This window comes from Schistocerca cancellata, chromosome 2, assembly GCF_023864275.1.
Source record: "Schistocerca cancellata isolate TAMUIC-IGC-003103 chromosome 2, iqSchCanc2.1, whole genome shotgun sequence".
Taxonomy (NCBI): domain Eukaryota; kingdom Metazoa; phylum Arthropoda; class Insecta; order Orthoptera; family Acrididae; genus Schistocerca; species Schistocerca cancellata.
Window position 1 is genome coordinate 383,692,901 of NC_064627.1, and position 1,054,392 is coordinate 384,747,292.

The 1,054,392-nt window shown below is 41.6% G+C and overlaps 4 protein-coding genes across 22 annotated transcripts; 2 read left to right on the forward strand and 2 right to left on the reverse strand.

The window, feature by feature from the left end:
* Window positions 1-37,611: 37,611 nt before the first annotated feature.
* LOC126161793 (protein PALS2) lies at window positions 37,612-398,016 on the reverse strand. 5 transcript variants are annotated; one of them, XM_049917873.1, is made up of 12 exons: window positions 397,869-398,016; window positions 265,556-265,677; window positions 121,308-121,460; window positions 105,766-105,918; window positions 95,537-95,773; window positions 88,508-88,606; window positions 73,340-73,498; window positions 69,647-69,857; window positions 47,005-47,207; window positions 46,113-46,241; window positions 39,679-39,753; window positions 37,612-39,560 (listed from the first exon to the last, which is right to left on the reverse strand). In XM_049917873.1, exons 1-12 carry the CDS (start codon window positions 397,984-397,986, stop codon window positions 39,384-39,386), a joined length of 1,836 nt encoding a protein of 611 aa, XP_049773830.1. In that variant the 5' UTR covers window positions 397,987-398,016; the 3' UTR covers window positions 37,612-39,383. The 5 variants fall into 5 exon arrangements, with proteins under 5 accessions (XP_049773830.1, XP_049773827.1, XP_049773829.1 ...); XM_049917870.1 differs by having other exon boundaries at window positions 95,483-95,773; window positions 397,869-398,013; XM_049917872.1 differs by lacking the exon at window positions 397,869-398,016 and adding an exon at window positions 397,315-397,465 and having other exon boundaries at window positions 95,483-95,773.
* A 793-nt stretch (window positions 398,017-398,809) lies between these two features.
* On the forward strand, window positions 398,810-575,411 carry LOC126161792 (nuclear pore complex protein Nup93-like). Of its 5 annotated transcripts, none has more exons than XM_049917867.1 (20): window positions 398,832-399,027; window positions 399,128-399,180; window positions 399,272-399,312; window positions 410,123-410,296; window positions 411,220-411,400; window positions 422,785-422,913; window positions 433,234-433,404; window positions 433,486-433,625; window positions 475,265-475,492; window positions 482,854-482,991; window positions 494,751-494,917; window positions 495,654-495,845; window positions 497,354-497,480; window positions 497,579-497,729; window positions 524,390-524,422; window positions 531,968-532,060; window positions 532,183-532,419; window positions 562,254-562,408; window positions 566,741-566,801; window positions 575,192-575,411. In XM_049917867.1, exons 4-20 carry the CDS (start codon window positions 410,127-410,129, stop codon window positions 575,309-575,311), a joined length of 2,493 nt encoding a protein of 830 aa, XP_049773824.1. In that variant the 5' UTR covers window positions 398,832-399,027; window positions 399,128-399,180; window positions 399,272-399,312; window positions 410,123-410,126; the 3' UTR covers window positions 575,312-575,411. The 5 variants fall into 5 exon arrangements, with proteins under 5 accessions (XP_049773823.1, XP_049773822.1, XP_049773824.1 ...); XM_049917868.1 differs by having other exon boundaries at window positions 398,907-398,924; XM_049917866.1 differs by having other exon boundaries at window positions 398,810-398,922; window positions 399,128-399,312.
* Window positions 575,412-580,909: 5,498 nt separating this feature from the next.
* LOC126161794 (ADP-ribosylation factor-like protein 2-binding protein) lies at window positions 580,910-695,356 on the reverse strand. 10 transcript variants are annotated; one of them, XM_049917881.1, is made up of 7 exons: window positions 695,200-695,337; window positions 665,643-665,710; window positions 616,334-616,444; window positions 616,091-616,197; window positions 608,499-608,584; window positions 583,743-583,839; window positions 580,910-581,128 (listed from the first exon to the last, which is right to left on the reverse strand). In XM_049917881.1, exons 2-7 carry the CDS (start codon window positions 665,704-665,706, stop codon window positions 581,069-581,071), a joined length of 525 nt encoding a protein of 174 aa, XP_049773838.1. In that variant the 5' UTR covers window positions 665,707-665,710; window positions 695,200-695,337; the 3' UTR covers window positions 580,910-581,068. The 10 variants fall into 10 exon arrangements, with proteins under 10 accessions (XP_049773838.1, XP_049773833.1, XP_049773835.1 ...); XM_049917876.1 differs by having other exon boundaries at window positions 583,743-583,860; XM_049917878.1 differs by having other exon boundaries at window positions 583,743-583,860; window positions 665,643-665,707; window positions 695,200-695,331.
* A 224-nt stretch (window positions 695,357-695,580) lies between these two features.
* LOC126161797 (protein nessun dorma-like) lies at window positions 695,581-910,956 on the forward strand. 2 transcript variants are annotated; one of them, XM_049917886.1, is made up of 9 exons: window positions 695,581-695,934; window positions 730,236-730,411; window positions 778,377-778,472; window positions 831,783-832,007; window positions 859,626-859,784; window positions 859,858-859,976; window positions 906,297-906,634; window positions 910,445-910,575; window positions 910,655-910,956. In XM_049917886.1, the coding sequence occupies exons 1-9, from the start codon at window positions 695,704-695,706 to the stop codon at window positions 910,761-910,763; spliced, it is 1,584 nt and encodes a 527-aa protein (XP_049773843.1). In that variant the 5' UTR covers window positions 695,581-695,703; the 3' UTR covers window positions 910,764-910,956. The 2 variants fall into 2 exon arrangements, with proteins under 2 accessions (XP_049773843.1, XP_049773844.1); XM_049917887.1 differs by lacking the exon at window positions 831,783-832,007.
* Window positions 910,957-1,054,392: the final 143,436 nt, after the last annotated feature.

Below are 1,054,392 nucleotides of genomic sequence, written 5' to 3' on the forward strand. Positions count from 1 at the left end.
CTAGGGTACCTACAAACAACAAAAATTACATGTTTAGTTACATTAAATTCAATTGTCCCTCCACAACATTCAAATATCTGTTCAGTGCAGTGCTGTGATACCTCTCTGGACTCAAATGGAATACTGTTTTTTTACGTACATGGCCACTCAACCACCCCACAAGGAAATCCTTGAAAAACAGCCAGCTAATCTGTATCCTTGTAAAGGAAGACTCTGAATTGCCAAATTATTTAAGTGGTGCTCCGATATACCAGTAATTTCAGAGGCAACATCTATAAGCAGTTCACTAACTTTATCTGTAACACCTCTTATATTTTGATGAAATATGCTAATTCCTGCTCTGCTTGGAAACACAATGTCCTCTGAACATGAGCCCTTAGTTATAGGGACTTCCTTTAAGCAGGTATATCTATCAACTGACTTCAATCAGATCTTTCTGTCCTTCACATTTGTCACAGAAAGGTTGCGCTGAGAGTAAATGTGTTTCACAGAATATCAGTTTTTATGAAACATGTTGTTATTATATAACCACATGTTTCTCTTCTTCCTATGAAACTGATGAAAGATGGAGAAAATAATTAGATAGGCAGTGTACAGAAAGAACCTCATCCTATGTGAGCATTTGTTTGAACTGTGTAGAGATGTGAGAACAGAAATGTGAGTGCATAACATCAACAAGGCTTGATGGCAAAGGAGTGTCTCCACCTGAGATGGAGGGTCACTTACACTTTGGCACTGGAGCTTGGAGGTGTCATGGAAGGCATAGAACATGGTGACAATGCCTACTTTCTGAAACAAACATAGAATGTTCTGGAATCTGTCACTTGCTACTGTAATACCATTCTGGGAGCTTTTGTCAAAAGCTTCACTGTGTAAAAGTAGTCAAATAGCCATCTGTGTATCTGAAATTGTAATAGTTTTATGAGAGAAGCAAACTACAGACGAGTTTATTAAGAGTGGTTAAATGATTTTGTACCTAGTTGGCATAGGTGTGAGCTCACTTACAGTCTTCAGCCCTCTCCAGATGGAGAAAAAGTCATGGAGTGCAATTACTGTCAAAGAATAGCAAATCCAAAGCATCAATAAACTACAACAAGGTGACCGTAAGAAAATAATCAAGCTAAAAGTGATCATGAAAAGCATCAGGGTGACAGATCATTAGTGAAGTTGAAGGCTCAATTACAACTTGTAACATGGCTATAAACACTTCATTTGGCCCCCAAGATGAATGGATGAAGGCCGCAGTTGAAATAAGAGAGCTTTTGTGATAATAAAAAGAATGTTTAAAAATAACAGAAGGATATAAGATGTTGCCTAGAACAACCCAAGTAAATAACAAAGAAGATAGAGGTGAGCACACACTATACAGTATTGTCACTCAATGTAATTACAATATTTGTGAAGAAATAATTTTGTGACTGGGTAAAAAGTGTGAATTATCACAGCAGGAGGGATAAAACAAGATAAGCTGATGATAGAAACAGGTCAATAACAAGAAATATTTATGTGACCAAAAAACCATCAAAATGTGTGTCAGGCAGTGCTGTGCCAACAAAACAGAAGATTTTGATGAGCTGATTCAGAGCCCATGAGTGCAGCCATGATTTCTGTCAGCAATGGTGGCAACCAACCAATGTGATAACAGCACAGCTTTGCTTCACATTACAATGAGTCTTTAGCTGACTCAGCAATGGCTACACACCAGCTTTTGCCTAGCCCCAAGCTGTTCCTTTTTTTTTAACAATCTGTTTTTCAGGTGCTGTAGATATGAGGTGTGTTCAAAAAGTTAGGTGACTTTATGTTTTTATGAAAAAAATATTTATTTATTCATCAGTATTCATGTTGTCCCCTTCAAAGCAATCCCCCCCCCCCCCCCCAGATACAATGCACTTGTGCCAATGCTTTTTCCAATCCCTGAAGCACTTCTCATAAGCACTTTTTTGGTACAGCCTTGAGTACTTCCAGCAATGCAGTTTTTATTTCCTGAGTCTCTGAAAATATTCATCCTTTCATAGGCCTCTTCAGTTCTGGGAACTGGAAAAAGTCACAGGGGGCTATATACAGTGAATATGGTAGATGAGGCATGATTGTCATGATGTTTTTGCCCAAAAAATCTCTCACAAGCAATGATGTATGAGCAGGTTCATTGTCATGGTGCAAAACCCATAAATTATTTTTCCACAATTCTGGACATTATTTGCATATTGCTTCCCATAAATCATGCAGAACATCAAGGTAATACTTCTTACTGACCATACAACCTGAGGAAAAATTTCATGATGCACTATGCCACGGTAACTGAAAAAAACAGTGAGCTATACTTTGACATTTGACCAAGCTTGGCGTGCTTTTTTCCGTCTTGGCTCTCCAGGATGTTTCCATTCAGACAATTGGGCTTTTGTTTTGACATCATAACCATAAACCCATGTTTTGTCACCAGTTATGATGCTTTTGAGCAAATCAGGATCATCATTGATGTAATTCGAGAGCTCCTAATTGATGCTCATGCGACATTTCTCCTGATCAAAATAGAGAATTTTTGGAACAGACTTTGCTGACACTAGTCTCATGCCCAGAACATCAAAATAAAATTGCATGACATGAGCTGGTCAATATGTCAACATCCGCAGCAACTTCTCGTATGGTAATTCGATGATTCTCCAAAACAATTTTCTTCGCAGCTTCAATGTTATCATCGGTTTTTGATGTGGTGGGGCATCCAGAGCAAGGTTCATCACTGGCATCTCCTCAGACATCTTGGAAGAGCTTGTACCACTCGTAAACTTCTTTTTTATTTGGGGCAGACTCTCTGTATGCCACTGTCAACATTTTTACAAAATTCTTTGCTCCATTTTTTATAATAATCAAAAATTTCTGAGCACACTAAAACACATTTAACTTTTCCATCTGACAAAAACAAGTAAAGTGTGCTGTACACTTGAAACTGTGAACATATGTTTGGGACATGTGTACCAACATAACAAAAAAAAAAAAAACTCGATAAATGATTGTACGTTGTTGTAGAACAGTTGAAAGAGGTAGATGGTAAAATAAAACATACAGAGGAACTATCTGCCTGGAAGTTTGAAAGTATAAACAATCAAATCTCAGAGTTGCTAAATCAAGTAGAAGCTTAGAACACAATAGAGAACTTGTTGATATAACTAGTGGCCCAAATACTTAGACTATTTTGAAGAAGCTTGTGCAGGCATTAGTAGAACAAAAGGTACAAGAAATAGTAGATTGCACTAGTGCTATACCTATTTTATGGAAAATACTGTTAAATGTCTTAGCAAATTTCAGAAGTTATGGCAAGTGTAAGTTGCCCATGAAATTTGAAAAGTCACTTTACTTTTTGAGTAGCCCTCGTATATGTTCTATTGATTCTTTGTGTTGGTATCAAAACTAAATCACAGGATTCCAGTTGTCCTGAGAATATATATTGTTGTTATTACTGTATGGCCATCACCAGACACATAATGAATAGCAGTCTGTCAAAAGTACTAAAAAATTTAAAGAACTGTCAAATAGTATGAATAAAGTAGAGTTATCTGATAGTATGAAAGACAATAAAAAAGAGTTGTCAACTACTATTACAAATTTAAAACCACAAGCAGGAACTCAGAAATAAGTCCACCATATCTAACTCTGGGTTATCAAATAATTTGATAGAAGAATTGAAGATAAGAAATGGGATGAACTGGTCAAAACAGTTTCTGAAATTTAAACCACATGGCGAGATGCATCTAAGTATTTATTAAGAGTATTCTCTCTATTTCTACCCAAGAAGTGAGAACGGTCCTCAAAAATAGATTTTTCTCTGAGTCATTTAGTTGTTGATGAAGGGAAATGATGAACTGCTCATTCTGAAAAATTTAAATCTCAGGATGATTTCCAGGCAAGATTTAAAACAAACCATTGGTCACTGAGTACACAAGAATACTGGAATTACTATAGGCTAAGTACTATAATAGCACATGAGATACCTGTAAGAAATATACTGTCATTTGACTAAATCTAACTATTTTGAAAAGACAGTTGAGGAAAAACATTTGGTACAAGTCCTGATTAGGAGATTACCTTACTTCGTACAGAAAGAAGTTTGGTACAGAGGATGGACTAATGTAAAGGATCTGTTAACTTTTATAGAAGCCCCTGACACACTAAAGCAGAGATTTCAATCAAGGAGAATATAGCAAAGTTAACCGTTATACACCAAAGTTTCAAAAGAAAAGAGAAAGTAACTTACATCATACAAAAAAAAATTATACAACACGGAGGCAACAAATTGAGAAATAATCAAATAAATAACAATTCAGAGGTATTTGTACGCAGTAACACAAATTCCATTGACGCTATAGTAAAACCTAATGTATCTTTTCCTAAACAAAGAAATAAAATGGATAATTATCTTATTATAGTAACAGAAAATGGGCAACATCCTGGAATGTGGGTCAGAATCCAGGATGTAACATCACAATCATATGCCCATATACTGAGATATCAAATGATTTTATGCAGACTATCTCTACAAGTGAATAGGTATTGGAAGAAGATAAGATGGTAGATGATGAACAAGCAAAACCAATAGAAACAGGAAAAGTGTGGGGAAAAATGTGTAGACATTTATATAGACTTAAGAACTAAGATTTCCTAAGTGCGCCAGGAATTTTTGGAAATGATTAGAAATAAGAATCCTTGTCCCACAATACCTGTGACGGGAGTCTACATCAAAAGAATAACTGGAACTGAAGAAAAGTTAATTAGAGAAGAAACATGGCTACCAATAGATATAAATAATTTTAAGATCAGACAAACTCTGTTAGTAGTCCCAATGTGAATTAACAAATACTATTAGACATTGTTTGGTTATTGACACATGAAGTAAAATTATACTTTTGATGTCAAAGTATTATACTGGAACAGTGAAGGTTCTAAATATGTAGTGCCATTTAAGATAAATAATTTAGTACATAGCAAAAACGCGTTACTAGATAAAATGCTATTAGTTGCTACTGCTCAGGTAGTGAGCCAAGCAGATTCAACAATGGATTTTGATGAGTTAAGTGAACAAATAAAGATTAAAGCATACGAATGTAATCTACTGACTGCAGAACAAAGGCATGATATGTGTAGTATTTCGCTGAAGTATAGTAGTGTGTTTTCCAATAGAGTAGAAGTGATCAGTGAGTACATCTGTGAATTTAAGCTAAAACATTTCATTTGCAAGCCATATAGTATTCCAACAAGTTTAAGACTTACAGTAAATGAAGAAATAAACAAAACAGTAGAAAATAATATAACATAAAGGAGTTTAATCATTTTTATCAGTCCCTTACTACTAGTAAAGAAAGCTGTGAGAGTTGTGCTATTGATATTAGATCCATGAACAGTTAATGAACATAGAAAGACAGAAAGAGATAGACATATATGAAGAGATGAATTGCTAGCTAAGTTAGAGCAAGGGAAGTATTTTAGCTTAATGGATTTGGCTGACAGGTACCGGCAGGAAGAATTACAGGAGAATTCACAAAGGTATACAGAATTTTTGTGTGACACCAAGTCATATCAATTTTGAGTATTGCCCTTTGGACAGAATATTTCAGTCTCAATATTCATACAAACAGTAGATGAAGTCTTATGTACGAGTTATTACAAGAGTTAATTATCTATATATTTGATATTTTCTAGTGTCCAAGACTTGGGAAGAAGGCTGTATTTTGTTAACTACAACTTTACACAAGGTTTATGAAAAAGGAATTACAGTCAAGTTACAAAAATTACATTTTGGAAGAGAAGAACTCAAGTTTTTAGCACATCTAGTAGCAATCCATGGATAAGACCAGACCCAGGAAGAATAAGTATGATTACAGACTGTCCTGAACTGAAAAATATGAAATATTATGCTCTTTCCTGGAGTGAGTCAGATACCACCATCACTGCTTACAAAGTCAGCCTACCAATGACCTCAGATTATTATCACTATGAAAACAGACAGCCAAATAGGTATGGAATGAAGGTACGTAAGAGACTTTTCAGAACATTAGTGGATGCATCTATATTAAAACACCCTGTAATGAATGAAGCATTTAAATTGGTAACAGATGCACCTGAATATGGTATAGGTTGTGAAATATTCCAAGGTGAATGATATCCCAAGATAAAGGAACATAACACCATAGCCTTCAATATTAGAAGTAAAAACACATGAACACAACTATACAGTTACAGAGAAAGAGTTGTTAGCTACTGCATGGAACATGTGAAAGTTTCAGATGCTAATTTTGGGATCTAATATCATTATCCCTATATACAGATCATCAGGCATTATCTTTCCTTATGGAATGTGGGTTTCTACATAGCTGATTAATGCAATGGGTGTTATTCCTTCAGGAATATCAAATAGAAGTTAACTATATGTCATGACTACTATCAGATATGAGTGAAATGATAAAAACTGGAAGACCAGGAGTTATTTTGTCCACCAGTTTATTAGCTTCAGATTATATCAGTAACCAAGTAAAGAGGTTAGGCTTATGAATAAAAAAATATGTAAAAATAGATGAATACTTTAAAGCAAAGTTACAACAATGAGAGCAGACAGTGCTATTATCATAAGAAAAGTCTATGAGGATGACAGGTGAAGGTGCTTTATTTCGGAAGTTACTAGAGTACAGCATCCAGTGGAAGTTATGTACTTCACAAACAGTAGAAAATGATTTAATATGGTTCGTACATGAAGGATATGTGCATTTTGGTATGTGTAAATGTATCTAATATATGAGTAAATTCTATTACTTTAAAAATCTAAACAGAAAAATATGGAAGGTGTTAAGAACACGTGAAGTAAGGCAGAGAGTTAAAAACATAATATCTGTGTACCATACAAAATGTACCCTATAATCCCAAAAACTTTACATAATCTAACAGCAGCAGAATTTTTTGGCCAACTATGAAAAGTAAGAGGTGGGTAACATATATTTTTGTCCTTGTGCAATGCTGGTCTAAATACATAAATGTATATCCAATAAAATGAGGAAATATGGCCTCCACAATCAACTGCTTAAGTGAACACTTTGTCAATATATGCAACCCACAAAAATTATCCATTATTGCAATTCGCAAGTAATAGTTTTAAGGAATTCCTAGAGTGGGAAGGTATGAAACAGATGTTTATTTCCAAATATTATCCTCAGTCAAACTCTTGAGAATAGATAAGGAAAGAAACAAGACAGTTAGGAAGGAATGACCTGAACCATTTTTGTATGGAAGGGAAAATGAAGGAACACCTAAATCAAAAATAAAGCGACATATATACACAGTATCTGTGCAGACAATGTTACAAGTGCAAGTAGTACATAGATATAAAGCTGTACACTGACTATGGGCCACACTAACAAAGTACTCTCCATAGTTATAAGCAAATAGACTTACGTGTGCGATAACGATTCTGTGAACCTTCGTTTCCATACATGTTTCATTAAACATTTGAAATAGTGGAAAAAGGAGGAGATTAAAAATCAGCATGTAACTTCTTATGGTAAACAGAGTTTGAAAATTTTACTTCTAAATAAAATTGAGAAAATATTGTTGTTATGAGCTAATCATATGGGATTATCATTGACTGGGAATAATGTAATCATAAAAGAGATTGATCAATCATGACAAATGCTTCGCATGGGTTTCTTACGAGAATGCAGTGATGTATGAGCAAAGTAATCCATTGTTAACAATAACAGCAAAATAGGCAATGAGAAAGACATTTATTAGATTGTAATAAAGAAAACAATCAATGTTGCATGAATAATCACTAACATGTTGAACATATCATGTTAAGAAAGAATGGAGATACTGCAAGGCTGTTATACTTTTTTATCTTTTTTTCCTCCCCATGAACCATAGACCTTGCCATTGGTGGGGAGGCTTGTGTGCCTCAGCGATACAGATATCATAGGTGCAACCACAATGGAGGTGTATCTGTTGAGAGGCCAGACAAACGTGTGGTTCCTGAAGAGGGGCAGCAGCCTTTTCAGTAGTTTCAGGGGCAACAGTCTGGATGATTGACTGATCTGGCCTTGTAACACTAACCAAAACAGCCTTGCTGTGCTGGTACTGCAAACAGCTGAAAGCAAGGGGAAACTAAAGCCATAATTTTTCATGAGCGCATGCAGGTTTACTGTATGGTTAAATGATGATGACATCCTCTTGGGTAAAATATTCCGAAGGCATTTGGATCTCCAAGCGCGGACTACTCAAGAGGACATTGTTATCATGGAGAAAGAAAACTGGCGTTCTATGGATCGGAGCATGGAATATCAGATCCCTTAATCAGACAGGTACGTTAGAAAATTTAAAAAGGGAAATGGATAGGTTAAAGTTAGATATATTGGGAATTAGTGAAGTTCAGTGGCAGGAGGAACAACACTTTTGGTCAGGTGAATACAGAGTTATACATACAAAATCAAATATGGGTAATGTAGGAGTAGGTTTCATAATGAATTAAAAAATAGGAGTGTGGGTAAGCTACTACAAACAGCACAGTGAACGCATTATTGTGGCCAAGATAGACACGAAGCCCATGCCTACTACAGAAGTACAAGTTTATATGCCAACTAGCTCTGCAGATGACGAAGAAATTGAAGAAATGTATGATGAGATAAAAGAAATTATTCAGATAGTGAAGGGAGATGAAAATTTAATAGTCATGGGTGACTGGAATTCGATAGTAGGAAAAGGAAGAGAAGGAAACGTAGTAGGTAAATATGGATTGGGGGTAAAAAATGAAAGAGGAAGCCACCTGGTAGAATTATGCACAGAGTGTAACGTAATCATAGCTAACACTTGGTTCAAGAATCACGAAAGAAGGTTGTATACATGGAAGAAGCCTGGAGATACTAGAAGGTATCAGATAAATTATATAATAGTAAGACAGAGATTTAGGAACCAGATTTTAAGTTGTAAGACATTTCCAGGGGCAGATGTGGATTCTGACCACAATCTATTGGTTATGAACTGTAGATTAAAACTGAAGAAACTGCAAAAAGGTGGGAATTAAGGAGATGGGACCTGTATAAACTAACTGAACCAGAGGTTGTACAGAGTTTCAGGGAGAGTATAAGGGAAAAATTGGGAGGAATGGGGGAAAGAAATACAGTAGAAGCAGAGTAGGTAGCTTTGAGGGATGAAGTAGTAAAGGCAGCAGAGGATCAAGTAGGTAAAAAGACGGGGGCCAGAAGAAATCCTTGGGTAACAGAAGAAATATTGAATTTAACTGATGAAAGGAGAAAATATAAAAATGCAGTATATGAAGCAGGCAAAAAGAAATACAAACGTCTCAAAAATGAGATTGTCAGGATGTGCAAAACAGCTAAGCAGAGATGGCTAAAGGACAAATGTAAGGATGTAGAGGCTTATCTCACTAGGGGTGAGATAGATACTGCCTACAGGAAAATTAAAGAGACCTTTGGACAAAAGAGAACCACTTGTATGAATATCAAGAGCTCAGATTGAAACCCAGTTCTAAGCAAAGAAGGGAAAGCAGAAAGGTGGAAGGAGTATATCGAGGGTCTACACAAGGGCGATGTACTTGAGGACAATATTATGGAAATGGAAGAGGATGTAGATGAAGATTAAATGGGAAATATGATACTGCGTGAAGAGTTTGACAGAGCACTGAAAGACCTAAGTCAAAACAAGGTCCCAGGAGTAGAAAACATTCCACTGACAGCCTTGGGAGAGCCAGTCCTGACAAAACTCTACCATCTGGTGAACAAGATGTATGAGACAGGCGAAATACCCACAGACTTCAAGAATAATATAATAATTCCAATAGCAAAGAAAGCAGGTGTTGACAGATGTGAAAATTATCGAACTATCAGTTTAATAAGTCACAGCTGCAAAATACTAACGCAATTTCTTTACAGATGAATGGAAAAACTGGTAGAAGCTGACCTCCGGGAAGATCAGTTTGGATTCTGTAGAAATATTGGAACACATGAGGAAATACTGAACCTACGACTTATTTTAGAAGCTAGATTAAGAAAAGGCAAACCTACATTTTTAGCATTTGTAGACTTAAAGTAAGCTTTTGACAATGTTGACTGGAATATTGTCTTTCAAATTCTGAAGGTGGCATGGGTAAAATACAGTGAGCGAAAGGCTATTTACAATTTTTACAAAAACCAGATGGCAGTTATAAGAGTCAAGGGACATGAAAGGGAAGCAGTGGTTGGGAAGGGAGTGAGACATGGTTGTAGCCTCTTCCCAATGTTATTCAATCTGTATATTGAGCAAGCAGTAAAGGAAACAAAAGAAAAATTTGGAGTAGGTATTAAAATCCATGGAGAAGAAATAAAAACTTTAAGATTCGCCAATGACATTGTAATTCTGTCAGAGACAGCAAAGGACTCAGCAGAGCAGTTGAACGAAATGGACAGTGTCTTGAGAGGAGGGTATAAGATGAACATCAACAAAAGCAAAATGAGGATAATGGAATGTAGTCGAATTAAGTTGGGTGATGCTGAGGGAATTAGATTAGGAAATGAGACACTTAAAGTAGTAAAGGAGTTTTGCTATTTGGGGAGCAAAATAACTGATGGTGGTAGAAGTAGAGAGGATATAAAATGTAGATTGGCAATGGCAAGGAAAGCATTTCTGAAGAATAGAAATTTGTAAACATAGATTATAGATTTAAGTGTCAGGAAGTCCTTTCTGAAAGTATTTGTATGGAGTATAGTGATGTATGGAAGTGAAACACGGACAATAAATAGTTTGGACAAGAAAAGAATAGAAGCTTTCGAAATGTGGTGCTACAGAAGAATGCTGAAGACTAGATGAGTAGATCACATAACTAATGAGGAGATTGAATAGAACTGGGGAGAAGAGGAGTTTGTTGCACAGCTTGACAAGAAGAAGGGATCGGTTGGTAGGACATGTTCTGAGGCATCGGGGATCACAAATTTAGCATTGGAGGGCAGCATGGAGGGTAAAAATCGTAGGGGGAGACCAAGAGATGAATACACTAAGCAGATTCAGAAGGATGTAGGTTTCAGTAGGTACTGGGAGATGAAGAAGCTTGCACAGGATAGAGTAGCATGGAGAGCTGCATCAAACCAGTGTCAGGACTGAAGACCACAACAACAATTAGCAGAATTATGTGATAGTATTCATCCAGAATGGAAATACAAACCAGAATGCTTATCCTTGGTAAATTGAGTGATTAGGAACTGAATTACAGACATGTATTTAATTATAATGAGAAATTACATTGAATTCAGTCTGTGAAGACCATAATTTTAGGAATACAATATTAATAATTTAAGAGTAGTTCAATATCATCAGATGCCTATAACTACGTTATTTTAGCTGATATCTTTCCTCTTCATGGGAATGGGGGTCTGTGGTGGAACATGTTGTTTTTATATAACCTTATGTGTCAATTATTCCTATTAAACAAATGAAAGATGGTAATGGAGAAAGTAATTTAGATATGTAGTGTATAGAACAAACTTCCCTCTGCATGAGTATTTGTTGAATCTACATTCAGATGTGAGGAGAGAAATGTGAATGCAGAGCATCAGTAAGGTATGGCAGTGATTGAGTTTCGCCATCTGTGATGGAGGGTTGCTTATATTTTGGCATTGCAGCTTGGTGGTGTCTTGGAAGCCACAGAACAGGAGAGGCTGGAAACAGTGGCTGTGTCCCAAAACAAAAGAAGAATGTTCTGGAATCTGTCATTTACATTTGTGGTAACATTCTGAGAACTTTTGTCATAAGTGTGGCTATGTAAAAATAGTTGAATTGCAATATGTATACTCCACATTGTAATTGTTTTATTGTGGAAGCAAAATGCAGAAGAGTTTATTAAGAGTGGTTATGTTTTTTATAATTAGTTGGCATGGATGTGAGCTTCCTTACAGCCCTTGAACCTCTGGAAATGGAAAAGAAGTCACATGCTACAATCAGTGGCACTGCATAACATGTCCACAGCATCAAGAAACTATGAAAAGGCAACTGTAAGAAATTAATCAAAGTAAGGTGATCACAAAAAGCATCAGGGTGACAGAACATGAGTGAAGTTTCTGACTCAGTTACAACCCATAACTTGAGCCATGAACACTTGTAACCTTACCCTCCTACACATGACCATTAAAATTCTCTTAGTCTCTTCATTATTTTCAAGAGGTGTAAGATATACAAAAGAAAAACTTTCTACCTATCTTCATTTTCTCTTCTTGTTGTTGGCCCCTGTTATTGTGTCTAGGGGTAAATTCTTGCAGCTGAAATTTTGATTTAACATTGGGGGTTCTTGTTGAACTGAATAACTGATGAAGATTTGCCTGTATATTTCTTGAATTTTATTCTTTGTCACATTATTAAATATCCCACCATCTTTACATTTTCCACATTAAAAAAACTAATAATTACATTGTTATTGACAAACTTAGAAAAACATCTACTTTCATTAGAGGCATGCCCACTACTACTAACATTCTGTCAAACTCACAATATTCCAAAGAATTTACAAAATAAAAGAGTTTTCAAGCTTTCCTGACAAAAGTAGAAACTTTACCTCATTATATCATTATCTTATAAATCAATCCAGAAATAAATTTAATAATTTGCATTAGATTGTACAATTAATAAAATTAATTTTAAGTATGCCACAGATTTTGTAATTTCAAATATTTCTAATAGAAGAGTAATTTTAACCGTTATTACATATTGATAGTAACACATTAATTTCTTCTTATACATTTTAGCTTGAAATATAATACATTGTATACAGAATCATATGAAATTCTTTTAGTGAAACAGCGAAGATAATGTTCACCTGTATGAGATTCGAGATTAATCCTGGTATCGGCTACTTCTATTAAAAAAATAGGTAATGCTTGAGGAGGGTGTCCCACTACACACTTTAGAGCGCAGGGTCCTGAGTCAAACTTACAGTCAGCTATAAATAGCAGAGTGAGACCAATAATAATTCACCGTCCATGAAGTGATTATACATAACAGCATAACTAGCTGCATCTGAAGACAACAACGGGGTTGGTCATAGAAATATTGTGCAAAAATGGTAATACAAACTTGGCAGAACACCCATAAGTACACCACAAATATTGATAAAATGTTATTCTTAGAGAGGTGCTTCAATATTCTGTTTTAAGTTATCATGTCAAAAATTCATGAAAACACAAGGACAGTCATTGGTCTATAATTGGAGATCTCATGCCTTTCTCCAATTTTATAAATGAATGTTACTAACACAAACTTCATTCTTTCATGACTCATTGATTGGTTAAAAAAAAAAACTCAGAGTGGGGAGAGGAGGAAGGCACTACCAAACCACCACAAGATTGTGTTCTTTGATTAAAATAGCACAATAGCCAGAAGAATTACTGCTTTCTAATGACCTAATGATTTCTATGATCTCTCTAACAAATAATTTGACAAATCTGATGTCTCGTGGTGGAGTACACAATGCCTATGTAAAGAAATCTAATGGATATGCTTCTGATGGTCCTTTATTTGTTCTGTTTAGTGGCAAATAATTTTAATTTTTTTTTTTTGTAATTACATACAGTCACACCACAACCCCACTCAAGTCCAAAGAAAAGTAGAGCCACCAAAGAAGTACAACAGTTAGCACTGAAAGCACATTTATTACAAACACCAACATACGGCCTGAAAAGAAATGAGCTCCTGGATAGAGAGTATGCTATTTATATAAACATTAAATACTCGAGGATGTACAAACATTACAAACATAGGAGGTTTGAATAATGTTCTGGAAATGATAAATACTAAATAACAAATAATTGTTGATCATTGAGTTTAAACTTGTGACTTGGCAGCCAGTGATGCTAACTGCTATGCCACACTGCAGGCACCATTTCTCATGGCAATATTTTTTTCCCTTCTTTCCTATGCCCTTGAAGAGGGTAAATGTTCATGAATTATGTTCCCAGCATTGATATATTTAATTTTATCATTACAGATTTCACTATAATTACATTTCTTACTACAGTAATGGGCAAGTCTGGGAATGTTTTGAGAGCAATCATTGGCTGGCTGACTGGCCAAGAACTTTGACAGTGAGTCACCAGAGATTGACAGGTGAACAACGTAAGAAAATGACAGAAAATGGAGGCAGCATGGCAGAATAACAAGTCCAAAGATTAAAACAAGATCGAGTATACAACACATCAAATTCAGAACCAAGACAATGATGTGTGGCGAGATCTATACAGTACTGCAGAGAAATCACAGCTAATGGATGGGATGACACGCTGCTGCCTTTAAAGGACAGCCATGAGCCCAGATAGGCCAGGTGGGCAGGCATGGCTTACAGTGGCACTTACATCAACGACCACAGTGCCTGCAATTGCAGCACTGCTGCTTAGTAGCTGTCATGAATGTCTATACTGCCCAGTGGGCCTTCAACTGCAGTGGGCTGGGATACCAGATCCCTCCCTCTTAAAATGGGCACGTGTGGTTGCAAGAATCCTGAACAATACTGGGGAAAGTGAACAGGTGGCACAGATTGAAGTCCAGCTCAGAAGCTCACCAGCATTGAGGAAAACTCTGGAGTGCCTGGAGGTGTGGACAAGGACGGTGTGGGTAACAATGGATGAGAGGGTAGAGGTGACCTTGAGACCTCCAGTTCCTAGCCCACATCTCCAGGAACCACTTCAGTGGTCTGAGAGCATAAGTTGTACCTTGGTGGGCATGGAAGCAGCAATGGTAGGTGATACAGGACCTATAGACATGGCAGCAGAGGTTGTGGGGCAGTTGGAGGTGCAGATGGAACTGGTTGGTATGTCGATGCTCTGAACCCCTCAGAGTGTCCACTGTCATAAGATGCCACCTGTGGGTGGCAACCACCATGCCCCACACCACAAGGTTTTGGCCCCACATGAGCATGCCAACACAGCTGTTCCCAGCAGAAAGTCCCCTGTAGGGCTGGGTCTGGGGATTCTGTCAGCTGTGGGGACAGCAGGTGGAGGAGAGAGAAGAGTACATGGCTACTACCCATGGAGAAGCTTCGCTAAGTCCAAGTCATGGACAGAGGTAGACTGGAAGGTGCTGAGAAACTGCGGGAGCACAGCTGTGGAACTACCCACCAATATCAACATTTGTTGCATAAACATACACACCATATGCTATACTTTGCCTTAGGAGGAGGGTGAAACAGCAGGCTAAACAGATGCTTGATGCCATTGGAGGTGTAGAACTGTTCAGAAGCTGCCACCATGAATTGGGGCTCATTGTCTAACATGATGGTGTGGGGAGGCCCTGCAATAGCAAATATCTGGATAAAAACACTGAGAGTGGCTTCAGTTGCAGTGAATGCCCTGCTGACCAAAAGTGGGTAGTTAGAATAAGCATCCATGAAAATGACCCATACATAACCCAGAAAGTGACCAGAAAAGTCCAGATGAATGTGATTGCAGGGGTGATGAGGTGTGGGCCAAGGGGTGAAAGATTGGGGAGGACCTGCCTGGTGCCGGTCACAAGCAGAACAGCTGCTCGCCATGGCCTCCACATCATTGTTCAGTCCCAGCTCCTTACAAAAAGTCCTTCAACTGTGGCCTACCCCAGTGCCCACAATGGTGGAGGTGCAGAATTTGAGAGCACAGGGTAGGTTGAATGACAACAAGGTGAGTATCTGCCTCTACATCAAGCAGGAGAACATCAGAGATGATGGACAAGTAGTGGGAGAGGCAAGCCTAGGCCCAGCACTCAGGATCAGCAGTATTTAAAAAGAAGTGGGCCACCCGTGGAGCACATAGTGCATGACACACTGCAAGACTGGATCACAGTATGTGTCCGCAGTGATAGGCATTGCCATAATGAGAAACCCATCCTCGGCATAGTCATTCTTCATCAATCTAAAAACTGGAAATTTCAGTCAAATGCCAGATTAGGCCTCAAGAGCAGATGAGAAAGGGAATATGCATTTGTGTATTATGCTGTGGACTTATATTTAATGGCATTTTGTATGAGCTGAGGAAGAGTGGCCAACACTGGAGGCATTGTGCAGTCCACTCTGGAAGCTGAGAGCAGGGCCTAAAGAGAGTCACTTACAGCTTGTGGTCCAAAATCAGGGTGAACTTAGTCCTGAAAAAATAAACATGGAATTTCTTAACAGCAGAGATGACCACCAAATCCTCTTTCTCAATTTGCGAGTAGTTCTTTTGAGTGGCTGTCAGTGTCTTTGATGCTTAGACAATCTGCTGCTCCTTACTGTCATTATTTATATGCACTACTACTGTGCCAGTACCATAGGGGAAAGCATCCACAGCCAAAACCAGTGGATATAATGGAGTAAAAGGGGTAAACAGGGTGCCGAGCATAACAGATGTTTCAGTGTTGTGGAAGTATGGTCACAAGCAACTGTCTATCTATACTGAAAACCCTCCTTTCACAACTTGTTGAGGAGATGCATAAAGTGGGCCATCTGTGGAAGGAACTTAGAATAAAAGGCCTGTAGCATGAGACAGTCAATGGCAGAAAGGTTGTGGTTAGTGGCATAGATCCCATCTTTGCTGAGCAGATGGCCAAAGTATTCCACTTTCTACTGAAAAAACTAACATTTGTGTAAGTGGCATATGAGCCCTGTTTATGCATTGGAGTAAAGAGGGTACAGAGGTTCCACACATGGTGCTGATGTGTGGTGCCCATGACAAATAGGTCATTTAGATAATTAATACAATCAGGAATGGACACGGTTAACTGTCCGAGGTAACACTGAAAAATTGCCTGAACAGAAGAGATCCAAAAGGGCAAGAGTCTGTGTTTTTGTAAGCCAAAGGGAGTGTTGATGACCCCAATTCAGTGTTATTCCTCACCCAGGGGGATCTGCAAATATGCATTGGCAAGGTCTGTGTTAGTGAAATATTCACCTTCAACAAACTTCACGAGGAGGTCTTCAGATGTGGGGTGTGGTAGGTTTCCACTTGTGCTTGGGCATTGACTGTCAATTTAAAATCTCCACATAGATGGAGAGAGCTATTGGGTTTCTTGACCACCATCAAGGGCCTGGACCAAGCAATAGTTTTGACAGGTTCAATTACCTCAGCTTCATGAAGGTGAATGAGTTCTTGCCTAATAGCCACCTGTAAAGAGACAGGAAGAGGTCACACTCACAGAAATAAGGCATAGCATCTGAAGGTAAGGAGATAAGGGCATCCCAGGCTGGGTTCACACAGAGGCATGATGGCAGTACAGAGTTTGTTGAGCTCCTGAAATGGAACCATGTCAGTGAAAACTTGAACCTTGTCAGTGATGGAGAATTCAAACAGCAAGAAGGCATCAAAACCAACAATGTTGCCAGCTGAGTGACTGTCAACAACAGAGTTATCAGCCAGACAACTTGTTTGTATGTAGCGCTGACTTTGAACTGAACATGGAGAGGAATTAAACTATCACCACTGATGACCAACGTAGGGGAGGGTGGGGCCGAGTCAGAGAAACCAAGATGAGCATATGTAAGGAGGTTGATCAAAGAAACAGCAGCTCCTGTGTTCACCTGGCCACCGACATCCTGGATTGCAATCATGAGGGTGATAAACAATTTAGGAGTAGTGGGTGGTATCAACAGCTGAATGTAAACAGTGCAGAGACACTCATCTTACCTACAATGGGTGCAATGTTCCCAGCAATATATGCAGTCCACATGCAGGTGTGCTGTGAAGCAGTCAGGACACAACAGGAGACCTTGCTGCTTATGTTGATGAGGCATTACAGGCAGTTCAGAGGCCATGGAGATGTCCAAAATCAATTAATCTTGTTCAAACAAATTTCGGGCTTGCAGCCGGTTGTCGTTCAATACTTCGCACGATATTTCAACTGGGCACCTGCCAGTCATCTTCAGGTGAGCCGTCGCAGACTGGCGATAACATCCTCCGCTCCGCAATGTATAGTGTACTGTAACTATTCTGCGCATGCGTCGAAAACTTGATAGTTGAACCAACACTGCCCGCCGGCAGCGCCCTCGCTGGTGGAATAGCGGAACTCAGTCGCCCTCTGCGTTACTGTTTGCCACGGCCGTCGACACACTCTGTCGTCTTCGATTTGAGCAAATCGTGGAGATGATGGGATTCCATGCACTGTCCAGCTGGTAGCCACTGTCACGGTTTAACAGATTTTCCGCCACTCATATTTCTAAAGATTCTTTAATAATGGAGTCCCAGAAAGACGTTGCTGTGGACAAAATCATTGTTTTCTCATACTCCATTGAATGTCCAGTAGAAATACAATGTTCAGCAATAGCGGACTTGCTTGGCTGCAAAAGGCGGGTGTAACGTTGATGTTCAGTGCAGCATTCTTTCACGGTGCATGTGGTTTGACCTATGTAAGCCATACCACATTGGCATGGTAGCTTGTAAATTCTGGCCTTTCATAGTAACAGAGTGTCCTTAACTGATCCCACAAGGTCCGCAAGCTTCGATGGTAGGCAGAAAACCACTTTTACCTGAAATTTTCGGAGTATTCTTGCTATTTTAAACGAAGTGTTGCCAGCGAAAGGAAGAAAAGCTAAAGATTGTTCCGGCATGTTCTCCTCTTTATTCACTTCCTGCTTCCTAGTTTTAACTGTTAGTGTCCTGTTAAGCTGCCAGGTGGAATACCCATTTTCGCTGAATACTGTTTTTAGATGGGTGAGTTCTTGAGATAAGCTATCTAGATCTGAGACAGTATGAGCTCTATGAACAAGTGTTTTAAGCAAACTCATGGTTTGCGATGGATGATGGCAACTCGATGCTTGCAGGTACAAATCAGTATGAGTGGGTTTCCGGTAAACTGAATGCCCTAGAGAACCATCATTCTTCCTTCGAACCAGGACATCCAAGAAAGGTAAACAACCATCTTTCTCTATTTCCATGGTGAACAGGATGTTGCTATGAATGGAGTTGAGGTGATGTAGAAACTCCATTAATTTATCTTCTCCATGAGGCCACACTATGAAAGTGTCATCCACATACCGCCAAAAAACTGTTGGCTTCAGGGCAGCTGATTCAAGCGCTCTCTCTTCAAAATCCTCCATAAAAAGTTTGGCGACCAAAGGAGACAGGGGGCTACCCATGGTGACACCGTCAGTCTACACTTAGCAGTGTAGACCTTCTAGTAAGTTTTGATGTGGTCTCACTTTTTACAAAAGTTCCTCTTGCAGATTCTTTGACACTGATTGGTAACATGGTTTTAGAAAGCATCTCTTGTGCAAAACTCAGCTTGCCCTTTTCTCACATGACATTCTGCAAACTATGGATGAAGGGCAACAGACAGCTTCCATATTTTTAGATTTCTGGAAAGCATTTGACACGGTGCCCCATTGCAGGCTGTTAATGAAGGTATGAGCATATGGAATAGGTTCACAGATATGTGAGTGGCTTGAAGACCTCTTAGGTACCAGAACTCAGTATGTTCATCAGGGACAAGGGTATGGTATCATGAGGAGTGTCCCAGGAGGTGTGATAGGACTGTTGTTGTTCTCTATATACATAAATGATTTGGTAGACAGGGTGGGCAGCAATCTGCAGTTGTTTGTTGATGATGCTGCAGTGCACAGGAAGGTGCCAAAGTTGTGACTATAGGAAGATACAAGACAACTTAGACAAAATTGCTAGTTTGTGTAATGAATGGCTAAATGTGGGTAAATGTAAGTTACTATGGATGAGTAGGAAGAACAAACCTGTAATGTTTGGCTACAGTATGACTACTGTTCTACTTGACATGGTCAGGTCATTTAAATATCTGGGTGTAATAATCCAGACTAATATGAAATGAAACAAGCATGTGAAACTGTGGTAGGGAATATGAATGGTCGACTTCAGTTTATTGAGAGAATTTTAGGAAAGAGTGGTTCACCTGTAAAGGAGACTGCACATAGGAGGCTGGTGCAACCTATTCTTGAGTACTGCTCAAGTGTTTGAGATCCATAAAAGGTCAGATTGAAGGAAGACATCGATGCAGTTCAGAGGCAGACTGCTACATTTCTTACCGAGAGGTTCAAAAACAATGTAATTGTTACAGAAATGCTTCAGAAGTCAAATGGGAATCCCTGGAGGGAAAGCAACATTCTCTTCAATGAACACTATTGAGAAAATTTAGAGAACCGACATTTGCAGCTGACTACCAAAAGATTCTACTGCCGACAACATACCTTGTGCTTAAGGACCACGAAGATAATATTCGAGAAATTAGGGCTCACATAGAGGAATACAGACAGTCATTTTTCTCTTGCTCTATTTGAGATTGGAATAAGAAAGGAGATGACTATTAATGGTACAGAGCATCCACCACCACACACTATACAATGGCCTGTGGAGTACCTAAGTAGATGTAGATGTAGATGTAGACATGGAATCTTTATGAATAATAAGTGGACAGCAATGAACACATCTTCTTGAGATGAGTGCAACTGGATTCGAGAGTGGAGCCAATTTCTTTAGCAAGAAAATGGTCTCCAGAGAAGCTGAAGAAAGGAAGAGCGATCATTGGAGAGCATCATTTGAAACCTAAAAGCAGTGAGATGCTGTTTCAGTTTCTGCAAAGATGTGTCTCAATACTCTTTTCCATCATTAAACAGTGCAAATATGGGTGGACAGCACTCCGCCTGGGAAGTGAGCACATTGTGGATGGGTTGGGAACACTGAACCTATAAGTAATCCAATAAAAGTTGAAATTCTGTATGGAACTGCTGTTGCTGCTACTGAAACTGCTGTAGCAACTGCTGCTGCAGGAGCAGTTGTTGCTGCTGCTGTTCCAAAAGTTGCACAAGCTTGCAGTTCATGGAACATCACTAACCTTCTACCTTCTCATGAGTTACAGTGACCAAAATTGGACAGGTCTAGGAATGATTTCAGAACTAGTGGTGGTTGGCCAACTGGCCAGGAGCATCAAAAATGAGTCTTCAGAGAACAGCAGGTGGACAAAATGAGAGAATGACAGACAATGGAGACAGCATGGAAGAATAACAAGTCCAAAGGCAAAACCAAGATTGAGTACTATAGCCCACGTCATTTAGCAAAGCGCTTGCTCGCTTCGAGCCAGAACAGTACGGCAGCATGGAGGAGGTGGGATCTGCTCATGCATGGCACAGAGAGTGGGCAAAAATAGGTCTGCATTTCCAAACTGTGTTGTTGTGAACAATAGTCAGATTTGTTTGTCTATGGTACATCATATTACATGTTCAAATTAATGAGGGGAATAAAAATTTTAAAACAGATTTTGATCAGTCGTGTACATGAGAGAAACCTTATTTCACATATTGACAACATCGTGTCCATTGCTCCACAGCTCCAGTCCACTTGAAATCAGAAACCAAGAACAGCTGTCGTAGCTTTGTGAAAAGTCAAGTTCCATTTTTCTCAAAGTATTGATTGCCTAATGTCAAGGTTATTGAAATTGGTTGCAATAATTACTATTTGTTGCAATTTTAACTGTATTTAAGTAAGAATGTAATTCTCAACAAAATTAACTTCAAACACAAACCAAAATCATTATATGTGATTGACAACTGTTTCTAATTCATAATTTTAAACAAAAAAATGTTTATAATGCTTATATGTGGCTGTGTTTGACTATAGTTGTAAATCAATGTGTGTAAAAAAGAATTACTGGTAGCAAAGACTAATGCAAAAGACTGTTGTAAAAACGGTCAGTACGTTTTCATATTTTTCACTGTCAATGGGCATTATGAGTAAATGAGTGTGAACTAACTCATTTGAGATTACGGCATTTGTGATCCATTGAAAAAGCAAACAGTTAACTATTTACTGTGAATGTTGACCAATGACACTAAAAACCACCAGTAGCTCAACAGGGAACCCTCCCTGTCATTTTAAGATATTTTCCAATTCACACCTTGAAAATCACAGCGATTTACTTGTCAAAATATCAGAGTTTTTAACGAATTTATACATCTGCATTCTTGCAACTTACTAAAGCATAGCCGGCCGGTGTGGCCAAGCAGTTCTAGGCTCTTTAGTCTGGAACTGCGCGACCGCTACGGTCACAGGTTTGAATCCTGCCTTGGGCATGGATGTGTGTGATGTCCTTAGGTTAGTTAGGTTTAAGTAGTTCTAAGTTCTAGGGGACTGATGACCTCAGATGTTATGTCCCATAGTGCTCAGAGCCATCTGAACCATGTGAACTAATGCATACAACACACATGGAACAGCTTAACCTCACTTTGGGCAATATGTTTAACATTATTATTTCATAGGACCAAGCGATGTAGGCAATTGATATGTTGACAGACACATTTTTTAAAAGCATGAGTCCTCAAAACCAGGTAACATTATTAATTTATTTTTTTCCAAAGTTTACATCATAATACCATCATCACTGTTATCTGAGCCTGTGTCTGAATCATTTGATTGTAAATTTATGATGATAGTTTCAAGGCTTACACCCATCTTCACCTCTCTGTCTGCATGCCGCTTGCCCATGTTGAAGGGGGATGTTGTCTGTTGCATCATGCACTAGTGATTCGGTATCTGTTATCATGAATGTTTTGTTTTTTGCTCCTATGTAGTCTTTAGTCTTTAACCTGTTCCCAAATTAATTCCATCAGCTGACAGTGTCAGTGACATGTGGGTAAACACAAAACTGTGTGACCACATTCATGTGCAAGAAAGTCTAAATTGTACATTCTGTTGCATAACTTGTATAAATTAATGAGCTGCAGTAGTTCAGCACAAGTCTAGTTTATACTATGTTGAATATTTAATACAGGGCACAATATTCACTTTCCTGATGTTTGTACTTTCTCTGTAACAGCTGACTGATAAGTAGTGTGGTTTGTTAAAATGACTGACGTCGAAGCAAGGTATGACAAAAATATTGCCCAGTGAACTTTTTTTTAAACAGACAGTGTTCATTTGTGAGTGATAGTCACTGCTGTTTTCTGTACATTAAATACAAGTTAACTCTCAGGAACAAACCCAGAAGAAGAATAAGAATGCAGGATAATTATCTGAGTACCTTTCTCTATGGTAACTTAAAAACTGCCAGTATCACCACTCATTTTCTGGCAGGTATTCCTGGATTGACTCTGATTCACCCATGTTTCATCAAGATAATACACTGTTGAGCAACCTACTTCTAATGTATCATGCACCTTTATAAGGGATATGGTACATGCTGCACCTGTGCCACTTCTTTCAATTAATAACTCTCTTCTTAAATATTTGTAGCCAACGTGTTTTAAAATTCTTTGGATTGATGCCAGCATTCTCATGCTTAGTGGTAACAAGTTTTGTGATGTCAAGTATTCACCTCTTATATACATTTCAAACAAGGAGCCCTGTAAGATATTGTTGTCAAAGCCATCCATTTGTGTTACAGGTTTCTTGCAGTTTTTGATGTTTTCAAGGTGACACAAAGCCAACTTTTCCTGAAGTTTCTACAGCTCTTGACACTTTGGTTTCTACAATTCTCTTGCCAACACCACATGCTTCTGGAGTCTGTTCTTGTGTCTTCATATGTCAACAGCAGGAGTGCCACATTCAAAATCACATTAGAAAAAGTTATAAACATGGTAAATAATCTTCCTTGCCTGCTTGTGAAGCATTTCACATTTTATTGCCTTCATCTAAAATATTTATTTGGAAATTTGCAGTAATACATGTCCAAGCACACATACGCAGCTAATTGCTAAAAAGAAATAACATTGGCAATTGCATGAATAATTTGGTTGTCCTGAAATGTGGCAACTGTGCAGACTGCAGGAGAGACATTCTGACCATCTAGTTATAACTCGTGGCTAGCCACTTGGAGAGAGAATGAATCTCATTAGCTGCCAGTGGTAAATGGAGAGGACTGCACAGAATGGCTGCAAATTGGGTAGCCTTCTTACATGACACGGACTTTAAGATGTAGGAAATTTAGAACCAAGACAACAATGTGTAATGAGATCTATATAGTAATGCAGAGAAATCACAACTACCAGATAGAGCAGCGATGCTGCTGCCTTTAAAGAGTGGCTGCGAGCCCCGATAGGCCAGCCGCACAAGCATGATTTATGGCAGCACCTACATCAGCGACTGCAGTGCCCACAATTGCAATTGCAGTAGTAGTAGTAGTAGTAGTAGTAGCTTTATTCATCCGTATATCTATTTTTACAAGGATATAGGACATATCAAAGTATTTACAAATTTAGATCAATTTAAAAGAAGCTAATTCGTTTACAAGTATATTTACAGACTTCTAGTTAGAGACAATCATTACATTTACTCCTGGTATACAATACTTTCTTTACAATTAACTTATTAAATAATGTAATGCCACACTGTTCACTCATATCTCACTATCAGTGATCTCTGGTCCATTTTCTGTGCCGCAATTCCCATTTGCTACCCTGAAAAACTGAGTCATCATCCCTCCATAATGATTGAGATGTTGAGCTCAGGAAGAGGAAGACGTGTTAGTATTGTGCTATGCATAGCTTGGAGGTAAGTATTTCTAGAAAGGAAAGAAGAGGGAAAAGAAAACATAAAGTGAAGGTGTTATGTGGAATTTTTGATGTTTTATAATTGTGGCATCAATAGGTCACATCAACCACATAAATTGCAATCTTTGGAACATTAACTGCTCTGACGAGCTGCCATGTTTAATTCAGTCTGCCTTTGTAATTCATGCGTATCAGTCTTTATTGTAAAATGTATGTGTATATACAAAACTAGGGAACTCTTTATTACGTATATTATGATCTGTATCCAGAATCCCATGTAATAATAATTATTATTATTTATTTGTGTAATATTTTTTTATCAAACCCTTACTTTGTTTTATCTAAGTAATCCTTCAACGTATAAAATGTATTGCATAACAGGTACTTTTTAGCTGCCTTTTTAAATAAGTGTATTTTTGCAATTTCTTTCATCTCTTTTGGTAATTTATTGTCCAGTTTTATTCCTTAGTATAAAATGCTGTTTTGAGTTTTTTGTTTATTTTTTCTTGGTAAATGTAAGTTGAGTCTATCTCTTGTTGCATAGTCATGGACAGAACTGTTTGTGCAATAATTACCAATGTTATTTTTGATGTGTACAACTGACTGGTAAATGTATTCACAAGGAGCAGTTAAAATTCCCAGTGTTTTGAACAGATCTTTACAATGAGCTCGACTAGTATTTTTGGTTATTATTCTTATGGCTCTTTTCTGGATTTTGAAAATTGTGTTCATATTTTGTGCGTTTGTTCCCCAAAAAAGAATGCCATAGCTAACAACTGAGTGATCACATGAATAATATGTAACTAAAAGACACTGCATGTTACACACTTATGATAGGATTCTAAGGGCATAACATGCTGATGACATTCTATTTGTAAGTACCTTTGTGTGTTCACACCACTTCAACTGAGAATCAATATTCATTCCTAGAAATTTTGCATTTGTTACACAGTTTATAGAGATGCCATCTAAATTTAATTTAACAAAGTCATTTTTCCTCTTCAAACTGAAATTTGTGGCATTAGTTTTCTTTATGTTCAGTGTCACTTTATTGCTTATTGTCACATTGTGGCTATCATTGATGTCCATACCGTCCAGCAAGTCTTCAAACATACCAGGCCAGGATACCATATTTATATATTTTAAATTTATGCTACATAAAATTACATATTATTTCTTTTTTGACCATCCTTCATATTTTGACAACAGCCTCAGCAGGTTGCTCCCTTAGAAAAATCTTCAAATCTAACCTATCTCAACAGTTTACTATAGGCAGTAAATTACCTCTGAAAATCATGTTCTAGTGCAATAAAACATGGTTATTGCACCTTGAGTCATTTGTGAAGTAGATGTTCCTGTATAATTCTGTAAGATTCAGAAGCAAAGTAAATACAATAACAATACTGCACATAACATTGTACACTGTGTTAACATCAAGTTGTCCAGTCAACTCCCTATTCTTGTGACTGCTTTTGTGGAAGCATGAGCCACAGGTAGCATTGTACAGTGCAGTGTGTTAACCTTAAGTTGTCCAGTCAACTGTGTATTCCTGAACTGGTAGAAGTCGGTAGACATCTGAAGGCTTCAGACAGTAGACATTTGAAGAGTGTAAATGTCTAATATCCTATGTGCCATTTTTTTTCACAAAATGCATTTTAGTGCTGTTATGTTCTTGATACTCTGTTACATGTCCCTAGACTTGTTCCAAGTGCCAATTAATGGAGAAAATGTTACAAACATTCATTACGAAATGGCACATGGTCCTTGTGCCACAGAATACTGTCCCCTAGAATTCAAAGTGCATGAGCCGAAGTCTTAGTTCTCATAGATTTATACACACAATTGATGAGTCAGATAAAGCTATGAACCTATTCCGTGTAATGTCAATGCTTACAAGTGACTTACTTGATTTTAAATATGCTATTGAAACACTGTTGTCAATGCAGGTGTGTAAGATCTCCAAATGGAGTATCATCATGGCATCTCACACTCATCCATCTCAAATAGCTATCAAAACTTCGTATAACAAAATAAAAGAATGGAAATATTTCAACGTAAAAAATGTCAGTGCATTTGAAAGATAAAAAGTTATGGTTGATCTATGCATTGCCATACTTTATCTGAAAGACCTGCTGATGACGTTGCCATTAATTCCTCAACAGTGTAGGAACTCTTACAGTAAAATTTGCAACATCTGATCCTAAGAATGATGTTGTGTAAGAAAAAGAAGTTAATGCCAAGAGATTTTTTCTTGAATTTAATTTTGTTATTTTCTTGTAAAATATTTAAAAGATACAAGAAATAGTTTTTGATGACTACAGATCTACTAGTTAAAATATTACTGCTGTATTTCCACATGAGCATTATCTTAAATAAAATGTAGTGCTCCAGTGTTCATGAAACTTCAAACGAAAATTTTAGTATTGGCACTTAGAACCACATCTCATTATTTCTTGCAGTCATGTGGTAAACAGCAAAATTCTGTGGTATCAGAATTCGTTCTCAAGTTTTAGGATACAAATAAGTTAGGTATGAGAAGACACACATTGTTTCTTGAGTCTTCTGCAAATGTGAGGTTTGGCGCTTAGGGTGCTTGTCATTTCCACTCTTCATTCATTTATGGCTGCAGCCAATGTTATCTAGCTGACAGTGCTATGTGTTTGGCACTTAGAATGTTTGTAATTTCCACTCTTCATTTGTTTATGACTGCAGCCAATGTTATCTAGCTGACAGTACTATGTACAGTAGTCATTGTTACTGTGTTGTACTTCATTCTGTGTCATACTGTTCCTTTTCCTGGTAATAAGTGTACATACTTGTTGCAGTTAGGATCTTTATTGAACATGACAATACATAGGGCAATTTCAGTTTTGATTATGAACAATATTTAAGTGATCTGCAGCTCCTTGCAAGACTGCTTTTGTGGAAATATGAACCACAGGTAAAGCTAAAAAAAAGGTATCTACACTGCAGGAAGCAGGGAGGGCTTGGGGCCTGTTCCCCCCTCCCCACGGCTTCGCACACCATGGCAGTCATTGAGCTGGGAGCCAGTTGCTTCCTCTACTCCTCGAACCCCCTCTCCCCCTTCTTGTATCGGCCAGCTTACAGTTAACACATTGTAGTAGCCATTATTGCATGTGGTAAAGAGCAAGGAGGTTAGAATCTTTGGAGATGCCCTAATGCTGTAAATGCGAAGGCACTGACTTATATACTCGGCCATAATGTGAAGACCAAAACATTGACTTGTGTGTGTTGTAGAGTTATTCATTGAAATATAAATGTAAATTAGTGTAAAAATGGTTAGTTGTTGCTGAAGGATGCACCAACAGAAATGGAAAGTTTGCAGTTATTATTTTAGCTAAACACTTTAGCTAAAATTATACTTTTGGTTTCAGTATAGACTATTTATTTTGGTGTTTATGCTCACTGGCTTCAAACTTCTATGTTTATGATACGTAGGTTCCCTAAGGACATTGCAAGGAACAGTTTGTGGATCAAGGCATTCTGATGAATTATAGCACACCAGTCATAGCTTAATACACTCAGAGTGTTTACACAAAGTTCAATTTGATCGAACTTCAGCATCATATGTTCACATCAGAGGCACACATTTTTTCATTGCTTCTATCATATGTGCAGAATGTAAATAGCACTAGATTTACCATAAATGATCGTAATGTATCTCAGTGTACGATACCTATTTATTTGACAGACTTTATTCATTGTTTTGCTTTGCTGTTGGCAACTGGTGCCACAGCAGAGGTCAGTGCATTGTATATTTTATTTCAATGTTTATGTTTGAGGCATATTGACAAGACAACAAATTATTCATGTAAGATTTTCCTGATATTCATGTTTTTTTGTACGTATGTAATTATGTTGCTTAGTGCCCATTGTTATGATGGAAGATTTTTCTTTATTATAAAAGCTGCCACTCCAGAAAGTGATAACAATTTTTATGTATCAAAAACTTCATACGTAGTGCTAATTTTGTGATTTTATGTATCTGTCTGTTTTCTAGAGTTGCATAAGAATGTTTCCTCGGTCTGGATGCACTACCTCATGACAGTGTTGGTCACATCACGAGAAAGTTGTCTTTGTGTGGAATAAAAATTGTAATTGGATCCTTCTATCAACCATCAGACTCAACTCCTGATATCCAAAAACCTTAGATGTAATCTCAGTTCACTTATACTTAAGTTCCCCAGTCATACCATAATAATCAGAGGAGATTTTAATCACCCAGCAATCAATTGGGAAAACAACAGTTTTGTTAGTGGCCGGTGTGACAAGACACCTTGTGAAACATTACTAAATGCCCTCTCTGAAAACTACCTAGAGCAAATGGTTCAGAACTCCACTCACGATGAAAATATTTTAGATCTAATGGCAGCAAACATACCTGACTTCTTTGAGGATGTCCTCATCAAAACTGGTAACAGTGACCATGACACAATTAAGGCAACAATGATTACCAAAGTACAAAGGGCAACTAAAACAAATAGAAAGACATATTTGTTCAATAACCTACATAAAAAAGCAATAGTGTCATATCTCAGTGAGAAACTTGAAACTTTTAGCACAGGGCAAAAGTATGTGGAGGACCTATGGCTCAAGTTTAAAACAATAGATGGCCATGCACTGAATAGATGTGTACCTAGCAGAACAATTCATAATGAGATGGACTCTCCATCATCATCATAAAGAACCTTCTAAAGAAACAGAGACAACTGCATAATAGGCATAAAAAAAAACATAGGACTATTAATAAAGAGATCCTGACTGAAACATGTTTGGCTGTCGAGCAAACAGTGCATGAAGCCTTCAGTTAGTACCATAGCAGAGTTTTGTCAAATGATCTTTCACACAATCTAAAGAAATTCTGGCCATATGTAGTAAATGCTGTTTGTGGCACCAAAGTTAGTGTCCAATCACTCATGGATGAGGTACGAACTGAAATTGAGGGTAGGAAAACATGAGCAGAAAAGCTTAACTGTTTTCTGTTTTACAAAGGAAAACTCAGGAGAACAGCCCCAATTTAATTCTTGTGCCACTGAAAAGATAAGTGAGATAGATATTTGAGTCAGTAGTGTTAGGAAACAGTTGAAATTATTAAAATTGAACAAATCTCCAGGGCCAACTGGAATCCCTATCAGGTGCTATATTGAATTTGCAGCTGAGTTAAGTCTTCTTTTAAATAAAATCTATGGTAGATCTGTCAAACAAAGAACTGTGCCCAGTAGTTTGAAGAAATGATAGGTCATATCTGTTTACAAGAAGGGTGGTAGAAGTGATTGAGAAAACTACCATCTAATATCCTATAATAAATTTGTTATACAATCTTAGAACATACTGTGAACTCAAATAGAGTGACCTCCTCCATGTCAACCAGCACGGATTAAGAAAACATCAGTCATTTGAAACCAAACTCGCACTTCTCTCACATGGCATACTGATAGTTTTGGATCAAGGCAGTCTTTTATGATTTCCGCAAATCATTTGACTCAGTACCGTGTGCACACAAAGAATAAAGCAGTACAATTGCCTAAGAAGCAAATGTTATTGTCACAGACGCAAATGACTCCAAATTCGAAAAACTAGTTTTCCTGTTGTATGTGCTGTGCTACGGTTCCTGAGAACATTCCAGTGGCAGCTTGTGCAAAATTTTACCAATGTGCTACAATGTGGTGGCCTAAACACTTTGGACTTACAGAGGTACTAATCATAACTAAATTGAATATAATAATTGTGTGTGTATTAATTGAACTGTTTAAATATATTTAATTTTTTTAACTGATTGTTTAACATTATCAGAATAAAAAAAAATATGGCAGCAGTGGTAATCAAAGCTGCGCCCACAACTTGCCATTCAGTATGTTTCACCATGCCTATATGTGAACTCTGCTCAGAATCCCCCTTTTCCTACCGCTCACTCAGGTGAAACATTCAAGGAACTTGAAAGGGATATATACATGCTTCTCCTCACATAGTTTGAGCCAAACTACTGAGCCTCATGCCACAGCCTCCTTTTGTTAGATTTACATTTGTAGTAGATCTACCTAACCCTTTACATCTCACTTTCTCCTTCAAAGAGGTGCTGGAAAAGGGCCTGTGTAGCATACCATCTACAGAAGACATTTTCATATTCAATTTCTTTGTACACTCACTCTTATTTACCATCATCTACAGTCTTCTGACTTGCAAGGGTAGTAATCATAACTAAATTGAATATATTAATTCTACATACATAAATTGAATTGTTTAAATATATTTAAATTTTGTAATGCATTGTTTAACATTATGAGGCATAAAATAAAATCTTAAGAAAATCATGGTAGGAATGGGAATCGAATCAGAGCCGAAGAACTGTCAATCAGTGGACTTAACCATTTGGCTGCAACCCCATTACATCACCTACCCCTAAAAAAATCCTCATACTCTACACTTGCATAGTGTATTACAAGCACTTTCAAAGAAAAATATTGACCTGGTGCTGTGGGCAATGTAGCACTCATAGTGCTGGAATAGATGATGTGATTCAGAGCATGAACAATTGAAAACAGACAGCTGTGACCCTTCTTTCAGTGATCGTTTTCGTCCATTTTATTTGCATAGCAGCATGCATTCAAAAAGAAACTTCCTAGTTTTAGTATGTATTCTGGCTTGCATTTGAAGAGAAACAGTGTTATTTAGTGTGCATTCTGACTTGTATTCAAAGAGAAAGGGCATAATTTTAGTGAGATATTTATCATGTGCTGTAGCACATTGGCACATGATAACCGACTGCCAGCGGAATACTCTATGGTACAAACTTAAAGTGTGTGTATATCTCGCATTTCTACAAAAGTGCTGTGGCCAACACATTCCTGATAATAAGGAAAAAATATGCAGCACTATTTAACCACCACATATCAATATTGGTTGATGAAACAAGGGAGGTAGCTGGATGTTTCATTGGAAATCTCATTGTTGAAAATTCAATGGAGAAGAACCATCAAAGCCATTATTGATTTCCTGCAAAATATTGGAAAGCACAAATCACTTGACAGTAATCAGTTTTATGAGTTGCAATCTGTGCTGTGGCCTGAGGGAATTCAAGAAGAACAAGTTCTTGTTATGTATTCAGATGGTGCAGTCACCATGCTGAAAGTAGCAACAGCCCTCAGATGTATTCTATCCTCATTTAATCCACTTCACTTGTTTTACCAATGCACCGAACATATCACTGAGGTGTGTGTGGCTGTTATCCAGAAGTAAATAAAATTATTCCATACACCAAGAAAGTGTTTGACAAAGCCCCACACCATGCGCCACTCTTAGAGAACTGCTGCCAAAAGTAGCGTTGCCACCTGAGCTTGTCCAAACAAGTTGGGATACATAGGTTGTAGCTGTCAGTTTCATAATGAACATTTTGAAACTGTGTAATCTGTGATTGATTAATTTCCAAGAGACTCTTCTATTTCAGTACTGAAGCTAAAATCAGAACAGAAAATGCTTCAGTGAACACATCTCCAGGAATGCTTCATTTCCCAAATTTGCAACATCAATTTCTTGTGATTTGAAGACATCATTTTCCTCTGACAAAAAATTTATTCTAATCAGTAACATTCAGTGACTGCAGGGAATTTGGAGAAGTACTGTACCTAGCTGTTCATTGTGCTTCAGAACTAAAGGTAAGGTACAGAATCATAGTACATTGAGGAAGGCGGTTTTAGTACACAGATGTGATTGTAAATGATCTTCATTTATTAGTTCAGTATAGACTACACAATAAAAATGAAGTACTGATCCTGTAATGAGGAGGTACTGAATAGAATTGGGGAGAAAAGAAATTTCTGGCACAAGCTTACAAAAAGAAGGGATTGGTCGATAGGGCATATCCTGAGACATCAAGAAACCATCAATTTGGTATGGAAAGAAATTTTGGGAGGCAAAAATTTGAAAGGGGACCAATGCTTGAACTCAGGAAGCAGATTCAAATGGATGTAGGTTGCAGTAACTGTTCGGAAATGAAGAGGCTTGCACAGGATAGACTAGCTTGGAGAGTTGCATCAAACCAGTCTTCGGACTGAAGGCCACAACAACAACAATGTAAAATGTACCTTCTTAATGAACTTTTCATATTTCTGGTACATTTAAGTGCATATTAAGACAACACAGTAAGCTATGATGTAATGCAGGAATGTACTTCAAATAAAATTGTTTTATGTTAAAAGTCGTATTAAATATTTTTGTGCAGTTACATATTTTCTTATATATTTCAACAATTTTCCTTATATATACATTTCTTATGTATATATTTTGCATGTTGATATTACATAAAAATCCAGGCTCTAATTATCAAGGAGTTGAATATCATTTGCCTTTTGGATTTTATTCATTTCATGACAACTAGTACTTCACATTGACATTGCTTTAATTTTTGTGCATAGCATTTGATCCGTGCCTTTTTGACAACACAGTAAGAAATTTGCAAAACTGCTAGTAGTCCCCTGTAAGTCTTGGTTACAACTATCTCACTACATTAAATTAAGTTCTTTTTGGATTAAAGGTTTCACATGCTGATTTAGCATTTCTTGACACTTCAGAAAAACAAACTTTTCTACGACTGACTCATTTTAGAAAGATATTTAATGTGGTTTATCACTCAAACTGCATACTTTGAAGTCATTTCAGTGACTGTTCCACACCCTGTGGCACCTGGATCCTTCCCACCAATACCAGCTTTTCTGAATTGGGCAGGTGCGAACTCTATCTGCAATATATCCTATATTTCCTAATCCTCCAGGCCTCAAACTTCATTCGTTATTCACTGTCCTTACCCATCTAGCTCCTCCCTGTTCCCATTCCAGTACTTCACAGTCCTCTATTCCACCACTTCTCTCCTTGTCCGCTCCCCCCCCCCCCCCCCCTCCATCTAATGTATCAACTACAGCCAGCTGCCCATCCTCTCTCCACCTTGTACCTGCATGATCCCGCAGCAATGCTTTACCATCCCCCATCCTTACCCTGAGCATCTCCACTGTATGATGAGTAGCATCTAACCTTCTCGTAATACCGTTACATTCCATCCTCATTTTTCCATTGTTTCATTACATAATGTGCAATGATGAACCATCTTTTCTCTTGTTCTGTGCAAGGTTTCACACTTCTCTCTGATGGTATCGAATACTGTAAAGATGTGCTCAATAAGATCAGGCACTCTTCATACTGATGTTGAGTACATACAGAACTCTTTATAACACCAGATGAAGAATTCAAGAGGGGGGAGATCAGGACAGTGCACAGGCCAAGGGCTTGGCATCCCCTTCCAATTGCTCTCTGCCTGAAGTTGTCTGTGAGATATGCCCTGGCCCGATAATCAAAGTGCGCTGGAGCACCATCCTTCAGAAACCACAAACTAGTGAACATTTGCATGGGAACATCCATCAGAAGTTCAGGTAAGCAGTGTCCAGAAAGTTCATATACTATGCACCATTCAAGTGATCTGATAATACATGGTGTTTAATACGGTGACGTCCAAGAATTTCAGCTGAAAATGTTCCCTGAGAAACTCACCTTTTACATTTTAATACAGGTAATGCATGTATTTTCAACAGCCCAGTACTGGCCGCTGGAAATTTATTCTACATTTGCAGTTACATCAAAACTTCGAAAATTTCCTTCTCTACAGTCTCCCAAATTTATAAAATGTAATTCTATTACACCCTTTATTCAGTGTGTGACACCTCACTGATGTGTCCTGTGCTGTGAACAGAAGCAAACTGAGCAGTCACCATGTTGATTTCAGTGTTTATGAAGCTAACACAGCATATTTGGTGGTTTTTGTATTTGCAGTTGCATATTACAAAAATATACAGATTTAGTGATACATCAAATTAGAGTAAAGTTCCCAAGACACATCACTTTTAGTACAATTTTTTGTGTGAAACACACATGAAGTGCTACACTGGTGTATAAAACCAGTATTCTTCTAGGCACAAGGTACTTTGATCTCAAATTTTGGTCTCTCTCTCTTGGTTTTCACTGCAGTGTTCCTGATCCAATGTACAGGAAAAGAATATACATTTTGTTATAGAGATATTTTTAGGAAATAATTAAATTTCTTATTCATCCTTTGTTAACTTTTTCCCATCCATCATCCTCTCTGAAAACGAAAACCCTACTAAAAGAAAAACTGCCAAGAGGACTTCTCTTCAGATGCATGACAAGGGGTGGATGACAAATGACCTGAATCTAGACTGGTTGAAGGTTGTTTGAATAGAATACCAGGTTATTTGCTTACGAAAAGGAAAATGTGGTGCTGGACTCTTTCAGGGGATGCCTCTTTCAGGAGGAAGTTAAGGATCTGATAGCAAAAAGAACAACACAACCTGATGATAATTCTGGCAGCATTACCTCACCACTTGAAGTAATGGATTCTGTTGTGCACAGCCCGTTAAGGCTCAACTACAACAGCTTTATAATGAATGGCTTCCTCAAGGACGCCATGCCCTCTGTCCAGGCAAGAAGTTACAGTAACCCTCTGTATTCATGCTGGGCCAGTGGATCGTTACTGCCTGGGACAAAATCTCAAGTGAATCTATCATAAAATGATTCAAAAAGTGCTGCATATACAATGCTTTTGATGACTTAAAAGGTGAGATAGTGTGAGAGAAGTGTCAGGAAGGAAGAGACGCAAGTAGGCTTACAAATGAAGATAGTGAGTCCTGATGGTGATGGTGATAGTTAAAAATAATGATACCACAACAACTGGCTTAGATAGTAAGCAAATAAGGAAGTGAAGATAATAATTAATGTAAAATATTTCTTTCGTTTATTTTAAAAACTGGTTCAAATGGCTCTAAGCACTATTGGACTTAACATCTGAGGTCATCAGTCCCCTAGACTTAGAACTACTTAAACCTAACTAACATAAGGACATCACACACATCCATGCCCGAGGCAGCATTCGAACCTGCGACTGTAGCAGCAGCGTGGATCCGGACTGAAGTGCCTAGAACCGCTCGGCCACAGCGGCCAGCTTTCGTTTATTTTATTTCCCCTTATATTATCATTATCAAAATCTACACATACAAGAAATGGTACAAGTTTACGAGTTTTGATTTTGAAATGGCATAATGCTAACTTATTTAGGTAGAAACTTTATACTGATAAAACTGTTTGTAATTTTGATCATCCAGAATGTGTTATTAAAGAAGGAGGGTAGGGGGGGGGGGGGGGGTGTTCTCGTCTTATATTTAGAGCTCAGGGTCTACTGGTTAGTGCTACTGCTACTAGATCACAAGGTCCTGGGTTCAATTAGTGGTCTGGTCAGAGATTATCTTCACTTGGAGGCTGGGCGTTTGTGTTGTCCTGTTTCATTTCATCTTCATCAATGAGCAAGTTGTTGAAGATGTATCAAATAAATAATTTGCATCATGCAGCCAAACAATCCCAGACAGGGTTCTTTACCAATTATGCCACACAATCATTCCATTTCTACTCTGGTAAGTATGGTGTATCAAAATGGACAAATCAAGATATACCTTAATGGTAGGTAAAACTTCTTACATAATACGAATAACTACTCAAAATTAGAAACAATAGGATGGATGTGTCGAATGTGTAAGGTTTGAGGCATCTTACGTTAAATGAAGTATCAAAAAACATTGTAGGGAAGAGAGTTCTATATATGTATGTGTCCTAATATGAATCATATTTGAAAAGTAAAAAGGGTGACTATCAATTTGAAATTAACAAGGTTAATGTGGATTTTGAGTCAACACAAATTTTTTACCAGATAATGAGATGTACTATATTGTAATGCAATTGCAATTGAGTCATCAGTTCTTTCCCCAACAATTCAGCAGTTGTTACAATGAAGTTGAGGATTTTAATTAATTTTTCTTAGATGTGAGAGTTAGAAACTTCTGAAAATACCAGAATCAATTTTCTAATGTTTAATTGTAACTTTGACTTTCAGTGTAAACTAGAAGTAACACAGTATAATTATTGACAATACTATTTCACTGATCATGTGTCGGCCCCCAGGAGCTGAGTGGTCAGCGTGACAGAATGTCAATCCTAAGGGCCCGGGTTCAGTTCCAAGCTGGGTCAGAGGTTTTCTCCATTCAGGGACTGGGTGTTGTGTTGTCCTAATCATCATCACTTCATCCCCATCGACACGCAAGTCACCGAAGTGGCGTCAAATCGAAAGATTGCACCCGGCGAACGGTCTACCCAACAGGATGCCCTAGTCACATGACATCTATTTTTACTGATCATATACGTAGCAGCTGGAACAGAATTAATGAAATACAATGTGGTTAGTATTATATGTGGATAATACCACTGCCTAAATGGTTATGGAACCGCAAGTTTAACATAAACAATGGTATCAATAAACTTATGTTTCTACAAATGAAACACAGGGAAAACTTATGTTGTAGAGAGGAGAGAAAGCACCGGTGTGTGGTAAAAAGAAAACGCATTCAAAATAACGTGTATTATTCATCTTCTTGGTTGTGGGTTTATCCACTGCAGAACGCTATGTCTGCATGGTGAGCGACTCCCTTTACTCATTCAGTTGTTACTACCACTTGGTTAAATAAGCAGCACAGATCAGTGAACAATGTTTAAATTAAAAAATTAGAATACATGGTAGAATATGTAACCCTTTAATGCATGGAGAAAAAGTAATGCTGACACTGCTAATGATGAATGCTCACAGTGACTACACTGCAGCTTTACTTTTTATCTACCCTTTTGTCTGATAAACAGCAAGAGCTTCCCATACACTTAAGTACCTGCTATACATATTGTCCCTCTGTTAACACTAAAAAATCATCAGCCCCTGAAATACTAACCATGTAGTCAATGAAGATAACTACTCTTCATGTAGTTCAGGCATTCAGTGATACAAGGCTACACTTGATATGAACTGAAGCATGGTAATTTAGTTTATAAACATTTGTTTTCCCTATTAGAGGATGAATGCACTCACTGCTACACACCCCTTCCTCCTCCCTGCACACACACGGAAATCAGAACTTCACTAAGTGCTAATGATTAGCTTTGCCTATTCCACCATTCCTCTCCTCTTATTGACATATAGAAAACAGGAGAAATAATCTTTTTGGGATGTCTACTATATTGGAATAAAAAGAAGTAGATAAAAATGTAAAGTACTTTTATTTGACATTTTAAATATATATAAGAACAGTTTTTGCAGTATACAGCTCTGCTATAATTTACATAAAACATGTCTTTTAATGTAATTTTAAAACAGTACATGTAGCTGCTTAACAACATCACTTCAATGAAGCACATAAAATACATTACCTTCAATACTATTTTTCTCCCTGAACACATGGACGGGTTAGTTTCTACTGTTTCTACATCTACAGACGCAAATAGTTTTCAAGTAATACATATTCAACAAATAAAAATAGCAATGTGCAAACTATTCTCAACTCCTCTTCTCTTTTGGTAAAAGGAACGAAAGACTGTACCTAAGTAGATGAGTAATAGATTATGTGTGTGTTCTAAATGACAAACTATACAAAATCATAAAATAAAAATATCTGAAAACAATGACACACACAACAAAATTATTAATTTTCTTCAGTATCAGTAGATGAGCAACACACAAAACACTGCAACATCTTTTGTGCATAAAAATAAAATGCAGCAACAGTATGATGAAAGACACTATAAGTTATACTTTTCTTAAAAAACTTCATTTTAATCTTACAAAAAATCTAGAAATGAATATCACAGCGATGGAATGTTTCAATTGATGGCATGTATCACATCACAAATTTGATAAAAACTATTGGGAAAAATGATCCCTTTTATGAAATTATTAACTCTCGTTATAAGTGATAAACATATGTGAACAAGCAGAAAGCCATGTCATATAATAATACATAGTCAGAGATCTTATGAATGAATACTTTATAATTTTATTTTCATATGAACACATTTGCTTATGTGCAACTTAAATGTCAGACAATGTGCATGAACATCTTGTGTGATTACAAATCAAAAGATATACATGTGCCACTACAATTTCATGTCAAGAATGGGTCAGACTCAGACACACCTTTTTGTCAACAAGGAAGTGTTAAAAAGTAAGCTGTAAGAGCAATTTCACAAAAGAGCAATTTCACAAAAGAACAATTTTACAACAATTTTAATATCACAACTGTAAACATTATTGTTCATTGCAAGGTAAGTACATTACAGTTAAAGAATGTTTCACTCTGCAGTGGAGTATGTGCCGTAATGGTACTATCTACAGAGATTAAAACTGTGTACCAGACCAGGACTAGATCTATTTTCACCTTTCACAGGCAAATTTCTACCAACTGAACAAACTTTACATATCTGGATTCCTGGCTCAGGTCATAGTTTTAATTGTTTTAGGAGTTACTAAAAGGTTAAATGTCAGTGACATGGAAAGACCATTTTCTTTTAGAAGGTGCACACAACCACAGCATTTAACTCTGACAAATTTATGCACACATCAAATAACAGAAAACGAAACTTACCTTAGACACTAGTGTAATGCAATAATACGAAAAAAAAAAAAAAAAAAATTATATTTTCAATTTAAAATAATGTGGCAGTATATGAACAAAATAAAAAGGGAATGAAACCAGAGACACACTTCATGTCATATTCCGTCCCCTACAATACACTTGCAAATAACTTATCTTGCTTATAAAGGTGCTGAGATTCTCAGACCATTCTGAACAATGTCAGGCATTTGGATGTTTGTCCACAAGCACTGTTACTAACAAGCACCAAACATTCTCGAAATGTTTTCTTGTTTTACAACAGGTCAAGTGTAACTTTGCTCAAATTAACAATCAAAATGGTTTGTATGAGCAATAAAAACAGACGAAAACAAGAAATTCTGAAATTACAGATACTTTATACTTCAGTACACCCAGTTTACTGGTACCCACTGATGTTCTGTGCTCAGGACTTCCAGTGCTTCAATAACCTTTCGGAATGTACCATCAAAGTCTTCATTTATAATGGTAAGATCAATATATTTCTCGTAAGTTCTTTGAAGACGAGCACTTTCCTCCAGAGTCTGACGCAGGTCCTCTTCCTTAAAAGAAACAAACACAATCAGAAAGCTACAATTTTATACTCTTTACTGTAGCTAACAATAATTATATTAATCTCAGGATAAGACAAATTACATAAATAACATGAGGGATACTTACCTCATAAAGTGAAGCTAACGATTCTAAAGTTCTTGCTCTTCGAGAACTGTACCTAATGGAACTTGCCCGATCAAACTGAACATGCAACATAAATATGAAACAAAAATATTCAACAAACATTTAAAATAAAAATGCCATACTTTACATATACTGCTAAATAATAAAATGCATGTTTCACACATCTCTCATGCCAATATCATTGACATCTATTCAGTACTACTCATTCCTCAAGCAGGTACAATTAGACATTTCTATATGTAAAACATAATTGAATCCTTTTTGAAGTTGGGGATAAATGATAAAATATCACAAATCACTATCAAGTAAATGCTACAAACAGAAGCAAACTTTCACTGCAGCAGCAAATCATTCATAAAAATAGGATCTAAAGGGAATTGATTTTGAAGTTACTGAGATCCTGACACAATAGAAAGAGGTTTGTAGAATATATCTAACCAATATTAAAATGGTATGTTTTAGATGTCATATGAGGCCAAAACAAATATTGACACTTTCTATCTTTATGTAGAACAAAGGTATGGAATTTTCAGTAGCTATTATCACCAAAGCCAAAATATTTCACTTGTATAACATGCCACAAAATTTAATCCCATAAGCAAATCATGATAAATCTACAACAACAAAAACAACAAACAAGTCAGTCTGTTTAAAATGTAACATGCAATGATAATGGAAATAAGTTAACCTGACCTTACCTATTAATGAGATGACACCATTTGATTATTCTGAAATATGTGTAAACTTATCAATGAAGTAGTGAAAGTTGTATAGGTGGAAAGGAGTTTGAGAATATGATTGGCATTCAACTATGTGAGCATGGAAACCTATCTAATAATACATCGGGGTCATTTCTATAGCAATACTCCTCTCTTCTTAACTGTAATTTCTATGCCTCAATTGGAACTACACCAATGAACATTGCCATAAGATTTGCAATAGTCATTACATACTTGAAATTGCCATCATGTTGTTAGTGGCACAAGTGCTATTGTTTTGAAATTTTGCAGTCACAAATCAAGAAAATCTTTTTTCTTGCCCAAACTACTTTGGCTCAGTCCCGTAGTGACAATCTCTCCACTCATTTAAGATGGTTTGTCACAGTTTGTGTAAGACCTTTGACCCAGTGTCAGAACTTTATCCTGCAATATACATATATCTTCATGAAATGTGAAACAAATCCTAATTATTTATAATGTTCAACCACCAGTTATTGAGACTACTGGTGTTGTCTGTGGGCAGCCTAAAATACTTGGTCAATGATGGCCTTGGAATTGACATGGAAGTTAAATAATTTACCATACGGAGTACAAAATGCTCCAGGAATATGATGAAAATGGAAATTAATAGTGGTGATACATGTGCCATGATAGATAATACAGATATTGATCAAATAAGTGATATACACTACTGGCCATTAAAATTGCTACACCAAGAAGAAATGCAGACGATACACGAGTATTCATTGGACAAAGATATTATACTAGAACTGACGTGTGATTACATTTTCACGCAGTTTGGGTGCATAGATCCTGAGAAATCAGTACCAAGAACAACCCTCTGGCCATAATACACCTGGGCATTGAGTCAAACAGAGCTTGGATGGCGTGTACAGGGACAGCTGCCCATGCAGCTTCAACACGATACCGCTGTTCATCAAGAGTAGTGACTGGTGTATTGTGATGAGCCAGTTGCTCGGCCACCATTGACTAGACGTTTCCAATTGGTGAGAGATCTGGAGAATGTGCTGACCAGAGCAGCAGTCGAACATTTTCTGTATCCAGAAAGGCCCGTACAGGTCCTGCAATCGTCCTGCGGTCGTGCATTATCCTGCTGAAATGTAGGGTTTAGCAGGGATCGAATGAAGGGTAGAGCCACGGGTCGTAACACATCTGAAATGTAACGGTCACTGTTCAAAGTGCCGTCAATGCGAACAAGAGGTGACCGAGACACGTAACCAACAACATGCCATATCATCACGCTGGGTGACATGCCAGCACGGCGATGATGAATACATGCCTCCAATGTGCATTCACCGCGATGTTGCCAAACACGGATGCGACCATCATGATGCTATAAACAGAACCTGGATTCATCCGAAAAAAAAAATGACGTTTTGCCATTCGTCTTTGAATACACCATCACAGGCGCTCCTGTCTGTGACGCAGCGTCAAGGGTAACCGCAGTCATGGTCTCCGAGCTGATAGCCCATGCTGCTGCAAATGTCGTCGAACTGTTCATGCAGATGGTTGTTGTCTTGCAAATGTCCCATCTGTTGACTCAGGGATCGAGACGTGGCTGTATGATCCATTATAGCCATGCAGATAAGATGTCTATCATCTCAACTGCTGGTGATACGAGGGCGTTGGGATCCAGCACGGCATTCCGTATTACCCTCCTGAACCCACCAATTCCATATTCTGCTAACAGTCATTGGATCTTGACCAACGCGAGCAGCAATGTTGCGATACGATAAACCGCAATCGTGACAGGCTAAAATCCGACCTTTATCAAACTCGGAAATATGATGGTACGCATTTCTCCTTCTTACACGAGGCATCACAATGTTTAACCAGGTAATGCCGGTCAACTGCTGTTTGTGTATGAGAAATTGGTTGAAAACTTTCATCATGTCAGCATGTTGTAGGTGCCGCCACCGGCGCCAACCTCGTGTGAATGCCCTGAAAAGCTAATCATTTGCAAATCACAGCATCTTCTTCCTGTCGGTTAAATTTTGCGTCTGTAGCACATCATCTTCGTGGTGTAGCAATATTAATGGCCAGTGTGTATACTGAGTAGCGAGAACATTGCTTCATGTTCTGACAGAGAAGATAAATTTTAGGGCATCTTTCCTTGGAGGAAAATAACAACTAATAATATCAAATGTAATAAAGAAACACTTAACATATTTAAATTTATGGCATCCTATTCAAACATCGACATTCATTTACTAGATTACTTCCTGGTCAACCATGTTCAAACACTATCAAACTAATAGGCTCTACGGTTAAAATGAATATTAGGTTGGTCCATAAGTTTATTGCCCTTTTTTTATGTCGGTATTCCAGTTGCTTTGGGTTTATTTATCGATTGTCAGTTTTTTACTTGTAGTTCACTGTTTCTATTTGAGTTTACATACTATAATGGAGCTGTTGATGTTAGAAAATGCAATGCTAAGTGGAGAAACTGGAACATTGACAACACATTCTTCTGCTGGATTCAATAGAAGAATAACAGCAATGGAGGCAGCCAGAAACATTTGTGCCATGTACAGGGATAATGCCATTGGACAGAGTATGAAAAGAAAATGGTTTTCCTGTTTTAAGGAGGATCCTTTTGACGTTACTGGCTCACCATTACTGGTGATGGGAAATAGTGTCTATATGCTAACATAGGGGAAATAAATGACTGGTTGAGCAACTCCCTGTACAAATATCTACACGCATCCACAAAAGATAATGTTATACATATGGTGGAACTGCGACAGTGTGGTGTACTTTGAATTACTTCCCTGAGGTGTAACCATCACTGCTGAGCTGACATTTATTGTCAGCAGCTGAGGTGTCTTGCAGATGCATTCCAAGTACAACAACCAGAAAGACTGCATGAAGTGATGCTAGTCCATGATAATGCCTACCTGCACTCTGTCAGAGCGACAAAAAACACTGCAAGAGTTGGGTATGGGACTCAATCTACACCCCCCCCCCCCCTCCCCTTCCTTGTCCCCTCAGATTTTGATCTTTTCCATTCTCTATTGTACAACTTTCAAGAAATTTCCTTTCTGGATGAAAATGCACTTTCAACATGGCTTGAGGAGTTCTACTCACATGGAATCAAAAAGTTGCCCCAGCATTGGCAGTTGTTGTAAATAGTGATGGAGGATATATTATTGATGACTAAAGTCTCTGTTTTGTGTAATGATGTGTTTTAAGAAACTTATGGAAAAACTCTATAAACTTATGCACCAACTGAATACTTACAAAATAAGTATGTTATATTCACACTGAAAAGCAATTAAAATTGAGGCCAAAAAGTTTCATATGCTCAGCAAAGAGAGTTGGGCCTACATGATTCAATCACTTTCATAAATCCAACGACAAAATAATGTCACTGACAACACTATTGATGTCCACAGTAACAGCAACAACGCAGTGGTTACCGCACATTTTTGCTCATTGCCGCTGATTCCGCTTAATGTCCCACTGCAACTGATAGCAGTGATCTCTCTTCATAATTTAAACATAGTGTTTCTATACTACTGTAAATTATGCAGGATTAAATTTTGTATGTCCTGTTCCCAAGAGCTGTTCCTTGTCATTGAAATCATACGGACTGGATTTATCTCCTTTTTTAAAAAAAAATACTGGATATCTTATTCCTTAGGTCTAGAATTTTGTCCATGACCCATATTTGAATTAGAGGTTTGCGGGGAATTATAAATCTTGGGTTTTTCTGCCTTTTTCCCCAGGTTTCTGCATTGTCTTCACCATCTGCCTAGTAACTCCTTAGTTTCCTGTGGTTTATAATGCATTGCATTTTGGAGTAATTACCTGATGAGGGGTGGTTATATTGCCTATGTCAGTGTTTACTGATGAGGGGTGGTTATAATGACTATGTTGGTGTTTACTTGGAACATTTCCATTGGGTCAGCACAATTTAAAAGTTTGCTAATTGCATCTATGACAATGCCAGTATTTTCTTGGTTATTATGGGGAGCTTTCCAGTTTTACTCTCCACATTAATCTTATGGTTTCACTATTTAAAAAGATATCTGTAAGTTTTGGCAACTGTTTTTTCTTAAAATTCTCATCTCTACTTTCTGGGGTATTTTTGAGGCAGCTTTAATATTCTAACTAACTCAAAATTAATAACTGATTAAAAGTAATCACTGCGTTTTTGGATACTGTTTAAAGGCATGTTTATTTTTATGGTTTCTGGGAGGGTAAATTGAGGAACACAATACTGTAAGGAAAATTGTTACCCAAGATGATTCGGAAACATTGTCAAATCTTTTTGTTACTTTACCAGAAGTTTTATTAAAAGACAAAGACAACGTGTAAAATTATAGATTAATCACTTAACAGTGTTAATGTTCAAAAGATGAAGGTCTCCAAGTCCAAGGCACTATGTCAGCTGAAGAATATGCATAGTTTCTCAAACACATATCAGTTAAAGAGTTAATGAATGAATTTGTGATTTCCATTTTGAAAAGCCTATACAAGTTTTGTTCAAAAATATATAGACTTCCGTTTATCTCAACTCCCCTTATTTATTCATCACTATTAATTTCATTTCTTACTTTTGAAGCTTTACCTATTGAATGTAACACATTGAAGTCTACAGTGTTTCCAATAGTCAAAGCACTTCTGGAAAGCAATTTTGATATGACATGTAGTTCCTCTAGTTATTCCTTTTTTTACCACTTTAGTTGTGGAAAGAACTTACAGGGGGTCATGTCTGCTGAACACAGAGGCCAAGGCATTGCAAGTGTGTTGTTTTTGACAAAACATTTACCTCAAATTTAGACTGCTTCATCCGAATAGCATACAACTTCCTGGTACTGCTCAAAAGTGACCACACTATGTGGTGCCAAAAACATGTGATACACTATGCCACTAAAATGAAAGAAAATAGCGAGCAGAATTTCCACATTTAAATGAACTTAGCTAACTTTTTTTTATTATTGGTTCTCCAGGAAGCTTCCTTTAAACTTGAAATCAACATACTGAATCATCATTTATAGCACCATGAACTTCATTCAGCAACACCTGAGCAATGCTGATTAGACAGGGCATTTGGTCAAAATTCAAGAATGTTGGATCAAATTGTGTTGTAATATATTTCATACCCACTAAATACGAAATACAGTGCTTGGCATTAGCCAAATGGTATGCCTACACCACCAATCACGTCTCTTATGGTGATTTGGTCACAGTAAATATTTTATTCCATTTTTTATATTTTTCTATGCTGTCAATCAGCTAAGGATGCAGCAAGTGCACAGGATAGGTATGTGGCACTGATGAGCTCACTTTGGCATTGCTTTTCACTCTCAACTGTCAGCAAAAGTCCATGCAACAACCTCCCGCCTCCTTTCTCATCTTCACCACAGTAGCCATTTCAAATCCTGTCAAGCTGAACTGTCAGTATAATGTAGTCAGCTAGGACAATAGCCATGCAGGTGTATGTGTATGTGTATTCTGTACTAGTCAGCTATGAAAAAGAACATCACTAAAAACTTAGCAACATTTCAGTCTAGTTTTATGCCTGTCAACCATTCAACACATCAAATATATGGTGGCTTGTTACCTTTACTCCTTCCATTACTTATATTCCACTGCAGACTTCCTGCTGCAACATTTATATCATTGCATTCAACTATAAATACGAAACATGTTCACGAACACAAAACTTACCGTCAAACTCTTTGATGAACCTATTGTCCGACCCATACCATACAAGTGTTTCAATTGTTCCATTCCCGGAGCAGCGATGAATATGACATATGGCATGAACTCTGATGAATTATGTAATATTTTCAGTGCCTTAAACAAAAAAAGGAAAGTTAGAAATGCAATCATTAACTTGCTTAATAATAGCTTTAACATTAACATAAGAAACTGATATTACTTAAAATTTAATGTTCCATTATTACCAAAAATATATAGTATAAATCAAGAAATTTTTATCTCTCTTGTGTAATAACCTTGTTGACAGGCAATGAGATAGAAAAACAAAGATGAAATACAAAATTCTTAAGAATATAGTCAGAGATGTTGTGTAAAGAAGAGTCAACTGCTACGGAAGCAACATGAATAACAGAAAGCTGATATACAAAGTGAACTTATTTGGTCGCTTGTTATTTACACTTCTACTGGGTGACTTTGTATTTTTCACTTCCTTCTTAGTATAGTACCAGCTTTACCTCATTAACTTTTGATAGTAAGTTGCATCCAGCAGATCAATGTTCATAGATTAAGATCCTCTTCACAGCCACCTCCTGTGGCAAAACTATTTTGTGGAACATATGTCACACTTAGTAGTAAATGTCAAGCTGTAGGCTATATATTTTTGTTAGGGTGGACCAAAAGAGAAGGAGCTCTGAAGGAAACAAATCAAGTACACACTAAAGCAAAGCAGTTACTTTGCTGTACACTGCGTGGAATTTGTATCCCACACTATATATTGTTTTAGTTTGTCAAAATAAAGAACTATGAGCTTAGCTGGATATGAACCTGCATTTAACCATGGCACAAAGTAACCATAGCATGCTTGCCTCATAGGCTTGGAATACAGTAGCATACTTACTGCTGGACTGCAGTCCAGTATACACATCTTGCCCTGGCGTATGACGTCTCTAATAGAATCCAACTTTGTGCCATAAAGGTGACCATTGTGCTCTCCATATTCCAAAAATCTATGCTCCCTGATGTCCTCCTCCATAGATTCTCTGTCAATAAACCAGTAACCTTTTCCATTTTCTTCAAGAACACGAGGAGGACGAGAAGTATCTGTACAAATAAAATTCAGTTATTAATAATTTTATCCATGATGACTTTAGAACTCTGAATCAGTTTAGGGACGTACATCACCCATCCAAAAAGTTTCGTGACCAGTTTTATTCCTTGCATATAAATGGTATCAATGCAGTAACCATGGTGGCAGTTTGGACTAACAACTGTAAACAACAAATGTTTATTCGATGATTCAGCGGGAGCAGGCAATGCTAACTAATAAAAGTGCAGCTGTAGTCAGATAGTGTTATCATGTTGTCAATTGCAATGGAGAAACATCCCTAAATAAAGTGTTCAAAGCATTCTCCAGAATGTTTTGAAGAAGGGGAAAGTGTATGCAATGTCTGCTCCACACATCATGACTCTTTAACAAAAATGATGTGTGGATCCCTGCCACGACTTTATCGAAATGCAAAATGTTGACAGTTCTTTTCTGATGATGGCTTGGTTTCATCAATTTGAACCTACCACAAAATGCAGAAATTCACATGAAGGGTCAACACTTTAGCGACATATCTGACATTCATCCCAATGTGAGGCATGAGTTGAACAACACCCCAAAAAGGATTTTTCTGTCAATTTCACATGGTTGTATGACTGTTCTGTGCATTGTGCACAAGAGGAGGAAGACCTGAAGCACTGGAATGACATCTTAACTTTTCTCTTTATTTTATTAATCTCTCTGTGAAACTTTTGGACGTTTGGGGCATACACAAAAACAACACTGCAGCAACAATACTTAATATATTTAATTATTGGAAACAATAAATAAAACAAATTAGCTATTGTGTATTATGTTAATCATAACATTAAAAATGGACAAATAGTGGAGAACTGTACATACTTTGTTTCTAATTCCCATAAAAAATGCAAACAAGTTTGATTACTGAACGCCAGACAATAACTGGATCCCATTACTGTATTTTGTATGCAGAGCTTTTAAAGACTAAGAAATGTAACTACAATTCCTCTCATGGAATAATAATTATTTACAGCCTAAAGCAACCAGTCTTCTCTCTTACAAATCAGATCTTTCTATTTAGGTCCAAGCACTGGTTCAGCACATCAGTAATCTGTTAAACAAGTTCACAACAGAAAGTAATCAGCTGACAAACCAAAGTTCTACCCAGAGTCCCTCTGATATTGCTACTTTGTATCCATTACAAATGAAGTGCCCATATGTCACTACTTGTTAGTTATGCTCCACTATTTCTACAACTGTATTACTACAATTAATATGTGCTGATATGAAATGTTTCTGTACAACAGATTTTATTGTGATGATAAAACATTGTTATAAAGTACCTTACTCCAAAATAAAAGTTGTGGAAACAACAAATACTTGGAAAGAAGAGCCACATACTACGTTACAAGAAGGCAGCGATAAAAATGTCACGAATAGAATTGCCTAAGGCCTTTTTGAAGATGGAATCATATCATATACATTGAATGGTTTGAAGTAACAATGAAAAGCCCAAGACAAGTTATTGTGATTAGCAGTTAACAATGGCTCTTACTGAAAAGAAGCACAATCTAGACTCCACACCAGTAACAAAAAACAAATAGAAAAAGAGGACTAGTAATACTACTATGTCTGAAAAGTATAGCTGTGAGCAAACAGAAATAGTGCACAAATATATTATGCTTATGGGTGGAAGGCAAGGTGAGGTGAGGTATGGCATCTCAAGAACACAGCAGATAATTTCTGTAGCACAGACAGTATTCATACCATCATTCCAGTCCACATCTACATCTACACTCTGCAAGCCACCTTACAGTTTGTAGTGGAGGGTATGTCTGGTACCACCATAATTTGTCCCCTTCCCTGTTCCATCCATAAATGGTGCACAGAAAGAGTGCCTGTTGATAAGCTTCTGTATGATTTCTAATTTCTCTGATATTCTTGTCAAGTAATTTTGGAAGACATATCTGGGAGGAAGTAATATGCTGCCAGACTCTTAAGCAAACACACACACACACACACACACACACACACGCACACACACACACACACACACACACACACACACACACACACACACACAGAGAGAGAGAGAGAGAGAGAGAGAGAGAGAGAGAGAGAGTAAACCTTTCTGTGATACATAACACCTTTCTAGCAGAGTCTGCCTCTGGAGTTTGCTGATCATCTCCATAAAGCTTTCAAATTTACTTCCTGACTATATGATAAATTGTGCCACTCTTTGTTGGATCTTCTCTGTAAATCCAACCTTGTAAGAGAGGTAACTAGACTGATGAGCAATACTAAAGTATTGCTCAAAAGGATGTTTTGTAAGCCATTTCCTTAGTGGATGAATTAATTTCCTTAGGATTTTACCACTGAATTTCAACCTGGAATCTGTTTTTCCTATAATTAGTTTTATGTGATAATTTCACTTTGGGGAGCTTCTGACAGATAGGCCTACATATATTTTATGGCGATTAATGTTCCCAGTGTTTTATAACCAATAGCATAATCGATCTCTTCATCTATTTGTGCCCAATACATTACATTCATTAACATTCAGGCTCAACTGCCAGTCCCCACAACAATCATCTATCCTTCACAGGTCTTTCTGCATTTTCCCACAATCGTCTGGCACTGTAACTCCTTGTAGACAACAGCACATTATCCACAAGATCATTTATATGTACTGTAAGTAGTAATGACCCTCTAACACTCCCTCCTACCACACACACCACGGACCTTGCAGAGGTGACACACATGCCTCTATGGTACAAACAGCCATACTGTTGGTACAACCATCTGTGGAGAGGCAAAACAAACATACAATTCCCGAAAAGGGGCAGCAGCCTTTAAAGTAGTTGCAGGGTCAACAGTCTGATTGATTTAGGCTTGTAACATTAGCCATCATGGCCCCTTGAGACATGAGCACTGCAAACAGCTGAAAGCAATGTTATATTTCCTGATCTCTGCTGGGTGGCTTAATAATGACAGCATCCTTTTAGGTAAAATAGTCCACCATTCACATCTCTGGGCAGGGACAGAAGAAGAACAGGAGCCTTTTGAGAGATGAAAGAGTGAAGGCAGCAGGGACCCAAATTTTAAAAAAATAAAAATAAATAAATAAATAAAGACAAAGTCAAGAGAAAACTTTGGATAATGCAACAGCTACTGAATCTGTTGTTGAAGGGAGAAAATACAATTATGCATCAAATGAAGCTGGCAAAAGAGAACCATTCTTTATATAATTATAGTGACAGGAAGTGCAAAATGGCACAGGAATGGCTACACAAGAAATGCAAGGCTTTAGAAGCATACACATCTAGATGAAAGATAAGTGCCACCTACAAGAAAATTAAAGAGGCCTTTGGAGAAAAAAAGCAGTTATATGAACATGTTAAGTAAAGAAGTGAAGCCTGCAAGGTTGAATGAATGTACAGAGGTTCTATATAAGAGAAACGAACATTAATATAATACTACAGAAATAGAAGAAGATGTATATGAAGATAAAATTGGAAGAATTTGAAAGAGCACTGAAAGACCTAAGTCTAAACAAGGTATCTGGCATAGATATAATTCCCTTAGAAATACTGAGATCCTTGGCAGAGCAAGGCATGAAAAATCTATTCCACCTGGTTCGCAAGATGACATGCAAACTACCCTCATTCTTCAAGAGGAAATTAAACAAATCCTACATCTAAAAAGGCAGCTGCTGATAGGTGTGAGTGTTACTGAAACAACAGTTTAATAAATCATGATTGGAAAATACTGACACAAATTATTTCCCAAAGAATGTCAACTAGTAGAAGCTGATCTCAGGGAAGATCATTTTGGATTGTGGAGGATAGTGGTAATACAAGAGGAAATGCTGACACTACAACTTATCTTACAAGGCAGACTGCAGAAAGGCAAACTTACATTTATGGCATTTGTAGATTTAGGTAAAGCTTTGATAATGTTGACTGGAAGACACTCTTTGAAATTTTGAAAGTACCAAGAATAAAATGCAGAGAGCAAAATGTTAAATGTAACTGGTACAGAAGCTAGATGGCAGTTCTAACAGTTGAACAATGTGAAAGGGAAGCAGAAACTGAGAAGGGAGTGAGTCAAAGTTGTTGATCCTCCCAAAAGTTACCCTCCCAAGAGCGAACCACTTCAGTGCTGTACTGTTAGCTGCAACAGGCAGAAGACATGCTCTGTTGGTGCCGCAAATTATATCGATTTTGATAGAGGTGAACTTACAGCTCTAGATTCACATATTTTCCTGTTAGTGTCATTTCTGCATAATCTTTCATTGATTGTATAAATACTCATTTGTATTGTGATATATCATGAAATTTTGAACATTCATTAGTGCCACAATAAACTAGTACTGTTATTGTCAATTGTAGGCTCAAACTAAATTGTTCACTTATAAAGTTTTTGAGAACAGTAGACCTATCCTCTTTCAGAACAGTGGTTCTCTAATTTCATTGTTCAATTACATGAGAAATAGGTTAGTTTGAAAATTTCTGGATGCTTACAAAACAATATTTCTGTAAATTATCAGTAAAAGTGTTTTGGATACCTAATTTATTTCATAGCAAATCAACATCTGTGGTCACAGTTTGGCCAAAGAATACACTACCCCTGAATTTCACCGTATATCAACACAAATAAACAAACATTTTTGAGAATTTTTGGAAGCTACCACTGTCCTTTGCATAATCTATGAGCAATCTGTAGCAAATCAGTGCCTGTGATTTAGTTACTGTAGTAGGATGGTGGCTGGATGGGTATGTTGGTATGTGCGCATGACACCAAGGCCTTCAGTGCCTGCACAAAAACAGTTTGAAACAAGTGTTAGTAAAATACACTAAACAGGATTATAAAACAGCACAGAAACTAAAAGGAACAAAATGTGGAAAACTATATGTGTACCCACACAGAAGTATGAAACGAAGTATCATGCCAATATTAAAACATTAACTAAACAGGAAGAAAGTGGTATAAGCAGTTAAAATAATAGAGCTGATGGACATGGCTGGCTAACTACAAGAATAAAAAAGAATGGACAAGCCACTCTGTAACATACTACAACCTCCAGTCTAAAAGCTTAGGCCATAGTCCAGACACATCACAAAACTTTAAAACTTGAGTCACACACGTCTCATTGTCCGCTGAAATAGACGGAAAATCTGCACTGATACTTGCTTCAGCCCTTGCATCACAATATAAAATGTACTCTGTTAAAATATGGCATAGAGGGATTTGCACGCCACAAGCATAACAAAACAGGGGATCCTCTCACCGTAAGACATGTGTAATAGGGCAGAGACCAACTTGAAGATGTGTGAAGGTCACTTCATCCTTCTTGAGCAACCGGCAGGAGGAATGCCATGGCCAGATAGTTGATTTTACCAACCGCAGCTTACTGTCTGTTACTGCCAGCCATTCCTCATCCCACAACTGCATGGACTTCCTATGTAGTGCAGAAACGACAGCCTGCAGGGGAATAGGACACTGTACCACATAATGTCCTCTGCAGGCCTCCTTGGCAGCCCATTTGCCCTGTATCCCCACATGCCTTGACACCCAGCAGAATGACACCTGCTGGAGCAAGTGTAGTAGGTCAAATATCAGCTGGGCCAATTTATCAGCTGGGTACAGGTTCTGTAACAATTGTAAGGCACTCAGGGAATCAGAGCAGATGAGAAAAGTTTTGTCCTGAATACATTGCATCTGCTCCAGTACCTTTAGGATCGCTTGGAGCTCCACTGAGAAAACAGTATACTCATCACTAATGCCTGGTGACATGGTTGGGGAACACTACAGAGCAGCCAAGAGAAGTCCCTTTGTTTGGAGTCATCAGTGTACACTACTGTGAAACCATGATGTATATCTGAAATGTTAAAACACAGATTGAAATGTAAAATATGGTATACTATCTTTCGTAAAATTGGTCAAGTCTAAAGTAAGTCTGGGCCTCTGGAGGAGCCAAAGGGGAAATCTCCAACCACGATGTAAAACATTAAGACCGGCCACACTCATCTAGAAAAGACAATTCTTCATACAAATCCCATAGGACCTCATTGCTTTTTGTCAGTTACTAGCCGAGATAACACAAAGACTCTGTAAAACCACAGCAGAAAAGTCCTGTCTGTTCCACATGTACTGTGGCTAAGACATTTTAAAATACTTAGAGCCTCATGGGACAACTTCACTGCATCTTAGAATTAAGAACAGTTTCGCTCATCCTCAACTCAGGAAAGTTTAAAATGGAACAAGAATGGTTAAAAAGAACACTCACAGACTTCTCGGTGGAAAACTTACAACCAATCTTCTGCACCCATTCATCCAAACATCAGTTAGTTGCAACCGATGTATGGTCATTGCAAGGCTTGAAGAAGAGCAAAACACAGAGAAGTCATCCACAAACAAAGAATACTGGACAGTACTTTTCACAATTGATGTAATGCTATTAACAGTTATGGCAAAGACAGTCGCACTTAACACACTACCTTGAGGGACATGGTTCTTTTGAAGTGATCAGACAGGACATCATCGACTCGGTATTGAAAATACCATGGCAAGAGCAAGGAGTGAATAAAAATGGGAATACATCCACGAAAACCACATATGTGAAGCTGCTCAAGGATAAGATGCCTCCAAGTAGTGTTGTAGGCCTTCTCAATGACAAAAATTATACCTAGAAGGTGATGCCAGAGAAGGAAAGACTGTTGTATAGTCACCTCCAGGAGGGCCAGGTTCTCAGAGATGGAACACACACTGAAAGTGACTAAGGAAATGACTGGATACTAAGATCCAGACAAGGTGGCGGTTGGCCATCTGCTCCAATGTCTTTTCCATGCAGCTAGTGAGGGCAACACTATGATAACTACTTGGGCATGTACAGTCTTTCCCAGGTTTTAAAAGAGGAATTAAAATTGCCTCAAACCTTGTGAGGTGCCATAACATACTGTAATGGATTCTTTCATGACCTGGGAATGTGTCATGGGCTGCAGACAATGCAGAATCTAGCTCCCATATGGTAAATGTACAGTTGTAATCTTCATCAGTGGTGGACCAGAAGTCCGAACTGCTCCTCTCAGCAACCAATCTGTGGGTCTGGAAACCTGGATCCTGACTGGTGGTTGCAGTAATTGTGGCACAATAGGGCACCACAGTCTGGGCAATGTCTTGTGGACTGGTTTAGAGAGTGCCGTTCTCCATTACAGCAGCCATGAGGCTCCTCCCTCCTCTCCCAGAAATTCTCCTGATGGTCTCCCATATCACTCTTCATGGAACAATTAATGGTGATCAGGAACTGTTGCTGTGACCTCTTCTTGCTCTCTTGAATAATCCAGTGACATTTTGCCCTCACCTCCCAAAAGACTGCAAGATTCTCTGCAGTGGGCCAGCACTAGAACCTACGCAGAGCCGCACACCTAGTTGTGATGGCAGAGCAGCATTCTTTGCTCCACCGAGGGACAGGCTGCCTCTCCAGTTGTCGCATGAGCTTTGGAATGGATGCTTCAGTGGTCCCTCCTCAGTTGTCGCATGGACTTTAATGGAAGCTTCAGTGATGCGATGGATTATTTTGGTAATATGATCCACCCATACATCAACATTGACACGATGTTCAAACTGGGCTAGCTGACTATAAAGTGTCCAGTCTGTCCTACTGAGCACACATCACAGTGGTTTCCCTTCGCATTCCACTCTATCTGGCAGGTGAATACAGATCAGGAAGTGATCACTTCCGTGCAAGTCGTCATGTACTTCCCATTGTGCAGTATGAGCGAGGGCAAAAGAAGCAAAGCGAAAGATGGATGGCAGAGAACGACCCATTTGCAGTGCAGCAGTCAGTACTCTGTTGCATTTTTAGCAAATATGTACATGATGACATGAGAAGCTTCTCAATTGCTCTACCCCTCGGGCAGGTAGTTGCTGAGCCTCAAAGCAAACTGTGTGCATTAAAATCACCACAGAGGATGAAGGAGTGGTGGAGCTGTTTAAGAAGGTCATTGAGAGCATCCTTATTGAGTGCATCGTGTGGGCAAAGGTAATGAAAACATTTTGTCAATGGATGATTCACATGCATTGATATGGCAAGTGCTTGTAAATTCATTGCCAGGGAAAGAACCAAGGAGTGGTAGTTGGTACTGACGAAAATACCTACCCCTCCTTAGCTCTCTCTCCACTTAGGTCATCCTTTTTGGGGTGTACATTGCCTTTTAAGCTCAGGGGTGAATGAGTGAGTGAAATTAATTTTCTGAAGACACAGACACAGTGGAGTGCCCTGGGATAATAGACAAAGTTCTTCCACATGCGTCCTGAATCCCTACAAGTTCCACTGAAGTATGTGCTCCATCAATCACGTGGGTAGCACCTTCATCCTGCCTCTCCGCTGTTGTGAGGAGACTGAAGTGGGTAGAGCTTCAGTTGTGGGGCAAGATGATTACCCCACACATACCTCATACTCCATCATACCTCATACTCCATCATTTCTGGGGAAGAGCCAGATGAAGTATCAGGTAGAATCACGTTGACACGGTGCAACGGTTTACTACTTGATTTTACCTCTCGTTGCTGTTTTGTACTAGCTTTTCACTGTTTTGAGGGCTTAGCTGGAGCTGGGCTTCATAACAGCCTTGGCCATGGGAGGTGCCTTGGGCTCTACTAGATTGGCCACTGTACTTTTTTCTGCTGTTCTAGCGGAGCTACACGCTCCGGAACACTTGCTGTCATTCAAGTGCACTGACACATGCAGGTGTTAGTGCTGACACTTGCAATCTCCATTTGTGTAGAGGCATCAGGTTTAGAATAGGCTTGTTGAAGGATTGATGCAAAAGACATAGCAAATGTGGGAGGCTGCATGGACTTGTAGATCTTTTGGGCCTCAGGGTCTCAACATTCGTTTGCTGGATACGGGCTTGGTGACCCTGGGGTTCCTGATCTGGGGACTGGTAAATGCCATCAGTCCTCTGTCATCGTAAGTTCTGGGCATGTTTCAGTAACAACCATACAGTACAGCTATGGAACATTGTGTGTCTCACAGAATGGGGATCTAGGTCTATCTCCCCAGAGTGTGAGGATGAAATAAACCGCTATGACCCGTCAGGCTCAAAGTGCACTGCACACTATGAGATGCATGGCTGTTGAGGTGGAACAGTCATTAAAGCATAACCTCTGGGGAACCTGCCTCACCTCCGTTGTATACGGCTTACTCAGACACGCAGGGCCCTGTCTGGATGGACCCTTTCTTACCTACCTGCTCCTGGGACTAAAATGGATCCTCCAAAATTTTCTTTTCCTCCTCCCAGTGCACACAGTGGGCTGCTGGAAGGTACCACCACCCACCCTAGTAAGAGGGCTCTGATAGCCAGCCCTCCAGATGCAGGAATAAATAAGAACAAAGCAGTAACGAGTAACAGACCGCAGGCTGATAATCAGGATGAGTTTTAGTAACAAAAAGAAAAGAAGTAAGTTCCAAGCAAGTTTCACCTTTCTACATCCAGAAGGGCTTAGAAGGAATTGCCAGGGCTCTAAAATCTGTAAAGCAGTTGCAAAATGGGACAATGTTGGTTGAAACATCCAGTTACCAACAAGCTGTTAACCTACAGAGAGCTAAGTGTGGGGGAATATGTCACTGACACAGATATCCACTGCACCTTGAACTTCAGAAAAGGTGTTGTGTCCTGTAGGGACCTAGCTGATATTCCTATAAAAGAACTGTAGAGTGAGCGGGCTCCAGAGGGAATTGTTGATGTTCACAACATTACGAAAAGGGTGGATGGAGGCCTGGTGAAATCTGACTCCTTCACTCTTACCTTCAAAATCAACAAACTCCCAGAACACACCAAGGCAGGCTTTCTTCGTCTTGAAGTACAGCCATATGTCCCAAACCCAACATACTGTTTTTTTTTTTTTTCTTTTTAAATGCCAATGCATTGGGCATAAAACCCTAGGGCATTAGGGAGAAGTGATGTGTGGCGACTGCAGTAAGGCCATCTACTACCAAATGTATAAACTGCTCTGGAAACCACTCTGTTTGAATTAGGAACTGCAGAATATTTTTAGAGGAATGCAAAGTACAGGAAATAAAAACAAGAAAGCCTATTCTCTCATTACTGTAGCAGATTTTCTAACATTTTGTGTTACATCTAGTTTTCCCTTACAGAGGAATAACCCTATACACAATATTTTTTTTTCACCATATACAAACTGTAGGGATTGATTGATTAGATGATACAAAACAAAACACGTCTAATGAACTTATGTCAGAAAATGGATCGATTCCCTGCTAGAGACAATTTGTTCAATCATACATTGCTACAGAGTCTGCAGTCTAATACATGCTGTACCATGCAGCCACAGGTTGAGATCTAGTGAACGAGCAGGCCATGCAACTGGACCCCCTCATCAACCACAGAAGACACAATTGAGATGCGTCCGGATGTCAATGGCGAAGTGGGCTGGAGCACCATCATGTAGCAGCCACATAACCCTTCAAATCATCAATGGCACTTCTTCCAGCAGGAGGGGCAAAGTCATCCGCAAGAAACACCAATAGTTCTGGCCTGTTCGGCAAAAGGGGAAGGAAGACTGGTCCCAAAATACAATCGCCAATTATTCCAGCCCACACATTCCAGCTGCACTGATGCTGCACTGTCACAATACCACGGGCTGCATACTATGCCATGGATACCAGTTATAAAAGTTGAAGATACCACTCCAAATAAAGGTGGCCCCATCTGTGAATAGGATGGATGACACAAATCCTGGAATCATTGTTGTTTGGTGAAGAAACCAGTGACGAAACTGCTCCCGATGTGGAAAGTCTGTTGCTAGTAAGCCCTGCACACCCTGTAAGTGGTAAGTGGTAAGGGTAGTAACAACTGTCATGGAGAATGTTCTACACAGTACTGGCAGGCCAACTGCCTGGTACTGACATGGCAGTTTCCTTCCGCAGTGTTAATCACATTTTCTTCCAACTCTGGTGTTCAAACATTTTGGGTACATCCTTAATGATTTCCTGCTTCCTGAAATGACCCTGTCTCATACAAGCAGCGAAACAATGTTGCAAACACTGAATGCTGTGGTTGTTGTTGGCAGGGATAGGGCTCTTGATACCATCCTGCTGCCCACTGGCCATTTCCATTTGCCTTTCTGTAAGTAAACACCATGTCGGCAAGCTCGTGATTTGAATGTGGAGCATCCACTACAAGGTGAGTCAGCAAGATAAGTGAACCGGACACAACATTACCATTTACTGTGGCAGGAGAGGGCATTAGGGCATGATGTGAGGAACAATATCATCCACTACAAGGAAATCATGCATACTGTAATGTGGCTGCATGGTACAGTGCATATTAGACTGCAGTCTCTGTAACACAGTATGACTGAATAAATGGTCTCTAGCATGGAAACTATGCATGCCTGGACATATGTTCATTGGAATTTTTTTGTTCTGTATCCTCTCATCAATCAATCACTAAAGTTTGTACACAGTGGAAAAAAGTCACCCTGTATATTATCTGCATTTGTCATAAATTAACTCTGTTTTAGAGTCTGCTAACAACTATAATTAACATAAAAATGTTTCAGGAAATTAATAATTTTTACCACAGGTTTTTGATTTGCCTTCATAGAAATCACGTTTTGTGTACCTGCTTCAATTTTTATAGGGAATTATCAACTTTTTACCTCAACATGTTAAAAGATAATCAGCAGGCTTAATATAAAGTTATTTGTTTACAGCCTTGCAATACATTGCACCAGCTAAAATGCAGCCCCACTGTAAATGCTGTTCTCAAACAGTGGTAGATCTATGCATCCTATACAGGATGTACAGGGATCAGGGAGGAATAAAGACGTTGTATTGATAATACTAACCACAAGTTTGAGGTGCTATCTTTTAGTGAAACTGAAACTGAGCTACTCCAACTCACTTCACCTTTCTTGGAGACACCTGTTTCGTCTGGTGTCAGAACAAGGCAAATGCAAAAGGGTAAGGGCCTATTAATCGTCGGCAATTCAAATGTATGGCAAATGATGGTACCCCTTAGGGCAATGGCAGCAAAGGACACCGGGTGCACTCAGTGTGTGTGCCTGGGGGTCTAATTAAACATGCTGAAGAGGCTATTCCAACAGTCATTGGGGGAACAGGGTACAACCAGCTGCAGACTGTGGTACACATTGGAAGAAATGATGCTACTCATCTGGTCCCTGATGACTTTCTTGGGTCATTCCAGCAACTGGCAAAGAAGGTTGAGAAGACCAGCCTTGCACATCGAGTTTCAACAAAGCTCACAATTTGCAATATTGTCCCCAGAACTGATTGTTGCCATTTGATTTTGAGTCGAGTGGAAGGACTGAACCAGAGACTCTGAAGGTTCTGTGACAAGCTTGGCTGAGACTTCATGGACTTGTACCATAGAGCTGAGAACTGTAGTCAGGTGTGCACTACACATCTGAGGCTGCTACTCAGGCAGCTAACTTTGTGTGGAGTGCACAAAAGGTTTTTTTTAGATTAGGTGACTCTCCAGCCAAGTCAGATGATGGTAGCTGTAGAAAAACCGGAAGTACCAGAGTAAGATTGAAAGAAATGCCTCCCACAGGTGAGAGTATTAAAATCCTAATGGTAAAATGTTGAAGCATTCACAACAAAGTGCCAAAGCTTGAAGTGCTCATGAAAAGCAGTGAAGCTCACATAATATTAGGTAAAGAAAGCTAGTTGAAAAATGAAATTGATAACAGTGAAATTTTTGAGGAAAATTTAAATGTATGTTGAAAGGCTATCCAAATGGAAAATGTCGCAGTAGACAAGAAAATCAAATCCATTGAGATAGAAATTGAAGCTACATGTGAGACTGTTTGGGCAAGACTCTGTATCAGGAGTAGACATAAAAGGATAATTGGTTCCTTCTATCGCCCACTAGACATATCTTCTGATGTAACCAAAAACTTTAGAGAAAACCTCAGTTCACTTGCACATAAGTCCCCTAGTCATACTGTAATCATTGGTAGAGACTTTAATCATCCAAAAATTGCAGTTTTGTTAGGGATGGGTGTGATAAGACATCCTGTGAAACATTACTAAATGTCTTCTTTGAAGAAGACATAACTCAGAAACCCACTCATGATGGAAGTACTTTGGATCTAACAGCAACAGACAGACATGACCTCTTTGATGATGTTCATATTGAAATTGGTGTCAGTGACCACAATGCAGTTGTGGCAACAATGATTTCAAAGTACAAAGGACAACTAAAACAAGCAGAAAGATACATATGTTCAGGAAACTAGATAAAAAATCAGTACTGTCATTTCTCAATGAGGAACTTGAAACTTCTGAAGCACAGGGCAGGAGCATGTAGAGGAACTAGGTCTCTAGTTTAAAAGAATAGTTGACCATACACTGGACAGATATGTACCCAGTAGAACAGTTTATAATGCGAGGAAACCTCCATGTTATACACAGTCACTGTAAAGAAAGTTCTAAGGGAACAGAGATTACTGCATAATAGGTATAAAACAAAGCATAGGGCTAAAGATAGAGAGATGCTAAATGAAACGCATTTGGCTGTCACGGGAACAATGCATGATGCCTTCAATGACTACCGTAGCAGAATATTATCATGCGATCGTTCACAGAACCCAAAGAAATTCTGGTTGTATGTAGAAGCTGTTAATGGCACCAAAGTTTGTGTCCAGTCCCTAGCAAATGAGACAGGAACTGAAATTGAGGGCAGCAAAGCAAAAGCTGAAATGCTTAACTCTGTTTTCAAATGTTCCTTTGCAAAGGAAAACCCAGGATAATAGCCGCAATGTAATCCTCGTACCACTGAAAAGAAGAATCAGAAAAGTATTAGTGCCAGTGGTGTTGAAACACAGCTGAAATCATTAAAATTGAACAAAGTTCCAGGCCCCAATGGAATCCCTGCCAGATTCTACACTGAATTTATGCCTGAGTTAGCCTCTCTTCTAACTATAATCTATTGTAGATCCCTTGAACTACAGTTGTACCCAGTTCTTGGAAACAGGCACAAGTCACACCCTGTCTACAAGAAGGGTAGTAGAAGTGACCCACAAAAATACTGTCCAATATCCTTGACATCAATTTGTTGTAGAATATTAGAACACATTCTGAGTTCACAACATAATGAGGTATCTAGAACAGAATGACCTCCTCAATGCCAACCAGCATGGACTTTGAAAGCTTCGATCACATGAAACCCAACTCATACTTTTCTCACAAGACATACTGAAAGCTTTGGAGCAAGGCAACCAAGTAGATGCAGTATTTCTTGATTTCCAAAAAGCATTTGACTCAGTACAACACCTACACTTATTGTCAAAAGTGTGATCATGTGGGGTATCAAGTGAAAACTGTGACTGGAATGAGGACTTTTTGCTAGCGAGGATGCAATATGTTGTCTTGGATGGAGAATCATTGGCAGATGTAGAAGCAACTTCAGGTGTGCACTGGGAAGTGTGTTGGCACCCTTGCTGTTCATGTTGTATATCAATGACATTGCAAACAATATTAATAGTAAAATCAGGCTTTTGGCAGATGAGGCAGTTACCTACAATAAAGTGCTATCTGAAAGAAGCTGCCTAAATATACAGTCACATCTTGATAAGATTTCAAAGTGGTGCAGAGATTGGCAACTTGCTTTAAATGTTCAGAAATGGAAAATTGTGCACTTCACAAAATGAAAAATGTAGTATCCTATGACTCTTGAAGAGAGACGTAAACTATCCCATGAAAGTCTATTAACGAAGTTTCAAGAACCGGTTTTGAATGATTATACTAGGAATATACTACAACACCTATGCATCACTCACATGGGGTTTGTGAGGATAAGATTACAATAATTACTGCATGCACAGATGTGTCAAACAATCATTATTCCCATGCTCCATACTTGAATGGAACAGGAAGAAACTCTAAACTGGTACAATGAGACATACCCTCTGGTATGCACCTCACACAGTAATTTGCTTTGCAGGCAGCTGTCAATGTAAATAAGCTAACAGAAAGGACTCAAAGGAGAAATTTGGAAGGAGAATTAAAGTTCAGGAAGAAGAAATAAAAATGTGGAAGGTTGCCAGTAAAGTGCATGTCAGAGATGGCAAAGGACTTTGAGGGTTATAACATGTTTATCAATAAAAGGAAATTGAACGCAATGGGACATATTCGAATTACACCAGGTGAAGTACACCAGGTGATGCTGACAGCATAAGATTAGGAATTGAGACTTGAAAAGCAGATTAGTTTAGCTTTATGAACAGCAAAACAACTGATAATGGCTGTAGTAGACAGGATATAAAATGCAGGCTGCCAGTTCCAATACAAGTATTTCTGAAGTAGAGAAATTTGTTACACTAATACAAATTTAAATGTTAGTAAGTCTTTTATGAAGGCATTTTTATGGAGTTTAGCCTTGTACAGAAGTGAAATGTGAATGATGATCAGTTCAGAAAAGAAGAAAATGGAAGCTTCTGAAATGTAGTATTACAGAAGAATGCTGAAGAGAGATGGGTACATTGAATAACTAATGAGGAAGCACTGAATAACTGAATCAAATTGGGAAAAAAAGAGATTTGTGGCATAGCTCGACTAAAACAAGGGATTGGCTGATAGGAGACATCCTGAGGCATCAAGGAATCTTCAGTTAGGTAATGGAAGGAAATGCGGAGTGAAATGGAGGACAGGCAGGGGGGGGGGGTTAAAAATACAGGGAGACTAAAGCTTAAATACCATATGCAAATGTAGTATTACAGAAGAATGCTGCAGAGAGATGGGTACATTGAATAACTAATGAGGAAGCACTGAATAACTGTATCAAATTGGGAAAAAAAGAGATTTGTGGCATAGCTCGACTAAAACAAGGGATTGGCTGATAGGAGACATCCTGAGGCATCAAGGAATCTTCAGTTAGGTAATGGAAGGAAATGCGGAGTGAAATGGAGGACAGGCAGGGGGGGGGGGGGGGGGTTAAAAATACAGGGAGACTAAAGCTTAAATACCATATGCAGATTCAAATGAATGTAGGCTGCAGTAGTTACACAGAGATGTACACACTTGCATAGAACAGGGTAGCATGGAGATCAGCATCAAACTACTCTTCGGGCTGCAGACCACAACACTCCTTTGTGATAGTTCTGAAATCACCTTTACCTATGTTGATTTTGCTGAGTTCTACCACCTAAGAAGTACTATGTCCAATCAAAAATCTGGTCCAATACTCAACAAATTTGTATTTTGTTCACTGAGTGTATAACATGTTTCATAATTCTGCTACAGCTTGACATCAGTGATATAGGTGTACAATGGAGTGCACCTGTCTGGTGACTATTCTTAAAGCTGTAAATGACCTGTGCTTTCTGCCAATCACTTGGTGCCCTTCATTGCTCCAGAAATATACAATAAACTGCTGCTATAAAGGGAGCAACTTCTTTTGCATAATCTCTGTACATTCTCATCCTCATTGTAACAGATACCTTTCAATAATTGAGCAATTTTAGTTGATTTTCTAGGCTGTGATTACTTATCTCACTATCTGCCAGTTCAGCATTCAATATTAACCAAAAGCAGAAACTGTATTACAATGTTTTAGTGTGAAACAATTTCTGAAGACAGTTTTAGTGTAAATATTGTAACTGATCACATGAACAGATGAATTTGTTCTGCTTAATGACTTTACACATGACAAAAACTGTCTAAGATTGTCAGTAAGATGGTTTGGAAAAATTTTACTTTTGAATTCACTGAGCATTTCTTGCATTGCCCTACTTGCACTCTTTTTACAGTTTCTTTCTGCTTTTGCTTCAGCTTATGTTATCAACTAGATTTTTTAGATTACATCTGCAATGAAGCCCTCTTTGGGATTTTGTGGCAGTCTGAAACTGTCTGCCAGACTGAGAATCAAATTTGGGACCTTTGCCTTTCATGAAAAAGAGCTCTAGCCAAGCACGACTCACAACCCACCCTCGCAGCTTTACATCTGCCAGTACTTCATCTCCCACCATCCAAGCTTCACAGAAGCTCTTCTGTGGTCTGGCACACACTTTTAATTTACCACGAAGTTTCATAACAGCGCACATTCTGCTGCAGAGTGAGAATTTCATTCTGGAATCATCTCCCAGGCTGTGGTTAAGCCATGTTTCTTCCAGGAGAGCTAGATGTGCAAGTTCCACAGGAAAGCTTCTGTGAAGTTTGGAATGTAAGAGATGAGGTACTGGTGGAAGTAAAGCTGTGAGGATGGGTTGTAAGCCTTGCTTGGCTAGCTCAGTAGGTAGAGCATCTTTCCACAAAATGCAAACATCCTGTGTTCAGGTTCTGAGTTCAAGTCTTGATACAGCACACAGTTTTAAACTTCCAGGAAGTTTCATATCAGTACACACTCCACTGCAGAGTGAAAATTTCATTCAAGCTCTCTTTACTTTTGTAGGCACTTTCTAACATGGTTATCAAACCATGATGATTCCTCCCCATCCTTCACAACCTTGCTCGGCACCTACTGGTGTTTGTAATGGTACTTGAATTACGTAACCATTATGGTACCTCACCTGAACCTCTCGATACCAGTAATATTCTACTGTATTTCTGTTAACTACTTAACATATTTCTGAGACAACATTCAGATTTGATTTCATTTTTGATACATCGATATGTTTATATTGCAATGATATTATTCTTATGTGTATTCTTTCTTTTGTCACTATGGTCTTTGACGTACTTGTAACTCTGATTTTTGGGTGCGTAAGCGATTGTTAGTTAGTTGTTGAGTTGTTGGAGAGTCGGACGCTGAGAAAGTCAAGTCTTGGATGTCATGTTGGAAAGACGTTTAACGTAGTCAGCTTATAAAATGTGAACTTTAACAGTGACTGTGAGGAAGATGTTTTCAAGTATGTTTTGTATTGTGAAGTGCTGTTTTGTGTGTTACGTGATATTGCAATAAAAGCAATTAAAAGGAAGTGTATCTTAATTTCGGAGTGCTGATTATTTTTTTACATCACCGTTGTCCAGCAAAAGTATAATCTTCAAGAATGGTTTGTGAAGTGCATCTACAAAACTTTTGAATATAGCAGAATAAAACCTAGGTCTCTTTGCATCCGAGCTTGAAATCATAACCACCTAGATTTTCAACGATTGAGCCATGATTTTACGACGAGACCAGCGTGGGAAACACGAAAAGATGAGCGCCTAGTTTCTTTTTCATTATTACATGAAAAGACTATTAACTGTGCTCTAATGACACCTGCCACATAATATGACTGTTGTTGCCCGATAATGCAGTATTTAGCAGCGTGAGCAACACCACAATCGTTATTAAAATTTTGACCTTTGTTGTGGTAGGGTTGTTAGATGTTGCACAATACTTCTCAATTTTATCCATTTGTGTTACATATCTTCATCGCCCGCCAGTGCTGAATGTGTAATGTTGACGACTCAGATATTCTGTAATTTATATCTTGACACTATTGCTAAGCAAAAATATTTTTCTAATTTTTAATATTCTTTGAAACAGCTGTATTGATATTATAGTGACTGATACCAGCCCCCTATGTTAACTCATTCAAAAAGCTCAGATTTCTAATCATACTATGCAGGCTTTCATGGATGGTGTTTACATCCTTTGTGATTTTTGTTTTATATGCCTGGGACCACAGGCTGAAACCCATAAAACTAAAATCACCAAGTTCAGGTCTAAGACATTTCCCTCACAAGATGGTTCTCTATCTGCTTTAAGTACTTTTCAGACAAAACAGGAAAACTGAAGTCTCCCCATGTTACTGTATCTGAAATTTCATTTTCAAATGAGTCTCCACTCACTATTCAGTTTCTCAGCAATGTAGATCTTCAATTTCAATGTATGCAAATCCAAAACAAAAATAGTTAAATTCAGTTTTAATTATTATAAAGTTATAAAAGACATATGTTGGAGCCTAGTTGAAAGTCAGTCTGCAGAGATTTATGAAATGTATAAGATCTATGACCACCAATATATGGGGAAATACACCACAGGTATGTTAGTACAATTTACAAGTGGAAATTACTGAGTTTTATTTAAATTTTACATTCAGAAGTTTAATTAACAAACTGTGTTGATCTTCCAATAATGGCTAATGCCAACTGTGAGAATAGAATCAGGCTGTGAAAAGTATTACTTACTGTAAACAACTTGTTTGTTTTGATATGACAATCTGATTGGAAACACAGTGTAATGAGCGAGTGATACAGTGAAAGTGTTAATAATTTACTTGCACATGTTGATAATCATGCTTAATTATGAAATGTTAGGTACTTGCACTCTGACAATCATATTATCAAACAAGTGAAGTATGTAGCTATCAATTTATTTGTACTATAACTATAATAGACTAGCTGCCCACAGCTCCAAAATGATGTGGCTCAGTCTCATTAAATTGAAAAGAAAGAAAAGAGAAAGCATGCATTTCTAACACATACGGGAGATGGATATATGTCACAACCTCCTCCTCCCCCCTGTCTGCCCATCTCCTCCTTCCCTTCTCTTTGCCCTTGTCCATCTCCTTCTCCTCCCCCTTCTCTATGTCCATCACGTCCTCCTCCTTCCCCTCCTCTCATCTTCTCCCTCCTCTATCTCCAACGCCTCCCGCCCTGTCCCCCTCTATCCATCAGCTCCTTTCTATTCTCTATGTCTATTTCCTCCTGCCCCTCTGTCCATCTCCTCATCCCCCCTCTCACCTTGAACCTTGTTTATTGTCACTGCAAAGTAAGATTCTGTAGTAATATTAAAACCATAACCCAATAAGCCAGAAATACAACTTTCCTGTTACCTGTGAGAACCATATGTGGGGAAGAAAATAAAACAGTACATGTTAGGTATACAAATTATGTTTAAAAATGCATGTAATGGGAAAGAATGTATATGGGAGAGGCAATTTTTCAAATAGTTAAAACTGCCTGGAGGGAAAAAAAAAAAAAACACCCCTCACATTTTTACAGCTAAGAATTTTATTTCTCACAGTCAGTTTTAACAAAAAAACACTATATTATTATTTTTTTAAATAAAATATGTCCATCTGAATATTTAATAGAGTATCTTTTAAAATTTGGAATCTATCTGTCAAGAACTTTCAAAATTTTTGCTAACAATGCTTCACTGTTACATATTAAACAATGGAAAATGCAGGATGGAATAATGACAATTATGAAAAGGATAGATTGCTACTCTTCATATAGAGGAGATGCTGAGTCACAGCCATGCACAACAAAAAGACTGCTTAACAAATGAGCTTTCAGCCAGAAGGCCTCCTCCTAAAGCTGATAACACACACACACACACACACACACACACACACACACACACACACACACACACACACACACAACCACTATCTCTGGAAAATTAGGATGTTCTGCAAGCAACTGTGCATGATGGAAGAAGCAATCCGGGTGGTGCGGGTAAGGAGGAGTCTAGGGTGCGAAGGAGGAGGGATAGTATAATAGGGATGGGAGCAGTAAAGTGCTGCTTGTGGGAGTGTGGGCAGTTAGTTGCAATAGTTAGGTTACACAGGAGGGGGGAGGGGAGGGTGAAAGAGAAAAGAAGTAGAGGAGAGGAGAAAGGAGACACTGATGTATTACAAGGCTGTGTAGTGTTGGGAGTGGAAGCAGGGAAGGGGATGCTGCCAAACACAATGTTCTTCATTTCAAAAACTGCTTCACAGCCTCTGCCATCTGGATCCTTCCTATCAACACCAGCTTTTTTGAACTGCACAGCTGAGAACTCTCCTTGTAATATATTCTACATTCCTGCAACCTGCCCCCCCCCCCCCTCGCCCTGGCCACAACTTCCATTATTAGCACCTGTCCTTCATCCACATTTTCCCTTCCTTACTCCAACTCCAGCTACACAGACTTCTGTTCCAATAATGTACTCACATTCTCCCTTTTCCCCTCCTCTAGTTCTATCCTTTTCCAGCCCCCACTACCACTCCCATCTAACCTCCCAAGTGCACGTAGCTGCTCTACCCTGGCCCCACCATGTCCATGCGTGTCCCACAAGCAGCACTGAACTGTCCCCCTCCCTCTCACCACCCAAACCTCCTCCTTACCCCCACCACCCTGACTGCTCTTCCTATCATGCAAAATTTTTCACAGCACGTCCACAGCGGCCAGAGACTGTGGTCATGTGTGCATGAGTTCTTGTTGTGTGAATCTGTGTGTGTTATCTACTTTAAAAGACGCCATTTTGCCCGAAAGCTCACATGTTTAGCAGTCTTTTTGTTGTGCCTGTCTGCAACTCAACATCTCCTCTACATGGTGAATCATTATTAGTCGGCTGATACTCGTATCTGAGTTTTCATTTCTCTCCTGAGATTTCCTTTGTCACGGTTCAGACATGGAAGTGTCGTTGATGGCTTAGCAATCCAGTCCTAGCATGGAACAGGTGGCCACAGACATTACAGCTGAAGGAAGGTGGAGGACGTGGCTGAGCCTGGAGGAGTCTACGTCTCCGGCGTTTGTCATTCTCCATTCTTCCACATTACAGCTCAAAGTTTTGGCCAAGTACTTTTAGAGATTTTTAATAGCTATGTTTCCCCTTTATACATTACATACTCTGTATATTTATATATTATAAACATTGAAAATATATAGCCTCTGCCCATCCAAATGTTCGTAACAGTATCGTGTAAAAATCTAAAATAACTTGGTAAAAAATTCTTCAAGATTTTTAGTAAAATCACCACAAGCCACTATACGGTGTGTGGTGGGGGGTACCCTGAACCACTACTAGTCATTTCCATTCCTATTTCACTTGCAAATAGAGTGAGGGGAAAGTGACTGTCTCTATGCCTCTGGATGAGCACTAATTTCTCGTACTTTATCTTCGCAGTCCTTACGTGCAGTGTATGTTGGTGGCAGTACAAATCATTTGGCCGTCAGCTACAAATGCTGGCTCTCTGAAGTTTTTCAATAGTGTTCCTCAAAAAGAATGTTGCCTTCCCTCCAGAGATTCCTACTTGAGTTCCCAAAGCACCTCTGTAATACTTACATGCATTTTGAACCTACCAGTAACAAATCTAGCAGTCTGCCTCTGAATTGCTTTGATGTCCTCCTTCAATCTGACTTCGTACGGATATCACACCCTATAGCAGTATTCAAGAATAGGTCTCACCAGTGCCCTACATGCGATCTCCTTTACAGGTAAAACCACACTTTCCTAAAATTCTCCCAATAAACCAAAGTCGACCACATAAATTTCAGACAGGATCGTTTAACGTGGTCATAGCCATACAAATTGTGGATGATGATCAGTTTGACTCTAGGAAAGGTAAAGACACCAGAGAGACAGTTCTGATGTGCTTCATCATTGAAGCAATACTTGAGAAAAATTGACACGCTCACAGGATTCATCACCAATAGGTTCCCTCTGAAGGAAAAATACATTGGTCTGATATTCTCTGAAGAGAAGATGATTTTCTTATTGGTACTTACGTGGAACAACTCCACCGAATTTCTCAGGATCACTGTTGATCAAACGATTTTTGAGAGTTCTACGACCAACACCTTGTGACCCAATCAATGCCAGTGTTCTTCTTTTGAAAGGTGGCATACGTGTAACTTCCTCATATAAAAGCAATTCTGCCTTGTCAAATTCACAATTTGATTTTGATTGATACATTGTTTTCCTCTTCTTCTTGGATACCTGCAAATAATTTGCAGACTCATTAGTATCACATTACTGAATCTACATTCTCGAAGGGCTCACTTGTTGTCAACCAAAATTTTCATGAAATATACCACAGCTCTGCCGAGGTAACCTAACTAGCACATATGTTAGGGCACTAATAAAAAAATTAACACACAGAACTCAAGCCACTAATGGTTTCAAATGTGTTTCTTGGCAAAGAAGAACGTTTACAGCTTTTTAAATGTGCACACCCACATCATTAAGTCACAATTTTTCTTCTGTTAGTCACTCATGCCCTCTGCTTTTATGATATAACTCCATCCATGCAAGGGGAATGTCTTCATCATCATAAAGTTCTAGCTACCCCAGTAAAATGTTATAATACACACAATCAAAAGCCTTGGAACGTAAAAAGGACAAGAGGGTAATTTCTTTAATTTAGTTCTACTAGAACTGAGTTTGTGAGGTAAAATTCCCCCTCTTTAGAAAGTGAGTGACTAACTGAATGAATGAATAAAATGACAGCTTGTCAGAAGTACAAAGTATGGCAATAAAGAAACTGGACTAGTTGTGCGCATTTCCAGCTTTGTCGATGACTAAGAGAAGAGTGCGGGAATAACCTTGGAATCTCCCTGCCACAGGCACAAAATTTCACACCACTGTGGTAGCTTTTAGCCTTCTGAGAAACAGGTCATGTGTCTGAACTCTGTCAGAATTACGCTACCCTCTAAAGTGGAACAACACATTAACATCAAATTCCTCGCAAAACTTGGAAAATCCGCTACAAAAACTTACAATTTGTTGAAAAAAGTTTATGGTGATCCGTGTCCATCTAGAACTCAAGTTTTCAAGTGGGTTAAGAGGTTAAAGGATAGTAGGGAGGACGTCAGTGACGACCTGAAATCGGGCCATCCTTCCACTTCAAAAACTGAAGAGAGTGTGGAGAGGGTCAGTAGAATTGTTTGAGAAGACCACCGCCTGAGCTTTCAAACGACTTCAGAACTTGTCTACATCAATAAAGAAACCATTAGACAGATTCTACATAATGATCTGGGCATAACTAAGGTTTGTGCTGAAGTGGTGCCAAGGAACCTCACAAACGAGCTAAAGCAACATCGAGTGGACTGCTGTGCCGACATTCTTGAAAACACTGAAAATGAGCCTGATTACCTCAGCAAAGTAATTATGTGTAATGAAATATGGATTTTCCAATACAGTCCAGAGACTAAGTGATAATCCATGCATTGGAAGAGCCCTCTGTCCCATAGGAAGAAGAAAGTACACATGAGCAAATCAAAATTCAAAGCAATGATGAATTTTTCTTCGAAATCTGAGGGATTATCTACATTGATTGGGTGCCTGAAAGTCAGACTGTCAGTCAACCTTATTATGTAACTTTTCTGTAGATACTCTGTGAACATGTGCAATGGAGGAGATCTGATCTACGGAAGAATCACTCGTGGATTCTTCATCAGGACAACACACCCTGCACATAACATGATGTTTGTGAAGAGATTTTCAGTTAAAAACAACATTCTAGTGATGGAATATCCAAGATATTTGCCTCACCTAGAACCATGTGACTTCTTTCTCTTCCCAAAACTGAAAACTGCGCTCAAAGGAACCAGGTTCAAGACTGTGGATGCAGTGAAGAAAAAAGTGATGAGCCTCCAGAACAGCATAACAGAAGAAGACTTGCAGCACTGTTTCCAACAGCGGAAAATTTATATGGAGCAGTGGAGGGATCATGGAGCAAACTACACTGAAAGGGTTAATACTTCAGTAGCATAAGTTTTTCTAATAAAGAGTTAGAACATCAGTCCAGTATTTTTATTGCCACACCTTGTATGTTCATCAACACATCATACAATGAAACAATCAAAACCATAACAGAGATGGAGTTAAATTAATTGTCCATTCCTTGAGTACAACTGTGCAGAATTCATGGAAATTATTCAAAGCATCTGCCAAAAACCTATTATATTTATTGCAATGTTGCTCCCATGATCATTATGTACTGTTTGAAGGTTTGATGTTTCTTTCTACACAACTGATAGTCAAACTGGGTAACACACACTTCACTCTCCATATGCCTTACAGAATGAATGCTAAGTGTGTTACACTGCATGATCGTTCTAGACATACAACAGGTCTCATATAAAATATCCACTGCTTCCTAGGAAAGGCTTTTTAATAATGTTCATGAACAATTTTTTGTGGCTCTGAAATGAAGCTACTCCACCATATATGGCACATTGTATGATTCCATACATGTTGCTTAACAAAATCTGATACTTTCTGTGAGAGTTATCATTCCATAGAGCTTGTGGTACAGATTCTGACACTCAGCACACAAAGAAATAAAGTTGTATTGGAATTATGTGGCCTTAACATTAATGTCCTAATATAATGTTACTTAACAGCTGTTAAAGTAGATAAGTAAACAAATCAATGTTAAAAAAAAAAGTGAAAAGTGACATCAGGACAAAGTGGGAAATAACAGCTAGCTATTACTATCATAAATCCATTATAGTTCTCACATCACTAATTTCATCTTTAATGTTTTTTTTCTGTCTTTTCTGTGCTCACAGCTAAACCACAAAACTTAATTAATAATAAGCTTTCATATTTTCTACATGACATCTAGATAACTATGTTCCCCACAGATCTTCATTCTGTTAGAGCTATGACAAGAAAATTCTACCACACATGTTAACTTACTTCAACAGAAATGAAATGAATTAATGTTGACAACAGAAGTGAAGCTGAATGAAAATAAAACCAATGAAAGCCACAAGCATTCTCAGAAACCTGAAAATGAGAAAACACAAAAATTGTCCACAAAAGCATCCAAGTCTATTGTAAAAATAGCATCAAAATCCCCTTTTCCTGATCAAAAATATCCATAAAATTATTAAAATAGATTTATGACAGTTTGGAGAGTTTTGTTTGCTCATATTTGATTATTTATTAGCTTACTTTTGGAGAATAACAACAACACAGAGTAACATTCTTCTGTTGTCTCTAATAAAGTTTTGCACCAAGTTGTATGTAACAAGTTGAAACACTGACGGAGTACAGGTTGTGTACCTTGGTAACTGCTTCAGACAAGAATTCAGGCAGTCATCCTGATTGACCCTACACAACTCCCAGACAACCAAAGAATTGAAAAGAAAGCACTATTGTACACAGACAAAATCCAGCAAAAGATTCTTCCCACTTACCAGCAGTCAAAAAAATTAGGAAACCGAACACAGCAGAATTGCTGCTAATGTAAAAGATAATACTCTCTTCATAAAAAATAGAGCATTCTGTAATCACTGCATGCAAAACAACATTGTTGTTTATATGGGTTTCTCAAGGTATTTGCAGTTATTAGTTTTGATTCTGTGTGAATAAAATCAACTAATTTTTCTGTACTTTAGCTGGAAGTGTAAAATAATAAATAGTGCATTCAAAACAAAAATATGCTAACACAGATATTGAGAATTTCATACCCTTGCACCACAAATGCCAATTTTGTGGACATAATCAGCTTCTGGTTTGACAAATGCTTTTCTTCTTTCTTCCAACTCCTGCGATGGTATAAGTCCAGCAGGGCCATTTGAACCAACTAATTTTGCTTGCCACCAATTAGGATCTTTCTGATTTAGTACCTGTATACAATGCAATGATTTAACAACAAGTAACACAAATATTTAAATACAAACAGCCGAATAATAAAACTGATGTCCTTCGAGGAAAAAATGAAACACAATTTTCTATGAATAATTAAAATGGAAATTAAGAAGGGTAAAATTTAAGGGGAGTAATTTCTTTTGAAGAAATGTAAGATGCATTAAAAGAAATTATTCAGTCAGTTACGGGAGATGAAATTTAATAGCCTCATGGGGGACTGGAATTTGATAGTAGGAAAAGGAAGAGATGGAAACGTAGTAGGTTAATATGGACTGGGGGTAAGTAATAAAAGAGGAAGCCACACGGTAGAATGTTGCACAGAGCATAACCTAATCATAGCTAACACTTGGTTTACGAACCATGAAAGAATGTTGTATAAATGGAAGAGGCCTGGAGGCACTGGAAGTTTTCAGACAGAGTATATAATGGTAAGACGGAGATTTAGGAAGTTTTGAATTGTAAGACATTTCCAGGGGCAGATGTGGACTCTGACCAAAATTTGCTGGTTATGAACTGTAGATTAAAACTGAAGAAACTGCAAAAAGGTAGTAATTTAAAGAGATGGGACCTGTATAAACTGAAAGAACCAGAGGTTGTAGATAGTTTCGTGGAGAGCATTAGGGAACAATTGACAAGAACAGGAGAAAGGAATACAGTAGAAGAAGAATGGACAGCTTTCAGAGATGAAATAGTGTAGGCAGCAGAGGATCAAGTACGTAAAAACACAAGGACTAGTATAAATCCTTGGGTAACAGAAGAGATACTGAATTTAATTGATGAAAGGAGAAAATATAAAAATGCAGTAAATGAAACAGGCAAAAAGGAATACAAACATCTCAAAAATGACAAGAAATGCAAAATGGCTCAGCAGGGATGGCTAGACGACAAATGCAAGGATGTAGAGGCATATATCACTAGGGGTAAGACAGATACTGCCTACAGGAAAATGAAAGAGACAGAACCACCTGTATGAATATCAAGGGCCCAGATGGGAAACCAGTCCTAAGCAAGGAAGGGAAAGCAGAAAGGTGGAAGGAGTATGTAGAGGGCCTATACAAAGGTGATGTACTTGAGGGCAATATTATGGAAATGGAAGAGGATGTAGAAGAAGATATAATGGTAGATATGATACTGCGTGAAGAATTTGACAGAGTACTAAGTTGAAACAAGGACCCAGGAGTAGAAAAGATTCCATTAGAACTACTGACAGCCTTGGAAGAGCCAGTTATGACAAAACTCTACCATCAGGAAGCAGTGGTTGAGAAGGGAGTGAGACAGGGTTGTAGCCTCTCCCCGATGTTATTCAATCTGTATATTGAGCAAGCAGTAAGGGAAAAAAGAAAAAAATGGATTAGAAATTAAAATCCATGGAGAAGAAATAAAAACTTTGAGGTTTGCCAATGACATTGCAATTCTGTCAGAGACAGCAAAGGACTTGCAAGAGCAGTTGAACGGAATGTATAGTGTCTTGAAAGGAGGATATAAGATGAACATCAACAAAAGCAATGCGAGGATAGTGGAATGTAGTCAAATTAAATCAGATGATGTTGAGGGAATTAGATTAGGAAATGAGACACTTAATGTAGTAGATGAGTTTTGCTATTTGGGGAGGAAAATAATTGATGACGTTACAGTAGAGAGGATATAAAATTTAGATTGGCAATGGCAAGGAAAGTGTTTCTGAAGAAGAGAAATTTGCTAACATGAGTATAGATTTAAGTGTGGTGGTGGTTAGTGTTTAACGTCCCGTCGACAACGAGGTCATTAGAGACGGAGCGCAAGTTCGGTTTAGGGAAGGATTGGGGAGGAAATCGGCCGTGCCCTTTCAAAGGAACCATCCCGGCATTTGCCTGAAACGATTTAGGGAAATCACGGAAAACCTAAATCAGGATGGCTGGAGACGGGATTGAACCGTCATCCTCCCGAATGCGAGTCCAGTGTGCTAAAGATTTAAGTGTAAGGAAGTCTTTTCTGAAAGTATTTGTATGGAGTGTAGCCATGTATGGAAGTGAAACATGGACAATAAATAGTTTAGACAAGAAGAGAATAGAAGCTTTTGAAATGTGGCGCTTCAGAAGAACGCTGAAGATTAGATGGGTAGATCATGTAACTAATGAGGAGGTACTGAATAGAATTGGGGGAAGAGGAATTTGTGGCACAACTTGACTAGAAGAAGGGGTCAGGTGGTAGGACAGATTCTGAGGCATCAAGGGATCACCAATTTAGTACTGGGGGGAAGCGTGGAGGGTAAAAATCATAGAGGGAGACCAAGAAATGAATACATTAAGCAGATTCAGAAGGATGTAGGTTGCAGTAGTTACTCGGAGATGAAGAAGCTTGCTCAGGATAGAGTAACATGGAGAGCTGCATCAAACCAGTCTCTGAACTGAAGACCACAACAACAACAACTTCTTTTCATTCCAATAGGAAATGAAAAACATAATGGTGCATTAAATAGTGTGTATTATGCATTGTACAACAGTTTTCAGGGTATGGATATGGATTTTGATGTAGGACTTGACTCTGAAAATGAATACCTCCTCTCAAAGAGTGAAAATGTAGCAAGCAAATTACTGTATGACAAACAAAACTGACAATTCCATATTTTTACACGTTATTTTAATGTCTTGCCAGGTTTCTGTATCATGTGTTGCAAGTGATGATCTGAAATGTGTTTTCTGCTGTAACTAATTTAGATTATTAGTTTCTGCATGTTTGGAGACTGCTGTTGCTCCACAGTTGTTTAAAGTCTGTTCCAGTTACTGACACATTTACTGTGACCAGTTTTGGCCTTCACACCCAGATCATCTTCAAGTGAGTCTGAAAATTGTGCTGTTGTGAAGAAATACAAAAGAAACATCAGATTCATTTGAAAATGGCCTGAATGCGAAGTCTGAAACCAGTCATGAACTTAAATAAAGTGTGTATCAGCAACTCGAGTGACCTTTTTTTAATTAACAAATTTAAATTGTTGGACAGTACTGAGCTGTCCAAATGATTGGTCAGCAAAAGTATATCTTCTATCGATTATTCCACAGAAATAGCAGGAAACCACATGATAAAACAATTCAGGTCTAAGATTGTTTGACTTTATAGCCGCGAATTTCTGTAAACAATTACAGATAATTTTGCTGAACACTTTGACAGACATGGACACATTTTCATTCAACTGTTCCTGCATACGATCCAGTGAACATTCAGCAACAGTCACATGTTGCTCCTCTTCCACTTCCCTGGAATGGATATTAAAAAAAAAAATTTAATGATTTTCCTACTTTTCCAAATATTTCCTTTTAATTTCACTAAGTTTTTCCATTCAGGAAATCAGCCCCTAAAGACATGGTTACGCAATGTTATGTTAACTGGGGACCTAGGAACGACAGAGAGGCTACATCCCCGCCACAGCCGCAGTGGTCCGCAACCCCACGACGACTGCCGCAGTCCACTTCACCCCTCCGCCGCCCCACACCGAACCCAGGGTTATTGTGCAGTTTAGCCCCCCAGGAAATGTCACACACCAGATGAGTGTAGCCCCTATGTTTGCGTGGTAGAGTAATAGTGGTGTACGCGTACATGGAGAACTTGTTTGCGCAGCAATCGCCGACATAGTGTAGCTGAGGTGGAATAAGGGGAACCAGCCCGCATTTGCCGAGGCAGATGGAAAACTGCCTAAAAGCCATCCACAGACTGGCCAGCTCATCGGACCTGGACACAAATCCGCAAGGTGGATTAGTGCCGACCGCACGGCCAACCGGAAAGAAATGGTACTACTACTCCTGAGACACTTCAGAAACCAGGGTTTTATAATGTTGCACTGATTCATATGCTGACATATAACTGATTCCATACATTGTAGCTTTAATTTTTGGGAAAAGAAATCCCCCCCCCCACACACACAGTGTGCTACGTTAAGGCTGTGTGCTGACTTTAAGGGCATCCAGATACTCAGTTGTTTGTTTTGCTGTATGTGATGATCTGCTGTAGGGATATAACATTATTTTTCATTTTGGATGTTTTCATGAATTTTTTTCAAAAATTTGTGGTAAACACACATTTTTGTACCAATTGGCATTAACTGTATATCTGTCTCTTGCTGCTGTAGTAGTAATATGACCCATTTTAGAAAAAAAAAACTACCAAGCATATTCTTACCAGTACTGACAATTTATTGGACTTTTGTAGACTTCGGTTTTGTTACAAAAATCCAATGAGACAACTAATTTTTATTTTCAGGATCATAACAACAAATCCAAGATTCATCACCAGTAATGATTCCAAACCAAATTTGAAGTGTTGCCCTGGGATTTTTCCAGAGTTTAATTGCATTAAATCAACACACTGTTGTTTTTGATTGGGAGTCAGTTTATGTGGAATTCATGGACAACAAAACAAAACATTTTGAATTTGACACATACTAAAGACCAATATCATGCAAATAAAATTGTAAGATGTCCATCAATCTTCTTCAAGCACTGCTTGAACAGCAGCAATATTTTCATCGGTAATAGCAGTTCGTGGATGCCCTCCACTAAACTTCATCACTAAGAAAATACCAATCTGTTTTGAATCTTCTGTACCAATTGTACATTGTTGCCTCAGATAGGACTTCTTTCCCAAATGCATTTCTAAGCCAACCTTCACACTGTTTACGCGTTAATGAGGATTCAATATTGTAAAAAATCATAACCCAAAAAAATTGTTCTCTGGTCAAGATCATTTTCTGATGAACACAAATCTCTGCATTATGATAATTAAATTGGTACAGCAAATTGGACAAACTACACAGGAATCAGCTTGCAAAAGATTATAAGTTACTACTGAACCATGATATTATTACACTTAGCTGTTATTGGAAATACACAGTGATTCTACAGTAAAAGAGTTCAGTGGTGACCAAGGAAAATTCATCACAATGTCAATGTTTTCAGGTCAGTTGTGCACATACTATCAACCTCAAAGGTGCACTGACTAACGATAAGCACATCAAAGCACTCTCACTCCCAGGTGCAATAATAGTGTGGTAGACTAAAAACAAATTTGTTTTTTGAACTGGGGCACTCTAAAATTTTTTCAGAGTCTCCCTCGTAATTTCAAAAGTGTAATTTGTCTCCAGTATGTCATGAAGATTTCTAGTAATTTTGTACCCTGCACTGCTTATGGCATTTACGAAGGGACAACCAGTTTTATGAATTTTAGACTGAGAGCTTAGCTCGGAAGCCTGTGGGTTCGTTACCACAAAATATTTGTCACCCATAAGAGATATAACGAATATAAATTGCTCTGCTACTGACTTGTTTTGTTTACAAGTTAAACAAAGCAAATCACGACTAATAGTGAAAAAGTCATGGTTTCATATGGCCAGGGCTGTTTTGACAACATTTTTCCACACAAGTGACTTATCATTTGGCAATCCCCCCCCCCCCCCCCCCTTTTCCTCTCGTACGCTTTTGCACGTGTCTGTTTTCACTACTAATTGTGATACACACTTCATAGAAATTTCAGTCCAGTTGTGGTGCTTCTGACGCACCTCTAGGCTTAGCATCCCAAGTGGTGGCTTGTGTCACTTGGGCCTTAAACTGGCCCTGATTGTAGGTAAAACTGTAAATGTATAGCAACAGATGTAATTCAGTAGTTCATTGCAAACATCCTTAATGTGTCACCATTATTATGCCATTCCCTTTACTCATGGTACAGTGTTATTATTCATTGGTCAAGGCTTCAGGCATAGGAAAGTCTAAATTGGGTGAGCATTAAATGACAACTCTTCCAACCTATAAATTTACTATGTGGTCAGTAGATGTTTTGGATGATTGGATGCTCAGCAGCACACTGCTACCAACTTGCAGAGCGGAAATGTTGCCACTAGTCAAACCCACTGACTTGTCACGTAGCTAGCACTGCCACAGAACAAATGATAAGATGCGATGAGACCACCACCACAAACAAAGATCACAGAAGGGCTACACTGAATGAAATAATCTGCTTTGTCAATTAAAACATGCTCCTCCCAGAGCAGCTTCTAAAACAGAACCTCAGTAGCATGTACTCCAAATCCCAATATTTGGAATAGTTGACATAAGGGAAAATGAGCTACCATTAATAATGAAAGACTAAGCGAAACTTTAATGTCTCCTGGTATATAGGCATGTATGTCAACTTTACCTTCCAAATTATTTTTGGTTGCTGTGTTTGAAGTTGACTGCTGTAGTGGACCTGCTATGAAATGCCACTAAATTGTGCCATTTGATTTCTTTTCCTTTGCAGTCAAGTCAGATGATGAAAGAGTGCAAAGATCTATTTAAGCTACTGAAATGACGTAAGCAGGTTCACGATAACTCTTCTGTATTATAACATTAATGTTTCCACTGTACAGTTACTTTTGGAATTGTGGGTGATAGCGATCACTCAACACTTGTAGCTCACAGTAGGTTGTAACACTTATACGTAATGCTTTAACATTATAGACCAAATGACAGAATGGAAGTTCTCAAATCATCTTCATTTATTTGGGCACTGACATTCTTGCCTTATTTCTCTGTGAGTACTTGCCCACAAAAGACAAAAATCCAGGGTTCAACAAGTCTTGGTCCGGAGTTTTAATCTGCCAGGAAATTTCATAAATAAACAATGGTTAACTGTCAGGAGCAGTGTGGTTTTGAGTTCGAATGCATGTAGAAAATTCGACTACAGCTGTTTCAGTAATTTTTCTCCAGCTTTGCTCTTTTACGGTTGTTAATCACTAGCCAATATAAATGTAGTGATTCTCTCTGATTCTTGCTTATGAGATGCTAGAATGGTATGAATAAATTTATCTGAATGTAAGTAATCACACATTAGCTGTAGTATTACACTTGTGGATGGTTCATTACAAAAGCTAATCAAGTAAATGATTTGAGCACAGCTCCTTTAGTACATACAACTTGAGTACCAATCGGTATCATGTCATGACACTACGACATAATCCTTTATTTTACATACTGTAGATAGGAATTATAATGGCAATATATTTTTCATTCTAAGACAATAAACAAGTTTAAGAAAGAGTTTTTGCTTCATTTGTAAGTATTTCTGCCTGCATTCTTAACTGCAGCCACATTTTGCATTTAATTACAATTAGCTGTAAATAAAAGTCATTTCATTTCTGGACTGAACATCTGCATCATCAAGAAAATTGTGAGATTGTCAACAACTTCAGTGTCCTGTCAGCACATCTATTACTGTCATAAACAGTACCGTTTCACTCAGATTTAACGTGTTACTTCCTTCCAGTTAAATGGGGTAAAATAATGAAGGAAAGACACTGAAAACAATTAGCGCAGTGTAACTAGGAATTTTTATTTCACACTTGAGCACACTATAAATAAACTACATTTTTTTAGTACCTTAAGTTTTGAGAGGGTTTGACAAAACCTGTCTTTGAATGCTGCAATACAGCTGCAGTTGTAATATAATTTGCATTTGGCAAGACCATTTTAAATAAAAAGTCTGTGTTCTCCTCATTCTTCATCATCCAGCCACAAAAATTTAGTGTGGATTTCATGTAGTTAAAGATCCTAAACTCTGTATTTCTCTTAGAAGTAAATTGTACAAAACAGGACTTGTGTGCTTGTAATGGCATTGCAGTAACATTACTAAACTCAATAGTTATGACATTGAGCCCAGCTGAAGAATCATGCAAACATGACTTTTCAGAAGAATAAATAATTTTTTCTTCTCTTGAGGGTCATAGCTACAAGTAAGTATATCCTAACACCTTAACCAACCATACTTCTGGGTGGATTTATGTGCTACGTAGCAAGCAAAATATGCTACTGAACACCGTTTGCAAGAGAGCTCTTTCTGAGAGGAAGAAAGCCTCAATGGTACTTCCTTCCCCATCCACAAAGGAGGGATTTCCACAATTCCAAAGCTCTCCAACAGCTAAGCTTAATTCCTTTTCCAACTCACAATTGCTCAGTAACATTTATCTGATCAGCATCATCCTCAAAGTTTGAAGTGTCAGAAGGTTTCATGAGTGACTTAATAGTAATTGTCAGGGAAATGTATCTAGTGTTCTTGCTGCTAGGTTCAGGTTTTGGTCACCTTTCTGGCAGTTCACTGAAAATAAATTCTCTACACAGCTTTAGTTTACCTGTTAATCTGTAGAACTTAACGCTAACAGTTTGTGTCTCGACAAAAACTGAGCATAAGCATTAACAATCTGTATCCTGTAATGCATGATGGTGACATAATTTTACCTGTCTTTTTGTCAATTTTATGTACAGCACTTAAAACTTCTTTTGCCCTTTCTATTGTTTCCATTACTACTAGACATTGTTCTGATAATGTACACCTATATAGATTAGAGGAAAATGCTGTCCTGCACTTCAAAACATCAGACAATTTGTTCATAAATGCTATAAAACAAACTGTATTTTCTGCTACATCACACTGCAATTCTTTAGTTGGTATACAAGTTCTGACAGCTGCAGTGACAAAGTTGCAATTTTCATATTAATTGAGGGAATTTGCAAACAGAGCTCTTTATTTTCAAGCTTTGTTGGAGTTTGAACACTTTGATTGCCAGATCATTATATAGTTTAGTGCATATTGACTGCAAGAAACAATTTAGCAGCAAATGCAAAATTTCAATGTTTGCCAGTGTTTGTGTGGTGTGAATCTGTCATGTTACCTTCCTTTCACTACTGAGTAAATGCTCATGAAAGACGCCAAGTAACAGGAAAGAATGGCAGAGAGCACTAATGAACTGCTCAATTAAGGCTGGTTTCCACCACAATGAACACAAGTGACAGACAGTTCTCTCCAGTGGAAATGGTGAGCAAACAGGAGAAAACAGTCAATCTTTTTCAGTATGCATTTGCTATACTTTGCTCACATTCAGCTGGTTGTCAGTCTTCTAGCAAAGCATCAAAGGAAGCTCATCTTCTCTCCACTTCAACAAGCTCATGTCCTCTCTTATATGGCAAAAGCATCACAGAGAGTATTTGTCTGCTGTTTTCTGTAGGAACTGTTTTATGGTAATTAATGCTATGATTTTGAATTTCCTCTTTAAGTGTAATGAGGACCTAGCAAAATGCCCAACCAATGTATGTGCAAAGTTTTGGAATAATGCTAAAAAGTGTTTGAGGCACAGTTCAGCTATAATGCATTATCTCCAAACATTTCATGATTATATACAAATTCAGATGCCTACATAACTATTTTCTTACCCCATTTTACATACTTTGTCAAAAAAAGCAAAAAAATAATCCTGTCTCAATATCAAAGTTTGATATCAACAATGTAGGAAAAGGTAGATCACTACTTACCGTAAAGAAGACATGGCCCAAGATGGTGGAGTTGGTGGTCATTTGTGCGTGAGGTGTTCTTGCTTTTTTTTTGTGTGTGTGTGTGTGTGTGTGTGTGTGTGTGTGTGTGTTTATTGATGAAGGCTGTGGCCGAAAGCTACATGTGAATGTCCTTTAATTGTGCCAGTCTGCAACTTGACACGTCTTCTTTACAGTAAGTAGCAATCTATATTTTCCTACATTATTGATATTCATACCTGAAGTTTCCATTATTTATACCATAGCTATAATTAGTGCTGTTATCCTGTGAAACCTCTGTGAGGGTTATTACAGGGGTGGGAGTGGTGGGAAATACGCAGAGGTATGCTATGCTTGTTCTCTCATTGTTCCCTTCCCTTCCCTAGAGTATAAGCACTTGTTCACAGATACACATAAATGGTAGTGAACATTGGTGACTTGTCTGTGAATGCTTGTTCCCTTGTGTTTGTTGTTTCAGTTTTGCCGTGGTGTAAATGAGGCTTTCCACTCATTCACTTATATTCACTTCCGTTTTCTCTAGAACACAAGCTTTAGAACACGGAAATTGTATCACATCACGATTTCTCCTTGGTTGGGAATCTCAGTCATAATATACTTTTTAAATGAAATCATTGCTGCCACTTGACTGATAACTTTTATTATAGTTTTATTTCACTATCACAGTTTCAGCCATTATTTTCATGTGCATGGTGAAAACTGAAGTAATGTGCCCTACATTATGTTTATCAAATGTTATCACATTATGTGTATCATTTCATTATCCATACATTGAATTGGTTTCAGTTTTCACTTTATGCATGAAAATGGCTTTACATCCAAAATTGTGATAGTAAAATAAACAAACAGAGTTTCACATTGATCATGTTGCCATCTCCAGATATAATTTTCATGAAATTAAGAACATGTGGAGTCAAAATAAGAATGAGAGTTGATTCAGATCACTACCTAACTGAGATCAATAATACAAACCAGATAGACTAAGAGCGTTAATAATGAAACTATTAAGGAAAAGGAGTGTAATTTTAAAAAGTTGCTAAAGGAAGTGAATACTGAAGCCGACAACTTTACAGAAACAATTGAACATATCACATCTGAAATAGGTCCAGAGAACAAGCAAACAAAGCATAGATGGTGGAATAATAAATGTGGAGAAGCAGACAAAAAAAAGAAAGCCTGGAATAAGTGGTACAGCAGAAAAACAACAAGTAATTGCAAAATCTGTCAGTTTGAGAAGAAGTGAGCAGATTAAACTGTTGTTGTTGTTGTTGTGGTCTTCAGTCCTGAGACTGGTTTGATGCAGCTCTCCATGCTAATCTATCCTGTGCAAGCTCCTTCATCTCCCAGTACCTACTGCAACCTACATCCTTCTGAATCTGGCTTAGTGTACTCATCTCTTGGTATCCCTCTACGATTTTTACCCTCCACACTGCCCCCCAATGCTAAATTTGTGATCCCTTGATGCCTCAGGACATGTCTTACCAACAGATCCCTTCTTCTAGTCAAGTTGTGCCACAAACTTCTCTTCTCCCCAATCCTATTCAATACCTCCTCATTAGTTACGTGATCTACCCACCTAATCTTCAACATTCTTCTGTAGCACCACATTTCGAAAGCTTCTATTCTCTTCTTGTCCAAACTATTTATTGTCCATGTTTCACTTCCATACATGGTTACACTCCATACAAATACTTTCAGAAACGACTTCCTGACACTTACATCTATACTCGATGTTAACAAATTTCTCTTTTTCAGAAACGCTTTCCTTGCCATTGCCAGTCTACATTTTATATCCTCTCTACTTAGACCATCATCAGTTATTTTGCTCCCCAAATAGCAAAACTCCTTTACTACTTTAAGTGTCTCATTTCCTAATCTAATTCCCTCAGCATCATCACCCGACTTAATTCGACTACATTCCATTATCCTCGTTTTGCTTTTGTTGATGTTCATCTTATATCCTCCTTTCAAGACACTGTCCATTCCGTTCAACTGCACTTCCAAGTCCTTTGCTGTCTCTGACAGAATTACAATGTCATCAGCGAACCTCAAAGTTTTTATTTCTTCTCCATGGATTTTAATACCTACTCCCAATTTTTCTTTTGTTTCTTTTACCGCTTGCTCAATATACAGATTGAATAACATCGGGGAGAGGCTACAACCCTGTCTCACTCCCTTCCCAACCGCTGTTTCCCTTTCATGCCCCTCGACTCTTATAACTGCCATCTGGTTTCTGTACAAATTGTAAATGGCCTTTTGCTCCCTGTATTTTACCCCTGCTACCTTCAGAATTTGAAAGAGAGTATTCCAGTTAACATTGTCAAAAGCTTTCGCTAAGTCTACAAATGCTAGAAACGTAAGTTTGCCTTTTCTTAATCTTTCTTCTAAGATAAGTCGAAGGTTAGTATTGCCTCACGTGTTCCAACATTTCTACGGAATCCAAACTATTAGATTAAACTATTAGGGCATAAAAGAGATGCTTTGAAAAGGAGCACCTTAAAAGTATAGAACATTTTAAAAAAATAATACAAGACAAAACATTCAAGATCTCTGTGTCTGGATACATTCTGCAATTGCTATGCATCAAGGAAAAAAGTTAAAAACTTGCACTCAACAATGAAGAAAACTGTGAGTTACTGGCAGTAGATTTCAAAGAACTATTGAACTGTGAAGAAACCAACTGAACAACTGGAGTTCCTTGATGATATTCCATATGAAAATTCAAAACCACCAAACATTGATATGATTAAAAGTTAAACAATTAAAACACAACAAAGCCCCAGGTGAAGATGACCTCACCAGAGAAATTCTAAAAGCTAGTGAAGACCTAGGTGGCACAATTATAAAAGAAAGACTAGATAATGTCTGGGACACTGAAACAATTCTAGAAAACTGGAGGGTTCCATTAATTCACCCACTTCATAAAAAAACAGATACCAGTAATCGCACAGGAACTTCATGGCTACCATTAGAATACAAAATCTTACCAAAAGCTCTTCCGGACATGTTAAATTTCCAATTAGATAAACAAATAGGATAGCATCAATCTGGATTTAGGAGACACAGATCCTGCCCAGAGCAAATTCTAAGCCTTAAACAAACAATTAGGTATATGAAAACATCAAATAAAAAGATAGTGAAATACTTGTTGATTTTAAAAAGGCATATGATTCAATAGACAAAGTCTCCCTTCGTAAAGACCTGAACAAATTTGCTGTAGATAGGAAAATTCTGCAAATAACTAAACATCTTTTAGAAATATAGTATCTAAAGTTAAATTTCTTGGAACAACTTCTGTTCCCTTCCAAACTGTATCAATAGTCACACAAGGAAATGGCTTGTCACCATGGTTGTTCATCTGTGTGCCGGAAAAAAAGTTATAGGAGAATGAAAAATAGAGGAAGAAAACAAAACATTGGACAGATCAAAAGAAACAATAAATTTTTGGCCTTTGTAGACTATCTCATAACAACAGCTGGCAGCTCAGACAATGCAAATAAAAGACTAGAACTCCTGAAGGTAAAAGCTGAGAAGACATGTCTACAAATATCATTTGAAAAGACAGAAAACATTCAACAATTATGTAACACATCAAAAAATTTAAAAACCAAGTGTGATAACATCAAGAAAACAGGCAACTTCAAATATGTAGATGAAAATATAAACATAAAAAATGAAAAAGGAGCAATTAAAATCAAGACTTAAAAAATGAAAAGAGCGTACATGAAAGTGAGAGATCTGTACAACTGTAAAGGTTTTTCTAAACATTTTATATTAAGCCATTATAAGACCATTGTAAAACCAAAAGATCTCTGTGGGTCAGAAACACTGCCTTTATCTGGATGCAAAAGGTTGTTAGAAAATTTGGAGAAAATAGAAAGAAGAATCTTGAGAAAAATATCAGGTCAATCAAGAACAAAAGAGGCAATTGGGTTATGAGACCAAATAAAGAAATACACTCATTCTGCTCTAAAATAACAAACAAGATCAGGAAATGATGTGTTACACTCTACGAACATCTAGAGAGAACAAAGAAAGACAGATTAACAAAGACGATCCACATATTCTTCTAAAACAGGCAAACAGATGAAGAAAATGAGTGGGGAGGCAAGAATTAGAAATGCAGATGGGACGGGATTGCTGTTACTCAACAGAGACAAATTCAGACTAGAAGCAAAGAAATTTAAAGTTTCCAGGAAGCTAAAACAGACAGAAAAACAACTAGTGCCAAACAGTCGAATGAGAGGGGAAAAGCTCATTCTGAGAACTGAATGAGGTTTGGAGGAAGAGAAAGGAAAAGAGAAATAAATATTTATCTTGACATTGTCTTTATTGGGCCTGTAATGATTTAAAAAATCACAGTCAAGTGGCAGCAATGATTACATTTAAATATGGTGTTATACGGTTCCTGTGCAAGAAGCATGGTTGCAGGATCATATCAAAACCTACGATCAACAAAATTTAGATATGATCAAGTGCTTAGGGCTCTTTACTAGTTGTTACTTGTCACTAACATTTTCACTCACCTGAATTCAAAATCAGCTCCTGTAAACCTTTCTTCATATTGGATGGGAAACCAGAACATTTTTAGTCCAGGACTTGTCTGCCCGATCTTTCCTCAACTGATGCAATTGCAGACACTTAGCATGATGACTCGATTCACTGGTGATGCCATACAGAAACAGCTACCCTCCACAGAGGCCAAGGAGTGGCATGTGACTTGGTGCTGCTTGTGCTCGGGCAAGTTTGCCACAAGTTTCACTGAACAGAGTGCTGTCACAAGTAAGTGTGTGATGCCATTGCTGCCTGATGAGGATTGCCTGCCAGAGCAAGTGGACAGTCAATCTGTTTCTTACATGACCTGGACATCAGTCTGGACATTCTGAACAAAAGATATTCACCTCCAATTTTGTCAGTTCCACCTTCAGTTAAAACACAATTCATTCTGTCTATGTTTCCCACAGGATGACAGAGCCACAGCTATAATTATGTATTATAAGTAGCTTCAGTCAAGACAACAACTGTTTATGACTTATTCATCTACAGTTAGTTCTAACATCTGAATATCTTTAGATAGCTGTCTTCTCCACCTCTTACATCCTGTAATCTGATACTTTTGCAATACAGTATATCTGTATTTTGCATAGGTGTTAAGCAATTCCTTCTTTATGTTGCTGTCAAAAAGTGATTTGCAATAACATATGCTGTAATCAAAGCAATGTTCACTTTCCATGACTCCATTGCTGAACAACAATAAGTATAATGTAGCATAAAATATGGCTATTACTGTTAAACTGTCAGTTTCTCCTAATGAGCTGATAATACTATTTGAATTTCAACAAGGATTTAATCTAAATGGAAACGAGAATGTCATGTGCACAACTGAAAATATTCACAACTTTATGTGAAAGGAGTATTTCACACAGGTACTTTGAAAAATTAAAACCGTATAGAAAGCACACACGTAGCATACACATACTGGCATTTCCTATGATTGATGTTCTACAAGCCATACTTACTTACATTGTACTACATTACAAACATGAGGGCAATTCCTGTTTAACTAGAACATATCAGGGCCAATGACATAGCCAAAACATAGTAGTTACCATGTGTATACTTTGAATATTTCATACTGATGTGCGAGATAGAACAAATTCTTACCTGTAAAATATCTCCATGTTTGAAGGCAAGGCCAATTTCTTTGCAAGGAAGAAGAGAATCATCATCTGGAGAATAGCTGAATAATGCTCTCATGTAACACTGGAACAGAAAAATAACAATTTAAAGAGAGAGAGAGAGAGAGAGAGAGGAGAAGAAGAAGAAGAAGAAGAAGAAAGATAGAAAAAAAGCCTAATGTCTTGACTGCACAGCTCAGTAACTTTAACATCTGAAAACTGTGGTATGCAAATGAAAGGCTGTACCCATTTAAAACCAGAATTGCGAGTGTGTAAAACACACACACACACACACACACACACAAATAGTTTTCAATCTATGGTTTCTGCCGAAGGTGGCAGATTTTGTAAAGGGAAGGACAGTTATCTGAAAGCGCAGACTGAAAAGTTATAGAAATTGAACTTATATTTTGTCTCTTATTTTCTCCTTTCTTCCTTTTCTGGTTTTTACAAACCTCCAATCATAAAGACCCAGTGCCTTGTCAAAACTTGGGGTTTAGTACAAACTTCTGTGTGTCCTTACCACAATTCGTCAGATACAACCTTTTTTTTTTTAATTTTTGATCTAATTTCAGCTTTAATTTTTGCAGCAATAAATCTAAATTTTTGTTGTATAATATAAAATCATCTCCTCACATTTCACCAATATATTTACAGCAGTGCTCGAAAGCGAACCATCTTTCTGTTGTGCAAATCCACACAAACAAAAATAGTTTAAAAATCATGCAGTTTTAATGCTGATTGAACTGATCTATAATAAACTCAAAATACCACTACAAATATTAACACATTGTTTCACTTACACTGCATTATGCAGAAGACTTTCAGTCAGTGCTCTTAATATCGTTGCTTGGAGTCTTAATTCCAGCTGTGTAAGATACTGTCAACATAGCTTGACATTACTGACAAAGATTTCAATGCAGAAGGAAGCAAGATGACAAAGAAAAAAGCTCACTGCTCTCTTATCATTATCATAAAAATATATTTGTGCCAGAAATGCAGTAATGGCTATGTTTCTATTCACACTAACAATGCGGCAAAAAGTAACGGATAATGTTAGTACAGTTAATTCGTGAAAAATATATGCTACTTGCTTTGTGTGCTATTAAGCAGAGAGATTACAATTTTCAAAAGGGAAATTCACTTGAGAAAACTATGAAATTATCAGGCAGAATGGCTACCTGCTACTTGCCTTCAGGGAGTGAAATTCTTAGTACATACTGATGACAGTCACACATAAAAGTATTCTGGTTTTCAGAACAGTTACCATTCTTTCTTCAGAAAAAAGAGGGATAGGCTGGGGAAAGCTGGATGGAAGGGCAGGTCACTCAGACTTCAGCATTAGAGGGAGCTGCCTGTTGTACAGGCAAGAGAAGTTCCAAAACCTAGGACACTTTCTCATACTTTTATATGTAACTGCCAGCAGTATTAAGAATTCAGACTTCAGAAGGTGATTAATGGCCAGTCATTCTGACTCACACTCTTATAGATTACTGTTTTCAGCAAGAGTCTTAAGTGCATGGTTATAAGCAAGACGCAGCTTTTACCCACTGTGCTTATTATCAGAGACAAACCAAGAAAACAATATAAATGGGATTTGTTTTTACTGTCTTAACATGCAGCTGTAAGCTCAGATGAAGTAATTATTCATGTTACTTTATAACAAAGAATGATATATAGTTAATGCCAGTGGAGAAAGTGTGTGTGAGAGAGAGACAGAGAGTGCAATTTTGGTGGTGGTGTGTTGTGGCAGAAGCATGTAATTTGTCATGCTAGTGCTTTTCAATACATTAAGCACAATACAACATTGTCTTAACAGCTAGCATTAAATCACATAACATGAAATAAATCATGCTTGTTACCTTTGTAGAGGAATACCTTTAATACCACAACTACTGCCACCATTTCCCAAATATGTAAAGGAGGCTATTAAGACTTATTGTCACAGTGTTTAAATGACAATGCCATCACCATTTGAGCACAGCTACATGGATAAGTCCACCATGTAGGAAAGTAAACAGCCAATATGTAAAAATTTTGACAGGAACAGCAATGGTAATGTATATATCAAATGGTAGATAAGATCAGAGAAAATTAAAAAATTAAATAACAAAATATTCTAAAACTGAATACATTTAGATAATATAACAATAAGAATAGACACAAAAGCTCAAAAATGGTGTTAGGTGTGGAAGGTAACATGAGCAAAATAACCAAGGCAAGCATAAATTAGACATTCAAAGGATATTAGGAATAACTTCCTTTAATAAGATAGGTTTTTCCTTACATTAATGATTTTGAGAGCCCATCTCCCCTTTTATGATTATAGATAGCAAGGTCATTAGAGGCAGAACACATTATGTTCTGATTTATGAATATTTGTAGTTATTAACTGGTCATCACCTGAAACAATTCAGAAAACTCTAAGCTACCAAAGCTTGATATGGATGCAGTCCTACTGTCTTTTTCTTTTTAATTTCAATATGAATCCATTTATGTGAGCCTATAAAACCTTAATTCATGGATACCAATACATAAGAGGGAAATATGATATGTTAGGGTGGTTTACATCACTGTGACTTTACAATGAAAACTACATTTTTATGCATCTGGGAAGAATGAACCAACTCTGCACAACTTGTACAAGAATTGGGTAAAATATATTTTATACTCTCATATATAAATTATCCTCAATCAGAAAAATCACAGAGAACTAGAACAAACAAGAATATATCAGACATCTATGTAACGCTGATCTGTAGGACATACCAAATGTAACTTTTCTGGCATTAACTGGCTAGCCAAATCCAAAAACAACATTTCACAATCTACCACATATACAGGATATTTGGCTATTATAGATATAAACAAAAGTGCCAAGTAGAGGGCAATGAAACAAGCAAATAATCCTAATGAAGATCCAGAAAGCAAAGGTTTTCCCAATATATTGTATTACAACTGGGTACGTGAATACCTTATAATAGAACCTCCGAAGACCTGAACTAGAGATATGTGCTTGAGGATAAAGACATTACAATAAGTGTTCCACACAACCCCCGTTTATGTGAAGGCAGACTTCAGTACTTCCTCTCATCAGTGCCCGCACACGTTCAAAACCCCAGGTATGTTCTGAATGCACTGACAACCATCCCCAATGCAGTCATGGAATTCATTGACACTACCAACAGGGCTGGGATACACCAAAGCTTTTAAATATCTTCACACAAAAATAAAACAACAGGTTCATGTTGGGAGACATGGGAGATCACTGTACTGGCAAGCCACGATCGAAACATTTGTTGTGAAAGATTAGTGCAAAATATTCCTGAACAGCCACATGAAAGTGTGCCAGTGCACTATGATGCATGAAACCACAAATGCATCCTTTCACAACAATAAACATTATTTAAAATGTAGCCTTAGGTATCAACAGTGCTGTAACACTGGCATGGCTGCACCAGGCCATATTTTGTATTGGGGAAATCATTGGTTTCTGGACCTATGTATACTAGGGTTATTTGTTTGTTTCACTGTCCTCTACTCAACACTTTCATCTGTACCTATAACAGTCAAATACCCTGCATAAACATCACATTATGGCCCATTCAAATAAAAATAAACATTATCAATTACTACAAGGAAGGCAATCCAGAAACCTGCATTGTCTTATGCAACACTTCTCACTAAGGATTCTATATTAAATAGAATGAAGCAACCATCCTGCAGCAGCTACTGTTGTTGCTCAACTCAAAAAGAAAGTAAAAACTAATGTTATGGACCCAAGTCACACTTTTTCTACTGATAACTGGCAATAACGCAATTCATTATGCCAATTCATACAATATAGCTTTTAATGAGAACTGATTTATCACATTTAGACTGAGATAATAATCCTTGAGGACCAGATACATTAAATGCTGATCAGACCATTTCAGAAAAACATAAGATCATTTAAGGAAGAGAACCACAATTTAACTTTTTTATATCATAAGATGGCATTGTCTTGTATATGTGTATAATCAGTTTAAAAAAAACATTCTTAAACTTTGCTTTGATTACTTTTTATTACGGTAAAAGTAAAGGTAGCTCAAGATATCTTTAGCACCCCCTCCTTGAGGTTTTTCTTTAACCATTACTGACCCGAACCCCACCTTCTCCATTCAGATGCGTCCCCTCCCAACAACTTTAAGTGAACTGTGATGCCACAAAGCAACAGCAGCAAATTCAGTAACTCCAAACATGCTCCCAAAGTATGGGATAAGTCTGAAAACTGTCTGCATGTTTGTTATGCATCCTGTGGAGGGCACACTGATCATTCGTGAAAGGTAAATGATAAGTGTAATCCCAAACATATTAGTAAAAAGTACCCCAAGGTTGTGTGTGCATGAACAACTCTTTTGAAAATAAAAACTTTGTAGTTCTGTTTGTAATGGTACGTAACAAAACTAATAATGAAATGTGAGAGTAAAATTTTTTCTGAGTTCTAACAGACAGCTTTACTCATGCAGATGTGTCACCAACTGCCAGCACCACTCTTAAAAGAAACTGTGAGCAACAGCTTTACTCATGCAGATGTGTCACCAACTGCCAGCACCACTCTTAAAAGAAACTGTGAGCAACTGATCTGAAAATGTTTAAAACAGTGCACACCAAATCTCCTTTGTTACTCCCACAGGTAGGACACGACAATGACTAGCAGAAGTCTGACAAAGTAGCAAAGACCCTGTAACAAATTTGCTATGCAAATGTAGCAGAATTGAAGACCACTGATGTCTCAGGACGAACACAATTAATTCCGTCATTACGAATAATGTCATTTAGCATAGACTTCCTTTGGTTACATAAATGCTCCACTCCCACTAGCTTTCAGCACTTGACCAGTAGGATCAATGGCATCAATGTCACAATTCTCTGGTTATGATATGGTAACTTCCCATGTGTAAGATTGTTCTAGTGTTGGTCTTCCACTTGATGCCGTACAAGACGATCAGCAATCTGAAGCCATGAGCTGCAGTTCCGCATCCAATAATGCTGTCAGTACAGCAGCCAGCACCAATGTGTAGACTGAGGTTCTACCAACACAACTCCAATCCAGGGCAGAAGCCACCCTTAACTCTAGTGTTGCACAGGTCTGAAGGCCTACTGTATTGGCAGGCCAAGTTTAGCATTCAGCATGACTACACAGCATCTGACATTGTTAACCAACGAGGGGACACTCCCCGAAACGGCATGTGGATCAAAATACACCCGTCATTGTCACCACTTTCCCTAAAAGCAGAGCTACTGATGGGGCATGCCTACCTCACCAGTGGATGGCAAAACCACCAAACTAGAGTATCATTGACTTCCACTCAAAGCTGATGCAACTGTGAATCCGCTATTGGATTCAGCAGATTATGTAGTCACAGGTCAGTGCAGAAGGAGCAGCAACAACTTATATTTTCAGTAATAAATGGCACCATTTAGAATACTGTTTTATTGCACATAATGACACTGCGCAGGTCCGTGGTCTGCATCCTGATGAAATAGTAGAGGTTGCCAGCTCGGCAGAGGGCAGTCCAGTAAGTTAAAATTTATCCTGAGTTTTTATTTTCACTCATGTAAAAGATATAGTCTCATATTTTTCATTGATTGCATCATGAAAATGAAATAATATTGAAACTGTTTCACTCCAATAAATTTGTACATGTATTCTGCATCAACATTATCAGTCTATTGGTCATGAATTATACAAAATGTGCATAGAATAGGAGCTTCAAAGTAAGTTTTATTTTGCTTACATTGTGGAACACCATGCTAGCAGGATATAATGGAAAATGTAGTGAATGAGTACACTAACCTGTAAATAGGAGAACATTGCAAGCATATACGTAGCTGTTTGTAAGTGCAGTCACTAAAAATTTCATGGCACATCACATGATTATTTAATTAATGGTAAATGATAACAGCCACAGAGATTTACTGTCTTACATTTATATTATTACCCTATATATTATGCTATGTTTACATTAGTTCAGCAACAATCCACTGACAACAGGAAGCTATCTCTAAACAGAAACAAACATAAAAACGATGCAGTGATTGTTATTGTCTGTGAGTTTATAAACTGACAATGAACTCTTGTTGGTGTGCTGACACTTGTTTTGACATGAGAATCTGATTTCTTCACATCAGAAATGTAACAAACATTTCAACATTGTGGATATCCTGTAACATTGGAAATAACACCTGTACAGCTTTACAATGCTCCCAATTTTTTAGTTCACTTGCCATATTTAGTATACACAGCTAACAAAGTAACTTTGCAAGCCTTTTCCTTCCATTTCTTTGCCCTTTCTTTGACATTCAACAACTGCCATACTCTATCACTTCCAGACACATGCCTAGTAATCACTAGTTTGTACATATTGCTTGTATGTTACATAACTTTTACAACACTCACTGCTAAATGCACCAGCAGCTGTACTACAATACTAAGGTCTTGTTTCACACAAAATTCCCTAGAAGGATCAGGGGAAATTTCAAAGATTATGCACATTTTGCTAAAGGTTTCTAAGAAAGGTTATTCCATTTTCTGCTTATTCACTGACTTCATTTCTTGGGAATCAGAAGAGCAGGAAACTATTTTTTCTTCTCATGCTTTTTAAGTAACACAAGTGTTATGCATAACATATTAGGAATTCACTATCATCATCTTTTTTTTGCCTGCTTGGGAAAATTGCAAACCAAAATGAAGAATTACTTTCTTCATCAATAAAAATAGCTTTTTTCTTCATGCTCTTATTACTACAACTAATCATTGACCATGATTTGATAATCAATGAACAATAACTCCAAGTTAAAAAAGATACACCTTTAGGAAGAGTAGAGGTATACAAACATTACTTTAATTTTAACTGCACCAATCAAAAATAAAAACTCTGATCTTATCATGTCACTTGAACACTGTGAAACCACTTACCACAAATGAATATCCACCGTTTCCTGGATCTTTCCTGAGCCTCTGTGATTTTACCTGGCCACTATTCAGCTGAGAATGGATATCTTCAAAACCAGGCCCTATTTTCAGAGTCACTGATTCATCCGACTGGGAAATCTGATGCTGGAGTTCTTCAGGAGTTGAAACAGGAACACCATTCACTTCCAATATCACATCTCCAACATGGAGTAGGCCTTGTCTGTCAATCATACCACCAGCTAATATCCTTGCAATCACTAAATTCCCTGACTCATCCACCTGGACTGTCAAACCCTATTAAAAAAAGAAAGCAATGACAAATAAATTTTTACTTTCAAATTACCAATTATTTAATATTTCTGAATAATTAACCAAAGATATAAAGGCCAGTACATAAACTGAGAAGCCAAATCATTGTGACCACTGCAACTATGAAAATGAATGCTGCCTGGAGATGCTGTGGGCACATTATGCTATAGTTAAGTGGGAAAGTCCGCTGACACAAGTGACTTTGACAAAAGGGCGCAGTGTTATGGTGTGATATACAGGAAAGAACATCTCAAAAATGGTAAAGCAGGGACACTGTTTGCTACTGTTGTGAGCATCTAGAGGAAAGAGAAGCACAATGGTGAAACTACAAGTAGATGACAAAATGTTGGACATCCATGTCTCCTCTCAGAACTTTGATGTCTGAGGCTTGCCCACTCTGTAAAGCAGAATAGGTTGGGTCTGTGGAATATCTGACAACAGAGTCCTGTAGAAGCACAGGGTGAGTGACCTCGACAGTGGGTGAGTGAACTGAGACAGTGGGTTGTTGTCAGGATGGTGACTGATGGTTGCTCAGGGGAACATCATCGAACTCGGGACCTTTGCCTTTCACGGACAAGTGCTCTACCATGTGAGCTACCCAAGCATGACTCACAACCTGTCCTCACAGCTTTAATTCCAACCCTCCAAGCTTCACAGAAGCCCTCCTGTGAACCTTGGAGAACTAGCACCCCTGGAAAGAAGGATACTGTGGAGACATGACTTAGCCACAGCCTGGGCGATGTTTCCAGAATGAAATTTTCACTCTGCTGTGGAGTGTATGCTAGTTCTGCACGGTTCGCAGGAGAGATTCTGTCCAGTTTGAAAGGTAGCAGACAAGGTACTGGTGGAATTAAAGCTATGAGGACGGGTTGTAAGTCATGCTTGGGTAGCTCAGATAGTAGAGCACTTACCCGCAAAAGGCAAAGGTCCCAAGTTCAAGTCTCAGACTGGCACACAGTTTTAATTTGCCAGGAAGTTTCATATCAGCGCACAATCTGCTGCAGAATATTTCATTCTGGAGTAATTCTTCTACGCAAAGCTCTGTTCCCCAACCTTTACATACTCTGCCTGGTCTGTTGCCACAGCCTTTATTTCTTTCAGGATACATACACTGTCTGCTTGCAAATAAGCCACCTCAGCTGCTAAAATTCACATCGCTTCTACTAGGGTATCACCTTCTGGTATCAACAATGACACAAACAACAACAACGACAAGAACAAAACAGAAGGACAACACGACATTTAAACATAATACTATCCGAGCATTGTAAATTCTCTGTCTAAGTGGCAACCCATGACTACTACTTTATATGCTTAAAGATAATAAGATATACTCCTCTCTCAAAAAAACAATTCATTACCAGTTTCCCTATAATCAGACTCTGACATAAAATAAATACAATAAAACCATCAACAACAGGAAAAATAAAATCAAATGATGAGTAGGATACACAATTCTAACAGTATCATAATAAATCGACAAAACTTAGCTTCAGCTCCTGAATTGCTACACATGGTTAACACCTTATACACTTCTAGACAATGAGCCACAGCCATTGCTCCTGACAAGACATAGTGCCCATTCTAATAAGGTGAAAAAGAACATTCGTACTTGTTGTTGTTGTGGTCTTTCAGTCCTTAGACTGGTTTGATGCAGCTCTCCATGCTACTCTATCCTGTGCAAGCTTCTTCATCTCCCAGTACTTACTGCAACCTACATCCTTCTGAATCTGCTTAGTGTATTCATCTCTTGGTCTCCCTCTACGATTTTTACCCTCCACGCTGCCCTCCAATGCTAAATTTGTGATCCCTTGATGCCTCAGAACATGTCCTACCAACATCTCTTTAAAACACTGAGTTTACTTGCCGCATTTCGTATATAAATGCAAAATTAAACATCCAGCAAAAGCCTGACTCTCCACAATACTTGTAGTCAAAATAAGAACTCCACATTCAACCTACTGCATGTCTCTATGTTAACAACTACAGCTGAGATGAGATGTCAGATCCAGCTATAGACGTCCATCTTAGTGGTGGTTGACACTGCTGCACCCACTTCTGCCACCGAAATGTAGAGGCCTAGGGATCGGTGTCTACAGTAGCATGGTAGAGTTGAGGCAGTGGGTTGTTGTCAGGATGATGACTGATGACATTTTTCACAGAAACAACACTAGCAGTCATACATTTTATTGAAGAACACTCAGTGGCATTGTATGGTGGCAACACCCTACTGGGCTTGTGCTGTAGGCACTGAGTGACACGGTACGCTGCTGTGATACCAGCAGTTAAATTGTAGTGTCTGTGGCTTCTGGGTGCAGCTTTGCAGCTCAGGATAGGATGTACTGAAAGGCTGTAGTCTTTTCAGAGGAAGACGGACCTCATCAGAATTGTCCATCCCTGCAAGCGGAGGCATGCAGTGACAGTACGCCCATACAGGCAAAGCTAGTCAGGCGGCTGCACTGCCCTAGTCTCTAACAGCTGCCCTCCAGAGCAGAAGGCTGGCAATGATTGGTAGTAGGCCCACAAGTGGCCCACTAACTGGAAGGTGTCAAGTCCACGGAATTGTACTTAGAGCCAGCAGTAGGCCTGTGGTTAGTGGAGACCAAGTCTCACGATGGTTGCTCATTGAACAATGTCACCTCTTGGACCAGAGGAGACCTCTTTGGTTGTAGATGGTGGCTGCCAGACTGTGATACCTTTGACTAAAAATTAGGATTATTTATACTGGCTCGATGCATACTTGTTTTGCTACTGCATTGGCACTGGTGACGTTTGCCACAACAGGTCTGGAGTGAAGTATCCAGGCCATCTAGACCATGGCGTCTTTGGTTTCTGGTGCATTAGGATTACTTTGCTCCTGGCCCCTCTGTTTGGAGATGAAATGAAGTAACACCGTAACGCTTTGGCAGCCGTGCTCGCTACATCAGTGGATAGCCTTGGCGTTACGTCTGCCCAGCCGTCTGTCTTTCTCTGCTTCTTGTGTTAGGCAACAAAGATGTCTTAACTTAATCCAGCCAGACCAAGTAATTTATTTGCAGCACAACAGTACAAGGCTGTTGCAGGCTCAAGTACTTTGGAGCATGCTGTTCAGCACATACTGACAAGTATGTGACTCCCCAGCAGACGATCTTGATGTGAAAACATCAAATGGAAACATCTTCAGCCATCGAAATTTCCAGTTATTTTATTTCTGCAAGCTGTCTCAGCACTACATTACACCATCATCAGGCCCCCTGACCAATGTGTAGGAAGAATCCTACCTCTGGTCCAGTCAAAATAGAGCCCTTCAAACATCACTTGCAAATTGTTAGACAAACTTTTGTTCTTCTAACAGTCGGCAAGTGATGATTGAAGGGATTGTCGTGTTAAGAAGAAATCTATGGATACCAGTCACTGAAGTCTGGCCCGTTTTGACTGGACCAGAGGTGGGATTCTTTCTACACTTTGATGAGGGGGCTTGAAGATGGCATAATGTAGTGCTGAAACTGGATGCACAAATAAAACAACAACTGGAAATTTAATGGCTGAAGGTGTTTTGATTTGATATTTGATAATGAACAGCTGAGGTCCATAACCATATGTATAAAAATGGACTTACACAGATCCCTACTTGTTTCCGTCTTGACCCAACGGCATCATCAATTACGATCGTAGTGGACACTGGACCAATGAGATAGAAATGTGGATCAGTGGAAACATATTGCTAGGTCGTATGAATCATGGTCAGTGGTCAAGTCCATGTACCCCATTATCCAGGTGAATCACTGCTCATTCATGCATGGCACCACAAACTGGTCTGTGGGAGCAGTATTATGTTATGAGGTACATTTCCATGGGATCTGTGACAGTAATTGAAGGCACCATGTGAGCTGTGGACTACATGAACATTATTGGAGACAACCTGCATTCAGGTATGCATCACGTCTTCCCTGATGATGCTGGCATCATCCAGCATGATAAGTGTCCATGTCACAAGGCTACAATTATGCTTCAGTGCTCTGAGAAGCATGACAGTCTTTGTCACAAAATTTACCTGATCTGAATGTTATTGGGCACTAGCTCCATGCCCACAAATCAATGGCCCATACTTCATAGGAACTGCATGGCCTGTGTATTGAGATCTGGTGCCACATACCTCTGGAAACCTGTCATGTGTAAATGCTGCTGTGCTGCATTAAAAAAGGTGGAACAACACCCTATCACGCACATGATCATAACATTTTGCCTCATCAGCGTATAATGACAATGGAAATCTGTAAAGTCAAAAGGAAAAATATACAATATAAAATTAACAAATACAATTGTTCGGTGGTAAATCACATGGGAACATTGTGAGGGGAAAATACAAAAGAATGGCTATGTCAATAGACCACATTATAAGCACTGACTTTACATACTGGAGTCAGTTGTCCAGAAGAGTATGTAATTGCATTTTACTTTGAAATTTATTGCTTCACTGTAATTCAATGAATAACTTCATTATTCCACATTGTGACTGTAGTTCAGTGTTTTACAGTAACTGTTCACCTCACTTCATAAATGTTACCACAGATACACTGTTGAAAAGGAAATCAGTAAAATTGTCATCTACCTGAAAATTCATTTGAACATCACAGTGCTTCGCTAGGCATTGTCGTATTGGAGGTGGTACGCCATTGCCTTCTCTAACCTTTGAACTGAATTAATCCATCCAGTCATATGGGGAGCTACAGTTTAATGTGGACTCAAACCCACAGTGCAACTTGACATTTTTTCCCATTAACAAACATTGTCAGAGGTGAAAGATAAAGTGATAAATGGCATATGAAAATCCAAAGACTGATTGGGGAATGAGCGTGTGACCTATGGATCCATAGTATACGATACATGCTTATTTGTCTTTTTATGTCCCAATCACTTATGAGTCAAAGAAATAATTATCACTGTTATCATCACTTGGAATAGTTATAACATAAAGAACTGGAAATATACATAATGTTTCAGTACAATAAAAGCAACCACAAACTCTGGAGGTACAATATATAAATAAACACCAGATGTCCATTGTCAACTCAACATTAAAAATAATTATATTAGCTTTCAGTTTGTATGCAACTATTATCATGATACCTGCATCATTCAATTACTTACAATATATCACTCATTTTTACTTTTGCTGCAAACTTATGTCACCAGTTGACCATATTTATTGTAGAAGACTTTTACCAACATGCATATTTCTGGACTACTGTAGACCAGGGTAGAACTAGAATTTATCAAGCTGACTATATTTATTGCAGAAGAGTTTTCCTAACATGCATCTTTCTAGACTCCTGTAGGCCAGGGTAGAACTAGTATTTATCATACAGTCTTGCACGCAAAAACAAATGGACCTGATAAACTGCACCTCCAGAAATAGATTACAGGCTGTTGTTTAATTGGCAGCACTTACTGTTGAGATCACCAACAATTAGTGGTAGCTAGGCTTGCCTATACTGCGCAGTTATACTTTTGAACCTAAGACAATTCACTGATTTATATATGCTGAATATAGCACACTGGGAGCTGGCACTCACTTCTATCCTGTCTCGCACATACTTGGCCAACTTAAAGAAGTCCAAAATGAAACAACATTCAGCTGGCTATTGGCATTCACTACATTTATTGATGATACCATACTGGTTGAAAATGTCTTCAATTAGGCGAAAGGAGTAAAGCAGACAAAAGAATATGTGCATATAGCCCATGGTATAGCAAATGTTTAAGAACTATGGGGTTAGAATATGATACACCTTCAGCAGTGCTCCAAGATACAGACTGAGAATGGGGGTGCACTGGTCAATATACTGTAATAACTTTTGGTAGAAGTGGTGTCAAAATCATATGGCCATCCTAAGAGAGAGAGAGAACAGAAGACCTGTGCATTTTATTTGCCTTGACATTGTATGTTCCAAGATAAGCCCATAAACACTATGGCCTGCCATATGTATCACATGTTACAGTCGTAGCTGTAAAATTAGATAAATTCGGTCTCACATTAAGGTTTACTGAGAACTGTAAACCATCTATGAAGGGAAAAAATATTGGACAAAGTGATACTGGTATCTCACATACCTTTCACAGCACACTGTGTTGTGTGCAGTGACTGATATTACAGGAGTTTCATAGGAATCAAAAGTTCAGTTTTATGTAAGTAAAAACCAGACCGAAAGAAGTAACGTCAATGGGCAATATAGCATCAGTTCATGCAATAATCATGTTCTGTGGTTACCATCACATATGGAAACTTTTCAGGGGTATGGTATGAGTCAAAGTAAGTGTTAACAAAGATAAGTAGCCAATAGAAACTGCATTAATAATTAACAATAAACATGTGGCTTTGTACTTTTCATGGCTGATGAGGCTAAATTTAAAATAGTGAAATTAAGCAGGGAAACATTTTGCAAAATTCTACCACTTCCTCAGATGTAGTAAATAGTTGACTTATATCAACATGAGTACACAGATATTTATGAAATAACAAGTCTTATAGTCATTACAGGGCTGCTTACAATGCTCATTACTACTTGTCAAGCATATAACAGGACCCTCCCATCCAAGACAGTTTTCTTGACTCACTCTCATTATGTAGGGATCTCAGTCTGAACCAAGGACAAAAATCCAAAGCCTATATAAAAATTTATTTTTGTCTCATGTTACTGATGTGTGGCTAATAGTTCTTTTGGGAGTGATTTTAATTCTAATAACAATTATGATTAAGGAATATGCAGAGGGCAGTGTGTATAATAATTCCAAAATAAGAAACTGTAAGCACAATTTTCTCACTACCCATTTTTGTTGAATCAGTGATTTATTTAGTTTCCAGTGTCACATATTTGCCATTGCTTTCATTGCCTGTTTACATAAACAGGACATTTCAATTTTTTATTAATAACAATTAGTTAGACAGTGGCTTCAGATAATAAGTATATGCAGTGACCAGCCACCTCCCTTTCTTTATCTCACCTTCCCCCCCCCCCCCCCCCCCCCATGAATCCAACTTGGTAGAGGGGCCTAGATGACAACTGTACTTAAAAATTAGCCACGTGTACATTAAGTAATTTCCTTTGTGGATGAATTACAATAACGCAAGGTTCTTCTAGTAAATCTCACTGTGAGAAATGTCAAAACTGTTCCTTTGAAAACCAAACAGCCAAATTTATTTCCCAGCATTACCCCATTTAGAACTTGTGCTTTGTCACTTATGACTTGATGGGACATTAAATGCTAATCCTCTTTCCTTTTTACCAGTAGAATCTAATGCTAGGAGCTTCACACAAACGGTGACTTTAGATATATAGACTGAGAATAATTCCATGGCTTATTGGAAAATAAGCCGGTTTACCCAATGAAACATTTTATGCGAGTACTTGCCTGAAATAAACTGTATTGTTAAAATACGTATATTCACTGCTACTCTCCACCAGTAACATGACAAACACCAGGAAGTTCTAGTATTGCAGATGTAAATTTTCTAGTTAATCCTAAATTCATTCTAAGTGGTGTCTGACATTGGTCCCTAGTTCACATCATTGCAGTTGGAGGCCTTCTGCTGGAAAAACAGCACTGAACACCTGACCACCGTCCCCTTCCTTCCTGCCTCCAATGCAGAGACCAAGCAGGTGGTCAGGATATTTAAAGCTCAAATACCCAAGATCTCGTTGATGATACTGACCAAGAAAGTGCTCCACAGTTTACTTGCCACATACTGGTCCACCTCCATTAATGGATCCAATCTGACTGGTATACGGCAGTCATTCAGCCCCAACAGACCTCTTGTGCCCCATGCAGTGTGCCCAGCTCAAGTACAGGTCCACATATACATAGAGAGTGTGTGTCTGGGCATGCACATTCAGACAGAATGAACCTCATGGTTCAGCTTAGCCACAGGGGAAATCAGCTGATTGACATTGTGACTGGTCATGAGCTCATAACCAGCTACCAAAACCAGTTTCAGCTGTGGCTAGAGTCACAAACAGACCCCCATCTCTGACCCAGGAATGTGACACTTCGGCAGCTGTCCACTGAGTCACTCAGTCACTAGTACAACCTGTGCCCGTTACCCCACTCTACAGCAAGCACACTTGTGAGCCAGTGTGTGGGAGCCCATTCCCACTGCCCAAGCCCCTGCTAGCCGCCATTGTACTGATACAGCACTCTATCTCCCAACACATTGCCAACACAAATGCCTGCATAATATCGAGCTAGGCCACTTGCATTGTCCAGTCCATATAAGGTTATGCAGCTCCATCACCTGACAGGGAGCTCAGCCACACACCTCCAACTCTCCTGTACCAGAAAAGATACGAACCTGGTCGTTATCGACCCTACTTGCCAATTTCAGGTGGGAGAGATTTAGTATCCCTAGCTACAGCAGGCATTCATAGGGACTCAGTGATGTTGCACCTCACTGCATGATAGCTGTCACCAGATGTGGAATAGGCTTGTGATGTGGGCAGTCCCATTTACATGGAAGTAAGACTGGCTGGACAGACTATAATCATTTGTTTCATGCTGTACAAAGTGCTCAGTTTTTCATCATATCATTACACACATGCTTTCATATAGGAAGGGAACTGAAAAAATGATGGCATCTAGCTATGAATCAACAGTAGCATCAGTAAATTAAAAAATTAAGTATGCAATCTTTATTACAGATACTTCACTTAAATGTCAAATTACAACAAACAATTTCAAAGTTTACATGCAAACGTGTTGGCAATAAGAGTGCCTCATAGTACATTTTGGTTCTGTTATTCTGGCAAAGAAACAATTACTATATCATCAAAAAATTGTATCATTTCATTTTAATTATTTTAACTTTTGTCCCAGTGCAATGGTTAATGACAACAAGCTATTTAAAGTTGCTAAAATTATATGGAATATGATCAAGTTCTAAATCACTTATTTTATTCAGAGTGCTGGAATTCTGATAGTATGCTATTTGTGCGAGCTATGGTCTACCACAGAATAATAGACCACAAAAAATAAAATGATGCCAAATTCATCTGGGTCAAAATGTCAGAATTAATAATCACAGTCACAGGCCTGATCATTTAGTAATCTTTAAACAACATTACAATTGAACTACCTACACTCATATCTGGAAAACACGCTTCTTTATTAAGCACGATATATAAAATGAATAAGAAAGAAGCAGAGAGAGAATTTAATATTTTTGGAAAATTGTGGATTGCACAGAGCTATATTGTCACTTAAACAACCAGTTTTGGTCATAAATGGACCATCATCAGATATAATGTGACACCATAATCAGATGTATGACAAACCATAACTATTAACCAGCATCACGTCATAATTTAAAATGTAATTCAACTATAAGCCATGCCTTGGCATGTGCTTCATCACCCATCTACTGTTTGCTTTATATGCTCCAGATTTATAGACGAATTAACATGTCACTTTATGACATGATGTTTATTAATAGTTATAGTCTGTCATGCATCTGATTATGTCACATTACACCTGATGATGGTACATTTATGACCAAAACTGGTTGTTTAATAAAGTGCCAATACAATTGTGCACAATCCAAGATTTTCCAAACATTTCTGGAAGCTGCAAATCACTGCCTCCTCAAATAATGTGTTTTAATGTTTGTCACAAGTTAGAAATACATGTCAGACCAGAATTAGACATGTTTGGGTGACTTTCTTCTCCTTGTACTTTATGACCTGACCTACTGAAGCAGGTCTCACACAGCAACAAAAATTGTCAGCTTAAAACTGCATCTCCATTCTTCATTGCTACACTATCTTCCTCAAAAGTAATAAAAAAACTGTATGGGCTTAAAACAACAGGTTGTGTGACTTATTGATTACATTTTTCCTTGTAAATGAATTCTCACTATTTTAGCCACTAATGCAGAACAGTGATATTATTATTAAGTTTTCTTTCCTAAATTTGAATTATGGAAAAAACTGCACACGGTTACGTACCAGGGGTTCCTTTGGACTTTTCCTGAGGCCAACCATACGAATTGTATCGGCTGTCATTTCACTTGCTGGAAATTCAAAAGTTTGAGGTTGAGATTCCACTTCAGGCTTTTCAAAACTTTTTTCAGCTACAGTATCGTGAGATTCCAAAAGAGCCTGGAAGAAAACAAGAGCATACAGACTAATACAAGGCAATGCCAGCAATAGTGAACAGTAGCTGATGTACAACACGTTCTATCCAATTTCATATGACCAAAGCCAGTCAAGCATACTGGATTTTAGCTGTAAACAACAGGGCACAAATATACAATATTATAAGATTACAAGGTTTCAACTCTTGCTCTCCTATATTACGATCCCAATACCATTTCACTCTACATATATCTGACTTCATTTTATCACTGTACTACTGAAACAACAAGGCAAGTACCAATCAAATGGTGACAGCTAGATATGTTTGAGTTGGAAAGTTTGGAAATATGCAGAACAGGCAACTGGTAAGCCAGAGATATGGTAACTGATTTACCACACAAACTGATGTCCGATCTCATCACTATCTTCATGTCTTGCAAGTTCACGGAGTATGAACACAGAGCCCAAACGTACAAATGAATAGGTAATCTGCAGGTCCCAAACCCGTGGTGGTAGATTTAAAAGTACTGATGGTTACGGTTCTAACGTTAATTTTTGTTTAAGATCCTTTTTGTAGCACTGTAGGATACTTGAGAACACTGCCTCAGCAGTCCAGAAGAATGCTCAGTAAAAATGGTCTATGACTAAGAGAGAGCGGTTTGTGCCATGCTGAATGTAGTATACATTGTTCAATGGGAAAAAAATTGGAGCATAGAAGGTAGACTTAACAGTGAGTTGGAAGGGTTGACATATGTACACTGTATTAAATAAATGCTTCTGTTGATGAAGTATTGTTGACAGGTGAACTAGTGTCTTCTTTGCCTTACATGAAAAGTTTAAAATTTTTTATTAAAATCGCAACCTGGTCAAAGAATATTTTTCCAATTTTTTTTGTCACATGGAGATTGACTGTAAAAGTTTAGTTGCTACCAGAAATATTGATTCTTACCACCCAGAGAAGATTTATGTCACTTTCCCAGCCTCTGGATGCAATATCCTGGCCAAGCTACTTTTACCAGTTCTAACAATTTCCTTGTCAATTTGTGTTTTCTATCTGTGTGGCCTCTCCCACTGCACACTTCTGCATCTAACACTACTACATTCCTCACCAAATGCACTGCTAGCTGTGAGAGGGCCCATGGTACACTCATGAGCAATTTACTTACTTGCACCTACCCAGTAATGTGTACCCCTTATTTCCCTCTGAAGACAATAGCAAAACATCATGAGATGCATCCCACAAACCACTGTAAGCACTGGGCATCATTCCGGTTCCATGACCAATCAGCCATCATTTACAACTAATATTTTTTTTTTTCATGCACACAAACACACCTAATCAATTTGCAGAGATGGCTCTTGTTAAAGGTGCAGAACACCAGTGGGGCTCTAAGGTGAAGAAATGGAAACAAGTTATTTGACAGTAGGTTCCTGTACCATTCACCAACGAGAAACTATTTGAGACTTACCAGGAATTCAGTTTCAGCACATATAAGCATCGCTACATGCAAAAATACTGACACATTGTCTTTGACATACTCTTACTATGGCATCAGTAAATACCAACAAATTTTGCAAATCATTAATCCAGCCAAACTTCTCTGTGGTTTAAGCATTCAATGGTGTTGAATTTATGCCTATGCTGATCTCTGTATGCTGTGATGCAGAGTAAGCAGAGGAACATGTGTTGAATGGTGCCTTCTGTAGCTCCTAGTGACATAGAGGTACTGGATGGTATGGGTGCTCAGGGATGGGGGTTGCTGCCTAACACTAAACTGACCAGTCATCTGTGCGGTAGCGTTCTCGCTTCCCATGCCCGGATTCCCGGGTTCGATTCCCGGCGGGGCCAGGGATTTTCTCTGCCTCGTGATGACTGGGTGTTGTGTGCTGTCCTTATGTTAGTTAGGTTTAAGTAGTTCTAAGTTCTAGGGGACTGATGACCATAGATGTTAAGTCCCATAGTGCTCAGAGCCATTTTTTGACCATCTACTGCAATTTGGTCCTTTTGCTAAAACCCACAACAGTCAATGACAATCCCAGTCATCATCACATTATTACCCAGGCAGAGGCAGTTTTCCATAAATTGTGTTTCACACAGAATGCCCTTGATAAGGTACCATGTGACAAGCTGAGGGGCTGCCCAACAAAGAAATGGATTTTATTGCATGTTGGGAACCTACTATCAATTCACAATCAGATATAAAGATATTGTCCATCTTCCCCATCCTATTCTACATTGTCATTCTAACTACCTATAAAAGGTCTGACAACATTACAGTCAAGTAAGAGGTTGAACTATTCCACTCACTATAGTGATGAGAGTGCTCTGTCTTCAACAACACAGCTCTCCGAATTCAGTGGCTCACGAGTGGATAAATAAAGTAACATTCGTATATGTACATAAGGAAAATCCCCAACAAGCTATGACAAAAGCTAAAAAGCAATGATAATAAAGACTAGTGGAACCTCGGTAAGCGTTGGAAAAGATGTATTTTGCTACGCCGGAAGGTGAATGACAAATGATAAAAGCCTCATTCATTTTCTCTTGTCAATTATTAGATAGACTCTGTCTTTAGTTCTTGTAGGGAGAACACATATTTTTTTGTGAGAAGTATGTAGTGTACACTGTGTTGTCTGAGTAATAATTTTGATGGAAGTATGAAGTGTGAGAGTTCTTTTTAGTGCAAAACCATGAAAGTTTTCTTTTCTTCCGCACATTATGCTGTCATGTCACTGTAGCTGCCTGCATCTGAAGAGGGTCCGACAAAAATCAGTATTGTATTCACGGTCAAAAATTAGAAGTATTTATGGTGGAAGAAAAAGCATATAACTAAATTCTCAATGGCATAAAGAAAGCAAAATCGACGTAAGTTCACACTACTACTGAATTACAATTTACAAAATTTGTAAATTAAGACAGAAAGACAATTAATTCACATCAAAATTTAAAAGAATAGAATTTGATGGTATTGTGGTTGATTTGATTAATAAGAATATTAATTGTGATAATTGTAGTAATAATAATAATAATAATAATAATATGCACACATACCATGCAGTATCATTCATATTATAAGGTCATCATTAAGGCTGAACACACACAGATGCTGAGTCTGTGTTGGTAACATACACTCTACGTTGCAGAGCATATATCTCATCACAATATCAGTAAGCTTCAAATCTTGCCTATAATATGAGTACTTTGGATCCTTGCTTCTAATGCAAGTGAGTCAAAACTTTGCAGATAGGAAACTGTTCCACAGTATGTGCTTACTTCCTGTCCACTATTCAGCCCTGAAATACGATAAATCACAATGCTGTAGGCACTATCTTCCACCTTCTTTTTCCCTTATTTTCTGCCACTTTCTTATCCTTCTTTTAACATTTTCTTTAATTTTTACTTTCCACCTCATTTTACATTTATTGGTGTATATTTTGTCATTGCATTTTCCCCTCCATTAATTAACTCTTCATATTGAGAAATGCACAAACATCTGTCCCCATGGAACTTAACTGCTCATGTTGCTGAGGCATTGGAGTGTTAGGACATTATGTGTGTATTGTAACTGTACATTCCTCATGCCTGCACTGCTATAGAGCAGATGTGAGTCTCTCATACAAGATATGTCAGGCACATGATGCCATTACTATAGAGCCTTCAGAATCTACAAATCTGATAAGCCAAAGCCAGTTTAGACAATGAAATATCTTATGTGAGTACTTGCTTGTAATAACTTTATTGTTACAGTACATGTATTCACTGCTGCTCTCCGCCAATAATATGGCAAACATGAACAAATTCTAGACTTATGGTTGTTAAATTCCCAGTTCATCCTAAATTAACTTTAATTATTAATCACATGTATCATCAGGGTGTAACTGTATATTTGCAGACAAGTGCAAGAAACCTGAGATACATGAAGAAGCTTCTGCAGCTTCCAAGAAGCTGTGCAGCCAACCACTTTACAAATTTAAACAGCATGGTTAAGGATGTCAGACAATACACTGTTATGTTCCAACTTGGAACATGTTTTGCAATCATATTTTACTGCCACAGAAGATAGCTTCCAGAATGAATTTTCATTCTGTGGTGGAGTGTGCATTAACCTGAATCTTCCTGGCAGATTAAAGCCATGTGCCAGAATGGGACTCAAACATGGGACCTTTGCCTTTTTTTTGTGGACAAGTGTTCTAGATCTAATAACCGGGTTATCCAAGTGTGACTGATGACCTGCCCCTACAGATTTATTTCTGCCAGTTTGAAATGCAGGAAATGAGATACAGACAGAAGCATAGTTGTGAGGGTTGGCCATGAGTCAGACTTGTATAGCTCAGTTGGTAGGACACATGCCATAAAAGGCAAAAGACCCAGGTAAAGTCCTGGTCCAGGACACAGTTTTAATCTTCCAAGAAGTTTTAAACCGGCACACATTCTTCTGCAAAGTGAAAATTAATTCTGGAAACATTCCCTAGGCTGTAGCTAAGCCATGTCAGCAGTTGCTCATGAAAGGCAAAGTTCGCAAGTTCAGTTCTCAATCTGGCACACAGTTTTAATCTGCCAGGAAGTTTCAAGAAGAAGAGTGTTCTATGAGTATTATGCAACAAAATATCAACAAACACAGCAATACCAACAATTTGAGATAATTTCATATGTATACATTCAAACTGCAGGAAAAACTCATTACACTTTCATGGCCAAGTTCACTCTACAATACATCACAGCTTCTCCCCATCTCCATACACAGCCTCCAGCCCCTGACCTAACAAACACCAGTAAGCTAAATGAAGTGTCTGTCTACTGAATAGATAACACTGCAGATATTACCTCCCACAATGACAGTATGCAAGATGTTGAGGAAACACACTGATGTCTTCATCCACACACCAGCTGTTTGGGCAGTACTATTAGCTCAGAGGATTTTTTTCTGTGCTATCACACATTTATTAAGTTGCCAATTAAATAGGACTGTTTCAAGACAAACAGGATGTTCGGCTGGATGCTGATAATGCATCTTTAGTCTGAGGATAAATACCAATAACCAAGCATGAACTCCACCTTTAACGTTTTTCTCTGTTCAGCCATCCTGATCTAGGTTTACTTAAATCTTTTCACGTAAATGCTGGGAAGATTCCTTCATCAAGGCCACAGCCGGCCATCTGCCCTATCCTCCTTAAGCATACTTTTATATTTTATAGAAATGTATATTTATTTTCATTGTTTTTGCAACAAATTCTATATCATTGTAAGATTATAACTAAATGAATAAATGAATGAAGTGAAATGAAATGTTGCCATCACATGGGATCAGACATCTTGCATATACAACAGGTGGTTGTACACTGTCAAGCACTGGAGCCCAGAGACAGATGCAGTTATTTCAACAAGTTCAGGTAAAAAAATACTAGCCTGGATGTTTTTTCCATGTAATACACTATTTTTGAGATATTTATTTTCATTGTTTTTGCAACAAATTCTATATCATTGTAAGATTATAACTGAATGAATAAATGAATGAAGCAAAATGAAATGTTGCCATCACATGGGAACAGACATCTTGCATAAACAACAGGTGGTTATAAACTGTCAAGCACTGGAGCCCAGAGACAGATGCAGTTATTTCAACAAGTTCAGGTAAAAAAAAAAAAAAAAAATACTAGCCTGGATGTTTTTCCATGTAATACACTATTTTCATGTCATTGGTCTTGTGTTGGAGTCAGGTATAATGTCACAAGGAAAACTAAATGAAAACAAGGATCATAGTAATCGCTACATTTCAAAGAGGACCCAGATCAGCTGTCTTTTGCATACTTGCATCAACAGTCAAAATGAGTTTCTTGAATGAGAACATTTTTCCTGCATAAGCTGTATTTATTATCACTCTAGCATCTGACCAAGGGATCAAAATTTTCCAGTTGCTTTAGTAATTTTGAATAAAAACAGCCTGTACAATAAAACTTTCTCACACACAAATTCAAATTTCCAATCATCCTGAACAACTGGGACACAGTTCTAAAGTTATTTTCTTAGAAACAGCCAACTAGTTCAGCAAGGCTCAATGTCACTGATGAAGAATTGTTCTCGGTAATCACTATGGACAACACTGCTGAGGGTATTTCTATTCCACCACCAACATGCCATGACTTGATTAAGAAACAATATTGGCAAGTGTTGTACATTCTGCTGCAATTTTCTGAGTTCATTAGCCACAGATAATGCAGAATGATAGATTGTTCAAGAGGAAATGGAGAACATGCATCATGCCAGATGATCCCAGATTTCTTCCTGTAGTTCCAATGGGAAAAAAATCAAGCACATGGCATGCTGTGTCTGTCTACAACAACCAACCAAATCACAAGAAAAGAGTGTCTACTTTTGGCCACAAAACAACTATACCCTGTGCTGTTTGAAGAGAGCAGAGCATTCCTTGCCATAGATTCACAGACAGAGAATTGGCAAACAAGGCTGACAAGACTGAGCAAGAAGATACCGATTTCACAGCACCTAATGATCATCATGAATTCAAAGTTGTACCATTTTATCTATGCAGTGCTTTAGATACTTCAAAAACAACAATGAATAACTTGCATCAATACCTCGTAACACATGGCATATTTTCTAGTGATATAACAAGGTCATTTTTTCAGTGACATCTCAAAACCATTAAAGCCACTTGACAACCATGCTGAAATGGACTTCACTTGAATTCAAAACAGTTTCTGTTCCACATAACATTCTAAAAATAAGAAATTTTCTCCAACCACTACATGAATTTCTGCAAGGACACAAATTTTCTTGGGGTGATGAACAAGAAAGATTCTTTTGTTACTCTCTAGATGCTGACATTGTGCCCAGTCATGGGACTGTATGCTAAGATAACAATGCACACTGATGTTAGCAGTTCCACAATAGTTACAATTTGAATACTATTTTAAGAAGTTAATCATAAAGTTTTTGTTTATGCCAGCAGAGTATTCCCCAAGGCTGGGAAGAATTATGCTATGACAAAAAAGCCTTGCATTCCTTAGGACAATGAGTAATTTCTGACCATATTTGCTTTGTAGATTGATCACTGTTGTAACAGACCAATAGTCCTAAATGCTAGCTGATTTACCTGAAGGATCTGTCAAGAAGACTGACAGTACTAAACTGAGGATTCAGGTGTGTGGCATAACAGTGGTATGCGAAGTGGACACAAACACAAGGACACCAAATGTCTTTTGAGGAATCCATTGAGGGCATGGACTAATGCAATGACACCTAGCCATCCTTGCATTGTGCATCATTACTCAACAGTTCAGGATCCAATAAAGAAGACTACAGATGTCTTAGAGTGGGAGAAAGGAGTCAAAGGAGGATTCTGATCACTGACCTGAGGTGTAGGTCCACAAAGTCTAAACATGGGTACTGTTACATAACAATGAGTGTTAGAAACCTCACCCGTCACACTACCAATAAGGTTATACTGACTGTCAAAGCTCTGGAAATCTATAGTTTCTTGTGGGTGACATAATTTTGAAAGATGGAGGACAATATAAAATAATTTTAGATTGTGGGAAGAAAGTTTCAGACAAAGCTGAGTCAGCAATAATTTCATACTGCATCACCCAAAGGTGGGGGACATGAGAGAAGCCTCCACGAAGAGTGTGTCCTGACAACTAAGCCTTACACATCCGGGCGTCCCCTGGGCGTCTAGGTATACCTAGACGGCTGATTCTCTCACACCAGAAGCAAACAAACATGCAAGTAAATAAACGGTCCTTATCAGAGCCAACTTTAACTATCATATCTATAAATATTGAAGGCATATCATCAGCCAAAGAACATCTGTTATCCAACCTATGCCGTGACAAAAAATGCGACGTCCTGTGTATACAAGAGACGCATAGAGATAAGCGACAGAGACGACCAAAAATACCGTGCATGAAACTAGCTGCAGAAACACCGCACTCTCAGTATGGAAGTGCTATATTTGTAAGACCAGGGCTTCAGATAATCAGTGCTCACTGCACCGTAGAAAATAACATCGAAGTCATCTCAGTGGAGCTGAGTAACTGCGTGGTTACTTCTGTGTATAAGCCCCCTTCGGCTGCATTTCCCTTCACACCACCCAGGAACTTCCATAACAGCAAGACGTCTGTAGTAATCGGTGACTTTAACAGCCATAGTCATTTGTGGGGATACTCTGAAGATGACGAAAATGGGGAGGCAGTCCTCTCCTGGGCTGAATCCTGCCAGTTGTCTCTTATACATGACAGCAAGCTACCCCCTTCCTTCAACAGTGGCAGGTGGCAACGTGGATTTAACCCTGACCTCCTCTTTGTGAGTGAAGACATCACACGGCTTTGCTCCAAATCAGTGTGCTCGCCCATACCAAAGACGCAACACAGGCCACTACTGTGTCAGTTCTTCCAGCAATAAAGCCACAGGAGGTGAATTTCAAACGGAGATACAATTTCAAGAAAGCTGATTGGAAAAAATTTGCTAAGATGCTGGACGAGGAGATTAAGTCTGTGCGACCTATTCCTGAAGAGTATGACAGCTTTGTTCAAACTGTCAAACATTGCTCCCGGGCATCAATTCCAAGAGGGTGTAGGACAATGTATCTGCAGGGTGTGACACCTGAAACAGCTGCTCTGCTGGACGGATACTATCGACTATATGAAGAAAACCCTTATAGCGAGGAAACTTATCTGGCTGCGCAAAATACTCTCTCCTCAATCTCTGAGGTGAAGAGAGAACAGTGGATTAAACTGATGACAGAATGTGAGATGAGTAGAAGTAGTCAAAAGGCCTGGAGATTGTTACAACACCTTAACAATGATCCCTCCCAACCCAATACGCATACAAATGTGAAGGCAGACCAGATCGCACACCGGCTTTTGAAAAATGGTAAACCTGACCATACCAGTAAAATCGGGAGACGAACCCTGGAAAGGGAGCCTGAACAAGAGGGAAACATTGTCTCGACCATTCAGTTTGAATGAGCTCGACTCAGCTCTAAATAAGTGCCAAGTCGGAAAAGCAGCAGGGGTAGATGACATAAGAAGTGAACAGATCAAGAACTTTGGTCCAGGCGCAAAGTGCTGGCTACTCGAGCTAATGAATAATTGTGTCAAGAGCGCAAGATACCAAAATCTTGGCAGAAAGCAAAAATTATAGCTATACATAAACCAGAGAAAGACCGGGATGACCCCAAAAGCTATAGGCCAATCTCCCTCCTATGCCACCTGTATAAGGTAGTGGAAATGGTTGATCCTCCAAAGAATTACAGGTATGATAGAACCATTACTGATCCCTCAACAGGCAGGATTCAGACAAGGGAAGAGCTGCACAGCACAGGTGTTGAATTTGACACAGTATATAGAGGACGGCTTCCAAAGGCGGCAGATAACAGAGCGGTGTTTATAGATCTTTCAGCCATCTACGACACTGTCAACCACAGACTCTTGTTGCTGAAGCTATGCAACCTCACCAAGGACTACAAACTAACCTGTCTAATTAGAAATCTTCTGCAGAACCGAAGGTATTTTGTGGAATATAATGGACAAAGAAGCAGATGGAGGCAGCAGAAAAATGGATTGCCACAGGGCAGTGTACTGGCACCCACCCTCTTCAATATATACACTTACGACCAGCAGAGATACAGCAGCACGGAGTGAAATGAAGAAGGCATTAACATCTGAAGCCCACCCACTACATGGCCACCAACCGGCACAGCAAAGACTTGTGTCTAGAAAGAGCTTCCTTCACAGTACAGAACCACTTGCTGACACTCCACATCAACACCGGGAGAAGAGATGGCAGGTCAGATGCCAGCATCTGGAGGAGTGGCTGATCCCGCAAGAAGTTCTTCCCCCAGGCCACACAGAGAAATGGTCCACATGGAAATCACTCAACCGCCTGCGTTCTTCTGTCACAAGATCCAAGAGTAATCTGGAGAGGTGGGGCTTCCAGGTGGACTCTCTCCAGTGTGACTGCGGAGCTGCCATGAAATCAACACATCTACTACAATGCGCATTACCTCCAACTGTGTGCACCATGGAGGACCTCGTAAACGCTACACAAAGTGCACTGGACGTTGCAAATTTTTGGGCATCCACTGTATAGATTAAAATCACCTTGTTTGACAACACAATCTGTGTCCAATCATTTATTTCATTCTTGACTAGTTTAATTTATAAACCATAATGTATGTATGTATGTAGTAATGTATCTAATTTTTAGTTGGCTTCTGATACGATAAATAAAACCCAAAGGTGCCTACCACCCGCAGATGAAATTAATAGATTGCTACGGATGATAGAGATTTCGGTACATAATGGCTAACATGACAGTCATACATGCAAAACAAATATTATCAGTGTTCTGTTTATGCACATATGAAATTACATGCTACTTCATCATTATGTCACTGGTCAAAGGTGAATTTTGATATTGGTAGGTCCCCATGCCTACAACAAAACTGAAAAGTTTGTAACAACAAACACTGACCACTTCTACACAAAGCACCAACCAATGAGTTACAGACCTAGTAACTTAGTATGGATTTTTATGCCAATAAAGAAATTTGGGCCACAAGAAAAATTACTTAAGACACCCAGACAGATTAAAAATATGTGCTGGTAAGTGACTTGAAACCTGGGATCCTTGCCTTTCACAGGCAAGTGCTCTACCAACTGAGCTATCCAAGCATGACTCACAACCCATTTTCACAGCTTCACTTCCACTAGTTTCCAAACTTGCTGCCTGCATGCTGGAAAATGGTAAAAGTGCACTTACAGTGTCTGCGGGCTTTTACACTGCTTGCTTGCAGTTGGTAACTGTTAGCACAATAATATGTATAGTGTATGAAATTAAATGACAGCATAATGGAATACACTGTGCAGAATGTTGCCAGAATATTCTGTAGAATTTAAACAGTACTCTTACATTCCTGGATTACCACAACCATGGAAATAGATACTTTCGAAAATACCGTCAAAGTTTTTGAAACAATCATTCGGCTATGCTAGAGATCAGCCTGCCACCACAACATGTTTTCCTCCAGTCACATTTGTTGGCTTTGCCAACTTACAACCAAACTGTAACATTCCACCTAACCCATACCTCGGGCTATGCTACACTTCAGTCTGTCACCACAACCAGTTTTCATATACATACGTTCATTGGCTTCACCAACTCACAGCCACACTATAAAATTGGAATACTAAACAACCCTGCCATGTTCAGAGAAACATACAACACAAGAAATGTATATGAAAACCAGTAGTCAACTTTATAATCCATAATAACGAGATCAATCACTGCCAAGCTCATGTTATCCGCGTCAAAAACAAAAGTAATCAATTTGTACCTTTCGCAGAAAGAAGGCATTAGATTCAGCGGTTCTCACTGGCTATCACCCTACTGGCTACAACCAACAGCAGCACACAGCCTTAGAGCCACTGACAACCTAAGTGTACTTTAGCCCTAGAAAATTATTTAAGTTATAGTAAAATTCCATTTGCCCTCTCAAAATATTAGCAAAAAATTAAATATCTGGGCTTCAAATTTTGTTATTAAAAACACTGGACACCACAGAACAATCTGTCAGTTACCTTACTGTTTTTAAGTGCAGCTTATTATCCAAACAAATTAATAGCATTAGAATACTTCCAGTGTAGTTGATTTAACAGTCATGCAGTAGCCAACAAACATCACACAAAAACTGTAAAGTAACCAACCAAGGATAAAAATTTAAAGTTTGCCTAATTTTGACTGATCAGCTTGAAAATTACCTTGAGTTAATTTTACTAGTAGCTGGGCTCTTTAGCATACAAGATATTTACTGGAACAAGTTAGGATACAGCACACGCTTTCACATACTCTTCACAGATTGGCTGTCATTTTAAGACTGTAGATGCACAACAACTGCATTTCAGATCTATTGCCACCTGGATCTGAAGGACCAAATTTTACTTAATTTGACATCTCCTATGCTGCTCTAACCTTGTAAGATATTTTTTCTGAACCTTTATAACTGAGCACATTTTATTCCACGATAGTAAAACTTAGAAATAAAGTTTATTGATCATAAGGACAACAGTGAACACACTGCATCTGATTATCTGAGTATGTTAAGGGATTATGAATGAGAACACAGTGACTTTTTGGCTTGCTATAGTGACTTAATAGCTCTAGCACATTCCACACTAACAAATCATGTACATGCTCTGTGAAAGAGAAGTAACTTGAACTGATGTTTCTGCCACTTGCTCAGTAGGAAAAGAATATGTAAACAAAGCAACAGCGAAGAAATAAATTTGTAACAAAAAAAGATATACAGCTGCTACAGTTGCATAATGGACATTAAATAAAAAATTGATATAAGCAAAGTATCATATGAACATGCCTTAAACAACAGAAGTATATGGATTAAAAGTACAGTCAGCAATATAGGGATCAAAACCAATACCTTTATTTTGTTTTAATCTCAATGCCTATCACATCTTACTGAAATATTACATACTGGGATGAAAGAGAGAGAGATTGTGAAGTGAAGCATAAAATTTTATTTTCCATGTGCTTTGCGCATTTTGTAATCAAGCAGCTTCACAGGGCTCTTCCTGATCTTACAATACCCCCAACTTTGATACTCTGTAGCCCCTAGCAATCTTTGGTCAGATGCATCATACAACATGGTCTTAATAACAGTTAGCTACATTGAATATATTATGCCTACTGATTGAAATATGTTCCTAAGCAGACTGTCTGCAGAGATTTAGGCCTGATAATTTTGTTTGAGGTGATATTTAGTTAGAAATAAACAGGAGAACATGGTTTTTACAATTGATAGGGAAGTGCATGATTGCATTGTTAAATTTTTAACAATATGTACAATATCAGATCTACTACTGAATGTACTAATAAACTAAATTTTTTCTCCTGAGGTATAATCACTCAAAACTATAGCTGCCAGGTGAACTAAACCCACTCTGTGACATCATTCCAATGAACTATTGTAACTACTTGTTCTGATATAAAATGAGTCAGTTCTCATGAGAATGAAACTGTTTCAACGCACCACAGACAAAATAGCTTCAATAGAGTTATCAACAGTGGACACACACTGAACAGAAGAGCAGATTCTAAATGTTCAAAAAAACCATAAACCGCAAAATTTCATGACTCATTGTACATGTTGTTGTTGTGGTCCTCAGTCCAGAGACTGGTTTGATGCAGCTCTCCATGCTACTCTATCCTGTGCAAGCTTATTCATCTCCCAGTGCCTACAGCAACCTACATCCATCTGAATCTACTTAGTGTATTCATCTCTTGGTCTCCCTATACGATTTTTACACTCCATGCCGCCCTTCCATACTAAACTGGTAATCCATTGATGCCTAAGAATATGTTTATTTATTTGTTGGTCCAAGAATCAGTTTATACATTGTTTGTATATGTGATATAGGACAGAGGTAAACCTAGTTAGTTTACAATACAGTAGTCATTTTGACTACATTGTTGACATAATAAAAATGCATAATAATGTAGGCTGGTGTACTACATTGCTTCTACATGTGATAATAGCATTTATTATGTGAGATTACATGATAAGCACAATGTAAACTATATTATGAATTGACAATTAGTGAAATTTGGTAAATGAGGTTTACTTATTATGATGTTCCATAAATCTGACAAATAATGGAAGCAGTGGTCAAGCAAGAACTGTTTTAACTTCATTTTAAATGCATTTAATGTTGGTATGCATTTTAGGTAAGAAGGCATATGGTTATATAACATAGCTCCAGAATGATACACTCCTCTTTTGCAGAAATTTGTATTTACTATGTTCCTGTGTAGGTTCATCTTCATTCTAGTTTCATATGTGTTTATATCATAATTACGTTTGAAGAGATTTTCTTTTTTTAAGATGCTCCCTTCTGTGAAAATTAGTATTCCGTATATATACAAACAAGGCAGTGGCAATATTTTCAGAGTTTTAAAAAGGGGTCCACAGGAATCCTTACATTTAGTTTTTTTTTTATCACCCTGATAATCTTTTTCTGTATTTTGAATGTTTTTGTAGTATTTGTGGAATTCCCCAAAAAATTATTCCACACGTAAGTAGTGACTGTATACTGCAATGATACATTGTCAGCACTGATGAGCAGCTTGTATTTTGAGTGAGGATTCTAACAGTATATGCTAGTGAATTCAGCCTCTTACTTAAATTGTTTAGGTGTACCTCCCATTTCAGATCTGACTGAACCTGAACACATAGAAATTTTTTATGACTGACCTACTAACTGATCCCTTCTTCTAGTCAAGTTAAGCCACAAATTCCTCCTCTCCCCAATTCTACTCAGTACCTCCTCATTAGTTACATGATCTACCCATCTAATCTTCAGCATTCTTTTGTAGCACCACATTTTGAAAGCTTCTATTCTCTTCCTGTCTAAACTATTTATTGTCCATTTTATTGCATTGTTTCTCTTCCTAGAAAATAAGTCTTGGGGGGGGTGGGGGGGTTCAGAATTCAAATATTGCCACACAAGCACACAAAGCCATAGTTACGACTGATGTTATAACAGAAGGTTTTCTTTGGCTCGACTAACCAATTTATCAATTTTATTTTTGTTCCTAAATTAATCAGTATTAATAACAGCTAATAACTCATTTATGCTGATAAAGCACAGTTCAAAAGCTCCGCTAACATAAAGAGGCTGAAAGAATTACATCCGCTTTTCTCCATATCTGATGTGGGGGAGGGAGAAAGGGGAAGTTGATTTTTGAGACGTTAATTAGTCCTATATGTGTTTGTGTAGAACACAGTAACAAACTATTGAAGCTGTTCATAAGGCCAAGGATGGAGAGAAAGAAACAAGTACTTTAGTGAAGTAGCCTGACACTGTAATCTGTCTCGGGGGAAATGCTTACATTTCTGTTACACCAAAACAATCACAGTTTTCCATGAAATTATTAAACTATACAGGGTAACATCAGAAAAGTGTTACTAAAGTATCCAATGAACATTTCAATTTGTCAACTCAGTTGAATCACAGTTTATCTCTACTTAACGTTGTTCCTGATCTGATACATACCTTAGACCACAGAACTGAAATAGCATTTGCATAAAAACAACATACATTTTACTATGAATACATGCAAACTGTAAATATGAATCTCACACGTACTGGTCTGCAGTTTATTAACATATTCTTAGCTGGTATTTGGATGTCATCTGTGTTGTTATTCATTTATAACAACTAGTAATACTGTGGGTCAACACATTTCAATCAAGCACAGTTTACTAGGCTTCTTACTGTGTCAAAGAGCATGTACACTTCATTGCCTTGGAGAAAAGAAGCTAGGAGAAACTTAGTTCTCCGCATTGCCTGGAACAGATACGGTAAGTTGCTGTATTTACCTTAAAGTGTGCGCTTTTCAGTATGTTGGACAGTTCTCGTGCATCTCTGCTTCTTGAAGATTCGCAGTTCTTTGCTACGTCGGTGGCAAGCTTTAAACCACTTGTAGACACTGGCTGAGCAGGAGTTTCAGGATCCTCGAGTCTATCCTGAACCTGAAACAAATCAACGCAAATATCATTAAACAGAACGCTGTTTTGAACTAAAGTACTTTTGGTCTCGCGGACTATATTTTTTTCCTTATTCTAAATATGTTAACGTATTCGTGCTAAACACTGATCACACTGGTTAAAACTAGTTACATTTGCACGGCTATTCGACCGAACGCTGGTACGCGTACGTTTAAGCTTCCAATACTAAGCACAAAATGATGGTCAAGGAGAGAAATAAAATCTTTCATATTCAAACAACTTGACGTAAGTTCCCGCCGCAAACTTACTTCCCAAGAAAGGGCCGCACCCACGTCCGTAAACCACTTACAAGAAAATATAATAGCTTTCATTGCATATTCAGCCAGAGCTTCTTAAATACGTTAACATTACCTGCTATTTCACAATACACTCCAGCCACGAATACTACAAGATAGACATAATCCACGCTTTACGTATTGAACAGTTTGTCAACCTCCTCCTTTGACTCATCACTCACAAACTCCGCGAGGCACCTGGCTACACGCTGCTATGTAACAAGCATGGATCCACGCCGCAGGTGCAGGATCTAGCGTCCCTGGAACGCTGCGCGAGTGCTTCCCCTCTCCTTCTTCCCCCCCCCCCCCCCCCCCCGCTCAAACTACTTCATCAAAATACAATTAATCAATTACTAGCGCATGCACTAGCATCGTCACAAAGAAATAATGCATACAATCAAATATTTACAGTTGTGATTACTAACAATTGTACTACCACACCCATGGCTGTCGCAGCACCCAGAAGAGTGTAGCGCAATGGCCATGAAAAAAATCTGGAGGCTGTCGCTTCGTCAGACTCAAAAACTGCAATAATCAAACTATATTAAGCGGAATGCGTTAGCGGGCCACTTCCGGGATACGAGGAGGCGAGCTGGCTCCAATCGAATCCGCCTAGCGAATAAACGTCGAGGACTGGTGAGCATGCCAGCCTGAATGTGATTTTTAAGCGGTTTGTCATACCAAACTATGTAAATATCGGGCTGGCACTCACGTCCCATCTCTGACATACCCAACACCATTTAGAAAGCTTTTTCATAACTGAACAAGATGTTTATTCTAGACTCAGACAGATGAGTTACACAGATTGCGTCCCGGTGAGGGGGGTGGGCAGGGGTGATGGAGTCAGGGAGAGCATTCGGCCGCCAACTGTCAATAATTTTGTCTCAACCCATATAAAAATGCCAACCCCGTATATAATTGGGAAAAGGCAAGGAACAAGACTCACACAATGATCTGCTTGGCTGGGAGTGTCGACTGCTTTCTTCTTGTAATCACAAAGGATTCTACATTAAAAAATTTCCATCAACTTCTTTTAATTATTTAAAAGTGACCTTATATTCCATAAACTCCTACTCTTTGCTTTTTGGTACCACACTACAAAAATGAGTGCTGTAATGCAATAGCCTGTAGACGTTTGGTTATGTACGAGACTCAGATGTCCGGAAAAACAGAAGATAGGATTCAACAGCCTATTAGTTAGTTGGTTACTTGTTCACGACAAAAGTTATGATGTGGACCTCGTCAGCAGAGCAAACATAAAATTATTACTTACAACTAAATAAAAAACAACATTCGTATGGCCGCATTCTGGCCTTTTACGGCTTTTTATTTATTTATTTATTATTTTTTGTGATGGGCACACGCTTGTATAGGACAAGGGTAGAAGCGTCAATTTAGATACTGCAGAAGCATATGGACTTTTCTGGACGTTAAAATCCATGGTATGCTACGTAGTACAATGAAACCACATTTATCCAAACTATGGTGTAGGAACAATCACCTGAAGCATAATGTAATTTTCCTGTCTTGTACCCTAGGGGGACAAAAACTACTGTAAGCTGGCGCTCAACAACCAAATTATTACAAATCATAATGCCTACTCTCTGCCTGAATGAGTCGAAACGTATGATTACATGGCGTCACTTCACAATTTTCTATTGTTTTCTCTGTGGGAAACCAAATGTCCGCTAGAAAACATCATGAAGAACAAAGATTATGCACAATTATGGTCCAATTATTTTCCTGATATCAGATCGTTACCCATCCCCAAAAGTACTAAAATGTTTTTCTAGGGAAACGTAGAGTTTTGTAGAGAGCGACTTCTCATGCTTCGTTCTCCCAGAAATAAGTTCGAATAACTAGCCAGATTCTTTCGCACAAAGCCAGGCAAATCTCGAACTGTATATACAATTTAGTTTTTGCCTCTTACCACATCTTTCATTCTGGTGTCAATATTCAGTTTCAGTACTTCTCCTATTATCTTTCTTAGCCAAACTTCGATCTCCTAACAAAATGAAATCCTCCGAAATATGTGTAACTGTTTTCGAATCCTTAATTATTATGTATGGATTGTTTGCCGAAATACATGACACATTATATGCTGCCTGAAAAGGATTATTATTAGGTTTTACCATGGTCATGTTACACTGAAGCTCAGTTTAACGTTAAATAATTTCACTTATTTATTTATTCATCCAGGGATCATCTTAGGATGCTATAGATCTATACAATATCTTCGTGGATATTTCATTGAGATACTAATTGCCTTTATAACGTGTAATGATGGTTGGTTATTTTCTGTAGCTAATCGTTTTCGGCGTGCACTGTAAGTGGATAACAAAGGATACGTCGCTCGTTATGTCCTTACCAGTATTTAAATAACATTGGATTCTCGTTACAACTGTCTTCAAACAATCATGAAACAATGAAAATAAGAAAGAGTTCCAGGTGCGTGTGAGTTCAGCTCGACTTGGGATTAAAGCTTATTATTCCAGTGAAACAGCAGCAGTTTTTGGAAACTCCTGCAGGGGGGAGAGATTGGTGGACCAGAAACGAGCCACCCCTGCGGGCATGAGCGACAGAGTGGACAACGTCCACCGAAATGTCAGAATGTGTTCAAAAATGGTTCAAATGGCTCTAAGCACTATAGGACTTAACTGCTGTGGTCGTCAGTCCCCTAGAACTTAGAACTACTTAAACCTAAGTAACCTAAGGACACCACACACATCCATGCCCGAGGCAGGATTCGAACCTGCGACCGTACGGTCGCGCGGTTCCAGACTGTAGCGCCTAGAACCGCTCGCCCGGCTCAGAATGTGTTTATTTCTTGAGCTGTCTGCCGTGTCGTCGAGTGTCGAGAGCGACACAAGAAGTATCGAATCGTATACAACTGCGTGTTCTGTGTGTGACACAGAGCGCTGTGTCTACCTGCAGTCGTTACGGTGAACGTCTTGCCCATAATCGAGTCTTCGGTTTCATAACTGCAGTGATTCTAAGTTATTGGTAGAGTTTTGTGAGGTACTGCAACTCCTGTGTATACATTCGCTTGAGAAATGTTGTGTGTGGAAGAGAGTTTGTCCTGTTCACAGAGTTAGTGCAACATGGTGTGTAATTTCACATATCAAACACCGCTGCTATGCGTCTGTGTTTATGTTCTACGAGCATTTCTCTCTTCCAAGCACCTTCTTGATACGGAACCCAGATACTACAGCAATTCTACAGGATTGACAGCACAAGTGATTTACGTAAAATATGTCATACTCCTTCTGTCTGGGGCTCCATCATGCATAACTCAAATGTTTCTTCTTCTTCCTCTTAATCGACTGTTATATCACCACAACACTCTCAAATGTATCAGTCTCGTATCTACTGCACCCCAATAAGGAGCACTAAAGTCCTCAACATGCAAGCATCTAGAGAGATCGCGTGTAATTGGATGGGTGACGTGAGTAAGATTGATATGGAACAATCGTTGCAGAACGGCAGTTACAATGTTGGAATGAGAAAACCGGTCTATATCACTAGCAGTGATCAATACTTTGGAACAGGTGTTATACTCTTTGCAAAAGCAAAATATCAGAGCTTATTGATTACGTGGAACTCAGCTTGTTCTGTTCCTTTATTAGATGTTGGGTGTAGCGTTTACAGCACACTCCTACTTCTGGTCAGTTTCAAATTAAATCAGATACAGTGTTGCAGGGAGGGCTGCTTACAGACAGAGGAAGAGTTACGAGATGCATAAAGAGAGGCCACATAGAGTTTTGGTCAGGGTCGTTAGTCCAAAGGCTCAACGAAGGGGTAGCTCAGTTCGAAATAGAGGGCTGAGTGCTGTAGATTTGAATCTCCAACTTTATCCCAGGAATGCGAGTATACTTTGTGGTTCCATCTACATAGGGGGAGATGTCAAATCGTAATAAAACCTTCCTGAGTTTATAAAATGTTCGGACAAGGAACGTAGTTTTTGCACCTCATCTCTGCTCATGGCTATTTCCTACACTAAGTATTTGTGTCATGTGATGTAAGCTGCGTAACAGGGTTCACAATATGTCCACACGTATATGATCCTTGCAAGGTAATAGAGTGGGTGGTTCAGCAATGATACAGAAATTGACAACCATGCTGCAGTGTCATTGGCTGATAGCATCACGAGATCGACGCAATGAGACATTTTGTTGACGTGACAACTCATCGAGAGTGGTGGTAATTGAGTAAAATGTGTTGAAATTACGGAAAACCTGGTAAAATTACGAAAATTGATGGAAATTTGTAATATTGACAAAAATATGACCAAAAATTTGGAGTGGTGAGGGTACCTACATAATCGCCTGCGCATAGGATAATCATTCCATTTCTCCACCAGTGGGACTGACAGCTGATAGTGCATACTATCCGTGTTCTATGGGTTATAGTGCTGAAAGTACCCCCTTTTTGAAAGATGTAGTGTCCACAGATTTGGAGTTCAGGATGGCTACCACCTATGACACTGAAACAATGACAATTTACCTGGGTGCAATATGAGGAATCAATGCTTGGGGTCTCTTTCAAAAACGAAACACTGAGACGCTTGCTACCCTGTCACTGTGGAAGATGGGATTAAATATAGAGCTCACCACCTTCGGACAGTTGTTTGGAAACACTCCACAATGCTGTAACCTCTTCCAGTTTTCATATGTTGCGATGTTCTCCACATTTTTGCCAATAAGAAACACCGCCTCTGTCTTTTATTTCAACCATCTTGTGTGCTGTGGTAGCAGCATATTTTACACCATGCGATGTCCAGATTTCTGCGAGAGCCAATGGATCGAAACACATTAATGTCGGTTTAGCACCTGACACAGATCTCAAAGTCACAGTGGAAAAACAAAATTTAGGGGTGGTGTACAAAGCTGTAGTCATACACTGCTTGGATACGTGAGAGCAGAAAAACAATGTATGAAACTGCTTATAAAAGAACAACACAGGGACCTTGTCTTGTGATTGATAGTCTGTGGGATATGGTCCTCCTCACAGTACGGGCGACGAAACTTTGTACTGGTCTGTGCAAGCAACTTCGGTCACAAGCCACACGTTCCAGTGGACCAATACCTGTATATTTAATAGGATCATCACATACGCTCGATTTCAGCATGCAGATGGTAGTTGTTTACAATGTACTGCTAGAAAGGGATGTGGTAATATCTTATTTAGTTTTCTACTGGGCGACATTAGCGAAGTTTTTACAGTTCATAGTTTCTCTCTTTTGGGTGGTGCAAAATAACGAGGAGAGAGAGAATGTTTGGGTGACAGACATAAACGCACCCTGAGAGATGCAGATCTCCTTCGGACTGCAGTACCTGTATGTAATTTGGAAATTCACGTTCTTCCTCCAGTTCCAGTATGATGTGAAGTCTTCCTAATTTTGCTGATAAGAAACACCACCGTAATTATTCGTATTGTCGTTTCTGCTAGTTGTGTTGCAGGAGAAATCTTCGTTTGGTGCTGGCCTTACAAACTGTACACCGTTGGCAGAGGTATGACAACATGTTCCCATTTCCAATGGAACATGGTCCTGTCGCATTAACTCAGCTCACCCTGTTCCTCCAAGGGATGCAGGAGGTGGAAGATATAGCACTCTCCGACTTCCACTCAGTTCTGATTTAAACTGGAATGATTAGATGGACAAAGCTACAGGGAGAGCAGGGCAGAGACTGACAAAGAGTTACAAGATGCAGAGTGACTGTCTAAAACCACATCGGAGTTTTGCTGCATGGCGTCCTAAGTAAGTAGGCTCGCAAAAGGTGACTTGTTTTGAGATATGAGAGTGCCATGGTTCACAGTGGCTATAATCATTAAAAGATCCAAAACAAGTGTGTGGTTGAATGGCGAGACTTGATTCCAAATTGCAGACAAAATTTCCATCAGAAAGTGTGACACTATAGATCTGAAGAGCCAATGTATTGGTCATGGAATTTTGTACATAACTTGCAACTTCAATCTAGTTTTGCATTTTTAAGTGATTCCTCACATAGTACACCATCTACTGTATGTGATCATTCTCAATCAACCATCATCCTTCCTCACCTATAAACCTGTGCATACATTGCAAAACCTCTGTTACACTGTCTACATGGTACCGAGAGAGAATGCGTTATAGTACTGTTTGTTAGCATAAGAAACATCTAACAGCAACATGAAGGAGTTGCAAATATCGGCTTAACACCACATTGCTTAGTCGAATCACTTTCGAAATGCAGTAAGAATGGTGGTTTTGTTACGAGCTTACTGCTGGTGATGTGCACCTGCACTTTCGGACTATTAATACATGCGCCCACGATCACCGTCTATATTCACTGTCGTGATATTTGCGTGGAAGACCACTTCATTTGGAAGCATTGCCATACCTCGATTTATAATACATGTATAGTTTTTAACATGGATATAATCAGGAATAGTTGTGTGTGCCTGTAGAACCAAGACCGTTTTTTATGCAGGGTGACTGTGATGTAGTTGTTGAGATCGTATTTTCAATAGCTGGTCGCTTATAAGACTATTACATCACTCTTCCTAAGACACACTGGTACTATTTGCAAGAAAAACGAATGAAGCATGTTCCTTCATGGCGAATTTTTGCTCAATATTTTATTGGTGTCACCGGCATTCAGTTATTGGCAAAGTATTATACTTACAAGGGAACCTCCCCATCGCACCCCCCTCAGATTTAGGTATAAGTTGGCAAAGTGGATAGGCCTTGAAAAACTGAACACAGATCAATCGAGAAAACAGGAAGAAGTTGTGTGGAACTATGAAAAAAATATATATATACAAACTGAGTAGTCCATGCGCAACATAGGCAACATCAAGGAGAGTGTGAGCTCAGGAGCGCCGTGGTCCCGTGGTTAGCGTGAGCAGCTGCGGAACGAGAGGTCCTTGTGTCAAGTCTTCACTCGACTGAAAATTTTACTTTCTTTATTTTCGCAAAGTTATATCTGTCCTTTCGTTCATTGATGTCTCTGTTCACTGTAATAAGTTTAGTGTCTGTGTTTTGCGACCGCACCGCAAAACCGTGCGATTAGTAGACGAAAGGACGTGCCTCTCCAATGGGAACCGAAAATATTTGATCGCAAGGTCATAGGTCAACCGATTCCTCCACAGGAAAACACGTCTGATATATTCCATACGACACTGGTGACGGCATGTGCGTCACATGACAGGAATATGTTGTCGGCCCACCTAACTTGTACACTTAGCGAATGGATAAAAAGATTCTTCTACCTTGCCCGATTTAGGTTTTCTTGTGGATGTGATATACACTCCCAAAAAAGTGATGAAAACATAAGAGTTTGTCACATAAACTGAAAATAAAAAATTAAACTTTTCACTCGAGGGAAGACTTGAACCTAGGACCTCTCGTTCCGTGGCTGCTCTCGCTAACCACGTGACCACGGTGCTCCTTGACTCCCATTTGTCCTTAATGTTGCCTATCTTCGCATGGACTACTCAGTTTGTATATTTTACTAATTTTTTTCATAGTTCCACACAACTTCTTCCTGTTTTCTCGATTGATCTGTGTTCAGTTTTTCAAGGCCTATCCACTGTGCCAACTTATAACTAAATCTGAGGGGGGTGCGATGGGGAGGTTCCCTTATTAGTAGGGATGTGCGAGAGATTCGTTGTGAGCAGCAGGCTTATAAAGTATGTGTTGAGGCGTAAAGTTGCTGTGGTCTGTGTTCTGACATGTGCAAGGAAAATGACTATGTCCAGTCGTAAGGGCGATATGGATTTGACATAGAAAACTGCGATTTCAATGAAGCGATGGCTATAAGGAGGATGAAAGATTTTATATGGAAAATTATGTCCTGTTATAAGGAGGATAAAGATACTGATATTTCAACATGAGATTCGTCCCAGAGGCACATCCATCGCGAGGACGTACTTCCGATACTTCCCTCATTGTCAAGTGTCACTAGATTGGGGCTACAATCGTAAACTTTAATTGTAATTACAGTGATAAATATGTGGCTGATTTCCTAGGGTGACTCTGCCGGCCATCTGGGTGCATGACAGAGGTAGCTGGTGACCGGAACGATTTGATATTTCTGGCTTAAGGCTGTAATGAGTTGTTCTTGCCTGCAGCTGCAGGGGCAAGTTCTGGTGGGTGCATGACAGAGGTAGCTGGTGACCGGAACGATTTGATATTTCTGGCTTAAGGCTGTAATGAGTTGTTCTTGCCTGCAGCTTCAGGGGCAAGTTCTGGTGGCAGCGGCCTCTGGATAGCTTAATAGCAACTAATATTCAGTATGCATTCGGCTGTCTCTGCAATCGTGTGTGTTACATGTATTCTCCATCGGTAACTCTGTAGTTCAATATCGATCGCAGCCAAGCGTTGGTGCTGGACGTATTGATAACATTCAAACCCGACCACCCCAATCATTCCTGGATGTCTCCATGACCAGGATGGTGCACTATGGCAGACACGTATGTCTACGACTGTGGCTGTGGTGATGACAGCAGTTTTCTCTGGCCTCTGTGTTGGCACTGGTGGTGTATGAGGGGATGGGCGCGCTGCGTGTGGACATTTGGGAGGTGAGTGGACTGTATGTACGAGTGTTTTCAGCGATCTCAGCCATCTAACCATGAGAATTACTAGGATTGTGGTTTAATGCTTCTCAATCAATTACAGTGCACTCTGTCTTGTAGGGCCATTTGTTGTTGTTATTATCCTATCACGTGGTAGATTCTGTCCTCCTCCTTCTTCATCCTAGTGTAGCTGAGAGGACAAACTTAGGAATTCTATAATACTATATAACATACACTTAGCATAACTGTAGTAGTCGGGAATTCCACAACCGTGGCCTTGTAAATTCACGCCGAAATTCCAACTATCATTTTATGTAGCACCATTTCCAATCGAGACATCAAATTCCCGATTGGTTATTTTATTGTTTCCAATAGTGGTACTGCAAGCACACACACCAGTCCAACATATTGTTTAAGGATATAGCATGCAACTGAGCTGAAATTCTCAGCTACCTCCAATGAAATTGACTTCCTACCAAACAATGTAACTGTGCCAGTATCCACCAATAGGAGGCAAGAGAAAAAAGTCGAGAACGGTTTGGAAACTGGACAGTTGTGGGATCAAATGCTGCCAAATATACCAACCCTAGTATCCACCAATAGGAGCAAGGAAAAACGATCCCACACAGAGGCTATCAATTTAATTAATTAATCTGATAGAGTGAGAGAATATTTTCAAGACATCCACACCTGGTAATTTACCAAGTATCCATTACTTTGTTTAGGACAGAAGAGGGCCTAGTGTGGCACACGACACATGCTCACTGGGCAGGAAGTAGCCACTTGAGAGAGAGAGAGAGAGAGAGAGAGAGAGAGAGAGAGAGAGAGAGAGAGAGCACGTGTTTCGACAGGAATTTTTCAGGTATCAATATCAAAGATTTTCCGCTTTGTTTGGGATCGAGAGATCAAAAGAGGGCCGGCCGTTGTGGCCGAGAGGTTCTAAGCGCTTCAGTCTGGAACCGCGCGACCGCTACGGTCGCAGGTTCGAATCCTGCCTCGGGCATGGATGTATGTGATGTCCTTAGGTTAGTTAGGGGACTGATGACCTCAGATGTTAAGTCCCATAGTGCTCAGAGCCATCAAAAGAGGCAGACATCCAGTCCATGGTTGATGGTATTTAGTGTTGTGATCTGTAATTAGGAAATTGGGTGGTTCTTGACCTCCATGGCGGCGTTTGGACGACAAATACATGCACAGGAGACCCAAACAGTGACTACTATGTCACACATCAGTTCATTCCTCGATGCTTACAGCTATAACGTCTTGGGTAGTGTGGGTGGGGTAGCAGGTGTGACCTCTACCCAACTGGGGGAGCCATGTTTCCTGCAAACTGGTTAAATACGGAAGATACATCAGTATATTATTGAAACTAATTTGAATTCCGTGTTGTGTGATCCATTCTCTCCAGCACAGAGTGCGTCTTTCTCCCATCGGGTTTTTCTGGGAAGGGTGGGGAGGGGGGGGGCGAGGATTGGGGTTGCAACACCCTCTAGTGGTGGCATTGTGCATAGCTCAGTCGATTCCTGCATGTCAAGGTGAGCACACACATGAAACGTTTCCAACAAGACAGCACCTTCAGTCTGCAGCAGCATAACTATGTAATTAGGACATATAGCTGCTGGATGTGAGTTTCCTACCAAATAAAGAGATTCAACCCCTGAAAAGTGGATTTTATAAATAAACAGTACAGCCTCTGTTATGTAACTGACATTGATTTGAATGTCCTGTCATGAGATCCTTCCTCCCCAGCACATACTGAGTCCTTTTCTTGCCACTTTCCAAATGGGGTGGGTAGGGGAGTTGGGGGGTGGGAAGGGAGGCCTGGAGGATTCCCCAGAGAGGGAGGGGGTTATTAATTTATCGATTTAATTAATTATTCAATTAATTTGATATCAAAAGTTTGCTTGTATCGTTAGGGGAGGGGTGTGGAGTGGGGGATGTAGAGGGGGAGAGGGTCATAAATCAATGAACAGAACAGTAGGTTAAGGAGTTGGAGAGGGGGTCATAAATAAAACAAATTTGCCCCTGAATGTATGCAACACACACTAACAAAATGCACTGATACGCATTTTACCCCACTACTACTACTACTGTGTACTTTTGAATGATAAAAAATCTATTTTTTGAATAACTTTGCTAAAATCTGTACACTTACTTTATTACATTGATATACACTTCATTCAGTTCAGAATGAAAAATGATCATTATACTATACATTTTGGGATTAGGGTCAGGCACGTAGCTACACCTGCCTTACTTCAATCACAGAAAAGCATTAGCATTTCGTTAGACTGGAAAAATACTTGTTTCAAGCGATTCTGTTTGGGATATATTGTGTGTGTTGACAGCACTTAGATTTGATGAAGTGTTTTGTTTACCTCTCACTGAAAGTTTGTTGTCCAAGTCTACAGATTTTTGTGGGTTATTCTTTAGTGTGCAATAAATACTAACAATGTCACACATCAAGAAACTCGATAAAATAAAATTCAGTGGTAACCAGTTTACAAAAAAAAAGTTCTCATTACTGTTGAAAGGAACTCCCACGTGGCTCATATATTGGTGATTCAAATTTTTATTTTAAAAGTGGTGCTATTTGTAGTGGCGACTGAACCCTTTCTACCGAGTGAGGTGGCACAGTCGTTAGCACACTGGACTCGCATTCAGAAGGATGACAGTTCAATTCCACGTCCAGCTATCCTAATTTAGGTTTTCTGTGATTTCCTTAAATTGCTTCAGACAAATGCCCGGATGGTTCCTTTGGAAGGTCATGGCTAGCTTCCCTCCCCAGCCTTCCCTATAGCAATGAAACCGATGACCTCGCTGTTTGGTCTCTTCCTCCAAATCAGCCCAACCCAATTGTTTTGTTTTTGAGTTACTTTCAGGCATCTACACCAGCATATTGTTTGTATTTCGCCACTTCCTTTATCAAAGAAGATGTTTCGACAGTAGATTATGAAATCATATCCCTGTACCCGCCAGAATTTTAAACACAATGACGGATTAAATGTAGAAATCTATTGCTAAGCAGATATAATATCTTTTAAACTAATATTTATTCATTTATGTGAAATGTATTTACCTCCCTAACAACCTCACGATACAAAAAGGAATTTAATAGTTATCTTTGCTGACCTATTTGTGCATAATTATAATTAATGTATAATGTGCAGTCTAGGAATAACGAACTGGAGGCTGTAAAATGAAAACTACTGACGAGATCGTAGTGCTATTGCCTACAGAAGATGTGGTCCCTGTTATACAGTAGTTCCCAGAAAAATTAAATTTTATGAGGCGTCAAAAGCAGTGTTCTATTGTGTTTCCATCATACAACTGAATTATTTTTAAAAGATAATTATTATTTCGTAAGACGATTATAGTGATTACAGGAGTCACTGATGGTTACATTGTTTTTAAATACTAGCATTAACGCCTGACACTGTGGTAGAAGTTACATCTTGCGAAACGAGTGAATAAGCAATATCTTCCTCACATACTCTATCCATTACACATACACTTTATACAGTGTAATATGTATCTAGGACAGTAACACTGAGTCATGTGTCGTCGTATCTGCCGTCTGCTTCACGTCTGCTGTGCAGCGAGCTACGTTAATTTAAGTATTAACTGTATTTTTCTTACTTGTCACTTCTTCTTCCGTGTGTTCTTGCTTTTAGGAAGCTTTAATTGTCGAGTGCTAGTAATAGTGTTCCATAGATTTTGTGTTTGTTTTGAATACAGTCAGAGAGTCCCTTTAGTCAACCATAGTGCCAGTAGTGCTAGTGTTCGTTTTCAATACAGTCCAGAGACAGGTAGTGCTATTTTAATTGTTTTCTACAAGAAGTGTCTAGCAACCACAGTTTAGTCAACTATCAGCCGCCTTTAGTGAATTAGCAGTCTAGTTAAAAGTTGATTAACTCTCTACAGTAAATTGATTTCTTAGGATTGATAGGATATGTGACTTCTATGTACGGACGCAGGAGGAGCTGGCCACTGTTCGCGACCAGCTGAACGTGTTGATGGCCGCGGTCAGCCGTTTTCAGGCTGCTGCCTCGGAGTGTAGCGGCAGTGGGGAGTCTGGTGCGCCGCATGGTAGACCCCAGGCGTTACATGCTTCACCCACTGTCCCTGCTGTCGAGACATCTTCGCGGGTACCGGGCGCAGTTGGGCCACACTCTCCCCAAGGGGAGTGGCGGGTTCAGCGGCGTTCGCGGCGCACGAGGCGGAGGGTCAATGTGGAGGCTGGCCGTGTGGCATCGCCCGCTCTGCCTGTCAGTGGACATTTGGCCGCTCCTTCAGCAAGGTCCGAGCAGGCACACGGGGAGAGGGGTTTATTAGTTATTGGGAGCTCCAACGTTAGGCGGGTGATGGAGCCCCTTAGGGAAATAGCGGAAAGGTCGGGGAAGAAGGCTAGTGTTCACTCTGTCTGCTTGCCGGGGGATCTCATCCGAGATGTGGAGGAGGCCCTGCCGGCGGCGATAGAGAGCACTGGGTGCAAATTGTTGCTTATGTCGGCACCAATGACTCCTGCCGTCTGAGTTCAGAGGTCATCCTCAGTTCGTACAGGCGGTTGGCGGAACTGGTGGGCGGAAAGCCTCGCTCGCGGGGTGGAATCTGAGCTAACTATTTGTAGTATCGTTCCCAGAACCGATCGCGGTCCTCTGGTTTGGAGCCGAGTAGAAGGCTTAAACCAGAGGCTCAGACGATTCTGCGGAGATCTGGGGTGCAGATTTCTCGACCTCCGCTATCGGGTGGAGAAATGTAGGGTCCCCCTGAATAGGTCAGGCGTGCACTACACGCCGGAAGCGGCTACAATGGTAGCGGAGTACGTGTGGAGTGCACATGTAGGTTTTTTACGTTAGAGAATTCCCTCCCTAGGCCCGACAAGACTCCTCCTGAGGCGCGGCAAGGTAGGAGTAGGCAAAATGCAACAGGGAATAACAATATTAATGTGCTAATAGTAAACTGCAGGAGCGTCTACAGAAACGTCCCAGAACTGCTCTCATTAATAAACGGTCACAATGCCCATATAGTACTAGGGACAGAAAGGTGGCTGAAACCAGACGTAAACAGTAATGAAATCCTAAACTCAGATTGGAATGTATACCGGAGAGACAGGCTGGACAGTGAAGGGGGAGGCGTATTTATAACGATAAGAAGTGCAATAGTATCGAAGGAAATTGACGGAGATCCGAAATGTGAAACAATTTGGGTGAAGGTCACGGTTAAAGCAGGCTCAGACATGGTAATTGGATGTCTTTATAGGCCCCCTGGCTCAGCAGCTGTTGTGGCTGAGCACCTGAAGGATAATTTGGAAAATATTTCGAGTAGATTTCCCCACCATGTTATAGTTCTGGGTGGAGATTTTAATTTGCCGGATATAGACTGAGAGACTCAAACGTTCATAACGGGTGGCAGGGACAAAGAATCCAGTGAAACTTTTTTAAGTGCTTTATCTGAAAACTACCTTGAGCAGTTAAACAGAGAACCGACTCGTGGCGATAACATATTAGACCTTCTGGTGACAAACAGACCCGAACTATTTGAAACAGTTAACGCAGAACAGGGAATCAGCGATCATAAAGCGGTTACTGCATCGATAATTTCAGCCGTATATAGATATATTAAAAAAGGTAGTCAGATTTTTCTGTTTAGCAAAAGTGACAAAAAGCAGATTTCAGAGTACCTGACGGCTCAACACAAAAGTTTTGTCTCAAGTACAGATAGTGTTGAGGATCAGTGGACAAAGTTCAAAACCATCGTACAATATGCGTTAGATGAGTATGTGCCAAGCAAGATTGTAAGAGATGGAAAACAGCCACCGTGGTACAACAACCGAGTTAGAAAACTGCTGCGGAAGCAAAGGGAACTTCACAGCAAACATAAACATAGCCAAAGCCTTGCAGACAAACAAAAATTACGCGAAGCGAAATGTAGTGTGAGGAGGGCTATGCGAGAGGCGTTCAATGAATTCGAAAGTAAAGTTCTATGTAATGACTTGGCAGAAAATCCTAAGAGATTTTGGTCTTATGTCAGCGCGGTAGGTGGATCAAAACAAAACGTCCACTCTATGACCAAAATGGTACTGAAACAGAGGATGAAAGACTAAAGGCCGAAATACTAAATGTCTTTTTCCAAAGCTGTTTCACAGAGGAAGACTGCACTGTAGTTCCTTCTCTAGATTGTCGCACAGATGACAAAATGGTAGATATCGAAATAGACAACAGAGGGATAGAGAAACAATTAAAATCACTAAAAAGAGGAAAGGCCACTGGACCTGATGGGATACAATTTTACACAGAGTACGCGAAGGAACTTGCCCCCCTTCGCCGGCCGCGGTGGTCTAGCGGTTCTAGGCGCTCAGTCCGGAACCGCGCGACTGCTACGGTCGCAGGTTCGCATCCTGCCTCGGGCATGGATGTGTGTGATGTCCTTAGGCTAGTTAGGTTTAAGTAGTTCTAAGTTCTAGGGGACTGATGACCACAGATGTTAAGTCCCATAGTGCTCAGAGCCATTTGAACCATTTTTTTTTGCCCCCCCCCCTCTTGCAGCAGTGTACCGTAGGTCTCTAGAAGAGCGTAGCGTTGCAAAGGATTGGAAAAGGGCACAGGTCATCCCCGTTTTCAAGAAGGGACGTCGAAGAGATGTGCAAAACTATAGACCTATGTCTCTAACGTCGATCAGTTGTAGAATTTTGGAACATTTATTATGTTCGAGTATAATGACTTTTCTGGAGACTAGAAATCTACTCTGTAGGAATCAGCATGGGTTTCGAAAAAGACGGTCGTGTGAAACCCAGCTCGCGCTGTTCGTCCACGAGACTCAGAGGGCCATAGACACGGGTTCACAGGTAGATGCCTGCCGTGTTTCTTGACTTCCGCAAGGCGTTCGATACAGTTCCCCACAGCCGTTTAATGAACAAAGTAAGAGCATATGGATTGTCAGACCAATTGTGCAGCATGTCATTCTCAATGGAGAGAATTTTTCAGAAGTAAGAGTGATTTCAGGTGTGCCGCAGGGGAGTGTCGTAGGACCGTTGCTATTCACAATATACATAAATGACCTTGTGGATGACATCGGAAGTTCACTGAGGCTGATGCTGTGGTATATCGAGAGGTTGTAACGATGGAAGATTGTACTGAAATGCAGGAGGATCTGCAACGAATTGACGCATGGTGCAGGGAATGGCAATTGAATCTCAATGTAGACAAGTGTAATGTGCTGCGAATACATAGAAAGATAGATCCCTTATCATTCAGCTACAAAATAGCAGGTCAGCAACTGGAAGCCGTTAATTCCATAAATTATCTGGGAGTACGCATTAGGAGTGATTTAAAATGGAATGATCACATAAAGTCGATCGTTGGTAAAGCAGATGCCAGACTGAGATTCATTGGAAGAATCCTAAGGAGTTGCAGTTCGAAAACAAAGGAAGTAGGTTACAGTACGCTTGTTCGCCCACTGCTTGAATACTGCTCAGCAGTGTGGGATCCGTATCAGATAGGGTTGATAGAAGAGGTAGAGAAGATCCGACGGAGAGCGGCACGCTTTGTTACAGGATCATTTAGTAATCGCGAAAGCGTTACGGAGATGATAGATAAACTCCAGTGGAAGACTCTGCAGGAGAGACGCTCAGTAGCTCGGTACGGGCTTTTGTCAAAGTTTCGAGAACATACCTGCACCGAAGAGTCAAGCAGTATATTGCTCCCTCCCACGTATATCTCGCGAAGAGACCATGAGGATAAAATCAGAGAGATTAGAGCCCACACAGAAGCATACCGACAATCCTTCTTTCCACGAACAATACGAGACTGGAATAAAAGGGAGAACCGATAGAGGTACTCAAGGTACCCTCCGCCACACACCGTCAAGTGGCTTGCGGAGTATGGATGTAGAAGTAGACATGTATACGTCACACGCAGTGAGCTTACAAAAGTCGTGGGATATCTCCTAATATCGTGTCGGAGCTCCTTTTGCCCGGCGTAGTGCAGCGACTCGACGTGGCATGGACTCAAACAAGTCGTTGGACTTCCCCTGCTGAAATATTGAGCCACGCTCCCTCTATAGTCGTCCATAACTGCGAAAGTGTTGCTGGTGCAGGATTCTATGCATGAACTTGACCTCTCGATTACGTCCCACAAATGTTCGATGGCAATCATATTGGGTGATCCGGCTGACCAAATCATTCGCTCGGATTGTCCAAAATGTTCTTCAAACCAATCGCGAATAACAAGGCGCGTTGTCATCCATAAGAATTGCATAGGTTTTGGGAACAGGAACTCCATGAAGGGCTACAAATGGTCTCCAAGTAACCGAACATAACCATTTCCAGTCAGTGATCGGTTCAGGTGGACCAGGCGTCCCAGTCCATCCCATGTAGACACAGTCCACACTATTGTGGAGCCACCGTCAGCTTGCACATTGCCTCATTGACAACTTGGGTCCATGGCTTCGTGGGGTCTGCCCAGCTTTCTAATCCTAGAGTCAGCTCTCACCAACTGACATCGGGACTCATCTGACCGGGTCACGGCTTTCCAATCTTCTAGGGTCCAACGTACATGCTCCCGAGCCCAGGAGAGTTGCTGCTGGCGATATCGTGCAGTTAGCAAAGGCAACCGCGACGGTCATCTGCTGCCACAGCCCATTAACGCCAAATTTCACGGCACTGTCCTAACGGATACGTCCGTCGTACGTCCAACGTCGATTTATTCGGTTACTTCACGCAGTGCTGCTTGTCTGTTAGCACTGACAACTCTAGGGAAGCGTCACTGCTTTCGGTCGTTAAGTGAAGGTCGTCGGCCACTGCGTTGTCAGTGGTGAGACGTACTGCCTGAAATTTGGTATTCTCGACACACTTTTGACACTATGGATCTAAGAATATCGAATTCTCTAACGATTTCCGATGTGGACTGTCCCATGCGTCTAGCTCCAACTACCATTATGAATTCAAAGTCTGTTAATGCCCCTCGTGCGGCCATAATCACGACGGAAACCTTTTCACATGAATCACCCGACAACAAATGACAGTTCCGCCAATGCACTGCCGTTTTATACCTTGTGTGCATGACACTACAGCCATCTGTATATGTGATATCGCTATCCCTTGACATTTTTCACCTCAGTGTATGTTCAAATATGTAATGAAACTGTCTTTCTGACCTGTAAGTAGCTCCAGCAACGGGCAGGAAGTTGCTTCCCCATTAACTTCGTAATAGACAGACAAACTAACTGACAGCACAACACAACAGTTACTATGCTATGGCTTTCACTTTACTGTAGGGGCTACACAATGTTATTATTATTTTCTTCAACAAATGAACATCAACAGGCAGCTGCACAACAATTTTAATTTTACTTCACCGATTTCAATAACTTAATCCATTATCTTCAGAACTTTAATACAGGCTAAAGCCATAGGTAAGCAGACATCAAATACAAATAGGACGATAAATACGTCCTACAAATAATTAGTACCAAAATGTGCATCTTTTGCGATGTGTCATTTTTTGTACTTTAACGAAAATATGTGATTCTTCTGTTGCTCAGCTATTGTATATTAGCTGTTAACATCTTTTAGATAGTTTTCTGATGTTCAGCTATTGTATATATATTTTTAACAAACTTTTGATATCTTTACTTATTCTCCGTGGAGCATCTTCATCGTTCGATCATTATTTGACTTTTGTTTACTTACGCTTTAAGCCTGTATCAACCTATTGAAATTAGTAAAGTGAAATTAAAATTTTAATGCAGCTGACCACTGGTTTTTATTTGGTGAAAAGGATTCACACCGCAACTGCTGAACAGCAGCTATGTACAAAGTATAAACTTATTAATATTAGTCGCAGTGGTCAGACACAAAACACTGGCAGCCTGAATTGTCTCAACTTCTGTCTGTTCAGAAGTAAGAAGTCCAGCATGGTTGATTTGAAATGAGGGTGCAGGGTGTGCTTGGAACAAATGTCGTTAAGGAGCGGAGTGGTGCAGAGAAAGCATGACTAGTAAACGAGTGCCTACCCTCTATGTGGATAGTTAACATTCTTATCTGAGAAGGATACGTGGGTAGCACACGCGATGCGCTGAGAATCGCTTCATCATTCTACACAAAAAAGGGTTGTCGGTAGTCGTAGGGGGGGGGGGGGGGGGGGTACTAGCTAAAATATCGTTAGATTGAGGGTAATAGTCTCAGAAAGTTTGGGAACCACTACTTTAAGAGCTCTGAAGTTCCAAACTCGCCGCTATAGGGACACGGGTGCACACGTAACGACAGAGCGAGTACTGCACTCAGTAGTGAAGCCACGACACGTGAATACCGAGACTTTATTCGTCTAGTATCTGAAAATGAGAGCACTTAGTGACTTGCAACACAAAGTTCAAACTCTTACCAGACTTTTTTTTCGCTGACAGCCTCCGCAAATGATGGAGAGAAAAGAAATTTATCGCTTACTACATTATCGCCGTTCCTGCAGTAAAACTGCCGCACCAGGCACGACGTATTAATTTACACTGGTGTCAAAAATTAAAGCAACAAACGGAAATTTTGTAAGGTTGCTTTTCTTTTGCCCCAAAACAGTAGAAACAAGTGATAGTAAAGTAGAAACAATGCGAAGAATTCAGAACGTAAACAACTGCAACATCCGTAGTGGTAGACAAAAATGTTCTTTGTTTTTTTCAACTTACCGGATTTGCACGCACATACCGACGATTGGTTAATGTGTTCAGTATGGGGTGTGACCCCCTCTGGCAGCAATACAAGCCTGACAACGATGTGTCATGCTGTCATCAGTCTCCTGTTGAGGCAATAACGCCTATTTTTCGCCGGCTTGAGTGGCCGTGCGGTTCTAGGCGCTACAGTCTGGAACCGCGTGACCGCTACGGTCGCAGGTTCGAATCCTGCCTCGGGCATGGATGTGTGTGATGTCTTTAGGTTAGTTAGGTTTAAGTAGTTCTAAGTTCTAGAGGACTGATGACCACAGCAGTTAAGTCCCATAGTGCTCAGAGCCATTTTTGCCTATTTTTCCTGCAGAGCTGCTCGCAGTGTTGGAGAACGGTTGGTGGCTGCTGACGTGATACAAGCCATCTCCCTAATGCATCCCAGACATGCTCTATGGGGTTCAAATTGGAGAGCGAGCAGCCCACGCCATGCAATACCTTCCGTTTCCCAGAAAACATCAACCGCCCATGCTCTATAAGGTTGAGCATTATCGCCCATCAATACGACGTCTGGGCGCACAGCTCCTCGCAACAACCGCAGATGAGGTCCCAAGATCTCGTTACAATACTTGACAACAGTTAAACTTTGCCGACTCACTCGTACAATTTCATGAAAAGGGGTTCGAGTGCTAAAGATACTCCCTGTCCACACCATTATGGATCCTCCTCGATATCAGTCTCTTTCCACAATGTTTGGGTCCCGAAATCTTGTTACACATTCCCTCCAGATGTAAATCCATAGGGAATCACTCTCCAGAACAAATCGGGACTCACCTGTTAAAATAACATTAGTCTACTGTTCGACTGTCCTGGTGGCATTTTGTATGTCCATCCAAAAGCAGGACGTCTCTGGGACAACGGCCGTTTACTATCGTGACAAAAAATAAAAACACCAACAGCTGTCCTTATGATTTTATTTTATTTTGTCGCTACCAATTTGGACGCTTCATTGCGTCATCTTCAGGCTGTTTTGATGCGGTACAGGCTGATACGATACCCATGCATAACCCATCAGTTGCCAGCATTATTGGATTCACAGATAATCTGAAACTTACGTGTCAGCACTCCAACCATCAACTGGTGGCATGTTGACGACTCCACTCTGGATATTCCCTTCTGTGAAGGCGCGTCAGAGCAGGTCTCCTACAATAAAGGCCACTCTGCCGAAGCCTTCTGTATACCGTTTGCGTCGCTAGAAGACGTCCAGTGGATGCTGCGAGGCCAGATTCCTGTTGCCGTGCAGTACTAAGGCGGTACCGTCGTGCCCTTACAGCCAAATTACGGTTCTTTCTCTCTGACGTCACACGTTACCAACTCCGCCCTGGTCTTCAGGATACAGTTGCGACCTCTATAAACTGTCCCCAGATCCGAGAAACAACAGAACGATTGACATTGAGCCATCGGGCCACGTCACTTTGCGACTGTCCTGCTTCCATTTTCCCATGGCCCTCCACCGCAGAGCCGGCCGGTGTGGCCGTGCGGTTCTAGGTGCTTCAGTGTGGAACCGCGTGACCGCTACGGTCACAGGTTCGAATCCTGCCTCGGGCATGGATGTGTGTGATGTCCTTAGGTTAGTTAGGTTTAAGTAGTTCTAAGTTCTAGGGGACTGATGACCACAGATGTTAAGTCCCATAGTACTCAGAGCCATTTTTTTGAACCTCCACCGCAGAGAGCCTGGTAGGCGTCTTTTCTGCGCCATACTGCACAGTCTGTGATTGTGTACACAGCGACTGTGGATTTGAGACTACCCGGCAAACACTTCCTGGTTTCATAGGTGCCCTGGTGTGATCATTGGAATGGTTGTCCGTTGACCGGAATGCCATTTTCCATTCAGAACAAGATCGTACAGTTGGTTTTCTCGCTGACAGTTTGTATGATTATATCTTGAATTAGACAAAGGTGAGGGAAATAACGGTTTGTTGCTTTAAAACTGGACACCAGTGTATTACCTCATTGCTACTAACTGTATTCGTGACACGTTACGCAAACAGTATTCACAGATACCACTGAATGTACCTGAAAAATTATATCACTGCATGACGCGTAATTAAGGAGATACGACGTCATAAACCTCGAGCTGTGTGAAAACGAAACTGCAGGGCGAAATTTTCTAGAGATACAAATGAAATATGTGTACACACATGTATGAACTACATTAAATATACGCGACATGTGCCTATGTGGTCAAAGCCACATGTGTAAAACTATTGCTAAACATCTGAATCAAGTTTCATCAAACTTATTTCTTACTATCTGGAAAGAAATACTGTGGGGTTGGAAACCAGCAACCTCCCACGATGGTGAGAATGATAAGTGGAGAGGGAAGATGGGGGGAGGGGGGGGGGAAGAGATGGAGAGATAGCGAGAGGGGTGGAGGAGGACGTGAACACAGATACGAGTGAGGAGAAAATGGACAGAGAGATGGGGAAGAGGAAATGGAGAGAGAAAGTGAAGAGGAGATGGATGGAGAGGGAGGAAAGGAGCAAATAGATGAAAAGGAGAGGAGCAGGAGGAAATAGTGGGGGATGGGTGGAAGAGGTGGACAGAGAGAGGGGGAGAAGTAGATGGACAGAGAGGAGGGCAGAGGATATGGACAGAGAGAGGGAGGGAAAGGAGGAGATGGACTAATAGAACACAAATAAATATATATCTTAAGAAAGCAGGTATAAAATTTAAAAAATTCTGGTTAATATACATAATGTGTGAAATTAAATACGCTTAGTATCATAGCCATAATGCCATACATATCTGGTGTATTGTGAGATTAAATGCTACCTGAATTTGAGCAAGCATTGTGCAGAATCTTCTGCCTACATTTTGTTGTTGTTGTCTACTACAAACATCAATATGCCGAAAATTGATCAAAATACCTGCAAAATGTTTATAAAGTATTCTGCATGAACTGTGATAAACTACAAAGATGTAAAACCATATACAAAAGAAGTAGTGCTTGAAATAAACACGTGATGATTTTCATATAATATGGAGCTGATAAAGTACCCCGTGCTCTTAAAAAGGTTTAGGGCAAACGAATTATCATGTCAGAAGTACAAAACACATTTCCTTTACAGAAATCTTTTTCGAAAAAAATGAAGCATCGAAATGAAACGGCCAGGAGTCCTTTAACAAGGCTTAAATTCCTACGTGTTATAATGTCCTGAAGTATGAGTTTGGGAGCAGTGCTGTCGAACAAAAGTGAGGATCGACATTTTTCAAGATGTGAGAACACACTGGCATACACTGCTGCTGGCTCTGTCGGATGAGGAACGGTGGGTCGGGGAAGGTCAGGTCTTCTCTTCGTCAGCTAAAAACATCTTCCAAGTCCAGTTGTCCCTTCTTGCAGCACAGATCTGAGTGGCGTGAATATTCGTAACGCTGTACGCGCCGGTGTGTGACAAACATCATAGCTACGCAGACGCAAGCGTAAGAAGATGGCAATAGCTGTAAATCAGTCAGCAGATAAACTTGTTTTTACAAAGGCGGTTGTTGTTATTGTCATCAGCCTGAAGACTGGTGTGACTGCACCTTACAGGATGTGTCTTATCTTATTTGCAAATATTTGCTCTTCCCTACTGACCCCCCCCCCCCCCCCCCCCCCCTCCGCGATTCCATTCAGTTACTCGATTTCCCCACTTAATCTTCGGCATTATTCCGTAGCACCACATTTGAAACTCTGTTATCTTCCTATCTTTACTGTTTAACACTCATATAAGACTACGTCCGATACATAAATGCAAATGGTGCAAATGGCTCTGAGCACTGAGGGACTTAACGTCTGAAGTCATCAGTCCCCTAGAACTTAGAACTACTTAAACCTAACTAACCTAAGGACATCACAAACATCCATGCCCGAGGCAGGATTCGAACCTGCGACAATAGCGGTCGCGCGGTTCCAGACTGCAGTGCCTAGAACCGCTCGGCCAACCCTGCCGGCTTCGAAACGTAGTTTCAGAAAAGAATTTCTAACATTTAAATTTATACCCGACGTAAGTTCAGCAAAGCTATTCCTGCTACTGTGATTCCATGTTTTATATCCCCTTTGCTTTTACCGTCTTCAGTTAGTTTCCTGTCCAAATAAGAGAACACATCTACCACTGTCAGAGGTTCTTTTCCTAATCTAATCCCCTCATCATTAGCTGATTTAATTCAGCTGCACTTGATTGCCATTGTCTTACTTTCATCCATAATCATCTTGTATCCTGTCTTCAAGACATTATCCGTTCCGTTCAACTGATCTTACAAGCCCTTCGTCGTCCGTAACAGAACTGCAAAAATGTTCCAATGTGTGTGAATTCCTGAGAGATCAAACTGCTGAGGTCATCGGTCCCTAGACTAACACACTACTTAAACTAACTTATGATAAAAACAACACACACACCCACGTCCGTGGGAGGACTCGAACCTCCGGCGGGTGGGGTCGTGTAATTCGTGACAAGGTGCCGAAAACCGCGCGGCCACTCCGCGCGGCAACAGAATTGCAGTGTCATCGACAAACCTGAAAATTTTTATTCTTTACTTTGAGCTTCAATCTTCTTTTTTTTTCAATTTATCCTTAACATGCTGGACTGTTTGCTTTGTCAGCAGAATAAACAACATGAGCAATACTTCTCCACCCCATCTCTCTCTCTTTGCAATTGTCTCGTCCCGTTCATGCCCTCTGATTCTTAAAACTGAAACCTGGTTTCCGTATAGATTGTAGATGACCTTTTACTTTCTGGATTGTGTCTAATATTTTAGAATCCCAAGGGGTATAGTCTAGTCAGAAACATTTTGTAAAGTCAGGTAGCTGCAAAAAATACGACTTCTGCGTCACTCACAGAAGTGACCAGATCGGACACCGTGTACGCAATGAAAACTGTGACCGCGGCGGCATGCGCAATGTGCAGCAGTCAACGCCACACAGCGCCTGCTGATGCACGGGCGCCGGGCGCAGCCGCTGCACCAGCAGTCACCAGCCTTCAGCAGGACATCAACCGCAGGTCGCCCTCCGCTGGAGAATGTCCTTTCCCAAGACCTCGGAGCCGTGGGACGGGATGTGCTGCTGACGACCCGCCAAGGCCGCGGTCGTTTGTTTCGCGGACCTCTCACGTCATCATCCGAATAAGAGAATTCTGCTTGATTAAGAGGGGATTCTTGTCTTTAAATATTCTTTCCGTGGTTCATGTCAGGTCATTAACAAGCGGTTTCGTCAGGAATGGGAAAAGAAACGGACCCACAGCAGTCATGACTCAACATACAGGGGGAAACACATTACCATGCCTAACACGGCGTAGCAAACCCTTTGTCATTCAAAACGCCGTCACGGAATGGATAAGCCACACGACATTATTATTATTATAATACACATTCAATATGGATTTAGAGGGAATCATATACCATGTAGTAAAGTTCTATGTACCGACTTGGCAGAAAATCCTAAGAAATTTTGGTCTTATGTCAAAGCGGTAGGTGGTTCAAAACAAAATGTCCAGACACTCTGTGACCAAAATGGTACTGAAACAGAGGATGACAGACTAAAGGCCGGAATACTAAATGTCTTTTTCCAAAGTTGTTTCACAGAGGAAGATTGCACTGTAGTTCCTTCTCTAGATTGTCGCACAGATGACAAAATGGTAGACATCGAAATAGACGACAGAGGGGTACAGAAACAATTAAAATCGCTCAAAAGAGGAAAGGCCTCTGGACCTGATGGGATACAATTTTACACAGAGTACGCGAAGGAACTTGCCCCCCTTCTTGCAGCGGTGTACCGTAGGTCTCTAGAAGAGCGTAGCGCTCCAAAGGATTGGAAAAGGGCACAGGTCATCCCCGTGTTCAAGAAGGGACGTCGAACAGATGTGCAGAACTATAGACCTATATCTCTAATGTCGATCAGTTGTAGAATTTTGGAACACGTATTATGTTCGAGTATAATGACTTTTCTGGAGACTAGAAATCTACTCTGTAGGAGTCAGCATGGGTTTCGAAAAAGACGGTCATGTGAAACCCAGCTCGCGCTATTCGTCCACGAGACTCAGAGGGCCATAGACACGGGTTCCCAGGTAGATGCCGTGTTTGTTGACTTCCGCAAGGCGTTCGATACAGTTCCCCACAGTCGTTTAATGAACAAAGTAAGAGCATATGGACTATCAGACCAACTGTGTGATTGGATTGAGGAGTTCCGAGATAACAGGACGCAGCATGTCATTCTCAATGGAGAGAAGTCTTCCGAAGTAAGAGTGATTTCAGGTGTGCCGCAGGGGAGTGTCAAAGGACCGTTGCTATTCACAATATACATAAATGACCTGGTGGATGACATCGGAAGTTCACTGAGGCTTTTTGCAGATGATGCTGTGGTGTATCGAGAGGTTGTAACAATGGAAAATTGTACTGAAATGCAGGAGGATCTGCAGCGAATTGACGCATGGTGCAGGGAATGGCAATTGAATCTCAATGTAGACAAGTGTAATGTGCTGTGAATACATAGAAAGATAGATCCCTTATCATTTAGCTACAAAATAGCAGGTCAGCAACTGGAAGCCGTTAATTCCATAAATTATCTGGGAGTACGCATTAGGAGTGATTTAAAATGGAATGACCATATAAAGTCGATCGTTGGTAAAGCAGATGCCAGACTGAGATTCATTGGAAGAATCCTTAGGAAATGCAATCCAAAACAAAGGAAGTAGGTTACAGTACGCTTGTTCGCCCACTGCTTGAATACTGCTCAGCAGTGTGGGATCCGTACCAGATAGGGTTGATAGAAGATATAGAGAAGATCCAACGGAGAGCAGCGCGCTTCGTTACAGGATCATTTAGTAATCGCGAAAGCGTTACGGAGATGATAGATAAACTCCAGTGGAAGACTCTGCAGGAGAGACGCTCAGTAGCTCGGTACGGGCTTTTGTCAAAGTTTCGAGGACATACCATCACCGAAGAGTCAAGCAGTATATTGCTCCCTCCTACGTATATCTCGCGAAGAGACCATGAGGATAAAATCAGAGAGATTAGAGCCCACACAGAGGCATACCGACAATCCTTCTTTCCACGAACAATACGAGACTGGAATAGAAGGGAGAACCGATAGAGGTACTCAAGGTACCCTCCGCCACACACCGTCAGGTGGCTTGCGGAGTATGGATGTAGATGTAGATGTAGATGTAGATCCTACCTGCAGACTGGTAACAAGTTCCGTTAGCGATGATGTAGGTGTATAGTGATCACACCTCCTTCTCTCCCAGCAGACAACAAAGGCTTGATAATATTGAGATCTGGCAAACTGTGGTCGTCAGAGGAGATTCGACATTTCATCCTCGTGATCACAAAACAGTCCTGGACGATGCGAGCTGTGTGGCCCTGTCGTCCCGGAACCCAATGTCATCACTGGGGAACACATACTGTACCAAGGGATGCACCTGGTCAGCCCTAATGGTCACATAAATCTTGGAAGTAATACGATCTCGCAGATTGACATTGGGACCCACGGAATAGTACTATATATGGCTGCTACCTCATCATCGTCGAATCGCTGCCATATTTCACTCTTCGGACGTAAACTCTGCCAGAAGTTGGAAACAGTGTGAAACAGGACTCGTCCGACCAAATGACTTTCTACCACTGTTTCGCAGCACATTTATTATGGCTTCGGTACCACATTTTCCAGTTACGGGCATTTGCATCAGTGACGAATGGTTTTGGAATTCTGCAACTCCTTGCGTATAGAGCTCCAAAAAATGCGTGTGAAATCTTATGGGACTTAACTGCTAAGGTCATCAGTCCCTAAGCTTACACACTACTTAACCTCAATTATCCTAAGGACAAACACACACACCTATGCCCGCGGGAGGACTCGAACCTCCGCCGGGACCAGCCGCTTAGAGCTCCCTTCGTGTTGTTTTGGTGGTGACAGGGTTGTGGAGTGAGACATTCAGTTCTTCAGTCACCTCTGCAGCTGTCGTCCTATTATTATCTGTCACAATCCTCTTCAACGATCGTCCGCCACGATCACTCAGCACATTCTTTTGTCCGCGTTGTGACATAAAGGATGATGCTTTTCCGCTTTCTCTGCGTGCTGCATAAATGGTATGGTATCTCTTGAAACACCAAACACCAACAATTTGCCCACGTTAAAATTCACTTAGCTCCCATGTAATGTACTGACAACTATAGAAAACGCTGTTCTGACCACGACTGACGCTTGCAACGTATTGAGGACATTGCAGGGGTGCCGTTCGTGGTCAGATATAACAGAGCAACGTGCAGGCTTGGCTAGCATCTGCATTTACGTTAAAGCATGCATTTCTCGTTGAGTTATCATATTTTTGTCCAATCCTTGTATACTGACCGAATATCTGGTCAGTAACTGTAGGAGATACGGGGATGAAAACTGAAATGACTGAAATGATCGTAAATACACTCCTGGAAATTGAAATAAGAACACCGTGAATTCATTGTCCCAGGAAGGGGAAACTTTATTGACACATTCCTGGGGTCAGATACATCACATGATCACACTGACAGAACCACAGGCACATAGACACAGGCAACAGAGCATGCACAATGTCGGCACTAGTACAGTGTATATCCACCTTTCGCAGCAATGCAGGCTGCTATTCTCCCATGGAGACGATCGTAGAGATGCTGGATGTAGTACTGTGGAACGGCTTGCCATGTCATTTCCACCTGGCGCCTCAGTTGGACCAGCGTTCGTGCTGGATGTGCAGACCGCGTGAGACGACGCTTCATCCAGTCCCAAACATGCTCAATGGGGGACAGATCCGGAGATCTTGCTGGCCAGGGTAGTTGACTTACACCTTCTAGAGCACGTTGGGTGGCACGGGATACATGCGGACGTGCATTGTCCTGTTGGAACAGCAAGTTCCCTTGCCGGTCTAGGAATGGTAGAACGATGGGTTCGATGACGGTTTGGATGTACCGTGCACTATTCAGTGTCCCCTCGACGATCACCAGTGGTGTACGGCCAGTGTAGGAGATCGCTCCCCACACCATGATGCCGGGTGTTGGCCCTGTGTGCCTCGGTCGTATGCAGTCCTGATTGTGGCGCTCACCTGCACGGCGCCAAACACGCATACGACCATCATTGGCACCAAGGCAGAAGCGACTCTCATCGCTGAAGACGACACGTCTCCATTCGTCCCTCCATTCACGCCTGTCGCGACAACACTGGAGGCGGGCTGCACGATGTTGGGGCGTGAGCGGAAGACGGCCTAACGGTGTGCGGGACCGTAGCCCAGCTTCATGGAGACGGTTGCGAATGGTCCTCGCCGATACCCCAGGAGCAACAGTGTCCCTAATTTGCTGGGAAGTGGCGGTGCGGTCCCCTACGGCACTGCGTAGGATCCTACGGTCTTGGCGTGCATCCGTGCGTCGCTGCGGTCCGGTCCCAGGTCGACGGGCACGTGCACCTTCCGCCGACCACTGGCGACAACATCGATGTACTGTGGAGACCTCACGCCCCACGTGTTGAGCAATTCGGCGGTACGTCCACCCGGCCTCCCGCATGCCCACTATACGCCCTCGCTCAAAGTCCGTCAACTGCACATACGGTTTACGTCCACGCTGTCGCGGCATGCTACCAGTGTTAAAGACTGCGATGGAGCTCAGTATGCCACGGCAAACTGGCTGACACTGACGGCGGCGGTGCACAAATGCTGCGCAGCTAGCGCCATTTGACGGCCAACACCGCGGTTCCTGGTGTGTCCGCTGTGCGTGATCATTGCTTGTACAGCCCTCTCGCAGTGTCTGGAGCAAGTATGGTGGGTCTGACACACCGGTGTCAATGTGTTCTTTTTTCCATTTCCAGGAGTGTATTATTGGCCGGGAGACCCCGTCTGGGGTTGTTAGACCGCCTGGTGGAAGTCTTTCTATTTGACGATAGTTCATTGACTTGTGTATCTTCGTGATGAAGATGAAATCAAACGATTAGGTCAAACACAAGAAGCCAGTTCCTGAACGAAGAAAATCTCTATTCCAGCTGGGAACAGAACCCAGGATCCCGCAATCCATAGGCAACGACGCTACCCACTAGAGGATGACGTGCGGCCGTGTCGTAAGCAGTGCACTTTGACAACTCGCGAAGGTTACTGTGAAGAGAGCCCTCTCGCCGCTGTCATCGAAACTCTGCCTTTTGACAACGTGCTAGGTTTTATCATTTACGTCGTGTAATTACTGTGTGAATAACGCAGGGCCGTAGGGAGGGAGAGACGAGACAGGTCCCAGCTAAGGGCGCAGCCACAAAAGGGGCGCAAAAGACTCCTCCAAGAAACGCGGTTTAAGGATGATCCGAGAGAGGTAAGTACGAGTTGTCCTGCGTTTTGTGTTTTTATTTTCTGCCACCACTAAGAAAGATTTTCCCTCCGTCAACAATTGTAAACGTACGCTGCTGTCATAGTGTCATTTCGGCCAAGTAGGGTTATAAAGAAACAGACACACGTCTACAGCTGACGCGGCCTATGTGCAAACAGTGAGCAAGGTGCCCACACAGCCGCCCTTCAGGCCGCTCTCTCGTGTTAAACAACGGACACTTGGCAGGCCACAGGAGTGCAGCATCAGCTTTATACGCGTCTGGAATAACGCAGTCCCACACAGTGTGCAGCCAGAGAGATCAAACCAGGAATCGGACAGGCCGAAACGATGCCTCGTTGCGACGCCTGTGATGAGTACTCCGCTCTTTCTATCAACCTAACAATGACTACAAGCACCGCGACAGCAGATAAGCGATTGCTCTTTGTTCATCGCATCATCACTTTTCACGTAGTAAAAGCTGGTTCTGAGGCAACGTAACAAACTCTTTCGGTTACAACATAAAATTGCTTGAATTATTCGCCTTTTACACACTTCATTTACATGTATTTACTCTTATCAGTCCTAATTGTATGTTGTTTCCTCTTCAAACATAATGGACAACGTCGCTAGCGTTTACTGAATCTCAAAAAGTGTGTAACAGTCTCTATGAACCATTCCTACCCAGCCTGGAACGTGAGCACGAACAAATACTTATGAAGTAATTGAGTTAGTAAGTTGTGCATGTTTTAAGCTCTTCTGTTCCATGTCAACTCAACTCAACCACTACACGTGTATTATAAACATGATCTGCATGCGATCAGAACCTGCTGTCTCTCAAAGACCCAAGATTTTTATGTTTATAAATACATCTTCCACATAAGCTGAAAACATAAAAGATAATTTGAGTTAAAAGACACTTCGTAATAACTCACAAGCCACCGTTACAGGATCTGTTTGGGTTGGTCTGTTACAGAATAGCCTTGATTGGTCCGACAAGCAGTTTGTCACTTCCGATGGCACTATATTTTTGTTTTAAGCAATGATATTACACCAATACTGATGGCAGCCACATGGCAGCAATCCTAATTCATGCTGAAAATGAAGAATACACAAACACCCTGGACGAAATATCGACTAGAAGTTGTGGATTTCGGTTTCTTTTAATGGCGGGGAGGGCGGGGCCGGTTTGGGGGGGGGGGGGCGAGGGAGGGATAAGATCGATTAATAAACATAAGAAGATCTCAATTACGGTGTTTATGTTCGGACTTATTCGTGTTGGTTTTGAGTTGCCATCCGTGGCTTCAAAAGTCCCGTAGTCCAAAAGCTGTGAATATCGGCAAAAATAAAGTGTGTCCATACACTATGTTTGTGCAAACACGGTCTAAGCAATATTGTTGAGTAATTGCGACAAAGGATACGTAAGCTTACAACCAAGCACGTACATTGGGGCAGAAACTTTACACGTAGATGTGTGTTGTTTCATACTTTACAGACATTTGAAGGAAACGGTAGCTATCAGTACCTTGAAAGAAATAGTTCAAACACGAAACTGTTTAAGAAGTGTGACCCATGACTATCAACTCAGCTCCGAAGCGGACATCAATTCGTCACGGTAGCTATACACGAGGCATGCGCAGCTGTTGTGCTGGCAGCACTTCCGCAGTGCTGAAAACACGCATGCGTAGCGCTGTGTACACGCCTCAGCGCTTCTCTGTTTTCGCAGAGCGGACCCTGGGGGACAGGCTTAACGGCGTACCAGCTCGCGACAAGCCTGCTTTCCCTCCCAGCAGGGCCGTGACTGGAATGCCAGCGCGAGCCCACGCTTCGGCGCACGATCTAGGCTCACCCGGTTTCCACCAATCAGAGGATCGCTCCGCCCTCCACGGAAGTAGACGCACAATGTTTCGTTCTTTTGTTTTTAATTATCAAAGACGTCTACGATACTGGTTTTGCAATGGTCCCAGACATACTGTAATTTTCAGCAGCGTTTGCAGGAGGTGTGACGTTTCACCTCTTACCAAAGTTACGATTTTTCCCATTTTCATAAGTGTTCCATTTCTCCAATCAAGGGATTTCGGTGATTTTGTTAGTTATTTCTGTCGCCTTGGGGTCACCTTACCCTACCTCTATGAGACAAGTCGTGTGCACTATCGGTCTTATTTATTTACTTACTCATTGGGTATCACAAAAGAGACGTACAGCGTGTAACAAAAATGTGCCACTGAACTTTCAAGATACATTGTGATATGGACATGAATCCGGAAACGGTTTATTTCCAGGTTAGCAATCATTTTCTATAACTCTTTATAACACTTACTCCTGGGAAACACATACGATTAGAATTGAACAGCATACCACTTTCCTTCATGATGGCCAACTCTCGAAATGACCCCCATCTCCCAGATGCGTTAACGTTTGCATGGAGAACTGAGTATGGTTTAGCAGCTTCCCCCTATACAGACAGGGAGATACTTAGCATTTTGTACCCGGGGTCGATACGATAGAGCTTTCAAATACTTCCATAAATTAAAATCTAGTAGCGTTACGCCAAGAGAACGCGGAGGACAAGAAACTGGTCCATATCTTTCCATCCATCTGCCACGGAATCTGTTATTTAGATTCTTAAGGACATTAGCCCTCAAATGCAGAGGCGCTCGATCGTGCATGACCTAATAGTACGAGTGCGTGCTGAAATGTAATGCCTGCGAATTTTTTTACTCTGTTCTCAATATCGCTTGAGGCATTCCACGTCATGCCTATTTCCTACTTCGGTGGCGCAAGTTGCAACCCTCTGCCATTAGAGGGCTACGAACTGAAGCGTGTAACATGACAGTGTGTAACATAACTATGTCGGTGCGTGAGAAAACTGAAATCACAAATTCCAAAAGTTGTCCGCACATGGAGCATCCTCTACGTCAGCATGACAATGCCTGACCACACACGGCGCTGGGACACCTGCAACTATCCGATGCGTCAGGTTCATCGTCATCGATCATCCTCCGTACAGTCCCAACTTGGCTCCAACCGATTTTTATCTGTTTCCAAAACTTAAAAGAACACCTTTCGAGGACTTCATTTCGATAATGATGAAGCGGTGCAAATAGAGGTGAGGCTGCGACTGCATCAACGAAGTGGCGGCATCCACAGGCTGGGGTCTCTTTGGGAGAACTGTGTTGGTCGTCAGGATGACTATGCTGAGAAACAAATATGCAGCCGTGAAAGATAAAGATGCAGCATTTATAAAGTTTGCTTTATTTAAAAAGCTTTAAGAGTTTACACATAAAAAATTCGGAGGCATTATTATTCAACATGCCCTCAACATATTTCGTAACAGTGATAAAGGCACATCATCTACCAGAACAGGTAGCTCATTCTTCAGTTAAACATTTGCTGTGATCACATGTGATTCTAATTCCGCAAGAGACAAACTAAATTCGGAAACTGTAGTGTTTACATGTTAGGTGTGAATCTGTGGGTTACGGGCGTTCAGCGACGATGAATGTAATTTTCTAGCCCGGTAAAATATCGGTTTTCCACTCGACAACTGTTTCACACAAATTATCTCTGGAAATCAGCTGTTCCAACTCCCTATTTAGTCAAAACTATGAGTGCTTCTCTTCAGTTAAATATGGGAGGCAAATAATTTCTAGTTCAGCCTAATATTTCTGTTCCCCCTTCGATGCATGAAAGTCATTCTGTCCATATCAGCTGACATTATGAAAATAATACGGAGCCTGACAACACGGGATCGTTGCAGAAACGGTCAAGCGTTTACATGGGAGAAAAACTCGACTGTAGAAGAGGAAATCTGACAACTATAGCCGCAGCTCCAAAACTGCTATTTAATCGCTTTACGAAAACCGTAATTCGTAATAGCAGTTCGTCAATTGAGTCAGGATGGAATAACATGACGCCCTATTATTACCGGGAATACCAGCTCAAACACTGACAGAAAACCTTTGTTGGTACAGTTGCGTGAGGCCTCACGTCAACCCGTTTGCGCTGGTTGTGAAAATTCTGCAATCAGATCATTTTATAACGATGCCTAATCCGTGAACAGCAAAGCTGAACAAAAATATCGGGTTGACACATTATCGAGTAAACCATTTGCAGAAGTGTATCCGTATAAAAGAGACAGACGCTGATAGCGCCTGCATACATTGAAAATGGTATGCATGTTAGAGGTTATCGTGTAACACTTGCCATCTAGCTATGTGGTCAACATTACCTGTTGCTGCTATCTTACGCAGACATCCGGGCCATCAGTTTCATGAAGAACTGCCTGCTGCTGTTGCAGCCACCTCGTCGATCTTAGCCCTCCCACAGTCGCCATATTGCAAGCTTAAACGCCTTACGCTCCTTAAAACGACGAAAAATTGTTTCAATCTTTGTCCTCCCGGCTACCTTCGATCGGGAAATATCCCCCGACACATATGTTCAGTGCGAAGTCAATGCCGGCCGGAGTGGCCGAGCGGTTCTAGGCGCTACAGTCTGGAACTGCGCGACCGCTACGGTCGCAGGTTCGAATCCTGCCTCGGGCATGGATGTGCGTGATGTCCTTAGGTTAGTTAGGTTTAAGTAGTTCTAAGTTCTAGGGGACTGATGACCTCAGAAGTTAAGTCCCATAGTGCTCAGAGCCATTTGAACCATTTGAAACGTCAATACCACACGCGAATCCATACAACAAAAGCGAATCTGACGATTTTGGATTTATGTATATTCCCCTTCCACTGTATCGGATGCCAAATTCGTCACGGACACTAGGAGCTGGGCTCGCCAAGTCGTGATGCTACGTGTAAGCAAGACGATGACTTCAGTTGCTTGTCAATGTTACCTTCGTTGAAATGAAATACAATAGCCTGGCAGTGAATCTAAGATATGCAATTTAACCAGACGTACCCAAGAGGGTAGGTACTTCGAAAGTTTCGTGTAAGAGAGGGTTTCATGGGGGATTTTGGTACATTCCGTTCAGGTGTTTTTCTGTTCTTACTGAACCCTGAAGAGCCGAAATAAAGCGTTTCCGAGCTCGCGTCCATGTATTTTTTATTTTATGTGCGAGGGACTTGTCCTGGAAGAACTTGATTCTAGACTAACCTGAAGTACCCTGGACGTTTAGATGACTGAGTTTGCGAGTATCAAAATATGTGGCATAAATGGCTCTATCTCTTGATTGTATAGACTTAGAAGCTTCACTTTTTTTGTATCGCCAAGGGACCGGAGACTTTAACATGTGATATAAATTTGAACCTTTGAGAAAAGCGGTTCTGAAAAGTCGGACAGACAGACGGACGGACAGCAAAATAATCCTACGAGGGTTTCGTTTTCACCAGTTGAGGTACAGAGTCCTAAGAAGTAAGTAAACTGTTCATAAATTTATCCCACTGTGAGACAAGACCGTCAATGCCTTCATGGAAAAATGTTTGCGGTTGCCTACGGAATCGTGTTTGTACCCAGGCGTGTAACTCTTCATTCGAAGCAAATCGAGGGCTACGAATGTCTTTTTTCAGGGCTCTAAAAATACGAAAATAGATTGGGAGAGATCGGAACTGTATGGAATATGTGTACGGGCTTTCCAGAAAAACTTCTGCAGTATAATAGAAACAACCTTGTCAACATGTCGGCCCGCCCACGTGAAACAATACTGTTAAGCAATACCAAACTCTTGAGCTACACTCGTCACATTTCTTCCAGTTTCGCGACGGTTCTTCTCTGTGTGAAGTCATCCAAATTTGTTTCCAGGCCATGTTGTAATTAACGAAGAACACCACCACAGTACACAGTAACCGTTCGCTGATTGACACACACTTTCTTTTCCCGTTCCTTCAGCTGCCTCGTGTTACGTTGACACTGAAGTCGCGTTGACCTCACGCCTTATGCTGTCCAACTCCCTATGTGAGGCTGGGAGACCTCTGGAAATATGCTCCCACACTCTCATTCATTTGCGCCTTGTTGATAGTATGTTACGTTTCCTGGTCAGTCTCCTATCAGAGCAGTGTATTTTTGTTGCGTTTCTTCTTTTTAGCCATTCTTTCCTTAGCTAACGAGAAAGTCAAGCTATTTCTCGCACTACCCGCTCTTCAACTTTTAAGGGAGTATATAGCTGCGAATCAACTTTCTCACATGAGGAATCGGCTCACATGAAGAATCGGAAGAACAACAATTTGTTGAAAGTAGTGAATGAATTTGCTAGATTACTCCGCTTTGTATGGACAATAGTTTCTGCAGTCTCCTGTTGTCAATAATTAGGAGAAAAACGCATAGCGCCAGGTACCGTTAAAGTGGTAGCGTTCGATTAAAAAATTTGAAATGCTTCGAGCGATGATGGCAGAGCTGGGAAGTCGTGGCCGGTAATCACCTGACCCAAGGACAACCGGCTGCGACTTCGCAGACGGCCGTTGGCTGCCGGCGCCGTTCCGCGCGATCTTACGGCAAGGAGTGGGCACACGCACATAGTCAGCGACGATGAGCAGGTAGCAGCCTATCAGGAGAATTAAAAGTGATCAATCTGTTGATTTCTGCGTTTTATGATTTTATTTGCTACGGATGTTTTTTATCAGTCAGAACCGATGCTAGATGAAAAGCATGAAAATTTAGTGTAAAAGAATAACAGCGACGTTCAAGTACAGCAACAGTAACACGTTGGAATCAGTCACACTGATGTAAAACACGTGCTTCTGCGCCCTCAGTGAATTATAATCACGAAGGTATATGAAACAGATGCCTGCAGAAATCTGTCCCTGACTGAAAGTTGCAAATCTTTTGAAACACTCGAGGTGGAGTGTTCCAGTAGGAATACTTTATGGTTACCATTCGACCATAGTTATCAGACAAAGCACTTATTGAAGTTACCGTATTACAAACTACACCCTAAGAAGAGAAAAAAGAAAACACGACGCAAAGTAGTCACAAATTGATATTCATACAGGTTTTGACGGAAAACGCAAAATTGGCGTCCAGTGGATGAAAGTGTGACACCGCAGCGCAATTTCACAGCACAGCTGGCAAGGAGAGTAAACAGGGGACATGTCGATACCAGGGCACAAAATCTTTGCGAATTTCATTCTGCGTATTCAGCTGGACAGTAACTATGCATCGCAGGCCGGCTCGTGAACAATATACGCAGATGTTAGCATATGAGAGAGGATATGTATTTGCGCTCACAGCAGCCGGTTGGATTAATTGGCGAATCCCTCTACATCTGAGTGGGAGTGACGCCACTATCCAGCGATGTTGGTAGCAATGGGTGAACCATGGCCGAACACAGCGTCAAGAAGGGAGCCGTCGACCTAGAGAGACGACGAATGTGAGGACTGAGCAGGCACTCAAAGGGCCAGATTCATCATTATCATCGATCCGACGTGCAACTGGTTCTTCAGTGATCACAAGACCCATTAATAGGAGACCCGTTTCGAACTGAGCACCGATGACCAGCGATGACGTGTCTGCAGACGCCCGACAGCAATGGGATACCAACCTGAGTGTGGCCCAGCATTCAGCCCGACAACCAGGAGTGATTGCCTGGGCTGCTACACCCCTTTGGCTGCAGTCCGCGGCACCCAAAACTGGCACAGCGGTACGTCGACGATACTCTACGCCCCGTTTTTTTTTTTTGCCCGTCATGGCTAGCCACCCTGGGCTTACATTTCAGGAAGATAAAGTCCGCCGGCGCACAGCCACAGTTTCTACTGCTTGTTTTCGTGCTTGCCAAACCCCGTCTTTGCCAGCAACGTCGCCGAATCTCTCCCAGGTTGGAGAACATTTGGAACATTATGGGCAGGGCCCTACAACCAAATCGGTATTTTTAAGATCTACTTCCCCAAGAATTTGGCACGATATCCCTCAGGAGGACATCCAACCACCCTATCAATCAACACCAAACCCAATAACTGCTTGCATAAGGGCTCAGTTTGAGAAGGTCTTCTTCTTGAATAAATCACTTATTGCTAATGAAATTCTAATCATTTGTTTGTCTGTACATATACTTCACATCTACCGATTTCCGTCCCATTCGGATGATTACTTCGTGGGGCGTCCTTTTTTTGTCTTAGAGTGTACATTTAGTTTTACAAGCGAGTCGTTGCACAGTGACGAAAAGATTAACAGAAGTGTCACAAAGTTTTATTCTAGCACATAACCGAGTGAGGTGGCGCAATGGTAGGACACTGGACTCACATTCGGGAGGACGACAATTCAAATCCGCGTCCGACGATCCTAATTTAGGTTTTCTGTGATTTCCCTGAATCGCTTCAGGCAAATGCCAGGATGGTTCCTTTGATAGGTCACGGCCGACTTCCTTCCCCCTCCTTCCCTAATCCCATGGGAACGATGACCTCGCTCTTTGGTACTCACCCTCAAGTCAACCAACCAATCCAGCAAATATTTATAAGGGGATCAAAAAGTTTCCGTTTGATGGCGTTGCTGCAGCGTACATGCAACGTAGCGCCACTCCGACGGGTATTCAAGCACCGACATGAAGGTAAGGGATTTGTGTGGCAATCGTGGCTCTCCGACGTGCGTGCGGTAAATGCGGAAATACTGTGGCGGCGTTATTACCAACCGCGTCCAAACAGGACCAACGTGTTGTTATTCTTTCCTTGACTGCCGAAGGACAAACACCGGTACACATCCATCGGAGAATGTAGAAAGTATACGGGGCAATTAAAGCGAAACGTCCTGGAAAATGCGACAAGGGATGCTGCAGCTTAATGATGACGCACGTCCCCATATCACAAATGTAACGCAGAAGTTACGCGAGCTCAATTAGGAAGGACTCCGAGTCCCCGGCCTATTGAGTTCTGATCTCTCCCCATGCGAGTATCACGCCTTCAGTCTCTTAGGAAAGACCTTGAAGGACCGACGATTCCTGTCGTACGAGGATGTGCAGCAGGCAATTAAGGACCTCATCAGGCTGCAGGACACGGTGTTTCACCAAACGGATATCTTCAACCTGGTTAGTTGAAGGGATGCTCAGGGCGATTCTGCGTTATTGGCGTACCGATTCAGGGCTGTATTGCATTCGAACGCAAACTTTTGGATCGCCTTTCTTTGTGGAAGTAACATTAAATCTAGGAGACCTCGCATTGCATTCAAATAAAACCATGATTAAACACCCCTTGCTGGCTTTTACATACTCTTATTAGTATGACAAAATTTTACTAAACAGTTTGAATGTTATTAACAGTAACTTCTTTAGCCGAACAGTTGCCAACGGCGTTGCCTTGTTGATTACCAAGTTCTCGTCAGATATCGAAGTTAAGTACTTAGATGGATATCCGCTTGGGTACGCCACTTGTTGTTGACTAACAAATTATGCTCGCACGGTAGCTCAGTGTGTTCGATCTGGCCGGCCGCGGTGGCCGAGCGGTTCTAGGCGCTACAGTCTGGACCGCGCTACCGCTACGGTCACAGTTCGAATCCTGCCTCGGGCATGGTTGTGTATGATGTCCTTAGGTTAGTTATTAGGTTTAAGTAATTCTAAGTTCTAGGGGACTGATGACCTCAGTAGTTAAGTCCCATAGTGCTCAGAGCCATTTGTTCGGTCTGCAACAAAAAAATTAAATAAAGTTTTCATCGATGGAATTTGAGAGATATCATGCGACAGCCGCACAGAATTGCTGATAAAAAACAACGGATATAGAGGCAGAAATAAAAAAGCTAATTAGTGTCGCTATCTTCGGTGCGGGAGGATCGGGGTACGATTCCTGTTATCTTCTCACATTTTTCTGATGATAATGATGATGTTTGGTTTGTGGGGCGCTCAACTGCGCGGTTATCAGCACCCGTACAATGTCACAGTCTTTCCACAGTCCAGTTTTAGCCACGGTCACGAATGATGATGATGACGAAATGATGGGAACAACACAAACACCCGGTTGCCGGGAAGAGAAAATCCCCAAACCGTCCGGGAATCGAACCCGGGACTTTTTCTGAGGTTTTGAGGTCTGGAAAGGGGTCCACCTAGCTTCATGGTGCCAGTTAAGGTGCTGCTTGAATAACGAAGCAGTGGTAACATCAGGATTCATCTACTGGTAATAACGCTTGCACAGACTGGCGACATATTGTTCGCATGTCCCACGATCATAAATCGCTCCTCGTACTGTCTCATAGACAGCAGTCAGAACAGTCCCAAGGCTTAATACGCTACGTATTTAGTACTGTTAGCATAAGCCTAGATATTAGTATGACAATTGCTCTTACGAGCTAACCTGATGTTCTAAGAAACCAAAGAGCTTCTCACTGCAGTGTTCGGTAAGATGTAGACAGCCTACCCTAGCCTGGCCTGGCCCGGCCTGCGCTGCTTTCCGCTCGTATAATCTCTTCCCAAATGGTTCAAATGGCTCTGAGCACTATGGGACTCAACTGCTGTGGTCATAAGTCCCCTAGAACTTAGAACTACTTAAACCTAACTAACCTAAGGACATCACACACATCCATGCCCGAGGCAGGATTCGAACCTGCGACCGTAGCGGTCGTGCGGTTCCAGACTGTAGCGCCTTTAACCGCTCGGCCACTCCGGCCGGCAATCTCTTCCCATCTAATAGTTCTACTAGAAACCGTATCAGTAGTCGAGGTCGCTAATGCACGCTATGATTGTAGCGCTCCGTGCGAATTAAGCCACTTTGAATCTTGGAGATGGTAGGAACTTCCATCATCGATATTTGGTTCCCAAGAGGAAGAAAGGTGATGGCGTTCAGTTCTTGATTACCAGACAGTCCGCCAGTGACTAGGGGTAATGCACTTCAGTAAAAGTGCAAGGTGTCATCCGATCCCATGATCTCTTAGTTCGGTTTTTTTTTTTTCAACGAGGTTGTTTTTGGTGTGCTTTCCAGTGTTCAGTCGAGTTGGTGATTGATATCAACAAAGGGGCTAAACATCCGGAAGCACAACGAAGTTCATCAGATCACCTCTGTTCATATCCTTAATCCCCAACAAGTCACTCCCCTCCGATAACATAGGTACCCCTTGTACTGTACACCGAGACAATAAGAGGAATTCTACCCCCAGTATACCAGCATGCTTCACGAAGAATGTTGATAATCCGGCACACAGTTCGTGAAAATACTAACAACTATACAATACGCCAAGGCATTAGCTTATATCCTACAAACCGTGCGAAGTGTTAACACACTGGAAGACAGGTGTTCAAATCTCAACCCCGCTATCCAGACTGAGGTTTTCCATTATCTCCCTGAAGAGGTAACGGCCTGAAAAGGGTATGGTAGACGTCCTTCCGCAATCCGATGTCATGCTCTTTTTCTAATGGCCCGTTGTCAACGGGAAGCTTAACTTTTATCTTCTTTCTTTTATATCCTTCAGTGCGTCAGTTTCTTTCCCAACCTGACCAAGTTAACTGTCAACCAAGTAGTGTTACACGTTATTGTTTAGAAATTAACCCTTTATTGCCTGAAATATAAAAGACATATAAATCTTCCAGCTTTTATGGATAACAGCAGTTAATAGTAAGAAAATAATTGTAATTTAATTTTTTTACTATTTTACAAAAGCGGTACTTCTGAGTACCGTCCGGTCCACTAGCAGCATGTCTTCTAAGTAACGAATCTTAATTGCTACAAATCAGTGATCGGGAAGTTAATCACATAACTATTAAATGGAATTCAGCAAAAATATTTTTATTTTCATCGAAGTAAAGAAATATTCCACAAAATAAACACTTTGAGTTTGGTCTAGACTGTACTTTTCTTTTAATACGCACCTCACATCTTCCCCTGTTTGCTGAGTAACTGATAAAATGAACACCTTTGTTTCCTAATCTTACGTCCTTACGGACTAGTTTCTTTCTTTTGTAGCATGTATTGTTTTCTATCAGTACTTGCTTTTCAACCCTGGGATTGTGAGAGAGCGGTGTGCTGACCACATGCCCCTCTATACCTCAACGGCATAACGCAGCAAAGTAGAGGATGACATGGCGGCCGGTAGGCACCCATTAGGCCTTCATGGTCTGGACGAGGTACTCATTTATAATATATAGTACTCATATCAGTTACAGTATTTACGCACAGGGATTACGTATTTTAAGTACGCTGCTAATTAATTAAAATATGCATGTTTTAACTGCAACATTTTTGACCGAGAAAAATTCCTGTAAGCTCGAGAATACCACGCCGAAAGTAGTTGAATTCATATGGCATAATACGTTCTTCTAACAAAAACCAATCGTCTACGGATGTAACATTTAAGAGTTAAGGTGTGGACAACTTGATAATAATAATGAATGATTCAGAAGTAGTGCGTGACTTGACTTTTTTTTATACAACTAGTTGCCATTACTTATCCATAAGAAAACTGAGGTTGCTATCTGGTATTGACTGCTTACTTTTGCAATTATTGCAACGTCCGTCATTAGGTTTGTAGTCAACTCTGGCCTTTTCGAATTACTTAAAATAATTATTCAGAGACTACGAGAGAGGGGGAGAGAATGTCAAGGATGGAGAGGGTGAGAGCGAGAAGAGAAGACAATTTTAAGTTGCTACTGCCACAGAGGAGAAATTTTGCCGACCATTTACATCTAAATTTGTACTCCAGAAGACCCTGACTTCTTTGTGACGCACAATGACTCTCTTATAGCATCTGCTATTGGAATTTGATAAGCATTTTTCTAACACACTAGCGCTTACTGAACGTACCTGTTAAGAATCAAGCTGCTCTTCTTTGTATACACTTGCCTCTACAAATTATATATGGTTAAGGCCCCTGACAGTCGAGAAATACAGAAGACTCGGTTGACCGAGGGCTTAGTGAATTACCTCTTTCATGGGTGTATCACAATCCCTTAGGATTCTTTGACACTCAATCTGGTATCTGCCTTTCGCTCAACTTATTTCATGTTGTGGTCGCACTTTTTAAAATCACTCCGAATGCGTTCTAGGTCCTTAACGTTTGTTATTGCTTCTAATGACTGGCAACCAAACGTGTAACAAACATTAATGACTCTATCGACTTGTTCATGCGCAACGCTAAAATTGTTAACGTTGATTGTCAACTGCCAGTTCTTGCATGAAGTGACGCACAAAATAAATAAATGAATTTATTAACGAGTTGAATAAAGAAATAATAAATTCTAAGTTTTTCTTTGAACGAGACGTTAGTCTGCTACGCAAAATTCGCCTGGATATGGCACGTCATTGTCTCGTACCAGAAAATAGCTCAGTCTATCAGTTACGATGGGAGAAGTGTTTGTAGGCAATTATTGTTAGATGCAGAATTCTAACAATGATGGGACAAGGCAATTATTGACATGGGTACGGTAGTTCAACGCCGAACCTCAAGGCAACGCCGTGTATTAGTGGTAAACTTCTGTCACATCGTTTAAATTCCTAGGGTCACATATTTCCTCTACTATCATAATACTGATCTATGACACACAACCTACTGGGGCAAGATCGTAAAAGTGTTTACGGAAGTGATCAGTGAGTCGATAGCTGAGGTAGCTTCGCACTTCGTGGCAGCCTCTTCAGTGAACCTAGGATTCAAACGCTCACATGCAAGTACATTTACTGCCTAACAGTATTTATGGTTAGGAATGGGAGTGAACTTACAATGAATTGGATGATGCACAACCACAACAGTAGAAGTGGGAATAATTGTCATGTGGATTATGTGTTTAGGTTTCAGAATGGAGTTTTACATTCTCGTGCAAAAATGTTTAACGAGTTGCTAAAGGACATCAGTCAGAAAATTCGAAATCACCAGCTAATAAAAAATAGTGTGCAAAAGCATCTATAACAGTAGAATATTAGGACTAAGACATACTCATTCATTCTCTTTAATACCAATGTTTATACTAAATATTAGCTTTTCCGATGTATAGTGTAGTGTTACAAATATTGCAGGTAACTGTTGCCTTAGCCGGCCGGAGTGGCCGTGCGGTTCTAGGCGCTACAGTCTGGAACAGAGCGGCCGCTACGGTCGCAGGTTCGAATCCTGCCTCGGGAATATATGTGTGTGATGTCCTTAGATTAGTTAGGTTTAATTAGTTCTAAGTTCTAGGCGACTGATGACCTCAGAAGTTAAGTCGCATAGTGCTCAGAGCCATTTTGAAACGTCGCCTTAAACAAAATGGAACATAAAAGCATTGTAACTATACTTTATGCCCAAGATTTCTATTTCCAATTTTACTAGAGTTCGGAAAATTTAGACATGTGCCGCATATCGTTCTAATAGGGCATACGCTCCACCGGGCAATTTATAGAAGTCTATTGAACAAAGATGTACGGCCCCGCGTGATTAGCCGAGCGGTCTTAGGCGCTACAGTCATGGACTGTCCGGCTGGTCCCGGCGGAGGTTCGAGTCCTCCCTCGGGCATGGGTGTGTGTGTTTGTCCTGAGGATAATTTAGGTTAAGTAGTGTGTATGCTTAGAGACTGATAACCTTAGCAGTTAAGTCACATAAGATTTCACACACAAATAAAAGATGTACGAGGGCATGATGAAAGGTAATGGCTCAGAATTTTTTATGTGAAAAATCTTAAGGCTTTTTAAATAAAACAAACTTTATTATCATACTGCATCTTTATTCTTCGTGTCTAGATATTTATTTCTCAACACAGTCACGAACACATTTCTCTCAACGACAGACCAGTTTGTTGATGTTGTCACCAAAAAGTTTGACTTTATTTGACACCTCTGCTTGCACCGCCTCATAACTAAGTGAAATCCTCAAAGATGAGCTAAGCACCATTTCGTAAGCAACGCATTGTCATTCTACTGTTACTATCTCGCCTCATCAAACGACAGCTTGTTATTGCTTGAAAGTGCTATGAGCGTCTTCTCGTCGTTATATGAGTTATTCACGTACAGTATGGCGTATTCAGTCAATGGAACGACGCATGTAGTCGAAGCTTACATCTGTGCTGGTTTACTTAAGAAAATCCATGAATTTTTTTCATGAATAATTCCCAAAGTCCAGTATGCCTGCAAAAAGCAGTGTTCAGAAAGTGATAACAAAATGGGAGTCCCGTGGCGACGACTCTAATTTGAAATGTTACTGCAAGCGTTCAGTTCCTACTCTGGAAGCGGTTGTAAACATTATGTACATTATTGCTAGCCAGAAGTAATTTGTCACACGGCTTTCACAACAGAGAAGTGTTAAACGAACATCTTGTCATCTGGTACTAAAGTCTTTACATCTGAAAACCTGCCGCGTTTTGCGTAGGCCCTATCCAGCCATTAATTCCAGCTGACAGGAAAACAAGGTCCAGTATGGCGAGTGGTTGCTTAAAAGTATTGTGGATGGCGAACTTGACCCGACACTGTATGTTACGAGAAATGGAACTTGGTGTCACCTTTGTGGCGCATATTCTGTGTTTTTTAAACACTTAAACAAACATAAAAGGATTTTATTATTACATGAAAGTCGAAATCTTAAAACACGTTCCAACATAATTTCCACCATTATTAAGAACTTTATCAAAGAACAACCAATTTATGAACTCCGTTCTTATAAATATCTGTCACACTATTTGTCAACAAAGTGTGATCACAACCATCAGTACTTTAAGTGCTCTCAAAAAATCATAAAGAGCAATTCCTGTAACTCATTAAATGAGGAAGAAATCATAAAGCGTCCTTTTTTTCTACTTATGTTTCAGTTTTCCACACCAAGTCTTCAGTAATGACAGATGGTCGCCTATTTTATATTTCATCAGTAAAGGCACGTTTCAGTACTCCAACTCGCTCAATATTCCATTACTCATAGCATTCCCCTTGAACTTCGTTAATCTGCCGATGAATTACGATCGCTTTCAAGTCTTTTGCACGCAGGAAACGGATCACTGCATGTATTTACTACTCGGCAAGATTTTCCGTTAATTGAAGATTTAAAAAAGAGCACGTAAACACTTGCTAATGTTTCCGTCATGTTGTATGTGGGTAGGCAAGAGATGCAAGTACTTAATGAGCATGCGCGAATCGCAGACTGTAGCGCTGTAAAGCCATGTTTAAAAAAAGAAAGGTAGGAAAAAAGTCAAATTTTTGTAAAGTGATATGTCTAAAAATAAGAAACAAAACAGATTAGCGAAACATTTGATCCGCCTTTGAATAATGCTCGAAATCAAGTACAGAAAATGAGGCCCCAATTTCAGTTTTCACAGGATAAATATTTTCCACTACTCTTTAATATTCTAACGGGGCTAAGTTAAACATTGAAATTTAAATTCTCAGTCGACACCTCATTTGCTGTACGGGATTTCGAGTGTCATTCAAAGATCTGTCAAATGTTTCTCTAATCTACTCTCATATTTCGGCACAATACTGTACAAAGCCACCGTGGACATCGTGAGGCTGCAACCCTACTGAAAATGATCACACCCTTTTGGAGCATAGCGTGACCACAATTTTTGCTCCGGTATACAATGTGCAATCACTAGGGGCCGATAAAAACCATTCGACAAAATTCAGACGTGATCGGAAGCAGAAAATGGTGTTTATGCGTTTTCATCCCTCTTTCTTCGCGTACTCCTGCGGCGTGTACACATTGGGATACGACAGCGACAAGCTGGTGAATAAACGGCAAAGGCTTCCTCTAAAATCTCCCAGGTCAGCAACACCGTCGGTGTCACTCATGCACATTTGTTGGGCGCTTTAAAAATTTCCCTGTATGGAGACAGGCCATTCAGTGATTCCTAAGCGCCAGTGGGTGCGCAACCCTTTCTACACCCCTCAGACCATAGATGCAGGTAACAAACGCCAGTGCAGCGGCGTAGCACCACTCTGCAGTTTTGTTTCGATGCACAATACAATTAGTGTGCAGACAGTTCTAACATGGTGTGGTGTGCTTCTTTCCCGTGTTATCGTTATTGTTTTCATTGCTTGATGTGGATCGGCAAGCAACAGCATGGAATCTAGCCATGCTGCTGCTGCTGGTACCAGTCATGTAGTGTCAGCGCAAACAGTGCGGCAACGGTTGTAGGAGCTGCACGTTCAATCACACACGCTAATGACAGTACCCATCTTGATATGTGGACATTGTATTGCCAGGTTCCAGTTTTCCACACAACAACGTGTAGTGGAGTATGGAACATTTGTAGGATTTGGCGCTGGGTGCTTTCACAGATAGGTCACGCTACTCCATGGAGGGCCATTATGGTAGAATCCATGTTTGGCATCACGATGGAGAGGTGAGAAATTATCCAGACGTCATTTCCCCACAGACGGCATTTGGAGGCAGATCCGTCACAGTTTAGGGAGGCATCAGGCCGAACAGCAAAACGTCCCTTATTGTTGTGCCACTTACTATTGTGAGATAGATGAGTTGTACATCATTCCAGAGGCTGCAGCATTTGGACCGAGCTTCACACTGATGTAGGACACCATTCGGCCTTATATCACCTACTTTGTCAGGGATCGTCTCAATGCAGTGGGCATCCTGTTGATGGAATGGCCTGCCAACAGCTCCAACTTAAACCCAACTGAAAATGTCTAGGATTTTATGGGTTGAAGGCCTAAGCACACACACTGTTGAGGAACTGATTGATGCATTACAAAACATCTAGAACAATATCAACCACGCTTACATAAATTCCCTGATCCACAACAATAGGCGCAGATGAAAAGCTGTCATTAGCAATACAGGTAGTGTCATCGGTTCCTGACAATTCATTTAAATCGATAAAGACGTCACTAAATCAGTAAGTGTTCCTTTCTTTGCCCTGAAAATGATTTGCTTGCGCATAAAAGCAAAATAACTCAATGATGCCACTGCACTAGAGTTTGCTCGCTGCATGCAAATTACGAAGGCTGTCTAAAGGGTTACCTATCCCGCTAATGCTTAGGAATTAGTGAATGGCTTGTCTTTGTGAAGGGACATTTTTAAGGTGTCCAAAAAAGGTGCACGTTTGGCACTGAGGGTGTTGAGTAACTGGGGATGTCTTAGAGGGACCCGTTGACATTTTATTCACATATTCACATGTGTGTCAATGTCATTCTCTCCCCCCCCCCCCCAGTACACACGTCACAGGAGGGCGCAAAAAAAGACGGTTAAAAACACCCTTTTCTGCTTAAATTTCGTCGAATGGTTTTTGACTGTTCTATAGTGGTTCCACCCAGTGTACCAGAGCAAAATTTGTGGTCACGCTGCACTCTTAAGGTTTGTGATCATGTTCAATAGGGTTGCAGCCTTGCAGTGTCCTTAGAGAACGGCTGAATCGCCTGGAGGTTATCAACAGCGTCAAATGTTGTCAAAAACGTTGTCCTGTTGGTCACTACACTACAAAATGTCGTTTTCGACCGCGAAATATGCGGACAGTAAGGTTCCAAGGGAAGGGGTGGTTCATTCACGCTCTTTATTACACCTCGTGAGGCCTTTTCGTGTCGATTCTGAGCAGTGATTTTTCCGAAATGTTGACCTCGCCCGCCCATAATTAAACTTCTTGATTTGAACGCTGGGCATCGCTGTTCTGAGCTCCACCACAGACGCGTCAGGAGAGGGGTGAGACGTTGGTAAGGAGAGGTGTGGCGATCTTCCCACGGTGTATCGCGTCCACGGTGCGTTGGGAGGAATTTTGCTGGAATATGGTACCAAAGCGTCACATCATTAACCCACCTTACAGGTCACCTGAAATTCTGAGCTCCGGTCTTTTTTCATTCGTGTCGACACATTGCTGCCTGAAGCATCGCCGAGTCAGAGGGTGACGTCGCAGGACGCCACGCTTTTGCACCATTGCAGTGGAAGTTTGGAGACACCTTCGAGCCAAATTTCGAAATTCCTCGTCATAATGAGAAAAAAGATGGGTTTTCAAAAAAGCAGTTTTTTAATGTTGTTGGCCAATCTATTTATTTTCTTAGTTTTAGAGGACACATTTCACAAAAAATTGGAAGTTTTTCTTCCAAAAATAGACCTCACGGCCGGCTGGTGTGGCCGAGCGGTTCTAGGCGCTTCTGTCTTGAACCGCGCGACCGCTACGGTCGCAAGTTCGAATCCTGCTTCGGGCATGGATGTGTGTGATGTCCTTAAATTAGTTAGGTTTAAGTAGTTCTAAGTTCTAGGGGACTGATGACCTCAGATGTTAAGTCCCATAGTGCTCAGAGCCATTTGAACCATTTAGACCTCACGTTGGTCAATTTGGTGGTCCATTTGTCAATTTCCCACTCTTCGTTTGCCTACGAAAATTCGGAAAAATCTATTGTTTTTATATAATTCTACTTCTTAGAAAAACAGGCACGTGTTGTGGAATATATCGGAATATATGTACACGAAGAAACAGTGCTGGGATCCACAGACGATCAAAAGTCATATCTTTGAACTACCAATCCGTTCCTTGAGCAACAGCAATAGGTAACCCGCCAGTGATAAGCAATATTGCCCTGGCGAGGTCATGGGAGCGGGCGGGTTGCGGTGTGACGTGGCACGTGGGAGCCTCTCACGGCACGCAGCGATGGGAAGATACGGGCTGTCCCCAGCTAATTAGCTGACGCAGTTCGCTCAAGGTGTCAATGTTCCCACTGCTCTCCTCGTCGAACAAAGAACACGGCTGTGACAGGGACGCTCCAAGGTACACTCTGAATCATCTGCGAGTTCCAAACCAGCTGACAATGTTGCTCGAGGCTGGCGTCAGAGATTGTCCGCAGCCTGCAGCGTTACAACTGATTTTCAAAAAGACGTTTTAGAGTAAACCACTCGAAGTGTTTCGTTGGTCTGCATGTTCGCAGAAAACAAGCTCTTAGTCGTCGTCAAAGTGCGGCCACGTAATCTTATCCTAGTCGGAAAAAATAAACTTTTATTAGCATGGTTGAATTCACTTCCTCCACTATTATTTTCACTAGACTGTTCTAATAAGAGCCTTCAACTTTGCTCTGATCCGTAAGGCAGTAGGTAACCACTCCTTCACTAATGATTTATGCCTTGCTGCCATCTGATTGCACAAAGGAACTCCCCAGGTCCATCACTGGACCGTGCAGATATGTTCCTTATGCCGGTTCCTTTTAGCACCCTATTGGTATCAATCTAACTTCCTGGGGCCGGCCGCTGTGGCCGAGTGGTTCTAGGCGCTTCAGTCCGGAACCGCGCTGCTGCTACGGTCGCAGTTTCGAATCCTGTCTCGGGCATGGATGTGTGTGATGTGTGTAGGTTAGTTAGGTTTAAGCAGTTCTAAGTTCTAGGGGACTGATGACCCCAGATGTTAAGTCTCACAGTGCTTAGAGCCATTTGAACCAAACTTCCTGGACTATCAGTGGACAAACAGCTCGTAAAGGGAGTTAAAAGGTCCAGAGTCATTTAAGTATGAACAGTTTAGTTTCCAAACAACACAATGGGGTCTATCCGGTTTAATCGCAAGTAGCCGAAATCGTTGCTGCAACCAAATTCTTTTCCATTTAGCCGTTAGCTCTCCAACATAATATAAGGCATAACTGAATGTGCCAAACGCTCCATTGCGAGAGGTGGCACAGTGACAATGCATTCGCATTCGGGAGGACAGTGATTCAAATCCCCGCCCAGCCATCCAGATGTAGGTATTCCGTTGTTTCCCTAAGTCACCTAGAGCAAATGCAAGGAAGGTTCCTTTTAGAAAGACACCTCCCTATTATCCCCTAGTCCGAGCAACTGCTTCGTCTCTAATGAATTCGTAATCGAGGAACCTATTATTGCCGTATTTTTTCCGTTCCGTGGTTCCTTCCAACAAGACCTCATCATTAATAAAATAGTTTTGCACCAGTCTCATAACTCACTTAGTTTCGTCCTTTTGTTATCTCTACAGGATGCCCGGGAGGAATAGTGAGTATTCAGGGACATGACGATCTTTCGAAGCAAAAAGCCTAGTAAACATGGGCTCTACAATGCATTCCTCAATAACTATCAGCACTAGTCAGCAGAAGAAATGTGATTCACATAGCTCGGGCCCCAACTCTGTGTCAAAAAGACAGTGCCCGAATATAGGTGGGACCGTGATTTTCTCGACGCGCTCGAAAACTGGACTCACTTCGTATGACAACAATGTACGGACGTCTCGCGACCAGTCTCTTGACTGGTGCTGCCTTCTTTTGTAAATTTTTAGAATTGTTTAGAAAGGACATTAGCAAACTACAACACATCGTGTTACGAAACCTTCCGGGAACGCAAAGAGCAATGACGAGCGTGCGGGCCGCTGCATAAGGCTGAAAACAAAGGATGAGTCGAGAAATAATTAAAGAATAAGAACTAGTTGACAGATTCGGGACCTTTTTGTCACGAACAAATCGCTACTCTATCCATAGTTTACACGTCAGTCTTATTTTGATGTAACTAAAGATTCAGTCGCGAATTTAATCATCTAAATAATTACAAAAACTAAAGAAACCTTCTAATAAAAATTTGCTATACACAGTTTCGAGAGAAATTAATAAACTGTTCGGTCTGGAGGCAGCCGTGACAATGATTCAAGCTCAAACCGAGCATCTTCTTGGTCGTGAGGCACACACGAACCCAGAAAGGCCAGCCGTCCCAACAGGAGAGACTGCGCCAGTTTAGGAAACTTCGGGTGCAAAAAGGAAGCGGCCTGTTTTATGGCGCAGCAGGCGGCAACTAGGCCCTTTAACCACCCAGCAAGTTGAACTACTTTCTTCAGCCGTCAGCACACTAGTGTGAGGTGCCTACCAGCTAACAAAACTCCATTCTGGAACGTCGTCTCGGAAGGTCCACCAGCTGCTGTCTCGCCCGCGAACGCCTATTGTCCACAGGTACGCTCCGCCATATGACGGTACAGCTTACGGTTCGTGACTTCGGGCACAGTCTAATAATGATGCTCGGATTCGATTGCCGTCTCGGTGGTTTGGCTCTGGCTCTGAGCACTATAGGACTTAACATCTGAGGTCATCAGTCCCCTAGAACTTAGAACTACTTAAACCTAACTAACCTAAGGACGTCACACACATCCATGCCCGAGGCAAGATTCGAACCTGCGACCGTAGCAGTCGCGCGGTTCCGGACTGAAGCACCTATAACCGCTCGTCCACAGCGGCCGGCGGTGGTTTGGCGATCGCGAGTATTTCGCGTTACTACAGGAGAACAGCTACCGATTTCTGCCCCCCCCCCCTCTCCCTCCCCCCACCCACACATTTTGTTGTCGAAACCTAGTTCCCATAGTTCGGTACTCTCTCTCCGAAGTGTTCTCAGTTACACGTGTGTAACTATAGTTCAATGCTACTTCTACATGTCATTCTGTGAATGTGTCTGTGTCGGTAGAGGCTGTCCTCAGTTAAGTGATTTTTTAGAGCTACTTTCTAAACCTTTTATTTATGTTGCGATTTCTACCACCTTCCCCCAGTATCCATTGGCTTCCTACGAGTAGGGTCACTGTCTATGTATTCCCACGGTCTGATACTGAGGAGAATAATAACATGAGAGCCAGATGGCCTACCAATATTTGTCTCTCCCACCAACTGGGGCAAACTATTTTCAATCAGGCCGCCTGAGATACGAAAACTATGGCAGTCAGTTTGGGCGTGGTCGCGCAGAAAGTAACAGTTGCTGTCGTGAATGGTTGAGCCAATATGATAGCACTGATCAAATTTCGTGCGTTTATTCGTTAGGTTTCGCAGTTTGCTGTAATTCTGCTACAAATACGTCACTTTTGTTGAGTGAGTAAGAAATTTTGAAAGCTCAAGAGGAAGAAATTGCTCAATAACTCACGTTGCATTTTTTTCTTTCGAGGAAAATTATACTCTCTGTCATCATTATTTTGAAATCTGTAATCTATCAAAGAACTAAAGTTAAAATGAAAAATAAATCTTGAAGCTTGGCCCTTCTTAGTATGTTTTACTCTTGAAGATACACCAGTTACATATGTGCCAGGAACGCTTTAAAAAGAGGTACAAATGACCGGTTTCCTATGCCCAATATTCTTCGAAGTGGCTGGTCTCCAAGGTGTTAAAGTATGCGCTTTAGAGCCCATGTTTACCGGACACTTTTCTTCTGTTTTGCTCCATATTACCTCCTCTTAAAATAAGGAAAGCAAAGAACTTGCAGTAGAAGCGATTTGTTTCAGAGTGTCGAAGTTGAAGAAGCGCTCATAGCTTCTAAAGTATGTGTTGTAGAGCCCGAGTTTACTGGACTTTTTAGCTTCGAATGATCGTTCCTGTCATATCCCTGAATATTGGCCATTCCTCCTGGGAAACCCTATATACTGCATGGACCACAGGAAATCGCCGCGTACCTAGATAATGAATATAACGGACATTCTCCTGTCCCTCCAAACGTATCGGGTCACACTGTTCAGTCTATCAGCATGTCTCGAAGGATTATTCGAAGCGTAGACCTCGTGTTCATTATCACGGCAAGTGTGTCTGAGAGCACAGGAACTTGTGTTGTCCGTTTAATTCGCTTTTACCACAGCGACATCGACATCGTTGGAACATACGATCACTATCACGAGAGGGAAAACAGTAAGTATCTGCCTTGTGCAGCAGGTACGCCAAGGAAAATGCAGCAGAACTGTGCATCACTTTTCTAGAGGCAACTGGAAGGGCTGTGTCGACCCAGACAGTACGCAACTGTTTCCATGCGATCAGTCTTCCTAGGAGTCATTTCGAACAACAGTACAAACACCAACTAAACAATCAAATCAAACATTCAACAGTGTTCTACATCACGAGAATCATCTTCACCACCACCACCACCACCACCACCACTACCTACCACTGCAGAGCACGAAGAAAGTGAGTAAGGGAACTTCTGGACTGAAACCTAGATCATTGGTGTGGTTCTTCTCACCAAAGAATGCAAAATTAGCTTGATGTCAGATCGTCGTAGAAGAATGTAGACGTGCCCATACATCAAGACACATCTTAGGGATGTCCGGAGCTCAGCAGGAAGGTGTGTCAGTCATGTTTTGCGTCAGTATAGTTTACAGAGAAGTGACGTCCTCGTCACTGTCAAAGTCAATTCTGGATTGTGCCGTATCAGGACAGCATCTTCTTCCCTACTGCCCAGTCCTGTGGCCAACTCTTGTCTCTGGATACGATAACGCAAGAGCACACGGCAAGCACTTCGTGAACACCTTCATCGCGGAGGCGGGAATTAATCGAATGGACTGGACTGCAGCATCTGCTGTCATGAACCAACCCTCGTCACACACTGGACGGCTTAAGGAGGGTCACAGTCCAACAGTGGGGCAGCCTCGAGTAGTAACAGTACCAGGATTCAGTGCGTGTGTAGGTACAAAAAAATAAAGTGAATGGACTATCCGTCAATCGAAAGAAGCGTCAATTTACAAGGGTAAACTTGCCATTGAAAGAGTACTAAGCTAGAGTATGGTGAACCAAGTTGACAATATTGTATTACTAACTTCCTCACTCTCCTCAGTGCAACTGCTAACATCAGCTGCTGAAATTAATAGAGTTCCTATTCAACATACCAAAGAGCTCATACTGTATCAGACCCACGAATGACCAGTACGTAAGTATTATTTGTGTGGACCAAGAGGCATGCCGAGATAGAGGCATGAGAGGTCCGACCACCTGGCAACGAACAGAGTAAAGAATGGAACACGAAGGAGCTGCATTAGATCTGGGGATCTAAATGCTGTAATCAGACATGTAATCAAGTGCGAATAGAACAAGGACTGGAAGACTGAAGATGTGCACAAGGGCATTTGTTATAGGCACCTACATATACTGAAGGCACAATCGCATACTGAAAAGTAGAAAATGAAACGTAACTTCACTAGTAAAGCGAACAGGAATTGGTTCGTAATGGTCACTTACTGACTGAAATTAGGCCACGGCTGCTACTGACATCACCTCCGTAGAATTTACATCATACCGCCACTACAGTGTATTTACGGGCAGATCCAGGATGTTAACCATAGTTTTGCTTCCATAGGCACAGAAGCCAATTGGACTGGCTACTTACAGAGCTGAATAAATTGAAACAAGAGCTACCTCTAACGTGCTGACACTCTTGGGTCCAATGAATATAGATTTTTATAAACGGCTCGAGAAATTCCTGCAAGTTGACATTACATTGTAGTCGATGAACTTTGTCTGTGTGTGTGTGTGTGTGTGTGTGTGTGTGTGCGTGCGTGTGTGTGTTTAACCTGTGAGGCAGAGTCATTTTCGTCACTGTGTTTAATGAAGTGAAATTTGTGTTTTACATTACTAATTCATTTGTGAAAAGCCGGCCGTTGTGACCGAGCGGTTCTAGGCGCTTCAGTCCGGAAGCGCGGTGCTGCTACGGTCGCAGGTTAGAATCCTGCCTCTGGCATGGATGTGTGTGCTGTCCTTAGGTTAGTTAGGTAAAGCGGAAAGGCAGCTCTGTAAGTATGAACTGGCTATAATAGAAAGTGTATTTTTTGAGCAAACATACGCTTTTATAAATGGGACAATGCCTACTGACATTAATAAACTAAAAGTAGTGTACATTAGAATGTCAGTGGTGTGTATCGCAGGCGTCTAGTGCGAGTCGTTGGAGAAATATATTGAAAAATATCCACACGGGCGCTTTTTTGTGCCATTCAACCTGCGTAGTTGCTAGGTACCATGTTTTTATGTTTGCTGAAGTGTGCTGGTTGTTCCTTGAACGCACTGCGACTTACTAGTCAGTTATATTGCGTGACAGTTCAAGCAGTAGGTCGTGATTGGACGACAGGATTTACCAGTGCAGAAAAAGCCGACAAGCTCGTGGTATACGGAGAGTGTAGGAAGAATGCAGTTCGTTCTTGTACGGCGTATGGGCAAGATATCCCAACAGGAGTCAGCCACCCCGACAATTATTTATCAGCCTCTTCAACCAGTTTCGTGAGAGTGGTAGTGTAACACGGAGACAACGTAACAGGAGGAACCAAGTGAAGGTGAAATTAAAATTCTTGCTGCTGTTGCATCAACTGCTGAGGTCATTAGTTCCCTAGAACTTAGAACTAGTTAAACCTAACTAACTTAAGGACATCACAAACATCCATGCCCCAGGCAGGATTCGAACCTGCGACCGTAGCGGCCATGCGGTTCCAGACTGCAGCGCCTTTAACCGCACGGCCACTTCAATCGGATGAGGAAGTGGCGTGAGTCAGGCAAGTGTCCTACTCATTCTCCATGAATACGGGTTCCATCCCTATCACATCTCTCTCCATCAAAAGCTGTGTGAAATTTCTGTATATGGGCATTAAGACAGGATACTCCAGATGTATAATGTATCTTGGTTAGTGTTGAAGCCACATTTACCAATCATGGTCAGGTAAACTGCTGAAAAACGCGCTTTTGGTCTGTTGACTACCGCCGTAGGCTTCGTCGGGTGGAACGTCAGCGTCCATGTAGTACAAACGTGTGGTGGGGGACAACGAGCCAACAACTCATAGGTGCGTTTATCATAGTCGGAACACTGAATGCGCACAAGTACCGCACCTTCCTAACAGAGCATCTTCCACCGATGCTATAAGACGTTCCTCTATAGATTAGAAGGAACCTGTGGTGCCGACATGATGGCTGCCCGGCGCATAGTGCACGAAATACTACAGCATGGCTTCACAAATTGTCTCCAAATTGTTGGAATGGACGTAGAGGACCTGTCCTTGACTGGCCCGTTTCCCAGATTTGACACCTGTAGCATTTTTTCCCGCGGTGAAAGCTGAAAGACGCTTTCTACAAGGGTATATCAGCTACGCCCAATGATATGCAAGGATGTATTACTGCATCCTGCTCGGACATCTCCTGTGAAATGCTACCATGTGTTTGGCAGTCGTTCCATACCAGACTGGAATCGTGTATTGCCACTGCCGGTGGTCGTTTTGAACACAACTTGATTGGACAGTTGTCTCGTTACTGGTCAGAATCCACATAACCAGTGTATACACTTGTGTTCTTCTTTATTATGTGCTATCACAGGTATTGTACAAGTGTTGGCGTGGGAACTTTCCAAAATACGATGTCTCATAAACAAGTAGCACTAGAATCCTGCAACAAACACCACTGACATTCTAATTTACCCTTCTTTTGATTTGTTATTGTCAATAGGCACTGTTAATTTCAAAAAAAAGTATGTTTGCACAAAAAAATCAGATTTCTAAGTATTACTACAATCCCTTGATTGGCAAACAATACGAACCCCAGACTACCAATCCATCTTGTGAAACAGCACTTTACATTTTCGCGATATTCGAGGTGAAAGCCTTACGTGACTCGCCCTCTCTCGACCGCCTTGTGGACAGTGTGATGATGAGAATCCAGGAATGTGGAGCAATACAGCATTGAAAATGTCCTGCTCGGAACCAAAGACGTGCACTTTCGAACAAATTGCCTTTATTTCGGTTATTCTTTACATTCATAGTAAGGTATTGTTTTGTTTCATAAGACTTATTCTTTCATTTCCTGCTAGCTTTCAGTGTGAACACACGTGTGCACAGATATGCAGGCGGTCCACAAAAAATTTTAAGCATTTTATTAGCTACATGATGTTCTCACATGGCTCACTGATATCGTTGGAACCCACTGACACGTCTGCCACGAGATTCCATCTTAGGCACCTCCCTTTTTATTGTATATATCAATGCCCATCATCGTGTAACATTACTAGACGCCAAGTTTGCAGTTAATGCAAACATTTCGAAATAACATATCAAATACGGTTTTAGAAAGATCGCGTACTGTAATTTTCATGACATTCACAAATAGTTCCTAGCCAATACTTTGTCACTAAACTATATGCAATTCAGAATTTTTAAGAGGTTTCACGCTGGTATATGCCTAAAACATGACGATAAGCGGATGGAAAAAGTCATCAGAATTAAATTCTTGGGCATATAATTTCATGATAAATTCAACTGGCAAGATCAGACTAAATAACTACCGAAGCGCCCAAACAAATCTCTACTTACAATGCGAATGTTGTAAGAGTCAAGTGACATAAAAATAAAAAGCTAGCATACTTTGCATACTTTCATTCCACATTGTCAAAATGGGATTCAAAATGGTTCAAATGGCTCTGTGCACTATGGGACTTAACATCGGAGGTCGTCAGTCTCCTAGAACATAGAGCTACTTAATCCTAACTACCCTAAGGACATCACACACATCCATGCCCGAGGCAGGATTCGAACCTGCGACCGTAGCGGTCGCGCGGCTCCGGACTGAAGCGCGTAGAACCGCTCGGCCACCACGGCCGGCAAAAGAGGATTATTTTTTGGGGTAGCTCATCGACCCAAGCTGGAGTTTTCCGAATCCAGAAAGGTGTAATACGAATTATTTGTGGCGTAAACTCAATAACATTCTGCAGAGACCTGTTTCGAGAACTATGGATACTAACTACTGTTTCCAAATATATATTCGGTAAGCTTAGTTCCCATTAAAAATGTACCTCTTCTTCAAACCAACAGCTCTGTTCACGGAATCAGTACTAGAGATAAGAATAATATTGGCAAGGGTTTAGTGTCACTTACTTTGCTCCAGAAAGGTGTCCGTTATTAGGAACACACAATTTCAATAACTTGCCAGTAACCATAAAAAAGTTAGCTACTAATAAAGCTCAGTTTAAGAGGAGCCTAAAGAATTTATTGGTGGCAAACTCCTTCTATTCCACTGATGAATTTCTTGGCAGAACCACCTCATGTCTGTATGTTACTAATACTGTCGAATAATACAACTATTATGTACAAACTGACATCCGTACAAATTCAGTGCAGTAATGTTATCATTGTAAATAAATGTTGTAAAATGATTTTTTGCAAATTGATGACGCAAGGCTACAATAGATTAAGGATTATCATACGCACCTCATTGTATTGAACATTTACATGTTTTGTGACAAATTTGTTAGCATCTTTTAAACAAAAGTATGTTTAAGATTTCCTGGCTTATTCCAAATCCGTGAGGACTATTTCACGTGGGATCTGTGAAAGATACTTTAGCATATATGTTTGTGTTTCTAAATTTTTATAGTGTATTCTTGTTTTCTGGCGTGTTTTACATAATGCAGAGTCTCCTCCCTTTGGATCTATGGAACGAAAGTACATCTAATCTAATTTAAAGAAATGGGACCTGCCTGGAGAATCATATAGCTCTGTAGCATTTTTCCCTACCAGGGCTGACTGTAGCCTGGAGGACAAGAAATAACAACCATGCTTCAGCGTTCTCATCTACGACATATAATATAACAGCACATTAAAAAATGCAATTACATAAGTTTCGGAAATGAAATGATACACTGTTACATAAGTCGTACACTCAATACACTTTCCGTTTATTAGGGTTCCGTGCCTCAATCTGAAAAAACGGAACGCTTCTAGGATCGCTTTGCTGTTCGCCCATCCTTCTGTCTATCCGACTGTTAAGAACCCTTTTTTCAGCAAAGGGTAGACGTACCACGTTCATATCCGTGGCTCATTCTAAGATCTAGGGTCCCTTGGCTGCGTAAAAATTGTAAGCTTTTTAAAGTCAATGCAGTCAAAAGACACGGCCATTTATGTTGCATATTTTGACATTCGAAAATTCACTCATCAAAAGCAATAGGGTGCTTGCAGTTGACCTAGAATCTTGAAATTCGGCAAGAAGGAAGGTTTCACAATACGACTAGAGCAAAAAAAAAAAAAAAAAAAAAAAAAAAAAAAAAAAAAAAAAAAAAAAAAAAAAAAAAAAAAAAAAAACCCACCGAGAATTGTTAATTTGTAACTATACCAATGGAAAATTTTTTGTCATTTATTATCAGACTGTCTGTCCGTCCGTTTATTAAGACCCTCTTTTCTTAGGAACAGCTAGACGTATCAAGTTGAAATTTACGTCACATACTGAAGTCTGTATTCCATTGGCCACATAAACGTTAGCTTCTAAGTCAATACAATGAAGAGGTACGGCCATTTATGTCACATATTTTGATACTCGCAAACTCATTCATTAAAATCTATGAGGTGCTTCCCCTTGATGTAGAATGGTGGAATTTGGCAAGAAGAAAGGTTTCACAGTACAAATGAAGGGAAAAAATCAGAAAAATATTAATTTGTAATTATATCATCCGAAACTTTTTTCCTTCGTCATTTGTTATTCGATTTCGAACATGAAATTAAAACATTCTCGAAAGTTGGAATTCCTGGGACCGATGTGTAAGCAGTATCAATGTCGATAACAGGCAAAAATCGTCTAGGTTCCCGGTTCACGGAAAGGGTAAACTGTCTATATACATAATTAAGCTCGTTCGGAACTCGTTTTTCTTTTCGTTTATTACCCTGGGTGTACATTTTAAGCGACCTCAGAAATGCTCATCTATCACTGATGCGTGCTGAGCACCCTCTTGTGAGGCGCTGACACTTGGACATCATACGCTAAACAAGAACGTAAGCTCAGCACCTTTCATCTACGGTGCGCACGAAACATTCTTGGCATAACATGGAGGCACCATATGACAAATGAGATGGTCTGAATACTGCGAAGCTACCGAGTATTATCGTCACTAAACGTCGTCTGCCGTGGGTACGGCACTTACGTCGTATGAATCACATTCGTCTTCCCCGAAGCACACTACTGCGCTTCACAGATCGCGTCAAACGCGATGTGAACGCTTTTAATATTGAACGTGACAAATAGGAGGAGCTCGCCGAAGACTACTGCGGGTGGAGGAAATTCGTCAAGGTTGGCAGCAAGTTCCACGACGGCGCCTTACTCAGCGACTTAGCTTTGAAACGGGCGTGTAGACAACCGCCAGCGAGGAACCCCTCCTTCGGGGTGATACATTTGCCCCACCTGTGAGCACTAACTGGCCTCTCGCATTGGACCACTGAGTCACCATCGAAAGTGCTTGCGTGATGCTACGTGAATCTTCCGCCAGAAAGTGCAGGACATTGGTGATGACATACCACGCAGCTCCATATTAAGATACATGTGATTAAGTACATACGGAAAGCGTAGTAGCTGACAACTGATCATAATAAAGCACACAGTAACATGTAATAAACACAATCCCTTTAGATTATATAGGGAAGAAGATTATAACAGGAAAAATATTTTTTTTATTTTTTTCTGGAACAGTCTGTTGTCGACAGACCCCGCCTCCTCCCCTTCTACATGTTGTATTGCAAAATTTTTGTCGGGAAAAAATTAAGATATGAAGAGGGACCATTTTTGCTAAGCAAAAATTCAGATCAGCGAGCATAGGTCACTTGTCCCAAGCACAAATGCGTGGTAGACCTGTCACACTGGGAATCGCACCCGATATGTCCTGGCGGCAGTTCCGTTGGTCCTATTTCTTGTATATTTTGCTGTTTTCAGATTTTATCTGTATTTTTTGTTGTTTCCCAAATGGTTCAAATGGCTCTGAGCACTATGGGACTTAACTTCTGAGGTCATCAGTCCCCTAGAACTTAGAACTTGCCTCTGCGACTAGGTTACCGTCGTCGCTGGCGACGCAGTGTACCTGTGAATCGCAGTTTGAAGGCGATTGATATTGACTTGGCTGGGCAGTTTAATAAACAGCAATTGATTGGAGGTCCAAATGTTTTTCGTGGACTCCATCTGAACTTTGCCTGCGATGTACAAGTAGTGTTTGGAGGTAGTACCTGGTTGACACTTGCTGTTGTATGGGGCAATCAAGCAGATTATGGTGGCCTTGAAGCATTTCCAGATGCTAACATTTTGGCTTGGAAGACATGGAGTATAGCTGAGACTACAGGACTCTTGGCTAAACAGCCTTATGGTACTCTTGTTCCAAGCATGCCATTTGTTTTGACTACGAGAAGGAAGAAGAAGTTAAATGCTGATGAGTACCTCTTTTTATGGGCGAAAGTCGGCAATGGCGATTGTAAAATAAAGATCAACGGTGATTGTATGATTTATTATAGACAATACAGTGTGTTTTGCCCTTTCCTTATCTCTTTTCCGTCATGCCCGAGGCAGGATTCGAACCTGCGATCGTAGCGGTCGCGCGGTTCCAGAATGAAGCGCCTAGAACCGCTCGGCCACATCGGCCGGCAACCTCATTACTTCTGTCGGGATTGCGCTCCATCGTTGGTTCAACGGCAAGAGGCGATAACTTGGCTGATTATTTTTTTCTGCAATTTCTGTTAATTTTAAAAGTGACCGAATAATTCCTTCAACTAGGATTCCACTAGAGATCACGAATACAACCCTTAGGGGCGGTAATTCACGTCATGTTGAACGTTTCAGTAGCTTGCAAGTGCCTTATTACTTGTATTATCGGGACTGTACGGCAGGATTTTAAATTAGAGGTCAATTTTCGCTAATTAAACCATTTTATTCATTTTACTATCTTTACTTTCACTTATAAGTATTCTACGCCATACGGGGAACGTTAATTTGCAATTCTATTCATAGGAGCATCGGGATGCAAGCGAATACTACTTACAGACTCTCTGTCTCTCTCTGACACACACACACACACACACACACACACACACACACACACACACACACACACAATTACCAAAAAAAATGATGCTGATGTATAATTCGCCAGTACGTTGGAGCATGCGTCATAAATAATCAGCTTTCGACTATGTTACGATGGCGACAACCCAAAGTGGTTTCACCTAGACGTCAAGCATGGGAAGTAACCCATTTGGACCCTACATCAATTATTTTCGCAGAAGATAATCTACTTGATGCTTATTGCAAGACGGGCGGTTCTAATTCTGCTTCAGTTATGATCAGTTTCGGTTGGTCTCTTCATATTCACATCTAATAAGTGATTAGAACCTGTTGCCCCGATTATGGTTACAATTCTGTCTCACCCTTCTGTCGATGTATAGCGACATACTAAATGGTTCGAGGTCCCAGCTGCTGTATTATGTAGATGTGATGACTGTCGAGATGGTGGTGACAAAGTTTCTGATCCGATAACATCTACGTCAGTGCAGTCTTTGGTGGACGATAGTCAAGTATATAAACGATAAGCACCATTTTACTGCTAACTACAGAAAGTCGTCCCTTAAATGCAGCCGGCCAGGGTGGCCGAGCGGTACTAGGCGCTACAGTCTGGAACCGCGCGACCGCTACGGTCGCAGGTTCGAATCCTGCCTCGGGCATGGATGTGTGTGATGTCCTTAGGTTAGTTAGGTTTAAGTAGTTCTAAGTTCTAGGGGACTGATGACCTTAGAAGTTAAGTCCCATACTGGTCAGAACCATTTGAACCTTAAATGCACTTCTGTTTTCTTCTGAATGAAAATCACATAGGAAAATGTACAATATCATCATATATGCTGTCTTTCGTGACGCATTTTATCCCTTCGTTATTGCAACATACAGAACCACACAATTTTGTGCCATTGACTGCTTAGGCGCCGCAAATACTTAACCAACTTGTAAATAAAGAAAATAACGAATCAGGAACGAAACGAAACTTCAAAGCGCATCAGAAACTTCAGCGGTTTCTAATAGACTTTTTCAAATGAAGAGTTCTAAACGTGAAATTGATAGTTATAAATTTATGTAACTAAGAAAGACAAACATAACGCGTCTACAATATCGTTTGAAGTCAGCAATGTACACAACTGCTTTTGCGGAGAAGTTTTCATAGAAAATGTGTTTTACAAGAAAAGGGAGAAATAAAAAAATCAATGTTTTAAATTTAGTCTTCAACAACTTACTCACAAAATGGTGTCGTTGCTGGTATCTGGAAAAATAGGAGACCACGCACACCATGCGGCTGTCCCCAAGAATCTGCGGCAGCGGAAAACAAAGGATCGCATGCGACGTCAGAGCTGTAATAGGTTTCCGTATCCCTTTAGCTGAATGCCGGGACATGTTACACAACAGCTCAGCATTGTCCAAGCTATTCACAGCACTTTTCTACAAGGAACCAAAACAGGAGAATGACGCTAGAATTATTTAAAATTTCTTGGTAACTTAAAACTGCATGCTGCTTTACTTATCGCGGGCAGTGCTATCCAGACATGACTCACGACCCGTCCTCGCAGGTGTGACGTATGGTCAGAACTGAGGGTGTGACGGTGGGCTGGCAGTTAGCCACGGATAGCTCAGTCGACAAGAACAGTGCCCGCTAAAAGCAAGGCCCCGGGTTGGAGCCTTTACCTGCGCACAGTTTTAAACTGCCAAGACGTTTCAGGGACAAAACAGCTGCCAAGGTAGACTCACTCGTATTAAATTCTTGAGAAAGAGGGGCTCCTTTTGTGGCAGTTTCATTTGGTGCGTTACAAGTACGACATACAAAAAGAAGGGCGTTACTGTCGTTAATGGTGGTATGTGGCGTGGTAAAATTACGTTACACCTTTACACTGCTGACGTTCCTCTACATAAATACAGTGAAGAAAGGAAAATTTTCGGCCTGCTGACGTAAATTTACGGGGTGGGTATTTCGGTTCAGATATTGTGACCGTGGAGCCGTTGTGTAAATACCGTTCAAAGGAGAACACGCCATTACGGAAGATACAAGTAGCTCTTCGAGAGCGGCTGATGTTGTCTATGCAAGGTTCCTGGTCAATACACGCCATGACGCGGAAGCCACGTGCAGTTTTTTTGTTGCAACTAGCTGCATGCACCTTCTATGACGTCAACTGTCCCCTGTTGCAGCTTATATTTTGGCGAATTAAATATATGCAAAAATTGCAGTGTGGCTTAAGCAGTTCGATGAGAAAGATGTACACAATGGAGACTTACGTCTTAAGAGACTTTTAGAACTGTATTGTTGTTTTATCAATTGCCTGCTGATCGTTTTGTAATTTCATATCGATACGTATTTGCAGATTAGAAATATTGTGCAACGCTCTCGGAAGATAGAAGATCCAAATTATTGGCGGCAGTAATAAGGTTGACGTATCGCCTGTTGCCAACTGATGCTTGTTTATTGACTTCTCTGATGTTTAGCCATCACGAGTGGCTTTCTTTGGCAAAGGTTCATCCTCCATTCCTACTGGCGACAGGAGTCGAGCCCAGTACCAGAGACTCACTGTACTTGTCGCGCCAATGTCTGTGGACCTATCCCTGGTCACTCACTGCTGCTGTTGTTTGCCCTTGCTTCCTACAATGGTCGTTCGCTGCAGCGATCCAGGATTCGTTTACCTTGCTTTTTTCTTTTTTTTTATGAAAACTATTGTCACGTTTGTGTATTTCTATGTCGTTCCTGAACAAACGGACACGGTAGGTCTTTCCCATGGCGAAAACCTACGTGTCGGCGATTTTTGGTGTGTACTTGGTCCCAAACTGTCAGTGCTCCACCACGGCCGAATTCGCCACCTATCCGAACCCGGAAATACTATTTGTGCTCAGTGATACCGGCATGCGGGGTACTCCCGGCATTACGAGTTGGTTCCCTTTGTACTTTGCCGGTCTAGGGCACTCTCCGTTATCCTTGGTCGGTTTGTAAATAGTCTCTAAGCTGTGTTTGCGCAACATACGGCCGATTCTCTCTTTCACTCTGCGGATGAGTGGCACAAAGGTCGTACCCTGCACTTCTTCTCCCGACGAGTCACTTAGCCGGGGGTTACTTTTCGTGACACATCTCATGCAACTGATGTGAAGTAACCGTTGGTGCTCATAACGCATTCCAGATGTTGCACCTCGCGCCCGGGGTGCTGCGGCATCTCACGTACGTTTCGATTGTATTTATCATTCCTTTTTGCTGGCTCGAACGATGATTAGAAAGTTTGCGCACGCATCAGTTCATGAGTGACGGTTTTTGATGCACGCTGTTGACCACGTTCTCGTCATTCCTGCTACCCAGCACATCTAAAAAAGATAGCTGCTGGTCCTATTCTGCTGTCATAGAAAATTGAATTTTGGTATGGAGACTGTTGAGCTGTCTTCGAAAGTTAGCGAGCTTTCCTTACACGGCTCCACACGAAGGAGATGTCGACTCACTTGTGCCACACTTTAGATTAACTAGGTGTCAAGTCCAATACCTGTCTTTCGAAATGTTCCGAAAAGAAACTTGAACCATTGCGACACCTTCCAGTTATTCGTTGAAACCGCCATTCTAGATAACGTAGATTGTGGTAAGTCATGATTTGAAAAAGCTGGTAGGCGTCACCATGGTTAAACCACAAACCTGACAGTTGTCAATTTCTTTATGGAGCATTTCGAAAGACAGGCGCTGGACTTGACTGACACTTTGTAAACCTAAGCTGTCCATCGTATGGAGCTATGGTGAGGAACAGCTCGTGGCTTCCTAAGACATCTCAACAGTCTCCATGCCAACATTAAATTTAATATGGAGGCAGAAAAGGATTAACAGTTAACCCATCTCGAAATGCTGATTACGAGGAATGATGAGAACCTGGGCCAAAAAAGAATATGAGCAAATCGAGGACAACTAGCGTTAATGTTACTATCTCGTTAGTATGTGCAGGTAACTGGGGGGGGGGGGGGGGGGAGAAGGATGGCGGTAATGAGCATGGAAAAGCTATTAGAAGTTGACGCGACCGGTACATATAGTGCACGGTAGCGGGCTCAACTCCTGTCTGTCAACAGTAATGGAAGATGAATCTTTGACACTGTGAGATACTCGTGCTGAGGGAAAAATCAGGAAAACCATTAAAAAATAAATTAAAAAAGGACCTCGGCCGAAGATCTCGAGATAGAAGTCAACAAACAAGGCTGAACTGTTTGCTTTTCAAAGCCATATCGTGAGCCTTCGATTTGTTACCTTCATCCTACAGTATCTAATCAATAGTATCTTCTGGGTAACAGCAATTTCGAAGGAACGTTAAATTACAACTTCCCAACCTTCGACAGGTAAGTAGGGGCGTCATTTAATAAATGGGGCCACTTAGTGACCTGGGAGATGGCTCAATAGGAGCGACAGGCAATTTTCTAAGGGAACAGTAACAGAAACATTTCACCTCTCCATATAGTTGGTACTTTTCCTCAGAATTTTTTGGAGATGCTTCAAAACACAAATACGGCAGTGGTAACAGAGGTGAAACGATAGCACGGCCAAACTTCCCGTTTCGATGAATTACTTCCCATGTAAGCACAGTGGGTGGTATTACGAGTGTTGTCTACGGCTGCTGGTATGAAGATCGATTAAGTGCCACGCGATTGTAAAATGAAAGCATTTCTAACGCAGTTGTCAACAATTTACATTGGTGGATGAGAATGCTTAACGCTCAACTCCATATAGTTCTTTTTTTTTATTAATAGCCGCTAAGTTTCTAAAAGGATTGTACGTTGGACTTTAAAATACAGTATCAGCTTTAGGATAAGTAACGTAATTAAATGTAAACAGAAATTCGACCTTTGCTGGCGTTTATCCCGTTATATGGGTCCGCTGTTTTCATTACTTGGCAGACTTATTTTATTTTATGTTTTGTGCCCCTGTGCCTTTCCTGTCTCCATAGTCGTCAGTTAACATAAGGGAGGGAAGTCGTGAAGCCCTCTCTGTCTGTGAACCGTACAAACTTTGCTCCGTGTTTTATCATCTTTTAACTGTTTGTGTATCGCACTTTCTGGGGCGGATATTGGGGACCATCCCAGTACTTTCCTAAATGAGCGTGGAACACCACTTACAACCTCAAGTTGGCCCGTGTACTAGACAAAGTGTCGTTAGTACAACGCGCGGATTCGTTGCGGGTAATGGCTCGCCTCCCTGATCGCAGGCTAGCGCACTGGGCGTTATGCTGTACGAGCAACTATTACACAGCACAGGAACTGTACTTCAAAAACGTCCCTGTACCACTACTCTCGCTCTGTAGTTAAAAGGAAGTACAGGTTTTTTAAATACTGCATTACTGCTAGCGTGATTACTCTCAAGATCCAGCTAAAAATCAACAGTATAATTTCAACAAAAATTAATTGGACATCAAATCATATACACAGGTAATACATACAAGGAGAAAACAGCTCCCATCAGCTGCAGAAAACTGATTTGGTGCAACGCATCATGGTAGCCAGCCTTCGTGGGTTTCAAATGTACTAAATGAAAACAGACCTAAACATGACTCTTTTCATTTTTTGTGTCATCAGTCTTCTAACAGATTTGATATGGCTCGACATGATTTAGTCTAATGTCACCTTAACTAGCGTCCTCCATTATTTGTTGTATATGCTTCGACCTTGGTCTACCGCGGCGATTTTAGCCCTCTATAGCTCCCTGTGGTACGATGAAAGTGATGCCCCGATGCTTTGATATATGTCATATGATTATGTCCTTTCCGTTAGTGTTTTCCACATCTCTGATTCTGTGGAGGAGCTTCTAACTTCTTATCTTATCAGTTCACTAAACTTTCAGCATACGCCAGCGGCCTTGCCGCAGTAGTAACACCGGTTCCTTTCAGATCACCGAAATTAAGCGTTGGCGGGTTTGGCTAGTACTCGGATGAGTAACCGACCGGCCGCGCGGTATTAGCCGAGCGGTCTGAGGCGCTGCAGTCATGAACTGTGCGGCTGGTCCCGGCGGAGGTTCGAGTCCTCCCTCGGGCATGGGTGTGTGTGTTTGTCCTTACGATAATTTAGGTTAAGTAGTGTGTAAACTTAGGGACTGATAACCTTAGCAGTTAAGTCCCATAAGATTTCACACACATTTGAACATTTTTGAAGTCACCGACCGGGCCAGCCGAACACTGTTGGCGAGCGGGCTGCACAAAGCCCTTGTGAGGCCAAATGAGGAGCTACCAGATGGACAAAAGCTGAGAACGGCTGGGAGAGCGGTGTACTGACCTCATGGCCCTCCATGTCCGCATCCAGTGATGCCTGTCGACTGAGGATGACACGGTGAGCCATCGGTATCGCTGGCGCTTCTTAGGCCTGTTCAAACGGAATTTTAGTTTACAGCATACTTCTGTAACACCACATCTCAGACGCTTTGTTTCTTCAGAAAGTAAGTGCAGACTGGCTAGTCTACACAAAGAGTTAAAAATGTAGTTAGCCACACGAAACTTGCTGTCCACAAATACAAGTCTCAACAAACTTTGGCTTCTTTATGCGGTAACCTTAGCTGTACCTTTGCTTGCTATCACTATCAAAGTGAAGTCCGCGAAGGCGTCGGATTGTGGCAGTTCTTACAGCGCTCATGTGTTTTCCGACATCCTGAATGTGCGGACGAACTCTTCGAACTCCAAACTGTTAACAGCACACTGTTTCTCACGCGCAGACTAGTTACATTACACGTTTCCATGTTAAATGTTACATTTCGGAGCTCCCTACAGGCAAAGAGAGTTGCAAATTGCATTAGCGAAGCTCGAAAGTTGACTGAGAAATATGCATGACACGTAATATCTCAACTGATACTGAGAACAGAATAAAAAATTCGGTGGCCTTACTTTTCAGCGTTCCCACGTATTTTACATGTACAGTTATTTCAGCTTAGTCTCTCAATATTTGTATTTCTAGTGCTCTATTTTGTTCGTTTTAGTTCTTAACTTAAGGTGCCAGAACAATTAAATCTGTTAAATTATCGTTTAAAGTTTATATGCATGGAGTCTATCATCTTTTTAAACGTGTACTTGTATCTTTAATTGCTTTTTTGCCACTACACCACTGTTAATCATTAAAATTGTTATACTGTTATTCCATCTTTCCCTTTAAATTACCAAAACATATTGTAAAATATCGTACATGCATTTCAGTCAGCAGCAGGCTTATAAAGTCCTTTTTTATACTTGTTCACTGTGATTTTACATTGTGTTGTTGTTGTGGTCTTCAGTCCTGAGACTGGTTTGATGCAGCTCTTCACGCTACCGTATCCTGTGCAAGTTTTTTCATCTCCCATTACTTACTGCAACCTACATTCTTCTGAATCTGCTTAGTGTATTCATCTCTTGGTTTCCCTCTACGATTTTTACCCTCCACGCTGCCCTCCAATGCTAAATTTGTGATCCCTTGATGCCTCAGAACATGTCCTACTAACCGGTCCCTTCTTCTTGTCAAGTTGTGCCACAAACTCCTCTTCTCCCCAATTCTATTCAATACCTCCTCATTAGTTATGTGATCTACCCATCTAATCTTCAGCATTCTTCTTAGCACCACATTTCAAAAGCTTCTATTCTCTTCTTGTCCAAACTATTTATCAGCCATGTTTCACTTCCATACATGGCTACACTCCATACAAATACTTTCAGAGACGACTTCCTGACACTCAAATCCATACTCAATGTTAACAAATTTCTCTTCTTCAGAAACGCTTTCCTTGCCATTGACAGTCTGCATTTTATATCCTCTCTACTTCGACCATCATCAGTTATTTTGCTCCCCAAATAGCAAAACTCCTTTACTACTTTAAGTGTCTCATTTCCTAATCTAATTCCCTCAGCATCGCCCGCCTTAATTCGACTACATTCAATTATCCTCGTTTTGCTTTTGTTGATGTTCATCTTATACTCTCCTTTCAAGACACTATCCATTCCATTCAACTGCTCTTCCAAGTCCTATGCTGTCTGCCAAAATTACAATGTCATCGGCGAACCTCAAAGATTTTATTTCTTCTCCATGGATTTTAATACCTACTCCGAATTTTTCTTTTGTTTCCTTTACTGCTTGCTCAATATACAGATTGAATAACGTCGGGGAGAGGCTACAATCCTGTCTCACTCCATTCCCAACCACTGCTTCCCTTTCATGCCCCTCGACTCTTATAACTGCCATCTGGTTTCTGTACAAATTGTAAATAGCCTTTCGCTCCCTGTATTGTACCCCTGCTACCTTCATAATTTGAAAGAGAGTATTCCAGTCAACATTGTCAAAAGCTTTCTCTAAGTCTACAAATGCTAGAAACGTAGGTTTGTCTTTCCTTAATCTTTCTTCTAAGATAAGTCGTAAGGTCAGTATTGCCTCACGTGTTCCACCATTTCTACGGAATCCAAACTGATCTTCTCCGAGGTCGGCTTCTACCAGTTTTTCCATTCGTCTGTAAAGAATTCGTGTTAGTATTTTGCAGCTGTAACTTATCAAACTGATAGTTCGGTAATTTTCACATCTGCCAACACCTGCTTTCTTTGGGATTGGAATTATTATATTCTTCTTGAAGTCTGAGGGTATTTCGTCTGTCTCATACATCTTGCTCACCAGATGGTAGAGTTTTGTCATGACTGGCTCTCCCAAGGCCGTCAGTAGTTCTACTGGAATGTTGTCTACTCCCAGGGCCTTGGTTCGACTCAGGTCTTTTAGTGCTCTGTCAAACTCTTCACATAGTATCGTATCTCCCATTTCATCTTCACTTACATTCTATTCCATTTCCATAATATTGCCCTCAAGTACATCGCCCTTGTATAGAACCTCGATATACTCCTTCCATCTTTCTGCTTTCCCTTCTTTACTTAGAACTGGGTTTCCATCTGCGCTCTTGATATTCATACAAATGGTTCTCTTTTCTCCAAAGGTCTCTTTAATTTTCCTGTAGGCAGTATCTATCTTACCCCTAGTGAGATAAGCCTCTACATCCCTCTACATTATATCTTCAATTTATGGTTCATACTGCTCGTAAATTATTTAACTTTTAGCTGGCTAAATGGTCGTTAGCTGCCAACAGTCAAATAAATAAAGAAGTAAGTAAATAAAATGATAATGCTGTGTACAGACACATGTTACTACTGGCAATACTTAAAGAATTGTTAGGAATTTTACAGTTTACATTCGCATACGTGAAATTGCGTTTTTGAGACACGGAGACCTTTCCATCAAAATCTTCGTTTATCCCCACAGTTGGTTAACCCCGCTTTTCTGTGAAATACGTGTTGGAGCAATGCTCAACAATATTAAGTAAATAGAAAGGTAGGCCGTGGTCTAGTTTCTAAAAGTAACTTTCATCGATGTATTGGGCTGAACAGCAGCTGCATACTGGGCATAAACCTCCATTCTAGAATAGTCCAATCAGTACTAAAAATTTCATCTTACCAGAAACAGTATCATTTGTGGATAATGGACCACATTAGGAAATGGTTGCAGGGAATAGTTTTTCACACATTATACTTTGCACGTAGAACTCGTAGATGCTGGTGAGAAGACAAGTTCCTCCATAAACCGTTCTAAATTGTCTACTAACAACTTTTTTCTCTTCCCATCACAAAGTTGCCCTTTAGGGTTCAACATTCGCGTGGTTAGAGAGATACGCAAGGCCGTGACAATCCAGTTTGAGACAAGTTTTTTGACACTGTCAACCAGGACATACGCAATTTGTTGTAAATTTTTACGTATGTTAGGGACTAAGAACCGATGAAGTCAAGATCGCACATGGAATCTTCTTTATTGGAATGGATTGCTAGTTTCGGCTAACAATCTAACCATCTTCAGATCATAAAGCGTTCTTGATTAGCGTTGGTGTCATTACTGCATCATACATCGTTAAATCTTTCTTAAAACGGAAACTTTCATATATGACATAGTTCAGAAACATTTACCACAGAAAAACCGCCAAACATCCCTATGTTTTCAGATGTTATTTTGATTAGATGGCCAGTTTCAGCATCTCATTAATGCCACCTTCAGGCCCCTATGCACTCCTCCCGCTGCGAAGGTCAGCAAAATGATAATGCACAGAAAATGGTTGCTCGAGTATGTGTCAGAAAGAATGGACCACTCGAGACGACACAAGGTGGGCAGTGCAGAACGACATGTCCAACTGGGAGTTGGTGTGCATGGGGTCTGAAAGGAACGTGGGTGCTCCAGTGTTAAGACAGATGAGGCTGAGTTGATTGATAAGGTCAGCCAAGAGGGAACGTCTCGGGCTGGTTCTCGAAGAGCCCCATAGGGGATGGCGGGCGTTAAAGTCGCAGAGCATCAAAAGGGGCTGAGGGAATTGATCAATAAACTGGAGTAAGGCTACTCTGGTGACAGGGAATGACAGAGGGATATAGACGTTACAAAGAGAAAATGTGAAATGAGGAAGGAAAATGCGAACTGCAACAGCTTGCAGCCGGGTGTTCAATGAGATGGTTCGGCTACAGACAACATCCCAGATGAGCAGCATGACTCATCCATGAGATGGTATGGTGTCCCCAAGAGGAAAGTCAAAGTGGCCAGAAGGAAACACGAGAGGTCAAAGTGGTTGCAAGGATGCAGTTTTGCCGGCCCTGGTGGCCTACCGGTTCTAGGCGCTTCAGTCCGGGACCGCGCGACTGCTACGGTCGCAGGTTCGAATCCTGCCTCGGGCATGGATGTGTGTGATGTCCTTACGTTAGTTAGGTTTAAGTAGCTCTGAGTTCTAGGGGACTGATGACCTCAGATGTTAAGTCCCATAGTGCTCAGAGCCATTTGAACCATTTTGATGCAGTTTTGTTTCTTGTAGGTAGAAAACAACCAAGTGGAGATAGAAAACAACCAAGTGGAGATAGAAAAGAACCAAGAGCAGCCATAATTCCTCCCTATTGGAACTAGGGGCCCTAATGTTCCGCTGGAGAAGAGTCATGACAGGGAATGAGCGAGTGAAGGGTAGTTATCTCTGCAGCTGCTGAGTGCCTACCTTCGAAGGATCACTGCTACAGGGCGCAGGAGCTGGAAGATCCTGTTCCATGAAATCTACAGAGGCGTCGGCATTCTTCCTGGATCGGCCAGCGGATTTCAGGGCAGAAAAACGGTAGTCGTTGCGCGCCGGCGAACCGGAGGTCATCTGGGTCAGGGTATCACGTGACGGTACCGCTGAAGAGGTTCACCAAGTCGGGGGAGGAGGAGACCATTTGCCTTTGGTTGATTTATTAGAGCCTTTACAGTTGGCAGACGAAGACAGACGTTTGGTGGCTGGAGGGATGTAAAAAGTCTTCATGGGAGTATTGCTTTTGCCCTTTCCAGCCTGCTGGTTGTGTAGCAGGTGATTTCACCGCCGAGGGCGTAGATTTGGTGACTTGTAAATAAAAGATTTCAGCTATCAGTCGTCCTTTTTAAATTTTATTGGCAGATCTAGATTTCAGCTAGAAACTAGCCATTTTCAATGCACCATCATTTTTGCTCAACGCATGTAATTCCTGTTGATCGAACTTCATCCATAGTTCATTAAATGCTACCAGTATTCAATGAACTGTGGATTAAGCCCGACCAACAGGCATTACATGCATTGATCAAAAATGATAGTGCATTGATATGGCTAGTTTCTAGCTGAAATGTAGGTCTGCCAATAAAATTTAAAAAGGGCGACTGACGGCTGAAATCTATTATTTACAAGTCAATATAACAGTCGCTGTGTGCAACAGCCTTCTGAATGGAAGGTAACCTGATTTGGAGACTTGTTGCATGGCTGTAGGAAAAGAAGACAGGGGATGCTACGTGCTACTACCCTATTTCACAACTGCAGTATTGAATTGGAGGTCGCAAGTCTACGTGGCCTTGTCCTTCGTGGAGTGAGGTACAGGAAGAGCGGTACTTTAAGTGCCAGATGGTAAAATACTAGGCTTTCGACTAGCCAGCAGCTTGCGAGCGACAACGTAGGATACTTTTTCCTTCACCCGGATCTCCTGCACAGCCCGCTCGTCAAGACACGTGGGAAATTCACGGGATGAGACGGCATGGTCGCCATTAAAATTGATGGAAACGGGGAGAAGGAGGCAGGCAATCGCCCTCATGAGCATCTGTACCGCAAATAACACATGTGGCCGTGTTTTGACAGGACACGCGAGTGCGGTTATAACGTCGACACTGGTAGCAACACATCGGGTTTGGAGTGTACGGTCGGATTGTGACAACTTCATATCCTGCCTTAATCTTCGACGGGAGCACTACTCCACCACATGTGAGGAAAAAATTGCGTATAGGCACAAAGTTTACATCAACCTTTTTCATTACTCGATGGACCACAGTGATGCCCTGATCAGAGAGTTAAGTTTGGATTTCTCCCTTGGTCACGCCATCAAGCAGTCGAGTGTAGATAACACCACGTGAAGATATAAAATTGTTAAGGCTTTTGTGTTCACTTCTTGACAAACTGCCTATTGGCTTCTGTCTCGTGTTCTTCGGCCGACGTTCGTCAGATGATGTTACTAACGTTTCGCCTGCACGAGTGGCTGGTATTGTCAAAGCTTCACCCTCCATTGCCGGTGGTGATGCAGGGTGAATCTTTGACAATGCCAGCCACTCGTGCTGGCGAAACGTCAGTAAAATCGCCAGACGAACGTCGGCCCAAGAACCCTAGACAGAAGCCAATAGGCAGTTTGACCACGTGAAGATTTCAGCATACGATGGTCCTCGACATGAACAGGATAGCCATGGAAGAGCGAAGCTGTAAGCAGTTGTTGGGCTTGAAAATCACAATTGCTCTCCAGAAGCAAAGACCCATTACGTAAGCGAGAGCAGGATTTCACAGGGCCTGCAACTGCATCATCACCTTTTTTTATAATAAACCGATTCATCGTAACAAAGGACTGATTTTCTTCAGTAGGTGATGCCACGAGAAACCGATGTGTAGTTGGCAGAGTATTTGAATCTTTAGCCTCATTCTGTTTACGTTTAATAGACATAGACTGAGACTGTGATTGGCTCACTGCGAAAAAATCCAGCGTCTCCAATGGTACGCTCCTTCCAACTGGATGCCACCTCAGAGGGGGACTCGCCCGCCTTAGCTGTTCGTTCACACCTCAGGTTACACCTCCCAAACTCCAGACAGATGGGCCAATTGGTAGTTGAGGAGGTAACAGGTCAGGCAGCCACCTCTCCTTTGGTCTACTCTGTACCAGGGGGTATGTGCTACCTGTTGACATAAGGCTGGGAATTAAGTGTTACCCAATCAAATATGATTCAAACGCTTGGGCCGGCCTTCAGGAGCGCACAGGAAGGAAAGAGAGACAAAAAGGGAAACCGCAAACGCCAAAGCAGAGGAAGGGGAGGGGGGAGGGAGAGATGGAGAACAAAGAAAGAAAGAAAAAACAGGCGAGGGAGTGTTCCGATGCCGGGCAGTCGAACTTCAGCACGAATTCCCGAAACTACACTACTGGCCACTAAAATTGCTACACCACGAAGATGACGTGCTACAGACTCGAAATTTAACCAACAGGAAGAAGATGCTGTGATATGCAAATGATTAGCTTTTCAGAGCATTCACACAAGGTGCTGACATGAGGAAATTCAAATGGTTCAAATGACTCTGAGCACTATGGGATAGAACTGCTGAGGTCATCAGTCCCCTAGAACTTAGAACTACTTAAACCTAACTAACCTAACTAACCATGCCCCAGGCAGCATTCGAACCTGCGACCGTAGCGGTCGCGCGTTTCCAGACTGCAGCGCCTAGAACCGCTCGGCCACTCTGGCCGGCTGACATGAGGAAAGTTTCCAACCGACTTCTCATACATAAACAGCAGTTGACCGGCGTTGCATCCTTCTGATGCCTCCAGTAAGGAGCAGAAATGCGTACCATCACGTTTACGACTTTGATAAAGGTCGGATTGTAGCCCATCGCGATTGCTGTTTATCGTATCGCGACACTGCTCCTCGCTTTGGTCGAGATCCAATGACTGTTAGCAGAATATGGAATCGGTGGGTTCAGGAGGGTAATACGGAAGGTCGTGCTGGATCCCAACGGCCTCGTATCACTAGCAGTCGAGATGACAGGCATCTGTTCCGCATGTCTGTAACGGATCGTGCAGCCACGTCTCGATCCCTGAGTCAACATATGGGGACGTTTGCAAGACCACAGCCATCTGCACGAACAGTTCGTCGACGTTTGCAGCAACATGGACTATCAGCTCGGAGACCATGGCTGCGGTTACCCATGACGCTGCATCACAGACAGGAGCGCCTGCAATGGTGTACTCAACGACGAACCTGGGTACACGAATGGCAAAACGTCATTTTTTCCGATGAATCTAGGTTCTGTTTATAGCATCATGATGGTCGCATCCGTGTTTGGCGACATCGCGGTGAACGCATATTGGAAGCGTGTATTCGTCATAGCCATACTGGCGTATCACCCGGCATGATGGTATGGGGTGCCATTGGTTACACGTCTCGGTCACCTCTTGTTCGCATTGACGGCACTATGAACAGTGGACATTACATTTCAGATGTGTTACGACCCGTGGCTCTACCCTTTATTCGATCCCTGCGAAACCCTACATTTCAGCACGATAATGCACGACCGCATGTTGCAGGTCCTGTACAGACCTTTCTGGATACAGAAAATGTTCGACTGCTACCCTGGGCAGCACATTCTCCAGATCTCTCACCAACTGAAAACGTCTGGTCAATGGTGGCCGAGCAACTGGCTCGTCACAATACGCCAGTCACTACTCTTGATGAACTGTGGTATCGTGTTGAAGCTGCATGGGCAGCTGTATCTGTACACGCCATCCAAGCTCTGTTTGACTCAATGCCCAGGCGTATCAAGGCCGTTATTACGGCCAGAGGTGGTTATTCTGTGTTCTGATTTCTCAGGATCTATGCACCCAAACTGGGTGAAAATGTAATCACATGTCAGTTCTAGTATAATATATTTGTCCAATGAATACCTGTTTCTTCTTGGTGTAGCAATTTTAATGGGTAGTAGTGTATCTAAGACACGTTCCCAAGGGAGGAGAAAAAGAACAGCAGGAGGATAGACTTGCAGCACGGATAGGGAAGAGGGGCTACAGAGACTGGGGCGCCGTGGCAGCCAAGCACGAACTCAGCAAGAGTGGTGAGCCCCGTGGGGTGCCCGGCGGCCTGATGCCGCTGCAGCCAAGCAGCTGCCGGAAGCTTGTGAAACGTGATAGACGTAGCCTCCAGCTATTTACGGGCAGCGACCAATTCTCCTTGTGTCCCCTCACAACAAGCACAATCCATACACATATCGTTCTGTGTAAAAAACTGAGTAAAATGTCAAAAATACGAGAATAACTTAAATAGTGCAAACAGGTCCTCGGAAAAGAGAAGCACAGAAAGGACTAGTGCGACATATCCTTGAGTAGGTACTGCTATATTATTTGGGATCCACATCGCTCTGTCTGATAGAAGGCGTCGAAAGAAAAAGTGGGGTTGATAGGACCGTAGTTAGCGTAGGTCATACAAAAGCGTAAAAGTGATGCTGATGGGACGTGGATAGGAATCACTGCATTTAGAGGAACATTGCTCTCGTAATATTGTTTTGCACGAATTTATAGATCCGAAATTCGAGGTACACTATTCAAGGAAGACACAGCACCAGTTCTACTGCCCCCATCGTGTATCTCCAGCAAGAGCCAAATATAAAGAGAGATTCGAGTGCGAAAGGAGATATATAAACAATCAACTTTCCTTCGCTGATGGAACAAGGAAGAGCGGTAATATTCGTACAGAGTATCCTCTGTCGTGCACACTATAGTGTCTTGCGGAATACCAATGTAGCTTCGTCGTCCATATAATCCGCTACATGTTAATATTATCAGGCAGGCTCATTTTGAATTTCGTTAACGGTTTCTTGTCGATGAGGCTAGTTAATCAAGTGAGTGTGCTAGATTTTCGCACAGTATAAACCAGAGTTTTATGGATGCAATCTTCCTGAAGTCCCTTTGAATGAACATTCTGTATCATACTCATCACGAACTGTTGAGCCATATTGTTCATAGGAAGACGAAATCACATCAGTTTCCAGGTTGTGCGTTAGGTAGAGTACGTTTTTGCTGACGCCCTTTCTTTGCACTGTGCACATGACTTTCTAGATGGAAAACACTTCACTGATTTTGTCTACCAAGCGCAGACAATATGGCACTGACTAAAACCGGAATTTATTCGTCAAGGCAAAACTCGCGTTTATTGTTCTTCGGTGCGTGCCATATCTACCAAGGTGAGACCGACGCATTCGATCCTAAGAACGGACAAATAAGCTATTTCCTGAATCGTAATCGATTGGAAACGGAGTAACCGTGTCTAATGTCATTGCTGAGACTTGGCTCGTCAAAGCAGATATTTCGATAGAGTGACGTCATGTTGCAGTTCTTAGTTGCCCTTCGTAATTAATGTACGTCGAGATTTCGACGTTTTCTCGTTAGCGGGATCGCCACAAGTGTTTCATCTTCAGAAAATCTAACAAACACGTCAGCATTGTAGTCATGTGGTCTGGGAGCACCTATCCTTGTTTCTGCAGGAAGTAACACCTCTCGATCAGAGCTATGTAACCACTATCGTGTATTGAATTATATTTTATTATTCATTCCGCCATCATCATCATTATCATCATTCCCTAAAGTCAATGCATCGTTGAAAGAGTCATTCTTCCCAATCTCCCGCAGGCACTGCGGTTAGATAGTAACTGTTGCAGTTTAAAAGCTGAACTATGTATTTTCTGGGCTTGCCTCTTGGCTGTGTTATTAGATTTTTTCCTTAGAAGAAATTAACTGTCGTAAACGGGAATGAAATCCTTGGTCGAACACTACCAAAATGATACTCTAAAATTTCCATGCTTCTGGGATACGCTGACTAAAATTTCATCCTGACGCGAGCTTATTATCAGTACAGAAAAGATTACTAGACACTGGATTCAGATCTCAGGTCGCCATAAGTCGTTTACCGTTAACGCACCACAGAAAACAAGAACCTTGCATGGTTTAAGGCCGGAGCCATCTGTGACATTTAGTGGCGTGCATTCTGTGGTGTTCAGCGATGAGTCTCGCTTCTGCAGTTCAGACTTTCGGGCTGAGAGGCCACAGCCGCTTCCCTAGATTGTAAGTCTGGCTTCTGTTTGTGGCGGTCAGGTCGATGCGAGTGAGTCCACAGACGACCAGGCGAAAAGACCGCAAGAAGCAGCGATTTTCCAGACCCATGCCTCTCAACGTCTTGGAATCACGCTGTGGGGAACAACTGGGTGCGCGACAACGGGGCTGATATGATAAATGTTGACGGGAGGCTAAATGATCGCCATTACATCGCAATAATGATACACCCTGTTGCCATATTCTTCCCTACCAGGCCACCAAATGGCACTTTCCAACATGATAATGCAGTCCTCCACACTGCATTTCACAGCACAGACACCTCGAGGAATGTACAGATCCTTGGCTCGAATCGCCCAGTCCCCTCACCTGTCACCCTTACAGCTTTGCACCCTCAAGACAGAAATTTTCATGAATCGACACAGCATATGTTTTAGGCATGGCAAGAAATTCCTTAAAATGACATTCGCAGGTGTTTGCTTCCACGTCACAACGGATAAAAATGGTTCAAATGGCTCTGAGCACTATGGGACTTAACATCTCAGGTCATCAGTCCCCTAGGACTTAGAACTACTTAAACCTAACTAACCTAAGGACATCACACACATCCATGCCGGAAGCAGGATTCGAACCTGTGATCGTAGCGGTCGCGCGGTTCCGGGCTGTAGCGCCTAGAACCGCTCGGCCACTCCGGCCGTCTAAGCAAAGAGCATTCCTCGCCAGAAGTAGTCTACTAGATCAAAAGTAGGCTCTGATTAGAGAAATATATTTGCGAAAATACATTTGGTACAAAACACTGTACAGAGGTCTTTGCCGATACGAGCAGTTTTATCCGTATCCATAAGTCGTCTATCTCCCTCCGTGGACGAAGTTTTGTGAATTTCGTTTATCCACTCGGCACGCCGGAGCTCTGACGGCAGGTTTGCACCTGCACTAAATCTTCGTCTGCTAAAGTAGGTCTTCGTACTTCGCGTTCCACTGGCTAAGAACCTTGAGATGATGATGATGATGATGATGATGTTTGGTTTGTGGGGCGCCCAACTGCGCGGTTATCAGCGCCCGCTCAAATTCCCAACCTTTGCTCAGTCCAATCCCGCCACTTACATGAATAAAGATGAAATGATGAGGACAACACAAACACCCAGTCATCTCGAGGCAGGTGAAAATCCCTTACCCCGCCGGGAATCGAAGCCGGGACGCCGTGCTCGGGAAGCGAGAACGCGACCGCGAGACCACGAGTTGCGGAGTGAGAACCTGGAGACCTTGCCATATATTGCACACTATGAAATGTTTGTAATGTAGTTCGTTTGCCAAATGTGCGTAAGTTGACAGTAACAGTGCACCGTATTAAAGTGATACCCTTTTCAGTGTAATAAGAACTGGCCGGCCGGTGTGGCCGTGCGGTTAAAGGCGCTTCAGTCTTGGAAGCGCGTGACCGCTACGGTCGCAGGTTCGAATCCTGTCTCGGGCATGGATGTGTGTGATGTCCTTAGGATAGTTAGGTTTAATTGGTTCTAAGTTCTAGGCGACTGATGACCTCAGAAGTTAAGTCGCATAGTGCTCAGAGCCTTTTTTTTTGTAATAAGAACTGCAATGTACGGTTGTAAACATATTTAAGAGAAATGTTGAGAGATTCACCGATTTTAAACCGTATGTTATTTATTTATGCCGTGTCTAAAATGCAAGCAAGAGTCAGACCCTGGAGCGAAGGTTTCAAGCGATGGAATACTTCACCAAACCATTCATGTCGCTTTGTGGCAGCTTTCGGTAAATGCGTACGTTACAGCAGTTAACACAAGAGTGACTCAGAAGTAAGGCAGCCGCTGGTGCGACGGGAACAGGAGGTACGCGTAATTGCGCGGAAAAGCAGGAAGAAATGCATGTCGACATCTTAAGCCCATGCAAGTTCAACAACGTTCTTACCGTCTCTAGGACACTGCGCATTCCAACCAACACAGTGGCGCTCCGCCCTGAATGGGTAGTAATAGTGGCTCGAAATAATTTATTATTATTATTTTTATTATCATCACAATCGATCGTATGTAATGCAGCTAGATGAAATTCGTGATAGTGCGTATATCTGCAGACATCCACATCCATGCAGACATATAACCATGCACTGTGAGAAAAACGAAGACCGAAATTGAAGAGAATCGAAATCTTAGTAAAACAAAATGCTCGTGCTCCCACCTCAATAGCAGAGAGGCCAACCGTAAACCACAAATCTCTTTAAGAAGAAATCGGCTGTCACGTTTGATAGATCCTTGCCCTATGGGACACACTTGACTAATGCTACAGCCGAAGTCCGCCCCAGGAACATTATCCACCACAAGCTGCGCGGTATCACTCGGGCATAAACAGCTACAAAGCTCCACAGCTCTGCATTGGGGCTAGTATACAGCTTAGCGGAATATTGTGCTCCTGTGTGGCTAAATGGCAACCATATCAGCAAGCTCGACACCTGATTCAGTCTAATACTGTACATGATCTCAGCTCGTCTCCCAACATTAAGCCATATCTTTTCACCTGAATTCAGGAGGCAAGAAATTTTGTTACATGAGTGTAAGAAGATAATGGCTAACCCCGGCTGCCAGTTCATGGCTACATCCGAAATGCTGTATCTGACATGCTAAAATCTAGATAACTATTATAGCAATAATTTCTTCAGGTATAATTTGACATACGCCATAAAGGAGCAAATATACTATGTGTTCAAAAGTATACGGATACCCCCCCCCCCCCAAAACATACGTTTTTCATATTAGGTGCATTGTACTGCCACCTAATGCCAGGTACTCCATATCAGCGACCTCAGTGGTCATTAGACATCGTGAGATAGCAGAATGGGGCGCTCCGCGGAACTCACGGACTTCGAACGTGGTCGGGTGATTGGGTGTCACTTGTGTTTGGGTGTCACTTGTGTCATACGTCTGTTCGCGAGTTTTCCACACTCCTAAACATCCCTAGGTCCACTGTTTCCGATGTGATAGTGAAGTGGAAACGTTAAGCGACACGTACAGCACAAAAACGTACAGGCCGACTTCGTCTGTTGACTGACAGAGACCGCCGACAGGATCGTAATGTGTAATAGGCAGACATCTATCCAGACCACCACACAGGAATTCCAAACTGCAAGTACTATGACAGTTAGGAGGGAGGTGAGAGAACTTTGATTTCATGGTCGGGCGGCTGCTCGTAAGCAACACATCACGCCGATAAATGCTAAACGAAGCCTCGCTTGCTGTAAAGAGCGTAAACATTGGACGATTGAACAGTGGAAAAACGTTGTATGGAGTGACGAATCACGGTACACAATGTGGCATCCGATGGAGGGGGTGGGTATGGAGAATGCCCGGTGAACATCATCTGCCAGCGTGTGTAGTACCAACAATAAAATTCGGAGGCGGTGGTGTTATGGTGTGGTCGCATTTTTGATGGAGGGGGCTTGCACCCCTTGTTGTTTTGCGTGGCACTATCACAGCACAGGCTTACACTGATGTTTTAAGCACGTTCTTCCTTCCCACTGTTGAAGAGCAATTCGGGGATGGTGAGTGCAGCTTTCAACACGATCCAGCACCTGTTCATAAAGCATGGCCTGTACAGAGTCCTGACCTGAATCCTACAGGACACCTTTGGGATGTTTTGGAACGCCGACTTCGTGCCAGGCTTCAACGACCGACATCGATACCTCTCCTCAGTGCAGCACTCCGTGAAGAATGGTCTGCCATTCCCCAAGAAACCTTCCAGCACCTGATTGAACGTATGTCTGCGAGAGTGGAAGCTGTCATCAAGGCTAAGGGTGGGCCGACACCGTACTGATTTCCAGCATTACCGATGGAGGGCGCCACGAACTTGTAAGTCATTTTCAGCCAGGTGTCCGGATACTTTTGATCACCAGCTAAAACCACCAGGACTCCAAACAGAGCGGGCCGGGGTGGCCGAGCGGTTCTAAGCACTACAGTCTGTCTCGGGCATGGATATGTGTGATGTCCTTAGATTAGTTAGGTTTAAGTAGTTTTAAGTTCTAGGGGACTGATGAACTCAGAAGTTAAGTCCCATAGTGTTCAGAGCCATTTCAACCATTTTGAACTACAAACAGACGTTCGTGGAAAACAACAAGCAGAAATCCACACAAAGCATGAAATATGCAGTGAATTTCTTTTCAATTGGAAAAAAAATTGAACCACTAGAAAGAAACTGTAAGATGGCAGGACATGTGTTAAGCTCCCAGGGAATAAGTTATAGAGTATTCGAGCGCAAAAACTGTAGGAGAAGAGAGAAATATGCATGGATATGACAAATAATTGAAGACATGTAAGTGCTGATGTAGGAAACATGTAGCGACGGATTACAAATTTAAAAAAATAAAATAAAAGTATACTACATGAAATGTATTTGCAGCTGCGAATACGAACAACCATCAATTGTATAATGGAATGACGGCAATGAAAATTTATACTGGACTGGGAGTCGAACCCAGGCTTCCCGCTTCACGCAAGCGGTCGCCTTAACCGCATAATTTTTTTTTTCATTTTGTCGTTGCGGACGCCACACCACATCCGTTAAAGTTCGTTTGTTGATCCTTCCACTCAGTTTTCTTTATTGCAGAGGCCAACTAGCTCTATTTTTCTCTCTTTTTTTTCTTTTTCTTTTTTTTTTTTTTTTTTTTTTTTGTCCGATACAGTTCGTTGCGTTTGGTCTGGGCGGACGTCATAAGACATCCGTTCAAGTTGATTCCTTGACTCAGTTTTTTTATTATAGAGAGCACGCAGCCCTCTGATCGAACACGCTGAGCTACCGTGCCGGTGCACGACTCGCGGCCGGACCTAAACTTCCACAGGGTTGCTGCGTCACAACCGGTACTCGTGCACGCATTATCTAATTCCCGTGTAGGAGAGGACATTTCAGTTGAAAGTCACTGCCCAGTATCAACGGATGAACGTGATATTGCAGTGTCTGCGCTGTTAAGGAGAACGATGTATGTTATTAACAACACAGGCACTGCAGTATCGTGAATAAGCAAAGGCTTCTTTTTATTTGTGTTTTACTGAAGAACATCTCTAGGTTTACCTGCTGAAGAACGAAACCGTTAACGAATTTTTTTGCGAACCAGCAGTCGCACTGTTGCTGGGCCACAGGCAGGGGCGCGGGTAGTTGGTGCTGCGTTATTCAATATCGCGGCCGGGGGCCGGCGCACGCCACTAGGGGCGTCCTCGGGCGCAGCACTCGACGCCCGCGGGCGCTGCCCCTGTCCTGAGTGGCCAGCACTCCGGAGACCTCTCGCGGCCCTCCTGACAACTACTTCCCACGGCTGCTGCCGCTCCGCTTGGCATGCGGAGCGCGGAATTACTCCTGTCCGGATCCGTTTACACGGGGCACTCGAGTGACCCCGTTACTCTGGAACACGGGCGTACCTCGTAAAACCTCGACCTCAAAAGTACCGGCCAAAGCCCATGGATACACATTCATCCGAGGGCTAACCGTTATTATGGCCATGGTTCTACATTTATTGTATGCCGTAGAAATGGTGGAACACGTGAGGCAATACTGACCTTACGACTTATCTTAGAAGAAAGATTAAGGAAAGGCAAACCTACGTTTCTAGCATTTGTAGACTTAGAGAAAGCTTTTGACAATGTTGACTGGAATACTCTCTTTCAAATTCTGAAGGTGGAAGGGGTAAAATACAGGGTGCGAAAGGCTATTTACAATTTGTGCAGAAACCAGATGGCAGTTTTAAGAGTCGAGGGGCATGAAAGGGAAGCAGTGGTTGGGAAGGGAGTGAGATAGGGTTGTAGTCTCTCCCCGATGTTATTCAATCTGTATATTGAGCAAGCAGTAAAGGAAACAAAAGAAAAATTTGGAGTAGGTATTAAAACCCATGGAGAAGAAATAAAAACTTTAAGATTCGCCGATGACATTGTAATTCTGTCAGAGACAGCAAAGGACTCAGAAGAGCAGTTGAACGGAATGGACAGTGTCTTGAGAGGAGGGTATAAGATGAACATCAACAAAAGCAAAATGAGGATAATGGAATGTAGTCGAATTAAGGCGGGCGATGCTGAGGTAATTAGATTAGGAAATGAGACACTTAAAGTAGTAAAGGAGTTTTGCTATTTGGGGAGCAAAATAACTAATGTTGGTCGAAGTAGAGAGGATATAAAATGTAGTCTGGCAATGGCAAGGAAAGCGTTTCTGAAGAAGAGAAATTTGTTAACATCGAGTATTGATTTAAGTGTCAGGAAGTCGTTTCTGAAAGTATTTGTATGGAATGTAGCCATGTATGGAAGTGAAACGTGAACGATAAATAGTTTAGACAAGAAGAGAATAGAAGCTTTCGAAATGTGGTGCTACAGAACAATTCTGAAGATTAGATGGGTAGATCACATAACTAATGAGGAGGTAATGAATAGAATTGGGGAGGAGTTTGTGGCACAACTTGAGTAGAAGATGGGATCCGTTGGTAGGACATGTTGTGAGGCATCAAGGGATCACCAATTTAGTACTGCATCAAACCAGTCTGAGGACTGAAGACCACAACAACAACAACACAGTGAGGTGGCAGAAGTCATCGGATATCTCCTAACATCGTGTCGGGCTTCCTATCGCCCGGCGTAGCCTCGCCAGCTCGACATGGCATGGACTCAACAAGTCACTGTAGTAATATTGAGTCATCCTCTCTCTATAGACGTACATAATTGCGAAAAGTGTTGCCGGTGCAGGATATTGTGCACGAAATGGACCTCTTGATTATGTCCCATAAATAACGGATGGGAGTGACACCTGGCGACCTTGGTGCCAAATCATTCTCTCGAAATGTCCAGAATGTTCTGGCGTGGCGTATTGTAATCCACAAAATTTTCATCTTTGTTTGGAAACATGAAGTCTATGAATGGCTGATAATGGTCTCCAAGTAGCTGAACATAACCATTTCCAGTTCATGAATGAATGTCGTGTGACCAGGGCCTCCCGTCGGGTACACAGTTCGCCGGGTGCAAGTTTTTCGATTAGACGCCACTTCGGCGACTTGCGCGTCGATGGGGATGAAATGATGATAATTAATACAACACAACACCCAGTTCCGGAGCGGAGAAAATCTCCGACCTAGCCGGGAATCGAACCCGAGCCCTTAGGACTGACATTCTGTCGCGCTGACGACTTTTTTTTTTTTCATTTTGTTCGTTGTTGATCGTTGTCTTTGGTCGTTGCGGACGTCACATGACATCCGTTCAAGTTCGTTTATTGATCTTCCCACTCATTTTTTTTATTACAGAGGCCAACCAGCTCTCTGACCGAACACGCTGAGCTACCGTGTCGGCTTTCACTCAGCTACCGGGATCGGACATTTCCAGTGCATGATCGGTTCCGTTGGATCAGAGGACCCAGTACATTCCACATAAACACAGCTCACGCCATTACGGAACCACGACCAGCTCGCACAATGCCTTGTTAACAACTTGGGTACATAGTGTTGTGGGGTACGCGCCACACTCGACCGTTCGACCCTACCATCAGCCCTTATCTGCGCAAATGGGGAATCATCTGACCAGGCCACGATTTTCCACTCGTTTGATGTCCAGCCGGTAACGTCAGGAGCCCAGGAGAACTGATGTTAAACAGCTAATCGTCCGTGCAGCAGCATTTTCTGTCAAGTTGGCGGCCAGCGCATTGCAAGGAGCTGCGAAAATTATTTGAGAATGCACGATCAAACATTTCAGTGTGGTCTTATGAAAGCAGCCCCTCAACTCTGCTAACAAGACACTCATTTAACAAGCGCGATTTCTGCTAAAGATAGTGTCATGGCTATGTTTAGGTTCTTATCATCAGACAGAAGCTATTCGAGCTTGCAACATACACTACTGCCCATTACAATTGCTACACCAAGAAGAAATGCAGATGATAAACGGGTATTCATTGGACAAAGATATTATACTAGAACTGACGTGTGATTGCGTTTTCACGCAGTTCGGGTGCATAGATCCTGAGAAATCAGTACCCAAAACAACCACTTCTGGCCATAATAACGGCCTTGATACGCCTGGGTATTGAGTCAAACAGATGGATGGCGTGTACAGGTACAGCTGCCCATGTAGCTTCAACACGATACCACAGTTCATCAAGTTTAGTGACTGGCGTATTGTGACGAGCCAGTTACTCGGCCACCATTGACCAGACGTTTGCAATTGGTGAGAGATATGGGGAATGTGCTGGCCAGGGTAGCAGTCGAACATTTTCTGTATCCAGAAACCTGCAACATGCGGTCGTGCATTATCCTGCTGAAATGTAGGGTTTCGTAGGGATCGAAGGAAAGGTAGAGCCACGGGTCGTAACACATCTGGAATGTAACGTCCACTGTTCAAATGCCGTCTATGACCGAGACGTGTAACCAGTGGCACCCCATACCATCATGCCGGGTGATACACCAGTATGGCGATGACGAATACACGCTTCCAATGTGCGTTCACCACGATGTCACCAAACATGGATGCGACCATCATGATGTTGTAAACAGAACCTGGATTCATCCGGAAAAGTTACGTTTTGCTATTCGTGCACTCAGGTTCGTCGTTGAGTACACCATCGCAGGCGCTCTTGTCTGTGATGCAGCGTCAAAGGTAACCGCAGCCATGGTCTCCGAGCTGATAGTCCATATTGCTGCAAACGCCGTCGAACTCTTCGTGCAGATGGTTGTTGTCTTGCAAACGTCCCCATCTGTTGACTCAGGGACCGAGACATCGCTGCACGATCCGTTACAGCCATGCGGATAAGATGCCTGTCATCTCGACTGCTAGTGATACGAGGCCGTTGGGATCCAGCACCGCGTTCCGTATTACCCTCCTGAACCCACCGATTCCATATTCTGCTAACAGTCATTGGATCTCGATCTGGCTGGGTGTTGTGTGCTGTCCTTAGGTTAGTTAGGTTTAAGTAGTTCTAAGTTCTAGGGGACTGATGACCATAGATGTTAAGTCCCATAGTGCTCAGAGCCATTTTTGATCTCGATCAACGCGAGCAGAAATGTCGCGATACGATGGACCTCAGTCGCGATAGGCTACAATCCGACCTTTATCAAAGTCGGAAATGTGATGATAATCATTTCTCCTCCTTACACGAGGCATCACAACAACGTTTCACCAGGCGACGCTGGTCAACTGCTGTTTGTGTATGAGAAATCGGTTGGAAACTTTCCTCATGTCAGCACGTTGTAGGTGTCGCTTTGAAAAGTTAATCATCTGCATATCAACGCATCTTCTTCCCGTCGGTTAAATTTCGCGTGTGTAGCACGTCATCTTCGTGGTGTAGCAATTTTAATGGCCAGTAGTGTAGTACTTCCCACAGTGTACCATCTCACATAATTCTTCCAGAAACGTCTGAACGAATACATAAATCACTTGAGGAGCAATTTATGAGAGTTACGTTACGTTATTTTCAGTAACAAATAAATACATTTATTTCGCTTATACACACTTTACTGAGAACATTTGTATTTCTACATAACCACCGACTTCTAAATCCATTTAATTTCTTCTTTACATCAGAGTGGGCACTTCGAATACAGCTGATAGCCCCAGCTATTTATTTATGACAGTCAAGTCTTTTACTGTGGTTTTTATACTCAATGTGTTTGGTGTTACGGAGAACGTCGTATTCTTCGTGCTTGGAAATTATCAATGTGGTGCTAGCCAAACACCAAGCAAACTCTGACGTCATATTACAGGTAAGATCAACCGAAGCGAGTAAAAGCTAGGTCCACGCTCTAATTTTAACAAAGATTTTTGATCAAAGATATCTTCTATAAAGGCTCCCCTAGCACACTGTCAAAGATTTGACCAAAGGGCTTTGATCTAAGACTGTTGTCAAAGAAATCTGTGAAATGCGCGCCTAAGTTCAATGGCACACCACCTCCAATACATGGGTGCCAATAAAGTGTTATGTTCAAACCAAGCTTCGAATTGTTCGGAATTTTACTTTCCGATGCGCTATACAGTATGCAATGTAAATGCACAGCAGCCTGTGATCACTGACTGACTGTGCCACAGGTTCCTCAAAAATCGTTCATACAATATATCCACACCTTACTCACATAAATCCACCTAATGATAGAAGCATAATCGTAGGGAGTGAGCAGTGAAAAGTATAATACAATAAAGGTAACTGGTAAAAAAATGTGTTTTCATTTAATGAAGTGTCTTCGGTAGAAAATATGTTGCAATATTGCTGTCACAAAAAAATTAACTCATTAATAAGGTGGAATACATTAGAAGTCTAGCTGAAATCAATGTATAAATCACTGTTAAGATCCCAAAACTGTAGCTCATAGTATTTGTGTATTCCGTTTTGTTTTATACACAAATTTGATTGCTATAGTTTCAAGTTGACTTTTGAATAATAAATTTTACTAAAATGAAAGATACTTAAGTAAAATTTGAGACTGAATTGAGGAAGTTGAGATGTTTTGATGAGCCGAATGAATTCCGACTTGGTTTGGGATAAGTCGTAAATTTTAAAACAAGATTGTAATAGGAGACAGCTATTGTCAAAAGGCATTCGAACGCGTTTAACTTTATAAGTTATTCAACCCAACACTAAGATTCTTCTGCTATGCAATAGTAACCGTCTATTAGAAGATTAACTGCGTTTTGTTAGTAAAGAGGCAATACATTATGCTTGAATTTTAATTCATTTGGCAATGTACAGAAGTCATCATACTGCCAAATAAAGAAATATTTAATTGTGCATTTGGGTATAGCTCATATACAGTATATACCATTGAAGATATATGTTATAATTTCTTAAGAAAAGTCTTTCTGGCTCAGTTTCATGGACCAAATATTATTTGTATGAAACCCTCTTGAAATCAAATTATGTGCATACATTTAAAAAATAAATAAATGTGTTTTCAGAATAAATGAAAACATGAACCTTTTCAAGGTCCTCTTTAACAAATGCTGCCCCCTTCCCTTCCGCCTTTGACAAAATACTGTCTACATCCTCCGCCTAACGTATCTGATGCAGTGAAATAAGCACATTCGCATTTTACCGTCGATGTTTCCTACATCGTTTCCTGAGAGTGCTGATCGTAATGCGGCAGAGTAGGCAAATCCCCATTATCCAGCTCTGCATTGGCATTTCGTGACGAGGAGAGATTGTGCAGCGTTCTTGTCAGTTCACAAACGCTTCCCATATATCCAGATTGACGTCTATGATCCGGAGGCAACTTACGGTGTATGGTGGAGAGTACTTCTGGCACCGCTATCATTTCTCCCCTTCTCTGTTCTACCAGCGACTGGCGCGACTGGCGATAAAGCTCCGCATGAGCTCCGATTTCTCTGGCTATCTCGTCGTGGTCATTTTGCGAGACATTTGTTAGAACAGGCAAATGTTGCCTGACTATTCTCGGATCGCACGCTCTCGGCATTTCAACAGTAAACCTCTCCGTAATTCATGACGCCTCTCTCCTAGCGTCAGCCACTGGAGTTTGTTGAGGATCTCCGCATCTCCCTTGCGCTTACTGAAACAACACTTGATGTGAGGCGCCTCCCTTCGTTGAATCTTCTCTCTCTCTCTCTCTCTCTCTCTCTCTATCTTTCTCATCTGGTAAATATCTCAAATTGACTAGCAGTATTCAAGAATGAGCCCTACAAATGTTTTGTAAATTATTTCTTTCGCGAATGACATGTATTTTCTAAAATTCTTCGAATGACTCTCAGACTGGTATCTGCTTCTACTAGAATTACTGTTACACTCTAGGTCGCTTCGGATGGCTACTCCTAGGTATTCGTACTATTTCCGGTGGTTTATCACCAATAGCTTAATCGAAGTGGATCTCTTCGCTTATTTATGCGCAATAAGGAACATTTATTTACGTCCACGATCAACTGCCAGTATCTGTACCAATTTTTCATCATCTGCACGTCTTCTTCCATCGCGCTAAATTCTTATGGCGCTTCATCTTTTCCATAGACAGCAGCATCGTCTGCGAATAGCCTCACGGAGATTCCAAATTTTCGACTAGTTCGTTTACTTATATTGTCAGGAGCAACGGCCCTATCATACTGCTTTGGGGTATTTCCGAAACCATCTTCACGTCTACCAATTTCCTGCCGATAACAACAACGTTTTGATGTTGAGTGCTATCCCTTAGAAAGTTCTGAATCTGATCCGTAACCTCGTATTTTGTACATTAATGGCCAGAAGGTTAGCCGTAGAGCTAATCTGCGATTTCAGACGAAGTGGCGGTTGTGTGTCCTAAACAACCTTTGTGGCCTTTCAAAGGGCGAGATGGTCTAATGGCGAGACACTGGACTCGTCCGTCCATCCAAAATCAGATATGCGCAGTTCTGCTATACAGTTTAAGGCGAATGCGGATATGGCTGTTTTGCAACGTAAGCGGCTCATATCCTTGCCCATACTTGTAGATTCAGAGCATGTGCTCTCACTCTGAAGGTCTCTTAATAGGCAGGACATCAAACTGTAACGTTTCTTTTCTCAGGAAGGTCTACAGTTTGAATAGCCTACAAAATCAATCAATCCTTAATACATTTGTGCCAACAAAATATGTACACCTGATGAATCCCACTACTGGAACAGACATTTTCGTTTGGAGATACTGTGAACCAACCAGTCTTCTGCTAGTAACGTTGATATGACAGAGCGAGGTTACAACGGAACGATAAGGATGTATCTTACGTCCATATATGTTGCTGAGTTAACATGTTTGATCCTTATCTGAATGCCAATGGACCGTCGCTGATGCAGCAGATTAGGATCACAAAACATTAACATTTATTCCTCTTCTTATTAGTAGATTCGTGTAGTTTGCAAATTAGTGTTCATGGGATCTAACTTGTAAGCGCAGGCGACAGAGAGGAAGTAACTTAAATGAATAACCTAATTTATCCATTAGTTACACTTTTCTCAACGAAATACACATCTAGTCAGTGCTGGGAATAAAATGTTATACTTGCAACCGGCTGCAAGTCTTCAACTAGTAATATATTCGAATTATATCACATGCAAATTGAACATTCTGAAATACTTAGCGAGTATAGATTTCGTAGCACTCTATAAAATTTCTGATGTGGCGAACCATGGCTTAATACATACTAAGTCACTTTTATTACCCATTCGGGACGGAGTGCCACTATGTCGGCTGCAATATTTTTTGTGCTGGAGAAGGTAGGTGCATTATTGACATCGGCAAAGACTAAAAATCGCAACATGCCGCCTGTCCTGCTTTTCCCCGCGATTACACATCTATACATATTACTAAAATAAAGTCCGCCCCGGTAGCTGAGTGGTCAGTGTGACAGACTGTCAATCCCGGGTTCGATTCCCGGCTGGGTCGGAAATTTTCTCTGCCCAGGGACTGGGTGTTGTGTTGTCCTAATCATCATCATTTCATCCCCATCGACGCGCAGGTCGCCGAAGTGGCGTCAAATCGAAAGACCTGCACCAGGCGAACGGTCTACCCGACGGGAGGCCCTAGCCACACATTTCCATTTATACTAAAATAAAGATCCCCGCCGCGTTTTTCTGTCTGTATGTAAAGGATCTTCCTCTTCTTCCTCTACGGGATCAGGCCCAGTGGACCGCACGCTGGTACAGGTTACCTCCTCCATTGTCTTCTGTCCGCTGCTGCTATCCGCCATCCGTCCACATCTATTGATGCTTGGTGTAAATCTTCATCGTGGCCGTCCTCCAACGCTTCTTGGGTCTCCCTGGCGGTCTCTTTCCTGTAGGTGTGATATCCAGGAGCTTCCGAGGCCATCTGTGATCTTCCGTCCGGGCCACATGGCCGGCCCACTGCATCCGCTTGGCTTTGACAATTCCTGATGTGTTGGACCGCTGGTATAGTTACTCAAGCTCTTGGTTGTGTCTGATCCTCCATTCCCTTGTGTCTGCATCCAGAACTGAACCGAAGATCTTCCGAAGCAATTTTCTCTCAAAACCGAGGAGCTTATGGGAATCCTGTTTCTGGATACTCCATGTCTCACAGCCATATGGAAGAGCAGACAGGATCAGGGATTTGTATAGTCAAATCTTGAACTGTCTGGCTGTATGTAAAGGGTAGTCTCAGGAACTATATGGGGTTTTTGACAGGGTATTGACAAAGAAGGTTTGTGTATCTAATTTATTACCCATACACGAAACAAGTTATCTGACCGAAGACAGAAAAAGGTACACGTACGAAGTCAGGCCGGGTCGCTATTATTTCCGACGTACCAGCAGTTGCCTTTATGTCTGGATCATTCCCGTTTCTTTTGCATTAATAGCTCCCACTTTTGCTTTGGCGAAAGCTAACACAAACTGACATCTAAATCTACATCTACATCCATACTCCGCAAGCCACCTGACGGTGTGTGGCGGAGGGTACCTTGAGTACCTCTATCGGTTCTCCCTTCTATTCCAGTCTCGCATTGTTCGTGGAAAGAAAGATTGTCGGTATGCCTCTGTGTGGGCTCTAATCTCTCTGATTTTATCCTCATGGCCTCTTCGCGAGGGATACGTAGGAGGGAGCAATATACTGCTTGACTCCTCGGTGAAGGTATGTTCTCGAAACTTCAACAAAAGCCCGTACCGAGCTAATGAGCGTCTCTCCTGCAGAGTCTTCCACTGGAGTTTATCTATCATCTCCGTAACGCTTTCGCGATTACTAAATGATCCTGTAACGAAGCGCGCTGCTCTCCGTCGGATCTTTTCTATCTCTTCTTTCAACCCTATCTGGTACGGATCCCACACTGGTGAGCAATATTCAAGCAGTGGGCGAACAAGTGTACTGTAACCTACTTCCTTCGTTTTCGAATTGCATTTCCTTAGGATTCTTCCAATGAATCTCAGTCTGGCATCTGCTTTACCGACAATCAACTTTATATGATCATTCCATTTTAAATCACTCCTAATGCGTACTCCCAGGTAATTTATGGAATTAACTGCTTCCAGATGCTGACCTGCTATATTGTAGCTAAATGATAAGGGATCTTTCTTTCTATGTATTCGCAGCACATTACACTTGTCTACATTGAGATTCAATTGCCAATCCCTGCACCATGGGTCAATTCGCTGCAGATCCTCCTGCATTTCAGTACAATCTTCCATCGTTACAACCTCTCGATATACCACAGCATCATCCGCAAAAAGCCTCAGTGAACTTCCGATGTCATCCACCAGGTCATTTATGTATATTGTGAATAGCAACGGTCCTACGACACTCCCCTGCGGCACACCTGAAATCACTCTTACTTCGGAAGACTTTTCTCCATTGAGAATGACATGCTGCGTTCTGTTATCTAGGAACTCTTCAATCCAATCACACAATTGATCTGATACTCCATATGCTCTTACTTTGTTCATTAAACGACTGTGGGGAACTGTATCGAACGCCTTGCGGAAGTCAAGAAACACGGCATCTACCTGGGAACCCGTGTCTAGGGCCCTCTGAGTCTCGTGGACGAAAAGCGCGAGCTGGTTTTCACACGATCGTCTTTTTCGAAACCCATGCTGATTCGTACAGAGTAGATTTCTAGTCTCCAGAAAAGTCATTATACTCGTACATAACACGTGTTCTAAAATTCTACAACTGATCGACGTTAGAGATATAGGTCTATAGTTCTGCACATCTGTTTGACGTCCCTTCTTGAAAACGGGGATGACCTGTGCCCTTTACCAATCCTTTGGAACGCTACGCTCTTCTAGAGACCTACGGTACACCGCTGCAAGAAGAGGGGCAAGTTCCTTCGCGTACTCTACGTAAAATCGAACTGGTATGCCATGAGGTCCAGCGGCCTTTCCTCTTTTGAGCGATTTTAATTGTTTCTCTATCCCCCTGTCGTCTGTTTCGATATCTACCGTTTTGTCATCTGTGCGACAATCTAGAGAAGGAACTACAGTGCAGTCTTCTTCTGTGAAACAGGTTTGGAAAAAGACATTTAGTATGAAGGGTTTTGTACGACTCACGATCGTTTGAAACCACTATTTCATGTTCCCACCTGTTTTTCAGATACGGCATAAATATGAGTAATTTACGGCATGAAATAAGTGAATCTCTCATTTTTCTTAAATATATTTACAACTACACACTGCACTGCTTGTTATATTGAAAAGTGTATCCTGTTATTATGGTTTAAAGTCATTGTGCGTCAAGGTACATTTGGTAAACTAAGTACAGTACATCACAAACATTTAATAGTATGCAATAAAAGACAACAACTGATAGTGACTTAATTTAACTTACCAATATTGCAGAAATGTTTTGCAGAAAAATTCACACAATTGATTTCAGTAATTATAACAGAAAACTATGCAACTGAAACGTATCAAGAACATGACAGGTTACGCTATGTTGTTTTAAATTTCGGCACGGTAGGACTTTATTAGTAAATGGAATGTATAGTACGGCGTCCGACTTCAGCAGTCAAAAATTCAGGCGAAATGAATTCCTGCTGTCAGAGCTGCGGTGAAACGAACGATTTAAAGTGATTTACAGATGCAGTGTGTATAGGGACAGCGTTTTCCGCATCCGCACATACGGTTAGTCATGCGTCTCATAGGTTCCGTGTTTGCCGCACTACAGAGCGAGGTGGCGCAGTTGTTGAGGATCTGGAGCAACTTTCGAGAGAACCGGGGGTCAAATTCCCGCTGTCATTCAGATTTAGAACTTCTGCGGTTTCCTCGAATCACTTAATGCAAATGTCCGGATGATTTCATTCGAAGCGACACATCAATGTCCTTCCTCCCATCCTCGCCCGGACTAACTTTGTGCATGTTCTGGAATGACCTGCTGAACGCTAAATGCTAACCACAGGCGGCCACTTGATCCAGGGAGTGTGGTCCCGGCCTCAGAGGTGTGTCGGCGCCAGAGACTCCGCTGGCGGCGTGGGCGTGCCCTTGAGAGCACGCACGGGAACGTGCGTTTAGCGGCTGGCCGCACGCGCCGACTGAAGGGGCGACTGACCTCAACGGCGCGAGGAACAGCTGCAGGCCCTGCAGCTAGACGTTGCTCCTCTTACTGTGGGACGGGATTTGAGTTAGTCGCGTCACAAGATATGCTGTTCCCGTTAGGTTAGTAGAGATTCGTGCGTCTGTAAAAGGGTCTATGCGCGAAGAATACAACAACTATCGCTGTCATACCTTAACAAAAGATCTGGCCGAGAACACTAGAAAATTCTGGTCGTATGTAAAACTGCTAAGCGGGTCTAAGGTCAGTCATTCGTTGACCAGTGTGGTGTCGCAGTAGAAGATAGCAAAAGGAGAACCGACGTTTTAAATTTTGCGTTTAAGAAATCGTTCACGCAGGAGAATCGTACAAACACACCGTCATTCGACCATCGCATGGAGCCACGTATGAACGACATAATAACAGGCACCCATGGCGTAGAGAAACAACTGAACGAGTTGAAAACAGATAAGTCGCCAAGTCCGGAAGGTATCTCATTTCGGTTTTGCAAAGAGTACTCTACGGCGCTGGCCTGTTCCTCAGCTTGCAGTTATCGCGAGTCTCCCGTGAAGCGCGAAGTTCCAAGGGACTAGAAAAAAGCACAGATGACTCCCGTATATAAAAAGGGTAAAACAACGAACCCGCAAAATTACCGACCAATGTCCTTAACGTCGATTTGCTGCAGAATTCTTGAACTCATTCTCAATTCGAGTATAATAAATTTCTTTGAAACGGGGAAGCTTCTACCCAGTACAGTTTTTGAAAGCATCGCTTGTACAAAACTCTTTACTCATAATATATAAGGCGAACTATAGATGAAGGGCAACAGACACATTTCATATTTCTAGATTTCCGAAAAGCGTTTGACATGGTGCCTCACTGCAGACTGTTAACGAATGTACGAGCATCTGGAATATGCTACCGCATATGTGTGTGGCTTGTTGAGTAATAGCACCCAGTACGTTGTCCTCGATGGCGAGTGTTCATCAGTGACAAGGGCATCGTTAGAAGTGCCCCAGGGAAATGTATAGGGCCGCTACAATTGCCTATATACATGAATGATTTGGCAGACAGGGTGGGTAGCGATCTGCGGCTATTTAGCTAATGATGATGCAGGATACGGGAAGGCGTCGAAGTTGTGTAGCAGCAGGAGCATGACTTAGACAAAATTTCTTGTTGGTGTGATGAATGGCAGCTAGCTCTGAATGTAGAAAAATGTAAGTTTATGTCGACTAAATAGGTAGCTGCAACGTTGCAAAGCGATATGAAACGGAACGAACGTGTAAGGATTGTAAGGAAGGTCAATGATCGACATCGGTTTATTGGGAGAATTTAGGGAAAGTGTGGTTCATCTGTAGAGGAGGCCGCCTATAAGATGCTAGTGTACTTGAGTACTGCTTCAGTGTTTGGGATCCACAACAGGTCGTATTAAAGGAACACACTGAAAGAATTCAGAGGCTGGCTGCTAGGTTCGTTACCGGTAGATCCGAACAACACGAAGTATTACGGAGGTTCTTCGGGAACTCAAATGGGAATCCCTGGAGGGATGACGACGCTCTTTTCGCGAGACAGTGCTGAGGAAATGTAGAGTACTGGTATTTGAAGCTGACTGCAGAACGATCCTACTGCCACCAACACAAAGGGACACAAAGATAGGAGAAACCAGGGGTCCTACGGAGGCACATAGACAGTCGTTTTTCCGTCGCCCTATTGGAAGTGCATCAGGAAAGGAAATGACTAGTAGTGGTACATTGTACCCTCGGCCACGCACCGTTCAGTGGCTTGCCGAGTATGTACGTAGATGCAGATATACAGGGTGCGTCAAAAAAATGTATACACACTTTGAACTGTCATAGACAATTTATTTCCCGTTCTACAAGGTTAAACATCTGTGAGAAAGTAATGTTATGTTTCTTCAACAGGTGGCAGCAGTGGCAAGGAAGTAACTGCAACATGGCGGACGTGCGTTTGAGCTTTGAAGCGCGGAAGCAGGTAATTAAGTGTTACTGGAAGTTTGAGAATGTAGCTGCGGTTCGAAGGCAGTGGAGAAGTGCGTATGCTACAGAACCACCTTCAAGGTTAACAATTACACGTTACGAGACAAATTCGAAATTCATGGAACAGTGTATGATGTGCATAAAGGTCGATCAGGGCGACCTCGTACAGCTACAAGTGATGATTCCACAACTGCGGCCTTGGAACTGTTTCAGCGTTCGCCTCAAAAATCTTCAAGGCTAGCGGCACGTGAGAGTAATATAACTGCTAGTAGTGTGCTACGTATTCTGAAGAAAGGCAAGTTTCGTGTGTACATCCAAGGCTGGTGCAACAACTAAGTGACGACGATCCAGATCAAAGGTTAGAATTTTGTGAATGGGTTCAAGAGATGGTGAGACGTGAACCGGGATTTATGGGTAGCATAATTTGGTCGGATGAAGCCCAATTCAAACTCAATGGAACTGTCAATAGGCACAATTGTGTGTACTGGGCTGAAGATAATCCTGACATTACAGTTGAGAAGGCTGTGAATTTAAGTGGTGTAAATGTGTGGTGTGGTTTGTCTGCAAGGGGACTCATTGGGCCTTTCCGCTTTGAAGGTGCTGTTACTGGAGAAACGTACCTAACAATGCTTGCTGACTCCATATTCCCTGCCATTCGTGCATTATACAGTCAAGATGAGTTTTATTTCCAACAAGATGGCGCCCCGCCGCACTATCATAGGGACGTACGAGCATACCTGGATCACAATGTGCCAGGCCAGTGGATAGGACGCAGGGGACCAATCGAGTTTCCTGCACACTCTCCAGACCTCATGCCACTGGATTTCTTCTTATGGGACACAGTAAAAGATGAGGTGTACAAACATAAACCACGTAACCTGGACACACTTTGGAATGAGATTCAGACGGTGTGTGCAGAAATCTCATTGGACACTTTGGTACAACGTACAGAATCAGTGGTGACTCGTACTCAGAAATGTACTGATGCTGAAGGCCACCAGTTTGAACATTAATCACATTATCAAAGTACATTTATTTTTCCAATTGGACTTCAAGTTTTCCATTTTCAGAAATTTAACATTGTAGAACGGGAAATAAATTTTCTATGACGCTTCAAAGTGTGTATATATTTTTTGACGCACCCTGTCGATACCGGCCTAATAAGGCGACATGGGCCCAGTGGCTGACAGTGTCTGTGACCGTGAGCTGTCATCTGGAGTGCCATGGCCAGTGCGCTCAAGGTGTTCACAAAACGGCGCTGGTAGAGTTCCGCACTTTGCAGGTCGGAATAGCTGTCAAAACCCAAAAGAGGGAAGAATACGGTTTAACACCTTGTCGGCGACGAGATCAGTAAGGAATGGTGCGAACGGAAATCGACCGTGTCGTCACAGCCATCCTTGCAATAATATTAATCAGTACAGAGAACCTACAAGAAAACCTAAATCTAGATGTCCGTACGAGAATTTGCACTCTGCTGCTCTGAAGTCACTCTTCGCTGCGCGACAAGAAGCCACACGGGCAGCCGTAGGTTAGTTTCCTGTATTAAGGTTATGAACAACATACGAATTTGAAACACCAATTGTATCTAGTCTATATTTTTATAAATAAGAATGCCAACATGAATTTTGAACGTATGAAGATGAACATCTCATAAAAAGTTTAAGTATCGGGGCCTCGTACGGTACACATATGCTGTAGCGGTAGCAATATAATGTAGAAGATCCTGCGTGCAACCAAGACCTTTTAACAGTTTTTACAAGCTGTGAATCGTCGCCTCCTCAAAATAATCCATTTTTTACGTCAGTTGAATCAGCATCTTAGAACAAAAATCACACCTTAGCAGAACCGCCATCTGTTTCGCCATTCGTCTTAAAAAGAGAGACTGGCCCTCTTTTGCATATTGCTAGAGTCCCAATGACAAGAAAAGTCAACAACAGATAAAATCAGCGCGGAAGGAGATAAGATGACGGAGTCCAGTCTTGGTAGTTTGTTACGTATTCAGTTTTGGGAACATGGAACGAAGTAAGTCATCTGTGTAGAGACTGTTTTCCTCACATTTTTATCTTCAGCGAATAAATTTTTTTCCCTTAGGCGTTTGGATTTTACTTCTGCATGAAATAATTTTCCGTTGTAGAAATTACCGTTTTGGTTTTCTTGACATGTTTCTTAGCTAGATACGTCGACGATACTTTTTTAATCTGGCCACACGGCAGCGACACCCTGCAGCAGTTCGTCGAACATTTAAATGGTGTACATCCAAACATAAAATTTACTTTGGAGGTAGAGAAGGAAGGGAAGTTATCTTTTTTAGATGTGTTGGTGGAGCGAAAGCCGGATGGACGACTGGGCCATTCTGTGTACAGGAAGCCGGCTATGCACTTAGCAACACTTGGAAGAGTGCACTGGATAAAGAAAAATCGCAGAGAAATCTTCCCGCACTTTACCTCCTGATTCAAGGGATGGCGTTGCAAGCAACGCGCGATAGAAACTACATCTATGGAAGTAGAGGGCACCACTTCACTACGCGCCATATCGCTGTTGCTATGACGTATTCCAGCCAATCAGAAGCCGTCCTTTGCATATAAAAGTGGGAACCTCGCTAGTTCACGACAGTCAGTTTTAGCCCTGACGACGACCATGGAGGTAGTGGTCGAAAGCTTGGAGTTTTATCTTGATTTGACGCGGCATGTACACCGAGAGATTTTTATTCAAGAAATACGTCGCGAAAGACTTCATAGCCGTATGTTTCTTAGCTGTTAAATAGTCCGCATGGATTTTACAAATCTGATCAGTTGCTTACATTTTATCATCGGTTAAGAATTATGGCGTGAAGCCAGTTCGGCGTTGTCAAGAAGATAAGCGGTTTTGGTGTAACGTGCGCCATGTTAGCTTGCGAGATGGGGAAATAAGCCGCTCCCAGTACATATCTGCGCGTCGATCAGTGATCGTTGGACTTACAGACATTTTAACGAATTATTTCAAATTCTGTTGAGACAAGCGTTCGGAGGAAGAGCTATCCGATTTGGATTTGAATAGGACAAGAATTTTATTCCCTTCCAGTATGACCAGACAAGCGGTAGCGCCATGTGGACGTTAAGAGCCGACATCAGACAGCCCACAGAGTTTTTTCCCTTTTTTTCAGCTTTAGGGCACAAAACAGCTGAGGTCATTAGAGCTCAAGACTGGAAGATGATGGGTTGACATACAAGGTAGTCAGAAACAGACTGAAAAGCTTGTAAGGGTGCTGCAGGAGAGGTTGTATTGAAATAATTGTTAAGAAAAAAATGCGATACGTTACGCCGTTTACGATTTAATTATCACTGAAGTGAGCCAGTCAGGTCTTCGCGCGCAGGTTCAAGCAACCTGCCAAACGTGTTCTTCGTTTCTTTTCCTCAAATCGAACAAACGTTGCTTTTGCTCACATAGCTTAAATTTATCACTTCCGAAAAAGGCACATTTTTACCGGTAATGAGAATTTGAACAAGTGGTTACTGACGGACCCACAGATGTCTGCGCATTGCGGCATTTTAGCGCGTGCAAGTACTTGAATTTTCGCTCACAGCAACTCGATTAGCTAACTTCAATGCAAAGTAACTCGGAAACGACGCACCGCATCGAATTTTTCCTTAACAATTATTTCTCAGCATCAGCACAACCTCTCCTGCAACATCCTTACAAACTTTTCAGAATGTTTCTGAATAACCTGTATGTTACTCAACGGCTAACCCAGTACACAGTAACCACGCCCTAGTTGGAGATTGTATGTTTAACTGCTTCAAGGGGCAACAAAAATTTGATTTTCGGTTTTTCGTACTGTTACAGACCAAATTTAAAATGCTTTAATAATCTGCTCGTTAAGATCTGTAACCTTATGTTAAAGGTTTAACATAGCGATACAAGTATTCCAGTTAGAAATCGCGTATATCTCTCGAGGCAGCATCACTCTGGGCGTGCAGATTGTTGTTGTTGTTGTGGTCTTCAGTCCTGAGACTGGTTTGATGCAGCTCTCCATGCTACTCTATCCTGTGCAAGCTTCTTCATCTCCCAGTACCTACTGCAACCTACATCCTTCTGAATCTGCTTAATGTATTCATCTCTTGGTCTCCCTCTACGATTTTTACCACCCACGCCGCCCTCCAATGCTAAATTTGTGATCCCTTGATGACTCAAAACACGTCCTACCAACCGGTCCCTTCTTTTTGTCAAGTTGTGCCACAAACTCCTCTTCTCCCCAATTCTATTCAATACCTCCTCATTAGTTATGTGCTCCACCCATCTAATCTTCAGCATTCTTCTGTAGCACCACATTTCGAAAGCTTCTATTCTCTTCTTGTCCAAACTATTTATCGTCCATGTTTCACTTCCATACATGGCTACACTCCATACAAATACTTTCAGAAACGACTTCCTAATACTTAAATCTATACTCGATGTTAGCAAATCTCCCTTCTTCAGAAATGCTTTCCTTGCCATTGCCAGTCTACATTTTATATCCTCCCTACTTCGACCATCATCAGTTATTTTGCTCCCCAAATAGCAAAACTCCTTTACTACTTTAAGTGCTTCATTTCCTAATCTAATTCCCTCAGCATCACCCGATTTTATTTGACTACATTCCATTATCCTCGTTTTGCTTTTGTTGATGTTCAGCTTATATCCTCCTTTCAAGACACTGTCCATTCCGTTCAACTGCTCTTCCAACTCCTTTGCTGTCTGTGACAGAATTACAATGTCATTGGCGAACCTCAAAGTTTTTATTTCTTCTCCATGCGTTTTAATACCTACTCCGAATTTTTCTTTTGTTTCCTTTACTGCTTGCTCAATATACAGATTGAATAACATCGGGGAGAGGCTGCAACCCTGTCTCACTCCCTTCCCAACCACTGCTTCCCTTTCGTGCCCCTCGACTGTTAAAACTGCCATCTGGTTTCTGTACAAATTGTAAATGGCCTTTCGCCCCCTGTATTTTACCCCTGCTACATTCAGAATTTGAAAGAGAGTATTCCAGTTAACATTGTCAAAAGCTTTCTCTATGTCTACAAATGCTAGAAACGTAAGTTTGCCTTTTCTTAATCTTTCTTCTAAGATAAGTCGTAAGGTTAGTATTGCCTCACGTGTTCCAACATTTCTACGGAATCCAATCTGATCTTCCCCGAGGTCCGCTTCTACCAGTTTTTCCATTCGTCTGTAAAGCATTCGCGTTAGTATTTTGCAGTTGTGACTTATTAAACTGACAGTTCGATAATATCACATCTGTCAACACCTGCTTTCTTCGGGATTGGAATTATTATATACTTCTTGAAGTCTGAGGGTATTTCGCCTGTCTCATACATCTTGCTCACCAGATGGTAGAGTTTTGTCAGGACTGGCTCTCCCAAGGCTGTCAGTAGTTCTAATGGAATGTTGTCTACTCCCGGGGCCCTGTTTCGACTCAGGTCTTTCAATGCTCTGTCAAACTCTTCACGCAGTATCTTATCTCCCATTACGTCTTCATCTACAGCCTCTTCCATTTCCATAATATTGTCCTCAAGTACATCGCCCTTGTATAAACCCTCTATATACTCCATCCACCTTTCTGCCTCCCTTCTTTGCTTAGAACTGTGTTTCCATCTGAGCTCTTGATATTCATACAAGTGGTTCTTTTCTCTCCAAAGGTCTCTTTAATTTTCCTGTAGGCAGTATCTATCTTACCCCTAGTGAGATAAGCCTCTACATCCTGTGCAGATTACCCAGACTTTATTCATCCAGTATTGGAGACTGAGAACAGTTTGCAATTTCCAACAAATTTTACGCATAATTTCAAACCTTTCATAAACTTTTCCTCGCTAACACCACCCACAAAATGATGGAAGGAAAAAAAATTATTACGTACTACATTTTTTGCTATGCATGGAGTAAAACTGCAGCACCAGTCATGATATTTTAAATCAGTACTTCTTTACTGCTCACTATATTCGAAAAACAATTTGCAGACAGTATCCACGTACATCACAGAAGCTACGTTCAGAATTACATCATTGTACGAACGGTTCAAGAGATATGACGTCATAAACATTTAGATGCATCAAAAATTAGCTTTTGCTCAATACAGAGCACGTATCACTCACTCTATACTCATCTAGCGTCTGATAACGAGGGCACTTCCAACATAATGTCCACCTGCTTAGCTGGGTGGTAACATGCTCGCCTCCCATGCAGTCGAGACCGGGTTCGATTCCCGGCCGGGTTGGAGATTTTCTCCGCTCGGGGACTGGGTGGTGTGTTGTCCTACTTATCATTTTATCACCGGCGCGCAGGTCGCCCAATGTAGCGTCGACTGAAATAAGACTTATACTTGGCGGCCGAACTTACCGATATGGGGCCTCCCGGCCAACGATGCCATACGCTCATTTCATTTCCATTTCCAACATAATTTCAAATTTCTTCTAACCTGTTTGTCGCTTACATGCTTAACGTCGAATATTTAACATCTGAATTCATTTGTAAAGCAATCAGACATCTGAAGCTTATGTATAAATGGGAGCTCGATTTCTTAGAGAATCTGGGGTTTACTGGTGTTTCTCTAATCCACAAACTTACAGGAGGCAACATCTTTGAGAAGAGTTCTATTAGCGGAAGTGGAATTTGGTGTAAATGACCGCATTCTGCATCTGAAATCTCCTGACTGAAAGACCTGGATGTTTAAACAATTCTGGAGTTATTGGTAGCTCAAAAAATCAAGGAGCGAGCTAGCAGTGCTGTTGGGGGCAAGTTGTGGTCCTTCGAAGTTGGAAGTGCTGTTTCGATTGTGCTAATGTTTCCTTACTCCGAAATTTACTGCATTCCCAGCGCGCGCACATAGAATTCTGATCAGTTTTTTTCTGTTTTCGTGAGAGAGTATTTGCAGTTTTCTGTGTGTACGCGAGATTGTTCGGAAGGAGCTATTCACCAATTGGAGGTGGTCGCTGGTGGAACAGATGGACTTGGCGAGGTTTAATTAAAGCTAATAAACTGTATTTGGTTTCGTGAAAAATCGAATTGCTTTGATTGCACCGTGTCTCGACGTAGGTTGCTTTGAAATGGTGCGGTGTTTTGTCTTTGTAAAGAGCTCTGCGGAAGAAGCGAGGAACTAGCTGGCGGCGGGGTAGTGGGTGTCAGCGGTGCACGCTTCCAATCCAATGGTAGCACCTCGGATTGTTTCTGGGCGTAGTGTATCACCATCGCCTAGAGTGCGTGAGTTTTGGCCGTGGCCGCGAGAGAGGGATGGCATCTGCGAGGTCAGTTCTGCGATGTATCTTGTTCCAGCCCTGCCTCAAAAGCACAACAGCTAATAGGCAAAGTATAAAACACATTGAACACAATTTATACGATTCGTAGGCAAATGGCGAACAAGTGTCACAACCTCCCCCGCCCCTCTATCTACGCATCCACTCTCGAAGAAAATTTAGTTTAGTGTGATAATGGATCGGTGGTTATTCTGTCAGGTCACAGGAAAAAAAAAAATGCTGAGACCAATACAAAAACCGGACTCGCCTCCATAGAGTTAGGAATGAAGAAGTTTGTAGAAACAAAATTAGACGTTGCAAATGAGCTGCCGGTAGTCTTTCACTTGGTATCTCCGAGTCACTTGAGTGTTGAAACAGTTATATCTTCCAGGCTGTGTTTCCGGTATTCGTTATGTGCGCGAGGTAATCTGGCTGTACACGCAGCGATAAAGTGACAGCCCGTGCTCGCCAGTCGCTCAAATAGCGCGTCTACCGCCGCGCTGTGAAACACACTTTAAACTACCGAGCCTGTTCCCGGGTACTGTGCTACTGGCAAGCCGTGGCAATAACCTTCCATGTTTGCGTACACGATACTGGACGACTTCACTTGAATGTGAGACTATTAACAATGAAGAAATATTAAGTAGTACAAAATAATATTCTTCGTTGCAAACTTGAAGTAATTTTCCCAGATAACACGCTGGACTCACTTTCGGGAGAGCCGGCGTTCACCTAGCCTTCCGACAATCCAAGTTTAGGTTTTCCATGGTTTTCCCTAAATCGATCCTCCTTCATGCTTCCACCATCTCTGAGGACCTCGTCGCCCCCCCCCCCTTCCCCCCGCCGGTAAACCTCAGTCTTCCTTCGTTAATAATCTGTCAGACGTCGCACTCAATACTTTTATCGGAGGTTCGAACTTCATGTGCTTAATACATTTTTTTCGTACCCCTTATTCGTGTATTATAAATTGTTTGATTTAAATTAAATAGGAATATATATATATATATATATATATATATATATAGGGCGAGTCACCTAACGTTACCGCTGGATATATTTCGTAAACCACATCAAATACTGACGAATCGATTCCACAGACCGAACGTGAGGAGAGGGGCTAGTGTAATTGGTTAATACAAACCATACAAAAATGCACGGAAGTATGTTTTTTAACACAAACCTACGTTTTTTTAAATGGAACCCCGTTAGTTTTGTTAGCACATCTGAACATATAAACAAATACGTAATCAGTGCCGTTTGTTGCATTGGAAAAGTGTTAATTACATCCGGAGATATTGTAATCTAAAGTTGACGCTTGAGTACCACTCCTCCGCTGTTCGATCGTGTGTATCGGAGAGCATCGAATTACGTAGGGATCCAAAGGGAACGGTGATGGACCTTAGGTACAGAAGAGACTGGAACAGCACATTACGTCCTCATGCTAACACCTTTTTATTGGTCTGTGCGGATGCGGATATTCGCCGATACGTCGACAGTTGTGCGCCGTAATAATTACTTTGTGGGTTAAAGTCCACGTCAGTGAGGGCATCCGGCGCTACACAGGTGGTAAGAAACAAAGTAGACAAATTTATAGAATTATCAGATCAGTTTAAAAGAAACATTTTTATTATGTCGCACACAACACTGTTGCACTGTTTGCGCACTATGGTCTCTTGTAGGATCTGACTCAGGCCAACGTTCACAATTGTTTTGATTGCTTCGCATGCTACACGTGTACAACGGATTCTGATTTGCAACAAAATTACGTCTTACCACATTTATGAAATTTCAGTATTGCTGACAATGTACATGCCCTAGACAAACAATTAAATATTATTGATTGTGCGATACTGTGTTTACATGGAAGTTTCTGCTGAAGCTGACAGGATCTTGATAGCTGATTGCAATCGAACCGAGTTATCTGGCATCCGTCTCATTTACGAAACGAAATGATGGTAAGGCATTATTGGCCGGGAGATACATTCTGGGTTTGTACCGCCGACTGGTGCAAGTCTTCTTCTGGTGCCACTTCGGCGACTTGCAGGTCCCTGTGGTGAGAGAAACGATTAGGACATCACAAAAACCCAGTTCCCGAGCGGGAATGGAACCCCTAACCCCGCGATCTAGAAGCAGCGACACTCACCACTAGACCAGGAACTGCCGACATCCTATTTCTGGGGAGGTACGATGCAACAGTCGAGGGGAAAGGCGCCTGTTTGCAGAAAGACTTCCAGGGAGGTGGTCACCAAATCATGTCTCATTTCAGAGACTTGCTGGCTGTCTTCGTGAAACAGGATTCCTTAGACTAGATCGATGGGAAAGTGCTAGCACTCGCACTGTGCGTACTGTTCAGTTCGAGGAAGCTGAGTTACGGCAAACTGAGGACAGCCCCAGAGCCAGCACACGAGTCATAGCCAAGGAACCAAATACTTCCAACGTTAATGTGAGGAACGTCCTGCACAAGACAAACATCCATCCATTCAAGACTCAGAACGAACAAGACCTATCAGCTGGTGGCTTTCCTTAGCGTGTGAAATTCCGCCGATTGAATCTGCACCAAACTGTAAACTTCGGTGTGTTTTGTTTACTGACAAAGCTGCTTTCACAAGGGGAGGAGTATTCAACAGTCACAACACCGTCTCTGGGAGTTCAAAAATCCTAAGTGAACTTTTGTACTGGAACCGCGAGACCACTACGGTCGCAGGTTCGAATCCTGCCTCGGGCATGGATGTGTGTGATGTCCTTAGGTTAGTTAGGTTTAACTAGTTCTAAGTTCTAGGGGACTAATGACCTCAGAAGTTGAGTCCTATAGTGCTCAGAGCCATTTGAACTTTTGTATTCCACCGTCAACAGTGATCTACCATCAATTTGTGGGCTAGTATTGTGCACGTCCATCTGATTGGTCTTTGACTCCTACCTGACACGCTTGTGAGTCTAGCGACCTATATTATCATCATAAAAAGAGAAACTATCCGGTGCGTCTTCAGACGCGCCTTCGACCTGCAATCTCAATGACTAGAGTGGAATTGTTTTCAGTGAAGGATCCCGCTTCGAACTGAGGCCCGATGATGAGTCAAGCCGTGTGTGGAGATGCCCTGGACAGCGGTTGCATACTAAACTGTCGCCCGCCATACAGCCCGGCAACCATGAGTTATTGTCTTGAGGGTAACATTTCATTTCACAGCAGAACCCCTCAGTTTGTCATCGGCGGCACTCTTACAGCACAGCGGTACGTCGAAGATATTTTAAGTCCAGTTTTGTTACCCTTCACGGAAGCCATATTTCAGCAAGTTAATGCCCTCCAGCACATGACAAGAGTTTCTACTGCTTGTCATTGTGCTTGTCAAACCCTACTTTAGCCAGCAAGGTAGGCTGATCTCTCCTCACTTGAGAACATATGGAGCGTTATGGACAGGACCCCCCGACCAGTTCGGGATTTTGACGATCTGACGGGTCAGTGGGGCAGAATTTGGCACAATATTCCACAAGAGGACATCCAACAACTCTGTCAGCCAATGCTAAGCAGAATAACTACTTGCGTAAGGGCCAGAGGTGGACCAACGCGTTACTGACTTGCTCAATTTGTGAAGCTATTTCTCTTGGATAAATCATCCAATTTTTTAAAAATTGTAATCGCTTCTTTGTCTGTACAATGTACATGTATATCATATCTGCCGATTTCCGTCCTATTCTGATAATTCCTTCGTGGTGCGTCGCTTTTTTGTCTTAGAATGTACGTACAGTTGCTGTGTCCGCTAAGTTAGAGTGCACAATGTAGCTACTTTTCGGACGTGCGTAAGTAGTTTTTAACGTCCATATATACTGATTTATGACATCGAATTTTTTAAAACAAATGGAAGTATAAACTTTTTCCGTGGCACTGGAAAGGGTCTTTGAAGAGGTCTTCAGCGATATAACATGTACGAACTCGACGAAATAGTAAAAATACACTCCTGGAAATGGAAAAAAGAACACATTGACACCGGTGTGTCAGACCCACCATACTTGCTCCGGACACTGCGAGAGGGCTGTACAAGCAATGATCACACGCACGGCACAGCTGACACACCAGGAACCGCGGTGTTGGCCGTCGAATGGCGCTAGCTGCGCAGCATTTGTGCACCGCCGCCGTCAGTGTCAGCCAGTTTGCCGTGGCATACGGAGCTCCATCGCAGTCTTTAACACTGGTAGCATGCCGCGACAGCGTGGACGTGAACCGTATGTGCAGTTGACGGACTTTGAGCGAGGGCGTATAGTGGGCATGCGGGAGGCCGGGTGGACGTACCGCCGAATTGCTCAACACGTGGGGCGTGAGGTCTCCACAGTACATCGATGTTGTCGCCAGTGGTCGGCGGAAGGTGCACGTGCCCGTCGACCTGGGACCGGACCGCAGCGACGCACGGATGCACGCCAAGACCGTAGGATCCTACGCAGTGCCGTAGGGGACCGCACCGCCACTTCCCAGCAAATTAGGGACACTGTTGCTCCTGGGGTATCGGCGAGGACCATTCGCAACCGTCTCCATGAAGCTGGGCTACGGTCCCGCACACCGTTAGGCCGTCTTCCGCTCACGCCCCAACATCGTGCAGCCCGCCTCCAGTGGTGTCGCGACAGGCGCGAATGGAGGGACGAATGGAGACGTGTCGTCTTCAGCGATGAGAGTCGCTTCTGCCTTGGTGCCAATGATGGTCGTATGCGTGTTTGGCGCCGTGCAGGTGAGCGCCACAATCAGGACTGCATACGACCGAGGCACACAGGGCCAACACCCGGCATCAAGGTGTGGGGAGCGATCTCCTACACTGGCCGTACACCACTGGTGATCGTCGAGGGGACACTGAATAGTGCACGGTACATCCAAACCGTCATCGAACCCATCGTTCTACCATTCCTAGACCGGCAAGGGAACTTGCTGTTCCAACAGGACAATGCACGTCCGCATGTATCCCGTGCCACCCAACGTGCTCTAGAAGGTGTAAGTCAACTACCCTGGCCAGCAACATCTCCGGATCTGTCCCCCATTGAGCATGTTTGGGACTGGATGAAGCGTCGTCTCACGCGGTCTGCACGTCCAGCACGAACGCTGGTCCAACTGAGGCGCCAGGTGGAAATGGCATGGCAAACCGTTCCACAGGACTACATCCAGCATCTCTACGATCGTCTCCATGGGAGAATAGCAGCCTGCATTGCTGCGAAAGGTGGATATACACTGTACTAGTGCCGACATTGTGCATGCTCTGTTGCCTGTGTCTATGTGCCTGTGGTTCTGTCAGTGTGATCATGTGATGTATCTGACCCCAGGAATGTGTCAATAAAGTTTCCCCTTCCTGGGACAATGAATTCACGGTGTTCTTATTTCAATTTCCAGGAGTGTATAATAGTGCTTCAGTTGTTCAGTCGTTAGGTGAAGAACTTCCATAAATGTGTGTCCTGCTGCACCAAAGGTAAGAAAGCTATCTAATACTGGCTTTTAGCACTGCAGTACAGAATAGTTCAAGCATTTATGCCACCTCGAAAGACTGAACAGAACGTATTTTTGGATCGGTTAAACAGTCAGGATCTGACAGGCATCTTGCTAATAGTGATTGTTGCAGTGGTACGCAACAGAGACCTCTCAAGAAAGGGATAACACAATCAGTTTGCTATTTATTTAATCACAATATACTGTTGCTAATAGAAAGTGGATTATAGAAGGGGTGCAATTCCTTGACGCACTGATAAGATACTAATATACAGGATGTAAACGTACCACAGTGTAGTGGTGTAAATTGAGAACAACAATTTGATATAAGACGAAAAATACCCTCAATTTGTCCTACAAAAGCCTCAAAAGGCACACAGCATGCATGCCATGCGAGGTTTTCGGTATCCTTTTGTTGTCTTTAGACAACCGTCTTGGTCGTTATTTCGTCAACACTAGTAATTTAAACTTCCCTGTGAAGGTAATAAAAGAAAGAGAGACTTTTGTAAACGTGATGCAAAAATTAATTACGTTTACAATTCGCTCCGAACTCGACCGTTAGAAGCACAGTAGTTTCGTAGAAGTTCAGACAAACAAAATTCTTAATTCAAATTCACAATATTATGAGGTAATATTTAGACAAGTGTCAGTTTTACCATTTTGTAAAGTGCAAGAACAAGTGGTTTTTAGTAGTACGAGGGCTATCCACAAAGTACATTACGGTTTGGAATTAAAAATAAATAAAGTATTGGAAATTTTTTTATTATATACAGATGAAAGCCGCACTTAAATACTACTTTTCTACATAGTTGGCATTTAAATTAAGGTACTTATCGTAGCGATGGACGAGCTTGGAAATTCCTTCGTCGTAAAATTCGGCCGCCTGCGCCTTCAACCACGTGGTTACCTCTTCTTGAAGCTGTGCGTCGTCATCAAAACGCTGCATAGCCAACCACTTCTTCATTGCTGGGAATAAATGGAAGTCGCTCGGTGCCAGGTCGGGACTGTACGGCGGATGAGGAAACAACTCCCACTTAAAAGATTCGAGAACTTCACGAGTGGCATTTGCCGTATGGGCCCGGGCGTTGTCGTGAATCAGCAAGATCTTCGAGCCCAACTTTCCCCTGCGCTTGTTTTGTATTGCTCTTTTGAGGTTGTGCAGAGTTTGGCAATACTTTTGAGAGTTTATTGTAGTGCCTCTTTCCAGTAAATCCACAAAAATCACACCTTTTCTGCCCCAAAAGACAGTCATTACGTGGTTGAAGGCGCAGGCGGCCGAATTTTACGACGAAGGAATTTCCAAGCTCGTCCATCGCTACGATAAGTGCCTTAATTTAAATGGCAACTATGTAGAAAAGTAGTATTTAAGTGTGGCTTTCATCTGTATATAATAAAAAAAATTCCAATACTTTATTTATTTTTAATTCCAAAACGTAATGTACTTGCGGACAGCCCTCGTATATGACGATTTTAATCAAAATCTCGCACAGCGCCCATGCGGTGTAATAAAGTTGGCTTTTGTAGACCAATTTGAGGCTATTTCCCACCTTGTAGACCACAAGCGTCCTATATCCTTCTGATCGTCTCGACTTCAACTTCACCATTGCAGTACGTTGTAAACACTTACCATTGTAAACACTGACAATGGTATAATTTATATCACTTAAACCAGCCACCATCGGACGTCATAATTTTCACAACACTATGGATGTGAAATGATACACGCGGTAGAACACACACAGAACGAATAGTAATACATAAATATAATCCTAGAAGAATAAATTACCTACACTACCCTTTAGTCAGCTTCAGAAAGGAGCGAAATATCGCCAAAAAAAAGTGGTTCATCACTTAGCCGGTGATGTAAAGATTTAAAATTAACTTCGAACGTAAACTGAAATACTATCTATTTGACAACTCCTACTCCGTAAAAGAATTTATGAAATTATTTTTATTTATTTTTTCTTTGGAAATTCCGTATGCTCGAAGACATAATGTAAGTAGGTGTGATTCATAAGTTGTGGCAGTAAACAGCACGGCCGAATTACTCTGTGACTAGACTAACGAGGGTATTGAATTTATATAGAGACCAACTAATCTTTCCGAAGGTTTGTACACATTATGGAAAAAAAATGAAGGAAGGTAAAAACGGACTGGTAAATGTCTGACAAAGGGATCTATGTCGTGAAAATCTACATGTATGTCAAGAATTAGCTTTTCCTGGAGAATTACAGTGGAAATATTGTTTGGCCTACAACACCACACCATCTGAGTTAAAACTGTGAGATAATAGGCTAATTACTAGACTATTCGTACTGCGCAGTTCTTGTATTTCGTTCCGTAACAGAAATGGGAAACAGGTTGACGCTGTGGCACAATGGCACGCACGTGTACAGCGCAGATATAATCAGGGAAAGGGAAAGCCGATCTCTGCGTACACCGTACTTACGTCACAACTGCGACGGGAGATGCGCAGGCAGCTACACGATGTTCCCTCCTCCAACGCCGGGCAGCAAATGAAGCAGGAGACCGCACGGGCTGCGCCTCTAACGCACACTTTCGGGAGCGCTCCGGCCTGATTGCGTGTGTCATCAGGAGCTACGGTGTTGCCTCTCCAGTCGAGCCACGATGTCGCCGCGAGATTACTCTCGCTTCCCGAGTCTCGCTATCTTGAAAGTGACACAATTACGCTCTGTTCTCTCGGCCAGCCACAAGCCTCACTAACGACGAAATTAGTCCTGCACTGAATTGAGCTCATCATCGCTCCTTTTGTTGTCCTGCTGTCATTATGCGTTTCGCATGTCTTCTGCCCTTAGATGCTCTTCTAGTCCCAAAAGAGTCATCTGAATCTATGTTGCTTGTGAATCGGGTATAAAGGGCGGTAACGTAGAATCATCAACCCAGAGACTGATTACGTATTCGCTGTCTGATCAAAAGTATCCGGACACCTATCAGTGGACATTAACATGGGGTGTGTCCACTGTGCTGTGTCATTTAGGAGAACGCACTTTCTTTTGTCGCCTTTCCATATTCAGACGTAACATCTGGATACGTGTTACAACCCCGGAAATGTTCATACGAATGTCTTTAAATTTTTTAGCGTTTATTTTATAGTTACGTTGTAGACGTCATAACGTCAGAATGCTTGTCCGTGACTCGCTGTGGTGCGCGAAAATCTGTCAGCTCCGCAGTCCAGAGGGGTTACAAAAGCCCACAGTCGTAGCTGGCAGCTGAGAGTGCTAAATAAAAAAAAAAATAAAAAATCTGCGACCGTAGCGGTCGCGCGGTTCCAGACTGAAGCGCCTAGAACCGCTCGGTCACTCCGGCCAGCAGCTGAGAGCGCAGCCGACAGTCTTCGCCAACAATACTGCAATTGTTACTAGGGATAGTGGAGCCGTACATCTGTGCAAAATGTAATGGTTCACATCCTTTTACATGCAATAGAAAGGCAGCACCATTTGTACCGGACGAGAAGTCGGTTTGTGTCGAGAAGGGCATAGTCGTGAGTACACGAGTCGGGAGCGAACTAATGTGTGCTGTGGTCGTAAGGTAAGAGACCACCGGGCATGTGTGAGTTATCAAGTTTCCTGCCACGATAAATTTTTTTAGGATCTGGTTCGTTGGTCTCGCGGTTGGCAAGTTAGACCTTGCTTAATAGGTATAGATATGCAGGGAGATCTGTCATTATGGTTTACAGTTTGCTGGGCTTGCAATTATTTGCAATTATTTATTGATAGAGGAGTATTTGATGAGCTGTAAGGAACAAGAATTGAAGCTCGTGTTTGTTGGTTTGGGGATAGCAGACTGGGATTCGTACGCTTCTGTGCTGTAAATCTAGGGACTCGGTAACCTCACTTAAAAGCAATTGAGTTGTGGATAATGGGTCACGTGGCACACTCTGCGGTAATAGAGTTGTGGCTGTTTTGTTGATGGTGAATTAGTATTTTGTGTCTTGAGCGTAATAATTCATTATTGTGATAGACCCTAGTGAACGTATATGGAAGTTTGGCTTGTTCCTACAGCGTTATGTTGTCCGTGCTTTAGTAGAGATCTACCCCAGCACTGTTAGAGTTAGACCAAGAACGTTGAAGGAGCCACTAAAAGGAGGAAATGTACAGCAAAGCTATCACTTATTATTATTAATTGCGTCGAGGGACTATTCAACGTAGGGATAGTAGCTGGACGCATAACGCCAACACCTGAAGAGGCTTTGAGCTTTGAACAAATGTGTAACTGTATGGCTAAAAGTGGTCATGGCAACAAGAGTTTTTGTTTACTTTTTTAAATGCTGTCCGTTGGTAGGATTGTAGATTGTTGCTGGACTCTTACACTACGACGATTTTGGCTGTACTGTATCGGAATAAAAGCAAAAATAAAACTACGTTAAGCAAAAGAAAAAAATAGGTTCCCGACTTATAATTCCAAAGAGAATTTTCTTCTGCGACGTATGCCTATTTGAAACAAAGAATATATTATTTGGAAAAAGTCCTATTAAGAAAGACAAATGTAATCAATATTTGCTAAATTTTTGGAAATTTGTGGTAAGGTCTTATGGAACCAGACTGCGGAGGTCATCTGTCCCTAAGCTTACGCATTATTTAATCTAACTTTAACTTATGCTAAGGACAACACGCTCACCCATGCCCGAGGGAGGACTCGAACCTCCGACGGGGGGAGCCGCGTGGAGCGTGACAAGACGCCCATAGACCGCGTGGCTACCCCTCGCGGCAATATTTGCTAGGCAGATGTAATTGTTCTGAAAAATTTAATGAAGTTACAACTGTCTAGTTGTGATTAGAAAAACTGTTATACTTAAAAGAAATTAACTGAGAAGCATAGCTTCAGGTATTCTGTTATAATCATTCATATATTATAAACAGTTTTCTTAAAGGCAAAGATACACAAAAGTGGGAAAAGTTAGATTTTATGATCTCAACTGAAAAATGGAAGAAATCCAGTATAGGTGGTAAATTGCATCGCTGGCATTGCTTGTAATATAATCTCAGATCGAACTGTAGCAACAAAAGTGTTTAATTTTCACTTGATTTAATTTATTTTTAAGTAACAAGTTTATGCAAGTAACGTTACTATTGAAAGCGATACACTATCACTGAGCGACATGTTTTGTTTACAGTATACAACCTAATATTAATTTTGATGGGGACTGGCCAGTACAGACAGCATGATTTATTAATAAGAGTATACAATAGACATGTCACAGTGCGATCAACTTTAAAGTGGTTTAAGTCTTGTTCATCGATGCGATTAATTCCATCCACTAGAAATAATATTACTAGGCAGAGACTTGCGTTTCACAACATTTTTGTAACACTCTAGCCGTCTGTGACTGCTTCCGTGTACTATTATCCTATACCTTGAAATTCAGGCATTGTATGAGCGTTCCTTAAGAACTAGGGAATCCTTTCTGATAGCAAGAAATTCAGATGCGTTAATTTTAACAGTGCTTGTACGTACATCATTATTACCTATATTCAAGTACGGGGTTGCAGAGTGTTACACGCAACACTCGTAAATCGTGCTTGGTTATTGATGCAGCATAGTACACCACCGTTCGGCTTTATGATGGCTTGAGGTCTGCGGACACGTTCAGTGTGGTGTCCAAATGCCTGTGGAGGAGTGGCGGCCTGTTCTTTCTCAAGGGCCCAAAACGAGAAGGTGGCAATGCTGAACGCTGCGCTCTGAACAGAAGTCGTCGTTCCAACGCATTCCAGAGGCTTTCCACTGGGTTTACGTCGGAACTCTGGGCAGGCCAGTTCATATCAGGAATGTTATTGTCCACAAACCATTGCCTCACAGATGCTGCTTTACGAGAGGGTACGCTTTCATTTGACACAATCAGCTATCGTCTCCGAACTGGTTCTTTATTGTACGCAGAACACACTGCTGTTAAATGTGTCCATATCCTTTTGTATTTGGCATTTTCTTAAGCGCAATAAGGCGACTACACGCTGACGACAAGGAAACACCGACATACCGTAACACCACATCGCTGTACTACGCATGACGCAAACCTTTCCATTTGACTGCCACAGGCTATAGTGTGATTCATTACTCCATATCACTCGCTTTCCGTCACCCATTGTCCACAGCCGTCGCTCTCTACATCACCTCACACTCCACTTGGCACTGACTGCTGAAACGTGTGGCCATCTTGTAACCTCCCCACGGATAAAAAAAAAATGTATATTGCATTCACATTTAGCGTAACCTATCAACAGATAAATATAATTATATAGCCTAATTCACATTCAGTGTAACTACCCAACAGATAAATTCCGTAACCTACCAATAATAAAAATGTGACTGACCTCCTAATTAAATTGTGGCTCACCTATAACCTTTCAATAATTGACTGTGAATTTAAACTGGTAAATTTTGGACGTCAGCAGTGCTGCGTCATGGCCCTGAAAGATCATACTGAATAAATTGAAAATTCTTACCTCGATAAGGTCGCCGGATAACGCATATATGTCTGCTCCTTGAAGAAATTTTTCTGGCACAGCTCAGTGCAATACTGGCCAATAGATTTGTCATGCATAAAAACAAACAACTGATTTGTCTTTACAATAATCGGGATGACCATGGATTGCAGAAATTAGTAAAATCCTTAAACTGAGTTGAATGAGTGTCAAAACTTAATTTTTATAAGAAAGATTATTATTAAGAGATTTCTTTTTTAAAACCATTTACATGGGACTTGATATAACAATACTACATATGCGCGAGGCTGCTTTTACCTTATACTACATTGCTCAGGCACCGCCATCGCTCCCCACGACCGGCCCTGCCAACTCCTTACACCAGACTGCTCGCTACTACTTACTCCTGCTGCTACACAGTTGCTGCTGCTGACAACACTGCTCTCTGGTCTGAGATTCTCTTATAGCTTACATATCGTAGGCAGCGCGTGAGCAGACCATCGAAATTACATCTGCTCTAGTGCGCTAGCAACAAATTCCTTAATCATGGACCTCTTACAGTCTTCTCGATTATTGTACCCCATTCTTAACTTCCCGAGCACAGTCATTGTGCTGGCTGGGCTGTTGATAGAACTTTGGAATTCCCGAGTGGTTCCTTCCACTGATATCATGCGATTTTTTACGCAATGCTTGACGATACATGAAGTCTGCCATATCTTAGTCTAACTATGGTTGTTCCTTTGCGTTTACACTCCACAGTCACATCACCAACAGTCGACTTGGGCAACTTTAGAAGGGTTGAAATGTCCTTGATGGATCTGTTACTCACAAGTTAGGTGACTTCGAATGACTGGTCCGCGATGGAAGCCAAGGTGCTCTCCTGCCCAACCTCTGCAGCAGTTACTCCTTCTTTGTTGACAACAGTACTCCTCGCCACCTTTTATAACGGAGACTCCTCATCTCGTGACGTTTAGTGGTCAAATCCGCATTACATACAGGTATACGGATGCTTTTGAGCAGATAGTATATGTCGGAAGACGGAGGACTGCATACATCACACTTGAGGAAAGAAACAGAGATGATCGCCCGAAGAAACAGCAGAAACCTATGGATGGCGTGTTTACTCGAAAAAAACCGCGTTTGTAGAGTTGAAGGAGTGCACACAAAAGTGATGACGTGCTAAGCCACTGAGTTCATAGACATAAGAGAGCGAGTTCGAATCGCTGCCTGCCCACGATTAATTACGGCTTTTAAGGATGCACTGCATCCTACGTCTATATTTCCGAAGTCGCCTTATAGTGTGCGGCAGAGGGTACTTCTGGCACCATCATAACCACCGCCTCCCTACCCTTTCCCTCTTCCACTCGCGAATGGTGCGCTAAGCCTCCGTATGAGCTAGAACTTCTCGGATTAATACATCGTGGTCATTCCATTAGATGTACCTCCGTGGCAGCGATATGCTACTCGAATTTTCTCGAAAAAGTATGCTATCGGAGTTTAGCATTAATCCTCTCCGTGATGCTCAATCCCTCTCTAGAAGTGTCTGACACTGTAGTTGAAAGGATATCCGGAACGCTCCCGCGTTTACTGAACGAACCAGTGACGAAACGCGCCGGTTTTTCTTGGACCTGCTCTGTCTCTATCTGATAAGTGTTCCACGCTAAGGAGCAATACTTAAGAATGAGTCGGATGGGAATGATCTGTAAGCCACATCTTTCGTAGATGAGTTCTTCCAATGTATCTCGGCCGAGTGGACCATAGGACGGATATTTCGAAACGCTTCGGTTTATTCCTGCATTTTTCTTCTACTGATCTAGACCTCTGTTATAATAAACCCGACTCCAATGGGAGCTACACGCAACAAATAAAGGTGTAAAAATAACTCCAATTAAACCATTATATCATTCTTTACGAACACGCAAAGGGTTTAGTAACTTTCATTAGGTAAACACACGAGTTGTTGTGTGTCTATAGTACGAGAGAATACTATGCAAAATGAGTCCGAACTCCAATGACAAACTTCAAAAGCTAATTAAAGTTGTTAACTGAGTGTTTTGTTTCGAGAAATCCTTGGCATCTAGTGACTCGTTAAAGAGTAATTCATTTAGTTTGTTCCCCACAAATTACATTTGTGATTGTCGAAATTTCAATGGCTCCTGTAAAGAAAAAGTTCTGCATTGTTATGTACTGTATTACACGCCTACACATTTTTTCTCATTCCTTAGTTTTTTTTAAGTTTCCATTTTCTATCCCTGTACACATGATAGTTTCCTGCTGTTGAAAGAGTTCGGCCTGAAGTTTTAGAGGCAAGGGGTATTTGTGTTGCGCTGTGATCATTTACGAACACGACACAGCATTTCGTACTGTACGCAACAGCGCAGATATGCACTGCATTGCTAGCGTAAATTTATTTGTGGTAACAAACCGAACGAATTACTCCATAACGGGCCTTCGAAATGTGAAATTCAATCGTGAAACATTATCACTTCCATACAGCAAATTATTGCAGTGTTTTCCATGTATAAAATATTTAAACAAAGCATGTTTTTTTCTTGTAGATAAGTAATCAACAATTAACATATAGCAAGAAATCAGACATAGCGCACTGCAGCATGTGCACGGCGGCGTTGGTCAGAAGCAGCGCGCTGAGTGGCAAAGTGAGAACTCGGTTGCCGGAATCGTCAGACGTGGTTGTCATTGTACAGCCTAGAGCACTGTGTAGTACAAGCTGAACAATGTGCCATTTTCAGTCCCACGTTGAAGGTGCTCATTTAAACTCTATGGGACACTTACACTTTTTAATATGCTCTTAAGGCCATCAAATGTACATCCCTTGCGTAGATAGTATCACAGCGTAGTAAATGTACTGGCTTACATTTGACTTTAGGACGGAAGCATATTAAAGTAGGTGGTTAGACGAGTATTTCGAGATACGATACATTCACTTACGTTCCATGTAATCATACTTTGCTGTTCTAAATATTTACCAAAAACAGTTAAAATGCGTTACCAGTATCGTATTTTCTGGTTTATGTATGGTACACCCACTTATATTTACGGTAAGTAAGAGTTGCATTGCAAGCAGTTACGGAATAATGTTAAACATTTCATGTCAGCACAAGAGGGAATTGCGTGAGTAATCAAAGTGTATTACTGATCCCAATGTTATTGACAATTTAAAAAAAAACTGTAAATATTTTGTTATTACCAACACGCTGCAATAAAATATTATTAAATTACTCTTTCTATAAAATTAACAGCTGCTTAGCATGACTTGTGGTATTTTATATAGTTGTTGTAAATAAAATCAAGAAAAGTAACTTACTTTAAACTTATAATGTTACGTCGTGTTATGCAAACATAATCTGCAGCAAGATTGAATGAAACAAACGCACTCCTTACATAAATGTAATTTCATTACCACCGCTCTGTGAGCACATCTATTCCTAAAACAAAGAAAAAAAGCATTCTTTTTATTTACATTACACAGGTAGTCATACGATTTTGGTGTTAAGTCTTTGCGCCTTGAATTTACAAGCCATATTTTACGCCGATCTATATCTGAAGGAAACCGATAAAACTTATAGCGACAATGTCTTCTATTATTTGAGCTGTTTGAAGCTGCACACCCAACAGTTTGACGGTGTGGAACAATAAAACTAAGCAAAATTCGCTGATTCACTTTCCTACGCCACACGAAGCATACAACACTGTCCACTGATTGGGATTCACAACGGCGGATTGCTCAGCTCGGCGTATCCAGCGCTTTAAGACAGCCGATGACGTCGGTCCAGTAGAGTGGCGTTGAGAGATACAATATACTCAGCCACGGTATTAAAATAGTGATGTTCCTTTCCTTGGAACACCATCAGCATTAGTGCGTAACAAAGCACTAAAATGAAAAAAATTTCCTTCTAACACCTATTTTTAAAATGACAGAAGATAAAATTATTTAACTTTTGTAGGTGTTTTATTAGACCACGAACTAATGAGTCAATAGGACAATTCGTACTGCTTATTTCCAACAATTTTTTCGTAGAATGATGAAGCGATTCTGGGTGATCGCGAGTGCTAATTAAAACTCTGTCTCACAAAAGAAAGCTGCGTATCCACATTGAGAGAACGGCATTGCCAATGCTTTGTGTCTCACGACTTCCACTAATGGTAATAACGATGGTAATAATAATAGTAACACTGGGAGCAGTGCCAAAAGATCTTAGTGTGCTCTTGAAAACCAATATCATTGATAAAATATCCATGTGCCAACTACAAAATGGCACATTATCCGATAAACCCCGCAGTCTGACGCTTCGGAAGTGTATGACCAGTGATAAAAATCCGAAGTACAGCATACTGAACCGGTTTGCTTTGTTAACTCTTGTCAACAATACGTATTTTCAACAAAAGTAATCAGTGTTTAAAACTATGGATGCATAAAAAGTCTACTCAGCAAATGGCGGCAGCAAAAAAAAACGATGGAAATGCGCAAACTTTCCGAGTCAGTAGCTCCTTCTTCTGAGGCAGAAACATCGTAGGGCAAAAACCTATAATAATAATAATAACTGTGTATGCCCTACAGCAGTGTAGTAGCCTTTGCACAGTTAAGTTGTACTCTCCTGTCTATTAGTTCATTTATTATTGGCAAAATTCATAATGAAGCAATTTCTGATCCAGTGCAGCAACTATCTACAATTCGGAAAAGACATTTACATCAGATATTAAATCATATGTTATGTATATGCCTCAATGTAACTGCCACAGATGTCATAGATGCATCCTGCAAAGAACAAAATTTCAGTGTAGTGGGTAGACGCCGGAAAGGAGATGTTCACACATCACATAGTGTCACACTTTAATGCTAGTACTTAAAGAAAAATGTAGTTATGAAATTGAAATTTTTACTTCTAAACAGCCAAGATCGCTACAGTACAGCATTCATTTTGATCACCAGTTTCACTGAACTATGTTACGAACTCTGGATCTTATGCAATACACTTCAATGAATCTCGAACATGTGCACAGATTCTGGGTCTTTAAAAAAATGGCTCTGGGCACTATGGGACTTAACATCTGAGGTCATCAGTCCCCTAGAACTTAGAACTACTTAAACCTAACTAACCTAAGGACATCACACACATCCATGCCCGAGGCAGGATTCGAACCTGCGACCGTAGCGGTCGCGCGGTTCCAGACTGAAGCGCCTAGAACCGCTCGACCTCACTGTCTGGGTCTTTATTCAGCAACTGTACGAATATGAGCGTGTATAGTCGGTGCGTTATGCATGACATTTTATGAAATGTTTGTTTTATACTTTATATGCCCATGTACTACGGTTTCTATGTGCTTGAAATGTCTTTTTATGATGCGACGTGGTATAGTGTGCACACGGTCGAGACTGCTGAACTCGGTAATCAAAATAAATACTGTATTATAGCGATCTTGGCTGTTTGAAGTTTTTATTTCTAACTTCAAACTAATCTACATCGCCTACATAGGTGAAAAATGTCAAGCAGATACAAAAATGTAGATATGGGTAACATACGTAATCAGTATTACGTTCTTCTAAAATAGCCTAGTAATAATAGTAACGATGCTCTAAAAACAATTTATTTTCTTGATCGAAACAAGATCGAACTCTCCTATCAGCAAAGTGAAATTTTGCAAATAATAATTTCTTTCGATTGCAAATTGCTCTGTCTCTGCGCATATAATTTATCCAAATCCATGTGGAAAAGAACAGACAACACGCACTCAAATCATTGATTCGTCTCGATGGGCAATGAATCCATAACCTTCATTGCGGATGCACATTTACGTTCGACCTCCAGCGGGAATCTAAAATTAGCGAGCATGGAGGACATAGGCAGGGACTGTGGACAGGAGGGAATATGAATCTGCCAGGGAGCGTGCCGAGATAGTATGCGCCCATCCTACGAGGGACGTTTCATAAATAATGCACAGATTGGTATTACTGTGGATTGTTTCATACAACAACAATGAAAATTACGTCATACGTAGCTGGGAGCTTGAGGAAGAAGCATGTGTTTTTGTTTTCTCGTTGTGCGCTCTAACATAACATTTGCGAGAGATAGAAATAGTCTCTGTAGGGGTCTCGGGTACTGTGACTGTTGAAGACCAGAGGTCGTACATCAAAATTTAAACATTAAGCGGCAAAAACCCGACAGAAAGCCACAAACCGCTAAGTGAAGTTTATGGTGAATTTGCAGTGGACCGTAGAACAGTTTCATGTTGAATTAATCGTTTTCGTGATGCTTGTATCAACACAGACGATAAATCAAGACACGGAAGGCCAAAAACGTGAAGAGATGAAGGAAATGTGATACTTGTGACAGATGCTCTTTAACAAGATCGCAGTGCGACTTGTGAGAAAACCCTGAGGCCATGGGAATTTCCCCAACATCAGTATTCCGCACTCTGATAAATGATTTGAAGAAGAGGTAAATTTCTGCGAGATCGGTCCCACACTGTTTGACTGCTGAAGAGAAGCAGAGACGCCTGTACATTGTAACCTTGTTCAAACGTCGATTCTACTGTGAAGGTCAAGGATAGTTGTGTCGAATTGTCGCTATTGATGAACTGTGAATTAGAGACTTTGAATCGGAGTTGAAATCACTGTTCAATCAGTGGAGACCTTCCAAAAAATTTTCGACGTGCCCAGTCAGAGCTCAAGCAAATGATTATGTCTGCTTATGATGCCCAATTTATCGTCGTGACAGGTAGAGTCTCATGTGGAACAGTGTCACAGCAATGTATAATCGTGATTTCATGCAAAACTAGGCAGAAAAATGCACAAAATTCGACCGCTTTTGCTAGGGGCTGGGCCACTCATTCTCCACTAAAATGCTCGCCCGCATATCGGTAAGGTTTTAATAACCAGAAACTGCGCGAATACGGATGGGAAGCGTTGCCGCATCCTCCCTAAAAATGGCTCTGAGCACTATGGGACTTAACTGCTGTGGTCATCAGTCCCCTAGAACTTAGAACTACTTAAACCTAACTAACCTAAGGACATCACACACATCCATGCCTGAGGCAGGATTCGAACCTGCGACAGTAGCGGTCGCGCGGTTCCAGACTGTAGCGCCTAGAACCGCTCGGCCACCTCGGCCGGCCATCCTCCCTACAGCCAGGTATTAGTCCACAAAACTTTGACTTGTTCCTGAAGTTAAAAAAACCTGTGCGTGACGACGTTATCTCTTTCTGGAAGGGCTTTCTACCCGAGCCTTTCGACACATGAACAAAGTGGTGTTCTGGCTGGAATAAGAGAGCTTACGGGATGTTGGAATTCACTACCTAGGAAGCAGGAGATCCCAGGTTCGAGTTCTGGCACGCATTTTCACTCGACACCAATTGTTCCGCATAAAGTCCCGATGTCATTAGTTCCTTCCCTTTCTCTCCCCTTCAATCTTCAATTCACGTGATAAAGTGAAGTCTGTGGCGCACAGCCCGTGACGGGGCTACTGGCCTGACTACCTGCAGAGTGCAGCCTTTCTTCGTCGCGGCACTGGCAGGGGATGGGTGGTGAGTCCACCGTCCCGTCTGCCTTTTTCTTGACAATTTCCATGTTTACCGTCTCGTTTTTGGTTGTTAAAAAGAGAGTGTTAGAATTTACAGATGAGTGGCTCCGACAAAACCAAATTACTCGTACACAGTGAGCCACTAGAGACGAGCTTGTATCGGCACAGCGCGACCTCCACCGCGAGGGAGGCGACGCCGGAAGCACCGGCTGCCGGCTTGTTAGCAGAGCCGCCCGAGTACCCGGCTCTGGGGTCAGAACGGGTCGGGCCCTAATCAGCCAATTAGCCGGCCGCGGCCACGCCCCGCAGTCTTGGCGCAGCGTGCGCGCGTCTCGGCAAACTGGAGGGCAGGCAGAGGTGTCTGGCGCCGGCGAGGCGAGGTGGAGGTGCCACTGGAATGGTGCTCGTACGTGCACAACTCGTTACCGCGTTACACCTAAAGCCGTCGGCACACGGACCGTGCATCCGAACGTTGAGCGTTGAGCGTGCCGAGTTTCTGACGTCATAGCGTGGAATAGCACGTTCGGGAGTCTTGCCGTACGTGCAGAGCAATATCTGGCATGTCAGATCAATGAGATGGCACAACGCCACCTACGTCACACGCACGCCGTCTCCCTTCAGTACAGACTTGTGAGGCGCCATATTGGCATTCATTTCAAGCCTATATGTATATATGCCGTTTCTGAGCACCATCAAATTGAGAATCACTGGAAAACCCGTTGTTAACTGTGTGATTCGTTCCAATAGAATAATGAGAAACATCATATTCGTGGCAAAAGAATTATTGTAACCTTCGTATTGTGAGAGTAGGCTATTTGAAGCTAGCGACACACTGAAGATTTACCCAGAACGCATTGTTCTTGGTACAATTTGTTATAATTAAACTTCAATTAGCAACATATCTACGATTAAGGTTTTCTGCACGAGCTGAGATACTATTATTAGACAGCTATAGTAAGTTATTGCTGTAGCGTAGTGACTAGCATCACTGCCCCCTATTTATTATTTTGGAGGGGCGGTGGTTCGTGTCTTGCCACTTCCAAATTTTTTTCTCTAACATTTGCGTTTTTATTGGGTTCTGATACTTTATTATTAGTTTAATATAAGTATATACTATAATATTTGATGTTATGTAAATATAAGTTCACCTTTTTTTGAGGGGTGACTTTGTTCGAATGGCTTAATCTACAGGACAGCTTGCGCTACTTGTATAAAGATATTTTGCTCCTTTTTGTTTTACGCTTCGTAATTCACATTTTACCATGATTCTGCTACTGGGTAGGAACAGTGATAAAGTAAGACTGACCTTGGGGTTTTACTAAAATGTGGGAATGATGAAATAATGTTTATCTTATGCGGAGAAGTATTCCAAATGTGTACCGCACTGTTTGTAATGGAACTTTTATAAGCCTGTGTCCTTATTGATTGGACATGGTACTTTCCTTTTCATGGACGATGGAGGAAATGTGCGTTTTAACTGAGCTGACGTGGGCATTTTACACGCGCCCGTTGAGTAGACAGAGTGGTTTACAAACTAGAAACATCCCTCAACTGCCGTTGAAGTGCGTTGCGATCGCGTCTACCACGTTGGGGCCCACGTACCGTATGTACAAATCGCATCGTTCCTGAGCGTTCAGCAGCACGTTGAACTTGGCACGCTCAACGTTAACGTTCGACAGCACGGTCCGTGTGCCACGGCTTAATAAATCATTCAACGTTTGGGTGCTTTATTTCAACAGATTATGACCGATTTCCTTCTCCTTGCCGGATTAGTTGATTTAGTGCAATTGATGAAATGTATTTATTTATTTAACCTGATCAGATTAGGGACTTCAGGCCCTCTTACATGCGACCAGGGCTGTATACATCATTACGTTTTATACTGAGGTGACGAAAGTCGTGAGATAACGATTTGGACATGTACAGATGGCGGTAATATCGCGTACACAAGGTGTAAGCGGACAGTGAAGTGGCGCAGCTGTAGTTTGTACTCAGGTGATGCATGTGGAACAGTTTCCGACGTGACTATGGCCGCACGAGGGGAATTAACAGATTTTGTACGCGGAATGGTACCTGGAGCTAGACGCGTCCCGACTTTCCATTTCGGAAACCGTTAGGGGAATCAGTATTCCGAGAGCCACAGTGTCAAGACTGTGTCGAGAATACCAAATTTCAGACATTACCTCTCACTAAGGACAACGCAGAAGCCGACGGCCTTCACTTAACGACCCAGAATAGCGACGTTTGCACAGAGATGTCAGTGCGAAGAGACAAGAAACGAATGTGGGATACACGACGAACGTATCCGTTAGGGCACTGCAGCGAAGATTGACGTTAATGGGCGACTGCAGCAGAAGACCGCCGCGAGTGCCTTTGCTAATGCGCTAATTCGCCTGCAGTGGCTCTCCTGAGATCGTGACCACACAGTTGGACCACAGGCGACTGAAAAGCCGTGGCCTGGTCAGACGAGTCCCGATTTCAGTTGGTACGAGCTGACGGTGGGGTTCCAGTGTAGTGTACGCCCCATGAAGCCATGTACCCAAGTTGTCAACTAGCCACTGTGCAAGCTGGTGGTGGCTTCATTATAGTGTGGGCTGTGTATACGCGCAATGGACTTGGTCCTCTGTTATGCTCGGCTTCTTGAAGAGCATTTGCAGCCATTCATGTTCCTACACAACGAGGAATTTTTTGTGAACGACATGTCACCGCGCCACAATAAGATTGGTTTTGAAGAACATTCTCAACATTAGAGCATATTATTTGACCGCCCAGATCATCCAACATGAATCCCATCGAACACTTATGGCACGGAATCGAGGGGTCAGTTCGTGCACAAAATCCTTCACTGGCAACATTTCAGCAATCACGGACGGCTGTAGAAGCAGAATGGCTCAATATTTCTCCAGGGGGCTTCCATCGACTTGTGCAGTCCACGACACGTCGAATTGCTGTACTACGCCGGACAAAACGAGGTCTGACACGATATTACATGCCCCATGACTTTTGTCACCTCTTTGTATAACTTAGAAAGAAACATCACCAACCTCACCTGATATATTCAGGAGAAAGAAAAGATATTATCCCCAGTGGTCGATCCCGCGCGAGAATTTGGGCCATAATTCTGACAGTACGTAGTTAAGGTACTTTCTGAAAGTTCAGCTTTCAAATTTTCTTTACGCATGTTCGTTACTCTTTCGGCCCCACAGCAGCCGCCTAATGCCCGAGCGAAAAGTACTGTACAGCAGAGTGACAACTAGAGCCCTCCTGTTCGCCGGATGTTGCAGGCGGTGGAAGAAGAGGGGAGATTTGGACACTTCTGACCCACGTGTTTTGAAATCTTGTTCGAGAAGAATCAAGTCACGCAAAAATTAGTAAGTAATATGAGCACGTAATATGTCAACATCACACATATATACGTTCAATATTATTTTAACAACATTCTCCTGTCCTTAGGTTAGTTATATTTAAGTAGTTCTAAGTTCTAGGGGACTGATGAACTTAAAAGTTAAGTCCCATAGTGCTCAGAGCCATGTTGAACAACATTCTCCCATTGTTATTCTGCAACTAAACGTACACCTTGAAGTCAAAATTAATAAACCTAAGTAAGTGAAGACTTTTCATGAAATGAAGTTAATGGCTTTCAGTTTCCAATTTAATCATGCCAGTTTTAAAATCACAACGGTCTTGTCGCATAGGTAACACCGGTTCCCGTCAGACCACCGAAGTTAAGAGCTGTCGGGCTGGGCCAGCACATGGATGAGTGACCATCCGGTCTGTCGAGCGCTGTTGGCAAACGGGGCGCACTCAGTCCTTGTGAGAGAAACGAGGAGCAACTTGATTGAGAAGTAGCGGCTCCGGGTTCGTAAACTGATATATGGCCAGGAGAGTGGTGTGCTGACCACATGCCCCTCCATATCCGCATCCAGTGACTCCTGTGGGCTGAGGATGACACGGCGGCCGGTCGGTACCGTTGGGCCTTCCAAGACCTTTCGGACGGAGTTTAGTTTTAGTTTAGTTTACCTTTAAAATCAAAAGAAAATAACGCACAACAACGATGGTGATAATGAAACAGCGCTACACTAACTCATTTTTTTCCTTCACATTGCACTTTTGAATCACAACATAAAAATGTTAAAACCAAAGAGATCTCTGGCACCAGCTACAGGTTGTAAACGGTGCACTTTACACAATGAACAAAGCATGCTACCAATGTCGGAACAGTATTTCACAAACCTCTCACCCACTCCACTGCACAGTACTTCGCACTCGGGCATTGGGCGGCTGCAGTGGCGCGGTAAGAGCGACAAGCGATAGGTGCGCCGAGAAGTTTAAGAGCTGTATCTTTAGATCATAAGAGCGTATGATCAGAATATGGTCCAAATTTTCGTGCAGGATCGATTTCTGGGGCTGACATCCTTAAAGTGCGCTTTTGCCGCCTCAAAATATGAGGTCGAGAAGGTGATATTCCCTTCTTACTTACTGAAGACATTACAGTAATTTCAGTATGCTGCACATTAATAAAATAGTATTCATAGAAGTCAAAGTGATTTGACACAGTATTTGAATGCATGTACCCGTCTCCATGCCAATACTGCGAACGCACGCCTATGCGGTGGGGCTCGACTCTGAAGTAAGTCGGTTCGAATCCTAGTGATGTAAAATTTTCAGCGCCAGGTTTTGGCGGAAAGGTGAGGACAGGTGGAAACGTACATTTCTTGATCACCAGCCTTTGCACCGGTGTCCTGGACCTCTCGCCGGCCGCTGTAGGCGCTTCAGTCCGGAACCGCGCTGCTGCTACGGTCGCAAGATCGAATCCTGCCTCGGGCATGGATTTGTGTGATGTCCTTAGGTTAGTTAGGTTTACTTAGTTCTAAGTTCTGGGGGACTAATGGCCTCAGAAGTTGAGTCCCATAGTGCTCAGAGCCATTTGAAGCATTTTTTTGTTAGAAATGTAAAAGTTAATTTTTTTCGGAAACGAATTATTCATTTTTTAACAGGCCAACGTCCAGGTCTTTTTTTAACCCATCAAAAAGTAGGAATTGTCGAGCTCTCTATCTTGTGCGGCCGATGGTATAGTCTCCGCCGATTTTGGAGCGTGTTAACCCCAGGCAAACAGTTGTTTTGACTATTTCTTGGTTTCCGGGATATAACGATGAAACCAGCCTACATTCAATGCAGAAACTCATTCGTATGTCGCTTACATTGCTCCAAACACAGTTTCTAATTAAAAGCACTTGTTGACCAGTGTCAGCAATCGCGGCACTCATCGGGCCGACATTTTTCCCCTGCCAATGAATCATGCAAAATATTGATTGCCGTTTCGTTCAACTATCAGCAAGAATCATGTCGTGGAATTTTTCAAGTATTTCTTCGATAACCACACCTGCTGAGCGTCCTAGATCACTCTCATCAAAACAGATGCTCGACACGATTAAATCCGTTGAACCAGTTTATAACTTTTAACCCCAGAAGAGTAGGGTCATTTTAATAAACTGCAGCCAATTTAGCTTCTATTTTGTCACATCCAGAAAGGGAGTATCCTTAAGCGATTTACGGGAAGCCTAAAGCTGAACGGCCGGACGGGGAATTGAGCCTCTGCCCCCAGAGTCGTAGGACAAAAAAATAGTATTGCTTCACTTCCTCTGTTGCTGTGTGGAGAGTGATATACAAAGGGCCAAGCAGCTTCGTGACCTCAAAAGCGAGGATGCCGAATTCACAGATTTTACGGTTCAGAATTTCGGATACACCCTTGACTGGTGTCAACGCTGTGGGGGCGGGGTCTATTTCTTTCTTTCTATGATTGCCTGCATTAAGGAAAATTCAAACATGATAACATTCTCATCTGTAAGACTTCTGGTATATAAATTTTGTTGGCGAATAAATAAACATTAATGTACATTTAATATTGTCCATTTTTCGGATAAAGAATAATGAAGTGCAGTCACAGTAAACAGAACACCACCGTTGTATCATCTCAGAACAAAACAAATTCATTGTCACGTAAAGATATTTTCTAGGTAGTATATTACCCTACAATGTTTTATGGGAGGGGTGCAATGTCAGTGCAAAGCTCGTTTTACACGAGCGACTTTCTGGTCGAAATCGACTACTCGAAGTGCGTGCGCCTTTCGTACATGCGTGTAAACCAGCAGCCAACCACGATAGGAGTGTGTCTGTGAGGTCGGTGATCTATAGATTATGGCGAGTTTGGAGTTCTAAATTTTCGAGTATGCTTAACTATGCTCATGCGCAGAACACCAGAAGTTATATTTTGCTCGATTATACGTTTGTTCAAGTGGCCATCTTCCGCAGCAGCTGTTAACATCTGTTGTTATAGGTTATCTGTCTTGAGGTGACTGCAATCTAATGAAAAAAAATTACTGAAGACGCGTTTCGCTTTCATTTACAAAGCATTTCCTCCCAGTTCTGCCCTATAGTCACTGTTCAGGCCATCCCTGTCTTTCCTCCTTCCCTTCCCTTCTCTTCCCCCCCCCCCCCCCTCCACCCCCACTTGAAAAAAAAAGAAGAAGCTCACTCCTCTTACGTCTCTACCTACATAAAAGACAATTTCACCAACTCTCTCTCTCTTTCTCTCTCTTTCTCTTTCTCTCTCATACTCTCATAAACACACAAAATCGTTTCATAGGTTGGTAACACTCACAACGTGAACGAAAAAAGACGAAGAGGCATAAACACTGTGGCAGTGATGAATTAAAAGCAGTTAAAAAGCCAATTGCAAATAGTGCAGCGCAGGAAATAACAAAAAATGCCAAAAACTGCCAAGTGCAGATGTGAAATGAAGCCTGCCGACACCACCCACTGCTAGCAAGAAGGGAATGAGCAGATTATGTAAAGAAACACCGTAAGAAGCTTGCAGACCAACTTTATAAAGAAATCGCTGTTTCTAATCCAAAACAATAAAAAAATGTACAAACGAGTGTATCCAATGTACAGAACACCACAGAAGAAGTACTGGTATTTTTTCCTACTACTGTTCTACAAGAGACGAAATATCTGAAAGCAAAACGGATTTAAATTTTACAGAGAAAAAAACCTATACTATGTTTAAATAAGAACGGAAACAGATACACGTGTCATAACGAAAATTATTCCAGCAGTAAAAAATTCAGAATTATAGGATGAGAAAAATAATTTTTGTTGTCATTTGGCACTTAGCAAGAAAACAAGATACAAACGATAAAGCAAGAAGGCGCTATTTACTGTGTTCTACATGTTGTCTGACGTTTTAGCAAGTATATATTTTCTCGAGCAAATAGACGTATTCGTTCTGAAATTCTTGGATCACACGCTTCCTATTCTTAGAAGCTCGGAGAAATTAATTACAACACGATCTGTGACAAGAACTTTCACTATGAATTCTGCTTTGGACATTAATAAACCCTGTTGTCCTTTCTTGTTCTTACATTTTATTACTATACTTGATTTTTCCGTAGAAAGGATAGTCCTTCATAAACCCACTTGCATCGCTCAGCTGCCAAACTGCATAGCAGATAGCTCTCACAACACCGGCTATTTTGGCGCTGCCCTTTAAATGAAAATGACCATTCAAAACAGGCAAGACTCAATACGGGAATAAAACGCTATAGGCACTGCAGTAGACGAACTTGTCTCGAGTAGTCAATTGAGACACGAAAGTCGATTGTGTCAAAGGGGCTTAAGACTGTACACGGAGGGGGGGAGGGAGGGGGGAAGAGAGAGAGAAGGAGGACGAGCAGGGAAGCGGGGGAAGCGGTCCCTCTGCGCTGATGCCAGCAAATCTTTCAAGTGATAGCTCTTGCGCGCAGACCATGTCCCGTTAAGGGCAGTTGTCTGGAACGAACAGTGAACTCATCACGAAAGAAATTGGGCTACCAAGCGGGAAGCTTCAAGCGGAAGCGGCTGGGCAGAGTGCCATCGTCATTTCTTTACGGCGGCTCCCGGCAGCGGCCTTCGTAAGTGAAACCGATACTCTCGACCTTCACAGGAGCCTAATCTATCTCGCGATCTGCTCCTAGCCCTCGGCAACAGCTCATACTGCTCACCGCTGACCTACTGGTCGACTACATCTCATAGTAATAATGCACTAGATAAAAACTTACGATAATATGCAGCCTAATTCAGTAATTCTTGTGTTGGCCATCAGATAAATGCACATTTTTTCCGGATAATGCCCACAGATTCAACTACCTCTTCTCTCTCTCTTCCTCTCTGCCTCCTTCCCTTACTCCATCTCCCTCTGCCACTAATTCATATATAAAATCTAAAGGCTGTTCGTTTTACATAGGAACGAATTTCAATTACCAACATTAAAATAAAGGAAAATTGAACTTCAAAACTTTTGAAGATGACTTCATGCCCAAAACATTATATGAAAGAAGTCACCTGCCATGAATGATTGTCAGCTGCGAAGCCTAACAACGACTAGGAAGACTGAGCTTATCGAAAAGTAAAAACAAATCCTGTTACGATAAACGTTGATTGCATTTCTGGCTGTGGTTCAGGAAGAGATATTGGAGCGAATTTTCTGGATTTTACTCTATCATGTAGAAAGAGGAACAACACAATTAACGGAAAAGTTCAAACTTACACACGAGAAAGTTAGATACTTCAGAAGAGGAGTAGATACGCGGAGAAAAGTCCCCTGAGTGCTTGTAGGGTAATCCAAGAGTTTTCAACTGACATTCAGACGTATAATAAGCTCACCGACCAACATATTAATCACCGCGTAAAAAGAGCACACTGTAAAATTCCTTCCACTCCTTTAGGTAATCTGGTACATCAACCGTACGTAGAATATTTGAACTAAAATCAGTCTCGGTCGCAATTCATTCTTTTATTAACGACGCGTTTAGCTTTCGTGGAGCATCTTCAGTTTATCTTAAAATTGTCCTTTCACAAAACAATAAAACGGTTTTGTTACACCGAGCGAGTTGGCGCACTGGTTAGCTCACTGGACTCGCATTCGCGAGGACGACGGTTCAAACCCACGTTCGGCCACTCTAAATTTTTCGTGATTTCCCTAAATTGCTTTGATAGGACACGGCTGATTTACTTCCCCATCTTCCATAATCCGATGGGACGGATGACCTCGCTGTTTGGTCCCCCCCCCCCCCCCCCCTCCATCAATCAACCAACCAAGACTTTGCTGCTACACTGAAGTGCAAAGCCGTTTCTTTGTTTTTAATATGTTGCAAAAGGAAAATTTTAAGATAATCTGAAGGTGCCCTACGAAGGTAAAACGCGTTTGTTAATAAAAGAATAAGTGCAACCAAGACTGCTTTTAATTCAAAGAGCCGGCCGTTGTGGCCGAGAGGTTCTAGGCGCTTCAGTGCGGAACCGCGCTGCTGCAACGGTCGCAGGATCGAATCCTGCCTCGGGCGTGGAAGTGTGTGATATCCTTAGGTTAGTTAGCTTTAAGTAGTTCTAAGTCTAGGGGACTGATGACCTCAGATTTTAAGTCCCATAGTGCTTAGAGACATTTGAACCATTTTAATTCAAAGAGCACACTGGTCGATTTGGATCGCGATACAGAACTGGTACCAGACGACCATATCACGTCCACCGCTGACGTGTCACTGTCGTGAAGTGGTGTTTGTCCGTCAGTCGGTTGCATGGAATGTGCGCAGTAACACGAATCATCGTGGAGGCGGAACAGAATACCAGAAGGGAGTTACCGTGTTCGGACGTGTCCGGTACCATGCGATATGTTAGTGTACCAACGCAGAAAGTGCAACGTTCCTGCAAGAAATTGTCTACCACTCGCTAGATCCTAACAGACAAAGACTGATGACAAGTGTCACGACACGTCACTGACAATCGGTTTCAAATCAGACAGTAACTGCAAATATTAGGATTGCGGGTCTATATCAACCAGTTTCCACCTCAGCACAGTGGATGCAATGAACACAAGGAGTCGGGTATTGCGCAGAAGATCATTGCTAACAATAACACTGCTCGTCTTCAGTGGGGCAAACAAGAAAGATGTTGGACAGCAGCTGACTCGAGACGTGTAGAGTGGAATGCCAATTTGCTATTTTGCTTCTTTTCAAATGACGAAAAGCGTCGAGTGCACCGGCATCCCAATGAAGCGTCTAGCCAGTAGCGTTTTGGGGAATGCAGTTCAGGCTACAGGTTGTTCTATGAGGTTTCGCAGTGGTTTCTCGTACCATGACTACAGCCCAATCAATCAGGTTCTCGTGAACATGAACCACGATGCCTATTTCAACAACGTGTAAACATTTATTAACTTCGAGGGCATCGCTTCGGGTATTAATGCCCTATAGGAACTCTAATAGAATCTAAAAATGTTTAAAAATTAATTCTGACAGTAATTTTGATTCAGAAACAGGATGTATTGTTTCTGATTATTATAGTTTTTTATAAAAAAACGTGCAACCAGGCCCTAATTACATCTTTTTTGCGACAATGCGCGACTTTCCGCATAGGCTACGCTATAGCTTACGGTTACTTTAATACTGGCAATAGCAACGCTTCTTCCCCAGGACGGAAGATGTAACATCAGTCCAACAGTCGTTTCTCCATCAACTTTTCAAACGCGCTTCTCTTACAGAATATCCGTATAATTTATTAATTTTATATTCCATACGTTCACGCTTTTATTTTTTACCTGGTTCCTTTTTAGGTTTCGCTATGGCCTTTGCCCCTTTTCCTATTTATGGACATTCGCACATTTGCGAGTTAGAAGTTTTAAATGCCTTGATGAGTATGTTTAGGAACGTGCCGTCTCCCGCTTTTAAACAGATCGCTTTTATGGATTGACTGCAAGTAAACACAAATTTAATCGTTTTTACTTTCCATTACCTACCATTAGCAAAATTATAATAAGTTGTTTGATACATCTTTATACACATAAACAGCTGATGATGCAAATATAGTTTCCGAAACTGGATGTTTCTTCGAGTAAAAATTTTTAACTGTCGCAGGAATCCCCCCAGTTCGACATGGAATATTTCGACTGTGGATGCCCTACAGATAAAGATATTTCAACATTATCCGTCACTAAGTGTTGCCCCTTCATTTACATGATGAGAATGCTGCGGATATTCCCGCCTTCTAAGATGGCAACAGCCGTGTTCACAGAGCTGCACACATAAATTCCTTGTTTGAAAAATGCTCAAGCACTCTCCTGCACACCTTCTCGTCCCCTAAATCACTCGATCTTAATCGTATAGAAAATGCCTGAGACTATTTAGAATATTTAGACCGGTGGGTGAAACGTACCAAGACACATGCCCGAAGTTTGGTTTCTCTATGGTATGTAATCAATAACGACCGGCTTTAGCTGGGCATGTCTTATCTAGAGAATCTTGTGGACTCTCTTCCTCGCGAACTGAGGCCTACAGAGGCGACTAATTTCTTATCCGATACGGTTTCAGTACAAATCAAGTGAAAAAATTTGCAAGTAAATGTCCCATTTGGTCGTTGGTTTTCTGCATACTGTTCAAACAGTCACTACACCTAAACTATGTGATACTTTTCGTTGTGCATGGCGGTATTTGTTCACATTTTCATCCAGCTCAGCAGAAGCACTTCCTCACAGTTGCGCCAGAGGAAAATGCTTGCTACTTTACTAGAGCAATCTTCTGCTAAAGTCCATGGGGCACCGCACTCTGTAACGTAAACGCGATGGAGGTACTTGGGAGCTTTTGGCTCTTTGTGGTGGATACAGAGGAATGGCTACGCTCAGTTATTTTGAACGTTATAGCGCAGCTTAGCTGCTGTTGCCATTACCAGGAAGGGTCGCTGTTAAAAGCTTTCTGCCAGAACTCCGCTCCATGTGTCGCCACTGGCACCCTATTACCGCTTGCGCTAAGTAACCAGCGCACGAGAGCTCACCATCTGCTTGTACCCAAGGGCACTGTATTCACATGACTTCTGTTTATTTTCCTTCTTCTCTGAACTCTTAATTCCAGTTTCTTGTGGATCCTCTAGCCCTGTCTTTTCTGCGCAAGGTTTACACAACTTTTTTGAGGAATGTTTCCAGCAATCTTCCCTTCGAATATTTATGCCAGCAGACCTTGCCGCCACGTCTGATCGATTCTCGGTTCAAGAGGTCACCGACAGTGGTCCAAAAGTAAAATGAGTTGACCTCTCTTCAATGAAATATTTCTCACAGGCGATAACTTAAAGTCAGTTACAATTTAGCCCACCCGGCTAGCCGCGCAGTCTAAAGTGCTGCTTCCCGAGCGGGAAGGCGTGCCGGTCTCCGCGAATTAGTATCGAGGTCCGGTGTGCCGGCCAGCCTGTGGATGGTTTTTAAGACGGTTTTCCATCTGTCTCGGCGAATGCGGGTTGGTTCCCCTTATTCCGACTCAGTTACCCTTTGTCGGCGATTGCTGCGCAAACATTGTCTCCACGTACGCGTACACCACCATTACTCTGCCACGCAAACATCTGGGTTTACACTCGTCTGGTATGAGACGTTCCAGGGTAGGGGGGGGGGGGGGGGTCCACTGGGGGCCGAACCGCACAATAACCATGTGTTCAGTGTGGGGCGGCGGTGGGGTGGATGGAATGCTATGGGCTGTTGTGGGGTTGTGAACCACTGAGGGCTACGGCGGGACGAAGCCTCTCCGTCGTTTCTAGGTTCCCGGTTCAATACAACACATGTGGCAAGTGTTGGCATGCCAGGCTCTCGGCAAACCATGATTTTATATTTTCAGTGGCTGCGAGATTTTGAGAACATGTTGACCAGGTCACACTGAACACCCTCTGCATCAAGGTAGATCGCGGCAGGACGAGTAAGACGCGATCTTGCGTTATCTTGTTGAAGTATAACGTTACAGAGAGCTCGAACATATGGCAAATCCGTTGACCTTAACATGTGATACTGTAGAAATTACTGCCTACGCGAACCAAACTGATGATACTGTGTATCGCATAAGTTCGCATACGTTATTTCTGAAGGTGCATCGGGGTAATATACTGACGGAATGTTTTAGGGTTTACAGTCGACATGACGATCTCACTTTGGTACGAAATATTTCTATGACTGACCTACTCGCTTGCATAAGGCGTTTTGATAGGCATTCTGATGTGTGAAGATCGGAAGATGTTGACGAGGTCGGTCGTTGAAATATTGTACGAAATAAAATGGGATAGTCAACTCGGCTGAAAATCCGAAAATATACCATCAGATAATTTATATGCATGTAGTCCTCGAAGCACTATGTCACAACTCCGTAGCGTTGTGGCGCTAGCTTACTTTACTGCATTCCCCTTCGTAGCGCCGGCGGCGGACAAACGAAGTCATCCGACTTGTCAGCAGCTTCCTAAGCTAAGCGCCTGAATGGACTTAGCCAGACATAACCAGAGGCCTCATTACATGCAGCGTAAACATTCTCTACCCAAAGAGACAATCACGAGCCTGACGTGTAACGTGCTGACACAAGGTGTACATTACTTCCGTCACTTTCCTTACTCGAATTCTTATCAGCGAGCGTCGGCAGGAGTCTGGTCTTATCGATCCACTTCATCTTCTCGCACCTTCGAGCTCCCATAATCAGTTTCCCTGTTCTACATTAACCTTTGTGTCCTATGACGTGAAACTAGCAGCGCAACTTAGAGGTACTCGACGGATTGAACTCAAGTGTATCGGGCACACAGCCCATATGATAGCTGAATGCGCCGAAAACTCATTTCAAACAGTTTAAATCTTAATCTCACAGAACTTCATAAAATGGAATTAAAAAGAATAAAACATGTAATTTTGGTTCGGAAAATAGATATAAAAGAAGTAAACCTGTCCCCAGATAAGAAAGTTCGAGTGTCCTGAGATATACGGATATGAAAACTTGCGGACACAACCGGTTCACGAAACAATTTACCCGGTCCAAAGTGATGACTACCGTGTCCCTTTACCAGCCTCTCGGCCGCTGGACAAAAATAGTTGTTACTCATTGGCAGTTATCTCAAACTGCTCTCTTTTCTACTACGTTAGATATATCGAGAGAATCATTACCATTGCGAAATTGCTACCAAAAATGACATGGTGGTGTTCAACACAACAAAAATAAATTATTCAAATAACAGTTAATGTTTGCTAGTCTATAAACAAGCAGAAAGCTTTGTTCAGGATATACGCGAAACAGCAATATACGCATCCATTCATGTCAAAGTACCACATATTTACAATGAAAGTAATGCTCACTTCCTCAAATTGAATTTTTTGAATACTATTTCAACACAAAATTCTTAAGCAGCCTAAATCTAAACAATAATAATTATATTTAACATTTTGTAATCTGGTTAATAGCTGATTCTCTGCATCATTGGTTTCATTTTAAGCATTAAATCACAGCAGCATTCCATAACGTAACTGCGGAAAATAGCTCGTGCTTCTAATAGTAACTAAATCGTTTTTATATAGTAGCTCGCAGTCACTAAAATGCACGTCAGTCACACGACATTATCACAAGTGATTAAGAAATATGGACCTCCACATGTGGCAATAGTTAGTTAGGTGCAGATAAAAATCTAAATCTGTATATATTTGACACCTTTCTCCCTCTTTGTTTATATTTGTATATTACTCTACAGTAGCACTGACCTTCATGCCATACGAAATAATAATCGCAAAAAACAAAAATTTTTTCTTCGCTTTTCTTTACTTAACTACATACAAAAACAAACACATTGTGTTTGCATAAGGCTGATTTTCAAAACAATTCAATTATAAATCGAAAACACTAAAGATCATCAAGAGGAGCTTCAAACCATAGTAAAAAGAGTGTCTCAAAGTCAGGCCAAGCATTTCCCACGAAACTCTACAACAAATTCAAGAATATGCAAAATAAAAATTTTACCCACGGAAGATGACACATAGGTGTCGAAACATGTCCGAGTAAACACAAAAAAAATCGTGTTTGCATAAGGCTGAATTTCAAAACAACCCAATTTTAAATCGTGAACACGGAAGAACATCAAGAGAAGCTTCAAACCGTAGTAAAATGAGTTTACGTAACTAAAAACATTATTGCGCGGCAGACACAATTGCTCTCCTGGTTTTCATGCTAACTATACTGCTGGCGTTTGCTGATGTTACTACACTAAACACCACTCAAATTATCTTCCTGTCGCCAGAAATTTCAGGTATTCATAACCTTTTCTGCAATTGCAATTTCTTCACTAGTATCCATGTTTTCTTTCTCTATTCTATCCCGTGAAATCATTAATAATTTTTCAAAAACCGCTAGACACACCGGATTTCAGTGAGCAAATTAACATGGAACTTGTCTTTTTTTCCTCAACCATTCACATATCCATTTCTTATCTTTTGTTATTATGGGCAGTCATCTACACTATTAATAAATCTGCGAAAGCGTTGTGTAAGTCTGTTTGAACATGCTTCTCCAAAAATTCTTGACGAATTTTCATGAGGTTTAGCAGGTAACTTCATTATAGATTGGGGCACCGTACAGGCTTTATTTCATCAAAATCGGATCACGGAAAAAAAGATATCGTGATTTAAGTTTGGCTAAATCCATCTTGTTTGTCTGTTTGAACATGCTAATTTCCAAAATTAGTAGACGAATTGTAATGGGATTTTCGTATGTAACTTGAGTATAGCTTGGTGCACCGTATAGGCATCACTTCATTAAAATTGGATCACAGGAAAAATGATATCATGATTAAATGTTTCATCTAATAGCGTCATATCTTCCTGTCTGAATACGATAATCTCTTTCATGGGGTTTTAACAGGTAACTTGAGCATAGCTTTGGGCATCTTATAGGCTTCATTTCATTGAAATCGGACCACGAAAAAAAATATCGTAATTAAAAATTTTATCCCTACTAATATTATACATGCGAAAGGAGCTCTGCGTGTTACGTTTTCACAACTATCCCACTTTGAACGAAATTTAGGATGGAGATAACTTGAGACCCGAGTAATAACATAAGCCATTTTAGAAAGTGTAGTACAAGAAGCTTATTAATTTGAAGAATATCATACGAATTAGGGAAAAATATTTACTCTTTGGAAAAGCGATAGACTCATATCATATTTGTGAAAATGCTTTTATTGGTTGAGTGCTACGTGATATGATTCAAAGTAATGAATACAATGTTTATACAATTTTCAACGTGTTAAATCCATACTGCCTCACTATTTGTCGCAAAATGTATACGTTGTATAATGTACAGCTGCTTCAATAGCACAAAGCAGATGCATAGATGCGCGCTGCTGCCAATGCTTCTTTGTACGCACTGTTCGGCAGCGGTGCTGTGCATGCCGAGGCATCGAGCACTGGAACAGCTTGAGATGGTGGGACAAGCGGACGCACGTCACGAGCTATGCTTACCAGAACAGGCAGGCACGTGAGGGCAGCTGGTGTTATTGCACATACAGCAGCTTACTTACTCCCCACCACTCACCAGAACACATGTGCTGATATGCGAGTACAGCTGTGTATAACAGCTAGTAGTTAATATAATAGCAACAAATGCTTAATCATTCTTCGATATCTGGGCTTCTTGAAATCGTGTTGCCACATGAAAATACTGACATAACTATTCCTTCTGTAATGGTGGCTTCAACATAAAGAACTGACAACATAGTACTGTTAATAAATAATGAACATGTGGAGGTCCCTCATGTTCTGTTGATGTTAAGCAAGATCCAGACACGACGGCTTGGCAGCGGAGATTAAATCTACGGTAAACCCTGCTGTTTGCATTGCTCCAAGTCTGCATTTCACCAACATTCGTTTGACCATCACAGCATTTTATTAGGCATGGTATTGTTGGAAGTAGCATTCCATTGCCTTCCTGTGATCTTTGAAGCGATTTACCTAAGCCGGTTGTAACGGACTTTCAGTTTAACGTGGTATCCAAAGCAAGACAGAACTTGATATTTTTCACTTATCAGATGTAAAGAACTGATATGTGACATAAACGTTCTGCCATTATTTTGGAAAGACACACTGATGTTGTTTCTAGCGTCGTATCGTGGGAGCCACCTGGACTGACATGTAGGTCACCTCTGGTAGATTCACAGAGCTCTGACAGCACACCAATATGTCCTCATGTGTTATCTCCTATGAGTCAATCTACAGGCCCCATCTGTCAACAGGGCAACGCCTGTCCTCGTACGGCACTGTCTCTATGGACTAGCTGCATGCTGTTGAGATACTCCCTTGGCCAGCAAGAACCTCCAGTCCATCCCCAATGGAACTTGTGTACGACTAACTCAGGTGTCTAATGCAATAGTCAGGACATCAAGGTCCCATTAAAACAGCTACTTCTATATCTACATCTACATACATACTCCGCAATCCACCATACGGTGCGTGGCGGAGGGTACCTGGTACCACAACTAGCATCTTGTCTCCCTGTTCCACTCCCAAACAGAACGGGGGAAAAATGACTGCCTATATGCCTCTGTACGAGCCCTAATGTCTCTTATCTTTGAGGTCTTTCCGCGAAATATAATAGAGACTCCCACCCGAGTTCCTGAAGCATTTCCGTAACACTCGCGTGATGATCAAACCTACCAGTAACAAATCTAGTAGCCCGCCTCTAAATTACTTCTATGTCCTCCCTCAATCCGACCTGATAGGGATCCCAAACGCTCGAGCAGTACTCAAGAATAGGTCGCATTAGTGTTTTATAAGCGTCTCCTTTACAGATGAACTACATCTTCCCAATATTCTACCAATGAACCGAACACGACTATCCGCCTTCCCCACAACTGCCATTACATGCTTGTCCCACTTCATATCGCTCTGCAATGTTGCGCCCAAATATTTAATCGGCGTGACTGTGTCAAGCGCTACACTACTAATGGAGTATTCAAACATTACAGGATTATTTTTCCTATTCATCTGCATTAATTTACATTTATATATATTTAGAGTTAGCTGCCATCCTTTACACCAATCACAAATCCTGTCCAAGTCATCTTGTATCCTCCTACAGTCACTCAACGACGACACCTTCCCGTACACCACAGCATCATCAGCAAACAGACGCACATTGCTATCCACCCTATCCAAAAGATCATTTATGTAGATAGAAAACAACAGCGGACCTACCACACTTCCCTGGGGCAAAACAGATGATACCCTCACCTCCGATGAACGCTCACCATCGAGAACAACATACTGGGTTCTATTACTTAAGAAGTCTTCGAGCCACTCACATACTTGGGAACTAATCCCATATACTCGTACATTAGTTAGGAGTCTGCAGTGGGCACGGAGTCAAACGCTTTGCGGAAGTCAAGGAATATGGCATCCGTCTAATACCCTTCATCCATGGTTCGCAAGATATCATGTGAAAAAAGGGCGAGTTGCGTTTCGCAGGGGCGATGCTTTCTAAAGCCGTGCTGATGCATGGACAGCAAATTCTCTGTTTCAAGGAACTTCATTATATTCGAACTGAGAATATGTTCGAAATCCTGCAACAAACCGATGTTAAGGATATTGGTCTGTAATTTTGAGGATCCGTCCTTCTACCTTTCTTATATACAGGCGTCACATGTGCTTTTTTCCAGTCGCTCGGGACTTTACGTTGGGCAAGAGATTTCCGATAAATGCAAGCTAAGTAAGGAGCCAATGCAGTAGAGTACTCTCTGTAAAACCGAATTGGAATCCCATCAGGACCTGGCGATTTATTTATTTTCAACCCATTCAGCTGCTTCAGAACCCCAGGGATGTCTATCACTATGTCGTCCATACGGGAATCTGTACGAGACTCAAACGGCGGTATGTTTGTACGATCCTCCTGCGTGAAAGATTTCTCAAATGCTAAATTTAAAATTTCAGCTTTCGTTTTGCTGTCTTCCGTTGCCAGGCCAGACTGATCAGTGAGTGACTGGACGGAAGCCTTCGACCCGCTTATCGATTTTACGTAAGACCAGAATTTCCTTGGGTTTTCAGCAAGATCTTTTGCTAAGGTATGACGGTGGTAATGGTTGAATGCTTCGCGCATCGCTCTTTTTACAGCAGCACGAATCTCTACTAAGTTTTGCCTGTCCTCATTCTCCCGATCTTTCTTGTACCGCCCACGTTCCACTTACAGATGCCTGTTACACGTAGTTAGCACAATTTAAAGCCGTAACACTAAATGACAACTTGTTTCGTTGATTCCAGTTGAACGACCGATTTTCTGCGGTAGTGACCAAAGACTCGTCAACATACGTGAGGAAATGCACGACGCGCGCAATAAAACCTAGAAAGAGGAACAAAGAGGAGAGTGTGACTCACCTTGACGAGGGAGCGCATGACGGGGCTGTCCATGAGGCCCTTGAGGAAGATGAGGTCGGTGTCATTGGCACCGACGCGGCCGTTGAGCTCCTCGATGTTGTCCCGCACGTGCTGGAAGGCCGCTGCAACAACAGGAGAGGGCAACGTTACAGCAGCAGCCGAGCATCGCCGCGTCCCACTTGGCAAGAGATCAGAGGGACTGCGTTACTGCTACGATTATGATCTAAATTATCTAGCAATTCGCTTTAAAGTTAATTATACATCCAGCTGCCCATCTAACCGGAACACCGTGTATCGGGGAGACATCACTTTTCTGTCGTTTTGCCAACGCCTAATGTTGATCCGGACTGTAACTTAAAGCGCAGCGTAGTCAGGTAGGTGAGCCAGATGTGTACCTGGAATACCGGTCCGGTCAAGAATGTCGTTCTTAAGCGGTTTTATGCACTAATATTGTAGTACTCCATACCCAGTTCAAAAAAACGACATTCAAATAGTGTTAATACAGGTAACAGAAAAGCAACGTTAACACACACAACACAATATATACAGATCAAATAAATCAGCAATTGCGAATAGGGACCACCATCAGGTGTAGAATGGAATGACGGCAGTGAAAATTTGTACCGGATCGGGACTCTAACCCGGATTTCCCGATTATAGCGAGCGGTCGCCTTACAATTTTTTTTTATTTTTTTAATTCCAGAAAAACAGTAAGAAAAATAGGTAGCTTACAATGAAATGACATAAATAAGGTAGATAATTGCAGTCATAAATTACAGCATTCATAGAATGAGGAATGATAATCAGTATTTAGCAGTAGCACACATTTAGCATCTTCACTGTCACCTTCAACTGGTGGCAGTTCAGCGTGCACATTTTCTTCTTCTGCAGCCTGAGGTTCCTCATCATAATTTCCCAGACTCATTCAGTAAATCCTTGATGTGTGTTCCTTCCAAGATAAATTACGTGGACAGAAGAGCAGTGTCGAACAGCGACGTCGCAAAGTCCTTCACTGCCTTGTTATTTTTTGTCAGTTCCAGTCTTCTAAACGCATCCTTACGGAGTTCAAAATCTTCCTTTATATCAGACACCAGATGTTTGTCGCCATATTCTTGTATCTGCTGTACTACTGATTTATTTTTCATGTGTGACTTGCAGGTGAGGTTAGGGTCGGGAACGTGACCCAACCCATCCCCTCTCCACGAGGAATCCAAGTGTTCCTAACCTATACCAAGACAGCATGCTCAATGATAGGGTGTTCCAAATAAGTATGGACACTGACTACAGCTCCATCAAAAATCTAAAGAATGGCTTACCACAAGGATCAGTGCTTGCACCACTGCTGTTTAGCCTCTATATTGCAGACCTGCCGGAAACACAATCAAGAAAGTTCGGTTATGCTGACGACTGGGCCCTCGCTACAAGATGTAGCACAATTGAAGCATCTGAGGATATCTTAACGAAAGACCTGAAGATAATAGGTCACTTCAACCAAATGCTTCCAAAACAGAGGTTAGTTGCTTCCATCTCAACAACAAACTCGCTGGAAAGGAACTCAACATTCGATTGAAAACACCGTTCTCAGGTATAATAAAACTCCGAAGTACTTGGGAATGACGCTGGACAGAACACTATCTTTTAAAGAGCACCTAACAAAGACTGCCGAAAAATTAAAGACAAGAAACAACATTATTCAAAAGCTCTGTGGTACTACCTGGGGAGCAACGGCCTCCACTCTCCGCACCTCTGCTTTAGCAATTGTATTCTCGGCTGCCGAATACTGTGCTCCGATTTGGCTAAACAGCCCACATGTAAAAAAGGTGGATGTCCAGTTGCATAACACTCTAAGGATGATTTCTGGAGTAATTAAATCCACTCCAACGCAATGGCTCCCAATATTAAGCCACATCCCGCCGCCACACCTGCGACGTACTGACGCCCTTGTACGTGAATACAAAAACATCATGAGAAATCGAAGCCTGCCAATCCACCAAGACATTGAGGCTGCAAACACTAATCGGCTTCGATCTAGGAACCCGCCAACAAGAACAGCAAGTAACTGTGTACAAGAAGGTTTCAGTATCACAAACGCATGGTCTGAAAAATGGGACGCATGGCAAAATCATAACATGCCTTGCATCACACAAAAGCCACCTGGTTTTGACCTACCACGCAAAACGTGGTCCACTCTAAATAGGATTAGAACTCGTCATGGCAGATGTGCTTACTCCCTGTATAACTGGGGTAAAATACCATCCCCTGAGTGTGACTGCGGAGAAAGTCAGACCATCAGCCACATTGTTGAAGAGTGTTCCAGAAGAGCCTATAATGGGAGCCCCGACGACTTCCTGCTCGCAACTACAGAGTCGATAGATTATATTAATATACTTGATGTTTGTTTGTAATCCGTAAACTTTGTTATATTAGTAATGTTGGTTTGCAATTATTAACGTTTGTTATATTAGTGATTTGTCTGTTTGTTTCTTATGTGTCTGTATTGCCATACGATAAATAAAAAATAATAACCTATTCTATTGAAGACAATTCGGAGCATGTCACCATATTTCTTATTGGATTCTGATACTTAAGTGTCTTCTCTAATTCATTTTCCATATACATCTTGTTAGCTATCCGTCCACGACTCACTACCAGTCACAAACTTCCATATGTCGTCAACCATGCGTCTACAATCTATATTGGTACAGCCATTACGTATATTCCTGTACAGGAGAGACATTTTACTTGAAAGTCACTTGCCCAATGTCGGCGGATAAATACGATATTGCAATGCCTGCGTTATTCCGATTACGATGCAAAGTTCCTTTGAACATGCAGCCGCCGAAGGAACTTGCATCGTAGCCAGAAAAACACAGACACTGCATCGTCGCTTCATCCAGAGATGCCGCACAGAACTACGTACATAATTAAAAGTAAAGCGAAAACGTGGTGTCGGAAATGCCAATCTGTTATGTGATTCACGACAGTACAAGCCAACGTAGTCGCAAGCGCTTCGTCTAGTGTGGTATTTACGCATATACCTATGCCATGTTTGTACGATCTTATTGTTTAAAATATTTTACAAACAGCAGTATTATGAGTACAATCTCAGGGGCTAATGTAACAAACACAGAAAGGTAAACTGTAAGTAAGTTTTATCGTTTCTGGTTAAATATGAACACTTTTTGCAGCTGCTAAATATGTACCTAAAGAAGTGCGACAGCACTGTATTCAAATGGAAACCCAGGTGAACAGAGGGAGCTATGATAGCCACAAGAGAGGAGGCCACTGTGCATGCTCTAACGTTTAACACACAGAGCCTTAAGGAATGCTACGGCACTTCGCGCTTCGCGCTAGAGAAAACAAAATAACACGAAATATACGAGCCAGCCCCTGAGGCCGAGCGGTACTAGGCGCTTCAGTCCGGAACCGCGCTGCTGCTACGGTCGCAGGTTCGAATCCTGCCTCAGGCATAGACGTGTGTGATGTCCTTAGGTTAGTTAGGTTTAAGTAGTTCTAAGTCTAGGAGACTGATAACCTCAGATGTTCAAGTCCCATAGTGCTTAGAGCCAAACAAGTGTTAAGTAGCAAGCACACAATGGCTACCTTAATTGAACTGTAGCAGTTATTTGCTACTATGGATGTCTGGGTTGAATTAACTCCTTGAAGACTAGTACCTGCTTCTCTGGAGCGATTTATTTTGGGACAGTCGAAACGAACTGGAATAGGCATGCGTATTCAAATACAGAAATATGTAAATACGCGGAATCGGCGCTGAGGTCGGCAACGCCTATATAAGACAACAACATTCTGGCGCAGTTGATATATTGGTTACTGCTGCTACAATGGAAGGTTTAAGTAAGCTTGAACGTGGTGTTAAAGTTGGCGCACGAGCGATGGGACACAGCGTATCCGAGGTATCGATGAAGTGGGGATTTTCCCGCATGACCATTTCACGAGTGGACCATGAATACCAGACATCTGGTAAAATATCAAATCTCCGACATCGCTGCGGCCGAAAAAAGATCCTGCAAGAACGGGATCAACGACGACTGAAGAGAATCGCTCAACGTGACAGAAGTGCAACCCTTCCGCAAATGACTGCAGATTTCAGTGCTGGGCCGTAAGTGTCAGCGTGCGAACCATTAAACAAAACAACATCAATATGGGCTTTCGAAGTCGAAAGCCCACTCGTGTAGCCTTGATGATTGCGCGACACCAAGTTTCACGCCTCTCCTGGGCCTGTCAACACTGACATTGGATTGTTGATGAGTGGAAACATGTTGCCTCGTCGGATGAGTCTCATTGTATCGAGCGGATGGAAATGTACGGGTATGGAGACAACCTCATCAATTCGTGGTCCCTGCAAGTCATCAGGGAACTGTTCAAGATGGTGGAGGCTCTGTAATAGTGTGGAGCGTGTGAAGTTGGAGTCATATGGGACGCCTGGTAAGTCTAGGCACGGCTCTGACAGGTGACACGTACGTAAGCATTCTGTCTGGTCACCTTTATCCATTCATGTCCATTGTGAATTCGACCGACTTGGGCAATTCCGGCAGGACAATGCGACACCCCACACGTCCAGAATCGCTACAGAGTGGGCTCCAGGCCGTGCGGGATTAGCTGAGCGGTCTGAGACGCTGCAGTCATGGACTTAGCGACTGGTCCCGGCGGAGGGTCGAGTCCTCCCTCGGGCATGGCGGTGTGGGTTTGTCATTAGGATAATTTAGGTTCAGTAGTGTGTAAGCTTAGGGACTGATGACCTTAGCAGTTAAGTCCCATAAGATTTCAGACACATTTTAACATTTTTGAGTGGCTCCAGGAACACTCTTCTGACTATTCCACTGGCCTTCAGACTCCCCATATATGAACATTATTGAGCATATCTGGGATGCCTTGCAACGTGCTGTTCAGAAGAGATCTCCACCCCCACTCACTCTTACGATTTATGGACAGCCCTGCAGAATTAATGCTGTCAATTACCTCCAGCAAAGCTTCAGACATTGTGTGTATTGAACCGGGCACCTAGAAACGACGGAGAGGAGTCGTCCCCGCCGTAGCCCTCAGTAGTTCACAACCCCACAACAAGCTACAGCAGTCCACTCACCCCACCGCCGCCCCACACCAAACCCAGTGTTATTGTGCGGTTCCGCCCCCAGTGGATACGCCCGGGAACGTCTCATACCAGAGGAGTGTAACCCCAAGTTTTTGCGTGGGAGAGTAATTATGGTGTACGCATATGTGGAGCGAATGTTTGCGCAGCAATCGCCGACATAGTGTAAGTGAGGCGCAATAAGGGGAACCAGGACGCATTCGCCGAGGCAGATGGAAAACCGCCTTAAAAACCATCAACAGGCTGGCCGGCAGAGCGGACCTCGACACTAATCCGCCAGGCGGATTCGTGCCGGGGACCGGCACACCTTCCCGCTCGGAAAGCAGCGCGTTAGACCGCGCGGCTAGCCGGGCGGGGGGTTGGGTTGTTTGGGGGAAGAGACCAGACAGCAAGGTCATCGGTCTCATCGGATTAGGGAAGGACAGGGAAGGAAGTCGGCCGTGCCCTTTCAAAGGAACCATCCTGGCATTTGCCTGGAGCGATTTAGGGAAATCACGGAAAACCTAAATCAGGATGTCCGGACGCGGGATTGAACCGTCGTCCTCCAGAATACGAGTCCAGTGTGCTAACTACTGCGCCACCTCGCTCGGTTGCATGGCGGGCACTTCAGACATTAGTCGAGTCCATGCGACGTCATGTTGCGCCACTTCTGCATGCACGCGGGGGCCCAACACGATATTAGGCAGGTGTACCAGTTTCTTTGGCTCCTACTTGCTTGTTATTTTCCAGTGAACTCGTTTTATTGTATTTAATTAGTTGATAAGTACTACATGGAAGCGTAAAATTATTTGCTGAGGCAAGCCTTCAACAGAGCAGTTACAACACTGCCAGAAAGACCAAGGCCACAAGTGTTTTTGATTTCTGTTCCTCTTCCTGTGTACACTTAATATCTACAATAAATCTAGGTTCAACATCTCACAATATAAACAATTTTATTCCAAATCTGTTCCTTTTATTTGGTACATACTGTCTGAAAACAAATCTACCTTTCCACAGAATTAGAGACTCGTGAATACACAAATCACTTTATGGATTTAGAATTGACTTGAATTTCACTGTCAAAAAATTCACAATACACTTTATTTTGTAAAGCCTATTCGCCTTCTCCGTGTCTCACAAAACGCCTGCATCACTAAAATGTAACATTCGAAGAACGTCAGAAATCTGTACCTAGGCATTTCTTTCGAAAAGAAAAGAGTTTCAGTCAATGGCTTTGTAGACCAATGGTCCTTCATTCTATCCTTTTTTACGTGAGATATCAACACGCAGACTGCTAAAAAGTCACATATTTCGTTTGCACTTGTATCTGTCCACTGTATTCCCCTGGAAGATCCTTGACAGCGTTCATTCACTACTTTGCGAAATCCGTTTGTTTCACTGATAATGTATCCGTAATTGCTTGTCCAAAACAATCTCAAAAGATTCCCTTTCACCAGGTTACTCACTTAGTCCACATTGAGGACTCCCTCCAGAATTATCGATAGAAAAGGCGCAGTTCTGAGGTGTAAACACGCCATTTGCTAACCATCTATTTTCACTGTTTCCGAGTTTTTCCTTCTTTCTCGCCTGTGAAGGGCCCGGTTGGTAAATAATATCAACGTCACTCGATGAATCTTCGCTTTCTCTTGATAATACCTTGGAATCTTTGTGGCCTTCGAATTACTACCAGGTTCCCGCATTTAGCAGTATTTATATAATTTCATCGTCACTCAAACCTTTCGAACGAGTCATTTTCATCAAACAGGAAAATATAAGTGCAAGCACTGATTTTAGTCCCCACAGATCGAATGCATGCTAGACCTCCTTAAAACGCAGGTAGATACAGATGTTCGCAACAGTTTTCAGCACCATTCATTCACAGAAAGGAGCAATCGTACCGATGCGGTGGCAGATACACAGGACAAAAAAGCGAAAACGTACCCTACGCTCGTAGGCTGGCGCGACAATATGGCCGTCTCCGTACTGGTACGCCGTGCCGTTCCGCAAAGGGTAATAGTAGCATGTAGGTACTACATTCACAATAATTACCTATAGCCGCGTGAGATGGACTTACAGGCTTTTACCTGTCAGACATGCAGTTGTCTTGCTTAGGCGAATTATACATAATTAGCGGATCCTGTCGGGGGTGAGACAAACGTTAAGGAAAACGAATGTTTAATTTAGAAAAAAAAAGAGTGGACAAAATCAGAAGCTTCACTAATATTTCGTGACTATTAATTAAATTTTACGTCTGGAATACGCAGCTCATAAAATATTTCGTGTGCGATAAACTGGTATGCTGCTGTAATCTGTAACACGTGTGAGAAGCCCTTCTGCACATTTGCCACTCGCTGCTATCGTGGCTAAAACGAACGATCTATTACAGTCAAAGAAAACAGTGATTAACAGCTTCCGCAGTGAGCGTGGTAGCATTTCTTAAGCGGCGCACTGAGTGTACTTCTGTGGTGACACTGTACCGTGAGTAGGCAAACCGCCCGTTGAGAAAAAGCCACGTGCAAAATGCAATGAGGTGTACGTCACTGATGTGACAGGAAAACAAAGGAGCAAGGCTGTGTATTTTGTAGCCAGTGCAAGACACGAGTCTAGACAGCAGGGGTTCGATTTCATATCGATCCTATGATTTCGTCTGTTGCTTTTTTTCACCATGGCAACGATTCGTTAATGTGAAAACTGCCACGCTGCACTTTTGTTTGGAGTCTCAGATTAAACTGTAGGTACCCCCTATAACCAGCTAAATACGACAGTTCAAAAGCGGGAGGGAGGCGAAAGTGTACCACCCCCAAAAGAACCGTGCTTAGTAAAGCACTACAACGTTCAGTCTGACTGACTGTCTGCATAGTCCACATGCACCTCAAAAACCGATAACATCAAATTTCGCCTACAATACGCTGGATGAGATTATATTCATGTCACTCTGACTCTCCAACCAGAGACACTTTTACCTTGGAATTTTGTGTTCTTATTTTCTACTTTTTAGGTTTGTATCGCAAGGCATAAATCCGTGGAATATCGAATGGAAAAGATGTGCACGCTAAGCATTCCCCGAAGTGAACCAGTTACGGCACGTCCCATTTTATGGGCAGCAGTATCTAACATGGAGGTCCTACAGCCTGTCAAACCATGTGCTGTCCGGATTTGGTGTTTTTATCTGTGTTTATCTCCAAACTTTTGAGATTTTAACTTTAAAACTGAGTTGACGAGGATGTAGAAAGTGTGGTAAAAAGCCAATTGCGCACAGTCGGGGTGAAAAACTAGCAGGTGTGAAGCTTCTCCGAATTGGTTTGGAGCCTGGTCTCGGCCTGGTTTGTGGCACTCCTCTCAATTATCAGAAGCTCATACCAATTAGAAAACGAGTCTCGCTTTACCATTTGTTATACTGGTTACGAATCTTTCGCCACATTGGTAACACTAGATGCAGCCATAAGCTGCTGGTGCAGCATTGCAGCAACAAATAGGTCGAACTGTCTGCAATCAGCTTGTCCCTTTGATGCTAGAAGATATCAGTCGACAGCCACACTACTCTTGAATACAGATGATTTCACACAGCTACTTAGACCTACTCTCTGCTTGTCCCCTACTTTTTTATTGGCCTTAAGTTTCCTATAAAGCAGAAAAAATATAACACAGACACCCATCAATCTAAAATAGGGCCTCTAAGTCACGGGAAATCGGGCGCTTGCAAAGCCAGGTGCAGAGAATGTCTGCACGGACGTCGCTACAATTGGGCTTAATTCGCCTCAACTCGGCTTGCATGATCAAGCCGCAGCGGTGCACTGCCGAATGCGTTGATAAGACGGCTTATTCAACACTGAAACAGGTAAGCGCAAGACATTTACTAGAATAATGGAACAACCTATTCCGAAAACAGCAAAGATTTCGGATCGTCCATTTAACCCGGAATGAGAACCCCTTATTTATTTGTTGGTAGTGACGATAAAGCCAAATGTCTAATCTGCGGTATAGTAATTACGTGAGTAAGGAAAACGTCTGCTGGAAGACACTACAGCAAGCTGTATTCAGAAAAGTATGGTGAAATCATAGGGGACGCCATAGAGGAAGAATTAAGGAAGTTTCAAACTCCTGCAGAAGAGAAATCTGTATCCACAAATGAGGTTTGTATCGATACTTTAGCGTGTTTATTTTGGTTACAGGACCTGCAGAACGAACTGAAGTTTTTTTTTTTTTACATTCCTCTCGAAGGCGTATTCGTTTTCGTTTGTATTATTCCTAACAAAATCTTTTTATTGTAATTTAGGTTCAAAAAATGGTTCAAATGGCTCTAAGCACTACGGGACTTAACAGCTGAGGTCATCAGTACCCTAGACTTAGAACTACTTAAACCTAACTAACCTAAGGGCATCATACACATCCAAGCCCCAGGCAGGATTCGAACCTGCGACCGTAACAGCGGCCGGCTCTATTTTAGGACAAAAAGATGAAGGGAGTTGCGAAAGGACTCAGAGATAGTAATAAAGTTGCTCTACGTCTAGCAGCAGCTGGGAAGCGGTTTATGGAAGGGCCATTAACGAAGAATATTTTGTTGGGCATGGTAGAGACAATGTATACCACATCAGCTCCCGCATGCAGCAGAATACCATTTTCCAGTATGACACTATCTCGGTGAATCAGCGACATTGTCGGGAATTTGTGTGAACAACTGGCAGCCAAAATTTAAAACTTCCTAGCGTGTTACATAACACTTGATGAGTCCACAGATGTTAACGACACTGATCAGTTAGCCATTTTTTTGTGCGGCGTGGACGACGACAAACACGTAACGGATAAGCTCCGGGATACGATTTCGATGAAGGGCACAGCTACAGGGGCGGATATTTTAGAAATGGTTGAAGTGGCAGCTGAAGAAATTGAACTCACTTGCGAAAACCTGTTTTCCGTAACCACATTAGAGGCGTCAGCAATTCGCGGTAAATAAACGGGTTTATCGGCCTGCTGCGGAAAAAAGTTAAACATGTCAAATTTGCCTTCCGTCCATCGCTTTGCACGCCAAGAGACTCTTTGTGCAAAAGTTATCGGTCTTCAAGACTTGATTAACGTAGAAGTGCTCATCGTGATCGCTATTCGTTCTTAGGGGATCGTTCATCATCAGTTCAAACAATTTTTGATTTCATCTAAAAAGAAGTAACCAGGTATCCCCTGCCACGCCAAGGTACGCTGTTTGAGCAAAGGAAAAGTGTTTTCCCGATTTTAGACTACGTCACGCCTTGGTTCAGATTTTGGAAGCCACTTTTGCAAGACCCTGTATGGGCAGCTGATCTAGGATTTTTAGCAGACATTATGGTCCCCCTTAATGGTTTAAGTCTGAAACTCCGAAAAGAAAATAATCTCATCAACAATATGGTCGACGAAAGAAAAGCTTTTGAACGTAAGCTACAGCTCTTCAGAAACAACCTTTCAGAGAAAACTACGTAACGCTTTTCTGACCTACATAATCGATAGATAAATTTTATCTTTAATAAGGGATCCGGATTTTAAACGTGGTTTATTCAAAACGGTACTATAGTTTTGTTTGACAAAACTGCGCGGGGAGGAGCGCGTTTTGATAGATACCTCGTGCTACAATCCCTTGAAAATGAGTTTAACGACCGATTCCAGTTAATGTACCGTTATATCACTAACAGCAAAATGAAGTCGATTTCGTTAAATGTACATGTGTAACATTACATTACACACAATAGTTCACATACCTGTATATTAAAACATAACGCCTTTTAGTACTTCAGAGCAACTTTATATGTTACCTTCATTCATTAACATTTAACTTGAAGTCGATACTTGATATATTTGTAAAGTACTTTTCGATAGCAATTGAAAGTGCACCTCCCGATAGACATTTCAAAGAAATCCATTTGCAACCCCATGATTATCGAAAGCACTTATTTTACAACATTGCTGGTCTTGGCTAGCTGCAAAACATAATCTGCAATTATGCTAATCCATAAACTTACGACTAATGTCAAAAAGAATAACAAATATATCGGTATCGGAGCATACAGGATCCTCAAACATCCCCGGACCTCAAAAAATAAATTTCGCCTAGTAATTTATGGCGACATAAACTTTCGTGTTAATTTAATCAATGAAGAAGGGTTCTTGTAGATAGGAAATAAAACAATAGTTCAATACTTCATCATGATAAATTAACAGGCACACGAATCATGTATACTTAATAGATGTGACATCAATGAAAAATGTCTAACATTTACATCTATGTTCTGCAAACCACTGTGAAGCGCATGGAAGAGCGTGTCCCATTGCAACAGTTATTGTTTTTCTCCCGTTTCATTCATGTATGGAGTGCGGGAAGAATGGTTTTTTTCAGTGCCCCCGTGCGCGCTGTAATTAATTTAGTCCTGTCCTCGCGATGTGCTCCCTGCCGCCGTTGGATAAGCAGCTGCAGCAGCAACTCGTATACTCCTAGCTCACTCATTTGTTACATAGTTTAATTCTTAATTTATTTGCGTGTTTTTGGTACTTGCATTGTTAAATTCATAAATATCGGGCGTATTATAGTATTTGAGAGTTGTAGCATCGCGTTTTAGTACCTGAATAGTGTAAATTCGCGTAGTCTCCTTCCGCCGCCGAGCAGTGTGTCAGCAGTGCACAAGTTACTGCATTTACTAGGCAATCTCGTATTTTAATAACCGTTTAAATTTTGTGTCGATTTGTTTGCGCTCTGTGTAGATTAGTTCAGACGTTCTTTGCACAAGTTTTTAGCATGGATAGGGACTGCAACTGCTGTGTTCAGATGCAGGCTGAGTTGGCATCCCTTCGCTCCCAGCTTCAGGCAGTGTTGGCTTCGGTCACACAGCTTGAGGCTGTTGCCAATGGGCATCACTGTGGGGGTCCGGATGGGAGTTTGTCAGGGACGGCCAGCTCGTCCCACGCATCCCCCGATCGGGCTACGACTGTGGTTGCCCGGGATACTGCCCGCATTGAGGCTGATCCCTCACCTGTGGTAGAGTGGGAGGTCGTCTCAAGGTGTGGCAGGGGGCGAAAGACATTCCGGAGGGCTGAACGGAAGGCCTCTCCAGTTTGTCTGACGAACCGGTTTCAGGCTCTGTCTCTGGCTGATACTCAGGCTGATACTGATCTTCGGCCTGACATGGCTGCCTGTCCTGTTCCAGAGGTTGCCCCTCAGTCTGCAAGATCCGAGCGGTCGCAGAGGGTGGGCTTACTGGTAGTTGGGAGCTCCAACGTCAGGCGCGTAATGGGGCCCCTTAGGGATATGGCAGCAAGGGAGGGGAAGAAGACCAAAGTGCACTCCGTGTGCATACCGGGGGGAGTCATTCCAGATGTGGAAAGGGTCCTTCCGGATGCCATGAAGGGTACAGGGTGCACCCATCTGCAGGTGGTCGCTCATGTCGGCACCAATGATGTGTGTCGCTATGGATCGGAGGAAATCCTCTCTGGCTTCCGGCGGCTATCTGATTTGGTGAAGACTGCCAGTCTCGCTAACGGGATGAAAGCAGAGCTCACCATCTGCAGCATCGTCGACAGGACTGACTGCGGACCTTTGGTACAGAGCCGAGTGGAGGGTCTGAATCAGAGGCTGAGACGGTTCTGCGACCTTGTGGGCTGCAGATTCCTCGACTTGCGCCATAGGGTGGTGGGGTTTCGGGTTCCGCTGGATAGGTCAGGAGTCCACTACACGCAACAAGCGGCTACACGGGTAGCAGGGGTTGTGTGGCGTGGGCTGGGCGGTTTTTTAGGTTAGATGGCCTCGGGCAAGTACAGAAAGGGCAACAGCCTCAACGGGTGCGGGGCAAAGTCAGAACATGCGGGGACCAAGCAGCAATCGGTATTGTAGTTGTAAACTGTCGAAGCTGCGTTGGTAAAGTACCGGAACTTCAAGCGCTGATAGAAAGCACTGAAGCTGAAATCGTTATAGGTACAGAAAGCTGGCTGAAGCCAGAGATAAATTCTGCCGAAATTTTTACAAAGGTACAGACGGTGTTTAGAAAGGATAGATTGCATGCAACCGGTGGTGGAGTGTTCGTCGCTGTTAGTAGTAGTTTATCCTGTAGTGAAGTAGAAGTGGATAGTTCCTGTGAATTATTATGGGTGGAGGTTACACTCAACAACCGAGCTAGGTTAATAATTGGCTCCTTTTACCGACCCCCCGACTCAGCAGCATTAGTGGCAGAACAACTGAGAGAAAATTTGGAATACATTTCACATAAATTTTCTCAGCATGTTATAGTCTTAGGTGGAGATTTCAATTTACCAGATATAGACTGGGACACTCAGATGTTTAGGACGGGTGGTAGGGACAGAGCATCGAGTGACATTATACTGAGTGCACTATCCGAAAATTACCTCGAGCAATTAAACAGAGAACCGACTCGTGGAGATAACATCTTGGACCTACTGGTAACAAACAGACCCGAACTTTTCGACTCTGTAAGTGCAGAACAGGGAATCAGTGATCATAAGGCCGTTGCAGCATCCCTGAATTTGGAAGTTAATAGGAATATAAAAAAAGGGCGGAAGGTTTATCTGTTTAGCAAGAGTAATAGAAGGCAGATTTCAGACTACCTAACAGATCAAAACGAAAATTTCTGTTCCGACACTGACAATGTTGAGTGTTTATGGAAAAAGTTCAAGGCAATCGTAAAATGCGTTTTAGACAGGTACGTGCCGAGTAAAACTGTGAGGGACGGGAAAAACCCACCGTGGTACAACAACAAAGTTAGGAAACTACTGCGAAAGCAAAGAGAGCTTCACTGCAAGTTTAAACGCAGCCAAAACCTCTCAGACAAACAGAAGCTAAACGATGTCAAAGTTAGCGTAAGGAGGGCTATGCGTGAAGCGTTCGGTGAATTCGAAAGTAAAATTCTATGTACCGACTTGACAGAAAATCCTAGGAAGTTCTGGTCTTACGTTAAATCAGTAAGTGGCTCGAAACAGCATATCCAGACACTCCGGGATGATGATGGCATTGAAACAGAGGATGACAAGCGTAAAGCTGAAATACTAAACACCTTTTTCCAAAGCTGTTTCACAGAGGAAGACCGCACTGCAGTTCCTTCTCTAAATCCTCGCACAAACGAAAAAATGGCTGACATCGAAATAAATGTCCAAGGAATAGAAAAGCAACTGGAATCACTCAACAGAGGAAAGTCCACTGGACCTGACGGGATACCAATTCGATTCTACACAGAGTACGCGAAAGAACTTGCCCCCCTTCTAACAGCCGTGTACCGCAAGTCTCTAGAGGAACGGAAGGTTCCAAATGATTGGAAAAGAGCACAGGTAGTCCCAGTCTTCAAGAAGGGTCGTCGAGCAGATGCGCAAAACTATAGACCTATATCTCTGACGTCGATCTGTTGTAGAATTTTAGAACATGTTTTTTGCTCGAATATCATGTCGTTTTTGGAAACTCAGAATCTACTATGTAGGAATCAACATGGATTCCGGAAACAGCGATCGTGTGAGACCCAACTCGCTTTATTTGTTCATAAGACCCAGAAAATATTAGATACAGGCTCCCAGGTAGATGCTATTTTTCTTGACTTCCGGAAGGCGTTCGATACAGTTCCGCACTGTCGCCTGATAAACAAAGTAAGAGCCTACGGAATATCAGACCAGCTGTGTGGCTGGATTGAAGAGTTTTTAGCAAACAGAACGCAGCATGTTGTTATCAACGGAGAGACGTCTACAGACGTTAAAGTAACCTCTGGTGTGCCACAGGGGAGTGTTATGGGACCATTGCTTTTCACAATATATATAAATGACCTAGTAGATAGTGTCGGAAGTTCCATGCGGCTTTTCGCGGATGATGCTGTAGTATACAGAGAAGTTGCAGCATTAGAAAATTGTAGCGAAATGCAGGAAGATCTGCAGCGGATAGGCACTTGGTGCAGGGAGTGGCAACTGACCCTTAACATAGACAAATGTAATGTATTGCGAATACATAGAAAGAAGGATCCTTTATTGTATGATTATATGATAGCGGAACAAACACTGGTAGCAGTTACTTCTGTAAAATATCTGGGAGTATGCGTGCGGAACGATTTGAAGTGGAATGATCATATAAAATTAATTGTTGGTAAGGCGGGTACCAGGTTGAGATTCATTGGGAGAGTCCTTAGAAAATGTAGTCCATCAACAAAGGAGGTGGCTTACAAAACACTCGTTCGACCTATACTTGAGTATTGCTCATCAGTGTGGGATCCGTACCAGATCGGGTTGACGGAGGAGATAGAGAAGATTCAAAGAAGAGCGGCGCGTTTCGTCACAGGGTTATTTGGTAACCGTGATAGCGTTACGCAGATGTTTAACAAACTCAAGTGGCGGACTCTGCAAGAGAGGCGCTCTGCTTCGCGGTGTAGCTTGCTCGCCAGGTTTCGAGAGGGTGCGTTTCTGGATGAGGTATCGAATATATTGCTTCCCCCTACTTATACCTCCCGAGGAGATCACGAATGTAAAATTAGAGAGATTAGAGCGCGCACAGAGGCTTTCAGACAGTCGTTCTTCCCGCGAACCATACGCGACTGGAACAGGAAAGGGAGGTAATGACAGTGGCACGTAAAGTGCCCTCCGCCACACACCGTTGGGTGGCTTGCGGAGTATAAATGTAGATGTAGATGTAGATTCCCGCGGGAGAGATAAGTAGGGAGTTGTTGTACATTCCTAGAGTCGTAATTGAAAGCCGGTTCTTGAAGCTTTGTTAGCAGGCTCTCTCGGGATGGCTTGCGTCTATCTTGAAGAGTCTGCCAGTTCACTTTCTCCAGCGTCTCTGTGACACACTCCAATGGGTCAAACAAAGCTGTTAACATTCGTTTATTCCTATCTGGTACGGGTTCCACACACTCGAGCAATATTCTAGGATGGGTCACAGGAGTGGTTCGTGAGCAGCCTCTCTTGTGGACTGATCGCACATCCCCAGTATTCTGCCAATAAACCGAAGACTGCCATCTGCTTTACCCACGACTGAGCCTATGTGATCATTCTATTCAAAGTGTTACAGACACGTATTTTTGTGTGTTAGCCAACTCTAACTATGAGTCGTTGATATTATAGGCTTAGAATACTAGTTTTTGTTTGTTTGGTAAAAGCACAGTTTTGCATTTCTGAACATTTAAAGCAAGTTGCCAATCTCTGCACGACATTGAAATCTTATCAAGATCTGACTGATTACTTATGCGACTAGGTTCAGACAGTACTTCGTTATAGACAGCTGCATCATCCGCGAAAATACGGTATTCAATAAAATGCCAGTGAAAAAAAAAAGATTCAACTATTCATATAACGTTTCCATTATATACATATTGAAGAAATTAATGTGAATATCACTACTGATTAACAGGCACGTTTTAGAGCAAACTCTCTGTTTCGTAAAACATAAAAACCAAGAACGCAAATACCAGCTGAGAAGGCCTGCATTGTACGTTTAAAGTGGTATGAACTTAATCCGGTTCTAGCCTTATTTTGTTCGAATTATGTCCTCCACAAAATATTTGTTATATTTAGTTTTACGCAGTCCACCACTATATGTAAACTTTCTTTCGTTAGGAAAGGAAATTCTAATGGAGTAACGTACACTCAAGGGAAAAAATCACAACAGCAAAAAAATAATTAATTTTGGGAACACATTTGTCTAGGCAACATATTTAAGCCATTAACATTGCAAGATCACAGGTTAAAGTAAGAGAGAGATAAGCCATTTTGCAATTTGGCTCGAAGCTCTCCTCGAAGTAACCGATTTGTAACAGTTCATTGTTCATTGTGTCACTGTGGTACCAGCATAGGGCTTAAATTGCTGCTGCAGATGCAGCACGATGCGCCAGAGCCATAGGCCGAACAAGATAGTCTTCCCTCTCGGTAGTGTCACGTGGCCGTCCGAAGCCCGGTCTTCTTGGGACCGTACTTTCTCGTGACGACGGCTGCTAGCAGTCAAGTACAATGGGTACATTCCTGCCAAGTCTTTCTACAATCCCGCAGTAGGAACATCCATCTTCTCTTAGCTGTATTACACGACCTCAGTCAAACTCAGTGAGGTGTTGATAATGGCGTCTTTGCCGCCTTAAAGGTATTCTAGATAAACACCCAACTCACCACGTCCAACTTCAACGGTAACTAACCTCACGGCAGTTACAGCGCGTATTTAAAGCAAACCTGAAATTGGAATAGACGACCTATGTAGATTGGGCTCAACAAAATATTTTCGCATTCGAAAGAGAAAGTTGGTGACTGAAATTTCGTAAATAGATCTCGCCGCGACGTAAAACGTCTTTGCTTTAATGACTTCCATCCCAACTCGCGTATCGTATCTGCCACACTCTCTCCCCTATTACGTGATAATAAAAAACGAGCTGCCCTTTTTTGCACCCTTTCGATGTCCTCCGTCAATCCCACCTGGTAAGGATCCCACACCGCGCAGCAATATTCTAACAGAGGACGAACGAGTGTAGTGTAAGCTGTCTCTTTAGTGGACTTGTTGCATCTTCTAAGTGTCCCGCCAATGAAACGCAACCTTTGGCTCGCCTTCCCCACAATATTATCTATGTGGTCTTTACAACTGAAGTTGTTCGTAATTTTAACACCCAGGTACTTAGTTGAATTGACAGCCTTGTGAACTGTACTATTTATCGAGTAATCGAATTCCAATGGATTTCTTTTGGAACTCATGTGGATCACCTCACACTTTTCGTTATTTAGCGTCAACTGCCACCTGCCACACCATACAACAACCTTTTCTAAACCGCTTTGCAACTGATACTGGTCTTCGGATGACCTTACTAGACGGTAAATTACAGCATCATCTGCGAACAACCTAAGAGAACTGCTCAGATTGTCACCCAGGTCATTTATATAGATCAGGAACAGCAGAGGTCCCAGGACGCTTCCCTGGGGAACACCTGATATCACTTCAGTTTTACTCGATGATTTGGCGTCTGTTACTACGAACTGTGACCTTCCTGACAGCAAATCACGAATCCAGTCGCACAACTGAGACGATACCCCACAGGCCCGCGGCTTGATTAGAAGTCACTTGTGAGGAACAGTGTCAAAAGCTTTCCGGAAATCTAGAAATACGAAATCAACTTGAGATCCCCTGTCGATAGCGACCATTACTTCGTGCGAATAAAGAGTTAGCTGTGTTGCACAAGAACGATGTTTTCTGAAACCATGCTGATTACGTATCAATAGATCGTTCCCTTCGAGGTGATTCATAATGTTTGAATACAGTATATGCTCCAAAACCCTACTGCAAACCGACGTCAATGATATAGGTCTGTAGTTCGATGGATTACTCCTACTACCCTTCTTAAACACTGGTGCGACCTGCGCAATTTTCCAATCTGTACGTACAGATCTATCGGTGAGCCAGCGGTTGTATATGATTGCTAAGTAGGGAGCTATTGTATCAGCGTAATCTGAAAGGAACCTAATCGGTATACAATCTGGACCTGAAGACTTGCCCTTATCAAGCGATGTGAGTTGCTTTACAACACCTAAGGTATCTACTTCTAAGAAACTCATGCTAGCAGCTGTTCGTGTTTCAAATTCTGGAATATCCCATTCGTCTTCCCTGGTGAAGGAATTTCGGAAAACTGCGTTCAATAACTCCGCTTTAGCGGCACAGTCGTCGATAACAGTATCATCGGCACTGCGCAGCGAAGGTATTGACTGCGTCTTGCCGCTTGTGTATCTTTCAGACGTAGAAACACGCCTACCAACTTTTGTTTATGTCGTAGAGCTCCTCCTTTCTTTGCGATTTTTTCCCGTCAGTGTATATTCTGTTAAGGCTATTGTCGCCAGTGGGACGCACCACGGTTTTATCTTAGTGTCAAGTGTAGCGAGAGTTAATGCATGCAGAGATTCTCACAACAACAGAAGAGAAGAGAAAAGCAGAAGGCGAGGGTAAGGCGAGGGCCGCGTGGCTCTGCCGCTAAGGAGCCGCCAGCTCGCGGCGTTCCTGTCGGCGGCATCGACCCGGGTGCGTATATCTGGCGCCCGCCCGCTCCGATCTTGGCGCGGCCTTTCCCTCAAATATCGCTGCCGAAATGCAGCGACCGAAAATAAACACGTTGTGTAAAGCCCGGCCCTTCTGTCAGCCACGGCTACAAATTACTCTCGTTTATTTACAGTTTCCTCCCGGTCGCGCTCGCTCTCGTAGACACACGAGCAGCCTACCGTGACTTCCGGAAACCCTCAACACTACCGTTGCAGTGCACACGGCACCTGCGTGTTCGGAATTCTTATTCTGGAAGTGAAAGACAAAGCAGCGAAGCATTTCAGACACTAATTTGTATTTGAAAGTAGTTCGCTTGAACGGAGGATAATCAATTTTTCTTCATTTTTAGGGCCAGCACCATAATGTATATTAGATGACATGATTCTTAGAAAGATACACCAGAACAGCTGCTTATAATAATTAAATTTTTTAACGACAGACTGTTTTGTAAATAAAACAGCCTTTTCCTGCTGTCACATGATTTATTTTTCCCACACGCATTTCGCCTTTTTCTTGTTATAACGCATCGTCAGTGGTATCTATAACGATACAGTTTTGTTATTTTTAGATCTTGAAACAGATCATGATGCGATTTTTTATGTAAAAAAGTAATTACCTACGATTTGCTGTGATCTGTGCTTCCTCTCATCTGGTCTGGAGGTTGCGCTACCACTTTATTACAGACATATATAAGCATTTATCGCCATTGTCAAGTAACTGCGAATACAGTTTTGGTGAGACCATGTATAAAAGTGAATGTCATTTATATTAAAGTGACTACATTGTACTCACATCTAGGATGATGTGACTATCGTAATACACGATTTGATTAGATGGTAAATGACGTAAATATATTGACAATGATACGTTAGTTATGGTTTGACAGTAGTCTGACAATTCTTCTCTTACGAAGTTATATGTTTACAAAGATCATACGGATGAACAACGATATTATATGGTTAACTAAATTTTTTCACGACTGTTGCATATGTTATTTCCGAGTTCTCATTTTTCGTGTTCTAAGAGTTCATTAAAGTACTTCAAGTAATATTTTTGTCTACATTCTGTATGCTCGTCTAATATTTCTCGTGGTTATTTTCTCGTACGTACATAGAATTCCAGTTCTTCAAGAATGTCCATTCCAATCGTTTTCGTATTCTGTGCATGATTTGGAGTGTGTTTTCGATTGTATCAGCAGTGTGACTTTGATTTTTCAAATGTAGAAAGAAGCTCGACTGATTATTCTCGCTGTTTCTGATGTGTTCTTTATATCTGACGTTAAAATTTCTTCCTGTTCGGTCCAGGTAAAAGTTATTACATTGCTACATGTGACTTTGTATATGGCTGGGGTATCATATTCGCATGTTCTACTGATGGCGGAACGTAATTTTGTTGAAAGGTTGTTATTGCTTCGAAAGGCTAGTTGAATATTTGTGGCTTTAAAAAGTGCATTAATTTTGTTGGAGATTCTATCAAGGTAGACTGTTGGTACGTATACTATTTTTTGCTTATATGATGTATTCGAGTTAGGCGTATCTAATTATGCATTGTGTTCCTCCTTGGTGTTTTACATATATAGTATAATTTTGAGATTATGTAGGGGTCAAATTCATTTGAATAGGCTATACAACGAAGCCTGGTAAGTTCTTCTTGAATTGCTGGTTTTTCTAACTTAGGTTATTTAATCTGTTAATCAATGAATAGAAAAATTCTAGTTTATGCGTCACTGGACGACAGGCAATGCCATTTACAATGTTTTCATAAATTGTATTCTTCCTATAGATATCATTTTTTTTGTTCTAAAAGTTCAATAGCATATTTGTGTCAAAATTCTGTATGCTCGTTTAATATTTCTTGTGGGTGTTTTCTCGTGTGTATACAGATTTCCAGTATTTGGATTTATTACTATAAATGTTCTTTTTCCATGTTTAGTGAGAATGATATTAGTTTTAACGACTCTCTTTATTTTAGCTGCAAATCTATTGCTAGGGCTGTGAAACAATTCTGTGATATTATTAGATTCAAGGAAGGACATGACCTTATCAATTCCCTTTATCAGCTTTTAATGCCATAGCATTGTTTAACAGCAATTTATGGTTTATATAATTCCGAATTTCATGTTTTTTTTCGTAGGTGCTTGAAAATAGCGTTAAATGGCGAAAGAATCTGTCGTTAAGAAACATTATTATAAGCAGCTGTTCTGGTGCATCTTTCTAGTAAGTGGCTTATCAGTTAACATTTCAGATAAAATGCTCGCTTCTTGTTGAGTTAGCTGCTACCCAACGTCATTGTAAGAAAATGTTGTTTTAATTTTACATTCGCACTGATAACGGGGAACAGATTTTAATCTGAATTCCTCTTACCGTTCTGACATTTACTGATATTCTAAAATTCTTTCATCTTCTTCTGGTGTTGTCATATTCCACGTTCCTCCATTCCTTTTTTCTGTATATAAATTATTCAAACACAGCTTTGCATCGCGTGCATATCTGCGAACTTTTGTGGGTTTAGCTCCAAGGAAACGAAAGATCACGCCTTATGAAACTAAAAACTTAGCTTTATTGCAAATAAAAACAAAACCATAATGACAAAGCTGTTAGAAAGGATACATTTTTGCATACTTTCCTTCAGTTCCATGACTGCTCGAAACAGCGCCCACAACATCCTCTACATCTCCCTTTAGTACCATGGAAATTATTCCCTGGTGTCTCAACACTTGTCCTATCATCCTGGTCCTTCTTCTATTAAGTGTTTTCCATATCTTCCTTCTCTCGCTGAGTCTGCGGAGAACATCTTCATTTCTCACGTTATCAGTCCACATAATTTCCAACACCATTCTGTAACACCACCTCTGAAACTCTTCGAATCTCTTCTTTTCCGGTGTTCTCACAGTCGATAACTCACTTCTACAGAATGTTGTGCTCCAGCAGTGCATTCTCAGAAGCTACTTCTGCAGATTAAGGGTTGTGTTTGATGCTAGTACCCTTCTTTTAGCAACTAACGATTTCTTTGCTTGCACTAACCTGCTTCTTATATCCTCCTCACTGCCTCCATCATACGTTATTTTACTTCCAAGCTAGCAGAATTCCTTCACATTGTCTGCCACGTGGTCACCTAAACCTACACCTATGCTTCGCGAGCCACTGTCACTTTTTTCCCCACCACTTTCCAGTCGCAGTCGCGTTGGGTTCGCAGGAAGAACGATTGGTGGTAACCCTCCGTATGGACTCGAATCTCTCTAATTTTATTTTGCTAATGTTTTGGCGAGATGTACGTAGGAGAAAGCAATATATTGGTCGACTCTTCTGGGAAGGTAAGCTCTTGGAACTTTGACAATAAACCACATCCTGATGCAGAACGCCACTGGAGTCGGCTGAGTACTTCCGTGACGCTTTAGTGTTTACTAAATGAAACAGTGGCGAAATGCGCTGCTCTTCTTTGGACCTTCTCTGTTTCCTCTATCAATCCTATCTGGTACAGATCCCATATTAGGCAATAACCAAGTATTGTTCGATCGAGTGTCTTGTTAGCTACTTCCTTTGTTGGCCTATATATCCTGTTCAATCCAACCACACACTTGGTATGGTATTCTGTACGCTCGCAGTTTGTTCATTTGACGGCAGTGCAGAAATGTGTGGAAAGTCTTCCGGGAGTCAAGGAACACATCTACCTGAGCGCCTGTACCTGCTGCTTTCCGGGTCTCGTGGACGAAAGGAGCGAGCTGGGTTTCATACGATCGCTGTTTTCGGAATCCATGTGGATTGCTACAGAGGATATTTTCGGTCTTCAGACAAGTCATAACACGCTAGCATAAAACATGTTCCAAAATTCTACAAAAGACTGATATCAGAGATACCTATAGTTTTGTGCGTCTATTCGATGACTCTTAAAAATGTGAATGTTGTATGCATTTTGTTCAATCGTAAGGAACATTTTGTTCCTCCAAAGACCTACGGTACTCTGCTACTTGAAGAGTGGCAAGTTCCATCGCATACTCTGTACAGAATAGTATTTGTATCCCGTCAGGTCCAGTAGCCTTCCTTTTGTTGAGCGATTTCAGTTGCTTTTCCGTCACCTGCTCTCTTATTTAAAAATTAGCCATTATTTAGTTCGTGTGACGATTGATAGGAGACACTACATGCGATTTTTCTGTGTGTAACAGTTCTGGAAAAAGACGTTTTTCTATGTTGTCCTCCGTTTCAAAGCCATTATGGTCAAGCAGTGTCTTGACAGAAGGCTTCGATCCGTTTACAAATTTAACATGGGGCCAAAACTTTTTAAGATTTCCTGTCAAGTCGGCATACCAGAATTTTACTTTCGAATTCCCTAGTCTTCCCCTCAAATGTTCTGTCACTACTGCTCCTGACGCAGTGGATCTATCTAAGCATTCGACGACTATGTTTGATCCACATTTAACACTTGTCTTCACCAAATTACTTCGCATTCAGTATCTCTATTAATCGCACTATATATTATCGTATATTTTATGGCTGTAAACACGCCTCCACCATCAGCGTTCAACCTATGTTTACAATTTACAGGTACATTCCAATCGGAGTTTAGAATTCCATTGCTACTGACATTTGGTTTCAGCAACTTTTCTGTCAGTTGTTACCTTTTATAAGGGTGACTGGTTCCGGGACCTTTCGACAGACGCTGCTGCAGTTAACTAATACTGTGTTATCATTTTTTTTCTCCGAACTGCTATGACAAATGCTACCCTTTCTGATTTCAGAACACATCTTATCGGGCCTATATAGTAAAAGCCCATACGTGCACGCCATACGTACTCCACTATCCTAGTAGCCGCTTCTTGCGTGTAGTAAAGAGTGACACAAAATAACGGAAATGTTTGAAATTAGTAGTGGCAGACATGGGCAGGTGGCAGCAATGCGGGTTCGTAACAGTTAGCGAGTAAACAGTCCGCCATTTCAGTAATCATGTGGAACGGACAACAGCGTTAGCCATAAAAATGTTTTATAAAAACAATGATAGTTTGGTAGCGGCGCTGGGGGAGTTTCGACGTTTTTATAATTTAGGACGTCAAGATGCCGTTCCGTCGAAAGACGCGATAAAGTGTTGGATTAATAGCTTTGAAGAGACTGGATCTGCCCCCAAGAAGAAACCAACAGGACGGCGAAAGAGTGTGCGTTCTCCAGCGAACATTGGTGTTGTACGCGAGTCTGTCTTACGGAGCCCATGGCGTTCAATTCGTAAGCAAGCAGCAGTGCTTGGAATGTCCCGGGAAAGTGTTCGCAGAATTTTTCATCTTGATTTTACATTTCACCCGTGAAACTACAGATGGTACAACAATTGAAGGACAACGATTACCGGTTACCATTAGGATTCAGTGAACAAATGATAACAAAAATAAACAATGACGATTAATTTCTTAACAAGTTGTAGATGTCAGATGAGGCACATTTTTATCTCACAGGTTATGTGAATAAACAGAACCACCGTTACTGAGCAAACACAAAACCTAATGAATGACGTTCATGAGCGCCCTTTACACGCTAGTAAAGTAACAGTGTGGTAAGGTGTTTCATCAAATCGGATTATCGGACCGTATTTTTTCGCAAATGAACAGGGAAACACAATAACTGGCAATGGCGATCGTTATGTAGAGATGTTACGAACTTTCGTTACACCTGCATTAAACAACTTGCCAAACATTCAAGAAGCGTGGTTTCAACAGGACGGAGCGACATCACACACTGGACGGCAATAATGGCATATCTGTACGAATTGTCTGGCAACCGTGTGATCTCACGAAACATTCCCTGGCCCCCTAGATCGCCAGATTTATCCGTTTGTGATTTTCCTTGAGGGGCTACCTCCTGAGCAAAGTCTACAAGACTCGACCAAGAACCTTGGATGAGTTAAAACAGAGATTTGGGATGCAATTCACAGTATCTCAGCTCAGATGCTGCAGCGATCAATGAGTAATCTCAACAGCAGATCTCACGAATGTATTCGTACACGTTCTAGGGGACTGATGACCTCAGATGTTAAGTCCCATAGTGCTCAGAGCCATTTGAACCATTTTGTATTCGTACAGGAGGACGTCATCTAAAGGACGTAATTTTTAAAGAATGATAAATGCCATCAATGTTTGGTAAATGGCAAAATTGTAAGGTTTCAATTACTATGAATGCAATTTCTTTCTTTCATTACTTATAGTTTTAATGGATTGTGGCAATGTACCCGTTTTTCTGTGTCACTCAGTACACGCCTGATGTATTAAGGGGAACCCCATAACTCTCCAGCCAGTAGCCGAGGTCGAGAAAAGTTGCACACGATACCGTCACAGGATCATATGAGGCATTGGTTTAGACCTTCCACTCTGCTCCAAAGTAGGTGACCACGATCGGTTGTGGGAATGAGGCTGGTAAACGACAGCTCTGCTAGCACCCTGTGGGCGAGCGTGTTAAGTTTATTCATAACTATCTGGGAAACCCCGCGTTGCCTGGGTATAAATTTATAGCCGCGCCTGATACTTCTTATGTGTGAATTTATTTTTAACTTATAATGCTTTTTTATATACAACGTTTGAAATAGTGATTGGGACATGAACGATGACCTTCTTCGTTTTACTAACACAGGAGAGAGCCATGTAGAGACAGCTACGTGAAAAGCAGCTGACACTTAGATCCGAGCATGCAACACACAATGTCTGGCCTCGTACTTGGTTCATGGTCAAGGTACAATATAAGCTCACCGGGAATTGTACACGCTTAAAGCAAAATGGTAAATTGTGAGGAAAAAATGGGATTCGGGGTATAAAAACTCACTCGCCTGCGCCACTTCCCGTGAAAATGTCCGCTTCTATTATGTTACTTTGAGGCTCTGTGAGTACAGGGTTCCTAGGATGAGATAATACGTGACGACTTCAATCAGAATTACTTCACGCCTCACTTTCGGAAGGAGTTTCCATTGAGTGAGTTAAAGCTGGAACATGTTTTGCTTCATGATCTTCACCGAATTCTTGAGACCGCACAGTCCTCAGGCTTTTAGGTGCTCTGGTGTGTTCAGAAAGATCCAGCTGTTTTCTAGACATTTTTATTCATAAACAAAACAAAATCAAAATGTAATGAGAAGACACCCATATCACAAAGAAAACTTAGTAAATACGTTTTTCCTAGTAAAAAATACAAATAAAACCTATTGAAAGAAGCCAAGCAATGTCGTTATTTACTACACAAAGCGACATCAGTAGACCCATGCATCCTAGCGAAGTAAATTTGCTATTTTCTATTTGTAAACATTTGTTAACCACTTCGCCTGTCGGTCATTCCTAACGTAGCCGATGACACACAAGGTGATTCAGCTCTCTCTCGCAATTCAGCGTTTGCTTAAAGTTGACAGCAACATTATGTTTTGATTACGCAATGACAGCGTAGAAATGAGAGGCACTCCGCATATTGTTTTGAACAATATTCGAATATTAATCGAGCTATTCGGCACGCATGCGGCAGCGTGCGCTACCACTATGTTCCAGAACGCCGCGCATTGAAGCGGAATTTTTGCGGGGTCGTACCTCGGGTTCTATTGACGATAGAAAGGTAGGGCCAAGTGATTTGGATACCCTTTCGGCTAGGAAGTACTTGTATATCCAACAGAAGTATCTTCTTACTGTAACTATCCTACAGTACAGGGCCAAAGCTCGAATGTTATACACTTCTTCCAGCTTAGGCAAATGCAGCAAATCGGTTGGGTCTTTTTGCATTAGATGTGGTCTACTGTGCGCCGTAAGGGGCTTATGGAAGCACCATTTAGTTCATGGAAGATACATAAGAAAAACAGAAAAAAAGCGTTTTTAAAGCGTTTCTCGCCATTTCTTCGCGTTAGCAGAGGGTATCTGAATAACTAACGAGAGTAAATTGCTCAAATATTAACACTAATATTCTCTAGGCATTTATCTAGAAGTGCTATCTTTCTGTATTCAAAAATTTTTGTCCGTTGTCGAGTAACACCCCAAAACATGATTTTGGTTACCAAAACCGAACTGCGGATTTCAAGGTGGCTATGCACAGAAAAGGCTGCAATTTTTACGATATATTCCTAAGATCTAGATCTCGAACATTCTTGAAAATTTTCATTGTATCTTTATCCATTTCCGAGATACAGAGGTTCAAAACTATCCTATCTCTACACGTAAAATACGCACGTAAAATCAATTGTAAGGCTAAAACGTAGATTTTAAGTGACGTAGCACGGACAAATACACTGTAATGTATCTCCCTTAACATCAGAAGGGTTTTGGGAACCTCATGCTGCAGTAGTGAAGTATATTCAAAACTTTTGTGCAATTAAAGGCCGATTTGAGGTGTAAAACTAGTTTTGCTTCATTTGAATTTCACATAAGCAAACTATGAACATTTTACTGACACACGAAATTCTTTTCATATGAGTGACATGCTGTGCTGCAGGAGGAAAAAGGAGGAAACCAGCAGAAAAACGCTCCTATCGGAGCACAAAAAGGCGAATATGCTCCTGGTGCAAATACTCTGATTGAAAAGTGGGGTACCAGCTGCTTCAGTCTATCTTCCTCAGCATCTTTATATATTTTACTAATAAATTTTACAGGCGCTATATTGACACTTTTTTATGCTAAGAGAGGAGACAGTGGTAGTGGGAAAACGATGAAAAGTAATAAATATTGGAAGATAGTAGATAGAGGTTGTGGTGTAGAACGAGAGAATGAGAGATGGCAGTGTGAGAGAAAGAGCGGGACACAATGGCAGTGAAACATAGTTGACAGTGACAGAACAGTGTTAGGACAAGATTGGAGGAGACAGTGTCAATGGAAATGGAAAAAAGAGAAGGAGAAAGCTGAAGTGAGTGAGAGCCAGTGATAATGAGAGACAGAGTCTAGGTAGATGACAACGAGGAGGAAAGAGATAGTGAGAGTGAGAAGAGACAGCAGCAATGGGAAGGAAGGAATGTGATAGTAACAGTAATAAAGAGAGCAAGAAGGAGACAGCGACAGTAACAGGAGCTGTGGCTGTGAGACAGGAGACACTGACAGAGACACAAAGAGATAATAATGAGTCGGGCTGAATGAGTGAGTGACAATGGGCAAGTGAAATGGCTGGGTTTGAGCGACTTACATCTATGGACTGGCGGATGTGAGTGGTGTGCAGTTGGGGAAGCTTGCGGGAGTAATTTGGTAGTTTGGGGAAGGAGACCAGACAGCGTGGTCATCGGTCTCATCGGATTAGGAAAGGATGGGGAAGGAAGTCAGCCGTGCCCTTTCAGAGGAACCATCCCGGCATTTGCCTGGAGTGATTTAGGGAAATTACGGAAAACCTAAATCAGGATGGCCGGACGCTGGATTGAATCGTCGTCCTCCCGAATGCGAGTCCAGTGTCTAACCACTGTGCCACCTCGCTCGGTCGCTTGCGGGAGTAAGAGGTGAGTTGCATGTTAAAAAGAGCGCAGATATGTTTGCGTGCCAAAATTTCTGAGGAAATTTTTAAAGGTGCTGAGGAAAGTAGGATGAGGCAGCTGGTACCCTACTTTTCAGTCAGTGTCTTTTAAATAGTCAGTGTCTTTTAAACAGGGGCAAATTTGCTTTTTTTGTCCTCCGATGGGAGCATGTTTCGCCAATAATGTAAGTAGGCTGTTTAGGTTTTTATGTTGGTAACGCCATGTAGCGCTCTATATGAAAATCACTGCCTGTGCTGTGTGCAGTCTGTGGCTGGTTTGCATTGTTGCAATTTGCTATTGTGGTGTTGGGCAGTTCGATGTGAACAGCGCGTGGCGTTGCGCAGTTGAAGGTGAGCCGCCAGCAGTGGTGGATGTGGGGAGAGAGATGGCAGAATTTTGAGAGCGGACGATCTGGACGTGTGTCCATCAGAAAGAGTAAAATTGTAAGACTGGATGTCATGAACTGATATATATATATATATATATATATATATATATATATATATATATATATATATAATCATCATTTAAGACTGATTATGCCTTTCAGCGTTCCATTTGGAGCATAGCCCCCTTACAAAATTCCTCCAAGATCCCCTATTCAGTGCTAACATTGGTGCCTCTTCTGATGTTAAACCTATTACTTTAAAATCATTCTTAACCGAATCCAGGTACCTTCTCCTTGGTCTGCCCCGACTCCTCCTACCCTCTACTGCTGAACCCATGAGTCTCTTAGGTAACCTTGCTTCTCCCATGCGTGTAACATGACCCCACCATCTAAGCCTGTTCGCCCTGACTGCTACATCTATAGAGTTCATTCCCAGTTTTTCTTTGATTTCCTCATTGTGGACACCCTCCTGCCATTGTTCCCATCTACTAGTACCTGCAATCATCCTAGCTACTTTCATATCCGTAACCTCAACCTTGTTGATAAGGTAACCTGAATCCACCCAGCTTTCGCTCTCATACAACAAAGTTGGTCGAAAGATTGAACGGTGCACAGATAACTTAGTCTTGGTACTGACTTCCTTCTTGCAGAAGAGAGTAGATCGTAGTTGAGCGCTCACTGCATTAGCTTTGCTACACCTCACTTCCAGTTCTTTCACTATGTTGCCATCCTGTGAGAATATGCATCCTAAGTACTTGAAACCGTCCACCTGTTCTAACTTTGTTCCTCCTATTTGGCACTCAATCCGTTTATATTTCTTTCCCACTGACATTACTTTCGTTTTGGAGATGCTAATCTTCATACCATAGTCCTTACATTTCTGATCTAGCTCTGAAATATTACTTTGCAAACTTTCAATCGAATCTGCCATCACAACTAAATCATCCGCATATGCAAGACTGCTTATTCTGTGTTCACGTATCTTAATCTCACCCAGCCAGTCTATTGTTTTCAACATATGATCCATAAATAATATGAACAACAGTGGAGACAGGTTGCAGCCTTGTCTTACTCCTGAAACTACTCTGAACCATGAACTCAATTTACCGTCAACTCTAACTGCTGCCTGACTATCCATGTAAAGACCTTTAATTGCTTGCAAAAGTTTGCCTCCTATTCCATAATCTCGTAGAACAGACAATAACTTCCTCCTAGGAACCCGGTCATATGCCTTTTCTAGATCTATAAAGCATAGATACAATTCCCTGTTCCACTCATAACACTTCTCCATTATTTGCCGTAAGCTAAAGATCTGGTCCTGACAACCTCTAAGAGGCCTAAACCCACACTGATTTTCATCCAATTGGTCCTCAACTAATACTCGCACTTTCCTTTCAACAATACCTGAGAAGATTTTACCCACAACGCTGATTAAAGAGATACCTCTGTAGTTGTTACAATCTTTTCTGTTTCCATGTTTAAAGATTGGTGTGATTGCTGCTTTCGTCCAGTCTGATGGCACCTGTCCCGACTCCCAGGCCATTTCGATTATCCTGTGTAGCCATTTAAGACCTTTTGAACACTATTAAGGTAAATACATTGTTTGTTCTCTATCAAAATCTTTCATTTGATAACTATGCCCATCAGTAGTTAGTGCCTTCAGTAGTTAGAATCTTTTATTTACCTGGCAGTAGTGGCGCTCGCTGTACTGCAGTAGTTCGCGTAACGAAGATTTTTGTGAGGTAAGTGATTCATGAAAGGAATAGGTTAATGTTAGTCATGGCCATTCTTTTGTAGGGATTATTGAAAGTCAGATTGCGTTGCGCTAAAAATATTGTGTGTCAGTTTAGTGTTGATCAGAATAAGTAAAGAGAGAAATGTCTGAGTACGTTCAGTTCTGCTGAGCTGTTTGAAAATCAAAAACGTAGAGGTTTATCAGCACAGTAATTCACTAATTTTTCTAAGGGGAGGTTTCAATAATTAATAATCGAAAACAAGGGTTTCGGTGCTCAGGCCAGACGATAATTTCTTTCATGTTTCATTACAGCGTCCGATCAGGACGCAGGTCGGTTCACTTGACGCAGTTTCCTACGAGTGGTGTATTCAGGTGACAGCATCTGTCGTTTTTGCCACCGTCTACTGTATGACGCCATACATCTGCTGCATTATTTCTCCCGACTGCGATGTGATATATGGGAACAAAGAAATGGCTCCGAGAGCCATAAATGTCACGACATCTGAAGATAAAAAGGTACATGGAAAGATCTGCTGCATTTAATCAAAGTTAGGCTCGCGCCCTAGCTTCTATAAAATATCTTTCATAAGAACTTCCTTAGTACCAACTACAATGTCAAACATTTTGATAAGTATTTATCGTTCGCCACGAAAACTACAATGCTGACGTCACACGGACGTACGCTCACCTGTATTTACCTTTGGCCACGGTGACCGGTGTGGTGACGTCACTACACGATCGTTCTGTGAATACGTGTAAGCATTTCATGGTTAGTGGAACGTGTTGTCAGAAATTTTTTCGAGGCTGTTGTCCAAGAAATATTTAACAGTTACTGGAGACCATTATAACCCATTTGACACCCCACTGGTGAGCCTCCTGAGACACACGCCGTTTCCTCCATACCGCCTTGTACGGCGCTTTTATGCCATACATGTTCCCAGCGCTCTCAGTATGACTTAATGTCATTATGACGCCCACCTGACTACATCTAGCCGCTCGTACGGTGTGTAATCTGAGATGGTTGACGAGGAGTGACTCCTCGTGAGCATGGGTGTTTCCATGTCTACATACATTCAATCGAAGCCCAATTCACCCGCACGCTTGTCAATAACCGCGGAGACATCGCAGGAATCCTACAATGTTATTCTGAATAAGGTCGAAATGGGATGTCTTGGTCACTGACTTTCTGTCATCCGTTATGGGACGTCTGCTGAAAACCTAAGCCGAGAGACTGGTTGTCATAAAGGCCTCTAGGTGGTTATGGAAATGAAAGTAAGGAGAAGGATGAAACTCGGTGCCGGTGTGTATCTTACCTCCCTCCAATGGTATCAAGGGGTTTATCGAGTTTAATGTACTCATTCGACTGACAGGTCGCCATCAGTTTGACGCACAGTCTAAAAAACTGAGGCAACATTTCGCTAGAGGCTCAGATGGCCACACGATGCAGATCGACTGCGACGTTTCATCTATATGCCAATGGCGCCACTTGGATGACAGTATGGAGAGGTGCGTTGCTAGCAGAATCTCTTCGGCCATAACGTCGGCTTTCATATCTCTTTCAAATATTTGCTCATTTGTCGTCAAGATAATTGTTGCAGTCCCACACAGCAAGGCTAAATTCTTGGCAGTAAATACAATCCTGGACCGGTTCTCGGGTGGCTGGCAGGCACAAGGTCTATTCAGAGCACGGAAGAGGGCTACTCGCGCAACCTAGTAAACAGCGTATGGACGTCGCGCCGGCCGCGGTGGCCATGCGGTTCTAGGCGCTGTAGTCCGGAACCGCGCGACTGCTACGGTCGCAGGTTCGAATCCTGCCTCGGGCATGGATGTGTGTGAGGTCCTTAGGTTAGTTAGGTTTAAGTAGTTCTAAGTTATAGGGGACTGACGACCTCAGATGTTACGTCCCATAGTGCTCAGAGCCATTTGAACCATTATGGACGCCGCAGCCTGCCCCATAAGCTCCCAGAAGACCGCACGATGCTGAACGACCACCGTGTCATCCTCTAGCGTTGTGGTGTCGTTTGCAGTCAGCACAGCTCTCTCCCAGTCGTTGTCACCTTTCTGAATCTTCGATCTGGTATTCCACGTACAAGCAGTTTCTCAACTGACCTCACTAAACTGTGTGCACATCGTTTTAGTTACTCCACCAGCGCAAAATCCGAGGCTGTAGCGGGAACTGAACCCACGTCACCCACACTGTAGTCAGGCACGTTGAACGCTCACATCACGACGAACATATTTAAATCATCGATATTCGAGCCTACCACATTTGACAGCTCACTAGCGCCATGCACAGTGCAGAGCGTCCGGGAAATCTCCGTACCGCACTTGAGTTTATTTCACTGAAAGACACGTGAAGTGAAACTCTTATTTTGACGTCCTGCGAACGTGGTTAATTACTCGGCTCGAAGAGAAGGTTGCTATTCAGGCCTTTGAGTTCCTTGATGAACAATTTTGAGGTCGCTGGACTGGGCATTGTTCAGCAACATCTCCAGCCTTACCGGAATGGCCACTACGAAATCCAGACCCTACCCTGACAGACAACTCATTTCGGGCAATAATCAAGTTCCATGTGGTTCATCGCCGGTAGAAGACTAATGATGAGTTTCGCAAAATTGTGAAGGAAACCTTTCGAAGCGAAAAGTCTTCAGATGCCCCGCAAGACTTCAAGGAGCACATGGAGACGCCTAGATCTCTGTGTAATACGCGATGATTCATATACAGATTCCCTGGATACATAGCTTTTATATGTAAGTACTCCAATAGGCATACGATCTAATCAAAAGGATCCGGACAGCCCTATATGACGCAGAATTGACCACTAGCTGTCACGAGAGGCGGACCCGCCAGTATAAAAGGAGGCGAGGAATATTGTGTTGTCAGCAGAAAAGCAGCATCTGCTTAACGGATCAGTGAGAAGAGTTCAGTGACTTCCAACGTGGGCTATATTGATGACACCTGAGTAAAATATCCAACAGGGACATTTCAACCCTTCTAAAGTTGCACAAGTCATCTATTGGTAACGTGATTGTGAAGTGGAAACGCGAAGGTCAACTACAGCCAACCAAAACCACACAGACCTCGCGTACTTACGGACAGAGACCGTCGAACACCGTGGAGGGTAGTTGGAAAAAATCACATGAAATCAATGGAAGGAACCATTCGTGAGTTTCAAAGTGCTGACAACAGTCCTGCTAGCACAATGACTGTGCACAGAAGCTAGAAAGGATGGGGTACAATGGTCGAGCAGCTCTTCATAAGCCATGCATTTCCGTAGTCAATGCTAATTGGTTGGTTGGTTGGTTTGGGGGAAGGGACCAAACAGCGAGGTCATCGATCCCATGGTGTAAAGACTTACGCCACTGGACAGTGGGTGACTGGACTGATGAATCACGCTATACCCTGTGGCAGTCCGATGGAAGGGTTCGCGTTCGGCAAATGCCTGGAGAATATTACCTGCCATCATGTGAAATACCAGCAGTGAAGTACGGAGGAAGTGGTGTTACGGTATTGGGATGTTTTTCGTGTTTAGTGTGTCGTCCCCTTACTGTGCCTAAGCAAACGCTACTTGTGGAAGAATTTGAAGACATTTTACAGAAGTTTGTAGTACTGTGCACTGTACAGTAACAGTCGGAGGTGATGATTGTATCAGCATGACAATGCACCATATCATAAAGCATCATCTACGAGGGAATGGTTTGTGAGCAACAACATCCCCACTGACCTGCCTAGAGTTCCGACCTGAACACCTTTGTAGAATAAAAATCCACTTCAGTTGCCAGCAACTTTTTTAATTTATTCCACGGCCGTTTTCAAAGCTTAAAGCTTCATTTTCCAACTGCTACTGACTGACTAGTGCCGGCCGGTGTGGATGAGCGGTTCTAGGCGCTTCAGTCTGGAACCGCGCGACCGCTACGGTCGCAGGTTCGAATCCTGTCTCGGGCATGGATGTGTGTGATGTCCTTAGGTTACTTAGGTTTAAGTAGTTCTAAGTTCTAAGCGACTGATGAAAAATATGGTTCAAATGGCTCTGAGCACTATGGGACTTAAGTTCTGAGGTCATCAGTCCCCTAGAACATAGAACTACTTAAACCTACTAACCTAAGGACATCACACACATCCATGCCCGAGGCAGGATTCGAACCTGCGACCGTAGCGGTGCGCGGTTCCAGACTGTAGCGCCTAGAACCGCTCGGCCACCTCGGCCGGCGGGGCTGATGACGTCAGATGTTAAGTTCCATAGTGCTCAGAGCCATTTGAACCATTTGAACTGACTAGTATTATGGGGTTGACATACTAAAATGAAAGCTACAGTTGTGGAAAGTGGCATACTCACATAATCATGAGAACGTAAACATGTAACGTTCGGGCTAGTCAGTCGTGGGGGATCACGCCCACGCCATATTAACTCATGGGACTGGAACAAAAACGCTAACTTTGGGGAGAGTTCCAAACAGAAATGAACTCAATAATACTGTAAACAAATAAGTAGCTGAACCCATACGTAGGGCCAGCAGCCACAGCAGCTGCCTGGACAGCGCGATACGGAAGTGATTCGTGCAGACGGCCAAGAAGCCAGCTGGCCGCGGCGGGGGAACCCTCACCAAAGCGTTTTTATTCCAGACCTACGCGTTTGTTTGACGTTGGTCCGACCGCCACAAGTTTATTTTTTCTTAGTTATGTAAGCGCTACACTTTCCTCAGCTCTAATTCTCATTTTCAGTACGTCAATCACATAGTACTTGTACGTTAGTAGTCCCTTCTCTTGTTCGCAGTTGGTGGCACCTGAAGATGTAACTTTAATCTTCGAAACTGGTCGTGGAATAAATTAAGTAAATTACTGGCAACTGAAGCGGATTTTTATTCTACAAATATGTTCCTCAGTTGCTTATGTTCGCCTGATCAAATATTTTGTGAAAATCTTTGAAATGAGAGAGAAAGTCGACTTCGTTCCAGACCGCAGCGTCCAGCGTCATTACCTTCTCTAGTTCGGCTCTCAAGTAAGAACAGGCACCTCATTCAAAGTGTCCTCGACAGAGTTCGAGCCAGCATAAAGGCGATGAGTGGACACACCCCTTATTAATGTCCACCGGTAGGTGTCCGGATACTTTTGATCAGACAGTGTCGCAGATGCAGTCCTCGGCTAGGAAGACAGCTACAGCGTGCTGTGAGGAAGCGCGTCGCGGGCTCACCTGGCGGCGGGCAGCAGACGCACTCCAGCAGCTCCATGGCCCGCACTGCGGCTCCGCCCGCCCGCCTCGTCACAGCAGGCTAATTTAGAGCGCCAAAACAAAGCCCTGTCCAAGAATTTGCTATTTCAAATGCGTTCCCGGACCAATTTAGCGACAGCCTAATGGGTTCGCACCTGAGCGTTAACGACGCGCTCGAAGAACCTCTTCTGCTCGGCAGCCTCTCTGCAGACACCGCTGCAGTTCACAAAGCCTCGTGGCGGCTTATAATTCTCTATCATTTTATTTCAGGCAATACTACACTACTGGGCATTAAAATTGCTACACCGCGAAGATGACGTGCTACAGACGGGAAATTTAACCGACAGGAAGATGATGCTGTGATATGCAAATGATTAACTTTTCAGAGCATTCACACAAGGTTGGCGCCTGTGGCGACACCTACAACGTGCTGACATGAGGAAAGTTTCCAACCGATTTCTCATACACAAACAGCAGTTGACCGGCGTTGCCTGGTGAAACGTTGTTGTGATGCCTTGTGTAAGGAGGAAAAATGCGTACCATCACGGTTCCGACTTTGATAAACGTCGGATTGTAGCCTATCGAGATTCGGTTTATCGTATCGCGACATTGCTGCTCGCGTTGGTCGAGATCCAATGACTGTTAGCATAATATGGAATCGGTGGGTTCAGGAGGGTAATACGGAACGCCGTGCTGGATCCCAACGGCCTCGTATCACTAGCAGTCGAGATCACAGGCATCTTATCCTCATGGCTGTAGCGGATTTTGCAGCCACGTCTCGATCCCTGAGTCAACAGATGGGGACGTTTGCAAGACAACAACCATCTGCACGAACAGTTCGACGACGTTTGCAGCAACATGGACTATCAGCTCGGAGACCATGGCTGCGGTTTCCCTTGACGCTGCATCACAGACAGGAGCACTTGCGATGGTGCACTCAACGACGAACCTGGGTGCACGAATGGCAAAACGTCATTTTTTCGGATGAATCCAGGATCTGTGTACAATATCATGATGGTCGCATCCGTGTTTGGCGACATTGCGGTGAACGCACATTGGAAGCGTGTATTCGTCATCGCCATACTGGCGTATCAGCCGGCGTGATGGTATCGGGTGCCATTGGTTACACGTCTCGGTCAACTCTTGTTCGCATTGACGGAACTTTGAACAGTGAACGTTACATTTCAGATGTGTTACGACCCGTGGCTCTACCCTTCACATGATCCATGCGAAACCCTACATTTCGGCAGGATAATGCACGACGGCATCTTGCAGGTCCTGTACAGGCCTTTCTGGATACAGAAAATGTTCGACTGCTGCCCTGGCCATCACATTCTCCAAATCTCTCACCAACTGAAAACGTCTGGTCAATGGTGGCCGAGCAACTGGCTCGTCACAATACGCCAGTCACTACTCTTGATGAACTGTGGTATCATGTTGAAGCTGCATGGGCAGCTGTACCTGTACACGCCATCCAAGCTCTGTTTGACTGAATGCCCAGGAGTATCAAGGCCGTTATTACGGCCAGAGGTGGTTGTTCTGGGTACTGATTTATCAGGATCTATGCACCCAAATTGCGTGAAAATGTAATCACAAGTCAGTTCTACTATAATATATTTGTCCAATGAATACGCGTTTATCATCTGCGTTTCTTCTTGGCGTAGCAATTTTAATGGCAAGTAGTGTACTCATTCTTAAGGACAAGTCGATCGTAATCCAAAACTGCAGCTCGCCTTCATAATTAAGGAAGCCTTCCGTCTATATTCGATCTACATTACGTAACAAGTCGAACAACCGAGGCTACGACGACACTGCAGGCGATCAATCAGAATGCTCTGTTAGTTCTGTACTAATGCATGCTCTCCGTATAATCGTCGATTTTGCGATGAATTATGCTCACCTCCTTGTCCGTCGTAATTGGCTAGTATCCTTATTCTCTTGAGTGAAAATATGACAAATGGTAAATTAACTAAACTGAGAAATCTGATTCACAACCGCAGACTGGAGGCTTCTGGCTTGATTACGGCGTGATCAGAAATAGGGATCAGCAGACAGAACGAATCTGCCGATAACTGTAATTTATACTGTTTTATTTTCATAACTGACATGCAGAATATTCACACTGACGCTCCTTAAAAATAAAAAAAGAAGTTTTTGCAAATCCCGAAGATGACCACTTACAACAGTGGCCGAAAAGTTTGTACATAATTTTTATACCTGGCGCGCTCTAGAGTCTAGAAGAATTTAGTGGAAATTTCCTAGCTGCTAAAACCTATGAAAGTAAATGAATAGACCCACTGTTCGATACCTAGTGAGGTGGCGCAGTACGTAAGGCATTGGTATCATATACGGCAGGACCAGAGGTCAAATCCCCATCCAGCTAACCAAACATACGTTTTCCAAGATTTATTTGAAACCACATTTACTGAAAACATGGTATGTCCTTTGAAAAGGTCGTGGTTGATTTTCTGGCTCATCCGTGTCCATTCGAACTTATGCTCGGTCGCTACTGGCTACATTCTGAAAAGTTAGTTTTACATTAAAAGTGCGAAAATGACATCTACACCATAACTACATAAACAGAACCATCGTTATATATAATCTTAGCAGTAAACGAAGTGCTATGGACACTAAGTGCCGCAAATATTAATCCCCAATCTCCACGTCTGGTGTAAGGCTCAAGCAAAACAAGCGGCCGCCTGGGACGCCTAGCTGACAGGAGTGTCAGAGGAGTTCAGATGCAAAATTTCTATACAGGGTCTATCATAATCAGTAGCGAAAACGGGCACGGGTAAAATTGACGGCAATAATTGTAGAAAGAAAAATGTTACAGGAAACATTGGACCGCAACCGAAGTCAGAATGTTTGGTTGCATGCTGCTACCGACTTCAGTATGATATATTGTCCTAGTTAGTGCGAATGTATTTGAAATGTAAACTTTTCGGTTAAGTCCCCATGTAATTGGGTTCAAATTTCAGACAAGACCTACCTTAACAAGAAATGCAGTACCACTTCACCACGTCACCTGTCGCACTTTACCATACATTCGTGTCTGTTTAAGGAGGTTTTCCTCCATATTTGAACGCAATAGCGCAGTCGCCTCTGCAGTGAGTTGCAGATTCTTTCAGACACCCCTGCATCACGTCGTAAATCTAGTAAAACTATAAAATTCGCAGCTCAAGTTGTACAACCGTACTAATGCCACTGTACACTTGACTTCTGAGGCGACTGTGGACGTAAAATTGAAAGGATTGAGGTCAGGCGGTCTTAGAGATCAAGGTACAGTCTGTGCCCCATCTGTCCATCTTCGACCAATTGGTTCGTTAAACACCATAGCAGTAGCAAAATATGCCTGTGCCCCATCACGCATGTAATTCAGAAAGGGAGGGGGGGGGGAGACAAAAATACGGACACACCAAAAGCACGACACATTACCATGCCTAACACGGTGCAGGAAAAGTGTTGGCATTCAAAACATATTCCTGTCGTCTCAGAATGGATAAATACAGGTACTGTACGGTTTTCAAGAGAATCTTATACAACTACATCTGCATCTACATACATACTCCGCAATCCACCATACGGTGCGTGGCGGAGGATACCTCGTACCACAACTAGCATCTTCTCTCGCTGTTCCACTCCCAGACAGAACGAGGGAAAAATGACTGCCTATATGCCTCTGTACGAGCCCTAATCTCTCTTATCTTATCTTTGTGGTCTTTCCGCGAAATATAAGTTGGCGGCAGTAAAATTGTACTGCAGTCAGCCTCAAATGCTGGTTCTCTACATTTCCTCAGTAGCGATTCACGAAAAGAACGCCTCCTTTCCTCTAGAGACTCCCAACCGAGTTCCTGAAGCATTTCCGTAACACTCGCGTGATGATCAAACCTACCAGTAACAAATCTAGCAGCCCGCCTCTGAACTGCTTCTATGTCTTCCCTCAATCCGACCTGATAGGGATCCCAAACGCTCGAGCAGTACTCAAGAATAGGTCGTATTAGTGTTTTATAAGCGGTCTCCTTTACAGGTGAACCACATCTTCCCAATATTCTACCAATGAACCGAACACGACTATCCGCCTTCCCCACAACTGCCATTACATGCTTGTCCCACTTCATATCGCTCTGCAATGTTACGCCCAAATATTTAATCGGCGTGACTGTGTCAAGCGCTACACTACTAATGGAGTATTCAAACATTACAGGATTATTTTTCCTATTCATCTGCATTAATTTACATTTATCTATATTTAGAGTTAGCTGCCATTCTTTACACCAATCACAAATCCTGTCCAAGTCATCTTGTATCCTCCTACAGTCACTCAACGACGACACCTTCCCGTACGCCACAGCATCGTCAGCAAACAGCCGCACATTGCTATCCACCCTATCCAAAAGTTCATTTATGTAGATAGAAAACAATAGCGGACCTAGCACACTTCGCTGGGGCACTCCAGATGATACCATTCTTCCTGCAAAATAGTGGCAAGTCCAGATGACTATGATGGACGTAGACAGCGGTCACGCACCCTTCTCTCCAAAGTGGACCACAAACGATGTATAATACTGAGATCTGTAGTGAATGTGGTGGCCAGGAGAGGTGCGACATTTCATCCTCGTGCTCACAAAGACAGACCTAGACGATGTGAGCTGTGTAAACAGGGGCCCTGTCGTCTTAGAAGATGGCATCACCAATGGGAAATAAACGCTGTACCGTGGAATGGACCTGAACAGCCAAAGTCGTTATTCTTAGCAGTAATCTGATCTTGCAGAGTAACCATGGGGCCCATGGAATTCCACGATATGGCTGGCCAAATCGTCACCGACCCCCTCCCCCCTCTCCGCCACGTTTCAGTCGGCCAGACGTTGGAAAAAGCGTGAAACAAGACTCATCCGGCCGAATGAATTCTTTCATTTCTCCACAGTCCAAGTTTTATGGCTTGGGCGTCACATTTTCCTGTCACGGTCGCTTGTCTCACTGATGAGTGCTTTTGGAATTGCAGGTCGCTCTACCATTCCCTGCGACGGCTTTTGCAGCTGTCGCCATTTTTCTTCGCAATCATATTCAATGACCGCCCGTCACGATCACTCACCGCACACTTTCGTCCGCGTTGTGACTTAGCGGATGATGTTTTTCCACTTTCCCTGTATGTGGTATAAAACAACGGTACGGTGCCTGTTGAAACACTAAGCAGTTCGGCTACCTCGGTTACGGAAGCACTCGCCACGTGAGTACCAACAATTAAATCCACGTTCGAATTCACTTAGCTCCGACATAATGCCCGCACATCTACACAGAACACTGTTCTGTCCACGACAGACACTTGGGAGCATTGCGCAGGTGCCGCTCATGGTCAAAAACAACAGTGCCACGCGCAGCCTTGGCTGCTACCTATAGTTGCGTTCAGGCATGCAATTCTGGCTGTTTTTCCATGTTTTTGTCCAATTCCTGTAGATTCGTTAATGTTGCAGAAAGCAGGATACGTCATACGCGTAATCTGAGCCCAGTTAGATAAATACTTAATCCAGAAGTTTACATTTATAATATTTTCGTGCTACCTAGAACAATATTTCGTACTGACGCTAGTGACGGGTAGTAACCAAACATTCACTACACATTTGCTGAAAACGAACAATGGAGTGAACTGATGTATTCTTTCTAAATAAGAAATCGTCGCCTTATTGTTATCGCTTGGTTTTTGTTAGACAAAAGTCATTAATATCGGAGCAACATTTCACAAATGATAACGATCGAGAAGAAGAAAAGCCGTGCCATTGTCTAAATAATCCGCGTTGTTACGTGTTTAATCGCAGTGAATCACTACGTGGGAAAAAGAAGTATTTGCTGCCAAAATGTTTCGTGAGAAGAAACCCACTCGCGTGACTAAGAAACAGCTGTATTGCGTGGGGCCGTCTAAAAACGAACAGTCCTTGCGAAGAATTTTACTTGTTGCGCAGCTGGAGCAGTTTCCGTACCGTCGCTGTCAGTAGATTTCAGTGACGCCGCGGTGGTTTTCGTCATACTCTAAAAACAGCGCGCCATAATCATGTCTCCAAATAAAAAGCAAAATTTGGTCGGCCATTCCTTACCAGCATAGGAGTACGTGTTTGATTTGTCATTTCTTGTTTGACTTCGACGAAATGGCACACTCTTATCTAGCTATTTCCTTTCACTTCCGGACTAAAAACTGCGGCAAGCAACCATAATCTACTACTCTACAAATTTTATAGTATGTAACATAATGCTGACGCGACTGGAAAAAATATTTATGAAGTACGGAGAATTTCCTTACAGATACACACATGAACAGATGTCTGGCGTTCAGCGCATTACTGACATAGCACCGGAGATGCTTTTATACGATATAATATAACATTCAAACAGATTTCAGTCTATATCTACACCTCGTAAACCAATCGACTGTGTTTTGGAAAGGGTTCATGGTGTACTAGTATCACTTTCTCCCTTTTCCGTTTACATTTGCGAATCAAGTGCGGGAAGAATGGTTACCTGTACGCTCCAACTTATGCTCTAAACAAACTAATTTGACTGCCACATTCATTATGCAAACTACATATTGGTATGTGCTGACAGACTAATGTATTTCCTCCTTTCCTGTAGCTGCTGCTACCAAATAACTTCCACTTTCTGTCCTCGATCTCACAGACAAGCAGTAAAATAAATCAGTAGTTCGAACAGTGAGTGTTTCAGAAATTCAGAGTCACATTAAGAACTAACATATGACTTCGTTTCTTGGCTATGCAGTGAAAACGCTGCAGACCGGAATCTGATTTGACGCACACTAAATCTCCTGTAATGCTGGCAATGTCCATCGAATTTGATAGGTATCGGAAGAGTAAGAGTCTCTCAGCACTTTTATGAACAGTATTTTGACTTCGGTGTTTTCCGAAGACATGTACCAGGCATGACAAGAATGTAGTGTACATTCCTGTTTATTCGGAAGCCACTTGCTTGAAAAATAATAATAGAAGCACTCATACATAAAAAGAAATTTGTAACTATAACTAGCTAGATTTTGGTTTATTAACACCGTACCTAGGGTTTCGTGGTCTAAAGGTAATGTGGTCTAAAATGTCTAGGTTGGTAAATGTCGGCAGGTGTTCCTATGTCATTTGGAAAGGACGCACTTTTTGCTATTGCTTCGCGAACTACTCAATGAAATCACTTCAGACATCCACTCTCACAACATTTCCGAGCAAAGAAGATATTAAATTTTGAAAAGCATCGTACAGAGTTTATGAACTAAGCTGAGACTGGTTTCGGTTTTCCACCCTCACTTCACACTGTCGCGAAAAGTGTATCATCAAAATGTTCGGTTTCAGATGAGCACTCCTGTCGGTGAGAGAATCGTCACTTGTCAGGCAGGCAGCAGCGACACACGACCCCGACGTCGGCGCCGCGTCCGCAGCTGTGGCTTACCCATGGCCGCGCATACCGCGCTCTCCGCAGACGCTGTCGTGACGCAAGGCGGCCGCGAGGGTGTGCTCGGAGCCGTGGCTCACGGGTACTCGCAGCGACTCCCGCGGACGCACTACGGCCGGCCGTATCGGCAAATGTTTACGTAGCCGGCGACGGTGACGGAGGCGGCGGCGGCGGAGTTGTGACGTCAGCTGATCGATGACGACCTCGCCGGCGCAGGCCCGGCCGGGGGCGCGCGCGACGCCCACGCAGGGCGCCGGGGCCAGACGTGTCTGCGTGCCCAGCGCCGCAATATCGACGCCCGCCGCGCCGCGCCGCGCAACCCCACAGCGTTCATAATATATCGCGCCGCAGGCGGCTGCCGTGCGTAACAGCTAAAGTCCAGCGTAATACAGGGTGCCGCAAACAGAACGTGTATTTCACTCGGGTGGTTCTTCTCCCACCAACTGCGAGTAGTTGTAACTGGGGTGTACTGGAGCTTTGGCTCCGACTACGAAAGGTCTGAACACCCGACTGAAATTGCACCTCATAATCCGCCCCCGGAACCGATAGTTTTTAAATCGAAAGTGTAAGGTTCAACATTTGAACTCAAAACTTCCACAGTCAAAACGTAAAACAACAACACACAGCCGCGCAGCCCCGGCGACCGAGAGATGTCTGTGCCTACAGTACTGCTTTGGCCCACTAAGAACAGCCACAGATCCAGGATTTGATTCTGGGGTGGATCACAGTTTGTCACTGAATCTGATCCTCCCCCACGCCCCCCTCCCCCCCAACAAAACCTGCTATCATCCTCACTTTTAACATACAACAGATGTCTACGACTTTAATAATGTAACAATAAAATATACAGGGAGGTCAAAAAAAGGGTGCAGGGTAGGTTGTGCTGAGAAATAAATGAAACATAAATAAATAATAACAAATAACAGAAATAAAAACATTCGAAACGTTGCGCCGTTTCCGAGTTAATTAGTAATGACGTTAACCAACCAGGTCGCTGCGCGTGCATATTCAAGCGGCCCGCCACAGGCGGTGTCGCCAAACGTGTTAGTGACCCGTGCCATGCATCATTTAAATGATTCTTTTACCAAAATGATGTGAAAGGAGTCAGTATACAGGATAAGTATACATGATTAGTTTTAACATTAATGAACACATTATCATTTTATTCTTACTCATGTAACTATACTTAAAAACAACTTTTTTTTTCACTGTCTACAGGTTTTAAAGTAGAAATACGTCGATAGCATAGAAGGAGTTGGCCAGGAGAAATTATTTTCAATGAGATTTACACCTTGCTTCGCTACCTGCCAGACATTTTTATGTTATCGCACAAATGATCAAAATTTTTATTGCTACATATTGAACTCGTCTCTAAGTTACTAACAGCCTTAAGAATGGGTAACAAAGATCCTTTTTTCCTCTAGTGTTGTAGGTATTTGTATCACAGAACTGAAACTGTGAAGGATTATGTACGACAAATTTCATTAACGAAAATATTTGTTGGGACGGCACAGTTAAAATGCCTAGGTTCTAGAAGAGGTTCCTATATGAAGTCCGTAAGTGAAGACCTCATATTATTCTTACTGCTCGCTTTTATGCGACCAATACTTTCTTTCTGAGTGATGAGTTACCCCAGATAATTACGCCGTACGACATTACTGAGTTGAAACATGCAAAATAGGTCAGGAGGTTAATACGTTAGTTTCCGTGATTAGCAATTATACGAAGAGCAAAAGCAGCTGAACTTAATCGTTCCTTCCAGTTCAAGTTTTCATCAATATGTGCACCCAAAAATTTGGAGCAGTGTATCCTACTTACTAACTCCTGCTCATGTGTTATATCAGTTGTTGGTATGACTCAGTTTGTTGTAGAGAACTGAAGGTAGTGCGTCTTTTCAATATTTTGGGGAGTCCATTTTCAGAGAATCACTCAAAAATCGTTTCGAAAATATCATATACTAACTCTTCTCTTGCTTTCTCTCTAATGCGATTTGTTATAACACTAGTGTCGTTTGCAAAAAGTGCCAGTTTTGCTTGTTGAATGTTAAGTGGCAAGTTATTTACATGTATATGAAATAGGAGTAGACCCTAAATTTAACCCTCTGGGTCTATGAGAACAACTGACACTAATTTTGTCTGGTGGGCCGCTTGAATCTGCGAGAGCGACGGCGCAACGTATCCAGTTCTTTTCTTAACAATTATTTTTCAGCGCAGCCTACCCTACAACAGCCTTACAAGCTTTTCACACTCCTTGTTACCATCCAGTACAATACGTTTAAATATAATAATAATTTGTTTAGATCAATGCAGTACAGAGAAAAGCATTTATGCAAAAAATTAAAATTCATGTGTAATGCATCTCATTTAAAAAGAATAATAATAACAGACTCTGAAAACGTTGACAATGTGATGGCGTAAAATGGAAGTGTGCCCTCGTCATTATCAGCATTTCACTTAGCACTACTACTGTGAGCACGCGTCTGCGGACTAGGTCTGTGCGGGTTTGTGTATGGTGGGGAGTGCTGTTTTTGGCATACTTTGAGGCTGTTTCTTCGTATATTTGGAAAAGTCACACTTTTTTATTTTTTTCATAGTTGAGTGGTATCCCCTTTCTGTCTTGTGTTACGAGCGGATGTAGGCGCTTCAGTCTGGAACCGCGCGACCGCTACGGTCGCAGGTTCAAATCCTGCCTCGGGCTTGGATGTGTGTGATGTCCTTAGGTTAGTTAGGTTTAAGTAGTTCTGAGTTCTAGGGGACTGATGACCTCAGATGTTAAGTCCCATAGTGCTCGGAGCCATTTCTCTGTCTTGTGTTAATCAACGTCCTGCTTTTTATCTTCATGAATTCCTTCTCTTTTCAAGGGAAAATGTTTCATGTTACCTCATCAATCTTCGAAAGTGGGAGGAAATACGTGGATATTGGTATATGTAAAATGCAAATACTTTCAGTTTACTGTTGTTTGGGGGAATGTGAGGTTTATGACCTCCGTGACTCCCTCCCCCTTCCCCTCTTGTATCCGCGCACTGAAAACGAATGCCACGAATCACCTCATACATGTTTTCACTTTGATGAGCACTACGTATTCCAAGTCCCCAAGAACTTTCAGTAAAAGAGAAGAGTATTCGGGATGTGCAAACTAGAAGCACCGCACAAGAATCTTTTGGGTGACAGCTAGAGACCTGAAACCTTTTTCATGTGCTTTTTAGTTACTTCGATTGTAAGGTAGTATGCGTTTAATATCCCGCCCCGGAACCTGAAAAGTAGTCCTAATGAAGCATAAGAGAACTGTGGTTTGGAATTACTTCAGTGAAGTCGACTCAAGTACTGCGAAGGGTAAACAGGCGAGGAAAGCCATCCACAAAAAGCGCATTTAATTACTTCTTTAGGCGATATTTAAAATCTTCCCAGCTGCTGAGTATGAAGTACTCGACAATCTTGAACATAAAAGAAGCGTTACTTACCCACTCGCCACTTCAGCTGCGCTTCAAAAAACTGAGAAACAGGTGACTATGAAAAAAGCTCTTTGACGAAAAATCAAAAATAGGATACGCCCAACCCTTCAGCAAACGAAATTGAGACGATCATTTCTGAAGCGATTGTACTTCAAGATCATGGAGGGTCTCGACTTTCAACGCGTAATGCAATCTGTTACGTCAAATAAGCAGTTAAGATGAAACCATTTCCTTTTATTTTCAATACGCTGATTTCCATTATTTCCTGTAACCACTTAATATATAATTAATTTAAGATAAACTAATTTTTTACGTGGTAAATAAACTGACAATGTTACACACTGCTGCTATTATTCAAAAAAGATAATTACGTCAAAACAACTGCGCGCTCTCGGGCCTCGATGTTGGTTCCAATAAAACCGACTTTGTTACGTTGCTTCCCTAGTTTTAAGAGTCATAAGTAGAAACTGCGCCGTCGCGAAGTCGTGAGAGAACGCAGGCAACGTCCGCGTGGTGCCGGCAACGCGTGTTGCACGCGATTTCGCTCCGCAATGTAGTCACACACCGCTGTCGCTAAGCAAAAAATTAAACTGTGAACCCAGATCAACTCCCGGCACTCCTTCATTTGTGAAACAGTTCCTCCTAGGGTCACTAGCCTCGAGGCGTGTTCAAATAGCCGCCTTCCTTGTACCACTGACATGAGACTCGTAGCAATCTTTTTTGTATTCAAATAGACTCCCGATGCGAATATATCAACATCATCATCACCAGACTTCCCACCTCTAGCATCACAGATGTGGTGCATAACCGCTCACCATTGGCTGTCACTACATTTTTGTCTCTAACTCACCTGCCGAGTTCCAGCTTCTGTTCCCCAACTTCGGTTTCACTGTCTGCAACCACGTCGTCGGTGCTCTTCCCCCTGGTCATTTCCCTGGTACTTCTGTGCCGAAGTGTTTTCCAGCTGTTTTCCATTTGTCTATTTTCATCAAGTGACCAAACCACTACAGTCTACGCTTTCGCGTAACATTAATAATGACCAATTTCACATCATCTTCGTTCCAGTGTGTTTTATTTTTAATCTTACCTAGTTTAGTCCTCTGATGAATTTCCTTGCTATTGTCCTTATCTAGAAGAAGACGTGCTTCCAGTCTATAGATCAAAAGGATACAAAGGAAATATGGAATAAGGCTAATTTTGCTTCATTAGGTATTTTGTTATATCAGCGTAAGTTTCTCACTTTGCCATAGAATTGTGAAACTTTTAATGCCTCTGCGTATTTGCTGTTTCACTGTATTGTTCTTGTATGTTATACACTCCTGGAAATTGAAATAAGAACACCGTGAATTCATTGTCCCAGGAAGGGGAAACTTTATTGACACATTCCTGGGGTCAGATACATCACATGATCACACTGACAGAACCACAGGCACATAGACACAGGCAACAGAGCATGCACAATGTCGGCACTAGTACAGTGTATATCCACCTTTCGCAGCAATGCAGGCTGCTATTCTCCCATGGAGACGATCGTTGAGATGCTGGATGTAGTCCTGTGGAACGGCTTGCCATGCCATTTCCACCTGGCGCCTCAGTTGGACCAGCGTTCGTGCTGGACGTGCAGACCGCGTGAGACGACGCTTCATCCAGTCCCAAACATGCTCAACGGGGGACAGATCCGGAGATCTTGCTGGCCAGGGTAGTTGACTTACACCTTCTAGAGCACGTTGGGTGGCACGGGATACATGCGGACGTGCATTGTCCTGTTGGAACAGCAAGTTCCCTTGCCGGTCTAGGAATGGTAGAACGATGGGTTCGATGACGGTTTGGATGTACCGTGCACTATTCAGTGTCCCCTCGACGATCACCAGTGGTGTACGGCCAGTGTAGGAGATCGCTCCCCACACCATGATGCCGGGTGTTGGCCCTGTGTGCCTCGGTCGTATGCAGTCCTGATTGTGGCGCTCACCTGCACGGCGCCAAACACGCATACGACCATCATTGGCACCAAGGCAGAAACGACTCTCATCGCTGAAGACGACACGTCTCCATTCGTCCCTCCATTCACGCCTGTCGCGACACCACTGGAGGCGGGCTGCACGATGTTGGGGCGTGAGCGGAAGACGGCCTAACGGTGTGCGGGACCGTAGCCCAGCTTCATGGAGACGGTTGCGAATGGTCCTCGCCGATACCCCAGGAGCAACAGTGTCCCTAATTTGCTGGGAAGTGGCGGTGCGGTCCCCTACGGCACTGCGTAGGATCCTACGGTCTTGGCGTGCATCCGTGCGTCGCTGCGGTCCGGTCCCAGGTCGACGGGCACGTGCACCTTCCGCCGACCACTGGCGACAACATCGATGTACTGTGGAGACCTCACGCCCCACGTGTTGAGCAATTCGGCGGTACGTCCACCCGGCCTCCCGCATGCCCACTATACGCCCTCGCTCAAAGTCCGTCAACTGCACATACGGTTCACGTCCACGCTGTCGCGGCATGCTACCAGTGTTAAAGACTGCGATGGAGCTCCGTATGCCACGGCAAACTAACTGACACTGACGGCGGCGGTGCACAAATGCTGCGCAGCTAGCGCCATTCGACGGCCAACACCGCGGTTCCTGGTGTGTACGCTGTGCCGTGCATGTGATCATTGCTTGTACAGCCCTCTCGCAGTGTCCGGAGCAAGTATGGTGGGTCTGGCACACCGGTGTCAATGTGTTCTTTTTTCCATTTCCAGGAGTGTACTTCCAATTATTTGAAGCTGGGAACAAGTTCCATCTAAACGTATATTTGGAATTGTTCTGTCTTCTTGACCATCCTCGCAATTGCCTCTGTATTTTTCTAATATGGTCGAGGTCTCTGAGTTGGTTATTACAATATAAATATTCAGGTTATCTTTAACTTCAGATTGCTCTCATATCAGACCGTTATCGCCAGATCCGACTATTGGACCACTGATCTGCTGAGGTGGACAATAACTGTTTATGCTATTTGTTGTCTAAGCATCTGCTCGAGGGAGTTGGAGCAATGTACAGCACACTGGAGTTTAAATCTCCGTTTAGCCACCCGGATTCGGGTGTTCCGTGGTTTTAATCACTGTGAATGCCGGGATAAATCATTTGAAAAGTCGCTTCCGATTTCTATTACCATGATTTTCCACTCGGGAGCTTATTCTCTGTCTTGAATAACCCTATCGGCAAAGGTAACTTAAACGCTGATTTTCCTCCCTCCCAACAGCCTCAAACAGCGTCCTTAGTTTCCCTATATCGCTTTAAACGAATGCAGTGGCGGTTCCTTCGTTAAGGCAACGACAAATCTCCAGTCCCATCGTTGCCCAAATGAGCTACTACTCCGTCTTAGATGACCTTGCTGTAAACAAAACTTAAAAATGCCAACATACGATATTACTTCATATTGCTTTCTCTATAAAAAGGAAGGTTCAGATTGACAACTGTGGAAATAAGTAAAAATGACAGCCATTCTTACGATTAACATCTTTTGAGTTAATCTGTGGTGCTAATTCACTGTCTTCAATAATAAACGTGTTCAGCCAGTTTAACTTTGACTGGTGACGGAGATCCTAACAATGAAATTAAAACCTTAAGTGAGAAATATGAAACAACGACGCCTTTAGACAGCCACAATACTGTAGTTGAACTGATCTGCTGCTTCCGAGATCGGGTGGTAAAAGTGATGACTAGCCACGGGGATGGGAAATGCCTGATGAAAGAAATAAGAGGAAAGCTCCCCACTGCGTAAACATATATACATTAAGTGTTAGAAATCCCGTCATGACTTATACCATGCAACAATGGTAGCATACTAGACTGATAAAATCGGTCAATCTTCAAGGTAATGTCCTGGAACACAATTTTTTGTCCTGAAGTAAATCTTTTATATTCCATTCACGTAATAATGTGTTGAATTGCGACCGCGCAGTTACTTGCTCATAGTATACCAGTTTCAAGGACCGTTATTTGACACAGACATAGAACAGATTAGGAATCGTAAAATACACAGATCAATGTTACGTTATTATCTTTGCGGCTTCACATTATACAGCATGTCTTCAAGATGGCTGCTACACTTGACGTCCGTCAGAAGCAACGTGCTGTCATATAATTCCTGTGCTGCGAAAACGAGACAGAGGGGAAACATCCACAAGAGGTTGAAAAAGGTGTATGAAGATGCCGCTGTCGATCGCAGTACAGTTAGTCGGTGGGCAAGCAGGTTACGTGATGAAAGCGGGCACGGCAATATTGAGGACTGTCCTCGCAGCGGCAGGCTTCGCACTGCACACACTCCAGACAATGTGCAGAGAGTTAACGAATTGGTGACTGCTGACAGACGCATCACAGTGAACAAACTGTCACGCTACGTTGGGATAGGGGAAGGAAGTGTTTGCAGAATGCTGAAAGTGTTGGCGTTATAAAAGGTTTGTGCCAGGTGGGTTCCCAGGATGTTGACACTGGCTCACAAAGAAACAAGAAAAACGTATGCAGCGAACTTTTGGAACAGTACGAGAATGGTGGAGATGAATTTCTTGGAAGAATTGTGACAGGTGGTGAAACATGGCTCCATCATTTTTCACCAGAGACGAAGAGGCAATCAATGGAGTGGCATCATGCAAATTCACCCAGGAAAAAAAATTCAAAACCGCACCTTCTGCTGGAAAAGTTATGGCTACGGTGTTTTTCGATTGCGAAGGACTCTTGCTTGTGGACACCATGCAAAGTGGTGTCCACATCATAAATTCTGATGCATATGTGATGACACTGAAGAAACTTCAAGCCCGACTGAGTCGTGTTCGACCACATCGGCAAAAGCAGGATGTTTTGCTGTTGCACGACAATGCACGGCCACATGTCAGTCAAAAAACCATGGGAGCGATCACAAAACTCGGATGGACAACACTGAAACACCTGTTTTACAGTCCTGACATGGCTCCATGTGACTATCATCTCTTTGGGAAACTGAAAGACTCTCTTCGTGGAACAAGGTTTGAAGATGATGAATCCCTTGTGCACGCTGCCAAACAGTGGCTCTAACAGGTTGGTCCAGAATTTTACCGTGCGGGTATACAGGCACTGGCGCCTGGCGCAAGGCAGTTGAGAGGGGTGGAAATTATGTGGAGAAATGAAAATATTGTTCCTAAAGGACGTATCTACACACTGCAAAACTTTCAAACATGTAGAATAAAAGATGGATTTTAAAAAAAAAATAGTGTGCATTTCTTTTGGAGTGACCCTCGTAGACCGTCCCAACAGGCCTCGAAAGTCCCAACAGCAACGCCCAACCGTCGTGTCATTCTCAGCTGATAGGCGTCATTGGATGCGGATGTGGAGGGGCACGTGGTCAGCATTCCGCTCTCCCGGCCATTGTCAGTTTTCGCCAGCGGAGCCGCCAGCTCTGTGAAGCAGCTCCTCAACTGGCCTCACATGGGCTGAGTGCGCCCCGCTTGCCAGCAGCGCTCGGCAGACGCGGGAGGCCAGCCATCCAAGTGCTACCCAAGCCGGACAAAGCTTAACTTCAGTGATTTGACGGGAGCCGGTGTGGCCACTGCGGCGAGTCATTGGCCCTTGCTTATAAAGGATCGGAGAAAATTGAATATGAATAAAAAAAAATTTGGAAATATGCATTTCTCAGGTTAATAATGCAACATGCCTAGTGGCCATAGCTCCATCAATATTCTAACGCAACATACCTGTTGGGCCATAGCTCCATGAATATTCATCTACCATATTGTCAAAATGGAGTGCTGATAATAACGAGTCGACATTTGTGTTTCACACCTAATGAGTAGTTTCCTAATACACTGAAACACATTGATGGCTCCAACCTATTCTGCGTGTCATTCGCACAACCGCAAAATGACAAGTACGTGCAGTTCCTGAGTAATGCTGGAACATCATCTACACTATGTGATCAAAAGTATCTGGACACCTGGCTGAAAATGACTTACAAGTTCGTGGCGCCCTGTGTCGGTAATGCTGGAATTCAATACGGTGTAGGCCCACCCTTAGCCTGAAGGCAGCTTCCAGTCTCGCAAGCATATGTTCAGTCAGGTGCTGGAAGGTTTCTTGGGGAATGACAGCGCATTTTTAAGATTTTTAACGGAGTGATGCACTGAGCAGAGGTATCGGCGTCGGTCGGCGTTCCAAAACATCCCACAGGTCTTCTATAGGATTCAGGTCAGGACTCTGTGCAGACCAGTCCATTATAGGGATGTTATTGTCGTGTAACCACTCCGCCACAGACCGTGCATTATGAATAGGTGCTCGATCGTGCTGAAAGATGCAATCGCCATCTCCGAATTGCTCTTCAACAGTGGGAAGCAAGAAGGTGCTTAAAACATCAATGTAGGCCTGTGCTGTGAGAGTGCCACGCAAAACAATAAGGGGTGTAAGCTCACTAACACGACCGCATCATAACACCACCACCTCCGAATTTTACTGTTGGCACTACACACGCTGGCAGATGACGTTCACCGGGCATTCACGATACCCACACCTGCCATCGGATCGCCACATTGTGTACCGTGATTCGTTACTCCACACAACGTTTTTCCACTGTTCAAAAGTCCAATGTTTACGCTCCTTACGCCAAGCAAGGCATCGTTTGGCATTTACCGGCGTGATGTGTGGCTTATGAGCAGCTACCTGATCATGAAATCCAAGTTTTCTCAACTCCCGCCAAACTGTCATAGTACTTGTGTGATGGTCTGGATAGATGTCTGTCTATTACAAATTACGACCCTCTTCAACTGCTGGCGGTCTCTGTCAGTCAACAGACGAGGTCGGCTTGTACGCTTTTGTGCTGTAAGTGTCCCTTCACGTTTCCAATTCACTGTCACATCGGAAACAGTGGACCTAGGGATGTTTAGGAGTGCGGAAATTTCGTATACAGACGTATGACACAAGTGACACCCAATCACCTGACCACGTTCCTAGTCCATGAGTTCCTCGGAGCGTCCCATTCTGCTCTCTCACGATGTCTAATGACCACTGAGATCGCTGATATGGAGTACCTGGTAGCAGGTGGCAACACAATGCATCTAATATGAAAAATATATGTTTTGGGGGGTGTCCGGATACTTTTGATCACATAGTGTATATAGTTTTACTTTTTGTGTAAAAGAAGAGCATTATACGTAAGCACTGCGCCACATTCTTTGATGCGTCCGTCAGTAAATGATATGTGTGCTCAAATTTCCCCTCTACGTACCAGGATACATGAGATAGCCCTTGATATGACTCGACGCAGAATACATAAAAAAAAGTGATGAGGGAAAACAGGGAGTGAGATACCTTTTAAAAGAAAGAAGGGTTACATCTTGCTATCTGTCGGAGTCTGCAATCTTTTGGAAATCAGCTCGGCAAAGGGCAGACTGTTCTCACGTTAGGACCCACTTAGTTACCCGTAAACAAAAACACACGTCTACGCGCCATAAGTTCCATGAAACGCCCACAACCAACCGCCTCTTTTAGAAAGCGACAAAAATAGCTGAATGCCAACATTATTATCGCCATGGGTGGTAAACGCGAGATCCCAGCTCCCGCTCTGCTTACATTTGTTTTGGAATATAAGGTCAGTTAATAATAGCATACTAGAATCTATTTTAGTTCGTTATGTTGTACAGATGGTCTGATATTTACGATATAGCAGGGACGATAAAAGACAGCGTAAGCTTTACTTCCACGAGAGCAGATGCGAAGCCAATAATTTTGCCTTGTGGAAGCGCTCGCGCTGAGCTGCAGATGCGAATCGCAAATTTATGACTTTGTGCGCTCAGCGTACTACATGCGCTTGCTAGTGCGTCGTAGGGGTGCGGAGGGACAGCATTTATGACCGGAATATTTTTGTTAATTCTGCGATGGCGTGCTGAAAACTACTGCCTCCGAAGTTTTTATGTGTACTCGTAAAGCTTTGTAAATAAAACAAATGTTATTAACATTCTATATCTTTATTCTTCACGTCCACATCTTTACAACCCTCTGCCACTAGAAGGCTCAGAAGTATAGCGTGTGACGCAACTGTTTCGATGCGTGAGAAGCAGCATACTGTAATCGATTCGAACAGTTCGTTCACACGTGGAGAACCCTTTCAGCCAATATGACAGTGCCAGACCACACACGAGCGCAGCGACGTCTGCAACAATCCGACGCCTTAGGTTCACTGTCATCGGTCATCCTCCACACTCTCCCAACTTGGCCCCATCCGATTTTCATCGGTTTACGGAATTTAAGGAACAGTTTCCAGGACTTCACTTTGATAGTGGTGAAGCGAACAAAGCAGAGGTGAGGTTGTGGCTTTGCCAAAAAGTCAAACATTCTACAGTGACGGTATCAACAAAATGGTCTCTCATTGGAGAAATGTGTTCATCACCAGGATGACTATGTTGAGAAATAAATACGTAGACATCAAGAATAAAGAAGTAGAAGGTTAACAACGTTTTTTGTATAAAAATCTTTATTAACTTCCACGTAAAAAATTCAGAGGCATTAGTTTTCAGCACATCCTCGAAGTACAGTTAAAAGTAGAGTTATCATGAATTACGAAACAATCATATCGTACTTGAAACTACTAGCAGAGTATTCGAAAATTAATCCAATATAGTTTAATTTCCTCCTAGTGGAAATGTACTAATAACGCACAGAAAATTCTGTCATTTCCTACCAAGTCTGATGTATGCACGCCTACGCTACGGCCCTTGGGCAACGGGTACTGTTTGTGTAGACGGCTAGCTTTTTTATCTTCATCCTTCAGACTGGTCCTATGCGATCTGCCACGAATTCCCCTCTTGTGTCAACATCTTCATCTCAGAGTAGTATTTGCTTCCTACGCCCTCAGATATTTGTTGATATACTCTTACTTTGCCGGCCGGTGTGGCCGAGCGGTTCTAGGCGCTACAGTCTGGAACCGCGCGACCGCTACGGTTGCAGGTTCGAATCCTGCCTCGGGCATGGATGTGTGTGATGTCCTTAGGTTAGTTAGGTTTAAGTAGTTCTAAGTTCTAGGGGACTGATGACCTCAGATGTTAAGTTCCATAGTGCTCGGAGCCATATACTCTTACTTTCGACTTCCCCTACTGTTTTCGCACTTTATAGCTCCTTCTAATGCCGGCTAGTCACACAAAGGCGAAAAAACGAATTCCCGACGCTCTATAAATGGGGAACCACCATTTAAAGGAGTCAGCCCCAACAGAAAACGTCGTAACTCAAAGATCGCTGCGGTTTGCGTTGGGCTGACAATCCAACCTGCAAAAATCAAATTGTTACGAAACCTAATGAAGAAATAGCGGGTCTAACTTGTTTACGACGTTCTGGCAGACGTCTAAAGGACTTGAGATTGGGCTCATGGAATATTCTTTCTATCAAGCTGGAGCTTTAGCGAAATTACTTGATCAGTTGGATGAGCATCGACTGAGTATACCGCTATTCTAGAGATAGGGTTAGGTGAAGGAGTGATGGAGAAGTAGCACACGATATTCCACATAGCCAAAAGAAAGATACGTATTTGGTACTGGTTTTATTGCAAATAAGAGGACAAAACATATTATTATGGACTTCCAGGTGAAATCACACATATTACGCAGACTCAGATCTAGAAGGAAGTTCCTCAACCATAGTCTTACATGTGCTCATGCCCCAACTGAAGAGAAGAGTGGTGAAGAGATGGACGCTTTTTATGAGGAGTTAGATGACGTATTCAGTGAGTGTCCAAGAGTAGACCGTAAATTATTTTTTAGAGATATGAATACTAAAATAAACGAAGATGAATACGAGTCTTATAGGCAGAATGCAGTCTGCATGATAACTCAGATGATAATGAGAATTTGCTTCGTTGAGAAATGTAGCAGTGGTTACCTAAACTTTCAATCACAGACATACGCATAAAAGGTCGTGGAAATCTCCAGATGGTAAAACTTTTAAATAGATCGACCATCTCCTAATAGATGCAAGACATCTGTCCAAGCTAATTTATGTTAAAAGTTGTAGGAGTACTAATGTTGATCATTATCTCGCAATAGCAACAACCAGAAGCCGAATATCTAATGCAAGAAAAGTGTGTGAATCTCACGCAAAAAAATTCCATGTCGATGAGCTCAAAGAGCCAGAAACGGCTCAAAGATTTTCTAATCGAATCAAGGAAACCCTGACACACTTCACCGACAGTGAGAGATTCGACGAAATTCAGTACGGTAGAATCTAAAAGACACCCTCATAAAAGGTGCTTACAAAGCTATAGGAAGATCGAGCCATATACAACGGCTGCTTTGATGAAGAGTGTACACAAGTAACTGCATTTAAAAATGAGGCATATAGAAAAATGAAATAGGTAAATCGTACCCCAAGATATTTCGAAGATTATAGAGCAGCAAAGGAGAAGAAAAGAGTCTGCACAAGAAGAAAAAGATAGAGAATGGAAGAAAAGACCGTGAAGAAATAGAAAAGCTGAAACGGATGAATGGAGTGAGAGTCAGAAATTGAATAATGGCTGGAAGGATTTCCAGCTTAGGATGCATTTGTGTAGAGGTACAGGTACTCAGTTTTGAGTAGTGATGAAACAACATGCGAAAGACGGGCTCAAAATTCTATGAACTGCGGAATGAGTGTTTAGCTGAGAACAAAGGAGTCTTGCTCTCTGTAAACACAAGGAATTCAGAAACAGAGGAACCGGCGCCGGCTGATGAAAAAGTGGATGCTGCCACCAAGAAATTGGGGAATAATTATGCCCCAGTAATGAATGCAGAACTGGGGCTGGGGAGGAGGAGGGAATGCAGGAAAGGAATATATCAAATATTTTCACAAGCTTGTACTCGTAATTAAGACTTGTGTAAATGGAAGTATTCCTGGTGAACGGAATATATTACAGGCATCACATGCCCAAAAACAAGAAAGGCGTTATCACGATGTGCTCTAACTATAGAAGAATTTGTCTGTTACCTACTTCATATAAAATATTATCCAAAATCTTCTTTCGTAGGCATGTACCTTAAGTTAAAAATGCTGTTGGTGACTATCAATATGGATTTCGCCACAGAAGATCTACTGGTGACAGATCCTCACGATGCAACAAATACTAGAAAAATGTAAAGAAATTTGGACTGATACACCTGACCTCTTTACAGACTTCAGATCAGCCTGTGACAATACTGACAAAAGGGAGCTGCATATAGCAAAGGAAGAGTTAGAGATTTCTAATAAACTGATCACCTTAGTGAAAGCCACTACGGAAAACACCCGGAGTAAAATTAACGTAAACAATATGTCATAAACTGCTGTGATAATAGGAAATTAAGACAGGAAGATTCACTGTCCTGCCTTCTGTTTAATGTAACTTTCGAAAATATTATAAGAGATACGGTTATCAGTAGAAGAGGGACTAGTACGAATCAGTTCTAGTGCTGGCATATACAGGGTGTTACAAAAAGATACGGCCAAACTTTCAGGAAACATTCCTCACACACAAAGAAAGAAAATATGTTATGTGGACATGTGTCCGGAAACGCTTACTTTCCATGTTAGAGCTCATTTTATTACTTCTCTTCAAATCACATTAATCATGGAATGGAAACACACAGCAACAGAACGTACCAGCGTGACTTCAAACACTTTGTTGCAGGAAATGTTCAAAATGTCCTCCGTTAGCTAGGATACATGCATCCACCCTCCGTCGCATGGAATCCCTGATGCGCTGATGCAGCCCTGGAGAATGGCGTATTGTATCACAGCCGTCCACAATACGAGCACGAAGAGTCCCTACATTTGGTACCGGGGTTGCGTAGACAAGAGCTTTCAAATGCCCCCATAAATGAAAGTCAAGAGGGTTGAGGTCAGGAGAGCGTGGAGGCCATGGAATTAGTCCGCCTCTACAAATCCATCGGTCACCGAATCTGTTGTTGAGAAGCGTACGAACACTTCGACTGAAATGTGCAGGAGCTCCATCGTGCATGAACCACATGTTGTGTCGTACTTGTAAAGGCACATGTTCTAGCAGCAAAGGTAGAGTATGCCGTATGAAATCATGATAACGTGCTCCATTGAGCGTAGGTGGAAGAAACTAAAATGAGCTCTGACATGGAATTAAGCGTTTCCGGACACATGTCCACATAACATCTTTTCTTTATTTGTGTGTGAGGAATGTTTCCCGAAAGTTTGGCCGTACCTTTTTGTAACACCCTGTAGTGATGATGTAACTGCAAGATCGTAAAGAGATGAATAAAGCCTTTGGACGAATCTGAAGATAAATGAAGATTGGTTTCAGTCAAATGAGGAGGTGCAAGAGTGGGTGCGGTTGTGGATCCGTCAGGTGCCAATCGCGTTCTACGAAACAGGAATTGATCGTCTCGTCTCCCAGTGGAATAAATGTCTTAGTATGTATGGTGATTACTTCTGAATGGGACCATTCCATGGTCCCGTTGTGGCGAGTGTTGGGCTTTCATTTGAATGCCCCTCATAGATGCGACTGCTCCACCGAACAACCGTGTCAGAGCATCGTGCGTTTTGCTGTATATTCCCAGCGACTCAGCATGGATTCTTGCAGCGTTGTTCCTCTTTAAGTGCAGAAAACGAACTTCCGCACGATATTCAGGTTTCGTCAATGGGCTGGGCCATTTTATTTTGGCTTCTGTAGCAGCGTGCTACGATACTGCGAAGCAGGGACTTCAGTGTGTACCAGTACTGCAGACAAGTACACGCAAACGAAGAAAAAATCAATTCGGTAACTTTATTTCTTTTAGATTATAATTAAAATCCTATGATTACCCCTCGTATATTGTACTGATATTGCTCAGCTGTTGATTCGAAACGAGACTGCTTACAAAGATTTTAAAGTAACATCTTATTTTTCCAAAGAAATTAATTTGCACTGCGAAATTAAAAGTTGGGGACGATGCAAGATAAAAGGAATTTACTTTAAATGACTGCTTCGAAAATTTACAAGATTAAAAAGATAAAGTAACTTATTTGCAATTTTTGCAGAAACGATTGTCAACTGCTTTTACGAGCCAGATATGAAATATTTCTAGTTTAGGAAAAATTTAATCTTTCTGAGACGTCTTCCTTCTTCTACATCAACATTAAAAAAGAGTGAGTCTGAAAATTCAAGGAAAGAAAGAATGGCAATAATTCATGTGGTATTAAAGATAATTTCTGTCAGAGAGAATTTCTTTGATTTTATTGTTTACAGTGACTCGTTCGGCAAGTCCATTATGACGGTAAATTATATTCAGCCTCACATCGTGATAACGATACGATGCAATATTTTTTTATATCAAAATAATGGCACAAGCATAAGAATTCTAGGAAAATTGTGATTTCATCCAAAAATGTTTTTTCCTTAATCTTTGTGTAAACTAAGAACGTTATATTTTCAAAATATAGCCTTAATACATCAGTTTAAGTCTTAGAATATGTATCCACTACAGATATTTAGGGAAAGATCGATCCCCCCCACCCTCCCCAAATTCCAACCCAACCCCCTTATCCCGCTTTCCAGACATAACTGGCACGCACACCCGTACGTAAGCAAGGTGGGCGTTTTCATGTAACCTTAGCACAGAATTTGCTCTACGTTGAAATTCTGGAGGCGCGCAATGCAGTACGCAGCTGTGCGACAAAGACTAATGATGAACCTGAGTAAGGACAGTGACTAGCGATAAAATACCGATCTAAACTGTGAAAAATTATCAGATGAAAGCTAGGCGTCAACACAGGTGTTCTCGTAATGAGGGGGAATACACGTTGAGCGTTGATTCAGTGTTGTCGCTTTCCAGCAGAAGTGATAGCAGATAAGGCAAAAATTGGTTGGCTATCATTGAGAAAGGCTGACAGACGCGCTGTGCAGAGTTTTGAGACGGCCGAAAAAAAGGAAAATAATTCTTACTCTATACCAGTTTTACACAACCTGACGCCCTACAAAGGGAAGGCTATGATCATGCTCAAGTACTTTAGTAGCTTCAGTATTTACAGTTTTTCAAGTCCTATTATGCGCCGACTAGCGTTAATATCTAAATGTACAGTTTCGCTTGTAAGAAATGCCCTTAATGTAGCTCGCTTTGGTGATCTAACTAAACCATAACTATCCGTTGGTTTTACAGTGCAATCCATACAAGAGTAACGATGCAAACCGTGCGTGTACGGACATAAAAAAAACGTGCCAACGGTAGACAATAAAAGGGTCATATTTAACAGTTCAAGTATATTTAACATAGCTGCATCTAACACTAGAACACACTATGTCTGACGACAAATTTAACCCTGCATTCAGTTGTACATTTAGACTCTTTTTTTCTCTGTTTCATTGTTTAATTTGAATTCAAATTAAATATATCCACTGAAACAATTTACAACCTGTGTTGAAGCAAGAGACTTCAAGTTGCGAGAACGGAACACTGTGCGTGCGCAGAGCGACGTGATTCAGCAGAGTTACCAACTATGGCTTTGCGCTGTCTTCGCCTTTCGCTCCACAGTCAGCAACAGGTTATCTTCGCATTTAGCAATAGGTGAAGCACTATTTTATAAATTTGGTCTACATATGCATCTATATATATGTACTGCGCAAGCCACCGTACGGTGCTTGGCGAAGGGTACCACGTATCTCTACGAGTAATTTCCTTTCCTGTTCCACTCGCAAATAGAGCGAGGAAAAAATGACTGTCTATGAGCCTCTGTAGGAGCTGTAATTTCTCTCATATCTTCGTGTTCTTTACGTGAAATGTACGTTGGCAACAGCAGAATCGTACTGCAGTCGGCCTCAAATTCCAGTTCCCAAAATTGCCGCAATACCGCCTCGCGAAAAGAGTGTCGTCATCCTTCCAGGGATTCGCATTTAAGTTCACGAATTATCTCCGTAGTATTTGAGCATGCTGATCGAACCCATCGTTAATAAATTTGGCAGCACGCCTCTGAATTGCTTTGATGTCCTATTATTCGACCTGGTAGGGATCACAAACACACGAGCAGTACTCAAGAATGGGCAACACTTTCCTAAAATTTTCTCAATAAAAGGAAATCACATATTCGCCTTCTGTACTACCAAACTCACGCGCTCATTCCATTTTATATCGCTTTGCGACTTTATGCCTAGATATTTTAATCGATGTGAGTAAGAAGCACACCACTAATGCTGTATTCGAACGTTACAGGATTGTTTTTCCTACTCATCCGCGTAACTTAAATTTTTCTACACTTAGAGCAAGCTGTCATTCAGTACACCAACTAGAAATTCTGTCTAAGTCGTCTTGTATCCTCCTAAAGTCACTCAACGACGACACCTCCCCGTACACCGCAGCGTCATCAGCAAACAGCCGTAAATTGCTGCTCACCCTATCACACTTCCCTGGGGCACTCCTCACGATACCCTTGTCTCTAATGAACACTCACTGTCGAGTACAACGTACTGGATTCTATTGCATAAAAAGTCTTCGAGCTACTCACATATCTGGGAACCTGTTCCATATGCTCGTATCTTCGGTGTTTGCAGTGGGGTACCGTGTCAAATGCTTTCAGGAAATCTTTTCTGAATTGCCCTTGACGTGGTGACGTTGTATGAGGCTACACTGGTGGTCGTAAAACATCAGTTCCACCAACAAAACTCCTTTTCAGTCTCAGAACACAGTAGCAATACATATTCTGATTGAGGATGTGCGGTTGCACTTCTTTGGTTTACCCAGGGAATGACATGCATTCACTGTTTGGGCTGCTATTTTTTTTTTTTTTTTCATTTTCGAAGTGGACCCATCTTTCGCCCTCTGTGGTAATTTTGGTCAAAAAAATCTTCTCCTTCATCATGGTAGCTCTGGAGAAATCTTAAGGCTACGCCCGTTAGCGGTGTTTTGTTATTGTCGGTTAGCATCTTGAAAACTCATTTCGCACAGAGTTTGCAATAATGAAGTATCTCACTCACAATGGTATAGAGAGCTCCCCTTGAAATTGTGAACCGACGGCTTTCTCGAGTCGCCTGAGCCACTCCCTGTACAAGATTATCGGTTGACACTCGCTTCTTTCTCCGACTGCCTGCATCATGAACTCTGTGCGTCCTGCTTAGAAGTTGCTGCACTATTGTCGCACTTTGCTGTCACTTATGAAATTTTTACCGTACGCATTAGTTATTCGTCGATGAATTTCGACTGCATTGCACCCCTCAGCATGAAGAAATCGAATGACAGCGCGCGCTTCTGCGTCTAGAGCTGCAGACATACTCCGAAACCCAATGTACGGTGCTTCGTGGAGGGTACCCTATGTCACGACTATCATTTCCTTTCCTGTTCCACTCGCAAATAGAGTGGGGGAAAAACGACTGTCTGTATGCCTCCGTATCCGCCCTAATTTCTCGTATCTTATTTTCGTGCTCCTTATACGAAATTTACGATGGCGGCAGAAGAATCATTCAGCAGTCAGCTTAAAATGCTGGTTCTCGAAATTTTCTCAATAGTCTTCCTCGAAAAGAATGTCGCGTTCCCTCCAGGGACTTCCATTTCAGCTACCGAAAAATCTCCATAACACCTGTATTGTTCGAATCTATCGGTAACAAATCTCGCAGCCCACCTCTGAACTGCTTCGTCTCCCTTTTAATCTGACCTCGTACGGATCCCAAACGTTCGAGCAGTACTCAAGAATAGGTCGGACTAACGTCCTGTATGCGATCTCTTTTACAGATGAACCACACTTTCCCAAAATTCTCCCAGTAAACTGAGGTCGACCATTCGCCTTCCCTACCAGAAGAAGGGATCGGTTGGTAGGACATGTTCTGAGGCATCAAGGGATCACCAATTTAGTATTGGAGGGCAGCGTGGAGGGTAAAAATCGTAGAGGGAGACCAAGAGATGAATACACTAAGCAGATTCAGAAGGATGTAGGTTGCAGTAGGTACTGGGAGATGAAGAAGCTCGCACAGGATAGAGTAGCATGGAGAGCTGCATCAAACCAGTCTCAGGACTGAAGACCACAACAACAACAACAACTACCATTATCCTCACTTCCTCGTCTCAGTTCATATAGCTTTCATCCAGACATTGAAACCACGTGGCCACATCAAGCAGCACATTACTAATGCTGTATCCAAACATCACGGGTTTGTATTTCCCATTCGGCTGCATTAACTTACATTTTTCTACATTTAGAGCTATCTGCGATTCATGACACCAACTAGAAATTTTGGCTGAGTCTTATTGTATCCTACTACAGTCACTCAACGATGACACTTCCCCACACACCACAGCACCATCAGCGAACAGCCGCAGATTGCTGCCCAACCTGTCCACCAGGTCATTTATGCTTATGCACTGACGGAAAAAAATTAGGACGCCCTTTTAGGTTTCCAGTTCACTCAAGATTTATCAGTGCAACAGTGCGTATGGAGTACATGAAATGATTACATTTACAAGCGGTTCTGAGGTGCCAGGTGTCGACCCATGTTCAAATACCCGTATAAGTAGGTGGTGTAGCCTCTACAGGCGCTGATGTAGGCACTGACTCTGATATCCAGTCAATCGTACATCCAATCAATCTTACTGCCCTGGCATACGTTATGTCACGCCTGCTCCACCTCTTCACGTAGTTCCGTAAGAACTATTGGTTGACGAGTCGCACAAGTCAATTCTCGTTCCACGCCCTCGATTGGAGACAAGTTCGGAGATCCTGCTGGCCAGAGAAGTTGCTGCATGTCTTGCAGAGAATTTTGAGTTTCATGGATAGTATGTGGGCGAGCATTATCCTGTTGGAATATCACTTCCTATTGCAAAAACGGCAAAAGAAGGGGTCTGACAACATTCTGCACGTACTGGGCGCTGGTTAGCATGCCCTCGAGAAAGAGCAAAGGCTGTAAGGCCTAGGGTGGGCCAGTGTGTCTTGGACGAATGCAGTCTATGAGGCAGTGCCCACCAGGTTTACGTCGAAGACGCCAACGACAGTCACTTGCGTGCAGGCAGAATCTGCTTTCATTGTTGAAGACCACGGCACACCATTCCATCTTAAGTGATCCTCTGATGGAACCAGTCGAGCCGTACACGTCGATGTTGTAGCGTGAGTGGAAGACGGGGTCGAGGTGTGCGTGCCAGTAGTCCCACTGTTAACAACTGGCTCGCAACAGTTCGTGTTGACACGTCTGGACTCACAAGCCCTCTTGCCTGTGCTGTGGTAGCTGTACGACCTGCCACTGCTGCCCTTACAATACGACGATCCTGGCGGGCGTCTGTGCTGCGTGGACAGCCAGAACCTGGCCTACAGATGTGAAAATGTTCACGTGAACACTGATACCGGCATCGTTGTACAACTGACGCAGCACGTCCAAATTGTGTGGCAATTCTTCTAAAGGACCATCCTGCCACCCAGAAAGCCCCAATTCGACTCCTATCAAACTTGCTCAGTTGGCTGTAGGAAGCGTCTCTGTGGCCTCCTTGCTTCACGCGTTTGCATCACACTGAGCCTTCTGGCTGTGAGCATTCCCTTTTAAAGGGTAGACACAGATTGCTCTCTGTAAACAAAGTCACTACGCTCACTACGCTGTCTGTTGGCGGACGGCTTTGAAACCGTTGTCGGACGCCTACTATCCCCCCGGTTGGATCAACATCGACGTCGTTCTTCCACGTGTACCAATTTTTTTTCATGCAATGCAGAAAATAATAGCGGTCCTATTACACTTCCCTGGGCCACTCATGAGGATTTCACACTTGGTGGGAGACACCATTTTCTAGGCATCTTTAATGTGCTCACTGTGAGTTCAGAATTGACAAGTGCGACGTGACTCGAACGACGGACATACTACAGACATTGCGCAACATATATGCGCAAGGCTTCATTCGACTTTCACTATGGTTTTAATTTCGTGACCGTTCGGACATCGACAAAAAACAGACATCGTAAATCCATTTCAATATCCTTACCGTATTCAGGCCCGCTGTAAAACCCTCTACTACTATCCAATTCAGATGAATTGGTGGCAACGAATTTCATCGGTGAATAAATGTACAGAGAAGCTGCCGTTGAAATTCTCATATTCTAAAGCGATACCAACAGTATGTGCATATGTGAACGCTACAGAATGGAAAGCAATTTCAAGATTTATATCCGCGTCTCGAGGTCAGTCGAGCTGTAGCTGAAGGTCGGACTGCGTGAGAGATTGACCGTGTCCTGCCACAATGTGGGTTAAGCGATTTAAAGAAACATCGGAAAAACCTATATTCGGATCGCCACACGCAGATTTGAATCCGGTGCTCCCAAATGCGAGTGCCAGGTGTTACAACTGCGACACCTTGCTTGGTCACGTCATTACAATTTCTTTCTTACAGGTAATACGTTTGTGTAAGTGAGAAGTTATCCCGAAGTATCTTTCCGTAGGACACCAATGAGTGTCAGTATGGACATTTCACAATTGATTTCTACGTTCCAGATTTAGCAATTATTCTTTTCCGTAAAAGAATTTGAACCTTATTTTGAAATTACCAGATATATCGATAGTCTTTCCAGTCTATCTTATCATAATACACCCGCCTTATACTATAAAATCTAGTAAACTGTTTCTTGTACGTAGAGGTGATGATTGGTCCTTGGCTTTTGCTAGTTAAAACTGATGTAAATTAATCCTCATGTTTTGCTATTAAATCTTATTCGTTACACTACAGGGTGTTACGAAAAGGTACGGCTAAACTTTCAGGAAACATTCCTCACACACAAAGAAAGAAAATATGTTATGTGGACATGTGTCCGGAAACGCTTACTTTCCATGTTAGAGCTCATTTTAGTACTTTTCTTCAAATCACATTAATCATGGAATGGAAACACACAGCAACAGAACGTAGCAGCGTGACTTCAAACACTATTGCTACAGGAAATGTTTAAAATGTCCTCCGTTAGCGAGGATACATGCATCCACCCTCCGTCGCATGAAATCCCTGATGCGCTGATGCAGCCCTTGGAGAATGGCGTATTGTATCACAGCCGTCCACAATACGAGCACGGAGAGTCTCTACATTTGGTACCGGGGTTGCGTAGACAAGAGCTTTCAAATGCCCCCATAAATGAAAGTCAAGAGGGTTGAGGTCAGGAGAGCGTGGAGGCCATGGAATTGGTCCGCCTCTACAAACCCATCGGCCACCGAATCTGTTGTTGAGAAGCGTATGAACACTTCGACTGAAATGTGCAGGATCTCCATCGTGCATGAACCACATGTTGTGTCGTACTTGTAAAGGCACATGTTGTAGCAGCACAGGTAGAGTATCCCGTATGAAATCATGATAACGTGCTCCATTGAGCCTAGGTGGAAGAACATGGGGCCCAATCAAGACATCACCAACAATGCCTGCCCAAACGCTCACAGAAAATCTCTGTTGATGACGTGATTGCACAATTGCGTGCGGATTCTCGTCAGCCCACACATGTTGATCACGTTGGAATGAAGCCTCATCCGTAAAGAGAACATTTGCACTGAAATGAGGAATGACACATTGTTGGATGAACTATTCGCAGAAGTGCATCCTTGGAGGCCAATCAGCTGCTGATAGTGCCTGCTCACGCTGTACATGGTACGGAAACAAGTGGTTCTCCCGTAGCACTCTCCATACAGTGACGTGGTCAACGTTACCTTGCACAGCAGCAACTTCTCTGGCGCTGACATTAGGGTTATCGTCAACTGCACGAAGAATTGCCTCGTCCATTGCAGGTGTCCTCGTCGTTCTAGGTCTTCCCCAGTCGCTAGTCATAGGCTGGAATGTTCCGTGCTCCTTAAGACGCCGATCAAAAGTTTCGAACGTCTTCCTGTCGGGACACCTTTGTTCTGGAAATCTGTCTCGATAAAAACGTACCGCGCCACGGCTATTGCCCCGTGATAATCCATACATCAAATGGGCATCTGCCAACTCCGCATTTGTAAACATTGCACTGACTGCAAAACCACGTTCCTGATGAACACTAACCTGTTGATGCTATGTACTGATGTGCTTGATGCTAGTACTGTAGAGCAATGAGTCGAATGTCAACACAAGCACCGACGTCAACATTACCTTCCTTCAATAGGGCCAACTGGCGGTGAATCGAGGAAGTACAGTACATACTGACGAAACTAAAATGAGCTCTAACATGGAAATTAAGCGTTTCCGGACGCATGTCCACATAACATCTTTCCTTTATTTGTGTGTGAGGAAAGTTTCCTGAAAGTTTGGCCGTATCTTTTTGTAACACCCTGTATGTGCAAGATGGATGCGAGCCGTCACTGCTAGCCTTCGCATTGGATCACCATCAAGTAATTGCCTCGTTAGTTATTTGTGTAAAACCCATTGTTATGAGTGAACAAGGAGCTGACGCGCATTTGTGTGACTTGCTATTAGGCATCTTGAAAAGTTTGAAGATGTTATTGTAAACGACGCTATGCACAGATCGCGCGCAAAGCATCATCGAACTGACTGATCAGACAATCAGACTGATATTGTACTGATTGTTCTCTGCCCAAAAATAGTACATTGCTTTTGTTAGACTACGTGAATGATGAACTGGCGATTCTGCGAACTGGCGCGCCCTAGAAAGTGCTGAACAACTGTACAGATTCGAAAGGTGTGAAGATACCAATACGCAGAGCCCGACCGACAACGACAAGGAAGAGCGCACACGGCAGAAATAGTTAGATTGTTTGAGGTAGCTTCTGACCATTCCTTACACAGTATGTATATGATTAATGGTTGAGAGAAATATTCTGAAGCAGTCTATTCCTGTACCCACGCCCAGATTTTCATAGTGACAATAGTAATCGCTGTCGGTAAAGTGACATTGAAATAATCATCATAGGACTATACTTGGAGAAAATAAAATAAACTTCTTTCCTGTTTTCATCTTACTTACGTAAGCAAAGAAGTGTTACAAAATTTTCTGTTGTATCTTCCCGGCCCTCTTATGACACCCCTATCTGCGTCTCGCAGATGACTCTTGCTCAGACTCGTTTCATTACGTGTCCCAACACACTCGTCTGTTTTCTAACGCAGTTCCTTTTTGCACAATCATGCCACATGTTCAACAGGCATACAGAGTATTTCGTTCTACAGAGTTTGTGGGTGCAGTTGCTGATCGCTTTGTCTTCAACGTAGGCCATTATTCCTGTCTGTTTTGAAAGGTATCACTTCCCTGGCTAAAGTGACAGCATTCCGAAATAGTTTGGCCTGTCTTATTGTTTTCAATGCCCTCTCTGTGGGCAGCATTCCAGAACGCGTCGAACCGGGCTGCGCCTATTTTTATACCATAACACATTTCCTCTGGTACCCTGGCACATATTTGTAAATATCACTTAGAAATGATTCTTCTTGGCTCCTATATGCCATCGTCAAATAAACGTCATTTACTACACTGCCAGCCATTGATTTTTACAATTCATAACTCCGCTCAAGAGTTTCGTTTCTATGAAGAACACGCAAGAAATGGAATACGGCTAAAGGACAGCATTTGCTTTTCTACACACTCGAGAAAGATTGTGATTTAGTAAATTGGTGGCTGTCCTAACACTCTTTATGCCCACGATATTTCAGTTGGTATAGTTATTTATAGGAACTTTATTTTCTCGATGTTTTTTCCTCCCCCATTGTGCCTCCATTGTCTGACATCTACAGCCGTAATAATGACGGGGTGGGGAGCAGGGGATGCATAACATACCAGTATAATTTTCTCCCCTTTTTATTGCACTAGATGTCACCAGAGGAGGACGCTCCATTATAAAAGGAGACGGGTAGTGTTGTGAGCAGAGAAGCAGTAACAGCAGAATGGCCGGAAACGAGAGCTCAGTGACTTCGAATGTGGATTAGTCGGATATCACATCACGGGAATTTTAACCCTTCTAAAGCCGCCCAAGTGAAGTAGAAACGCGGAGAGACGACCATAGATCAAACCGAAAAAAGAATCGCATGAAATCAGTGGAAGGAATCACTTGTGATTTCCAAAGTGCTGCCAGCATTCCAACTGGCACAACGACAGTGTGTAGGGAGTTACTAAGAATGGGTACAATGGTCGTGAAGCTCCTCATAAGCCACGCATTTCTGCAGCCAGTGCTAAGCGATACTAAATATGTAAAGAGGACGCCACAGGACAATGGATGACTGGAAACGAGTGATTTAGAGTGATGGATCACGCTGCACCCTTTGGCAATCAGGTGGAGGGGTTTGGGTTTGGCGAATTGCTGGAGAACATTACCTACCATTGCGTGTAGTGCCAACAGTAAAGTACGGAAGAGGTAATGTTACGGTACGGGCTTGTTTTTCGTAGTTAAGGTGTAGCCCCCTTATTGCGCTTGGGAAAACGCTACATGCGGAAGGATAGGAACACATTTTACAGCAGTGCGTACTGCAAGCAGTTGAGGAACAATTCGGAGACGACGACTGTACGAGGACGACAATGCACGCCGTCATAAAGCAGCGTCTGCGAGGCGACTGCTTGCGGACAATAACGTTCCTGACTCCTCCACATACATTCAAACACCGTATTGAAAATGTCACTAGAAGAGTTGAAGCTGTCATAAAGCCAATGGGTGATACACCCTACATTAATGACCACTAATGATTTCCGGCTAATTTTTGCTCAGAATATAAGTTGGAGAAAGTACTACACTTCCTAGTTCATTCTGGAACGTGTCTCTTGGGTTTTGGTGAGTAAGGCTCTTCGTTATGCAGCACGACATCGTTCTTGTAATGTCTCTCACTGCACCGAACATTTCTCCGGCACTCTCACGTTAACTGTACGAATCACTAGCGAATCGTGCAACTCTTATTTAAATCTTTTCTATTTCTTCCGTTAACACGACTTCACAAGGGTTCCATATCTAAGTTGTGGAATGGTTATTCTGATGAGAATATGACTGTTTTACCTCCTGATGATTTTATTCAGTAAAGAACGTACCATGAAGACATTGTTCCCAGAGATGCTACTGACGTACTACAGCCGTAATACTTCAATTTTTTTTCCAATTCTTGGAGTAATTTTTGCTTCTTCTTTTTGCTTAGACCACACTATTAACCATCTTCCTTACACTCTTATGAAGACATTTTCCTTCTAAATTTGTCAGTTTCGCGGAAGCTGGGTCATATCTACACTTGGCATCGGGTTGGACAATATGTATTGATGTTTTTTTAATGTTTCGATATATTCGATACATCGATGTCCAATTCATTGTATGTATCCATTGTGTGAGCCTCTTTTCTTATTGGTTTTGTTGTACTAAATCATTTTCGTCACCAGAGAGGGCGCGAAACGTGCCATACGGACTCTTATTCCATTATCTTTGCACACAAGTACAAGCTGCTTTGAAATGGCTGAGTGAGCACATTACTTTTTGTTCTGTCGTTCTAAATAATTCGACTTCAAAAGTTGGTGAAACACACTCTTTTCATCATAAGCTTAAAATGGATGTAGTCATTACAGTAAGTGTTCTTCAGGTTAACGTGTTCTGTGATTGGATCTAACTTATCGCGCAATTACGAGGGTTAAAAAACACATTCACGAGCATAATAGCAACACGTCAAATGAAAGTTGTATGAAATTCGTAAAAATAATGTACGGCACACAAACAATAATTCTGAAAACGCCGTTCAGTATAATCTGCAAAGCGGAAGTAAAGCATTCTAAAAATCTTCCAAAACGTGTCTCACGCGAAAAAAAACATACTGTAGCTCAGAAAACGCAAAAAAGGCTGACTGTGAGCTATGTGTGCAGAAATAAGCGGATTAATAACGTACCTTCGTATAACCAAATGTTTATGGGCACTAAAGGCATTACTTACAGCCCATCGTCTGGTAGTATCTTAGCCCATCCGTATCCTAGTATGAAGATTTCCGACAGAGTTTCATATATTAATGTTGATACGTCTGAATAGCAGTCGAAGTGCCGGAAGGGATGACGTCACATCAGACCATGCACAGTCGAAAACGTACAGCTACATCCCTAGTGTGAGTTGATCGTAGTGTAGCTGAACATCATTTCATTACTCGGCACTGCTTTCTAGTTATCACGGAGAGAGCGCTGCAAAATATGTTTTCGTCCGTTTTATTTGCATACGAGCATGCATTCAAAGAGAAATGAGGAAATTTTAGTGCAATTTATGTCTTGTGTTCGAAGGGAATTACCGTATTTTTAGTGCGATATTCACATTATGCTGTAGGACATTAGCACATGATACTCGGCCACCACCGTTGTGTCGCAATGGGAGAGAGCACTTAACGCATGGTTAACGGCTTGATACACAGCGTGGGGAATCGTTGTGCATCCTGTAATGTCTGCAGGAGCATCACAGACTGTACTGCCATTCTGCACGTTATCGGTGAAGCAACACCTCAAATGGCATGTGGCGTCTCCAGCCCATGTCCTAATTTTTCGGTATATCTTTTACCTGTATTGCAGTGTCAAAATACACCGAGGAATCTTTTAATGCACAAATTATTGTCGTTAGTCATGATGTTTCACGGTTTTTTATGATTCTTTTATGTAATACATATCATTGTAATAGACTACAGCCTTAATATACCTTCCATGACTTTTAAGATAATCCGAATGCACACAGTTCAATAAAGTGCCGTGTTTCGTGTCTCGCATACAAGTGCAGTGCACAGTTCAAAAGTGCGTCGTTTTTCGTCACTCAGGAACACCTATTGCGTGTAGTTCAAAAGGGCATCGATTTTCATAGCTCGGGAGCACGTATAGCGCAGTTCAAGAATGTTTCGATTTTCAGGGTTCAGAACGACGCACAGAAGCATTTGAAGAGGGCGTCATTTTCCATGGCTTGAGAACACGTACGCGTGCAGTTCAAGAGATCATCGAATTTAGTGACTTGAGAACATGTATAGCGTGCAGTTCAAGAGGGTGCCGTTTTTGGTGGTTCAGGAGCATGTATGGTGTGCAGTTCAAAAGGGCATCGGTTTTCGTGGCTCGGGAACACACACAATGCGCAATTCAAGAGGGTGTCGTTTTTTGGGGCTCAGGAGCATGAACAGCATGCAGTTACAGAGAGCGTCGAAATTCGTGGCACAAGAATATATACAGTACGCAGTTCAACATGAGAGGGTCGTTTTTCGTAGCTCAGAAACATGTACGGTGCGCAGTTCAGGAACACCAGTGTGTGGTTCGAAGGGCGCCGTTTTTTTGTGGCTTGGGAAAAAGTACAGTATGCATTCCGAGGATGCGGTTTTCGAGGCTCGGGAACATGTACAGCTTGCGATTCAAGAAGGATTAGTTTTTCATGGTTATACGTGTCTATAAATTTACATTGCAAAATCTGAAAAAAGCTGAAAATCGTCTTGTTCATCTCGTAGTTTGTGCGGCTGTTTCAAGTGATGTATGAAAATTTCAAGTCTCTTTGTGGCTGCATGCATTACTTCCATGTACAATTCTTTGTTTTGTGTCTGATACTTCGCACGGGTTATGTATGTACAAAATGAGAATGAAAATTGTGCCCTGTCTGTCCTACACAAAAATTACCGCACTCCGCATATTATACTCTTTCCATACAGTATTTTCTATTGAATCTTTATGCTTTGTCGTCGATCTCATGTCGTAGTCTCATTTTTGTGGAAACTTGCGTATGAAATGATACTGTAAGAGCCATGTCGTTGTGTAGTAGGACAACATCACGTGAGCCGAAGAGGTCGAAAATAGCGCTAATTCGAATTACGAAGCGTTCTAATACTTTCTAACACAATTTCCAATTTACTGTTCTACACGGTGCCACAAATTATTTTTGCCTATTGTTGTGAGCTGAACAATGTTTTTCTCGTCCTCACTGTCCTTCATCAAAATAGTATCAGGAACCATAGTTCGACTCTCTGATGACACACTGTATACCTTTTGAATCGCTTCAAACGTATTTGCCACTGCAGAATTAGCTTTGCAAAAGTCTGTAACTGCCATTCGCTCTTCCTCCTTTTCGTCCACCTCTCAAGCCGGTCACTCACACACACTTTCAGACGCGCGCGCGCCCAAACACACACGCACACATTTTATTCAGTAACAATGACGAGACCCATGCTTCTCAACATGTCTGTTCGAAACAGTTCGAATCACGTAGTTCAGTAGTGACACAATAAAAGACATTGTGGGGAAGCTGGGTGCGTATGAAATGCATGTGTCACTATTATTGGCTAATAATGTAACTAGTAAACGTAGCTAGTAATTACTGACCAAATGCGTCTCGCTGTGGGAGAACCTACGATCACAACCCAAAAAATACGTATCTTATGTTACTAAATGGCTATCCCGGCTCTTGGTTCAAACTTCATGATTCATTGACACAATCGAATGCTGCCTATCTCACGGCCTCCAGACGCAACGAAATTTTTTTCAGTACTTCGAGTGATTATTGATCGAAATTAAAAACATTAGCCGGCCGGGGTGGCCGAGCGGTTCTAGGCGCTACAGTCTGGAAACGCGCGACCGCTACGACGCAGGTTCGAATCCTGCCTCGGGCATGGATGTGTGTGATGTCCTTAGGTTAGTTAGGTTTAAGTAGTTCTCAGTTCTAGGGGACTGATGACCTCAGAAGTTAAGTCCCATAGTGCTCAGAGTCATTTGAACCATTTTAAAAACATTAAATTCTGTCATAATCCGTTAATTAAGAGCCATCAAAAGGTATCAAAGAATAAACCCATAAAGCAAATATTACTGCCAGAAAGCGTGTATATGTATTGAGGCAGCGTAACTCACCCGCCTGCAAATATACTATATTCTTGCAATATTTGAGAGTGATAGCGCTTAGAGACTGATAACGAAGTTTACAAGTACTTTTTATCGTTACTACATTATTTTCCGCTGTTCATGTAGTGAAATTTCAGCATCAGTCATGAAGTTTCAGTTTATTACTTCCTTACAACTCTATTCACAACACACTTATCTTTTTGCTGTATTGATTAGAACAAGACTTTTGATTCATTTCCTTACGAATGATTCCTTAAGAGACTCTAAATTTACGGAAGCCATCATCATCTGTCTCAAAATAATGACCGTGAAGACAAATCTCCACCGCCACAAATTTAGCCTGCGCAATGATTAACATTAGAAGGGAAATATTTCAAACAGACTTATTATCAGTCTCGTGGTTATGTTTGTCCTTAAATCATTCGGCAAAATTATTCAAAGAATGAAAAATGAGATACTAAGTCGAAAACTGCATACAAAAACGTATTAGCTACGTATAAGTCTAGATACTGGCGGTCGAAAAATATAATCAGGTAATTAGAGGCAGTTGCAGTCTGCGCTACTACTTACCTTCACGAAGGAGACGCTCAAACAACAAAAAAAGATATTGACAGTACTGATGAATTCGTGCGAGGATCAGAGTACAAGTATTTATAAACACAACAAAATATTAGACATAATCGCAAAAACGAAAAGAAAACATTTCCAATTAAATATAGAACGTGACTGACGGAGACAGCACAAGGACAGCACGTGTCGGTTCCTATATGAAAACCTATTAATCTCACTCTCCGTGGCTTGTTGCAAGTATCACGTAAGATTAGAAATTATTGGGCCTATGTGAAAATCTGATCCCCATCGCTGACGAGAACTCAGCTTTATAAATGCATTTAACGCCACCTAATTGCATTAGATTGTTTTTTAAGGTAGCCTGCCTCACTAAACAGCGAGTCAATGATACAAGTGTACATGAGAACTGGCATGATCCTGTGTATCGAGACTTTAAATGTGGTATGTATTCGTTTTATCCTACACATGTATTATTGTAATACTTGTGGAAATACTACCCATTTGCTCTACTCTGATACTAGCTGTGGCCAAAACGCGTAAGCGTGTGTAATTAAAAAATAAAATAAAATAGCAGTCAAGATGGAGAATTATATCGAATAGTTAAATATATTGTCTCACAACACTATTTCAGAGAGAAGGCAACAAAACTGCGTATTAAAAGCTATGAAGTCTTAATAACCAACTGTATTTAGAACTAAGTCTAAGCGAAGAACAATACTGGATTTGATTACAACAAAAAATCTACGTAATTTCTGTGTGAGGTGTAATGTTCCAGATTTACGGTATATTAATAATTTTTACTTATGGACCGTCTGACAGCAACTGAATAAAACACAATTTTAGTGCCATACGCGTTTCGCCTTGCAGATTCCAGATTTAGTTCTTCAAAAAGAACACTGCAGACTAATTTTGTCAATACTAACAACACCAGCATACCTGTACCGTGACGTCTCTGGTGACGGAAAGCTACGTCAAAATCCTGTCCTCCGGTCAGAAATAAATACATAATGAATAATGAAGAAGTAAATAACAAATACTCGTGAACCTTAGTATAAATATCAGACACCTGCCATTGAAGTTCGCAGATTTTAAGCGTTTCGGAGGCACATAATTATATCAGAAAATTTGCTTTGCTTGACATATTTTGTGTATTTATCGTACTTGTGCGTGGTACCAAATGATGAAGTTAGAGAGTTCATACAAAATGTCACTGTAAGTGGAGAGAGATTTAATTAATAACTTTTCATTTCTGTTTCTCATCCTTTTACTCTGTAGCTTTAATATCGGCAGCAGCTCGGAACATGTGGTTGCAAATACAGAAAAAAACATCAAACCCCGCTGTCATGAAACTCCTCCGAAAGAGATTACATGTAGACATTCGAGGTTACTGGCAGGAATTTTTGTTGGGGTAGGACGGGGAACTATAAATAGTTTCACGTTAAGCTCTTCAAACGTAAGCTTCGTCCTAAACATTTTTTGCGCCTGTTACAAACTTACTGAATATTTATGATGGAGAATAATGAATATATTTCTGCATAAAGGCCAAGGGAGTAGAATCAGGGTGCAGACTTGTCTGTTTCTATTCGATTCCTGAGTTACTGAGAACGTTGCTGTATTTCCTGAAAACGACTCGCTGTTGGCGAAAACCTGTATGAAGGACCACGAAAAAGCTATTCGTGACGGCAATGGTATCAAAACTTTTGAACAAGCACGTGAAAACCATACTCGAGAATACGAATAACAAAGCTACGGTGCACATTTCTATCCCATGGTGTATTTCGGACTTTCGAGTGTTTGTTCAAGCACTAATAGTAATGATTATTATATGTGCCTTAACGCTCTGGTGCAATTTTATCAATGAGACATCACTTAGACGACTTGCGTGTCCCTACCCTACTCCATAAAACCTACCGGCAAACGGATCCTGCAGTTTAACGTTGTATTACACCCTCGTGTTGTTTCTCGCGAATCTTCACATCATTGGGAGATAAAGACAGGTAAGAGACGAACTGAAATATTCCATTGTCACATCGGGGTCGATCCCGCCGCGTTTCCGTTTCCATGCCCACATTTTATCGCTAGACCACCAAGCCGACATCCTCTCGCGGTGAACGACATTGTCTTTAACCTAAGAAAAATGTAACAATATAAACTGTGTTGCACCATTCAGAGAGAAACAGTGGCTTGAATACGGAGCCAGTTCCATCCTTAACGTCGCGAAACAATCAGATAACATTGATTGAGGCATAAGCTTTCCTTCTGTAAGATTCCGTAAAATTATTTCTCATGATAGCATTTAGTTATCCGACCGCTTTAGCGCTCGTCTGTAGAGACTGGCGAGGGATATTAATCCAGTTTTGAACAGTTACTTGGAAGTGACCGATCTTCTGCTCGCAGCCTCTGCGTAGGACGATTTCTCAATTCTCTCTAAGCAAGTGCCACACTTTTCTTGTACATGACCTTACGCACGTCAAAAGAACTTAATAACGTAGATGGGAGCAGTTTACTTCTCACATTTAGAAACAACTACTAAAACACAGCATTCAATTGTGAGGTACTAAGACTGTCATATTGTTTATCACAGAAGGTACTAAACAAAGTAATGAAAGTATTATATTAGAGACTGCCCAATAAAGAAACGAATAAATAAATTTAACCATACAACGCATTTTTACAGAAATCAGGGGCATTTATTTACTGACAGCTAAACTATGTCAGACAAATTACCACGTTGAGTGTGGTTTAGTGCCCAAGTGAATAAACGGCAGATAACAAACGTACAGATTTTAGTATCGAACTTGAGTCGGTTCCAGCATAATTTCTGACATTTATTGCTCGTTTCACCTATGGCAATGATTTCTATATGAGAAAGATGCAGTAAATACTAGAGAAGGATACATACCTGTATCAAATTCTAGGTTGCGACGCAAAGTGGTACCTATCACGTGTCAAGATATGCCCGCCCCCCTTACACCGCCTATGCTCTAGGGGAATTGTCGGACGAAAAATGGCGGGAAAAAGGTCACCCATCCTCTAGGTATCTACCTACGTGGTCCAAAATCAAAGTCAGCCTCTCCCCAGTGATCTAGGTCGCTAGGATGACTTAATGTGGCGGGAAAATACTTTGTACCTCCCCCTTCTCTCTCTATGCCAATAGGATGACTTAAAATGGCAAGAAACAAGTCCATCTCCACCTGCTTCTCCCCTCGTTAGTCCAAATGCGCGACCCTCGCCTTTCGAGGTCTGTAGATCGCAGTGGAACGGGTCATCAGAGAGATCAGCTGCAGAGTTATCCTGCTAAGGAAATGGCGGTAAATATTGTCGTAATTTATTATCCAAAATTACATAAGTTACTTTGACATTACAGAGCATGACTGAGAATTCAAAGGAGGATTACAGAGAGTGACAGAATTTGAAGGGGTGAGGCTGCGTTATTATAATTTAACGATATCATAGCATTTTCCGTAAGCGCTACAACATATGACCGGCTCCAATTGCTGTTTACGATTTGTTACATTTTTTGGCCATTCCCCATCGACCCCCCCCCCTCCTCCCCCCCAAGTATTCCAAATACCAGCTTCTAAAGACCATAATTCAAAGACAGACGCTAATATGAGACTTTTGATGTTTAAAAATTGCCACAGAGCGCTTTATATAGACAAATTACGTTATTGCTATGCACCAAGTTTACGGGAAACTCATCCCTGCATTAAAGTATGTGACGTCATAGTTGGTTATAACAATTCAATGCATAACCACTTCCCACTGTAATTTGCAATTTTGAAGTAATTTGTTGCAGTGTTACCGATTTTCACACACTTTTCAAGACCATCATTCTAAGACACACCTAAGAGACTTTAAATGTTTAACAGGTATCACAGCGAAATATTAAAAGAAATATTACATGTAAACAGTTGCTTGCGATATTCTAACAAATACCGCGATATCCCACATTAAACAATTAGAACATTACGATATTTTAACAAACAGACTGACACCTGTAACAAACATGACAACAATGACATCTCCAACTGGATCCCCTACAGCAGTCAGACACTACAAGATTACGGTGGACATGTAAATAACGGTGGATAATCTGATTAGGAGCGCTTCTACACAGACAAGCATTTTACGTTAAAGAACAGGCAAAAGACACTGTCAAATGGCACTGTAAATGAGTGCACCACTGGCATTCGTTAGCTATGGTAGAGCAAAGTATTTTATTTAAAACAAAGAAAAAGTTCTTCCATTAACCGCTCCATAATTGCGCTCGGCCTCTGCACTGTCCATCTGCACCGTACTCCCAGGATCGCCGTTCTTCCACCAACCTCCTGGTTACAGTGCACAAGTGTGAATGAGATGGGGAATTGCCTCTCTCTGTTGCACACCTGATGCAGATAACGCTACTGAAGAGAGAGAGTGAGATAGCCTCTTGGGCACTCCTTGTCGCACGGGCAATGGCCATAAGTGTCCCACACACCCCATAACGCTATTGGGGCAAGCGAGTGAGATGGAGAATGGTCTCTTGTCTGCTCTCTGTTGCACGGGCAATGCCCATAGGCATCCTACATGTTTGACACAAGACCAGCTGAACGTTAGTATTGAGATATGGGAAACATGCCATCAATAGCGACCTCAACAACACCAACCATGTCCGCAGATTGTGGACAAGGAATGCAAGATATATTAACCCTTCTAATATTTGTTTATTCCATGTCTCTGTAATTCTTAAAAAAAAAAAATGGTTCAAATGGCTCTGAGCACTATGGGACTTAACATCTGTGGTCATCAGTCCCCTAGAACTTAGAACTACTTAAACCTAACTAACCTAAGGACATCACACACATCCATGCCCGAGGCAGGATTCGAACCTGCGACCGTAGCAATCGCGCGGTTCCGGACTGCGCGCCTAGAACCGCTAGACCACCGCGGCCGGCCTGTAATTCTTCCAGTCGTTATTAATATTAAATCGCCTTGACATATTCTCCTGTAGCACGACCAGTACCATAACCATCCTTACGTCAGCTGAAATACATACTAAAACTCGCCATTCTCTGATGGCATTATACTCGAAACATTTAATATGGAATAGTTAAGTCTATTTGACACATGGGTTCTTTTAGGTATTATCCAACTCGATACATAATTTTGATGCATGTATATCACTTTAACAAGGTCCTAGAATGATGATAAAAGATATGTTCCTCCCAGCTAAAATACAGCACCATACGCTATTGGATCAAAATTATACAGATAGCTGAGTGATCGGAGATACAGTGCGTCTCTCGTGAGAACTGTCCGATCAGTACGCTCAGTTTCGTACTTTCTTTATTTAATTTTTGGCTGACGCCGACTGAAACAAATACTGCTCATCCTGTCCTAAATGCGACATTAAGTGTCGACAGAAAGCGTCGGTTTGTGTCCTGTTATAAGCAAAATGATTTGTTTATAAAGCAGTATTTTTGTAACCTTCGCATTTCTTAGTATAACCTCCTACAGTGTTCCACTTTTTTGTTAATAGATTACTTTCTTGTAGTAAGTCGGATATTATCGCTGCCAATATACTGTACTAAGTTTTGAGGTCTGCAGTAGCCAATGACATGTACAGGATGGGTGTACTTTTGGACGATCACTAAATGGGGATGTAACAGTGAATGTAACAGTGACAGACATAGAAGCACTGTATATCTCGAAGGCAATAGTTTTTTGAAGCCGAGAATATAGAGGGAGGCAGATTAACAGATTTCAAGAGCAATGATCAAATAAACTTCGCTGCTGACCTATAGCTATACATTTCTTAGCTATCTCTCACTGCCACACATTATCCTTCTCATGTAGGAGAGATGCTATTTTTACCATGACATCGTGTTCACAGAGAGCACTTCCCGCCAAAAACTGATGTTCCATTATTCTCACCACACAAAAGACACGTAGATCACCATAAATAGACCTTTCAGGATTCGTTTGGTAGGGTAGGAAATAAGAAACAAAATACCTGGGTACAAAAACTTTATTAATTTTTGCATATACACTGACACACAGAAAACAACTCTATTTTTATGTTTGCTTGTTGTAATTTTACTAACATACAGCTTAATTATTAACTTATAATTTAAATCTATATCCATATCACGTAAGTTGTTCTTCAACCAGTAGTTTGACAAATACAAAGCACGTATGTTCTCGAATTCTAATATGCAGCTATTTTTTTCCTGTGAAATATCTCTTTGCTACTTTAACAGTTAGCTCTCCTCTTTGCAATTCTTCTAGCCAAGATCATTTACTAATTTTTATTCTGTCTCCTATTTTCTCCATTACACTATTGCTGAAACTCTCCACATCTTCCTAGATGTGCATTGGCAGCTCTTCCACCCCACATTCTTGTGAAATTTCCGTATAAAATTTAAAGTTTACTACTTCTGTAGAAAAATGCGCATTAATTATATTTTTCTGTCAGTTTCTAACTCTGCAAAAGGCTCTTCTCTTGCAAGATGTCCAATAACTAGTCCGACACATTTAGATAAAATGTATCCATACTTCTTAAGCTGGTTCAAGTAGAAGTGGATGTCTATAAAAAAAATCTTACGAGGGACACACTGCATCTCTAGTAGCTAAGATAGTGCTAGGTGTCAGGACACTTTTGATCAGATATTGTATGGCGCTATACTTTACCTAGAGGAAACATTCTACCCACCCAGGACCTTGTTCAAGAGATATACCTTGCATGGAAATTCTGTACTGAGACAGTTGATACCTAAGAGAACCAATGTATCATGCAGACCTAACCCTCGCAATACCAAGGAGGAGAGGGGTACTTTATACCCATCTTTTGAAAACTTTGTAAGCCTGTCAATTACTTACATTCTGAAACTATAAAAATATTTATTGTCTTTAATTAACTCTCCTTCAGATACTATAACTGTTTTAAATTTTTCAGTTAAGAGCAGCCCAAAAAATTTCGGTCTCAGTAGCAGATATCACTTATCCTATTGTACGTCATATTCAATATTTTCAGGTTCAGGACCTTACTTAAAGATCAATATCTCTCTAAAAATATGTTATGAGTAAAATTCAACAACAATTAACGAAACTTAAAGTTTTTAATTTTATGGGATGAGTATTAAGTGCCCTGCCCACCACTCCATTGGTAGTACGTGTTACTGCAAGTGCGTTGATATTGGCAAGAGTGTGTTAAAAGATACTTTGAGGTCCTGGACCCACCTTACAGATCAGTGTCTCTTTAAACATTATATTATAAAATAAGTCAACAACAATTAACGAATTTTCTTTTATGTTTAATTTTCTTAAGGTGGGAGTAAAGCATCTTTCTTTGTAATGCATATAATGGAAAATGAGTTGGTATTGCTAGAGTTAAACCAGTGCCTAGTAAAGGATTTCAGTAAGGTGAAATCAGAGAATGACGAGTTTTAGTATGTATTTCAGCTGACATAAAAATGGTTACCGTGCAGGCCCTGTCACAGAAAAATTTGTCAAGGTGATCGAATGTTAATAACAGCTCATTACTGAAAATATTCCTGAGAGTTAGTAATAAAAAAATGTTACATCGGTTAATAGAGCTTGCATTCTGTGTCTGTGATCTCGAGCTGAAGCCTTTTGGTCTTATCGAGGTCGCTGGTGGTAGCCACATTTCAATACTAGTGTCCTGCTGGTCTTGTATCAAGAGTGTGAGATGTTCAAGGCGATTGCCTGTGTGACAGAGAGCCATTCACCATCTCAGTAACACCCTGCAGTAGCGTTATCAGGTGTGTGCGACACTTATGACCATCGCCCGTGTGACAAAATGTGCCCAAGAGGACATCACACTCGTTCTCTCCAGCAGCGTTAGCTGTATCAGGTGTGTGGAATGCTTCTGCCTGTGGAACACAGAGCGGCCGTTCCCCATCTCTAATTCACACTCCTGCAGTGTAACCAGGAATGTGGTGGAAGGACAGCGATCTTGGGGGAACAGTGCAGGCTGACAGCGTATAGGCCATGTGTTGCTATGGAGTGAATAACTGAAGATATTTTTTTGTTTGTTTTAAATTAAGTATATGCCTCTATCATTCTGTTTCATGTCGTGTGCATTTTTTTCGTGTAAAATATTTGTTTGTAGAAACATCCCTAAGCAAATTTTCCCTTACAAGTCCACGGAAATATGGCTGACTCCTCTAGTTGATGTCTAGTGCTAGTGATGTCATTGTTTTTAATCCACTATGAAGTCCATTTTTAAGACTGTATTTGTTGGAATGTGTTAACTATTTAATGTAGGTGTCAGTCCATTTATTAAAATACTGCGCTGTGTTAATTTTTTAACGTGGGATATCGTTTTTCAAAAATTTTCGTATTTAGGTGTGTGTTAGGATGGTGATTTTGAAAAGTGGGAGAAAATCAATGACAGTGAAACAAATTACCCTAAAATTGTAAATAGCTTTGGGAGGCAGTCATAAGTAGGAGCACTTACAGAAAAAGCTATAATGTCATTAAATTATAGTACCTGAGCTGCATTCCTTCGAATTACCCAGAAACACAATGAAATATTAAAGTATCTTACGTAATTTTGGATCTTAAATTACGATAATATTTGTCGCCATTTTTAAGCAGGATAAGTCTGTACCTCTCTTCTCTCTGATGATCCTTCACTACGGTGCACAAGACTTCAAATGGCGAGGCTCACACAGTTGGACAAGTGAGAGAGAAGGAGAGGGAGGGGTCTTGTTTTCCCGACATTTTTAAGTCATCCTATTGGCCTAGATCATTGGTACTCAATCTTTCTTACCTACCGCCCACTTTTGAAAATCTGCTAGTAGCAACGTTTTCTGTCAGCCACCAGTTTGACAGCAATAGTGATTCATAAAGCAAGGAGGTTACTTTATAAAATTTATAAAGCAAAGTTGCAAGTTAAGACTTATAATAATAATTTGCTAAACCTATACCACCTACCACTCACCATGAAAGCTGGAACGTCCGAAAGTGGGCGGTAGAGACCAAGTTGACTGCCACTACCCTGTTTCAGAGGGGCAGGGTGACCTGGATTTTGGTTCTTGTAGGTCTCCAGTAAATGGGTGATCTTCTTTTCCCGCCATTTTATAGTTGCACCATAGCCCTAGAGTAATGGGCTCTAGAAGGGGACCTTATCTTAATACACGACTGGTATCAGGTTGCAAGTGCCCAAGAGGCGGGGGCGGGTTAAGAGGTCAAAGAGTGACCTTAAATTTGGTCCTCGTATGTACTCTTCTCCACTACTGCAGTACTGTTTGGAATCCATGTTATATTGCTGGTCCCCCTATAACTAGCTGGTTATGTCACTGAAAAGGTCGGAGGCATGTAACTGCGTACCATGTCCAGCGCGCATACATAGACGCATACAAACACGTACACCTCTTCCCGATAGCAACGACAACGTTCACATTGTCAAAGGGAAAGCAGCAGGAAAATACTCATCCGTGCGCCGTGTAGTAAGTTTCAGTCTGGCTGCTTACGGGTTGCTCCTACCAGTCGAGCCTATGTTATTGCGATCAGCCATTTGTCTTCCGCCGCTGCATTAAAGCCTGCTCTACATTTTTTCAGACGTTACGGTCATCAGCTTTGAGCATCCATACTGTCCCTGCATGAGGCCGTCGTTTCGGTTTTTTCTTATTTGCTGGAATGCAGCAAAGAACTTCCTTGATGCATGAGCCATCGATTTACCTGGCTACATACAGTATGTTCTGCCCACTCGATACGTTCAGAGTTGCATCTTCCACTCCAGTTTGTTCCCTGATTCTCTTTTCCACTTTTTCCCAGTGTCTCTCCCAGTAATTCCCAACATTCATTTTTTCTTAGCTTACAGAGTAACCCTCCGTTTTGGATGGTTTTCACATTAAAAAGTCCACTTCTCACTGCCGTACGTCGATGCTAGTAATGCGCACTGATTGCAAACTCTTCTTTTTGGACACAACGGAAGCTGTTTAGTTTACAAACACCAGTTAGACCATTTTTACTCCTCTGTTTATTTCTTCTGCTATCCATTTAGTCGTCTTCAACTGTGCTTAAAAAGAGCAAACTCATCAACTAGCTGCATTACTTTGATCGTGGCCATTCGGGCCTATTTTCACGCTTGTTTCAGTTGTTCCATACGTAGCTGAAATTGTAAATGTTCCACTAACACGTATTTCTTCCGTATTTTGCTAATTTAAGAAACTGAAAACTATTTTAGAGCTGCTGAGAATAGCTGTTTCATATGTAATCTCCTTCTCTGACTACTGTTTCATTTCTAAATTTCTCACCATCCTGACAGAGAAAGTTGCACACCAAGGACACAACTGACGAAGGGAACAGTAATGTGCTAATACGTAGTTATTAGCGACTCAGAAACGTGAAAGTTCAGCTAAGCAACGTAGCTTACAGTCTGCCTTCAGGTAAAGCTACCGCAGTTTTTACAGGAACAAAATTAGCTCACCTTACTACCGTCAGAGCTACCAGAAAAATAATCCCCCATGTTTTTAGTGCATTGAAAGGAAAAGAAATACTTTCATAATCACTCACTCACACTGAGTATTGTATACAAAAAAAGAATATTTTGAATTATGAATCTGATTACCGTCTACTGATGGATGACTTTCCTTATTCCTCAACAAGTGAATCTGCTGGACACAAAACGGTTGCACGCCAATGTACTATGCTGGTAATTTGTCCAAGAGGGATCATTCGTTCTGTCAAGTCTTACAGCAATTTCTCATTTATCTTATCGTTACTCCAGTAGGGTGTTAGGCTGGATATACTGTTTAACCGTTCATATCTATGTTTTTACTAGCTTTATTTACAAAATAGTACTAGAAGTGTAATATTTTAATATTAAGTTTTTCAGAGACTGCTACCTGCCACAAAATTTTACGATATAGATTATTTGATGAAATAATATGTTTAGAGGTATAAATCCGTGTGCCCTGTGTTCTTTTAACGGAGCACATACGGTTTCTCAAGGTAGAGGTGGAATAAACAAGAATGCAATCATTTTCTTTACACTGGACGAACTTCGTATGTTTTTCGTCCGAAAGGTCGAACTCTCTCCAGACATCAAACTTCTTGTAATGGAGGACATTTGCAATTGTATACATCGCATTACTTTATTTTCGTCTTGCACTATCGTCTGCGCGACAAATTACATGTCCGTTAAAGGCCATCTGATCCCGACAATCGGTCACTTGGCTCTGTTAGTGATGCATTACAACAGCAAGGTCGTGTACGCAACTTCCGTACTAATTGTAAGTCGCAACTTGCCTTACATTTCTGCACACTTGAATAAGAAAAAACTAGTTGACGAGTAGGAAGCCATCGTTGTTGGACTCCTGCTCGCGGAACTACGATGGGAAGGAAGAAGCCAATACATTTCTGATGTAACAGTCGCGCCTTGATTTCTAAAGTATGCTACCCTCAACATTAGACTAGTACTCATCTCGTTTCTGGTCTCTATGGAACAATTTCAGAAGAAAACTCAAAGAAGACGACTGGGTTGCAGGGAGCAATATTACATAAGCAAATTAAAGACTATCAATTCCAATACCTAGGAATTACAATTACGAAAAACATTACCGAGCGAGGTTGCACAGTAATTAGCACACTGGACTCGCATTCAGGAGGACGACGGTTTAGACCCGTGTCCGACCAACCTGATTGGGGTTTTCCGTGATTTCCATAAACCGTTTCAGGTTAATGACGGGATGGTGCCTTTGAAAGGGCAGGGCCGACTTCCTTCCCCGTCCACCCCTAATCCGATGGGACCGACGACCTCGCTGTTTGGTCCCTTCCCTTAAAACAACCAACCAACCAACGAAGAACTTAAATTGGGACGATCACATTGATAATGTTGTGGGGGAGGCAAACCAAACTCTGTGTTTTATTGGCAGAATACTTACAGAAGAATCGGCATCTTTACTAAAGAGACTGCCTAAACTACGCCTGTCCGCCCTCTGCTCGAGTACCGTATGGGATCCTTAACAGATGGCACTGGCGGAAGACACTGAAAAAGTTCAAAGAAGGGCAGCTCGTTTTGTCTTACCGCGAAATAGGAGAGAAAGTGTCACTGATCGCGAGTTCGGGTGGCAATTATTAAAACGAAGGCGTTTCTCGTCGCGGCAAGATATTTTCACGAAATTTCAATCTCCAACGTTCTCCTCAACATGAGAAAATACTTTGTTGACAAGATTTTACAAGCCGCACTCAGATATATTGTGAGACTAGGCTTGCTGCTTGGAAGCCATCGGCTGTAATTGAGGGTATCGAGTCAGCTAGGTTCAGTATTCGCACATCACAATGACGGTCCCCTGCTGATAGGAAGTGGAAGAGGAATCCGTGGAATGTGTGACGCGGCAGTCGAGAGGAGTAGAGTGCGTCACCAGCTGCGCCTTGTCGCTGTTAAATATAGGCCTCCCACCGAGATGACTGACGGCCGCCACGCTCCCAAAGAGCTATCCGGTTACCCTCTGAGATTTCACACACTGCTGCCACCGCTACTCCTTCTGCTTCGTTTAAAAATATCAATCTCCACGGCTATTCGTTCAAGGCCTTCCTGCGATGACAACGCGTTTCTGAGACGAGCGCGCTGTGCACGCCGTCTCCACGCATCCTTAGCAACATTAGTCGCGCCCCTATTCTTGCGGCATTGACTCAGAAAATAATGTCGATAGATCCAGTATCAGAATAATGGAAACGATATGTACTCCGTAAGCCAGTGTGCAGTGCACAGCGGTGGATATATCGAGGCAATACTATCGATTGGCCCGCACGGACAGGCGAGCGCGTTAAAGCGTCGCTTCTGGGATATCGGAAGGCGGGCCTTCCTCGCATCGAATCCGTCGGCTGGTGATCCCACCAATTTGGATGCGGTTTCTCACATCCAACTAGGTAAATACCGGGCTGGTGTCAGTGTCGCGTCTCACATACACACCACACAAACATTTAGAAAATGTTCTCACACTTGAACATAGGTTTACTGTAGACGCTGACAGGCGACGTACACAGATTGCGTCCAGGGGAGAGTGGTGGCGTCAAGAAAGGCATCTCCGGCCACCAGCTACCACTAACATAGCCTCAACCCAGCGTTTCTTAATCTTTCAGTATTCGCGACCCAATTTTCAATCAAAATTTTCATCGGATCTCTAACACCATTCTCCTCATACGATAAGGACATACATAATGTACTTTGATTACTTTGATGCCAAAGCTATACAGTTACAGGTACAAATTACCAAGAGTAAGTAAATTTACATCTATTTCGCAACACCGATCTTCCACATTGGCAAAAACAGAATCAGTGGTTTAACTGTTGCTCTCTGCCTTTCCGGTAGTAGCTGAAAATACTCCCGAAGGTCTCTCGACTACCGATGTAGAAATATTCAGAGACTTCACGGCAAGTGGAGAAATCGAAAGACAGTTTCTTAATAAACCACTCTTTGAATTTTGGGCATGGGTGGTTCATGCGTTTTCTGGACTGAAAACAAGAACAGTTTGTGAACAATTACCATTTTCAACGTTTTGTCTTTGCAAAACCAGATTTTCTGACTTGGCTGATTTGAAGACAAAATGTACATTTCAGCTAAACATGTAAAAAGAACTCAGATCGTCTATTTATAATATTAAATCTCCTTCCAAAAATCTCGCTCTGCAAGCCAGGCCAAGTATGAATAATAATTAGTAAACTTGATTTCAATTTAGTATTGAAAAATTAATTTTTAAATGCGTTGTGTGGTATTATTCATAAGTGCATTATGTTAGTGTAAATGTGAGTTTTAATTTTTTATTGTCTAAAATGTATTTTTCTTTGCTCTTCTTTCAGTAAATTAATGGCGTTTTGAATTCATATTTTTCTTATCAGTAAGTTCGTTCCTCCCATTTAGTGTTATCATACCCCCACTATGGTAGGGAGGGGGGGGGGGGGCACAGACTGAGAATCGCTGCCTCAGCCCACATAACAATGTCGACCACGTAGCTGAAATGGGAAAAGGCAAAAGAAGCGGAGGAAGACTATCGATTTTACGTCCTATTCTATTCGCGCATTAAGCAAGGGAAAAATGACCTCTACATGCCTATGTATCTTCCCCTATGTCTCTTGTCTTATTCTCGCGATCCCTACGCGACATATGAACGTGGCAGCATAATGGTAGCGAAGTCTTCTTCTAATATAGCTTCTCTAAATTTATACAGCAGGGCTTCGCGAGAACTACCCCTTCTTTCTTCCAAGGATTTCCATTCAACTTTTCCGAGAATTGCCCATATTCTTCAGTATGGGCTATACAGAGCTTTTACAATCACAGCAGCACGTCTCTGAACTTCTTTTGATATCTATTGTCGTGCCTATTTGATATGGACACCAAACACTGGAATAAAAATCTAGAACGCGTCGCACTAGCGTCTTGTACGCAATTTCGTCTACAGATTCATTGCATTTTTTCAGAACACCACAGTTCTTTATTCGGCCCCATCACATTGGAAGTGATACGCCATTGCCTTCTTCCGACCTTTGAAATGTTTTGCCAAGATCGTTACAGGGACATCTAAAATCTGACATGGACTTTGCAGCATGGTGTGACATTTTTCGTATTAACAAACGTTGCCAGGGGTGAAAGAAGTGATAAGTGTCAAATACAAACATTAGGACTGACAGGGGATCGAAACTGAGACTTCTGGGTACGCACTCTGGAATTTTTCAACTGAGCCGCCGAGCCACACATAACCCATAAATACTTATAGGATTCGACCTGCTTAAGACATTCACCACTAACCTTTTAATCTGATACCATTGTTTGTTTTGTTTGTTATAGGCGTTACCTTAGAGAAAGTAATAAGACTACAACAGGAATGGCTGGAATACAGATGGATGGTAAGTTTAATTGTCTCGCATATGCAAATGATATAATATTGCTAAGTGAATCAAACCATGAGATGGAAAAAACGCACCAGAAAATGGGCAATTAAACACAGAAGGTCGGGCCAAAGGTAAATCAAGACAAAACGGAGTTCTTGCAATTAAGAAAACACACAGTTAAGAAGAAGACAAGAGCAGCAAAAATTTCTTGAGATAGATGGCATGAGGTTCAAGAGAGCTCACCACTTCAAGTACTTGGAATTTTAGTTTACTAGCAACAAGAGCATAGAAATGTACACAAGGAAAGAATAGCAGTGGGAATGAAATACGTGTATTCCCTCAGGCGACGTTCAGTTAAAAATCAATTTGAGCGAATACTGAGATGATAATATAGAACAGAACTGGGAATAACTGATCTCCAAAACAGGCAATCCTTGAGACGTATCCTGAAGGAATTCAGAGGATATCAGGAAAAGCCCCGAAGGAAAGGTGCCCCCTGGGCAGAAGAAAGGAAGGAGTTACATCGGCAGAGGATGCAACAGTGCTGGGCAAAGATCAAAGCCCAACAGCTGAACAAGTGCCGACCACAGTAGCCCCATTCGAAACAAGAAGAAGAAGAAGACAGTGATATATCCAGCAGTCGAGTACGGTTGAGATACCTGGAGCATGACTAAACGAGAAAAGGAATAATTGTTGATATTCAAAGAAGAGTAATGAGGAAGATATGGGGACCGTTAAAGGAGAATAAAGAATGAGGAAATCTAACTCTTGATGCATCAACCAACAATATTACACCAGCTGAAAAAAAAAGAAAAACAATTCAGTGGGCAGGCCATGAAGCCCGTATGCCAGAAGAAAGACAGGTGAAAGAGCACTTATGGGAAAATGAAACACTAGATTGCCCATAGAACGCCCAAAGCAGAGCTGGATGGACAACCTGGCGAAGGACCTGGAAGAGCTGGCGATTGAAGACACCTGGAGGAACCGAGTACAAAACAGAAAGGAAAGGAGCCAATTTGTGGTCTGCAGGACTCGTGACAGTTGGATATGTAAGTATGTACGTATGGGCTTTATCTTGTATTTATTCACACTTACAGAGACCTGCCAGTCATCGCAGCAAGCGGAAAGTTTGTCCACGTCTTTCTGGAATTCCTTAAGAACGCCCCCAACGACGATATTTTTTAGTAGACAATAACGTCAGTTAACAATATTACAGCGGCGCTGATCCCCTCTGACAAATCGTCGAAGCGTATCGAGAACACTGGAGGTCCTACTATGCTTCCTTAGGGCACATCCAATCTTTCTTTCGGTGCTGTAGTGTAGTAGTACAGTTGCCGTCCTCAGAACGCTCTGTGTCCTATTATATAGTCTAATACTGACCGAGTAAATGACATCCCTGAGAAGACATTCTGTGTGTTCGCATCTTGATTATTAATTAATTATCGTTGATAATAGTGACGAATTGTGCGCTTTTGAAACATCCCATTCCCCACCATACAGTAGGGCGTGTGTTTAAGATCTCCCCTACTGAAATGCTCGATTATTTTCAACCAAATCCCAACGCGCTGAGGGTGGAGCAAGGCGCAAATGCGACCACTTGAGATACGAGCTTCTCCTATAAACCAAAAATGAACAGAAACTTTCATTGAAGATAAAGTTATGGTTTCGTTCCAAGTGAATGCATAGAATGACCTCCTCATGTAGCACTGCCATAGCTTGCGGGACAGGGAGGTGGAACCAATTGCGGATCCGACCAGTCTGTCGGATTAACAAACATTGCTTTGGTATACTGGTCATTCTGGGAGGGGAGAGGGGATGGAAAAGACGCGAAGGAGAGTGTTTCATACGACTTGCCACGCATATTTACGTGAATGCTACATTTGTTCCGCATTGTTTAATCACAAACATAACAAAACGTGCAGAACTGGATGCACATGATTCGCAGACACCCTGGTCACGATATCATGGTAGCAGGATACTGCCGCGAAAAAAGGGAAATCAAACAAGTGTTAGTTGGATTCGCGCTCTGAGGGTTCCGTACAAACTTAATTATGTGTACAGATAATAATGATTTCGTTTGGTTACATGGCCTGGTGCAAGTCTTTTTATTGGAAGCCACTTCGGTGACTTGCGTGTCCCTAACCTACGCCAGTTATGCAACCGGGCAAACGGGACCTAGAATTTAATGTGGAATCCGTATCATGTGTTGTTTCTGGCGATAGGTTAAGGCTATATGAAAACGAAGACTAAAAGTCCGTGGTCCGAAAGAGATTCGACGCCACGACCTTTCGGTTTCCAGGCACACGTATTTAAGGCTAGACCACCAGGTCCGACGTGTAAACTGATACTTCATGTATTTCTTTTTAACCCTGCCGTACGGTAGGACGGGATATTTAAGAACTGCCGATTGTCAAAATATGTGACATACATTGAAGAACAAAAGAAATTGGTACATCTACCTTATACCGTGTAGGGCCCGCGTGAGCACGAAGAAGTACCGCAACACGACGTGGTGTGGACTCGAGTAATGTCTGAAGTAGTGCTGGAGGGAATTGACACCATGAGTCCTGCAGGACTGTCCATAAATCCGTAAGAGTACGAGGGGGTGGAGATCTCTTCTGAACAGCACGATGTAAGGCATCCCAGATATCCTCAATAATGTTCATATCTGGGGAGTCTGGTGACCGAGAGCTTTCCTGCAGCCACTCTATGGAAGTTCTGGACGTGTGGGGTGTTGCATTGTCCTACTGGAAGTGCCCAAGTCCGTCGGAACGCAGCATGGAAATGAACGGATGCAGGTGATCAACAGGATGCTTACGAACGTGTCACCTGTCAGAGACGTATCTAGACTTATCAGGGGTCCCATACCACTCCAACTGCACACGCCCCACACCATTACAGAGCCTTCACCAGCTTGAACAGTCCCCTGCTGATATGCAGGGTACACGGATTCGTGAGGTTGTCTCCATACCCGTAAACGTCCATCCGCTCGATACAATCAACAATCCAATGCCGGTGTTGATGGGCCAAGGCGAGGCATTAAGCCTTGTGTCGTGCAGTCATCAAAGGTACACTAGTGGGCCTTCGGCTTCGGAAGCCCATATCGATGATATTTCGTTGAATGGTTCGCACGCTGACGCTTGTTGATGGCCCAGCATTCCAATCTGCAGCAGTTTGCGGAAGGGTTGCACTTCTGTCACGTTGGACGATTCTCTTGAGGCGTCGTTGGTCCCGTTCTTTCAGGATCTTCTTCCGATCGCAGTGATGTCGGAGATTTGTTGTTTTACCGAATTCCTGATACGCACGGTACACTCTTGAAATGCTCGTACGGGAAAATCTTCACTCCATCGCTGCCTCGGAGATGTTGTGTCCCATCGCTCGTGCAATGACTGTAACACCACATTAGAACTAACTTAAATCTTGATAACCTGCCATTGTAGCAACAGCAACCGATCTAGTAACTGTGCCAGACACTTGTCTTATATAGGCGTTGCCGACCGCAGCGCTATATTATGCCTGTTTACATATCTCTGTATTTGAATGCGCATTCCTAAATCAGTTTCTTTATATATATATATATATATATATATATATATATATATATATATATATATATATATACTCCTGGAAATGGAAAAAAGAACACATTGACACCGGTGTGTCAGACCCACCATACTTGCTCCGGACACTGCGAGAGGGCTGTACAAGCAATGATCACACGCACGGCACAGCGGACACACCAGGAACCGCGGTGTTGGCCGTCGAATGGCGCTAGCTGCGCAGCATTTGTGCACCGCCGCCGTCAGTGTCAGCCAGTTTGCCGTGGCATACGGAGCTCCATCGCAGTCTTTAACACTGGTAGCACGCCGCGACAGCGTGGACGTGAACCGTATGTGCAGTTGACGGACTTTGAGCGAGGGCGTATAGTGGGCATGCGGGAGGCCGGGTGGACGTACCGCCGAATTGCTCAACACGTGGGGCGTGAGGTCTCCACAGCACATCGATGTTGTCGCCAGTGGTCGGCGGAAGGTGCACGTGCCCGTCGACCTGGGACCGGACCGCAGAGGCGCACGGATGCACGCCAAGACCGTAGGATCCTACGCAGTGCCGTAGGGGACCGCACCGCCACTTCCCAGCAAATTAGGGACACTGTTGCTCCTGGGGTATCGGCGAGGACCATTCGCAACCGTCTCCATGAAGCTGCGCTACGGTCCCGCACACCGTTAGGCCGTCTTCCGCTCACGCCCCAACATCGTGCAGCCCGCCTCCAGTGGTGTCGCGACAGGCGTGAATGGAGGGACGAATGGAGACGTGTCGTCTTCAGCGATGAGAGTCGCTTCTGCCTTGGTGCCAATGATGGTCGTATGCGTGTTTGGCGCCGTGCAGGTGAGCGCCACAATCAGGACTGCATATGACCGAGGCACACAGGGCCAACACCCGGCATCATGGTGTGGGGAGCGATCTCCTACACTGGCCGTACACCACTGGTGATCGTCGAGGGGACACTGAATAGTGCACGGTACATCCAAACCGTCATCGAACCCATCGTTCTACCATTCCTAGACCGGCAAGGGAACTTGCTGTTCAAACAGGACAATGCACGTCCGCATGTATCCCGTGCCACCCAACGTGCTCTAGAAGGTGTAAGTCAACTACCCTGGCCAGCAAGATCTCCGGATCTGTCCCCCATTGAGCATGTTTGGGACTGGATGAAGCGTCGTCTCACGCGGTCTGCACGTCCAGCACGAACGCTGGTCCAACTGAGGCGCCAGGTGGAAATGGCATGGCAAGCCGTTCCACAGGACTACATCCAGCATCTCTACGATCGTCTCCATGGGAGAATAGCAGCCTGCATTGCTGCGAAAAGTGGATATACACTGTACTAGTGCCGACATTGTGCATGCTCTGTTGCCTGTGTCTATGTGCCTGTGGTTCTGTCAGTGTGATCATGTGATGTATCTGACCCCAGGAATGTGTCAATAAAGTTTCCCTTACCTGGGACAATGAATTCACGGTGTTCTTATTTCAATTTCCAGGAGTGTATATATATATATATATATATATATATATATATATATATATGTGTGTGTGTGTGTGTGTGTGTGTTCTCTTTCCTACCGTGAGGAATTCCTCTATAAGATACAATGGAGAGTTGTCTGGTGTTCCACACTGATAGTGGTTCACACAGCCCGCAGGAAGTATTTTTACAAACAGTTCCAGATAGGAAATTCTAAATGTACTGTAGCATGAGAAATAGATTTACGAGAATACACTGCTAAATGCTGCCCTGACTCAATATTTGTATTATCAGCCAGATAATTGCCGTGATAAATAGAGTGAATGCTCCGGTGCGGAATCATGTCTCTCTCCCTCCCTCCCTCCTCCTGCCCCAAGGCAACTTATCTTCACCCTCCTCTAAATAAACTACAGATATGTACGATCTCGATAACAACAATAACATGTATTAACTGTTTTAATATAATAATAATAATAACTTCTTTGCATCAGCGAACAGTATATTACTGTAGCATAACACCTACCAAATTGCAATTCAGAAAATATAGCTTTTAAAAATCATAGCTCTGAAAATTTGAGTACATGTGTGAAACAATTACGAGGGTGATTCAAATCAAAATCTTAAAAGTGCTATAATATTTCAATTATAAAAATGAACAAAAAACTTACATGTCATTTTTCGATGTTGTCTCCCTAACGGTGAATGCACGTATTCCACCGCTTTAGAAGTGTATAGATACCATGATGAAAGAATTCCTTTGGTTGTGTGTGTAGCCAGACATGCACTACAGTTTTCACCTCTTTGTCGCATCTGAAATGCCTATCTCCCATTGCTTCTTTGAGTGCACCGAACAGATGAAAGTCACTAGCAGCAACGTCTGCTGAATAAGGAGGATATACCAAATACTCAAATTTAATTTCCTGAATAGCCTCAACTGTATTACACTGTATGCGTTCGCACATTGTCATGCTGTAGCAATACTACGGAAGTCAAGAGGTCCTCGTTGTCTGCTCCTGATTGCAGGATGAAGTTCAATTTTCAGCATGTCTGAATAAGAAGTATTGGTTACCGTCACTCCCCTATCCATTTAATGCTCCAAAATTTCTCCATTTTCATCCCAGAAGATAACAGCATGATTTTTCCAGCAGACAATTGAGTGTGGAGCTTTTTTTTTTGTTTCGGTGATGAGGTACGGCATCGTTCCTTGTTTGACCTTTCTGGTTGGTGATAGTGAACCCAGGTCTCATCGCTTGTAACAATTTTCCCCAGAAATGAATCACCTACGTTGTGGAAATGACGCTAAAGTTCTTCACAGGCATCGAAGTGACTGTCTTTCATTTCGGGAATCAACGGACGTGTCACCCAGCTTGCAGACACCTTGTTGAAGTACAATACATTTTGGATAATATTCTGCACTGAACCAATACTAATCTCCAGACTGGTGGTTATTTTGTTTATAGTTATGTGTCCGTTCTACTTTACAAGCTCCTCCACTAACACAGTGTTCTTGTCTGGCACTACGCAGTGAGCCTTCTCAAGGCTTGGGGCATCCTCCATGGTAGTTACACCGCTTTAAAACTTCCTGCACCCCTCGTGCACTTGCTGCAACGTCAGACACGAATCACCATACTGTGCTGTCATTCTGCGATGAATTTCGGTTGGTTTGACACCTTCACTACACAAAAAACGCATCACAGTTCGCTTCTCAGTCGCAGTGCAAGTTCACAGTGGGGTGGCCATCTTGCTGTGGACGCTGCTGCCTTCTCCTGTATTGTAGCATCGCTCTGCCACCTGTCGGTTACTTTCTGAACCTCAAGGAATACTACTGCCACCTACCAACTCCATCACACGACTTTCTAAATTTTATAGAACTTCTAAAGTTTTAATTTATATCACCCCCGTAATTTAAGAAATATAATAACAGCAAGTCTCTTGCATGTGATAATAACACAATTAACACAATATACAATCAAAGGGTGATTGTTGTGTTCTGGCAGTTAGAGGACTAGCCACTGGTCCTGGATACTAGAGGAGTGTAAAGATACTGTGGATGTCATAATATTTATACTAGCGGTGCGCCCTCTCCACATGGCTGCGGGTGGCTAAGTACTGTATGGCTGGCGGGTGGGGAAGGGGTGAGGCTAGAATGGTAGGGGTAGCGTGCGTCCTGGAGACTGTTCCAGCGACACCAGGCCTGAATAGACATCCAAAAATCCTCAAGGAAGGCGTGCTTCTGTAGCTAGTACTTCACACCATTAACTTTCACAATTACAGGCTGCCCAAATATTTGGCGTTTCTTCTAAAACCACTTGCGGGATCCTGCACCCACCAAATGAAGAACTCAGCCGATTTTTTGAAGGTACTTAGGGACACATGACTACAAAGGGATGACCTACTCACGAGTTCGATGTTGTGTTGCTATCCTTGGTCCTCCATATTCAACATTTCAAGACGCAAATAGTTCAACTTTTTGATCATGTTATAAGTGTTTGACATTGCATCAATCGCTGCGGGCGATCTGAAGGCTATATTGTTCTTGAAGAATCAAGTTTGCTGTGATCGCTAATAATTCTTTTTATTTCTGTAAAAGATGTCGACAGATCCGATGATGACAGTGTAGATCTGCCGAAACCGGTAATAGTAATAAAAAGAAGTACTAGCGATGTTGCCAAACTTGATTCTTCAAGAATAATACTTTTTGAACATGGGCTGACGACCACCTACTTCAAGTGTAACAGAGAGTTTTATGAACAGTTGGATCGAGTGGCCATGCAGTCCCCACTGGCTTCTGGGATCGCATATATCTACATTGCACATTTTTGTGGATGTGGCTCTTCAAACCACTTGTCAAAAACCCAAGCAATTCTTCTGCTATATCAACGACGCTTTCATGATGTGGTAGCATAGGGAACAGGTACAGTGAAGCACTAAGATTAGTAGGGAATTAAAGAAAATAAAAGATGCAGTTATCTAAAGAGAGAAGGCAAAAGACAGGAAACTTCCTTTCCATTCTTCCTTCCTTACTTGTGACCGCTCTCAGTCAAAATTGTGAGGCTGCTTGAAAATATAACATAAAAATCGTCTTTCGAACACCGCCTAAGACGAAAGTGTACTTTGGCTCTGCAAAATACCCACTAAAACTGGAGGCTCCAGGTCTGCTGTCAAACTGAATACCGAGGTTCTTCCCCGAGGGTAAAAAGTAGCTGGTATGGCTCGTCCGCCACCACACACACCTCCCAGTATCACGGCGACGAAGGTATGAACTCCACCTACATTCGAGCCCGTAGCCTGGTCACTGGCTTTCGCCACATACTTTATCGTTTTTAAATAAAAATCGAAGGTTGCACTAACAGTTATTAGTATGTCACTACGCACTAGAGTATTAACATTGGTCTGGAAATCGTATTTTTACAAGCGTGTAAATGAGTGAACGCTGTTTCTTAAGTCTATTCTGAAAGTCAATTACTCCATCTAAGTTTCTTTTTTTTTTTGGGGGGGGGAGGTTCCTTTCTGTCACTCCTTTCCCATAGTTTGTCAGTTCTACTGTAAGGTGGCAGCTTGAATGAATGTTAATTTCGCACCTTACATGAGATTTTATACGTCGTAACGAGTAGATGGATACTTTGGTGATAGTGAGCAGATTTGCCGATCAATATGTACAGTTTGTAATGCAAAAAGGTATGACACTCGATTCGACGGTATTAACACACCAAACTCAAATCCTGCATGTCAGTGAGCAAAAGGTGAAAAAAGCTGCTAGAGGAGACACTTTAGTTTGGGACAGACTCGGGTTGCGCAACGGTGACCCGCAGCGAGGGAGACAATGAACGCTCCAGGCGATACATCAAAGATAGCAGGTGATGGCCCAGCGCTGCCTGTGATGCAGAAATTCTTTAGAAAATTGCGTTGGGGAATTTCCAGACGGATAAAAACAGGCCTGAGACGTAATTAAAAGAGAGTCACCTGAAAGGTCCGTGGTGCTCTCGTGATGTACGCATGTAACTTTTAGGTGTCAGTAGCGGGCACAAAATGTCCAATTAGCTGAAATAAACTCGGAAGGAGTACAAGTGGCTAGATTATTACGGCGCAGTTTGTAGGTACATCCTTTGCGATTGGCGGGGGTAGTTTTGACGAGATGAAAGGAATGCTCCCATTGGTCTCCATTGGTCTAAAAAGGCCGTGATGCGAAGCACAAAAGGACACGAGGGGGGCAGTTTGCTACGAAAGATGGAATATCAAAAACTTCGAGGACTCTCCTCTGAACCAGCGTCAAGTGTATAACAGGGCGCATCACACTCTGCACAACGCCTAAAGAGGAATTTTGTGTGAACACTGCATTCCTTTTTGGCTGATATTCACCTAGAAATAAGCAGAGGAGTCGTTGAGCTCTGACAGAGGAGAAACGAAACAATCACGTAGTTAATTGTTCTTGCAAGAACTGAGAGGGTGTTGAAGTATACATGCTGCTCCATTTCTGTGCGTGTTTATCGCCATATTTTCCAGACTTGGGATGAGTGCATGTTTTCTTGCCTAATGAGAAACATAGGGCAGTTTCAGCTGATAAAATCAGTAAAGATTTTGATTAGCTTTCTATAGGATTTTCAGAGGGCGAGAGCAGCAATGCAGCCAACGACACGTCACAGCTAAAGGCCGCTGGCAGAGGCGTAAAATTATTGGATCATCAGATTGTGTCCGTGGTGAACACGAACAACTTTGAGTAATCTTTTGCATATCTTGTCACAAAAACTAACGATCCTCAATAGACTTGATTATCATCCTAAATAGTACCGAACTTAGAACCGGAATGGGATGATTTGACGTAATATTAGCCAACTCAGACAGTGCTTTACTGGCTAGAGGTAAGAAAAAAATTGTAGAGAACCTTCTGTTTAAATTTTATACTCTTGTGTTCAGCGTTATTTCTGCTAATCAGGACGTAATACGTTATCTTGACAATTGTCCTGAAATTGTCATATCACAATCTATGTAAACCGGTGTGCTTCATTGACTACAATACAGAAATTAAACCAATTTTGTACAAGTAAACACCAATGTTCTCTGTCGTAGAATAAGGGTCCACTCCTACCTCCAGTAATTTTAGTCTATAGTTCAATTCTTTTATCTTGGCGGCTCGCGCATGCCCGCCCAGACGCGGGAGATTGCTGCGTTGCCCGTTGCAAATGACGCACGCGCCGAGAGAAGCAGTGCCATAGTATAGTATAGTTCGCAAACTTACATTTAGGGGGGAGCGCGCAGTTCATGAAGTAAAGCCACCACGGCCGCATTAACCCTTTCACTGCTACAGAGACGTGCTCCCCGCATTCCGCGCTGTGCGCGATTTTGTCATCACTGCACTGCTCGCCTGTGCTGACACACGGTGTTCCCACTGCTTTCACACACTTATCATTCGATTTCACAAAAACTATTTGGCCCAAAACTTTGATTTTTACACATCTTCTTGACTGATACCTTCCCCCCATAAATGACTTAATTTTGTTTCGATGTTCAACGCAGTTATTGTGCAGCATTAAATGTAGTAAACCATTGCACGAAATTTTGAAGAGTTTGCAGAGGTAAAAGTCCATAGAGTATACTTTACGTATGGTCGATTTTAGTTGCCACAATGTTGAGAATGAAATGTGGACAAGATACCTAAATTTCATATAAAATTTACTGTATAACAATATCTCATTTAATTTAAGTACCACATAGGTGTAAGGATGTAGAGGCTTGTCTCACTAGGGGTAAGATAGGTACTGCCTACAGGAAAATTAAAGAGACCTTTGGAGAGAAGAGAACCACTTGTATGAACATCAAGAGCTCAGATGGCAACCCAGTTGTAAGCAAAGAAGGGAAGGCAGAAAGGTGGAAGGAGTATATAGAGGGTTTATACAAGGGCGATGTACTTGAGGACAATATTATGGAAATGGAAGAGGATGTAGATGAAGATGAAATGGGAGATAAGATACTGCGTGAAGAGTTTGACAGAGCACTGAAAGACCTTAGTCGAAACAAGGCCCCGGGAGTAGACAACATTCTATTAGAACTACTGATGGCCTTGGGAGAGCCAGTCATGACAAAACTCTACCATCTGGTGAGGAAGATGTATGAGACAGGCGAAATACCCACAGACTTCAAGAAGAATATAATAATTCCAATCCCAAAGAAAGCAGGTGTTGACAGATGTGAAAATTACCGAACTATCAGTTTAATAAGTCACAGCTGCAAAATACTAACGCGACTTCTTTACAGACGAATGGAAAAACTGGTAGAAGCGGACCTCGGGGAAGATCAGTTTGGATTCCGTAGAAATATTGGAACACGTGAGGCAATACTAACCTTAAGACTTATCTTAGAAGAAAGATTAAGAAAAGGCAAACCTACGTTTCTAGCATTTGTAGACCTAGAGAAAGCTTTTGACAACGTTAACTGGAAAACTCTCTTTCAAATTCTGAAGGTGGCAGGGGTAAAATACAGGGAGCGAAAGGCTATTTACAATTTGTACAGAAACCAGATGGCAGTTATAAGAGTCGAGGGGCATGAAAGGGAAGCAGTGGTTGGGAAAGGAGTGAGACAGGGTTGTAGCCTCTCCCCGATGTTATTCAATCTGTATATTGAGCAAGCAGTAAAGGAAACAAAAGAAAAATTTGGAGTAGGTATTAAAATTCATGGAGAAGAAGTAAAAACTTTGAGGTTCGCCGATGACATTGTAATTCTGTCAGAGACAGCAAAGGACTTGGAAGAGCAGTTGAACGGAATGGACAGGGTCTTGAAAGGAGGATATAAGATGAACATCAACAAAAGCAAAACGAGGATAATGGAATGTAGTCAAATTAAATCGGGTGATGCTGAGGGGATTAGATTAGGAAATGAGACACTTAAAGTAGTAAAGGAGTTTTGCTATTTAGGGAGTAAAATAACTGATAATGGTCGAAGTAGAGAGGATATAAAATGTAGACTGGCAATGGCAAGGAAAGCGTTTCTGAAGAAGAGAAATTTGTTAACATCGAGTATAGATTTAAGTGTCAGGAAGTCGTTTCTGAAAGTATTTGTATGGAGTGTAGCCATGTATGGAAGTGAAACATGGACGATAACCAGTTTGGACAAGAAGAAAATAGAAGCTTTCGAAATGTGGTGCTACAGAAGAATGCTGAAGATAAGGTGGGTAGATCACGTAACTAATGAGGAGGTATTGAATAGGATTGGGGAGAAGAGAAGTTTGTGGCACAACTTGACTAGAAGAAGGGATCGGTTGGTAGGACATGTTTTGAGGCATCAAGGGATCACAAATTTAGCATTGGAGGGCAGCGTGGAGGGTAAAAGTCATAGAGGGAGACCAAGAGATCAATACACTAAGCAGATTCAGAAGGATGTAGGTAGCGTTAGGTACTGGGAGATGAAGAGGCTTGCACAGGATAGAGTAGCATGGAGAGCTGCATCAAACCAGTCTCAGGACTGAAGACCACAACAACAACATAGGTGTCGTACGTAATATTGAGAAATACTCCGTCTTTCGTGACTGTAATAAAAGTTTTATTTATACCAGGGTCATTTCGCTTTTTTCTACAAAGTTCTGATTAAAACAAAGTTGGCGAAGTACACAAAACTGAATTGTGGACGTAATAAAACACAGAAACTAAAATATATTGTCAGTGAGGCGCAGTGCGCAAACAATTTGTGTTTGTCATAACGGACAGCAAATACTTGCCAAAACATAGATCAGTCGACGAAAACATTGAATATGATGATGTTGCCAAAGCAGCGAAGCAAAGAATTGCGTCAGACAATCAAGTAGCTCGGCAACTTACGAGCCGAAATTCTGCTCTAAATAATACTTTTAATACTGTCGCAAAAGAATATATTTCACTATGAATAGTAAAACAGCGACTGCGGCAGAGAAGATATACAAACAAAACAGATAACATGAATATTGTATGTGTGCCTTTTCATTGTTTTTAATTGTTGTGAAAAGAAACATTGGAGGACAAAATTAGAAAAACCGAAAACTTATTATGATTATAATGAAGAGACAAAGCACTAGAAATTTCAAAAAATTACATTCAAACGAATACAATTCGATATTGTTTTTAAATAAAGAAAATACCAAGCACTGAACAACGGCCAGCCGGAGTGGCCGAGCGGTTAAAGGCGCTACAGTCTGGAACCGCACGACCGCTACGGTCGCAGGTTCGAATCCTGCCTCGGGCATGGATGTGTGTGATGTCCTTAGGTTAGTTAGGTTTAAGTAGTTCTAAGTTCTAGGGGACTTATGACCACAGTAGTTGAGTCCCATAGTGCTCAGAGCCATTTGAATTTTTAGAACAAGGTTTGAACTCAGAACCTTTGAGTTAGCAGCCAAACGCCTTAATCACTACGCTAATGCAGCTTTTCGCTCAATAGAATATCTGGTTGACTCTAAAATATCACACAAAATACCGACAAACACTGTTGGTATGACTATGAATTACTCACGTTTCGTCGAAGTACAATAGGAAATAAACAATTACCGCTGTTCTTTATTGCGAAAAAGTTCGTGAGAATGATACAAACACCTTTCCTTGCTATCGTCTGAATTAGGAGGCTTATTGCTTGTTTGGTTTAATTAATTAATAGAATATGAAGCAATTGGTATAAATAATGCTTTTTCCAAACTTTCTTTTGTAGAAAGTCTGCTATCAAAACATTGCTTTTGTTCAGTTACTTTATTTATGACTGAACGTTTCTAAATCTGAAGACACTCGTCCGCGCTCTGCACTGCAGTCGAGCTCTGGCAACGTCGTTCTCTGTTCATTGGTTGACTGTGTTTTGTGATGTCAGATGAGCAGAACGAACCAAACTCGGCCGCCGTCGTAAATGACGCGCACTATAGTGGTGTCAACGCTGTCACAGGGAGTTTTTGGTGATGCCTGACGAATGTGAAAAGGAGTAGAGTGTCAGACTACCTGTGCATTTGTGGATTCACGAACTCTGTCGGATTTGTTGTTGACAGCAGGTATGTCAGCCAGGGTTCGAATGTTGTCGGTCAGGCCGCAAGACTATGCATGTGAGCAGGCCGTTACGAAAGCAGTTGAAGAGTATCCCGCCTTAAAAGTAGCTTGTAAGTTCTAACATTGGTTGCCATTTTGTACACTATTAGTTCTAAGGCTAGTAATTTTTTAGTGGGTGAGGCATGACCCCCACAACCCCACTTGGATCCGCGCCTCTGAATGCTGGAGTTGTGAGAGCCGCTCGGCAGAAGATGAGGTGAAACGCAGGCACCGGCGACCCACGAGAGCGTAGCTGGCTGGCCCACTTGCCGGCTGTGGCTTTCCTCGCCGCCACGGGACGGGAGGGTTCGAGAAGCCACTCTGCATAGCTGCGCGCTTCCTCCTCTGCCGTCTGTTTGTTTGCCCTGCTGGGACCGGAGAGTCCGCGAGCAGGCTCGCTTCTAACCGCGCAGCTAAGTTACACAAACTTTAACGATAATGTAGCCAGCGACGCTACACCACACGTGACCCGTTTGATCAACATAAACCGTGGTGTTCTCTCGCGAATACAGAACTGTTTTGCCCTCATCCTTTCCTTCATACTTCTACGGCCAAACTTTCAGGAAACATTCCTCACACACAAGAAAGAAAATATGTTATGTGGACATGTGTCCGGAAATGCTTACTGTCCATGTTAGAGCTCAGTTTATTACTTCTTTTCAAATCACATTAATCATGGAATGGAAACACACAGCAACAGAACGTACCAGCGTGACTTTAACACTTTGTTACAGGAAATGTTCAAAATGTCCTCCGTTAGCGAGGATACATGTATCCACCCTCCGTCGCATGGAATCCCTGATGCGCTGATGCAGCCCTGGAGAATGGCGTATTGTATCACAGCCGTCCACAATACGAGCACGAAGAGTCTCTACATTTGATACCGGGGTTGCGTAGACAAGAGCTTTCAAATGCCCCAATAAATGAAAGTGAAGAGGGTTGAGGGCAGGGGAGCGTGGAGGCCATGGAATTGGTCCGCCTCTACCAATCCATCGGTCACCGAATCTGTTGTTGAGAAGCGTACGAACACTTCGACTGAAATGTGCAGGAGCTCCATCGTGCATGAACCACTTGTTGTGTCGTACTTGTAAAGGCACATGTTCTAGCAGCACAGGTAGAGTATCCCGTATGAAATCATGATAACGTGCTCCATTGAGCCTAGGTGGAAGAACATGGGGCCCAATCAAGACATCACCAACAATGCCTGCCCAAACGTTCACAGAAAATCTGTGTTGATGACGTGATTGCACAATTGCGTGCGGATTCTCGTCAGCCCACACGTGTTGATTGTGAAAATTAACAATTTGATCACGTTGGAATGAAGCCTCATCCGTAAAGAGAACATTTGCACTGAAATGAGGATTGACACATTGTTGGATGAACCATTCGCAGAAGTGTACCCGTGGAGGCCAATAAGCTGCTGATAGTGCCTGCACACGCTGTACTTGGTACGGAAACAGCTGGTTCTCCCGTAGCACTCTCCATACAGTGACGTGGTCAACGTTACCTTGTACAGCAGCAACCTCTCTGACGCTGACATTAGGGTTATCGTCAACTGCACGAAGAATTGCCTCGTCCATTCAGGTGCCCTCGTCGTTCTAGGTCTTCCCCAGTCACGAGTTATAAGGCTGGAATGTTCCGTGCTCCCTAAGACGCCGATCAAATGCTTCGAACGTCTTCCTGTCGGGACACCTTCGTTCTGGAAATCTGTCTCGATACAAACGTACCGCGCCACGGCTATTGCCCCGTGCTAATCCATACATCAAATGGGCATCTGCCAACTCCGCATTTGTAAACATTGCACTGACTTCAAAACCACGTTCTTGATGAACACTAATCTGTTGATGCTACTACTGATGTGCTTGATGCTAGTACTGTAGAGCAATGAGTCGCATGGCAACACAAGCACCGACGTCAACAGTACCTTCCTTCAATTGGGCCAACTGGCGGTGAATCGAGGAAGTACAGTACATACTGACGAAACTAAAATGAGCTCTAACATGGAAATTAAGGGGTGGAGGCCGTATTACGATCTTCAGTTGTTAGAGGGCGTATTACGTTCTTCAGTCGTTGGCAACTGCTCTCCACCAGTGTAGTACTGCATTGTCTCTGTTTACTAATGTAGCGATACACCTGGAGAGAGTACACTGATATGGTTGGTGCGTACTACGTAGCGCACCACAACGGACGAGCTGCACAGCGGGTTTTTCAACAACAATATCCTAATCGCCGTATCCCGCGTCACACGATCTTTGCTGCTGTGAACCAACGTCTGCGTGAGACCGGGTCATTTTGCAAATTACCTGGACAGGGACGCCGTCGCACGGTAAGAACGCTGCAAGTTGAGGAAGCTGTCTTGCAGCATGTGGAAAAAAATGGCTCTGAGCACTATGGGACTTAACATCTGAGGTCATCAGTCCCCTAGAACTTAGAACTACTTAACCTAACTAACCTAAGGACATCACACACATCCATGCCCGAGGCAAGATTCGGACCTGCTACCGTAGCGGTCGCGCGGTTCCAGACTGTAGCGCGTAGAACCGCTCGGCCACACCGGCCGGCCAGCAGGTGGAGCGGCTTCAATCAGCACTCGTGCAATTGCACGTAACATGGCGACGAATCAGACGAATGTAAGAACAGTCCTTCGAGAGCAATTATTACGTTCATTTCACTTACACCGTGTCCGTAACCAGCAACCAGTAGATTATCCACCCAGAGCACAGTTTTCTCAGTGGTATCTGGAACAGTGTGAAATACATGCTACATTTCCATCCTCTGTGTTGTTTACCGATGAAGCAACGTTCGGGGGCGATGGAGTCTTCAACATGCACAATTCGCATGTTTGGAGGAGGATAACCCACATGCCGCAGTTACTAGCGCTCATCAAGTGCGGTTCTTCGTTAATGTGTGGGTCACTGTTGTTAGGGACTGTTTAATTGGGCCGTATCTGCTACCTAGTTGTTGTCTCTTGGCCATAAAAAAATGGAAAAGTGTTTGTTGGTTTAATTAATTTGCCGCCAGAGAAATCTTCCTCTACCGGTTTAAATACTCCTCATAGGAAAAAATGACTTTAGGGAAAAATATTTGTTTTCATGTCTCCTACAGCCTCCCAGAGTTTGTCGGTTTAAATACTTTTCACCCTATATATATATAATACAACGAAAATCACGTCGTCAGGTCTAAAACTTCCAGTAAAAAGCAGCAGAAACAATTAAAATAAAATTGTAGCCAGCTGCATCTGGTGGACAAGTGGAATAAAACCGATGAGCCAGCCACTCTGCAACAGACTGAAGTCTCCAGCCGAAAAGATTAGCGCGGGGTCCACACACAACATAAAATTTTAAATGCTTGACCACATTCGTCTCGCCTTCAGCTGAAACAGAGGGCAGATCCCCACCTAAATTTGCTTCTGCACACTTAGCACGCTATAAAATGCACTCAGTGAAAATGTGGTGTAAATTGATTTGCATACAGGTATCACAGACTGGGAGGTGGGGGGTGGGGGGGGTTGGGGGGGGGGGACCTCTCGCCACAGTAAAATGTCATGCGTTAGGGGACAGAATGAAGCCTGAGCTTTAAGAATGGGGTAAGTACTGGCACACTTGTCACTGCGAGTCGTTTTTAATGTCTTGAGAAAGGCTGTACCATAGTCAGTGTGTGGGCAAACACTCATAATTTAGTATACAGAAATTTAGGAGAGCGAAGGCTTTTGAAATATACAACGAATGGTGTGAATGTTGTTACGGAAGGAGAGGAAGGCGTGTGTAGTACCTGGCAAAAAAATAGTAATACGTGATTTGTAAAGAGTGGTGAAGTTTCGTCGGTCATAAACTACGTAACATAAATAAATATGGTTGACATCAGTGATTCACAGGTACCGAGGCTGCAGAAGATATGGTTCAAGTGGCTCTGAGCATTATGGGACTTAACATCTGAGGTCATCAGTCCCCTAGAACTTAGAACTACTTAAATCTAACTAACCTAAGGACATCACACACAGCCATGCCCGAGGCAGGATTAGAACCTGCGATCGTAGCGGTCGCGCGGTTCTAGACTGAAGCGCTTAGAACCGCTCGGCCACATCGGCCGGCGGTCATCAGTCCCCTAGAACTTAGAACTACTTAAACCTAACTAATCTTAGGACATCACACACATCCATGCCCGAGACAGGATTCGAACCTGCGACCGTAGCGGTCACGCGGTTCCAGACTGAAGCGCCTAGAACCGCACGGCCACACCGGCCGGCCTGCAGAAGATACCTGACTCACTGTCTCTCTTCATTACATTTGGATAGTTACACATTCTTTGTCTTTTTATAATGGGGCTAAAGCGCTCTATGTCAAGTGACAATCCTTGAAGTTTACCTGTGTTAGCAAAATGAATTACTGCCTTTGTTTCGGACGCAACGATCTTAGGGGTCACTGGTTACACCATGTAGTAAAATAGTTCTAGCGAACACAACAATAGGTGCACTGATAGCCCCTCATGAATGAGATAAAGGGGTTGCTGTTTCGGTAAAAAGATATGTTACAGATAGAACGGGATAGAAGGAATGTTGAAATCAGTATCGAAAGTAACGGAAAACCAGCGACTGCTGATAAATATGTGCAACGCTTAAGGAAGTTGAAGCGAGTTTAGAAAGCGAAGCGTCTGTAATTGGCTTGCAATGCACGGACTTGATCTATAATAGCTGACAAAAGCATACTCAAACGTCTATTTCCTTTTTGAAGGCGCTTGGAAATAACCATGGCGTATATGCATTAATTAACGAAATGTAATGAACGTTAGCGAATTTACAAAATTATTCGTTCGCAGAGAGTAGTGGAAGCCACGTGGGAAACGGCAAGTATTGCTACACGTTCTTGAAATTAATAACGGTAAGGACAAAGTCAGATTGTGTCTGTGGACCTTGGACGAAGCAACTCTGCTGAGTTTGTTGGGTTTAGGAGTTAGGACGATACTGCAGAGATTCTACAGAAAAGGGTTGCAATCCTTCGTAGATGAAAGTAGCAACGCAGTCTGCTTTGGATTAGTCGCAGTTGTTTTGCTTTTTTAAAAGAGATGAAATATGGTTCGTTTCTAAAGATCAGTTGATAGTGATGAAAGAAGGTTTCTCAAGATATAATATGGCAGTATTAATGTGGTGTCGCCCGAAGAACGAGCAGTCAGCACTCATCATCGCCTAAGACGACAGAATCGTCTCTCAACCGAGCCAGCTGTGCGACGATTGTGTTAGATACAACTCTGCATAAATGTTTGCGGTCAATTGACTGTGTGAGAAGAGACTAGTAGCCTATATTTATGCCTTTGGAACCATTAGTTTCATTTGATACGTTAATGTTCACTAACAGTAATAAATTCTCGCGATATTTCTGTGGACATGGATTGTTACAAATTTAAGTACTTCGTCTTGTTCAAGTTGTAGTGAAGTGATCTAACATTTTGTGTGTTGTAGTATCAACATGGTCTCCTCCAGGAGTAAAGTTAGGAACTCATCACTGTACTGACGAGTGTTAATTCGTCCGGTACAACAGTTAACAACACTGTCTCGTGATCAGAGGGAAAGGTAGACTGAAATTTATTCGTGGATACTGCACGCGAATCACTACGTAAAATTTATTTTCAATTAGGCTTTCACATCCCTTTCGTAGCGAGTTTATTGTAAATGAGGCATAGGCCAGGCTGGATAAGGATAGGTACTACACACACACACACACACACACACACACACACACACACACACAGAGAGAGAGAGAGAGAGAGAGAGAGAGAGAGAACTCTAGAAAATAAGCATACTTTTAATTGATGTATCAATATTGATATACATAATTCTCAAGATGCCACATAGCACTTTTACATTGGGAACATGGTGCTCAAAATCTGTCCTGTTGTTATCCCGGACGCTGCTGAGTTCTCTAACCAGAACCACCTAGCGTCTGGCTGTACGTGAGAGCTTTCAAAGAAACGATAGAGTTCCATTCCCGGAACCTTCCTGGAATTTTTCTGAGTTAGGGAGGTATGGAACGGGATGCTCTTGGTTTTGCGAGCCCAGATGCGGAGCTGCTTGAATGAAGAGGCAGCGGCATCATCAGGATCAATACTGGCAATAGCGGCTGGAGGGACTGGCGACATTCTGATCCCGCGTTCCAAATTCGTAGATTGCTACTCGTACTGCCTTGCAGGTAGCAGTCGGGCAGCGGCAACATGCCTTAGGTCTAATCCGTGAGTGGTGGTAGAGACTGTATGCTTCAAAAACCGAAAGCTAGTTACACGTCCCTTTGATAGTAGGACTTGTGCGGCGCAGTCGTTAATAGGAATATTTTTCTTTCTGGAAATACGCTAGAGTCTTGTAGATTTCATAACTGTTATTTTAAAAACTGGTTGTTAATGACCATGTCTCCGACGAAGTGCTGCCTCATCTGCAAACGATTTTATATATCTAGGTCATGGGCCGGAGTGTACCAGCTTATTAACTAGGTAACTGCACATTAAACGGTGTAATAAATTCGTCGCTTCCTTTATAAAGGCGTGATTCAAGACTATATCGTAGTCAAGTGATTACAGACCGTCTACTCCAGGGGTCTCCAAACTACGGCCCGCGGGCCGAAACCGGCCCGCGAGGGCCAGCAAACCGGCCCGCGTTATCTGGCCGGACATCCCCGGCATCCGGCCCGCCAAATATTTGAGGTGGTACCTATACTGCCAACAATTGAGTTTCGAGGACTATCGCGACCAATACACCGCGACATTGGCTCTGCTACTCGCTACAAGACTACATAACTACACTTATTGTTGCGCCGCTTGAAATAACAATGCGTTGACATACTCCACCTCTGTTACGTCTTGCAGTAATAGTGTTGCTAACAATGATTTTCAGATTTGGTTAACTTTGCAGGACGCTTTCGTGAAGACAGTGACACACTTTTTTGTCGGTGAAATTCGCCAGAATAAAATACGCCAGAATTTAGGTCAGGTACGTCCACCAATCAAAATTATGTAATCAAATAAAAATCGCAGTTCGTTTCCGTGCTAGCTATTCCCACAACCTTAGATCTTTGCGATTTCATCTTTCCCTTAGCCTTACATTATGGTGATCGTGGAGTGCTAGGGTGCTTTAATCCCACTAGGTAGATCTTGGCCCTTATGACTTCGTGGAGGAGTCAATGTGGCCCGTGGACTAAAAAGTTTGGAGACCCCTGGTCTACTCAATCAAGCTTCTAGTTAGAATCGATGTTATTCTACATCATCTGATCAAATATAACCAGGCACTTGTTAATGGACATTAATATGGCCTGAGTCCACCATTCCCCCTTATGCGGCTTGGACTCTGTTGCGGACACTTCCAGTGTGGCATCTCTGTGGATGAATGGCAGCCCGTTCTTTCTCAAGAACCGAAACCAGAGAGGGTAATGATGTTGTACACTGGGGTTTGGAGCGAAGTCGACGTTCTAACTCAACCTAAAGGAGTTGCATCGGGTTCCGGTTGAGACTCTGCATAAGCCAGTCCGTTTCGGGAATGTTGTTGACCACAAACCGTTGCCTCATAGATGCTGCTTGATGACAGGGTGCATTGCCATGCCGATACAACCAATAATCGTCTCCGAATTGTTCCTCAACTGTTTGCAGTATATAGTGCTGTAAAATGTCTTCATATCCTTCTGCGTTTAGCGTTTCCGCCGGCCGCGGTGGTCTCGCGGTTCTAGGCGCTCAGTCCGGAACCGCGCGACTGCTACGTCGCAGGTTCGAATCCTGCCTCGGGCATGGATGTGTGTGATGTCCTGAGGTTAGTTAGGTTTAAGTAGTTCTAAGTTCTATGGGACTGATGACTACAGATGTTAAGTCCCATAGCGCTCAGAGCCATTCGAACCATTTTTTTTTTTTTAGCGTTTCCTCATACGCAATAAGGACTAACCACGAAAAACACCCGCGAACCTAGCACCACCTCGTCCGTACTTCACTGTTGGCACTACACATGACGGTAGCTAACGTTCTCGAGAAATTCGCCAAACTCAAACCCCAGCATCTTTCTAAATCACTCGATTCCTAAAGTGGAAGGAATGTTAGCAATTAACGTCCGTTCGACGAAGTGCAAGCCCGCAATAAGGAAGGGTGGGGAAGGAAATCGGTCGTCTGCTTTCAAAGGAACCATCCCGACGTTTGTCTTAAGTGGTTTAAGAAATTCACAGAAAATCTGAATCGGGATATCGGAAGCGAATTTGAACGGTCGTCGTTTAGAAAGCCAGACCAGTGTGCTACCTCGTGCACTCGGTTTCCAGTCATCCACTGTCCAGTGACGTGGCTCTTTACACCACCTCAAGCGTCGCTTAGCATCGATTACAGAAATGTGTGGCTTATGAGGAGCTGCTCGATCACAGTACGCCATTCTTTTTAACTCCCCACTCACAGTCATTGTGCTAGCTGGACTGCTAGTAGCACGTTGGAACTCACAAATGATTCCTTCAGTTGATTTCGCTCGATTCTTACAACCACCCTCCGCAGTGCTCAACTGTCCTGGTCCGTCAGTGTATGCCTGCCTACTATTCGTTTGACTGTGACTGTTCCTTCGCATTTCCCCTTTCAGATCACTTCACATCACCAATAGAAATGTCCCTGATGGATTCGTTACTCGGGTGACATCTAGTCCACGTTCGAAATCACGGAGCTCTCCTGAATGGCCTATTCTGTCGCTACTGCTTTTCTACTGACAACGTAATACTCCCCTTCTCATTTTATACCCACGAATCCGCCTGCTGTGGCATCTGGTGGTCAATTCTGCACTACATAGGGCTGTCCGGATACTCTTGATCAGACAGTGCATCTCACGACCGAATCGTAGTAAAGTGAAGTTTCTGCCGATGTTACCTGGTTATGAATATGTGTGGGAATACAGCTGAAGTAGAAAAACGAGTAAAGCAGTCTATCGTTGGCGGCAGCTTGAGAGTGAAAAGCTGCCTGAACTGACGTTTAGGATATACCTGGCGCTGATGCACGATGGATTCGCAAAAAAAGATATACAGGATGTTTTACATACAAGGAATGCGGTGTCTGCGGCGTTGCGCCGGAACCAACTCCTCTGTGGGCTGACCGCGATCATAGCCGGCCCTGAGTGGCCGTGTGGTTCTAGGCGCTACAGTCTGGAACCGAGCGACCGGTACGGTCGCAGGTTCGAATCCTGCCTCGGGCATGGATGTGTGTGATGTCCTTAGGTTCGTTAGGTTTAATTAGTTCTAAGTTCTAGGTGACTGATGACCTCAGAAGTTGAGTCGCATAGTGCTCAGAGCCATTTTGAACCGCGATCATCGCATTTTGTCCCGGCCCGTTTCTCGGACAGCGTGGCACGTGGCGTATTGGTTTTAACTGATTAGGAGCGTACTTGGAAAGAAGTCCGAGAAAATCGTCCCACCCTTTAGCACGTCAGGTTGGTGTGCCAGATGATGTTCTCGCAGAGCTGTCCGCAAGCCAAAATGGAGCCTTACAAAGTAATGACAGTGTACCGACTGACCGAGATACTGTCTCATGACGACGGCACCACAGCTGGCTATTGCAGCCTGTGGAGAGACTGAACCGGAAATGAATTATTTACTAATTAAGCATGACTGGATTTATCGGGGTTGACGTTCTGAAAATCCTCTTCAGTTTCTCAAGAACCTCTGCATGATGTGAAAGCAGAAGGGTGGTGCCAAATTAGTGCAACATCAATTACTGGGCCCATCTTTTTCCAAACATACCACAACTTCTGGTAGGTACATGAACGATATATAGCAACCTTTCTTCAAAGAATTAACAACTAACGAAAAGACCTACGGTTGTTTCGTGCAGGACATCGCAACAGCACACACAGTGCTACAACAGTACTAATGTACGGGCCGTTGAATATCCCCGCGCAACAGTTGTGAAAAGTTATCAACACAGATTTGCAACAAACTTGAGGGTTGATATATTGATGATTCATTTATGGGATTTACTCTCATTTCACTGCACCAGTGCACATTGTGTTACAGAGACATATACTCCTCATGATGTTGAGAGGTATCCCAATTGAGCTCCGCGCATGTACGTGGTTCTAGCAAGATGGGGTCCACATTCACTTTGCACGTGTTGCCCGTGAATACCCACATCAGACGTTCCCTAGAAGGAGGTCTTGTTTCACATCCAGTAAGTCCACCTGATCTTACCCCCTTGATGTCTTCTTCTTGGGTCATGAGGAAAGTCTTACATATAAGATGTGTGTCGAGTCTGAAGATCATTTAAAAATACTAGCTACAAGCAGTGTGTTCAAATACTACCGCAGTTGTTCGAACGGGTATGACAAGCATTCTGCGATGGTTCATACAGGTATATTAACTGGTGCCATTTTGATTAACTTTCGTTAATGCAGCGTCTTGTGCAAATCGATACATTTATTACAAAAATACTGCCTGACAAAAAAGTTATGCATGTCGTATCTACATGGATACTCTGCAAATCACTTTTAAGTGTCTGGCAGAGGGTTCATCGAACCACTTTCATTATTTTATATTATTCCAATCTGGTATAGCGCGCGGCAGGAACGAACGCCTATATCTTTCCGTACGAGCTCTGATTTCCCTTCTTTTATCATGCTGATCGTTTCTTCCTATGTAGATCGGTGTCAATAAAATATTTTCGCAGTCGGAGGAGAAAGTTGGTGATTGGAATTTCGTGAGAAGATTCCGCCGCAACGAAAAGCGCCTTTGTTTTAATGATGTCCACTTCAAATCCTGTATCATTTCAGTGACACTCTCTCCCCTATTTCGCGATAATACAAAACTTGCTGCCCTTATTTGAACTTTTTCGATGTTACTCCGTCAATCCTATCTGGTAAGGATCCCACACCGCGCAGCAGTATTCTAAAAGAGGACGAACAAGCGTAGTGTAGACAAGCTCCTTAGTAGATCTGCTACATTTTCTAAATGTCCTGCCAATAAAACGCAGTCTTTGGTTAGCCTTCCCCACAAATTTTCTGTGTGTTTCTTGCAATTTAAGTTGTTCGTAATTGTAATTCCTAGGTATTTAGTTGAATTTACGGCCTTTAAATTTGACTGATCTATCATGTAACCGAAGTCTAACGGATTCCTTTAAGCACTCTTGTGGATGACCTCACACTTTTCGTTATTTAGGGTCAATTTCCAGTTTTCGCACCATACAGATATCTTTTATAAATGGTTTTGCAATTTGTTTTGATCTTCTGATGACTTTATTAGTCGATAAATGACAGCATCATCTGCAAATAACCTAAGATGGCTGCTCAGATTGTCTCCTAAAATGGTTACATAGATAAATAGCAGAAGAGGGCCTATAGCATTACCAGGTGGAATGCCAGATATCACTTCTACTTTACTCGATGACTTCCCATCAATTACTATTAACTTTGACCTATTTGATAAGAAATCACGAATCCAGTCACATAATTGAGACGATATTCTATAAGCATCCAATTTGATTACAAGCCACTTGTAAGATACAGGGTCAAAAGCCTTCTGCACATCTAGAAACACGGAATCAATTTGAAATCCCTTGTCAATAGCACTCAACACTTCATGTGACCAAAGAGCTACTTGTGTTTCACAAGAAGAATGTTTTCTAAATCAATGTTGACTGTGTGTCAATAGACCGGTTTCTTCGAGGTAATTCATAATGTTCGAGCACAATATATGTTCTAAAATCCTGCTGCATATCGACGTTAATGATATGGGCCTGTAATTTAGTGGAATACTCCTACTACCTTTCTTGAATATTGGTGTGACCTTTGCAACTTTCCGGTCTTTGGGTGCGGATTTTTCGTCGAGCGAACGGTTGTATATGATTGTTAAGAATTACATCAGAATACTCTGAAAGAATACTCTGAAAGAAACCATGCAGAAGACATGTTCGGATGTCAATGAAACTTCATGCACATACACTCCAAGGCAGTTATGTAAACAATTAAGATTTGACAATTCTCTAAGACATGTAGGACAGCCACCGGAGTGCATTTATGTTGCTCGTGTTTGGTGTTGTGACTAGGCCTGGTTTGGCGAACAGCGTCGGATGTTAAGATGAGCAACTGACAGAGTTTGAAAGGGACCTCATTGTGGGTCTCCATTTGGACAGATGGTCGAATCATGCCGTATCCAGATTTGCCAGGCATTCAAATGTAACAGTGGCCCGATGTCGGACCTACATGGAAATGCGAGGGCAGCCGCACACACTGTGAGGGTCCCTGTTGACCACGTTGAGCCATCACAAGGAGTCGCTTTATTGTACACCGAGGCACATTTTAACCCCTGCACATCTGCGCCTGTCATCCGTGAACAAGTCATGCAATCCTAGCAACATTCTGCGTCGCACCACACAATTGGTCAGAGACTAGCAGCACCTGGACTAGCGAAATACTGTCCTATGCGTACACTGCAGCAAACACCGAAACACAAAGCAGCTGTGTTTGGAGTGCAGCCATGATCAGGAATCGTGGACTGTTGACGAATGGCGTCGCATTGTGTTCATGACGAATCACGGTTCCGCACTACCTCGGATGAGAAATATCAGCAAGTCAAGACGTTCCATCCTTCCAATGCTTTGGAGGGACATATCAGTGTTACTCGAGGCCTCAGGGTATGTTTAGCCATCTGGTGCGATTTCAGGTCACGGCTGGTGTTCGATCGAGGGTATTTTGTCTCCATGCTCGTCGTCAATTATGTGGTGCCTAGGAAAGCTGCCTACGCGGATCGCTAGACAAACATTCAAACAAGTCGTATTAATGAGCTTTATTACAAGAAAGAAAAGAGACATTACATAACTTTTGCAATTATACAGATGTGTCGCAAGCAAAGGGCGACATACGGAATAACTATCTTCTTCAGTATTAACAGTTCAAAGTTGGTGGTACGTAGGGAGTACAAGCGAAGCAACTAGAGCTGACGCCGCTATAGAAGTGCCTAATCTTGAAGCTGCTATTCAACAGGGGCGTTGCCAGTCGCTCCTCTTCACACAGGGGCCGCTGCTGTCACGTTGTCGTCCTGGAAGGGTTCGGTCGGCGTGCGACTGGCTGACATCTTCTCACAGCCATCTCTTCTCTATCGTTCCCCATTGGCGTGACAGAGCTTGACCTTACGCTTTAGCAGAGGGAATGGACGACACAATGACACATCACAGAGATCCTGTGACTTCGTATATTACCTCTCATGTGACATTAACGGGCTGCTATTTTTCCACAGGACAATGCTTGTCCACACATAGCACGCCTCTCTAAGAACTGTGGCCAGCAGTAACCCCAGATCTGCCCCCAGAAGAAACGTGTGGAACCAGCTCGGGCATCATATCCATCCCAGTGACAGTATCCAGGATATCATAGACCAGTTACAATCGTTGTGGGCCAGATTGTCTCAGGAGAGGATTTTTATGACAACTTTCCCAACCTAATCAGTGAATCGTCATAATGTTAAGTGGGCTCTAACTGCCAAGTGCTTTGTAATTTAGACTCGATATTGTAATCACTGTAAAAACATTACACACCAGTTAAGTTTCATTTAGTTTCCTCCTCCTTCCTGTGTGCTTAACTTTTTTTTTTTTTTTTTTTCTGGAAGCAGACCAACTGTATAAACCTACAATATTCTGATTTTGGGTTACTACTTCGGGCTCAGTTTCCGGACAAGGAGTCACTATCTCAGTCTGACAGATTTACCTTCCTCTATCTGGAAAGACCACCATCGTCGCAGAAACACCAAGCACAGGAGTAGTGCTTTACATTATTCCGTTCCTTGCATTCACTTGATAGCAGCACTTCTTATTTCCACGTGCTTGATCGAGCAACATTTAATACAGAGTAAATTTTTATATCTCTGCAGAAGACGAACTGGTGCGAACAACTGAGTTTGACGCAGCGTGGGTAGGCGGCTTGTTGAGCGTGCTTAACCCTGTAGATGAGGTCAAGTAGGCGCTACCGCGGCAGGTCGCCAAGCACGGGAAATCCTGGGGCGTGTGACTCACCGCGGGCGATCGTGGAACGGCACAAAAGAAACAAGGGTGCTCGCCTCCCAAAGTGACCGAAAAAGTAGGCCTCACACAGACGCCTACAGTCCGACCAGGGCTGAGGAAGACAAAAACTGGCATTCTTCCTCCCCCCCCCTCCCCTTGCCCTTTCCAATAATACCTTGCATCACGATATCTGACAGAGCTAATTAGGGCGTTCATCTGTCACGAATGGGCACTTTGAGAACAGCAAAATCACTTTAGCACTGATGGAAGGTAAGGCGTTGGAGGCGAACGGGAGCCAGTCGGTGAGCGCATGTAGGGGTTTTTGGAAGTAAACAGGTTGCGTCCTTCTCATGGGAATCGTCCCAACGTTTGCCTTAAGTGATTTAGGGAAACAACAGAAAACCTAAATCTGGATGACCAGACAGGGATCTGAATCTCTGCCCTCTCGAATGCGAGTCCATTGCTGTAATCACTATGCCGCCTCACTTCGTCCCATCGACAATGACTGCGTGCTGTAACTACTCTCTTCTGGCAGGTCAACATTGTTGATGTACATGTACAGCGTTAACCAGAAAACCACCGACAAACTTTCAGAGGTTGTTCAGGCAGCCCTCTGACTAGTTTGATGTAGCGTTCAAAATGGTTCAAATGGCTCTGAGCACTATGGGACCTAACTTCTGAATTCATCAGTCCCCTAGAACTTAGAACTACTTAAACCCAACTAACCTAAGGACATCACACACATCCATGCCCGAGGCAGGATTCGAACCTGCGACCGTAGCGGTCGCGCGGTTCCAGACTGTAGCGCCTAGAGCCGCTCGGTCACTGCGGCCGACGTAAAGGGTCGCCCGGTCTCCAGCGGTTTGTTACAGGTTAATAACGTAATTACGTTTTATTTGGTTTGTTACAGTAATCGTCCTTGTTTCTGTAAAAATACCTTCACAACAGGGAAGAAGTCTGTAAAGGCTATAACCGAAACGTACGCCATACATCACAGAGTAATGCAACAACCCCCAGGCGAAACCCTGACTGTAACGTGGTTGCTATTTCTGCGGGAACAGCTCGGCATAGCGTTGTCGTGCCGCTCTTCCATTTCATTCAGTGAACACCCGTCAGAAAACCTATCCACACAGCTTTGTATCACTGTTAACGTAAAACCAACACTACCGGAAAAAAAGAGTGCAAGATAGAGAGTGCTTGAAGACGAAGAGTAAAATGGGTACTAGTGTTGTCAACAACAGCTACCGCGACAGGATGGAAACAAGAAGAACAACAGATACCTTCGACGTGCGCACTGTTGTGCATTAATTTCAGTGCACTGCAAATACAAAGCTAATGTGGGCAAGAAACCAAACGAATTGCAATAATTCTGCAACAAGCTGCCAGAAACCGTGAGTCCCTCATACCCTGTCGCTGAACAACCTTTGAAAGTTTGTCGGTGGAGTTCCGGTCCACAATCTATACTCCACAAGCCTCTGTACAGCGCACGGCGGAAGGTACAGCATAGCAGTATTACCAGCATGACGTCCTACCACATTTGCGTACTGAACAAAGGAAAAATGAGTGCCCTAATCTCTCGCGTCTTCTCATCATGATCCCTACCTATGATATACGGTGTCGGCAGCGCAATAGCCGCACAGGATTCTTCGAACGCAGGTTCTCTAAATTCACCCGACAAAGTTTCGCTTAATCTGCGCTAACTTTCTTACAAGGATTCACATTGAAGAATTTCTGTTACACTTTTGTATGGGCAACACCAACCTGTAACAATCGTAACAGTGTGTTTCTTCAAATGGCGTAAACGGCTCTAAGCACTATGGGACTTAACATCTGAGGTCATCAGTTCACTAGACTTAGAACAGTTGGCGGAAACTGAAAATGACGATTTAAGCTTTGAAACCGGTTGTAGAATAAAGTTAAAAAGTTGCTGGCAACTGAAGTTGATTTTTATTCTACAAAGACGTTCAGGTCAGAACTCTGGGCAGGTCAGTGGGGATGTTATTACTCACAAACCATTCCCCGTAGATGATGCTTTATGATATGGTGCATTGTCATGCTGATACAATCATCACCTCCGACTGTTACTGTACAGTGTACAGTACTACAAACTTCTGTAAAATGTCTTCAAATTCTTCCACAAGTAGCGTTCGTTTAGGCACAATAAGGGGACGACACACTAAACACGAAAAACACCCCAATACCGTAACACCACTTCCTCCGTACTTCACTGCTGGTATTTCACATGATCGCAGGTAATATTCTCCAGGCATTTGCCGAACGCGAACCCTTCCATCGGACTGCCACAGGGTATAGCGTGATTCATCAGTCTAGTCACTTACTGTCCAGTGGCGTAAGTCTGTTTGGTCCCTTCCCCCAAACCAACCAACCAACCAACCAATTAGCATTGACTACGGAAATGCATGGCCTATGAAGAGCTGCTCGACCATTGTACCCCATCCTTTCTAACTTCTGTGCATAGCCATTGTGCTAGCTGGACTGTTGTCAGAACTTTGAAACTCACGAACGGTTCCGTCCATTGATTTCATGTGATTTTTTCCAACCACTCTCCACGGTGTTCGACGGTCTCTGTCCGTAAGTACGTGAGGTCTGTCTGGTCTTGGTTGGCCGTAGTTGACATTCGCGTTTCCACTTCACAATCTCGCAGTATCATAGTCCTTCTTGTCTTCATTCTCTTTTGCTTTCCATGATCTTGTCTTCAAGTTATTTTTCTTTATTCTGCCCTTCTCTGTATTCCTTACACGTTCCAGCCTTCCCTTCTTTGTTCATTAGTGTCTTGCCATCTTGATGTTCAAACAGCTGCTTCTGTTTTCTCCAAAGGTTTGTTTAATTTTCTTGTAGGCGGAATCCATCTCTCCTGTAGTCATGCATGCTTCATATCTCCTGCAGCCAGCCTGCTTTGCCGCCTTGCTCTTCCCGTCAGATTCGAGCCTCTAAGAGTGGTGAGAGCATAGTACAGAAGACGACAACCCCTCCCTTCGATTTTGCGCAGTAGCGCTGTCTCTCTCTTTCCCTACGTTTGTCTCGCCCGCTCCACCTGTCACGACCTTTCCCAAGACTTCACCTTTGTTTTCTTCGTCATTGCCAAATGGTTATGTGCAGTGGTTCAAATGGTTCTGAGCACTATGGGACTTAACATCTGAGGTCATCAGTCCCCTAGAACTTAGAACTACTTAAACCTAAGTAACCTATGGACATCACACACATCCATGCCCGAGGCAGGATTCGAACCTGGGACCGTAGCAGCAGCGCGGTTCTGGACTGTAGCGCCTAGAACCGCTCGGCCACAGCGGCCAGCAGCGTGTTTCTGAATTCTCGACTGATGTCTCTTGTCGTTCCCACTCCAAACACTGAAACAAAATTCTAGAGTTGGTCGCACTACGGTCCTGTATATGACCTTGTTTACAGATGCACTGCATTTTCTCACATTTTCCCAGGGCCCTTCCAACAAATCTGTTTTTATTCGTCTTTTACATGATCACGTCATAGTTATGAAATGTTATTAATGTAAGAAGTGTCATGGCTGTCAAATTCTAATAATATAAGGAGACGCGTGATGTGTGTAGCATGCGGCCGGTGGAAAGCACAGCAAGCGTATCTGCCAACACACAGAAAAGAAAGTGATGTGCCACAGCCATGATCATCGCTGGTGTGATGACATACCTGTATGCAATAGCAAAAAACCGCAGCCAGGAGGTAGAGGCGAACACGGAAGTAATGGCGAGGCTGCCGTGTTTGAGAACATTTTCAACCGAGACTGGACGTCTCCAAAAATCAGGAATACCTCCGGTAACATGTGGATAAGCAATGCTGCTAGAGAAACTCACCCATGAGCAAAGCAGTCGCAGTCAGTATCAGTGCCACGAAGAGTGATTACCAGGAAGAAGCTGGTACAACAGCCGAGCCATCGGGAGCGGTCGTATAGAGTCACACTTTGACAATGATGCAGTAAAAAAAAAACTACAGGAAGTCTGTATAAATGCGACGGAGAAGAACTGAGTTTCCGACAAGTATTTGGCAACAGTTATTTCGGGGTTTCAGTAAGTAATGCAACACATTTTTTTCTGAAAACATGTTAGTTTCATTCACGATTTCAGTACACCATATTATACCTCACTCTTTTGGCTACAGACTCTATTTTTCAACATAACCTTCGTTCAACGCACGGCCAGGATGTCCTCACGGCACCTCTCTACTGGTCGACGTCGGAGCCAACGTCTTGCTGCAACAGCCGCCTGCCAGTCATCCACGTACTGCTTCCCACGAAGTGCGTCCATCGTTGTTCATTCGGCCAGACAGATGCAAGTGGCTGCACGTGCGGTGGGTCGGCACGCGACAGATCGGGCAGGTTTGCGCGACTTGTTGCGCTGTTGACCGACGCATCGCCCAACGACTCACCGTGCTTTTGTTCACTGCCAGGTCTCCGTAGACATTCTGCAAGCGCCTATGAATATCTTCGATGCTCTGGTTTTCCACCAAAAGAAACTCAATGACAGTTCTCTGCACCTCCGTCACAGACGCCATTCGGAAGGCTATGTGTTGTACCACCGGAACTTCATGAAACTATGGGCGCTGAAGCGGGAATATTCCACTCGATGTCCCACAACAAATTCCGCATTTTTTGAACGGAAGCAGGCAGAGGAAAAAAAGTGCGTCGCATTACTTCTTGACCGCCCCTCGTATCTCGAGTTTTCTGCCTGTTGATAAGGAACAAGCTCTGTAGGGTTTGTCTCCAGTAGTAGTGACTAGTAATAGTTGATATTTTCTGTGTCTCAAAATATAGGAGCAAACTATCACTGTCTCGCACATGTCTTCTATTGTGAATGATGGCGTGAGTCGTTCACAAATAATGGTATTTTCTGGGTATCAGAACATACAGAGCAACAAGCGCAGTCTTGCACTTGTCTCCTAATGTGAATAAGGTATCTAACTGCGTGAGTCGCAACGAATGGTAATTAGTAGTTTCTGTATGTCAGAGTATACAGAGAAACAAGCACTGTCTCACAATTGTCTCCTATTGCGGATAGAGTATTTGACTGTGTATGGTCGGAACGAGTTTCTAGCACAGCGCTTGCCTCTGATAGCGAAAGGTAGACCTCAAGAACCAGAAGTTGCTGGAAAGGGCCAACATATAGAGTGGTAGAGTGTGTAATTGTTGGTGTACAAAGATATGAAGCCACTGTAAGACACCTCTCTGAATAAGATTGAACTATTGGGAAATAAATTGCTTTTAAGTTGTATCCTTAAGTGTTTGCAAACTTATTTACACCCTAAAAAACCAGCTTCTCCTCTCCGCTCTAAAATCACTTGTGCTAAGCATCACTCCACGAAAGGTAACTTAGTAGACCTCAGCCACGTTATCGACAACGTCCTGATTGCACCATACAGGCCACAGCTTTGCCCCAAGCTGGTGACAGGACCTGTGCTGGGACACGACAATCGTCCCAGTTCAGATCACTTCTTAGTATTATCCTCTTGTACGTATACAGGGTGTTACGAAAAGGTAAGGCCATACTTTCAGGAAACATTCCTCACACACAAAGAAAGAAAATATGTTATGTGGACATGTGTCCGGAAACGCTTACTTTCCATGTTAGAGCTCAGTTTATTACTTCTCTTCAAATCACATTAATCATGGAATGAAAACACACAGCAACAGAACGTACCAGCGTGACTTTAACACTTTGTTACAGGAAATGTTCAAAATGTCCTCCGTTAGCGAGGATACATGCATCCACCCTCCGTCGCATGGAATCCCTGATGCGCTGATGCAGCCCTGGAGAATGGCGTATTGTATCACAGCCGTCCACAATACGAGCACGAAGAGTCTCTACATTTGGTACCGGGGTTCCATAGACAAGAGCTTTCAAATGCCCCCATAAATGAAAGTGAAGAGGGTTGAGGTCAGGAAAGCGTGGAGGCCATGGAATTGGTCCACCTCTACCAATCTATCGGTCACCGAATCTGTTGTTGAGAAGCGTATGAACACTTCGACTGAAATGTGCAGGAGCTCCATCGCGCATGAACCACATGTTGTGTCGTACTTGTAAAGGCCACATGTTCTAGCAGCACAGGTAGAGTATCCCGTATGAAATCATGATAACGTGCTCCATTGAGCGTAGGTGGAAGAACATGGGGCCCAATCAAGACATCACCAACAATGCCTGCCCAAACGTTTACAGAAAATCTGTGTTGATGACGTGATTGCACAATTGCGTGCGGATTCTCGTCAGCCCACACGTGTTGATTGTGAAAATTAACAATTTGATCACGTTGGAATGAAGCCTCATCCGTAAAGAGAACATTTGCACTGAAATGAGGATTGACACATTGTTGGATGAACCATTCGCAGAAGTGTACCCGTTGAGGCCAATCAGCTGCTGATAGTGCCTGCACACGCTGTTGGTACGGAAACAAGTGGTTGTCCCGTAGCACTCTCCATACAGTGACGTGGTCAACGTTACCTTGTACAGCAGCAACTTCTCTGACGCTGAAGTTAGGATTATCATCAACTGCACGAAGAATTGCCTCGTCCATTGCAGGTGTCCTCATCGTTCTAGGTCTTCTCCAGTCGCGAGTCATAGGCTGGAATGTTCCGTGCTCCCTAAGACGCCGATCAAATGCTTCGAACGTCTTCCTGTCGGGACACCTTCGTTCTGGAAATCTGTCTCGATACAAACGTACCGCGCCACGGCTATTGCCCCGTGCTAATCCATACATCAAATTGGCATCTGCCAACTCCGCATTTGTAAACATTGCACTGACTGCAAAACCACGTTCTTGAAGAACACTAATCTGTTGATGCTACTACTGATGTGCTTGATGCTAGTACTGTAGAGCAATGAGTCGAATCTCAACACAAGCACCGAAGTCAACATTACCTTCCTTCAGTTGGGTCAACTGGCGGTGAATCGAGGAAGTAGATTACATACTGACGAAACTAAAATGAGCTCTAACATGTTCGAATCCTGCCTCGGGCATGGGTGTGTGTGATGTCCTTAGGTTAGTTAGGTTTAAGTAGTTCTAAGTTCTAGGGAACTTATGACCTAAGATGTTGAGTCCCATAGTGCTCAGTGCCATTTTTTTTAGCTCTAACATGGAATTTAAGCGTTTCCGGACACATGTCCACATAACTTCTTTTCTTTATTTGTGTGTGAGGAATGTTTCCTGAAAGTTTGGTCGTACCTTTTTGTAACACCCGGTATATGGTGTGATGTGCTCAACATGCCCACCACAAATCATGTAACAAGTTAGTATAGGTTCCTTGTCTTTGCTATTGGTATTATATTACATTTATCCACATTTAAAGAGAGCAGGCATTCATTACACCAAGCAGACATTCTATCAAGGTATTTCTGCAATATCTCACCAGGGTCGAACAACGCAACTTTCCTGTAAACAACAGTTAATCATCTTGTAGCAATGATGATAGTATCTTATAAGTCGTTTCTGAATGTTGAGAACAATGGAGGTCCTGTTACGCTTCCTTGGGGGACACCCGGTGTTACTTCCAACTGTGTGGAGCATTCACCGTCCGGTACAATGTCCTGTGTTCTATCAATCAAATATTCCTTGTGTTTCAGCACTAAAATCGGAGGGCCAATGCGCTGCTGATTGTTAGGGGCATTCTCATCAGCTGCAGCAAAATGGCTCTACGACTGCGGCCTCCACAGCTGATTCCCCATCACTTTTTTATCAATCTAAAACATGTCTGTCTGGTGTGTGTGTGTGTGTGTGTGTGTGTGTGTGTGTGTGTGTGTGTGTGTGTGTGTGTTTGTTTGTTTGTTGTGTTACATCCGAAGGCTTGTGTTACGATCCGTTGTGAAAAAATGTATGCGAACAGCGAGTGAACGTCCGCGCCTATATTATGGAAGATGTGTAGATGTGTAATTCTAGGTGCTGGTAATCGTGCGAAAAACACCCACAGTAAGTACTTTGTAAAATAATCTTGCTTAGAGCCAGAGGAAAGATTATCAAGCTTTAGAAATTCCGTCGTAAATATCTCGCGCCTTAGAACGGCTCTTGGTTGCTGACCACAGTACGGATTAACGCTGCTTACAGCAGCCACATACATCCTCCTTGGACCAAAATGTATCTTACACAACTGCTGTACGCACAAGATTTATTTTGATATTTGGCCTAAGTAAAGTGTATGCGTCCACCTAAATTTTTAGCAATTCTGGATCAGTCTTCGGGGGATCCACCGCAGGAATTCAACGTCTTATATGCAGGGGGTTCAGAAAGAAAGAACAGATTTCTTTTGTTTATTACAGACATAGTATGCAAGACAGAAACACATTACGCATGCCACTGGATACAGGAAAGTTAAGTTTTATGTTCGCACAGACATTATACATGAACACCATGCGTTGCTCGAGAAACATCGAAACGGTAATCCATTTCGTTCCAAGCATGAATCAACAGGACCCTGTTTATTTAATCGACAGCTTCAACAATTCGGTTTCTCAGCTCTTGAGGAGTAGTTGCCATAGGGGGACAAAAACTCTATCTTTTATGTGCCTCCAAAGAAAAAAAATCGCTAAGTATGAGGTCTGGCGACATGTGAGGCCAAAAGCAATGAACAAGATCTTGTTGCCCACTCTTCCAGTCCAACGTTGTGGGATGCTGTTGTTGAGATAACGCCGCACCTCAAGGTGAAAGCGAGGAGGGCGCTGTCATGCATAAAAATGAGACCATTGGAATCTTCGTGAACTTGAGGAAACCACCAGTTTTGCAACACTTCCAGGTATGACATTCCTGCAACAGTTTCCTCCGCAAAAAAAGAAAGGCCCATAAACTTCGTAAACACATTCAGTTTCGGTGAGTCTCTTTCATGTTCGACGACAACGCCAGGACTTTGTGACACCCCAAATTCTTACGTGACGGCGATTTCTTTTACCCGACCGATAATACGTCGATTCGCCCGAAAAGATGCGTCGTTCGGAAAAGTGCCCTCTGCTATATGCTGGAGAACTGAAATGCAAAATTCGCACCTGACGTTATGGCCGCCGGGATCCAATTCCTGCAATAATTGTAACTTGTGAGGCACCATATGCAGGCATCGCTTCACAACACGCCACACTATTGTGGCCTGCCCGTACTGACTTCCGGGGGCTTCGTGGTGAACGCATCTTGGACACCCCTCGACATTTTCATCAGACGTGGGTGGCCGACCATTGCTCTTCTCTTTGAAAATGCAACCAACTTCCAGGAATTTTGTACGCCAGTCACAAAACCTACTTTAGCAGAGGCGGTGTCATGCTGAATCGACGGCGCAAAGCACGTTGCATTTCAACAGTGGATTGTCTTCACGAAAATTCCAACATACTGAAGTTTTCTCTTGTGGTGTAGCCACCATGTTGCTACAGATACACAATAGCGCAGCTGTATCAAAACTTTGAACTTTCCTCTATGTAGTGATATGCGCAATGTGTTCTACACTCCTGGAAAAAAGAACACATTGACACCGGTGTGTCAGACCCACCATACTTGCTCCGGACACTGCGAGAGGGCTGTACAAGCAATGATCACACGCACGGCACAGCGGACACACCAGGAACCGCGGTGTTGGCCGTCGAATGGCGCTAGCTGCGCAGCATTTGTGCACCGCCGCCGTCAGAGTCAGCCAGTTTGCCGTGGCATACGGAGCTCCATCGCAGTCTTTAACACTGGTAGCATGCCGCGACAGCGTGGACGTGAACCGTATGTGCAGTTGACGGACTTTGAGCGAGGGCGTATAGTGGGCATGCGGGAGGCCGGGTGGACGTACCGCCGAATTGCTCAACACGTGGGGCGTGAGGTCTCCACAGTACATCGATGTTGTCGCCAGTGGTCGGCGGAAGGTGCACGTGCCCGTCGACCTGGGACCGGACCGCAGCGACGCACGGATGCACGCCAAGACCGTAGGATCCTACGCAGTGCCGTAGGGGACCGCACCGCCACTTCCCAGCAAATTAGGGACACTGTTGCTCCTGGGATATCGGCGAGGACCACTTGCAACCGTCTCCATGAAGCTGGGCTACGGTCCCGCACACCGTTAGGCCGTCTTCCGCTCACGCCCCAACATCGTGCAGCCCGCCTCCAGTGGTGTCGCGACAGGCGTGAATGGAGGGACGAATGGAGACGTGTCGTCTTCAGCGATGAGAGTCGCTTCTGCCTTGGTGCCAATGATGGTCGTATGCGTGTTTGGCGCCGTGCAGGTGAGCGCCACAATCAGGACTGCATACGACTGAGGCACACAGGGCCAACACCCGGCATCATGGTGTGGGGAGCGATCTCCTACACTGGCCGTACACCACTGGTGATCGTCGAGGGGACACTGAATAGTGCACGGTACATCCAAACCGTCATCGAACCCATCGTTCTACCATTCCTAGACCGGCAAGGGAGCTTGCTGTTCCAACAGGACAATGCACGTCCGCATGTATCCCGTGCCACCCAACGTGCTCTAGAAGGTGTAAGTCAACTACCCTGGCCAGCAAGATCTCCGGATCTGTCCCCCATTGAGCATGTTTGGGACTGGATGAAGCGTCGTCTCACGCGGTCTGCACGTCCAGCACGAACGCTGGTCCAACTGAGGCGCCAGGTGGAAATGGCATGGCAAGCCGTTCCACAGGACTACATCCAGCATCTCTACGATCGTCTCCATGGGAGAATAGCAGCCTGCATTGCTTGGGAAGGTGGATATACACTGTACTAGTGCCGACATTGTGCATGCTCTGTTGCCTGTGTCTATGTGCCTGTGGTTCTGTCAGTGTGATCATGTGATGTATCTGACCCCAGGAATGTGTCAATAAAGTTTCCCCTTCCTGGGACAATTAATTCACGGTGTTCTTATTTCAATTTCCAGGAGTGTAGTTTGTCTACAATAAACAACTGAAATCTGTTCTTTCTTTTTGAATTATCCGGTACCTAAATAATGCATTTTCTCGACTGAGTTGAAATTGCATACAGCCAGCCACTCTGTCGTTTCCAGGAAATGGTGGAAACCATTTTGTGCTAAATATGGATTGAAGAGAGGGGGATCCGTCAGCTCTCATTTGTATTTTTGGTGATACGTCACCACGGTTTCTGGCATTATCGTGCAGCAGCACCACGTCTGTCGACAGCATGCTCCTACGTTTATTCTGAATGGACCTGTTTATATTTTGTAATGTCCCACAGAATACGCCTCGAAGTCAACAAACAAAAGCATATTTATGCGCAACAATTTACATTTATTTTTGAGGATGGTAAATTACGTGCTCTTGAACCAGGTGTCAATGCTCTGCAGGTCTATCTGTTTTTCATTAGAACTTGCTGGCGTTGCGGTTTTGCTGTATGCAACAGCATCACCTGTGGTCAGGTCAAAGGAGTTTCCGACGTTATACACCAGAGAATCTGTATATACGTGAATAATAACGGCCATAGAACATTTCCTTGGGGTGCTCTAGAACTTACTTTCACACATGTTCGTTTTATTCCGTTAAAAACGACGCGTTGATTTCTGTCAGCTAGAAAGTCCTGAATCAAATCTCACAGATGGTCTGATACTCTAAGTTCATATTTTGCTTATATTTACTTTCTAGATGAGAGACGTGGGTAATTGTTCACCTTTTAGTATAATGTGCCTCATTTTCAACAATCTTTCAATCTTTCGCAGTAACCATTACTGCCTCTGCCTCCTAGCGACTGGCATAAGAAATTTTAAAGTGTCTGAATCTTCAGAGTGACGACAACGATGAGTTTCAGTGCAACGTGTCGCATCGCATTTGGTATCGTGTCAGTATGAACGGTGACTTGTAAGCGGTCCGAAAAGATTATTTTATCGTTCTAGAGGTGACCTGTAAGAGCGCTATCCCTCAACTTTCACAATTTCAGGAGTGATTTATGCACGCACTTGCGACTGTGCGTTGTCACTGAAAAGCTAAACAGTGAAGATATACTTTCAGTTTTTTTCTTTCAAATTGATACTGTATTACACAAAACAACAGTGAAAGGTTTCTCAAAAATACACAAAACAGCAGTGAAAGGCTTCTCAAAAAAGGGTCACATTCTACTTATCCCAAAAGACACTAGCCATTACTTTTCCTGGGGACTGCACAATTCTGCTTCTTTATCCTCCTTCGGTGATCTTGTGCGATGCCATTTCATTTACCGCCTTTTCAGTTCATGATCAAAGATATGAACGCCGGTCTCATTTTACGTCACACTATTTGCTTGTGGCTCAAACTCCCTCCAGCTCCAAGCAGTGTAGCACAAGAAGTCGATGTTTAACCGTTTTCCATGTCTAAGCCTGAATTAATATTTCACTAGACATACGTTATAGAGATTCATAGTGTTGTCTGGCGCCGAGGTCTCCATTTTCCCGTCAGCACTACCCATGGATCCCTATAACCCGCCCTCCCCACCTCTACACCGCCACCACTACATATTTTTGTTTTGAAAAATTGTTTCACCATCAGCCTGTCTTTAGCTACAATCTAAAAGTCTGAATTTTGCTGTCTCTTCATGGATAATGAAGATCTTCTCCTGCTATTGACTGGCAGCAGGGTTAAACTTCATTTAATTTTTCAGCAACTTTTGGTTTGGGTGTTCACAATGTCAAAAAAAAAAAAAAAAAAATACCGGCAGCATCGAAGTACTCGTTTCTCCCAAGGCTCATCTCTCAAATGAACAGCAAGAACACTAGACAGTTAAACGGTGCTGTACTACGAATAGTATTATCTGACATTCCGTTTTCGGAGATTTAAATATTACAAATGTATTAAAAAAAATATGATATTTCTTCCTTTCTTCCTATCGCCACCCAAATTTGCCCTAGCACTTTCGCTCTCGTTGAATTCTCACATGTATATGCAGTCACAAGCTGCACGGACTATTGCTGTTGATAAAAGATCAACTGATTAGTTTGGTGCGTGTCTCTGTTCCCTCGTCGTATGATAGCTAAGCGTGGAAGGGACAGAGAGGTCATAATGCCACAGTTCACGTATTTCAAACTGATGCTAAACATTTTCATATTGGCGATAAATTTACTAGAAAGCAAAACGGTAACTAACTATCTTCGGAAGAAGACGGAAACAAAGTAAGTTCAGATTACTTCTGCGATTGGTTACTAAAATCAATAGAGACCATTTTCAGGTAATTAATATAACGCAATGGACGACTATAATTAACAGTGATAACAGCTGTAATTTTGGCTTATTATTTCGTTTACACTATACATGGTTCTAATATTTTCTTTTAAAAAGTCACAAATTTTATTCATTACACTGTTCTGCAAACCACGCCATACGTTATTGTACGCAGCACTGGTAACATGGTCCCGAATACTTGCGCAACACTTTTTAACATGAAAACTCACCACCTAGTTTTGTTTGTAAACACTGCGCTACTTAGTATCACATGCACGTGAGTGCCTTATACTGTGTTTCTTGTAGGAGGGTGATTAACAGGACGATGAAATGACTGTCGCTTAACTACTTCTTTTGAATGAAGCTGTTGCACTATTCAGTTTGCTTAATTAGATAATTTATAACGCAAACTCTGTATTCCATTGTTGGTAAAACGCTCTTTGAAATCATGAAGGTAGTATTTCAAACATGAGGATCTCCGCGAACAGCGAGCTTGGAAGAGCGCAGTAGGGTGGGTCGGGCACAGTGTAAGATCAATACAGTACGCATTATCAACAGGTTGTCAATATGCTCACATTACTCACAGCTGATTAGAAATATTTCCTCTACTTACTTAACTAAAAAAAAAAATAAAATCAAACTGAGTCTATGAGTGTAACGACGCTACAGTGAAAATAAATTTACGAGTGTAGCATAATAATCAGCCTTTCTGGAAATGAAAAAGAGGATTTCGGCAACGAGTACTATATTATGGTTTGAAAATAAGATGACAACAAAAAATAATTATTGTTCCTTAAGACTTACCGTTGTCTATCGGTTTACCTAAACCCATCTGTTCCATGCTGGCCAAAAGCTCGCGACGCTCAACATTTTCTGTCCTTCCAAACAACACCATTTTAACGAACTGCTACCTCTTAAGCATCGAACAGCGTCTCGAGACAAGCAACACGCGAGAAACGTATCCTTTAAATCCACTGCTGTTGCTGCTCCCCCCCCCCCCCCCCTTCTCCTCGCGGCAGCTACCAGACAGTAACCAATCAAACGGCGCATACCTTTTTCAAAATCCAATGAGACCTGTAGGTAGTATCCCGCTGAAATTGCAGTAGTCCCTTACTTTTGCTTTTATAATATCTTCACAAATTGTGCAAACCTAGGCAAACAGATAGTTACGCACAGAAAGAAACATGCAATATATGTTGTTTTAAGTGGTTATACGGTAGTTCAGGCATATAGAACGCCAGATCTATTTACCTTAGGCACACGGTCAAAACGTAATAATCGTAAGAGGGATAGAAAGAATAAAATACATTAAATTTCTAAACTAGAGCTCGTTGCTACCGAGGAGCGATTGAACTCACCGATTCCAGTTCTGCTCTGAAATCCACGCACACTTGATTGACTTCTACCGCATTGCAGAACGATTGTATCAAGGAGTACACCATTATTATCGTCTGGCATTTTATGACAGAATTTCATGACGCCGTTGTTCTCGTATTGATTATCACTTTATGCATTACATTTAAGTTATAGCCTATTGCTTTTTTTGCTCTTTTACAATGGCACATCAGAAACTTTTGCCATTGAACTTTACTATAAAATAACTGAACGTCTTTGATGGAATTATGTTACATTGTAACTTATGTTCCACTTTAAAATAAATAAAACTAGATTAACTCAAACTACATTTCGTTTTCAGTTTTGTATGCAGCTAAACACTTATTTAATCGATCACAGAGAATCGAAAACATTTATTAAATGTGCAGCCATGCCAGAAAGCTTTGTATCCATTCATCTTCGGGTATTATACTACCTCCGCCGAGAGAAATATATCTACTGCGCGAATAAAATGCACAACCTATATCTTCTCCTATGACGCGTCGCGTTATCTGTCGTTTGTGAAGAGAACTAAATGTCGGCAGAGCCTTCTAAATCCAGTCGTTCACCACACCATTTACATTCTGTAAATTTAGAAAATGATGAACATATTTGCATATTTGGTGCCGAACGGAAACATTTGCTTTTAAGATCAGCAGCGTAATCACCATGCGCTGTTGAGCGTGACTGACCATATCATTACTGTCACCGTATTAAAAATATTCTTTCTGGTATTTTCAAGTTATATGTCTAAATAAATGCAGTTTTTAATAGCAGGTCGTTATATTGTTCGTCAGCTATGATCAATTACAACTAACATTTGTTAGAAATAATTATCTCAAAAAGTTGCAAGAAATCACGATTCTGTTGAGTGGCGCGTAGAGTCGATAGAATGATAATCTATGGCAAACAACAAATTCAGAGATATAAATACTCGACTTCAATGTTTGCCGGGAAGAGCGAGTAGCAGTACTTGTTTGAGAGTAGAATGTGTTCCATTATTTGATTGTGTTTGAAGCTGGACAAGAGTTGTAAAGTGTGTGTGTGTATATGTATATATAAATATTTTTATTCCAAAACTCAATGTTTGTTAAACCATTTCGGCGTTAATTGTTTTAAGAGTATCAAAGTGCCAAGGAACACGTTCGTTTGCTGCTTGCAATGCTTTTTCTAATTGAGTTTTCAGTTTTAAAATCAGACATTATTCGCAGTAACTGAAATTGTCGGTGTTCCTGATTCACAGATTCTATACACCAACAAGAAACTACTGTCCAAAAGTACTTGTGTCTGTTAGAGGTGAACATTAATTCCTTGATATGTTATTGAAGTGAACTAATTGTAGATTGGAACACTCGTTGAATAAATATTTATATTTGTTCAAGTAAAGAAGCCTTTGGTGCAGAAGTCACCAGTGAGTACGACAGTAAGGTAGGTAGAAATAAAAAAAAGTATTAGAAACTGAAATTCTTATATCTGTTTTTAGCGCGTGTCATATAGGAAGCAGGTAAACATGATACCAAAACCTTGATAACTCAAAAAAATACTGCCACGACCTTCCCTAAGAGATTTGTATAGGCCTATTTAAATTCTCAAGGAAGCTTAATTTTTATGTGGTAAACGACTAATGTTTAAAAATGACAGAGAGCAATCTTATAATTTCATTTCATGATCTCTGCAGCAGCTAGGGGGGCTACCTGACAATGTCATCTGTTAGCACAAAGCAATGTTTTTGAGGCTGTAGGTATATTTTTCGTCATCTATGGTTTCTATTTTACTGGTATCTTTAAAGTGTTGTTTTGGTTGACAAAGTAATTATAATGCCTATGTGTAGTGCTATACTCTGCCTCTATAATTACAGGTACTATAAGCAGCACGACATAGAACACATAGGTACTGTGAAAATACTGTAGTATAAGACCATCTCATCTCGAGAGACATTCTAACATATTGTAAACTGTTTGTTTATGTAATGGGTACCAGTACTTGCATGTACAGGAGTTACAGTCATCTTGCATCTCTGTTTAAGATTGCGTAGCATTATGAACTAAACTAATTGGGGTCATATTAGGAAAATGCTTTGGTTAGTTCACCTTTAGGGTGAGGTTAGTTGTATCTGGTCTCGGTGTGCATGGGTGTGTTGAAAATAACCAAAAGATAGTGAATGCAGTCATTTGGTGTGGTTTCTCAACAGTTTAGGAGATTTGTGTTTCAGAGAAAATGTCCATAAGATCTAAGATTCGGCAAAAGTGTAGTTACGGTTTCCCTGTGTCTTTTATTGCTCGCTGCAGCCAGTAACTGCATTGAATTGTTGGAAGTAAACATGACAGATCAACCAATTTTTGTGTTGAGATTTCTTTACTAGAGGTCGGTCTTTCACTATATCAAATTTTCTGTACACTCTCAATATGTAATACAAAAATGGTCAGCACCTCCCACCACGCATCGTGCAGTACACTGTAACTGCATTTTAGAAATTTCTTTTTACTGTTAAAAAAGTTCACAAATGGTGTTACATTCTGTTGAGTATGGTGTGGGAAACCCAAAGAAATTAGCAAATGGGGCTTGTCAGAGAGAGAATATATTCTACTAAAGAGTTTTTTTTAGAACTGCAATCAATGCAACTGTCCATGGCATTTTAGAATTAACATGTAGTCTAATCATAACCCAATATGGGATAATCCCATAGATTACTATTCTCCAATGCTACAACCTGTGTGATTTTGGTATCTGTGACTGTCTAACTAATCTGACTAAAATTATTTGACACTTTGTGCTTTATAACAGAGTTGATCGAATCTAACCTCTCAGTATCATAGGCATACTGTCAAGCATTGTCATTGTGCTGCGTCACTTGGAATTGAAAGACGTAGCTTACATGTTAAATTTTATATGTACATTTCGTGTTACATATAAACAAACATATAAAAGAAGTTTTAATATATTTGTTAATACGGTGTACCAGTTATTGGCAGTTGATTCACTGGAACATTATTATTCTTGGCCTTTCGGATATCGTAAAGTAAGAGGCTGAGCTGCTCCATAAATATTCCCTGTAAAATACTTCATCTCAGTGAAAGTCATCAGTATGAGAAAATTCCACCCATCTGCTTTGACCAGTGTGGCGGAAACGACCACTGACATCATCTCCAATATGGTGCCTATGACATCATTGCATAAACACAACAACAAACACGAAAATACGTTAAAAAACCACAAACACATCTTTCTCCAAAAATATAACTAAACTAAAGGGACCAGCACAGGAATTAGGGTGTTTTTGGGTGGGGATAAACTAAATATAAACATATACAAACACACACAACAATCCCAAACCAAACAAAAAGACGACAAAATGACAACACAAAATTCCCAAATTCCACTACACTCACAATATCCTTCACCTACATAGCTCAACCACAATTGTCAGTACCGAGCGAGGTGGCGCAGTGGTTAGACACTGGACTCGCATTCGGGAGGACGACGGTTCAATCCCGCGTCCGGCCATCCTGATTTAGGTTTTCCGTGATTTCCCTAAATCGCTCCAGGCAAATGCTGGGATGGTTCCTTTCAAAGGGCACGGCCGACTTCCTTCCCCGTCCTTCCCTCATCCGATGAGACCGATGACCTCGCTGTCTGGTCTCCTTCCCCAAAACCAACCAACCAACAATTGTCAGTACCACAAAATAAAAACCGACAACTCCAAAAATAACGATATCTCCACAACTATTGATACCACAAAACCAACAAAAATTGGAATCAAACACTTCCCTTGACATGTAGAGGCCAAAAGCAGCTCACAATACCAAAACACACACTGTTATGACAAAAATTGAAATCGGACACTTCCCATGAACTGTATGGCTCAAAAAAATTGAAATTGAGTACTTCCCCTAAGATACAGAAATCAACCACAAGTGCCAATACCAGAATGTCAACCACCAAGAAATCCAGTAAATAACACCGACCCAACAACACATAAAAACCCCACCAAACATCATAACATGCGAACAATACACCCAAAAAAAAAACTACTACTTACCACAAAAAAGTTCGGCGCTACGCACTAGGTCATCCACACACACACACACACACAGAGACACACACACACTCCAAAAATTAAATGAAACTTGATCACACACTACAACTCAAAAACAACTGCAACAAATCGGATCCTTCGCAACATAATCATAGAACAACCAGCGGCCCCCGCCCGAGCCGCAGCCCCCCCACCCTCACAAAACAACCGTAACTTACCACCCTCGGCCTATACATTTTACTAATAGCCCACAAAAAAAATGCGAAAAATGCAATAGTTCTCAGGGAAGCTCGCCCACCAGCAATACTAATCTAAATGAGATTGAAGGTTAGAAGAGTCCTCTTCCCCCTCCCAATAACTGACTTAAATGCCCCCCAAAACTCCTCTATTGTATTAGTGCAAGCCCCAGTCTTGTAATTCTTGAATTATAAACTATGGTTGACAACTAAATGATCATAACCCCTCTGGCCCACCCCCTATAAGAAAAAAAAGCATCAGGAACTACTGTACTCCCCTCCTCTATATACTACTCAATTACCCCACCAATTCCCTCTTCGTACGCTCCTCCAAAACCCTGAAAACACACTCTGAATACCCACCTCCCAGAAACAATGGCCCCCCACACCCATAAACCAACTGGAGACTTACCCCTCCTGTATTTCCTCTTCCCAGACTGCGACTCGCCAATCTCAACCACCACCCCAGGCCCTCTCAACTTACCCCTGTACTTAATATATTTGGAACAAACTTCCCTACAAAATGAAAACGAGTCTAACATTGTCCTCTCACTCACACCAGTCTCACACGCACAAAAACGATGGGAGGATCTATAACAAAAATAATGTCATTAAAACTATCTGTCTCATGGCCAACCTAGACCTCTCGAATCAGGTACGGCAGCTTATGGAGTGCCAAAGGTTATCCCTTAGGCACCGCCACATGTAATAGTCCCTGGTCCGAGATGCCGGAACTCTGGCCAACCACATATTCTGCTTGCATATGCTGCATTTCACAATCTCTGCCACAAGCCCAAGAAATTACAGGAACTTAATGAGGGACAATATGTCCTCACCCATTTTAACCTGCAGATGCGCACTACTATACTTAGAAGTCATATCCTTACCTAATTAAAGAAGCCACAAATTAAATTAAACGACTTACTATGAGACAAACAGCAAACAACACCGTAATAACATAAACACAACAGAAACTTGTGATTCTTGAGTTTCTCCCGGTGTATTTGATAATCAAAATATCCACGGGTGTACTGTCGGTCTACAGTGTCCAACGGGCACAATATTTCGGTGATCATACATGTCGCCATCATCAGGTGAACTGACGGACTGAGCTCCTGTGAACATGCCGGCTCAGAGATCCATGCTCAGAGGGAACTGGGTTCGGCCGCAGCGGCAGCAGATTTAAATACCCTCCGCTGTCCGCGCCACGGTCGCGTGTTGGAACGGATTGCGATGGTGTCTGAGATGACGTCGGTGTCGTGGCTCTGTCCGCCATGGTCGACACAACTATACTTTTGCTCGATTTACTCTTGATTAACCCAATCGCTGGTTCCCAAGCCTTGCTAAGATTATAGCCACAGTCACGGTTTATGAGGTCGTCATTGGTACGAATTTCGGTGGCCTCTCTAACAACGCTGTCCCAGTATCTCGACGTCTGTACCAGAATCCTCGTGCGTTCATACTCCATAGCGTGATTTTCCGACAAACAATGTTCAGCAACCGCCGACTTGCTCGGATACATCAGTTGAGTGTGCCTCTGGTGTTCACGGCATCGATCCTCGACGGTACGCATCGTCTGACCAATATACGACTTGCCACATTGACACGGAATCTGGTACACGCCGGCCTTCCTCAAACTGAGGTCATCTTTGGTGCTCCCCAGCAGTGCACAAGTTTTATTTGATGATGGTGACAAGTATGATCGCTGAAATATTGTGCCTGTTGGACACTGTAGACCGGCAGTACACTGTGGATATTTTGATTACAACAGAAACTTAATTGTTAACTCACTGGAATCAAATTCTGTTCTTCTATAACAGTCATGACTGGTAAGTGCACACTTCAAGCAGCGATACCCAAATGAACCCAATATACCAAATAACACGTGGACCATACACACACGCCATCAGAGGACACCACTAACTGCAACAAGCTGACATCTACAAACACAACACACTCATGAACTAAACTCCACGCCGTCATGACATCACACACACCACCACCATTTCGTCACGGGTCAAAGCCGGCGGGTGGGATCAGACCCCTCCGTTGACGGGGGGGCGGGGGGTGCTGTTGGGGCTTTGGGAAAAATGTAGCAGTGAGATAGCAGCAAATACAGAATTAACAAGATAATGAATGATATGTAGTAAATTACAAGTTTCTTCTATAGTAGGCACTTTTAGTGTCAGGTGGTAGGGGGTTGAGTGCTTGAATGGTGCTGAGGGCTGTGCCAGTGGTAGCAGAGCTACTGGTAGGTTCATTCAAGTCTGCTGACAGCCCTCAGCGGAGAAGCCTGACAAAGCTTGTCTACCAACTTACGAAGGGGATGGCTGTGTCTTATGCAGGGAACTCTGCCAGCAATTTTTGGGTATGGGTAAGGTAAAACTGGGTTTCCTGAGCCAGGGACTGGCTAGTGTCATCAGCATACCTCTTGTACCATAAACTATGTGTTTACATGAGGGTCTACTGTTAAGCACAGCAGTTTTTGGAAAATGAGGCCCCTGGGCTTCATTGCTTGGACTGTGAGGAAGGTACACAACTATGTAAAAGAATACTCAACTTCAAGATGTGCTACAAGCTGATAGGTGAATGGCTGTTGAGATAAGTCTGTAGCGGGCAACTCTGCGGCACCTGCTGCCCCCTCCCTCTCACAGTTCTATAAGGCTTGCTCAGGCATGCAGGGCTCTGTCTGGATCGACATTTGTTTCAATAGTGGATTGTGGGAGCCTTATGGAATGACCTCAGTTTACATTTACTCTTGCCAGGGACCAGTGTACTTGCCGGTATTACCTGTATCCATCTAACAGAGAGCTAGGTTGGCCTGTCCATCGTAGTAGTTTCAGAATTATAACAACAGGGCACTAGTCTGCCATAACACCTTCATTGACAAGGCACTGGATGGTACTGCCGTGTCCTTAAAAAGTGTTAAATGACAATGTAATGTAACACTTTTAGTCAAAACTGCAATGTCAAACCAATTATCTGAGCTTCTGGGATGCAAGACCTTATGCGGTTACTCTGTTGTGACTAAAGTGCCTAACACCCATAACATCTATAAAGGTGTGGTTACCTGCTCTGATGTAATGGAAATGGACCTTCATGAAACATGTGAAGAATAGAAAAATATGGATGTCAATGAAGAGCAGAAATTTAGGAGGAGAGTTAATGGCACACTGGAAAAACTGCAACATTTATTCTAGTGTTCAACACTTTGGAAGTAACTGAACATATTCTTGCAAGCTGTATCCATCTTGAGGTTCGACCATTTGTCCCTAACCCAGTACAATGCTTCAAATGTCAACGATTTTGTTATACCACTATGGAATATAATGGAAGGCTTTGTGTTGAAATTGTGAAGGCTCAGCTCACGAATCAAATGATTACTGTACACTTCCTCTGAAATGTATAAATTGCTCTGGGAATCGCCCAGTATGGAACAGATAGTGTGAGGTTTATGATGACAAAAGGAAAATTTATGAACTGAAAGGTAAGAGATCCATGCGCTATGTTGAAGCTAAAAATGCTTACAAAGCTATGCAACCTCCTTTGCTGCTTCTTTTGCATTGGCCCTTAAGAAGCCCGTCACTATAGTCTGTTTAAAATTACTCACAGTTGACATCTGCCACCTGGCGCTGCAGTGTTGCCACATCAGATACCACTCAGTTAAAGGTAACACACAAATATGGCAGATAACTTCACAAGTGCTGAAATGCTGTTCATGTAATGCTGAGCAATTTCGGAAGCTGCTGCCAAAAGGTATGGCAGGAATGTGAGGTGCTTTGTCCACAACTGACTTTAAATGGCCAATGACTGAACTGTGGCAGCCAACGCATTTTGTAGCCCAGGATTTACACTCGTGTCCTAATGTAATCACAACCTCTTGATGTGCAATGTGTCTGAGAAAACGGCGGTCAGCAACCTGTAGCAGAACTATTAATCACACTCGCTTTGCATGATGTGATTAAAGCTGACCTGTGCAAGCAAACTCTAGAAAAAAAAAATTCCAGCACTAAAAGTGAACTGTAACACCTCACATTTGCTACGTGAGCTGATGCGATACTGAGTTGTGAGCAGTCCTGGTTGGGACTCGCATACAGGTAAAAAGGTGCCACAGGCAGATTCCACACGAATGAAGAATGATAGGAAGAAAACTAAGAGCAAATAAGAAAGCGAATATGATGATGAGAATGATGCGATAAAGATTAAAAATAAAAGCATTATATTAAAATGAATTAATTGAAAATAATAATCAGTCATTTTAATAAAGATTTAAAAATAAAAAAAATATTGTCGCCCAACTTGATTCAAACCCCACAACCTTCTCCATCTCAAACTGCAATTTTACCACTATGCTACAGAATCCCTTTGCATTAAACGGTTACACTTATGTCTAGAATGAGTTGCAGCTATCATTTGTTGTTGTTTTCAAAAAGTTCACTTTAAGGCTATGTCACATGATGATTACCACTACACTGTTATGGCAAAAATTGAAATCAGATACTTCCCATGAACTGTATGGCTCAAATAAAACTGACGATGCCAAAAAAATTGAAATTGAGTAATTCCCCTAAGATACAGAAATCAACCACAATACCAGAATGTCAACCACCGAGAAATGCAGTAAATAACACCGACCCAACAACACATAAAAACCCCACCAAACATCATAACATGCGAACAATACACCCAAAAAAAAACTACTACTTACCACAAAAAAGTTCGGCGCTACGCACTAGGTCATCCACACACACACACACACACACACACACACACACACACACACACACACACACACACACACACACCAAAAATAAATGAAACTTGATCACACACTACAAATCAAAAACAACTGCAACAAATCAGATCCTTCGCAACATAATCATAGAACAACCAGCGGCCCCCGCCCTAGCCGCAGCCTCCCCACCCTCACAAAACAATCGTAACTTACCACCCTCGGCCTATACATTTTACTAATAGCCCACAAAAAAATGCGAAAAATGCAATAGTTCTCAGGGAAGCTCGCTTTAAGGCTATGTCACATGATGTTTACCACTACAAGCTGATCTCTTTTATGATGATTGTGATGGCTGAATATGTGATGATAATAATTGAATATGTGAAGTGAAGAACTTGACAGCTTTGTATCTTGTGCTAAAGAATGCAGTAGTTTTGGCTATTGGTATGTATGAAATGTGCATTATTTCGATGCCATTAGTTTGTGTGTGTTGTCTGGATGTGTTTATGTGTGATGAAGGACCCAGGATTTGAGATCCAAACACAAGAAGAAGAAAAAAAGCCAGACAAGGAATTGGAAGTGAAATGACTATTTGTTGTGGAAGTTTGCCAATGGTGAACAATTTGGGCATGACATTGAGCACTTGGATTGGAGGAAGATTCCTTCAGCATGTGAAGTGTCAACTATCAGGTAATTTTAATCAGACTATAAGTGTGATGCCTCCACACAATCCCAGACCACAGATTCAAGTAAGAGTACATGCATTTGTCAGTGTACCTACGGGGGTGAAAAGCTACACTTGAACCCGAAATCATTTGGAAACCGTCAGCGACGAATTTGGAATCTCACCCAAACACCACTGCACACCATCAGAAGCCCACTAAGCCATCCCCTCTACTCATGTAGTGGGGTGGTGTTCAATCTTCCATTATCCGTGTGGAAATTGCAGTCGGCTGTGTGTGGCCAGAGACACTGCTCTGAGACTTGCATATTCATTATGCCGTGCTCCATCATCTGCACCCTCTAGCCAAAGGCAAGCTCCTGTCTTCTTTTACCCAGATCTGGTTTGTTGGACAGTACCCCATGATTTGGAAGGAGGCAATCTTAATTCCAGTGTGGATACCAGTTAAGGATTGTACTGACCCTAACATTTACTGAAGTGTAGGCCATACCAGTTGTATGGGTAAGACTCTAGAGCGCATGATCAACTGTCACCTCAAATCCCAAGGACAACTTTGCCACACTCAGTGCGGTTTCAGGCACTACTGTTCAGCCCTTGACAACTTAATTCTACTGGTGATGGTGATAAGGACTACTTCTTACACTGAAACCATTTTGAAAGCATACAATACCACTTGATAATAAAACATCCTTCTCCAACTTCACCTATGGAGACTATAAGGATGTCTGCCACTTCTTATCCAAACCTTCTTCAAGGACCGGTGCTTTCGATATTTTGTTGGTGGTGTCTTGTTAGATTACTGTGTCCAGGAGAGTGGAGTCCTCCAAGGCAGTATACACAGTGTCACACTGCTTGCAGTTGCTATCAGTGGCCCCTCTACTGTCAGGAGCTCTGTTAAATGCTTTTTGTGTGTGGATGACTTTGTAATCTTATGCTTATCATCTGATCTTACAATGACAACATGTCAACTGCAACTGACCCTCAGGAGGTTGGAAGTTTGGACTAATAAAGTTAGATTTAGATTCTCACCAGAGAAGACTGTGTGTGTCAATTTCAGCCATGCCTGTCTAAGTTTTAACTCACTAGATCTCACAGTGGGGGGACAATATTTTAATTTTAAGGGCACTGTGCACACTGTGCATTTCTTGGGTCCGTTACTTGGCTGGAAATTAACCTGGCACCCATACCTGAAAGACCTGTAAACAAAAGGGCTTCAAATAATTGAATATTTTGAAAAGCCTCAGCGGAAAGGCAAAGGGAGCTGACAGGTACCACCTCTTGCAGTTTTATGGGGCATTTGTCTGATCACAGATTACAGTAGCATGGTTTATGCATCAGCCTGTGTTTCCTACCACAAGATGTTAGACGGTTTCCACCATGACAGCATTTAGATATTGGCTGCAACATTTCAGACCATCCAGTTCAGAGTCTGTGCGGAGAGACTGGTGAACCCCTACTCTGGATTTGGCACTGCCTCCTTGTGGCTTGAAAGGACCTGAAAATCTCAGTGTTGCCTCAGTCTTTGGTATTTAGTGCAGCAGTCCACCCCAACTGTGAGCTTTTGTTTAGGATTCAGCCCCACACAACCAAGCTGTTCAGAATACATGGCACTGATTGACTGAGGGATACCAAATTGCCACCATGTCATATTCAGAGGCCAAAAGTGATTTTAAGCTTTATGCAGTACATATGGCAGTTTTATCGTTGGTTAAGTGGATGGATCCCGGCAAGAGAATGCCTTCAGTTGGTTATTTGTTTTCCCTGATAGGATTTCAAAGTGTGTATTCAGGAAGAACTTGCAATTACAGTGCGGAGTTATATGGCATTATGGCAGCACGGGGCGGAATTCACAGGCATCACAGTACAAGATTTCTCTTCTGTTATGAGTTCCCCTTTAACACACAGTTTCCTCCTATGGCAGGAGGATCACCATTCTGTGAAGTTTGTGGTGCGCCACTTTCAGTTCAGCATATTTTGGCTACACATGTAATATACACTAACATCAGGGAGCCCTCAGTTTGGCTGGAGATCTGCCCCCCACCCTTGCCGTCACTGACATCAATGTTACAAGGGTTTGGAAATTTTATGAACTGTCAGACCTCATCCCAAAAATGTTGGGGAGGGGAGGCAGACTGTAAGGCTTTATAATCTACTCCACTTGTGGGAATATCCTTGCATGTCCCCCTCCCCCATGAGAATGGTCCATTGACCATAATGTTCAGTGCCCTGCATCCATAGTCTTCTTTCTCTCAGTAATTCTTGAGAGTGGATCCAGAATCCGTCGTCATTTTGTCAAATTATCATACCTATTTCCATCTCAGTGCTATGTGTTAAATATGAGATTTAATATTTTTCTGTTGATGTATACTTCGTAGCTGTAGTACACTTGCTTCTTTGTAATAAAGTAAAACATTCTTTTGTATTATCACACTTCTTTTCAGTAAAAGGTGACAAGTATTTTACAGTTTTAGTATTGTTAATTTCACAGTGAAATTGTTAAAACTGTTTTGAACATTATTTAGTTATGTAATTTCTTCTTTGGCTTTCAGCATCATGTCAGAGTCAGATTTCAATGATTTACTCCACGCGGCGGAGCAACTGGCAGCTCAGGTTGATGGCACAGGAGAGCTGCCAAAAGTGGATAGGTCATTACGGCAGGTTTTGGATGCATCTACAGAATTGTGGTCCCGTGTTGCACAGAATGGAGCACAGGACATTCAGGCGTAAGTTGTTTGTCAGGTTATTGATTTTGAATCTGTTTAAGTGTTAATAAAGATATAAAAGCAAGGTAAAAATACCATTTGATCGTGCAGATTTATCTGATGGTATTACTTCAAATCACAGTATATGTATATTACAGCCATGTTTCTGAAAATGTTAATTGTCACCCATACACTGTCACAGCATCCATAATCTAACATCTTTACTATGGTAACAGCTTCGAAAATACTGTTTATGTTACTGATGTGGAGCTGGACCACACTTTGTAAATGTTTATTTTGTATGCTGCCAATAAATGGGGACTGGTGTGATGTAAAGTGTTTTCCAGTGGATTGAAGAGCACTCACATAGCACATGTCCACTAATGTGTAGATTTTAAAATTAATATAAAAAATGCAGGGTGATTTCAATGCACACATTTCATGTTTTAATAATTTAAAAGTCTTTCTTAAATATTTTAATAGAGGTCAAAAGAACTAAATATCTAGTAAATTTTACCAAATGGTGGACAAAGAATTCCTGTCTATCCTAGTGCAGCAAACCAATAAAGAATATAAAACGAGGGCCCAGCAAGAAAACAATGAAGCTAGTAACAATTGTCCAAAGGTGGATGGTAAGACACCCGAGAAACCAGGCATGGTGTGACTCACATAAATCATTGTAAGCTATACTTTTGGCTGGTTACTGTTTTAATTAGTTACTGCAATCCTTTTAGGCCACAACAACAAATCCTGAAGAGAAGCAGTGTCTAGAAATTCTGTCTTGTAATTTATTAGGTGTCTTCACTGAAATTTCTATATATCTATATTACAGTTTTTGACTCTTGAAATGTCCTATCTTTATGAGATCTCTGTTCTTCTTTCACTTTCCTAATAGCAGTTTGCTGTTCATACAAAGTGTTGTACTCCATGTGTTTTGTTTTCAGACACTTACTGTTGGGTTCAAAGGGTGTGAACTTGCCTAAAATAACACAAAAGCTTGAAACTTTGAGTTCCAAAACAACAGCTGAACCAATAGAAATTGATGAAGAACCAGATATACACACATACCTTAAGAATACTTTAGAAAATGCAATTTTAACGACAATAGAGGAAAGTAACAAAGCTGTAAGTACAAAAATGAGATACTTTAACTTCTTTTGTTGATCTGTTGATTCCAGTGTGTTGCCAGAAAAGATTGTTTGTTTTACAGAACAAGTCTGTCCTTGTTTTCCATTGTTTTGTCTTATTTTGTGATCAGTGAAATGTCCCTTCCACCTATTTCTCCCTCCCTCCCTCCCTCCACATACCACCCATCTCCCTGTTCCACACTTCCCAGTTCCTTGTCGTCTTCCCACTTCCTTGCCCTTATCCCTGTTTATGGGCCCATTGTAGATGAGGGCAGCCTCAAAAATATCATCACACAACTTACTTACCTTTTTTTTATTTTAATGTACAAAAAATGTGGTATTTGTCTTCTCAACCACATTCCCTTAGGATAGAGCAATTGGCAGCCTCATATGGAGAAAATAAATCTCCCTCCTGAATGTGGGACTGGTCATGCAATTCAGCACTGCAATCCAACTGATTGTTCTTCAATGTAGATCCTTCAATACACTCTCCTACCATGACTGCCATTGCCCATTGGAAAAGACAAAAGATATGCACTGAAGTGAACACTTCTCAACCTGGATACAGTTTTCAAGTCAATCAGTGCCATTGTAACATTAAATGGCTGTGTTATCATCGAGCATTGTGGCGCAGTGGTTAGCGCATCATTTTCCTATTAGATCCTATGACAAAGATGCTCTACTGTACAATTCCTCAGTGTATTCTTTCAGTTTCTTCACCATACAGCACTTTTTCCCCAATTTGTTTTCTGCTGTACCTGACCCCCCCCCCTTTTTTCCCCTTGTGGTGTTAAAAAATTTGTTTGCGATTCTGTAGGATATACCAGTTTGTAATATTTTTTGCTACCTCTCTGCACATTTACTCAAGAAAGCTTTGATTAAGTTCCTAACTTTTCTGTGTTCAGGTTTTCCTTGTTCTTCAGCTGCATTTTTGCATAGTCTTCTGTTTTCAGTAAGGTAAATGACATCTGCTGTTATCCATCTCCTCTTGTTTTTGGTTTAGTTTTCCTAACTCTTTTTTCTGCTGCTTTGTATATGTCAGATTTAATTTGTTTCAAATCTTCTTTTACTCCTCTATGCTGGAAATTTTTAGCTAGGTTGCCTGTTTCATGTGCATAATGCTATGTCAGTCCTTCAGTTTTCAGATTTTTTTTATTGGTCATTTCTTTTTTACTCTCTTTCTCTTTAGACTTATGACTCGGAGTGAACTTTTCATCATGACCAGGCTGTAGCCACTGTCTGTCTCCAGCTGGATAGCTCCTGCAGTCGTTAACTTGGTTTCTGAAACTTGATTTCACTAAATTGTAATGAACCTGGTGTCTCCTTAAATCTCCTGGGGCCTTCCAGGTGTTCTCAGCTTATGATGTTAAGGAAGTGTATTTGTAAAAATTGATTTGTGCCTCAAGTGGAATTCAATCAGGTGGACTCCTCTTTGGTGGGCTCCTCTTTCACTTCTTCCCCCCTTCTGGTACTTCACCCACACACTCATTCCAGATGTGCCTTCGTCATTGGCACCCATGTCTTTCGATATCGGCTTCGAGCACACTGCTCGGTATTGACAGCCAAGCTCTTTGCCCTGTATCAGGCCATGGAGTACATCTGGCAACACCGTCTTTTCAGTTGTGTCCTCTGCTCCGACTCACTCAATGCCCTTCAAAGTCTATGTGTGCTGCACACCACCCATCCCTTAGTGCAGCAGGTCCAGGAAACTGTCACTTGCTCACTCTTGGTGGAGCCATTGCGATGTTTCTGTGGGTTCCTGGTCATGTTAGTCTGCCAGGAAACGAGGCTGCCGATGCTGTTGCCAAGGCTGCAGTCCTCGTACCTCAGCCCGCCAGTTCCTATATTCCCTCTGATGATCTCTGTGTTGCCATCTGTCAGGAGGTGGTGTCCCTTTGGCCTTGCCGATGGTCCTCCCTTTACGGGAATAAGCTCCGGCTTATTACGGCTCTCCCAGGAGCTTGGACAACCTCAACCTCCTCTTGGCCTTTCCGTCGCTATGAGGTCATTTTAACTAGGCTGAATATTGGGCACTGCCTTTTTAGCAATCGTCTTTTGATAAGTTGGGCTACCCCACCACTTTGTACACATTGTGCCCAAGTTTTAACTGTCTGCCAATTCCTAACACAATGCCCATTTTTGTTAACAGTTTATGTTCCCACTTGGATTTGCTGTCGGAATTATCGGCCGTTTTAGCAAATGACGAGCGGGGTGTCAACTAAGTTTTCCTTTTTATCCACCAAAGCAATGTGGCGAAGACCATTTAATTTTTAGTTTTGGACCTCCCGTTCTGTATGGTGTCTTTTTTAGCCCTTTCTCCACATGCTTGTTTTTAGCTGTCTTCTCTTACGTCAGTTGAGACTGATGTATAGTCATTCTTTAACTCCTCTCTGTCTTCGTGGTCTATAGTTTAGACTTGTGCATGTATGACCCCAGTTGTTCTTTGCGCCCTAAAGCAAAACAAAACAAACAGCCTCATATTACATGTCTCAAAAATACTAACCGACATTATCCATTGTTGCGTGGAGGAGGAAGTAGAAGACTGTGACAATGTCTGGAGCACAAGAGGAAGTACTTAATATACAATTAAATATAGAGCAATCCTTAAGACTCGACTCGTCAATCTGGGTAGCCTTCATAAATATGAGAACATTTTGATAATATTAATTGGAACAAATTGTTCAGAGAGTGGAAGATTGCAGGAATAGACTTCAGGGACAAAAGAATAATCTTGCAGCTCTGTGAGAATCTGAACACTGTCATAGGGCACTAGGGACCACAGGCTAACCACGAGAGGTCCCTGAAACCACCTATATGGGGTCTGTTTCGAAAATTCCGGAACATTTGTAATTCAGTGCCAATGGTGTGCTAGATTGAAATCCGGTTGGCATCCTCGCACGTGCCTGTGTTTGGTGTGAAACTGTTGAAAGTTTCATTGTAGTACATCTGTTAATTATTGTTCACTGCTGTACTGAATACAACGTTGTGTCACACAGTTTGTGAATTTTGAGATTGCAGATTTAGAGGGACAATGCGTCTGCATTAAATTTTGCATCAAACTCAAGAAAATCTTTACAGAGACACACCAAATGATGAAGGAAGCCGATGGTGGTGAGTGCTTAAGTCCTACTTGGTGTTATGAATGGTTCACATGGTTTAAAAATGTCCCGATGGAAGCTAAAGATGACCCTTGTTGAGGATGCCCTTTGACGTCTACCAATAACGCTCATATCAGTAACGTCAATGAAATTGTGTGTGCCAATCGAAGACTGACAGTCTGAGAAATTGCAGAAGAATGTAACAATTCAGTTGAATCATGTCATGCTGACACAGCATCTTGAAATGCATAGTGTTGCCGCCAAGTTCGTCCCACTGCTCATGACTCAAGACCAGAAAGACCTTCACTTCACATTATGTGAGGAATATTTGGAGCGCACAAATGAGAATAAGGTGCTCCATAAGAAAATCATAACTGGTGATGAGATGTTGATCTACAGTTATGATGTTGACACCAGGGTTCAGTCTTCACTATTGGTTGGGAAAGGTTCTCAGAGACCAACAAAAGCTTGTCGGATCAGGTCAAATGTCAAAGCCATGCTGATAATTTTCTTTGACTTTGAGGGACTAGTTCATCCTGAATTCGTGTGCCACAGGGACAAACTGTTAATCGATGGTACTGTCGGGATGTGCTGCGACGCCTGCGAGAAAATGTGAGAAGGAAATGGCCTGACATGTGGCAAGAAAGTTCATGGTTCTTGCATTACAATAACGCACCCGCACATTCGTCCCTGTTGATGCATGAGTATTGCACAAAAAACGAAATCACTGTGCTGCCTCATCCTTCATACTCTCCAGATCTGGCCCCTGTGGACTTTGGAAATAAAATAAAAAGTAAAAAATGCCATTGAAAGGACAAAGATTTGCAACAAGAGACAAGATAAAATAAAATTCACAGATGGCACTTTGCCTGATCCAGCAAGAGGCATACCAAGACTTACTTCAGAAAGTGGAAGTGACATTGGAGATGGTGTATCGGTTGAGGAGGAGAGTAGATCAAAGGTGACCATGCACAATAAGTAAAAGGTAGGAGTAGAAAAGTTTTATGAACAAGTTCCAGAATTTTTTCAATCGATCTTATATGGTGGTGTAGGTGTACGTATCTCACCCTGCAGTGTATTTCTCCTTATATACAAGAGTACTGAAATTAACCCCACATATCCAAATGATGTAGTGTAGTGGTTAAGTTGCTTGGCTGGTGAGCTGAAAGTTGTGTGTTCGAATCTGTTGGCTGCCATCTACTTTTTTATTTTACATCTTTAAGAAATGGGTGGGACCATTATTTTTATTCAGTTAATTGATTTAAATAATATATATCTCTTTTTCATCCCTAATCCAGACAAATCAGTACACGTGTGACTGCGTCTGCTACCAATATGTTCCAGTTGCTACGCATTAAAACAGGTTTTTCTGGGTCTTCTACTTCAGGTTCTGTTGGTAATAGGCATGTAAGGTGAAGTGTTTTGGATAGCTCTTGGGCTAGGGATCATTTGTATTTTCAATAGAAGGCTCACCTTACTGTAACTATCCTACAATACAGGATCAAAGTTTGAATATTACACACTTTCTCCAGCTAAGGCAAATGGGCTGGTACTTTTTGCATCGGATGTGGTCTACGATGTGCCTTATAGAGCTTATAGAGGTGCAGTGTAGTTCATGAGCAGTTGCGTAGAAAATTTGGAAAAAAAGCATTTCTCAATTTTTTCTCCCCTGTCTGCAGCAGATATCTGAATAACTAAACACAGTGAATTGCTCGAATGTCACTGTTATATTCTCAAGACATTTATCTAGAAGTTGCATCTTCCAATTTTCAAAAATCTTTATCCATTATTGAGAATCATCCCAAAAACACTGTTTTTCAACCCAAAAACACTGTTTTTGGGTACCAAAACTGAGCTACGGATTCCAACGTGGGTGTGCATGGCAAATGTCTTGTCCTTATTATCAGAAGGGTTTTGGGAACCCCATGTAGTACTGAAGGACATGCAAAATTTTTGTGCACATAAAATCTGGTCTGAGGTGTAAGATTAGTTTTGAGTTATTCCAATTTCACATAAGTAAACTATGAAAATATTACTGTTAAAGTTCTTTCACATGAGTAACGTCCCCTGCTGTAGCAGGGAAAAGAAGGGAACCAGTGGAAAAATTCTCCTATTGGAGCACAAAAAATGTGAATATGTTCCTGTTTATTTAAAAACTCTGACTAAAAAGTGGGATACCAGCTGCCTCATTCTACCTCTCTCAGCACCTTTAAAAAGTTTGACATATGAACATATTCATACTTTTTTTACACTGAGAGAGGAGACAGTGGCAATGAAAAAGAGACAGAAGAGTAATGAAACTGAAAGGTAGTAGACTGTGATTGTGGTTTAGAAAGAATGAAGGAGAAAATGGCAGTTTGGGACAAAGAGAGGGAAATAATGAAACACAGCTTACAGTGACAGTATTGCGTTAGGAAAAGAGAGAAGGAGACAGTGTCAGTGGGAGGGAAATAAAGAGAAAGAGAAAATGGAAGTGGGGGGAAGAATCAGTGATAATGAGAGACAGAGTCTATGATGATGGCAGTGAGAAAGAAAGTGATGTCGAGAAGAAACCTCAAAAGTGGGAAGGAATGAATGAGATAGTAGCAGTATGAGAGAGAGAGCAAGAGAAGGAAAGTGACAGTCAGATGAGATGGAGTAGTAGTAGTAGTAGTAGTAGTAGTAGTAATTTATTAGATTTCATTAAACCTTTTAATGATGTTGCAAGTGTTCGTTTTATGTCCTAACTTCTGCCATTGTCAGTTATTTTGTTCCCCAAATAACACTTGTCTTCTACTTTTGGTGTCTTGTTTTGTAACATAATTTTCTCAGCGTCACTTGTTTTAATCTGACTACATTTATTACATTTGTTTTACTTGTGTTGATGTTTTTCTTACGAACTCTTCACGAGAAACTGTACAGGTTCTTTGCAGTCTTTTGAAGGAATTCCAGTGACATTGGCAAACATCGAAGTTTTTATTTCTTTTCCCTGAACTTTAATTCTTTTTCCAAATTTCTCCTTGGTTCCCTGTACTGCTTGCTTGATATACAGATTGAATAACATGGGGGAAAGGGCTGCAAACCTGTCTCGCACACTTCTCAGTTGCTGCCTGCCATTCATATCCTTTACCTCGTAACTGTAGTCTGGCTTCCGTAAGTCATAGATAACCTTTTGCTCTTTGTATTTTATTCCTGCTGCTTTCAGAATTTCAAAGAATGTGTTTCAGTCAACTGTGTCAAAGCCTTTCTTTATAGATGTATGTTTGCATTTTATATAATTTATTTTCTATTACTCTGTAAATAGTTGTGTAAGGGTAATGACCTACTCACTTCTATATGCCCTTAAACTGAGCCAGCAACAAATTCTTATTATTTATTCAGCTGGTTTCACTATGTTCAAGTTTACTACTTCATTATCAGCAAATACTCTTCTGGTTTCCCTTTTTCTCTTTTTTTTCTCTTACTACCAATAGCAATGAGAATATAATATTCTTGTTACTTTCAGTACCATCACCGATAGCTTGGTTCCTAATGGTAAATTATGAAAATTCATAAATTTTCAAATGCTGTACCAACTAGTGCAAAATAGGAAGATTATTGAAATACAGTACGCTCTTGACTTTTCAACCTAATGTGACAGAAGGTCAAGTTGGATAGGCAGGAGTTCTATAAATTATCACTTTCAACCCCAGCCACACTGTTCAAAACACCCCATTTTTATACCAAAACCTAAGTTTATTAACATTTTCTTGCTTACTACATAATACACACCAGTTATAAGCTTTGTGGTGTAAATACTGCGTCCTTCAAAAATTATTACCGGAAATATAAAATGATCTGCATTGTAAAGTATGAATTTGCAATTATACACATGTGAAAAGCCAAAAAGTTGAAACTTATAGGTTTGAGATTTAATAAATGACTGTGTCCCTCTTTTAGCTGTGATCCAAGCTGCAATATCCCTCTGTTTATGCAAAAAAAAGGGGGGGGGGCAATCAGCTGGCATTGCTTCCTCTTGCTCACTAATGTATTGCAGCACTTGCAGCACTGCCTCATTTGTCTTGAACCCTTCAGAATGTCCGATGAGATTTCTCCTGTCATCTGAGGTTGCCTCATCCTCCTGCATTACTTCGTCATGTGTTACTTCCTCCTGCATTACCATTTCCACAGTACTATTGTCAGTTAGTTCATCAACCTAATCATTTGCCATTAAATCTGTGACTTCCTCTGCACTGACAGCCTCACAGCTCGGTACATTTTTGGGCAATGAAACAATATCATATTTCCATTTTTGACTTCAGTGTCACACGTGAAAGTTAAAATGTCCCCCTACACGGTCTAAAAGAATTTTCAAAGACTTTACAAGTGATATGTTTGGAATATCTTCCCGTGCTTCAGCCAACCACCTTTTGACACCTAGTAAGTCAATCATCTTCGGAATCGTTATGTGGAGTACCCATTATCATCAACTACTGATATCAAAGAACTGAGCAGCCAATGGCAATATTGTTTAGCATTTCAAGGATGCCCTGGTCGATATGCTGACAAACAGCAATCACATTTTTTGGCAGAAATAATACTTTGATATCTGTGTGTGTGAGTTTGTCACTTGCAGGATGGGAAGGCGATTTCTGTGACTTCCTATAAAGGAACCTAAGCTTGTGGTTGCTAGTTACATTATTGCAGGCAAGTATGGTAACTTGATCCTTACTTTTCTTGTATCTGGATGCCGCAGCTTCCTTTTCTGAAGCAAGCTTTTTGTAGGGAGCATCTTGTAACCCAGACCACTCTCATTGCAATTGTACAACTATTCACCAGGAATTCCCTCATCGTCAGTTAACTTCAACAGATAGTCTTTAAACAAGTGGCACGGCCTTTTTGTCAGTGGCTAAAGCCTAATGCTTACATTTCAAAACTGTCTTCCGTACTTTTATTCCACTTCCACTAGCTTGGGAAGCACTCCACTTTTCAGTTTCTGCTCGAATTTTCTTCCAGTCTCCAACAGTACTATTTCTTCCACTAACTGCAAAACAATAATTTTGGCTGCTACTCCAGAATCCAGTCGTATTTCAGCACTTGGTTCCTGACCCATAGTTATTACAAGTTTTTTTAATGTTTATCACCCAGTTCAGACTTTTTATTAAAAGCACAAAGGGCCACACCAAACAACAATGTAACAACACACACACTTTGGACGTCTGACATGCAGTCAAAGAAACAAAGAGCACAAGGTTGCCAGTATCATTTCGAAGTGCTGGAAGAGGGCTTCTAAAAACCATTTGTTGAAGAGTGGTTCTGGTAATTTATTCAGAATTAACAATACAGTGTGTACCTTATAAATGTGACTGTGGACAAAAGATGCATAATATATTTTGAAAGGCCATGTAGCAGTATAGCCAGCACCCCCCTTGCTAAAGCTTTGGAAATCCTCATTTTACCACAGAGAAGTAAGATTATTATGATATTAATTAAGTAGACCAGATAGTCACAATCTGGGTAGTTGAGTCTATTGTATATACAAAACATTAAATACATTCAGCAACAACATGACATGTTGATGATGTTAAAATACTGATATACAATATGTATTGATGACTCCTGTTCCTGGCACTTTGAATTAATGCAGGGAATTCTGGAGGTATGCAGTGTGAAGCTCTATGAAGACAAGTCACAACCTGCATCTGTGGATCTTTGCTCTGCTTACAGGCATACTCAAGCTAAGAATTTAAGCTGCTTGTAACAGTTGTTCTACAACTGTTGATCAGTTACGTAAGAAAGACTGAGAAATGGCTGTCAGATTAGTAGCACAGTTTTTCTCTGTGCAATAGTGGAAAGATTTACATAGTTTGCAAATGACTGTAAACATCTGTCTACTGTATTCTAATGCTTCAGTGCATTGCAAAGGTGTAATGTAAATCTTTGAGTACACTCCTCCATATGCCAGTCGGTCTCTTTGATCAATAAACAGAATGTTGATGCTTATGGAAATCGGTAGAGGAAGACCTCTTTGTGCTATGTAATCAGATTGAATAATACTTGAATCTGTCTGCAGCTGGAATCCATATCATTCTGGCAAATCAGATCATTTTGAAGTGATCTGTGTGGATGACATGCTGCTTGGAAAACAGAGTAAACAGAAGAACGTGTGTTGTGAGGCAAAGGAATGTTAAAAATAGTTAACTTAATGTATCTTGCTATATGAATAAGAACCATTATTTCAAACAACAAAATATGATATTATTAAAAAGTAAAGGCAGCATCAAGCTGAAGGATGAACACGACAGTGCTCTACTAGGTGTTGTCCTACTGGAGGTGGTATGCCCTTGCCTTCCTCTGACCTTCAAACTGACTGACCTAGACAGTAAAGGGGCCTACAGTGTAATGTGGGCTCTGAACTGTGGTGCAACTCTGCATGTTTCAACATGAAAAGTCTCCCAATAATTGAGAACAGGAAGCTGTCACTTAACACTTTTACTAACACACAATTTGAAAGGACTTTGGACAAAATTGATCTGATGGATGAATCAAAAAGGGAAACAAACAAAATTCTTTTGAACATTCAGCCAAATGTTAACTTCCTCTTGAAGCGTCCAGATCCAGAGAACAAGATTTGTCAGTTTCTAGCAGGAAACTCCAACAATACTGGGAAAGGAGGGGGGGGGGGGGGCAGGTGAAGTCATTGTCCTACCTTGGTTCTGAGCTAAAGCCCGTGTCCAGTACGGGATATGAAAATTTGTCCAAGTTCAATAGTCACCAGTGAAAACTTCCGAAAGTGTCACACTGAGCAGGAACCATCCCCAGAAGAGTGAAATTGAAGGCGAACAGCTAGTGGTGGACAATGTGGAAGCAGCGGCGGTGACTTTGGAAATAAACATCAGTCTTTAGCGGGTATATAATCTGCCCATTGCAGGCAGAGCACAGTCCTAAATCCTGGCCAGGGAGATGGCTACAACTTTCATATTGGCTGATTTCCTCCTTGGGGGATGTATAATGTAGTCCAGTCAGCGTGCGCCGCTGGCTGGTGTACTCATCGATTGCCATCTTGGTGTGGCCATTAGTATTACCCTCTGATGGCCTGCCGGCCAACTTCTTGTTGTGGTCTGAAGGTTGGCTGCTGGTAGTGTGGAGCCGTGGGAGTTGAAATGCTGCGGCTTGTAGATAGTCGGCTGTCAGTGCTTTATCACGGGCACACCACAGCACATCTTAACAAACATCGGCAGAAGTGAACGATGTTCTAACCATTTCCAAAACATTATACAAAAATGGATTCATCACTCCCAGTAGTTACCCATAAACATATCATCAACCAAACGTGGGTAAAACTCTACAAAGAAGCAAGTTCTTGATAATGAGGGTGCTTTTCTTGCTTCTGAAACTGCATTTTGCATTTGTTTGAAGAAGAGAATGATGTGTGTGTGTTTTTTTTTTTTTTTTTTTTTTTTTACGAGGGCAGAGCAAATGTGGGGCTATAGTCACTGATAGTGATGCTTTAGAATATGCTTCCTTCACCACAAGAATGCTTGAGGCACTCAGTCTAACACTGAGACGTGACAGTTGGCTCCTTCGCCATGAAAAATGCTCTGTCACATAGATAAAATATTTTAATTACTGTTTAGGTGCAGCACTCTTTATTAGTTGTTGACAAACTAATTATAGCTGTAATTTACACCATGTGAGCATGCCGTGTTCCCCGAATTGAAGTTTCCGTTGAGAGTAGGATGTCTCCCTTCCCGCAGCAAAAAAATTAAGCAGTTGTGGGATGCTGGATGTGTCCAGCTAGCTGCTGGAAAGCACTGGGACAAAGCAGATAGTGTGATTTTAAAGACTGATGAGAGACAATGAAGCTGATAGAGATAGGTATGCAAAAGTATTGTTTGTATAATAGCAAGTAGTACTGTTACACTTAATGAAAAGTCATCATGGAATCATAGTGACTAGTTAAGAGTTTGTGCTAGACTGAAATAATAACACGCACATCTTTTCTGTGGACTGTATTCTGTCCTCTAACAGCCTAGAGATGGTAATACATACATTATAAGTAAAAACATTTCATCTCAATGTACCTGCCATTAAAAATATTTGAATGGAAGTTTTTTATGTTGCACGGTCTATAAAAGTAGCCACATAGATGATTTAGTCATATTTTTAAGCTATAATAGGAAGTTCATATTTTTATTTTCCATCTTCACTGAAATTGCCGACTAGATAAACTCGTTTGTTCCTGTTGTTCATATGTGCAGTTTTTGGGTTTTAGGGATTTCTTAATGCTACTTGTTTTTACACTGTTCTAACTCACATGTTTCAGTGTGCTTACAACACTGAGAAGATGATGTGGGAAGACATAGAGAAAAGATGGAGGGAGGAAAAACAAAAACTTTTCAGCTCTTTGCTGTGTGCATCAGATGAATATTTGGATTTCTCAGTAAGAGCAGAGGTAAGTTATATAATACAGGGTGTTTCAAAATGAATATACAGGTTTTAAAGCTTGGTAGCATTTATTACAATCACCTTATAATTATAAATAACACACCAAATGAAAGAGCAACTCAAACAGATTTGTTTATATCCCCGTGCGCAAATGGAAGAGTATGGAACGACCAAGAATAAATGAAAAACATCTTGAACGAGTGAGAGTCTATCACGCGTAGTCCCAAGAAATCAGTTCGCTCTTCTCTTTAGCAGGTGTTACAAGCTCTGAACCGTGCATACTACGGTTTGCGTACAGCTTCGCAAACGAAATTTTGCTGCATTAGTTGAAGATTTTCTGCATCGTGTCATCTTCAGTAGTGAATCGACATTTCACCTAAATGGAAATGTGAACACATGTCATGTTTGTATCTGGAGGTAAGAAAATCCCCACGAGATGGTATAGTTGCAATGAGACTCCTCTCGACTTTTTCGGTGAAGCAACTGTAACTGGTGTTTCTCAGCAGCAAAATGGTGCTAAATCTCACTGGCTGGCATAACTCAGCATGCGACTGGTTAAATGACGTTGTACCCGACCGCTGGATTGTCCGCAAGGTGCTGGATGATATGACATGGATATGATGTTCATGTTCACACAAGATCTTACCCAATGCGATTTTTGCCTCTGGGGGCTCAGAAAGGATGATGTGTATATGTTTCCACTACCAGCACTGTTTCAACAGTTAATATAGACGTAGTGATCAAGGTTTTGGAAAAACTCACCTATCGACTCTATGTGTGACGATGGTGCTCACATTGAACACTTTTAAGAAAAACTGATATAGTTGTTCTTTCATATTATACATAATTTATAATCGTAAGTTAAATGTAATAAATGCTACAAAGCCTTAAAACTCGTGTATTCATTTTGAAACACCCTGTATATTTTTTGAAATTCAACACATCAAGACATGTCCTGTGTGAATTAAGATCTTGACAAGACAGAGTGAAGTTTTCAATTTTTAAAATGTTAGTTCCATTTTTAATCATAACTCTTACAGAATATGACTCAAATCCCAGCCTTGTATTTTGGGGTCACAAAAAAAGTAAAGATATAAGGGAGATGGTAAAAGTAAAGAGAACAACTTCAATTGTAGATGGGTGTTTCACATTTACAGAACTAGTTAGAGGAGAAAAAGTGTATGTGACTGAAAGTGGTATGTGACTGATAAATATTGTAAGACTGACCCAGGCTCAAACCTCAGAACTTCTATCCTTAATTCATCACGTACCCCTGTGATCACAGTCACACACATTAGTGGAAGTGTAATCTGTCTCAGGTATCTCTCTGAACTCTCCTAACACCTGATTTTGCTCCAATTTATTTTTATTAGTACTCAGTTTTTTGCTTCTACTTTTCCTGATGTGCCATATGACATTTTCCTGGTAAAGGAACTTTTTCAGATTCCAAAAGTTGTGCTTAACATTTGTCGGTGGTTTTTGTATGTTAACTTGACAGCCTTGCTCCAGTTATCGATAAGAAACCACTCGGTCTCCTTTGTCAAACATTATTACACTTTTTTATGGTTCTATAACCAGTCATCAGATTTTTTCTGTCACTTATCTTCTTCCACCTCAGTGATTTATTAATAGCAAATTGCTACACTGCATTGTGGTATGGAATCCACATTAAATTGCGGGTGTCCATCTAACTGATTGGGTATGCCAGTTAACAGGTCACAGGAAGTCAAAAGCTTACCACCTTCAGTAGGACCATGCTTAGTAAAGCAATGTTGTGTTCAAACCGTACTCCAGATTGATAGCAGTCATATCTTTCAAATTTTCACTGCTCGTTAGGGTACCACATGCATTGTGTTATATAACTGAAATAAATTGTGTAGAGTTCATAGCGCTGAAGCACATAGCACAGCTTTTACTACTCTGGTGTGCAAAACTTAAGGAAGAAAGTAGCTTTCACTTGATGGGTCATTGCAAAGTAACAAAGCTCTTTGAAATTTGAACCATACAGAAGTTGTGCTACAGTATAGTACAGCGCAGAAGGTAACAGAAAGAAATATGCAATGAGGCGAACATAAATGATACTTTTATTCAAGTACAGTAATTACACGGAAGTTCCCTGGACATTACAAAAGGCAGGACATCGTTCTTAATAGTCTATAAAAAGGGGGCTATCACAGACATAAATAACTACCGGTCAATCTCTTTGACTTCAACACTTGGCAAGCTGCTTGAAAGAATAATTCTAGATCAAATGGAATCCTTCTTCTGTAAATACAAACTATTGAACAAAACACAACATGGGTTTCGAAAAGGACGATCTACAATAACAGCATTAGCAACCTTTTTCCATGAACTACTGAACAGGATGGATGAAGGAAACTAAGTTATAGGGACTTTCCTAGGTCTGTCTAAAGCATTTGATTCTGTGAATCATGCAGTCCTGTTATCCAAGTTAGAAAATTACAGAATAAGAGGAGTAGCTCTAAAATTAGGCCTACTAAGTTCTTATATCTGTGATAGAAGACAGTGCACAAAACTAAATTATAAGAATGAAAGTAAGATCCAAACAGTAAAGTCAGCATACAGAACTCTCAATTGTGGAGTTCCCCAAGGAAGTATACTTGGACCATTCTTGTTTATAGTATATATTAATGATATAACACAGCCACAAAACTCCAAACTAGTGAACTATGCTGATGATACATCTTTTATTAGCTGGGGCTGTACAGAGTGGGCACCATTCCAAAGCAACAAAGAGAACTTTGAAATGATCACAGAATATCTAACAGTGAATAAGCTTACACTGAATAAGGACAAGACTGTAGTAATAAAGTTCTTGCTACATTTTAATAATACTCGTACTCAGTAACTTTCTACAGTTGAAACATCTGACAAACATAAGTTTTTAGGCATATTGATTGTTGAACATCTCACTTGGAAAGAGCATATTGGCTCCACCTGTAAAAAGGTTTCTAGTAATATTTACTTACTAAAACGTCTTGCAAATATAATAGCTCCCCTTGTCCTTAAACAAGTGTATTATGGGTTAATACACTCACATCTGCAATATGGGATTGAGGTCTAGGGTGGGGCACCCACTGTGTATATGGATCGCATTTTCAGGCTTCAAAAGAGAGCCGTTATGATTATTGCTAATATAAGCAAACGGCAGTCCTGTAGGGACTATTTCAAAAATTATAAATTACTGACTGTGTACTCTTTGTATGTATTTAAGACCATAACGTTTGTAAAAGAGAACGCGGAAAATAGTGTAAAGCACAGTGACACCCATAATTATAATACTCGAGCCAAAAGTGACTGTCATATAACTGGGAGACAATTCTATAATAAGTTGCCAAAAAATATAAAGCAACTCCAAGGCAATCTTTTCAAGGGCAAATTGAAAAATTTGTTAATAGAAAGATGTTTATGCCCATTAAAAGAATTCTGAGCTGCAGCACTGTTAGTTTATTCTTTTACATTCTGCAGTATATTAGTGGTGGTATTGTTATAATTGGCTAATTGATGTATATAATCATTATATGTATTGAGTGATGTACCGGGTGATTAAAAAGTCAGTATAAATTTGAAAACTTAATAAACCACGGAATAATGTAGATAGAGGGGTAAAAATTGACGCACATGCTTGGAATGACATGGGGTTTTACTAGAACCAAAAATAAAACAAAGTATTGCTAGACACGCGAAAGACTCTTGCGCGCGTCGTTTGGTGATGATCGTGTGCTCAGCCGCCATTTTCGTCATGCTTGGCCTCCCAGGTCCCGAGACCTCAGTCCGTGCGATTATTGGCTTTGGAGTTACCTGAAGTCGCAAGTGTATCGTGATCGACCGACATCTCTAGGGATGCTGAAAGACAACACCCGATGCCAATGCCTCACCGTAACTCCGGACATGCTTTACAGTGCTGTTCACAACATTATTCGTCGACTACAGCTATTGTTGAGGAAATATGGTGGACATATTGAGCATTTCCTGTAAAGAACATCATCTTTGCTTTGTCTTACTTTGTTACGCTAATTATTGCTATTATGATCAGATGAAGCGCCATCTGTCTGACATTTTTAAAACTTTTGTATTTTTTGGTTCTAATAAAACCCCATGTCATTCCAAGCATGTGTGTCAATTTGTACCTCTCCATCTACATTATTCCGTGATTTATTCAGTTTTCAAATTTATACTGACTTTTTGATCACCCGGTATAATGTGCTAATGTGTTTATAACATTATTGCATGGAATGGAATGATATACAATGTGCTACTTGATGTGTGTATTCATTCTTGGAATGACATGATATTGATATAATTGTACAAAAAATGACAATGTCCAAGACTCTAAAGTTAACTTGGACAAATAAACATTATTATTATTATTATTATTACTATTATTATTATTATTATTATTATTAAAAGGATGTGTGATAATCGCAGATGGAAATACATGCTCTGCAATGTGTTCCCATGCTGGTCACAAGGTTGGTGAGGAGGTCTTGTTGTAGGTAGTTTCATTCCTCCAGTAGCACAGTTGACAGTTGATGAACGTGCTGCAGTACGTTTCCTCAATGTGTCCCACATTTTCTAAATGACATTGAAGTTGGGGAACAGGCAGGCCAGTCTATTGGGCAAATATCCACTTGTTCCACCTGGCCTGTTTATTGTTCCGTGGGACCAAATTATGGAGAAGTCTCCATGATCATGGAACGAGTCAATACATGAAATTATAACACGATAGTAGAAACAGATAAAATGAAATATAAGAAACATATTCAGGTGACAATTTGTAAGTTTAAATAAAGAAAATCAACAATGTAACACTGGAATTTGCTTAATTTTTCAGCTCTTCCAGGAGCTCCTCGACAGAATAGAAGGAGTGAGCCATGAGGAAACTCTCCAGTTTAAACTTAAAATTGTTTGGGCTACTGTTAAGATTTTTGAGTTCTTGTGGTAGCTTATTGAAAATGGATGCAGCAGACTACTGCACTCCTTTCTGCACAAGAGTCAAGGAAGTGCATTCCACATGCAGATTTGATTTCTGCCTAGTATTAACTGAGTGAAAGCTGCTCACTCTTGGGAACAAGCTAATATTGCTAACAACAAACGACATTAAAGAAAATATATACTGTGAGGGCAATGAATTCTATTCCCAGGCTATTGAACAGGGGTCGACAAGAGGTTCTCGAACTCACACCACATATAGCTCGAACAGCCCATTTTTGAGCCAAAAATACCCTTTTTGAATCAGAAGAATTACCCCAAAAACTAATACCATACGACATAAGCGTATGAAAATATGCAAAGTAGACTACTTTTCGTGTTGAACTGTCACTTATTTCAGATACTGTTCTAATGGTAAATAAAGCAGCATTTAGTTTCTGAGCAAGATCCTGAACATGGGCTCTCCACAACAGCTTACTATCTATCCGAACGCCTAGGAACTTGAACTGTTCAGTCTCGCTTATAATATGCCCATTCTGTCTGATCAAAATATCAGTTCTTGTTGAATTGTGAGTTAGAAACTGTAAAAACTGAGTCTTCGTGTGATTTAGCATCAAATTATTTTCCACAAGCCATGAACTTATTTCATGAATTACATTATTTGATAATGTTTTAATATTACACACAAGATCCTTCACTACCAAGCTGGTTTCATCAGCAAACAGAAATATTTTTGAATCACCTGTAATACTAGAAGGCATATCATTTATATAAATAAGAAACAGCAGTGGCTCCAGCACCACTTAACAGTGCCCCATTGGGACTGAACATCATTACCCCTCCCAATATTGCGGAGAATTACCTTCCGCTTTCTGTTCTTAAAGTAAGAGGTGAACCAATTGTAAGCTACTCCCCTTACTCCATAATGATCCAACTTCTGCAGTAATATCTTGTGGTCAACACAGTGAAAAGCCTTCATTAAATCAAAGAAAACACTTAGCATTCACAACCTTTTATTTAATCCACCCAAAACCTCACAGAGAAAAGAGAATATAGCATTTCTAAAACCAAACTGTAGATTTGACAGCAAATTATGTGAATTTAAATGCTCCAGTAACCTTGTGTATACAACCCTCTCGATAACTTAAGCAAACACCGGTGGCATAGAAATAGGTCTATAATTGTCAACATTATCCCTGTCTCCCTTTTTATAAAGTGGCTTCACTACCAAGTACTTTAATCGGTTAGGAAACCGACCACTCCTAAAGGAAAACTTACAGATATGGCTAAGTACTGGACTAAGATACATAGAACAATACTTCAGTATTCTGCTAGATACCCCGTCATATCCATGAGAGTTCTTGGTCTTTAGTGATTTAATTATTAACTCAATCTCCCTCTTGTCAGTATCATGGAGGAGCATTTCAGGTAAGACTTTTTTCTACGAGTGCTATGTGATTCCCTGTTGGGACTATGTTTCTATTTAGTTCACCTGCTATATTCAGAAAGTGATTATTAAATACTGTACATATATGCAACTTATCAGTAACACAGACATTCCCACTACGCACTGATTCTATATCCTCAACCTGTCTCTGCAGACCAGCCACTTCCTTTACGACTGACCATATGGTTTTAATTTTATCCTGAGACTTAGCTATTCTATCTGCATACCACATACTTTTTGCCTTCCTAATAACTTTTTTAAGCACCTTACAATACTGTTTGTAATGGGCTGCTGCATTTAGATTTTGACTGTTTCCAATGTTTTGATATAATTGCCACTTTGTTCTACAGGATATTCTTATCCCTCTAGTCAGCCACCCAGGCTGCCTGTTTGTGCTAGTACCCTGTTTCGAACGCTCTAACGGAAAGCAACTTTCAAAGAACACAAGAAAAGTCTTGAGGAAAGCATTATATTTATCGTCTACTGTATCAGCACTATAAACATCTTGCACTCTTGCTCCTTTATAAGGTTTACAAAGGTCTCTACAGCAACTGGATCAGCTTTCCTAAAAAGTTGATAACTATATTTAACATGTGTTGCAGCACAAAAATCTTTTAGAGTTAAAATTTGTGCATCATGATCTGAAAGGCCATTCACCTTTTTGCTAACAGAATGCCCTTCTAGTAATGAGGAATGAACAAAAATGTTGTCTATGGTTGTTCTACTGTTCCCTTGCACTCTTGTTGGAAAGAATACGGTTTGCATAAGATTATATGAATTAAGGAGGTCTACCAGCATCCTTTTCCTTGCACAATCACTTATACAATTAATATTGAAGTCACCACATATAACTAACTTTTTGTGTTTCCTGTAAAGTGAACCAAGAACCTCCTCTAGCTTTAGCAAAAATGTTGTGAAATCAGAGTCTGGGGATCTATAAATAACAACAGTTAGAAGTTTAGCTCCATTAAATTTAACCACACCTGCACAACATACAAATACCTTTTTAGTGCAGTACTTTGAAACATCAATTGACTCAAATGGGATACCGTTTTTCACATACATGGCTACTCCCCCACACCGCAAAGAGCTCCTAGAAAAGCTGCCAGCCAACCTGTATCCTGGTAAAGGAAGCCTCTGAATTATCTCCTTATTTAAGAAGTGTTCAGATATACCAATAATTTCAGAGTCAACATCTATAAGCAGTTCTCTAACTTGATCTCTAATGCCTTGTATATTTTGATGAAATATACTAATTCCCTCATTAATCGGATACCTAAGCTTTGTTGAAAGTGGTTTCTTTGTTAGAGTGACTTCCCTTAAGCAGGAATACCTATCAGCTGACTTCAATCTAAAAAAGGTACAGCTCTAACACCCACTACTACAGAAATTTTCCCATGAGTGATCCCACCACCCCCACCTATGCTGTCACATATAAGCTTTGCCAACCTCCCCTTTCCATACCTGTTGAGGTGCAGGTGTGACATCATAAGCGAGTGACTGCGTTTGCAGCTGTATCGGGGCATCGAAAGCTAAGTACTAATTAATTTTTTGTGTATAGTGGTTTATTTAGGAACTTTAGTAGTCTTCAACCGGTGTTCTTGGTGTTTTCTGGTGAAATAATTTCAGAAGAAATTTTTGAGAACTGCTTTCACTTTCGTTACTGTGTCATTAGACGTTTGATTTTCTTTCTTTGTTAATCTTTGTTATATTCTCATTTGCTGTTGATTAATACTGTCAATAATAGTAGTTACTTCCCTTGTAGAGCAAGTTTGTGATTATTGTAGTCAGTTTTTTAACATCTTATTATTGTAGTAGCAGAACTTAGATAAAGTAGTTTTCTTGTTTCAAATAACTGTAAAATTTTACCATGAGTGAGAAGTGTGGGCTTTGCCGTAGGTTCATGAGTAGTGGATTGCGGTGTGAGACTTGTTCGAAGTATTTTCACTAGGGGGAATGCAGTGTGGAAGCCAGTGGGCATTCTGGTGAGATCCTCAACGCAGTCATGCATTGTCATCCATAAAGTGAAGTCAGGGCCGATTGTGCCCGTAAGAGATGGACATGGGGGAGGAGTACAGTCTCACAATAATACTGACATGTGAGTGTAATGTGTACAAAGATTTAGAGGTCAGTACACCCATGCGGTATTATGCCTTTGCATACCATAGCGCCTGGACCTCCTATATGATCGTGTCCGACAATCTTCCTGGGCCTTGCATATTCCCACCAGTCACTGTATGATGACACGTCCTGAATCTCTGCTCAGATTGAAACTTATATCTGAGAAAAGCATGCAATTCCACCAGTCATTATTCCAGTCCCTATGCTCTTTGCCACCATCGCAAATCTTTGAATACGGTACACTCACCAGTCAATTGTACTGTGACACTGTACTCCTTCCCCCCATGTGTCTTTTCTGGGATGCATTTGACCCTGAATTATTTTTTATGGGTGACAGTGTGCAACTGCATTGATTAGTGCAGGTGGAGGAGCTCTTGGAAAGAGAGAATATTTGTTGAATGAACTGGCCTCCTGTTTCCCCAACTTAAATCCCATCTAGCACTATGAGATGCTTTGGGGAGACTTATTGCAGCACATTGACATGCACCAGTGACCATGCAGCATTTGTCAACCGTGCTGTTGGAGAAATGAAATACCCTACCAAAAGGCCTTACCAACCTCAAGGTAAGCATGTGAGCACAATGCAGAACATGCATTTCCATACATGGCAGTCACATACCCTATTAAGAACCATATCTCGTCATTGGTAATGTCCAGAGGACCGTCATAAATTGTGAAGATTTCAGTGTAATTATTGTCTTTGAATAAAAGTGTCATTTCTGTTTGTCTCATTGCATATTCCTTTAAGTTACCTTCTGTACTATATTCCAGCAGTGCTGGCTATGTAAGATCCAAGTTTCATTGAGCTGTGTTTCTTCACAGTGACACTTCGTGCCAAAGTTACTTTCATCCTTAAGTTTAACACGAGTGTATTTTGTGACCTATCACATAAGCGACCCGACCTTCGTCACGCCAGTGCCTGTTGTCTTGCTCCACATTCCCTGCTCCTATTCCAGTGTGGAAACTTTTTTTTATCATATTTTGTTATGTAAATTATCTTCTGCTTTTCACATAACACTGTTGAGGAGGTACTACAACACTTTTATGAATGAGATTTTCACTCTGCAGTGGAGTGTGCGCTGATATGAAACTTCCTGGCAGATTAAAACTGTGTGCCCGACCGAGACTCGAACTTGGGACCTGCAAAGGTCCCGAGTTCGAGTCTCTGTCGGGCACACAGTTTTAATCTGCCAGGAAGTTTCAACACTTTCATGAATCACCTGTCTAGATGTGTCCTTTTGATATGCTAGTTTTCACTCATTGTAAAACAGTTGATTGAACTGTGTTGTGTCATGTAGATATTATAAAAGTAACCTTACTGTGGTAAGATTATGAAAAGGTTAGACTGCTAATACATATAGTGGAGATGTTGAAGTGTAGACAGGCACAACAAAAAGCCTGCTAAACAATTGACCTTTTGGCCTAAAACGCTTCTAAAGTAAACACACACATACTTTCATGCAAGCTCAGCTCATTTGTGTGAATGTGCTTCGCATGGGCGTGTGCTTGTTTGTTGTTGTTTACTTGAGGAGAATGACTCTTGGCTGAAAGCTCACTTGTTTAGCTGTCGTTTTGTTGTGCCTGTGTGCAAATCAACATCTCCACTGTATGGTGAGTAACTATTTGTACTTTTCATAATATTGTCATTATTCCATCCTAGATTTTCTGTTGTTTGATTTAATCTTATTATGGCTTATTGCTGCATCCATTGTGATTAAATGTGGTCCTTTAGTACAGATTACTCATTCTTGTTACTACCTTCTGTGTTATCTTTATAAATACTTTCTTGATGACAAACTGTTTCAGATGTCGGATGTAAATGAGTCATTACTTACGGGCTCCAAAAGTTTATTGGATCATCTAGAAATGGCTTATGCAAAAGTGGTGTCAGAGTATAACAAGAATGTGGTACAAGATGTGGTGCAACTGCCATTGCTGTCAAGGTTCTTGGAGATGCCTGAAATTCAGTCAGATAAGGTGTGGCTTATTCTTTCTTCTGTTAAAAAATTTTAAAAAGGCTGTGAAAATTTTAGCTATTCAGAGGTTTCATTCTTACAGACTGCAAAAGAAATTTGGGAAATGGTGAGCCACATGACTCACATTATACCACAAGTGACAGATGGGCCTCTGCATTCGCGATCAAGTGCAACATTCCAGCAGACCCTTATCACTCAAGCCAAGAGGCACCTAGAAGAAAGGTAAGACAAAGTGATGTTAATTACAAGAAAATTTTACAAAATCACTCTGAATCTGAGTAATTAGTGACCTAAAAACAAGATGTTTAAAATTGCACACAAAAGTGTGGAACAGCTTTTATTTACTTTCCAAGTAATGGTAATCCAAATCGAAGTATTTTTAAAGTAGTTTTAGTAAGTTTTGCAATCCCACACATTGTGTCAAGCACTATGTATTTTCTCATTATTTGTTTTGAGGTGAGATGTTAATCTTAGCAAAGATATGATCCTTCTGTGTAGACTAGATCGCAGGTATCTCACTGTAGAGCCATTCATCAAAGTGAGACCTTGTTTTCGAGTAATTGATGAAAAAGAATTATTTCGTGTGTAGCTCAAGACACTTAAATATAATGGTGTTATACCGAGCAATGTTGTAGCGTAGTGGTTGTGACACATTCCTGACATCCAGAAGGCTGTGGGTTCGAATCTCAGTGGGTGCCTGAATTTTTTTTTTTTTAAATTGTTGTTGAAATGAGTATAATTTTTTACAAACAACCCTGTTGGGGGAACACCCGTAACCGAATGTTGAAACTAACATGAAAATCACTTCATTTGTAAGGCTTTTATTTGTTAAGAGTCATCACCAGTTTCAGGCTAACAAATGCCCATTATCAGGTCCACGAGAATGGCTTGAGTGGAGACGACTGCCACAAGTGAGTGCAGAGCACGGTGTAAAATGATGGGCATTAGTTAGTGTGAAACTAGTAGTGACTTTTAAAAAATAAGCCTTACAGTGGAAACAGTGATTTAATGTTTCTTACTAATTTTTATTTGGTTAATTAGTTTAGATGTAATTTGTTTTACTCTATTCTTTTTCACATGATTTTCCTCGTTGTGTTGGCATTTTTATTTCCCCTTAATTTTTTCTTCCTGTCATTCTTTTTCCTTTTGGAATATTTGTCCATATAAATTTATTTATTTTCATGTGTTAACTTCCATTTAATTTCTTCCATTTTATATTTTTGTCCATGTTATTGCATTCATTATTTCTATTCCTCGTTTTGCTTGGTTTTCATTTTACTAGCTTAAATCACCTCTTTGCTTTTTTTATCTGTAGTGTAGCAAGAATTTGTTTAAAATATTTGTGTGATGATTACAAACTAGGAAAAAGGACATGTTGTAATGAAAAATAAATCTTTGACACCATTGCACAGCCATTATAAAAACATTATTTATTTACACCAATAGATTGACATTTTAAAACTTTCAAATATTATGATCGGTAAATGAAAATTATTAAAAATCACGTGGAAGAGAATGATCGGAAGAAAAAAAAATGAGAGCGATAAAGAAATCATGATGATGATGATGTGATGATGATGATGATGATGATGATGATGATGATGATGATGATGATGATGATGATAACGACACAACAAAACAGTATAAATAAAAAAAATTACATGAAACCATTTAGCTGAAAAAAAAAATTCATTTCAATAAATACCTGATGAGGTTAAACCCACAACCTTCTGCATGTCAGGAACGTACCTTAACCATTACTCTACACCATTGCTCTGTGTGACACTATTGCATTTAAGCTTCTAGAGCGTCATACAAAATCCTTCTTCGTTGAATATTTGTAAACTAGCACCCACTTTGATCTATGATCCTAGGGTGTGATACCTGGGACCCTATAACCAACACGAACGTATCGATGGTTTCAAAAATAGGTGCTGCTCCTAGGACTTCTCCCTGTAAGTATTTGGCAGTAACTAGATGAGGTGGACAAGGGTACTTGCCAAGTCAGATGTGGTAAACCACCTAAAATCCACATCCAGGCTTTCCAGCACATTGTTCCTTGTTGATAATCCTCCAGACAGATTCGATCTGGGTTTGGCATCCCTCTCTGAATCCCTGGAGCAGTGTGCTGACACACTAGACCATACAGGCAGTTTCCAAACAAGTAAATGAGTAAGCAAAAAAATCCCACCCTCAGGGAAAAATGCATGGAGGGAGGTTGTGAATAGAGGTTAAGGTTGAGGAGTATGTCACGTGGATCTTCATAAACTTTCAGACATCTCAAAAGAAAGAAAAACTGTTCTTAATGCTCCTATTGCTTTCGAGTAAGACCGAGCCACAGGAAATCCTAAAAATTTTGGTCCCCACACAAGATATCAGAACTGCCTCTGTAGAAATCCAGTCCCTCCTTACCCATGCACCCCTGCCTTCTGTCCACTTCCCAAAATTGACAAAAACAATCATCCCAGCATTCCATCATAGCAGATTTAAAAGCACCACTTAAGTGCATCTCATTAACAGACCAGTACTTTGAACCCATTGTGTGGAGCCTCCCATTCTACATTAGACACCTACGACTTCGTGGATTGTTTCAAAACCCTTCTTATGCCTTCTTCCACCTGGAAATGCTCCCACTTACATTTGGCTACTCCTCATGCTTGCATCAAAGTCTCCCAAAAACTTCACTATTCAGTGTCATCCTTACCTTTATCTGCACCACCTTTGAGTGCCAGACCTACAAACAGATGAGGGGATGGTCATGAGAACAAAGATGCCATGTCCTATGCCAGTCTTCTTATGAAATGCATGGATGTTCCAGTTGTAAAGCCATCCTCACATGGGACATGAAACTATACATGGACGTGGAGCTTTGTGATGCCACAGTGTGGAATTTCACATTCCAGTATTCCAAAGTGTGAAAGACAGTTCAGACATATCAAATTTCAAAGGGACAATAGAAAAAAGTGTTAACCCACAACAATGTTTTCGTCGTGTTGCATGTTATACATTAGCTTAAATTCAAAGAAGAGGATGTAAATACAATAAGTTGAAACAGTTTGTATAACATAAAGCATTGGCCAGCAGTATCCATATAACTACTTGTTGCTAGTAGGTAGTGTGTTGAAGAGTACAACAGATAAAGTTATGTTTGTAGTCCGAACTAAATTGAGGGTTAGTATTTTAACATTTGCTCATGTTATGAATAAACCCTGTATCAAGGCACTGGCACATCGAGGATCTGTCGTAAACTTGTTGTTTATGGTATGATTTGTTGTAATAAAGTGATGGGAAATGTCACATTCGTGATTAAAGAATTTCTGTATTTGATTGTTCTTGTATTATAACGTGTGCATTGTGGAAGTATGCCATTTCATGGTAAATGGCGCATTGTAGATTGTACAATGTGTTCCAATTAAATGTCAGTTAATGATACATTGGCAGTTAAGGGATTCAGCAAATTGTCACATCAAATATGTAGACTTTATAATACATGTTCACTGCAGTGTAATGGATACAGACTGTGTGGAAACAGCAGGTTATCATAGGTTGGGGCTGGAATAATTTAGAGAACAGAGGATATGTTGTAATGATAATACCCGTTTGTGCAGTTCAGGAAAGCTGGTGGTGAAGGCGAGGATCCAGGTGGCCCAAGTTGTGAAGCAGCCAATGAAATTAAGCATGTAATGTTCAGCCACATGTTGTGCCGCAGGGTGGTCCACTTTGCTTTTGACCAAAGTTTGGCGGTGGCCGATCACCCTGGTGGGCAGCTGATTGGTAGTCATACCAGTAGAAAAAGCTGTGCAATGATCACTGCAGAGCTAGTATATGATGTAGCTACTTGCACAGGTGGCCCAGCCTATGAAGGGGTAAGATAAGTCTGTAACAGGACTGGAATAGGAATGATAGTGACAAAGGGGCTGCTCTTTTATAGCTGGTTTTTCAGGCTGGTAGGAGGATTGGGGATGTGTACAGATATGGCATGGGAAATCTGTTTGCGAACGAGGTCTGGGAGGTAGTGCCTGTCTGTGAAGACCATTCAGCATACTAGGCAAGGGAGTTCTTGTTGTTGCAGACATGCTGTCCCCAGGTGCCCAGGCTGTATGGGATGGATTTTTTAGTGTGGAAGGGATAGTGACTATTGAAATACAGGTACTGTTGGTGGTTGGTAGATTAACTCCATTTCCTAACTGATGTCATTTATCTTCCTATTTAATCTATCATAATTTCTCACTCTGCCCCCTTGTGTCATCTTTACTACTCTTTCTCTTGCTGTCTTTTCCTTCAGCTCTCTCTCTCCCCATCCTCACAACAGGTGGGTCTCCCACAACCCAGGATCTGAGTGACCTTTCCCCCATGTTTTGTTCCCTCTTTTCAGTTTCATTTTTCGTTTGCAACACTAACTCAGCAGGTCATCATTATTAAGCTTTGTGGATGTGTTTGGTTAGTGACTTAGACAAAAACTACATATCATTGTCATTTTAAATATTTCATTGATAAATGACAGAAACAAATCCTGGGATCTAGATGCTGGTTGTTATTATTATTAAAGATTGCTAGATACAAGGGTTCCCAGAAAGTAATGCACCACATTTTTTCCCTTCACTTCTGTGTTGAACATAATGAGAATTACACAAATGAAAGAAAGCAGTTTTACCTACTACTACTACTACTACTACTACTACTCCTACTCGGCTCTACAGCCCTTGAAGGGCCTTGGCCTGCATCACAATATCCTGCCATTCAAACCAGTCCATGCCTTGCCATCTCCATCATCTGACACCCAGCTTTTCCATGTCTTCTTCGATTCCATCCACCCATCTCTTTCTTGGACATCCCTTCCGTTGTCTGCCTCCAGCCTTGCCATCAAAAATCTTCTTACATGTTCTATCTTTCTCAATTCTGACAACATGTCTTGCCCATCGCAGTCTTCTTATTTTAATGATAGTGACAATGTCAGGCTCTTCAAAAAGTTGTTCTGATTCTGCATTCATACGTATGCGCCAACCTTCTTGATTGTATATTGGGCCGTATATTTCCTGCAGAGCCTTTCTCTCCCAAATGCTGAGGATCCTTTCCTCATTCGCAGTCATGGTCCATGTCTCGGCACCATACGTAACAACTGGTCTTGTAATTGTTTTGTAACTGAGGATTTTGGATTTTCGTGACAGAAGTGAGCTCCTTAGCATGGGTAGTGTGGCAAAGTAGCATCTGTTGCCTGCTGCTATTCTAGATTTCACCTCGCTGCTGATGTCGTTTGTCTCTGCGATAGTCTATCTAAGGTACCTGATATCTCTCACCCTTTCAAACTCCTTGTCGACTATCCTGAGATTTGGTAGGTTTCGCTGGTCGGTCTTTGCCATATATTTGGTTTTTTTGACATTGACTACCAGGCCAGGTTCCCTTGCACCTCTCTCCAGTTGTTGATAGGCATCAGACAGCACAGCAGTGTTTCGTGCGAGTAATGCCACATCATCTGCATAGGCTAGGTATTGCAGTAAACGATTAAAACTGGTTCCTCCTCTATTTATCTCTATCTGACATGACTTTTTCTAGGCAGAGGTTGAATAGTAGTGAAGAGATATTGTCACCCTGTCACCCTGTCTCAGTCCCTTCTTCACTTCCACTTCTCTGGAGATTTCGCCCTGAATTTTTACTTTACAGCTGGTTTCACTGAGAATCATTGTAGTAAGTTTAACGAGCTTGTTAGGTATTCCAGCCTCTTCCATCACATTCCACAGTGCCACTATTCCAGCCTCTTCCATCACATTCCGCAATGCCACTCTTGAGATGCTATCATAGACTTGTTTAAAATCGATATAAAGCTGGTGTATGTTTATTTGATGTTCATAACATTTTTCAAGTTGTATGCGTAATGTGAATATTTGGTCAGTTATTGACTTATTTCTTCTAAAGTCACTCTGATAGTCTCCACTTCTCTCTTCCACATAGGGAGTAAGCCTCCTAGATAGGATCTTGGAGAACGCTTTGTATGTAGTATTTAGCAAGGATATTCCTTTGTAATTCTGGCTGTTTAATTTAGCTCCTTTTTATGTATGGGGCACATAATAGCCATTTTCCACTCCATTGGCATGCACTCCTCCTGCCAGTTGTTCAGTATTACTGTATGTATTGCTTCCACCATACTTGAGAAATTCTGCCTGCATCTGATCATCTCCAGGTGCCCTATTATTTTTTAAGGTGTTAATGGCTTGTACCACTTTCTCCTCTGTAGTTTCTGGTGTTAAGACCTCTGGTCCATAATAATTTATTTCCACCAGTCCTCCTTGTTCTAATCCTTCTTTTTGTGGATTCAGTAACTCTTTGAAGTATTCTGCCCATCTGTCAAATACTTTATTACTCTAGCCTCTCAGCTACCCTTCTTTATTTCTAAATATATTTGTTCTGGCTTGAAACCCAGCTTTTCCTTCTTTAATCATTTGGTACATTTCATGTACTCGCTTCTCTTCTTGTAGCTGTTCAATTTCTTCTTTTCTAGTACTCTTTTCTTCTTTCTGCAAACCCTCTTAACTACACGGCGCTTCTCATTATATTCATTCAGATTTGATCTAGTTCTTCTCTCAAATAATTTTATTCGTGCTATGTTACACTCCTCAATTCTTCTCATACAGTCTTCATCAAACCAGTCTGCCTTCCTTTGAACTTCCCAAAACCTCCCCAACTGCCTCGAGGATTGCAGCCTTACGTTGTTTCCACATTATATCTTAATGTTCATTTGATGTGTTGGTATCATTCTTAATCCCCTGTTCTATTTTCCTCTGATATGCTTTCGTATTTTTTCTGACTACTTTCTTAATGTCATAACTCTTCTGTTTGTGGCCTTTTTATGTACTCAACAGTGAGATCCTTTGCCTATATTCTCACTAGATGATGGTCTGAATTACAGTCAGCTCCACGTTGGCTCCTAACATCCTTTATGTCTGATCTCTGCTGCTGCGGCTATGCCTGCTTTGTTTAACTCTTCATTTGTTGTCCTCAGAGTTGACGCATTGCATTGCGACACTGGCTGAAAAATGGGTTATGTAATTTGTACACTGACTACTGTAAATAATGTAGCTGACAGATGCACAGTTGCAGTTCACTGTCTTTTACTTTTAATTTCACTTTCACTTTTCACAACCCCCTATATACAAATTTATATGGCCAGTGCACTATTGTGTAACTTTCCATAAGCCTCATTAATAGTTTGCAGGCAAACATCCACATACTGCTACAATAGTTTCCTATTGAACATCTAAGAGCTGTAAAACCTAACCACAAAGTTCACAGTTCTTGAAGAATAATCAGGTACATATGGAGCAAACACTGTAATTGTTTTTACACATGGTCTAATTGCTTAAAACTTATTCCACAGTTAAGTTGAAGCATTATTGTTGATCTAACCAATACAGGTTTCTTGTCTGAAACTCATCCTCGGACTCACTGTCTCGTAACAAAAATTCGGGCCCTTATATATCATCACAATAATAGGTACTGAAACTACACATTCTTTGAAGTTAAATTTACAGAAATTACAATTAAAACTTTCTTCATAAGATTAACTGAATACATCCAAAATTTGTTCCTTTTAACAGTTTCTTCTACTGCAAGTGTTAGGCTGAATTATCTGTTTAAATGATTAAATTAACAAATATCGTTATGCAATCAATACTTTTGATGAAACTGTTAATTACTTTGGAATTAATTAAGGGCTGGCTTTGCTAACATGTTTACGAATAGAGCCAAATAGATACATTAAGATTACTAGTATTTTATCTTCCAAATGCTTATAATTAGTACAGAATTTATATTTCTTTATATGTCAGTAATAGAATTTAAGTTATGAAACAATTATTGGTATCACCCTATAATGAAAAATACTAACTAAGAATAGTCAAAATAAATTAGAAAATCAATTACATACTTAAAACTAAGCAAGAAATTAGATCTGGTGTTATATTCTTTAAAATTGAGGGCCAGCCTTTTTCTTTTATGGAAATGCAGATAATATTCACGTATGTTAATGGTAAATAGTTAGAAGTAACAAAATGAATTTAAGGAGGCAGATGACAAGACAAGAGGGAAATTAAAATTGTCCCAGCTTGCTTCGTCACAGTGTCTCCGGTCAATCGATATATGGTCTGATTCCTAGTTTGTGCATCTGGTGACATCCATTTTCCTTTGTGTATCTTTTTGTATGGAAAATGTGTACTGCTGACACCTATGTTTTTACTTATATAAATCTAAAACCCTAATTCTATTGTCACTTGATATTTCATGGAGGCTATGTCTTCCCATAGTTGCCTGATAAGCCTCTTCTTTTCCTATTTTTTCATTCAAGTCTCCTATTAACATCTTAACATCATGTTCAGGAGCCTGATCATACAACTGTTCTACCTTGCTATAAAACTCATCCTTCTGTTGTTCATCTGCCTCCTCTGTGGGTGCATGTATATTTATTATTGTTATGCTGAAAAATTTTCCCATTAATCTTAGTATGGACACCCATTGATTGGTTTGAAGCTCATTACAGCATGTTTCAGTCCTTTTGCGACCACAAAAACTGTACCAAATAAATTGATCCTCCCATCACTATAGAATATTGTGAAATTTCCTGAGTCCATTATGTCACTTCCCTTCCGCCCAATTTCCTGGAGAGGCAATAGTGTTATACCGTAGTTGTTTACTTGCGTTAGCAGCTGCCGTAGGGCTCCAGCTCGGTATAAGCTCCTCACATTCCATGTTTCTTTGTACATATGTCATATTCTTTTTTTGTTAGTTAGGGTCATTGTCAGAATATCTGTGTGGCTTATTCCTTTGTTAGCATTCGCAACAAGTGATTTTTACAGGGGAAGATTGTTAATCTTTCGCCCACCCTTTTGAGGGGTTGCCCCTTACAGCTCGGCAGGTAGCTGGTTCCATTTTCAAGGGAACATAAATAGCCTTTGTATATCCCTCTACTGACCGCAAGGCAGCAATTGATGGTTGGGGGCTCCTCTGTCCTTTTTCCAAGCCATTGGCCCTCGTACCTGCTGGTTGTGGTCTGCCCCAGATATTTTATTTCCCTGGTATCCTCCATATCTGGAGGATGTTCCCCTATCTGCCACTTGGGGAGGTGCCCAATGGGGGACCAGCAACCCCACACAGGATCTATACACCCTATTTTTTCACGTAATCTCTGTCCTGTTCCATGGCCTTCCTCCAGTGCCAAACCAGGGCATGTATGGCCTGTCGGTACCAGTCCTTGTCCTGCTGGTGGAGCCAGTGCTTCACTGTGTGAATCACCTCATCATCCTCAAAATGTCTTCCACAAATGGCATCCTTTAACGTCCCAAACAAGTGAATGACAACATCAACTTACTGCAACATGTGTGACAGCCATGGGTGGTCTCCCTGGCTGTTGCAAATCGTGGAACTCCACTGAACCACCTTCCGATGACCTCACCCTCCATGCCCAGAGACTAACTGTACTTCTATCGACAGCAGATGCTCTATAGACTGTGCACAAGTGTTCGAAAATTTTCCCCACAGTTTTTTTCTCTGCAGTGAGAAATCCAATGACGGCATGTTGCTTGTAACGTAAATCACCTACAGATTCCATTGTGAAACTGTCCTGCAGCTACGATATCTGTTGGAAGTGACGGAAACTTGGCGCACTCATTCAGGAAACTTCAAATAATACATACATAACGTTTTGCGTTTGTAGCATTGTTTTTGCCTGAGGAAAAAAAAAAAATGCGGTGCATTACTTTCTGGGAAACCTTGTAATTTGCTCTTTAATATTCGATGTTGATGGATAAAGTTATTTTACTCATATCACGCATGCAAGTGATGTTATTGAATTGAGTGGCAACAGTATTCCAATTTGCTGCACTCTTCTTATTAAAGTACCACCCAAGCAATCGTGGGATTTTACGTTTCTGTACAAAACACTTTCTTAAAACTAAACTTTTTCAGCCTAGAAAAACTGACTGATTTTTTGGAGAAACTGTTACTTACATTTAAATGAAGGTGATTCTGTTGTGAGAATGTAAAATGCATTGGAGATTGTTTACAGCAGATTAATTTTTTATAGATTAGTATCTATCATTTCATTATTAAACATATCATCTATGTAAAGTCGTGTTCTTGGGAAATCAAGCATTTTCTGTTAACATTGTTGTTTTATTTAAAATTAAACCAGTTACTAGTGGGCAAATTTAATTTAGTTCTTTATCATTTGAACCTACATAGTCTTGTAATAAGAAATAGTTTTCATTTCAAATCAAAATACCAGATTGAACCAAAAATATAACTTTTAGCTCACATTGCCTAAAAAATCCTCGATATAAGATTCGTGGTTGCTATATAAGTATTACAAATTCAGTTTTACTATTTTGTTGAGCGATAAAATTATTCTTTTCCCATTTCTACCAATCACCTTTGTCTCATAGCTGCCCTAAAAAAATAATGTTAAAGATAATGTCTAATTGAAGACACCAATTTTCCCCTACCAAAGAGAATTTTCATTTTCCACTTCAGGGGTGATCTTTCTTCTCTAATCTCATCTCAAAAATACAGTACACAGATTAAAAAGCTGAGATGTTACACACTCAAACTTCGGGTAGACAAGGCATTGTAGTTTGCCATGTTATCACAAAATGAATGTGTGACTGTTCACTGAATACACTACTTCTGTAGACAGCAAACAACAGACATCTCTTTTAATTCCACAAAATTAAATGACTAGAGCTCCTTACAGAAGTTCATTTCATTATTATGTCAACTGAATTATGTGCCAATTGTGGCCAAGTTACTTTATGGTTTATAGTAGAGACACAGTAGTTCGAGGTTCCGTGTAATTTGAGCTGGTCTTAAGAAAATTAAAATTTTACACGAAACTAGATTAAAATACATTTTCATATGTTGTCTGCATGTATCTTTTATGCACTTTCATGTGTTGCATTTTGAACTTTCTTTTAATTTTTCATGTACAATACGGGTAAAACTGTCCCACTTCGGGTTTTCATTCATAATGCACAGAAATAACCGTGGCCTCAGACTGTTAATGCATTTCTGTTGTAGATGGACAGCTATCATTAGGTTCTGAGGAATGTGCTTATTCTTTCTGTGTCCACCCTTCACTAATTGGGACCACCTGACAATCAGTTGTGCAGTGCGTACCATCCTTATTGTTGCCCCTGTTGTTGTACCTACTCAGCAATAATGGACATTAAAATACAGTATGCCTAACTAACGATATAGAACACATTTTACAACATTGGCTGACCTTTGTTGTATGTACTGTAATTGGTTGTGTAGTAACATCTGTTCTGTAGTGAGCCTGCCTGTGACTTGTTAATTTTAAAGTGTTGTATGTATATACAATGTACTGTACATATGTAACTGCGTGTTTCTTAATGTTTTAATTTGTACATTACAATGAGTGGGAGGAGTAAGAGAAAAATTGTGCTTTTTAATATGAAACTGAAGGCTTTGAAAAGTAGACAAAGGAGAAACATTAAAAAAAGCTTGCTGCTGAGCAAGGAGTCAGTGAAGTGACAGTTGAAGATTAGCATAGAAACAGAGACAAAATTGAGAAGTTTTCATCAAACAAGCATTCTCTTTTGTCATTTGAATGGAAGTCAGTGAAGAAATCTGAGAATGAAAAAACAAGTGAAGCTTTGTTTGTTTTGGGGGAAAAAAATCCAATTTCAGCAAATAATCTGCAAGAAAAATCTGTATTTTTTAGAAATGAGTTAAAGGAAGGTGAGGATGATTTTACTGTAAAATCAAGATGATTGAATAGGTGGAGGAAGCGATACAGCGTAAAGAATGTTGAAACTTGTGGTGGAAAACTTCTGCGGATTCTCGAACTGTTACACAATTTTGTGAGAAATTAAGAAAAATTATGCAACAAGAAAATATTACTTCTAATCAGCTGTAAAACTGTGATGAAAGAGGGCTAAATTATAAAGTGCTTCCATCTAAAACTCTAGCCTCAAAAGAAGAGACTGCTGTGGGCTATAAACAGCGTAAAGAGAGGTTAACAGTTCTTGCTGCATCGAATGCAAGTGGAGACCATAAACAGAAGCTGCTGGTAATAGATAAGTCTGCGAACCACAGAGCTTTAAAAAATATCACTGCTTCTGCACTGGTCCATCAAAAATCTGCTTGGATGAACAAAAATATTTTCAGGAAGTAGTTTTCTGAAGATTTTGTTCCTGAGACCAAAAGATAGCTAAAGAAAAAGTGCTCGCCTTCCAAAGCAATCTTGACGCTTGACAACACTGGTTCACACCCTGCTGAAGAAGGATTACAATGTGACAGTATTCACGCCTTGTTCTTACCCCTTAACATGACGGGTTTGATACAGCGTATGGACCAAGGCATTTTACAGTGCTTGAAAAAAAAGTTGTTATTGCCGTTTGCTTCAGACTCATCTACAAACAACAGAAGGTGAAGGAACCATCAAAGAATTTCTTAAAAAGCATACGATTAAAGGCGTAGTTTACAGATAGCCAATTAATGGTCTGAAATAAATGCGGAGACACTGAAAAAGTCGTGTAACCAGATTTCACTGGAAAGCAATGGATACCTACAGTACAGACAAAGATGACCTACCCTTGGCAGAATTGATGAAAAAGCTTGCTGGATGTGAAAATGCGAATGCAAGTGATGTTTCAGAATGGATGAACAGTTTGAAGTGGCCAATCTTACAGTTGTTGAAATGGTTAATGAACCTACTGAAGACAGTGACAATGAGGAATTTCTGGAGAAATTGTGTTGGTGATCACTCACATCAAGGGTGTGACAGGAGTAGATGTGGCACTGTATCATATTGAGCAGCAGGCGGAAGCTACTCCAACTGATACCATGCTTCTTAGAAGGTGGCAAGACATTGCTGCTAAAAAATGAGATACTATTTTGAAATGAAGGACTATGGACAATTTCTTTAAAACGTACCTTATATTTTTGCAACTTGGAAGTGAGTGCATTACTATATTGTTTTTTATGTATTTTTAATCATTAGTGTGCTCGTTAAACATTTCTTCATGATTTACCCATTGATGTAGTGATATTTCTGTATTATCCAAGTTTTTTGTAACACGAGGCAGCCTCAGCCCCAATTAGCTCGAAGTACCAGGGCTCTACTGTATGTAAATACTCCAGTCAAGCTTCATTATTTTGTGGCAGGCGTGTACTGCTTTTCCCACCAGATATCACTGCCCCTTAACAGTGCATGTATTACACATTCATCATTACCATAAACAATATTTACTGTAGTGAGAATAAACTTTGATCTGTACTACATCTGGTGTGAATTTTTGATTACTGTGTATCCATGTTCTAGTAGTAGTGTCTTTGGTCCTTGGTTCAAACCCTGCCACTGCTTAACTTTTGAATAAAGATCATCAGTAAAGGCGGCCGAAGACTTCCGGCATAAGAAATCACCCTCATTGTGCCAATGGCCTTGTCAAAGAGGGCGGAGGAGTGGGCAGACATTCAAGGCATGTGGTGTGGGAAACTGTCCCTAAAGGTGGAAAATTCAGCATTGATCAACACTACGAGGATGCAGAAGGCAAATGAAACCACTGCTGTGAAGCACATAAATTGTGTCCACAGGACATGTGGCCTGCAATTGAAAAAGTGTCATGATGATCTCTCCATTGGCAAAAGATTCCAGAATAGTAATGCATTTGGCTCTCCAGCAGGAACTGGCAGGGAAGAGGTGACCACGGGAATGAATAATCAACGAAAGAGTGTGGAATGTTAGAAGTTCGAATGCACTCGAGAAGCTATAAAATATGAAAATGGAAATGTTAAGGTTCAATTTAGATGTAGTGGGGGTCAGTGAAGTGAAATGGGAAGAAGACAAGGATTTTTGGTCAGATGAGAGTTGAGTAACATCAACATCAGCAGAAAATGGTATAACGGGAGTAGGATTTATTATGAATAAGAAGGTAGGGCAGAGAGTAAGTTACTGTGAACAGTTTAGGTTGTAAGGGAAGGAGTAGAAGAAAGGATTATGGAACAATATGGACTTTGTACTAAGAATGAGAGAGGAGAAAGACTAATTGAGTTCTGCATTAAAATTCAGTTAGTAATAACGAATACTCTGTTCAAGAATCACAAGAGGAGGTGGTATACTTGTAAAAGGCCAACAGATATGGGAAGATTCCAGTTACATTACTTCATTGTCAGGTAGAGATTTCAAAATCACATACTGGATTGTAAGGCATACCCAGGAGCAGATATAGGCTCAGATCTCAGTTAGTAGTGACGAAGAGTGGGTTGAAGAATGAGTATGCAAAGAAGTGTGGTGCTGAAGTACTAAGTAATGATACGCTGGAAGTTCTCAAAGGCAATAGGTACTGTGATAAGGAACAGCTCAGTAGATAGACCAGTTGAAGACGAATGGACATCTCTAAAAAGGGCAGGCACAGAAATTGGAAAGAAAAACATAGGTACAAAGAAGGTAACTGCGTAGAAGCCATGGGTAGCAGAAGAAATACTTCAGCTGATCACTGAAAGAAGAAAATACAAAAATATATAGGGAAATTCAGGAATACAGAGTACTAGTCACTTAGGAATGAAATAAATAGGAAATGCAGGGAAGCAAAGGTGAATTGGCTACATGAAAGATGTGGAGAAATCAAAGAAGAAATGGTTGTTGGAAGGATTGACTCAGTATACTGAAAAGTAAAAACAATCTTCCAGTCTTTGGTGAAATCAAAAGCAACCATGGTAACATTAAGAGCACAGTGGGAATTCCATTGTTAAATACAAAGGAGAGAGCAGATAGGTGGAAAGAGTATATTGAAGGTTTCATGAGGGAGGAGACTTGTCTGACGACGTGATAGAAGAAGAAACAGGAGTCAGTATAGAAGAGAGAGGGCATCCAGTAGTGGAATCAGAGTTTAAAAGAATTTTAAAAGACTTGATGTTGAATAAGGCAGAAGGGATAGGTGACATTCCATCAGAATTTCCAAACTCATTGCAGGGAAGTGGCAAGAAAATGACTATTCATGTTGGTGTGCAGTATATGATTCTGGCGATACAACATCTGACATCAAGAAAAACATCATCAATACAATTCCAAAGACTGCAAAAAGTGACAAGTGTGAGAATTATCGCACCATCAGCTTAACAGCTCATGCATCCAACTTACTGGCGAGAATAATATACATAAGACTGGAAAAGAAAACTGAGGATGTGTTAGATGATGATCAGTTTGGCTTTAGGAATTGTAAAGGCACAAGAGAGACCCTACTGATATTGCTGTTGATAATGGAAGCAAGACTAAAGAAAAAATCAAGACACGTTCGTAGGATTTGTCAACCTGGAAAAAGCATTTAACAATGTCAAATGGCGCAAGATGTAGAAAATTCTGAGGAAAATACGGAAAAGCTATAGGGAAAGGCAGGTAGTATACAATATATACAAGAGATAAGAGGGAAAAACAGGAGTGGAAGACCAAGCCCAAAGTTCTCAGATTAAAAAGGGTGTAAGCCAGGGATGCAGTCCTTCGCCCCCACTGTTCAATCAGTACATTCAAGAAGCAATGACAAATAAAAGGAAGGTTCAGGAGTTGAATTAAAGTGCAAGATGAAAGGATATCAATGACAAGATTCCCTAATGACTTTGCTATCCTCAGTGAAAATGCAGAAGGAATTATAGGATCTCTGAATAGAAGGAACTGTGTAATGAGTGCAGTATATGGATTGAGAGTAAATCGAAGAAAGACTAAAGTAATGAGAAATAGCAGCAATGAGAACAGCGACAAAATTAACATCAGGATTGGTGATCACAAAGTAGATGAAGTTAAGGGTTTTTGCTACTGAGGCAGCAAAATAAAATGTAATGGATGGAGCATGGAGGACATCAAAAGCAGTCCAGCACTGGCATAAAGGGCATTCTGACCAAGAGAAGTGTACTGGTGTTAAACATAGGCTTTAATTTGAGGAAGAAATTTCTGAGAATTTACGTTTGGAGCATAGCATTCTATGGTAGTAAATGTAGACTGTGGGGAAACCAGAACAGAAGAAAATCGAAGCATTTTAGATGTAGTGCTACAGAAGAATGTTTAAAATTAGGTGGACTGATAAAGTAAGGAATGAGAAGGTTCTCCACAGACTTGGCGAGGAAAGGAATATATGGAAAACACAGACAAGGAGAAGGGAGAGCACCATAGGACATATGGTAAGACGTCAGGGAATGACTTCCAAGGTACTAGAGGGGGCTGTAGAGTATAAAAACTGTAGAGCAAGACAGAGATTGGAATACATCCAGCAAGTAGTTGTGGATGTAGGTTGTAAATGCTGCTCTGAAATGAAGAAATTGGAACAGAGAGGAATTTGTCACAGACCGCATCAAACCGGTCAGAAGACTGACGGCTCGAGGTTTTGTTCCAAGAAACTCTTAATAAAAAAAATTAAAAAATAGGATGTTACATTGCCTCCTCATTTGCATCAGAATACTAGACATCGAATACTTTAAATAAGGGGAAGGCAGAAACCTATGACAGACTCATCGGTATCACACTGAAACATGTAACAGAAAACAGTACTCACACTAGCTTTTAAGCTCTAGTTCTTTCTCTTATAAAAGTACACACGACACAGTCACCCAAGTGCACATTCCCTCAGTTGCGGTGAGACTGTTTATTAATTACCATTCATTGAGAGCAATTGCATGGGCATATGGAGATGGTGAAGGAGTTGGGTAGGTGGTAGTGGGATAGGATGAGGCAATTCTTTTGACAGATGACTGAGTGGCAGTACAGCGAAAGAAAAAGAAATAATAGGATCAGAGAGTAGAGCAAATAAGGGATGTAGAGAGGGAGAGGGGAGGGACAGAGGAGAGGAAGGTCAAAGTGAAGAGGGAGAAAGAAAGATGGGTGAAAAAGAGGGGAGGCACAGAGGTGGGGGAGAAGGCTGTGATCTGGATGGGGTTGGAGTGCTGTGGACAGAAGAGAGAACAGAAAAGGTAAGTTAGGGCAGTTGGGAACTTCGTAGTGGGCATTTAGGCCAGGAGGATTATGAGAGCACAGGATATGCTGTAGGGGCAATTCCCACCTGTGTGGTTAAGAGAAACTTGTGCTGGAAGGGAGTATTCAAATGACACATTTAGTGAAGCAGCTGTTGAAGTCATTTGTGTTGTGGTGCATGGCATGTTTGGTGACCGGATGGTCACATTTCCTGTTTGCCACAGTTTGGCATTGACTATTTATGAGAATAGGCAGTTGGTTACTTGTCATGCCCATGTAGGATACTATGTGTAATTGCATCGTAGCCGATATATAGCATAACTGCTTTTACATGTGGCCCTGCCTTTTATTGGACTGCGGTAGGAGGGTGGGTGGGTGTATGGGGCAGATAATGCTCTTATGTCGGCCATAAGCGAAGACCCCGTGGGATGCAGGTTTGGGAGCAGGATTGGAGTAGGAATAGACAAGGATATTCTGTAGGTTCAGTGGGCAGCTGAATACTACTCGGGTAGGGTTTTGGGTAGGATATCCCTCATCTCTGGGCACAATGAGAGGTAATCAAAGCACTGGTGAAGGATTTGGTTGAGATTCTCAAGACCATTATGACGCTGGGTGATCAGAGGATTTCTTTTCGGTGGCTGGTTAACAGGTTTACTGGTGTCAGAGAGGTAATCTGTTCATAAATTAGCTGGACATGATATTGTATGTCAATAAAGGTTCTGATAAGGGTATAGAAATATTGTGACAACTCGTGCTTTCTACTGCAGATACAGCATCCATGGGTGGCGAGGCTGTAAGACACGTTTCTCCATGTTATTTAATGTATGTTGTAAATTTTCCTTATCTGATTTCCTAACACTTTGGAAACCAAGCTGAGAAACATTAGTAAATGTAACAGCTGCTGTTGCAAATGTCTGAACCAGTATGATGACATTGAAATAATTTCGTGTGTGCAATCGTTAGGTTTCACAGTTAGCTGTAATTCTGCTGCAGTTGTGTCACGTTTAGTGAGTGAGCAAGAAATTTTGGGAGCTCAAAGGAAGAAATTGCTCAGTAACTTGCCTTGGACTCTTTTTGGAAGGATAATTATAATCTCTGTCATCATTATTTTCAAATTTGTAATCTAACGAAGAACTAAAGTAAAAATGAAAAATAAATCGTGAAGTTTGCTCCTTTTTTTAGCAGTATTACTCTTGAAGACACGTCAATTACATATTTGTCAGTAGTGCTTTAAATAACGGCGTAGATGGCAGGTTTCCTAAATCTGATATTCTTCTAAGTGGCCAGTCTCCAAAGTGTTATATTGTGGATTTTCCAGTGAATTTCTTCTGTGAAGGTGTTAAAAACATTGCTTCTTATCTTGTCACCTGTAATCCAGTAACTGTACATTCGATAATGTTGGCCTATCCTGATATATACTAATTAAAAGCACAACTTCTTTATTAGTCCACTGCCTGGCAGTTTTTTTTATCACGTTATTTACCAACACATCGCTGACATTCACTTCACCATGCCTATCCATCACAATAATAGTGTCCACTGTCCTGGAAATGCCGGTACACATTTGTCAAGCATGTAGTCATGGTGTCTATGTTGCACATAGATGAAGTGCTCTTCTTTCATTTGTATTATTGTAGGCTCAAGTCTCCTCAGTGACAATTTGTTTACTTGAAATTCTGTATAATATATATGTGATGTTTTTATAAGTTCTTTGCTGTGTTGCATTAAGTCCAGAACTTTCAAAATAGGCTAACTGCTTGTGCTGTTCATTTTTGAGGTCAAGTGGATGATTTCTTCTCTCGGAAACATGCCAAGGCACAAATTATCCCAAAAAATATGAACTTTCGTGAGAACTTTCATTTTATGTGTGTATGAGGGTGGTAAAATATGTTACCAAGGTGTGGTAGCCTACAAACTGTGATTTGGTGCAAATCCTGGCTGGAATATGTACTTACTGAGTAATTTCAGCTGTCCTAACAATGCTGGTATAGTTTTCCTCATCAGAGAGTTACAGTGAGCAGCTATTGAGGTACTGACGTTTCTGTTTACACAAGAGATCTAAACTCACAGAGTGTTGTTATATGAGATTTTGCCCCACTCACAGACATTGCCAGCAAGCTGATTCTGGTGCAGTTTACAAGGAATGTATTATTTGCAAAATCTTTGACATAGTGAAAAACTCGCTAGCCTTAAGGGATGGGTGTTCTGGAGCATGGTTTTTATGAAGGTGGAGGAAGATTTTGGGGATGTGGAAGGCGGAGTAAGTCAGCACGGCATGGTTGGGGAACTATGAGGGGTTGACAGGAGTGTTGGATCAGAGTGATAGACTCGTTCTTGGCCATAGATGACCCAACAGGGCATAAAACAGGAGTAGCTGAGACAAGTTCCTTACATGGTGCTGTTCCAACATTTGAAGGGTAAGAGTTTCTGTTGCAGTGATAACATTAAGGAAGTTGTATCCACATAGTAAAAGGATTTTGCAAAGGAAGTGGACTGAATGATACAAGAAGTTTGCTTTTACCAGTCACTGTTTGTTTATTTCCACAACACATTCTGAAGGTTTAAACCTCCATCATCAAGTGGATTTACACATGTTAGTATGACTGTTGTATTATGACTTTGTGGTAAACTGTGGTACTGTCTCCAGTGATCACAGGCTTCTTTCTCTGCCATAATACATTACATGTAAACTATCATATTTTGTAGACAAAGATGGTGTGGAGGCTTTCAATTACAGTTTGAGCTTTGATTGTGTCATTAGAAGGACCAGATTGGTGAGGGTGAGGGACCGACGAAATTGGAAAATGTGAAGTTCTTGGTGGGGGTGGGTGACAGCCAGAGATGTCAATTTTTAATGGTAAGCCCATTAGGTGGGATACCATGTGCCAGACAAGATTTCAGAAAGAGTATGTGTGCTTGAAGTTTTGCTAGGGCAAAGAAGAGTTTTATGTCTTTTACGTGGTGACAAGGGCAACATGTAATAAAGTCTGCTCCCAGGATAGAATGAAAGAAACACAGTTATTGGTAAGCATAAATTAACTGTTCACAGTTCTGACACGAAATAAAAAATAATAGCCTTTTCTAATAGAATGATAAGTCTCTTAACTGGAATCCAGCCCAAGGTCCTCGGTCAGCATCTGGTTGATGATGTAAATAGTACCCAGATTGGTATCCAACTCGGTCTGGTGCAGGCTTGCTGGTAGGACATTGGGAGGGTGCCAGCAGCTGGTGAGAGACCAGTCCTCGAACCAATGGTGGCCACCAGGACATGAGGTACTGGTGGGCTTGGCCAGGCGATTATGCCCTAGGCAATGTTTGTCTTGTGTCTACCGTATTTACTCGAATCTAAGCCGCACTCGAATCTAAGCCGCACCTGAAAAATGAGACTCGAAATAAAGGAAAAAAAATTTCCCGAATCCAAGCCGCACCTGAAATTCGAGACTCGAAATTCAAGGGGAGAGAAAAGTTTTAGGCCACACCTCCATATCGAAACAAAGTTGGTCCATTTAATATGAGACACAATTTAGGTCGAATGAATGACGATACAGCTACAGTAGTTTGGTTCGAGTTGTAAGCTTAGCAGATAAGCTTTACCAGGTAGCCATTGCTATGTGTCAGGCGCTCCATCAGTATTTATACGGGTACCCTTCCTTTTTCACGTGCTTCATCTGGTTTGAATCGATTGCTTATTTTGCTTTGATCTGATAAGTGCCGTTTTCTTTGTTATAGGTGTTTACGCCACTCTAAGCTGAAAATGCATTACTGTACTGTGTCATGCACTGTTTGTCGCATTCTTATAGTGCGTGTTTACCGCCTGTTGCCGCTCGCGGCATGGCTTGCTTTTGTGCGCGCTACCGCCGCTTACAATTTAAAAAAAAAGAGAGGAATCGTCTCATTAGTGAAACAATGGCAAGAGACTTATATTTGTTGTTACTTACACTGCTGCTTTCTTTGATAATGATCAACAAGAACCAAATAATAGACTGCGTATGATAGAACATGTTCTGAATGACAGTTAGGCGAAAATTTTTCTCCGTTTGAAAATCTTTGCGGCCGCTTCTTTAGTACATCAAATTCTGCACAGAAATTAGTCATCTTAGATTTAAAAATCTAGTCAGTTGCCGTGCTTCATTTCTGACTGTATCACTATTAGGCATAAAAATAATACGAATATAAACATGACACGATACGTATATTCTTTCGCGTTTGCTGTTGTCTCGCTCTAGTTTCGTGGTTTATTAGGCAGACAGGATTTAAATGAGATAGCAGCAAACACGAAACAATAGATGGCAAAATGTTTATATTTGTATTATTCTTATGGTGAAGAGAATACTGCATGTGATTCACAATTCATAAAAGTTCCTATTAGCAACTATCTCTTCTCACAGGTAGGAAAAAACTCAGAACGTAGAGTTGGCCATATTGACGAACATCCCAAACAGTCTTGCCAGTCGTATTTTCGTAGTACATTGAAATTCTGCTACATTCGAAGATGAACAATACGGAATTTGTATTTACTTCGTTGGATAATGTATGAAAATGGTCGAAACTCGGGACGGAGACAAAAAGCTCGTCTTCCACCTTTTTTTAAAATTTATTTATTGACGCAGAGGTTTTGGCGCCAGTATTTATCTTTGTTCCTGCGAAGCATGCCTGTATAGCGCTACATATATTCGACGGCAGAAGTTAGTTGTGACGGCACCTACTAGCATTTTTCAGAACTTCCGCTTGCTTTGCACTCGATTCTAAGCCGCAGGCGGTTTTTTGGATTACAAAAACAGGAAAAAAAGTGCGGCTTCGATTCGAGTAAATACGGTAGGTTGGAGTCCAGCTGGGTGTCCCAGGCCACTCAGGGTTGACATTGTCAGAATCCTGAACTGTGCTGTGCTGGAACTGGTGCTGATGAATGCTACCAATAGATGAGCTGCTGTGCCCATCTGGCATCAAGCCCAGAGTGTCAGCAAATGCTATCGAGTAGTGGTCACACAAGATCTTGCTTGCAAGATTAAAGCGGAGCTCGCCATCTGCAGCAGCGTCGATAACAGACTGTGGTCCTTTGGTGTGGAGCCGAGTGGAGGGTCTGAATCAGAGGCTCAGGCGGTTCTGTGACCGTGTAGGCTGCAGATTCCTCAACTTGCACCATCGGGTGGTGGGTTTCTGGGTTGTGCTTAATAGGGCAGGAGTTCACTGCACGCAGGAAGCAGCTACACAGGTAGCGGGGGCTGTGTGGAAGGGACTGGCCAGTTTTTTAGGTTAGAGGGGCTCAGGGAACCACAGAACGGGTATCCATCTAAAAGGAGCAGGTAAAACGTAGTAAGTGTGTTGTAGAAATGATTGGTATTGTAGTTGTAAATTGTCGTAGCGGTGTTGGGAAAGAACCAGAGCTCCAAGCCCTAATAGAAAGCACTGAAGCTCAAATAGTTATGGACGTTAAACACTAATCTTCTCCTCCTCCTCCTCTCAAATAGTTATAGATGCAGAAAGCTTGCTAAAGCCAGAAATAAGTTCAGCAGAAATTTTTTCAAATGATCTAACAGTGTTCAGAAAAGATAGATTAAATACAATTGGTGGTGGAGTATTTATCGCTGTCAGTAGTTTGCCTTGTAGTGATATTGAAGTAGATAGTTCTTGCGAAATAATATGGGTAGAGGTTATACTTGACAATTGGACTAAACTATTAAGTGGGTCATTTTACTGACCCTCGCAACTCAGAAGATATAGTTGCCGAACAGTTCAAAGAAAACTTGAGTCTCATTTCAAATAGGTACCCCACTCATACAATTATGGTCGGCGGTGACTTCAATCTATCCTCGATATGCTGGAAAAATTATAAGTTTAAAGCCAGCGGCAGGCATAAAACGTCATCCAAAATTGTACTGAATGCTTTCTCAGAAAATTATTTTGAACAATTGGTTCATGAGACCAGTCGAAGCCTAAATGGTTGTGAAAGCACATTTGACCTCTTAGCAACAAATAATCCTGGACAAATAGTGAGTATCATGACAAATACAGGGATTAGCAGCCACAAGGCAGTAGCTACCAGGCTGAATACCGTAACTCCTTCAACCATCAAACAGAAACACAAAGTATATATATTAAAAAAAAAAAAAAAAAAAAAAAAAACTGATAGAAATGCTCTTAACACCTTTTTAAGAGTCTCCTTCTGATCTGATCATGTAAGCATAGAAAAGTTGTGGAATGATTTCAAAGAGATAGTATTGACAGCGATTGAGAGATATATATACCACATAAATTAATAAGTGATGGTGCTTACCTCCCACGGTACACAAAATGGGTCAGATCGCTGTTGCAGAAGCAGGGACAAAGTATGCCAAATTTAAAATAATGCAAAATCCCCAAGACTGGCAAAGTTTTGCAGAAGTTTGAAATACAGCCTCCTACTTCAGTGCGAGATGCTTCCAATAACTTCCACAAGAAAATTCTGTCCTGAAATTTGGCAGAAAACCCAAAGAGATTCTAGTCATACATAAAGCACACCAGTGGCAAGACGCAATCGATACCTTCACTGCTAGATAACAACGATGAAATAACTGATGCCAGTGCCACTAAAGCAGAGTTATTAAACACAATTTTCTGAAACTCCTTCACCAAAGAAGACAAAGTATATATTCCTGAATTCCAGTAAAGAATAACTGCCAAGATGAGAAACACAGAAATAGATATCCTCGGTGTCGCAAAGCAGCTTAAATCGCTTAATAAAAGTAAGGCTTCCGGTCCAGATTGTATACTGGTCAGGTTCCTCTGAGTATGCTGATACAACAGCTCCACTTTTAGCAACTATATACAACCACTTGCTCACAGAAACATCTGTACCTGAAGACTGGAAAAAAGCTCAAGTCACACCAATACCCTTAAAGGGAAGTAGGAGTAATTTGCTGAATTACAGGCCCATATCACTAACATCGATTTGCAGTAGGGCTTTGGAACATATACTGTATTCGAACATTATGAAGTACCTCAAAGAAAATGATTTATTTATACAGCATGGATTCAGAAAAATATCGTTCTTGTGAAACACAGCTAGCCCCTTATACTCATGAAGTAATGAGTGCTATTGACAGGGGATGTCAAATTGATTCCATATTTTTAGATTTCCAGAAGGCTTTCAAAACCATTCCTCACAAGCGTCTTCTAACCAAACTGCGTGCCTACGGAATATCGCCTCAGTTGTGCGACCGGATTCATGATTTCCTGTCAGAAAGGTCACAGTTTGTAGTAATAGACAGAAAGGCATAGAGTAAAACGGAAATAATATCTGGCATTCTCCAAGGAAGTGTTATAAGCCCTCTATTGTTCCTGATCTATATTAATGACATAGGAGACAATTTCAGTAGCCGTCTTAGATTATTTGCAGATGATGCTGTCATTTACCATCTTGTAAAGTCATCAGGGGACCAAAACGAATTGCAAAATGATTTAGATAAGATATCTGTATGGTGTGAAAGGTGACAATTGACCTTGAATAAAGGAATGTGTGAAGTTATTCACATGAGTACTAAAAGAAATCCGCTAAATTTCGATTACGCGATAAGTCTACAAATCTGAAGACTGTAAATTCGACCAAATACTGAGGGATTACAATTACAAATACGCTAAGCTGGAACGATAACATAAATAATGTTGTGGGTAGAGCCAACCAAAGATTGCGATTCATTGGCAGAACACTTAGAAGGTGCAACAGGTCTACTAAAGAGACTGCTTACACCACGCTTGTCCACCCTATTCTAGAGTATTGCTGTGTGGTGTGGGATCCACATCAGAGGTGACTGACGGATGACATTGAAAAAGTACAAAGAAGGGCAGCTCATTTTGTATTATCGCAAAGTAGGGGAGATAGTGCCACAGACATGATACATGAATTGGAGTGTGTATCATTAAAACAAAGGCGTTTTTCGTTGCAGTGGGATCTTCTCATGAAATTTCAATCACCAGTTTTCTCCTCCGATTGTGAAAACATTCTGTTGACACTCACCTACATATGGAGAAATGATCACCACCATAAAATAAGAGAAATCAGGTCTTGCAAAGAAAAATTTAAGTGCTCGTTTTTCCTGCACGCGATTCGAGAGTGGAACGGTGGAGAGACATGATTACGAAGGCTTTTCTGGCATAATAATTGATAATATTCTTTTTGGGTGTGCAGCCGGATCATAACGTCATCTTGACACAATATTTCAGTGGTCCAACTGGCCACCATCTTCAGGTGAGAGTGCTGGTACATGATCTCGCCGGAACTGACTTCTCAGCTCAAGCGGCGGCCCCTATATAGGCCGCAGAAGGCCCACAACGCGTGCACGAGAAGGTGCTGTAACTGCCGTCTAGCGCAAGTAAACATACCAAGCCACCAGTGGTGGAAACAGGCAAAATCGAGATATCGTTATCAAAAATTAAAAACTATTCCGACGATCGAAACACAAACTGTTGTTTTTTAATGTCTGATAACACCGGGTTCCAAGTCTTACTTAAAAGGCTAAAAGGTAACCCTTGTCTCTCTTAATAAGGTTATCGGATAAACGAATCTCTATGGACTCTTTTAAAACACAGTCCCAATAGCGAGATGCAGGGGCAACCATTTGTGTCCCTCGGTGAGACAGTGCTCCGCCACTGCAGATTTCTCAGGCTGAAGCAGCTGTGTGTGCCGCTGGTGCTCAACACATCAGTCCTGAATGGTTCGGATTGTCTGACCAATATAAGCTTTCCCACAGTGGCAAGGGGTCTTGTACACACCGGGCTTCCTCAAACCCAAGTCACCCTTAACAGAGCCAAGAAGCATTCTAATCTTGGCTAGCGGGCGAAAAATACTTTTGATATAGTATCTTTTTAGAATTCTTCCTATCTTCGTGAAATGCTCCTAGCAAAAGGTAGAGAAGCCACCAATTTGCAGGTATCATCTTGTGGTTTAGGCAAAGGTCCAAACTGGAAAGCACGACGGACCTGTCTATCTGTATAGACATTCTGCTTGAACACAACCTTGAGATGGGCAATTCTTGTGTAATGGCCTACCCAAGATTCATAATTAAGGGGTCCCGCTTTGTCCAATCGTGAGTAATTTGGGTGCTCCTACCTACAATCTAGCCAAGTATTAAGCATCTGTTCTTGGCCCTCACATCGGTAAATGCGAACATCACATTCTCAATTCTATGGTGTTTATTCAGAGATTGAAGTCCTTGTCTCTTAGTCCCTGGGATTTGCTTGTGAGTTTTGATGTCCTGTCGCTTTTTACCCAGGTTCCTCTGGAAGAATCCTTGCAGTTAATTGGTGAGAAACTGGATGAGGAAACAACCAAGCTTTGTCGCCATGTGCTGACCTCGACGTACTTTTTATTCAATGACCAGCACTCTCACCTGAAGATGGTGGCCAGTTGGACTGCTGAAATATTGTGTCAAGATGACGTTTGATCCAGTTGAACATCCGAGAAGAATATTATCGGTAGAGACACAGCTTGAAGGTGGTTCATAAAACCCTCTGCAGAGAATCACGTATTTGTAGAAACAGCGAAGAACTTGGAAGAGCAGTTGAATGGAGTGGACAAGGTCTTGAAAGGAGGATGCAAGATGAACATCAACAAAAGCAAAATTACTGTAGTGGAATGTAGCCGAATTAAATCAGATGAGGCTGAGGGAATCAGATTAGGAAATGAGAGGGAATCAGATTAGGAAATGAGAGGGAATCAGATTAGGAAATGAGAGGGAATCAGATTAGGAAATGAGAGGGAATCAGATTAGGAAATGAGAGGGAATCAGATTAGGAAATGATACACTTAAATCAGTAGGTGAGTTTTGCTATTTGGGCAGCAAAATAACTGATGATGGCTGAAGTAGAGAGGACATAAAATGTATAGTGGCAATGGCAAGAAAAGCATTTCTGAATAAGACAAATTTTTGAAAACCAAGTAAAGATTTAAGTGCCAGGAAGTCTCTTCTAGAATATTTGTATGGGTTGTAGCCATGTATATAAGTGAAACATGGGAAATAAACAGTTTAGACAAGAAGAGAATAGAAGCTTTTGACATATGATAAAGCAGAAGAATACTGAAGATTAGATGGGTAGATCACATAAGTACTTCATAGAATTTGGGAGCAAAGAAATTTGTAGCGCAACCTGACTAGCAGAAGGGATCGGTTGGTAGGACACATTCCAAGGCATCAAGGGATCGCTAATTTGGTTCTGGAGGGATGTGTGTGGGGGGGAAGGTTGGGGGGTAAAAATTGTAGAGGAAGACCAGTAAACAGATTCAGAAAGACATAGGTTGAAGTGGTTACTCGAAGATGAGGCAGCTTGCACAGGGTAGAGTAGTGTGAAGAGCTACAGCAAACCACAACAACGGTTTAACTCATACTTGTTAAGGCTTCTTCTAGCCAGAGTGATAGTCTTATGTTTCCTGACTTCAGGATTACATTCCCCTTGAAGGAACTTCAAAGTCTCACATCCGTCGGCTGTCGTAATTTAATATATTATTATGTTGATTGTTGCCGACTTACATGGTGGGCCTTAATCAAAATATTTCATTCAATTTTGATTTACAATTAAATGCTTTTGTGAAGTTCTCCTTTTTAACAATATTAATCTTAAATTATTTGTTACGTTAATGAATGTTAGACTCGCTGAATCTTAAAACATGAGCATATAAGTTGAACAATGGAATAAACTTTTCATATTAATTTCCTCGGCTAGTCAGTTCACTTTAAAGCAAAAAAATCTTTAGTTATTAATCACAATTGCGGCCCACACGCGCGCGAGAGTATTTCTTCTTACCTCCGTTAACCATTACATTGTAGTCGGAGTCCTGGTTCTGGCTCTCGGCTGAGGTACTGAAAATAAGAATCTTAAAGCTATGTATGTTCTGCAACTTCAGGCGGCAGTAGAGAAAAATGTATATTATGTTAATAGCGGGTGAATTTTTCGCTTCCCCTAATTTTTTATAAGTTAATATCGCCACGTAATGGTGTCGTTGGCTGCATCGACCGCTGCGGTTGTTGAACTGTAAATTACTTGAATGCAGGTTAATTCAAAGGAAGGTGGACATGAAATCGGGATCACCTCTTACAAATTAAAAGTGAACAATGATATTAAATCAATATATTATCTGCTTAATTAGTACAAATATGCTTACATTTGCCAACACTTGCAACATGTCTGTCTACACGCAACCAAGACAAGAGAAGAAGTGAAGACGACAAAAAAATTAACAACAGAGCGTATCTTGTTGTTTCTTTAGATCATTTTGTTATATTTCTTTGCCCTCGAAACTTACACAGAGAAATTGTTATAGTCGGGTACATGAGAAAAATGTATATTATTCAATTTTAAAACGTCTCTTCTTTATAACTACTGTCTTTTCATATTATTTCACTGGGGACGCTATAAAAGCATCTCTGAAGCATCTGTCACTAATTCAAATGGCTCATGCATGACTGGACATTTCAGTATAGGTACCTTTATTAACACCTGTTTTAGTATATTGAAAAGTTTCTGGTGCTCCCTTATTCCAGATCCATTTTGATCTTTTTGTTAGTAATGTTAACAATGTAGGATCATTCAGTACTTTTTTGTGCAGATAGTGGCAATAAAATCCTACTAATCCTAGAAAAGAACATAATCGTTTCATATTCTGGGGTTCCAGACTGTCTTTATAGCTCTTATTCTTTTAGGATTAGGTTTGATTCCATCTGTGCGTACCAAATGTTCTAAATCTGTAGTTCCTCCCTGCCAAAATGAGAATTGGCTAATTTAATAGAAATACCTTTTCGTAAAACATCTTTAGAGTTTTGTTAACAAGGCTCAGTGCTGCTCCAATGTTTTGAACACTAATAAAATGTCATCAGTGTAGATATTCAGTTCTTGTAATAACTATTTCCCCAATGCTTCATGTAATGCATGAATATAGACAAACAGAAATATTTAGGCCAAAAGGCAACACTTTGAATTGATATGACTTTCCATCAAACAAGAAAGCTGTATAATATTTTGAATTATCGTGCAACTCTGGTTGCTTGTATCCTACAGTCAGATCCATTGAACTGAAATATCTGGTGGTTCAAACCTAGCAGGAAATTCACCTATATACATAGATCTGTTCTTTTGGTTTCTACGCGGTGTCCATGACTTAAGTTTCACTTTCAAAACACTGTAGAAAGTGTACTACTGCTCAGAATGACATCACATGTGAACAGCATATTAATGATGCAGGGGGAAACATCTTGAACAAAAACATTAAAGAAAATTTTACCAGTTGATGACACTGTAAGCATCAGAATATGCATATGAACAGAAGCATGGTACACAGCTCTTCCCCAGTTTGCGTCTGAGATGCCCAACATGACTGTTCCTGAAGGATCACGTGCTTCTAGTGGAGCTCTTTTACAAGATCAGTGACTGCACACCAGCAGCCCTGCAGAAGTTCCAGACCCCTTAGGGTATGTAAAAAAAGGCATTAGTCTGTTGCCTGCTAAGGATTTGGAGAAAATGATTACAAAATTCTGAAAGGCAGGTTCTTATGAAGCGCAATGTAGCAGAGGGAGGAAAATGGTTGATTCGACATCCATCAAAGATGGGGCCACAGCATTGCCAGAGGGGACAAGTGGTAGTATGCAAACATGCAGTGCATGAGGAAATTGCCTGAACATTGGAAATGTCTGTGAGCTTGTGTATAGAATCCTATGAAACATCTTGCATTGCTATTCGTACAAAAATCACTCATGTTCGGGAGTTTCTTCCTGCTGACCTGCCAGCAAGACAAATGTTCACTCTGGAATTTCTGCTGACACCGAAGTGGACAATGAAAGGCAATGGAACATTCTGTGGAGAGACAAAGCCAATTTTCATCTCTGTGGATAAGTCAATGCACAGAATTTCAGAATATAGACAATGGAAAATCAGTGTGAATATCATCTGGTACCACTTGACTGTGCAAAGGTGACTGTGTGGTGCGGATTGATGGCATTGTTTATTTTAGGACTGTATTTTTTTCAATGAGATGATCCTGTCAGTCCTGTTACCTGTATTGTCACTGGTAAACGCTACACAAGTCTTTCGCACACCATCATTCCAACCCTTTGGCAGCGTGGATTTGTAGGCAGGATCATTTTTATGCAAGATGGCGCTCCTCTGCACATTGCACTGCCAGCGAAGCAGCTGATGCAGAGAGGCATTACAGAAATGACAGAATTATCAACTGTCATTTCCCCTACAGTCTGGCGGTCAAGGCTGTGGGGCTGTCTGAAAGATGTTGTGTTCAGTGCTCCAATTACAAATGTTGCTGAGTTGAAGGCACACATTATGCTACACATTCTGAACATGACCCCCGAGACAGTCCAATCTGTTATGGGACATCAATTTCTTAATTTCAGCTTGCGGCAGAAAACAATGGACAACATACTGAATGTCTTGAGCCAGTCTTGGGAGAGTTAGAAACTGATGTAATTTGGCTTTTTACATTGTTCTTGGCCTCAGAACAATAAAAACCAATTTTTTCCACATCTGATATGGAACAACCTCAGGGTGGTGGATGGGCTTGCCCCTAAAAAACACTGCCACAATTGGTGACTGCTGATTTTCGGAAGCCGTGCACCTTGAATTCTGTGTGTGGTGTAATGTGCTGCTCAAATGTTAGCCGTCATGTTGCGCTTCATCTGTCATTTGTAGCTGACCCCATCTACCTTATGCCAAGCTTTCCATTAACTTTTCATTGACGTTAACAATATTAGACCAATCTTCTAATTTTCTTAATATTTCTGATAAACTGGCTTCCATATTGTAGGTAATAACTAGCATGCAATATAGACAACAATATATTCAGTTCATAGCACTTTATGTTGTTCTATTTTGACATTGGTGCACAAAAATCAGTGAAATGTATGTCATCAACCCTTCACAGAATGCATTAGTCTTAGGTCGGTGCTAAGTACAGCTCATCTAATCATGCACACTGCTAGCTGCGCTGCATTGCTTATGCATGTGAGCTAAGTGATATAGTGATGAGCCACTGCATAATCATTGCATAGCCAGTTGACTAGCCACTGCACCGCAAAGCACAGGTGCGCTGCTGTCATACTGGTTAGCCTCTGCAAGGATGTCGTCAAAGGTCACTGTTGCAGTCTTCTTCAAAACACAGCATGAAATTCTTCCTAGTTGTAAAACAATGAAGTGGTCTCCACTTATATGGCAGAATTTATTTAAGCTCCCAGATATCCTTGCGTATTGATTCTATTTTTATGATCAACAAAACTCCTTTGTCCAACTCTTTATAATAGTTAACACTTCTTTTGTCTCAGTCACCTTAAAATCGTTTCTTCTTAAATATTTAACAAGGGGAGGCCGCCAATTGTGAAATTCAGATTCGATTCATACTGCGCATAATAAAAGCTCATGGCCAAAGGTGTAATGTGGCAAAGTACCAAGATGCACTTCTCAGCCGTACTCAAGAAAATCAACAGTTAAAAGAAACCGTTGTGGTGAAATACTCTCTACGGTTAATAGTTTTATATAGCGTCGTGGCGCAGCGGTAAGTGCTCGGGTTTGTAATCGGAAGGTCACCGGATGGAATCTCGCGCCATGCAACATTTTTTTTTATTATTAGTTTTTTTTTAATTCAAATATATATAAACTATTAATGAATTGCTTATGCATTTTGGTGAAGGCGGATCGCTCTCTAATTGTACCGCCTCTTTTTTTTCGTTTGTTTAACAGGGTGTACCAAAGCTCTCACGTCCGCACTGATTTTCGACGATGTTATAAGTTGCGCTAGGGACCGCATCTACCTTCTTTCGAAGTTAGCAGGCAGCTACGCTTTTATGCGGCGGCTCGTTTCGGCCCATTCAACATCTGTCCAAGTGTAACGAGCGAGTAACGGAGCTTATATTTCATCTGCCACAGCAAATTTGTGTTCGTGGGGTTTCTATTTTAATTCGAACGTTTGACATACGCTATACGTATTCGTTTCGGAATATCGTTTCTACGTCTTCCGTTAACTATTCATGGTTAACATTATGAAGACAATTAATAACATTTGTGAAATACAACTTTGTTTGCGGAAAACATAATGATGTTCGAAGTCGCCAGTTTTTCCATGACAAACGACCTTCAACAACTTATTATATGCATAATTGTTGCAACTGATTGCTGGGAATTTTTATATATATATATATATATATATATATATATATATATATATAAAATAATAGAAGGAAACATTCCACGAAGGAAAAATATACCTAAAAACAAAGATGATGTGACTTACCAAATGAAAGTGCTGGCAGGTCGATAGACACACAAACATACACACAAAATTCAAGCTTTCGCAACAAACTGTTGCCTCATCAGGAAAGAGGGAAGGAGAGGGAAAGACGAAAGGATGTGGGTTTTAAGGGAGAGGGTAAGGAGTCATTCCAGTCCCGGGAGCAGAAAGACTTACCTTAGGGGGAAAAAAGGACGGGTATACATTCGCGCACACACACACACACACACACACACACACACACACATATCCATCCACACATATACAGACACTTTTGAAGGCCAGACATACCAACAATTAAAGGGAACAGCCATGGGTACCAGGATGGCCCCCTCGTACGCCAACCTATTCATGGGTCACTTAGAGGAAGCCTTCTTGGTTACCCAGGCCTGCCAACCCGAAGTTTGGTACAGATTTATTGATGACATTTTCATGATCTGGACTCACAGTGAAGAACAACTCCAGAATTTCCTCTCCAACCTTAACTCCTTTGGTTCCATCAGATTCACCTGGTCCTACTCCAAATCCCATGCCACTTTCCTTGACGTTGACCTCCACCTGTCCAACGGCCAGCTTCACACGTCCGTCCACATTAAACCCACCAACAAGCAACAGTACCTCCATTATGACAGCTGCCACCCATTCCACATCAAACGGTCCCTTCCCTACAGCCTAGGTCTTCGTGGCAAACGAATCTGCTCCAGTCCGGAATCCTTGAACCATTACACCAACAACCTGAAAACAGCTTTTGCATCCCGTAACTACCCTCCCGACCTGGTACAGAAGCAAATAACCAGAGCCACCTCCTCATCTCCTCCAACCCGGAACCTTCCACAGAAGAACCCCAAAAGTGCCCCACTTGTGACAGGATACTTTCCGGGACTGGATCAGATTCTGAATGTGGCTCTCCAGCAGGGATACGACTTCCTCAAATCCTGCCCTGAAATGAGATCCATCCTTCATGAAATCCTCCCCACTCCACCAAGAGTGTCTTTCCGCCGTCCACCTAACCTTCGCAACCTCTTAGTTCATCCCTATGAAATCCCCAAACCACCTTCCCTACCCTCTGGCTCCTACCCCTGTAACCGCCCCCGGTGTAAAACCTGTCCCATGCACCCTCCCACCACCACCTATTCCAGTCCTGTAACCCGGAAGGTGTACACGATCAAAGGCAGAGCCACGTGTGAAAGCACCCACGTGATTTACCAACTGACCTGCCTACACTGTGAAGCGTTCTATGTGGGAATGACCAGCAACAAACTGTCCATTCGCATGAATGGACACAGGCAGACAGTGTTTGTTGGTAATGAGGATCACCCTGTGGCTAAACATGCCTTGGTGCACAGCCAGCACATCTTGGCACAGTGTTACACCGTCCGGGTTATCTGGATACTTCCCACTAACACCAACCTGTCAGAACTCCGGAGATGGGAACTTGCCCTTCAGCATATCCTTTCTTCTCGCTATCCGCCAGGCCTCAATCTCCGCTAATTTCTAATTTCAATTTGCCGCGGCTCATACCTCACCTGTCTTTCAACTTCATCTTTGCCTCTGTACATCCGCCCCGACTGACATCTCTGCCCAAACTCTTTGCCTTTACAAATGTCTGCTTGTGTCTGTGTATGTGTGGATGGATATGTGTGTGTGTGCGCGAGTGTATACCTGTCCTTTTTTCCCCCTAAGGTAAGTCTTTCCGCTCCCGGGATTGGAATGACTCCTTACCCTCTCCCTTAAAACCCATATCCTTTTGTCTTTCCTTCTCCTTCCCTCTTTCCTGACGAGGCAACCATTGGTTGCGAAAGCTAGAATTTTGTGTGTATGTTTGTGTTTGTTTGTGTGTCTATCGACCTGCCAGCGCTTTTGTTTGGTAAGTTTCATCATCTTTCTTTTTAGATATATTTTTCCCACGTGGAATGTTTCCCTCTATTATATATATATATATATATATATATATATATATATATATATATATATTTAAAAAGAAAGATGATGAGACTTACCCAACAAAAGCGCTGGCAGGTCGATAGACACACAAATAAACACAAACATACACACAAAACTCTAGCTTTCGCAACCAACGGTTGCCTCGTCAGGAAAGAGGGAAGGAGAAGGAAAGACAAAAGGATTGGGTTTTAAGGGAGAGGGTAAGGAGTCATTCCAATCCCGGGAGCGGAAAGACTTACCTTAGGGGGAAAAAAAAGGACAGGTTTACACTCGCACACGCACACATATCCATCCACACATACACAGACACAAGCAGACATTTGTAAAGGCCTTTACAAATGTCTGCTTGTGTCTGTGTATGTGTGGATGGATATGTGTGCGTGTGCGAGTGTAAACCTGTCCTTTTTTTTCCCCCTAAGGTAAGTCTTTCCGCTCCCGGGATTGGAATGACTCCTTACCCTCTCCCTTAAAACCCAATCCTTTTGTCTTTCCTTCTCCTTCCCTCTTTCCTGACGAGGCAACCGTTGGTTGCGAAAGCTAGAGTTTTGTGTGTATGTTTGTGTTTATTTGTGTGTCTATCGACCTGCCAGCGCTTTTGTTGGGTAAGTCTCATCATCTTTCTTTTTAAATATATTTTTCCCACGTGGAATGTTTCCCTCTATTATATATATATATATATATATATATATATATATATATATATATATATATATATATATATATATATATATATAATAGAAGGAAACATTCTACGAGGGAAAAATATATCTAAAAACAAAGATGATGTGACTTACCAAATGAAAGGGCTGACAGGTCGACAGACACTCAAACGAACACAAACATACACACAAAATTCAAGCTTTCGCAACAAACTGTTGCCTCATCAGGAAAGAGGGAAGGAGAGGGAAAGACGAAAGGATGTGGGTTTTAAGGGAGAGGGTAAGGAGTTATTCCAGTCCCGGGAGCGGAAAGACTTACCTTAGGGGGAAAAAAGGACGGGTACACACTCGCACACACACACATATCCATCCACACATATACAGACACAAGCAGACATATTTAAAGACAAAGCTTTGTCTTTAAATATGTCTGCTTGTGTCTGTACATGTGTGGATGGATATGTGTGTGTGTGCGCGAGTGTGTACCCGTCCTTTTTTCCCCCTAAGGTAAGTCTTTCCGCTCCCGGGACTGGAATGACTCCTTACCCTCTCCCTTAAAACCCACATCCTTTCGTCTTTCCCTCTCCTTCCCTCTTTCCTGATGAGGCAACAGTTTGTTGCGAAAGCTTGAATTTTGTGTGTATGTTTGTGTTCGTTTGTGTGTCTGTCGACCTGCCAGCACTTTCATTTGGTAAGTCACATCATCTTTGTTTTTATATATATATATATATATATATATATATATATATATATATATATATAGAGGGAAACATTCCACGTGGGAAAAATATATTTAAAAAGAAAGATGATGAGACTTACCAAACAAAAGCGCTGGCAGGTCGATAGCTCTTTCCTGACGAGGCAACCGTTGGTTGCGAAAGCTAGAATTTTGTGTGTATGTTTGTGTTTGTTTGTGTGTCTATCGACCTGCCAGCGCTTTTGTTTGGTAAGTCTCATCATCTTTCTTTTTAAATAACACATTTGAATAAGAAAAAACAAAAACTAAAAAATTGCATGGCGCGAGATTCGATCCAGCGATCTTCGGATTACGAACCCGAGCGCTTACCGCTGAGCCACGACGCTGTCGATAATTATTAATCGTTGAGAGTATTTCACCGCAACAGTTTATTTTAACTGTCGATTTTCTCGACAACGGCTGAGAAGTGCATCTTGGTGCTTTGCCACATTACACCTCTGGCCATGAGCTTTTACCATGCGCAGTATGAATTGAATCTGAATTTCGCAATTGGCGGCCTCCCCTTGTAAGTCGGACAACACCTCTACATGTGCCTCTTTATACTCTTTCTGCTATTGGTTTTATGTTGCTCTAGGCAAAATTGTATCTTCTTGCAGTTTCTTTGTAAAAGAAACTGTGTGATTCCAGAACCTTTTCAAGTCCCAAACATCTATGATAAAGCGACAAATGAAAATCTGTGCCAAGGATGGGATTTAAACTCTGGACTCATGCTCACTAGGTATATGCGCTAACAGTTATGCCACCCTGGTATAGTAGCTCCGCACATCTATTCGGACTGCTCTAGTGTACCTCCCTCCTTAATCCAGATTCCCATTTATGCCTCAGCCAACTTGATACTTTTCAGATTTGAATCCTGGCCTTGGTACAAAATTTTCATTTGTCACTTCAGTCTGCAGGGGTAATCTGTAAGGGTTTAGTTTTTACCAACTGAGGTAAGCAGCTCTAAAGAATAAAACTGTAGAAAAGTAGTGTATGGTCTTTCTGCATAATAGTGGTTTCACAGACACAAAGGAAGAAAGAAAAGAAAGAAAAGAAAGCAGGCTGTAACTTAACATACCATTGATGTCATGGTTATTAGTAAACTAACTCTTATCTTTGATGAGTTTGGAGATGGAAATCAGTGGTAACTTTGTGTAAGAAACTATCCCAGCATTTGCCACAGAAATCTAAACTGTTTCAACCAATGGTGCGTCTCCATTCAGCTATCTATTTGGAAATATTTTGTCTCTTGTTGTAATTTGTATGCTTGTCTTTGCGAAATGTGTGTGAGGTTGTAAGTGGTCATGTTTGCATTATGTGGCAATGAGGGAAGGGGGAGGGTGAAATATAGCATTCTCCTATCAAGTAGCATGAACAGGACTGCCGATGTCAACATCCGTATCAGAAACTAGATTCACCACCAGCAATGCCACATGCCCTCACTCCATGAGACACTGTAAACAAGTTTGGAATTTAGCCTAGGGCACAGGTGATCAGTCTGTTGACCAGGAAGTATATCGTACTGCCTCTCCTCCCCTTGCCGACTAAACACTGGTGATGAAAATGTCTTCCACCAGCAAGATCTGAACTGATTACCCTAGCATCAGTGCTACCGTACAATCGTTCATTAATATCACCTAAGAAGGTAGGTCCCATGTGACTTTATGCAGTAGGATACTAACAGAAAATTAGACAGAGCACCCACATCTCAGTGGCACAAGAGTGATATGCACCACACATCTGACTTGTACCATTTCCAAACGGTGTCCTAAAAAATGTAAATCAGAGCTGCAGTGTAAAGTACTCTTACAATCTCTTTTTTTTTTTTTTCTTGGTCTCTTAAGAAGACAGAACATGGGCCAACAGACCGTAGCATGCATGTCAGGCGTACTGAAAATCAGAGTGTGTGCCAGTTTAAGCCCTCTGTAATTTCCTTCAAAATAAAACTGTTGCTGAAGTTTCCTTTATTGTTTTCAAATAATGATCAAGAAACAGCTGTATGGAAAAATTTCAGATAACTTTGGGAGAGAACAACGTGGCACACAAGGAAGGAAGCAGTATCACACTCAAAAAGGGTGCAGACTGAGAAATGATGACATTTTTATGAGGAAACGACATCAAAGAAAACCTTGTGTGATATGTATTGTAACTGACAAATTAGTAATTATAAATCATTTAAATTTGCATATCATATTTATTTGTGTCTCAGAGCGGAGCAGAAGAGAGCTTTTATCTTTTGGATAATTTTAGTTACTTGGTGTCACTCCACATTTAGGACATTAATTTTCTCTAATATGGCGACTGTTCAAGAGGCAAGTCTTCAGTGAGATGGGCTCCCCTCTGCACATACAGTTTCCTCAGAATCCATGTATTTTGGCTGTTAAGCGGTCTTGGTTGTGGCGGTCTGACAAACATCTTCCATTCTTCTAAACTTGTGTTGGACAGGGCTCTATTTTTTTTTACTAACATTCTTTTCAGTTGGCTACAAAAAATAGAGCCACCTTAATTGATCTCTTGTTTTCTTAGTAGGCCCAAAGCTACTTAAGGGGCCCAGCAATGGTACATTCTCACTGGTCATTTCTCTTGGGGTTTATGAATGGCATCTGCCCGGCTAGTCTAGTAGGAGACCACTTTCAGTGGACATCCAGTTACATGTCATTTTGGCTAAAGCTTTATTTTGAGGTCTTACGCACTCAGCAGGGCAGACAGCAGGAAGTAGATTGCCTCAGAGCCACCATGGACAATACTTGCGAGTTGCAGTTAAAAATTCATTAATTACAAGAAGTGGAGGACACAAATCCAGAGGAGTGCCTGCTGCTGACATCACAAGATGTCAAAATGTTTTGGCTGTGTAATCCCCAAATTGTTCCAACATTGCTGCTCTTAACTCAGATGCTCCTTTACACCCAACTCATTTCCTTGTTTCTTGTTTTATAGTTGAAGGATGTTTTGGTAGATACTTAATTGTAGCCGTTTCCCAGATTAGTGATATTCTTCTTCACCTAGTTCAAATTTACTGCCATTTTTGTATACACAATCTTTGCCACTGTTATATTGTTTTATATTAGGTTTCCGTACCTCATTTGGTAAAAACAGAACTTTAATAGGATTGCTTTGTTTGTCTGTCAGTCTGACTGACTGTTAAGGACCTATTTCACAGGAACTAGTAGGCATATCAAGTTGAAATTTATCAAACAATGGAAACTGCAGGTTGGAATATCAGCAATGTAAGGAAAAGATAGATTGTTACTCACCAAAAATATGACCCATTGAGTTGCAGACGGGCACAACAAAAAGACACTTACACATTAGCTTTTGTCCAAAGCCTTCATCAGAAAAGTACAGAATACAACTGTCATGTGGAGCGGAAGCAGCAATCTGGAGGAAGTGGGGAAGAGGAAGAGACAGCAGACGGTGGGGGGGGGGGGGGGGGGGAGAAGAGCACTGTCGTGTGGAGCATGGAGAGACTGGAATGCCAACAGGCACAGCATCGGGAGCCTCTGGGACGGGGAGCTGGAAGGAAGGGGCGGGGGGGGGGGGGGGGATGGAGAGCGAAAAAGGAGAGGAGAGGTTAAGGGAAAGATGGTCGTGTGCGTTGGCAGGGAGCAGTACACTAACAGGGTGGGAGATGAGAACAGGGAGGAGGTGATAGGACAGAGGTATGGAAACTGTTGGGTGATGGTTGGGTACAGTAAGTTACCATAGGTTGAGCCCAGGATAATTTTGGTAGTGGACAATGCATTGTAAGAATAACTCCCATCAGTGCAGTTCAGAAAAGCTGGTGGTGGAGGGGAGGATCCAGATGGGTCGGGTAGTGAAGTAGTCATTGAAATAGAGCATTTTATTTTCAGCAGCATGTTGTGCCACAGGGTGATCTACTTTGCTCTTGGATACAGTTTGGCACTGGTCATTCGTTCTGGTAGACGTCTGGCTGGTAGTCATACCTTATAAAAAGCTGTACAATGATGGCGGCAGAGGTGGTATATGACTTAGCTGCTTTCACATATGGCTCAGCCTCTGATGGGTAGGATAGTCCTGTGACCGCACTGTAATCCCTGTGGCAAGGAGTTGGGATAGAGATTGACTAGGATGCTGTGGAAGTTGGGTGGGTAATGGAACACCACTCTAGGAGTGGTGGGAAGGATCTTAGGTGGGATATCCCTCATTTCAGAGCATGACAATGATAATAAGCTCTTTTCTTCTCTCCCCTGACTCTTACCATGCTATCCCTTCCTCTTCCCTGACTCCTCCAGGTTGCTGCTTCCATTTTACATGACAGTTGCATTCTGGTCTGAGCTGCTGGAGATGGCGATCATGTGTGCAAGAGGTGTGCTTGCTTGTGTGAAGCAGATGGACTAACCACTATGCCGTCTTGGTACAATGGCTTTGCACAACTGCGCGGACCACCCTAGCACAACTTCCTCCTCAATCCAAATTCCCATTCACACCTAAACCCACTTGATATACCCCCTAAACTAGAACAGCATTGCAGAGGCTTTCTAACTGTGCTGTGAAACCTTGCTTCTTGCCAGATTTCATTATTCCAGGTGACAATTGGCCATAGGTTTGACTGCGCTGACATAAACTTAAATCATGGAAAAGTTAGATTGATACCGTAAAGGTGACATATTGAGTAGCAGAGAGGCACAATGAAAAGACCCTTACACATAAGCTCTCAGCCAAAGGCCTTGCCAGAAAAGGACACACACACACACACACACACACACACACACACACACACACAATGTGGAGGGGGGGGGGGGGTAACGAAGGCCTTGTTGGCCGAAAGCTTTGTGACAGTCTTTTCGTTGTGCCTGTCTGCGACTCAGCCTCTCCGCTATATGATTAGTAGCAACTATCTTTCATAATAATGTTACATTGTGCATTTTCCATTGTTTGATTATTATAAATATTATTATTATTATTATTATTATTATTATTATTATTATTATTATAAAAGCTTCCTTCTACTTGCTCTTAAGATTTGCGTACTGTCGCTCCCACCAAAATGCAATGAAACATTTGTGGTTTTCAGGTGTGAAGACGCCAATTCTTTGTACAATCTGTCACCTTTCAGATGTGTATGTGAACTTTTACCTTATAAAATATCTTTGATTTCCATTCTTGAAATTATTCATTGTAGTGGACCTTACCCATGCCATTGGACTTCATCATGTGGCGATGTGCAGGTGCTAGAAGAGAGCTCTGATTGTTCAAGCTATTAAATGATGAACTCATTTTTTTGTAAACACTATTTGCAACAGAATTTTAATTCTTTACAACCTTGCCTACGATTTGCAGTAAACAGGTCTTTTCCAGTGTGTAGCTTTCAATAGGTCACAACATATTGTATATATACATACATTTCAAAGTGAGAGACAAAATCTCCTGTACGTCTTCAGCTGTTCAGGTGTTTACATTATTGACTGCACCCTTTGCTCCATGAGCTCCAAGGCCCTGCCAAGCCGCAAAGCCCAAAGAAAAAGTGCTCTGCCACAGCAGATGGAGAGGTTTGTTCACCATCGTGTCATGTCATTGTTCAGAGTCAACATCTTTTACACCCCAACTGCGAATATAGCAAAGCAGATCATGCACAGTGGGATGTTCCACACTTAACAGCTGCATTAAACGTTTCCGATTCACACAAATGTCTTTCATCTGCCTGAGTGGTCAGAAATGCACATGTTATTCCGTAGGATAGAAATGTTACACCACTGTGTGTGCGTGCGTGTGTGTGTGTGTGTGTGTGTGTGTGTGTGCATTCATTGCACCTGGAGGACTCTGTCTGGGCCGGCCGGAGTGGCCGTGTGGTTCTAGGCACTGCAGTCTGGAGCTGAGCGACCGCTATGGTCGCAGGTTTGAATCCTGCCTCGGGCATGGATGTGTGTGATGTCCTTAGGTTAGTTAGGTTTAATTAGTTCTAAAAAGTTCTAGGCGACTGGTGACCTCAGAAGTTAAGTCGCATAGTGCTCAGAGCCATTTTGACTCTGTCTGGTTTCCAGTTCACATTCTTCTTCTTGATGAAGGAAGTGGTGTATAAGATGTAGAAATTAGAAATTCAGACCATCTTTTGTTTTCCTAATCACAGCAGGACTGAAAATCCTGCTATTGCCTTTTACATTTTAGAATATGTAAGTACGGGCTTTTCACCTGATTTCATATCCTGTGACAGTTGTTATTAAGACATTTTTGTAGGTATATAATTCTCATTTATCATGTATTTTAAATGCTTTTGTTGATTTATTTAAAAGCAAATACAAAATAAAACTAATAATTAGTTCTCTTATTTTTTTAAAAAAGATACAGATTGTTTCTGACATCCATGGTGGAGGCAAATCTGGCACAAGCCCGAAGGGGAGCAATTCCAGGAACATATCCACTTGTCACAAGCTTTTTAAGAGTGCATATGAATATTAATATATATGCTGAAGAAGTTGAAATTGTTGATGGATTCCCTGTTTGGGCGGTTGTCTACAATTGCATTCGCTGTGGTGATCTTGCTGCAGCTTTGCACTGTGTCAAGAAAAGGTAAGTACTATAATGTCTTTTGTGAAGTAAATGCTTTAATTTAAAGAACCCTCTTTTGTTCTGTAAATGTGTACAACAAAAATTAAAAAGACTGAAATTGCAGTAATTGGGAACTGTGTAGGCCATATAGGAGAGATTGGAATGTTGGTTAAATGATGATACACAAGCGGTTTGTAATTAAAAATTGAATCAGGCAGCAAGGCAATGGAAAAATGGCTGATTCACAGGTGGTGTCACAGCACTAAAAATATTTATAAAATGTTGAATAACTACAAACAGGAAAAAAACTATTCATATTCTAGAGCAGATTACTGGTAAGAAAATCAAAGAGGGAAGAGTGTTGAAGTAGAAGCAATTGATAAACATTTCAGTAGGTGTAAAGACAGACTGTTTGCCCGGATAAGTGGTGAGTTTGTATTTGTTAACATTTTGGAGTTAGAAATGGTAAAGATAGTTGCACCTGTTGTAATAAACAATAAAGAATTAGGCAACAGAACAAATATTTTAGTAACATTTTTGTGAAACAATGATCTTGTAAGCTTTATGAAATCAGTAAAAAAAACTGTATAGATTGCAACATTTGTTTTATTAAAATACCAGTTTTGGCCTAGGCTTAAGCCATCTTGAGACAGTAACGTGTAGAACAGTCCGTTGACCACAGTCGCTGATACTGCGCTATAACCAGTGCAAAAACAATCTAGGTTGTGATGGTTATTTTATTAAAATGAGCGGTTTACACCTAGGCATAGGCCATCCCCACTCGGCACCATCAGCTGAAGCTGATGACGCGTAGAACAGTCAGTTGACCTGAGTCACTGAAACTGCATTCAGCAACTGAGGTCAGTTGACTGTTCTGCGCATTGTCAACTTCAGATGATAGTGCTGTCTGAGGGTGGGCTAAGCCTAGGCTGAAACCAATCATTTTAATAAAATATTCATAATGATCTAGACTGTGTTTTTCACTGGTTTTATAGAACAAATGTTTTGGTAAAAATATCAATGCAAAATTGCAAATAATATGTTTCCTACAGAAAGATTCATTATGAAAATTTGTTAAGAATCTTTTCTTGTAATTATTGAATGTGTATGTTACTTTGAGATATATTGTTGTTGAATAAACAATATCAAATACTGACTCTGTCAGTTAGCCACATAAATGTTAAAGCATGGACAGTCACAACATATTTTATTGCTTGGTATGTATCTCTATGTGTTGGAAAGCAGTTCTTGAGTCAAGGCTTCAGATGATAGAAATAGACAGCATTCTATGAGGATGGTTTGAAAAGTTCTCGGAATCACCACCAGAGGTCTGCAGCAGCGCAACGAGTTGTTCACATAATATCCATTGGACTGTTGCCCGTAAACACATGCCACGGCAGTGCTCTTGGAAAAGAACTATGGCGGTGATGAGGCTCTGTTGTTCCTGCGTAGTGATTTGCGAAGATGGAAAAAATTGAAATTCAAGCAGTGATTTAAGTACTTCATAAAGAAAGGTATGAAAGCAAAGGACATTCATGCCGATTTCCGGAATACACTGTGGACTCTGCGCCTTCATATTCAACTGGTTGCCAAGTAGACAAATGAATTTAAATTTGGTCCGGGGAGCTTAGACGATGATCCTCGCAGTGGTTGTCCAAGATGTGTAACTCACTACTCCAGAAATAATTGCAAAAGTGCACAAAATGGTCATGGAGGATTGCCAATTGAAAGTGCATGAAATTGCTCACACGTGCCAGATGTCCTCTGAAAGAGTATATCACATTTTAACTGAAGAATTAGAAATGAAAAAATTATCTGCAAAATGGGTGCCACAACTCTTGATGCTGGATCAAAAACACATGAGAGTGGACATGTCGGAACAATGTTTGACCCATCTTAGGAGAAACAAACAAGATTTTTTGAGCCGGTTTGCGGCCACAGATGAAACTTGGGTGCACTACTATATCCCAGAGATAAAACAACAGTCAAAGCAGTGGAAACATGCTGATTCTCCACCACCAAAGAAAGCAAAGATAATTCCTTCTGTGAGAAAGGTCATGGCTTCCTTCTGTGAGAAAGGTCATGGCACCAGTGTTCTGGCATGTGAATGGGATTGTGTTTGTAAATTATCTCCCCACTGGGCAAACGATTACTGGAGAATACTACGGTAACCTCCTGGATAAATTGCAACAAAAGATATGCAAAAAAGGCCAGCTGTAGCAAGGAAGAAAGTCATCTTCCATTAAGACAATGGGTGCCGGCACACGTGCCGTCGCCATTGCAAAATTACATGAACTAAGGAATGAATTGTTGGGACACCCGCCTTATTCACCTGATATGGCTCCATCAGACTTGCAATGCTTCCCAAAACTGAAAATTATTCTTGGTGGACGAAGATTCACTTCAAACGAAGAATTGGTTTTCAGATTTGACAACTATTTTGCAGGCCTGAAGGAAAGTCATTTTCAAGATAGGATCAAGGCACTGGAGCATCGTTGGACCAAGTGCATTAATCTACAAGGAGACTACATTGAAAAATAAAAACAGTTTCAGTGATGTAAGTACTTTTCTTCTATTTCGTTCTGAGAACTTTTCAAACCACCCTCGTACAAGCCAATCTTTTCACAAAGAAAGAAACAGTGTATCAGGTGAAAGTGAAAATTTGTATATGAAAGTGACTGACAACAACCAGTCACTACACCAGTTGTTGATCTCTTCTTCAGGTCTTACCAATTTCATTGCAGTCTTCTGGCATTGTTACCTCTCATTATACAAGACGACTATCTGTGAACAGCATTACAGAGATTCTGATGCTCTGGTAATGCGTTTTATCATTCTTTTGTAGTTACTGGAATTAAAATTACAGTTGAATTTTCATTGGAAAAAAAGAAAAAAAACAAAACCTGAGAATTAACCATTCCTGTGGTAACAAGCTGTGCCAAGTAACTGAAATCTGAAATCAGAAAAAGTTATTTGCACAGTAACTTAAAAAAAAAATCAACCTGTGAAGAAGAGAAAAGTCATGTCAACATGCCTTTGGGCTGGGCACTACCCTTAGTCACGTGGCTTTCTGCTCTCACAGGAGGAGCTACCAGTGTGGCTTTTGATTGTTCATTTCAGTTCTCATCATGTCCAGTTGGTCAGCCATTGATAAGAGGTCCTAGAAGACATCTCTACTTAATCACTCGCTACCTTTCTTCCAATTAATTATTTTCTCTTCTTCAATGAGGATCTTACATACCTGATGTTAGTATGACATTTTGTTCATATCTACATGCTTCCTGACACCTGGTAAATAAATTTTTTATGGGTTTGCTTGTATTTGATTTTAGAATAATTGTAATTATTATTGTGTTGTGGTCATCAGTCCAAAGACTGGTTTGATGCTGCCACCTTTATCATTTGCAGGCCTGTTAGTCTCCGAATAACTGCGGCAACCCACATCTGTTTGAACCTGCTTACTGTCCTCATCTCTTGGTCTCCCTCTGCAATTTGTAGCCCCCCCCCCCCCCCTCCAGTACTAAATTGGTTCCCCTTGATGTCTCAGACTGTGTCCTATCAACTAATTCCTTCTTTTAGTCAAGTTATGCCACAAATTTCTTTCCTCCCAAATTCTATTCAGTATCTCCTCATTAGTTACATGATCTATCCATCTAGTCCTCAGAATTCTTCCATATCACCACATTTCAAAAGCTACTGTTCTTTTCTGTACTGCTTTTCGTTCAAGTTTGCCTTACATACAAGGCTACACTCCAGACAAAACCCTTTAGAACAGACTTCCTAACAGTTAAATTTATGTTCATGATTAACAAATTTCTCTTCTTCAGAAACACTTTGTTTTCCATTGCCAATCTAAATTTATCTTCTCTACTTCAGCTATTACTGCACAAATATCAAAACTTGCCTACTGTTTTAAGTGTGCCATTTTCCATTCTAATTTCCTCAGCTTCACCTGATTTAAATGATCTGCTTTCCATTACCCTTGTTTTCTTTTGTGAATTTTCATCTTATATCCTCCTCTCAAGACACTGTCCATTCCATTCAACTGCTCTTCCAAGTCCTTTGCCATCTCTGACAGGATTACGGTGTCATCAGCAAACCTCAGTGCTTTTATTCCTTCTCCCTGAGCTTTAATTTCTCTCCAAATTTTTACTTGGCTTCCTTCACTGTTTGCTCATTGCTCAGTGAATAACATCAGGGATGGATACAACCCTGTTTTAATCCCTTCTCAACCATTGCTCCCCCCTGTTTTTCTATTCAACTCATGTAGCTGCTGTCTGGTTTCTGTACAAATTGTTTATAACCTTTTGCTCCCTGTGTTTTACCCTTGCTGCCTTCAGAATTTCAGAGAATGTATTCCAGTCAGCATTGTCAAAAACATTCTCTGAGTCTACAAATGCTGTAAATTTAAGTTTGCCTTTCCTTAACCCATCTTCCAAGGTAAGTCGTACGGTTAGTATTGCCTTGGATGTTGCAGCATTCTTATGGAGCCTAAACTGATCTTCCACGAGGTTGGCTTTCACCAATTTTTTCATTCTTCTGTAAAGAATTTGTCAGTATTTTGCAACCATGACTGACAGTTCGATAACATTCACACAAGTCAGCACTTGCCTTCTTTGAAATTGGAATTATTACATTCTTCTTGAACTCTGAGGGCTACCCATTTGTTTTCTACTGCATTCTATTCCATTGTTTCAGTTAATTGTTGCATAATGCTCTCTTTGAAACTCTGAACAACCTCCAGTTTCTTCAAGTTCTTCATAAAATTCTTCAGCTGCAATCTAAAATTCGTAACCATTAACTTATGGTCAGTCCACATCTGCCTCTGAAAATGTACTACAATTCAAAATCTGGTTCTAAAATCTCAGTCGTACCATTATATATTGAGCCTGAAACCCTCCAGAGTCTCCAGGCCCCTCCCCAAGTATACATCCTCCCTTGGTGATTCTTAAACCAAGTTTTAGCGATGATTAAATTGTGCACTGTGCAGAAGTCTTGCCAGGTGGCTTCCTCTTTCATCCCTTTCTTCCAGCCCACTTTCTCCTACTACTTTTTTCCTTTACTTCCTGTTCTTCTTCCCACTACCAAATTAGTCCCCCATCACAATTAAATTTTCCTCTCCCTGAATCTCTTCTTCTGCAAAGTTTTTCACCGTACAAAGTTGTACTACTGTAGTGGGTGTTCACTTTGTGTCTGCCTTGGTTATGGTAATGCATTTACTGTGCTGCTCAGAGTAGCTTGCCTGCATTCTTGTTTCCTTAGTTTGTATTAGACATACTCAGATATTACCTCTCTTTCTTTTCATCCTGCTACAAAATTTCATTAATCTCCACTATATCTTAACTTCAGTCTGTCCATTCCCTTTTTCAGTTTTCTAATGTACCTATGAGATTAAGGGTTCTAGCATCCCATACTCCACACTACAGAATGCCAGATTGGTTTTCCTGATACCCTCTTGAATAGTTTACTGTTAATAAAATATTAATTATTTTTGTTTGATTTGAAAACTTTATTCCTTCAAGCACAAGCAATGAAAACAGATTACAATGAGATAAAACTTGCTTGAATTTTTTTTTTTTCTATATTTAAGACATACTTTTTGGGACTTTCCATCTTCTGTTATTTAGTGAATTCAGACCAACACCTAATTGTCATAGCATCACGTATTTGTTCACTGATGACCACACTTGAGAAGTTGCTTGTAACTGCATATTGAACAGTGTTGTTGCAGTTGCTATTACTTCTACTTTTCAGTCTTCCTTAAGCCTCTTTTACTCGCATTACTTTTTAAAAGTAAAGATGGGCTGTGACATGCACATCATGTTATATGAAATAATTGTACATTCGGCATTCAACCTGAACTTCCTGTTATTTGGTGAATTGACATTCTTAATCCATATCAACAGAAATTCATGAAATGTTTTCAGTAAGCAAAATACACTGCCTGACAAAAATAGCGAAATGCCCAGAAGACATGGTTGGATGCCAGTATAACTTTATACACATACATACCAATGGCATATCAGGTATTTAAATGATTAGAGTTGTAGTCCCATGACATAATGGCTGCAAGGGTGCAGTAGTGTAGTTTGTGTTTAGTGTTGTTGCCAGGCATGGTGTGATATAAAAGGGGTGTGATCAGTGTAGGGTGTTGAGTGATCACTTTGAAAGACATGGAGATCTCTCTCATGTGAGGTAGTGTTACAAGCACCTGACAAAGTTTGAAAGGGCCACATTGTCTCTGTTTGGCTAGCTGGTCAAATCGTGCAATGGCCCAATGTTGAATTGGATCAGAGCATGAGGGCAGGTATCTTTTTCATAAAAATTCTGGTTGACCACACCTGACCACCACAAGGGAGGATCACCATATAGTACGCTAATCACATTGTATTCCATTTGTATGTGTGTTTGCCACATGAAAACAAATAATGGATTCTCTGCCCCAATGTGTCATCCTGCACCAGCAGCCAGACTAAAGAATGTACCACCCCATGTGTAGGCTGCTATTAATTCTACTACACAAAGTGGCTGCGTTGGAGTGGTGCTGTGACTGAGAATCGTGGATTGATGATGAATGATGTCACAATGTGATGAATCGTGGTTCTACACTACCCCAGGTGACCATTATTGGTGAGAATGATGACAACCTCATACTTCATATGTTTTGAAGAGCATCAGTGGTGTTACTCCTGGGTTAACAGTGTAGCGATTCATGAGGTATGTCTTCAGGGCACTGCTGGTAGTGATTAAGGGAACTGTGATGGTACAACAGTATATCATGGATGTCTTGTGTACTCAAATGTTACCTCTCATGCGACAATATCATGGTGCCATTTTTCTACAGGACAATGGTTAGCCTCACATCGTAAGTGTGTCTTTGAACTATCTGTGTTCTATTAAGGTACTCCCTTGGGCAGCGAGATCCCCAGATCTGTTTCCAGCAGACCTTTTATGGGACCATCTCAGATGACAACTTCATCTCAGTGCTAGTATCAAGGACTTCAAGGACCAGTTATAAAATCTGTGAGCTAGCTTGCCTCATGAGAGGGTACAACAGCTGTATGACACCCTTCCCAGCTAAATCAGTCAGTGCATACAATCAGGCCAGTGGGAGGTGTAACTCCATTCAGCCAATTTAAGTGTCAGTTTGACTCAGTTTTGTAATCACTGCTATAATACCACACACCCTCTGAACCCATGAAGTTTCATTTTAGTTCCTCCTTCACTTCTGGATGATGCCTTACTTTTTGTCAGGCAGTGTATTTACATGGCTTATGTGACATCAAATTAATACAGTCAGGTAGTAATTAAAGCATTTAATTTTGTTTGAAGACATTTGATGTGTTATTTTAATGAAACAGCTGAGAAAAAATATCTTTCAGCCCAGCACTTGAGGAATTCTGCTCTATTCTGGAGGAAGTGATTAGAACACCAGAAGGAAGACGCAGTAGCAGAGTTGACTCCTACTTCAGATTCAATTATCAGCGACAAATTAAAAAGAGTCCAGACTTTTATAAAAAGTAAGTTTCTAGAATTAAACGCAGTGAAACTGTAATATACAGGATCTTCATTGTTATTTGCAGAAAAATTTATATAATTTATTAGTTTCTAATGATTTGAAATAACTATTTATAGTCACTAATACATTAACATTTGAAAATATGATGTGGACAGATAAAAAAATCTACTCACCAAATGGCTGTAGGAGGAAAACACACTAAAGATTTGGAAATGAGCCATTTGCTCCTTCATATGGCAGAGTGGTTGGAGAGAAAGAAAGAAGGATGAAGGAAAAGGTCTGGTGAGGTATAGGAAGTGGAAAGTGTTACAGAAGAGTCACTCAGAACCCCAGATCAGGGGAGACTTACTGAATAGCATGAGTAGGAAATGCTTTAGTTACTCATTCATTGTTGGCTTGTGTCAGAGGATTGTCACACTTGCACTGTTTTGGGGCTATTCCTGCTGCATTCAACTGTGAACAATGGAAAGAATTATTGCTTATTGTTCCCCATGTTATAACTTCACAATACCTTGGGTGGGACATTCTTTCTGTTCTCTTAAAATTGTATGTGATAAATTAAGAATAATTAGCTTCATTGAATTATCTCAAATACAGAATTTTTAACTTAGAGCATCACTCTCATCATAAGTTGAATTAATCTGTGACCATCCGCAGTCTTATGTGTATCTGCTCCCTGTTCTCTGATAATCCAGTGTTGTTTGGTTACAAGACACTCCAGCCATATTTAAGTTTTTGTAAAACAAAAATTCGGTTTAGAAAATAATTAAAATTACAGAGAGATAAGAAGACTGCCAGTACTTATATTCATTAGATACAACTCAAAATACAAGGGTAATCCCAAAAGTAAGGTCTCCTATTTTTTTTATAAGTACATAGACCTGTTTATTTCTACAATGGTTTACATCAGTTTACAGCTTGAACATTTAGCTATTTTTCGACATAATCACCATTTATGTCGATGCGTTTTTGTAGACGATGTGGCAGTTTTTGTATGCCCATGTCACACCAGCTCAGCGCCATGCTGTTCAGAAAGTTCTGAACCTCTTTTCGGGTGTAAAGTGGTATGCCCAGGTTTTGTCATCCGTGACAGAAAGTTGTCCTGTTCGGCTGCAAGGCAGTGAAGAAATGTGCTGGAAGCATCAACTTGTTGCCGCATGTGGTCCTCAGTCAGCATGCGTGGCACCCATTTTGCACACACCTTCCGGTAGTTCAATGTTTCCATTAAAATTCTGTGAGCGGTGCTTCGGGAAACCTCAGGAACCAACTTGCAGAGATCATCCAGGGAGATCCTGCAATCTTCACGCATGCTTTGCTCAACCTTCAACACTGTCTCCTCAGCAACTGATGGTCTCCCGCTCCTTTGTTCGTCGTGAATTTCGGTCCGACCAGCTGGAAACTCTTAGAAACTTAAGAGCAATTTTGACATTCATACACGACTCACCATACACTTCCGTAAATTGGTGATGGATTTCAATCAGTGCGGTGCCCTTTGCGTTCAAAAACTGAATAACTGTGCGCAATTTGCACTTGGTGGTAACATCCAACGGGAGCTCCATTCCCAATGGCTGCCAAGCCAAGACTGAGTGCCTCAGCATGGAATGCGAATGTTTACACACAGCACGTGAAGCACTCTTCATAACAGTGTGACCAACTGCCACACAAAAAAGAGTTCTGTACTTATAAAAAAATAGGAGACCTTACTTTTGGGATTACCCTCGTACTAACAATAGAAACATTTAAAAGAAAACAGGCTCCCAGTTCTAGGACTACATATTCCTGTACAGACCCTGAGTGACCTGTCCCCCCTCACTCCATCCTTTCCCCCTCACTAACCTTTTCCAACCAATCTCATTTTCCTCCCTGAAATAGGACTGTTCTAAAAGTTAGTAATACTATTGTTAATTGTAAATGTTTCGACCAATAGTTACAAGATGCCAAGATCCACCTCTTAGAGTTAAGTACTGGTGGTATCCTCATAACAGAGAAAATAGGACCAGTGTTATATCTGCCATCTTTTATCACAGGCAGATTTAGCCTCCTGCTGTGAACACTCATGTTCAGCAAGACTGCATACCACCCATTCATTGCAGAATTGTCATTAAGAATATTCTGTAGACAGAAGAATACTTTCTTGTGTCCAAAAACCACTTTTTAACTACAAACTTTTAGAATAGATCTGGGACGTAGTCTGGAGAGATCTGAACACTGTGACCCTGCTTTCTAAGTAACAGGAAAAGCTGTCAGTGGCTGTTGAAACCTCATGAGTCGTCATACCCCTTCCCTTGTTGTTCATACAGCCCCCAACATATCCAGGCATTGGACTCTGACAGGGCACCAGATAAGTTGCTTTATTGAAGTGAAAGGAAATAATTCTAGCTAGCAGGGAAATGTTTATTTCAGATTCTCTTCGATATAACTTTACACTTTAATTGCCAACAATAAACATACATCTTGCATTCTTGTGAATTTATTGTGCTTCATTGTTGCATGATTCTTTTTAAATGAAGAACACTCAGAGTGGACTAAACTTTAACCCTTAACTACTATCGACTGTCTCTCAGACCGCTACTAATTTTTGTGTCGAGCTATTTCTCACACCCCTGCAAAGCCAAATGGACTCTTCTATGTACCTTCCTACTGGCTGTCAAGCTACACGTGTCAGCATTCTTGCATTGTTGCTGCTCTTTGTTTCGTAATTATTAACCTTGAGAGGTCTCACAGACGTACCATAGTGTTTGCGTGCCGCGTTTTTATTGCATGCTACTGTTTCTCCATGGGGGGGAAAGCTGGGCCTTCTGTACAACGTGTGTTATGTGAGACAGATGTCTTCACTTGCAAGATGAGCCTCAGACACTGAAAGAAGAATTCGAAAATCGAAAAACGTGCACCTTTTGCCCCCCTCGTCTGAAAAGGAAAACAAGGTATCCATGTCAACAGCGTGGTGTTCCGATATGTTTGGAGTGTTGCAGGAAGGTCTGTGTGAAGTGTTTGCAGGTGGAAATTGACTAAAGTATGATTCAGTGGCACATGAGAACAAGTAATTAGTTTTTACTTGAAATTTTAGAAGTTAAAAGGTGGCAAAGTTTCTCCATCCATAGACTTATGGACTGAAATATTCGCTCTACATTGCAAAGTGAGTCGTAAACTGAAATCTGACTTCGCACACAATTTATCGTAAGTCATGTCAGATTTTTCCACCTAGTTATATTGCCAATTTGTAATATAATGCCTCTGATGAAAATCTGTGTGTGAGTAAAGAGCTAACTATTTGCTGTTATTTTCGTAACTCATAAAATAAAAAATACTCCAGATTTCACTTTGTTTTAATTGTCGAAGTGTTTAAAATACCGCAGTGTTTTAAAAAAATCAAATTTCTACAAGAGCCACCTCTAAGAAGTGTAATGAATGACTGGAAGTCAAGAAACTATATATATTCAGCAAAATTCTGGTTTGATATATAAAATAGAAAAATGCGGTCTGTGAGACCTCTCCATAGTAATTGTGTTCCTGTGAATGACCATAGCAGTTAAGGTTTAACAATGATTTTACTTTCTACATGTAACGATTAAAATATTTTAGCCACATTTGTTCCATGATATTTTAGAGCAAGTCCTAATACCCAAACTATCGAACACCTACATTCTCTCTCTCTCTCTCTCTCTCTCTCTCTCTCTCTCTCTCTCTCTCTCTCTGTGTTATCAAATGTATGTGGACACCCCGAAAAACACATGTTTATCATATTAGGTACATTGTGCTGCCACCTACTGCCAGGTACTCCATATCAGCAACCTCAGTAGTCATTAGATACATTGTGAGAGAGCAGAATTGGGTGCTCTGCAGAACTCACAGACTTCGAACGTGGTCAGATGTCACTTGCGTCATATGTCTGTATGTGAGACTTCCACACTCCGAAACATCCCTAGGGTCCTCTGTTTCCAATGTGATTGTGAAGTGGAAACGTGAAGGGACACGTACAACACAAAAGTGTACAGACCAATCTCGTCTGTTGACTGACAGACCGTTGACAGTTGAAGAGGGTCATAATGTGTAGTAGGCAGACATCTGTCCAGACTATCAAACAAGAATTCCAAACTGCATCACGATCCACTGCAAGTACTATGACAGTTAGGCAGGAGGTGTGAGAACTTGGATTTCGTGGTCGAGCGGCTGCCCGTAAGCCACACATCATGCTGGTAAAAGCCAAACGATGCTTCACTTGGTGTAAGGAGTGTAAACATTGGACAATTGAACGGCGGAAAAATGTTGTGTGGAGTGACAAATCATGGTACACAATGTGGCGATCTGATGACAGGGCAAGGCTAATGCCCCGTGAATGTCATCTGCCAATGTGTGTAGTGCCAACAGTAAAATTCAGACGCAATGGTGTTATGATGTGGTCGTGTTTTTCATTGAAGGGGAACTTGCACCCCTTGTTGTTTTGTGTGGTATTATCACGGCACAGGCCAGATTGATGTTTTAAGCACCTTCTTGCTTCCCACTGTTGAAGAGCAATTTGGGGATGGCCATTGCATCTTTTAACACAATCGAGCACCTGTTCATAATGCACGGCCTGTGGAAGAGTGGTTACACGACAGTAACATCCCTGTAATGGACTGGCCTGCACAAAGTCCTTACCTGAATCCTATAGAAAACCTTTGGAATATTTTGGAACGCCAACTTCGTGCCAGTCCTCACCAACCAACATCGATACCTCTCCTCGGTGCAGCACACCGTGAAGAATGGGCTGCCATTCCCCAAGAAACCTTCCAGTGCCTGATTGAATATATGCCTGCGAGAGTGGAAGCTGTCATCAAGGCTAAGGGTGGGCCAACACCATACTGAATTCCAGCCTTACCGATAGAGGGCACCATGAACTTGTAAGCATTTTCAGCCAGGTGTCCAGATACTTTTGCTCACATAGTGTAATATATAATCAAATTGGCCAATACTTTCAACTGTTCATCCTCCCTCTCTCTCTCTCTCTCTCTCTCTCTCTCGCTCTCAGTTACTGTGCCTGAGCATTCCTTCAATTTCACCATTCTCTTTCCTTCCACATAATTTGTTTCTGACCTCTTTCATCAGTCCTTGCTACTTTCTTTTGTGTATATTATTTGTTTGATTTTACTTATCTTCCTCTCATAACATACAATGTATCCCAGGAGGAATGGTCTATATTCGAGGGTATAACAGGATTGATCATTTGAAGCAAAAAACTTCGTATGGACATATGCCCTATTCTGAATGGTTTTGTGATAGGACACATTTAATGTACACTGTTATTTATTTTCTATGTTATTCAATACATTGTCAGGTTTACTCATCTGCACATGTACAATAGTTAGTAAACATTACAACATGTATTTTACAAGTATCAATTGAAAAATATTTATTTTTAACACATTCACCTCTAAGCATTATTTTACATGTTGATTGACAGCAGTTGTACAGTTCACAATGTTGTTGTTGTTGTTGTTGTTGTTGTGGTCTTCAGTCCTGAGACTGGTTGGATGCAGCTCTCCATGCTACTCTATCCTGTGCAAGATTCTTCATCTCCCAGTACTTACTGCAACCTACATCCTTCTGAATCTGCTTAGTGTATCCATCTCTTGGTCTCCCTCTACGATTTTTACCCTCCATGCTGCCCTCCAATGCTATATTTGTGACCCCTTGATGCCTCGGAACAAGTCCTATCAACCGGTCCCTTCTTCTTGTCAAGTTGTGCCACAAACTCCTCTTCTCCCCAATTCTATTCAATACCTCCTCATTAGTAATGTGATCTACCCATCTAATCTTCAGCATTCTTCTGTAGCACCACATTTCAGAAGCTTCTATTCTCTTCTTGTCCAAACTATTTATTGTCCATGTTTCACTTCCATACATGGCTACACTCCATACAAATACTTTCAGAAACGACTTCCTGACACTTACATCTATACTCGATGTTAACAAATTTCTCTTCTTCAGAAACGCTTTCCGTGCCATTGTCAGTCTACATTTTATATCCTCCCTACTTCGACCATCATCAGTTATTTTGCTCCCCAAATAGCAAAACTCCTTTACTACTTTAGGTGTCTCATTTCCTAATCTAATTCCCTCAGCATCACACGACTTAATTCGACTACATTCCATTATCCCCGTTTTGCTTTTGTTGATGTTCATCTTATATCCTCCTTTCAAGACACTGTCCATTCCGTTCAACTGCTGTTCCAGGTCCTTTGCTGTCTCTGACAGAATTACAATGTCATCGGCGAACCTCGAATTTTTTATTTCTTCTCCTTGGATTTTAATTCCTACTCCGAATTTTTCTTTTGTTTCCTTCAGTGCTTGCTCAATATACAGATTGAATAACATCGGGGAGAGGCTACAACCGTGTCTCACTCCCTTCCAACTGCTGCTTCCCTTTCATGCCCCTCGACTCATAACTGCCATCTGGTTTCTGTACAAATTGTAAATAGTCTTTCGCTCCCTGTATTTTACCCTTGCACCTCTAGTATTTGAAAGAGAGTATTCCAGTCAACATTGTCAAAAGCTTTCTCTAAGTCTACAAATGCAAGAAATGTAGGGTTGCCTTTCCTTAATCTTTCTTCTAAGATAAGTCGTAGGGTCAGTATTGCCTCACGTGTTCCAATTTTTCTACCGAATCCAAACTGATCTTCCCTGAGGTCGGCTTCTACCAGTTTTTCCATTTGTCTGTAAAGAATTCGTGTTAGTATTTTGCAGCTGTGACTTATTAAACTGATAGTTAATTTTCACATCTATCAACACCTGCTTTCTTTGGGATTGGAATTATTATATTCTTCTTGAAGTATGAGGGAATTTCGCCTGTCTCATACATCTTGCTCACCAGATGGTAGAGTTTTGTCAGGACTGGCTCTTCCAAGGCTGTCAGTAGTTCTAATGGAATGTTGTCTACTCCCGGGGCCTTGTTTCGACTCGGGTCTTTCAGTGCTCTGTCAAACTCTTCACGCAGTATCATATCTCCCATTTCATCTTCATCTACATCCTCTTCCATTTCCATAATATTGTCCTCAAGTACACCGCCCTTGTATAGACCCTCTATATACTCCTTCCACCTTTCTGCTTCCCCTTCTTTGCTTAGAACTGGGTTTCCATCTGAGCTCTTGATGTTCATACAAGTGGTTCTCTTATCTCCAAAGGTCTCTTTAATTTTCCTGTAGGCAGTATCTATCTTACCCCTAGTGAGATAAGCCTCCACATCCTTACATTTGTCCTCTAGCCATCCCTGCTTAGCCATTTTGCACTTCCTGTTGATCTCATTTTTGAGACGTTTGTATTCCTTTCGCCTGCTTCATTTACTGCATTTTTATATTTTCTCCTTTCATCAATTAAATTCAATATTTCTTCTGTTACCCAAGGATTTCTACTAGCCTTTGTCTTTTTACCTACTTGATCCTCTGCTACCTTCACTATGTCTTCCCTCAAAGCTACCCATTCTTCTTCTACTGTTATTTCTTTCCCCCATTCCTGTCAATTGTTCCCTAATGCTCTCCCTGAAACTCTGTACAACCTCTGGTTTAGTCAGTTTATCCAGGTCCCATCTCCTTAAATTGCCACCTTTTTGCAGTTTCTTGAGTTTTAATGTACAGTTCATAACCAATAGATTGTGGTCAGAGTCCACATCTGCCCCTGGAAATGTCTTACAATTTAAAACCTGGTTCCTAAATCTCTGCCTTACCATTATATAATCTATCTGAAACCTGTCGGTATCTCCAAGCTTCTTACATGTATACAATCTTCTTTTATGATTCTTGAACCAAGTGTTAGCTATGATTAAGTTATGCTCTGTGCAAAATTCTACCAGGCGGCTTCCTCTTTCATTTCTTAGCTGCAATCCATATTCACCTACTATGTTTACTTCTCTCCCTTTTCCTACTCTCGAATTTCAGTCACCCATGAGTATTAAATTTTCGTCTCCCTTCACTACCTAAATAATTTCTTTTATTTCATCATACATTTCATCAATTTCTTCATCATCTGCAGAGCTATTTGACATATAAACTTGTACTACTGTAGTAGGCGTGGGCTTCGTGTCTATCTTGGCCACAATAATGTGTTCACTATGCTGTTTGTAGTAGCTTACCCGCACTCCTATTTTTTAAATTCATTATTAAACCTACTCCTGCATTACCCCTATTTGATTTCATGTTTATAACCCTGTATTCACCTGACCAAAAGTCTTGTTCCTCTTGCCATCGAACTTCACTAATTCCCACTATATCTAACTTTAACCTATCCATTTCCATTTTTAAATTTTCTAACCTACCTGTCCGATTAGCGGATCTGACATTCCACACTCCGATCCGTAGAACACCAGTTTTCTTTCTCCTGATAACGACATCCTCTTGAGTAGTCCCCACCCGGAGATCTGAATGGGGGACTATTTTACCTCCAGAATATTTTACCCAAGAGGACACCATCATCATTTAACCATACAGTAAAGCTGCATGCCCTTGGAAAAAATTACGGCTGTAGTTTCCTCTTGCTTTCAGCCGTTCGCAGTACCAGCACAGCAAGGCCATTTTGGTTAGTGTTAAAAGGCCAGATCAGTCAATCATCCAGACTGTTGCCCCTGCAACTATTGAAAAGGCTGCTGCATCTCTTCAGGAACCACACGTTTGTCTGGCCTCTCGATACCCCTCCGTTGTGGTTGCACCTACAGTACGGCCATCTGTATCGCTGAGGCACGCAAGCCTCCCCACCAACGGCAAGGTCCATGGTTCATGGGGGGAGGCAAAGTTCACAATAAACGTTTGAATATCCTACCATTGACTTCAATGCCTTTGGTGTGTTCATGGGAGAACATGTTGTGTTGCTTCTCAGAGTGCCTTTGCACATTCTATAGCAAGGACAGCAATGTCAATGACGCTACCATGCAGTTCATCTTGCATATTCACCTTTAATTTGTGCACCTCCTTCAGTCTCATAAACAAAAGTCTAATGGTGTAAAGTCTGGTGATCTCAGTTGCTTGTTAATTGTACTAAAGCAAACAATCCAGTGATTTAGGTAAGACACGTATGTGTGTGTACCACTAGCCCAAAAACAAACGTACATTCAGAATAGGGCGTGTGTCCATCTGAAGTTTTTTGCTTCAAAAGAGTGTTCCTCTCGTATCCCTGAATATTGGCCATTCGTCCTGGAACACACTATATAATACGTACTCCTGCCACCTGCAGCTAACAGCCAGAGGATGACAACTAACTAAACTTTAGCTTTAAGACAGTATTCTTCTTCAAAGCACATGCTTTCATGCCCCACACACATGGACACACTCTTAGCCACATCAGAAGTACACTTTCTCGTATGTGTCTACAGTCTATTTTGGGAGTTGTTCTCAGCTTGTTGTCTATAGTCGAGACAATGTATGATGATCCCTGACTGGTTGCAGTGCTGTTGTCAGCTTTCAGTTGCGAAGTATGAATGGCTGCTGGTGAAAAAGATAGCCATCTATAGAGCTGTGAAAACACTGAGGCATTGCCATAGAGATGTTCCCAAAATCACTTTATGTTATTGGTTGAGATATACATGCAAAGCTGCTGCACTCAGCCCACTGTAGCTGTCAGGGATCAGCTTACACTGACTTGGTTTTAGTGGTTAGCTTTGTGGTCTCTAGATCACAGATTCAGTTCCTGTATGGGTCAGAGATTGGGTGCTTGTGTTGTCATAATCATTTAGTTTCATCTTCATTCTTCATCGACACACAAGTCGTTGAAGTGGTGTCAAATAGACAATCCCAGACGGAGTCTCCCAAACAAGAATGCCACGCGGCCATTTCATTTGGTGAGTTGAGGTCTGTCAACATAGTTATTTATGTTACATCTTGCATTTCCCATTGATTAATTCAAATTTTGGCTTCTCTTTGGACAATCTAAATCCCTGCAAAAGTCAGTATGGTTTTGTTGTGCAGCCTTCACCAGTCACTGAAATTGTCTATCTTGACAGAATGCTGAAATATAATGTTGCTTCTTGCTTCTTTCCTGTTGAATGTTGGTGGTTGGACTCATCACCAACTTTTGTTACAGCTGCTGCTTTGTATGAACCAGAGGTAAAGACTTCATATTTCCAGTTCCTCTTACTATTTCCTCTTCTTACAGCCAATTGCCTGTTGGCTTCTGTCTCAGTTTGTTTGACTGATATTTGATAATTTTTCTGACATTTCGCCAGCATGAGTGGCTGGCATACTCAAAGCTTAACCCTCCATGCTGGTAATAGACTGGAGTTGAGCCCACAGCTGAGATTATATGTACTTTGTGCACCAATGTAAAAGGAGTTTTCTTTGTCATTTCTGCTGTGGTTCTCCCCTGAGTGGTCCTTCTCTGCAGACGGGAATCCAGGATCCATTCACCTTGAGGCTTCCTTCTTTCATGTTGAACTTATTGTCATGTTTGTGTATTTCTGGCACTTTCCTGAACAAGTGGCTTTAATAGCTTTTCTCTACAGCAAGAACTTCCATGTTGGCAAATTTCACTATGTGGTCGGTTTCACACAGCAGGTACTCCACCATGGCAGATTCCTCTAGCTGCCGCAACTTGTAATGCTGCTTATGTTTGGTGGTCGTGATGTTGTTTGATCGTCCAGTCATTCCAGCATCGACATTTCCACCTGTACATGGTAATAAATATATTCGTAACATTGCAAGTGGGTCCATGTAGGTCCCTTTTCTCCTTTGCCAATCTGGGACACTCTTTGATCGTCTTCATGGGTTTACAAATTGTCTTTACATCATGTTTGCGCAATATACGGCAGAGTCTGTCCATCACTCTGGGAATATATGGCAGAAAGGCCATATCCGACATTTCTTTTTCTGATGTGTCACTTTACTGAATGTTCGATTCTGTGAAACTTTTTGTGTAACTGGTGGAGTACCCATTGCTCCTCAGAATGTTTTCCAGGTGTTGCATCTCATATCTGAGGTGCTACACCTCACATGTTCATCTTGCTCTCTTTTTCTTGCTCGGGTGGTGATTTGATCATTTGTGCAGCTAGTGGCCTGTATGTGATTGGTTTTGATACGTGTTCTGTCCCAGGTTTTCGCTGGCCTTTTGACCAGAATATCGAAAAAGGGTAGCTATTGGTCCTTTTCTACCTCGATGATAAATTTTATGTTTGTATGGAGAGCGTTCAGGTGTCTTACGAAGTAACGGAGCTGTTCCTCACCCTGGCTCCACACAGTCAAGGTATCATAGTCGTATCTGTACCATGTCGTAAGTTTACAAGATACCAAGTCCAGCACCTGTAATTCAAAATGTTCCATGAAGAAGTTGGCCATCACTACACTAAGTAGACTACCGATGGCAACACCTTCCAGCTGTTCATAGAAGTTGCATTCTGCGTGAAATAGCTTGTGATGAGACATGCATGAAAAAGTTTGGTGATATCTTGCAAGAAAATAGAACCGACGTGCTCCAGAGAATCAGTAAGAGTCACTTTGCTAAACAAAAATGTAAATCCTGTACGGGATGTCATTTGGTCGATGTTTGGTTTCTCCAACTTCTCAGTGCAGTATACACGGTCTTTTATGTGTGTGTCAGGTTTTTATACATGCAGCTGGAGCAGACAGGCAAAATGTTTCATCAATTTTGTGCATTACTCCAGAGGGTAGAACTCTTAATTCAGGGAGCTTAATATATCTCAACTTTTCGCACAGAAAACGTGCTTGCAGAATGTTTCATTTGTTTTGTGTGAAAATTGTTGTTTTCATTGATGAAATGCTATGAATATGATATAAAATCTTACAGGGCCGTTTTTGGAATACTTGGAGCATGTGATATTTCGGAGGAACATTCAGAAGTTATAAAAACAGCAGATGACTATTTATGGATGAAATTGTCTCAGATATGTAATAGTGCAGATGGGACAAAATTTTCTTATCCTGAACTACAATCTTTGATTTTGGAAGAACAAGGTACATTCCTATATTTATCAATATAATTTATAATGATAGTTCATTTATTTAAAGCTTATAAGTAAATCTAGTTATGATATATTTCAAACCTGGTTAACACAAAAATCTGTAGGGAATCCCTTCAATTCAGGACACATGAATTGATGTAACTGACTCATTTATAAACCAACTTCTCATAGCTTACATATGTTGATGCTAGCTCAAAAGTGACAGTATTTTTGTTGCAGGCTTATTGTAATTATGGTTACAAATAATAATTTTAACTCCCTTTCACCTTTTCATCTTACAAGTTCCCTCCCCTCTCCGTTTGTCCCTCTTCGTCCCTTCTTCCTACAACTACTAATATTTTTACTAATATTTACAACATTTGAATCATTGTAAATTCTCTAAGCATTTGCTTCCTCAGGAGAGCCAGACGGTTTTTGTAGATGGAGGATATAAGGTAAAAGATAAAAATCATGATTTTAGCAGTAAACACTGTTTGCTTGTGTCTGGTATGTCTTTCTCATTTATTTTAAACATACATGATCGCTGTAGTGATGTGAAAGAATTTTTAGCTGCCATAGAACTGAAAAATCGTTTCTCCATGGTTGTGTATCTTAATATGAAGTTTATGTTGTTGTGATTTGTGTTCTATGTATCAGTGAACATATTGGATTGAAGCAGCATGTTTGTTTTAGTTAGAACCTTCCAAGACTTGTGATGTAACTGTAAATAAAGACTTCTGTCATTTCAGGTGAAAGTCATTATAATGCCTCTGAACAGCCAATGCTCTACTTCAGTATGTTATTCCTTACTGGACAGTTTGAGGCAGCTATTGAATTCCTTACTCGAACAGATAAGCTGAAGGTGCATGCAGTTCACATCGCCCTTGTTCTTAATGAACAAAGTATACTTGCTGCTCCACCAAGTATACAGACACCGTTGTGTGAGTTCCTTATATATACATTTTCAATTGTTTGTCTTGTAGGTGGACAATGACAGAAAGTAAGGTATAAGTTGTGTTTAATAGTGAAGAGCTTACTAATTATCATAAAGCAAATATATTGAGCAGTGTATGTGCACATAACCAAGAAGTATCTCCCCCCCCCCTCTCTCTCCCTCTCTCCTCCCCCCCCTCTCCCTCTCTCCCTCTCTCCTCCCCCCCCTCTCCCTCCTCCTCCCCCCCCCCTGCCTCCTCCCTCCCCCTCCTCCCCTTATAATCTTATAACTCCCAGAACAGCCTGGATATTACGCGGAAGGCACAACATGTGTGATATTTCATTGAAGATTTATCCAACTTTTTTCGATGTATTTTAAACGTCGGAAGAATAACACACATTAAGCATTTCTTGTTCTTCCAAGTTTTGTAAGGGGTGGTTCATAGACAACAGGATCATTAATTTTCTGCCTATTGGGTTCATTCTTTTTTATTATTGTTTGAAATTGCTAGGTTTTGTTGGAAATGGCTAGGTTTCCCATAGCCCGTTGCACTTAACTATCTGTCATGTCAGTGATAACCAAAACCATATTAGCACAGATTTTATCTCATATTTCTAAATGCACTATGTTCAAGATGAGCTTGTGTCTGACATACAGAACATGGCAATCTGACACCATCTTCAATACGTGCGGGGCTACTACAAATGATTAGTTCATTTCAAAGTTTTATATCTTCCAAAGTACTACAATATAAATATGATTGCTGCATGAATAAAACAGTAAACTCATAGTGTTTGCATTGCACCAACCAGTTGGTTTACAAGTGCAGTACCATGACAAAAAAAGTTTTTGTATTTTTATGTTGGGACGTGTGAGATGGAGGCATGTTTATTACAGAGCCCTAAGGAATGCCATAGAATGTTGCTTGACAATTATTATTTCAATAGGCATAGCAATTAGCTGACAAATGAAGCATGTGCTTCAGTATTTAGTTTGCCTCACAAAAATTTAACAACCACTTAGAACAGAATTAGAGCTTAGTGACAACAACAGGCAGGATTAATAATGATGACATTCGGAAGATGCAGTTTCACACCATCAGAATTTTTACTAACTAAATTGCAGTGGCCAGTGATGATGAGTGTTTTCTTTGGGGCATGGGGGTGGGGGTGGGAGTTGCACATCCAGCTTACTATGCATTGAATTGTGTAGAAGATTAAGAATTTGAAATAACGTTGTTGAAGCTCATTATTTGGCTTAGATCTGTAGTAATATAATAAATTTACAAAAAAATTGAATAAAATATACAAATCACCGTCAAAATTTTTTAAAAATGTCTTGAGGACTGCAGTTTAAAGGCCTCTAATCAGTGATGTGAAGGTTTAAATTAATTAGACTTAATGTGTCGTTGGTAGTTTTGTGATTAGACCTCTTAAGAGTTCCTGGTTTAGTTTAAGGAACTTGTGAATTTGGTTCTTGAACTTGTCTTGCATACTGAAAAAATTGTTTTTATAGTGTCAGTAGAACCGGATGATGATCCACCTGCAAGAAGGTTAAATTTAGCGCGACTAATAATGCTTTATGTCCGAAAGTTTGAAGCTACAAATCCGTTGGAGGCTCTCCAGTACTACTACTTTTTGAGGTAAACACTACATGGGACATAACTGTATACATGAAGTCCTCACATACTTGAGCCAACTTTGTCATTCCTTAGATTTTAATCTGATGAATTTTATACAGAAATATGAAGAATGCAGATGGCAAGAATCTCTTCATGTTGTGCGTTAGTGATCTGGTCATGGAAGCAAGAAATTTTGATGAAGTTTTGGGCTACCTGGAGTCTGATGGTTGTCGGAAACCTGGTTACATAGATTCCTTCCACGGAGTTCAGGTAATGTAGAATGTCAATCAGATCATCATCATTTTTGCTTTTCACCCATAAGAATAGCGTAATATTTATTTTTCATCCTTTCTACACATAATTTACTTACATGTGCAGAAAAGTAATGCTTTCAAATTTTTCATGTGAAAACTCTTAGAGCTTTTTAAATAAAATGTGTAATGTAACTATTTTGGTGCATGAGAAACAGCTGTAATTGAGTTTCGAATTCAGAAAGTTCATCCACATATGGAGTGCCTTCTCCTTCAGCATGACAATGCCAGACTGCACATGGATGATGTGACATCTACAGTAACGGCAGTAATCAGATTCTTTTGGTTCACTGTCATCAGTAATCATCACTACAGTCCCTCAGTACAGTCCCAAATTGGCTCCATCCAATCTTCATCTGTTAAAAATTTTCCAAGGCATTACTTTTCAACACATCCTCATATGCATCAAAGTGTGTAAATGCATCAGATTATATAAATTAAATGTAAATGGATAGATGAAAAATCTACTCACCAAGCAGCAGCAGCAGCAGAACAACACACACACACACACACACACACACACACACACACACACACACACAAGGTTTAACTTTTACAAGCTTACAGAGCCAGTGGCTTATTCTGGCCAAAGAGTTGAAGGGAAAGGAAGAGAGATGAAGGAAAAGGACTTGAACGGTTTAGGGAAAGGGATACAAAAAGACACCCAGAACCCTGGGTCAATCGAGACTTACCAGACGAATTGAGAAGGAAAGACTGATTGTTGGGGACTGCATATAAATATGTATATATATAAATAAACTGTCCAGTCTTTATTGACCTCTCAGGATTTGTTTTGTATAAACAATGCACATTGCTGCAACAGTAACAAGAAGGGAACCAGCTGCCTGAATTCTCATTCCACCTCCTTCACCAAATATTTTGGCATGCGAACATATATTTGCACTTCTATGTGCTGAAAGAGAGTAGCGGAGAGGTAGTGACATTGGAAGAGAGAGGAGACAGTGGCACTGGGATAGAAAGAGAAAGGAGGCAGTGATAGTGGAAGAGAGAAAGTGGCACTTAAAGAGAAAGAGGGATGAAGACAATAGCACTGGGAGCCAAAAAAAGAGGAGACTGTGGTAGCCAGTGAGTGGCACTGGCAGTAAAAGTGAAAGAGAAATGGATGGTGAAAGAAGCTGTGGGAGAAAGAAAGGAGGGACAGTAAAATGTACAGATAGTTGAGACCATATATTGACTAGGAGAGTCTGGACCCTCCCGGACTGGTATACTTTAACACATAGGTATAGGGGAGGTCGCAGTTTTGACAGGAGTTTTAAACATGTGGTACAAGGGAAGAAATTTGTTGGACCCTCAGAATTTTTGAACTTTCTAGATGTGTTGGAGACAGTGGCAGGGGGAAAGAAAGACAAAAGGAGAGAGAGTGGTAGACATACATATATAGACAGTGGCAGTGAGGAGGACATGGTGAGCATGAATGCTTCTCCACAGAGACTAGGTAAAAGGATTTAGACTATTCTTTGTTAAAAGACAAATGCTAACAACTATAATTAACTTCAAAACATTTTAGGAAACTAATAATTTTTGCCACAGGTTTTTGAGTTACCTTAATAGAAATCTCGTTTTGTGTGTTTGCTTCAATTCTTACAGGAAATTAGCAACTTTTTAACGTGACACAATAAAAGATAATCAGTGGGGTTAATTTAAAGTTGTTTGTTCACTGCCATGTAATACTTTGCACTAGCCAAAATGCAGCCCCACTGTGAATGCCATTCTCAAACATGGGCTGAATTGTTTGACATTCGTTGCCTCGACTACTGTCAAAATGATTGACAGCTGCTGTGAATTGGTGTGTAGGAAGAGCTCCTGAGAGTCTTGGACCTTTGATACTGTTACCAGCAGTACCTCAAGTACTATCCTCTCCCGTAGATCCTGTCTCCTCTGCAGAAAGTACAGAATCTGACATTACTCATCCACTTGACTGCGGGTGGCATGCCAACGATAGATCTAAGTGTCCTGTAGGAAGTGGGCAAGGACCAGAAAGGACTCGGGGTGTTCTACTGATCCCCCTCTAACTAACAAGTTTGAGGTGCTATCTATCACTATAACTGAAACTGAGCAAGTGGGACTCATGTCACCAGTTTTGGAGGAACTTGTTTCTCCGGTATCAAGAGGAGGCATACACAGAATGGTAGATGTGTATTTAATCGTCAGCAGTTCAAACATATGGCAAATTATGGTAACCCTTAAGGAAATTGCAGATAGGAACACCAGGTGCACTCAATGTGAATGCCTGGAGGCCTCATTCAGCATGTTGAAGAGGCTACTCCAGCAGCCATTGAGGGAACAGGGTGCAACCAGCTGCAGATTATGGCAAACATTGGAACAAATTATGCCTGTCATCTCGGGCCCCAACGCCATACTTGCATCATTCCAGTAACTGGCAGAGAAGATTGAGAAGACCAGCCTTACACATAGAGTTTCAACAATTTATGGTATTGCCCCAGACCTGATCGTGGCCTTTTGGTTCTGAGACAAGTGAAGGACTGAACCAGAGGCTTGGAAGGTTCTGTGGCAAGCTAGGCTGCATTTTCCTGGACTTGTGCCACGTTGATAGCTGTAGGGCCCCCTAAATGGGTCAGGCATGCACTACACATCACAGGCTGCTGTTAGGTAGTTGACTGTGTGTCAGGTGCACACAAGAGTTTTTTAGTTAGGTGACTCCATCCAACCCAGATAACAATAACTGTAGGAAACCCAGAAGTATCAGTGTAAGTTTGAAAGAAATGCCTCCCATAGGTGATAGTATTAAAATCATAATGGTAAACTGCTGAAGCATTTGCAACAAAGTGCCAGGGCTTGGAGAGCACATGAAAAGCTCACATAATATTAGGTACAGAAAACTCGTTGAAAACTGAAATTGGTAGCAATGAGATTTTTGGGTAAAATTTAAGTGTACATCTAAAGGATAGGCAAAATGGAAATGGGGGTGGTGTAATTGTTGCAGTTGATAAGAAATTTAAATCCACTGATACAGAAATCTAAACTGTATGTGATATTATTTGGACAAGGCTCAGTATAGGGGGAGGGCATAAAATGGTTATTGGATCCTTCTGTCAGACACCAAGCTCATCTCCTTATGTAATCAAAAACTTAAGAGAGAACCTCAGTCCATTTGTATCTAAGTTCCCCAATCATATTGTAGTTACAGGGTGTATACGACCCGGGACAACTGGGAGATCCAGGAAAAACCCGGGAATTTTTTCATCCAGGAGAAAACCGGGAAAAACCTGGGATATTTTTAGAATTCCGGGAATTTTTCATTGTTTTAGTTCTCAGTTAAATTTTTGTAATTTTGACTGGTAAGAACCGATACTCTAACAAAGCATATTACTTTATTCCGCTACTGCAGAATAATACTTCAACAATAAAACATAAACCAGAGAAAAAACGAAAATTCCAAAGGAAATGCGCCATATACAACTACACACAGTGCTCATGCTAGTGTCTGCCAATTAAAAATGTGTCAAAGGCTTTAGGAAGACTATGCACTGCTTCATAACAACAAATTGCCTCCAGTGAGCTTGAAGTCGCAACTGTTTACAGTCGACTTGTTTTAGCAGTTACACACTGGCTCATGCGCAAGCGCAGTTGAATTACGTTTGAGCAGTAGATTCTCCCGCTTCTGGCAACAGGAATGTGGCTGTTGGCTGTGCAAGCAGTCGCAGCAAGCAGCTAGATGCTGCCGGGAAAAGGGGGTGCCAAATTCATATTCTTGAGGAAAAAAAACTTGTTTCACAAAGCACCTAGCATCCAGCGCACATTTGCCTATCGATTATTTATATGACTTTGAAATGCTTCCCTGTTGGTTTTTGAACATTTTTGAACACATTTTGAGTTGATTTCTGATTGAATCATAAGTTGACTTTTGAATGCAAGCACAGTGTACGTGATGTATCTGTCAGAAGAATTCTTGTCGCATCTAGAAATAAACTTTCTGCAGACAAAAGGGGACGGGGCTATATGAGCTGAGGGAGTAAAGCCGAACAGATGAATGCCAATTGCTGTCTGATTACGTGGTTGATTGGGTTTGCGAATGATCAGCATTGTTATAATTACTAGCAAAATCCATAGATTCAGACCGTCAGAATGGAAGTAAACAACTGACAGGAATAACAGGTGAGAAGATTACGTATTATCTTCTAGGTGTATCCAAGAAAACGAAATTTTGACAGAAAATTTTTGGCCAAATTGCTACACTAGTAAGGACCAGTAGTACAGTCCCCGGCTAGCAGCCGCGTAGTTCTATTCTGGAAGTAAAGCGGAAAACGTGTTGTTAGAACACGTAATAACGCCTAACTGGAAAATAATCGTGGGACAACTAAACCTGTGATTCTGGCAGGGTTAGTGAAGTTAATTGGCGAACAAATTTTGACAGTGGCAGCAGTAGCTACAGAATTGGGGATGACAAAATTGTTTGTTAGAACGAGGAAGGAGAAGAAACGGGGACATCACACAAATTATGGAAGAACAAGATGATCCCAAATTTATATAAAAATTTCGTAATACTACTTTTCGATCTTGTGCTTGAGAAGCTGGTGCGTATGAATGAAATGTGAAACTATTTCCTAACATAAAGCTTTCTGCTTGTAGTATGCCTAAAAGGCATTTGATATTGGTACTTATTGGATTATATTCTGTCGTGTTATAAAAATGGCCATTTGTGCCAAAACAGCCTCGTTTATTTGGTGTGTTACAAAACTGCTGCCATATTAGAAAGGTCCGTTTTGTTTTATCTAGCAGACAGTGACAAAATAGATGTAATCAGATCGAGAAACCACACCAGTCTAGAGTATTATTTGTATTAACAGCTTTCTCAGTATTAGATAACGACATTTCGATTTTTCGTGCAGGAAGACGTTTGACGAACTTTGATGAGGTAATAGATTCTTTCGCAGAAAGGAAAGCACGCCATGTAAAGGTGTAGCAAGATCAGAGAGAAAAAATACTAGTAGCTAAGGTTTGAAGAAATGTGTAATTTCTTGCTTATCTCTTATCAGTATTGGTTTTATATATGCTATATTTAATTTTATGTCACTATTAACTATAGGCAATAAAGAGTTCAGATTTTCTGAAGAGTTCTTGTGCTGTCAATTACAAATAATCCCATTCGTTATTAATTGTGAGATTTTTTTAAAGAGGGGCAGGCTGTCAAACCGGCCGACTAGGAGCAGGAGAGGCACCACAGGACATTTCAGTTTCCACTCTCCTGAATATAGTTTGGACGTGCGGTAGAAAAATGCTTTATGAAGAGGCGTGGCACTGCACTTACGCATACTTAAGACCAAATAATATTTCTTACATTTCCTTGAATACATATGTTTTATGTTTCAGACTTTTCAAAAAGATGTGCGCTACAAGATGAACATATTTTGAAAATTCTTTTCTTTTTTTGACCCAGTTCGCAAACATCGTAAATTCGGGACTGATGCGCAGAGCAGTCTGAGTTATAGTAGGTAGTCTCCATGTGACCCGTGTTTACATTTAGTGATTATGCTGTTTCCCCTTCGTTTACTCTCACGTCAAAAAAAAAAAAAAAAAAAAAAAAAAAAAAAAAAAAAAAAAAAAAAAAAAAAAAAAAAAAAAACGGATATCTGTGGCCGGGAGCTATCAAGTGAATTAAAACACATCACATAATTACGGAAGGCTGAAATATGTCATTAGTTTCAGATTTTATTTTATTTCCACCTTTCTGACGGTCAAGCATTAATCGCCTTGTGGAACAATGAAGTTATTTTTGTCTGTTTGCTAAAGAAATTTGACTTTTGTTAACCTTTTCCACAGAGGCAGTCAATGTATTTAAAACGAAATGTTTAATTCCACAGTACTGGCTAGTTTCAACTGTTCGCTGCATTTCAAGTGCAAATTTTCATTTTCTAGCACGTATGGCATTATACCATAATAAAGAACCAAACATGATATAATACAGTACTGGTGCACCAAGAAAATTTACATCCAGAAAACCACACTGAAAAGCTTAATATCAGGTTGAGGTCTACTTCATTGGGAATCTGGACATACGAATGTGCCCTTTAAGTATGCACTTTAAATGTGCACATTTTAATACGGTTCACGAAATTCCGATGCTCTTCTTTCTTTTATGACATAACTTATTATCTTTCAATGTTTTACACATACGTACATAGGGGCTTCCTATGTCATGGTAGCTACCCATGCGCAGTGTCGCCTGTTATCTGCACTCTTGGCAACTGCTGAAACAAACCTATTTGTAACAGTTCACGGGAAAATATTGTGAATGGTGGTTTGAAAAGCGTTACTTTCAAAGTAAATATCCTTTTACGTAAGTTGAGGTATGTGCAAGAATGTACCATGAATTTATTAAATCACAGAGCATTTGACTCTCATTTAAAAATCAACTCTTTGATGACGAGCCATTTAGAAGAATTTCGAATCCTGAAGATGAGCCATTTAGAAGAATTTCAAATCCAGAAGATCAGACGTTTATGTCATTATTAAAAATTTTACTGGCACATTTGTGTGATATATCTTAAAGTGTAACACACACAAAAAAGATCAACAGTATATGCGAAAGCTTAACTTCTCTTGCAGCTTGAGACCAATATTATATGTGAAAGCTTTTCTTTTCTTTTAGCAACACTATGTATATTAATTTAAACTATTAACTTTCCCTGTTTGTGAGTTCGTGCTACTTAACAGTGATGTTGCTGTTGGCTGACTACATCACGTGTCCTATGCTCTGAATATCCACTGTCATCGGCTGGGGAGATCACGTGACATGAGCTACAAATGGCTTACAAAAGTGCATCGAAATCTCGATTTCAATTATTTGGAAAGTAACATGCTGTGTTTGGTGGAATTCCAATGTATGCTTTCGTAATACGAAAATACGCAGCGTACATGTTGCTGCACATCAAAGATATTTCCAAAAAGTGTCTTTTTCTCTGAGTTTCGTTTTCTAAAGTGCCAGGAAATTGTACGCCCGTGTATAAAACCATAACCATTCAAAGGATTGATAAGGGAAAATATACTGTCACCCGGGAGAAAGTGTATTTTTAACCGGGAAATCCGGGAATTTTTTTCCCTTGTCCACGTATACACCCTGAGTTATCAGTGGAGACTTAAATCATCCAACATTTAATTGGGAAACTTGTAGCTTTATTAACAGTGGGCACAATAAGGCATTCTGTGAAATGTTATTAAAAGCCTTCTCTGAAAACTATGTATAGCAGATAGCTAGGAACCCCACTCACAATGGAAATATATTTTGTCTAATGGCAACAAATCGACCTGACCTCTTTGAGGACTTCCACATCAAAACTGGTATCAGTGACCATGATGCGGTTGTGGCAACAATGATAACCAAAGTACAAAGAACAACTAAAACAAGCAGAAAGATACATTATGTCAGCAAACTAAATAAAAAATCAGTAGTGTTATATCTCATTGAGGAACTTGAAACTTTCAGCACAGGACAGGAGCATGTAGAGGAGCTATGGCTCAAGTTTAAAAGAATAGTTGACTATGCACTGGATAGGTATATACCCAGTAGAACAGTTTATAATGGGAGGGATCTTGATATTATACAGTCACCGTAAAGAAACTTCCAAGGAAACAGAGAATAGTGCATAATAGGTGCCAAATAAAGCATAGGTCTATAGACAGGAAATGTTGAATGAAATGCATTTGACTGTCATGAGAGCAATGTGTGATGCCTTCAATGACTACCACAGCAGACTATTGTCAAATGATCTTTCACCGAACCCAAAAACATTCTGGTTTTGTGTAAAGGCTGTTAGTGGCACCAAAGTTAGTGTCCAGTACCTAGCGAATGAGACAGGAAGTGAAACTGAGGGTAGGAAAGCAAAATCTGAAATGCTTAACTCCGTTTTCGATGTGCCCTTACAAAAGAAAAACCAGGAGAATTTCCCCAATTTAATCTTCGTACCACTGAAAAGATGAATGAAATAAGTATTAGTGTCAGTGGTGTAGAGAAAGAGCTGAAATCATTAAAATTGAACAAAGCTCCAGGACCTGATGGAATCACTATCTCAGTCTGTGCCAAATTTGTGGCTGAGTTAGCCCCTCTTCTAACTAGAATCTATTGTAGAACCCTCGAACAAAAACCGTCCTTAGTTCTTGGAGAAAAGCACAGGTCATATCTGTCTGCTAGAAGGGTAGTGGAAGTGATCCACAAAACTACCATCCAGTATCCCTGACATAGATTTGTTGTCCACTCTTAGCACATATTTTGAGCTCAAACATAATCAGGTATCTTGAACAGATTGACATACTCAGTGCCAACCAGCACAAATTCTGAAAACATAGCTCATATGAAACCTAACTCGCACTTTTCTCACATTACATACTGAAACCTATGCATCAAGGCAATCAGGTCGATGCAGTATTTCTTGATTTCCAAAAAGCATTTGACACAGTACCACACTTACACTTATTGCCAAAAGTATGATCATATAGGGTATCAAGTGAAATTTGTGAGTAGATTGAGGACATTTTGGCAGGGAGAACGCAGCATGTCTCGGATGGAGTTTAATCGTCACATGTAGAAGTAACATCAGCTGTACCCCAGGGAGGTGTGTTGACACCCTTGCTGTTTTTGTTGTATGTTAATGATCTTGCAGGCAATATTAATAGTAACATCAGGCTTTTTGTAGATGACGCAGTCATCTATAATGAAACACTATGTGAAAGAAGCTGCCTAAATATTTAGTCAGGTCTTGATACAATTTCGAAGTGGTGCGAAGATTGTCGACTTGCTTTAAATGTTCAGAAACGTAAACCTACACACTTTGCAAAATGAAAAAACGTAGTATCCTATACTATAATATCAATGAGCCACTGTTGGAATCGGCCAACTCGCACTAATACCTGGGTGTAACACTTTGTAGGGGAATGAAATGGAATGATCACATAGGCTCAGTTGTGGGTAACTCAGGTGATAGACTTCACTTTATTGGTAGAATACTGGGGAAGTGCAATCAGACTACAAAGGAGATAGCTTACATAGCACTCGTCTGACCCATCTTAGAATATTGCTCAAGTGTGTGGGACCTGTATCAAATAGAACTGACAGGAGATATTGAACTGTAGAGAGAAGGGCAGCAAGAATGGCCACAGATTTGTTTAATCCATGGGAGTGTGTTGGAGGCACACTGAAGGAACAGGGTCTCGAAGACAGACATGAACTATGTTGAGAAACTCTATTAACAAAGTTTCAAGAACCAGCTTTAAATGATGACTCTAGGAACATACTACAAACTGCTGTGTTGTTCACATAGGGATCATGAGGACAAGATTAGAATAATTACTGCGTGCACAGAGGCATTCAGACGAACATTCTTCCTGCACACTATATGTGAATGGAACGGAAAGAAACCCTAATAAATGATAAAGGATGTAAAGGATGCAATGAACCTCATGGTGATTTGCAGAATATCGGTGTAGAATGAGAACTGAAGCTACTGTCTCCCTACTTTTGTGTCATTGTCTTTTAAAGAGGTGCATTCTCACCTTTTTTGTGCTCTGAGAGGATCCTTGTTTCATATGGTGAACTGCAACTCAAAATGATTGGAGTGGATACTGCCTTGATAGAATCCAGAAACTTGAGAATACTGGTGTGAGATTGGTGATGTGATGAATAATTCAATCATTAATTTTGAAGGCGATGGTGGCGACATTGTTGATAATAACGTAGAAAATATTTATATTCATAATACCTAACAAATAAGTTTTAAAAAATATTGTTAACCTAGTGCTTTTTTCCATAAAAAGTTGCTTTCAGTAAGAATGTACCATGTGATAGTAAAAGTATTTTATGTTTTTAATAAGAAGCAGCCTTAAGTCCTGTGGAATAATTGCACTGTATTCAGTTTATAACAGAGATATAAATCCTATCTAGTGTTGTGACTTTCTTATGTTAGTGTAATTTGTTTTAAATTATTATGATTTGATAGAAGGCAGTCGTATTCTGCAGGATGGTCAGAAGCAGTCTGGAAAGCTTGTAAGGATCTTATGGGATAGGTTGTGCTGAGAAATAACTGTTAAGCAAAACATTCGATACATTGCACTGTTTCCAGTTTAATTAGCATTGAAGTTAAAATTTGGGTCATTGCTTGTGCAAGTTAAAGCAGCCTGCCAGAGACAGTGTTGCTAAACTTTTTCTTCATTTGGTTTCCTTAAACTGAGAAAGAGAGGCACAAAACCTGGACATTGGATGGCAGCGAGGACTGAACCTGGGCCAACAGCTCAGCTGTTTTGTGCACTTCAATCTACACAGTTAGAACAATTGATTTTAATGCCATCTGCTGGTGTAGCAGAATTTTCATCAGAAGTGTTCATTACCTGCTAATTTACTTGGAATGAGGTGTGATAGGTGAACAAAGGAAGTAGGCTTGACAACACACATCTCACAGCAGTGAACATAGTGGTGACATGGTGTGTCATCGGTATTCCTTCGATGGATATGTCTTGATGCATTTAGCATATGGTACTGTGGATTAAGATGCACAGGAGGCCCACATAATGTACAGCGAAAGATTTCCTAACCACATTATTTCATGTGCAGATACTTTTATAGTGATAGATAGAAGATTGAGGGAGACTGGAAGTTCTGCTGTTTACAAAGTTGATGCTGGACGAAAATTTTATGTGCGGAACTTTGAGTTTGAAGGAAACATTTTCGATGTTCTTAAATTATGCCATGAAAACTAAACATGGTAAAATGAATCCATTTGTTTGTCACTTCAGGCTTCTCATAATGTGGTATTGGATTTCCTATGTGACAAGAACTTATTTCCATACCATCTACAGATTCCATATTTCGAAAGAACGGTGTTGTGGAAAAAGAGATGTATTTCACCAAAGAAGGGTCACTCAACTATTGAAACAGCCACACTTGGAATAATGAAAATATGCATACCACCTCTATTACTTCATGTCAGCATAAGTTTGGTGTTAACGTTTGGGCAGGTATTACAGGTGTCTGTTGGGTCCCATCCTGTTTACTCCTCGTTTTAACTGAGAAATGTGCTTAACGTTCCATGTAAACGTCCTTCTGTTGAATTTAGACGATGTTCCTCTGGCAGTCTGTCTGGTAGTGTGGTTCTAACATGACGGCATAGTGCTGCACTTTGCTGTTACAATACTGGAGTTAAGTGTGCATTTAGAAGCATTTTATCTGAAGAGGTGGACTGAGGATTGGCTGATGTGGTCCAGTGCCGTTGCTGCAGTGTTCCTCTGAGCCATAATCCGCAGGTAGCGGTCATCCACTGCAGTAGTAGCCCTCGGGAGGCCTGAGCGAGGCATGTCATCGACAGTTCCTGTCTCTCTGTGTCTCCTCCATGTCCAAACAACATTGCTTTGGTTCACATCGAGACACGTGGACACTTTCCTTTTTGAGAGCCCTTCCTGGCACAAAGTAACAATTCGGACATGATCGAAATGTGGTATTGACTGTCTAGGCATGGTTGAACTACAGACAACACTAACCGTGTACCTCCTTCCTCGTGGAATGACTGGAACTGATCAGCTGTCGGACCCCCTCTGTCTAATAGGCGCTCCTCATACATGGTTGTGTACATCTTTGGGCGGGTTTAGTGACATCTCTGAACAGTCAAAGGGACTTTGTCTATCGTACAATATCCACAGTCAACATCTGTCTTCAGGAGTTCTGGGAATCGGAGTGGTGCAAAGCTTGTTTTGATGTGTATATCTACCAAAGAACTGCAAAAGGAATGGGTAAGTGTAGCTGTTCCGTTGTCGGAGTAAATAATATTACAACAAGAGTTCATGGTGAGCTCTTGAAGACATCTTTTCAGTTTCCACTTACCAAAACTGAGTACGTAGCAGCAAGCTAGGTACCATGTACCTGTCCCTATGCATTGTCTTCAGTTTCAATGCTCAATTCACTCCAACTTAGTATGCATAGATGAGGCTGCATGCTGATGATGTAATTCGGCTACCCACAAACCCGGCATCCAATGCACTGCCCCAGACAAGTGTGTCAGTTGCTCCCAAAACCAGCCAGTATGGAGCTAAGAATGTTCTGTATTCCAGGAAAAGAAAAAAAATATCTAGGAGATAAAGGCTACGCAACATGTCTCATACTCTGAGGCGAAGAACGTGTTTAGGGCCACACAGCCACCTATGTTCATGAACTCATACTCCTCACCATTGGAGCAGCCTGTAACAGAGGCGTTGACATCCAGATATTGACAGCTGAACACAGTAGAAAACCTGCAGCTGTAAATGTAGCTACAAAACTGCTCCACTGGCTACACTGACAAATTTTCCTACAATTTTAACAATTGTAGCTGTAAGAAAGAATGATACAGCTCATAGCAGACAAGTCAGTAGTATTTTAAAGTCTTTTTTTATTGTGCTGTGTTTATTGATAGAGCTTGGTTTTCGAACTTATTATTGTTTTAATAGATTTTTAGCCACTCTTGTCTCTATTCCAGGAGAGGTCACTGATTCCCCTGCAGTTTACCACCCAAAAGCATGTAACACTAACAGCATACAGAAAAGAGAAACAGAAAAATGTTACTGTTAAAATTAGCTTTACCACTGTCCTCAAAGTCCTAACTGGGGTGGAGGGGAGAAAAAAATCTAAAAGATCAGGTCCAAAACCATCAGACCATGTGGCTTCGGTACTGTCTTATGGTTCAAGACGATGGTTTGTGTGTGTTGTCTGCCTAATGGAACTACCAAGACACTCAATCAACAACAACCCCCCCCCCCCCCCCAAAATCCCAATCATCTATCTTATGAAAATCCCACACAACGGAGCAACAAAATGGACAGAAAAAACTCCCCACAAAGATGGTGGCTTCCATATGGCAGTGAAAACGAATGGGTTCAGGATACAAGTGGAGGAACTACGGGAAGACCAATCTGTATATGTTTTCAGGAGACACATTTTAAATTATTTGATGATCCTGAGTGATATGACTACAACATCCTCACAAAAAAAAAAAAAAAAAAAAAAAAAAATGGTGATAGCAGAGAGAGAGGTAGAGAGGACGGACTATTTTCATAAACAATGCATACGACTCCTTGACTCTTCCTTTCACTACCAGCCTACAAGCAGTCACTATATCAGTGCATGTGCATCATAGATTGACAGTGTTTTTCCTATGCCTGCCCACACATTATGTGCGTGGTGGAAAAGGCTCTCACTAACCTCATTATGCAACTCCCCAAAACTTTTCTTCTATGTGGATATTGTAATGCGCACAGTGGGCTTTGGGTTGCAGAATCCACTTCCTCCAGTGTTAAGAGCAACCGAGAACTTGATAATGTCATCACTTGTCTGTTGATCAGGGTATAGAGACATGAACTCCAGAGGTGTTGTTTACTGCTGTTGATCTTTGTGTGCTCTACAGCGCTTGCACGCACTGCTCAGTGCAAAGTGGTTTATGATTTGCTCTCACGTGATTACTGCCTGATCTGGATCCACCTTCTACATGGAGGTGCAATGATTCAAGTACTGTCCAGCTGCAGAGAACCCCAACAACTTCCTGGTAATAACGGCAAAATTTTGCTAGAAGAGCTTGTGGCCGTAGTTCCTGATAATATACCATTCCACTAAAAGTGCAATTTTATGTAAGACCATCAGTTGGATTCCCAGGAAATTTGGGAGGTTCCCAGTGGCTGCTATAATGATGAATGGAAGTTTGCAGGCCAACTTATGAGACACTGCCCAGACAGTGGCAGAATATTTTGTCAGAATTACCACCACTTCCAGTTAAGGTCCAGTTTCCTGACGCTGCAGTGTGTTTATTGAGAGGGACAGTTAGGATTTCACTTCCACCAATGATAATGAGTACAACTGCCCCTTTTCTGTGTGGGAGCTCCATTGTCTCTGCCTCATGATACATCATCTCGCCACAGTAGAGTTAATTAAAGCCTGTTAAGGCACTTCAGAGGGTTAAGGAAAGAAATCTTCCTCATACTACTTAACTTAATTTGGGTGTAGGGCACTTTCCTGACTCCTGGAGGGAAGCAGTTTAATCCCACTTTGAAAACCTGAGAAGGAGAGTACATGTTCTGTGTATTTATATCACTTAATGGATGTATTTTTTGACATCGAGAAGACCTGTGATACTACGTGGTGGAGGCCTAATATAATTGAACAGTTTCATAAATGGGGTTTTTGATGACATTCGTACATGTGTATGGTCGTTTCTTTTGTTGAATTCTCTCTCCCAAGGCAGTGTTAGTGTTACTGTCCTTGCTGTAGCTATTGATGGCACAACATCAATAGTTAAAAGTCCTGTCCACTGTTCTTTGTTTGTGGACAATTTCTCAGTCTGTTGTTCCTCCTTGCAAAATTCTGTTGGTCGCAGCTGACTATTAGATGGTTGTAGGAATGGATGGAGCAGAGAGGTTTCAATTTCTCAACTGTGTGTCTCTTAACTTTTCACATTCTGTTTTGAACTTAGGTAGGTTGAAGATGAGGGACACAGATTTCAGTTCTGAAGAAATACAGGTTTCTATACCTCACATTTGATTTTTGAGCATACCTGGTTACCACACATCAGTAGTGACGAGCAAAAATGTTCTTTTCAGAAATCAGATCAGAAATGGTCACTCATTGGAATGAACTAGTTCTTTTTCATGACTCACTACTCACTCTCAAAATAAGTTAAATGAAGGCACAGTGCCTTTTTAATCCATGTCACTAAACCTGTATTTTTATCTGATTTTGAAAGAACATGTAAATAGGAGTCATAATTTTGTGTTATGTCCCTAGTAATTTTGAGATATAAAAAGTTTTATTATTTACTGTAAGAATTATAAAAATTACAACAAAATCCCAAATCTTTATCAAGTGAAAAAATTTTAAGAATGAAGACTAATTCTTGTCACATTTTGATACTTTTATTGAAAAAAAAATGCAAAATAAGAACTCGCCATATAGCGGAGATGCTGAGTCCCAGATAGACACACCAAATGGATTTTCACACTTATAGCTTTCGGCCAATGGCTTTTGTCAACAATAGACACACACACACACACACACACACACACACACACACATGCACAAGAAGATTCGTGTGTGTGTGTGTGTGTATGTGTGTGTCTATTGTTGACAAAGACCATTGGCCGAAAGCTTCAAGTGTGAAAATTTTGTTGTTGTGCCTACCTGCGACTCAGCATCTCCGTTATATGGTGAATAACATTTTTCCCTCTCATAATATTGTTACATCCCATCCTGGATTTTCCATTGTTTGATCAGTATAAGAACTATAACGTAGTTGTAATTAAAGTGCCTCTGCAGTCGTCATTTACAGGCAGTATTACCGTGTATATATATCTAAAAAGGAAAAATTAATCATTATTGTCATTTATGAATGAAATCTGAGCCATTTTAGTGGATGTGAGTCTGTTTCTTTTCTTGTGCATATTTATCCTGCTTTTGAAAGTATTCGTTCACTGGGCACTGACGTTGCTGTGATACTTAACACTTTTGGAACCAATTGGTACGGCATTCACCACAACAATTTTCTTGTTTCCCACCAGATTAAGGGATTGTTGTTTCTAGGCCAATACCCCTCCACTAAATATTTGTCCAAGTCGACAATTGCCATACTTTCCGGGTCATGACTTGAGTGAAGCTGACCAATAGTTTCATCAAACTGTTCCCAAGCTGGAGAAGTCTCATGTGTTATGGTGGTAATTGGTTGAGAAATAAACTATTTTTTCTTGTTGAACAACCAACACTTTCATTTCTGCAATAGCCTTTGTATAGCAATCCTGAGATTTTTTGTCTCCCTTTTGAAGGGGTGTTCCAGTAATGTTGCTTGACCAGTCAATTTGTTTCTGGAAATAACACCAAACCACTCTGATAACCCTTTAAGGAAATTATAAACCTATGTCTATTTCTTGAGGACATTCTTTATTTTTGTTTTCAAAAGATTTCAGTTGCTATTCCATTAATCTTAGCAAGATTTTCATTTTTGAAAGCGAGACTATTTTTTCTGAGGACACCTCTTTGGTTTCCTCAGCAAAAACTTCAAAAAATCTGTAAAGCCTGTTACATTATGTCCCACTCTGTATATTTTAAGGTGATCGATTTTCCACCTAAAAAAGCAAGGTGAGAAATCATGGGTCTTTATTTAAAGTAAATATATGCAACATTTCGGAAGTAGAGTTCCATCTGGTTGGGACATCTTGTTTCAGTTTATCGGTCATTTATTAAATTTTCGTGCATTTCAGCAAGTTTGATGAAAGCAATGGGTCTCTTCTTAAAAAAATGTAATTCTTTTGACCTCAATCAACAGTTTTCTGTATAGATTTCTCAACTGTGTGTTGCACAGTGAGGTTTAAAGAATGTGCAAAGCATGGACTATGTGGAATTTGCACAAACATGACAGTTAATTTCATATTTGATGCATTGTGTGTTATTGTAGAGGTGGTTTTAAAATCTGTATTGTATTTGGCAATAATAAACTTTACCGAGTTTGAGATGTTTTCTGCAGTGCGTCTGTCTTCGAATTGTGGGTGTTGTAAAGGGTTTGACTTTAGTTCACTTTTCTCGTCTATGATATGTCCAGTCAGAGCATAGAAACTAATGTTATTTACTCTTGTCCACACATTAGAAATAAGGGAGATTGACTTTGTCGTGGACAAATCATTTTTAATTTTATCAAATAACTCATGATACAAAATAGGAATTAGAGAGTTTGGCAGTGTTTTTCAACTTGGTAAATTAATATTTGGGCAAAGCATACAATATATGTATATTTTTAAGTTCTGACCTTCAACTATAGAGAAAGGACGGTATTCTCTGCAAATCATTTTTAAAAACAGTACATGTAATGCCATACTTTTATTTAATGTGGGTGGATTGATAATATTAAAACGTGTAATTATTGGTTGTTGTAAATGAAAAATAGTTGGGGGTGAGGGCATCACAGAAGGCAATAAATCAGGACTTGGTCCAGAACCCGACAACACTAACGGGCTGGATACAACTTGAGACTCGATTCTCCTTTCTGGGAGGATACCTCCACCCAAGGTGGAAGCAGATGTTAGTGAGGACAGTTCTCAAGAAATGATTTCTTGAATTTCTACATCAGTTGATGGCAGTCTTGATCAGCTTCCTGACCCATATTGTTTCAGAGGTATCGTAGAATGCTTAGATTTTAGATGTCCCTTCTGGTTTGATGATGAACCAGAAGACATGGAAATTATCAGCTGACAGTAGCGGCATTTTCGTTTTGGTAAAATGGTGCCATACATCGCTTGTAATTCTTCTAGTCAAAGGCAGTGTGATTGACATATTGTTGTGCAGCAGTGCAAAGTACACTGGAAAAATTAAAATACTTACTCATAACATAGGCATTTTAAATTGCAAAAGAGTAAAGTGAAAACAAATATACATGCAGCACATTGTATAATCAGAAGTTACAGAGTAGGATGTAGGACATTATGATCTGCGAAACCTAGCCCCACAGTCATTAAGTTTGTATCATATACAAAAAGAGCTGAAACAGTCATAGTGATTAAGGAACTCACGAAGACAAGTCTGACAATGCACAAAGATTTCACTGCTGAAAGAGAAAAATTTTTAATTATGTATTATCTGTACTTTGGCTACGTAGTGTGTGAACGAGAGATGGCAAGGTAATGGTGTAGATAAAGACTGGAAAACAGCACTGCAAATCAACTCTAAAGCCTGTGCTTTAGGAGATGCGAACTTGTCTGATCATGCAGCTACAGGTTCTACCAGTGTGTCTGTATTGTTACTGTAGAACATGGTTGGCCATCACATTCAGCACATTTTGGCGAAATCCGCCATATATTTCAGGATATCAACATCCATGGCTTTCTTCTGAGAAGTGCGAGCATCCGGCTCAAGCCCAGTGTGCTCTCCAGTTCCTTAAATATTGACTCCATTGTCCCAAACCACAACAGAAATAGCAGATGAGGAGTGGAGTAGCGGCATGCAAATGCTTTGACTTATTACCACCCATGCCACACACATCCAACAGTAATGAAGACAAAGAAGTCAAATATATGTTCGTAAACATCACTTTCCTTCACAAAATTTGCCTCATCTGCATCCTTTACAGACTTCTGCAATTAGGTGGGATGCCTTTTTCAGAACTGACCATTAAGAACTCGATTCGACTTTGGAGCATACAAATAATCAGGGTGTATCCGACCCGGGACAACCGGGAATTCCGGGAAAAACCCGGGAATTTTTTCATCCGGGAGAAAACCCGGGAATTTTTCGGAATTCCAGGAATTTTTCATTGTTTTCGCTTTCAGTTACATTTTTGTAGTTTTGACTGCAGAATTGATTCTCTAGCAAAGAATGTTATTGTATCCTGCTACTGGGCAGCAATAAAATATAAACGAGAGGGAAAAAAATAAAACTGTAGTGGCAAAGGAAATGTGCATTTTACGACAACAAAACACCGTGCACGCACAAGCGTCTACATATAGCAAAAATATGTTAAAGGCCGTAGGGCGCAGACTGTAATTCTTCGTAACAATAAACTGCTTGCTATGAGCATGACGTCACAACTGTTCACATTAGGTTCGTTTGACCAGTTGCCAGCGGTCTGTTGCGCATGCACATTTGACTCGCGTATAAGCAGTACCTTCTCTCGCTTCCCGCTTATTGAAGTTTGGCTGTTAGCTGCATTGGTAGTAGCAGCAAGCAGCCAGATGCAAACGAGAAAAATTTTTCTCGCGCGCCCTAGCTGCCAGATTCGCGCTTGCACAGAGTTGTCTGAGTTGTAGTGGGGAGGGGGTTAGTCTCCACGTGACCCGTGTTTACGTTAAGTGATTTCGCTGCTTCTCTTCGTGTACAGCTCCCACGTCAAATGAAAACAAAACGGATTTCTGTGGCCGGGAGCTATCAAGTGAATTAAAATGCATTCACATAATTACAGAGGGCAAAAATATATTATTAATTTCAGTTTCTGATTTTATTTTCTTTCCAAGTTAGTAGCAGTCAAGCATTAATCGCCTTGCAGAAGAATGAAGTTATTTTTGCAAGTTTGCTAAAGAAATTCCGCTGAGGCAATCATTTTATTTGAAACGAAGTGTTTCATTTAACAATTTTGGGTACTTCCAACTGTTCGGTGAATTTCAAGTGCACGTTATCATCTTCTGCCATGTATGGCATTATGCCATAATAAAGAACCAAATATGAGATCGTAGAGTACTGGTACTCCAAGAAAATTTACATCCCAAAAACCACACTGAAAAGCTTAATATCAGATGGGACCTACTTCATTGTGAATCTGGAAAAAACCAATGTGCACTTCAAGCCAAATTATGCATTTTAGTATGATTCACGAAATTTTGATGCCTTTTGGAGTATCCTCTGATGCCCTGTTTCTTTTATGGTGTAGTGTAAGCTCTCTTAGTGCTTTATACACACGAACATGCGGGCTTCCTACACCACTGCAGTTGCACACGCACAATAATTCGTTTTTGGCGCTCTCTGGCAACTGGTAAATCGAACCTATAACTAACAGTATTGCGAACGGTGGTTAGAAAAGCGTTACTTTCAAAGTAAATTTCTTTTTACGCAAGATGAATTATGTTACGTGTGTGAAAGTGGGATGGATATCTAAATCACAGAGCGTTCGAAACTGAACAGTTTGAGGACCAGCCACTTCAAGAATTTCGAGCCGAGGCATTTATGTCACAATTTTAAATTTACTGGCACATTTGTGTGATGTATCTTAAAGTATATCACACCAAAAAAAGACCAATATTACACGTGAAAGCTTAGCTTTTCTTGTAGATATACGGTACTGTGTACATTAATGTAAACCGTTAACTTTTCCTCTTGTGTGTTCGCGCTATGTAACCAGTAATCTTGCTAGTGGCTGACTATAACACGTGCCCTATGCTCTGAATAGCTGCTGTCATCGGCTGGCGAGATCTCGTGGCTTGAGATATGACTCGCTTACAAAAGGACATCACAACCTCGGTTGCAACGCTCCGGAAACTAACAAGCTGTGTTTGGTGCAATTCGAATTTATACTTTCGTAATACGAAAATATGCTGCGTATATGTTGCTGCAAATCAAAGGTCTTTCCAAAACTTCTCTGCTCCGGCTTTTCTTTTTTTTTCCGGGAAGTTCTACGCGATTATATAAAATGTTAACCATTCAAAGGATTGATAAGTTTTACAGTTCCGAGGGAACTTTTTCTGTGCTAAGTGACAGTAGGTCGCCCGGGAAAAAGCATATTTTTTAAACGGGATATCCGGGAGAAATCCGGGAATAATCCGGGAATTTTTTTTCCTTGTCCCTGTATACACCCTGATAATGCTAGTAACACATGAATATTGTGTCCCTTCACTTTGAAATTCACATGTGTAATTTGTTCTCCAATTGTAGCAGTACTTGCAGTACTTCAGTTTACACATATCCATAATGCAGCCTATAGTCTCACTCTCATACATATATATGCAATGAAATCCACAAGTAAAGAATCAGCTCACATCATCATACTCATGACTTACTCTCTAAAATATCAAAGGAATAAACTGTAACTGACAACATACAGGGACTTAAAGTGTATCACTGTACCTGAACTTGCATTGGGGGTGCAAGAGATAATTTGGGAGACGACTTCCATTCCATTCCATTCCATTCCATTCCTGAACTTGAAAGACAACCTCTGTGGATTTACTACCGAACTAAAGCTATTACACAATAAATATGCTCCCTCAAAGACCAGAAACATGAAGGGAAAACCTGCATCTTGGCTAACAGAAGAGCTAAAATAGTTCATGAATCTCTGAGACGCTGCACATCGGACTTACAAACAACCTCCTACCATTGAAAATAAAACTGATTACAAGCAAAAAGCAAACAGAATCAGTCAGTCAGAGAGAAATGATAACTAAGGCATGACAATACATTAATGTAAAATCAGCTTTTACTGTACAGGACGGCCTGACAGTCCAATTGATCAAGCTTATTGTTGACCCACTATTGCTCACAATAACTACTACTATGTAGATCTTGAAGCTCTTGCCTGGAAAACACAGCAGAAACACTCATTCCCATCAAAATACAATCACTAGAGATGTAGCTGGGTATGTTCTTGATGACATTATTACCCAGTGGGCAGAAGATATTTAGGAAGACTGAGAAAAATAACAATTTCAACCAAGATAGCGTAACAGACAAATGGCCATGCAAAGAAAAGAGGAAATATCATATTAAAAATATTATGATTTTTTCTTAAATAACTGTGATTTTCATAAGTTACGTAATTACATATAAAACTATGGTCTGGTGTAAGAGGGGTCGTGAAGGCATTAATCTGTCCAGGTTGAGTGAATAATTAAAAAATTAAACAAAGCACTCGGGTTGTTCCAGGATGAATGTTCAATAACTATGTGGGGATGAAAGGAATGATTATTGGAAGAAAAGAATTTCATGTGGGCATATGCACTGTTCTGAATGGTATCAGAGATAGAACATATTTAATATACATTGTTATTTATTTTCTTTATTATTGAGTACATTGTCACTTTTTACGATGTACCACAGTAGTGTAGGTGAAGTTGAGACAAATAATTTGATATAGGACAAGTGGGATATCAAATTGGGAAACTACCACCAAATGGCTTAAAAAAAAAAAGCCTACCTACATCTCAGTGCCTGTGCGTTGTGCAAGATTTTCCTTATTTTCTCTTTCTCCTCTTTTTCCTAGAGGAAAAATGAATAGGACATTTTTATAGGAAATTTGATGTAGTGTAATTTTTACTGTGACATGTTTTCGCTACAGGCCTTAGATTTCGAGTTATTGAAGAACACCTACAAAAGTAACTTTAAATGTGTTCTGTTTCAGAAACACTTTTGAATATGACATATGTCCATATTTTGTTATTTGCTTCAAATGATCATTCCTGTCATATCCCTGAATATTGAAAATTCCTCCTGAGACAACCCATATACATGTACTATCATAATTGTTAGTTAAAATAATTTGTGTTACACATACCATTATTTTTATAAGAAGTTAAGTTCAGATGGAGAGGTGTTCAGTCAGGAAAGTGAGTTGCAAGCTGTATCACAGTGCCAAGAATGCAGAGAAAAAGTGACACATCAGGTAACCATGTGATCTGCTCCATGTAAATTCATCCTTGAGAGTGGTGGGGAGCAGCGAGCTACCTTGCAGTCTGACCCGTAAGAATGGTGGGGAGAAGTGAGCTATCCTGTGATCTGGTCCGTTCAAATGGTGGGGAGTAGTGAGCTAGTGGATGGCTTATGGTCCGATTAGTGAGAATGACGGGAGCTCCAAGCTATTGGAAGGTGAGTGATGACTGCGTCACCTTGCGATACGCTCCTCTAGCACACACAGGCTAAAGACCACAGCTTATATTATTGCAGAGAACGCATTCCATGTATGATGCTAAGTCAAAAGATGAGAAGTAACATCCCACCCAAAAGCATGTAAACACTTATTGAGCTTCTGAAATTTGAGGCATTTATTTTCAAATGAAATGCATAAACTTGATTCACATTAATGTACCATTCTAACGAGCCATTCCCTCATTAGCTGTGCAGTCAGCTTGGAGGATTGCTAAGTGGAGGAACCCGAGGCGATTCTCAGCTGGGCCAAAGATTTTAGATCTCCCCCCCCCCCTCCCCCCTCCCCCCCCCTCTCCTGCCACTTGACCATTGGATAGCTGAATGGGTATGGCCCAACGAGGGAGATGGGGAGGGGGGGGGGGACCATGGAGGTTTCTTTATCTTCTGTTGTTTTTCGTGAATGAGGAAATCAACATGTGCACTTGATCTATAACACATTTTTTCGTAGCTTGGGGAAACGTTTTCTTTAGGACGTGGCATATGGCACCGTTGCAGCTGCCTACCAGACAATTTTCATTGTGCTCATTACAGCCACCAGCGATGAGCTACCTCCATTTTTTTCTGAATCATCTGTCACTCCCTCCTTAGAAGGATCTGGCTATTTGAATCAATTCAGAAGCGGACTGCCCGTCTCTACACCTTAGGGACACCAAGTCCCAAAGGGCACTAAATATTTTAAAATGCATTAGCCATAGTTCATGGGGAGCAGACCGAACCTGTCTTCTCCAGTTTTACAGAACATTTGTGTGTTCACGGCTTTATCATGGGTGCAGGATGTGTGGTTCTGCAAGATCCGTCTACTTAAAAATGTTGATGCAGTGTATAATGGAGGATTTAAGCTTGCAACTTGGGCCTTTAGAGCCAGTACTATAAAGAGCCTGTACAGTGAGGCTCATGTGCCCTCCTCGCTCGATATAAGGTGGCAACTCCTCATAGTGTGACACTTCTGTAAGACAGTACTTGTGTAAAAGGTGCGTGCGTACCATAATATTGCTTCTCACCAATGGAAAGACATTTTCATTACAGGCACTGAGTAGTGAAACCCTATTTGTGTGATGGATTGTCTTATAGAGGTGGTTGTGGTTGATGGAAGGATTGCCTTTGAGATGGGTGTGACTGATTTTATGGTTTTACACCAAGGTCGGAGCAATTTGCATTGCAAATTTAACTGTTGTATCTTCATTTAATAACTTTTTAGATAGCCATCATAATTTTAAAATTGTATTCACTGATGGCTCAAAGCAAGAGTATCCCTTGGATGTACAGTCGTGTTCCCAACTATTTATTCAGGATTTGCTTTTCTAATGAATTACCATATTTACTGCAGAGCTCCATGAAATCCGGAAAGCACTGTCGCAGACGAGGCATCTAAAGTACAAAAAGTTTTTCATTTCCTGTGATTCCCTTAGTGCTCTGTTGTCATTGCAGCAAATGTAGTCAGCGGTGTACATGACGCAAAATGTGTTTGACATATTTTATCTTCTTCAACAGGAAGCAAATCATTAATCATTCTGCTGGTTACTGAGGCAAATGGGAATTTAGGGGAATGAGCAAGGAGTGACTGCAGCCAAAAAGGCCTGCATGAAACACAGTGTGCCATGCCTTGCAGGCTGTCTTTTTGCTGTTGAATCGGGAACCATATGAGTGTGGGAAGAGGAGAAGCTGTCACTGGAAACAACTATGTGCCCATGACATACCTCAAATCACTCAATCTCGTAAGATGAATTTTATCCTGACCCACCTTTGAATTGGATATTGTCCTCTAACATACTTCATCATACACTCCTGGAAATGGAAAAAAGAACACATTGACACCGGTGTGTCAGACCCACCATACTTGCTCCGGACACTGCGAGAGGGCTGTACAAGCAATGATCACACGCACGGCACAGCGGACACACCAGGAACCGTGGTGTTGGCCGTCGAATGGCGCTAGCTGCGCAGCATTTGTGCACCGCCGCCGTCAGTGTCAGCCAGTTTGCCGTGGCATACGGAGCTCCATCGCAGTCTTTAACACTGGTAGCATGCCGCGACAGCGTGGACGTGAACCGTATGTGCAGTTGACGGACTTTGAGCGAGGGCGTATAGTGGGCATGCGGGAGGCCGGGTGGACGTACCGCCGAATTGCTCAACACGTGGGGCGTGAGGTCTCCACAGTACATCGATGTTGTCGCCAGTGGTCGGCGGAAGGTGCACGTGCCCGTCGACCTGGGACCGGACCGCAGCGACACACGGATGCACGCCAAGACCGTAGGATCCTACGCAGTGCCGTAGGGGACCGCACCGCCACTTCCCAGCAAATTAGGGGCACTGTTGCTCCTGGGGTATCGGCGAGGACCATTCGCAACTGTCTCCATGAAGCTGGGCTACGGTCCCGCACACCGTTAGGCCGTCTTCCGCTCACGCCCCAACATCGTGCAGCCCGCCTCCAGTGGTGTCGCGACAGGCGTGAATGGAGGGACGAATGGAGACGTGTCGTCTTCAGCGATGAGAGTCGCTTCTGCCTTGGTGCCAATGATGGTCGTATGCGTGTTTGGCGCCGTGCAGGTGAGCGCCACAATCAGGACTGCATACGACCGAGGCACACAGGGCCAACACCCGGCATCATGGTGTGGGGAGCGATCTCCTACACTGGCCGTACACCACTGGTCATCGTCGAGGGGACACTGAATAGTGCACGGTACATCCAAACCGTCATCGAACCCATCGTTCTACCATTCCTAGACCGGCAAGGGAACTTGCTGTTCCAACAGCACAATGCATGTCCGCATGTATCCCGTGCCACCCAACGTGCTCTAAAAGGTGTAAGTCAACTACCCTGGCCAGCAAGATCTCCGGATCTGTCCCCCATTGAGCATGTTTGGGACTGCATGAAGCGTCGTCTCACGCGGTCTGCACGTCCAGCACGAACGCTGGTCCAACTGAGGTGCCAGGTGGAAATGGCATGGCAAGCCGTTCCACAGGACTACATCCAGCATCTCTACGATCGTCTCCATGGGCGAATAGCAGCCTGCATTGCTGCGAAAGGTGGATATACACTGTACTAGTGCCGACATTGTGCATGCTCTGTTGTCTGTGTCTATGTGCCTGTGGTTCTGTCAGTGTGATCATGTGATGTATCTAACCCCAGGAATGTGTCAATAAAGTTTCCCCTTCCTGGGACAATGAATTCACAGTGTTCTTATTTCAATTTCCAGGAGTGTATTTCAGCGATGACCCACTGTGTGGTGTCAGTGGCGTGTGAATCAGTGTACACTTTTTTAACTGAATGCCTTTTATATTATGATGAGAGCACAGAAGCAACTTAAGGTAGGGCTGATGATGAGTGTGGTAAAGCTTTTAAAATTTCGTATAGTGTCCAGACTATGGCCTAAGCTTTTAGGCTGGAGATTCTAATGCATTACAAAGTGGCTGGCTCATTCTTTCTATTCCTGTGATCAATTGGCCACAGATGTCTGCTCTACTCTCTTCACCCTGTCCCACAAATGTTACGTTATTATATTAAGTTTTAGATCTGAATAAATGCGTGATTTTCAAATAAGCATGTGCATGTATGTGCATGCATTTTTACTCACACCCCCCCATAAAATTTCAATAAAGGCACGAAGACATCGCTATTGTATGCCCAAACAACACATAATCATATCCATCCACAGATATACACAGTGAGAAGTAAAACATCAGCATGGAAGGCATGACAAGTGATGTATTTGTGCTGCCAATTTCCTGAAGTGAGTGCATGGGGGGAGGGTAGTGAAACTGCACAGCATCCATATCTCTCATCTACTGCCTTTGGGTCTCTTATGCAGTAACAACAATGAAATTAATAGCTTAAAAAGATTCTGCACTGTCATTTCCTACCTGCAATCAAATTATATTTTACAACCAGACTTATTTTAGAAATGTTCATTCGTGTAACCTATTCTTACAAATACTTTGCTTTATTGTTTCTTTTCTTCATTACTTACTTGAGAGCTCATCTGCATACATATCTGGACCAGCATCAGAATCGCCCATTTCTGGGGGTTGCTGCATTCTAAGTCATTAAAAGGCAGGTCCAGTAGCTGACTTCTTTTTAATGTATTGATCGTAAGCTCAGTATATGTGAAAAAGTACGAAGTTACACACAGTTCCTTTACCAGTAGAGTGAAGATTCCCATACTGAATTGCCAAAGAGGGCCAACCTACTTAACTTTATTTCATTACTTATTCGGTGCTGTCATAATTTCCTTTTCATGTTACAGTTTCAACAAAATATTGGAACAGACTGCTTAAAGGTTAGTAATTTAACCTTCTCTTATGCTGCAAATAGCTTGCGGTGTTCAGTTTTACATATATTGCAGTTCCACTTTTCTGATGCAATAGTGTAGAGATAAAGGTGATTATTGCAAAGGGTGTAGGATACAGTTACACGTAAATATTTGATCAAAATTCATGAACATGATATATTATGTAGTACTAGATCATCAATTGTAAACATTTTTGGACACTTGCAAAGCTTTTCATATGTAATGAGTGTTTTGCATAAATCTGTTATTTGTGAGTGAAAGTTACAGTAAATAAGTAACATACCATGTCGTATTAGTTTTCTCTTTTAACAGGTGTGTATATTGTCTGCATTTATTGTAAATTAATGCTGTTGTTTAATTTGTTAGTGAATGTAACCTGAAAACATTTCGAAGAAACAGTAAAACTAGTGGGAAGTTTTTTACTGTTAGCCACTTTAGTTCTAAAAGGCTAATGGTAATTCTTGTAGTGTGTTAGCCTCGTAGATTGAAAGAGAATCAGCAAGCGTAGATTAACGCTATTTGTTTACTGTCTGTAAAACATTGTACCAGGCATAAAGCAGCCCCACTGTGTTGTTGCTCTCAGGAACGGATGACCTGGTTCTGTTAATCAGCAGCTGGAAATTTCCCTGACTACTGTGAAGTGGTGGGAAGCTGATGTGAATAGATGTGGTAAGGGGGCTACCGAGAGTCATGTAGCAAAGTTACCAAAGTTGACTCAAGTACTATGCTTGTGAGAGAAAACTGTTTCTTCTACAGGAAATACAGGATCGGCATTACTCATCCACTTGACTGTGAATGACATGTCCATGGTAGGTCGTGCTGTCCAGTGCAGTGACACAGGAACCAACAAGTTCGAGGTGCCGATTTCCTTCAAAACCACTGGGCCAGTGAGACCCATTTCGCGTGTTGAGAAACCTGCTATGTCTTGTGTCAGTAGAATGGCAACACAAATACGTAGCAGTCTGTTAATCATTGGAGGTTCAAACGTACAGCGAATAATGATAACCGTCAGGAAAATGGAAGCAAGGGATTGGAAGAAACACTAGGTGGACTCAGTGTGTATATCTGGAGGGGGGGCGCTTCATTCAGAATGTTGAAGAGGCTATTCTGGCAGCCATTGATGGAATGGGATGCAGCCAACTGAGTGGAGTGGAAGGCTTGAACCAGAGACTGTGAAGGTTGTGTGACAAGTTAGGCTGTGAATTCCTAGTCTTGCTAAAAGGGTTAAGAATTGTGGGGTCCCCGTCAGTGGGTCAGGTGTGCATTGCACATCAGAGGCAGCCACACAGGTAGCTGACTGTGTGTGGGGTACACACAAGGATTTTTTTCATTAGCTTGCAGTCTAGATAACAACACCTGCAGGTAACCTAGAAGTATTCATGTAAGAGCAAAGAAACCAACAGATGAGAGGATTAACATCCTAGTGGCTCCAAAGTTTGAAGTGCTTCTAGTGTCTCCAGAGTTTAAAGTGCTCCTCAAAAGCAGTGAAGCTCTCATAATAGTAGGTACAGAAAGCTGTGTAAAACCTGAAATTGAAAGTTTTTGAGAAAATTTAAGCATATACACAAAGAATAGGCTAACGAGAAGTAGAGGTGGTGTATTTATCGCAGTACGAAGCAGCTCACATCCACCAAGATAGAAATTAAAGCTGCAGGTAAGATTGTTTGGGTAAGACTCAGTATCAAGGGTGAGCACAAATTGATAATTGGATCCTTCTGTTGACCAGCAACAGAATCACTTCCTGTTGTAACTAAAAACTTTGGAGATGTTACTTTGCTGGTATGTAAGTTCCCTAAACATACTGTAGTCATTGGTGGAGACTTCAATCATCCAAAAATCAACTGGGAAAATTACAGTTATGTTAGTGGTGGGCATGACAAGACAGTGTGTGAAACATTACTACTGGAAACATATTGGATCTAATGGCAACAATTACACCTGACCTCTTTGAGGATGTCCACATTGAAACTGGTATCAGTGACCATGATGCGGTAGTGGCAACAATGATTACCAAAGTAAGAGGTGCATTCAAGTTCTAAGGCCTCCAATTTTTTTTTTTTTTTTTTTTTTCTAATTAACTACTCAGCCGAAATCGATGAAACTGGCGTTACTTCTCGACATAATCGCCCTGCAGACGTACACATTTTTCACAACGCTGACGCCATGATTCCACGGCAGCGGCGAAGGCTTCTTTAGGAGTCTGTTTTGACCATTGGAAAATCGCTGAGGCAATAGCAGCACGGCTGGTGAATGTGCGGCCACGGAGAGTGTCTTTCATTGTTGGAAAAAGCCAAAAGTCACTAGGAGCCAGGTCAGGTGAGTAGGGAGCATGAGGAATCACTTCAAAGTTGTTATCACGAAGAAACTGTTGCGTAACGTTAGCTCGATGTGCGGGTGCTTTGTCTTGGTGAAACAGCACACGCGCAGCCCTTCCCCGACGTTTTTGTTGCAGTGCAGGAAGGAATTTGTTCTTAAAAACATTTTCGTAGGATGCACCTGTTACCGTAGTGCCCTTTGGAACGCAATGGGTAAGGATTACGCCCTCGCTGTCCCAGAACATGGACACCATCATTTTTTCATCACTGGCGGTTACCCGAAATTTTTTTGGTGGCGGTGAATCTGTGTGCTTCCATTGAGCTGACTGGCGCTTTGTTTCTGGATTGAAAAATGGCATCCACGTCTCATCCATTGTCACAACCGACGAAAAGAAAGTCCCATTCATGCTGTCGTTGTGCGTCAACATTGCTTGGCAACATGCCACACGGGCAGCCATGTGGTCGTCCGTCAGCATTCGTGGCACCCACCTGGATGACACTTTTCGCATTTTCAGGTCATCATGCAGGATTGTCTGCACAGAACCCACAGAAATGCCAACTCTGGAGGCGATGTGTTCAACAGTCATTCGGCGATCCCCCAAAACAATTCTCTCCACTTTCTCGATCATGTCGTCAGACCGGCTTGTGCGAGCCTGAGGTTCTTTTGGTTTGTTGTCACACAATGTTCTGCCTTCATTAAACTGTCGCACCCACGAACGCACTTCCGACACATCCATAACTCCATCACCACATGTCTCCTTCAACTGTCGATGAATTTCAATTGGTTTCACACCACGCAAATTCAGAAAACGAATGACTGCACGCCGTTCAAGTAAGCGAAACATCGCCATTTTAAGTATTTAAAACAGTTCTCATTCTTGCCGCTGGCGGTACAATTTCATCTGCCGTACGGTGCTGCCATCTCTGGGATGTATTGACAATTAACGTGGCCTCATTTTAAAACAATGCACATGTTTCTACCTCTTTTCAGTCCAGAGAAAAAAATCTGAGGCCTTACAACTTGAAAGAACCTCGTATGAAGGACAACTGAAACAAATAGAAAGATTTAGATGTCCAGCAAACTAGACAAAGAAGCAGTATGGTCAGATCTCAATGAGGTACTTGAAACTTTCAGCTTAGGACTGGATTGAGTAGAGCAACTAGGGCTCAGGTTTTAAAAGTATAGTTGATCATACACCAAATAGATATGTACCCCTAGGAACAGTTCACAATTGGAGGGTCCTTACATGGTATGCAGTCACTGTAAGGAAACATCTAAAGAAACAGAGATTACTGTGTAATAGGTGTAAGACAAAGCATAGGACAATAGATACAGAGATGCTGAATGAAAAGCGTTCCGCTGTCAAGAGAGCAATGCTTGTGCCGTACTGTGACCATCATAGCAGAATTTTGTGTAATGATTTGCACAAAACCTAAAGAAATTCTGGTCACATATAAAGTATGATAGAGGCACCAAAATTAGTGCCCATGGACTAGACAGGAGCTGAAATGGAGAGTAGCAAAGTAAATGCAGAAATGTTTATTTTCAAATGTTTCTTTACAATGAAATACCAGGAGGACTGCTCAATTATAATTCTTGTACCACTGAAAATGTGAGTAAAATAGATATTAGTGTCAGTGGCATTGAGAACCAGCTGAAGTCATTAAACTGAATAAAGGACCAGATCCGGATGGAATCCATATCAAATTCTATACTGAAATTGTGGCTGAGCTTGCCCTTCTTCGAACTATAATCTATTGTAGAACCCACAAGCAAACAGCTGTGCCCAGTAGTTGGAAGAAAGCCTGGGCACACTCGTCTACAAGAAGTGTATCAGAAGTGATCCACAAAACTACTGTCTGGTATCCCTGACATCGATTTGTGGCAGAATTTTGGATGTATTGTCAGGGCAAAAATAATGAGGCATATAAAACAGAATGATCTCTTTCATGCTAGTCAGCACAGATTTCGTAAACATTTGTCACTTGAAACCCAACTCGCACTTCTCTCACATGAATTACTGAAAGCTTTGGATCAAGGCAGTGTTTCTTCATTTCTGAAAAGCATTTAGTATCCATGCTTATTATCAGAAATGTGATCATATGGGGAACCAAGCAAAATTTGTGACTGGGGTTCTGTAGCACTCACGTGATGATCAAACGTTCCAGTAACAAATCTAGCAGCCTGCCTCTGAATTGCTTCTATGTCCTCCCTCAATCCGACCTGATAGGGATCCCAAACGCTCGAGCAGTACTCAAGAATAGGTCATATTTGTGTTTTATAAGCGGTCTCCTTTACAGATGAACCACGTCTTCCCAAAATTCTACCAATGAACCGAAGACGACTATCCGCCTTCCCCACAACTGCCATTACATACTTGTCCCACTTCATATCGCTCTGCAATGTTACGCCCAAATATTTAATCAATGTGACTGTGTCAAGCGCTACACTACTAATGGAGTATTCAAACATTACAGGATTCTTTTTCCTATTCATCTGCATTAATTTACATTTATCTATATTTAGAGTTAGCTACCATTCTTTACACCAGTCACGAATCCTGTCCAAGTCATCTTGTATCCTTCTACAGTCACTCAATGACGACACCTTTCCGTACACCACACATCATCAGCAAACAGCCACACATTGCTATCCACCCTATCCAAAAGATCATTTATGTAGATAGAAAACACCAGCGGACCTACCACATTTCCCTGGGGCACTCCAGATGATACCCTCGCCTCCGATGAACACTCACCATCGAGGACAACATTCTGGGTTCTATTACTTAAGAAGTCTTCAAGCCACTCACATACTTGGGAACCAATCCCATATGCTCGTACCTTAGTTAGGAGTCTGCAGTGAGGCAGAAGTCAAGGAATATGGCATCCGTCTGATACCCTTCATCCATGGTTCGCTAGATATTGTGTGAAAAAAGGGCGAGTTGCGTTTCGCAAGAGTGATGCTTTCTAAAGCCGTGCTGATGCATGGACAGCAACTTCTCTGTCTCAAAGAAATTCATTATATTCGAACTGAGAATATGTTCGAAATCCTGCAACAAACCGATGTTAAGGATATTGGTCTGTAATTTTGAGGATCCGTCCTTCTACCCTTCTTATATACAGGCATCACCTGCGTTTTTTTCCAGTCGCTCGGGACTTTACGTTGTGCAAGAGATTCGCGATAAATGCAAGCTAAGTAAGGAGCCAATGCAGTAGAGTACTCTCTGTAAAACCGAATTGGAATCCCATCAGGACCTGGCTATTTATTTATTTTCAACCCAGTCAGCTGCTTCACAACCCCAGGGATGTCTATCACTATGTCCTCCATACGGCAATCTGTACGAGACTCAAATGGCGGTACCTTTGTACGATCCTCCTGCGTGAAAGATTTCTCAAATGCTAAATTTAAAGTTTCAGCTTTCTTTTTGCTGTCTTCCGTTTCCAGGCCAGACTGATTAGTGAGTGACTGGATGGAAGCCTTCAACCCGCTTACCGATTTTATGTAAGACCAGAATTTCCTTGGGTTTTCAGCAAGATCTTTTGCTAAGGTATGATGCTGGCAGCGGTTGAATGCTTCGCGCATCGCTCTTTTTACAGCAGCACGAATCTCTACTAACTTTTGCCTGTCCTCATTCTCCTGATCTTTCTTGTACCGCGAGTGCAACTGCCTTTGCTTCCTGAGCATTCTCCGAATTGCGCTGTTAAACCACAGTGGGTCTTTTCCGTCCGTAACCCACTTTTTCAGCACATACTTGTCCAATGCGTGATTTACAATGTGTTTAAAATTTGCCCATAATTCTTCCACGTCTATCGTACCGGAAATAAATGAAGTCGATTCATTCCCTAAGTGGGATGCTAACACTGCTCTTTCTAGTAAGAATACGCTCCTAGCTTTCTTGACCGACTTTTTAACTTTCGTAACCATAGTCGTAATGACAACATCATGATCACTAATCCCTGTCTCAACACTGACACCGTAGGTCTGGTCTGTTCATGGCTACCAGATCTAAAATATTTCCATTACGCGTTGGCTGTCGATTTAGCTGCTCAAGACCTTGCAGACAATATTAATAGTAACCTCAGTCTTTTTGCAGATGATGCAGTGATCTATAATGAAGTACTGTCTGAAATAAACTGCATAAATATTCGGCCAGATCTTGATAAGATTTCAAAGAGGCACGAAGTTCATAAATGTGAAACTGTGCAACTCAAAAAATGGAGAAAAAAAAAAAAAAACGTAGTATCCTAGGACTACAGTACCAGTGAGGCATGGTTGGAAACAGTCAACTAATACAAATACCTGAGTGTAATACTTAGTAGGGATATGAAATGGAATGATCACAAAAGCCCAGTTTTGGGTAAGGCAGATGGCAAACTTCAGTTTATTGTTAGAATACTAGAAAAATGCAATTAGTCTACAGAGGAGATTGCTTAACCATCCTATACTATTGCTCAAGTATGTGGGACCTCAACCAAATAGGACTAACAGAGGATATTGAACGTCTACAGAGAAGAGCAGCACAGATGGTTACAGGTTTCTTTGACCCATGTGATATTGTCAGACAGGTGTTGAAGTAACTAAACTGGCAGGGTCATGAAGATAGAAATGAAGTATTGTGAGAAAGCCTACTTACAGAGTTTCAACAATCAGCTTTAAATAATGACTCCGTAACAATATAATACAGCCTCCTACGTATGGCTCCAACAGGGATTCGGAGGACAAAATTAGATTAAGCACAGCATGCATAGAGGCATTTAATTCTTCCTGCACTTCATACATTAAAGGAACAAGAAAAACCTGTAATAAGTGGTACAGTGAGACATATCCTCTGCCTTGCTGCCCACAGTGGTCTGCAGAGTACAGGTGTAGATGTGGATCAGGTTATCATAACCTTAGGACCAGATAAATGAAAGCTAAACACATCATTATGTTGAACACCCCTACACCTCAATGCTCAGCGGAGTTGATTTAGAATTTTAAAGACTGTCACTTGTGACTATTGCATTGGTCATAACACACGTACAATGTAATTACGGTCTGATATAAACGACTTAAAAGATTCATGCATAAATTACATTCCCTTACTAGAAATGTTATGCTGATGTTAGTTGTGATTAACTTCAAAACACATTATGGTGCGATCTCAGTTTTATAATAATTGCTGTTGCTTTTTCATTGGTACTTCCATTTATTACTTTTAATATATTGTTACAGATGGATGTAAAGGATGTAATAGAAATGGTCGCAGCAGAGGCTGAGAGGAAAGGCTTGTTTGAAGAAGCCATAAAATTGTACGATTTAGCAGCTGTAAGTAAAATGTTTTTATAGTACACTTCATTAATAAATTTGCTCTTCAACAAATTTTTTTTTCATGAGATTTTCTTAATCACCTGTATTAATTTTTTTTTTTTTTTTTTTTTTTTTTTTAGAATCAAGAGAAAGTATTAAGCCTCATGTCATCACTGTTAAGTCAAGTGGTTCATAAAGTTAAGAAACCAAATTCACTGAGAAGCAGGTTACAAGAATATGCATATAGTATAACAAATCGCTATGCAGGACAACCATTTTCCTGTGCTTCTGATACTATATCAACATTTATTGTATTAAGGGATCTTCTGACATTTTTTGACCAATATCATGCACAAGAACATCAGCAAGCTTTAGAGGTAAGTAATCCAATTATCTGCTGTTCACACTCAATGTAAAGTTGTTCTCAAACTCGTGATTGGTCTAAGCATTATAGTACTTTTTCAAGTATGGTCCTACTGGACAACTTGGCTAATTATAAGGAGACTTAAACTTAATGTGGACTCACAACCATGATACTTCGACATAATCAGTGGCATTGTATATTTTGCTAATCAAAACATATGTGCTGAATATCTTTTCTATTGTATCAGTGTCACTGTAAAGCAAAATTGCTGTTTGAAACTTGTTGTTAGTGCATGATGGGGAGTGAGACACTACTTCTTTGTAGTTAGAAATTATTTTACAAACAACCTAGTTTCTTTTGTAGACGATGGAAAACTTCAATAGGTGCATATTTGATTGCTTTCTAATCTTAAGGCAGATTTAACTGAGAATGGGGTATTCATATGATGCTCAAGTACTGTAGCCATATTTATCTTGGAAAAAATATTTTATCCGGAAAAAAAAACCCTCTCGTATATTTGACATTTATTATAATGGGAGATAAAACTGAATATTTCTACTTCTTGTAAAGCCTTTAATCCACCAATTGAACCACAATTGAACAGTGCCACATGTCACTTTCAGTTTCAAAATTTCATCAAGGAAAATCTGTCAAAGATATCTATAACCACAAAATCACGTTACAAAACACATGTACAGGGAACTGAGTGATGAGGCATTCCCCAAGCAGACTCTGGAGACACATGTAGAAAGTAGGTGCACCCACACTAATTATTTGGGGAAAATGTAATGCCATTGAAAAGTAGGGCCCTTTAGGATTATTATGCAATGTTTCATGAAATGTCTTCATAGCATGTGCCATTGCTCCATGCTCAAGAAAGTAGATAAGTAACATGCAATAGCTGATTGAAATTGTATTATCACAGTAATTTTTATGGTGTCTGGAAGAGAACTTGTTTGTTCTAATTTCAAAATTGTGCTACCAACATCCATCCCAGAGACAGAGCAGATGATCCAGAGATAAAGGCATTCTGTAGATCTGCTGTTCATCATCAGTGGAAGTAGCTCTCAACATGTGAAATTTTTCATATTTTGGGTAGTCTTTGTTAATTATTTGAATAAAACCATGGGTGGAATCAACTATGATACAGGGTGATTCAGTACAATGGGAATGTCTGAAATTACTAGTGGCAGCACTGTGGGTTCGTGACAGTGAGTAAACAGTCCGGCATTTCAGTAATCATGGATCATTGGAACGGACAACAGCATGCATCAGCCGTAAAAATGTTTGATAAAAACAATGATAGTTTGGTAGCGAGGCAGAGGGAGTTTCGACGTTTTTATAATTTAGGATGTCATTACATTGTCCCCCCCCCCATGAACCATGGACCTTGCCGTTGGTGGGGAGGCTTGTGTGCCTCAGCGATACAGATAGCCGTACCATAGGTACAACCACAACGGAGGGGTATCTGTTGAGAGGCCAGACAAACTTGTGGTTCCTGAAGAGGGGCAGCAGCCTTTTCAGTAGTTGCAAGGGCAACAGTCTGGATGATTGACTGATCTGGCCTTGTAACAATAACCAAAATGGCCTTGCTGTGCTGGTACTGCGAACAGCTGAAAGCAAGGGGAAACTACGGCCGTAATTTTTCCCGAGGGCATCCAGCTTTACTGTATGGTTAATGATGATGGCGTCCTCTTGGGTAAAATATTCCGGAGGTAAAATAGTCCCCCATTCGGATTTCCGGGCGGGGACTACTCAAGAGGATGTCGTTATCAGGAGAAAGAAAACTGGCGTTCTACGGATCGGAGCGTGGAATGTCAGATCCCTTAATCGGGCAGGTAGGTCAGAAAATTTAAAAGGGAAATGGATAGGTTATTAAAGTTAGATATAGTGGGAATTAGTTAAGTTCGGTGGCAGGAGGAACAAGACTTCTGGTCAGGTGACTACAGGGTTATAAACATAAAGTCAAATAGGGGTAATGCAGGAGTAGGTTTAATAATGAATAGGAAAATAGGAATGTGGGTAAGTTACTACAAACAGCATAGTGAACGCATTATTGTGGCCAAGATAGATACGAAGCCCTCACCTACTACAGTAGTACAAGTTTATATGCCAACTAGCTCTGCAGATGACGAAAAAATTGAAGAAATGTATGATGAAATAAAAGAAATTATTCAGACAGTGAAGGGAGACGAAAATTTAATAGTCATGGGTGACTGGAATTCGAGTGTAGGAAAAGGGAGAGAAGGAAACGTAGTAGGTGAATATGGATTGGGGCTAAGAAATGAAAGAGGAAGCCACCTGGTAGAATTTTGCACAAAGCACAACTTAATCATAGCTAACACTTGGTTTAAGAATCATGATAGAACGTTGTATTCATGGAAGAAGCCTGGAGATACTAAAAGGTATCAGATAGATTATATAATGGTAAGACAGAGATTTAGGAACCAGGTTTTAAATTGTAAGACATTTCCAGGGGCAGATGTGGACTCTGACCACAATTTATTGGTTATGACCTGTAGATTAAAACTGAAAAAACTGCAAAAAGGTGGGAATTTAAGGAGATGGGACCTGGATAAACTGAAAGAACCAGAGGTTGTAGAGAGTTTCAGGGAGAGCATAAGGCAACAATTGACAGGAATGGGGGAAAGAAATACAGTAGAAGTGGTATGGGTAGCTTTGAGGGATGAAGTAGTGAAGGCAGCAGAGGATCAAGTAGGTAAAAAGAAGAGGGCTAGTAGAAATCCTTGGGTAACAGAAGAAATATTGAATTTAATTGATGAAAGGAGAAAATATAAAAATGCAGTAAGTGAAGCAGGCAAAAAGGAATACAAACGTCTCAAAAATGAGATTGACAGGAAGTGCAAAATGGCTAAGCAGGCATGGCTAGAGGACAAATGTAAGGATGTGGAGGCTTATCTCACTAGGGGTAAGATAGATACTGCCTACAGGAAAATTAAAGAGATCTTTGGAGATAAGAGAACCACTTGTATGAACATCAAGAGCTCAGATGGAAACCCAGTTCTAAGCAAAGAAGGGGAAGCAGAAAGGTGGAAGGAGTATATAGAGGGTCTATACAAGGGCGATGCACTTGAGGACAATATTATGGAAATGGAAGAGGATGTAGATGAAGATGAAATGGGAGATACGATACTGCGTGAAGAGTTTGACAGAGCACTGAAAGACCTGAGTCGAAACAATGCCCCCGGAGTAGACAACATTCCATTGGAACTACTGACAGCCTTGGGAGAGCCAGTCCTGACAAAACTGTACCATCTGGTGAACAAGATGTATGAAACAGGCGAAATACCCTCAGACTTCAAGAAGAATATAATAATTCCAATCCCAAAGAAAGCAGGTGTGGACAGATGTGAAAATTACCGAACAATCAGTTTAATAAGCCACAGCTGCAAAATACTAACACGAATTCTTTACAGACGAATGGAAAAACTAGTAGAAGCCGACCTCGGGGAAGATCAGTTTGGATTCCGTAGAAATACTGGAACACGTGAGGCAATACTGACCCTACGACTTATCTTAGAAGAAAGATTAAGGAAAGGCAACCCTACGTTTCTAGCATTTGTAGACTTAGAGAAAGCTTTCGACAATGTTGACTGGAATACTCTCTTTCAAATTCTAAAGGTGGCAGGCGTAAAATACAGTGAGCGAAAGGCTATTTACAATTTGTACAGAAACCAGATGGCAGTTATAAGAGTCGAGGGGCATGAAAGAGAAGCAGTGGTTGGGAAGGGAGTAAGACAGGGTTGTAGCCTCTCCCCGATACTATTCAATCTGTATATTGAGCAAGCAGTAAAGGAAACAAAAGAAAAATTCGGAGTAGGTATTAAAATCCATGGAGAAGAAATAAAAACGTTGAGGTTCACCGATGACATTGTAATTCTGTCTGAGACAGCAAAGGACTTGGAAGAGCAGTTGAACGGAATGGATAGTGTCTTGAAGGGAGGATATAAGATGAACATCAACAAAAGCAAAACGAGGATAATGGAATGCAGTCGAATTAAGTCGGGTGATGCTGAGGGAATTAGATTAGGAAATGAGACACTTAAAGCAGTAAAGGAGTTTTGCTATTTGGGGAGCAAAATAACTGATGATGGTCGAAGTAGAGAGGATATAAAATGTAGACTGGCAATGGCAAGGAAAGCGTTTCTGAAGAAGAGAAATTTGTTAACATCGAGTATAGATTTAAGTGTCAGGAAGTCGTTTCTTGAAGTGTTTGTATGGAGTGTAGCCATGTATGGAAGTGAAACATGGACAGTAAATAGTTTGGACAAGAAGAGAATAGAAGCTTTCGAAATGTGGTGCTACAGAAGAATGCTGAAGATTAGATGGGTAGATCACATGACTAATGAGGAGGTGTTGAATAGGACTGGGGAGAAGAAGTTTGTGACACAACTTGATTAGAAGAAGGGATCGGTTTGGTAGGACATGTTCTGAGGCATCGAGGGATCACCAATTTAGTATTGGAGGGCAGTGTGGAGGGTAAATATCGTAGAGGGACACCAAGAGATGAATACACGAAGCAGATTCAGAAGGATGTAGGTTGCAGTAGGTACTGGGAGATGAAGAAGCTTGCACGGGATAGAGTAGCATGGAGAGCTGCATCAAACCAGTCTCAGGACTGAAGACCACAACAACAACAACAACAACAACAACAACAACAACAACACACTGTTCCATCGAAACATGCGATAAAATGTTGAATTAACAACTATGAACTGATTGGATCTGCCATCAAGAAGAAACCAACAGGACGACCAACTTGAGTGCGTTCTCCAGCATACATTGATGTTGTACACGAGTCTGTCTTATGGAGCCCACAGTGTTCAATTCGTAAGCAAGCAGCAGTGGTTGGAATGTCCCAGGAGTGTGTTCGCAGAATTCTTCATCCTGATTTAAAATTTCATCCGTACAAACTACAGATGATGCAACAAATGAAGCACAACGATTACCGGTTACAATTAGGATTCTGTCAACAAATGATAACAAAAATAAACAATGATGATGAATTAAAAAAAAAAGTTGTGGATGTCAGATGGCACATTTTCATCTCAAGTTATATGAATAAACAGAACTACCGTTACAGGACAAACACAAATCCTAATGACGGTCATGAGCGCCATTTACATGCTAGTAAAGTGACAGTATGGTGTGGTGTTTCATCACATGGTATTATCGGACCGTATGTTTTTGCAAATGAACAGGAAACACAGTAACTGTTAACACCGATCATTACATGGAGATGGTATGAACTTTCATTGCATCTACATTGAACAACTTTCCAAACGTTTAAGAAGCCTGGTTTCAACAGAACAGAGAGACATCACACACTGCACGGCAATCAATGGCATGAATGTGAGAATTGTTTGGCAACCATGTCATCTCACGATTTGGTAACATTCCCTGGCCCCCTAGACTGCCAGATTTATCCGTTTGTGATTTTTTTTTTTTTTTTTTCTTGTGGAGCTACCTCAAGATCAAAGTCTACATGACTCGACCAAGAACTCTGGGTGAGTTAAAACAGAGAATTAAGGATGCAATTCACAGTATCCCAGCTGAGATGCTGCAGCAGTCAATGAGGACACTCAATAGCAGGCTTCACAAATATATTTGTACCAGAGGATGCCATCTAAAGGATGTTAAAAAATGATAAATGCCATCAGTGTTTCGTAAATGGCAAAGTTGTAAGGTTTCAATTACTATGAATGCAATTTCTTTCCTTCATCATTTCTAGTTTTATTGGATTGTGGAAACGTTCCCATTTTCCTGTGTGACTCTGTATTTTGGTTTTCTTGCATACAAATCACTTAACAACAGTATGAGTCTATTTGGTAATTTTTTATGGTAATGAAAATTCCAGGTTGGAAACAATCTAAATGAGTATAGGCTAGCTCTAAGCTGCATACAAATGATGAGTAATTCGCACAAACTCACTTCAATGTACTTTCTTAGTGCTTTCTTAGTGCTCTACTAATATCAGAAAATGCCAATCACTTTTCATTATACATTCTATATGTCGCAAGTAGCAGTCTATCAATTCCGTATTATAGATATTTTTAATAACTACTTCTTGAAATAGGTGAGGAAATTGATGCAATAGAAGAAAGAACAAAACAGTACACCAAAGAAGCAATAAAGAGGACATAAAAATTGATGTCATGTCCCCAGTTAAAATAAGAAAAACTGTCGTGACTTTTAAAAAGTAAAAGTTGATATGAGGTGAATAAACACTCCACAAAGATAAAACAGTTGTAGCCCTATAGTATGTAATGTTCTGAGTCACGTACGCAATACATAATTAATTCAGGATGTTTTCCTAGACAGATTTAAATACACCATTGTTAAGGCGTCCCTATGTGAAGGGTGGCTCCACGAATGTCAACAACTATCACCAAATGTTACTCCTTACAACATTTTCTAAAATTTTGTAGAAGGTAATGTACACTACTGGCCATTAAAATTGCTACACCACGAATATGACATGCTACAGACGCGAAATTTAACCAACAGGAAGAAGATGCTGTGATACGCAAATGATTAGCTTTTCAGAGCATTCACACGAGGTTGGCGCCAGTGGCACCACCTACAGCGCGCTGACATGAGGAAAGTTTCCAACCGATTTCTCATACACAAACAGCATTTGATCGGCATTGCATGGTGAAATGTTGTGATGCCGCGTGTAAGGAGGAGAGAAGCGTACCATCACGTTTACGACTTTGATAAAGGTCAGATTGTAGCCTATCGCGATTGTGGTTTATCGTATCGCGACATTGCTCCTCGCGTTGCTAGAGATCTAATGACTATTAGCAGAATATGGAATCGGTGGGTTCAGGAGGGTAATACGGAACACCGTGCTGGATCTCAATGGCCTCGTATCACTAGCAGTCGAGATGACAGGCATCTTATCTGCATGGCTGTAACGGATCATGCAGTCACGTCTCGATCCCTAAGTCAGCAGATGGGGACGCTTGCAAGACAAAAACCATCTGCACGAACAGTTAGATGGCGTTTGCAGCAGCATGGACTATCAGCTCGGAGACCATTGCTGCGGTTACCCTTGCCGCTGCATCATAGACAGGAGCTCCTGCGATGGTGTACTCAACGACGAACCTGGGTGCACAATGGCAAAACGTAGGTTGGTTTTTTTTTTGATGGTCGCATCTGTGTTTGGCAACATCGCGGTGAATGCACATTGGAAGCATGTATTCGTCATCGCCATACTGGTGTATCACTCGGCGTGATGGTGTGGGGTGCCCTTGGTTACACGTCTCGGTCACCTCTTGTTCGCATTGATGGCACTTTGAACAGTGGACGTTACATTTCAGATGTGTTACGACCCGTGGCTCTACCCTTCATTCAATACCTGCGAAACCCTAAATTTCAGCAGGATAATGCACGACCGCATGTTGCAGGTCCTGTACGGGCATTTCTGGATACAGAAAATATTAGTCTGCTGCCCTGGCCAGCACATTCTCCAGATCTCTCACCAGTTTAAAACGTCTGGTCAATGATGGCCGAGCAACTGGCTCGTCACAATACGCCAGTCACTACTCTTGATTAACTGTGGTACCGTGTTGAAACTGCATGGGCAGCTGTACCTGTACACGCCATCCAAGCTCTGTCTGTCTCAATTCCCAGGTGTATCGAGGCCATTATTACGGCCAGAGGTGATTGTTCTGGGTACTGATTTCTCAGGATCTATGCACCTAAATTGCGTGAAAATGTAATCACATGTCAGTTCTAGTATAATATATTTGTCCAATGAATACCTGTTTATCATCTGCATTTCTTCTTGGTGTAGCAATTTTAATGGCCGGTAGTGTATTTCAGGATTGTCACCTACCTCGTAGTATTGGGATTCATACCCCATCACACTTCTGATTTCAAATTGAACCACTCGACTGAGTCAGGTATTTATATTTCAATGGAGCATGTAATAAAATCCCTTAAATCGTGGCATATCAGCAGTTCAGATCTTCTGTGACTTATTGAATGCATTTGATTGGGTCAGTCATAATATCCTTTTCGTGAAATTAAGTTTCTATGGAATACATAGTTTGGCACATGGTTGGTTTGGTACTTGTTGAGGCTGATCGAGTAATAGAGAGGGATGCCACGTCATCTGAAGTGGGGAATTGCAATGGAAGCCCCACAGGCCTCAATCACAAGCATGTTCCTTTATGTTAATGATCTGCCATTTTATTTGAATCGGGTCGTAATTGTCCTGTTTGTAGATGATATAGTAATAGCATTGTTCTGAAGTCGAGCAAAGAAACGCCAACAGAAAAAAGCAAATGATAGTTTTGTGAAAGTTATCAACTGCGTTTGCGCAAATGGGCTAGCTTTTAACTTCACAAAGTGCAGTTCAGCCAGTTTTGTACCATCAAAACTATCTCATTTCCTACTAGTATACCAACCAGAAATAATAAGCAAGGTAGGAAGTTGTAAGTTCCTAGCAGTGCATACTTATTAAAACTTATCTGGAAAAACCATGTAGCAGACAATCTAAAACATTTAGGTTCGGCTACTTTTGCTGTAAGAATAATTGTCAACTTTTACTGATTCAGACTGATTTAGAAGCCAGTAAGTTAAGTATTTTGTATGCTGTATTTTCATTCACAGATGTCTTACAGGATCATATTCTGAAGTAACTCCTCAATTACACTAAAAGTATTCATAGCACAGCAGAAAGTAATTAGAACTATGTGTATGATTCACACACACAGAAGTTACAGGCATTTCTTTTAATAGCTGGGAATATTAACCACAATCAGACTTATTCATCTGTGTTTGAGAGGTATAGAGATATTCACAAGTGCCACCGGAGTTTCCAAATTGTCCTGCATTACATTTCAATGGATCTAACTGTGACACAGAAAGGGGTGAAATACGCTGTTATAAAACTCTTTGACGACAGTCTACCATTGAAATATAATCTCTGACAGAGACAAGTTTTTTTCAGATTAAAGATACACTGACCAGTACGAAAAACCCAACACTTGAATTTCGACCTAAAATTGAAATTTATTGTAAATTTTATAACTTTGTGACATTAATCCACTGCCTTATGGTGGAATATTGTGGTACAATCCCATCTGAGTGTCCAACAATGAAAAAAGAAAGATTATTATAAACAAATTAAGCCAGAGATGCACACTTCAAGGAAATTTTGAGCAAGTTCATAATGGTAATGCATGTCTGCTGTGATGTTATACACTTCACAGGCCTCGGGACGATCTCGTGGACCTCTGCTCGCATTATCCAAAGCACGTATTGTCACTTCTTGCACCAATGACGGCATTCAACCTTTCAGGTATGTTCCTGATTAATGCAGTAAAGTCCTGTTGATGAATCGTATCCCATTCTTCCAGGAGGGCACTCCGTAGGTCCTGTAGGGTCTCTGGATAGTGCTGATGGGCTCTTCTCCTCAGCCAGTCCCAAACATGCTTGATAGGATTCAAATCAGGGCTTTGAGCAGGCCAACTCATAGCCTGACTCCATGTTTCATTCAAGAACTCTTGTGCAATTCTTGCAACTTGTGGACGTGGATTGTGTGCATTAGTGTAAAACCATCACCAGCAAATGGAGCGAAAGGCACAACATGCTCCAGAAGTACAACATGCTCCATGTACTGGTGTGTGGTAAGGTCCCATGCTCCACAAGACCAAATCCATCCTTGCTGCTGTATTGATTCCTGCGCACGCCATCACAGAACCATCCTGAAAAGGCATCCTGGATGAGAATGTTCAAGGGGAATACCTCTGTCCTGGCCTTGTCCTGACCCTCTCTCTTCTGTCAGGTGATCGGATGCCAAATCACAACTCATCGATGAACAACTCTTGATCCCATTGTTGTACTATCCAGCCTAGATGTTCCTTTGTGAAACGTAATTGAGCTGTGCAATGCTCTCTGGCAAGTTCCAGACCTACAGCATGTCTTTTGGACTGAGGATTCGCTTCTTCCAGCCCTCTTCAAATGGTTCTCTCACTAACATTGAGCCTTAGAACCTGGTGGAGTTGATTTCATGTTTCAATAGCGGATGTGTAACGGTTGCAAAGAACCAGACGTTGTAAGAAGCAGTCATCTGTCACCATTGTTGCTCTTCTCAGGCCTGTTCCTGGTCTCCTTGCAAAGCCTCCAGTTTCCCTCTACTTTTGTAGTTCTAGAAATCATGGAAGGTGTAGTCCTGAACACTTCTGCAACATAATGCATGCTGCTGCCATCTTCCACCAAAGCAATGGCTTTCGCAGCTTGTTCCAGGCTTAACAGCATTTTTATTCCAGAAAGCTGATGATAACAATCACAGAAATACCCCACAAATGTGTGATTTAAAGGGGAAAAATTCAGGGTACAGCAAATAGTGCCATAAGAGACGGAAAACATTATTCGGTCATATTCGGTGACGTGTTTTCAAGGCTGCACAGGACACAACAATTGAGGCTAGTGCAATAACACTTCATTGTTTGTTTGCAAAGCAACACCATTAGCATAATCTGTCTCAAAAAATTGATTGAAGTGCTTCACTTAGCTGCACAATGATTACACATTGTTTATTGGGTGTTTTGTTTTTCGTCCTGGTCAGTGTATTTCTCCGGAACAACTCCTGCACCAGAGAGGAATTCTTAAATAGAAAAACAAATTAGTCATTTATTCAGAAAAAAGCCTGTAAATGACAAGCATGTAGCCCTGTAAATATTAGGCTTGGTGTAATGGTAAAGTGCATGAACTTGAAAGGTCCTTTCTGCTAACTTTCAGATCTCAGTGGTGCGAAGATGAGCTTGGAGCAACATTTGGTTCAGAATCCATTAATTAAATGTTGTCTTGTAGTATTACAGGAGCAGGTAAGGCCACACAAGTTGCTGAAGTGGCATCAAATTGTGAGACTTGCACCAGGCATCTGAACATCTCTCTTGACGGAGTCAGATCCAATGGTGCCATACGACTATTAAAAAAAATGCGTGCTATATTTGTTCAGTTGACACATTCCATAACATGATGTTTATTGTTAATATGGATCTGTGGAACAGGTAACCAACCAACCAAAAGTTAGTCTTGTGCAAATTCTGCACCAACATGACAATGGTCTAGCTCACCACACAGCATAAACAAAGTTTCTGCTGGTGGAGTCTAAACTCGTGACATTTCCTCATCCACACTAGAGCCCTGCTGTAGCTCCATGCAATTTCTTCCTGTTCCCAAAATCAAAGGACCCTTCTACAGTCATTGAGATAATTTGCCAGAATCTATGTATATGATGCATGTTTAAGGACTTTTCATAATAAGCCCATTGTGGAATCTTCACTAAGTGGCAGAACAAATGCTGCAGTGAGTGAAGCATAGGTCAGAGTACTTTGAAAAGATATAAAGATACAAATATCAGTAGCTGATAGTTAAAATAGTGTTATAAAACTTCTAGTTTCTCTCTTTCTGATGAATCACCAAGTATAAAACTGGTCTGGAGAAGTAGATGTAACTGCTATTTCCATTGATGATGAACTGTTGGAGGATGGAGGTAATGTTGTCACAGTCCTGACCTCTTTGTGCTAAAGGAGATTTTGATGGAGAGAACCTATGTCTTAACAAATGATCCCAAACAGTAGAGTTTGCAATGCTTTACCTTTTCACCTCTTTAACACTCACATTACCAAGCTGGGTATTCTGACTACCCCAGGTTGATTTTTTCCCTATAATAATGTTATCTGAAGGGCCACATGCCTGTGGTTTCATGACTTTGTACTAAAATGATTGACATTGAATTCACACGCACGACTGTCTAATTTTTTTGGCTTTATCATTGTTATTCAGGTCATTTATTGGTGGGACTGTGAGACTACACCGCTTGGTATGAAACGTCTTATTTTCTTATTTGTAGAAAAGGAAGATTTTGGGAAATATATGTCATTCAACTTCTTTGTTGAGTTTTGCCACAGATTCAATGTTTGTTATTGTTGCTGATTACTATTGTTGAGTTGAATTTGATGATGATGATGAAGAAGAAGAAGAAGAAGAAGAAGAAGACACTGGAGATTTGTTTGTTTCTAGAAGTGGACTAAAATTTTCTAGTGAACCACCAAAAGGTGGGCAGCGTCGACGTCGCAACATTTTGAATGTAACACCTGCCCAGTGAATGATGGAAAAATAATCAAAACAATAACAGAGTCATTTTTATTATTTATCTCATTGGAAATCGTGAGCATTATTGTAGAAGAAACAAACAGGGAAGCCAAAGGAGTAATTTCTTTGTGGAATGCAGCTCATTCTTCGAACAAAACGACATGGAGAGATATAAATGCAACTGAAGTGTATGCTGTATTAGCAATTCTAATAGGAGCTGGTCGAACTCGTGGACATTGCACAAGTGCCTCCGATCTGTGGGGAGGTAATGTTGCCTTTCGGAAACCATTCTTTTCTGCTGCCATGTCAAGAAACTGATTTTTGTCTATACTGCAATTCTTGCGATTTGACAACAGAGACACAATGTTGTTGTTGTGGTCTTCAGTCCTGAGACGGGTTTGATGCAGCTCTCCATGCTACTCTATCCCGTGCAAGCTTCTTCATCTCCCAGTACCTACTGCAACCTACATCCTTCTGAATCTGCTTCGTGTATTCATCTCTTGGTCTCCCTCTACAATATTTACCCTCCACACTGCCCTCCAATACTAAATTGGTGATCCCTTGATGCCTCAGAACATGTCCTACCAAACTGATCCCTTCTTCTAATCAAGTTGTGCCACAAACTTCTTCTCCCCAGTCCTATTCAACACCTCCTCATTAGTCATGTGATCTACCCATCTAATCTTCAGCATTCTTCTGTAGCATCATGTTTCGAAAGCTTCTATTCTCGTCTTGTCCAAACTATTTATCGTCCACGTTTCACTTCCATACATGGCTACACTCCATGCAAATACTTTCAGAAATGACTTCCTGACACTTACATCAATACTCGATGTTAACAAATTTCTCTTCTTCAGAAACGCTTTCCTTGCCATTGCCAGTCTACATTTTATATCCTCTCTACTTCAACCATCATCAGTTATTTTGCTCCCCAAATAGCAAAACTCCTTTACTACTTTAAGTGTCTCATTTCCTAATCTAATACCCCCATCATCACCAGACTTAATTCGACTACATTCCATTATCCTCGTTTTGCTTTTGTTGATTTTCATCTTACATCCTCCCTTCAAGACACTATCCATTCCGTTCAACTGCTCTTCCAAGTCCTTTGCTGTCTCTGACAGAATTACAATGTCATCGGCGAACCTCAAAGTTTTTATTTCTTCTCCATGGATTTTAATACCTACTCCGAATTTTTCTTTTGTTTCCTTCAGTGCTTGCTCAATATACAGATTGAATAACATCGGGGAGAGGCTACAACCGTGTCTCACTCCCTTCCAACTGCTGCTTCCATTTCATGCCCCTCGACTCTTAGAACTGCCATCTGGTTTCTGTACAAATTGTAAATAGTCTTTCGCTCCCTGTATTTTACCCCTGCACCTCTAGTATTTTAAAGAGAGTATTCCATGCTCACCAGATGGTAGAGTTTTGTCAGGACTGGCTCTTCCAAGGCTGTCAGTAGTTCTAATGGAATGTTGTCTACTCCCGGGGCCTTGTTTCGACTCAGGTTTTTCAGTGCTCTGTCAAACTCTTCACGCAGTATCATATCTCCCATTTCATCTTCATCTACATCCTCTTCCATTTCCATAATATTGTCCTCAAGTACATCGCCCTTGTATAGACCCTCTATACACTCCTTCCACCTTTCTGCTTTCCCTTCTTTGCTTACAACTAGGTTTCCATCTGAGCTCTTGATATTCATACAAGTGGTTCTCTTTTCTCCAAAGGTCTCATTAATTTTCCTGTAGGCAGTATCTGTCTTACCACTCATGAGATAAGCCTCTACATCCTTACATTTGTCGTCTAGCCATCCCTGCTTAGCCATTTTGCACTTCCTGTTGATCTCATTTTTGAGACGTTTGTATTCCTTTCTGCCTGCTTCATTTACTGCCTTTTTATATTTTCTCCTTTCATCAATTAAATTCGATATTTCTTCACTTACCCAAGGATTTCTACTAGCCCTCGTCTTTTTACCTACTTGATCCTCTGCTGCCTTCACTACTTCATCCCTCAAAGCTACCCATTCTTCTTGTAGTGTATTTCTTTCCCTCATTCCTGTCATTTGTTCCCTTATGCTCTCCCTGAAACTCTGTACAACCTCTGGTTTAGTCAGTTTATCCAGGTCCCATCTCCTTAAATTCCCATCTTTTTGCAGTTTCTTGAGTTTTAATGTACAGTTCATAACCAATAGATTGTGGTCAGAGTCCACATCTGCCCCTGGAAATGTCTTACAATTTAAAACCTGGTTCTTAAATCTCTGTCTTACCATTATATAATTTATCGGATACCTTCTAGTACCTCCAGGCTTCTTCCATGTATACAACCTTCTTTTATGATTCTTGAACCAAGTGTTAGCTATGATTAAGTTGTGCTCTGTGCAAAATTCTATCAGGCGGCTTCCTCTTTCATTTCTTAGCCCCAATCCATATTCACCTACTACGTTTCCTTCTCTCCCTTTTCCTACTGCTGAATTCCAGTCACCCATGACTATTAAATTTTCATCTCCCTTCACTATCTGAATAATTTCTTTTATTTCATCGTACATTTCATCAATTTCTTCATCATCTGCAGAGCTAGTTGGCATATAAACTTGTACTACTGTAGTAGGCGTGGGCTTCTTGTCTATCTTGGCCACAATAATGCGTTCACTATGCTGTTTGTAGTAGCTTACCCGCATTTCTATTTTTTTATTCATTATTAAACCTACTCCTGCATTACCCCTATTTGACTTTGTATTTATAACCATGTATTCGCCTGACCAAAAGTCTTGTTCCTCCTGCCACCGAACTTCACTAATTCCCACTATATCTAACTTTAACCTATCCATTTCCGTTTTTAAATGTTCTGACCTACCTGCCCAATTAAGGGATCTGACATTCCACGCTCCGATCCATAGAATGCCAGTTTTCTTTCTCCTGATAATGACGTCCTCTTGAGTAGTCCTCGCCCGGAGATCCAAATGGGGGGACTATTTTACCTCCGGAATATTTTACCCAAGAGGACGCCATCATCATTAACCATACAGTAAAGCTGCATGTCCTCGGGAAAAATTACGGCTGTAATTTCCCCTTGCTTTCAACCGTTCGCAGTACCAGCACAGAAAGGCCATTTTGGTTAGTGTTACAAGGCCGGATCAGTCAATCATCCAGACTGTTGCCCCTGCAACTACTGAAAAGGCTGCTGCCCCTCTTCAGGAACCACGCGTTTGTCTGTATAACTACATTTTTGAATTGATAAAATCTTTACCATTATTTTACACTAGGAACCAGGTTTCATTTCAGTGCCCCTTATATTTTGCTAATAAATCACAGTTGTCTTTGTTGTTGGTAAAAAGTTTGTCTGTTGAATGAAGGCTCGCCAACTTGTACTCTGTTATTTCTTCTTTGAAAACTTTGTAGGAAATTTGTATCTATTTCCTCAAATTGTTTTTTTGCCATATTTCAGTTTCTTTGTTTGAATAATTTTTTATGTCTTTTTTATTGTATCTGCAAATGTGTTCCAGTCTCTTTCTGTTATCTTCCAAGCTGTTAGTCTATGCCTTATTGCTTTGTCACATATTTTATTCCATTTATGTTTCCCTCTTATTCATGGTTGTTCTAGTTCTTTCACCATTCCTATCATTGCTCCTCAATTTTCCATCTTCTTTAACTGAAGTTTGACGAATTTTGTGTCAATTCTTAAATTTTGAGGTTTGGTTTTTTTAAGTTGACCTTTAGCTCTGATTTCTGTTAAGAAGTGTGCCTGAATGTATGCGTAGTCCTCTTCTGACCCACATTTTTATAATTTATCAGTGGTTTTGTTTGGTTATTGCCACATTTTCCAGTTGATATGAACCTAAATGTGTGTTAGGAGAAGACAGGTTTTCTTTCTTTCATTAAATTTATTATAGAACATTTGCACTAACAGCCATTTTGTTTGTTTTAGTTTGTATACCTGTTATAACCATGAGCTCATTAATTCAGACCCACTTAAACTTCATTATTAAGAAGAAAAAAAGTTGAATATACATCAGTAGTGTATTGAGTCACAAGAAACAGTGTTTGATCTCACAGTCTGAACAAAATTAATATAACACAGCCATGCATTTTGCTCAGTCTGTTACCAAAGCAAGTGGAAAGTCCATGTAGTTTTAACCACAGGAAATTTAGTGTTTAAATCACAAAAAATGGTAAATCAGTAATTGTATGAAAGAGTGTAATAACGAAGCCATTGTGTTGTGTATTCTCAAGTATTATTAATCACTCAAGTGTAGAGGGAATAGGAAGGTTATGCCAAAAGTTTTCTGGAGAAATTGAGAATTTTTTTCGTTTACAACTAGCTGAGTATCTGGTGTTGTCCTCAGTGAGTATTTATTCCAGTTCTATTAGTCCATCTCCTCATCCCCCTATCTGTCCATCTCTTTCTCTCCCCTCTCTCTGACCATCTCCTTCTGTCCCCTCTCTCTGTCCATCTCCTTCTCTCCCCTCTCTCTGTCCAACTCCTCCTCCCCCATGTCCATTTCATCTTCCCCCCCCCTTCTATCTCCCCCCCCCTTCCCTTCTCTCTCCATGTTACTCATAACCCTATAGGAGGTTGCTGGTTCTTATCCCCACATTATTTTTTTCCAGATAATAAGTAATATGTGTACCAAGTTTGTTTGAAATCAGTTCAGGGGTTTAGGCTTTGCCCACAAACGCGCATTTGACGCACGCTCCACATATATTCCTCACACATTTGTACACTTATTTCACTGTGTTTCTAGCAAATTTCGCCCTGCAGTTTCATTTCGACGTAGCTCAATGTTTAAGACTTCATGTTCCCTGAATTTTGTGTTGAAGGTGATATAATTTTGCATGTACATCCAGTGGTATATGTGGATACTTTCTGCAAAATGTGTTGCAAATAGAGTTAGTTGTAAAGAAGTAACAAATTAGAAGGTCATGCCTGACACAGAAGTTTCACTACGTGAACAACAAAAATGTAGCTGTGGTAACCTACTTGGCTACCTCATAGACTTTGGGTTCGTCATCACACGACTGGCACATATGATGTGAAAGTCATCATAGACTTTGGGTTTGTCATCACACGACTGGCACATATGATGTGAAAGTCACCCCACATCTACTGTTGCCACCAGGGAGAGACATTGTGACTGAATGACAGCTGCACAGGTGCCTTCCAGCACCACCTACAACATGCCATCTACATGTGCAATTGCCACCCAACTCTGCTCCTCCTCATTGTGCAGTTTACTACCCTAGCTAGAACTGTGCTGTATCTGTCTTGCAATGTGCTATGCCATACATTGTATCCATTATGAATTACTGTCCAGTGAGATCGTTAAATATAATTTTTCTGGAGCGTCATCTTGTGTTTTTATGTTGTGCAAAGTCTTGCAGAGGTATGAATGTAATGTAAAGTTTGTTGCAAGTCACTAAGTGCTCTTATTCTCAAATACTGGATGAATATAGTCTGGGTATTTGCACATTATGAGCTGTGATACTTTATCAGCCCCATCCCTACACCTTTCCCCCTGTGGGTCCGGGGGTTAGAATAGACCCGAGGTATTCCTGCCTGTCGTAAGAGGCAACTAAAAGGAGTCTCACAGTTTTCAGCCCTATGAGTTCAGGTCCCGTTCTATGGTTTGACCTGCCACTTTCAAAATTCTACAGAAGTGTGGGCCATATGCCTGCCACTTTCAAAATTCTACAGATGTGCGGGCCATATAGGGAAGGATGCCTTACGTGATGCACCAGTGCCCTAAGATTCGATCTCCTGAATCTCTTGTCATGGCTTTGCATCTCCACCTGCAATTCAACTATTTGAGTAAGGACACTTTCTGGGGTATGTGATCTTCTTCTGTTGTATGTGATCTTCTTCTGTTGTCTCCTGTCCTCTTTCGCCCCCATGACAATATTGGATTTCTCTGCACCCAATATCCAGCACGGTAGCCAGTCCGTTGTGGTGGGGCTATCATGTACCCATTTGGTGGTAGCCCCGTGACAACATAGGGCTCGCACTACTTTTGCCTGAGCTGTTAACTCCCCACATATGCCAAGGAGTAGATGCCTGTCTTCCTGGGGCATCAGGACTCCCAGGAGTGGCCATAATGCCAGTTGGCATTTGCTGTGGCTAGGTGGCACCCGTGGGGAGAGCCCCTGATCGGAGTGGGTGGCATCAGGGTGGATGACCCGCAATGAAGCGGACTAAATCATCTCTTGCTGGTGACCGTATGGCACCTGCAGTTTCTAAGAAGGGCAAGACAGAATACAATGCTGACAGGTATGAGCCTAAATAGTTTCCCTCCCTTGTTACACCATGAGAGGAACATTGAGCTACAGAACGGGGGGAGCAATATTCCCCTTGGTTGTTAGTGTGTAACAGAACTGATGGGAACTCTTTCCTACAGACGAAGCTGTAATTTTTCATTGAACACCTTGAGGATAAGTTCGGAGAAGTGACAGTGCTGTCAAAGGTGGGAAAAGGCACAGTCTTGATTCAGACAGCATCCCCAGCCGAATCCCAAGCAATACTCGTCTGTGACAAGCTGGATGATATTCCTGTTTCTGTCACTCCCAATAAAAGCCTCAATATGGTCCAGGAGATTACCTTCCATTGTGACCTACTCTTGCAGTCTGGCGACGAGCTCAGTGCCAATTCAGAACAGCGGGGTATTCATTTCATCCAGCACGTTTGCAGGGGACTCAAAGACAACAGGGCTGCTACTGGTGCCTTCGTCTTGGCCTTTGCGGGTGATTCATTGCCTGAAAAGGTCAAGGTGATGGTTTACCGTTGTGACGTTAAACCATACGTCCCTCCCCCTATGAGGTGCTTTAAGTGCTGGAAGTCTGGGCACATGTCTTCCCACTACACTTCCAGCACCACATGTCGAGACTGCGGACGTCCACTGCACCCAGATACTCCATGTGCGCCACCTCCCACTTGCATCAACTGTGGCAAGCACCACTCCCCTGCTTGCCAGACTGCCCAGTACTCCAAAAGGAGCAGAAAATGATGTAGTGCAAGACCCTCGACCAGTTGACTTACAGAGACTAAACGTAAATTCGAAAGATTGCACCCCATTCAGTTGACGTCGACATACGCTGCAGCTACATCACGATCACCATCGTCTTCCCAAGTGCCAGTGGTTCCTCACTCTGTGCCACGAACACTGGGCACTCCGGGCCACCAGAATACATCCATCCCCTTGGTGGTAGGGGGCAAATCTTCCTCCGTTGCTCCCAAAGCACCTACTTCGGGAGCAAGGCCCCCCCCCCCCCAAACACAGGGGACATCAGTCCCCTCCCCTCTACCAGAGAAGCAACAGCCTCCTCCGACTCCTCTCATGTGGAAGGGATCCCTTAGGGCCCCCTCTTCCAAGGTCTCCACTAATGCCATGGCGAACACTTGCCAGTGGCTCAGGGAGCCGAAAACTGCCAGACGAAGAGCGTCACGGTCTTCCTCCGTGCCTGATGCTGCTTTGGAGAAATCTTCCCAGCAAGCCCCTAAAAAGAACCAAGAGAGCAAGCAAACTAAGAAGTCTGCTAAGAAACAGGACCCTCTGGTGGCCCCAACACCACCACTCCCTGTCAGTTCTGCATCTGAGGATGCAGTGGAGATCTTAGCATCTCCTGTGGACCTGGATCTCACTGATGCCTCATCCACCATAGAAGTGGTTACAAATATTCAGTTAGAGGCAGCAGGTGATCCTGAGGCATAACCTGCCTCCTTGCACACTTCATGCCTTCCCAGCCTTATGATAACATCATCCTCCAGTGAAATTGCGGAGGTTTTTTCCACCACCTGGCTGAGCTACAGCAGCTGTTAAGCTTTACACCTGCTTTCTGCATTGTCCTCCAGGAAACCTGGTTCCCGGCAATGTGGACCTCTGCCCTCCGTGGCTACAGGAGATATTACAGGAACTGTAGCAACTATAATCGAGTGTCAGGTGGAGTTTGTGTCTATGTCCTGAACTCGGTATGCAGTGAACCAGTGCCCCTTCAAACCCCTCTTTGAAGCTGTGGCTGTCAGGATAAGGCCGACACAGGAAATCATTGTCTGCAACGTATATCTTCCCCCAGATGGTGCAGTACCCCCGAATGCACTGGCTGCACTGATTGATCAACTCCCTAAACCTTTCCTACTTTTGGGAGATTTTAATGCACTCTTATGGGGTGGCCGAAGCAGAGATGTCGAAACTACTGGGGCCACCACACTTTTCAGTGTGGCACATGGCACATATTCAGCCATTGATCTCTCGGTTTGCAGTCCTGGCCTCCTCCCATCTATCTACTGGAGAGCATGTGACAACCTGTGTGGTAGTAACTACTTCCGCATCTTCCTGTCACTGCCCTGGTGTCAGGCCCACAGACGCTTGCCCAGATGGGCTTTAAACAAGGCAGACTCGGAAACTTTCACCTCAGCTGTCACTGTTGAATCTCCCTCACAAAGTAACATCGATGTGGTGGTTGAGCAGGTAACTACAACAATCGTTTCTGCAGTGGAAATTGTGATATCTCGTTCTTTAGGGTGCCCCCTGTGAAAGACAGTCCCTTGATGGTTGCCAGAAGTCCCTGAGGCATAAGCGGCATCCTCCCTGGAGCACCTTATAGCTTTTAAATTGCTCCGTGCCCACATTCATCATCTTATCAAAAGGCTGAAAAAGCAGTGTTGGAAGAGGTACGTGTCGACCATTGGGTGTGGTACGTCACCTTCCCAAGTCTGGGCAAAGATGAAACAAGCTTTTGGGTACCACACCCCAACAGGTGTTCCTGCTGTTAACATAAATGGCGTGTTATGTACTGACGCAAACCCGTTTGCCAAGTACTTTACTGAGCACTATGCTCACGCCTCTGCATCAGTGAATTACCCCCCAGCCTTTTGCACACTCAAATGGCGGATGAAAGAGAGAGTCCTCTCATTCATTACACGCCATAGTGAACCCATTTACAGACTGGAAGCTCCTCAGTGCCCTTGCACATTGCCCCGACACAGCTCCTGGGCCTGATCGGATCCACAGTCAGATGATTAAACATCTCTCGTGTGACTACAAGCGACATCTCCTCGTGATCTTCAACCGGATCTGGTGCGATGGCATCTTTCCATCGCACTGGCAGGAGAGCACCATCATACCAATCCTCAAACCCAGCAAAAACCTGCTTGATGTGGATAAACATCGGCCCATCAGCCTAACGAACATTGTTTCTAAGCGGCTGGAACATATGGCGTGTCGGCGGTTGGGTTGGGTCCTGGAGTCATGTGGCCTACTGGCTCCATGCCAGGGCGGCTTCCGCCTCGGTCGCTCTACCACTGATAATCTTATGCTGGCTCCATGCCAGGGCGGCTTCCGCCTCGGTCGCTCTACCACTGATAATCTTATGTCCCTCGAGTCTGCCATCAGAACAGCCTTTTCCAGGCCCCAAAACCTTGTTACCGTCCTTTTTTATTTACGAAAAGCGTATGACACCACCTGGCGACATCATATCCTTGGTACATTATACGAGTGGGGTATCCGAGGCCCGCTCCTGATTTTTTTTATCCAAAATTTCCTGTCGCTTCATAATTTCCATGTCTAAGTCGGTGCCTCCCATAGTTCCCCCCATATCCAGGAGAATGGGATGCCACAGGGCTCTGTATTGAGTGTATCTCTACTTTTAGTGGCCATTAACGGTCTAGCAGCCGCTGTAGGGCTGTCCGTCTCACCCTCTCTGTATGCAGACGACTTCTGCATTTCATACTGCTAAACCAGTACTGGCGTTGCTGAGCGGCACCTACAGGGAGCCATCCGCAAGGCGCAGTCATGGGGTCTAGCCCACGGTTTTCAGTTTTAGGCTGCAGAGTCGTGTGTTATGCACTTTTGTCGGCATCATACCGTTCATCTGGAACCAGAACTTTACCTTAGTGATGACCACCTTACTGTAGTGGCGATTTTTAGGACTGGTTTTCAACACCCGATTGACTGGGCTGCCTCACCTTCGTCAGCTTAAGCGGAAGTGTTGGCAGCATCTCAATGCCCTCTGCTGCCTAAGCAACACCAACTGGGGTGCAGATCGCTCTACGCTCCTGCAGCTATACAGAGCCCTTGTTCAATCTTGCCTTGACTATGGGTGTCTGGTTTATGGTTCGGTAGCGCCCTCAGTGTTGCGTTTACTTGACCCAGTGTCCACTGTGGCATTCAACTAGCGACGGGAGTTTTTTGGGACGAGTCCAGTGACCAGTGTCCTTGCGAAGGCTGGAGTTCCTCCATTGCAGGTCAGGCGTGCACAACTGCTCGCCATTGCACACGTTTGTAGTTCTCCTGTGCATCCGAATTACAGTCTCCTTTTCTCATCCACAGCGGTTCATCTCCCGCATCGGCAGCCTAGGTCAGGGCTTACAATTGCAGTTTGCATCTGATCCTTTCTATCTGAACAAAAGTCCTTGCGTTTACCACCTGTACTCAAGATCCAATTGCATACACCTTCATGGTGTACAACTAGGCCACGGCTTCGCCTGGACCTTTCACATGGCCCAAAGGACTCAGTTCACCTCGCGGCTCTCTGCTTTCACTTCACATCTCGATTCTTGACGTGTACCGAGGCCATGAAGTGATTTACACCAACAGCTCGATGGCTGATGGTCACGTCGGCTTCGCGCATGTCCATGGAGGACATATTGAACAGCATTCCTTGCCCAATGGCTGCAGTGTTTTCACTGCAGAGCTGGTGGCTATGTCTCGTGCTCTTGAGCACATTTGTTCATGCTCTGATGAGTTGTTTCTTCTGTGTACTGACACCTTGAGCAGCCTACAAGCTATTGACCAGTGCTATCCTCGTCATCCTTTGGTAGCAACCATCCAGGAGTCCATCTGTGCCCTGGAACGGTCCGGTAGGTCAGTGGTGTTTGTGTGGACCCCAGGATACATCGGAATCCAAGGCAATGAACTTGCTGACAGGCTACACAGAAACCGCCTATGGAGATCGACATTCCAGTAACTGACCTGCATTCGTTTTTACGTCACCAGGTTTTTCAGCTTTGGGAGACGGAATGGCAGTCTCAGTACGAACAACAAACTGCGTGTCATTAAGGAGACTACGAATGTGTAGCAGTCCTCCATGCGGGCCTCTCGCAGGGACTCTGTGGCTCTCTGCCGGTTCCACATTGGCCATGTTTGGGCGACCATGGCTACCTCCTGTGCCCTGAAGAACTGCCTTAGTGTCGATGCGGTGCCCGGTTGACAGTGGCCCATATTCTGGTGTCCTCTCCCACTTTGACTGCCCTGAGACAAAATCTTCAGTTACTGGACTCGTTGCTGCTAATTTTATCTGACAATGTGTCATCGGCTGATTTAGTTTCAAATTTTATTCGTGAGGGTGGGTTTTATCATTTGATCTAAATTTTAGCGCATGTCCTTTGTCCCTCAGTGCCCTCCACCCTAGTGCTTTTAGGGTGGAGGTTTTAATGTGTTGCAGAATGGCTGGCTTCTCCTTTTTATTCGATGGTCAGCCAGCCATGGTAATCTGTTATGTCGTTTTAATCTCTTTTACCTGTTTCTTGCATTTCCGTGGTTTTCTTCTCCCCTTTTTCCATTTTTTTGTTGCCCTTCCATCATTCTTGTGGTTTTTCCTTTCTCTCCATTCTGTGTTGTCAGTCTTGCTTGTTTTATTCTCACCCTTGTGGCATTGTTTTATTCGGAACAAGGGACTGATGACCTGGCTGTTTGGTCCCTTCCCCCCTCTTTTAAACAAACAAACCAACCAACCCTACACCTTTAAGAGGGAGGGGATTCTTAACCCAACAGAGTTTCTTTCCAGACAGTAACAGATCTGTGTACTGAGTTCAAATCGATCCAGTGGTTTAGGAGATGATGTGGAACACACACACACACACACACACACACACACACACTTTTATAATATGTATATAATTGTTATTACTTTTCTAAATACACTCCACAAGCACTTACACATCTTTCCTTGATTTGAAAATGTCTGTCAAAGCTTCTTTAGAGAAACCACTTGGATCACTGTTGTATGCCCCATTAGCCTCTTCATCAGATGAAAAATGCTGCCCATGAATTTTTTTTCCTTCATCTTTGGGAACAGGAAGAAGTCAAACGTGTCAGGTGAGGTGACTAAGGTCGGTGCAGTAACACTCGCATTTTTTCCTCTCCAATAAGTCCATTGTTCTGGCAGCCATGTGTGCTGAGGCACTGTTGTAATGCAGAAGAAGGTGCCCACTCATTAACTTTGTGCTGTGACCTCCACGTGGTGAGAGCTTTCAGCTGACATTGTCACATGCCTCTTATCATTGAGTATCCAAGGTGAGATGACCTATCTTGGTGAAGGAAGTGGCCACCAATCTTCTTCTCATTGCTTCTTCTTCACTTCTGTGAAATTTTATGGATGGTTCATCATCTGGAAAATACTTTACTCTTCATTACTGGGTCATAATGGTTCACCCATATTTTGTCAGCTGTGGCAATAAGGTAAGTTGTCCTGCCTTCATCGAATTTTTCAAACATAAAATGATGCCACTCAATTCTTAAGTGTTTTTGGGCTTCTGTCAGGGAATGTAGCACTCAGCAGGCACATTTCTTGGTTTGCCTAAATGGTCACGAACGATGGTCTCTGCCATGTTTCATCCAATATTTAAGGTTACTTCAGTGTTACGGAATGTTAGATGACGATCGTTTCCATCGTTTTCTGGAGTCATTACCATTGCTGGGTGACGATGATGAGTTAATTGTCAACAGACTTCTACCCCCTGGAAAATTCGAAAAACCACTTTCTAATGGTGGTCCTGGAAGGCGCAGACTCGCCAAAAACATAAACCATAGAAAATTGACTTTCTTCTGTTTTTAACTTATTTTTATAGTCGTACAGTGTGACTCAGCATTGCCTGCATCTTCACTCACCATTCACAGAGAGTTTTGAAATCTAGTGATGGGGAACTGCTGCACACAAGTTCCAAGATCTGAAAACTGTGCTAATTCAAACTGAAATAATTCCATTGTTGTCAGACTTCTGGTTTAAGAGCTGCTGAAAATGTCCGGCACAGTGCTTGCGTAAGATTTTAAACAGAGCTAAAGGATTTAGCACCCTCTTTGTTCAGTCATTGCAAGAGTATCAGGGTAATTCTGAACTAACTAAAATGAGAAATGTTGCAAGAAACATGTGAAACAGCGTAGAAAACACAATTTCAAAATTTTGAGATCTCGCATTATAAGTCAAGAACCATTTCACTTTCTCCTTTAGATTTGTATTCAAATAAGAGAAATTTTGGGCCTATGCAACCATTCCCAGCATCCCATTTGTAAATGGAACAGGAATTTAAAAAAAAATCTAATCTCTGCACCCTCTGCGAATCACTGTATGAGAACATGTAGAGCGAAATTATTGTAGATATGGAGTTAAAAGTGAATAATAACTATCTACCCACTGAAAACTGAGCTAAGCTGCCCTACTTATGTAGTGTCATCATGTATACTTCCATTGAGTGACACCGAAAATATAATTATGTCGTACTGGTGTTTTTTCCTTGTATGTTAATTTGTGTCTGTAATTCTTTTAGTTGATTCAAGTGATCCCTTACTACATAAAATAATCTGTGACTTCAAATAACAATTATTATTTCTAATAGAAATTGCAGTTGTTATTTAATGTCATCAAGATTTTTTAAATAGTAAGGGATCACTTTCTAAAGGACATGCAACTCTGCTTTTTGGGTTAAATGATGACGATGTCCTCTTGGGTAAAATATTCTGGAGGTAAAATAGACCCCCATTCACTACTCAGGAGGATGTCATCATCAGGAGAAACAAAACTGACATTCTATGGATCAGAATGTGGAATGTTAGATCCCATAACAGGACAGGTAGGTTAGAAAATTTAAAAGGGGAGATGGATGGGTTTGAAGTTGGATACAATGGGAATCTGTGAAGTTTGGCAGCAGGAGGAATGATTGTGATTGGGGACTGGAATTCGATAGTAGGAAAAGAAAGAGAAGGAAAAATATTAGGTTAATATGGACTGGGGGGGAAAGGAATGAAATACGAAGCTGCCTGGTAGAATTCTGCACAGAGCATGATTTATAATTAAATTATGCTAACACTTGGTTTAAGAATCATAAAAGGAGGGTGCATATGTGGAAGAGACCTGAAGATACTGGAAGGATTCAGATTGATTATGTAATGGTTAGACAGAGATTTAGGAACCAGATTTTAAACTGTTAAGACATTTCCAGGGGTAGGTGTGGACTCTGACCACAATTTATCGGTTATGAATTGTAGATTAAAACTGAAGAAACCAGGGAAAAAGGCAGGAAATTCAGGTGACAGGACCTAGATAAGTTGAAAGAACAAGAGGTTGTTGAGAGCTTCACAGGGAGCATTAGGCAGTGATTGGCTAGAACAGGGGAATGGAATACAGTAGAAGACGAATGGGTAGCTTTAAGATATGAAATAGTGCAGGCAGCAGAGGATCACATAACTAAAAAGGCAATAGTAGAAATCCTTGGATAACACAAGAGATGCTGAATTGAATTGAAAATTTAAAAGTGCATCAAAGGAAGCAGGTGAAAGGGAATACTGACGTTTAACAAACAAGATGGCAAAGCAGGGATGGTTAGAGGACAAATGTAAGGATTTAGAAGCATATTTCACTAGGGGAAAGAGAGATACAAGCCTACAGGAAAATTAGTGAGACCTTTGGGAAAAAGAGAAGCAGCAGTATGAATATCAAGAGCTCAGATGGTAAACCAGTCCTAAGCAAAGAAAGGAAAAGTGGAAGGAATATATAGAGGACTTATACATGGGAGACAAACTTGAAAGAAATATTATTTAATTTAAACTGGACATAGATGAAGATAGATAGATATCGTGTGACTAGGGCCTCCCATCAGATACTGTTCACCGGGTGCAAGTCTTTCGATTTGACGCCATTTCGGCAACTTGTGCGGCGATGGGGATGAAATGATGATGATTAGGACAACACAACACCCATTCACTGAGCAGGGAAAATCTCCGACCTAGCTGGGAATCAAACCCGGGCCTTTAGAATTGACATTCTGTCGTGCTGACCACTCAGCTACTGGGGGCAGACATAGATGAAGATAAGATGGTAGATACAATACTACAAGAAGAAATTGACAGAGCTCTGAAAGATATACGTCGAAACAAGGCCCCAGGAGTAGACGATAGTCTGTCAGAACTACTGATAGCCTTGGGGGAGCCAGCCACAATAGAACTCTCCCATCTGGTATGCAAGATGCATGAGCCAGGTGAAATACTCTTCAGATTTAGAGGAGAAATAGCAATTCCAATTCCAAAGAAACAAATGGCGGACAGATATGATGATTATGGAAATCAGTTCAGTAAGTCATGGATGCAAAATATTAACATGAATTCTTTACAAAAGAATGAAAAAACTGGCAGAAGAAGATCTTCAGAAGATCAGTTTGTATTCTGGATAAGTGTAGGAACACAAAAGGAAATACTGACCCTATGACTTACCTTTGGAAATAGGTTAAGGAAAGGAAAACCTACGTTTATAGTATTTGCAGACTTAGGGAAAGCTTTTGACAACATTAACTGGAATGCTCTCTTTGAAATTCTGAGAGTAGCAGGGATAAAATACAGGGAGCAAAAGGCTATTTACAACTTGTACAGAAACCAGATTGCAGTTCGAATAGTCGAGGGGCATGAAAGAGAGGCAGTGATTGAAAAGGGAGTGAGACAGGGTTGCAGCCTATCCCTGATGTTATTCAGTATGTACAGTGAACAAGCAGTTAAGGAAACTGAAGAAAAATTTGGAGTAGGAATTAAAGTTCAGGAAGATTAAATAGAAACTTTGAGGTTTATTGATGATGTAATTCTTCAAAGAGCAGTTAAACAGAAAGAACAGTGTCTTTAAAGGCTGATAAAAGATGAACATCAACAAAAGCAGAATGAGGTTAATAGAATGTAGTGAAATTAAATCAGTTGATAGTAAAGAATCAGATTAGGAAGTGAGACAGTTAAAGCAGTATATGAGTTTTGGTATTTGAAATAACTGATGATGGCTGAAGTAGATAGGATGCAAAATGTAGACTGGCCAATGGCAAGAAAAGCATTTCTGAAGAAGAGAAATGTGTTAACGACGAATCTAGATTTGTCTGGAGTGTAGCCATGTATGTAAGTGAAACACGGATGATATACAGTTTACATAAAAAGAGCATGGAAGCTTCTGAAATGTGGTGCTACAGAAGAGTACTGAAGGTTAGATGGGGTGAAAAGAAATTTGTGGCGCAACGTGACTGGAAGAAGGGATTGATTGATAGGACACATTCTGGGGCATTAAGGGATGACCAGTTTAGTATTGGAGCGTGTGTGTGTAAATATCATAGAGGGAGACCAACAGACGAATAAAGTAAGCACATTCAGAAAGATACAGGATGCAGTAGTTATTCAAAGATGATGAGACTTGCCAGGATATAATAGCATGGAGAGCTGCATCGAACCAGTCTTCGGACTGAAGACCACAACAACAATAGAAGTTGCACTTTCTGGTGACTCCTTCTACCACATCACCTCTGCAGTTTTGGGGCACAAGTTTTATGTCACTGAAGAAAAGTGAGCCCTTTCATTTTGTTTGTTAGTACCGTGTGAGTGCTGAAAATTAAATACTGTGCAGCGTGTGGCTAACATAAAACAGCTAAACAGCTGTTTGAGTGCTGGATCATTCTCATTTTTAGATGATGATGATGATGATGATTCATACTGTATGCCTGGAAGGAATGAACACCTGTTGGGACGAAATAGACTTGGTTTCAACATTGAAAGTTTTACAAACCCTCGGGCATTTTCACACGTCAGATAATACTTTTACAATAAGTAACCATTTCAGTTGCTACTAGAGACGGAAGTCCTTATTGCATTTTAACAAACAAGTGAGTGATCACCTAAGCTACAGGCCGGGCATGGATGTGTGTGATGTCCTTAGGTTAGTTAGGTTTAAGTAGTTCTGAGTTCTAGGAAATTGATGACCTCAGATGTTAAGTCCCATAGTTCTCAGAGCCATTTGAACCTAAGCTACATTTGGATTGTATACATATCTGTGAACTGTCACTGTAGGTGCAGACCATTTTTAGACTCTGCATGCCTATTTGCTATTTCACAGGCCTGTTATGCAATCCACATGCAGCCTAAGTTACCTTTGTATCATTCATGTATCATGCACGCTGTACGACACAGCATAATGAATATTAGTTTGAAGGGTTAGCAACAATGGAGCTGTGGTAGATATGTATATGACAAAGGGAGAGTAAGTATGTGGACTATTAAATAAATTCTTCCCATAAAATCTTAAAGTGTTGCTGTATGTGTGGAACCCAACTGATGCAAGTAAAAGAATTCTACAAAATCCCTTCCTGTTGTATTGTACATAGTAAGTTTTAAGTGAGAATTTTGTGTTAATTGATAAAATCTTACTTTGAATAGAATCAATCTAAAAGTTGTGTTTTCATGGCATTTTCTTAATGTTGTACTTGTTGAAGGTGATCATACTTAGGTACCTAGTAGTAGTGACTTGTTACATATGGCAAGGTTTTAGACAGGATTGTACATTATGAACTATGACGTAAAGAAGTGTGTACTCTGGTACTTAGTTGAATGTTAGAAATATTTTGGTAATACCCCATGTTAAAGAATTGCTTACTGTTTATGTAAACTTTTTGTTTAAGGACACAATCTAAATAAATGCTGTATATCACCTGTTTCAGACTATATCACGGTCAAAATTGATTCCATTGAGCATTGAAGAAGTGGAAGAACGAGTTACTGCCTTCAAACGTCTAGGAGATGAGATCAGTCGAACCATACCAAATGTGCTCTTGGCAACAATGAATATCTTACACAGCTTATACATCAAAGCAAAGTACGTTCAGAGTTATTATTCCCTTAATAGTTATGCTGGTACCAATTTAGTATAATATTTTCATTTGATTCTTCCATTAAGTAATTATTAGAAATTAGTGCCTTTGCTGCCTTGCTGTAGTAATAGAATTGATTTACACAATCATAGTTATCCTTTAGAATCCAGTGAATTACTCCTTTTGCGGTAGGTACTGTCTTGACACTGAATGTAATTTTACACTTTGCATACAAGCATAAGAGTATTATTGATAAAAGTAGTTAAATTATGTACACAGTTGAACACTCAAGTCATTTGATATTTTGTTTACTTTCACATACAATGACTTTAAGTAAGAATCAACTAGCTGTATAACTGAAATATAGTGTAGTGAATAATTACAATGACAAAAGTGAACTAAATACATTCTATAAGTGTGCTGTCGATTCATAGTGAAAAATGTAATCAGTGTTCTTGCACCATCTGAACTACTTCTAGGAGTGTACAGTAGTTAAATGATCAAGTATGATAATCTTCAATACAAAAAACGAATCCCCAGAAGCAGTAGTGTATCATTAGGTTCTGAAATAAAAAAACCTTGCTATTTTTCTCACTGTTTTAGTTTATTTTATCATGCGAGTACAGTATAGGGTGTATCAAAAAGAATCATCCGATTTGGCACATCTACATTTCTGAAACTAATGAACATATACAACAAATTTGTTTTTGATGAACAGAAAACTCGAAAAGTTTTTGTTATATCTTTTCATAGGTGTCCGAAATGCCCCCCTTGAGGTGCACGGCACATGTCAGTGCTGAATTCAGACTGTCCCCACACTGCAGCGAGCATATCTTGAGTTACAGCTTCCACAGCTGCTGTTCTGTGATGTCTCAGTTCATTCATTGTTGTTGGTAATAGAGGCACATAAACAGAGTCTTTTTATAAACACCCACAAGAAATAATCACATAGAATGAGGTGCACAACCTTGGAAGCCAGTAATGTAAGGCTGAATCATTTGGTCCAGTGCAACCGATCCATCATTCAGTAATGCTTTGATTTAAAAATTCCTGCATTTCCAGAGGCCAGTGTGGCAGTGCTCCATCCTGTTGGTAAGTGAAGTCATTCGATCAGTCTCCAATTGTGGGGAAAGTAAGTTCTCAAGCATATTAAGGTATGTGCTTCCCGTGACAGTGTTCTCGACAAAGAAAAATGGACCATACATCTTTTCTGTACCCCATATATGTTCAGCTGTCGAGCTGCACAGCAAACGGATTTCTGTGGACTCTTTGTGAAACTATGGTGGATGTGTTCGACGCCTGTATCAGACACTCAAGGACGGCCCAGTGATTTGCCTTTTCACAAACAACCTGTTTCTCGGAATTGTTCATGCCATTGTCTAATGCTCTGTGCTGTAGGAGAATGCACACCATACCTAGTACTTAAGTCATGCTGAACATTTATTACTGACCAGCTCTGTGCAGAACATGGGACACAAAATGCTTTCTGTTATCCTGAACATTTTTACTAGAACTGAAGTGGGCGCACACTGCTGCTACCTAGAGGTAACCATGTAAAACTTGAGTATGCTCATTCCAACAGTACATTGTTCATACATATATCTCAAATAACATAATAGTTATGATTTTTTTGAATTGTATGGTTCTTTTTGATTCACCCTGTAGATTGGGGGGAAGGGGAGAACATTCAGAACTCGGTTAAGGGAAATGATGACCAAATATTGCTAAAGATGGTGGTGAAATGTAAAGGCAGAGACAGAAGTTAGATTACTAATTGCTGAAAGCAGTTAGGTGGTGCAATAGCAGCTTTTAAAATCCCTAACTTTTATATTGAAACAAGTGAGGTGACACTAAACTTGCATCCAGGAGGATTCAAGCCTGTTCAGATTTAGATCTTCTGTGATTTTCCCCAATTCCGTTAATGTAACCATTTGAAATGCGCACTACAGTTTTACTTCTCCATCCTTGGACACTCCAAGGTTCTGCTCTGTTTCTAATGATATTCCATTTCCTTTCCTTCCTATATTACATTAAATTTGTTGTTCACCGTAATAACCAGATTTTGTTTCTGATTAAATTAGCCTGAGAAAAAGCAGAACTGGGGAATGGGTAACGAACTCTTACATTGTCAAAAAACATTAACAAATATTGTAAAAATGCAGATTTATTAATACTAAGCTCATCCAAAAGTATAAAGTTTATACATCTCATATAATAAATCTTACGAATAAAAGTTAGTCACAGTAAGCAAACCAAGAAATACTCAGGTGCAGAATACTACAAGAGGAATAAAACATGAAAGAATCAGCAATACAGGCTCAATAATGGGCATCAGTTGTCCAGTCTGCGATTTCCATGATGCCCACACAATTTATTAATCACTGAAAGGAAAAAAAAATGAAAATTTATAAGTGTAAAAGAAAAAATGAAATAAATATGCGACAATCATTAACTAATTTCTTCTCCACAAAGACACATGATGTATGACTGACAAGATATTATTACATGAATAAAATCTTCTCAGTATTCAAACCATATCATTTCAAATAAAATTTTATTCTTGCACACTTCTGCAAAAGACTTGGAAGACATAAGCTGTTTGTCCCCAAACCCAGTTGCAGAGAAGTTAGAACAAAAGATAAATAGAAAAATTGTGTTCTGTAGCTGTATGTTCTTATTACTCATTACCGTAATTTTAGTACCACAAAGAAAGCAAAATCGATCACATTTGCCTTTCTACATCCTTACCTGTTCAATTATTGACCTTCTCAGTTCTTCCAATTCGATTCTTTTTTAAATTATTATGTAACCTTTTGCTCCAAGGAATCACTTCCTTATTATTTTTTTCCGATTTCTCCTAGTTTCTATCCAACACAGTACTTTTTTCTTTAGCTTATTCTGCTCTGCAGCCTTCTCTGTTTGGTTACTTATTTGCCTTTCTTCACATATAATTCTTTCTCTATGACCAGTTAACTGCAACTGTTAATCCTGGAGTGTTTTCTGATTTGTGCTATGTCTTTGTGATTCTGAGTGATTTATTATTTTTCTGTCTCTCTCTAATTTTCTTACACCTTCTCTTAAAAGTTTTGCTAACAGGTGTTGAAGGAAACACAGCAATATTGTATTTGAATGACCTCAGATGTAGCATTATGTCACTATAAATATTTTTAATCTCATTATCATCAGAAGACCCCCACTATTTTAAGAAAGGTGCAGCACCAAAAAGCTTGGAGCACTCTTAGATGGGAAGATAACATACAGTACAGCCAGCGAATGCACATCCAAGCACGCACTCACTCTTCCCCCATACCTCTTCTTCCTCTGTTCTCTTTCTCCCTCACAATCCACTCCTCCATGTCCTTGTCATTGTTCACCGCACAAATCCATTGGCGCCGTTGCCCATGTCGTATTCCTATTCTATTCACAAGCTCCCTCTTCTCAAGCTTCAACCACCATTCCCAAACTCTCCTTCCTACTCCCCACCTCCTTTTGAAAAAAGATCAAGGTAGAATTTGGAAAACTGTTTGTCTTGTTTACATGCGTTTCAACAATCCAGTGCCTGTACTTTTTGGCTAGTTGGTACCTTTACTCCTACATTATTTACATCCCACCAGGACTTTCCATTACCAAGTACAATTGTCCTAGAGATAACTAAAGCAACCCACCAAAGAAAATTGGAACAATTTGTGTGTGTGTGTGTGTGTGTGTGTGTGTGTGTGTGTGTGTGTGTGTGTGTGTGTAAAATGGGGGGGGGGGGGGACAGGTTGCCTTGAATAGTGTATAGTGTGATACTTGTATCTATTCGGCATTCTAAACCCCAGCTCTCCTCTAGGTAGTCGGTTTTTATCGATGAGAATCACATAGACACACATGTAGGTTGTTTCATGTTTTTAGCATGCAAGTAATTGAAATGGCTCTTTTTGTGGCAAATTATTAGTTTCCATTATTGATAACTTGCTACTGGCAAATGGCTAAAATTGAGAAAATAAGAGACACATCAGAGCCATGATAGCCCACATAACTCGCTTGACACAATATTTCATTTGGAAATCGTAATGAAGCACAGACAGTACAATTAAATATAAATTGAATATTATCTGCCTTATCTCTACTTCTTTTTTAATGCTGGTACATCTCCTGAGTTGGAAGATTTATGTGATGCAACGTGCTAATCAACACTGAGCAGATTTTAAATTTAGCTCATGTGAGTTCCTCTTGCTACTGCACACAGTTCACCAAAACAATTGTTTGAAAGTAATCTTTTTTTTTTAAGGAAAAAGATTCAAATTATCAAGTTTTTCAATGGTCCCATTTCATAACAATTTTGCTTTTTTCAGAGGTGGTGATGGCATCAGTAGTCCAGGTGTGAAGAGGCTTGAAGACAGTGTGAGAGATAAGGTATGAAGACATTGATCTGTTCTTGGTTATTGTGCAAAATACTGACATTGTTAAAGTATAACTAAATTTCACTCAATTAATATGATGTGTAGACCACCTTCAAAAGAGAAAGACAAAGCGTGATGGCAGTTTTACAAAATTTATATCAGGATAAAATTGGAAATAAAATATTGGAAGGCAGGAAAATAAACTGAGGAGGTGGGGAAGGATATCGTTTGAAAAAGAAAGGAATAAGAAATACTATTATGAGAAGAAAAGTTGCTACCGTATTTACTCGAATCTAAGCCGCACTTTTTTCCGGTTTTTTGTAATCCAAAAAACCGCCTGCGGCTTAGAATCGAGTGCAAAGTAAGCAGAAGTTCTGAAAAATGTTGTTGGGTACAGCCACAACTAACTTCTGCCATTGAATATATGTAGCGCTACACAGGCATGCTTTGCAGGCACAAAGATAAATACTGGCGCGCAAACATCTGCGTCAGTAAATAAATTATAAAAAAAAAAAAGGTGGAAAACGAGCTTTTTTTCTCTGCCCCGAGTTTCGACCACTGCATTTTCATACATTATCCAACGAAGTAAATACAAATTCTGTATAGTTCATCTTCGAATGTAGCAACATTTCAATGTACTACGAAAATCTGACTGGCAAGACTGTTTGAGATGTTTGTCAATATGGCCAACTCTACGTTCTGAAATTTCTCCTTCCTGTGAGAAGAGATGGTTGCTAATAGGAACTTTTATGAACTGTGAATCATATGCAGTATTCTCTTCACCACAAGAATAATATGAATAGAAACATTTTGCTATGTATTGTTTCGTGTTTGCTGCTATCTCATTTAAATCCTGTCTGCCTAATAAACTACTAAACTAGAGTGAGACAACAGCATACGCGGAAGAATATACATATCATGTCATGTTTATATTCGTATCATTCTTATGCCTGATAGTGATACAGTCAGAAATGAAGCATGGCAATTGACTAGGCCGTAAACACTCATTATCAGAATGCAACAAACTGTGCATGACATAGTACAGTAATGCATTTTCAGCTTAGATTGACGTAAACACCTATAACAAAGAGAACGGTGCTTATAAGATCAAAGAAAAATAAGCAATCAATTCAAACCAGACGAAGCACGTGAAAAAGGAAGGGTACCCTTATAAATAAGGACGGAGCGCCTGATGCATAGCAATGGCTACCTGGTAAAGCTTAACTGCTAAGCTTACGACTCGAACCAAACTACCGTAGCTGTATCGTCATTCATTCAACCTAAATTGTGTCTCATATTACAATGGACCAACTTTGTTTCGATTTGGAGGTGCGGCCTAAAACTTTTGTCTCCCCTTGAATTTCGAGTCTCAAATTTCAGGTGCGGCTTAGATTCAGGAAATTTTTTTCTCCTTGATTTCGAGTCTCATTTTTCAGGTGCGGCTTAGATTCGAGTAAATACGGTACTCACCATACAGTAGAGATGATGAGTCGCAAATAGGCACAACAAAAAGACTGTCACACTTAAATATGAGTGTGGTTTGAGTTGCCTGAGACTGCTTGTGGACAAAGGCCATTGGCTGAAAGCTTTAAGTGTGAAAGTATTTTTGTTGTGCCTATCTGCAACTCAGCATCTCTCCTATATGGTGGGTAGCAACATTTCTTCTCATAATTACATCCTGGATTTTCCATTGTTTGAAAGAATAAGAAATAGAAGATATAAAAGGGGAAGATTTACTGATAACAGACAGAGAATGCGAAAAGAAATATAGTAGGAAAAAATCAGAGTTCTGAAGCACTGGTGTTCATTGTAAATCCATGGATGTGAGTGATGGTCTCTTGTTATTATGTTGTGAAATATAATTATTATGTTCCACAACATGCTCAATAACAAATATATTGTCTGTTAACTAGTGTGAACAGATTGTGATTCATCAGTCATTCTGCTGTCAGCATAGTACTTGTCATGCCAAATGCTGGACAAAACTTACATCTATGGGTTATCCTTTGCTTTCTTATGTGTGTTTTACGGTAACAGGAGTGATGTATGTGGTACTGGTAGGAAGCATGTGGCAAGTTTACAATGGGACTACTAACATACGTAAGGGCAATTTGAATATGAGACATACTAAATGGTGGTGTTGGACATGAGTGTTTTAAAGATGATGATGATGATGATGATGATGGATGGTAGTGGGTTAATTTAAGAAATCTAGGGTCCATGTTTGGTAGTATCAGTTTCATTTCAGGGCACAACATTTGTAGTTATGCTGGTGTAGAAGTTCATTAATACACACATCAAAAAAAGTTTTGTGTCACCTCAGTTCAGAGAGTACCAGAACCTGTACAGAAAATTGGAGTAGAGATCAACATAAACATCATTTCTGCCCTTTTTATTGCTCATGAAAACCAAACATTGCGTGATGTACCACCATAACAGCAAGACCTCCAGAGGTGGTGGTCCTCCAATACCCAGTAGTACGTCCTCTTGCGATGCATGCCTGTATTCATTGTGGCATACTGTCCACAAGTTATATCAAGACTCTGTTGGTCCAGATTGCCCCACTCCTCAATGGTGATTCAGCATAGATCCCTCAGAGTGGTTGGTGGGTCATGTCGTCCACAAACACCCTTTTCAATCTAGCCCAGGCATGTTCAATAGGATTCATGTCTGGAGAACATGCTGACCACACTAGTCGAGTGCCGTCATTATCCTGAAGGAAGTCATTCACAAGATGTGGAAGATGGGAGCACGAATTGTCGTCCATGAAGACAAACGCCTCACCAATATGCTGCCGATATGATTGCATTGTCGGTCGGAGAATGGTATTCATGTATCATACAGCCATTAAAGCGCCTTCCCTGGCCACCAGCTGTGTATGTCGGCCCCACATAATGCCACCCCAAAACAGCAGGGAACCTCAACCTTGCTGCACTCGCTAGACAGAGTGTCTAAGGCGTTCAGCTTAACCAGGTTGCCTCCAAACACGTCTCCGATGATTGTCTGGTTGAAGGCATATCAGAGCTGAGAATGTGACGCCAATCCTGAGTGGTCCATTCGGCGCGTTGTTGGGCCCGTGTGTACCGCACTGCATGGTGTCATCGTTGCAAAGATGGACCTCGCCATGGACGTTAGTGAAGTTGCGCATCATGTAGCCTACTGCGCACAGTTTGAGTTGTAATACAACGTCCTGTGGCTGCACGAAAAGCATTATTCAACATGGTGGTGTTGCTGTCAGCGTTCCTCTGAGACATAATCCGCAGGTAGCGCTCATCCACTGCAGTAGTAGCCCTTGGGAGGCCTGAGCGAGGCATGTCATAGACCGTTCCTGTCTGTTTTTATCTCCTCCATGTCCGAACAACATCGCTTTGGTTCACACCGAGGCACCTGGACACTTCCCTTGTTGAGAGGCCTTCCTGGCAGAAAGTAACAATGCAGTATTGACTGTCTAGGCATGGTTGAACTACAGACAACACGGGCCATGTACCTCCTTCCTGGTGGAATGACTGGAACTGATGGGCTGTTGGAGCCCCCCCCCCCCCCCCTCTCTGTCTAATAGGCGCTGCTCATGAATGGTTGCGTACATCTTTGGGTGGGTTTAGTGACGTCTCTGAACAGTCAGAGGGACTGTGATACAACATCCACAGTCAACGTCAGTCTTCAGGAGTTCTGGGAACAGGGGTGATGCAAAAACTTTTTTTGATGTGTATAGATTCTGAACCAGGTATGTACTAGATGATGGCTTCAGAATTCGTGGGGGTATGTTCCGTATCTGCAACTAAATGAAGGGCATTTTGTTTTTTGCCATATCCAACTTGCTTTTTTTATTTATGAAACATCTTCAGTGGCCTGTAATAAATATTTGTTTTTATGTATACTGGGTGATTCAGGATGAATGTCACATAATTTGTGAGATGATTCTACGTGTGAAAATAAGTTGAAAGAGTCCTGTGACCATGTGACCGATTTTTGATCTACAGTACTACACACACCCATTAATGATCATGAAGACAAGTGTAAACTTTACTTAACAAAAGCTGTGTAGGTGCTGTGGTGGACAGAATAATGTTGGGACAGATCCTACAAGAGGTGTTCAAAAATGTACCCCACCCATCTCAGTGCACTTGTCAATGCATCGGAGTGTGTGTTGAGTTGCACACTGATCATCATCTCGGTGGGCTTGACTATGAGAACAATGTCAGTGATGTGAGGGACAAGTTCCTCGTGTGTATCCACCGCTGTAGCGTACACATACCACTTTAATCAACCCCATAAAAAGAAGTCCATTGAAGTTAGATTGGGTGATCTGGCAGGCCAATTAATGTGTCCACCACACCCAATCCACCATTGAGGAAGTGTGTTATTCAGATACTGGGATACTTGTCTGGTACTTTGAATTGGTAGCTGCATGTACAGTTGCCATTGTCACTCCAAAAGTGCAGGTAGTTCTTCAATCAGAAAATGTGTGTACACTGTGGCTGTCATTCAATTTATCAGGAACACAGGCTCTATCACCAGGTCAGCAGTCATACCACACCAGATGTTCACTGAGAACCTAATTTGGAATCTTGGTTCCCTAGTATCATTCGGGTTCTCCATCCCCCATGCAAGAGAATTGCGGGTGTTCATGATACCATTGCATGCAAACATAGCCTCATCTGTAAATAAAGTGTATTTCATGCAGTCTCTGTGTACAGCCAACCATTCACAAAATTGTTGTTTGCTTACTGAGGCACCTGAAAGTAGATATTGCGGCCAGAGTGGCCAAGCAGTTCTAGGCGCTACAGTCTGGAACCGCGCGTCGCTACAGTCGCAGGTTCGAATCCTGCCTCAGGCATGGATGTGTGTGATGTCCTTAGATTAGTTAGGTTTAAGTAGTTCTAAGTTCTAGGGGACTGATGACCACAGCAGTTAAGTCCCATATTGCTCAGAGCCAGCCAGCAGCAGATGTTGCACAGGCTGAACATGGAATGGGTTCAAGCCGTCGGAATGCAACATTAGCCACACTCACCTTTGTGGAATGTTGAGCTGACGACTCATGCGCCATATTGATGGTGGGACTCCATTGTACCATACCATTGCAGTTACGTCTTCCCTTTCCTCAACTGATTGGACGGCCTTATGTTCTGATGTTACATACGCTAGGTAGTGTTCTGGATTCACATAATGTTTATGAAACCTTGGGAAATAAGCTGGCACAGGGGGTTCGTCTCTGGTTTTCTGTCACAGCCACACAGGTACTGCCATTACAATACCTGTACAAAAACATGGCTGCATGTTCTCCATGGGTGAACTTAAGTGGCATGTTGATATTCATATACAACATGGATTTGTTTAATAGAGCAACAGTCTGACTGACAAAATGGCCTCACAACTAATCACTGATTCAACCAACGATTGCACACTGGGCACACTTGCAGCTGCTGCCTTGATATGATGTCACAATGCTGCCGTCTATTGGAGACTCCCAAAACACACACACACACACACACACACACACACACACTCTCTCTCTCTCTCTCTCTCTCTCTCTCTCTCTCTCTCTCTCTCTAACTCGCCACTATTCGCTACAGATGGTAACATAACTTACTCGGAAACACAAATTAAATTCTATAATAAGCACGTTAATTTAACAAATATGGAACTCGACAAGAGTGAGGCAGACTTATTAGAGAATGGACTCTAGCATAACTTGAAGTACAATTTATTGAAGAAAGAGATTAAAGAAATAATTTCTGAGACGAGGTACTGACGGAATTAAAGCTGTGAGGATGGGGCGTGAGTCGTGCTTGGGTAGCTCAGTCGGTAAAGCACTTGCCCACAAAAGGCAAAGGTCCCGAGTTCGAGTCTCGGTCCGGCACACAGTTTTAATCTGCCAGGAAGTTTCAGTTTCTGAGATATACATAGCTTGTATTAGTGCCAAATTGAATAAAAATGAAGAAACTATAGTCGCTTTACAAACAAGCATTGACTGCAAACACTTCTAATATACTGGAATTTCACCACCAAAAACTTTAAACAAAAATTGCTAGATGCAGGAGCTTTAGTGATAAAATCTGATAAGGGTAACACAGCAGTGCTATTACATGAAAAAGATTACAGAAAAAACATTACAGTATTTTGAACAGAATGGCATAAAACAAAATTAGTAAAGATCTGCTCAATAAGTTCCAAACTGAGGTAGAAAGAAAAATTGATCCCACTAAATTTCTATTTGACTCATTAGAAAAACATAGATTAAAGTTAATGAATCCAAGGCTCCTTACTGCAAGAGCTCAGATTAAAATATATAAACCTGACAAGCCAGTTAAAGTTATTATTAATAATAATAATGAATAAGCTCCCAGTAGTGAACTACATTACATTCTTGATTAAAAAAAAAAAAAAAATGATAAATCTTTCAGCATAAAAATAGCATCCATTTTCCTAACAATGTAGTAAATATGAATATCCCAAAAGATGTGATTTTTCACCTCTTGGGATGTTAGTAATGTGTTTGCGAACTAACAAACTGTTACAAATAATTAAATGTAATTTACTGCAGCATAATAATGTGGCAGTAGATGAGATTGTAGAGCTTGCGACTTTTTGCAGTTTAGCCTTGATTTCAAATACTTTACCTCTTCTGGAAAAATTTACTGCATGAGAGTTTTAGTTTATCCAGCAACTTGTCAGAAATTTTTCATAAAGACTTGGAAATTAGATTCTTTGACAAATTCTCTGATATAAAACATAAAATACTGTTTTACCACTGGTAAGTTGACAGTTGTATAGTTTTGTTTAAAGGAACCGAGCAAGATTTAAATGAAGTAACAGAAAAACTTCACCAAATGCACTCAAAAATTAAGTTCACTGTTGAAGGTGATATTGATAGTTGCATCAGTTTTCTCAATTTGTCAGTTAGTAGATCGAACGGGATACATATTTTTAAAGTTTACAGGTAGCCTACGTATTCAGGTATAATTATTGAGACTAATTCAAATCATCCAATCCAGCACAAAAAAGCACATTTCTGTTCATCTTTATACAGAACATTATAATTACCACTCAGACGAAGACAGAGCTTCAGAATTACAGGCAATCAAAAAGATAAGCATTAAGGAACAATGACAAAGGAAGTGATATAATGAAATTGTGCCACACTGTACAGAAAAATATTAAACAAAAAAAGAAAAAAAAATAGCATAGACAACGCCGTATAAAAGAAAAAGTATATTACACTCACATACGAAGGTCTTATAACAGGCCATATTGGGAGATGTTTCCCAAGAGAGGAACTGAAAGTAGTGTTTCGAATTGGCAACTCCCTTAGACACACACTAATACACAAGGAGAATGTACATAAGAACTAATATGATAATTTAGGAGTATATTAAATAAATTGTCGAAGCACGTACATTGGCCAAACTGGAAGAGTGTTTAAAACACATCATAAGGAACACTGCAATTTAAATTCAAATAATACAGCATTGGCTGACATTTGAGAATAACCAAAAATACATTAGGTGAGATAGAAGATAGTATGAAAATTATCTACACCACATATAAAGGTCCTCTGTTAAATGTTTTGGAAGAATTGGAAATTTAAGTGCTGTACATAAGCAACCAAAATATGATACCTGCCATATTATTCTAACAGATTTTTTTAAACAGTAGTGTTGAATGCATTTTTGTATAGATATTGTTAAACGTGTTATTTTGAAAGATATTTTAATTTTTACAAGATAGCAGACATTTACAGATGAGATGCCTACACACATACCCCTAAAAGAGGTGAAAGTTTAAGTAGTCTAGTATAGCCTGTTTAAAGTTGGTTGACAGCTCTAAAGATTAAACATAAGCCTCCATACCGGAAGTAGAATACGTACTTTACATAACATCAATGTAAGTATCTTTTAAAGTGTACATTCTTATGATGGTCTTGTTCATTTGAAGACCAAAACTGGTCATTAAAAAAATACAAAGTGTGCCTTGTGGCTGATCTCAAAAACAAAATTCACAATGTGCCACTCGTCACTGCTGGAGTGAAAGAGAGTTAAAACCCACCATAAGCTGACACGAGTAAGGTTACCATCTTTGAATCTTACCCAGATCAAATAAAGCCACTTTTAGGACTTCACCAACACAGATTCCATGAGCCTTTGAAGCAGCTCACGTAGATGGCTACACCTGTGCAAATTAGAAATTTATATATTCTGCATGTTTTCATAGGATACTTTGAAAGGAAATATTCACCTTGATCTCATTCATTTGCATTCCTAATCTCTAAGTATAGCTATAACAAAAATGAATATCACTGCCAATTTACAAAGAAAAATAGCTCTGTTGAGGTGGGATTTTTCGGGGTCTTGCATCTTCTTTACACATCAATTTATTTATTTATTTTCTTTCTTCTGATTGCAGCAACTGTCGTATCTGAGAGAGAAAGCTCGAGCCATAACAAGTTTTGCAGGATCGGTGCCATACCATATGCCTGGTGACACAAACAGCAGACTTGTACAGACTGAAATTCTCATGCATTAATAAATGTATGGAAGTAAATATAAAGCATGCTGTCAGGAGATCCTTGTAATTTCATTTATTTGCCAAATACACTGCCATACTGTATATGTAATATTTATTATTTTAATAAAATTGATGAATTTTCAATTTTTATATATATATAATGTGGTTTCCTTTCTTTCTTGCAAATATAGCATCATGCATAGCTAAAGTAAAGAGAAAAACGGTTGGCACAATTGACACACACACACACACTGCAGTTAATGGATGGAGACCTCAGGGAAGCCACAACTATGTTGGGCAGATTATACTAAGTGAAGGCCTAAAATTGTTTTCCTCACGGCCGTTTATTTTAAATTTTTGGCATTTACAATTTTTGTGTTTCTACAGTAGGTAAATATTATCATTATCTCTGACAGAAACTGATTACAAATGTGTCGTACTCTGTTACTTCACTAGTTTGAAAGTTCAGTACAGAAATCCAAAGACTAACTGGATGTAATCAGTAACACTGCATTGACTTTAAGGAAATACTTACACATACAGCTGCAGTACACAATGTGTGTGTGTGTGTGTGTGTGTTTTGTGGAAGTGCCATCAGGGTCATAAACATTTCATTTCGGCTCTCTAGCAGCAGTGTCCTGGCAATGACGTGGTCACTCCACAGGCCCCATCAAACCAAGTTGTTGCGCGTATATGAATTGGAATTGGATGACACATGGATATTTTCAGTCCCGTGAACAGTACCTAGGCAGTAAAAGTTTAAATAAAACAATGTACCTGTCTCATTCACTTTTTATTTCCTCTTATGACACGTTTTGAGAGTTTATACCATCATCTTCAGGTGGATATCACACTGTTTAGAGGTGAATTTGGGGCCACTTCTTTGCTACAAATACGTGCATATGGAACAACTCCCTATTATACAGATCTTTTTTCTTGTATAAATGTTTGATCTCTGCATATAACCACATTTCTTTGCTTTTTTTGAATTAGAGAAGCAGTTTCAGAATTTCCACACTTAGTAATTTTAACATATTTCGGTATGATTCCACCCTGCAAGCATTCGTTGTTAAAATTAATACTAGCTAGAGTCCTGAAAAGATTGTTTTGTGTTTTTGTATTTCATAACTTCCTTCACAGCCTCACTAGGCAAAGATAATCTTATGTCATCCATGTTGAAACTTTTCAGGACTCTTGCTAGTATTAAATTTACCAAAGTATGCTTGCAGTGTGGGATTCAACAGAAATATGTTAAAATCACTACTTTTGGAAATTCTGAAACCACTTCCCTAATCTTAAAAAAAGACAGGAAAATGTTGTTACATGCAGAGATCAAATATTTATACAAGAAAAATTATCTGTCTAATAGGCAGTTGTTCTATATGCATCTATTTACAGCAAATAAATGGCTCAAATCCACCTGTAACAAAGTATGGTATCCACCTGAAGATCAGACTATAAACTCTTGAAACCTTGTGGGAGAAAATAAAAAGTGATAAATTGTTTTATTTGAACTTTTATTGTCAAAACAGTTGCAGTTTCCTTAAAAAATAGTCCAATATGGACAGCATAAGGTACTGGCAATTAGCCAGATGTGGAGGCTTTCCCTTCTTGATGTTCAAAACAGAAGAGGTGCTGACTGCGGAAGTGATCACCATCTTGTAATACCTGAAGCATGGTTAAAGATTGCTGCTACTGGTCATCAAGATGCAAATTGCAGACAGAAAATATTTAATATTAGAAAACTTCAAAGCAAGGGCATTAGAAAAGAGTTGGTGCTGAAGTTGAAGAAACAATATAGTCAGCTGGAGGTGGAGGATTGAAGTGTGGAAGGGGCAAGTGTACAAGTGGAGAGGAAATGAAATAAAATCAAGAAAACCTTCCTAAATTCCAGTGAGAAGGTATCAGGATTCCTGGACGCCAGAAGGAAGCCATGGAAATCTGATCATACATGGCAGATGATTGAACAAATTAGAGAAATAAAGGCCTTGATCAACCAGTGTGGGGACAATGAACAAAAAGAACGCCTTAGAGCAAGGTACAAAAAGTTCCTTGGTGAGTGAAGAGAAGCACTAGATCTGATAACAGAAATCTGGTAAAATATCTTGCAGAAATAACTCTAGAGGCAGCAGAAAGGGGCAATTTGAAAGAGCTGTATAATGGAAACAATGGAAGGAATATTTCAGTGAGGTATTCAAATGAACCTGATCCATCATCATGAAGAACTAGACCAAATGGAAACACCTGCACTGCAAATTAATACTCACCCTCCCAGCAAGAGCGAAATTATCAAGGCTCTCAAAAGCTGTAAGAATAACAAGGCACCTGGTGTAGATAGTGTGATGGTGGAAATGCTCAAGGTAGACTATGATCTAACAGCAGATACTTTACTGCCCCTGTTCCAACAAATCTGGAATACAAAAGTCACCTTGGAAGATTGGAGGAAGGGAATCTTTATCAAGTTGCCCAAGAAAGGAGACCTGACAAAGCGCAACAACTGGCATGGCATCACACTTTTGTCAATATCCAGTAAAGTATTTTCAAGGATTGTTTTAAACTGTCTCAGAGTGGCCATGGACAGTAAGCTCAGGAAAGGACAGGCTGGTTTCAGAGAAAGCAGATCATGCACTGACCAAATCGACACCTTGAGCATCATTATTGAGCAATCCCTGGAATACTGTGAAACGTCCCCTTAGAAAAATTAATGAATTACTGTGCTGATAAACCTCTTACATTATTTTATTTTCAAACAGCTGAGCAGAACTGAACGTACTCAGACATTTCGCTCTTTCCCTATTCTGATCAATGCAATCTGACTTTAAATAATCCCTCAAAAGAATGGCCCTGACTAACAATTACCTATACCTCTCACAAATCACTTACCTCACAAAAATCTTCGTTACTCAAACTACTGCAATACAGCGAGCACCAATACTGCCAGCTAAATAAAAGATTCAAACTACTGAAGGCACTAACTACTGATAGGCATAGTTAGCAAATGAAAGATTTTGATAGAGAACAAACAATGTATTTACCTTAATAGTGTTCAAAAGTCATAATATCTATATCAGTCCATGATATCCAATATTACAAATTTACTCTCTCTGTCCAGATCATCCGCTCTCAAAACTCTGCCATCTCACTCCCCACATCCACCACTGCTGGCGGCTCACCTCCAACTGCGCAACGCTACGTGCTGTTAGCAGCCAACTGCCCAACACTACAATAGCAAATTCCAACAATGCCACCTAGCCACAGACTGCACACAGCACAGCCAGTGATTTTCATAAAGAGCGCTAGGTGGCAGTGGCGTTACCAATATAAGAACCTAAACAGCCCACTTACAACTGGTATCCTTTGTATCTGGCTTTTGTTGACTTTGAAAAAGCCTTTGACAGCGCGAGTGTGACGCCATTTGGAAATCAGTGCACCTCCAAAGATCATCAGTATCGTGAAGATGAGGTACAGAGAATATACTTGCCAAGTGAAACGTGATGGAAATCTCCAGAGCCATTCAGTTTAAACTCTGGAGTAAGGCAGAGTTGTTTGCTTTCACCACTGCTGTTTTTGCTGACATTAGATGGCGTCAGGAAGAAGGTAAACCGAGTATATGATCGTTTGGAGGACCTGGACTTTGCAAGATAACATCTGCATTCTGTCCAACACTTTCAAGGACATGAGTGAGAAGCTTAAGGAATTGGAAACAGAAGCTCAAAGAGTTGGATTAAAAATAAACACAGCTAACACTAAAGCACTTAGGATAAACAGAAGAACATGAATGCACTATCCGTGAAAGAAGAGGAGATTGAGCAGGTGGAGAGCCTTTGTTATCTGGGAAGTATTGTTTCCAAAAATTGGGAGGGGGGGGGGGGGGCAACAGAAGACAGCGAAAGTAGGAACAAAAAGGCAAAAGGGGCCTTTGCCCAGCTGCGACCAGTTCGGACATCTTGTGAAATAATGTTGAAGGTAAAGCTTAAAATCTTTGACTCAAATGTAAAATCTGTTCTGTTTTACGGGTGCAAGATGTGGAAAGTGACAGCACAAATTAAAACAAGAGTACAAACCTTCATCATGTCGGAGGACTATACCGTGAGTACGCTGGCCAGATGTTATCTCAAACCACGAATTATGGCAATGCAACCAACAACAGAAAGCCCAGGTAAATGTAAAAGAAAGGAAATGGAGATGGACTGGACACACTTTGAGAAGAGGCCCGCAACATATTCCAAAGCAGGCTTTAGAATGGAACCCTCAAGGAGCAAGGAGGAGAGGTAGATCAAGGTCGACCTGGCACAGGACTGTTGAAGCTGAAGTGGCAGCTGTAGGTCACTCCTGGAGTAACATCAAGAAGATGGCAACGAACAGGGTCAGATGGAGAGCTCTAATATGGGCCCTATGCTTCACATCAGAGTAAAAGGAATTAAGTCAAGTCAAAAAATGGAGAAATCAACATGTCTAAATGGAAGTTGAATGAATTAACAATGAACCCATTAGATCAGTGGCTGAGTTCTTATATATACAGCAATTAAAGATGACAATGACTGGGCCGAAATCAAAGGAAATAAACATAAGATTTAAATGGTGTGAAGGCTTTTGTTACAGCAAATGGAGATTTCAAACCTAAATTTCTTAATGGCTTTGAAATGGAAAGTTACAATGAATGTATACTACCAGTTTTGACTTATGGCAAGTGAGGGAGAGATTTTTAATGAAGAAAAAAGGAACAGGAGAGATGCATGTTGGGAATTACTAGGAGATAAGGAAACAAAGAAATGGACAAGATTAAAAGGCATGCTTATAACAGGAACAGAGATTAAACAAACACAGGTAGGACTTGTAATGAGACAAATGGAATGTACATGAACCAATGAAATTCTTTGTTGGATTTCAGGAGATTATGATAAACTGAAACAATGGCATTATGCAAGGTGGGTGGTTGGAATTACACAACATGCAGGAGAAACATGGGTGCATCCAGCTGAACTTGTAGTGTATGGAGGAGCTAAGAGGAGGCCTTTAGTCATCAGTAATGTCACATGGCCGACGATTACTAGTATTTAATATTTATTTGGGAAGAAATGGAGATTGTTTCCAACTAAATTTAAACTGGGGCAGATTTAATTTGATGACAGGCACTACTCACTCAGTTGTAGGAATGATGTATGAAGGGATAAAAACATTATGTGGTAAAATTTTGTCACAAGTGCTCCTATTAATGAGTGACTCTCCGTGTATAGTGTGGTGTTTATGAGGCTGATACTTGGAGCCGTTATTTCTGTTTTGGACAGCAGTGAAATGACACACAACCTCGGAAGGTGCTAGTCATATTAATAGAGGATGTCAAACCAGAGGACAGGTTGCTGCAAGACAGTGTCAAGAAGGCTTGCTGAATACCACCAGAACATAAGAAATATCACGATGATTATGTTTCTTTGTGCACTGTGTTATGCATTAAAAATAAAAATGAAATGAATACTCATTCTCTTGATGTCAGCTTTGTTGTAATGAACTCATATCAAGTGCCTGCTTAGTGTTAATTCAAAGTAGTAGTGTTTGGATTGAAAATTAATGTAGTCAAATCTGCAGACAAGGTACAAATTAACAACTGAGAGAACATTTTCACATCTGTATTTTACACAGGTTTCAATAAGAATTTTATTTGTCTATAGTGCACTGGTACATACAACCTGACAAAATATTTCTCAAAAAGTATTATGTTTGGAACAAAATTCATGATTCGAAAGAAAAATTTACGTAGTGCGAATATATTCAGTTTCATGCAGAAGGCAAGTCATATGCAGTCACTAACAAATTTTCCACAGTTCCTTCTTTAACCTGTAAAAGGAGTAAACAGTTATTAAAAAGATCAACAATGACACACAAATATTATCCATTTGTCAACCCATAGCAATGTAAAAGAATTTACAGAAAGCTTAAATATTTCAGAGAAAAATTCAGTTGTCAGTTGCAAATATTTTTATTTCGCTTGACTGGTTTTGACAAATTAATTTGTCATCTTCAGAAGATTACAATACCAGGAATATTATAAATCTTTCCTTGGGTACATTTGTGTAAAGTATAAGAAGTATATCACAGAAACTTACTCGGTATTACTTTCAGGTTTTATTGAAGCCAGTCTAGATTATGGCTAGTGCCTAGCCATTATCAGTGCACTGTTCCATTGTTTCAGTACATGTCCTAGTACGTCAGTGCCCTGTTTTTCGGTCTTCTGTCTCAGTTCGTTCAAGACTGTCAAGACTAGTCTTGAATGAACTTGACAGAAGCCTGAACAACAGGGCACTGATGTACTAGGACATGTACTGAAACTATGAAATAGTGCACTGATAATGTCTACGCACTAGCAGAAATCTCGATTTGCTTCAATAAAACCTGAAAGTCATTGGCCCATTCCTAATGGAAGAGTATAGTTTAGTAGATGTTAATATCTTCTTCTTAGATATGTCCAAAAAATTTACATATTTTAAGTGATTATTGTAAACACATATTGAAAATTTACAGTAACTCAGTCACACCTATGTACATGCCAAGCTGTTCTGTCAGCAGCAAGAAACAAATATAATCATTGTCATCTTTGAGGATTAAGGCTTTTTGCCTGTACCGCCTCAGATTTGTTCCCACTACCTCTTTAAGGGATGTCTGACATTCCTCTTGCTGATTGGGTTATACTGTATTGCTGTTTTAGTTATTCTACCATTAGACATACATTGGACTTGCCTTTCCAGTTCAGTCGGTACTTTTCAGTTATATGTAAATAAAAAGTATAACTCAGCTATATAATGTACTTACATATAATACATTATAATACATAATAAGACGGAAGAAGACGCAAAGACACAACTTGACAACTTAAGTAAGGTAGCCAGAAAGGTGCGACTGAGGATCGCCTATAACAAGGCAAAGACATTAAATACCACTGCAGACTGGGAAACACCGGAAGGCACTGTGCAAATGGTGGACAAATTTAAATATCTGGGAGAATTTATAACAGGAAGGAACAGGAGCAAGGAGGGAATAACAGAGGATAAAGAAGATGAGGTCAGCCTTCTGCATGACGAGAGACATATATAATAAAAAGAATATATTCACAGAGGCAAAGTTACGCCACTACAAGGCAACGGTGAGGAATGCAGTATTATATGCTGCTGAGACGATGACACTAGGAAGAAATGGGGAAGAACAACTAGAGAAAGAAGAGAGAAAATACTAGGTCCCAAAAGAAGTGGAGAGAGGTGGATGCGAAGACCTAGGGAAGAATTGTACCGGAACATGAGAACAATATCCGGGGAAATCAGACTCAAAAGGGCAAAGTTTTCTGGACATGTAGTTAGGGTGAGTATGGACAGAATGACAAAGAGAGAGTGAGAAACAACAGGGAGGACAAGGGGAAAGACAGGAACCAAGTGAATTGTTGAACTTTGGAAGGACTGGTTGGAATTGGGGATCAAGGTCGAAGGAAAGGGAAATTGGAGGAACAAATATACACCGACCAACATGCCGGAGATCAATGACAGAGAAGAATACAGGAAAAGATTAGAGTGTCACCAGTGGAGCTGACAGGAGAAACGGAAACTGAAGATCTCAGAAGAAGAGTGTGAGAGAAAGAATGAAGAGGAAAATGTAGTCCATGAAGGGGCTACCCGTGGTCCTACAGAGGCTGTAACGCAAGAAGAAGAAGAAGAAAAAGATATAATACATTTGAAAATCATGATACACAGTTCTAATATATAAAAGGAATGAGCTGATTTTCACATTTTATAAGAGATGTTATGCAATCAAAACAAAGTCTATTTTTAATATAAGTTTCTCATTCAACAAATCTTTTGGATTTTGATGGGAAAGTTAAAATACTTCTAATTCTTCTCAAAGGTTCATTTTGTGGTGCTTGTCAACTACATGCAAAATTTTTACGTTAAGTAAGGATGGAGAAGGAAAAGTGTGTTTCTCAATTTTGAGATGTTCCGCAAAACTTGTCATTTATGAATTCTCACAGTCTTTGCTGAGCAAGTGCTCACGAAAGTGACTTCCCTGTCTGTTTTATATAAAAACTCTGACATACTACAATGTGTTTTATATACCTCAGAGTTGAGGAATTTGTCAGTTGGATGTTTCTCATTACGCATAAAGAGCAAATTAGTGGAATTACCAGTGGTGAAGGACCCAGTGATGTCATATTTTTTAAACAAATTATCTATACGATATGTGAAATGTCACCTAGAAATGGGATTCAGGACAATTTTATTGAATGTAGAGGACTTTATAATATTTCTAATTCTGTAGTCTTCTGAAGAAGAGAGATTAATTTGTTGAAATCGATAAAGAGAAATAAAAATTTTTGCAACTGACAATTTAATCTTAATCTGAAATATATATACTACAGTTGTTGAAAATTACAGCTACGAATAAAATAATACAGCTGAAATATACTTACTGCCTTATAATCTAAGAACATTTCCTTAAATGCACTGAAATCTGTAAAGGTATACAATACTTCAAACACTTCCCCATCCAGGTTGCACTTTCGTCTCCTGCAAGTTATTTCAAAAGAACTGTTCTTAAAAGGTTAATCTGCATTTCACATAACTCATTCAGAATGAAATTTAGACAATGTTGCTTCAATGTATTCAATTATCAAGCAATAAAACAGATGTGAAACTTATATGCCATCATACATTTTGGTGCCTTATTTTCACTTCCTGGTGTCATTGTGGTTTAGCTCATCACTACAGCCCTCATAAATGCAACACTATTGGAAAGTATTCTGATTTTGTCCCATTTGAGCTATGTATTTCATTCGCAAACTGCCTCTGAAGTTTGCACTTTTCAACTTAAAGACTGTCATTTGAAGATTGCAAAGTAACTTTGTTGCTTTAATATCATAATATGCAGTGGCAAATATAGCATTAACAAATATGGTTATGTTTAAAGTCCAGGCATCACCTAAAGCAAAAAAAGGTTCTTCAGTTTTTTTTAAATAGACTGTAAACTTTCAGTTCCTTTATGAGCATCCCTTGTGCCACTGACGCAGTTTTTATGTAGTCATGAATTTGTTGCTCAGTGTGGTTGGTTTCAAGTATCTTGTGTTTTATGGAAGCACTAAGACATATAAAGTTAGCATAAAAATATATTGGTCTTGTCTGTTAATTAACAGATTCAAAAAGTAATCAGTAGTATCATGACTTTCGTCACAAGTGAAGTGAAATCTTTCGAGTATGTGAGACAAAAACTCAGTCTGAATTTCCAGCAATAGTTGGGTATGCAAGTCTCATCTAAGGAACCCAAGCACATCAAGTGTAGTCACCATACACATCCAAATGTAGCTATCAGTTGCCTGATCTCTCGTGGTCTGACTCATAACGCAGGGTGATTCAGAAAGAACTTTACAACTTTAAAAATTCGTATAAATTAATTCATAGTAATTTATTGAAAGAAGATATAGAGCTGGGTTTTGTGTTAATTTCTGGGGAAACACATTTTTTACCTTAAACTAAAGATGTTGTGTGTGGTTTACACTGATTATCCTGCACACATCCCATCGAAAGTCAATTTCTTTCCAAACTTGCTGTAGCATTGTAGGTGTAACTTGCTCAGTGGAGGTGTAAATTCTTGCTCTAAGTTCAGGTAGAGAAGCCAGCACAGGAGGTACAAACACATATCCCTGATGAATCCCCATAAAAAGAAAAAAAAATGAGTTGTGTCAGGTCTGGAGTACGTGGTGGCCATGCAATTGGCGCATCACGGCCAATCCATTACCCTGGAAAGCAGTCGCTGGTAGTGGGGTGGTGCACCATCTTGCATGAAGTGAACATTTCATTCTTGGTCATCCTCATCGATCTGTGATATCAAAAATTGGTGTGACATATCCAGGTACACTATCCCGCTGATGGTTCTCTCACAGAGAAAAAAAGGGCCATACACTTTGTTCTTGCTCAGTGCACAAAAAACGCTCAGTTTGGGGCTATCATGAACATTTTGCAATATTTGATGTGGATTTTCACTGCCCCAAATCCTACACTTACGTGTGTTAACCTTGCCATTTAAGTGAAAGGTTGACTCGTCAGAAAAAATGACTTTGTCCAAGAAATATTCATCCTCATGTAATCGATTTAACATAACCGCACAGAAGTTCTTGCAAGCAATTTATCAGAATTTTTATTGCTTGTATAATCATCAATCTGTACGGTTTCAAATTCAAATGCAAACGGTTTCTCAACACACGCCAAACAGTCATATATGGGATTTGCAGTTCAGGAGATGCAGGCTGGGTCAATTTCATAGGGCTGTTGTCAAAACATTGTCTCACTCGCTCAACGACATTGCCAGACGTGTTTGGACAACTTGATGATTTCCCATGTCTTACCAAGCACCCTATTGCTACAAAACATTATGCCACTCTTTAAATTGTAGGCCTACTAGGAGGATCTTTAATGTATCTGGTACTGAAATTACACTGAACTGTTGTCACCGACTTTTCTTCAAACCAAAACACACAGCTAGCAAACTTGGGTCCATTGAAGGCAGCCATCTTTAATGCAACTGCTGCTAGCGTTCCTTACAGTGTGATTCTGGACTAGAGAACTACACAAGACAAAACTTGATGTATTTGCCTACAAATTGACACTAAAATAACCTCTGTAGGTACTATGAATTAATTTACATGAATTTTCAAAGTTGTGAAGTCCTTTTTGAAACATCCTGTATAATCAATGGTGATGGAATAATCAAAAGCTCTGCATTGCACGTTTGTTGTCAAATGCAATTTGGTTTATTGGATGCCAGAGGCACTTTGTTTGTTGTGCACATTGTACGTATGTGGCACAAACTGAGGGATGTTCTGTCAACACAAAAATGGCTTGATGTACCACGAAAAGGTAACGACAAGGACTCAGAGCAAGGAGAGAAGAAACTGGAAGCACTAGTATGTATGAGCATGGTTACTATACATTGAAGCTTGTATCCTCTTTTCCAGTTTAAGTCTATTTCACAAATATAGGGTGTATCAAAAATAATGGTGCAAACTTACACGGCTGAAAGTGCATGATATAGAAGCACGAATGTCCCAGTAAATACAGGTCTGCAAAAGAGCCGCTTGCGAGATAATCACAATTGTATGGTTCCACGCCGCCACTGATGGCATTGTTTGTAACATTGTCCAGTTTCCCCCTTGCGTACTGTTTACACAACGGAACATTGCCAAGAGGTGGAGATGGAACCACACCATACGCGCAGAATGTACAGGACGGAAACAGTACACAGTCTCAAAGGGTATCAGATGCATCAGAGGAGTGCCATGTGTGCTGTGTTGTAGTTACAATGGAACTGTACAGTAATGAAGAGTATGCAGATATGCATTTCGTGTACAGTAGTGCTAACGGCAATGCACAGAGGCTGCACATTTGTACCAAGAAACATATCCTGATCGAAGACATCCAGAAAGTCGTACATTTACAAGTGTCTATCAGCGCCTGAGAGAACATGGGGGTTTTGCACATGGTAGAGCAGGAGGCAGACCTGCTCACGTTGCTCCTGAGGTTGAGGATATGGTGTTGGAAGCAGTACAGCACTCTCCAGGAACCTCAACGAGAAGAACTGCCATGCAAGTGCCTGTACTAAGCCATAGCAGTGTATGGAGAATTTTACATCGCAATTTACTGTACCCTTACCACCTCCAATGACTTCAATGTCTCAATGATGCAGACTTTGTTCCTAGAGTGATGTTTCGTCAGTGGCTGCAACAGCAGGCTGTAGTTGACCCTCATTTCGCATGTAACATTTCATTTACAGATGAAGCAGGATTCACATGCAATGGTGTGTTTAACTATCATAACATACATTTGCGGTGTGAAATAAACCCACATGCTGTTCACGAGTCACCACATCAGCAACGTTTCTCACTGAATGTGTGGTTAGGGGTAGTAGGCAATCAACTCATTGGGCCACACATTCTTTCACCACAACTTAATGGATGGAGGTACCTTAGCTTTCTGTGATGTCATCTTCCAGGATTGCTTGAGGACGTTCCCCTTCAGCAGCGTCAAGAGTATGTGGTACATGCATAATGGAGCTCTGGCACATTTTGCTGCTGGTGTGAGATAGCATCTAACATGCAGATACGGCCAAAGATGGATACGTCAAAGTGGACCTGTACCTTGGCCTCCAAGGTCACCTGATCTAAATCCTTCAGATTTTTGTGTCTGGGGTCACCTCAAAGGCAAAGTGTGCAGCACACCCGTTAACACAACTGAAGAACTGGAGCAGAGAGTTGTACATGCTTGTCAAGAATTCCAGAATGATCCAGGGGTTTTCAAAAGGATTTGAAATTCATTGCAGAGACAAACACAGTATTGCACCAGATGCAAGGAAAACACTTCAAACACCTCCTTTAACAGGTACGCCATATGTGAAGTGTGAACTAATTCTAATGTACAACCCAATAGTAAAGTCTAAATTTCAAATTAATGTGTATTAACTAGGACAATGTTTACAATGGCATCAGTGGCGGCTTGGAACCATACAGTTGTGATTATCTCGTAAGCAGCTTTTTTGCGGACCAGTGTTTACTTGGATATTTGTGCTTCTATTGTCATGTACTTTCAGCCATGTAAGTTTGCGCCATCCTTTTTGATACACTCTGTATACAGCAGATTCTGTTCACAGGTACTCTGATCAAGAGGACTGTGTACTATATCCAAATGATTTGTACTAGTGGTTCTGGTGGTGGTTGTAGCACTAATAATATAATATAATCGTTTGATAATTTATTGGTGAAAGGTGCTAAAAATTTCTAACTTTGTCAATGAGGGAATAGATGTGAAGGAACGAATATGGAAATAAGGCAGTACACAAGTAACAAAGGTCTTATCTTTTAGCTGAAGTTATTATATGTCAAAGTTAATTTTTGTAAAGGCAACTTTTGAATACGATAAATGCTGTAATGTTTGCTGTTATGGAATTTCATGGAAGATGTTTTTTCTCCTAATCTCACTGGATTAAAGTGGAGAACTATGCAAATGAGTTTTTGCATAACTTTTTGAGCCAGAAGAAGACTTTTATTTATGAATGTTCAGCTTTACTGCAGAACAAACTGAAGGGAAATGATGAGCTTTAAGCATATATGGAGAACAAAACTTAGTGCAATTCATGATAAAAATTACTCTGATGGGTTTGCAAATCATGCATAGCAGATGTTGTGATTAAAATCAAGGATGACAGTATAACTGAAGGCTACTATTCCTATTATTAATCAATCTAGCTCCAATTTTTATTGAATGGAATCATTTGAGAGTTGCCATCCCCAACAGGTGAGCGTGATGATTGTACTGACAGGACAGCCAACTTCAATAACAAAAGCAGTGTGGATGTGAAGTTCATATAGCGAAAATGTTCAAATCACTGTCTTATGGGATTTTGGGGAAGCCTCTGCAGGTATTTTTTTGTAGTCATGGTGCTGTTTTGCTCTATCCCACAGTGTATAGAATGCTTTCTTTCAAATTAAACTGTGTGACAGGAGCAAAATGTATTGAAATTAAGTTTTGGTGATGAGCAGAGAAACACTTCTTCAAATTCAAGGGGACTTCTAAAACTGTAACATCAATAGAGAAACTGAAGGCTTCATGGAAGGCAAACAGGTTTCATAATAATTCTGATTATTAAAGTGTAATTTATGTTTATTGGTGACTGTTATTAGAACAGAAACATACTGTGCCAGGAGAGTTAGTGGAATTGGTCAATCTTTTGAGTCTTGCATGAATCTACGATTAAAATAAACTGGCAAGGTTCTTCCAGATAATATATATGGATCAGTTAATCACATCTAAAGACAGAATATGGAACAATTATAATCACATCTAGAAGAACAAACTTAAAAACTGTTTTAGTGGCATAAAGAATCTCAAGATCTGGCTAAAAAAGTTAACATTATCTATTGCAAAGAGTTGTGGTGTTTTCATAGATAAGGGGTATTTCACAGATTTGTAGGATAGGTATGGGAAGGGGAGGTTGGCAAAGCTTATAGGTGACAGTGTAGTGGGTAGTAGTGGGATCACTCACGGAAAAATTCCTGTGGTAGTTGGTGTTAGAGCTGAACCTTTTTTAGATTGAAGTGTGGTGGCTTCCATATAAATTTTGTATATGATAGTGGAAGAAAAAGGATGTTGGTAGATCTCCTAAATTCATATGATCTGATGCAGATTGTGTTTTTTCCAACTAGGTTGCAGGGAAATAGTAGCACAGCCATAGACAATATTTTTATTTATTCTTCATTACTAGATGGCCATTCAGTTAGTAAACGGGTGAATGGCCTTTCAGACTATGGTGCACAAATTTTAACACTAAAAGTCTTTTGTACTCAAACAAATGTCACATATAATTACAAACTATGTACGAAAGTTAATCCAACAGCAATAGAGAGTTTTTTAAACCTTGTCAAGGAACAAGAGTAGCAGGATGTTTATAGGGCCAATAACATAGATGATAAATATAATGCTTTCCTTAACACATTTCTCATGCTATCTGAGAGTTGCTTTCCATTAGAACGTTCTAAATGGGGTACTAGCAATAATAGGCAGCCCGAGTGGCTGACTAGTGGGATTATAATGTAGAACAAAGCGGGAATTATATCAATATATTAGAACTACTCACAATCAAGCTACAGTAGCCAATTACGAACAGTATTGTAAGGTGCTTAAAAATGTTATCTTGTCAGCAGCACAACAATATAAAGTCATAGCAAAATACTGAAGTACTGTGCCGCACATGTAGCCCTGTATTTAGCCATATTTGCAGTTTTTCCTTTAGGAATGGTCAGTTTCCTGAACGATTAAAGTACTCAGTAGTAAAGCTGCTTTATAAAAAGGGAGAAAATGATAATGTAGACAATTTTAGACCTATTTCTATGCCACCAGTGTTTGCTAAAGTTATCGAAAAGGCTATGTATGTAACGATAATATATCATTTTAAACCACATAATTTGCTATTAAATTTACAGTTCGGCTTTAGAAGTCGTTTAACAACTGAAAGTGTTACATTCTCTTTTCTCTGTGAGGTACTGGATAGTTTAAACAAAAGGTCTTGAATGCTAGGCATATTTTTTGATTTAACTAAGGCGTTTGGTTATGTTGATCACAAAATATTGCTCCAGAAGTTGGACCATTATGGAATACGGGAAGTAGTTCACAACTGGTTCACCTTTTACTTTAGCAACAGACAGCAAAAGGTCATTACTCACAATGCTGAGAATGGCTGTGATGTGGGATCTGAGTGGGGTACAGTCAAGTGGGGGATTACTCCAGGGATCAGTGTTAGGCCACTCTTGTTCCTTATTTATATAAATGATATGCCCTCTAGTATTACGGGTAACTCTAAAATATTTCTGTTTGCTGATGACACAAGCCTGGTAGTAAAAGATGTTGTGTGCAACATTGGCTTGGTTTCAAACAGTGCAGTTCTTGACATTAAATTCATGGCTTGTAGAAAATAAACTAACACTAAACCACAGTAAGACCAGTTTTTACAGTTTCTAACACACAATTCAACAAAATCTGGCATTTTAATTTCACAGAATGGGCATATGATTAGTAAAACTAAACAGTTCAAATTTCTAGGTGTTCAGATAGACAGTAAACTGTCGTGAAAAGCCCACGGTCAGGATCTTGTTCCGAGACTTAATGCTGCCATTTTTACCATTCGAACGGTATCTGAAGTGAGTGATCATTTGACAAGAAAATTAGTTTACTTTGCTTATTTTCATTCACTTATGACATATGGTATTATATTTTGGGGTAAATCTTCCCATTCTAAAGGGTATTTTTGGCTCAGAAAAGGGCAGTTCGAGCAATAAGTGGCATAAGTTCACGAACCTCTTGTCGACCCCTGTTCGCTAGTCTGAGTATTTTGACATTGGCCTCTCAATATATATATTCCTTACTGTCATTTATTGTTATCAATATTAGCTTATTCTAAAGAATAATCAGCTTTCACTCAGTTAATACTCAGCAGAAATCAAACCTGCATTTGGATCAGACTTCCTTAACTCTTGTGCAGTGCAGAAAGGTGTGCAGTATACTGCTGCATCCATTTTCAATAAGCTACTACTTAATTCAAAAATCTTAGCAGTAATCCACGCGCTTTCAAATCGAAACTGAAGAATTTCCTCATGGGTCATTTCTTCTCCACTGTCGACGAGTTCCTTGAAAAATTAAGCTGATTCTTGTTGGATTGTTGACTGCATTTACTTAAACTTATGGATTGTCTTTTTGCAGGTTCATAAACATTTTATTTTTATCTATTATTACTTTTATGTTGTAATTTCATGTACTGACATGTTCCATGACCTTGGAGATTTTCTCCTCAATTTGATCCTACAGAATTTGGCACGTAAATAAAAATAAAATAAAATAGATGGATTGTAAGACACTAATATGCAAGTAGTTTTTTGTCAACCACCATGATAAGTTGCTGAGCTAGTGTTGTTCTGTATCACAATATAAAGCCCACCCTCATCATCATCATCATCATGCATCAACTCATACTTGCTTTAAACTCTGCTATGCATGCATTTGGAAAGTTCCTCTTTTTCCCCAGTGCCTTCATCTGTATAATTTCTTGAGTAATCAAAGACTCTAAATTTTGCTTCTCTCACTTGTACAGAACAACCTGCTGCTTCAATTCATGGAACCATCCCTCATTTGGTCTCATGAATACTGACATGTAGAATTGGTGATCTATAATTTATTCTTCAATGACACCACATATAAACATTAGTTTCTGTGAGATAAAATTTTCTTCCTGTTGCACTGTCGTTTGTGGCCTCTGCTTCATGAACAACCATTAATTTAAAATTGCTGTCTTTTGTCCATATGAACCAATTGAGAACTGCAAACATGTAGCTCCACATTTCTCAACAGCCACAACTGTGATTTGCATCCATTATCGACTACTACAATTTACTGTTCTTAAAGCACTAAGAAAACTGAATAACAACACTGTGTTACGTGGAGCACTTTAAGCTAACTGTGTGTTCATCATTTGTAACTAACACTGAAACTTAACAATACTGTTAAGCAATAGCTGCCTTAACACCATTGTTGAACCTCATATCTAATTTATTGTAGCGCATTTTCAGTATTTTGTGAGAACATATTTATGTTAGAATTAATTGTCTCCTGTAGAAATATACACTATTACCATTTATTAAGTCAGATCAGTTCCAACTACATTCAGATTCAGACGAACTGCAATTTAAATGGCCTGTTCGGACAGAGTTTAGTTTAGTTTTTAGACTTTAAAAAACAGCAAGGCGAACAGGATGCACTTCCATGGTTGGCAGTATGATAACTGCCCACATTCGTCAAAGCTGCAGCCACTGAACCCCATCGCACCATTCCAAAATCATCAAATTAAATCTGTATGTGAACTCAATTACCAAATGGAAATGGTAGGTAGCACCTTGTTGACCTCTGCAAGCAAAGCTTAATTCTCAAATCTAAGATGACCCTCACTTTTAGAATGAGTATTTTGAAAAAAAAAAAAATCATCTCATAGAGAAGTAAATATGATAAGTTGTGCTGTGGGTCCTATGAGCATGACTACTACAGACATAAAAATAAATTGTATGCTTTTAGGTTTAGACAAGTCAAAGAAAATATACTCTGAAGCAAAAGATTGAGGTGACATATGTGTATAGAGAATTTGTGGACTGTTCTACTGACCAACATATTATTAAAGAAAGTAAGGAAATCGTTTATGGCTGACAGGAGGTGCAGGAGTTGACAGTGATAATGTTGAACAAATAATTAGCAAAAGTACTCATGCCACACAAAAAATGGCCCAGCAATTCCAGTGATGTATAATGTGATAAGGAGAATTTGTACATGGTTTCTGAGAGATTGTAAAAGGTTATTGTGCTATATAAGGCATTTTGAAAAAATAGTAGTACTAGCTGAGATCATCATAGCACATCCATTTACTAGCTGGATTAGGAGAGGATTTTTGCTTAAAAACAGCAATTAATGTCAAAACTTACAGATGATAGAACACTTAATTGGCTAACAGTACACATGTGGGCAAGGGTAAACTTTATGTTTGCCTTCATCACACTGCAAGTGTAATTTTTACTTACAGAAAAGAGAAGAAACCGAAAATATATGACTTTCTTGCAGTTTTTGCCAGCGAAAAGAAGGAAAAGTCTTCCAATGGTTGACCTTTCTTAAATGACCATTTGCAGAGATAGAATGATAAGATTTAGGGGTGGTGGTGTGGGGGCTTTATTAATTTTCATTTGTTGCATAATATTTTGAGAGCACTGATTTAGCTGTTTGTTTATCAGTGTCAGATTATTTAATGGCAAAGTTACATCATATAGAAAGTACGAATCACAGGTGTGAGACAAATGACTTGAGGGATGGAAGAACAGTGATAAAATCCATACCAGGCACTCTTTAACATCGTGCTGACACACCTATTGAATGTGTTTGATCATTTAATAACTGCACACTGTAATTTTAATGGTAATGGCTTGTGTCACATACATTCCATCTACATCTACATATACATATATACTCCACTAGCCACCGAGCGGCATGTGGCGGAGGGCACTATTCGCGCTGAAGTCATATTTCCCTCGCTCTGTTCCACTCGTGGATCATGCAAGGGAAAAACGACTGTCTGAATGCCTCAGTACGAGCTCTGATTTCCCATACATTTGAATGGTGATCATTGCGTGATATGAAAGTTGGTGATAATAATATATGCTCTACATCCTAGGTGAAGATCAGATTTGGGAGTGAGCAGTCCCTTCTGTTTAGCACATAATCTATCTGCAAGTGTGTCCCACTTCAAGCTTTCTATGAGATTTGTAACGCTCTTGCGATGGCTAAATGTACCAGTCACGAATCTTGCCACTCTTCTTTGGACCTTCTCAATCTCTTAAATTAGACCCGACTGGTAACGGTCCCATAGAGACGAACAATACTCTAAGACTGGACGAACTTAAGTATTGTAAGCAATTTCCTTTGTTGAAGGACTGCATCGCTTCAGGATTCTACCAACAAACTGCAATCTAGAGTTTGCCTTACCCGTTATTTGTGTAATCTGATCGTTCCATTTGAGATCATTTCGAATAGTCACACCCAGATACTTGACAGATGTTACCACTTCCTAAGACTGGACATTTATTTTGTACTAGTACATTAATGGGGATTTTCACTTTGTTATACGCAGTAGGGTGCACTTACTAATATTGAGAGATAACTGCCAGTCATTACACCACACATTTATTTTCTGCAAATCCTCATTGATTTGTTCACAACTTTCATATGATACTACTTTCCTGTAGACTACAGCATCATTGGCAAACGGTCTAATACCGCTGTCAATACCATCAACCAGATCGTTTATGTAAATAGTAAAAAGCAGCGGACCTATTACGCTGCCCTGGGGCACACCTGATGTTACGCTTGTTTCTGTTGAAGTCTCCTGATTCATAATGCAACTGCAAATGAGGAGCAGGTCCAATGCATACTACTGATTCACTAGGTAAAGAAAGTGTGGGTAATAGCCATCGTTCTCAGGTCCAGAATTTCCATACCCTCTACCCAGGTTGTATTAAAGAAAGCAAGCATGTGTCTATCAAAGGGCAGCTCTAAATGATAGCTACTATGGAATTGAATTCTGGTGGTTCATTTAATTGAAATGAACATTAACTTCACACACACACACACACACACACACACACACACACACACACACACACCAATCCTGTTTCAGTCAATAACCCAATTCTTGGACAATATACACACACACACACACACACACACACACACACACACACACACACACACACCAATCCTGTTTCAGTCAATAACCCAATTCTTGAACAATATACAACCTTTAAATAGATAGTACAATAATAGGTACTGATGAACCAAAATATTATGAACACTGACAATGGCCCACTGCCCACCTGGTGGTGTTGTAGGCATGCAATGCAGTACAGAAAGAATGTAAGTGGAAGAAAGACAAACAGGCAGTTATTATAGTGAAGATGATGCAGAAATCTACTTATGATAGCAGTTTTGACAATGGGCACATTGTTGTGACACTGCTGCTGGAAATGAGAGTCTCTGAAAAGACAAAGCTGTTCGCCTGTTGGTGTACTACTGTTGTTAACACCTATGGAAGGTGGTTGAAGGATGGTGATACAATGAAATCAGATGAATGGTATTGGACAACCATGTATCATAACAAAGTGTAGAGGTTGGAGGATCCCCAGCTGTGTAATTTAGGATACGCAGTGATCTGTGGCAGATCTGATGATAGGGTACAATGCTGCTGCAGGCACAAGTGTTTTGGAGCACATCATTCAAAGGCTATTGTTGAACATGGAGTTCCATATCACATAAGCGCAATGTGCTCCTGTGTTGACCCAACACCACCATCAGTTACGATTGCAGTGAGCACAGCATCAATGAGTTTTCACCCTCGATCAACAGAAATGTATCGCCTGTCAAATGAATTGCATTTCTTGTTACATCATGTCAATGGTTGGGTCCTTACACACCATTATCCAGGCAAATAGCTGCACAAAACATGCACTGTGCCACAGATGCAGGCCAGTTAGGGCAATTAGGCTATGGGGTACACTGAGTTGGGCTTCTCTGGGATCTGTGGTGGTAATCGAAGGCATCATGACAGCAGTGAACTACATGAACATTATTGCAGATTTCATGCTCGAAGTCTTTTCCTACGACGATGACATCTTCTAGGAGGCTCAGTGTCCGTATTGTAGGGTCAGAATCGTACAACAGTGGTTTGAGGAGCATTGTAGTGAACTTGATGTCTTGGCCAGTAAATGTGCCTGATCTGTACCCATTGGAACACACATCAGGTGCCAGCTACGTGCCTGTAAACTACCATCCTGTTAATTCATGGGAATTGTTTGACTTGTGCATAGACATCTAGCATCCTGTCAAGGACTTGTAGAATCCATCCTTTGTTGTACTGTGTTTGAAAATTGGAACAATGTACTATTAAATAGGTGGTCATAATGTTTTGGTTCATCAGCGTATTTTTATATGGGTTTCAAAGGCTTTTTTGCATAAGGGAGAGGGGAAGGGGGGGTCTAAATAACAACACGTGCTTCGCAAATTCTATGTGAGTTGCTGATTTCAGAAACATTTGTCCATAAATTGTCAGATTTGAATTAAGGGTGCAGCACTGTTCTGTGAAGGTAGCTCTATCGGTTGGTGAGAGAAATAGCACTTGTCCCACACTCAATACGGGAGTTTGGGACTGACAAAATTTACAGTGAGCATGGAAAGATCTCTTCTCCCGGAGAGGTGTTGTTTCTATATGCAATGTTAGTAGAAGTGGAATAAGTGACATACGAGTTCTTGCACTGATTCTTTTGCGTGCAAAGAGAATAAACCACATGTAGTTTATTATCGTGCAACATGTCTTCTGATGAATCAGTTAGAGATTGCAGAACATTAAAACAAAAGAAGGGAGTGAGGAATGTGGAATATCAATATGAGGAGATTAAAAGGCTGCACACTAAAGGGCAGGAGTACAAAAGCGTCAGTGGGAAAATAGCACTGAAGAAACAAACTGGTGATGATTGCAAGTAGGTCCTCTAAACCATTATACACTGTTATGTACATTTTTTGCATTAATTAGCGATAAAAAAATTGCTGGTATTTCTGGTTCACAAAGAATATTTATCTCACTTTACAGATGCACTTCATAGATGTTTTCAATGGTGCTTTGAGAAAATTAATGAAATCACAAGGCTAGAGATCTTCACACATGTTTTAGATATGGACTCAAAGGATGCACAAGACTGTTATCTCCAAGGACTGATTACTGTTGAAGGCATTGGAGGAAGGGGTTTGGAAAAAGAAGAAAATGATTCTAATAAGAAACCTAGACAGCAAAACTTCATGTATTCTGTGAATTAAAGTACTGCAAAAGTGGAAGTATGTAAGCAAGCATTCATATGCAGGTCGGGCATGATGAACATGAGACTACAAAGGATTAGCAAACTACTTGCACTCGGCAAGTTGCCTACCGATCAAAGCGGTAAAAATCGTTCAGGCAATGCAAAAAGTGGTAGAGAGATAAATGCTATTTTTGAACACATTAACTCCTACCTGCAAAAAGTAACACTACGGCTCTTGAGAGTGCCATTGTTTGCACAAACAGCTTCATGTAAAAATTATGCATGAACATTTTCAAGTGAAATATCCCAACATGACTGTAAAATATGAGTGCTATCTGAGAATATTCAGGGAGAGATTTTGACTCTGTTATGGAAGACCACAAGTTGACATGTGGTAAATGTGAAGAACTATCAACTAAAATAAAAAATACAATGCTTAATGACACAGTGAAATGGGTGGCTTCTGTAGAACTTGTCACGCACAAGAGACACGCAGATAAGTGTTCTCCTCACTTAGTGAAATTAAGGGGAAATGCATTGAGAAAGTAGGGAATTGCTTTTGACTTCACACAGAATCTATGCCTACCAACTATACCAGTTCAAGTGGTCTACTACTGTCGTCAGCTTACTGTGAATGTCTAATATACAGTACCAGAAGCTGGTGAATCAAAATCCTATGTTTACCATGAAGGGACAGCAAAGAAGACCCCCCCCCCCCCCAATTGAGATTTGTTCATTCTTATTAGATTTCATCACAAACAACATCCCAAAAGCCATTAAACATTTGCAAAAAAAAAAAAGGAATTATGATATCATAAGGTTTTTCATGCCTTTGGCTGTCTCAGAGCAATTCCTCACTATTAATCATTATTTCCCTACATGTGCACATTCATTTTTGCCCTGCAATAGGGACTTCATGGTAGTGAAAAGAAAAATCCGTTTAATGGACAGGGTGTATCACACCAAGTAATTCGTTTAACTGACTGAAAATTCAAGTTCAAAGGTTAATGAGTTCCAAGTGAAGCTTGTTTCAACAAGCAGTATTCTTGTATTTACGAACTGGAGGCCTAGTTTTTACAAAAAGAACACCCTCTCTCTGGAGAAAGCCAGTAGAAATCATTTGCAGTTTCTGAATTCTTTGAATGTGAATACAAAAGTAACACTCTTTGTACTGTTACTGGAAAGGCATATATTCAAAGTCTTGCATTGCACATTTTCCACCTTGGATTATAAAGTTCATAAAGATAAAAGTTGTTCTTGTGGTCTACAGTCCAGAGACTGGTTTGATGCAGCTCTCCATGCTACTCTATCCCGAGCAAGCTTCTTCATCTTCAAGTGACTACGGCAACCTTCATCCTTCTGAATCTGCTTAGTGTATTCATCTCTTGGCCTCTCTCTGCGATTTTTACCCTCCACCCTGACCTCAAATACTAAATTGGTGATCCCTTGATACCTCAGAACATCTCCTACCAACTGATCCCTTCTTCTAGTCAAATTGTACCACAAATTCCTCTTCTCCCCAATTCTATTCAATACCTCCTCATTAGTTAAATGATCTACCCATCTAATCTTCAGCATTCTTCTGTACCACCACATTCCGAAAGCTTCTATTCTCTTCTTGTCCAAACTATTTATCGTCAATGTTTCACTTCCATAAATGGCTACACTCCATACAGATACTTTCAGGAAAGACTTTCTGACACTTAGATCTCTACTCGATGTTAATAAATTCCTCTCCTTCAGAAACGCTTTCCTTGTCATTGCCAGACTACATTTTATATCCTCTGTACTTCGACCATCATCAGTTATTTTGCTCCACAAATAGCAAAACTCATCTACTGCATTACGTGTCTCATTTCCTAATCTAATTCCCTCAGCATACCTGATTTAATTCGACTGCATTCCATTATCCTCATTTTGCTATTGTTGATCTTCATCTTATAGCCTCCTTTCAAGACACTGTCCATTCCATTCAACTGCTCTTCCAGGTACTTTGCTGTCTCTGACAGAATTACATTGTCATTGGCAAGCATTAAAGTTTTTATTTCTTTTCCATGGATTTTAATTCCGAATCAAAATTTTTCTTTTGTTTCCCTTACTGCTTGCTCAATATACAGATTGAATAACATTGGGGTTAGGCTACAACCCTGTCTCACTCCCTTCCCAATCACTGCTTTCCTTTCAGGCCCTTCAGCTCTTATAACTGCCATCTGGTTTCTGTACAAATTGTAAATAGCCTTTCCTCCCTGTATTTGACCCCTGCCACCTTTGGAATTTGAAAGAGAGTATTCTAGTCAACATTGTCAAAAGCTTTCCTTAAGTCTACAAATGTTAGAAACATAGGTTTGCGTTTCCTTAATCCACCTTCTACAATAAGTCATAAGTACAGGACTGCCTCACATGTTCTACCATTTCTACAGAATCCAAACTGATCTCCCCCGAGGTCAGCTTCTACCAGTTTTTCCATTCGTCTGTAAAGAATTCGTGTTAGAATTTTGCAGTCATAACTTATTAAACTGATAGTTCAGTAATTTTCACACCTGTCAGCACCTGCTTTCTTTGGGATTGGAATTACTATATTCTTCTTGAAGTCTGAGGGTATTTCACCTGTCTCATACATCTAGCTCACCAGATGGTAGTCTTGTCAGGCCTGGCTTTCCCAAGGCTATCAGTAGTTCTACTGTAATGTTGTCTACTCCCAGGGCATTTTTTCGACTTAGGTCTTTCAGTGCTCTATCAAATTCTTCATGCAGTATCTCCCTTTTCATCTTCACCTATGTCCTCTTCCATTTCCAGAATATTGTGCTCATATACATTGCCCTGGTATAGATCCTCTATACACCTTTCTGCTTTCCCTTCTTTGCTTAGAGCTGTTGACATTCGTACAAGTAGTCTTTTTTCCAAAGGTCTCTTTAATTTTCCTGTAGGCAGTATCTATCTTACCCCTAGTGAGATAAGCCTCTACATCCTTACATTTGTCCTCTAGCCATCCTTGCTTAGTGATTCTGCACTTCTGTCGATCTCATTTTTGAGACGTATGTATTCCTTTTTGCCTGCTTCATTTACTGCATTTTTATATTTTCTTCTTTTGTCAATTAAATTCAATATCTCTTCTGTTACCCAAGGATTTCTACTAGCCCTTGTCTTTTTACCTACTTGATCCTCTGCTGCCTTCACTACTTCATCCCTCAAAGCTACCCATTCTTCTTGTAGTGTATTTCTTTCCCTCATTCCTGCCATTTGTTCCCTTATGCTTTCCCTGAAACTCTGTACAACCTCTGGTTCTTTCAGTTTATTCAGATCCCATCTCCTTAAATTCTTACCTTTTTGCAGTTTCTTCAGTTTTACTATTCAGTTCATAACCAATAAATTGTGTTCAGAGTCCACATCTGCCCCTGGAAATGTCTTACAATTTGAAACCTGGTTCCTAAATCTCTGTTTTCACCAACTACTTTTACTTCTCTTCCTTTTCCTACTATCAAATTCCTCCCATGATTAATAAATTTTCGTCTCCCTTCACTATCTGAATGATTTCTTTTATCTCATCATACATTTCTTCAATCTCTTCATCATCTGCAGAACAAGTTGGCATATAAACATGTACTACTGTGGTAGGCATGGGCTTTGTGTCTATCTTGGCTGCAATAATGCATTCACTACGCTGTTTGTAGTAGCTTACCAGCACTCCTATTTTTTTATTCATTATTAAACCTACTCCTGCATTACCCTTACTTGATTTTGTATTTATAACCCTGTATTCACTTGACCAGAAGTCTTGTTCCTCCTGTCACCGAATTTCACTAATTCCCACTATATCTAACTTTAACCTATCCATTTCCTTTAAAAGTTACAAATTGAAAAACCATGCAAATCACACACAATTTTCCTTCTGTTGTGTATTATTCAATAATATAAATCTCATACTACACCAATATTAAAGACACATCAATAATTTAATGATTTCTGTATTAAATAATTGCTTTGTTTTCCTTAGAAATTAGTATGTATTTTAGAAACAACAGTTGTCCTGACATTTCAACATTAAAAAAGAAATACTTCCCTTCAAGCAAGATCTCTGTAATTGCACCAAAAATTACAAAAAAAACATTGAGATTCTGCACTATGTTTTTGATGTTAAAGATCAATGGGTGAAATTAAAATGTTCTGTGCATTTTACTAAAAATCAGTCTCTGTGGACAAGTGATGTTTCTGAAATCAGTGATTCAAGTGTCCAGGCCAGAAAAAAAATAAAGATCTAACAAAGGGAGAGAAATGTAAAATGGCTAAAATGAATTATGCTGATAAACTGTAACTGGGAATGAGCGAACGGAATTTTCAGAATTTTACCTCGGTATTGAGTAGAAAGGTCTGTATGACATGACTGAATCTTATTTGTAAGAAAATGCAAATGATGTTTTGCAAGGATCTGAAAACCACTTCTTTCAGTCTTTTCTAACTTTAACCTAACTTAGTAAAGGTCACATACCAATGAACAATGCTCATTAATTAGTTCTCATTTTATTTAGTGTATGCCAGAACACATGGTATTATTGCACATAGTGTTAAAGACATAAAACAGGAAGCATTGAGTCACAGACAGGCACAACATGAAAGAGTGCTGGAAATATTTCAGTTCTAGGATAAAGCCCTTCTTCAGAAACAGAAATCACATGCAAATGCAAACAACAATGTCTAACACACATGCATCCACTGTCTCTGGGCCCTAAGGCCTAATTGCAGCAATCTAGCTGGGGTACGTATGGGGGTATGGAAGAGGTGCGAGACAAGGAGAGGAAAGGGTAACAGAGAAGAGGTGGCATAAGATGTTAGTGCAGCCTGTGAGACTTTGCAGAAACATGGCAGGGCTGCTAGGTATGGCATCAGGAGAATGTGCTTTGGACGGGCAGGGGGTGGGGGAGGGGGGGAGGGGTGGAAGTAAGAGAAGAGGAGTAGAGAAAGGGAGAAGTTCAGAAGAGGAAAAGACTGTGTAGGTGTATAGGTAGGATAGAAGGAGTATGTAGTAATGGAGTGGAAGAAGAAGGGATAGATGGGTAGAGGGAGACAGGGACTACAGAAGATTGAAGCTGGGGTGGGGGTGGGGGGGGGGGGGTTATGAGAATGAAGGATATGTTGTACAGGTAGTTGTTACATGCACTATTCAGAAAAAAATATTGTTGGTACGAAGAATTCAGACGGCAAAGGCTGTGCAGCAGTAGTTAAAGTGAAGCGTACCGCGCATTGGGCAGCATGTGCAGCTGTCTCTTGGCCTCCATATGGCAGTGGCTATTCATGAGGACAACCAACTTATTATTTGTCATTCCGATGTAGAATGCAGCACAGTAGATGCAGCTAACTTTGTATATCACTTGGATACTTTCACAGGGGGCCCTGCCTTTGATGGGGTAGAAGATGTCAGTGACAGAACTGGAGTAGATGGTAGTGAGAGGATGTATGGGATAGGTCTTGCATACGGGTCTATTACAGGGATACAAGCCTTGAGGCAAGAGACTGGGACATGGACTGGAATACGGACAGGTGAAAATATTACGTAGGTTGAGTGGATGGTGAAATACCATTGTGGGAGGGTATCCTCATTTTAGGGCAGGATAAGAGATAGCATAAGGGAGCAATTGACAGGAATGGTGGAAAGAAATACAGTAGAAGAAGAATGGGTAGCTCTGAGGGGTGAAGTAGTGAAGGCAGCAGAGGATCAAGTAGGTAAAAAGACGAGGGCTAGTAGAAATCCTTGGGTAACGGAAGAAATATTGAATTTAATTGATGAAAGGAGAAAATATAAAAATGCAGTAAATGAAGCAGGCAAAAAGAAATACAAACGTCTCAAAAATGAGATCGACAGGAAGTGCAAAATGGCTAAGCAGGGATGGGTAGAGGACAAATGTAAGGATGTAGAGACTTATCTCACTAGGGGTAAGATAGATACTGCCTACAGGAAAATCTATCCTGTGCAAGCTTCTTCATCTCCCAGTACCTACTGCAACCTACATCCTTCTGAATCTGCTTAGTGTATTCATCTCTTGGTCTCCCTCTATGATTTTTACCCTCCACACTGCCCTCCAATGCTAAATTTGTGATCCCCTGATGCCTCAGAACATGTCCTACCAACCGACCCCTTCTTCTAGTCAAGTTGAGCCACAAACTCCTCTTCTCCCCAATCCTATTCAATACCTCCTCATTAGTTATGTGATCTACCCATCTAATCTTCAGCATTCTTCTGTAGCACCACATTTCGAAACCTTCTATTCTCTTCTTGTCAAAACTATTTATCGTCCATGTTTCACTTCCATACATGGCTACACTCCATACAAATACTTTCAGAAACGACTTCCTGACACTTAAATCTATACTCGATGTTAACAAATTTCTCTTCTTCAGAAACGCTTTCCTCACCATTGCCAGTCTACATTTTATATCCTCTCTACATCGACAATCATCAGTTATTTTGCTCCTCAAATAGCAAATCTCCTTTACTATTTTAAGTGTCTCATTTCCTAATCTAATTCCCTCAGCATCACCCGACTTAATTCGACTACATTCCATTATTCTCGTTTTGCTTTTGTTGATGTTCATCTTACATCCTACTTTCAAGACACTATACATTCTCTTCAACTGCTCTTCCAAGTCCTTTGCTGTCTCTGACAGAATTACAATGTCATCGGCGAACCTTAAAGTTTTTATTTCCTCTCCATGGATTTAAATACCTACTACGAATTTTTCTTTTGTTTCCTTTACTGCTTGCTCAATATACAGATTGAATAACATTGGGGAGAGGCTACAACCCTGTCTCACTCCCTTCCCAACCATTGCTTCCCTTTCATGCCCTTCGACTCTTAAAACTGCCATCTGGTTTCTGTACAAATTGTAAATAGCCTTTTGCTCCCTGTATTTCACCCCTGCCACTACCAGAATTTGAAAGAGAGTATTCCAGTCAACATTGTCAAAAGCTTTCTCTAAGTCTACAAATGCTGGAAACATAGGTTTGCCTTTTCTTAATCTAGCTTCTAAGATAAGTCGTAGGGTCAGTACTGCCTCACGTGTTCCCATATTTCTACGGAATCCAAACTGATCTTCCCCGAGGTCGACTTCTACAAGTTTTTCCATTCGTCTGTAAAGAATTCGCGTTAGTATTTTGCAGCCGTGACTTAATAAACTGATAGGTCGGTAATTTTCACATCTGTCAACACCTGCTTTCTTTGGGATTGGAATTATTATATTCTTCTTGAAGTCTGAGGATATTCCACCTATCTCATACATTTTGCTCACCAGATGGTAGAGTTTTGTCAGGACTGGCTCTCCCAAGGCTGTCAGTAGTTCTAATGGAATGTTGTCTAATCCCGGGGCCTTGTTTCGACTTGGGTCTTTCAGTGCTCTGTCAAATTCATCACGCAGAATCATATCTCCCATTTCATCTTAATCTACATCCTCCTCCATTTCCATTATATTGTCCTCAAGTACGTCACCCTTGTATAGACCCTCTATATACACCTTCCACCTTTCCGCTTTCCCTTCTTTGCTTACAACTGGGTTTCCATCTGAGCTCTTGATATTCATACAAGTGGTTCTCTTTTCTCCAAAGGTCTCTTTAATTTTCCTGTAGGCAGTATCTATCTTACCCCTAGTGAGATAAGTCTCTACATCCTTACATTTGTCCTCTAGCCATGCCTGCTTAGCCATTTTGCACTTCCTTTCGATCTCATTTTTGAGACGTTTGTATTCCTTTTTGCCTGATTCATTTATATTTTCTCCTTTCATCAATTAAATTCAATATCTCTCCTGTTACCCAAGGATTTCTATTAGCCTTCATCTTTTTACCTACTTGATCCTCTGCTACCTTCACTATTTCATCTCTCAAAGCTACCCATTCTTCTTCTACTGTATTTATTTCCCCCATTCCTGTCAATCAATCCCCAATGTTCTCCCTGAAGTTCTCTACAACCTCTGGTTCTGTCAGTTTATCCAGATCCCATCTCCTTAAATTCCCACCTTTTTGCAGTTTCTTCAGTTTTAATCTACAGTTCATAACCAATAGATTGTGGTCAGAGATCACATCTGCCCCTGGAAATGTTTTACGATTTAAAACCTGGTTCCTAAATCTCTGTCTTACCGTTATATAATCTATCTGAAACCTGTCAGTATCTCCAGGCTTCTTCCATGTATACAACCTTCTTTTATGACTCCTGAACCAAGTGTTAGCTATGATTAAGTTATGCTCTGTGCACAATTCTACCAAGCGACTTCCTCTTTCATTTTTTACCCTCAATCCATATTCACCTACTACTTTTCCGTCTCTTCCTTTTCCTACTGTTGAATTCCAGTCACCCATGACTATTATATTTTCGTCTCCCTTCACTATTTGAATAATTTCTTTTATCTCATCATACATTTCTTCATCATCTGCAGAGCTAGTTGACATATAAACTTGTACTATTGCCGCAGGCATGGGCTTCATGTCTATCTTGGCCACAATAATGCATTCACTATGTTGTTTGTAGCAGCTTACCCGAACTCCTATTTTTTTTATCCATTATTAAACCTACTCCTGCATTACCCCTATTTGATTTTGTAGTAGCACGTTGTATTTTGTAATTGGTAGAGTAGATTTTGGTCAGTATTTTCTTCCACTGTCTTGTTTCCTTATCTGGTTTGCCACTACAAGAGTTGTGGGTTTTTCTTGTTGTTCTTGTGTTTAAAACTTAGTGTAAGTCAAGAAGATGTTTTTCTTTAATTATAATAAAGTGTGGTCAAATTGACTGTTAGTTCTTTCCTGCTGGCCACAGGACACTACAGTTTCTCTGCCTCATCTTAGGTTGTGTTCCCAAAGCCCACTGGTACAGGTCAGAACCAGTGCTGAATCTGTTGATCAATATACCCACTGCTGGGGAATACTGTTTTCAAGTGTACAGGGAGAGCATTACACCCTCTTTGCTTTAGCTCATCAAGTACTTGATTATGAAAACTTCGGAGTCAAAGCACTGTACATGCCTGTCACAAAAATTTGGTTATTTGCCCAAAAACCTTTTTCTCATAATACAAGCTGGGGACATCCAAAGAGTTACATTATTATTATTATTATTTGAAACAATGGAAAATCCAGGATAGAATGTAACAATGTTATGAAAAGGAAAGTTGCTACTCACCATACAGCGGAGATGCTGAGTCACAGACAGGTACAACAAAAAGACTGTCACAAGTACCGTATTTACTCGAATCTAAGCTGCACTTTTTTTCGGGTTTTTGTAATCCAAAAAACCGCCTGCGGCTTAGAATCGAGTGCAAAGTAAGCGGAAGTTCTGAAAAATGTTGGTAGGTGCCGCCACAACTAACTTCTGCCATCGAATATATGTAGCGCTACACAGGCATGCTTTGAAGGCAGAAAGATAAATACTAGAGCCAAAACCTCTGCGTCAGTAAATAAATTTTTTAAAAAAGGTGGAAGACGATCTTTTTTCTCCGCCCCGAGTTTCGACCATTGCATTTTCATACATTATCCAACGAAGTAAATACAAATGCCGTATTGTTCATCTTCGAATGTGGCAGCATTTCAATGTACTACGAAAATCCGACTGGCAAGACTATTTGGGATGTTTGTCAATATGGCCAACTCTAGGATCTGAATTTTTTTCCTACATGTGAAAAGAGATGGTTGCAAATAGGAACTTTTATGAATTGTGAATCACATGCAGTATTCTCTTCACCATAAGAATAATACGAATATAAACATTTTGCCACGTATTCTTTCGTGTCTGCTGCTATCTCATTTAAATCCTGTCTGCCTAATAAACTATGAAACTAGAGTGAGACAACAGCAAACATGGAAGAATATACATATCATGTCATGTTTATATTCATATTATTCTTATGCCTAATAGTGATACAGTCAGAAATGAAGCACGGCAATTGACTAGATTTTTAAATCTAAGACGACTCTAATTTCTGTGCAGAATGTAATGTACAAAAGAGGCGTCTGCAAAGATTTTCAAACGGAGAAAAATTTTCGCTAAACTCTCGTTCAGAACATCTTCTATCATATGCAGTCTATTATTTGGTTCTTGCTGATCATTATCAAAGAAAGCAGCAAAGAAAACAAATAGCAGTCTCTTGCCATTTTTTCGCTGACGAGACGATTCCCAAAAAAGAAAAAAAAAAAGAAAAAAAAAAAAGAAAAAAGAAAAAAAAAGGAAAAAAAAAAAACGGCGGTAGCGTGCACAAAAGCAAGCCATGCCGCGAGCGGCGGCAGGTCATAAACACTCATTATTAGAATGCGACAAACAATGCATGACACAGTAAAATAATGCATTTCCAGCTTAGAGTGACGTAAACACCTATAACAAAGAGAACAGCACTTATCAGATCAAAGAAAAATAAGCAATCAATTCAAACAAGGCGAAGCACGTGAAAAAGGAAGGGTACCCGTATAAATACAGACGGAGCGCCTGACGCATAGCAATGGCTACCTGGTAAAGCTTAACTGCTAAGCTTACGACTCGAACCAAACTACTGTAGCTGTATCATCATTCATTCAACCTAAATTGTGTCTCATATTACTATGGACCAACTTTGTTTCGATTTGGAGGTGCGGCCTAAAACTTTTCTCTCCCCTTGAATTTAGAGTCTCAAATTTTAGGTGCGGCTTAGATTCGGGAACATTTTTTTTTCCTTGATTTCGAGTCTCATTTTTCAGGTGCGGCTTAGATTCAAGTGCGGTTTAGATTCGAGTAAATACGGTAAGCTTTCGGTCAGCAAGGCCTTCAATAATAGATGACACACCCACACCCACCCACACACACACACACCCACCCACCCACGCACCCACCCACCCACCCACACACACACACACACACACACACACACACACACACACACACACACACACACACAACTCGCACATACATGACACTGTGTGAGAGTGTGTGTGGTGTGTGTGTGTGTGTGTGTGTGTGTGGAGGGGGGGGGGGGGGTTAGTTGAGAGAGAGAGAGAGAGAGAGAGAGAGAGAGAGAGAGAGAGAGTGGGGGGGGGGGGTTTATGATGAGTATTATTATGATTATTATTATTATTATTATTATTATTATCATCTGACAGAAACAGGATCATTCAAAGTGTGCTCCTGCATAAAGTGACTGCAGCCATTACTTAAACGGCAAGAATAGGAATTAAATAACAATCTATTTCACTACAATAATCATTTGCATTTTATTTTTTCAAAATATCTCTTTAAAAAATTGAAAGCTACTTACTGCAACTCTTCAATAAAATTTTGCATGGAAAAATGTGGTATCCTGTTTGCCAAATAGTTCTCAATATGATTTTCAATCAAGTCTCCCTGTTCAAACAACAAAAATATATTTTACATTGAGAACACGAGTAACACTTCTGAACATAATTTGTACTGCCACAAATAATAATGATATGGCATTATCAACTAAATACATTATACACAACACCAATAAATTTTCCCCGGGTTATACTGCTCATTCCATAATCAGATTTGCTTCACATTTGTACAAGGAGGAGGAGGGTCGCGCGCAGTGTGGTGGTCAGGGTGGGGGAGGGGGAGAGCAGTAAATACCAGAACTGCAGGGAAGGGATCATTTGGCCACTAAAGAGATTTGACTTAAAAATCCACCTGGTTAAAACAGGACCTATATTTTTTCCATTCATTTATATGGCATATACACATTTGGATCAATGCCTTACGTCAGAATTCTAATACTATTAGTAGATTAATGCTTTTGATAGACAAATATTGCTTGTCTATCCTGGAATGTGACCTACTTCCAAAGTTTCTAATATTTATCCATTTATTTCACTTATTTGTTTTTAAACATCGAAAGCAAACTTAAAGCATATTATTGACACTTTTTATGAACATTTTTCATTACAGTCTTTTTGCATTTCTCAGAAATGGTGATAGTTTTGTTACCTTTGCTCATTCAAATCTGACAATGTTTTCTGCTTTTCTTAATTATCTGGTGCTACAGCCACTTCTTTCAAATGGCTTCTTCACTATTTGTCCTGCTGTTTGTTGTTTCCTGTTTGTGTGTGTATTTACTTTCCTCTTCAGGTTGCTTTTATTTTATTACAACCTGATGCACACACTTTTAGCACTTACTGCAGGCGTTATTTCATAGCTGACATCATCATCAGAGCACTGCCCAATGTTCTTGTTATGACACCTCTGCAGCAACTCGACACATGGAATGTCAATTCAGTATTGTGTCAATGTCATAATATGGAATGCACGGTGCAAAATTTCTGCTGGAGTATTCTATTGTGTTTTATTAGGTTTTATTAATATGTGCAGGAGAATTGTAATTATTGATCACATGAGTGCATCACATGCAACGATGGAAGAACATCTGTAAAATGACACTGGAGAATCTGCAACTCAACTTTTCTCAGACCTGTAATTACAACCTTCCCAAAGACATTGAAAATTTATTTGAATTCAACATCTGACCAACAATCACTGCCATAAGAGGTATGCTCACAAATCCTCACTGTTAATTTGGTACAAAGGCACTACAATTTTCCACTTTCTCTTAAAAGAAAACATGTAGCAGTTTCTAAATTCACAAACAATATTTCCATGTATCGCTCTCTCCCTTTAGACATTCAAAAGAGGTCACCACAATTAATTAAAGAAGAAGAAAGAAATATTTGTGATGGCTGCTTATTGAAACAGAAGCATGAAAGAACATATTATCTGGAACAATTGGAAAATCAAATAAGGAAATTAAGTATTCTTCACGTGAACACTGAAGCAAAGCATGTTTAATCACACCACTGAACATGTTGCTGCTAACTTTGTCACGATGGTCTCCTCTGCTGTGGGTGACCCCTTCAGCTGTTGGGAGCTACAGTCAGACCCCCACTCCTGCACAGTTGCAGCCAACACCTTCGCCACTGCTGCCTCCATCGCCAGCCGGTGCTACCTGTTCCACTGCCTTTGCTGCAGCCTCCTTTCCTGTGGTTGGACTCAGACACGGAAGTGCATCTACACTAGCGTTGCCTGTCTTACCATATGGTCTCTCACCTCTCACAAAGGGAGGGGAGGGGCAGCAGGTGCCGCACCTGTTCACAATCACGCCACTTCTGACCTTACACACTGGTGGCAGCATGTTGCATGACTCAACAACTTGCATAGACCACAGAAGAAATGGACATAAGCACAGTGCTCACTTCTTCGCAGAGGAAGAGGAGGGCATTGTTTCATTGTTTATGCATGAAGTTTGTGCTTGGGACTAATGAACATATAGGGCAAAGCACAAGGCACCATCGGCTGCTTGTGTACTGATAATTATATTGTACCTTGTCTTCAAATTGTGTGAATTGTTCGAGCAATAGATTACAGTGTTCTTGGGTTAGAATATGTATACGCAATAATATCAAGAGGATGGATAAGAAAAGAAATGACTATGTGAAATTTAAAACTTTCCCAGTGTACAAATGGCTCTATAGAATTTCAGCATAACTGCTGGATGTCTGTAGCTTCCTGGTATGATCTTTCACCACAGAGCCTGTTGCCATCTTCAGGTGAATAGTGACGAGCCATACACTGAGCTCTCCTATTTAAGGTCCCACCGGCACATGCGTGATGTCCTACTTGGCACTGTGTGCATGCATTGCTTGAGCCCATGTGCTTCTGCTGTAAGTCTGTGCACTGCTATGCGTGCCCTCCATGGTGACAGCTCGAATCTTCAATATCAAAATGATTGTCTTCACTCGGTTAGACAGAGCAGGAAGTTTTTCTATAATCGGGTCCCATGCAGAATTTAAATGGAAACCACTGTCTCAATTCATAAGGGATTCAGACAGTCATATTTCCCCTGATTCATTGATGACTGAGCTCCAAAAGATTGACATATGGGCCACAATTTTTTTATCATTATATTTCATCAAATGACCAGTGGAAATACAGTTTCAGGGATAGTGGTCTTATCTGCTTGGTGAAGGTGAGTATGCCACTGATGTTTTATTGTACGATCCTTCAGAGTATGCATTGTTTGCTGTGTATAAGATTTGCTGCATTCATACGGACTTCTGTAAACGCCCGCTTTGCGCAGCTCTAAGTCGTCTTTAACAGAACGCTGAATTTCCACTGATCATTCAGTGAAATACAATGAATCAAAAATTGTGGCACATACCTCAAACTTCTGGAGCTAAATCATCAGTTAATCAGTGAAAGCATGACTGACTGAATTCATTGCGAGTAGAGATGGCAGTTTCCAGTTACATTTTTCATGGGACATGACTACAGAAAAAATTCGTGTAATCAAAGTTGTCTCGCGTTCTTACCATGTGACAGCAACTGTTTTGATATTCCAGAAGTGAGCTTTCACCACGAGAGGCACGTAGGGCAGTGCACAGATTTACAGCAGAAGCACGTGTGCTCAAGCAACACACGCACAATACCAACTAGAACACCATGCATGTACCAGCAGGATCTTAAATAGGGGAGCACAGTGTACTGCTCATCAGTATTCACCTGAAGATGGCCAGAAGACTCTGCACCAAAATATCGCACCAGCAAGTTACAGACATCTGGCAGTTCTCCCGAAATTTTATAGAACAATCTGTACACCAGGAAAGTTTTAGATTTCACATAAAGCGGCTCTACAGGGAGGAACTGATGCAATGTATCTGTATACTCGATAAGTTATGTGAAAGAAGAATGAGGTTACTGAGTTCACTGTTATTTTCATTAGTTCATTAAGCTGTAGAGACGAGGGCATTATACCGAAGTTTGCTAAAATTGTGTATTTTATTAATACCACCACTGCACATAACATTAAACGCAAAGTGAGCATGGCACTGGTAAGAGAAAGGATTCATTTTAGTCATCATTAATTGGATTCTGCGCCCAAGGAAATGTATTATCTGCAGTTAGAAATGGCAACAAGACTGCCATCATTGTCGTGGGACTGGATGATGGTGTGATTTGGGCCAAAGCGAACTGGTTCCACAAAAAGGCTATGATGAGGCAGACTGCAAATTTTTACTGAATTTTGACAAGGGTACCACAACAAGTGCCTACTTGACAGTCCAAAATCAACTTGAAGGGGAAACCTATACATGAGTCCGCGTTGGTAAGAGGTCTCAATTTTGCTCCTACACCAGATTCACCACCACTAGTGAATTTTGTCAATTCCATTCAAGAGGCTGTGCAATGTCTTACAATAGATGCAGTAGAAGAAATTTGTCAGGAGTCTTGTGTGTGCTAATCAGAACCACACTATTGAGGAGCAACATCTCACATTTGTAGAGGGCAGCCCTCCATAACTTAGGAGCAGACATGGATGTGGTAGCACTTATGTTGGATAAAGGTAATGCTACTGTCCTCCTGCCACAAGAGGACTACAGTAAAAGAAAAAAATGTGGCCTGTACATCAAAATTTTGGCACACAATCATCAATGAATCAGTGGAAATATAACTGTCTGAATCAAGATGAAAGTTTCCAGTTAAAATCTGTACGGGACCCAATTGTAGAAAAACTTTATGCTCTGCATAATGGGCATCATCCTGAGATCATACTGTGCAAAGACAATCATTTTCTTATCAAAGAGGCAAGCTTTGAGAGCAGAGCAATGCAGTGCAGAGCAGTGCACAGACTTACAGCAGAAGCACATGAACTCAAGCAAAGCATGTGCAATTTGAACCGAGACACCATGCATATGCCACAAGGATCTTAAATAGGGGATCTCAGTGTACTGCTTGTCATATTCACCTGAAGATGACCGGAAGACTTTGCATCGAAATATTGTACCAGCAAGTTACAGACATCTGGCAGTTTTCCCGAAATTTTACAGAACAAAAACTGACTAGTTTTGTTACTTGCTTTGGAAGCAGTCATGTTTTAAACATGTCATAGAATGTATTTGTTAATACATGAATGATCAGACAGAAGTACTGGTGTCAGCTGCTTATTTAAAGAGAAGTACGCAAGAGCATATGTGTAATAAATATATTATACGTTGGTCGGTGTTACTGTTTTATTCTAGGAACCCTCTGAAGATCAGAGAAGACATTCGAGTATTTGTCGTGGGCAGTTGTTGGAACAAGTAAGTTCAAACGGTCTAATGCTAAAGAAGACTCTCAGTCACATTCACACTTGACCAAGCATCACTACACCATCTCTGACAGAATTAAAGTGTCACTGGCAAACTTTAAAGTTTTTATTTCTTCTCTTTGAACTTTAATTCACTTTCCGAATTTATCCTTTATTTCCTTCACAGATTGCTCAATGTACAGACTGAGTAAAACTGAGGATGGGCTACAACCCTGTCAATTTCACTTCTCAACTACTGCTTCCCTTTCATATCCTTTGCAATCTGGTTTCTGTACAAGTTGTAAATAAACATTTCCTCCCTGTATCATCTTTGCTACCTTCAGGACTTCAAAGAGTTTATTCCAGTCAACACTGTCACACACTTTTTCTAAATCTACAAATGCTATAAAGGAGGTTTACCTTGCTTCATCTTATTTTCTGAGTCATAACTTACTATTCCCTTGCATGTTCTCACATTTTTTTGGAAATGAAACTAAACTGTCATGAGGTCAGTTCCTACCTACTTTTGCCATTGTTCTGCTCTGTTACACCGATAGGTCAATTATATTCACACCTGCCAGAACCAGCCTTCCTTGTAACTGGAATCATCACATTCTTGCTGAAGACTGAGGATATTTCATACGTTTTGTGTATCTTGCATATAAGACCTAGTTTTGATTTAAGTCTTTCAGTACTCTATCAAACTGTTCTCGCAGTATCATATATTTCATCTCATCTTCATCTACTCCCTCATCCCTTTCTGCTAATAATGTCTTCCAGTTTATTTCCTTTGTACAGCCTTTCTATACATTCCTTCCACTTTACAGCTGCCACTTCCTTGCTTGCTAGTGGTTTGCCATTTAAGTTTTTAATGTTTTCTCCAAAGGTCTCTCTAATTTTCCTATAGATTGCATCCATCTATTCCATAGTTATTCATGTTTATACAGCTTTGGGTTTCTCCTTTAGCTATTCCTGCTTTGCCATTTTGCACTTTTTGTTGCTGTAATTTTTCAGACTTATGTAATCCCGTTTTCCATGTTTCACTGTTATATTTTCCCTTGTCATCAATTAAATTTAATATGTTAAAGTGTTATCCAACATTTTCTACTAGGCTCTGTCTTCCTCCCTATTTGATCCTCTACTGCCTTCACTATTTCAGTGCTACCTATTCATCTTCTATTGTAATCCTTTCCCCAGTTTCAATTAATCATTACTTAATGCTCCTTTTTGCAATTTACTTAGTTTTAATCTGCAGTTCATACCCAAAAAATTATGTCCAGGGACCACTTTTATCCCTGGAAGTTCTTGCAATTTAAATGTGGTTTATAAATCTATGTCTTGCAATTATACAATCTATGCATAACTTCAGGTGTCTCCAGGTCTCTTTGACATATACACCCTTCTTTCAACATTCTTAAACCAGGTATTTCCAATGATTAAAGTGAACTCAGTGCACAATTCTACGAGGTGGTTTCCCCTTGGCCCTATTTCCTACTGCTTTCCCTTTCTCAACTATTGAGTAACAGTCTCACATAACAATTAAATGTTCATACAGTCTTTCAATTTCTCCATCATGATTGGAGATAGTAGGCATATAAACTTGCACTATAGTGATGGGTACTGATTTTGATACTATCTTGGCTACAATGATATTTGTACTATGCAATTCATAATAGCACATCTACACTCTTTTTTTATTTATTGTCAGACCTACTCTGACATTACCCCAATTTGATTTTGTGTCGGTAATCCTGTGCTCACTTGTCCATAAATCATGTTCTTTCTGTAACCACATTTCACTAATTACAACTGTTTTAACTTAAGCCTATCAATTTTTCTTTTTAATGTTGTTCTACCCACTTACCCACTCAATTATAGTCTCCAACATCCTGTGCTCCAACTTGAAGAACACCAGGTTCATCTTTCCTCATGATGACCTCCTCCTGCACAGTCACCTCTTAGAGATCTGACTGGGGAAATATTTTACCTTCACAATATTTTACCCACGTGGATGCCACCATAATTAAGTCCTACAGTAGACTTGCATGTCCTCGGGAAATATAATGGCTGTATTTTCTACTTGTTTTCAATACCAATATAGCAAAGTAATGTTGGCTACTGTTACAATGCCAGATCACTTAATTATCCAGGCTCTTGCCCTTGCAACTACTGAAAAAGTTGCTGCTGCTCTTCAGGAACAACATGTTAACCACCAAACTAGTAATCTCTCTGGTTTCCTTATAGAAAAAAATAACAGGACAATTTAATTTGTTTCAAAGTCGTGCCAACTCAATAAACTTCAGTCTTCCTTTTAAAGTTATTACCATAGATTTCATTATAAAATGTGTCTTCTCAGAGGTTCATTGGACAAATGAGATGAATTGCTATTGAAATGTTTCCTAACGCATTCTCTTTTCAGAAAATAAACTCACCACAGGCTGTTTCTACCATTTTCTTTTCAAAATTGGATGACGGGCATGAAAATTAAATAAATGTGTTACATTTCTTTCTGTCACTGTGCACAGGTACAACAAGAATGGCACAGTAACGACTATCATATGAACTGCCATTTTCCCAGCATGAAAATTGTGTGTCAAAGAACATCAAACTGCATTAAAAATAAACAACACAAATGTACACAAACTAATTCACTTTAATAACACAAGAAAAACTCCCATACAATATCTTCTGCTTATTGTGATATTCTTTCTATTGAGATGCATTCATTCACCAACAAACATTCCAGAAATGACTTTAGACTTAGAAAATATTTTACTTACATATTCTTTAAAAATATCCATGTAACATAATTTGTTTTCCTCTCCCTCATGAAATTCCTGCCAATATTTCTCCATGAATGATTTCTGCATGTCTTGAAATTCTTGGTCTGAAATGTTAAAAACAAATTATAGTCAAAACACTAGTGACATACATATTCATAATGCCTGCTATCTAAAATACAAGCCATGAAAATTAATTAAAACAATTGTAAGCCAAGAGAATACTATCAGAAAATTCATTACCCACTAACACATCTTCAATATGCCCAATCACATCATCAAAAAATGTGTCCTCAGGCTTCATATTGTCATCGTTACAACCAAATTCAAGAGTGTCACAATCATCTGGAACACCTGAATGAAGGTGCATAGTGTTAGCAACCAATCCAAAGCATTACATATGTTGAATTAAACTACATCATGTTCACACTTAAATATATGTACCTAGAGAGGTCTAACATCAGTCAATAATTACCACAATCAATAGCTTTTACTAAACTATGTAGCACTGACAGTTAATGCAGATTTCCAATTTGAAATCGTTCATACTGCCTTGTCCTTATAGAATTTTTGCTGTAATCATATCCACACCACTGCAGCATGTTTTACACTCTTAAATTTATTATTACATTATTCATGTGTGATTTAAGTACAGTACAATGTAGCTATAGTAGTGTGTGTGTGTGTGTGTGTGTGTGTGTGTGTGTGTGTGTGTGTGAGCAGATGCACAGGGGAGTGCACATTCTTTATTCAGTGAGTTGTTATCTTTACCCCTTAAGTTGTTTATAGTACATCCAGAAGAATTCCACCTGGGGTCAGTTACCTCAGCACAGCCATTGCACTTTCCAAGCTGGATTAAGGTGAGCTAACAACCTAATCCCATAAAAAAAGTCTATTTTAGGAAACACAAACTTGCCTCGGCCATGGAAAGATACAATGGAAGATGAAATGTGCGCAGGAAAAACAGCCTATAATTTGTAAATGTAAATTATGGGTTATGGAATGTTCAAAGCCTACATAGACCAGGAACCATCCAGACTATGGTCTCAAAAATTTAATGATAGAAACTGGACTTGGTTGCTGTTGTAACTAGGTATAAGTACAACACAACCAGTAGACAGAACACAACTTTATTCCACAGAAGCAGTAATAACTTGAACAGAGTATTTACGTATGATTCAACAGGAACAAATTATGTACACAAAAAGCTGTAGCGATACACATAGAGAACAGAGGCTGAGCGTAGCTTGGCTGGCCTTAAATAAACTAGGACCATGGCAGGCTCTGACTCTCTCCCTCCCTCCCCCCCCCTCTCCTCTCTCTCTCTCTCTCTCTCTCTCTCTCTCTCTCTCTCACTCCTTGTCCACTGGGCTCTGGCTAAGGTAGTGATAAGCAATGGGAGTGTACGGTCTGAAGTGCTTCGAGCGCAGATACATTCTGTGCCTACCTTCCAATGTCAAATAATATGGCAACACTGGCGACACTGGGGCTGTTTCCATGCTGACTTCGGGCTTCGGCTTTGGCGATGTTGTTCACAGTGCTGTTGATACTTGTATCAGCAGTTGCTCAGGAATGGGTGATGGAATCCTTGATGATTGTGTTAGAAGCAACAAAGGAACTGCTGATTCGGCCACTGAGGATGGATGCCCTCACCTGCACGGGAGTGTGGAACTAGTAGCAACATGTGATGTGGTGCCTGAAGAGGAAGGGCTCGGAGGTGATCAGGGCGCACCCGGCCATCCATGCAAACATGAAGGTGATCGTGGTGCCTCAAGCAGAGGCTGTCCTTCATATGGATGTTGCAGAGATGCCTCCCGTGGTATCTGGGATGACATCTGGAATCCATTTAGGGTGACATCCAAAACTACACACCCGGATAGCCGCACGGGTTGATAAACTGATCAAAGGCAACATCAGATGAACATTTGGAAACATACATTTTCATCTGAATTTTGAATGGCCACACAAGGTGTTCTGCCTCACCGTTAGATTGTGGATGGAATGGCGGGGCAAGGATGTGACGGATACCATGGGAATCACAAAATGCCACAAACTCTTACAAAAAAAATTGTGGACCATTATCAGGCACCAATGCTGTGGGGAAGCCTTCAAGTGAAAAATTTTGGACACGGCTGTGATGGTGGCTGTTGCGGATGTAGAAACACAACAAACAACACTCGGAAAATGAGAATATGGAACAACAAGCAACAGCCAATAAACATTGTGAAAGGAGCCAGTAAAATCCACATGTATAAGGTCCCATGCAGTTAGCAGTGTCAGGTCAAACAGAGAGGATGACATGCTGGAAGTTGCTCGGTGCATCGCACTCTGTGAAGAGGAGGCAACCATGTGGGTAACGTCACCTTCCAAGCCGGGCCAAAGCATGTATAAATGGGCCAACACTTTTGTGTGTGATACACCCCAATGACCTGTAAATTCTCTATGGAATACGTGGAGAATCTTCAAAAGAAGCACTGAGGGGGATCACTACCTGACAGGCTTTGTGATCCGTGCCTAAAAGCAGAACACCATCTACAACAGAGGACCGATGTCAAAAGATGTAATAATTATGGAGCACATTGTACACACAAATCTGGCCAATCATGTTGTACTAATGTGTTACCTGCCACACAACGGGATCCGAAGCTACAGCCTATGTGATCTATGAGCTAGTTACAGGAAAACCATCAGCTGTGCAACGACATCAATGTGGAAACGAAGCAATTCAATCTGCAATGTGCTGCTATATCTGGTAACAACACAGAAGGACTGAACAAGGAAACCAATAGGTTATGATCAGTGACAAGGTAGAATTTGATACCATATACACTCCTGGAAATGGAAAAAAGAACACATTGACACCGGTGTGTCAGACCCACCATACTTGCTCCGGACACTGCGAGAGGGCTGTACAAGCAATGATCACACGCACGGCACAGCGGACACACCAGGAACCGCGGTGTTGGCCGTCGAATGGCGCTAGCTGCGCAGCATTTGTGCACCGCCGCCGTCAGTGTCAGCCAGTTTGCCGTGGCATACGGAGCTCCATCGCAGTCTTTAACACTGGTAGCATGCCGCGACAGCGTGGACGTGAACCGTATGTGCAGTTGACGGACTTTGAGCGAGGGCGTATAGTGGGCATGCGGGAGGCCGGGTGGACGTACCGCCGAATTGCTCAACACGTGGGGCGTGAGGTCTCCACAGTACATCGATGTTGTCGCCAGTGGTCGGCGGAAGGTGCACGTGCCCGTCGACCTGGGACCGGACCGCAGCGACGCACGGATGCACGCCAAGACCGTAGGATCCTACGCAGTGCCGTAGGGGACCGCACCGCCACTTCCCAGCAAATTAGGGACACTGTTGCTCCTGGGGTATCGGCGAGGACCATTCGCAACCGTCTCCATGAAGCTGGGCTACGGTCCCGCACACCGTCAGGCCGTCTTCCGCTCACGCCCCAACATCGTGCAGCCCGCCTCCAGTGGTGTCGCGACAGGCGTGAATGGAGGGACGAATGGAGACGTGTCGTCTTCAGCGATGAGAGTCACTTCTGCCTTGGTGCCAATGATGGTCATATGCGTGTTTGGTGCCGTGCAGGTGAGCGCCACAATCAGGACTGCATACGACCGAGGCACACAGGGCCAACACCCGGCATCATGGTGTGGGGAGCGATCTCCTACACTGGCCGTACACCACTGGTGATCGTCGAGGGGACACTGAATAGTGCACGGTACATCCAAACCGTCATCGAACCCATCGTTCTACCATTCCTAGACCGGCAAGGGAACTTGCTGTTCCAACAGGACAATGCACGTCCGCATGTATCCCGTGCCACCAAATGTGCTCTAGAAGGTGTAAGTCAACTACCCTGGCCAGCAAGATCTCCGGATCTGTCCCCCATTGAGCATGTTTGGGACTGGATGAAGCGTCGTCTCACGCGGTCTGCACGTCCAGCATGAACGCTGGTCCAACTGAGGCGCCAGGTGGAAATGGCATGGCAAGCCGTTCCACAGGACTACATCCAGCATCTCTACGATCGTCTCCATGGGAGAATAGCAGCCTGTATTGCTGCGAAAGGTGGATATACACTGTACTAGTGCCGACATTGTGCATGCTCTGTTGCCTGTGTCTATGTGCCTGTGGTTCTGTCAGTGTGATCATGTGATGTATCTGACCCCAGGAATGTGTCAATAAAGTTTCCCCTTCCTGGGACAATGAATTCACGGTGTTCTTATTTCAATTTCCAGGAGTGTAGATAAACAACAGCCAAAGCTTCCTTTTCTTTCTGAGATTACCTAGCTTGAGCAGTAATCAGTATTTGTGAGGCATAAGCAATAGGCCGCCCAGAGGCATTGGGATACATGTGAACCAGTACTGCCCCCAAACCGAACTGTGAAGCGCCCATTGCAAGAACCAAGTGGAGGTCTGGTTGGTATGTCACTAAGCAGGTTGCAGACTGCAACATGGTCTCAAGGGTGTAAAATGGGGTTTTGCAAGCCAGCAACCAGCAAAACTGAGTCCTTTTGCACAGCTACCCGTGTAATGGCTGCACAACCGTCACTGCCCCAGGTAAAAATTTATGGTAGCAGGCAACTTTGCCTGGAAAAAACCTGACGTTCTCTTTCTGACATACAGCATGGAAGTGACACAATAGCAGAAACATGTTGATTCAGGGGCTTGAGACGCTCACGAGAAACTTCAAACCAAGATAAACAATTGAAGGTTGAAAAAAAATTGACATTTTTCTAAATTACACTTCAACCTGGCCGCTTGGAGGACAAGAAAAAAAAGAGACCAGAGATTTGGACAATTTTCCTTAGTGGAGGCATGGGAAACTACAATGTCATCCAAACAGTGCGCACAACCCGGCACAGACGCTTTAAGTTGTTCCAAAAAAACATTGAAAAATAGCAAGAGCACTGGCGACTCTAAAAGGCAACCACAAGTATCAGTGAACTAACATACATTGTGACTCCGATGCTAAAGGAAGTTGTAAATAGGCACCAGCAAGTCAATTTGTGAGAAACACTGATCACCTGACAACTTTGCAAAGAGTTCGTCTGAGCACAGTATCAGATATGTATCCACTAAGACTGTGTGTTCACAGAATACTTAAAATCGCCGCAATGGCATAACTGGTCTAATTGTTTCTTTATTATAACTAAGGGGGCAGACCATCCACTTAATGCAATACGTTGAACAATGCCAGATTCCCTGAGGTGATCTAAATTATCTTTGACTTGTTCCCGAGTACCACTGCAAATGGACGAGCCTGGAAAAAAACGAGGCTGAGCAGAAGGTTTCATGGTAATGCACACATGGAAACTGTTGGCACACCCCAAGCCAGAAGAGAATAAAGAGAAAAACTCAGAACATAATGCATCTTACTGTGTACACAGCACTTATTCAGGCAATAAATTTACTTCATCTGAAATGGTAAAACCAAACAACTTAAAAGTATCTAACCCAAAATGATTCTCCATAGATGCAGTATCTGCAACAAGAAATGTGACTGGACTACTGACTTGTAGATCACTGGGGTGAGAATTGGCTGAGGATAGGAATACCTTGTTTATTGTAATTTACTATCTTTTGGGACACAGGGAGAAGCAGAGAGGAGTCTAAGTCCTTATAAGTTGTGAGTTTACTGAGGTTGCCACAGCTCCTGTATCCATCTGCGTGTGCAGAACTTTACGAAAAAACACATCATCAATGAAGAGCTGATGCAATGTTTACATCCATACCCACATCAAGACTGTTGTGCTGAATTTCTGCATTACAAACAACTGTTGCAATTATGACAGGTAGCAAAGCATTTTGGGCGATCTGGGCACTCATGGTAAATGAAACAATAAGAGCAGGATGGGAGCATGGAACATGTACTTTGCTGTTTACTGGCATGTTTACTTAGTTGTTGCGGCTCCTGCTGGGATCAAAGCTGGGCGTCTTGACACTGTGATCATGTTCGGACCACCAAAACCACGTCTTTCCCCAGTGAACTATCTGAAGTTTGGTGTGGGCGAGAGGATTGGATTGCATGACTCAATTTACTTAACTACAGCTCACGACACCTCAAACGACTGTGCAATAGCTAGAACCTAAGAGAGGGATGGATTTTCACACTGGAGAGCATACCCTCGCATCTTATGATCCAGAGCTAAATGAGTGATAGCATCTCTCACCATCTGATCAGTATACTCTTTATGCACATCGGATACAAAATGACAATGACATAACTCACGGAGTTCAGCTGCCCATAATTGATAGGATTGATGTTCTTGTTTCCTACAGTGGTAAAACTCAATCCGGGGTGCAATAACATGGGTGCACTTACAGTAGTATTTTGAACAGGATCACACTAGTCACCAATCACATTGTAATTAGATATAAGTACAACACAACCACTGGATTGAACACAACTTTGTTCTGTGGAAGCATTTACAACTTGAACACAGTATTTAAGTAACATTCAGCAGGAACCAATTACGTACACAAAGAGCTGTAGCAATACATGTATAGAATACACGTATAGAACGAGGCTAGCGTAGTTCAGCTAGTCATAAATAGAGCTCTCTCTCTCCCTCCCTCTCTCTCTCTCTCTCTCTCTCTCTCTCTCTCTCTCTGTCACACACACACACACACACACACACACACACACACACACACACACACACACACGAGGGGCCCTCTACAGATGGTCTAACAGTGCTGCACGTGTGGTCTTTTGAAAATACATGCAGGCAAATCTGCAGTGGCAGTACAAGAGACAAGATGGCTGGGTGAGGGTAATCATGAAGAAGATGGATATGTACTATTTTATGGTGGGTGTGTGGATAAACATGAATTCATCACTGGTGTTGTGACACATGACAAAGTATCAAATTCAGTTACAGAATTCAAAGCTGTTCACAAAAGAATATCCTACACAGTACTCAGAAACCAAGTAACAGACATCACACTTATCAATCTCCATGCCCCAACAGAGGATAACACAGTTGAGGAAAAGAAAGAGTTCTATGAACAACTAGAACAAACAACTGAGAGCACACCAACTAGAAATATCAAGAGATTGTGAGAGATTTTAATAGAAAAGCAGGAAAAAAAGAATTTTATACACCAACTATAGGAAGGCACAGTTTGCACGACATTACCAATGAGAATGGTCAGAGGGTGAACAACTTGACTATCTCAAAGAACCTTGACTATCTCAAAGAACCTGAGAGTAAGACTGACTGACTTCAAACATAAGAGAATACATAAGGGAACGTGGTGCTCACCGGATGCAAGAACTACCAACCAGATTGATCACACTTTAATGGACAAGCACTATAGCCACAGAGACAGAGACATCAGGTCGTATCCAGAAGCCAACTGTGTATCACACCACTTTCTGATTGTGTGTAGACTTAAACTGATGTTCATCTACATGTATAGGAAGATGAGGGAGACAGCAGAACCTGCTCTGAATGTCAGGAAACTGTGAGAATGTGCATTTAAAGAACAATAGGGTACAGAAATCAAAAACTGTTTTGGGGGCCCTCAAAAACCTAGAACCAAGAGAGAACATAGAAGAAAAGTGGGACGACGTTAAGGTCACGGTACTAAGTATAGCCGAGGATATATTTACATGAAAGAAGAGAATGAAGAAGAGAGGATGGTTCAATCAGACATGCCACAAGGCTTGAGAAAAGAGAAGGAAGATGAGGGAGGAGTGACTGGCTGACAGAGAATGAGCAGAAGAGGTAACATTCTCTCAACATCAGAAGGGAGACAAAGCAAATCTTGAGAACAGAGAAAATATTATATCAAACCGGTTTATTAGACAAATTGTAGCAGAGAGGCACAACAAGAATTCCAGGCAATTTTTCCAATGCATTAAATATCACAAATGTGGATACCAGAGCCATTAGCTTTTTTATTAGGGGTAAGTTTTGTTTATTAATTCTAGGTACTCTTTAGGGACTCTTCTACAATATGATTAGTGGTCAGCGTCCATCATTTGCTACTTGCCAAGAAAATGGCTCTGAGATGTCACAACAGACTGCAAACTGCTGTGTATGCTTGAAAGAATCTTGGGCAAAACTATAAAACAACACATATTAGCAATTAATATGTATCATTTCTTTCAGTACTCCTCATGTGAAGTAAATGACTTTGGAGATATAATTTGGAAAGTTGCTAATTTGGCTCAGCTACTGAGCATGGAAATTTCATCCCATTACAAATGAAACCCACGAAAAAGCCTGCATTCTCATATAAAAACTTGTATTAAATTGAAAATTAGAGCTGCAGTCACCATAAGATAAACCACTGTTGGGATCATTAAACTGTCACAATCGTAAGCAGCAGAAACAAGTGGAGTACCTGTAAGGCACTGAAAGCCGTTCATTATCATTACACGGAGAAATGAAAACACAATTAATATGAATTCACAATCTGGTGCATTAAAACTATGAAGTTAAACATTTAGTACCTGAGATCGAAATAAAAATTATTCATGTTATTTCATTTGCATTGATATGATACGTATAAAAAAATGATCAGTAACTCTTTAATGAAAATGAAATCCAGTATGTTTATGGTTATACATGAGAGAATAGCTAGCCAGGACATACAGAAAATACAAGATGTTCCAGGAGGAACAGTCAATATTCAGGGGTGAGAGAGAAACTATCTTTTGAACCAAAAATCTCATATGGATATATGCCCTATTCTGAATGGTTTACATGACAGAAAGCAATTAATGCACTTTTTTTTGGGGGGGGGGGGGGGGGGGGCTAGTGGCAAGTGTGAAATGTGAGTACTGGTTCACACACTAAAATTGCATTTAATACTCTGTTTCATACTTTAAGGAATTCACATTTACTTTTACTTCATCCACTGTAATCAATTTCCAAAAGCATTCTGATGCATCTCACCATTGCCTATAATAGTATGATCCTAATATGTCTTTTCTGCTATAATACCCACATGAAACAGATGAAGCAAAACAGAAGAAGCTATTATAACTGATTAATTCATTTCCATTCATTCACACATCATGTTCCATAAAGCCCATCTTGAGGACAACCTTCATTCAGGGATGCTGAACTATTAACTTATATATTGTTAGATAGAAACAGCCACTGCAGGTTACTTCTGCAAAGTACATGAGAACAAATTACGACTTGTGTTAATCTCTACATACTGATAATTATGGGATTACTTTTAAATTACTTTATATGTGTTTATGAATATTAGTAGACCAGATCTTCCAAAATGAGCCACTGCTTCTTCTATTCTACTGCTCAGCTGCTGCTTCTAACACGTCAAACTAAGCATTTACCTATCTTCATACAGACCACTACCAGCTTTTAAGATCTGTTTAAGTGAACATTGGAATTTTGTAGAACTTACATCCCCAAGTTCAAATATTTTGACAAATTGTAGGAAAGGGGCTAATGAGGTATTCATTAATTTTGTTTTTGAATATCTGAGCATTTTTTGATTTCCTGCCTGATGTACGCCCTGGAAATGTAAGCAATAGGACAGTACTGACTATGCACATTAAATTTGTTAGCAGTCACATGTGGGGGTCAACACAATGTGTGATTTTTCAGATTGCAAAGCAAGCAGACCTGAGCTTTAGAGTTAACTTATCTTTGTGCTGGTGTCACCTCAGTTTGTTATCCATGCCAGGGAATTTCACACATGGAGTCTCATCCAGTGTATGCACACTGATCTCTACTTCTGGTAATTGTACTTAATTTTTACTAGCTCAGGAAAAACAGCATGGAAGCTGTAATGTCTTGCTTTGTATGTTGTATGCTAATGTCACTACAGGCAGTACTGCATTCCAGTCTCCTAGTTCAAGATGAACACACACCAAGGAAATGTCTGAAAACGTCTTATTAAAACATTCTGTGATGCCACTCATCTGCAGGTTCCAGTTATCATCCTGTGAAAGATGTTGCATTGCAGAATGACTTCTAACACTAGCCTCAATTAAAACACTTCTCCATGATCAAAGATCATTACACATGCTACTCCAAGATTGATAATTATGTCTTCAACAAAAAAATACTGTCAATTTCCAGAGCTCCAGCAGTCAGTACAGCTTTGTTACCTGCGTAGCAGGTGAGGTCATCACTGTACATTACTATCCTTTTATTTCCATTTGTCAACTTGAGAAATCTCCCCATAAGCAAAATTCCAATACAGTGAAATGGAGTATTAAAGGAGGAATTGGTAGCAGATGTCCTCACAGTAACTGAGGCATATACTTCCATTGTTCATACTCTCTACAGTGTCTTACATAATGCCTGATAGATCTATAGAAACCTGGTCAAAAATATCTGCTTCTGATTCCATCAAACTTAGCAAAATTCTGGGTGAATTATTTCTTAAATGCAAGATTTAAAACTTTGGCTATCATTTTGCTATCTTCTACTGCCACTCTCGACTAGTCAACGAGTAAAAGCTTACAACTCACTTAGCAAATGTTTTGCAGAAACAGAATTTCTTGCGTTCTCGGCAAAATCTTTTGCTAAGGTATTATGGTGGTAGTAGTCGTATGCTTCAGGCACCAATCTTTTTATGAATTTTTGGCTATCATAATTTGCGAATTCTGTTTGGAACCGAGAGTGCAGCAGTATGTGCTTCCTCAGGAATTTCTGTATTTTGTTATTAAGCGATGGTGGGTCTTTTCCATCCTTAATCCACTTCCTTGGCACATCTTTCTTCAGGGGCAACTTACAATGTGATTAAGCTTTGCCCATAATTCCTCTACATTCATCATACTGGAACTAAGTGGGATGCTAACATTCAATTATCTGCTTGGTGGATTTATTAACTTTAGTAACCACTGTCACTATGAAGACATGATGATCTCCATGTTTACACCACTGATAAGATCAGACCTGTTTAAAGCTAGAAGGTGTAAAATATTTCCATTGCATGTGGACTGCTGGACTAGCTGCTCAAGATAGTTTCTGGAAAATGTGTTCAAAAGTTCTTCACAAGGTTACCTGTCCATACCACGTTCAATGAATCCACAGACGTCACAGCCTATATCTGGTAGGTTAACATACCTCCAACTAATATTGCATGATCTGGGTATTTCTGCACTACTGATCATGGGCTTCCTTTGAATGATTCTAAAACTGTCACGGTGGAATGGGATGGCCAATAATTAACTTGAGTTCACCTAGACATGTTACATGTGTCCAGATAACTTTACAACAAAAATAATCCATATTTGACAATATAATACAATCGGATAGATAAAAAAAATCTACTCACCAAGCAGTGGCAAGAGGACACACACATAAAAAAAAGTTTTATGTATGCAAACTTTCAGAGCTAATGGCTCCTTCCTACAGCAGAAAGGTTGAAGGGGAAGGCAGAGAGCTGAAGGGAAAGGATTGGAGAGATTTAGGACAATGGAGTAAGTTCGGGAATGTCACCCAGAACCCCAGGTCAGGGGACACTTATCGGACGGGATGCGAAGGAAATAAGTTGATCAGCAGGAGACATTGAATACGAGTGCTGATTTTTTTTTTTTTTTAGGGCGCACAACTTCAATGGTCATTAGCGCCCTGACTACTCTAAGAATGCACCGCGATGCACAAGTTGACAACAACAACTAAAAGGGAAAACACGATAAAAGAGACTGACAGGCATAGGATTAAAAAACAGCATCAAATGTCCTTAGAGAGGTTTGTCAAATTGATAAAACGAAGAACACGAGCAACTGCTCGTGGGTCATCCGCTAAAATGGCATCGAAAGTACTTGGCAGGTTAAGATCTAGATGCAGTGTGTTAAAATCAGGACAGGACATTAAAATGTGTCGAACCGTCAGCAAGTGCCCACATGTGCAGAACGGCGCCGGCGCAGCCGTCAGCAGATGGCGATGGCTGAACCGGCAGTGTCCAATTCTTAACCGGGCCAAAACTACCTCCTCCCGCTGAGAAGGGCGTGAGGAGGACGTCCAAGCCACAGGAAGAGGTTTTAAGGCCCGAAGCTTGTTGTCTATAAGTGCAGCCCAATCGGCATGCCACAGTGATAAAATGCGCCGACAAATGACCCTGCTAAAATCGGACGAAGGGACACAACAAGAAGCTGTCCGAGGCTGGAGGACCGCAGCCTTGGCCGCGGCATCTGCAGCTTCGTTCCCAGGGATACCGACATGGCCAGGAACCCACATAAAGCTAACCGGAGAACCGACGTCCACCAGCTGCTGAAGAGAGCGTTGGATCCGGTGTACGAAAGGGTGAACCGGGTACGGATCACTGAGGCTCTGGATGGCGCTCAGGGAGTCGGAGCAGATGACATAAGCAGAATGTCGGTGGCGGCAGATGTAAAGAACAGCCTGGTAGAGGGCAAAGTGCTCAGCTGTGAAGACCGAACAATGGCCATGGAGCCGGTATTTGAAACTTTGTGCCCCGACAATAAAGGAACACCCGACCCCGTCATTGGTCTTAGAGCCATCTGTATAAATGAAAGTCATGTTGATGAACTTCGAACGAAGTTCCAAAAAACGGGAGTGGTAGACCGAACCGGGGGTAACCTCTTTTGGGAGCGAGCTGAGGTCAAGGTGAACGCGGACCTGAGCCTGGAGCCAAGGTGGCGTGTGGCTCTCGCCCACTCGAAAGGTTGCAGGGAGCGAAAAATTAAGGTGTTGAAGGAGGCGACGAAAGCGAACTCCAGGGGATAGCAGGGCAGAGACATACAACCCGTATTGACGGTCGAGAGAGTCGTCAAAAAAGGAACGATAAGACGGATGGTCGGGCATTGACAGTAGGCGACAGGCATACCGACAAAGCAGTATATCGCGCCGGTAGGTGAGTGGCAATTCGCCAGCGTCAGCATGAAGACTCTCTACGGGACTAGTATAAAATGCTCCGATCGCAAGTCGTAAACCCTGATGTTGTATGGAGTTGAGGCGGCATAAGATGGATGGCCGTGCAGAGGAGTATACAAAGCTCCCATAATCCAGCTTGGAGCGGACGATCGACCGATATAGACGAAGTAGGACAGTTCGATCCGCTCCCCACGACATACCACTGAGAACACGGAGGACATTTAAGGAACGGGTACAACGGGCGGCCAAATATGACACATGTGGAGACCAGCTAAGTTTCCTGTCAAATGTAAGGCCTAAAAATTTGGTTGTCTCCACGATTGGGAGAGCAACGGGACCGAGTCGTAAGGACGGTGGGAGAAACTCTGTGTAGCGCCAGAAGTTAATACAGACCGTCTTCTCGGCAGAAAAACGGAAGCCATTTTCGACACTCCAAGAGTAAAGACGGTCAAGAGAACGCTGAAGACAGCGCTCCAGGACACGTGTACACTGCGCGCTGCAATAGATGGTAAAATCGTCCATGAAAAGGGAGCCTGATACATCAGCTGGGAGGCAATCCATTATTGGATTGATCGCGATGGCGAAGAGAGCGACGCTCAAAACTGAGCCCTGTGGCACCCCATTCTCCTGGCGAAAGGTGTCTGACAGGACAGAACCCACACGTACCCTGAACTGTCGATCCATTAAAAAGGAACGAATAAAGAGAGGGAGGCGACCGCAAAGGCCCCATGTATGCATGGTGCGGAGAATGCCCGCCCTCCAACAGGTGTCGTAAGCCTTCTCCAAATCAAAGAACACAGCCGCGGTCGGGCGGTTCCGCAAGAAGTTATTCATAATGAAGGTCAATAAGGTAACCAAATGGTCAACAGCAGAGCGGCGCCTACGAAATCCACATTGTACATTGGTAAGTAGGCGTCGAGACTCGAGCAGCCAAACCAATCGAGAGTTAACCATTCGCTCCATCACTTTACAGACACAGCTGGTAAGCGAGATAGGTTGATAACTGGAAGGCAAGTGCTTGTCCTTCCCCGGCTTAGGAATCGGGACAACAATAGACTTGCGCCAGCAGGCGGGAACATGTCCCTCAATCCAGATGCGATTGTATGTACGAAGAAGAAAACCTTTACCCGCAGGAGAAAGGTTCTTCAGCATCTGAATATGAATAGAATCAGGCCCTGGAGCGGAGGACCGTGATCGGCCAAGTGCATTTTCGAGTTCCCGCATGGTGAATTGGGCATTATAACTTTCACAATTCGAGGAGCGGAAGTTAGGTGGCCTAGCCTCCTCTGCCTGTTTGCGGGGGAGGAAGGCAGGGTGGTAATGAGCGGAGCTCGAAACCTCTGCGAAAAAGCGGCCGAAGGCATTGGAGACAGCCTCAGGGGCCACAAGGACTTCATTCGCGACCTTCAAGCCAGAAACTGGTGAGTGGACCTTAGTGCCAGATAGCTGGCGCAGGCTACCCCAGACAACAGAAGAAGGAGTAAAACTGTTGAAGGTGCTTGTGAAAGCAGCCCAGCTGGCTTTCTTGCTTTCTTTGATAATACGACGACACTGAGCACATAATCGTTTATAATTGATACAATTCGCCACTGTAGGGTGGCGTTTAAATGTGCGTAAAGCACGTCGACGAGCACGTAAAGCGTCTCTACATGCTGCGTTCCACCAGGGGACCGGTACGCGACGTGGAGAAGAAGTAGGGTGAGGGATGGAATATTCAGCAGCAGCGAGAATGACTTCCGTAAGGTGTGCGACCTGACGATCGCAGCTTGTGAAGGTTTGATCCTGAAAGGTCGCCCTGGAAGAGAAGAGCCCCCAGTCTGCCTTGGAGATGTTCCAACTAGAGCAGCACGGAGAGGGGGTATGCTGCAGGAGATGGATAACACACAGGAAGCGGTCGCTCGAATATGTATCAGAAAGTGCATACCACTCAAACCGGCGTGCAAGTTGGGGAGTACATATAGAGAGGTCTAAATGGGAATAGGTGTGAGATGTGTCCGAAAGAAAAGTAGGGGCTCCAGTATTGAGGCAGACAAGATTGAGCTGGTTGAAAAGGTCTGCTAACAAGGAGCCCCTCGGGCAGGATGCTGGAGAGCCCCAAAGGGGATGGTGGGCATTGAAGTCTCCAGTTAACAAAAATGGTGCAGGTAGCTGAGCAATAAGTTGCATCATGTCTGCCCTGGTAACGGCAGATGACGATGGAGTGTAAACGGTACAAAAGGAAAACGTAAAAGTGGGGAGAGTAATGCGGATGGCAACTGCCTGCAGGCTGGTGTGCAACGTGATGGGATCGTAGTAAATATCATCCCGGACCAGCAACATAACCCCTCCATGAGCTGGGATACCTACCACTGGGGGCAGGTCAAAACGCACAGAGGTGTAGTGTGCCAAGGCAATTTGATCGCATGGGCGTAGCTTCGTTTCCTGGAGGGCTACGACGAGCGGACGGTGCAAGCGGAGCAGCAACTTCAAGTCCTCTCAGTTGGAGCAAATGCTGCGAATATTCCAGTGAATAAGTGCCATCGTAAGAAAAGGAAGATGAAAGAAGGGTCACCTTGAAGGCCGCTGAGGGCCTGGTTTCGAGCGAGCACTGCCGCCGCTATCAGTAGGCGGACAGTCATCGTCCATTTGGTCTATAGGTTCATCGGCCATCTCGGGAGGATGGCCGGGAGGGGGAGCTTCCTCCGCCGGTGAACGGCCAGACGTACGGCTACCAGCGGCGCGGCCAGGCGAAACGGATGACGGCCTGGGGCGGCAACCGCTGGGTGGCGCAGGAGAAGAAATGCGCCGTGGCGGAGAAGGAGAACTGTGCTTCCTATGAGCCTTTTTGGAAGGACGTTTGGTGGAAGTACCGGTCGAAGGCTGGGAGGTCGAGGTACGTAGGAAGTCTGCACGGGGTGGTTCCTTCTTGAAGGCCCGTGCATCTGACTTCAGGGTCTTCGTCTTAGCAGAAGCTGATGAAGGGGCTGGTGTCTGTGGGGTGATGGGAGGAAGAGGAGACGTCGACCGCGCGATCTTAGCACTGGCCGAACGGACGACCGTGGTGCTGAAGGTCAAATCGCATGTCTGGGTTGCTACCTCCCTGGTAGTCCGAGGAGAGGCGAGGACAGTACTGTATTTCTCCGCTGGGAGCAGCGCGGGCTTCCTACTAGCCAATAGCTTGCGAGCAGCCGAGGTGGACACTATCTCTTTGACCCGAATTTCTTGGATACAGCGTTCTTCCTTATAGACAGGACAGTCGCGGGAGGATGCGGCATGGTAACCCTGACAGTTAACACAACGAGGAGACGGAGGTGGACAGTCACCCTCATGGGCATCCCTGCCACAAGTGACACATTTAGCCGCATTGGAACAAGACTGTCGAGTGTGATTGAAACGCTGACACTGGTAGCAGCGCGTAGGTGTCGGGACATAAGGGCGAACAGAAATAACCTCGTAGCCCGCCTTGATGCGCGATGGCAGCTTAACACTATCGAAGGTCAAGAAAAGAGTCCGGGTCGGTAGAAGGTCATTGTTGACCTTTTTCATGACCCTATGGACAGCCGTCACACCCTGCTCAGCGAGGAAAGATTGAATCTCCTCGTCAGTCAATCCGTCGAGGGAGCTAGTATAGACTACACCACGAGACGAATTCAAAGTTCGGTGGGCCTCCACCCGGACAGGGAACGTGTACAGGAGTGTGGCCCAAAGCAGTTTTTGTGCCTGAAAGGCACTCTCAGTTTCTAGTAATAAGGTACCGTTACGCAACCTGGTACAAGATTTGACAGATCCGGCTATGGCATCTACGCCCTTCTGGATAACGAAAGGGTTGACAGAGGAAAAATCCTTTCCGTCCTCAGATCGAGAAACGACGAGGAACTGTGGGGCAGGCGGTAGTACTTTTGTCACTGGTGGCTGGTCACGTTTACGTTTTTGGGCAGAAGTCGAAAGAGATGGAGTAGAATCCATTGTGGAGGAATCCCCCATGATTGCCAGCGTCTCCGATGGCGCGCTCCTTCCTTGTGGGGACCCTCTCACAGGGCACTCCCGCCTTAGGTGAATGTTTACACCTCAGGTCACACCTCCCGAGAAACAGACGGAGGGACCAATCGGCATGGTCAGAAGGTATCAGCTCAGGCAATCACCCCTCCCCGGGCCTGGCCTTTACCAGGGGGTACGCGCGTGCCTTACATGTCTACCCAGGGCGGGGACTTACGTGTTACCCCGTCACCGGCTACGCGTGCGAACGCGTGGGTCGGCCTTCAGGCACGCACAGGGAGGAAGGAAGAAGAGGAAAAAGAAGAGAGAGAGGGAGAAAGAGGACAGACTGTCTCAAACGCCGAGGCGGAGACCAGAGAAGGCAAGGAGAAGAAGGCAAGGAGAAGAAGGCAATGAGAAGAAGGCAATGAGAAGGCAAGGAGAAGAAGGCAATGAGAAGGCAAGGAGACAGAAGGCAATGAGAAGGCAAGGAGAAGTCAAGGGAAAGAGTAAGGAAGACAGTGAGTGGAGAAGAGCAAAGAAAGGAACCAACAAAAGGAAGGAAGAAACGAGAAGTGAAAAACCAAAAAGACCACAATTATAGGTCGTGAAACCGTCTGTCTCCGGACACAGGCGCTAACTACCCCCGTGAGGGGGATGGACTCCTTTTAGTCGCCTCTTACGACAGGCAGGAATACCTCGGGCCTATTCTAATCCCCGGACCCGCAGGGGGGATACGAGTACTGAATTGAGGGGGGATGATCCCCATTGTCGACATGGTGTTTCACATTGGATTGCCTGGTCTGCTTTATCAAGACTCCAGACTTGAATGCACTGAATAACTGACAAAGAATAGCTAACACTCTCCAACACTGTTACTCAGTCAACCTATTGACAACTGGGTAGTAGAGTACTCCAGTGTTTGGTTGGTAATGGCAGTGTCGCATGGTTCTCCATCAACTGCACTGAGCTGACCTTCCTAGAATGGTTCAGCTGTGACTATGCACATACCCTTTAGGAATAAGTTGCAGCTGTCCATACCATCTAGTGACCGACAGCTCCCTTTCTTCAGTTGTGATAGTGATGACTGTCACTGGCATACAGATTTCTTTTGCAAGACTGACTACCTTTTTGCATTTGACTACAGTTCCACAATTAAACTGAGAATCCACACTACTGACTATAACTTATCAATGTGATACCAGTAACATAAGATGTCCTCCATGGTTGAAAAACACCCAAAATAATCATTGTTACACAAACTTGTAGCACTAGCATTATCAATCTTAAGCAGTCTATGACTGCTTGTGTTGCCTGCAAGAGGTCTCATCCACGGATAACATCATAGCTGCATTCTTGTAAAACAGTTAATTCGAAGGACTGTGTTCTGTTATTGACAATTATTGTTACAACACAGGTTGCAGTAAAACCGACGTACTTCCCAGCTTCAATCTTCAGCACAACGATCTTTGAAATATGGAATAATCTTCTTCAGCTGGCAATAACAAGTATTCAATGACACTCATCATGACACCCCAACCTCTGTGTGCTGATGGTGAATGAATGCAGCATATTGGAGAGTCGCCACTGCCAAAGTACAGCAGTGGGCTTTATCCCTCAGGTCAGCTATAGTCACCTTCTGTCACATGGCATGCATACAACTGCCCCATAATTTGACATATAACAGCTTCTTCTTCCTTTATAACAAGCATTGCATACATTTTCCACAATAGAAACATGCGAGCACACTATCCTTCATTCTTGAAATGTCTATTTTTCTGAACAGGAATTAAATTGGTGAGGTAGCAAGTTGAGAATCTAGAATGTTGTCTGTCAGTCATGGCATAAGCATAACCTTTCCACTTCAATTCCTCAATCTTGATTTCCCTTGTAGAGGTAAGTGCCAACAACTGAAAAACTTATTGAATAAACAATGCTGCATTCAAATGGAACTCTTGTTACACATCCTCTGTCATGCCAATCATGAGGTGTCATACATTGTCATATTCCATCACATCTGGGTTCACTATCTAACATGGTGTCAAAACACTCGGTATATAAAACTGTATCTTCCCTCATTGTATTGGGCTCTGTTCCTCAGTTGTCCTATGACTGTGAGGAACAGTTACTGCCTGTTGCCCAACGTTTTCTTAATTTCCCAGCTCGGAATTTTTCCTCACTGTTCTGAAACAACTACTGGGCTTTCAAGTCAAAGTAAAAGTATGCTTTGGTAAGACATATCATTCTATCCTGCCTGCTGCAGTTAACAACATGGACAAATTCCTTCAGCCATTTTATTGTCACACAAACACATTGCTGGATATCTAGTGAGGATTTGACTCACTGTCATATTTGTATACAATAGTGCCTTGACAGTGCAGACTAGGATGTACTGTTAGTACTCATGTTCCTGCCTGATAAGGTAACAGTTTATGAGTTGCCTTATTTAAGCCATGACAATGAGATACCTCACCTCTCCACCAAACTATGTCACATAGACTCTAGAATTGAGTACCAATCACAAGAGCAAGGTCATGAACAAGAACTAACACCTCACATTTAGAGTATGTTCGATGAGCACACACAAATGTACTGACAGAGCTGAACTTCCTGTCTCAGCAGTGTGTGCTCTTACTTAATCAAACACGACATGTTCTAGCAAATTAAAGGAGTCGATATGCAAGTTAAGTGCCAGAACCTTCCATGAATCAAACAAGCTAAACATAAATCATTGTAGGAGGCACGAATCAAACTGGTGACCTGCATGTCACCAGCAACCAACTATAACTTCTACACCATGGTGGATGACATACGGTATGAAGCAATATTCCAAGTACGTTACTAAAATTCTGTTCTTCATATACATACAGTGTATTCAGTTACATATGCAGTCCATCACTCCAGAAAGGCTCCTGCAAGGGGACAGCAGGCTTTTCAGTAGTTGCAGGGCCAACAATTCAGATCAGTGACTGGCCTTGCAATATAGCCAACAAAGACATTCTATGTTGATACAGTGGCAAGGCTGAAAGTAAGAAAAACAACGATCATTGTATTTCCCCAGAACACAAAGCTCATTAAACGCTCATTGCATACTCTAATGGAAAGTATTCCAGAGGTAAAAAACTCCACCATTCATACCTCTGTGTGGGACTGCCCAGGAAGATGATGTTACCAGGAAAAATAAAACTGACAACTTGGAGTGTTAAGAGCCCTTAATCAGGTACGTAGACAAGAAAATTTGAAAAGAGGAACAGATAAGTTGAATATAGTTTAGTAGAATACATTTATATGTAAGAAGATCCACGAGTGGAACAGGGGGGGGGGGGGGGGGAGAGCGGAATATGACTTTGGTGCGAATTGTGCCCTCCGCCACACACTGCTTGGTGGCTAGCGGAGTATATATGTAGATGTATATGTAGAAGAATGTAATAATCCCAATACCAAAAAATGCAGCAACTGTCAGGTGTTTCATTGAACCTTTAGAAGACGTCTTCGCTGTAAAATACTAACATGAATTATTTACAAAAGAATTGAAGGACTGGTAGATGTTGACCTGGGGTAACAAAGGAACACGAAGGGCAATACCTACACTAAGATTTATTTTAGATGATAAAAATAGGTAAACCTACATTTGTAGCACTGTAAATTTATAGAAAGCTCTTTACAGTTTTGACTGGAATACACGTGTTGGAATACTCAAGTTGTCAGAGACAAAAAGAAAAACTTGTAAAAAAACCAGACTGCAGTTACAAGTCAATGAATGTGAAAGGGAGGGAGGAAATGAGACAAGGTTGCACTTGGTCATGCTATTCAACCTTTGCAATGAGTGAGCATTACAGCAAACTAAGGAGAAGTTAGGAAATTGATAGGATAATTTCAGAAACGGATCAAGGCGCATAGAGAAGAAACAAATGATTTATTTACATCATTGTAAATCTGTCAAGAGATTGCAAAGGGCTTGGAGATCAGCTGAATGGAATGGACAATACGTGGAAAGCAGTTTGGAAGATAATCATCATCAAAAGTGAAACAAGCGTAATGGGGTATGGGGTGTGGATGAATAAAAGGGGACAACAAGGAGGGAATTAGAGGCGAAATAAGGCACTGAAAGTAGCAGAACAGATTTTGCTGTTTGGGCAGCACGTTAACTGACAATGGCAGAAGCAGAGAGGAGATAAAATGTAGACTGCAAATAGCAAGAAAACATATCTAAAAAGATATGAATATAACAGAAAGAAACATTCCACATGGGAAAAATATATATAAAAACAAAGATGCTGTGACTTACCAAACGAGAAAGCGCTGGTAGATAGACACAATAAAAAACACACAAACACACACACAAATTTCAAGCTTTCGCAACCCAAGGTTGCTTCATCAGGAAAGAGGGAAGGAGAGGGAAAGATGAAAGGATGCGGGTTTTAAGGGAGAGCATAAGGAGTCATTCCAATCCCAGAAGTGGAAAATTTAGATGCCTGTACATCCACGCAACATCATGCCTCCCCACAAGAGAATGCATGGACCACCAAAACGATCAAGTTCAACAATGTTCACGAGTGCACTACGTGCTCCTACTTCTCACCATATGAGGGTATGTCCTGAATCATAACTCAGACTGAGTCTGCTCTCATCCAAGAAGAACATGCGACCACACTCCTCACTGGTCCAGTCCCTATGCTCCTGGCACCATCACAAACAGTGCCACCAATATTCTGCTATCAACAGAATACAATGTACTGATCGTTGGGCAGAGACACCACTCCCATGTAGTTGCTGTGACACTGTGGAGTGCGACATTGCGTGCCTTTGAGTCTTGTTGCACATGGTTGCAGTTGCACCTGCTGATTGATGTTGGTCACTACTTACCCGTTGCACTATGCAGCAGTAATCTGCTGCTGTAGCTGATCATGACTAACAACCTCCTCTCCTTTGGGCAGCAATGCCTGCGATTCAGAACTCTCCCCATGCATGTGAAACAATGCTGTGAGTGATACTACCTCCTGGGCTACACTCTTCACACTTTGTCATTCTAAGTTAACGCTTTAGTCACGCTGACCTCACATCATGTGATGTTCAGCTTCTTGTGCATGACTGGGAGACCTCTCTTAACTTGCTCCGGTACTTTCATTCAGTTCTGCTGAATTGTAAAATATGTTGTGTTACTTCATTTATCTCGTCCTTAAGTTTTGTGGAGCAGTGTATTAGTAAAAGTACAGTACTTTGGAGAAAAGTAATTTGTAAGTATGTGGAAGGAAACTTCTGAAAAAAGAACTTCATATTACTGCCTCTGAAACTGCCGACAGACACTCTTAAAACAACAACAACTGAATTAGTTAAAAATGTTATGACAGAAGCTAATATTTCAGAATAATATCTAGGGTATTAAGAATTTGTATGGACAGAAGAAGAAGAAGAAGAAGAAGAAGATAAGAGTTGACAAGGAAAGTGGGTGAGTTGTGCTCTACATTCTAGACTGAATTTCAAGTTATGTTCTGTGGCATTAAACTTAGGGTTATAGCTTGGTTCTCAGATATACACCCATTACAAATATGTTCAAAGGTAGAACCTAATCCTTTGCTTATTATCTTTTACACTAAAACAAGGTCCAAATATGACAAGAGCATCATGTTAGAAAAATTACCTCAAAACCCTACAAGCAAATCTAATGAAAGTAACAGCTTGTGAACAATGTTTCAGTTGATAAAGTCAACTACCGTAAATACCCATTAGTTCCTTGATCAGGAAAGAATGACGGATAGGTTGGTAAGAAGGGACAGGTCAGTCAGAAATGGACATACCTGTAATGAGAATAAGTGGAGATCTGACGAAGATGAAGGGGATGACACCAGGAAGAGTAGCAGTTCAAAGGTAGTACACCGGTAAGCACTGTGTCAGCTTCTGCCCAGATATCGCAGAAGGACAGAGTGAGACGTAAAGGTAGACTGAGAGGTCAAGAAATGGGAAGTGGAATTAACAGTGTCATTATGAACCATGAGGGAAGCTGGAAAGGAGAAATAACTAAACAAAGGAAGGCAAAGATGAAGACAAAAATGAAAAATAAGAAAACAAAAGGAAAAGAGAGAAAAAAAACCCTCGGTTCAACTGACCCAGCTGATAGTTAATGTAAATAAACAAGATTCTTACATGAGAATGTAGTTGATACACAACATTACAGAATTTATAAAGGGAACCAGCAGTGAGACTAATGCAAAACATGTCACTGTTTGAAACAGCATTTTCCGTAAACAAAAAAATCATAGACAGTACAACAGAATTTACATCAAAACTAGAAATAATGTCCACATTAATGATAAAGTGCAAAAATAAAAGCTATACCATTAAAAATCACCATGTATCTATGAATGATGCTATCAGAAGGTAGATGAAAGGGAGAAAGTAGATCAATATTGCAACCTTTTAGAAATCTCAAACAAACCTAAAAAAACACTAAAATACTCTCTGGTGACTTCAGTTTGCAAGTTTAGAAGGAAAAGAAATTTAAGAATATTGTAGGCGAATAAACAGGACACTTAAGAACAAACAGAAATGATGAAAGACTGAAAATGTTCCAGTTAAAGCTGATGTCCACACATTTTCACAATCTACCAAGAAAAGCCAAAACTTGGATGTCTACAAGTTCAAACCTAGTAGAATTCAACTCTAACACACAGTCATATCTAAAAAGAATATCATGGAAATTATGAATGTTGAGTTAATCAGAAATGGTGAATTTGATTGAAATCATTATCTTTCAATTATTAAATTATAATTTCTCCCACCTAAAACAAAAAATACAACCAAGAAAGTAATCAGATACAACTCTATAACAGCTAATATTACAACAGAAAATATAGAAAAATTACAGAAGAAATTAAGATGCCAAAAGACAGTAACAGCATTAACCCCAGGTCCAAATTCCTAAAGCAGCAGAAAAAGCTTAAGGAATTTTGTGAATTGTGTTATGAATAGTGTTTTATTCATTCATGACATACATCTGCAATCCATTTGGTTTGCATACAGGAGACATGTCAAAAATTTATAACACAGCTACAATGATTTTTACATTAATAAATAATAGCAGTATAATAAATAATAACACTATCAGGATATTTCTTGGAATGTGCAACACATTGTATCCAGCTCAAATTTCCAGTTTGTCCCACATGAATTCATCCACTGAGTAACACTTCAGTGTCAGTACCTCATATAGCTTTCTTTTAAGTGAACCTAAATTCATCTGCATCTAATTGAATCTAAATTCATCTGCATCAACTTGTTCCCTTTTAATTTATTACAAATTTTCATTCCCATGTATTGAGGTCTCTGGGCATACAGTTTGAGGCGGTGGGTGGGAAAATGAACAAAATGGTTTCCCTCAAATAATTCATGTCTGGTGTACAAAAATAGAATAATGTCATATACGTATAAAGATGGCAGAGTTAATATTTTAAGTTTTCTAAATAATGGTCGACATGGTTCTTTGTGATATGCAGTGCATATATTTCGAATTATTTTTTTCTGTATTTTTAGTATCGACACTGTGTTTGGCGAGTTACCCAAAAAAACAATACTATACCTAATAATGGATGTGTCCATGTCAGTTGCAGTTGATAATATTTGCATTGCAAATGCAAAGCTGCTCTGTTTGTTTGCCAGGTGTTCAACATGTACCTGCCAGCTCAAATTTTTATCTACATTTAAACCTACAAATTTGACTGAGTCAACTTCTTCTATACCTTGGTTGTTGTGTACAGTCTTAATCTGCTTACATTTTGACTGTTTGGTTTTGAACTGCATCATGTGATACAAAATTGTTAAGGCTTTCGTGGCCACTTGTTGACAAACTGCCTATTGGCTTCTGTCTCGGGATCTTCCAATTAGATGAACGTCAGCCGAAGAACCCGAGACAGAAGCCAATAGGCAGTTTGTGTGTCATGTGTGTAGTAGCCACCAGAAAGATCGCGGGAGGCGCACATTGGCACGGCGCATCACGGACGGTAGTTGCCGCCAGTAGAGTCCCGTCCACCAGAGGGCACGCGAGAATTCGGATGCGACCTCTGCCAGAGTAACAAGAACAACAACAACAACTCCGGCAGGACAGGCCGTGCGCAGTCAGTCAACATCGGGCATGCCTAGGACACAGTCCAGGTCTACGCTAAGTGAAGTGCGACGTAACGTGAACAGTGTTACTACACAATTGGCGACGAGTAGGGTCGTTCTTTCGCGTGTTGCGTCGTTGTTCCGGTTTCACAGTTTCTCCACGGCATGGAGGATTTGGTGCGGGTTTTGGTTGCGCAGCAGACGGAGCTCATGGCCACCATGAAACAAGTGCTTCCGGCGTTGCTCTCCACGCCGTCTGCTCCGGCGCAGTTTCCTCCTCCCTTTCCCCCGTATGACGAGACGGCGGAGGATTGGGACGCATATGAACATCGCCTTCGGCAGCATTTCCAGGCGTTTCATGTTGCCGATGCGGAGGTATGTCGTGCTCTCTTCTTGTCGTGGATATCTCCCTCGCTGTATCAAGTTTTGCGGCAGCTAGCGCCGTTGCAGGAACCCTCATCCTTGTCGTTTGACGCATTGTGTTCATTGCTGTCTTCATATTATCGCCGCCGCACGCATGTTGTGGCGGCTAGGGTCGAGTTCTATCAATGCAAGAAACAGCCCCATCAGTCTTACCGGGCGTGGGCCGCTACCCTGCACGGTCTTAGTCGCAAGTGTCATTTTGTCACAGAGCAGTTGTGGGAGTCGTATGCCCATGTTATGGTCCGCGACGTCATTGTTCGTTCGGCCCCTGATCGGGAGGTCCGGCAACGGGCCCTGCAGTTAGAAGACCCTTCCCTCGAGGAAGTCCTGTCCATTGCTCAATCGTATGAAGTCTCTCACGCAGCAGGTCAACAGCTGGAGGCGTGGTGCGACGTCGCGGAGGTTCAGGGCGGCGCGGCCGCCTCCACTGTGTCCGGGGTGGACGACGTGCGAGCGGTACAATCCGGCTGTTATGGCTGCTCCCGCGCGGCGCGTAAACAGAATTCTGGCCACCGGCCCCTGTTGCCGTCCTGTGCGTCGTGCTATATACATCACGATCGGTCAAAGTGCCCCCAGCGTTGGGTCGTTTGTCGCAAATGTCATAAAAACGGTCACATTGCTAAAGTTTGCCGCTCAGCCTCAAAGGAATCGAAGGAAGCAAGTACAGAGGACATGGACGTTGACATCCAGGAAGTTTCATCGGGCCAGGCTCCCGACGCATCGGCACGCAAACTCTTTATCGAGGTGTCGGTTCGGTCGCGCCGGTTACAACTGCAGGTAGATACGGGCGCGGCAGTTTCGTTGTTGAATGCACAAACGTATTCCGACCTTGGATCGCCCTCGTTGGCGCCAGTTTACCGGCGTCTACGCGGTTATGGTAAACAGTTCATTCCCCTCCTGGGTCAATTCACTACCGACGTGACTTACAAATCAGTCACTCGGCCTATTACTTTTATTGTTGTCAGTGATGCGAGCTCCGCTAACCTTTTTGGCCTGGATGCCTTTCAAGCTTTCGGTTTTTCTATCGCTGACACCATACAGTTGGTCTCCGAAGACGTTCCCTATCACTCATTCGAATCTTTGATCTCAGACTTTCCAGATATTTTTGAGGAGGGCCTGGGGCGTGTTTCAGATTTTGAAGCTCACTTAACGTTGAAGGCGTCTGCTCGCCCGCGTTTTCTACGCGCGAGGCAGATCCCCTTGGCTCTCCGCCCTCAGGTAAAGGAAGAGCTCGACCGGCTGACAGCCCTAGGGGTCGTTCTTCCCATTTCTTCCAGTGAGTGGGCTTCGCCCCTCGTTATTGTCAAGAAGCCCTCGGGAAAATTACGTCTTTGTGGCGATTTTAAGGCCACCATTAATTCCCAATTGGTGGTGGACACCTATCCTTTGCCTCGTGCTGATGAATTGTTCTCCGCCGTGGCGGGAGGCCACTATTTTTCGAAAATAGATCTGTCAGAGGCTTATCATCAGATACCACTTGATGAGGACTCCAAACGGCTGGCAGTCGTTAACACCCCGTTTGGCCTTTAGCAATACCAGCGGTTAGCTTTTGGGATATCCAGTGCCCCGGCGATATTCCAGCGTTATCTTGAGCATGTCACGTCGACAATCCCTCATTGTATTAATTACCTGGATGACATCATTGTCACGGGCTGCAGCACGACGGACCACTTGCACAACCTTCGCACCCTCTTTCTCAAATTCAGGTCTGTGGGCTTGCGTTGCAACCTGCATAAGTCAACCTTCTTCCAACCGTCCATTGAGTATGTGGGCTACACCATATCTCGGCACGGCATCCAGCCACTAGGAAGTTTGGTCCAAGGTATCGTCAATCTTTCTCAGCCCACTTCGCTGAAGGAGTTACAAGCTTTTTTAGGCAAGATAGCCTATTACCACCGGTTCATTCCCAGGGCTTCCACTATAGCCCACCCCCTGTACTGCCTTCTGCACAAGGGTGTTCCTTTTGATTGGTCGCCTGCATGCGAGCGAGCATTCACCTCGTTGAAGGGCCTCCTCACGTCAGCCCCTTGTTTGGCTACTTTTGATCCCCATAAGCCGTTGGTCCTGGCTACGGATGCTTCGCAGTATGGGGTGGGGGCGGTCCTGGGCCATCGCAATGCAGATGGTTCCGAGCAACCACTGGCGTTTGCGTCGAAAACGCTTAGTCCCGCGCAGGCCCATTACTCCCAGGTGGAAAAAGAGGCTTTGGCCATTGTCTACGCTGTTACCAAGTTTCACCCTTTCTTGTATGGCACGAAGTTTCAGTTAATCACTGACCATAAGCCGTTAATATCGTTATTTGGCCCCGCCTCTCAGATTCCGTCTAGGGCGGCCCACAGACTACAGCGCTGGGCCTTGTTCCTCTCTAAGTACCATTATGACATTCGTTTTCGCCCTACAGGCCAGCATGCCAACGCCGACACTCTTTCCCGTCTTCCGGTGGGCCCGGACCCTACATTTGATCGAGAGGAGATTATGTGTTTTCATTTGGATGTGGCGTCCCGCCAAGCGGTTGATGGATCCCGATCACTAGTTCTCATGTCGCCAGGGAAACGGCGGCTGACCCGGTTCTCCGGCAAGTAGTTCGCCTCATTCAGCAGGGGTGGTCGTCCCGCCCTCCGGGCCGGGCCTCGGACCCTCTTCGTAATTATTTTCTTCTACGAGACCATCTCTCGGTCTTGGAAGGAGTTCTCCTTCTGGCTACCGATGATACAGATCCTCGTGTGGTTGTTCCTGCAAGTTTACGAAGGGAGGTCCTCAAGTTATTACATGCGGGGCACTGGGGTGTTTGCCGTACTAAAACCTTGGCTCGCAGACATGTGTACTGGCCCGGTATTGACAGAGAAATTGAGCACTTGGTGGCCGCCTGTTCCCAGTGTGCGAGCCAACAAGCATCTCCCAGGGCAGCGTTCTCTTCATGGCCGCCGGCAACCCAGGCGTGGGAACGTGTTCACATCGATTTTGCGGGCCCGTTTCTCAATGGCTTTTGGCTCATTGTCATTGATGCTTATTCCCGATTCCCATATGTGGTTCGCTGCTCCTCAACCACTTCAGAAGTTGCAATCCAGGCACTAGCAAAAATCTTTTCTGTGGAAGGTCTGCCAATCACCCTGGTCTCGGACAATGGACCACAGTTTCTTTCGCAGACCTTCCAGGATTTTTGTAGGCACTTCGGTATTCGGCACGTTTGCTCTCCCCCTTCCATCCACAATCGAATGGGGAAGCTGAGCACATGGTGCGCACCTTTAAGACGCACATGAAAAAGTATGTGCACGAATTTCCTGCAGAGGAAGCATTGACGTTTTTCTTGACGGCATACCGAACCACACCAATGGGAGACCGCAGCCCCGCAGAGCTCCTCCATGGGCGTCAACCTAGGACTCTGCTGCACCTCCTCCAGCCTGGTCCTCGCCAGTCTTCACAAAACGGAGTACCTGGCTTTCCACTGGGTATGTCAGTCTGGGCCCGTGGGTTTGGTCGCAATCCACATTGGATACCGGCGGTGGTCCTGCACTGCCGTGGCCGCTGGCTCTATACCTTGCAGGCGGGGGACCGGGTGGTACGTCGTCACCAAAATCAGCTCCGTCCACGTTCGGGCACCCACCCTCCGACCTCTCGGACACCGGCTTCCCCATTGCCGGCACCTGTATTGGTTTCACAGGGGACGTTACCTCCTCTCCCCGCTGTGACTCTGCCACACTGCGATGGTTCTCAGCCTTGGCAGCCTCCAGTGGCTCCAGCACCGGCATCGCCGTCATTCGAGATGCCCCAGCGAGAGCCGGCCCCCCTAGCCGGCCCGGTTTCGCAGGGGGCTAGTTCCCCTGTGGTCGTCCCTTTCCCTTCGTCCCCGCCACTGGGTCTTGCTCCTCCTGCGGTGGAACAGGATCCAGACTTCGACAGCTTGTCGCCCGTGCTGTCCCGGGCTCCGGTTGTGGGACAACGGGGGCCTCTTCGTGTGGGTCACTTCCAGCCGTATTCGAAGGTTCCAGCTCGAGGGTTGGCAGATCCCCTCGACTCCGGCCATCCAATGGATGCTCCTGCCCGACGCTCCACCTTCCGACGCAGTGGATCACAGTGGCTTCACCCCCCGAAGGAGGAGTGTAGTAGCCACCAGAAAGATCGCGGGAGGCGCACATTGGCACGGCGCGTCACGGACGGTAGTTGCCGCCAGTAGAGTCCCGTCCACCAGAGGGCACGCGAGAATTCAGACGCGACCTCTGCCGGAGTAACAACAAGAACAACAACAACAACTCCGGCAGGAAAGGCCGTGCGCAGTCAGTCAACATCGGGCACTCCTAGGACACAGTCCCGGTCTACGCTAAGTGAAGTGCGACGTAACGTGAACAGTGTTACTAGAATGTGAGTCTTAGATATGTTTAGATTCAGCCCATTTAGCTGAAACCAAGTTTCTAAGGTACTGAGGGAACTGATCACAGATTTGGGATTTTTTTTCCGAATCCTGATCTTCAACTAAGACAGAACAGAACTGATGAGGAGCTGATATTTAATGGTAAGTCATTAACATAAAAGAGAAATAGGACTGGGCCTAATATGGAGCCTTGTGGAACACCCCAAGAGTTTAGTCCCCCCCCCCCCTCCCTCCCCCCCAGTCAGAAAAATAATATGCGCCATTTGAAGAAATGCTAACTCTTTGCTTTCTATTGGATAAGTAGGATTTAAGCAACTGTAGGGCACTGCCCCTAATGCCATACTTTTCAAGTTTGTAAACAAGGAACGCATGGTTTACAGAATCAAACGCCTTTGTGAGGTCGCAGAAAATTCGTGCCACCTTATTTCTCTTGTCTAATGATGTACTTATTTTCTCAATGAAACTGTTTGCTGCATCTATGGTGTTTTTCCCCTCCTGAAAGCCAAACTGACTGTTTAGAATAACAGAATATTTTGCAATGAAGTTTTAGATTTGTGCAACAGCAAGTTTTTCATATATTTTAGATAGGACTGGGAGAATGAAGATAGGATGATAATTTCCCATGATCTCTCTTGATCCCTTCTTGAAAAGTGGTTTGACTTCAGCATATTTCAGTACCTCTGGGAAACAGCCCTCCTCAAAACACTGATTTATTATTTGAGCTAGTGGGTTTGCAATTCTATTGTGTACCACTTTAATAACATTGGTGGGTATTCCATCCCAAACTGCAGATTTTTGTTCCTTATGTTAGAACAGCATTTTCTACATCCTCCACAGAAACTTTTAACAATTTTGTAAAGTTTTCAGAGTTTTCACCTAGGAGAAAGGGATTTACTTTGTTGTGATAATCTGTTACATCTACATCAGACTTTGCTACATTTATACAAAATTCATTAAATTACTCTGGTATTTGAGTTGGATTTAAAATTGTATTTCCTTCAACGTCAATTTTTGAAATTTCTTGGTTACAGGCTTTAACACCTAACTCAGATTTAATGACTTACCACACAGCCTTTGTATTATTTTTATGATTTAAAATCAGCCTGTTATTTGCCAGTTGTTTGCTGCTCTGACAACTCTTTTAAATGTAGTTTTATAGAGTCTCACATATTTAATGAAATCAATATCTTTATTACATTTTAGTTCTCTGTGCAGTTGCCTTTTCCTTACACTGGAAATTTTGATGCCCTGGGTAATCCACTTTACTTCATTTGTTATTGTATTGCTGCAGCATCTAGATGGAAATGTTTCATTAAAGACACCAAGAAAACTATTTAGGAATTTCTCAAAGTTTTCGTCACTTGAGTTACAATTATCAGAAGGCCATCTTTTCTATTTTAGCTTCTCACTCAATGTTAGCAAGTTCCTGCTCATGTGGGTTCTAATATGTGAAATGTTCCTGTCTGTCAGTGGCAGCTCAATGAACAATGCACAATGATCTGAAATACCTAGATCTAGACAAAATTTATACACATCTTCATACACATAATCAGTGAGAACATTGTCAATACATATTGCTGAGTGCCCATTGTCTCTGGTAGATTCAAAGAAATTCAATTTGGAAGCATATTTCTTTACTAAGTCAGTGAATCTTGAAGTGTGGCTACTATCACATGTGAAATCAATATTAAAAGCAGCAGCTATTACAATTTTCTTCTTTTTTCTCTACAAAGGTCTTCTAGCATAATTTGAAGCTTAGATAAGAATAGTTCTGTTGTTGATGTCCATGGAATTCTGTATATTGAGATTATTATAACATTTGCTAGTGAGTCCACTATTTCTAAAAAACAGCTCTCAAACACACATTCTTCATTTAAATAATTAAAACAGTTTCTGGCATCATAATTTATATCACTATGTAGAAGTAAACATAAGCCTCCACGTGACTTGTTTCTTCTGAAAAAGCTACTTGCTAATCTGAAGTTCCCTATTTTGTTTAGAATTTTAATTGTCTCCCCCCCCCCCCCCCAGTGCTCATTTAAACAAACAACTCTAATATTTGCACATTCTGACAAAATGATTTCCAATTCATTTATTTTGGAGCTTTTTTTTGTTAGAAACATCAGTGTTTAAACCTTTATATATTCCAGTGGATAACATACCTACTTTGACTATTAGTTATGGGCTTTAGCACATTTCTTGCCAGATAATGGTTTAGTTTTGTCTTTCTTGATGCTACACAAGTTTTTTCATCCCCATCACTACTTATCAGTTTCCCTTATTTTTTATGACCTGGAAAGTATCTATGAACATCTTACCAAATATTTTTGACCCTAACCTATTCAGATATAGACCATCTTTGGGAAGGCACTTTGCACTTAGGAATTTGTTGGGATCAATGAAAACGACTCCTAGTTTATTGCACTGTTCTTTAATATTGCCATTTATTCTCTGCACATAGCTGTCACTCACCGATCTCCTGTACACAATGCCACTTATTATTTTTCTGGAACTCGAGTAGATTCTTCTGGCCATTTGGATGAGATTCCTTGTCAAGAGGATGAAGAATTAAACCTCATAAATGGAGAAAATGGATATGTTGAAAAGAGAAAAACATTCAGAATGATTCAGATGACAAAGAAAAGAAAAACATCGAGAATAATCCAGAAAATCAAAAGTGCCTCTGAAAAATCTCAGATTTTGGAAATACAAGAAAATTTTATGAAAAATAATACTAGAAATTTTTACCAGACTTTTAAAGATGTACTTAAATGGCTTCAAGCACCAAGTACTCGTTTCAAAGATGGAACAGCAAAAGAGTATTAAATAACGAAGAAAATTGTGAAATACTGTAATATCAAATTTTTTGACAGGCCCTTAAACAATCTAGTGTCAACAGTTAAACTGTATTTCCAGCATTACTACAAAATCTGAGGAAGATTACCCACCAACACAGCAAGAAATTCATGAAGCCACCAAGTCACTCAGAAACAACAAATTAAGTGATGAAGACTTCATTACAGGAGAATTATTGAAATGGTCAGAACCAAAAACTGAAACGATACCAGAAGAATGGGAAATAGCATTAATCCACCTGTTACATAAAAAGGGAGATAAACAATGACAGAGGAGCAGCATACAAACTATTATCAAAAATTCCCCTGGATACAGTTGCACATACTTCAGACAAACAACTGGAAGGATACCAAGATGGTTTCTGAAAGTGAAGTTCCCACAAAGAACAGATTTTTTACTTAGAGTCAATAATTTGCCATAGAATGTCAACCAGAAAATCTGTAATAGTACCATTTACTGATTTCAAGACAGCGTTTGATTCAGTAGCCAGAGAAACAATAGACAAAATCATTAGAGAATTTGGTGTTGGAGCAAAATTAGCAAACATAATTCATGAAACTGTAACAAATGCAATATTTAAGTGAAATCTACAGGAGAAGTATCTCAGCCACTTGAAACAAAACCTTGTGTTAGAAAAAGGGATGGCTTATCACGTTTACTGTCTAACTGTGTACTTAAAAAAATTGTAAGGATTTGGAGCTAAAATATCACAAAATTGAACCAATAATTCTAGGAAGGAAGATTGGGGTCAATGTCCCATCGACATCAATCTCATTAGTGATGGAGCACAGGTTCGGATTGTGTCCAGGATGGTTCCCCACCGGCCATGCCCTTTCAAAGGAACCATTCCGGCATTCACCTGGAGTGATTTAGGGAAAATGTTGAAAATCTAAATCTGGATGGCCGGGTGCGGGTTTGAAGCGCCATCTTCCTGAATGCAATACCATTGCGCTACCCACCACACCATCTTGTTAGCTCAAGGAAGGTAAACTGCCTGGCTTTAGCAGATGACTTAGCAATTCTTTCAGAAATTCTGACCTACAGTTATTCAAATAAATCTTCTGGAAGAAATAGCAAATAGAACTAATCTCAAAAATTCAGATGCAAAAACAAAATTAATGAAAAATATAAAAATGCACCAAAATTTGTAAAAATACAAATAGGTAAAACAAAGCAAGCAAATAAATTTCAGTGTCATGGAGAAATTATACAACAGAATGGACTAGATAAACTTGCAGCAGATCTAAGAGTTAACAAAATGAAGAAAACATATGGTTTGATAATGAATATTTACTACAAGAAATGTGGATATAGAAAAACAAAACTAAAACACTGCACCACAGTGGTACGACCAGAATGTTTACATGGATGTGAATGCCTAACAATGAACTATAAACAGAACAGAATAGAGGTTCTCGAAAGACATTATTAGAAAAATAATGGGTGCAATACAAACTGGAAAATGAGAAGTAATGAGGAGATCTACAAAAATATAGAGAAAATATTACAAGTAATGGCTAAAAGAAGATTAATCTATTTTGGACACATCTACTGAATGGACAAAAACAGGATAATGAAACAAATATTCCTGTATTTTTGGAAGAAGAAACTGACAATAGCATGGATTATAGAAGTAAAGAAATAACTAGAAACAAACTACATAAATAATCAGAAATAACAACCAGAAACCTTTTTAAGCCTAAAATACTAAATTTGGAAGGCTTTCAATGCAGAAGAAATAAGGAATTGTGAACAACAGGGGCAGCAGAAAGGAAAAGACAACAGGGCAGAAAATGAAAGAGTACAGGAAAAACAGGAAACAACAACAAGGAAAGAAGAGGAATTGAAGTTGTTTTGTGGTCCAAGTTGGTCAATACAAAAATAAATAAAAAAAGGAAAAGAATAGAGAGAGGAAAGGGTGGAGAAAAAAGGAGGGGGAGAGAGAATAAGGACATCTTACAAAGGGAAAAGTATAAATAAACAGGGTGGAGGTGAGAGAGTGGGGAGAAGATGCTAACAGAAATTATGTCTAGATTGGTGGCTGGGACGAGAGAATATGTTAGATAGCATGCTACCAACTTCAGGGAAACTACTGCTGGGAGGAAGGAGCCAACCACTTGTGTGGTGTAGTAAGCACTTACGTTCCTTGAGTCATGCTATACAGAATGCTCAGAAACTAGGGTACTGGGCATTCCCATTACTGTCAATTTTTCAGTGAATCTTCAAGCACTCAGCCAGTTTGGTAGCAGTCATTACTATGTAAAAAGTCACACAGTGAACACATGTAAGTTGGTAAACAATGTAAATGGTTTCTCACATGTTGCTCTGCCTTTGTTGCTGTAGGTTTTCCAGTATGAGAATGGAGTAAATGGTAGTGGGTGTATGCAAAGGACAACTCTTAGAGCATGAAGGATTGCAGTTGTCGGAAGGGACTTTGGAATAGGGACGATGGTCTGGGAATGTCATATGGTTTCAAGATATTACAGAGTAATGAAGGGTGATGACAGACAACGGTGGGTGGTGTAAGACGGATATAAGAGACATATTATGTTAATTTCAGGACTTGAATTGAGAAATTCATAGTCTTAGCAGAGTAATACATCAAGATACAGCATCGTATTTTAGCATTTCTTCCCTTCCCAACCACACATGAAGTGTGTGAAAAATGACTGCTTAAATGCATCTCTTTGTTCTATAATTGCTTTAATTTTGCCCTCATGATTACTATAAGAGTGATATGTAGGGTGCTGAACAATACCTCTGAATTCTTCACTTAATACTGGTTCATGAAACTCTGTACAGTAAGCTTTTATGGGATCTATTGACTTCAAGGGTCTGCCAGTTCAGGTTTTTAAACATTGCTGTGACACTATCCCAACTGTAAACCATTTGTGCCACCATTCTTTGTACACATTTCATATCCCCTTGTTTATCTGATATGCGTCCTACAAGCTTGAACAGTATTCTAAGATCGGATGCACAAATGACTTGTAAGCAGTCTCCTTTGCGAGCTGATTCATTTCCCGTACTCTGCCAGTAACTGAAGTTTGCCACCTGTCTTTCGCAGGATACTACATTTCTGTTCTCGTTTTGGAGGGAGGGGGTGATATGCAATATTTTACATTTATGAACATTTAAAATAGGTTGTCAGTCTTTGCACCACTTTGACATCTTATCAAGATCTGACTGGATATTCATGAAGCATTTTTCAGGTAGTACTTCATTATAGATAACTGCACCATCTGCAAAAATCTGAAATTACTATTAATATTATCTGCCACATCTTTAACATTCAACATTAACAACAATGGTCCCAACACAGTTACCTGTGGCATGCCTGAAGCTACTTCTACTTCTGTGTAGTATAAAGTCACATTATCAAACGAAGTGCAAGTTTCTGACACTCCGAGATTGAATGGTAAACACCATCGAGGATATATACGAAATGTCAAGTGAACTGTCAACGGTATAAATATCAAGTTTCAGCTAATTATAACGTGCCCTTGGGAAAATATAAACCTTCATTGGGATGTAATACTTTGTGAGAACTTGCATCACATCCGTGTGGCATGGAAATGCTGGAAAGCATATTCAAGAAAATGATTGGCAGGCACTTGATATAGTTGTGCCCACATAAACGTATATGCACATAAGGACTTCACAACTTTGGAATAACATAAAAATTCATTGAGATAACTTACAGATGTGTCACTTTCTAGCAATCAACCTGATAAGTTTCACAGAAAAGTGTCAAGTGTCATTTTGATTCAATGTGACTACCATTTGTGATGCAGTAATCAATTTCTTCCTACACACATTGCAGCAAATCAGGCATTAACTTGTGGCAGTGTATATTTGATTTTTCAGATCAGCTAAATTGTTTGATAGGGAAGAATCATACACCCTGTCTTTAATGAAACAGTAATTGCAGAGTTTCTTTCATCAAACCCAAACACAGCAAGTACACCTTGCACCAGAGACCACAGCCATTTTAACTGAGCATTGCGGTGAGTCCTGGAGGTGGAATGAGGTACTGGTGCACTGAATGAATCTTAGTTGAGGTCCTGTTGTTATAGGTTATCCGTCTTGAGATGACTGCAACATAATTAAAAGGAATTACACTAGATGTGTTTCGCTTTTATTTATAAAGCATTTTCCATGGTTATTGGTGTTTCCTTACATATTCTGCTCCTTCCCTGCTCACTAGCAGCGGTTGGTGTCGAAAGGCTTCATTTTTACATTTTCACTTGGCAGTTTTTGGCATTCTGCAATATTTCCTGTATCGCATTATTTACACTTCACTTTCTTAAGCTATTTCTTATTCCACACTGCCGACAGAAACAAACGTAAAATTGAGGTTGTTCGATACCACAAGTTGTAAAGTTCTTTTTGACTCACCTGGTATAATCAATCTAAAGGATGGTTTCAACACCCCAGTGCTTTACTAGAAAAGGTCTTATACACGGTGGTATGCCCTCACCTGCCTCCAGTCTTCAAACTGAGTTACACAAACAGTTATAAGGGGGGCTAAAGTTTAACATTGATACTGAACCACAGTGCAATTTGTTATTTTAATGTACACAAGGCACTCTCAGAGGTGAAAAAGTGATACGCAACAGAAAAATCATAGGGTCAATCAGGGACTGAATGACAGACTTTTGCCTGGATCTCTAGTTCGGCATGCAGCCACTGAGCCACTCATTCCCACATACAGGGTCAGCAATAAAGAGTTGAGTCTAATATAGAAGTTCAAATGTGGAAGTAATTTTGTTGAGTCTAATGTAGAAGTTATAGTTTGAAAGTAATTTTGAGTTGAATATGTAAACAATTATGAGGACATGTTGTGACGTGTACTTTACTAGCTAACAATCACTAAAGATCTGGACATAGTTTAACACATAAACTATGCAAAATATCTTTATTGACTGTTAGAACACAATATTCTCATTTTCAGTGTCATTCACTCCTTTCTTTCTCTGTTTACAGTGAAATTGAAGAATTATATGTTGATTTTCAACTTCATTTCTATTTCTTCATTAAAATTACCTAGTACTGTAACGTAATGTGATTTGATTTTGTTTGATCATTTTTCAAACATTCTTCAATCTCTTCACTTCTATTACAGTGAAAAGGAATTGAATAACACACAACATTACTTGCCACAGTAAAATTTTCTATAGCAATTAAAAGACTCACAGTTTGTTAATAGAGCATGCTACAGCCAATGATTTTGATAGTAATAATGATAAGTCACTGGTTTATCTGACGATGATAGTTAAGTGTTAACAACAAGACATGCTGACCAATTAAGTTCAGATCATATACAAAACGTAACATGGAATCATAAACAATAACTCATTCACAGTCTTTAGAGAGAAATTACAAAAAGGATACTAATGAGAAAGGCATAAAATGAAGATAGAAAATAAAACTCTTTAACATATTCTTCCAGTACGTTGAGTCTTGGTTTCCCCTAAAACAAACAAGGACAATGTTGAACTAAAGCAGGAACAAAGAATGGATAACTCATGGGATAGAAGTATCTTGTGCTATGAAAAGAGAGCTCTATCTAATTCAGAGGACAAGCTGTATTCAAGAACTAACAAACTGTAAAATCGTCTAGTCTGTTATTGAGAAAGTGAAACATACATACTACCCTCAAAAAATAAAACACTCAAAGAACAAGGTGAAAACAATTCTTAATATTACTAAACAACAAAGAAACAAAAATAGCACCAAAACTATTCCACTGACAAATTTCTTGGTAAACCAAGTGACGTGTATTTTATTAACATTTTCACATAATATGTTAAGTAACATTTCCAATGCAGCAATGTGGTTAATGTAAGCAGCAAATAGTGCAGCAGCCAATAAACAACCAAATACAGATGTATTAAGTTTACTTCTGCAGGTACTTCATCTACCACCAAGGGGCATTAGTTTCAAAAATGTAAAATACAAGAAAATTACAAAAGTAATAATCCTGCTGTCTACGATGGCATTTATAGTAGAATATTAAAATCTTGTGTTCACTTTGTAAGATTACCCTTCAGCTACCTTATTATATTGTTGTGACTCGCCGATCATTCAAAGCGCCGCTGCGCAATTACGCGCGTCCTCTACGTGCGGCGCTGTCTGCCAGTCATGCAGCAGCTGCACCACCTAAGTGGCCAGCCGAGCAGCGGCCGCTAGACTGGGACTCAGGGCTTATTCAAATGCTAACGTGTAAACATGTCTTGCTTGTCAACTTACTCTGTGACTTATATGTGTTGTGTTGTTCTGCAATATATGTGTTAAACTTGACGTTATAACAATTGGCGACGAGGTAGTGGATTTTTCCTTTTCACCATTGACCCACAGGGTTCCATGGCTACTGTCGAGCAACTATTGCAAAATCTCCTTGAACAGCAAACGCTTCTAAAAGCGGCGATTCGCGATTTCATCGCGGCGTCAAATGCGGGGTGTTTCTCGTCGTTGGCTATACCTCCTTTTCCTCCTTACGACGAGACGGCGGAAGACTGGTCTGATTATGAAAAACGTCTTCGACAGCACTTCTTGGCATTTCATGTCGCGGACGAACAACCATGTAAGTCTCTGTTCCTTTCCTGGATTTCACCTCAAATGTATCGGTTGTTGTCGCAATTGGCTCCTTTGAAGGATCCTGCGTCTTTGTCCTTTGCTGAAATGTGCTCACTTCTGTCTGTCTATTTTCAAAAGCAAACGCATGTGGTAGCCTCTTGTGTTGCCTTTTATCGTTGTCAAAAACAGCCACATCAATCCTATCGCACTTGGGCTGCTGAACTTCATGGCCTCAGTCGAAAGTGTCAATTTGTTACTGACGTTCACAAAGAATCCTATGCCAATTCCATGGTACGGGATGCTATTATCCGGTCGGCGCCCGACAAAGAAGTTCGGCAACGTGCCCTTCAGTTGGCGAATCCGACTCTAGATGAAGTTCTCTCCATTGCGCAGTCTTTAGAAATTTCTCACGCCGCTGGGGCGCAAATAGAGGCGTGGGGTGATGTCAGGGAAATACAACCTCTGTGCGCTGTTGACGACGCGTGCGGTGCGTCCCCGCCGGCCGACGTGGTCGCAGTGCGCTCCCACGCGCAGCATCGGCCTAGCCGTAAACAACCCGCTAAGAAACTGCAGCAAAACCCCCGGCAACTTCCTTCATGTCCGCGGTGTTTTACGAAACATTCACGCGAGGATTGTCCCCAACGTTGGGCTGTGTGTCACAACTGCAAAAAGAAAGGTCACGTGTCTTCCATTTGCAAATCCGACCGCATACATGATGTTTATGAACATGACGCTGATTCTGATTCTGTGTTGCCTGTCAATTGCACTTCTTCCCTTTCAGGGAAGTTATTCCTCACTGTCCAAATCCTTGGTCAAGATGTTCGCATGCAAGTGGATACCGGTTCTGCTGCCACTATAATTAATTCTCAGACGTATCTTCAGTTGGGTTCTCCACTCCTGTCACCTGTCACTCGGCAATTACGGACGTACAACAAACAGAAGATTTCTCTCTTGGGACAGTTTAATGCTGAGGTATCTTACAAATCCATCGTTCGCATGTTCCCATATTTGTGGTCGACCAGAGCAACGCAGAAAATCTTTTTGGTTTCGATGCCTTTCGCGTTTTTGGGTTCTCCATAGATGACTCTGTCAATATTGTCTCTGATGTTATTCCTTATGCTCAACTGGATTCCTTGTCGACGACATTTTCGTCCCTTTTTTCTCCTGGGTTAGGCCATGCAAACGACTTTGAAGCTCATATCACGCTCAAACCGACTGCTCGGTCTAAGTTTTTTCAGGCTCAGCCCATTCCTGTGGCCCTTCGTGATCGGGTAAAACGGGAGTTGGATCGTCTCACTACTTCAGGGGTCTTGCTTCCTGTCACTTCCAGTGAGTGGTCCTCTCCTGTCGTCGTTGCTAAGCCAAATGGTGATATTCGTCTCTGTGGAGATTTCAAAGCCACTGTAAATGCTCAATGCCTCATCGACACTTACCCTATGCTCTGTCCTGAAGAACTGTTCACTAAACTTGCTGGAGGCCAGTATTTTTCTAAAATTGACCTGTCAGAAGCTTATCATCAACTTTCTCTCGACGCTGCTTCCCAGCAGTTTCTGGTCCTTAACACGCCTTTCGGCCTCTATCAATACCAACGCTTGCCATTCGGGGTTGCTAGCGCCCCTGCTCCCTTTCAGCGATTCTTGGAACAATTATTGCTCCCTGTCCCTGGGTGTATCAATTACATGGACGACATTGTTGTCACTGGCTCCACCACTGAAGAACATCTTCAAAATCTCCGCACACTTTTTCATGTATTACAGACTGCCGGTCTTAAGTGTAATCTTCAGAAATCACAATTTTTTCAGGCATCTATCACGTACTTGGGGTTTCAACTCTCTTGGGATGGTATTCGTCTGCTTCAGCAAACTGTTGCTGCGATCGATGCCCTTCCTCGCCCTATATCTGTTAAGGAACTGCAGGCCTTCTTGGGGAAAATAGCATACTATCACAAGTTTTTACCATCTGCGGCTTCGGTGGCTCAGCCATTGCATCGCCTGTTGCATAAAAACGTGCCTTTTCACTGGTCCGCGTCATGCGAAGCGGCTTTCCAGAAATTGAAGACTATGCTGAAACAGGCCCCGTGCCTGGCTACTTATCGACCTGGCCAACATCTTGTTCTTGCCACAGACGCCTCTCAATACGGGGTCGGTGCAGTCCTTGAGCACTGTTTTTCTGACGGTTCGGAACAACCCATTGCTTATGCCTCCAAAACGCTCACAGATGCCCAACAAAAGTATTCTCAAATTGAGAAAGAAGCTTTGGCCATTATTTATGCTCTTCATAAGTTTGGTGTTTTTCTCTATGGCTCAAAATTTCATCTTGTTACGGATCACAAACCACTTGTTTCCTTGTTTCATCCATCAACGTCACTTCCCGACAAGGCTGCACACCGCCTCCAGTGTTGGGCTCTTTACTTGTCTCGTTTCAATTATGAGATTCATTTCCGGCCAACGGCTCAACATGCAAATGCTGATGCTCTGTCTCTCCTTCCCATGGGGCCTGATCAGGCATTCGATAGGGACGAACTTTTGTGTTTCCACCTGGATGTTGCCGAGCAGCGGGTTGTGGACGGGTTCCCCATCACTGGGGACAGGCTGGCGGCTGCTACGGGTTCTGACCCTACCCTCTCCCGGGTTTTATGCTGTATTCAGAAGGGTTGGCCAGATCGCCCGTCCGCTAAGACTTCTGACCCGTTGCAGAACTACTACGCTTTGTGCTACCGCCTCACGGCTAGGGATGGTGTTATCCTCCTTTCCACTGACAATGCTTCGCCGCGTGTTGTGGTCCCTGCATCTTTGCGTGCTTCGGTCTTGCGCCTCCTTCACCAAGGGCACTGGGGTGTGTCTCGCACAAAATCTCTGGTGCGCCATCATGTGTACTGGCCTGGCATCGACTCTGAAATAGCACAAATGGTCGCTGCCTGCGGCCCTTGTGCGTCACAGGCCACTGCCCCGAAGTCATCTTTGTCACCGTGGCCTCCGCCTGAGAAGCCCTGGGAGCGCATTCATTCATGCTGACTTTGCGGGACCCTTTTTAGGTACTTATTGGCTCCTTGTAATTGACGCCTACTCTAACTTTCCTTTCATTGTCCATTGCACGTCGCCTACCACCGCGGCAACCACCAGTGCTCTCGCCCGCATTTTTTCTTTGGAAGGCCTCCCCTCTACTCTTGTTACTGATAATGGTCCGCAATTTGCCTCTTCCGAATTTGCGGATTTTTGTGCTCGTCACAGCATTACGCATGTCACGGCCCCGCCGTTCCATCCACAATCCAACGGTGAGGCTGAACGACTGGTCCGTGCATTTAAGGCTCAGATGCGGAAACTTCTGACTTCTTCTGCTGCTGATGATGCGCTTCTCCAGTTTCTGGCATCTTACCGTTTCACCCCCATGGGCGACCACAGCCCGGCTGAGCTCTTACATGGCCGACAGCCCCGCACGCTACTTCATCTTCTGCGGCCTTCCACCTCACGGCCGCGGGTGCCTTCACTTGGCCGGTTCACCGCCGCCGACCTCGTCTGGGTACGGGGATATGGCAGGCGGCCAAAATGGAGCCCGGGCCACACCTTAAGACACCGTGGCAGACGCCTGTATGAAATCCAGACGGACACGTGGGTTGGAGTGCGTCAGCTTTGGCCTCGTGTGCCAGAAACGCCTGTTCCAAATGCCGCTACACCACCTTTGGCTCTACCTGACACTCGGGATCTTGGCATCTCTCAATACTCACAACGCAGCCCTCTCACCGTCATCGCGATGCCAGCACAAGAACGGACGCCACCAGGAGACGTGCCCATGCAGGAACAGGATGACCATCCTCTGTCAGAGCAAATCTACTCGCCTCCTCCTCCAACGGACGCCGACACATCGCCCATGTCTCCTGTCATATCAACTGGACTTGCCGCAACGGGCAGATTGGTGCATGGGGCCGCAGCAGATTCGACCCCTAAGTCTCCTGTCATCTCGACCCGTTATCATCGGGGACACTTCCATCCGTACGGGAAGCCTCCTCCTCGAGACTTTACGGCGAGTCAAACAACGCCTATGGACGTTAGACATCTCCAGGACACCTCCATCAAGACCAGTGCAACAGTTTCAAAGGGGGGAAAAGTGTTGTGACTCGCCGATCATTCAAAGCACCGCCGCGCAATTACGCGCGTCCTCTACGTGCGGCGCTGTCTGCCAGCCATGCAGCAGCTGCGCCATCTAAGCGGCCAGCCGATCAGCGGCCTCTACACTGGGACTCAGTGCTTATTCGAATGCTAACGTGTACACGTCTTGCTTGTCAACTTACTCTGTGACTTATATGTGTTGTGTCGTTCTGCAATATTTGTGTTAAACTTGACATTGTAACATATATATTCCCCGATAGAGTTCAATGTCCTGTAGTACCACATACCAATACAAAATAAGCAAACCAACTCTAGTTATAGATCAGTAGCTCTGCTTCCTGTTTTTTTTCTAAATTCCCTGAGAATGTCACCTATGGTAGAATACTTACACATTTACCTGAGCATGGTTAACTGGAGAAGCATTCACAAGAAAGTGCTAGAGTTTGAACTGTTCCTGAAAAGCAGTGAAGATCATTTAATACTATGTACAAAAAGTGGGTTGAGACATGAAACTGATAGCAGTGAGTTACTTGGGCAAAATTTGAGTATATATCAAAAGTACAGGCAAATAGGAAATGGAGGTTGTATATTTGCGGCAGTAGACAAAAAACTCAAATCTACCGAGATGGAAATTGAAGCTGCATGTGAGATTGTTTGGGCAAGACTCAGTATGGGGGAGGACATAAAATGATAATTGGTTTCTTCTATCATCCACCAGATTCATCTCCTGATCTAACTGAAAACTTTGGAGAAAACCTCAGTTCACTTGTATGTAAGTTCCCCAATCATACTGTAATCACTGGTGGAGACATTACTCATCCAACAATGGGAAAATTACAGTTTTGTTACTGGAGACCATGATAAGACATCCTCTGAAACATTACTAAATGTCTTCTCTAAAAACTACCTCTAACAGATAGTTAGGAACTGCCACTCATGATAGAAACAAACTATATCTAATGACAGCAGACAGACTTGACCTCTTTGAGGATGTCCACATCCAAATTGGTATCAGTGACCATGATGGGTCATTCCATGTCAATTCAACCAATTTGAGAAAATGTTCCAGCTGATAGTCTCAGATTTGGCTGAAATTTAGCATACCAACCAATGCTACCAAGTGAGGAACACTCATGTACAAAATTTTTAAGTTCCCCTGCCAATTAGTTCCAGAATTATGGCTTGTGAAAGAAGGTGGCATGACCCAGAAATTGCAACCTGCATCTGGCACTCTATCTTCAGACCCAACTTCAGGTGTTAATAACTTTGGAACTATTCCACACAGTCCAGTGAAATTTTTACAACCCAGTAACATCCACGTAGAGAACACACACTATGAATCAAAACACCAACAAGATATTTCTGAGGGAAAATAAAAAATTCCAAAATGTGATTCAAAAAATATAATACGTTAAAAGGTACTTATTGTAGGTGCCCTCTATGCCAAATATAATTCACTCAAAAAGGGCATTTCTTTTTTGTTTTTTTTTGTAAGTTTAATGTGACCTAAACACACACAGAACTCATCTTGCCCATATCAGTCACACAAACAGAGTTACATGCACACGAAAGTATAAAAATTTGAATAATTACCTGAAAAACATGGATTTTCTAAGTGTGGCAGCACAAAACGGATAAGTGATATCCAAGCCAAATCGCAAACACTGCTTAAGTAGACCATAATATAATATGTGGCAAAATTTCAACTTGTTATTGCAAGGCATTTGTGTACAATAAAAGTTGACAGATATGTATTTGGTTACGTTTCTTTTAACATGATTTAGCAAGTAATAGTGATGATGCAGACAGCTTGTTTCAGATAAAGCTGCAGCAATTGTTGGGAACCATTAGCCAACAGAAAGTTTAACAATGGTAGTTTTCAGGGATAGAATGAGTCATTGTTAGGCAGGAAAAACAAAGGAAACAAGCAACAATTACAGATTACTCATGTTTTTAAGATTCTAGCTCAGACTGGTCAGTACTGTAGTAGAAAGTCAGTATGGAGGCAGAAGAGTGTACTAGTGGTGCTTTGTTTCAAACAAGTTGCAGTATTGGTAGAGCACAAGCATCTGAATGTCATAAAACAACATATGGAACAAAATGTGGCATTCACTTTGTACTGTAGGGTATCACCCTGTGGGCACAAGAAGTACAGTTCCAGGAAACTTTAGTGTTTGTTATCATCATATGAAAGTGTTTCTGGATAAGTGTTCTTTTCCACAAAGAAGTTGTTTTGATCCATTTCGGATTCATAAGAAGGCAGTGAAGTGTAGCCTCAGAGAAATTGATATAAAATCGGTATTGAAAGTGAATCAGTGCATGGGACTTGACATGAAACAAAAGGACAAAAGTTATGTTCCAGGTGTGTTACACTGCTAAAAAATGAAGAATATTCTGATAATTTACATGACAGTGGCAAAGAGTATCAGCCACCTACAAGCACAGTGGATGAGCAATGAAATATTTCAGTGACTGCTCTTGGTTTGTCAAAATGACTCTGAGCACTATGGGACTTAACTGCTACGGTCATCAGTCCCCTAGAACTTAGAACTACTTAAACCTAACTAACCTAAGGACAGCACACAACACCCAGCCATCACGCTTGGTTTGTCTCCCATGAAAACACACAAAGTTGGGAAAAGAGACAGGCCCAGCTATGGTAGAAGAAAACTACAAGAAGCTCAAATGGAATTAAAACACAAAATAGCTGAAACTTCCTGGCAGATTAACTGTGTGCCAGACCGAGACTCGAACTTGGGACCTTGGCCTTTCACGGGCAAGTGCTCTACCAACTCAGCTACCCAAGCACGACTCACGCCCGGTCCTCACAGCTTACTTCCGCCAGTACCTCGCCTCCTACCTTACAAACTTTACAGAAGCTCTCCTGCAAACCATGCAGGACTAGGACTCCTGAAAGAAAGGATATGGCATAGGTCCCGAGTTCGAGTCTCGGTCCGGCACACAGTTTTAATCTGCCAGGAAGTTTCATATCAGCACACACTCCGCTGCAGAGTGAAAATCTCATTCTGGTGACAAAATAGCTGATACACTAATGGTGGAAGAGGAAGAACTATATGCTCCAAAGGAACAGAAATCATGCCTGAAATGCTCTGATTTGGACAAAATTGTACATGATTTGAAAGAAAAATGTGCCATATACACACGTCAGAAAAAAGTAGCTATTCTTACCCTTGCACCTTCCAGCTGGTCTATTGACTACACTGCAAAGGAATTCAATGTTTCTACATACATGGTAAAACAAGCTAGCAAAATAAAAGCAACCCAAGGAGTGCTTCCACAACTTCAGCAGGCTCACGGTAAGCAATTGAGTTCAGAAATAAAGGTGCTAGTGTCGGAGTTTTATGAAAATAATGACTACAGCCGAATAATGCCTGGAAAAAAAAACTATGTAATGGTGAAAATGGGAAATGTATGTGTACAGATGCAAAAATGACTGTTGCTATGGAACATATCAGAACTATATGTAGAATTCAAGGAATAGTATCCCAATACCAAAGTAGGTTTATCATTTTTTTCAATCTTCGACCAAAATGGGTTGTGCCTGTAAGTGCAAGGGGCACACACAATGTTTGTGTATATAAGACCCATCAAAATGCTAAGCTGATGTTTGCTGCTATAAAGGATTCTGGTCTGGATTACAAAGGTGCAATGAAGCTGCTAGTGTGTGACATCAGTTCCTACCAGTGCATGATACACAGGTGTGAAAAGTGTCCTGGTAAGGCAAATCTTGCAAAACACATGAATAAAAAACTGTATGGTGAACTCCTTATGGATGACGATGAACTTGTTTCTTATAAACAATGGACACACATGGATCGCACAAGTCTTGAAACACAGCAAAGTACAGTGGAAGATTTTGTTGAAATGTGTTGTCAAAAAACGAACAAACTGACCACACACAGCTTCACAGCAACAGCACAATCAACGTATCTCCAGTTTTGTAAGGATAATTTGAAACAAGATGAAATTATAGTAATACTAGACTTTTCTGAAAAATTATGCATTTATAGTTCAAGATGCCATCCAATGATATCATTGGGACAACAGTCAAGCAACTCTCCAGATATTTGCGATTTAGTATAGATGTGAATCAGGTGCTGTGTCTATCATGTACCTGTGCGTTTTTAGTGACTGTTTAATTCATGATGCCATTGCAGTTCATGCCCACATTCGCACGGTCATGGTATATGTGAAAAACAAGCTGCCTCACATACATTTTGCGAAATACTTCAGTGATGGGGCAGCTAGTCAGTACAAAAACTGTAAAAATCTCAAAAATTTATGCATGCATTACCATGACTTTCAGATTCACGCAGAATGGAATTTTTTCGCAAGTCATGGTAAAAATGTATGTGATGGTATTGGTGCTATCATTAAGTGCATGGCATCACGAGCTAGTCTGCAGCACCTTACAGAAGGTCACATTCTAACACCTCTTCAATTATTGTCCTGGGTACACAAAAATATCTTTGGCATACAATCATTCTATGTTTCGAAAGATGAGGTGCAATCAGTCGAAGAGTTGCTAAACAACAGACTAGAACACGTTAAAACTGTTGCAGGCACAAGGAGCCATCATCACTTCTCTCTGGCCGACTCCGACAATGTGCAGATGAATAGACTGTCCGGTTATAACTATAGGTTCATGCACAGCATGTGTCATCACAATGTGTCAGACTCAGGGTTCAGAAGCAAAAGCAGCAACATACAACCAGGTTGCTATGTTATTGTTGTTTATGATGACAAGTGGTACTTAGGATGTGTTGCAGAGTGCTGTGAAGCAGAAGGTGATGTATTTGAACTTCATGGCACCAGCAGGACCAGCAAGATCATTTCATTGGCCACGTTTGGCAGACAGGTGTTGGATACCTTTTGAACATATTCTTAAGGCAGTTCCAGTTCCTACCACAGTGTCAGGAAGACAGTACAATTTACCACTCAATGTACAGAGTACAGTAGCTAAAGTGTGCACGAAACATTAATGATAGGTTGTGTTAATCTGTCTATATGTTGTTGCTTAGTGATTAAACAGTTGTGGGAGAGGATAAGAAGAGGCAGAACAGTTAATGATATGTTTTTACAAAATTGTGTTGTAGAACAATAGCCACATCACCAAATACATCTGTTAACTTCCATTGCAAATAACATGCTGAAATTTTGAGATATATTTCATTATGGTCTACTTATGCAGTGTGTGAAATTTGGCTTGGATTCCACTTGTCCTTTTTGTGCTACCACACTTAGAAAATCCAGGTTTTTCATGTAATTTTTCAAATTTTTGTATTTTTGTGTGCATGTAACTCAGTTTTTGTGACTGATATGGACAAGATCAGTTGTGTGTGTGGTTAGACTACATTAAGCTTACCACAAAAAAAATTATACCCGTTTTGAGTGAATTATATTTGGCATAGGGGGCACTTACAATATGTACCTTTTAACATATTACATTTTTTTTAATCACATTTTGGAATTTTTTATTTTCCCTCAGAAATATCTTGTTGGTGTTTTGATTCATGGAGTGTGTTCTCTAAATGGATGTTACTGGGTTGTAAAAATTTCACTGGACTGTGTGGAATAGTTCCAAAGTTATTAAGACCTTAAGTTGGGTCTGAAGATAGATTGCCAGATGTGGGTTGCAATTTCCGGGTCACGCCACCTTCTTTCACAAGTCATAATTCTGGAACTCATTGGCAGGGGAGACTAATACTTTGTACACGAGTGTTCCACACATGGTAGAATTAGTGTACTGAATTTCAGTCAAATCTGAGCTCATGCTGGAGCCCTTGGTTGAACTGACATGGAATGACCCTGATGTGATTGTGGCAACAATGATTACCAAAGTACAACTAAAACAAGCAGAAAGATATACTATGTTCAACAAACTAAATAAAAAATCAGTAGTGTCATATCTCACTGAGGAACTTGAAACACTCAGCACAGGGCAGGAGCATGTAGAGGAACTATGGCTCGAGTTTAAAATAATAATGGGAGGGAACCTTCCGGTGTACAGTCATTGTACAGAAATTTCTACAGAAACACATATTACTGCATACTAGGTGTAAAACAAAGCATAGGGCTATAGATAGACAGATCTCAAATGAAACAGGTTTGGTTACCAAGAGAGCAATGCATGAAGCCTTCAATGACTATCGTAGCAGAATATTGTCAAATGATCTTTCACAAAGCCCAAAGAAATTCTGGTCATAAGTAAAGGCCGTTAGTGGCAGCAAAGTTAGTGTCCAGTTGCTTGCGAATGAGACAGGAACTGAAATTGAGAGTAGTAAAACAAAAGCTGAAATGCTTACCTCTGTTTTCAAATGTTCCTTCACAAAGGAAAACGCAGGAGAATTGATCCAATTTAATCCTCATGCTGCTGAAAATATAAACAAAATAAGTATTCGTGTCAGTGGTGTTAAAAAAAAGAGCTGAAATCATTGAACTGAATAAAGCTCCAAGGTCAGTTGGAATCCTCCTCAGATTCTGTACCGAATTTGCAGTTGAGTTAGCCTCATTTCTACCTATAATCTATTGTAGATACCTCAAACAAAAAAACTGTGCCCAGTTCCTGGAAAAAAGCACAAGTCACACCAGTCTACAAGAAGGGTAGTAGAATTTATTTTCAAAAAGCTTTTGACCAGAACCACACCTACACTTATTGTCAGAAGTACGATCATATGTTGTTTCAGTGCAATTTGTGAGTGGACTTCAGATATTTTAGTAGGGAGAATGTATCATGTTACCTTGGTAGGAGTGTTATCATCATATGTAGCTTCAGCTGTTCCCCAGGGAACTGTGTTGGGACCCTTGCTGTTCATATTGTGTATTAATGACCTTTCACACAATATTAATAGTTACATCAGCCTTTTTGCAGATGATGAAGTTATGCGTGATGAAGTACTGTCTGAAAGAAGCTGTATAAATATTCAGTCAGATCTTGATAAGATTTCAAAGTGGTGGAAAGATTGGCAACTTGCTTTAAATGTTCACAACCATTAAACTATGCACTTTGCAAAACGAAAAGATGTAGTATCTTATGACTGTAAATCAGTGAGTATCTTGGAATTGGCCAACTCTTACAAATACCTGGGTGTAAGACTGTAGAGATATGAAATGGAATGATCACATAGGCTCAGTTGTGAGTAAAGCAGGTGGTAAACTTTGGTTTATTGGCAGAATACTGGGAAAGTGCAATCAGTCTACAAAGGAAATTATTTACAAATCTCTTGTGGGACCAGTTCTAGAATATTGCTCAAGTATTTGGGACCCCTAACTAAATAGGACTAACAGGGGTTATTGAACATATACAGAGAAGACCAGCATGAATAGCCACAGGTTTGTTTGGTCTGTGGCAAAGTGTCACAGAGGTACTGAAAGAAACAAACTGGAAGATTCCTGAAGATAGACGTAAACTATCCTGAGAAAGTCTATTAACAAAGCTTCAAGAACTGGCTTTAAATGGTGACTCTAGGAATACACTACAACCCCTACGTATCGCTCACATAGTGATCATGAGGCTAAGCTTAGAATAATAACTGCAGGCACAGAGGCATTCAAACAATTATCCTCTTGTGGGAAGAAACACAATGTAACTGGTGCAATACAACGTACCCTCTGCCATGCACTTCATGGTGGTTCGCAGCATACAGATGTAGATGCAGAGGTTGTTAAATACCTGCTAGTTTGGTTTTTGTACACAACTGTCCCTGGGGACAAAATACAAGACTCAAGAATGAATTCCTGCAGAGCTAATAAAGGAATTCTACAATATTGCAATAGCCTGACAATGAGGACCACAAAATTCTACTTGAGAAACGAAAATTTTATGGCATTAATGGCATCTGTCTTCACAAATCGAGTCTTGCACTCATAACAGAAAGCAGAGGGTTAATGAAACTAGCATCAGAATGGTGGAATATAACTTGTGGGTACCATAATGGATTGGTACTGGGTCTTCTCTAGTTCTTCACCTACATAAATTACCTTCCAACGACTTCAAAACACAGTACAAAAACTGCAATGTTTGCTGATGAAATAGGCAAGCTCATCAAGAATTCAAACTCATCCATATAACACAAAACTAAGATGTTAGCTGAAAAGGCCTACAGCTAGATCGCACATCAATCTGAATCTCACAAAAATTCATCTTATGCATTTTCAAACAAGCAAGACATAGCTGCTAGCACCAGAAGTAGATACTAAACGGAACACTGTGTGTCAAATTCCTTGTGGTTCAGTGAATAAAGAGTTTAAATTGAGTCAACATACAGCTAAATTAATAAAGAAAAGCAGTTCTTCATGTTTTTCCCTTAGATGTGTAGTGATTCCATGGTGATGTTACAAACTTTCAGAGATGATGGAGAAGGGTAAACATGTCAATTTGAGGTAAATGACCAAGGAATATGGTTCTGATACCTCTGACAGTGGAATACATGTACCAGTGATGTTGTTGCTAAGGTTGTAGGGTAAACAACTTTCACAGGTGGTAGTACGAACCAAAACAAGAAAAAATGTCTAGTAAATGTGGGCTCTGAAATGCATATCTTAAGAGCTATGAGCACTTGCTCATCTTCGCTACTGTGAAACACACCTCTTCTAGTAAACAAGCCCTCATAAGTTGTAAGGAATGCATTTTAAAGCCCATATTTAATGGACTTCTTTCTTGTTCTGGTTCCTACTGCCATTGCTGAAAGTTATGTATGATATTCCACTACAGATATTAAGCTTTTACAGAATACATAGTTCAGCTTGTGCCTGGTTTAGCTTTCTTTTATTTAAGAAACTGACTGCAGAAAGTTACCCTATGCTGATCAAGTAATACAAAGAGGATTGTCACATCATCTGCAGGGGGAGAAATTGCGATAAGAGTCCCACAGCTTTCAATCACTGGCTCGCTTCTGTTCTTGCTTTATATTAATGATATGCCATTTTATGTGAATCAGGGGGCAGATTAGCCCTGTTTGCAAAGGACACAAGCATTGTTGTGAAGCCAAGCAAAGAAGATCAACAGAAAAAAAGTAAATAATGTTTCTGAGAAAGTTACCGACTGATTTAGCACCAATGGATAAGCTTTAAACTTCAAAAAACAGAATTCATTCAGTCCAGTACTGTCAAAACTATCCCAGACCCTGAACGAGGGTTTGCTTGAGGGAGGGGACCAAACAGTGAGGTTGTTGGTCCCATCAGATTAGGGAAGGATGGAGTAGGAAGTCAGCAGTGCCCTTTCAAAGGAACCATCCCAGCATTTGCCTGAATAAATTTAGGAAAATCATGTAAAACCTAAATCAGGATGGTCGGATGTGGTTCAGAACCGCCACCCTCCCAACTGTGAGTCCATTGTGCTAACCACTGCGTCACCTCGCTCCGGTGATAGAAAGTTATTAGGTGTTCTTAGTGTTGAAAACTTAACTGGAAAAACTACACAGTAGATCTGCTAGAATGTCTAGATTCAGCTACTTTTGCCATAAGGATAATTGTCAACTTTTACTGACTTCTGTTCTAGGAGGATTTTCATTCACTGACATCTTAAGAGATAACATTTTATGTAATTTCTCGCTTAGGTAAAATGTATGCACTGCACAAAAGAAAGGAATTAGAATTGTGTGAGAGGTTCACACATTTATCTTGCAATAATCTCTTTAAGTAGTGGAAATACTAACCACAATCTCACAGCAGATTTATTTCCTAATAAAAATGGTTATCAAAAACCTATCTGTGTTTGAGAGTAACAGAGATATTCACAAGTGCAATGCTAGAAGCAAAAATTGTCTACATTATCCTTTAATGAATCTAACATTGACACAGAAAGGGGTCAAATATGCAGCTACACACTACTTCTACATAACAGAGGAATTCTTCATTAGAGCTAACCATTTTTATAGAAAAAAAACTTGTACATAGTAGCATTTAACCACATACAGTGTGTCCAAAAAACAACAACAGACTTTAAAGACACGTTCCACATACAGAAATAAGTAAAAAAGTCTAGTAAATATGGGTTCTAAATTCATAACCTAAGAGGTACAAGCACTTTTTCATCTTTAATAGTATGAAACATATCTAATCTACTGCAAGGTCTTTGCTTTCCACATTTTGGGAGGTGGAAGTACTGACCAAAACAAGAAAAAAGTTTTAACATTTTTCCCTGACAAATTTTGAGATCTCATGGGTAAGTAAAGACATAAGTTGACAAAAAAATGTAAGGACTTTTGTATCCCCCCCATGTGAGCAAAAAACTTAAGTATCAACATTTTCTGTAAGACCTATTTTTAAATGGACAAAGCAAGTCAAAGGGTATATGTGTTTCATTAAAGATCACTGTTGTTATTTTATTTCAATAAAGTGAAACACATTTGGTGACACAAAATGCATTTCCTTGGAGTCGCAAGACAGATTTAAAATACCTTTGCTGATATCACAAATAACCTCATAAAAATGCAGGCCTCTTGAAAGAAGTGTATAAGGCCGGGAAAAGCTGTGTACACCAACACTACATGTGACCAACAATAAAATGTTGGTTCTATTACATTAGTTATTGTCAATTGTTCCCCACTGTGTTATGTCTATTATCTTTCAGGTATTGTGTGATTTTTCTTTTGAGAAATATATGAGTACACAGCATACAAACCGCCAGTGGCTGCCACAATTTTCTTCTTTTTATCATCTGTACTTTCTAATATATAAACTACTTTCAAAGTAGTCTATAAAACGTTGTTCTGTACAATGTACTTGTAGTGAGACAGTAGCAATTCCTGAAATCCATCGCCCGTGCCCTCTGACCTGCCAAGGAGCAGCACAGTCCTGGGTAAACTAAAAAATCTGCCGCTTTATGCCACACGCAGACAGATCCTGCCTGTGGGCAGATCGGAGTGACTAGATCCAATGGGCAAGCCTGCACATTAGTGGGAAACGACAGGGTTCAGATCGGCAGGCCCGATCCGTTAAGAGACACCCGCAGAAATGGCCTGTGGCTTTGGCCTGTCATGGAAGTCTACTCATGTGGCCAGCTATTCATGTGTCACAGATACCATGTTGATGAAATGAGTCTGCAGTGATCAATCCATGCAACAAATAACTTATGCAAATACTCTGAGAATCAATACTAATGAGGACAGATAGCAACTCACCGTAAAGATGATTGCTGAGCCACAGACAGGCATGCAGAAAAGATACTCACAGTTTCACAACAAAATTTTTGTCCATAGTCTTCATTGGCGGGGGGAGGGGGGGGGGGAAATCTCATATCTCATACACACATGACCGCCATCTCCGGCCACTGCATCAACAATCTCTGAGAATCAGATCCAAACAAACCAGAAACCAGTCCTCACGCCTCCCTGCCTCTCATCGGCAGCTGTTACGCTGGTGGCAAGAAGTGATGGCAGCACTGACTGCAAGCTGAGGGGAGTGTTAGGAACAGGAGAAGCAGTAAGAATGAGAAAGTAGGGAAGCGACGTGCATACTCAGCTACACCCAGCCAGCAACGATGCATGACATCTTGGTGAACAAGCCATTTCATCTACTGAAACAGATATGAGACGTTTTCCAGTGTCTTTTTTTTATTTCCCTGATAGATTTGAAATTCCTTGATATTCCCTGATTTCTAGAACTTGTGGCACACTGTTTAAGTGCTATGAACATTTGTTCATCTTTGCTACAAGAGACACATCTCCATTATTGAATAAGTTCTCATAGCTCTTAAAGTATGCATTTTACACCCCATGGTTACTAGACATTTTACCTTGTTTTGGTCCACACTATCTCCTCCCAAAATATGAAAAGCAAATAGCTTGTAGTAGAATAATTGTGTTTCATAGTATCAAAGAAAAACAAGTGCTCAAATCTTTTAACGTAAGCAGTTTAGAGCCCTTGTTTACTACACTTTTTTTTTTCTTGTTTTGGCGTTAGGAAACTATTCTACAGTCTCTCTCTCTCTCTCTCTCTCTCACTCACACACACACACACACACACACACACACACACACACACACACACACACACACACACAAAGTCTAGTAAACATGACGGTGAACACTGAATGGAAAAGTACTCCAGGAGGTAAAAATCCTTCATCACTGGAGAGAGTGATGCAACAAGGCCATTGGATTCTGGAGAGCCTAGAACATCATGTATGGGAGAGTCAGGGCTTCTAACTTTTCACATACGGCCCAAGAAAAAACATCTGCTGGAAATGTTAACATCAACACTTTACTATAGACTGGGAAACTTAAAAGCAACTGACAGATCTGTTAAACACATGAAACATAGCTAATACTAGCACATCAGGAAACCACATAAGGTGGTGACAACACATTTGAATCAGAAGGATATAGGATTTATAAAGGAAAACCAGCCATAGAGAATACACAGAAAGTCGCTATGCTTGGAACAGCTTTCATGTTCAAATGGAACTCAACAGAATCCACATCAAATTTTGCATCCCCATCAAAGTGAGTATCACTTCTCTCATTTAGATCAGCAAACTAGGACTATACCATCATAAATGCACATGCACCTACCAAAAATGACAACAGATAAAATCCGGAAAAAATCAAACAATTTTGGGAAGCATTAAAAAATGAGGCATCATAAATACCAAAGCAAAACATAAACTACCCGTAGGAGGCTTTAATGCACAGATTGACAGAGAAGGGAAATACAAGGCAATAGTAGGAAATTTTCCTGCACACAAATGCGCTGATAAGAATAGACATAGGCTCATCAACTTCTGCAGGCATTGCGACTTAAAACTAATGTCAACTTTTTTCAGAAAATCACCAAGAAGAAACAAGACCTGGTCTCCTAATATACACTTAGGCTCACATCAACTGGATCATGTGGAAATAATAACATGAAATCTAGAGAAATCATCAATATATGGGTCAGAAGAGGAATAGGTATAGATTCAGACCACTTTTTAACAGAAATCAAAGCCAAATTGCAACCTAAAAAACCAAACCCCAAAATTTAAGAAGTCCAAGCAACTGGAACAAATTCGTTAAAAAGCTTCACATAAAAAAGATGGGAAATTGGGATTAAATCAGAGAAACAATGATAGAAATGGTGAAAGAACTAGAACAACCACAAAGAAGAAGGCAACATAAGTGATGGAATAAGATATGTGACAAAGTGATACAGTATAGTCTAAGAGATTGGAAAAAATGGAACTCCAGCAAAGTGGAAGGAGACTGGAACACAATCATCAAAAATTATTCATGCACAGGAATTGTATAATGACAAAAAATGATTGGAGGAAATTAATACAAATTTCAGACAGAACACCACTTGGGTCTTCTTCAAAGTTTTCAAAGAAGAAATAACAGGGTACAAGCCGATGAGCCTTCACTTCGAAGATTCAATAGACAAACTGATTACCAACGACACAGATGACTTTGTACTTCAAAAATCATCTAAACTCGGTCAAACCAACACAACTACTAATTTTCAGAACGCCTCAAAAGGAAAACACACATTTAGAAACTCTGTTACTGCATCAAACTGAGCAATACATTGACCAGCTGAAAAACAACACTGTGCCAGTGAAGATAGGATATTAGCTGAGATGTGGTAACTGGGAGGGAAAGCAGGCAGCTGAAACCATTTATGAAGTTATTAAAGTTGGCTGGAAGAAAGGAAGAGTAGTGGATGGCTGGAAATAAGCCATAATCCATTCACTAAAGAAGAACAGTGACAGGACAGACACCAACAATTACCATGGCATATCTCTGCTTCCAGCCACCGACAAAATTAAATCCTCAGCTCTACTGAATAAGACAGAAGATCAAGCAGAACACACAATTGGCAAGTACCAGACAGGTTCAGAAAAAAACAGATCATGCCCAGAGAAAATTTTTAACTTGAAAACTATACTCAGGATCAGAACAACGTGAAAAATTAACATAGTCATTACATTCACTGATTTCAAAAACACCTATGATTCTGCAGAGACAGACAGACAGACAGACTATCCCTAGCACTGGAAGAAGCAGGTATCGACAAAACCACCAGGCAGTTAGTCAAATAGACACTCACGCACACAACTTCAGAAGTTAAATGTCTAGGAGAAGTTTCTGATCCCTTCAGAACCAACACCTGTGTTCACCAGGGCAATGAGCTCTCACTGATTCTCCTCAGTCTGGTCTCAGACAAGGTCATGAGAGAGTGGGATAAAGAACTACAAGAGAAACCACTGAAGGAATCCATCTAGGATAAGGAAGAGAAAGATCTGATGGTTGGTTGGTTGTTTTGGGGGAAGAGACCAAACAGCGAGGTCATCGGTCTCATCGGATTAGGGAAGGATGGGGAAGGAAGTCGGTCGTGCCCTTTCAAAGGAACCATCCCAGCATTTGCCTTGAGTGATTTAGGGAAATCACGGAAAACCTAAATCAGGATGGCTGGACGCGGGAAAGATCTGAGGTGAAATGTCTTGCTTCTGTTGACGATATTGCAATAATTTCAAAGGGCTAAACAGATGCAAAGATAATGATAGAAACTCTTCAAAAAATTGCAGCTAGTACCAGATTACAAATATTATTTGAGAAAATGGAATAATTTGAACATACACACAAAAGAGAAAAACATATACAAACACAACAAGGAAATGTCAAAGGAGTTGTTGAGTTTAACCATATGGGAGAATTGATAGAATCAAACGGGTCAGGTAACACCACAAGTAAAAAAAGGATTGAAGAAAATGGAACTAGAATAAAAACTCAACCAAGTACAATATAAAAAATGTTCATCAGCATCATTCTAGGCAAAAATCAAACACTACACAACAGTAATTAAATTAATTTTACAGATCTGAATGCCTAAAACAGGACAGAATGGGTGAACAAGAAGAACTGGAAGAGAAAGAAAGAAAAATACTCAGTAAAATTTTAGGACCACAAAAGAACTAAGATAACAAATGGATGAAGAGAAGAAATGAAGATATATACATAAACACACAAACAACCACAGACTCCCAGTTGGTGCACATCGACAGCGCAGAAAGATACGTATATAGCTTCTTTTCTGTGTTTACTTAGTAGATTCTTACTTAAATTGCATGTGAGTTTCATATAGGAGGTGTAATTTCAAGTTTTAGTTACTGCAATCATAAATTCAGGCAGATTGTAGCGCAGTCGTTAGGTGTTTGTTTTGTTTTGATATGTCAGTGGCACTTGTCTGTCTAGTAGGCTCTCAGAAACCAGTGTGGCTTGTGCTCCCGGTTGGTGCACATCGACAGCGCAGAAAGATATGTATACAGCTTCTTTTCTGTGTTTACTTCGTAGATTCTTACTTAAATTGCATGTGAGTTTCATATAGGAGGTGTAATTTCGAGTTTTAGTTACTGAAATCATAAATTCAGGCAGATTGTAGCACAGTCGTTAGGCATTTTTACAGGTTAGTTCATACATTCTTTGCGCGTTTCCCTTGCGTTATCTAGGCACGGACTCGTGTTTCAGTAACTGTTGTTCAACATTGATTAGAATGGACAGGGACTGTGATTGCTGTGTTTGGATGAGGGCTGAGTTGGCATCCCTTCGCTCACAGCTGCAGGCGGCGCTGACTTCGGTCGTGCAGCTTGAGGCTGTTGCCAATGGGCACCACTGTGGGGAGCCGGACTTGGGCATCACGGGGATGTCAACCTCATCCCGTCTGTCCCCAGATTGGTCTGCTGCTGTGGTTGCCCCAGTTTTCACGAAGTCTCAGACGGTGTTCAAGAAAGACAGATTAGGCAGAATTGGTGGTGGAGTGTTTGTGTCTGTCAGTAGTGGTTTATCTTGTAGTGAAGTCGAAGTAGATACTCCGTGCAAATTGGTATAGGTGGAGGTTATACTTAACAGCCAAACTAAGTTAATAATTGGCTCCTTCTACCAACCCCCAGACTCCAATGATATACACTCCTGGAAATTGAAATAAGAACACCGTGAATTCATTGACCCAGGAAGGGGAAACTTTATTGACACATTCCTGAGGTCAGATACATCACATGATCACACTGACAGAGCCACAGGCACATAGACACAGGCAACAGAGCATGCACAATGTCGGCACTAGTACAGTGTATATCCACCTTTCGCAGCAATGCAGGCTGCTATTCTCCCATGGAGACGATCGTAGAGATGCTGGATGTAGTCCTGTGGAACGGCTTGCCGTGCCATTTCCACCTGACGCCTCAGTTGGACCAGCGTTCGTGCTGGACGTGCAGACCGCGTGAGACGACTCTTCATCCAGTCCCAAACATGCTCAATGGGGGACAGATCTGGAGATCTTGCTGGCTAGGGTAGTTGACTTACACCTTCTAAAGCACGTTGGGTGGCACGGGATACATGCGGATGTGCATTGTCCTGTTGGAACAGCAAGTTCCCTTGCCGGTCTAGGAATGGTAGAACGATGGGTTCGATGACGGTTTGGATGTACCGTGCACTATTCAGTGTCCCCTCGACGATCACCAGTGGTGTACGGCCAGTGTAGGAGATCGCTCCCCACACCATGATGCCGAGTGTTGGCCCTGTGTGCCTCGGTCGTATGCAGTCCTGATTGTGGCGCTCACCTGCACGGCGCCAAACACGCATACGACCATCATTGGCACCAAGGCAGAAGCGACTCTCATCGCTGAAGACAACACGTCTCCATTCGTCCCTCCATTCACGCCTGTCGCGACACCACTGGAGGCGGGCTGCACGATGTTGGGGCGTGAGCGGAAGATGGCCTAACGGTGTGCGGGACCGTAGCCCAGCTTCATGGAGACGGTTGCGAATGGTCCTCGCCGATACCCCAGGAGCAACAGTGTCCCTAATTTGCTGGGAAGTGGCGGTGCGGTCCCCTACGGCACTGCGTAGGATCCTACGGTCTTGGCGTGCATCCGTGCGTCGCTGCGGTCCGGTCCCAGGTCGACGGGCACGTGCACCTTCCGCCGAACACTGGCGACAACATCGATGTACTGTGGAGACCTCACGCCCCACGTGTTGAGCAATTCGGCGGTACGTCCATCCGGCCTCCCGCATGCTCACTATACGCCCTCGCTCAAAGTCCGTCAACTGCACATACGGTTCACGTCCACGCTGTCGCGGCATGCTACCAGTGTTAAAGACTGCGATGGAGCTCCGTATGCCACGGCAAACTGGCTGACACTGACGGCGGCGGTGCACAAATGCTGCGCAGCTAGCACCATTCGACGGCCAACACCGCGGTTCCTGGTGTGTCCGCTGTGCCGTGCGTGTGATCATTGCTTGTACAGCCCTCTTGCAGTGTCCGGAGCAAGTATGGTGGGTCTGACACACCGGTGTCAATGTGTTCTTTTTTCCATTTCCAGGAGTGTAGTTGCTTAACAGCTCAGAGAAAATTTGAGTCTCCTAACAAATAAATACCCCACTCATATGGTTATAGTTGCTGGGGACTTCAACCTTCCCTCGTTATGTTGGCAAAAATACTTGTTCAAAACGGGTGGTAGGCAGATAACATCTTCCGAGATTGTCCTAAATGCTTTCTCCGGAAATTATTTCGAGCAGTTAGTCCACTAACCAACGCGAATTGTAAATGGTTGCGAAAACACACTTGACCTCTTAGGCACAAACAATCCAGAGCTAATAGAGAGCATCATGACTGATACAGGGATTAGTGATCACAAGGTCGTTGTAGCTAGGCTCAATACTGTTTCTTCCAAATCCACCAGAAACAAACGCAAAATAATTTTATTTTAAAAAAGCGGATAAAGTGTCACTAGAAGCCTTCCTAAGAGACAATCTCCATTCCTTCCAAACTGACTATGCAATGTAGACGAGATGTGGCTCAAATTCAAAGATATAGTAGCAACAGCAATTGAGAGATTCATACCTCATAAGTTGGTAAGAGATGGAACTGATCCCACATGGTACACAAAACAGGTCCGAACACTGTTGCAGAGGCAACGGAAAAAACATGCGAGTTCAGAAGAACGCGAAATCCCGAAGAATGGCTAAAATTTACAGACGTGCGAAATTTGGCACGGACTTCAATGCGAGATGCCTTTAATAGGTTCCACAACGAAACATTGTCTCGAAATTTGGTAGAAAATCCGAAGAAATTCTGGTCGTATGTAAAGTACACAAGCGGCAAGACACAGTCAATACCTTCGCTGCACAGTGCTGATGGTACTGTTACCGAGGACTGTGCCGCTAAAGCGGAGTTATTGAACGCAGTTTTCCGAAATTCCTTCACCAGGGAAGATGAATGGAATATTCCTGAATTTGAAACACGAACAGCTGCTAGCATGAGTTTCTTAGAAGTAGATGCCTTAGGGGTTGCAAAGCAACTCAAATCGCTTGATACGGGCAAGTCTTCAGGTCCAGATTGTATATCGATTAGGTTCCTTTCAGATTACGCTGATACAATAGCTCCCTACTTAGCAATCATATACAATCGCTCGCTCACCGATAGATCTGTACCTACAGATTGGAAAATTGCGCAGGTCGCACCAGCGTTTAAGAAGGGTAGTAGGAGTAATCCATCGAACTACAGACCTATATCATTGACGTCGGTTTGCAGTAGGGTTTTGGAGCATATACTGTATTCAAACATTATGAATCACCTCGAAGGGAACGATCTATTGATACGTAATCAGCATGTTTTCAGAAAACATCGTTCTTGTGCAACGCAGCTAGCTCTTTATTCGCACGAAGTAATGGCTGCTATCGACAGGGGATCTCAAGTTGATTCCGTATTTCTAGATTTCCGGAAAGCTTTTGACACCGTTCCTCACAAGCGACTTCTAATCAAGCTGCGGGCCTATGGGGTATCGTCTCAGTTGTGCGACTGGATTCCTGATTTCCTGTCAGGAAGGTCGCAGTTCATAGTAATAGACGGCAAATCATGGAGGAAGGTCGCAGTTCATAGTAATAGACGGCAAATCATCGAGTAAGACTGAAGTGATATCAGGTGTTCCCCAGGGAAGCGTCCTGGGACCTCCGCTGCTCCTAATCTATATAAATGACCTGGGTGACAATCTCAGCAGTTCTCTTAGGTTGTTTGCAGATGATGCTGTAATTTACCGTCTAGTAAGGTCATCCAAAGTGATTTAGAAAAGATTGCTGTATGGTGTGGCAGGTGGCAGTTGACGCTAAATAACGAAAAGTGTGAGGTGATCCACATGAGTTCCAAAAGAAGTCCGTTGGAATTCGATTACTCGATAAATAGTACAATTCTCAAGGCTGTCAATTCAACTAAGTACCTGGGTGTTAAAATTATGAACAACTTCAGTTGGAAAGACCACATAGATAATATTGTGGGGAAGATGAGCCAAAGGTTGCGTTTCATTGGCAGGACACTTAGAAAACACAACAAGTCCACTAAAGAGACAGCTTACAATACACTTGTTCGTCTTCTGTTAGAATATTGCTCCGCGGTGTGGGATCCTTACCAGGTGGGATTGACGGAGGACATCGAAAGGGTGCAAAAAAGGGCAGCTCGTTTTGTATTATCACATAATAGGGGAGAGAGTGTGGCAGATATGATACGCGAGTTGGGATGGAAGCCATTAAAGCAAAGACATTTTTCATCGCTGCGAGATCTATTTACGAAATTTCAGTCACCAACTTTCTCTTCCAAATGCGAAAATATTTTTTTGAGCCCAACCTACATAGGTAGGAATGATCATCAAAATAAAATAAGAGAAATCAGAGCTCGAACAGAAAGGTTTAGGTGTTAGTTTTTCCCGTGCGCTGTTCGGGAGTGGAATGGTAGGGAGATAATATGATTGTGGTTCGATGGACCCTCTGCCAAGCACTTAAATGTGAATTGCAGAGTAATCATGTAGATGTAGATGTAGACTCAATGACAAAGAGGAGACTTAAGTTTTATGGTCATATTTACACAATGAATGACAATATGCTAATGAAGAAAACTTTTAATTTCATTTCCAAATTAAAAGACACCACTAGATGACTGGAAGAAACAAGAAAGCACTTGAGAAAACTTACGTCAGAGAAGACACCATACAGGACAGAGAACATTTCAGGCTCCTAATCAATACTGCAAAATATCCCGTCTAATAACAAAATTCACAACCCAAGTGGTTGATTTTAAATAAACAGAGGCAGGTCATCAACCAATGTGTGAAAGTTCTGGGAAGATAAGAAGAAAAAACGATTATATCTCTGTCTGAGGTTCTAAGTAAGTGGTCTATTATTGGCCAATGTGTGTGTGTGTGTGTGTGTGTGTGTGTGTGTGTGTGTGTGTGTGTTTGTCCCTCCATCATAATGTTTATTGTGAATATTATCTATGGAAAAAGTAACTAATTAACAATTATACTGGCTTCCTTTGCATATTTTCATTCACTATTTTTAACGAATCCTCTTCTAGCGCAGTTCACCCAAATTACATAAATCATTTACTCAACAGAAGTGGGCAGTAAGAATATGTGTAAAGCAAATAGATGCACATTGTGCGGAACATGACCATGCCATAAGAACATTAGCAAACAGGAATTTATGGAAGTTTCATGAGATACTGAGCTTCTCAAATTATGCAAGCACACCTACAACATCTCTTTTTGCTGTATGAACATGTGACACTTCTGCCTCTGCTCAGTTATCAATACTGAAATTATTAGGTTGGAGCATATGTTCGTAGCATTTTTGTTTTGCATGCTCGTATTCTGGGTGCAGAGAAATCAGAACATTTCTGACATATTCTTCTGCTTCAGTTCAATACCATGTTGACAGCAGTGGAGGCAGCCAAAAACACTTACACTGTGTACGGGCATAATGCCACTGGACAAAGCACGGCAAGAAAATAGTTTTCTAATTTTAAGGAGGATCGTTTTGACATTAGTAAGTTTCCACATTCAGGGAGACCTTAGGGTTTGATGAAGATCGTTCAAACACATTACCTCACAACCATCCATGTCAGTGTACTTGAGAACTTTCAGATGTGATGAACTGTGATCATTTCACTGTCATGCACATTTGCCTGCAGTGGGTACTCCAAAATGCAGTGGGTGGCCATACGTGCACCTCTGCTTGTTCGTCATCAACTGGCTTGTGAACAACACTGACCATTCCTATCCTGTACTGTTACTGGTGAGAGAAATGTTGCCTTTACGCCAGCGTAAGGAAAAGAAATGAATGGTTGAGCCCAAAGCAGCAACTCCCCATACAAAGACCTGCATGCATCCACAAAATATAATGTTATGCATCTGGTGGAACAGTGGTGTGGCATACAACAAATTGCTTCCTCGAAGTGTAACCATCACTGCTGACAATTATTCTAACAACTGAGACGTCTTGCAGATGCACTCCAAGAATTACGACCCGGAAGACTGCATGAAGTGATGCTACTCCATGATAACACCCACCTGCATTTTGCTAGACTGACATAAAACACTATATAGTAGTTGGGTTGGGAAGTTATTCCACACTCACCTTATTTACCAGACCTTGTGCCCCTGATTTTTTACTTTTTCCATTCTCTATCGAAGGGCCTTCAAGAAACTTACTTTCCAGATGAAAAGGCACTTCAAACATGGCTCATAGGGTTCTCTACATCAAAACCACATAATACCTATAGTCGCAAATTGGCAGACAGTTGTAAATAGTCAAGGAGAATATATTATTGATGACTACAGCCTTTATTATGTGTCTTTATTAAACATATGGAAAAAGGCTATGAACTTATGCACCAACCCAATACAAATAAAATATGATTAAACACACCTCACCTTATTGCAGAATTTGAATGACATCAGGCATAGTAATTATCATATTCATCTGGCCTGTGCTCTCCTTGTCACAAAGAATACAAGAGTTTGTGTAGTGTTATGTGACTTCATTTGGTGCAAGCATTGAATGTGGTGGTAGGATGAAGGAATTGTAATCAACATCATCCACAAAGCAACTTTTTCACCTATTTCCTCACTTAAATATCCATCAATACAAGTATGCCACCAACTGAAGTTGTTCCCTCTCAATATTAATATACCATACTGTCAGATGCTATGAACAGTCATGTATTATTCCACTAGTGGAAGAACTTTGTCAGTAAAAAAGGAAGTAATGGCTGTAGTAAACAAAAGAAATTTTTTCTCATCACAGATAAAATAAACTTTACTGCTTGACTACCAAAAAAGCTGAACAGTAACCGAGCTCATCTCATAGAGGCATCTTTAAAGATCTTAAAAGTCTCACACTCACTTTCCCGTATATTTAATCCTTAGTAATACGTGTTGCTGATGACAAAAATAAATTTCAGCAAAACTGTGAGTTGCACATTAACATACAAGATACAAAAACGACTTTCATAAAGACTTTGCCTACTTGTCTACGGTTCAGAATGGAGTCAGTTGCAGTGGACTTCTCCAAGCTCCCACCTAAGATAAGTCAAGAAATTCTTAATGCTAACCAATCCAAAAGAAAATCAAAACAAACCTCATTGGCTGGTCCTTCTACAAATTATTTGAATTTCTAGCTTCAAAGACTGAAAAGATCTGTTAGTTCCATAGTGCAAGCAGTAGCTGCTTGACATGTAATAATGTAACATAAACAGGACTCTACATCAACAGATCTATGTAATGATTTTCTTCTCAGAACAACCAATATAATCAAGCAAATATTAACTACAATATCACTTGTTTAATATAACTGAGAAAGAAGCAACGTCTTTTTCAGAGGAGCTTTTTCCTAATTTACTAGGTCACATACCACTCACATAATCACAGATAACATTATGCATGTTGTAACTCACAACATAAAAACACACCATCACTGCTATAACAAGTACCTCCTCTGACCACAGGTACATGGTTTGACAACAAGTACTATGTTCGGGGTACCATGTTGCAAGACAGTTACAAACAGTTCGATAATAAATAGAACTGCATGCGAAGCCAGAGCTGAACGAGGGTGAGTGCAGGGTGGCAGCCACCTACATAGAAGCGTGTGGCAGGTGGCACTCAATACGCCTGTGCTGCCACCGTGTGATGTCACTCAGTCACTGTGTCCCCTCTCGGCAGCCGCTGTCAGAGATATTGGCCAGTACCCCCCGCCCCCCCCCAAGTAAGTGGTAGTCCAGTGGTTCACAACACGCCTTCGTCCACTGGGGAGCAGGGAGATGCATCTAGGCACAGCAACCTATGTCTGGCCAGGCATCTCGGGCAATGCCTGGAATCAGGCTGAAATTATCAGGGACACCGGAAAGCTTCTCCTGCTTCACCACGTCTTGTTCGGCATGGAAAGGAGTATATGCCCAGAAAATCCTCTCTGGGCAGCACGATTGGCATTGCTGCATCTCTGCTGCATGAAGCATGGCCCTACAATGTCATCTTTGGGCCCCTGCACAGATGGGAAGAGTATTGGGGGGGGGGGGGGGGGGTTGCCGGTACCGCAGGCTGGTCATCTGCAGATAACCTTTTCATCTTCCCCAGCCTTTAAATGAAGATGAGAGTGGGGCTGTGGGTGTCACACGGCTGTGAGCCTGTAGGTAGGAACTGCCCATGAACAGAATAGGAGGGAGCAGAGGGCGCAGTGCAGGAGAAAGGTAGGTCAGTGGGAATGTCATAGTGGGTGACCACCAGAAGGTTCGGAGGAGGGGACAGCAGGCTGCTGCCGCAGGCAAAGCTGATTTTGATGGTGCAACGCTGTAGTCTCCTGTAGCCAAAGTGAACACACGGTGACCCACTGCTTTCAGATGACCATTGGAATCCACTTGGCTGGTGTTCGCATCCCTGTGCCCACAAGCAGGTGCCAGACCTTAAATGAGGAGAAGGCACCATGTAGAGCCCCAAAGGCCATGGCAACATGAGGTCAAGCATGCAGAACTGATGGCCATGAAGGAGTTCATCTACATCTACGTGGATACTCTGCAAATCACACTCAAGTGCCTGTCAGAGGGTTCATCGAATCACCTCCACAATAATTCTCCAATATTCCACTCTCAAACAGCACACGACAAAATCAAATGCCTATATCTTTCCATGCGAGCTGTGATTTCACTTATTTTATTATGAGGATCATTTTTCCACATGTACGTTGGCGGCAACAAAGTATTTTCGCATTCGGAGGAGAAAGTTGGGGCTGAAATTTCATGAGAAAATCCTGCTGCAATGAGAAATGCCTTTTTTAATGACGTCTGCGCCAAATCCTATGTAATGTCCGTGACACTCTCTTCCCTATTTCTTGATAATACAAAACATGCTGCTCTTCTTGGAACTTTCTCGATGTGTTTCATTTAGGATCCCACACAGCGCAGCAGTCCTCCAAAAGAGGTCGAACAAGTGAAGTGTAGGCAGTCTCTTTAGTAGATCTGTTGTGTCTTCTAAGTGTTCTGCCAATAAATTGCAGTCTTTGGTTCACCTTCCCCACAAAATTTTCTGTGTGTACTTTCCAATTTAAGTCGTTCACAATTTTAAGTTTTAGGTATTTAACTGAATTTATGGCCTTTAGATTTGATCAATTTATCAGGTAACTGAAGTTTAACGGATTCCCTTTAGCACTGATGTGGATGATCTCACACTTCTCATTGTTTAGGGTAATTTGCCAATTTTTGCACCATACAGATATCATTTTGCAATTTGTTTTGATTTCCTAATGACTTTACTAGACGATAAACAACAGCATCATCTGCCAAATCACCTAAGATAGCTGCTCAGCTTGTCTCCTAAAATGGTTATATACATAAGGAACAGCAGAGGGCCTATGGCACTACCTGGTGGAATGCCAGAAATCACTTCTACTTCACTTGACGACTTTCCATCAATTACTATTAACTTTGCCCTATTTGATAATAAATCACGAATCCAGTCACATAACTGAGATAATATTCCATAAGCATGCAATTTGATTACACGTCACTTGTGAGATAGTGTCAAAAGCCTTCTGAAAATATAGAAACACAGAACCAATTTGAAATCCCTTGACAATAGCACTCAACACTTCATGTGAGTAAAGAGCTAGTTATATTTCACAAGAATGATGTTTTATAAATCCATGTTGGCTGTGAGTCGATAGATTGTTCTCTTTTTGGTAATTAATAATGTTCAAATACAATATATGCTCCAAAATCTTGCTGCATATCAACGCTGATGATGTGGGCAGACTGGACAATGTCAAACAGCAGCTGCAAGTTTCCTATGTGTTCTGCCTTGTGCGGCCTGTCACCACAATTTCATCAAGGTAATTTATGCACCATGGGACACTCTCCATCAGTTGTTCAAGAAATCTTTGAGAAATGGCTGGGGCAGTGACCACTCTAAAAACTAAACATCTGAACCTAAACAACTCATGTGGCATGTTGAGTTGTAACAAGCTTCAGAGAGGCTGATTTTTGGAAAGTGTTGTCATCCTGTGAGTGCAGAGAAAAGTTCATCAGCTACTAATGATATCGCCCAATCTCTCAAGGCATGAGTTCAATGGTGTCCAAGGCTGTCAACCTGTGTAGCTCATTTTCTTATGAAATCCTGCAATGCAAGGGACATGGGTCATGTACAGAAGAATTGGGGGCATGCTGACCTCTTTAAAGTGACAGGTGCCACGAAGTTTCTTGCTTTGCCAATAACTCCAGAGAAGATATCAGAGTACTCCTCACTGATGTCATCCAATTCTTGAAACAGTATTTGTTCCAAAACCAGTTTGACAGGTCCTTGACAACAAACCTGAAAGCTGAAAAAGTGTGGAGGTCAAAAAGATTCTATGCATCCATGTTGTGAACCACAAGGAAGATGAGGTGGTGCACAGTCTGTTTGTACAATGCCACAATCATGATTTGTTCTTTAAGTAGAAAGTTTTGCTAGTTATACGCCCCCCCCCCCCCCCCCCCCCCCTAGCAGAGAGCTGTAGATTTCAGGAATGTGCCTGTGTCAACCTATAACCAAACTTGTTTGTTGCAGAAAGTGAGTGTGATGAAAAGTTTCTGAAGGGGCAATCCCGGGTTTGAGGATTCCAGGTGTTTGTGGCGAGGTATGTGTCATTTATCCTGAGCACAACATACTGATGCGAGATGTCCTTCCTTCCCAATGCCTTGCATTGTGCCCACCTTTCAGGGCAGTTGTCTCCGGCGTGTTTCTGAAATCATTCCGCACACAGAAGGAGTAACCAATGGTGGTGGTGTGGGGGGGTGGGGTGACAGGGGGGAGGGTCGAGACTGTTTTCCTTGTTTACTAGACTGAGCTGGAGGGCAGCGGTGTTTGTTTCCTATTGTTGACACATTTGCTACTTTGGCTAGGTTGGATCTCTCTTGCAGGTCTCAAGCAATGGCCATCACCTCACCCCCAGAAACTAACTGACAGCCCGCAAAACTTAGAAGGATTGTACTAATTTTAAAACGCCCTCAACAGAAGTGTCTTCAGATGATAGAGCTTTCTAGTAAAATTCTTTATCCAGGGCCCCCATGATAATTGCGTCCCAAATCAATACTGCAGCATATGATTCCTTATGTACAGGGGTAGCGAAATGGCATTTCCTACTTAGCTCCTGCAGTTCAGCCACCTGTGTGCAGTATGATTGGTCTGATTGTTTATGACACTGATAAAAAAATCACAGAGGATGCAACGGCATAGCAGTAATAGTGAAAGTACGTAAATAACAGAGTATAATTTTCAGCAAAGATGAGGTGCACCGGTTCCATGAGAGGGGCCAGTTTGCACAAAACCTGGTACATACTAGGTGAGATCCATGACTGGAAAACAGATCTGATGACAGCTGGATCCATTACCTAGAATGCGGCGAAATGCTGTAAGATGCATTTCTCGTATGCCTCCCACTCCTCTGCCGACTTGTCGTATGTGGAAATGGCAGCAGATTCGCAGCCAACTGCTGGGAGAGCAATGTCAGCAACAAGGCCTTCTGATGTTTCTGTCCCTTTAGCTGCTGTTGCAGAGACTGTGGCAGTCCAAGTTCCAAATACACACCCAGTAAGGTAGCCTGGGGTGCAGGGTTCATGGTTACGACATGAAGATGAAAAATGTCCAGTTACCATTGCCAATTATGCTGTAACTCACAACATAAAAACACACCATCATCACTAAAAATTCTATGATCACAGGTACCAGGTTTAACAAAGAAGTAAAATGTTCAGGGAGCCACGTGGCAAGACAGTGACAAACAGTTCAATTACGGAGTGAATTGGGTGTGGAGCCAGAGCTGAATGGGGGCAAGCACCAGGTGGCAATCTCCTACATAGATGCATGTAGCAGGTGGCACTGAATGTGCCTGCACAGTCATTGTGCACTGTCGCTTGGTTGCCACGTCTCCCCATAGCAGCTGGTGTTAGAGACATAGGCCAGTGCCAGTGGTAGTCCGGTAGGTTTCCACAAAGCAGTATAGTGATAGTTTAATATTAATGCAGTGTACAATTAAGTTTCAGCAATATGTTCATGTTCTGTATTTGGGAGGGGGGACACACAGAAGAATCCACAATCCACTTGGATCTAACATATCAAAGAAATATATCATAAAAAAATAATACAGACAGTTAAAAAGCAATACCAAACTGATATATTTTAATGACAGAAACAAATAGCTAGGAACAAACTCAGGAGTTTACTACAAAATATTTATCAGACAACAACAAAGAAGCTAAAAGATAAAAATAATAAGATAGCCCACTGCAACAGAGGAAATACAGAAATATTAGGAGACATAGTTAACAAATTACTGAATTGTGTAAATCCCCCCAAACCTCTACAAATAGACGCAAACCCCCCCCACCCCCAAAAAAAAAACACCAGAAAATATAAACCCACCAACAATCCACGAATTCTACAAAGTTTTACCACAGATTGATCTATATCAGGAATGCACCAGCCATCACAGACTGAACTTGTTCTCATCTGACAAAGTGCTGTGCAGTTAAGAAAAAATTGATATCTGCAGCTGTGACCAGCTAAAGACGCAAAAGCAAAATTTGTAACAGCTTGGAATATATACTGATTCCAAAATAAATTAGAAACACCACGTTACGGGCTGTTGCTATGGGATCACTTATATCACCCCAGTAATGTCCTGCTGATCCAGAAAAAGATGCTACATAAAGTGTGACGTTGGTCCAATGGAACACTCCATCCTTTATTTACTAAGATCAAAATACTGACTGAGATAAATTTTTCTATCTATGCATTATTGACATATTTGACACCAGAGATCAAACCAGAGCAGCCTGACTGCATATGGTGAAAATGTGATGAATGATAGAAATGACTTACAATAATTTATCACCTTTCATTCATTGAAACTAACAAAATATTTTTTAGTGAAGAAAAATATACATCACTATATGTGAGAAGATAACAAGACTCACACATTGACTCACTACATTGTTACAGCACTGCAGCCCGACTGAGATGAGGGATTGTGCAGAAAGTGAGGGGGAATGGAAGGCAAACAGACTGATGGCTGGGAAGGTGAGGCGAAAGAGCTATTCATAGAAGCAGTGGGGGGTCAGGGGAAGGGGGTTGCGAGCACATTGTTTGGGAGAAACTTTTTAGTGGCAACTGTCAAATTAGTTGTAATTTTGACAGCTGGTGAGCTTGATATAGACAGGTTTTTATGGAGCTACCTGCGGATGGAATATTTGTACGAAAGAGCAACTGCTTGCTCAGTATGCTGAAAGTTTTACTGAGGTCTTTACAGACAAAACCACCCTCCAACCACAGTTCACAGACACATCTCCCATGCTATATTCACATATGCCCCTAATTCTCCAACCATCCCCAGGGAACAAGTGTGAAAGCTTACCCTCCCTAATTACCAAATATCATCCCACACTAAAGTGCGCATCATTTATGACGGCGGTCGAGTTTAGGTTCGTTCTGCGCATCTGACGTCACAAAACACAGTCAACCAATGAACAGAGAATGACGTTGCCAGAGCTCAACTGCAGTGCAGAGCACGGACGAGTGTCTTCAGTTTTAGAAACGTTCAGACATAAATAAAGTAATTGAACAAAAGCAATGTCTTGATAGCAGACTTTCTTTTATAGAAAGTTTGGAAGAAGCATTCTTTATACCAATTGCTTCATATTCTATTAATTAATAAAACAAAACAAGCAATAAGCTTCCTAATTCAAGCGATAGCAAGGAAAGGTGTTTGTATCATTCTCACTAACCGCTTTTTTGCAATAAAGAACAGCGGTAATTGTTATTTCCTATTGTACTTCGACGAAACGTGAGTAATTCATAGTCATACCAACAGTGTTTGTCGGTATTTTGCATGATATTTTAAAGTCCTCCGGGAGACACATTGAATGACAAGCTGCATTAGTGTAATGGTTAAAGTGTATGGCTGCTAAGCAAAAGGTTCTGAGTTCAAACCTTGTTCGGTGCTTAATATTTTCTGAATTAAAAACAATATCGAAATGTCTTACTTCATGAATTTTATTCGTTTGAATGCAATTTTTTGAAATTTCTAGTGGCAACTAAAATCGACCATATGGAAAGTACACGCTATGGACTCTTCAAAATTTCGTGCAATGGTTTACTACATTTAATGCTGCACAATAACTGCGATGAATATCGAAACAAAATTAAGTCATTTATGGGGGGAAGGTATCAGTCAAGAAGATGTGTAAAAATCAAATTTTTGGGCCAAATAGTTTTTATGAAATCGAATGATAAAGTGTGTCAAAGCAGTCGGAACACAATGTGTCTGCACATGCGAGCAGTGCAGTGATGACAAAATCGCGCACATCGCGGAATGCGAGGAGCACGTCTCTGTAGCAGCGAAAGGGTTAATGCGGCCGTGGTGGCTTTACTTCATAAACTGCGTGCTCCCCCCTAAATGTAAGCTGCTTCTCTTGACGCATACAACTGGCAACACAGCAATCTCCCGCGTCTGGGCGGGCATGCACGAACCGCCAAGATAAAAGAATTGAACTATAGAACAACATAACCAGACATTTTGTAATACTTGTGGTAATCTCTCTTTGTATCCTGAAATGTGGGACATCATTTCCACAATTCTTCCTCTTCTCCCAAACTGACATTCTACTGCCCACCCAATCTTTGAAATATCCTAGTTCAAGTTCATGCCAAACCTAAACCCCAACCCTTTGCCACGTGGATCATATACCAGTGAAAGATCCAGGTGCAGGAATTATCCCATATTCTCCTACCCCAGCAAAAGCAGGCCATCTGTGAAAGCAGTCATCTCATGTGCCATCTCTGATGTAGCTTCTGGCTCTGAGCACTATGGGACTAAAATTCTGAGGTCATCAGTCCCCTAGAACGTAGAACTACTTAAATCTAACTAACCTAAGGACATCACACACATCCATGCCCAAGGCAGGATTCGAACCTGCGACCGTAGCGGTCACGCAGTTCCAGACTGTAGCACCTAGAACCACTCGGCCACTCTGGCCGGCTGCTGTAGCTTCTGCACCACCTTTCATGTGAGCATAGGCTCCAACCTATTGTTCACCCAAATGTGCCACCATAGTCAAACTGTGGCCACGATAAAGCTGACCACTAAGTGACAGAACAAGCTGCTGCATGCAATATGCTTTACTTCAATGACTACTTTACAACTATGCCATCTGGATCCTACCCTACAATATCAGCTTCTCTGAATTATATCTGATGGGATTTTTTCTTACGGCAATTCTTTGATACCACATTCCATTCCATCAAACACAATCCCTCATCTCAGTCAAGCTGCAAGCACATAAATAAAAAGTTAGCAGCAAGCATAACAGACACTATAGTATGTGGTGCCGACATAATCATTAGGGAAAAAAAAGAAAAAAAAAAAAAAACAAAACGATTAATACACTAACATGGTGGAGTAAGTAATACCACAGAAAAGAAATAAAGAAGTACTTTCTAAAGAATACCTGCAGCAACAAGGGCATAAGAGCACTTCAGCAAATTCGCTTAAATTCACCCTGTGAAGAACAGATTCATGAGAACATTCTGATGATGAATGGAATGAGATTAAAAAAAAAAAGCAGAGATGAGAGCCTTGAAAGCCACTGGAACAAGAAAACACTCAAAATGTGGACACAAGAAGAAACAGAAATAGATCATGAAAGAAGTGCCTACCGAAACTGCCTTCAGAGTGAACAGAGAAAACGAAACTTGTATATACAGCAAAGAACAATGACAAATTAAAGGAAAATTCATGTAAAATATTGGGACAGATTTGTAAAAATGACACAGACTCGTCTGCTTGGTAGCAAAAATATAGCATACAAAACAATGAAATCAATGAATTGAAAACAAAGAGAAGCCAAATCAGACATTCGAAATCAATGAATTGAAAACAAAGAGAAGCCAAATCAGACACTGATTATGGAAGAATCGGAACCTGCCTGAACTCCGTGCGTGCCAGTAACTTTATATAAATGTTGAACTATTAAAATATGGCAGATGTTATTCTCAATTTGGAATACTGCATTTTTAATGAATGAATGTTGGCAATGACACACGGTCATAGTCATCTGTAGTACCCATACATAAAAGAGGAAAACTAGAGCAATGTGAGAATCTCCATGGAATAAGCTTGCACAACACAGCATGCAACAATAATAAATGGCAGAATCATACCATACCTACTCATCAATTGATGAACAATAAGGATTCAGACAGGTCAGAATAACATTTGACAACTGTATTAATACAGAATCAGATGAATGAGTATCACAAAGAAATGTGTCTTGCCTTTATAGAGATAGAAAAAGTTTTCAATAGGCATTTGATATGTCTAGGCAGCCAGTCTCCAACTCTTTTCAATATACACATCAGCAATATTACCAAAAAATGGATATATGCAGGATGTGCAGTAGCAAGTAAAGAGGACGAAATATACTCTGCAAAATTAAAAGATTTCAGGTCTAGTGTGAAATGTAATTAGAACAGTTAAGAAGAAGGCACAGAAGAATACTCTCCTGGTGTTCTATGATGTATATTGCAGAGCAGCAAGATTATATCTTATTTATTTATTGATTCAGAGATAGGATTTGTCACCCTAATACTATGAAAACCGACACCTCAAAACACACACACACACACACACACACACACACACACACAAAAAAAATTTAAAAGTAGGTTTCTATGACAGGATAAGCGGCTGGCTGTGTCCTTGCTGAGGGAGCTGCGTTGCCCTTTACCGGGTCGACAGAAGCATCCGATCCCACGCGTCGGCTTTGACCCGTGACGTAAAGGTGTTGTAGTGTGTGACGTCATGACGGCGCAGAGTTTGGTTTGTGAGTGTGGCGTGTTTGTAGATGTCTTCGTGTTGTGGTTTGTTGTGTTCTCTGGTGGTATGTTCAGGGTTTTCATTTGTGTGGTGTAATGGACTCAGTTTGCTTTTGCTCATTATCCAGAACGGTTCGAGTGTCGGCTGTGTTTGTAGTGGAATTTGTTTCAGTGAGTTAACGATTTTGTGTGAAGGTTAATTTAGTGTTGTTCACTGTACACCGTGTGGTAATTTTAGTAAAATTAATCGGTTGTTGTTTTTGTTCAGGAATGAATATGACGGATGAAATTAACAGTGTGCAGGTCAATGGAAGTGTTCGATCCCAATGTGTGGTTGTGTATGTTGATATTGGTATCGGGAGATGTTTTTGAGCTATATAGGCCAAGGGAAGTGTTTGATCCTAATTTATGGGATCAGGAGCTGCTGTTGAGCTATATAGGTCAAGGGCAGTGTCCGATTCCAAATGATATTGTGTTTAGTGGTATTTGGGGAGTTTTGTGATGTCGGTTTTTTTCGCCATTTTGTGTGGTTTTGTATGGGAGTGGGTGTCTAAATTTGTTTATATTTAGTTTGCCCCCACCCAAAAACACCCCATTTCCCGCGCTTGTCCCGTTAGTGTAATTAGGCTTTTTGTGGAAAGTGTGCGTGTTTGTTTTTCGATGTATTTTCGTCCTCATAGTGTACGTACCGACTTTATATGTGCCATATTGGAATCGTGGTTTATGGTCGTTTCCGTCATATTTGTGACATCATGGGTCAAAGCAGACGGGCGGGATCGGACACTTCCGTATTTCCACTTTACCTCAAACAATTTTGGAAAACCTAAAGCAAGAAGACCAGAAAAAACAAACTCCGCCCTCTTGAATATGAGATCAGTATCTTAACGACTCATTGGTTGGTCCCAACAGTACAGTGTTGTTCTGATCACAAAATAAACAGTTTGCACCAGACAATTTATAATACGAAATACAGTTTATCACAGTACACAATACATGCATACCCACTGGTGACTCCTGGAGCAAGAACAAATGTTACATGGTGAATGGTACAATGACAACTGAAGCTGTGGAAATGAAGTTTAGACAGGGAGTTAAATGCTACAAACTAAGATACAGAGAAGTCTGTAAAAGTTACTTATTGGACCACCCACTTGCATTTTTCAAAATGATGCTGATGTAAACACTAGGCTGCAATACTGGTCATTTTGTTACCACAACCTTTATTTGGCTTCCACATTCGTTACCTTCACCATCTCACAACAAAATTGTCATATTTCAACGCAACCTAGAACCTGGGATGTGCTGCAAATCAGTCTGTTGCTGCAATCAAGATTCTGCTGTGTGTGTGTGGGGGGGGGGGGGGGGGGGGGGGGAGTCCAATACCACACTTCAACCAAGAACACAGTGATAATATAAGGTGTGAATTAGGGCAGAAATAAATGCTAAAAGTGCCAATAAATAAATAAATACACAGAAAGTGCTTGTAACATAACACAAAGGATGCAAAGAACAGGTTGGGACAGGTAGTTTGAACTACAGGTGTAAAGATAAGGAAAGAACCAGAACAAAGAGATGGACTGAAGGTGGAACAGACAATAAGCCCCATTTCTGAAGGCAGAAAAAGTAGCAATTAACTTCGAACCACAATTTGTGCCTGTATCTAATTTTCACATATCAAAATTAATAGTAAAGTGTAAAGAAGCAGAGGAGTGAATTCCTTCCTCAACAGCTTCATTCAATTGCTATTCATGTACCAGCTAACAGGAATCTTTAATCATTGGATTAAGATGACAAGTAATTAACAGAAGTGGTTCTGTTACACTGAATATAAATAATAAATCTATTTGTTGTGACTTGGAACACAATGGAGAACTTGGTTATGAGAAATCCACAGTTTATTAGATCACAGAGGGAGAGCATAACAGATTAGGCCATGGAGTGACATTATACATTTCAGATACACACGAGTATAAACAGAGACACAAATTGTAAGATGTCTAGTACAGACATATTAATGCATACAGTCTGACAGGTACTATTGTTGATATGTACAGACTGTTGACAGTTAAGAGACTACTGGTCGGGGCCAGCGCACGAACATATCGGGATCCTGGACTGTGGTCAGTGACTTCTGGTGAGGGCCTAGGCCAGCCACATGGAACATTATGTAAACTGCATGATCCGCACCACAGTAGTCACAATGAAAGGTGTAATAACATATGGGTTACTACATTGTAGACTGCACAGCAGACGCAAAGTTTTGTTAATGATAAATATTAACTGTCAATTGATGCGGAATGAATACATAAAAATACTGCCAAAGATAATGTTATAGAATGCTTTTCCCTTCCATCAGCATGTAACAGCAAGCCTTCAGCAAGACACTATTCCTACATTTACTCCCAATTTTTAGATACGGGGTCTTTTTCAGAAAATGTAACATTAAGGCAGATACCAAATCGGAGAATAATTCCATCAGAATACCAACTGAAAGTAGCAGGAAATATATTTAAAAAATTGGGTATCATTACTTCATTGAACAAGTTTATTTACCAACAGGTTGTACACATCAAACCATTAGTACAACTGAATGAGTACCCACTGCCTGCTGGTGACCATGTGTGTTAGTTGTGTGTGTCTGACTGTGTGTGGGGCCTTTTTTCCCCCAAGGACTTCGTCCAATAGCTGAATAACATCCATTTAAATGTGCCTGTGTGCCATCCAACACCTTCTCTTTGTGTGTGGTGAGTAGCAACTCAACCTTAATCGCATTTCTTAGTTGGTACCATGTTCCACAGATGTCCACAATAAACATTATGATCAGAAATGTGTCAACTTCACTAAAGTTTGAGTTTACAACTAAAGAATGTCAAAGTCCATATGGTTACATGCAGGCCATTTACATATTTGTACTCAACTACTTATTCCTACAATGAAACAACCTTGTTCTCTGCAACAACTGCTCACAAGAAATTTCCTGGCAGATTAAAACTTCTGCTGGATCAGGGCTCAAAGTAGGAACATAGCCTTACAAGGCAACCTTGTCCGTGAAATGCAAGACTTTAGGCGTGGAGTCCCAGTTCGGCAAAGTTTTTATCTGCCACGAAGTTTCAATACACCACACACACAGTGCTGCAGAAAGAAAGATCCAGTATTGACACAACCATTCGAAAGGGCTGTCTTAATAATGTATGTACGTATGTAAAAATTATTGTAATACCATTCAATAAAGGATTGACTGTATCCACAATAACAACTTTAATGTAAAATGTACTTCTTTTGAATGAAAACATTACTTTTACTTCATTCAACTGAGGGATTGTTGCATGAAGTAGTATTTGACTATGGCACTACCAAGAAACAAGTCATTAAAACAGCGAATGGAATGAAATTTTCGGAACGCTATGATTCTACATACGTCTAAATTTTACTTTCTCAATACGCAAATGCAACAATGCACATGTAATTGGGTGAATAGCAGCGTCATTTATGATAACCGTATAGTTTTAGTATGCATTTGTGATGTCTACGTATTCATTTTGCATCAAAACACATGAAAAAGGATTTAAATTTATCAGTCGCCGAGATACAACAAACCGTAAATCACAACAAGTAATGAATAACTACACTAAATATCTCTCTCATGTTCTATTAGTCTATTAAGTGCCTTGTGAGGAAGTTACGTGCTTTAACGGAGATTTGTCTTTTTGAGTACCAACCAAAGTCTTCAAAATAATCGCTCATCTTCAACAGTATCTATATATACAATCAAACGTAAATCATTATAATAAATTCGCCGATTTATTGTTGCCAAAAATTATTAACGACATGTCAATGGTTGTAAAAACCTCACAACGACGCTTCAGGCACGACAACTTCGTGTTTCTAAATACTCAGTTATGACCAGAGAGATTATGTGAGAAACAGGCGTTTTCATTATAAAAATACGAAAATAAACATATACTTTAAGTGTATTATTTTAGTTGCGAATAATCTCAAGGTTTTTCTGTACAAATAAAATTTAATTAAATAAATATCGTTTCATGAAAGTAAAATATGACAGAAGTTAGAAAATTACGTTGGCAACAGAAGGGCGGCATTTCTATTAAGTTTGATGTTGTGACGTTGTGTATACACGCCAAGAGATTTTAATAAAAACACTTTCATTTGCGTGACTTTTTCCAGTAGTCTACCGTCAAAAACGGAGAGAATAACGAACGACGATGGCTTCAGATGTGTACACTTTTGAAAAAACTTTAAATGAGCGTCTTATTGAATACCAAACAATTTTATGCATTGATAAAGAATGTTTGCCCGGACCTAGAATTCGTTCAGTTTGGGGTAGTTACTTGCAGCTATTGATTGAAGGAAATGGATGGAGTGCCATTTGGAAGATATGCCGCAAAACTTGCGAGAAGTACAGTATTGGTTTTCCTACAGTAGTTTTCGTCGTGGTAAGTGCAGCCTTTTCTTCCTGTCATAACACTGTTGGAATAATAGATTATATTCTTCCTAGTGTTTATAACAGTATAAGAGAATATACTTGCTTTTATCACCGGCGTACGGTTTGACGAGAAACACAACACCACATTACTGGACTGTTATTTAAAGGCTCTGCTGATATGTTTCACAATTTATGCTACTTTAAAAAAAGAATTTTTGGTAGCTTTATGCAGCCTAAAGGCTTTGGATTCTTTCGCCAGCCTTCCCTCCTGTACCCAGCGATCGTTTTGCTTTTGCAACCATTAAAGTTGTTGACCTGTGCCGTGGACTTAGATCATCAGTTAGTGATGCCTTCTTGATTGCACACAGTTCTTTTGATGACCTTGTTTACTTTCTTGGACTATTTATCGAATAGGCCTACATGAGACCTGTTGTACAGTACACGAAAAATCCGCTTCAGTCGTTTCCTTATTGACTTTATCAGCCATTCATTATGCCAGCATAACTTATCATGATAAGATTAGATGCACTTTCCGTTCCATTACATGCATAGTGAGATATCTCACAGGATGTAGAACGTGTCGGGAGGATACAGTAAATACACTCCTGGAAATGGAAAAAAGAACACATTGACACCGGTGTGTCAGACCCACCATACTTGCTCCGGACACTGCGAGAGGGCTGTACAAGCAATGATCACACGCACGGCACAGCGGACACACCAGGAACCGCGGTGTTGGCCGTCGAATGGCGCTAGCTGCGCAGCATTTGTGCACCGCCGCCGTCAGTGTCAGCCAGTTTGCCGTGGCATACGGAGCTCCATCGCAGTCTTTAACACTGGTAGCATGCCGCGACAGCGTGGACGTGAACCGTATGTGCAGTTGACGGACTTTGAGCGAGGGCGTATAGTGAGCATGCGGGAGGCCGGATGGACGTACCGCCGAATTGCTCAACACGTGGGGCGTGAGGTCTCTACAGTACATCGATGTTGTCGCCAGTGTTCGGCGGAAGGTGCACGTGCCCGTCGACCTGGGACCGGACCGCAGCGACGCACGGATGCACGCCAAGACCGTAGGATCCTACGCAGTGCCGTAGGGGACCGCACCGCCACTTCCCAGCAAATTAGGGACACTGTTGCTCCTGGGGTATCGGCGAGGACCATTCGCAACCGTCTCCATGAAGCTGGGCTACGGTCCCGCACACCGTTAGGCCGTCTTCCGCTCACGCCCCAACATCGTGCAGCCCGCCTCCAGTGGTGTCGCGACAGGCGTGAATGGAGGGACGAATGGAGACGTGTCGTCTTCAGCGATGAGAGTCGCTTCTGCCTTGGTGCCAATGATGGTCGTATGCGTGTTTGGCGCCGTGCAGGTGAGCGCCACAATCAGGACTGCATACGACCGAGGCACACAGGGCCAACACCCGGCATCATGGTGTGGGGAGCGATCTCCTACACTGGCTGTACACCACTGGTGATCGTCGAGGGGACACTGAATAGTGCACAGTACATCCAAACCGTCATCGAACCCATCGTTCTACCATTCCTAGACCGGCAAGGGAACTTGCTGTTCCAACAGGACAATGCACGTCCGCATGTATCCCGTGCCACCCAACGTGCTCTAGAAGGTGTAAGTCAACTACCCTGGCCAGCAAGATCTCCTGATCTGTCCCCCCATTGAGCATGTTTGGAACTGGATGAAGAGTCGTCTCACGCGGTCTGCACGTCCAGCACGAACGCTGGTCCAACTGAGGCGCCAGGTGGAAATGGCATGGCAAGCCGTCCCACAGGACTACATCCAGCATCTCTATGATCGTCTCCATGGGAGAATAGCAGCCTGCATTGCTGCGAAAGATGGATATACACTGTACTAGTGCAGACATTGTGCATGCTCTGTTGCCTGTGTCTATGTGCCTGTGGTTCTGTCAGTGTGATCATGTGATGTATCTGACCCCAGGAATGTGTCAATAAAGTTTCCCCTTCCTGGGACAATGAATTCACGGTGTTTTTATTTCAATTTCCAGGAGTGTATTTACAAAGAAAAACAAATATTGTAATGGACTATTCTATGTCAAATCAACACACCCACTTTACCTTATCGTTTCAGATTTTGCTAAATTTGGTGTCCTGATAGTGGGTGCTGAGAAATACCAAATTTATTTATTTTTCTTTTAGTTTCAAATCGATTTGTAGTATGGCTATGTAAAATTTTCGAAACCTGTCCAAAGAAGCATGAATGGACTTCGTTCTAGGAGGTATGCTAATTGAGCTAGAGAACTGGGAACTAGGGAAGGTGTTATTTTACACCATTTTTTATGCTCTTTCCAATGATAAACAAAACATGGGTTCTAAAGTAAAATTTTTTTCGAATTACTAATTGAAATTTTGATGAAACTTTTCCCAAAAAGTATGTAATTAAAATTTTCAAAATGTTTCCATAAATCCTTAGTACTGTTGTAAATTATCAAAATATAAATATGGGATGGTGATGGCCTCAGTATTAAAAATATTATTCCTAACTCCCCCCCCCTCCAGTGATAGTCCCATTTCGACGAAACAGGAATTTAATTCAGACGTACAGAAAGGTAACTAAAAATATCAAAATGTCATCTTAAAACAAAGCCAATCAGCATGTCAGTGGTGTGCACTTAAAATCCCACAACTCAGTCTGTCTGTAAAAGCCTTATAATTCCAGAAATCAATAACTCTGCTGTCAAAGAGATTTGTCTAATCTGTAAATACCTAGGCCTCTACTATATAGTTACACATGAAGCAACTTTATTTGTAAACTTAATACTACTTTTTAAGAAATCATTTTTGCTTCTCCTGTGAAATTTAACAAAATGGAATTATATGGTTTTCATTGCCTACCATTGATATTCTGTAAGTAATTTAAGTTGATTGCATCCTTTAATTTTATGCCATTGAAACTAATATCCTATTAACTGGTTAAAAAAAATATTGAATAAAAAGAGTATAAGAGTTGTAATAGTTATGGTCCAAGCAGATCAAAATGTGCATTCCATTTCCACAGACTTGAACCACTGTATGCAAGCCTAGGAAGTTGGTTCCTCTATGTGCACACAGGCTAAGAACAAATTGAAAAATGCACAGTCTGTGTCCAGCCATGCACTTACTATCTGTACAATCATTCAGTGAGTAGAGCCTTTGCTGAGGGGATGATCCAAGATGGATAATTAAACTTTTTACATTGGTGTTCCATAAGCCATTATAGCGCGCCATGTATTAGTGTAAAGCAGTTATTACCCCTAATTTGAACAATTTTTTATCTAATATGTTTTACTGGACACTGGTATTTTTTGGTAGTTCATTTGCAAATAAAACTATAAATTGAAGAAGTGCATTTCAGTGGTTTTTATATCAGTATGAAATGTGTGAAAATAACAGTGCTATAAGAGCTTTAATCCATTGAGGACATGAAATAATTTTATTAGAGACGGAGGAAAACAGAGAAATGTCACAGTGTGGAAGCCTGAGTTATTTCCACAGATAACCTAATGGCTCCATGATTTGTGGTAAATGTAGGAAATACGTAACCAGGTAGAAAAATACAGAGCCAATCAGTGATAAAAATACTGAAGATAAGATTCTTCTTCATTAGAGATAATCATCCTGGACAAAGACCTAGACTTAACTCTGTAAATTCAGTATTTGTTCAAACACTTAACACATCACTTTAAAAACTTCTTGAGTCCCCAGTTGATAAGAAAAAATAACATCTAAGAACTATGCCAAATCAAAAGCGAAACAAAATCTCCTTGTCGATGAAACAAACATTTTGTTCCTGCTGAAACTATTTCGCCAGATAAAGAAACTGATACTGATGAACCTATTCTCCAAAATCTCAAAACTAATTTTTTCAACTGTACAAGTAGCGGGAAAAAAACACTCAATGATTCGTAAAAGTTTACCCGAGGAGTATCAGGAAGATAATGTGTGAATTTAATGCTCCTAATTATATTGTCTGGCAATCAAAGAAAAAACTATTAAAAAGAGTTTATAGAAGGTCCAAACTGAAAACCAGGGATATGTTCACCAGTAGAAACAGTCAAAACTGTGCATTCATTTTATGAAAACGATGAAGTCAGACGGGCAATTCCAGGTATTACAGATTACGTGATGGCTACAAAAGCAAATGGAAGTAAAACAAGAATATCAAAAATACCTTTTCTGTGTAAAATTAAAAAAGCTTACAAACATTTTAAAGACAAGTTTCTTAACATAAAAATAGGTTTCTCTAAATTCGCTCAGTTGAGACCAAAACATTGTGTATTCGCTGGACAGAGTAGCATGCACTTCCTACATTTGTGCACAAATTACTGAAACATAAAATTAATGGTAGAAATGCCAAACTAAATAAAATAACAAATGCCATTTTAAACAATTACAAACAATGCATTGCAAAAGTGCTTTGCAACCCATCATCAGTTGGGAAATGGCGACTATTACCCAGGAGAAACTGTAATATGTAAAATTTTATGAGATATTCATGGTGAAAATTTGAGAGTTCCTTTGAACCAGTGGGTGTCAGTTGACCTCTGTAATCTGGTAATCATACAGAAAACTTGTGAAGTATTTATAGATTTGTTCTGCAGTAAGATGTTATCTTTGATTCGGCGTATTACTGATTATGTTTAATGTTCAAAACACGCAAAATGCGCTTTATATCCAAGTTAACAAAATAAAATATTAAAATTACAATAATATTAAACAGTATCCCTTCTTTCACACATTGTCTCCTTTCTTAAAACACATTTAATGACAAATCAAGGTTTAGGAGTTTCTTATATGTCCAATAAGATCGTTCAGATTTTCCCATATCACTTTTAGGTTTTCTTGAGTTTCAGGATCCATTTGCTGGGGCAACTGAGCAGTTCGTAGACCTCTTTGAGGAAGGATGGACATTACTGTTCCATTGGCCATTGGTATGTTTAGAGTTGGTTTTTCTTCTCTGGCAGCATTCTACATCACTGGACTTCCCTTCATGGATACAACTACTTCACCCAGTTTCGGACGTCGCAGAATTGTTATAGGAGAATCTGGGCCTACTTTTGGCGTTATAGTCCCAATGCGTGGCGTTGGTAAACTAACAGCTGGAGTCTTAAATTTACTTGTAGATGGAAACGCATTTTCAGTATCAGCTGTATATTTGGAGGTCATTTTGGCTGGTTATTTTTTAATTTAGGGTATTTTGTGTAATAGGCAATGTTGAAGAGGACATTTTTCACCCAGTGCAGAGAGATTCCAATTTTTGCTAATGTCTCCAGACTGAAAAATCGTCGTGCGCCTATAAATAAAAATGGCCACAATCCAGTAAAGGTGCAAGATAAATTATTTAAAAAAACTGTTTTGAACTTCGGCACTCACATTTAAAAAAATTTAAAATAGATAAAAATGGTCAAGCAACCATCACTGGACCACTTCATATGGATTGACCTTTTACTGTTTTTATTTCTGCTGCTCAATACAAAAATAAGACAAACTTTCTGAACCTGTGCTTTCATGATGAAGACTTCAACATAAAAGTCAAGTGGCACTTTCCAACCATAGCCCATGGATAAGGGCCTTCGAAGGAGTAGTGAGTTCCGTTAAGAGACTGGCAGCTTGTGCAAGTTTGCAATGGCCATACCACAACCGGATCCAAACCCTAGGAGAGCTGTTTGAGTGGGCTATAGATAAAATAACAAAAACAGATTTTACCTATTCCACTCAAGATTATTATGCTGCTTCAGAAATGTTCTTAAAAAGTCGGCTTGAAGAAGTGTGGATAATCAAACTAACGCAGCAAATTGAAGTTACAAGAAGACATGTCAGGCTACGTCACCACTGTGTATGACAAAAACTTGTGGCTTGGGTACATTACATTAAAAAAAAAATGAACTTGATGAAATGAAAATTTCTTCATCGATGTGGACCAGCTAAGTCATTCTCCTTTCTGTGTTCTCCTTTCTGTGTTTCTGTGGATGTTCTGTGGGTGTCAGTTGTGCACATTCTCACAAAAGTAAATCTGTTTACTCCAATTGGGAGAACACAAACTGTTGTTGAAAGTGATGTAAGCCAACCCCAATTGCAATATGTAAAAATCCAAGAATTATTTGGGAAATTGCTTTCAACTCAAAACTTAATTTTTCCTTGGGTTAGTTTTAATTTATATTTTGCAGATAGTTGTCTAAAAATTATCGTTAGTACCTATTGTGCTACATTTAGCTATATACAAGTTCCTATTACTCAAAAACAAGCATCATATATGTATTTTTTTTTTAATTTTTTTTTTAATAGTTCTGATCCAAGCATCATGGTCCGGAACTGTTATCAGTACTTAAATTTTTTCCATACCTTATTTAAATTTGTAGTTATAGGTCCCATGTTCAGTATTTTTGTTTTACCAATTAATAGGCAATTGGTATAAATTGTATAAAATCAAAGTAAGCGATCAACCTAATTTAATTATAGAATATGGTGGTTGGTTTTATTTTAAGATGATGATATTTTTATATTTCTGATAGTTGTCTTGTTACTTTCTGCCTATTTTAATTACATTCCTATTTGTTGAAGGTAGGTTTGGTCTAAACTGAGATGTTAGTGAAAAGAAGTTGGTAATTTTTTGCATTGAACCCATCATCATTCCATATTTATTTTTTGACATCTGACTTACAACAGTACTAAGTATTTATGACAATATTTTGAAAATATTAAATTATGTACTTTTTGGATGAAAAACAAACCAAAACTTCAATTAGTATTTTAAAAAAAATAGTTCATGCATTTTTTGTGAGATTTTGGAAACTTTGCATAGTTGTATTTCAGAAGCAGTTTGAGATAAAAAAAAAATATATTTGTTATTTTCCTTAGTCTCAGCACGCACTATAACTGTTCCAAATTTTAGCAAAATCTAAAATGTTGAGGATTCCACAGATCCCAAGTGAAATGATCCATGTGGATGTAGAATATTTCAAAAAATCTTAGATATACTTAAACAGTGAAAACTCAACCTCACACTCACATGGCCACCTTCTCCAGCAGCTTGCACTGGATTGCCAAATCTTAGTCTTAAAACTCAAATCTTAAACATACTTCCATTTAAAAGGTAATAAATAATTGGTGACAAAACATGCAAATGTTAAATACACTGAGCTATATATGGTAAGTCTTAGGCCGTTGTAGCCATGCATCATTTTACAACATTTATTTACAGTGATTGTATTACTGCACTGAATTTTATGGTAGTCACATTGTACTAATACTTGCATTATTTCATAAAATTAGTAATGTATACAGGTTAGTTGCTTCTACTAAGACATTAATCAGTGGAGTACTAGTAATTAACCACCAATAATGCCTTTAGGCTCCTCTTAAACTGATCTATAATAGTAATTAAACTTTTTTTGGCTTCTGGAAAGCTATTAAAAATGCACATTCCTGAATAATGGACACCTTTCTGGACCAAAGTAAGGACTTTAAATCTTTGTGAAGATTATTCTTAATTCCAGTATTGGTTCCATGAACGGAGTTGTTGGTTTGAAAAATAAATACACACTCTAACACACAAAAATGCCACACCAAGGAAGAATTATCCGAATGGGATGGAAGTCGGTATATGTGAAGTACAAGTATGGACATACAAATTATTACAATTTCACAACAATTGAATGATTTATTCAAGAGAAAGAGCTTCACAAATTGAACAAATCAGTAATGGTTGGTCCATCCATGGGCTTTATGCGAGCAGTTATTCAGCTTAGTATAAGAGTCATTGGATGTCCTCTTGGAGGTACTGAGATAAATTCTGTTCAAATGGTGCATTTGATAATCAAAATCCCGACCTGGTTGGAGGGCCTTTCCCATAATGCTCCAAATGTTCTCAATTGGGGAGAGATCCAGTAACCTTGCTGGCCTAGGTAGGGTTTGGTAAGTATCAAGACAAGCAATAGAAACTCTGACTGTATGCAGAGGAGCAGTATAAATTGGGGGAAGATCCAGTGACCTTGCTGGCCAAGGTAGGGTTTGGCAAGCACGAAGACAAGCAGTAGAAACTCTTGCCATTTGCTGTCTGCATTCTCTTGCTGAATGTAAGCTTAGGATGGATTGCCATGAAGGGCATCGAAACTGGGCATAGAATATCATCAGGGTAGCACTGTGCTGTAAGTGTTCTGTGGATGCTATGAAATGAAATGGCACCCCAGACCTGTCGACCACCATACAGGCCATATTGTGGGCAACAGTGAGTTTGATATACCACCACTGATTGGGGCATCTCCAGACATATATTCAGCTTGGAATCTTGTTGATGGGAGTAGAATTGTCTTCAGCAGTGAGTCTCGTTTTGAATTGAGCCCCAGTGACAAGCAAAGATGTCTGGAGATGCCCCAGACAGTGGTGGATACCAACCTGACTCTCACCCGCCATATGGCCCAACAACCAGAAATGATGGTCCGAGGTGCCATTTCTTTTCATATCAGGACCCCTCTGATTGCCATCAATGGCACCCTTTCATCACAATGGTATGTCTACGATGTTCTACACCCCTTTTTGGTACCCTTAATGGCAAGCCATCCTGGGCTTACATTTCAGCAAGAGAATACCCGCCTCTATGTAGCAAGAGTTTCTGCTGCTTGCCTTCATGCTTGCTAAACTCTACCTTGGCCATCAAGATCGCTGGATCTCTTCCCAATTGAGTACATTTGGAGCATGATCGAATGGGTCCTCCAACAACTTGGGATTTTGGCAGTCTAACACACCAATTGAACAGAATTTTGCACGGTATTCCTCAGGAGGAATTCAACAACTCAGTCGATCATTGCCAAGCTGAATAATTGCTCACATAAAGGTCAGAGGTGGACCAACACATTATTGACATGCTCAATTTTTGAAACCATTTCTCTTGAATAAATCATTCAATTTCTCTGAAATTTTAATGATTTGTTTGTCCGTGCATGTATATCACATGTACAAATTTCTGCCCCATTCAGATAATTGCTTTGTGGTGGGCCATTTGTTTTGTCTTAGTTTATTTTTAATGACAAATTTAATTAAGGAATAAATATGTTGGGAAGCAGTAGCCATAGTTTCATAAACAGGCCTCTGTAGGATGTTCTTTAGTTCACACCACGAGTACATTATTTTTCAAAGGATCTTGCACTCAAACTTCACTGCTTCTCTCAGTCCATCTTTACCTGTCATTTTAAGGAATTCATTTGCTTGTGGACTTTGAGTTTTAATCACTGTGTTATAGTGCCTGAGTTTAGCTTTCCTTGAGACTGTCTTTGTCTTGTATTGAACATCTGCCCTGCGAAAAGCAGCTTCCATAGTCTCTTTCCTGCTGTTGTTCACTTCTTTTCCTATAGATTTCGTCTGCACTGTTTCACCAATATATCTGAAGCTGTCCACATTTTTTATTTCACTTTACTCTATCATCGGGTGATCATATGCTGTTCAGGTGTTTTTTTTATCAATCAGTAAGTTTTTTAGGGTGGCCACATTGTTGCTGACTGACAACATTTCCATTGTGCACGCAATGGTGAAAGTGGACTGTCATGTGTACCTCAAGAACATTTTTCTGCAGCTTGGCATTTGCGACATCATTCACAGTTCCATAGAATACCAGAAGCTTTCATGTCAATAGGTGTCAAAGCAGTCGGATGACATAAGGAATGGCAAGCAAATGACTGCTTCACTGAATATTTTGCAAATGTATGCTGAGGAGGGTGAGAGTTTCCTGGACCACATTGTTACTGGCGATATTTTGATCACCGTGGACTGCTGCTGCTTTTCATGTCATTATGTGCATCCATCAGTGCCAACAGTTACTGTTCCATACTGTCACATCTGTGGATGCTATCGGAACAAAGTGTCGAGGGATTCTCGATGTGGACAATGTGATTATCCACCATTACAGTGTGAGATAACATGTAGCATTCAGAATTGCAAAGAAGCTTCTGTCATATCACTGGGAGAAGTGGGACCACCTGCCATACAGGCCAGACCTCTTCACTAGTGATTTCCGTGTTTTTGGTCAGCTGGAGAAGTTCCTGGTAGGACAGCAATTTAAATGCGGTGATGAAGCCAAGACAGCAGTCCGATGGGGGTTCCACAGTCAACTGGATGAATTCTACCTCAGGAGTATCTCAAATATAGTACTGCAATGGAATAAATGTTTGTACTGGTGTGAGGACTATGTGGAAAACTTGTGTAAGTTAGGTAAACAGTATGCTTGTGTATAATTAGCTACATTTACCTTATTACAGATATATAAAAAAAGGACAAAGACTTCTCATTCACCCACATACTTTGTTTTCTGAAAAGAAACTTGGAGATCAGTTTTCTCTGCTTCTGACTCCAATCTATGTAACTGTTAAACAGCTGTCTGTTTCGTGACTGGATCGCCAGATCATCACAGGATACAAGGCAATTGACTCTTACCAATGCTCTTTGAACCTCCAGAGTGGACTTTGTTCATTAAAACTTTCCTAGCTAATTCATCTTCCCATTGTTAGATGATCATCTCTTACACACTTTTGAAGAAAACTTGAGAAGAGTCCATCACCCAGTCAGATCGCAGTTTTAATGGAAAAACTCTTCAGAGAGGTGTCCTATGAATTTTACTTTTGAAAGCCCATGTAGTAGAATTTGCTTGATAATTTCCACTGAAAGTTCACTCCAAATTCTAACAAAATATCAAACAATATTTTCCAGTTGACCAAATAATAGACTTCCTTAAAGTCAGTGAAGACTGCTGCCAGATCCTTGGATGTACTTTCCCATTACTCTTTTCATACTCTAGATCTGATAAAAGAAAATAGATGGGAAATTAGCCAGTGATTGGTTTGACTTCAGAGCAGGGAAGGAAATGGAAGAAGCAATATTGGCACTACATAAAATTTTGGAAAGTAGATTAGAAGTAAACAGGAAAGCATAAATAGCATTTATTGACATAGAATTTAAGTATTTGGTATGGTTGATTCAAGTTACTATTTAAAGCACTGAAAAAGCAGGATCTCTCTGGAAGGACAGGCAATTAATTGAGTAGGTACAAAATTCCCCCCTCTGTACACCCCCCTCCCATGAACCACAGACATTGCCATGGTGGGGACATTTGTATGCCTCAATGAGAACAGGTACGTGTACCATTGGTGCAACCACAATGTAGGGGTATCTGTTGAGAGGCATGTGATTCCTGATGCAGGGCAGCAGCCTTTTCAGTAGTTGCAGGGCAACAATCTGGATGATAGACTAATTTGGCTTCGTAACATCAACCAACATGGCCTTGTGTTCGTACTGTGCACAGTTGAAAGCAAGGGAAAACTACAGCCATTATTTTTGCCGAGGGTGTGCAGCTCTACTGTATGGTTAAATGAAGATGATGGCATCCTCTTGGGTAAAATATTCTGGAGGTAAAATAGTTCCCCATTCGGACCTCCGGAATCAGAAGGATGTCGTCATCAGGAAAAATAAAACAGGAACTCTGTGTGTCAGAGTGTGGAGTGTTGTCTCTCTTAATCGAGCAGTTGGGTTAGAAAATCTAAAAAGGGAAATGGATTAGTTGAAGTTAGATATAGAAGAATTAGTGAATAAGGTGGCAGGGGGACCAAGACTTTTTGTCGGATGAGTACATGATTGTAAATGCAAATCAACTAGGAGTAATGAATGAGAAATTGGGAATGTGGGTAACCTACAGTGAACAGGATACTGAACTAATTATCGTATCCAAGACGCATATGAAATGCCCTGGGAGAAAGGAATGAAAGAGGAAGCTGCCTCATAGAATTTTGTACATAGCATAATTTAACTTGTTTCATTTAAGACTTGTGAAAGAAAATCATATACATGGAAGAGACCTGGAGACACTGGCTGGTTTCAGATTGATTATATAATGATAAGACAGAGATTTCAGAATCAGATTTTAAATTGTAAGACATTTCCAGTGCCAGATGTGCACTCTGACCACAATTTATTGGTTCTAAACCGTAGATCAAAATTGAAGAAACTGAAAAAAAGGTTGCAAATCAAGGAAATGGGGCCTGAGTAAGTTCATAGAACAAGAGGTTGTTGTGGAGAGTTACAGGGGTAGTGATAGGCAATGAGTGACTAGAACAGGGGAAAGGAATAGAGTGCAAGAAAAATGGGTAGCTTGGAGAAATTAAGTAGTGGAGGCAGCAGAGGCTCACATGGGCAAAAAGACCCGGCCTAACAGAAATCCTTATTTATCACAGGATACATTGAATTTAATTGATGAAAGAAGAAAGTATAAAAATGTAGCAGGTGAAAGAGAATACAAGTGTCAAAAAAGAGAGTGCAACAGGAAGTGCAGAACGGCTAAGCAGGAAGGTCTATAGGAAAAATGTAAGGATATAGAAGCAAATTTCACCAAGGGAACAGTAAACACTGCCTGTAGGAAAATTAGAGGTCTTTGGACAAAGTAGAAGCAGCTATATGAGTTTTAAGTGCTTGGATGGAAAAACCAGTACTAAGCAAATAAGAAAAGCCGAAAGGAGGAAGTAGCATGTACAGGGAAATGAACATGAGGACAGTACTAAGAAAGGGAAAAGGAAGTAGATGAAGATGAGGTGGAAGATATGATACTGTGAGGAGAATTTGATGGAAGACTAAAAGACCTAAGTAGAAACGAGGCCCCTGGGGTGGACTACTTACTGCCAGATCTACTGATTGTCTTAACAAAAGTATTCCAACTGGTGGGGAAGATGTATGAGGCAGGTGAAATAGCCTCAGACTTCAAGAAGAATGTAATAATTCCAATTCCAAAGCAGGCAGGTACTGATGCATGTGAATATTACCAAACTATCAGTTTAATAAATCATGGTTGCAAAATAATAATACAAATTATTGACAGAAGAGTGGAAAAACTGGTAGGAGCCGACCTCTGGGAAGGTCAGTTTGGGTTCCGAAGGAATGTTGAAATGCGCGAGGCAATACTGACCCTATGACTTCTCCTAGAAGATAGGTTAAGGAAAAACAAATGTATGTTTACACTATTTGTAGATTTAGAGAAAGGTTTTGAGAGTGTTGGCTGGAAGACACTCTTCGAAATTCTGAAGCCAACGAGGTAAAATATAAGGAACAAAAGGCTACTTACAACTTGGACAGAAACTAGGCATCTGTTATAGAAATGGAAACAGTGATTGAGAAGGGAATAAGACAGGCTTGTAGTTACACCCTATGTTGCTCAATGTGTACACTCAACAGGCAACAAAGAAAACCAAAGAAAAGTTTGCTGAAGGAATTAAAGTTCAAAGAGAAGAAATAAAAACAGTGAGGTTTGCTGATGACGTAGTAATTCCATCAGAGATGGCAAAGAACTTTGAAGAGCAGCTGAACGGAATGGATAGTGTCTCAGAAAGAGGATACAAGGCAACATTAACATCAGCAAAACAAGGGTAAAGGAATGTAGTCAAATTAAATCCTTTCAGAAGAGGAAGAATTTGTTAACATTGAATATGGATTTAAATCTTGGGAAGTCTTTTTCTGAGGGTATTTGTCTGTAATATGGCCTTGTATGAAAGTGGAACAAGGATGATAAACAGTAAACAGTTCAGACAAGGAGCGAATAGAACCTTAGAAATGTAGTGCTGCAGAAGAATTGACGAGTAGATCGTGTACCTAATGAGGTAGTTCTGAATAGAATTGAGGAGACAACAAATTTGTGGAAGAACTTGATTGAAGGATCTGTTGATAAGACACATTCTGAGACATCAAGGGATCATCAGTTTAGTATTGGAGGGAAGTATGGGGGGTTAAAAATTGTCAAAGGAGGCCAAGAGATGAATACAATAAGGAGATTTAGAAGGATGTAAGTTACATTGGTTATTCAGAAATGAAGAAGCTTGCAGAGGATTGAGTAACATCAAGAGCTACATCAGACCAGTCTTTGGACTGAAGACCACAACAACATAATGCAAAAGTCAAAGTACTGGTATTGAAGTGGATATTAATGGTAGCAAGAAAGAAGCAAAAATCGGAAGGGGAGTAAAACAGGGCTGCCCTCTATGATCTCATGAATTTAAAATGTTAATTAAGGAGGCAGTAACAATAAAGATAGAAAAGATGACTGGAATCAAAATTAATGGTATTCATATTCACTGCTTTAGATTTGCCAGTGACACTGCAATAGTGGCAGTCAGAGAGAGAACTAAAAAAAAAAAAAAAAAAAAGCTGAGTCTTAAATCAAGACATAACAAAACTAAAAAAAATAACAAGAAGATGAAATTTGTGGCTATAGATTAGAAAGATCCTATAGGTAAGACTGCCAAAAATAGGGAGTGAGCAATTCGAGGAAGTAACTGAATTTAACTGTCTTGGTAGCATTGTGGAGTAAAACAGTAGATGCCCCAAGGAATTGAGATAATAACAACACTGGCCAAGAATGCCTTCCAAAATAAGAACAATCATCTATTGAATGAACAAACATATTAGCTTCTACACTAAGAAAAGATTTGTTAAGACCTGTGTGTGGAGTGTCACGTGTGTGATGTATGGCTGAAAATCGTGGTTGTTAGCAAAGCAGGAGAAAGTTTGCGTTGAAGCTGCCGAAATGTGGTTCTGGAGGAGAAGCACGAGAACCAGCTGGACTAAAAGAAAGAAAGAAAAGAGAGAGAGAGAGTGTGTGTGAGTGGGATGGTTCCACAGGAAATTGGAGAGGAGAAAGAATTATTGAAAGTTATACGCCATTACAAAGCAAAACTTATTAGATGTGATATTCTTTTACAAAACAGATTCCAAGGCAAGGTAGTCAGGAAGAAAACAGTGAGATAACTGAGAAATCATATTTAAAAAATATGATCAGAGAGATGGGAAGTCCATACACAGAGTTGAAGAAAATGCTGGAGAGAGGAAGCTGTGAATGCAGAGACAAGGCTTAGCCTTTTGGAAGGAGGAGGTAACATTCCTCTAACCACTTCTCGCCTATGCGTAATTCTGGGGTTAGCACTAACAGAGGGCGCCGATTACGTGTAGCAGTATGTTTTCTCTCATTGTGGCTTCTTTAGCTACTTGCTTTATAGTTTTTATATTATTCTGTGCACTATGTGAGCTGTTTATTACTTCTGTCATTTTCTAGAATATTGGTACTTGAGCAGATGTTAATTATTGTTCTCTTAACTCTTCCTCTTTTTAACAATCTAACTTTTGTCGTGTTCTGTTTCATCACTTTTTATTACTGTAATGCCTCTTACACCTTATAAGCCCATTACTGACTTTACCAATTGTATCCCCCCTTTATTTTACGCTGTTCAAGTAATCGTTGAAGACTTATGTATGCCTTCAGTAGTGACATCTGGTGAACTTACAACACAAACATTTTGTGGCTACTGTACGGCAGTTTGTTTTGAACAGTAGTGCTGCTGACAACATGACTCATGCATACACTGCTATTTATATACATTTGACGATGCTGGTGCTGATTTTGCATTTAACATTTGACGATGCCACTATGGCTGCAGTACATTAGGACATTGTTTTTTTTTATATATATATAACAGGTATGCCTCTTCATACTTAAAGCGCGCAAATGTATATGTATGTCAGAAGTACTTTTCATTATAGACTATGTTATTGTTTTAAACTGTAGACAATCTACTAGTGTATTTATGTTTTCCCATATTTTGCTGCAGATCTGAAGATGGTCATTATAGTCCGAAACCGGTAATATGTTGACGAAAAGTTTGTGACCATACACATAAAGTAAAGGAAATTTATTCTGTATACAAGTCACTGTTTTATTCGTGACAGTGTCGCAGCATGTGAATTCAAGTAATTGTTTACGCTCAGTAAGCAGATGATATTTTGATGCCATACAGATAAGTGTAAAATTTCTTAACTGCGCAAACGATGGCCATTGCTTCATTTTCAGTCTGGAAGTAGCTGCATTGAACAGTGTAGAGTGTCTTGAAAATGAACACATTAGGATGTTAAAGAGCCGTCTGCCTCTTTGTGAGACAAGTTGCGAGGCCTGTGTGGCAAGAAGAGGAGACTTCCCCGGTGAAAACGGAACAATGCACAGTGCTGATTGGAGGGCTTATTTAAGTGCAGAAAAAACTGTCGCCCTCTGGAGACCTTTGGAATGGAACACTTTTTTTCCATAATATATTGAAATGAACATGATAGGTAATTTTTCCCATATAGGATTGCTGTTCTTTAAGGTTCTGGGGGCTGGGCATGTTTTCTATAGCATGGACATGATGCTTGTTAGGACAGATGCCCTGTTTGCTAGTGATAAAACCAAGGTATTCAACAGGCTGTTGGAAAAATCTTCATTTTGGAGGTTGCATTTGAGGCTAGCCATGGTTAATCGAGAAAATAGAGATTGCAAGATCTGAAGGTGTTGCCCCCTGTCACTATGATGTCATTCGAATAACTGCAGCACGAAGGAATGTCCTGTGTCAGCTGCTCCAAGTAATGCTTGAAGACTGCTGGTGCACTGGAAATACTAAAGGGCAGTCTGTTATACCTGTAGGGGCCAAAGAGCATGTTGAGCCCCTCCAGATCCCAAGATTCTGGATGCAGTGGCAGCTGTAAGTATGCTTCCAACAAATCAACCTTAACACAACAGGCACTGTTTTGCAACTTGGAAAACAGGTATTCTGGTCAGGGAATGGGAAAAGTATCAATGACAACATGGGCACTAACAACCTTAAAATTACCACATAGACCATCTAGTTTTCTCATAATTACAAGGGATGAAACCCATTGGCTCGATGAGATGGGTAACCACCTCGAGGGCCTCCAATCTGCTTAATTCCACCTTGACCACATCCCAGAGGATGTGTGGGGTAGAGTGGGCCTATGAAAAGCAAGTACGGACCCCAGGTTTAAATGAATTTTTACAGCAACATTTGCAGTCCATCCCTACTGAAGGGAAACACGTCTAAACATGAGGCAGTCAAGTCATCAATGGGACAAAATGGAATCACCATGGAAAGCAAACACACATTCTCCAAAATGGAAAACACTAACTGTCTGATAGTGTCTAACCCAAAGATATTTTCTGCTTTATCAGAAGTAACAACCAAAAAGGAAAGTCTCCTTGAAACATTTATATAGGAGACCTCTGTAGCAAAAACACCTTTCACATGTATGTCGTGGTCACTGTATGCCATTGCTTTCTGACAAAAGGATGGTAGCAGAGAACCCAACGCAACATAGGTTGTACTGTTCATAAGAGAAGAGAATGTGCATGCTGTGCAAAGACCCTAAATGACTGTTGCCAGTTTGAATTATTATGTTTTTAGTATGTTTCCCAATTCAACACCATCCAGAAACAAGGAAAACAATGCAACTGTGAAGTCACCACATCCTGATAGACAGTGCTGTTATTTGTTGCTATTAGCAAGACCAACTGCTTGTTGCTGTCGTTACAGTAATTGCCGATTGAAAAGTCCCTGTTCCTACTGTTGTTGGAGCCACTGGTCCATAAATTCAGTGTCCATTTTGTCCAATATTTTGAAGTATTGAGAGCTCAAAAAGACTCTTTGCCACTGTAAAAGTCTGTATTTATGAACACAGTTTATTTGGCTCATTATACTGACACAATAGAAGCACAGTAAAGTAAAAGCATATAAGTTTGGTGTTGCATAAACTGAAGACAGCCAGCCAGTATTAAAGTCCATATGTAGTCCAAGCAATAGTCATCAACAGATAGTGGCCAGTAAGCGAATATTCCAGCAAGCGAGCACACAAGAGAATGAGTCTTCTGTGTGGCAGGCGCACAGTTATAGCTGATCAGAGGTCGTGGGATCCAGCCAGGTGATGTGATGTGAACTCTGGGGCATGGCCTCTTTCCAGAGCGCTTCCCATGGAGACAACTTGTAGATTGTGGCACCACCAGTGGTGCGGGCTGGAGGTATGGATCAATCTCTGACAACTGTGACAGCTCTATGTCACTGTTGGTGTCTGTTACTAGAGTCATGTTGGAAATGTTACTTTTCTGTGTTGAATTGACATGGAGACACCACTAAGGAGGCTCGCCACTGTTTGGTGGATTCATGCTTGGCTATCATGGGGCCCCAGTCTTTACAGCATTTTTTTCCCTTTCATACTGCTTGTTTATCCTCTTGCTATTCTTTTTCCCCTCCCTTGGGGAACATGTCTGGGGTGTTATTGGGAATATTCTGCATAGTCTGGCGCTGATGTCAGAACAGGCTCACCGATATACAGCTCGTCCATGAGCATACAAACATAGCGGCAATTTCGTGTTGAAACGTGTTCGCCAGCATTATGAATAAGGCCAAGAGCACACGCATCGATTTCTAGCGTAAGTAAAAATATTGTACGAAACTTCCTGGCAGATTAAAACTGTGTGCCCGACCGAGACTGGCAGAAGTAAAGCTGTGAGTACCGGACGTGAGTCGTGCTTCGGTAGCTCAGTTGGTAGAGCACTTGCTCGCGAAAGGCAAAGGTCCCGAGTTCGAGTCTCGGTCGGGCACACAGTTTTAATCTGCCAGGAAGTTTCATATCAGCGCACACTCCGCTGCAGAGTGAAAATCTCATTCTGGCCAGTCTCACCTTTGTTATTCACTCCCTTTTCCTTTCTTTGTTTCCCTTCTCCTCTCGTTCCTCCGCTTCAGCGTTTGAGGTTCCTCTGTTTCTTCTGCCTACCTGTGTGCTCATGAAGGCCGGCCCACGTATCTAACATATAGCAGGTGACTGGATAACGCATAATTCCCAGCCCCAGATCGACAGGTAGGGTTCGCTCGTACCTCCTGGTACAGGCCAGGCCCATGGAGGGGTGATTGCCTGAGCTGCAACCTTCCCAAATTGCCGATTGGTCCCTCTGTCAGGTGTTCAGGAGGTGTGACCTGAGGTGTGAACAATCACCTAAGGCAGTTGCGTCCCCTTGTGAAGGGAGCCCCCAGTTGGAAGGAGTGTGCTGTCGAAGATGCTGGCAATCATGGGGATTTCCTCTCAATGAGTCAATCATCTTCCCAATCAACGCCTATGAAATGTAAACTTAATGAGGGTAACAATTCAAAGACCCTTCCCACTGCACCACAGTTCCTCATGGTCTCACGTACTGAAGATGGTCAGTCCTTTGCCACGGTAAATCTGTTTATTGTTCAGAAAGGTGTTGATGCAATTGCCGGCCCTGTGAAATCCTGCTCTCGTTTACGGAATGGCATTTTGCTTTTGGAGACTATTTCTGATTCTCAGGCACAACAACTGCTTGCTGCTTCGCTTCTCCACAGCTACCCTGTTCGTGTCAACACCCATAGAACTTTGAATTCTTCCTGTGGTGTAATTCACACCAGGCTGCTCGACAGTCCAACCGAGGCCGAAATCCAGTTGTACCTCACCGATCAGGGTGTCATTGCCATCCATTGTGTAATGAACAAGGTAGATTCCTCCTTAGTGCCCACCTGCACTTTTTTCCTCACCTTTGATAGAGTGGTGCTTCCGTCCAAGATCAAAGCTGGCTATGAAATTATCACAGTCCAGCCGTACATTCTAAACCTGATGTGCTGCTATCAGTTCATTGTCTCAACCACACTAGAACGTCTTGTTGACAGCCAGCCAAATGTGTAACCTGTGGTAGGGATGCGCACTAGGACAATTGTCCACCTCCTTCTCCCTGCTGTATCAACTGCAATGGCAGCCATGCCACCTCTTCTTGGGATTGTCTCTTATACCTTGATGAGTGGGATGTCCAAGAGATCCGGGTAAAGGAGAAGGTGCCTTACCCAGTCGCTCGCAAGTTACTGGCTAGTCGCAAACCCTGCATTCTCCCATCTGGCTCCAACAGTTCTGTTCTTGTTACCCCTTGCTCCACAAAGGACATGGCCACGCAGACATGCAACCTCCAATTCTGCTCTGAGTTTGTGAAATCACCCAGTGTCAAGGTAACATTGCCATCCCCCCGTCCAGCTATGCAACAAGCTGTCAAACTCATGCCTCAAGGGGTGAAGCCACCAGCTTCACAACCGGTATGCTGGAAAGGACAGAAGTGCTCCCAAGAAGACTTCCTCCGTCCCTCCAGCCAAATAACACCCGAGTCTTCTTGTAACCCGAAAAGTCCACCAAAGGCAAACTGTCTTCTCCTTCGCCAACTCGAAGATCCTCTTCGACAGTGTCACCACGTGATACCTTAGCCCAGCCGGCCTCCATGTCTTCAGTGCACACCAAAAACCATTTTTCAGCGTTGAACTTCACAGACCGACAGCACATGCAAGCCGATGCTTTTGTGGACCCCATAGAGCAGGAGCCCCCTGCTTCTGTGCCCTGTAGCCGTGACTCTTCACCGGCTTTCACTCGGCAGCTGCCGGGGTGACACCCCTTCCTCTCTTCCTCATAATGATTCTCTTCCAATGGAACGTTCGCGGCCTTCGGTCCTGCAAAGAGGATTTATGGCTGCTTTTAGCATCACAGCATCCCCTTGTACTCTGCATTCAGGAAACTAAATTGTGCCCTCAAAATCACTTTGAGCTTTTACATTCATTATTCCATTTGGGATTCTCCCAGGACCTGTGAGAGAGAGGTGCCCTGTTGGCTGACCTTTTTAACCAACTTACCTCTTCTGCCTTAACACCGGAGAACCCATTTTCCTTTCAGACTCCTCACACACCTATTCCCATTTGCACCTATCCTTACGCATTGCCCAGCTTGCCCATAGTCTTGAGTGGTCCGTTCTTTCTGACACTGCCTAGAGCAACCATTTCCCTTGTGATATCCGTTTGCTGACCCCTACCCCATCCGTGTGCACGCCCAGTTGTGATGACCAGATGGAATATCTCACAAATGTTATCCTTACTGTTGCAGAACGTTCCACTTCCCGCACTTCCTCTTTACCATGTTGTGTCCCAGTCCCTTGGTGGACTGAGGCATGCCATGATGCAATTCACGCACAGAGACGTACACTCCATGTTTTTAACTGTCATCCTACGATGGCAAACTGCATTCATTATAAACAGATGTGTGCAAAATGTTGTCGTGTTCTTCAGGATAGCAAAAGAACTAGTTGGTTTTCATTCACTAGTTCTTCTGGCAGTTCCACTCCTTCCTCTGTTTTGTGGACCAACCTCCGATGGCTCTCTGAGACCAAGATCCACTCCTCAATTTCTGGCCGGACAGTAGCAGACAATGTCATCATGGACACTATTTCTATCTCCAACACCTTGGGCCGCCGTTTTGCGGAAGTTTCGAGCTCTTCCCAATATCATCCAGCCTTCCTCCATCGGAAATGAGTGGAGGCGGCTTGGGCAATACCCTTCTCTCCTCCGAATCGTGAGTGCTACAATGCCGCCTTTCATATGAGGGAGCTAGATCATGCTCTCAGTTCATCTCGATCCTCCGCCCCAGGACCAGACGCCATCCACATTCAAATTTTGCACCATCTTTCTCTTGCGGGCAAGGACTTTCTGCTTATCACATACAACCACATCTGGGCAGAGGGCACATTTCCCAATGCTGGCATGAAGCCACTGTCATACTCATACCTAAGCCTGGTAAGGGCGAAAACCTTCCTTCTAGCTACTACCCCGTCTCTCTTACCAGCTGCATTTGCGAGGTGATGGAACATATGATTCGTGCCCAGCTGGTATGAAGGCTCGAGTCTTGCCATTTACTGATGAATGCACAATGCGGATTTTGAGCGCGGCATTCTGCAGTTGACTTTACTGTGTCCACTTATGTCATGAACAGTTTTCTCTGGAAATCCCAGACTGTGGCCGTGTTTTTTGATTTGGGGAAGGCCTACAACACCTGCTGGAGAATTGGTATATTTCGTACTCTTTACATGTGGAGCTTCCATGGCCGTCTTCCCTGTTTCCTTCAGACATTTTTTGAAAGACAGAGTTTTCAGCGATGTCTTAATCGTATTTACTCCTGGAGTGTCGACAGTGGCTTTCGATTTTCCACTGACAAAACTGACTGTATGAATTTCTGGCGATGCAATTTGTTTCCCTCACCATCTTTACACCTTGGGCCTGTTGCCCTTCCATTCGTTGAAACTACGAAATTCCTGGGGCTCATGCTCAATAGGAAGCTCTCCTGGTCCTACCGTGTGTGTTACCTGGTAGCCCTATTACGCGGTTCCAAAGTGTCCTCAATGGATCTTCCTGGGATGCTGATCGAACCACCCTCCTCCATTTGTACTGGTCCCTTGTCCGTTCGAAACTCAACTATGCGTGCATTTTTTATGTCTTTGCACACCCATCCCTCTTACACCGTCTCAACGCTATCCACCATTGTGGCATCCGTTTGACCACGGGCACCTTTTACACTAGCCCAGTTGCAAGTCTGTGTGTTGAAGCTGCTGAACTACCATTGTCCTACTGCCATGACTGTCTCCTCAGCAGGTATGCATGCCGTTTGTCTGCCTTGTGTGGCCATCCATCCTATGGCACCTTCTTTGACGATTCCTTTGATCACCAGTACGGGACGCATCCCTCTTCTCTGTTACCTCACGGAGTCCACTTTTGGCACTTGCTACAGTGACTTAACTTCACACTACCTGCAACTTTCCCGATGAGTGTGAATCCTTCACCAGCTTGGTTTCCTGAAGCAGCCCATGTTAACCTTGACCTTCATTCGCTTCCTAAGGACACTACTCCAGCCTCAGTCTATCGCCTTTAGTTTCACGACCTTCGCATGGAACTTCACAATAGTACGTTTGTATACACTGATGGCTCTTGGGACTGACCATGGGGTCAGGTGTACCTTCGACATTAGCGCCCATGTCTTTCGATATCGGCTTCCAGCACACTGCTCAGTGTCCGCCGCTCGTGGTCTCGCGGTAGCGTTCTTGCTTCCCGAGCAAGGGGTCCCGGGTTCGATTCCCGGCGGGGTCAGGGATTTTCACCTGCCTCGAGATGACTGGGTGTTTGTGTTGTCCTCATCATTTCATCATCATCCAGGAAAGTGGCGAAATTGGTCTGAGCAAAGATTGGGTAATTGTACGGGCGCTGATAACCACGCAGTTGAGCGCCCCACAAACCAAACATCATCATCATCCCCACACTGCTCAGTATTTACATCCAAGCTCTTCACCCTGTGTCAGGCCACGGTGTACATCCAGCGATGCAGCCTTTTCAATTGTGTTCTCTGCTCAGACTCACTCAGTGCCCTTTAGAGTCTATGTGCGCTGTACACCGCCCCTCCCTTAGTGCAGCAGGTCCAGGAAAACTGCCACTTGCTCACTCTTGGTGGAGCCAGTGTGGTGTTTCTGTGGGTTCCTGAGCATGTCGGTCTGCCAGGAAATGAGGCTGGTGACAAGGCTGCAGTCCTCGTATCTCAGCCTGTCAGTTCCTATATTCCCTCTGATGATCTCTGTGTTGCTGACTGTCAGGAGGTGGTATCCCTTTGGCATCGCCAATGGTCCTTCCTTCATAGAAATAAGCTCCGGCTTATTAAGGCTCTCCCAGCGGCTTGGATGACCTCCCTTTGGCCCTCTTGCTGGGAGGAGGTCATTTTATCTAGTCTGTGTGTTGGGCACTGCCTTTTTAGCCATTGTCATTTGATAAATGGCACTACCCCACCATGTTGTACACATTGCGCCCAAGTTTTAACTGTCTGCCACTTCCTGAAGGAATGCCCATTTTTTAACTGTTTATGTTCCCGCTTGGGTTTGCCGTCTGAGTTATCGGCCGTTTTGAAAAAACACACAGGCTCTGTTGACCGTGTTTTACTCTTTATCCATCAAAGCAGTTTTGGACCTTCGTTTCTGTATGGTGCCTTTTTTAGCTCTCTTTTTCATGTGACAGTTTTTAGCTGTCTTCTATTGTGTCAATTGGGACTGACATATAGTCATTTTTTAACTCCTCTCTCTCTGTTTTATAGTTTTGACTTGGGCGCATATGACCCCAGTTGTCTTTTGGATCCTAAAGCGAAACAAAACCAAAAAACATGAAGTTACCTGTACAAAAAGTTTATCCTTAACATAGCCCCGCAGAAAGAAATCACATGGTGTGAGATGTGGTGACCTAGGTGGCTAGTGGGGGGATTCAGAGTATCAGAGCTATATCGGTCGATCGTCCGCTCCAAGCTGGATTATGGGAGCTTCGTATACTCCTCTGCACAGCCATCCATCTTACGCCGCCTCAACTCCATACAACATCGGAGTTTACGACTTGCGATCGGAGCATTTTATACTAGTCCCGTAGAGAGTCTTCATGCTGACGCTGGCGAATTGCCACTCACCTACCGGCGCGATATACTGCTTTGTCGGTATGCCTGTCGGCTACTGTCAATGCCCGACCACCCGTCTTATCGTTCCTTTTTTGACGACTCTCTCGACCATCAATACGGGTTGTATGTCTCTGCCCTGCTACCCCCTGGAGTTTGCTTTCGTCGCCCCCTTCAACACCTTAATTTTTCACTCCCTGCAACCTTTCGAGTGGGCGAGAGCCACACGCCACCTTGGCTCCAGGCTCAGGTCCGCGTTCACCTTGACCTCAGCTCGCTCCCAAAAGAGGTCACCCCCAGTTCGGTCTACCACTCCCGTTTTGTGGAACTTCGTTCGAAGTTCATCAATATGACTTTCATTTATACAGATGGCTCTAAGACCAATGACGGGGTCGGGTGTTCCTTTATTGTCGGGGCACAAAGTTTCACATACCGGCTCCATGGCCATTGTTCGTTCTTCACAGCTGAGCTCTTTGCCCTCTACCAGGCTGTTCTTTACATCTGCCGCCACCGACATTCTGCTTATGTCATCTGCTCCGATTCCCTGAGCGCCATCCAGAGCCTCAGTGATCCGTATCCGGTTCACCCTTTCGTGCACCGGATCCAACGCTCTCTTCGGCAGCTGGTGGACGTTGGTTCTCCGGTTAGCTTTATGTGGGTCCCTGGCCATGTCGGTATCCCTGGGAACGAAGCTGCAGATGCCGCGGCCAAAGCTGCGGTCCTCCAGCCTCGGACAGCTTCTTGTTGTGTCCCTTCGTCAGATTTTAGCAGGGTTATTTGTCAGCGCATTTTATCGCTGTGGCATGCCGATTGGGCTGCCCTTACAGCCAACAAGCTTCGGGCCTTGAAACCTCTTCCCGTGGCTTGGACGTCCTCCTCACGCCCTTCTCGGCGGGAGGAGGTAGTTTTGGCCCGGTTAAGAATTGGACACTGCCGGTTCAGCCATCGCCATCTGCTGACGGCTGCGCCGGCGCCGTTCTGCCCATGTGGGCAATTGCTGACGGTCCGCCACATTTTACTGTCCTGTCCGGATTTTAACGCACTGCGTCTCGATCTTAACCTGCCATGTACTTTAGATGCCGTTTTAGTGGATGACCCACGAGCAGCTGCTCGTGTTCTTCGTTTTATCAATTTGACAAACCTCACTAAGGACATTTGATGATGCTGTTTTTTAATCCTATGCCTGTCAGTCTGTCTTTTATCGTGTTTTCCCTTTTAGTTGTTGTTTTAAACTTGTGCCTCGCGGTGCATTCTTAACGTAGTCAGGGCGCTAATGACCATTGAAGTTGTGCACCCTAAAACCACAAAAAAAAAAAAAAAGAGTATCAGAGGAATATCATCTTGACCAGTGCGCCCTATCCAGGGATGTGGCAGTTTTCTGTTGAGAAAGGCATGGACAGTTGTGCTGCAGTGAGGTGGAGCCCCATCCTACTGAAATGAGAAAGTCAAGTAGTCAACAGTCAGGTGTGGCCATAACCACAACTGCAACACAGACAAGTACACAGAACCTGTCACCAACTGTTCAGTGAAGAAAAAGGGCCATACACCATTATCTTGGCTATGACCCAGAAAACATTCACCTTTTCTGAAACTCTTTCCAACTCCACATAGACATACGGTAATTCGGTACCCCCACACTCTCACATTATGACGATTGACATTTCCCTACAGATTAAAAGCTATCTCGTCACTGAATACCGATGTTCCCCTCAAAGTTGTCATCATCTTCCACAACTTGCTGCATTTTGGTTACAAAACTCGAACTGGTGGGCATAATCAACGGGAGTCGTGTGCTGTGACAGTTGCAAACAGTAGGGTTTGAAATGCAAATGCCACTGCAAAACATTGCACATTGTTTGCTGCAGAATGCCGAATTCACGGCTTGCAAAAATTGTTGGTTGTTGTGAGCTGTGCACAAAGCCCTGTCTCACATGCTCCACGATTTCCTCCGAGACATGCAGTTGTCCTGTGCTTTTCCCTTTATACAGGCAACCATTGTCTAGAAACTGGTGAAATCAACGCAAAATGTTCTGGTGGCCAGGTGCAGCTTTATGTATTTGTGTTAGAGTGCACGCTGAATGCTTGTAACTTACGAACACTCTGCATATTCTGAGAAACAAAAACTCTTCTCCTGCAATGCCACTATCTTGTAGAGTGCTGTCACAGACCTGCCATCTATGGTGCACATGAGCCATGAGGTGGGCTTTTTAAAATTGGTGCGTGTTTACTTTACATGTATAAACTGTCTTTGTACATTGTATATTTGTCAATTAACAGTGCTTTGAAAACTGATGAATCATTTAGGCTAGCCCTGTATTCACTGCAAACCAGTCACTCATTGTATTGGTATATAATGATCATAGTGCCCAACGGTTGCTAATGTAATAGTAATACCATGAGTGTTCAGTTACTAACTGGTGTACACTCTCTCCTTTCTATGCTGCTAGAGTTCACTTGTACCTGACAAGACTTGAGCAATGAGTTTACTGTTTTAAATGGGCAGTAGTGAATTTTGGATTATACAGGAACAGTGACTTCCAAGATGACATTGTAGGACCAACTGGCAAATTTAAAGTTAGTATACAGAGCTCGTTTTTTATATACAGTGGGGTGAGGCTTGTATCAGATGGGGTGGGTAGAGGGGAAGAGAGGCAAGAACCAGGAAGAGTGTTTGGGGATGGGTAGCTTGGAGGGAGGCAGCAGGTTTGCTGGCTAGTTACACAGTAAGAAGGGGTAGCAGGAGAGCAGGCTAGGCATGTGGTACACAGATAACGGTGCTGATGAATTGTCATATGATGACAGTGACATTGAGGTGTGGATTGAGAAGGGGTGACAGTACAAAGGAAGGGGAAACTATAGAGAGGGTGTGAGAGGGAAAGAGTTGTTGGAAGGCTAACTACCATCTGCATAGTTAAGAAAAGCTGGCGCTAGAGTGGAATATCCACATGCCATAGGCTGTGAAACAGCCATTGAACACAAGTATGTTGTGCCAGAGGGAGAGCAACTATATTTTTGGCCTTAATTTAGGAGTGACCATTCACTCTGTCAGGTACTTGGTTGGTTGTCATGCAGACATAAACTGGTGTGCAGCAATTGCAGCCGGTTTTGTATATGACAGGGCTGCTTGCATAGTTAGCCCTGCCTCTGATGGGATAGCATAAGCCTATGACAGGACTGAAATAGGAAATGCTGAATGGTTGAATTTGACAAGTTTTGCATCTGGATCTTTCACAGGGCTAGGACCCCTGTGGCAAGGATTTGGGAATAGGAGTATGTTGTGTAGGTTGAATGGACTATGGATTACCACTTTACAAATGGTGAGAAGGAGCTTGCTTAGGATGTCCCAAGATTTAGGCACAATTATAGACAATCAAAGCCCTGGCTAAGGATATGGTTATTTTTTCCAGTTGTGGTGATATTTGGTGACAAGGGGAGTGCTCCCACGTAACTGATTTTTGGAGATGGTGGAACCTGAACCAGATAAGGGTTTTGGAAGACGTTTTCTCTAGATGACTCATAAAAAGACTGTCATAGGAGGGTGCTAAGCCGTGCCACAGGTTTGTTTATATACCTTCTCCTCAAAGGAGTAGTTTTGTGTGACGATATAGTTAGTAATGTTTATGAGGGATGAGGTATTGGGTTTAGAAGCTTCAGGACATCTACAGCTACACAGATACTCTGCAAATCACATTTAAGTGCCTGACAGAGGGTTCATCGAACCACCTTCACAATTCTCTATTATTCCAGTCTCGTATAGCGCGCGGAAAGAATGAAGACCTATATCTTCCTGTATGAGCTCTGATTTCCCTTATTTTATTGTGGTGATTGTTCCCCCCTATGTAGGTCGGTGTCGACAAAATATTTTCGCATTCGGAGGAGAAAGTTGGTGATTGGAATTTTGTGAGAAGATTCCGTCGCATCAAAAAATGCCTTTCTTTTACTGATTTCCAGCCCAAATCCTGTATCATTTCTGTGACACTCGCTCCCATATTTCGCAGTAATACAAAACGTGCTGCCTTTCTTTGAATTTTTTCGATGTACTCCATCAGTCCTACCTGGTAATCATCCCACACCACGCAGCAGTATTCTAAAAGAGGACAGACAAGTGTAGTGTAAGCAGTCTCTTTAGTGGATCTGTTACATTTTCTAAGTGTCCTGCCAATAAAACGCAGCCTTTGGTTAGCCTTCCCCACAACATTTTCTATGTGTTCTTTCCAATTTAAGTTGTTTGTAATTGTAATACCTAGATATTTAGTTGAATTTACAGCTTTTAGACTAGACTGATTTATCGTGTAACCAAAGTTTAACGAGTTCCTTTTAGCACTCATGTGGATGACCTCACACTTTTCGTTATTTAGGACCAACTTCCACTTTTCGCACCATTCAGATACTTTTTTAAATCGTTTTTCAGTTAGTTTTGATCTTCTGATGACTTTATTAGTCGATAAACGACATTGCCATCTGCAAACAACCGAAGATGGCTGCTTAGATTGTCTCCCAAATTGTTTATATAGATGTTGTTGTTGTTGTTGTTGTTGTTGTTGTGGTCTTCAGTCCTGAGACTGGTTTGATGCAGCTCTCCATGCTACTCTATCCTGTGCAAGTTTCATCATCTCCCAGTACCTACTGCAACCTACATCCTTCTGAATCTGCTTCGTGTATTCATCTCTTGCTCTCCCTCTACGATTTTTACCCTCCACGCTGCCCTCCAGTACTAAATTGGTGATCCCTTGATGCCTCAGAACATGTCCTACCAACTGATCCCTTCTTCTAGTCAAGTTGTGCCACAAGCTCCCCTTCTCCCCAATTCTATTCAATACCTTCTCATTAGTTATGTGATCTACCCATCTAATCTTCAGCATTCTTCTATAGCACCACATTTCGAAAGCTTCTATTCTCTTCTTGTTTAAACTATTTATCGTCCATGCTTCACTTCCATACACGGCTACACTCCATACAAATAGTTTCAGAAACGACTTCCTGACACTTAAATCAATACTCGATGTTAACAAATTTCTCCTCTTCAGAAACGCTTTCCTTGCCATTGCCAGACTACATTTTATATCCTCTCTACTTCGACCATCATCAGTTATTTTGCTCCCCAAATAGCAAAACTCCTTTACTACTTCAAGTGTCTCATTTCCTAATCTAATTCCCTCAGCATCACCCGATTTAATTCGACTACATTCCATTATCCTCGTTTTGCTTTTGTTGATGTTCATCTTATACCCTCCTTTCAAGATACTGTCCATTCCATTCAACTGCTCTTCCAAGTCCTTTGCTGTCGCTGACAGAATTACAATGTCATCGGTGAACCTTAAAGTTTTTATTTCTTCTCCATGGATTTTAATACCTACTCCGAACTTTTCTTTTGTTTCCTTCAGTGCTTGCTCAATATACAGATTGAATAGCATCGGGGAGAGTCTACAACCCTGTCTCACTCCCTTCCCAACCACTGCTTCCCTTTCATGCCCCTCGACTCTTAAAACTGCCATCTGGTTTCTGTACAAATTGTAAATAGCCTTTTGCTCCCTGTATTTTACCCCTGCCACCTTCAGAATTTGAAAGAGAGTATTCCAGTCAACGTTGTCAAAAGCTTTCTCTAAGTCTACAAATGCTAGAAACGTAGGTTTGCCTTTCCTTAATCTTTCTTCTAACAAGGGAACCTCCCCATCGCAACCCCCTCAGATTTAATTCGAAGTTGGCACAGTGGATAGACCTTGAAAAACTGTACACAGATCAATCGAGGAAACAGGAAGAAGTTGTGTGGAACTATGAAAAAATAAGCAAAATATACAAACTTAGTAGTCCATGCGCAACATAAGTAAAATCAAGGACAAGGTGAGCTCAGAAGCGCCTGGTCCTGTGGTTAGCGTGAGCAGCAGCTATACGAGAAGTCCTTGGTTCAAGTCTTCCCTCAAGTGGAAATTTTAATTTTTTGTTTTCAGTTTGTCACAAAGTCTTATGTTTTTATCACTTTTTGGGGGTGATTATCACATCCACAAGAAAACCTAAATCGAGAAAGATAGAAGAATCTTTTTACCCATTCGCCAAATGTACAAGTTAGGTGGGTCCACAACATATTCCTGTCATGTGACGCACATGCCGTGACCAGTGTCGTATAGAATATATCAGACGTGTTTTCCTGTGGAGGAATCGGTTGACCTATGACCTTGCGATCAAATGTTTTCGGTCCCCATTGAGGAGGCACGTCCTTTCGTCGACTAATCGCACGGTTTTGCGGTGCGGTCGCAAAACACAGACACTAAACTTATTACAGTGAACAGAGACGTTAATGAACGAACGGACAGATCATAACTTTACGAAAATAAAGAAAGTAAACTTATCACTCGAGGGAAGACTTGAACCAAGGACCTCTCGTTCCGCAGCTGCTCACGCTAACCATGAGTCCACGGCGCACCTATGCTTACATTATCCTTGATGTTGCCTATCTTGCGCATGGACTACTCAGTTTGTATATTTTGCTTATTTTTTCATAGTTCCACACAACTTCTTCCTGTTCACTCGATTGATCTGTGTTCAGTTTTTCAAGGCCTATCCACTGTGCTAACTTATAACTAAATCTGAGGGGGGTGCGATGGGGAGGTTCCCTTGTAAGATAAGTCGTAGGGTCAGTATTGCCTCACGTGTTCCAACATTTCTATGGAATCCAAACTGATCTTCCCCGAGGCCAGCTTATACCAGTTTTTCCATTCGTCTGTAAAGAATTCGCGTTATTATTTTGCAGCTGTTTATATAGATAAGGAACAGCAAAGGGCCTATAACACTGCCTTGGGGAACGCCTGAAATCACTTCTGTTTTACTCGATGACTTTCTGTCAGTTACTATGAACTTTGACCTCTCTGACAGGAAATCGCAAATCCAGTCACATAACTGAGAGGATATTCCATAAGCACGCAAATTTTACTAAGAGTCGCTTGTGTGGTACAGTGTCAAAAGCCTTCCGTAAACCAGGAATACGGAATCGCTCTGAAATCCCTTTTCAATAGCACTCAGCACATTGGGAGACGTAGAGTTCGATAGCAGCAAGGCCATGTACATGAAGGATGTTGGTGAATAAGGCGGTGGCATCAACAGTGACAAGTAGGGATAGGGTCGATTGAAGGAAATAGGTTATTATTTTGGGCAATTGGTTGTAGGTGTTGGTCAACAAGGGCAGAAGTTCAGTCAGTAGGAGTACAATAACCAGCTAAGTGGTGGCCCAGGTTTGTTGCGTTTGTAAATTTTTGGGAGTGTGTAGAAGGTGGGTGTGTGGGATGTTGTTAAGGTGAGGAGAGGGATGAATTCAGAGAAGTAGTTACTAAGAATTACAGAAGGGATTGGAGGTTATGTTGGTTTTCTGGTATGGGATCACTATGGCAAAGCTTATAGGTGGAGGAGTCAAACCATTCTGTCAGGTAGATACCCTGATCAGCCAGAACATTATGACCACTGATCTACTATCAAAATAAACCTGTCCAGGCGACAGCAGTATCACCTGGCCAAGAATGACTGTATTAGTCAGCCACATGCATGTTGTATGTAACATCAGTGAACATGCTGTCCATGTGTGGAATGGGGAAGGCATGCGATCTATCTGAGTTTGACTGGGATAGATTGTGATGGCCTGAAGGCTCAGCATGAGCATTTCGGAAATTTGCTCAACTTGTCAGGCGTTAGAGGAGTGTTGTGGTGAATGTCTTCAGTACATGGTGAAACCACATCCAGACATCGTGGCATTGGTTGACCATCCTCCATTACAGATGTCAGACATTGTAGGCTGGGGAGACTGGTAAAACAGGACAGGCGGAGAATTGTGACGGAACTAACATCAGACTAAAATGTTGCGCTGAGTGCAAATGTGTCTGAAAACACAGTGCATTGAACACTCCTAACAATGGGTCTCTGTAACAGGTGACCCATATGTGTACCAATGTTAACACCTGTGCATGTGCCATTGTTAACACCATGACATTGGGAACTACAACTGAAATGGACATATGACCATTGGCACTGGCTGTTGGTGCAGTGGTAGATTATTACATGATCTGATGACTCCTGATACCTTCCTCATTTTGCCAATGGCAGCATGCAAATCCATCATCTACCGTGGGAACAGCTCCTTTACAAGTATACTTCAGGACAGAGACATGCTGGCGGTGGTTCCGTTATGCTCTGAGGACTATTCATGCTGGCATCCATGGGTCCAGTGGAGCTCATGCAAGGCATCATGATGGCCAAGGAGTATCATACACTGGTTGCAGGCCTCGTGCACCCCTTAGTGACAGTCATGTTTCTGGATGGCAGTGGCATTTTTCAGCAAGATAATGCACTGTGTCACAAGGCCAGAAGCGTGAAGGAACACAGTGATGAGCTCCAGTTGATGTGCTGGCCCCCCAACTTGACAGTTCTGAACCCAGTCGATCACATCTGGGATGTGATCGAATATGGCGTCAGAGCTCATCAGCCCCGTCCCCAGAATTTACGGGAATTTCATGACTTGTGTGGACAAGGGTGGTAACAACTCCCTCCGTCAAACTACCAAGGCCTCACTGCTTCTATACCACGACACATCACTGCTGTTATCCGTGCCAAGGATGGACACACTGACTCACTGGTAGGTGGCCATAATGTTCTGGCAGATCAGTCTATATAGAATGGCTTTATAAAGGAAAGAAACTTGAAGGTAATATTATGGAAAGGAAATGCAAGTGGCATATGAAAATGAGATGGACTGACGCAATACTGCAGGAATTTATCAGAGCACTGAAAGACCTTTGTTGAAACAATGCACGTGACGTACTCAACATTCTGTGAGAATTGTTAAGATCTTTGGAAGAACCGACTATAATAAAACTGTTCTACCCGGTGTGTGGGATATATGATACACCAAAAATGCCATCAGACTTTTAAAAAATGTAATACAATACCTATAAAGCCAAGTGATGAAAGGTGTATGAATGGAGTGTCACTGTAAGAAGTAATGGCTGCAAAATATGGACACCAGTTATCTGCAGAAGAACAGTTTGACTGATATAATCCAACCTGGGGGTGATCTGACTGTGTTCTGAAGAAATGTAAGAACGACTGAGGCAATACTGAACCTACAACTAATTTTAAAAGATAGATTGAAGAAAGGGAAACTTGCAGTATTTACCTGCTGCACATGTAAATAAATTTTCTTCGCATGCAATTTGATTGTTATTGCTACAGTTGTGCTTGTTCTGAAACTGATACTCTTTGCCAATTTTCAACTAAAAATGAATATGAAGTGTTTCTTCTTTCAGCAACACCGTATAGTGTATACCAATGTACAATCACTTTTTGTATTACAGCATTGATTAACAGGGAATGTTGGTTTAATGTACAGTTTGAGATTGGACATTAGAAACCCACATTAGGCAAATGACATTTTTCGTAATTCCTGCGACATCTTATATTCCATTGTGTCGTCCCTCAACATAGTTACGGCGCATGCATTTACACAGTGGTGTGCCGCGCTACTCCATACTGGGACATCAACTCATGGAGGTTATACGAGGCTAACTCGGGTACTGCAACTTGTAATACTGTGATCGCCATCCCACCTCCAAGACGTGCATCATCCGTCCATATATGTGTCACACGAAAACTGAAAACTTAAAACTAATGAATAAATCATTCATGCATAAACTGAGTCGATACTTCTCCACTGGAATATATTAAGTGACAGCAAACATGATGTGTAATCATGTGATAACAATATAATTAAGATAACATTATTTGGATAGATAAAAAAATTTACTCGCCAAGTGGCAGCAGAACACAAACATAAGACTATTGTGATTGGCAAGCTTTCAGAGCCAGTGGCTCCTCCTTCAGGCAGAAGGGTTGAAGGGGAAGGAAGAAGGGTGAAGGAAAAGGATTTGAGAAGGAAAGACTGATTTCTGGGGACTGCATCAGACGAGATTTGAAGACCTGGGGCTGTGAAGGTGGAAGACAGGATAATATGCAAGACAGAGATTACTACTAAAACATCGTGCACAAGTTAATCAGAGTGAATAATTTTAATTTCAGTATAATTACAAGTATGATATCTAAATGTGTCTGTGGCCAGTTGATTTGTTTACTTCTGGTGTGTTTCTTAATCTTTTACCTTTCAATTAAATGTTAATAATAAATTCTGTTACTCAGGTATTGGGAGTGGACTGCACAGAACTTTCAGCTGTAATTGAGGTGAATGCTGTTCAAGACGATATCCATTTGCCACTCTATCACAGAGTTCCATTGATTCACCTGTACCCAACAAAACAACAAAGAAAGAACTGTCTTAAAATAGAAGAAACAGCTGAATGTTTGGACCAGTTGAGGTATATCTATTATTACATCCGCAGTTATTTTAGCAGTAATTCTAGTTGTCATAATATCAGATGTAACAGTTTTTGGCATCGAGCCTATGCTGCTGTGGTGTGAATTTTATAGTTCTTGGAACAAAAATAACTAGAAAGAAACCATTTACTATTAATTTTGTATCCAACTCACAGAAGGTAGTAGGAGCTATGAAACAAATTGTCATTGGGAGTTGTACTATGTCTATTGTGGCAGATAATCCAAATCTGGACATCCAGAACACTAGATAGTATTAACTGGCATGAAATCAATATTAAAGTCTCCACAAACAATGTTCCTTCAGTTACATCTGTAAAACCATATTAAACTGTCTCCAGCTGCTTTGTGGAGTGTGAGATAGTTCCTACTGGTGGCAAGTAAACTTTCGTTACCAGAAGCTTGTTTGTTTCCTGAACCACTCTTGGTAGAGCACTCGTAGTTGTTAAACACAAAATTTATTAGCCTAAAGGGCCTGGTTTTTACTGCGTTTTTTTCCATTCATATCCACTCCTTTTGTATTCCTACTGACTCTATTGTAGTACTATATTAGCCTGTATTCATCAAAATGAATCTATCTAGTTTCAGTGATTTCCTTGTAATGTTCTGATATGCCCAACACATCTAATGACATTCCACCTACATTTCATTTTGTTGCATAGACGTGAGAAGTTTATCATATTTATTAATAAAACTTCTGATGTTTGATAGAAGATACTAAATTTGTTCTATTTTGTATTTGTTCAGCATCCATGTCAGGGTACTTGTATAGGATTTCTCAAGAAAATGTACAGAACATACAAGATTTACCCCTGAGACACTATGCTAATCACCATACTCATATAACTAAATATTAAGTATTTAATAAAATGAAAAATAACTGTGGTAGAAGATTTCTTAAGACTTCAACATATGGAACAAAATTTATACCCAGTTGTTGTGCTCAACTACATTCTCGTAAACTTCATCTATGTCTTTGTGTAAACTGCTGTATTCATACATAGTGATGAATGTCCGCAACACTAGATTGAGAACATGTAAGTATTATAGATTTTTAGCTGTGTCTGATGTTAATACGTTCATCAGTGAATGGAAACAAATTGTTTCCTGATCGGGAGTAGCCGCTATGTCGTTCTGAGAGATTTTTCTTGCACAACATTTGCGCTTGCACTTGTGTGTGCGTGTTCAAAAAATTTCATGGGCATCATCATTATCATCATCTTGGACAGTTTCCAGCCTCTGGCCAGGTCTGTATGGAACATAGGCCCTCCATCATCTTCTGTCTTGCCACCATCTCTGTCTTCACCTTGGTCCAGTCTTCTCTTTTCTTCTGGATGCAGTCATTCCTCTACTCCTTTCTGCTATCTGTCTCTTGGTCTTCCTCTTGGTCTCTTTACTTCCAGTTTTATCTCGTGTATCCTTCTGGATATCCCCTTCCCCTCCATTCTCTTAACATGTCCACACCATCTCACAAGGGGACTCTCCATGCTGTAAGGCCGGTATTACACTATCAAATTTCTTTGTCAAAGATTTGATCAAAGATGTGATCCAGTATTCCGTCCAATATATTTGACAAAGATCTTTGACGTGGCGCTAGAGGGGGTATTACACTGTCATCAAATTTTTCGTCAAAGTTCAAGATGGCTGACAACAACTTGTTATTAACCGCAGAAGTTCTACGTACTCCAATTGCATTGTGTGCACATGCGAAAAAGAAGTGGGGGAAAATGGAACCATACATACGAGGTTGACAGTCTTAAAAGTCCTGGGATTACAACTTGATAATAAATTCAGTTGGGAGGAGCACACCACAGAACTGCAGAAAGGCCTTAACAAATCTGTATTTGCAATTCGAGTGTTAGCAGACATAGGCAACATAAAAATGAAAAAGCTTGCATACTTTCATTCCATAATGTCATATGGGATAATATTTTGGGGTAAATCTTGAAGTCAAACAAGTTTTCAAGGTCCAAAAGCGTGTAATACGTATTATTTGTGGAGTAAATTCACGGACCTCCTGCAGAAACCTCTTCAAAGAACTGGGTATACTAACTACTGCCTCTCAGTATATTTACTTCTTAATGAAATTTGTCGTAAATAATATATCTCTTTTTCCAACAAACTCAGTTCATACATACAATACCAGGAACAAAAATGATCTGCACAAGGACTTAAAAGCACTTACTTTAGTTCAAAAAGGGGTCCACTACTCAGGAACACTCATCTTCAATAAGTTGCCAGGAAACATAAAAAATTTAGTTAGAAATAAAGATCAGTTTAAAAGGAGCCTGAAAGACTTACTACTGGCCAACTCCTTCTACTCCATTGGCGAAATTTTTAATAGAAACAAATGATGTATTGTATTTATTCATACTATTAGTATTGTTATTTCAGCTTAAAAAAAATCGACATGTTCTACATCCACGAGGCTCTCCTCAGCACGGATCTATGGAACGAAACTAATCTAATCTGGGTGAAGCCGTGGGTTTTACGACGACACGATAAAAGCATTCAACAAAACTTGTTACGTGAGCTTACAGTGGAAGACGTCAAGTCGTACATCAGTTACTTAAGAATGGATGAGCATACATTTCTGTATGTGCTCAATGAAATGTATCCTCATATCACATAGCACAATATTCACTTAAGAACTGCTACATCTTCAGAAGACAGGCTCACTATAACACTCCGATTCCTTGCTACAGGAGAGGGTTATGTTAGGTTAGGTTACGTTAGGTCAGGTTAGGTCTCCAATCTTCTTAATCTATTTTTGTATTCAGGGTGCCTCACGTTGTAAAAGCTTCAGACATCTCTATTAATTTTGTAGTTGTCGGCACACACCAATTGTATTTACCGGCAATGGTTATAAAAACACTACAGACGACAGTACGCTGCAGCGATGCTAGCGCTCCATGTGGTAACATGTCACATTGCTGTGAACACAAGACAAGCGGTTTCTTTGATCAAATATACAGCGAGGCCCTAGATTTGATCAAATATTGGACGACATTTGACAAAGTCCCTATTACACTATCAAATATCTTTGACAAAGATATTGGACAAAGAAATTTGATAGTGTAATGCCGGCCTTAATCACCGATTTTTATGGGCTTCAAATATGTTGTAGAGGCACTTACCCTGGCCATCTGGTTTTTGAGAAAATCGATTTTTAAGTTCATTGCGCACCTTGTATATCTGTAACATTACATATATTTGAAGCAAGTAAGTGTAGCGCAGCGGTAAAGGTTCACGGCTACCGTGCTGGAGGTACTGTGTTCGAATCCTGCTCGTGTACTACTACTACTACTTCTTCTTCTTCTTTTTTCCAAAATTGACATAATTTTTCAGTTTTATTTCAAAGAATATCAGCAAACAATGTTGTTGTTTTTGTTGTTGTTGTTGTTGTTGTTGTTGTGGTCTTCAGTCCTGAGACTGGTTTGAAGCAGCTCTCCATGTTATTCTATCCTGTGAAAGCTTCTTCACCTCCCAATACCTACTGCAACCTACATCCTTCTGAATCTGCTTAGTGTATTCATCTTTTTGTCTCCCTCTGATTTTTACCTTCCACGCTGCCCTCAAATACTAAGTTGGTGATCCCTTGATGCCTCAGAACTTGTCCTACCAACCAATCCCTTCTCCTAGTCAATTTGTGCCACAAACTCCTCCTCTTCCTAATTCTGTTCAATACCTCCTCTTTAGTTAAGTGATCTACCCATATAATCTTCAGCATTCTTCTGTAGCACCACATTTCGAAATTTCTATTCTCTTCTTGTCCATACTATTTATCGTCTATGTTTCACTTCCATACATGGCTACACTCCATACAAATACTTTCAGAAAGGACTTACTGACACTTAAATCTATACTCGATGTTAACAAATTTCTCTTCTTCAGAAACACTTTCCTTGCCACTGCCAGTCTACATTTTATATCCTCTCTACTTCGACCATCATCAGTTATTTTGTTCCCCAAATAGCAAAACTCCTTTACTACTTTAAGTGTCTCATTTCCCAATCTAATACCCACAAACAGTGTAAGGTGTGCAAAATTATAAAGATGCATTCAGTTATTAATTTGTTCAAATATTCATTCCATTTGTGGTTCGCAGTTGGAGTTCCAAATGTACATATAACGGTCGCTTCTTGTATTACCTGAAATCGATTTCCACCCATTATTATCCCCTCTCCCATGAATACCGTTAGCCATAATGGGAAACCCAGCTCCTTGGCCAGTGAGGATGGGAGTTGTATTTCTCTACGTTCGCATCTAACTATAGCGTCAGTTGCTTGCAAAGCGTCTCTAGTGCCGTGTGTTAGAAAAATTCTCTGAAATGGGAGAACCAAGTGTTTCTGCAGTAATGCAGCCAGCAGAAGATCCACCAGTAGAGGAGTTAAACGAAGAATCGAAAGGCGTAATCACAAATGCCATTAAATACACCGAAAATCTATTACGCAATTTGAATCTCTTAACGTATACACCGCCTAGCATGATCTCTGCCAGTTCCGTTGCAATTGGCGATGAGATATGTATCGCAATACAGGATCTCTTGGTCAAAAGACATATCATTATTAATGATGAATTGATAGATTTCACCGAAGAAGATGAATTGGGAGAATATGATGCGAACCACAAACAAAATTAATAACTGAATATATCTTTATAATTTCGCACACCTTACACTGTTTGTTGATATTCTTTGAAATAAAATTGAAAAATTGGTCGATTTTGAAAAAAAAAAATACACAAGCAGGATTCAAACACAGTACCTCCAGCAAGGTAGCCGTAAACCTTTATTGCTGCGCTACGCTTACTTGCTGGAAATACATGTAATGTTACGGATATACAAGGTGCGCACTGAACTTAAAAATAGATTTTCTCAAAAACCAAGGCCCGCCACTAAAAAACCAGATAGCCAGGTACTCAGGGCAAGTGCCTCTACAACATATTTGAAGTGCATCGAAATCCGTGATTTACAGTATGGAGGATCCCCTTGTCAGCCTTGATATCTCTATCTCCTCCTGTAATGGTTCCACCTTCATTAACTCTTTGATCCTCTCATTTCTTAACCTGTCTATATTTGTCACTCCAATACTGTTTCTCAAGAATTTCGTCTCAGTAGCTTGTACTTTTCTTTACTCTCTTTCTTTCATAACCCAGGTTTCTGATGCATATGTCTGGATTGGGACATGGTATGACTGGTATATAACCTCTTCACTGATTTGGGATACATCCTTGCTCCATATCAGGCTTGTGACACTCTTCCGAAATGCTTATGGTTTTCTCCCTCGCTCGTTTATTTCTCTGTCGTTTTTTCCAGCTTCCTGTATCAGGCTTCCTAGGTACTTGAAACTCTCCACTCTCCTCGATCGTTCCTTACCAACTGTTATTCCAGTTGTTCCTCTCTCCTTATTTCTTGTTGTGATAATCATCTCACACTTACTTATAGTGAATTTCATCCCATATTCTTGTACTGTTCATACATCCAACTGTTCTTGTACTTCCTCCACCTTATTCCCCCAAGTCATCAGATCATCTGCAAACACCATAGCTTTAATCTTCCTGTCACCAGTTACTTGTGCTACTGTACTCATTATATCATCCATCACTACAATGAAGAGTAATGGTGAAAGTGCACTTCCCTCCCTCAAGCCATTCTTCTGTTCAGTCCACACTGATCTCTCTCCTCCCACTTTCACACAGCTCACACTTTCATGGTACCCCCCCCCCCCCCCAGGGGGTCCACAACTCTTTTGTGGATACGTGCGTAGCGATCACGGGACCCCGAGCTAATGTGGCCTTCCTTCCTTTCCGGGCTGCATACCTTCCCTTTCCGCATCCTTCCCCATCCCCCATCTTCGCCCCTCCTCCCCTCACCTCTGGCTCTTTCCTTCCCTTTCTCCCCATCTGGGAGTATGGTTTGTGCCTACGTCCGGAGACGGACGCTCGAAAATGTAACGCATTCTTCGCCTTCTTTGCTTGTATGTCTTCTTCCTTCCTTTGTCCTTCTCTTTTCCTTACCTCTTCTCTTTACCCTTTTCTCCGCTGTGGCGTTTGAGACCTCTCTTTTTTCCTTTCCGTTTCTCTTTCTTCCTCCCTGTGCGTGTCTGAAGGCCGACCCACGCATTTTTGTGCGTAGCTGGTGACGGGGTAACGCGTAATTCCCCGCCCCGGGTAGACAGGTAGGACACGTACGTACCCCCTGGTAACGGCCAGGCCCGGGGAGGGGTGGTTACCCGAGCTGATACCTTCCGAAAGTGCCGATTGGTCCCTCCGTCCGTTTGTCGGGAGGTGTGACCTGAGGTGTGAACAATCACCTAAGGCAGGAGTGCCCTCAGAGAGGGCCCCCACAAGGGAGGAGCGCGCCATCGGAGACGCCGGTAATCATGGGGGATTCTTCCGCAATGGTTTCCTCACCTTCCACTATGTCTGCTCACAAGCGTAAGTATACTGAGTCTCAGCCACAGACGGTTTTTCCATCGTTGCCACAGTTCCTTATTGTTTCTTGGTCTGACGCAGGTCACGACTTCTCCACGGTCAACCCTTTCATTATTCAGAAAGGTGTCGACGCAATTGCAGGTCCTGTAAAGTCTTGTTCCAGATTACAGAATGGCACCCTGTTGTTAGAAACAGTCAGTGCCTTCCAGGCACAAAAATTGCTGCGTACTTCACTGCTCCACACTTTCCCTGTCCTGGTTGAAGTGCACCGCACTTTAAATTCCTCGTGTGGAGTCGTTTATACACGCTCCCTCGATGGATTGTCTGACGAAGAAATTCAGCACTACCTGTCTGACCAGGGGATAACGGCTGTTCATAGAGTTATGAAAAGGGTTGACACGAACATAATTCCAACCCGCACTGTCTTCTTGACATTTGACAAAGTTCAACTCCCATCCAAAATCAAAGCAGGCTATGAGATAATTTCCGTTCGCCCTTATGTCCCAAACCCTACGCGTTGCTATTGGTGTCAGCGGTTCAATCACACCAGCCAGTCCTGTTCCAATTCAGCCAAATGTGTTACGTGTGGCAAGGATGCCCATGAGGGTGCTTGTCCACCTCCATCCCCTCGCTGCATCAACTGTATGGGTGACCACGCTGCTTCCTCTCGAGATTGCCTCTTTTTTAAGGACGAAAAGCTCATCCAGGAAATCAGAGTGAAGGAAAAGGTGTCGACCTTTGCTGCTCGAAAATTATTCGCCAGTTGACAGCCCACCGTGCCTCAGACAGGAAAATACAGCACTGTCCTGGCTTCTCCTCGGCCAACAAAGGAGGCGGCCACGCAGACTTGCAACCTCACCACTTTCGTCTGCCCACTCTCTGGCTCACCCTTCATCAGGTTCTGCTAAATCTCGAGCCCAAAAGTCAGACACCAAGACTTCGAAAAAAGAGCATACTCGTGAAGATTTTTTACGTACCCCAACTTCACAACCATCGGTTCCTCCTTCATCTAAACACCATAATTCCAAGAAGGCTACAAAGAAACCCAGTTCATCTCCTCCTCCGCCAAGGTGTGTTCCATCTACATGTGTTTTATGTCATCGTGTTGTTCTTTTATGGCACGCACATTGGTCGACACTTCCCCATAATAAATTGCGGGACGTGAAAGCTCTTCCTTGTGCTTGGACCTCTTCCTCCCAAACGCGTTGTCGGGAGGAGGTAATTTTAACTAGACTCCGGATAGGGCACTGTCTTTTTAGCCATTGACATCTTTTAAGTGGCGATCCTCCCCCACTCTGTCCCCACTGCTCTCAGCTGTGGACAGTAAGACACCTTTTAATTGAGTGCCCCTATTTTAATCCGTTACGCTCCCATCTACAGCTGTCGCCTGATATATCGTTGATTTTAGCAGATGACACGCACTCAGCCGATCGCGTTCTCGAATTTATTAGTGCCAGTGAAATGACGTCAGTCATTTGAAGCTTGGGACAACCAACCCCTTTCTGTAGAGGATTTTTAAGCCTTCCTTCTGCTTTTAGTTTCTCCAATTTTATGTCTTTCGTTCCCATTGCTGCTGATTTCCTGATTTCCATTTTCGGTTTTTTTACTGTTTCCTAAGTCACGGAACGGGCGCTAATGACCATTGCAGTTTTGCGCCCTAAAACCACAAAAAAAAAAAAAAAAAAAAAAAAACTTTCATGGTACATTTCCCTTATGCTCCAAATAATCTGTTTTGCTATTCCTCTGTTCTCTGGGCTTTCCACACTTCGCTTCTACATACACTATCATATGCTTTTCCAATGTCCAGGAAAGTTATTAGTAGATCTATTCCATATTCATAGTGCTGTTCCTGCAGTTGTCTTACAGCAAAAATTAGATCCACCGTGAACCTTTCTGTTCTGAAGCCATGTTGCTCTTCTCTCATTCTTCCTTCTAATTTTTCCCGAATTTGTGCTTCCAAAAATTTCTCAAGAATCTTTGCACAATGACTCATCAATGTTATCCACCGATAGTTCTTGCACTCTTTTTCTATTTCCCTTCTTAAAGATCGGGACAATTATTCCCTTCTTTCAGTCTTCTGGAATCATCTTCTGTCTCCACACAATTTTCATTACTCGATATAGCCAGTGTGTCCCCACCTCTCTTGCTGTTCTCACCATCTCTACACTCAGCTCATCCAGACCTGGTGACTTCCGTCGCTTCATCTTGCCCAATGCCTCTTCCACTTCTCCCCATGTAAGATCTTTTTCTATTTGCTATTCCTCCTATTTTTTCTCCTCGGCTTGTTCTTCCTCATCCAGGTCCCCATTCTGGTTCAGGACTTCTTCAAAATACTTCTTCCACATATTCGTGAGTTCCTCCTTATTCTCTACATCTTGTCCACTTTTGTTCACCATTTGAGCATAATCTGTTGTATCGTTCTTCCTCTTACTTCTAATTGTTGATATTCTTTCTTTCTTACCTGATACTCTTCCCTTGTCTCTACTTTTCTCTTCTGGAACCATACCCTAAAGGCTCTATTCTTCTTTTGTGCTATATCCTTTGATTTATCATTCCACCAGGATGTTTCTTTCCATCTCTTTTTGTTGCTTGTCCTCCCACATATTGCTTTCTCTGCACTTACCAAATGTTCCCTTGAATCTACCCCATTCCTCTTCTACTGTTTTTGGTTCATCCTTTGGCGTGCTTTCCTTTACTACTTGTAGGTGCTGCAGCCTGCTTTCTTTCTCCTTCAACTTCCATACCCTTATACATATTTCCTGGTTTTCTGTCCCTTTATTATTCTTAGTCCATCTCAGGTTCGTTACCAGCAAACGGTGGTCACTATCAAAGGCCTCTGATGGTAATACCTTAATGTCAATGATGTTCCTATTCATCTCACTATTATACAGGAAGTAGTCAACTATTGACTTCCTCTTTAAGTCTTGACTGTACAAGGTAATCTTGTAGCTCTCCATTTTCCTGAACCAAGAGTTCCCAACCAGCAAGCCATTCCTTTGACAGAACTCCAATAGTCTTTCATCTTCCTCATCTCGGCAGCCCTAACCTCTGCCCAAGCACACTTACGCAGCCTTGTCTTTCTCTTCCAATGTGTGCGTTTAAGTCCCCCATTACTATCATATTCTTCCTTCCCATCTGCTTCTGCATTTCCTCTTCAAACTCTTGCTTCTCCTCAGAAGTGCAGCCCACCTGCGGCGCACACACTTGAATTACCTCTATGGTCGTCCCCTTGAGTGATATTTTGGTCTTCATAATCCTATTACTTATTCTCTTCACTTCCTCTTTTAATCTATCTCTTGCTACTATTCCGATTCCATTTCTCCTTCCCTCCTCATTTCCACTCCTGTACAGTTGGTAGCCTTTCCTCAGTTCTCCCCTTCCTTCGCCTTTCCATCTCATTTCAGCTAAACCCAAAAGGTTTAACATCCTTCTTTTCATCATGTCTACCATCTCCTCCACCTTTCCAGTCAATGTTTGTATATTTAATGTTCCAAATCTTAGTCCTTGCTTATAGCCAGTTTGTCGTCAATTAAATCTGTCCTTTCCGAGGCCCGTTGTATTTTTGAAAGCAGAATCATAATCCACTAATGGCTTGCTGGGCCTATCATAGCGTCACCAGAGCCCTGTTAGCCATCACTTTCCAGGGTTTCTGTAGGACGTTCACAGTTACCGTAGTCCTCAATGTACCTCGCTCCTACAGGCAATCCCCTGTTTCATGCCGTTGCCCATCTCCCATGACTTGAACGAGGGGTTGAACTTGTGGGAGACAATTTCATGGTATGAGTTGAAAATTTGTGCCAGACTGGGACTCGAACCCAGATCTCCTGCTTAACACTGGCTGTTGCCTTAACTGCCTCAGCTATCCAGACATGCTTCCTCTCCAACCCGAATTCTCAACTTGTCCTGTGCAAGTGGATTCACAGTCCATTCACCCACTTGCTTGCTGCGAGTCCTACATTCCTGCAAGATGCTTGGACCCTGTTTTGCATCTGCACTGAAGTTAAGGCAATTGCGTCTGTAGATATACACGCACATGCGTGACTGCCTTCATTACTTCATTGCGGGTGCACAACAGGGTCTGAGCCTGTTTAGGGAATACAGGACTTGCTGCAAGCAAGTACATGCATGGACAGTGGATGCTACTAGCATGTGATGCTACTAGCATGTGACAAGTTGAGAATTCGGGTCAGACAGGAAGCGTGAGTAGATGGCAGAGGTTAGAAACCCGTCCATCACTGTTCAACATCTGCAACCAAATAACGTTCCTTTCAGTGAATGGTACGACTGCACGGTAATAAAATTACATATAGTCTTTCCCTTATATCGCTATTGTAGGCTTTAGAGACTGTACATGTCATTTATTCAGAAATAAATTTCAAATTAATTGTCCGAATACAGAAAATCAGAATGGTTTGTAGGTGCAGCATGCAAATAATGTCACCCAACAACGAGTCTAAAGTTCCATACCAAACACAATTTATTCATCAGATGTGCATATTAAATGGTATACTGGCGAATTCTTTCCATTGTTACTACACAGATCAAAAATAACTTGACCCCCATATGGTGGTTTGAAATTCACTATATATTTTTAAAATAAACCCATTAACACCGCAAAATTAAAGTGCGTGAATGTAATGTCTCAAAATGTTCTGTGTCCAGATTCGCACTAATCGTGATAAACACAGGTTCATTCAACACATGATGAAATTATCCTAAGTGTCAACAGTTGTACGATAGAGTTCCCACTCAACGATCAAAATTTAGAGTTCCACTGCTGACGAGATTATTCTAAAAGCAAACTAGAGCTGCTCAGCCGGCCGCGGTGGTCTAGCGGTTCTAGGCGCTCAGTCCAGAACCCCGCGACTGCTACGGTCGCAGGTTCGAATCCTGCCATGGGCATGGATGTGTGTGATGTCCTTAGGTTAGTTAGGTTTAATTAGTTCTAAGTTCTAGGGGACTAATGACCACAGATGTTAAGTCCCATAGTGCTCAGAGCCATTCGAACCATTTGAAGAGCTGCTCATAACAAATATGAGTATGTCAAATGCTCGACAAAATTTTATAAGTGCCAACTGAAGTAAAAATATTCAGAGCCTAATTCAGCTGATTGAGGTAGAATTTTATCCGGTGTGGTGTTATTCTATGTTCAGACCGCCTCACATTGGAAAATTAAGAGTTCCACTGATGAAACAATACTAACTTTTCTCTCTTGCTGTCGCTAAAAAAAAAAAAAAAAAGAAAGAAAGAGAGAGAGAGAGAACTTTTTAAGTCTGTGAAAAGGTGCAGCCAAATTGTCTCTGCCTCCTACTCAGAGAAGCACGGCTCATGCCTCTTAATCTTTACCTGGACAACTGCTCCAAACTAAAGGTGGTGGCACTCTTTTACAAGGTAGTTCTCCTGCCCCTCCAATTTCTGAGAATTGCTGTTCAGCAGATTAGAGAGATCATGGGTGCAAGTTAAAACTTCAGATACAGAAATGCAATCTTAAAGCTAGATGTGTCACCAGAAGTGTACTGCAGAGCTGATTTCAAGGTTTATTACAGTAAAAATTAAGTGATGTAGTTTGCTCACAATACACACTTGAATGACACACAAGTTATGTAGGAAAAGGTATCTCTCTCCATTGCTGCTATTTAAATTAATATGTCATTAGTGTTGTTTGAATTACAGGCAAAACTACGATAAATTCTGATTAATTAATTAAAATTCTTGATCAAACCTAAAATTCTTGCAATCTGTTTTTCATGAGATGTAGTTATGTTTACCACCACATGATACCTCAATGTTCATAACTGTCTGTAGTAGTTAATTATGCTGACTAATTAAACATGTGATTCAGTCTATTCTCATTTGCTAATTAAGTATGTCAGTAATCATGCAGGTAGCTCACTCAGTGCATCTAAATGTGCACTTTTGTATGGTAGCTATTACAGTTGTTATTAAAGATATGGTGAAAGTTTGTTACAGATACCTTCTTGGCTCCATGACTAATTAAATATATTATTTGCCTAGTCAATCATTATATCAGCTGAACTGCCCTGCTGTGGTCTGCAAATGTATTACGCTCCGCTGTAAGTTGTATGGTTTATACACTACATATACAAATGTGTGCAAAGCTATCTAATCTGTGTGCGAGTTGAGTTGTAACCGCTTGCACAATGTCACATCCAGGCTTGGGTGAATTTGACAGGAGCATGTGAACTGAGCACGACTACATGACCTAGCCCCACACCCCCCTCAAGCCTCCTCAGTCTTTTGTCAAATTTCAGAGCAGCAGTGTGCTGGCCAAGCTACCGTGCTTGAGGTACGCAGACATGCTGCCACACTTCAGTGCCACCTCTGATCTCTTTACTGTTCGTGGCGTTAAAGTACCTGCACTTACTTCAGCTTTCAAGCAGTGAATAAGATAGAGAAATATCAAAATACTAAATCCCACCAGAAGAGGACCATAGAATCATCACTAAAAAAATAATGTAAACAAATGTGTAAAGTATTAAATTTGTGAGTCACATTCTTAAATCTACGTAGAACAACATGTTCTCATACAAAAACCTGTGCAAATAAACAGTTAACCTTGTGTGTAACCTTTTGTGTGTGAGTCAGAGTAAAGTTTTATGAACAAGGAAAAAGATTAATTACAGAGACAGGTCTTAAAGTTAAATTTTTCTCAGTCTCTGCACTCAAAATTGTACAAACTGAGCTGATCAAAGGAATGAACAGAATAATGTACAAAAAATTACATTGCTCAGCATCAAGTGCCCTCTTCTGTCTTATGTGTATATTGTTTACCGATTGTGTATATGCTGCTGTTATGTGTCTTAAGGTATACACATGTTATGAAACACCGCATCTGATGTTCGTGCTCTAGTTCTTCAGATGGCGGTAGCCTCAGTGCACTCAGCATTGGTGCATCATCCTTGTCGTATCAGACAGACCATTCACTACCAAAGAAACACAAGCCACTCGACTAAAAACACAATGTAGTGCCCTTAGATACAGCTATATGAAGCCACACATGGCAGACCAGATAGGTGTGACGAGAAATCATTAAGGTGGCAAATAGAGCGTTGGCAGCTGCTGTGCGGAAAACAGATAATACAATTAGACTTTATGCTTCTCCTGATGTGACCCATATGTTGTCTTGCTGCTCACAAGGGGACCCTCCATACTGAAAATCAGATTTTGATGCACTTCAAATACGTTATAGAGCCACTTACCCTGAGTATCTGACTATCTGTTTTTTTAGTGACAGGCCTAGGCTTTTGAGAAAATCAATTTTGAATTTCATTGCGTGTTTTGTATACCCGTTACATAAGGAATATTCCAAGTAACTCAGCGTAACACAGTGGTAAAGGTTAACAGCTACCGTACTGGAGGTACCATGTTCAAATCCTGCTGGTTTACTTTTTTTCCTTTTTTTCAAAATCGACCACAGTTTTCAATTTTATTTCAAAGAATATCAACAACCAGTGTAAGGTGTGCAACATTATAAAGATATATTCAGTTACTAATTTTTTCTGTCTTACAATATTTCAAAATCTTAGTTTTCATCATCCACATTGCTTGATGTGCCAAAACAAAATTGTGGGCGATACTTATCATAGAAACAACCGAAGCACAAATTTTTGCTGCACTACACGCATTTTATGAAAGCAACCGTCTTGCAGGCATATGGTTTCATCATGAGCAATACTGGGAAACAATTCTTTTGCATTCAAAAAGATTTCTCTTTCAACTGCTAATTTCGATGCGTAACTAAGCATGCTTCCAAAATTAGGTGCCCTGAATTGATGTAGGACTAGCGAATGTAATTTTATCGAATCTTCCCCAGAAGCGATCTCCCTATTGTTTTCCATCAAGTCGGGACCATTCTGAACAATATTCATGAAAATTTTCACCTGTTGGTAAAAATAAACATCGCCGGGCTGTCAGTAAGGAGTGCACTTTGGTGGGACCACTTTTAGGGTGCAGGTGCTTGCCTTCGTTTCATCAGTGAATGTCGTATAAAGTTCAATCGGTTTGCCCTCCCCATGAATCGCTAACGTAGAAAAAATTTTTCTTTCCCACGTCCGGAAGAATTACAGAATGCAAAAATTCTTCATATACCAGTTTCGTGAATTTCCCGCATTTATTGCAGGACAAGACTACTTTTCTGTATTTCCCAGTTAATTCATCTACTCGTTTTTGAACATTAGGATCAAATATTCCGGATGGTCTTGCATACATAAAAACATTTGAGAGCAGGATTCGAACACGGTACCTCCAGCGCGATAGCCATGCACCTTAACCACTGCACTACGCTGACTTGCTCGAGTTGCATCTAATGTTACAGTACACAAAGCACGCAAAGAACTTCAAAATCAATTTTCTCAAAAACCAAGGCCCGTTCCTAAAAAACCGGATAGCCTGGTACTCAGGGTAAGTGCCACTACAACATATTTGAAGCGCATCAAAATTGATGATTTACAGTATGTAGGGTCCCCTTATAAGTCTTTTAGTAAAAGTAATAAGAAGCAGTGAGAAAGCCCCCCAAGAAGTATTGCATTAACAGCTGCCGGCTGATAACCATACCCACAGTGTGGCGAAATGTGGGTCAGATTAACGTAAACACGAGGGGATTGCGAGACAAGTATAGCTGCACTAAGCAGAAACCTGCGTTACACAGTGGTAATGACCATAGCAAGCGGGTCAGTGTTACCACGCCAGAGCAAGTCTCTTGTTGTGGGCGACATGAGTAGGATCCAGGTTTTAGTGAAAAAAATGTGTGTCAGAGAGAAATAAGTATGTCTGACTTTTGGATCAGAAGCACTTCACGTCACCAGGTCCAGCAGCACCACCACGACGCAAGGGCCACACCAGACAGTGAGACAGCTGGGCATTGCCAGCAGAAGCTGCGGATTCAGGACGGGCTGGGCCTGCCACCACCAGTACTAAGTTCCCCATGGAGCTTTGTGCCACAGCATCGCCAACCTGCCCTCTGCCCCACCCGCCACCAGTACTGAGTTCCTTACCCAGAATGTAGTGTTACAGCACCTGCTGTCAGCCAATTTCTGCCTGGGAACAGTGGGTCAAATACTGCTCAAAGCAGTCTTCACATGCCACCTCGGTGGTGATGTGCAGAGCCGAGGGGGCCATCCCACACACTATCGTCGATGGAGCAGTAGCACGCTGGTGATGTCGCTTAAATGGCCTACAGTGGGTACCGACTGCCCATGGGCCAGCTGTCGGCACTCTGGGACACTTATGCAGCATGCTCTCACCAGGGCCACATGTGTCAGCACCAGTCAGGGTCAGCAGAGTGAAGCATGTTCTACTTCGCTGAGCCATGACAAAGCATGTATTGAGACTGAATAAAAGCCTTCTTTGTTGTTAGCAGTGCCTCCACCGGGCCTTCTGGCCTGTCACCATGATCACTCACCCCTCCGAGCGCAGCTGCACTCTTCCAATGTCTTCACAACGAAAGAACACTGACCACAACACTGCAAGCGTCAGAGAAAAATCTCATGCTATAGGTAACACATCAGTGCCTGTACCAATATTAACCAGTGGAGTAATTATCATATGTACATAATAAAATAATTAATGATATGGTTATAATAGAAGGAAACATTCCACGAAGGAAAAATATATCTAAAAACAAAGATGATGTGACTTACCAAATGAAAGTGCTGGCAGGTCGACAGACACACAAACGAACACAAACATACACACAAAATTCAAGCTTTCGCAACAAACTGTTGCCTCATCAGGAAAGAGGGAAGGAGAGGGAAAGACGAAAGGATGTGGGTTTTAAGGGAGAGGGTAAGGAGTCATTCCAGTCCCGGGAGCGGAAAGACTTACCTTAGGGGGAAAAAAGGACGGGTACACACTCGCACACACACACATATCCATCCACACATATACAGACACAAGGTGGATGGATATGTGTGTGTGTGCGAGTGTGTACCCGTCCTTTTTTCCCCCTAAGGTAAGTCTTTCCGCTCCCGGGACTGGAATGACTCCTTACCCTCTCCCTTAAAACCCACATCCTTTCGTCTTTCCCTCTCCTTCCCTCTTTCCTGATGAGGCAACAGTTTGTTGCGAAAGCTTGAATTTTGTGTGTATGTTTGTGTTCGTTTGTGTGTCTGTCGACCTGCCAGCACTTTCATTTGGTAAGTCACATCATCTTTGTTTTTAGATATAATAAAATAATTACTAATACCCATCTACACACACACTTGCTACCATTGTAGCTCCTGTGAATGCTCCTTGAAACCTTATGTGCTTGCTGTATGCACCAGTGTTCAGTTCTATAGAGTGAGTTTTTTTTTTTTTTAACTAAGGTTGTTCACTTGTTTTGTCAGGAAATCTGTTCCCAACAGTGTGTTAGTATGCTAATTTGGAATGATGAAAAATCTGTGTACTGGTACATAAATCATTCCATCAAGTGTTACTTCAAAAATGACTTCACTTTTCATTGGTCTGCTGTAGCTACCACTTACAGTTTTAATTTTGACAGTTGTCATACATTAAACAGCCCTTTCCTTACTTCGGGCGTGATTGAAAAATGATTGACACATGACACACCATTGCCTGTGTTAGCTAAGTGATCTACTTCAACATTGTTAGCAGTAACATTTATGATAGGCTGAATTTTTACTTCTGACTCTTCATTAATTCTGCCTCATCAAACAGATCACTCTCAATTTCCTTAAAACTATCAATATACATTATCGTTACATAAATATCATTGGGAGGCTCAGTTTCACTATTGCAGAAAATTATATCAAACTCTTCTTTCAAACCGTTCTGATTTTTTCAGAGGCTTCGTAACTTAATTATTACCTTAACTTCTCTGATGCCCACCTCTGCGGTACCAATATATTTTCATTCTAGCTTGCACATTGTAATCACTAGGTTCTTAATCACATTCATCTTTGCTTAGCCAACCAGTGTGTAGATTGTCATCAGAAACAAACTGCTCACTTCTGTTTACGATGAGAAAGGTTTGACTTCTTCACAAGAATCAGCAGTGTTTACATAATTTTCTTGAGAGATCCCAGCTTGCCACTTGCTGAATCCACAACAAGGTTCACAGCAGCAACTTGCTTTACAGTGATATTATTCTCTTCACTACGTGCATGTTCCATTGTATGCCTGACTTATATCTGCTGCCACAGGTGCAGGTCCTGTCCACTAGCAGCTAATGTTTGTGACTCCAGAACTGCCACTGTGCGTGCCACACCAGAATCAACATAGCCTTTGCTGTCTGATATCAACGCAAACTCATTTGACTGATTGTCCAGTTCTAATGCTCCCAGCCCCACCGAATCATGTTCTTGATCTTTGTTACTAAACAAACAATTAAAATTTACATCTACTGATGTTTTACTTTGCTTTTCCCTTCTTTTGCATCTATGTTTGTGTTGTCTCCAGCCTCCTTGTAAATCCTCCTTGCCTAATACAACCTCCATAGCAAATATGTGTGCCATCTTCTCATTATAGTATGGTAACTAGTCCTGCTTCCTCCTCAGAACTCAATTAAGAGAAAATTTATTTTCCCAGCTGCTGCCTTGATTGGCTCCCCATTGCCATCATGCCTGCAGTCATCCGCATTTGTGTTATTCTGCTGTTATGGTTGCTGGACTGTGGCTGATAATTAGTCCTGTTCCCCTGAAATCACTCCGTACCTTAATTCTGCATTCTTTCTGCTCAGTTGTTTCATTATTTCTTTGTGAACCATTTCCCTTGTTTCAATGCCCTCTACGAAATCAAGAAACTTGCCCACCAATTCAGTGGGCCTATGGACTAAATCCCACTGCAGATTTTCCAGTAGGTGTTTCTTTAGAGTGATAATCTCTTTTGACATTCTTAATGACTTAGCTAAGTGTACAAATTCCTGCAATTTGTCCTGGTAGAACTCATGCATACTTCCACTACCATTGTGATAGCATGACTACAGAGAAATGAGAAGTGTTCTACTATCTAACTGCTTTCCTAAACCCAGTATTTGTTCAGTAGTAGTACTTCAAATGTGACATAATAACAGAATAATGTTGCATTCTGATTCATCCACATTTGTGAACTTGAATTTTGCATCGCCTGTCAGCCCTTTAGGAAAACAAACTTTACAGGCTGCTAAAAGGTCCACCATGTAGTTACTGTTTTTGCCACTAAAATGTTTTAATTTTAGATCTGGCAAAATTAATGGTTACTGCCTTCCACCACCACCACCACCACCACCGTTGCTGGTCGTGTCGGTTATGCGCTAACTCTAGGGGACCATTCCGAACAACGTTCCTTGCCGGATGGCTGCAGTGTTTCCACTGCTGAGCTGGTCGCCATCTTTCGTGCCCTAGAGTATATCCGCTCCTGCTCAGGTGAGTCCTTCATTGTCTGTAGCGATTCCCTGAGCGGTTTACGAGCTCTCGACCAGTGTTTCCCTCGTTCTCGTCTGGTGATGGCTATCCAGGAGTCCCTGCATACTCCTGCCCGTTGCGGCCGCTCTGTGGCCTTTGTGTGGACCCCCGGTCATGTCGGTATCCCGGGCAATGAACATGTTGACCGCCTGGCGAAAGAGGCCACCAGTGCACCATCTCTGGACATTGGCCTCCCGGCGACTGATTTGCGGGCACTATTATGTCGCAACATTTTCAACCTCTGGGACACTGAATGGCGCAACCTGCCCATGCCCAACAAACTTCGCCCTATCAAGGCGACGACGACTGTGTGGCGGTTGTCCCTTCGGGTCTCCCGCCAGGAGTCTGTTGTCCTCTGCCGGCTGCGCATTGGGCACACTCGGCTGACGCACGGCCACTTATTGCGCCGTGAGGACCCACCTCTGTGTCGCTGCGGCTCCGTTTTATCTGGAGTGTCTGCTTTTAGCTGTGCTCAGGCAGACGTTCGCACTGCCTGACATGCTCCCTGCCCTTTTAACAGATGACCCTGCTATGGCTGGCTTAGTTTTGCGTTTTATTCGGGCAGGGGGTTTTTATCATTTAATCTGAGCGTTTGTTATGTCCTTTTGTGTTGATTCTGGCCTCTGGCCTATGATTTTAGTCTGATTTTTTAATGTGTTTCTAAGTTGTTGGCTTTTCCTTTTTTATTTCTATGGTCGGCCAACCACCGTCACACTATGTGATTTTAGTTCGTTTTGTCTGGTCTTTGTCTAAGTTTCTCTTGTTCTGTGTCGTCTGTGATCTATTCTGTTACTCGTTTTTATTCTCTGTGGGTGTTTTTAGTATTTGGAAAAAGGGACCGATGACCGTAGCAGTCTGGTCCCTTTAATCCCACAAACCAACCAACCAACCACCACCACCACCACCACCACGCACTTGGTGAATTTCTATGCTACTCAATACAATTTTTGAAAATATAATGTAATTGGTTGGATAAAAAATCTACTCACCAAGTGGCAGCGGAGAACACACATATAAAAGATATTAAAGTCTGCAAGTTTTCAGAGCCAGTCGCTCCTTCTTCTGGCAGAAGAGTTGAAGGAGAATGAAGAGGGATGAAGGAAAAGCACTGGTGCGGTTTAGGAAAAGGGGTAGATTTCGGAAAAGTCTCCCAGAACTCCAGGTCAGGGGAGACTTATTAGACAAGAAGAGAAGGAAAGGTTGATTGTTGGGCACTGCACTGCATGAGATGTGGAAATCTGAGAGCTTATAAGTGGAAGAGAGGGTAGTACACCTGTGTGAGTGGGAGTGAAAAGCTAAGTTCATTGTATGTAAAAGAGGTGGGAGGGGTCAGCAAAAAATAGAGATGTTAGAAAATGAGAGTTGTAATAAATTAAAAGGGAGTAAGGAAAGGTATGGTTATTGTAAAGAAATTTCGCGACCAAGGAAATTAACATAAATTAAGGCCAGATGTGTGGCGAGAGCCCAGGATGTGTTTTAGCACCAGTTCCAGCCATGGAATTCTGGGAAACTGGTATTTGGGGTAAGAATCCAGATGACACGTCAGGTGAAAGAGGCACAGAGCATGCTCTGCCTATGCCCATTCATCCCATCTAATAATTCAGTTGTAGTAGTGCCGATGTAAAAGATCAAACAGTGTTTACATAACAGCTGGTATATGACGTGTCGTTTCACGGGTGGCTCTCTCTTTGATAATGTATGTTCTTCCAGTTACAGAGCTCGTAGAGGAGGTAGGAGGCTGCATAGGGCAAATCTTACAGTGGGGATGGTCACAGAGGTAGGAGCCATAAGGTAGGGAAATGGGTGCAGGACGAGTATAGTGTCTGACAAGGATATTGCGGAGGTTGGGAGAGCAATAAAAAATTCTTCTAGGTGTGGTGGGCAAAGTGTCGGACAGAATGGACCCACAAAGCAGCAGTTCATTTGAAGTCTCTTTTCTCCTACTCTCAGATTACCTTTGCAAACTCAGAGATACACCTAGACAATTTCATTGGGCTGAAGGATATGATAGACCCTGTGTTTCAGCTTCTCTCAGTTCATGACGAACTTTAACAGTCATCTGTACAGGTGGCTCAGAGGTCAATGATAATGTTGACTACATCATCACACATTTTTAGGGAGATGAAAACCTCTCATTGTTGTCTGGGTGTAGTGTTTTTACAGAGAAAATAGTGGCCATTATCCAAGACCCCCATTATGCTTGCACTCGCAAAAAGTTCCTGGTCTGTAGTGACTCTAAGCAGCTTTCCTGACTGTAATCCAGTTGGTTTTGATTGTACATGGTCTTCTTTCTCATGTCCACAATTCTGGAAGCTCAGTTGTATTCCTCTGGACCCCAGCTCTTGTAGGGATTCCAGGAAACTATCTCACAGCCAGGTTAGCAAAGGAAGCTATCAAGATGAAAATCCTGTAATGAGCATACTGGAATCAGATGTGCAGCCAACACTAAATCCTCAGCTTTTGGATGCTTGGGACATGGAACAGCTCACTCGGACCACTGTGGGCAATCTATGTACCACAGGGGGATCCACAACCACATGTTGATCTTCCCTTCGCCCCTCTCGAAGAGAATCTAATATCCTTTGCTGGACATGCATTGGCAATACCTGGTTTATTCATGGTCACATCCTCAGACGAGAGGATCCATTATGATGTCCTTCTGTTGGTAGGACATATCCTGCTAGGTCCTGACTTCACTGTTGTGTGATGGAGAGTGAAGTTTGATGACTCTTTTTTTGTGCTGTTAGGCAACAACATCCAGTCAACAGATCTGATTTTGAATTTCATTTATGAGAGTGGTGTGTATACTCTCATTTAAAGTTTATCACTGTAGTGTCATCTTCTTCTTTTCCCCATTGTGTGATGTGTTGCTTTATGGTCACATCTGCTAATATCTTTATATTAGGTTTGATGTCTTCTTGATCATTTGTGTTGTCCATGATCTCTTATATGGTCTCGTGATTTGTTTCCCATGATAACATGATTGTATTTCTTAGTGTTATGTTTTCCTTCCCATTGTTATGTTTTCGTTCCCACCAAGCATCTCTGTGCCTGCTGCATGGCTTTAAAGCAACCACTGCGTCTCCATTATCAAAATTCGACATGTTGAAATTTTGAGGCCCAGTGACTGAAATTGAACTAAAAACTTTGCAAGGCTCAGGAAACTGTGAAATAATATCATATCTACCAACAATCACCATATATAAGTACATGCTGGGTTTTCCCTACCTGAGAATGAAATTTTAGTTGACCATAAATATCGCACTGTTGTGAGAACCATTACGTGCAGTAACCAGGACCATAGTGGATACATAAATGACACTGAAAAAGAAAACTACCACACTATTGTGTTTAATTTGTGGACCTTCCCTGACATGACTGTGATAAAAGGGAGAGGGATATGTGCTGTCACTGTAATAATTAACTCACCTATCTGTGGAGAGAGTAGCAGGACAGAAGGGTCACATTCACGCATGAAATGTGCAACTGTTGTTATAAACTCGCACATATTGTGCATGTATGTATGAGGGTGAATCAGAAAGCCTTTGCCCTATTTTTTTATTGGTTGAAATAAGGTACATACAGGTAATTACAAATGTTCATACTATTCTACATAACATTATTTCTCCACTAGAATCCACACCGGTTTAAATATTTGTCACATCATGGCACTAAATTTGAGATGGCGCTGTGGTAAAATTTGGCTGGACAGCTGTGGAACTGCCGTAGGACTATTGTCTTGGTCTCATTGTTGCACTTGGATTGCTGTCCAGGAACTTTTTTAGTGTGCCAAAAAATGTGCATCACTAGGGGTGAGGTATGGACTGATTGGTGTGTGGTCCAGATTTTTCCAGTGAAATTACCAGAGCTTGCTGGCAGTTCAGGTTGCCACAAGTACCCTTCCATTGTCGTGTAGGATAACCACATTTTCCACACTTAGAATCCATCGGCACTTTGTTCTGAGGTAGCCTGCAGGCACGACAGTGTGGAACAATAACTTTCAGCATTGATGGTTGCACCTACTGGCACAATATCCAGCAGGAGGAGTGGTCCTTGGCGATCCCAGAAGACTGTTAACATCAGTTTTCAAACAGATGGCAGTGAATGGAATTTCTTTGTCACACGTGAACCCGTATGTTTCCACACCGTGCTCCGCTACTTCGATTTCTGTATGAAATGCAGTTTCCTTAAGAAAGATCTAGGAAACTGTTACTGTCCTCGGCATACCATTGCAGATTATTCAGTGAAGCATTTATTTGTTTGCCTTTCATCATGTCATTCAACTGCTTAGGCACCCATTGAAATGAAACATTCTAGTACCCTAAGGACCCGTAAGCAATATTGTAAACAGTCCCATACAAAATGCCAGTATCCTCAGAAAAGTTCTTGAGATGCACACTCCAATCCACTTTCACCACTGTATGCACATGGTAAATGTTGCTGTCAACAACAACAAATACAGCCTCCCTGAACATTCTGTCATGCAAGTCTTCATGGCCTTTTGTGAATTCACATCTCAACCACCACCACCACATCACCCTTCCAAGAACGAGATACTTTTCCCCACACTTGGGCTGTATTTCAGTGGGTGTTCATCCCTTTCTCCGTAGAAATAAATCACACTTCATTACTCGTACACAGTTAGCTTGTGAAGCACAACCACCATTTTCAGTGACTGATAGCAGTGCCAGGCCATGAAGCCTCTGCCAGATATGGACGGGCTGGTCTAAGAAGGGTCCACCTTGGTGGATGTATATGTTGACTTCATGTTTACAGTTGAAATTTTGCTAAAAAAGAATAGGAGTAAAGACTTTCAGATTTGCCATTGTAAAAATGAAAACAATGAACATTTAACTGATATTATGGCAGCCATTATAGACATTAGTATCATTTTGTTGATGTAGGAATAGCAGTGAACAAACCCTACGTTCACTTAACTATTCAATTGAAATTACATGACATGGAATTTGTATTGATTGGAGTAGAGTTAATTAACACAAGCTTTTACTAATAAGAATTTCTAGTTTATTGACACTATACTTTTGTATACGGCCTAATCCCAGTTTTAAAACTACTTCACTATATAAACATAATTGTGACCTAGTATTGTGAGCGCAGTAGCATCATCAGACAAGTGTACATTATTCATTATTTTATCAGGAAAGAGAATTACATTCAGCCAATGCATGAACTTTTATCATCATTCCAGAAGCATTGGATTTGGATTAGCTGCAAAATTTCATACATTCATTAGCTGTGGATTTGACACCACTTATTACCATTTAGCATAAAATATATTGACCTCACCTTTGAGAGAGTCTCTGTAATGCTGCCTCCAGTACATTAAGCAACTGTTTATGATGTGTTTTTTAGATTGTATCAATTGTTCTTGCACATTATCCACACATAAGGAAACTACTGATCTTAAAATGACGTTATCAAAGTTGCTTAGCATGTGGGGATTAGGTTGGTAACAGGAGCATATATGAGGTGTGACTATAAAATAATTGGGGGCTATTACTATAAAACATTTTATTTAAAAAACACACGCACTTAGTTACTGTCACCCTCTGCAACACACCATGTGAATTTTCAATTGATGGAAACAGAGTTGGAAGCCTTACTCTGTTAGCTCCTTGATGACGCATGGTGCTCTTTCTTTCACTGTTTCAGCTTATTGAGATCTTGTTCCTTTAAATGCAGGTGTGGCCATGGAGAATAGATAAGTCACATGGTGCTAGGTCAGGCAAATGAGATGGGTGGTATAACACTAAGCTGCTGCTTCTTTTTCTCCTCCTCCTCCTCCTATTTTCTGGTGGGGGGGGGGGGTGAGGGTCGTCAGTCTTCTGACTGGTTTGATGTAGCCTGTCATGAATTCCATGTAGCCGGTCATGAATTCCTCTACTGTACCAACCTCTTCACTAAAGCATTTACAATGTATGTCCTCAATTATTTGTTGAATGTATTCCAATCTGTGTCTTCCTCTGTAGTTTTTGCCCTGTATAGCTCCCTCTAGTACCACAGAAGTCTTTCTCTGATGTCTTAATAGATGTAAGATGTCCTTTCATTCTGTCCCTCCTCCTTGTCAGTGTTTTCCACACATTCCTTTTCTCTCCAATTTTGCGCAGAACCTCCTCATTCCTTACCTTATAAGTCCACCAAATTTTTCAACATTCGTCTGTAGCACCACACCTCAAATGCTTTGATTCTCTACTGTTCCAGTTTTCCCACAGTCCATGTTTCACTACCACACATTTTTTGATGTCCTCCTTGCTCTGTCTGTCATTGGTTATTTTGCTGCCTAGGTAGCAGAATTCCTTAACTTCGTAACCATCATCAATCTTGATTTTAAGATTCTTGCTGTTTTCATTTCTGCTTCTTCTCATAACTTTCGTCTTTCTTTGATCACTCTCAATCCATATTCTCTACTCATTAGACTGTTCCGTTTACCAGATCATGTAATTCTTCTTCACTTTCACTCAGGGTAGCAATGTCATCAGTGAATAGTATTATTGATATCCTTTCATGTTTAATTTTAATTCCACTCCTGAGCCCTTGTTTTATTTGCATCATTGCTACTTTGATGTACAGATTGAGCAATAGGGATGAAAGGCTACATCGCAGTGTTGCACCATTTTTAATCTGACCATTTTGTTCTTAGTCATCCTCTGTTATTATTTTCTCTTGGCTCATGTATATGCTGTATATTACCTGTCCCTCCCTATAGCTTACCCCCATTTTCCTCAGAACTTCGAACATCTTTACTCATTTTACATTGACGAATGCTTTTTTCATGTCGACAAATCCTACAAACGTATCATGATTTTTCTTCAGTCTTGCTTCCAATATCAACCGCAACATCAGAATCACCTCGTCATTGCCTTTACCCTTCCTAAAGCCAAACTGATAGTGATCTAATACATACTCAGTTTTCTTTCCCATTCTTCTGTATGTTATTCTAACTTTGATGAGTGAGCTGTTAAGCTTATTGCGTGAATAGTCATTGTGTTACCACTTTCCCAATGATTTTAGAAATTCTGATCGAATGTTGTCTATTCCTTCTGCCTTATTTGATCTTAAGTCCTCCAAAGCTCTCTTGAACTCCAATCCTAATACTTGATCCCCTATCTCTTAGTGTCGTCAAGAGTGCCAGCATGCTTTTGAAGTCCAAAACAAGCTTTAACATAGTCCAAGATTGGTAATTCTGGATTTTAATAGAGAATTTTTTTTATGGATGCACCAAATCATGCACTTGCCTGTGTGTTGTCAATAGAGGTAGAAGGCATAGAACATCTGGTAGATTACAAATCAAGACAGCTAAATTTTGCAGGAAGAAATTATTCCAGTACAGAGAAAGAGATGTTAAGCCTTATTTATAGAATCCCATATTTCAAATCCTCCCCCCCATGACCATGGACCTTGCCATTGGTGGGGAGGCTTGCGTGCCTCAGCGATACAGATAGCCATACCGTAGGTGTGACCACAATGAAGAGGTATCTGTTGAGATGCCAAACAAACGTGTGGTTCCTGAAGAGGGGCAGCAGCCTTTTCAGTAGTTGCAGGGGAAAAAGCCTGGTACTGCGAATGAATGAAAGCAAGGGGAAACTACAGCCATAATTTTTCCTGAGGGCATGCAGCTTTACTGTATGGTTAAATGATGATGGCATCCTCTTGGGTAAAATATTCCGGAGGCAAAATAGTCCCCCATTTGGATCTCCAGGCAGGGACTAGTCAGGAGGACATTGTAATTGGGAAAAACATGCGTTCTGAGTATCGGAGTGTGGAATGTCAGATCCCTTGATCGGGGAGGAAGGTTAGAAAATTTAAAAACGGAAATGGATAGATTAAAGTTAGATATAGTGAAGTTCGGTGGCAGGAGGAACCTGATTTCTGGTCAGGTGAATACAGGGTTATAAATACAAAATCAGCTAGGGGTAATGTAGGAGTAGGTTTAATAATGAATAAAAGAGATAGGAGCGTGAGTAAGCTACCACGAACAGCATAGTGAACGCATCATTGTAGCCAAGATAGTCACGAAGCCCACACCTACCACAGTAGTACAAGTATATATGCGAACTAGCTCCACAGATGATGAAGAGATTGAAGAAATGTATGATGAGATAAAAGAAATTATTCAGATAGTGAAGGGAGACGAAAATTTGATAGTCATGGGGGACTATAATTCACTAGTAGGAAAAGGATGGGAAGTAAAAGTAGTACTTGAATATGGAATGGGAGTAAGGAATGACATAGGAAGCAGCCTGGTAGAACTTTACACAGAGCATAACATGAAAGAATGTTGTATACGTGGAAGTGTCCTGGAGTCACTGGAAGGTTTCAGATAGATTATATAATGGTAAGACCGAGATTTAGGAACCAGGTTTTAAATTGTAAGACATTTCCAGGAGCAGATGTGGACTCTGACCACAATCTATTGGTTATGAACTATAGACTAAAACTGATGAAACTGCAAAAAGGCGGAAATTTAAGAAGATGGGACCTGGATAAACTGAGATAACGAGAAGTTGTAGAGTGTCTCAGAGAGAGCATTAGGGAATGATTGACAAGAACGGGGGACAGAAATACAGTAGAAGAAGAATGGGTAGCTTTGAGAGATAAAATAGTGAAAGTATCACAGAATCAAGTAGGTAAAAAGACGAGGTCTAGTCGAAATCTTTGGGTAACAGAAGAGATATAATTGATGAAAGGAGAAAATATAAAAATTCAGTAAATGAAGCAGGCAAAAAGGAATACAAACGTCTCAAAAATGAGATCGACAGGAAGTGCAAAATGGAAAACTCTACCATCTGGTGAGCAAAATGTATGAGACAGGTGAAGTACCCTCAGACTTCTAGAAGAATGTAATAATTCCAATCCCAAAGAAAGCAGGTGTTGACAGGTGTGAAAATTACCAAACTGTCAGTTTAATAAGTCACAGCTGCAAAATACTAAAGTGAATTCTTTACAAATGAATGGAAAAAGTGGTAGAAGCCGACCATGGGGAAGATCATTTTGGATTCCGTAGAAATGTTGGAACATGTGAGGCAATACTGACACTATGACTTATCTTGGAAGATGGATTAAGGAAAGGCAAACCTACGTTTCTGGCATTTGTGGACTTAAAAGCTTTTGACAATGTTGACTGGATACTCTTTTAAATTTTGAAGGTGTCAGGGGTCAAATACCGGGCGCAAAAGGCTATTTACAATTTGTACAGAAACCAGATGGCAGTTATAAGAGACGAGGGGCCTGAAAGGGAAGCAGTGGTTGGGAAGGGAGTGGGACAGGGTTGTAGACTATCCCTATGTTATTCAATCTGTATATTGAGCAAGCAGTAAAGGGGAAAAAAAGAAGAAAAGAAGAAGGAATTAAAATCCATGGAGAAGAGGAGGGAGGATTGTCCCTCGGACTGATGGAAGTGCTGGACGAAATGAACACCTTGCCTCTCTGAATTGGCACACAGCTCGTTGTCAGACTGCAAAAGAAAGTCCCTGTGCAATATAATATCCTGGACCATATTTAAGCTCTTATGGGGAGTGATAGTAACAGAAACGTCCTCCAACTTGTCACAAGCGAGTAATGCCTGTGACTGGGCAGAGAATGCTGTTTTTATCAAGACTGACACAGAGCACATTTTGGACAAGCCCACCACCTTCCCAAACTTGACCTCCCAATGCTCCTCAAAAACCTGAGGCTTCATGGACATGATAGATTCCCCATCAACTCTTGTACATACGAGGTACCGGGGCGATTAAGCTTCACTACCATCCTTAGCCTGACGTTCCTCATCTGGTGTGGCCAGGGAGGTGAATGATTTAGGGTCATATTTCTTAGCACTGAAGTTAGACTTTGCCTGGTTACAGACTGCTGGTGGCGGACCACCAGCAAGAGATGATGTACTACGCTTCATTGCGTGTGATCCGCCCTGGTGCCACCCACTCCGACCAGGGGCCCTCCTCACAGGCACCACCCAGCCTCAGGAAGGGCCACTTGGCAGGATAGCTATTGCCAGGAGTCCTGATGCCCCAGGGAGATAGGCATCTACTCCATGGCATACATGGGGAGTTATCAGTGCAGGCATCAGCAGAGCAATCCCTGTGTTGTCTGGGGGCTGCAACCAACAGGGTACATGGCGGCCACCACAACAGACTGGCTACCGTGCTGGATATGAGGTGCTAAGAAGTTCATGATCATCGTCGGTTCAGAAAGTGACACTGCATAGTGCATGGTAGGAAACGCACCCAGGAAGGTGTCCTCGCCCAAGAGATAGAGAATGGGCAGGACTGCAATGTGACTTCGAGAATGTGGGCTAAAGATCTCAATGCACAATGGACACAGTGTACCTTCTAGGGCCCGCTTCCCCAATTGGCTCATTATTTAGGAAAAATTAGGAAAATGGAGGTCAAACCCAACAGGGGAATATTACATAAAGGCTGAAATGTGTGAAACTCCTTTTAGTCACCTCGTACAACAGGCAGGAATACCTCCGGACCCGCAGGGGGATATTCAGTAATTCACAAATGCTTGTGCCACTGTTGCTGCCTGCTTGTTTGGCATCGTAACTAATTCTATGTATCTTGAAAAATGATCTATGACTCTGAGTGTGAACGTATTCCCTGTAGGTGTTTCATTGAATGGACCTTAAACATCACTCTCCAGAACTTTGAATGCTCTCTGTGTACACTATATGCAATTATGCACATACTGGTTTACATCCATTTACTTATTCCTCCATCAATACCTTTCTGATACTCTTCTGTTGACAGATATGCAACCTCCACAACCCGCTAATATGTGATAATGAGCTTCTTGTAGCACTCTGTTCCTTAACTTCACTGGTACCACTACCCACAGTCCCACTTTGTGTCTCTACATAGCGACTCATCCTGTATACAAAATTGTGACTGTTTAAAATAGTGCTTATACTCGTCATCCGCTTTCTGTGCAGTATGGCATTCCATATGCTCATTGCCTCCAATTCTTCCCAGGTTTATTCATGACTTCAGAATCAAATTCACTTAGTCTTACCACCCATCACGTCAACCTACCAGAAAGGTCCTTCAACCTCAACATCCATTGCTGCATGGTCTGTTATTATGCTAAACTTTATGTACAGATAACATTTGAAATATTTTGTTGTTGTTGTTGTTGTTGTTGTTGTGTTCTTCAGTCCAGAGACTGGTTTCATGCAGCTCTCCATGCTACTCTATCCTGTGCAAGCTTCATCATCTCCAAATACCTACTGCAACCTACATCCTTCTGAATCTGCTTAGTGTATTCATCTTTTGGTCTCTTTCTACGATTTTTACCATCCACACTTTTCTCCAATAATAAATTGGTCATACATTTATGCCTCAGAATGTGTCCTACCAACTGATCCCTTCTTCTAGTCAAGCTGTGCCACAAATTCCTCTTCTCCCCAGATCTTTTCTGTATCTCCTCATTAATTACATGATCTACCCATCTAATCTTCAGCATTCTTCTGTAGCACTGCATTTCAAAAGTTCTATTCTTTTCTTGTCTATACAATTTACTGCCCATGTTTCACTTTCATACATGGCTACACCCCATACAAAATCTTTCAGAAAAGGCTTCCTGACACTTTAATACATAAACAATATTAGCAAATCCTCTTCTTCAGAACTGCTTTCCTTGCCATTGCCAGTCTACGTTTTATATCCTCTTTACTCCGACCATCATCAGTTCTTTTGCTCCCAAAATAGCAAAACTCATTTACTACTTTAAGTGTCTCAATTGCACTGTTGGTGCTAGATCTGAAAGCTCCTATTGTATGCCAAGGAGTGTGTGCCCATCGTGACTGGGGCTCGGGGAGTCCAACCAATGGATTGCTGGCCAGGAAGCCATTGCTGAGGCCGGGCAGTGCCCATGGGCAGAGCACCCATTCAGAGTGGGTGGCATCATGGCAGATGAGCTGCAAATGAAGCATATGCAGTTACCTTCTGCTGGTGGTGATACAGCCCACACAGTCTCTGTGGAAAGAAAGTCCTCTTTTAAGGCAGAAAGATACAACCCATAAATGTTCCCTTCCATGGCAGTGCTATGGGAGAAACGTAGGGCTAAACGGCAAGCAGAGAAATACTCCTCCCAATACTTAGTTTGCACAAGGACTGATCAGGATTCCTTCTTGGCTACAAAGCCCTTATAGTTTTGTGGATAACTTAACAGGCAAGTTTGGGGAAGAGGCAACCATGAAATGAAAATTGGGTCTATTTTGAGCCAAACAGCATCCCCTGTCCAGTTATGGGTGCTACTCACTTGTGACAAGCTGGGTGACATACCAGTGACTGTCATTCCTTGTAGTAGTCTAAATGTGTTTAAGAGCATCATTTTCCACCAAGACCTGCTCTTGTTATCTGTTGATGAGTTACATACCAATTTAGAGCAACTGGGTGTACACCATGTTTGTCATGTACATCGCGGGTGAAAGGTGTCTTCCTATTGGCCTTTGAGGGTGTTTCATTTCCTGAAAAATCAAAGTGATGGTACACCACTCTAATACTCTAATGTTAAACCGTATGCCGTACTTCAAGTGTTTGAAATTCAGGCACATATCTTTGCATTGCAATCTGTAGAGATTGTGGACGAGTGCTGCATGTGAATGTTCCTTGTGTCCCTCCCCCCATGTATGTCAGCTGTGAAAAGCAACATTCTCCCCACTCACCAGATTGCACTATTTCCCATAGAGAAGAAAATACAAGAATAAGACTCTGGACAAAGTAATTTATCAAGAGGCCAAGAAGTAGTACAAGCGATTGCACCCTGCAGGTAAAACAGTGCCACATGCTACAGCTGCAACATAGTTGAATCCCTTGGCAGTGGTACTCCTGCCCGTTACGCATCCTTCAGTGGGCCCTCATGGCCTCTCAACCATGTCCACCCTGATGGTTGGGGGCTTCCCTCTTGCTGCTTCCCCCGCAGCTGCTTTGGGATCGATTGCTTCCCACCCACCAAGGACAATTTGTCTTTCTCTAGCTTCTCTTGCCAGGAAGGGGTCCCTTGGGACACTTCCTTCCCAAGGCTTCTGCCAGTCCACAACTGGACACCAGCCAGGACTTCCTGAACATCATTTTTATCTGAAACTGATTCAGAGAAGCTCTCGAAATCCTCTAAGGAGAGGACCGATAAAAAGAAGTCCCCCGAGAAGAAGAAATTGCAGTCCGCCCCACCCACACCCACACCCACAGATCCCGCCTATTCCCCTCCTGTGGCTGAGGCGGATATTCCCACTGGCCATAATTACCTGGTTCGCACCACACAATGGAATGCGGAACCTGTATGTATTGGTGCCATAACCCCTGAACCAGTGGTAGCAGGTGACCCTTGGGCATAACGTGCCTGCTTGGTCGCTTCATGGCCACACAGTTAATCAACAACATTGTTCTCCAGTGGAATTACAACCTTTTTTTTTCCACTACCTGGCTGAGCTATGACATCTTTTTAGCACTTTCTGCCTTCTGCATTGCTCTTCAGAAGACTTGGTTTCCAGCAACATGGACCCTAGCCCTCTGTGGATACTGGGAATATTATCAAAATCATGCTTCCTATGCCAGGGCTTTGGGTGGAGATTACATATATATTCTGCACACTCTATATGGCGAACTTGTGCCTCTCAATACACCTTTTGTGGCTGTGGCTGTGGCTGTTTGGGTAAGGGCATTTTAGAATATTACCGTCTGCAATGTTTACCTCCCTCCTGATGGTATTGTGTCCCAGAACATGTTGTTTGCATTGGTTCCTCACCTCCTCCACTGTTCTTAATCTTGATGATTTCAACACCCGTAACTCTGTGGGATGGAACTCCGATCATTGGCTGCGGTAAAGACCTTGAAAACTTACTGGCACAACTTGACCTTTGTCTCCTGAATACTGGTACCCCCATGCCCTTCCATTATGGCTCACAGAACTTTCTTGGCCATTGATATTTTCATTTGCAGCCCTTGTCTTTTCCCATCCATCCACTGCAGAGTCCATAATGACCTGTGTGGTAGTGACCACTTCCAAATCTTCCTGTCCCTCAGTGTCACTCCAGTGGACACCTGCCCAGGTGGGTTCTCATCAGTGCTGACTGGGGTACTTTGGCCCTTGGATCCCTGCCGCATGGAGGTATCGATGAAGCAGTCCAGGATACAACTACAGCCATTCTTTCGGCAGCTGAATTGGCAATCCCCTGTTCCTTGGGCCTGCCCAGATGGAAGACAGTATCTGTGTGGTCATCAGAAATCACAGAGGCTACTAGAGATTGTAGGTGGTCTCCCCAGCACCATAAGTGCCATCCATTGGTGAACCACGTCATTGCCCTTAAATGGCTCCGTGCGTGAGTCCGCTACCTAATGAAAGGATGCAAACAAGAATGCTCGGAATGGTGTGTTTCAACCATCAGACCATACCTCCCCTTCACAGGTTTGGGCAAAAATGGGATGTCTCTATGGATACCAAACACCTGCAGATGTGTCTGTTATTACCTCGAGTGGTGCTGTCTACACTGACACAGTTGCCATCACTGAATATTTTTCTCTGCATTATGCTTGAGCCTCTGCAACTGAGGATTATCAACCTGCCTTTCATGTCCTAAAACAGCGGGTGGCGCAGAAGCATTTATCTTTTACCATTCGCCACCTGGAGCCGAATAATGCTCCATTCAGTGACTGGGAATTTGTCAATGTCTAGCCCACTGCCCTGATACAGCCCCCAGGACCGGACCACATTTAACCAAATGATCGAGCACCTATCAGTGGATTGTCAACATTATATCCTTACCATCTTTAACCACATCGGGAGCAAGGGTGAGTTCCCATTACAATGGCAAGAAAGCATCATCATCCAGTACTGAATCCATGTAAGCACCCTCTAGAGATGGACAGTTATTGCTTAATTAATCTCACCAGTGTTCTCTGTAAGTTGCTTGAATGTATGGTGAGCCATCAGCTGTGTTGGCTCCTTGAGTCTCAGGGTCTTCTGGCTCCATCCACAGGTGGTTTTCGCCTAGACCATTCCACTACTGATAATCTTGTTTACCTTGAGACCACCATCCAAACAGCATTTACACGATGTCAGCACATTATCGCCATGTTCTTCAACCTGTGGCAGCACCACATTCTTGCTACCTAACACAAGTGGTATCTCCAGGATATGCTCCCAGTTTTTACCCAGAACTGCTTGTCACAACGTACTTTGTGAGTTCAAGTTGGTGATTCCCAAAGTACTGCCCATTTCCAAGAGAATGCTGACGTCCTTTGCCTCTACTATTGCTCCTCTAGTGCGGTTGTCACTGAATGTCGACTGCAAAGCGCCACCCATGGCATTCAGTTTTTAGCCACCAAGACTCACGTCATGCACTCCTGTTGATGCGGTCTTATTTACCCACAACCAGATCTTCATCTCGATGGTCAACTACTCAGTGTGGTGGAGACTTGTTGCGTTTCAGGACTGGGCTTTGATTCTCAGCTAACTTGGACTTCCCACCTTCGCCAGCTTAAGCGAAAGTGCTTGCTGCATTTTAATACACTTCACTGCCTGAGTAACACCAGCTAGGGTGCAGATTGCACTACCCTTCTGCAGCTTTACAAAGCACTGATACAATCCCATCATGGTTATGGGAGTTTGTCATATGGTTCAGCATTGCCCTCTGCATTACAGATACACCACTGTAGGGCCCGAATTGAGACAGGAGCCTTTTTATGCTACCCACATTCACAACACCCCTAAGCATCTGAACTACTGCCGCCTCTTTTCAAATATGAAAATCCAACTCTCATAGTGGCGACCCAGGTCAAGGTTAAGATCGCAGTATGCATCTGGTCCCTCCTCTCTGAACTCCAGTTGTTTCCACTTCCACCTCTCCTTTGGTCCCACTCATGTACACCTCCATGGTGCATCCCTCAGCCACAGCTTTGTCTTCACCTACCACAAGGTCTGAAAGACGTGGTTCCTTTCTTGGCCTTCGCTCGTGGTCTCGCGGTAGCGTTCTCGCATCCCGAGCACGGGGTCCCGGGTTCGATTCCCGGCGGGGTCAGGGATTTTCACCTGCCTCGAGATGACTGGGTGTTTGTGTTGTCCTCATCATTTCATCATCATCCAGGAAAGTGGCGAAATTGGACTGGGCAAAGATTGGATAATTGTACGGGCGCTGATAACCACGCAGTTGAGCGCCCCACAAACCAAACATCATCATCATCATCATCATCATCATCATCATCTTCTTCTTGGCCTTCACCACCAGTTTTTCTTCATCATTGGCACATCACAGGGCTCAAAAGTAGTCAGTATTGATGGCTTGATGGTTGCTGGTCACATGGACTTTGCTTGTACTCACACAAGACATACTGAACTGCACTCCTTGCCAGATAGCTGTAGCGTTTTTACTGCAGAGTTGGTAGCCATCTCTCATGTTCTTGAGCATATCTGTTCCTGAACCGGTGGGTCCTTTCTCATCTACAGTGACTCCTGAGCAGTTTGTGAGCTCTCGGCCCATGTTACCCTCGCCATCCCTTGGTTATTGCTGTTGAGGATTCCCTGCATGCCTTTGAAAAATTTGGATGCTCAGTAACCTTCATCTGGACCCCAAGTCAAGTTGGGATCCCATGGAATGAACTCGCTATTAGCCTGGCCAAACTGGCTACCAGTAAACCAACTCTTGAGACCAGTGTCCTGGAAACAGACCTCCAGTTGGTATTACCACATCAAGTTTTAGGAATCTGGAATACAGAATGCCTCACTCTGACTTCACCAAATAAACTATGGATGATAAGAGGCCACAAACCTGTGAAGGTCCTCCATGCAGACCTCTCGCAAGGCGTCTACCATTCTTTTGTGGCTCTGTGTGGCCATACTTGGCTGACTCATGGTGCTCTCCTCCAAAGTGAAGATCCACCCCCACTGCCATTGTCATTCCCGTTTGATGGGAGTACACCTGGACTGGGCCAACCTAGCTGCCCTACAATGGACTCTTAATCTCACTGACTCGCCACCTCTGGTGTTTGGAGATAATGCCTCAGTGGCTAACTTAATTTTACATTTCCTTCATGAAGGGGGCTTTTACCACTCTTTTTAAGGGAGGGCCATTTAATCTTATTGAGGGGTTGGCAGAACACTGTTGCCTCCTCTGCCCAGACCAGGCTGCAGCTGTCTGTGCTTGGTGGACCAGCCCGATCCCTACCCTACCTGCTCTTTTATTCTTCTCCCCCCCCCCTTCACCTTTTGTCTGTGTGCTTTTCTTGCTGTGTCTGTGTTTCTAATCTTTCCTATGCAATTTCTGGGTGGTGTACCTCTGGTAAATGGCAGGGCTGGGGGATTTATGGCCCGTCATTACACCCTGCTTTTGTGAGCTTCCAGCTGTTCCCTAGATGGAGCACCTTACCTGCCTTTCTTCCTGTCTCCATTTCTTTTTTTGTCCCTTGGCTCACATTTGTTGAACTTTCGTAGACCTTGGTGTTTTCTTCCCCTGGGTTTTGTGCTGTGGGCTATCTCTGACCAACAGTTGTGTAGACCTGTCTGTTCGAGGAAAAAGGGACTGATGGCCTGGCCTGGTAGTTTGGTTCCTTTAATCACACAACGAACAAACTCGTAATGTATTCCTTTACCCTGTTCTAGTCAATGCTTACCTAACATGCCTTCTGAAACTCAACAACCTCTCATTCTTTCAACTTATCCAGGTCCCATCTTTTTAGTTACCATTTGCAGTACCAGCACAAGAAGACCATTTTGGTTGAGGTTCCAAGGCCAGATCAGTCAGTCACATAGTGTTGCCCCTTCAACTACTGAAAAGGCTGTGTGCCCTTCTTCAGAAACACATGTTCGTGTGGCCTCTCAGCAGATAGCCTTCTATTGTGGGTGCACCTATGGTACAGCTATCCATGTCACTGAGGCATCCAAGCCACAACACCAACAGCAAGGATGGGCCATGTTACTGTGTGACAATCTACATGTTGTATCTCACTGCAAACCTTTGTTATAACTGTGCAGAATAAAACAGTAATACTTGCTGTAGTACTTGAGCAAGAGTTAGTAACTATGGTAGAATGCTCCAAATTCTTAGGTGTACATATTGATGACAACTTGAACTGGAAAAAGCATATTACTATACTTCTCAAGCAGTTAAGTTCAGCTATATTTGCTCTTTTTGTATAATTGCTAATCTTGGAAACAAATTAATCAACCTCTTGACATATTTTGCACATTCCCACACAATAATGTCATGCGGAATAATTTGTCTGGGATATCTCACCAATTAGAAAGAAGTTGTTGATTGCACAAAAGCGAGCAGTAAGAATAACACGTGGTGTTCACCCACAGATGTCATGTAGGTAACTCTTCAAGGAGCTAGCCTTTTTGACTGTGCAGTCACAAATGAAATTGGTCATAAATAATCTATTACAATTTGAGATTGCTAGAAAAAAATTACATTTATTATCTGTTATTAAATCTGTCAGTGGCTTCGAAAGGTGTAAATTGTATGATAGGTATCAAAGCAAATTATAGCTGTAACTTCAAATCATTTCTCCTGGACAACTCTTCCTATTCTATTGACATATTTCTGCTTAAGAACTAGTAACCAGTAAAAGAAAAATTTGTTAATGTAGTTGCATGAGTAGGATTAAAATAATAATGTGTTCATTAATGTTAACATTAATCATTTATGTATATCCTGTACACTGACTCATTCTACATTATTTCAGTAAAATAATTGTTCAAACAATCTATGGAACATGTAACTGATTAACTGAAACAACTTGAATGGAGGACTTCTTTGTGGCTACTAGCCTTATGATTATGAGACCATAGATTCAAAACATTTGTACTAAAACCAAACTTTTGATCCATATTAGATATCCATCAGCTGGCATGTGTGATGATTCCATTCCCCACAATTGTTATGTATATTAAGTAATACTGTGCTTGGGCTCTTTATGTGGCTGAACTCTGTAATGTCTACACATTCTCCAGGGCCAAACTACTCTGATGAACTGTTGCTACCTTTTAGTTAATGGTCATAGTTATTGTAATATTTCTTAATTATGTACCCCACCACACAAAATATTAATAGCTTGCACTGGAAAATAGGAGTTGCGATGAGATTATGTTTTGTGCATATTCGATTATACATTGCTGCGTGTGAAGTAAAGCTAACATACTGAATTTTTCTTTAGGCCTGGGACTGGTACTATATTAAACTTCCTGGCAGATTAAAACTGTGTGCCCGACCGAGACTCGAACTCGGGACCTTTGCCTTTCGCGGGCAAGTGCTCTACCAACTGAGCTACCGAAGCACGACTCACGCCCGGTACTCACAGCTTCACTTCTGCCAGTACCTCGTCTCCTACCTTCCAAACTTTACAGAAGCTCTCCTGCGAACCTTGCAGAACTAGCACTCCTGAAAGAAAGGATATTGCGGAGACATGGCTTAGCCACAGCCTGGGGGATGTTTCCAGAATGAGATTTTCACTCTGCAGCGGAGTGTGCGCTGATATGAAACTTCCTGGCAGATTAAAACAGTTTCATATCAGCGCACACTCCGCTGCAGAGTGAAAATCTCATTCTGGTACTATATTGTCTCCAATCTCAAGAAAATGGATTTTACCTAGTGCTCCCACCCATGTAAACAATACAGCATATATGAATTACTCAAAATCCATCATATTTCCTAAACAGTTTCAGAAACAGTGTTTGGCAAATGGTACCAGGGAAAAGGGGGATATTTTGCCATTTGGAGTACTGCAAATTTTTGAACATATGGATAGAAGTCATTACAGGGGTTTTCAACAGAACAACATAATTTTTAAGGACCATTTGTAGTGGCTGAAAGGGAAATTATGTGGGCTTGCAACATAAGTGAAGAAATTGTTTTTTTATACTGACAATGAGCTTTATGTATGCTGTTAACCAGTCTTGTGTTGAAATGAGCTTTATATAAGCTGTTACCCAGTCTTGTCCTCATTTCATTGTTTAATAAGAGACTGTGATTAGGATTCCATCACAGTTGCAACAGCATTAGCATTTTAGTAAAGTTAAATTGTATAAACTCTACTATGTTTTGTTAAAAGAGGCCACATTTTGCATGACAGCAAGAGCAATGTAGGCATTACTCTTAATTTGCCACTGATGGCACTTCTCTGAAAGAAGAAAAATGTTAAAATGTTGGACAAAAATAAATCACCACCTTTGTTGCAAATTCAATGGAATCCTGTAACCTAGTGTGTCTTTAATAAAGAATAGCTGCAATGGCAACTTACCGAAGGTCTACCATAACATCCTCGTTCTTTGTAAAGCACTGAACTTTTCCACTTGTGTGTGTGTGTGTGTGTGTGTGTGTGTGTGTGTGTGTGTGTGTGCGTGTGTGTGTGTGTGTGTGTGTGTGTGTGTGTCCTTGGGGTAATTAGTCACAAAAATAGCTCACAAAATAAAAACCAGCATGTTTCCATAATCTTATTTTCCATTACCCAAAGGAATAGAGGCATCAACACTGTGTACTCGGGTCCCCCAGATAGAACTATGCGGCTTTCCATCTCCAGAATATTAATTTTTGTTGAGACAATAAAACTGTTTCATAGCTTTAAAGCTGTGAACACACTGATAACTTGCAGAACACAGTTGACTACCAAGTTAAAGTTTTGCTTCTTTTGCAAAAACACAGCAGTGTGTACAAAATGCTAATGCTGTTACAGTTGTGATACGAGGGTGAGTCAAATGAAAACCTTAAATATTTTTTAAAATATTATTTATTGTGCAGAAGTGTTACAAAGCTGTATCACGTTTCAAAATAATCTCACCCACACTCAATGCAAGTCCTCCAGCACTTAAAAAGTGCATAAATTCCTTTAGAAAAAAATTCTTTTGGTAGTCCGCGCAACCACTCGTGCACCGCTTGGCGTACTTCTTCATCAGAACGGAACTTCTTTCATCCCATTGCATGTTTGAATGGCCCAAACATACGGAAATCACTTGGGGGCAAGGTCTGGTGAGTATGGTGGATGAGGAAGACACTCAAAATGCAGGTCTGTGATTGTTGCAACTGTTGTATGGGCAGTGTGGGGCCTTGCATTGTCATGCTGACAGCAATCCATGTCACTTTGATTTGATTGCAACCCACAGATGATCTGTATATGATGCACTGGTGATAGTGGTCCCTCTAGGCATGTAATGCTCCAAAATGACACCTTTTTCATTCCAAAAGAGAGTCAGTATAATCTTCCCTGCTGATGGTTCTGTTCGGAACTACTTTGGTTTTGGTGATGAGGAATTGCGTCATTCCTTGCTCGCTTGTTTCATTTCCGGTTGATGGAATTGAACCCAGGTTTGTCCCCAGTAATGATTCTTGCAAGGAAGCCACCTTCTCGTTCAAAGTGCCGAAGAAGTTCTTCACAAGTGTCAACACGTTGTTCTCTCATTTCAGGAATCAGCTGCCGTGGCACCAATCTTACAGACACTTTGTGAAACTGGAGCACATCATGCACAATGTGGTGTGCTGACCCATGACTAATCTGTAAACATGCTGCAACGTCATTCAGTGTGACTCGGCATTTTTCCTTCTTTATGACTTCAACTGCTGCAATGTTCTGTAGAGTCACAACTCCTCATGCCTGACCTGAACAAGGACCATCTTCCACTGAAGTCACACCATTTGTGAACTTCCTGTTCCATTCGTAGAGTTGCTGCTGTGACAATCATGCATCACCATACTGAACCTTCATTTGGCGATGAATTTCAATGGGTTTCACACCTTTACTACGCAAATACCGAATAACAGAACGCTGTTATTCCCTGGTGCAAGTCACTAGTGGGACGGCCATCTTTATACTGATACTGCGACAGTGTGTGTGCATCTGCACTATGCTGCCACCTACAGGCCATTCTCCACGCTGTTTGTAGCACGCTTATCAACTTACAGGATAATGGCGCGAAATTTCGATTTGTTATTACAAATTTAAGGTTTTCATCTGACTCACCCTCGTAGAATGCTAAATCATAATCTGTTATTAAACAAGCGACTGAGGACAAAACAGATCAACTGTTTGTGATATAGCTCATTGTTGGTATAAACATGTAATATCTTGTGATTCTTGAGTTTCTCCCGGCGTATTTGATAATCAAAATATCCACGGGTATGCTGCCGGTCTATAGTGTCCAACGGGCACAATATTTCGGCGATCAAACAAGTCGCCATCATCAGGTGAACTGACGGACTGAGCTCCTGTGAACGTGCCGGCACGGAGATCCGTACGCTATGGCTGCTCAGAGGGAACTGGGTTTGGTCGCGGCGGCGGCCGATTTAAATACCCTCCGCCCGCGGCGCGCTCCCTCCGCCGTCCGCGCCCAGCGCCACGGTCGCGCGGTGGAACAGATTGCGACGGCGTCTGAGATGACGTCGGTGTGATGGCTCTGTCCGCCGTGGTCGTCACAACTATACGTCTGCTCGATTTACTCTTGATTAACCCGATCGCTGGTTCCCAAACCTTGCTAAGATTATAGCCACAGTCCCGGTTTATGAGGTCGTCATTGGTGCGAATTTCGATGGCCTCTCTAACAACGCTGTCCCAGTATCTCGACATCTGTACCAGAATCCTCGTGCGGTCATACTCCATGGAGTGATTTTCCGACAAACAATGTTCAGCGACCGCCGACTTGCTCGGATACATCAGTCGAGTGTGCCTCTGGTGTTCACGGCATCGATCCTCGACGGTACGCATCGTCTGACCAATATACGACTTGCCACATTGACACGGAATCTGGTACACGCCGGCCTTCCTCAAACCGAGGTCATCTTTGGCGCTCCCCACCAGTGCACGAGTTTTATTTGGAGGACAAAACACAGTTCCGACCCGGTGTTTCTTCAGAATGCGGGCGATTTTCCCCGAGAGTGCGCCTGTGTATGGAATAAATGCAATGCCTACCTCCTCCCTCGTGACTTCATCCATCTCAACAGGTTGTGCTGCAGTGGGTGGGCGGAGAGCACGTTGAATCTGCCACTCTGAGTACCCATTTTTTCGAAATACAGTTCTCAGATGTTCCAATTCCTGGGGTAGACTCTCTGCGTCAGAGATAGTGCGCGCCCTATGTACTAGAGTTTTAAGTACCCCATTCCTCTGTGAAGGGTGGTGGCAGCTGTCTGCATGCAAATACAGATCAGTGTGCGTAGCCTTCCGATACACCCCATGACCTAGGGTGCCGTCAGCCCTTCTCTTGACCAAGACGTCAAGGAAAGGTAATTTACCCTCCGTTTCAGTCTCCATAGTGAATTTGATGTTGGGGTGTATGGAGTTTAGATGTGTAAGGAAGTCAAGGAGTTTATCCATACCATGTGGCCAGATGACGAACGTGTCGTCCACGTAACGGAAAAAGCAAGTAGGTTTCCATACGGATGACGACAGGGCTTCCTCCTCGAAGTTCTCCATGTACAAATTCGCTACCACCGGTGAGAGTGGGCTACCCATGGCGACTCCCTCCGTTTGTTCGTAGTATTCTCCATTAAAAAGAAAATACGTGGAAGTCAAGACATGCCTAAAAAGTTCAGTGGTCTTCTCATCAAACTTCTGACTAATCAGTTCTAGTGACTCTGAGGGAGCGCTCTGAAATTGTTGTCTTACCAGCTGACAAAGGCAATGCTACAGTTGTTGTCTCCCATAAGAACTACACTGATAAGATGCAGAGCCTGCTAAATGACGATTCCTACCGGAAGATCAGCGTTGACCCTACAAAGAAGGTGGAGAACAAGACGAGGGCGCTTCTCAAAGACGCAGATTTACCGGAGGGTGACGCTAAGAAATTGTTACCCCAAGGTCCGGTACCGCCTAGACTATATGGACTCCCGAAGGTTCACAAAGAGGGGGTACCATTACGCCCCATTGTCAGCAACATCAGGGCACCTACATATTTGTTGGCCAAATACCTGACGGGAATATTAAGTCCTTATGTGGGTAAATGCCCTCATCACATCCGTAATTCCGTGGATTTTGTTAAACGCCTTGATAGCTTCAGGTTGGATGAGTCGGATATCATGGTGAGTTTTGATATCGTTTCCTTGTTTACGAGGGTACCCCTGCGAGAGTCACTAGAATTGATTAGTCAGAAGTTTGATGAGAAGACCACTGAACTTTTTAGGCATGTCTTGACTTCCACGTATTTTCTTTTTAATGGAGAATACTACGAACAAACGGAGGGAGTCGCCATGGGTAGCCCACTCTCACCGGTGGTAGCGAATTTGAACATGGAGAACTTCGAGGAGGAAGCCCTGTCGTCATCCGTATGGAAACCTACTTGCTTTTTCCGTTACGTGGACGACACGTTCGTCATCTGGCCACATGGTATGGATAAACTCCTTGACTTCCTTACACATCTAAACTCCATACACCCCAACATCAAATTCACTATGGAGACTGAAACGGAGGGTAAATTACCTTTCCTTGACGTCTTGGTCAAGAGAAGGGCTGACGGCACCCTAGGTCATGGGGTGTATCGGAAGGCTACGCACACTGATCTGTATTTGCATGCAGACAGCTGCCACCACCCTTCACAGAGGAATGGGGTACTTAAAACTCTAGTACATAGGGCGCGCACTATCTCTGACGCAGAGAGTCTACCCCAGGAATTGGAACATCTGAGAACTGTATTTCGAAAAAATGGGTACTCAGAGTGGCAGATTCAACGTGCTCTCCGCCCACCCACTGCAGCACAACCTGTTGAGATGGATGAAGTCACGAGGGAGGAGGTAGGCATTGCATTTATTCCATACACAGGCGCACTCTCGGGGAAAATCGCCCGCATTCTGAAGAAACACCGGGTCGGAACTGTGTTTTGTCCTCCAAATAAAACTTGTGCACTGGTGGGGAGCGCCAAAGATGACCTCGGTTTGAGGAAGGCCGGCGTGTACCAGATTCCGTGTCAATGTGGCAAGTCGTATATTGGTCAGACGATGCGTACCGTCGAGGATCGATGCCGTGAACACCAGAGGCACACTCGACTGATGTATCCGAGCAAGTCGGCGGTCGCTGAACATTGTTTGTCGGAAAATCACTCCATGGAGTATGACCGCACGAGGATTCTGGTACAGACGTCGAGATACTGGGACAGCGTTGTTAGAGAGGCCATCGAAATTCGCACCAATGACGACCTCATAAACCGGGACTGTGGCTATAATCTTAGCAAGGTTTGGGAACCAGCGATCGGGTTAATCAAGAGTAAATCGAGCAGACGTATAGTTGTGACGACCACGGCGGACAGAGCCATCACACCGACGTCATCTCAGACGCCGTCGCAATCTGTTCCACCGCGCGACCGTGGCGCTGGGCGCGGACGGCGGAGGGAGCGCGCCGCGGGCGGAGGGTATTTAAATCGGCCGCCGCCGCGACCAAACCCAGTTCCCTCTGAGCAGCCATAGCGTACGGATCTCCGTGCCGGCACGTTCACAGGAGCTCAGTCCGTCAGTTCACCTGATGATGGCGACTTGTTTGATCGCCGAAATATTGTGCCCGTTGGACACTATAGACCGGCAGCATACCCGTGGATATTTTGATTATGTAATATCTTCACTTATGTTGTTGCACACCCATACAATTTTTGCATACGCCAGCTTTCAATAGGCCTTAAAAAACATTATTTCATTGAAACAATCTACTGTTACTTCTACTGTGAATTATACAGAAAGTTTTGCGCAATATCTGTATGCTAAATAATCTTCTCTTTTTGTGCTGTCATTGGCCAGAAACTCGATTCAGTATCTTGAACAATTTATGAAACACAGTGGATGTTAAGAATATTTCACCTGCAGTGTATTGTTTGCACCTGGAGACAGAAGTGTGTTTATTGCATAAAATCCATTTTCTCAAGATTGGAGATAGATATAGAACTCCTCCAAGTTTGAAGGAAAATTCAGAATTTTAGCTATATCGGGTGATCAAAAAGTCACTATAAATTTGAAAACTTAGACTAGATAGAGAGGTAAAAATTGCCTCACCATAACTCCGGACATGCTTTACAGTGCTGTTCACAACATTATTCCTCGACTACATCTATTGTTGAGGAATGATGGCAGACATATTGAGCATTTCCTGTAAAGAACATCATCTTTGCTTTGTCCTACTTTGTTATGCTAACTATTGCTATTCTGATCAGATGAAGCGCCATCTGTCGGACATTTTTTGAACGTTTGTAACTTTTTTTTCCCCCTAATGAAACCCCATGTCATTCCAAGCATGTGTGTCAATTTGTACCTCTCTGTCTATATTATTCCGTGATGTAGTCAGTTTTCAAATTTATACTGACTTTTTGATCACTCGGTATTTTGTGAGCAGAAATATATGATCTAACATGCAACAAACCTGAACTCATAGTGACTCCTATTTTTCATTGTGATCTATTTGAATTTTGTGTGCTGGTGTACACAATGCCTAAAAATCACAGTCCCTATAACAGAGATAGGCAGTTCATCATGAAGCAAATATATGAGGCTATAAGTCTTGAAAGAATCAAAATGTTTCATCTGATAGTTTCTGTAAAATCATTTGAGGACGATTGCAGAGAAGTCGACTTGCGCACACCTATGTTTTGTCAGTTTAGTGCTTGCCCGCTGTGGTTGGTGCTGCCGGCCAGCTGCCAGTATGCTGCCCATTAGATTACACAGGGATATTCTTTGCATTGCATCAAGCTGCCTTATGATTGTCTCTGTTATGCAAATAACCTGCATTCTTTGTGTGTGCACCCTAAGACCTAACCAGGCAAACAGGGCTGTGTCTGGACGGATTTATATGTCCCTAGCTGTTCATGTATCCATCCCTAGCTGTTCCCAGGAGCACCGTAGAATATCACAGATACGAAACAAATCTTTAAACTGTATAAGTGTGCCATTAGATATCACCAAATCCACAAAACTAAGAGGGTTTGACAGAGTACTGTCACTGGAGTTCCATTAGGAAAATCAAATCTTGTTTTGAAAAGTGCGTAACACTGCTGGAATTACCTTATTACACAGAAGGAAGAGGGGTCTTTTGCTAAAGTATTTCCATTCCACATCAACCAAACATTGGAAATATTGCTTAAATTATCAATTCAGTCCAACAAGTTGGCAACAAAATGCTTTTATTTGAAACTGCTACGTATCACCAAGTGTCACGCCTCTGAATTGTAAAAGTTGTGTTCTTTATACTGTAGCAGTAGAAATTCATGACACTCTCAACTTCAGTAAGAGTGTCATAAGATGTAGAGATATCAAGGCCATAATCATCACTGAACTGCAAAAAGAATGGCAAATGTAAGTCATAGCAAAAGTTTGTAATTTGCATTCCAACTTTAATTCGCTTACTCCTCCAGAATACATTAAGGCCGGATTTGTGTGTTTTTAGGATGCTACGTCAAATTATTGGGTAGGGTATTTTAATTGTCGCGGTGGCTGGTTTATCATTTTCAGTTAGTGTTCAAGTCAGCATGATTATCTGAAACAGTCTTGCAATTTGACTTGTCCGTTTTTCCTTTAACATATATGGTATTGTTAAAATTATAATTTATAAAGGAATCTAACAATAAAATGAAAGACTTGTGGACAGTTGTAAAAAATGAAACAAACAGTAAGCAGCATGTTAAAACAAAACATTAAAACTAAACCTAAATGATGAAGTCATATCAGATCCCCACAAAATAGTAAATTGTTTTAATAACTACTTGAGCAAAATAGTACAAAAACTGCCACAGACCAAATACTCAACACCAAACACTAATGGAAACCATACCCGTACAGGCATCAATGTTTCTTCACAGTCTCCAATACTGAAGTACTTACAGCTATAAAAGGACTGAAGAATAAGTACTCCAGTGGCAGTGACAACATTATGATTTAATTATAAAGAAATGTGGAAAATCCATTGTAGAACCCCTAACTCCCATAATAAATGCATCCTTTACAAATGGAGTTTTCCCTGACCTACTAAAGACATCTAAAATTACCCCACTTCACAAAAAGTGCCCTAAAAATGATGTAGCCAATTACAGACCCATAGCACAACTCAGTTCATTCTCAAAAATATTTGAAAAATTATTTTACAAGAGATTGGAAGACTTTACTAATAAACTATCCTTATTAACATAACACCAGCATGTTTTTAGAAAACAAAAGATGACTACCACAGCTATTTATGAGTATCTCAACAAAACCTTAAAAGCACTGGATAATAAGGTAATCTCTACTGGTATCTTTTTAGATTTATACAAAGTCCTTGATGTAATTGACCATACCATACTCCTTAAGAAACTAGCAGATAAAGGTATAAGAGGAATTGCAAACAAATGGTTAGAATCTTACCTGTCAAACATATTGCAAAAAGTTGAAATTAATTTTGAAAAAAGAATACAACCACCCATCAATGTACTGTCCACTCCACTGACACAATGCCTATTAGATATGGTGTGCCACAAGGCTCAATCCTGGGACCCATACTGTTTCTGCTATACATTGATGACATAAGCACGAAGCTTGCTACAGGACATACCACACTATTTGCCGCTGACACGAGTATACTAATAACAGGCACTGGTACAGAGGACCACAACCAAAAAATTAAACTGCTAATGTTGTCACTCAGCAAATAAAGATGAACGGATGTGGGTATGTATACCTGTCCTTTTTCCCCCTAAGGTAAGTCTTTCCACTCCCGGGATTGGAATGACTCCTTACCCTCTCCCTTAAAACCCATATCCTTTCGTCTTTCCCTTTCCTTCCCTCTTTCCTGATGAAGCAACTGCCAAATCATTAAAACAACTGTTGCAACAGTGAAACACTGGCTTTCACAACAATCTGCAGTTTATGCTTCATGACATTTGAAAATATTTGATATGATCTCTGGTGAATTTTATTTGTCTTTCTGAAAGCATATGTTTACATGCTCTTGGGCATAGGGCATAAATGACAAATAATTTTCCTCCTCCTGTCTGGCAAGCGACACTAATTCAGCAGTGTTCTCCAGTCTTTTGCTCTAAACTAATCTTTAGACTTTCTGACATGAATGACTTTGTGGGCACGTGTGTTCTGCCTGTTAGCAAATACTTCGCTGAAAAAATTTACTCACTTCACATTTGTGCCAAAACATTTGAAACAATTTGCATTCACTTAAAGGTTCTTCTACAATCATCTGTGGCGCCCATGGGATGATATGAATGAATATTGCAAGTCTGATTGGCCAGCAACTCATCTTCAACAACGCATAGATCTGTAAGTAATGCACTTAATAATTTATTTCTTTCATTTGAATAACATATGGCAATGACATAGTGACACAATTAACCAATCAGTATTTTTAAACAACTTTTTGTGCGGTCTGTCATATATTTAAACAGATAAAGGCAAATTAATTTACTTGCAGGAGTTATATCAGAGTGATGAGAAAGTCATAAATTAGTCTAATAAAAAGGGTGTTTTAAGGATGTATGAAGATCCTACCCTTAACAGGAGCAAATTCAAGAGAAACAAGGTATGTTACAGGGCTGTAGCTGAGTAGTACTACTTGTTGGGGACACCTAGCCTGGCACTTCACAATTTACTTTTCAATAGTAGTAGTCTGTTTGCTCCAGGTTTCAAATAATCCCTTGTCATTAACAACATGAACACCAAACCACACCCTACATTCTCTCACATCATAATCATTCCAAGTTAAAAGTCATATGGAAATCTACTTACGCTCACTATTTGAGAAATTCTGTTAATAATGCAACCTTAAAACAATATCAGAACAGAGTCCCTTGGTGGTCTTGGCTTCTACCAGTATAATTGGAATTTGTTTCGTAGACTGTACAGCCACTATGTATTTCATAGATCACGCAGTCTCTGTCACTGTTGTGACTTTTTCTTGCAATTATGAGCTGAATATTTACACCCAGTTTCACTGATTTGTTCTCTCATATGGAAACAAACAGCACTACAAAATGAGAGTACACCAAACTTGTGTAATTTATCAACAATAAAGAAGATTCCTTGAACTGTCTCCACCAGTTATTTTTTCACCTAATTGTAGTTTTGTAATAATTCAATGTTCAGTGCTGCCGTTTCTAAATTTTCTTGCTGATGTACTATTACTTTGGCTGCTTTGCTTCAAGCCGACAAAATATTGAGCCTAGTCCTTATTTTATGAGGAATTTCTACTTCCTACTTCCTTGGTGGATCATCTGTGCCACTTGTACTTTGTGACACTGTTTACACCAACTAGTTTCATTTTCAGTACATCCCTTTTTACACTGTACTTTTTACATTACATTTCAATGAGTGATCTATTTCTTGTAACTACTAAACAAAATTTAGAAAGGGAGTTAAAGTTTAGAGAAAAGATATAAAAACCTTAAAATTTGCCAATGACCATGTAAGTCTGTTAGAGATGGTGAAAGACTTTGAGGATCCATTGAAGGGGAGGATAGTTTTTTGAAAGAGGTTATGATATGAAAAACAATAAGAATAAAACTAGTGTAATAATATAGTTGAGTTAAATCAGATGTTGCTAAGAAAAGCATCAAGGAATAATCACTTACATCATCAGAAGGAAACATTCCACGAAGGAAAAATATATTTAAAAACAAAGATGATGTGACTTACCAAATGAAAGTGCTGGCAGGTCGACAGACACACAAACAAACACAAACATACACACAAAATCCAAGCTTTCGCAACCAACGGTTGCCTCGTCAGGAAAGAGGGAAGGAGAAGGAAAGACAAAAGGATATGGGTTTTAAGGGAGAGGGTAAGGAGTCATTCCAATCCCGGGAGCGGAAAGACTTACCTTAGGGGGAAAAAAGGACAGGTATACACTGGCACACACACACATATCCATCCACACATACACAGACACAAGCAGACATTTGCCTTTATATATATATATATATATATATATATATATATATATATATATATATATATATATATAATAGAGGGAAACATTCCACATTGCGAAAACCAGAGTTTTGTGTGTATGTTTGTGTTTATTTGTGTGTCTATCGACCTGCCAGCGCTTATATATATATATATATATATATATATATATATATATATATTCAGCAGTAAATCCACTTAGCATAAGAACAATTGAAGAATCGGCCAAACATCGTGGGTGAAACAACACAGCTGTGCATACATAATGTTGTGGTCTTATAGCACATCATGAATCTGAACATGACAGACACTGACAAGTCATATTTCATGAAAGGGGTTGAGGAAGACTTGTATCAAGCTCTTCTAATAAACAAGGATACAGTGACAAAGAAATTCATCAAGTTGTGCCAGCGAATTGAAGAAATTAGACAGTAAAGGGTCATATGACAGAGGTAGGACCGACTGCTAAATGTCTTTGCTATGGCAGTTATAGGACCGACTGCTAAATATCTTTCCTATGGCAGTTATGGAAGACCACCTTGAGCTTGACTCATGTCCTAGATGATTAGAGGAAAGATACAGTAGTACATGGCAGCCATGAATTTCGAACTTGTACATCAGGAGGTGATAGAGAATTTCGAAGAACAAGTGTATCCATCTTCAGCACCAGTTTCCACCACCAATTGAACATGCAGTCAAGAATGGACTCAGCGAACTAGGACTTAATGCCATCAAATAACAACCCACTGTCCATCCAAAGCAAATACAACCAGTTTGTCTACCAAATAAAATGTCAAGCAGAAGAACAGACATTTGGAGGACAGAGGACAAGACACAGAGAAAGATGATGAGTATTGGATGACTATAAACACAACAACAGTCGTATTCACCTCGAACATTGGCAGACAGTTATAGTCAACCTGTGAGCTGAAGCTTATTGCTGTACCCCAGACTAGGCTGCTCCCCAACGAGCCATAGCCGTTTGCCTTTTCCATACAGAAGTATCAGCCACTTGTCTAGTTGTCGAATTGAGGTATCTAAGCAAGTCGACTGTCTGTAGAGATGAGGCTGCCACATAGCTCTATGGATGAGAGTTACCATCATCGTTGACTGCCAATCAGGACAGACACTGCTCTAGTTGTGGATTCCTTTATTTCTAATGTCAAACGCTTACTGTTGCCAGCTAAGGAAGACTATCTTCGTGATATCAAAGTGATTGTGCAGATCAGAAATGGGGAATATATCCAGCTGACAGGAACATGTATCCCAACAATCATTATATACAACACTAGCCCTCAGAATTTCACATTTTAACGGAATGTAGCCATTATGTTATTGTCAAGTGAGACTTCTTACAGACTTCACAAGCAGTCTTAGACTGTGGAAGGTCAGAGCTCCAAATTGATGAAGCTATTCCAACAAGCATATGTAACAAAGGTTGCTCTGGGTGGTTGTTTGCCACTGAAAACATTTTACACCGCCATCAACAGTTAGAAGAGTTCCACTCGTCAGTCATGATGCACAATTAAACTGTGGAGCTTTTGTCGATTACAAGAAGCTACTCACGATCACAAAAGAAATCTGCATGCCAGTGACAATCATAAATATTATGGGTGCTCAAGGAAAACTTTGGAACACTATTTGTCATGAGCAGCCACAACTATTATGTGCGTCGAGACAGCTGAACCTATCAAGGAAATGCAGCTTAGGGTCATCACAAAGAATTTTGCTTCACTGCCACTACAGACAAAGCAGGGAAGGAAGCTACTATCGAATTGTCAATAGGATCTGGTCTGACTGAGGAACAATGTTGTCTAGTAAGTCATTCTGCATCAATTTTCAGATGTTTTCAAATCCGAAATGAAGAAAGAACAGATAATGCTGCCCATGATAAAACACCGTATCAGCACTGGAGATCATCCACCAAGTAGCCAGTGCTTATATAGATCATCACCAACTGAACAGTGGATAATCAGAACAGTATTGGAGAAAATGCTGCAAGATGACGACGTTGAACTTCCAGAGGATCCTTTATCCTCTCCATTAGTCCCTATGAGGAAGGGTGGCACAAGGCACTTCTGCACTAACAATTGAGAAGTCAATAAAATCATGAAGAAAAATGTCTATCCATTAGTGCACGTTTATGACACCATGAGCCGCTTCAAAGATACAAAGTATTTCTACACTGTGACCATGCAGATGGCTACTGGCAGATCGAGGTTGATTAGTCCAGTCAAAAACTCCCTTCATAACTCGTAATGGCCTCTATAAGGTCAAAGTTATGCCGAGGCTTCAAATAAAATTGCACATGTGTGGAGTATTATCTCAACTGTGCAACTGGGTTCCTGATTTCCTGCCAGAAAGGTCACAGTTCATAGTAATCTGTGGGAGGTCATAGAGTAAAATAGAAGTGATATCTGACATACACCAAGGAAGTGTTATAGGCACTTCGCTATTCTTAATCTGTATAACTGATTCAGGAGACAATCTGAGCAGACATCTTAGATTGATTGCAGATGATTCTGTCATTTACTGTCTAATTAAGTCTTCATAAGATCAAAACCAATTGCAAAATTATTTAGACCAGATATCTGTAGCAAGTCCGCAGCTCGTGGTCTCGCGGTAGCGTTCTCGCTTCCCGAGCACGGGGTTCTGGGTTCGATTCCCGGCGGGGTCAGGGATTTTTCCTGCCTTGAGATGACTGGGTGTTGTTGTGTCGTCTTCATCATTATCATTCATCCCCATTACGGTCGGAGGAAGGCAATGGCAAACCACCTCCACTAGGACCTTGCCTAGTAAGGCGGCGCAGGTCTCCTGCGTCGCTCCCCTACGCTTTGTAAAGGAGTATGGGAATCATCATCATCATCATCATCTGTAGTAAAATGATTAGACCAGATATCTTTATGGTGCAATAAGTGACCAATGACTTTAAATAAGGACAAGTGTGGGACCATCCAGTAGAAGACTAAAATGAATCCATTAAATTTCAGTTACATGATAAATGACACAAATCTAAAGCCTGTCAAGTCAATTAAATATCTAAGAATTACAATTGTTGAAAACTTAAATTGGAACAATCACACAGATAACGTTGTGGGGAAGGCAAAACCAAAGATTCTGTTTCATTGGCAGAACACTTAGCAAATGCAACAGATCTATTAAGAGATTGCCTACAGTATACTTGTCCATCCCCTGCTAGAGTATTGCTGTGTAGTATGGAACCCCAGCAGATAGGATTGATAGAGAACATAGAAAAAGTCCAAGGAAGGGCAGCTTGTCTGTATTATCGCAAAATATGGAGAGAGTGCCATGGATATGTTAAGTGAGGTGGCAATCATTAAAACAAAGGCGTTTTTCGTTGTGGCAAGATCTTTTCATGTAATTTCAGTTATCAACCTTCCCCTCTGGATGTGAAAATATTTTATTGAGAACAGCCTACAAAGGAAGATAAGACAATCTAATAAAATAAGAGAACTTAGAGGCCATTCGGAAAGATTTAGTGTTCATTTTTCCCGTGGGCTGGTAGAGAGAAATAGTCTGAAAGTGGTTCGATGAATTCTGTACCAGGAATTTACTATCCATTTCATAATGAGTGACCCGTGGCTCTGAGTTCATATTCTGGTCACATTACATGACGAACATCGACTTGTTATACGTTGCTGGAATCATGGAAAAGTCTGCTTTTATTTGGTGAATGAACATTGTATTTGGCATACGTAGTAATGTTTAAGGAAAAGCATACTTTTGAGACCATTTTTTGATGCATGTCAAATTTGAGGAGTCATAGAAGTCACACCACAATTAGGAGAAAAATTTCCTTTGCAAAGTTTAAAGATACGTATTAACAAGAGGAAAAGTGTAAATGCAAGCTCTGTTGTTGCCTGTCACAACTGTTATGTTTTTATGCATGTAAATCTAGATAAAATGTTAGTATCAAATCTATATTTGCTTTTGTGTTTCTGTGCACTTTGTGCTCACATGTGCTCTGTTGCTGGACCTCTGAACAGTATTTCCATCTCATTGTTCATTGTTGCATTGTTTACGTCGCAGCTTCCTGTCATATAGGAAATAATCGTGCTCCCATTGTGTATTCGTGTGAGACAGTGCTTGTACCATAATTAGTTGCATTGTACTTGTATGAAACCGTGCATCATTTACGGAGTTGTGAAACGTCTTACGGTGATCAGGTCGCAAGCAGTGCCATACTGCAGCCAGTAAAGAGAGCTTCTGAAAGTCTCAATATTAGTGGAAGTACAGTGAAGTGAATTTCAAGAGAATATATCTTTTATCACCAAAAAGAAGTTCTGCCAGCCCTCCCCTCCCCATTCATATCCTGGCACATGTTGCCTCTCTCATCTCGTTTGTCCAGGTACATGTCTTTCTAGCATTCCTGTTCTGGTATCTGCAGCCTCTCCCTCCCACATTCCTAACATGGCAATGCCATGTATCACCTTTCCCTCCTGCCTTCCTGTTGTGACACAAACTTCCTGTCCCTCCCTCATTCTCATCATGGCACATGCTGCCATCCATTCTACATTTGTATCCTCACACATGCTGCCTCACTCTCCCATATTCTTATATTGGTACCTGCTGCCCCTCCCTCGTGCAATCTATCCTGGCATTTACTACTTCTCCTACCCCCATTCCCCTCCTTGCACCTGCTCCCTCTTCCTCCAACATTCCTCTGATTGTAGATTGTAGATTGTATTTTATTGGTCCTGTTGTCTACATAGCAGCTTATGCATAAGACATTGGACAAGTCAAGTTATAAATATACAGGCTGAAAGTAATTTCAAGGCATACATATTTAAGCTTACAATAATACACTTTACACACAAGTATTTATATAACACATTTCATAAATTTAAATATTCTTCAATGGAATAAAAGCAGTGATGCTGTAAATATGACTTTAGAGATTTTCCAAATGTATTGACCTCAGTGATAGCTTTTATGTTTTCAGGAAGTTTGTTATAGAGCTTAACTCCCATGTGAAAAGTACCTTTTTGGCACAGTGCTGTGCTGATTTGAGTCATATGTAAGTTCCTGTTTTGTCTGGTAAAGTGCTCATGTATATCACAGTTTTTTTGTAGCCTCTGGTCCTTGCCTATTACATTTAATTTAAAGAACAAAAGGGTTTCAATAATGTATACACACGGTAATGGGGGAATACCAGATTTCTTAAACAGGGGTTTACAAGAGTCTCTAGGCTTGCACCCAAACAAGATTCTAATGGCCCTTTTTTGTAGTTTAAAAGTGCTATTAGCTATTTTAGAGTTTCCCCAGAAGGTGACCCCATATCTAAGACGAGAATGAAAGTACGCATGATATGCATTCAATACTGTTTTCTCACTACAGCATGATTTTAATGAACAAAGAAGATAACATGTTTTGCTCAGTTCTGCATTGAGACATTCAATATGCTTATTCCATCTGATGTTACTCTGCAGCCAAAGTCCTAAGAATTTGGTTTCAGTACTGTTACCAACTGGTTCGTCATTGATAGAGACTGATGGGATAAACATGTCCTTGTTAGGAACATTGTGGAATTTTAGAGCAACGGTTTTCTTACTGTTTATTACAAGCTGATTACTCTGTGCCCAGCTGCTAAGTTGTTTCGTGACCGTGTTTACTGTCTGCTGTAACTGTTCATCGTCGTCTCCTTTTAGTAGAATCGTGGTGTCATCTGCAAATATGATTGATTTGTGTGCATCAATATTTAAGCTTAGATCATTTATGTACAGAAGAAACAGAAGGGGTCCCAATACGGATCCTTGGGGTACACCACATTTTATTTGTTTATAGTCAGATAAGTGATTAGATACAGTTTTTAGTTCAATATTTGTGTGCTTGACGCACACTGCCTGCATACGATTTGTCAGGAAGGAACTGATCCACTTGTTGGACAGACCTCGAGTACCATATCTTTCTAGCTTTGATAGCAGAATTTTATGGTCCACCATGTCAAAAGCTTTTGACAAGTCAATAAAGACTCCTATTGTTTCCTGTTTTTTGTCCATCAGGTTTAGGATGGAATTGATGCACTCATAGACAGCAGTTGTCGTTGACCTCTTATTTCTGAATCCATGTTGTTCATTACATAGGATGCTGTTTTTATTTATAAATTTCATAAGTTTCTCATACATAACTTTTTCCAGTACTTTAGAGATGCAGGAGGAAATTGTGATGGGTCTGTAGTTATTTAAATTGTGTTTATCCCCGTTTTTAAATACAGGAATAACTTTCGATGTTTTTAACACATCAGGGAAAGTGCCTGCCTGAAGTGAGCAGTCGCATAAATGTGTGAGTACTTCAATTAGGTTTGATGCGCTCTTCTTTAACATTGTTGCAGGTATACCATCAATACCTGCCGATTTGGAATTTTTTAGTCCTTTTATTGCTTTAGCTACTTCATCTTGTGAAACAGAACTGATGTACATTGATCCTCTACATGTACTTATTTTATATTCATTTGCCTGGATGCTCTTAAAGTTTGATTGTAACATATTTTCAGCAACACCTGTGAAAAAGTTGTTAAATGTGTTAGCTACTTCTAAGGGGTTTGTTACTTTTTTATTTTTATGTGATAGTGTTATATTTTTCCAAGGTTGTCTGTATTCTCCACATTCTTTTTTTATAACACTCCACATAGCCTTTGATTTATTAGCTGAATTATAAATGATTTCATCATTATGCATTATTTTTGCTGCTTTTATTACTTTTCTTAATATTTTGGAGTATTTTTTATAGTATGCGCGTACTACAGGTGAGGAATTTTTTGAGTTACATATTTCATGAAGTAGTCTTTTCTTCTGGCATGAAACCCTTATTCCCTTTGTGATCCAGCTGTTTGTTCTAGAGTTTCCCTGTATGGTTAATGTTTTCAGTGGGAATGCAAGTTCAAAGAAATGGGTTAATGTATCAACGAAAGTGTCGAATTTTTCATTTATATCGTTCATTTTGTACACTCCTAGCCATTTTTCTTTCTGTAATAAGTTGTTGAAGTAGTTCACATTATGCTGATTATAGCTTCGATATGCTGTTCTAAAAGACATGTTGTTAATAATACTGCCTTGTACTTTTATGCTTAATATTTGAGCAAGATGATCACTAAAACCTGCATTGAAAATTTTTAGTGAGGTGTTGTGTAAACTCTTCTTTACTAGAAACTGATCAAGAGCTGTTTGACAAGTTTCTGATATTCGGGTAGCTGCTTTTACTTCAGCCTTTAAATTGTAGGACGTTGCAAGGTTCAAAATGGTCTCCCTATTTCCACTATTCGTGAGGAAGTCAATATTGAAGTCACCACAGATTATCAATTCACAATCCATTTTATTTACTTTATTTAGCAATGACTCCATTTTGTTTAAGAAAAGTTCAAAATTCCCGGACGGTGATCGGTAAACTGTAGCAATAACCAGGTTGAACTGAGTAATTTTTATAGCTGCAATTTCATAAACCTTTTCGACATTTGCCCTGGTTAAGTCAGGTAGTGTAATAAAATCTACATTATCCTTTGTGTAAATTGCTACCCCACCCTGTTTGCTGTTATTCCTGCAGTAGTAAGCAGCCAAGACAAATTTGTTTATTTTCGTATTCTGGATTAATTCTGGGTTAAGCCAGTGCTCTGAAATGCATAACACTGAGATATCATTAAGTTCATGTGTTAATAGAACGTTAATTTCATCGATCTTATTACGCAGGGATTGCACATTATGGCGATAAATTTTTAGTTCGCGCGTATTCACGATTTGGTAATTGGGAATCATATTTACAGCATCACATACCTCTAGTTTAAATTAGGAACGTCAGCAGCGTTGTATTTTCGTTCTTCTTTCTTGTTTATTTTGTTTTCCTCGCTGTTGGAAGGATGTTCAGGAAGCTGATAAATTGTTCTATCCCTTACAAGTCTTTCTTTGATTATTTCACTAACACGATCACAAACAAATCTTTTCCCATCATAGTTCAAATGCATTCCATGCTTCGTGTGCAGATTTCCATGTAGCTTGCTTATGTCCAGTACATCGCACTTAGTGTATTGAGAACACAGTTTCCTTATTTTAATGTTTGTTTTCCGAATTTCTTTGTTTACACACGAATTATAAATCAGATCATGCCTATGAGGAAGTGTGGCAACTACTGTGTTTCTGCATTTATTGGCTTGTAAAAAATTCTGTAGCGTTTTCACGCAAACCTCTGCTTCATTTTTTGCCACATCGTTTGAACCCATTATACAGACGATAAAGTCATTTTCTTGCATTAATTTCGTCTGAGAGTTAATGTCTACAACATTTTTACATCCCGCTCCCGGTTTCACTACACTAGTCACTGCTATGTCGCGATTTTTCTCACGGAGCATGCTGGATAGATTCCTGCCATGACTGTCTGTTAGTAATAGTACACTACTCTTTTTCCCTGATGATCTGTGTTTGTTGTTGACATTATTTGAAAAAAACGCTATTCATTTTCAGTTCACTGTCTTTTTCAAGTTCACGATCATTTGGAGAGTCGTTATCACAGTCACTTGTTTGCAAAACTTGATATTTGTTTTTCTCCGAAAATGTGACATTTTTAGCAGATTTTGTTGTTCTTTTTGTAGTTGGAACACTATTTTTGTACGGCACTTTTACCCACTCGGACGATATATTACTTTTGTCTTGCATCACTTCACTTAGTGTTGGCTTCGATCGCAGATCCCGATTTTCTTTCTTGAGTGAGTCAATATCGCTTCTTAAGGAACTGACTATGAATTGTAAGCTAGCAATTCGTTCTTTTAGCGTTGTTATTGCAGTGTTACAATTCTTACAAACACCCTTTTTAACAGCATAACTATAACTATTTCTCAAGTTAGATTCACACACTTCTACACTCGCGGCCATCTTGGCATGAATTCCATGGTGCTGCCTCTCTTTACCACATTCCTGTCCTGGCCGCTGCTGCCTCTCTTTATTATATTCATGTCCTGGTATTGCTACTGCTCCTGTCAGCATTCCTATTCTGCACCTGCTGCCTGTCCCTCCTGCATTCTTCTCATGGCACATGCTGTCACTCCCTCCTGTATTCTTATCATGGCACATGCTGTCACTCCCTCCTGTATTACTATCATGGATCATGCTGCCCCTACATCACCCATCCTGACTTTTGCAACCCCTTCCCTCCCTCCATTCCTCTCATGGCCTCTGCTGCCTCTCTTTACCACATTCCCATCCTGGCATCTGCTGCCTCTCTTTACCACATTCCCGTCCTGACACATACTCCTGTCTGCATTTCTATTCTGGTGCCTGTTGCCTCTTCTTTGGCATTCCTATCATGGCACATACTGCCTCTCCCTCCTGTATTCCTATCATGGCACCTGTCCCTCTCATATTCTCTTCTGATACCCACCACTCCTTACTGCAGTCGTATTCAACCACATCACCTCTTCCTCTCGCATTTGTATCATGACAGATGCTGCCACTCTCTCCCCCATTCATATCCTGCTGCCCCTCTGTTACACAATCTGATCCAGACTCCTGCCACCCCCTCCCTCCCCCATTCCTCTCTTGGCACTTGCTGCCTCTCTTTACTACATTCCTGTCCTTGCTCCTGCACCACTCCTTTATGCATTCCTATTCTGGCACATGCTGCCTCTCTCTCCTGCATTCCTATCATTGCACATGCCACCGCTCCTTCCCACTTTCTTATTATGACACATGCTGCTTCACCCTCTTGAATTCTTGTAATGTCACCTGCTGTCTCTCCCTCCCTCAACCTCTCATGGTGCCTACTCCCTCTCCCATTCCTCTCCTGGTATCTGCCCCTTCTCCCTCTCCTATTCCTTTCCTGGTAGCTGCTGCCACTCTTAACCACATTCCTATCTTGTCACCTGCTACCATTCTTAACGACATTCCCATTTTGTCACCTGCTGCCATTCTTAACGACATTCCCATCTTGTCACCTGCTGCCATTCTTAACGACATTCCCATCTTGTCACCTGTTGTCACTCTTTTCTGCATTCCTATTCGGGCACCTGCTGCCCCTCCCAGTAGCATTCCTATTTTGGCATCTCCTGCCTCTCCCTCCTGCAATCCTACGCTGGCACTTGCTACCTCTCCATCTCTCATTCATATCGTGGTATTTGCTACCTCTTCTACCAGTATTCCTGTAATGGCACGTGCTGCTTCTCCGTCCCGCGTTCCTGTAATGGCACATGCTGCTTCTCCCTACCGCATTCCTGTAATGGCACATGCTGCTTCTCCCTACCGCATTCCCATCAGGGCGCACACTGCTTCTCTCTCTCATTCTGATTATGCTGCCCCCCCTCCTTCCCCTCCGCGACTCGAGGTATTCCTGCCTGTCGTAAGAGGCGACTAAAAGGAGTCTCACACCTTTCGGGCTTTATATGATGGTCCCCTGTAGGATTTTACCTCCATTTTTCAAAATTTTCCCGAAGAGCGAGCCAATTGGGGAAGGGCGCCTTACTTGATGCATCATGTCCATTGTGCATTGAGATCTTTAGCCCACTTTCTCGTCGTGGCGTTGCAGTCCCACTCGTCCTCCATCTCTTGAGCAATGACACCTTCTTGGGTGCGATTTCCTCCATTCACTATGCAGTGTCCTTTTCTGTGCCGACGATGACCATGGAATTCTTTGCACCTCATACCCTGCACGGTAGCCATTCCATTGTGGTGGGGCCACCATGTATGCTGTTGGTTGTAGCTCCCTGACAACACAGGGATCGCTCTGCTGATGCCTGCACCATTAACTCCCCACGTATGCCAAGGAGTAGATGCCCATCACCCTGGGGCATCAGGACTCCCGGCAGTGGCCATCCTGCCAGGTGGCCTTTGCTGCGGCTGGGTGGCGCCTGTGGGGACGGCCCCTGGTTGGAGTGGGTGGCATCAGGGCAGATGACACACGATGAAGCATACCACGTCATCACTTGCTGGTGATCAGACACCAGCAGTCTCTAAGCATTCTAAGTCTCATTACAATGCAAGGAAGTATGATCTAAATCGTTCCCCACCCTGGCCACACCATGGGAGGAATGCTAGGCTAAGGATGGCAGTGAACCTTAATTGCCCTGGTACCTCATGTGTATGAGAGCTGATGGGGACTCCTTTGTCTTGATGAAGCCTCAGTTTTTTGTAGAGCATTTGGAGGACAAGTTTGGGGAGGTGGTGGGCTTATCGAGAATGCGCTCTGTGTCAATCTTGATAAAAACGGCATCCTCTGCCCAGTTACAGGCATTACTCGGTTGTGACAAGTTGGGGGATGTTTCTGTTACTATCACACCCCATAAGAGCTTAAATATGGTCCAGGGTATTATATTCCTCAGGGACCTTCTTTTGCAGTCTGAAGACAAGAGCGTCGAAGAGTTCATTTTGTCCGGCTCATCCATCAGGGTCAGAGGGATAATCAGGTTGCCACCAGTGCCTTCATCTTGTCCTTCGAGGGTGACACATTACCTGAGAAGGCCAAAGTGAAGGTCCACCACTGTGATGTCAAGCCATATATCCCTCCCCCAATGCGGTGCTTTAAGTGCTGGAAGTTCGGAAATATGTCTTCTCGCTGTACTTCCAGCATCACATGTCGAGATGCCGGGGTTCGCCTGCTGATAAATCAATGGAAATAGGAGTGTTGGGAGAGGTACGTGTCAACCATTCGGTGCCATATGTCACCTTCCCAAGTCTGGACAAAGATCAGATGTCTTTTTGGGTACCAGACCCCAACAGGTGTCTGTGGCACTAACATCAATGACATGCTCTCTACCAATGCAAATGTGATTGCCGAGCACTTTGCTGAGCACTATGCTCGAGCCTCTGTGTCGGAGAACTACCCCCCAGCCTTTCACACCCTCAAACAGCAAATGGAAAGGAAAGTCCTCTCATTCACTACACGTCACAGCGAACCCTATAATGCCCCATTTACAGAGTGGGAGCTCCTCAGCGCCCTTACACATTGCTGCGGCACAGCTCCTGAACTGGATTGGATCCACAGTAAGATGATTAAACATCTCTCCTCGTCAGCTTCAACCACATCTGGAGCGATGGCGTCTTTTCCATCGCAATAGTGGGAGAGCACCATCATTCCAGTGCTGAAACCGGGTAAAAATCCACGTGATGTTTATAGCTATTGGCCCATCAGCCTCACCGTTTTCTGTAATCTGCGTATGGTGTGTCAGCAGTTGGGTTGGGTCGGGTCCTGCAGTCATGTGGCCTACTGGTTCCATGTCAGGGTAGCTTCCGCCTGGGTCGCTCTACCACTGATAATCTTACGTTCCTCGAGTCCACCATCCGAACAGCCTTTTCCTTCGATTTTTGACGTGTTCCAGGGCTCTGAAGTTGTTTACACCAACAGCTCGATGGCTGATGGTAATGTTGGCTTCGCCTGTGTCCACAGTGGCCTAGTGAACAGAATTCCTTGCCCGCTGGCTTCAGTGTATTCACTGCAGAGCTTGTGGCTATATCTCGTGCACTTCAGTACACCCGCTCCTGTTCTGGTGAGTCATTTCTTCTCTGTTCTGACTCCCTGAGCAGCTTACAAGCTGTCAACCAGTCCTACCCTCGCCATCCTTTGGTAGTGAACATCCAGGAGTCCATCTCTGCCCTGTAACGGTCCAGTCATTCAGTTATGTTTGTGTGGACCCAGGACAGGTTGGAATCCCAGGCAACGAACTTGCTGACAGGCTGGCCAAACAGGCTATGCGGAAATCGCTCCTGGAGTTAGGCATCTCTGAAACTGACCTGCGCTGTATCTTACACTGCAAGGTTTTTCGGCTCTGGGAGACGGAATGGCGTAACAGTATGCACAACAAAATGTGTGTCATTAAGGAGACTGCAAATGAGTGGAAGTCTTCCCTGGAGGCTTGTCGCAAGGAATCAGTTGTCCTTTGTCAGCTCCTCATTGGCCATATGTGGCTCACACATGGTTACCTCCTCTGTCCCCAGGACCCACCTCAGTGTCGCTGTGGCTCCCAAATGACAGTCCACCTTTTGCTGGACTGCCGGCCTTTAGCTGCTCTACAGCGGACTTTAAACTTTCCCAGCACCCTGCCTTCGGTGTTGGCCAACAGTGCCCTAACAACTGCTTTAGTTTTACATTTTATTCGTGAGGGTGGGTTTTATTATCTGATCTGAGTTTTAGCCCATGTCCTTTGTCCTTCTGTGTGCTCCACCCTAGGGCTTTTAGGATGGAGGTTTTAATGTGTTGCAGAGTGGCTGGCTTCTCCTTTTTTATTCTCATGGTCAGCCAGGCACGATAATCTGCTTTCATGTTTTTAACCTCTTCTCCCCGTTTCTTGTGTCTCCGTGGTTTTCTTGTCCCGTTTTGTCCATTGTAGTGTTTGTTGTCGTTCTGTCGTTCTTCTGGTTCTTCCTTTCTCCTGTTACTGTGCCATACGTCTTCTTTGTTTTCTTCTTTCCCTTGGGTAATTGTTCTACTGGTAACAGGGAACCGATGACCTCGCAGTTTGGTCCCCCTCCCCCCCTTTTAAACCTATTATGGCCCATGTTGCTTTTCTCTCCCTCATTCCTATAGTGGGACATGCCACCTCCCCTCCCACATTCCTGTCTTGGCACATGCTGTGACCTTTTTTACCACATTTGTATCCTGGCACCTGCTACCAATCTTTTTGTGCATTCCTATTCTGGCACCTGCTGCCTCTCCCTCTGACATCCTATTCTAGCACCCAGTGCTTGCCCTTCCTCCACTCCTGTTGTCGCACCTGCCATCTCTCCCTACCACTTTCCTATCATGGCACATACTACCTCTCCCTCTCGCACTCCTATCTTGGCACATGCTCCTGCATTCCTGTCATAGAACATGCTGTCATTCTTAGCACATTCCTGTCCTGGCAGTTGTTGCCTTTTTTCCTTAAATAGTTGCTTTGTGCTAGGACTTTTCTTTAGCAAAATTCAGTTTTGAAACATAATTGTTAATCATTTAAATAGCCAACTGATGTTTCTTCCATCTTGTTCTCCCAACAATTTTTTAAGTGTAAGGAAATTAAGTTGAATAACCAAGCACAATAGCCTTCTCATTGTCACAGGTCAGTATTCTGACAATAACGCCAACTGAATCTCTCTGTCTCAAATCTTAGGCTATCATTGTAGTTATTGAACATGTATGGTAGCAAACTGAAGTATCACAGACCTACCTTCTAATTAAGAACAATAGGACTGCCCCATAAAAATGTTTATTGATGAAAAATTCAGGTTGGGGTCATGTATGTATATGATAAGAAATAACTACTCACAATATAATGGAGACACTGGACATTGAAAGGCATGTGTGCCTTTTTGGACAGAGTCTGTCTTTGAAGTTAACACATAGACACAAGGCCACCAGTTTCTCCTGAAGCTGCCGCCCGACTGGTGCAAATTGTATAATTGGCTGTGGTGCATTAGGGGGAAAATGGAAAAGTTATAGATTGGAGAGGGGGAGAGAGAGAATATGAAAGTTCATGCTGATTGATATTGAGTAGCTATTGCAGGTGTTGCATAGAGGAATGATGAGGGGATCATATACATGAGGGAAGGGGAAAAGAATGAAGAAGATGTAGGATTTGTGGTAGGAGAAAGAGACAAAGGGAAGATTCTAATGAGGAAGCAGGAGTGAAGAAGAAAAATAATGAAGGTGGCAAGGGGCTGATGTGGTATTACCAGACGAGGAATGATAAACTGGTGGAGAACGTGGAGTATTAAAGACAGAACAGTTGGCTAACAGAAATGACATACATGTTGCAGGTTACCACCTATACAGTATTGTGTTAAGGATTGAACAACCAACTGTTTTTAACCACTGATTGATCAGCCAATTGTTTTTTCATTCAGTTGAATAAAACAACCGAATAGAGCTAGTCTCTTTGGCCATATCATCTACATGAATGTTTCCACTCACTCAACATGTTCAAGTAGTTTCACTCAATGTGAGACAACAAATCGAAACAAGCCTTTGTCATTTGGGGGCCATTACTGAATATTTTCACTCATTGACTAGGTTTGAATAGTTTCATTCAGTGCGAGACAACAGATTGACAAAAGTGTGTTGGTTTCTGGTTCACTCAGTCTCTGGGTTTGAGTGGTTTTATTTATATACCATTACTAGGATACACAGCTTCTTTGTAGACAAATACGAGGGGTACCGCTCCCTCACCTCAAAAAATAAAGGGGGGGGGGGGGATAACATTGCCATGGGCAGAGCTTGTGTAGTATGCATTTCTGCCACTAGGCGTGCACAATACAACTCATTGTGCCAGTTCAGTGCCGCCTGTGTTGTCGGCTATGGTTCTTCTGTCTATCTGCAGTGATTGTTTTTGCTAGTGCTGTTTTGCTCTCATTTCGTTTTTGAAGGCAACTTAAAAACTGAACAGTGTGCAGTGGTGAAATTTTGTTTTCTACTCAGTAAAAACGCTACTGAAACTGTTTTTATGTCGAAAACAGCTTACCTAGATAACACTATGCGAAAAACTGAAGTGTACGAATGGCTTGCTTGATTTAAAAATGGCGACAAGTCGATCGAAGACAAATCTCGTTTTGGATGTCCATCAACTGCCCAAATTGATGAAAATATTCAAAAAATTTGAGAGCTTGAGCTCACAGACCATCGACAGACAATTGATAAACTGTCAGAGATTAGTGGGTTATCTTGGAGTTCAGTTCACTGCATTTTAACAGAAGATTTGGGAATGAAAGTGTTTTTTCTGATGTTGTTGTTGTTGTTGTTGTTGTTATCTTCAGTCCTGAGAGTGGTTTGATGCAGCTCTCCATGCTACTCTATCCTGTGCAAGCTTCTTTATCTCCCAGTACTTACTGCAACCTACATCCTTCTGAATCTGCTTAGTGTATTCATCTCTTGGTCTCCCTCTACGATTTTTACCCTCCATGCTGTCCTCCAACACTAAATTTGTGATCCCTTGATGCCTCAGAACATGTCCTACCAACCAGTCCCTTCTTCTAGTCAAGTTGTGCCACAAACCCCTCTTCTCCCCAATTCTATTCAATACCTCCTCATTAGTTATGTGATCTACCCATCTAATCTTCAGCATTCTTCTATAGCACCACATTTCGAAAGCTTCTATTCTCTTCTTGTCCAAACTATACAGTAAAGCTGCATGTCCTCGGGAAAAATTATGGCTGTAGTTTCCCCTTGATTTCAGCCGTTCGCAGTACCAGCACAGCAAGGCCGTTTTGGTTAGTGTTACAAGGCCAGATCAGTCAATTATCCAGACTGTTGCCCCTGCAACTACTGAAAAGGCTGCTGCCTCTCTTCAGGAACCACACGTTTGTCTGGGCTCTCAACAGATACCCCTCCGTTGTGGTTGCACCTACGGTACGGCCATCTGTATCGCTGAGGCATGCAAGCCTCCCCACCAACGGCAAGGTCCATGGTTCATGGGGGTAGGTTTTTTCTGATAGACAGTCAAAATGAAATTGAGTTGGAACATGTCATGCTTTGAAACAACAGCTTGAAACTGATCCAGATTTTCTGTAAAAGGTGATTGGTGATGAGTAATGGTGCTATGGTTATGACCCAGAAATAAAGCAACAGTCAAGCCAGTGGAAGACATCATCATCACCTCATCCAAAAAAATGTCGTCAAGACAAATCAAATATCAAAATAATGCTGATTTTCTTTTTTGATGCCAAGGGTTTAGTTCATTCAGAGTTTGTTCCATCAGGTCAGACTGTCAATCAAACATTTTACTTGGAAGTTTTAAGAATTCACAACAGTTTTTGTCAAAAAAGATCCAATTTGTGCCAGAAAAAGAGACTGGTTCTTCCACCACAACAATGCATCTGCACACACAACCATCTCTGTTGGACAGTTGTTGGCTAAAAATGACATTGTTCCATTTCCCCACACACCTTACTCGCATGACCTGGCTCCATGCAACTTTTTCTTACTTCCATGCATGAGAAGGGGTGTGAAAGGACACTGATTTGACAACGTTGAAGAAGTCAAGAAAAAACAAGGAAGGAGCTGTCAGCTGTTTCTAAAGATGACTAAAAAAAATGTTTCGAGCAGTGAAAGCACCGGTGGGACAAATGTGTTACCTGTAATGGAGTGTATTTTGAAGGGGATAAGGTTGTTTTGTAAACAATTGGGCCAAGCCAAATGAAGTGATACAATAAAAATTAATTTGGTCACATGACCATTTTTAAATATTTTAATTTTTTTATATGTGATTGCCCTATATTTGAGAAATTCAAAACAGTTTTAAAATAATTTTACCTTTCACCTTTACTGAATGGCAACCATTTTCGTTTGTAAGCGTGCGACAGTGTTTAAGTTTAGAGACATAAGCAAAAATGTGAATATTTCTGCAATGGGTTAACATACAACATTGCAGTTGACATGATTGTTTTTAGAAAAGTGTCCTCTACAACATTGTCTATTACACAAAATACCCTAAATTCAAAAATAACCAGTCAAAATGACCTCCAAAGTTTGGTATTTAAATTTTCAAAAATCCACTTTTTAGGCCCAAAAATAATGAACAAGGAGTGATTTATGAGTGTCTATTTTTTTGTATAGTTAGATATCATACACTATGTTGTTGTTGTTGTTGTTGTTGTGGTTGTGGTTGTGGTCTTCAGTCCTGAGACTGGTTTGATGCAGCTCTCCATGCTACTCTATCCTGTGCAAGCTTCTTCATCTCCCAGTACCTACTGTAACCTACATCCTTCTGAATCTGCTTAGTGTCTTCATCTCTTGGTCTCCCTCTACGATTTTTACCGTCCATGCTGCCCTCCAGTGCTAAATTCGTGATCCCTTGATGCCTCAGGACATGTCCTACCAACCAATCCCTTCTTCTAGTCAAGTTGTGCCACAAACTTCTCTTCCCCCCAATCCTATTCAATACCTCCTCATTAGTTACGTGATCTACCCTCCTAATCTTCAACATTCTTCTGTAGCACCACATTTCGAAAGCTTCTGTTCTCTTCTTGTCCAAACTATTTATTGTCCATGTTTCACTTCCATACATGGCTACACTCCATACAAACACTTAAAGAAACGACTTCCTGACACTTAAATCTATACTCGATGTTAACAAATTTCTCTTCTTCAGAAACGCTTTCCTTGCCATTGCCAGTCTACATTTTATATCCTCTCTACTTCGACCATCATCAGTTATTTTGCTCCCCAAATAGCAAAACTCCTTTACTACTTTAAGTGTCTCATTTCCTAATCTAATTCCCTCAGCATCACCCAACTTAATTCGACTACATTCCGTTATCCTCGTTTTGCTTTTGTTGATGTTCATCTTATATCCTCCTTTCAAGACACTGTCCATTCCATTCAACTGCTCTTCCAAGTCCTTTGCTGTCTCTGACAGAATTACAATGTGATCGGCAAACCTCAAAGTTTTTATTTCTTCTCCCTGAATTTTAATACCTACTCCAATTAATTTTGTGTGTGTGTGTGTGTGTGTGTGTGTGTGTGTGTGTGTGTGTGTGTGTCCTTCAGTGCTTGCTCAATATACAGATTGAATAGCATCGGGGAGAGGCTACAACCCTGTCTCACTCCCTTCCCAACCACTGCTTCCCTTTCATGCCCCTCGACTCTTATAACTGCCATCTGGTTTCTGTACAAATTGTAAATAGCCTTTCGCTTCCTATATTTTACCCCTGCCACCTTTAGAATTTGAAAGAGAGTATTCCAGTCAACATTGTCAAAAGCTTTCTCTAAGTCTACAATTGCTAGAAACATAGGTTTGCCTTTCCTTAATCTTTCTTGTAAGATAAGTCGTAAGGTCAGTATTGCCTCACGTGTTCCAACATTTCCACGGAATCCAAACTGATCTTCCCCAAGATCGGCTTCTACCAGGTTTCCATTTATCTGTAACTAGCCTCATATAGAGCAAGAACACTTACAAAAGTTTCATTAATTTTTTATGACTTTTTGAAATTTGAAAAGTTTCATTTTTTGTAAAGTTTGGTGTTAGTTATCTCAGGTGTGACTGAAATTAAAAATATGATTTTTGCCCAGTTTGTACACCTATATGATAGCAACGTACTGTAAAAATTTTAACAGTGATATCTGACTGTGAACAAAGATATGAATTTTTGGAAATGAGAAGATAATTCACATTACTTGACAACTGATCTTATTGCTGTTGCCTATTGATGTGAGATATTGGTAGGATATAATCAATTATTATTGAAGTAAGATACTGAATTATATACAAAAAGTGGAAACATCACTGAAATTAACATTTTTTTTATTTTGACATACTTAAAATAAATATTTTCAATTAACATCCTTCGAGAAGCAACTGTTCCTAAACCTGGTGGTGAATGTTAAGAACACTTATTTCGTCACACAGCTTCTGTGATATAGAATAAGACCTCCCAGTTGCTGTGGTAAGTTCAAGCACTGAAAGGTTCCTTGAAAAATTTTTCATTGGTATCCAGACTTTTGTCACTAGTAGATTTCTTGAATGATGTTCTTGGGTCAGCAGGGTGGTAGAAATGCACAAGAACATCATTGTTTCCAACATTATTCTTTCAACATCTGAAAGCCACCACTGTCCATCATACAGACATGACACTGTCATTCAATGTTAAAGACAGAGATGTAATTTTACTGACACAATGATCCTCATAAATTTCAGTTTCTGATGTTACATAGCATCAAACTAAGTTTTCTGCAGGGTAAAGGAATTTATGGAAATGCCTTGTTCCATTTACTGCTACACAGTTTTCAAGTCTGGTTTGAAGTGTTGTTTTTCATGTGCAGAACCACTTCTTCTTTCTTGATCAGAAAATAGGTAATGCCTTTAATATTATACTTGCAAAAGACATTCATGTCCGGTACTGTGAGAATTTCATCTGTGGTTGGTCTTTGTAGGCTGGTTTTACTTACTTCACATTTTGTTGTACCGCTTACTCCATCACATGCACTTTGACCATGGCAAGATGCAAAAAAAGTGACATTCAGCCTCCAACCCAAAGTCTACTTTGTGGTTGCACAGATTTGAAAAATTCTTTTTGTTCTTATACTGACTACAACTTCCAACTGAAAAGTCTATCAGCTTCTCAACCTTGGGAAAATTTTCTTTTATGTAATTTATTACATACTTTTGAAACACACGTGCAGCCAAAGTGTTGTGCTCCAAGCAGTCGCTAAGAATGCAAATTGAAGAACTGAAAACATCTTTCTCATTTTTAAAGTAGAGAATAAATGGATGCACTATTGCCTGGTTACTGACCCAGTGGTACCCTTGTATTGCAGCCTGAATCACAAAAGTAAAATTTTCTGCAAAATCAATTAGCACTATACATTCAGTTTCATGAAGTTGTGCTTTTTTGTCCTTCAAAAACTTACGTTGGATTTTAGAAACATAGTTGTGATTTTTTAGTTTTTGTAAGTTATCAATTAAAGATTCCAAGTACTCTTCCTGAGATTTTTGTTCTGTCTCTTGTGACCCACTGTTTGAAGGTACTACTGTCTGGCATTTCCTCATCATATTCGTGAAACAATTCAATAACTGTTTCCTTACCAGGGCATTTATTACACAAACTCATCATGCAGTCATAACTGTTTGTGTCACAGACCATTAAATCTAGTAACTCTTTGTAGTTACGATCACTGAGTTTTGTACCCGCAATCATCAGTTTGACGTTTTGATGATATAAACAAACACATACAAAATGTGTCCCTGAGGATCCAGCCAAAATACACCACTTAGGGTGGAGGTCACAAAATTTTGACCTTCCAATTTTGCATTCAGGATGAGAAGTTTTGAAAGCTACATAAAGTTCGTTTAAATTTGACAGCACTAGTCGTTTCTGCTTTGTTACTTTAACTCCATTTATAACAACTCTTTTTCTATTTGCAACTTGGGCACATTCTACTGGTTTCATCATCTTCAAAAAACTGCTGGAGCTTTTTAATTCTGTTTCTTCACTTATACTTACTCCTTTCTTCTTTCCTAAAACTGGAAGAATGCCTTGCTCTTTCAATAATTTTCAGGTTAGTTTAACCAGACGTTGAGAAACGTTGAATTCATGAACTACTTTCTCTCTTGACCACGAGTCAAGGAGCAAACTTAAAATTTTAACTTTTTCCTCTTTAGATGTCACTGAACATTTAACTTTTAATTTCTCTAGTAAGCTGAAATATTCAGTGTCAAATGATGCTGGTGGTAGGTTTTCTTCTTCTTCAGAAATAATGTTGGTATCTGTATTATTAAAGCACCATTCCAAGTATTTTCTAATTTTGTTTGAAATTTATTGTACCTTATTTTCAATAGCTGCTTTTCTTTTTCTGCTACTTAATTTTATTATTTTCGAATCTGGAGATAAGTCTAACTTAGAACAAGCAAAATACAATATGGTAACAGCTTCCTCATTACAAATGTAAATGTCATTAACAAGGTTACAAGATTCTAGTTCTGGAGTCACAACTAATATTTTTGAGTAACAATTTGGGCACAGGGAATTTCCAGGAATCACATTACATTTCATTTGGGAAGCAATTTCACTCTCACATAAGAAGGACAAATGTTCAAGTTTTATTTCCTTCAAACCTTTAGTAATAGGCTTTTTATGAACTGTAAGGGGATCACAGCACTTCCTTCCAAAAATGTATTTGTACTTCAGAATATATTTCTCCTTGTGATACTCACACACTGATGTTACAGAAGAACTTGCTGGAAATTTAAACAGAGTTTGTCTAACTTCTTCAATCACACACTTCACTTGCTATCTGTACAACAGATCACTGTTCATCCATGTTATTGAATCCCAGTTAATCTCTCAAAATTAATTACAAATTACACACAGTACAAAGCACATAACACATTCTACACTCTCGATGAAGTATGTACATCCAGTCTAACAGAGGTTTCAGAACAGGATGACTACAACAATGCCACACCCAGCAATAATGTACTTCTTTACTGACAATAAACCTAAACGTAAATGGGCATTTTTATTATGATAGAACAAAAGAGAAAGCGCCTATTGTTTAACATTGCATTATTAATAATAAATAAACTAAATGAATATTCGGTGATAGTATTAACTAAATATATGTCACAATTAAACTTTATTACAATGAAACAATAAACCATTTAAATAGGCAAAAACCGTAAGATCAGTTGTAGAATAATGTGAATTATTCCTCATTTTCAAAAATTCATATCTTTGTTCGCAGTCAGATATCAGTATTGAAATTTTTACAGTATCTTACTATCATATAGGTGTACAAACTGCACAAAAATCATGTTTTTATATTCAGTCCCACCTGAGATAACTAACCAAAAACTTTGCAAAAAATAAAAATTTTCAAATTTCAAAAATTCATAAAAAATTGAGGTAACATCTGCAAGTGTTCTTGCTTTATATGAGGCTAGTAGTGGATGGTATCTAACTATAGGAAAAAATAGACTCTCATAAATCACTCCTTGTTTGTTATTTTTGGGCCTAAAAAGTGGATTTTTGAAAATTTGGATACCGAACTTTGGAGGTCATTTTAACTGGTTATTTTTCAATTTAGGTTATTTTGTGTAATAGACAATCTTGAAGAGGACACTTTTCTAAAAACAATCATGTCAATTGCAATGTTGTAACTTAACCCAGTGCAGAGATATTCCAATTTTCGCTAATGTCTACAGACTGAAAAATTGTCGCACACCTAAAAATAAAAATGGCCACCATCTAGTAAAGGTGCAAGATAAATTATTTTAAAGAACTGGTTTGAACTTCTCAAATATAGGGCGATCACATATAAAAAAAATTAAAATATTTAAAAATGGTCAAGCAGCCATCACTGGAACACTTCACATGGATTGACCCAATTTGAAAATGTAAACATTTTTAAAAGAATCAATTTTTTTTTTTTTATTGATACCTCGTAAAGTATCTTATTTAAAGAAGATTTGAATAAAACGTATGTTTCAAAAATTAAAGTATTTTCAAAATGTACATATTTACATACAAATTTTTGTACTTGTGGCATTAAATATCAATTTTTGGTTGGTTTTAAAAGTTTAATATCTTCTTCCATCTCATTCTCCTAACAAAATTTTAAGTTTATGGAAATTCAGTATGTTGGTTAAATTGAATGACCATGTAAAATAGGTTTCTCATTGTCACAGAGTAATATCCTAGCAAAATTGTTAGCAACTTAAGTGAACTATTCCTGCATCAATTACCTGTTGCATACGTTTTTTTTTGTAAAAAAAAAGTTCTGAAAGTTATATAAAAAGGAGTATTTGTTCAGTCATTTGAAATAAACCTGAAATTTAACACAGATCTCTGTTGTAATCTTAGCAAAATGCTTGAAATCAGTTGAAAAATTTCACACACACAAGGCAAGAATAGAAAATAACTGTTTAAGTAACAAACTTTTTAATACAAGGGCTATCCACAAAGTACATTACGTTTTTGTTTGTATCCGTTAGGGGCGGGGCTAGCGCGGCCATCTTGGTGTCATGGCATTCCGCCGCTCAGTCGGCATCCTGCCGTGCTAGTGAGAGGTTCGTGCTGTTCTCCGTTGAGTTACTGTGACAGTTTGAAATGTCAGCGTTAATTGAAAATGCCGCGAAGTGTAAAGTGCATGCTGTAATAAGGTTTCTGACTGCAAAAAAATGTACACTGATAGAAATCTATCGGCAGCTTTGTGAAGTGTATGGGGACAACATAATCACTGAAGGTGGAGTGCATCAATGGGTCATAAAATTTAAAAATGGCCGATCTAACGTTCATGACGAAGAGTGAAGTGGAAGACCCAGCATAGTGATTGCCGAACTTGTCGAAAAAGTCGATGCCGCGGTCCGTGAAAACCGTAATTTCACAATAACGGAACTCTCTATGAGTTTTCCACAAATTGCACAAAGTTTGTTGCACGAAATCATTACCGAAAAGCTTGGTTACCACAAGTTTTGTGCAAGATGGACGCTTACGAGAAAGTTGGTGACTCATTACTCAATCGCATCGTTACTGGTGACGAAACATGGGTTAAGCATGTGAACTGCGAGACAAAATTGCAGTCAATGCAGTGGGGGCACACAAATTCCCCCCAAAAACCCAAGAAATGCATGCAGACAATGTCTGCAAGGAAGGTGATGGCCACTGTCTTTTGGGACAGAAAAGGTGTGATTTTTGTGGATTTCCTGGAAAGAGGCACTACAATAAACTCTCAAAGGTATTGCCAAACTCTGCACAATCTCAGAAGAGCAATACAAAACAAGCGCAGGGGAAAGATGGGCTCAAAGATCTTGCTGATTCACGACAACGCCCGGGCCCACACGGCAAATGCCACTCGTGAAGTTCTCGAATCTTGTAAGTGGGAGTTGTTTCCTCATCCGCTGTACAGTCCCGACCTGGCACCGAGCGACTTCCACTTATTCCCAGCAATGAAGAAGTGGTTGGCTATGCAGCGTTTTGATGATGACGCACAGCTTCAAGAAGAGGTAACCACGTGGTTGAAAGCGCAGGCGCCCGAATTTTACGACGAAAGAATTTCGAAGCTCGTCCATCGCTACGATAAGTGCCTTAATTTAAATGGCAACTATGTAGAAAAGTAGTATTTAAGTGTGGCTTTCATCTGTATATAATAAAAAAAAATTCCAATACTTTATTTATTTTTAATTCCAAAACGTAATGTACTTTGTGGATAGCCCTCGAAAATCAGAATTACATTTTAAAAGGTATATATTTTCAAATTGTTTGCAAAACAACCTTATCCTCTTCAAAATACTGTCCATTACAACTAATACATTTGTCCCACCTGTGCTTCCACTGTTCGAAAGATTTTTTATACTCATCTTTAGAAATAGCTGCCAGCTCCTCCCTTGCTTTTTTCTTGACTTCTTCAGTGTTGCGACATTGGTGGCCTTTCATGCCGTTTTCATGTGTGGAAATAAGAAAAAATCATACGGAGCCAGGTCAGGCGAGTAAGGTGCAAGAGGCAACAGAATAGTGACAGTTTTTAGCCAAAAACTGTCTAACAGAGATGACTGTGTGTGTGCAGGTGCGTTGTTGTGGTGGAATAACCAGTCTCCTGTCTGCCACAAATTGGGTATTTTGACAAATACTGTTAAACAATCTTCTTAAAACTTCCAATAAAAAGTTTGATTGATTGTCTGACCTTCATGTTGTTCATTTAAACCTGCCATCAGGTAAAACAAACCAAGAACAAAGCAGTACTAGCAAAATCAATCACTTCAGATGAAAAGAACAAGACAGATCGACAACACAGGTGGCACTGAGCTGGCAATGAATTGCACTGTACGCACCTAGTGGAAAAAATGGGTACTACACAAGCTCTGCACATGGCAATGGTGTTTTTTTTTTGGTGGGGGGGGGGGGGGGGTTGGCAGACTCTCTCGTATAACATACTTTTAAAATTTAAGGAATGGGATTAATCTCTTCTAGTTCCATACAGATTCCTAACAACATACAGACAATCCTGAAAATTTGTGCTTGTGAATTTTTAGTAGCTGTGGCAATAACTGTAAAACCGAAATTGGGAAATGTGGTGCACATGTCACACATAGTAATAACAATTGTAGAGTGTAACTGTCATTCAGAAAAATTGCAGAAAAGTTCACATCATTTGAAATGCAATAAAATTGATAGTGACATAGGCGAAATAGTCGTGCATCAATGACATATTGCTTGTGTCCAAGATTTTCCATTTTAAATTTTGCATGCTTTGTCAAAGCTATTAAAAATTGACAAGCACCAATTTAGGATAAATTATTAAATACATTACAGTAAATTTTAAAAAAAGTGTTATTAAAGTTTTTTTACTTAAATAATTATTTTTAATTTAAATTTATTGAATCTTTATCTTCCACTTCCCACCAGTTAGCTCTCATCATTGATAATTCTTTTTCGGTACATGCTGAGGTGACTGGAACATAAACCTCACACAATACAATTTTTTTTTTATTGGCGAATTGATCAGTTGCATTTTCAGCCTATACTGCCACTCAGTGATGTAGTTTTTAGAGTAAAGGACAAGGACAGTGTTGTGCTCATGAGTGATTTTAATGCCAGGATTGGAAATCGAACAGAAGGGTATGAAAAGGTTATCTGTAAATTTGGAGAGGATATGGAGGCCAACAGGAACGGGAAACAACTCCTGGATTTCTGTGCCAGTATGGGCTTACTAATCACAAACTCCTTTTTTAAACATAAGAACATTCACCGGTATACTTGGGAAGGCAGGGGAACCAGATCTGTCATTGACTATATAACAACAGATCAGGAATTCAGGAAGGCTGTGAGGGACACACGTGTATTCAGGGGATTCTTTGATGACACTGATCACTATTTAATTTGCAGTGAAATTGGTATTGTGAGGCCGAAAGTGCAGGAGGTCATGTCCATATGTAGGAGGATAAGAGTGGAGAAACTTCAGGACAAGAAAATCAGGCACAAGTACATAACAGTGATCTCAGAAAGGTAGCAGTTAGTTGAATGTAGTCAATTACAGTCATTGGAAAAGGAATGGACAAGGTACAGGAACACAGTACTAGAAGTGGCTAAAGAATGTCTTGGAACAGTAGTGTGCAAAGGTAGGATGAAGCAAACAGCTTGGTGGAATGATACAGTCAAGGCAGCCTGTAAAAGGAACAAGAAGGCGTATCAAAAATGGCTACATACTAGAACTCAGGTAGACAGAGAAAGTTATGTTGAAGAAAGAAACTAAGCCCAGCAGATAATTGCAGCATCCAAGAAGAAATCTTGGGAAGACTTTGGAAACAGGTTGGAGACTTTGGGTCAAGCTGCTGGAAAACCATTCTGGAGTATAATTAGCAGTCTCCGAAAGGGAGGTAAGAAGGAAATGACAAGTATTTTGGACAAGTCAGGAAAACTGCTGGTGAACCCTGTTGATACCTTGGGCAGATGGAGGGAATATTTTGAAGAGTTGCTCAATGTAGGTGAAAATACGATCAGTAATGTTTCAGATTTCAATGTACAATGGGATAGGAATGATGATGGAAATAGGATCACATCTGAGGAAGTGTAGAAAATGATTAATAGATTGCAGTGCAATAAAGCGGCTGGGGTGGATGAAATTAAGTCAGAACTCATCAAATACAGTGGAATGTCAGGTCTTAAATGGCTACACAGGATAATTGAAATGGCATGGGAGTCGGGACAGGTTCCATCAGACTGGACGAAAGCAGTAATCACACCGATCTTTAAACATGGAAACAGAAAAGATTGTAACAACTACAGAGGTATCTCTTTAATCAGCGTTGTGGGTGAAATCTTCTCAGGTATTCTTGAAAGGAAAGTGCGAGTATTAGTTGAGGACAAATTGGATGAAAATCAGTGTGTGTTTAGGCCTCTTAGAGGTTGTCAGGACCAGATCTTTAGCTTACGGCAAATAATGGAGAAGTGTTAAGAGTGGAACAGGGAATTGTATCTATGCTCTATAGATCTAGAAAAGGCATGTGACCGGGTTCCTAGGAGGAAGTTATTGTCTGTTCTACGAGATTGTGGAATAGGAGGCAAACTTTTGCAAGCAATTAAAGGCGTTTACATGGATAGTCAGGCAGCAGTTAGAGTTGACGGTAAATTGAGTTCTTCAGAGTAGTTTCAGAGGTAAGACAAGGCTGCAATCTGTCTCCACTGTTGTTCATATTATTTATGGATCATATGTTGAAAACAATAGACTGGCTGGGTGAGATTAAGATATGTGAACACAAAATAAGCAGTCTCGCAGATGCGGATGACTTAGTTGTGATGGCAGATTCGATTGAAAGCTTACAAAGTAATATTTCAGAGCTAGATCAGAGGTGTAAGGACTATGGTATGAAGATTAGCATCTCCAAAACGAAAGTAATGTTAGTGGGAAAGAGATATAAACGGATTGAGTGCCAAATAGGAGGAACAGAGTTAGAACAGGTGGACGGTTTCAAGTACTTAGGATGCATATTCTCACAGGATGGGAACATAGTGAAAGAACTGGGAGCTTGGTGTAGCAAAGCTAATGCAGTGAGCACTCAGCTACAATCTACTCTCTTCTGCAAGAAGGAAGTCAGTTCCAAGACTAAGTTATCTGTGCACCGTTCAATCTTTCGACCAACTTTGTTGTATGGGAGCGAAAGCTGGGTGGATTCAGGTTACCTTATCAATAAGGTTGAGGTTACGGATATGAAAGTAGCTAGGATGACTGCAGGTACTAGTAGATGGGAACAAAGGCAGGAGGGTGTCCACAATGAGGGAATCGAAGAAAAATTGGGAATGATCTCTATAGATGCAGCAGTCAGGGCGAACAGGCTTAGATGGTGGGGTCATGTTACACGCATGAGAGAAGCAAGGTTACCCAAGCAACTCATGGGTTCAGCAGTAGAGGGTAGGCGGAGTCGGGGTAGACCAAGGAGAAGGTACCTGGATTCGGTTAAGAATGATTTTGAAGTAATAGGCTTAACATCAGAAGAGGCACCATTGTTAGCACTGAATAGGGGATCATGGAGGAATTTTATAAGGAGGACTATGCTCCAGACTGAACACTGAAAGGCATAATCAGTCTTAGATGATGATGATGATGATGATGATGATGATGATGACTGCCACATGTGGGAAGATTTCTTCACAAAAAATATTTGTTGTCATGCATTAATTTCCTTTGAATTTCTTTGCTTAATATAGTTTATAATATGAATCATCCTTGCAGATATTGTATATCATATTGTATTTATCTTGAGGATCACATCTTACTCACTCATGTGATTTCATCCATTTTATAAAAACTCTGATCCATGTATACATATATTTATGTAATGCTTAAGCTTTCAGTACATTAGAACACTTGCAATATTATTTGTTTCCATTTAAGCAGTACATATGAACAAAGTACATTCATAAATTTCAAACTTTGCAGCTTATTACAACATTCAAAACACAATTGTCTTGACTATGTAACCCAAGGTTACCTCTAAAGGTAGTATTTGCGTCGAAATGTGTCCGCCTAATAGTGTTAATACGTAGATATGTTTTTCATGTTGTAAGCGTTTCTGTAACATGTACATGAGGTTGAAATGGTTAATGACCTCAGTATTCGCCTAGACGAATGTGGAGGAACAGAGTAAAACACCACTCAGGCTGGCTGGCAGAAGCAATTCAAAGCAACAGGGAATTCACCTGAGATGGCTCTCACATTCACAAGTCTGGCACACAGTGAGCAGACACATTTTTAAAATAATACCATAAAATTGCCCATTTGAATTACATTATATCATCTTGTACCCATGTTCAGATACATTGTGAGTGTACTTGCTCAATGTTAAAATGAGTAGAAATATTTTTGATTAATTAGCTTAATGTAAATTTATAATTTTGGAACATTGGGTTCCTCTGGATTGGTCCAGTGGTATGCTGTAGAAATTTTAATACAACTGTCTGGGGTAAACTCGAACCTTTTTTCATATCTGGGGAAATTCAGTTGATTGGAAATAATAGATTGTAATAAACCTCAGTTAAAATACATTAAATCAGTAGAAATTTTAATACAACTATCTGGGGTAAACTCGAACCTTTTTTCATATCTGGGGAAATTCAGTTGATTGGAAATAAATAGATTGTAATAAACCTCAGTTAAAATACATTAAATCAGTATTGGGCCCTAGGTAGTTTATTTGTTTTAGTCCATTAAAAACCCAGAGGCAAGCTTGCTTACACATACAGGATGTTCCAAAATGTTCTTTACAACTTTGATCAAGTGTATTTCAGAAACGGGAATAGGTAGAACTGTGCAGTTTGTGGCATGGTGCTCACACACACCTAAAGCTGTTTTTCCTCCCTTTGTTAGTTATTGATTGGTCATCCACAACAGCTGGCACAGTATGTAGAATGGTTGGTACGGCCAGATCTGATACCCAGGTGCTGCAAGACTCCATTAGGAACATTTTTTTTCTTTGGGTGGGACCTGCAGGAACTGTGAGCTCACATCAGAGCAGCAACAACAAACACTAATGAGCACTTGCTAGGACAGGCATAATATTGGAAATTCGCTTAGATATCCTTTGTGCTGCAGATGGCGCACACGTGCAAGGAGACGATACCAACCCCCCCACCCATTCCATCTTCCACCTTTCATGACAATCAAGAATTTTAGCTCTGTCACGAAGTTTTTCAAAGTAATTCAAGGCACCTATTTGTTACAAATTTAAACATTATGAAGCAATTTATCCCAAATTAGAGGTTCATTTCACATGTATTGGTATGCTTTAACTGAAAGGGTATTTTCCCAAGTAAGTAATTTATGGAGCAGTTACAGAACAAAGTCTGTTGTAGAAACTACAAAAGCAATGTTGGTGATGAGTGAATTATGATGAAATTTGAGTTGAATGTTCTCATATGCTGTTGAAGAATTCAGACACACTGAAAAAAATTTATAGCACTGATAAATACTGTATGCTCACACTCCTTCATATTAGTAGGTGCTAATAAAACATAAATTAATGTACTTTTTGGAACAAATTAAAATGATAGTTTGCATTCATTACATTTAATAAAGGCTTTCTTTGCAGTATCAGACTTTTTTTATATTTCCCGACTTTTTCTAGAAAATGTGGTCACTTCAACACACTGAACTCTGTTAAGCAGCTGCTAGAACCTTAGGTGTGTAGGAATATGTCACAAACCCCATGTTTCTATCTCTCCCCATTTCTGAAGTTAATTTAGGAACACCATGTATTTTCCATACTTATTTATTGAGACAATGAAACGCCGTTGACGATTAGCGATCACATGCACTGCAATGCCAACCCGCCTGCCAGGCAACTAAATATTTTAAATGTCATTTACTTTCTACTCAAGAAACTGAATTAAAACTTACTTAATTTATGTTCATATTCCTTACTGCAGACAAGTACTGTGTTTGAATGTGAATGTCTATATAATACTCCCTGTGGTAAACTTATCATCTACAAACTGTGTGTACCTGGAAAAATAATCCAATTTGACCCAGATGTCTGGGGTTTTTGAAGTTTTTGTCTGGGATCGGCAATCTAAATGGCGACAGGTCTACCCTGGCAATAAATCACTTTAATTGGTTGACTGTTAATGACACCTGGTACAACTTAATCCACAACAATATGTGAATTAGTTTTAACCTTCAAATACACGCTCTGTTTCTGGTAACGTACAGTCACGTGTGGGGTCTAGAAGTGCCCCCACAGTGTTTAGGTGTGCTTACAAGTAATTACTGGAAATAACTTAGATATTTTTATATTTACATAATAAAAGACAACGTATTTATTATGTCAGTCGTTTATTGTGCTTACATTAATCAGTCTTATCAGAAACTTTAAGCCATTTACAAAAACATGTCATTTTGGTTTTCTGTTTGTATAGCTCAGTTAAAATGGCATAAAAATCAACAGATACTAACTTCTCACTAAACTTTTTATTATTTTGTACAGAATTGGAGTATAAAATCAAATGAAAATTATAAAACTAAAAAACTAACAAGACAAAAAAATGACACCACATTATGTGCCTACAAAATCATTTGTTTCCTTTGGCTTCACAGGACAAACAAAAATTGATTGCCTTTGAATGGGGCTTATAAATACATTGTTTGCAAGTGTCACATGTAAGTGCAAACGTATGGCTTTACAAGACTCATTGCAGTGGACTTTATGTATTCTCTTCTGCAGACTTTTTTATTTGGATTAGAACCGACCCAAAGAACATATCTGATAGCAAGAGAATTATTCAGCACTGCAGCAAAGATTGCGTTCGGCCATCTTCTTGTTCTACGTGAGCAAGAGTAATTTGAGCATTTCAAATCCAAGGCATCAACTGCTCCCTTAGTCACATTGTAAAAGTCTATAATTGCAGGTTTCTTTGATTGTTGATTTACAGACACTTCGTGATCAATGGAAGATAGTAAAACTACACTTTTATATGTTAAAAAATATATCGGCTAAACCACTTGTTTATAGTGTAAAACACTAAGATCATAGTGTTCTACACTATAAACAAGTGGTTGAGCCAATATATTTTTTAACATTGACATTCACAACCACGACCTCTCATCCAGTATGGATAAAATCAAAGTACACTTTTGTACTTCTTTGGAACGAATGATACCAAGATCTTGTCCCGAACAAATCCAAATACTGATGATTCAGTGGGTCTTCTTTTATCAGGCAAAAACTGATGAGGAATTTCTCTTTTGTTTTTTTTATACAGTACCCACGTATGTTAGTCCTCATTTCAATAATTCGTCTACTAACTCAACAGACGTAAACCAACTGTCTCCAGTGATATTCCTATTAGTTCCATAAAATGGCTCTGCAAGTTTTAGCACATCCTGTGTTGGCACTGCGAAAGGGATACTTCTTTGGGTAAGCAGTGTTCCAGAGTATATAAACGCGTTATGTAAGTAACGAGTTTTCACATCGCAAATACACTGCATTTTCAGACCATATTTTTCAGGTTTACTTTTGATAAACATTCTGAATGAGCGCCTTCCTCGAAATTTTACCAACATTTCATCAACACACAAATATTGTGAACAAGAATAGTTCACGCTACAATTGCTAATAAACTGTTCAAAAATTCCTCATATCAAAGCCAGTTTATCTGTAGATTTTCTTTCTTCTTGAGTGCTGATGTCATCAAAGGTTACATTGAAATGAATGAATAAAAATATGTTTATCCCCATTACACCTCGAAAAATGTCTCTTACAGTAAAATCAGTCGCCCATAGCGGTATAACATTTTCATGATTTGACTTGAATATCGATGTAAACAGAAGTAATCCGAGGTAAGCTCGTAACTCACAGCAATCAATGTTGTTGGCATAATACAGCCGTAATAATGGAGGTGAATATTTGTCATCAAGTTTTTTGTTGGTACAGTGGACGATAGTCTCAATCACATCATCAGTAAATAATAGTTCCCAACTCTCTACAGGCGACATTTCACGTTTACAAGCAGCAGGTCCTTTCAGTCCTGCACATTCTTGTACAATATTGTGCTGTTGTTCACGAGATGAATGTGGGGCAGATTTACTCCATTTGAATCTATTCTTACTGTAAAAAGAGTTTCCTGAGCTTTCTTCGTCTTCTTCACTAGAAGAAGAGCCTTCATTTAGCTCCATCTCATTTAGCTCCAACCAGAAAGGTGTTCACTGTGTATCAAATCATGATCACTGATGTCAACATCATTTTCGTCTGGGTCATTTAGTTCTGTGTCTTCACCTTCTGAGTCAGTGCCTTCTTCCAACAGTCGTGCAATATCGTCATCACGAAAAAAGTGAGTCATCGTTGTAAATATACTGAAATAAAAGGAAATTGCTGTATTAGCCTGTTGTAAATAAATACTACATAAAAGCACACGTGGGGTCTACAGGTACCCCAACCCCCCCAGGGGGTCCACAACTCTTTTGTGGATACGTGCGTAGCGAGCACGGGACCCCGAGCTAATGTGGCCCTCCTTCCTTTCCGGGCTGCATACCTTCCTTTTCCGCATCCTTCCCTCTCCCCCATCTTCGCCTCTCCTCCCCTCACCTCTGGATCTTTCCTTCCCTCTCTCCCCCTCTGGGAGTATGGTTTGTGCCTACGTCCGGAAACGGACGCTCGTAAATGTACCGCATTCTTCGCCTTCTCTGCTTGTATGTCTTCATCCTTCCTTTGTCCTTCTCTTTTCCTTACCTCTTCTCTTTACCCTTCTCTCCGCTGCGGCGTTTGAGACCTCTCCTCTTTCCTTTCCCTTTCTTTGTTTTTCCCTTTCTCTTTCTTCCTCCCTGTGCGTGTCTGAAGGCCGACCCAAGCATTTTTGTGCGTAGCCGGTGACTGGGTAATGCGTAATTCCCCGCCCCGGGTAGACAGGTAGGACACGTACGTACCCCCTGGTAACGGCGAGGCCCAGGGAGGGGTGATTACCCGAGCTGATACCTTCCGTCCGTCCGTTTGTCGGGAGGTGTGACCTGAGGTGTGAACAATCACCTGGCCCCCACAAGGGAGGAGCGCGCCATTGGAGATGCCAGTAATCATGGGGGATTCTTCCGCAATGGTTTCCTCACCTTCCACTATGTCTGCTCACAAGCGTAAGTTCACTGAGTCTCAGCCACAGACAGTTCTTCCATCGTTGCCACAGTTCCTTGTTGTTTCTCGGTCTGACGCAGGTCACGACTTCTCCACAGTCAACCCTTTCATTATTCAGAAAGGTGTCGACGCAATTGCAGGTCCTGTAAAGTCTTGTTCCAGATTACGGAATGGCACCCTGTTGTTAGAAGCAGTCAGTGCCTTCCAGGAACAAAAATTGCTGCGTACTTCACTGCTCCACACTTTCCCTGTCAGGGTTGAAGTGCACCGCACTTTAAATTCCTCGCGTGGAGTCGTTTATACACGTGCCCTCGATGGATTGTCTGACGAAGAAATTCAGCACTACCTGTCTGACCAGGGCGTAACGGCTGTTCATAGAGTTATGAAAAGGGCTGACAAGAACGTCATTCCAACCCACACTGTCTTCTTGACATTTGACAAAGTTCAACTCCCATCCAAAATCAAAGCAGGCTATGAGATAATTTCCGTTCGCCCTTATGTCCCAAACCCTACGCGTTGCTATTGGTGTCAGCGGTTCAATCACACCAGCCAGTCCTGTTCCAATTCAGCCAAATGTGTTACGTGTGGCAAGGATGCCCATGAGGGTGCTTGTCCACCTCCATCCCCTCGCTGCATCAACTGTATGGGTGACCACGCTGCTTCCTCTCGAGATTGCCCCGTTTTTAAGGACGAAAAGCTCATCCAGGAAATCAGAGTGAAGGAAAAGGTGTCGACCTTTGCTGCTCGAAAATTATTTGCCAGTCGACAGCCCACCGTGCCTCAGACAGGAAAATACAGCACTGTCCTTGCTTCTCCTCGGCCAACAAAGGAAGCGGCCACGCAGACTTGCGACCTCACCTTTAGTGCCACGGTCGTCAGATCAGCCAGCGCAAAGATCGCCCGTTCAACCTCACCACTTTCGCCTGCCCACTCTCTGGCTCACCCTTCGTCGGGTTCTGCTAAATCTCGAGCCCAAAAGTCAGACACCAAGACTTCAAAAAAAGAGCATACTCGTGAAGATTTTTTACATACCCCAACTTCACAACCATCAGTTCCTCCTTCATCTAAACATCATACTCCCAAGAAGGCTACAAAGAAACCCAGTTCAGCTCCTTCTCAACCAAGGCGTGTCCCATCTACAGCACCACCTGGCGGAAATCGCCCTCGGCCGTCTTCTGTGTCGCCGAGGCGCACTGCTGGCGGCCGATCAACCAGCCGATTGCTGGTGGCGGGAGCTGCTCCTGAACAACCTATGGATCAGGATCTTCTGCCTTCGGCTGAATGCCATTCCATGCTGTCGGTCGCAAGCTCTGAGCAGTCGTTGAGTTGACAGCAACCTTCGTCACATTCCTCCATTTTGTGTTCACCCTATGTCCATTATCCACTGGAATATCCGCGGCATTCGAGCCAATCGGGATGAATTGTCAATCCTCTTACGATCCTACTCGCCGGTCATCTTCTGTCTTCAGGAAACAAAGCTGTGTCCCCATGACCGCTTTGTTCTCCCTCATTTTCAGTCCGTCCGATATGATCTCCCCTCTGTTGAAGGCACTCCAGCCCATGGACGACTCATGATTCTTCACCATGATACTCTCCATTATCACCCAATCCACTTAAACACTTCCTTCCAAGCTGTCGCCGTCCGTCTTTCCCTTTCTGGATACACGTTCTCTCTTTGTACTGTATACATTCCATCGTCCACACCAATGGCACGAGCTGATCTCCTTCATCTTCTTGGTCAGCTTCCACCCCCCTATTTGCTGGTTGGGGACTTCAGTGCCCACCACCCGCTTTGGGGATCTCCACATCCTTGTCCATGTGGCTCACTCTTGCTAGACGTCTTCCACCAAGCGGATCTAGTTTGCCTCAACACTGGGGTCCCTACATTTTTGTCTGCCTCCACGACAAATTTATCTCATTTGGACCTTGCGGTCGGTACTGTTCCGCTAGCTCAGCGCTTCGAATGGTTCGCCCTTGATGATACACACTCGAGTGACCACTTTCCATGTGTCCTTAGACTGCAGCCTCAACTGCCATATATGCGCCCGAGACGCTGGAAGTTTGCCCAGGCCGACTGGACACTTTTTTCGTCTCTAGCGACATTCGATGACTGTCACTTTCCCAGCGTCGACGATGAGGTCACACACATTACCAACGTTATTCTTACAGCTGCGGAACGTTCAATACCAGGCACCTCCGAATTTCCCCGGCGCCCCCCAGTTCCTTGGTGGAACGAGGCATGCCGTGACGCAATACGTGAGCGGCGACGTGCTCTCCGCATTTTCCGCCAACATCCTACTTTGGCCAACTGTATCCGCTATAAGCAGTTCCGAGCGCAATGCCGTCGTGTCATCCGCGATAGCAAGAAGGCAAGCTGGAAATTCTTTATTAGCTCATTTAACACCTTCACTCCCTCCTCGGAAGTTTGGAGTCGGCTTCGACGGTTCTCAGGCGCGCCTAGTTTCTCCCCGGTCTCTGGGCTCACTGTCGCGCATGATACATTAGTTGACCCCGTCGCAATTTCTAACTCATTGGGTCAGCACTTTGCTGAGATTTCGAGCTCTTCAAATTACCCGCCAGCGTTTCTCCCGAAGAAACGTGCAGCGGAGTGCGACCTCTTTCTTTCTCCTCTCAAAATTGCGAAAGCTACAATACTGTTTTCTCCATGCGGGAACTCCAACATGCACTCTCTTCTTCTCGCTCCTCCGCCCCAGGACCGGATGGTATCCACGTCCAAATGTTGCTGCAATTATCAACCCATAGTCTGTGTTACCTCCTTCGCCTTTATAATCGAATTTGGACCAATAGTACTTTTCCCAGACGATGGCGGGAAGCTATCGTCGTTCCTGTTCCGAAACCTGGAAAGGACAAACATCTCCCCTCCAGCTATCGCCACATTTCTCTCACAAGTAGTGTCTGTAAGGTTTTGGAGCGTATGGTGAATTACCGTTTAGCTTGGTGGCTGGAATCCCGCAGTCTTTTAACACCTGCCCGATGCGGATTCCGAAAGCATCGTTCTGCAGTTGACCATCTTGTTGCTCTCTCCACTTATATCATGAATAATTTTCTCCGGAAACGCCAAACAGTAGCAATATTTTTTGATCTGGAGAGAGCATACGATACCTGTTGGAGGACAGGTATCCTCCGCACACTGTTCTCTTGGGGCTTTCGAGGTCGGCTGCCCCTTTCTCTTCGCGAATTTATGGCAGAGCGCACATTTATGGTGCGGGTGAACACTACTCTCTCCCGTACTTTCTCCCAAGAAAACGGGGTACCCCAGGGCTCCGTGCTGAGTGTTGTACTGTTTGCCATTGCCATCAATCCAATTATGGATTGTCTCCTTCCTGATGTCTCGGGCTCCCTCTTTGTGGACGATTTTGCGATCTACTACAGCTCTCAACGGACCAGCCTTCTTGAACGACGTCTTCAAGGATGTCTCGATCGCCTCCACTCTTGGAGCATCGACACCGGCTTCTGTTTTTCTCCCAGTAAGACCGTTTGTGTTAATTTTTGGCGACGTAAGGAGTTTCTTCCACCCTCCTTACATCTAGGACCTGTCAACCTTCCGTTTTCGGACGTCGCTAAATTCTTGGGTCTTATGTTTGACAAAAAACTGTGCTGGTCCTCCCACGTTTCCTATCTTTCGGCTCGCTGTCTGCGATCCCTCAACACCCTTCGTGTCCTGAATGGTACCTCCTGGGGAGCGGACCGAGTGGTCCTTCTCCGCCTCTATCGCGCCTTCGTGCGCTCGAAATTGGACTATGGAAGCATAGTCTACTCCTCTGCTTGGCCGTCTATTCTTCGGCGTTTCGACTCTATCCACCACCGTGGATTACGTTTAGTGTCTGGAGCTTTTTACACCAGCCCTGTGGAAAGCCTTTATGCTGAGACTGCTGAACCTCCGCTGTCCAATCGGCGAGCAGTCCTTCTGAGTCGTTATGCAAGCCATCTGTCTTCCATGCCTGCTAATCCAGCCCATGACATTTTTTTTTGACGCCTCCTTTGATGTAGGGTATGCAGGCCGCCCCTCCTCCCTACTACCACCGGGAGTCCGCTTCCGTCAACTGCTCCATTCTCTTTCTTTCCGCTTTCCTAAAACCTTCTTGACAACTTGGGGTACAGCACCGCCTTGGCTCCGTCCCCGGATCTGCCTGCTCCGAGACCTTTGTCGATTTCCCAAGGATGGTACCCCTTCACTTGTTTATCGTCGGGCATTTGCTGCTGTATGTTCACAAATGACGGACGCCACATTTATTTACACCGACGTCTCGAAAACATCGTTAGGTGTAGGGAGTGCCTATATTGTTGGCGACACTCCAAATTACTTTCGGCTTCCCGACCAGTGTTCGGTTTATACTGCGGAGCTTTACACTGTTCTCCAGGCTGTCCACTACATCCGCCGCCATCGGCGGATACACTACGTTATCTGCTCAGATTCTCTCAGCTCTCTCCTCAGTCTCCAAGCTCATTACCCTGTGCACCCTCTGGTCCACCGGATTCAGGACTGTCTGCGCTTGCTCCACCTGGGGGGCGTCTCGGTGGCGTTCCTCTGGCTCCCGGGACACGTTGGTATCTGTGGAAATGAGGCGGCCGATATTGCAGCCAAGGCTGCAGTCTCTCTTCTTCGGCCAGTTATTCAATCAATTCCCTTCGCCAATCTACGGAGAGTTTTATGTCGTCGTGTTGTTCATTTATGGCACGCGCATTGGTCGACACTTCCCCAAAATAAATTGCGGGACGTGAAAGCTCTTCCTTGTGCTTGGACCTCTTCCTCCCGAACGCGTCGTCGGGAGGAGGTAATTTTAACTAGACTCTGGATAGGGCAGTGTCTTTTTAGCCATCGACATCTTTTAAGTGGCGATCCTCCCCCACTCTGTCCCCACTGCTCTCAGCTGTGGACGGTAAGACACCTTTTAATTGAGTGCCCCTATTTTAATCCGTTACGCGCCCGTCTACAGCTGTCGCCTGATATATCGTCAATGTTAGCAGATGACACGCACTTGGCCGATCGCATTCTAGAGTTCATTAGAGCCAGTGAAATGACGTCAGTCATTTGAAGCTTTTTTTGGGACAACCAACCCCTTTCTGTAGTGGATTTTTAAGCCTTCCTTCTGCTTTTAGTTTCTCCAATTTTATGACTTTCGTTCCCATTGCTGCTGGTTTCCGTTTTCGGTTTTTTACTGTTTCCTAAGTCACAGACCGGGCGCTAATGACCATAGCAGTTTTGTGCCCTTAAAAAAAAAGGTACCCCAACAATGAAAAACAGGCACTTACTATTGCGAGAGCGCAGCGCACGTCCACCTGTTGCAAGCGTCAGCAGCACACTGAGAATACCTACAGTGACAAGTCTGTAGTGCACAAACAATGGCAATTATAAACCAAAAATGTAACGTGGCATCTGCTGAGACCCCACCCGTGTAGTTAAAGGTTAAGTGATGAAAAGAAAAGTCGTCCTCATCTCTACATAATTAACTGACTATGTACAATGCTTATTTTATATTTGGTGTACCCTCTGAGATGTCTTCACTTAACTAGGAGGTAGGACTACCCTCTGGCAGAATAATGTAGTACTGCTTTAGTTCAAGTAATGAAAATACTACTGGCTGATTTCACTCAGGAGAATGACTGGATAGCTGAGTCATCTAAAACAAAGATGGTTTCAGTTGAAATAATGAATATATGGTTCAACTGACAGAAAATCTACTGACTATTTTCACTTGAAAAGAAAGAATGAATAATAATCCAATGTACACACAAAGTTACAACTGACTGACTTAACTGTTTCCATTTGGTTGCTCCCACAAACTGGTTCATTCAAAAGAATGATTGAATGAATGGTCTGACTAACTGATCAACTGTTTTCATTGGTTGCTCCCACAGACTGGTTTCACTCAAAAAAGTGAATGAATAATTCAACTGATACGTAAAACTACAACCGAATGAGTCGCCTGTTTCCCAACAACCAAATTAATCGAAAGGATTTCATTCAGTTGTTCCCATCACTACCCTCAGTGGGCTATGAATTCCAGTGACCAGGCTAGAATAGTAAGTTATTTAGCTGTACATTTGTTCTGCAGATCTTAATTGTGACCTTTCTAGAATGTGGAAACAACACACACTAGAAATTGGAAATGAACTCCATATACTAACTTTAAACTCACCAGCGGGTCCTACAATGTCATCTCCGAAACCACCATCTCAATGCGCTTGGAGATTCAACTCGTAAGTCTTTGCCACTGCCTATTTATAACTGTAAACTCATTACTTTTCTTGTGCTGGATGCAAATGAACTCTACCATCGTAGAAATGAGATTGAGCACATGAGTTTGCAAGTATAACAGAGGGCTCGAGGCTGTGGTGCTACATTAGCAATCGTTGAGCATGATGATGATTACATACCAGTACAAAGACTTGACTAGTTAGTAGTAAATATTTTTCTGTTTATAAGTGATTATTATTATTATTTCTTTCCTTTCTCAGACGTTTTGTCTGGTTAAAAATGGAAAGTGACGCGGACCTTGATCAAGTGTGACTTCCTTTTAACTGTGCAGTATATGTTACATTGCATTTAGGAACTTTCGAGTAATTGAACATGTATCAATAATTACAGATTTCTGTAGTTGTATATATATGTTTGGATGTAGCTGTATTGCATTGATGTACTGGTGGATATTGTGTGGTATGACTCCTGTAGTTGATAGTATAATTGGTACAATGTCAACTTTATCTTGATCCCACATGTCCTTGACTTCCTCAGCCAGTTGGATGTATTTTTCAGTTTTTTCTCCTGTTTTCTTCTGTATATTTGTTGTATTGGGTATGGATATTTCGATTAGTTGTGTTAATTTCTTCTTTTTATTGATGAGAATGATGTCAGGTTTGTTATGTGGTGGTGTTTTATCTGTTATAATGGTTCTGTTCCTGTATAATTTGTATTCATCATTCTCCAGTACATTTTGTGGTGCATACTTGTATGTGGGAACGTGTTGTTTTATTAGTTTATGTTGTATGGCAAGTTGTTGATGTATTATTTTTGCTACATTGTCGTGTCTTCTGGGGTATTTTGTATTTGCTGGTATTGTACATCCACTTGTGATGTGATCTACCGTTTCTATTTGTTGTTTGCAAAATCTGCATTTATCTGTTGTGGTATTGGCATCTTTAATAATATGCTTGCTGTAATATCTGGTGTTTATTGTTTGATCCTGTATTGCAATCATGAATCCTTCCGTCTCACTGTATATATTTCCTTTTCTTAGCCATGTGTTGGATGCGTCTTGATCAATGTGTGGCTGTGTTAGATGATACGTGTGCTTGCCATGTAGTTTTTTCTTTTTTCCAGTTTACTTTCTTTGTATCTGTTGATGTTATGTGATCTAAAGGGTTGTAGAAGTGGTTATGAAATTGCAGTGGTGTAGCCGATGTATTCATATGAGTGATTGCTTTGTGTATTTTGCTAGTTTCTGCTCGTTCTAGAAAGAATTTTCTTAAATTATCTACCTGTCCACAATGTAGGTTTTTTATGTCGATGAATCCCCTTCCTCCTTCCTTTCTGCTTAATGTGAATCTTTCTGTTGCTGAATGTATGTGATGTATTCTATATTTGTGGCATTGTGATCGTGTAAGTGTATTGAGTGCTTCTAGGTCTGTGTTACTCCATTTCACTACTCCAAATGAGTAGGTCAATATTGGTATAGCATAAGTATTTATAGCTTTTGTCTTGTTTCTTGCTGTCAATTCTGTTTTCAGTATTTTTGTTAGTCTTTGTCTATATTTTTCGTTTAGTTCTTCTTTAATATTTGTATTATCTATTCCTATTTTTTGTCTGTATCCTAGATATTTATAGGCATCTGTTTTTTCCATTGCTCGCTATGCAGTCGCTGTTGTTATCCAATACATAATCTTCTTGTTTAGTGTGTTTTCCCTTGACTATGCTATTTTTCTTACATTTGTCTGTTCCAAAAGCCATATTTATATCATTGCTGAATACTTCTGTTATCTTTAGTAATTAGTTGAGTTGTTGATTTGTTGCTGCCAGTAGTTTTAGATCATCCGTGTATAGCAAGTGTGTGATTTTGTGTTGGTATGTTCCAGTAATATTGTATCCATAATTTGTATTATTTAGCATGTTGGATAGTGGGTTCAGAGCAAGGCAGAACCAGAAAGGACTTAATGAGTCTCCTTGGTATGTTCCACGCTTAATCTGTATTGGCTGTGATGTGATATTATTTGAATTTGTTTGGATATTAAGTGTGGAATATGGATATGTGTGTGTGTGCGCGAGTGTATACCTGTCCTTTTTTCCCCCTGAGGTAAGTCTTTCCGCTCCCGGGATTGGAATGACTCCTTACCCTCTCCTTCCCTCTTTCCTGACGAAGCAACCGGGGGTTGCGAAAGCTCGAATTTTGTGTGTGTGTTTGTGTGTCTATCGACCTGCCAGCGCTTTTGTTTGGTAAGTCTCAAAATCTTTGTTTTTAGATATGTTAAATAATTTAGTTAGATGTGAATGTGTTGAGGTGAACTTCTTTAGCCAGAAATTTGCTATTTTATCTTTTCCAGGGGCTTTCCAGCTGTGAGTAGAATTAATTGCTCGGGTGACTTCATGTTGCAAAATTATCACTTCAGGCATTTGTGGTATCATCTTGTATGTGTCTGTTTCTGCTTGTATCCACCATGCATGCCTGTTACGTTGTACTCGGTTTGACCATATGTTGCTCCAGAAGTGTTCCATGTCTGTTATGTTTGGTAGATTGTCTATTTTAATGTGTGTGTTATCTAATGTCTGGTAAAATTTCTTTTGGTTTGTGTTGAATGTTTGGTTTTGTTTCCTTCTATTTTCACTTTTTTTTGTATCTTCTAAGTCGTTTGGCCAATGCTTGTAATTTCTGCTTCTTTTCATCTAATTGCTCTATCGCTTCTTCTTGTGAGATGTTACCTAACCTTTTTCGTTTTTTGTCTGATATTTAATTTCTTATAAATTGTGTTAGCTGTCCGATGTCTTTTCTCAGTTTTTCTATTCTGATCTGTAGCCTGTGTTGCCATGCTGGTTTTGTGGGTTTCTTCTGTGTGTTGGTTGGTTCTGATCTCTGCCTAGTGTGTATATTTAGTGTAGTGAGTGCTCCCTATAAACCAGTAACTCTTCCATAGTTGTATTTTCATTTATTTTTTGTGTATGATTGTGTTGATAGTTATTATTGTTGTTTCGACTTGTGGGTTATTTGGTGATCTGTGCAAAAATGGTCTAATGTCTGTATTTGTGTCTTTGTATTCTATATATGTCAGCTGAAATTTTTCTTCTATATCTAACATGTGTATCACTTCGTGTTCTTTTTGTGCTTGTTCTGGTAGCTGTCTTAAGATTTCGTTTTCCTCTGATTGTTTAATTGATGCGTGTTCTTTGTTTGTTTGCTCTGGGATGTTTGAGTCCATTACTGTTTATTCTTCTTCTTCTGATTGCACATTATGTTGTTCCGGTCTTTGTTGTACTTGTTGTTTGATGTTTTCTAATTCTGACTGAGGTATCCTGTTATTTTTTATTATTACACGGATCTAATCGGCTAGTCGTTGTTCTGTTAAAAATTTTAATTCTGGGTATCTGGTAATAAATGTTGTGTATACTTGTGATCTGTATCCAGTTGTGTTGGTTCCCAAGTTTGTTGCTTGGTAATAACAGAACATGAAGTGTCGATTAACTTCATCTGACCATCTTATCCTCTGTCTTTGTTTTCCTTCTATAGTGGTTGCAGGAAGCATATCCTGCAAAACACCTCTATTTGGATTTAAATCATTTTCCGTGTGGCTAGGAGTGTCGTTACCATTGTGGACAGGCATAGGGTTCAAGCGTCGTTCCCAACCATGACAGCACTTGTGCAAGGCTTCATTAGTTCTGTCCTGAACCAACTAATCACACTAAAAGGGGGGTTAGCCTTATTAGTGGTTTGTTCTTTTCGTCGCCTTTTAGGACTGGCAGAACATACCGGAGGCCTACTCTTTTCCCGGGCCTCCACGGGGTTTATTATTATTATTATTATTATTATTATTATTATTGTAATTATTATTTTAGTATTATTATGTTTGATTTGATGTTATGCAAAGCTATTATGTTTCAGTCATTGGCGTTTCTAAGCAGCTCTCGTTTTTTCTTGTTGGATTCATTTTCTTTCTTCAGTCCTGTTGGTCCTGGCCAGACACTGACTAGACTACATTCCTGCAGTACTTCCCATTTGCTAATTTTTTGCCCCTTGAGTTTTTGTTTAAAGGGGTGATGGACTTACATGAGCCTTTTCTAAATCCTTTTTGACCTGGTAGATTCAGGGTATAGTTTTTAGTTGTCGCTTTTGTTGGCAGTGGTGGTTTTTTTGCGTATGGGGGGGGGGGGGGGGGTTGTCAACTGCCTCTACCACTGTCGTTTCAAGCATCCGGCAATGATATAGCTGGCCTTCATCTTTCATTAGCCCCACATGAGATTTTCATATCTCCCACTCGCTATGTGCAAATTATTAGTCCTACAGAAAAAAATTAAGTGGACCTTTGTATAGAAAATGTAATGTAGTTACATGTTGTACATGAATACATTTTCACCAGATGCCACAGTTTTTGAGTTCTTGGAGAAGAATGTACAAAAGTGATCTTCAAACCCCCCCCCCCCCACACACACACACACACACACACACACACACACAAAAAAAAAAAAAAAAAATAGTGTTTATAGTATGTCACAGGACTCCCTCCTACCACTGTACAAATGTTTGCGGCTGCACGTATTACTTCCCACATTTGACCCTTTTTGATGTTCATTGACTGGCCTAGTTATATCGTCGGTTAGTCGTGTACTTACAAATCATAAAACTAACATTTGTGTAAATTTTACCTAACATTTTTTGTGACTTTTAACAGCAGAAAGTTAACATGTACATCATTATATACATTTGACCTGACCCCTATAGAACTACTGTGCTTCTAAATGTTAAATTTTGATTGAACTGTCAATGTAATAAGCTTTAGTCTGACATTCGCCAAAGTAATTTTTTGATCATGATCCTCACGGTAACATTAAAAATTACTGTTATCGAAGTAGCAAACTATGCTGGTGGTGTAACAGCCCAATCAGTTGAGACCGAAAAAGGTTGAATATCGGGAATACCATAGTTCTTGCGTTAAAAAATTTTTTGTACAGCGGTAGGAGGGAGTGCCACAAACAACGTATTAAAAATCCTGGCTGGTGAGGGGTGAGTGCGGGGTGGAAGTGCATTTGAAGGTCACTTTTGTACATTTTCCTTGAATAACACGAAAACTGTAGCCTCCAGTGAAAATGTATCGTAGTACAAAATTTAACTAGGCCTACATTGAATTTTGTACAAAAAAGTCCTGCTCATTTATTACTTGGGACTAATAGTATGCTAGTAGTGAGTGAGGGAATATGAAAATCTCACACGTGGATTATGAAGGGCAGCTATGACATTGTGGTTGGACAGCTGAATCACCCTGTATATGTGTAAGTGAATATATATCTGTGTAAATATGTATATATATCTAAAAACAAAGAAAATTAATGATTCCTTCATGGAATGTTTCCTTCTATTATATATATATATATATATATATATATATATATATATATATATATATATATATATATATATATATATATATATATATATATATATATATATATATATATATATATGTGTGTGTGTGTGTGTGTGTGTGTGTGTGTGTGTGTAAAACTTTTTTAAGGAATACTATATTTTTTTTAAAATACTTATTCTCTATTCAGAGAATGTTTGACAATTACATTAACATAAACTTCTGAGATGTTACCAAGCACATGATGACAGTACCAAGGAAACAGGACACAGGAATGAAGTGCATTGTCTGAATGGTGATTAATAATTTTTTTAAAAATTGAAAAAGTTTGTGGAAAGAATGATAAGCGACCCAACTTTCTATTAGCTGAGAAAAGACTAAAGAATGAACAAGTAGCATGCTTTTTGGTTGCAGGACATAAGAATGACATTGTTCTGTACCCTGTATTCATTCATTGGAGCAAATATTTTTTCTCGTGATAGTGTGAAAATACAACTATTTTGTTTGCAGTGAACAAACTTTGTAGATTTTTTTGTCTGAAGAGTGGACTACAACACTGAACTTTTTCCAGACATCACTCTTCCTGTATTGCAGCACATTTGCAGTTGTATACACTATATCACTTAATTTTTGTCTTGCACCCTCCACAGCCTGGCAAAACACAGGTTAGTTACAGGCCACCTGGTACCAGTAATGATGTTGTTTGCCCTGTCCATGCCACCTTACAACAGCAAGATCATGCACTCAACTTCCTTACTAAGTCACAATTTGCCTTACACGTGTGCACCTTCATTAAGAGAGAACAAGTTAACAAGTGGGAAGCAATTGCTGTGTCATTGTTCTCAGACTCGTCATACTCACATAACTACAGTACGAATGAAGCAGCCAGTATAGCAGTGACCTAACAGCAGCACATTGATTTCTAAGGTATGCAACCCTCAACATTAGACTCAAACTCACTCCTTTCCCTGGTCTGTAACACCCTCACAGAGTAGTGAAGCAAATATAATTTCAGTTTGTGTTTTTGAAGTTAATTTTGTTATCTACTAAATTATTGGCATCCCTGGCTGGTGATGGGAGATTTCTGTTATTTGATACCTCATTCCTTTCTATGTTACATTAAAGTTGAGTCAAAGATAAAGGAAATCATTTCTCCTTCTGGTAGTACAATTATGAATGTTAGTTATTTTCGAGCTGTGATTGGTGGTTTGCAAAATCCACTTTGGAAGTAATGGGGAGGGTATGCTTCATTCCAAACAAACAGCTATTCTTGAAGTATGCTGAAGACCTCGCCAAGGCCTTTACAGACTGAAACCAAATGTATCAGGACTATTATGGTATAGTCTTCTGGGACATAGTAGCCTGGAGAGTTAGTAATTTGAACTTTTGCAGTATTTGTATTAAACTACTGTCTCAACCTTGTCCCAAGACAGGTCACACATCCCCTATATCCATATACGTGTAACACGTTCCCACTCCTGCTGGTCAGGCACAGGAAGAGCACTCCTTTAATCACTCAGTACTACCAAACTAGAGCAACTAAATTACATATCTGCCAGTGAGTGTATGGTGAATCAAGTCCAGCTAGTTCCTATTATGCCCATTCAATGTCTGTGAGTGCTCAATGTAAAATATACAATCACCATTGATAGTACCTTACTTTTCGTTTTTGTCTTGTTTTCACATGTGGACAAAGCAAAGTCAGAAACCTGAGAGCCTTACTTCTCCAAACCTTTATTACATGACCTGATTGTGCATTCCGAGCAATTAAAAGTGAAGTAAAGCACTTCAATTCTTGTGCTATTGCTACATAGACATAGAATACTAGAAACTGTAGATCAGTAAACACTCTGTGTGGCCTGAAAGAATGGGTAACTCTTGGAAAGAATGTAGTATGTGATTGATAAAATAGTTGTATATCTAAAAACAAAGATGATGTGACTTACCAAACGAAAGTGCTGGCAGGTCGATAGACACACAAACATACACACAAAATTGAAGCTTTCGTAACAAACGGTTGCTTCATCAGGAAAGAGGGAAGGAGAGGGAAAGACGAAAGGATGTGGGTTTTAAGGGAGAGGGTCAGGAGTCATTCCAATCCCGGGAGTGGAAAGACATACCTGGGGGAAAACAGGTGCGCACACACACACACACACACACACACACACACACACACATATATCCATCCGTACATACACAGACACAAGCAGACATTTGTAAAGGCAAAGAGTTTGGGCAGAGATGTCAGTTGAGGCGGAAGTACAGAGGCAAAGATGTTGTTGAAAGACAGGTGAGGTATGAGCGGCGGCAAATTGAAATTAGCGGAGATTGAGGCCTGGCGGATAACGAGAAGAGAGGATATACTGAAGGGCAAGTTCCCATCTCCGGAGTTCTGACAGGTTGGTGTTAGTGGGAAGTATCCAGATAAACCGGACGGTGTAACACTATGCCAAGATGTGTGGCCGTGCAACAAGGCATGTTTAGCCACAGGGTGATCCTCATTACCAACAAACGCTGTCTGCCTGTGTCCATTCATGTGAATGGACAGTTTGTTGGTGGTCATTCCCACATAGAAAGCTTCACAGTGTCGGCAGGTCAGTTGGTAAATCACGTGGGTGCTTTCACACGTGGCTCTGCCTTTGATCGTGTACACCTTCCGTGTTACAGGACTGGAGTAGGTGGTGGTGGGAGGGTGCATGGGACAGGTTTTACACCGGGTGCGGTTACAAGGGTAGGAGCCAGAGGGTAGGGAAGGTGGTTTGGGGATTTCATAGGGATGAAGTAAGAGGTTACGAAGGTTAGGTGGACGTCGGAAAGACACTCTTGGTAAAGTGGGGTGGATTTCATGAAGGATGGATCTCATTTCAGGGCAGGATTTGAGGAAGTCGTATCCCCGACCTGGTACAGAAGCAAATAACCAGAGCCACTTCCTCATCTCCTCAAACCCAGAACCTCCTACAGAAGAACCCCAAAAGTGCCCCACTTGTGACAGGATATTTTCCGGGACTGGATCAGACTCTGAATGTGACTCTCCAGCAGGGATACGACTTCCTCAAATCCTGCCCTGAAATGAGATCCATCCTTCATGAAATCGTCCCCACTCTACCTAGAGTGTCTTTCCGCCGTCCACCTAACCTTCGGAACCTCTTAGTTCATCCCTATAAAATCCCCAAACCACCTTCCCTACCCTCTGGCTACTACCCTTGTAACTGCCCCCGGTGTAAAACCTGTCCCATGCACCCTCCCACCACCACCTACTCCAGTCCTGTAACCCGGAAGGTGTACATGATCAAAGGCAGAGCCACATGTGAAAGCACCCACGTGATTTACCAACTGACCTGCCTACACTGTGGAGCTTTCTATGTGGGAATGACCACCAACAAACTGTCCATTCGCATGAATGGACACAGGCAGACAGTATTTGTTGGTAATGAGGATCACCCTGTGGCTAAACATGCCTTGGTGCACGGCCAACACATCTTGGCACAGTGTTACACCGTCCGGGTTTCTGGATACTTCCCACTAACACCAACCTGTCAGAACTCGGGAGATGGGAACTTGCCCTTCAGTATATCCTCTCTCCTCGTTATCCGCCAGGCCTCAATCTCCGCTAATTTCAATTTGCCGCTGCTCATACCTCACCTGTCTTTCAACAACATCTTTGCCTCTGTACTTCCGCCTCAACTGACATCTCTGCCCAAACTCTTTGCCTTTACAAATGTCTGCTTGTGTCTGTGTATGGACGGATGGATATGTGTGTATGTGCGAGTGTATACCTGTCCTTTTTTCCCCCTAAGGTAAGTCTTTCCACTCCCGGGATTGGAATGACTCCTTACCCTCTCTCTTAAAACCCACATCCTTTCGTCTTTCCCTCTCCTTCCCTCTTTCTGATGAAGCAACCGTTTGTTACGAAAGCTTGAATTTTGTGTGTATGTTTGTGTTTGTTTGTGTGTCTATCGACCCGCCAGCACTTTTCGTTTGGTAAGTCACATCATCTTTGTTTTTAGATATATTTTTCCCACGTGAAATGTTTCCCTTTATTATATTCATGAGAAAATAGTTGTGCGTATTGATGGACTGTACAGTAGAGGGTCAGTAATTTTTATTATATACAGTAATAGTCAGATGTGTGAAAGCTAGGGATGAAATCTTGTAATATGGAGAAATAAACTGTAATTCTTTAAGAGTCCTGTAACAGTTTTTTATGCTCTTCAGAGAAAAAAGAAGTGTGTCTAATTTTTTGTGCAAAACAATGGTTGATGTAAAACATGGAAGTCACAATTAATTAGTCTTTTTCATGTTGTGCTGGAACATTCAACTAATACATAATGAGGACATCATACTTTGTAATTTTTGGTTCTTTATATTTGTCAGAAATTCTTCCTTCTGACCTTGCAGTCCATCTTGCATGGATACCTGATCAAAAATCTTCTATAACCCATAACTCACTGTTCAACAAACAATTTTTTTTTTCAGTCACAGAAACAAAACGCACTGTTTCTGGAAGATATTTTGTCCCTAATTCCAGATGTAATTTCAGAATGTCTGTACCTGCCGCAGTTTCCAAGTGATACTGGTTTCTGTACATGATCACATCATATAGGAAAACAAAAACATGTATCAGTACACAAATTAATCAACGTAAGAGTAAATAAATGTGAATAAACATATCTAATAATATATTCTTCCTGACTTCCTGTGATACTTTGCCTCAGGAACATTTACTTATAAGGTCCAGCAGGTAGTTCGACAACTGTAACATGTTGACAGTTTTCTTTGTTTTAGAGGTGATTCTAACTATTTTGTCACACAAAAATAAGTCTGTTATGTGATCCTTTGGTTCTCTCCAAATCATGGGGCACCGAAGGACACGTGACATGATGCTTTTAACCAGCCTATCAGGAGTATAACACAGGTCAAACAGCAGGGCCCTTTTTTGTTCAGTCACCAACCTCGCACTCAGAATAAAGTTCATAGTGCTTTTCGCAAGAAGATTAAGTTTTCATTTTTTCTATTTCATAGTTAACTCACCATAGATATAAGAAAAAGAATTTGGGTTATTTATATAGGTATGGGTCATTTCCCCGTCTGAATTTGCACTAAACTCAAATCTTCAAGAACCTACAGCAACTCACTTCACGAGGTAAGGGCTCTCTCACTACTGAGACTGATGCGTCAAACATGACACAGTGCGATGCAACATAAGCATGACTCATCGACCTCCTTCATAATCCGTTAGTGAATGTCGGAACTGAGGACCGTGTGGAATTCCTTGGGTATATTTTGTTTGTTTACTAACAATTACATCCACACAAAAAATTAACAACAAAATAATCAAGCAATTCCAAAGTAACCAACACCCAGCATTTTAAAGTTATTTTATAGATACAGTAGGAGTTCAATAGGCAAAAATGGATTTTGATTTTTAATTCAGTAATCATGACTTAGCTAAAAATACCATTCATATTCTTTGTGACAAAAATGCTGTTGACCAATGTAATTAGCTCCATTTTTGTGAGTATATTCTTCATATGAGTGATGTGCTGATATGTTTTCTGTACACCCATGAATTTTTTGTGTCTCGTGTATTAGTATCATCAGTAAAGTGGCTTGTGACATTGCAATCTCTTCTCATTATAGCCCACCATTTATTTAGTTGCTAGTAGAAGTACTAGTTCCCACATCACTGTAGTTTTTAAAAGGAATGATGGAAGAGCAGCTAACAGCAGAGTCGTATATTAAATTTTGTAAACATGTATTTTCCCATCATTACTAACTCAAACTGACCATGGTTTTCCTGTGCCCATTAATTATATTTTTTATGAATTCCCACAAAGCTTTCACAACTGCCATAACAATGAGCAAGCATCAAAATCCTGTACTGTTTTCCTCCTCAATGCACACAAAGTAGTTGAACTTACAAGAAAACTAATTGGAGATGTTAAATATCTGTTTGTCCTTGTTAATTTCCTCAAAGTGGCACGTAGTGAAGTTACTTTTCTTTCTATCTCTGTTTCATTTTGTAACATTTTACTTTACCATATGAGAACAAAAGGGATATTTTATTTCAGACTTGAAGTAATGCAGTCCGATGCCATATGCCGTGAGAAATGGGAATACTTACGGTCCCTCTTGCAAGAAGCGAAAGACATAAAACAAAATATGGAATCTCTTGACTCTGAACTCACAGAAGATGGAGAAGTTCCTGTAGAAGTTACCTACTCACTTACAAAATATTATCTGCGATTGAAGCAAATCAAGAAAGAGGTTGAAAGTTTTGAAAATCCTGTAACGAGGTTTGGTAGTTTTATATATTATTGAAGTTTATGAATTAGTATTTGAATAATGTTCATGTATAGAACTAGGATTCTTGTTAATGCCAAAATTGTCCCCTCAGCGCATCTGATTTTTCACAAAATAATTTTTATGGATCACTAGAAAGTACATACATCATGGTTCTGTAAATGAAAAAGTAAAAAAGCTAGGTTTGAAAAACGTAGAGAAAATTGTATAATTGCAACAGCAAAAGGAAAATGTTTTTCTGTGATTCAAAAATAAACATTTCCTTTGAAAGCAAAACAGGTGTTAAAACTTTCTGGGAGATGAAAACTGTGTGCTGGACTGGGACTTGAACCCTGATGTGGCACACAGTTTTAATCTGTCAGTATGTTCCAAAACAGTGGTCACTCCATTGCAGAGTGAACAATTCATTCTGAAAGTATGTGGTGGCCACAAAAGAATTCTATTGCGGACAGGGTTCATGTATGCTACATCAGTGTTGAAAAGTTATGTGTAATTGAAAAATTTGAGAATATTTCCTGAACAATATGTGGGAGGGTCGTGGGACAAGTTAAAGACTTCGGCATACAACAGTGTCCAAATCAGGTAATCAGAAAACTTCGAGACTGAACATACAGTTGCTTGTTCAAGATATAGTTTTGGAGCTTTGACATTACCATCCTATCTCATTTGTTGGATAATGATAATACTACTACTACTAGTACTACTACTAATAATAATAATAATAATAATAATACAGAAGGTGTTCTGTTATTATGGATTGTTATTTCACAGCACTATATGCCAGCTGTGGTGACAGAAATCTTAGATTACCAAATTCTAGCTCTATTTCAACACTTATCTTGAATGTAGACTGTGTTGGTCAAGATGTTCACAATTAATAAACTTAAGCATCTTTTAAACTTTCATCTCTTCAGAAGTACACTAGTCAGAAACTTATTCTGTTAGTAAATGCAGTCCTTCCGAAAATTAACTTAAAATAGTGACAGTGGTGCAGAAATTTGGCAGTATATTGTTAATAGTTTTGTTACAATCAATACAGTACATTTCACATATGATGTCTTGAGTCACAGAAATGCACAGTGAAAAGGATATTAGAAATACAAAATACTTTGCACAAAGTCCTTCCTCAGAACACACACACACACACACACACACACACACACACACACACACACACACAAAAGCCTGTGCACGGACACTGCTACTGTCTCTGACTGCTGAGGCCCAATTGAGTTTTACATGAGCAACAATATGCGGAGGTGGGTTGTGAGGGTATGGAGATGGCATGGGTTGAGGAGGGGAAGGGACAGCAGGGCAGAGGTTCAGAAAGATGCTATCTGTGGAAGTGTGCAGGGACGTGATGGTGACTGGATAGGGCTACTAGGTGCAGCATCACAAGAGTGTATTGGGAGATGGGGGGGAGGGGGGGAGGCCTTAGTGAAAAGAGGAATGGGCTTGTAAGTGTATTGGCGAGATAGAAGGTGTGTGTGTGTGTGTGTGTGTGTGTGTGTGTGTGTGTGTGTGTGTGTGTGTGTGTGTGTGTGTGCGCGTGCGTGCTGTAAGGGGCACAGGTAAGAGGATAGGGACTAACAAAGTGGATATGTTGTAGCAAGATTTTGCATGTGCACAACTCGGCAAAATCGGATGTAGGTGGGAAGAATCCAAATGGCACATTCTGTGAAACAGTGCACATTGTGTTGGGCAGCATTTTCAGCAAGTGGGTGGTCCAGTTGGCCTCTGGCCACAGGCTAGTGGTTGTCATCCGTGTGGACAGGCAGCTTGTTAGTTGTTGTGCCCCCATACAATGCAGAACAGTAATTGCAGCTTTGTTTGTTGATCGCATGGCTGCTGTCATCGATGACCCTGACTTTGGTGGGGCAGGAGGTGCCTGTGACAGAACTGAAGTAGTTGATAGTAGGCAGACCACGCATGTATATCTGTTACAGAGAAATGAGACCTGAGGCAAGGGGTTAGGAACGCGGCTGGAGTAGGGATGGATGAGAATACTGTGTAGGTTTGGTGAACAACGGAATACCACTGTGGGAGGGTTAGGGAGGATAGAGATCTGTATCCAGACGAAGTGGAGTGGGTAATTTTGGTCTGTGAAGGCCACGGTGAGACTGTTGCCATATTTGGAGGCAGATTGCTTGTCACTACAGATGCCCCAACTGTGAGTGGCTAGGTTGTATGGAAGATACTTGTTAGTGTGGAATAGGTGGCACCTGTCAAAATAAAGGTATTCTTGGTGGTTGGTAGATTCAATGTGGACAAAGATACTGATGTAGCCATCCTTGAGGTGAGGTGAATGGGAGTATCGAGAAAGTTGGCCCTTGTGCTGAGGAAGACAAGGTGAAGCAAATAGGGCTGGAAGTGTAGAGGTACTGGAGGAATTTGGATTGGGTGTCCTCATTCTTGATCCAAATTGTAAAGATGTTATCAGTGAATCAGAGCCAGATGATAGGTTTGGTATTCTGGGAGATTATGTAGGATTCCTCTACACGGTTCATGAATAGGTTAGCATAGGATGGTGCCATGGACGTACTCATTGCCGTACCACAAATTTGGTTTTAGGTAATGCCTTCAAAGGAGAAGTAATTGTGGGTGAGGATATAGTTGGTAATGGTGACTAGAAAGAAAGTTGTAGTTTTGGAGTCAGTTGGGCTTTGGGAAAGTTAGTGTTGAATAGTGGAAAGGCCATGGGTGTTGGGCAGATGTTCTGTATGTGGAGGCACAGTAACCGTAAACAAAGGAGTGTTCTGGGTGGTTGGTTTTATGAACTCCAGGAAGCATGTATAAGGTAGGTGTGTGGGCAGTTATGGGGGGCGAGTTGGGTGGAAGAGGTTCTGGGATGAACCTAAAGATTTGAGGAGAGACTGGAGATCCTGCTAGATTTCTGGGAATGGGGCCATTGTGGCAGGATATGTAGGTGGAAGTATCTGATAGCCGGCAGAGTCCTTCCCCCAGGTAATTCCTGTAGTCCATAACCACAGTGTTGGAGCTGTAGTTGGCAGGTAGTTTTATAATGTTAGAATCAGTTTTTAGGTGGTAAATTGTGGGTAATTCTGCAGATGTGGGATTGGTTTCCACATTTAGGGATTTGGAGAGTGATGGTTAGAGTTAGAAAGTTCTGGAAAGTTGGCAGGAGGTGATTTGAAGGCAGCTGGGTGGGTCACAGTTGGCTGTAGGAGTAAACTGAGTCAGGCATTCAGACTCAAACTCAATCCAAAGCCACTATTGAACCCTGCATGACTTCCACCCACTACCACAACAGACAATACAGGGCAGGAAACTACTATTGAACTGCCAGTAAAATCTAGCCTGACCAAGATGGTGGTGATAGCCATTCTGCATCAGATCTGGAGTGGCGAAAAGAGAGACCAAACAGCCCATGATAAAACACTGTATCCCAACTGGGGATCATCAGCCAATTAGCCGGTGCTCATATAATGTGTCGCCGGCTGAATGATGGATAACTGGGGAGGAAGTGGAGAATATTCTACAAGATAAAATCATCAAACCTTAGTGTCTGTGGTTTTCTGCTATAGCCCTCCTGAAGAACTGCAGCATATGGGGATTCTGTGTGAACAACTCACAGTCAAACAAAAACATGAAAAAAGATTTATGTTGATTGCTGCACATTGATCTCAACCTAAACTGCTTGACAGAAGCAAAATCTTTTTCAACTTTGGACATGAAGACTGCCGAGCTGGCATATCAAGGTTGATGATGCTGAATGGGAAAAGACTGCCTCTATAATTCCTGATGGCATCTATGCATTCAAACTTATGCCGTTTGGGCTGTGTAACGCTCCAGCCGCCTTAAAATGAGCGATGGACAGCCTCCTTCGGACATTAGATGAACATCTAAGCCACAACAGAAAACTGTGTTGAAGCACATTTACACTGCAGGTCTTTACCTGAATCAGAAAAGGTGCCTCGTCGTCATCCAAGAGATAAAAATCTTGGGGCACTTAATGGATGGTGATGTAGTCCAGTCCGATCAAGAGAAAATAAAAGGCACATGTGAGCATTGTGTGACATGAGTGCTGAGACAGTACTCCACACTGATGCTGGCAGTTTTGGGATACAAGCTGTCTTAATACTAATTGAGGCAGTGGCTGAAAATATGATAGCTTATGCTTCCAGAGTACTCCCCAAATCCAAAATAAACTACTCTATAACTGAAAAAATGTGCTGTGTAGTTGTTTGGACCATCAACAAGCTGCATTAGATGACATCGCTGATGAACAGAGAGAAGATCTAGCACTGCTGAAAACAATAGGTGCCTTGAAGGAGGAAGCGACTAACGGAGAAATTCAGTTAATAAATGGAGCATTGTGTAAGAGGAAGTACGATCCAGTACGGCGGAAATGGTTACCTGCCATCCAATCATCTGACCACATTTGAATTCCGCAGAGCGCCCCGTTCTGCTCTCTCACAATGTCTAATGACTACTGAGGTCACTGATACGGGATACCTGGCAGTAGGTGGCAGCACAAAGCACCTAATATGAAAATCGTATGTTTTTGGGGGTGTCCGGATTCTTTTGATCACATTGTGTATTTGTATAAATAACTACATTGTGTGTCCAGGATTTCAGTTCTGCACTGGCAGTGCATTGGTGTTCATAATAAACTTGCATTTCTAAGTGCTGTATTTCATTGATGACTCTGGTTTTCGATGTGGACTTGACTGTGGTTCAACATGACATTATATTAGCTCAAAAAACATGGAAGAAAGAAACATAGATGGTACAAGTAAAAGGAGTCACCTTATCAACTGCCTAACCAAGAAAAAGCACAGTACAGTGTAGAAATAGAAACAGACATCAGTATCAAGCTTTTGGTGATAAAAGTTGTTTCTTCACGAGAAAATGTATTTGGAAACTGATTTGAAAATATAAATGTAAATTTGGTGCAAGAAAGAGAATTAGAGACAACCCCACATCAAGAGATTCACCCAGTGTTCATAAAAAAATGTTGTGCATCATAATGGACAGCAAAATACAGGGCTATTACAAATGATTGAAGCGATTTCATAAATTCACTGTAGCTCCATTCATTGACATATGGTCACGACACACTACAGGTACGTAGAAAAACTCATAAAGTTTTGTTCGGCTGAAACCGCACTTCAGGTTTCTGCCGCCAGAGCTCTCGAGAGCGCAGTGAGACAAAATGGCGACAGGAGCCGAGAAAGCGTATGTCGTGCTTGAAATGCACTCACATCAGTCAGTCATAACAGTGCAACGACACTTCAGGACGAAGTTCAACAAAGATCCACCAACTGCTAACTCCATTCGGCGATGGTATACACAGTTTGAAGCTTCTGGATGCCTCTGTAAGGGGAAATCAACGGGTCGGCCTGCAGTGAGCGAAGAAACGGTTGAACGCGTGCGGGCAAGTTTCACGCGTAGCCCGCGGAAGTCGACGAATAAAGGAAGCAGGGAGCTAAACGTACCACAGCCGACGGTTTGGAAAATCTTACGGAAAAGGCTAAAGCAGAAGCCTTACCGTTTACAATTGCTACAAGCCCTGACACCCGATGACAAAGTCAAACGCTTAGAATTTTCGGCGCGGTTCCAACAGCTCATGGAAGAGGATGCGTTCAGTGCGAAACTTGTTTTCAGTGATGAAGCAACATTTTTTCTTAATGGTGAAGTGAACAGACACAATGTGCGAATCTGGGCGGTAGAGAATCCTCACGCATTCGTGCAGCAAATTCGCAATTCACCAAAAGTTAACGTGTTTTGTGCAATCTCATGGTTTAAAGTTTACGGCCCCTTTTTCTTCTGCGAAAAAAACGTTACAGGACACGTGTATCTGGACATGCTGGAAAATTGGCTCATGCCACAACTGGAGACCGACAGCGCCGACTTCATCTTTCAACAGGATGGTGCTCCACCGCACTTCCATCATGATGTTCGGCATTTCTTAAACAGGAGATTGGAAAACTGATGGATCGGTCGTGGTGGAGATCATGATCAGCAATTCATGTCATGGCCTCCACGCTCTCCCGACTTAACCCCATGCGATTTCTTTCTGTGGGGTTATGTGAAAGATTCAGTGTTTAAGCCTCCTCTACCAAGAAACGTGCCAGAACAGCGAGCTCGCATCAACGATGCTTTCGAACTCATTGATGGGGACATGCTGCGCCGAGTGTGGGAGGAACTTGATTATCGGCTTGATGTCTGCCGAATCACTAAACGGGCACATATCGAACATTTGTGAATGCCTAAAAATACTTTTTGAGTTTTTGTATGTGTGTGCAAAGCATTGTGAAAATATCTCAAATAATAAAGTTATTGTAGAGCTGTGAAATCGCTTCAGTCATTTGTAATAACCCTGTATATGATAAAATCCCGTACTAGTGATGAGCTGGTGGTAAAATTAATTTATAGATCAGAGATAAGGTTACAAACTGAAAAGAACTCAGAGGTGGAGAGGTGATGTCAAAAAATTTGAATAAGCTTGGACAACACCTTAGTCAAGAAATGTTTATAAATAGCAAACAAAATCAGAAACGTTGTCAAAAGTAAAGGGAAACTATCAGTGAAAAACAAAATGTAAAAGGAGAAAAACATAAGCTGAAGAAAGGAACTATGAAAATATGAAAATAAGTTTTAATTTAATACCAGTAATGATAGACCAAAATATAATCTGACTGGCTAGTTTAAATGTTCAGAGTTATGGATCTGTAAGATTGTATGTTGGTAACCAGATGACCCAGCATTCTGCTGTTATTACAGTGCGCCCCCAGGGGCTCAGCATTTATTTGCTGAGTACGGGCTTGGCGACCCCGGGGTCCTAAGCTGGGGACTGGTCAGCGCCGCCAGTCTCCTGTCACTGTAACCCCTGGACATGCTTCAGCGACCACCGTATGGCGCGGCGGTGGAATGTTGTGTGCTGCGGGGAATGGTAATCTTGGCTTGACCGCCTGGATTGCGAGGAAGGACAACCTCTATAAAAACCCCTCAATCTTCCGGTGTGCTCCGCGCCTATGAGATGCATGGCTGTTGGGGTGGAACAGTCGCAAGCGAACAACCTCTGGGGCACCTGCCGCACCCCAGTTGTATAAGGCTTACTCAGGCACGCGGGGCTCTGTCTGAGCGGACCTTTAGTTCCCTAGCTGCTCGTGGGACCCTTCGACCTCTACATTTCCCCCTGCTAGTGGCTTGGGTGGGCCACTGGTAGGAAAACACACCCCATCGAAGAAGCGACTTCGTGCTGCGAGTCCTCCAGCGCCTGGTGTTGATCGAGATTTATCAGACTGTCGTAACAGAGCACATGCTGATAATCAGAACGTGTTTTTGATTATTAAACGGAAGGAGGGTAGCTTTGAGAGGGTTTCTCCCTTTTATATCCACAAGGGTCTTGAGGGGTTTGCAGGAACACTTAAATCTGTGAAGCGACTTCGCAATGGGACTCTGTTAGTTGAGACTTCTAGTTCCCGTCAAGTCGCTTCTCTTCGGAAAGCAACCTGTCTCGGAGAGTACTCTATCGAGACCGAGCTCCACTCCACTCTGAACTATAGTAAGGGTGTTGTGACATGTAGGGACTTGGTGGATATCCCCACAGATGAGTTAAAATCTGAATGGGCTGATGACGGTATTGTTGATGTGCAGCATATTATGAAACGAGTCGATGGGGACCTAGTCAAATCCGACTCGTTTATTCTCACGTTCAGTTGCCCGAGACTCCCAGAGCATGTTAAAACGGGGTTCTTACGTTTGCCAGTACGGCCATATTTCCCCAACCCAATGCGCTGTTTTAAATGTCAGCGCTTTGGGCATGCTACGTTGGGGTGCAATGGGATAGCCACTTGTGGTAAATGTGGTCAGCCTGCCCATGAAGGAGTCGATTGTTCGTCGCCTGTGAAGTGCATGAATTGCTCTGGGAGTCACCCTGTCTGGAGCCGGGTCTGCCCCATCTATCTCGAAGAACGGAAGATACAGGAATTAAAACATCTAAGCGCATCCCCTATGGTGAGGCCAAGAAGCTCTTTAAGGCCATGCAACCTCGTGTGTTTACAACATCTTTCGCTTCCGCTCTGAAGAAACCGGTACAAATGGCCACTGTTGCTACGCAAACGGAGGTTGCTAGTGTTAGCACTAATACCTGCGTTTGCCAGTGCACTTGTGCCGCTGCGGTTGTTTTGCATCCTGCGGCTCTCCCTGCAACATCGGACAAGGCTGTGGTTGCTGACATTGGGGTACTTCCTGCGTCTCCCCCTATGGCGCCTTCTGCCCAGACGAGTAAAGCTCCACCTGTTGACAAGGCTCTACATTCTAAGCCCTCCAAGACAAAGACGCCGAAGGTGAAGGTTTTGCCACCTGAGGAGACTAGTCAGGGTCGGTCCGATGACGAGGCCATCGTACTGTCTGACGTCTCCCGTGGGTCGTCCTCGGAGCTGATGGACATTGATGTCGACCGGGGGCGATCTTCTCGCCCCAGGAATAAATCTCCGGCGGGTACGGGCTCTCCTCCGAAGCACAGAGGAAGGGTGAAAGTTCAGCCACCCTAATCACTGGCTCCCATATTACAGTGGAACCTGAATGGGTTCAGGACGCATGTGGCCGAATTACAACTCCTTGTACGAGAGTGCCCTTTGTGCTTATGTCTCCAAGAGACACATTTTCGGGCCACTGATGCTCCTTCTTTACGGGGCTATACCTTATATCGGAAAGATGATCTGACGGGGCAAAGGGCAAAGGGTGGTGTTGCGGTTTTTGTCCGTGACATGCACCCCTCATCTGAGCTCCCTCTCGTTACAGACTTGCAAGCAGTTGCAGTTGACCTTCTTGTGGGTCGGAGGCTCACAGTCTGTTCAGTTTACTTACCACCTCAGGATGTGATAGACTCTGAGGCTCTCACAGACCTTATTAGCCAACTCCCCCGCCCATTTCTTCTCCTGGGGGACTTCAATGCTCATAATGTCTTATGGGGCTCTTCGACTACTTGCCCCAGGGGTTGCATTCTGGAAAGCCTCATGATGTCTGAAGAACTGTACATCCTCAACTCTGGTGCTCCCACTCATTTCTGTACTGCTTCCGGGTCATCATCTGCTATTGACCTTTCCTTTTGCTCTCCAGCACTCGCGGATTCTGCTCTGTGGGAGGTTGTTGCTGACCTCCATTCTAGTGACCACTTCCCCCTTTGGATTCGCCTCCTGGATGAGGCTGTGGCATTATCAGTGCCGCCTCAGTGGCACCTCTGCAGAGCTGACTGGACACTTTTCAGCCAACTGGCTGTTTTGGAACACCGTGCCAGCGTCCACGAATGGGTAGACCATGTTACAGCCGTGATCTCCCATGCTGCTGAATTGTCCATTCCATGGTCATCCGGTAATCCCAAGAGGCGTCCTGTCCCTTGGTGGACCACTGAGTGCCGCTCCGCCATCCGAGCCCGCCATGCAGCTCTGCGCTGCTTCAAGTGCCGTCCCTCAGCTGACAATCTTGCGGCCTTTCGGGTGGCAAGGGCCAAAGCACGGCGAGTGATTAAAGAGAGCAAACGGCGGTCATGGCAATTGTTCTTGAACTCCCTCTCCCGCTCCACTAATTCTACGAAAGTATGGGAAGCCATCAGGAGGATTTCCAGGAAACGCAGCCAACTACCTGTCACGGCATTGCTGCATCAGGGATGTCTCCTCACGGCGCCGAGAGACATTGCCCAGACACTGGCCATGTATTTTGCGGAATTTACCGCCACTATTAACTGTGATCCAGATTTCTGCTGCTACCGAACTGCCGTCGAGATGGGTCACTTGGACTTCCGGTCTCCAAATTCTGAACCCTACAACTGCCCCTTCACAATGTGGGAACTGGATTCAGCGCTGTCTGTGGCTCCTGATACTGCGCCTGGTCATGATCAAATCCGGTACAGCATGCTGCAGCACTTGTTGCTGCCATCCAAGGAAGTTCTCCTGAATTGTTTTAATATGATATGGTTATCCGGCACATACCCTGCCTCATGGAGGGAGGCGATTTTGATTCCTCTCCTAAAACCGGGGAAGGACCGAACGCATCCCAGCAGTTATCGAAGTATTGCTTTGACGCGAGCTGTGTCGGGAAGAAGTTGGAACGCATGGTCAACCGTCGCCTGGTTTGGCTGCTCGAGACCAGGCAGCTCCTTAGCCCCTCTCGGTGTGGCTTTCGGAGATGTCGTTCAACTGTAGACAACTTGACCCTGCTGGAGGCAGCCATCCAGCAGGCCTTCCTACGTAACCAGCATTGTCCTGGTGTCTTCTTTGACATTCATAAGGCGTATGATACTACTTGGCGCCGCCATATCCTCAATCAACTCCATGAGTGGGGCTTTCGTGGCCGTCTCCCCATCTTCATTCGGTCCTTTCTTTCCCACCGCCTCTTTCGTTATAGGGTTGGTAATGTGCTATCTGATTTGTATGTGCAGGAGAATGGTGTTCCTCAGGGAAGCGTTTTAAGTGTCACCCTCTTTGGCGTCGCCATTAACAGTATCACGTCCTCTATCCGGAGTCCTGTCCAATGCTCCTTGTTTGTGGAAGATTTTGGTGTTTTCTGTTCTTCCTCCAGTCTTGTCACTGCTAGTCGGCAGCTGCAGCTTACGATACAGCAATTAGAGGCATGGACTGCGCAGACGGGTTTTACCTTTTCTGCAGACAAATGTGTGTGTGTTCATTTTAATCGTTCTCGACGTCTTTTTCCCTCCCCTGAATTGCGTCTGAGGGACACCATTCTTCCTTTTAGCGACACTGTGCGGTTCCTGGGCCTCACTTTTGATTCCAAGTTGTCGTGGTTGCCTCACCTTAAAGACCTCAAGGTGCGTGCCCTGAAGGCGCTGAATATTTTGAAGTGTCTGAGCCATCGGTCCTGGGGAGCAGATCGGGCACGTCTGCTGCAGTCTATAGGGCTTTCGTCCGATCGCGTCTTGACTATGGTTGCACTGTGTATGGGTCAGCAAGGCCTTCGTACCTGAAGATTCTTGATGCGGTACACCATGAGGGTAGCAGGCTGGCCACTGGTGCCTTCCGTACCAGTCCCACCCCCAGCCTGTGTGCTGAGGCAGGGGAACCGCCGCTCGCCATCCAGCGGAAACTCCTCATGGTGCGACGGGTGTGTCAATTCCTTGCCTGTCCTACCTCCCCTGCGTACCCTGCCATTGCCCGACCGCCTATGGAACGTCTCTTTTCCAGTCGTCCCAGGGCAACGCGACCATTTGGGATTCGTGCCAAGCATTTGCTTGAGTCCCTTGGTGTGGAGCGTGTGGCCCCACAACGCCAAGGTTTTACTCGCCTGCCTCCCTGGTTGCTCCGGAGGCCCAGCGTCCTTTTAGACTTGTCGGTGTACCGGAGGAGCTGCACTCCTGCGTTTGTTTTTACCTCCTTATTTTATGATATTTTAAACCAGCATCCCGACCATGTACCAGTCTTTACAGATGGCTCTAAACAGGGGGACTCTGTTGGTTGTGCTGTTGTTTTCCCTGATCGAGTCGTCAAGTTACCGCTTGCTGCGGCGTTTACCATCTTTGATGCCGAATTGTTTGCGATCGTGCGGGCATTGGAGCAGATGCGGTGTGTTCCCAGTCTTAAGTTCCTCATCTGTTCTGACTCCCTGAGTGCCCTTCAGACCATGCAACACTTGTACCCAGCGGATACGGTCGTCCAGAACATCCATGATGCCCTCCTCCACCTGCAACGGCAAGGGAAGGAGGTTTCCTTCTTCTGGGTGCCGGGGCACGTGGGTATTAGGGGAAACGAACTGGCGGATGTGGCTGCCAAAGATGCATGTTCCCTCCCACGCGTTGTTGAATGTGCCATCCCCCTCCATGCTGTTACCTCCCACATGCGTTTTCGCGTTATGCGTCAGTGGGAAGAGGAGTGGCTGGCAGTCGGTGAAAATAAGCTGCGTCTGGTCAAGGCTACCACGCGGCCATGGCGTACGTCCTACCAGTAATGCAGGTGGGATGAGGTTCTCCTCACTCGCCTCCGCATCGGGCACAGTCCCTTAACGCATGGTTTTTTACTCCGGCAGGAGGACCCCCCAATCTGCAGTTCTTGTGGCGTCCAGATTACTGTCCGCCACATTTTACTTGACTCTTTTATTCTCTGACCGGAGGGTGGTGGTTTCTTTGCCACCGGATTTGCCCTCTATTTTACAAGATGACGCAACGACTGTAGTTAAGGTCTTACGGTTTTGTGTCCTGTCCAATTTGTTGCCTCGGATTTTAGGGAGAGGGTTATAATGTGCTGCTGGGTGACTGGCTCACCCAGGTTTTAGGTAAGAGGTCAGCCAGTCACGATTACCTCCTTGTTTCCCTTCGGTTTCTGTTATCTTTTCCTTGTGTTTCCTTTCCTTTTTAGTGTGTCCCTTCTCCTCTTGTTTTGCCTCTGTATGTGAGGATTTGGAACTGCGTCAGGTCTGTGTCTTTTAACCGTTCTCCTTGTTCGCTGTTTGTCTTAGTCCCTTCACTGCATGTGTTCCTGTTTTTATGCGTTTGGGCGCTGATGACCACGCTGTTTAGCGCCCGTAAACTTCAAACACAACTATTACAGTGCACCTCACCTCACCTGTACTCTCTGGTGCTGATAATGTTTAAAATGCTAATAAAGTTGATAATTTGGCTCTCAGACTTCATAAATGAAAATGCAGGTTCGATCTTGTCTTGGGAAAACAATCTTATGATTGGATTTAGTTTTTATTGAAACACACAAGATAAGAGCATGATGATGGTCACACTAAAAATTTACTTGTAAACAGAGCTGAAGGCTCATTAATTAACATCGCAATTCTATAGCTGAAGGCTTCTTAATTAACTTCATACATCACATAAGAGGATCCGAAGTTCATCTTTTAATTATAGGTCGTGGTTCAATTCCAGTGGTTCAATTTCAGTTGTTCAAGGAGAACACGTGTGCAAGATATAACTTTTTTGTATCATAAAGCATGCCGTACCTGAACGAAATGAGCAATCATCAGTCGACAATAATTTGAGAGATAGATAATGAATGAGCCCAAAAGTGAGTTGGTGATAGAGCTCTTAAGCCATATTACAATTCATTTTATGATAAGCAAGGAATCGACGAGTGGATGCCATAAGCAGCACACAGTCCCTACATTGATAAGTAATATAGCTTTTCTGGATGGCAGCTGCATGAAGCTAAGGTATTACTGCCGCATGAAGTGCACACTCGTACATATTTTAAATACATTTTAGAATATACAACCATATGATACGCTACATTATGTAACCGGGCAGAATGCTCACTATAATCAGTAAAGTCTCATGGAGAGCTTGCAGTAATTCCTATGGTTTTTGACATTTGTTTGCCCCATTTTTTAGTTAGTGACATAGAGCATGGCTGTGCAGCTGAGATATGGAGCCTGAGGTTATTCACTTGGATCTAAGAATGTGATGTGATGTATGGCCAGTAAGGCATCATAGGTGAATGGTGGACGACACACATATGTGTGATGCAGTCCTTCAATACTGCTACAAAATGTTTTCTAAACGCTTGATGAAGCAAAGAAATTAAGTGTAAAGAGCAAATTTTAGTAATGACAATGTAAGTAAAACAAAAGACTAAACTAGAATTAATGGTGATTGACAAATGTCAGCTGAAGAAGACTAATAGCGACAGTATATCTGCTGCTATAACGGGAAGATCAGTTGATAGATGGCCATTACAGTCAAAGAAAAATGTATCGCTTAATGGACATTGTTTAAACATTGAGAGTTAGATCTGTTATTAATTTTATTGCAATAACATGTTAACCAGTATATGAAGAAACTGTGTGCTGTCTAAACAGCTAATATGGGTAGGTATTGAAATGTTAAGTAATGAGTATAACACTACCCAACCCCATCATAATCTACAAGCAAGCCATGACAAAAATAATTTCTGAATATTATATTGCCATAGGTAAATTAATCTCAGAGAAGAGATATGTATTTAGCTCCCAGCTAAAGCACGCAATTGTAAAAGTCACTGTCTATTGCCACTGTCAAGAATTGTCCTTGAGGTAGATCCAGCTACAGGCAAACAAGATGTGTTGATAAAGAAACTGAACTTATGCCATAAAACCTTTGTTGTGCATTGTACAACATCTTAATACATCCCCATCATAATAGCCCACTCTACAGGCTACCATTCCCATCATTTCTTCCACTTTTGGAAAGCCTTCTGGAATGCATTTTCTGCGATGGTGTACAGGTATCTTGTTGCATTGTCCTGACTCTCTTCTGCGTTTGAAAATGTCATCCTTTCCATGTGTAAGGTTGGGAAGAAGGAAAAAGTTTGGTGGGGCTATATCCACAGAATACAGTGGATAGGACACAGCAGGATGTGATGTGTTGCTAGATAGCTGAGGAAAAGGATCAACGTGTGAGCCTGTGCATTATCACGATGCAACATCCAAGTCAGGTTTTCCTACAGGTTAGGCCTCTTTTATGTCTGAGCATCCCTCATGCACACTAGGATTTCCAGGTAGACTTCCTTGTTTATCACCACCTCTACTATGCTTTTTTTGGACGAGGAGATCTGTTGTCCACCCACTGCAACAAGTGCACCTGTGTTCCAGTAAACAATTGTAATATTTAGGACGGCCGGTGTGGCCGTGCGGTTCTAGGCGCTTCAGTCTGGAACCGCGTGACCGCTATGGTCGCAGGTTCGAATCCTGCCTCGGCCATGGATGTGTGTTATGTCCTTAGGTTAGTTAGGTTTAAGTAGTTCTAAGTTCTAGGGGACTGATGACCACAGATGTTGAGTCCCATAGTGCTCAGAGCCATTTGAACGATTTTTTTGTAATATTTAACAGTGCTTCTGAAGGGTAACATAAATAACTTTGTTCTTGATGAGAACCATAGTCCTTCACATTAGTGAAAAGTGAAAAAGGATGATTTTCAATGGACGAATTCTTTAGTGAATCTAAGCAGGCACAACATTTAGTGATTTTTGAGGCCTGGCGCACTATGTAACCTGCTATGTTGTGTATAATAGTTCTTTTTGCATTATCAAGAACACTCTTGTGGGGCTCATTGCCTGTCCACTCAGAATGACTTTCACTACCATTTCTGGTGATCAGTTTTTAGTCTATATTCTCTAGCACAGATTTTTTTCCCCCCAGTGTGTTCCTTCTTAGTTTTCTTTGCCAAGATTTGTATCTGATTGACATAGGATGTAACAGTGGGTTCTGTCCCTGATTCACAATTCCCTGCCTTGGATAAAACATTCTTGACAAGCACATGTATCGACTGGAGCATATGTAAACGTAGAAAATCTATTGATGAAGGGTGATCATCACAGGTCAGTGATCTGATAATACCAAAATATCGCTCCAGCAGATCCTGATTAAACTTGTCAGTCAATACATATTTGAATGCTTTATTCCACAAGTATTCAGCTATTTCTAACGTGCTCTGTATTGTTACTCTGAGCAATTCCAATGTTCTGTTTGAAGCAAAAGTACTGTCTGAGGTGGTCAGAATATGAGAAATATACTGCAGAATTTTACAGTGATCTGAATCATTTCTCTTACCACATGATGGTGTTTCTGAATTCAGAGCATTGAAAATGTTATTCATATACTGAGTAAATTTTTCATGTGGCTCACTGTCTTCAATCCCGCGATGCCACTTTCTCCAAAAAAATTATAGCTTTCACCATGCTGGTGCTAAACAACTGGAAAGTATAGCTAGCATTCATTCACTAAAATTAGGTCAAGTGTATGTGTACATATGTCAGTGTACTACATGCCTTTACACAAGCAAAATCTAGTGAATTGTCAACTTCATAAACACATTCATAAAATAAATTCATGAAGAAGGTTACGTATACATTTCAAATTATGTACTGCATCTGAAAAAGCCCAAACTTTTCTGTTCTCATCAACAGGATTTTGAAAATAGCATTTAATATGCCCCTTCTTTCCTAATATTTGTGAATGTTTCCGGGCTTGTTTGTTAGATTGGCTGTGACCACATGTAAACACTACAATTTTACAATCTGCCTGCTCCAGTTGTATTACAACCTGAATTAAAATTTTTGGTAACAGTTCTCCAGGAGTTGCTTTGTTTCTGGCATAGACTGCAATTGGTTGTATCCAACTGTGTAGCAGAGGTACATGAAAACAAGGGCAGGATCAGCTAAGACTCTATTTTGGGTGGCAGGCGGTGTATTGCCAAAGTCTACAAATCCATCTATGAATAAAGAGGAGCTGTTGATTTGAATATCCTCTCTCAGTGAGATCTCATCAAAGATAATTATAATTGTCTTTCTATTTTCATCAGTCTCTTCTCTAAAATTCTCTTTAATAGCATCTATGACTGTGTTGTTAATATCACATGTGCATTTCAAACCTTTCAAGTCTCTCCACAAATGCACATCTGAAGAAAGAGGTAACAGATCATGTATCAAGCAGTGCTTTAACCCTTAGGAGATTTTATATGTAATAAAAAACCTATCTAGAAGAAATTCACTATTGTATTTCATTACATTTCCATTTCTTTAGTCTACTTACTTCTGCCTGCAGCACAATTACTCTAGCCTTCTCTGATTTGAGTTTACTGTTTGCATTGAATCTGGTTTCAAGTGCCAATTAATTCTGGGCAGTTCTGCTTCCTTTTCATCAATAATGAATTTTTGTGTTTTAATATTAAATTTTCAGCAAAATGAGCATCACCAATATGTGTTTCTTATTAGCTGCTTGTCTTCTGGTATAACTTTTTTCCATTTGTTAAAATTTTCTACATCTTTTGGGGGCTAGAAAATGCATCTTACCTCTTTGCGAAACACACAGGAAGGTGTCGTCACTTCAGTTTAGGAGACTGCAGACCCAACTATTAATTTCAATTGAAATTGGCAACCATGTATTTTGGTTTAATTTATAATCAAGTACCACTAATAATCTATACTACTGCATAATTGCACATATATAACTAGAAATATTTGCAAATCAGCAACAAAGCACATGTTATAGCATTTATAAACGTAGACAACATAGCGCACAAAACGATCGTAGTGCTGTGCAGTGGGAGATTACCACACTAACCCTATTCAGCCAATGTTATTGGAGACAAGAGATCACACTTTCTACTTCTATATGCTGTATGTTCAGTATCACATGCTAGTTCTATTTGATACAGATCCCACACATTCGAGCAAAATTCTAGGATGTGTGTCATGAATGATTTGTAAATAACTCTTTTGTAGGCTGAATTTATTTCCCTAGTATTCCACCAATATTCCAAAGTCTGCTACCTGCTTTACCCACGAATTAGCCTACGTGATCATTCCCCTTCATGTCCCTACTAAGTGTTACATCCAAGTATTTGCATGAGTTTGCAACTTCCAGCTGTGACTCACTAATATGGTATTCATGAGATGCTAAGATTTTTCATTTTGTGAAATGCAGAATTTCACATTTTTGAACATTTAAAGCAAGTTTCAAATCATTACACCACTTTGAAATCTTATCAAGTATTGCCACAGCTTTGTTCAGACTGTTCTTCATTGTAGATAACTGCATCATCTACAAAAAGTCTGAGCTTACTCTTAATATTATCCACAAGATCATATTGTACAACATGAGCAGCAAGGAAGCCAACACACATCCATGTGGTACACCCAAAGTTACTTCTACATCTGTCAATGACTCTCCATCCAAGATAACATGCCGTGCTCTCCCTACCAAGAAATTCTCAATCCAGTCTCACATTTCTTCTGATACCCTGTATGATCATGGTACTGAGCAGAATCCTTTTTGGAAATTGAGAAATTCTGCATCTACATTAACTGCCTTGGTCCATAGCTTACATTATATCATGTGAGAAAAGTGCTAGTTTGGTTTCACGTGATCTATGTCTTTGAAATCCACGCTGTTTGATAAGGAGGTCATTCTGTTCAAGATACCTCATTATGTTTGAGCTCAGAATATGTTCTAAGATACTGTAACAGATCGATATCAAAGATACTGGACAGTAGTTTTTTTATCACTTCTCACCCTTCCTATAAACAGGTGTGACCTGCACTTCCTTCCAGCTATTGGGTTCTGCTTTTTTGTTCAAGTGGTCTACAATAGATTATAGTTAACAGAGAGGCTAATTCAGCTGTGTATTGGGTGTAGACTTTGTAGTAGCCAAGTAATAAACAAGACAGATCCAAGTAACACAAATATTTCTTTATTCATAAACCTTTGAACAGTAATCGAAATAAGCTTCTCATGACTCCACACATAACAAGACAAAAGAATCATACAGGAGGTGCAACATAAGTGATACACAGAACAACTGATGTGAGCAGTGCAGACTAAAAGAACTTAGAGCGATCAACACTGCTCCACACTTATATAGGCATGAGTCACTGTTAGACAGCATGGCGGAGACCATGGCGTGTGCACGCTTCCCGAGGGCAGTCTCTAGTGGCCGGCCTACACTGATACAGTTGGCAGTTGATGTAAGTACACACGTGTGGCAATACTACACTTGGTGCACTCACACCCACACACACTAGTAACAGGATGCAGCACACCTCTCCCTCATGCAAAGAGGGAATCCAGATGATGGAGGAAACACCAGCGGTCCAACGAGAGACACATCCACCAGATCTATAATGGCAGCAGGTGGTGGGGGCATGATGGTGTACTGGACGGGCACCGGAGTATAGGGCTGTTACACGTGGAGACGTAGGCACACCCGAGGGCAGTGGACTTGCACAGCACTTGACGACAGCATTGGGGAGTAGGGTGCTATCACCATCCCTGCGTTGTCATCAGCAGGCAGGTCCCAGTACAGAGGACCCACCGACGACAGTGGCTGAGGCGATGATGGCGAGGGGCTGGTGGAGCAGCCCGACTGAAACAGTAAGCTGCAGCAATGGACCCGAGGGTGGAGAGATGGACCGGCGCCCAGCGCCGGGGAGCTGGAACTCTAGTACACTGCACATGGAGGAGGCAATCAATGGGACTCCATGGCAGGCGACGACGGGCTCGAAGCAGAGGGCAACAGGCAGGCTGCAGCAATGGGGACCACACTCATGAACCTGTAGTTTGTGGCGGTGAGCACGGACACAACTGATGAAAGTGGCATGCCACCAGCCTGTTGGTCATACGGATATCACAAAGACGGCATCCCCGATGGTAGACAACAGTGGCCAGTATCCACTTGGGCCAACGACCATACCCTCGTGTGCACACCAGTGATCATGGCATGAAGTTGCCAGATAAAATCGACTGCAGCAGATGCGGTGCATGCCGCGGTAGGTGGAGTAGCATGCGTGGCTGCTGGCCGTGAAGCAACTCAGCCAGGCTCCACTCCCGCGTAGGCGTGAAGTGATAGGTGCTCAGAAAATGGAGAAGGGTGCCATCGGACGAAGGATCCACAACAAACTTTTTCATTTGCGACGTACACACTAGCATTCTGCCTCACCATTTCATTGAGAGTGGAATAACAGAGCTGTAACACGGCGAATGCCATGGCAGAAACAAAACCAAAATGTGTGAGAAACTAAGTTATAAAGCAACTCCTTAATAGAAAAAACCCTCGAAAGCTTACAAATTGTGACATAAGCCAATGCTGATGCACACTGGAGAATGCAAGGAAAACGGGAAAATGCATCTACAACCAGGAGCCAATAGGAATTCAAGAAGGAACCTGCAAAGTCTACATGAATCCGTTCCTGTGGGTGATGTTGAGTGCACCAGGGGGACAGAGGTGCCCTGGGAGCTGACACACTTTTCACAAGCCAAGACAAAATAGACAATTTTGCTATAAGTTCCTGGCCAGGAAACATGTCTTGTAGCTAATAGATTAGTGCCTGAAACCTCCCAGTGACTGTGGAGGAGATGTAGAGCCTCGCACTGTAACTTGGTGGTGTTGACTACTCTGAGAGAGGTCTTTCATGGACAACAGCAAAACACCTTCAGAAACAGAGAGGCAATACCATAAGGAACAACAGTTGCTTAGGTGGTCCAAAGCCCAACCTGGTGGTTTATCTGGCCAGCTCTGTTGAGCAAACTGAACCACATGGCAGAGGGCCAGGTCGGCAACAACGGCAGGTGCTATGCGCGAGTTCGTAATTGGGAAACCCTCAACCACAACCTGTGTTTCAATATCAAGATGGAAGCAAAGCAATTCTTCAGGATCAGGACCCACAGGAAGGCGGAACAAGGCATCCACATTGGCACATTTAGTCATAGGTTGAAAATGGATTTCGTCATTGTAGTAAGACAAGAACATCACCCAACATTGTAGGTGTGAGGGTTAAACAAGGAAACAAAGGGTTTATGGTCAGTAATAATGTGAAACTTGGAGCCATCTGGACAGCATTGAGTGTAGCAAGAGCCTCTTTTTCCATCAGAGAGTAAAGCGTCTAGGCTGGAGTGAATTACTTAGAGACGTAAGCAACCGGTTCTTTAGACCTGCCAGTGTGCTAGGACTGCGCCAAGGCTGTAGTTTGAGGTGTCAATTGCCTAAACTATGTGCTGGTCCAGAGAGAATGCCGCAAAACAAGGGGCTGAGAGTAGGTTGAATTTTGACTTTTGAAAAACACCTTTTCATTCCAGGCTGCAGCAAAAAGGTACATTCTTGCATAACAAGGCATGCAATGGGTGGCCCTGTGTGACTGCCACAAGCAGGAATTTATATAAGGAGACTATATTCCCTAAGAAAGCTTGAAGCTCCTTCGTGGACGAGGGATGAGGCTTAGATGTAACAAGAGATGTGGTCTGGCAGAGGGCAAACCCCATCCCATGAGTCCTTGAACCCTAGATAAACAGTAGAAGGTTGAAAAACTGAGATTTCGTGAGGTTACACCATAAGACAGAAAGACACACAGAAAAAGTGGACAAATTTTTCAAGTGATCAGCCATGGAGGAGCCTGTGACAACAATATCATCCATGTAATGAAGGCAACATGGGACAGGCATTGTCAACTGCTCTAAAAATCATTGGAAATAGCAGGAGTGCTAGCCACAGCAAAAGGAAGGCGCAAATATTGATAGAGACCAAAAGGAATATTCAAAACCAGAACTCGCCAAGGTGCTTCATCCACAGGAAGCTGCAGATATTTGTCAGACAAATTAGGTTTAGAAAAGTGCTGGCCACACAATATTTTTGCCAACAGTTCCTCCTGGTGTGGGAAGGGATACATACTCACAATCGACCGTGTGTTAACAGTAGTAATGAAACTCTTCAGGCTTTCCCGGCGATCTAATGACATCTTGGGTTGTCGGGTGTTCTGCCGGATATCAGCGTCGTACTTGCACGATATTTCGGTCACATAGCTCGTAACCTTCATCAGGTGCAACCTGAGACTGCTCCTCGAGTGGACCTGGTCCATTATTTATGCCTATGGCCTTCCCCCTCCACCAACGGCTGCAGGCGCTTCCTCTGTGGTCCACGCCCATTCCCTGCGACCTGCTGGAGCGTTGCTGCTCCGTTTTTCATCTGCTGTGGTTCTAGGTGTTCCCTCTGCGGTCCGCGCCCATCAAACCCGCTCCTGGGAGTTTCATCTACGGTCTGGGGTACCAAGCGTTCCCCCTGCGGTCCGTGCCTGCTCACCATGACCTGTTGGAGCGTTTCCGCTCCGTTTTTCGTCCGCTGCAGCTCTGGATGTTCCCTCTGCGGTCCGCACCCACCAGTCCCACTTGTGGGTGTTCCATCTTCGGTCTGGTGGGCCTGGCAGTCCGTCAGGGGCTCGTTTTCCATCTCCATCTCTCTGGTTCTTCTGTTTGTGTAGTGTTGCATCTGGCCCCGTTGCTCCTTTAACAATTCCAGAGCCGGATCCCAGGCTCTGCTTAGCTGGTACCCTGTGTCACGGTTCGTAAGATCGTCAGCCATTTTAATTTCTATCGATTCTCTTATAACACTGTCCCAAAATCTGGGTGTTTGTGCTAGAATCTTGGTATCCTCATACTTCATGGCATGATCTAGTTCTAGACAGTGTTCAGCAATGGCTGACTTAGTCACCTGTCTTAATCTAGTGTGCCTCTGATGTTCTTTGCACCTGATCTCCACAGTTCTTGTCGTCTGGCCAATGTAGGACATGCCAGATTGACAAGGTATATTGTAAATCCGTGGTTTTCGTAGCCCCAGGTCGTCTTTGACACTCCCCAGCAGTCCCCCGATCTTGTTGGATGGACAGAAAACACACTTGATATTGTGTTTGTGGAGGATCCTACTGATTCTGGCAAAAATAGAGCCAGCGTAGGGCAGATATGCCACCTTCTTTGCTTCATCTTGGTCTTCTTCAGGAACCTGTGGTATAGTGGCTGGTTGGAATGCCCTCTCAATTTGTCTGTCCGTGTATCCATTCTTGGAGAAAACTGTTTTGAGACGTTCTATCTCTATAGGTAGATTCTCTTGGTCTGACAGGGCACGTGCTCTGTGGACCAAAGTCTTCAGAACCCCATTCTTCTGTGCAGGGTGGTGACAGCTGCTGGCCTGCAGATATAAATCAATGTGTGTTGGTTTTCGGTACACACTGTGGCCAATTGATCCATCTGCTTTCCTCTGGACTAGTACATCCAGAAATGGCAGCTGGCCATTCTTCTCCAGTTCCATGGTGAACTCGATATTAGGGTGGCATGAGTTAAGATGTTCAAGAAACTCATTGAGCCTGTCCATCCCATGTGGTCAGATCACGAAGGTGTCATCCACATACCTAAAGAAGCAAGTGGGTTTAAATGTGGCTGTCTCCAATGCCCTCTCCTCAAAAACCACAGCAGCAATGCTCCAGTAGGTCGCAGGGAATGTGCGCGGACCACAGAGGGAGCGCCTGTAGCCATTGGTGGAGGGGGAAAGCCATAGGCATAAATACTGGACCAGGTCCACTCGAGGAGCAGTCTCAGGTCGCACCTGATGAAGGTTACGAGCTACGTGACCGAAATATCGTGCAAGTACGACACTGATATCCGGCAGAACACCCGACAACCCAAGATGTCAGTAGTAATGAAGTCGGTACAGAAGCTAAGTTTCCCTAATGGCTTCTGGACTAGAACCAGCAGAGATGACCATTCACTAGCCATAAGAGATTGCAATTGTGCTTTCACTTGATCTTTCAGGGCAACAGGAATAGGACATGCACGACAAAAGTGAGGCTGAGCTGTGGATTTCAAAGAAATATGGACAGAAAATTCGTAACACACCCCATACCTTACAAAAACTCAAACATGTCCCCAATTGAGAATACGGTACCCGATTAAACACAAAGTGAACTACGTTGTTGATAGAAAGTCCAGATGCCTGAAATGCATCCATTCTGAACAAGCTCTCAACACTGGCATCAGCAGCCACAAAAAATATAATGGAACGAACCACTGACTTTTAAGACGCAGATGCAGTAAATTGTCCCAACAGCGCAATGTTCTGTTTGTTATAACCGACCAGCTTCAGCATGATCAGTGTCAACAGCAGCGAGGCTAAACTCACATAGGTTTGAGAATTCAATAATGTCATTGCGGCACCTGTGTCGATCTGTAGTCTGAGCACTTTGCAAAAACTATTAACTCTATAAACAACTTGGGAGAAGTCACAAGCGTTGGAGCCTCGCAGTTTACGTACATGTGGATATCCTGAGCAACTTTCGGCGAACAATACACCAGAGGCAGTGTGACTTTTCCTCTGGCAAGCATTGCAAGTAGCCCAGCGCTTAGGGCTTGGGCTCGTAAATAGGGAACGCTGATGCTGCTACTGTGGTGGTCACAGCTGCTTGGGCTGGCCTCAGTCTGCTTGGCGCTGGATCCACATGTTAATCACCACCACTACTGTTTCCTCATGCAAGCTATCTGTAGTCCTAGTTGGCATATCTTGTGACACTACTACCATATAGCCCCACACTGCAGTTTGGTCACCATCTGACTGAGAAACTTCAAAAGACTGTGCTAGTTGCAAAACTTCTGTCAACAGCAGCCTCCGTGGAGTGAAGACTTCTGGTGCACTTCCTTGTCCCTAGCTAAGCATATAATTGCGTCATGCACTGTAGAGTTTGCATAAGGATCGTTATGGGCATCAGTAATGAACTGACACTAACAACTAAGGCCGTGGAGTTTGGCTGCCCAGGCCCTGTATGACTTGTTTGGTTTCTTGCAGCATCAGTAGAATTCAACTCGTGCTGCTATGGTATGTGATCGTTCACTATGGTAGTTGGACAATAATCTGCATGTGTGATCAAAAGTAAGAGCTGCCGGTTCTTGTAAAGGGGCAAGCTGACACAGTAGTTGTGATACAACTTAGGTGGAATCCTTGTGAGGAATAAGGTTCTCGACAAATTCGAGTCTGTGACAATGAAAGCCAAAAAATGCTGCCTGAATCTCTTTTCTTAAGCTCCCAATCCTCAGCTGAATCATCTTATGAAGGAAAAGTGGATGGATAGGCCAATGGAATGTTATCCTGTCTGTTAGTGGAAGCCGACAAAGTGGTCACTGCTGAAATAATCTGTTCAATCAGGGCCGGTAGCACTGCATCCATGTTGACTAAACCTGACGAAACTGCACTTAAAGACTGCACCTGCGGAAACCATTCCAAACTTGTTGCCAAACTTGTAGTAACCAAGTAATAGAAGAAACCAACCCAATAACACAAGTATGGTTTTATTCATAAACTTTCCAACAGTATTGGTAATAAGCCTCTTGTGACTCCACAGGTAACAATATGAAAGTATCATACAGAATGTACAACAGAAGCAATATACAGAGCAATTGATGTGAGTGGTACAAACTAAAAGAACGTAGTGAGAGTGAGCCAGAGGTGCTCTACATGTATATAGGCATGAGTCACTGGTAGACGGTGCGGAGACCATGCTGTGTGCAAAATTCCTGCAGGCAGCTTCAAGTGGCCACCTCACACTGATATAGTTGGCAGGTGATTTAAGTACACATACACAGCTAAACACACACGCACAGGATAGAGCAGAATTTGCTCTGGCCCTGGGGCTGCGTTCAGTTTTAATGATTTCGACTGATTCTGCATGCCATTGACACTAATACCTACTTCACTTATCTTTTCAGTGGTATGAAAATTAAATTGGGGTAGTACTCTTGAGTTTTTCATTGTAAAGGAGCATGTGGAAGAAGAGTTACAACATTTCTGCTTTTGCTTTGCTAATCTCAATTTCATTTCCTGTCTCGTACGTGAGTAACTGGACACTAACTTTGATGCCACTAACAGCCTTTACATGTGACTATAATTTATTTGGGTTTTGTGAAAGATCATTTGACATTCTTTTGTTGTGATAATTATTGATGCCTTCACACATTGCTGTCGTGACTGCCAAATACGTTTCATTGAGCATCACTGTACCTATAGCCCTGTGCTTTGTTCATACCTAATTATGCAGTCTGTGTTTCTTTGGGAGTTTCTCTACAGTAGCATTATACCATGGAGGATCTCTCCCATTATAAATTTCTCCACCGAGTTCATAGTTGTCAGGTACATGGTCAAGCATTCTTTTAAACTTGATCCATGGTTCCTCAATGTGCTTTGGTTCTCAGCCAAAAGTTTCGGGTTCCTCATTGAGATGTGACACTACGGTATCTCTGTCTAGTTTGCTGAACATATAAATCTTTCTGTGTGTTTTAGTTGCCCTCTGTGTTTTGGTATTCATTGTTGCTATAACTGCCTTACGATCACTGATATCAGTTTCAGTGTGGACTTCCTCAAATATGTCAGATCTGGTTGTTGCCATTAGATCTAATATATATCCAGCGTGATGGCATCCCCCTGTTGACTGACATACTATTTCAAAAGTTTGGTTTCTTTTTGAACATATCTCATATTGAAATGTTCTCCACTTTAAGTACAAAATTAAAAAATAAATACATACCTTTATCAATGCTGTTTTCTGTGAATAAGTGAACTATTTGAATGATAAACTATTTTTAGCATTAATTATCATGACAGGGATGTTGCTCTTCTGAAAATAATCGTTTACTAATAATATCAATGTATTCTGAGTTTACCTTTATGTATCTTGATGTTGGCAGTGACAGTAAACATTTACATGGGACAAAGCTATTAGATCAGATTAAGACCCAAATTAACAGCAGTATGTAACAAGAACTGGTATGCATGTAGAGACGGCAACTTCACTAAACATAAAACTTAGTTGTATAAAATCTGTATTGCAGAGCATGAAATTTTTCTTTGTAGCCATGCTCAGAAATTTCATGTTTTTAGAGATTTGCTGTGCAGTAATTAGGTGTGTCCATAGATACACAGTCCAGTCACATTAATGTGACCACATGTCAGCAGCCTGAGACTTGCAGGAAGAAAGTCAGTGAGATTCTGGAAGGTGTCAACGGGGTGTGGAGTCATGCTGACTCCAGTACCATCGCCAGCTGCACTAGGTTTCTCAGTTGAGGATCCATGGCATGAACAGCCCGATTGAGGTGGCCGCACACATTTCCGACTGGGTTTAAATCCATGGAGTTTCATGGCCAGGGGTTATGCTAAACTTATTCTGGTGCTCTCTGAACCACGCACACAAACTGAGAGCTGTGTGGCAAATTGCATTATCTGCTGAAGATAAAACAAACTGCATGTACGGCTGGACATGTTCTCTCACAATAGATGCATACTTGTGTTGATCCTTTGTTCCTTCCAGAATGAAGAGATCACCCAGGGAATGCCACAAAACATTCCACAGGTCATAATGCTGCCTTTCCTGGCCCGGACCCTTCCAACAATTGTTGCAGGGCCATACAGATCAATGGCCATCTGTCTGATGGAACATAAAATGTGATTCATCAAAAAGAAAGCCACTTGCTGCCACTCATTAGACATCCAGATGTGGTACTGATGTGCAAATTCCAGCCTTTGTCAACAATGAACAGCAGTCACTGTGGGTGCACAAACCAGGCGCCTGCTGCAGAGACACATACACAGCATTGTTCGCTGAACTGTCATTGAGGAGCCTTGCAAGTAGTCCCTTGGTTCATCTGGGCAGTCAGTTGCTCAACAGCTGCCACTCTTTTTACCTGTACACATCTCTGCAGCCATTGTTCAGCCATGTCATCTATGGCCTGTAGTGCACCAGAGTTGCCTTGGCACCAGTTTTGGATAGTGTCATTTTTCCGTGTGTGGTATATTTTAACCATAGTGGCACACGAACAATTACAGACTCAGCCATTTGGAAAATGATTCCACACTTGACCTGAAAGCCAATGATCACGCCCATTTGGATGTCAGATACATTGCTCCACATTATGAGAATGACTGCACTGTTTTCTGCATCCTTCCGACACACTTCATATGTAATCTTCACTGCAAGTGCTGCCACCTGCCTTATTTGTGTGTTTATTGCACATTAAAATCGAACATAGGGAGTCGTCACATTAATGTGACTACCATGTATTTGAGTTAATGGATATGAAAAATGACACATTAGTATGTATTTTTCATGACTTGAGAAGATTTGATGGTTCTAAATGACCAATTTAATTCGTAAATTTTAAGATTTTGGTAGTTAATTTATAGAAGTACCATTAGAATCACTTTAAAGAACCATCAGCACATTTTCTTAGTTCATCATGTGCTGATTATTATTATTTAGTTGTCAACAGCAGTAGTAAGCACTAACAGCTGTTTCCTGGCCACCAACATAAATGTTTTTAAGAGTTCCTTACGTTATGTCTTACTCTTTCAGGAAACTGCTGACTCAAAAGCAGAAAACACCCATAGTGAATGAAGGAGCAAGTACCGGCGACAAAAGTACATGGATTGTATTCCAGGGTCAATCTATTCAGGACATTAATGAACTGATAGTAAAAATCCTAAATTATTTCCCATCCACTACATATGTCAAGTATGTTCCATTCTCAGAGCTCTCTGTGACCTACTGTATAAATATCTCAATTTAATTAAACTTTTTGCTTCAGTTCTTGTTCAACAGTGCAGCGTGCATTGGAGAGTTCATCCAAAAATAAAGTAATTGTACTTTGCCCAGGACTTCATAAAATGAGCAACTTGGATATTCAGTGTTGCTGTGTCTTGAAAGGTGAGTAACTACGTTTTCTGTTTGAAGTGGAGGAATTTTTCCAAATGTGACATGAATTCTCTTAGTTGAGAAGGGAGTAATGTTTCGCTCATGGTTATATCTACAAAAGAAAGCTCAGTAGTTATTATATTATTCTGATTGAGGAAAATTAAATAAAAAAATCAGATGTAAATATTAATGAAATATCTTTTTTTTCCTTGCTCTCATTTATTTTTTTTATACTGTGCAGAAACCAAACAGTATTTTCACAGATTATGTTATGTATATAGAAGTGGTTCACATTTTGAACAAAACCAGAAATAAATATAAATAGTAACAAAATATATGCACAACACTATCTATAAATGACTGAATATCATGAATGACATAAAGAGTTGGTATTACAGCTCCTTTTAATATGATTTTCATTTGAAGACTTGTTGTGTTCAGTGAGCTGTTTAGATATTACTTCACAGGATATTGGAGAATATCTGTCCAAACTGAATGTGGAATTGGCTAATGGAATATTTTGAGAATTAGGAAACTTAGTCAAGGAATAATAATTTTTTCATAATGCGGGGCCACAATCATAATATATTTCTTTAAGTCAGTACCGCCATTAGACTGTTGTTTATGTGCAGTGTTACATTTATACTTACACAATCTTGATTTCAGCTTCAAAGTGTCATTATCAAGTGTTTTAAGTGTTATACAGTGCCTATGATGGCATACTGTCGTATTTAAAACACACTATTAGACACATTGTCTAAGGGTCGATATTTCTGCTAAAGCCTACTGCTTTGTTTCATCACTGAGTATACCATATTGTCAAGATCCCCCACCCCGCCACTCCACACACATACGTCCTATATGACGGGTTGCATTCAGTACACAATCTGTCACCCAGCTGATATTATGGCAACTTTTACCTTACATATATCATGCGGTCACTGTTCTTGATGTAATTTGTTATAGTGCATGTGCTATGTCAATCCACTAAATGTGATGTGTCCTCTTGACAATGGACTTCTTCACTTTGGCAGGGGTGAGTGCGGAAAGAAAGCTCCAATCCATTTAAGCTACTAAAATGGTGTAGTCACTTTTTACAATAACTCTTCTCTGTTATAAGCAAAATGTTTACACTGTACAACTTCATTTACAATTGTAGTTGAGGCAGGTCTCTCTTAACATGTAGCTCACAGTAGATCACAACATGTATTGATTTACTGATTTGAAATTTCAGACTGACAATTCACTGCAATGGAAACACTTCTTTGCCACCAGTTCCTTCAACCAAAGCCAACCTAGTCCTAACTTTGAACCATTACCACCATGCAACTGTGATCCTCCACCCATTCCACTTAACCACTCGTGGGTCACCTTCCAGAAATTTCTTACCTACAACTTGATGTCACCATCCTTCTCAGGTCCTTCCTAAGAACACTAACTTTCCAGCAGAAGAGAGGACAGCTATACACAGCCTCTAATGAGATCCTGACCTAACGATACTACAGGCAGACAAAGTTTTCACCAGTGTTGTCATGAATCACAGTAAATACCTAAATACCTGGCAGAAGGCCTCCCCAATTGTTTGACTTCTCCATCTATCTGTCAGAGTGAGCCCATCCCAGAATTTCAGCATAACTTTCAATCCCTGCTTAAAGCATTTGGCTCTTCCCAAAACCTTTTCCCTGAATCCATTTCCCTCCTCACCCCCCCCCCCCCCCCCATGACACTCTGCACACCCCCATTCTACATGCTTCCCAAAATCCACAAACTCAACAACTCTGGGTGCCCTATTGTAGCTAGTTATTTTGCTCCCATTAAAAGAATTTCAACCCACCTTGACCAACACGTCCAACCTATTGCCCAAAATCTAGCCTCCCACTTCCTTCATCAACATTTCACCCTGACCCCTTTACCTCCTGGACCACTACTCATCACTGTTGATACCACATTTGTATACACCAACATCCCTCATGCCCATGGTCTTGCTGTTATTGAACACTACCTCTCCCAATGTCCTTCAGACTCCAGACTGACAACCTCTTCCTAACACACCTTCCTAACCTGATGCTGCACCGGGTAGACATGTCTGCCACCTCTAGTCCCTGCACACTCCACCAGGCAGCACTGTTTCTTCTTCCCCCACTCATACCCTGCTTTTCATTGCCCTTCCCCACTGTGAAAGCAGCTATGTTATGTACCAGTTCTGCTGTAGTCACAGCTCAGCTTTTTATATTGGTATGGCTACCAAGCAGCTCCAGTAGAATAAATGTCCACTGCCAAACTGTGCCCAAGAACAAGTGGACCACATTGTTGCACAACATCCAGCTGAACATAACAAGTTTGATTTCAGTGGCTGCTTTACAACCCTGGCCATCTGGATCTTCCCCAGCCATGGGCACATACATGGCACTCTCCTATGCTGACCTCTTTATGGGCCGTCTTGAGGAAAACTTTGTAACCTCTCAATCCTCTGATCTTGTAAGATTCATTCATGGTATCTACATGGTCTGGACTCAGGATCAGGACACCCTACTATCTTCATTCCTTACAACCTCATTATCTTTTCTCCCATCCACTTCAGATGATCCTTACCAATCCAACATGATACCTCCCTGGACTTTGGCGTCTTCCTCTCTGAGGCTCCATACACATCTCTGTCCACATAAAACCCACCAGCACCAACAGTGCCTGCATTTTGACCATTGCTATCATTTCCACACCAAAGAATCCCTCCCATACATTATAGCCATTCAGGGACAGTTTCTTCAGTTACAGCAGCTCCCTTGCTCACTATGCTGAAGGTCTCACAAATGCCTTTGTAGACAGGCACTATCCCCCAGACCTAGACCTCAAACATTTCCCATGCCACATCCCAAACACCCTAAATCCTCCCACCATCCCCCAGAACCACGTACAAAGGAGTGCCCTCTTTGTCATCCAATACCAGTCAAGTCTGGAACAATTGAACCACATCCTTTGCCAGGACTGTGATTATCTAGCGTCATGCCCTGATATGAGGGCCATCCTACCTGACATCCCACCCCTCCTGAATTGGGGTTCTGTTGCCTACACAACCTCCACAACATCTTTGTCCATCCCAACTGCTTGTTAAAGGAATCGTATCCTTGTGGAAGACCCAAGTGCCAGATCTACCCAATCCACCCATCCAGCACTTCCTATTTCAGTACTATTGTAGGCTTATCCTATGTCACCAGAGGCCGAACCACCTGTGAAAGCAGCCGTGTTATGTACCAGCTCTGCTGTAGTCATGGCTCAGCTTTTTATATTGGTATGGCTGGCAAGCAGCTCCAGTAGAAAAACTGTCCTCTGCCAAACTGTGCCCAAGAACAAGTGGACCACATAGTTGCACAACCTCCAGCTGAACATAACAAGTTTGATTTCAGTGGCTGCTTTACAACCCTGGCCATCTGGATCTTCCCCTCCAGGGGAGGTAGTATTCTGGATTGATAAGGACCAACTGAAGTGGATGGGAGAAAAGATAATGAGGTTGTGAAGGAATGAACATAGTAGTGTGTCCTGACCCTTTTCTGAACTCCACAAATGAGAATTATCATTGTAGCACATTCTCCATTCCCAAAATCATTCCAACCTCAACCTACAGTAACACTTTCCCCACACACTCCACCCCACAGTTTCCACCATCTCTGTCCTACCACCTTCTCCCAACTCTCCATCCTCATTGTGCACTGCTCTCTGCCATTGGATCCACTGATCATTTCCTCTTCTGTGCTCCTCTCCTTTCCGCTTCCTTTTTTTTTTTTCCCTCCCCCCTCAACCCCATAGTCTCCTGATGCTGCACCGGGTAGACATGTCTGCCACCTCTAGTCCCTGCACACTCCACCAGGCAGCACTGTTTCTTCTTCCCCCTCTCATACCCTGCTTTTCATTGCCCTTCCCCACTCCACTACTGATTGTTGCCCCTTTTGATGCCTTTCTATCAGTCTGGCCTCAGCAGCATGAGATAGCAATCGTGTGTGTGTGTGTGTGTGTGTGTGTGTGTGTGTGTGTGTGTGTGTTTTTGTTTCTATTTTCTGATGAAGGCTTTGGCTGCAAGCTTAATGTGTAACAGTCATCTCGTTATGTGTGTCTGCAACTCAACATGGCGTCTTTACTGTGAATAGTAATCTATCCTTTCCATAATTGTAGACTGACAGTTCCATGTACAATCTTCAGTTGTTCCCCGCCATTCACATTACCACCTGTGGCCTTTGCTCTGTGAAGTCCAAAGCATACACAGCCCTCTCCAGCAGATGGAGACACTCACTCTCTGTCACAGCTTGTCTGTGTTCTGAGCTGACATCTTTTACACCCGGCTGGTCATACTGCAAACCAGCATATGCACGGTGGGATGTTCCACACTTAACACCTAGCTAAACAACATTTCCGTTTCCAACAAACATCTTTTGTTGGCCTGAGTGGTCAGGAGTGAAACATGTTTTGCTGTAGTATCAACATGTTATGCCACAGATGCCACCGCTGAGACAAAAGATGTCATGTAAGTCAGTTTACTTAACTACTAACAAAGATCACATAACATTGAAAAATGTCCACCAAATAACAGTTGTTTTAACTTTCATTGAATTATTATTATTATTATTATTATTATTATTATTATTATTATTATTATTATTATTTCTTTACTTTCTCAGACGTTAAGTCTGGTTAAAAATGGAAAGTGACGCGGACCTTAATCAAGCGTCACTTCCTTTTAACTGTACGGTATATGTTATATTGCATTTAGGAACTTTCGAGTAATTGAATATGTATCAATAATTACAGATTTCTGTAATTGTATATATAAGTTTTGATGTAGCTGTATTGCATTGATGTACTGGTGGATATTGTGTGGTATGACTCCTGTAGTTGTTAGTATAATTGGTATAATGTCAACTTTATCCTGATGCCACATGTCCTTGACTTCCTCAGCCAGTTGGATGTATTTTTCAATTTTTTCTTCTGTTTTCTTTTGTATATTTGTTGTATTGGGTATGGATATTTTGATTAGTTGTGTTAATTTCTTCTTTTTATTGGTGGGTATGATGTCAGGTTTGTTATGTGGTGTTGTTTTATCTGTTATAATGGTTCTGTTCCAGTATAATTTGTATTCATCATTCTCCAGTACATTTTGTGGTGCATGCTTGTATGTGGGAACGTGTTGTTTTAAAGTTTATGCTGTAAGGCAAGCTGTTGATGTATTATTTCTGCTACATTGTCATGTCTTCTGGGGTATTCTGTATTTGCTAGTATTGTACATCCACTTGTGATGTGATCTACCGTTTATATTTGTTGTTTGCAAAGTCTGCATTTATCTGTTGTGGTATTGGCATCTTTAATAATATGCTTGCTGTAATATCTGGTGTTTATTGTTTAATCCTGTACTGCAATCAAGAAGCCTTCCGTCTCACTGTATATATTGCCTTTTCTTAGCCATGTGTTGGATGCGTCTTGATCGATGTGTGGCTGTGTTAGATGATACGGGTGCTTGCCATGTAGTGTTTTCTTTTTCCAATTAACTTTTTTCGTATCTGTTGATGTTATGTGATCTAAAGGGTTGTAGAAGTGGTTATGAAATTGCAGTGGTGTAGCCGATGTATTTATATGAGTGATTGCTTTGTGTATTTTGCTAGTTTCTGCTCGTTCTAGAAAGAATTTTCTTAAATTATCTACCTGTCCATAATGTAGGTTTTTTATGTCGATGAATCCCCTTCCTCCTTCCTTTCTGCTTAATGTGAATCTTTCTGTTGCTGAATGTATGTGATGTATTCTATATTTGTGGCATTGTGAACGTGTAAGTGTATTGAGTGCTTCTAGGTCTGTGTCACTCCATTTCACTACTCCAAATGAGTAGGTCAATATTGGTATAGCGTAAGTATTTATAGCTTTTGTCTTGTTTCTTGCTATCAATTCTGTTTTCAGTATTTTTGTTAGTCTTTGTCTATATTTTTCTTTTAGTTCTTCTTTAATATTTGTATTATCTATTCCTATTTTTGTCTGTATCCTAGATATTTATAGGCATCTGTTTTTTCCATCGCTTCTATGGAGTCACTGTGGTTATTCAATATGTAATCTTCTTGTTTAGTGTGTTTTCCCTTGACTATGCTATTTTTCTTACATTTGTCTGTTCCAAAAGCCATATTTATAACATTGCTGAATACTTCTGTTACCTTTAGTAATTGATTGAGTTGTTAATTGGTTGCTGCCAGTAGTTTTAGATCATCCATGTATAGCAAATGTGTGATTTTGTGTGGGTATGTTCCAGTAATATTATATCCATAATTTGTATTTTTAGCATGTTGGATAGTGGGTTCAGAGCAAGACAGAACCAGAAAGGACTTAATGAGTCTCCTTGGTATATTCCACGCTTAATCTGTATTGGCTGTGATGTGATATTATTAGAGTTTGTTTGGATATTAAGTGTGGTTTTCCATATTTTCATAACTATGTTTAGGAACTGTATCAATTTAGGATCTACTTTGTATATTTCCAATATCTGTAGTAACCATGAGTGGGGTACACTATCAAAAGCTTTTTGGTAATCAATGTATGCGTAGTGTAGTGACCTTTGTTTAGTTTTAGCTTGATATGTCACCTCTGTATCTATTATCAGTTGCTCTTTACATCCTTGTGTTCCTTTGCAGCAGCCTTTTTGTTCTTGCCATGTTTGTTCTGTGTTGTATGTGTCATTAATTTCTGTGTAATGACTGAAGTTACTATTTTGTAGATTGTTGGTAGGCATGTTATGGGGCGATATTTAGCTGGATTTGCTGTGTCTGCTTGATCTTTAGGTTTCAGATAGGTTATTCCATGTGTAAGTGTATCAGGGAATGTGTATGGGTGTGCAATGTAACTGTTAAATCATTTAATGATATGGTTATAATAGAAGGAAACATTCCACGAAGGAAAAATATACCTAAAAACAAAGTGATGTGACTTAACGACCCCATTAAGTTTTATTTACATTCCCTCCGCAAACATGCCTTCACCCTAGCCAGATTACACTCACATATTTTATTTTCTCAGGCTTGTCGGACATTTGGCATAACCCCCAAAGGCCTCACACTTAAAGTTCCCATCTCTGGCTGCAACCCTTCTTTCCATCAGTCCCTATACCAGTTCCAAACTGAACAATCCATTGCCCTCACCCACCTAATCCTTCACCTACACATCAACTCAGCCAATGAACACACCCGTCAACTCCTATCCTTAATAAAAGTCCTCAATCTTTCCTCTCCCACATCCACACCGGCTATTCAGAGCATCCTCCTACAGGCCAACCGCCATTTAGAACAGCATGCCACCCTTCACCTCAAAAAACTATCCAATCTCCTGGTTTCCCACCTCCGGAAAGGCAACTCACTCACCCTTCACAACCTTTCCAGCAAACCTCAACCACCTCTCATTGCACACAAACCCAGTCTCTCCCATCTACTCAATCTCCCACTTCCAGCTCCACTCCCTCCAAAACCTCAAAATTCCGATCAACACAATCTGGTACCACAACACCCTAATTCAGTAGTTAACCTTTCCTCCAAACCTCTCTCCCAATCCGAAACCTCTGTCCTATCCAAAGGCCTCACCTTCAGCCCCACTCCCAGATTCAACCAAACAGCCCTCGTCAAAGATTTACTGTCCTACACTCGTACTCTCTGCTGGAAGTATCACTTTGCCACGAAGAAAAATGATCCTAATCCTACCCCTAATGATCCAACTCCCCAAATTGAACCCTGCCTGGAACAGTTCCGTCCTCCGTCACAGCGGGACCCACCTCCTCTTCCTCAAAATCACCCTCTCCAAACCTTCCAGGAATTTCTGACTTCCAGCCTTGCCTCTCAATCCTTCTTAAAAAACCTTAATCCTACTCCCAACATCACCACTGCTGAAGCCCAGGCTATCCGTGATCTGAAGGCTGACCGGTCCATCGTCATTCTTCCGGCGGACAAGGGTTCCACGACCGTGGTACTTGATCGTCGGGATTATGTGGCTGAGGGACTGCGTCAGCTTTCAGACAACACCACATACAAAGTTTGCCAAGGTAATCCCATTCCTGATGTCCAGGCAGAGCTTCAAGGAATCCTCAGAACCTTGGGCCCCCTACAAAACCTTTCACCTGACTCCATCAACCTCCTGACCCCACCAACACCCCGCATCCCTACCTTCTACCTTCTTCCTAAAATTCACAAACCCAATCATCCCGGCCGTCCCATTGTAGCTGGTTACCAAGACCCCACAGAACGCATCTCTGCCTACGTAGATCAACATCTTCAACCCATTACATGCAGTCTCCCATCCTTCATCAAAGACACCAACCACTTTCTCGAATGCCTGGAATCCTTACCCAATCCGTTACCCCCAGAAACCATCCTTGTAACCATTGATGCCACTTCCTTATACACAAATATCCCGCACGTCCAGGGCCTCACTGCGATGGAGCACTTCCTTTCACGCTGATCACTTGCCACCCTACCTAAAACCTCTTTCCTCATTAGCTTAGCCAGCTTCATCCTGACCCACAACTTCTTCACTTTTGAAAACCAGACATACCAACAATTAAAGGGAACAGCCATGGGTACCAGGATGGCCTCCTCGTACGCCAACCTATTCATGGGTCGCTTAGAGGAAGCCTTCTTGGTTACCCAGGCCTGCCAACCCAAAGTTTGGTACAGATTTATTGATGACATCTTCATGATCTGGACTCACAGTGAAGAACAACTCCAGAATTTCCTCTCCAACCTCAACTCCTTTGGTTCCATCAGATTCACCTGGTCATACTCCAAATCCCATGCCACTTTCCTTGATGTTGACCTTCACCTGTCCAATGGCCAGCTTCACACATCCGTCCACATCAAACCCACCAACAAGCAACAGTACCTCCATTACGACAACTGCCACCCATTCCACATCAAACGGTCCCTTCCCTACAGCCTAGGTCTTCGTGGCAAACGAATCTGCTCCAGTCCGGAATCCCTGAAGCATTACACCAACAACCTGATAACAGCTTTCGCATCCCGCAACTACCCTCCCGACCTGGTACAGAAGCAAATAACCAGAGCCACTTCCTCATCCTCTCAAACCCAGAACCTCCCACAGAAGAACCACAAAAGTGCCCCACTTGTGACAAGATACTTTCCGGGACTGGATCAGATTCTGAATGTGGCTCTCCAGCAAGGATACGACTTCCTCAAATCCTGCCCTGAAATGAGATCCATCCTTCATGAAATCCTCCCCACTCCACCAAGAGTGTCTTTCCGCCGTCCACCTAACCTTCGTAACCTCTTAGTTCATCCCTATGAAATCCCCAAACCACCTTCCCTACCCTCTGGCTCCTACCCTTGTAACCGCCCCCGGTGTAAAACGTGTCCCATGCACCCTCCCACCACCACCTACTCCAGTCCTGTAACCCGGAAGGTGTACACAATCGAAGGCAGAGCCACGTGTGAAAGCACCCACGTGATCTACCAACTGACCTGCCTACACTGTGATGCATTCTATGTGGGAATGACGAGCAACAAACTGTCCATTCGCATGAATGGACACAGGCAGACAGTGTTTGTTGGTAATGAGGATCACCCTGTGGCTAAACATGCCTTGGTGCACGACCAGCACATCTTGGCGCAGTGTTACACCGTCCGGGTTATCTGGATACTTCCTAGTAACACCAACCTATCCGAACTCCGGAGATGGGAACTTGCTCTTCAATATATCCTCTCTTCCCGTTATCCACCAGGCCTCAATCTCCGCTAATTTCAATTTGCCGCCACTCATACCTCACCTGTCATTCAACAACATCTTTGCCTCTGCACTTCTGCCTCGACTGACATCTCTGCCCAAACTCTTTGTCTTTAAATATGTCTGCTTGTGTCTGTATATGTGTGGATGGATATGTGTGTGTGTGCGAGTGTATACCCGTCCTTTTTTCCCCTAAGGTAAGTCTTTCCGCTCCCGGGACTAGAATGACTCCTTACCCTCTCCCTTAAAACCCACATCCTTTCGTCTTTCCCTCTCCTTCCCTCTTTCCTGATGAGGCAACAGTTTGTTGCGAAAGCTTGAATTTTGTGTGATGTTTGTGTTCGTTTGTGTGTCTGTCGACCTGCCAGCACTTTCATTTGGTAAGTCACATCACTTTGTTTTTAGGTATGTTAAATAATTTAGTTAGATGTGAATGTGTTGAGGTGAACTTCTTTAGCCAGAAATTTGCTATTTTATCATTTCCAGGGGCTTTCCAATTGTGCGTAGAATTAATTGCTCGGGTGACTTCATGTTGCAAAATTATCACTTCAGGCATTTGTGGAATCACAAAGGACTTTCACATCACTTTTTTCAGTGCTCCATTTCTACTGGATTTCCCTTGCACTATCATCTAATTATTCTATACATACACTTTCATTTTCATAGATTAAAAACCAAGAGATATTTGTGCTGTCTTATCAGGCTGTATCACTATTACAATACTCTTTCTCTTTGTTAAGTTAATCTCTCCTATAAGGAGTTACGTGCCGACATTTAGCTGTTGACCACTCCACAATGTTAGATCTCAGGTCTGTGGTGAGTTGAACATGGGTGGAAGTAAATTCAAAAAATCATCAAAGTCTATTAGCCTTTAACTATTTTGCAGAACAATTCTACAGTGTGACTAACAGTCACTGTACATTTTCCTACCTCTGTAAGAGCTGCGCTTTGACTTTCTTCAGCAGTCAGGTAGTATGTAATTACCTTTTTGTCTTGGTGATGCGAGTGTCACTTTATTATGCCCTCTATAATTAAAAAAAAAAATCCTTTTCACTACGTACATAAAATAATATATGCTCCATCATAAATCTGTAACAGTAGCACAACCTCTGTCCATTCTCTTTATGCATCTCAATGATGAAGTTCCTCCATAGCATATCAACTCTGCCTCGTTACCCTAAACATATGTTCCCTATTCCCTTCTTTTTTTTTTTTTTTTATCTTTGTACGTATGCTTCTTCTAACTCCTTAACGTATATATATATTCTATTAATTCACCTAAGAATCAACTTTCTCTCATGTTATTTCTCCTACTTTTGTTTTAGCATTTGTTGCTAATAATATTCATGCACACTTCTCTCGGAGGTCTTTACCTTCCAATAAATACTTGTTGTCAATGACTGCCCGCCAAGGATCTATTCGTTGCTACTAGGTTATAAGGTTTATCTTTATTCTTTATGATTAAAGCAATCACATTTCTCTCACATTAAAACAGTCCAAGAATACAGTACTGAGTGTCTACCTTCATGAAACATGTTTTTTCTTCATTTCTATAGAGGAATGCTTGCTATGCGTATTAAAAGGTAGCTTCTCGAGTTCTGTTGAGAATAATTCTAAGTTTACTCTTAATTTCTATTCTGTTTGTAAGATACGAGACATCTAATTAATAATTCATCAGTTTTTAGTATAACGGCTCTTAACCTAAGAAACTGATAAGTACACCCCTTTTATTTCATCCCTTAAATCATTTATCCATTAGTGCTCTCTCACCAGCTATAACTAGTCATTTTTATTATTTTTGCGCCTCAGCTGTTGAACAGTTAATTACCATTCCTTCACCAAAGATAACAATAGTCTTAGCTACGGCAGCAAAACAACTAATTCACCAAACTGTTGCTTCTTTGCTAGCATGTTACCCCTTCATACTCCATTTAGGGAATGGTTTCCTTTCTCTTCTTCTTACCCCTGTTCAAGTGACATGCCTGAGATTTATTGTAACATCAACCATTAAATAAGTATGTAATAATGCTATAAAAATAAATAAAACTGTAAAAATTCAACCCACAGCTTTAAAATAAACCTTAGATCTTTCTCCATTGCAATAACTGATTAATTTGAGGCACATTACATCTTTAATCCTCCCCATGAACCATGGACCTTGCCGTTGGTGGGGAGGCTTGCGTGCCTCAGCGATACAGATAGCCGTACCATAGGTACAACCACAACGGAGGGGTATCTGTTGAGAGGCCAGACAAACGTGTGGTTCCTGAAGAGGGGCAGCAGCCTTTTCAGTAGTTGCAAGGGCAACAGTCTGGATGATTGACTGATCTGGCCTTGTAACAATAACCAAAACGGCCTTGCTGTGCTGGTACTGCGAACGGCTGAAAGCAAGGGGAAACTACGGCCGTAATTTTTCCCGAGGGCATGCAGCTTTACTGTGTGATTAAATGATGATGGCGTCCTCTTGGGTAAAATATTCCGGAGGTAAAATAGTCCCCCATTCGGATCTCCGGGCGGGGACTACTCAAGAGGATGTCGTTATCAGGAGAAAGAAAACTGGCGTTCTACGGATCGGAGCGTGGAATGTCAGATCCCTTAATCGGGCAAGTAGGTTAGAAAATTTAAAAAGGGAAATGGATAGGTTAAAGTTAGATATAGTGGGAATTAGTGAAGTTCGGTGGCAGGAGGAACAAGACTTCTGGTCAGGTGACTACAGGGTTATAAACATAAAGTCAAAATCCCCCTGCGGGTTCGGGGGTTAGAATAGGCCCGCGGTCTTCCTGCCTGTCGTAAGAGGCGACTAAAAGGAGTCTCACATGTTTCGGCCTTATGTGATGGTCCCCTCTCGGGTTTGACCTCCATCTTTCTAAATTATTCCGAAGAGCGAGCCAATTGGGGAAGGGCGCCTTACATGGTGCACTGTATCCGTCGTGCAATTAGACCTTTAGCCGTCTTTCTCGTCGTTGCAATGGTGTCCTGCTCGTTTTCGATCTTTTGGGCGATTACCACACTGCACTCTGCAGCGTTTCTTTTAACTGCGACGACGACCTTGGCCATTTTTTGCACCTAAGATCCAGCACGGTAGCCAGTCCGTTGTGGTGGGGCCGCCATGTACCCTCTTGGTTGTAGCCCCCTGACAACACAGGGATCGCTCTACTGATGCCTGCGCCGTTAACTCCCCACGTATGCCAAGGAGTAGATGCCCATCGCCCCGGGGCATCGGGACTCCCGGCAATGGCCATCCTGCCAGGTGGCCTTTGCTGTGGCTGGGTGGCGCCCGTGGGGAGGGCCCTTGGTCGGAGTAGGTGGCATCAGGGCGGATGACCCGCAATGAAGCGTGGTACATCATCTCTCGCTGGTGGGCCACCACCAGCAGTCTCTAAGCGATCGAGGTCTAACCTCAACGGCAGGAAATACGATCCACGATCATTTCCCTCCCTGGCCACTCCATGGGAGGAACGTATGGCAAAAGACGGCAGTGGAGACTATTCACCCCGGTTCCTTGTGTGTACGCGAGTTGATGGGGAATCGTTTATGTCAACCAAGCCCCAGTTTTTTGTGGAGCATTTAGAGGACAAGTTCGGGGAGGTGGAGGGCTTGTCCAAGATGCGCTCTGGTTCTGTGCTCATCAAAACGGCATCCTCTGCCCAGTCACGGAGGTTGCTCAATTGTGACAAGTTGGGGGATGTTTCAGTTAACATCACGCCGCATAAGAGTCTGAACATGGTCCAGGGTATAATATTCCACAGGGATCTTCTTCTGCAGTCCGACGATGAATTACGCGCCAACCTCGAACGACGAGGTGTTCACTTCGTCCGGCGCGTCCATCGGGGTCCGAGGGATAATCAGGTAGCCACCGGTGCCTTCATCTTGGCCTTTGAGGGTGATGTCTTACCCGAAAAGGTTAAGGTGATGGTTTACCGTTGTGATGTGAAGCCATATATCCCTCCTCCGATGCGGTGTTTTAAATGCTGGAAGTTCGGGCACATGTCATCTCGCTGTACTTCCAGCATCACATGTCGGGATTGTGGACGTCCTTCGCATCCTGATACTCCATGTGCCCCGCCTCCTATCTGTGTTAACTGCGGAGAACACCATTCCCCCTGCTCGCCGGACTGTAGGATCTTTCAGAAGGAAAGGAAGATAATGGAATATAAGACCCTGGACCGCCTGTCCTACACCGAGGCAAGGCGGAAATTTGAGCGGCTACATCCTGTGCCAATGCCAACTAGTTATGCCGCTGCTGCAACACCAGTTCGATCTCAGCTCGGTCAGCATTCACCGGCCCCCTTGGTTGTGGGGGGCACTTCACTCCCTGTTGCTCCTGCTCCATCTACTTCAGGAGCAACGCCACCCCAACCACCGGGGACATCTGTTCCCCCTTCACAGCCGGAGAAGCGTGAGCCTTCTTCGGCTCCTCTCGCTCGGAAGGGGTCCCTTGGGGCCCTCCCATCCCAGGCTTTGCCCAGTGCCAAAGTGGACACCCGCAAGGTTGTCAAACAATCACCGGTCGCTGGTCGTAGGGCGTCACGGTCGTCTTCAGTCCCAGAGACTGACCCAGTGAGGCCCTCCCAGCCAGAACCGCCTAAGGCTCAGCGCGCAAAGCAGTCAAAGAAAAAGGCTCCCAAGCATCCTGAAATTGCGGTGGCACCTGTCCCACCGCAACCTTCTCCCTCTGCGTCCGAGGATGAGGTGGAGATCCTGGCGTCCGCTGAGGACATGGATCTCGCCAGTCCCTCGGATGCAGTAGATCGCTGTTGTCCAGGTGGTGACTCAGTAGCAGCAGGGGCCCCGGAGGCGTAATCTGCCTCCCCAGTCCCTTCACGCCTTTCCCATCCATGGCTAATACCATCCTCCAGTGGAACTGCAGCGGTTTCTTCCACCATCTAGCTGAGCTCCGCCAACTTCTCAGCCTTCGCCCTTTCTTCTGCATTGCTCTGCAGGAAACTTGGTTTCCGGCGATGCGAACCCCCGCCCTCCGTGGCTATCGGGGTTATTACAAGAACCGAGCAGCTTATGAAAGGGTGTCTGGTGGCGTCTGCATTTATATCCTTCACACTCTGCACAGCGAGTCTGTCCCTCTCCAGACGCCTTTAGAGGCTGTCGCTGTACGTGTGTGGACGCCACAGGCTGTTACCGTCTGCAGCCTTTACATTCCACCGGATGGTGATGTCTCGCAGCATGTCCTGGCTGCACTGGTCGCCCAATTGCCGCCACCTTTCTTGCTATTGGGCGACTTCAACGCTCATAACCCTCTGTGGGGTGGGTCAGTGGCAACAGGTCGAGGCGCCATCATTGAGCATTTATTGTCGCAGCTCGATCTCTCGCTGTTAAATGATGGTGCCTTCACACACTTCAGTGTGGCGCATGGCACCTACTCCGCCATTGACCTTTCAATCTGTAGCCATAGCCTCTTACCGTCTGTCCAATGGAGTGTGCATGACGACCTGTGTGGTAGTGACCATTTTCCGATCTTTTTGTCACTACCACAGCGCCCCTCTTCTGGGCACCCTAGCAGATGGGCTATGAATAAGGCTGACTGGGACTTGTTCTCCTCCACTGCCGCTTTTGAGCCTCTCTCTACCGATGACATTGATGCGGTCGTTCAATCGGTCACCACCGGCATCGTTACTGCCGCCGAATCTGCCATTCCCCATTCCTGTGGGTCCCCTCGGCGGAAGGCTGTGCCTTGGTGGTCGCCTGAGATCGCTGAAGCGATTAAAGATCGCCGGCGGGCGCTCCAGCGTCACAAGCGACACCCCTCCCTCGACCACCTTATCGCCTTCAAACGGCTGCGTGCGCGGGCCCGCCTCCTTATCCGCCAAGGCAAGAAGGAGTGCTGGGAGCGGTATGTGTCCACCATTGGCCTCCATGTCACTCCTTCGCAGGTCTGGGCCAAGATTCGACGCGTCTACGGCTATCGGCCACCTGCCAGCGTCCCTGCGCTCTCACTGAATGGAGCAGTTTGTACTGACTCCGACGTCATTGCCAATCGCTTAGCAGAGCATTTTGCTATGAGTTCCGCTTCTGCGAATTACCCCCAGGCCTTCCGCTCCGTTAAAGAGCGGATGGAACGTCGGAGCCTTTCGTTTCGCACCAACCACCCGGAATCTTACAATGCTCCATTTAGTGAGTGGGAATTTCGCAGTGCCCTCGCTGCTTGCCCTGATACCGCTCCTGGGCCAGATGGCATCCACTGTCAGATGCTGAAACACCTTTCAGTGGACTGCCAGCGGCGCCTTCTCGATCTTTACAACCGTCTTTGGGTCGAGGGGGAGTTTCCGTCGCAATGGCGGGAAGGCATTGTTATCCCCGTTTTGAAACCTGGAAAGCACCCTCTGGAGGTGGACAGCTACCGTCCCATTAGCCTCACCAACGTTCTTTGCAAGTTGCTTGAACGGATGGTGAGCCGGCGCTTGCATTGGGTACTGGAGTCTCGAGGCCTTCTGGCTCCATCTCAGGGTGGGTTCCGTAAAGGCCGCTCCGCCGCCGACAATCTGGTGAGCCTGGAGTCGGCCATCCGTACTGCCTTTTCCCGCCGTCAGCACCTGGTCGCTGTCTTTTTCGACATGCGGAAGGCGTACGATACGACGTGGCGTCATCACATTCTTTCTACGCTCCATGGATGGGGTCTTCGGGGTCCTCTGCCGATTTTTATCCGCAATTTTCTGTCGTGTCGTACCTTCCGCGTGCAAGTCGCGGCCTCGTATAGTTCCTCCCACGTCCAGGAGAACGGTGTGCCACAGGGCTCTGTTTTAAGTGTCTGTCTGTTTTTAATAGCCATTAACGGGCTTGCTGCGGCCGTGGGAAATTCTGTCTCCGCTTCCCTGTATGCTGACGACTTCTGCCTTTATTACAGCTCTACTGGCATTGCCGCTGTTGAACGTCAGCTACAGGGTGCTATCCGTAAGGCGCAGTCTTGGGCTGTAGCGCATGGGTTTCAGTTTTCGGCAGCCAAGACCCGCGTTATACATTTCTGCCGGCGCCGAACAGTCCATCCTGAGCCGCGGCTTTATCTTGCCGACGAACTCCTTGCTGTGGTGGAGACCCACAGGTTTTTGGGGGTGGTTTTTGATGCCCGGTTGACTTGGCTGCCTCATATCCAGCAGCTTAAACAGACGTGTTGGCGGCATCTAAACGCTCTGAGATGCTTGAGCCACACCCGCTGGGGAGCCGACCGCTCTACCCTGTTACGGCTCTACCAGGCGTTAATCCAGTCCCGTCTGGATTATGGGTGCCTGGCATATGGCTCCGCATCCCCGTCTGCGTTGCGGGTGCTGGACCCAATCCTCCACAGCGGGATACGCCTTGCCACTGGTGCTTTCCGCACCAGCCCTGTGGACAGCTTACTCGTGGAGGCAGGTGTCCCTCCACTGCGGTTCCGGCGCCAACGTTTGCTGGCCGCTTATGCTGCCCATGTTCTAAGCTCGCCCGGGCATCCTAACTATCGTCTCCTGTTCCCGCAGTCAGTCGTCCGTCTGCCGGAACGTCGGCCCCGGTCGGGTTGTCCGATCGCCATACGCGTCAAGGAGCTTCTCTCCGGGCTTGGGCTTGTCCCTGTTCCACCTCCTTTCCGGGCACTTCTGCGTACACCCCCGTGGTGCGTTCCTCGCCCTTGCCTTCGGCTCGACTTGGCACAGGGCTCGAAGGACTCAGTCCCTCCAGAGGCCTTCCGCCGCCGCTTTTATTCCATCCTGGCCACGTATCAGGGCTCTGGCATTGTTTACACCGACGGCTCGATGGTTGCTGGTCGAGTCGGGTATGCGCTCACTCTAGGGAACCATTCCGAACAACGTTCTTTGCCGGCTGGCTGCAGCGTTTACACTGCTGAGCTGGTTGCCATCTTTCGAGCCCTAGAGTATATCCGCTCCTGCTCAGGTGAGTCGTTCGTTATCTGTAGCGATTCCCTGAGCAGTTTACGAGCACTCGACCAGTGTTTTCCTCGTTCCCGTCTGGTGATGGCTATCCATGAGTCCCTGCATACTCTTGCGCGTTGCGGCCGCTCTGCGGTCTTCGTGTGGACCCCAGGCCATGTTGGGATCCCCGGCAACGAGAATGTTGACCGGCTGGCGAAAGAGGCGACTAGTGCACCACCTCTGGACGTTGGCCTCCCGGAGACCGATTTGCGGGCGTTCCTACGCCGCAAAATTCTGGACCTTTGGGACACTGAATGGCGCGCCCTGCCTTCACGCAACAAACTTCGGGCCATCAAGGGGGCTACCGGTGTGTGGCGCTCCTCCTTGCGGGTTTCTCGCCAGGAGTCTGTTGTCCTCTGCCGGCTGCGCATTGGGCACACTCGGCTTACCCACGGCCACTTATTGCGCCGTGAGGATGCGCCTCTATGTCGCTGCGGCTCCGTTTTATCCGTGGTTCATGTTTTATTGGAGTGTCCGTTTTTAGCTGCGCTCAGGCAGTCGTTCGCACTGCCTGACTCGCTCCCTGCCCTTTTAACAGATGACCCGGCTATGGCTGACTTAGTTTTACGTTTTATTCGGGCAGGGGGTTTTTATTCTTTACTCTGAGTGTTTCTATTTTTATCTTATTGTTTTGTGTTGATTCTGGCCTTTGGCCTCCGGTTTTAAACTGATTTTTTAATGTGTTTCTAGTGGTTGGCTTTTCCTTTTTTATTTCTCTGGTCGGCCAACCACCGTCACACTCTGTGTGCTTTTAGTTCGTTTTGTCTTGTCTTTGTCTCAGTTTCTCTTGTCCTGTATCGTCTGTGATCTCTTTTGTTCCTCGTTTTTATTCTCTGTGGGTGTTCTTTGTCTTTGGAAAAAGGGACCGATGACCATAGCAGTCTGGTCCCTTTAATCCCCCAAACCAACCAACCATAAAGTCAAATAGGGGTAATGCAGGAGTAGGTTTAATAATGAATAGGAAAATAGGAATGCGGGTAAGCTACTACAAACAGCATAGTGAACGCATTATTGTGGCCAAGATAGATACGAAGCCCACACCTACTACAGTAGTACAAGTTTATATGCCAACTAGCTCTGCAGATGACGAAGAAATTGAAGAAATGTATGATGAAATAAAAGAAATTATTCAGATAGTGAAGGGAGACGAAAATTTAATAGTCATGGGTGACTGGAATTCGAGTGTAGGAAAAGGGAGAGAAGGAAACGTAGTAGGTGAATATGGATTAGGGCTAAGAAATGAAAGAGGAAGCCGCCTGGTAGAATTTTGCACAGAGCACAACTTAATCATATCTAACTCTTGGTTTAAGAATCATGATAGAAGGTTGTATACATGGAAGAACCCTGGAGATACTAAAAGGTACCAGATAGATTATATAATGGTAAGACAGAGATTTAGGAACCAGGTTTTAAATTGTAAGACATTTCCAGGGGCAGATGTGGACTCTGACCACAATCTATTGGTTATGACCTGTAGATTAAAACTGAAGAAACTGCAAAAAGGTGGGAATTTAAGGAGATGGGACCTGGATAAACTGAAAGAACCAGAGGTTGTACAGAGTTTCAGGGAGAGCATAAGGGAACAATTGACAGGAATGGGGGAAAGAAATACAGTAGAAGAAGAATGGGTAGCTTTGAGGGATGAAGTAGTGAAGGCAGCAGAGGATCAAGTAGGTAAAAAGACGAGGGCTAGTAGAAATCCTTGGGTAACAGAAGAAATATTGAATTTAATTGACGAAAGGAGAAAATATAAAAATGCAGTAAATGAAGCAGGCAAAAAAGAATACAAACGTCTCAAAAATGAGATCGACAGGAAGTGCAAAATGGCTAAGCAGGGATGGCTAGAGGACAAATGTAAGGATGTAGAGGCTTATCTCACTAGGGGTAAGATAGATACTGCTTACAGGAAAATTAAAGAGACCTTTGGAGATAAGAGAACCACTTGTATGAACATCAAGAGCTCAGATGGAAACCCAGTTCTAAGCAAAGAAGGGAAAGCAGAAAGGTGGAAGGAGTATATAGAGGGTCTATACAAGGGCGATGCACTTGAGGACAATATTATGGAAATGGAAGAGGATGTAGATGAAGATGAAATGGGAGATACGATACTGCGTGAAGAGTTTGACAGAGCACTGAAAGACATGAGTCGAAACAAGGCCCCCGGAGTAGACAACATTCCATTGGAACTACTGACGGCCTTGGGAGAGCCAGTCCTGACAAAATTCTACCATCTGGTGAGCACGATGTATGAAACAGGCGAAATACCCTCAGACTTCAAGAAGAATATAATAATTCCAATCCCAAAGAAAGCGGGTGTTGACAGATGTGAAAATTACCGGACAATCAGCTTAATAAGCCACAGCTGCAAAGTACTAACACGAATTCTTTACAGACGAATGGAAAAACTAGTAGAAGCCGACCTCGGGGAAGATCAGTTTGGATTCCGTAGAAATACTGGAACACGTGAGGCAATACTGACCTTACGACTAATCTTAGAAGAAAGATTAAGGAAAGGCAAACCTACATTTCTAGCATTTGTAGACTTAGAGAAAGCTTTTGACAATGTTGACTGGAATACTCTATTTCAAATTCTAAAGGTGGCAGGGGTAAAATACAGGGAGCGAAAGGCTATATACAATTTGTACAGAAACCAGATGGCAGTTATAAGAGTCGAGGGACATGAAAGGGAAGCAGTGGTTGGGAAGGGAGTAAGACAGGGTTGTAGCCTCTCCCCGATGTTATTCAATCTGTATATTGAGCAAGCAGTAAAGGAAACAAAAGAAAAATTCGGAGTAGGTATTAAAATCCATGGAGAAGAAATAAAAACTTTGAGGTTCGCCGATGACATTGTAATTCTTTCAGAGACAGCAAAGGACTTGGAAGTGCAGTTGAACGGAATGGATGGTGTCTTGAAGGGAGGATATAAGATGAACATCAACAAAAGCAAAACGAGGATAATGGAATGTAGTCGAATTAAGTCGGGTGATGCTGAGGGAATTAGATTAGAAAATGAGACACTTAAAGTAGTAAAGGAGTTTTGCTATTTGGGGAGCAAAATAACTGATGATGGTCGAAGCAGAGAGGATATTAAATGTAGAATGGCAATGGCAAGGAAAGCGTTTCTGAAGAAGAGAAATTTGTTAACATCGAGTATAGATTTAAGTGTCAGGAAGTCGTTTCTGAAAGTATTTGTATGGAGTGTAGCCATGTATGGAAGTGAAACATGGACGGTAAATAGTTTGGACAAGAAGAGAATAGAAGCTTTTGAAATGTGGTGCTACAGAAGAATGCTGAAGATTAGATGGGTAGATCACGTAACTAATGAGGAAGTATTGAATAGGATTGGGGAGAAGAGAAGTTTGTGGCACAACTTGACCAGAAGAAGGGATCGGTTGGTAGGACATGTTCTGAGGCATCAAGGGATCACCAATTTAGTATTGGAGGGCAGCGTGGAGGGTAAAAATCGTAGGGGGAGACCAAGAGATGAATACACTAAGCAGATTCAGAAGGATGTAGGTTGCAGTAGGTACTGGGAGATGAAGAAGCTTGCACAGGATAGAGTAGCATGGAGAGCTGCATCAAACCAGTCTCAGGACTGAAGACCACAACAACAAACAACAACAACAACAACATCTTTAATGATCTTTATATGCCCTTGACACAATATATGATCAGCTCCTCCAGGGTAAGAAGAGATGCACCTTAAATCTCTTCCAGCTTCTCCAGTAAACCATTCACTTCTTTTAAGTATATACTGCTCCCCTACATAGCTTATCCCCTCAGGGGCTCAGCATTTGTTTTGCTGAGTGCGGGCTTAGCGAATGCAGCTTCTGTGCTGGGAACTGGAAAACACCGCCAGTCCTCTGTCACTGTAAGCTCTGGACATGCTTCAGTGATCACTGTGTAGCACAGCGGTGGAATGTTGTGTATGATGCATGGTTGTTGAGGTGAGCTGAAACAGTCATTAGCAGGCAACCTGGGGAACCTGCCACACCTCAGTTTTACAAGGTTTACCCAGGCAAGCGGGCTCTGTCTGGGTGGACATCCATTCCCTAGCTGCTCATGGACGATCATTGAGCCTCTTAATTTTTCAAAAACTGGTCCCAGTGGATTGGGTGGGCCACTAGTGAGCACTATTGCCCATCCCAATAAGAGAAGCCCTGAGGGTACCTCTCCTGAGCATGCTACTCAGAAGTGAAGAATCAGTTATAGTAACAGGGCACAGGTGTGTCAAAATGTTTTTGTGATAGTTAAGAGCTGAGGGCACCTTTGCGAAGGTGTCCCCACTCTACACCCAGAAAGATTTAGTTGGTATTACAAGTGGTCTAAAGGCTTTGTAATGGTTTATTGTTGATTGAAACAGCCACTTCAGGGCAAGTACTGAGACTTGTGAAAGCAACAGCATTGGGTGAATACCCTATTACTGTTGAACTGCATAAAACCTTATATTCCAGCCTCGGGGTGGTAACATGGTAAGAGCTCATGGATGAGGACATCAGTGTCTTACAAAAGGAATGGGCAGCCGAAGGTGTTACGGAAGTTCAAAATGTGAAGAAGAGAGTGAATGGGCATCTTGACACAACACCTACATTCGTTCTAACTTTCAATACATAAGACCTGCCCAGCCATTTTAAGGCAGTTTTCTTAGGCTTACCAGTTCACCCTTTTTCTCCAAATCCCATGTCAAGTTTCAAGTGTCAAAGATTTGCTCATACTGTCGTTGTGTGTAATGGTCGTGCTACATGTAGGAACTGTTGTCAAGCAGTTCATGAACCAGACGTGGAATGTTCATCTCCTTCAGTGTGTGTTAACTGCTCTAACTCACATCCAGTCTAGAGTAGAGTGCCCCATCTGTAGGGATTAAAAAAAAAAAATTCAAGAACTTCAAGTTACCTGTTGCGTGTCATATGCCGAAGCAAAGAAGCTGTTTAAATCCATGCAGCCCCCATCGTATGTTAGCTCGTTTGCATCAGCTCTGAAACAGCCCGTAGCTGAAGTTAGAGTGACGACACCTGGCACATATGGAAGTGGTGACTCCCACTACTAAAACGTGCCCCTGTTGCTGCACATGCCAAAGAAGCTGCCACAAAGACCAAGTCAAAGTCCAGTGGAACAGTACCTAAAGCACGTGCGATGAAACTGGCTGCTGCTGCTGCTATTGATGACTCGGCAATGGATGTGGTTCCCATCAGCATCCCACCTAGTCCTACTTGTCCACCACAAAGGTGCAAAGAGAAAGGGAAGACAAACTTTCCCAGTAGATAATGGACATCTTGCAGTAGAATTTAAATGGCTTCAGAGTTTATGTGGGTGAATTAATGTTCCTCACATAGACCAGAGCGCGTGTGTGTTCAGGAAACACATTTCAAGGAATCAGATACCCCTGTGTTTAGGGTATATCGTCTATATTGAAAAGCCCTTCATGGCGACAGAGCTCAGGAAAGAGTGGCAGTGTTCATCCATGACACCCTTTACTCCTCCCCTGTAACCCTAGTCACCACACTACAGGCAGCTGCTGTCAATTTGTGTTTTGTGTCCTTTCTGATAGCGTGTTCCCTCTACCTTCCATCACAGGCACCACTGGATGATGAGGCACTTTCTGAGTTGATTGACTAGCTTCTGCGACTGTTCATGCACTTAGGGGATTTTAAGGCCTATAATATTCTATAGGGTAGTCTCTCCACCTCCCAGTGGGACAAATGGTTGAAAGTGTATAGGGACATTCTCCACCATTGATTTGACAGTTTGCTCTCCCGCTCTCACAGACTCTTTCGAATGGGATGTGGCAGACGACCTCCACTCCAGTGACCACTTTCTTATTACTGTCTGCCTTTTACAATTAATGGAGTTTGAGGGAAAAACCACCCAAGTGGCTCCTATCCAAGGTGAAATCAACTCTTTCTAGGCAGCTAGCTGTGCTTGAGTGCAGGGACAGCATCCACGACTCTGTAGGTCACATTATCGGTGTAATCCACACTGCCGCTGATGTATCTATGTCTAAATCGTCAGGCTGTCACAGAAGGCAACCTGTTCTTTGGTGGAATGATCACTGTCGTTGCACTGTAGAGGAGAGGTGGACAGCATTGCGTAGCTTCGTGCATTGTCCAACAGCAGAGAACCTTTGAGCCTTCCAGTTAGCGAGAGCCAAAGCGTGACGGACAGTGAAGGAAAGCAAGAAGCAGTCATGGCACAAGCTTCTGAAGTCCATTAATAGGTCAATTTCTGCCACTGCAGTATGAGAATCCATAAGGAAGAAATCTGGGAAAAGGATGTCATGTCCATCAGCTGCCATAAAGGACAATGGAATCCTGAAAGTAACGCCTGTAGATATTGCTAACACCATGACGTGGTACTTATACGATGTAACATCGTCCATAAGTACAGTTCCAGATTTCCATGACTATCATGAAGTTTGGGAAAGGAAACGTCTTGTTTTCGCCTCCAACAATGCTGAAGCCTATAACCTCCCGTACTCCATGTCAGAATTGGACCCAGCATTAGCTGTAGCTCATGAGACCGCTCCCAGGCCAGACTTTATGCATTATGGTATGCTGCAGCACCTCAACCCTGAATCTAAATAAATCTTACTTGCTCTCTATGGGAAATGTTCTGTCCCTTGGAGGGAATCCATAGTGGTGCCCATCCTTAAACCAGGAAAGAACCACACACTTCCAGGCAGTTATTGGAGTGTCGCTCTTGCCAGCTGTGTAGGAAAGATGCTAGAGCAGATGATCAACTCCCACCTTGTCTGGACACTGGAATCTCACAATCTCATCAGACGTTTCCAGTGTGGACTTAGAAGATATCATTCCACTCTTGATAACCTCACCCTACTGGATCCGGCTCTACAGAAGGCATTCCTACGAAAGGAGCATTTAATATCCATATTTCCTGACAATGAAAAGGCATACAACACTACGTGGAGACACAATATACTCTCTCAGCTACATTAATAGGGTTTTTGTGGCTGCCTTCCCATTTTCCTGTGGTCCTTCCTTGCTGAACATTATTTTTTGTACAGAGTCAGGAATCCTCTTTCCAGTAGATTTCCTCAAGTCAATGGTCTCCCACAGGGGAGCATTTTAAGCGTGACTTTGTTCGCAGTTGTGATCAATGGCATATCGTCTACAGTGAGGAGCCCTGTGCAGTGCTCCTTGTTTGTGGATGATTTTTCTATTTTTTGTTCCACATCTAGTCCTGTATCTGCCTCTCATCAGTTACAGATGACACTTGAGTGAGTGGAAGAATGGTCTGCTTGGACAGGTTTTAATTTCTCCCCAGAGAAAATAGTATATATTGATTTTAATTGTGATGGTCCTTTTTTGTGACCTCCGGAACTAAGGCTGTGAGAGACTGTTTTACATTCTAAGGAGATGATGTGGTTCTTAGGTCTCTTATTTGATAGCAGACTTTCTTGGCTGCCACATCTCAAGGAGATCAGAACAAGAACACTGGATATCATGAAGTGCATGAATGAGAAGAACTGAGGTGTAGATAGATCCTGCTTCCCTCAGTTCGATAAGGATTTCATGCAATCATGTTTTGATTATGGTCTGTGTCTCAGCATGACCAACATATTTAAAGATGCTGGACTCCATATGCCACAAGGGTATCACTGAGCTGGTGTGCGGAGGCAGGGAAGCCGTCATTCGCTGCTTGGCAGTGGTTCCTTGTGCTCAAGCTCTATTCGTTTCCAACTTTGCTGGCTTTCCCTGCAGCTGTTAATATCTGTGAATCCTTAGAATGATTGTGTTCCACTCATCCACAAGGGATGAACCATTCAATATATGGGCAAAGCAGCTTTTAATGGATCTAGGACTGTCTCCATCAGACATACAGAGGGAGGTTGGTGCAAATCTACATCCTGGTTGCTGTTGAAACCTAGAATAATTTTAGATCTGACAGAGTGCAACAAATTGTTCACTCCAGACTACATTTTTAGGAATAAATTTTTTACCATTTTAAATGAGTACCAGCACACTTCCATTGTGTACACAGATTTGTCCAAAGACAGGGATGCTGTCAATTGTTCTGTCATTTTTCCTGTCTTTGGCTTTAGGTTCCATCTGCCTTGTGTGTTTACTATCTTCGACGTCGAATTCTATTCGATTTTTAAGGCTGTGAATCAGATCAGAAACGAGATTGTGGATCCAAATTCCTCATATGCTCTGACTCATTTAGTGTGCTGCAGACAATCCAGTCTATGTACCAAACAGATAGAACTGTCCAGAACATCCACAGTGCCATCCTACACTTGCAAAGACAAAGAAAGGAGGTCTCATTCTGTTGGGTACCAGGACGACACATGGATACCCATGAGAATGAGTTGGCCAATACCACAGCCAAGGAGGGGCATACCCTCCCCAATGTAACTGACTACCCTATTCCTCTGCGTGCTGCGCTCTCATTGGTGCGAAGGTCTATCTTGCATTTTTGGAAGGGAGGGTAGCTGGGCATGACTGAAAATAAGTTGTGATCTGTAAAACAGACTGAGAGACGATGACGCACCTGCTTCTGGCCAGTTAAAATTGATGCAGTGTGTTTAACATGGCTTCGAATAGGACACAGCCCCCTGACCCATGGCTTCCTTCTCAGACTTGAAAAACCGCCTGTTTGTGATGCATGTGGTGTGCTGATTGATTCACCACATTTTAGCTGACTGTATTTTATATAACGACGAAAGGCTTGCAGCTGGTTTACCAACAGACCTGCCCTCAAACTGAACCTGGCATGTGTTTTACAATTTGTATTTTGTCTTCCTTCGACCTACTCTTAGGTCGAAGTTTTTAGTGTGTTAGAAAACAACTGGCTCATCCAATTACTATTTTATGATCTGCCATTCTTCTTTTCTGGACTTGCCTCACAGTGGCTGTCCAGATCAGAAATCATTGTTTGCAATGGTCTGCCTTGACTCGCTTGCTCCATTGTACCGTTCAGAGGATTCGCGTTTGTTCATGTAAAAAAGAATACAAGGGAAAGTTGTATTTTATGCTATCCTTATTGTGTGTGCTGTAGCCCTATTCGCCCCCCACAGTCAGTGTAAGGGCGCTGATGAACGTTATGTTGAGTGCCCTCCAGTTGCAGCAGCAGCAACAACAACAACAGCAACAACAACAGTACATAGCTTGTAATGTGTCTCACTACACAGCATCTGTTACTAATAAACTTCAGTTTCCCAACCGACAGTAGATCACATGACTTAAGAAATGCACTTTCATAGCTAAGTTTCTTTTAAATACCCATTGATGTTTACACTCTTATTACTACAAAATTTAAATCCATTACAGGCATGAATATCCCTACTGGAAAGCATACTCACATGCCCATCAGTGAAATCAGATTTCAAATCCTCATCCCCCTATTCATTACAAGTGAAATATTTATCATACTTAGATTTACTTTACCTAAGTTCACTTGGATACCTTAATTCTCTTTTAAAGCCCCCATTGAATTGACACAATGTTTTGAAATTGTTCTGGTATTTGGAATCGCTTTCTCCTCTTTCATTGGCGTCCAACACTTTTTCCCAGCCGGCACTGGTACGTCTCTTTCGCCACCGTCCGGCGGCAACAAAGCCGTTTGGCATCCGTGCAAAGGAGAGTCTCGAGTCAGTACACCTGGAGGGCATTAAGGTACTCCACCAGGGATGGAATAGGGGATCTCCCTGGCGACTACAAAGGCCAAGATTACTTCTTGATCTGGCTGCTTACAGGAAGTATTGTACCCCGGACCACCTTTTTAAAATTAAACTTACTGAGATTTTAGAACGCCATTCCGATTTTATTACTGTTTACACGGATGGGTCTAAACAGGGGGATTTTATGGGCTGTTCTGCTGTGTTTCCCGATATTGTTCATCGGATAGGGCTCCCAGAGCAGTTCTCAGTTTACTATGCAGAACTGTTTGCCATTCTGCAAGCATTAGAGCATATGCGCCGACATCATGGCACGAAATTCATCATCTGCTCTGATTCCCAAAGTGCTCTACACGCTCTTGAACAGATGTACCCAGCAGATCGGATGGTGCAAGAGGTGCAGGACGCACTCCTGCTCTTGCAACAGCAGGGTAAGGTTGTAATTTTCTGCTGGGTTCCAGGGCACATAGGGATTCCTGGAAATGAACTTGCAGATGCGGCTGCCAAGGAGGCTTGCTCCATCCCACCTCCTGCTCGCTGTTCCGTCCCCCTGCAGGCCATTACGTCTTTCGTGACTCGGAAGGTCATGCGTTGGTGGGAGGCTCAGTGGCTGGACGTGAGGGATAATAAGTTGCGAGCGGTGAAGGATTCTGTCCGACCGTGGCTCACCTCCTTCCGACAATGACGCGCTGAGGAAGTAGCCCTTACACGGCTTAGAATAGGACATTGTCCTTTGACACATGGTTTTCTGTTACGTCGTGAGGAGCGACCAACGTGTCAGACATGTGGGACACAGCTGTTGATACGACATATTTTAACTGAGTGTGTTTTATATGTAGGTTTGAGGGAAGATTTAAATTTACCACCAGACCTGCCCTCTATTTTAACTAATAATGAGGCGAGTGTCGCTAGAGTTTTACGTTTTTGTGTGATGTCTGGCCTTCTTCCCAAAATATTGGGATTGAAGCCTTAATGTGCTGTCCAGTGGTTTGGTCACCCATTATTTGTAAGTGGTCACTCAGCCACCGTTAATTATTTTTACCTGTTTGTACTGCTATTTTATTTTTAGTTTTATCTCCCTGTTTTGATGTGCTGTGTCCAATCTTGCCATATGAACGATACCAATTCCCTCACCATTTGGCTCTGAATTGAACTTTTGGGAACGGGCGCTGATAACCTCGCTGTTGTGTGCCCTAAAACACCAATCATCATCATCATCATCATCATCATCATCATCATCATCATCATCATCATTCTTCCCACGTTTGCAACTCTTTCTGGTGTTCTACAGTATATATAGTGCTTGTAGCCTCAGCCTTCTCTTGTACTTGTTCGACTAGCTCCTGCAGATGCTTCTACAAACTAGTCAAAGTGTTCAGTGCATTAATTACTGTACCAGATTCACTACTGTGTTGTAACACCTCTACTCGGCCTTGCATTTCTGAGATTTGATTATACATATAATTTCAAATTCATGGGTTAACAGTTTCTCTATTTGTCACATCTAATCATTTACCTCTTTATACTGTTCTTCAATTTCATTCCAGACTAAATCACATTGTTTGTGTCTGTTTGCAACTCCTTAGGTAACTTTAACAAGATCACTTCTATATTAGAAAGTTTATCTACTTATTTAGCTATGTCCTCCCCTTGCCTTTTTAAATTTGAGAAATTCCTATTTCTTCAATTAAATCTCTAGGGTTGTAACACCGTTCGACAATTCCTCTTTGGTGGCTTCAGCATCATTAGATAACCTTCTAATTTTCTTAATATTTCTGGTTATTATTTATTTAATCATGTCCAAGCCATAGACAACCCACATATTACATATACACACAAATACAAATACAATACACATATGTATAAATAAAACAAACCCAAAATGGGGAGTCACATTACAATATAAAGACAAACATAGTATATATATCATATCACGTCCCGCCAAAATTCAGCGCATTTAACTGCCACTGCCGTAGCGTTTGCCAGATCTTCTTTCCTGCACACTTCCCCCATGTTGCTGCATTCGAGAAGGTGGTCCATTGTTTGGGTCTGTCCGCACTGGCACATGTCTGTCCCATCTCGGTATCCCCATTTACACATGTTTACATTGCATCTGCCCACCCCAGTTCGTAGGCGGTTGAGGGTTCTCCATAATGGCCATTTTAGTTCATTTCCAGAGGCCAATTGTTTGTTGGGTGAGATTAGAGGTGCCTGGTCTCCCGTAGGCAGTGTTGCTTGCCATTTTGACAATCTGGCCTTTTGTTTTGAGGTTTCGAGCGGTTGAACTGAGGTACTGAGGTGAGGAAACTCCGTCTTGATTTTAGACATGTGTGGGGAGGGTTTTGTCCAAAGAGAGGATGGTGCTGGTCGCGTGGCTGCTTGAGGCACTCTGCTTTGCTTGCTATAGCTCGTCTGATGTTGGGTGGAGCTATGCCACTAAGCAAATGAAGTTGGCTAACCGGGGTGGGTCTTAGGCATCCCGTGATTACGCGACAGGCATCGTTCAGCAGAGGATCCACTCGTTTCGCATGCGCTGATCTTTCCTAAACTGGGGCAGCGTATTCAGCAACCGAGTAGCAGAGTGCAAGTGCCGACGTACGTAAAGTATGTGGGTCGGCACCCCATTTCGTGGAGGTGAGCTTACTCAGGAGGTTGTTTCTTGTTGATAGTTTGCCCCTGACCTTGTCTACATGATGTGTGTAAGTAAGTGTGCGATCAAGGGTGATGCCTAAATAACAAGGAGTGCTGCTGAACGCAACCCGTTGGTTGTTCCACGTGTTGTTTAGGGTATGTTTGGTGTCTCGGTTTTGAAGATGGAATAGGCAGGATAATGTTTTTGCTGCGTTCGGGCGTAGGCAGTTGGCTTCGTAGTATGGCGTTAGACCGTTGGGGGCATTCGTAACGCTAATTTCTATGTCGTTAAAGTTCCGACCCTGCATGGCTATTGCAAGATCGTCCGCATAAGCAAAGCTCCTAAGCTCCTAGTCCCTGGTGCAACTGGTTGATCATTCACATATATGTTGAAAAGAGTGGGTGCGAGGACACTGCCTTGGGGTAGTCCGTTTTTCTGGATATGCCATCGGCTTCGCTTCCCTCCTAGATTTACGATGAACCGTCTGTTGCTGAGAAGAGTTGATATAATTTGTATCAGCCCGAAATCATTAGTCATAGCATATATTTTAGTGAGCAGCAGTTTGTGATTTACAGTGTCGAATGCGGATGAGAGGTCGACAAGTACGGCTCCAGTAATTAGACGGTTCTCGTACCCATGCTCTATGAACTAGGTAAGATTCAAGACCTGTCCAGTGCAAGTTTTCCCAGGGCGAAACCCCACCTGTTCCGTAATTATCTGATGATCAATATTAGGCACAAGTCGATTCAGCAGCATGCGCTCGAACACCTTGTACAAGCAGCAAAGTAATGTTACCAGTCTGAAATTTTTTGGCTCGTCCAGTGGTTTGCCAGGTTTTGGAATGGCTATGACCTTGCCCTTTCTCCAGATTTTCGGGATGTTGTTTAGCCGGATACAGGTATTGAAAAGTAAGAGCAGCCAGTTTTTCGTGTACTCGCCAAATTTAAGGATCTGTTCATTCCTAAGGTCGTCTAGCCCTGCTGCTTTGCCAGGTTTCAGAGATAGGGTGCAGACTCTAGCTCTTCTATGGTAAATGGACGGCTGTAGTAGTTCGAGTCACTTTCGCCACTTCTTATTGGGATGGTTTTTGCTGGAGTCTTTGTTTTCCCATTAAGAACGAGTTGGTGCACTATTTGGTTGACTGTTACTCTTGGTGCTTCCGTTTGCTGCTTAGGGTCATTATTTAGCTTCTTAATTGTCTTCCAGCAATCCGGCTAGAATCTTTCATGTCCACACTTTCAATTAGCTGTTGCCATTCTTCTCGGCGCTTCTCGATTAGCTGGTCGGTAAGTGCATTTGCAAGTTCAAGAGTTTCTTCAGAGAATGGGTTCTCCTCGTACTTTTCCTTATATGCATTGTATAGTTGCCGGCTGTCTTTCGTTAGGCCCGGTACAAACTCCGTTCTGCAGCCCCTAGGGATAGACTTTCTTGGTACATTCTGGACGATTTCTATGAACTTATCGTAGTTGCTGGGTGTTGGTCCTAGAGTTTGCAGCTTTTCGTTGATTCCAGTTGCAAAAACTTCCCAGTTTGCCCTCTTGAAATTAAATCTTCGCCGAAATGGAATCCGCACTGGCACCACTGCTGAAGTAACTGAGAGTTTGATGGGTCTATGTTGGGAATGTGGAATAGGACACGGGACGTCTTTCACGCACTCAGTTACCAAGTTCTGGCTGACGAAGATGAGGTCAGGGTTGTATCCCCTTTGCCACCTGCCACTGTTAAAAGATGGGGGGAGTTTGGCATCTGCCCATGTCTCCACCTTGAGTCAGTCTTCATTAGATTCATTGTATCCCCAGCGTGTATGGTGACTATTGAAGTCACCCATTACGATACTGCCCGTGGGAAGGGGATTATTGTGCAGCAGGTCATATTCGAATGGCGTATTTGGAGGCTTATATATTGCTGTTATTGTCATATGATTAGTCTCAACTCTGAGAAGTTCAATGTTGTTTCTGTCTGAAGTTGAAACCCGTTGTAGACTACTCCCTCTCGTATGAAAATTGCACTTCCGTATTGATCGTCAGGCCGTTCGATTGCCAGTTTCATGCCCGCAATTTTAGGTCTATTGCTGTTTGGGCCTTGGTGCGTTTCCTGTAGGCATAGGATGTGACGTTCGTTCAATCTGCACAAATCAGCCAGTATATCCTGTTTGGTAGGTGATAATTCCTCCACATTTATGGAGATGATAGTCAGACGTGGTCTTAAGAAGGACCGATTATGAGAGTCATCATGCATTTTGTTCTTTCTTGTAATGGCTTGGTGGTAGCAGAATCAGCAGGACTACAAGTAGTCCTCCCAGGGCCGTGACGTGGATGCTTCTGCTGTGGCCCCAATATTTCTGGTAAATTGCGTACACGCTGTGGGTAGGAATCTGCATACAGTGTAGACAACAGTATATATACTTAATAGAACTTAAATAATGTCTCTGAGTGATTAGAAGTGGAACATGTTATTCTGAGACTCGACATGTCACACCACAGTCCGAAAATCCTTCATTTTGAGATTGTTAATGAAAGTTTATACATGAGGCAACATTTAGAAGGCATGGAATAAAAATTTCCATAACCAGCACTTACGGATTAATCTGAACTCATATGCTGCAGATCAGGCTAGCATTGGTTTTAAACTGTGTGTGTAGATGACTGGCAGGTAGATCTATACATTGTCCTTGTATGTCTTGCAGGTGCTATCTAAGGGGACTATCCAGACACTCCCCAAGACTTGCTAGAAGATGTGCTCCTGCAAACAACAAAAAATATATCGTTTATGCATGATGGTACTCCAGCACATTTTAATCTCACTGTTGGAAATGCGCTAACTGGTATACAGTATGTCAGAGTAGAGGAGGACCAGTTCCATGGACTCCACACTCTCTCAACCTCAGTCATTTAGATTTTTATCTTTGGGGACACTTTAAACACTTGGTTTATGCTACAGCCAACTTGAATGGAGAAACTCTTCATCAACACCTCAAGACTCTTGTGAAACCATTCAACACTGTCATTGAGTACAGCATTTGAAAGAGCACAACAGTCTGATTCGAAAAGTGCATAAATATGTGGAAGCAAGAAGACAAAATTTTGTATATTTATTATGGTTTTCTGATTTGATGACATGCTAAAGCTGATGATGTGTAACTAATGTGTTGAATGTTACATTCCATTAAACTTTTATTGAAGTTCATTTAATAAACTGAGCAGAAGCAGCTCCTTCTAAGAGGCCAAGGAGCCAGGCCCCACCAAAAATTTTGTGAATTATTTATTTATTTTATTTATTTATTTATTTATTTATTTTTCCAGTTTGTGTATAAGTACAACTCACAGAAACCCAATATAAGCAGGCCCAGTTCCCTTCATTGCAGACACACACAAAGCATATCATTCTGCAGTGACAAACCTGTCTTTCTTTCCCCATCCCATTCATCCAAAGCTGAGGGCCAGTTGCAGGTGGCCTGTAGTCCCGCACTCCCTCGACACTCCTGGTCCGCAGTCACAGTGACACGACTAAGCACTTTCCTCTTCTCTCTCTCTCGCCCCTCACCGAAAGTACAGTTGCGAGCCAGCAAACACAGGCCCCAATAGAGGGGCCATTGCACGTGTGCCCCTCTTTGTCCTCATCCCAGCCATGCCATGGGGCCAGTGGCTGACTGCCCTTATTCCCTCCACACTAAAATTGCAGTCGTAGTGATGTGATCAAGCTGTTTCCCTTTTTCCACCTCGGCCTTCACACTAGTGCAACATTCGGCCATTTCGTGTGGGCCCAGTGGGCGGACCAGCTCACCCATTCTCCTCTGTCCCTGCCACATTCCTGCTCTCCTCCCCTTGCTCACGTGTCAACAAATCTTCACAGTGTTTGGGGCCAGCCACCTTGGGCCTACAGCACCTAACTGTAGTTGCTGTCACATGCTGTACTGTGTTCCTTTCCTCCCATACTGCCCTTTATCAACGGAAAATGTTGAAAACAGTGAACGAGGCCACCTCTTACTAGTGTCCTGTATTCCTGAGCTGTGTTGTTGAAACTCAAGCGTTCATATAGTGATTTTAGAATGAATAAAGTAGATTGTTAGCTTAAAATGTCCATTCATGTATTAAGTATGGAAGAGAAGATGGAAATCAAGCAGTTAGGTGCACAACAATAAAAAGATTTCGTGATGTCTCAACTCAACAGGAAGAAGAAGAGAACTTTCTGCAACACTTGGTTCTATAAAAGGTCTTGGTTAACATTATTAAGTGAAAAGAAACAGAAACTATTTTGTTTCTATTGTGTGTTATTTGGTAGTGAAGGACTGTGGACAACAGTCAAGTGGTAGGATCTAAAGCATTTAACTGAACGATTTAAGAAACACGAAAAAAGTGGACAACATTTAGAAAATTCTTGTGATTACACGATGTTTCGCACAATTAACATTGCTGCTCACATTGATTTGGTGTATAAAATGTCAATTCAAGAAACATAATTAATTAGTTACAAAGAATAGATACATATTAAACAGAATAGTATAGTACTTAATGTTTTGTGGAACTCATGAGTTACCACTAAGGGCTCACAATGCAAAAATGCGAGTCAGCAAACTCTGGCAATTACTTACATTTGTTATCTCCTCAGAAATCTTTGTGGCGTGTTATATGATCACTTCAGTAGCTGTAGACTTCCCTGTGCAAATGTACGTCTCCCATGATACAAAATGAACTTTTAGACTGTATGCATCAATTTTACATTAAACAACTGATTAAAGACATTAATGCTGCCACTTCTGTTTCTGTGCAGGCAGACGAAAAAAAGATATTACATGCAGAAATCAATTTGTCATTATACTGCAGCGTTTTAAGAGGAAGAAACCTGGTGAACGATTCATTCCCTTTGAAAATATTAATGATAGGATGGCATGTGGCCTTAGTGGGGTTCTAAAAGGAAGTCTGGAACCTTTCAGTGTTAAAGAAAAACTCATTGCTCAGGCATACGATGGCACTCCAGTAATAAGCAGCTGTCGTGGTGTACAGACTCTGAGGCAGAGTACTTTCCCATATGCCTGTCATGTCCACTGATATGGGTACCAAATGAATTGGGTTATTCAGAATGCTTGTAGTAAAAACATAAAGTCTGTTAGGTTGTTCTTCGCAAGTATTTTAGGATTTCAACATTTTTCTCTCTATTGACTGAACGAAGTGACTTGGTACAGACACTCTACAACCAGAAAATTCCTTCAGTCTCTTAAACTAGATGGAAATTCCAGTCTGTAATAGTAACTAATGTTCAAGAAAATAAATTACATGCACTGGAATGTTTTGATAAGATTTCGGAAGAAGATTCTTGGGATGATATTACAGTAAGAGAAGCATTTCCATTAAGAAATTTACTTCGCAATCCAGACATTTTGTTCCTTCTAAATTTTTTCTACAAAATTATGAAACATCTTGGTATTTAGTATAACACAGATTTGATGCAGAGTAAGTACACTATTGCTATAGCCAATGCATTATGTCATTTTGAGTCAGCTTTCTCTGAAATTGAAAGGTATCAAGTTTCTGAAAATGAATGTTTTGCTCCTTCAAGAAAATGTTTCAGGTATAGCACTGAACCTAATTTGATAGCAGATGCCAAAGAAGTGTTTGAAATTGTCACCAACCAACAGAAAGGAGGGTTACAAAACTCATATTTTCAGCAGCTGCAAAATTGTTGATCTGTTCAAATAACATTTCCCAGCCACTGTTGCCATTACTTTTTCATCCAGCTACTGTCCCTTAGAGACCTCATTACTCAATGTGCTAGTTGGTTAAAATATGTGTGAAACCACTCCTAGCCAAGGTTTTTTCGTTATTACCTTTGGCTGTAATATAAAAACCACAATGGTCCCTACATTTGCTCCCTTGTGTACTCCCAGTGGGAAAGAAGTTACATGCTTCCTCCCACAGTTGCATCATTTTTCCTTTTATGCCACAAAGAGACTACAGAAACACAACTAGAATAAGTATAAACACCAACGGAAGGAAAGCTGGTGAACTTCGGTTTAAATCCAGACAGCTCCAAACACCAACAGTTAGTCAATAAATTTTATTATTGGCTACAGTATTTCATGGATTATATTTATAACGGCACATTCACTACCGTTAGAACATATTTAAGTAGTATGACATAAATGAAGGTTATATAATGGACATTTCAGAACAGTTCTGTTATAAAGTTTACTAACTTTTTATCTGGGTCCCACCAATGAAACTGAGCATGAGCTGCCACTGAAACTGAGGATTTTTGGGCATACATTTATATTAAAATTTTTCTTGCTTTGGTGTATGGAACGTGTCACCAAGGTTTGTGGAAGTGTTTTTGAAGAACCAGTAATAATGAGAGACTGTCAACCAGATAGAGGTTGGCAATTGAAAGATGTATATAAGCAAACAAGAAAGATGGAAAAAGAGAGACTAAATAATGGAGAAAAGAGAAAATGTAACATAATACATAAAAGTAGAGAGAAAGTTCTGAGAGAAGAAAAGGGTGAGAGTAAAAATGACAATTGTAGTAGCAAAAGGTAGTGGGGAAAAAAACAGAGTTTAAAATTATGTGGAAGAAAGAGTCCAAGACATAAACGTGTGACTATTGCTTGTAAAGTTGTGAAATAATACTAATAGAAGTAATTATTGTGGTGAGACAAATGCCAAACTCCCTGTTAAAGTTGCAGAACAAGCTCTTCAGCAGGATGATATATTTTTGTCAATTTGGACAGTTGACTGTAGACTTCATTTTTACCAAATACAGTTGTGAAACGTGCTTAAACATGAGTTAATATATAGTGCAAGTGCTCTCATTTGTAAATGGTTAGGAATAGCTAATGATCAAGAAAAGTTGGTGCATCAGATAAGTGTACAAATGAGAACAGTTACATACGTTTTCGTTTTCAGGAAATATAGATTACAGTTTCAAAGACCTCATGTGGTGGTTATTAATATCAAGCAGACAACTAAAGCTCACAATCTGGTTGCCATCCAGGCAGCCTGCACGCAGCAGTTTAATGCTTGAAGCACATGCAGAAGACTGCTTGGTCAGCTGTGAATATATTGTGTGCAAATGCTCTCCTTTTGCTGTAATGGGAAGAATATTAATAAGTATGAATTTCTTTTTTAGGATATGTGTCAAGATAGTTACAGCTTGACAGAGTGGCTGCAGAGGAATTACCTCTGCTGTTTCTTAAGGGAATGCGTATAGTGTTGACTAAGACATCATGGAACATCTTAACTTTAAAGATAGTAATGGCCTAAAATAAAATCATAAGTTATATATTGTATATTGATGTAAATATATTATCATTAAAATTTCAAAATCAGAGTCAGACAATTTGGAAACACCAGAGAAATGGCTTGTAAGTGGTCAGTAAAGGGACTACCGTATCTTCAATATGTCATATTAAGTGAAATGGCGCAGAGAGATGATGTCAATTCAAGTCAAATCAAGACCATTTAGTTTTTTGTACTTTCCAAAATTGCTTAAAGCAAATGCCAGGAGGGGTCCCTTGAAAAAGACATAGGCAATTTCCCATGTGATCTTTTCCCAAACCAAGCTTCTGCTAAATTTATATTGACCTCATTGGCAATGGAAATGCTGAACTCTAATCTTCCATACTTACTTCCACATTCTAGTGGTGAAATAGTTGTTCATAGGAATGAAAGTGATGAAATATGGAGTCTTGATCATAATTATCAAATGATGATTGCAGAAGAAAGTATGTAGTTGTGACAGAGACATCTTTGAGAGAGCTCAAGAAGTTTGAGATGACAATATTAGTGATCGAGTCAGTATTTGATAGAAGCTTCTTAATTAAGGATTCCAAATGTCAGTTGACTAGTTTCGTATAAACTTTGAAACTAGTTCCACTAATACAGATTGAATTTAAACATATATATATATATATATATATATATATATATATATATAGTTATAATAGAAGGAAACATTCCACGAAGGAAAAATATATCTAAAGACAAAGATGATGTGACTTACCAAATGAAAGTGCTGGCAGGTCGACAGACACACAAATGAACACAAACATACACACAAAATTCAAGCTTTCGCAACAAACTGTTGCCTCATCAGGAAAGAGGGAAGGAGAGGGAAAGACGAAAGGATGTGGGTTTTAAGGGAGGGGTAAGGAGTCATTCCAGTCCCGGGAGCGGAAAGACTTACCTTAGGGGGAAAAAAGGACGGGTACACACTCGCACACACACACATATCCATCCACACATATACAGACACAAGCAGACATATTTAAAGACCAAATAATGTCTGCTTGTGTCTGTATATGTGTGGATGGATATGTGTGTGTGTGCGAGTGTGTACCCGTCCTTTTTTCCCCCTAAGGTAAGTCTTTCCGCTCCCGGGACTGGAATGACTCCCTTAAAACCCACATCCTTTCGTCTTTCCCTCTCCTTCCCTCTTTCCTGATGAGGCAACAGTTTGTTGCGAAAGCTTGAATTTTATGTGTATGTTTGTGTTCATTTGTGTGTCTGTCGACCTGCCAGCACTTTCATTTGGTAAGTCACATCATCTTTGTCTTTAGATATATATATATATATAAACAAAGATGATGTGACTTACCAAATGAAAGTGCTGGCAGGTCGACAGACACACAAACACAAACATACACACAAAATTCAAGCTTTCGCAACAAACTGTTGCCTCATCAGGAAAGAGGGAAGGAGAGGGAAAGACGAAAGGATGTGGGTTTTAAGGGAGAGGGTAAGGAGTCATTCCAGTCCCGGGAGCAGAAAGACTTACCTTATGGGGAAAAAAGGACGGGTATACACTCGCACACACACACATATCCATCCACACATATACAGACACAAGCAGACATATTTAAAGACAAAGAGTTTGGGCAGAGATGACAGTCGAGACAGAAGTGCAGAGGCAAAGATGTTGTTGAATGACAGGTGAGGTATGATTGGCAGCAACTTGAAATTAGCGGAGATTGAGGCCTGGTGGATAACGGGAAGAGAGGATATATTGAAGAGCAAGTTCCCATCTCCGGAGTTCGGATAGGTTGGTGTTAGTAGGAAGTATCCAGATAACCCGGACGGTGTAACACTGCGCCAAGATGTGCTGGCCGTGCACCAAGGCATGTTTAGCCACAGGGTGATCCTCATTACCAACAAACACTGTCTGCCTGTGTCCATTCATGCGAATGGACAGTTTGTTGCTGGTCATTCCCACATAGAATGCATCACAGTGTAGGCAGGTCAGTTGGTAGATCACGTGGGTGCTTTCACACGTGGCTCTGCCTTTGATTGTGTACACCCTCCGGGTTACAGGACTGGAGTAGGTGGTGGTGGGAGGGTGCATGGGACAGGTTTTACACCGGGGGCGGTTACAAGGGAAGGAGCCAGAGGATAGGGAAGGTGGTTTGGGGATTTCATAGGGATGAACTAAGAGGTTACGAAGGTTAGGTGGACGGCGGAAAGACACTCTTGGTGCAGTGGGGAGGATTTCATGAAGGATGGATCTCATTTCAGGGCAGGATTTGAGGAAGTCGTATCCCTGCTGGAGAGCCACATTCAGAATCTGATCCAGTCCCGGAAAGTATCCTGTCACAAGTGGGGCACTTTTGTGGTTCTTCTGTGGGAGGTTCTGGGTTTGAGAGGATGAGGAAGTGGCTCTGGTTATTTGCTTCTGTACCAGGTCGGGAGGGTAGTTGCGGGATGCGAAAGCTGTTGTCAGGTTGTTGGTGTAATGCTTCAGGGATTCCGGACTGGAGCAGATTCGTTTGCCACGAAGACCTAGGCTGTAGGGAAGGGACCGTTTGATGTGGAATGGGTGGCAGCTGTCGTAATGGAGGTACTGTTGCTTGTTGGTGGGTTTGATGTGGACGGACGTGTGAAGCTGGCCATTGGACAGGTGAAGGTCAACATCAAGGAAAGTGGCATGGGATTTGGAGTATGACCAGGTGAATCTGATGGAACCAAAGGAGTTGAGGTTGGAGAGGAAATTCTGGAGTTGTTCTTCACTGTGAGTCCAGATCATGAAGATGTCATCAATAAATCTGTACCAAACTTTGGGTTGGCAGGCCTGGGTAACCAAGAAGGCTTCCTCTAAGCGACCCATGAATAGGTTGGCGTACGAGGGGGCCATCCTGGTACCCATGGCTGTTCCCTTTAATTGTTGGTATGTCTGGTTTTCAAAAGTGAAGAAGTTGTGGGTCAGGATGAAGCTGGCTAAGGTAATGAGGAAAGATGTTTTTGGTAGGGTGGCAGGTGATCGGCGTGAAAGGAAGTGCTCCATCGCAGCGAGGCCCTGGACATGCGGGATATTTGTGTATAAGGAAGTGGCATCAATGGTTACAAGGATGGTTTCTGGGGGTAACGCATTGGGTAAGGATTCCAGGCGTTCGAGAAAGTGGTTGGTGTCTTTGATGAAGGATGGGAGACTGCATGTAATGGGTTGAAGGTGTTGATCTACGTAGGCAGAGATACGTTCTGTGGGGGCTTGGTAACCAGCTACAATGGGGCGGCCGGGATGATTGGGTTTGTGAATTTTAGGAAGAAGGTAGAAGGTAGGGGTGCGGGGTGTCGGTGGGGTCAGGAGGTTGATGGAGTCAGGTGAAAGGTTTTGTAGGGGGCCTAAGGTTCTGAGGATTCCTTGAAGCTCTGCCTGGACATCAGGAATGGGATTACCTTGGCAAACTTTGTATGTGGTGTTGTCTGAAAGCTGATGCAGTCCCTCAGCCACATACTCCCGACGATCAAGTACCACGGTCGTGGAACCCTTGTCCGCCGGAAGAATGACGATAGACCGGTCAGCCTTCAGATCACGGATAGCCTGGGCTTCAGCAGTGGTGATGTTGGGAGTAGGATTAAGGTTTTTTAAGAAGGATTGAGAGGCAAGGCTGGAAGTCAGAAATTCCTGGAAGGTTTGGAGAGGGTGATTTTGAGGAAGAGGAGGTGGGTCCCGCTGTGACGGAGGACGGAACTGTTCCAGGCAGGGTTCAATTTGGATAGTGTCTTGGGGAGTTGGATCATTAGGAGTAGGATTAGGATCATTTTTCTTCGTGGCAAAGTGATACTTCCAGCAGAGAGTACGAGTGTAGGACAGTAAATCTTTGACGAGGGCTGTTTGGTTGAATCTGGGAGTGGGGCTGAAGGTGAGGCCTTTGGATAGGACAGAGGTTTCGGATTGGGAGAGAGGTTTGGAGGAAAGGTTAACTACTGAATTAGGGTGTTGTGGTGCCAGATTGTGTTGATCGGAATTTTGAGGTTTTGGAGGGAGTGGAGCTGGAAGTGGGAGATTGAGTAGATGGGAGAGACTGGGTTTGTGTGCAATGAGAGGTGGTTGAGGTTTCCTGGCCTTCGTGGAATATTTCCTTCTATTATAATTACTATTAATTCGCATATACCATGCGGATGGATATGTGTGTGTGTGCGAGTGTATACCTGTCCTTTTTTCCCCCTAAGGTAAGTCTTTCCGCTCCCGGGATTGGAATGACTCCTTACCCTCTCCCTTAAAACCCATATCCTTTTGTCTTTCCTTCTCCTTCCCTCTTTCCTGACGAGGCAACTGTTGGTTGCGAAAGCTAGATTTTTGTGTGTATGTTTGTGTTTGTTTGTGTGTCTATCGACCTGCCAGCGCTTTTGTGTGGTAAGTCTCATCATCTTTCTTTTTAAATATATATATATATATATATAAAAACAAAGATGATGTGACTTACCAAACGAAAGTGCTGGCAGGTCGATAGACACACAAACATACACACAAAATTCAAGCTTTCGCAACAAACAGTTGCTTCATCAGGAAAGAGGGAAGGAGAGGGAAAGACGAAAGGATGTGGCTTTTAAGGGAGAGGGTAAGGAGTCATTCCAATCCCGGGAGCAGAAAGACTTACCTTAGGGGGGAAAAAGGATAGTTATACACTCATGCACACACACACACACACACACACACACACACACACACACACACACACACACACACACATCCATCCGCACATACACAGACACAAGCAGACATTTGTAAAGGCAAAGAGTTTGGGCAGAGATGTCAGTCGAGGCGGAAGTACAGAGGCAAAGATGTCGTTGAAAGACAGGTGAGGTATGAGCGGCGGCAAATTGAAATTAGCGGAGATTGAGGCCTGGCGGATAACGAGAAGAGAGGATATGCTGAAGGGCAAGTTCCCATCTCCAGAGTTCTGACAGGTTGGTGTTAGTGGGAAGTATCCAGATAGCCCGGACGGTGTAACACTGTGCCAAGATGTGCTGGCCATGCACCAAGGCATGTTTAGCCACAGGGTGATCCTCATTACCAACAAACACTGTCTGCCTGTGTCCATTCATGCAAATGGACAGTTTGTTGGTGGTCATTCCCACATAGAAAGCTTCACAGTGTAGGCAGGTCAGTTGGTAAATCACGTGGGTGCTTTCACACATAGCTCTGCCTTTGATCGTGTACACCTTCCGGGTTACAGGACTGGAGTAGGTGGTGGTGGGAGGGTGCATGGGACTGGTTTTACACCGGGGGTGGTTACAAGGGTAGGAGCCAGAGGGTAGGGAATGTGGTTTGGGGATTTCATAGGGATGAACTAAGAGGTTCCGAAGGTTAGGTGGACGGCGGAAAGACACTCTTGGCGCAGTGGGGAGGATTTCATGAAGGATGGATCTAATTTCAGGGCAGGAGTTGAGGAAGTCGTATCCCTGCTGCAGAGTCACATTCAGAGTCTGATCCAGTCCCGGAAAGTATCCTGTCACAAGTGGGGCACTTTTGGGGTTCTTCTGTGGGAGGTTCTGGGATTGAGGAGATGAGGAAGTGGCTCTGGTTATTTGCTTCTGTACCAGGCCGGGAGGGTAGTTGCAGGATGAGAAATCTGTTTTCAGGTTGTTTGTGTAATGGTTCAGGGATTCCGGACTGGATTCCAAACTGAACAATCCATTGCCTTCACCTACACATCAACTCAGCCAATCAACACACCCATCAACTCCTATCCTTAATAAAAGTCCTCAATCTTTCTTCTCCCACATCCACATCAGCTGTTCAGAGCATCCTCCTACAGGCCAACCACAAATTAGAACAGCATGCCACCCTCCACCTCAAAAAACTATCCAATCTCGTGGTTTCCCACCTCCGGAAAGGCAACTCACTCACCCTTCACAACCTTTCCAGCAAACCTCAACCTCCTCTCATTGCACACAGACCCAGTCTCTCCCATCTACTCAATCTCCCACATCCAGCTCCACTCCCCCCAAAACCTCAAAATTCCAATCAACACAATCTGGCACCACAACACCCTAATTCAGTAGTTAACCTTTCCTCCAAACCTCTCTCCCAATCTGAAACCTCTGTCCTATCCAAAGACCTCACCTTCAGCCCCACTCCCAGATTCAACCAAACAGCCCTTGTCAAAGATTTACTGTCCTACACCCGTACTCTCTGCTGGAAATATCACTTTTCCACGAAGAAAAATGATCCTAATCCTACTCCTAATGATCCAACTCCCCATGACACGATCCGAATTGAACCCTGCCTGGAACAGTTCCGTCCACCGTCACAGCGGGACCCACCTCCTCTTCCTCAAAATCACCATCTCCAAACTTTCCAGGAATTTCTGACTTCCAGGCTTGCCTCTCAATCCTTCTTAAAAAACCTTAATCCTACTCCCAACATCACCACTGCTGAAGCCCAGGTTATCCGTGATCTGAAGGCTGACCGATCCATCGTCATTCTTCCGGCGGACAAGGGTTCCACGACCGTGGTATTTGATCATCGGGAGTATGTGGCTGAGGGACTGCGTCAGCTTTCAGACAACACTACATACCAAGTTTGCCAAGGTAATCCCATTCCTGATGTCCAGGCAGAGCTTCAAGGAATCCTCAGAACCTTAGGCCCCCTACAAAACCTTTCACCTGACTCCATCAACCTCCTGACCCCACCAACACACCGCATCCCTACCTTCTACCTTCTTCCTAAAATTCACAAACCCAATCATCCCGGCCGTCCCATTGTAGCTGGTTACCAAGACCCCACAGAACGTATCTCTGCCTACGTAGATCAACACCTTCAACCCATTACATGCAGTCTCCCATCCTTCATCAAATACACCAACCACTTTCTCGAACGCCTGGAACCCTTACCCAGTCTGTTACCCCCGGAAACCATCCTTGTAACCATTGATGCCACTTCCTTATACACAAATATTCTGCACGTCCAGGGCCTCGCTGCGATGAGCACTTCCTTTCACGCCGATCACCTGCCACCCTACCAAAAACCTCTTTCCTCATTACCTTAGCCAGCTTCATCCTGACCCACAACTTCTTCACTTTCGAAGACCAGACATACCAACAATTAAAGGGAACAGCCATGGGTACCAGGATGGCCCCCTCGTACGCCAACCTATTCATGGGTCGCTTAGAGAAAGCCTTCTTGGTTACCCAGGCCTGCCAACCCAAAGTTTGGTACAGATTTATTGATGACATTTTCATGATCTGGACTCACAGTGAAGAACAACTCCAGAATTTCCTGTCCAACCTCAACTCCTTTGGTTCCATCAGATTCACCTGGTCCTACTCCAAATCCCATGCCACTTTCCTTGACGTTGACCTCCACCTGTCCAATGGCCAGCTTCACACGTCCGTCCACATCAAACCCACCAACAAGCAACAGTACCTCCATTATGACAGCTGCCACCCATTCCACATCAAACGGTCCCTTCCCTACAGCCTAGGTCTTCGTGGCAAACGAATCTGCTCCAGTCCGGAATCCCTGAAGCATTACACCAACAACCTGAAAACAGCTTTCTCATCCCGCAACTACCCTCTCGACCTGGTACAGAAGCAAATAACCAGAGCCACTTCCTCATCTCCTCAAACCCAGAACCTCCCACAGAAGAACCCCAAAAGTGCCCCACTTGTGACAGGATACTTTCCGGGACTGGATCAGACTCTGAATGTGGCTCTCCAGCAGGGATACGACTTCCTCAAATCCTGCCCTGAAATGAGATCCATCCTTCATGAAATCCTCCCCACTGCACCAAGAGTGTCTTTCCGCCGTCCACCTAACCTTCGAAACCTCTTAGTTCATCCCTATGAAATCCCCAAACCACCTTCCGTACCCTCTGGCTCCTACCCTTGTAACCCCCCCCCCCCCCCCCCGGTGTAAAACCTGTCTCATGCACCCTCCCACCACCACCTACTCCAGTCCTGTAACCCGGAAGGTGTACACGATCAAAGGCAGAGCTATTTGTGAAAGCACCCACGTGATTTACCAACTGACCTGCCTACACTGTGAAGCTTTCTATGCGGGAATGACCACCAACAAACTGTCCATTCGCATGAATGGACACAGGCAGACAGCGTTTGTTGGTAATGAGGATCGACCCTGTGGCTAAACATGCCTTGGTGCACGGCCAGCACATCTTGGCACAGTGTTACACCGTCCGGGCTATCTGGATACTTCCCACTAACACCAACCTGTCAGAACTCCGGAGATGGGAACTTGCCCTTCAGCATATCCTCTCTTCTCGCTATCCGCCAGGCCTCAATCTCCGCTAATTTCAATTTGCCGCAGCTCATACCTCACCTGTCTTTCAACGACATCTTTGCCTCTGTACTTCCGCCTCGACTGACATCTCTGCCCAAACTCTTTGCCTTTACAAATGTCTGCATGTGTCTGTGTATGTGCGGATGGATATGTGTGTGTGTGCGAGTGGATACCTGTCCGTTTTTCCCCCTAAGGTAAGTCTTTCCGCTCCCGGGATTGGAATGACTCCTTACCCTCTCCCTTAAAACCCACATCCTTTCGTCTTTCCCTCTCCTTCCCTCTCTCCTGATGAAGCAACCGTTTGTTGCGAAAGCTTGAATTTTGTGTGTTTGTTTGTGTGTATGTTTTTTTGTGTGTATGTTTGTTTGTGTGTATGTTTGTTTGTGTGTATGTTTGTTTGTGTGTATGTTTGTTTGTGTGTATGTTTGTTTGTGTGTATGTTTGTTTGTGTGTATGTTTGTTTGTGTGTATGTTTGTTTGTGTGTATGTTTGTTTGTGTGTATGTTTGTTTGTGTGTATGTTTGTTTGTGTGTATGTTTGTTTGTGTGTATGTTTGTGTTTGTTTGTGTGTCTATCGACTTGCCAGCACTTTTGTTTGGTAAGTCACATCATCTTTGTTTTTAGATATATTTTTCCCACGTAGAATGTTTCCCTCTATTATATATATATATATTGTTGCCCAAATAATAATAAAAGTAGTTGTTGACTGATTTATCTCATATCATTGGAATGTTATTCTTTGTGAGCAATCGTCGTGTGTGTAAAATTACTCGATTACCTGAGCTGAGATTATCAGTGGAAAAGACTCAGTCTGTTTATTGTAAATTTGTACATTAGCCACCTTTTCTAATCAATAATTAATATTCATATATTTCTCTGTGAATAAATTTCAGGTTTTGCTGGTCTTCCTCTTAGCAGCACATTAGTTGCTGAGGGATCCTGCATCTTAGACTGCCCAGGGGGCAATTTTGCATTGGAGGACCTAATCATAAGCTGTGAAAACAACACAGCATCTGTCATTATTAGAAGTGGATTTCTAAAAATTCGTAACTGTCATTTCTTTGGGACAAAGTGGTCATTTAACTCTCCCGCCATCATAGTTTTACAAGGAGCTCATGTTGAAATTGACAGCTCTGTCTTTTCAAATCTTGGAACTGCTTTAATTATATGTCCAGGTGCAGTTGTGCATATTGCATCTAGTGAAATTTCTTCTTGTTCTGTTGGAATACAGGTAAAACTAAATTTTTAATATATTTTGTGTTTGAAATACTTAAGAGATGTTGCAAATGCTCATTCGTTTGCATAATTATGATGCAGTTCCTTGAGTGTTTTGTGTAACAACGTAGATGAGAGGTAATTTCTATGCAATAATTTTGAAAAGGTTTTATTCGGTTGTGTAGATGATATCACTAAGCAGAACAAGACAAACTTCTGTTAATTTTAAGGAAAAAGGAGAAAATTGCCTTGTATTTGTGTATTTGAAATTCAGGGAAAACTGACTGTTGTTGATTGTTTTAGATCTGTTGACTAAGTTGTATTTTGCTACACAAGAAAATTATATCGCAAATGAACAAAACCAGTTTTCAAAAAGGGGAAGTTGAGATCATTTTTCTAATTATTTATAAACAACAAATAAATTGAAGAGTGGAAAATCCAGGATGGGATGTAATAAAATTATGAAAAGGATAATTGCACTCACCATATAGCAGAGACGCTGAGTTGCAGATAGGCACAACAAAAAGACTGTCACAAGATAAGCTTTTGGCCAAGTCCTTTGTCAAGTACACACACACACACACACGCACACACACGACCGCAGTCTTTGGCAGTTGAAGCCAGACTATGAGTGGCAGCACCAGTGCATGATGGGATAGACAGCTGGGTGGGGGTAAGGAAGAGGCTGGGGAGGGGTAGCAAGGTAGGGGTGAAGTCCTGCTGGGGAGCATGCAGGGAGAAGGTAGAGCAGCTAGATGCAGTCGAGAGGTTAGACGGAGGTCGGGGGAAAGAGGGGGAGATGGCGAAAAAGAGAGAAGTAGAAAGACTGTGTGTGTTGGTGGGATAGAGGGCTGTGTAGTGCTGGAATGGGAACAGGGAAGAGGTTAAATGGGTGATGACAATGACTAACAAAGGTTGAGGCCAGGAGGGTTATGGGAACGTAGGATATATTGTAGAGAAAGTTCTCACCTGTGCAATTCAGAAAAGCTGGTGTTGGTGGGAAGGATCCGTATTGCACAGGTTATGAAGAATTGAAATGAAGAATGTCATGTTGGGCAGCATGCTCAGCAACAGGGTGGTCCAGTTGTTTCTTGGCCACAGTTTGTCAGTGGCCATTCATGCGGACAGACAGCTTGTTGGTTATGAGTTGCAGATAGGCACAACAAAAAGACTGTCACAAGATAAGCTTTTGGCCAAGTCCTTTGTCAAGTACACACACACACACACACACACACACACACACACACACACACACACACACACGACCGCAGTCTTTGGCAGTTGAAGCCAGACAATGAGTGGCAGCACCAGTGCATGTAGCACAGTGGTTGGAGCTGAACTTGTAGATCACAACTGGTTTCACAGGTAGACCTGCCTTTGATGGGATAGGTGATGTTTGTGACCGGATTGGAGTAGGTGGTGGTGGGAGGATGTATGGGACACGTCTTGCGTCTAGGTCTACTACAGGGATATGACCCATGAGGTAAGGGGTAGGGAGCAATGGTTGTATAGGAATTGACCAGTATATTGCATAGGTTCGGTGGGCAGCAGAATACCACTGTGGGAAGGGTAGGAGGGATAGTGGGCAAGACATTTCTCATTTTAGGGCATGACGAGAGGTAGTCAGAACCCTGGCAGAGAATGTAATTCAGTTGCTACAGTCCTGGGCGGTACTGAGTTATGAGGGAAATGCTCCTCTGTGGCCGGACGGTGAGTCTGGGAGGTGAGAGGTGACTGGAAAGATGAGGCATAGGAGATTTGTTTTTGTACAAGGTTGGGAGCATAATTACGGTCTGTAAATGCTTCAGTTGTACCCTCAGTATATTTCAGTAGGAATAGCTTGTCACTGCTGATGCAATGGCTACGGGTAGCTAGGCCATATGGAAGGGAGTTCTTGGTATAGAACAGGTGACAGCTGTCGAATTGGAGATATTGCTGGCAGTTAGTAGGTTTCATGTGGACAGAGATACTGTTGTAGCCATCTTTGAGATGGAGTTCAACATCTATGAAGGTGGCTTGTTGGGTTGAGTATGACCAAGTGAAGCGAATGGGGGAGAAGGTTTTTAGGTTGTGGAGGAATGTGGATAGGATATCCTCACTCTTGATCGAGATCACAAAGATATCATCAGTGAATTTGAACCAAGTGAGGATTTTAGGATTGTGGGTGTTTAGGAAGGATTCCTTTAGTTGGCCCATGAATGTGTTGGCATAGGATGGTGTCATTCAGGTGTCCATAGCTGTAACCAGGATATGGTCGTAGGTAATGCCTTCAAAGGAGATGTAATTGTGGGTGAGGATGTAGTTGGTCATGGTGACTAGGAAGTAGAATGTTGGTTTGGAATCCATTGGACATTTGAAAAGATAGTGTTCAAAAGTGACAAGGCCATGAGCATTAGGAATGTTAGCGTAAAGGGAGGTGGCATCAAAAGTGACGAGCAGGGTACAATGTGATAAAGAAACAGGAACTGTGGAGAGTCGGTGGCGAAAATGGTTGGTAATTTTTATATAGGAGGATAGGTTCCAGGTAAAAGGCTGATGGTGTAGGTCTACAAGAGCAGAGATTCTCCCAGTGGGGGCACAGTGACTGGTCAGTATGGGATGTCCTGGGTGGTTGGGTTTATGGACTTTAGGAAGCATGTAGGAGGTAGGAGTGCGGGAGTGCTATGGGTGAGCAGAGAGATGGACTTTGAGGAGAGGTCCTAAGGATTGAGGAGACACAGGAGATCCTGCTGGATTTCTCAAACGGGGTCACTGTGGCAAGGTTTGTAGGTGTATGTATCTGATAGCTGGCAGAGTCCTTCTGCCAGGTAACTTTTGCAGTTCAAAAGAACAGTGGCAGAGCCTTTGTCTGCAGATAGGATTAAAAGGTCAGAATCAGTTTCTAAGTGGTGGATTGTGGATAAAAAGTGGATGTAAGGTTAGTTTGCATGTTGAGGGATGTGGGGAATGACAGTGAGGCAAGGTTCAAGGTTAAGAAATTCTGGAAAGTTAACAGGGGCTGATTTGGGGGCAGTGGGGGTTGATCACAGTGGGATGGAAGAATGGTGTACTGAGTCAGGCAGGGTTCAACATTAATCCTGCGTGGTTGAATTTAGGAATGGGGCAAAAGGTGAGGCCTTTGGAAAGGATTGTTATATGTCCAGTGCTAAGGCTTTTGGAGGAAAGGTTCATGACTATGTTTAGAGTCTCTTTAGGGTCTGGATTCTGCGGGCTGCTGTGAGGGAGTTTTGGATAGTAGGGTAAATGTAGTAGATCTGCAAGACAGGGTTTTTCAGCTATGAGGCGACGTAGGGGAGGTTAGGAGGTTGTTGTAGAGTTGGTGGACAGTGGTTCTCAAAGGCAGGAGGAGGAAGTGAGCAGGGTGGAGAGTTATTTGAGGTGGTGGTGTGCTTGTTGCTCTAATTCCTCCAGGTAAAGAGTTTCAGTGTGTGTTACGAGTTTCAGGAATTTGGTATTGCATAGCAGGAGAATCTTATGGATGGAAAGAAGATATTGCAAGGAAGTTTGGGCTTGATTGATATGGTTTTGCAGCACTATGTTGGTGAGGTTTAAGGACTGGTGGAATCTGAACAGATGGAGGGTATTATAGAAGGAGATGTTGCACCTCGAGAGGGGGTGCTGTTCCTAGCTTTCTGCAATAGAACAAAAATATTCAAATCAAAATAGATTAACTTCCAGTAAGTCAATGCCCAGCTAAATTCCAGAACAAATATCTAAAAACATGTAGGTTGTTTCTTACTTAAAAAAACGTGTGTGTAATTATTAGATATAAAGGAAAAATGTACCAAAGGAGAGTACATACATGATTTACATTTGTGTCTTTCAGATATCAGATGATGCAATCTTAGTAACAGATGGTTTGAAAATCATTAAATCCACAGAGTGTGCCATGAAGATAGAATGCATTAAGGAAGAAAACCGTGAAAAAAGTAGTGGGACAACTGACATCGTTTCTAGGTAAGGGGAAGAAAATGAAGTATTACTTACATATTTCTTAACATGCTGCAGAAATTAATAGGCACCCTTTTTATTTCAGTTTCTGTGGGATTAAAAGCAACAACTTAGCTATTGAAAGCACAGTTGGTGATGAGGTCATAGTAATTCACAGTGGAGATTTAGCTCCATACGAAGAATTTTGTGTGTAAATTTATACATTGAGGTGTGCTGTGCTATTCTTCCGGCATATGTGCAATCTGCTTTACTGGAATATAATTCCACTTAGTGCCATAAAGTTTCATACACTTTAATTTTTCATAAATGCTTTAATATATTTAATAAACAGTGCTTTATTTTTGTTACTTACTTGTATTGGATAACAATTAAAATGAACATTAAAGTGAGTGCAATAAAATACTTCATTAACAACAGTAATTGTTTCTTCCACAGTTTTAGCCCATTTCATTATTGGAAAGATAAGGATACAATTTTAAGTAAAATGAACTCTCAGTTACCTCATGTGGAGTTGTGGATTATCTGTGCATATTTCGTAAATTTAAGAAAATATAGTAACTGAACCTGAAGTCTCTCTCTCACTGACACACACACACACACACACACACACACACACACACACACACAGAGGCATTGAAATGGATTGATCTGTTAGTAAAGTATGCAGGACAAAATTCTTTTGATATTACCGAAAATTATACCCGTTATCTGAAAAAAAAAGTTAATGAAGAACAGAAACAGAAAAAAATTTAAGATTATTTCTCGAAACTGAACTGAAATCAAATACAAAGTGAGTTTAAAGTGTAATTTTGTAAGTAAGTAGTCAGTTTCTGATGAGTAACACATAATTAATGCAGTGGGATTTCAAAAGTGACATGTAAAATGTTTTCATAAGCACAATAAATAGTGGCAATAAATGTAAGAACATATGTATTTGAATTACCAGTGTCCTTTTGGTTATCGTTGTAGTCTTGGGTCCATGTTAATCAGGAGCTTGTAATTTAAGTGCAGAGGAGAAACATGTAGATCCCTTTTCCTGTAGCGATTACCTTTTGGGTGAGAGAAGAACAGTTGAATTTTATTGGTTGATATGTAATAATTGAAATTCTTATTTCTCATTCTCAGCACAAGTGTACGGTTTGGCTCAATATTTTAATAATTATTTCAGAAATCGAAACTCCCTTTGTCAGTGTGAAGTACAGTCTACACATCATAGCTTAAATATAAAGGCACTTTTGTGGTATCAGTTGGAACTCATTAACAATTAGGAATTGAAATGTGAGTGCAGTGGGTTGCAGTGAGCTTTGATTCTCATTATTGGAATTACAGTGTTATTGAAACATACTAAAGCTGCAATAAAATCCTTCTGAATGTCTGACCATACCTTGCTGTAATACAAACCAGTATTTTGGTCCTTGCTGCATGTTGCCTTTAACAGAATATGTAGGATGTAAGAAAACACATTTTTCTGGTTTTTGTTTGTCTTCATTACCACATTGGTACCTTTGTAAAGCTATGTTTAAAAAAATATGCACCTGGCTTTGCTTCTAATTTCGACTATTTCACTTCAGTATCAACTTCACAGACTATTATTATTTTTCTTCAGTTTGATTTCCATTAATGGAAGCTGCTCATTGACTTTGTGTACAGGTTTATTGGCCACCTCCATTCTAGCAGCTGTATTGATTACTTTTAATTGCTTTAGTTAGCAACTCTATGTCGGTGTTACAGGTGAAGTATAATTGTACACATTTGAGGATACAGGGTACTTACAAATGGTGGGAAAATCGAAATTTTTTTATGACTTTATTAAATTCTATAGTCATTCCTGATTACATTGGTATATACATTATAGGGTTTCAAACAAAAAATGACCTATATATACCAAATTTTAAAGTTACTGTCGTGTGCCATCACGCCCCCTTTATTTCTGTTACAGAAACCAGTATTATTTTGAAAAGAACTGTGACCTTTCGGTTTGCAGCGATTATAGGTATGATATATTGTATATGTTGGTAACAGTACAGGTTTCTAGTGTCTGTAAATGATTATTTTTGCTAGTATTTACTTTTGTTTCACTGAAGCAGTTTGTTCACGTGTTACTGAATGTTTTTTGTCCAAGTGCTACATATATTTGTGGAAGTACATATCCTTTAGTGTGCAATCAATATGAACTATGCCACACATCAAAAAATTTAGTGAAAGGAAATCCACAAACAAAACAAGCCACACTGCTGAAAGTAACCCATGTATCAGTTCTTCAGGGAAGAAACTCCCACATGGCACGTCTCCTGGTGATTCAAATTTTTGTGTTAACAATGACACTGTTTGTAGTGGATTTTTTGTTGTTGATGTGGGCATCTTATCATCTTTGGTAAAGGAAGTGGCAAAATGTAAACAATGTGATGGCGTAGGCTGTCTGAAATAACTGAACAACAAAGTAGCAGGAAGGGTTTAGCATCAAAATTAGTTGTTCTGTGTGGATCTGGCAATAAATCTACCTCAAAAATGACTTCGAACATTGTGCATAATTCATATGATGTGAATTTGAAGTTAGTGTATGCTACGTGTGCGATAGGAAAAGGCTGCTCAAACGTTTTGTGATTTGATGGACCTTCCTCCTCCTCGCAGTAGGTTCAGCAAGTACGTAAAAATAATTTTAGGTGCCTTGACGATTGTGTCTATGAAACGTGCAGAAGAAGAAACTGTGAATATTAGTGGAACCAGGGACATTGCTGTTGCACTTGATGGGACATGGTGACACTGAGGACTTCGTTCCTTGAATGGTGTTGTAGGTGCTATTTCACGGGAGAATGGAAAAGTTGTTGTTGAGTACTTATCTAAGTACTGCCACACCTGCCATGGTAACTCTGAAGGACATACTGAACATCAGTGTTCTCAGAATTGTGATGGTTACAGTGAATGTACGGAGGGTGATTGAGCTCTAAAAATATTTCGGGTGTCAGTGCCCATTTATAACGTTAGATATACGAAGTACCTAGATGATGGGGACTTAAAGCTTTCAATAAAATTAATGAGTTCAGTGTTTATGGTAATACCTTGGTAACACAACTGACTGTTGTGGACATGTGCAAAAGAGGATGGGTGCTAAATTGAGGAAGCTACGATGAGAAATGAAAGGAAAGTTGCTATCTGATGGAAAGTCTCTGTGTGGCCAAGGCAGATAGACAGAAACTGAAATAGACCTCCTTCAGAGTTATTATGGACTGGCCATTAGGCAAACTACTCCTCTGTATGATAATACAGCAATGAGAAAAGCTGTATGGGCCACCTACTTTCTTAAGTTGTCCACAGATGACCACCCTGTTGACGGACTCTGTCCTAAAGGAGCAGATTCTTGGTGTAGTTACAAAAAGCAAAATACAATGATCAAATATACCATCATAAGCATTCTCTTCCTGAGCCTGTTATGAATGAAATAAAACCAGTTTTTAGAGACCTGAGTAGCCCTGTTTTGCTTAGTAAACGTCTTCATAGGGGCACTCAGAATACAAATGAGAGTTTCAACCATTGTATATGGGAAAGATTACCCAAGAATGTTTCTGTAGGGCTAAATACATTAAAAGTTGGTGTACTAGATGCAGTAATATGTTTCAATGATGGAGTGATAGGAAAATTGGAAGTCCTGAGAAATTTAGGCATAAAATGTAGCTCTAATGTGGAAGGTCAATTGCTTGCGTGTGACAGACAACGGGTGCATGAAGCTGAAAAATTCACTCTTCAAGTTACCAAAGAAGCAAGACGTGCTAAGAGGAATGATAAGAGGAAGCTTGAAGATGAAGAAATACTGCAGGATGAAGACTATGCTTCAGGAATGTTCTGAGGCACAGTTTAATTGGACTCATATCTTCATTCGCAATTTCCTGCAAGTTGTATTTTTCAGAATTCAGGTACAAATATTTCCTGAAGTTTATAAAGCATTCCTCTAATTTTTTTCTTTAACTTGCAATAGCCCATACTTACGTAGTAGACCTAAGCTTTAATGCAGAATCAACTAAATTATAGAAAAAATGACATTTTTATCAGGAAAAAAATTATAAAAATTAAAATGTAAGATGTGATATTTTTTAACCTTGTAATGTACCTAATAGGTGGAATTAAATAGATGTAGTACCTCAGCCATCATGTCATGCATATTTGGTAAAAAATGGTCTCCTTCAAATGTGTAACATCGGATTAAATTGTACCTCAATTTGAGGAAGCATTATGGGAAAAAATGCATAAATTTCTTTGTAATTTTTTTTATAACCCTAAGTAGGTACAAAAATATTCACAATACTTCTAATTTATTTAGAAAGTGTGCTGCATTACCTGGCATAAAAAAAAATGTGTAAAACATTTACATTATAAACAGTGCCTGAAAAACATAGGTGTTGGTTTTTACATAATATTAAAGTACCCTGTATCCTTAATGTAGTGGGATTAAACTAAAGAGTAAACATTAGTACAACCGACAAACTGCAGGGAGGGATTCATGACGGAAATTTATGAAAAAAGGTTCTTTGAACATGTGTCAAGAAATGCATTGTTGCCACAGTAGAGGGCACTGACAAATGACAGTTCCTTTGACCATGTGCCATATGTTCCAGGCTGTGTGATCGACGCAGCATACTGTAAGGAGCAGAGTGGTCGGGTATTCGTGTTGGGAACAAACAGAGATGGTGTTTGCGTATGGTCAAGAGGCAACATGGCTATACCGAAACAAGTACCCTCACAGACACAAACCACATCACACAACATTTCAAGCCCTTTTTGGATGTTTGTGTGATTGTGTGTCTTTTCAGACAGACAAACATGCAGAAAAGTGGTGGACTGTGCACTTACCAGTATTGTAGGAGCAGTTCTACAGGATATTGAGAAGAACGCTAGTACAAGCATCAGGCAAGTGGTCCACCAACATGGTGTAAGCTAAAGTACAATTATGTGGATCTTGCATGACAACCGTTACTATCCATATCACCTGCAACATGGAAGGAACATACAAAACGCGGTCAGAGGAACTGCTAATAACCAGCGCCATCTACCATGGCAACAATGCATTTCCAAAAACATGTTCGTTGGCTCTTTTTCCTACATTTCACGTCAAGAATCTGTCCCAGCAGTTTGTTGGTTTTATTAATGTTCACCCTGTATATGTACCACCACAAGGTTGTTCACTATTAAGTCAGTGCCACTTTGGTCTGATATACTAATCTTTCTCCAAGCGTGTAGTATCATTTTTTGAGGATGTGGTAAAACTTGTCTTCATATTGAATACAATACCCTCATACAATCAGAAGAAGGGTTCTTTGACAATAACGAGGTCAAACAAAACATTAGTACATTTATGAGCAGGTGCAGTAGAAACAGTAATTAATAAGTTAGTAGTAACTAGTAAGTTAGTATCACGGAGGAAACCATTGAGATTAAATTATTCAATAACAATTTTTTTAACCAAAGCAGCAGTTATTCTCTTAGTGCTGCATAAAAGCATGCCCTTAGTGCAGAGGAGCTATGAGGGTGTATACACCCTTGGACAACCGGGAAATCCAGGGAAAACCTGGGTATTTTTCCTTGTTTTAGTTCTCAGTTAAATTTTTGTAGTTTTGACTGGTAAGAACCGATACTATTTTTTACTTTACTCCACTGCTGCAGAAATAAAACATGAACAAGAGAGAGAGAAAGAGAGAGAAAATTAAATAAAACTTAAGTTGCATTGGAATGCGCCAATTACAACATCAAAACACTGTGCACACAGAAGCGTCTGCCAACAGCAAAATATGTCAAAGGCTTTGGGACGAATACAATGCAATAATTCATAACAACAAACTGCTTCTGATGAGTTTATATTACGGTCATTTGAGCAGTTACCAGCTGGCTAATGCACATGCACACCTGAGTCGCATAATAGCTGTACCTTCTCCTGCTTGGGGCTACTTGAAGTTTTTTTCTGGTGCACCAAAGCTGCCAGATATGTGCAGCTTACATTTAGTGATATTGCTGTTTCTCTTAGTGTACAGCCCTCATATCAAATGAAAACAAAATGGACTTCTGTTGCCAGGAGCTCTCAGCTGAATTAAAATACATTCACATAATTATGGAAGGCTAAAATATGTTATTAGTTTCAGTTTTCTGATTTTATATTATTTCCAGGTTTTTGGCAGTAAGGAATTAATTGCCTTGCAGAACAATGATGATATTTTTGACAATTTGCAAAATAAATTTGGCTTTTATTAATCTTTCCTGCAGAGGCAGTCAGTTTCTTTGAAACACTGTTGGCTAGTGTCAACTGTTCGCTGAATTTCAAGTGCTGATTTTTATCTTCTGGCATGTATGGCATTATGCCATCAAAGTCAGAACATGAGATAATACAGTACTGGTACTCCAAGAAAATTTGCATCCCGAAAACCACACTGAAAAGCATTGTATCAGGTTGGGGCCTACTTCTTTGTGAATCTGTACATATGAATGTTCACTTTAAGCCGAATTATGCACTTTAGTATGGTTTACGAAATTCCGATGCTGTTGGAGTTATCGTCTGATGTCCTCTTTTGTTTATGACGTAATATAAGATCTTGTAATGCTATACACATACGGGCTTCCTACATCATCGTAGCTGCACAAGCACAGTAACGCTTGTTTTTTGGCACTATCTGATAACTTCTGAAATGAATTCTAACAGCTCACAGAAAAATACTGTGAACGGTGGTTTTAAAAGCATTGTTTTCAAAGTAAATTTCTTTTTTACAAGATGAATTATGTTACGTGTGCGAACGTGCTATGAATTTCTTAAATCATAGAAAGTTTGATTCTAATTCAAAACTTAACACTGCCACATAGAAGAATTCCGTGCCCAGGTCAGACATTTATGTCATTATTTAAAATTTTACTGGCACATATGTCTGATGTATATTAAAATTAAACACATGCAAAAAAGACGAGTATTATCAGTGAAAGCTTAGCTTTTCTTGTAGCTACACTATGTATATTAATTTAAACTATTAACTTTCCTTATATGTGTGTTTGCGCTACTTAACAGTGATGTTGCTATTGGCTGACTACATCACATGTCCTATGCTCTGAATATCTGCTATCATCAGCTAGCGAGAGTTTGTGACATGAGCTATTGTTGGCTTATAGAAGTGCATCACAATCTCTTTCAATGCTTCTGAAACTGACGTGCTGTGTTTGGTGGAATTCGAATATCTCCTTTTGTAATATGATAATATGCAGCATGTCACAAAACACAGATATGCAGTGTACATGTTGTTGTACATCAAAGATCTTTCCAAAATATGTTTCTCATTTTCTAAAGTGCCAGAAAGTTCTACATCAGTGTATAAAACCTTAGCCATTGAAAAGATTGATAAGTTATAAGATTCTGAGCGAAAGTATACTGTTACTTAACACAGGAAAGGTGTATTTTCACCCGTGTATTTCTGACTGGGAAAAATCGGGGAATTTTTTTCCCCTGTCCACGTATACACCCTGAGCTATGTAATATGCCAAATTGATTATTGTCCAACTGGATTGATGACTCTATTAACATTTCACCAACCAAGACGTAAACACAATGTGTGGTAGTATTTGTAAATTCCTTGGCCTTTGCATATCATCACAACCCGACTGTTGATATAAAATACCAACCCAGCACCAGCTACAGCGGCCAGATAAAGGTTAAAAAGTATGAGATATTATGTAAACCGAAGGCAGGAAGAATTTTTCCGTAGTATATCGTTTCCAAATGGAGATGTCATTTCCCCACTGTTATGCGCATGTCATTTCCCCACTGTTATGCGCAATATAGCGTTTAAGAGTAGTATTCCACATTTTAAAATATGAAATCGTTCAAAGTGTAACTTTCCGTTTCTATGCTGTTGAGGTTCCAGAATTTCATGCCACTAATTTTGTGTTGTGACAGCGTAATATAATCTTTCCTCTTTAGATGGTGTTCATAGGATATCAACTAATCTGTAAACATGTTTACAGGTAAGAAAGGAGCATGTAGTTATGCACAAGATATCAAAGAGTGAACTTCAGGGAATGCTCAGTGTAAACATCGATAATGGGAAGAAGATGGGAGCTTCCAACGGAATAAAGTTCTGCAATTGTGTCTTTACACGCAGCCAGTCTTACTATGCAACAAATAGCACACCAAAAACGTATTTCTTTGGGATGTGTCTATTATACCGTGCAGAGGCATGTGGATATTGGCCAGAATACGGACTGACCTCAAAAGGGTAGGCCAGAAGTCACATCAAAAAGTGATTTCAAATATATAGTAGTCACAAGTAATCGTGATCACTTCAAAACAGTGCCAGATTAAGCAGCAGAACTCAACCATAATAGGGAAAAGTCGGTGAGTGTAAATACTGTGAAAAGATGTCTTCAGGCAGTGAACCTTGACAGGCATGTGGCGACTAAGGAACCATTACTGATAGCTATTCATATCCAGAATGGGCTACACTGGGCAAGACGACTTAAGTTGGGCAATAAATCAGTGGAAGAAGTTACTTTTCAGTGAAAAATCCACATTTGAGGTCTCTGGCACAAAGCGACACAAGTTTGTTCGCTGGTTGCCAGGTGAACGAGTGTTACACCAATGTGTATTTCCAATATTAAAGCATGAATGGGGTTCCTTCATGGTCTGGGGATGTTTTGGAGATGGTAACACAGGTGATCTTGTACAAATAAACAGAACAATGAAGAAAGAGGATTACCATCGCATTCCACATGATCATGCAAAGCCATGTGGAAGATGTTTGATTTGCAAGGGATTTGTCCTACAGCAAGATAATACCCCTAAACACACTTAAAAAATGTGTAAAGCGTATTTGGAAAATTTAGAAAAATAGAAGGAACTGAGAGATAAGCTCTGGCCACCCCAGCCACCAAACTGTAATCCTACTGTACTTGTTTGGGACCACTTGGATCAAGCAGTTGAATCAAGGCCTGTTACCAACATTCATCACTTCTCGACCAGACTAAAAGACCAATGGCAGCATATCACAGAGGAAATCGTGATAAAGCTGACAGCAAGAATGCCTCAAGTGTGCTGAGCAGCGATTAAAGCTAAAGGAGGCTACTTTGAGGAGAGCAAAATTTGACTGCATTTATTTAGTTTCAATAATAGATTATTCCAAATCTGACTTAGGAGTATTTCTAATGTTCAAAAACTTTTAGTGATATTGTACATGTTTTTGCAGGAGACACATTGTAAAATTGGGCAATATTATTGATCAAAATCTTTGCTGCATTAACTTCCTCCCCACAGTCTTCTTCAATATCTCAGCAGCGTATGATAATGTACTAACTCCTATGCTAATTGTAAGTTAAAATTCCAGATGCCTTCAATACATTTATTTATTTACAGGCTGCTTCAGACATATTGGTCATACATTCCATTAAGCAGTGGGATGGCAGACCCCACGTAGAATATTGCTGTATCTCTATTAAGGGCCAGTTTTCTGTCCAATGTTATATACTGCTAATACTGAAGGATTTCTGGTCAGTTGAGTAATATCAGCAATATCATCAGCAGCAGAAAATGGTATAACAAGAGAGGGACTTGTTATGAGTGGGAAGGTAGAGCAGAGAGAGAGTTACTGTGAACAGTTCAGTGATAGAGTTGTTCTCATCAGAATTGACAGCAAACCAATGCTGACAACAGTAGTTCAGGTATACATGCTGATATCACAAGCAGAAGATGAAGGGATAAGGAAAGTATATGGGTATGTTGAACAGATAATTAAGTACATAAAGAGAGATGAAAATCTAATAGTCATGGGGGCTGGAATGCAGTTGTAGGGGAAGGGGTAGAACAAAAGGTCATGGGAGAATATGGGCCAGGTAGCAGGAATGAGAGACGAGGAAGACTAATTGAGTTTTGCAATAAATTTCAGCTAGTAATAGGAAATACTCTGTTCAAGACTCACAAGAGGAGGTGGTGTTCTTGGAAAAGTCCAGGAAAATATGAGCAGGTATCAGTTACCAGAATGAAGTTTTCACTCTGCAGTGGAGTGTGTGCTGATACGAAACTTTCTGGCAGATTAAAACTGTGGACCGAACTGGGACTCGAACTCGGGACCTTTGCCTTTCACAGGCAAACGCTCTACTGACTGAGCTACCAAAGCACGACTCGCGACCCATCCTCACAGCTGCAATTCCTCCAGTACCTCATCTCCTACCTTCTAAACTTCGCAGAAGCTCTCCTGCGAACCTTGCAGCACTAGCACTCCTGGAAGGCAAAGGTCCTGAGTTCGAGTCTCGGTCTGGGCACACAGGTCTAATCTGCCAGGGAGTTTCAGGTATCAAGTAGATTACATCATGGTCAGACAGTCTCGGATCACAATTTAGTAATAATGAAGAGTAGGTTGCAATTTAAGAGACTAGTCAGGAAGTATTAATGTGCAAAGAAGTGGGATATGGAAGTATTAAGAAATAAAGAAACATGCTTGAAGCTCTCTCAGGCTTTAGATGCTACTATAATGAATAGCTCAGTTATCAGTTCAACTGAAGAGGAATGGACAAAAAAGAGCAGTCTAAGAAGTTGAAAAGAAAAATATAGGTACAAGGAAGGTAACTCCGAAGAAACCATGGGTAACAGAAAAAGCAATTCATCAATCGACAAATGAAGGACGTCAGAAAATCTTCAGAGAAATTCAGGAGTACAGAAATGATATAAACAGAAAGTGCACAGGAGCTAAGGGAAATAGCTGCATGAAAATGTGAAGAAATCGAAAAAGAAATGATTGTTTGAAGTACTGCCTCAGTGTGGAGAAAAGTCAAAACAGCCTTTAGTGAAATTAAAAGCAAGGGTGGTACCATTAAGAGTGGAATGGGAATTCCTCTCCTAGATGCAGAGGGGAGAGCAGATAGGTGCAGAGAGTAGATCAAGGAAAGGAGTCGATAGGGATGAGAGAAGAGATGCAGTATTAGAATTAAAAGAGCTTTGGAAGACTTAAGATCAAATAAGGTGGAATGGATAGGTAAATACCATCAGAATTTCTAAAATCATTGGGGCAAGTGGTAACAAAAAGTCTATTCACATTGATGTGTAGCATGTATGAGACTGGCAGTATACCATCAGAATTTGGGAAAACGTCATCCACACAATTCCGAAGACTGCAAGAGCCGACAACTGCCAGAATTATTCCACAATCAGGTTAACAGCTGATGCGTCCAAGTTGCTGACCAAATTAATGCACAGAAGAATGGAAAAGAAAATTGAGGATATGTTAGATGATGATCAGTTTGGCTTTAGAAAATGGAGAGGCAGTTCTGACACTGTGGTTGATAATGGAAACAAGGCTCAAGTAAAATCAAGACACATACAAAGGATTTTTTTGAGCTGGAAAAAGTGTCCGACAATGTCAAATGTGCCAGATGTTCGAAATTATGCAAAAAACAGGGAAAGACTGGTAATGTACAACATGGATAAGACCCAAGAGGGAATAATAAGAGTGGAAGACCAGATTAAAAAGGATAGAAAGGGATGTAATCTTTCATCCCTAATGTTCACTCTATATGTCAAAGAAGCAATGATGGAAATAAAAGAAATATTCAAGAGTGAAATTAAAATTCAAGCTGAAAGGATATCAGTGATAAGATTAGCCAATGACAGTGTTATCTTCAGTGACAGTGAAGAAGAATTACAGGATCTGTTGAATGGAATGAACAGTCTACTGAGTACTGAATATGGACTGGGAGTAAATTGAAGAAAGACAAACATAATGAGAGGTAGCAAAAATGAGCAGTGAGAAACTTAACTTTAGGATTGATGCTCACAACGTAGATGAATGCAAGGAATTATTCTACTTATGCAGCCAAATAACTTATGATGGATGGAGCAAGGAGGACACAAAAAGCAGACTAGTACTGGCAAAAAAGGCATTCCTGGCCAAAAGAAGTCTACTAGTGCCAAACATAGGCCTTAATTTGAGGTAAAAATTTCTGAGAATGTACATTTGGAGCATGGCATTGTATGGTTGTAAAACATGAACTGTGGGGAAACCAGAACAAGACAATCTAAGAATGTGAGATGTGGTACTACAGGAGGACACTGAAAATAAGGTGGACTGATAAGGTAAGGAATGACAATGAGGTCCTCTGCAGAATCAGAGAGGGAAGGAATATGTGGAAAACATTCACAAGAAGAAGGAATAGGATGAAAGGACATCTGTCAACACATCAGTACCTTCCACAGTGCTAGAGGGAGCTTTAGAGGATAAAAACTGGAGAGGAAAACAGAGATCGTAATACATACAGCAAAAAATTGGGGACATAAGTTGCATGAGATGAAAAGGTTGGCACAGGATGGGAACTTGTGATGAGCCACATCAAACCAATCGGAAGACTGATACTAAACAAAAAATTACACTGAAACTTCTACACCACAAAACCTTAAACTATATATGCAGATGATATATGCCTCTACCCAAAGGCCACATCCCTCCAGGATGCCTGCTGTACATTAAACATGCTGTTACAATCTTAATGTTGCAACCTGATAATGTTCTAGAGTCTACTGTTCAGTTACGATCCAAATTTATTATTTCAATAAATTTTGCAGTTCACAGTAAAGGTTTCTGAAAATTTGATTTGTACAACAACCTTTTCTCGTAATTGATATTTATCGGAGGATAAGCTATCAATGGATGAGAATCAAGAACCTAACTCACTAAAAGAGTTTAATCCATCCTAAAACTAATTTTCTGACACATGGTTTTAATGAATAATTCTGGCTAGAGACATCACAAAGGCTTTTACTGATTCTTGATACATTACAGTTCACAGACTGCATGTAGTTAATTAACATAATTAAAAATGGCTCTAAGCACTATGGGGCTTAACATTTGAGGTCATCAGTCCCCTAGAACTTAGAACTACTTAAACCTGACTAACCTAAGGACATCACATACATCCATACCCGAGGCAGGATTCGAACCTGCGACCGTAGCTTACATAGTTAAGTGTGCTACACGTGAAGTACATTGAGAGCATTACTTGCTGTTCCTAACAGTACTCTATAAAAATTTCCATTTTACCTCCCTTCATTGTACTAGGTATACAGAGTGACTTTTTGATGTCTATGGAAAATTGAACAACATACAGACAATACTGAAAGGAAACAGGAAGTACAGTTATGTAAAATTATAGATGGAGTATCACTGTTTTTCTGTAATTCAGAAATATAAAGCTAATTAATTCATACATAAAATGATCACAGTTTGAATATTTTTTAGAGCTTCTTTGTTTGAATGAAGCAAGTTGGTTACAAAGTCCACAAAAAGTTTCAATCATGAAGCAAGCAATATAGTGCAGTAAATTTCAAAACAATCTACTTCCACTGAGCTTGGATGGTGCTGTGCTTCGCCATGTAAGTGAGCTTTGCGTGTTCCTCATCCTATATTCATATGTGACTGCCCATTCTGGCCACAAGCGGTTTCCAAAGACGTTCCTATAAACTAATTATTGACTAAACCAATGGCAAAAAAGAGAGGAAGAAGAGGAGTTTTCATCTGCAAATTTGTCTGGAATTCCTACAGGTAACACTTCCAAATGTATTGAATTAGCTCATTTCATTCATTTTATGCTAGAGTATTTTCAGTTAACATCATAATAAAATTAACACATTCATTGAGATCAGCAGTAATTCATTTACATTTTTAAATATTAATTAATCACATACTGCTAGCTTTGAGCAGAATTTAAGCGATATCTATTACTACTATTTTTTTTTTTATAAGCAATGACAGTCACAAATTAAAATAACTTCAAAACTATAGTGTACTAGGAAAAATTACACACAATTGTATAATCAGGAAAAATATTACTTTAAATCAGTGTAGGAAAATACCAGAAAAAGTTTATTAGATGTGGCAGAATTTGTATCTCATCTCACAAGGAAATATTAACTATCGAGTTCTTGTGTAGAGTAAATAATCTCAGCATTGTCCCATAGGAATCAGAAAACAAATTACTGTGTCAATAATAATTTTGGAAACATAGCCTACGTAGTAATTTTTATACTTACTAGACAAATTGTAAAACAAAAAGAAGCGTGTATGTAGTGGGCCAGGATGTTTTCCCTTATTTGAGGTGGTTGGAATTCCATAGTTAATACCAACACCGGCACGGCATTAGACACATGCATGCACACATTCATAAAGTTTTAAGTCATATGTAACATCATTTAATTAACTTGATGTGAGCGTAACTGGTGACACTCAGAGTTCCCAAGCAGTACTCCATCTCATGCTGCACACATTGTATCATTTAAGTGGTGACACATCCAACAGGTTGAATGATTTGTTCACTCAGTGTAAACACATACAGTATAGACTTGCAGGGATGGTAAACGATCAGTGAAATCAGTAGAAGTCATTATTTTTCGTATTGGTCAGTTTGTCTATGTTTTCCAATTTCTATCTGTAAAGTCAGTTTTATACCATTGCTTTTTTTAAAACAGATTTACATGACATGCAAAAGAGTTTGTGACTATATGGATGGAAAAATTAGAAAATGCCTTTGAAAAAGCTTTGAGTTACACCAGAGAGTGATTCTTGATCTCCATATTAAGAAATTTTATCTAAGTGATGTGAAGTCATTAGAAGCACAAATGCCTTCCACATATCTCAAGGTAAGTCAGGAATTTCACAAAATAAAATGATATGTGAATCATACAAAAATGGTCACATATATGTGTCAGACCAGTCAAAGTTGTAAAATGATGTTAACAAATTTGGAAAAAAAATTTTTTTAATTATTTGTCACCAAAAGTCTTTAAGTATGATGATTATATGTATTGTAATTACATTTTCAGCAAAGTGCAAACTGTATTAATTGCTGAAAGATTATAAATGTGATCATGGCTGTGACCGCATGGCGCATTTGTTGCCTCAGTTGTTGTTTATGACTTGGGCTGCAAAACCTTGCACTCTACCTACTGTTGCCTTCATTATTGCCGGCAATGCAGCAGAAGCTGCATGCAGTTCATGTCATTGTATTAGGTGTGATTTTATTCCTTTGAAGGTTCTGATTATGTAGATAGCTACTTGGCAGATTTTAGAGAGTATACAATGATTCTTTGTATCCTGTTTTCCTCTCTTGACAGCCTTAAAATGACCACTGGCTGGTTGAAACCAGTTGTGGAATTGTGAATTACTGATGTGATAGTGTTGTAGAAAATACAAAACAGCATATGAATCAGCCATGTTGCTAGGACCAGTGATGTTGTCAACTGAAATAAAGTTATAATTCCTATCATTAATGAAACAGTTGCTACAAGCTGACAGAAGAAAAACCTACAGAACTGGAACTAGCAGACTGGTGCTTCATCACCAGATATAGTACACACATCAAAAAAAGTTTTGCATCACCTTGGTTCTGAGAGTCCTGGAACCTGTACAGTAAATTGGAATAGAAGTCAACAAACAACATTACCACCCTTTTCATTGCTCATGAAAACCACATATTGCATGTTGTACCACCTTACAGCGAGACCTTCAGAGCTGGTGGTCCAGATTGCTGTGTGCACCGGTACCTCTAATACCCAGTAGCACGTCCTCCTGCATTGATGCTTGCCTGTATTCATCATGGCATACTATCCACAAGTTCATCGAGGCACTGTTGGTCGAGATTGTCCCACTCCTCAACAGTGATTCAGCATAGATCCCTCAGAGTGATTGGTGGGTCATTTCATCCATAAACAGCCTTTTTAAATCTATCCCATGCATGTTCGATAGGGTTCATGTCTGGAGAACATGCTGGCCACCATAGTCGAGCGATGTCGTTATCCTGAAGGAAGTCATTCACAAGATGTGCACGATGGGGGCGCGAATGGTCGTGCACGAAGACGAATGCCTCACCTAAATGCTGCTGACATAGTTGCACCATCGGTCGGATGATAGCATTCACGTATCATACAGCCGTTACAGCGCCTTCCATGACCACCAGCGGTGTACGTTGGTACAACATAATGCCACACCAAAACATCAGGGAGCCTCCACCTTGCTGCACTCGCTGGACAGTGTGTCTCAGGCATTCGACCTGACCGGGTTGCCTCCAAACATGTCTCCGACGGATGTCTGGTTGAAAGCATATGAGACACATATTGGTGAAGAGAATGTGATGCCAATCCTTAGCAGTCCATTCGGCATGTTGTTGGGGCCATCTGTACTGCACTGCATGGTGTCGTGTTCGCAAAGATAGCCCTCGCCATGGACGTCGGGATTGAAGTTTCACATCATGCAGCCTATTGCGCACAGTTTGAGTCGTTACATGACGTCCTGTGGCTGCACGAAAAGCATTATTCAATATGGTGGTGTTGCTGTCAGGGTTCCTCTGAGCCATAATCCGTAGGTAGCGGTCATCCACTGCAGTAGTAGCCCTTGGGCGGCCTGAGTGAGGCATGTCATTGACAGTTCCTGTCTCTCTGTATCTCCTCCATGTCCAGACAACATCGCTTTGGTTCACTTAGAGACGCCTGGACACTTCCCTTGCTGAGAGCCCTTCGTGGCACAAAGTAACAATGTGGACATGATCGAACCATGGTATTGACCGTCTAAGCATGGTTGAACTACAGACAATACAAGCCGTGTACCTCCTTCCCGGTGGAATGACTGGAACTGATCCACTGTTGTACCTCCTCTGTCTAATAGGTGCTGCTCATGCATGGTTGTTTACATCATTGGGTGGATTTAGTGACATCGCTGACCAGTCAAAGGGACTGTGTCTGTGATACAGTATCCACAGTCAATGTCTATCTTCAGGATTTATGGGAACTGGGGTGATGCAAAACTTTTTTTGATGTGTGTATTTTTGTTTGGGGAAGAGTTGTATGTACTCATAAATGCAAACAGTGCTCCTACCTGTCTCATATGTCCTATATTTTGAGTCTTTGTACTGTGTTTCCTATAATTTTTCTTGCTACTTTGCCCTACATTAGCAGTATTTAATTATTTTTGCAGAGATGTGTGATGTAGTTTATGTAAGGTATTATCTGGTTAAGTGTGGAGTTTGTGAAACTAATACTGACCCTACAACTTATCTTAGAAGAAAGGTTAAGGAAAGCCGAACCTGTGCTAATAGCATTTGTAGACTTAAAGAAAGCTTTTGACAATGTTGAATATTGATTGGAATACTCCTTTTGAAATTCTGAAGATGACAGGGGTAAAATACAGAGAGCAAAAGGCTATTTACAACTTGTGGAAAAACCAGACGGGAAGCATTGGTTGAGAAGGGAGTGAGACAGGTTTGCAGCCTATCCCCATTGTTATTCAATTTGTACATTGAGCAAGCAGTAAAGGAAACTAAAGAAAAATCTGGAGTAGGAACTAAAATCCAGGGAGATAAAATAAAAAAATTCAGGTTTGCCAATGACACTGTAATTTTGTCAGAGACATCAAAGTACTTGGAAGAATAGTTGAACGAAATTGGCAGTGTCTTGAAAGAAGAATTCAAAACGAACACCAACAAAAGGAAAACAAGAATAATGGAATGTAGTCAAATTAAATCAGGTAATGCTGAGAGAATTAGATTAAGAAATGAGACTCTGAAAGCAGTAGATAAGTTTTGCTCTTTGGGTAGCAAAATAACTGACAATAGCCAAAGTAGAGTGAATGTAACATATAGACTGGCAATGGCAAGGAAAGCATTTTCCAAAACGAGAGAAATTTCTTACCATCAGATATAGGTGTATTTGGAAGTCTCTTTCTGAAGGTAGGTGTATGGCGTACAAACGTGAATCAAGCTTTCGAAATGTGATGCTACAGAAGAATTTTGAGGATTAGATGAGTAGATCATGTAACTAATGAGGAGGTACTGAATAGAAATGGGGAGAAAAGAAATCTGTGGTTGATAGGACACATTTTGAGACATCAAGGGAGCACCAATGTAGTATTGGAGGGAGGTGTATGGGGTAAAAACTGTTGAGGGAGGTTAAGAGATGGATACAGTAAGCAGATCCAGAAGGATGTAAGTTGCGATGGTTATTCAACAATGGGCTAACTGGTAGTGGGGAGCTCAAACGTCAGGCGCATAATGGGGCCCTTAGGGATATGGCTTCAAGGCAGGGGAAGAAACCCAATGTGCACTCCGTGTGCATACCGGGGGGAGTCATTCCAGATGTGGAAAGGGTCCTTCTGGATGCCATGAAGGGTACAGGGTGCACCCATCTGCAGGTGGTTGCTCATGTCGGCACCAATGATGTGTGTCGCTATGGATCGCAGGAAATCCTCTATGGCTTCCGGCGGCTATCTTATTTGGTGAAAACTGCCAGTCTCGCTAGCGGGATGAAAGCAGAGCTCACCATCTGCAGCATCGTCGACAGGACTGACTGCGGACGTTTGGTACAGAGCCGAGTGGAGGGTCTGAATCAGAGGCTGAGACAGTTCTGCGGCCGTGTAGGCTGCAGATTCCTCGACTTGCTCATTAGGGTGGTGGGGTTTTGGGTTCCACTGGATAGGTCTGGAGTCCACTACACCCAGCAGTCGGCTGCACGGGCAGCAGGGGCTGTGTGGTGTGGACTGGGTGGTTTTCAGGTTAGATGGCCTCAGGCAAGTACAGAAATGGCAACAGCCTCAAAGGGTGCGGGGCAAAGTCAGGACATGCGGGGACCAAGCAGCAATCATTATTGTAATTGTAAACTGTCGAAGCTGCGTTGGTAAAGTATCGGAACTTCAAGTGCTGATAGAAAGCACCGAAGCTGAAATCTTTATAGGTATGGAAAGCTGGCTGAAGCCAGAGATAAATTCTGCCGAAATTTTTACAAAGGCACAGACGGTGTTTAGAAAGAATAGATTGCATGCAACCGGTGGTGGCGTGTTTGTCGCTGTTAGTAGTAGTTTATGCTGTAGTGAAATAGAAGTGGATAATTCCTGTGAATTATTATGGGTGGAGGTTATACTCTACAACCGAGCTAGGTTGATAATTGGCTCCTTTTACCGACCTCCCGACTCAGCAGCATTAGTGGCAGAACAACTGAGAGAAAATCTGGAATACATTTCACCTAAATTTCCTCAGCATGTTATAGTCTTACGTGGAGATTTCAATTTACCAGATATAGACGGGGACACTCAGATGTTTAGGACGGGTGGTAGGGACAGAGCATCGAGTGACATTATATTGAGTGCACTATCCGAAAATTACCTCGAGCAATTAAACAGTGAACCGGCTCATGGAGATAAACAGACCCGAACTTTTCGACTCTGTACGCGCAGAACAGGGAATCTGTGATCATAAGGCCATTGCAGCATCCCTGAATATGGAAGTAAATAGGAATATAAAAAAAGGAGGAAGATTTATCTGGTTAGGAAGGCTAATAGGAGGCAGATTTCAGACTACCTAACAGATCAAAACGAAAATTTCTGTTCCGACACTGACAATGTTGACTGTTTATGGAAAAAGTTCAAGGCAAACGTAAAATGCGTTTTAGACATGTACGTACCGAGTAAAACTGTGAGGGACGGGAAAAACCCACCGTGGTTCAACAACAAAGTTAGGAAACTACTGCGAAAGCAAAGAGAGCTTCACTGCAAGTTTAAACGCAGCCAAAACGTCTCAGACAAACAGAAGCTAATCGATGTCAAAGTTAGCGTAAAGAGGGCTATGTGTGAAGCGTTCGGTGAATTCAAAAGTACTTTGCACTACTGAAAGCGTCTTCTATGCATAAGCGATGGACTGCCCAGAACCACCTAGATTGCAATGTAACATGACTGAAGCAATGCCATCCTGGGCGGGGCCAGCGGTCAGGATTAACAAGTTATTTGGTGTAAACAATGCTATACGGAGAGTGGAATATAAATACCGATTGAGGGACTGAAAAGCCTGGTGTGTCAGAGGGCACTTTTGGCGAAGCTGATTAAGAGGACGACTTATGTGCGTGGCCTGGGGGATGAAGGCATTATAAGAAATCTTACGCAAAAAGGAGTGGAGCTCCTTCAGGTTTTAGTAGGCTGACATTGATTTTTCAGGGCTCGTTATTGAGGACGAGGCCCTCTTTACGAAGTACATGACCAAAAAATACACTCTGCGGGCAAACAAACTACGTTTTTCGAATTAGCAACGAAACTCATTCTCCAAAAGACATTGGAAAACCACTTGCAGATGTCGTAAATGATGATCTCATGTAGAGACCGTGACCCAGATGTCATTGAGTAGTTGGCACAACAGGAAGTGTCCTGAATCAACTGCTCCAAATATCGTTGCTAAATTCCTGGCTCAGACGAAATTCCAAAGGACAAACGATTAAAATGGTTAAGCTCGAAGGGTGTGTTCAGCAGTAAGGAACTCTGAGATGCAGCATGCAGTGGCAACTGCAGGTCAGTGTAACACAAGCTGGTGTGTGAAAAATACTGCCCCCCCCCCCCCCCCTGATAATTTTGCCAACAACTCATCAGCTGCGAAACTGGATATGAGTTTGCGACACACTGTGTGTTTATTGTCTGTTTAAAATCACCGCAATAGTATACAGTGCCGTCTGGCTTCTGGTAACAACAGAAGAAGTGGCCCACTCACTCGACGAAATAGAAGAAACGACGCCGATGTCCTGCCAACACTCATTTTGGCCATGACATTGTTCTGCATTTTAAAGGGTATGGGGCAGGCGTGACAAAATTTAAGTATTGCTGATGGCTTAAAGGAGACATGGGTCTAGAAATTTTTTGCCTACCCAGGCACTCGCAAATAGCTGGTTGTATGACCTTAGTAAAGAGCCCAAATCTTGAAAGGGGCTCAACTGGGACACTAAAGGGACTTAGTCAACGATCTGGAGTCCAAAAACAAAAGAGGCATCTAGCCCAAAAATATTTTGCGCCAACAGTGAACTGACCACTAACAATTTAAGTTGCCATTCGACATTCCTATATCGTGCGAAGACTGACAATTTCCCCCACAACAGAATAAGATACAATGTGATGTAGCAGCTGCTGTAAGATAGGACAGCCCCCAAGTGTGTTCACATCTAAGTTAATTAGGCGGACTGTCACCCCTGTGTCGACCTGAAACTCAATCGATTGACGTCCACGGTCAACATTAGCAGAATATGGTGGGGCAGTGTTTTTGGGAAGGAAGCCTCTGAGTCCAGGGAAGACACTGAGGCCCCTGATGGCCGGCCTGTGCTTCGCCGACTGTCACAAAAATGATGCCAAACGGCCTGCCTTCTGGCATACCCAAAAGATGGCATAGATATGCAGGCAATCTTACGAAAAATGCACCAAGTGACAATTCAGGCAGGACCCAAAAAAGTCCCGAGCAGGGATCATGATTCTTCGACTTACAGGTGCCCACTGAGCTCGCCTTGGGCGAAGATGGGTAGTTCTGTGAAATCACCAGAGCCAAATTGTCGACAGCAGTATCACATGGAGACACAGCACAAGTCAAAGTCACCTGGCCAAACTCATGGGGCAGCGCATCTATTTACCACTCGTATTTAACTTTGCCACCTGCTAATTGTCGGAGAGTACGTCCATTGCCACTGCTGTAGATTCATGTGATTCTGAAATCTGAGCAACTTTGGCTACAGAAGTGTTGTACAAGACCAGTGTCCTAATCTGGCCTCTGGGGTTAGAAGCTGGACAATCAGGTTCTCGATCAGCAAGTCCACATATGACGTTGCACAATGTGGACACTGAAATCAACACATGCACATCCCGGCCGTGTAGGATTACTCGGGACACTTGCAGTGCTGCTTAAACTGAAATCAAGCCGCCACCACATGGGTCTGATGTCCAACATACTGCGTGAGCAGCGGACAGAGTTCCTCAAAGTTAAGCTTCTCTGGGTCGGTAGAGGGCTTCAAATTTTGCACAATTTCTTACCACTCTGCTAGACAACAATAAAGTGGCCTTATCTGCTGGATCGGTGATATGCCTTACTTGGTAGCGCAGCAAGAACTGGGGCTGGTAAATCTTCCATCTTTCCGTAGAGTCATCGAGAGTAAACGGCTTCAGGGACAGAGGAGCAAAAGGCTTCTCTGGTGGTGCCTTGGTCACCACCAGTATCGCGTGGGAGCAGAGCAAGTCCGCATTCTATTTCAGCACCACCTGCAACTACGTTTTTTATGCTGTTCCTGCTGCTGCTATTGTTTCTGGAGGCGTAAATGTTTCTGCTAGCATCACAAAAATACTAGTTCCAAAGAATGCAATTACACTGCCTTGACTTAAAGCAGGATCTCCGATAATACTACTCAGAAATCTCAACTCATCAAAACAAGTATGATCGTCAAACAGCTGTCAAATAACATCATCGAAGCCGCCTTTGACTGGAAAGTACAAAGGACACACACGATTTCTCTCCAGATTTCTCCTGAACTACCATTCCAATTTAAAAGACTGCAGTTTCCAATCAAATTAACCCACAGTTTTACAATTAACAACAAGTATTGTAAATAGGTAGAATATGTTTTCAATAAACGTTTTTTACCTCTTATACTTTAAAGTTTATCCCTTTATTCCAACTGTCACACAATCTCATATCGACTCACTGAGTGAAGCAGAGTACCCCAGCTAGTATTCAGTATTTATATTTATTAATGTTTTCATAAAATGCATGAAGAAAAGCAGGCAAAGGAAAATGTAGGTCTCCAAAAAAATTTCCAGGAAGCGATTGTAAGGTGTACACAAATACTTCGAATATGAAATTGAAAACAGTGGAAACTGGTTATAACAACATCGAAGGTTTACGGTCGTTAATAGCCTACAGCTGCATAAACTGGGTTTTTGCTTTATTTTTTTTTAGGTTAAGTTAAAACTTAAAGAAGTAGCAGCAATGCAGTACACGCACAGTACTTACAATATTGTTTTGTGGTGAGGGACAGAAGAGGAATTTTTCTTCTGTCGTGCAGTATTTATAACAATAACATGCCAGCAAAATGTAAAAAATCTGCAATGCATGAAGAAAGAAGTAGCAGCAATGTAATTTATTCAATATTGTCGAACACAATCTTCGTTTACGAATGAGTTACAATGTTGATCATGTTTAAAACTTACCTTAAGTGCTGGATAGTACGTATAACAGTCATGAATGGCGTTCCAGTTACTGTATTACAAAAATTAATCAACGATACCGAAATGAAAAGACAGGTTTCTATACATAAATTACATGACGGCCTACACTTTTTCCTCTGCTCCTCTTTAAAATGCTTTTACAAGTGTGATGTATTGCACTTAACACATTGTAAGTATCTAACACACACAACCACAAAACATCAGTAACGAATACACTATTATTCCACTTCTATACTTTGACAAAAATAATACATATTGGAATTTAATTTTCTAGTTTTCTATGACCACAGCAAAGACAGTATCGTTTAGTTTTTTAACCAGTTGCATTAACTTTAAACTGCAATACAGCAACACATACTACTGTATACTGCCCTAATTAAGGTAATCAGTTTTTATCCATTTCAAATGAGCGTGTGCATTTTGCGTTTTACGCTGCAATCTTTCTAACTCCTTGTTATTGCCATTTGTACAGAACGCTTCTTTGAAAGTTAAAATTGTTAGTAAAATCTTCATTGCCCAGGGAGCTTTGTTAAGTGATGGCTCAACAAACTGTTCTTCTTGTTCATTTTCATGTTCGTCAATCACGTTTTTGCTTTGGATGGCAGCTACAGTTTCTTCCTCACTCACTGTGGCGCACACGGTAAGATTGTCTACCTGGACGAAGTCCTATTTCAAGAGTTCACAAAGACGGACAAAGTTCTCGCACGAATTCCGTTTTGGGAATGTCGTCCTCACCTTCATTATCAGCACCATAAAAACGTGTCGCCCTCACGGTAGAATGGTGCAGAAAGATTTATGAATTCTGCATGCTTAAAGCAATTGGCAATCGTCTTTTGAGTAACATTTTACCACGCTTCTGATATCACTAAAATTGCATCAAGAAGGTTGAAAACTGTTTCTTTACCTTCTTCAATTTTTTGCAATATGTTCATCACCTGAAGTTTTCTGTAATGCATTTTCAGAGATTTTATAACTCGCTGGTCTTTAAGTTGCAGAACTCAAGAAACGTTTGAAGGTAAAAAAACAAGCTTTACGCACTGTAGATCGTGAACTACTGGTTGAGAAGTGCAGTTATCAGCCAAGAGGATAATTTTTCTGTATACGTGGTGCCTGTTCTTTCGAATATGTTCGAAACGGGGCTCTACTCTGTTTTTAGTGTGTGGATAAGTTGGGAATTTGAGTCTGACAGGAGGCGTGCAATGGTAGTCCGTACAGTTGCGATGACCATTGTGTTCGGATGGTGTAGTGGTCAGAGACTGCACGGTAGCTCAGCGTGTTCGGTCACAGGGTTACCTGACCTCTGTAATACAAGGAAAAACTGAGTGAAAGTATCAACAATGAACTTCAACGGGTATCAGGGGACGTCGGCCCCGAACAAATGCAAGGAACAATCACAAACGAAATGGGATCACAAAACAAAACAAAAAACAACAGAAAACCCGAGTTCAAATCCCGGGCCGGCACAAATTTTAAACTTTCCTCATTGATTTAAATCAATGCCCACTCGCAGCCAATGTCTGTATTCCCTTTTGTTTGAGTAATTTTTCGTTTCTTTGATTTCAGCTGAGTGTCCCCGTACGCAAACACTTGCATTGTTAAAAAAATGTCAGATGTAATCGAAGATTTTGTATTGTTTTCATAAACTACAGACAGGGAGTGAACAGTTTTAAAACTTCTAGGTTTTCTAGATTTTCCGACCACCAAAAGCTTTTCTTTACATGGTCCTGTCATATTTGTAGCAACTATAACCGTGATTCATGCCTTAGACGTTTTCCCACCTGAACAACGTATACCTTTAAATTTCATTGTCTCGTCTGGGGGTCATGCTGTAACACAAGCCAGTTTCATCTGCATTGAATGTATCATCTGGCTCGTAAGCTTCACACAAAACAGGCCACTTGTTAGCCACTCTTCTGTTACGCTATTAGGTACACCGGGAGCTCCGTCACAAATTTTCCCGGCAATAATATTATGGCGAGCCCGGAAACGTTGTATCCACAATGAAGAAAAATATATCCCAACAGATGCGCAAATTCATTGGCTTTCGCTTGAAGAATAGGCCCATTTATCGATACATTATTTGATCTTGAGACCGTAATTTCTGTCGCTCCTTCCAAATAAGTAGAAATTCCTGTGTGGGACACGGAGTTCCTTCGCAATGTTGATGTTTGTTTCCCAACTTTCTAACTGTCATACGTGACTTTTCATCAACATTAAATACATGCCTCTTTTTTGCGATACTTACATTGACTGTTTAACACAAATATTGATTTGAAACGAATAGTCTACAGAAAACAAGAGTCTGAAAATAAGCGTTGCATTGTTGTTGGTAATCCCCAGATACCCAACGAACATTGGACGTTAAGGCCGATATATTTCTCCGAAAATGTAATAAAAAATATATCGTTTTATACGGTAAGCCGCAATTAACGATATCTTACTAAGCGATTTTGTAAATACAGCGCTTACACAGGATTTAGAGGGAACAGTTCTATTTCACTGTTGTAGCCAATTAATTGTTAAAAACGACATCGCTATAAACGGTATCCACCGTACTATTCATCGTAAAAATACGGGACGCAGGAATTTTCTTGGCATATGTCACACGTTATAGACGCCAGTTTTTTACAATTAGATGGCTGTTTTGAAGTTTGTATAGAAAAACAGACTTGGTTTACATTCGTAAAAGGTTCCCTCTCATCGCATACTTTGGCAGCAAACCATATGTAACATACCATTCGCAAAATATTGGCAAGGATAGCTGGTGATGTACAATAATGCAATATTCTCGGGAGATAATTTCTTCCTCTCTCTCGGCGAGATAAGAGCAATTTTGAAGCATTTCGATCAAATTCGTTACCCTACAATAAAAATAGACATCGCAGAATTGAATTAGGGGAGTGCATTTTCGCGGAACCATCTTAATGATGCACTATGGCAATCCTTCTTCATCTTGAAAAATCTCGTCGTGTGATTATGGATTTGTTTGTTCTCCCCCCACGAGTCAGTTAATAGAAGTAGTTTATTCTCTTACACGTAGGACTTCATCACATTAGTCAAAAAAATATTGCGTAAAGCTGTTGTAAGTTTCCCAGAATTTGATTAAGTGATGACAACATTTGTACATTTTTTATATATCCATCCTTGTGACTGGAGGGTTGGAAGACAACGACCGTTCACTTATGTAATGAAATGCAATATCTACTACGGTCCTTACGTGGTTATTTATTACATGGCTACCAGTTTCGGTGCTTCAGCGCGAAATCTTCAGGCCTTGACAACATAAACTCGAGAATTCAGTTTACAATGGAGGAGGAGGTTGACGGCAAATTACATTTCCTCGATGTGCTTGTTTTTAGAAATGAATATGGTAGTTTGGGCCACTCAGTATACCGCAAACCCACGCACACGGACCGTTATTTGCACCGGGATTCGAACCACCACCCACAACAGAAGCGGGGTGTTATCAAGACGTTAGCGGACAGAGCTAGAAATATTTGTGAACCTGAGTTGCTCGACGCTGAGATGGAACATCTCCACAATGCACTAATGAAGAACGGATATTCGTCCGCCGAAATAAAACGTGCGTTGAAGCAGCCACGCAGAAAGCATACTGACGTACAGGCTACTGCAAAATCTAAGGTTTTCCTGCCGTTTGCTAAAAATGTAACGGAAAGAATAGGGAGGATCTTGACGAAGCGGAATATTACCGTAATTTACAAGCCCACCAGGAAGATACAGGAATACCTTAAGCCTGCCAAGGACGCTCGCAAACCATTGGAAAAATCTGGAGTGTATAGGATCCCATGCAGCTGTGGTGATGTTTATGTGGGTACCACTAAAAGAACTGTTTCTAAACGTTTGGAAGAGCACAAGGGAAATTGTAGAAGAGGAGAAACGGAACGATCAGCTGTTGCGGAGCATGCTTTCCAGCCAGGGAACCACAATATTCGTTTCGAGGAGACGCAAGTACTAGCGGCCACAAGCGGATACTACGAAAGGCTCTACAGGGAGGCAATCGAAATCGCTAAACACCCTAATAATTTCAACCGAAAGGAAGAGGGCGCGAAATCAAACGGTATATGGATGCTGGTGTTAAAGGAGACGTGTACCACCCGTCCACTACTGGGTGATGTCAACGGCGATCGACGGCGACCGACAGCGGCCAATTGCACTGACGTTTTCAAAACACGTGACGTCACACCGCGGCGCGGGGGCGCGCGGTCACGGAAGTTAGCGGAAGTCAGTAGCGAGCCAGTGTGTGTGTTGGACCTTCCATCGACCTACGGACCCTCTTGAAGATGTCTCCCGCAGTCGGAGACGAAACGTTGGGAATCACCACAGAATTCATCAACCGACCACGGCATAACAGCCCGGATAATTATAATGGACATATGCTGTCATCATTTTTTTCCCCTGTCCTATCTGTTAAGGGCTCAACACTAAATATTGTGGCAACTGTCGAACGGGAATTTATTAACTACCTCCTTTATTAGTACAGCAAACAGATGTAATGCAGCATATGAGGTCATTAAAGCAAACGTAAACTGTCAAAAGAAAGCCAGTGCTATTCCGATCCCCCCAGATGTATGAAACACATATTTTGGCAGCCTCCTCCAGGCATCAGTTCAAAGATTAGAGGAAACCTCCCACGTTGGCTCAAATGAACTCTCAGCAGTGAGCAAGACTTTGCAAAGTTATTGCTCTGGGGAGCATATATAAATACTTTTGCTTGAAAGTCCCCTCTCTGTATTCACTTATTCTTGCCTCTGTCCGTCCACCTCATCCTCCCATCTCTGTCTATCTCCTCCTCCCCAGCCGCGCGGGATTAGCCGAGCAGTCTAGGAGCTGCAGTCATAGACTGTGCGGCTGGTCCCGGCGGAGGTTCGAGTCCTCCCTCGGGCATGGGTGTGTGTGTTAGTCCTTAGGATTATTTCGGTTAAGTAGTGTGTAAGCTTAGGGACTGATGACCTTAGCAGTTGAGTCCCATAAGATTTCACACACATTTGAACATTTTTTCTCCTCCTCCCCATTCTCCCTGTCTCTTCATCTGCTCTTCCCTCTCTTCGTCCATTTCCTCCAGCCCCTCTCTATGTCCACATCCTCCTCCCCCTCCTTTTGACAATTTCTTCCTCTCCCTCTCTCTTTACGTCTCCAACTCCGCCTCTTTCTTTTCCATCTGCCCAACACTTTCCACTGGCCTCTTCTCATCTCTCTCTCTGTCCACTTCCTCCTCCCCGTCGTACTCTCTATCCCCCTCCTCTGTCCATCTCAACCCGGTCCCCAGTCATGCTTATCGGCAAGTGTTACAGTATAGTTCAATAAAGGAAGCCGATTACTCCCAGAATATGCCTGACATGCTGGGTAGCCTATGCCAGGCGCTGGAAAGAACACGTTTTCGCTACTATCTCCACTCTTATTGGAGCTAGGAGATACACTATGTAACCAAAAGTATCCGGACACTCCCCAAAACATACATTTTTCATATGATGTGCATTGTGCTGCCACCTACTGCCAGGTACTCCATATCAGCGACCTCGGTTGTCATTAGACATTGTGAGAGAGCAGAATGGGGCGCTCCGCGGAACTCACGGACTTCGAACGTGGTCAGGTTATTGGGTGTCATCTGTGTCATACGTCTGTACGCGAAATTTCCACACTCCTTAACATCCCTAGGTCCACTGTTCCCGATGTGATAGTGAAGTGGAAAAACGTACAGGCCGACCTCGTCTGTTGACTGGCAGAGACCGCCGACAGTTGAAGAGGGTCGTAATGTGTAACAGACAGACATCTATCCAGTCCATCACAAAGGAATTTCCCAACTGCATAAGGATCCATTGCAAGTAATATGACAGGTGGGAGGTTAGAAAACTTGGATTTCACGGTCGAGCGGGCTGCTCATAAGCCACACATCACACCGGTAAATGCCAAACGACACCTCGCTTGGTGTAAGGAGCGTAAACATTGGACAATTGAACAGTGGTAAAACGTTGTGTGGAGTGACGAATCACGGTTCACAATGTGACGATCCGATGGCAGGGAGTGGGAATGACGAATGCCCGGTGAACGTTTTATCTATCGGCGTGTGTTGTGCCAACAGTAAAATTCGGAGGCGGTGGAGTTATGGTGTGGTAGTGTTTATCATGGAGGGGGCTTGCAATCCTTGTTGTTTTGCGTAGCACTATCACAGCACAGGCCTACATTGATTTTTAAGCACTTTCTTGCTTCCCACTGTTGAAGAGCAATTCGGGGATGGGGATTGCATATTTTAATATGATCGAGCACCTGTCCGTAATGCACGGCCTGTGGCGGAGTGGTTACAGGACAATAGCATCCCTCTAATGGATAGGCCTGCACAGAGACCTGACCTGAATTCTATAGATCACCTTTGTGATGTTTTGGAACGCTGACTTCGTGCCAGGCCTCTCCGACCGACACCGATACCTCTCGTCAGTGCAGCAATCCGTGAATAATGGGCTGCCATTCCCCAAGAAACCTTCCAGCACCTGATTGAACGTATGCCTGCGAGAATGGAAGCTGTCACTAAGGCTAAGGGTGGGTCAACACCATATTGAATTCCAGCATTACCGATGGAGGGCGCCACGAACTTGTAAGTCATTTTCAGCCCGGTGTCCGGATACTTTTGATCACATAGTGTATAACAGATTTAGGGATAAGTATCATAAATTTGTCAACACACACACAGAATGTGTAACTCAATTTTTACACTATATCGTGTGAACTACAGACAGAAAGTGATTGAATAAAGTGTGAACTGGGCGTTCAGATTTAAACATTGCGAGAACTGTGTTTTTTGATGTGAATAAACCCTAAATTGTGTGGTATCGCCCTTTAAACTCAAGAGGATGTCATCAGGAGAAAGAAAACTGGCGTTCTACGGATCGGAGCGTGGAATGTCAGATCCCTTAATCGGGCAGGTAGGTTAGAAAATTTAAAAAGGGAAATGGATAGGTTAAAGTTAGGTATAGTGGGAATTAGTGAAGTTCGGTGGCAGGAGGAACAAGACTTCTGGTCAGGTGACTACAGGGTTATAAACACAAAATCAAATAGGGGTAATGCAGGAGTAGGTTTAATAATGAATAGGAAAATAAGAATGCGGGTAAGCTACTACAAACAGCATAGTGAACGCATTATCGTGGCCAATATAGATACAAAGCCCACACCTACTACAGTAGTACAAGTTTATATGCCAACTAGCTCTGCAGATGACGAAGAAATTGAAGAAATGTATGATGAAATAAAAGAAATTATTCAGATAGTGAAGGGAGATGAAAATTTAATAGTCATGGGTGACTGGAATTCGAGTGTAGGAAAAGGGAGAGAAGAAAACGTAGTAGGTGAATATGGATTGGGGCTAAGAAATGAAAGAGGAAGCCGCCTGGTAGAATTTTGCACAGAGCACAACTTAATCATAGCTAACACTTGGTTTAAGAATCATGAAAGAAGGTTGTATACATGGAAGAACCCTGGAGATACTAAAAGGTATCAGATAGATTATATAATGGTAAGACAGAGATTTAGGAACCAGGTTTTAAATTGTAAGACATTTCCAGGGGCAGATGTGAACTCTGACCACAATTTATTGGTTATGACCTGTAGATTAAAACTGAAGAAACTGCAAAAAGGTGGGAATTTAAGGAGATGGGACCCAGATAAAATGAAAGAACCAGAAGTTGTACAGAGTTTCAGGGAGAGCATAAGGGAACAATTGACAGGAATGGGGGGAAGAAATAACAGTAGAAGAAGAATGGGTAGCTTTGAGAGATGAAGTAGTGAAGGCAGCAGAGGATCAAGTAGGTAAAAAGACGAGGGGTAACAGAAGAAATATTGAATTTAATTGATGAAAGGAGAAAACATAAAAATGCAGTAAATGAAGCAGGCAAAAAGGAATACAAACGTCTCAAAAATGAGATCGACAGGAAGTGCAAAATGGCTAAGCAGGGATGGCTAGAGGACAAATGTAAGGATGTAGAGGCTTATCTCACTAGGGGTAAGATAGATACTGCCTACAGGAAAATTAAAGAGACCTTTGGAGATAAGAGAACAACTTGTATGAACATCAAGAGCTCAGATGGAAACCCAGTCCTAAGCAAAGAAGGGAAAGCAGAAAGGTGGAAGGAGTATATAGAGGGTCTATACAAGGGCGATGTACTTGCGGACAATATTATGGAAATGGAAGAGGATGTAGATGAAGATGAAATGGGAGATACGATACTGCGTGAAGAGTTTGACAGAGCACTGAAAGACCTGAGTCGAAACAAGGCCCCAGGAGTAGACAACATTCCATTAGAACTACTGACGGCCTTGGGAGAGCCAGTCCTGACAAAACTCTACCATCTGGTGAGCAAGATGTACGAGACAGGTGAAATACCCTCAGACTTCAAGAAGAATATAATAATTCCAATCCCAAAGAAAGCAGGTGTTGACAGATGTGAAAATTACCGAACAATCAGTTTAATAAGCCACAGCTGCAAAATACTAACGCGAATTCTTTACAGACGAATGGAAAAACTAGTAGAAGCTGACGTCGAGGAAGATCAGTTTGGATTCCGTAGAAATACTGGAACACGTGAGGCAATACTGATCTTACGCCTTATCTTAGAAGAAAGATTAAGGAAAGGCAAACCTACGTTTCTAGCATTTGTAGACTTAGAGAAAGCATTTGACAATGTTGACTGGAATACTCTTTCAAATTCTAAAGGTGGCAGGGGTAAAATACAGGGAGCGCAAGGCTATTTACAATTTGTACAAAAACCAGATGGCAGTTATAAGAGTCGAGGGGCATGAAAGGGAAGCAGTTGTTGGGAAGGGAGTAAGACAGGGTTGTAACCTATCCCCGATGTTATTCAATCTGTATATTGAGCAAGCAGTAAAGGAAACAAAAGAAAAATTCGGAGTAGGTATTAAAATCCATGGAGAAGAAATAAAAACTTTGAGGTTTGCCGATGACATTGTAATTTTGTCAGAGACAGCAAACGACTTGGAAGAGCAGCTGAACGGAATGGACAGTGTCTTGAAAGGAGGATACAAGATGAAAATCAACAAAAGCAAAACGAGGATAATGGAATGTAGTCGAACTAAGTCGGGTGATGCTGAGGGAATTAGATTAGGAAATGAGACACTTAAAGTAGTAAAGGAGTTTTGCTATTTGGGGAGCAAAATAACTGATGATGGTCGAAGTAGAGAGGATATAAAATGTAGACTGGCAATGGCAAAAAAAGCGTTTCTGAAGAAGAGAAATTTGTTAATATCGAGTATAGATTTAAGTGTCAGGAAGTCGTTTCTGAAAGTATTTGTATGGAGTGTAGCCATGTATGGAAGTGAAACATGGACGATAAATAGTTTGGACAAGAAGAGAATAGAAGCTTTCGAAATGTGGTGCTACAGAAGAATGCTGAAGATTAGATGGGTAGATCAAATAACTAATGAGGAAGTATTGAATAGGATTGGGGAGAAGAGAAGTTTGTGGCAAAACTTGACCAGAAGAAGGGATCGGTTGGTAGGACATGTTCTGAGGCATCAAGGGATCACCAATTTAGTATTGGAGGGCAGCGTGGAGGGTAAAAGTTCGTAGAGGGAGACCAAGAGATGAATATACTAAGATTCAGAAGGATGTAGGTTGCAGTAGGTACTGGGAGATGAAGAAGCTTGCACAGGATAGAGTAGCATGGAGAGCTGCATCAAACCAGTCTCAGGACTGAAGACCACAACAACAACAACCCTTTAAACTTCATATGTTTTCCAGTCGTCACAGAGTAGGACACTGCATAGTCAAATGTACTTCATAAATACGTCTGTTCTCCGTAATTCTAGCTGTGCACTCTTTCAGACGACAGTTTCACGACATGATGCTCCTGACGACAGCTGAACAATACTAAGAGAGACCAGCTGTTGTACGCTGCCAAGCCACTCAGGAACGTTCGTTAAAATTCTAGTAAGGGGTTCTGTGACTGGCTCCCAGTGATTACTGAAGTAGAAGGGACATGCCTATTCGCAAGGTTTTTGGTTGTCCATGGATGTAAGTTTGTTGTGTTGTGGGAGATATTTTCTGCCTTCTTTTCTATGCCATACCATTATTGCTCAACTATGAACAGGAAATTGTTAAACTTGTTTGTAAAATTATTGTTGGTCAGAACTTGCAAAGTGTGCTACAATTGTCTGCCGAGATTCTGACGCTGACAGAACCAGCGAAGTTTGGTATAGTTACGTCAGCAGCACTTGATTCAGGGTCGCTGTCGAAAATGCAGTTCACCTTAGGTAGCTACTGAATATATTCGCAGAAAGAAGTGTCCTGAATTTGAGAAAAGTAAAGAGGACAAGCTGGAATCAAAATCCCTAGCCCCTACTGCAGCCATCTTCCACACTTGCACTGTTCAAGAATGGTAAGTACGTGCTATCAATGCAGCAACTGACAGGGAGAAGTGAAGCTGGTTAATTTGCAACAGGGTTGCATTGTGCATATTTAACACTCAGAGCCAACGAGTTGCACCCATCATGCACTCTGGTGAAAATATTGATGTTCATGCTTGCTTTTCTGGGGATCTTTCTTTGAATCAAGAACTACTTTCGAAGTCATTAACGATATGTAGTTTCATATTGTGCTTTCATGTGTCCACCCACCTGCGCTAAGGCTATAGTTCGTATTTTCAGTATTTTATTCGGTTATTAAATGTTTTCATACTTGAGTCAGTTGGTAAATCATTGTATTTGATATCAAAGGGCAATAAACCAAACTGTTATAGCGACCACTAGTTCCATTTTGTAGTTTGATGAATCCTTTATTAATATATTCGTGTGAGGTGTGTTACCCACATTTTCATGCGTAATTGGGCCACCGATATCAATTTGCAGTTAATAAGACACTGTTCCTCTTAGATTTGCACGGTCTTACACGAAGCTTTCCTTTCCTGTAACTTATCGGGGACTGGATCTGTGATATCTCACGGATATGCTAAACTGCTCAAGTGATAACTCACAAAAACGTGGTGTGATGAATCCATGAGTCACAATTTTGCTTCTGTTGGAAGGCCACTGCCATGTACCTCCGAACCCAAGACGAGGTATTTTCCCGGAAATTTCGTGCCCAGAGGTAGGGAACCGGCTTGACATGACACGACATGAAGCTCCTGATGACAGCTGAGAGACTTATCATTATCTGCAGCAGATATACAGGGTGGTCCATTGATCGTGACCGGGCCAAATATCTCACGAAATAAGCGTGAAACGAAAAAATTACAAAGAACAAAACGTGTCTAGCTTGAAGGGGGGAACCAGATGCCGCTATGGTTGGCCCGCTAGATGGCGCTGACACAGGTCAAACGGGTATCAACTGCGTTTTTTTAAATAGGAACCCCCATTTATATTACATATTCGTGTAGTACGTAAAGAAATATGAATGTTTTACTTGGACCACTCCACTGTAATAGTCACAAACATATGGCTCACAATTTTAGACGAACAGTTGGTATAAGGTAGGTTTTTTAAATTAAAATACAGAACGTAGGTACTTTCGAACATTTTATTTCGGTTGTTCCAATGTGATACATGTACCTTTGTGAACTTATCATTTCCGAGAACGCATGCTGTTACAGCGTGATTACCTGTAAATACCACATTAATGCAGTAAATGCTCGAAATGATGTCCGTCAACCTCAATGCATTTGGCAATACGTATAACGACATTCCTCTCAACAGCGAGTAGTTCGCCTTCCGTAATCTTCGCACATGCATTGACAATGCGCTGACGCATGTTGTCAGGAGTTGTCGGTGGATCACGATAGCAAATATCCTTCAACTTTCCTCACAGAAAGAAATCCGGAGACGTCAGATCCGGTGAACGTGCTTCGACGACCAATCCACCTGTCATGCAATATGCTATTCAATACCGCTTCAACCGCACGGGAGCTATGTGCCGGGCATCCATCATGTTGGAGGTACATCACCATTCTGTCATGCAGTGAAACATCTTCTAGTAACATCGGTAGAACATTACGTAGGAAATCAGCATACATTGCACCATTTATATTGCCATCGATAAAATGGGGGCCAATTCTCCCATAATGCCGCACCATATATTAATCCGCCAAGGTGGCTGGTGTTCCACTTGTCGCAGCCATCGTGGATTTTCCGTTGCGCAATAGTGCATATTAAGCCGGTTTACGTTATCGCTGTTGGTTAATGACGCTTCGTCGCTAAACAGAACGCGTGCAAAAAATCTGTCATCGTCCCGTAATTTCTCTTCACGACGTTCAAAGTCGTCACCATGCAATTCCAGGTGCGTAGAAATATGGTACGGGTACAATCGATGTTGATGTAGCATTCTCAACACCGACGTTTTTTAGGTTCCCGATTGTCGCGCAATTTGTTTGCTACTGATGTGCGGATTAGCCATGACAGCAGCTAAAACTTGGGCATCATCATTTGTTGCAGGTCGTGGTTGACGTTTCACTTGTGGCTGAACACTTCCTGTTTCTTCAAATAATGTAACTATCCGGCGAACGGTCCGAACACTTGGATGATGTTGTCCAGGATACCAAGCAGTATACATAGCATACGCCCGTTGGGCATTTTGATCACAATAGCCCTACATCAACACGATATCGACCTTTTCCGCAATTGGTAAACGGTCCATTTTAAAACGGGTAATGTATCACGAAGCAAATACCGTCCGCACTGGCGGAATGTTACGTGATACCACGTACTTATACGTTTGTGACTATTACAGCGCCATCTATCACAAAGCGAAAAAAGTGGTCCAACTGAAACATTCATATTTCTTTACGTACTACACGAATATATAATAAAAATGGGGGTTCCTATTTTAAAAAACGCAGTTGATATCCGTTTGACCTATGGCAGCGCCATCTAGCGGGCCAACCGTAGCGCCATGTTGTTTCTCCCTTCAAGCTAGACGAGTTTCGTTCTTTGTAGTGTTTTCGTTTGATGCTTATTTCGTGAGATATTTGGCCCGATCACTATCAATGGACCACCCTGTATAATGGATCTGGAGACTTTATTTTCAACGCCGAATCGTCAAAACCTGGCATCGTTTGTCACCCTCGGTTTACTGTCTTGGAATCCTGCAACGAGTTAGCGTGCTAGCAAAGTATATTTCTGAAACAGACTGCTAAATAGGATCGGGCTTTCAACTGCAAAAATCATGTATTACAGGTTTCTTATTTAAAAGTATCATGTTTCCGTTTGTAATACGCATTAGAGCCTAGTAACAAGGAGCCACTGAGAAGTGCTTCTTCGTGACGCTTTCGCCGACGAAGCATTGGTGTAAATGGGCGCCTACAGACGTGCCGCGCAGTCACTGACGGGGAAGAGCAACTGCTTCTAGTAATGGCCTTCACTCGACCCAAACGGCGGCGCTGCTGATAGACCGAGCAGCGGGTAGCACCGCACACCAACTGTTAAGCACGTGACTTCTAGGGATCACTGGTCATTGTTATTTGGTGGTACAATCGTGTAGGTCACGTTGTTGACTAGAGGCAGTAATCAATACAGAAGATTTCATCTGTCAAGCTGAAAAACATCCATCGATGTGGAACCTGGAGTTTGATGAATATTCAGATAAAATGGGGAAGATTAATACGTGGGAGGCACTCATCTCTAAGTTTCCACCGGATTTTGGAGGCAAAAGTGCTACAGAGAAGAAGACAACTGGAAGAGTGTCATAACACCATGACTAACGAACCGGACATATACTAAAATTTTATTAAACGATCGAGCATACAAAATGTACGAGATTTTGAGCAACGTGGCCTCATATGTATATATAATTTTTTTTTTTCAAACTGCCATGGCACTTGCTGGGTGTGTTGACATGTCATGTAAACCACAAGATCAAAAGGATTCAAATGGCTCTGAGCACTATGGGACTTAACTTTTGAGGTCATCAGTCCCCTAGAACTTAGAACTACTTAAACCTAACTAACCTAAGGACACCACACACATCCATGCCCGAGGCAGGATTCAAACCTGCGACCGTGGCGGTCGCACGGTTCCAGACTGTAGCGCCTAGAACCGCTCGGCCACTCCGGCCGGCCAAACCACAAGTAGGTAAAGTGTCTTCAAACCTGTATCCATATCGATCACGTACAAAATTGTGTAACAGACGCCTTTTTTTTATGGTATCCTCTGCAAGTTCTAGAGATACGTTCAGAGGTGGATGAAATATTCTTCACTTGTTAGGAAGAATTCCGAAAATACATTCAGCATATCTTCTAGACCTACAGAGAAGGTATTGTATTGTGTAGTGTGTATTAAACCGGGGACCTAGAAACGACGGAGAGGCTTCGTCCCGCCGTAGCCCTCAGTGGTTCACAACCCCACAACAGGCCATAGCTGTCCACCCACCCCACTGCCGCCCCACACCGAACTCAAGGTTATTGTGCGGTTCGGCCTCCACTGGACCTCCCCGGGAACGTCTCACACCAGAAGAGTGTAACCCCAAATGTTTGCGTGGTAATTATGTCGTACGCGTACGTGGAGACAGTGTTTGCGCAGCAAACGCCGACATAGTGTTAACTGAGGCGGAATAAGGGGAACCGGCCTGCATTCTCCGAGGCAGATGGAAAACCGCCTTAAGAACCATCCGCAGACTGGCCGACTCACCGGACCTCAACACTAACCCGCCAGGCGGATTCGTGCCGGGGACCGGCACGCCTTCCCGCTCGGATAGCAGCGCGTGAAAATTCTTTTTTTCTTTCTTTTTTTTTATTTAGTTGATAAGATTGACCTCCGTATAAACGCTGTGAGAATTATGACATACTGAAAACATCACCAGCCATTACAAAGTGGAAGAAATTGGGGCCTAAGAGCCTTGAAACAAATACCTGCTTTGAGGAGATATAATTTCGTCCTTAATTAACTTTTCATGAAGGAATGAATTCTTGGGGATCGTTGAATCTGACGATCTTGCATATGCACCAAGTGAGCGTGAATCTGTAGTGGGCATCACACATGGTTAGCAAGAATATGGAGACAAATTTTTTGTAATAGTAATAAAGCGATCCACTGACAACTGCCTTGATGACACATATATGTCTACCACCTATGGCCGTGACACAGTTGTGGAAATTGGCTGTCCTTTCAAAGGCTGTGACAGATTCTAGAAGTCGACTTACTGCCATAAGGGGAAAGCAGACTAGTCTCAAATACTGTCATATGGCCTGACATATTTGTCGTATTATACCAGATACGAGTGATAGGTAAATTCGATATTGCAGGTGAAGGTCTGCCATCGTATTTCTCGCTCCAGAATAATTGAAAACGACAAATACCAGTTACCCTCAAGAAGTATTTCTTTGCTTTTCCAATTCCATAACTACACTAAAGCATTAAGACTACAGTGCTTCAGTGGTTAGACACTGGACTCGCATTCGGGAGGACGACGGTTCAATCCCGCGTTCGGCCATCCTGATTTAGATTTTCCGTCATTTCTCTAAATCGCTCCAGGCAAATGCCGGGATGGTTCCTTTCAAAGGGCACGGCCGACTTCCTTCCCCATCCTTTCCTAATCCGATGAGACCGATGACCTCGTTGTCCGGTCTCCTTCCCCAAAAACAACAACTACAGTGCTTCCAGATAACTGGACTTTTTTTTTGTTTCTTTTCAACAGTCACTTCTCAAGAAAACTGGAAATGCTTAAGAGATTCCTACACCAGAGAAATGTAAAAAAGAAGGGAGAGGCGTATGGTTCTGCAGATTCCGGTTGAAAACAGTAGTTTCTTTGAGAATTGACGAATTTTTGAAATACCTGTTAAAGCTACATCTAACAGTGTCGGAGAACAGATTGAAGATGATCCTCATCACGACTCATCATAAGTCGAAGGGACCGAAGAGCATGTGGGTCCTATGCATAATTGAAAGAAGAAACGTACGATGGAGCCTGCAGAAACAGACGACGTTATTGAAACTCTTAAAGCTATATTCTATGGCTGTTAAAAATCGAAAGAACAGAAAGATGAAGATACGCTGTTCATGTTGTCTTTAGTGCCTAAGCATAAAACGCATCCTGAACGTGTGAAATTATACACAGTGGACAAAATTTTAAACTTTTATAGAAAGGCAAGAAACAGAAGGGTCTGAGTAGCTTGCACTCACATTTTCCAGTTCTATTTTTCAGCATCAGAGATATTACATACAACCTCACGAGCAACATGAAAATTCCCCACGCTTCCCACAGACCAATTCACTCTTGACAGCCAAAATAGATCCACATCATTACGAACTATCATCCAGCAAATCTACTTCAAGTATGTCTACAGAAATAAATTTAGAATAATGTGCATAATAAGATAACGGTGTCTACTTATATGTCATTTGTATCAAAATATGTATCTGATTGTGTAATTGTTTCTACCGTAACGTGAAAGCAAGTTTCTAATTTGCTGGAACGCAAGGTCACATACTAATACTTGTTCCCTGTGTACCAGCATGAACTATGGGGAAAGGTTTGTAAAATGATCCTGAGATATTCGGAAATACAGAAAAAAACTTCCGATGTACTGTTGAAGGACATCATAAAATGTATAAAACAGACTCTTAGTTGCTCTTCCTTCTTGAAATGGGTGCGCCTTGAATTTTCTTTTAAATTTTCTTGTTCAGTAACAGAAAGGTCTCCTCCTCATTAGACTCTCTGACGGAGTTGGAGCACGGCGTCGCAGCGGTCGGAGTAGCAGTTCCTCGTGGCGTCTTGTGAAACCAGCTTATAGATAGACAGCACTGTTAACCGCAACAGTACTGACATGAAAATGTAGTGTTCGCTCCATATTCCTCCTTACAATTTTCTTTCTAAATCTGTAAAATAGTGGTCACGCGTGCTCCCATTCATTCAGTGAATTTGCTACGTTTCGCAGATTGTGGTTTCTCGCTTCATAAATAAATAACTTTCTAATGTGAGCAAATGTGCAAATCTCCACTACACGGGATGTGCGCGAACCTGTCATAAATATGCTTTGTTCTGATTTGTAGAGAACTGTAGCTCTCGCTGTATTCGAAATTGACAGCTGGCGTCCACGTGTTTGGGGCTGGTTAATTAAAATATTATGCGAGCTGCAAGAGTTGGGCGAGTCATTACATTTTAGAGAGACTGGGTGTACACTTATTTTTCGCCAGCAGTAGTAGTCTGTATTTGGAACAGCTATATTTAATATCAGAGAATGATATCTATTTAATTTTCTTGATCCTGGTTTCGCGCGTCTGAGTATGCTTTCATTGCATTTGAGTTGCACAATAAATTTAACTAAATTCTTTTCACATTGTTGCTGGAAATATCCATTCGCTTTCAAAATTCTCTTCAGGTGTGTGACATCTTCTTATAAATTATCATTATCGGTTATACATTGCACCCTTTGCACTATGGTCTTAAGGAACCTACGGTGCAACAAATCCTTCAGATCAAGAGCGTTTTTGCCTTATGTGGGTGTTCTTTCCTCGAAGATAAGCCGTATTCTCGAGAAACACCTTGTTAAGCTGATCATCAAGCATCCTACCAAGATTGCAGCCTTACTAGGTTCTGTGAAGGATGATTTATTGCTTCGTAAGGCGAGTTTGTATCAGAATCCTTGCAGGAACTGTGATACGTCATAATAGGTCAGACAACACGCACCGTTCATGAGAGGCGCATGGAATGCCGGAGATCACACGCTTACTACAGCTGGGTAAGTCAGCTGTGGCAGAACATTTTATAGATAAAGAGTCATTCGATGAAATACAGTGACGTGAAGATTTCAATATCCACCTCTCCCATTTGGGATTCTATTTTCAAAGAAGTCATCGAAATTAGATTACGTAATAACTTTAATTTGTATAAGGCCTGGTATCCGGCTCGTGGTATTATTAAATTGCAGAGTAGTCATCAACGTGTTACCGCCGCCGAACACACATCGATAAGTGAACCGAACGTTACTAAAATGTAGACTTTCACGGCCGGAAATATCATGTCCATTATAATTATCCGGGCTGTTATGCCGTTGTCGGTTGATGAATTCTGTGGTGATTCCCAACGTTTCGTCTCCGACTGCGAGAGACATCTTCAAGGGGGTCCGTAGCTCGATGGAAGGTCCAACACACACACTGGCTCGCTACTGACTGCCGCTAACTTCCGTGACCGCGCGCCCCCGCGCCGCAGCGTGACGTCACGTGTTTTGAAAACGTCAGTGCAATTGGCCGGTGTCTGTCGCCGTCGATCGCCGTTGCCATCACCCAGTAGTGGACGGATGGTACACATCTTCTTTAACACCGGCATCCATATACCGTTTAATTTGACGCCCTCCTCCTTTCGGTTGAAATTATTTGGGTGTTTAGCGATTTCGATTGCCTCCCTGTAGAGCCTTTCGTAATATCCGCTCGTGGCCGCTAGAACTTGCGTCTCCTCGAAACGAATATTGTGGTTCCCTGGCTGGAAAGCATGCTCCGCAACAGCTGATCGTTCCGTTTCTCCTCTTCTACAATTTCCCTTGTGCTCTTCCAAACGTTTAGAAACAGTTCTTTTAGTGGTACCCACATAAACATCACCACAGCTGCATGGGATCCTATACACTCCAGATTTTTCCAATGGTTTGAGAGCGTCCTTGGCAGGCTTAAGGTATTCCTGTATCTTCCTGGTGGGCTTGTAAATTACGGTAATATTCCGCTTCGTCAAGATCCTCCCTATTCTTTCCGTTACATTTTTAACAAACGGCAGAAAAACCTTAGATTTTGCAGTAGCCTGTACGTCAGTATGATTTCTGCGTGGCTGCCTCAACGCACGTTTTATTTCGGCGGACGAATATCCGTTCTTCATTAGTGCATTGTGGAAATGTTCCATCTCAGCGTCGGGCAACTCAGGTTCACAAATATTTCTAGCTCTGTCCGCTAACGTATTGATAACACCCCGCTTCTGTTGTGGGTGGTGGTTCGAATCCCGGTACAAATAACGGTCCGTGTGCGTGGGTTTGCGTTACACTGAGTGGCCCACACTACCATTTTCGTTTCTAAAAACAAGCACATCGAGGAAATGTAATTTGCCATCTACCTCCTCCTCCATTATAAACTGAATTCTCGAGTTTATACCGTTCAGATGTTCGTGGAACCGGCTTAGTTCCTCCCTACCATGTCTCCACAGCACAAACGTGTCATCCACGTATCGGAACCATACATTTGGTTTCTTGCTGGCAGTACCTAAGGCCTGTTCTTCGAATTTCTCCATAAAGAAGTTTGCAATTACGGGACTTAGGGGGCTTCCCATAGCCACGCCATCCGTTTGCTCATAAAACTCTTCATTCCACTTGAAGTATGTGGTCGTCAAACAACACTTAAACAGTTCTAAAATTTCGGCAGGAAAAATTCGATCCAGCTGTTCCAATACATCATTAAGTGGAACCATGGTAAACAGCGATACCACATCGAAGCTGACCAATATGTCCTCCGGCTGGACCACTATGCCATTCAATCAGCTGATGAAATGTGTCGAATTCTTTATATAAGAGTCCGAACGGCCCACATGTGGTTTTAACAGCGCAGTCAAAAACTTGACTAACGAGTAGGTGGACGAACCAATGGCACTTAGTATCGGTCCAAACGGCACATTTTCTTTATGAATTTTGGCCGATCCATAAAGCCTCGGTGGTAGCGCAACCGAATTGCAGAGACCTTTCTGTACACTCTCTTCAATGGAGGACTTTTTTTATTAACCGCGACGCAGTTCTGAGAACGTTGTTAGTGGGGTCCTTATTCAGCTTCCTATATGCTTGCGGATCCAGTAGATCAGTAATTTTTCTCTGATAGTCGGCCACATCCATAACCACCGTTGCGCTTCCTTTTTCATCTGGGAGAACCAAAACACTATCGGCGTCATTCAGGAGTTTTAAAGCTCTTCTCTCATCCACAGTTATATTACTTTTCGGCGGTTTGGCATTGGCTAATACACTCCTGGAAATGGAAAAAAGAACACATTGACACCGGTGTGTCAAACCCACCATACTTGCTCCAGACAGTGCGAGAGGGCTGTACAAGCAATGATCACACGCACGGCACAGCGGACACACCAGGAACCGCGGTGTTGGCCGTCGAATGGCGCTAGCTGCGCAGCATTTGTGCACCGCCGCCGTCAGTGTTAGCCAGTTTGCCGTGGCATACGGAGCTCCATCGCAGTCTTTAACACTGGTAGCATGCCGCGACAGCGTGGACGTGAACCGTATGTGCAGTTGACGGACTTTGAGCGAGGGCGTATAGTGGGCATGCGGGAGGCCGGGTGGACGTACCGCCGAATTGCTCAACACGTGGGGCGTGAGGTCTCCACAGTACATCGATGTTGTCGCCAGTGGTCGGCGGAAGGTGCACGTGCCCGTCGACCTGGGACCGGACCGCAGCGACGCACGGATGCACGCCAAGACCGTAGGATCCTATGCAGTGCCGTAGGGGACCGCACCGCCACTTCCCAGCAAATTAGGGACACTGTTGCTCCTGGGGTATCGGCGAGGACCATTCGCAACCGTCTCCATGAAGCTGGGCTACGGTCCCGCACACCGTTAGGCCGTCTTCCGCTCACGCCCCAACATCGTGCAGCCCGCCTCCAGTGGTGTCGCGACAGGCATGAATGGAGGGACGAATGGAGACGTGTCGTCTTCAGCGATGAGAGTCGCTTCTGCCTTGGTGCCAATGATGGTCGTATGCGTGTTTGGCGCCGTGCAGGTGAGCGCCACAATCAGGACTGCATACGACCGAGGCACACAGGGCCAACACCCGACATCATGGTGTGGGGAGCGATCTCCTACACTGGCCGTACACCACTGGTGATCGTCGAGGGGACACTGAATAGTGCACGGTACATCCAAACCGTCATCGAACCCATCGTTCTACCATTCCTAGACCGGCAAGGGAACTTGCTGTTCCAACAGGACAATGCACGTCCGCATGTATGCCGTGCCACCCAACGTGCTCTAGAAGGTGTAAGTCAACTACCCTGGCCAGCAAGATCTCCGGATCTGTCCCCCATTGAGCATGTTTGGGACTGGATGAAGCGTCGTCTCACGCGGTCTGCACGTCCAGCACGAACGCTGGTCCAACTGAGGCGCCAGGTGGAAATGGCATGGCAAGCCGTTCCACAGGACTACATCCAGCATCTCTACGATCGTCTCCATGGGAGAATAGCAGCCTGCATTGTTGCGAAAGGTGGATATACACTGTACTAGTGCCGACATTGTGCATGCTCTGTTGCCTGTGTCTATGTGCCTGTGGTTCTGTCAGTGTGATCATGTGATGTATCTGACCCCAGGAATGTGTCAATAAAGTTTCCCCTTCCTGGGACAATGAATTCACGGTGTTCTTATTTCAATTTCCAGGAGTGTATTCTCACTGTTTCTATACGGATTTCTTCAGCTGTTACAGAATCCACACTGCGAATTCCTGCTTCTACACCGGCTATAATTTCTTCCGTGGGCACACAACGCGGACTAACAGCAAAATTTCCTCCCTTGGCAAGCACAGATGTCTCATCGTCAGATAACGAACGTTTGGACAAATTGATAACGGTCCGGGAAATGTCTAAATACCGAACAGTCTGATTAGGTAGCAAATTATCAAACTTCTTCTTCTGTCTACTAGACGTCGTCAACATACGCTTCCCCATGGTATCATGCAGTAGTCTATCAATTTTATCCCAGTCACCGCTGCACAGTTTATTACTGATCGTAATATAGAGAGACATTAACTTACAGTTTGTGCTTGCCAATTCCCGTCGGGTCTGCTGAATGCGCTCTCGTAGTAAGGCCTCCTCAGTCCGTTTGAAAATGCGTTGTGCCTTTCCCGAATTGAACAGTCGCTTTATCTTCAGAAACTTCGGTATAACGCCGACGGCTCTGCAACGAGACAGGAATGTGAGGGAACACAAAAGCTGCAAAAGCAATTTTGCTGTTAGTCCGCGTTGTGTGCCCACGGAAGAAATTATAGCCGGTGTAGAAGCAGGAATTCGCAGTGTGGATTCTGTAACAGCTGAAGAAATCCGTATAGAAACAGTGAGAATATTAGCCAATGCCAAACCGCCGAAAAGTAATATAACTGTGGGTGAGAGAAGAGCCTTAAAACTCCTGAATGACGTCGATAGTATTTTGGTTCTCCCAGATGAAAAAGGAAGCGCAACGGTGGTTATGGATGTGGCCGACTATCAGAGAAAAATTACTGATCTACTGGATCCGCAAGCATATAGGAAGCTGAATAAGGTCCCCACTAACAACGTTCTCAGAACTGCGTCGCGGTTAATAAAAAAGTCCTCCATTGAAGAGAGTGTACAGAAAGATCTCTGCAATTCGGTTGCGCTACCAACGAGGCTTCACGGATCGGCCGAAATTCATAAAGAAAATGTGCCGTTTAGACCGATACTAAGTGCCATTGGTTCGCCCACCTACTCGTTAGCCAAGTTTTTGACTACGCTGTTAAAACCACATGTGGGCCGTTCGGACTCTTATATAAAGAATTCGACACATTTCATCAGCTGATTGAATGGCATAGTGGTCCAGCCGGAGGACATATTGGTCAGCTTCGATGTGGTATCGCTGTTTACCATGGTTCCACTTAATGATGTATTGGAACAGCTGGATCGAATTTTTCCTGCCGAAATTTTAGAACTGTTTAAGTGTTGTTTGACGACCACATACTTCAAGTGGAATGAAGAGTTTTATGAGCAGACGGATGGCGTGGCTATGGGAAGCCCCCTAAGTCCCGTAATTGCAAACTTCTTTATGGAGAAATTCGAAGAACAGGCCTTAGGTACTGCCAGCAAGAAACCAAATGTATGGTTCCGATACGTGGATGACACGTTTGTGCTGTGGAGACATGGTAGGGAGGAACTAAGCCGGTTCCACGAACATCTGAACGGTATAAACTCGAGAATTCAGTTTACAATGGAGGAGGAGGTAGATGGCAAATTACATTTCCTCGATGTGCTTGTGTTTAGAAACGAAAATGGTAGTGTGGGCCACTCAGTGTACCGCAAACCCACGCACACAGACCGTTATTTGCACCGGGATTCGAACCACCACCCACAACAGAAGCGGGGTGTTATCAAGACGTTAGCGGACAGAGCTAGAAATATTTGTGAACCTGAGTTGCTCGACGCTGAGATGGAACATCTCCACAATGCGCTAATGAAGAACGGATATTCGTCCGCCGAAATAAAACGTGCGTTGAGGCAGCCACGCAGAAATCATACTGACGTACAGGCTACTGCAAAATCTAAGGTTTTTCTGCCGTTTGTTAAAAATGTAACGGAAAGAATAGGGAGGATCTTGATGAAGCGGAATATTACCGTAATTTACAAGCCCACCAGGAAGATACAGGAATACCTTAAGCCTGCCAAGGACGCTCGCAAACCATTGGAAAAATCTGGAGTGTATAGGATCCCATGCAGCTGTGGTGATGTTTATGTGGGTACCACTAAAAGAACTGTTTCTAAACGTTTGGAAGAGCACAAGGGAAATTGTAGAAGAGGAGAAACGGAACGATCAGCTGTTGCGGAGCATGCTTTCCAGCCAGGGAACCACAATATTCGTTTCGAGGAGACGCAAGTTCTAGCGGCCACGAGCGGATATTACGAAAGGCTCTACAGGGAGGCAATCGAAATCGCTAAACACCCAAATAATTTCAACCGAAAGGAGGAGGACGCGAAATTAAACGGTATATGGATGCTGGTGTTAAAGGAGACGTGTACCACCCGTCCACTACTGGGTGATGGCAACGGCGATCGACGGACGGACAGCGGCCAATTGCACTGACGTTTTCAAAACACGTGACGTCACACCGCGGCGCGGGAGCGCGCGGACACGGAATTTAGCGGCAGTCAGTAGCGAGCCAGTGGGTGTGTTGGACCTTCCATCGACCTTCGGACCCCCTTGAAGATGTCTCCCGCAGTCGGAGACGAAACGTTGGGAATTGAGACAAAATTCATCAACCGACCACGGCATAACAGCCCGGATAATTATAATGGATATGAACCGAATGTTAACGTTTTCACCACAGGTGGGGTATGTATAAGGGTACATCTTTGGCGCCGACCAGCATCTGTGATCCACATGTGCAATACTACTGCGGTGCAGCATTTAAGGCTGTGCTTGGCGCCTTGCCGCTTCATCACGACAATTTTTTCCTGTATCACCTAGCATCAACCTTACACCGTGGCATTATTCACATTCAAGAGTAACTGTATTTTCACTGTAATGTAAAATCGTCAAACTAGTTTTACAAACTATCACTATTTTCACCTATGTGAATTTTACAAATCCTCATTCATTGTCAAATATTTGTGTATAAAAATCGTCACTATCGTCCACGTATGTATTTTTTTACAAAATCATCTGTTATTGTCACCCTTTATTTGTTTTAACCATTTTTAAATACAGTTTTTGTAATCTTCGGTTGAAGAGCGGTTTCTGGCCTGTGCCAGCCGACCGAATTGTGGGGAATTGAAATAACAATAAAGAAAAAAAATACTTTGCTGTCAGCCTTGCAACTCACTCAGGTTAGCCGGACAGTACGCTGTCGAAATATCAGCGGAAAAAGTAACATTTTCGTGGCCGCATGCCCGAAATTTAGTGGATTAATCACTCTTGGCTAACACACTTAAGGTCAACCAGTGTAACGAAACGAGATCAGGTCGGCACTGGATCACACGGTCATCTACCCTATTTAAATTTAGGTGGATCATTCCGTTGTGTTATAACCTCAAATATGTTTTTAAGGTTTAAAGTGACAAACGCATAGCCATTATCCATGTCGCATTTCGCCCAGAGATTCACAAGCCCACACTGCTCGCCATTCACTCTCACATGCCAGGACAGGCGCATCAAAACACTTAAGCCTAGTTTACACGACGACACTAGGTTGCAGGCAACTACGCTACCGGCCACTGCGCATGCGCGCCGCGCGTTTGCGCAACTCGTTGCTGAAACTATACACTTTCGGCGTGTTCCAACTTTGGCGACACTAGTTGCATTGAGTTTTGAGGTTATGTGTGTTCATAGAGTGTAGACAAACTGAAATATGAAGTGAGGAAGGGAGAATATGTTCGCTTTTTGGATATCTATGCTTTGCATACGTGTTTGTGAGATTTCAGTGATGCTGATTACAAAAATAAGCAACATATTGCTGCCCCTGAGACCGCCATGTGCGATCATAACACAGATGCTTTGACAATATCTGAGCTGCACGGCAAAAGTTTTTGAGTTAGGAGCACATATACAACTGAATTAAGAAAAATACAAGCAAGTATAATTCTAGCTGTGGCAATGCTCTCGTCTACAAGACTAAAATACCATCGTTCGAATTGGCCAACTCTTTGTTAACGGATATTGTTGACAGGAGGGAAGGCTGTACAAATTCAAAAAGCTGCATTCTTTATTCAACATTCATCTATTTAAAACGTCGATGCAGAGCTCCCCATCCACATATGTTAGAATTTTGAAATATCACACTGTAAAAATCTCTCTTCAAGAGAGTAGTTTGCAAACCATTCTCTTCTTAATGCGGCCTGCTTCGAGTAATTATTGTTGCTAATGTTAATAATTATTACTGTTAATGTTAATAATTATTGATGTTAATGAAATAGCGTCATCACCAACTAAAACCGTATCTTACAGCACGCCTAGTGTTCTCGATTGCAATGCACGCAATATTATGTGTAATTTCAGTTCTGGCGACAATGCTTCATGCATCACAGTACGTTTATTCCTTATCGCATAATTAACTCTATTTAGAAGAAACGTTAACAGTTCTGGTGACATTCTAAGATAACTAAAAGAACTATTTGGATCTTCCGTCATAAATCATTTCAGCATGGATGCTGAGCAACCGAGCTGACGTCTTTTCTTCATCCAGTCACGAATCGAAACACGTTTCTTATTTTTTTCTTACGCAGTAATTCCACGCAACGAGCTTTAACTCCATCACAACTCTTGCGACGTTCAGCTGCCAAAACTTTCATTTCAGACACGACTCTGGGACCCACAAAACGACGAAACTGAAGTGTATACTGGTGTCGCCGTGTCTAGTCATATACGAAACCAATTGCATGCAACTCGTTCCACGCAACGAGTGGCGCAACCCAATGTCGTCCTGTAAACAAGGCTTTATACTCGGATCAGAATAACAAAGTGATTGACGTCTAGCTGTTCACAGGGCTGCTACCACAGCAATAGCCAATCAGTGAACGCGCTTGGCCGCTCCTCCTGTTCCGTTCACCGTTGTCAAGTCTCTCTTCCACCGCAGGCAGCGGCTACTGCGGCCTTTACTGGACGACCGTAGCGGCTGGTAACCTGAACAGTTGTCGTCCGTTTCGTTGTGTGCTTTGTTTCTCTGTCTGGCGAGTTTATGTTGCGCTACAGAAGGTCTGAAGCTCGTAGTGGAAGTGAACAAAAAAAGTGTGGGTGCTAAACGGAAGATTCAGTTATCTACTCACATTTTGCATGGTCAGACGCGTGAGTCTGTGTGCTCGGTGCGAGAATATTTCGAGAAAGAGAGCGATGATGATGCAACTCTATTGCCTCTAACGAAGATAGTCGAAAAAAACTGCAGACGCCTTGAAGATACACAAAAATACTGTCGTCAGAATTTGTAAGAAGAAATACTGTGCAGAAGGGAAAGAGCCTGGTCCATCCAAACAGCGGACACCCGGAAAGAAGAGAACGACAGAACCACATCTAACAAATTTGGACGCTTTCCAACAAGATGCTGTTCGGCGTGACAAGTATGGATATTACGAGAGAGAAGGACATACAACTATTTAAAAACTGTGCGTTGCTGTTCGCGAGCCAAAGTTATCCAGTGGCAGCAAAACGTCTTTGTTAACGGTTTTCAGAGCCCTCGGTTTTCGCTATAAAAAATTGATGGACGGAGAATTATAATGGAGAGAGGCGACTTCGTAGTGCGGCGTTGTCCATTTTTAAGAACTATCGTTATATTGCCGTTTGTAGACATTGTGTGGCTCGACGAAACCAGGATAAACGCGTCATTCTGTCAGAGAAGACTGCTGTTGCAGTGCGAAAGAGCACAAGAATTATTGTCATGCATGCTGGAATTACATCTGATTTCGTACCTAACTGTCTCCTCGTTTACAAATCGAGGAAAACAAACTGACTGCCACGAGGAGATGAACCATGATAGTTTTCTGAAGTGGTTCAAGGGGCACCTACCAGATCGGCCGTCTGTGGACTGTAATGGATAATGTCCCATATCATTCAGTTGTTGAAGATACGGCTCCAACAATGGTAACGGAAAAAGCTTATATTGTTGAATCGTTGAAATGCTACAACATGAAAATTCAGGACGATTTATGTAAGGTGGAGCTCATGGAAATAGTAAAGAAAAATCAGCCACAGTTTCAACAGAAACTGGACGAGGTAGCTAAAGAACATGGCCACAAGGTTCGTAGGCTTCCGCCATACCACTGCCACTTTAACTGTGACAGAAATTCAAACACTGTTACAAGAAGCAATGGCACAAATAACGCCAGAGAAGTGGAGAAGAGTCACGCAAAAACGGTTTTTAAAGAAGCGTGGAAAAGCGAATTGAGTGTCGAGAGTAATCTAGAAAATATAATGAAATCCTTGGGCAATTCCAATGGTTCGTCCACGGACCAGAGCTCAGATGACTACAGTATCGAGGAAGAAAGTGATTCTGAACTAAGTGGCATTAACCCTTTGCCTTAATTCGTCTTTATTTATGGTTGTATTTCGTATTTTTGACTGAATGGTGTGTACTGCAGTTGTGCAATAAATCTCATCTCATTATGAAAGAATACTCCTCTGCACAAGTGTCACTCTGCATGCACAGTAGAGTGATTCCTAAGTACTCAATCAGTTTATATTATTTTCATGTTGTTAGTTACTGTATTTGCATCCAGATCCGTTTTAACACCCCTTACGTATCGAATACGACAGCTGAACGTGATTAGTTCTGATTATTGCAAAAACAGTGCTGTTCAAATGGTACAAATGGCTCTAAGCACTATGGGACTTAACATCTGAGGTCATCAGTCTCCTAGACTTACAACTACTTAAACCTAACTAAGGACACATCACATGTCCATGCCCGAGGCAGAATTCGAACCTGCTACCGTAGCAACAGCGCGTTTCCGGACTGAAGCACCTAGAACCGCTCTTCCACAGCGGCCGGCACAGTGCTGTTCCTATTGCTTTTGTTGAGATATACAAATAATAGGAACACGGTATAATTTTATACATGGGAATGAGTTTTTTAAGCCACAAGGATATAATGAGTATGTAAAGGGAACTCGATACCGCACATTAAAAGGCGGCGTGAGAAGATAGTCCAGTAAGGAACCGCACAGCTGTTGCTGATACAGCAATAACGCGCGCGCACACACCGCTAAACCGACAATATCGCCCTCCTCCACACTCAACTGTGCTTCGCTGTCAATCACTTTATTAATCTGATCCGGGTATAGGCCACCGCAGCTGCGCGCAGCCTGTCGGTAGTGGATAATGGCTATTCACTCTGATTTGCCAGGTCAGGAGCATCAAAACACTTTTGCCACCACAGCTGCGAGTAGCCTGACGCCTGTCGGTCGTGGCCAGTGCAGCTTCCAATTGTTTGCAGAACGTAGCCAGATCCCCTGCAACCGCGTCCAACAACAGATGCAGTCCCTGTCCATGTTTACCTGCGTTCATCTGCACAACAAGAAATACACTGAGCGACGAAGCCGTGGGATAGCGATATGCCCACATACAGATACCGGTAGTATAGCGCGCATGTGGGCACTGGTCCACGTGAAAAGGTATCCCACATGATTATGGCCGCACAGCGGGAATTAACAGACTTTGAGCGCGGAATGGTAGCTGCAACCAGAAGCATGGGACATTCGTTTTCGGAAAACGTTAGCGAATTCAATGTCCCTAGATCTACAGCGTCAAGAGTGCGCCGAAACACTGAATTTCGGGCATTACCTCTCACCACGGACAACGCAGTGGCCGACGGCCTTCTCTTAACAATCGAGAGCAGCGACGTTTGCGTGCTAAAAGACAAACAATACTGTGCGAAATAACCGCAGACATCAATGCGGGGCGTACTACGAACGTATCTGTTAGGACAATGGCTTGAAATGTGGCGTTAATGGACAAGGCAGCAGACGAGCGACGCGGGTGCCTTTGCTAACAGCATATCGCCTGCAGCGCCTCTCCTGGGTCCGTGACCATATCGGTTGAATCCGAGACGACTGGAAAATCGTGGCCTCGTCACATAAGTCCCGATTTCAGTTGTTAACAGCTGACGGCAGGGTTCGTGTGGTACAGACTCCACGAAGCCATGGACCCAGGGTGACAACAAGACGTTGTGCAACCTCTGGTGGCTCCATAATGGTGTGGACTGTGTTTACGTGGAATAGATTGGATCCTCTAGAACAGCTGAAACAACTGAGACCTTTTGTAGCAATTCGTGGACTTCACGTACCCAAATAACGATGGAATTTTTGTGGATGACAATGCGCTATATAAATAAGTCCAGTTGTTCGCGACTGGTTTGAAGAACGTTCTGGACAACTCGAAGGAATGATTCGGCCACCCAGATCGCTGACAGGAATCCCATCGAATACTTATGGGACATACTCGAGAGATCAAAATCCTGCACAGCCAACACTTTTCGCAAGTATGGACGGCTATAGAGACAGCATGACTCGGTATTTCTGCAGGAGACTCCCAACGATTTGTTCAGTCGAGTTCCTGCACTATGCCAGGCAGAAGGAAGTTTCCCATGACTTTTGTCATATCAGCGTATTCTAGCAACCTAATACAAGCTAATCACTGCTGGCTATCACTCACTTTGCAAGGACTGGTGTACTACTATTAGGAACGATCGTAAAAGCAAATTTAGTCAGGCAACTGTGGGACTTGACCGTTTGCCGGCCGGAGTGGCCGAGCGGTTCTAGGCGCTACAGTCTGGAAACGCGCGACCACTACGGTCGCAGGTTCGAATACTGTCTCTGGCATGGATGTGTGTGATGTCCTTAGGTTAGTTAGGTTTAAGTAGTTCTAAGTACCTAGGGGACTCATGACCTCAGAAGTTAAGTCCCATAGTGCTCAGAGCCATTTGAACCATTTTTTTGGACTTGACAGTTTGAAACTACACTACAGTGTCAGAAAATGCCACCCTAACGCTCCGAAAATGCGCTAGCAATGGAGAAATGAAAAGCCGTATTCAACGCAGACAATAAATTAACAGCTACAGACCTCTTCGAAGTAGAAGCCTGTAATACAAATACTGAAGTATGCGAGCAGTGCAAACTAAGTACTGCTGTTTCTGTTGCTACGTATTGCCTGTGACCATGGTTGGAGCACAGCAGTAGAAGTCAGCTTACACAACGCTGTCAGTTACAGACACTAACAGAAAAATAACTTAAAAAAATCAGAAAAAATAGACGTTATTCTTCACAGGAGTACGCAATAAATGACTAAAATAAACTCTGTATACAAACCAGGTACAGATGCTTTTGGCATGTGTTCGCTGCTTTTACCACTGGACTACTCTATTGTCAAAAACTCCAAAGAATACGCCGTAACCGCTGAACTTGATAATCGTTGTGTGAACATTCTCTTTAGAAAGCATTGTTTGACAAGTGTTTCAGCTGCAGCAACACGTGCTGGAGTAAGTTGTATTTTGGAAACAATGCTTTAGTATTAGTAGTGTTTTGATTGTGAATGAACTATGCGTTAAAGTTACGAAACTCAAGTTTCATAAAATAATAGAGATGACGGATCTTAGCACGATGTCTATTTCTGTCCAATTATTACCCCGAAACTCTGTGATTATTATTATGCTGTCATTATTTACGTTACATAAGGAAGAGACGGCTTGATATCCAACGGAACGACATGAGCACAGTGGGAGTTACTGCTCAAGGAGCCGAATGTTGCGTAGGATGGAAACTTAATGTCTGAACAAGCTGACCCTCCTCTAAAATGAGACAGACGCTGAGAAGAAAATAAATTATACAAATATCAAACTCAAATTTTATTCTAGATAAATCATAAATATTACACAATATTTGAAGTGTTTAAAAATTTGAATAAAATGTGCCATAATTTTTTTTTTTTCTCTTTTGGGTGGGGGCATGATTTTTGTTGCGTCCAGGACCTCAAAAAACGTAAACCCGTCATTGTCCACTGGTACAGTTACGTAAGTAGATTTTATTCATTGTTACGCTCATAAAATAAGAGAATTGCCTGTGTCTCGTCACTATCCTTGTAGGAAACGGAAGGTCTCTACTTGAAGAAAAGACGTAACTAATGCACACTACTTACAGGGTGTCCTGCAACTTTGAAGTAAAAGTTGTATAGACGCTGGAGGATCTTGAATTTAGGAACCAAAGACAAGAAAGGAGCAAATCAGGCGATATGACGGCTTACCTATACACATGTTTCTAGATCAGTGGCCGTCGAACTGCGCACGTGCAGCCCGAATCAAATGTTCGTGCGGCCCGCGGTTCTCACACTGTTTTATAATAATGTGCAACTAGCAGCTAACAGTCGAATCCAAAACCTTCAACTAACTGTAAGAGCTTCTTAAGAGTGTAGCTTTCCTGCTCAGTAACAAAAAAAAAAAAAAAAGAAAAAGCAGTAGTATTTTAAGATCTGGTTAGTTGTACCTCTGGTCAGAGTGGTAAATCTGCATGGGGTCACTGCTTGGTTAGAGGATGTGGGAGGAAGAATGTTTTACTGTTCGTCTTCCACTACCGACAACTCACGGGCGTGCGCGACTCGTACGGATCATCTGCTGCGGTATAAATTGCAAACGGAAGTAACGTGGATTCGTCCATTTATGTTACAGAGACGCTCATCTTCAAATGCGGTACATACTTATAGCAAGAAATATGAAATAAAATTAATGCTTGTAAGGGGTTCATTTGGGGTTCATTACTATTCAAAATTGTTCAAATGGCTCTGAGCACTATGGGACTTAACAGCTGTGGTCATCAGTCCCCTAGAACTTAGAACTACTTAAACCGAACTAACCTAAGGACATCACACACATCCATGCCCGAGGCAGGATTCGAACCTGCGACCGTAGCAGTCGCGCGGTTCCGGACTGCGCGCCTAGACATTACTATTCGCTAGCGCACTTGAGCAGATGTAATTTCGATGGATTGCTCACGCGCTGCCCTGAATATCTATGCTACAATAGAATCGCAGGTCAGAGCGGTGTTGGCAGTAAGTCGAGTTTAGTAGCTCGCAGGGAGCAGTCGTGTTTTGTAGCTCGCACAGAACACTTGAGTTCTGGAGTTCGAACAGGGCAGTGCAGCGGTTGACTTGTATTGGGCTTGTCGTGCAGAACGATGGCGGTGCCTGACCGATGTAGTATAAGGTAATAAAAAAATTATTGTTCTTTGTTGCCACGCACATATGTTAATTGCCACAACAGATTTAACCACAATTGTAATGTTAAAGTCCCATGTAATTCCTTGCAGAAATGGTTCAATAATAACTTGTGTTCTGAAGAAAACTTTTGCCAGTCGTTTATCTGAGTTTACAGATTTTACGAATTTTTCTTGTGCATACTCATCTTGATTAAGCAAAAGAAAATCAGTTGTTTTCCTACAAATGAAAATCTGGTGGCCAGCACTGCACTGGCCTGTGCCAAAAAATTCTTATATGAGCACATATATAGATAGCGTTATCTGGCGACATCATTGTGAGGTAAGAATTTTTCAGTTTATTCAGGATGATTTCACAGGGCCATGAATCAGCGCTGATGACGTCAAAACTTATTAATCTCGATATGCAGTCAGTCTTTAATGGAAGGTCACATTAAAACTTGAAATTTTATTATTGTAAAGAAATCTTTCTATTGGGAACTTAAACGAGAGGTTGGGAGGTTACACTAAATGTGAACATTATAATTATTTTTTCTGTTGGGAGATTACACGCTTTTCTAATACGACGAAAAATGACTTTCAAAACACATAGTAAAAATTTGTGATCGTCTCTTATTTTGCACAATGTAATTCAATGTAAGTACAATTACTGTTGTTAACCACTTAATCATCCGCTCACAGAGACAGCACAACACCTCGTCAGGCAATTATGGAGTCACAACTTTAGGGTCGCTGATGGTCGCAGCAGTCTGAAACAAAGAACAGGCGACACAGAGTGAACCGAATGGTGCCGAATTGTAACGATCATGACGTGGGACCGGTGGTGAACACATCACGCTGTTACTGTATGGAGTGTATCGGGGGCTCAAAAATATTAATTTATGTAAGTTCCTAAGTGATAATAAGATCGGTACATAAGCGGCTCAAGATGCCACTCAACACTGTCGGTATTGGCTCTTGCGCAGGAAAGACTGACGACCATTGCTCTAAACTGTTTATGTTTGTACAGCGACGGTTGTCGCACTACATAGAAAAATAATACGCAATCGCCGGTGACGTTTACACACTTCGTTCTTTTTCCAGTGTTTTGCGTGAAGTCGTCGATGTATGGAACCGCAGTAGATATTGAACAGTATCTGGTTGTTACAGATGACAATGCTTTATTCACCTGGTGCCGTCCAATAAATAATTAAGTAAATAATACAAACCAGATCCACCGCATCATTAGTGAGCTAGGGAGTGTCAAAAGCCGTTATAATGCATGCAGTCAGACTAGCTTAAGTTTTTGCTCTTACGTGACATCATTTACGTCAGTAAAACCTAAATATTCATTGCCGACCGCTAGTTATAAATCATTCAGTAGTAAGTTCAGGATCCTGTACTATATATATCGTTTCAACGCTAAAGGTTAGGAACACATTTGTAACAAAGTGTACGTGAATATGTGCACCTGACAGGCAGGCGTTCCGTCGTACGCATGAGTATTGCAAACAACGGCGCAGAGGGGTTGTCGATTACGACTGTCCGAGTAGTTTAGTATTCATGTGTAAGCCGTCAAAAATTATAGTATATTTCCTGAATAGTACACTGTAAATGTTACAGAACAATGCAAAGGCTTTCTATCCTAATACAAACACACAGCATAATATTTAATAAAGTTTAATGTTGTGGTATTTGCGCGTTTGTAGTGCATCAAGGTTCGTGTTAGCCACATGGGGTTCGACAATAGTGAATGCAAGTGCCTGTCACAGTTGCGGACTCAAAACACGTTTAATTCTACAGCTGTTCGACACCTGGTACCTTTACAACACCACAGAACGACACTGTCGATTATAACCACTCGCGCTGATCAATTTCCAACAGATAAACCTCCAGAAATTCGTACAGGAAAAGAATGAAACACTTACCTGGTTAATTAAAAAATATTCCAGCCAACGATTGCCCCTGCTTTACACTGGAACGCCGACACAGCAAGTGCACAATTAAGGCATACAGAGCCGCATGTTGATATCTAGTTAGAGAAAATGGTCGCCTCTTCAGATGCTTGTAGGACAGAACAAGCAATTATATTCGTTAAATTTAACCTTTAATCTGTTGCTTCAAAAGTAAAATGATTCACAGACAAAGGGAAAGTATAGTGACAATTCATCACGTCATGAATACAAAAATTACTATGCACGCAACTACAAACAGAAAGATATCATCCAGTAATGAGATAAAATTCCTGTCTACATTGACTGCGCTGAATAAATGCTGAAGACATCTGAATGCTCTGTAAAAAAAGAAAGCTACTCGACATGCCAATAACCTTTCAAATTCTGAGCAGCTCACAAATGTAGTGATACTGGAGAAGATCGACTGACTGTGCCAGAATAAGAAATTCACCATAAAACGGGAACTCACGTGGCGAAATAAAGACGCAAATTATGAGTTTCTCAGGCAAAACGAAACGCAGTTGCTAACCGCGACATTTACTCAAAAAGAACAGCGAAAGAAGCGCCAAGCAGGGCCCGACACTTCGCGTGTCTTCGAACAGCACACACCACGTCCTCGAACCTGACTCCGTCTGACCGTCCTCTCCTATGTTCCTCACCGCTTCTGAACGCTACGGGTGGGAGGGACGTCCCGAGTTTTGCCACCACGACAGCCGGGAACTTCACCTCGCATTAAAACTTACAGAGGAAGCATGCAGAATTTTCTCCAAAAGCACTTGTTGTTTTCCTACAAGCTGACTAGATGTTGGTACTGGATGGCTTTTCACCCCAATTTGCTGAAAATTCGTCTGGGCGCAAAATGCAGCTCGTTCCTATTCTGTGTGGACGGTAATATGGCGGAGGCTCTTTCTCTGCGTATGCTTCTAGGAAAAGCAGAGACCGTTTCTGGCTACCCCAGGAATCACTTGCGTTTCGCACAGCGCTGAGAAGGCGCTTAATGGTACTCCGCCCTGGGAGCACCCTGCCAACCTTCACACATGGCTCTAGTGTACTTGGAGGGAAATCAGGGAAACGACCCAAAAGTCCGCTCCTCGGTTACCCAACGTCCTAAGTTTGCAGTTGGCCGTTCTCACCACGTTCCAGCAATGGGGAATTCAAAGAGTTCAATACACCAGACATCACAAGCCCTGTTCCCCCATCAGGAGAATTTCGGATAATACAATAGCAATAACAGTATTTATGCTCGCTTATCAACATGTGAGTAAGCAGTTACGTCACAATAGAGTATGCTTACTTTACCTGCCACATGTGCTTGCAGCTAATTCGATGTTTTTTTCGAAGAGCTGCTTCGAGAGCTCTATTGGCAGTTAATCTCATTCGTGAATAAGAGCTGCATTTAGGCCTGGAGAGCCCTTGACAGCGGCTGATGGTCTTCACTTCGTCTCCCCAATGCACCTTGGGCATGATTTATAGGTACTGGCCTGGAGGCCTTACTGCCAGCCCAAGTAATGAATATCTTCTCCTACAAGAAATTCATCCTCAAGAGCAGCTCGGGGTAGATAGGTATTACCGTCCACGAGGGGAAAACCGGGCCAACTGCGCCTCTGAAATGTCGCACACATGTTTGTAGTAACATATCTCTGTTCCTCAGGAGGCTAACAACGATCCTATGACAAACAGTGAAGATGGGAAGCTCAATACACGAACTTCACAACTCTGCGTACCAAGATCCTCTAAGAAGAAATTGATCTTTCCCTCCAGATGAATGTGTGGCTCGATCACTTTGCAAGGTATTGAGTGGGTTCAACTGCAACGCGCACTTTGATCCACTCATGAATGTTCCAACCTCGATGCTGCAAACTTCTCAGTAAACGAGCACATCTCTGCACTGCCGAGACCGATATACACAGAGCTGCGTGTCTGGCACACACATTAATGTTCCGAGCCTTGAACAGTTTGTCGGAAACTGCGACTTTTGAGCACAGCAGCAGTTTGTTATGAACAGCAGCGCTGTTAACAAGACGATTCTAGTACATACTATATTTTACAAACGTGCTACGATGCTAAGCTGATTTTGTGTTTGTGTTTTGACAACACTAATATGACTCCATAATATTTGGACATGTTTTTAAAACAGGTCTGAAGATAGTCATTGCTGACCGAAATCGGTAGTCTGAGGACCTAACAAATTTGTGATCATAGGCGGAAATAAAGAAATTTGTTCTACACTTTCTGGGTCACTGTTGTATTCGCGACCACGTCGCAGCTTGTGAAAGTAGATAACTACTATCCATTCCGACCGAATGCAGATACAGACTACTCAATGTCTCCGTGAATTATCAAATTTTTAACGACAGTATTATTTTTGCATGCATTTCTTCTTTCAATGTTAGACTTTTTTATTGTACATGAAAATTTCATTGAAACCAGTTGTTCGGTGTCTGTAAATACATTCTGCGTAGTAGTGGTCATGCGTTCCACATAACATTGCTATTATTAAAGATGTCCACATTACTAAGTGAATAACAAACAAAAGATAACATTATTCGCGATCAGACAGCCCTACTCGATTCAGACACTCATACTTAACGCGTCGGATATTATTTCGCTTCTGCGTTGATTTACTATTGTTAACCGAGCAAATTTCTCATCATTGAAACTAACCTTGGATCCCATAAGCGTCATTTAGACCAAGAAAAAATGGTTCAATTGGCTCTGAGCACTATGCGACTTAACTTCTGAGGTCGTCAGTCGCCTAGAACTTAGAACTAATTAAATCTAACTAACCTAAGGACATCACACACAACCATGCCCGAGGCAGGATTCGAACCTGCGACCGTAGCGGTCGCTCGGTTCCAGACTGCAGCGCCTAGAAGCGCACGGCCACTCCGGCCGGCTTAGACCAAGAATCTCGGGGCTGTAGAGTTCGTACAACATGGAAAACTAGTGAGCTAAAGGCATAAAATTGTACCTCGTGTTATCCTTATGCGAGGCATTAGTGCAAAGCCTCATGACTACTCAGTGCTACCATTATAAAAATTACACTACATTTAATTAAATTGATGAAAGGAACGAAAAACAAATAAAGATATGAGATTTTCTGACAATTACTTCCTATTAGTTCCCAATCAATACAAGTGTTTTCACACAGCACAATAAGATTAACATTTGCCGTGATAGGATCGTGGACTGTGTAAGGTGTCAGGCAAATCCAACAGCTTCCATGAAAACCCTGACATGATAAGCAAATCCAGTAGTATGTCACATAGCTCCGAATAAATCGTGACATTAAATTAACCAAAGTAATACGAGTAACGAGTGAGCAAATGGAATACCACAGACTAACACAAGAATGCCTAAATGCATGTCATACCTTCCCACCGTGAGACAGACGCTGTTCCGAGGGAAGAAACGAGAACAGAAGCCGAGAGCAGAACCGTGTTAACTAGAAGGCCCTACGATAAGGGACGGACACCTACGTCGCCAGCTAACCGCTAGGACCACCCCCCAGCCCACGTTAAAAGCTAGAGCCCTCCAGAAGAACAGTATAGATCTTACGATAACACTAAAAGGACCACACCAGCTGCAAGTTTTAGCGTGAGACTTTTCGCGTCTCTGTTACGTTGCAAACTTTAAAAACATTGCCCCACCACGAAAAGTATAACGTTTCTCATTGGATAGACAGAATTTTTGTAGGCGGAGCTTAAGGTTAACATTGAGACCCTGATTGGTCAGATGAAAACACAGCCAGATAGTTTTTTTTAAACCAACTTCAGTAAATTGTAGTAAGGGGAAGTTAGGGGAGAGTTGCTTCCGAGACGGCGAGGTGAGTGGAGCTGTGCTGCCTGCCGCCCCCTGACGAACACCGACAAGGTAATGAACGCTCGCGATGCCGCATAACAGTGCATAAAGCTTCACTCAGAACTGCAGAAGTCTCATCTGTTACACCCCCTTTTTGCGTAATACTAGTGTCGATCGTCAATTAAAGCTCATTGTGTTCACATTTGCCACTTGAAGCAAAAATCTGAAACGCAATGATTTTTCTGTTATATAGTTACTGAGAAGCCACATCAGCCACTGTAATTTACGACAAGTTAGATGAGTAATTAAAGATAATTGAGGGTCACTGTAGACCATTTTGATAGTTTTCTCTTTTGTGAAACTTAATTTAAACCTAGATTATAGAAGTGATATGGCATAGGTCATCTTTCGATCCATTGTAGAACTTGGAAACCCATTCAGGGAATATTCGTTCATATTTTTGTTGAACGCAGTTGGTTTTTACCATCCTGCATTAAAACATTTCCTTTTATCAATAGTGCAATTTATAAACAATGTTTTGTGAGTAGAATAAAATTTCCAATGGTAAACTTAACTACTTTATCGACGTTATTTTGCCAGCTAACTAAAAATAGGAAAGCCTTGAACCCCTTCTACTAAATTTAGTTAGTATTACGATTCTTTTACAGGGAGTGCAGTGGAGCTGGCGCTGAAATCATTAAGTATTTGGTTATATCATTGCTAGTCTCACTGAACTCTACATATCATGTGTGGTCTGGCGTCTCCTTACCAGCAACAGGTCCCATGTTAAAACTAGTCAACTTATAACACTCCCTAACTGCTACTGTTATACCATAACCACAAAACTGAAGGCAATTTGTAAAACAGAATTATTTTGTTATAGCAATTATGGTATAAAGCAATAAAGCAGTGTTACCCTCTGAGAGGAATTTTGTTATGTTGACCGTGTTGTTCCTAACGGAGGTGGCTTATCGGAAATGAAAGTCAGAATTACGTTAATATTTGAACAGTAACAAATGGAATTTTGCTTATCTGCACTGTTTAATGGATAAAGAAAATGGTCGCCAGCCTAACTAGGCAAGAGAATGATTAACATTCTCGTTCAAGAAAATATTTATTAGTAATTTTAGTGGATAAACACAACCTAGACTTAGCCACACGCGAGTGCAATGAACTCTGACACACATATGTTTTAAGATTGAAGCTAACAACTGGAGCAGCACAAACTATTTGCTAAATTATAAGAGATACCTAAACACCCTATTACTTTCAGGCTTACATAAAGTGAATGGTCTTTATAACATTACTATGAATATGCACTTCTAATACACAAGAAACACAAACACTTAGCAAACATGACTATTTAATGTTTCACAACTGCAGCTTTCTCACTTTTACCACAGCGAAACACAATACTGATCAAATTGCAAGAAACTGACTCACCTATTAGAATTTACTACAGACAATAATGTGATCATTTGCCTTATAAGCCTCAGTCTTAAGAACTTTAATATTGAAGTTAGCAACAGCACTTTAAATAGCAGTTTTAATAGGAAAAATTGTTTAGAGCAAATAACCTTTACTTTAACTCACTCTATTGCCACATTAACTTTAACTTTCATTTTACTAAGTTCAAGAGGCATTAATTAGCAAAACTCTAGGCTTTAATTTCTTTTAGTAAGGACTCTCGGATATCACTTTAGCTCAAACGGAGAGGAACCTGAGAGGTGTTATGATGAGGAGAAAAATCAAGGTAGGTACATGAATTCCAATATAAATTACCTTATATTTGAGCACACTAACACATCCATTAGGCTGATCCTTCACTGTACATCAGTGTAGTATTCCGATACAATGATTGCGCAATGTGGTGGCAACTGCATGTTGGTAGGTGGAATTGCAGGTAGAATTGCTGGCCTCTGTCATTTCTTGGTGGCGATGATAAATACAAATTCCAGAATAGTTCCAGCTATTTATCCACCCATCCGAGGCATTGGAAAGTAGCAGAAAAAGCCTCCCTCGGAATCATCACAATATGCATCGGTTACTTGGCAGTCCCCGACTGGTAGCTCGTCTCCGACTGCTGGCTCGTCCCCGACTCGTAGCTTGTCCCCGACTGACTATCAGTTCCACCTTTTCTACCTAGGCCAACCACACAGTTCCGTTCCCGAGGGGAACCACTACACCTTTTACATACAAATTAACTAAGAACCCTAAGTGAAGGTCAGCAGTTTACATAACAGCAAACAAATACATTAAATAAAACAGAACATTTTCACATATTGACATTTCTACAAAAAATTATTCACACAAAATTACAATTATATACAGTAAGTTTTGTTCCCTCCAAATGGGACAAAGATTTTAAATTACAGATACACTACTTTGCATAGAATCAAATCAAGACACCAAAGTTTTTACAAAGAAAGGAGTATACAATTTTATGTTATCGATTTAATCACACATTTACAGATATTCAATGTTATAACATTAAATAAAACAAAAACAAAATAAATCCATACAGCATAAGAGCTGTGGTGTTACACATGCCCCATGTTTCGTTGAAGTTTCCCATCAACTTCAGTTGGGAGAAAAAAAACACACATTACAAACATATAGTATATACACTAAGAAATTTCATCCATTTCTTCCAAGACCACTTTCAAATTAAGCCATTTACAGCAATTTTCATTTTCACACTGCTTTAAGGAAACTAATTTTGCATCATTACGCAAGATATCTTTAAGCATGTTCTTTTCATACACATACAGTTCAAGTAACAGACAAACAGTACAAAAATAATCTGCATATTAGTAGAAAAGGTATAGCCTTCAAAATAAAATAAAAGAATAAACACGTATACAATAGCACAGAACATTCTAACTTAGCAAAACAGAAGTTTGTCTCTCAATAATTTTAAAGGAATGTAAAATTTCACAGACACACAAGCATATTAATGATCGTAGTACATTTTACAAGGTTCAGCAGTTAGTGAATTTTGAAAATTTCAGTTTGCATCCACATATGTACAAATATCTACACAAAACAGCTATATGAATCTTTTCCAACTGACTCCTTAAATACCAAAGTAACTTTGCAAGGTTTTTTCAACATAATTAACTTTAAAGCTGCTCTTCATTAATAGCCGTCCAAAATATTTATTGCACATAAACACACTAACATATTCAGAGCCTATCTTTAATCATCACTGCTGTATTTTAAAACAAAGCAGTCCAAAACTTTAAGTTATGTCAAAAAACCTAGTATCAAAAACATCTACATCCATTTAAATAAGAATGCATATATATTTTATAATAACTTTTCACTGACTTCAATAAGAATAGTCAGTTCATAACATATTGCTCAAAAAACCTAACTTAGTTCACTGCTTGCCTCAGCACTAGCAGTCCATTTTACACATTCTGCCCATTATTAGTTTGGCAGTCTTTGTATGTAAACATTTAGACACAAAAACACAATTTAGATAAAGAACACTAAAAGACACATTTTTAAATTGACACACTGCCCCATCCTCTAGGTTTGGCAGTTCGTGACCACTTATCAACTTCTTGCCCCACAATGGCAAGTCCTTTGGTTACTGCTCACATAGCATATTTGGTAGCCCTCAACTCCAGGACCACAAAATTTTATTCTTTTGTCTTGTTTTGCTGCCCATCAACATATTTTTGAGCAGTTTATTGTCATCATTTCCAAGTTTTTCATCATTCTGTCACATCTTTGGCAAAATTTGCATTAGTGGTATAAAACATGAAACCTGTAACTTTGAAACAGTAATTAGACACTGGCAACAAAATCATTTCTTTACACCATGACCAAATCAGGTAACATACACATCATTAATAGAGAAAATTTTAAATGGCATTTTTGGTATAATGACAATGTTCAGGTAACATATACATTAATCAAGAAAAAATTAAATGTCATATTTTGGATCAAGTCAGGATTAAGAATTTCTTACTACTGCTTTACCATTGCTTTTCCACACACAGTTAGGTCATTACATACATCAAGATCAGGACAATAATTTCATATCCTATTACAAGTGATTTCTGCCAACCCTTTTGCTGGCACTAGACACATACCTCACACACCTATTTCACATACTTTAGTCAGGTTCATCTCCTCAGTTTTAAACACATATACAGTTTTTCAACACCATATTTGCCCCCTTTTTTTTCAAAAACATTTACATTTAATCATATTATGGCATTCATTTACCTTTTCTTTTCAGTAAGCTATTCTTTTCTCATCTATACTTTTCCCTTTACTTTTCCATTACATTTTCTCTTTACAATATCTACAATACTTACATTATTCTTAGTTATTTTCTTGTGTACACAATTTATTTATTCGTTTACTTATCCACAAATAATACACAGTATCTCACATCATTTCCACACTTTTTTTTCTACTCTGCTAGAGAAGAAGGAAAGAAGATAGTAAAAGTTCTGAATGATGAAGAGGAAGGTTGGCAACACAAAAAGAAATGGAAGTAGTGCTGACAACGACTCGGGTTCCTGGTGCTCGTCAGGCACCTGACAATGCAAAGAGTGCATGTCCCCTGAGGCTTAACAAACCTCATCTGAGGACATGTACTTTTAAATACACAACATGGTGCAAACATAAGCCCTTTCTGGTCTCTAAGTATATTAGAAATTAATTATTATCTTGTAGAGTTCTTTGCACTCTTGTTAAGTTACTATAAGCATCATTAGTCATAAAGTTTTCAGGTTTCTCACACTACATGGCCTTATCTTCATAATTAGACTGGCAACAATAAGTATTCAATTGAAAATAAACATTTCCTTAGCAAAGTTAAACAGTACACTACAATAAATAAGCAACAACCTGCCACAGGTCTCAAGATCAACAAAACAATAATCCACTTTCAGGTAACACTCAGATAAAATAATAATAGTCATGCATTATATTAACAACATATATACAATGTCCTGCCCCCAGTCCCTTTATTAACAAGGCAGTCTTTTATCGTTCATAAATGGTGACTTAAATCTGGTGGCTTTTTAGGCCTCCTATTTTCTACATCTTTCACTAAGCTATTCAGATCTTGCCAACGTTTTGTTTCATCAGGTGGCTTTTTAGGTTTTGGAATTTCAAAGTCCTTAGCAAGGTACATGATCTCCTGTTCTGCTATTATTTTATCAGGTTGTTCTTTCTGTTCCTGTAATTCACATTCTTTCAAAACATTTGTTAAGGCTTGCCCCAGTATGGTATCATCTGGAGTTTCCTGCAAATTATGCCCCTGTGTTACATTACGGAATAATTCCTTTGGTTTTGGCCCATTTCTACTTTCTGTATCTTGCTTTGGAAAAATGTCACTAATTTTCTCATACCCTCTCTCAGTAAAAGTATATTCACTTTCGTTTACACCTGAAAATTCATCTTCACTGGAGTCATCACTACTCTCTTCCTCACCATCAGATTTACTTAAGTACTCTACTTTTGAACAATACAGAAGGTTAGTATATTCATTCTTATCTGTATTCATATACCCTTCATCATCTGAGCTATCACTGATTTCATCTTTGTCATCAGATTCGAGCAGGAAAGCAACTTTTAGACAGTGGAGCAGATTATCACTAGATGTTTCAGTCACTTCGTTTTTCAACTCAGGCACTTCTGTTGCATCACTTTGAACGATTTCAGCCTTAACTTCATACTTAGTATAATCGTCACATATTTCAATAACTTTCATTTCATTTTCTTCCATGCTGTCATTTTCAGGTAATCGTGCGAAATTCTTACTAGATCCTTCTGCATCAAAACTATTAAACACCTTTCCATCAACAATAATTTCATCTGCACTGCTCATAATGTCATGATTACGAACGTCCTCCTCTACCTCTTTTTTACCTATTATTAATTGTGCACACGTCTTTTGCATGGCATATTCTACCTCCCTTTCCTCTTTATTCATCACAACCTCCCCCACATCTACGTCTTTTACCTCATACACATCATTAACAGTACAAATGTTCTCCTTTTCACTCGCCTTTTCTGGCTCCCTTTTATTCTTTAATAAAGTCTTTTCGCACGATTCCGATACCGAGTTATCTTTATCATATGACATTTTAACTTTATTTTCATTTCTACATTCATCTACTACTGAAACCGGCCATCGGAAGTGTCAGATCCCGCCTCTTCTGTCTCTCTCTACGGCAGCCATCTTGTTCTGACGTCTGCAATTTGTGTCTGCTGCCAAGTGCAATGTACGCTGCTCCGGCAACCGCTGGCCCGAGCACGAATGGTCACGTGACTTCGCACTGGGAACGCCACTATGAATCACTCCGCGCCCGTCTGCTATAGGCGCGCCCTTAACCTTCCTTCTCGAATCTAATATTTGGCATCTTTTCTTTGGGCCCAAAACCGGTTTCCGCGTGAATCCGGCCCGTAACACACGCGGTTTTTAGTTTTCCATTTCGTCTCTAGTTTGGGAATTCCGTGCTATGTATCCTCTGCCGCGCGTCGTATAATTTCCTCTACCTCTCGCACGACCTCTTTGAATCGTGTTTACACGAAATCTATCGTTTTCCTGTCGTTCAGCTTGGTCATTACTTTCTCGCGAATAATTATTGTTATTATGGGGACAGTACTCGCGATTTCTTCGCCAGTGATTTTCATCCTCTACCCTTTCCAAGAACGCAGAAAAACTTCTGTGGGTACTCCCAACATATCGTTTCGAATCCTCAGGCAGTTTCTGCCAAAGAACCCAAACGATCTCAGCTTCAGTTCTTCTAGCCTTCAAATGTATCAGTTTTCTGTACCATGATTCGCAGAATTCTTTCATGGTTTGCCTACCTCTGATGTCATACAACCTGGCCATTAGAAATTCACGCCACAACTGGTCTTGTTTTTGTTCTGACCAGTATTCGTCAATAAATTTTTGTTTAAACGTTTCAAAATACATCTGGTTAGTATCCAGATTCAACCCCCATCTTTTTGCTTCTCCCGTTAGTGCACTAATTACAACATTAATTTTTTCCTGATCAGACAAATATTCAGGAAAATTTCTTTCGCAATTCTTTACAAAGTCTAGGGGGTGCCATCCGTTATGCCTCTTTGCAGGGTCGAATTTCTCTTCGCCCTCTAATATTTTACTGAGAAGCATTCTTTCAGTAAAATGTGTAGGTCCGGTTTGTATTTTCCTTTCCAAGTCATACACTTTGCCTTGGATTTGTGAAGTGTTATGTTCACACTTCTTTTCGCAAGTAACAATCTGTTTGGTTAATTCTCTACTTGTTTCTGTTACAGATTGCTTAATTTGTGCAAATTCTATGTTACATTCTGTTTGTATTTCGGATTTAATACCGAATACCTTTTCATCCACTTTAGTACAGACTAAGGGTTCTATTTGATCTTGAATTTTAATTACTTCAGTGTCAAATCTTTCGTTAATGTCATCAATTTGTCTTTGTACATTGAGAATATTACCATTGATGACAGTAATTTCGCTTTTAATACTTTTGATTTCCTTACTCACTGTTCCTACCCTTGAGTTAACTTCTTCAATTTGTTTACTAAGTATGGTACCCTGCATTTCGATTTGTGCATTAATATTGTCACTATGCGCTGCAATTTGCGTCTTAATATTGTCATTGATATTGTCATTTTGCGCTGCAAATTGCGCAGACAGTATTCTAAGTAAATCAGTCAGATCTGGTGTCTTTTCACTTTTAGGTTCTGCTACATTTTTGTGTTCGAGTCCTACTTCCCTTTCAGTTTTTGGTGATTCAAACATATCCCTCGATTCATCAGCATAGCCACTGTCTTCGACAACATCGCCTACAGTGTCTTGCTTAGTACGCGCTACACACATAGCTTCGATCTGTTTATTAACGTCTGCGTGATAACGTACGTAATTTAACTCGCGCGTCATGCCATCTGTTGGTGTGCTGCCTGAACTGCTCTCGGTTGCATTCTGCTCTCGCGTGTCTACATTTATTTCTAGTTTCCTGTCCATTTTAGCTATTATTAAGTACTGATGCCTTTTATTTATAATTTAAACTGAACTTCCACTACTAGTTCTGTCAACTAATGTACAGGTTCGTGCCGCTGGACGTTTTATGTTCAATCTATGTTTGTAAAATGCTAACTACTTATAATTTTTTCCGTCTATAGGTGCAAACTGAACAACGTCCTGTCACGCGGTGCCACGTATAACACTCCCTAACTGCTACTGCTTATACCATAACCACAAAACTGAAGGCAATTTGTAAAACAGAATTATTTTGTTATAGCAATTATGGTATAAAGCAATAAAGCAGTGTTACCCTCTGAGAGGAATTTTGTTATGTTGACCGTGTTGTTCCTAATGGAGGTGGCTTATCGGAAATGAAAGTCAGAATTACGTTAATATTTGAACAGTAACAAATGGAATTTTGCTTATCTGCACTGTTTAATGGATAAAGAAAATGGTCGCCAGCCTAACTAGGCAAGAGAATGATTAACATTCTCGTTCAAGAAAATATTTATTAGTAATTTTAGTGGATAAACACAACCTAGACTTAGCCACACGCGAGTGCAATGAACTCTGACACACATATGTTTTAAGATTGAAGCTAACAACTGGAGCAGCACAAACTATTTGCTAAATTATAAGAGATACCTAAACACCCTATTACTTTCAGGCTTACATAAAGTGAATGGTCTTTATAACATTACTATTAATATGCACTTCTAATACACAAGAAACACAAACACTTAGCAAACATGACTATTTAATGTTTCACAACTGCAGCTTTCTCACTTTTACCACAGCGAAACACAATACTGATCAAATTGCAAGAAACTGACTCACCTATTAGAATTTACTACAGACAATAATGTGATCATTTGCCTTATAAGCCTCAGTCTTAAGAACTTTAATATTGAAGTTAGCAACAGCACTTTAAATAGCAGTTTTAATAGGAAAAATTGTTTAGAGCAAATAACCTTTACTTTAACTCACTCTATTGCCACATTAACTTTAACTTTCATTTTACTAAGTTCAAGAGGCATTAATTAGCAAAACTCTAGGCTTTAATTTCTTTTAGTAAGGACTCTCGGATATCACTTTAGCTCAAACGGAGAGGAACCTGAGAGGTGTTATGATGAGGAGAAAAATCAAGGTAGGTACATGAATTCCAATATAAATTACCTTATATTTGAGCACACTAACACATCCATTAGGCTGATCCTTCACTGTACATCAGTGTAGTATTCCGATACAATGATTGCGCAATGTGGTGGCAACTGCATGTTGGTAGGTGGAATTGCAGGTAGAATTGCTGGCCTCTGTCATTTCTTGGTGGCGATGATAAATACAAATTCCAGAATAGTTCCAGCTATTTATCCACCCATCCGAGGCATTGGAAAGTAGCAGAAAAAGCCTCCCTCGGAATCATCACAATATGCATCGGTTACTTGGCAGTCCCCGACTGGTAGCTCTTCTCCGACTGCTGGCTCGTCCCCGACTCGTAGCTTGTCCCCGACTGACTATCAGTTCCACCTTTTCTACCTAGGCCAACCACACAGTTCCGTTCCCGAGGGGAACCACTACACCTTTTACATACAAATTAACTAAGAACCCTAAGTGAAGGTCAGCAGTTTACATAACAGCAAACAAATACATTAAATAAAACAGAACATTTTCACATATTGACATTTCTACAAAAAATTATTCACACAAAATTACAATTATATACAGTAAGTTTTGTTCCCTCCAAATGGGACAAAGATTTTAAATTACAGATACACTACTTTGCATAGAATCAAATCAAGACACCAAAGTTTTTACAAAGAAAGGAGTATACAATTTTATGTTATCGATTCAATCACACATTTACAGATACTAAATGTTATAACATTAAATAAAACAAAAACAAAATTAATCCATACAGCATAAGAGCTGTGGTGTTACAAACTCCCTAAAAAACACGCTCAGAGCGTCGTTGCGTGCAACTGGTTCAGAGACACAATATAGAACAAACAGACACCACACAGAATGTTAGAAAATGGCGACCCTGCCAGGATGGTATAATACCGTGATTGAAGGTCGACCACATGCCTAACTAGGTCAGAAAAATATCCTGTTAAAAAATTTTCGTAATAATTTTTTTTTTGAAAGGCAAAAGTAGTTGTAAACAGTAGCTGCAGCGATAGATAATAATAAAGTATTCAAGAAAATGTGCGACATTCTAGCAGAGACAATAGCATAATTAAGTTATGAATTTTAAAAATTGTTAGAATTAAGTTTTCTCTCCAATGCAGGCACACACGTGGCGGATACATCGTTGACAAGTTGGTTCTGACCCAACAAGTAAGTGAATGGATTGTCAGTCTTGTGTATAATAAGTGTCAAGTCGTGTGAACAAAAAGTTTATGAAACGCGTGAGATCGTATGAGCGCATGTTGACTCGAAGTAGGGCGCGTGAATTGCTTTTAAAACAGAAAATAAGGGATTCGGAAAGATTAGCAATGGCAAATCGAGACCTTGACCGAATTGAGGTAGAGACCCAGCATGAAAATGGACAGAGAATAGAGGACAGTACAACAGACGATGCAGTATCGCGAGAAATAGGACATATAACGCACCATAACGAGGATAATGTACGTCAAGGCATAGAAAACGTAAGTCAGCATATGACAGAGGAGCAGGAAAGTAGAGAGACAGTCGATGAGGATTCTAACTTGCGTCTTGAATACGTAGAACCCATAGTACAAGTAATCAGAGCTCCCTCACCACAGAGTACAAGGAATGCGAGCAGAAACGTGTCACAGCACAGTTCAATGCAATCGGTTGCGAACCAACACTTGGGCGGAAACACAGAGCGTAGGACGTCGGAAGAAAACGCAATAGGACCCACCAATCTGGCAGAATTATTACAACAAATTACGGAAACCATGACAAGGCAAAATAAAGATATAGCGAACCAAATTCAAATTCAGAATGCAGAAACCACGAGACAAATGCGTGAGATTAAAGAACAAAACAAAAAAATTCAATTACACCTAAGTCATATTGAAGACGAGGCAAAAGAATCTCGAGAAGTTATAGGAAACTTAATAAGAGGTCACAATCAATTGAGAACAGACATTGACGAGGTACAAGAGGACGTACAAACATTGCGTAATGACATTCAGGACGAGATCAAAACATTACGTAACAACACCCAGGGAGAAGTCAAGAAACTAGAGAAACAGATAACGAAATTACTAGACAAGCAGCAGGCACAGCGCGTGAAGTTGTTGAAAACAGTGTGTTACACAAACGTATCACAAAAGCAGCGCTGAAAAGATATGATAACCGCATAGTCAAAATAGAAGCGCAAACGAAGCGACAATTTCAGAAATTGCGAACAGAGTTGTTGCAAACCATTGAAGAGCGTAGTGAACAGGATCGAACAAGCACAGAGTCTGCAACCACATCCGTATCTGTAACAGCACCGGAAAAACAAGCAATTAAGAAGATATTACGCATTTGCGATTCCAATCACAGGCGGAAAGTAACATACGTGAAATCAGACAGCCTGCACAGCAACAAACACGTTTCGAAATTCTTGATGAACAAACGTCATCACAAACACATGCGGAACCACAAATGTATGTTTCAAGACAGTTTGGATCGTGCAATGAAGCAGCAAGGTTAGCCAGACAAGATACCGAACCAATACCTGACAATGGAAAGCCAGGTCGCGAATAGTACAGTGCAATGCATTCAGCTACACGTTCACAACCGATGGAAGAAAATTATTGCGTATCACTCCAACGATACTACGCAAGGGTAGGCGAAAGTTACACTGGACAATATCCAATGGATCTACGACAACCGGAAAGAACGACGGGAGAAATGATCAGAAACAAAAGTGGCGAAGAATCGTGAATTTCATATGGAACTATGACGAAGTGCGACAACGATCATTTCCTCACAGTCAGAAAATTTCAACACTTTCGAGAAGGAAACTCATTACATCCACGAACTTTTACTGATCAATTCCGAGTAGGATTACCAGAACACTGGACGCTAGCACACAATTTAGACTTTATATGTGCACACATATCAGGAACAGTCGCAGAAACCATGCAGAATGTTGCAGCGACATGCCGATCGTACGAAGATTTCAGAGAGAAGTTTCTCTCACGATATTGGTCCAGCGAAGCACAGAACAGAGTGAAGTACGAATTATTACAGAACCAATATTTTGAAAATTCAGGAGAGAAGAGTCCCGTGAAATTTTTCGAATTAGTGGCAAAGAAAAATCAATGCTTAGATTTACCATACAGTGACGGAGAGTTGATTAAATTATGCGCGATGAAGCTACCATTGAAATACCAGCAATCATTAGTAGGTCGCGGAGGCAATGACGTCGAAGCATTTAAAGGTATTCTTAGGGAACTAGAGTTCATATTTTCGGAAGATGACGCAAGAAAAAGACGAAGCGCACGTGAAAACGGAAGCAAAAAGCAGTGGAATCCACAAGACACAGTACGAAGAAACAATAATTACGAACCATGTGATAACTTCGCACCAAGAAACGACAATAGATTTCAACAAAGAACCGGTTATGGATTTAGAAGAGAATATGGCAATAACTATAATTCACCCAGGAACGGCAACAACTATTACAGAGGGAATAACGACAACCGGAACAGGTACTGGAGAACCAATAGACCGACAAATTATCAACAAAGAAACCACTATCAACAAGCTGAACAAGAAAAGAGAATACAGATAGAAGAGGTGGAGGTAAGACCACCAAACCCCGATAAACGTTCGGATTGACAGGTAAGCGCCCATACCAAAGAGAATGACGCGCCGACCCAGGACAATTGCAGCACCTTGAACAGAGAAGTAAAAATCTTATCACGAGAAGAGAAGAAGGAAGAAACAAATCCGCAGGGACCAGATGAAAACGAAGACAAGAAAATAACAATACCGTGTTGGGACGAAATTAATTGGGAGAATGCTGACGAGGAAGATAAATTACCAGAGGCATGCACAACGAATGTAGGAGGAAAGGACGAAGTAATGAGTATTGCAGAGCTATTTGAGATGGAAACCAGGGAAAGCGAATTCAATGAGGATAATGCGCAGTCGACAGAAGTTGAAAATAAGTTACGAGTGGGCACACAACCCAACGTATATAATGAAGGATGTTATGAAGCGATAATTAGAGCATTTAGATGCGATTATGTGGAAGTAGCGACGAAGAAGGAGAAGATAGACGAGGATGAGGAAAAAGTAGAGGATGTTGAAGAAAGCGTAAATGAGGGAAGAAATAGAGAAGAGGAAATGAAAGAGAGAGCAGTAGCAGTCGAAGCTTATCCTACAGAAAGTTCGAATTCACAAGGGAAATTCCTAAAAAGACTCATATATGATTCAGTGGAGGATTCGTTGATGCAAGAAGAAGAAGAACAGAACCAACCCTTTCAAATTCAACCAATTGTGAAGACCATGGTAAAGCATATCCCAGTCAATATTGTAATTGATAGCGGAAGTGAACTGACTGCGATCTCAAAAATTTATTCATGCAGTGTAATGCCAATGAGGAATTGCCAGTTCTGAAAACACGTAAGATTAAAGTAAGAGGTCCTATTAGAAACAATGCTGCGGAAGTTACGAGACAAACAAGGTTAACTCTTTCGTGTCAAGGTCAAAAGATCGAAGCCAACTTCGTGATAATACCTAAACTAACTGTAGATTTGATTATAGTTGCAGATTTTTTAAATGAGAGACGAGCGATAATAGATATGGGGAAAGGTAGCTAACATTCGGGAATGTCACACTTCTCTTTGAGCAAAAGCTAAAATTAGAAGAAATACCAGTTACAAACAAACAATTAAGAATGACGCGAGATAAAGAGGATGAAGAATTAGAATGGTATGCACAAAAGGGGGAATCGCCTTAACTCATGTTAGAAGTCCATAAAGAAAGCGACGAAAAATTGCAAGAAGTTCAAGGTATTTCGGAACACAGTAAAAGAGAATTAGAGGGTATTTTACGAGATAAAGCAGAGGCATTTTTACCTAAGACTGGCAGTATTAAACACTTTCAGTACAAGTTTGAAGTAAAACAGCACAAACCATTTAGAGTGCCACCCTATACAATCCCATTAAGCTACCGGAATAAAGTATTCCAGGAGATATCTAAAATGTTAGATGACGATATTATTGAAACAGCTACCTCCACGTATAACTGCCCGCTCCATATTGTACAAAAACGAGATGGGAGCATCAGGTTAGTGCTTGATTCCAGACAGATCAACACAATCATAATCACTGAGACAGATCGCCCAGAAAAATTAGAGGAATTGATACAAAACTTCCTCGGTGCTAAGATATTTTCATCAACTGATTTACGGAGTAGTTTCTGGCAAATAGAATTGGCCCCAGAATGTAGAAAATTTACAGCATTTATCGTATTCGGTAGATGTTACCAGTTTAAACGATTGCCATTTGGTTTAAACATATCAACAGCGTTTATTAGGGGATTTAATACTATACTCAATCCTGAAATTTTACAAAAAATTACTTGTTATGTTGATGATGTGATTATAGCAGAACCCTCTTGGGAACATCACAACAACACATTAAATCAGTTTTTACAGATCATGAAAGAGCATGGGGTCACAGTAAATATAACAAAATCCAAATTTGGAAGGCGAGAGGTCAAATTTCTGGGACACATAATTTCCGAGAAAGAGGTAATGCCCAACCCAGAAAAATTAACGGCAATCAAAGAATTCTGTACTCCGTATAATAAAAAAACTCTCAGACGATTTCTATGTCTCACCGGATTCTATAAAAAAATTTATTTGGATCGACTCTCTCGCAACACCACGCCTATGTGCAGTGACTGGAAAAAACACGCCATGGGTATGTGAACAACAAGCCAATGAAGAATTTTTTAAAGTGAAAAACGCATTAACAACAGCACCGATTTTAGCACATCCTGATCTAACACAAAATTTTTGTATGGCCACTGATAGCACGAAGACAGGCTTAGGAGTTGTTTTATTCCAAGAATACGAACAGGCAGGGCTAAGCCCATATAGAACAATTGCATTTTCCAGTCGGGTACTCACAAAAAGCGAGAAAAACTATTCAGTCACGGAGCTGGAAGCATTGGCCATTGTATGGGGCTTCCAACGTTTTCGATACTTCCTATTCGGAAGAAAAACAAAAGTATACACTGACCACCAAGCATTAGAATTTCTGTTATCCGCCAAACTAACTCATGGGAGGTTAGCCAGATGGATGTTAATACTACAAGAATTTGACTTTACTATTACACACATACCAGGACCAGCGAATGTATTAGCAGATGCTTTATCACGATGTCCACAGGGTGCATCCAATAACATAGGTATGGAAGCAGCAGAAGACAAGTTTACAAAGTACTATATGAAACAAGTACCTTTCGGAAACTACATTACGACAGCATTGAAAAACATAGGCAAAGAACAGGACAAGGATCCCGAAATACTAGGAATCAAACACAAGTGGAGAAGTAAGGATTTTCCAGACATTCGACAGCACTATCTCGTAAAAAACAATGTTTTATTTTTTACACGAAATGTTGCAACGAATGAATGGTTAATTTATATCCCAGATGAACTAATTAATAAGTACATATGGTATACACATATAAGTAATGGCCACTTTGGACCAAAGAAATGCTTTTTAAAAGTAAGACAAACAAGCCATTTTCCTAATATGGAAAGACGAATTAGAACAGTATTAGTCAAATGCAAAAAATGTATGAGGGCTAAACACGTCACTTTCCAAACCAAACCACCTATGTTTCCAATAATCCCTAAAAGATTAAAACAAATAGCTGCAACAGATTTGACGGGGCCCCTCCCACGCACAAAAATGGATGTATTTTCATATTTGTCGTTTTGGAACTTACTTCTAAATGCACTCCTGGAAATTGAAATAAGAACACCGTGAATTCATTGTCCCAGGAAGGGGAAACTTTATTGACACATTCCTGGGGTCAGATACATCAGATGATCACACTGACAGAACCACAGGCACATAGACACAGGCAACAGAGCATGCACAATGTCGGCACTAGTACAGTGTATATCCACCTTTCACAGCAATGCAGGCTGCTATTCTCCCATGGAGACGATCGTAGAGATGCTGGATGTAGTCCTGTGGAACGGCTTGCCATGCCATTTCCACCTGGCGCCTCAGTTGGACCAGCGTTCGTGCTGGACGTGCAGACCGCGTGAGACGACGCTTCATCCAGTCCCAAACATGCTCAATGGGGGACAGATCCGGAGATCTTGCTGGCCAGGGTAGTTGACTTACACCTTCTAGAGCACGTTGGGTGGCACGGGATACATGCGGACGTGCATTGTCCTGTTGGAACAGCAAGTTCCCTTGCCGGTCTAGGAATGGCAGAACGATGGGTTCGATGACGGTTTGGATGTACCGTGCACTATTCAGTGTCCCCTCGACAATCACCAGTGGTGTACGGCCAGTGTAGGAGATCGCTCCCCACACCATGATGCCGGGTGTTGGCCCTGTGTGCCTCGGTCGTATGCAGTCCTGATTGTGGCGCTCACCTGCACGGCGCCAAACACGCATACGACCATCATTGGCACCAAGGCAGAAGCGACTCTCATCGCTGAAGACGACACGTCTCCATTCGTCACTCCATTCACGCCTGTCGCGACACCACTGGAGGCGGGCTGCACGATGTTGGGGCGTGAGCGGAAGACGGCCTAACGGTGTGCGGGACCGTAGCCCAGCTTCACGGAGACGGTTGCGAATGGTCTTCGCCGATACCCCAGGAGCAACAGTGTCCCTAATTTGCTGGGAAGTGGCGGTGCGGTCCCCTACGGCACTGCGTAGGATCCTACGGTCTTGGCGTGCATCCGTGCATCGCTGCATTCCGGTCCCAGGTCGACGGGCACGTGCACCTTCCGCCGACTACTGGCGACAACATCGATGTACTGTGGAGACCTCACGCCCCACGTGTTGAGCAATTCGGCGGTACGTCCACCCGGCCTCCTGCATGCCCACTATACGCCCTCGCTCAAAGTCCGTCAACTGCACATACGGTTCACGTCCACGCTGTCGCGGCATGCTACCAGTGTTAAAGACTGCGATGGAGCTCCGTATGCCACGGCAAACTGGCTGACACTGACGGCGGCGGTGCACAAATGCTGCGCAGCTAGCGCCATTCGACGGCCAACACCGCGTTTCCTTGTGTGTCCGCTGTGCCGTGCGTGTGATCATTGCTTGTACAGCCCTCTCGCAGTGTCCGGAGCAAGTATGGTGGGTCTGACACACCGGTGTCAATGTGTTCTTTTTTCCATTTCCAGGAGTGTATGTTACCTTGACATCATTAAAACGGGCAACAGGTCTTACTATAAGTAAAGCATTTAGACAAGATTTTCTCAGACAAGTAGGTTGAGTGGAATGAATAATTTCGGATAATGGCCCACAATACAAATCAGTGCAATGCCAGAACACTTAAAACAATACAAAATAAAAACCATCTACATATCTAAGTACAAACCTAGCGTAAATCCAGCAGAACGATCTATGAAGGACATAGGCACTTTATGCCGATCATATGCAGGCAAAAGACACAACACTTGGGATATATACCTTAAAGATTTTCAAGAAGTAATAAATGAAATGCCATATAGCACTACACTACTACCTCCAGTTACTGTACTTAAAAATATTGAACCCCCAAACATAACCAGAGAAAATGTTAGATTTCCTATTGTACCACGTAGACAGCACAAACAAGTCATAGCAACAGCGCTCTCCAACATCAGAAAGGCAGCCATTAAAAGAAAAGAAAGAAGAGATAGAACAGCAATTAAAAGAACATTCTCAGTAGGCCAGAAAGTATTTGTAAAAACACACCATCTTTCCAGCAAACAGAAACACAAAATACATAAGTTTTATGCTGCATACAAAGGACCTGTCATAATTAGCCGAATTGCTCATGATAATGCTGTGGAACTAATGAACCCAAAAACAGGCAAAACCTTAGGACTTCACCATGTGAGCCATATCAAAAAGTTTGAAGATTAATTTTATTACTGGTAAATAATCAGCACAATATTTCAAGATTATGTTGCAGATAAGATCGTCAGGAGAAAGAAGAATGAAGAGAGAGGAAGGTGGGAAAAAGAAAGTAGTTTCAATAAAAACAAAAACAAAAATAACACCAATAGTACCATAGATTAAGCTGGAGGTATAAAGGGTAGATAGTCTAACAGCATGAAATACTAAAATGCTATACACCACAACACTATACAAAAATAAAAAACGAATTTGAGGATTCTTGTAGACGTTAAGGCTCAAAATATCTTAGAATTGTAACATGGAAAGGGGGCCGAAATTTGTAAAGCTTTTAAGAAGGCGTAAAACAATGTAGGTACTAGACATATGTTAGATGATTATAAGTAAAACTTTTTGTAAGAACCACTCTAAAAACTCCAGCAAGGACGAGATGCAACGACCCACAAGTTGCAATGCGAGAAGTATCAAGAAAGGAAAGGACGTAATTATCAAGATACGATTCCTACAAGGCAGAAGCGTCGAGAGAAGGGAAAGGACAGCGAGACCAACAGAAGGCCCTTGTAGCCGAAGTGGGCAGTAAATAAATCTGCTGCCAAGCTGAACCACAGGGTGGCGGAACCCTGCTGGGACAGAACACGGAACCACACAGTGACGGAACCCTGCAGAGACACGACAGGACACTGAACACCAGAAGGGTCTCTGAACGCCCCGACTCAGTGGAGCGAGCAAAAAACGGCCCGACGAGGCTTGGGCAAGCCACCACTGGCAAAAAAAAAGTGTAAAAGTCACACTAGTGTTATTAAACAGCACGCTGATGCACAAACTGAAGAAAACTTCCACAAAGTAAAAATGACATGCCCAAACAATTTATCAAACTGTTACTAAGAGGAGAACTTCAAAGCGACTAGTTATTAATAAATATTTCCATATCCTGCCCAGAGAAGAACCAAGAAGCAAGTAAGAAGCAGAGAAAAATCAGGAAGAACAGAAGTTGAAGATTCGCAAGATTGAGACCAAGAAAGAAGATGGGTGAAGAATAGACAACATACCTTCCCAAATCCCTATCTTATTGTAAACTAGTCGTCTGCAAAGTATTACAACGAAAAACGACTGCTTTCAGCGACACATAACAATGACTTTCACGCATACAAAGCCAGTAAACCACGAGATTCTGCACTCACAGCTCCATTCCATTATGGGACCTCCACAACAGCAACATACACTTGCAAAGCCAACAAGAAACGACGAAAGAAGCTGTACATCAAATACTTGCCCACATCCATCTCGCTCAAGTCCATCACCAGCGTGCAAAAAACATTTGCCAACCTCATGCTTAAACATTCATAGGATTGTGTGAATGTGTGAAATCAAATTATGTGATGTATGAATTGTGCAAAAGAAACGTGTGAAAAACTAAATAAGTTAAGCACACCAGACAGCTAATAAACTACAAAATAACAGTCATGTTATTATGTAGTTATGGATGTGTCGAAAGTGCGTTCGTGGGTGTGACAGTTTAATGAAGGCAGAACATCGTGTGACAACAAACCGAAACAACCTCGGGCTCTCACAAGCCGGTCTGACGACATGATCGAGAAAGTGGAGAGAATTGTTTTGGGGGATCGCCGAATGACTGTTGAACAGATCGCCTCCAGAGTTGGCATTTCTATGGGTTCTGTGCACACAATCCTGCATGACGACCTGAAAATGCGAAAAGTGTCATCCAGGTGGGTGCCACGAATGCTAACGGACGACCACATGGCTGCCCGTGTGGCATGTTGCCAAGCAATGTTGACACGCAATGACAGCACGAATGGGACTTTCTTTTCGTCAGTTGTGACAATGGATGAGACGTGGATGCCATTTTTCAATGCAGAAACAAAGCGCCAGTCTGCTCAATGGAAGCACACAGATTCACCGCCACCAAAAAAATTTCGGGTAACCGCCAGTTCTGAAAAAATTATGGTGTCCATGTTCTGGGACAGCGAGGTCGTAATCCTTACCCATTGCGTTCCAAAGGGCACTATGGTAACAGGTGCATCCTACGAAAATGTTTTGAAGAACAAATTCCTTCCTACACTGCAACAAAAACGTCCGGGAAGGGCTGCACATGTGCTGTTTCACCAAGACAACGCACCCGCACATCGAGCTAACGTTACGCAACAGTTTCTTCGTGATAACAACTTTGAGGTGATTCCTCGTGCTCCCTACTCACCTGACCTGGCTCCTAGTGACTTTTGGCTTTTTCCAACAATGAAAGACACTCTCCATGGCCGCACATTCACCAGCCGTGCTGCTATTGCCTCAGCGATTTTCCAGTGGTCAAAACAGACTCCTAAAGAAGACTTCGCCGCTGCCATGGAATCATGGCGTCAGCGTTGTGAAAAATGTGTACGTCTGCAGGCGATTACGTCGAGATATAACGCCAGTTTCATCGATTTCGGGTGATTAGTTAATTAGAAAAAAAATCGGAGGCCTTAGAACTTGAATGCACCTCCTACCATTTGTTAGGATAATATCTCAATACTTGTGTATGTATATTTCTTTGTCAAAGCAATTCTTCGAAATAATTCTTATTTGTTAGTGTAACAATGTTGAAATGAGTGTCTAGAAACAAAAACATTTTACTTGTACATGATATTTAGAAAATATGTTAGGAATAGATTTTACTTAATTACTACATTTATAAAAACAGTATTTCTAAGAAAATCAATGTGAAAGACTCCTCACTTTCGATAACAAACTTCTTAAAAAACGAACTTCACAATTAAATAAAGAAAGTAAATAATTAAAAAATAATAATTATAATAGAATAAAAATATTCTTTTCTTGTCAATATAAACATATTTTTGATAATAATGTGGAAGAATATAAAAATATAAATTAGTAATACAAACTAGCATAGAACAGAATAACGTGGCTGAACAGTAGGCAACAAAATTTAGGTAACGAAATAATTTTTGACTGGCTTAGACAACGATTCAATCATTGCCTAACTTCAGTGCAAAAATTAAGTTCGAAGGGTGGTGATATGTAAGGTGTCAGGCAAATCCAACACATCCCATGAAAACCCTGACATGATAAGCAAATCCAGTAGTATGTCACATAGCTCCAAATAAATCGTGACATTAAATTAACCAAAGTAATACGAGTAACGAGTGAGCAAATGGAATACCACAGACTAACACAAGAATGCCTAAATGCATGTCATACCTTCCCACCGTGAGACAGACGCAGTTCCGAGGAGAGAAACGAGAACAGAAGCCAAGAGCAGAACCGTGTTAAGCTAGAAGGCCCTACAATAAGGGACGGACACCCACGTCGCCAGCTAACCGCTAGGACCACCCCCCAGCCATTGTTAAAAGATAGAGCCCTCCAGAAGAACAGTATAGATCTTACGATAACACTAAAAGGACCACACCAGCTGCAAGTTTTAGCGTGAGACTTTTTCGCGTCTCTGTTACGTTGCAAACTTTAAAAACATTGCCCCACAACGAAAAGTATAACGTTCCTCATTGGATAGACAGAATTTTTATAGGCGGAGCTTAAGGTTAACATTGAGATCCTGATTGGTCAGATGAAAACACAGCCAGATAGTTTTTTTTAAAACCAACTTCAGTAAATTGTAGTAAGGGGAAGTTAGGGGAGAGTTGCTTCCGAGACGGCGAGGTGAGCGGAGCTGTGCTGCCTGCCGCCCCCTGACGAACACCGACAAGGTAATGAACGCTCGCGATGCCGCATAACAGTGCATAAAGCTTCACTCAGAACTGCAGAAGTCTCATCTGTTACACCCCCTTTTCGCGTAATACTAGTGTCGATCGTCAATTAAAGCTCATTGTGTTCACATTTGCCACTTGAAGCAAAAATCTGAAACGCGATGATTTTTCTGTTATATAGTTATTGAGAAGCCACATCAGCCACTGTAATTTACGACAAGTTAGATGAGTAATTAAAGATAATTGAGGGTCACTGTAGACCATTTTGATAGTTTTCTCTTTTGTGAAACTTAATTTAAACCTAGATTATAGATGTGATATGGCGTAGGTCATCCTTCGATCCATTGTAGAACTTGGAATCCCATTCAGGGAATATTCGTTCACATTTTTGTTGAACGCAGTTGGTTTTTACCATCCTGTATTAAAACATTTTCTTTTATCAATAGTGCAATTTATAAACAATGTTTTGTGAGTAGAATAAAATTTCCAATGGTAAACTTAACTGCTTTTTCGACGTTATTTTGCCAGCTAACTAAAAATAGGAAAGCCTTGAACGCCTTCCACTAAATTTAGTTAGTATTAAGATTCTTTTACAGGAAGTGCAGTGGAGCTGACGCTGAAATCATCAAGTATTTGCTTATATCATCGCTAGTCTCACTGAATTCTTCTGAATTCTACATGTCATGTGTGGTCTGGCGTCTCCTTATCAGCAACAGGTCCCAGGTAACTAGTCAATTCCCTAAAAAACACGCTCAGAGCGTCGTTGCGCGAAAGTGGTAGGCAGACTCGATATAGAACAAACAGACACCACGCAGAATGTTAGAACTGGCGCACCACAACATTATAATTTTATAGTTTTGTATATATATTTATTGAGATGTTGTATATCAATAAGATTTCATTTTGGATGCATCTTTTTTTCGGGAATATTTTACAGTTTTTGCATTTTAGACGGCTTAAAATATCAGCTTCATAATACTGTTTATTTTCGTCGCTATAGTATTCGCTAGGACCTGTATTACTCCTTACTCGTTCGTTGCGATCATGGAATGGTTGCGATAGCATCAAAGTGAAATCAAATTTTGTTTCACTAAATATCCGTTGAATTGTTTCTGCAATTTTCATGGTTTTCCTGCCCTTTGGTTGAACAACCTTTCAATATATGGAGCTAGTAATTTTTGGATAACTCCAATATGGTCCTAAACTGGGATTAATAAACAATATTATCGTTGTCTGCCTCATTTTTTGTACTTATACGAAATCTATTTCATTTAAATTTTCTTCAAGCTCCCAGTAATACAGGGTAATGATTTATCGAATACACGTTTCAGACAGCGCAGAATTGTAGCACTCCACCAACATGACATTTATTTCCACTTTTCAGTAACCAAACATCACAATTAACGGAAGTTTGTCGTAATCGTAATTACTGTAAATAATCTTTACACAGACAACCTTCCGCTATGAGATACGACATCCAGACTCAATGTTTCTAAAGCTTCCTGCCATTCTTTTTCTTTTTATAATTACAAGGCAAGTGGCGCAGGGAATCTCACGGTCGCTGCCATTGGAAAACATTGTTGCTCCGACTGTGCCGGTCAATGGTTCGCTCACAGTGATGTATATTCAGGGGTGTTGCTTCGACCCCTGCTTGTTCAACGTTAAAGCGTAAAAAGCACACACTTTTTAATCATCCCACAACATCATAAAGTGAGAAAACTCTTAAAAATATTTTAAAAGAAATAAATATCCTTACGCTGCTCAGGCAGCAAAGACAGAGAGCACGAAAGTTCCGTCCTGTTAAACATTACATGAACCACGTGGCTCATACATGATTATCATACAAAGACCTATTCTTCTTAATAGTCATGAATTAAAAAATAACAAAAATCTCACTAAATTTGATTAAGAACCAGTATAGCCTGTAAACCGAACTGAAACTGTCCCACATCAATCGCAATCACAGGCACCACTCAGCTCTTCGTCCTGCTTTAGTAACCGTGGTATTTTGCGTTTCCAGTATGTCTCGCCAAGACGTAAAATTAAAAAAAAACACATTACCTCGGATTATGGAGTCACCATATAAAAATATTGTGTGCGATTCTCAACACCACTTCATTATACAAACCATAAGCTGATTTAGTTGGCTCTCCCCAGCTTTCTCAGTATAATTCAATGCAGCATCGTTCAGAAGCACACCATATCACACAAAGCGAAAACACACCGTTAATCCAGAACAATCCAAGTGGAATAGACATCGCATTTTGCTACTTCAAAACTTGGAAGCCACATGGAGTGTGAGATTTCTCGTTTCACGTTGACCAAGGCCGTTTTTGTCTTGAAGAGTTTAGACGAGATAGCAAAGCATAACAGTTGCAGCTCTAAGTATGGGAAAATCGCTCAGAGAGCACAGGTATGACAGCAAAGATTGTTCGTGATTAGTAGACTCGTAAAATATAAGGCACATAAGTTCGCAAATCATAACAGACAACTGTCACTGTGATCCTCTTCTTTGCATTAGTGGCAACTTTGATCAGGCTCGTTCAAATCACTTTTTTCCGAAATTATTTTCTATACTAATTTTGGGGATCTTTGTACAGTCAATTTTATTACATTTTTGAAGCGAATACTCCAATTTAGAAAAGCCGCAAATTTGCTCCTACATCGTAAACAATACAGCAAGGAACATGGATAGATTTTCTATCAGATGTCCTGCCAAAAAAACATATTTGCGACATATCAAAATTACCGAATCTGTGGTCGTTGGTATTTGGGCTATGTGCGGCTCCGTTCAGAGAATGTGACTCAACGTTATCATAGGTTCGAGAATGCTCAAAAAATGGCTCAAATGGCTGTGAGCACTACGCGACTTAACTTCTGAAGTCATCAGTCGCCTAGAACTTAGAACTAATTAAACCTAATTAGGACATCCAAACATCCATGCCCGAGGCAGGATTCGAAACTGCGACCGTAGCGGTCGCTCGGCTCCAGACTGTAGCGCCTAGAGCCGCACGGCCACTCCGGCCGGCGAGAACGCTAACATCTTCTTTGATGCTCATTAGGTAAGGTAGCTAAAGTAACAGTTACAGATTATGATCCTCTGGCCAAATAGATAAAGCACTGAAAAGTTAAAGCGAAATTTTAAAGAAATGCAAAATACAATTACAATTAAATTAATAATAATAAAGGGGATAAAGGTTGTTACCTGCTAATAATAAATTAATGTAGACTACATCACAAATCTATGTTGAATAAAGTGATAATTTATTTAATAAATCACTTGAAAGAATTTCTAGAACTGGTGGTTTAGTATGATTCACTTTAAAACATACAAACTGATGAATATTCAATCGCAGTTAAGATTGCTTAGATCTGCATAATCAGAATGGTACTAGAATCTCCCGAAATCAATATGTCATCACTAATTCGCCAAGTAACAGCCCCATGCTTTTAACCAGTCAAAACTAACCCAGAACAGCAAGTAAATCACTTCAAAGTCGCTTCAAGTACAACTTATAATGATCACTCACAGTAAAAGTTGTTACGAATTCACTGCGTCAAACTCCCACTAGCCGCGGAATTTGACAAGTACGAGCAAATTTTAAAGTATTGGCGACTGCTAGCTATCACTTTACTGCAGCAACTGCTCTGCAACATCAAGTCTCTCCTCTCTACCGTCTCGGCGCTAAGTCTTCTCCCTATCCTGTCTCCACACTAAGCGTTTCAACTGTCTATCTCTCCCTGAAATCCTACCTTGCTTCCAAGAGCCACTCCACGAATACAAATTTCTGAAAGTCTCACTGCTCACGCCAATGAGACACACTCGCCCCTCCCATCAGATGGCACGATTTACTAAAAGCTATGAAAGGGAGCACCATTTGTGTAACAATAAAGTTACAGATTAGTTATAGGACTTAAATTGAAGAACACTCTCCCTCGCTTCTGTAGAGACCTAACACGATACTGTACACGCAAGAGCATATACATAATTAATTAAACGTTATCTAGTTTATACGCACTTATAACAAACAATAAAGATCATATGAAATATAAGTTTAGCCTGCTCAAGTGATGCACCTCTTCACACCAAATCTATTTATGGTATTAGATCTTAAGGATCATTTACCGGTTTTAAGTTGCAAAAATTTTAATACTGTCGAACAGAAATTTCAGTTATCATTTAGAAACAGCTATTATTAACTGAAATAAAAGCCGCATAGTCATATACAGCTAGATCTGAAAATTGCCATATTGCTTTATGTGCTATGTATCTATGAAGCACACTATGATCTGACACATATACATAATAGAAAATGTATAAAACACAATAATTCAATAAATAAAATATGTATCGATGTATGACTTCCAGGAATGGTAGCTAGATCCTTAGCTATCTTCCAATGGTTCGTTTATAAAGATCGCGTGAAGTATTTAGCAGTTATTAATTTGCAGTGACTATAGTTAGTTTACTTGTTAACTTTATTCAGCTAACTTCTACAGTATTTATGATATTTGTAATATGAAAGTCTTAATAAATGCGCCTCAATGCCGCAAGCACGCTGATATTTCTGGATTTGTCGTACTGTGAAACATCAAATTATAATAGAGGTATCAAGTATTTCAATGTGGCCATCTTTCATACTTTAGCCCCCGTTGTAGCAGACACGCACTGTAGACTTGGCTACCTACCAATGGGCAAAACCCTACTACTGCCCGCTGCTGGCCGGGCCTTTTTGGACCCACGTGGCTGTCGTGGAAAGCCCCTGCCGCCAGACTCAACTCTCATGATACATTTTAAAACTTACCCGTGGCTGATTTCTCGAACATATGAGTTACATTATATAACACATCTTTGAAAGTAGTGGCTAACACTAAATGTCATAGCTCCATCTGTTTTCTGTCCTCTGTCTGTGAGTGCTTGCTTCTTAACCCCCTCCACAAAAAAGTGTGTTCGTTGGAGACAAGGTTCGTCAGTATACGAAACAAATTTCGGTTACTACTTCTGTCTGAAAATTTTCACTAAGATAAACGCCATTTGTCCCATGAAACCCTCCTTAGAAAATTTACAGATCCAGCACTAAGTACTGAATCTAGAAATATTCTGCAATCTCCTACGTACCCCTCCTGCAGACATCGCGAAGACAAGATTACACTAATTATAGAGGCCTCTGAGAAGTCGTTGTTCCCGCGCTCGATACGCGGTCGTAACACGAAGAAAGTCTAACATCTTATACAATGCTACGTAGCCTCTGCACGCACTTCACAACTGTTTGCAGAGGAAAAGAACAGAACCGTGGTACAGACAGATCGAGCGGGTAGTACCTGCCCTACAGTACTGATAAACTACGCAGCCGCCTAGCGCCTGTAATTTGGGGGGTAGAAGGTGGAAATTTTGGACGGAAATCCAGAAAAATTCAACAAATTACTGTCTGGTTACGTTCTTAACTATTATCCTTCTAACTAGTATAATAATATTGCTGCGGCCTAGGGCGCCCATTCCTGGGGGCAAAGACCTCCCCCCCCCCCACCCCCTCACACACACACACAAACACACACACACACACCTCTGAGGGAAAAGAAAAAATATAGTGGAGTTACGTGGTTTTTCTTTAAACAAGATGGTTTAAAATCTTGTATTACGCAGATTTTTAAGAGTCGTAACTGGAACTTTCTCATTACTACTTACATGTCTCCAACCGTACTCCAAAACACACTGCCAGAAAAAAAAATATACCTGGAAAGACAACGTCAGTTTTGATCCAGTGACGACATATGCCACTAGAGGGTTAGTAGATGTACTGATAATAATTTGAACGTCGTCCGCCAACAGATAGCGTAGTTCCGGAAACAGCGTAGTGGCATAGGTACCAGAGCGCCATCTGTATCTACCCTCTAACAGAGATTGAGCACAGTTAGAAGGCTCTGTGTGGTGTAAACGCGTGAAGCAGGCAGGCAAGCATGCCACGGAAACGCACTCGTTCTTCCTACAACCATTGAAATTGGTCAAATTGTGGCCTTCCGAGTGGCGGGATGTCCTTTCGGAGGACTGCCAAGCAAGTTGAATGTGCTGCGTTGGTTGTGCAACGACGCTGGTATCAGTGGACGTGTGAACATTCCCACAGCCGTTGACAATGTTCTGACGCCCGCCAGGGTCGTCGTATTGTAAGGGCAGGTCGTACAGATACCACAGCACAGATGAGAGGAATTTTTTTAGCGTATTGCAGCTCCATCAGCAACTGTGATAGACTAATATGCAACTGATGCTGATTCTTCAAAATATTAATTGTGCAACTGAGGCTGATTCTTCAAAATAATAGATAAGAGGGCTTGTGAGAGCAGACTTGTCAACAGGAACTGTTGCGAACTGGTTACTAGCAATGGGGTTACGTGCACGCACACCTCTTGTCTCTAGCCACAGCATCGACGTGCATCGCTCGACTGCTGCAGTCGGGATCATCCGAAAGATAGAATGGCGCGCTATGGCCTTCAGCGACGAAAGCAGATTCTGCCTACACGCAAGCGGAGGTCGTTTGTGCGTACGACGTAGACCTGATGAACACTGTCTCGTAGAGTGCGTTCGTCCAAGACACGCTGGCCTTACCCCAGGCCTTATGGTCTGGAGTGTGATAAGCCGCAACTCTCGTACGTCTTCGGTATTTCTGGAGATGTTGCTGACCACCGCTCGGTACATGCAGAATGCTACCTTTCTTGCAACAGGAAGGTGATATATTATTACAACAGGATAATACTCGTCCGATCGCTTTCCGTGAAATTCGTTGTGCTCTGCAAGACGTGCAGCAGGTTCCCTGACCAGCACGATCTCCAGACTTGTCCCCAGTCGAGCACGTGTGGGAGATGATGGGACGAGAAGTGGCTCATGCGACTCATTGGCCCACAACTCTTACAGAACTACGTGAGCAGGTAGAGCAGGCTTGGAATAAAGTATCTCAGAACGACACTCGCCATCTGTACGATCGACTGGATGCCAGAATCAGCGCCTGCACTTCCGCCCAAGGAGACTACACCACGCATTAATATCGGTATTGCACTGTGGGTCGATACCTGGTATCTCAAAACCGCTTTTGCTATTGATCTGTAAGTGTAATCATTTCATGTACTCCATATGACCTGCTTCGACAATAAATCTTGAGTAAACCGGGAACTTACAAAATGGTGTGACACTAAATTTGCTGATTTGGCACAAAATTCAGTGATTTCGACACAAAATGCACTGATTCCGACGCAAAATGGACTGGGTTATGGCATTATTGTGTGTGTCCATTTCCTCTTTTGTCGTTTTGGACAGTTGTTTTTCTTGGTCGACCTCCATCCAGATGTTCGCATTTCTACGTCCTGAATCTTTCTGCCTCATTTTTAGTCGTACTAGCCGTGCATTTTCCAGACATAGTGTGCTAGTTGTAAGCACCAAGAAATCGGTATTTGACTTCACGAAGTACAGTTCTTGTTGGAAAATACTAAGCATTACTGGATGGATTCTACGTTTTGTGACATATTCGAGATGTAGCAATGTCATCAGCAGTTAAGAAAGTTTTAGACATGTGCTTATCATGTAAGCTCGCCGAAAACACACGTTGCTAGCAAATAGTAGTCCCACTCCCCACCGCAAATACGGACATGTATGACAATTGGGCTCACGTCTGTGAGGGTAGTGTTGTGTATATAGTTCCGCGTATGCAGCGCGTACACAACTTACCCACTAGAGTGCGTCCCGCTAAGCACAACAGCGCAGGCGCAGCGCTCGTCTGTCTCCGCACTACGAGATAGTGCTGCCATAGAGACGGACCAAATTGTGCTCTTCCGCCGATCCGCGTATTAATATGTAACGCAGCCAATGAGATTGCTGCTAACGTAGAACCTTTTCTCCGAGCAGATCACATTCGCGCAGTGATACATGAACGCGAGAGGTATTATAACAAGTGTACAGACCTCCGATTAGTCAGTCTGCATTTGTCTGCACCAGTCTGTACCAGTCTGCATTAGTCTGTACCAGTCTACATTTGTCTGAACCAGTCTATAGTTAAGTTTCAGTCTGCACCTTATAAGATTACCATATTCCTGTACATAGCCATGAAGATAATAGACACTTTTGTCAAGTATCAGAGGTATATGTGAGAATAAGATTAACGTACCAATACCAAAGGAACTTCAGATTGTCAGTTGTAAATGGCATCCAGAACCAAGTTAAGTAATTTTTATGCTTGTTATTATTTTAATAAATGTCTGTGAAAAATTAATCAAGTTCTGTTTAAAGTTGGTCACCATCAATCTGCTACTCTATGCGTGCAAGTGGCATTTCTATCGTCTGACCTAACGGCAGAAGATAAACACGCCACGATAAGACTGCGAGACATATTGCTGCCACTCGCCTACTTCGTTAGAGCGACAAGTCAAATAATCTGATGGTGTGTGTACTGAAGGTCTTACAGTACGCACACCACAGGTAGCATGATGACGTTTAGGTGCTACTAGCGACACCTCTTCACCTGTTTGGTCACGTCCTTCCGGAGACAGATGGTTGCCGCGTATTCTGTCGGAATGATTGAAAATAACGTAACTGCTGAACTGCAATCGGACGAAAATTTCGTAAAGATTTTATGTCACATACCTCAGGTATCCAATCCACGTCAACCAAGAAGCTGCGATGTATTGGATGTAAAAGGTACATACAGAAAAAAAATCTATGTTATTAGCAGTCCGAGTGTGCCACCAGACATGAGTCGTGCCACTGTCAGCTGTTTTGTCACAGCACCAGGACTCCGCCTATGGTGCCGCTCGACTGCAGTCATGCATACCTCCACTGTGTGTATGTGAATAGTCAGGCACTCTCGCGTGAGTTTCTGTTGGCTGCTCCCGATTACAGCCTCAGCATCCATCTGCTAGATGGCGTTGCACTCTTCCGCTAATGGCGACAAAGTTTTTATCTCAGAATGCTTTGCACAATTAGGGCATTAAGCGCTACTCTTGTAATGTGTCTTTCTTTTCGACACTTGTATTTGTAACGTTTTTGATAGTGGCGATTCAATTCGTAAATTATGTTCCGTTCTCAAATGCAGAGGGAACATGCCAGATGTTTTGTGTTTTCGTAGATCTCTTCAAGGTTCCTCTCTCCTTTTTCCCTCTCCTCCCATCCCTATCCCTTTCCTCTTGTAACCACACGCCACACGACTCCTCACCTCTGTATTTGCCACTATCCACCTCAACTCCTGCCTATCATCTACATAATTTTCTTACCTAACAGACACCAATCTTTTTACCTACACAGCTCAGCCCTATGGAACATACTCTCTCCTCTGACAATATTTCCCACCCTGTGCAGGTCTTTCAGATTTTTAATGAAAGTGCAGTGCTTAAATGTTTTTTTATCAGACGAATTTCAATTTAATGCGATGTGTCTTTAAACTGTACATATTTTCCTTTATATATTTTTAGTTATAGTAGAAACACAAATCGGCTACATAGTTTTAATCTTAGAACAGTCTGGCTTGCGGAAAGCCAATGGACTCTTTGAATTTTCCAAAATTTTAAACTTACGACAAGATTCTAACCTTAAGTGACCTGGCAACAACGTAGGCTACGCCAGTGAGCTGGGAAACATGGCAGTTGTGCCAGTATCCACAGGATCTGCCTTCTAAGATTCTTTACTTCACAGAAATGACTAGGCAACAATGTGAGCTGTGCCAGTGAGCTGGGAATCTGACAGCCATGCAGGCTGTGCCAGTGTTCCACATCCGCCAACCTGGATTTTAAATGTAGGACAATGAAGGCTGTAATAGTATTCTCAAGTCCAGAATCTAGGTTCGCCAGCTTGGATTCTGACATCATTAGTGATTGCATCAGAAATCTGGCAGGCTGAGCCAATATTCTCAGGTCTACCATCTTGGGTCGCCATCTTGGAATGTGACATCTTACGGCTGGGAAAAACCAGGAAACCTGGCAACCATGCAGAGTGTACCAAACTCGTCATGTCCATCATCTTGGATTACTATCTTGGATCCTAAACTCAGAGCCATGCAGGATTGACAAGTAGCCTCAAATTCACCATGTTGGATCACCGCCTTGAATCTGACGATCTTGAATTTTATGCTTACAACAATTGGACTAGGTCTGGACCTTGGGCCGCCATTTTCGATTCTGACATCACAGAGGCTGTCCTCAGGACCTTCATCTTGGGTTTTATACTTAGGGCTATTGGGATTTTTGAATTTATTGCAATTTTATACTTAGCACAATTGGGTTATTTTGAACTTCCCGCCATTTATGCATAGGGCAATTTTCCTGTGGTGTCAAGGGGGGGGGGCAGTAGTGGAGGGGAAATCTGAAAACAATGTGTGATGAAGTCATCAATGACGTAATCGGAAATCTGGCAACAAGGAAGCCTGACCCAGAAGTACGATAGACGCACTGCTTATGAAAGTCGTGCAAATAAAACTGATCCCAAGGAAAGGGATTTGTGTGAAACTATTCAAAACTTCTTTTTTGAAATTTAGTTAGTTAGAGAACCGACCGAAGACGGCAACATCGTAGACCTAATTACCGGCAGATATGAATTTTTCCAGTCTGTTATCGTAGTCGAGGGAATCAGTCACCAGAGGTTCAGTGTGATATATATATATATATATGAAGGGCTCGGGGAGATATAGTCATAAGCCACAACTTTCACGAAATTGAGTTTTTCATGTTGCAGCATTCTTAACAATGTCTTCTTCACAATGAGTTGAAAAAGTTCCTTGTTACTGCAACAGATGGCAGGCTATGACGGAGTGCAGTTCTATGCTGTGCCATTTGGTGCTAGTTTCAGAAGATACATAGTCACAAGCCACGGCAAAATGGCGAGTGGGTCAGGAACGTCTGAAGCGTCTTCGGGTCTTCGACGCATATTTGACACAGACAGTAGTGGAAGTGAAGAGCTTTACCCTTTGCATCCTGACAGTGATGAATCTTGGCATCCATTGACCAGCAGTTCCAGTTCAGATGATGTTTCGATAAGGAAATTAAACGGTTTATTTCTGATGATTAATTTCCTGTGGCTTGTGACTTTGTTTCTCTTAACATTGGCAACACATTTCACAGCCATCCTGTGTGTTAATGATGAAACTTGATGGGCACATTTATATTACTGCTTAATGGTGCAATAATGTACTTTCAAAGGCAAAAGATGTGTAGAAAATATTTTCTTATTAATGTGATTTTAGCGAAATTTAATGTTTTGTGTGGCTTATGACTGTGTCTCACACATATTCTTAGACTATTTTGCTCTTCATATTATACTTTGAAATAAGTAGAATAAATGAAGAATCACCCAAAAAACCAAAGCCTTCATGGAAAAGAAAGCGAAATATTGATCAGTGGAAGAAAAATAAAGCAAAAAGTCGATGAAATGCTGGTCAGCAGTATAAGTCTTTAAAAGCACACAAGACTGTTCAGGCTGCTACTATAGGAAGTCCCTGTACTTGTTCAATTAAATGCTTCACAAAACTGCTTGCAGAGGAAGAAAACATTTTTCATTCATTTTGGGACATAAGAAACTTTAATGCCCTGAATACTTACCTGATGAGCTGTATGAAAATGGAACCGAAAAAGCGGAGGTTTGTTCACTATTTAAATACAAATGGTTTAATATTTTGTACATTTATTTCATTTTGTTATATTTGTCATAATTTCTTTCAAAGCTATCCAAAAAAGACTTCCAAGAAAATATCATCCAGGGATGTTACATTTTCTTATAATGTGATGGTATGCGGAATATAAGTCATGATCTGCAAGGAAGCTTTCCTAAGGGTTCATGGCTTACAGATACATTCACGAAGAGTGAGGAATTTGCAACATCAAATGAAGCAGAGATTTGCAGTGCCAAAAGAAGATGGAAGAGGTTTGTATGTCACTCTGTGCTATAAGTTAGGGATGTACTCAAACTGAGTACTATATAAATATTTCTATTAGGAAGAGGATATAAGCTCATCTTTTTTTCTTTCAGGAAAACATGGAAACTACCCATATAAATTTCAAGACAAAGCTGTACAAAGTGTTAGAGAATTTCTCAACGCCATACCGAAATATATCAGTCATTACAGTAGGCAACAGAACCCTAATAAAGTGTATTTGGATTGTGATCTCACAATTGCTTCCTTATTTCGAGACAAATACTCAGAATACTGCAAGGAAAAGCAGGTTCCTGCAGTATCTGAAAGTAAATTCAGAGAAATTTTCGTATCTGAATTTAATGTAGGCTTCAAACTACCAAAAAGTGACACCTGTTCAAAATGTGATGGATTTCTAATTGCTATAAATAACCCAGAATTATGTGCAGAAGAAGTCACAGAAAGGAAACAAAAATATGAACTGCATCTCAAAAAGGCTGACGGAGGACAAATTATGATTGCGTCTTTAACTGTTCTGGCTAAAGAAAATTGGAAAGAGCATCATGCGATAGCAATGGACATACAGCAAACATTCCCCACACCTAAACTAACAGTAGGTCCAGCATTTTACAAGAGGAAAATATGGACATACAACTATGGTATCCACGACTGTGGATCAAATAATGATTATATGTTTCTGTGGAGCGAGAAAGATGGAGGACGGGGTTCAGATGAGGTTGGGAGCTTCTTATTGAAGTACTTGCAGATAACTAATCCTCAGACAAAACATTTCCACATAATCATAGACAACTGCAAGGGTCAGACAAAGAATTGGACTATTATTGCTTTGGAAAGGTCCCTTGTTGCTCCCAAAAGATTTGATTCTGTCCAGCATTACTTCCCTGTGGTAGGTCACACCATGCTACCTTGCGATCATGATTTTGGTTTCATTGAATGGTATGCAAGAAACAGACGCCCAATAGTGTACATTCCAGATGAATGGGCAGAAGTAATAAAATCTGTGAGTCCAAAACATTTCATTGTAACTAAAATGGAAAGAGAAGACTTCAGAAGTCTGGAAAGCCTGAAGACATTGACCTCAAAACGTGCAGAATCCACGTCTGGAGATCCCCACCATTTCAGTGAAGCTACTCAATTTAAGTTTGAGTCTGAAGATCCCTTCAAGCTAAGTGTAAAGCACTCTTATTCAGACATAGGAGCTTTCATGTCAGTGGATATTCATGTCAAAAAGAAAAGCTAGTTGAACCAAATCCATATCAGCTGCCAATAAAGTACAGGAAGCCACTACCAATTATCCAGAAAAAAATTGATGATGTACTGTCTCTTATGCCATACATACCTGCAGCAAATCAAGCTTTCTTTCGGTCATGTACTGGAAATAACGTGTACAATAATGAGGTAGAGGAACTTCTTTGATGTAACTGTGTAATTGAAAAAGTAATTTATACATCACAGATACCTGATATATATGTATTCATGTGTAAAAATTATGTATTCTGCTTGCTGTGTAAGAGTAGTAAAAATAAATCCTTACAAATTCATACTTTATGTTTTAATTAATTTTTTGGGAGATATAGTCATAAGCCACCGTTGACTACATCTTAATTAGAATCATTCTAAAATTAATATTTTATAGCATATAGGGAGTTGACTATTTAACAACATGCTTTGCAAGTATTAAGCAAGTGTTTGCAGTAGAAATAAGGTTTCTATTTTGTATTAAACATTTTCAGACCTCTATGGAACTTTAAACTCGCTGTATCTCAAAACTAGTTCGATGTGGCTTATGACTATATCTCTCCGACTCCCTCATATATATATATATATATATATATATATATATATATATATATATATATATATATATAATTCATTGTACCAAGGCTGGGATTCTAACCTGGGTCTCCTGCTCACTACGCCACCCTGGAACAGTGGCATTGCAGAGGTTCTCCAACGGCATCGGAGTAGCATCAAAGGAAATGTGGGATCCTGCCTGAAAACCAGATATAGGCCGTTTGGTCAAATGAAGCTATATCGTTCCAGAGACCGCTGGAAGTCTCAAACATGAATGATGCATATATGCAGAATAAAGCGACGAATGAAAATTTGTACCAAGGCCGGAATTCGCTAGACTCTGAGGTGATATTCCGATACAGTTGGAGAGCCTCTGAAAAGTTCTTTGAGTTCAGGGGGAATACCAAGTGGGCTGAGACATGAATGGGAATTTGGTTTGAGGAGGGAGATGTGCTAGGGTAGTCGATGCAGTTGTGTACAGCCACTGTGCTGGGGCGACATAGTGGTTAGTGCATCTACCTAGTAAGCAAAAGACTCGTATTCGAATCCTGGGCTTGGTACAAATTTTCATTCGCCACTTTGGTCTGCACAATTGCTTCATTCATGTTTGAGACTTCAAAAGATCTCTAGAACCATTCCGCTTCATTTGATATAGGCTGGAATAATTTGTGGTCAGGTAATTGGATCACTCCTAATGCCAACTTGACTAACAGGATTTCATCTACCTTATATTTCACATGTTCTTCCCACTATATTGGACGAGCTACTGTTACAGGTTCGTCAGGTAATATGGCTGCAAAACATCGAAGATCTAGCTCATTTTGATGCAAATTTGGGGAACCAATTGACGCTTCACGCCGAAATCGACGGAATGGTTTAGGGGCACCTATTCCATGGCATCAAAAGTCATCAAATTTTGCATCTATTGATTATTGTATGTGGGTTGCTACGAAGACTATGGTGCGGACTGTATCAGGGGAATCAATGTTGTGACTGAAATAATGAGCTTCCATGTTTCACCAATCTCGTTTCTGCGATGAGATTGGACGTCAAAATTTAAAATCTCTTCGGCAGTGTCATGTACAGAATGATGCTCTTGCTGGGACAATTAACGAAACATGGAATATTTATCCACCACCGTGTCCAAACCGGCCTTTAACTTTAACGCCCCACAGAGTCCAAACCATGAGTTTTCGAGCATGGGATCCGTCTTGCTTAACATTCTAAGAGTTTTGTCGGAGTAGTATATCAAATTTACTCTAATGGCTAATGGATTGCGTAACTAATTAAGATTATCTGAAATAGCCTTGGCATTACTGTTCGCAGACTGATACCCCAAACACAGCCGACAAGATACATTTCAGCGCAGGCGTCTCTCTTCAAAACTTATCAATTTTTCATTCTATACAACATACTGAGCCTTTCTGGGGCTGCAGTCTGGAACCGCGTGACCGCTACGGTCGCAGGTTCGAATCCTGCCTCGGGCATGGATGTGTGTGATGTCTTTAGGTTAGTTAGGTTTAACTAGTTCTAAGTTCTAGGGGACTAATGACCTCAGAAGTTGAGTCCCATAGTGCTCAGAGCCATTTAAACCATTTGAACCTTTCTGGGCTTTTTAGCCCCTGTATATAGATACTGCAAAATAGTTATCTCCTCTCCACGAAAAGGTGCAGAGAAAATGTAGGAAATGTATGCCAGATTTTATAGTCTTTTTTTTATTTTCAAAAATAATGAAAACTATTGTGATAAATAGACTTACGGATTACTTTATCATATGCCACGTTTTGCGTGAAGAGCATTTAGCTTTCAAGGGTGGAAAGGAAATAGAGATTGTTGACATAACGTTTACAAAACCACTTTTATTAGGGTTAGGTAAAAAGAAATGTGAAGTAGTAATCGTCCTAGAGATCAGTTACTCAATAAATCACAAATTACTTCTATATATCTAATAGAAAATTTGGGACTGAGGAGGGCTCCAAATAATTTGTATGTTGTCACTAGTGTCAGAGGATAGAGGTCTCCCTAACTTCAGATTTTGCAAATGTGAACGGAGGAGTCACTCGGGGGACGGTATTGCGGCTGATACTGTTCCAATTTTATATTAATGACTAATCACAACGGGTCACAGAAAGCAGAACTCTAGTAGTAATTGTCGATGACAGTGGTGTAATAATTTTGAAATATTCTCGTATATTCTTCCAGGCTGCCTCGCCCAGAGTTTCGATATTTCGGCTTCTTGTTGCAGTTTTCAAACGAGCCCCAGATTATTGAAACATCGACCGAATCAACCAGACAAAATTACCGAGAGCATTTAAAAATCATCGTACATCAGTAATTCGTAAAATTGCATAATAAAATAATTATGGACACAGCAACAGTAATGTTAAGAGAAAAAGCTGATAAGGCACTTAGAGGATTAACAATTAGGCAATGTCCATCAGAATAACGCTCACCTAATGTAAGGGAGATAATAACGCTTACCTAATGTAAAGAAGATGGATAATATGAATTTCTTTATGAATGAAAAAGCTTAACGTGTCAGCTGAAGGTAGTCAGAATGTGCAAAGAGTACGAAAATTTCAAATATGTTGAGCAGTAAATAAAATGGAACTAACACATCAAAACACTTGGGAAAATAAATAGAACTGGATGCTATGTCCTCTGAAAACTAACTGCATTACCCAAAAACACGTACATCACATTCATGAATTCCATTGTTGGTCATGGCGTAATGTTCTATGCTGCAGATGCTCAGCATGTGGAATCTATATTCAAAATACAGAAATAGTCAAAACCTCACACAAGAACCCATTGCACTGAGATTTTTTATAGCTGTGAATACAGCATCTTCCAAGCCAAACCAAGAAAAATACAGAGTAGTGTACTGGAAACAGCGCCATGTGTAATCACCGATATTCTACAAAAACTGCTTGTGCCCAGACGAAAAAAGTTATAACAAAAACGCCTATAGTAAAATAATATTAAATTAAACTGTCAGTTTAGTTATTTGCATGTTTCACGGAACATAATGCGATTTCTTGCTATGAAGTGAAATGGGTCAGGTTTAAAAGTACAAAATATCTCCTTAGCGAAAAATATGGCAATATGTTGACCATTTAGATGAGTGCCTACAGTAATTTATATTTAACTACATTCAGTCTCTCTCTCTCTCTCTCTCTCTCTCTCTCTCTCTCACTCACTCAGTCTCTCTCCCCCCCCCCCCCTCTTCAAATGTCACATTCCTACCCGCCCAAGCACACACCAAATTTCTGTTAAATTCTTTGTCTCACTGCTAGGTGGTGAAAGATTTTACTGGCTGAACACCTCACTTCTTCCGGTGCCACGCTAAGGCTGGGGGAAAGATGGTTTAAGTCATTTCTCTTTTTAGTATGATATAAGGGGCAATCAAAAAGTTTCCGTTTGAGGGCGTTGCTGAAGTATATATATATATATATATATATATATATATATATATATATATATATAAGTACTGACATGTAGGCATGTGAATAGTGTGGCATTCGTGTCTTTCTTATATGCGTGCAGTAAATGCATAAATGTGAACTATGGCGTCGTTATTACTACCGAATGCATGCAAACAGGACCAGTGGGCTGTTATTCTGCCGATGAACAAACACTGGTAGATAACCTTCAGAGACAAGAATGTGTATGGGGCAGTATGTCCGTCGAAAACTACGTGTGGAATGGCGTGCAAAGTACGACGCTGGTCGCGATTCAATAGAAGATGCCTCTCCATCTGGGAGGCCAGCCTCATCCATTACAAGCAACAAGAAGTGGATGGTTGGCGATGCGATTAGGTCCCATAGTCCTGATCTCCCCTTATGCAATTATCACGCCTTCGGTCCATTAAAAAAGACCGTGAACCATCGACGATTCTTGTCGGACGAAGATGTGCGGGCCCGGGTTCCCGGGTTCGATTCCCGGCGGGGTCAGGGATTTTCTCTGCCTCGTGATGGCTGGGTGTTGTGTGATGTCCTTAGGTTAGTTAGGTTTAAGTAGTTCTAAGTTCTAGGGGACTGATGACCTAAGATGTTAAGTCCCATAGTGCTCAGAGCCATTTGAACCATTTTTGAAGATGTGCGGCAGACAGTTATGGGCTTCTTCACACAGCAGAACACTGTTTTACCAAAGAGGTACCTTCAAACTGATGTGTTGGTGAGATGATTGCTTGACTGCTCACAGCAGTTTTGCCTTAATGGCATACCGATTCTAGACTGTATGGTCTCCGAGCGGAAACTTTTCGATCGCCTCTTATATTTAAGAATATTACACTCGCTTTTGAACTATGACTGATTATTGACAACCGACTTCATATGAGAGTAAATGTAATATAAAGTTGTTGTCAGTATGCCCAGTTGTTTAAGCAAATGTCCACAACACGTTGAAGAGTGGACACCATACATTCCTGTGAAAAATTCAGATCTTTATTTTGAGATATTCATATAAAAAATCTGATATTACTGGTAATACAAAAGTTGCAGAGCTCGAATGTTTCAGAAATTCGGTACTAACATGTGACTTACACATCAGGTTCCTATCAGCATAAATACCTAAGAGGTAATAACATTTTGTTTCATTTATTAATTGACACTCATGTATTATTTCCAGTGGTATTGTCAGGTGTTGTGCGATACTGAATTCCATGTTTTTTGTTTTATCTAAGTTCACTGACAGTCCATTTACAGAGAACCAGTTATTAATTTTGAAGACAATTTTATTTACTTTTTCAAGTCTTCCAGTTTCTCCATTAGGCTTGCTTATAATACTTGCATCATAAGTAAGACATGCAAATCATAAAGCAAATACATGTGTTCAAACATTTCCTAAATATATATATTAAGTAATAGCTGTTACTTAGTTAATGAGTAAATGCAACAAACATTATTGATATTGCAAATGAATGTAAAGACCTACCATTAACAAAGTAGCTAAGGAAGATGGTGTATGTCTATAAGGACTAAGCCATTTTTTCTGGTATATGAGTTTCCATGTGTGTGTGTGTGTGTGTGTGTGTGTGTGTGTGTGTGTGTGTGTGTGTGTTTGTGTGTGTGTGTGTGTGCGTGTGTGTGTCAACTTTTGCTGTGTGAAGATTAAGTCATGTTTCATAAGTATTAATTGTCTTATTTGAGGAGACTTTGTTCCTTATACATACACTAGTGTCTTGTCTAGCTGAGTATTTGAACCTTTCATTTTATGATTTCCATTTTTAAAGATATCACTTTAAATGAACATTGCATCTGTGAGTGTAATTTTCGCTGTCTAAAAATCTACAAATTTTCATAAAACTGTTTTTTTTTAATTTTTATCATTTAATAACTGTACCTTAAATGTATTATACAACTTGGGTATTTTATATTCATATATTGTGTAAAAAACTACTTTCATTGATGGGTTTTGGTTTTCTTAACGTTTATAAACTAAGATGGGTATGAACCATTAGAACTGCTGGAGTGCTGCGCAGCTGTTGAGATAGGTGATTTTGTTGTGGAAGTGTTAATCATATGAGACTCGTAATGGTATTATATGAGCTGTGTATAGTCATTATGATAGCTGGAAGGAGGGAAAAAGAAAGGAAATGGAAGTGTTGATGGTGGTGAGCGCTAAAGTGGTAGGTGATAGCAGAAAATGTGAGATACCAAAAGAAAACAGTTTTACCATTGTCAGAAACAATATTTTGCGCTTTTGTCTTACACAGTCCCAGGTTGAAGATGGTCTAGCCAAGGCTCAACTGGCTTTCAGTAGGAACCAAATGTTTAAGAAGGGCAGGGACAGAATGACCTACTGTCATATGGTAGTCATGAACAATAATATTATCTACGGACTCTCCAAATTGGCCCGTGTTTGCATGAAAGAAGTAAGGGCTAGCTTTTGGCGGAAGAATTAGAAAACAAATATTGGGTGACTAGCTTCTTCAAGCCAATTGCATGTCTCAGCCAAGTGCTAGAGAATAAATATTTTTGACAAAGTTTTTTTGTGAAGAAGGAACATAATATTATTAGCTGGTGTGCAGGGACCAGCGCTACAGCGTTATGACCTCATATCGACACTTTTGCCAACAAGTTATACAAATGTTGAGCCCCAGTTAAACAGTTCTGTACATTGGGTTAATGTGGAGTTTGATCAACTGCTTCTGTCAGTAATAGGGTTAAACATCAGCTTAATTCCTGATGACAGTATTGGCCAGCAGAAAAGATAAGGGAAGTTGTCTGGATTGGTAGCAGGATCTTCAAAATGGAATACTGGCACTCATGCTTGCAAGTGAAAAATTAAAGCCCTTAAGTGTAGTCTCTGGGATAATGGCAGAACCTTTTTGAAGGTAAACAAGTTCAGACCATCAGTATTAAAAGAAGTTAATATAACTGAAAAAATCTGTCCTTAATCACGTAAAGGTAAAAAGAAGGTAAAATAAACACTTTGCTTTAAAATACTAGAGTCCTAAAAAATGATGTCAATGAAGTTTTGAGTTCTTCGGGCAGCTACTCTTACAAATCATGCAGACATAATTATGTATTTCTAAACACCATTTGAGCAGTAGGAATGCAGATATGGCTGGATATATCTTATCATTTAACCATTTCAGGTCATATATGGGGGAAGGAAGAGTTGCCTTTCAGATTAAGAATGAGAGCAAATAAGAAACCAGTGCTTGACATTTTGAAACCTATAATACAGAAGCAGAAATTTGTGTTAAGTTGATAGTGCAGTCACAATACGCCGAGCTCCAGAAGATAATTTTGAGTTATTCAATAAAAAATTGAACAATTATTATTTTTTTTACCTTTAAACAGAGTGAGGCTATACTACATGGACTGCAGTAATATGATGTGTAGATGTTTAATATCAAGTCACTACATCTAAACAGTAATAAGAATTTGGAAACAACAAGAGTTGTAAATGAAGAAAAAATTTAGTAATTGATTGGTATAAACCGAAAATATTATGTACGCCATAACGTACTCATAGACAACTCAGGAAACAGTTGCTCTGAAAAACTGACTTTTGTGATTAGATTAATATATGAACAGCTTCTTAGTGCATAGCCTACAGTAGCATTCCAAAACGAGTTTGATAAAATTCAGCTATATCTTGCATCTTCAAAGGAATTTTCAATATTATCGACTTGTTTAAAAATAAATTTTCAAGTTGTTATGATGAAATCAACAGCAAAAACTATCAAATGTTCAACTGAGCTGCATAATTTACTATGTTACTTACGAAGGAAAGTTAGAGTTTAACATCTCTCACTGAATGCGAGGTCAACAAGCAAAGGCACGAGTTCCTTTTCATACGACCAGTGCAAGAATTTGCCTTAAGTGATTCAGGGCCAACATGATGGCCAGAAGGGGATTTGCGCCTTCATCCTCCCGAATGCAAGTTCACTCCAAAACCTTGAACAATAAGTTACTTACGAAATGAATATTTGTTGCGCAATTTGTCCCGAGAAACTGAAATATGCTGTTGTCAAGCCACGTCATAAAAGAGGTCAAACAACAGCAAATAATTACCAAGACACCATATTATTGCCAGAATATAGATATTAAAAACAGTGACAAGCAAACAGGCAATTTATTCGTTTACAGAATAAATAAATAAAGAATTATTATCACTGGAAATATTTTGTGAATTTACTAAGGATTTTTATTTTATAAATCAAGCTAATCTTATGACAAAATTAAAATATTATGGAGTAGTATACACAGTAGTGTCACAGTTTTTATCTTCATGGCAGAAAGCACTGAGCATCATTTGCATATTGATCACAAACCATTGGGTGCTCAGGATTGAAGCAATCCGCCGTTGTGTACCATAGGATTTAGTTTTTCGCCCTATGTTTGTTTCACATATGCATCACTATTTTCTAGCTGCATTATCAGAAAATAAAAATTGCAGGATAACGATATCCAGATATTGAACTTTCAGACGTATTACAAATACCTATATGAATGAAATCTCTCAATTCTGAAACTTTTTCATTTACTGAAAGAAAGTACATGTGCTTTCCCACGTACAGAACCTTCCTCATCTTCATATACATTTCATGAGCCGGTGTACAGTGCATGGTAGGGTACTTCATACCATTATTGTGCCCTGTTCCATTTGTATGGAACGAGGAGAAAATTACAATGCCCTAGTTCCTCTTATCTTTTTCCATGGTCCCTGTGTGTGATGAATAGAGCAGAAATGTATACAGCCCTCCTTGTATACCAGTTATTTAAATTTGCCCAATAAGTTTCGCAAGATCTAAATTCGCCCAAGATCAGAGGGTCCCCATTAACAGTCCCTGAGCATCACAACGAGACAATACGATATGCGATACGACACATTGCGATGAAGGTTGCCTGACGCGACACCTGTAGGTGGGACATCCATGTTCCCACTGGGATGATACGATATGCGATACAATACGTGATGCGACCTGCGTTACGACAAGCAACAACAAATCACGAATCACATTTCTGGCTCAGCCGTAATCGTAACCTCTTCTGAAGAGGACATTATTGTGGAGTATCATTACTTAAAGTTCGAAAAACTGAAAAAGAGGATGCACCCATACAAAGCTATTAATATCAAACATAAATCAACTCTGGTGTTTCATCAGTTCTCTCAACACGTCCACAGATTCCATGAATTCTACAGAACGAGTTCAGACAATTTCCACTTTGTGGAGCCACATGTATCAGCTACTCTGATAAAACAGGACACAAATTTTCGAACTGCTGTTTCTCCTGCTGAGAAGGTAAGTTGGTGAAATGTGTAAGTGACGTGCCACCATCAAAAGATTATTTTTGGTAAGACCACCTAGCACTTTATTCATCGAAATACATATACAAATAATGGTTACAAGTTAAAAATCTACAACTGTTCTATAACTTAACGTAGTATGTCGTTCAGCTTCAGATGTATTCACAAGAAATGTCGGATTTGAAGTTAGACAAGTCACCATTGATATTGTAGCAGTAGCTGGTGAATTCTGTATACAGGTAGACAATGTGTTTGATATGGAAGGAACCCATAATAGAGAAGAAAATTGTTAGTCTTCTCGGTTTCGCCCAGATACTGATTCAAAAGTAAAAGGATTATTTCCCTTAAGAGCTGTTTTATATCTGTCCCTAAGTTTCTTGAAAGTAGGGAGCGTAGACTGAAAACACCGAGTCAGGATTATCAGATGGTGACTCTAGGCTTCTTTTCATTTCACTGAGTTTCTTTTTTTTTAAATTTCAAGCCAGTGGCCAAATGCTTTCTCAGCATCACTCATGCAATCTTGTGCTTTATTTAGAAGCTTGCAGTCCAAGATTGCAACCGTGGAAATGGCTCTGAGTACTATGGGACTCAACTTCTGAGGTCATTAGTCCCCTAGAACTTTGAACTAGTTAAACCTAACTAACCTAAGGACATCACACACATACGTGCCCGAGGCAGGATTCGAACCTGCGACCGTAGCGGTCTCGCGGTTCCAGACTTCAGCGCCTAGAACCGTATGGCCACTTCGGCCGGCTGCAACCATGGACTGCTAGTTTCTTACAACATTTTGCTTCATGGTCATTCATAATTAAAAAAGCCTCAAATGCCATTATGTTCAACTCCTTGCACTAGAACTGCATTACAACAGCCTTACCTTAATTTGACAATTTTTGATAGTAATAATGCGATTTTAGCGACGCTTTTTACTTTTGTGTGTAAAATGTAACTATGTTAGTCACCGGTCGGTACCAGGCACATAGGCATCCGTGGATGACTAGCACTGGTCGTGAAATTGTCCAAACCATCACTCCCTCTCACCATCCTTCGTCCTGTAGGCGCGGTGCAAATTATTTTCGCACCCTCGTTCCGTTTCTTCTTTCCGTAACCAAACTGTACGACACTTGTGTCGCTCTTGAAGTTTGTAAATAAACATTGAGTTGATCCACAGTGCTGTCGAACGTTAATGGATTTCTCGTCAGAGTCAAACGTTCAGAATGAGGAGAAAACGGTGAAAATATATTTAACAACTGACGGATTTTTCCGACTGAAACTCTTACGGATATTGTCTGATCGTGTCGTGCAGTTGATTTGCCTATGGACGTTTTTCTTTTATGATGGTAGCCATGTTGAAACTGAGCCTTGTGCGCTGTGCATGTGACCACAACTTGTCCATAGAAATCGAAAGGTTTCGTGTCGTTCCCAATGATTGCGAACCTGTTCCACCTAACTCTGAGTGGCGCTGCAACAGCACATAGCAAGTGAATTGCATATTATTATTATTGGAAATTATTACATATTTAGGTACCGCGACAGTATATCAAAAAACTATAAATAACATCCGCAACCAGGCACTTTTTAATAATATTTTATTGAAAATGCATATCTTTATGCTGTCAATAAAATATTATTGAAAAGAAAAACTGGGAGAGGAAATTACCTATGAGAGCTGCTTATTGTTTGACCTGGAGCTGTCCGTGACTAAAATAATTTCATTTTACGTTCTTTGCTACAGATGAGTAGCACATGTGAACATGATAGTCATTTTTCATGAAGCCTTGCTACTTCTGAGCGTCATTTCCACTGCAGTTTAGTGATCCAGCGGATTCGTGACAGAAGCTTCCAGCAAGGTAAACGGATCTTGAAAATTATCGTTGGCAGCACTGTTAACCCATGGAGGCACAAGAATCCAGGACCAGAATGAAGACGCGTTTGCATTGTTGTGCGTTTGACGTTATCGCAGAGCTTCCAGCCGTCATGTCAGTGAGGTGTTGTTAGCGTACGTGGGACTCAAGTTTTTTGTGACCGCTCATTTTCAAAGCGCTAGAAGTGAATCTTATATGCAAAATACAATCGAATGAAATGGACAGATTTTTGAAAAACAAGCATGCCGTCGAAGAATCCGATTCTGGAAGTGAACAAACGCTAAGTGCAAGTAAAATGCAAAACAGCGACCTACTCGTAAGTACAATGAAAGCTTCTTAAGCTATGGTTTCACTTGGACTCGGAATGAAGATTATTCTTTCCTACCATCCTTAGTATATGTGTATAAAATGGCAAACGAATCTCTGCTTCCTAGTAAACTGAGCAAACATTTTAAAACAATGCATTCACATTAGCAAAATAAACCAAAGATGGCCTTCACAGCAAACAAGGGCAGAAAATTCTTTTAAAAGTGTAATGTCTGTTTCTGATGAAGTTCTGATAGATTTCTATCAAGTCTCTGAACTAATAACAAAGAGTATGAAAGCTCATAACATAGGTGAGTCACTTAGTTTGCCTGTTTGCAATTAAAAAAAAAATGTTCATGACGATGCCAGGAAACGAAGCAGCTATGAAAATAAGCAATATTCCTTTGTCGAATGATACAGTTCACAGGCGTATTATAGAAATGTCTACTAATATTGAGAGAAATGTATGCAGTAATAAACTTAAGCACTCAAACTTAGCATTGCAAGCTGACACTACCAACCAATCGCAACTCTTAGCATTTGTGCGTTTCATTAATCAAGATCAAATAGTAAATCAGTTACTTTTTTGCAAAGAATTAAATGTCTCTACTAAACGTGAGGACTTTTTCAACATTTTAAATGATTAACTTAATAAGTGCATAAGATGGATACTGCATTATGCAGGGAAGATAATCTGCGGTGGTATTCCGTTGCCTTCGGCAGTTCTGGAGGCCGCCCCTAACATGGGATACAGACGCCTTTTGCAGCCGCCTGCTCCGGGTCAGACGCTGCATGAGAAGTATATGTTGGAAAGTGAAAGACCCCTAGCCCTCGAAACCTAATAGCGTCAGGGTCGGAAAAGAACAAGAGTTGGCCGAGGGTGGCCAGATAGGAAAGATAAAAGTGAGGAGCCTGGCATAAGTAAGTGGAAGCAATGCCAGGACTCAGCTCGGGGCCCCGTGGTCGCCAGCCACGTAATCACTAGGTGTGACTCCCTCTCCATTTTATGCACAAAAATGACTTCCTCTCATGTTAAATCAGCGTTCAGAGGTAAAATAGTCCCCCATTCGGACCTCCGGGGTGGACAACTTGAAAGGAGGCAAAAAATCAAAACGAGAATTGGTACCTGGTATGTTAGAACTCTGCTACAAGCGGGAAAAGTAGAAAACATTAAAAGAGAGATGGAAAAGAATCATATGGACCTCGTAGGAGTTGCTGAGGTAAGATGGAATGGACATGGAGAGTTGCAGTCAGATGAATATGTGTTGTACTACTCAGGAGGAGAAGTGAAAGGAATGAATGGAGTAGGAATGATTATGACAAAGGAATTGGCTAAATGTGTGGAGTATGTGGACTAAGCAAATGACCGGGTTATTGGTGTAAGGCTGAAAGGAGCACAAAAAGATTTACTGATTGTCCAGGTGTATATGCCAACTTCAGAACATGATGACCAAATTGTAGAGGAAACGTACAATGTAATAGAGAGAATAATTGACGAAAATAAAAAAATGCTGTAAAATAGTAATGGGAGACTGGAACGCCATTGTGGGAAAAGGGAAAGAGGGAAACAGAGTAGGCAGTCATGGTCTTGGAAATAAAAATGATAGCGGTGAATGGCTAATTGACTTTTGCGGGGAAAGGCAGCTGATAGCGGCAAACACATGGTTCAAGAACCACAAGAGGAGGCGCTACACTTGGAAATCACCAGGGGATAAATACAGAAACCAAATCGATTTTATACTGATAGAAGAAAGATACAGGAATGGAATCAAGAAGGTGCACACATTACCAGGTGCAGATATTAGTAGTGACCACAACTTACTTATGGCAGAAATAGAAATAAGAATGAAAAAACTGAAGAAGGTGACCATGGTGAAGAAGTGGGATCTAGAGAAGATAAGATCCAACAAAGAACAAATTACAGAAATGCTATCTCGGGAGTTTCTAAACACATTACGAGACAAAGATCCACTTGATAATGCCAACGAGTACTGGAATATGCTGAAAGAAGGAATCATTAAAGCAGGACAGCAAAATATAGGATATGTAAAATGGAAAAGGTCAAAAAAACCATGGGTCACACAAGAAATGATTTCCAAGATGGAGGAGAGAAGAAAATTGAAAAACAAGAGCACTGAAGAAAGGTATACCGAAGGTTAAATAATGAACTGCGAAGAGAAACAGAGCAGGCTAGGAAAAATGGGTAAAAGAGTAGTGTGATGAAATTGAAGAACTGGACAGGAAGGGAAGATACGACTTATTATATAACAGAGTAAAGACTATGACATGGGAACAAAACAGAGTAGGAAGTGCTACTATGGAAATTTTGAGTAAGGACGAAGAGGTAATGTACAAAGATCGTGAGATGGGAAGAATATCTAAAAGAGCTATATGACACAGGGAAGATACGACTTATTATATAACAGAGTAAAGACTATGACATGGGAACAAAACAGAGTAGGAAGTGCTACTATGGAAATTTTGAGTAAGGACGAAGAGGTAATGTACAAAGATCGTGAGATGGGAAGAATATCTAAAAGAGCTATATGACACAAATAGCAAACCAGAAACTCTGGAACTTGAATCACACAACAGTGTAAGTGATGACGAGAAAGGACCAACCATCATAATGGAAGAAGTAAAGTCTGCCATAGCTGCAATGAAAAATGGCAAAGCGGTAGGTACAGATACGATACCGGGAGAAATATTAAAATGCTTGAACCAAGATGGGATAAGAGAAATATTGAGATTATGTAATAAAATATATGACAGTGGCGAATGGCTTGAGGACTTTCTGACAACAGTAATGATTCCATTACCGAAAAAACAAGGAACCAAGAAATGCAGCAAGCACAGGACAATCAGCCTCATTTCACATGCAGTCAAAGTGATGTTAAGGATAATTAATAAAAGACTTGAAAAAGTAATGGAGGAGAATCTTGGTGAGGAGAAGTTTGGTTTTAGGTGGAATACGGGCACCAGAGATGCAATAGGGCTCCTACAAATCTTGAGTGAAAGGTTTATTGAAAAATGAAGAGACCTATGTATGTGCTTCATCGATCTAGAAAAGGCATTTGACAATGTGGTTTGGGACAAGCTGGCGACTATAATGAGGGAAAAGGGAGTGGACTGGAAAACTAGAAGACTTGTAAACTCATTATATCTTAATCAAAAAGTTTCAATTAAAGTGAGAGGAGAAAGTACAATCTGGATCGGACAAGGAAAAAAAATGGTTCAAATGGCTCTGAGCACTATGGGACTTAACATCTGAGGTCATCAGTCCCCTAGCACTTAGAACTACTTAAACCTAACTAACCTAAGGACATCATACACATCCATGCCCGAGGCAAGATTCGAACCTGCCACTGTAGCGGTCGCGCGGTTCCAGACTGTAGCGCCTAGAACCGCTCAGCCACTCCGGCCGGCGGACTAGGAAAAGGAGTAAGACAAGGATGCTGTCTATCACCTACTCTTTTCAACCTCTACTTGGAAAACATGATTGACCAATGTTCATTAGATGACAAAGGCGTAGAAATTGGAGGAAGAAGAATAGGGTGTTTGAGGTTTGCTGATGACTTGGTCCTTCTAGCAACAGGGGAAAAAGAATTACAGGATTTGGTGGACACCATTGAAACTAACGGAAAAAATATGGAATGAAAATTAACACAAATAAAACAAAAGTATTGGAACTAGGAGGAAATAAGGAAATAAAAATTATGCTGAATGGAGAAATACTAGAACAGGTACAAAATTTTAAGTATCTTGGAAGCAGGATAGACACCGACTGTAAGTGCACCACAGAAATTAAAACAAGGATAGCAATGGCAAAAGAGGCGTTTTATAAGAAAAGGAGAATTTTCTGCAGCGGTCTGGACAGAGAACTTAGGAAGAGACTCATAAAATGTCTTGTATGGAGTGTTCTATATGGCGCTGAAACATGGACTATGAGGAAGAAAGACAGAGAAAGGCTAGAGGCTTTTGAAATCTGGACATGGCGGAGGATGGAAAGAATAAGTTGGATGGACAGAGTAAAAAATGAAGAGGTATTGAGAAGAGTGGGAGAGAAAAGACAGTTACTAGATGTAATAAAGATAAGAAAAAGAAATTGGATTTGGCATATATTAAGAGAGAATGATGGACTGATAAAAACAGTTTTATAAGGTTATATAGAAGGGAAAAGGAAGCGAGGAAGGAAGAGATTCCAGATACTGGACGACATGATGGACGGTACAACATACAGCAGCCTTAAGAAGGAAGCAATGGATCGCAGATAATTGAGACCAAAGGACCTGCTAATACAGCAGATAACTGATGATGATGAACTTAATAAGTGGCTGTTAATATGGAAGTCGTGTGTAGGCATTTGTACAGATGGCGCCCCTTCAATGGTAGGCCGTGTTAAGGACAAGGACCTTATTTTTTTGTTAAAAAAAATACGAAGATGTTATCGTAGCTCACTGCTTTCTTCATATGGACGCCTTAATAGCAAAAACATTGTGTGAAAAATTGAGAGAAGTCTTAGAGCAAGTTGTTCAGATGGTAAATTTTATTAAAACAAGTCCTGTCAAAACCCGTTTATTCAAAAAACTTTGTATCAATATGCAGTCAGAACACAGACGGTGACTTTTACACACAGAAGTCAGGTGGTTGTCGAGGGGGAAAGTACTTATCCGTGTGCATGAGTTACTACATCTACATCTACATCTACATCTACATCTACATGATTACTCTGCAATTCACATTCAAGTGCTTGGCAGAGGGTTCATCGAACCACTATCATACTATCTCTCTACCATTCCACTCCCGAACAGCGCGCAGGAAAAACGAACACCTAAACCTTTCTGTTCGAGCTCTGATTTCCCTTATTTTATTTTGATGATCATTCCTACCTATGTAAGTTGGGCTCAACAAAATATTTTCGCATTCGGAAGAGAAAGTTGGTGACTGAAATTTCGTAAATAGATCTCGCCGCGATGAAAAACGTCTTTGCTTTAATGACTTCCATCCCAACTCGGGTATCATATCTGCCACAGTCTCTCCCCTATTACGTGATAATACAAAACGAGCTGCCCTTTTTTGCACCCTTTCGATATCCTCCGTCAATCCCACCTGGTAAGGATCCCACACCGCGCAGCAATATTCTAACAGAAGACGAACGAGTGTAGTGTAAGCTGTCTCTTTATTGGACTTGTTACATTTTCTTAGTGTCCTGCCAATGAAACGCAACCTTTGGCTCGCCTTCCCCACAATATTATCTATGTGGTCTTTCCAACTGAAGTTGTTCGTAATTTTAACACCTAGGTACTTAGTTGAATTGACAGCCTTGAGAATTGTACTATTTATCGAGTAATCGAATTCCAACGGATTTCTTTTGGAACTCATGTGGATCACCTCACACTTTTCGTTATTTAGCGTCAACTGCCACCTGCCACACCATACAGCAATCTTTTCTAAATCGCTTTGCAACTGATACTGGTCTTCGGATGACCTTACTAGACGGTTAATTACAGCATCATCTGCGAACAACCTAAGAGAACTGATCAGATTGTCACCCAGGTCATTTATATAGACCAGGAACAGCAGAGGTCCCAGGACGCTTCCCTGGGAAGCACCTGATATCACTTCAGTTTTACTCGATGATTTGCCGTCTATTACTACGAACTGCGACCTTCCTGACAGGAAATCACGAATCCAGTCGCACAACTGAGACGATATCCCATAGGCCCGCAGTTTGATTAGAAGTCGCTTGTGAGGAACGGTGTCAAAAGCTTTCCGAAAATCTAGAAATACGGAATCAACTTGATGTCCCCTGTCGATAGCGGCCATTACTTCGTGCGAATAAAGAACTAGCTGTGTTGCAAGAACGATGTTTTCTGAAACCATGCTGATTACGTATCAATAGATCGTTCCCTTCGAGGTTATTCATAATGTTTGAATACAGTATATGCTCCAAAACCCTACTGCAAACCGACGTCAATGATATAGGTCTGTAGTACTACCCTTCTTAAACACTGGTGCGACCTGCACAATTTTCCAATCTGTAGGTACAGATCTATCGGTGAGCGAGCGGTTGTATATCATTGCTAAGTAGGGAGCTATTGTATCAGCGTAATCTGAAAGGAACCTAATCGGTATACAATCTGGACCTGAAGACTTGCCCGTATCAAGCGATTTGAGTTGCTTCGCAACCCCTAAGGTATCTACTTCTAAGAAACTCATGCTAGCAGCTGTTTGTGTTTCAAATTCTGGTGTATTCCATTCGTCTTCCCTGGTGAAGCAATTTCGGAAAACTGCGTTCAATAACTCGGCTTTAGCGGCACGGTCGTCGGTAACAGCACCATCGGCACTGCGCAGTGAAGGTATTGACTGCGTCTTTCCGCTTGTGTACTTTACATACGACCAGAATTTCTTCGGATTTTCTACCAAATTTCGAGACAATGTTTCGCTGTGGAACCTATTAAAGGCGTCTCACATTGAAGTCCGTGCCAAATTTCGCGCGTCTGTAAATTTTAGCCAATGAACTTCTCGTGTTTTTCGAAGAAACCTCCTTTGCAACCTCCTTCAGAGTGAATTTTGGATTGCCAGATTGCAGTATTTGGCCAACATATTTCAGCAGTTCAATTGTTTGAACACTAGCATGCTAGAGAAAGAAGAAAATATACTAAAAACACCGACAAAATTAAAGCGTTTCGCAGAAAACTACAAATACGGAAAAGAAAAGCTGATCAAGGTAACTTGGAAATGTTCCCGTTGGTAAGGAGCACGGCATAAATGAAACACTTCCAATAGTAGTAGATCATTTAATAAGTTTAGAAGAGAAACTGAGTTCATATTTTTCCTCCCTCAATACTGACCAGTACGACTGGATTCGAAACTCATTCTGGAAACTTCAGGTTGTCGGGGTCTCAGGAAGTCCTTCCTGCTCCTCCACGAGGCTCGTCTTCTCACTCCTTGTAGGAGGTTGTTGTAGGTTGGGATCCTCTGCATGGCGTGTCTCGTTATAATCATGATGTAAGGCCTCTCTTGGTTGTCTCTCAGCCATGCAGGACTTCACTTCATAGGCTGATATCTTAGCTGTAAGCGAGTTCAGCTTATGCCACAGTTCCTCACTGCTTATTGTATTATAGGCTGCTGCATTTCCAAATGGGTTCCTGTCGTGGACTGTAACATCTTGTCTAGCTGCACACCCCCAGACGACGTGATGCGGGGTAAGGTTGCTCCACATTCACAAGTGTCTGTGGTGCGCTGTCCTATTTTTAGCAAGTACCTGGGATACGGACCATATCCCGACAGGTAGTGTACAGCTTCCTTGGTCAGATAGAAGTACGTCATTCTTGCCCTTTCTTTTATGTTAGGAGGGAAGTGGTAGTTTCTCCTCCCTGATTCTAGCCTGTGCCAGATTTCTTGCCATTCTCTGTCAATGCACGCTTCTATTTCCTTATTCGATGCGGCTCTTGTGCTGTCTATGTCCTTTACCTTATCATGTTCGCGATGTTTGAGCCAATATTGTGCAGCTCTTTTTCTTATTGCTAGGTCTGGATGTAGCAAGCCTAATATCACCAGCAAGCCTCCTTCGGTTTTGTTTCGTACGCACCCGTCAGGCGCAGCAGCACACTCCTCTGTGCTCCCTGTAGAGCCTGTGCTGTCCTTGTCTGTCTGGCTCTACGAACCAAAACGCTCGACCAGTGGCCCACTATAGCGAGTAAGATTGCTTTCTGGTACGTTCTTACTGCACTTAGTGACAGCTGAAAACTTCTTGGCCAGTTGTTGCTATTTTATTTAGGATTTTACTACTTCTCTGGCAGACGATTTCTGCCTGTCATGAAAGTTTTGCTTTTCGTCGATGTTCATTCCAAAGTACCTATATACTTCTTTCCTTTTCGCAGGTTGGGATTTCTCATTTTTGAGAATGTTCTTTTTAATAACATGCAGACTGCTTTGTGCGCTACTATCGTTAGTTTGTTTTCCACACACCAGTTCATTAGTCTTTCAAGAACTACCCTACTGTTTTCCTCTAATTTAGCTCCTGTGTTAGCAGATACTATAAGCAGCAGATCGTCTGTGTTGGTGATGCAGCCTTTAGTATTTGTTATACTCTGAAGCTGGTTCAGTAATGGCTCTGCCAACATCCCAGAACTCTGGACCACAGGCAGAGACTTGGGGCGGCCTCTAATGATGCCTTTCACAGTTTTCTTCCCAGGACATTCTGATTGCACCTGCCTGTCTGTACAATAATCTCGTTGACTGTTACAGAGACAACTTGGCCATTTCGTCTGTTTCAATCTTTTGAACACGGCAGGCCACCACAAATTATTAAACGCCCAGGCAATATCAACCTTTAAGCCTATAACATACTTGTTGTCTGAGGTGTTCACAATATTCATTGTGTAATTTATCGCATGTTCAGTGGATTTATCTTTCCTGAAACCGTACTGCAGGGCGCTCATACCTACTAACTTTCTTGGGCCCCCCAGGCGGCGGCACAGCTTTTCCTATACTTTGGCTAGACAATTTACCAAGCAAATCGACCTGTAAGATTTCAGTTCTCTTGGCTCTTTGTCTTCCCCTTTTTTAGCATAACGATATTCATGATCTTCCAGATTCTGAGCACCCGACCCTGGAAAAGACATTCGTTTAATAACAATATTATATATGGCACAACTTGGTGCACTAGCTGATGCAACAGTTCTGCCAGTATTCCATCAAGTCATGGTACTTTCTCTTTCTTTAACTTCATTATTGCCTGTCCCACTTCCTCCCGGGAAAATGGAATCACAACACTGCTATTCACATACTGCTGTAGTAATTCAGAGCGAAGATGCTGCTGGAACTTCGTGTCTTCCATCGTTGTATCGTCGAGCACAAAGTTCTGAATAGCTACTGCACTGATATTTCCCAGTATGTTGTCATCGAGTCGTCGGATCTTCTCAGGGTTGATAATACAGTTGGGGATTGAACCTTATTTGTTGCCAGTTTGTATAGAAAACCTCAAACATCTGTTACCATTTAGTCCATAATGTACGCCTTCCGTTTGTCTACTCTTGTTTGGTGTAGTAGTTCTTTAACTGTTGTTTGTTCGATAGAAAATCAGCCTGCTTTGTCATTCTGTTTCCCCCAAAGATCTTTGGTAGTATCTCCTCACCTGGCTTGCTCTTTGTCTTAAAGACTGTAGAACGGGGCACCAGGGAAATATAACCTTTTTGACTTTCTAATAAATGTTGGGATCGCCTTGCTTTGCGCTATCTGCAGCGCTCGCACAGATATCCATCTGCTTTGGCGTCAACATCAAACCCTCTTTCTTGCAGTGGTTGTATTTTGAATTCTGCCTTTAAAAGTTCCCAATTCGCTTTGCGTAGATTGTTTAGTCGCACGGGCTGAGTGTCAGTGTACAAATCATTATCTGCGTTTGGAATTGTGAAGTAAATGAGATTATGGTGAATTGCAAGTCCGTCACAGACCTTCCAGTTAGCAATGTGGTCACTGACTTTCGAGTTCACGAGGGTGATATTTATATTTGCTGTCGCAAAGTAGGCGGGATGGGTGGCCTGTTTATAACACGAAGGACAAGTTCTTGTATAGTGTCCTGAAGGTAGAGTTCCCTTTCTTCCGTGACTTTGCTATGCCACAATGTTGATTTTGGATTTGCGTCCATTGCGACAGTACTCGTACGACTGTTGTGTCAACCCAGTATCGTTGTTGTTTTTAAGTTTTATATGTGTGATTGCACGACCTGACTGTGCTGAAAATATTGATTAGTTGTGTAAAATTTTCCTAAGACAGTCATTATCTCTATTGTCACAGGCGTTCGTCACAGAGTTGATGTATCTTTGTCACTGTTACGTCTTTATCTGGCACCACAACGCGGCCATTGGATATTGACCTGATATTATAATCTGTGCTGTAACTGGTATGTGGGGTAATGCCCCATTTCTGAAATGTGGCTCCTGTACACGTAGTATTTGTAGGACCAACTCCTCTAACAGCGGCCGAGTTCTTGCATCATCATGGCACGGCGCGTCGCATTAATCTGGCCGATTTTAATCATTTGTCTCCGTTCCATTGCTGTTACGGTGCGATTTGATTGTAAGTGAACACACAGCTCTGGGACCAGTGTAACCTGTTATCATATACAATTCGGCCACGTGTCATCTCTAATTGCCTGTACAGATGTTCCATATAAAATGTCTTTTGTCTCTTGAATTATCAAGTAGAGTCTGCTGTTCCTTCGCATTTGTAGACAAGTTGTTGACACTGAATTGAATATGATCAACTTCCTCTGTGTCAGGAAAATTTATGGCACAGCCTTTTGGATGACTGTGCCTAACTAGATATCTTATTGCTACGGTTAACACATGCATATCCTCTAATTTAGCCAGTCTCATTGCATTTTCACACATTTAGTGAACAGACCGCGGGTCTGGCATAAACGTTTCTCCATTTTTATGCCATGTCCACCATTGTTTATATCCATTTCATAATTCCCGTGTCATCTGTGGATTCTATTGAAAGGGTACAGTACCACCCGACATTGAAAATAGGTACAACATTCTTCGTTATTCTTGTCAGTACAACATATTTTTTTCTAATAATAACTCAATTTCAATTAATACAGCGAAGCCGGATACCAGTGTGGGAAAGAATGACAATTTATTTATTTAATTGATCACATGTGCACTCCCACAAAATAAATCCCTACATCCAGTTTGGTGAGATCTGTGAAATGAATGAATGTATGGTCGTCTGCTAACCGCAGATAGTGAATGTGAATATATGATAATCTTTGAGACGATCTTTTGGTCACCTTTGGTGGAACCAAAGAGATGAAATTTACTGGAGCTTTGAGCGCCTGAAATGTGGCTGACCAATGGGTAGCATGGTCTTCCCCCACCTCGACGGAGGTGCGAGATGACCTGAAGAACGGCCATGTTTCAGCACTCTGCTGCTGGATCTTGTGTTGGCAAGACCTGTCTTAGGTGTGCTCCGTAAAGACAAAAGAGTGGAGACATGGTATGCATGTGAAATACTTAAGAGTAGTTTGGAATAATAATTTCTCTATTTCAGGAACTTTTGTGGGGAGAATTAAATGTCAGGCGGCTAATATTAAGGGGATCGTAGTAATCTTCGAAAGTGACCAACGGTCACAATGAAACCAAGTGTAGCAATAAGTTGAAATACTTCCGAGTGCTTAAGTTAAGCTGAATTACTAGCGTGTATACTGTAAGTTGGAAATATTTAAGAAATGGCGTGTGCAGGACTTGAAATTAGAGACGAGTACTTCCACGTGGTGAGTACTGTGTGAGTCTCAATCTGTGTATGAGACAAAGGATAAAGAGTAGTACTCGTCCATGGTATCAGTTGAGGACTCACGTGTGTGATGAATATGTTCTTAATATTACTATGCGTGTTATGTTTCCGTGTGACGCTTGATCCAAACTATAATACTCTGAGAGTGAAGCAAGGAGTCAGCCGTCTATCCAGCAACGCCACTTGGCTTGCATTGCGCAGGAAGACGTGCATATATCCTCCAGAGTTCGTAGTAGGAAAGAAAAGTTACGAAGTGGGGCAGTGTCGTGTGAAACTGGGATGAATTTTAATTGAAGTGGGAAAGCTGAAAGTGATGTGATTATAACGCTGTGACTATTCCTTGTTTTGTATTGTATGTTGCCAGTGTGATGTATTTCATGAAATTTAAGTATGTGTGGTTGGCATGGGAGAGTAACAAGATAGTTTCAGAGGCAGTGGGTTATGCATGTTCCTTTTTGTACCACTCGGTCTGGAGGAAAGTTTTGTGATGATGGGTGTGAGAGTCGAAGTGTGAGATATAGCAAAAGATCCACCAGCCTATCCAGAAAGTGCACTGTAGCGTTAAATAATTACGAGACCATAAGATAGAGAATCACCAATGTAAAGCCATGCCCACTGGGCGGGATTTCTCGTGTGCTATTGTTGTAAGTTATAGAATTTGTGTGTTTAGGTTATAGAATTTATCGGGATAAATAAGATAGTGAAAATAAAAAGATTGGTGGCCTTTTCCTTCGAATAGTATGGTGTCATGATACCCAGAATTTATAATGTGTGCGCCATTCATATTCAGTGCGATGGCCACGTGTTGATCAAAGCCGTTGAATAAGAAAGATAATGTGGTATTGCCAGTGCGTAGTGAACAATCAGAGTTGTGTAAATTTGTAATAGTCAGATGTGCGTTATCCGCTTCCGTTGGTTAATATTCAAACAGGAGAATAATTTGTAACTTAATTGTGAGTACTAGAGCTCATGTTACTTGATAAATAAAAATGAATTCACTCGCTTGGCAGACCACTCATCTTGTAGGCCTGACTGCTTGATGTCACAGTATGAGCAAGTCAGGTGGGTGCCTCTCACTATGATCTGTGTATTTTCGTAATTTTCCTCTATTAGCTGTTGCGTGTCATCACATTCCGTTACTGCAACGTGTTGCATGCTGTCACACCTTGAATTTATTGCGCATCCAACTTTTTATGAGTTCGATAATATGTTCTTCTTTAAGTCATCCTTGTCCAGAGGAAGGTATGCTGTCTGTTCCTTGTTTTCCTTTCTTCCTAGCCACTTCCAAAAACTGCACTTCTCTCCATTTTTCTTACTATTGGCCTTTCAATTGTCTATCTCGTTATTGCCCTTGTCTATATTGTCAGTCACGTTTTCGGGTTGTGTCACTATGTCTCTTCTCGTTCTGCCCTTCACATTGGACCAGAATATCTCTTTCTTTTAGATAGAGGTTTCCGTTTCTTACAAAGATGACAGGTAATTTTATAATCCTTTTTATAAGTGGGCTTGGGTTTAATAGTTCTCTTCCTGGACAGAGTTTTACCTTCTTCGACTGTCGACGTGGTATCTGCTGCGTTCGTATTTACTGCGATGCTTGCCAGAGAATTGCACAATGGTTCAGAATCCATATTCGGTTCTTTGTATTTCCCATTCCAAGAACATTGTCCTCGAATTTGATGAATAGTGTGCTATCTTGCTTGGCTTGTGTGATCTCAGTCTTCGATTTTGTGGCGACCGTCTGAAAGAATGGGGAAATGGCTGCAACACTAGCGAACGAACTGACCGTCATATTTTTTTCCCTTTTTTTCTAATTATTCTCTACGCCCAATCAGTTTTGTGTGTGGTATTGCCCAATGAGCGAGTCTGTATTTCAACTTTGCGGCAGTAACCTTTGTAGTTACACGCAATTCTTCATCAGTGTATTTTATTATGCCTTCAGGTTCGTTCGACTGTACATCAATTGTTTCCGAGTGCTCGGAAGTTTTTGGGAGGGCTTTGTTGCACTCTCGTGTCGCTTTTTGCCTCATCCATGTTTCATAAAGTGAGGATGAGATACCAAGGCCTTGCTGTATTGGGACTCACGTAAACGTACAGACGCCGTTGTCGCTGGCTGACGCCTCTGCTGTCTCCGCAGTCGCTGACGTCACACACCTCCACCGCCGAAGACGATGCCCCCGAGGCCGGCGGTGTGACGGCGCGGCTGCCAATGTAAGCTGCGCTCCTGCGCTCCAACTGGCCTGAACGCTGACGCTTCGCAATCCGAAGCGGCGCTACGCCGCCCGAGCCGCGGAGAACGACTGTTACAAGCAGACGAATTCTCGAAGAGTATTTATACGTCTCCCATTATCACAGTAACGTCCGATCACAGTCATTAACACCGAAACCGATCCCATTACATGAATTCGCCAATCGAACGCGAACGTTAGTGGATTCCGCCTTCCATCGCATATACGTAACACGAACGGAACAGACACTAACCAACCACTCACACGGCGGCAGTGTTGCCACAGACTCGGCATTGAGTGTGACGTGACTAGCAATTATTTTCATGTGAACTGAAGATGGAGGAGGGAGAAAGGAAAGGAAGGGGAAGGAACTACTGATTCGCCTGCAACTGGACTTTATGCAGAATCGGCGGAGACGAGTGAAAATGTCTGCCGAATCGGAACTCGAACCTCGGATCTGCTGCTTACTTTCTTCTTTTTTTTAGTAGCTTATCGCGAGCTGTCGCCTTAACCGCTTTTTTTTCCCAGTCTGGGGTATACGGGAGGGGGTCGTGGGTAGAGTGTGCAGGGGTCGCAACCCGGGCCTGGTCACGGTTTCACATCGTAAGAAAAAAGGAGAGAAGGGAAGTATGCGGCAAAACGAAAATCAAAAACAAATATAGTAATACAGCCATAAAGCAACAATTGTGTTATTTTTATTTTATTTTTATTTTTTGTATTTTATTTTATTTTCGTTTTTTGAATTTTATCTGCTTTTTAAAATTTTTATCTATACATGAAGAACCAAAGGGGAAGATCTATGGTACTCCGTGCTAGGTTGGAGGGGGAGAACTAAACGACGCTGTATGAGGTGGAACGAGCATGTGAGAACTGTGATAGGGTAGGCGAATGGCCGCGCTGGATTAGCCGAGCCACGCCCGGGTTCGATTTCCGGCGGGGCCAGGGATTTTCTTTGCCTCGTGGTGACTGGGAGTTGTGTGATGTCCTTAGGTTAGTTAGGTTTAAGTAGTTCTAAGTTCTAGGGGACTGATGACCTTAGATGTTGAGTCCCATAGTTCTCAGAGCCATTTGATTAGCCGAGCGCTCTAAGGCGCTGCAGTCATGGACTGTGCGGCTAGTCCCGGCGGTGGTTCGAGTCCTCCCTCGGGCATGGCTGTGTGTGTTTGTCCTTAGGATAATTTAGGTTAAGTATTGTGTAAACTTAGGGACTGATGACCTTGGCAGTTAAGTCCCATAAGATTTCACAAAAAATTGAATTTCGAAGGCGAATGGTCGATTTCGGTTTATTGGGAGAATTTTAGGAAAGAGTGGTTCATCTGTAAAGGAGGCAGCATATAGGATGTCGGGCAGAAGCTTGAAGATAAGATACGAGAAATTAGGGCTCATACGGAGGCATACAGACAGTAGTTTTTTCCCCGCTTTATTTGCGAGTGGAACAGAAAAGGAAATGACAAGTAGTGGTACAGGGTACCCTCCGCCACGCATCGTTCGGAGGCTTGCAGAGTATCTATGTGGATGTAGATGTAGACGTTCCAGCTATTCCGTGAATGATACAAGACACTCCATAGGTAATTTTAAAAAAAGCTGTTCCTATTGTGGGTGGCGAACAATGGTATGGTGGCGCTTACGGTTATAACACCAGAAATCAAGAACGTCATCACGGTAGAGATATTTCGCGACCTGCCCGCGGATCCACAAGAAGGCATTCGTCCGAGCCCTGGGGTATAAAGTTTCATTCGGTAGAAGAATCATGTGTGGGCCGATATGGTGCGGCGTTGTACGTTGGATATACGCTAAAACCTGGCGTACAAGGTACCACATCTGCTCCACGTCCCCACAGATGAGACGGTGTTTACCTCGTAGTATGTCGGGCAAGTGGCTTAATCAGCCAGGTCCATCTTTTAAAGGTGTTCGTGTGTTTACTAGTCATTTACTTTAGCCACTGCGCCATCTGTACACAGTGTGTATTGCAACTGCGCGGACTACCTCGGCCGAGCTACATTCCCACCTAGCGCCACCTACCCACACAGTCCCCGTCCGTATCCTCCATGCTCGCTACTTTGAGATTCCCGCAAGAGGTCGAATGTCATTATACATACTCACTCAATGTCTGAAAGAACAGATACAATGCATTCATATAACTGATTTGCCTTGATAGGCAACGAATCCACCAGGTTCAGTGCGAATGCACGTTTACGTCCGACCTCCTGCGGGAATCTAATAGTAGCGAGCTTAGAGGACGTGGACAGGCACTGCGGGTAGGTGGCGCTACGTGGGAATGTGGGTTAGCTGGGAGGCGTCCCGAGATAGTCCGCACAATTACGATAAACACTGTGTGCAGTTGGCACAGTGGTTAATGCAACTGCCTAGCAACCACAAAATGCTGGATTCGAATCCCAGTCCACCATACATTTTCACTCGTTGTCGTTCATTCCGCCTGAAGTCCTGATGCAGCTGACAACAAGAGTTCCTTCCCTTTCCTTTCTTTTCCTTTCCGACACCTGCACCTTAAATTTACATAAAATGTATCACAGCTGCGGTTTCCGCGTGGTGCCTGTTCGTTCGGACATATTCGAAAGAACAGTCACCAGGCATTCATTAAGTGTGGTAGCTTGTCGCAGGCGAACTTCGGAATGTATCACCTATTTACTCGAGACTAGAAAGAGGTATGACTCTCCTTCCTGCATTAAAATCAATTTCGATACGTTAACTGCATTTCTTACGCAGCAATATGTGCCGTAAAGTGCACCAAACAAAAACTGACCAGTGACAACATTTTCCACTGCAAATTTTTCAAAATATGCACAGTGTTTTACTTAAAAGTATATCAATATACAGAGGTGACAAAAGTCACGAGGTAGCGACAAGCACATATACAGATGGCGGTAGTATCGCGTACACAGTGCATAAAAGGGCAGTGCTTGGGTGGAGCGGTCATATTTCCTCAGGTGATACATGTGAATAGATTTCCGATGTGATTACGACCGCACGAGGAATTAATAGACTTTGAATGCGGAACGGTAGTTGGTGCCAGAAACATGGGACATTCCATTTCGGAAATCTTTAGGGAATTCTATTATCCGAGATCCACAGTATCGAGTGCGTGGTAACAATACCAAATTTCAGGTATTATTTCTTAACGACAGAGATCAGCTCAGCTGCGTTTGCGTAGGGTTGTCACTGCTAACAGACAAGCAACACTGCGTGAAATAACCGTAGAAATCAATACGGGACGTACTACGAAAGTATCCGTTAGGACACAGACAAAATCTGGCGTTACTGGGCTATGGCAACAGACGACCGACGCGAGTGGCTTTGCTAACAGCACGACATCGTCTGCAACGCCTTTCCTGGGCTCGTGACCGTGTTGTTTGGACCAAGTCGCCTGGAAAACCTTGGCCTGGTTAGGTGAGCCCCTCTTTCAGTTGGTAAGGGAAAAGTATGCTTGGAATGTGGAGCACACCCCAGGAAGCTATGGATCCAAGTTGTCAACAAGGCACTGTACAAGCTAGTGGCGGCTTCATAATGGTGTGGACTGTATTTGCGTGGAACGGTTCAACTGAATCGATAATTGACCGGAAATGGTTATGTTCGACTGCTTGGAGACCATTTTCAGCCACTTATGGACTTCATGTTACCAAACTACTGTCATTTCACCGAGCCACAATTGTTCGCGCTGGGTTTTAAGAAAATTCTGGACATTTCTAGCAAATCATTTGGTCAGCCAGATTGCCCGACATGAATACCGTCGCACATTTATGTGACGTAATCAAGAGATCAGTTCGTGCACAACTACCCTACCTGCACCAGCAACACTTTCGCAACTATCCACGGCTATAGAAGCAGCTGGGCTTTTTTTTCCCGAGGGACTATCGACGACTTGTTGAGATCGTGCCACGACATGTCGCTACACTACGCCGGGAAAAAGGAGGTGAGATACGATATTAGGAGGTATTCGATGACTTCTGTCACCACGGTGTAAATATGGGCAACAGCAAAAAAAGAAAAGGTTCATTATCAAGCTGTGATCTCATTGTAGCTTTTTTACTTCATACACATAAAAGAGGGTTTTTTTAGGCACAACGGATGCCTGTAAGTTTCCCGACCAGCGCACCCTGTTGCGTCGATCAAAGGGACAGAGATATGTATCGGCGTTTTATTGCTGTCGTCCCAGCATGAACCAGTTAAGTCGCTTCCACTGTGTTTCTAAGCGCTCCAACGATGTGGGATGCTTCTGCATCAGATCGCGGTTCACACCGCTTATCTTGTTAAACATCGTATCTCCTTAATGTGAACTGTGCCTGACACCTCCATTTGGGATACAGTGGTGTTTCAAGGAGAGTAACTGGGAATTAGTTTAATGCCTACTGTCATGCAGCTTGATAACGATGTCTGATGTTTGAGTAATACTCTAGAATTGGTTGTCCCAATTCTTAGGTGTCCGAAGAAATTTATGCAAGATGGGGCAAGATTTTGTAAATTATCATTTTTTATGTAACTAATTGGTAGAAGATTTCTTTTGTCCCAAGAACTGTATTTTCCTAGCGATACATAAAGCTCGTTCTGTCTGAAAGGAATTGTAGGGTTCCAGACAATAGTTTCTTAAGAGAGATAATGTTGATACCTAAAAGCTACACATATTTCATTACGGTGGTCCAAGTACATCATTTTTAGGGTTCCGTACCTCATTTGGTACTAGCGGAACCCTTATAGACTTACTTTTCTGTCTGGCTGTCTGTCCGACTGATAAAAAACTATTTCCTGAGGAACGGGTAGACGCAGCAAGTTGAAATTTATGTCACATATTAAAGTCTACAGTCCCTACGGCCATTAATGCCACGTATTTTGACTCTCGCAAACTCACTCATCAAACATTGACTTAGAGTCATGAAATTTGGCAAGAAGCGAAGTTTAACAGTACAATTACAGGAAAAAAAAATCTGAGAAGCGTTAATTTTGAATTATACAACACGAAGAAATTTTTTGTCAATTGTTATTCGATATCAGACTTAAAATTAAAACTTTTTCGAAAGTCTTGGGATCCTGGGAGGGATATCTTGCCAGTATCAGTGTCGATAACAGGCAAAAATCGAAGAGATTCTCGATTTCCAGGATTGATGAACTATCTACATACATAACTATGTTTGTAAGGAACCCTCAGAGCGAGAGCCCTGTTCGCACCTGGCCAATTTTTATAGTATCAATGTGATTACGAATCGTATCTTTTTCGAGCTAAAGAGGCTAAATTACAACATTATCCTATTAAATCCAGTGCATCCAAAGAGCTGGGAAACAAAGCTATCACGTTGACACTGGCAGAAACAGAAAAAAAATCAAAGTGACTGAGACAGTCCTATTGGATATTTAAATAAGTAACGAGCAAAAAATGCCATTGATTAATATCCCTCAGAGTGGAGAAACGGGAAGTAAGCTTTTAAAAACAGAATTTTCAAGACAGCTGCTACTTTGATTACAAAGCTCAACTCCCGGTCATGTTAATGAACTTATTGCCTTATTTTCATGTCTTCTTTTTTTCTAAAATGTCAGCTGGCATCTTTGAAAGTTCTTGAAACTACATTTTTGGGTTATTTGCGTAAAGTGCGTCCCAGATCTAACTTTCGACTAGCTGAATGTGAGAAACCTCCCAAAATCGCCCTCAAGTTGGCCTGCAGAGCCCACTCTTAACACCCAGGACTGAACAAAGGCCATCTCCGTCTCCTCAGGTTGACACCTTGTCTTGCAGCCATGCAACGGGATTACAGAATTCATAACTCTCAGGCTTAATGTTGCGATGTGTTGCCTCCCATAGGGATCGGAAAGGTGCCACATTCTGTAGAGGCCATCTTTCGATCGTGTCATTTCATAATTTTTTTCTCGTTTCCACCGCAAAACCTGGCATTTTCTCATTCCCTTCTGTTGCGCTTGTATCCAGAGACGAAGTACAGATGACCACATCTACCTTATAAATAGAGCACTTTCTTCAAGGTTTACTAAAATTGTTCAGCCGTTTAAAACTGAATGTAGTCTCAGCAAGCCGTCGCGAGATTTGTTTCTTGATGAATCGAAGGTAGTACACTACTATTGCGATAACGTTGTACAGCGGGGGATAGGGGTGTGCTTGTGTACTGGACGTGGTGGTATAGTACAATAGTCACTCTTGTGTGGGAAAAGGGTAGGCATCCTTTTATGGTGTGTGTTTTATGGCCCATTGGCAGATGTTTGCGGATTCTATTTCTGCAAAGTCACGCAGCTGCCTTGACCGCAAGACAGCAACAAAATTGCCATCACCCTAAGGAAAAGGATTAATTTTCTTATGCTTCGCACTTTTTCAAAATTCTCCCAACAAATTTTAGTCTTCCATTAGCCATGCCTGCTACTGATTTTATGTTCGTCCCATTTCAGACCCAGTTACAAAATGCAAAGGAGGGACTAGAAGATAGGATGAGGAGGGTGAAGGGCACTGGGGAATGTGAATTGGCAGTTGGTAAGAAGGCACCTAGGAGGAGGAAATGTTCAGATATTTGTACTTTGCGTGTAACCAACAGATTTGACCAACTGCCAGAGTTTAGTGGAGAGGAGCCTCTTCTAGCCGTAGATGCAAGAAACATGCAGCAATCCTCAGCAGTTACGGAGCCTAAGTCAGCTGCAAATTCTAACAGAAAGAAGAAGGTTGTGCTGGTAGGTAGTTCGCATGGCAGAGGTGTGGGCCAGCAGATGTAGGAAGTGTTGGGCAGTGAGTACCAGGTCACCAGCATTGTGAAGGATAGTGCAGGACTGGCTCAAGTGACTGTTAACGTAGGAGCGTTATGTAGTAACTTTACGAAAGAGGATCAGTTAGTGATTGTGGGTGGAGCTGGGAACAGTCTTGACAGGGACGGGGAGTTTGTTGTAAGTGGTGAACTGGTAAAGGCAGCTACTCACACTAGCAGCACTAATGTGCATTTCGTGCAACTGTTTTAGCGTCAGGATCGACCTCATCTTAATGCTGCTGTTAGGCGTGTTAACACGGGGCTGGAGAAGGAACTGATGGTCAAGGGCATGGCTCACACTGCAGAGTTGCCAGTTGAGTCTGTCAATAGAGCAGGTTTCACTAGACATAGCTTGCACCTCAGTAGGTATGGGAAGGGGAGACTGGCAAAGCTTATAGGTGACAGTGTAATGGGTGGTGGTGGGATCACTCATGGAAAAATTCCTGTAGTAATTGGTGTTACAGCTGCACCTTTTTTTAGATTGAAGTCAGCTGACAGGTATCCAGAATGAGATTTTCACTCTGCAGCGGAGTGTGAGCTGATATGAAACTTCCTGGCAGTTTAAAACTGTGTGCCGGACCGAGACTCGAACTCGGGACCTTTGCCTTTCACAGGCAAGTGCTCTACAAACTGAGCTGATAAGTATGCCTGCTTAAAGGAAGTCCCTCTAACTAAGGGCTCACCTTCAGAGGATATAATGTTTTCAGGTAGAGAAGGAATTTAGCATAATTCATCAAAATATAAGAGGTATTAAAGTTAGTGAACTGCTTATCGATGTTGACTCTCACATTATTGGTGTATTGGAGCACCACTTAATAATTTGACAATTCAGAGGCTTCCTTTACCAGAATACAGATTAGCTGGCTGTTTTTCAAGTAGTTCTTTTCAGAGTGGGGAACTGCCCATGTACATAAAGAAAAGTATTCCATTTGAGTCTGTAGACATATTACAGCACTGCACTGAACAGGTATTTGAATGTTGTGCAGGGGCAGTAGAATTTAGTGAAATTAAACTTCTAATTGTTGTTATTGATAGATCACCTTACTCTTTGTTCAGAGCATTTCTGTTCAAGCTAGAGAGGGTTCTTGGTTCAATTTACAGGAAGTACCAAAAATTAATTATATGTGGAGACTTCAATATTAATTTTGTATGTGACTGTGCAAGAAAAAGGATGTTGGAAGATCTCCTAAATTCATACAGTCTGGTTCAGACTGTGTTTTTTCCAACGAGGGTGCGAGGGAATAGCAACAGTAGCACAAACATAGACAATATTTTTATTCGTTCTTCATTACTAGATGGGCATTATGTTAGTAAAAGAGTGAATGGCCTTTCAGACCATGATGCAGGAATTTTAACACTAAAAGATTTTTGTACTCAAACAAATGTTATACACTCCTGGAAATGGAAAAAAGAACACATTGACACCGGTGTGTCAGACCCACCATACTTGCTCCGGACACTGCGAGAGGGCTGTACAAGCAATGATCACACGCACGGCACAGCAGACACACCAGGAACCGCGGTGTTGGCCGTCGAATGGCGCTAGCTGCGCAGCATTTGTGCACCGTCGCCGTCAGTGTCAGCCAGTTTGCCGTGGCATACGGAGCTCCATCGCAGTCTTTAACACTGGTAGCATGCCGCGACAGCGTGGACGTGAACCGTATGTGCAGTTGACGGACTTTGAGCGAGGGCGTATAGTGGGCATGCGGGAGGCCGGGTGGACGTACCGCCGAATTGCTCAACACGTGGGGCGTGAGGTCTCCACAGTACATCGATGTTGTCGCCAGTGGTCGGCGGAAGGTGCACGTGCCCGTCGACCTGGGACCGGACCGCAGCGACGCACGGATGCACGCCAAGACCGTAGGATCCTACGCAGTGCCGTAGGGGACCGCACCGCCACTTCCCAGCAAATTAGGGACACTGTTGCTCCTGGGGTATCGGCGAGGACCATTCGCAACCGTCTCCATGAAGCTGGGCTACGGTCCCGCACACCGTTAGGCCGTCTTCCGCTCACGCCCCAACATCGTGCAGCCCGCCTCCAGTGGTGTCGCGACAGGCGTGAATGGAGGGACGAATGGAGACGTGTCGTCTTCAGCGATGAGAGTCGCTTCTGCCTTGGTGCCAATGATGGTCGTATGCGTATTTGGCGCCGTGCAGGTGAGCGCCACAATCAGGACTGCATACGACCGAGGCACACAGGGCCAACACCCGGCATCATGGTGTGGGGAGCGATCTCCTACACTGGCCGTACACCACTGGTGATCGTCGAGGGGACACTGAATAGTGCACGGTACATCCAAATCGTCATTGAACCCATCGTTCTACCATTCCTAGACCGGCAAGGGAACTTGCTGTTCCAACAGGACAATGCACGTCCGCATGTATCCCGTGCCACCCAACGTGCTCTAGAAGGTGTAAGTCAACTACCCTGGCCAGCAAGATCTCCGGATCTGTCCCCCATTGAGTATGTTTGGGACTGGATGAAGCGTCGTCTCACGCGGTCTGCACGTCCAGCACGAACGCTGGTCCAACTGAGGCGCCAGGTGGAAATGGCATGGCAAGCCGTTCCACAGGACTACATCCAGCATCTCTACGATCGTCTCCATGGGAGAATAGCAGCCTGCATTGCTGCAAAAGGTGGATATACACTGTACTAGTGCCGACATTGTGCATGCTCTGTTGCCTGTGTCTATGTGCCTGTGGTTCTGCCAGTGTGATCATGTGATGTATCTGACCCCAGGAATGTGTCAATAAAGTTTCCCCTTCCTGGGACAATGAATTCACGGTGTTCTTATTTCAATTTCCAGGAGCGTATATAATTACAAACTATGAAGAGAAGCTAACACAATGGCAGAAGAGAGTTTTTTTAAGCCGCATAAAGGAAGAAAAGTGGCAGGATGTTTATAGTGCCAATAACATAGATGACAAATATAACGCTTTCCTTAACACATCTCTCGTATCCTTTGAATGTTGCTTTCCATTAGAAAGTTCTAAACAGGGTACTAGCAGTAAACAGCACCGTGCGTGGTTGACTAGTGGGATAAGGATATCATGTAGAACAAAGTGGGAATTGCATCAAAACTTTAGAAGAAGTGGCAATCGAGCTACAGTAGTCTATCGCAAACAGTATTGTAAGGTGCTTAAAACATTATCAGGAAGGCAAAAAGTATGTGGTACGCATATAGTATTCACGGAATTCATGGTCAGTCGTGAAGGAGGTATCTGGTCAGCAGCACAACGTTGACGATATAGTCAGTTCATAGCAAAAACGTTTCTGTTACCGTTAAGTTAGATATATGACAGTATTTAACAATCACTTTCTGATCGTAGTTGGTGAATGAACTAAAAACTTAGTTTCTAGAGGGAATTATATAACTCTCTTGAAAAACACCTTTCTGAGATACTTCTCTGTGATACTGACAAGGGAGAGATTGAGTCAATAATTAAATAAAATCACTGAAGGCTAAGGACTCTCACGGATATGATGGAGTACCTAGTAGAATATTAAAGTGCTGTACTGCACATGTTAGCCATATTTGTAATTTTTCCTTTAAGAATGGTCAGTTCCTGGAATGATTAAATTATTCAGTAGTAAAGCCGCTTTATAAAAAGGGAAAAAGGGATTAAAGTTATTGAAAAGATTGTGTATGTAAGGACAATTGATCATTTTGTTTCACAGAGTTTGGTATCAAATGTACAGTACTGTTTTAGAAGTGGTTTAACAATTGAATATGCTATATTCTCTTTTCTCTGTGAGGTACTGGATAGATCAAACAAGAGGTTTCGAATGCTAAGCATATTTTCTGATTTAACTAAGGCGTTTGATTGTGTTGATCACAAAATATTTCTCCAAAATTTGAAGCATTATGGAATTGCTTCACCTCTTACTTTAATCACAGACAACAAAACGTCGTTCTCCACAGTGATGTGGTGTCTGAGAAGGGCACAGTTAAATCAGGTGTGCCCCAGGGGTCAGTGCTGGGGCCACTCCTTTTCCTTATTCATATCAATGATATACCCTCTAGTATTACAGGCCGTTCTAAAAAATGTTTGTTTTTGCTGATGATACTAGCTTGTTAGTAAAGGATGTTGTGTGCAATATTGGCACTGTTTGAAATAGTGCAGTTCAAGACATAAGTTCATGGCTTGTAGAAAATAAACTAACCCCAAATCGCAGTACGACTCAGCTTTTACAGTTTCTAACGCACAATTCAACAAAACACAACGTTTTAATTTTACTGAATGGGCATTTGATTAGTGAAATTGAACAGTTCAAATTTCTAGGAGTTCAGATAAATAGTAAACTGTCATGGAAAGCCCATATTCAGGATCTTGTTCAAAGACTTAATTCTGCCATTTTTACTGATCAAACAGTATCTGAAATAAGTGATAGTTTGACACGAAAAGTAATCTACTTTGCTTATTTTCATTCGCTTATAACGTATTGTATGTTTTGGGGTAACTCCTCTCATTCTCAAATGATGTTTTTGGCTCAGAAATGGGCGATTAGGGCAATAAGTGGTGTAAGTTTGCGAATCTCTTATTGACCCGCATTCATTAGTCTGGGTATTCTGACATTGGCCTTTCAGTATATATATATATATATATATATATATATATATATATATATATATATATATATATATATTCCATGCTGTCATATGTCGTTTCTTGTTAACAATATCTGCTTATTCCGAAGAATTAGCAGCTTTCACTCAGTTATTACTGTGCAGAAATGCAATATGCATTTGAATTGCACTTCCTTGACCCTTGTGCAGAAAGGCATGCAGATACTGTTGCATTCATTTTCAGTAAGCTATCACAAGGATTCAAAAATCTTAGCAGTAATCCACGCACTTTCAAATCGAAGCTGAAGAATTTTTTCATGGGTCACTCCTTCTATTTTGTCAAGGGGTTCCTTGAAAAATTAAGCTGATTCCTGTGTTATATTGTTGATTGCATTTACATAAATTTATAGCTTGTCTTTTTTGGGTTCATAAACACTTTATTTTATCTATTATCAATGTTATGTTGTAATTTACATACTGACACATTCCATGACCTTGAAGATCTACTCCTCTATGTGGTCCTACAGAACTAGATATGTAAAATAAAAAATAAAAAAATTCATATCTCTTCACAGTCTTTCCTTCTTTATAATCTTTCTCATCTTCTCCTTCTTCCTCATTGAGTTGTCCTCCATTCGCAAAATTCGCAACTTCTTTCGATAACATGTCTTCCGGACATAGGTCTGCAACATTTCATTAGTATCTCTCCTGATCCTCAGTGAGACTGTGAAGAAAATTTGTTGAAGTGCCTATACCACCACAGGCACACCTGTCGCATTTTCTCAGTTATTGGCTGCACCCTGGCCTATTAATGGTGGTGCCATTCCTACCGTTATTTAGCTGCAACAAAATTCCGTGCAAATATTTGTGACGTGGGAGTACCGTAAAGGGAGTTGTTACTATCAGCGATCAAATAATCAGTGAAGTCCTTGGACCACAGATACTAGTAAACCGTGCGCGTCGCCACTTTCTTGGCTCCATCATTTGTACAGCTATTATCAAGTGGCTATTGGCAAAACTGTATTAACTAGTGTATGCATAGGAGCACGCTGTCGTGCTAGTTTCATTTTCAGTGCACCTCCAGTAAAATTGGATAAATTTGAGAAATAGACTCCACATTTTAAAACCAAAGTTGAAAGGCATTCTTGAGCCGCCCTCCTTTCATTTTACACATATAAATTCCTCACATTAGTTTAGAGACTTCCATCGATATATTTTATTCGTTTATATACAATATTGAAAAGATGTCAGTTTCTTGATTTTCATATCTTAGCTCTTTTTTAATTTTAACTTTGTATCAGATTTCTTTGAATTATGTAGTGACTCATCCTATGGACAAGTAGTTTTAACTAAATCGGTCCCAAAGTACCGAAGAAAGAATATAAGTGAACTCGGAAGACGAAGTTAAGAATAGTCATATAATTGAAATTCTAGATAGTCAGCTATCAGCTACAGGAAAGAAAAAACTCATTGATGAAGACTGACAACAAGTCAATAGTGTATTGTACCGTTTAGAGCAGTGAAATAAATGGATGTAGCCTTATTGCTGACTGAATGGCTGATTCTGAAGATAAGTGGGGGCCAGAAAGTAAGGACCAACACCTCATTTAGAACAGACACCAGAAATTAGGAAGTACCATAAAATACTGAATCAGTTAGTAGGTAGAAGGTGGAATCTGTTCCCATTAGTCAGGGGTGAGATTATAAGTAACTTAGATAAGAATGCGTAAAATAAATTTTATGCAGTACAAGAATAAAAGAATAAAAGCTGGGGTCCACTTTTCTTGAATAAAGCATAGATGGTCTACCCTTCTAGGGCAAGATAGGTCTAGTTCTTAAATATGACTTTGCTAGAGGAGGAGTTACTAGCAGAGGAAGAGGGGAATCTATAATAAGGAATATTGTCACTATTTTGTTTTAAAAATTTCATGTGGATGACTACACAAACAGCTGTAAAGTAGCTCCCAGAAACAAGACGAAAAACTAGGAGACACTATCAGGAAAAAATTTAAACGGATGTAAATTGCGAGAATAAACAAATTTTATAAGTGACAAAGATGCTTTAGTCTCTCTCAGAGAACTAATCTTGAAAAAACAGTAAGTATACCACTGGCCATCAAAACTGCAACAACAGGAAGGATAGAAAATAACGAAATTTTAATTATTGACACTATACAATGCAGTATAACATGATTAGATTTGTAGGTGATTTCTTGGCATGCAGAGAGCGAAATTTAGTAAATGGAGCTGCCATCTTTGGCAGCAATGACTCTAACCCGGCTGTGCATCAAGTTGACAAGATCTTGATTACAGATACAGCTATGTCATTAGATGCTGTTTTCCTGAGTTGTCAGTAGTACTAATTGGCGAGTAGTGTGTTACAGTTGTTAAAAGAAAAGAAAAAATTCCTTGACGTCTACATTTATGTGCTGCTCCATGACTCTGCTGTCAATATCTTCATTCTTGGCTTGTGTGTAACTTCTGTGTTTTTCTTACAGTAAATGTTTTGTTTTTTCCGTATCCAGGGTGTAATTACAAAGCTAATAAAATGTTTTCTTGCCTTTAAATAATATTTATTAAAAGGAATGAACATTAATGTGGAAGAAACCAAGAGTGAATTTTGTGACGGCTGTGCGGTTGGAAAGATGCATAGGCTGCCATTCAAAACACGAACAATACGCGCTACCAGTAGCGGTGAATTAATCCATGTGGATGTAAATGGACCAATGAGCACGAAATCTTTTGGAGGCAAGCATTATTATGTATGTTTCAAAGACGATTTTAGTAAATTTCGTCGAATTTTCTTTTTAAGACACAAAAGTGAAGTGTGTACTGTGCTTAAGCAGTTTTTAAATGAAGCACGAACTAACGGACATGTTGTCAAACAATTTAGATGTGATGGTGGCAAAGAATTTAACAATAAGAATGTCAGTGAACTGCTTGCAGACAGGGGAATAGAGCTACTGATTCCTCCTCCTTACACTCCTGAACAAAATGGTGTGGCTGAACGGGAAAATAGGACCATTGTTGAAGCTGCCCGGTCAATGCTAAATCCGAGTAAATTACCTAAAGGGTTGTGGGCAGAGGCATGTAACACAGCAGTCTACCTAATAAATCGTACTGGAAAATCTTCAGTTGAAAATAAAACCCCTTATGAACTATGGTTTAATCGACCAGTAGGACGCCTTGATTATCTCAGAATTTTTGGCACAGGCTGCTATGTTCACATTAACAAACAATTCCGTTCCAAGTTTGATGATAAGGCAGTTTTTGGACGACTTGTTGGATATGTTAATGACAAAGATGGGTTCAGAGTTTGGATTCCATCTAAAAGAAAAGTGGTGTTGAGTCACGATGTAAAATTTAAGCCATAAATTGTTTGTGATTTACATAGTGATCATGTTGAATTTGAAGTCCCTCGGGAAGAATTTAATGATCCAAATTCATCTAAAGATGACCAATGTAAATCTCCTAGGCTGTACACTTCTGGAGGAAGCCAAACTCAAGAAAAAATTGGCACTCTCGATTCTAGAGAAAGTCAAGAGTCGAGTGAATCTGAAGAAAATAAAGAATTAACAGAATTTCTAAAAGCAGAAGCTGCTGAATCTTCTAATGAAGAGAAACAGAAGAATAAAAGACAATGAAGAAAACCAACCTGGATGGAAAGTGGTGAATTTTGTATGGCAACAAAAGTTGATGCACTTGGATTCAAAGATCCAAACTGTTTTTCAGAAATATTACAGTCAAACGAGAAGGAAGAATGGATGCAAGCTATTAGTGAAGAACTTCAATCACTTAAGGAAAACAATACCTGGGTGCTGGTTGACCATCCGAAAAAGCCAAAGTATTGCAAAACCGCTGGGTTCTACGGCGAAAGGTCGCAGTCAATGGAGGTACTCGCTTTAAAGCCAGATTGGTTGCAAAAGGCTGTATTCAGGAAGCAGGAATTGATTATGACGACGCCTTTAGCCCTGTGGCACGTTATGACACCATACGAACTCTGTTGGCTGTAGCTGCTTCAAAGAAAATGCTGCTAGAACAATTCGATGTAAAGACAGCTTTTTTGAATGGAATACTTGAAGATGAAGTGTATATGGAACAACCAGAAGGTTTCGAAGATGGTACAGGCCGATTATGTTTCTTAAAAAAAGGTCTTTATGGGTTGAAGCAAGCGCCACGTTGCTGGAACAAACGTTTTGTTGAGTTCATGAAGAAAGCTGGTTTTTCAAACAGTGATGCAGACCCATGCCTATTTTATCGTAGACAAAATGGAAATAGCCTTTATGTGGCAATCTACGTTGATGATGGCCTGATTGTCGGCAGTAACAAGAAAGAAATTGCTGTTTTTATGGATGTTTTACAACATGAATTCGAAATAACAACTGGCAGTCTTGACAATTTTCTTGGCATAAAAATAAAGCAATATGAAGATGGAGCAATAATGATAAGTCAAGAGAAATACACAGAAGAAATTCTGCAAAGATTTCGAATGGCAGAATGCAATACAATCTCAACTCTTATTGGACGTGAGGACAGTAATCAAAACGAAGAAGTTTCGTCATCTGTACCCTACCGTGAAGCAATTGGTTGTCTCATGTACCTTTCAACAGTAACTCGTCCAGACATCACTTTTGCAGTCAATAAAGCTGCTCGAGCTATGGAGAAACCAACCACTGAAGACTGGAATGGAGTAAAGCGCATTTTCCGGTATTTGAAAGGGACCTTAAATTTTGGAATTGTATATAATAAAAAAGAAGAGTTAAAGATTTACGCTGATGCAGATTTCGCAGGTGATAACCGGACAAGGCGCTCAACAACTGGAATTCTTGCAAAGTACTCAGGTAGTGCAGTGCCATGGACAAGTCAGTTGCAGAAAGTAGTGGCCACATCCACAACCGAGGCGGAAATAATTGCAGCTAGTGAAGGAGCAAAAGAGTTAGTTTGGTTACATCGTCTGCTATCAGAATTAGTGGAAATGTCGGGGCAGCCTCCAGTTCTTTACATTGACAATGCTAGTGCATTGAAGTTGGCAAAAAATCCAGAATATCATCGGCGTTCTAAACATATAGAGGTCCGACATTTCTATGTTCGAGAAAGATATCTGAACGGTGAGATTTTCTTGGAACACATTGATGGACACAACCAGTTGGCAGATATTTTGACGAAACCTCTTGAACGAGTTCGATTTAATTTTCTATGTTCAGAAATTGGCATGCAAGAGACAAAGCAATAATTTCATGATTTTTTCTTTTGGAGGAAGTGTTAAAAGAAAAGAAAAAATTCCTTGACGTCTATATTTATGTGCTGCTCCATGACTCTGCTGTCAATATCTTTATTCTTGGCTTGTGTGTAACTTCTGTGTTTTTCTTACAGTAAATGTTTTGTTTTTTCCGTATCCAGGGTGTAATCACAAAGCTAATAAAATGTTTTCTTGCCTTTAAATAATATTTTTCATCAACAGTCTCTTAGTAATCCAGGACCAGATGTTTTCAATGGGTTGGAGACCTGTCTAACTAAATAAGAATTAAAATATCATCAGCAAATCTCAAAGTTTTCATTTCCACTCGCTGTACTTTAATTCCTACTCCAAATTTTTCTTTTGTTTCCTTACTGCTTGCTCAATATACATGTGAAATAACATCGGGGATAGGCTCCCTTCCGAATCACTGCTTCCCTTTCCTGTCTCTCGACCCTTATCAGGTTTCCATACAAATTGTAAATAGCCTTCACTACATTCCATGATCCTCGTTTTGCTTTTGTTGACGTTCCTCTTATATCCTCGTTTCAAGACACTGTCCATTCCGTTCAACTGCTCTTCTAAGTCCTTTGCTGTCTGTGACAGAATTACAATATTATCTGCGAACCTCAAAGTTTTTATTTCTTCTCCATGGATTTTAATACCTACTCCGAACTTTTCTTTTGTTTCCTTTACTGCTTGTTCAATATACAGATTGAATAGCATCAGGGAGAGGCTACAACCCTGTCTCACTCCCTTCCCAAGCACTGCTTCCCTTTCATGTCCCTCGACTCTTATAACTGCCATATGGTTTCTGTACAAATTGTAAATAGCCTTTCATTCCCTGTATTTTACCCCTACCACCTTTAGAGTTTGAAAGAGAGTATTCCAGTCAACATTGTCCAAAGCTTTCTCTGAGTCTACAAATGCTATAAACGTAGGTTTGCTTTTCCTTAATCCATCTTCTATGAGAAGTCGTAGGGTCAGTATTGCCTCGTGTGTTCCTACATTTCTTTGGAAACCAAAATCTTCCCCAAGGTTGGCTTTTACCAGTTTTTCCATTCTTCTGTAAAGAATGCATATTAGTGTTTTGCAATTGCGAACTAATAAACTGATAGTTCGTTAATGTTCACAACTGTCAGCACTTGCTTTCTTTGGAATTGGTATTATTATATTCTTATTGAAGTCTGAGGGTATTTCACCTGTCCCATACATCTTGCTCACCAGATGGAAGAGTTTTCTCATGGCTGGCTCTCCCAAGGATATCAGTAGTTACAATGGAATGTTATCTCTTCCCAGGACCTTGTTTTGACTTAGGTCTTTCAGTGCTCTGTCAAATTCTTCATGTAGTATCATATCTCCCATCTCATCTTCATCTGCGTCCTCTTCCATTTCCATAATATTGCCCTCAATTGTATCTCCTTTGTGTAGACCCTCTATATACTGATTCGACCCTTCTGCTTTCCCTTCTTTGCTTAGGACTGGTTTTGCATCTGAGGTCTTGATATTCATATACACTATGTGATCAAAATTATCTGGACACTCCCAAAAACATACGGTTTTCACATTGGGTGCATTGTGCTGCCACCTACCGCCAGGTACTCCATATCAGCGACCTCAGTAGTCGTTAGACATCGTCAGAGAGCAGAATTAGGCACTCTGCGGAACTCACGGACTTCGAACGTGGTCAGGTGATTGGTTGTCACTTGTGTCATACGTCTGTACACGAGATTTCCACACTCCTAAACATCCCTAGATCCACTGTTTCCGATATGATAGTGAAGTGGAAACGTAAAGCGACCACACACAGCACAAAAGCGTACAGGCCAACCTCGTCTGTTGACTGACAGAGACCTCCGACAGTTGAAGACCGTCGTAATGTGTAATAGGCAGACATCTATCCAAACCATCACACAGGAATTCCACACTGCATCAGGATCCACTGCAAGTACTATGACAGTTAGGCGGGAGGTGATAAAACTTGGATTTCATGGTCGAGCGGCTGCTCATAAGCCACACATCACGCCGGTAAATTCCAAACGACGCCTCGCTTGGTGTAAGGAGCGTAAACATTGGGCGATTGAACAGTGGAAAAACGTTGTGTAGAGTGAGGAATCACGGTACAGAATGTGGCGATCCGATGGTAGGGTGTGGATATGGCGAATGCCCGGTGAACGTCATCTGTCAGCGTGTGTATTGCCGACAGTTAAATTCGGAGGCGGTGGGTTATAGTGTGGTCGTGTTTTTCATGGAAGGGGCTTGCACCCCTTGTTGTTTTGCGTGGCACTATCACAGCACAGGCCTACATTGATGTTTTAAGCACCTTCTTGCTTCTCACTGTTGGAGAGAAATTCGGGGATGGCGATTGCATCTTTCAGCACGATCGAGCACCTGTTCATAACGCACGGCCTGTGGCGGAGTGGTTACACGACAATAACATCCCTGTAATGGAGTGGCCTGCACAGAGTCCTGACCTGAATCCTATAGAACACCTTTGGGATGTTTTGGAACGCCGACTTCTTGCCAGGCCTCACCGACCGACATCGGTACCTCTCCTCAGTGCAGAACTCCGTGAATAATGGGCTGCCATTGCCCAAGAAACCTTCCAGCATCTGATTGAACGTATGGCTGTGGGAGTGAAGGCTGTCATCAAAGCTAAGGGGTGGGCCTACACCATATTGAATTCCAGCATTACTGATGGAGGGTGCCACGAACTTGTAAGTGATTTGAGCCAGGTGTCTGGATACTTTTGATCAGACAATGTGGGTGGTTCTCTTTTCTCCAGAAGTCTCTTTAATTTTTCTGTAGATGGTATCTATCCTCTCCCTAGTGGTATATGCTTCTACAACACCTTTGTTCTCTAGCCATTCCTGTTTAGCCATTTTGCACTTCCTGTCCATCTCATTTTTGAGTCATTTGTATTCCTTTTCGCCTGCTCATTTCCTGCTTGTTTTTAATTTTCTCCTTTCATCAGTTAAATTCAATATCTCTTGTGTTACCCAAGGATTTCTACTAGCCCTCGTCATTTCACCTACTTGATCCTCACCTTCAGTATTTCATCTCTTCTACGGTATTCCTTTCCCCTGTTTTTGTCAATCGTTCCCTAATGCTCCCTCTGGAACTCTCTACAACCTCTGGTTCTTTCAGTTTATGCAGCTCCCATCTTCTTAAATTCCTACCTTTTTGCAGTATCTTCAGTTTTAGTCTACAGTTCATAACCAATAAATTTTGGTCAGAGTCCACTTACATTATTTCAGCAATGAACAGCAATCAGAATGAAACCAGCAAAGAAATTCGATGTGAATGTGAACGCTAATGAGGAAGTCTACATTGTTTCGTCACTTACGTATCAACTGCGAAAACATTCTCGCCACCTTATGAAGTAATTCGTAATATGTCTCTACAATTTAGCTTTTCCTAGCTCTTACATAATCTCAGCTACTTTGCTTTAACATTCACTAATATTACTTATAGGTGACTAGGAAACCATGATTACAAAAAACTCTTAAACTTAAGTAAAGAGGGACAACACTGGAAAGCATCCTGGCCAGGGAAACGGTCGAATACACTGTATATTAATTTTCTGAGGCAGGTCAGTTGCACGAGCAACATGCTGTCTTGCGTTATCTTGTTGAAATCTAATGGCGCAGAAACATCAAAGATTGGGCACAGCTCCAGCCTCAACTCATCATAAAAGTAACAGCTGCTGTCCATGTTACAGACTACGTGAGTCAGAGGTGGTCATTTTGTGTACCCAATGACATTCCACATCATGACACTAGTTGCTGGTCCCACATGATGATGACAAATGAAGTCTGGCAACATTTGTTCCCCTCGGAGCCTTCACATGTGTATAAGTCCATCACAATCTACATCTACATTTATACTCCGCAAGCCACCCAACGGTGTGTGGCGGAGGGCACTTTACGTGCCACTGTCATTATCTCCCTTTCCTGTTCCAGTCGCGTATGGTTCGCGGGAAGAACGACTGTCTGAAAGCCTCTGTGCGCGCTCTAATCTCTCTAATTTTACATTCGTGATCTCCTCGGGAGGTATAAGTAGGGGGAAGCAATATATTCGATACCTCATCCAGAAACGCACCCTCTCGAAACCTGGCGAGCAAGCTACACCGCGATGCAGAGCGCCTCTCTTGCAGAGTCTGCCACTTGAGTTTGTTAAACATCTCCGTAACGCTATCACGGTTACCAAATAACCCTGTGACGAAACGCGCCGCTCTTCTTTGGATCTTCTCTATCTCCTCCGTCAACCCGATCTGGTACGGATCCCACACTGATGAGCAATACTCAAGTATAGGTCGAACGAGTGTTTTGTAAGCCACCTCCTTTGTTGATGGACTACATTTTCTAAGGACTCTCCCAATGAATCTCAACCTGGTACCCGCCTTACCAACAATTAATTTTATATGATCATTCCACTTCAAATCGTTCCGCACGCATACTCCCAGATATTTTACAGAAGTAACTGCTACCAGTGTTTGTTCCGCTATCATATAATCATACAATAAAGGATCCTTCTTTCTATGTATTCGCAATACATTACATTTGTCTATGTTAAGGGTCAGTTGCCACTCCCTGCACCAAGTGCCTATCCGCTGCAGATCTTCCTGCATTTCGCTACAATTTTCTAATGCTGCAACTTCTCTGTATACTACAGCATCATCCGCGAAAAGCCGCATGGAACTTCCGACACTATCTACTAGGTCATTTATATATATTGTGAAAAGCAATGGTCCCATAACACTCCCCTGTGGCACGCCAGAGGTTACTTTAACGTCTGTAGATGTCTCTCCATTGAGAACAACATGCTGTGTTCTGTTTGCTAAAAACTCTTCAATCCAGCCACACAGCTGGTCTGATATTCCGTAGGCTCTGTACACAGCCAGGACAGCTCTGAAAAGATGGTGTGGAAACACTCCTCTGTCCAGTGTTGCCACTGTGGACACTTCAGCTGGGTGTACCTCACTCTGCTGTTGCACCAAGGGAAACCGCTACAACTCTCGCCATCTTGATAGTCCGTGCAGCTCCAGAGCTCACCTCACTCTTTGTGACGATACTCATCTCGCTGCAAACAAGCCCATCTCCTGACCCATGGTACGAGCGTGCACGGTCGAGTGAACTGTAATCATGTGTCTGTCATCTCATGTGGTAGTTTCGTGGGGCTGCTGAGGTCCTGGAGGTCTCGGATTCTGGCATGTGCTGGTAGATGGTCCTTATTACACAAAGCATAACAGGTTGTCTAAAGAAACTATCTATATTCAAATGCTATTTCTGAAATAGAAACTTGCTGTGTAATCTTTCCTTATGTACAGCTTGTAAATGGCACTGCTCCTAACTCCTTTACTCCTTTATACAGTTGCACTGCAATGCTAATCGTTTGTATATATGAGCATATTGTGCACTTCATGTCCGTTTGATATTTGCTACATTTAGGCTACACAGTGCTGCAATTTTAATGGCAAGTTGTATATATTTTTGTGAGTCTGAAACAGATGAGCCATAACTGCAATTTTAATGGCAAGTTGTATATATGTTTGTGAGTCTGAAACAGATGGGCTATAACATGCTACGAAACAATATGGTTGCATCCATTAAGGCTGAGGGTTAGGGCACAAAAGGCAGAGAATAGAATTGACTTCTGAAAGAGATCATCTTGTAATGCTGATAGGAGTTTTCATTAAGTAATGGTAAAATCATGCTACTACCCAAAGTCATTGAAAAAAGTCATGAAGTCCGACATCTTCTTGTTAACATTGTGTCAAATGGTACCGTTTAAGATGCAGTGTCTAAAATAACTGAGGTTCTACTTTATAATTTTTTACTTTGGGATGGATTTTTGTAGATATCTGTGGAACTATTACCTTATAGAGGGCATTTCAGTGCCAGCAAGGTTAATTTTTTACTGCATAGGCTAAGTTTTAAAAACTAGTGACTAAAGCTGGTGTGAAAAATTGGTCTAGATTGAAAACCAAATTAATATTAAAATCTGATGGTAGAGATAGAAGTGATCTCTAAAACAACTAAACAAAGTAATTTATATTGTGCAAACATACATCTGAGGGGTGTCTCATTTTGTCGCATTTTGCGTGTGATGCTCTTATCTAGAGGGAGTGCACAAAAAATCGAAACACCAAAAACACAACACATTACTACGCATATATGGCATAAGAAACCACTGGGCACT

Bases quoted from the DNA above. Each gene is read 5' to 3' on its own strand.
- LOC126161793 (XM_049917870.1), bottom strand. From the start codon at position 397,986: ATGAAATTCTGTCATAAAATGCCAGACGATAATAATGGTGTACTCCTT. The intron at 265,678-397,868 runs GTGAGTTCAATC...CTGTTGTTGCAG, and splicing joins TCAGAGCAGAACTGGAATCG to CGGCCTTCCAGCACGTGCGG. The intron at 69,858-73,339 runs GTATGAAATTCT...AATTATTTGCAG, and splicing joins TTGGCATTTGTGGTGCAAGG to GTATCCAAGAAGAAGAGGAA.
- LOC126161792 (XM_049917866.1), top strand. From the start codon at position 410,127: ATGTCAGAGTCAGATTTCAATGATTTACTCCACGCGGCGGAGCAACTG. The intron at 410,297-411,219 runs GTAAGTTGTTTG...TTTTGTTTTCAG, and splicing joins GGAGCACAGGACATTCAGGC to ACACTTACTGTTGGGTTCAA. The intron at 411,401-422,784 runs GTAAGTACAAAA...CACATGTTTCAG, and splicing joins TAGAGGAAAGTAACAAAGCT to TGTGCTTACAACACTGAGAA.
- LOC126161794 (XM_049917876.1), bottom strand. From the start codon at position 665,706: ATGAGGATTAAATTGGATCAATTCTCCTGCGTTTTCCTTTGTGAAGGA. The intron at 616,445-665,642 runs GTAAGCATTTCA...ACCTTCATTCAG, and splicing joins AGGAACATTTGAAAACAGAG to GTGTTCCAGATGATTGTGAC. The intron at 581,129-583,742 runs GTAAGTATATTT...CTCCTTTTACAG, and splicing joins TGTTCTTAGATTATAAGGCA to GTTAAAGAAGGAACTGTGGA.
- LOC126161797 (XM_049917886.1), top strand. From the start codon at position 695,704: ATGGCTTCAGATGTGTACACTTTTGAAAAAACTTTAAATGAGCGTCTT. The intron at 778,473-831,782 runs GTAAGTAATGCA...ATTTTATTTCAG, and splicing joins CTTCAACAACGCATAGATCT to ACTTGAAGTAATGCAGTCCG. The intron at 859,977-906,296 runs GTGAGTAACTAC...AATAAATTTCAG, and splicing joins GTGTTGCTGTGTCTTGAAAG to GTTTTGCTGGTCTTCCTCTT.